Source organism: Rhinatrema bivittatum, chromosome 1, assembly GCF_901001135.1.
Source record: "Rhinatrema bivittatum chromosome 1, aRhiBiv1.1, whole genome shotgun sequence".
NCBI classification, from domain to species: Eukaryota; Metazoa; Chordata; class Amphibia; order Gymnophiona; family Rhinatrematidae; genus Rhinatrema; species Rhinatrema bivittatum.
This window is the reverse complement of record NC_042615.1, coordinates 672,064,202-673,217,634: the sequence shown is the minus strand read 5'-3', so window position 1 is coordinate 673,217,634 and position 1,153,433 is coordinate 672,064,202. Positions and strand designations below refer to the sequence as shown.

Here is a 1,153,433-nt window from a genome sequence, read left to right as displayed (position 1 = left end):
CATGATCGCAGATATTTTTGCTTCTTTGATAGGCAATAAGTGGAGTTTCCACAAATGAAGGATGAAGCTGCAAGACGTGCCAATGTTTCTTGATGCTTTGTGCGATCAAATATGATTTATCAGTATATTGTAGGACGCAGATGTTAGCTGTCACAGGTGGCTTCGATTGATACTGTAACAATGTGTTATGAGGTGAGTAACAGGCACGTTTATAGGCTTTGTACACTACAGAGTAGGGATAGCCTCGATCAAAAAATCTTCTAGTAGTTGTGCTTGAATTTTAAATTCCTGGTCAGTAGAACAAAGTCGACAAATTCTGAAGAACTGGCTGGCAGAGCCTTTATTAACTGGATCAGGCCTTTATTAATGATTTTGACTTGGATGTTGATTGGAGATGACATCCCCATCAAAGGAAGCAGCAGGACAGGAAGTGGGGCTACTGGTAGACCTCATCCCACCAGCAGCAAAGAAAGGCAGATGCCCATCTCTTCAGTTTGTTAGGTGGTGCAGCAGTTTCGCATCTGTATCACCGGGCAAACTGAGCCCATCTCTTAGTCTGTGCAGGCCTCACAATATTAAAAGCTCAAGAGGGCAGCTCTTTCTCCATGCTGATCTTGCGATACATGAAATCAGCATGGAGGAAATGCTACACCCACAAACAATACTGTGCAGCCTACAGGGAGGAGAAGCAGTAGCGTGGGCTTGGAGAATGAATTGGCTCCTCCCCAGCACATGGCAACAGTGACAATGGCAGCAGAGGAGTAGGAGAGGCTTTGAGGCTGCCATATGTATGCGTGTGTGTGTGTGTGTGTGTGTGTGTGTGTGTGAGAGAGAGAGAGAGAAAGATTGAGAGTGTGTGTGTGTGTAAGAATGAATGGGTGTGTGCATGTGTGAATAAATGGGTATCTGCCTGGGTGCCTGTTTTTGTGAGAATTAATAGGAGTTTGCCTGAGAGTGTGTGTGTGAGAGAGAATGAAGAGGTGCTTGCTTGGGGTGTGTGTCTGAGCAATTAAAATACTGTATCTGTAACAATGAAGGAAATAATAGATCAGATTGACAAACTAAAGGGTAACAAATCATCGGAACCAAATGACATCCATCCCAGAGTTCTAAAAGAACTAAAACATGAATTCACTAACCTGTTACTATTAATCTATAAGCTATCATTTAAAAGGCCATGAATTCTGAAGCCTGGAAGGTGGCCAATGTGATGGTAATTTTTTAATAAGGATGATCAGGGAAACTATAGACCAGTGAGCCTGGCATCAAGGCCAGGCTAAATGGTGGAAGTCATTTTTAAAAATAAAATCACTGGCCATATAGATATGGCTTAATAGAGATGAGTCAACATGATTTTAGCAAGGGGACATATTGTCTTACCAATCTTTTCACATTTTTTTAGGTATAAAAAACTATAGATAAAGATGAGCTAGTTGATATAATGTATTTGGATTTTCAGAACACATTTTACAACGTTCCCCATGAAAGACTCCTCAAGAAATTACAAAGTCATGGGGTAGGAGTCAGACAATGTACTATTGTGGATGGGTAACTGATTAAAAAAGGGAAGGACGAAATGATCAGTTTTCCAAATGGAGAAAGTTCATTAATGGAGAAACCATAAATGTTCTGAATGAGATAACTGTTTCAGTCAAAGTCTACTGGTTTTGGTAATCTGTGTCCAGCTGTTATCTTGTGATCCAGTTTCTCCTTCCCCTTACTGGAGTTTTCCATTTTAGATGCCTCAAGAACTATTTTATCAATGCAATCCTCATTGTTGCAGATCCTTCTACTTGTGACCTGGATTTGTCACTGTCGGAGAAAAGATATTGAGCTTGATGGACTTTAATCTGATTCACCATGGCGTTTCTTATCTTTTTTAAGAACAAGCAGTGTGGGGACTTAAATGAATAGCTGATAATTAATAACCAGATTCCCCTTTACTTCAACTACAGATTAACAACTAGAGCTAGAACCAAAGAACAGAGAAGGATTTTTAAAAAAGAAAGGTTACTGTGTTAAAATAGAATCTTCATCACTCATTTTAGAAAATACATAATGTGTTGGGATACAAGAGAAAGGAGACAGCAATAAGATCAAGAAAGGAAGCAAAAGGAGCCTAAAAGGCAAGGTGCCAGAAGAATCTATCCAGTACTGTTCCACTTTCATTGTAACTCAGAAATCTATTGCAAGTATTGCATTCTCCTGTTAGCTTCATCCTGATTTTCCCAAAAGAGAATAAGTTACATCAAAGGTCAGAAAAAAATGACAAATGCATGCTATTTACCCATAAACTTTGGTACAAGAATGTAAATGATTTAAAAATGTCAATATATTGTATGGATGTTACCACAATTTGATTCAAAAGAAATTAATGTATAATAAAAGTTATTTTGTTACAAAAAAGTAATGTACTATATATAAAAAAGTGTTATTTCCATGTTTTATTTTTTTCCAATCAGGGACAGAATCACTTATATGATAATAAACCAAAAGGAACAATATTGTTTAATCCTTTGATTCCTTTGGTCTCATTTGCATTTGCATTGCTGTACTCAGCTAATTTCACACAATGGACTGGGATTCCTCCTGGATATAATTTTCCTACTTGATGATCCCCTAATTATTCTAGTTTCTGGCCAGAAATATTTCTGTAGCATTACTATCAGAAAATGCCTCATGGTGGTTGGGTTTTTATTTTAAGATTTTCTTTATTAAAGAAAATGTTCACAGAACAACATTCTTGGCTCCAGAATTCCAGCTCATAATGATTGTGTGTGTAACCCCCCCCCCTCCCCCCACCACCTCCTGTGTCCTCACTGTGAAGGTAGTGACTGGATGTGGTTTGTTTCCGAGGGTTATTTTTTTTTAGGGGGGAGGGGGAGGGGGTTTGGAGGAACAGGATTTATAAACGTTTTGAGTGTGACTGTTGGAACATATACAATTCTCTTCCCACACACTGTTCTTCTAATAAAAATGTGGGGAGGTTTTTTTTATTTACTGCAAATTAACTTCAATATGAATTATTTGGCATACAGTGTATTTCTTTGATTAGGAATCTGTACACTCCATTCTCCATTCAAAACATATACAATCAATTAGAATCTTCTTAATCCCACTATAGTAGGTTCTCTTGACAACTGGCTGGTTTTCAGTCAGCCTGGCTGGCTGCCAATCAAGGTTTAAAACCAGCAGCTGAAAAGCTGATATCTTGTGAGGCTGCCAGATTTAATCCAGGTGGGACAGAGGAGGTGTTAAGATAGCAGGAGCAGCGGCACAAGTTAAGACCATGGATGTCATGGGGAGGCATCACCACCTTCTCCTCTATAGCAGCACAGCTGGAGGCAGACTTCATTTTAACGTAGGAAGCCCACTAACACATGGCTTACCAAGTGACTATTGAGATGAGAGAAGAGCCAAGGGGTGGGACATATAGCTGCGGCTCTACTTCAGCCTAAAACATGTTGCACATTACATCCCCTGTCACTGTTGTACCATACATGCAAGGGGCCACGGCCTACACCGAGCACGAGGAGATGGATCAGCACTTGCTCCTTCCCTAACTTCTGCAACTGCTGCACCCATCCCACAGCTAAGCTGAGAGTGGCTGACACCAGTGCCAGTGAGTCAGGTAAAGCCTAAAGGAAATAATTTTCCAAAGGATTTATGAGTGTAAATACATGTACTCTTCCCCATACTCATGATATGCATTCCAGGGGGTAGAATTGTAGTGGAGAAAGCATTTACACACACACACTTTGATTTTTGAAAACATGTGCATAAATGTACATGCAGAAAGTTACACCAGCTCAGAAAAATTAGAGCTACAATCTAGCAGGCTGCTGAAAATTACCTTCAAAATTTGCGGCCCTTCTCATACTGCAGGGAGGGGAGTGCGGGATATATAGTGGGGGAAGCACTCTGCAGGTCTGTAGTAAGGGCAGCAAAAATATAGTGTGCCACTTCCATTTCCTCAGGAAAGGACCACAATGCAGCCTCACAATGCTGAAGAGTGCAGCCACCTGTGTGCCCCCTTCCCATATGTGGCCAGCAGGGCCAAAGACTATACTACATCCCTTCCCCTCCCCCCCCCCACCCAGGTGACCAAAGACCTTAAACAGGCCACCTCCTAAATCACCCATTCTTTCCAACAATATTTATTCCCACTGATTATCTGGGAGGCAAGAGGAGATGAGTAGGCAGTTCCTACTCATCTCCTCCTAATCTGCAGCTCAGAGCCTGACTGGTGTTTTGAACCACATGGGACATTGTAGTGCACTGCAGTTCAGTTGAAAGCTAAAGTTGAGCACTAGGTAGCAGAAGAGAAGGATACAGCTTTTCTCCTTCTCCCATTACTGGCTTTGTCTTTCTCCCTTCCTCTCTTTTATTTCTCCTCCCGCATCTCCAATCTTGTCTCTCCTTCTTTACCCAGCCCCAGTCTTCTCACCATCTCCTGCTTTCTACCACCATATCATCTTCCATGCTGATACTTAAGATCCTTTTCATCACCCAGAAATACTAAAATAAATTACACAGACACACAAGCAAGGTTATAAAACTGTTTTTATAATGTAGAAATAGAAGGGGGGGGGGGGGTATAGCCCCAATCCTCCTACTTACTTTAAGGAAACTCCTGTACTTTCTTAGGATACTTTGTACCTAGGAATCCTGTCACACTGCAACTCTGCAGATATGATGCTTCTCCTTCCATGTACCTTTTCAACACAGTTCCACTCCTTTCATATGTGGAGCACCATGCTGATACCTGGTTACACTGACTGGAGAAATACTACATTCCACTGAGTAGGTTTCTTGATCCCTCCTGCACACCTTAACTAGAAATGCCTTCTTTCAAGGATAGGGTCCTTCCCTTCCATGAATATTGCCTGGGAAGAGTTTTCTTACACCCCTTTGGGAAATTCCTGCTTCTCTTGTTTTTACCACTAGGATATCAGGAAATGTTGAGATAGAAAGCTTCTGCTTTCCTTTACAGACTCCCTTAAAAGGAGTTCACAAACTCCTGACTATAAGTCTGCAGCTGCTCCCTCATTCTCAACCTTCTCTTCTGAACTCTCCTCAATCAGTAGGGGTCTAAGTATCCCCTCTATGGAACATTCCATTTCCTAGTCTGTAGACAGATGGACTCAGGACCAGTGGGTTTATGCTCCCCTGCCAGCAGATGGAGATGGAGCAAGCAGACGTCACAATATATATAGCCCTGAAGTGACTACAGCCTGCCAGTATTCTCCTTCTCCAGCAGATGGTGGACATACATCTCCCTATGGGGATTTCTTTGAGCTCTTTCGAAGGAGCGGCCTTGAAAGATGTACATGATAGAAGGATTGAAGCTATTCTTAAGCAAGTCTTTGAGGTAGTGGTGATGAATTTACAGATTGCCTCCTTGTGCGCCCTATTGGCAAGATCTTGTCTGCTTCTCTCTCAGGAGGTTGATGAGTCTGGAGGGAATTCCAGAGCAGTTACGGAGCCTGCTGCCACCTTTCTAGCAGACACAGACTGTGATTTGGTCTGGACCTCAGCCAGAGGAATGGCTTAGGTGATAGTGGCCAGGCGTCAACTCTGATTGCAAAATTTATCAGCTGATGCAGTTTCCAAAAGCTAATCTTACCAATATGCCCTTTAAAGGCTTGCTCTTGTTTGGGAGCGAGTTGGAGAAACTAGCCAGTAAGTGGAGTGAGTCTCCAGTGCCTCAGTTGCCAGAGGATAAGAAACAGTTACAGAGCCCCTTTGGTATAAGGGGTTGTTTCCAGGGTTCCAGGTGTTTTCTTCCATACAGAGAGATGACCTTTCAACGGACTCGACCTTTCGGTAAGTCTCAGTCCTTTTGTCCAGAACAGCCCAAGAGAAGAGTGGGCTGAGGTGGTGGACCTCCCCAAGCTTCCAAAGGTTTGCTGCCCCACCTTCTGGAACAGGAAATAGATGTCTCATTTATTGGAGGTGGGTCAAGATCATGACAGACCAGTTGGTCCTGGAAGTGATATGTGAATGGTATAGACTGGAATTTCACAGTATTCCTCGGGACATGTTCATGGTGTCTTCTTGCCACTCCCCACAGAAGAAGCAGGCAGTTGAGTTCACACTTCAAAGGCTCCTCAGCTGAGGGCTGTGGTTCCAGTGCCCACATCTCAAGAAAGTATAGGGTGATATTTAATTTATTTTGTTGTGCCCAAGAAGGAGTGCTCCTTTTGTCCCTTCCTGGATCTCAAAAGGGTCAGCCATCATTGAAGATGACTCATTTTCAAATGAAAACCTTATACTGTGTGTTAATGGCGTTGCAGTTGGGGGAATTTCTGACTTCCTTGGATGTGTCAGAGGCTTACCTTCATAATCCCCTCTAATTGGAACACCAACGCTTTCTATGCTTTGCGGTGTTGGGGAGCCATTATTAGTTTCAGGTGCTGCCTTTTGGTCTAGTCACTGCTCCCAGAACATTCTCCAAGATTATGGTGGTAGTAGCGGTGGCTTTGCGAAAAGAAGGAATCCTAGTCCACCTGTATTTGGACAACTGGCTGATTCGAGCCAAGTCTCAGAAAGAGAGCCGCCTGGTGATACACAAGGTGATCGCCTTATTGCAAGAGCTTGGTTGGGTGGTGCACCTGACCAAGAGCAATTTTCAATCATCCCTGTAGTTGGAGTATCTGGGGGTCCGGTTCGACATGGGACAGGATTCATTGCCTGGACTGTCCCCTTCTGCCAGAAGTTCGGATCCAGAGATGGATGTCTCAAGTGCATCTGTTGAACACCATATACCCAATGGTGTGGTTCTACCTACAGGTACTCGGCTTGATGGAAGCAACACTGGAAGTGGTGAAGTGGGCAAAGGCGAATATACACCCTCTTCAGGGTTCTCTGCTATCTCATTGGAACCTGTTGTCTCAGGATTATGCAGATCAGCTCCACTTGCCAATGGAAATCTGCTCCCACCTCCAGTAGTGGTTGCAGGAGGATCATCTGAGAAAGAAAGTTCCCTTGTCCTCTCTGGCCTGGCTGGTAATCACGACAGATTCGAGTCTCCACGGTTGGGAGGCAACTGTCTGGAGTTAATGGCCCAGGGACGTTGGAATGCCAAAGAGTCCTGCTGGAACATCAATTGCCTGGAGGCCCAGGCAGCATGGCTGGCATGATTGCAGTTCAGCCACAGGCTGTAGAATTAAGCAGTTCGTTATCAGATAACATGATGACGGCAGCCTATATCAATCACCAGGGATGATTCAAGAGCCAGGAAGTATAGTAGGAAATATACCAGCTGATGGAATGGGTGGAAGGTCATCTGCAGATCTCGGCCTCTCACATTGCACGAAAAGACAACATAAGAGTGGATTTTCTCAGCAGGGAGAGTCTGGACCCAGGAAAGTTGGTGTTGTCAGCTGAAGCATTTCAGCTGATTGTGGATTGCTGGGGCCTTCTGTTCCTAGACCTGCTGGCAACTTCTTGAAATGTGAAGGTTCCTCGATTCTACAGTTGCAGGAGAGTTCTGTGGTCCTTGAGATAGATGCTTTCGTACAGCTCTGGCTGGAAGACAGATTGCTTTATGCCTTTTCTCCATGGCCCTTAATGGACAGGATAATTCGCAAGATCTAAGACCCTGGTGGCGCAGGACTGGCCCAGGTGTCCATGGTATGCAGATTTGCACCATCTTAGGGTGGAGGCCCCCCTTTGTCTTCCAACGCACATGGATCTGCTACAGCAGGGACCAGTTCTTCTCGAGGATCTGACTCGATTTTGTCTTATAGTTTGGCCCTTGAGAGGGCTCGCCTGTTAAAGCATGGTTATTCTTCTGCGGTGATTACCACTTTACTCCACGCTCGCAAGTTCTTCACTTCCTTGGCTTATGTGTGGTTTTGGAGAGTTTTTGAGGCCTGGTGTGAGGAGCGGGGTGTTCTTCCTTGTTCAGTTAAGATCCCTATCATTCTGGATTTTTTGCAGGATGGATTGAATAAAGGCTTGGCCCTTAATTCCTTGAAGGTGCAGGTTGTGGTTCTTGCCTGTTTCAGAGGCCTGGCGAATGGTGTTTCTTTGTCATCTCATCCTGATGAGGCCTGTTTTTGAAGGGAATGAAGCATCTTAGGCCTCCCTTGAGGTTACCAGTTCCATTGTGGAGTCTTAATTTGGTGCTATACATTTTGGCAGACCCTATGTTCTGACCGCTGCATAGCCTTTCCTTACGGTTGTTGATCTTGAAGACTGTGTTCCTGGTGGCTATATGTTCTGTGCATCAGATTTTTGAGCTGCAGGCCTTGTCTTGCCAGGAGCCATTCCTTCAGGTGACTCCAGGGGTGTTACAGCTGCATATTGCTCCATCTTTCTTGCCCAAGGTAGTCCATCTTCTTGCCTTTCCTGGATAAGGTCAGGGATGTGGAGGAGTTTCACCTTTTGTGCTCCTTGAATGTTAAGCATCTTGTTGTGTAGTATCTGGAGGTCTCTGAGTCTTTTCAAAAGACGGATCGCCTATTTGTTCTCCATGGCAGGAGTAAGCAGGGCGCTCTGGCTTCGTAGGCTACGATAGCTCATTGGATTAAGCAGGTGGTCACAGCCACATATGTGGATGCTGAAAGTCGTTGCCTACTCAAGTTAGGGGCCCATTCCACTAGGGCTCAGGCAGTGTCATGGCTGGAGGTTAGTCTGTTGTCTCCCATAGATATCTACCGAACTGCAACATGGTCCTCTTTATGAACTTTCTCCAGGTTTTATCATCTGGATGTGCAGGCCCGGGAGGATACAGCCTTTGCATGTGCAGCATTGACTGGACCGAGGACAGCCTCCCACCCTGTTGGGAAGTAGCTTTGGTACATCCCACTAGTCCTGAGACCATCCGTCTATACACTAGCAAATGGAAAAATTACTTACCTGATAATTTTGTTTTCCTTAGTGTAGATGGATGGACTCAGCTTCCCGCCCTCAGCTGCCACTTGATTGCTGCACGTCCCAGCTGCTTCCGCTCCACGGTCGGCCCTGCTCACCTGTCTACGAGCTCCAGGCTCTCCTCCTCCACAGCCGCAGCCAGTTTGCGGCGTCCCTGGCTCCCCTGCTCTCAGTCTCCCGTGCAGGCCTCACAGCGGAGCTCCCATCAGAGCTCAGCATCCTCAGCCCTGCCCCTAGGTGCGCACACGCGCGGCCAACCTGCAGCCCTTTAAAGGGCCAAGCAGGGGAAAACCCAGAGAGGCGCACGCTGATGACATCACCGAGGTTACATATATAAGGCAGGGCTCAAACCCATGATCCCTGCCTTGGCAATTGGGTCGTACACTCCGGTGTTCTCTAGTTTGCCTGTTCCAGCGTCTCCTGTTCCAGCGTCTCCTGTGTCTCCTGTTCCAGTGTCTCCTGTGTCTCCTATTCCAGCATCTCCTGTTCCTTCATCTCTCCATTCCTGGTAGTACCCTGTGGACTGATTTCACGGTACTGGCCTTTGCTTTGCTCTTGACCTCATCTGACTGCTGCCTGGATCTGACCTCTGCCTGTTCACTGACTACTCCTGATTGCTGCCTGGAACCAACCACTGCCTGTCCACTGACTGCTACCTGGAACTTGACCTCTGCCTGACCTGACTGCTCCCAGATTGACTACAGGAACTGACCCCTGCTTCAGCTGACCTTTCTGGACTGATACTCTGGCCTTGATCCTCGCTATCCACTCGGACACTCTCTTCTGGCCTCCTGCGACCTCTGGACATTCTTGCTCGGACATTGACCGTGCACCCTTGTTCGTGGTGAGCACGCCCTTGCGCTGCCTCTCAAGGAGACCCTGCGAGGCCCACCTAAGAACAGGTGGCCCAGGTAACCAAGGGCTCAACCTGAGGGAACCCCGGGTTGCTATTGGCGAAGCTCCAGCTAGCCTCTGTCTCCTCCTGTGCTCCGCCTCCTGGTGACAGCGCTCTCTGGGTCCGACCGGAGGGCCATACCAATCCTGCACCAGGCCAACGGTCCACCTCCAGCGCAACAGTGAGTGTGTGAATAGTCTTCCTGTGGGTCTCTGGGTCCCAAGGGATTACAGGTAAGTGTTTATCCAGTCCCTAGCTTGGGGTATCTAGAATCTTACATGATTCAGTGTTTATGGTTAGTTGAGTACAGTTTGGGTTACCTGTTTTTAATCATGTTTTTAATCAAGTTTTTTGCTAGTCTGTCCACAGTTGCTATTGAAGAGAATACCTGCAGGATGGGGTCATTGCTGGGCTATATATACTGTGATGTCAGCTTGCTCCATCTCCATCTGCTGGCAGGGAAGCATAAACCCAGTGGTCCTGAGTCCATCTGTCCACATTAAGAAAAATGAAATTATCAGATAAATAATTTCTCCATTATCACATACTTAGAAAAATGTGCTTTTAGAAATTAGACAAACCATATGATCCTTACTTCAAACCAGTTCCCTGTACTCAGGACATGTATGTTAATGAATGATTTAAAATAGGGGTCTCTACATAAATAATCTTAGGTTATTAAAAATGTCAGGCCGGCCTATCTGATTTATTGCTTTGTACGTATATATTTGAGGGTAAAGGAAGCTTTGTGGTAGTGAAATGTTAAAAATTCCAACCGCTATTAAGAATTTGATGTTTGACAAAATGACAGTTCTATTTATTAATGAAAGCATACATCTGAAAAAATAGAAAGACTTTTTTCTCACACTCTAGTGAAAAGAGCTTTAAAATAAAAGGTCAATAGGAAATGGTGACAAAAGCCTACAGGTAAGTAGCACACATAATAATTGGACTGAAATCTTGGGAAACTGGAGGTGTATTTAGAGTCCTGTATTAGCAGGTGATACAATGAATCAGTGATACTGCAAGGCATTTAAAATACTGGATGAAAAATAAAAAATGAATTAGGAAGTACAAGGAAGCTGGTGAAGCAGTAATGGGGAGATTGGTCTTCCTAGGAATTGTACTAGATTGGAAGCAAGAGAGAAAGGGCTAGAAAAACAATTTTTTTAAAGACATTTATAAATGGTCATAACTAACAAAATCAAAGCCACCATGGTGGGTGAGATCATTAATAGTTCAGTGACAATCAGGACTGAGAGATGATTATATCACTACTACTTATATTAAAAATGTATATAGCACCCTCTGCCTAGCACCTTCCTTTCTCTTCCCTCTCTCAGCAGGCTGCGGATTCTTTATCTAAAAACTTCCTCCTCCTACCAATGGTAATTCTGCCAGTGTTTCCTCCTTTAGTGGCTCTGTCAAAGCACTTCTTCCTTCAATGATGTCTGTGGATCTGGCACAGCATTCTGCCTCTTTCTTCCCTCTCCTCCTAGCAGGCTGCAGATCCTTTACAATAAGCATCCTTCCTCATTCCGACGGTGGCTCTAGCACAGTGCTTTCTCCTTTGATGATGGAGCTCCAGTACAGCATCCCCTTCTCCCACTCTCTCCTTTCACTCAGCATCCTCCTCTCTCTTCTTCCTCCTCAAATTTTACCCCCTCTCCTTCCCAGCAGCATCTATCTCCCTCTCTCCCACCTAGCAACACCAAACCCCCTCTCTTTTCCCCCTCCTCCCAGTAATATCCATAACCTCTCCCTCTCTCCTGCCCAAGTTCCTCCTCTCTTTCCTCCCACCCAGCAGCAGCTCTGTACTCTAGCACAGGCTGTGCTCCTCCTCCCTTTTTTTTTTGGCAGCAGTACAATGACTCCAGCAGCACAAGACTTCTGCAGATGTCCTATACACATCTGCGTCTAACACTAGAAATGATCTGTGCCTGTGCCACAGAAGCAGCTGACGGGAGTCTACCATCCTCAGCCGAGAAGATGGGTGACCACGATGCCACCCTTTCCTTTAGTACTACATTTGAAGCAGTCATCCTGTTCACCTTACCCCTCATTCCAGCACTGAATCTAGACTTGAAAATCAATAAGCAGATCTGCAGCATATTTTGTAGCATTCAGTCAAAAAGCTGATCTTTCCTGTGTACCAGGGCTATTTTAAAAGGCAGATTTCTCCTTTCAGGGTTTTTTGTTTTTTTTTTAACTGCCCTGTAAACAAATACAACCTATGATCCCCCAACTACCCATAAATAGGGGATTATCCTACTAATGGGCAAGGGCTGGAATCTATGGCTTTGGGATCTGTCTCTTTCCCTATAAAGATTTGGCAAATGATCATTTCCTCTGGCTCACAAAGGTTGGGGTAACTCTAGTTCGCTATGTGACCTTCAAAAATTTAGAGACAGAGGGAAGAGAGTCTGCGGTAGTGATATATTCATATAAAACACTGAATTTTCTCATTATGAAGTCATGGGGAAGAAACTGGGAGTATAGGCACAGATGAGCAGAAGTAGCAATTTAAAAAAAGTCTTATGTTATCACTAGACTTTTTAACCCACAGACTTTGCAATAATTTTTTAAGTACATGCATATTTTCCCTTTGAAAATTATTCCATAAGAACTATCCACAAACATTTTCACATGCTGTGTGCTTATAGTTTATTGTCAAAAACAACATGCATACTTCTAAAAATGCAAAAGTATGCATATAGTTTATATCCATATGTCACTCTAATCTTTCCCACAAGAACATCTCTTCCCACTGCAGGTAAAAAAGTACACACATACAGGTCTTATGCATGTACTTTTACCTGCAAACAGGAAAGGCAGTTTTGAAAAAGCCCATTTCTGCATGTAAAGCACTATTACCCATGGAAATAGCTTTTAAAAAATTACCCTCCCAGTGCATAATGGACAGATAATAGCATGATCCCCCAAAACAACTAAAGCTGTCTACCAATTATCAAGCAAGTCTTAGTGTATTCCTGTCCATCTGGCTATCATTTAACACAGCAAGCCATCATGTGTAAACTGCAATTTTCACTCTTCTTTCACATATCCCCTCCCTTACTGGATAAGTTCTGCAGCCAACTTCTGTGGCTAACAGCAGAAAACAGAAACCCATCAGCTATTAATTGTCACTACATAGAAAACTATATATCATACATGGGAAAAACATTTATCAGTGGATAGGAAGATCATATGAGGAGGTACAAAATGGCATAGTATTGCATGCAAGAACCTAACAGTGAACATGGAGGCAGCAAAAATAGTAACTGAATTCAAGAAAGCATATGACAAGCTGAGATGATCCTTAACCACAATGAAGTGGAGTAAAAGTCAGAACACAATTAGGGTCTATGGCATTGTACTCTGAGTAAATTGTGCACACCAGAAGAGCCCAATGGTCCTTATGTACTAGGAAAACATTTCTTCCTCTTACACGCTATTAGGATTCATGGCTTGCAGGAAGGACCCTTGAGCCGCTGGACTTACCCCCCAATTTCGCCAACAGCTGAGCCTTGTGTCACGGCAGGATGCCACTAGTCTCCCTCACCACCATGACTGCTGATCCTCCAGTCTGCCTTGGGCACACATGCATGCCTGCCTGCGGTGGGAAAATGCCCATGGCGCTCACTGAAGATGTCAGCAACAGGCCTCCTGCCTAGCACAGTGTATTGCTACAGCGTTCCTTGCCTTCTAGTCCAGTCTCGTCCAGCCTTGCCTTCCAGACAAGCTCATCTTCCTTGTTGTTTTTTCTAGTGTATTCTGTGTCCCCATGTCCACCCTCAGCTGTGTCTCCACATCTTGACCTCTTGCTTGGACCTGACTACAATTCACTGCTGCCTAGACCTGACTTCTTGCCTGGCTCAGATTTTCTTGCCCACTTCCTGCCCCAATCTTGGTTCTCCTCTGATCTTCTTAAGCCTGCTGTCTACTCTGTCTCCGGATTCTAAGTACCACCTCCACCCTAGGGACCCGCCTAACTCCTGCTGGCCACCAAAATCCAATGACTCAACCTGCAGAGGAGGCGATTGGTAAAGGTGAAGCTCCACACTGTCCCACTACAGGTCGCGTTTGCAAGATGTCAGAGTAGGCCTCGGGGGTTTGCCCTCAAGACTGTGTCAACTGTACCGCAGCAGTAAGTGCTCACACACCCCCTATTCCTTACAGATTGCTGAGGCCATGAGCCCAGATTTGCCCCCTGCTTCCTCCATTGCTGGCCTAGCACATCAGTTTCAACACTGGCAGGATCAGCTGAATACTATGTCTAGCTATATTCAGGGCATTGCGGCCCAGCCTGCTCTAGTGCCTGTTCCAGCACTTGTCTTCTGACCTGCCATACCCCTGCTCCACTTGCCCAACGTCAGAGATATGATGGGGATCCCAGAAGCTGTAAAGGCTTTCTTAATCAGTATGGGATGCTTGGTTTGTCACCCTATCCATCCTGCTCCAAATTTTCAGAGGCCTGTAATTAATCATCCTGCTCAGGAAGCAGGATCCCTGCCAGAAGAACCCATGAAAGTGAACTGTTTCAAGATCTCAGAGGAGAAGAAGAGGCATCATACACATAACCTCTACTTATACTGTGCTGCGACCCTGGCCATTTTGCAAAGTACTGTCCAAACTAACCAAGAAAATTCAAGGACATAGGTCTGGTGGGGGAGACCACCCTAGGCCATCCTTGCACCTCTCCACAACTAGTGGTTCCACTACATCTGTCTCATGAAGACTTTGTAGATGCTCTTGCCTTCCTGGACACTGGTGCTAGAGGCAGCTTTATCCATGAAGCTCTGGTCCAATACTTAATATACCTACAATCCTCTTGAGTTCTCTGCTTTTAATATCCTCTGTTTATGGAGATCCCAAGCCGGGACAGATTTCTAAAATCACGGTGCCCCTGACCATGCAAACAAATCAGCCTCTAGGCCATCAATGCAATTATTCTGTGCCTGCTATGTTTCCTCCTTCATCAGCCCCACATTGACTGGACAATGATGCAGATTGCCAGATGGGGTACAAGTTGTCATGAACAATGTATTATCAAAATCTCTACTGTGGTACCTGTGGCCAGGACTGTCACCACTGAACTCTCAGGCTTACCACTGCGGTATATTGACTTTGATGATGTATTCAGTAGACAGCAGGTGAAGGTCCTGTCACCTCATCACTGTTATGATTGCACCATAGACCTGATCCTAGGCAAGGTTCCACCTAGAGGCACAGTTTATCTGCTCTCAGCTCCTGAAACAGAGGATATGACTAAATGCATTAAGAAGAATCTGGACTGAGGCTTTATTCGTTTCTCTTCCTCTCCTGCAGAGGCTGGATTCTTTTTCGTTGGCAAGTAGGACAGTTTCTTACATCCCTACATTGATTATCAAGGTGTCAAGTCTATTATGAGGAAAAATATATATCCAATTCCCTTGATCTCAGAGTTCTTTGACCACCTCTGGTGTGCCCAAATATTCACAAAGTTGGATCTTTGTGCAGCACACAACTTGATCTAAATCCAAGAAAGCGATGATTGGAAGACCACATTTATCACCCTTGATGGACATTATCAGTACTTAGTAATGTTCTTCCAGTTGTGCAATGCCCCTGCAGTGTTCCAATTAATGGTAAATGAGATCTTCAGAGGACTAGCACTATTCCCATATGGTCGTTTTCCCAGACGACATCATGATCTTCTCAAAATCATTGTCTGAGCACCAACATCAAGTGAAACAGGTTTTTCAAAGGCTCCTCAATCACAATCTCTATGCTAAGTTAAAGAAGTGTATCTTCAAACAGGAAGAACTGCCCTTTCTGGTGTATGAGTCTCACGTCAAGGCCTTTCAATGAACTCAGAGAAATTAAAGGTCATATTTGAGTGGCCCCAGCATGTAGGCCTCAAAGTGCTACAAAATTTCCTGGGATTCACAATCTACTACAAGCAATCTGACCTGAAGTACTCCACCTTGGCAGCCCTACTCACAGCCCTGACAAGAAAGGGTTCAGACACCAAGAACTGGACATTGGATGTGATTCAGACCTTTGAAAAGCTAAAGAAGGATTTCACATTTGATACATGCCTACGTCATCCAGCTCCATCTAAACTATTCATTCTGAAGGTAAACGCATCTACCCTCGGGGTAGGTGCTGCCCTCCTCAGCTTCATGCTAATGGTACTCTTGTGACTTGCTCCTATTTTTCAAGAAAATTCTCTCTGACAGAAAAGAATTATACCATGAGTGATGATGAGCTACTAATGGTGAAGCTAACCTTGGAAGAATGGTGACATCTGCTAAAAGGGGTCAAGCACACAGTAGCCATTTATACGGATAATAAGAACCTTGAATATTTGGCACAAGCTCAGAGGCTAAACCCCATGCAAGCCCATTTGCTAATCAATTGATTTGTCTTTGAGCTGTGGAAAAAGCCTGCTGACAAGAAACATCCACCTGATGCTCTCTCCCGGTCATTAAGTTATTGAGGGGACCATGGAACCACCACAGCATATTATAGACCCAGCCAAGATTGTGGTCAACACCATTTTCACAGTCCCTCCTGGTACCCAGATGCCTATGTCAAAAGGTTCTTGAGTGGGCACAGATGCTTGTCTATCTGATCATCCTGGTGTCACCCAAACATTCAAATTAATTGTGGGACACTACTGATGGCCTCAGATGAAGAAAGACATTCAGTACTACTTATGGTCCTTCCCTATATGTGCCATGCATAAGAGTGTCAGAGCACAACCATGGTGGTTGATATAGCTACTGCCAGCCTCCACAGACCCCCTGGACCCAAGTAGCAGATTTTGTCTGTGACCTTCCCCTCTCTGGAAGCAAAACCACCATATGGGTACTTGTGGATAGATTCTCAAAGATCGCACATTTCATCCCCCTTCCCAGACTCCCATCTGTGCCTGAATTAGCTAAACGTTTTTTACAATACATCTTCTGTCTGCATGGGCTACCATATCATATCCTCTCAGATTGAGGGGTTAAGTTCACAGCCCGATATTGGAAAGGCCTGGCAGAAAATTTGGAACAGGTGAAGTAAAGCCTCAAAGCCTTTCTGCATGACAATTGGGCTTCTCTCTTTGCATGGGCTGAGTTTACCCATAACAATCAAGTGAGTAGCTCTACAGGATCATCATCCAGACCAATTCCTATCTCTGACAATTGTCCAGACAGGACAGGATCTTCAAGAACTTTGTCAAAAGACTCACCTCCCTCTGGACAAAGCAGCAAAACATGCTAAAGAACAAGTAGATAGGAAACGCTGTCCTGCAACTCAACCGTTCCCAGGAAACTTAATCTCGCTTAGCATCAAGAGCTTGAGACTCAAGATGCCTTCTATGAAGTTCACTCTGCGATTCATAGGACCCTTTCCTATTGACCAACAACTGGGCCCTGTGACATGCAAGCTCAGATTACCACCATCACTGAGGATTCACAACTTATTCCATGTCTCTCTATTGAAACCAGCTATTCTATCATGGCCAGGTGGACCACTCCCTCAGACCACTGAAGAAGATACCCAACTCAAGGTACAACAGATTCTAGATTCATGCGAGGTCTGAAATAAACTACAGTATCTCATTTCCTGGAAGAACTATGGACCTGAGGAAAATTCTTGGGAGCCATCTGTCAATCTGCAAACTCCACAACTACTCAAGGACTTCAACAAAAGATTCCTGAATAAACAGGGGACCAGAAAGATGGGGGAGGAGAGGGGTAGTATTACAATTTGCAGCTCAAGGGTAGGCCCTGCATGCAGCTGGACTTACTATCAATGCTGCCAACATCTGAGCATTATGTCACAGTAGGATGCCGCCAGTCTCCCTTCACGTAGCCCGGGATGCTGCCATGACCACTGCTCCTCCAGTTTGCCTTTGGGGCTAGCGCGCCCAATTGCATGATAGTTAAGGGCCCATTACAGGAAAATACCCATGGCGCTCACAGATGATATCAGCACCTCAGCCCTATATAAGGGCTCTTCGGGTTTCCCCTCCTTGCCTCAGTAATGGGTCTCCTGCCTAGAAGAGTGTGTTGCTACAGCGTTCCTTGCTTTCCTTTCCTGCCTTGTCCAGCCTTGCCTTCCTGTCCAGCCTTGCCTTCCATGTTGTTTTCTTCCAGTGTCTTCTGTCTACGTCCACCCTCTGCTTGTCTCTCTGGATCTTGACCTCTTGCTTAGGCCTGACCATGATTCTCTGCCACTTGGATCCCGATCACTTCCTTGGACCCAGCTGATTCACCTCCGCCTGGACTGACTCCTTGCTTGGCCCCTACTATTCTCATCCACTGCCTGCCCAGATCCTGGCATTCCTCTGCCCTCTTAAGCCTGCTGTTTACTTTGTCTCTGGTGTGTCTTGGACTCTTAAGTACCACCTCTACCCTAGGGATATGATTAAATCCTGCCAGCCACCAAATCCAAGGGCTCAACCTGTGGAGGAGGTGGCTGGTGAAGATGAAGCTCCAGACTATCACACTACAGGGCATGTTTGCCAACTGCCAGCATAATTCTCATGGGTTTGCTCTTGAGGTAGACAAGCTATGCTGTAGCACTAAGGACTCACAACCCTCTATCCCTTACACAAGTCTACTGAGTATAAGCAGCCTAAGTCAGGAAAAACTACTTTTCAGGCATGAGTTTAATTTTCAATATCAACTTCCAAATGCAAAAAATTCACTTATATTTTACATTCAAGGACTTTGAGCTGTCATTGTTAATTTAGGACTTTGTTGCATTATGTTTTTATCTGTATTTTGTGTTTTAAACTTTTATATATGTACCTTTTGTACATCGCTTAGGGGCAGATTTTCAAAGGGTTATGCGTGTAAGATACGCACGTAACCCCCGAAAAGCTGCCCCTGCCTGCCCCTGCGTGCGCCGAGCCTATCTTGCATAGGCTCGGCGGTGCGTGCAAGCCCCAGGACGCGCGTATGTCCCGGGGCTTGCAAAAAGGGGCGGGCCCTGAGCCTCCAGCACAGCGGCCATTTGCCACTGTGCCTGGGATCGCGGGCCGGCCGTCGGCCGGCGCGCATAACTTCTTCAACAAAGGTAAGGGGGGGGGGGTTCTAGGTAGGGCTGGGAGTGAGTTAGGGAGGGGAAGGTGCAGGGGGCGGAAGGAAAGTTCCCTCCAAGGCCGCTCCACAATCGGAGCGGCCTCAGAGGAAATGGAGGCAGGCTGCGCAGCACGCCGTGTGCAAGTTGCACAATTGGGCACCCCCTTGCGCATGCCGATCCTGGATTTTATAACATGCGCACGGCTGCACGCGCATGTTATAAAATCGGGCGTAGATTTGTTCGCGCCAGGTTGCTCGAACAAATCTGTGCCCAAGTGCAGGTTTTAAAATCTGTCCCTTAATGCACTAAGCTTAAGCAATTAACAAATTTAAAATAAAGATAAAGATCTGTTGTATTTCACTCTGATTGGGTCTTTTGATCTTGGAAAGTGGAATAGAAATGTTTAAATTAAATCATATGTCCTTTGACTGTCAAACATCTGTGGACAGATTAGTTATTAACAAGCAACACGGCTGATCTAAAACATTTGCAGTAGAAGTTACAAATCAAGATGATGATCAACACTGTCTTCTTTTTACATACACTATATAAGGGCCTATTTACAAAAACATGCTAACGTGCATTGTCACATATTAACGAATGCTTTCACTAATAGGTCCCATTAATCTCAATGGGGCCTATTTACTAACAATGCACATTAGCACATTTTCTTAATCAGGCCCCATAATTTTTTTATACTAATGGCAGATTTCTTTCATAAAAGCAATGTCAGACTTTGAAAAGATAAGCATCTTATTTCATCTTTCAGCAATAAGTATAAAACATTCAGTTCCATAGATTTTACAAATGTTCTAGTTTATAACACATATATGCATTACCCAAAAATGACTTCCTCCCTCTTTACACATCCATGCCTGGAGTTTTAAAAAAGATGGTTTGATTCAATTTGGAAAGAAAAAAAAAACAGATAAGAAAAAACGATTCCCGATAAGCCATACTTTATTTGCAAGTTTATCCATGTTCAGCCAAAAACATATCTTTGGATACATATTTTGATGTTTTTGTACCATGAATGGAAACTATACAACAGGAGATTTAAATTAGGCTAAAAGAAAAAATAAAAATGCCTGAAAATACAGTCTATTAATGGACTAAAATAGTGCTCCTTGGGGAAACCAACAACAGTTTAGCATGGATTATGAATGTTCTATACAAAACACTTCCAAACCCCACTAAGTTTAGAAGTGCTATGCTAACAGCAACAGCACGTTTTTTGTGTTCTGTTCTAATTGTACTGTTCTTTCAGTTGATTGTACTACAGACTCATTATGCCATATTACAAGCCATTTTTAAGACTACTTGAAAGCTTTTTTGCTCAATGAAAAGGAACTGTGTAATGAGAGATTTGCAGAAAGAGGTCACAGACAAAATGTTTGCTGCTTCCAGGCAACATAATGAACAAAAAGCCATCACTGGGGAGCTTATAGATGGCTAGTAAATGATCAAAACAGACAGCGCATCAGAGTGCGATAAGCTGACCATTTCATTTAAAGCTCATCACCACTACCTCACATCTCAATAACAAAGAAGAAATTTTGTCATACCTGTTACTTCATTTCCTTTCCTTGATCCTGCTAGACCAGTGCAGACACATGGGTTTTACTCTGCCACCCAGCTGATGGAGAGAAGGGTGACCAAAATGATAAAGGGAATGGAACAGCTCCCCTATGAGGAAAGACTAAAGAGGTTAGGACTTTTCAGCTTGGAGAAGAGATGGCTGAGGGGGATATGATAGAGGTGTTTAAAATCATGAGAGGTCTAGAATGGGTAGATGTGAATCGGTTATTTACTCTTTCAGATAATAGAAAGACTAGGGGGCACAACATGAAGTTAGCATGAGGCACATTTAAACTAATCGGAGAAAGTTCTTTTTTACTCAATGCACAAACTCTGGAATTTGTTGCCAGAAGATGTGGTTAGTGCAGTTAGTATAGCTGTGTTTAAAAAAGGATTGGATAAGTTCTTGGAGGAGAAGTCCATTACCTGCTATTAATTAAGTTGACTTAGATAATAACCACCGCTATTACTAGCAACGGTAACATGGAATAGACTTAGTTTTTGGGTACTTGCCAGGTTCCTTTGGCCTGGATTGGCCACTGTTGGAAACAGGATGCTGGGCTTGTTGGACCCTTGGTCTGACCCAGTATGGCATGTTCTTCTGTTCTTATGACTTTCTCTGTGACATTATTGGATAAATGGAGGTGTAGTCTGGGCCTATGCCAGTATCATTCTCTCAAAGCATCATGCCCCTGTACCATTAGTATTGTAATAACCCTTTGTGTTCATTACCAGTATGGCCCTAGGAAACTCCTTGAGCTAGGAAAGTCAGTGCTAGTGAATTACTGGAGGCACCATTTGGTATAGCCCCTTGCTTTGAGGGTGCTGTGATGGGCATTTCTCTTGTGGTATAAAAGCAGCTCTCCCCCTGAGAGAATGGAGCAATGCAGCTTGAGTTTGGAGAGAGGAGTCAGGCATGTTTGCATCAGTTGATTTTTCGGCTTGCTTCTGGAACTCGTACACCATGCCTGTAGTTCCTGGAGAAAAGATTGGGACGCTACCTTTCCAGTCCACTCTTGGACTGGTTGGGTTGTTTGGTGGATTTTTCCAGTTTTAGTGGAGGGAAACCTTGCAAGACCCCTGGTTTTGGCCTGGAGAGAGATTACGGGGAAGTCTTTCCCTGGGAGACCAGGATAGGGAAGATCTGCCCCTCTTAATTCTTAATGAGAACAGAGGTATGGTGGTGACACACTGCATGTGAATTCTGGTGCTTGGACTAAGTTTTGGGGAAAGAGATTCTGTTAGAAGAGCTGGGAGGAAGATTTTGCTACCCCCTTTCTGCCCTGAAGGAGGAACATCAAGAGAGCTGTGGTTTTCCTAGTTGGATCCATTTTCAGCAAGGGATCTTGATTACAGAAGCATTCTGGAGAAAATTCTAAGATTTTCTGAGGACCCCCAGGAGGAGTCTTCACTCTGGAGAAGAGAGATTTTGAGGCTGTGGAAAGATTTAACTTTACCATTTTTCTCACCATTTGAAGAGAAATTTTCTGTCCAAATAAGGATACTCATGGCCCCTTGGGAACTTCATTATTCCACATCCTGAAGGGTAAATGTTTCCCTTGCCATGGTAGAAAAAGAGACCCTTGAACGACAGGAAAGACTGAGAACTGTAAATATGTCATCTGTGGTGCTAAGAACTGATGTGCACAGTTCCATTGACTTAAGATCATTTTAAGTAAAATTATTTTTGGACACCCCACCAGAATTTCCTGTGTTCTATTGGCACTCACATTATCCAGGTTAACAGGAACCCATACTTCTCCCAGATAACAGAGACAGTTTTACCCTGGCTTCGCAGGGTCTTGGAGGAGAAATTCTTCCCCTCATCCCTCACTAGTAAAATAACCCAGCCCAGGAATCAAAGAGATATTTGTGAGAGTGTGTGAAGTGGATAAATAACTCTTAAGAATCTTATGTGCCCCTGCACCAATGCAAACCATAAGTAGGGGTTACAATAACTTTACCTTTACCAGGAGAAGGGAACATCTATCGGTATCCCTTAGGCACGAGGAGAGAGGAAAGGAACAGAAGAGACAACAGAGTGGGTCTACTGCTTCTCTGAGGAGAGAGTTATAATTTCTATGCCTACCCAAAGGATAGGCAAGAGAGGGAGAGAGAGAGAGAGAGAAAGATACATATGTGCAGCTACTGAATTCCCTAGTCAGTCCTGGACTAGTCAAGCAGGACTCAAGGAAAGGAAATTAACAGGTATGTTTAAATTTCTCCTTCCTTAACATTCTGCTAGACCAGTCCACACAAGTGGGAATTATCCAAGCTTAGACTAGCCCTGAGAAAGAAAGACACAGCTGCTCTGAGAATGCCTGCCACAAATGCAGCATTTGCCTTTGCTTATACTTTCAGGTTGATGCTTTACAATATCCTCTGGATCTACTGCAAAGGATTCTGCCCCTCATGGAACGAGCATGAAACACCTCTGGCACCTGTTAGCTCTTCAGCAAGTATTGCACTGCAATCGTCTCTTTGATTCATCTGGACAGAGTAGCCTTGGAAGGTGCTTCACTCCTACAGGGGTCACCCAAAATTAAAATAGCCTGTCTTTTTTCAAAAGGGTTTTTCACCTTCAAATATCTGAGACATATGTTCTCTTTACCATGATTTTAGCTTGCCAGAAGGCTGACAATGAGATAGACTTATTAAAATGAAAGCATGACATCACTTTTGGGAACCGGCTAAATGGTAACCACTTCAGCAGAGAATTCTAGGTAGGGATATCTACAAGATAAGGCCTGAAAATCCAAAATACATTTGGTGGAACAGATGGCCACCAGAAAAACCTGTCTTGAAGGAAAGATCCTTTTGAGAAGCCTGTTTCACAGGCTCAAAGGGTGAACAACCAGTGCGCTGTGGACCAAATTAGATTTCACTGAGGATTCAAGGACTGAAAATGAGGGTGGATAAGCTTAACCTAGAGGAATCAGGACACATCTGGATGTATAGCCACAAAACAACTTTGACCCAACCTCTGAAGAAGAGAATGGCTGAAACCTAAAACTTCAGAGAATTGGGCTCTACCACATTGTCTAGGCCTTCTGATGGGTTGAAGACCAAGGCAAGAAATCAATGACTATTTTGCTCTTTTCTGTGTTGTATAAAATTGGATGCTGAACTTAAGCCAGGTATCCATGCATTGCTTATACATCCTAGGGACATTTATAAAAAATAAAAAAATAAAAATGTGTATATTTTATCTAAAATATTCTTTATTAAATTTTCCATGAAATTAATAATGCTTTATATTGAAATTCATATCATTGTTACAAGAAAAAGAATTACCTAAATGAAACAAGAATCAAATTATTTAGATTCCAATTGGGGGAGACCCAAATGAAAAAAATAAATAAATAAAAGGCAAATTACAATTGCCAGTATCATAACCCTGTTAACTCTGACCCTGCACATTTGGAAGATATCTTGCAAAATGGGACTCTCCCCTCTGTTCTGTTCATTAGTTGATTTGTATATTTTAATGCCATGTCTAAAGACTGCAGTGATATATGAGAATAACAAATACTCAATATAGTCTTTACAGCATCTAGCTTTGGTACCAGCAAATTTGTCTGTTCTTTGACTAAGTTGCAAAGTATCTAAGACAAACACATACCTGCTATTAGAGAATTGTTTTAATCTGCTGTTGTTGGTGTCCTCATTCTTTGTGTGGCCTGGTTTTGGTTTCTGGGTTTATGATAGTTTACGCTCTGAAGGAAGGCAAGGATGGCTGCAATGTCTGCCTTATAGGGTGAAAATGGCAGCTCCTCACAAAAGCTTTCAAAGAGGCACTATACCTGAACATACTCTAAAGAATTTGAGTTCTATAGACCCTTAGCAGCATTGCAATAGCTAAACAAGAATATCCTTTCCTGTACTCAAGGGCCTTGTCAAGAATCAGGTTGTATGACAAAATGGAGATGGGTCCTCCTCTGGAACTGATCCCTGCAATAATAGGCCACTAGCAATCTTATTACCACTGCATACCAAGAGTACTTCTTGGCCATTGTGGAGCTACTAATGGCCACTGTGGATGAGTGATAGTGTATCCTTTTCATGGTCTTACTTATGAGGAACCAAGGTAGGAAGAGATGTACCATGATGCATTCCCCACTGAGGGCTGCCACAACTATAACCATTACCTTAGTGAAGGTCCTTAGGTCTGCAGCAAGTCCAAACAGCAGAGCCATGAATGAAAATGTTGTCCCAGGACACAAAATGTGAGAAATCTCTGATGATCTTACCAAATGGGTCCAGGAATAGAGAACTCCATTCTCATTACTGCCACTATAATAACAAAAAGAACTGAAATGTAGAACCTGGAGGCACCTGTTGACCCCTTTCAAGTCCAAGAAAGGGTGAAAGGACCAACCCTTCTTTAGGACCACAAAATAAATTTTTCCTGGCCCTGGGCCTTAGTCAGGACCAGAAACACAGCTTCAAATTTGAAGTTTTTCTAGGGGAGTTCTTACCACTTCTCTCCTGGTGATTGATGTGCAGAGGAAAATAATGAAGGCATTGTTGATAGGAACCACAGGCTCCAGGGAATATCCCTTCTGCACAAAATTTAGGACCCACTAATCTAACATGATGTGGGTCCACTCCCAATAGAACCACTGAAGATGACCACCCATAAAAGTAGCAATTCCTGCCATGAAAATAACTCCACCAACTTCTTTCCTGACCTAGATCTTCTGGGTTTCTGAAAGTGACTGCTGCTTCTTCATCCTGAGTCCCTGAAAAGGGTCTATCCTCAGGAAGTTTCTCAGGCTTGGAGTTTTCTAGATACGTGACATGCTTTTCCAGCTCCTCACCGAACAATAACTTGCCCTTAAAAGAAACTTACTGAAGCAGGCTTTGGATGATGTATCCAAGATTCAAATACACAAATGCAGTAGTCTTCTGCAACAGCCACAGAGGCCACTGAACTAGAGGAGGCCCTGACGAGGTCATACATGATGTTTGCTAAAAGAGCAATGCCCAATTCCAAAAGTGTTTGACTGTAGACTTTCAGGAAGCTGCTGAATCCACCGGTCCATGACCTGAGCAATATTTCCTCCACAAATAGAGGACTAAATAGCCGGTACCTCTGCCGAAATGACCTATTTTAGGAAGGATTCAATATTCCTATCCTGCAGGTTCTTGAGAGCCATACCAACTTCTACTGGTATATTAGTTTTGCTTGCTTGTTATACTGATACCAGAGCATCTGATGAACTCAAAATCAGGCTCTCCTTGTCCTCTGTGGACAAGGAGTACAATTTGTTTATACTCTTACTCCTTTTAAGTACTCCCTGAGGGAATTCCCATTCTGCTATGGGCAGACTAAAAGTATTTTAAATACATAAAAATAAATAAGTTTCAAGGCTTTTTGGCGAAAAAAAAACATTTTGTTGGCTTGCAGATTCCCTCTAGAAATCGAATCTTCCTCCATAGATTTCTCTACCTTAGAGTCCAATGTCTTGAATGAGGAAACAACTTGAGTAATGGCAGACAGCTCTTCCTGATGGAAAAGTTTAATGACCAAGGAGTCCTCATCTTGGAAGAATACTCCCCTTCCTCCAGAGAGTTCAGTGAAGTATCTGAGTCTGACTGGTTATCCATGCACAATCCCTTATGGGATTCAGAGGCAGCAGATGTGGCTGGGAAATCTGATGCATCTAAACCTACCCTTGGCCAATTTGGAGCAGAGCCATGATGGTGAGCAGGAATGGAACCAGGTCAAGCCCTGAACAGTGGCAAACCACTCCCATCAGGTTTCTGTACAACGCAGATTCCTGATGCATAATCATCACAAACTGAGGCAAAAAAACTCTGGGGGGAGGCAACCATATTCTTGAGAAACTCCCAGGTGCTGTTCCTCTCAGGGGAGAGGGCTGGAGATTCCTGCCCCCTTAAACAGACGCCTCAGAGAGTGGTGATGAAGATGGCTGACAAGGAGAGAGTTGGAAGAGGACATCACCATCTGTCACTGCAGTACAATACCCTGCCATCCCATGGCTGCTCCCCTTGCCTCATAGAAATGGAGGAGCTCAAAAGCCCTAGTATGACTCTGTGAGAGAAGGCTCTATATCAGTATTACAGATGGGACAAAATGAACTTATCACACTAGAAATTCAGTGGGCTCCACAGCCAACACATCTCCGACTGCAGTTTATTTTGGTTGGAGTTCATCATTTGTTGGAGGCAGACTACTAGCAAGAGCCAAGGGACAGATGGAGTTAAACCAACTTCTCTAGTCTCATCTAGCAGGATGATAAGAAAGAATGGCTTTGGGCTAGCCAATCATGCAGCATAATGCTAAAACTGTCTTTACCATCCTGAATATAGCAATCAATAGTTTCTCTTTCACTTCCTCTTTCTTGTGTATCTACTGACCACTAACTGGGTTCTTTTAGTATGCTGGAATAACAATAACCATCAGGATTAAAACTTCCTGTTAAAAAAAAATCAACCAGTAAAGCAAACACTGAATTGCTTAATTTTGTGATGTTGTGTTAGAAGACCATGTCAGATTTATCCAAGGATTTTTCCATAAGCATAACCCTCAATAAATCAGGCATTTTGTTCCCTGTTATGCTAGTAGATCACTGATATTTATCATCAGAAATGTAATTTAGAAGGAATTATTGATCTAGCCACTCCATATATATCATCCATAATTCAAATAAAGTTTCAAGTCTGCCTCCAGTTGTTATGACAGTCCCAGACTTCATCACCACTATAAGTGTCTTGGATTAATTTTGATACAGTACTTTGAAATAGGAATGAGCAACTTATGGTGTAATACATTTGAGCCATATCCAAACCATAAAAAATGAGATCTCCCATCCAGTTCAATTTTTCTCAACGCAGCATTGCCTCAGACCCACAGTAACTCATGATTCATAAGTCACAACTTACTTGCTCCAGCTCACCAAATAATGTGTGTTTGCCCCGACACAACTAAAATCCCCATTTTTACTCAGATCTAGAGTCATGGCCAAGGTGGCTATAAAGATAGATACCTGTTTTATATCCAACCATTACCTTAGTGTAGGTCCTTAGGACTGCAGCAAGTCCAAACAGCAGAGCCATGAACTGAAAATGAGCCAAAATAAATCTTAGCAACCTAAACAGTAGCCAACTCATTATCTGAGGCTAGCCAAGCAAATCTAACCTGATCAAGAAATTTGACTAGAGTCAAATCCAAAAAAATCTGGAGAAAACCAGCATTCAAGTTGGAAAGTAACTAGTTCTCGCATGATGGTATGGAATAGTCACTGACAGAAAAACAGAACATGCTAACATGTTTGTAATCCTGCACTCAAGGATTACTTTAATATTTACAGGGATAATCACAAAAGATATAGAGGATATTCAAACTTGACTTATCCAGATAAGTAGGACTACATACTAGTCACCATGTAGCCAGGTAAGTCACTTATCAGGCTAAGTAGTCAGCCAGATAGTCAGTGGGCGACTAGTGGGTATAACTGAGCAGTGCTACTTATCCAGCTAACTTAGCCAGATAAGTAGTGATATTCAGGCTTATTTGGTTAAGCTAATTGGTTAAGGCTGCTCTATAGCAGGTCTAAGCTGAATAAGCCTTATGTGTCTAAGTAGCAGCAAATACGAGGATATTCAGCAGCATATCCCATGTAAGTTAGCTGGATAAGTCTTATCCGGCTAACATACTGGGCTGAATAAGTCTTATCTGGCTAACATACTGAGTCAAGTATGTCTGAATATTGATTTTATACAGACTAAGTCATATACACAGTCACAAACCACTATCTTTAATATCCACACAATGGATTTTTCATCCGGGAGGTAGGGGCACAGGATATCCTCCAGGGCTTAAGGCGTTAAGCATGTCCTTCACCAAGTGCATTTAAAAGAACGAGAGGGACATTTCACTGGTGTTCCAATATATGATCTTTACTAGATCATTTGTGAAATAACAGGAATCTGATACAGAATACACTTCATCAATAGAAATTGCACAGTCCAGAAATAAATATTTGCACCATCAACTGTGTGGTCCCTCCTTTCTATTACTGGGGTACCCCTTATTCCCTTCTGACATTTATGGTCTCCACCAGCTTTTCAAAACCAGGATTTAGGGGCTATCAGGACTCTGTACAGTGTATATTCCCTTCAATTTAGAATTCCTTGTAAATGGTATCTGAATAATGCTGTAGTTCTGGTAGGATCCTTTTCTTTACTTCCACTCTGTATTGTACTAGTTAGGTACCTTCTTGATTCTCAGATGTATAACGGATAAGAATAGGCTGTAAGTAAGCACTACGGGGATGACACTTTTCCTCTCTCTTGCTTCCTCTGCATACTGAATGAGTATCTTCACCATCTCCACCATTTTTGCCATGTAGGCACTGACACTCAGGCTGAGCAAATCAAATGAAAAACAAACAAGTTCCCAAACAAAAGAGAAAAGAACGGGAAAAACTTCCTTTTAACTGACAATTCAAAATAAAATTAATTTTTCTAACTTCGAAAGGTAAAATCAGTTAGAAAATCTCTTAAATCACCTCAAATCCATGTCCCACTGAACTAAGCTTAGGATTTCGCCAGGTTAAAGGAGAATTGGGGGGGGGGGGGGGGGGAGAGAGAGAGAGAACAAACACACACATATACTCCTTTCCCTCAGACATTCAACATAAAAATCCATAAATCCTCTAATATACTGTAGACACAGGAAACTATCACCGCAGCACTGGTATAGGTGGTATGTTCCTCTCTCCCATAAATGCATAGTCCTTCTACATGGCCACACTGCTGTAGGGATCCCAATGGGGCCCTATATGTTTATCATTTTTATTGACCCTCTGGCACTTTCTATTCACTCAGTGTAAATATTGTATTAAAATATACAGCATAGTGTCCCCGTGACAACAGCAGCAGCTATATACTTGAAGGGTCAGCGCAGTATGGTATTGTGACACCATAACAGCAGAAGGTGTCGGTTTGCTTAGAATAAAAAAAAACCCTGGTCTGGGGTCCTTTTCCTGCCACCAGCACTTGGGAGTGTTGGGGCTCGAAGGCTGGGCTGCAGGGCGGTGGATCCTTACTGGCAGCTAAGCTTCTCTTGTATATGGAGAGCATTTGTACTGTAAAACGTTTATCTTCACTATAGATTGTTAGTGGATATGTGAACCAGTGAAGTAGAAGAGTTGTTTGAGAAAAAGCTGGTTAAGAAGCTGGCACCTGACCAGAACAGCAGCAACTACCTCTGAGAAAAAAAAGGAGACTGCCTGCTTGTAGTCTCTAAAGAAGCTTCTATCTAGACAGAAAGTATGGAAGGATTTTCAATAAAGGATCCTGTTTACAATCACTTGATGTGAACTGAAACCTGCTGCAATCGTTCAGTATCTTATTTTAATGGACTGATGCTACATCAATTTTACTTTTGTACAGCCAAACCCTGGTCTGGACATTTGCTCTACTGACAACCCCTAAATCATCCTGGCAACGGCAACAGAGAGACACTAGGGCTACATATGTCTAAACCAGTGTTTCTCAACCTTTTCAAACCCAAGGCACACCTACATTAACAACAATGTCCTGTGGCACACCAACCCCCATAGGGCAGGCAGTGTGGAAATGGAGACAAATTACATGGTCAAAAGAACAGCTGGAGAAGCATGAAAGCCCCAGTCTTACTGCCAAATTTTAAAACAAAGGGAGAGAGGGGACAGAGACAAGCATGAACCTATTGCAGTAAACCAGCTCTTCTATATACAAGTGCAGGAGAAGGGAGAGAAATGCGTGAAGGAAGTATGAGAGAGTGTCGGAAGGTGCAAGGTGAGGGGCTTCAGAAAGAGAGAGAGAAAGCCATGAGACACCATGATGTCACCACCTTGGGCAGCTGGAAACCCTTGCACCTGTGCTGGGTAGGGATGTGAATCGTTTTTTGACGATTTAAAATATCGTCCGATATATTTTAAATCGTCAAAAATCGTTAGGGCCACGATACAATACCAATTCCCCTGATTTATCGTTAAAAAATCGTAAATCGGGGGAAGGGGGAGGGCAGGAAAACCGGCACACTAAAACCCCCTAAAACCCACCCCCGACCCTTTAAATTAAATCCCCCACCCTCCCGAACCCCCCCCCCCCAAATGCTTTAAATTATCTGGGGATCCGGCGGTGGTCCAGAACGGCGGCGGTCCGGAACGGTCCCCTCAATAGAATCATGTTGTCTTCAGCCGGCGCCATTTTTCAAAATGGCCGCCGCAAAATGGCGGCGGCCATAGACAAAAACGATTCGACGGAGGAGGTCGTTCCGGACCCCCGCTGGACTTTTGGCAAGTCTTGTGGGGGTCAGGAGGCCCCCCCAAGCTGGCCAAAAGTTTCCTGGGACTCCAGCGGGGTTCCGGGAGCGATTTCTTGCCGCAAATCGTTTTCGTACGGAAAATGGCGCCGGCAGGAGATCGACTGCAGGAGGTCGTTCAGCGGGGGTTCCGGACCGCCGCTGAACGACCTCCTGCACTCGATCTCCTGCCGGCGCCATTTTCCGTACGAAAATGATTTGCGGCAAGAAATCGCTCCCGGAACCCCGCTGGACTCCCAGGAAACTTTTGGCCAGCTTGGGGGGGCCTCCTGACCCCCACAAGACTTGCCAAAAGTCCAGCGGGGGTCCGGAACGACCTCCTCCGTCGAATCGTTTTTGTCTATGGCCGCCGCCATTTTGCGGCGGCCATTTTGAAAAATGGCGCCGGCTGAAGACAACACGATTCTATTGAGGGGGCCGTTCCGGACCGCCGCCGTTCTGGACCACCGCCGGATCCCCAGGTAATTTAAAGCATTTGGGGGGGGTTCGGGAGGGTGGGGGATTTAATTTAAAGGGTCGGGGTGGGTTTTAGGGGGGTTTAGTGTGCCGGCTCACGATTTTAACGATTTTTCACGATAGTTTACACACCCAAACGGCAACAATACGATTCCCTCCCCCTCCCAGCCGAAATCGATCGTTAAGACGATCGAGGACACGATTCACATCTCTAGTGCTGGGTACAGCTGTGCACACTGCACAAAGCAGGGCCTGGCTATCTATGCCCTGCATGCTACCCATTAATTACCACACTTCAGGGCTCATGCTGTAGCTAGGAAGAAGAGGCATGCGTGATTGCATGTATTCTCAGACAGGAACTACTACATGTTTAAGAGCCACCACTGGAGACTGTTGCTGCTGCTGCAAGATGCTGAGAGCAGAGCCCAGGTCTAGTCTGCATCTGAGCATCAGGCAATGGTGACTCTTCTGTGGCATACCCGATCAGGTCTGAAGTCATACCAGTGTCCCATGGCACACTGGTTGGAAACACTGGTCTAAACAATTTATTCAATACTAACAAGGTTGATGCAAATAAGGACACCCACAAATGTCTCAGAACACCTGTCTTCCAAGCTTCTGTTCCTATGTATCATCCCCCCCCCCCCCATTACCTGTTCATTGTAATTTCCATCTGCTTTATAATGTAAACCAATATGATGTCGCTACAAATATTGGTATAGAAAAGTTTATAAATAAATAAAAAATAAAGTTACATTAAAATATATATTCCAAAGCAACAAATATGGTTTGGCAATAGTATTCTAACAACATGAACTGTCTAAATGTGTTTACTGATAATAAAGAATATCATGTTGTGCATGTCAAAGCCGTTCATGAAGTCAGCTGGTGCCATTTTAAAACCTGGTATCTGCCGGGCGAGAGCAAATGGGGATCGCTCCAGATGGGGTAAGCTTTTGCGAGCACAGGATTGGGCCTCTAATGGTATTTTGATGGTTTGTGGAGACAAGGGGTTGGTCTTACTATTGCACCTTTTTTTTTTTTTTTTTAATTTTATGGCCCAAGAGGGGCTGTGAGGCCAAGGTATGGGGTCCAAAGGGACTACCATGGAATATTTTTGATATACTGGAGGGGGGACCTAAAAGGAGAAAGGCTCCTTTAAATCTGCATGGTGGTTTGCATGAACGGCCACTTCTTGACCTGAAAAATAACTGTAGCTCATTAAGGTGTGGTCTTTTTTTTTTTTTTTTTAATGAAAATGGGCCCTCAAAGCCTTTTGCACATGCCCATTTTCACAAAATTCCCCAGTATCAGCTACTTTGCATGATTTTGCATTTCAACAGCTCATTACTGGGGAATTTAAATAAACTTTGGCACACAGCAGACTATGCTTGAAAGTTTACTACTATGAAACTAACTTTTGCAAAAATGTTTTCATGAAAGATTTCAGGCAAAACGCATACAATTTTACTTTTTTGCGGAAACCCCTTTTGCAAAAAATGTTCATGTTAGTACAACAGCCTCTATGTCTGATAGCACACTATAGATCGTTGTAGATAAGATCATGAAAATATACTCACAAGAGTAGATCAGCAAAAAAATAAGGTTGCATATATCATCCATGTCAGTTTCCTCACTATACAATCCAAATTGCTGCTTACAAGATTCAATTAAACTCCTTTTCATTCCCATTTGTTTTCCCAAAAATGATACAAGCTAAGCTGAGCAGTTTACATTCAACTTGGCCAAGATTCAAATGCATCTACCACCTCATATATCATTCTTTTATCTACTGCACCTGCAAGTGTATATGATAAACGAGAAACATCAGAATTGCTTGTCTTCTGCTTTAAGTGGCATTCAGTTCTGATGTGGTAAGCCTTTTTTTTTTCTTTAAAGGAGTGTTATAAGACACAATGTCTTTCTTCAAGGGCTTAATCAAATTTTTGTGATATGGTAAATATTCAAAGAAACAATTACCCATTGAAACATTCATTTTACTGATATTTTCATGTAACCTAACTGGAAGCCAAGATACCAATTCATAATCCTCTATAGCTTTTAGCTAGATCAGTATAACATGGAGAAGACATTTCATTTTAAAACTAATGGGATCAAGATATTTTATTTGTACATCTTATACATCAACTTTCTGATTTAAAATAAAAAGACATAACAGTCTTACCAAATGCATAACAAAATACTGGTTTACAGCTTGCTAGAAAATATTTAGAATTGTAATATGCATCTCATTTAGATATCTGGAGGAGAAAAAGTAATAAGACTACCTTGAAAGTCTCAATGAGACAAAAGTATTAATGCCTATTTGACTGTAGTTTCTACTAAGATTGCAGAATAAAGGCAGAATATTATTACATAATGTATCAACAGATTAACATAACATGTTTGATGAAGCATTTTCATTACTTTCAAGAAGTAACACTATAGAAAACTGTCATTCCAAAATTATCATGGGCTTGGGCAGACTGCTAGAGTCCAACTTCATTTCCAAAAAGCTACTGGCAGAAAACTCTACTGAGAATTTACAGTAGGTAATGCTTACTCTTACTGCATACTTACTGAACTCATTTTATGCATTGCTTCAGGTTACTGAGACTGCAATCTAAAAATGAGATGTGGAGACATGACAGCTTGAATGATGTCAACATTAGATGTTTTGTATCTTTATGTCACATATCTTCTGAAGATGCAGACCAGTTTTTCATCATAAAAACAAAGTCTTCTAATCTATGTCCAAATATCACATGCAAATTAAAAATGACTTTGCACAATATTTAGATGCAGTTTGGTAATGTGAGCAGTTATCCTTGTGAATATTTAAGACAGCTTCCTTTTCAATAGATATCCCCTTTTGTTTCATATTTTTATACACAAACATCATAAACAAAAAGGAAACAACAACAATCGGGATTACACTTTAAAAGAACAGGGTATTCCTAATTAATAAAAAACAGCTAAAGTATGATTGTCTTAAATATCTCTACAGAAAGTGAAATTCCATGGAAAACCAATAACATTCTTTTAATTAATTATACATGTAAAGTTGAATTGAACATGTATACTTTGAGAAAAATCCAACACTGTACAAAAAATTAAAGGAAGATGCCAATCTGTCTATGGTTTTTATCATGCCTAAATCATAAATGCATTTTTCTTAGACTTCAGACATAAAATGCAGGCAAAGGAACACACTGCAAACGGTATCACATGCTTGCTGCAACTGTATGAATGTTACTGGGATTGTAGAGCAAGCCAGAGTGATGAATAATTTAAGCACTAATAAAATATTCAGTTTGATGACTGACCCACTGGTTTAATTTTAAAATAAAAATGATTAATGAAGAAATCAGTTAACTCTTACCTAAGCACAAATGTTAATGACCTGGAGCAATTACATCAGAGGAATGTGCCAGTAGCTTAACATGTGAAGAAACAGATATACATAGAGCAACTGCAAGGTTACATCACAATTTCCTTGACTTCCCCCCCACAATTCTGATAACAGTGGGCTAAAGCATGGCACATTATTCTGTGTCACTAATGTGTAAAGTAAACCCAGTCTCAAAAAAATTGTATGGATGTAAACTGGAATTATAGAGGAAGCACGAACAGCAGAGAACAAAAGATACCCTTTGTAGATGCATTACTAAAATAATTGAAAAAAAAAATTCTGCCAAAGTATGCGGTAATCACATGAACAGCTGCCAAAAATCACCATCTAGGAAGAATTACGGGAATAAAGACCTAGAATTTATCACTAATCACAAGCTTCCCCCTACAGCTAGCTTCCCCCTACTGCAATTGGATCACCTCAAAAGAAAGAATATGGGCACTGTTTTCAAAAGATTTCTCCCGTTTTGTGATTTGTAGTAAAGCCGAGCTCTGTGAGTGGATACATGCATTTCAGTGCTATGATTTCTGGCACATCCTGGACACCGAGTGATGGAAAGCTCAACTGGGATGGGCTGAGTACCAGCGAGAGAGCACAAGTCTCCTACGGTGGGGCTGAAAGGGCTGCAGATGCTGCACTTTCAGCAGTGACCCCTCTCTCTTTCACAGGGGCTGCCCAAGAGACATCAATGAAGGGACAAATGTCAGAACAGAAGGGGAAGAATTCACTCAATCAACTTCCTCGAGATCAAAACACAGAGATGATCAATGCGGAGAAAAGGCGAGTGATAAATCCCAGTTCTGAGAAATACTTTAACTCTGCTGGAAAGCTATTTCGCTTCTCAATTTAAAACCTCATGCATCAATCACAGTCAAGAGAAGTATACAATTTTTTTTTCTACATACTGCAATTAACATAACACCAAATTTGCATTCCGCATATGAAATGTTTGCAGAGTTTTGTACTGAAGATTGAAAGAAACTGCACTCATTATGAAGTACTGAGGAAAGTTCCTTTGTGTGCAAGAAAAAGGAGATAACTATTTTCTCTGGCAGACGTTCACACTTGCATTGATCTGTCCCTTTAATTCCTAAAACCAGTTCAGAGCAGCGCCCTTCATACAGCGGAATACCGCGGAGGCTTTATTAGTTTATAATTTGCTAACAACCAACCAAAAAAAATCACTTCAGCCTAGTAGCCACTGAGGGGAGAAAGCTCGTCTCTCATTTCTCACCGATACCAAATTTATGACAAGGAGTGTGGATCCACCTTCCAAACTTTAAATGCCCCCCTGACATTAGGCACCTTTGAACGATTATTCTTGATCTCATAGCGGGCAACAGAACCATAAATCCTGCGGATCTCTTTAACCCACAGCTATTGCCTAGGATAAGAGCCTTCTAATATTACACTCCTATATATTTTTCTAACATCACCCAGGTCATTATGACTAAAGGTGTAGGACAAAAAAAAAAAAGATATATCCATAGACTTTATAGTGATTTGAAAGCCACGAAGTTGGAAGTCTAGGAAAAAAAGAAAGAAAGAAAGAAAGAAAGAAATCCGTGTCTTTTCCTCGCACTTTGCAGCAGCAGCACGAACGCCCCTGGAGCCTGGCGTTGAGCGGCGGGGCTGCGCCTCCGATCCGTGCTCCGGCTTTGCACGGGGACCAGCCCTGGTGTGCGGACCCGAAGCCCCGGCGCCGCTCAACCTCCAGCTCGCGTCGCTTCAGCACAGTCCCGGCTCCGCTTTCCAAAAACTAAATAACGCGCCTTCGTCCCAGCCCTCCCCCCGAGTGTCTCCCATCGGCTTCCCGACGCTGCTGGCTTTCCCACAGCACTTTGCAGCCCACTTTACCGGGTCGCCCCTACCCCGTTACAAAGCACTTTTAAGTTCTTCAGGGCTAGGAACCCCCCATCTCCCCCCCCCCCCCCCCCAATATCTCCCCGCTCACTCACCTTTGGCAAACAGTGGGACACAGACGCTCAGGAAGAGTAAAAGGCGGGCGGCCACCCTGCGGCTCATCCCGTCACTGGGCTGAGGGAGAACACCACCAGCACAATCCTCCGAAGCGCTCAGCGCGACAACCAACCAAAAACAATTCAAAAACACACACACGGTTCTTCTGCACTGCGCCGGATCCTCCGCTGTTTATTGTATTTTTTTTTTTTTTGTGCTTTCTTGTGAGTTCTCTCTGCTGAATAGGTCCCTCAGCTTGAGTCTTCGCCTTGGAATAATCTCCGGGAGCTGCACTGAAGGAGGCTCACAAGCGTCTTGTGCCGCGAGGGTGCGCGCGAGCTCGTGGCGGGAGTCGGGACTCACGCAGTGCCTGTCCGTCGGCGGCTGCTGCTGCCTGCTGCTGCTTCCCCCGAGTGCTGCACGAGAACAATAAGCCGGGCGGCGGCACCGCTCTGCTCACAGCTACTGCTGCCGCCGTGGGAGAGAGCTCTGTACACAAACAGAGGCGGCGTGCGTCTGTGAGGGATGCTTCTCTTCCTCCCTCCCTTTCTCCTCCTCCTCCTCCCTTGTCTCTGAACACACCTCCCACTCGTCTGTCTTAAGCTGTTTTGTCTCGTAAAGCTATGCAAAGAAAAACCTCTTTCAACAAACACGTTTTCTTATTCGGTTGTCTACCGGTCTCTGCAAACAGAGCCTTCCCTCCGCTGCAGTAAGGGCTCTTCTCGTGTTTAATTATGTATATAGACAGTGGAGAAGGGGGTCGTGATGTATCTGTTTTCAACCCCTTCTTTTCACCTATATCATTTTCTTAACTCTCTGCACCTCCCTCTGCAACTTACTCAACTACTGTTCCCCAGTCCTGAATATCATTGGAGTCCTTATCCTTATATGTAGTGGCCTGGGAAAGGCAAATGAGGGGTCACCCACTGCCACATTTTAGGGTCCCCAAAAATTTGTAACATTTTTTTTTTTCAACGAGGTGAAGTTTTTACGGGGGAAAGGATCAGAGCCCAATATTTCTGCCTCCCCACCCAGGACAGGCAAGCCCTGTTGAGGAGCAGCTAAATTACAGATCTTTTCATGAGACTGGGCATTCAAATGGTAGACTAAATTTAATGTGAACAAGTGCAAGTGATGCACATAGGGAAGAATAATTCAAACTGTAGTTATACCATGTTAGGTTCCATTTTAGGAGTGAACACCCACAAAAAGAATCTGGTTGTCACTTTGGACAATACATTGAAATCCTTGGCTCCTGTGTGCTGCAGCATTTAAAAAAGCAAGCAGGATGTTAAGAATTATTAGGAAAGGAACGGAGAATAAAGCAGAACATCAAAATACCTCTATTCTATATTGCTCCATGGTTCAACCTCGTCTAGAGTACTGCATGCAATTCTGGTCACCATATCTCAAAAAAGATATAGCAGAACGGGAAAGGATTCAGAGGAGGGTGGCCAATATGAGAAAGGGAATGGAATTGTTCTGGGCAGATCAGTTGTGGCGTAGTCTGAAGCTGGTCTGGGTGATGTGGGGCTAAGTGGATGTTGGAGGACGGTTTGAGATTCAACAGTGTAGTTGGGGGAGTTCTGGTCGGGGTATGTGGGCGATGCAGATGCCTTTGGAGCTGTAGGGGATAGGGGCCCTGGATATGGGCAGTCTTATGCCATGTATTACTTGGGGGGGGGGATCAAGACTGTGTTCTGGGAGCGTTGGTGGTACAATGTCTGCTTTTTCCTGTTTTCCTGATCACATGGATGCTTGGAAGGAAAGCACTATTGCAGGTGCGGAAGAAACTGGTACATCTCGTCGGGAGGCCTGGAGAGGTGACCCTGGGGAAGCACTGCGGAGATAGACGTCCGGTCAGGAGGAGTGCAGGGGGTCCCAGGTTTCTAGTGCTTCAGGAGCCCAGGGTCTACGACCTGAGGGAATGCCAAATCCAGTTGCAGTTCAGAGGCTGGGTGACTCTGCTGATGGGGGGGGGGGGGGGGGGGGGGGGGGAGTGATAAGGATGTTCCGGATAAGGTAGGGTCTAGCAAAGAGGATATTGGGGTGCAGGTTGGTGGAGTGGATGAGGGCATTGTGATGATGGAGGGTGTTAATAGTGGTCTCGGTGGGGTGGGGGCAGCTGTTGATGATACTCCTCCATTGGTTGGAGGTGGGAATGCCGGAGGGCAGGCCGTTGGCATGGGCTTATCTGTTCAGAGTGGGGCAGGTGAAAAATGGAAAGGGCAGGAGTTGCCTTTGAGGGGGGAGTCGAAGGTCAGGTCTGTAGGGAAGAAAAATCATAGTAAGTCCAGACATTGGGGGTAAACACAGGCAGGAGACTTCTTCCAGCTCATCTTCTTCATCATCTTCATCTTCTTCTTCTAGTTCAATTTCTGGGGGTGGTGAGAAAGAGGTGGTAGTTAGGAAGGGGTTTGAGGATAAGGGGGCACCTGCTTCAGTAGCATTGTCTGAGTTGTGGGAGGGTGTGTCTTGATCTTTTCAGAGTAACTGTTGCGATCCCCCCTGCTGCTGTGCTACAGGAGGTCTCTTACCTTCCTCCAGAGGCCGCTCTGAAGCCAGGGCCTCGCCTACGTTCCATCCGGGACTTGCTCCAGGACCTGTGAGGCCTAGCTGTGCCTGTGGCTTGCATGCCAGCGTTTGGACTTCCTGTTTGGCGACGCCCTTCTCCTAGGGGCTGGCCCGCAGCTCTCCACCTGACTTATAGGCCCAGCGGTGGGCGGTCCTGGCAAGCTCCTCCCAGGGAGTTGCCTTCTACCTCCAGTACTTAAGGACTTTCTGTTCACTTGCAAAGGGCCTTGGATTGGGCTCTACAGTCGTCTGTAACCTTGCCGATCCAGGTCCCCCGGTTTCGCCTATGCCTTGATGGGTTCCTGTCCTGTGTCTCTGCCTAGATGTATGCTCCTGTTCCTGCCAGCCGTAAGGACTTCGGATGTGAGTATCCCAGCATCGGAGTTCCTGTTCGCCTGGGTCTTCCCCGCACCCTCCTTCTCAGCGTGGTCCGCGACCAGCCTTCCTGGGCTGTGTAGGGCGCGTCTGGGACAGGGTGGTCCGCGACTCAGTCCCACGGGTGGGCTGAGTAGGGTGCCCTGATGGACAGTGCAATGTTTCCGTCCAGCCTTGTCTACAGTATCTGCTTCAGCCCTTGCCCGGATGTCTTCCTGTCTCTGCCTTGACCTACGTCCTCGTTTGGTTCCTGAGCCTTCTGTCCTGTTGGGCCCTGGAGTGGCCAACAGGAGGGATTCGTCCCACGGGCTCTTGAGCTTCTGCCAGCCGAGGGGGCTTCGGATGTGAGTATCCCAGCATCGGAGTTCCTGCTCGCCTGGATCCTCCCTGTGTCTCGCTTCAGCCCTTGTCCTGATGTCTCCGTCTTGCTTCAGCCTGCTTCTGCCCCGTCTGATGTCTTCTGTTTAAGGACTCTGTCTGCCCTCGCCTCTGTCCGGCCTGCTGCCCATTGCCGTTCCCTGCGGCAGGTCCGAAAGGGCCGGGAACAGTCGGAGGACCGTTCATTAGTCAACTTCCCCGTGTTGGCTACCATGGGCATGCAGGTCCGGCTGAAGGTCGGACTCCCTGCTTCTGTTTCTGCCTGCCTGGCTCACCATGCCTGCTCAGCTCACCTCCCACGGTGTGGCTTGGGGCTCCTCCTTGAGTCCTGCCGTGGCCCAAGGGCTCACCACCACCCGCTTACGATGACCGCGCCCGCGCGCGCTCGTAACAGTAAAATCCACAGGTGGAAATATATTGATATTTTTCATTTGTTGGAAGGTCGAGAAAGGCATAAGAAGCGTGGTAAGAACAAGAAGGAAAAAGTGTGCTTTAAGGGGTAGATTTTCAAAAAGGACACGTGATTTTATAACATGCGTGTGCTGGCAGGTGCATGTTATAAAATTCCAGGTCGGAGTGCGGAAGGGGGGGGTCTAAGTTTGCAAAATTGTGTGGTGTCGCATCAGGGGCTTCTCCAGTTTCCTCCCAGTCTGCTCCAATTAAGAAGTGGACTGGGAGGGAACTTCCCAACCCCCTACCCTAACCTCCCTTCCCCTTCCTCTATCATACCCTCCCCCTCCCCCTATCCCTATCCTAACTACCCCAATTTGTTTTGTTTTTCCTTTTGCTCCTATAAAGGAGCAGGTGCAAGTTGTGCTGGCACACGATCACCCAGCACACAAATGGCCGCTGTGCCAGGTGCTTCTAGCCCTGCCCCGCTCTGCCCGCCGGACTGCCCCCTTTTAAAGCCCCGGCACTTGCGCATGTCGGGACCCATTTGAAAATAGGCCAGCACGTGTAAGGCCCAGCCACACGCGTAAACCTCAGGATTTACGCGAGGGGGGTTTAAAAGCTAATCCTAAGGGTTCAGAGAATAAGGTGCCCAGGATGATACTGAACTGAGTATGTTGTTTTTTGTGTCTGGCTAGTGTTATAGGGCGAACAAACCACAAGCAACCGAGCTATGGCCAGCATTCAAACTGGTTATGTAGAAATCCAACACAAATGCTGGTATTGAGTAATACAGTCCCAACACTTCACTCAGGTGTATAAATATATAGTTTCATTTATTCAAAAATTGGCAACTCCATTGTTATAATGCATAGTCTTTCATGCACACGGGGTTCCCCGACACGGTCCCGTGTTTCGCCAGTGGCTGCTTCTGGAGGGATGCCCATAAACTTAAACAGGAAATTCTAAAAATTAAATTACAAAGGACTGTATGAGAAATGGTAATGGTACAGAATCAGTACAAGTTAGTGCACGCATACATTTTACCTTTAGACGGAATTCTTAAGTTCCTGGCATGGAGTGCGTTCAAGCAAGGATCCGAACCAACTTTAAAGCTGTCAAAACTCGCGCCAACCAGATTTTACAAACCAATCAGAGGAGAGGAAAGGCCAACCAATCACAGATGGAGATGTGTCAGCTGCAACCTATCAAAATCATGTAAAGTGAAACCATTCGATTTCTTTGTTAAGGCCCTTCGGTGTCACACAATCTAACCGATGTATCCACCTTTGTTCACAACGTGTCAATAAAATGTCAAAATCACCACCACGCAATGAGGGTGTAACAGTTTCTAAAACAAAGAAGAATAAGTCAGATACTGTATGAGAGTGTGCTAGCCAATGATCAACTAGAGGGGCCAAGTTTCGGGAATGTTTTATATTTGATCTATGTTCAATCACTCGGGTACGAATCTGTCTTTTAGTTTTACCTACGTATAACATGTCACAGGGACAACGGATGATATATACTACGCCTACAGAGGCACAGTCCGAATCTTGACGCAGGGTATAACACCTTGTAGTAAGGGGTTCAGTAAATTGGGAGAGAGTGGTTGTGTGTTTACATACCGAACAGTTTCCACAGGGTCTGTGAGTGCCCATTTGTATTCCACTAGAGCGTGTCGATAGAAAATCTGAGATAGTCAGGATGTCTCGGAGGTTTTTCCCTCTACGGTACGTGAACCTTAAAGAGCTTTGAAACATATTAGAGAGTAGAGATGTGCATAGTTTTTTGTGTTCGTGTCGTTCTTCGTTTTTCGGCCGCCATGGAAAATGTCGTTTTTTTTTCGGTTCGGGTCTTTTTTTTCGCGAAAAATCGATTTTTAGTTAGTGCGCGCTAACTCCCCGTTAGCGTGCGCTAACTCCTGTTAGCGCGCACTACCAAAAACCGTTAGATTTTGTTAGTTTTTGTTACTTTTTGTTAGTTTTGTTAGTGCGCACTAACAGGACTTAGCGCGCACTAACGAGGAGTTAGCGCGCACTGACTCCCGTTAGTGCGCACTAATCGGAAAAACGAATTTTTGCGAAAAAACAGGAAAATCCTGATTTTTTTCGGGCTCCCTGAAACATGCCGAATTGGACAATTTCGTTGCAATTTTCCAATTCAGCAAAAACGAATGCACATCTCTATTAGAGAGTGCTAGGGAAGACCAATGTTTTTTAAGAATAATAGATATTGCATGGCTAGATGGTGAAAAAGGCAAAATGCAGTTTAGGGAAGAATTGTCATCTCTTCGTGATGGAAGAAATAGCCAATCCCAGTTAACATATAGGGCTCTCTTATAGGCAGATCTTAAAATTTTATAAGGGTACCCTCTCAGCCTAAACTGGGAGAGCATCTCCTTAGCTTTTTCTACATAATCAGTCGTGGAGGAGCATAGTCTACGCAACCTCAGAAATTGTCCGGTGGGGATATTCTTTTTAAGATGTTTGGGATGACAACTGTCGAACTTTAATATTGTGTTACGATCAGTGTCCTTGCGATAAATAGAGGTGGAAAAACTGGAACCTGTATTAGATATTAGTACATCCAAAAAGGGTATCTCTGAATAGTGTAAACAAAAGCTGAACTGCATGTGAGGGTTACATTGATTTAACCAGTCAAAAAATAAATAAAATTGTATTTCAGTCCCTAACCAAATTAACAAAATATCGTCAATGTAACGGTACCATGAATGTACAAAATTCCACCAGCTTGAAGGGTATATATACGTCTCTTCGAATTGAGCTACAAACAAACATGCTAAACTGGGTGCCATTGTGGCACCCATTGCAGTCCCTTTGATCTGTTGGTAAAAAGAAGAATCAAACCGGAAGTAATTTTTAGTCAACGCCAAGGTAGTGAGTTGCATTAGAAACGAGGTGGGGACCCTAGATGGTTCTGTGCGGGAGTTTAAAGTGTTCTCAATTACTGTAAGGGCTTCAGTTTGGGGGATGTTAGAATAAAGGGATACGATATCCAAAGTAATGAGTAAAAAAGGTGTTGAGGGAAAATTAACATTGTCTAATAAAGTGATAAGGTGGGAGGAGTCACATACATATGATTTAATCGTTGGGACAAAAGGTCTCAAAAAAATGTCTACGAATTGTGAGAGGGGCTCCAAAACCGAGCCTATCCCTGATACTATTGGGCGCCCTGGTGGATTCACAAGGGACTTGTGAATCTTCGGGAGTATATAAAATACTGGTACAACAGGGCTTTGAATGGTGAGGAAATTGGCTTCCCGATTGGTAATATAATGATGGGAAACAGCATCCTGTACAATCGAAGCAATTTCTAACTTCAATATTTCTGTCGGGTCTGAGGGTAAGGGCACATAGAAAGACGTATCCTGCAGCTGGCGAAGAACCTCAGTTTTATAATCCGCTCTTTTCAAAACTACCACACCCCCACCCTTATCTGCCGATTTAATGATAATAGACGGGTCTTCAGATAAAGAACATAACAGAGATCTTTCATGTTTAGATAAGTTAAAGTGCATATATTGATGATCTTGAGTCAATAATTTAATATCATTCTGAACCAGTTTCTCAAAAGCTAGTATCATAGGGTCTACTGGACCTGGGGGAACCCATCTGGATTTTACTGAAACTAGAGAGTCGTCTTGTACAGGAGGGACATCTGAAAAGAACAGTTTCAGTTTCAGAGATCTAAAGAAACGCTATAAATGAACCTGAACATCAAAGATATCAACCTTAGCAGTAGGCACAAAAGAAAGTCCTTTCGCAAGCAAATTTAACTCATCTTGTGATAACGTCCTGGAAGAAAGGTTAAAGACTATATCCGAGTTTACTGCCAAGGATCCTGTTGCTGTCGTGTGGTGCGAGTGGATCGCGAGTTCATTGGTGGACGGCCTCGTGTTCTCGAACCCCGATTGCTGCGAGGAACTGGTGCTGGATCTAAAAAAGCAGCAGCAATAGATGAGGATGATGAGGGTCCAGATATGGGTTGAATAGTTTGTTGTGGCGGAAGGGCGGACTCTTCGCCAGATGAGTCGTCTGATGATTGGGCAAAAGCCACAGTCTTCTTTGGAGGTTTTGTGGGGTTCATCCATTGATAAACGTAGCCCGACTTATAATCAGTAGTATCGCGTTGGAATTTTTTATATTTCTGAACTTTGAGCTCTTTCTTAAACTTAGTTAAGTTCTCAATAAATTCAGAATGTTGTTGCTCAAATTCCTCTAACGATGCTGCACTCGATCGGATGGCTTGCATGTTTGTATCTACTTCACTTTTAAGTGGAATGATAACCTCTTTAGTCGTCTCGATGATCAATAGCATGAGATCGAGGGAGCACTTGTTTAGAATCTGATTCCAGCGTGTGATGAAAGCCGGATTGTCCATATGTAATCTAGGGGCTTTTTGTACCCGTAGTCCTCGAGGTATTCTCCTAACCCGACAATACTCAATCAGAGTGGAGGCGTGGAGTTCTGCTCGGGTCAAACGTTTCTGTGAGTTAATGGCGTCAGTCCACGATACGGTAGGCAATTCCTCAGTTTCTGGGTCTGCAAAGAATGGAGCGTCGGCTAGGACAGCTTGAAGTACTTCATCAGAGTAACTAAAAGTCTGGTCATCTGTACCAGTAGCCATTTAAACGCTCTTTTAAAAGAGGGAGAACAAACCACAAGCAACCGAGCTATGGCCAGCATTCAAACTGGTTATGTAGAAATCCAACACAAATGCTGGTATTGAGTAATACAGTCCCAACACTTCACTCAGGTGTATAAATATATAGTTTCATTTATTCAAAAATTGGCAACTCCATTGTTATAATGCATAGTCTTTCATGCACACGGGGTCCCCCGACATGGTCCCGTGTTTCGCCAGCGGCTGCGTCGGGAGGGATGCCCATAAACTTAAACAGGAAATTCTAAAAATTAAATTACAAAGGACTGTATGAGAAATGGTAATGGTACAGAATCAGTACAAGTTAGTGCACGCATACATTTTACCTTTAGACGGAATTCTTAAGTTCCTGGCATGGAGTGCGTTCAAGCAAGGATCCGAACCAACTTTAAAGCTGTCAAAACTCGCGCCAACCAGATTTTACAAACCAATCAGAGGAGAGGAAAGGCCAACCAATCACAGATGGAGATGTGTCAGCTGCAACCTATCAAAATCATGTAAAGTGAAACCATTCGATTTCTTTGTTAAGGCCCTTCGGTGTCACACAATCTAACCGATGTATCCACCTTTGTTCACAACGTGTCAATAAAATGTCAAAATCACCACCACGCAATGAGGGTGTAACAGTTTCTAAAACAAAGAAGAATAAGTCAGATACTGTATGAGAGTGTGCTAGCCAATGATCAACTAGAGGGGCCAAGTTTCGGGAATGTTTTATATTTGATCTATGTTCAATCACTCGGGTACAAATCTGTCTTTTAGTTTTACCTACGTATAACATGTCACAGGGACAACGGATGATATATACTACGCCTACAGAGGCACAGTCCGAATCTTGACGCAGGGTATAACACCTTGTAGTAAGGGGTTCAGTAAATTGGGAGAGAGTGGTTGTGTGTTTACATACCGAACAGTTTCCACAGGGTCTGTGAGTGCCCATTTGTATGCCACTAGAGCGTGTCGATAGAAAATCTGAGTTAGTCAGGATGTCTCGGAGGTTTTTCCCTCTACGGTACGTGAACCTTAAAGAGCTTTGAAACATATTAGAGAGTGCTAGGGAAGACCAATGTTTTTTTAAGAATAATAGATATTGCATGGCTAGATGGTGAAAAAGGCAAAATGCAGTTTAGGGAAGAATTGTCATCTCTTCGTGATGGAAGAAATAGCCAATCCCAGTTAACATATAGGGCTCTCTTATAGGCAGATCTTAAAACTTTATAAGGGTACCCTCTCAGCCTAAACCGGGAGAGCATCTCCTTAGCTTTTTCTACATAATCAGTCGTGGAGGAGCATAGTCTACGCAACCTCCTGCAGTCGAATCGTGTTGGTCTATGGCCGCCGCCATTTTGCGCTGCCATTTTGCAAAATGGCGGCGCAGAATGGCGCCGGCTGAAGACAACACGATTCAATTGCAGGAGGCCGTTCCGGACCGCCGCTGGACCCCCAGGTAATTTAAGGCATTTGGGGGGGGGGGTTCGGGAGGGTGGGGGATTTAATTTAAAGGGTCGGGGGTGGGTTTTAGGGGGTTTCAGTGTGCCGGTTTTCCTGCCCTCCCCCTTCCCCCTTCCCCCGATTTACGATTTTTTGACGATAAATCGGGGGAATTGGTATTGTATCGTGGCCCTAACGATTTTTGACGATTTAAAATATATCGGACGATATTTTAAATCGTCAAAAAACGATTCACATCCCTAGTTGCTAGTAATAGCAGTGGATATTTTCTAAGTCAACTTAATGAATAGCAGGTAATGGACTTCTCCTCCAAGAACTTATCCAATCCTTTTATAAACACAGCTACACTAACTGCACTAACCACATCCTCTGGCAACAAATTCCTAGGGGTGTGCATTTGTTTCTAATGTATTTCTCATCTGCAACGTAGAGGGCCCTATTCGTTGTATTCGTGGGGAAGCGAAACATATCGCGATTCCCCACGAATACACCGAAGCTGTCGAATTATTCAGCCGTCTAAAGGACCCAATTTAAACAAACCCCCCACCCTCCTTACCCCCCCCCCCCCCCCAAGACTTACCAAAACTTCCTGGTGGTCCAGCGGGGGTCCGGGAGCCATCTCTTGCACTCACACCCTCTCTGCTGGTTTCAAAATGGCACTGATAGCCTTTGACCTACTATGTCACAGGGGCTACTGGTGCCATTGGTCAGCCCGTCACATGGCCATCGGCACCATCTTGTGCTCCTACCATGTGACAGGGGCTGACCAATGGCACCGGTAGCCCCTGTGACATAGTGAGGGCAAAGGCGATCGGCACCATTTTGAATACTGGCATCCGACGGCCGGAGTGCAGGAGGTTGCTCTCAGACCCCCACTGGACTTTTGGAAAGTCTTGTGGGGGTCAGGAGGGTCCCCCAAGACTTGCCAAAAGTCCCTGGTGGTCCAGCGGGGGTCCAGGAGCGATCTCCTGCACTCGGGCTGGCTGCCAGTAATCAAAATGGCACCAATAGCCTTTGCCCTTACTATGTCAAAGGGGCTACCAGTTTCATTGGTCAGCCCCTGTCACATGGTAGGTGCACAAGATGGCACTGATGGTCATGTGACAGGGGCTGACCAATGGCACCGGTAACCCCTGTGACATAGTAGGTCAAAGGCTATCGGCGCCATTTTGAAACCGGCACCGAGGGTGTGAGTACAGGGGACGGACCCCCCGCTGGACCACCAGGGAGTTTTGGTAAGTCTTGGGGGGGTCAGGAGGGTGGGGGGTTCTAGTTAATTTAATTTTAGCGGGGAAACAAATAGGAATTAACGGATAAACGTATCGGGGGGCCCCCTTGCCGAATGCAACGTATCTTCCCCCCGACGAATCCGAATCCAGAATGCAACACATGGCGTCCATCTGCACATCCCTACAAATTCCAGAGTTTAATTGTGCGTTGAGTGAAAAAGAACTTTCTCCGATTAGTTTTAAATGTGCCACATGCTAACTTCATGGAGTGCCCCCTCGTCTTTCTATTATCTGAAAGAGTAAATAACCGATTCACATCCACCCATTCTAGACCTCTCATGATTTTAAACACCTCTATCATATCCCCCCTCAGCCATCTCTTCTCCAAGCTGAAAAGTCCTAACCTCTTTAGTCTTTCCTCATAGGGGAGCTGTTCCATCCCCTTTATCATTTTGGTTGCCCTTCTCTGTACCTTCTCCATCACAACTATATCTTTTTTGAGATGCAGTGACCAGAATTGTACACAGTATTCAAGGTGCAATCTTAAGATGGAGCGATACAGAGGCATTATGCCATTTTCCATTTTATTCACCATTCCCTTTCTAATAATTCCTAACATTCTGTTTGCTTTTTTGACTCCCGCAGCACACTGAACCGACAATTTCAATGTGTTATCCACTATGACGCCTTGATCTCTTTCTTGAATGTTACTGTGTGAGCAAGGCATGTTCTTGGTGTTGATAACTCCATTGCTGATTCTCTTTCTCAGTTCAAGTGGTACCAGTTTCGGAAGTTGGCTCCAGAGGTAGACTTGATTGGTGCATCGGTGCCCAGTTTTCTATGGAACATTGGTATCCAGGATAGTGGAAACTGCTGCAAGCATCACTAGCTCCATCCACTTGGTCTGGGTACATCTGTGGTGCCAAGAAGGTTGTTTGATTTCTTGTTGAAAAGGGTTGGGTTTGGGGTCCAGTTCTGTATGTGATATTAATGGATTATATTGATCATGCTAGGAGGTCTGGTTTCTCTAAGGCAGCAGTTAGTAGACATATGCTGGGTTTCCCTTATTTATTCGGGCATATGGTTGGAGGGTTCCTGCTGGGCATTTTATTATACATAAGATATTGCTCAGATAGGGTAGGGAACTTCCTCTGGCATGTGACGGGCGTTTGCCCATTACTCACGAGATTCTGCAGGATTTGTGGTTTGCGGTCCTGGGAGTCTGTGTTTCGAAGTATGAGTTGTATTTGTTTCAGATTGCCTTTGTTTTAGCATTTTTGGGGGGCTTTTTGGGTGGGGGAGTTGATGGCTAGGAGTGGTAGTGGTGCTGAAAATACGGGTCTTCTTCATTGGCATGTTTTTCTGCATGAAGACTATATTAAGTTGAAGATTCACAGGACTAAAGTGGATCAGCAAGGAAAAGGGGCTGACGTGTTGTTGAGAGGAGCAGCAGGTGTTTTTTATTTTTTTACTTTATTATTTTTAAACAAGAACTTTTCAATACTGTTCCAGGTTATATCTGTAACCTGCACTTACTAGCAGGTTTAAAAACTTGTCTGGTTTTCAATGCAAGGAATTATGGGTGGGTCAGACCTGAAAAGAGGGGGGGGGGGGGGTTTGCATTATTTAGTTTATGAAAATTTGAAACCTTTAACACAATACCAGTTCAAAGTTATTTTGGAGAGAGTGTTGGGGTAATCGGTTTGGAGGTAGCACGATTTGACACTCATTCTTTTTGAATTGGTGCTGCCTCTTCAGTGGCTGCTTCTGGGCTCCCGGGTGAAGTAATTAAGCGGATTGGTAGGTGGAAGTCTGCCATTTTTTAAGTTTATGTGAGGAAGGGCAGTCTGATTTGTAGAGACTTTCACTGTATTTTTTCTTTTGTTTTCTCAACCTCTTCTTTGAGCAATTGCACGGTGTGGATCGTTGGACATTCCTATGTGACTCAAGGTGCCTTACCTCCAAATTGTTTCCCTTTCCACTTCCTGTTTCCTGAGTTCTCTCCTGTTAGATTTACTTCTCCTACTTACCTTACCCTTATTTACCCCTCTTTTATTCCCTTTTCAAACATGGCAGAGCTGGAAGCAAACCAGGAAGGAGCCCTGAGTGCTCTTTCCATTATACCCCAGCGCATGGCTACCACAGGTGCTCTGGCTTCCCTGCCAAGCTCAGGGGCCGATGTGGGTGTGGTGCCAAATGATTAGAGAAGAGCGGTGGTGTTACCGCTACACAAGAGTGGAAACAGAAAGGTGGCTGGAAACTACAAGCTGCTTAGCCTCACCTCGGTGGTGGGCAAGTTAATGGAGAAGCTATTGAAGGAAAGGATAATAAACTAGAATCCAGGGGGTTGCTCAATCTGTGACAACATGGATTCACCAGAAGGAGGTCCTGTCTGACAAATTCGATAGATTTCTTTGACTGTGTGACTAAAGAATTGAACCAGGGAACGGCACTGGACTTGATCTACTTGGACTTTAGCAAAGCCTTTGATACGGTCCCACACAGAAGACTTATAAACAAAATGAGAACTTTATGGCTGAGTGACAAGTTGGTGACGTGGATTGCAAACTGGCTGACGGATAGAAGACAGAGTGTGATGGTGAATGGAATCTACTCTGAAGAGAGAAAGGTGTTAAGTGGTGTGCCACAGGGTTCAGTGTTGGGACCTGTGCTGTTCAATATCTTTGTGAGCAATATAACAATATGGATAGAGGGTAAAATCTGCCTATTCGCAGATGATACTAAAATCTGCAACAGGGTGGACACCTCAGAAGAGGTGGAGAGAATAAGACGTGATTTAAGAAAGCTTGAGGAGTGGTCCGAAACATGGTTGCTGAGATTCAATGCAAAGAAGTGCAGGATCATGTACCTGGGGTGTGGCAACCCAAAGGAACTGTATGCACTGAGGGGTGAAGGGCTGATGAGTATGGAGGGACCTTGGGGTCATAGTGTCCAGTGATCTGAAAATGGGAAAACAGTGTGACAAGGTGATAGCCAAAGCAAGATGCATAGAAAGAGGAATATCTAGTAGGAAAAAAGAGGTGTTAATCCCTTATACAGGTCCTTGGTGAGGCCCAACCTTGAGTACTGTGTTCAGTTCTGGAGTCCGTACCTCAAGGGGGACAGAGATAGGACAGAGGCGGTTCAGAGAAAGGCAACCAGAATGCTGGAAGGCCTCCATCATAGAACCTATGAGGACAGGTTGAAGGCCCTAAATATGTATATTCTGGAAGCAAGGAGGCTCAGAGGGGATATGATACAGAACTTCAGATATGAAAGGTATAAATGATCCACAATTAAAAACAAATCTCTTCCACTTGAAAGACATAAAGAGTACAAGGGGTCACGATAAGAAACTCCAGGAAGGAAAATTCATATTGAATGTCAGGAAATATTTCTTCACGGACAGGGTGGTGGACAACTGGAATGCTCTTCTGGAGCAGATGGTGAGAATGAAGACAGTAAAGGACTTCAAAAAGGCCTGGGATCGACTGTGTAGATCCCTAAGATACTAGATCCAAGAGTCATGGAGAGCTAAAACTAAGAGATATTAAAATAATTAAATTAAAAAATAATTAAATGAAGATGTAACCATAATGGCAAAGAAAAGGCCCAGACTAAAGGTCTGTGAATCCAATTCCAAATTAGATAGCAGGACAGACTAGATGGGCCATCCGGTCTTTTTCTGCCATCAATTTCTATGTTACTATGTTTCAATAAGACATTCGTTAAAATGGGCACTCTTATTGAACACTCATTTTCCTAACACATGCATAGCCACATCCCCTGGGTGCCCGATGCAGTATTAAAATAAAGTGCTGTGTTAGACAGGACGCACTAGGGAAAAATTGTGCATCCCTAGTGCTCAAATGCATTGGGCGTCCAGAATTGCAATGACCGCACATCCGTTTTATCCCACTTCAGGCCAATTTCGCCCCTTGCTACTTTTTGTGCATATATATTTCACATGTAAAGTGTGCGCCAGAATTTTTTTTTACATTGTCATTACATTATACCTTTATTTTTAAACACCAAGCAGTAGATTTGAGTGTCACAGAGGAACCACAGAGGATGGTAATTTATAATTTCTCATGACCCTTTGACTCGCGGATTGACTTAATGCCATGCCTGGGCTGGAGTTAAATTTGTCACATTAAAAAGTGTGTATTAGGTGCCTGGCGAATTTCTGCATCAAGGGGGAGGGAGGCGCTAATAGATAATAGCCTCATCTGCATGGAATTTACATGTGATGAGCGCTATCGGCTATGCATTTGTTTGGGTGCACATTTTGGACGCGCTAATCTCCTTATTGTACCAACCTCACGTAAACCTGTGTGCTAGGCTGGTCGCACGTTATTGAATCGGCCCTTCAGAATACTATCTCAACAGGAGGTTACCCCCTTCTCCTTATCCCCTCCCCCCTTGTCTGCCCTCCCCTGCCAAGATGAGCGTAGGGGCCAGTGTATGTGCCATCCCAGGGCAAGCAGGTGTGAGTGCGGGAGGAACACCTGCTGCATCTAGGCATTCTGCAGCTAGGCATAAGTGGGTGAGAAAGATGGGGTGATGGGTAATATTTCTGTGCCCTTTTCTGCCCCCTACTTCCTGTCCAGAGACCCTTTTGAGAAATATAAAAATGGAAAGAAAGCCATGGCCAATCTACCCCAAGAAAAGACTGGGTTGTTGGCTGCCCTGCTACCTGCTTTGGAAGTTGCTGGTAGGCCAGATCACATCCAATCTAACCCTGCCTTATTCACTGTGAGTAAAAGCTCCCTTCCCAGTCATCAACCCAAAGGGGGAACCCCTGTTGAGAAGCCATTGAGTGAAAAGCAGAGAAAGACCAAACCTACTAATCCACCTCTCCCTGTAGCAGTATGGTCACTGGATACAACATCCCCAGTTATAGGCATGGGTGACAATCTCACTACCCCCATTGCCACCTCCACCTCCCCTTCAAAGAGGGCAGCAGTGGGCTTATTGATGCAGTTTTGTTCACAGATAGGAGGCCTGAAAGTGATATTCACAGCAGCTGCTAGAGTGACATCTCCAGGAAGGGGAAGGGTGACAATCCTGCTACTCCTTCTTTCATAGGGAATAGAACTGAGGCTGACGGGGCAATGCCTCCACCCCAAGCCCATCCCCACCCCTCCTTCACAGGGGGTGGATTGAGGCAGTTAAAAGTGACAGCTGTTGTGACACCATCCTCTCCTTGCATCATCACAGGTATTATAGCTCATAAGGCCACTTCAAAAGCTGTTGAGATGGTCAGCTTCTCTTTCTCAATCATGGTATGCGATGCCCCCTCATGACCTCACAGGATATGCATTTATATGTCTCAGCCCTGACAAAAGTGTTTGGCAGGCAAAGGTCAGTACCAAAGGTCAGTCCGGAGAGGTACTACCTGAAGGACACAGGAACAAATGGAGCCACTGGGAATGGAAGACACAGGAACATGGAGACGCTGGAACAGGAGACGCTGGAACAGAAGACACTTTTAAGCAAGGCAAACTAAATACACCAACAGTGTCGACCCATTTGCCAAGGCGAGGTCCTGGGGACAGGGCCTTGCCTTAAGTAAGGAAATTTAAGTGACGTCATCAGGAGGCGCCCCAGTGGGTTTTCCTGCCTTTGGCCCTTTAAAGGGCTGCTCGTCGGCTGCGCATGAGCCTAGGGGCGTGTCCGAGGACGCTGAGGATGCAGAACCCCGATGGGAGCGCCGCTGTGAGGCCTGTGGGGAAGATGGTGAGTGGGGAGCCCGAGGACGCCGTGAACTGGCTGCGGTCGCAAGTGAGGAGGTGCCCGGAGCTGGTTGAAGAAGTGCGAGGTGAGCAGGCCCGGCCGGGAAGCGCAACACCCACCACATCAGATCATCAAATAGTTAAGTGAGCACAATCATTTCACAAGAACATATTAGGTCTGTCCAGACAGACATTAAAATAAAAAATAGCAGAAATATAGACAAAAAGAGTATAGGAAACTTAGGAGAAACACACTGTACAGATACTTACACTTACCTGAGAAGTATCCAGGTCCCTCAGGTATCTGGAAGACAAATTAACCACAAAGGATCATTCCTTATCAAAATTTAGTAATGTTAAAATTAAGCTTCATATTAAAAGAAACTATAGAACCCCCCAAACCCCAACATACGTAATTGTTATTTCATAATTTTATCACTGGGAATAAAGAGAACATTTTTGTAGGAACTTGTCTTGGAAAATTAATCAGGTTCTTGTGTTTTAACATATTTATTATTTTAACTTGAAAAGCATTTGAAAAGAAGTAGAAAGATACCATATTTTTTTACCTCTCTGGTTTAACTTGTCTGCCGGTTTTTAATAATTTATTGCAGAATAAAACTTTATTGAATACTATAATTGATTATTATCCTGATTACATTTAAACTAACTTATACTCCCTGTGTTTCTCCTTACAACTTCTGGGAGCCCCATTGCCTGAGTGGGATGTCTCATATTTATAGAACCTGGGTGGGAAGAGGGCAAAGTGAATATCCCCCTTTTTGGTTATCAAAAAATGAATCCTGAAATTAATTCAAGAAACCAAGAACTCTAAAGTCACCACAGTAGTGAAGTTAACATTCCATCATAAAAAAGAAATTTCTTCTTTAAATTATTTCATTCGATTTTAACCTTTACTTTTCTGATTCTCATTTTTTGACTACTACTCACACTGCCTTTTTTTTCAGGAGACAGTCCGCCACCTCTCCCTTTTCAATGTCTTGTATAGGCAGCACTCGGGGACAGTCTCAGGCTATCTGGGTGCAGCAGGGGTATATGCTCCACTCTCAGATTGACAGGCAATACTTCTCCTGCTGGCTGTCATGGGTCTTGACATGGCATGTGGAATTGGCTTCCTTCTTGGACCACCATCTTTTGTTCATTAGAGTAATGCTTAATCCCACTAAGATTTGGGCCACCCATTGGCACTTCATCAACTTCCTTCAGGAGGAGAAAAGGATCATGGTGGCAGCCCAGAGGTTTTGAGTGAACTAATGAAGCTGCAAGACAGATTTTCCCTCACTTGTTTAGTGTTGAGACATGGGGAAGGCTCACCTCAAGGTCCTCTCAAGGAATTAACAGGAAGCAATGGCACAAGGTTGGTCAGTTTTGTGGGAAAGTACTTGCTATCATGGCTTGCCTCCCCAATGCCAGAGATAAGGTTATGTGCCTCAAGTTTGAAGAGTAGAAGTGTGCCTTCTATATCTTTGAGGAGCGATAAAACTGGGGTGGTGGTGAGGTCCTATGTGAGGTTGCAGGCGTGGCTGACTTATGGGGTATGTGACCAGTGCCATACACTAGGGGGTGCCAGCACCCACTCTAATATAGCCATAGAGCTGCCATCCTTTGCTGCTGTCTCCCCTGCTAATTGGCCTTTCAGCAGAACTGCTGTGGATGCCATTCCACAGCAGCCCAAGAGGAAAAGTAGGCAGGGCTGCAATGGATCCCATCTTGCGCGGAGCACCAAAAATGAGTAGGCTGCAGTATGGCAAGGCCACCACAGCCCCCATCCCAGGTGGCCCAGGAAGCTGTGGATCCCATCCTACAGTGGCCCAGGAAGAAGAGGAGCCCACAATACAGCAGGAACATCATGTACCCTATCCCATGGTGGCCCAGGACGATGACAAGATGGCTGTGCTGCAGGGCCATGGCAGACTTTATTGAGTGGCAGCAGAAGAGGATGAAGCTGTGGTGCAGCAGGGCCACTGCATATTTCATCCCACTGCAGCCCAATAAGAGTCCCAGAAGAGAGAGAGAAGGTCCTGATAAAGTGTATGTTTATTTGTGTGTGTGTGTGTGAGAGAGAGAGGAAGAGCTTCAGCTTGTGTGTATGTGCCTGAGGGAGCACATGAGATCCTGTGTGTGAGGGTCCAAGTAAAAATGAGAACCTGTGTGTGTATATGGGAGGGAGCATGTGAGAGTATATATATGAGTATGAGAAAGAATAAGAACAAATGTGTGTGTTAAAGTGAGGGCATTTGTGTGAGTAAGAGCCTGCATGTGCATATGTGTGTAAAAGCTTGTGTGTATGTATGTGTGTGAAGGAGCATGTAAGGGCTGGTGTGTGTGTGTGTGTGAGGGAGTATGTGGGAACCTGTATGTATCGGGGAGCAAGTGAGAATAAGAGCCTGTGTGTGATGAAACTTGAGAGTGAGAGTATATGTGTGTGTGAGTAAGAGAGAGTAAATCTGTGTGTGTGTGTGTGTGTGTGTGTGTGTGTATGTTTGAAAAAAAGAGCCTGTGTGTTTATGAGGGAGCATGCCAGAGCTTATGTGTGCGTGTGAGAGAGTATATGAGACTCTGGTATGTGCATGTGAGAGACAGCATTTGAGAGCACCTGTATGATAGTTACAGCCTTTGTGTGATACAGAGTATGTGAGAAAGAAAGTGTGTGTTTGTGAGAGAGAGCCTGTGAAAGTGAGAGCCTGTGTATGGAAAGGAAACCCTAGAAAAGGAATTAGGAAAAAACTGAGAAAAGGAAAGCAAGAAAAAGACACCAGGACCACACAACAAAGATAGGGAAAAAAATAATTTTCTTTCCAGTTTAGTGACTGAACTATGTCAGCTTTGGGAATTTGACATTTCTGATATGTTTGTATTTTGCACACTGTAAGAAAACATACATTTTTTTTTGTTTTTTCCTTCAGTGTTGAACTGCATTCAGAGTCTGGCTTCTTGCGATTTCTATTTGTTTTTGTTTCTATCTTTCTGTTCCTAGTTTGTGGTAAGATGTTCTGCTAGAGTGTAGGGATATGTAGCAGTCCGGCTTGTTCTGTTTCCCAGTAGGAAGTTTATTGATGTTCTAGAACCTGGTTTAATATTTTCAGTGCTGCCTTTTCATAGGTAAGGTTGTTGTTTGAGTCCTGGGAATTAGTAATATTATGGTATGGAAGATTTGCTGTATAGATTCTAAGTGACGTTTTTGTAGGGTTTTATTTTATTTCAGAAAGTGGCTGGTACTGGAGGAAGTTGCTATATTCCTGTGTCACTAAGATGACACAGGAATTGACCTTTTTTCATAGGGTGTTATTAAAGGAAACTTTTGCACTAGACCCATTGTTGTAGGAATTAGATGCAGTGTATATTTATAGAAGTAGAAATGCAAGATTTTTATTGGGGTTCTGGCCCATGTTGTATAGATTCCAGACTTCACTGGAGTTGTCTTAACTTCCATGGGTAGGGGTGAAGATGTGATGGCACCAACAGTTCCTATGGGTGATAAGAGCCTTAATTTTTCACTGGGGGAACAAGATTGGATAGGGTTTATGCCGAGTGGGAGAGGAGAGAAGAGATCCCTGAAGATGCTGCAGGTGATGCAACTGAAGCCAGAATTTTTCCAAGAGGTTAGGGTGGGTTACTAATTTCAGTTTTTGCACAGAGTGCTTGTTGGCCTAAAGCCATCTCTGGCTGCAGGTCCTGTTCTTGTAAGAGGTGGACCACCTCTTGCACTTATTGTATTATTTGGAGAAATGGAGGGGGGAAAAGAAATAGATGACTTCCCAGTTCTCTCTGATGGGATTACTTTCTTAGAGCCAGAAAGGATCAGGGCAAAGGACCAAGACACACTTGGCTCTCTTTTCTCCAGACCCAGTTGACCTATATGTCTGCTGGATCTCATGGGAGGGGCTTTTCAAGGTCAATCAAGGTGCCAGAGGAAGGCTAGATGAGCCCCTGAGTCTGTTAGACCTCATGGCTGCCCTCAGATGGATACCTCAGGAAAAGTTCCCAGGCATTGACAAACTGATAATAGAGTATTTTTAATCACTTTTTTGACTTTCTGGGATCAAGTCTCCTGTGGCTGCTGGTCAAAGCCTCTGTTCGGCTGTCGTATGATATTCTGTGCAGCTGTTTATGATATTAACCCTCTTGCCTAAGTAAGGAGAACCACAGGACATATGGCATTGGTGCCATTCTCACTGCTGTGCATGGATTATAATATCCTAGCCAATGTTCTTTTCCTGCGGCTGGTGACCATGCTAACAAAGGTGTTGGATTGACTCAATCTCTTTAAGCCCAGCACTGAGGAACTGCCCTGATGAAACTCCTAAAGTTCTTTCTTGGATCACATACTGCGACATGGATGACTGATCCAAAAGGCAAGCTGCCACAGGAGGCCCCTCCATCTTCCCCTTCCACATTACCATAGGAAAGAGACAACAACACCAATCAGAAAGAGAAATTATGTAACAAAATGGAAAACCAGCTGGGAGCATCTCATGCCTCCAGTGCTAACTTTGGATCTCTTGATCATCTTGTATAATATGTTTTTGGTCTGGGATTTGATTCGCTTAAGCCATAGGTCTGGCCTGTTAATTACTTTCTTTTATCACTAACTTAGGAGAAGGCCTTTTGCTTGGTAGATCGTGGTTATCTCATGAGGACACTGGGAGCATTTAGATTTGGTCTCCATTTCCTAGGGTCACCTCCACCTCTTGTATATAACATGAAGTTTCTGGCCAAGGCTGATTATCTTTGGCAGTGCCACTAGTTTTCAGTTAGGGAGTTCATTGGAGTACCCTCAGACCAGGCAACTGTATGTTTTGGCCATTGAGCTGCTCCTGGGCATGTTGCATAGGCAGTTTATTCAGCTAGTGCTGCGGGAGTCTGACTTATGGGTAATCCTCTCAGCATATGCCAACGATTTACTCTTCATGGCTCAAGATCCAGTATATAGAGCATAATATAGTTTAAACTACAAATTACATTCCAGTCACTGGATTCTTGGCAGACTCTGAAACCTTTTATTAGATTAGCATATGAGTTATCTAACATATTGTACATGATCTTTGGAAACTACAGAGATCCCTTCTTCATATGTCACATCAGAGACACTCACAACACAAGAACAGAGCCCTGAGCTCTTGATAGTTCATGAGCAGCATTTTTGGATAAAACACTGTGTTATGATTCCCGGCCATGGGACATCACAGCCGGGCCCTTACCATCCTCCGAGCCAGCCCCGCGGTATCTCCCGGCGGCCCCCTGCGCTTTCAGGGCTGCAGCTTGGCCATCCCGCGGCAGCGTCTCCATGAGGGAGATGCCGCCAAGCTCCTGCAGTTCCTCCGTCGGCTCCTAGCCCCTCCCCCTAGGCACGCGCGCAAGGGCTCCAGATTTAAAGGGACCAGTGCGGGAAATTCAAGAACTTCTGATAGAGTGATGTCAGACACTGTGAGTACTTAAACCCTGCTCAGACTCTCGTTCCTTGCCTTGCTACGAGGTTCGCTCTTTGGAGTCTTGCTAGTTGCTGTCTTCTCCTGTTCCTGCCTTGTTCCTTCTCCAACCCTTCCTTGCCTGCTCCTGACTTCGGCTCATCTCCCAGCTCCTGACTTCAGCTCGTCTTTGGTCTCTGCTGTCTGCTGCCTGCCCCAACTCCTGGTTTGTCCTACTTCCTACTTGTCTGTTGCCTGTTGTCTTCCAGACTGCTCCATCCAGGAGTCCTCACCTAAGTCCAAACTGCTTGGGTCCTCACAGTCTGCTCCTGGGGGGCCCTTGGGCTTCCAGTGGTGAAGTTCCGGTTGGTATCCTGGTTCCAGTCACTCCTCCATATCTCCTGAACTACTCTTCAGGTACTCAGGAGACCGCACATAAGTCCAAGTGGCTCGGATCCTCAAGGGCTCCTCCCGGGGGGATCTCGGGCTTCCAGTGGTGAAGATTTGGTGGGTCTCCTGACTTGAACTACCTCCCGGCTACGATCTCCACTGTGGGCCTTCTCAAGGTGCGCTTTCATCATCTCTAGCTGGTTCAAGGGTCCATGAACTCAACATTTTGCAAGGCCATGGACCCGGTGGACTTGGCCGGCCTGCAGGCCATTCCTGAATCACCCAGTGGCTACAACAGCAGCAACATTGCTTAGATGTCCTGACGGTGACAGTAGAGAGGCTGGCAAACCGTTTGGACTCCACACCCTTGGTAGCACCTCCTGCTTCGGTTCCAATGCCTAGTCCCGGACCTACAACCTCAAGCGCAACTACCAGCGCCATCCAGGTACTCCGGGGAAGCAAAACAGTGCCGCAGGTTCCTTAACCAATGCTACATATGCCTTGTTAGATGGGAGGGCCCTGGCCTGGGCCTACCCATTATGGGAACATAACGATCCTATCCTTGGGATCCTGCAACAGTTCGTATCCACACTTAGACACATATCATCCACTGGGACACCTTGCAGTTAGAAGCTTGGAGCCCACAATGCTTCTCTTCCAGCATTACCACAATCCAGCATTACCACAACCCAGTATACCGTTGATGGTGACCTCCCTCAAGTTGCCACCTTAGTACTCTGTATTCTCCAAGGAGATGGCAGAACTGCTGCCGGAACATTGACCATTCTTTTTTTTTTTAAAATTTTAAATTTATCATTTTCAGCTTATACATATTTGTAACCTTGCATATACAAATATAATTTCTGTCAGATTTTACAATTACGTAGATAACATTTCAGAAAACATAATATATAATAAGTAATAATAAGAAATAATAAGTGATAATAATTAATAATATTTTTTTCCTTTTTAATCTGAGAACCTAAGCATTTACTTAAAAATATTTATGCTATAATATGCAAGAAAATCTACTAGAAGAGAGGCACTAAAATAAATTCAGGAGCTTATAAACTAAATACAAAGGAAAAGGCTTTACATAGAATAGCAGAGATACTTATACTATGGCCTACTACCTCTCAGGCAATAGGAAATGAAGTTGCTGGCCTACGGTCTTCTATAAACTTCCGCAATTGATCAATTTGGAAAAAAACAAAAGTTTCTTCCCCTTTCTTTAAAAGACATTTTTTGTTCAGAAAAACCAAGGGCAGTTGTCAAAAATCTTTTTAAAGTTATATATGAAATTTCTCCTATAATCTGAGGAAAATTAAGTATTCTTATGTTCAGTTTTCTCAATCCATTTTCTAACTGTTCCAAACGCCGTGATGATATAAGCTGTTCTTTTATTATTACAGAATTTAAAGTAGAGTTGGTTTGAACCTTTTTCTCCATTTCAGTTATTTTGTTCATCATTACCTCTTCTTGCGTTTGTAAACCAACAATCTTTTCTTGTAAATTATAATTTAGGGAGTCTACTTTTCTCTCCAGCCGAGTTAAATATTGACCCTGGGCTGCAACCAAATCCCAAATGGCTTCGAGTGTCACCGCCTCTGGCCTTGTTGACCCCAAGGCTGACTCACCAGGAGTTTCAGGCGGGAAGATGTTGTCCTCAGCCATAGGGGAAGCCGCTTCCTCCAACAAGGTTTCCCTCAATGACCCTGGTTTCACTCCTAATGCTTCAGAGTTGGCTCATCCCTGAGCCAATTCCGATCCGTCCGCTCCCTCAGAGACTTCTCCCTCCAACTCCGGCAGCAAGACGTCATCCGACTGCGACTGAGCAGAATCTCTGGGCTGGTCTCGCTGCGCCGGGGGGGCGCGTAGGTCCGGGCTGAGGGACATCTCTGCCAGCGAAGTAAGCTGCTCTCCTGCCGTAGCACTCGCAATGGCTTCCTCAACTCCCTCCGAAATCGCTGCTTGGGACAAAAAACGGACTATGTCCAGCTGATTGGGTCCAGGTAAAGGTTCTGGGGGAAAAACCCTCACTTTCCTCTTTCTCTTTGACGGCATAGCGATTAAACAGAAAAACTTTGAAGAATAAGAAGAGAGCTGGCAGTCCGCTGTCCCTCTATGCCACCATCTTGGTACCTCTCAACATTGACCATTCTATTGCGCTATCGATCTACTGCCTGGGACAACCCCACCTCGTAGTCGGGTATACCCCTTGTCCCTTCCGGAGACACAGGCTATATCTGGATATATTAAGGAGAATTTGGAGCGTGGCTTCATTCACCCCTCGAACTCGCCTGCAGGAGCAGGTTTCTTCTTTGTCGCAAAGAAAGATGGTTCTCTTAGACCGTGCATCGATTACTGTGGTCTCAATGCCATCACACGCAGGGATAGATACCCTCTGCTGCTTATCCCGGAAATCCTGGACAGATTACAAGGAGCCAAGGTGTTCACAAAACTCGATCTCAGTGGGGCCTACAACCTCGTGAGGATTCGTCCTGGGGACGAATGGAAGACTGCGTTCACTACTCGTGACGGACACTACAAGTACCTCGTTATGCCATTCAGGCTATGCAGTGCCCCGGCGGTCTTCCAAAACTTAATGAACGAGGTATTACGAGATATGCTCCATTCATCTGTCATTATCTATTTGGATGACATTCTAATTTACTCTAAGGACATTGCTACATATCGTCAGCAAGTAAAACAGGTGCTACAGTGACTGAGAGACAATTGCCTGTTTGCTAAACTTGAAAAATGCTTGTTTGAACAGGAGTCCTTACCTTTCTTGGGTTATATTGTGTCTTCTACCGGGTTCCACATGGACCCAGACAAAATGTCTGCAATTAAAGATTGGCCACAACCTGTGGGAGTCAAGGCTCTCCAGCATTTCCTTGGCTTCGCCAATTTCTACAGGCAATTTATACCTCACTATTCTCAGAAAGTAGCACCCCTTACAGCCCTCACTAAGAAAGGAGCTAATACCAAGGAGTGGTCTGTAACTACACGTCAAGTTTTTGAAGACTTAAAACAAGCCTTTCTACAAGTCACTTGTCTATATCACCCAGACCCTCTACGACCTATTATAGTAGAGGTAGATGCTTCTGACCTGGCAGTGGGAGCTGTGCTCAGTCAAATCTCCAACAAAGGCAAGCTACTCCCCTATTCCTACTTTTCTCGAAAATTCTCTCCGGCTGAAAGAAACTATGCAAAAGGCGACAAAGAGCTTTTGGCCATCAAGCTAGCCTTCGAGGAGTGGTGTCAATGGTTGGAGGGGGCTCAACATCCCATAGTGGTTTACATAGATCACAAAAATCTGGAATTCTTGTGCCGTGCTCAACGACTAAATCTAAGACAGGCTCGCTGGTCTTTGTTCTTCAGTCAGTTCCATTTCTCCCTACGTTACCATCCAGTGTCAAAGAATATCTGTGCAGATGCTCTTTCCCATACTACAGAGACAGAGGACACACCTACTCCACCTCAGTATATTTTATATCCTGCAAAGGTCCTACTGGCTGCCATAGACATAGCTCCCTTCAGCAAGATGGTAGTGCCCCTTCACTTGAGGAGAGATGTTCTCACTTGGGCCCACGATTACCTTACTGCAGGACATCGTGGTAGTGTACAAACATTGGAATTGCTTACATGCTACTACTGGTGGCCTCAAGTAAGAAGGGACATTCAATTCTACGCTGACTCTTATCCGGTTTGTGCAAAACAGAAACCAATACCAGGCCATCCTTGGGGTCTGCTCTAGCCACTCCCCATCCTGGTTGAGCCGTGGACCCACTTTTATGGACTTTATAACAGAATTGCACCCTTCTGAAGGAAATACAGTCATATGGGTCACAGTGGATAGATTTTCTAAAATGGCTCATTTTGTCCCATTACCTAAACTTCCATCTGCTCCTGAGTTAGCCCAACTAGCAAGACTCCAAAGAGCGAACCTCCTTGCAAGGCAAGGAAGGAGAGTCTGAGCAGGGTTTAAGTACTCACAGCATCTGACTTTACTCTATCGGAAGATCTTGAATTTTCCATGCTGGTCCCTTTAAATTTGGAGCCCCTGCATGTGCGCGAGCCTAGGGGGCGGGGCTAGCAGCTGACATAGGAAGTGCAGGAGCTCGGTGGCGTCTCCCTCATGGAGACACCACCACAGGGTGGCCGAGTTGCAGCCCTGAAAACGGGGGGGGGGGGGGGGGGGGGCACTGGGAGATACCGCGGAGCTGGCTAGGAGGAAGGTAAAGACCTGGCCGTGGTGTCCCACAACTGGGAATCATAATAGTACCCCCCCCTCTTATGCCCCCCTCCTCGGGGGTCCTGGTGCATTCGGATGCTCCTGATGGAAACGATGGAGAAGCGATTTGTCTAATATATTGGCCACTGGCTCCCAAGTATTGTCCTCAGGTCCACAGCCCTCCCAAGATAATAAATATTCCCATCTTTGATTTTGGAAGCGAACATCCAAGACATCCAGGACTTGATAGATGGAGTCATCATCAGTGATTGGCTGCGAATAATCCGGTGGAGTACGGTGATATTTAGAGAGAATCAGAGGTTTCAGCAGAGATACGTGGAAGACGTTGTAAATCTTCAAGGTACTGGGGAGATGTAATCGATAAGAGACCAACTCTTTCTGAAACCATAAAGGGCCCAATTAACTTAGGGGCTAGATGCATGGAAGGCAAGCGGATGTAGATATGTTTGGTACTCAACCATACTCTATCTCCTGGTTGAAATACTGGAGCTGGACAACGGTGTTTATCAGCGTTTCTTTTAGAGATGGCCGCTGTTCACTTCAACTTGAGTTGAGTAGACTCCCAAAGAGAATGAAGCTGCTGAGCGGAGAGCTGAGCTGCAGGGGAAGGACCTGACAAAGGAAGAGGTAGAGGAGGCTTGGGTTGTCTACCGTAGACAAGCTGAAAAGGAGATGTCCCCGTAGCTGAATGGGTATGATGGTTGTACGAGAACTCAGCCCATGGTAATAGGGACACCCAATTGTCTTGTTTGTCCCCAACGAAGGCTCTGAGGAAAGCCATTAGGGAATGATTGGTTCATTCTGCTTGTCCATTGTTCTGGGGGTGAAATGCAGAGGTAAAATCCAAACGGACTCTGAATTGTTTAAGGAGAGCCTTCCAGTACCTTGCGGTAAACTGAGAACCCCGGTCTGACATAATGCGGAGTGGCAGTCCATGGGCACGAAATATGTATTGGCCACTAATAAGTTTTTAACTTGGATGGATGGGCAGGAAGATGGAAGGGGGTTCGCTGCTTAGCCCACTTTACCAAGGGAAGTTAAACTCTTGCTCTGACCCAGGAGTTAAATAGGCAATCGTGGTCAGGTCCAGGCTAGTGATCAAGATCTAGGTAGCAGGCAATCATAATCAGATCCAGGCAAGAGTTCAAGATCCAGAGGAGCAAACCAAGGGAGATGTGGACACACAGGATACACTGAAAAAAGAATGAGGAAGGAAGGCTGGACAGGCTGGGCTAGAGAACAAGAATGGACAAGGCTGGAACCGGAAGATGAGGCAAGATTTAGCTGGAAGACGAGTGAAAGCAAGGCTGGAAGATGAAGCAGAAACCAGAAATGCAGAAGAAGCAACACATACTACACATGATGTAGAAGACCCATTGGTGAGGCAAAGACTAGCAGTCTGAGGAGCCCTGATATGTGGAGGCTGGATTATGTCATCAGGAAGAACTGTGGGGACCTTCCTGCCACTGGCCCTTTAAGAGATCGGCTGTTGGACATTTACAAGCCTAAAGAAGGGAGCCCGGATGTTTGGGTCATGGCGACATTCTGCCACGTTGGGGTGGTGCTGCAGTAGGGGTGAGTGAGGCAGCTCGAAGAGTCGTCCCGTGAGCCACTGATCATAACAGTGCCCTCTAAATTTTGTTGCTAACTGGCTCTTAAAACACAATTTACAGATGAAGCCTTCTAAATCAGAAGCAATCTAGTTTAATATTAGATCAACTGTTCTGGATATGCCTCCAATTATGTTGAGAATTCATATTCCATTGAAATCAGTAGTGACTTCACTAGGTGTCCAGTTAGATTCAGTCCTGACTATGTCTAATTTTATTTCAACTGCTATTTAGAAATCTTTTCTCATTGAAGTACATTAGGAAAATGTGTTCATTACTAGAAGTAAAAGACTTAAAACTTTAGAACATGCTTTGCTCATTTCAAAATTAGATTATTGTAATTCATTGTTACTATGTATTCCAAACACTCAATTGAAGTGTCTGCAGCTGTTGCAGAATACAGCTGCTAGGCTGATTTTTGGCCTTCAAAAAATTATCACATTTCTCCAGCTTTTGAAGCAGTTACACTAGCTTCCAGTTAGTTACAGAATCAGATTTAAAATTTGGAGAATTGTATTTCACACTCTTCAACTGTTTTTCCTCTTTATATATTTAAACTGTTTATTTATTTAAACTATTTACAATCTAGTGGGTTGCTTGATCTGAGACAGAATGAATTCACAAGGGGAAGGTCCTGTCAGACGAATCTGATTGATTTTTTGATTGGGCGACTAGAGAATTGGATCAGAGAAAAGTGCTCAATATGGTTTACTTGGATTTTAGTAAAGCTTTTGATACAGTCCCACATAGAAGACTCATGAATAAAATGAGAAACTTGGGAGTGAGTGCCAAGGTGGTGGCAAGGATTACAAACTGGTTAATGGATAGAAGACAGTGTGTGATGGTAAATGGAACCTGCTCTGAAGAGAAAATGGTGATAAGTGGAGTGCCACATGGATCAGTGTTAAGACTGGTTCTAGTCAATATCTTTGTGGTAATGGGTGAGGATTTTTTGGTGGATTCTGATACTTTCTTTATTGCAACTAATTCAGCTTTAAGGTGAGCCAGTTCCTTTTTAGGTCAGAGAGTTCTGAATAAATGGGGCAAGTCCCAAGTTTCCAGACAATTTGCTTCAAGACAAAGGCTCCACAGTTGTTACACTGGATAGTCCTCATTTTGCTCAACTAATTTGATAAAGAACACCTAAAGAATTATCAAATGAGTAGATTATCTTGTTATCAATTATCTATTCTAGTCAGACTATGTTATTAGAATAAACCCTGGGGTGGGTGGGTTGAGGGGTAGGGTGTGAGGGAATTAAACAGTTGATATTAGCTACTATAATTTTTGCTTATATGAAGCTATAGAGATTTTAATTCTTTCTCCCCCTTTGCATTGCTAAGATTCAAACTGAATAGTCCACATTTACTCAGCTTTTGAAGCGTGAAGCCCTGGTGGACAGGAGCTCACCAGTAGCAGAATGGCAATTGAAACCTGAATTGCACTAGACTTTCTGGCTGCTATGGGCTTGGAACAGCCCCTCCCAAGACAATCTGCCTGCTGTTAGTTAAGCAGGATTCTTTAATTATTTAATTTTCTCTTGCCTTAGCACTGCTAAGATTTAAACTCAATAGTCCACACTACCTGCCCCCACAGTGCATCAAATTGTGTAAACCCCAGTGAGGCACCACAGACACCCCACAATGCAAACCTACAAAGCGTTGAATATATTTCAAAATTTCAACCAAAAATAAGATTCTCCACTTAGTTTAGGCAGCATTTCTGGACAGGAGCTAACCAGTAGCAGAATGGCAATTGAAACTTGAATTGCACTAGACTTTCTGGCTGCTATGGGCTTGGAACAGCCCCTTCCAAGACAGTCTGTGTTATGGTCGTGGGCCCTTGGGCTGGCTGAGACGGTAGATGGAATACTGTGGGAACCCACAGGAAGCGTCACAGCCAGGAGGCGTCGCTAAAGAGACTCTGGAGAAGACTTCACCACTGGAAGCCTGAGGGCCCCCAGGAGGAGCCCATAGGGACCTGGGCCTCTTGGACTTAGGTGGGACCCTATGCGACCAAGGATCCAGGCAGCATCTGGAGAGGTGGACGAAGAGGATGGCTGGGCCCAGGAGGCTGGAAGAGTCTTCACCCTCGGAAGCCCGCGGCTCCCCTGGGAGGAGCCCATGAGAGCCCGAGCCGCTGGGACTTAGGACAATCCTCTGGGCCAGCGAGTACCAGATACCTGAAGGGGTGGAAGAAGCCGAAGTCGGAGTCCATCAGCGAAGCTGGGTCAGGAGCCAGAAGTCAGAGATCCAAACCAAAGCCAGGGGTGAAAGCTGAAGACAGAGTCGTGGGACGGAGCCGGCTCAGAAGCCAGAAGTCAGAAGTCAATACCAAAACCAGGAGCGGAAGCTGAAGACGTAGTCAGGAGATGAAGCCGGGTCAGAAGCCAGAAATCAGCAGAGATGAACCTGAGTCCAAACGCAGCAACTAGCGACTCAGGGGAACTGAGCGAACCTCGTTGCAAGGTGAGGTTTAGGCCAAGCTGCAGGGTTTACATACACTGCAGTGTCTGACGTCATCCTGAGGGTGTCATAAGAACATAAGAAATTGCCATGCTGGGTCAGACCAAGGGTCCATCAAGCCTAGCATCCTGTTTCGAACAGAGGCCAATCCAGGCCACAAGAACCTGGCAATTACCCAAACACTAAGAAGATTCCATGCTACTGATGCAGTTAATAGTCGTGGCTATTCCCTAAGTAAATTTGATTAATAGCCGTTAATGGAGTTCTCTTCCAAGAACTTATCCAAACCTTTTTTGAACCCAGCTACACTAACTGCACTAACCACCTCCTCTGGAAACAAATTCCAGAGCTTTATTGTGCGTTGAGTGAAAAATAATTTTCTCTGATTAGTCTTAAATGTGCTATTGCTAACTTGATGGAATGCCCCCTAGTCCTTCTATTATTCGAAAGTGTAAATAACCGAGTCACATCTACTCGTTCAAGATCTCTCATAATCTTAAAGACCTCTACCATATCCCCCCTCAGCCGTCTCTTCTCCAAGCTGAACAGCTCGAACCTCTTCAGCCTTTCCTCATAGGGGAGCTGTTCCATCCCCTTTACCATTTTGGTTGCCCTTCTCTGTACCTTCTCCATCGCAACTATATCTTTTTTGAGATGCGGCGACCAGAATTGTACACAGTATTCAAGGTGCGGTCTCACCAAGAGTGATATAGAGGCATTATGACATTTTCCATTCTAGTAACCATTCCCTTCCTAATAATTCTTAACATTCTGTTTGCTTTTTTGACTTCTGCAGCACACTGAGCTGATGATTTTAAAGTATTATCCACTATGATGCCTAGAGCTTTTTCCTGGGTGGTAGCTCCTAATATGGAACCTAACATTGTGTAACTACAGCAAGGGTTATTTTTCCCTATATGTAACACATTGCACTTGTCCACATTAAATTTCATCTGCCAGTTGGATGCCCAATCTTCCAGTCTTGCAAGGTCCTCCTGTAATGTATCACAGTCTGCTTGTGATTTAACTCCTCTGATTAATTTTGTATCATCCACAAATTTGATAATCTCACTCGTCGTATTCCTTTCCTGATCATTTATATATATATTGAAAAGCACCAGTCCAAGTATAGATCCCTGAGGCACTCCACTGTTCACCCTTTTCCACTGAGAAAATTGACCATTTAATCCTACTCTCTGTTTCTTTTTAACCAGTTTGTAATCCACGAAAGGACATCGCCTCTTATCCCATGACTTTTTAGTTTTCGTAGAAGCCTCTCACGAGGGACTTTGTCAAACGCCTTCTGAAAATCCAAATACACCTCATCTACCAGTTCACCTTTATCCACATGTTTATTAACCCCTTCAAAAAAATGAAGCAGATTTGTTAGGCAAGACTTCCCTTGGGTAAATCCATGTTGACTGTGTTCCATTAAATCATGTCTTTCTATATGCTCTACTATTTTGATCTTGAGAATAGTTTCCACTATTTTTTCCAGCACTGAAGTCAGGCTCACTGGTCTATAGTTACCCAGATTGCCCCGGATCCTTTTTTAAAAATTGGGGTTTCATTGGCTACCCTCCAGTCTTCAGGTATAATGGATGATTTTAATGATAGGTTACAAATTGTAACTAATAGATAAGAAATTTCATTTCTGAGTTCCTTCAGTACCCTAGGATGCATACCATCTGGTCCTGGTGATTTGCTACTCTTTAGTTTGTCAATCTGGACTACTACATCTTTCAGGTTCACAGTGATTTCATTCAGTTCGTCTGACTCGTCACCCCTGAAAACCATCTTCGGAACTGGTATCTCCCCAACATCCTCACTAGTAAACACAGAAGCAAAGAATTAATTTAGTTTTTCTGCAATGGCCTTATCTTCCCTAAGAGCCCCTTTAACCCCTTGTTCATCTAATGGTCCAACCGACTCCCTCACAGGTTTCTTGGTTTGGATATATTTTTAAAAGTTTTTATTATGAGTTTTTGCCTCTATGGCCAACTTTATTTCAAATTCTCTCTTCGCCTGTCTTATCAATGTTTTACACTTAGCTTGACAATGCTTATGTTTTATCCTATTTTCTTCAGATGGATCCTTCTTCCAATTTTTGAAGGATTTTTTTGGCTAAAATAGACTCTTTCACCTCATCTTTTAACCATGACGGTAATTGTTTCACCTTCCTTCCACCTTTCTTAATGCGTGGAATACATATGGACTGCGCCTCTAGGATTGTATTTTTAAACAATGTCCAAGCCTGTTGATCACTTTTAACCTTTGCAGCTGCATCTTTCAGTTTTTTTTTCTATTTTCCTCATTTTATCAAAGTTTCCCTTTTGAAAGTTTAGTGTTAGAGCTGCAGATTTACTTATTGTCCCCCTTCCAGTTATTAGTTTAAATTTGATCCTGTTATGATCACTGTTGCCAAGTGGCCCCACCATCATTACCTCTCTCACCAAATCCTGCGTTCCACTAAGAATTAAATCTAAAATAGCTCCCTCTCTTGTTGATTCCTGAAACAATTGCTCCATGAAGCAATAATTTATTACATCCAGGAACTTTATGTCTGTAGCAAGTCCTGATGTTACATTTACCCAGTCAATATTGGGGTAATTGAAATCTGGACAAATACGTTGCAATTGAGACTTTTAACTTCTTATGTGTCAAATCTCATTTAATGTATGAGTAGGACCATCATAACACCCGCGGTAACCAAGCAGTTTAGGCTGTGTATTTAACCACTACGGGTCATGTTTAATCATCGGTCCAAATATCTCAAAGTCCTTTTTATTGAATGAATCTATTTTTTACTTTCTTTTTCACTTTTTCATAAAATTGATGTGGAACGGTACTTTGCTTGTTTTGATGGCGCTACTGTGCTTCGGGGTCCTGTCAGTTGGTGTAGCAAAGTATATTCTTTAAACAGCACTACCGCGCTTCCGAGATCCAGTCCTTTGAAAGGCACTGCCGTGCTTCTAGGGTCCAGTCCGACGTACGTTTCTCAGGGCTACTGCTGCTTCAGGGACTGTTGCGGACGTAATGCTCCTATAAGTTTCACTTAGAATTCCGATTATCATATCCACATACATATGGTCCTTAATTATTTTCACTCTAAAAATATTAAATTCAAAAAGCTTTTATGACACATATTCTTATTGACAACAAACAGGCATATTTAAAAGACGCCCAACTCACCGAACCTTGCCGCCTTTTCCTCTTGACGGCGTCTGAGGGGGGGCTGCGAGATCAGTACTGGTTATATGTAAATTCCACATTACACCTGTATGACAGATTTACCTAATGAGATGGAACTCACATGAAGTGAATCCACTCGATTTCCTTGTTAAGCCCACAAGGGGCCACTGTTTGTAATCTGTATATCCACCGCTGTTCACATTGATGAAGACTTTTAATTCTATCACCACATCTTCAATGTGCTGGAACAATTTCCAAAATGATCCACTGAATTTGAGAATATGTATGATTGTATTCCTGAAAATGAGTCACCAATGGTTCTTCCGACCTGCCTGTGTTAAAACAGCATTTATGCTCTGTTAGTTTTGTACGTATAGCTCGTTTCGTCATGCCCACATAAATTAAGGGGCACGGACAGAATATTGCATAAACCACATAAGATGTTTTACAGGTGGCTTGAGGTAGTGGCATAACATGACCAGATGGTAAACTTATTGTGGTTTGTGGTGATCTCAAAGAGCAGTGGGAACAATTAATACAACTTCTTACTTCTTCTATCATAACCGGTGGATTATACATGCTTGAGTGAACAACGTGATCTTTAATATTTCTGCCTCTTGAATATGCGATGCGTATGGGTTCCTTAAACAATGGGTGGATTTCTTAAAGCATCCCCCAGTGTTTAGGAATAGCTCTACTAATAGGTGAGGATGCCAATGTGTGTCTTAAGTCCAGGGTCTGCGGGTTCAGTCCTCAGGATTCTTTTGTAAAAATAAATATTCTCTGTTGGAATAAAGAGCTCTGCGATAGGCCTTTTTCACACATGATACTGGGTACTCCTGTTGTAAAAATCTGTTAGCCAGCTGTTGGGCTTGAGTTTTGAATTCAGTATGATCCATACACAAATGTCACAGCCGCATAAATTGGCCTTCAGGTAAGTTCAGTTTGAAGGTGCTAGGGTGAAAGCTGTCAAAGCGCAATAGATTATTGCAGTTGTTTGGTTTGCGATATAATGTAGTAATAACTGAATCTTGATGTCTGGTTATGAGGATATCCAGATATGCCACCTGATGCTGATGATAGGTCATGGTGAATTTTAAACATGAATTGAGACTGTTCAGCCAAGCATGAAATTCCAAAAGTGAGACCTGTGATCCTTCCCATATGATGAATATATCGTCAATGTATCTCTTCCAATGTTTCAATTGCGACGACCACTGATTCTGCTGAATGTGTTCTTTTTCAAACGTGAAACAAATAAATTTGCTACATCTGGCGCCATTGCTGCCCCCATAGCTGTGCCACAGGTTTGCAAGAAAAATGTATTTTGAAACGTAAAATAATTTTGGCTTAATGCTAAGTGTAGTAATTCAATAATGAAAGATGTGGGTAAGCATTGTGGTAATGGACGATTTTTTAATACTGTGGCTATGACAGTGAGTAATTCCTCCTGTGGAATGACTGTATAGAGGGATTCAAGGTCCATGGTAACTAATAAACTTTCCTTAGTTAATGTGACTGTGGGCAAAAACTGCAACATGCTGGATATATCTTTAATGTAGGATGGTGCTTGTGAAACGAAAGGCTGTAAAATTTTATCAAGGAAAATGGAAATTGGCTCTACAGATTCCTTAGCGGAGACAATAGGTCTTCCTGGAGGATTTTCAAGATTTTTGTGAACTTTAGGTACAATGTATAGAACCTGGATTCTTGGATATTTATTGATAAGGAAATTGCGCTCACTGCTAGTCAAAAATCCTGATTCATATCCTCTTTCTATAATCTGAGTGACCTCAGCAAGGATACTGTCAGTAGGATCCATGCTGAGTTCCTGATAAAATGCTGTGTTTGAGAGTTGGGGTTGCACCTCCTGCATGTAGTATGATGTACTCATAATCACTATGGCACCTCCCTTATCTGCAGGTTTTATCACTATGTCTTGCCTATCTTGTAGTTGTTGTAAGGCTTGAAATTCCTCATGAGTTAGATTGAAATATGAGTGAGATGGAGTTCTTTCAATATTTTCCACTTCATGCATAACCAAAGCCTGAAAGGTATTGATTGCGGCGCCATTTTGAAGATTGGCAATACGGCCCGTGTGCAGGAGGTCGCTCCCGGACCCCCGCTGGACTTTTGGCAAGTCTTGTGGGGGTCAGGAGGCCCCCCCCCAAGCTGGCCAAAAGTCCCTGGGGGTCCAGCGGGGGTCCGGGGCGATCTCCTGCACGCGTGACGTCGGGAGCCAGGAACCAAAATGGCGCCAGCGCTACCTTTGCCCTGTCTCATGATAAGGGCAAAGGGCCACCGGCACCATTTCTCAACGCAGCCGTGGCCAGAGAGAGAGGGAGATCGTGTCAGGACCCCCCCCCCACTAAAACATTTTGGGGGGGTTCGGGAGGGTGGGGGATTTGTTTTAAAGGTTCGGGGTGGGTTTTAGGGTTTTTTTGGTGTGCCGGTTTTCCCGCCCTCCCCCGATTTATGATTTTTAACGATTTAAAAAAAAAAAAAAAAAAAACACGACGATAAGATTTCCCTCCCCACCCCCAGCCAAAATCGATCGTTAAGACGATCGATCACACAATTCACACCTCTATTAATATTAGTCCCTCAGATCAAGTGACTTGGGAATACAGATCGACAATAACTTCATATGAAAAAGCATATAAGCAAATTAATAAAAACAGAATACTCCAAGCTAAGAATATTATATTGACTGAAACCTTTGTTAACAACTCAAGACTTCTGTACTGTCTTACAAACACTTACATTTTCAAACTTATTCTGCATCTCTCTTCTACTAGGCCTACCATCGAATCTACTAAAACCACTCCATCTACTTCAAAATGCCTCTGCAAGACTCTTACTAGGGACAAGGAAATTTGAACACATCACCCCTTTACTGATTGTCTGCACTGGCTTCCTATGCAATCCAGAATTCACTATAAAGTTTTAGCTCTAATTTTTGAATATCATCAAAAACATTAGCTCAAGTTTATTAGGAGTGACAATTCAAAACTATACACCACAGAGAGACCTAAGATCACAAGACAAAGGACTGTTAATGGTATCTCAACTCGAAAAACGCACCTAATGCAAATAAGAGACTAAATGTTTTACATAGCAGGTCCCAAGTTGTGGAACTTCCTTCCAGAGACAATACGTCAAATAACAGACAGAAAGAGTTTCAAGCATGAATTGAAAACATGGCTCTTCAGAAAAGCATACAACATAATGTAAAAGACCAATAATCTGATAACAACCACACAAGATTTCCGACTAGTCCTGCAGACCACTATCCTCTCCAAAGTGGACTACTGCAATTCCATCCTCCTTGGCCTCCCAGAGTCCACCATCAAACCCCTACAAATCCTACAGAACGCCATGGCGAGAATTTTAACTAACACCCGAAAAAGAGACCACATCACCCCCATACTTAAGGACCTCCACTGGTTACCCATCACCTTCCGTATACAGTATAAAACCCTCACCATCCTTCACAATCTGCTCTACAGAACCAACCCCTGGCTCAAGGACTCGCCTCACTTCCGCATAACCAACCGTCCAACCAGATCCTCCCTCGCAGGTACCCTACAGACCCCCTCCCTCAAAATTGCTCACCTCACCTCCACGAGAGAAAGGGCCTTTACCATAGCGGGCCCTACAATCTGGAACTCCCTTCCCACCTTTCTCCGCCTTGAACCCTGCCTGGCCACCTTCAAAAAAGGTATAAAAACTTGGCTTTTCAGAAAGGCCTATCCTGAAACCAACCAAACCTAGATGCACCCCTAGTACCCCTCTCCTTGTCTACTCCCCCCCTCCCCCCTTATCCTAAGGCAATATCTCATTGCCACCCCCCCTCCGCCCCTCCCTTTATCGTACTGCAATTTACAAAATTATACAGTTAAACTGAGGTAAACAATCTTACTTTAGTTGCAACCACTGTAAATAGATCCTTCTGTAAATAAGTTCCTGCTATTTTAACAGTTGTTCTTTTATTCTCCATTCCATGCTACCTATCTTTTCCCTCCTCTCCTGTCTCCCTCACCCCTCTCCTCTTTCTCGCCTGCTCCCACCCCCCTTCCCCTGTTCATTGTAATTTCCTCCTTTTGAGTTACTTGTAAACCAGCGTGATGTGCCATACGAACGTCGGTATATTAAAAAGTTGTTAAATAAATAAATAAATAAATCAGCACCAGAGATAATGTTAATAGAGTGGGCATTAAGCAATGAATGATATGATGTAAATTAATATTAATAGAACAAGCAATAAGTAATGAATGATGTGACGTACATTGCTAGTAGGATTAGTACTTGTATTTCGTTTAGGTTGACCATGAAAATGCATGAATATGAACTAGAATAGAAAATGCATAAATATAAACTAAAATATACAGTAGATTATGTAATTTCCTAAAATACTTATGATTATGAATGAATACATGTATATAATGCAGTTTCGAATTAGATCATCAATGCTACCACACAGTATGTGATCGCTGATCATGACCATGTATGCAGATTTTGTAAACCGTTGTGATCTACGTTTGAAACGATGATATATAAAATGCATAAATAAATAAATAAATAAAATTTAAACCAAAAATAATATTCTTCACTTAGCTTAGACAGCCCTTCTGGACAGCCAGTAGCAGAATGGCAATTATGATTCTTTGTTATTCTTTCTCCAAGAATAGAAGTAGCTAGTAAAATAGCCAATCACGGTTTGCATGCAAGGTATGTGTATAAACTTTCTTAATGATATGTGTTGGGTACCCTCTAGAGGAGAACCGGGATAACATAGTCTGAGCTTGCATAATAAAATCAGCCTTAGAAAAGCACAATCTCCACAGATGGAGAAATTGTCCAGTTGGTATGTTATTCCTGAGATGTCGAGGATGGTCACTAGTGAATTTGAGCAGCATGTTGCAATCAGTCAGTTTGCAATAGATGGAAGTAATTAGCTGACCATTATGGAAGGAGACTAAAATGTCCAAAAAAGAAATTTGGTGATGTGACAAAGAGTGGGTAAAATATAAATTGCCATCACAGCTATTAAGCTAGTCTAACAAAGAATACAATTGGATAATGGAACCAGTCCATACTAGGAAAATGTCAGTAATGAAATGTAATCCAACGTGAATAATGTGTGGTGGACATAAATCACCAGGCAATACATCTCTAGGAGAATTATTTTATTTATAAAGTCACAAAAATTTACATTGATTACTGCAAGATGCTTGTGTAATACCGAGTTGAGAACACTGACATGGCCGTGTTTTGCATCAGGGCTGCATCAGGGGGACAGAAAACTGTACAAAATCTTGAAGCTCACAAACAAAGACAATCCTTAAGGGAGGCTGTAAGCGTGGGAGAGAGACAACATTTGAACCCGTGCGGGGTATGGAATCCGTGCTTCGGTGGAAAACTAAGACTTTAAATACTCTTGTAAACGGAGTGTCGATAGTGACTGTAAAAAGTAGAGCCTACTCCACGGGTCGGCAGGAAGAGCCGACCCTGACTCGGAGAAATATTTATTTATTTACAGGTTAAGATTTCTGATTAGGATATGGTAATGCATTCAGGAAGTATCAGAAAGTGCCGGCCCCAGCTTGAGAAACTTTTTATTATTATATTTTATTTTGATCAAAATTTTTTTAGCTCCAACCAATTAAAAAATTAAATTCCATAAAATAGACTCAGTGGGAAACTCCCACCACACAGGTTGAGCACTGGCTGGACAGAAACCCTCCTGACCTAGCCAGGACCATCAAACAGTACTTGCTTGGCTTCTGTGGCTGGGCCTGTAAAATAACAAAAACTAACCTCTCCCTCTATCTCTGTACTTTCTACTAAGAAAAAGGACTGGCTCCTGAGCTGTAGCTTGGGAGCTGTTATATACTATTGCAAGTGGGATACCATTCCAGACTCCACAGGAAGAGGGTCTGAATTTCAATGGAACCTTCCATTAACCATCCTACACTAACTAGAGGACTGATGCTAAACCCCCAAGACTTACTGGTACAAAACAGAGGCCTGCATTTTACATTCTCACACAGAATGGTGAATCCAGCAGTAATGGGGGGCGGGGGGGGGGGAAGTGAAGGGGGGGGCAGCCATCGCACCACCGCGGTGTTATCGCTGCTTGCTTTCGCACCCAATAGCACCATCATAAAAGATGGTGCTATTGGGCGCGCTACTGGCGACGATAATAGTGCTTACCTTATCGCTGCCAGCGAAGATACTGCCGCGTCCCCCTCCTCGCCACCCCAACTCTTCCCCTTCCCGCTCCGACTCCACCCGACTCCACCCCAGCAAGCTATCACACGCGAAAAGTTCCTTTTTGCATGCAATAGGCTTAGAAAATGACTCCCAGAGTGTCTGTTATATAATGATTAAGGGGACAGGGGGTCCAGGTGGGGACCAGATGGATTTGGGAACAAAATAAGACATGTCAGGGGTGGAGGGATGCTGTGAGAAAAAATGCTTAATTTTAATTGCATGAAAAAAATGTTGTAAATAAGCATGGATAGTGGAAAAATCAGCAATAATAGAGAGTACAAAAAATGTATACCAAGCTGTATACATGTCTCAATATCAGTCAGCCTCCGTGAGGATAAATTGAAAACCAGCAATTCTTCAACTAAGCTATTCATTTGACAGAGTTTATAATTTTTCTAGGCTTACAAATGCTTTCAAATGCAAGCCCCTTCCTCGACTGAAATAAAATCTATTTTGACCTTAAAAGTGATTACAATAGATTGCATTTTCATATTTAAAGAACCCCAGATATTTAAGAGCCTTCAAAGTTAAAGAAAAATGACAATATACATAACACACAAGTTTATAATGGGTATAAAATATATCTTTTACTTCTTGTTTTCTTTAGCTCTGATAGTGCATGCTGCACTGCACCCAATAAAAATGTAGATATATCAGTATAAAGATGCAATGAATCATGTATATAAAAGAATGTAAGGGAGCTCCAGGCTTTAAAAAGCTTATCATCTCAGTGAATTAAATCTTTAGTAATGTTATTTCTAATGCCAAATTATACAAGACATTGAATGAGCAGTATTGAGGAACAATTCAGGCTTCATCCATCCAGTGGTAAAGATTTAAAAATCTATTGTAAATGTGAAAAATAAATTCATAAAGAACCCTCTAGCTTTAAATAACATTTTTTTAAATTTCATACACAATTTGTCAGATTTATAAAATGTGCTTAGGGCAACTACAGTGATTCAGACCATTCAAAATAGGCTGTGCTGTTATTTCTTTAACACTGTATTTGTTAACCCATTCAGTACCTTTTACAGCATGTTGAAATACAAAATTGCATCCACCTTCATGGACACATTGCTATTCAGGGTATGGCAATAGATTTTTCTTTGTCTTATGACCAGTGCTTCCTCTGTTATGTAATCATAGCTAAATTTAGATTTCATCTCTCTGCTGGAGAACCAGAAGTTCTTTCCTCTGTATAGTACATCCTTGAGAAGGGACCCACTCTCACATCCCTTAGCAGTGTAAGTGGTTCATACATTTAGAAGTTCAGGCACTGAGTACTTACAACACATCTGCAGCCAGCAGAGGAGGGAGGAGAATGAAAAGAAATGATTGCATTGACTTAAAGGTTACTTGTTTTCACAGTGGAAAAGCGGAATGGATGAGCTGGTGGGAGGGAAGGGCAGATGAGTTTTAGCATAGCAGGTAGCCGTCTAGCACAGTCAGCCATAAAAGGCAACAAGCAGATCTGGAAGGAAAAAAAAAATATATAAATTGGGGGGGGGAGGGGGGGTGCACAGGAGGGCATGGGGAAAGTGCAAGAATGAGAATGCTGAAGACAGCAGGCAAAGAGTATTCAAGGAAAGAGCAGACAATGGGATAGAAATTAATATGAAGAAGACATAAAGAATGACATGCTCAAAGTTAGAATCTGAAAATAGTAAAAGGAATACAATAAATAAGAAAAGGGAACAGAAAATCAGATGGATACATATATATCTAGAAGAGATAGGTCAAAGCCCTGTAGTTTTGCTTTTGATATTGTCAACCAAAAGAAATGGAGACCTAGAATATGCAAACTATATCTCATGCATATTCATTGTTATCTTTAAAATCTGATTGGTTGTGGGATTAATAACACTTTAGCCTTGCTGGTAGGGAGGAGCATGGAAAAAGGTCCCATATCTTTATTTTGTTAGTGTACGCTGCACCTTATAAGGATAATCCAAACAGTGCAGAAGTAAGAACTCCCCAATATTTTTATCACGTAAAGAGAAAATACATTGCAGCTGAAATTATTTTACACAGTTGAAATTAACTTTTATTCCAGATATGCCATTTTTTTTAGAGCTTTAACTTCATCGCTACAAAAGGGATCATAAGAAGATCAGAAATAAGAAATACCATACTTGGTCAGACCAATGGTCCATCAGTCCTAGCATCTTGCCTCCTCCAGTATGGGTCACTTGGAAAGAATACCCAACAGATCTCCATGGAGAGATCCATCTGTTCACTGTTGTTCATTCCCTGCGCTGAGTTGGTAAGAAGTTGCATTCCCCAAGCCTACCAAAACCATAAGTGCTAGTAAGGGAGCCATGATGGCTGGAGCAGTGGAGCTGGAGGAGTTCCTCAGTCCCCTCCAGCTGAAGAAGAGTAGGAACTGCTGGTTCCTGGAGTAGTGAGCCTGGGGGGGTTAACCGGACCCCGCCTGCCAAAGAAGAAGAGGAGGAGCTACATTTAGCAGAATCAGCAGAGCTAGTGGGGTTCCTAGATCTCGCTAACCAAAGAAGAGTTGGAGCTAATGTTGGAGCCTGGGGAACCATGATGATAAGAAGAGATGGAACCCCCCCCCCCTCCACATACACACCTCAGCATTCACACTCCTTCATCTCCATCTCCACAAATATTACACCCCACCCTGCATCCACTCCCACTCTGTTCTCGCCATCGCCTACTTGATACACATCCTCCTCCTCCATCAACCACACCCCACAGCCATTTCTATATACAGCCCTTTACCCATTCCCTCACATCCTCAATGTACATACAGCTCCCTGACATAAACATCCATATACTCTACTATCTGCCCTGCGAGCAACTGCAAGGTGCACACACACACACACACACACACACACACACACACATATACATAGAGCTGTTGAACACACAGATTCATTAAATGTGCATGCAAGTTATAGAGTCATAATACACACTTTTAAAGTTGTCATGCAATTTTATACTTGTTAAATTTGTCATTACATCATGTGATAGGAGCATAAGTAGATAAGCAGCCAGCCGGCACCATTTTTTTCAGAGGGCAGACTGCCCAGAGCCTATGAGATGATTCGTACCCTACTAACCACCAGGAATTGCTAGACATTCCTGGAGAGGGGTCAATGTGGGTTTAGGGTGGGGGGGGGGTATGGAGGCTGAAGGACTCGTCTTGAAGCTTGGAGGGGAGGGGAGCTTTGGAGGCTGCAGGAATCAGCTTTTTCAAAGGAGCAGGATTGGGAAGGGTTAGTCACTGTTTGACTTGTATATTATTTTATTTTAATTTTAGTTCCTGAGGGTTGCCTCCTGAGGCAATGAGAGGTTAGGACAGGGATCTCACAAGACCCCCAGGTATGTTTACACAACTTAGAGCTGCTTTGTTTGGGTTGCTCTGGCCCTTTAATTTACAGTTCCATTGGATTCCTGAAACTAAACAATCCTTTTTTTTTTTTAACGTGATTCCATTCATTTACTCACCACTGTGTGAAGGGTAGCAGGTATTTGAGCACTTTGTGCTGCAGCGTAGATAACGCAGCTTCGAGGGTGAACCCACGAGGCCTATGTTAGCAACTGGTGAATGCACCCTGCAACGGGACAGTCAGGAGCTTTACCTTTACCAGCCTACATCATAAAGATGCCTGTAGTTTGAGCTTGTAAGCCATAATGTCCAGTTGTCACTCAATGGAGAATGGACCCACAGTGAACTTCAGAGATGACATCTTCAACAGTAGATTTTTAGTGCTGTGCCAGTCTAAGTGGAGGGAGTGGCCTTATGGTTAGAGCAGTTTGCTCCGAGCAAGGGAAGCTGGGGTTCAAATCCTACTGCTGCTCCTTGTGACCTTGCAAAGTCATTTCACTCTCTATTGCCTCAAGGTACAAACTTATATTATGAGCCTTCTGGGGACAGGGAAATACCTGCAGTACCTGAATATAATCCACTTTGAAGTGCCTGAAAAAGCAGAATATAAATCAAATACCAAATGAAGTTGAGGTATGGGGCAGTGTTTATTGTTTGTGTGTTTTTTAAAGCCCTCCGCTGCTTGCTCTTGAAGACAGTGTATCTTCTGCCATAGTTCTTGGAATTCATGTCCCATCAGGTTACCTGCTGGGCAAGAGTCAGAGACCAGAACAGGTCTGGGTGTATGGGGATGGTATCCGAACAAGACATAGAAGGGCAATGACTTTGTGGAACTGTTCACATGTGATCTGTATTGATAGTTACTGGGTGCTTAGCTCCTTCCAGCAAGTGTCATCCTTCTTCCAAGGCTACCTTTACCGCTAATAGTTCACAATTTCCAATGGTATAATTCTTCTCTGCTGGAGAAAATTTCTTTGAAAAGTAGGAGCAAGTCATGAGTGTACTATTATAGTTATGATGAAGGAGGACAGTGCCTACCCCAAGGGTAGACGTATCTACCTCCAGGATGAATGGCTTGGACATGTTGTGTTCAGTAGTCTGTGGGCTAACCTCACGAATCGTCGCTCTCACCTTTCAGTCCAGCCCCGGGAGGGTAAGACGTGCTTGCAGCAGGATGCCACTGTATGCTGCTCCAAGTCCAACTCCTCTTCACGGTGAGATGCTGCCAGTTTCCCTCGTCTGCCTGCCAATGTGCTTCCTTTAAGCATGTGCATGGCTGACGCTGACAAATTTAATGGTCTCATGGTGGGAAAAGCTCCAAGGTGCAGGTCAATGACATCATGCAACTAAGCCTATAAAAGGCTTCCAGTCCTTGACTCCCTTGTCTTGGCAACAGGTCTCCTTATGTTGCTGTAGTGTGAGTTACCTCAAAGTTCCTTGTCCACCAGTTCTTGCATTCCGTGTCTTCAGTTCCAGTGGTCCTTGTCTTCGCCTTCAGTTCTTCTACATATTTTTTGCCTGCTTTTCTGCTCCTTGCCTTTCTGCCTTGCCTATCCACTTCTCCTGCCCTACAGAGAAATACCCAGTATTGACCTTGGCCTGATTGCTGGACATTCTCACTTGCTGCTGCCACTACCACTGCCTGACGTCTGGACACTTCTGACCGCTGCCTGCCTTTGACCATAGCCTGCCTTTAAATTTGCCTCATCTCCTGTGTCAACTCAGCTATATTGAAGGATATCTCCACCAGCAGAGGCCTCCACCTGACAGTTCTGGCACACAAAGGCTCAACCCGAGAGAAGTGGGCTGCTACAGGCTAAGCTCCAGTTGGGCCTCTTGCTCATCCAGTTCCACCTGCTGACAGGGGGGACCTGCAGAGAGTTCATGCCCACATCTCAGACTTCATGCCCACATCAGAACAGATCTGAATAAAAATACAAACAAAAAACAAACTTTGAAATGTTTGTATGCTAATGCCAGAAGTCTAAGAAGTAAGATGGGAGAATTAGAATGTATAGCAGTAAATGATGACATAGACTTAATTGGCATCTCAGAGACATGGTGGAAAGAGGATAACCAATGGGACAGTGCTATACCGGGGTACAAATTATATCGCAATGACAGAGAGGAGCAGTCGGGAGGAGGTGGGGCGCTTTATGTCCGGGATGGCATAGAGTCCAACAGGATAAACATCCTGCATGAGACTAAATACAAAATTGAATCTTTATGGGTAGAAATCCCTTGTGTATCAGGGAAGACTACAGTGATAGGGGTATACTACCGTCCACCTGGTCAAGATGGTGAGATGGACAGTGAAATGCTAAGAGAAATTAGGGAAGCTAACCAAATTGGTAGTGCAGTAATAATGGGAGACTTCAACTACCCCAATATAGACTGGGTAAATGTATCATCGGGTCATGCTAGAGAGATAACGTTCCTGGATGGAATAAATGATAGCTTTATGGAGCAATTGGTTCAGGAACCGACGAGAGAGGGAGCAATTTTAGATCTAATTCTCAGTGGAGCACAGGACTTGGTGAGAGAGGTAACTGTGGTGGGGCCGCTTGGCAATAGTGATCATAATATGATCAAATTTGATTTAATGACTGGAAGAGGAACAGTGTGCAAATCCAAGGCTCTCGTGCTAAACTTTCAAAAGGGAAACTTTGATAAAATGAGAAAAATTGTTAGAAAAAAACTGAAAGGAGCAGCTACAAAAGTAAAAAATGTCCAAGAGGCGTGGTCATTGTTAAAAAATACCATTCTAGAAGCACAGTCCAGATGTATTCCACACATTAAGAAAGGTGGAAAGAAGGCAAAACGATTACCGGCATGGTTAAAAGGGGAGGTGAAAGAAGCTATTTTAGCCAAAAGATCTTCATTCAAAAATTGGAAGAAGGATCCAACAGAAGAAAATAGGATAAAGCATAAACATTGGCAAGTTAAATGTAAGACATTGATAAGACAGGCTAAGAGAGAATTTGAAAAGAAGTTGGCTGTAGAGGCAAAAACTCACAGTAAAAACTTTTTTAAATATATCCGAAGCAGAAAGCCTGTGAGGGAGTCAGTTGGACCGTTAGATGATCGAGGGGTTAAAGGGGCACTTAGAGAAGATAAGGCCATCGCGGACAGATTAAATGATTTCTTTGCTTCGGTGTTTACTGAAGAGGATGTTGGGGAGGTACCCATAATGGAGAAGGTTTTCATGGGTAATGATTCAGATGGACTGAATCAAATCACGGTGAACCTAGAAGATGTGGTAGGCCTGATTGGCAAACTGAAGAGTAGTAAATCACCTGGACCGGATGGTATACACCCCAGAGTTCTGAAGGAACTAAAAAATGAAATTTCAGACCTATTAGTAAAAATTTGTAACTTATCATTAAAATCATCCATTGTACCTGAAGACTGGAGGATAGCAAATGTAACCCCAATATTTAAAAAGGGCTTCAGGGGCGATCCGGGAAACTACAGACCGGTTAGCCTGACTTCAGTGCCAGGAAAAATAGTGGAAAGTGTTCTAAACATCAAAATCACAGAACATATAGAAAGACATGGTTTAATGGAACAAAGTCAGCATGGCTTTACCCAGGGCAAGTCTTGCCTCACAAATCTGCTTCACTTTTTTGAAGGAGTTAATAAACATGTGGATAAAGGTGAACCGGTAGATATAGTATACTTGGATTTTCAGAAGGCGTTTGACAAAGTTCCTCATGAAAGGCTTCTAGGAAAAGTAAAAAGTCATGGGATAGGTGGCGATGTCCTTTCGTGGATTGCAAACTGGCTAAAAGACAGGAAACAGAGAGTAGGATTAAATGGGCAATTTTCTCAGTGGAAGGGAGTGGACAGTGGAGTGCCTCAGGGATCTGTATTGGGACCCTTACTGTTCAATATATTTATAAATGATCTGGAAAGAAATACGATGAGTGAGATAATCAAATTTGCAGATGACACAAAATTGTTCAGAGTAGTTAAATCACAAGCAGATTGTGATAAATTGCAGGAAGACCTTGTGAGACTGGAAAATTGGGCATCCAAATGGCAGATGAAATTTAATGTGGATAAGTGCAAGGTGATGCATATAGGAAAAAATAACCCATGCTATAATTACACGATGTTGGGTTCCATATTAGGTGCTACAACCCAAGAAAGAGATCTAGGTGTCATAGTGGATAACACATTCAAATCGTCGGTTCAGTGTGCTGCGGCAGTCAAAAAAGCAAACAGAATGTTGGGAATTATTAGAAAAGGAATGATGAATAAAACGGAAAATGTCATAATGCCTCTGTATCGCTCCATGGTGAGACCGCACCTTGAATACTGTGTACAATTCTGGTCGCCGCATCTCAAAAAAGATATAATTGCGATTGAGAAGGTACAGAGAAGGGCTACCAAAATGATAAGGGGAATGGAACAACTCCCCTATGAGGAAAGACTAAAGAGGTTAGGACTTTTCAGCTTGGAGAAGAGACGACTGAGGGGGGATATGATAGAGGTGTTTAAAATCATGAGAGGTCTAGAACGGGTAGATGTGAATCGGTTATTTACTCTTTCGGATAGTAGAAAGACTAGGGGACACGCCATGAAGTTAGCATGGGGCACATTTAAAACTAATCGGAGAAAGTTCTTTTTTACTCAACGCACAATTAAACTCTGGAATTTGTTGCCAGAGAATGTGGTTCGTGCAGTTAGTATAGCTGTGTTTAAAAAAGGATTGGATAAGTTCTTGGAGGAGAAGTCCATTACCTGCTATTAAGTTCACTTAGAGAATAGCCACTGCCATTAGCAATGGTTACATGGAATAGACTTAGTTTTTGGATACTTGCCAGGTTCTTATGGCCTGGATTGGCCACTGTTGGAAACAGGATGCTGGGCTTGATGGACCCTTGGTCTGACCCAGTATGGCATTTTCTTATGTTCTTATGTATGATGTACGTACAGATCGAGGCTGAACACTTTTTAAACAGCTTGCAAGCTTAGATAGCGTCCATGGTTCAGTTATTGGTGTATGAGCTATTTTTAGTTAAAGCTGTGAGTGGGGCTACTAAGGAGGAGTAATCATAGATAAATTGCTTATAGTAATTTGTGAACCCCAGGAAGCACTGCAGCACTTTAAGGCCCATTAGTTGGGGCCACTCCAGTATGGTTTTAAATATATCTGGGTTCATTCAGAGCCTTGACATGAGATAATATATCCCAAAAAGGGAAGTTCTTCCTGTTGAAAGGTACATTTTTCTAACTTGCCATAGAGGTGGTGCTCACAGAGTCTCTGGAGGACCTTTCTCACATGATGATGGTGCTCCGACAATGACTTTGAGAAGACTAGAGTATCATTCAGATAAACTCCATATAGGAATATAGAAGGTCCAGGAAGATCTTGTTTACTATAAACTGGAAGATTGCAGGTGCATTGCACAACCTGAAGGGCATCACTAGGTATTCATAGTGTCTGTCACAGGTGTTAAAGGCTGTCTTCCACTCATTGCCCTCTCAGATTCTGATAAGGTTGTATGCCTCCCCGAAGTTCTAGCTTAGTAAATATTCGCACACCCCAAAGGCGGTCAAAGAACTCAGAGATCAAAGGAAGAGGATGGCAATTCTTCTTGGTAATAGAGTTATGACCACAATAATCAATTCAGGGACATAACAACCTGTCCTTCTTCTCTATGAAAAAGAATTCAGCTCCTGCAGGTGAAAAAGAGGAGCAAATGAAGCCTCTGTCCAAGTTCTCTTTAATATATCTGGTCATAGCCTCTGTTTCAAGAGCAGAAAGTGGGTATACTCTATCTCTGGGTGGAACCTTACCAGGTAGGGATGTGCAGCAGGGACGGATTCGTCCCATTCTGTATTCATATTCGTGGGGAGACAAATCCATTGCATCCATTCTTGGGGGACCCCAATCCAATCATAGTTACGTATGTATTTGTTTCCCAAAACAAACCCCATCCCAACCCTTTAAATTTAATTAACTACAACCCCCCACCCTCCTGACCCCCCCCCCAAGACTTACCAAAAGTCCCTGGTGGTCCAGCAGGGGTCCTGGCACAATCTCCTGCACTCAGGCTGTCGGCTGCCGGTATTCAAAATGGCGCCGATAGCCTTTGCCCTCACTATGTCACAGGGGCTACCGGTGCCATTGGTCGGCCCCTGTCACATGGTAGGAGCAATGGATGGCTTGTGCCATCTTGTGCTCCTTCCATGTGACAGGGGCCGACCAATGGCACCAGTAGCCCCTGTGACATAGTGTCTCAATCAACATCTGGCAGCTTGAAAAAACCTAGCCATAGCACCTTCCCTTTTATATCAATTTTGTGAATGTCTTCAGTTAAGTCTCTCTATCCATTTCTTTTGCCTGTGAAGGTTTGTATATCACACCAATATAAAAGCAGGTCTGTTTCTCTCTTTCCATATTAATCCACAGTTCCTCCTCTTTACCTTGTAAGACCTATTTATTTATTTATTTATTTACGGGTTTTTTATATACCGAGGCACGTTTGCAAAACATCACCTGTAGTTCCTTCTTTTACTTTAATATTATTTTTTATAAATAGCACACTCCTATTTCCTGATTAGATTATATCCTGATATAACATTATCCCAGTCCTGAGTCTCCTTGTACCATCTCTCTGTGACTGCCAGAATATCCAAGACAGCCTTTTCCAATGCTGCCTCTAGCTTTGGGACTTTATTTTCCATACTATGAGCATTAGTGTTGCCATTTTTTCCATTTCCCTCAGGAAGGATAACTTTCACACAACTCCAGTGTGTATGTGGTCTGCGTGAATTATAAAATATGTTTACGTCCACCTCCCTAATATATGCATGTATATCTCAGTATGTGTGATTACCAGCAAAACTCTGATTTTTATTTATTTATTTATTTATTTATTTATTTATTTATTTAGTGCTTTTTTTTATATCGGCATTCATGATACAGATCATATCATGTCAGTTTACAAGGAACCAGGGTTATAACCTTAACATTAACATAGCGAAGAAAGGCAAAAGTTACAATAAAACAGGGGTAATGGAACTGGGGGTAGAAGAAGCCAGAGCAGAAAGTAATGTGGAAGTAGGTATATTTAAAAAAATACACTTGTAATTAAAATCACCAGTTTGCTGATTCCTCTCCCAGTTCACCCAGTCCATTGAGATCCTCCTACTACTTAACCCTGAACTGCCCCAGTTCACCCAGACCTCCCAACCAACAATAGCAGACTACTGAGAAGTGACATCAATTTCACTATATAACTACCAGGTGCACAATTGCATGAATAAGTTGCCTAATGTATTTGCATAAATCTCTTATAATAAAATAGCAATGTATGCGTGCTCCTCTTGGCCCCACTCTATAACGTCCTTAAACCACCCATTTTTTGCACAGGCAAATGTGCACTAAAACCGAAAATATGCACATACTTTTGATGTTTATAAAATCTAGCCAAATAAGGGGCCAAATATTCAAAAACTCGCCATTTAGATGGATAACTTCTGTGTTATCCATCTAAATTGCTTTGAATATTGACCCCTTAGTGATTTTCCTCAGAAAAATGTAAGGAAACCATAGTAGTTTAAGCAATTAAGAAATTTAAGCTAAACAAAAATTCTCAGAGTTGTCTGAGAAAAGGAAAATTAAATGTAAATGAGATAAGGAAGTTCACTTTAGATGTATTTAACAGTGTTATTGAACTTGGTAACAAAAGTAAGCAAATATTGTGAACAGAAGTTAATGAGAAGATCTGAATTGACAGAAATTTAGCTGAAGTTTAAATCTGGCAGATTAGTAGGAACTTTTAGTTTTGCCTTAGTTTAGAGAAAAAGTGACTGAATAATGGATTATAATAAAAAAAAGAATACATTTTGCCAGAAAATTGAACATTAGAGAGCTTTTTCTGTCAAAAGACAATTGGAGCCCATATATGCCGCCGTCTCTGTGTTAGCTCAGCTGCAGCTGAAAGAATTCTGTTTAAAATTGTACAGAATATATTTTAAAAGAAGAGTGGAACCCGTGGCACCAAAAAAATTTGATTTGGCCGAAAAGAAATTAAATTCCCAGAACCAACTAAAGTATAATTGAGATATGGTGAAGAACAGAGGAGTTACCTTACTGAGATAACATTTTAAACTCAGTTAAAATTGAGGCACTAGAAATATCAGGATTAACATCATTGGAAATTAACTACACTGATATATATTGTTCTTTCTAAAAAAAATATATATATATATGAGAAGGGTTGGATATAGTCAGTGCTACACCTTCTTTTATCATTTGTTTTTATTATAGTTAATCTCTCTCCAGTAATGAATGTAAGGACACATTTAGATGTTTATAGTTTGGAATACTTTATAGGTGAGTCAGACTTGCATTGTTTTAGTTTTTAAGAATCAGGTAGGAGGTGTCACACAAAAGGAATACTGAAATTTAGTAAAACAGGACATTTAACTAACAGGAGAAACACGAGTAAAAAGGAAAAAGGAATATTCTTTTTAGAAAATGTTTATTTAAGAGTTATCTAATTTCTAAGCACATCTTTAACTTATTACAAGTTGAAATACATAGAACTGTTTAAAATTTCCAAAAATAAGTTATTCAAAATAAAATAATTGCTTGATTATTTATTTTTAACATCAAATTAACTTCATGGTTTAATGTTCATTTGTACTAGCCCCTGAACCCAAACTCCAGGGAAATCTTATGCATTTGTTAATAATTATACTACAAAGTGATAATGTATTCTCCTTTATGTACCTCTCCTTCCTCTGAGCCAGGTGTTCTAACTAATAATAGTTAAACAAAGATTTGACAGCGTGATAGGGGAAACTCAAAAAATACTAAATCACATTCCAGAGGCTGTTCACACTTTCCTATGTAATAGATACCCACATGTACTACAACAGTCTGCTCCTTCCCAGTACTCTTTAAAATCTTAACTAGGTGGCTCGTAAGGTCCACTTCTTTTGGCACCAGGCAGGCAAGTTACCAAGCAATCCTCATACCCACCAGCCACCCAGTTATCTACATTTCTAATGATCGAAACACCCACTATAACAGCCATCCTAAACCTTCACTCCTGTGCACATGGCCCTGGAGACAGATCCTCAATGTGAGAGGATAATACATCAACTGGAGGGCAGGTCCTAGCTACAGAATCACTTCCACACCAAGGTGATGGTCTCCTGTCAGGTGACCTTGATTTTCCAAAGCAGCATGAGGGCTGCTTGACTAGAGTTGGGACCACTCTACTATGCCCCTGAAGGTCTCCTCTATATACCTCTCTGTCTGCTTCAGCTCATCCAGATCTGCCACTCTGGCCTCCAGAGATCGGACTCGTGTTCTGAGAGTCAGGAGCTCTGCACTGGGTTCACACAAACAGCATATCACCAAGAAGCAGATAATCATACATGTGGCACTTGATGCAAATGACTGGATAGCACACAACTTAACATAGCTGTTGGACCCTCGTTGGACCCAACGAGGGTTCCGGAGCAAATGCGCAGGGAATCACGTGACGTCCGCGTCACTCCGACGTGACGCCGATGTCACGTGCTCCTCGCAAAGGAGTACAGAAATGGCGTCCTGACTCCCCGCTGGACCACCAGGGAGTTTTGGTAAGTCTTGGGGGGGGGGATTAAGGAGGGTGAGGGGTTTAAATTTTTATTTAGGATCAACAATCGCGATTTCCAACGTATTCAACATAGCTATGTTGAATAAGTTGGAAATCCGATCGTTTTCGCCTCATCACTTTTTTAAGTTAAAAAAAAAATAAGTTGCGTTTTACATATAAGTTCAAAACGAATGCACACCCCTACTGACCTCTGCCTGCCTGACCATTCTTCTGTCTGCCACCTGGAACTGACCACTGCCTGCCTGACCATTCTCTTGTCTGTGCCTGGAACCGACCCTCGCTTACCTTGACTACGCTCGGACTGACTCTTGTATTGACCCCTGCTTTGGCCGACTACTCCTGGACTGATACTCTGGCTCTGACCATTGCGCTTCATTCGGACACTCTCCTCTGGCCTACTGTGACTACCAGACCAACCTGCTTGGAAACTGACTGTGTCTTCCGCTTGACTAGATCCGCAGGTGCTGCGTGTCTCGCCCGGAGAACATTCCTGAACTGTTACCTTCCTGAGGTCTCCGGAGCTTCCAGTTCGGGTCTAGTCCATTCACTCTGCATCAGCCACGCACCCTTGTTCGTGGTGGGCACACCCCTAAGCTACCTCTCCGGGAGACCACCAGAGGCCCACCTAAGTCCAGACTGTCCAGGTACCCAATGGCTTAACATGCAGAAACCCTGGACTGTTATTGGTGAAGCTCCAGTTAGCCTCTGTGTCCTTGTGTGCTCCGCCTCCTGGTGGCAGGTGCTCTCTGAGTCCGAGCAGAGAGCCATACCAATCCTGCACCAGGCCAAGGGTCCACCACCAGCGCAACAATATACTTAGCTTTCTAAATCTCCTGACGTGGCCAGCTTTTGGAATTATGTCTTCATCAGGGGAATTATCTGCACAAGTTACCATGTATCTCCAGCAGCAGGAAGCTGTTGAATGGCGTGGGCTAGTTGTTAGGGATGTGAATCATTTTTTGACGATTTAAAATATCGTCCGATATATTTTAAATCGTCAAAAATCGTTAGGGCCACGATACAATACCAATTCCCCCGATTTATCGTCAAAAATTCGTAAATAGGGGGAAGGGGGAGGGCAGGAAAACCGGCACACTAAAACACCCTAAAACCCACCCCGACCCTTTAAATTAAATCCCTCACCCTCCCTCACCCCCCCCCCCAATGCCTTAAATTACCTGGGGGTCCAGCGGCGGTCCGGAACGGTCTCCTGCAATTGAATCATGTTGTCTTCAGCCGGCGCCATTCTGCGCCGCCATTTTGCAAAATGGCGGCGCAAAATGGCGGCGGCCATATACCAACACGATTCGACTGCAGGAGGTCGTTCCGGACCCCCGCTGGACTTTTGGCAAGTCTTGTGGGGTTCAGGAGGCCCCCCCAAGCTGGCCAAAAGTCCCTGGGGGTCCAGCGGGGGTCCGGGAGCGATTTCCTGCCGCGAATCGTTTTCCGTACGGAAAATGGCGCCGGCAGGAGATCGACTGCAGGAGGTCGTTCAGCGGGGGTTCCGGACCCCGGCGCCATTTTCCGTACGGAAAACGATTTGCGGCAGGAGATCGCTCCCGGACCCCCGCTGGACCCCCAGGGACTTTTGGCCAGCTTGTGGGGGGCCTCCTGACCCCCACAAGACTTGCCAAAAGTCCAGCGGGAGTCCGGAACGACCTCCTGCAGTCGAATCGTGTTGGTCTATGGCCGCCGCCATTTTGCGCCGCCATTTTGCAAAATGGCGGCGCAGAATGGCGCCGGCTGAATACAACACGATTCAATTGCAGTAGACCATTCCGGACCGCCGCTGGACCCCCAGGTAATTTAAGGCATTTGGAGGGGGGTTCGGGAGGGTGGGGGATTTAATTTAAAGGGTCGGGGTGGGTTTTAGGGGGTTTTAGTGTGCCGGTTTTCCTGCCCTCCCCCTTCCCCCGATTTAGCTACGGACCGCCACTGGACCCCCAGGTAATTTAAGGCATTGGGGGGGGGGGTTCGGGAGAGGGGGATTTAATTTAAAGGGTCGGGGGTGGGTTTTAGGGGGTTTTAGTGTGCCGGTTCACGATTTTAACAATTTTCACGATACTCTAAACACCCAAACGGCGAAGATATGATTCCCTCCCCCTCCCAGCCGAAATCGATCGTTAAGACGATCGAGGACACGATTCACATCTCTACTAGTTGTTTCCAAACACTCAAGATATTTAAGCCCTAGCACATGATTTAAAAGCACCAATGGAAACTTCCAATGATGTCATCAAACTAACGAAGTTCAATCCATTTCTTCATGTAATCCTTTAGGAATCAGTTTGTAATGTATAAATCCAGAATTGTTCATGATACTTTAATTGCAATGGATGGTTTCCTCCTCTAATAGTGTGCACAACCTGGTCAATAATAGTCCATTGCAATTGACTAAAACTGTGTTGCTTCTTAACACAATGACTTACAATAGAGCTGATGTGTTCACAGTATTAATGTGGGACCATGTCATTCAACAGCTTTCTGCCACCGGAGATACGTGGTAACTTGTGTGGATAATTCCTCTGTTGAAGGACATCATTCTGAAACCTGACCACATCGGGAGATTTAGAAAGCTAAGTATATATTGAAGCAAGATATGAGATTGAATAGTTGATTCTAGCCTTTTTGACCGGCATATGGTGGAAAGAAGATCTATGTTCATTGTACAAACAAGAGAGGCGTGATTTGCACATGAATATTTTGATTCAAGACATTTTGAAGTCACAAATTTCACAGCATATATCTAAAAAAAATGTTCCTTAAAAATATTTTTGTGAATCTGCAACACAATGAGGTGGTGGGTGGTTTGTTAATGATTATATATTTAACAGCTTTTATATAGCAATATTAGTAGGTACATCATGGTGCCGGGACCGGTTAATATATGAATAATATGTGCCGGACAGCTGTGAGAGCTCTTTCCCTCTCCCTGCAACAAATAAGGGGGAGGGGGACTGAAGAGAGTGAGCTAAGAAGGAGGAACAGAGCTCCTGAGGTTTATACTTTCGTTTTACAAAGTCAGCATTGCTAAGGCTAGAACTGTGGAAAATTCTTGCAAGTGTGTATGTAAATGAGATAACCTCTACATGCTTGTGTGCACGTCCTAAAAATATGCTATGAAGAACTTGGTGGAATAGCACATTTGAGTTCCCCACTAATCAAGTAAATCCAAATCTCATCCAGATGTATTATTGGGTTCAAAAATTCCCATATGTTTATTTCTACAACATCATACAAAGAAGGGGGCCATTTATGGATTAACTTTAAATTAAAACTTGCCCTAAAGCACCCTTGGGAACTATTTAAGCTGAGGTCATTCCTAGTGTACTGTTTTCACTGAAGGGTGACAGTTGAGAAATCAGTCAGTCTGGCTTTGATAGAGTGAGGGAGCAGAAAGTGTCAGACCTTATCTCTTCAGAGACTTCTCTAAAGTGCCAGAAAATCATTGAAGTCAAGCATGGAGAGGACAGATATACCATTCTGTGGAAGAATTCTGTGTGAATGTGAGTGTGTAGCAAAAAGTGTGTCTTCTGAAATTGGAGTCAAAGGTAAGCAACAAGTTCAGAAAAGTCAGTTACTTGTTAAAATTTTGGGGCATATGCGGGATTTGGAGTCCATCTTAGAAATTGAGAGAGAGAGAGAATTTTTTATGAGATGGATTTATTACTATGCTCTCAATCTTGCTGAAGTAAAATTTGAGATCTTTCCCTTGCTTAAATTCTGTACAGCTGTAAGGGTTAAATTAAAAGTTTCTCTGGAGAGAAAAAAATTGTAAATAAGAGAATTATTATCTGTGAAAGTGGTCATAGGTGTTAAATGCCAGATTCCTTAATAGGGAAACTTGTGTAATAAATTATAGTGTGGAGATGAGAATAATTCTGAATCTAAGAATAATCCTTGACAACAAGAAGGATAATTCACAGTTGTATGGAAAAGAGAGAGAATTTTGACTGTACTTAGAATTCTGTGACAGCACAATGAGACATTCAACATAAGAGAGCTAACAACAGAGTTCTTCCTAGCAGAGCATTAAAAAAACAGGGACACTTACAAATTACAAGTGGTCCTTATATAATCATCTTCAACAGCAGTTAAGACAAAGTGACTGAGTATGTCAGATCTTTGAGTAGAAAGGAAAGTGTGTGAGTGAGTTTATTTCTCTCACATTAATTCTCTAATTTCCTCTGTGTTCTAGTTAGAATAGGGAAATTTAATTATTGCTTTTTTTATACAAAATTAACCAAGTTCCAACAAGCCTTCTTGGACATACATTTAGGGAACTCATGTCTAGTACATCTTCGGAAGATAAGCGGGGCTACAGTATTGGAGGAACATTCTATTATTTTATTTAAAACCTAGGTCCATAACCAAGCTAGGAGATGATGCTCTCCATACAGAGTTTGGAGAAAGAGCTTCATTAAGCGATTTCATCTGCATCTACATTTCGCCAGCCTAGCGGATCGAAACCAGCGTAGGAAACAAGGATTAATTTTCACTGGCTTGTGTCAGCTAAGTTTTCACGCACCTCAAAGTTTAGCTGGACTGCATCACTGACAACATTTCAGAGAAAGAAAGAGAGACATAAAAGGAAAGAGTATGCTTTACAGGAAAACTCAAGACTCACGACTAGAAAACATGTAAAAGAACTTGTGAGAAAGAGAAAAGAGTAACAGAGAAAGATATACAAAGAAATATACCTTGTCTTTACCTACCTGAAATTCCATATGAAAACAATGTTCAGGTGCGCTTGAAAGAACAAAAATACCACAAAGACTTTTATTTTTTAAAGAAACATTAATTAGTGTTTCAGTTACAAGTAAAGCACTATAGGTGTATTACATCTATATTGCCCCAACCGACAACTTCACTCTTCTCAAAGAGGCCTTCTTGATGTGCCTTCTCCATCCCATGCCAGGGACAGTGCTTTTTCTGTCGTGACATCTATTTTGTGGAACACTTTTCAGTTGAACTGTGTATAGCAGACAGTTTAAAAATGTTCCAATCCCGATTAAAAACATGGCTTTTTAAGCAGGCTTTTCACTAAACTATGGCACTATTGCAGGCATCTCCAGATTCGGCTACTGTCTGTCCATGGTCAGTCATATTTACTGATATATGTATGTAATGTATATTTATTATTTTATGTATGTTTTATGCTGTACATTGCCTAGGTATTTTTTTAGGCGATTAATACATTTAAATAAAAGATAAAAAGATAAAGATAAAAGATACTTATCTGATTGATTATACTATATTTGAAAAAAACAGTTCTCTTAGTCAGGTTTATATCATTATCTATATCAGCAAAGGGAAAAGTGTTACATGTTGATGTTTATTTATTGATCTGTTGATAATTCTGCCAATATTTTCAGGATGTTAAAAAAAACCCAAAACAAATAAAACTAGACATCTACAGTTATTTTAAATACAATTGTAATCCATCTGATTTTTGCTTTCAAAAGTCTGTCTTCCTCTCTATCCCTGGGAGACTGCCTGGGTTGATTCTGTTCCTAGTTTCCTTTGAGAAGACCCAGCTGGAAGAAGAGCAACATTTTTCTCTACCAGTCTTCACTTGAGTAACATCTTACAGTGACTCACTCCCTACCAACAGAAACCCCATTATTATTGCCACTGTACCACAGAAGCATGGAAATCATTTCCCCAAAGCGTCTGATTGGTTAGACTTTGATAGAAAAGGATCCACTCAGGAACACATAGAAACATAGAAATGATGGGAGAAAAGGATCAAACTGTCTATCCTGCCAGGCAAGCTTATGGTAGTATCTGCTGCACTATGCAGGTCAACCCCTATACTTATCAGTTTCCTAGACCATAAAAGTCAGAGCCCTTGTTGGTTGCTGTTTGAGTCCAATTCCCCATTACCTCTTGCCTTTGAAACAAAGAGCAATGTTGGGAGTTGCATCAAAAGTATAAGGCTTATTGGTTAAGTAAAAGCCACATCAGTAAGTTACCCTCATGCTTATTTGTTTCCCCAGACCGTAAAAGTCAGGGTCCTTGTTAGTTGCTGTCTGAATCCAATTCCCTTTTTTTCTTTTCCCCCTGCCACTGAAGGAGAGAGCAATGATGTAGTTGTATCAACAGTATGAAGGCTTATTGTTTAAGAGTCATAACCACCACACCAGCAAGTTATCCACATGCACTCTTTTCTTCATTTCCATCCTCTAGCCTTTAGGGATCCACAGTGTTTATCCCATGCCCTTTGAATTCTTTCAAAGTTTTTGTCTTCACCAACTCCTCTGAAAGGACATTCCAGGCATCTACCACTCTCTCCATGAAGAAATATTTCCTGACGTTGGTTCTGAGTCATCCTCCCTGGAGTTTCATTTTGTGACCTTTAGTTCTACTGATTTCTTTCAAATGGAAAAGGATTGTTGATTGTGCATCATTAAAACCTTTCAGGTATCTGAAGGTTTGTATCATAACTTCCCTGAACCTCCTCTCCTCCAGGGTATACATATTTAGGTCCTTTAACCTCTCCTCATAAGTCATTTGATGGAGACCCCTACCATTTTGGTTGCCCTTCTCTGGACTGCCTCTATCCTGTCTCTGTCCCTCTTGAGATAGGGTCTTCAGAACTGTACACAATACTCCAGGTGAGGACTCACCAATGACCTGTTCAAGAGCATTCTCACCTGCTTTTCTTACTGGTTATTCCTCTCTCTATACATCCCAGCATTCTTCTAGCTTTAGCTATCGCCTTGTGACATTGATTCACTGTCTTCAGATCACTAGGCACTATCACCCCAAGGTCCCTTTCTTGGTCCGTGCAAAGCAGCCTTTCACCTCACAACACATACAGCTCTTTTGGATTACCATACACCAAATGCATGACTCTGCACTTCTTGCCATTTAATCCCAGCTGCCATCTTCGACCTCTTTTGAAGCTTCCTTAAATCATGTTTCATTCTCGCTACTCCTTCCGGCAGGTCCACTCTGTTGCAGATCTTAGTATCATCCGCATATAGACAAACTTTACTTTCTTTCCCTTCTACAATGTGGCTCACAAAAATATTGAACAGAATCAGTCCCAACACTGATCCTTATGGCACTCTTCGTAACATTGTTCTCTTTTCAGAGTAGGTTCCATTTACCATTACACGCTGTCTTCTATCCATCAACCAGTTTGTAATCCATGCTATCACCTTGGCACTCACTCGCAAGCTTCTCATTTTATTCTCAAGCCTCCTATGCTGGACCTTATCAAAAGCTTTGCTGAGATCCAAGTAGATTACATCAAGCACTCTTCCTTGATCCAATTCTTTATTCATCCAATCTAAAAAATCAATTAGATTTATCTGAAAGGATCTTCCCCTGGTGAATCCATGCTGCTTTGGGTCCAGCAATCCTCCTGACTGTAGATAATTTATTATCCTTCCTTCAGCAGAGTCTCTATTAATTTTCCCATCACCGAGGTGAGGCTAACTGGCCTGTGGTTTCCAGCCTTCTCTTTGCTACCACTCTTGTGAAGCAGAACCACCACCATACTTCTCCAATCTCTTGGCACCACTCAGATTTCCAGGGATCTATTGAACAGGTTATGCAATGGACCCATCAGCACATCTCTGAGGTCCCTTAGTATCCTGGGATAAATCTCATCCAGCCCCAAGGCCTTGCCCATTTTCAGTTTTCCTAGCCCTTCCCATACATTCTCTTCTGTAAATGGAGTTTCATCTACAATCTTGTCAACCAGCAACAATCCTTCTCTAGGGTCTTCTTTAGTGAAGACTGAACTTATGTATTTGTTTAATATTTCTGCCATTTCTTCATCTCTCTCCACACAGTGCTCCTTGTCACCTTTCAATTTCACTATCCCACTTCGGGTCTTATATCTGAAAAATGTTTTGTCTCCTCTCTTTACCTTTTTGGCAATTCTTTCTTCCACTTAACTTTTTGCTTTCCTGATTTCTTTCTTCATCTCCCTCAGTTTTAAGAGATTCTTTTTCTTGTGTTCCATTTTTTGGTATCCTTTATACTTCTTGAATGCTGTTCTTTTTGCTTATCTTTTTCAGCTACCTCCTTAAAGAACCAGATCTGTTTCTTTTTCCTCTTACTCTTCTTTACTTTTCTAACTTTAAGATTTGTTGCCTTTGTAATAGCGCCTTTGAATTTGGCCCACTGTTGTTCCACCTCACACATTTTCTCCCAGTCTTCCAGTTCTTCCTCCAGGTATATCCACATTTTGACTTAGTCCTTATTTGTGAAATTCAAAACTCATCTTTCTGTTTGAATTCTCTGTATCCTGCAGATACCTAGCCAGAAGTATACAAACACTAGCTATATTAAATAGAGATTTCAAAACTTGCAACAATACAGTGAATATTGCAGAAAAAAAATCAATGTTAGCAAGAAATCATTTTATATTATGGCTAACAAATTAAAAATTAAACTTCTCTGGTCACAAGCACAGGTATGTGTGTCTCCAGAGAAGCATCTGAATAATTATTTCTCTTCTATATAAATGACTTCTTAATCAGCCCCTGCAGAGCCTTGTGAGTCACCAAGCCCAGTTTTTTTCTTAAACTTTAATACCAATTATTTCAATACAACCTAGCCAAGAGTCTAAAAATACTAGTTAGATTAGTTATCTATCCTATGTTCCTTCTTTAGGGTAGGAAAGGGGCAGAAAAACTCTTCTTCCAGATCTTTTAACCAAAAGGTCTTTTCCTAAAAACCGAGACCATTAGATAGTCCTTGAAGTGGGTCACTATCATACCAAAATTTCGGGAAACATTTGTTTTCGGGTTTAGTGTGCACTAATTCGAAATTTGGGTTCCCCCGAATTTAAAAGACCCAAACCGCGGGAAATACGGTTCGGGCTTGGCACAACTCTATCAGTTATATCATCTAAATTTCAATGGTGTTTTTCTGCATCAAGTCCAGGCAAGAATTAGAGGGCCTCATTTTCTAAAGTATCACAGGCCTGCGATACTTTAGAAGATGAGGGGCGGGGGGCCGAAACGGGGGGCGGACCTGCACTAGCCGGCAGCAATCGCACCGTCACGGTGTGATCGCTGCCGGTTTTGCACCCAATAGCGCCACCATAGGAGGTGTAGTTATTGGGAGCGAAATAGGCAGCGAAAAGGCACCTACCTTTTAGCTGTCCGCGGCGTCGGCACAGAGTCGGCCCCGGTGACGCCCTGACTCCTCCTCTTCCGGGGCCGACTCCACCCTGACTCCGTCCCCATCCTGATATCACACGCGATAAGGGACTTTTCGCGTGCGAAAGGTCCCTTATCGCGTGCAAGCGGCTTGGAAAATGAGGCCCATAGGTTGTTATATCGGTGTCAGTCTAAAAATACATCCCCACCATTTTATGTCTCTCTGAGTTTATGCCAAACCTCACAGGTTATTCTTGTCTATAAAAGACATTTCACATGCACCTTCCCTTGGCAAACTCAGCAAAAACTACTATATTACCTACTATGCCTCTGCAGATGATATTCAACCGCTAATCCCTGTCGGCCCAAATCCAGGTGAAGCAATTGCTGGCACCTAAACAAAATAAAACTGCACCCACAAAAAACAGAGGCATCAGAGCAGAGGAATAAAATCCCTAGTCACAAAAGTGACCCTCAAAGGTACAGAACTTCCCTTCTCTGCCTAAACTTAGAGTCTGGGCATCATACTAAACTTTCAACTAACCATGGAATCTCATGACCAAGCAGTGACAAAGACAAATTTCTTACACCTCCACTAATTCTGCCACCTCAGCTCTCTCTTTGATGTTCCAACCTTTGCTACAATCATCCAGGCTTGCATCACCACCTTCCTGAACTACTGTAATTTATTTTACACTAGCTCCAAAGAAATTAAAACAGTGCCTCTAATTCATCCAAAGCAAAGAAGTGTGAATCATGCAAATTGTATGTAAATTCACCAGAATCACTCTAGTCCTAAAATCCCTACACTAGCTCCCTTATCTGTACCATGCCAAATTCAGAAACTTGATACTGGCCTACAAGACTCTAAAAGCCTCCTCCCCTCCCCCTCCATACCTAAATAGATGCCTCACCCCTTACATAACTTCCTACTGTCTATGCTCACTGGAAAAAATGCTCCTTATTGTGCCTTCCCTCAAAGAAATGCACCTCACTAGCAGCAGTAAAAAATCTATCTCAGATTCAGCCCCAAACCCTCTGGAACACTATCAACCATTATCAGATTAGCCCTGAGCTCCTTGCATTCAGAAAGCTACTAAAAACCTGTTTTTTTGAAACAGCTTTTGGACTTGAGAAACAAATCATTTCAAAGTCTAATGCTAAAAACTCAGCTTCTTAAAACAGCTTTGAGACTCAAAGAATAAGCCATCTCAAAGTCCATTAGCAATGGACCTCCCCTAAATAGGCTCAATCAGAACTTAGAACCTGCAACAGCTAGACTCAGTATTATTACTCTCAAATACGTTTTATGTATGTATATTAGGGATGTGAATCGTGTCCTCGATCGTCTTAACGATCGATTTCGGCGGAACCCTCACTGAACGACCTCCTGCAGTCGATCTCCTGCCGGCGCCATTTTCCGTACGAAAACGATTCGCGGCGGGAAATCGCTCCCTGACCCCCGCTGGACCTCCAGGAACTTTTGGCCAGCTTGTGGGGGGCCTCCTGACCCCCACGAGACTTGCCAAAAGTCCAGCGGGGGTCCGGAAGGACCTCCTGCCGTCCAATCTTTTTCGTCTATGGCCGCCGCCATTTTCGGCGCCATTTTGGAAAATGGCGCCGGCTGAAGACGACAAGATTCAGAGCAGGAGCCCGTTCCGGACCGCTGCCGTTCCGGACCGCCGCTGGACCCGCAGGTTATTTAAGTTATTTGGGGGGGGGTTCGGGAGGGTGGGGGATTTAATTTAAAGGGTCGGGGGGGGGTTTTAGGGGGGTTTTAGTGTGCCGGCTCACGATTCTAACGATTTATAACGATAAATCGTTAGAATCTGTATTGTATTGTGTTCCATAACGGTTTAAGACGATATTAAAATTATCGGACGATAATTTTAATCGTCCTAAAACGATTCACATCCCTAATGTATATTGTTAGGCTCCTGGCCGCATGAGACCACGGCCGGGTCCCCTTACCTGGGCAGGCAGGCGACCCATTCTGACTTCCCCCCCGTCGCTGCCTCTCATGGCCAATGCTGACCGCCGCAGCAGCAGCCTGCTCTCGCGGCGTTCCCACATGCCGCCAACGCCAAGTTCCATGCCTGGCTCCCTAGGCGTGCGCACGCGCCTCCTGCGTAAATTTAAAGGGCCAACGGCGGGAAAGTTCCCGCAGCCCGCAGAGATGTCGGACAGGGTGGGTATATATATCCTGCCCTGCTACCAGCACTCCGCCTCAGCAACAGTTCCAGCTCATTCTAAAGTGCAAGTTGTCTGCATTCCTGATTCTTGCCTTGTTCCAGTGTTCCTGCCTTGCTTCCTGTTCCTGATTCCTGGTTCCAGCATTCTTGTTCCTTGTCTCCAGTCCCTGCCTAGCTCCTCGCCCGGAAGGATTGATCTTATGGTTCTGACCCTGCCTGCCTGACTCCGCTTGACCTCCACCTGCCTTGACTGTTGCCTGGTATCTCGACTCTGATTGACCTCTGCCTGCCCTGACCATCTGCCTGGCCTCTCATCTTCGCTTGTTCGCTGCCCGTCCTGACCACTGGCCTGTTCCATGATCTGCTTGTCTGCAGCCTGCCTCAACCTCTGCTCATCCAACTCCACTTCAGATTCTTCCTCTGGTTCCATGCCTTGAGAGACCTAAGTCCTGCTGGCCCCGGTACCCAAGGGCTCAACCTGCGGGGAACGAGGGCTGGTATAGGTGAAGGTCCAGTTGGGTCTTCTTCGCCCCTACCACTTCCCGATGATGAGGACTAACAGGGGCCCACTCCTGGCGGTAGCGTCAACCTCATCCCAGCTCAAGGGTTCACATCTCCAACATATATACTAACAATATCCGTACACTGTATTAAATACTTAAAATGGATATCCATTGGGCCGGATTTTAAGAGGTACGCATGGGCGTACATTTGTGCACAAATGTACACCCGATTTTATAACATGCACACGCAGCTGTGTGCATGTTATAAAATCCAGGGTTGGCGCGCGCAAGGGGGTGCACAATTGTGCAACTTGCGCATGCCGAGCCGCGCAATCTTCCTCCAATCCCTCCGAGGCCACTCCGAAATTGGAGCGTCCTCGGAGGGAACTTTCCTTCCTCACCCCACCTTCCCCTCCCTTTCCCTCCCTTCCCCTACCTAACCCGCCCCCCCAGCCCTACCTATGTTTTATTATTTACGCCTGCCTCTGGTCAGGTGTAGGTTGTGCGTGCCGGCCAAGTGCCGGCGCGCGATCTCCGGGCCCAGCAGCAATGAAGAGGCATCTGTCCATGCCCACGCCCTACCCCCAGACCGCCCCGCACATTTTTTCAAGCCCTGGGACTTACACACATCCCGGGGCTTGCGAGCATTGCCGGGCCTATGCAAAATAGGCTCAGCGCGCATAACCCTGGATTTACGCGCGTAGGCTTTGAAAATCTGCCCCATTGTGTATGTATATTTTAACAACATCCATATGTTATATGCCTAAGATAAATACCTCATGTGTCATATCAAATTACAGACTATATTTATTTTATCCATACTATGTAGCTGCCTATCTGTCTTGTCCAAATATTAATGCTACATGTTATACCTTTATTTATATCCACTGTAACCATACCACAATGTTTACTTTGTAAACCATATTTGCTGTAACATGCTTTGAACAATGATGATGATGATGACAACTTTGCATTATTTTTTCATACCTAGGATAGGTGCATATTATAGACTTTATAGTAACATACACATATACACACACACACACATTCACACACAAGGCTTGAATTATCACAAGTACAAAATGATTAGCACTATTGCTCGCAAGTTTTAAACTTGTGCTAGTTCATTCCCTTTTACGTATAAGCTAGCTGTAAGCAACAGTCACTACTGGCCATAAGGCAAGTACATATATTACAATTATATAAAGAATAAATAAGGACATACAATGATAGAGAGCAATTCAATCAACACTAGGATGCAGAATTGATGTATTCCACCTAACCATTTTGATGGAATTCCTTTTTCTGCTTCAATTCCTCACAGTGACAGTGAATCAGAAATTCTTCACTGCTTGGTAAAATATTCAGTAGGCATATTTAGGAGAAAGGTGACAAAAAATTAAATATACTGTCTTACAGAATCAAAACAAGTTTTGGCTTGCCTGACCTATATAACTATTACTGCACAGCCTACTTGAATATCTTGTTAGATTAAGTAAAAACTGAGAAAACGACATGTTTTGAAATTGAATAGAAGAAATGCAAGAGCTGTAATTTAAGTTATCTGTTGTATATATTTTCATAGCTCTTTCTCTCTGAAAATTATTTATTATTTGTATGCCTGGATATCTGAACCTCCTTGAGTTCCTTGTAAAATTATGTAATTTGATTTTTTTCTATTGGGGTTTTCTATTAACATCACTGTGACCATGTTCGATGAATTTGTTTTACAATCTGAAAGTCTTCTGAGTTGTCTTATGGTTTTAAATAAATTAGAAATTGTTTGTTGTATGGATGACTGTGTGACATATAACAGCATTATATTTTTGTTTCACTACTTAAATTCCTCTACAGTACATGTTCCCCTTATATATGGAAGACTAGGCTTCTACATCTCTGTTGAACAGCAAAGAGGACACTAGGAAATGCTCTTTCATTCCCTGCCCTCACTAGGAGATCACTAACAGCAGGATGAAAGACATGCGCTCCCTCGTCACTCCCCCCACCCCCTTCCCAGACCACAAAACACGCTGACACTTTACTGGCAGTAAAATAGGCTGCAGTTTATTTCCTTGAACCAGAGCCCTCACAATATCATAAAGCCCCCCCCCCCCCACACACACACACACCTGCTGGCCCCTTTTGCCCCTCCCCTATCGCCCCACCACCTTGATCCCTAATGGTGGAGCTGCTTTCACCCCCACCCTTCGCCTGCTCTGCCTCCAGCCAGCGTGAGCCAGCTTTCACCAGGAACCTAGCCCCGCGGTTCTCTGGTCTTCCACGCAGCAGCCCCCCCCCGCCCCCCCCCCCAGCTACGTGGGCCTTAGCCCCCTTTTCCAAGTTCCACCCCCCACAACTCCCATACAACCAATAACTTTGGGCTCGGGTTACCCACCACAGGAAAAAATTGGTCCACTACGACCATTTTTACCCCCCGACTGCGGCCAGTTATGCTTTACTGCAAATCTCTTTCTCCAGGCCTTCTTGGATAGTATGGTTGAAAAGATCCATACCAATATCTGACAGATGTACTCCGTCACCACAGAAAAACCCAGCTTCCCCACTCCATGCCCACGAATGCCAAATCCAGAACCCCCCCTCCCAACCCATCCATCGCCCCATCTGCTTATTAAGTTTTTTAACTCCACTCTTTCACACCTGCTCCTCCGCATGCTTCAATCTCACTATGATGTCTGACCAACCTAACCGCACCGAAGGCCACCGAACCCAAACTTGAGCCAAGTCCTTCTTGATGCAGGTCAACAGATGTCTGCACGTCTTCTTCCCCACATCATTACCCCCCAAGTGCACCAATAGAATGTCCGGTATCCCCAGCAAGTCAATTCTGTGCTCGACAAACGGTAGGAACTCGTCCCATTCCATACCGCGTCGGCTAAACCAGGCCATGCTCCAACCCAAGCGTTCGAGCTCCAAATGCTCTCCATATGGTCGCTTCATGGCTCTGCGCTGTGCCCGATGTATGAAAGAATGGCCCACGATCCAGGCGCATTTCAGGCCACTTCTCCACCCCCTTTCAACTGCAAGAGAAAGAGTATTATCACATCTTATCCTCCATACTTTCCCCCCTTTTGTCCCTCCCCCCCCCCGTTTACGCCCCCCCACGGTCCTCGCCTATCACTCCCCTTGCCAATCCACCTCTCGTCCCGAAACCCTACACTCTATCCGAGCGCATGTATCGCTTGTAAGCCTTGGATGCCCACCTCCCAATCCTCTTAATGCCCACTTCCGGTATGCCTGCCTCCGCCGCCGACGTTGCCGCCCCAATACGGAAAGAATGAGAACTAAACAGTCGCAGGTCATTCCCTGCTGCCGCTAGCACCTGCCTCAGGACTTGCGAAAATTGGAACTTCGTCAATGCCGCTCCTGATTCATGCGCCAGGAAAGGGCCAGCCACCGGGGGCCTTACCCACACGTATTGCAAAACTGTGCGCACCGGACATACTACCTCGCACTCCGCTGGTATTAGGCGAATTGTCGCTCCCCTTCCCCTCTGATCCATTTTTGACAATGGCAGGAAAAGCACAACTTCTTCCTTGCTAATACTTACCCATTCCACTCGAATGCCCGAACACTCCTGATCCCTTCCCGACCTGGCAACCAACTCACTAACCCGAAACGTCCCAAAAAACGCCCACGAAAAAGCTACTCAAAATAGAACCACTTCGAACCTGGACCAACACACGCCCGTTAAACATGCCCCTAACCTCCTTTAGTCCCTATACCGTAACGGCAACCTCACATCCTGCCCCCTCCCCCCACCCTTGTGCCACCCACTCAATACCTTCTTTAATCGAAAGCTACTCATCGGATTCCCTTCCCCCCTCAACTTGCTAAAAAATGAGAAACCCATAAGGTGTAAACGCATGGAAGCAAGAGTCAACCCTCCCTCTTTAGCCTCCACAACATAATCCACTAACCACTCCTCCCGTACTGGCCCCCTAGGCACCCTCTAGCCCTCAGAAACTCCCCCACCGACGCAGAACCTTTAGTGTACGCAGACTAAGTACTCGGAGCCATAGATGCCCGAATGAGTGCCCATTCTTCGTCCCACGATGTCATCAACCTCACCCGCCTTGCTTCATCGCTTCCCGCTCCAGCATGTGCTAAAGAAAACGTCACACTAACTACACCACCCCTTCCCTATCGATTCCGCGCCCCACACCCATCCCCTACCCATCATCCCTCCCCTACAAAAGATGCCCGTCCCCTCCACCCTGCCATGCCTACCCGTACCGAAGCCCTGCATCCAGAACGACTCCCTACCCCCCTCTGTCTACTTCCCCTCAAAACCTCCAATTGTTAGCTCTATTTCCATAATCGTTCATTGCTTGGGTTTTGTTTTTTTTTTTGCCTGTTCTTTCACCTGATTTGCCCCCCGCCTGGGTGCACCTCACACTAGGATGACTCCCTCCGCACGTGGCGCAAGCATGCCTGAACTTACAATCTGGGAACAAACAAGTCGCCCTGTTGTACCTCCAGCAAACCTCTCCCTGGATATTCGCCCCTTTGCTGTCCTTCCCTCTCACCCCGCTCCCTTTGATCACTACGTTGCCCCCACCCACTCCCGCACCGCTTGTCTGCAATTCTCCTGTTGTCCCCGCCCCCAGGCTTCTCCCTTTTCCCGTTGCCGCCCCCCCCCCCCCCCCCGCCTTTATTAGTGATCTGAGTCAGCCACAAGTTAATGTCCTGTGTACCCCAAGACATGAACCTGTTGCCCGCCATCTTTTCCCTGAAACGCTCGTCATAGTTGAGCCACGCCCAACCGTCGTAGTCACGGAAAGCCCCGAGAATACTATCCCCGTAAGCTAACAAGGCTTCATGCTCGTCCGGCCGGTAATGTCCCACTACGCTCGCCAGGCGTAAAAATCCTCTGACCCAGTTTACTATGCTCTTTGCAACTCGCACGCCCTGCTCTCCACTCTTCTTCTTCTTACTACCCTTCCCCTTTTTCCTTCTTCCCCCCCTACGTCCCTCCAGCAATCTAAAGATGTTCACATACTTATGCTTCTTAATATGCTCCCGTATCCTACCCGGCACGCCTTCCCATAATTCAGTTAGTGACGCTAACGCTGGGTGCCCCATGTCTTGTGCTAGCCCCAATCCTCCCCATCTTCCTGGCCGACTGCTGCTGGACGCCGACGAAGAGGAACCAGACGAACTACTGTCCGTATCACTCGAACTGCTGTCGTGTTTGCGCTTCTTAGCCGGAACGGCCACCTCTGCCGCGCTTCCTCCGTGACTATTTTTACCTTCCATCGATCCCCAAATCCGTGATTTCGCCACCTCTCCTCATGCTCTGTCCCTGCCTCCACCGAAGGAGTCCTCTGCCTGCGTGTAAAAAACCTCATGGCGCTGTCTGTCTTCACTGAGCGCTGCCCTCTGTGCACTGCCTCCTGCTGCTTCTGCATGTCGGAACAGACTAACACCTGCATCAATGCCCCCAACCGCCACCCCTGCCGAGGGCCCACTGCCCCAGTCGCATGCGCCCCCCGCCCCTCTCACTGCCCCTCCCCGTCCTATATGAGCCACTTCAAAGCCTTCCCGCTCATGCCCCCCTGCCCCCCTACATCCACCTCCCTCCCCCCACTCCTGCCAACCCCCAAAACCCCTCTGGGCACCTCCGCAGTGTGCCTCCCCAATTCCCCCTGCCCTCCCCGCTCTGCTTCCTCCCCTCACACCCCGCACCCAGGCCCGACGGCGACAGCACTCACCGCACTCTGCTGGCTCCTCTCCTCCTTCACCTCGCCTGCTCTGCTGTTTGCGCCCGCCCGCTTGTCTCACCTCTCTCGCCTCGGTTCTGCCGGCCCGTCTGGTAGCGCTTCCCATGGCCCTGCCCGCAAACCGCTGCACCGCTGGGAAGCTGCCTCTCGCTCCCCGCCGTCCGCCTTCTTCTCTCGTAGCCTGTCGCCCCCTGGGGCGCGCACCTCTAGGCGTCTGAACCGCCGGTCTGGCGACATCCAAGCCTCCATAATTGCCACGCTGCACCTCATCCGAGGCGCCCTGGCCCCTCGCCTCAACCCGCCCTCCACCCGCCGATCCCGACGGCCGTGTGCCTTCTGCCCTACCTGCTCCCGGTCCTCCCCTTCCGGGCAGGGCAATATATCCCGGCTGGTGCCACCTTCAACCATGGTATCACCAAACCCTCCCCTCTCAGGCTCCGCTTCCGGCCCGCTCTCACCGGAGCTGGCTACCACCAACCCCCTCATCACCAACGTGGCCCACTGATGCATGGCCTGCTCGGCTGCCCGGAAGGAAAGCGCTCCCTCCGCCCGGAGCCGGGCCCTCCCCCTTTTTCCCGGACCTGCTCGACCTTGACTTAATGGCAAACATTTCCTCTTGCCTACCCTCCTCATGGCGACCCCTTCCACGCACCACCCACCCTCCACCGCACGATTCTCTACCTCCTCAGAACTCCGCCACACTTTTCGCCCTCCTGCCCTCTGTCTCTCCCTCAGCAACTGGCCTTGACGCTGACGTCACAATTCTTTCCCCCAATCACACCCTTTCATTTGAATTGTTCCTGCCCCTCTCCCCCACTTCCCTTCCCCAACTGCTATTTTTCCCGCACTTTCTTTGCCCCCCCTTCCCCCCTCGACTGACTTAGTTTGCGTGCTTTTCCCTCTGTTACCCTTGCAGCGTCCAAACAACGCTGCTTCCTTTTCTGAATGGGAATCCCTTTACTTATACTGCAGACCTAGAGGAATGATAAAGCTTTGATTCCTCTGTAAACCATAACAAGGATGTTTATTTTCTTCATAATCACTAATAGAAATTCAAAGCTAATATCTTTTGAGCATCCATTTGTAACACCAGTGATTCTTTCCCTGTTTGCACGTGTTTTTTTTGGTTAATAAATTGTTTCAAATTCTCATGAGTATCTTCCTGACATAAATCTTATTTAATCTACATAGATTATTTTTCTGATTATTAGATCTAATCTCTGTAACAGAATTGTATCCAGAATTGTAATCTTGATTTATTAGATAGATGAGTTTTAAATGCTGACATTTTGAGCTGTCTTTTCTTTCTTTGGAATGATAGCAAGAATTCTAGTTCCACTGGACTTTTTCTTACAAATTTTTGACAATCCCTAATTATGGACACAAATGATTCACAATTTTTAAAGTAAAATTTCTATGAAACGGTTCAGTCCTGGTGATTTATTGTTCACTTTTCACTGATTTTTAAATCATAACCTGTTTCTTATATGTTAAGAGAGGGCTGGCAATTCCATTTCTAGAGTGTCACAAACAGATCTGGTTTTCAGGCTATCCATAATGAATATGAATGAGATATATTTCTATGCATTGTTTATTTATTTATTTATTTAGAAATATTTATGTTTTGCCTATAATGAAACAATCATGCTAGGTGAATTACAATCAATAAAAACAGCAAAAATCAATTACAAAATGCATACATTGTAGGCAAATATATCTCATGCAAATTCATTGTGGGTATCCTGAAAACTAGATCTGTTTGTAGAACTCCAGGAGCAGCATTACCTTCTCCTATTCTAATGATTACCCATAGGCACAAGTTGATTACGTAATCTGGGGAGGCAAAGTGTAGGGCAATCAGATTGGTGGGGAGAGGAGGAAGGAGAACTATCTCTTTCTCTTTCCTCCCTACTCAGATTGCCCATACCAACACTAATTCCCAGCACTCAAATAGCAACAACCCATCTTACAAACAAAGGCAGCATTATAAATCTTACACTGGGCCTTAATACACTAATATACCTCCTATTGGGAAACAAAACAAACTGGACTGATATGGATCCCTGCACAGAACATATGTGCTAGCAGAATCCTTCAGCTCTGACGTGCAGAATATAGACCGACCCTCAGCAAATACAGAATAATGTACCACAAGCAGGGCCAGGGCAAGGATATTAGGCGCCCTAGGCAATCCTCTGCCTTGTGCCTACCCCCCCCCCCCTCCCCAGTTCAGGCCCTGGCTCTGGCCCTGACCTCATTCACTCAGACAAGCCCCCTTCTTACACACACTTAGGTTTCTTGTCTCATTCACACACGCATCCTTACATAGGCTCTCTCCCTCTCTCTTACTAACACCATTGCTCTATTGTACATATACAATCCCTCTTATTCACACATACACACAGAGATGCCAATTGTGACCCACTAAGACTCTGTTTCTCTCGACCGTGAACATCATAGGCACTGCTCGTGGCCTGCCGAGTATCTGCTTTTCTTGGCAGCAAGCAGGATGGGCGCTGCTCATGGCCCACTGAGTCTCTGCTTCTCTCATCTATGAGTGGGATGGGCTGTGTTTGTGGCCTCACATTTCTACTCTTTGCCGCCCCCTAATGGCTGGCACACTAGGTGACTGCCTAGTTCGCCTATTGGGATGCACCGGCCCTGATCACAAGTAAGAAATAGAAATGTACAGACAAAATAGGAATCCACAAGAAGCCAGACTGCATGCAGTGTAACAATGGAGAAATAGAAAAAATGTATTTTCTCCTATACTAAGCAATAAACAAAGATAAAGTAGATAGCCAAAGCTAATATGAAATGCTTTTTTTTCTTCTTCTGATTTCTGGAGATTTTGAGCCCTAACATAACATCCACCTCCCACAAGAACAACACAAGAACAATAAAAGGAACTTGGCGGCTCCAACACAACATTCCCCCCCCCCCCCCCCCCCCAACCCCAATGCACACACACCAGCACTTAGAAGAATGACAAAATGCTCAAAAACCTTGAACCAACTCAACTTCTCATTGGTGGTTACCATATGCTACTTTTAGGTGAGAGGGCCTAGCAGCATATAGTGTCTAAGGGGGAGGAGGGCTAGATTAAGGCTTCTGAGTGAAAAGCCATGATTCATTCTCTCTCCCTTATCATATCCTGATAACCCCCTCACCCAAGCCTTGATCCAGTGCCCTCTCCCTTATGCCACATTATGCTTTACCAGCACTATTAGTTCCAACCAGTTTCTCTCTTCTCTTCTTCCCCAGCTCCATCAGTTTCTTTTTTCCTCCTTAATGTACTGCTAAGAATATAAGCATCATCTGCTACCATATATTTGCTATCCACCACTGCTCCCAGGCTGCCCCGACAGCTGAAGACCCGTGCTGCTATCCTGCTACTCTTCTCAGTTTGGGCCACTAGTGAGCATGCTCAAAACTTGGGGGTACATTTCCTGTTGGCTGATCTAATTTATCGCAAGATTAGCCTACAGGACGTGCTGGCTTGCACAAACAGAGTTGCAGCAGAGAAATCAGCATGGCCTCCTTCTCCTTTCTGGGTTTGATTCGTGCAGTCTAAGGTGGAGCATGTGTGTCCATGAATGCATGCGCATGGTCCATTACATTTGGGGGGAGGGCAATGCCTTCTCCATACTACACCCATGGGGGTCACTAGTTTTTGGGGTTTTTTTAGTTAGCTCCCATGTAAGTCTTCTTATTGTCAACAATATATCTAAATAGCTAAATTCACTACCTAATCTGCATTTTTTTCACAGGAGCTAGTGTTACAAGCAAGATCCATGTCATTAGGTTTTACTCCATTGCATATATGGGGTTTCAGTTCCAGTTTGTAACTCTATTTTCTCTATGGGATGCAGTATTACAAATGTCTATAAATGAAATGGGTTAAAAACAAGAAAGGCTTAACCTGGTCCTTATGATATATACTAGCAAACCTGGTTGGGCAATACACAACTTTTGCTAAGTAAGTGTCCCTTTTAAATGTATTATTTTAACAGTAAGTTGACTTTTTCTTCATTGCTGCCCTCTGTTTATGCATTTACTTAGGGCTTGATTTGTTAATTTTACCAGAAGATGGCAAAAAGCAATAAATGCTTGGATTTTGCCAAATTATAAATATCATAAAAAGGGACATAGATCAAGCTATGCAGGGGAAAAAATCTTCAGGCTTTGAAAAATATTTGCACCTGGCAGGAAGATGGGTCATTATACACACTCAACAGATATATTTAGCCCAGCTTACGAACCTACTCACAAAGAACGATACACTCAGACCCAGAGTATTTACTTCTGAGAACCTTCAAATCAGAATGTACTTACACTTGCTTCAGGAAGGAGTAATTCTGGCTCAAAGAGCTGCTTTTGCCATTTGTTCCCATTCATTGCAAATTACATAATTCTATCACTTTTGAAAAACTTTCCCAGGTTACTTAATGTAAAAAAATATGTCCATCTATTAAGTCCTCATTGGTAATGCTACTTAAGAATCTCATAACAAAAAATTACATTTCTCCCCTAATTTTTTATGACTTTTGAAAGGTTTCTATAGAAAAGATGCTTTTAAAGGGTCAGTTCTGTTTTTCCATGCAGGTTTAGCAGCTCTCACTTTTGAACAGCACTTGTCTTGCTTGCTAATGATTGCAAGCTGTTTCAGAGAGTAAACATAATTTATTTTCCTTTGCTAAACATGTTCCCTTTCTTTCAAAAGGAATTTTCTGTCCATTAATGGCACTGATGCACTCACATCAGCAGCATTCACTCTAGGGATGTATATGGAAACATTTTTGGTTGGGTTTGTTATTCTGGTTAATTTGTCTCTAAGATTAATTATGTTTGAACATAAGAGCATAAGATTTGTCATACTGGGTCAGACCATAGGTCCATCAAGTCCAGTATCCTTTTTCCTGCCAGATCCTTTTTCCTGCCAGATACTTGTGTCCTGGCTAAGCCAGGACACAAGTATCTGGCAGGATCCCAAGGGGTTCATAGATTCCAAGCTGCTTATCCCAAGAATAAGCAGTGGATTTCTGCAACTTTACCTTAATAATGGAACTTGTCCAAACCTTTTTTAAATGCAGCTACACAAATAGCTTTCAGCACATCTTTTGGAAACAAATTCCAGAGCTTAATTATGCGTTGATTACAAAAATATGTTCTCTTATTAGTTTTAAATGTATTGCCTAATAGCTTCATTGGTTGTCCCCTGGTCTTTGTATTTTTTGAAAGAGTAAACAATTGATTCATGTTTACTTATTCTATTCCACTCATTATTTTATAGACCTCTATCATATCCCCCTCAGCCATCTCTTCTCCAAGCAGATGAGTCTAACTTCTTTAGCCTTTTTCTATAGGAGAGTTGTTTCATCCCCTTTATCATTGTGGTCGCTCTTCTCTGTACCATTTTTAATTCTGCTGTATCTTTCTTGAGATGTGGTGACCAGAACTGCACACAATATTCAAGATTAGGTCATACCATGGAGCTATATAGAGGCATTATGATATTCTCTGTTTTATTCTCCATTCTTTTCCTAATAATCTCTTGCATTTTATTTGCTTTCTTGGCTGCTGCTACACACTGAGCAGAAGATTTCAACATATTTTCAAAGATGACACCTAGATCCTTTTCCTGCGAGGTGTCTCCTAATGTGGAACTTTGCATTATGTAGCTATAATTTGGGTTACTCTTCCCTAAGGGGCAGATTTTAAAAGGCCTGCGCGCGTAAATCCGGCGCGTGAGGGCCCTGCACGCGTAAATCCGGAAGGATTTACGCGTGCAGGGCCCTCACGTGCCGGTGCGCCTATTTTGCATAGGCCGCCGGCACGTAAAGCCCCGGGACGCGCGGAAGTCCCGGGGCTTTCGAAAAGGGGCGGGAGGGGGCGTGTCCGGGGGCGTTCCCGAAACGACACGGCGTTTCAGGGGTGTGCCGCGGCGTTTCGGGGGCATTTCGGGGGTGTGGCGCCGGCCCAGGGGCGTGGTCGAGGCCTCCGGAACAGCCCCCGGGACCGGAGGACGGAGCGGGGCTGCCGGCCAGCGCACGCAAAGTTATGCCTGCTTTCAGCAGGCGTAACTTTGCCAACAAAGGTAGGGGGAGGTTTAGATAGGGCCAGGGGGGTGGGTTAGGTAGGGGAAGGGAGGGGAAGGTGGGGGGAGGGTGAAGGAAAGTTCCCTCCGAGGCCACTCCGAAATCGGAGCGGCCTTGGAAGGAACAGGCAGCGCGCGCTGGGCTCGGCGCGCGCAGGTTGCACAAATGTGCACCCCCCTTGCGCGCGCCAACCCTGGATTTTATAAGATACGCGCGGCTACGCGCATATCTTATAAAATCCAGCGTACTTTTGTTCGCGCCTGGTGTGCGAACAAAAGTACGCGATCGCGTATTTTTTAAAGATCTACCCCTAAGTGCATCACTTTGCACTTATCAACATTAAATTTCATTTGCCATTTGCATTCCTAGTCTTCCAGTTTTGCAATATCCTCTTGCAATTTCTCACAATCCTCTTGTGATTTGACAACTTTTAATAATTTTGTGTCACCAGCAAAGCTGATCACCACACTTGTTTGTTCCCATTTCCAGGTTAAAGCAGTGGTCCCAGAACAGATCCCTGTGGCACTCCACTATTCACCTTTTTCCACTGGGAAAATTTACCATTTAGCCCTACTCTCTGTTTTCTATCTTTCTTTTTTTTTATTTGACAAGTTTTTTTATTAAAGTTTTATAACAATAATACAAATAACATATAAACAAAGTACAAGTCTATACATATGAACCTCCATAGCGTATAAGACAAATGCTGCGACTTTACATGAACACAGAAATGATCATTTATTGAAGGAGAAGAAAAGGAAAAAAAATTAAATGAATATAGCTGAGAAAATTAAAAAGAAGTAAATGGAAAAGAACCAATAAATCAGGTAAGGAAAGGAAGAGAAAGGTACCTCTTGTAAGAGAGTATCATGCCAGGGGGTAGGACACATATACGTGAACAGTAAATATTACATTGAATTAATGTAGGCGTCTAATGGTTTCCATACTTGAGACCATTTGCCTAAACGGCCGCATTTAATCGCCATAGCCTTCTCGTATTGGGTATATAAACATACTGTATTCCACCATAAGTGTTCGGATAACAGCTCGCTTCGATTCCAGTTGGACATAATATTATGCTGGGCAATAGTCAAAAAAAAATCTAAAAGTTTCCAATGTGGCAAGGAGAGAGAAAGGGACGGATACGCCCCCTTAAGAACAGTTAATGAATATGATAAAGGGAGGTTAAGATTCAAAATGTTTGAAATCTTGTCCCAAATGTGTCCCCAAAACGTGAATACAAAGGGACAATCATATAACATATGTGTTAATGAGGCATTCGGGGCCGAACAAGACCAGCATGCATGAGTCTCTAGCAAACTGGCTCTATGTAGTTTCCATGGAGTCCAGACCGCTTTATGAAGAATAAAAAAAGATGTTTGTGTCAAACTGGACGAGAGCGAGATACGGGAGGAAATAATCCAGATATAGTTCCACATAGATGGTGTAATTTTAATATCTAAATCCGATGACCATGCGGAATGTATCATTGTCAAGCTATGCCGTGACGAAAGCTTCTTTATCAGTTTATATAAGCGTGACGCTAAATGACCTTTGTCACCCTGTGTCTGGTAGAATTCCCATAAATAAGGAGATTGGTTATAATTGGGCGTATGTAAAATATAGGGCTGTAAGGCAGCTCTCAATTGTTGCCAGGCATAGTACTGAGTTTCGGGTAGCCCAAAGCGCTCAGTCAAATGAGAAAATGATAATATCTTACCGGTCTGCAAAATAGAGGAGACCAACCATATATTACACCGAAGCCATATGGGCCAGAGAAGCGAAGTGTTTCCAATCTTAATGGAGGAATTATGCCATAAGGGTGCCAAAGCAGAGGCTCGCCATGCTAAAGAGTGTTCTGGTCTTCTTGACTCTATTTCAGAGAAAGCTCTATGCAAAGATCGCAAAATGTGATTAGTATTCAAACGAGGTGTAGGAGAGATACCAGGAAAACAGTACAAAGGAAAAGGAGCTAAAGCATCCTGTTCGATATGGAGCCATCTAGGAGGAACTGTATCCAAATGTTCGAAATCAAAATAATAATATCCTTGTTGCAAGATAAAAGCTAAATGATATGAATAGAAATCTGGGAAATTCACTCCACCATTGCCTCGAGCATTCTTTAATTTGGAGAGGGCTATATGTGGGGCTTTATTGTGCCATAGAAAATGGACTGATAATCTGTCTACCTGTTTGTAAAAATCAGAAGAAAAAAATACAGGTATCATGTTCAAGATATATGTAATTTTTGGCGCCAATACCATCTTAATAGTATCTAGTCTACCCCACCACGTAAGATGAAGAGGAGACCACTGTAAAGTAATATCCTTTAAAGAGCGTATGATTGTAAATTCACAATGAGTAATAGTATCTAAAGGATCCGTAAAAAAATATACTCCCAAATACTTTAATTTGGAGGATTTGGTCTGAACAGGGAGACTGGTAAGATCCAGTATGGAGGCAGAGTGATTAAGTGGCAATAGTTCGGTTTTACTCCAATTAATTTTATAGCCAGATAAAGAAGAGTATGTGGATATTAGCTCAAACAAGTGTGGTAGTGAGTTCTCAGGTTCCTACAAAAATAAGAGAACATCGTCAGCATAAGCTGAAAGCTTATACACCTCAGAACCAACTGAGATACCTTGAATAGCACTAGTCTGTCTAATAGCTGATAGCAGAGGTTCCAAAGCCAGGTTAAATAGTAGCGGAGAAAGCGGGCAGCCTTGGCGCGTACCTCTATATAAAGAGAAGGAGGGAGATATTTGTTGGTTAATATATAGATATGCCGTGGGAGAGGTATATATATATTTGATCCACTCTAGGAACACAGGACCTATTCCATACCATTGCAGTGTGGTCAATAGGAAGGGCCATTCGACTCGATCAAATGCTTTTTCAGCATCTAATGAGACTGCCACTGATGGAATAGAGGATGAGAAAGCCGATTGTTGTACATGAAGAAAGAGTCGGGTGTTATTTGCTATAAGGCGATTCTTGATAAAGCCAGATTGGTCTGGGTTGATCAAAAAGCCCAATATTCGAGATAATCGAGTAGCTAAAATTTTTGTAAATATTTTGTAATCTGTGTTCAGTAAAGAAATGGGTCTATAATTAGCTGTATTAGTTTCATCTCGACCTGGCTTTGGAAGCACTACCATACAAGCCTGTGTAAAAGAGACAGGAGAAGAACCAGGAAGGAGAAACATAGAGAAGTACTTATGAATATGAGGAATGAGGGATTTCTGAAATGAGCGATAAAAGTCAGAGGTAAAACCATCAGGTCCAGGTGCTTTTTTCTGGGCGAGGGAGTTAATTGCCGTTCCAATTTCTGAGGTGGTAAGAGGCAGATCTAATACGTCCATTTGTTCCTTAGATAAGGTCGGATGTTGGATTGTAGAAAGGAACTCTTGAACCATCTCTGATGTAGATGAAATTTCAGATCGGTACAAGTTTGCATAAAAGTCCCGAAAGGCCTGTAAAATATCCGCATCAGCTGTCAGAGGGATATTAGAGGAGGATTGTATCTTGGTGATCCTTTTCTTTTCTGTCCTTTTTTTTAAGTAGGAGGCCAACAGATGACCACATTTATTATTACCTGCATAATATTGTGCTTTAGAATGCGAGATGTGAAGTTGAACTTGAGAACTTGATTATATTGGTAACATATTTTGATTAAAGCTGTTAACGTCATAGGTGTTGAATGTTTGATGTGTTCCGCTTCCAGAGAGGTAGCTTGCCGTTGAAGAGAGCATAAAGTTTCCTTTTGTGTTTTAGCTCGATGGATGGAGTATCCAATAATTTCACCACAAATCGTGGCTTTGAAAGCGTCCAATAGGGTTGTTGCTGCAATTTCATCTGTAGAATTAGTTTGAAAATATTCCAAAATTCTCTTGTCTATTAGAGTCATGAATTCTGGTTCCTCTAAAAGAGTCGGGTTAAAACGCCATTGTCGATGGACATTTATAGGATGTGCAAGGGTACAGACGAGTGATATAGCTGCATGATCAGATACTAGGATAGGGCTAATATCTGCATTGACAACTTGTGGAAGCAGGGATCTAGTGATTAAGAAAAAGTCAATGCGTGAATAAGATGAGTGTGGAGCAGAGAAAAACGTGAAATCTCTACCAGTAGGGTTGAGCATTCGCCAAGGATCTGTGAGACCATATGTAGATACAAGATGTTGTAAGGCACGAGTAGATTTTGAAATAGTGAATCTAGCTTCTGACCTCTTGTCGAGAACTGGGTCCAATGGTTGATTAAAATCTCCCCCAATAATACACGGAGAAGAGTCCAGCTGAAGCAAGAGCGCAAAGTTTGTTTGAAAAAAGTCCGGATTATCCAAATTGGGCGCATAAAGGTTGAGAATATTAAAGGGCTCATTATGTATTGTGAGGTGCACAAGATTCCACCTTCCTTCTGGATCCGCTAGATGATGAGAAACAGTTGCTGTCAGGTTCTTGTGAAGAAGAATAGCTGTTCCCCTTTTCTTTTTGACAGCAGGACTAAAAAAAACTTGTCCCACCCACTGCTGCCGAAGCTTACGCGATTCAGATGCACATAAATGTGTCTCCTGTAGGAGTACTATGTCCGCTTTCAGGGTATGTAGATACATAAGGATCTTCCTTCGCTTAATAGGATGAGAGAAACCATTGACGTTTAACGATACCAGCTTAAAGGAGTTAATAGTGGAAGCCATCATATAATATTGATAGAGTCATCAGTAACACAATGGTATATGTCCCTCTGGTATATATGGTACATCATCTTCCTAAGAGAGTAAAAAGTAAAAACCAAGGGTACTGGCAACCCAAGATAGAAAGAAAAAAAAAATAAAATTAGACATTTGAAGTGCAAAAATAAACAAGATCGTACAGAAAGGGGCAGTGTTAAACACACACCACCACTATAGCAGCCCAAAATGAGCCTCAAGGCGGACCAAGATTTAGCCCACATCCCTCGCTCTAAGGGTAAAGGTTCCAATAATTATATTATGATGAACAACCAAATTATAAAACCATCATTGTCTTTGATCAACAGTCTTTAGTTAAAGAAAGGAACAGAAGATTGTGGCGTTAAATTCTGCTATATAAAAAGGAAAAACAACTTAGACGATTCATGCCTTGGGAAGGCGAGACATCAGACCGGGAAACAAAAATATGACCTAATCCAGTTAAGGAGAATGTTGAAAAAGAAAAAATGATCCTGTAGGATGCTGTGCAGGATAGCCAGATACATAGGGATTCTAGTATAGAATCAAGTCACCATAGATGCTGCAGAGTCGAAAGAAGCTAGAAATTCTTCTAGGTCCTGGGGTTCATGAAAAATTTTGGTTTGATTATTATGAGTCACCCTCATCTGTGCAGGGTATAACAAGCCATATTGGGCCCCCAACACCTGTAACCAAGGATGCATAGCTAGCATAGTCTTACGCTTAGCTGCCGTGGACTTTGCCAAGTCCGGGATGAACAATATTGTCTGCCCTTGATAAACGATCGGTGCTTTGGAGCGGGCTGCAGCAAAAATCTGAAGCGCCTGAGGATATCTTAAGACCTTAAAAATAATTGGTCTAGGATATTTTGAGGTCTTGAGAGGCCACGAGGGGATCCTGTGGGCCCTTTCTAACTCAAAAGGCTGTTCAAATTCGAGTTGCAACAAGTAGGTATTACTTTCCCCAAAAAGGTAAGAAGATCATTACCTTCCGCTCCTTCAGGGACTCCCAATATTCTGATGTTATTTCTTCTATTCCTGTTGGAGAGATCTTCCACGGCAGTTTTAAGTTGTTCTACTTCCTTTGAAATGGACGGGAGTGACGCAGTAGTAAGGAGAAGAGAGGAAACCTGCGATTCAGTGTCATCCAAACGTAACTGAAAGCCATCCATACGAGCTGATAAAGGGGTAGATTTTAAAAGAAGCGCGATCAGCCTACTTTTGCTTGCGCATCAGACTCAAGCAAAAGTACGCTGGATTTTAGTAGATACGCGCGGAGCCGCGCGTATCCACTAAAATCCTGGATCGGCGCGCGCAAGGCTATCGATTTTGTATAGCCTGCGCGCGCCGAGCCGCGCTGCCTCCCCCCGTTCCCTCCAAGGCCGCTCCGATTTCCCTCGGAGGGAACTTTCCTTTGCCCTCCCGTCACCTTACCCTCCCTTCCCCTACCTAACCCACCCACCCGGCCCTGTCTACACCCCCCCCTTACCTTTGTCGGGAGATTTACGCCTCCCGGAGGGAGACGTAAATCCCCGCGCGCCAGCGGGCCTGCTGTGCGCCGGGCCGCGACCTGGGGGCGGGTACGGAGGGCGCGGCCACGCCCCGGGCCGTAGCCACGCCCCGTACCCGCCCCCAAAACGCTGCCGACACGCCCCCGCAACGCTGCGCGCTCCGGCCCCGCCCCCGACACGCCCCCCTCCGAGAACCCCGGGACGTACGCGAGTCCCGGGGCTCTGCGCGCGCCGGGAGGCCTATGTAAAATAGGCTTCCCGGCGCGCAGGGCCCTGCTCGCGTAAATCCGCCCGGTTTTGGGCGGATTTACGCGAGCAGGGCTCTGAAAATCCGCCCCAAAGATTGCAAGTCAGTACGGATCGCTGAAGTAGTCTCTATATTCAGTTGTATCATGTCTTTAAGTTGTTTTAACTCTGTTAAAACCAGATCGGCAGACGCCATATTGCTGACATGCTTAGCTTTATCCGGCGTCGGAGAATCTTGTTTTTGGCGCTTCGAACCCACTGCGACTGCAAAAGCAGCCTCGATCTTCCCAGATTTCGAGGCAGCCATACGTTAGGTAAATGTGGTGTTCTGTTCCAAAAGAAAAAAAAAAACGATTCGTCCAGATTCTGGTCAAAAACGGAGCGAGGGCTCGCAGAGCCTTAGAAGTAGGCAGCCTCTGTTTTCTATCTTTCAACCAGTTGGCAATCCACAATAGGACATTGCCCCCATCCCATGACTTTTTAATATCCTAAGAAGTCTCTTATGAGGGGCTTTGTCAAATGCTTTCTGGAAATCCAGATATACTATAACAACTGGCCCACCTTTATCCACATGTCTATTTAAGCCTACAAAAATATGTTGCACAGAGCCCAGCCAAAAGCTTGTATCTGGGAGCCATTTAGATATTAAACAGTATGGCAGATAAGGCTGAATCCTGGGGGGCACCAGTTGTGACAGTTTGCCATTTGAATGTGCAGAGCCAATGGCAATTCTATGTTGAACCATAACAATGTCACCTTTCAGTAAGATATGATTTAAACCAATGAAAACTGTACCCGATATACCAACCTCATGTAATCCGTATAGCAAAATATCATGATTAATAGTGTCAAAAGGTGGTCGCGATATCTAACAGAACAAGGACAAACCCTTGTCCACTGTCAAATACTTGTCTGAAAACATCGAGACTGGATAGTAGCAAGATTTCTGGATTTTGGCCATTATGAAAGCTGGACTGAAAGTGATCTCAAATAGGATATTGTTGTAAAAATCATATAGCTGATTCAAAACAGTGGTCTCAATGACTTTGGCAAGAAAAACTAGAGAAGAAATCGGCTAGAAATTCATAGGAATAGAGGAATCCAGCCCAGGTCCTTTTAATAATGGACGCACAGAGGCATATTTCAATACACATGGCAATATTTGTTCTGTGAAAGCTAAATTAACAATTGATGTTAAAGCTGTGGTGACTAAATCTTTTGAATTCTTCAAAAGTAAAGTATGGCGTGAATTCAAGGGAGAAGAGGAAGAGCTGATGTTGCACAAAATCTGTGTTACTTCAAATACAGAGACTGCCAGAAAATTGTTCCAAAGTATAGTAGGACATGGTCTGAAGTTATTGATCTAAGAGCGGTCAGTACAGAAGGTAAAACAAATATGGGTAGATTTGCAAACCAGCGCGAGCGTGTGCATGTGCGCGCACTACCCGGCGCGCACACATGGACACGCAATTTTATGACATGCACGCGCATGTTATAAAATCGGAGGTCAGGGTGAACAAGGGGGTGCACAATTGTGCAACTTGCGAGCGCCGAGCATGCACCGAGCCGCGCTGCCTTCCCCCGTTCCCTCCCAGGCCGCTTCGAAATCAGAGCGGCTTCGGAGGAAACTTCCCTTACCCCCCACCCCACCTTCCCTTCCCTTCCCCTACCTCCCCCCTACCTTTTTCTTTTTTTTTCTTTTATTCCAAAACTTACTTCAGCCCTGGGGCTGAAGTAAGTTGCGTGCGCCGGCCAACTGCCGGCGTGCAATCCCCAGCACAGCGGCAAATGGCCACTGTGCCTGAAGCCTCTGGCCCTGCCACGCCCCCGGACTGCCACTTTTTGCAAGCTCCGGGACGTACACACGTCCTGGGGCTTTACGCGTGTCGCCGGGCCTTTTGAAAATAGGCCCGGTGCATGTAACCTTTTGAAAATCCCACCCATATTGTTAACCTTCTTAGTAAAATAAATAGAAAACTATTGCAGACAGCTGTATCAGATGCATTGTCAGAAATTTGTATAGGAACTGTAATCAGGCCCTTAATGATATGAAAAAGTTCTCCTGTAGTGGCATAGCAAAAAAAAAACTTTCTTAGTGTTGCCACACAACTCTCTGTAGGTGTTATGTTGTGACCTGTATCTTTGTAAGGATTCCGGAATCCAAGACTGTCTCATTCATCTCTCACATTTCCACAATAATCGGCCTAAGAAAATAAGAAATTGCTATGCTGGGTCAGACCAAGGGTCCATCAAACCCAGGATCCTGTTTCTAACAGAAGCCAAACCAGACCACAAGAACCTGGCAAGTACCCAAACACTAAATATATCCCTTGCTACTGATGCCAGTAATAGCAGAGGCCATTCCCTAAGTCAACTTGATTAATAGCAGTTAATGGACTTCTCCTCTAAGAACTTATCCAAACCTTTTTTTAAACCCAGCTACACTAACTGCACTAACCACATCCTCTGGCAACAAATTCCAGAGCTTAACTGTGCATTGAGTGAAAAAGAATTTTCTCCGATTAGTCTTAAAAGTTCTACTTGCTAACTTCTAGAGATGTGAATCATGTGCCAGATCATCGTAACGATCAGATTCGGCTGGGGGGGGGGAAATCTGATCGTTATAATAGGGGCTGATGAGTAAAGATGGCCGGCGCCATCTTTAAAGATGGCGCCAGCCATCCAGTGCTCCTACCATATGACAGGGGCCGGCCAATGGCATGGATACCCTGTCACATGGTAAGGGCAAAGGGGCATCGGTGCCATTTTTTTTTAGAACAGCTGATGCCTGGGAACGGGAAATCTCTCCCCGAGGCCCCCCTGGATCTCTTCTCTCCCCAAGGCCCCCCTGGATCTCTCCCCGAGGCCCCCCGAGGCCCCCCTGGACCACCAGGTAATTTTAAAAGATTTTGCGGGGGTCGGGAGGGGGGATCGATTTAAAGGGTCGGGTGGGGTTTTTTTTTTTAGCGGCGCAGGCCTCCCTAGAGAAAAAAGGGTCGGGAGGGTGGGGGAGGCTAAGGGGGGTCGATTTAAAGGGTCGGGTGGTTTGTTTTTTTTTATCGGGCCATCGGCGCCATTTTAATTAGTGGCAGCCAAAATGGCGCCAATGGCCCGAGAGCCGGAGATCACGCTGGGATGCCCCCCCCCCCATTGGACCACCAGGTAACAACATTTTGGGGGGTTCGGGAGGGTGGAGGAGGGTAAGGAATTGGTTTTAAAGGGTCGGGGTGGGTTTAGGGGTTGTTTTGGTGTACTGGTTTTCCCGCCCTCCCCCAAATAATTCCCGTGCCCTATTTAACGATACAATACAAATGCCCCTGATGATAAATCGGGGACATTTGTATTGTATCGTGCACTCTAACGATTTAGAACGATTTTAAAATTATCTGATGATAATTTTAATCGTTCAAAAACGATTCACATCCCTACTAACTTCATGGAGTGCCCACTAGTCCTTCTATTATCCAAAAGTGTAAATAAATAACTAATTCACATCTACTCTTCAAGACCTCTCATGATTTTATAGACCTAAACCTCTATCATATCCCCCCTCAGCCATCTCTTCTCCAAGCTGAACAGCCCTAACCTCTTCAGCCTTTCTTCAAAGGCAAGCTGTTCCATCCCCTCTATCATTTTGGTCACCCTTCTCTGTACCTTCTCCATCACAACTATATCTTTTTTGAGATGTGGTGATCAGAATTGTGCACATATTCAAGATACAGTCTCACCATGGAGCGATAAGGAGGCATTATGACATTTTACGTTTTATTAACTATTCCCTTCCTAATAATTCCTAACATTCTGTTTGCTTTTTGACTGCTGCAGCACACGGAGCTGACAATTTCAATGTATTATCACTTTGATGCCTAGATCTTTTTCCTGGGTGGAAGCTTCTAATATGGAACCTAACAATGTGTAACTTCTGCATGGGTACCCTAAATACAACACCTTGCACTTCTCCACATTAAATTCCATCTGCCATTTGGATGCCCAATATTCCAGTCTCACAAGGTCCTCCTGCAATGTATCACAATCCGATTGTGATTTAACTATTCTGAATAGTTTTGTATCATCTGCAAATTTGATAACCTCACTCATCGTATTCCTTTCCAGATCATTTATAAATATATTGAAAAGCACTAGTCCAAGTATAGATCCCTGAGGCACTCTACTGTTTACCCTTTTCCACTGAGAAAAGTGTCTTTTAATCAGTTTGTAATCCACGAAAGGACATCACCTCCTATCCCATGACTTTTTAGTTTTCCTTAGAAGCCTCTCATGAGGTTCTTTGTCAAATGCCTTCTGAGAAACCTTTTTATCCATGCCAGTAATCGTATTGCCTTCCTTCCACCTTTCTTAATGTGTGGAATACATTTGGAGAGCACATCTAGGATTGACAGCATTCAGCTCCAAGTTGTACCATTTTGCTATTTTTTATGGTGGATTTTGAAGATCCTAAAAGGTGCAAAGCTATCCATTACATTAACAACTAGGGCCATCCCAACGGGAAACTGTTTCATCAATATTCACGGGGTGAAAATTATTTAATACTGTGGACATCCTTTCACTAAATACCTCTGGATCAATATATCCTCGCCTTTGAATAGTTGGAGGAGAATTGATTGTAAGAAAACCAGAAGCAAGTGGATATTTGAAAGTAAGTAAAAAGTAATCTGACCAGAGTACCTGCTCTATAAAGATATTTAAAGGTGTTTTAGGCAAAATAGAAGCATTAATAAAAATTAAATCCAAAGTATGGCCTTGTCTGTCAGTAGCACCATTAACAATTTGGTCCAACCTCAAAGAGGACATCAAATTTAAAAACATCTTGGTATGAGCAGCAAGATGAGAAACATGCACATGGAGATTGAAATTCCCAAACACAACCTTATTCAAATTAGTTCTAGAATTGACTAACATTTCAAGAAAAGGGAAACAATTATTTGCTAAAATAGAAGGTGGACAACAGACCAAACAAATATTAAGAACTTTTGTGACCAAAATCAACATCTCAAATGGAGAATTAGGATCTGGCTTTTCAAGAGATGCAGAAAAGGAATCCTTGTAAATAATCAAGATTAGGGATGTGAATCGGGCTTCGGACGATTGAAAATATCGTCGATAATTTCAAAATCGTCAGAAATCGGGGGCTCCCCCGAAATGATAGGAAAACCCCACAATATTGATCGTGGGGGTTCTCTTATCGTTTTGGGGGAGGGCGGGAAAAACGGCACACAAAAATAACCCCTAAACCCACCCCGAGCCTTTAAAACTAATCCCTTAGCTTCCCCCACCCTTCAGACCCCCCAAAAAACATTTTACAGGTACCTGGTGGTCCAGTGGGGGTCCCGGGAGTGATTTTCCACTCCCGGGCCATTGGCTGCCACTAATCAAAATGGCACCGATGGCCCTTTGCCCTTACCATGTGACAGGATATCTGTGCCATTGGCTGGCCCCTGTCACATGGTAGGAGCACTGGATGGCCCGCGCCATTTTTAAAGATGGCGCCAGCCATCCAGTGCTCCCTCCATGTGACAGGGGCCGGCCAATGGCACGGATACCCTGTGACATGGTAAGGGCAAAGGCCCATCGGCGCCATTTTTATTAGTGGCAGCCGACGGCCCGAGAGCGGGAGATCGCTCCCGGGACCCCCACTGGACCACCAGGTACCGGTAAAATGTTTTTGGGGAGGTCGGGAGGGTGGGGGAAGCAAAGGGATTAGTTTTAAAGGGTTGGGATGGGTTTTTCGTTTATCGGCTCGGGCGCAGCCGATAAACAAAACCGCGATCGGGCCCGATGAAAAACCCCCCACATGTGAATCGGAACCGGAATCGGAACCGATTCCGGTTCTGATTCACATCTCTAATCAAGATTCCACCCCCTCGCTTCTTTTCTCTTGACAATGCAACTCCAGAATAACCAGAGAAACCATAATTGGTTTCATATGACGGTACCAGATGCAAAAAGCCATGTTTCAGTAATACAGAAAAAGTATTTTTTTTTTAAGGACAGCAAGTCAAAAAGAACAGGATTTTTCTTTCTGATCATCTGTATGTTAATTAGCATAGCTGTCAATTCACATATGAATTGTGAATCGTCCAAAGCCCGATTCACATCCCTAATCTTGATTATTTACAAGGATTCCTTTTCTGCATCTCTTGAAAAGCCAGATCCTAATTCTCCATTTGATGTTGGGAGGGAAGACAAACAATAGGCCTCAGAAAAATTTGGTCACTTTTTCTGTGTCGAACAATAGATGCTAACTGGCCATAGCATCTGTTTCTAGAAACAGTAGCAAGCTGATGCAATACCATGCACTGCGGCTAGCATACAGCTTAACACACGATTGGACGTGCATTTTGAATGGGCATCCATAACCCCCGATGCAAAACGCATGTCCAAACTACCACATAGCTAAAAGCACTCATTACATATAAATTCCATGTAGATGAGGCTATTAGCTAATACCTGTGATTGAAAAAATTTCCCGCATGACCAATCCATCCTTTGCAATGTGTAAAGGTATGCCGCGCTCAAGGTCATTGATAAAAACAAAAAAAATCCTGCTTTCTGTGATTCCTTCTATTAGTATCGCCATGATACTAAGTAGGAGGAACCACAGAAAACAGATTCAGGTAAAAAAAAAAATCTTTGGAAAAAGAAAATAATTCTGGGGGCCCAATATACACACAAAAAGTTCAGGCTGTGTATCGTTTGTGTGTATATTGTGCCAGTAGCAGGAGAAAATGGACGCTCGTATTGAGTGTCCATTTTCCAACCTCACTGACAGCCACCTCTCCTGTGCGCCCAATACTGAGGAGGCACTAGGGATGCATAATTTTCCCTAGAGCTTCCTGTTTATGGTGGTCCCTCATTTAAATATTGCATCACGTCTCCAGGAGAAGTGGCTGGGTGCGTGTTAGGAAAGTGGGCATTCAAAACTGAGCACCCGTTTTCTGTGCACAAATATTGCATCAGCCCATTGGAATGGGAAAAAATGTAATCTTGTCAGTGGCAGCCAAAGACCAGAAACTGGGGAAATGACAGAGGCTGGAAGGACTAAAAAGGGAAGGGTAGGAAGTTCAGGGTGGGAAAGATGAGGTGCTGTGTGCATTTCCAGCTATCAGTGCCCTGTATGTCGTCCATTTATTACCACACTCTGGGGCTCATGCTGTAGTTAGGAAGAAGTAGCATGCATGATTGCACATGTTCTCAGAAAGGAGCTCCTATACGTTTAAGAGCCACCACTGGTCTCTTGTTGCTGAGAAGTGGTAACAGCAGAGTTCAGATGCTGGCCTGAACATGAGCACTGGGCAGTAGTGACTTTTCCATGGCACATATTCAGGTCTGAAGGCACATCATATGTCATAGCATACTGCTTGGGAATACTGTTCAAATATATAAAACTATCTGCAAAATGATCACCAAAAGCATCACACATTTGGGTAGAGAAGGATATAAACAAGAATGCAATAATTTAATAAGTTTCCTTGTGTGGCCGCCCACTTTCTAAATTAGTTCTTTTGCTGAATTGTATGCTGCAGAAATCCACAGAGAACAGTAATTTCTCTTAACAGTCACTAGGGCATGTGATAAGTAAATGTAAGGGCTCTAGAAAGAATTCTATTTTCCTCTGAATAGGATTTCCTCCATTTACATTCTGAACAACAATGTTCCCTTTTCAATGGACTCAGTTCTTGTAGATATTTTTGAAAGTTTAAAATTAAGAAATCTTGTTCTTTGACATAAGTACTCTCATGCCATGGTCTAAAACAGGGTTGGGCAAATAGGTCTTTGAAGGCCCATAACTGGATAACCTTACAGAATATGCAAGAAAAAGATTTTCATTGAGACAGTGTGAATGCAGATTTATGTCATGTATATTCATTAGAGATATCTAGGGACCTTTGTTTTCAGCTTTTAGGTTTTTTTTTCTGGGAATTTCAGGGTTATAATAACAAAAATGGAAGTAAAATCAGTGAAAAAAATCACCCATTTTTCCATTGATTTTCTGATGTTTTTGTTCATTATAAAAAACATTAATGAATTCCCTGAAAAAAAAAAATGAAAACAAGGGTCCATAGGAGTATCCTGGAAACCCAACTGGATAGTTGCACTTGAGGACCAGAATTGTCCACCCTATTCTAAAATAAGTGTACCCTTATCTCAGGTGAGCAAGAACTCTGATAGACATTGTTTATATGGCATTAGGTGGCATAAACAGAAGGTACCAGCTATGTACAGCAAAAATGGTGATCCCAGTGTTGTCAACAAGCTTAAAGCACAGCGGCACTATCAGACCGATACAATAAGAAGAGCAGGAAAACGGGTACTCCGTGTTGAGCGCCCGCTCTCCCAACGCATGCCCAGCCACCTCTCCTGGGCATGTGATACTATATTTAATTGAGGGGTCACGCTAAAAAGGAGGTGCTAGGGACAATAGCACGTCCCTAGTGCCTCCTTATTAGCAGAAACCCATGAGAGTGGGTTCAGAAAATCGAGACTCAGTTTTACGAATGGCGGTTTTCTGAACCCACTGACAGCCATGGGTTAGGAAAACCAACGCCAGTAAGATTGAGCATCCATTTTCCTAATCTGACTGGGCAGCACATTTTAATTTTTATTATTTTTTTCTTAACATTTTTGGTTTCTCCGACTTAATATCGCTAGGATATTAAGTTGGAGGGTGTACAGAAAAGGACAGAACATAAAGGACAGAATGTAAAAAAATTTTTTTTTTAAAAGTGTGCTGGCAGTCAGGTAAGGAAAAGGATTGCTCAATTAGCAAGCATCCATTTTCCAAACCCATGGCTGTGCACAGGTTATGAAAATGGATGCTCGTAAAATTGAGCTTCTGTCACCCACTGCCGAGGAGGTGCTAGAAGCGCATATTTGTTCCTAGCGCCTCCTTGGCAACTCCACCCCTCATTTAAATATTTGATCATGTGCCGAGGACAGGTGGCTGAGCGCGCGTTAGGAAAGTGGACGCTTAACACTGACTGCCTGTTTTCCATGCTGATTTATTGGATTGGCTTGAAAAGGCTAAACATATACATGTATGTCATGTTTACATGTAAATTTACTCAGACTACGTAGAAGCATTCCTGAGGCCAGAGATGGGGAGGGGTTTTGATTTGCTCACATTTTGTAAAAGATGATTGTATATGTGAACATTTTTAGGAAAGTTTTATGTGCACCAAGCAAGTGTAACTTAAGGGGGGTAGATTTGGCAGGATAATTTTCATAGAAAACCTATGTGCATAAGTTTAATTTAAAAGTTGGTGTAACTTTACTTATGCACATCTTTGTGGCATAAGTAATTTGGAATGTTTTAAAATTGTCTTCCAATGTATAGGACAAGAATTCCAGTAACATTGGCAGCTGGGATGCCCCCCCCCCCCCCAGACCCTCTGTGCCTGACCCCATTTGCCACCCCCACCCTGCAACACTAGAAGGTTAACCCCTCCAATCCCAATTAACAATCAGACACATTTAGTTGTGATATAACAAAGGCCGCAGCTTTATTGAACAAGAACATGAAATAATACATAAAGTTCCAGAGCCAAAAAAAATCACATGCGGTATTACCACGCTGCCCCCGATCCGCCATCCACCACGTTCGAGTGACCAGAGTGTATCGGGCCTTCCCCCCACTGCATTTGAGCAAGGGAGGCCAACCTCTGGGCACTACTGCGTACCTGTGTTCCCTCAAGAACCCTTCTTACCATAACATATTACAGCGATTAAGCTGGCGGGATGTCAGACATCACTTTGACCCCCCCCCAGCCCCGGTTCAGGTATCCCACCACCAGCATGAAGCACTTGATAACGTCTCATGCCCCCCATCACCTAGCTGCAGCCGTAGAACACTAACGCCTAAGATATCCTCTAATGCCTCTTGAAATGCATTATTGAATAAATCCTGCCCTATGTCTGATAAATCTACCAAATCCTGCCTGTAAAGCCTTCCGCATTGAATATCCGCCCACTCGTTGTATCTGATGTCCCCCTAGATCTTATACACATGCACCTACCAGCCTGTTCAACTTCCTGAGCCCCCTGTTCCATAGCTTAGAGTCAGCCCATTTTTTGCGCGGTATAATGTCAGACCATACCAAGCAACTGTGCCTGAATAAGGTAAATAATGCCTTAAAATCCTCCTGAATCACTTTCAGCAACTGTCTACTTGACAATTTCCCTAGATCATTACCACCCAAGTGAGTAATAATAACATGCAGCTGCACGCATGCTGCTCTGTGAACCAGCAACAAGGGCAACAGCTGTTCCCACAGCATGCCGCAGTGGCCAATCCATTCCAAGTTGACCCCGCATGGTGCCAGTCCCAAATGCATCCCATATGATTGCTCTCTTGCCCTCATGGTTGCCCAATGGATAAAGGAGTGTCCCACAATCCAGACTGTCCTTTGCCTGTTGGGCACTCCTGCAACATAGATTAACAACATACAAATTAACCGTGGATGACTTCTCCCTGCCTATTGTCTGTATTATTTCAGTGTTTAAGCCTACCCTCGCGGCACTAGTCACTGCGCCAATCCTGAATGGGTGAGTGCTAAACTCCCCCGGGTTCAGACCTAGGAAAGTTACAGCCCTCCTAAACACCATTATTTAGTGAGTGGCGCCCCATTGGTGTGTAACAATAAATGAAGTCTCCCGGCAGGTGTGCCTAATAAATATATATCTAATTTATTCATTGGGAAAGTGACTTGTGATGGAACCTGCCTCAACCATAATGGGGCCCCTCTTCCCTCCTGGTCAGTCTTTGAACAGTGTGTTATTATAAACTCCACCCCTTCCTTGATCTGAACGTTCCTCATCAAAATGTCATTATGGCCATTATCGGTCTTGGATGCTGCCACTAACTTGCTCATTCTCTTTGCTCCAAAAAAGGCCAATGAGAAAGCCGCCCTAAAGAGGTGAATTTCAAAACTGGAACTGCACACCCCAGCTAGGGCATTCCACAAGCATATTAGTAACTTGTGCATAATAGGCCTTCTAAGATCTTTCCTTTTGCCTGCTCTCTGACCCCACCCTACTAACATCTTCTTTACCATGAAAACCCCGATTGGGTCCCCCCATCCCTGGGCCTTGGAGAAAAAGGCAAATCCAGCAAGGTGACTTACAACAGTCCCCCTGGAAAACTCCACCTCCTTTGCCCTAGCAACATATTGAATCAACAGTCTTGGGAACACCGGTCCATTGACCCATCCGTGTCCCACCAAAAATGTTCGCACCTGATCATATCTGTGAGAATAAGCAGCCCAAGTTTCCGGGGCCAGCACACCACATAACAGCTCAGTGGTGGTCACATCCCAATGCTCCATAGGGACTCCGAGAGCATTGTAGCCTCCGCATCTGCATTCGGAACCTGCATGCAAAATTAATCCCATTTAGCATGAGAGAGCGCATCAGCCTCCCCGTTGCTTATGCCAGACACGTGCCGGGCCCTAATGCTTATGTTGATACGTAAACACCACAAAATGATTTGCCTACATAACTCTGCCATCTGGGGGCATTTTTCAGAGTGCCTGTTGATAACCTCATCCACTTCCCGGTTATCACACCAGAAGATTATTCATTTGTTGGCCAGTCTTACCCTCCACACTACCAACGCCACCAGTATGGGAAATAACTCAAGAAATGTTATATTCCTTGTCAGACTTGTGACCCTCCAAGCTGCAGGCCAGGGTTCAGTGCGCCATGACCCTGACAATATACTCCAAATCCCCAACCATCTGACACATCCTAGTAAATATTTAAGTCACGATTAGACACTGGAGAATATGCCACAATGATACCCCGTTGAATTCACTCAAGAAATTGACCCATATGGACAAATTTGTCTTTATGTCCACAGACACATGGATAAACTGATGTGGCCTACTAGTCCCCATGGTAGCCCAGGACAACATTCTGACAAATACTCTCCCCATAGGGATCACTCAACATGTGAAGTTTAAACTACTGACCAGAGACTGTAAGATAGCCAATGTCAACTTCTTTGCTGCTAATGCCTTCTGAAGCATGTCACGCAACTTGCATAACTTTTCCGAAGGAAGTCTAGATACCATCTCCTCTGAATTGAGCTCAATACCCAAAAAGGACAGGACCTTGCATGTACCCTCTGTCTTGTTCCTGGCCAGTGGCATGCCAAACTCAGCAGCTATGTACTGAAATTCGGTCAAAAGTTTGGCGCAAGTATCCAACTCCCCAGGCCCTAGGAATAAAAAATTGTCAAGGTAGTGTATGACATTCAGAACACCGGCTCACTGCTCCACCACCCAATGTAAAAAAGAACTGAATAACTGAAAGGAAGCACAAGACACATTGTAGACCATTGGCATGCACTTGTCATAAAAGTACTAGCCCTTAAACTGGAAACCCAATAAAGAGAAGTTTCTCAGGTGGACCGGGAGCAGCCTAAAAGTTGATTCAATGTCATTCTTTGCCATTGGTGCACCCTTCCTGCAAATCCTCAACGCACTTTCAAAAGACACGTATTGCACAGAACCTTCGTCCCGCTTTGAAATGCTGAAAAAAGTATGAAAAGCAGAATATAAAAATCTAAAATCTAAATAAATAAAAAGCAGGAACCCCAATCAATATCCGCTTATAATCTTGCAAGATGCCCCATGGTTGGGGTAACAGTCCAGCCAAGGCATCATCCGGCTTAATCTGATCAGAGTTGGTGCCCTGACATGCAAGCCTACCCTCATTTGGTCTTTGTAGAACTCCCCGAAGTAGACCTCTTTCCGCATCTCGCTGCTGGGTGATTCCCAGCACAAATGGAGCAGGTATGCTTAAACTTGCAGTCTTTAAAATTGCAATTAGATTTGTTAAAGTGCCAGCAGACCTTGCTATTCACAAAAACAGATGAAGGGGCAGCCGACTTACTGGGTTTTTGTACTGCTGCCCCCTGCGTACCCGTGTCAGCTGCTTTACTCTTCATCCTCCTACGCCACAGCCCTACATCCTGCATGCCCCAAGACATTAACTGATTCTCCTCCATTTTGTCCTGGTAATGCTCGTCATAATTAAGCCATGCCCACCCCTCATATTCCCTATATGTCTCAAGGATGGTATCAGCATAACTCCACATCGGCCCGTACTGAGTAGGATTGCTCTGCCCAACTATGCTGATCATCCTGAGAAAAGCCCTGGTGTAGTTAACTATATTCTTCGATACCTTCATATCTAGACCACCTGCCTCCTCCCAACCCTTGCTCCTTTTCCTATTTCCCTTCTTCCTCCTTCCTTCCATTATGCTAAAAATATCAATATAAGTGTGCTTACTGATTTTCTTTCACAACACCCTGGACACAATCTCTCACAGTTGCGACAGAGTAGTTAATGAAGGTGGCCCCTTGCTCACCTCAGCCACATTCTCCAAAGGCCTGGAAGTACCCTCATCGCTGAATGAGTCTGAATCTGATGAATCAGATGGGCTACTGGAACTGGAGCCTACCCTTGTGGACTGCTTCCTGCTGTGCTTCTTTTTTTCGCACAGCGCTGCAGTTTTTCCATTAGATGTCATACCTTGACTCTTCCCTGCTGCCCTGCTCTCTTTGGGCTGCTCTGTACCTTCACCCACACTGGGTGTGTCTGTTCCCCCACTGCATGATGATGTACCTGACACAACCACCACCGATGCTTCCATACCTCCAATGGCTGAAGAGCCTACAGCCTCTGGCTACTCGATCTCTCCGGCAACCTGTGCTGCCGATTGTGAAGACACCTCCATAGTCCCTCTGGATCCTCAGTCTGATGTCCCCCTGATGCAACTTGTCCACTGCCACTTTGAGATGGATGCATCGCCTCACTCGTCTTGACACCCTCTGTCTGCACTGCTGCCACTTGCATGCTGCTTCTTGCTACTGCTTCAGGAGGGACATATGGTACCCAAAAAGGGGGAACACATGAATAAACCCCTGCATAACTTGGGTAACCTGCACTTCACTGGGTGGCCACATTTCCAGCAATCAGCATTACATTATTAACTTGTGCACCCATGCCTGGGGGCCAAGTTTGCATCTGCTGCAGGCCTAACCATGGCATGACTGCTGTGCCACCACATACCCTGCTGAATCCAGTAACAAGTGCGCCACCTGGCATCTGGCCTGTCCACGGATGTGATCCCTGTGAAGTTGCAAGTGCATGACTGTTCCAGGCAATTGTCTGCTGTCCATCTGCCAGCACTGCTGGCTCCATGCTGCCTTGAGTATGGGCCTCCACTCCCGACCGGTGTGCCACCACCTCACTGGCCTCTGTTGCCACCACCTGGGATGTTTCATCCACCCATCATTCTCTTCCTCCTCTGCCGCAATGACTACTTGACGCTGGTCCCCCTCCTCCTACCTCGGACCTCCTTGTAACTCTGTTCACACCCACGGCCTCACCCACATACTCGTCCCTCTGCGTAGTGCCCAGTCCTTAAGTACGACGTTGACCATGGCCCACCATGCTTGCAGCATGCCGCCACCCATTGACTTGAACCAGCGAATCCCCCGTCCGCAACCTCTCCTACCATCACACCAATGCTGTGTCAAATGGTGCTGGATGGCGGTCTCCTCCATCCACCTGGATTGCTGAGAAGGAGAGGATTGTGCAAGACATGCCTCCCTCGATGAACACCACCACTCGATCCACAGGAATGCTGCTGCTGCTGCCACTGCCGTCACCCAGGTGCTGATCACGTGTCAAGGAAGAGTGAGGAGGGGAATACCGCGTGATGCCGCTATAAAAGGAGCACTGGAGGAGGAATTTGAGACCGCGGGACAATGCGCCGCCCAAATGCCACTGGCATCTACTGTGCCACATGGCACAGAATGCTGGGGCCGCTGCAATATGGCGCTCCTTGGACAATGGCCGAGATTCAAATAGAGCCAGCGTGTCATAGCTACGAACCCGCCGGCCATCGCCTGACATCCCGTGCATGCTCAGGCTTGCAGAAAAGCTCACAGACAGACCCATGCATGCACGGGCCATTCCCATTGTGCCGGAGCATTATAGCACCCTTCTGCACTGTGGGCCCCCCCTCCCCCAGCCAACTTGATAAGCCGGTCCATGAGCACAACAGGGCGAGGGAAGGGGTTTTCCCACCTGTCGCCATGTTACTCGGCACACCAAGCGAGGGTAAGGGAGAGGGCAAGGTGCTCGCATTTATAGGCCGAATGCTAAATGCTATGAACAAACTTGGTATCAGTGTATGACTAGGATGATGGCATAGAAGTCAGAGTTCACAACACAGCTTAAATTAAAAGAGCATGTAACACAGTCCTATCTTACAATATGCAGATGAAACAAAGTATATAAGAGCACTTTCTTATTAGGTAAGTGAAGTTTTAGATCCACAACAGCTCAACAAGACTCAATATAGCACTTACAGACGCAAACAGGGATTTATGAATTTGTTGTGGCAGCATAGGCTCTTTGCGAGTTCAGGGTTTAAATAGGGTATACTAACAGGGGTGGGTCTCCCTTTGGATCAATGGGAGCTTCACTGGGAGTGTTTAAGTTCTTAATACCCGAAGGTTGGGAATATACTGCTTTCCCAAATCGCCATAGCTTTTATTGCTCTCCTTGGTAGAGCCCCAACCCAATGCTTCCACAGCTACCAGTTTGAGACCTGCTTGGCCCTGATAGATGGCACACATACTGACTACCGCTAAAAGTGCTAATTTTAGCACAGAATGAAATCAGAACATACAAAACATCATGCTGAGTTTGATCAAAGCAGAAGAGCCCTCTTCATAAGGGAACAGTTTCATCCCCTTTATCACTTTTGTTGTCCTTCTCTTTACCTTTTCTAGTTCTGTTATATGTTTTTTGAGATGGGGCAGCCAGAACTGTGCATAATATGCAAGGCATTGAGTACTGTATAATGAATCGATACAATGGACTCTCTACCTGGGTAACATCAAGCTAGGTTGAGAGAACATTGTACAAATCTCATCAGTGTGTGAGTTTCCTCACTCTGAAGGACATCAAATCTTCACAAGAGAGCACTGTTCTGTTCGTAAATGTCACTCTGCATGTAAAAGTGGCCCCTACACTACTACCTAAACCTCACCTCGAGTTACTAGGTGGGCCTCCTATAGAGATATAAATAGCTAACTACTAGATGGGCCTTGTAGGGGGAAGTCATTCTATCTCTGTTTCTCTCTCTCTCTCTGTGAAGGGATATTCAGCTGGATCATATATTTTGAAATAATTGTTTAAAGTTATCCTTTATAAAAATTGTTAATGTTCAGAAGAAACTGTTGCAGTTTATAAACACTCCCATCCCATCCCCTCCCCCTTTACCCTCACACATATACATTTTATATAGGCATGTGTATTTATTGCTCAATTTGTTTGATTCGTTTTGGCAGTATGCTCATATCTGACAAATAGATAGTGGGTGTGCAAACATGAATAGTATGTGCATATGTATGCATGCACCATTCATTTCTGCATGCCCACTATTCATTCATCAGATACGCATGTACCGCTGAAATGAATCAAACAAATGAAGCAATGAATGCACATGCCTACTTTCACAAAAAAAAAAAAAAAACATCAACAAAAACTTTATTGAGAATTCGATCAGACCCCGGTAGGCCACTACCAGACACATAGTGAATTCACTAATACATTTAAGGAAGTTAGACACATTCCTACTCCCATAGCAACCTAAAACTTAACTAGGAACTGATCAAAATTGAGATGAAGGCAGCAGTCCAGCAGCAAGAGGGAGGCTTCCCAGTCTTTTGCATCGAGTGTCACATGTATGATTTTTTACCCACCAGTGAGAAGTTGTACATGTGCATGCGATGCAAAGAGCTCCTGGCTCTCAGAGAACGAGTCCTATCTCTGGAGGCTAGAGTGGCAGACCTGGAGGAGCTGAGGCAGATAGAGAGGTATATAGATGAGACCTTCAGGGACATAATAGTCAAGTCCCAACTTCAGACTGGCAGCCCTGGTGCTGCCTTGGAGGAAGAAGGTCTCATGTTGGGAGAGCACCAACCAGGTGTAGCAGGAAAGGATCCTGTAGCAAGGACCTGCTCTCCAGGTGATGCATTGTCCTTTCGCACTGAGGATATCTCCCCAAGACCTACTGCCCAGGAGGGAATGGTTAGGTCGGCCATCATAGTTGGTGATTCGATTATTAGGAATGTAGATAGCTGGGTGGCTGGTGGGCGTGAGGATCGCCTGGTAACATGCCTACCTGGGGCGAAGGTGGCGGACCTCACGCGTCACCTAGATAGGATTTTAGACAGTGCAGGGGAGGAGCCGGCTGTCATGGTACATGTGGGCACCAACGACATAGGAAAATGTGGGAGGGAGGTTCTGGAAGCCAAATTTAGGCTCTTAGGTAGAAAGCTTAAATCCAGAACCTCCAGGGTAGCAATCTCTGAAATGCTCCCTGTTCCATGCGCAGGTCACCAGAGGCAGGCAGAGTTCCGGAGTCTCAATGCGTGGATGAGACGATGGTGCAAGGAAGAGGGATTCAGTTTTGTTAGGAACTGGGGAACCTTTTGGGGAAGGGGGAGTATCTTCCAAAGGGATGGGCTCCACCTTAACCAGGGTGGAACCAGACTGCTGGCGCTAACCTTTAAAAAGGAGATAGAATAGCTTTTAAACTAGAACAAAGGGGAAAGCCGACAGTCGCTCAGCAGCGCATGGTTCGGAGAGAGGTATCTTTGAAGGATACTAATGATGCATTAGAATTAGGGCATCCCGACAGTGAGGTTCCAATAATTAGAAAAGTAGTCCAAGTGCCTGTAACTAAAAACTCACCTGAGCTAAAAAATTCAAACTTATCCATATCAATTAAAAAGCAGAATGAAAATACAAACAAAAAACAAACTTTGAAATGTTTGTATGCTAATGCCAGAAGTCTAAGAAGTAAGATGGAAGAATTAGAATGTATAGCAATAAATTATGACATAAACTTAATTGGCATCTCAGAGACATGGTGGAAAGAGGATAACCAATGGGACAGTGCTATACCGGGGTACAAATTATATCGCAATGACAGAGAGGAGCACTTGGGAGGAGGTGTGACATTTTATGTCCTGGATGGCATAGAGTCCAACAGGATAAACATCCTGCATGAGACTAAATACAAAATTGAATCTTTATGGGTAGAAATCCCTTGTGTGTCGGGGAAGACTATAGTGATAGGGGTATACTACCGTCCATCTGGTCAAGATGGTGAGACGGACAGTGAAATGCTAAGAGAAATTAGGGAAGCTAACCAAATTGGTAGTGCAGTAATAATGGGAGACTTCAATTACCCCAATATAGACTGGGTAAATGTATCGTCAGGTCACGCTAGAGAGATAACATTCCTGGATGGAATAAATGATAGCTTTATGGAGCAATTGGTTCAGGAACAGACGAGAGAGGGAGCAATTTTAGATCTAATTCTCAGTGGAGCACAGGACTTGGAGAGAGAGGTAACAGTGGTGGGGCTGCTTGGCAATAGTGATCATAATATGATCAAATTTGATTTAATGACTGGAAAAGGAACAGTGTGCAAATCCAAGGCTCTCGTGCTAAACTTTCAAAAGGGAAACGTTGATAAAATGAGAAAAATTGTTAGAAAAAAACTGAAAGGAGCAGCTACAAAAGGAAAAAATGTCCAAGAGGTGTGGTCATTGTTAAAAAATACCATTCTAGAAGCACAGTCCAAATGTATTCCACACATTAAGAAAGGTGGAAAGAAGGCAAAACGATTACCGGCATGGTTAAAAGGGGAGGTGAAAGAAGCTATTTTAGCCAAAAGATCTTCATTCAAAAATTGGAAGAAGGATCCAACAGAAGAAAATAGGATAAAGCATAAACATTGGCAAGTTAAATGTAAGACATTGATAAGACAGGCTAAGAGAGAATTTGAAAAGAAGTTGGCTGTAGAGGCAAAAACTCACAGTAAAAACTTTTTAAAATATATCCGAAGCAGAAAGCCTGTGAGGGAGTCAGTTGGACCGTTAGATGATCGAGGGGTTAAAGGGAAGATAAGGCCATCGCGGAAAGATTAAATGATTTCTTTGCTTCGGTGTTTACTGAAGAGGATGTTGGGGAGGTACCCGTAATGGAGAAGGTTTTCATGGGTAATGATTCAGATGGACTGAATCAAATCACGGTGAACCTGATTGACAAACTGAAGAGTAGTAAATCACCTGGACCGGATGGTATACACCCCAGAGTTCTGAAGGAACTAAAAAATGAAATTTCAGACCTATTAGTAAAAATTTGTAACTTATCATTAAAATCATCCATTGTACCTGAAGACTGGAGGATAGCAAATGTAACCCCAATATTTCAGAAGGGCTCCAGGGGCGATCCGGGAAACTACAGACCGGTTAGCCTGACTTCAGTGCCAGGAAAAATAGTGGAAAGTGTTCTAAACATCAAAATCACAGAACATATAGAAAGACATGGTTTAATGGAACAAAGTCAGCATGGCTTTACCCAGGGCAATTCTTGCCTCACAAATCTGCTTCACTTTTTTGAAGGAGTTAATAAACATGTGGATAAAGGTGAACCGGTAGATATAGTATACTTGGATTTTCAGAAAGCGTTTGACAAAGTTCCTCATGAGAGGCTTCTAGGAAAAGTAAAAAGTCATGGGATAGGTGGCGATGTCCTTTCGTGGATTGCAAACTGGCTAAAAGACAGGAAACAGAGAGTAGGATTAAATGGGCAATTTTCTCAGTGGAAGGGAGTGGACAGTGGAGTGCCTCAGGGATCTGTATTGGGACCCTTACTTTTCAATATATTTATAAATGATCTGGAAAGAAATACGACGAGTGAGATAATCAGATTTGCATATGACACAAAATTGTTCAGATTAGTTAAATCACAAGCAGATTGTGATAAATTGCAGGAAGACCTTGTGAGATTGGAAAATTGGGCATCGAAATGGCAGATGAAATTTAATGTGGATAAGTGCAAGGTGATGCATATAGGGAAAAATAACCCATGCTATAATTACACAATGTTGGGTTCCATATTAGGTGCTACAAACCAAGAAAGAGATCTAGGTGTCATAGTGGATAACACATTGAAATCGTCGGTACAGTGTGCTGCGGCAGTCAAAAAAGCAAACAGAATGTTGGGAATCATTAGAAAGGGAATGGTGAATAAATCGGAAAATGTCATAATGCCTCTGTATCGCCCCATGGTGAGACCGCACCTTGAATACTGTGTACAATTCTGGTCGCCGCATCTCAAAAAAGATATAATTGCGATGGAGAAGGTACAGAGAAGGGCTACCAAAATGATAAGGGGAATGGAACAGCTCCCCTATGAGGAAAGACTAAAGAGGTTAGGACTTTTCAGCTTGGAGAAGAGACGACTGAGGGGGGATATGATAGAGGTGTTTAAAATCATGAGAGGTCTAGAACGGGTAGATGTGAATTGGTTATTTACTCTTTCGGATAGTAGAAAGACTAGGGGGCACTCCATGAAGTTAGCATGGGGCACATTTAAAACTAATCGGAGAAAGATCTTTTTTACTCAACGCACAATTAAACTCTGAAATTTGTTGCCAGAGGATGTGGTTAGTGCAGTTGGTATAGCTGTGTTTAAAAAAGGATTGGATAAGTTCTTGGAGGAGAAGTCCATTACCTGCTATTAAGTTCACTTAGAGAATAGCCACTGCCTTTAGCAATGGTAACATGGGATAGACTTAGTTTTTGGATACTTGCCAGGTTCTATTGGCCTGGATTGGCCACTGTTGGAAACAGGATGCTGGGCTTGATGGACCCTTGGTATGACCCAGTATGGCATTTTCTTATGTTCTTATTACTATTTAACTGTTTAACTGTTTTCCTGAACAAATCCAAAACTGTTTATGCTTAATTACCAAATATCAGGAAATTCCTAATAGATTATCCATTGATTAAATGTCATAAGAAGAGTTTTAAAGGTGTTGATCTCTGTATATTAAATGCATTTTAATGTTAATATACTCAACAAGGCAATGGCACTATGACTTAAGTTAAGCATGTCATCAGGCCCTTACTCACCCTTTAAATAGGTAAAAATAGTTTTTGGTAATTGGAGTTTCAACTGCACAAAACAATGTCAATACCTATAATGCATACACACAAACTTATTCATATTGAAAAAGAAGTGTTCTAGGGCTGGGGGGATTTTATTACTGCAGCTCCAGACCCTGATGATGTCAGAATCTGTGGTGGAGTAAAGAGCTTGCCGTCTTCTAGAGGCCTATTACCATCTTTATCAACATCAGCAGCATTGTCTATTTGAGAGATCAATTTCCCCATAGTTCTGGTGACTACAGAACTGACAAACAGGCCGATACAATAAAGTGCGGCCGAGCTTACCCTGTTTCTAATCTGCTTTGGACTCACAATTTGGATGCGTAAGGCGAACCCGCGATTCAGTATCCGGTTTTACGCGTCCTTACCGCTTGCCGAAATGGACGCGTATCCATCTCCACCCGCCGCATGTATATGATATGTTAATGATCGATTTAGCTATTCCCTCCGATACAGTAATGTGTGCCCAGATTATCGCCTTTTTAACCAGCTTATTTGCTGCGTCTTTAACCTGCATATTTACCTCCTACCCTGACCCTGGCATTAGTGTGGTGTTCAGTCAGCTTCCCGCTGCCTTGAGTGCCTGGCTGAAGCCCAGCAGCAGTTCTCTGAATCTGAATCTGTTCTGTCGCACTGCAGTTTATGCCACCGCTCATTGGCTCCGGCCTAAGAGTCATCACTAATTACTGGTTGAGTTGCCCGCAGCAAAGAAAAAAAAAGCACCACATGCCAGCAACAAAGAGGACTGCTAGAACTTAACCACCCAGTCCCAAAGCAACCCAATCCAGAGAAAAAAATTATTCTCGCACAAGGGGGAAAAAGTAACCCAACCTGGCACCACCGTGCTTAACTTCAGAGTACTTCAGTTCCATAGAGTTTAGTTTCTGTACAAAGAATGGACACCGTTTCCGGGGGCTCCTCTGGCCTTTTCGTGGGTCTGGGCTCCTTGGACGTCCAGCCGGGTGCTCAAGGCAGCGGGAAGGTCCATGAACGCACGCCGTGACCTGAGTGCTTGGCTGGACGTCCGAGGTCGCGGCGTGCATTCATAGACCTTCCCGGTGCTCAGAGATACATTTGATCATTGTTTTTAAAGCTATTATTAGCTAACAATCACATGAAACATTTCTGTGAAACAACTCAGAAATTGCCAAGTAAACTGATTGTCAGGGGAAGCTCTTCAGTGCATTTCCTGTTCCCAGGCTCACTTCCTGCAAACTCCTACCTGAGCAGAAGTCCCTGCAGACATGTCTTGAACTGTTTTCCCCTGAGCGCCCAGCTGGACGTCTGAGGTCGCGGCATGCATTCATGGACCTTCCCGCTGCCTTGAGCGCCCGGCTGGACGTCCAAGCCGCGACCCTCGGATGTCCGGCTTGGACATCCAGCCGGGCGCTCAAGGCAGCGGGAAGGTCCATGAGTGCATGCCACGCCCTGACTGGCTACGGCAGCGGCAGCAAGCTCAGCAGCAACTAGAACAGCGGCATCAGCATGGGCTACGACCATCGGCACGTCAGTCCTCGCTCCAGCTACTCTGACTCGCGCTACGGGGCCCCGAGCAACCCTGAAGCTGACGGCACTGGCCCGCTACGGGCCAGTCCACGCTCCAGCCTGTGCGGCCAGTCCCTGGAACTGGAAAAGGAGCTGGAGCTGCACACGAAGAAAGAGTATTTCGGTGAGTAACTAGTGTGTGGTACTTGCTTCAGTGCAGACAGACATTCATGGGCCTTCCCCCTGCCTTGAGCGCCCAGCTGGATGTCCAAGCCGTGACCTCGGACGTCCGACTTGGACGTCCAGCTGGGCGCTCAAGGCAGCAGGATCTGTAGGAAAGAACCATCCACTTAACTGGTGGAATGACATTTCAAATGACATTTCAAATGACATTTGAAATGACAGGTACCAGTGCACCCTGGATACTGTATAGGCACTGTATACTGCTGTTTACAATAAGATGGATTGCGCATGCCTACTGCTTCATTGACGCGCTTTGGACACCACTTGGATTTGCGTCTAATTTGAATACTGAATCGAGCGGTATGCGAACCAAAATATGCGCTCGGCAAACGAGGGTGCGCCCAGCACTGCCACACTCTTTCTTACTCATCCTTACTGTATCGGCCTGAAAGGGAGGTGAAGAGTCACCTCTGTTGTTGGGGCAGGTACTGCCAAAGGGGTGAGCCAAAGCAGCTTGTCTCTTTGTGAGCCCTTTCCTGACTGACAACAGAATGGCATTTTATTTTATTTTTTTATTGTTATTGATTTATGGCTTTATAGATTTTAAATATTATTTATATTTGTTTTTACTTTGCTGAATTTTATTGAAATGGAATTGTTATATTTTTACTTAATTTTAATAAACTGCAGTTGTCACATTATTTTGGTTGTTATCCACTTTGGGCTATATTTTATAATGCATAGATGCGGTAAAAATATAAAATTGTTGCAATAGAAGTATGCATGTAGCTTACATTTTCAAATGGTTTGTATGTAGATAGCATAAAAGTAATGTCCTAATTTTTCACCTCCAGTTACTTTGCCTATGTTTATGCACATACATTTACATAATTAACAACCTGATTTTCAAACTTAGGCCTGGATTTTGCAAGTTTGCAGAACTTAGAAAATCTGGCGGTAAAGGCGGGCCTGCGAAAGCTGGCAGCGATCGCACCTCCGGGGTGCAATCGCTGCCGGCTTTCGCACCCAATAGCGCCACCATGAAACATGGTGCTATTGGGCATGCTACTGACAGTGATAACGTGGCCTACCTTATTGCCGCCAGCAAAGTCGTCGTGGAGCCCGCCCCGTGGCCCCCCCGACTTCTCCCATTCCGGTGCGGATTCTGCCTCAACTCCACCCCGATTCAGATATCGCACGCGATATCTAAATTGGGGTGGAGTTGGGGCGATATCGTTGGAATATCGTTGGCGATATTGTTGGAAAATGACCCCCTTAATGTAGGCAAGTAACTTGTGTCTGAAAATTGCCTTGTTCTGTGTAGGCTTTCAAGAACATGTGTACCTTTACAGTTTGGTGTCTTACTGAATATTTACTCTGATATGATAGAACCATGATGATCACAAAAACTTACTAGTGTCTCTAGGGGAAGTGCATAAAGAATCACGAACAATTTTCACAGCTGGAATGATGATTGGGGAACATGCTTTTGATTACTCTAACACATAATTTTTCAACCTTGGTTATTCACGATAGCTTTCTTTAAGAAAAATATATTTGCATTTGACCCTTGAGGGTTAATCATGCATTTACAGTAGATGCAACACCTCTTACTGTACTTTGATCAGCGGGATTTTAGTTGGTGCTTTTTTTTCCAACCTGAACAGCTCACTTTCAAGGTCAAACTAGTGTAATGCCTTTTTTTTTTTTAAATTAGACATTTAAGATGTAAACACCTTGCAGTTTTTCAGCTACTTTAAATGTTTCCCCAAACAGAGGTGACAGCCCTCAAGAAATATTATTCTATGATCTAAAAACAAATGCATTTGTTCTTTCATGCACAACTGAATATCATTGACTTGCAGGAGGAGGTTATTAAATCTCCATTCCTTGATGCTTGATTTGTTCAGTGTGGAAGAGAGTGGATCTGAGGTAGGAAAGCACACAGTCACAAATAACAGCATGACTTCTTTGTAAGTTTAATATGTGGCTTAATAACACCAGCAGTTGAAATGATTATTCCTGAAATGTATCCTAAAAAAATAAGAGAACAAGGGATGGAAACTGACTTGACTATTTGATTCTTTTAGTATAGATATATATTTCCCTGAAAATAGCAAAATGCTTTCTAGTAACTATTATTGCAGTTGTATTTTAGAAAATAATTTTTATTTTCTATCTCTGTCCACCCATTTTAAAGTGGCTGGGATCAGAATGGGAAACCCTGGGAATTTTAAGAGTCAGGTTGTTATTTTTCCATCATTATGGAATGCTTTATCTGAGGACGGGCGAGGGGAAGGATCTATTTGTGGTTTAGAAAAAAAAAAGATTTTTAAAACAGGTTTAAGGGTTTTTATCTCAGTTTATTTGTATAATTTATGCATGTATGTTTGTAATTCATGTTTATTCTGTTGTTATCTGCATTGATCAATTTTAATGGAATTTTGCAGAATATAAGATTGTATGAATCCATTTTTAGCCTGTAAAGTGTTTTAGGAAATTTGTACTCCAGAAGGGCTACAAGAACTCCTATTGCACATCTTTTTTTTTTTTGGGGGGGTTGTTGTCCCAAATGAGCTGAAGGATAGCCATTACTACTACCAGTACTACTATTTATTATTTCTAAAACACTGCTAGATATATGTAGTGCAGTATAGAAACACATAAGAGATCATCCTTGCTCAATGGAGCATACAATCTAGTCAAGAGAAACATACATGACAAACAAGAGTCTAAGGGAAGGGCATTTATTTTAGATCAGTGGTTAGGATTTAAAGTAGCCTAAAAATGTGAGCTTTTAGAATGAATACAAATATGGAAAGGAGTATAATACATCGACTTAGGAAGTCTATTGGTTTTGAAGTGAAATGTCATTTGTGAGTGATAGCATCAGTTCTGCTTGAGGGACCCCTTTCATTGCTATTTATTATAGTGGTGGCTCTTGATATAGGAAAATCTTTTTTTATTTTTTTATAGCACTGTTTGGTGATATGGAGAGAAGTATTTGACACCTGTGGCTCTTGAATTTCTTTTAGCATTAAACTAGACTTTCCTGTAATTCATTAGTAAGCCCATGTGACTTTTCTGAGTTAGCATGGGTAATTGTAAGCTAAGACCTAAGACAGGAAATGGCAAATATATTTACACAGGAGGAGGTACTTGAAGAACTTACACTAATGAGTTAATAAGGCCATAGGGTATTAAAAGTACTTAAAAAATATGCAATATCCCTCGTAATGTTATTCCACTTGTTAATGAAGACAGAGTAGGATTAAATGAACTAGAGCCTCAGGATGTGTATTTGTTTGAAATAAAACAATACAATGAGACAATTCAGCCCATTTTTATTTCATTTCAAAAGAACCAAAAAATGAGACATGTTGAGTATTTTTCATTTTCTGGAAATAACATACACTATTTGCAAATATTGCGCACTATTTCCCAAAAGCAACAACAACAAAAAACCATGAAAATCAAAAATGAACTCCTAAATGAAAAATAAACAAAAATCCTTGAAAACAAAAATCATTAGGGAGCACATCCCTGCTAGAGAACAGATTTAGTCCCATTATAGATGAGGGCAAATTTCACAAAATGTGACTGTATTAGGTCTTTTTTGTACAAAAATGTGCAGTTCATTTTTTTGCAACAGATTTAGGTATATTGACAATATTAGGTTTACCAAGCTGCATTTTGAAGTGTTGAAGTCAAATTTTTCAAAATACAAAAACAACCACCAACCAAAATTGCAGGTGGCTATATTTCTAAATGAAAAATGATAACAATACAGATTTTGCATCTATTATTATTACTAGTATTATTATGCTTTGATACCTGCTAGTACAATTAACTCAGAAGAAAATTTGTGATCACAATGAGATCATTTTAGCTAGATTAGCTGGATAATGAATATGAAAACAAATTGTGTCCGTTTTTCAAAGAATCAACATATTTCTACAAGAAATTTCATATGATGTTCTTCAGAACATTGCTGCTAAGGATCTGGCAAGTAGAAAGAATATAAGAACATAAGAAATTGCATTGCTGGATCAGACCAAGGGTCCATCAAGCCCAGCATCCTGTTTCTAACAGAGGCCAAACCAGGCCACAAGAACCTGGCAATTACCCAAACACCAAGAAGATCCCATGCTGTTGATCCAAGGCCGCTCCGAAATCGGAGCAGCCACGGAGGGAACTTTTTTCCAGCCCCCCCCCACCTTCCCCTCCCTTCCCCTATCTAACCCACCCCCCAGCCCTAACTAAATCGTACCCCCTACCTTTATTTCAAAAGTTATGCCTGCCTGAGGCAGGCGTAACTTGCGCGCGCCGGCTTGCCATCCACCAGCATAGGCCGCTGTGCCAGAGGATTCATCCCCGCTCCAGACCGCATCCAAATAGCTGCCATGCCCCCGGACCCGCCCCCGCCCCTGAACCGTCCTCTGGCCCGCCCCCAGACCGCTGCCATGCCCCCAGACCCACCCCCTTCCCGCCCCTTTTTTGAAGCCCTGGGGCTTGTGCGCAGGGGCAAATTTTCAAAGGCTACGCGCGTAATATACGCGCGTAACCTGAAAAAAATCTGCCCCTAAGTAAACTTGATTAATAGCAGTTAATGGACTTCTGCTCCAAGAACTTATCCAAACCTTTTTTGAACCCAGCTACACTAACTGCACTAACCACATCCTCTGGCAACAAATTCCAGAGCTTAATTGTGCATTGAGTGAAAAAGAATTTTCTCTGATTAGTCTTACATGTGCTACTTGCTAACTTCATGGAATGCCCCCCTAGTCCTTCTATTATTCGAAAGTGTAAATAACTGATTCACATCTACTCGTTCAAGACATCTCATGATCTTAAAGACCTCTATCATATCCCCCCTCAGCCATTTCTTCTCCAAGCTGAACAGCCCTTACCTCTTCAGCCTTTCTTCATAGGGGAGCTGTTCCATCCCCTTTATCATTTTGGTTGTCCTTCTCTGTACCTTCTCCATTGCATCTATATCTTTTTTGAGATGTGGCAACCAGAATTATACACAGTAATCAAGGTGCGGTCTCACCATGGAGTGATACAGAGGCATTATGACATTTTCTGTTTTATTAACCATTCCCTTCCTAATAATTCCTAATATTCTGTTTGCCTTTTTGACTGCTGCAGCACACTGAGCTGACAATTTTAAAGTATTATCCACTATTATGCCTAGATCTTTTTCCTGGGATGTAGTTCCTAATATGGAACTTAACTACAGCAAGGGTTATTTTTCCCTATATGTAACACCTTGTACTTGTATACATTAAATTTCATCTGCCATTTGGATGCCCAATCTTCCTGCCTTGCAAGGTTCTTCTGTAATGTATCACAATCTGCTTGTGATTTAACTACTCTAAATAATTTTGTATCATCGCAAATTTGATAACCTCACTCGTCGTATTCCTTTCCAGATCATTTATATATATATATTGAAAAGCATCGGTCGAAGTGCAGATCCCTGAGCCACTCCACTGTTTACCCTTTTCCAATGAGAAAATTGACCATTTAATCCTACTCTCTGTTTCCTGTCTTTTAACCAGTTTGTAATCCATGAAAGGAGATCGCCTCCTATCCCATGACTTTTTAGTTTTCTTAGCAGTCTCTCATGAGGGACTTTGTCAAATGCCTTTTGGAAATCCAAATACACTACATCTACTGGTTCACCTTTATCCACATGTTTATTAACCCCTTCAAAAGAATGAAGCAGATTTGTTAGGCAAGACTTCCCTTGGGTAAATCCATGCTGACTGTGTTCCATTAAACCATGTCTTTCTATATGCTCTACGATTTTGATCTTTAGAATATTTTCCTCTATTTTTCCCGGCACTGAAGTCAGTCTCAGTGGTCTATAGTTACCCAGATCATCCCTTAAACCCTTTTTAAATATTGGGGTTACATTCTTCAGGTACTATGGTACAATGGTACAATATTGATATTCAAAAACCCTTCAGTCTTCAGGTACAATGGTACAATAGTGGTATTAAAAAACCTCTCTTGAATGCTGATGAGTTGAATCAAATAGAACTAAACAATTCAGTGATAGGATAGAGTTATTTTATCTGATTATAGACATACAATGGTATGATAGGTGTGTCAGTACAACCGCACACACCGCAACAAACATTAAGATCTCAAAATAAAGGAGTACTGACTGTCCCCACAATAAGAAGCACGCACCTGATGAATGCAAGAGATTGTGTATTTTCCATAGCGGGTCCAAAACTATGGAATTTCCTACCTGAGGGTGTTATTTTCCAAGCTGCGTTATGGCTTTTTCGCACACATTAAGGCATTTTTGCATGCGAAAAATGCCTTAAATCATGGTGCTATGCTAATTTGGAAAAGGGGGCGGAGTTTGGGGCAGGATTTCTGTCCAAGGTTGAGAGTTCATCAAGTTAGGTTGAGAGAACATTTTACAAATCTCATCTTTGTGTGAGTTTCCTCACTCCGAAGGACATCAAATCTTCACAAGAGTGTACTATTCTGTTTGTACATCTCACTCTGAATGTCAAAGTGGCCCCTAATCCCACACTACTACCTAAACCTCACATCGAGTAACTAGGTGGGCCTGTGCTAAGATAGTGCACTTTGTGATAAATACGCTATTACCGTAAAACACCCCCCCCCCCCAATCCTAGCCTAAGATGCTATATTTGATATCAGAAAGAAAGAGATTTAAATGTGAGCTAAAACATGGCTATATAAATATGCTTATAACCTAACACAGAAACATCAGATTGGAGAGAGCTAGTAAGACAAGTGATACTAATTGAAGCAAGAGGAATAAACTTAACAAGAGAGAGAATGTACAAATCAATATAATGTACCAATTAAAATGTGAAAGCTGTTAGTTTATTTTATTAATTGCATCAGTAGCATGGGATCTTCTTGGTGTTTGGGTAATTGCCAGGTTCTTGTGGCCTGGTTTGGCCTCTGTTGGAAACAGGATGCTGGGCTTGATGGACTCTTGGTCTGACCAAGCATGGCAATTTCTTATATTCTTATGTTGTCTTTAATCTTTGCATAAGTCCCAGATACTTACGAGTAGATTTTAAAACATGCGCGTGCATCCATAAACGTACGTATGGAGCGACAAGTTTCAAGGGGAACATATTTTGCATAGCTCGTGCATTTGTGTGCGAGCTATGTAAAATATGTGCATGTTTTGGCCGTGAGTTGTGTGTGTCCCTTGTGTGCAGTGCACAGCCTTGCACGTGCCCCTGCATGCGCCCAGCAATGGAGCACCTATGTTCGCTCCCTTGCACGGAAACATGAGAGTGGTATTTTCTATTCCTTTTCATTGCCTGCGTGTATGTAAGATGGCTGGGAGGGGGAGTCAGCTGAATTTCACCACAGGGATGTAGGTCTTCTGGCATCCCTGCTGGTGGCAGATGAGTGCCACCTTGTTCCCATTCCTGGCAGGTGCACCAGTTTACAAGTGCTGCACAGGGCCTGGTGACAGCTTCAGCACAAATTCTATGAGCGTGCCTCCCACCGCCATGGTGTAAGTTGACTGTCTTTACAGTTATGCAAGCTACTGCTTATGGGGGTACTGGAAGTTGTGAAGGTGAGGTTATTCCAGTGGCCACCATAAAGTGTTATATGGTTATATGTAGATGGTAATGTTAATACCTAGGATTATTTTAATGGATGATCATAGCTACAATGAGGTCATACTAGGTAACAAAGACAGTAGGCCACATTTAAATGGTATGCATAAGTAATGTGAATGCTGTAATGAAGAAATGGTAGTAAGTTTCCCATGGAATATAAAATGGATTCCTGCTGATATGTCCATCAATAGGTTGTAACCTCAGGACTGGCTTGCACCTAAGTAGTCAGATTTTCAGTATAGTCACAATTACTGTGTATGAGACAAACTGCCTTGCCCAGCTGACTATATCCCTTAGTCATTTGCATGCATGCTCCTAGATGACAGCAAGAAAACCTACATGCCTTGGTGATGGCCAAAGAGTGACTAGAGAAGCGTAGACATTAGGAGAGCAATTAATTAACAATGCATTGAGAAGGCATATATGAGGAGCAGTTGCAGGATTGATGTTAATGTACCAGGATATTCCCACAGCTACATTACTAGTGAAGTGGAGTATCATGGTTCTTCATGGAGATGAAATCTAGTTATAGCAATCATTGTCACGTACAAGTATGTAGGTCCCATTACCAGCTACAGAGCACACTCATGGTAGTCTTCCTATTTCTTTCCTATATTTAGAGGACCTGAAGAAGAAGGCCTGGTGGCTGTGCCTGAAGAAGAGGAGGTGGCAAGAGCGGCTGCGTGCTGAGTGAGCTGGGCCTGGTGCTGTGAATCTTCCATATTACTGGGCAACGTTCATACATAGATAACATGTATTTCCACATTTATGTACACTTTATTTTGACCCCTGCTTTTTTTCAAGATGCTCCTGAACCTGAAGAAGAAGATGAGGAAGGACCAGGCCCAGCCCCCACACCAGCAGCAGCTGTTGTCACTGGGGGGAGCAGGATTCTCCTCCACAGCCATCTGGGCCTCTTTTTATTCCCCCTGAAATAGGGTCTCCTCCCTGTTATGCCCAGGGATTTAGGGACATGGGGCCATAAATGGGCCAGGGCCAGCCTTTTCTGGCCCAGGCAGACTTGCATGGCCTTCACCTTCCTCTGCGGGCCCCCCCCCCAAAGTGATCAATGCAGAGGCTCATCAGCAGCAGCACGCTCTCCTGATGATGAGATTCTTACTAGAGGCGAATGTAACGCTTACCTGAAGGGGGTGGTAGAGGAGCTGAGGGCCATGCATGCCTATTAAGGGAGGTTGACCAGGACAACATAAATGATCCTCAGGGCCATACAACTGCTGGGGCAGCTGTAAGGTTCCAGGGAAACCGCATGCTGCAGTCCTGAGCATTCTCCCTTAGCCTTGCCTCCCTAAATCCCTGGGATATTTTTACTTTTGTAAATAATGTTTTTCCAAGTGCACTTCTCCCCAGTGTTATTTTTGTCTTATGTGTGTATTTTAACCATAATAAAAGTTTATATTTTGTTAAAAAAATGTGTGTTTATTGCATATGTAGTAACAGAGGGGTAGGGTATAGGGATGGACATTCGGGGTAGGGGGGGGTCTGAGAGGGGAGAGGGGGGTGGAAGGTGGAGATGAGGATGCGACTGTGTAGAAGGGGAGGGGGATGTATAGAAGTGGGGCAGGAGAGGGGAAGTGCGGGCAGACCTAAAGGAAATTCCCCAGCCCAACAAATAAGAAAGTGCCAACTCTACAAATGTACACATTTATTATGAGTTACAGTTACATTTTTTTTTACTTTCACCAAACCTTCCAACATTCAAGGAAGAATAGCCATCTGCCAAGCACAGGAGGTGTGGAGCTGTCAGAAGTATCAGCATCGGAAATAAGTTCTGCAGCACCATCATCATCTCCACATATAGCTTTCATGTGCAACTTCATGGATGTACAACACATATAGAATAAATAATTTCAAACTTTTCCCTTGCTATCTTCTTTTAATTATTTCAGCATAGCCAGGTTCCCAGGGAGCTACTCATGGTTGTGTACCAAACCTTTTCTATTGTTGGAAATGTAAACTCTTATATGGCCGAGACAGGAAAGATTAAAGACTCACATGGGATAGGGGGATTGGACATAGGGATCATTATTAACACAGGGTGAAAGAGTAATTACTGAGTGTGCTATAGGATGGTGGTTTTTCATCTGTACAACAAAGAGAAGGAGGGGTTTTGAGGGACCTAACACCATAGTTCTTCTCAGCTCTATAACTTTTTCCACTGTTAAACAGTACTGTTAAACAGTACTCATGTAGTTCATACAGTATATACAGACTGTGAAGAAATATGTAGGGGGCAGGCTTAAGACAAAATATATCTTTAAATCACAGAGTTTTCAAATGTTATAGTATATACATACTATATCACACAAACAAAGTAGTAATAGCTACCTATCAATTTACCATTCTTTCACATACATCATTTTAAGCTAGTACACTCATCCACATGCTCATATTCTTTAGGGCAGCCAAAGGCAACTAATTTATCTAATGTCATACCTTTTATAGAGCTTCAGGCATCTCCCAGCAGAAAACCATAACTCTGTCCTTGCTAGTATGCAATGCAAGCCCCCTCAACCTCTTAAATGTTTTCAACACACAATGCAGTAAAATACTGTCTTGCTAGAAGATATTTTACAGAGCTAGTATAGTAGCTGAAACTTCTGGTGATGTGGATTTTTCCTCAGGTAGTTCTCATTGACAGAGTATCACATAGGGATGGAAGGGAACATGTGTGAAATCAATCATCTGGCATGGATCCTTTTAGAGAGAAAGGATACATACAACAAAATAGGAGGTATAGACTCTCAACATAGATGTCCATGAGCTGATAAAGATAATAGATATGACCCCCTAGGCTTGCATTTCCAACCCGTAGTTACCTGAAAGATTTTGTGGTGTTCCTATAGCAGCTGCATGCTAAACTCCAATCCAGGTATTGGGCACATAATAACCCTTGTGAAGAATGCACGATCTGGATAGCAAGGTCACAGAGAAGATCAAACCAATCATGCCCGGGTGATAATCAATCCACTCCTCCATACTGAAAGGCATTCAGGTGTTAATGGACTCTACAATGATAAAGCATAAGCTTCAAAAGGTTCCCCTTAATTGCTTAAACTTCCTCACCCATTTCACACTGGATATCATTAACACTTGGGCCAAGGTGTGTGATGATGAGTGGGTGGTGAATCACCATTCCTAAGCATCAGTCTAATTAACTCATGTAGGTATAATAAACCTTCTTTAGACGTTCCTAAATCAACTAGCATGCACTCACCCCTGCTCCCGGTAGCAGCCTCACCGCGTCTACCTCTCTGCCGGGGCTCCAGAGGCCCAGTCGGGGCAGGAGCCCGCCCGCTTCCCCAATTAGCGAGCCGTGCAGAGGAGGCGGAAGCAAAATATATAAATAAATATAAAAAAAAACAACGAAGAAACAGAGAAGGAAGCGCCCTTCATTTCCTCCCTCGGTGAGTTTTTGCCGCGCCCCCGACAGGCACCCGGCCTATCAGAGGGCGCCATCGTGGACTTTAAATTTCAAGAAACTCCCGGCGGCGTTCCTTTGCACTCACCCCTGCTCCCGGTAGCAGCCTCACCGCGTCTACCTCTCTGCCGGGGCTCCAGAGGCCCAGTCGGGGCAGGAGCCCGCCCGCTTCCCCAATTAGCGAGCCGTGCAGAGGAGGCGGAAGCAAAATATATAAATAAATATAAAAAAAAACAACGAAGAAACAGAGAAGGAAGCGCCCTTCATTTCCTCCCTCGGTGAGTTTTTGCCGCGCCCCCGACAGGCACCCGGCCTATCAGAGGGCGCCATCGTGGACTTTAAATTTCAAGAAACTCCCGGCGGCGTTCCTTTGCACTCACCCCTGCTCCCGGTAGCAGCCTCACCGCGTCTACCTCTCTGCCGGGGCTCCAGAGGCCCAGTCGGGGCAGGAGCCCGCCCGCTTCCCCAATTAGCGAGCCGTGCAGAGGAGGCGGAAGCAAAATATATAAATAAATATAAAAAAAAACAACGAAGAAACAGAGAAGGAAGCGCCCTTCATTTCCTCCCTCGGTGAGTTTTTGCCGCGCCCCCGACAGGCACCCGGCCTATCAGAGGGCGCCATCGTGGACTTTAAATTTCAAGAAACTCCCGGCGGCGTTCCTTTGCACTCACCCCTGCTCCCGGTAGCAGCCTCACCGCGTCTACCTCTCTGCCGGGGCTCCAGAGGCCCAGTCGGGGCAGGAGCCCGCCCGCTTCCCCAATTAGCGAGCCGTGCAGAGGAGGCGGAAGCAAAATATATAAATAAATATAAAAAAAAACAACGAAGAAACAGAGAAGGAAGCGCCCTTCATTTCCTCCCTCGGTGAGTTTTTGCCGCGCCCCCGACAGGCACCCGGCCTATCAGAGGGCGCCATCGTGGACTTTAAATTTCAAGAAACTCCCGGCGGCGTTCCTTTGCACTCACCCCTGCTCCCGGTAGCAGCCTCACCGCGTCTACCTCTCTGCCGGGGCTCCAGAGGCCCAGTCGGGGCAGGAGCCCGCCCGCTTCCCCAATTAGCGAGCCGTGCAGAGGAGGCGGAAGCAAAATATATAAATAAATATAAAAAAAAACAACGAAGAAACAGAGAAGGAAGCGCCCTTCATTTCCTCCCTCGGTGAGTTTTTGCCGCGCCCCCGACAGGCACCCGGCCTATCAGAGGGCGCCATCGTGGACTTTAAATTTCAAGAAACTCCCGGCGGCGTTCCTTTGCACTCACCCCTGCTCCCGGTAGCAGCCTCACCGCGTCTACCTCTCTGCCGGGGCTCCAGAGGCCCAGTCGGGGCAGGAGCCCGCCCGCTTCCCCAATTAGCGAGCCGTGCAGAGGAGGCGGAAGCAAAATATATAAATAAATATAAAAAAAAACAACGAAGAAACAGAGAAGGAAGCGCCCTTCATTTCCTCCCTCGGTGAGTTTTTGCCGCGCCCCCGACAGGCACCCGGCCTATCAGAGGGCGCCATCGTGGACTTTAAATTTCAAGAAACTCCCGGCGGCGTTCCTTTGCACTCACCCCTGCTCCCGGTAGCAGCCTCACCGCGTCTACCTCTCTGCCGGGGCTCCAGAGGCCCAGTCGGGGCAGGAGCCCGCCCGCTTCCCCAATTAGCGAGCCGTGCAGAGGAGGCGGAAGCAAAATATATAAATAAATATAAAAAAAAACAACGAAGAAACAGAGAAGGAAGCGCCCTTCATTTCCTCCCTCGGTGAGTTTTTGCCGCGCCCCCGACAGGCACCCGGCCTATCAGAGGGCGCCATCGTGGACTTTAAATTTCAAGACACTACCGGCGGCGTCGCGCGCCAGGCGTCGCGCGCCCGAAGGAGCGCGACCTAAGGGGCTTGCCCCTTAGTGCGCCCCTTTGTGAGCCGCTTTGTGAGGTTAATGTGAGGATCCAACAAAAACCCATACATCCACAACTCAGACTTACCACCGCAGTGTCTCATACCATCCATCCCCAACTCACCTGCTTTCATCCAGCGCTTAGCAGCCAGCACACATCCAGCGCTCACTCATCCAGCGCTCTTCATCATCAAGTGCTCTTCTTGCGCTCACTCATCCAGCGCTCACTCATCCAGCGCTCTTCATCATCCAGTGCTCTTACAGCATCTACACATTCAACGCTCACTCATCCAGTGCCTTTCCAGCGCCAACACATCTATCACTCGTCCAGCGCGCTTCATCATCCAGAGCTCTTCCAGCGCTCATCCAGAAATCCTCATCAACCCCTTCTTGGATATTACAAACTCAACCAATCTCTCCTCTAACCAACTACACAGTAACTACAAGCTTCAATGCCTCCCGGTCTCCCAATCCCAATTCTACAACATAGGCATTTTCTCACAGGAAATCCCTTAGCGATTTCCCGTCCAAATACCTATAAATCACTCATACCAATCATGATTTCCCCTCTTACACAGACTCTAGGCCTAGCTCTTTTCTCTTTGATTTTATTCAACGCCCAATCTCTTACAAAAAAAACACTAATACTCAATGACCTTCTACTGGACTCTAATCCGGACCTCTGTGCAATAACGGAAACATGGCTTAAGAATACGGACACCGCACTAATTAACCAACTCCCAACTGATACCCACAACTTCTTCTCTATTCCCAGACAGAAAAAAAGGGGTGGGGGTATTCTCCTGGTAGCTAAAAAAGAGCTGAGACTTACTCAATTCCCAATCTACGCTACTACCAAAATTGAAGCCGGCTTCTTCAAATCCTACCTTCTGCAAATCATTCTTGTCTATGCCCCCCCAGGACTTCTGGACTCAGATGTCTCCCACATTCTAGAATTAATAGCCACCCACCTAAACCTTGAGTCTCCAGCCATCATATTGGGAGATTTTAACTTACATGTGGATGATCCCTTGCCTTCTACTAACTGTGAATCTTTCCTAAACGCCATGACCGCCATGGGATTCAAACAGATAATCAATAACCCCACACACAGAGCAGGACACATTTTGGATCTCATCTTTGTAAACTCAGGCATCTCACACTCAGAACCACCCATATGCAAATCAGTTCCATGGTCAGACCACGCATTAATCTCTACCACATTTTCGCTGGCACAGTCCAGTATCAAACACAATCCTCAACCTCAATTTACCTACAGAAATCTCTGTTCTTCCGATGAACTACACGAACACCTTGTTCTAGAACTCCCTCGCTTAGACATCTCTACCCCCAACTCAGCTCTCCACTCATGGTCCAACATTACAGAAACAGCAGCAAATAAACTATGTCCTCTGGCAACAAAAAAACAGAAACACAATGCCTACAAAAGACAACCCTGGTTTAACCAAGAACTTCAAAAATTCAAACACTCCCTTCGACAAAAAGAAAATAAATGGCGTAAAGCCCCTTCAACGACCTCCCTCTCAGCTTACAAACTTGCACTCCACCTATACAAGAGCGCCACATTAAAAACAAAAAGGGACTACTACGCTCACAAAATCCATCACCTCATTTTCGATTCAAAAGCCCTTTTTACCTACGTTTCGAATTTAACTCAAGTCAACCCACCAGACATCCCTCTCAACCAAGCGCACGAAAAAGCAGATGATTTGGCCAGCTTCTTCAGTAACAAAATTTCCAACCTGCAATCACAGCTGAAAACCAACATCATAGCTCCATTCAGCACATACTTTCATCCTTGCAAAGGCTCTTCTATACAAGCTTTCGATCCTATTGCAACATCAGAGACAATCTCAGTTTTGAAAAGAATGAAACCTTCCTCTCACCCATTTGACCATATCCCTTCCAAACTACTGCTACTAATTCCAGATACCATCTCTAAGGCCCTGACTGACATTATCAATTGTTCCTTAACACAAGGAATCTATCCAGATGACCTGAAAATTGCTTCCATCAAACCCCTCTTAAAAAAACCTAATTTAAATCCCAAAGACCCCTCAAACTTTCGCCCAATCTCCAACCTCCCGTTCATTGCTAAGGTAATGGAAAAATTAGTTAACGCCAGACTATCAGAATACCTTGAAGACCACAATATATTACTCCCACCTCAATATGGCTTCCGTAAATCTTTAAGCACGGAATCACTTCTCATATCACTAACAGATTACATCACCATGGGCCTGGACAAAGGTCATGCCTACCTGCTGATACTCCTCGACCTATCTGCCGCCTTTGATACTGTTAACCACGCACTCCTCATAAAGCAACTAGCGAACATCGGAATAACAGGCGCCGCACTGGCCTGGTTCAAATCATTCTTGGGAAACAGAGGATATAAAGTCAAAATACATAACAAAGAATCTCAGTTTTATCCTTCCACGCTAGGAGTTCCTCAGGGCTCCTCCCTTTCTCCCACGCTCTTTAACATTTACCTCCTCCCTTTATGTCAACTATTAACTAATCTGAACCTCAAATATTATCTATACGCAGATGACGTTCAGATTATCATCCCTATCAAAGAATCCCTTACAAGAAACATAAAAGTCTGGGAAGATTGCCTCCTAAAAATTGACAACCTCCTATCCAGTCTAAATCTAATCTTGAATACTTCTAAAACCGAACTTCTCATAATTTCGCCTGAAAACAGTAACCTCGCCTCAAATCCACCAACCGGCTTTCAAACATCACAAGTGAGAGACTTAGGAGCCATCATTGATAATCGGCTAAATCTAAAATCTTTTGTTAATCAAACTACTAAAGACTGCTTTCATAAACTGCATGTCTTAAAAAGAATTAAACCACTTTTCCACTCCCACGACTACAGGACAGTCTTGCAATCAATAATCTTTTCTAAATTAGATTATTGCAATTCCATTCTTTTGGGTCTACCGGCTTCTCACACTAAACCCCTTCAGATGGTTCAGAACACTGCGGCAAGAATATTGACAAACACAAGAAGAAGAGAACACATAACTCCGATTCTCAAAGACTTGCATTGGCTGCCAGTTCATTACAGAATCTTATATAAGTCTATTACCACCATTTACAAAGCTTTTCATCAACTCTCTCCGCTTAACCTCCAAATCCCATTTAAAAAACATACTTCCACCAGACCAATCCGAGAGTCCTACAGAGATTCACTACAGGTTCCCCCTGCTAAAACCTTTCACCACACGACTCTTAGAGACAGGGCATTCTCTACAGCAGGACCTACCTTGTGGAACTCCATCCCTCCAGACCTGAGACAGGAACCCTGCCTTCCAACTTTTAGAAAAAGACTAAAGACCTGGTTATTTATGAAAGCCTTTCCAGACAACAATCAAACCCAAAATCAATATAATTAACTCAGAACACCCTTCAGGATAATCAACAGTTTTGACAATCCCATCAATGGTACAATCCCTTTTAAACTGGCAGGCTTTCCCAGTTATTCTTCACTGTTAAATTACTATCTCCTTTTCTTCTGTTCCAAGTTGAAATATGTCCCTGTTTTATTGTAACTGCAATTTTCCCTTCTTTTAGCACTTGTTAATGTTTTTTATCACTTTATTGTTGTTCACTCCTTGTTATTTGTAAACCGGCATGATGCGATTCCCTTCGCGAATGCCGGTATAGAAAAGACTCAAATAAATAAATAAAAATAAATAAATGTGCAGCATCAATGTTAATTGCAATGCATACATGTCAGTGAGCACGCACATGTTGACCATAAAGTTAAATTGTTATATGTACAAATCAGCCAGCGCACATGTCCATCATCAATTTTAATTGGCAGTGTGCACAAATCTGCCAGCGAGCACATATACCACATCAATTTTAATTGTTCACGCGCTCAACTGCTATGCCCACAGATCATACCCACCTGTGCATGTGATGTATGAGAAGAGGGGTGCAAATTACTCTGTAATCTGGTCACCACATCTCAAAAATTATATAGTTACGATGGAGAAGGTACAGAGAAGGGCAACCAAAATGATAAAGGGGCTGGAACAGCTCCCCTAAGAGGAAAGGCTGAAGAGGTGCGCGATCCCTCAGCCTAGCAGCCCTAGGGAGGCCTCTGGCCATGCCCCTGCCCCTCCCCAGACTGCCCACACCGCCCACACCCTACCCCTTTTTTCAAACCCCGAGACATACACGTGTTCTGGGGCTTGCGTGCATCGCCAGGCCTATGCAAAATAGGCTAGGTGCCCGTAACCCCCCCCCCCCCCCCGCATGCGTAAATCCAGCTGGATTTACTTGCGTAGGGCTTTTAAAATTTGCCCTTTAGAGTACTGATGCCGTATTTCACCCATGCATCTGTAGCATGGGATCTTCTTGGTGTTGGGTACTTGCCAGGTTCTTGTGACCTGGTTTGGCCTCTGTTGGAAACAGGATGCTGGGCATGATGGACCATTGGTATGACCCAGCATGGCAATTTCTTTTGTTCTTAAAACTATCTTCTTGCCCATTCACTCTCCAACTTGCACCATGTCTCAGGTACATGGAGCGATGATCAGGAAGCCTAACGTCTTACCAGCTGAGGTGGACATGCTTGTTGAGCATGCCATGTGATTCCAGAACCTGCTGTATAGTCCCCAGTCCAAGAAAATGGGTACCTACAGGAAGAAGCAGATCTGGAAGAGGATCAGGCATGCAGTCAACTGAGTTCCACCACAACCGTAGCATTGGGTAACTGATGCACAAGTGCTAGTACCTGAGAAGGCATGTCAAGCAGAATCTAGCCCGAAGGATTGCTGCCACATCGTCTTCACCCCATCTGAGCAGTTGCTGCTGAGCACCTTATCAGAAGCAGCTGTGGGTGGAGCTGGGCAGTTAGATACCATGCAAAGTCTACAGCAGGAAGGTGAGCATTGTATTTTACATATTAAAACTAGGCTATGTGTACTAGAGATGTGCTTCATTTAAACATATCGGTTTGGGCTTCGGATTGGGCAGTCTGCAGAAAATATCAGTTTTCCACGGGTTTTTTTTTGGCAATTTTCGACGAAGTGCGTTAGTGCACACTAATGGGTCTTACTGCGCACTAACAACCAGTTAGTGTGCACTATCTCCGCATTAGTGTGCAGTCCACGAACGAGATAGTGCGCACTAGCTGGATGTTAATGCACATTAAGGCTCGTTAGTGCATAGTAACAAGTTAGTTAGTGCATCCTAATAGAACTTATAGTGTACTAAGTATGTAGTAGTTCGCCGTAACTAATGTTAGTTTGCACTAAAAAATGCTACTTAAAAATTAAAAAGCCTCAATTCAGAGGAGTTTGTTAGCTAGAAAAACAGTGTACACTAATTGGTGTTACTGCGCACTAAACGATATGCAGTCCGTAGTAACTCCGTTAGTGTGCACTAACATGAAATATGTAGCTTGTCAAAAGTTTGGCAAACATTGCTTCATATATCGATGGTACAAACCATGATGAATTAGACAATATTGTTGACATTGTCTAATTCGTGAAAAATGAATGCACATCCCTAATGTGTACAAATATCCATCAGGCACTTCTTTGTAAGTGAGACAGTACAGGCTTCTTAAAAATAATGAGGCCATGAAAATTTTGCTCATGTATGCTATGAAAACCATTAGTGGTTACATCTGTATCTATCAGTATGTACACAGTATAGACCAAAGCAATTTGTTGTCAGCTCATGATTCACCACACTGGACAGTTTTTTTAAAGCTGTAAAAACATTGTAGGACTGCCTGCTCTACACATACAGCAAGAAAGACAGTCTACACCTTTTGTTTGCTGGTACTCAGATGATTTTATTTATCATGTGAAAGGGTGATGTATGAAGATATGCTATCAGCTATAATACATATGCATTTTTTTTAATATGGCAAAATAAAGTACACTGTTTTGTGTTTTGTTGTAAAGCAAGTATATTAAACAGCATAAGGGATGTTCTTTGTTGGGGGTATCTTCTCTGTCACTTTCCCCATCAAAGTTCCCCAAGGGGTAGCAAACGTATGTGGGCTCAAAAATCAACTTCAATACCAATGGCAGAGGTAACATCTATTGTTTGTTTTTTCTGTGCTTTCCTACAGCTTTAGGGAAAAGGCACCCTAACAAAGCAGCATGCAAAAACAGGGTGTGTGTTTAAAACATGGGTGTGTAAAATGTGTGTGCAGGTTCAAGCAGGGCCTCAAGATTTCAACAAGTTAGGATGTAATGGTTTTCCATCTCTTAGGTATGTGTTCCCCAAGGTAGGGTGTGTGCAAATGTTTAACCTCCATGGTATCCCTGACCACAGAATCTGGCCTCCACAGTGACTCCAAAAGTCCATCCTGACTGAGTCCTATGTCCCAGCATGGTAAATTCCATTAGGAGTGTCTTTGTGATTTGCTCTGCCTCTTTCACTCCTCTTCAAAGGGTAGAGCATCTTTATGTCAGTGGTAAATTGTGACCCAAATATGTACAGCACACTTAATCTGCTCTGTCTCTTTTGAAATTCCTAATACCCAAGCTCTCTGCAGCCTGGATTAAGCCCTCCTTCTGCCTCAGGGACACACACCTGGAGTGTATTTCAGGGTAGGAGCAATATTGAATGCTATGGCCATTTATAGCTCTTTACCAAAAGACTAGTAATTAGACCTATCTAGTGGAGCATGTAGGGTATATGCACCAAAGTACTAAAAACACTGAATGCCTGTGATTGACATTTAACTATTTCTTTTTCTAGAGGAGCCTGATGATGAGTGTTTAGGACCTGCACCTAGACTACCCCAAAGGCAGTAACGGAGTCTGCGGTTTATCCCTGACAGCTTGGATAAGGAGGGAGAGGGACCCCATGAGGAGCTACAACAGCCTGAGGAGGAGGAGCAGCAGCAGCAGCAGCAGGAAGAGAAGCCTGAGGTCACACTAGCTTATCTGCTACAGGATAGCCCACAGCAGTGGTTCTCAACCTTTTTTCTGTCGGGACACACCTGACAGATGGTTCTCACATGCGTGACACACTGACCCATGATCGTCACAGGGCTAGATGTAAATGTACAGTTTGCATCCACGGGAACCCCCCTGATCCACAATAATGGATGTAAAGCAGAATTATGACATTCCCCGTTCAACTCACTCTACAAAAAAGATATTCTGGTTCTGGTGTCATCTCAGTAACAGCAACTCAAACTCCTTCTACTTTCAGGCTCAATAGCCCTACTTATGAAAAGACAGCAGTTTACCACCAATGCATGTCCTCTTGAGAAAACGCAACAAATAAGACTGATAAAACACTTACATGCTAGTAAAATATCTCTGTAACAGACACAGAACCGACCTAACATACTCCCAGGATCTGTAGTAATGCACATAAACTAATCCACACACAGTTACACCTGTATTATGGAATACACTCAAACAGGAGCAACTCTATCTATGAAAAGGCAACACTACAAATATTAAATCAGGCCCTAAAAACCAATACACCTCTTATTAGGAAAACAGAACTAGCAAGCAGCTATAGATCCCCACACAGAAATAATTGTAAAACTATACTAATAAGCAGAATAAATGTTTCACAACAACTATGAACAGAATAACATCCAACAATTAAAAACTCATAAAAACTATTAAAAATTCTCCAAACACCAATAAAATATTTCAAAAAAAGCAGACACATCACATAATATTAAATAATTAAAATAGCAGTCAATCAAGAAAAATAAACTTAAAAAGCCACCTTTACTTACCCCCTCCAGCAGCTTTCCTACTCCTCTTCCATGCAGGCTGTAGCACACACCAGAAGCAGCAGTAGTGGCTAAGCTCTATACTCATGGTCCTCTTCCTTAGGGCCCATGTCTCTCACACACACACACACCATACCAGTCATGCCCCCATGACCAGTTTATATCTCTCACACACCAATCATCTCCCAGTCTTTGACAAACACACCAGTCACCTTCCTGAACAGTTTCTCTCATGCCATACACACACACACAGGCTTCCCACTCCCGTGTTCCACTTACATATATGGGCTTCTCACTCTCATAATCACTTTCTCTTTCTCACATACACTCACCAGTCTCTCACTCCCATGCTTGTTCTCTCCACATGCACAGGCTTCTCATTCCCATAATCACTTTCTTTCTCTCCCACATACACACACACCAGTCACCTGATCTCTCTCATGCATACACACACAGGCTTCCCACTCCCATGTTCTCTTTCAGATATACAGGCTTCTCACTCCCATGCTGTATCTCACACACTCCCAGCTTTCTCACTCCCATGCTCACTCTTCACATGTACAGGCTTCTTATTCCCATAATCACTTTCTTTCTCTCTCTCACATACACGCAAACACACACCAGTCACCTGATCTCTCTCATGCATATACACACACACATAGGCTTCCCACTCTCATGTTCTCTTTCAGATATACAGGCTTCTCACTCCCATGCTGTGTCTCACACACACACAGGTTTCTCACTCCCATGCCCACTCTTCACCTGCACAGGCTTCTCATTCCCATAATCACTTTCTCTCTCTCTCTCACACACACACCCGTCACCTGATCTCTCTCATGCATACACACACACACACAGGCTTCCCACTTCCATGTTCTGTCTTACATACACAGGCTTCTCCCTCCCATGCTGTGTCTCACACACACCCAGGTTCTCACTCCCATGCTCACTCTCTTCACATGCACAGGCTTCTCATTCCCATAATCACTTTCTCTGTTACACACACACACACCCAGTCTCTCTCTCATTCCCATGCTCGCTCTCCACGTGCACAGGCTTCTCATTCCCTGAATCACATTCTCTCTCTCACATTCACATACACACCAGTCACACCGTCACCTTACCAACCAGTCTCTCTCATATACATGCACACACACAGGCTTCCCACTCCCATGCTCTCTCTCACATAATCAGGCTTCTCACTCCCATGCTTTCTTTCACATACACCCCCACAACACCAGGCTTCTTACTCCCATGCTTTCTCACATACCCAGATTTCTCACTTCCATGCTTTCTCTCTCTCTCTCTCTCTCTCTCTCTCTCACACACACACATCCCTGACTGTCTCACACTCTCACATACACATCAGTCATCTCCTTGAGCAGTCACTTTCATTGTCTCTCACATATACACATACATCAGCTCTCTGACCAGTTTCTCTCAATCACACACACATGCTCTCGATCAAATACATTCTCTCACTTACACACAGGCTCTCAATCACACACATTCTCTCACTTACACACAGGCTGGCTGGCTGCTTCTCTCTCTTTCTGTCACTCACTTCCTCTCCCCCCCCCCCAGCACAAACGGTAGCTGCTCCTCAAGCCCCCGCAGGCCAAGAAGGAAGAATTCCATCGATCGCGGGAGGCTCATGCTGCTCTCTCCTTTCCCTTCCGCTTTCTCCCCCAGAGCAGGAAGATCAGCTGCCTTTCCTGCTGCCACCGGACTCCTGCTATCTTCGGGCGTCCGAACTTCCTGTCGGGGGGGGGGGGGGTAGCGGAAGCGCAGCGCACAACGTCCGCTTCCTCCCCCCCCCCCCAAGCAGGAAGATCGGCGGACCATACGGCCCGACGCCCGAAGATAGCAGGAGGCCGGTGGCAGCAGGAGAGGCAGCTGATCTTCCTGCTTTGGGGGAGAAAGCGGAAGCTGTGCGCGACGCTTCCGCTCCCCCACCCCAAGCAGGAAGATCGACGGACCATACGGCCCGACGCCCGAAGATAGCAGGAGAACGGGTGGCAGCAGGAGAGGCAGCTGATCTTCCTGCATTGGGGGGAGGAAGCGGAAGCTGCACGCGGCGCTTCTGCTCCCCCCCCCCCCAGAACAGGAAGACCGGTTGGCCATACGGCCGCAGCAGCACTTCCCCATGTGTGCCGTGATGGCGTGCGAGGCGTGGGTTCTCTTGCGGCACGGCCTTTCTTCTTCCCGCGCACCACTTCCTGTTCCGGGGGGGAGGGGAATGCAGGCGCGGGAAGAAGAAAAGGCCAGCCGCGGATGCCACAGCTTTTTTTTTTTTTTGCACCGCTGCCGTTCCCGCTGGGCTTGAACGTGCTGATAGCCCGGCGGCAACGGCAGCAGGGAAGAACGAGCAGCGGGAGGGACCGGGAGCCACGCGACACACCTGCCGGTGCTTGGCGACACACTAGTGTGTCGCGACGCACCGGTTGAGAACCGCTGGCCCACAGGACAGCAGTGCATCTCACCAGCTAGAACCTGAAATGGTTGCCAGTCAGGCTGAGAGGCTGTTAATACACCAAAGCAGCAGCCTCTTGGAGGTGATCTCAGGCCTGCATGATGTGGTGAGGCAGAAAGCAGAGGGCTTCTGTGATACCATCAGAGAGGAAGCGCATGGGATTCAACAGGCCTTTGCCAGGCAACAGATGACCAAACTGCAGTATTGAGGGAGATGCTGCAGCTGAAGCCCTCTTTGCAGCCACAGCTACCAGTGGCTTTGTGGTCTTTCATGGTGCCCTGGATGCAGTACCCTCTACCTTATGGGCCACCATACCCATGGATGGCACCTGCCCATGCTGAAGATTTCTCTGTGCCCCAGCCACCTGCACCTCAGCCTTCACCAGGTTATCCCTGGATGGAACCCCAGCAAGCATCACCCCCGCCTGCACTACCTGTCATGCTTCTGCCACCAGCACCACCACAACCACTGCTTCTTCAAGATGTACCTTTCTGCAGCCATGAACTTGAACTGCCACAAGCTCCTTTGCCCTCTAGGGCAGTGTGACAATGGCAGATGTCTACTTCACAGGAGCTCCAGGTTTAGCAGCCTAAGCTTCCTGAAGACAGAAAAAGAGGCCGGCCAAGGAAGTGATGCTTTAGGGGGTCAGTTATCAAAGTGCTATATGGTATTTTGCATGCAAAAAATGCCTTTATTGCATGCAAAAGCACATGAGAAAAAGGGGAGGATATTAGGGATGTGCATCGTTTTTCTGATGGATGAAAATATCGTATGATATTTTCTAATCCGTCAAGTACTGGGGGTCCCTGAAAGTGTTAGGAAAACCCCACTAAATGTTCATGTGGTTTTCTTAGGGGGAGGGAAGAAAGGGCACAGAGAAAAAAACCCCAACCCTTTAAATCTGATTATTTAGAATCCCCCACCCTCCCAAAACTACCTGGTGGTCCAGCAAGGGATCTCCTGCTCTCAGGCCATCAGCCAGCCCCTATCACATGGTAGGAGCAATGTATGGCCCACACCCATTTTTAATCTGTAGAGGATATTGGCCAAGTGGGCTGGGCTCACAATTTTGCAAAGCCTTGTGATAGGGTTTTATCACACATTGTGATGTTTTGAGAGAGAGAGAGACTAGCCATAATGTCCTCACACTAGATAGATATTAATATCTCTATGGGAGGCCCACCTAGTAACTCAAGGTGAGGTTTAGGTATTAGTGTAGGGGTTAGGGGCTACTTTGACATTCAAAATGAGATGTATAAAGAGAACAGTGCTCTCTTTTGAAGATGTGATGACCTTCGGAGTGAGGAAACTCACCCAAAGATGAGATTTGTGCAATGTTCTCTCAACCTAGCTTGATGTTACCCATGTAGAGAATCCATCAAGCTAGGTTGAGATAACATTGTGTGAGGGCATTATGGCTAGGCTCGCTCTCTCTCCCTCCCTCCCTCCCCCACATGGTTGTAGAAGGGCCCTGACAGCTAGGCTGCCTCTCCAGGAGCTTAAATTTACTAAACATGGTCCCCCCCAGTGGTTGTATGTAGAAAATACAACAATTCTGGCACTTATCGCTAAGTGCAAAAAAGTTATCACAATTTGAGCTTTACATAGTTATTAGCGCAAATTGAGATAAACTGCCTATTACCATAAAATACACCCTTTTTCCTATTGCATGCAATATTTAGTGCATTTTGATAAATCCAGGCCTTAGTTTGTTATCCTTTATTTTGTTGCACTTTTTTTGTAAATAAATGTACTATCACCTTCTGAAATGTCTTTCAATGAGAGTTTTCCTTTGTTCTATAGCCTGCATTTGACTCAAGAAATGTATCTTCTGCAATTGTTCTGTTTATAGCCCTCCTCCAGAGAAGGCATGTGTCTGTTTATTACAAGGTTATATAGCATACAACAGGATAGAAAGATCTCACACACTTTAGGGGGCCTGTAAAGAAGGCATCCTCCAGATCTGTCCAGACAGCGGAAGTGTATTTTAAGCAAGCCAAAGGTTCTCTCTATCAGGCCGATACAGTACAGTGCGCTCCGGTGGAGTGCACTGTTAGCCCGCGTTTGGCTGCGCGTTTTCGATGCTCTATTTTTACCCCTTATACAGTAAGGGGTAATAGCGCGTCAAAAACGCGTGGCCAACCCCCCCCCGAAACTAATAGCGTCCGCAACATGCAAATGCATGTTGATGGCCCTATTAGTTATTCCTGTGCGATACAGAAAGTAAAATGTGCAGCCAAGCCGCACATTTTACTTTCAGAAATTAACATTTGCCTAAAGGCTGGCGTTAATTTCTGCCAGCACTGGGAAAGTGTACAGAAAAGCAGAAAAAAACTGCTTTTCTGTACACCCTCCAACTTAATATCATAGCAATATTAAGTCGAAGGCCCCAAAATTTAAAAAAAAACAAAAATTAAAAAAACTTTAAATTGGCCTGTGGCCCGCGGGTCGGAAGACGGACGCTCAATTATGCCGGCGTCCGTTTTCTGAACCCGTGGCTGTCAGCGGGTTTGAGAACCGACGTCAGTAAAATTGAGCGTCGGCTGTCAAACCCACTGACAGCCGCCGCTCCTGTCAAAAAGGAGGTGCTAGGGACACGCTAGTGTCCCTAGCACCTCCTTTTACCGTGGTCCCTCATTTGCATACTCGATCGCATGCCCAGGAGAGTGGCCTGGGCGCTCGTTGGGAGAGTGGACGCTCGCCTCGGAGTGCCGGCTCTCCCGCAAATTTTACTGTATTGGCCCATATGACAGCCCTGGTCTTACAGTATGCCCTGTTGTAGCAACACTCATCTGCAGTTCCTGGGGTGGCAATGGGGATCATGAGCCAGGTTTTCAGTGGATAGCCTCTGTCACCTGTAGGAGAAGAAGACACAGAAAATCAGGATTACATATACCTTCTGGGTTTCATTGTGGCACAGCTCACAGGACTAGTTTAGAGCAACCCTGCAGTGGCAACCTAAATATAAGGGAGACAAAGCAGAGAAATGGGTATGTGTTAGAAGTGGTGGGTGCCTTCCTACCTAGAATCCATCACCCCCAGTGATCTATCCTTGATGGAAGTGCTCATGAATTCTTGATTGTGAGAGAATGTAGGCATTGTGCATGGATCCGAGAAACCGGGGCACCACATTCATGATGATACCCTTGGCATTGCAGACCACTTGCATGTTTAGGGAGTGGAATCTCTTGCAGTTGCAGTACATGGCCTCATCTCCTCCTGGTGCCCTATGGGGATGTGAGCACAAATGATAGCTCCCAAGAGCGAGGGGAAGTGTGCAATTTGATAGAAATCTGTCATTATTTGGTGCTGTTCATGTCTTCTGGAAGGGAAGGATATAAAGTGTTTTGTTTTCCTGAGATAGGCAGCCAGGACCTGCTCAATACTCCTAGAGGTGGCAGACTGACTGGTTCCAAATGTGATCCCTAGAGGGGTTTGGATGGTGCTGATAGCAAAAAAGGCCAGGGTGGTAGTGATCTTGACATGTACTGACAAGGCATGGCACCTTTGGATGGTAGGTTATAGTTCTGGCTCTAACAGTTGGCAAAGGAACTGTATGGGTTCCTTGTTAAATCTGAATCTGCGCATTACTTCCTCCTCGGACAAATCCAGAAACTGTGTCCGAGTCCTTTACCTCCTCCTCTGTTTTCTTCTCTCCCTCTTCTGATCCATATTGATCAGAGTCCCCATGCAGCTATTGTTAGCTTAATGTTGAAAAGATACACTAATTATGAATATCCCCTTCAATAGCTGTAGGCACAACACTGATATTTCGCCTTCTGTTCCTGTCTCGTCCCTATGTTACACTTAAAGCACCAATGCATAAATAAAAATCGTATTCCCTGCCTTAGCCCTCTCAGACCCACATTGTAAACTTGCTAGCCATGTATTATTACCTGACACTTTCCCAGTTTCCCCCAGTATGTCCCAGAAACACTCCCTCCCACCTTCTGCCCTGCTCCTGCATCCAGTGACCAGGAGCGAGGAGGCAAACCAACCAAAAATACCCGAGGCAAAACTGAAAGTTAGCACAGGCTCGAGTAAACATGCACTAGGAAATATATGCGCGCGTGTTTGGCTGAACACGCCATCTCATAAGCGTGCGGCCCTTATAAAATACGTCAAATGCACGTATGTCTGGTGTCTTCCCCCGACACGCCACCCGACAAGCCCCTTTTTGACGCACGCATGTTTGACATTGAGGTGCTTAAAGCCACTATTAACTGAAGAGGATTTTAGAATAGAGATGTGCAGTTGTTTATCACGAATTAGGCAATTACAACAAAATTGCCTAATTCGTAGTGGTTCAGGGGCCCCGAAAACCGAAAAGGATTTTCCCCGAACTTCGGGGAAATTTCGTTTTTCGGGTTTGCATGGGGAGAGGGGCACCTTTTTTTTTTTTAAATTAAAAACCACCCCCAAACCACCCCAAACATTTAGATTTACTATAATACAACACCCCCCATCCCGATCCCTCCCCAAGATTTACGAACATCCCTGGTGGTCCAGCAGGGTCCCGGGTGCCATTTGTTCCTCCGTGCCCATGTGCGCCATTGCCAGCCTTGCTCAAAATGGTGCTGAATAGCCTCTGAACTACTATGTCACAGGGGCTACCGGCGCCATTGGTCAGCCCCTGTCACATGGTAGGAGAACCGACCAATGGCGCCGAAAGCCCCTGTGACATAGTATGGGCAAAGGCTATCGGCGCCATTTTGATTACTGGCAGCCGACAACGAAATCGCTCCCGGACCCCCGCTGGACCCCCAGGGATTATTGGCAAGCCTTGGGGGGGTCATTGGTCAGCTCCTGTCACACGATAGGAGCACAAGATGGTGCCGATGGCCATGTGACAGGGGCTGACCAATAGCGCCGGTAGCCCCTGTGACATGGTAGTTCAGAGGCTATTCGGCACCATTTTGAGCAAGGCTGGCAATGGCGTACATGGGCACGGAGGAACAAATGGCACCCGGGACCCCGCTGGACCACCAGGGATGTTCGTAAGTCTTGGGGAGGGATTGGGATGGTGGGGGGAGTTTGTATGTATGTACGAAAATTATTTTAAATGCTTGGGGTGGGGTTTTTTTAAGCTTTGTTTCCCCGCTTCATTTTTTGGCCCGGTTTCGGGTTTCCTCGTTTCGTTTTTCAAAAAAACTAAACAAGAAAACCCGAATTTTACCACGAAGAATCCGAGTCAATAAACGACCCGGTAGAAAAAAACGAAGCACATCTCTATTTTAGAACAGTACTGCAGCTGTTAATTTTTTTCAAGTACTGATTACTGTAACTCCCTGTTACTAGGTCTATCAGACTCAACAATACACCGTCCACAAATTTTACAAAACGCTGCGGCTAGTATTTTAACTGGGTCAAATAAGAGTGATCACATTACACCTATATTGCAAAAACTTCACTGGTTACCGATAAGATATCGCAAACAGTATAAAGTACTCTGTATTTTACATAAAGTCATCTATGGAGAACAAACTGATTGGTTAAATACAGCTAGTAGATTACATAAACCCCAGAGAAACGTGAGATCAGCTAATACAGGACTGCTAACAACACCATCAGTAAAATCTGCCCATCTTAGGCCTGGATTTATCAAAATGCACTAAATATCGCATGTAATAGGAAAAGGGGCGTGCTTTATGGTAATAGGCTGTTTATCACAAAGTGCCCTATCTTAGCGCTTTGCATAGGTATTAGCACAAACTGCAATAACTTTTTTGCACTTTGTGATAAGTGCCAAAATTGTTGAAATTCCTACCTACAATGAGAATGAGAGAGAGAGAGAGAGAGAGAGAGAGAGACTGACTGACTAGCTATAAGGCCCTCATACTAGGTAGATATGTATACCTCTATATGAGGCCCACCTAGCTACTCGAGATGAGGTTTAGGTATTAGTGTAGGGGTTAGGGGTCACTTTGACAGAGTGCAACGTACGAACAGAACAGTGCACTCTTGTGAAGAGTTGATGACCTTCGGAGTGAGGAAACTCACCCAAAGATGAGATTTGTGCAATGTTCTCTCAACCTAACATGATGGACTCTCTACCTGGGTAACATCAAGCTATGTTGAGAGAACATTGTACAAACCTCATCTTTGGGTGAGTTTCCTCATTCTGAAGGTCATCAATTCTTCACAAGGGTGCACTGTTCTGTTCGTATGTCACACTCTGAATGTCAAAGTGGTCCCTTACCCCTACACTAATACCTAAACCTCACCTCGAGTAGCTATGTGGGCCTCATCATATAGAGGTATAAATACCTATCTAGTATGTGGGATGGCTAGTCTCTCTCTCTCTCTCTCTCTCTCTCTCTCTCCCTCCCTCCCTCCCCCCCCCCCCCTCTCTCTCTGATGGCTGGCTCTCCAGCAGCTTAAAATTCTATTTGCAAAAACATCACAAAGCACAATAAAGCCATATCACACAGCTTAATGAAAAAGGTGTAGTTAAAGCCATGTGACATGGCTTCTCAAAGCCAGCCCCAAACTCCTCCCCTTTTCCTAAATGTTATGGCATTTTCGCAAGCGTTAAAGGTGTTTTTTGCATATGAAAATGCCTTAACGCATGCGAAAATGCCATATAGAACTTTGATAAATGACCCCCTTAGTCATGTAAGAGAAAGATGTATCTTCCTGGCTGGCCCAAAACTGTGGAATGAGATGCCTGTTGAGTTAAGGACCCAAGCAGAGAGAAAATAATTTGAAAACCTGGCTTTTTGGAACTGCATTTGGAGGGAATGACTAAGAGCTATTTTTATACTATTTTAAGTATTTATTTATATAATATGAGAAACTTAATTTTTAATAACTGAGAGGAAGAAATTTTATAGCATATATATCAGGAATTTTAATGTATTTTAAATTGTTTTAGCAGGAATATATTTTACTGTGTTTAATTTGCCTATTGTATTTAATTTTCTTTTATTTACTATATTTTAGGAACAATTGCTCTTTATCTAATTTATTGTTATTTATGTTTTATACATGGAAACAATTGTGATCGCCAGGCAGTCTGAACGATGTATATAAGAGCTTAATAAGTAAGTAAGTAAATAAATAAATAAATACATATTAATCACTTAACCTGAGTATGAATCTCTCAACTTCTTTACTAGTGAATATTATAAAATGTCTTTCAGTGTAACAATTATAGTGCTTACATTCAATTAGCCTTTAGTTGTCTACAAGAGGAATTGTCCAGGTTTCACAACCCTCCCCCCCCCCCCCCCCTTCATTGCAGCATCCAGAATATCTTTCCCAACTCTCACAGAGGATTAAAAAACCCAGGAATCAATGGTGTACAGTGGGCTCTGGTTAAACAAGACCCGTGGTGAAAAGATACCGTTTCCCTAATGTGCAGCATCTGTATATTAGCCCCTACACCCTCAGAGGAGTCAGACATCTAGGATTCAGGATCCCAGGAATAAATCGATTACAGTGAGCTCTGGCAGAATAAGGCCTGTGATGATGAGACATCTACTCTCTCCACTGTTATCCTTGCAGCATGATTTTTCTGCATTGGAAAACACAAAAGCTACAGAAATAGAATATGAAGTGATGACTGAGAGGGATATAGTCACCCAATGTAATCAGAAACCCTTAAACATTTTCAAATGTCATAGAAGGTAGATGCTTCTGCTGGGAGACTTAGCTATCAGAGGAACCAATTTGGGAACTCATTTTGAAGGGAACACAAAAGTTAAAAGCCTTCCAGGATCCTCATCTAATAGAAATGCAAATCAGGTAATCAAAGTAATGATAGAAGAAAGTAGTTACTCTGATATCAATGTGATCATTCATCTGAGGACTAATGACCTCGTTGGAAATGATTTTCATACAGTACTGAAATATTTCCAAAATCTAGGGAAGAAGATTCAACACATGGTAAAAACTATTTCCTTTTCTGTTCAAGGAAAGAGAAAGGAAAGGCTATGCCATATAGATAATTTCAATTCATGGCTCAAAACATGGTGTATAGAAAGTGTTTTGGGATACATTGGAGGCTGGGCTGCATATGGAACAATAAAAAGTTATATGGTAAGGACAGCTGGCTGTAGCAGGAAAGAGGATGTTAAGTGAAAAAATTAAAAGTATATATTAGACATTTAAACTAGACAGTGGAGTGGCAGGAGGTGGCCAATAAAATTGGTATGTCACCCCCCAAGCAATACATAAGTGGAAGGTGATAATAACAAAATCAAACAGCTGGAAAATGCAGAAAAGGTGACTAGAAAGAGCAGCAAACCAATAGCTAGATTCATCAAAATGCTATAATTTTCACATGGATAATGTCTGCAATAAGAAAAAGGGGCATGACTATGATGATTTTAGAATTACTGCACCACATGCTATCTTAGCACTTAGCACAGATAGTTTATTGCAACATGCATTAAAGTTTTTGTACCCTGTGATGCTTGTATTTCAAGCGAGAGAGAGAGAGAGCGAGAGAAACTCTTTATAAGGCCTTCATAGTATTCAACTATTTAAATCACTATAAGAGGGCCAGCTAGTAACTCAAGTTGAGGTTTTGGTGGTGTTGTAGGGTTTTGGGGCCAATTTTCATTAATCCTGCCCAAACCCCTCCCCAATCCCGCCCCTTTGAATAAATTTGAATTTGTGCCATGCGCTGCGATAACTATTGCCGGTGTTAACTCTATAATGCACTTTGATGAATGACCTTGCAAGGGAGAAAAGTTGGAAAGCTATGACCACAAATGCTCATGGTCTGAGCAATAAACTCTTAGAGTTTCAGATCTTAATGGTGGAGGTGGACTTAGAAATTGCTGCTGGTATGCAAACTTGGTTCACTGAGTCTCCTGTTTGTGATACAGCCATCCTGGACTATAAATTGTTAAGGAAGGTCAGAAAGGACAGAAAAGGGGGAGGTATAGCTCTTTGTCAAAAACAATATCTAAGTAACTGAAATGCAAGGGATGTGGGGACACTGGTGTGGTCTACAAACCCCTGACTCAAACAGAAGAACTGAACAGAGAAAGGACTTGAATAGGTAAAAGTAAATCAGTTATTTACTCTCTTAGACAATAAAAGGACTAGGGAGCACTCCATGAAGTTAGCAAGTAGCTCATTTAAAACAAATTGGAGAAAATTATTTTTCACTCAACACATAATTAAGCTTTGGAAATCATTGTCAGAGGAGTGGTTACAGCAGTTAGTGTAACTGGTTTTAAAAAAGGTTTGGATAAGTTCCTGATGAAGAAGTCCATAAACTGCTATTAATCAATAAGGAATAGTAGCTTGGGATAAATTTAATGTTTGGGTACTTGCCAAGTACTTGTGACTTGGATTGGTCACTGGTGGAAACAGGATGCTGGGCTTGATGGACCCTTGGTCTGACCCAGTATGGCAAAACTTATGACATCTGATCAAAGACATACAAAAGATGGGAAGATTTTAATCTGATGGATGTAGGTTGGATGTAGGTTGGAGTATGCTGTCTGAGGAATCTACAAGAAGTAAAGGGTTAGAGAATGCTCTGCTCAAACAAATTGTAATGGAACTCATGAGGGAGGGTGTGATACTCAACCTGCTACTCATTAATAGTGTTAGGATTAGTTAGTGTGGGCCCTGGGCAGAGGTGAGAAGTGGTACCACCGACAGGGAGGAGCCACGTGAGCCTCACCATTGGGAGGCGGAGTCTCAGCTGACGTCAGGCACAGTATAAGTCTAGAGTCTTTATTAAAGAGATAGAGTGACACTACTCGCAGAGTGGGGGGTGCCAGAGAGGAGGTCTCACAGACTCAGAAACACAGGGTCGGTGGAAAGGGGAATACCCAGAGAGGATACCTCTGTAGAGTTGGTAATGGTCCACAGAACAGGATAGCCCAATGAGGTCTTCAGTAGGGTAGTAGTGGTCCGTGGAGCGGAGTACACCGCAGGAGGTCCTCAGTAGAGACGGTAGTGGCCCGCAAAGCGGGGTACACCGATGAGGTCTTACTAGAGCTGGTAATGGTCCACAGAGTGGAGTACACCGGAAAGGGTCCTCAGTAGAGATGATAGCGGTCTGCAGAGCGGGTACACCAATGAGGGTCCTCAGTAGAGTTGGTAAAGGCCCGCAGAGCGGGATAGGCCCAAGGGAGTCCTCAGTAGAGATGGTAATGGTCCGCAGAGCAGGGTACACCAGAGAGGTCCTCGGTAGAACTGAAAGTGGTCTGCAGAGCGGGATATTCACAAGAAGAATAGCAATGGTTCCAGGGAAGCTCTGAGGAATGGGGCGGGAAGATGTTCCAAGTATTAGGCCCTCCAAGGAGCAGATAGCCAAGACAAAGAGAGAGCCCCCGAGGAGCGGGTACCCGAGACGTCTTACGCCAGGAAGCAGGAACTGGAACTCAGGGTCCTCTGAGAGCAAGGCAGATTTAGCAAGGATGGATCTCTTTGGCAAGTCATTGGTACGCAGGGCCAGCGGGTTTAAATATCCTGGAGGGATGATGTCATCTGGAGGGGATGCCCCCGAGGTTCCCGCCATGACGTGCTTAAGACTGGCCCATGCGCACGCGCCTAAGGGATTCCAATGGCAAGATGGCAGTTGGCGACATCCATGCCACCCCGAGAGGCCTGGGAGTGGTAGGCAGGCCATTGGCAGCTGGCGGAGGCTGCTAGTCTACCCCATGGAGTCAGGGAAGTGGTGAGCAGTAGCGGTAACAGCCATCTGCGACTGAAGGGCGAAACAGTACCCCCCTTCTTAGGGCCACTTCCCGGGGGTTTCAGCTTTCTAGGGTGTGAAGCCTGGAACTGTTTGATCAACTCCTTGTCAAGGAAGTTAACAGCAGGCTCCCAGCTGTTCTCTTCGGGGACAAATCCTTCCCACGAGATCAGATATTCCCAACGCTTCTTGCGCTTCCCTACATCCAAGATGTCCTCAACTGGTATGTGATATCTTCTTCCGAAACTATAGGTTGAGGCTCAGGAGGTTTCTTGGAGAATTCTGATAGGATGAGTGGTTTTAACAGTGAAATGAGGAAGGCATTATGAATTTTGAGTGAAGTGGGTATACGAAGGCTGTAAGTGACCGGGCCCAGCCGGCGAAGTACGGGAAAGGGCCCGATGTATCTGGGAGCAAAGCGGGCTGAAGGCAACTTTAAGTGAATAAAGCAGGTGCTGAGTCACACCTTGTCTCCAGGGTTCAACTGAGGAGCTGCCTGATGATGGGCATCGCAGAACTTCTTTGACTTTAGGGCGGCTTGTTGCAGAAGTTGTTTGGTATGCTCCCAGAGTTCATGCAGTTCTTGCGCAGATGCTTGAGCTTCTGGAGAAGGTACAGACAGGGGTATCGGAAGAGGAGGCAGAGGCTGACGTCCGTACACTACTTGAAAGGGGGATGACCCAGTAGACGCAGACTGATGGGAGTTCAAGGCGAACTCGGCCCACGGCAATAAGTCGGACCACTCATTCTGCCGAGAGTTCAAGTACACCTGCAGAAACTGCTTCAGGGTGTGGTTTGTCCTTTCTGTCTGTCCATTGGCCTGTGGATGATAGGCCGATGTGAGGTCCATGGCGATGTCAAATGTTTTACAAAGCGATCTCCAAAAATTGACCATGAATTGGACACCCCTATCCGAGAGGATGTGCCTCGGGAGTCCATGGAGATGGAAGATGTGGTGAATAAATAGTTTAACTAGCTTTGGGGATGAAGGCAGGCCGGGTAGCATCATGAAATGAGTCATCTTTGAAAAGTGGTCCACGATGACCCAAATGGTGTTATTGCCACTGGAAGGGGGTAGGTCCACAATAAAATCTGTGGATATGTGTGTCCACAACTCACTAGGTACAGGAAGAGGTTGTAGGAGGCCCCAGGGACGGCCTGTCAGTGGCTTTTGATGGGCACAAGTGGGACATGATTCCACATATGCTTGGATGTCCTTCTTCATGGTTGGCCATCAATAGAACCTCTGGAGTGTCGTGAGCATTCTAGCTTGTCCAGGATGAGCAGCGAGTAAAGAATCATGTGCCCAGTGGAGGATCTTCCTCCGAAGAGGTCTGGGGACCACTGTCTTCCCAGATGGCACTGTGTGTGTGGCAGAGAGGAGTAATTTATCCATGTCGATGATGTGCCAAGGGACATCGTCAGTGGTGAACGAGCGAGAGAGGGCATCTGCTCGAATGTTCTTATTAGCTGGTCGGTATCAAAGTAGAAAATTAAATCGAGTAAAAAAAAGGGACCAGCGGGCCTGTCTGTGGTTAAGGCGTTGAGCATGGTGAATATACTCAAGGTTCTTGTGATCAGTGTGCACTGTTATTTGGTGTTGTGCTCCCTCGAGCCAGGGGCGCCATTCTTCAAAGGATAATTTGATCGCCAGCAACTCTTTGTCCCCGATTCCGTAATAACGCTCAGCTGGAGAGAAGCATCAGGAGAAGAATGAACATGGGTGTAAGGTGTGGTTAGTAGAATGCTGGCTGAGTGCTGCCCCAACATTGACATCAGAGGCATCTACTTCAATGATGAAAGGTCATTGGGGGTCAGGCATGGCTCCTGTAGGAATGACCCCTTAAGCTCCCGGAAGGCGGACAAGGCTTCAGGTGACCACTGGGATGGATTGGCTCCCTTACGTGACATAGCCATGAGTGGGGCGGTTAGTGTCAAATAGTGATTGATGAACGACCTGTAGTAATTAGTAAGGCCCAGAAATCTTCGGAGTGCCTTAAGGCCCATTGAATGGGGCCACTCCCGGATGCTCTTAGTCTTCTGTGGATCCACCTGAAACCCCTGGCTAGAGACCACATATCCCAGAAAAGGAACAGACTCTTTGTGGAAAGAGCATTTTTCCAGCTTGGCGTACAACTGGTTATCCCTTAAGCGTTGCAGAACATTGGTGAAGTCCTGAAGATGGCTCTGGAGGTCTTGCAAAAATACCAGAATGTCATCTAAATAGAAGACGACACAAGTGTAGAGCATGTCTCTGAAGATTTTGTTCATCATATTCTGGAACACCGCTGGAGCATTGCAGAGGCCAAATGGCATGACCAAATATTCAAAATGGCCATCGCGAGTGTTAAATACGGATTTTCATTCATCACCTTGGTGTATCCTGATCAAATATTAATCTCCTCTGAGGTCCAATTTGGTACATATCTTGGCCCCCTGGAGTCTGTCAAACAGTTCGGAGATTAATGGCAGGGGGTAGCGATCCTTCAGTGTAATTTCATTTAAGCCGCAGTAATCTATGCAAGGCCGAAGGGAGCCGACCTTCTTCCCCACAAAAAAGAACCCTGCTCCAGCGGGAGACTTGCAAGGCCGAATGAAGCCTTTAGCCGAATTTTCTTGTATATATTCAGATATGGCCTTTGTCTCAGTCAGAGAAAGTGGGTAGACTCTTCCTCGGGGAGGCTCAGTGTTGGGCAACAAATTTATAGCGCAATGAAAAGAGCAATGCAGAGGTAAGAAGTTTGTGGCTTTATTAGAGAAAACATCCTGGAAGGAGGAATACTGTGGTGGAAGACCCCGAATAGATGGCAGTGTGGCTAGGCAAGGCATCAGGGACATGGTCTCCAAACATTTTTTATGGCAGTAATCACCCCAATGAAACAACTGGAGAGTACTCCAATCAAATTGTGGAGTATGTATTTTCAGCCATGGCAATCCTAAGACCACAGGATGTATAGCCTTATCCAAAATCAGAAAGGAAATAGTCTCTGTATGTAGATATACTATGCAAAGTCGAATGGGGATCATGGAGAAGATAGCTTCGCCAGGTAATGGCTCGCCATGTATAGAAGAGAGTAACAATGACATTGGCATACGGATGGTGGGAATCCGCAGATGTACTATAAGTTGACGGAGAATAAAGTTCCCACCGGCTCCGGAGTCTACTAATGCCAGGGTGTGAAACTCCTGGGAGTCCAAATTAATGGTGACAGGCAGGGTTAACAGAGGAGAGGGTGTGATCAGGCCAAGGAGGAGTCCACTGGCAGTTCCTAGTCTTGGGAGTTTCCTGGACAGAGTGGGAAGGAAGGTACCGCATGACCCGATTGGCCACAATACATAGAAAGGCTGGCCTTCTGGCGACGAGGTTTCTCCTTAGAAGATAGGTGACTATGACCCATTTCATTGGTTCTTCATCTTCGGTGCTTGGTCTAGAGACGACCTGAGTAGAAGACGTTGGGCGGATGCGTGGAGCACTAGAAGCCATTCTCTTGGCTCCTCGAACCTCTTGGGAACGTTCACGCATACGACTATCTATGCAGCCAGCGAAGTCTATAAGAGTCTAAGGCCTCAGGGAGTTCTCCTGCTACCAACTCGTCCTTGATACATGGACTAAGGCCCTCGAGGAATATGGCACGCAGGCAACCCAAGTCCCAATGCAATTCAGACAAGAGAATCTGAAACTCAATGACATAGTCAGTCAGAGATCTAGAACCCCCAAAATGTAGCCAGAAGCTAGAAATAAGCTAGGAGCAGTGTATACCTAAGTAAAAAGGTTGAATAGTTCAGCTCAGTTACTCACCTTGGAAAGGTGTTGAGATAATGTGATTGGGTTTGAATAGGTACCAACATTTGTTAATCAAGAGAGCAGTGAGTCATTCTGGCTGACTAACTGAAGTTAGACTGTTTGTATTTCCCAACCCACCCACCCATGGCTCATCCCCTAGCAGGTGCCACTTTCACAAAAAAAAAAAAACCAACAGAAACTTTATTGAGGATTTGATCAGACCCCGGTAGGCCACTACCAGACACATAGTGAATTCACTAATGCATTTAAAGGACGTTAGACACATTCCTACTCCCATAGCAACCTAAACCTTAACTAGGAACTGATCAAAATTGAGATGAAGGCAGCAGTCCAGCAGCAAGAGGGGGGCTTCCCAGTCTTTTGCATAGAGTGTCACATGTATGATTTTTTACCCACCAGTGAAAAGTTGTACATGTGCATGCAATGCAAAGAGCTCCTAGCTCTCAGAGAACGGGTCCGATCTCTGGAGGCTAGAGTGGCAGACCTGGAGGAGGTGAGGCAGATAGAGAGGTATATAGATGAGACCTTCAGGGACATAGTAGTCAAGTCCCAACTTCAGACTGGCAGCCCTGGTGCTGCCTTGGAGGAAGAAGGTCTCATGATGGGAGAGCATCAACCAGGTGCAGCAGGAAAGGATCCTGTAGCAAGGACCTGCTCTCCAGGTGATGCATTGTCCTTTCGCACTGAGGATATCTCCCCAAGGCCTACTGCCCAGGAGGGAAGGGTTAAGTCGGCCGTCATAGTTGGTGATTTGATTATTAGGAATATAGATAGCTGGGTGGCTGGTGGGCATGAGGATCGCCTGGTAACATGCCTGCCTGGTGCGAAGGTGGCGGACCTCACGTGTCACCTAGATAGGATTTTAGACAGTGCTGGGGAGGAGCCGGCTGTCATGGTACATGTGGGCACCAACAACATAGGAAAATGTGGGAGGGAGGTTCTGGAAGCCAAATTTAAGCTCTTAGGTAGAAAGCTTAAATCCAGAACCTCCAGGGTAGCATTCTCTGAAATGCTCCCTGTTCCACGCGCAGGTCACCAGAGACAGGCAGAGCTCCGGAGTCTCAATGCGTGGATGAGACGATGGTGCAAGGAAGAGGGATTCAGTTTGTTAGGAACTGGGGAGCCTTTTGGGGAAGGGGGAGTCTCTTCCGAAGGGATGGGCTCCAACTTAACCAGGGTGGAATCAGACTGCAAAAATGAGGAAGTGCCGGCAAGGGCACTGGAGGCTGGAAGGGTGGCGTATGCGTAGCTGAGTCAGGCTTGGCAGGCGACGGGACGGAGTCCAGCAATTATTCAGTTGATTGATGGCGCTAGCCAAAGTCTCTAGAATCTTCTGCTGTTCTATGATTTGTTGGGCCAGGCCAGGGATGGCCTGAATGGCTGAGACCTGTGCAGGGTCCATTGAACTGGCAATATGTTAGGATTAGTTAGAGTGGGCACTGGGATGAGGTGAGAGGCAGTACTGCCCACAGGGAGGAGCCCTGTGAGCCTCACCGTCGGGAGGCAGAGTCTCAGACACAGTATCAAACTAGAGTTTTTATTAAAGAGATAGTGTGACACTACCCACAGAGCGGGGGGTGCCAGAGAGCAGGTCTCACAGACCCATAAACAAAGGGTCGGTGGAAAGGGGAGATATCTCCATAGAGTTGGTAATGGTCCGCAGAGCGGGATACCCCGATGAGATCTTCAGTAGAGGTGGTAGTGGTCCATGGAGCGGAGTACACCGAAGAAGTCTTCGGTAGAGATGGTAGTGGCCCATGGGGTGGGGTACACTGCATGAGGTCCTCAGTAGAGAGACGGTAGTCAACCACAGAGCGGGGTATGCCGATGAGATCCTAGTGGAGATGGTAATGGTCCATGGAGTGGAGTACACCGGAGAGGGTTCTCAGTAGAGATGATAGCAGTCTGCAGAACGGGGTACAATGGTGAGGGTACTCTGTAGAGATGATAGTGGTCCGCAGAGCGGGGAACACCAATAGAGTCCTCAGTAGAGTTGGTAAAGGCCCACAGAGTGGGATAGGCCTGAGGGATTCCTCAATAGAGATGGAAATAGTCCGCAGAGCAGGTCCTCAGTAGGTCCTCAGTAGAACTGAAAGTGGTCCGCAAAGCGGGGAACTCACGAGAAGAATAGCGATGGTTCCAGGGAAGGCTCGAGGAATGGGACAGGCAGAAGTTCCACGCATTAAGCCCTCCGAGGAGCGGGTAGCCAAGACGAGGAGAGGGCCCCAGAGGAGCGGGTACCCAAGACATCTTACGCCAGGAAGCAGGAACTGGAACGCAGGGTCCTCTGAGAGTGAGGCGGATTTAGCAAGGATAGATCTCTTTGTCAAGTCATTGGTAGGCAGGGCCAGTGGGTTTAAATATCCTGGAGGGATGATGTCATCCGGAGGGGACGCCCCCGAGATTCCCGCCATGACGTGCTTAAGACTGGCCATGTGCGCTTGTGCGCGCCTAAGGGATTCCAACAGAAAGATGGCAGTCAGCGGTGTTCTTGCCGCCCTGGGAGGCCTGGGAGCATTAGGCAGGCCATCGGCAGCTGGCGGAGGCTGCCAGTCCACCCCATGGTGTCAGGGAAGTGAAGAAAGAGGTGAGCAGCAGCGGTCACAGCCGTCTGCAACCAACAGGCGTAATAAATAGGGATAATGTTTCTAATGTCCGGGTAGGTGCTCACCCGGTCACCAATGATCATTTGTCAGTATAGTTTGATATAGCAAATAGGATACAGAGAAGTCACACGAAGAACCGAGTTTTGAATTTCAAAAATACGTACTTTGTCAAAATGGGAATGTACCTGGAGGAAGAACTAGTAGACTGGAAAAAATGGGTGAGGTGGAACAACAGGTGGCCAAATTAAAAGGAACTATTACAAAGGCCACAGAAAAGTAAGCAAAATTAAGCGGAAAAAGAAACTGATCTGGTTCTCAAAGGAGGTGGCTAAAATATAAAGATAAAAATAAAAGCATTCAAGAAGTACAAGAATCCCAAAAAGAGGAAGACAGGGAGAAATATTTAGTGAAAATGAAGGAAATGAAGAAAGAAATCAGGATAGTAAAAGGTCAGGTGGAAGAACGGATTGCCAAAGAGGTAAAGTGAGGTGTCTGGTTCCACCTTAACCAGGGTGGAACCAGACTGCTGGCGCTAACCTTTAAAAAGGAGATAGCGCAGCTTTTAAACTAGAACAAAGGAGAAAGCTGACAGCCGCTCAGCAGTGCATTGTTCGGAGAGAGGTATCTTCAAAGGATACAAATGATGCATTAGAATTAGGGCATCCCGACAGTGAGGTTCCAATAATTAGAAAACTAGTCCAAGTGCCTGTAACTAAAAACTTACCTGAGCTAAAAAATTCTAACTTATCCCTATCAATTAAAAAGTAGAATGAAAATACAAACAAAAAACAAACTTTGAAATGTTTGTATGCTAATGCCAGAAGTCTAAGAAGTAAGATGGGAGAATTAGAATGTATAGCAGTGAATGCTGACATAGACTTAATTGGCATCTCAGAGACATGGTGGAAGAAGGATAACCAATCGAACAGTGCTATACTAGGGTACAAATTATATCGCAATGACAGAGAGGAGTAACCGGGAGGCGGTGTGGTGCTTTATGTCCGGGATGGCATAGAGTCCAACAGGATAAACATCCTGCATGAGACTAAATGCACAATTGAATCTTTATGGGTAGAAATCCCTTGTGTGTTGGGGAAGCCTATAGTGATAGGAGTATACTACTGTGTCCACCTTGTCAAGATGATGAGATGGACAGTGAAATGCTAAGAGAAATTAGGGAAGCTAACCAAATTGGTAGCGCGGTAATAATGGGAGACTTCAATTCCCCAATATTGACTGGGTAAATGTATCATCGAGACATGCTAGAGAGATAAAGTTCCTGGATGGAATAAATGACAGCTTTATGGAGCAATTGGTTCAGGAACCGACAAGAGAGGGAACAATTTTAGATCTAATTCTCAGTGGAGCAGAGGATTTGGTGAGAGAGGTAACGGTGGTGGTGCCGCTTGGCAATAGTGATCATAATGGGCCAGATTTTAAATCTTTTGTGCGGGCATAGATTTGTTCGCGCAACCCGGTGCGAACAAATCTATGCCCAATTTTATAATGTGCGTGCGCTACTGCTACTGTTATAAAATCCAGGGTTGCTGAGCCCGAGGGGAGCCCTGATGGCTTTCCCCATTCCCTCCAAGGCCGCTCCGAAATCGGAGCGGCCTTGGAGGGAACTTTTTTTCCGGCCCCCCCACCTTCCCTCTCTTCCCCTATCTAAACCATCCCCATCCCTAACTAAATCCCCCCCTACCTTTGCAGCAAAAGTTATACCTGCCCGAGGCAGGCATACCTTGTGAGTGGCGGCCAGTTACCAGCGTGCCATGCCCCGGCACATGCCCCCTAACCACCCCCGAGCTGCCCCTTTTTGCAAGCCCCAGGACATATGCACATACTGGGGCTTGCGCGCGCCACCGAGCCTATGCAAAATAGGCTCGGCGCACGCAGGGGCAGATTTTCTCAGGTTACACGCATATTTTATGCGCGTAGCCTTTGAAAATCTGCTCCAAAATGATCAAATTTGAATGAATGGCTAGAAGGGGGACAGTAAGCAAATCCACGGCTCTTGTGCTAAACTTTCAAAAGGGAAACGTTGATAAAATGAGAAAATAGTTAGAAAAAAACTGAAAGGAGCAGCTACAAAGTAAAAAGTGTGCAAGAGGCATGGTCATTGTTAAAAAATACCATCCTAGAAACGCAGTCCAGATGTATTCCACACATTAAGAAAGGTGGAAAGAAGGCAAAATGATCACCAGCATGGTTAAAAGGGGAGGTGAAAGAAGCTATTTTAGCCAAAAGATCTTCATTCAAAAATTGGAAGAAGGATCCAACAGAAGAAAATAGGATAAAGCATAAACGTTGGCAAGTTAAATGTAAGACATTGATAAGACAGGCTAAGAGAGAATTTGAAAAAAAGTTGTCTGTAGAGGCAAAAACTCACAGTAAAAACTTTTTAAAATATATCTGAAGCAGAAAGCCTATGAGGGAATCAGTTGGACCGTTAGATGATCGAGGGGTTATAGGGGCAATTAGGGAAGATAAGGCCATCGTTGAAAGATTAAATGATATTTTTCCTTCAGTGTTTACTGAAGAGGATGTTGGGGAGATACCCGTATCGGAGAAGGTTTTCATGGGTAATGATTCAGATGGACTGAACCAAATCACGGTGAACCTAGAAGATGTGGTAAGCCTGATTGACAATCTGAAGAGTAGTAAATCACCTGGACCGGATGGTGTACACCCCAGGGTTCTGAAGGAGCTCAAAAATGAAATTTCAGACCTATTAGTAAAAATGTGCAACCTATCATTAAAATCATCCATTGAACCTGAAGACTGGAGGGTGGCTAATGTAACCCCAATATTTAAAAAGGGCTCCAGAGGCGATCCGGGAAACTACAGACCGGTTAGCCGGACTTCAGTGCCAGGAAAAATAGTGGAAACTGTTCTAAATATCAAAATCATAGAACATATAGTTTAATGGAACAAAGTCAGCATGACTTTACCCAAGGCAAGTCTTGCCTCACAAATCTGCTTCACTTTTTTGAAGGAGTTAATAAACATATGGATAAAGGTGAACCGGTGGATGTGGTATATTTGGATTTTCAGAAGGTGTTTGACAAAGTTCCTCATGAGAGGAGTCATGGGATGATGCGTGCCCCGTCCGCGCACTGCCCACACACGGGCTTGCTCACCTTCCCAACTTCTCTGCAGATCCCGGGTTGGCCTCCCTTGTGGCAGCTGCTAGCTCCTCGAGGCCTCGGTGTCCTGCGGCGGCAGTCGCCAGGCCTTCCTCAGTGCACCAGGCCTCACAACGGGGATCGGCGTCCTCCATGGCATTGGCCCCCACCCCTAGGTGCATGCGCATGGACCGCCCGATCCCTTAAAGGGCCAGGGGCGGGTCCAAGCTTCGCAGTGCGCCCTGATTGATCATGATATTAAAGGAAGTCCCTGCCTGCCCTTCCTTGCCTTGGCAATCGGGTCGACACCGTGTGTGTTCTAGTTTGCCTCAGTGTTTCATCGCTTGTTCCAGTCTTGTTCCAGCATCCTTCTGTTCCAGCGAACTACTGTTCCAGCGTCTTCCTGATCCAGCATCCTTCTGTTCCAGCATCTGTCTGTTCCTGCATTCCCTCAGGTAGTACCTGTTGGACTGACTCTCTGGTACTGACCTCTGCCTGCTCTTGACTACATTGATTGCTGCCCGGATCCTGACCTTTGCCTGCCTCCTTGACCACGTCTGATCTCTGGAAACTGACCCCTGCTTTGGATGACTGCTCTCGGACTGACCTTTGGAACTTGAGCCTGGCCCTGCTCCTAGTCTTGTCATCCCAGACACTGTTCTGGCCTTCCTTGATTCCCTAGGCTTCCAGTCTTGACATCAACTGCGCACCCATGATTCTGGTGGGCAAACCTTTATACTTCCTTTACGGGAGACCCTGCGAGGCCCACCTAAGTCCAAGCGGCCCGGGTCCCCAAGGGCTCCACCCGGGGGGACCGCGGGCTTCTAGTGGTGAAGCTCCAGTTAGCCTCTGCCTCCTCCTGAGCTCCGCCTCCTGGTGACAGGTGCTTCCTGGGTCCGACCAGGGAGCCGCTCCACGCTGCTCCAGGTAAAGGTTCCACCTCCAGGCGCAACATGGGATAGGTGGCGATGTCCTTTCGTGGATTACAATCTGGCTAAAAATTGTTCTTTTTAAAATGTCTTCTTAAGCTTGAAAGAGAATACTTGTCAATTGTGGGAAATAGCCTTAGTTAATTTGAAAGAAGCGCCATGACAGGCATGCATCTCTGATCGGGCTTATATTCTCCCTGCACTAGCTGGTGCACTAGTTGGTGCACCTGACCCCAGAGGATGATCAAAACAAATTAGCAGGGAGACTGTCCCCCTCCAACAATCACTCCATTCTCACTCTACCTGCACTCTAACTGATCAATCTCCACCATCCCTAGTCAATATTCTCTCTCAATCTCTATCTCAACCTCCAACCCTTGCAGAGTATCATTTCTATTAACCTCCTCCCCTCAGTTGACCCCCTCTCTTAACCTCTGAGGCCTCTCCCATTGATTCCTTCATACATCACCTAGCTCCTTTCACATCCCCAGCTTGTTTCCTCTTTCTTATTCCCTTCAGCCTTTTTCTGAATCCCTCCAATCCTCTTACCCCCAAGCTCTTCTTAATACCCCCAATTGAGCCTCTGTCATCTCCTCTTACTCCATCCCGTCTCTTACACCCCCCCCCCCCACAGGCCTTTCCCTACATTCCCCCAGATGATCCTTTCTTACTTTCTCCAGTCAATTTTTCTTTCATTCCCCTTCTCTCACATTCCACAGTCAATTTGCCTTCAACTGATCCAACTCTCAAATCCATCCTGCATATGATCCCTCCCTTCAAACAGCCCCTACTCCAAACACATCAGACTTATAATGATCTGTTTGCACACAGGGCTGGAAAGGAGCATATTAATGCAGATATTTTGTTTTCGGTGTCAGAAAGGGAGGCAGAAAATTCCTACACAATTCCAAAGAAGAAAGTGATTGGTCCTGCTCCTTGTCCCATCCTCCATTGGTTCCAGGCTGTCAAAAACTCATTAAAAACTTCTGAATTGTTTAATGCTTCCCCCATAGCAATGAAATGAATGGCGATGAAATGAATTGTTCAGTGACATTGCTATTTTATTTCATTGTCAGTGAAAATAAATGAAAATAAAATTGTGTTGCTTTTATTATTTCATTTCAAACTGAATGCACACATCCCTATAAAGTACCCAGAGACTTATAGGTAAATTTTCAAAAGAATTATGCATATAAATGTTAACATTTTATCATAGCAATTTTCAAAAGCCATATTCCCGCATTAAGTGCACTTAACACGGGTAAATCCTATGGACAATTCAATTGCTTGTATTGTAGCTATTTCAAAAGCCCACTTACATGGGTAAATTGCATTTATACATGTTAAGCCAAGTTTTAAGCTTGTAAATGCTTTTGAAAATCAGGCCTTCAATGTGAACAGTTTGAAAATTGCCACCTATATAAAATAATGCATGCACCCTAAATGCTATTGTGAAATCTAATAGATTGACCTTTAAGCCCTGGAAACTTTAGTTTCCTTAACAGAAATATCTTTAATAATCTTTCAATGTACATGGAATTTTGGATGTACCAAAAGTCCAGTGATGCAGCTAATACACCGAGTTTCATATTTAAGAACCTGAAGAGGTCAATATTGAAAAGCCATTTAGATGGATAACTGAAAAGTTATCCGTCTAAATGGCTTCACTGCAATATTCATCACTGTATGTGGCAAAATTCTAGCTGCTTGATGAGTTATGCGGCTAGAATTTAGCTGCATAAGTTGGGGGCATTCCAAGAGTGGGCAGGAGATATTTCCGGGCAGAAGACAGTTAACTACTTAACCTATGTGGCTACCTCTGGTTGGGCCATAGGGCTGTCCTAAAGTTAGGTGGTTTCAATAGCAGTCTGAAAATGAATCGCAGAATGTATAAAAGAAGAGGAACCTTTTAATTATGCACTCACATAGCACCCCTCTAGAGGGAGAACAATAATACTCTTAAGAATTTTGTATTTCTTGTCCTCTCTTAGACATTTTATTGTGTATGAGTATTTTGTACCCCACTCTGAACATAGGAAGGATGGGTAATAAAATGTTTCCAAACAAACAAATAAATAAATAAATACAGTCTAATAAACCAAATTAACAATATACTTTTTCTTGGTGTTTCCCTCCCCATTATGTAGGAGATAAGCACTAACAAACACTGTGTCATTTAGGGCCATACTAAAACAATAATGACAAAGTTTTCAACTTGACTAAGAAAGATTTTTTTTTTTTTAAATAGACTTCAGGTTGTTTTTAATTTTTTTTTTTTTTTTTTTTTTTACTATGCAGTGCAAATGGAAGGTAAATAATTTATATCACTAGAGGTTTTCATCAAGCAAAGCTTGGGCCTACCACTGACCTGAAAGCACAATGCATCAAAGTATTTGATAGATATTACTTCCGCAATTTAATCTTTGGGAATCATTCAAAATGGAAAATGTGATTAAAAACAGAATACCACAAACAGAGAAAAAGCTTCCAGAGCCTTCTTCAGAATGCCAAGGAAAGATAAATTTACCTACAAAATGTGCTGCCGATTCCTTCTGTCATCAAAACAACATTCTCTCAAGCAATTAAGATGAGATGTGTTTTATTATGCTGAAGCTATCTGTGTTTGACAGGATGTTGCAAATCAAATAATTTTTAAAAAGCTTTTTTTCCTACACAGTTGAGAAGCTTTTAAGGAAATTGATTAAGACCATAATTATTTGAATAAGAGGGGCCGTTTTGTGTAAAGCATCAAGTAACAGAATGACATAAAAAGCGGCACGTTTAACATAGCTACAACTCTTAAACTTTTCTTTCTATATAATGTTCTTCAAAGAAGATATTCTCTAATGAAGTGAAAAGAATTGCAACACCTCTGGTGACAGATCTTTAAATAATTTTGTTCTTTCATTCATCAGATCTGTAAAGTCATTGCACTAATAATGAATCTTCTATTTAAAGAAAGAACATATTATTAAAATGAAGCCAGTGTCGCTGTCTTCCTACATTTATCTAGTCTAATCATGCCTAAGCACCCACAAACACAGGTCTTTATCAGAAAATGATGCAAGCTGGACAAAATGATTGTCCAAGTGGAAGTTAAATTGAGCAAAATGTATGGGTCAAATTACAAAGGTTCAAGTTAAAAATGAACAGTCAATGAGGAATGTTAACAGTAATGTACTACTGCCTTACAAGTTAAACAAAATACATTTCCTAACCTTTGTTGTCTTCTTGTATTAATTGATTTTTTCCCATGTTTGCCTTCTCACTGCTTTTCTGCCCTCCACTTTTTAGAAAGCTCAGTTTCTTTATTTCTCATTCTGTATAATTTCTTTCTACCTTAATTTATCTTTCACACCCTTACTATCTATGACCTGCCACATGCCAGCTTCTATATTCTTACTTGACCTTTTTCATTTATCTATGATCTACTTTTAACCACTTTTTCTTTCATTCTGTCATTCATATTGTCTCTTTTCTTCCACAACTTGTTTCATCTAGAATTCTGTGTTCTCTTTACCTTCTTCTCATCCTATAATCTCTCTGTATTTCTCTTTGCTTAAATCTCTATCTGCTCTTTCTTCGTTCACATTTCCTTTCCAATATGATTTGTTTTTATATTCTGTCCAATTCAGTCTTTCCTGCATCTTTCTTGTTGTTTTCCTTAAGTCCTCTATCTCATCTCTACAAATTCTATGCCATTTCTCTTCAGTTGTTTGTTATAAGTAGTGGCTGCTGAACACGGACAAATATTCAAATACTGCCACGTAGGCAAATAAGTTAAAGGCTGGAAGGCAGCATCCACACTACTGTCATTAACATGGTGGCAGGGCAGGCATTCATACCCAAGTTTGTCTGGTGAGAGTGGCTGGTGATCGGTATGGTTTGGGGTTACCAGATCAACAAGTGTTTTGAAAAGATATGAGCTATCCAGATTGGACCTTTCCTGGAGGAGGCTTATTGGGCGGGAATCAGTGTATGCTACTTTGGGGGGACTGTTAGGAGTTGTTTATCTCATCCCTAATGTGGCAGTCACCCATAAGGTCTTCTGCTCACATTGGAATCATGGTTAGATCCTACAGGGGAGGCACACAGATCACAGACTGCTCCAAGGTTCCACTGGCCAAGCTAGTGCAGGCTGTGGGACCTATCGAAGCAGTAAGGCCTGTTTGGTAGGTTTTTAGTTTGGCCGCATTTTCAGTGCCTCAGTGGGACCCCAGATCAGTGGTTAGTGTTGGGAGTGGGAGAGGATTTGACACAGATGTTAGAAAAAGGAGAGGGAGAAGATTTGGTGCTGTCATCAGTGGGATCAGTGGCAGGTTCTCGTGTGCAGAGTGAGCCATCAGCATTGTCTGCAAGGGAAAGAGAAGTCAGGTTATGAATGAGGGAATAGGCGGTGCTGACGAGGGAGTGGTGAGGGTGGATTTACTACTGGGAGAGGAGTAGAGATGCGATGAAGCCTCAATAGGCTCCAGGGCCTTGTAGATATGCTGTGGTCAGTGAGAGGGAGGCAAGGCCGGGATTGCTGGTGAGGCCATTCTCGTAGGGCATGTTGGGCTGTGGAACGTGGTTCCATCTGGTGTGGCTGTTGTGTGTGTGTGTGTGTGTGTGGGGGGGGGGGGGGGGGGGACGGGACACAGCAGGGTAGTTCTGGGAAGGATAGAATTGGGAGCTCATGGGGGCAGCTTTAGCTCTGAAAGAGGCAGTTCAGATTTACTGAGAGGGGAGAAGAGAGGGAGTAAAGGAAAAGGAGAAATGACAAGCAAGAACATGTGATGGAAAGGGCAGGGTATCCAGAGCATTGGGGTTCAGGGGAGGGGATGGGTCTATTGCTTCTGGATTGACAATAGCAGTGGCAGGAGCTCCCCATCCTCAAGACTTGGGAGCATTGGATGATAGTTCTCATCATCAGGACTCTGGAGCTGCTGTGGGTGGAGGGAGGGGTAGATGGGCACCTTCAGGCAACATTTTCTGGTGTCTGCAGTCCATTAGTACATGGACGTGCTGGGATTATAATTTTCAGGGGTGGTCCAGTGGTGGATTGATTCTTTTTCTGGGTTGGGGAAGTTTTGGGCCTGGTGGCTGGTTGTGAGGGAAGAGGAAGTTTGGATTTGGGGGGCAGGTGAGGGGAAGAGGGATAGGAGGGGTCAAGTTGGTAGCCAGTTGTTTCAGGGGAGGGAAGTTGGGGTGAATGGGGGAATTGGGGTTTTAGGACGGTGCATGGAGATGGAGAGGATCATACCCTCAGAAAGCACAAGATAGTGGATTTCCAAAAGGATTGAGTATTGGGGGAATAAGGGTAAGTAAAGATTAGAAGTTAGTGCCCAGGATCAGCATGGCATGCATTACCCCTGTTGTTCCAGGCTTGTCAGGATGACAGGAGCAACCAGGCACATCTTGACTGGAGACGGTGAAAGGTCCAGCTGACAGAGATAAGCAACCTGGGACATTGCGGCAAGAGTCATAGAAGAAAGTTGATTTTTCTCTTGGAGGCATGGCCTGATGCAATGAATTGGCAGGTCAGTGGATTGAGAGGGATTGCATGGCGGGAAGTGACAGACCCAGACATGGGCAGGACATGGGACCTCCAGCTTTAGTTGCTTTAACAGAACTATGGGAGGGAGTCCCAAGAATTCTGAGAAAGAAAATGAGAAAGAGAACTTATCTAGATATATTTAAATTTTTAGAGAAAAAGAGAAAAAAGAAGGGGAAGAAGAATATTAAGGAGCACATTGTTCCTAAGAATGTCCCAATAAACATTATAATCTTAGATCAATATTTTCTGAGGATGGCCAGCATGGTGGATCATTTCGAAACCTTGCAATATGGAACACTGTTGGCGAATGCAGACAGCATTATCAGGGAATTCTGGGATTATGCGGGATGGGCCTCGCTGAACTATGACAAATGGTTCAGTGATAAAATGGAGGAGAACCATTTCATGTCATGGGGGACTCAGGATATCAACCTCTAGTTAACCCAATTGATGAACAAAGGTCACAGTAGGGGAGTTAATGCTGGAGGGTCAGGCCAGCAGGGCGGCTCCTTTAGGGAGTCAGGTCTCAAGGAGGCTTCTTTCACAAGTCTGGGGGTAAAACAGATGAAAGGACAGGCCAGTGGTCTTGATGCCTGCTGGAGATTCAAAACGTGACTCTGTTTATTTCTGCCTGTTTGGTTTGTGGTACAGGTCATCTTGCTTCAAAGTGTAGTAAGCAGGCTGCAGGTGGTGCGAGGAGGGGAGCCAAGCAGTGAAGTTCTTCAGTTGCTTGTCCCCACACCAATGTATCAGGCTACAGGTGTATCAAAATAGAGCAGCAGCAGTTCTCTTAAGGGAGGGGTTCAGGTGTAGGGATGTGAATCGTTTTCCATATCGTCTTAACGATAGAAATCGTGTGGCAGGGCAAGAAAATCGTCTTAGGCACGATTTTTTAGTTAAAAAATCGTTAAAAATCGTTTTTTTCCGATTAGTGCGCACTAACTCGAGTTAGTGCGCACTAACGGGAGTTAGTGCGCACTAACGGAGAGTTAGTGCGCACTAACTGAAAATGATACAATTTGACACTTTTCAGGTCAGTTAAGGTCAGTTTAGGAATGAATATGTATTCCTATTGGCTGCCCTCTTATTTATTCATGTTACCAAGTTTCCTACTGACAGTATATGGGGGATGGGAAATGGAAACAGTTGGTAGCTTGACAAAACAAGTAATGTGATCAGTCAATGTGACTAGAACTTGTGCCCTAACCCTGATACCAGGGGTATTGTGATCTTCCTGCACACAGTGCCCTATCCCTATTAATACCAGGAGTGTTGTGATCTTCCTGCACACAGTGCCCTATCCCTAATACCAGGGGTGTTGTGATCTTCCTGCACACAGTGCCCTATTCCTGATACTGGGGGTGTTGTGATCTTCCTGCACACAGTGCCCTATTCCTGATACCGGGGGTGTTGTGATCTTCTTGCACACATCCCGATATCAGGGATAGGGCACTGCATGCAGGAAGATCACAACACTCCTGGTATTAATAGGGATAGGGCACTGCATGCAGGAAGATCACAACACTCCTGGTATTAATAGGGATAGGGCACTGCATGCAGGAAGATCACAACACCCCTGGTATCAGGGATAGGGCACTGTGTGCAGGAAGATCACAATACCCCGGAGGAGTGAGGGTCAGGCAGCTCCCCCCTGTCTGTGAAGCCAGCCTCTCACTAGTAATGCAGGGAGGGAGCTGTCTCAGACTTCACCATCCTCCCCCCCCCCTCACCCACACACCATTCACTAGCTGGGACATGGGGGAAGTCAGGAGTGAGGGTCAGGCAGCTCCCCCCTGTCTGTGAAGCCAGCCTCTCACTAGTAATGCAGGGAGGGAGCTGTCTCAGACTTCACCATCCTCCCCCCCCCCCCCTCACCCACACACCATTCACTAGCTGGGACATGGGGGAAGTCAGGAGTGAGGGTCAGGCAGCTCCCCCCTGTCTGTGAAGCCAGCCTCTCACTAGTAATGCAGGGAGGGAGCTGTCTCAGACTGGTATCAGGGTTAGGGCACTGTGTGCAGGAAGATCACAACACTCCTGGTATTAATAGGGATAGGGCACTGTAAGAGATGACTGTAGTAGATTGAATAAAGATCTGATGTTTCTGCTCTCCTCACACCAAACAAAAACAACACACAAGCAGAGAAGCCCTTCTTACAAAGCTGAGCTAGTGAGTTAAGTAGGAGGAAAAGTAAACATACTGGTGCCAGTGTGGCTACTTAAAAAATACACTTACCAACAATCAATTACATATATTTGAACTGTGTACAGTTCCAGCCAGGACCACCTTTCTAAAATGCACAGTGATTGGCAAATTCAACATGCACTAGCATTTCAGGTGCCTGCTAACAAAAATAATAAACAAACAAGTTCTAGTCACGTGAGTGCTGATCATTACATTACTTTTTTTGTCAAGCTTCCAACTGTTTCCATTTCACATCCCCCCAACCATATTGGTAACATCAATAGATAAGAGCACAGCCAGCCAATAGGAATACATACATACATATTCATTCCTAAGTGACCTTTACTGACCTGGGAAGTGTGAACACTTTGTTTCATTTTCTGTTGGTGTTCGTTAGTTTCCAGTTCCATTTCCCATCCCCCCAACCATCACCTCAGTGGTAACCTTGGTAATATCAATAGATAAGAGGGCAGCCAGCCAATAGGAACACATATTCATTCCTAACTGACCTTCAGTGACCTGGAAAGTGTTTATTTGTATCATTTTCAGTTAGTGCGCACTAAATCGAGTTAGTGCGCACTAACGGGGAGTTAGTGCGCACTAACTCGAGTTAGTGCGCACTAACACGATTTAACGATTTTTAACGATAAATCGTTAGAATTTCTATTGTATCGTGTTCTATAACGATTTAAGACGATATAAACATTATCGGACGATAATTTTAATCGTTGAAAAACGATTCACATCCCTATTCAGGTGTAAGTTTTTGATTCCTTATGTATGTCCTGGTTTTGGGGGTCAGGCAAGGAATACTATATTGGCTACTTATTTTGCAGATGTGATTACTGAGAAGTTGGACACAGAGCTGAGTCTCAGATTATTGTAGAGCCTTTTGCGTTGATGCACTTGTCCTTGCTTGTGGTTGTCCCAAAGAAGGAGGCAGGAAAGTTCAGATTGATTTTGAATTTGTCATCTTCTTCTGGTTCATCTATCAATGATTTTGTCGCTACTGAAAGGTGCTTGGAGCAGTATGCATCTTTTGAAGAGGCGGTAGCATTAATGAAGGGAGCTGGGCATGGGGCTCTGATGGCAAAACATTTATTGAACCAGCTTTCTGATTATTGCCAATTCACCTGGGTAGTTTTCTGTTATTAGGTATTGTTTTCTAGGGCCATTACTTTGTGGATTGTGGTCTTCCAATGGGACGTGCTGTCTTTTGTGCTTAATTTGATAACTTTTGCACTTTAGTATATTGGGTGACAGTTTGATTCACAGGATTGGATATCATGCTCCATTATTTGGATGATTTTTTGTTTATGGATCCAGCATTGGAGGTTGCACAGTGCATGGGAATTCCTATTGTTGTGATCGGTGGCCAGTGGTCCCACCACCATTTTTACCTGCAGTCCCAACTCAATGTAGGAACCCTCAATGCTGTGGCAGACCCCCCCGGATGAAGAAGCATCTGACCGCTGCATCTGACCAGTCCCAAGGCCACTCCGTCAGTTCCACTGGGGCTACCCCTAGGTGTGCACATGTGACCTGCACTAACTTAAAGGACCTATGGTGGGAAATCTCACGCAGCAGCTACCGATGATGTAAGGACCACCAACATATAAAAGGATTTCCACAGCAATACCTCTTTGACTCAGCAATTGGTTGACTCCTTTGTAGAAGTGAAGTGCCTTTGCATTATTTCTGGTCCTACTCCTGCTCAGGGTTCCTGGTTTCTGATTCAAGTTGCTGAGTTCTGAATTGGCAGCTGATCTGTGCTTTAAATTCTTGTCTCCTTGTTTGTGTTCAGCCTTCTACTCATCTGTCTTCATCCTGGTGTATGATTCCAGTTCCTCCATCCTCCTCTCTATTCCCCAACTCCTTTAGATGAAGTTCTGGCTTTGATTTAGGACCAGACCATGACTCTGTTTGACCTCTGCCTGCCACCGCCTGGCAATCATTTTCCTGTTTCATTATTCCAGTACAAGCAAATAAAACTAGTAATGTCATTGAATACAGTGGAAACTGTATTTCCTCTCTTTCACTGAACAAACGCCACACTATATAAACGTTATTCTGAGTTTAATACATTTTATAATCTTTCTCTTACTTTGAGGGTGTAACAATTATCTCTTCCCTCAATTGTTGGAAGGAGCTTTTTATCATCAGTCTTTCCAGTTGTCACCCATTAATTTTCCCCTTCCTTTCTAGACAACATTTAAGGACATGCTGTTATAAGTTTCGGGTGAATAAATGCAGGGAACGTACATCAGAAGCCTAATCCCAAAATCTTGGATTCCTATTGCCTCAAAGTAATCTCCAAGCTAATTAGCTATAATTGTAATATACAAATGGGGACAATCCTTAGTGGATCCCTCTAACTCCCAGGCCCTTAGTGGGCCTCTTCACCTACCAGGCTCTGTAACCAAAAAGTTATATATTATATGACACCACCCTTTCTAGTAACTCAATTGGCTCCAGGCTATCATTTAAAATAGGAATTCACCCACAATTTATTAACCAAGCTTACTACCTAAAATTGCTACCCTGTGAGACTGATCACTTGTCACTAAACAGAAATAACTAACCCCCATGTAAGGTTTATATCAACTGAAATCTTTAGCAGGGCATACCTCTGTGCTACTAGGATCTTCTGCAGTGTCTTCTGCTCCCAGTACTTCCTGTTATCCATTTCAATCTTCCTGGTTTAAACTTCCATGCTGATGGATTTGTATTCAATCATCATAGGCAGAGCTTAACTTGTCATTGTCAGAATCTAACTCATAAATGGCTTGTGATAGACTTCTTTCATTGGATAGCCAGTTCATAGACATCTGATTAATTGGCCTTCCAGATATCTCATTGGATATGATGAACCTTATGGCAATCAAAGGGACAATCTGCAATGTTAGAAAACCATTATCAATTGGCTGGAGTTCATTTCAAATCTGATTTAATGGTTAGGTTCTTAATGTCATTAGGTTCTCAATGTAATTTGGTAATTATGGCCTGTTTAACAAAAGTCCACAGTAATTTTCTGAGTTTTATATCTGAAATTACCAGTTTAGACATCTTACCATGCTATGCTGAGTTCTGGTACAAGTTTCAGCTCTTAGTTTGACTTATGTTGGCAAGACACATCCTGATATATATTTTGTGTGATGTCTGAATTAGTTAAACTGAGATCCATCTTACTGACCCATTCCACCCCTTCCCTTCAGTATCTTGCTTTTGCTTCTAACTTCTGAGCTAGGAAATTCATCTATGCATGTTCCTATCACACAGGATACATATGTAAAAACGGCAGATATTAATTGTCTGTCTTTATGAAATGGATTCAGTCTAAGCTTAGAGAGGAAAAATATGCATATAGTAGAAACAAAGAAAGGGTATATCTTGTAAAGGGTCCTTATAGGTATACTTTTACAAAGCCAGAACAGCTACATGCAGCTGCAGCTGAAGCTCGATAAAAGGAGCAAAGCTTATCTTTAAAAGGGGAAAGTTCCCATGGGTAGAATTTATGATTGCTGTGAACAACTTCCCGTTCTAAGCAATCCTTTTAGCGTGACTTTAGCTATTCTGGTTCTCTAGGGGAACTGACTATCTTCTCCCCTCTTGATCTCTTATAGCTTCTGGCCTGCTTACTTCAATGCCTTGGTTGCTCTGTTGCTAAGGTTCTGGCCCTTCGTCTTTCTGATGTCACTGGTTTAAACTTTGCTGGCATCTTTCTTTCACATCATGTGTGTTCATTATACTGAGTAAATTTAACTCACTTACCAAATATCAATAGACTTGTTTATCCAACAAATGAATTCCCAACAAATGACAATATCATAAGACTTATTGCTCTAATGTTGTAATCTGCGGCCTCTCACCACGCAATGGGTCGCAGGCTGTTATCAGCTTACAGAGCTTAATGTAATGTAATCATTTATTGTCATTTGTCCACCCACCAAATACCTTTATTCAATAACCAATCCTATGGACCTATTATAAATTACTACAATTATAAACTGTAACTGAACAGAAACGTTCTTTAAGAATCAAGTTCATCACAAATAAGAATACTTAGCCATGAATTTTTCATCGAGCAGCTACTTTGCTGTTCAAGTTATGTATCCCAACATGTTTCGACTGAACTATCAGTCTTCTTCAGGGGAATTGTGATGTCTCGACTCGGGCCAACATATTCATATCCCGGACCAAGTTTGCAAGTCTCTCTAAAGATTCAAAAATGGCGCCTCAGCTGAGGCGCCATTTTTGAATCTTTAGAGAGACTTGCAAACTTGGTCCGGGATATGAATATGTTGGCCCGAGTCGAGACATCACAATTCCCCTGAAGAAGACTGATAGCTCAGTCGAAACATGTTGGGATACATAACTTGAACAGCAAAGTAGCTGCTCGATGAAAAATTCATGGCTAAGTATTCTTATTTGTGATGAACTTGATTCTTAAAGAACGTTTCTGTTCAGTTACAGTTTATAATTGTAGTAATTTATAATAGGTCCATAGGATTGGTTATTGAATAAAGGTATTTGGTGGGTGGACAAATGACAATAAATGATTACATTACATTAAGCTCTGTAAGCTGATAACAGCCTGCGACCCATTGCGTGGTGAGAGGCCGCAGATTACAACATTAGAGCAATAAGTCTTATGATATTGTCATTTGTTGGGAATTCATTTGTTGGATAAACAAGTCTATTGATATTTGGTAAGTGAGTTAAATCTCCTCTCTCCTCGGTTTGTGTCAATTCAGGAGAGGTAGTTGCTTCATAGTATTTGATTATTTCATTATACTGAGTATAAATTATAACAGTATGAAACATACTACCCACTAGTGCTGATCTGTTTCTTTAAGCAGGCTTCTGTTCTCTACCATTCCTACATTTATCTCTTAATTCTATTATGTTAATGGAAATGAGAGGTAAATGTAGGAATGGGAGAGGACAGAATCCTACTCAAAGGAAGGCTGCATCAGCAAGAGCTATAGTCAGAATTAGTAACAGTAATGATGAAAGCAATGGGATCCACAGCATAAGTTCTTCAGCCAAGACCAAGTATTAATTTATTTTTAAAGGGGAAACCTTTAAAAATGAGAGATGCAGGATTGGATGAGAAGTTATAATAGTAGCTACTTGTTCACACTTGTTCCCATTGCCACTATTGGAAGGGTAGAAGGAGGGAGTGGAGAGTGAAAACAGTGGATGATAGGTGAGAGCACTAGGAGCTAAGAGCATCAGTCAAAGCTAGCTCAGTGATCCCTGTTTTTTTCTGACCAGTGTCTGCAGCAGATCTTTGAAACTCATACAGAATCAAAAGAATCATATTTTGGGCTTGAAGAATTAGAGGAAGAGGATATTGAAAGTCTGGAGAACCAGTGGTTACTAGGTTGGTATCTAGTGAGTAGTCACAGGCAGATAGTATAGCCTCAGAGGTAATAATTGATACTGCTGAAACCAAGAGCACCCCACAGCAGCAGTAGGTAGTTGAAAGCATAAAAGAAGTCTCTGACATTTTACTTTCTTATAAACATCCACCCCAGTCTCAGCACCCAAGAATCCAGATAGGGAATTCTGCAAGAAATCACAGGTCTGGAGGCAATGTCAGTCCTATGAAGGAACAACATTTTGCTGAATGTCTTCACTTTTGGAAGACCATCAGTAGAGGAAAAATACTAGGCCATCCTTCAAAGAACTAGAATCTTCAGGGTCACATAATGCTCCCTGTTCCAAGTACAAGACCACAGAGGCAGACAGAGCTCCAGAGTCTCAATGTGTGAATGAGATGATTGTGTAGGGAAGAAGATTCTAGGTTTGTTAGGAACTAGGGAACATTTTGGGGAAGAGGGAGCCTATTCTGACAAGATGGGCTCCACCTAACCAGAGTGGAACCAGGCTGCTAGCACAACTTTTAAAAAGGAGCTGAACAGATTTTAAACAAGAACATGGGGGAAAACCAACAGTCACTCAGCATCTCAATGTTTAGAGGGAGGTATCATCAGAGGATACTGTCTAACCAATTAAATTAGAATGCCCTGATTAAGAAGTGTTTGCAAAAGCTGAAAAATGTCAGATGTATTTCAGTACAGAGCACATAGATAAAAATGACTACAAACTGCCTGTACCATCTACCTTATAAATGGCCTGTGACCGACGGCCCGCAAATGCGCAGTAGAGCACAGCTCTACTGCGCATGTGCGGGCAAGGATGTCGATCAGAAAAAAAAATGGCGGTGGGGCCGCAGGAGCGGGAGGAGAAGCAGCGGCGCCGCGCGCGCGCGCGGTGCCGCTGCTTCTCCTCCCCAGATCTGCCGGCAGATCTCGGGGGGGTCACTGCCGCGCGCGCGGGAGTGACCCCCCCCCGAGATCTGCCGGCAGGAGCGGGAGGAGTTAATGGAGCCGGGTGAGGGTTGCGGGAAGTCGCGCTTACGGCGCCGGGAGGAAATGGAGGTGGGTGGAGGGAGGGAGGGAGGGAGAGGGGGACTGAGTGAGTGGGAGGGAGGGAGGGAGAGGGGGACTGAGTGAGTGGGAGGGAGGGAGGGAGAGGGGGACTGAGTGAGTGGGAGGGAGGGAGAGGGGGGGACTGAGTGGGAGGGAGTGAGGGAGAGGGGGGACTGAGTGAGAGGAGAGGGAGGGTGGAGAGGAGTGGGTGGGGGAAGGGGGTGGTGAAGAGTGAGGGGAGAGAGAATGAGGGGGAGGTGAGAGACAGAGGGATGTAGCCCGTTTTAACGGGCTTTACGGCTTGTCTGCTAATAAGCAGGTCAAGGGTACATATGAAATAGAAATACAAATAAAATTACCGGTTCTTAAAAATGTCTATATGCAATTGCTAGAAGTCTGGAAAATAAGACTGGAGGGTTAGAATGTATGTTTCTAAAGGATAATATAGGCATAATAGGACATGATAGGGCAGATAAAATTGGTGGAGGGATGGCATTGTATGTTAATAATAACATAGAGTGAAGCAGGGTAAAGGTTTTGTAGGAAACAAATTGCACTCTTGAATCCTTATGGATAGAAATCCCAAGGGTAAAATGGGTGAGTATAGTAATAGGGATATATTAATTCTCACCTGGCCAAAATGAGGAAAAGATTGCAAAATGCTAATGGATATGTTGGCTAGCAGAATGGACAATACAATAATAATGGGAAACTTTAATTACCAAGTATTGATTGGGTAAATGTCACATCAGGACATGCAAGGAAGGTAAAGTTCTTAGATGCCTTCGATGACTGCTTCATGGATGGTTGATCATGGATTCAACTAGAGAAGGAATTATATTAGATCTAATTCTCTGTGGAACCTAGGATCTGGTGCAAGAGATAAAGGCAGTGGATCCATTTGGAAACAATTATTATAATGTAATAAAATTTGACATAATCACTGGAGGGTGAATACTAAGGGTGAAAACTACTGCAGAAACATTTCACTATAAAAAGGGAGACTATGATAAAATGAGGAAATTTGTTAGAAAAGAAATGAAAGGAGCAATCCACAAGGTTAAAATCTTGCAGGAGGCATATAAACTGTTTAAAATTACGATCTTTAAGGCCCAGGCAAAATGTATTGGGCCGGATTTTTAAACCTACGCGCACGGCCTACATTTGTGTGTGCTACCCGGCGTGCACAAATGTACACCCGATTTTATAACATGAGCGCGTAGTCACGTGCATGCTATAAAATCTGGGGTCGGCACACGCAAGGGAGTGCACACTAGTGCACCTTGCACATGCAGAGCCCTAGGGGAGCCCCGATGGCTTTCCCTCTGAGGCCGCTCCAAAATCGGAGCGGCCTCGGAAGGAACTTTCCTTCAGCCCCCCCCCCACCTTCCCCTCCCTTCCCCTATCTAACCCACCACCCAGCCCTACCTAAATCCCCCCCCACCTTTATTTTGTAAATTACGCCTCTGGCAGGCGTAACTTGCGTGCGCCAGCCAGTTGCCGGCGCGCGATCTCCCAGCACGGTCACTGTGTAGGATGCCTTGGTCCCGCCCCTGCCCCATCCCAGACTGCCTATGCCCCATCCCTTTTTTCAAGTCCCGGGACATATGTGCATCCCAGGGCTTTGCGCACATCGCTGGGCCTATGCAAAATAGGCTCAGTGTGCGTAGGGCTTTTAAAATCTGCCCCATTGTGTGCATTAAGAAATGTTGTAAGTAAACCAAATGACTGTTGGTGTGTTTTAATAATAAGGTGACAGAGGCAATTAAAGCCAAAAGGGCATCACTGAAAAACTGGAAAGCAGCCCCAAATGAGGAAAGTAGGGAAGAGCTTAAACACTGGTAAGTTAGATGCAAAAAAAGTAATTAAGCAGGCTAAGAAAGAATTTGAAAAGATGTTTGCCATAGAAGTAAAAACAAGTAATAAAAACTTTTCCAAGTACATTCAAAGCATACAGCCTATGAGGGAGTCAGTTGGGCTCCTATTTGTCTGGGGGGTACAAAGGATGGTCAGAGAGGACAAGGAAATAACAAACACACTAAATTAATTGTCTTTGTCTTTACTGAGGAGGTGATGGTGATGGTGATGATTCTGAGCAACTAGGAGGAATCACTGTGACACTGGAGGATATAATAACTCAGATTGATAGACTAAAGGATAACAAATCACCGGGACCAGATGGTATTCATCCAAGAGTTCCGAAGGAACCCAAAAATTGAAAAATACTAATCTGTTTCTGGTGAGTTGCAACCTATAATTCAAAACAGCCATAGTACCAGGAGACTGTAATTTTACTGACACATAAATAGATGTAGTTTAATGGGGGAGAGTCAACATGATTTTTGCAAAGGGAAGTCTTGCCTTAGCAATTTACTACATTTTTTGATGGGGTAAATAAATATGTGGACAAAGGTGAGCTGGTTAACATAATTTATTTGGATTTTCAGAAGGCATATGACAAAGTCCCTCATGAAAGATTCAAGAAATAGTGAGGTCATGTGATTAGAGGCAGTGTCCGTAACCGGATAAAAGACAGGAAACAGAGAATAGGACTAAATGGTCAGTTTTCCAAATGGAGAAAAGTCATTAGTGAAGTGCCTCAGGGGTCTGTATTGGGACCTGTGCTATTTAGCATTCATAAATTATCTGGATAAAAGAACCATCAGTGAGGTGACCAAATTTGCAGATGACACAATATTGTTTTGTGTCATTAAAACAGCAGCAGATTGTGAAGAACTGCAGAAGGGCCTTGTGAGACTGGGAGACAGGGCTTCTAAATGACAGACGCAATTGAATGTGGACAAGTACAAAGTAATGCATGTAGGGAAAAATAATCCCAATTACAGGTACAGAATACTGTAGTCAGGAGTCACTACCCAGGTAAAGGACTTCAAAGTCCTTGTGGATAATACCTTGAAATCTTCAGCTTGGATTGCAGAGGTGGTCAAACAGTCAAATAGAATGTTAGGAATTATTTTGAAAGGAATAGAGAGCAAAATCAAGAATATCATAATGACCTTGTATAGATCCATGATGTGTCTACAGCTTGAGTATTGTGTGCAGTTCTAGTCATCCCATCTCAAAAAAGACATAGCATACATAGAAAAGGTACAGAGAAGGAAACAAAAATGATAAAGGGGATGGAAAAGCTCCCTTATGGAGAAAGGCTAAACAGATTAGTGTTGTTTAACTTGGAAAAGGGATGACTGAGAGGGGATATTATTGAAATGTATAAAATCATGAGTGGGATGGAATGGGTAAATAGGAAATGGCTATTACCCTTTCATGCAAAATTAGGAATAGGGGATACTCCATGAAACTAGCAACTGGCAGATTTAAAACAAATTGTAGTTAGTATTTTTTTTTCACTCAGTGCATCATAGGGAAGTGCAGCTAACTAGAAAAAATGTTTTCTTGTTTGGTTAATTTAATTTTAGTTTTTAATTCATTTTTGTTTAATTTTTGTTTTTTTATTAGTGCATGCTAAATAGAAATAGTGCCCACTAATTTTATAGAGCACACTAAAAAATAAATGAATAGAAACAAATAAGCATCCCTAGCACACAATCAAGCTATGGAATCTGTTGCTGGAGGACATGGTCAAGGTAATTAATATAGTGGGATTCAAAAAAAGCGTTGGAAACATTCTTGAAGGAAAAGTCCATAAATTGTTATTAGTCAGGTTGACTTGGGAAAGCCAATGCTTATCTCTGGGAAGAAGATATAAGAAATAGATCATCTATTGAGATTCTGATAAGTGCTTGTCATTCAGACTGGCCAGGGACAGAGACAGAATGCTGGGCTCAGAGGACCTTAGTCTGACCCAGTATAGAACTTCTTATGTTCTTAGGAATGTTATATAGTATCATTTGGAAAAGCAGCACCCATTAATGTTGCTTCTAGGAGACTCCCAGTAGTAGTTTGAGGACCCCGTCCACTCAAAGCAGCAGCAGGAGCAGGAAAGCAACAGTAAAATGGAAGTCCATCTCCCAACCTGATTCTCCCCCTTTCCTCATTTCCCAGGCAATAGGAAATCACATCCAAATAATCCTGGTCGCAGTTAATGCCCAGGTTTGCACTCAGATTAATGACTGTAGTCATTGATAGTGTTTGCTTTGCCCATCTAATGACAACTATTATCAAATTTTAGGTATTATGAGTAAAACCTTTTTTACTGGGAGTTGGTCACTGCAGCATCTAGAGGACAATTTTCAAAAACAGGCATTCTAAGAAACGTCCACAGTCTCGTTTAGCCCATATAGATTGCATCAGTTTTTAAAGAGTAACAACTCTTTGAAAATGAGTAGATACAACTTATGTGCATTACAAAGTTTGTTTACTTTGCTTGTACTATTTGCCTGGGTGGCCAAGCAGGGGAAAATAGCACATGTACTTTTGGAATCTCATATATGTTTGCTATTTTCCTCCCTTAACTTAAATGTGCTCATTGAAATGCTTCATTTTTAGGCAGTTAATAGTCCATGAGCCATGAAACTGGCACATACTTTTAGGCCACACTCGAGGAGGGAGATTTTCAATTAGATAATTTTACCCAGATAAATATCTTCAATAATGGCCACCTGAGAGGGTAAATTTGAAAGGCATTTCTGTGGGGGAGGAGAGAGAGTGAGTTGGCAGTGGTGTGCTGGTACAGCAGATTTCCTGGGCTTCCCTCCCTCTCAGCGGCGCCTGACCTGATGCCATCCACGAGCAACCAGATCCCTTATATCAGTGAGGGTTCAGCAGCACGCAGGTAGAAGAGAGAGAGAGTGAGATGCTGGTGGTCTGCCGGTGCGATGGATTTCCTGGGCTTCCCTTCCTCTCAGCTGTGCCTTACCAGATGTCATCCACAGGTGACCATATCCCCTACATCAGAACGGGCCCAGTGGCTGGCAGGTGGAGGAGAGAGAGAGAGTGAGATGCTGGTGGTCTGCCGGTGCGATGGATTTCCTGGGCTTCCCTTCCTCTCAGCTGTGCCTGACCAGATGTCATCCACAGGTGACTATATCCCCTACATCAGAACGGGTCCAGTGGCTGGCAGGTGGAGGAGAGAGAGAGAGAGAGTGAGATGATGGTGGTGTACTGGTGCAGTGGATTTCTCAGGCTTCCTTCCCTCTCAGCGGCATCTGACCTAATATCACCCATAGATAACCAGATCCCCTATATCAGTGAGTGTTCAGTGGTGCACAACTGTCAGCATGTGCCAAAGCCGCGTGCCAAAGGGGCACAACCACTTTGTGCATTTTTTCTCCCATTTGTTCCTATGGGAAGGAAAGCCAACTTTTACATCTTCAGGTTTTAAGACTGCATACAGCCTTATGGACACTCATGTTCAACATCAATTCCCCGTTGCTTCAGAAAATTTGAGCGGAGAGGACTTAAGAGTTTCTCTGAGCCCTGATCAGCACATCCCACCTCTAATTCCCCTTACGCTGGTGAATTCTGCTGTTTCATCTACGAGGACAGCTCCTAGAATTGGTGCTGTCCCTGTACAGGTTGCAGTATCTCCTCCGTTATCCTGGTAGGAAGGTGAACTGTTACTCCTGGGGGAATTCTGCACAAAAAATTTGAAAATTCTGCACACACATTTTCTAAATGCTGCAAAATTCTGCACATTAATTTGTCAAAATAACACAATATTTTCAGTGCTATCCAGTATTTTCATTTAACGTATAGTACAGAAAACAAAGGGCCTTCACATTTTTCTCACTAAGGGGTAGATTTTCAAATAGCGCGAATTGGCCTACTTTTGCTGGCGCATCAGGCGCCAGCAAAAGTACGCTGGATTTTAGTAGATACGTGCGGAGCCGCGCGTATCTGCTAAAAACCTGGATCGGCGCGCGCAAGGCTATTGATTTTGTATAGCTCGGCGCGCGCCGGCTATACAACTGCAACTGCACCTCCACCTCTGATTGCAGTGGAAGTAGCTTCTCCAATGGCTGCATCATGCACTGCTGTAGGGGAGACTTGAAATGAATCCCCAACATGCTCACTTTCTCTCTTACATAAAATCAGACATATGCTTTTTTTCACATGTCATCTGTCACACACATGTTCTGTCTCTCCACATAAAACTCTCACACAAACACACACACACACGCACACACTCCCCCCCCCCCCCCAGACAGATTCCCAAGTAGATACCTACCATCCCACACTGGCTCACAACAAACACATGGGCTGACGCTTACACTCTCAGGGCCTGGTCCTGGTCCTGGTCCTGGGTCTCTTCTTTAGCTGCCAGCAGGTTGAGGTCTGCTGGCAACCCACGCACTGGACAGCTGAGCAGACAATGATGACCACTGCTGCTCCCAGAATCAGAAAGCAGGCTCCAAGCCTCACATGCAGCAGCAGGAGTCACATTTAACCAAACATCTCCCGCTGCTGTGGGGCCGGTCTCACGCAGCAGTAGATGTTTGGTTAAATGCATCCTCTATGGGGGAAGTCAGTCTGCTCAGCTGTCCAGTGCCAGGGCAAACATCTCAAAGGCTGCAGACCTTTGGCCCAGAACAAATAGAAATATGAATCCCCCTTGGCCTCTGCCCCTTTCCCCATTCATCTGCTTTCTCCTAATACTTCGAGCTCCCACTAGAAACTCTACCCTCCCCTCTCATTTTCCCCCTTCTCCCTCCCCTCCCCCTCTCTCGCTCCCTCCCTCTCCCTCCCCTCTTTTCCCCATACCTCCCCCTCCCCTCTCTCTTTCCCTTCCTCCTTTCTCCTTCCCCCTCTCTCTTTCCCCATTCCCCTCTCTCTTTCCCCCTTCCCTTTCCCCCTCCCCCTCCTTTCTCTCTTTCCCCCTCTCCCGTTCTCTCTTTCTGATTGTAGGGCCCTGGCCATTGCACAGTGAAGTTTGCTAACCTCACCCATGCCGTGCTGCCTCTGCTGTCCATGCAGGAACTTCACCAGTCCTGCAATGCCTCAGCTCTTCGTGTGCGCCGCCAGTGCCACGATGACTTCGCTCTCCCTCGATGGCTCCTCTGTCGGTGCGCAGCAAGCCTTGCCCATACCGCGATGCTTCCACTTTTGCTTCCTCTTTCAGCAGAGCATTCGGAAGGGAGAAACATGTGGCTGTAGTGGATTCTGTGAGGCGAGGTAGGAAATCTGCATGACAGTAGAGGCTGCGGTGGATTCTGCGAGGCGAGGGAGGAAATCTGCAGGAAGGGAGAATTCTGCACAAATTCTGCATTATGCAGTTGCGCAGAATTCCCTCAGGACTAAGTAACTGTGTGAAGCTTCTGCAGATCCATTGGATATCTCCTTGCAGGACATTTGGCAGGTAGTTACATGCACCAAGAGTATGTTAATGTATTTCAACTTTGTGACTTCTCAAAGGGGGCAGATTCCAAAATAACTGATTGGGAGGGGAGAGTGGGGAATTTTGAAGTTAATGTTGCATCTCGTAAGGATCAAACTTCTATGCTACAGAGTATATCTGGGACCAATATCAAAGATGGTTTAATTCTTCATAACAAGGTAGAGTCTCTGGAAAATGTTATTAGAGCAAAACATTTACTTGTTTTGAATTTTCTGAAACCCAGATTATTGTCCTCAGTAAAGCTTTTTGGGGAAATATGCCTATGAAGTTCTGAAGATTGCAATAGATAAGGAGCCCTCCTCGTCTCAGTGCTACTATATAGTATGTTCCTGAAACTAGGTGGATTTTTTAGCTTCCTTTGAAATTGTAGATGTTTCAAACTTTCCATGTTCTTCAAATGATATCTCTACCAGAGCAACATTAATTAGTTCCTTTGCCAAGGCTGCTGATAAAGATTTGGCTTTTAGATAATACTTTTAAGTTTGAACAAGAGCTATTCTGTGGCCAGAAGCTACAAATATTTCATGATGTTCCCCACCTAGCTCCATAGGAAAGCTTTTCTTCAGTTTAGGCAAAGAATAATTCATTTAGGTGCATCTTTTTAATCTGAAATATTCTTGTAAGTGTGTAATTGTGTTTCAAAGGAATCAAGGAGATTATTAGGATTATTTCCTCTGACTTGCTCCCCACATAAAAATAAGCAACTCTTAAGCAATATAAGATACCCATATTTATTGATATGCACATATCAATGCCAATTTCTGACATGAACCAGTCTTGCCAGAGTTCTAAGATGGCTCCCCCCACGAGGTGAAAATATTCCCCATATACATATATTCTTTTAATTAGTTTAATTAGTTTACAGAAAAGTGATTATAGAACAAATTCGGGTATTTAAAAATAGTGCACCTAAGCCTGGATTTTAAAAGGCCCATGCACACAAATAGTGGGGGTTACATGCATGGATGGGCCTTGTGTGTACCACGCACACTTTAGAACAGGCCCAGCCACGCGCATAACCCCCCGGTGTGCGCTGAAGTGCTGGGCCTGCTAAAAGGGGTGGGATGGGTCGTGGACTGGATGGGGAGGGGTAGGGCAGGGGGCAGGCTGGGACACTGCCATTAGATGCTGTCCCAGGGAAGTGTGCATTGGCAGCTGGTCGACAAGCTGAGTTTACTTCTGCTCCGAAGGAAACCGGCCGATCGCTTTGGCGCGTGTAGGTTATAAAATTGCCCCTCTGCGCGCGAGAGTCCCGACAGCTGCATGCTCACACATGCGCATGCAGCTGTTAAAATCTGGCACGCATGTGCATGTGGATATTGTATTTTATAATGTACACACCCACGTGTACATGTTATAAAATAGCCGTGGCCATGTGAGCGCACCGGGAACCGCACACACATGGATGCCCGCAATTTTTTTTTAAACCTATCTCATAATGTTTAAGATATTACACAGGTAAAATGCACAGAAGCCCGTATTTTAAAAGGCCCATGCATGTAAATTTTGGGGGTTACGTACGTGGCCGGGCCCAGCGCACACTGCGTACATTTTTGAAAGGGCACAGCCACGCGCGTAACCCCCGATACGCACAAAAGTGCTGGGTCAAAAGAAAGGGGTGGAGCGGGGGCAGTGTCTGGGCAAGGGGGGGCAGAGTGGGGGGAGGTCCAGGAAAGCACCATTAAACAGTGTCTCAGGGAAGCGAGCGCCATCAGCCGGCTGGCACGCAAATTTTACTTCTGCTCATTGGAGCAGATGTACACGCGTGAAATGTATTTTATAACATGCGCAGGCTGACACGCACATGTGATAAAATCGGTGCATCCATGTGTGGATGCCAGGAACCTTGTATCATTTGTTTATGTTCAATGACTTATATAGTCTTCCTGTTATCATCCTTTCCCAGATATCTGATGTTAAAACCATTTTACACAGCTGTGATACATTTCAGACAAGTTACTAATTGCTAGTCGCTACGTTGCACAATCAGTGATTTCTATCCACTTCTTATTGTTCATAGCAAGCCTAGCATAAATGAGGAAAGAAAATATGAGCTAAAGTGAAATATATTGCACAAAATTGAACAAAGAGAAACAATAAAGCTTGATTTCCTCAGAGCAAGCTTGTTTTTTTTTAATCCTTTGCATCTAGAACAGTATAGTTTGTAAAATCCAAACAAATTCCAGTAGTTGAGGTATCTTTAGAGGGTGGTACTTACAAGTGATGTTTTCTACCTTGTTTTGGGTATGTAATTTTCCTTTAAAATGATTTATCACTCTCCTTCCTGGATATGGACTTGTAATGGTTTTTTTTATTTTAATTTTTGTTTGTATATGCATCTTTGGTTTTACTTGCTGTTATTTTTTTCATTGCTTTATCTCATGTAAATGACTTAAAGCTTACAAAAACAAAGGGGTCGATTTTAAAAAATGTGTGCATGCACTCATGTATGCTTAGTTACCGGCAAGCAGCACATGCGTGTGGCTATTTTATAACATGATGTCTTCGCGGAGTCGGCCCCAGTGACGCCCCGACTCCTCCTCTTCCGGGGTCGATTCCGCCCCCATTTTGGTATCGCATGCGAGCCACTTGGAAAATAAGGCCCTAAGATAGTAACTGCCACTCTGTGCAGGTAACCTCCCTGCAGAAATGTTATACCTTAAGTTTATCCATTTGCTTCATTTCCATCATCAAGACATTAGGGATCCTCTGTGTTTATGCCAAGCCCTTTTGAATTCCATTACTAATATTGCCTTCCAGTGGGAGCACTGAGAGGAGAGGATCACCTTGCCGGTGGCTGAAAGGAATCAGTAAGTTTTTGCTTGGGACATTGTCTTTTTTAAAAGTATTGGGGCAAAGTTAACTATTTGGGAATATTATTTAATATGTTTGTGTGTTTGTGCTTTTAATAGTCCGTAAAGAAGTGAATAAACAAGTTAGACTGTCTGTATTTTTAAATAGTCAGTCAGTAAGGCAGCTAGTAAGCAATAGTTAATGTGTTTATTTTTAAAAATCTGTAAGGCAGCTATTAAGCAGAACTGAGTGTTTGTATTAAAAAAATAAAAATAAAAAATAGCCAGAAGCTAGAAATAAGCTAGGAGCAGTGTATACCTAAGTAAAAAGGTTGAAACGTTCAGTTCAGTTACTTACCTTGGAAAGGTATTGAGGTAGTGTGATTTGGTTTGATTAGGTACCAAAATTTGTTAAGAGTGCAGTGAGTCACTCTGGCTGACTAACTGAAGTGTTAAGGTTGTGTGTTTGATTTGATTAGGTACCATTGTTTGTTAATCAGAACAGCAGGAGTCACTCAAACAAATAATTGTAGTGTAAATCTTCAAAGGGATTGTTTTGCACTAATTTATCTTAGAAGCACATTATATATTACAAGGGAAGAGCTCAGTAACCCACATTCAAGTGGGAGCACTGAGAGGAGAGGATCACCTTGCTGGTGGCTGAAAGGAATCAGTAAGTTTTTGCTTGGGCCATTGTCTTTTTTAAAAGTATTGGGGCAAAGTTAACTATTTGGGAATATTATTTAGTATGTTTGTGTGTTTGTGCTTTTAATAGTCCATAAGGTAGTGAATAAACAAGTTAGACTGTCTGTATTTTTAAATAGTCAATCAGTAAGGCAGCTAGTAAGCAGTAGTTAGTGTGTTTATTTTTAAAAGTCTGTAAGGCAGCTAGTAAGCAGAACTGAGTGTTTGTATTTAAAAAAATAAATAAATAAGTAGCCAGAAGCTAGAAATAAGCTAGGAACAGTGTACATCTAAGTAAAAAGGTTGAAACGTTCAGTTCAGTTACTCACCTTGGAAAGGTGTTGAGGTAGTGTGATTTGTTTTGAATAGGGACCAACATTTGTTAATCAAGAGTGCAGTGAGTCACTCTGGCTGAGTAATTGAAGTTAGACTGTTTGTATTTCCCAACCCACCCACCCCTAACTCATCCTTTAATTTATAGGCAGGTGCCACTTTCACAAAAAAAACAACAATAACAACTTTATTGAGAGTTTGATCAGTCCCCTGAGGGCTACTACCAGACATAAAGTGAATTCACTAATACATTTAAAGGACATTAATTAGACACATTCCTACTCACATAGCAACCTCAAACTTAACCAGGAACTGAACAAAATTGAGATGAAGGCAGAAGTCCAGTAGCAAGGGGGGGGGGGGGGGGGGGGGGCTTGCCAGTCTTTTGCATTGTGTCACATGTATGATTTTTTTACCTGCCAGTGAGAAGTTGTACGTGTGCATGCAATGCAAAGAGCTCCTGGCTCTCAGAGAATGAGTCTAATCTCTGGAGGCTAGAGTGGCAGACTGGAGGAGCTGAGGCTGACAGAGAGGTATATAGATGAGACCTTCAGGGACATAATAGCCAAGTCCCAACTTTAGACTGGCAGCCCTTGTGCTGCCTTGGAGGAAGAAGGTCTCATGATTGGAGAGCATCAACCTGGTGCAGCAGGAAAGTATCCTGTAGCAAGGAACTGCTCTCCAAGTGATGCATTGTCCTTTCGCACCAAGGATATCTGCCCAAGGACTACAGCCCAGGAGGGAAGGGTTAGGTTGGCCGTCATAGTTGGTGATTCGATTATTAGGAATAAAGACAGCTGGGTGGCTGGTGGCGTGAGTGCTTGCCTGGTATGAAGGTGGTGGACCTCATGCATCACCTAGATAGGATTTTAGACAGTGCTGGAGAAGAGCCGGCTGTCATGGTACATGTGGGCACCAGCGACATAGGAAAATGTGGGAGGGAGGTTCGGGAAGCCAAATTTAGGCTCTTAGGTAGAAAGCTTAAATCGAGAACCTCCAGGGTAGCATTCTCTGAAATGCTCCCTTTTTCCACATGCAGGTCACCAGAGGCAGGCAGAGCTATGGAGTCTCAATAGCGTGGATGAGATGATGGTGCAAGGAAGAGGGATTCAGTTTTGTTAGGAACTGGGGAACCTTTTGGGGAAGGGGGAGACTCTTTCGAAGGGATTGGCTCCACCGTAACCAGGGTGGAACCAGACTGCTGGCGCTAACCTTCAAAAAGGAGATAGAGCAGCTTTTAAACTAGAACAAAGGGAAAAGCTGACAGTCGCTCAACATCGCATGGTTCGGAGAGAGGTATCTTCAAAGGATACTAATGATGCATTAGAATTAGGGCATCCTGACAGTGAGGTAATAATAATGAGAAAAGTAGTCCAAGGGCCTGTAACTAAAAACTCACCTGAGCTAAAAAATTCTAACTTATCCCTATCAATGAAAAAGCAGAATGAAAATACAAGCGAAAAACAAACTTTGAAATGTTTGTATGCTAATTCCAGAAGTCTAAGAATTAAGATGGGAGTATTAGAATGTATAGCAGTGAATGATAGTAGAAACCTCAAAACCAATCCTTCATAATACCTATATAGCTTTTCTCTATTCAACTCCCCAATCCTCATAAAAGAGTGTAGAGATTCAACTTTTAGCAGGAAAAAAATTTGTAATGGAAGGAGAGGAACGTTTCATATGCAATAATCATAAATCCCCATCAGGGTGATATGATTGTGGATGTAATCATAAACGTCCCTCCGCCAACCAGTGTGTACAATCAATGTGCAAACAGTGCTACAATCCAAAAGCTTTTTTTTGAAAAACTTTTTTGTGTATATGTTCCTCTAAAACATTTTTCACTATTAATCAAGGTGAAATCAATCACTCCAAATTTTCAAATGCTTTCAAATGAACGCTCCTCGCAGCCTTATGAACTGATCCCAACAAAGGGTATCGATAGATCTTTAAAAAATGCTGATTGCACGACCTAGATAGGCTTAATCGGCAGTCTCTTATGGCTTAGAATAAGCTCATACAACACCCCGACTTATCTGGTGGTTTGGCGGGTCACCGACGTAGCCACGTTTCAGGTCCACACTGAGACCTTTCATCAGGGAATTAGTCTTCTTGAGATGTCTCGTCGGTCAATGTTGAGCCATTGCCTGCTAGGTTCGTAGCGTGAGTTGTGTGACTCTATCCAAGGCTGACAACGCTATGGGCTAACGGAAGCGTCTATTTAAACTCAATGCTCGGCTAGCTGTGCAACCAATCTCCATCAAGTTCTGAACAGATGACGTATACAAAATTTCAACCAATCAAAACGAAACAGACTCCATGAGATGTACGATCAATCCAGAGTTGAAACATTACAAAATTGAATTCCAGTCTAATAGTTCATTCAACCCTGCTGGCGCTTGTGATTGCAGTGTAAAAATCCAGAAAGCTTCTCGCTTATTTAGGAGTCGAATCCGATCACCCCCACGGGGAGGTAATGGTACTTGATCCAAAATAGTCCATTTCAAGTCTGTGAAAACATGGCTTGTCTGCACACAGTGAGAAACGATGGGTGCTGTTAAAGTTGCAGTATGTAATTTAGACTTATGTTCATTTAAACGAATTCTGATTTTCCTAACGGTTCGGCCAATGTATACCTTGGAGCAAGTGCATACAATGGCATACACTACATGATCTGATCGGTGACCCGCCAAACCACCAGATAAGTCGGGGTGTTGTATGAGCTTATTTTAAGCCATAAGAGACTGCCGATTAAGCCTATCTAGGTCGTGCAATCAGCGTTTTTTAAAGATCTATCGATACCCTTTGTTGGGATCAGTTCATAAGGCTGCAAGGAGCGTTCATTTGAAAGCATTTGAAAATTTGGAGTGATTGATTTCACCTTGAATAATAGTGAAAAATGATTTAGAGGAACACATACACAAAAAGATTTTTCAAAAAAAAGCTTTTGGATTGTAGCACTGTTTGCACATTGATTGTACACACTGGTTGGCGGAGGGACGTTTATGATTACATCCACAATCATATCACCCTGATGGGGATTTATGATTATTGCATATGAAACGTTCCTCTCCTTCCATTAAAAAATTTTTTCCTGCTAAAAGTTGAACCTCTACACTCTTTTATGAGGATTAGGGAGTTGAATAGAGAAAGGCTATATAGGTATTATGAAGGATTGGTTTTGAGGTTTCTACTAGCATTGTAAGGATCCTTCTTAAATCGCTTTGGTGCCCATTGATAATAGGTTAGCAGTGAATGATGACATAGACTTAACTGGCATCTCAGAGACATGGTAGAAGGAGAACAACCAATGGGACAGTGCTATGCCGGGGTACAAATTATATCGCAATGACAGAGAGGAACACCCGGGAGGCGGTGTGGCGCTTTATGTCTGGGATGGCATAGATTCCAACAGGATAAACATCCTGCATAAGACTAAATGCACAATTGAATCTTTATGGGTAGAAATCCCTTGTGTGAGGGGAAGACTTTAGTGATAGGAGTATACTACCGTCCACCTGGTCAAAATGGTGAGTCTGACAGTGAAATGCTAAGAGAAATTAGGGAAGCTAACCAAATTGGTAGTGCAGTAATAATGGGAGACTTCAATTATCCAATATTGACTGGGTAAATGTATCATCGGGACACGCTAGAGAGATACAGTTCCTGGATTGAATAATTCATAACTTTATGGAGCAATTGGTTCAGGAACCGACAAGAGAAAGAGCAATTTTAGTCTAATTCTCAGTGGAGCACAGGATTTGGTGAGAGAGGTAATGGTGGTAGGGCCACTTGTCAATAGTGATCATAATATGATCAAATTTGAATTAATGACTGGAAGGGGGACAGTAAGCAAATCCACGGCTCTCGTGCTAAACTTTCAAAAGGGAAACTTTGATAAAATGAGAAAAATAGTTAGAAAAAAACTGAAAGGAGCAGCTACAAAAGTAAAAAGTGTGCAAGTGGCGTGGTCATTGTTAAAAAATACCATCTTAGAAGCACAGTCCAGATGTATTCCACACATTAAGAAAGGTGGAAAGAAGGCAAAATGATCACCAGCATGGTTAAAAGGGGAAGTGAGAGAAGCTATTTTAGCTAGAAGATCTTCATTCAAAAATTGGAAGAAGGATCCAACAGAAAAAAATTAGATAATGCATAAACGTTGCCAAGTTAAATGTAAGACATTGAAAAGACAGGCTAAGAGAGAATTTGAAAAGAAGTTGGCCGTAGAGGCAAAAACTCACAGTAAAAACTTTAAAAAATATATCCGAAGCAGAAAGCCTGTGAGGGAGTCAATTGGACCATTAGATGATCGAGGGGTTAAAGGGGCACTTAGAGAAGATAAGGCCATCATGTAAAGATTAAATGATTTATTTGCTTTGGTGTTTACTGAAGAGGATGTTGGGGAGGTATCCGTACTGGAGAAGGTTTTCATGGGTAATGATTCAAATGGACTGAACCAAAACACGGTGAACCTAGAAGATGTGGTATACCTGATTGACAAACTGAAGAGTAGTAAATCACCTGGACCAGATGGTATACACCCCAGAGTTCTGATGGAACTCAAAAATGAAATTTCAGACCTATTAGTAAAAATTTGTAACCTATCATTAAAATCATCCATTGTACCTGAAGACTGGAGGAAAGCTAATGTAACCCCAATATTTAAAAAGGGCTCCATGGGCAATCCTGGAAACTACAGACTGGTCAACCTGACTTCATTGCCATGAAAAATAGTGGAAAGTGTTCTATGCATCAAAATCACAGAACATATAGAAAGACATAGTTTAATGGAACAAAGTCAGCATGGCTTTACCCAAGGCAAGTCTTGCCTCACAAAGCTGCTTCACTTTTTTGAAGGAGTTAATAAACATGTGGTGTGGATAAAGGTGAACCGGTAGATATAGTGTACTTGGATTATCAGAAGGCGTTTGATAAAGTTCCTCTTGAGAGGATTCTAGAAAAGTAAAAAGTCATGGGATAGGTGGTGATGTCCTTTCGTGGATTACAAACTGGCTAAAAGGAAACAGAGAGTAGGAATAAATGGACAATTTTCTCAGTGGAAGGGAATGGGCAGTGGAGTGCCTCAGGGATCTGTATTGGGACCCTTACTTTTTAATATATTTATAAATGATCTGGAAAGAAATATACGAGTGAGATAATCAAATTTGCAGATGATACAAAATTGTTCAGAGTAGTTAAATCACAAGCAGATTGTGATAAATTGCAGAAAGACCTTGTGAGACTGGAAAATTGGGCATCAAAATGGCAGATGAAATTTAATGTGAATAGTGCAAGGTGATGCATATAGGGAAAAATAACCCATGCCATAGTTACACAATGTTAGGTTCCATATTAGGCATTACTACCCAGGAAAGAGATCTAGGTGTCATAGTGGATAACACATTGAAATCATCGGTTCAGTGTGTTGTGGCAGTCAAAAAAGCAAACAGAATGTTGGGAATTATTAGAAAGGGAATGGTGAATAAAACGTAAAATGTCATAATGCCTCTGTATCGCTCCATGGTGAGACCACACATTGAATACTGTGTACAATTCTGGTCACCACATCTCAAAAAAGATATAATTGCGATGGAGAAGGTACAGAGAAGGGCTACCAAAATGATAAGGGAAATGGAACAGCTCCCCTATGAGGAAAAACTAAAGAGGTTAGGACTTTTCAGCTTGGAGAAGCGATGGCTGAGGGGGGATATGATAGAGGTGTTTAAAATCATGAGAGGTCTAGAACGGGTAGATGTGAATCGGTTATTTATGCTTTCAGATAATAGAAAGACTAGAGGGACCTCATTGAAGTTAGCATGTGGCACATTTAAAACTAATCGGAGAAAGTTCTTTTTCATCAACGCACAATTAAACTCTGGAATTTGTTGCCAGAGGATGTGGTTAATGCAGTTAGTAAAGCTGTGTTTATAAAAGGATTGGATAAGTTCTTGGAGGAGAAGTCCATTACCTGCTATTAATTAAGTTGACTTAGAAATCATCCACTGCTATTTCTAGCAACAGTAACATGGAATAGACTTAGTTTTTGGGTACTTGCTAGGTTCTTATGGCCTCGATTGGCCACTGTTGGAAACAGGATGCTGGGCTTGATGGGCCCTTGGTCTGACCCAGTATGGCATGTTCTTATGTTCTTCTTATGCCTTCACTACCTCTTCCAGAAGGGCATTCCATGCATCCATCATCCTTTTCTATGAAATCATTTCTCCTGACATTGTTCTCAAGTTTACTCCCTCGGAGTTTCAGCTCATGACCCCTGGTTCTTCAACTTCTTTATCAACACAAAAGGTTTGATTCCTGTGCATCATTACTACATCACTGATATCTTTCCTATCTTCCATATCTCTCCTCTTTCCTCCAGGATATATGTACTTAGATCCTCCAGTCTCAACTATTAAGACTTTGGGTGTGGAACTCACCATTTTGGTTGCCCTTCTCTGGACTGCTTTGATCCTGTCTCTATCTCTTTTTGAGATTTGGTCTCCAGAACTAAACATAGTACTCCAGGTGAGGCCTCAACAAAGACCTGAACTGTACAGGGGTATATTACCTCTTTTTTCTTTGCTGAATATGCCTCGCTCTGTGCAGCTCAGCATCCCTATGGCCTTAGACACTAGCTTGTCACATTGCTTTGCTACCTTCAGGTCATCAGATACTGTCACCCTGATGTCTCTGCCCCAGTCCATGCAAATCAGTATTTGCCTCCTATGACATACAGCTCTTTTGGAGTAATGCACCCCAAATGCATGATTCTGCCCTTTTTGGCACCAAATCCCAGTTGTCATGATCATATGTAAATTTATCAGGACTGAGCAGAGGTGTTCCTGGGAGCAGAGTTGGGGAGGGGTTTGGACTTAGATGCATTCTTTTGGATTTAAAAGTCCATACATTTTATTGGAATTTTGTGCAGGCATTTTAGGAAATAAACTTATATGGGCAGATTTGGTAACTAATTTTCAAATTGGCCTTATGCATTTAAGTCTGTTTTGAAAATTGGTGAAATTTACGCACGTATTTGTCAGCTAAGTTATATGCAATGTTAAAAAATTGCCATAAGGTGCAGCTGAAAATAAGTGAGTAGTAGGAACCATTTGGTGGTTCATTTACATTATTTTCAGATGTCCTACTGATGATTCAGAAATGTTACCAGGCCTTGAAAAATAAAATTATAAAAAAAAAAAAAAAAAAAGAAATGTTACCAGGACACTTTTCCAGTTGGCTGATGACTATCTGAGCAGAGTAACAAAAGTACAGCTGTAAGTGCAGTAATAGAAGATAAATCAATCAAATCTTTTCTGCTTTTCAGATAATTTAGCTTATGAACAATAAAATGATTGCATGATAAAATTTCATAAGATAGTAATCTAGGTTAAAAGAATTTTGAAGAGACACTGTCAAAATAAAAAATCTCAAAATAGAATTATTTTTTTGTAAATGAATAGGCATGGTGATGTGAACTCTGTCAGTCAAGTACCTTTAACAACTTATGTTTTATTTAAAAATATCTATTTAAAATATCAATAAAAATTGAATGTCAGGCTGTGCTATTTTTAGACAAAAGATTAACATATGAATAGGAAATTAATAACAAAGGGATTACATAAACCGCTCTGCCAAGAGATTCTCAATATAAAAGCAAAATCCTATTTTCAGTCTGAACTATACACACACTTCGATTAAATGCTAAAATAAAGCAGCAAGAGATGACAAAGAGTATGTTATTGTCCAATAGTAAAATAATCTTGATGCTTTGTTATGCTGAAGATCACAGATGGAGAATTATTAAGAAAACTTTCAGTAGGCATCAAAGAGACTTGTTATTAAGATGCTGGCTATTTAAAAAAGTATAAATCCATTGTTCCTGACAAGGATAATTTTCTTAATAAAAAATAGTTCTAAAAGAGAGAATAAGTTCACTAAACAGTTACTTCAAATAATTTCTATTGTGAACTGAACTACAATCAAACAGTTCTTGATAGTTTAAGCATGCTGCCATATCATCACCTTTTCAAACTTACTGTTGCATTTGGTGGTCCGCAGGATCCTTCCGTGAACCACACTTACTCCTCAGTCCAGGCCTCACCTGCTGCTCCTCAATATTGCTGGGCTAATCTCCCCTCCATTGCGGTGGCCCACCATATCTTGGCATGGCAGGATGCAGCCGATGATCTTCGTGGAGGGACACCCCTGACACTCACACTAGGCTCCTCTAAAATGCGTGTGCATACTCAACTTCCCTTCTCTTAAAGGGTCCATAGTGGGAAAAGGCCTGGAACCATTGATGACCTTACAGGGTTAGACCTATAAAAGGCCTCTGGTGCATCTCCTCCTTGCCCTGACAACAGGTCTTCCTACTTGCTAAGTAGTATGAGCTGTCAGCATTCCCTCTCTGCATTCTCCAGCTCCAATGACTTTGTTCTCCAGCTCCAGTGCCTTCATCCTCCATCTCCAGTGCCTTTTTTCTTCAGTTTCTGTGGTTCTTATCTTCGTCTGTCAGCTCCTGTGGTTGAGTTTTCAGTTCTAAAGTATGCCTTGCCACCTGTGCTTCTTCTTGTTGGCCCTGCCCTGCCTAACTGACTTGTCTTCTCTTTGGATGGACTCCTGGTATTGACTTCAGCCTGACTCCTGGACTACTCTTGATCACTGCCTGCCACTGACCACAGCATGACTCCTGGATTACTCTCTTGAATGCCACCTGCCACTGAACACAGCCTGACTCTTGGACTACTCTGAACACTTCCTGCCGCCAAACCCTTCCTCCTTCTGGATACACCTGTGCAATCTGTACCTTGACACAGTGATCTCAATGGATCTCCATCTCCTCAGCAGAGGCCCCCACCTATGATCTGCTGACCCCGGCACCCAAAGACCCAACCTGAGGGGAACATGGGCTGGTAAAGGTAACGTTCCATTTGGGCCTCTGCTTCATCCAAATTTGCCTGCTGACAGTGGGAACCTGCAGGTTTCCTCCCTGCAGGTTGCGTCAACTCCACTTTGGTTCAAGAAATCAAGAAACCGATACTTACTATGCTTTTCAAGTATCATAAAAAATATAGGGTCTTATTTACTACGGGCCTGATTTTTAGAAGTATTTATGCACTTATAACTGGGTTTTACACATGTAAATCCACTTTACCCATGTAAGTGGGCTTTTGAAACTTGTTACAATATATTCCATTAAATTGTTGTTACGGTTCAGCAAAGCTCCAGCAGGCTCCCGTGGTGTGCAGCTCAACTGCATCGCTCGGCTCGGCGCAGCACCATGTGACTCGTGGCTTGATTCCGCCCCTTTTTGTCGTCAGCAGCCTGACCTGAAGTTCCCACGGTAGTGTGGGAAAAACTGGTATTTAAAGAGATCTCTCCAGGACAGCACTGCCTCGGCTACAGGCTTGCTTGTGCTGGACCTTCGGTGGATCTTCCTGCCTGGAATCTTGGCTGCTGCCTTTCCTGACCTGGATTGCTTCTTGGATCTGTTTGCCTTGCTGGCTGCCTCTTGGATTAGTTTGCCCTGGAACCTTTGTCTGCCGCCTGCCCCAACCCGGACTGCCTTTTGGACTTGTTGCTTGCTACCTGCCCTGACCCAGATTGTGACCTGGACTTGCTTACTCTCTACCGGCCACTTGGACTGGATCATCTGGACCAGCCCTGGGTGCACATCCTCCTAACCATCTTACAGAGTAAGGTAAGGCAGTCCTCTATTTTTGGGTCCACTAGCAGATCCGTGACAATTGTCAATAGATTTTACCTGCATTAAGTGCATTTAACATTGATAAATGGCTTTTGAAAATTGTTGTAATAGTATGTTACATTTACATACATAACTCCTTTAAAAATTCACCTGTAAGGTTTTCTCACATTCTGGGTCTATGGGAAAAATACTTAGTAACTAAGGCCCATAGTTTGAAACACTATTTGTATCATTGAAATTGAACTTTTAGAAATACATTTCACATGATGCCATTATTAATGCTGCTTCTGAGTTTGGAGGAATAAACATTAAACAATTCCAGATGTGTAGCATTGGACTGGCAAGTCTGGTTGCATTGAAAACCAATACCAGTCCATACAGCAAGCTTTGGTACCAAGTCTAGTTGCACCAGATACTCCAGCAGCAGTTGACATTATGGGATCAATATAAAAATCCATTTAGCAGATAACTCACTAGTTATCCAGCTAAATGGCAATGGTTTTAATGTTGGACCACTTATATGGCTAGATTTTAATTGGATAAATCATTATCCAGCTAAATTTGTTTATTTAAATGTAGACATTTGATATATTACCTTTTCTATGAGTGTCCTCAAGGCAGATTACAAAACAAGTTTTAACTAATAGTTACAATACATTGGTCGAAGATCATTTAGAATTATAGTTGAAAGGCGAAGGTATATAATTTATAATCCTTACTTGACAGTTCAAGTTGGAAAGACTGAATGTATCTGTTGAGGAGACCAAAAGGGAAAAAGTGGCAAAAGAGCTATGCTGTAACTTTTTTCTTGAAAGTGAGCTAAAATGGCTCAAGGCATAGGAGTAGTAGTACTTTGTTCAGATTTTTGGGATCTAGCTGGATAAATAAGAGGCATTCTGGAAGTATTTTGAAATGGGCCTTAATTATCCAACTAACCTAGCCAAATTTTCTTTGTAACCAGCTAAGTTAACCAGACAACTTTAGCCCTGCCTCAAAACAAGTCTACAGTTATTTGGCTTTGTATGGCCAGATAACTTTAGCCTTAACCTGCAATATTGTAAAGAATGAACCTGGTTTAGGTTTTTGTGGGAAAAAGAAGGTGGAAGACATCAAATATTCTGTGGTTAGACCACCTTACTTTTATAATTTCCTAATCCTGTATTGTATATAGGAGATAATAGCCACCTTGAAAATTGGAGATATATATTGAAAACTTTGCAGGTGAGTAGATTATGAACTGGGTCTCAGAGGAAGATGTCCGTATGATATGATTCAGAACAACAAGCATTTAAATCAGTGAGATGGGCATGAGAAAAACCACCAGTTATGCTTTGTGACCCAAGATAGCACAGGGAGCCACTGGCAATCACCAGAACTTTCTTGAATTATTTCCCACAGAGCCAATATTGTCCCATCATTATCCAAATAAGACTTTAAGTTCTGCTCCTGGCTTTCTGATGTAGGCATGGACCCTTGGACTGAGGTGGAGTTGGTGCAACCTGCAGGGAGAAGCACTACAGGTCCCCACTCTTAGTTGGCGGAGCTCGCTGTGGCAGAGGCCCAGCTGGAGCGTCACCTATAGCAGCTCAAATTCACCTTAGGCTAAACCTTCAGGTGCCATGGCTGGCAGTACCTAGGCACAAGCCTCTGCTGTTCAGGTGAAGAGCCATAGAGGAAGTTGAGTCACAAACCAGGGCTCAGGGTAGGTAGAATACAGATGGAGTCAGAATCAGGTAGTGGTCAGGGCAGGTGGCAATCAATCAGAGTCAAGGTTTAGACAGTGGTCAGTGGCAGACAGAGTTCAGAGTCAAGGTTCAGGCAGTGGTCAGTGGCAAGTTGAGTTCAATAAGAGACAAGTTTCCAAGTCAAAGTCAAGCAGAAATGCATCTGAGGGGATAGAGAGGCAAGCAGGGAGACAAGGAACAGAACAGGTAGACATAGAAGAGACTGAAGACAAGGAACCGAAGACTAACCACAGGGAAGGTGAAGACGAGGAACTCAGGAACACAGACCAAGACTGCCAAACAGGAACCGAGGAAATAAGAACCAGGAAAAACAATTCGGAACATGCTGAAGCAATGCACTTCTACCTGGGTAGTCAATTTTGAGGCAAATAATTAAAGGTTTGGAGGCCTTTTATAGGCCTTTGCTGGTTAATGTCATCAATAGGGGCTGCAGGGGGCTTCTGCCGCAGTCCCTTTAAATTCTGGCCAGAGGCGCACGTGTACACATAAAGAGGGCTGCACTGTGCAAGAGTCGTCAGTGACATCGGCTGCAAAGAAGGTAGCAGCAGCACCAGTTGAAAGCCCAGCGGCCCCAGACCAGCTGCCTGCCACCACACTGAGATGCTGGCATTGAGCAAAGGCAGCAGAGATCTGTGAAGGAGGTAAGCACTGTGGTTCATGGAGTTAGACCATGGACTGCCACATGCAACACTTTCCAAACCAAAGTGTCATTGAAATGTCCTCTTTCAGCAACTCAAAGGAACTGTTTTTCGGCTAACTGCACTTTAATATAACTTGCCTAATATTACACGATGTAAATTTGTATATAACGCTTACCATGTAAGCACTTACGTTTCTGCTTATTTGCTCTGCTCTCCAGTTAGAAATTGTTTAACCTATCCTCTTTTCCTCTAACAGCCCAGTTCCACATTCCCTGTTATAATGTAATTTCTTGCTTTCATTGTTAACTGGTTTTTTCCCCCTAGTTCATTGTAAACCGGTACGATAAGACCTGGTCTTGAGCATCGGTATATTAAAAGAATCTAAATAAAATAAATAAATAAAATAAATAAAATGTAAGGAAAGCAGACTGGTCAGCTTTCATAGTACAAATAGAATCTGAATTCCACAACTCAGTATCAACACACATTGCCTGCATTGTGTGTTAAAATCAGCTGCTAAAAGTACATTCGCAAAAGAAAAAGAGGCTGTGAAATGAAATATATGAAAAATAAAAACAACAAACCAACAATGTTACAATAAATAGACCAAAGAATTTCAAGTGCATAAAACCTATTTCTAACTTTAATTTTAATAAAAGAAAAAACCTCATATATCAACTGAAATGCAGTACACTGTACATCCATCAAAAGTTTATTTTCTTCGATGTAAAAAAACCTTTCATATTGATCTTATATTGTGTACGATTGCAAAAATCTAAAAAAAATGTATGTGCTGAGTCACAAATAGGCAATAAACAGATATTTAATATATATTAAAGGAATTATTTTAGTTAAATAACCAAAAAAAGTGTGCCAAATTTCAGACAATCCTGTTTGCTTGACAAACCATAGGTAAGGAAAAAAATGACGTGGAGCCAAAGCAGAGTTGACATGGCCAAAATTTCAGTTTCACTGCTTCAGGGATATTTCTCAAATCAAGAAAACAAAATGTATAAATAATATGAGCAGAACAATAAACTAAAGAGAAGCAAATCACCTGGACCAGATGGTATGCATCCTAGGGTACTGAAGGAACTAAAAAATGAAATTTCTGATCTATTAGATAAAATTTGTAACCTGTCATTGAAATCATCCATTGTACCTGAAGACTGGAGGGTGGCCAATGTAACCCCAATATTTAGAAAAGGCTCCAGGGGCGATCCGGGTAACTATAGACCAGTGAGCCTGACTTCAGTGCCGGGAAAAATAGTGGAAACTATTCTCAAGATCAAAATTGTAGAGCATATAGAAAGACATGGTTTAATGGAACACAGTCAACATGGATTTACCCAAGGGAAGTCATGCCTAACAAATCTGCTTCATTTTTTTGAAGGGGTTAATAGACATGTGGATAAAGGTGAACCGGTAGATGTAGTATATTTGGATTTTCAGAAGGCGTTTGACAAAGTCCCTCATGAGAGGCTTCTAAGAAAACTAAAAAGTCATGGGATAGGAGGCGATGTCCTTTTGTGGATTACAAACTGGTTAAAAGACAGGAAACAGAGAGTAGGATTAAATGGTCAATTTTCTCAGTGGAAAAGGGTAAACAGTGGAGTGCCTCAGGGATCTGTACTTGGACAAGTGCTTTCAATATATATATATAATGATCGGAAAGGAATACGATGAGTGAAGTTATCAAATTTGCGGGTGATACAAAATTATTCAGAGAAGTTAAATCACAAGCGGATTGTGATACATTACAGGAGGACCTTGCAAGACTGGAAGATTGGGCATCCAAATAGCAGATGAAATTTAATGTGGACAAGTGCAACGTGTTACATATAGGGAAAAATAACCCATGCTGTAGTTACATGATGTTAGGTTCCATATTAGGAGCTACCACCCAGGAAACAGATCTAGGCATCATAGTGGATAATACTTTAAAATTGTCGGCTCAGTGTGCTGCAGCAGTCAAAAAAGCAAACAGAATGTTAGGAATGGAATAGTTAATAAAACGGAAAATGTCATAATGCCTCTATATCACTCCATGGTAGACTGCACTTGGAATACTGCGTACAATTCTGGTCATCACATCTCAAAAAAGATATAGTTGCGATGGAGAAGGTACAGAGAAGGGCAACCAAAATGATAAAGGGGATGGAACAGCTCCCCTATGAGGAAAGGCTGAAGAGGTTAGGGTTGTTCAGCTTGCAGAAGAGACAGCTGAGGGGGGATATGATAGAGGTCTTTAAGATCATGAGAGGTCTTGAATGAGTAGATGTGAATTGGTTATTTACACTTTCGAATAATAGAAGGACTAGTGGGCATTCCATGAAGTTAGCAAGTAGCACATTTAAGACTAATCAGAGAAAATTATTTTTCACTCAAAGCACAATAAAGCTCTGGAATTTGTTGGCAGAGGATGTGGTTAGTGCAGTTAGTGTAGCTGGGTTCAAGAAAGGTTTGGATAAGTTTTTGGAGGAGAAGTCCATTAACGGATATTAATCAAATTTACTTAGGGAATAGCTGCTGTTATTAATTGCATCAGTGGCATGGGATCTTCTTAGTGTTTGGGTAATTGCCAGGTTCTTGTGGCTTGGTTTGGCCTGTGTTGGAAAAAGGATGCTGGGCTTGATGGACCCTTGGTCTAACCCAGATTGGCAATTTCTTATGTTCTTAAGTAGTAGGTGTTTGCAAGCTGAAAAATGTTGTGTTGTTTCATTTCCTTTGGGATTCAAATTCTGTGTTGTTTGAAGTATTTATTTTTAATTGCTTTTTTAGATTTTGGGAAATAGTGCACAATATTTTTGAATAATGCACACTATTTATAAATATTGAAAAAAAGGCTGCACACTGTTTGTAAATAGTGTGCATTATTCAAAAATAGCATATACTATTTGCAAATAATGCATATTATTCAGAAATAGTGCACACTAAAAGTAATAGTACTAAAATATCATGAAGAGATATATATATATATATACAATGATATTGATATTATCTATGTTTCAAATGAAAGCAAATTGCTACAAATTACAAAGGCACTTAAGATTTTCTGCAACACAAAATAAATGTCAAAATAGCTGAAGGCCTACTAGCATGTCAAGTAGTAAATGGCACACATCCACAGTGTAGTGAAAGTTATTTAAAGGATTACAGTGTGAACCAAACAAAACCTGGGGTCTATAAACTAATCATTTAGGGCCTCATTTTCTAAAGTATCGCAGGCCTGCGATACTTTAGGGAATGAGGGGCGGGGGCCGAAACGGGGGGCGGGCCTGTGCTAGCCGGCAGCAATCGCACCGTCGCAGTGCGATCGCTACCAGTTTCGCACCCAATAGAGCCACCATGGAAGGTGTAGGTATTGGGCGCGAACTTGGACGTAAAAAGGGACTTACCTTTTCGTCATCCGCGGTGTCTTCGTGGAGTCGGCCCCAGTGACGCCCCAACTCCTCCTCTTCCGGGGCTGACTCCGCCCCCATTTTGGTATCGCACGCGAAACGTCCCTTATTGTGTGCGATCCGTTTAGAAAATAAGGCCCTTAGTTGGCTAAAATTTTTTTGAAAAAGGAACAGTCACAATGTGGCTAATGCTGTAGGACTTACAAATGATCCAATCCCAAGAAAGTCAATGGGACAGCTCAATAACCTGCAGAGATTGGTCACACAGTACAATCTTTTGCCTGATGCACCATGTCACCATGCTGCTTGTCTCTTGTCCTGGGACAGTGATGTGGAACTTCACGCCATCTCTTCCATGGTGGCTTACCACTGACTTGGGCTTGTAGCCTCACTGAGGAAAGGGGCCAGGGGATTAGCTTGGGAGACATACTTCCCCTTTGCTGTGACTTCCTCTTCCTGCTGCTGATGTTCTGAGTGAAGTACTGGGTCCCCAGATTAATACCAGCCTCTGCTGAATCCAACACTAATGAGTGATGCTCTGGCAAATTATACTGCATATCTCTGTTTTTGGTCCAGTATCTTTCATCTACTAAGGGCCTTCTCACAGTGAATGCATTCTGCAAAATGCCCATCCTCTATAACTCTAAAGTTCCTCCACATCTCGGATATCTTCTGGGATCCCCTCCCTGAGAATATGGGAACTGCTAGGGTTGAGGGTGGACCAGAAGTTAAGAGGCCAGGGCCAATCTCTCACTCTTTCAACTACTTGGTATTCTTTGCAGCAGGTGGAGGCGGGGGGGGGGGGGGGTGTTATGATCTTGGGATCAGCAGTATCATGTACTGTCTCCATGCTGTCTGCCTGGCTGATAATATCACACCAGATTCCCCAGTTATTAGACTTTCAATATCCCCTTCCTCTAATTCTAATCCATAACGATTTATCTGAATCAATATGTTTTTGGAAGATCTGTTATAGACATTGATCATAATGAAACAGAAAATGATGACCCCCTACTTTTGCCTTTCCCTATCTGCTTCCACCCTCCATTCAATCTGCTTCTGTACCTTACTAACAATGGAAATGGGAGCAGGGGCTTTCTATTTCAGTTTCTTAGCTGACCCTGTATGCCTACCTAGCTGATTTCCTTCCTCTTAAAAAAAAATCTCTCTTGATCTTGGCCAGTGAGCTCCTATTCCTCAACATCACCACTGCTGCTGGTGTTTGCCCCAGCTCTGTCTGGAACAGCAGCCTTTCTTGGAGCATTCTCATTCCCATGTCTGTCTCTTGATGCATTTGACTTGATGGACTTTAAGAGATTACCAGTAGGTAATGGCTTGCTTTTATCTAGTTACAATGTACCCACACTAGAATGAACACAGTCATTCGCTTTTATCAAAAACAGGCTCAGACCCTGTAGTACGCCAAGAATATGTTTGAGACTAGGGATGTGCAGCAGGGATGGATTCGTCCAATTCGGTATTCATATTCGTGGGGAGCCAAATCTGTTGCATCCGTTCTCGGGGGACCCCGATCCATTCATTAGTTACATATGTATTCGTTTCCCCAAAGCCCCCCATCCCTACCCTTTAAATTTAATTAACTACAACCCCCCACCCTCATGACCCCCCTAAGACTTACCAAAAGTCCCTGGTGGTCCAACAGGGGTCCTGGTGCGATCTCCTGCACTCGGGTTGTCGGCTGCCGGTATTCAAAATGGCGCCAATAGCCTTTGCCCTCACTATGTCACAGGGGCTATCAGTGCCATTGGTCGGCCCCTGTCACATGATAGGAGCAATGGACGGCTGGTGCCATCTTGTGCTCCTACCATGTGACAGGGACCGACCAAAGGCACCAGTAGCCCCTGTGACATAGTAAGGGCAAAGGCTATTGGCGCCATTTTGAATACTGGCAGCCGATGGCCCGAGTGCAGGAGATCGCTCCAGGACCCCCGCTGAACCACCAGGGACTTTTAGTAAGTCTTGGGGGGGGGGGGGTCAGAAGGGTGGGGGGTTTATTTGTTAGATACGTTGTATTTGTGGGGATTTGCCATACTTTTTGTGACCCCACGAATACAATGAATAGGGACATTTATGTTGTGGATTGCCAATATGTCGAAAACGAATGCACACCCCTATTTGAGACAGTGTACCTTTTCTAAAGAGAAAGACACACAGGACACATTGTCCACTGTCCACTCTCTTAGCCCTGCTGGAGGATTACTGTATCTTATTACAAGTAATAGGAGAGTTTTATTAGCTTGCATTGCAAGCAGCTTAGCAGAAAGAGCAGTACAACTGAGCTGACTACTGAACTACAGCACACTAATCAAGTCTTTCTAAAACTTTTAATAGGACTCTGAGCACTGAAGAAAAGAGGACTACAACTATTATCTTCTCTTTCTGAAATAAAAGAGAAGGGCTGAAAAAATGGTAATCGTTCAAAGTTTATTTTTGCTTTCATATTCAACTAAAAAATAACGAGGAATTCATGCTGGGATACTCTGGTTGAAAAACTGCTTCAGCATGATTGGTCCTGCTCTTTCTGTGCCCCATATAAAGTTGGCTCAATGTGTCTGGCTTGAAGTATAAAAAAAAAAAAAAAAAGTGATCTCCACAGCTTTAATGATACACAACCAAATAAAATGAAAATGATTTATTTTTCAGGTGCTGTGTCAATGGTGAAATGAACCAAACTGAAAACATCATCATTTGTAATCTTTTCTTATTCATTTTCAAATGAATGCACATCCCTGTCAACTGCTTGTATACCTGGACCCACATCAAACCTTGTTTATGAGAACAGCTTCAAAGTGGATAAAATAAACAGCAGGATGAAAACAGGTCTTTATTTATTTATTTATATATTTCTAGGCATTTGATATTCTATTTTATTTCCAAAGGTAGCCTCAAGGAAAATTACCACAGATTTGAAAATACACACTCTCACTTAAATTTGTTATGCAGTTAGAATGAAATTCTCATTTGTCTTCTTCACAGTTGGCATAGCAGTAAGAATCCAATAATCTGTAGCTTTTTCTTTGTTCAAGATAGATAGGAGTTTAGGGCAGTGGAATGGAGGTTTCTGCTGGGAAGGTCTGGGCAAAAACATGCTTTAGCTTTTTCCTGTATGTGAGGTAGTGAGGCTAAAGGCATAACATTAGTGATATCTTGTTCCAAGATTTTAGTGACTAGCAGCTGAAGGAGTCTAATATAAGACAATCTGACAGAGGCTAGAAGGAAAGAAGTGTAAATTGGGAGGATTGGAGTTCTCTCAGGGCAGTATAAGAAAGAAGAAGTTGAGAAGTAGGGATGCACATTCATTAGAAATGAAATAGAAAATGAAAATATTTCCTATATCTTTTCATTTCATTTTCAAAACAAAATGATTGGAAATCCAATTACATTTTGTTGGGTTTCATTTTATTTTCAAAACAAAACAAATCACCCATCAGGCCTAAGCCCTAGCCCAACATTGGGACCTAGCCTAGGATTAGGCCTGAGTGCAATCCCAGAATCTTGGCCTAAGCCTGGGCCCAATGCCAGACCAAAAATGTTTGTCTTCTCGGGCCCCATTTAACTCATCCATGAGGGATCTGATGACGTAGCCTGGCACTGATGCCTAAGACCAGGCCCAGAGGTCCAGTACCAGACACCAGGGCCTCAGCCTAGACTCAGGCATGACACCCAGAAGCTGGGTCCCAAGGATAGGGCCCTGCCTAGGCCAATGCCCAGGCCAATGCCCGATGTCAAAGCATGCCCTGGAGTCTGGGTTCTAACATCTGGGCCTTGAACCAGCACCAGGCCTGAGATGGGGCCCAACCTAGAGGCCATTTCTAATGCCAGGATCTTGGCTTATGCCAAAGCCCTGGACCAAGTCCAGTTGAACAGCTGCACATCAAATTGGCACCCTTTGCTGAGGAGGAAGGTGTCAGAGAATCCTCAGTGGACAACATCATTTTAAGAAAATGAAAAGAAAGAAAAGAATCACCATGGTCTCGTCTTCGTCCTCTGCACCTGGACCCAGGCTGAGGCCCTGGTGTCGGGACCAGGCTGGGTCCCAGGATTGGACCTGGGCCTTGGACAAGGCCTCCAGGCTGGACACTGGCACCGAGGGCCCAAAACCCTATTTCAGGAATGACAGTGAAATACTTTTTAACATGTCACACAAAAGGTCAGTATTCTTGTTCTCCTAAGTTTTTGATTTTTGATCATATGAACTTTATAATTGTTAATAAGTATTTTATATAATTTCTACTTCAGTTTTGTGCTTTCCTAGACAGGCAGACAGCACCACAGGCTAAATAGAAAATGCTGTATTAACAGAAAAGAACTGGGCTACAGGGCTTAGGAACTATGTTTAGAAACAATAAGGTCATGCTGGCAATGTACCTTGTTGCAAGCTCATAGATTACATTTTCAAAGAAAGCAAGGATTAAAGTACATGCACAGCAAGAACAAATCTACATATAGCCATTCAGGTTAAATCTTTATAGTAAAAAGCCAATCATAGAAATTTTGAAAATTGTGACATCTAGTTTAGGGGTTGGAAATGTACAAGTGTAAAATCCTATAATGTCTTATTATCAGTAAAATCTTTTGAGAGAGAGAGATTTCTATTGGTGCTTTGTGTAGCACTCTGTCAGTTTCTCTCTCCATAAGGCCTTATTATATTATTTTGTAGCATTTAGATTAAACAATTTTATTGAGCACAAATAAAAAACACAGACAACCAAGTCACCGGGGGTCGTACACTCTTGAGCCTCTGGGACCAATAAGCTCACAGGTAATCAGACAGCTCAATAACAGTTTTTCATGGATTTATACCCCCTCCCCCCCTTATCCCTTCCCTGCTCTCCCACCCCCGTAACAGATCTCAGGGAAGACCGCCATGTCGGGAATCATACTTATACACAGTGCAGATCAGTGTGGGGAAGCGGGCACTGGAGAAGTGCACCATTAGGCGTTAAGAAGCAAGCTACGCGCACGCGGGGAAAGCGATTGCAAGTAGACAGCCCAAATCTTTAAAAATTTGCGCTGAAGGAGGGGTGAGTATCTGGACGCCAAATCTTCCAGCTGTAATAGTTTATGGAATGCAGCGACGCAGCGTGATCAGGAAGGCGAGCCCTGAAACAGCTGGCACACTGATTAAGATCCCTAGCCACAAGGAAGTACGCGTGGCAATGGCAAGTGATTGGTCTTGGCCAGGGACTGGCTGTTGGTTTTTTCTGCTTTTTTTTCCCACTAGCGTTTCACAGTTCAGCTTAAACACACGGTTTTGGTAAAACTGAGCTATTCTGGTTGAGAGGGGCCCCATCGCTCAGCGCTGGAGTAAATAGCCAGAGTCTGCGATCTTTTTGATGTACTCCGCAGGGGCCCGGGACTCTCTTGAAGGCCTGGGGGGATTCACTGGCCTGAGTACTCTACGCGTGGCCTGTTGGAGCAGGTTTTTTTTTTTGTTGTTATTTGTTTTCTCCCTGACAGATCTTCACAGAGTGATGTGTTAGAGGGCGGGAGGCCCCTCTCTTCTTTCAGCTACATCGGAGATCCTGTTTTCACTGTGTGACACCTTAGCTGTGACAATTTGTCCTGCGGACTGCTTTGCTGGAGTACACAGGATATCTAAATGGCAAAATGTTTGATTTGTAGCTTGCGGAGAGACTGCTGTACTGTTCTTCTAATTTAGATAATTTCAAAGACGATGGGATGGATGTGGGTGGGGGGGGGGGAGGGGGAGGTCCAGGACGTGTTGCGATGTTCTCCTCTTGCTGTCCACAAGATGGCAAGTATAGAATCTTGGGTACGGGGTTGTGGAGGGGAGGGGTGGGAGGGGATGTAACAGGAGATGGGAGGGGGGAGGGTGAGGGGGATACTGGGGAAGATTGTACTGGTTTTGTGTGTATTGCCTGTCATGGAGGGGGCCTACTGACTGTTATTCTTGTACTGCCGGGTTGTGTGGGTATGGTGTGCCGCGAGGGAGCGCTCCGGCTGGGAGAGCGCTGCCTTGCTCTGAAACAACATTCTTGATTCTCCCTGTAGCACATAGGACGCAGCGGGGATGGACCTAAAAACGAGGATAGTGTCCTGGAATGTGGGGAGGATACATTCCCCAATCAAACGCACTAAGATTTTCACTGTCCTAAGGCGGAAACTTAAGGATGTAGCTTTTCTGCAAGAGATGCATCTCTCAGACCCAGAACATAGGAAGCTGTGCCAGGGGTGGGTGGGTACGGTACACTACGCCTCTGCGACCACCAGATCGGCAGGAGTAGCTATACTGATACATAAGAAGATGCCCCTCACCATACAACAAGAATGGAAAGATCCACAGGGACGTTATATTATCCTTCTTGCAGAGCTCCATAAGATCCCGGTGGTTCTGTGCAATATTTATGCACCAAACACATATAACCCTGCTTTCTTTCAGGAGCTCTATAACTGATTACTACCCTACATGGATAGAACTCTGATAGTGGGGGAGGGGGGGGGGACGACACCTTTAACTCAATACGGGATCCTAGCATAGACTCCTCGTGAGGGATGACCACACCATGCCCCCCTAGTAAAGGAATAGCACTCCTAGAGAACTCATTATATCTGGTGGATGTTTGGAGAACACTCCATCCAACCGAGACGGATTTCACTCACATGTCCCGGGCACATGCCTCTTACTCCCGTTTAGATTACTTGTTTCTTAGCGCACATGCCTTTACCAAGGTGGGAGAAGCCAAAATAGAGGAGAATAGCATCTCGGATCACGCACCCACTTGGATTGAGCTCCTTTGGAGGGATCTCTCTCCCATTTAATAAAGAGAAGATTTCTCCACAACTGTTGGCTCTAGGTGTTTATTTCAGTGAACAATATAAGTTGGGACTCAGCCTGGGCAGAGGCCAAGGCATTGTTACCTGGCCTCTGCGTGCGTAAATTTATAAAATCTACCCCAGTGGCTATTTTCTAAGTCAACTTAATTAACAGCAGGTAATGGACTTCTCCTCCAAGAACTTATCCAATCCTTTTTTAAACACAGCTATACTAACTGCACTAACCACATCCTCTGGCAACAAATTCCAGAGTTTGTGCGTTGAGTAAAAAAGAACTTTCTCCGATTAGTTTTAAATGTGCCAAATGCTAACTTCATGGAGTGTCCCCTAGTCCTTCTACTATCTGAAAGAGTAAATAACCGATTCACATCTACCCATTCTAGACCCCTCATGATTTTAAACACCTCTATCATATCCCCCCTCAGTCGTCTCTTCTCCAAGATGAAAAGTCCTAACCTCTTTAGTCTTTCCTCATTGGGGAGCTGTTCCATTCCCCTTATCATTTTGGTAGCCCTTCTCTGTACATTCTCCATCGCAATTATATCTTTTTTGAGATGCGGTGACCAGAATTGTACACAGTATTCAAGGTGCGGTCTCACCATGGAGCGATACAGAGGCATTATGACATTTTCCGTTTTATTCACCATTCCCTTTCTAATAATTCCCAACATTCTGTTTGCTTTTTTGACTGCCGCAGCACACTGAACAGATGATTTCAATGTGTTATCCACTATGACGCTTAGATCTCTTTCTTGGGGTTGTAGCACCTAACATGGAACCTAACATTGTGTAACTATAGCATGGGTTATTTTTCCCTATATGAATCACCTTGCACTTATCCACATTAAATTTCATCTGCCATTTTGATGCCCAATTTTCCAGTCTTACAAGGTCTTCCTGCAATTTATCACAATCTGCTTGTGATTTAACTACTCTGAACAATTTTGTGACAAAATACTTTAAAAAAAGGAAAGAACTGTGATAGAAATTAAGAGTGAATGAGCTGTGTGAATGTTAGATAAAAACATTATGGGGCGGATTTTAAGAGCCCTGCTCGCATAAATCCGCCCGGATTTACGCGAGCAGGGCCCTGCACGCCGGTTCGCCTATGTTCAATAGGCCTACCGACGCGCGCAGAGCCCCGGGGCTCGCATAAGTCCCGGGGTTTTCCGAGGGGGGCGTGTCGGGGGCGTGTCGAGGCGGGGCCGAGCGGCACGCCGTTTTCGGGGCGGGACGTGGCGTTTCGGGGGCGGGCCCGTGGGCGTGGTTTTGGTCCGCTGGCGCGCAGGGATTTACTTCTCCCTCTGGGAGGCGTAAATCCCCCAACAAAGGTAGGGGGGGTTTAGACAGGGCCGGGGGTTGGGTTAGGTAGAGGAAGGGAGGGGAAGGTGAGGGGAGGGCGTTAGCGAATTCCCTCCGAGGCCACTCCGATTTCCGAGCGGCCTTGGAGGGAACGGCGGCAGGCTGCGCGGCTCGGCGCGCGCCGGCTACACGGAATAGGCAGCCTTGCGCACGCCGATCCAGGATTTTAGCGGCTACGCGCGTATCTACTAAAATCCCACGTACTTTTGTTGGCGCCTGGAGCGCCAGCAAAAGTACGCCAATGCGCCATTTTTGAAAATCTACCCCTATATCCAGAGTACTTAATGTGTGGTTAAGGAAGCTAATGTTAATATGAAGGCTGCAATGCATAGAGATTTTGGCGGCTTAATGAAGCTAGTAGGAAGACTGAGATTTAATGCTATACAGAAAAACTAGAACTTGTTCAGGGAATAAGACAGCTGATAGAATATTGACATACACTAACTTTCCATTGGGTCTCCCGCCACTTAACTGATAATACTTACCAATAATACCAATTATTTATCCTGACCATGTCACTTTGGCCTAGATTCATCATTCTGCTATAATTGGAGTGGAATGATAAGCCACGGCCAGAAAAGGGGTGGGGGTGATAGTGTGCAGCCAGCCACATTGTAGCATTGCATTTTCATCTACCACGGTTGTGGCCACTCCGCACACTATCGCCCCCATAGTGCCACTACAAAAGGTGGTGTTATTTCTAGCACTACTGTGGGCAATAATGTGTAAAAATATTCTCGCCTGCAGTGGTACCAGCATCATTTTTTTTTTTACCCTGCCCAAATCCTGCCCTAACAACACCCCTTTCCCTCATTTAAATGTTAATGTCGTGATGCAGTAGTTATTGCATGTAATAACGCCGTATTGCATGCAATAATGGCCCATCACATTTTGATGAATGACCCAGCAAATTTGTTACTGCACATTTTAATGTTAGCATGCACTAACCAAAAAAACCGAATTTTCATGAAATTTTGGTAAAATGTGATTTGGTTTTTGGGTTCCTTAAACGATTGAACATCCCTAATACAAACTAAGGCCTGGATTCATCACTCTATCGCAGAATGATGAATCCTGTGAAAATGGGGGGCAAGGAGCAAAGGGGGGGCAGGCCTGCGAAAGCCTGCAGCCTTTGCACCACCGCAGTGTCTTCGCTGCCAGCTTTTGCACCAAATAGCACCACTGTGAAAGGTAGTGCTATTTGGTGCACTACTGGTGACAATAAGGGTACTAACCTTATCACCGCCAGCGAAGACATCGCCGAGTTCACCCCCTTGCCATCCTGACTCCGCCCCCAGCATACTATCACAAACGAAAAGGGCCTTTTCGCACGCGAAAAGCCTTTGAAAGTGACCCCCTAAGATCTTTTGGACCTGGGGATTAAATGCAGATTTAGATCTGAGTGGTTTTTTAGGGGTGATTTCTGCACTAATTTGCGCCTTAATGTTTTCTAGATGGATCATCATTTTTATTTATTTATTTTTATTTAAAGTCTCTTCTATACCGATAGCCGTTCGCACATCGTATCGGTTTACATAAAACAAATAACTTTTGGGCAGGGCCCTTACAAGTAACAGCCGAATACAATTAACAGGAAGTATGGATAATACTGATAAGCATAACAATATATTAATATATACAATAACTATAATATAATAACAATGTACAGGATCCAGCGTTTTGAATGTGTTACGTCATTTTGACATTTCAAAGGATGCTGTTTTCCCTCTGCTGCTGTCCTGATAATCGAGTGAGACCATCAGTACGATACTAATGGTATACCTGGCCTGCATATAAGTACTGTTTTCAATTGTTTTTCGAAGGTTTATTAACTGCATTGTCTGTTATGTTACAGACTAGAGTCTCCTTGATGGATTATAAATTGTTTAATTAAGCCCTGAAGAAGATGTCCTATAGCAAAAAAGTAGCTCTGTTGGGCTTGGTGATTTTCTAAATAGACTGTTAGACTTTCATTTGCTTTTTCTTACTCCAAAAAATTTTGCTTGGACATTGTTAAAGGTGGATGATTGAATTGTCTGGATGGTCCTTGCATAATAAAGTGGGACATATTGTCTGGCTTGCTGACACCGGGTTTAAGTATATTTTCTGATTACCATTGGATAGTTGCGAGTTCTGTTTTGATTTTGGTTCCCCTGGTTTCGTCTTCATTAAAATTTTATTACAACATAAGCAAGAATGGATATTCCGTATGAATTCTGTTATGCCAAAAGGATTGAATATTTTCATTGAATGGAGTCACTGCTTTTAAAGCTGGTCTCTCATTGCCGCTTTTGACAGCAGTTATTACTCAATTGGACATCACACATGTGATCACGCTAGCGAGCAGTGTATAGTACATTTAAATGTGCATTACTTGAAGCCATTGCCACTGCCCTCTGTAACAAAAGTTTGGATGCCAGTAAACTTGTAACAATGGTGTGGTATGAAGCTTTTCTCTTGTGCCTAACATGTGTGTGTTTCATTTTGATTTTTCTATCTTTTTATCCAGCTGAAACGAATGACATATTTGCAGTGCTTATGCCTGATACAAAGTCTTTGCGAAACATAGCATTATGTTGGGTGATTCTTGAAACATAATAACATAAGAATATAAGATATAACATACTGGGTCATTCAAGCCCATTATCCCATCTCCATCAGTGGCCAATCCCAGTCACAAATACCTGTCAAGTACCCAAACATTAAATAGATCCAATTCTACTAATGCTGGCAACAAGCAGTGGCTATTCCCTATTGATTAATAGCAGTTAATGGACTTCTCTTCCAGGAACTTATTCAACCCATTTTTAAACCCTGCTACATTAATTGTCTTAACCACATCCTCTGGCAACAAATTTTAGAGCTTGATTGCGCGTGGAGTGAAAATAAATTTTCTCCAATTTGTTTTAAATGTGCTACTTTGAACTTGAAGTTCTTGAACTATGATTCAAGAACTACTGCTGGATGAGCATTGAACGACTTCAAAGGGGCGTGGGATAAACACTGTGGATCCATCAAGTCTAGAGGGCGTGAATAAAGTGAAGGCATTCAAACACTGCACGGAGTGGCAGTAGCCACAGCGGCATTCAAACACTGCACGCAGCGGCAGTAGCCACAGAGGCATTCACGGAGCGGGATGCCAGTGGCCAGTAGTAGGTGTTCCACCTTCACGGAGCGGAAGGATGGAGGGCTGCTATTTCCAAAAAAAATAAATAAAACAAAACAAAAAAATAAAACAGGGGTGGGTAAGAGTATGGGGCAAGGGGGTGGCTTGCTTGTTACAGCGGTTGCTACCCCTAATTGAGCTGGATGTCACTTGGATGCAGATACAGAGCTGCTCTCTAAATTGGGTGGAGGGGAATTAGGGCTGGAGGGTACTGGAAGCCAATAGTAACAGGTGGGAGAGAGAAAAAGGGAAAAAAAATGTATAAAGTGCATAGCTTGCTGGGCAGACTTGATGGGCCGTTTGGTCTTCTTCTGCCATCATTTCTATGTTTCTATGAACAAATGGGCAATTTAAGGAAAGTAAACTTTTTCAATGAATAAGAAATTTAAAATGCCAACAAAGGGAAATAGGGACCTATGATTATATATGACCCAGTTTATATGTGTGGGAGCAAATCATCAGCTTTGCATGCACAGTTGTTATGATGGTCCACAGTGCTGCATTGTGGTATCTTCCTAACAAGCAATATTGAGCTTATTATGAATGCTTAAACTTTGTATTCATACTGTGTGCATTCAGATTCCTGACTCTCTTGGTTTGGTGATTCTATAAAACAACAGTGAGAACTCCAACAAAAATAAAGAAGGATTTTTTTCAAATCGAAAATGTCAGGAAAGGCAGGCATATTAAGCCATAAGAAACTGAAATTTGGAGACAATATGCTACCATCAGCTGTGTCTCTTCCAGACCCTGTTGTTTCAGAGGAGAATGAAAGTGATTTAAGAAAGCCTGAAGAGTGGTTAAAGATTTGGCAGCTGGGATTCAATACCAAGAACTGGGGTGTAGAAATGTAATGGGGGTGAAAGACTGATGTCCACTGACCATGAGAGGGATCTTGGAGTATGTCGGTGATCTGAAGATGGCAAAGCAATATGACAACTTGATAGCTAAAGCCTGAAGAATGCTGGCCTGCACAGAGAGAGGAATAACCAGTAGGGATGTGAATCATGTGATTGATCGTCTTAACGATCTATTTTGGCTGGGGGTGGGGGGGAGGGAAATCTGATCGTCATGTTTTTTTTTGTTAAAAAATCGTCACATCGTAAATCGGCGGGAAAACAACCCTAAAACCCACCCCGACCCTTTAAAATAAATCCCCCACCCTCCTGAACCCTCCCAAAATGTTTTAAATTACCTGGGGTCCAGTGGGGGGGGGGGGTGTCCCGGCACGATCTCCCACTCTCGGGCCACGGCTGCGTTAATAGAAATGGTGCCGTGGCCCTTTGCCCTTACCATATGACAGGGCAAAGGTAGCACCGGCGCCATTTTGGTTTCTGTCACCAGATGTCACGAGTGCAGGAGATCGCTCCCGGACCCCCGCTGGACCCCCAGGGACTTTTGGCCAGCTTGGGGGGGCCTCCTGACCCCCACAAGACTTGCCAAAAGTCCAGCGGGGGTCCGGGAGCGACCTCCTGCACGCGGGCCGTATTGCCAATATTCAAAATGGTGCTGGCGCTACCTTTGCCCTCACTATACATACCTACAGAGAAGGGCAACCAAAATGGTATGGGATCAGTATTGAAAGACTTATAAGGATAGGCTGAAGGATCTAAATATATATACCCTGGAAGAGAGAAGATGCAGGGAGACATGATACTGACCTTCAGACATCAGAAACTTTGAACCTTTTCTGTTGGAAAGGAAACAAGAAAACTAGGGTACATGAAATAAAAACTCCAAGGGGGATGACTCAGAACCAATGTCAGGAAATATTTCTTCATAGAGAGTGTGGTGGATGTCTGGAACGTCCTTCCAGATGAGTTGATGAAAATGAAAACAGAATATTTAAAGAGGCATGGGATAAACACTGTGGGGTAGATTTTATAAATTTATGCACGCGAACAAAAGTACGCTGGATTTTATAAGATATACATGTACCCCCCGAAAAACTACCCCAAACCCCCCCTGCACATGCTGAGCCTATTTTGCATAGGCTCGGCGTGGCATGCAAGCCCCGGGACGCGCGTAAGTCCCGGGGCTTGCAAAAAGGGGCGGTCGGGGGCGTGGCCAGGGTGCGCAGTTAGGGATTGGGGGCATGTCCGGGACGTGTGGGTGGTCCAGGGGCATGGCCGAGTGCCCCGACACAGCGGCCTGTGTCGGGGCCTGCCGCACCGGCACGCGTAAGTTACTACTGCCCGGAGGCAGTAGTAACTTTTCCGATAAAGGTAGGGGGGGTCTAGATAGGGCCGAGGGGGGTGGGTTAGGAAGGGTAAGGGAAGGGAAGGTGCGGGGGGTTAGAAAGAAAGTTCCCTCCGAGGCCGCTCTGATTTCGCCGGTGGCAATTTCATTATGAAGAGTCTGGTGGAGCACCTGAATATTCCACAGGTCCGTGTTCCAGCTCCATTGGTCATCTCATCAATTCAAGGCAAGCCCCTCCCGGAACAAGTGACACATATCACGGAACCCGTCCAATTGAAGGTTGGGCTCCTTCACCGTGAGCAGATGCCCTTCCATATCTTGGAGTATTCCATACACCCTGTCGTCCTAGGCCTTCCCTGGCTTCAGGAACACGGCCCTCAGTTTGACTGGAAAACATTGCAGCTGATCCAATGGGGGCCGAATTGTCACGACAATTGCCTCCAACAGGTGACTCCAGTCTCATGCTCCACTGCTCTCACTAGTCTTCAGGGCCTGCTGGCCCTTTATGCCTCGTACACGGATATCTTCTCCAAGCAAAAGGCCGAGATACTTCCACCTCACCGGTCATTCGACTGTGCCATCAACCTCCTCCCTGGCACTGAGCCTCCTCGGGGGTGTACCTATACCCTTTCTCCTTCGGAGACACAAGCCATGACTCAGTACATCAAAGATAACCTGGAAAGGGGCTTCATTTGCAATTCAAAGTCCCCAGCGGGGGCTGGGTTCTTCTTCATTGGGAAGAAGGACGGAACCCTTCACCCTTGCATCGACTACCGGGGCCTGAATGCTATAACGGTCAAGGACCGGTACCTCTTGCCCCTCATCTCTGAGCTCTTTGATCATCTGCAAGGTGTGAGGGTTTTCACCAAGTTGGACCTTTGAGGGGCCTACAATTTGATTCGCATCAAGGAGGGTGACGAATGGAAGACGGCTTCAATACTGGAGACAGCCACTATGAGTATTTAGTGATGCTGTTCGGGCTCTGTAATGCTCCAGTGGTGTTTCAGAACACCATGAACAAGAAACTCCGTGATCTTTTGTATCGGTGTGTGGTCGTGTACCTGGACGACAGTTTGATATTTTCGGACTCTCTGACCATTCACCGCCAGCACGTCGTCCAAGTATTGCAATGTCTACAAGAAAATAGACTGTAAACGAAACTTGAAAGGTGCCTTTTTGAGCAGGAGTCCCTTCCCTTTCTGGGGTATATTGTCTCCAGTGAGGGATTCCATATGGACCCCCAGAAGCTAAAAGCCATTCAGGAATGGCCGCAACCATCTGGACTGAAGGCACTCCAATGGTTTTTGGGTTTCGCCAACTATTACTGGTCCTTTATTCCCCACTATGTGTCCATTGTTGCCCCGATTACAGCCTTGACCCGGAAAGGCGTGGAGCCAAAGAACTGGCCTCCGGGAGCGGAGGCCTTCTTCCTCTGACTCAAAGAGGCGTTCCTGCAACTGCCGTGCCTACGCCATCCGGATCCACAAAGGCGTGGGGGCCGTTCTGAGCCAGACTTCAAAGAATCACAAGCTACGCCTGTGTGCGTTCCTCTCTCATCAGTTCTCTCTGGCCGAGCGGAACTACGCCATTGGCGACAAGGAGCTACTAGCATTAAAGTGGCCCTTGAAGAATGGCGCCCTTGGTTAGAGGTGCCACAGCTCCAGTTTACGGTCTACACGGACCATAGAAACCTTGAGTACCTGCATTGGGTGCAGCGACTCAACCCTCGATAGGCACGTTGGGCATTATTTTTCACCGTTTCAACTTTGTCCTACGCTATCGACCTGCCGGGAAGAATCTCAGGGCCGATGTCTTGTCACGTGTCTTCGAGACCACAGAGACTTCTGATGACCCTCAGTTTATCATAGAACCATCACGTGTCCTACTGTCCGCCACCACGACCATCCCTCCCGGGAAAACTCTGGTTCCGCTGCACCTACAGAAACAGGTCCTGGTATGGGCTCATGACTCCCATTGCTTCCGTCATCCGAGACAATATCAGACCTTACAGACACTCTGCCAATACTATTGGTGGCCTAAGGTCAACAAGGGTGTCTGGTCCTATGTAGAGTCCTGTCAGTCATGTGCCCATCATAAGAGGATTACAGGGTCAACCCCAGGCTTGCTTCAGCCTTTACCAGCTCCCTCGGAACCCTGGACCCATCTTGCAACGGACTTCGTGGTCGACCTGCCTCCATCCAGTGGAAACACTGTCATATGGGTGGTCATCGACCGATTTAGTAAAATGGCACATTTTGTGCCCCTCCCAGGGTTGCTGTCTGCACCACAGTAGGCCCAGCTGTTTGTCCAGCACATTTTTAGACTATATGGTCTACCAAGGAGTATTCTCTCGGACCGAGGCCCTCAATTCACTGCCAGATTTTGGAGGGCCCTTTCCCAGAAGTTTGATGTCACTCTGGACTATACTTCGGCTTACCACCCTCAGACCAACGGTCTAGGGAAGAGAACGAATCAAACCCTAAAGCAGTACCTCCGCATCTACGTAAATGAGAAACAGGATGACTGGGCAAGTCTGCTGCCATGGGCAGAATTTGCACTCAATTCTCACCTTTCCACGGCTACCAGATCCTCGCCATTCCAAACAATCTATGGGAAGTAGCCACGCCCGCCGCTGCCAGTTCCCATTTCCGTCACATCCCCGGTAGCCCAGCTCTCAGCGGATGAATTACACCACCTGTGGGTCTCCACATGGCGTGCACTGATTAAAGCTAGTCAGGTGGCAAAAAGGTATGCCGATTAGCAACGGAGGCTGTACCCACCTCTGAGACCTGGTCAAAAGGTTTGGCTGAGCACCCAGTTTATTCATCTGAAGCTGACATCAGCATGACTGGCTCCTCGGTTTATTGGGCCATTTCCCATCCTTCGATGGATTGGTGCAGTATCATATCAGCTCCAACTACCGCCTTCACTTAAGATACACAACACATTCCATGCCTCCATTTTGAAACCTCTGGTACTATCGTGGCCTTCCAGTATGCCTCCGAGGCATACTGGAAGGCCACCTATCAGGTCCGAGGGGTATTGGACATATGAAAACATCGAAAGAAGTGGGAGTACCTGCTAGCCTGGGAGGGGTTCGGCCTTGTAGAAAACACCTGGGAGCCATTGACCAACATTCTTGACTGGGGCTTGCTTGAGCAGTTCCATAAAGACCATCCGTCTAAGCCCAGTCCTCCGAGGAGGCACCCTAAAGAGGGGGGTACTGTTGTGTTCCGTGGCCGCAGACGGCCGCAGACCCCTACCTGACCTGCCGCGCCAGCATCGAGGAAAGTTGCTATTATCCGATGCCCATCATTCCCACGCACCGGCGCGGGCCTCCGGGGTGGCCGCTGGGCTGGGAACTGTCCCTGCTCCTCCCTTGCAGCATCAGGCAGCTTCTCCTCCGTGGCCGAAATCCAAGATGACTGCCGCCATCTTAGGCGTGAGGCCGCACCTCCTTACTAGGGGCTCCTCCTGGGGGGACCACGGGCTTCCAGTGGTGAAGACACAGTTCCTCTCCTCAACGTCACGACTCTTCATCTGCATCCACAGTTGCTTTAGTCTCAAATGCCGAGGGTCACCCAGTCGCATCTTCGGTTCCGCCTCGCCATCCGACGGGAGAACCTAAGGATTCACCTCCTAAGGTATATCATCCTCCCGTTGGTCCAAGGGTTCACAAGCCTGAGCATAACATTCTAGTTTTACTAAATCTACCTGTGCATCTGATGTCATTTCTATGGATGGGTGTGGTCTATTTTATCTTGCTGGTACCTCAAGACTATAATCAAGATTAGGGGTGCAGGGACTTGTCTGCTACAAGACACTTCCAGTTGCCCTCCCACCTTACTTGTGATCCTGTCAGGAAAAAGACAACGTGTTCTCCTCAGAAATAGACTTTTATTTATCAGACTTGGCAGGTGTAGCATATAGAAAATAACAACAATTCCTGTCTCTAACATCCTGGCCACTAAGGATCTGTTTTCCCTAAAGAAACGTCTGTATCATGAGTGGTTTCACACATGCCATAAACATTAGCCTGCTTAATATATTAATATACTTATGGCTAACTTACTTACCCCTGGTCCTAGCTTCAGGCTATATCCCTCTGTTCACCTCTGAAGAAGACGCTGGCTGGAGGTCTGGAGAATGGGGGCAGGGGAGAAGCTTGCTTCCTGGGCTTGGTAATGGCAGAGCAGGCAAGCAGTTCTGGATGGAGACATACTTCTGGCTCTGGTACTCTCTGGACTGTCTGGGCTTGCTCTTGCCCCTCACCATCTCAGACTCTGTCTCACTCTCCGAACCTGAGCAGGCATCTCATCTCTTCAGGCTCCTGGCCACACCTAGTCTTCTTTTTTCTCGATGGCAGGGAGTGATGGACTGCTTCTGGCCTCTCTTTCGGTTTCAGGGATGATTCACTTTCAGAGTCTCGCTCCTTTCTGCCAGGGTCTCAGGGTTCATCCTTCGGGTTTGCTCCCAGGGTTTGTGCCCCCCTCTTCTTCTTTGCCTCCCCTGTCTTATACTTTCCAGCTAATAAATATGCATAAGCTCATGCATAATCATGTGGTAGATGCAGGGTCTTTGCTGCATTGCAGGTCTTCTCCCCTTTCCCCATTTCTTTGAAGGGTGTTGCAACATTGCAGGTCTTCTTCCCCCTCTCCATTTTTTTGAGGAAGAACTGCCACATATGTAGGCCAAGCTGTGTGCTAGTGTATTCTCTGTCTCAGACTGCCCCCTCTCACTCTTCCTTTCTGGGTAACTCTGACCTATGAGCTTGCCTTGGCCAATCCATGACTCCTGCTTAGGGGCTTAAGTTGTTGCATTGTCTCTGTCTGCTTTTTATTTACACAGGAACATACAAACAGGCATATCTTGATAAGGTATCCTTCAGTGTAAATTTTTTAAAGTTCATCTTTTTCCACTGAGCTGTGACAGTGCTTTTGGGGCCTATCAGTATTTGGCCTGTACATTTCTTGACTATTATGATTCATATTTGGTGATTCAGTGGTAAAACATGAGAGATCTCCCTACAGTCCCTTTATCAATACTTTGGGATTTTTTCCACCACATTTGCTGCTTTATTTCCCCTTCATGGTGCCTTAGGGTGCTGATGCCACTTTTGGTGCCACTTTGCCTTTTGTGATGTCATCAAGTGTTCATGCCACTGTTGCTGGTGTCATCTTTTTGTACCTTTGGGTGTTCTTACTCCTCTTTCTGCTTCTTTGCTGCTCTCACTATGCTTTGGAGAACTCCTGCAAATGCTGGTACCTCTTTGCTCCTTTGTGGAGTTTTTGGCTATTTATACCACTTTTAGTCCCACTTTGTCATAGTCTAAGTACCTTGGAGTTCTTTCCCCCTTCTAATGATATCTTCCTATAATTTTCATTAGAATTGATAGGAAAATCATTATTTTGCAGCCCAAAATAGAGTGCAATGCTTTCCTCATTGATTTTAATGGAAAACAAACTAACGAAATCAATAAACACATTTTTTTTTGTTTGAAATGAATGATACAAATTTGAGTCCCAATAAAATAAATGAATGAACTGAAGCAATTTTTTTCTTTTGCACATCGCTAGTCTACATTGCATATAGCAGGGACCTCAATGCAGAGATAATACCCAATAAGGAAGAAAATGAGAAACTGGAGACAGCTGGGGACCAAGAGGGCACACCAGAGGAACTTCTAGGGGAGAAATCATACGGGACAAAAAGTCAGGTTCCTTTTAAGATAACTGAGGTATACTTCTTATACACATAGGAGCAATTATTCAAACTGTGCATACTGATGCAATGTCTGCACATGTATTTTTTTACCAGTGGTGCATGCACCAATTTTGAAAGGGAAAGTATGCAAGAAATTTCACTTTAAAAATTGCTGTGGATACAAAGTACAATCACTTACACCTGTTTTTGTGCAGGTTGAATTTTGTTCATAAGTATACACAAAGGGGAAGATTTAAAAAAAGTACGCCCGCACGTACTTTTGTTCGCGCGACCGACGGAAACAAGAGTACGCCGGATTTTAATAGATACGAGCGTAGCCGCGCGTATCTTTTAAAATCCAGGGTCGGTGTGTGCAAGGCTGTGCAAAATCAGCAGCCTGCGTGCGCCAAGCCGTGCAGCCTACCTCCGTTCCCTCCGAGGCCGCTCCGAAATCGGAGCAGCCTTGGAGGGAACTTTCCTTCCACCCCCCTGCACCTTCCCCTCCCTTCCCCTCCTTAACCCACCCCCCCAACCCTATCTAACCCCCCCACCTTTGTTTGAAAAGTTACGCCTGCCCGAGGCAGGCGTAACTCATATGCGCCGGCCGCGCAATTCCCCGGCCCAGGAGCAGTTTCAGACGTCTCAGCCATGCCCCCGAAATGCCCCTGGGCCGGAACCACGCCCGCGGCCCCACCCCAGATGACGCGCCGCTGTGACACGCACCCCGTCATGCCCCCGACACGCCCCCCCAGGAAAGCCCTGGGATATACGCGCATCCCGGGGCTTGTGGGCGCCGCCGAGCCTATTCAACATAGGCTCGGCACGCGCAGGGGAAATTTGGGGCAGGATTTCGGGGGGGGTACGCACGTTTCTTACGCGCGTTCCCCTTTGAAAATCTGCCCCATAGATTTCAACATGCAATCTACAAATGTATTTTTCCTCCCTGACCTGAATATGCTCCTAGAACACTTCATCTCCATGTGGCTGCATATATTATGGAACAACATGCAGACTTTTAGCAGCATTAAGGGTGGCCAATTTATAGACAGCCAATATCTATGTTTATATATAAAAGGCTTGTGTCAGTCAGTCAGTTGCTTGGTCACATTGTTGGGTCTATCTGTGAATACCAGATGGTGCCTGGTACAGTGGAAGTTGCACTGTGCAAAGAAAATGTTTCCCTGTCCATAAAGCCCTGTCGAACACATGCATAGACACACAACCACACACTCACACACCCAGGCACAGGCACCTATCCACACACATGCAGGCAGATACCCATAGAGACACACACAGGCAGAGACATACTCACACAGGCACAGTCACCCCACAAACAGAGGCCTCCACAAACAGACACATCAACGCACATACACACACACATACACACAGACATGTACATGAAAACTTAAAGAGGCACAGGTACCTATGCGCACACACAGGCTGTTATTGACAACCCAAGTAACATCAAGTAATGTTCGCTAATATGATGTCTTTGAAGTCCTCTCTCTCATGCTTCCACACACAGGGACAGGCATGCATAGCACACACATATAGGTGCACACAATCATATATATAAATGTGCACAAACTTGCACATATGTGCACAGGCTCAAATGCACAGACTGGCTTACATACACACACAGGCACACACAAGCAGAGGCTGTTCTAGACCAGACTGTTCAACAAAGCAGGACATTTTTGGCTAGATTGTGGATAAAATACATTTTAAACAAGGAAGTCACTCTCAAAATTGCCCTTATATCTTTTGAAAATGCAACATATATGCATAAATTCAAAACACATCACTGAAATTCCTCCCATGAGACCTCTTTTCTATATGATGAAATATATGGAGCTTATGGGAGCAATTTTCAAAACTGTATTTTGCTGCACAATCTGTGGGTACTTTTACCCATGGACTTTGCGCCAGTTTTCAATGGAAAAGTATGCTGCACATACTTTCATTTTGAAAATTACCCAAGGAAAAAGTACCCATAGAGATTTGCACCTGCTTTTTCTGGCCAAAACACTTGTGCACCTTGCGCGCGCCGAGCCCTAGGGGAGCCCCGATGGCTTTCCCCGTTCCCTCCGAGGCCTTCTGAGGCCTTGGAGGGAACTTTCTTTTTGCCCCCCCCCCCCGCACCTTCCCCTCCCTTCCCCTATCTAACCAGCCCCCCAGCCCTACTTAAATCCCCCCCCCTTTATTATTTAAGTTGCGCCTGCCTCTGGGCAGGAGGAGGTTGCGTGGGCCGGCCAAGTGACGGCCCGCGATCCCCCGGCCTAGCAGGCCTTCAGAGGCCTCTGGCCATGCTCCCTCCCCACCCCAGACCAGCCACGCCCACCCCTTTTTTCAAGCCCCGGGACATACGCGCGTCCCGGGGCTTGCGTGCATCGCCGAGCCTATGCAAAATAGGCTCGGCACGGAGGAGCGTGTTTTCGGGGTTACACACATAATATACGTACGTAACCCTTTGAAAATCCGCCCCTATATGCATTGTTGCTTTCCCAAGCTTAACCCTGCTCCAGGAACTCCTCCACGAAAAAGCAGGTAAATATATCTGCCTTGTGAAATAAGTTTCAATGCTTTTACTTGCAAAGAGAGTAAGTAATGTTGAAAAAGTCCTTTTACCCAGATAAATAGCCGTTTACCTGGGTAAATGGCTTTTGAAAATTGCCATCTCTACTTGCATTTTTTAAAGGCTGAAAATCCATTTATTTATGTATAAATGACTAATGAGATTTATATTCAGTAGACTGGTTAAGAATAAAAAAAAAAACAGATTTGCAGCCAAGCAAGCTCAATCCTACATCCACCCTTAAATTAAAATAATTCTAAAGTATGTTTATGCATAGCACCCAATCCCCAAAATAATTAAACCAAATTCACACATTCCTCCATCTTCTCCTTTCTTATTCTTTCAACCTCCTCTCATATCTTTTAACCCCTTACTCATTCCTTCTTTAATCTTTTCCCCTCTCCATCTTTCTCTCACTTATCTGTACGTCTCTATCTACTCATCTCTCCCCTTATCTTATCCTCTGTTCCTCACTGATTCCTTGTCAACTCTCTCTTTCCCACTTCATCTTTTTCCAGCTTCTCACCATTCCTTTTGCACTTTCAGCTGTCATTCATCTCAGTCCTCTCCCTCCTCACTCTGTCTTTCCCCTTCTGTGCCATGAATCCTTTCACTATACCTTTCTTACTCTTTCCTGTCCCCTTTTTCTCCACCTATTACACTCTTTCTTATGTCTTCTTCCAACTCATCCGCCTTCATTTCTATCTCTTCTCATGTTCATCTCCTACCCTTTGAAAATTCTGAAGAAGTCCACTGAATCAAAGCAATTTTACATTGTGTTTGTCCTGAAATGTAGACATATATATTTTAGAGCAAAATAATTTTTGTGATGTTGTCCAGGTCTTTGTCTTGACTATCATTGTTTATTGTAATTCACTTTACTGTGGATTGCCTGAGTTACATCTAAGAGGTTTAAGTATCCTTCAAAATTCCACAGCTCTTTTGGTTCTTTACTATATCAAGTGCATTGGCTTACAGTATAAAGTGAATCAAGTTTAAAATCCTGATTCATATTTTTAAAGATTTAAAAATGGATGAGCCCTCCTATTTAAGTGAATTGTTACATTTTTATCAGCCCTCTTGTTCCTTACGTTCTTCTGCTAAATTGTTGTTGGATGCTCCTTCCATGAAGGTGGCTCACATATGTGATACGAAACATTGTGGTTTTTCTATTAATGGGCCCACCTTATGAAAAGTTATTGTCTAAATGGTAGGGATGTGCAGAGCAAAATTTTATGTTCATATTTTTTATGTCCGAAAGGGGGTCCCACTTGCGGCCAATATGGACATAAAAAAAATCCAATGAGTTGGGTATATGTACATATGTGCAAAAAAAAAATTTAAACCCCCTCACCCTCCTTAATCCCCCCCCCAGACTTACCACAACTCCCTGGTGATCGAGCGAGGAGTGAGGACGTCATTTCTGCAATCCTTGGCGAGAAGCATGTGACGTCGGTGGCACGTCGAGTGACGCGGCGCCACGTGATTCCCGGCGAGTTCGCGCCGGACGGCTCGTTCGGCCCAAAAAGAACTTTTGGCCAGCTTGGGGGGCCTCCTGACCCCCCCAAGCCGGGACCCCCCCCAAGCCGGGAATCACAAGCCGGGAATCACGTGACGTCGGCGTCACGTGATTCCCGGCTCGTTCGCGCCGGACGGCTCGTTTGGCCCAAAAAGAACTTTTGGCCAGCTTGGGGGGGCCTCCTGACCCCCCCAAGCTGGCCAAAAGTTCTTTTTGGGCCGAACGAGCCGTCCGGCGCGAACGAGCCGGGAATCACGTGACGCCGGCGTCACTCAACGTGCCGCCGACGTCACATGCTTCTCGCCAAGGATTGCAGAAATGGCGTCCTCACTCCGCTCCATCACCAGGGAGTTGTGGTAAGTCGGGGGGGGGGGTTAAGGAGGGTGAGGGGGTTTATATTTTTATTTTGGCTCAACAATCGCGATTTCCCACATATCGAACATATCTATGTTCGATATGTGGGAAATCCGATCGTTTATGTCGAATCAATTTTTTTAAGTAAAAAAAAAAAATGAGTTGCGTTTCACTAATGCGGTCAATCCGAATGCACACCCCTACTAAATGGCTACCCAGCTATATTCAAAGCCATATGCAGCTAAATTCTAACTTATGTGACTAACTATCGTTTTAACATTTAGGTTTTTTTTTTTCTACTTGTACTGCCCTAAGATACCCAGTTTTATATTGCTCCTCTTATTCACCTTATAGATAGTTTGTTTATTATTCACACAATTGCTATTGTTCCATGTAAGGGCCTCGCCCAAAAGTTCTTAGTTGTATGTAAACCGATACGATGTGCAAACGGCTATCGGTATAGAAGAAATTCGAAATAAACAAATAAACAAATAAATAAATAACTCTGCTCCACCTAGAAATGCCTCTTACCTACCCCTGCAACAGCCCTGTCTTATGCTGCTAAATTCAAGCTGCATAAGTCAGTATTGGCTAGAATTTAGCCGCATCTGGCTTTGAATATAGCAGGGTAGCCATTTAGAAGGATAACTTTTCAATTATCCATCTAAACGGTTTTTGAAAATTGATCTCACAGTTTTCTGCAATGAGGCAGTTTCAAAAATGAACAGTTGGACTTAACCTATATGACTGATGATGGGAAAGAAAAGGAGTGCACAAATACTGTATATAGTATAAAGAAAATTTTGTTTAAGGTCACCTTCTACAATTAATATCCATAATAAAATTACCTCTCCTCCAGGATATAAATCATTGCCAATCTAAATGACTCTTTTATAACATGACATTAGTGATTTTATTTTATTACTAAGGAGTGGATTTTCCAAGGTGGTGAGGAGTACCTAGTAGCACAGGGGCAGATTTTAAAACCTGCGCACGCGCACAGATTTGTTCGCACAACCCAGCGTGAACAAATCTATGCCTGATTTTATAACATGCATGCACAGCCGAGCGCATGTTATAAAATCCAGGGTCGGCATGTGCAAGAGGGTGCACAGTGGTGCAAATTGCGCTTCGAGCCACGCAGCCTGCCTCCGTTCTCTCCGAGGCCGCTCCGAAATCGGAGCGGCCTCGGAGGGAACTTTCTTTCCACCCCCCGCACCTTCCCCTCCATTCCCCTACCTAACCCGCCCCCCAGCCCTACCTAGAACCCCCGCTTACCTCTGTTGAAAAAGTTGCGCGCGCCGGCCGACAGCCAGCCCGCGATCCAGGGCACAGCGGCAAATGGCTGCCATGCCTGGAGGCTCAGGCCACACCCTTCCCTGCCCCTGGACTGCCCTGAACTGCCCACTCCCTGCCCCTTTTTGCAAGCCCCGGGACATACGCGCATCCCGGGGTTTGCGCGCGTCTCGGGGCTTGCGTGCGCCGCCGAGCCTATGCAAGATAGGCTCGGCGTGCGCAGGGGAGGCAGGGGTGGGTTTTCGGGGGTTGCACGCATATCTTACATGTGCAACCATGGCTTAACTTATGCAGCTAACTCTGGTCACACCGTTGGACTGTCCTAATGTTGGCTGGATATACGTATCCGACTAACTTTACAATATCCCATTAAGCTAGCCAGATAGCTCTATCCAGCTAACTTAACTAGCCATCCCTTGGCTCAATATTGACCCTATATTCCTAAGCTCTCATTTATGTAATGCTGTAAGAATCACAGTCATATTTAAATAATGTATTGACCCCTTCAAAGCTTTCATTTTCACTATAAAGGCTGACGATTACAATTCTGAAAAGGATGTATAATCCTCATATGAAATAAGCTTGCAACTTAGTAAAAAGAAATCACATTTGCCAAATGACAATGAATGTCTTGTTTGTATCCATGAATCAGAATATAAGAAGGTAGGGCTGTGACATTTTACAGTTTACTCCTTTCTTCGTGTTTGTAGGTCACATATTAATCTAAATATCATCATTGGAAAAAATGCCTTTAAAATGTGTGCACTGTTACTTTGAAATGCAGGAAATTCTTGGACTTAAGCTGGCACGTGCTGAGCATTTTATAATGTCAAGTACCTGGTCAGCAGATATGAAAAAATGCTGATAAAAAAAGATCCTTTGTTTTTCAAAATAATCAGTTTTATTCATGCTTTCAGCGTTGCAGGTTTTACAATGTGTTAAGATGCATTCTTTTAATTTTGAACACCCCTTTTCTTGTGATAGATATGAAATTAAACAGCAATTATGCATCTGAGGAAAATTCACTGGGTGAGAGGGAGAGAGGGAATGTTTCACTCAAATTATGGTGTTTGAAAATTTTACAGAAGAAAGATATTCATTGGCTCTAGTGAATGCACAGTCACATATTATCTTTAAATCTAAGGGCTCATTAAAGCAGGATGGTCTGGATGGAATAGGGAGTTAAAAGCACACTAGACGTGCTCAAAATTGTCAGCATTAAGAAAACATGAAAAAATCAATGTCCATGCTTGTCATTTTTTAAAAGTATTTCTGCAGTGATGAAGCCCTGTAGATATCCCTAAATTATGCTGAATTTTACATTAAAAAGTCTATAATGCAATTTTTAAATTCATTTAAAAATAAGAATCTCTCCAGGACCCCCCTCTCTTTCAACCTCTTAAATAATTAAATATAATTCCCACATGTATAGCCTTTTGCAGTCAAAAGATCAAAATGGTTTAAAATGCAACCTAAACAGACACGGCAAAAAAAAAAAAATGTATAATGTGAAAACAATAAAATTAAGTAACTATAAAAAGCTCAGATAAGAATGACAAGAGTTGTGCAGTGGTGGTAGTGGCTATTTGAACCAGGGTCATACATTTCTAAAGCTGTAATAAATAAATATTTTTGGCCTAGATGTCTCAATGACCCATGTCAGATACAATTCTAAGGGCCTGATTTACTATGCATTTTTCCCATAGACACAGAATGGGAGAAAAAAATTAGTAAATCAGGCCCTAGGTTTGGTAAAATTATTCTGGAAAGGCCATCCAGGTGATTGAGTAGAGTTGAAGTTTCTGTAGAGTACCTAAAGAGACTCCTATGTCATCCAAATATATTTCAGTGATGCTCAACATATATATCTTTCTTCTGGAATAACTATCTTTGTATAGTACAGTTAATATTTGGTAAAACCTGAATATCACTTGTTCTTTACCACACTCAGGACAAAATTAACTTGACTGAATCTATCACAGAGTGATATTTTTCTCATTTTTTTTCAAACTGTAAACACTTTATTGAGTATTGCAAATAACAATATTCATATGATGGTATATGCAATAATTTCAATATTAGGCAACTATCATCAAGGGTAAATGATAAGAGGAGCAAGGGCATATAATTCATGAGATATCATAAATACTGTTAAAGAAAACTGCAAATCATGAATTATGAATATTAATAATAATAATAATAATAATAATATGGGGATTCATTGTGTTTCTAGCTAGTACAAATAAAGGTCAGCATATACCAAATAAGCTGAAATACAAATTCAATGTTTGTATATCAGACTATGTGTTAGTTAACACAGTGTTGGAATGAAGAATAAAATGGAGAATGTCATAATTCCTCTCTATTGCTTCATGGTGAGACCACACCTAGAGTACTATGTGCAATTCTGGTTGCCATATCTCAAAACAGATGTAGCTGAACCAAAAGGATGGTTCAGAGAAGGGTGACCAAAATTTATTTTATTTTTATTTATTTAACATCTTTTTTATACCGACATTAAAATACACATCATATCGGTTTACATTGTAACGAAAGGTTGAAATTACATGGAACCGGGGAGGGGAGAACTGGGAGATGATATGCGAAAAGAGAGAAGGGGCTCTAGAGAGCCTGAAAAGTCAAGCAAGGGGAAGGGGGATAAGGGGATGAACATATTTACAAACATTGCTCGTAGTCAAGAGAGTGAACATAATTACATAATTACAAAAAATTACAAAAATGTTAAAGGAGATGGATCAGCTCCCCTATGAATAATGGCTTCACCAAGTTAGGAGTCCTCCGGGGGTTGGAGGGTAAATGGATAGGTGAATCAGAAGAGGCTGAACCAGTTGTGTTCCTGCTTTGGTGAATCCAAAGGATCTGCTCACCTTATTGGAGTTCCTTCTCCCAAAACTGTGTAATATGAGGACTAAGGGCATACCGAGGCTTATATTCAGCCTGATTTTATAGTTGGGGATTGTCACAACTTTGATTTCTCTCCCGGGTGAAAGTGCCTGGACTATGTAATAGATTTTATTTGCCTTTTTTCCCATTTCCCACCATTTATTTCATGAACCAAATCATGTGAAACAAGTGTTCTCCATAATCCTTTCCATTAAAACAGCAAGGCACAATCAAGTTGACCGTAAAACAAATTTCATTTTTCTTTTTTTACTCGTTGCTGGAAAATAAGTTTCTGAAAACCCCTGGCAGGCGAGTCTGAGTAAATGGTGGATCTGCTCAGTGAACTTAACACCTGAATCCGTAAATATAGCAAAAATGATTCAACAGCAGATGTGCACTTGTGCACATAATTAAACAGTGGGCACAAATTTTATTTAAAAAAGATGACATACAAAGTCTGTGGTAGGGCAGAAAGTGAGGGTGTCATCTATTGCACACGTATCTGGGTATGGAGCAAGCTATGGTGCACGATGTTATTAAGTTATACATTTAAAACTAATAAGAGAAAATATTTTTTTTACTCAACACGTAATTAAACTCTGGAATTCATTACCAAATGTGGAAAAACCTGTTAGTGTAACAGCTTTTAAAAAAGGTTTGGAAAAGTTCCTAGAGAAAAAGTCCATTAATCATTACTAAGGTGGAGTTGACGAAATCCACTGCTTATCCCTGGGATAAGCAACATGGAATCTATCTACCTTTGGGATTCTGCTAGGTACTTGTGACCTAGATTGGATGCTGTTGGAAACATGATGCTGGGCTTGATGGCTCTTTGGTCTGACCCAGTATGGCAATATTATATTCAGTAACACGGCCCCAGTAACAAAAGAAGAAACTCAACAGGGCTACTGCAGAAAAAGCTCATATTTGTGTAAGAGAGAGAAAGAGAGCTGCTGTATATGTCAGGGAGAGAGAAAGAAAGAGCCTGTGTGATTATGAGATAGAGAACCACTGAGTGTAAGACAGTGCCTGTGTATATGTGAGAGAGAGAGAGCTACTCAGCATTGAATGCCTGTTTCTGTGTGGGAGAGATAGCCACTGAGTTTGTGAGAATGCCTGTGTGGATATTTATTTATTTTATTTATTTAACTTCTTTTACTATACCGACACTCAAGACCAGGTCTTATCGTACCGGTTTACATTAGAACAAGGGGAAAAATCAATTAACGTATAAGTGGAAAAGAGAAGTTACATTAAAACAGGGAGAGTGAAAACATGGATGTCGGAAGATAGGACAGAATTAAGTAATTGAACAATAAGTTAACAAAAATTACAAACTATAAATTAACATAAAACAATAAATTAATAATACAGAAAACATGGATTATAATCAGCGGAAATATACATGGAAATATATATATATGGAATATATACAGCTGGAATATACATGTTATGTCAGATGGGAGGAGTGGCGGGGGTGAGGGAAAAGGGTGGGTTGAGGTTGCGAGTGGAAAAGGGAAAAAAGTGAAAAAAGTTTGGGAGTGCGGGGAGGGAGAAGGGTGGGTTGGAGGGTGAGAGAGAGTTGGTTAATATGGAATCCTTCAACGATAGGCTTGTGTGAACAGCCAGGTTTTAAGTTTTTTTCTGAAGGTTAAATGGCATTGTTCCTGGCGTAAGTCTTGAGGAAGCGAATTCCAATGTAGGGGACCTGCTGTTGAAAAAGCTCGCTTGTGGATGGAGTTGTGAACTGATGATTTGTTGGGAGGGGCCTTGAGCTTACTCTTGTAGGCAGTTCTTATTGGTCTTGAAGATGTAAGTAGTTCCAGAGGGAAGGTGAGTTGGAGAGAGGATTGTTGGTAGACCGATTTGTGGATGATAGTGAGAGCTTTGAACAGTATTCTATGTTGAATAGGAAGCCAATGTAAGATTTTTAGGATAGGTGTGATGTGGTCCTTGCGCCGTGTGTTTGTAAGGATCCTGGCTGCTGCGTTTTGCAGCATCTGTAGAGGTTTGGTCGAAGAGGCGGGGAGACCGAGTAGAAGAGCGTTGCAATAGTCAATCTTTGAAAACAGTATTGCTTGAAGCACAGAACGGAAATCCTGGAAGTGTAAGAGCGGTCTTAGATGCTTCAGGACCTGTAGCTTGAGTGTGTGTATGTGTGTGTGTGTGTGTGTGGGGGGGGGGGGGGGGTAAGAGATCCACTGAATGTGAGAGAGTCCCTGTGTGTGTGAGGGATAGATAGCCATTGAATGTGAGAGGATGTATTTGTATGGGTGGGACTGAGAGTCACTACCTGCATGTGAGAAAATGCCTGTGTATGTGTGAATGGAGAGAGAGAGATAAATAAGCAGAGTGTTTAAGTGGGCGCTTGTGTGTGTGTGTATGAGGGGGAGAGAGTCAGTGAATGGCATATGTGTGAGAGAATGTACGTGAGAATGAATATGTGTGTTAGAGTGTGTGTGAGAGAGAGAATGTATATGAGTGGAAAACATTTGTAAGAACATAAGAACATAAGAAAATGCCATACTGGGTCAGACCAAGGGTCCATCAAGCCCAGCATCCTGTTTCCAACAGTGGCCAATCCAGGCCATAAAAACCTGGCAAGAACCCAAAAACTAAGTCTATTCCATGTTACCATTGCTAATGGCAGTGGCTATTCGCTAGATGAACTTAATAGCAGGTAATGGACTTCTCCTCCAAGAACTTATCCAATCCTTTTTTAAACAAAGCTATACTAACTGCACTAACCACATCCTCTGGCAACAAATTCCAGAGTTTAATTGTGCGCTGAGTAAAAAAGAACTTTCTCCGATTAGTTTTAAATGTGCCCCATGCTAACTTCATGGAGTGCCCCCTAGTCTTTCTACTATCCGAAAGAGTAAATAACCGATTCACATCTACCCGTTCTAGACCTCTCATGATTTTAAACACCTCTATCATATCCCCCCTCAGTCGTCTCTTCTCCAAGCTGAAAAGTCCTAACCTCTTTAGTCTTTCCTCATAGGGGAGTTGTTCCATTCCCCTTATTTTGGTAGCCCTTCTCTGTACCTTCTCCATCGCAATTATATCTTTTTTGAGATGCGGCGACCAGAATTGTACACAGTATTCAAGGTGCGGTCTCACCATGGAGAGATACAAAGGCATTATGACATTTTCCGTTTTATTCACCATTCCCTTTCTAATGATTCCCAACATTCTGTTTGCTTTCTTGACTGCCGCAGCACACTGAACCGACGATTTCAATGTGTTATCCACTATGACGCCTAGATCTCTTTCTTGGGTTGTAGCACCTAATATGGAACCCAACATTGTGTAACTATAGCATGGGTTATTTTTCTCTATATGCATCACCTTGCACTTATCCACATTAAATTTCATCTGCCATTTGGATGCCCAATTTTCCAGTCTCACAAGGTCTTCCTGCAATTTATCACTATCTGCTTGTGATTTAACTACTCTGAACAATTTTGTGTCATCTGTAAATTTGATTATCTCACTCGTCGTATTTCTTTCCAGATCATTTATAAATATATTGAAAAGTAAGGGTCCCAATACAGATCCCTGAGGCACTCCACTGTCCACTCCCTTCCACTGAGAAAATTGCCCATTTAATCCTACTCTCTGTTTCCTGTCTTTTAGCCAATGTGCCCTCCTTCTCCTTCTCCACCTTCCCAACTTATCTAGAATGGCTGGAAATCAAACATTTCCAGGTATGGAGAGTGGAGAATTTTTTTGTATCCCTGAGGCAGGATTGGCTCTACCTGCAGGGAGGAGTCCTGCAAGTTCACACTGTCAGCAGGTGGAACCAGGCAAAGCAGAGACTGTTCAGGACCTTCATCTCTACCAGTCCACATTCCCCTTGGGTTGAGCATTTGGGCGCTGGGGTTGGCAGGACTTAGGTGGGGTATTTGCTGATGGTGAAGAAGAAGGTCCGTGTTAAGCTGGGTCATAAGCAGGTGACAGTCAGATGTATTTGGGGTCCAGGCAAAGGTCAGGGGCAGGCAATGGTCAGTCATATCTGAGGTCAGGGCCAAGGACAAACCAGGTATACATCCTCGGGAGTAGCAGAGGGATGGATAGGCATAGTGGGCAGGCAAGGACAAGAACAGGTGGGTAACATAACATTGATGGAGCCAATGGGGACAAAGACAGAGAACAAACTGAAGACAACTGGACAAAGACTGAAGACAAGGCTGGAATGAAGATGGGAGACAAGGTTGGAATGAAGACTGACAACAAGGCTGGAATGCTGGCAAGCAACACGCACTACTAACCAGTAGCTGGACCTGTTGCTGATGCAAGTTGCTTCGTGGAAGCTGCCCTTACATAGGGCTGTGTGGGTGATATCACTAGAGGACTTTCTCACATGGTCCATTTAAATGCCCGAGAATGATGTATGTGTGCTCTGGGGGCAGGCACGGCAAGTGCTGTTGGCAGTGTCCTGCCATAATAAAGAGCAGTGTCCCACCACAGGGCTGACCAGTGGCATTTGCTGTACCGTGGGGAGAGAACACTGACTTGACCGGGGGGAGGTGAGTACAGCAGTTTGCAGAGGTAGCTTGCATATTGCCAAATGCAATAGTTATCTCCTATGGTGGTCACGTCTCTGTCTCTGGTTCCCAGGCAACAGCTGGGTTATGAGGCTTCAATGGGGTGAAGTGGAGAGGGTAGCAACTTCAGCTTCAAGACCAAGATGGAGGAAGAGTTCAGTGGTGACAATAACAGCAGATTCAAAAGTGTGGGCAGATGGGTTGGGCTGTCCAGGCAGGCTGCTCTGTTTTCTTATAAGCAGTACCAATCAGGAAGCGAGCAGATTCAGTTAACTTTATTAGCATGACAATTTTACACATTGCCAAAGTAAGATACATAATGATTAAATAAAAGGGGAAGGAAAGAAAGGAAAAAATAATAACAACAACAGTAAAGAAAAATTTTAGGTTACAGAAAAGTACAAGGACAAATTCTAAAGCAGAAACTTTCAAAGTGACGCCTGTGTGCATGTTTGCCGGTGGATGCACATCGATGTATCGATTTTATAACGTGCCCGTACATGCGTGCACAATTTTATATCGATGCGTGCATGTGCGCGTGAATGCCGTCTTGAGTGCTTAAGTGGGGAGGATTTTAGCATTTATTTATTTATTTAAACATTATTTCTAGTCTGCCCTTCCTTCATTCAGGGCAGATTACAATGAACATTCATAATTTCATGATATCAATAATACAAACAGAAGATAAAATAAAATAAAGTTAATCATTAAAAGCTATTCTAAATAAATGTGTTTTTAATGTCTTCCTGAATATTTTGGAGTTTTCACAGGCTCTTAATTCTCTTGGCAGCATTTTCCAAAATATTGGGCCGGCTGCAGAAAGTGTTCTTTCACATGTTTTGTCAAGGTGAATGAGTTTAGGAGATGGAATATCTAGGAGGTATTGATTTGCCAAGCATAAAGACCTGGAGGGAGAATAGAGTATAATAGCATTTGTCCAGGGGAAGTGTAGATTGAAGACTAATGAATGAACAATTATTCCAAGTAGTAGTAGTAGATGCGTGTGGCAACGCAACACAATGCATTAGACCTATTTCCCAGTTCCCTCTATTTCACACCAGTAAGAGAGAGGACTTCCTAAACCCCCTCCCTAACTAGCCTTCCTTTTATCCTTCTATCCCTGACCCTTAAAACCTTGCTGACTACCCTTTTTTTTTTTAAATTGACCTACTTACATGCAGTCCATAGCAGAAGCAAGTTTCACGGTTGTGGAATCCCGGCATGTGCTAGTGCGGTTAACCGACTGCATGGTGCAGTGCCAGCCTGCCCATGCCCCGCGCATTCCCCACCCAGACCACGCCCATGTCCTGCCCATTTTTTGGCAAATATTTTTTATTCGCATACCAGGAGATACACGCAGAGCCACAGGCCTTTTAAAATCTGCATGGCCCATGGACCTCTGAGTCACGCACATATCTCCCAGTTTTGCCGCATGCAGGCTTTTTAAAATCTACCTCTAAGGTTTTTGTAGACAAGGAAAATGATGCACTTTGAGAGAAGTCTTTTGTGGCTTAACACCTCTCATGCTCTCTTTACCACAGGGTGCTTAGTCCCAAGGCACAACTCTTATTCGTCACTTTGTCTTGTGGGGTTTGGGGTTTTTTCATAGAACTTTGACCCATAAATCCTAACATTTATTGCTTAAATTTTGAAACCCATAATTTTTGGTAAAATAAAGCAACAAATCAGAACAGTACATAATGATGACTGTATTCAGGATGGGTGGTTTCTGCTATTCAGATTTAGACTTGATAATGCTTTCATTTTTACCACATAACTCCCTTGAGCAAAAATGGATGAATGTCCGTGGGCAGGCACAATATGTGTCAGGCAGCAGGCGACAAACCAGCTGTGGGGGGGGAGGGGAAGGTGAGTTAGGTAAGGATGTAGGGCAGGGCAGGCAGAAGGAGTTAGGGGAGGGGGGAGATTAAGAGGAGGGAGGGAAAAGAAAGGTGAGATTCCAAAAGAAAGGTGAAGGGAGGGACAAAAAGGGGAGGGAACAAAGGCTGCCATTAAAAGTGTCCAACCAGCAAGCCCCCCCCCCCCCCCCCTCCACCACACACACACAAACTCACACCTTTTTGCAAAGCAGCAGGCTTCCTTGGCAGCAGTTCCCCACTTGCCCACCCCACCAAATAGAAAGATTTAGACTGTTGCAGCACATGCAGACAGGCGGAGGGATGACCAGAAGGCAAGAAAGGGGGCTAAGCAGGGGACGCCCGCAATGGAAATTAACACAAATAGCGATGGGACACAGATAACAAAACTGGACATTTTCTCTGCTTGCTTCAACGGCGAGGGACATATAAAAGTGAAAACATAGATGTCGGGGTCCCGAACTTCTACGGAACGGGCCCTCGTCCAAGATAAGACAACAGGCCAGCTGGCTACTCCAGAGCAATGGCTTCAACGGCCAGGAATGGAAAAGACTGAGAGCAAAAGAATCAGGCAAGAAAGTAAAGCATGGTCACCCCCTATTAGAGTAGGAAACTATATGCAAATGTTGATATTGTTAAATGTTTAAAAAAATCCCCAAGTTGAAGTATGTATTGTATAAAGCTTGAGCTGCGGCCAAATGACCCACATAAAGACTTCATTGTTTGAAAGCGGCTGTGCGTTGCATTATTTAATTAAATAAGCGATGGCGAATATGTGTAGTAGGAGGAAGAGGAAGCTTGCCCGTATTCATATAGTGATCTATGTAGAACTCCCTGCCTGGCGTTAGTTATGTTTAGTGGTGCTGCTTGCTAGAAAATGTCAGTGATTTAAGCACAAGAACAAGCTGTAAATAAACTCCTTACCTTCCAGGTTTGAGTATCCTATAAATATGCAATTTCTTTTATAAGCAAAGTTGTGGAAGAGCTCTATGTGACAGATGCCTCTGAGCTCTGCAAGTTGCAGCAACAGTTGTCTTCTGCTTTATCTGCAGCCTCTGATTGGCTGCTGCTGATGAGTCATCACACTGCGACTGCTGGCTAGGCTGCTGCCCAGTAGCCTGCAGCAAACAAAAAAGTGCCAGCAACAAAAAGGATTGCTAGCACTCAGCTGTCTATTTACCCGCCCAACCTGCACAAAAAATGTTTTCCCGCACAACAGGAAAAAAGTAGCCCAATTAGGTGGGGAATAACCCAATCTGGTATTGCTCTATAAACATTTTTTAAGTTTTTACTCTTAATTAAGGCTAAAAACTTTAAATCACATCTTATAACTCTGAAGGTCTATAAAGAGCTGTGAATGGCGAAGACCAGTGAAATGCTTTCCTAAAGCAGTTAATTAAGCATCAAAGAATGGACAATGATTCAAGTATATAGTACGGTAACACACAAAAAATTAATATTCACTACACTTTCATTGAAAAACTACACTGAAAGTGAAAAGTAATTAAAATCAGAAATTGCCTTAACTAGAATCTATTTGCTTATTATTGTGTGCAAAAGATTTAGAACAGAAGCATAATATAGTGTCTCTAGTCTTAAATTCCATATTTTTTCTTTAAGGAAATCTCTAAAGATGCTATTTCACTTTCATTTCAGCATGAAATTCAGCATTCTTATGAGTCTGTAAAAGAAATATTATTTAGCTAGTGAATAAAGCCACATTTCAATACAATTGGGTGGGGTGGAGAATGATTCATTATAAGTCTGATTTGAAGGGGGTTAAAATTGTTATCTCAGTAGATGCATCCTCAGCTGATTATTGAATTTGGTCAAATTATGCACATGAAAAGGAAGCACTTTCTTGAATTCCCTGAAAGAATGTGCTTCTTCTCAGGTGAACATTCTAATATGGCTTTCTCAAGCATTTCATTCAATAATACCAAGCATTCCCATTTATAATGAAAGGTTTCAAAGTAAGCATGAAAGAAATAAAAACTAAAAATATCATCATTCAGAGAAGCAGGAATTACATTTAATATCAGTTTTATACCTTGAAAGCCTAATGCCAACTCCCATTTGCTACTTACCAAAAAAAAAAAAAAAAATACAACTAAAGCAAGCCATGTTGAAATTGCAAAATAAAAAGGAAGCACTTTCTAGAAATTCTGAAAAGATTGTACCTTTTCCTGGGTGAACGTTCTGTTAATATTTTCACAATCAATGTACTCTAGCAGAACAATCCTGCAATACAAATATATATGGCAAGTACATTGCAGAGAAACTTAAAACTATTTGATTCAAAATTTGGGGAATTTCATGAACAAACCTAAACTCACCTTAGGAAGTGGACAATTTGATCAGAATTGTCTACAGTTCAACTGAAGATGGCTAAGTTATTCACCCAAGATGGAATCATTTTCTAGAATTCCTTACATGAAAGTGGTTCTTCTCGGGTTAACATTTTGAAAAGGCTTTCTCTTTCATTTAATTCAATAATTCCAATAATGCTGCATTGGAATCATGGAATGTGGTATTTCAAAGAGTATGTTTTCCAAAGAGAACATTGTTACATAGAGGCATGAGTTAAATCAGAGATTCCTATTCCATTTGTTTCTGACTCATATGCCATGTTGAATGTCAGATTATTCACCCTAAAAGGGAACACTTTCTGGAAATTATGCAAAGATTGTATCTGGGTGAACATCTTGGCAACATTTTCCCAATCAATTTAATCAATCAGCACAAGGTTAAGAGTTTACATCAGGTATGGCCATTGTTTAAAAATACCACCATAGAAGCCGTGTTCAGATGTATTCCACACATTAAAAAAAAGTGGAAGGAAGGTCAAGCAATGGTTTGTATGATTAAAAGGTAAGATGAAAGAGGCTATTTTAGCCAAAAGAACCTTTTTCAAAAATTGGAAGAAGGATCCATCTGATGAAAATAAGAAAAACCGTGAGTGTTTACAAATTGGATGAAAAACATTGATAAGGTGGACTAAAAGAGAATTTGAAAAGAAGTTGGCCTTAGAGGCGAAAACTTTTTAAAATATATCCAAAGCAGAAAGCCTGTGAGGGAGTTGATTGGACTGTTAAATGATTGAGCAGTTAAAGGGGTACTTAGGGAAGATATGGCTATTACAGAAATACTTGAATCTTTGCTTTGGTGTTTACTGAAGATGATGTTGATTAGATACTAGTGCCAGAAACTATTTTTTAGTGATGATGATTCAGAAAAATGGGAGCAAAGAAATCACTGTGAATCTAAAAGATGTAATAAGGCAGATTCACAAATTAAAGAGTAGCAAATTGCCCAGACTAGATGGTATGCATCCCAGAGTTCTGAAAGAACTAAAAAATGAAACTGCAGATCTGTTGCTGGTAATTTGTAACCTATTGTTGGAATCATCCACCATGCCTGAAGATTGGGGGGTGGCCAATGTAACCCCAATCTTTAAAAAGGGCTCCAGGGATGATCCGGAGAACTATAGAACAGTGAGTCTGACTTCAGTGCTGAGAAAAATGGTGCAAACTATTCTAAAGAACAAAATCACAGAACATATAGACTTATGATTAGAGTTTGGGTAGAGAGTTTCATATAAGATTAGTTATAGGAAGTCAGGTTAAGCTAATGAAGAATGCCATATTTGTCTCTAAGAAGCTTCTTATATGGACATATTTATTTCTGGCCTACCATATAAGCCTCTTAGAATACATGGAATAATGGACATTTAAACTCAAACAGTTTGTTTCTGCAATGGGCATACTATGCCCATTGCATAGTATCCCTCACGGCTCTTCTTCAATGTTGTGGCACCCCCCCCCCCCACCCCCATTGCCTGTCCACGATGAAGAGGGGGGTTAGCAGATGGCTCCTGCCTTCCTGTCTCCACTCACACTCCAGATGTCAGGGAGGTCAGCCTTCTCCAAAGCAGCAACTCGATAAGAAGCTGTCAGAGCTAGGCAACTTGCAGCAATGAGTGCAGACACTGTCCCTAGCTTATCCACTACCTCATGCACTCGTGGGTCATTGTCACTGTCTGGGACTAGGAGCTGCATGAAGGTAGGAGGTCACCTGGGTCCTTGGGTGAATCTAGTGTTACTGCTCACCTTGTGGGAGATCCTTCTCCTAAATGATGGACATTTAAATACATACAATAACCAGAGAAACTAGGCCTAGAGACCATTTCTGCATTTGGACTTTTAGAATATTTTGTAACATTTAAAAGTTAGAGTTGTAACAGTCAGTTGCAGAGCAGGTGGACCCTGTACTACCAAGGCAAACAGAAGCCTTTTGGAACTTGGCAGTATCGACAAGAATAAGGTTGAACCCAAAAGGCTCAGCTTTGCTAGATATTGATCATAAGAACATAAGAACATAAGAAAATGCCATACTGGGTCAGACCAAGGGTCCATCAAGCCCAGCATCCTGTTTCCAACAGTGGCCAATCCAGGCCATAAGAACCTGGCAAGTACCCAAAAACTAAGTCTATTCCATGTAACCATTGCTAATGGCAGTGGCTATTCTCTAAGTGAACCTAATAGCAGGTAATGGACTTCTCCTCCAAGAACTTATCCAATCCTTTTTTAAACACAGCTATACTACCTGCACGAACCACATTCTCTGGCAACAAATTCCAGAGTTTAATTGTGCGTTGAGTAAAAAAGAACTTTCTCCGATTAGTTTTAAATGTGCCCCATGCTAACTTCATGGAGTGTCCCCTAGTCCTTCTACTATCTGAAAGAGTAAATAACCGATTCACATCTACCCGTTCTAGACCTCTCATGATTTTAAACACCTCTATCATATCCCCCCTCAGTCGTCTCTTCTCCAAGCTGAAAAGTCCTAATCTCTTTAGTCTTTCCTCATAGGGGAGTTGTTCCATTCCCCTTATCATTTTGGTAGCCCTTCTCTGTACCTTCTCCATCGCAATTATATCTTTTTTGAGATGCGGCGACCAGAATTGTACACAGTATTCAAGGTGCGGTCTCACCATGGAGCGATACAGAGGCATTATGACATTTTCCGTTTTATTCATCATTCCTTTTCTAATAATTCCCAACATTCTGTTTGCTTTTTTGACTGCCGCAGCACACTGAACCGACGATTTCAATGTGTTATCCACTATGACACCTAGATCTCTTTCTTGGGTTGTAGCACCTAATATGGAACCCAACATCGTGTAATTATAGCATGGGTTATTTTTCCCTATATGCATCACCTTGCATTTTTCCACATTAAATTTCATCTGCCATTTGGATGCCCAATTTTCCAGTCTCACAAGGTCTTCCTGCAATTTATCACAATCTGCTTGTGATTTAACTACTCTGCACAATTTTGTGTCATCTGCAAATTTGATTATCTCACTCGTCGTATTTCTTTCCAGATCATTTATAAATATATTGAACAGTAAGGGTCCCAATACAGATCCCTGAGGCACTCCACTGTCCACTCCCTTCCACTGAGAAAATTGCCCATTTAATCCTACTCTCTGTTTCCTGTCTTTTAGCCAGTTTGCAATCCACGAAAGGACATCGCCACCTATCCCATGACTTTTTACTTTTCCTAGAAGCCTCTCATGAGGAACTTTGTCAAACGCCTTCTGAAAATCCAAGTATACTATATCTACCGGTTCACCTTTATCCACAGATCAACCGATGAGAGCTGCAGAATAAGAAGTATCAGATAACCAACAAATACGGGGATGCCTCATATTCAGAAGCTTCTTCCACCCCTTGATTATACGGAAAAAGAGGTAAACAGCATGTAATAATGTGATGAAACATTTTGGTCTCTTTAGACCCAAATAACCAAGATCCCTGACATTTTAGGTGTATGGATTTATGCTCAGATCCAACCAATTACATTTTAAACCAATGTGATATCCCAGATAAACCGACGTGATATCTCAGATCGAATGTCGGTGTATAAAAATAATAAATAATAATAATAATGAAAGACATAAAATCAGATCCAACCAATGAGATGAAAGACACAATCATATCCAACCAATGAGATGAAAGACATGCAATCTTTCTCCTTCATTGCTTAAGTTAGCACCATAAAAGAGAGAGGTCAGAGCCTAAAAATTTGGCAAACACTCACCCTGACATATCCAGCAAATGCTCAGCCCCAATGCAGAAAAGTTGGGCAGATGACCAGGAATTGGGCGTATGACTAGACAGCCATATCCAGCCCAAAGCAGAGGTAAGCAGCCCAGCCGCAGATAGAACCAGAAGGAGACAGGCCAAACCATGCTGAGATGGACCTAAGACCAGAAGGAGACATACAGAGGCAATATGGACTCCTAACTATGTTACAAAACACCTCACTTCAGGGAGCTGTATGAAAGGGAGGATATTTAGAAGGACTATTTGCATATCATATAGTATAGGGAATTTAAAATTGAACAATTGACCTTTGAAAATACAAAATTACTTATACATATTTACCATCAGTAAATTACATTATATACATTATCTCAGAGTCTTAGAATCTTTGCCAGAGAGTGTAAAAGGTTCCAGAATTAATGTGTACTGGGCAATCCATAGGTATACATTATCTGTCATTCCATTCTCCAATTGGGCTTAAATCACATGGGTACATGAAAGATACATTAACGGGTAGATTTTAAAAAAGATGTACATGGGAAAAACCAGGGTTACATGAGTGGCAAGGCCTTGCGCAAACCGTGCACAATTTAGAAGGGGACAAGCCACGCGCAGAACTCCCGTTATGCGCAGAAGTGCCGGGCTGAAGAAAAGGGGCAATCCAGGGGAGCGGGGATGGATGGGGCTGGAGACGGGCAGTACAGCGGCCATTTGCTGCTGTACAAGGGAAGGGACTCAGTGCGTGCTGTTCGTGAATCTCACTCTGCATGAAAACTGGCCCCTAAACCCTAAACCACCACCAATACCTCGCCTCAAGCTATTAGCTGGCTCTTTTATAGAGATATAAATAGTTGCATATTGTGAGGGCTTTCCCAGAAGTTCTCTCTCTTTTCTCTCTCTCTCCCTCCCTCCCTCCACCCCCCCCCCCCCCATTTTGACTATAATGCATTTTGATGAACGACCCTGTAAGTTAGCCAGATAAGTAGTTCTTATCTGGAATGCTCATATCCTGCCCACCAGCTATCCAGCCTGATATATCCCTACTTATTTGTTGTGATGTGGCTCGTGGCTGGAACCGCGAGCCGCTTCTTACATCCATCCGCCACCCCGTAGCTCGGCCAGGCCGCAACCTGACTTCTCTCGTGGCCTGGAGGCCGCTATCTTTGCCACTTCCGTGGCCAGCCTGGAGTCTCCGATGCCACGGACTCCCACAGCCCGTACGCCATCTTGCCAGCCGGCAGGAGCTGTGCCGGTTCTCTCCATTGCGGCCTGGAGGCCACTGAAGCTGGGACCTGCTCAGCTGTGCCGTCCCTGGACCTCTCCTGCATGGCTGACACCGCCGATGATGTTGGGGCCTGCTTGAGGCCTTCTCCGGCTCCTCCCTTCATTGCCCTGCATTGTCACTGTCCAGGGTCCTGACTTCCTGTTCCTGCTCTTCCTTGCAGGCAGGCCCATGGCTTCCTTCCAGATTTAAAGGACCAGTGCAGGTGTGGTCCTCTTCAGGATCCTCCCCATGCTCAGTTCAACTTTGCCTTCGCAAGGAGCATGTTCCCTCCTGGAACTGTCCTTCAGAAGCTGGTCTTCTATTGGACATCTGTGTACTCCTTGCTCCTGCTTGGCATTACATGTTCTTCGTTGGATCCTTCATTGTCATTTCTCCTGGTCTCTGCTGATGCTTCGCCCATCCTGATGTCTCCATTGTCTTAGCCTTGATGTTCCTTGATCTTGTTACCATGCCCTGATGTCCGTCTTCAAGAGGTCTTCCTGGACTTGCATTGATCCATCCCAGCGTGGTCCATGACCAGCCAGTTCGGCTGTGTAGGGTGAGCTGTGGCCCAGTGGTCCGCAACCACCCCAGGTGCGATGTGTAGGGCGCTGGTGGGTTTTTCCTCATCTGGCGAAGTTGAAGATCTCTACTTCCTCCAGGCTTGTAGTCTTCAGGATGTTCCACTTCGTCCGTCCTGGCTGCTCTTCGATGAGTGTCCACAGTGCCCTCTTGGACTTCCTGGATCCTTGTCTTAGAGGCTTCTCCTTCTGAGTTTCTCCGATGTCCTCTGATTTTACCTTGTCTGATCCTGAGTCCATCTGATCCTGAGTTTGTCTGATCCTGAGGCCATCAGCTTCCATGTTCCAGTCCTCACCTATCTCAGCCTATTCCAGCCTGCTGCCTTCTGCCGTTACCCAGCGGCTGGTCCGAAAGGGCTTGGAACAGTTGGAGGACCATTCAGAGACCAACATTGCGTTGTTGGTCTCACTGAGGCATGCAGGTTGGCAGGGCTTGGGTTGCTCCATCCCAGATAAGGTATGTTTCACCATAAGGGCACACTTCCCCAGAAGTCGGGAGCACACTTAGGCCCACAACATTATTCTGCTAAATAGCGCTGAATATCGGCCTCAAAAAGCTTTAAATATCTCTATACCATGACTCGCATTAGTAAGAATCAATCAAACCACATAAAGATAAAAGAGCTTTTCTAATTCTCAACAGGTTAATCAAACTTTAAGTGTTAGGACCCTTTCATAACCTGTATCAAGAATGTCTGTAACACAAGAACTAGGCAACTAAATTGTGCAGAAGAAATTCCATTTCATTGTACTCTATCTTTTCCTTTATCTTGAGGCCCTTGTGGATTTTCTTTTCCTCTTGGCTTGCACTTCTCTCCATAGGTGCTACTCCCCTGTAGGCCAGTGCTTTTCATCAACCTTGTTTTCTTAGAATTTTTCTAAAGGCAAATGCTGAACCACAGGAAACCAAATATCAAATAACATTTTTTCTTTTAGTCTCTGTGAATTTTTCTAAGATATCTAAGTAGTCTGATATGCAGGATAAATGGTAGTCTTTGTTATCCACAGTGAAGTGCAGCGAAAAAAGAAAGCCCCAGCAATATCTAATAGCTTTGGACTGCAGCCAGGTAGTAAGAGGTTTCACTTTCCTCTGCTTGATTAAAATAGCTGGAGCTAGATCAGCAAAGATTTTAAAAGATGCACCTTAATAAATAAAATGTTCATTCCCCTTCACTTTCCTCATCAAGGCCTCTTTAATAATGAAAGAAGTGAAAATATACCATAATAAGCCTAGAAGACCCTGTAGCCTAGCCATGAGTCCCTTACCCAAGTTACAATGAAATTTGTCTACTTTCAAATTGTAACCTAAACCTAAGCCAAACACAACCACCAATTGGGAGATTTCTTTTCTAATACCTTGAAGGTCTTCCATTCCCAATTTTTGGGAACACCTAATATTCTCATCCCACCTCTCACCCTCCTCCCGCCTGTCTTATCCCTTTCTCCTCCCTGCCCCCTGTCACCCTTTCGTTTCCGCGTCACCCGGCCGCCACCCTTCCCTTATTTCCCCCCCTCCACCCCCCCTTTTTTACACCCTCTGAAGTAACTATTTCCCAGTTTTACCGCCTTCCCCAACTTTCGACGTCTCCGTAATTCTACGTAGTTAAATGACACCTATACAGTTCTCCTGTACATAGTCTCACCCTATTCTTTTTGTATTCTCCCCTTACCTCCTTCTAACTATGCTTTCCCCTTCCCCTCCTACCCCTTGCCCACCCTCCCCCTCCCCTCCCCCCCTTTCCCCCCCCCCCCTCAATTCGGCTCCCATGGCTTCATTTTTTTGTACTGTTTTATTTGTTCACTTTGTTATAATGTTATATTGTTATATTATATTATATTGTTATATTGTTTCATTGTATCTCCCACCTGAGTTCTTTGTAAACCGGCATGATGTGCTTCACGAATGTCGGTAAATAAAAGTTAATAAATAAAATAAATAAATAAATAAATAAATATTGGATCTCCTCTGACCAGAGATGATTTTATCATGAAGCAGGGCGAGGCAGCGGCCTCAGGTGGCAAACGTTTGAGGTAGCAAAAAGTACCCCAAAATACTCCTGCCACGGCAGCCTCACCCTGCCTTAAGTGGTGTGGCTTCAGTGAACTGCTTGCAGGGTTTCCAATCCCTATGGGCAGAAGAAAGAAATTTAGGTGGGCTAGCTTCAACTATTGTGGTGCAGCTTTAATGATGGATCCCTCATGGCTCTCAATGATGTGGCACCCTCCCTCCCCCCCATTGCCTGTGCACGAAGAAGAGGGGGGTTAGCAGATGGTTCCTGCCTTCCTCCTGCCCACTCACACTCCAGGTGTCAGGAAGGTCAGCCTTCTCCAAAGCAGCAAGTCGAGAAGAAGCTGTCAGAGCTAGGCAACTTGCAGCAATGAGTGCAGACACTGTCCCTAGCTTATCCACTACCGCATGCACTCGTGGGTCATTGTCACTGTCTGGGACTAGTAGCTGCATGGAGGTTGGAGTTCACCTGGGTTCTTGGGTGAATCTAGTGTTACTGCTCACCTTGTGGGAGATCCTTCTCCTAAAACTGTCTGTGTAAAATGAGGCCTAGGGCATACCAAGGCTTAGATTCAGCTTGGGAGAGGAACCCTTTGGTTCCTCTCCCAGGTGAAAGTGTCCAGACTATGTAGCAGCTTTTTATTTGCCTTTTTTCCTATTCCCCACCATTTGTTTTATGAACAAAAACATGTGAAACGGTGTGCTCCATGCTCCATTCCAATAAACCTGTGGGCTAGAACACAATCAAATTGACTGTTAAACAAATTTCATTTTTATTTTTTCTCTCGCTCCTGGAAAATAAGTATCTGAAAACTCCTGGCAGGTGAGTCTGTATAAACGAGGGATCTGCTCAGTGAACTCTCATATTAACACCACCAGGATCTGTGAATATAGAAAAAATGATTTAACAGCAGATGTGATTTGGTGAACATAATTAAACAGTGGGCACCAATTTTATTTTAAAAAGATGACATAGAAAGTCTGTGGTAGGGCAGAAGGTGAGGGTGTCATCTATCGTACATATATCTGGGTTGGGAGGGAGTCAAGTTGCATGGTCTCCTGTTGAAGGGTTAGGAAGTTATATTTTTAAAACAAATAAGAGAAAATATTTTTTTACTCAATGCACAATTGATTGCCAGAGGATGTGGTGAAACCTGTTAGTATAACTGCATTTAGAAAGATTTGGACAAATTCCTTGAGAAAAAAGTCCATAAATCATTATTAAGGTGGAGTTGCAGAAATACACTGCTTATCCCTGGGATAAGCAACATGGAATCTGTTAGTACCTGGAGCGTGGACCCTTGTTCTGAGGTAGAGTCTGTACTGCCGTCAAGGGGAGAACTCCTCGTCGGTGTCTACCGTCAGATGGCGAGGCCTGTTGCGGATGTAGACTGGACTTCACCCTGGAAGCACATGGTCCCCCAGGAGGAGCCCATAGGGACACGGCCGCTGGGACTTAGGTGACTCCTTGAAGACAGAAGATGGTCTGGATGCAGGCACCTCCTGCAGGTCGTGGGTTCCAGACAGCTGGAGCCTCCAGCAGGTCGGAAGTAGTCTCTGTAGAAAAGTTGAAGAAACTCCAGGAGTCGTCAAAGACTCAGAGTCCAATGAGTAGTCCGCAGCCAGTCCCGGGGTGGGAAACCAGAGCGGGGTCCAAAGCCAGCCCAATGGTCGATATCCAGAGAGCGGTCCAAAGCCGGTCCAATGGTCTGTAGCAACGGTAATGAAGACACCTCACACGGGATTCAGGGTGAAGCGTGCTCTCCCCGGCTTTTGGGAAGGCTGCTCTTTTATTATAAAATGATCACATAGCATTTCATATGATACATACGTCACATATTTTCCTGCTACAATGTTTTCCACCATCAGTGTTTATGCTGACCTTTTACTACGTGGGTGCAAGTGGGCAGTAGGTGCAAGCGGTCAGTCCAGGCAGGGAGGGGGGAGGTCATTAGCTGGTCATTTGTTCTAAACTATCTAGGTGTGAAAAGCAAGTAGGTCATGAGCTATTCTGGGGCTGCAGAAAAGCTTGCACTTGTTTCCTGCTGACTTCCTGTTAGCTGGGGGCAGGAAGTATGTTTACTTGCTAAAACTTGCTGCGGTCGGCACAAAACGTTTTCTTTATACTAAGAGTAGGTGTTAAGGAAAAACCAGTTTAGAGATGGCAATGGAGTTTCCCCTTTCCATGACGTGGTGTTCCAGCGAGCCTGGAAAGCAGAACTCCTATCCCACATCTCGTCTTTCCTTTTTTATTTTTAGGCAGCATACAGAACGTCTCTGTATCCAGGCCGAGATTGGGGTTTTAGAATGGATACGAGATGGGGTATGCACTGAAGGCAGCAAGCCAAACAAAGAAGGAAACCTATTATCAAGAATACAACAGGAATGAGTCGTGTGATACCACCGATATTAGGAAACCAGGACCATAGCCGGTCCCAGGAGGATATCAGTGTTGGCTCCTTTGAGAGCGGAGCCTCAGCAATCATGGTCTCCATCTGCTCTATGGTATGTGTGAGATTTGCTTTATCATCTGATATATATAGCAATGAGAATAGTCTTTCTGAGACTTGGAGCCAGGAGATGTTTGTGAAATTGTGCATGTGGTCAGTGATGGTTGCATTAGGGAAGGAGTATTTTCTAGATATGATGTGGTGCAGAATGAAGGTTTGATTGCAATATGGGTATTTCCCTAGCCTGAGCCCTGTGATACTGTCATTATTTTATTCCAACAAAAACAGCATTAATTTGTACCCTACTATTCAAATACATTACTGTGTAATTGACTGGTGAATTTAGAAAAGGCCCTTGTGTAAGTCCATGGGTAATTAGTCCATCTTGATAGGTTAAAAACTGCATGCAGCAATAGTCCTTCTCTGGAATGGGTTGGCATGTGTATGCAAACCCAGCAATCTGTTTGTTCAATAGTTGTGATAAAGTCTGTGCATCGGTAATGTACATATTGGATTGTCAATAGTTCTTGTTCAGACATCGCAATGGCAGGAGAGATGAAGCTAAATATGAGTATACAGAACACAATTGTTAATGAGTTGGCATTCAGGCAAGAAAAGGCAGCTAATAAGAAGTTCTCTGGAGTTGTCTCAAAGCCTTGCTGTTCCAGGAGTTGTGCAGATTGGTGGGATAGGGCTTTGATCTATCTCCAGGTCATCAGGGGCTGCTTTTTGCGGGGAGTCCGGTCTCTGACCGTCTGTGGATTGTGGAGGCTCAGGGAGAAGTTTGGGATCGGGTTTTGTGGATCCGGACACCTTTCCATCTTTCCACGGCTTCATATAATGGATTGGCACCCAAATTGGACCTGTGAAAGAAAGCACAGTAGCATGCCCGGGAACGGGACCATGCCAGACAGTATTAGGCAATACAAAACTGATGGTTGTGGGTGACTAACTTTAGTCCCATAATGATTATCCGCGACTGTGGTCTGATTGGAATTTGATATATTTAGATGATTTAAAGTGTTTTGGGGGGAAGACCAATGGCAAAGTCCAATGGCATGGCATTTCCCGCTTTCTGTTTGTTTGTGTTTATGCTCCAGGAAGAGAAGAAGCAACAGTACAAACATACTGGCTATCAGAAATAATGTTTAAATTAGCATTGATAAAAATTGCAAGGGTAGAATGACTGCAGCTAGTTCTGCTTTCTGCGCTGACTGCTGCAGCAAGATTAATAAAATTTAATGATGTCATAGTCAATCTTACAGCAAGGTGTATCAATTTTTCATTCATCAAGGCTTAAATTGTGATATGTGTTTCTTGTAGCGTCGGGTACCTAATATAGGGAAAAAACTGAAATTCAGATTAATTAATGACATTTCATTATGGCTATAATTCTACTATTACTAATCTTATATAATGTTTTTCCACTTTATGAGTAAAAACAATGAAGCATCAGCTTAAGTGTCATAGCAAGATGTAACAGAAATAAATTAGATCAAAGATCAAAATCAAAAGGATGTGTAAGAAATGTTTGAAAAAATTGTTAAAAGAAGCTGCAAAGTAAAGCGTTCATCTTCACATGTCTCATGACAGGAAGACTGTCAATCTGGAAAATATTAAAATCTAGCACTCAGCAAAAAATTATTAAGGTAATGATTAAAGTGAAATTGTTACATTTTTAACCTTGGAGAATTAATTCTATTATACCATTTAATAAAATCAATTTGGATTTGCAAGAAAAAACTTGGGAGGGATTGCTTTAGATGTAGCACCCTCTATGAGTAAAAATAAAAGTTCAGAATTCTGAATAAAATTTAGAAAAAGAAAATAAAACTGAGGTTTCCTGAAATAAAACTAGTATTCAAAGAATTATTAAGATAACGAAAACAATACGGTACATCTGGTAGTAACATTTGGTAGAATAACACAGTGCCTCCTAGTGGATGCACTATCATCACTTTATAGATGTTAACCTAGAATAAATTTAAGCAATAAGATTCTGAGCTGAAGTATAATGTGCAATACTAAGTAATTAGAATAATTAGAACTTAAACATCAGTTAATTATCAAATGAGTAGAGCTTGAATATGCTCCATTTAAACAAAAGTAACTGGTTTTTTTCTTATTTCCGTTCGCCGAACAAGTCACTGACAAAAGTACTTCTATAAGCAGTGCTGTGCCTGTCACCACAAAACGTACTTCCTCTTTGTCTTTTTTTTTTTTTTTCTTTGCTCAGCACTGAACTGACAGAAGCAGTTTCCTAGAACAGTGCTTTTACGGTAAAGCAACTTTTGCTTCCCTAAGAGACAGTTTAACTCTGTGGTTAAGATGTCCTTTCAGATTGTCAGTAACCTCAATTCAGTATGAACACAGTTTGAAAGCATTAAAAAGTTTTAGTTTTGAAGCTTGAGGGAAAATAGATTTGGATCAGCAGAAGATCTGAGCTTCAGCGCACAGGTAAAGAAATGTATCAGATATATACAAATACAAAATTAGAGAGATAAACTGCAGTACTAAGTTCAGTTTTTTTATTTTCAAAAGTTCTCCCTCCCCCACACGAGTTAACAACAGAAAGACAGTGTGTGGGAGGAACAGTGTTTCTCAAGAGAAAAAGAAACAGAGGAAAAAACTCCATTCAATGAATCAATAGTCAGATTTTATCCTAATCTACTTTATCCTAAAAAAAACTAATTCTGTGCACTATTAATGTAATCAATAGCTATGAAATATAAGGTTCAGAATCACGAGGTCATTTTAAATTGTGGTCCGATTTAACTTTGTGAAAAGGGAAACATTTCACACGAAATTTATAGTGTCTTGGCCAAATTTCAACACAGTTGTAACATACATTGAATCTTTTTTGATGTGCGAGGGGCCCCTATCATTTCCTGTAGGGAAATGTGCTTTAAATACGTATGTTTTGTTTATTCTGGTTTCCAATAGAGCATTGTACTGTCTTATTAAATCATTTCTCTCACGTTGGAACCGTTCTTGCTTATATCGCTGCTGCGATATTAGGAGTACCTGGCCCAAGTACCTGGCTAATTTCTTGGAAGACCTGGGAGCATTTTTACTGCGTACGGCACTCCGGGCGGTGTTCAATTCAATTGTTGTCAGAGATCCTTCCAGAGGACAGACTCTTTTTTGTGGGCTTAAGGCAAGCGTCCATCCGTGAAATAAATCAACCCAAATGGTGACATAAAAAAATGAACGTTCTAATTTGGCAACTTGTGCTGCTGGAGGACCAGCGACAGGCGAAGGTACAATGACTATTTCCATTTCCTCATTACTGTCCGTGCCTTCCTCATTATTCTCAAGGAAAATAGGCATGGATTGGAGGCAAGGGTTAGGTGACAGGTCAATCAGTGACAATTCAGGAAGCTCAGGGAAACCCTGTCTCCTTGATGCTTGTGCGAAGTTAGGCAGTGACAGCTCAGGATACAGGGAATTTATGGGTGGTGAAAGAGCTTTAGGGTAAGGCGGAGAGAGACTAGCTTCTCTGATTTCAGTGTCTTTAGCTTCCTGAGGTTTTTTTCTCTGAGATGAACGCAGAGGAAACCACGGGAGCCGTGGTTGGGGACTGTGCCTTGTGAGTGTGTGTTCCCAGATGTTCTATGGATTCATATTCTGTCCTCCCTAGTACATTAGTCCTTTCTCTAATGAGAAAGACTTGAAGTCCTTCTAATAATTCTTCTCCTGTAAGATTTTCTTTGCAAATTAGACCACACTGGCCAGGTTGTGGTTCAATTGTGCCTAGGAGCTGTTTTTCTGAATCAAACTGGGAAGTCTGAATGGACTGCGTCATGGGTTCTGGCATGGGAAGCTGAGGATACAGCGAAGTTGCTGTTCCTGAGGGTTTTTGCAAATCTGGTAAGGGATGAGTGTGTGTACTAGCTGTGCTGACGGACAGTCTGTCTGTTTCTTTACTGTCTGTGTCTAAGGACGCATGAACTAAAAGTGGTGGCTTGAGATTTTTAGTCCTGATGTGTTCTAAAGTCTCTGTACATTTTTTCCAGAGCAATAACTGCTTTAAAGGAGCTCGTGGATATGTATGCAGACTATTACCTATCTGGATCCAATCTTCTACATTTAGAGTTCCTGATTCGGGGTACCAGGGACAACGACAAACTATTTCTTTCATCAATTTTTCCATATCCCCCAATTTGATATGTACCCTTTCTCCCTTGGTGACTAAATAATGATTCTTCACTAATATTTTCAATTCTTCCACATGACTTCTATGCTGAATTGAAATGCTATCTCCCATATTCACGAATGTTTGGGAACAAACTCGCTGAATAAATACTTACGACGGGTCTGTTGGTGGGAGCAAACTCGCTGAGAGAAAAATACTTACGTTTGTGGGAGCGAGTTTTGCTGTTTTACGATGCGCATCTAGGCTTTCTGTCCAGCCGAATGAGCAGGGAGTTGTCACGTCTCGGGTCACTCCTTGGATCAAGATTTACATCACGTCGGGCTCACCACATGTAGCAACGGTAATGAAGACACCTCACACGGGATTCAGGGTGAAGCGTGCTCTCCCCGGCTTTTGGGAAGGCTGCTCTTTTATTATAAAATGATCACATAGCATTTCATATGATACATACGTCACATATTTTCCTGCTACAATGTTTTCCACCATCAGTGTTTATGCTGACCTTTTACTACGTGGGTGCAAGTGGGCAGTAGGTGCAAGCGGTCAGTCCAGGCAGGGAGGGGGGAGGTCATTAGCTGGTCATTTGTTCTAAACTATCTAGGTGTGAAAAGCAAGTAGGTCATGAGCTATTCTGGGGCTGCAGAAAAGCTTGCACTTGTTTCCTGCTGACTTCCTGTTAGCTGGGGGCAGGAAGTATGTTTACTTGCTAAAACTTGCTGCGGTCGGCACAAAACGTTTTCTTTATACTAAGAGTAGGTGTTAAGGAAAAACCAGTTTAGAGATGGCAATGGAGTTTCCCCTTTCCATGACGTGGTGTTCCAGCGAGCCTGGAAAGCAGAACTCCTATCCCACAAATGGTCGAAGTCCAAAGCGTGATCCGAAGCCAGTCCAGGGGTCGAAGTCCAAAGCGTGATCCAAAGCCAGTCCAGGAATCGAAGTCCGAAGCGCAGTCCAAAGCCAGTCCAGTGGTCGGGGTCCAAAAGCAATCCAACGAGGAGGACAGAGCAGAAGCGGGACGAAGAATCAGGATACCAGGAACACAGGAACCAAGCAAGACCTCAATACTAAGGCAAGGTCTGACGAGCAGACCTTGCCTTTAAATACCAAATCTAGGAGGAAATGCTGCAGGAGGGAGCCATGACACTTCCTGTCATAGCCCCTTTAAATGCTGTCTTCAGCCGCGTGCGTGGCCCTAGAGCAGAGGAGAAGGGGGTGGAGCCACTGCCGGAGTCAGAGGCCCGTGGCCGGCCACACAGCGTCCCAGGCAGCGCGAGGAACGTCGTCTGAGGCTCCCTGCACCTGCGGGAGCCTCTGCGGAGACCCAACGTCGCGGGTAGGAGTTCGGTCCCAGCCGCGGACCGCCGCGGCCGGCGGCCATGACAGTTGGCCCCGGTCGCGGACTGCCGCGGCCGGCGGCCATAACAGAATCTATCTACCCTTTGGGATTCTGCTCCATACTTGTGACCTGGTTTGGAAGCTGTTGGAAACAGTATTCTGGTCTTGATAGACCTTTGGTCTGACCTGGTATAGCAATCTTATGTTCAGTAATGTATTCCAGTATCAAAAGAAACAATTCAACAAGGCTGCTAGAAAAAAGAACCAGTGGGGCTTCCTGAAAAGGCCCATAAGAGAGGGGGAAGCTTTGAATGTGTATGTGTTTAAAAGAGAGAAAGAGAGAGCATGTGTGATTGTGAGAGAAAGAAAGGGCACTGAGTGTAAGAGAATGCCTTTTTGTATGTGTGTATGTTGGAGAGAGAGCCACTGAGTATGAGAGAGTTCCTGTGTGTATGTGGATGTGGGAGAGATAGAGAGCTACTCAGCATGAGAATGTGCCTGTTTATTTGTGGGGAGATAGCCATTAGATTTGAGAGAATGCCTGTATGTGAGAAAGAGCCACTAAGTATGAGAGATTACCTGTGTTTATGTGGGGGAGAGCACCACTGAGTATGAGAGAAATGGAACCACTGAGAAATAGAGAATGCCTGTGTGTTTATGTGAGAGAGAAAGCCACTGAGTGTGAGAGATAGTCACTGAGTTTGAGAGAGTGCTTGTGTGTATGTGTATGTGAGGGAGAAAGAGCCATTGATTGCAAAAGAGTGCCTGTGTGTGTGAGGGAGAAATAGTCATTGAGTGTGAGAAGGTGTATGTGTGTGTGTGTGAGAGAGAGAGCCACTGAGTGTGAGAGAGCTCCTATGTATATGTGTGTGTAAGGGATAGAGCCACTGTATGAGAGAGTGCATGTGTGTGAGGGAGAAAGAGTCACTGCATGTGAGAGAGTATCAGTGTGTTTGTGTATGTATATATGTATGAAAGAGAGAGAGGGGGAGAGATAAGCAGAGTCTGTAAGTGAGATCTTGTGTGTGTGTATGAAGGGAAGAGGGACAGTGAATGAGTATGTGAGTGGGGGGAGTGTGCATTAGAATGAATATGTGTGTGAGCATGAGTATGTGTAAATGTGTGTGTGAGCATGAGTATGTGTAAATATGTATGTGAGCATGAGTATGTGTAAATGTGTAAATGAGTATGTGTAAATGAACATGTGTTATAGTGTGTGTATGAGAAAGAGAGGAAACATTTTGTGTGCCCTCCTTCTACCCATCCAAATCCCCAACTAATCCAGGACAATCTCATGATCGCTGGAAATAAAGTTTCAATATATGGTGAGTGGAGGATTTTTTTTTATCCCTATTAGTTCTAAATAATTGGATGTTATTTGATGTGTCTGCTGTTTTGAAATATTTTATTAATGTGTGGTCAATTTTTTTCTCACAGGACAAGCAGGATGGTTGTCCTCACAAATGGGCGACATCGAGGATGGAGCCCAACCACGGAAAACTTCTGTCAAAGTTTCTGGAACTTTGACTGGCCCCTACTGGGCATGCCAGCACGGCACCAACCCTGCAGCCAGCAGGGGTCCCCCTTCAGTCTTCTTTTTTTTGCGCAGCAGTAGCCACGTGGTTAAGGAGCTCTTACTACATTCCTGACAGGAATTTTTTCTTCAACTTCTTTGAAGTAATATTCGCCCCACAGGGGTCCCCCCTCTATCTAAATTTAGCCTGCGATACTTTGGTAAGTTTTTTTTGCCGTTTTTCACCGGTTACCGTCGAGTTCGGCCCTTACGGCCTGCTGACCGTCGACCGTCCCGCGGCTAAATTTTTGCTCAATGGCCATGGCGTCGGGGTTCCGTCGGTGCCCAGATTGTACGTGCACCATGTCTATCACAAACCCTCATAGAGTCTGTATTATGTTTAGGGAGTGAGCATGATGTCCTGACTTGCACCAAATGTGCTCTTATGACACCGAAAGGTCGCAAAGCCAGAATGGAGAAGATGGGACTCCTATTCCATGCTCACACTCTGACGCCATCCATCGCATCGACGTCCTCGGAACCGGCACCGTCGAAGTCCTTCCATCGTCGGCAACCTCCTGGTGACCATCTGCCATCGACGTCTCCATGGCCATCGACTCCCATCCCTTCCCTCGAGGATCGTGGGGATCGGAGGGAAAAGCATTGTCATCGACATCGCAAGTCTCGGACCGTCGAGGAATCGAAGTCATCGACCTCGGTACCATCCGAGCCTCCACCGAAGAAGTCTCGATCAGAAGCGGCACACCGTCCACTTCTGTTTCTGAGACATTGAGGCAACCCTCACCCCATCGGGGTTTGGGAGCCGCGATTCCACCGGTGACGGTGGTCCCTCCGGCTCAGCCTCAGCCTCCCTCTTTCCCGGAGCCGGGTATTGTTACCCCAGGTCTCCGAGAAGAACTGGACCGGCTGGTCCAGAAGGCCATCGACAAAGCGATGCAACGGTTCCAGACTCCTTCAGCACCGACTCCGCCGCCGAGATTGGAACCAGTCACCGACCCGATTCCAGCGGCGCTGGCACCGCTGCTCGCCCGGATGGAAGCGCTCATGACCGCCCTTCCACCGGTGATACCCGGGTCACCGACAGCACCGGTGCGCTCCCCGATGCCAAATTCATCGGGAGCAGAAACACTGTATCGAATTCCTCCTTCGGGAGTGGTTCCATCGATGCCGTGTCACCCATCACCACCGATACATTCCTCCGGGGCGATACGCACATCGGCTCCATCGATGCCTTCGATGCCGGCACCGATGCCTCCAAGGGTATTTTCGATGCCCCCGGCGATTCCTTTGGGTTTCTCCGAGCCTCAACCGGGACCTTCAGGTATCCAACCCCCTCGTGGTCCTACAGGTCAGCAACCTGACCCTTATGACACCTGGGGTGATGATACTTCTACAGATACCGATGATTTACCTTCACCACCCTCTCCTGCTGAAAGCAGAAAGTGTTCTCCCCCCGAGGACCTCTCTTTCACTAACTTTGTGAAGGAAATGTTGGAATTAGTCCCTTTTCAGCTTCAATCTGAGCAAGATGACAGACACCAAATGATGGAGTTACTATAATTTCTGGATGCCCCAAAAGTCATCACTTCCATTCCAATTCATCAGGTTTTTCTGGACCTTCTAAAAAAGAATTGGGAAACTCCTGGATCTGTTGCCCCAGTAAACAAAAAAGCTGACTCTACTTACCTTGTACAGTCAGCACCTGGCTTTCAAAAACCTCAGCTAGACCACCACTCTGTCGTGGTAGAGTCAGCTCAAAAGAAAGCTAAAAGAATAAAGCCATACTCATCCATACCTCCTACTAAGGAGAACAAGTTCTTAGACAGTATCGGCAGGAAAGTATACCAAGGGGCCATGCTCATTTCCAGGATAGCTTCTTACCAGCTGTATATGACCCAATATAATAGGGTCATTTTTAAGCAACTACAAGAATTTTCAGATACCTTACCAGAACAATTCCAACAACACCTTCAAAACCTCGTACTTAAAGGATTTGAAGCTGGAAAGCATGAGATAAGAACATCCCATGACATCTTCGATGCTTCCACTAGACTGTCTGCTATGGCGATCTCAGCAAGACGCTGGGATTGGCTTAAGTCTTCTGACCTTCGCCCGGAGGTTCAGGACAGGCTCTCCAACCTGCCCTGTTTAGGGGATAATTTGTTTGGTGAGCAAATTCACCAAATAGTTGCTGAATTAAAGGATCATCACGAGACCCTTAAACAGCTCTCATCTATTCCTTCTGACTTCCCTTCTAAACAACCATTTAAGAGGGAACCTAAAAAGTCATTCTTCCGTCCATGGAAGTATTATCCCCCACACACCAAGTCCAGGTCAACGAGACCGTATCAAAAGCCTCAGCCTCGTCAACCTCGAAAGCAAAAGCCCACAACAGCTCCGCAACCAGGCTCTGCGTCGGGGTTTTGACTTTCACTTAGAGAGCAGATGCCTAATCCCTCTACCAAACATACCAGTAGGAGGTCGACTAAGCCACTTTACAGAAAGGTGGCATCACATCACCACAGATCAATGGGTGCTAGCGATAATTGCACAGGCTTACCATCTAAACTTCCTAACTCTTCCTGCGGACTCTCCACCTCTGCAAGTGTGGAGGCTTACCGACCACTCTGTTCTTCTAGAGCAGGAAGTTTCCCTTCTCCTCCAGTCCAACACTATAGAACCCGTTCCTCTCTCACAACAAGGACTAGTGTTCTATTCCAGGTACTTTCTGATCCCAAAACAGTCAGGAGGACTTCGACCAATCCTGGACCTACGGGCCCTCCCAAGTACCTTCACAGAGAAAAGTTCAAGATGGTAACCCTGGGCTCGCTTCTCCCTCTGCTGCAAAGAGAGGACTGGCTCTGCTCTCTAGACCTCAAAGACGCTTATACCCACATTGCGATAACTCAGTCTCATTGCAAATACCTCCGTTTTCTAGTAGGCCAAAACCACTATCAATACTGAGTGCTCCCATTTGGTCTCGCATCCGCACCGCAAGTTTTCACCAAATGTCTAGTAGTGGTTGCAGCGTTCCTCAGGAAGGAAGGCGTCCATGTCTACCCCTACTTGGATGATTGGTTGATCAGGGCCACAACCCAGCAGATCGCTCGGTCTTCCCTGACCCTGACAATTCAAACTCTAATTTCTCTAGGATTTCTTGTCAACTACGAGAAATCCTACTTAATCCCATCTCAAACCTTATCCTTCATTGGAGCAGACTTGGACACCTTACAGGCAAAAGCCTTCCTTCCTCATCAACGGGTTCAAACCCTTGTGTCCCTAGCTCGCCAGTTGCAGTCTCAACCCACAGCTACAGCTCGCCAATTCCTCATTCTGCTGGGACACATGGCCTCCTCAGTTTATGTGACTCCAATGGCCCATCTGGCCATGAGAGTCATGCAATGGACTCTGAAATCACAATGGATCCAAGCTACTCAGCCTCTGTCGACCATTGTCCGCGTCACCGATGCACTCCATCTGTCTCTTGCCTGGTGGAAAAATCAATCCAACCTCCTACAGGGCTTGCCCTTTCACCCACCAGCTCCTCAAATAACTCTTACCACCGACACTTCCAACGTTGGATGGGGAGCCCATGTAAACAGTCTACAAACTCAAGGATTCTGGTCTCCAGAGGAAGCCAAACACCAGATTAATTTCCTGGAGCTTCGAGCAATCTGATATGCTCTCAGAGCCTTTCAAGATTCCCTATCAAATCACATAATCTTGATTCAGACAGACAACCAGGTGGCCATGTGGTACATCAACAAGCAGGGAGGCACAGGATCCTTCCTTCTGTGTCAGGAAGCTGCGCAGATTTGGGCGGACGCGCTCTCCCACTCGATGTACCTCAGGGCCACCTACTTGCTGGGAGTAGAAAATGTCTTGGCAGACCGGCTAAGCCGAGTCTTCCAACCACACGAGTGGTCACTCAATCCCTTGGTAGCGACCTCTCTTTTCCAAAAATGGGGTTATCCCCACATAGACCTCTTTGCATCCCCTCAGAACCACAAAGTGGCCAATTACTGTTCTCTCATTCGGAATCAGCACTCTCGGCCCAGGGATGCATTCTCCCTCCCGTGGATAACCGGTCTGCTTTATGCATTCCCTCCACTTCCTCTTCTGTCGAAGACTCTTGTGAAGCTACGTCAGGACAAGGAAACCATGATCTTGATAGCACCTCACTGGCCACACCAAGTGTGGTTTCCCATACTCCAGGATCTCTCCATCTGCAGACACATTCCCTTGGGAGAGGACCCGCAACTGATCACTCAAAACAATGGATGCCTCCTCCATCCCAATCTCCAAGCCTTGTCCCCGACAGCATGGATGTTGAAAGGTTAGTCCTTCAACCACTTAACCTATCGGATTCAGTTTCTCGTGTCCTCATCGCTTCACGAAAGCCTTCCACAAGAAAATCTTATTCCTATAAATGGAAAAGGTACACATCATGGTGCACTTCTCAGTCCCTTGATCCCCTTTCCTGTCCAATTCCTAAATTTTTGGACTATCTTTGGCATTTGTCAGAATCAGGTCTAAAGACCTCTTCCATTAGAATGCATGTCAGTGCGGTAGCCACCTTCCATAAAGGTATCGGGGGTGTCCCTATCTCAGTACAACCCCTTGTAACACACTTTCTTAAAGGCTTGCTCCATTTGAAGCCACCTTTACGTCCTCCGGCCCATCTTGGGACCTTAATCTGGTTCTTGGTCGCCTTATGAATCCACCCTTTGAACCTCTTCACTCCTGTGACCTTAAATATCTCTCTTGGAAAGTGATTTTCCTTTTGGCTATCACTTCAGCTCGCAGGGTTAGTGAGTTACAGGCCCTAGTTACCTATCCGCCTTACACTAAACTCCTGCAGGACCGGGCGGTACTCCGCACTCACCCTAAATTCTTACCTAAGGTAGTTTCGGAGTTTCATATTAATCAATCCATCATACTACCTATTTTCTTTCCCAGGCCGCACTCCAACTCCGGGGAACAGACTCTGCATACCCTCGACTGCAAACGAGCTCTAGCTTTCTATCTAGACCGTAGAGTTGCCCACAGGAAGAGCACTCAATTATTCGTCTCTTTCCATCCTAACAAGTTAGGGCAACCTGTGGGTAAGCAGGCTCTTTCCTCCTGGTTGGCGGACTGCATCTCTTTCTGCTATCAGCAAGCTGGCATTCCTTTTCAAGACCGTGTTAAAGCACACTCTATGAGGGCCATGGCGACTTCAGTAGCACACCTTCGATCGGTGCCGCTTCCTGACATCTGCAGGGCTACTACCTGGAGTTCTCTCCATACATTTGCAGCCCACTACTGTTTGGACAAAGCTGGAAGACAGGATTCCATCTGCGGCCAATCTGTCTTGCGTAACCTTTTTCCAACATGACGTACCAACACCCTTCTGCCTACCCAATGGGGTGCGGATGTCCTCTACCAAATTTCACCCCAGTTGTTGTGCCTGTTGCACGCCGTTGGGTACTTTTGGTGCACGTTTGGACATCCTCAGCTCGGTACTCACCCATTTGTGAGAACAACCATCCTGCTTGTCCTGTGAGAAAGCAAATGTTGCTTACCTGATGTAACAGGTGTTCTCACAGGACAGCAGAATGTTAGTCCTCATGAAACCCGCCCGCCACCCCGCGGTGTTGGGTTCGTTTTTCTTATTTTATTTTTCGGCACTGCCTGTAGCTTTGAAACAAGACTGAAGGGGGACCCCTGCTGGCTGCAGGGTTGGTGCCGTGCTGGGCATGCCCAGTAGGGGCCAGTCAAAGTTCCAGAAACTTTGACAGAAGTTTTCCGTGGTTGGGCTCCATCCTCGATGTCACCCATTTGTGAGGACTAACATCCTGCTGTCCTGTGAGAACACCTGTTACATCAGGTAAGCAACATTTGCTAAATTTTGGTATAGAATTTTAGTTTTTGGATATTATTCTAGTCATCAGCAGATATGAATATGTATTCTTTTTTTATTGGTATGGTTGATGTTTTGTATTTCTTGATTTTATTAATGTTTAAAAAGAAATAGTGTTGTTCTTTTTTTCCATTGTTGCACTGCATACAGAGCCTGGCTTGTTGCAGTATCCAGTTCAGTCTGCCTGTTTCTATTTATACTTTATAATCTATTTATTCTATTTACTAAGTGTTTATCTGTGTTCTGCATATATGACTGAAGTGAGGTATTCTGTTTCTGTGTGTCACGGTTTCACCAGCCATGAAGCCTCACCATGCCCTTATCCTATCTGCTATGACATCTCTCCAACAGCAGAGGTCTCCAGTGATCTCTGTTCCTGGTTACCCAAGCCATCTATTCACTAGTCACTTGACGCAGCCTCCTCTCTACCATGGGTCCTCAGCAAGTTTAATCTCCAGCCTTGCCAAGCTCTGCCTCACTGCTTACACACCACACCCATGTTCCAGCAATATGTAACCTTGTTTTACCAGAACCTAGATGCCTCTCTGACCTGGCCTCTTTTACCTTGCTCCATACCTTCTTGTAATTTGCTCCTTGTCTTGTGGCCTATCTAGGCTTTACCTTGCCTGATGGCCTCTAAGCCTGCTCCTAACTTAGACCTTCCTCTATGGCTCACTCAGGCCTCTCCTCACCTAGTGGCCTCTGGGTCTTATGCTTAGCTACCTAAGGAACTTTAGTATCTCTGCCTTCGGGCCTCAATGTTCTGTGTTGTCTTGTCTAGTCCTTATCCAGTCCAGTTCCTAGTAACTATTACCTACCTTTCTATTGCCCTGCCTTGCCTCAGTCTAGCTAAGTATCCTGCTCAAGCCTTTGTCTTTATCCAATCCCAGTCCCTACTCTGTATCCTGTCCAAGCCTGTCTCTGTACACTGTCCTTAACCCTTGTTAGTATCCTGTCTTGTCCAGCCTGCTCTAGTATCCAGTCTTCAGCTTGCTTCCTATTCCATACCCAAACCTATGGCTTCCAGGTTGTCTCTGTTACAACATCCAGCCTGTACCAGACCTTAGTTCTAGTTTGTGTCTGCCCTGCCTTGTCCAGCCTGTCCCATCTTGTCCAGCCTGTTTAGCCTGTCCAGCTTCATCCACCTAAGCTCTACTGGTCCCCAGAAACCAATGATTCAAATGCGGGGGAGGGGGCTATCTAGGCAGAAGACCAGCTTTTGCCCAGCCCTGCAGTCCTGTATCATACTTGTGGGGATGTATCTTAACCCCAGCTAGGACCCCATGACTCTGTATAGGGATCTATAGCAGCTTGGCTTTTTCTAATTTTCCCAATAGTAGGTATATTGCTATTGAAAGACCAGTTGTCATTTCAGTAGTAGAGTCGATACTGTTTGAGTATCGACATTTAGTGCTGTTTTGGTATGGGAGGTTTACTCTATTGTAATTGTAATTCATTTTTCTCATGGCTATCCAAGTCCTACCCTACACCCAACACACTTTACAGTAGGCCTAATACCATATGGGTTCCAAGTGCATTTTTTTGCAAGGTTTTCTGGTTGGTACCACAGCAGTGGTGAATATTTTTATCTCAGAAGACTGTACTTTGAATGCCTTTTTTCATGTAAAATCTCCCTATTTGGGTTGGGAAAGTGGTTAATAGGGGTGGGAAGGGGAGAAAATGTAATTTTTGTTTTTTGTTTCATTTTTGAAGGGGGCATTTTCCCCATGAATTTCATTTTGTGTGATGTTTATTTCACTTCTTTAGTTTAAAAAACTGAAATAAACATTAAAAAAATGTGAAAAAAAAAGAAATTGACTTACCAGGGCCTCCCTTGCCTCCCACCTGGAAAAATGCCGAGGCCAGGATACTCCCCAAGCCCCACTTACCCAGTCTGTGGAAGATCCTCAGATGAGGTCTGGGCCCCAGCCCATGCCAGGGACCTGTGTAGAGCCTAGGGCAAGATTGCAGCAACCTACCATGACCTAAGCCTACACAAGGCCAAGGCTTTGGCCTTGGCCTCAGCATTACGACCCAGCCTCCAGGCTGAGCCTCAGTGTCGGACCTGAACCCAGGTCCTGGCCTAGGCTAAGGCCCAGGCATTAGGACTCAGCCTCCAGATAAGGCCCCAGTGTTGGGACTCAGCCTCTGGGCCAGACTGCAGAGTCAGACCTGGGCCCGACCCCTGGCCTAAGCTGAAGCCCAGAGGTTGGTATTCAGTCATCAGGCTTGGGTCCTAGCTGAGGGCCTGGCATTAGGATCTGGCCTCTGGGCCAGGCAGTGACATTGGGCCCAGGTACTGAATCATGCTCGGGTGTAGGCCAGGACTCCTCTTTTGGGTCTCAGCCTACTCCACCGGCTTTGGGCCTAGGCCTGGGCCTGACCAGTGACTTTTTTTTTAAATAGCTTTTCAAAGCAGAATGAGATGCTGACAAAATTTTGTTGGAATTTAACTCATTCCATTTTGAAAATGATTCAAAATGAAATAGGAAATTTTGTCGTATTTCCTGTTTTATTTATCCCGAATGCCTATCCCTAGTGGTTAAATAGGACATTTTTAAATAAATGCAAAATTTTTAATTATGTGTGGGGAGAGGGCATGATAGCCTAAGGTTGTAAGGTTTGTCTAGGGCATGTAAATCTTTTTCACTGATCCTGAGAGAGTAGCAGGTAATAGGGTTCCCAGGAGTGTGATATGTTTTTCAGTTCTCTAGAAGTATTACCACTGATATTTTATCTGCCACTCTCTGGGAACACTGACCCCTGCTTTCCTCCTTCCCCAGCATTTTAAATCACTGAAAGTGCAGATTCCAGGGGGAAACAATCCCCATCCGCCCTCAGTAATTTGACTTTATGCTGCACCTTGAAGGGCCTTCATCTCAGATATATTCAAAGTGCGTTCAGCGCTCGATAGCTGGACAAGCAGGACTATCTAGGTAAATTCAGCGACTGCTAGATAGTTGATTCAAGAACACAGTCCCGTCAAAGTTTTTTTCGATGAAAATTTACCCCGGCTCAAATTAAAATATATTTCTCTGTGGGAGCCAGGTGACTATGCAGCCTTACCTGGCTCACTCTATTTTACTCTTTCCACTTTTAGTTCCAGGTCAGAACATTCACAGTTCCTCATAAAGTCATGCAGCTTCTATAAATGATGGGTAGGAGGGTGATACAAGTTAGAAAAAAATGTTACAAAATCAGAAGTTACTGGAAAATTATATTGTAGCTTAAGTAGATTAAAGGGAAACTCATGATACTGAAACATTTTCTCTTTGGGAATTTGAACATCCTATCAATACAGCAGATACTATGTACAACAAAACCAGTACTGAAACCACTGATGGCTTTTGTTTATTTTCCAAGTTGATACCATCATCTGTTGAATTTCTATTATCAAGCTGCCATTCTGAACAAGATTTTTGTATAGCCTGGCTAGGTTTATTTCTAATCGAATCTAGTCAAAATACACATTGACTCAATTTCTGAAAGACTTTTTCTTGTAGCAAGTGAATGGAAGGAAGCCCTTTGAAAACAAACTCTATGATCAGCTTTTTATTTTGTAGATTTCAGATGTTGTATATACAATTTTTCCAGCAGATTCTTATGTAGTTTTAGTTATTTCATGCCCACTATGATAGTTTAATATTGTTCAGAGGCAAGCATTCAATTAATTTTAGCAACTGGTGTGCATGTTCCATTTATAGAATTCAGCACATTAAATAACACTTAAATTAGTATGGCAGGAATGCAAGAGAATCACTTTATATTCATCTTATTTAAAATCACGAGGAAGTTCTCAGGAAATCAATTGCTGTATGCACATATTCTAAATGTCAGCAAATGTAAAATGGAATGAATTTTGATTAAATCAGGAAAGTCAGCATTTGTATGGCATATTTCTTATTTATTCTCTGTGTGCATATGAATAGTGGCATATGCTAGCAAAATAGATACACAAAGATCTAGCTCATAAATTTGGTCTTATGCCAATTTCAAATGTCCATGCTAACAAACACATACGAAGCCTTGATATGGCTATACGTAAAGTTAAAAGTCCATTACATTAATAAATGTTAAAAAAAATGTATAATAGAAACTGATCCAGTGTAAACAAAATTATTTCCACCTTTGCATGCAGGGGGATTTTAGATGAACATATTCACAAAATTCATATGCAAGTCCTTCCATCTAATAACAGCTTAATAGTTTTAATGGCTATTGAACCATTGCAACAAAATGTATTATGTACGTGAAAGGCTTTTGCACATGCTAAAAACTATATACCTAGCATTAAGACCTTAAAGTTAAATTTTTAAAGCTGCCCACATGCACGCGCAAGTCCCAATGTGCGAATATCTCACATCGGACAAAAAAGGGGCGGAATGTGGACGTGGTGTGGGTGGGGCATGGACATTCCAGGGCGGGGCTAAGAGATGTGTGTGCAAGTACCTATGTGCCTGGGCGCACACCCAGGTTCAGTGCCACTTAACTTTACTTCTGCTAAGGATGAGGTGTAAATCTTAATAAAAATATTTCAAGGCATTTTTGAAGGGTTTAAGGTGTCTGGGGTAACTTGGGGGAATGTAGGCTAAAGAACCAGGTAGGTTTGGAGGGCCTACCTCTAGACTGGGCAAATTGATGGACAAACTGGTGAAACTGGTCATGGTGTGGACGCTATACCTATTACAAAAAACCCTCATGCAGCTCAAACCAGACTTACTCTGCTCGGCACGCACAAGTTTAAAATTAGGTTCACATATACGTGCACTTAGGCTATTTTATAACGTGCATATATGTGCGCGCATGTTATAAAATTGTTGTGTCTCTGTGCACATGCCAACAAACATGCATATATATGTGCCCATGTGCACATTTGAAAGTTACCATCCTTATGTGCATGTTACGATAGCTCCCTGTTATATTTTTGTAAAAGTGCTAAAATTATCCCTTGTATGCATGTTCATGAGAGAATATCTTAGGCAAATGAGGCTTTTTGCTAGGACCAGAGGAAATAGTGAGGTGTGTTCTCCATACCCACTATTTACTGTGGACCTGGTAAATAATCAAAATTTAACATATGCCTTGAACCAGATGTTACATTTTTAACAGGTACAGTAAGACCATAATACCTCATTGCTAAACAGCCCTTTCATGTTAGTTTTATTAACTTGGGAGATTTCCTTTTCCCTTGAATCTTGGTGTAGAGAACGAGGTCCTCTCCTGAACCCCCTGAGCAGTATCACCCTCTGCATCACAGGAACTTCCCTGAGAACAGCATAACCCATACCATAGTAAGTATGCCCCTCACTGTACATCAGATATCTATCTATCTATCTATCTATCTATCTATCTATCTATCTATCTATATCTATATCTATATATATATATCTATATATCTATATCTATATCTATATATATATATATATATATATATATATATATATATATACACCTCTGGCTTCCCGCTCTATACATCAGAAACATCATTCTCCAGGTATCTAATCCTAGTGCATCAGAAATTCTACCCTGCTCTAAGTTCCTCCCTGCACAGCAGACTCCCACTCCTCCCTAATCAAGTCTTTCCTGTCCAGAGGTACAGGATCTTCATGAGCAGGAAGGACATCAGAGCTTTCTTGCCTACACCTCAGTTTTTGCCTGTGGAGGTCTAGTCCCTCCATACTGGTAAGATCTAGGTTCAGAGGAGTGGGCTCTGCTACGGGCAAGGCCTCATTGGAGGGCATTCCCCTGATGTTTGGGGAAGGGGATGCCTATCGTGAGGATTGGGGTGTGTTCTTTTTTTAAATTATTTTACATTTATTGCAATTTATAATTAAACTCAGGGCAACTTGTTACAGACATTCCAGACCTACAGACATTAGAAAACAAGCAATCATAAGAAAAAGAAAAAGAACAAATCTCAGTTCCATATGTCCCTATATCTTAGGAAAAAAGGAGATTCAAGTTAAAACAGCAGTTAGACCAAAAGAATATGAAAGCAAATATGAAAAGACAGCATCAGCTAAATATCAATATGACAAATGGTTAGTTGGTGGTAGGGTACCGATATGTTATGAGAATCTAGAAAATATCTCGGCTGAGAAGGCTCAAAGTACACATATCTAATATTATAAAGTTTCAAAATATATTTACATGGATATCAAATAAAAAACTGTGTACCTAGGGCCTAAACATCTTGATGCATAGCCAAAATGTTTCTCCTATGGTTACTGCGTTGATCTTGTACTATAAAATAGATCCATTACAAAAAAAACAATCTCATAACAGTATCATGATCTTAAGGAAAAATAAAAGAAACCAAAAGAATACTTCTATTTACTATCTCCATAGGGTCTGAACTTTCCAGAAATTCAGTCAAATTAGAGACGATTCCAATCCCTATCTATTGAACCCCTCTTTCTTCTCAGTAGGTAAGAAATATGCATTGGCTATAGGAGGAACTGCCCAAGAGGGAATCTTTAAAATTTCATGCAAATATTTTTTGAACTGATCCAATGGGGAAATCTGATCCATAATTGGAAAATTCAGTACTCTAAGCACTTTCCCTCATAATATTCAAAGGAATTAAAAATTCCTAAAACAGGTTTGGAGAGCTGAAAGAAGATGGCGATAAAACAAATCTATAGTAAATAAGGAAGTCTATCAGTCTAAACTTGCAGCTTATAGAGCTGCTATAGACTCTACTAAATGAGATTTTTATTCTAAAAGAATTGCTGCTGCCATTTCTCACCCATAAAAATTATTTTGGATTATTCGTTCTTTGCTGAAAATACCAGACTAAGCAGCTATCATTCCTTTTTCCCTACCTAGCGATGACTTTGCAGGATTTTTTAATAATAATATCTTAGAACTTTTAAAAGGGCTGCCATGGATGCTAGTATCCCCACCAATATTTCATCATCGTTTCCTTTTTGGTCATAATTTGATCTTCCATTATGGAAATCAATTCAATACTGGGTAAATTGAAGGACAATTCTTGCCAAATTAATTCATGCTTCACAGCTGTGATTAAGATGATTAAGAGTGAGTTGGGTGACTTGGTTAAGGCTATTTTTCAGGCCACTCTCATTCAGGGATAAATACCCTCTAATATAAAGGAAGCAACTGTTCATCCTATTCTTAAAAAGTTTAATGCTAATTCTTCTGATTTAGCAAATTATAGACTGATCTCCATTCTTTCTATTAGCTAGATTTATCAAAATGTGATAATTTTTGCATGAATAACACCTACGATAAGGAAAATGGGTGTGGCTATGATAATTTTAGGGTTACTGCACACTTGTTGAGAAAGAGAGAGAGACTCAGGCCTGGATTTATCAAAATGCACTAAATATCGCATATGATAGCAAAAGAGGCATGTTTTATGGTAATAGGCTGTTTATCACAAAGTGCACTATATTAGTACTTCACATAGGTATTAGCACAAACTGCAATAACTTTTTTGCACTTTGTGATAAGTGCCATAATTGTTGTATTTCCTATCTACGACGAGAGAGAGAGAGAGAGAGAGAGAGAGACTAGATGCCCTTATACTAGGTAGGTATTTATACCTCTATATGAGGCCTACCTAGTTACTTGAGGTGAGGTTTAGGTAGGAGTGTAGGGGTTAGGGGCCACTTTGACATTCAAAGTGAGATGTACGAACAGAACAGTGCTCTCTTCTGAAGATTTGCTGATCTTCGGAGTGAGGAAACTCAACCAAAGATGAGATGTGTGCAATGTTCTCTCAGCCTAGCTTGATAGACTCTCTACTTGGGTAACATCAAGCTAGGTTGAGAGAAAATTGCACAAATCTCATCTTTGGTTGAGTTTCTTACTCTGAAGGTCATCAAATCTTCACAAGAGAGCACTGTTCTGCTCATACGTCTCACATTGAATGTCAAAGTGGCCCCAATCCCCTACAGTCCTACCTAAACCTCACCTCGAGTAACTAGGTGGACCTCATACAGAGGTATAAATACCTACCTAGTATGAAGGCCCCTTTCTCTCTCTCTCTCTCTCTCTCTCTCATGAGGGCCATGATAGCTAGGCTGGCTCTCCAGCAGCTTAAAATACTAAAAATGCAATTTGTGAAAACATCACAAAGTGTGATAAAGCCATATCGCATGGCTTAATGCAAATGAAAAAGGAGTAGTTAAAAGCCGTGTGATATGGCTTTGCAAATTATGAAGCCAGCCCACTTGGCCCCAAACTCCTCCCCTTTTCCTAATTTGCATCGCACCATACATTATGGCATTTTCGCATGTGTTAAAGGTGTTTTCCACATGCAAAAAGGCCTTAATGCATGTGAAAACACCATATAGTACTTTAATAATTGACCCCCCTCAGAGAGAGAGAGAGAGAGAGAGACTCTTTATAAGGCTCTCATAGTAGTCTACTATTTATACCACTATACGAAGGCAAGCGAGTTATAGGAAGGCAAGCGAGTAACTCAAGCTGAGGTTTTGGTGGTTGTCATGGGTTTTGGGTCCAGTTTACATGCCCAGTGAGACGTATGAACAGCATGGTACACACACATCAGTGAAGATTTGACGTGATTTGGAGTGAGGAAAGTCACACAAAGATGACATTTCTACAATATTCTCTCACCCTAGCTGGATGGACTCTCTACCAAGGTGCTATCAAGCTGTTTAAATGCTTCCATTTGCTCTTCTTTGTAAAGTGACAGTCAACTGCTTAGTTGTTTCAATAATCAGCAAAATAAAATCATAGGAACTTTTGTTGAGAATAGAATTCCATAGTGACACAAAGGACTCATTCTGTATATGTAACATGGGTTGTTTATATATCCCCAAGAGATTCTTTCACTTCAACAGAATTCAATTAAGTGTTGCTATGCATAAATCCAATTGTATAAAATATTTATTTAACTGGAATAGTTCTTCCAAGTTTACAGTATATTCTTTACCAAATCCCCTCTAGAGTCTGACAGTAACTTTCAAATGAACACATGGGTACACATGTACATGTGTGTGATGGCATGTGCCCAGAGTCGCGGCCATTTTATAATGGGGTAGATTTTAAAAAAGAGCGCGATCGCGTACTTTTGTTCGCGCAGCAGGCACAAACAAAAGTACTCTGGATTTTATAAGATACGCGCATAGCCGCGCGTATCTTATAAAATCCTGGATCGGCGTGCGCAAGGCTGCCTCTGTTTCCCCTTAAAAAAAACCCCGGGACTTACGCGCATCCCGGGGCTCTGCGCACGCCGGCGGCCTATGCAAAATAGGCGCGCCGGTGCAGGGCATTTAAAATCCACCCGAATATGTGCATACGTATGAGCATATATTATAAAATAGCCTAGGCGCACATATCCGTGTAAAGTTGGGTTTAAGCTGCACAAGTAGGAGAATTTATAACTGGTGCACATCCACTGGCGCACATTTAAGATTTTTTAATAGTTAAATTCTAAATACGAGAAACATTCCCATATAATATAAAGTGAAAACATTAGAGTGAAAAAGGCTCAATCATACCAGAAATGTGTTCAAGTGGCTATGACCACTCTAATACTTATTAAAATTTAGAAGCCAAAATAAAATTCTAAAATGCAAAAAATGTTTTATGAAACTTCAAAACAAATCCATACTTAACACAATTATCTCAAAACTGTGAAATTTATCTCAAATTTTGCTCTAAACAATTATATTCCAAAAATAATTTTTAAAGAATTTTTTTAAAATATGTAATCTTCTCCTTTGAAAAACACTACTGGGGAGAGTACATATAGTTGCATTAATTGATTAATCTATAGGTATCAGTACTTAATCATACTTTATCAACTCAGCAAAATATTGAAAGTTCAAATAATTTATTTATAAAGTTTGTACCTGCTCAATCCACTGATCTTGGCGGGTCAAAGTATAATATTTTATTTTTTATTTGATTTATATTCTTCCTTTCAGACATACCTAGTTAAAATGAGAAAATACATAAAAATGTGGGCGAGAGACAGCGGATTGAGAGTTCAGTGTGAGCGTTTTTTGCCTATGATATTGTCTCTAGTCTAGTCTTTTGATTAATGGTAAATAGTTGAAAACTATTTCCCTCTCTAGAGTGTTTTCACTTTTGTTGTGTGAATAAATATATAAATACATAAAGAAACAAAATAAAATTAACCATTCATCTAGAGATTAACAACAATATGATAGCATGTCATGAAAGAACACAAACACTAAATGCATTCTACCTCAGGAAAACTTAAATCAGTTGATTAAAACTAAAAGCAACTAAAATTGATAGACAAATTATAGATCCTGACACTGCTGCATCTGCAAATCACACACTATCTGCTGATTCTCCTCTAGATATTAAAAGCCAGCTTAAACAGAAATACTTTTTTGTTTTTTGAACATTATCACAGATGTTTCGATCTCCTCAGATAAAGAAGTCTACATTCAAAGGCAAATTTTAAAAGCCCTGTGCATGCCAAAACTAGGATATATGCACACACGTTGGGCTGGCACGTACCGACCTGATTTAATGTCACACACAGATGTACGTATCTACCACTGGGTGCACAAGTGAAAAGATTCTAAAAAGGAGTGGGGCATGGGCAGAGAATGGGCATGCCAGAGTCTGGCCAAGAAAAGTGTGCGTAAATACTTATGTGTGCAGGCACACACTGGGGTCCTCTGTCATGTAACTTTACTACTGCTATGGATGGCATGTAAGTATTAAAAACAAATCTAGGCTAGTCAGCGGGTTCTAAGGATAGGGGCTAACAGGGGGAAAGGGAGGCTATTAAATTGGGGGGGGGGGGGGGGTTTGCAAGTCCTATCTCTAAACTGGGTGAACTGGGAACAAACTGGGAAAATGACAAATAGCGCTGGTGCACATCCCTTATTAAATTCCCCTACTTGCATGGTAGGCGCAGCATTTGTGTGCACATGTACACGTCCATTTGAAATTGTGTACACATGTACACACGTCCAGGCTATTTTATAACATACACGCATATATACGTGTATGTTATAAAATGGATGAATCTCTGGATGTAAGCTGGCAAACATGTGTACATGTGCGCCCACATGCCAGTATTAAAGTTACTATCTAAGGGTCCAGCTACACCAACTATCACTCCCAGATAAGCGAACAAGTTTAGAAGAAAGGATATATTGTATAAAAGAATGCGGTACTGATTTCAATAAGATCTAGATCTACAATGGGAAGAGTTATGATGAATTGATAGTATTATTCCAAGAGGGGAGGAGTTATGGTGATTGATAACACTGTATAAAGATCAAACGAGGTTTGGCATTTTTTGAAGTCGTTGGTAAGGAGCTAGGTAGCTCAGCATCAGATAAGGATGGTTTGGACAGATAAACCTCTCTCTACAGGTAAAATCATGTTTTGATAATTGATTGAGAGCACAACAGTTATATCTCACATTGCATTTCCAATTTTGCTTTTATTTTAACTATTTTATAGAAAATATATCTTATGTGAGTTGGCTAAGAAAGAAGCTAGGATTGACTTCTGAAGAAGGGTTTTATGAAGTAGCAGCATGTTTTCAAGATTACCAGAAGTTTTATCGATTTAAAATATATAACAGTGGCTATAGAGCCACATTAATAAACGTGCCTTGAAACCTGTGTTACATTTATTATTTATTTACTATTTTTTATACCAGCTTTCATGACGGGTATCACATCAAACCGGTTTACATTTAACAGGGTGTGCCATATACAGAGAACTCGAGTGAAAGGTTAATGGAAAATGCAGTTACAATAAAACAGGGGAAGTACACCACTGGGAAGTACACAAAAGGTTACATCCCCTGAGACAGCCACTAGTTGACAAAACAAAGGACCTTTATAGGGGGTTTTAATTCAGAATTTATAATGCTGAGACACATACCATGTTGGTCTTAAATGAAACTGAAATCAATAATAAAATTATTGATAGGTTACAAATTTTTACAAATAGGTCTGAAATTTCATTTTTTAGTTCTTTCAGAAAAAAGCACTGGATAGATCTTTATATATTCCGAATGAGGTAAAGGTTTCAGTAGGAAGCTGTGAAGTGGAATGCAGAAAAAAAACAGCCAAATACCTTAAAGAACTGGCTCCAGAGATCTGAGCCAGACCACTTTAAACCCTGAACATCAGGAAATCCTGGCCCTGGATGGAGGTACCTAGTGAAGGAGTATAACTAGCCAGGCCCAGGAGGGAAGAGAAGGCCCCAGAAAAAGAAGGAATCTAGAGAAGGCCCATATTGTGAAGTCACAAACTACATTGTTTTTTGGTTTTTTTTTAATTAAAAAACTGCTGCAGTAAGCAGAGCTGTTTTTCTGTTGTTTATTAATAAAAGTTAATGAAAGACAAGTCAGAGTCTAGCCTAGGTCTATTCTCTGACTAGCCACAGATGGCTCACGGTGCCACATATGGTGTCCGTTTGAGGATTTCTGCCCTAATTTTGGCACAGGTGGAGGATCATGTCAAAAGAGAGAGAAAAGAAAGGAAAATATATTTTTTCCTTTTCCGTTTCTCCTGGGGCTTCCTTGCAGCAGCAGCAGCTGAGAGTAATTCACAGCATGTTAAGGAGGATAGCTCTATTTGGAGAGAGGGATTTATATTTAGTGAGTTAGAGCTGAAGTGGCAGGCTTCATTTTGGTTGGTTGTTGTTGGGGTATTCCAAAACAGTGCAGAGCCTCCAAAGAAACCCATATGTTACTGGAGCCCAGGATGCTGACATAGAGAGAGTGTACAGCCCTCACTGAAGGGCAGCAGCAATTCCTGAGAGGGACTCATACCCTACTCGAATAGTTTACCAGCAACAGGGGACGCTAACACAATTAGTCCAAATAATGTAAAGCACCACAACATGGACAAACCTCTCACCTCCTGTTTTGTTTAAGATAAAGGTGGGGGGAAACCTGGATAGCTTCTTGACAAATTATTAAAGAACCACCCACATGACTGGCTGGACATATGCTACTGTGAACATTTACCTGAAAATCTACTTACAGGCACTAACCCCCACTTCCTATTACTTCCCATGCTGCGAGCAGACAGCTGAGTGGCATAAATATATATAAACGCACACACGCTCACACATATACACCTATCATTAATATGATGTCCCTTTTTTCCTTAATTCCTCCCTCTTTTTTTAAATGGCAAATGGGAAGTTACACAGAAGAGAGCACTTTTGCAATTATCTCACTTTTAACGTAGGTATAGTGCTGAAAAAAAGTTTGTAAACCACATGTATAATAATGAGAATTACAAGTTCTTACCATGATACTCCTGTTTAATTGAAACCAGGCTTTTCTTATGCAATTAAAAGGATATAAATTAAACTACTGCAGGTTTTCAGAGACACAATAATGTCATCGATCAACAGTGCGGTGAATAGTCGATTTGATTCTTAGTAACCAATCACTGCTTTTTGTTTTTTGTTTTTTCATTGCAATTAAAATATTCATATGGCAATACGAACAAAATCAAAAATTCAAAAGACTGGTCTGCTTATCTTATTATATGCCATGTTTTCAAGGAATGATCTTGTCCAATATTGACTACAGTCCCGACATGGGACCGTGTTTCAAGCTCCTCCAGCTCTTCTTCAAGGGACTTTGTTATAGAATCTTTAATCCTTTATATGAAAATGACCAGTCCAAAACACCATCAGTTTCTAAGAATACCTGCACTGATCAGTGCTTTCAGTTTAGAGAAGAGATGACTGAGGGGGGATATGATAGAAGTCTACAAAATCATGAAAGGACTTGAACAAGTTAAAGTGAATCGGTTATCTTCTCTCTCAGATAATAGAAGGACCAGGGGGCACTCCACGAAGTTAGCAAGTAACTCATTTAAAACAAATCAAAGAAAATTATTTTTCACTCACTGCATAGTTAACACTGGAATTCATTGCCAGGAGATATGGGTTCAGCAATTAGTATTACTGGGTTTAAAAAAGGTTTGGATAAGATCCTAGAGGTTAAATCCATAAACTGCTATTACGGTATTTAATAAGCAATAGAAGCTTGTGATCTATCTTAATGTTTTGGTAATGTGTGTGAAATAGTGCATGAACCCCTAATTTTCTTACCACAATTAATTGAATAGTTAGAGTCAGATGCTTAGATAATTAGGTAACAAGTAAACCACCCTACAGAGTTAATCTGCATGGCTGACTTGGGTGTCCTGTTTTATATAAAGGTCCAATGGTTTTTGAGTTTGGAATACACCATAAAAGTTAGCAGGAACTTATCATGCCATGATCAAAAGAAATTTCAGAGGGACCTATGAAAAAGAGTAGTTGATGTTCATCTGTCTAGACACTGACAGGGTTATATGACTATATCTAAACATTTGGGGCTCTATCCACTGTCAAACAAAGAGTCTACAAATTAAAAAGATGAAGACTATGGTGACTCTTCCCAGGAGCAGTCATTCTGCCAAGGCTATCCCAAGAGCAAACTGGAAAATCATTTATGAAGTCACAAAGAAACCCAGATTAACATCTACAGATCTGCAGGCATCTCTTGCTGTGGCTGACATGAGGGCTCATGCATCAACCATCAGGAAAAAAAAGTGAATGGGAATGGTAGTCATAAGAGGATAGCTAGGAAGGAACCACTACTCTAGAAAGAATACCGCTGCCCACCTCAAGTTCACAAACAAGCATTTGTATTAGCCACAAGACTTCTGAAAAAAAATGCTTTCTGGACAAGGGTCAAAAATTGAATTTTTTTGGCCACAGTAACAAAAATTTTTTTTGGTGAAAACCAAACACTGACTTCCAAAGTTAGAACCTCATCTCGACTGTCAAGCAAAAAAGTGGAGGCATAATAGTATGGGGCTGCTTTACTGCATCAGGTCCCGGATGGCTTGCCATCATTGATGGAACTATGAATTCTGCTTTGTATCAGAACATTCTAGAGCAGAATGTCAGGCCATTTGTCTGTGAGTTGAACATGGATCATGCAATAGGATAATGTCCCTAAACATTCAAGTAAATCTACTACAGAATGGCTGGAGAAGAATTTTGTGCTTTGAAATGCTATTGAAATGTTCTGGTATGACAAAAAGCAAGCTGTTCATGTAAGAAAGACCTCAAGTATAAAGTTGAAACAGTTTTGTATGGAAGAAAGGGCCAAAATTCCTGAAGGGTGATGTGAGAGACTGATCAACAATTAAAATGTTTAGTTGAAGTTAGTGCTGCTCAAGGAGATGCCCGCCAGTTACTGAATGAAGGGTTCACACAATAGAGGTGTGTGAAGCCCGAACATTGGTTTGGGCTTCGTTTTGAGCCCGCCGCAGGACATTTCGTATTTCCCGCGGTTCAGGCCTTTAAAATTCAGGGAGATCCGAATTTCGTTTTAGTGTGCGCTAACGGGGAGTTAGCGCGCACTAACCCCGTTAGTATGCACTAAACCCGAAAATGAATTTTTCCCAAAATTTCGGGAAAAATTCCTTCGGGTTTTAGGCTCCCTAAACCAGGACGAATGTACATCCCTATCACACAAGGATATTGTGAACCTTTTTGTAGAATAAATAATCAAAATATATCTTTTTTTTTGTCTGAGTTATTTGTTCCATTAGCTTATCTTTCTGTGTTATCAGGGTTTAGATTAGGATTGAATCAAGTTTTCAGTATAAATTGTGCTACAGTAAGGACCATCCTAGGGTTTCACAAACTTTTTCTCAGCATTGTACCTATCACAAAGCCTTTGTATACATAGCTTGGCAAGTCGTTTTTTTCAGTGAGGGACTTAATGCTGTAAAAAGTGATATGTGGTGAAGAACTTTGTTTAAATGCTTCACAAAATGGTGCTATTTCTGTGTTTCATGAGCAGTAATGCAAGTTGTGAAGACATCACCTATGTGGCTGTCTCATTTACTTACCTCCCTGAAGCTCATAACATTCAGGAATTATTTTTGTGGGAAAACTCATAGCCCAGCCAGGTGCTGAACTGCTGGCAGCATCAGCTTCTTTCCAGTCTTTCTGTTGCTGGTATTTATAGCTGCATAGCACAGAGTTTAAATAGCTGTGCTCCTCCAGCTACTGACAACAGGAGGGACTCTGCTCTCAGCAGCTCAGAGTCCTGGCTGGGCTCCAAACTAAAAAAAAAAAAAATCCCTGAAAACTATTAGCCCTATTTACCGTTCACATCCCATATCCGTCTCACAAATGCAAAAAGTCAGTGAAAGAATTGTTAGGCAAAATGGAAATTGTTTCACAATTCTTTTACTGCCCACCTGTGTTAGTGAGATAGATATAAGATCTGAAAAATAAGAGAAGTGAGTGATTGGGATAAAACTATAGTGGAAGCTTCGATGACTACTAACGACTTTCCACCATTTTTCTGTGTGCTATTATGCATCCAATGTTACGACTGCTTTTCTTTTATTATGGTATAAAAATAGTATGCTTTTATGTGCTGTGCTTTATAGTGCAGCTTATTCATTGTATGATGTAGTGTATCCTAAGAAAAGAATGTTATGAAATTTGTTTCCATATTTCATTCCTCCAGTAATGCAAAGGAGATGTGTAAGTCCAAGAAAACAAAGAGGTAGGCGATCTATGATAACCGTCAGGTGAACACAAAAGAATAAATTCCTGGATCTTTTCCAACACTTTATTGATGCAGAGACGTGTCCAATGAAATTGCCCGACTCAGGCCGAGTTTCGCAGCTTCACAGCTGCTGCCTCAGGGGATTTACTGTTGATATACTATGATCCTAGTTAAATTTTGCAGTCTGTGGGTGGCGGATGTATTCACAGTAAGCAATATTACAGAGTTCAAGAAGGGTCCAGAGATGTCCCTTATAGGAAGCAATTTTGAAACTTCTGCATTGGGACAAAATTGGCAAAACTGACAGCTGGCGAGCAAATAGTGCTGGACCCTTCTTGAACTCTGTAATATTGCTTACTGTGAATACATCCGCCACCCACAGACTGCAAAATTTAACTAGGATCATAGTATATCAACAGTAAATCCCCTGAGGCAGCGGCTGTGAAGCTGCGAAACTCGGCCTGAGTTGGGCAATTTCATTGGACACGTCTCTGCATCAATAAAGTGTTGGAAAAGATCCAGGCATCTATTCTTTTGTGTTCACCAAGGAGATGTGTAAGGCCTGACATAGTATTTTGGACAACAGGGAAGATAACTTTCAAACTGTGCACAGAGGTTTATACGTGAGTTTATGGCATATAAAAGAACACGCATATGTATGCTTATATGAGAATACATGCAATGCATTGAAAGTATTTTTCCTACCTATTTAAAAAAATATATGCACATACTATATAGTTTATGTGCAGAAAAAGTAGCACTTGCTCACGTAAAATCCGATTTACATGCAGAAGTTATTTTATTTTAAAACATTCATGTTTAATTCAAATTACCAGTGTTCTTATTCCTTCAGTACTTCGCCAGTTCTTTTGTAAGTCATTGAAATCCTCCTGTAATTCAGTGGTACAATCTCTGGAAATAACTATTTATATGAATGAATGAATAAATAAATAAATAAATAAATAAATAAATAAATACATAAATAAATAAAAGGACCCTCCTGTAATTGTTACTTACATGGACCCTTGGGCTGCGACAAGATGGAAGGTCCTTCGGAGATGCCCCAAAGGTTCTTGTCGTCAGCAGGCAGATTATCCTTTTGAAGGCCAGGGGCTTGATATGAGGCCTGACAGGCACAGTCCTAGTCAGGTCAGCAGTAAGCAGAGTCCAAGTCCCAATCTGAATCAGGGCAGGAGGCAGGCAGAGAAGAATCCAAGGCATGGTCCGAATCAGGGCAGGCGGCAAGCAGAGAAAAATCCAGGCACAATCCAAATCAGGGCAGAACAGGCAACCAGCAGGAAAACTCATCAAACAGGAGACCTGTAGCTGAGGTAGCTGAGGTCAGCTTGATGATGTCCTTCTCCCGCGCCATCAGGAATTCCCGCCGCGGGCCCTTTAAGAAAAAGCTACTGCACGTGTGTACACCAAAGAGAACCAGAGGCAGCTCATCTCCACCGCAGCATAGTGACGTTCGGTGGTCAGCCGCATCTTTGAGATCAATGGAGGGTAACAGAAATTCAGTTTACTCATGGATTTCTGAGGGTTAATCATACACAACATGCATTTTAATAGGTCTAATACTATAAGGGTTCCAAGGGTCTTCTTTGCAGGTATTTCTGGTTAGCACCACAGCACTGCATATAAATATAGTCAAATATTTTTATTGAATCGTAAATGTATACAAAAGTACAACAGACAAGGTGTAGGAGATTCTTCATACATCACATCACTGAAAATATAGTTCACACATACTATTAATATATATAACAAATAAAACAATAATGCCCCATAAAAATTACAATTGTGTGATTTCAGTAAACAAAGTAGAATCCAAATTTTAGAAAAAAAGATAACCAACCTAAATCATTTAAGAGATGGCTCCTTGATCTATGGGTTAAATAGCCTGTGTAAGCAGACCAAATATGCAAAATTTCTGCTTTCCATTTGGGAGAGGCCCAACTTCTCAAAAACTGCCAAATTATGAACACATTTCTCCAAAAAGTAAAACTTAAAAGGTGGGTTCCTCCAGAAACAGAGTATAGTTTTCTTACCCATTAAAAAACCTTTCCTTAAGCAAAGTTTAATATATTTATTTCCAGGTGAAAAAGTAGAGAAATCTTCAAACACTAAAGAATGATCACTGAGATCTATAATCCTGTTCATATACGAAAGCATCCTTCTCTAAAAATTTTGGACAACCATGCAGGACCAAAAGGAATGAACCAGAATTCCAGGAGTCATTGATCACTTCAAGCAAGATCTGATTCAGTTGTCAATCCAAATAAAAAAGTTCTATGCTGAAATATATAATAGGGATGTGAATCGTTTGTCTGACGATTGAAAATATTGTCCGATATTTTCAATATCGTCAGATATCGTGGGGTCCCCGATAGTGATAGGAAACCCCACGATTAATTTAGTTGGTTTTCTTATCGTTATGGGGGGGGGGGGGGGGGGGGGGGGGGGGCGGGAAGAAAGGACACAACCTAAAAACACAACCTGACCCTTTAAAATGAGTTTGTTAGTATCCCCCCACCCTCTGGACCCCCCCAAATTTTTTTGTAAATACCTGGTTGTCCAGCGGGGGTCCCGGGAGCATTCTCCCATGCTCGGGCTGTCGGCTGCCACTAATCAAAATGGCGCCGATGGCCCTTTGCTCTTACCATGTGACAGGGGCTATCAGTGCCTTTGGTTGGCCCCTGTCACATGGTAGGTGCACTGGATGGTCCGCACCATTTTTAAAGACGGCCCGAGCGCGGGAGAATGCTCCCGTGACCCCTGCTGGACCACCAGGTATTTAAATATTTTTTTTGGTGGGGGGGTCCGGAGGGTGGGTGGATACTAACAAACTCATTTTAAAGAGTCGGCTGTATTTTTTGGTTATCGGCTTGGGCGCAGCTGATAAAAAAAAACCCGATCGGACTGCAAGATAAAAATTTCACGATGTGAATCAGAACCGGAATCTGAACCGATACCTGTTCTGATTCACATCTCTAATATATAATAACACATAAGAGCAATGTTTGTAAATATATTATAATTTTATATTTTTACCTCAGAAGACTGTACTTTGGGGGTTTTTTTTCATGTAAAATGTATTATAAATACATAATTCTTAACTGGGTATGTGGAGAGGGCCAGTTGTGTATGTGCACAAGGCTATGAAGTTCTGCTAGGGCACCTAATTCCCTTGCACTGGCCATGAGTTACGGGGAAAGGGGTGAAGACCTGAGGGATGTGAGGTGCCAATGTTTTAAGCTGAGATTGCTGGAGGGAATTAAGCTTTTTATGTTGGGCCCAGGAAAAAGTCTGAATGAATAGGGCAGGGGTGAGGGACAGCACAATAATTGCTCACACAGGGCAGCAGCAAAAAAGCTAACATTTGCTGTGTCTGTTTTCTATAGAGAACAGCAGAATGAGATATTTCAAGCTGGTAGGCAGTGAGACTGTCCCCTGGTAGAGGCTGTAGCAGTCCTCCTAGACCAAAGTGGTAAATGCACCACCTTAATCCAACCCAAGGTAAGGTTCCCAGAAACAAAGTCGTATCTTTTTATTCAAGATAGGTGTGACAGTGTGTAGTTTTCTCAAAAACTATTATTGGTTTGGAAATCTTCACCAATCATCACCAGCTTAGCTCTCCTTTATTTAAAGGTAATAAGGGTACAAAGGACCCACCTTCTATAAACAGTATCATATAATGATATTCCCACTTCTTTAATGCATAATATAATCATTGAAATAAGAAGAGAATTTCCCTCGGTTGCCTTGAAACCTCAGCCTGATTTTCAGTTGTGGTCTGCCAAACAATTCCTCATCTATACTTATTGCATCATCCCTTAAAGACCACTGGGAAGGTCCCAAACCCCTGTCACCCTCTGACGTTTCCACTACAATCCAATTTCTCTCCGGGCTATTTTCTCATTCTTCCTGCTCTTCCGAACTGATCTCCCTGTTTTCCTCTGCAATCGGGTCAAGTTCATTTGAAGGTAGAGATATCACATCCTCTGGAAATACAAACAATCATATGTTGTTCCTATGCACAACCTTTGTGGTACCAAACAACAGCTTTGATTTTGTAAGTACTCCCAGGTGGCTCATACACTTTTATAATTTCATGCCGTTCCCAAGTGTCAACCATCTTCCTCTGACTCCTGTGTTTCAGATTCCATAGAAGTGCTCTATCACCCACATTTATGATGGCTTCTCAGGTGTGATGATCAAATTTTATTTATTTATTTGTACTTTTCTATATACCAAAGTTTAGCTAGAGGCCTTCACTCCGGTTTACAGGTAAAACAACATATTATAATATTAGTAACCACTGATATAACAATGTAACTGGTGAAACAATATATAACAATATAACTATTGTGATCAGTATAAAGTATGTCACAGGAATAACAATATAACTGGTGTGACAATATATATTCCCTACCTCCGCCTTGAGCCGTGCCATTCTACTTTTAAAGAGTCCTGCCTGACGGCAATGATACAATGTTTATATTGCTTCAGTTATATGTTTCATGTTTGGGTTACTAAGCTGATCCTAGTTGTTTCATAATAGAATGTATTTTTATTATAGATTATCCGTTCATTATATTCGATATGTTCCTTGTAAATCGCCTCCCCGGCGATAGTTATTTCTGTTAAATGTGAACCGGAGTGATATGTATTGTATATAGGAACTTCCGGTATATAAAAACCATAAATAAATAAATAAATAAACAAATAAATAAATAAATAAATATGTGCATGCCTTTTTCTCTTCAAAAATTGATTGTATGCCATTTGTAGCTTGTCTTGCTGTTGTTCCACCCAGTGATTTATCCCGTCTTGTATTTCTTCTAGTTTAATCTGGAGGTCTAGTAGTCTTGAGTCTCTCCCAAAGAGCAAACAGAAAGACGACTAGCCCGTCAAACTATGTATTCTCTGTTGTATGCCAGCACCAGCTCCAGCAAGGAATCTAACCGTTTTCTTTTTTTTCTCTTTGGACAGTATCCTCAACAGGTCGTCTAAGGTCCTATTAAACCTCTCACATTGAGTATTGCCCTCTGGCTGATAGGGGGTTGTTCTGCTCTTTGGCATTCCATAAAGTTTGCACATTTCTTGGATGATAGCCAAGTCAAAATTTCTCCCTTGGTCAGAGTGAATACGCACAGGTCACCCACAATTGTGGATCCACTTTTGAGTAACCATCTTAACGATGGAAACTGCTGTCTGGTTATGGGTGGGTACTATGATAGTTAATCTGGTGAACATGTCAGTCATTGTTAACATATTCTCAATGCCATTGGAACTAGGCTCTAGCATGGTGTAATCAACTGCTAGTGCCTCAAGAGGAAAGGTGACTTTAAATTGCCTATGTACTGAGGGTTCTCTTGAGAAAAGATCTTTGGAGAAAATGTACCTCTGGCACTGTTGTATCCACATGTGTATATCAGCTACCATGTTAGGCCAATCATAATCAGCTCTCAAACTTTTTAGAGTGGTCACTTCCCCTGGATGTCCTACCTGATCATGCTTGGCTTGAAATACTTCTTCTCAAAGTGTAGCAGGAACGAGGTACTCTAATATCTCTTGATAGACCCTGGGATCTTGTATTTCTCTATACCATAGGCCTTGCTTGTAGACTAGGCCAGTGGTTCTCAACTTTTTTTCAGCCGGGACACACCTGACAGATGGTTCTCACATGCATGACACACTGAACATGTGACTGGCTTGAGGCAAAATGTAAATATACATTCTGCATCCTCAGGAACCCCCTCGACCCCCAAAAATGGGTGCAGAGCAGAACTAGGGCATTACCCGTACAGCTCACCATACAAAAAAAGATATTCTGGATCTGATGACATCTCAGTAAAAGCAAAACAAACTCTCTTTACTGGCAAGCACAATACCCCTCCTTATGAAAAGACAGTAATTTACCACTACAAATATTTAACCAGGCCCTAAATACTAATACACCTCCTATTAGGAAAACAGAACAAGCCAAACTGCTATAGATACCCACTTAGAAATAATTGTAACACTATACTAATAAATGTTACAAACAGCTGATGAACAGAATAACATCCAACAATTAAAAACTCATAAAAAATATAAACATTTGTCCAAATATCAATAAAATATTTCAAAACAGCAGCACCTCACATAATACCCAATAATTAAAATGGCAGTCAATCAAGAAAAATAAACTTAAAAAACTGCCTTTACTTACCCTCTCCAGCAACTCTCCTACTCCTTTCTCTTGCAGGCCAATAGCACTCACCAGAAGCAGCAGTGGCTGCTGAAGCTCCGTCCTCACAGTCCTCTTCCTTAGGGTCCACAACCAGTCACAACCAGTCTCTGTCTCACACAGACCAGTCACCTCCCTGACCAGTCTCTGTCTCTCCCACACACACACGTCACCTCCCTGACCAGTCTCTGTCTCTCTCACACACATACCAGTCCCTCCCTGACCAGTCTCTGTCTCTCATACACACACACCAGGCACCTCCCTGACCAGTCTTTGTCTCTCTCACACACACACCAGTCCCCTGTGACCATTCTCTGTCTCTCTCTCTCCCTCACACACACACACACACACACACACACATACACACACACCAGTCACCTCCCTGACCAGTCTCTGTCTCTCATACACACACACCAGTCACCTCCCTGACCAGTCTTTGTCTCTCTCACACAGACATCAGTCACCTCAGTGACCATTCTCTGTTTCACACACACACACACACACACACACACACACACACACACACACACACAGTCACCTCCCTGACCAGTTTCTGTCTCTCTCACACACACACCACTCACCTCCCTGACCAGTCTCTCTCAATCACACACATGCTCTGTCACTTACAACCACATACACACACACTGCCACTCATACACCCATTCTACCACACACACACAAATCTGCCACTCACACACCCAGGCATGCATTCTAACACACACACACACACACAAAGCTGCCACTCATGCACCCATTCTAACACACACACACACATACACACACACAAAGCTGCCACTCATGCACCCAGGCACCCATTCTAACACACACACCCACACAAAGCTGCCAGTCACGCACCCAGGCACCCATTCTACCACACACACACACACACACAAAGCTGCCACTCATGCACCCAGGCACCCATTCTACCACACACATACAAGCTCTCATTCATGCACCCAGGCACCCATTCTACCACACACACACAAGGTCTCACTCATGCACCCAGGCACCCATTCTAACACACACACACACACAAGCTCTCACTCATGCACCCAGGCACCCATTCTACCACACACACACACACACACACAAGCTCTCACTCATGCACACAGGCACCCATTCTACCACACACACACAAGCTGACATAGAACTTCTTCTCATTGTTTGGCCCAATAAGCCTGGCCTACACTTCTCAGCCGCCTCTGGCCTGACCTCTGGTGCCATGCAATGTCTCTCCAGCTGCCTCCCACAGTGCGCAGGGTCTCTCCGCTCTTCGTCCCCACCGGCCTGGCCTCTGGCAGCGGTGCACAGGTCTCTCCACTCTTCAGCCGCCGGCAGCAGCACACAGCATCTCTTCATTCTTTGGCTCCACCGGCGGCGGTGCACAGGTCTCTCTACACTTCAGCCCCACCGGCGGCAGCACACAGGTCTCTCTACTCTTTGGCCCCGCTGGCAGCGGTGCACAGGTCTCTCTACTCTTTGGCCCTGCTGGCCTGTCCTCCAGCAGTGGCACGCAGCATCTCTCCACTCTTTGGCCCCACCCCTAGGGAGAAGGGAAGCACAAGCGGGGCAGTGGAATACTGGGAGCCGCGACACACCTGCCGGTGTTTGGCGACACACTGGTGTGTCATGACACACCAGTTGAGAACCGCTGGACTAGCCTATTCAGAAGTGACCACCATTTTCTTTGGGCTCTGGTCCATGAAATGATAACTGTGATCCACCTGGATTATTATACTTAAATCTGGATCTTGCTGTTGCAGATGTCTCATGGTATCAGATGAGTATTCCATCAAATAAGTACCTGGTTTTTGTTTTATCAGTTGTATCTTGATCAGTTGTATCTTGATCAAGATGCAACTGATCCCATAAGTATTGCCTGATTTGATTTGGCTCAGTTGTTAAAAAGTCTCTCTCTGGTTCCATGACCTCTGGCTCTTCCTCGCTAGGCAATCTTGACATTGCATCTCAAATGTTAGTTCTGCCAATTGGGCTATCCATCACTGCTCAACTGCCTATATGTTGGCCTTTTCCAAATACTTGAGCGGGATATGGTCGGTTCTTATCATGAACATTTTTTACATCAAATACTCTGTATTTTTCAGTAGCAGCCCACTTTAATGCCAACAGCTCAAGTTTAAATGCGCTGTAATTTTTATCATTTTTTTCAGACTTTCGCAGTCCAGGAATGGCTAAATTAACTTTCCTTGCCCATCTTCCATCTGACTCAGAACATCTCCCAGACCATGAAAACTGGCATCAGTTTAGCACATATTTTGATATAAATGGAATATAAAAGCCTTTAAATAAATAAATAATATAAATGGCAGGTCAAATCATGAGAATGCCAGTATTGGTGCCAACATTAATTTCTCTTTGAGCACATCAAAAGCTGTTTGGTAGACATGGGTCCAGAGAAGAGGTTGTGGCTTCTGATTTGTTCATGGTTTGTCCATTAATTGGTGAAGAGGTGATGCAATTTGTGCAAAGGAAGGTGCAAACTTTCTGTTGTAACTGTTGAATCCCATAAACTGCCTGACTTCAGTTACTGTTCTTGGTGGTTGCCAATTCCTCAGAGCCTTGATTTTATCATTGTCCAGAGCTACCCTTTTCTCTGAGACCACATGCCCCTGATAGTTACCATCCTTGCATAGTAGCTTGAACTTGCTTGACTTGACTTTCAAGACACACTCTGCTAATCAGTGGAATACTCTGTCTAGATGTTCCAGATGACTATTTTTTTTGAAACTCTGTTTATTGGGTTTTATCAATATGAACCATAAATAACAACAGCAGAATGGTATGAGATATCAGATGTTGCATAACTTGAAAGGAAACATTACAGCAAGGGTCAGTAATGTACATCATCAGGCATGACCATTTTTAGCCCCAAGGGGCCAACAACAGAAAGAACAATAACAATAACAATAATTCGGACAGTCAACCTGTAGATACTACTGTTGTCTTGACCTCGTCCCATGTACCTTCTCCCTCCCACTCTTTCCCCCCTTCTGTCTTATTCCCCCCTTCCCCCCTCCCACTCCCCCATTTGGGTGAGTATTACTTGGCAGAACCGCGTATAGGGCTGTCGTTAAACAGCCGTCTAAATCTACAATGTTTTAGGTTGAAGATAAGTGAGAAATGGTTCCCAAATTTGTTCAGTATCTAGCTGTTGAGAAAAGTATTGATGTCGATAAGCATACAGTTCGTGTGTATAGAGCCTGAGGAACATTTTAAACCATAGGTCCCATGTTGGAGCAGAGCTTTCCAGCCACTTAGTAAGGATCAATTTTTTCCCCACTATAGCCGCTTTAGTCAGAAAGGCTTTTAATGGTTTTTGATGAGGACCTGAGAGAACATCCCATCCCAAAACCCCAAACAAGCAAAGTTCAGGTGTCAGAGGGAGTTTACAATGTCAGATGCGCATACAAAAAGAGTTAATCGCCATAGGGTTTGAACAGTCGGACATGTCCAAAAGACATGAAAATATATACCTGGGAGAATCCCACATTTGTTACAGATAGGGGAATCACAGAGTTTTGATTTAAAAGCTTGTATAGGAGTTATAAACCCTTGCCATTAAAATTTATATTGGGTGGAGGAGATTTGGGACGCTTTCCTGCACTGGGGGTTTGGTGGCGGCCAGCCCGTCGGTAAATTACCTTGAATTCTCAGCTGTTTTCTCATCTGCCTCCCTAAAGGTGACGTCATTTCCGGATCGGGAAGGTATTTATTTTGCCTTCTTGCGGCGCGCAGCCAACGCCGACGCGCTGACAAAGCCGCGCGCGACAAAGGCGCACGGCTTTGTCTGCTCGGCTTCGTTTGCTGGGATTCGACATAAAAGAAAACTGAAATAAGAAATTTCTCAAATCTCCTTCACCTGGTGTCAAACCGTGAGTAACTAGAGTTAAGAATCAATTATAAGGGTAAATAATAGTTTCTGTTAACTAAATGCCGCACACCAAGCGCAAAGGAAGGGTGCGAGTAGAGACCCCGGCTACTCCAACAACAGCTACTTTGCAATCTACCCTGACTTGTTTTTTCTCTCCATTGAACACATCGACTCCGAGTAGGCAGTCCGCTACAATGTTGGGCGTAGAGCACACATCATCTATGTTGGACTCTCATACATCTTTAAGCCCTGGAGCTCCAGTAACCCCCTCTGATCCAAGTGGGTTCCAACATCCGATCCCTGAGTTAGTCAGCCCTCCAAAGTTGATGGCTGAAGCAACTTCCTCCGGTGTGGGAAAAGATGGAGAAGGGACCCCTAATATCCTTTCTGATAACTCTGGAAGTAAGACCAGTTTGCAGGGGCAGATTTCTGCTGCAGCGATTGGAGGAAATCCAGATGTAAATCAGAAGGCATCAACATCTCTGGACATGGGGGGTTTGAATATGAAAAGGCATATTCAAATAAGTGGAATGGGGATTCCATTTTTGGGACTTCAAACAGTAACCAAAAAGGAAGTTACATTAGAATTAGTGTGGAAGGCATCGATATCTCTAGAATCTTCCATTACCACATTAGCACATATAATGACGGAAACTAAGAACCACATCTGTCAATTAGAACCAGTGGTCAAGGATAATGTTAAAAAAATGTGTAATAGAAAAGCAGGTTATACAGATTCAGGAGATACAGAATAACGTGATCCAAGGTGAAACATATAATGCAAGAAAGTTAGAAATGCTTGAGATTGAGATAAGATATAAGAACTTAAGGTTGGTAAATTTTCCATCTGTGAAATTAACTTTGCCTTTAGACATATTTAAGAAATATGTCACAGAAATTTTACTTTTCCCCAATGAGGCTATTCCACCAATAGCCAAAATATACTTTTTGAATGAAGGGAAAAAAGATAGTAAGAAACCTATGGGTGATAGTAATGTGTTGCAAAATGTGGATGAGAACATAACAGAATTCTTAGAGCAATCATTGGAAACACAGGTGGAATTTAGAGGGACATTATTGGTCTCATTCTTATTTCCCTCAGATAGAGATTCTATATTGAAGCATTTCTTTCGAAATAGATCAAAACCCTTTTTGGGTAGTAAAGTCTGGGTTTACCCAGATATTTCTAGGGAAACCCAGTTACGTAGAAAGAAATTTCTTGCAATGCAGCAGGAAGTTAGAGACCTTGTTGCAGATTTTATTGTAAGATATCCAAGCAAATGCATAGTTAGAATAAATAATATTAGACATATTTTCTTTGACCCGGTTCAATTAAGATCCTTTATTAATGCAAAAGTTCCTCCTGAAATGGGAACTCATCCCTAAACTGGAGAATTAGAAAAATTAGTTCATGTATTGCCTTAAAATTTTGCAAGTAAACGTGGTGCTCGATTAAGGGTAAGACACCAGATTTTCCTTTTTCAGATCAGACAGAGTAATGATTTTTTATGTAATGGATACTTAGAGGTGGAAATGTTGCTTATAACTCTGTATTTGATTGGTTCATTGATAATGGATATTGTCTATGTATTAAGAAAATGTTATAAATAAAGAATTAAAAAAAAAATTATATTGGGTCTCCCGCATGTCCTCGTTGATGGAGATGTCAGGAATTGTTGCAAAACAGCGTACAAAATCATCATAGGTAAGGCCAAACTCACTCCAACCGGACCATTTTTGATATAGGAGTTGTAGATGAAGTTCTCCAGTCGGCAGAGCTAGTTCCATATAGAAGACGGAAATCTTGGGTCATTTACATGGCCCAGTATTAAGGATTTTCTGTAGCGCTTCAGTACTGGAAGTATTTTTCCAGTTCGGCATACAAGATTGCATGATATGGTGAATCTGCAAGAAGGCGTAAAAGTCTGTATGTGGTATATGGAATTGTTGTTGAAGTTCCGTAAAACTGAATAACATACCAGTGAGTGGAGCTATCAGTTGAAAAATAAATTTTAAACCTTCAGCATGCCAACACCGGAAGGGGGTGTCCCCAACCCCAGGCAGGAAATAAATGTTGTTGTGTATAACCGAGAAAGGTGTAATTCTCGGTGCTTGGTGGGTCATTTTACAGAGGATTGCCCAGGCCAATCTACATATGGATACTAAGAGATGAGTTTTGAGGTGTGGCGGGACATCCGCTCTTTTCACATGAATCAAAAAATTTAACGATGGCACTTCATACCACAGTATGTAGTACTGTGTTGGGGAGGTAAAAGGAAGAACCAAAAATCCAGTCTCGGACATATCACAGGTTACATGCTAGATTGTAAGTTTTAATATTGGGACATCCCACTCCGCCCTTTTGTGGTGGAAGGTATAACATTTTCAGTAGTATGCAAGCTCGCCTGCCCCCCCATAGGAACCTACTGAGAGCTCGTTCCAGTTTATGTAGGTCTGGCGTGGAGAGACAAATCGGGAGCATTTGGAGGGTGTGGAGCCATTTTGGCACAATCACCATTTGGTAGAGTCGTACACGACCCCTTAGGGATAAAGGCAAACCCTTCCATTTGTTTAGGGTATCGACGGTATATTGCAGTTTCGGGTGAATATTTAATTGATAAATGGAATCCAATTTATTGGGTATGATAATCCCTAAGTACTTGAGAGCATCAGGTGCTCATTTTAACGGGAATGCTTCTGCCCAACCCAAATGTAACGTTTGCCCTACATCCAGTGCTTCTGATTTGTTCCTGTTGATTTTAAGACCCGCAAATAAGCCAAAACTTTCTTGCACTTGTAACAGGTGCCGTAAGGAGATCTGTGCGCCCTTTCAACTTTAAGGGTGCCCTGCAGGTCAGGGAGGCCCACCGCCGCCGGCAACCAGTCCTCTAAAAGTCAACTAAACCTTGGTCATCTACGGCCTAGTTTTTAGTGTCCTTGAGGTGTACTGGGCTTTTGACACTCGCACCAAATTAGCCAAGGTTTTCCCACTTTGTTGCCATAGCGAAAGAAATTATGTTGAGCCACTTGTAATGTGTTACTGGCACGAATGTGTAACGCCGTGTTAAGTCTATGGAGGAGGTGGAAGTAAGCCTAATGGTGAGCTTCCACTGGGTTGGTGAGGAGTGTCTTCCTTGCCTGTTTTGTTTGAGCATCTAATTGAAGAATGTCCTTAGTTAGGCGTTTGTAACGAGCGCTAGTAAAGCCAATTATTTTGCCACGTAATACAGCTTTACCCGCTTCCCAAAATAACTGGGGGTCATTAACATGTTGTGCATTATTCTTTGTGTAGTCTACCCATTTATCCATCAAAAACTTTTGAAACTCCTTATCCCCTTTCAAATTATATGGGAAACGCCACCATTTAGGGCCCCCCGATTTAGGTCCTAGGGTTAGGGACACTGAAATAGGAGAATGGTCTGATATTACTGGAGTTTCAATGTCCATCCGAACCACTTTTCCTAAGGCTTCCTGTGTGAGTAGTATATGATCTATCCGAGAGAAGGACTGATGGGGGTTCGAGTAAAAAGTATAGTCCCGGTCTGTAGGGAACATGACTCACCAGACATCAAGTACTCCTATCATTTTACAGAACCCACCCACACCTTCCCCCCGTTTCCCAAATCGGGTTCCTCCTTGGGTGGATCTGTCTAACGTATTATCCATCACACAGTTGAGGTCACCCGCAACCAGCAAAAGGCCTTCTCGGTGAGATATTATGACCTCCGCAAATTTTCGTAGGTACTTCTGTGGGTTATCAGTGGGTGTATATACATTGCCAATAGTGACCACCTGGCTTTTCCATCTCCCTATTACCAACACATAGCGGCCCTCAGGATCAGCGATAGTACGTTCCACTACAAAATCCGTAGTCTTGCTAATTAGAATGGCCACTCCCGCCTTGCGGTGATTGGCCGCTGCATAAAAACAATCTTGTATCCATTCCGTTTTCAACTTTTGGCTTTCAACAGTGGTGAGATGGGTTTCCTGCAGACAAGCAATATCCCCATGCAATCTTTTTAAATGAGATAAAATTTCCTTACGCTTAATGGGGGACCCCATACCATGTACATTCCAAGATATCAGTTTCAGCATTAGCCTACAGAGGTAAAAACAACATTGCCATTGAGATCCAAAATGAAAAACTGGGGTAGGGGGTCCCAGCTGCCCTCTGCCCCAGGTAAGCCCTGTTCAAACAAGCCCTTTAGCAGCCAACCTCTGACACCAAGTACATGTGATACATCTAACAAGCACGCCGCATTCATACCTTCCCCATTCACACAGCCCAGCACACTCCCATTCTGTTGCAACACCCAAGCATAGTCCCATCCCTCCCCCGCAAACTCCATGCTCCCCCTTCCCTTCCCCCCTCCCCCTTACCCCTCTAGAACTCAAGGATAGAATACCAATTGGGCACTCAAAGGTATACCCGATCAGGAGGATCCGCTTAGGATGTCCGGGTGCCACGGACAGCGAGGAAACTTAGCCTGCCCCCTGATTTGGGCAGTGTCTAAACAAGTCAAACATTAACTTCAAAAACAATAGATGCATGTCTTGACGGGCTGCATCACCCAGGTAGGGCAGTGTTCTCTGCCCTCCAATGGAAGTAGACTCTCAGAATATTCTGCAGACAAGGGATAGCTGAAGCCTACTCCGGTTGGACCAGCTGTACCCAAGGTGGAAAAGGTTACAACGTCCAGTACCATCAGAGCTATACCCACTCCGGCTGGGCCAGCCACAGACTCAATTTGAGTGATTTCAGGATGTGAGACAGTGTCCGATCACGGAGTTGATGCGTGTCCTGTGTTCAGGGCGCTCAAAAATTTCTGCGCTTCCTCTGGGAGTTTAAAGAGGTGTGTTTTCCCTTCCTATCAGACTTTTAACTTGGCTGGGTAAAGGAGGGCAAATTTTATCTGCTTCTCAAAGAGATGCGAACAGATCGGCAAATTTTTTTCCGCTGTTGTGAGATGTGAGCCGAATAGTCCTGTGTAATCCCCACATTGTGGCCTTTATATTTCGCCTCTGGGTTACGCCGATAAGCTAGCCAAATTTTCTGTTTAATGGCTGAGTTAAGGATTTTCGCAATTGCGATGCGGGAGCGCGTATCCGAGTCACAGCGTATCACCAATCTGTGCGCCCTTTCAACTTTAAGGGTGCCCTGCAGGTCAGGGAGGCCCACCGCCGCCGGCAACCAGTCCTCTAAAAAGTCAACTAAACCTTGGTCATCTACGGCCTCGGGCACCCCCAGAAATCTTAAATTGTCCCGACGTAGCTGATTCTCCAGGTCATCCATCTTCTGTAAACAGTCTGAGGGCCGTGTCCTGCGCGCTGACTTTCTCCACATTGACGGTGAGCCCCTCCTCCAACCCAATGATTCTCTCCTCTAAGCCATCAAGCCGCAGGTATAGTTCCTCTAGCGAGGATTTTACCTCCTCTAGCTGGTGAGTAATCCCGGCTAATTTTACATCAAGCGTGGCATCTAACGTGGCTTTTAGCGTCTCTACAGTGAGTGGCATTACTTGTGAAGGGCCTGAGTCTCCCGGGCCCGCCACCATTTTGGGATCTGTAGTTTTTGGCCTATATTTTTCTTTATCGCATTTTCCTCCTCGTGAGGCCATCGGCTGTGGTGATTTGCTCATGTAATGCACAATCGACATGAGCTGTGCAGGGAATAGGTCGTCACTCACCAAGTCACCGCTTCAGGGGGATGATGTCTGTAGATTATTGTCCGTGGCACCTGGAGCTCAGGGAGAAAATGTCCTCCCTATCAGATCATCCCATGTGACCCCCCCTCCAGATGACTATTGAAGTAACAAAAGAACACTAAGATATCATCCAGTTAAAGGAGAAGGATGTTAAATAGATGTTCACTAAAGGCTAGCTCCATGAGCCTTTAACATATTGCTGGAGCATTACAGAGGCCAAATACCATTCGACGCCACTTGAAAAGCCCAAATGGGATGGTAACTGCCATTTTCTGTTGATCCTTAAGCTCCATGGCTAACTGAAAGTACCCTGATGATAGGTCCAGGGATGAGAAGAGAGCTGTCTGACTCAATACATCTAGAGATTCATCAATTCTTGGTAGAGGGTATGTGCCTTTGGTTGTTACCTGGTTTAATTTCTGATAATTGCAACAAAAGTGAATTGAGCCATCTTTCTTTTTCATTATCACATCCAGAGATGCCCAGGGATTATTTCTGGACTTCAGGATTCCTTGCCTACTAGGTCATGTAGGTGCTGTTTCAATTCATCATAAACATGGGGGTATACTCGTATATATCCTGTCTAGTTTCTATTTATTTATTTATTTATTTATTTATGGTTTTTATATACCGATCTTCTTACATAATATGTAAATCAAATCGGTTTACAGAGAACAGTTGAAAAGCTTGCTTGTGGGCAATTACATATAACAAAGAACTTTTTTGAGTAACATATTGTATAACTTTTTGAGTAACATTTAAACATAGTAGCAAAAAATACATGGCTAAACATAAACATAAGAACAAGATATACATGGCATAAGAAAGTCTTATATGTTTAAATCCAAAGGGGGAGAGAAGAATAGAGGGAGGGGTATGGAGGGGTTATATAGTTGGAGCGGAGAGGATGTAATAAGAGTTCGTTGAAAACAGCTTCTTACAAATCATGGAAATGCTTGGCTGAATAGCCAGGTTTTCAGTTTTTTCTTGAATGACTGGTGGCAGGTGACTTGTCTGAGTTCTGGTGGTAGTGAATTCCAAAGTGAAGGACTTGCTGTGGAGAAAGCCCTATTTCTTAGTGGAGTTTTGGTTTGAGGGATGATCAGGGTGTCTTGGTAGGCTTTTCTGATTGGTCTTGTTGATTTAATGGTACGGAGTTGATGGGTGAGATCGATAGGTGCTATGTTGTTTAGGTATTTGTGAGTAAGGGTCAGGACTTTGTAGGAGACTCTGAATTTAATTGGGAGCCAGTGGAGATTGTAAAGAATGGGCGTGATGTGGTCTCTCTTGTTAGAGTTGGTCAGGCCCTAGCTGCAGAATTCTGTACCATTTGGAGAGGTTTGATGGTGGAGGCTGGTAATCCAATTAGTAGCGCGTTGCAGTAGTCAATTTTGGTCAGGATAATCGATTGCAGGACGAGGCGGAAGTCGTGAGTGTGAAGTAATGGTTTAAGCTTTTTCAGTACTTGTAGTTTGAAAAAGCATTCTTTGGTTGTGTTGTTTACAAATCTTTTTAGGTTCAGCTGATTGTCTAGCAGAACGCCTAAGTCTCTTACGTAGGATGTATTTTTGAGGCTGTCTAGGATTGGTGAGAGTGGATTTTGATGAGCGGTGGGTTTTTTTTGTTGATCTTTTATAATGGGTGTGATCTCTCTTTGGATGAAGTTATCTTCCTGTGAGATGATGAGGTATTCTGTTTTGTCCTTGTTGATGACTAGATTGAGTTCGGTGAGGAGAGTGCTAATTTTTTGAAAGCATTGTTCCCAGAACATCAGAGATAGTTGAAGGGATTTCCTTATAGGGATGAGGATTTGTATGTCATCCGCATAGATCATGTGTTTGATTTTCAGTTTGGATAGGAGGAAGCATAGGGGAAGAAGATAAATGTTGAAGAGGGTAGGGGAGAGAGATGAGCCTTGAGGGACTCCCGTGTTAGAGCTGATTGCCTGTGATTCTTTGTTATTGATTTTCACTTTGAAAGATCTGTTGTTGAGAAATGAACAGAACCAGTCTAGGGCCGTGCCTGAAATACCAATTGCAGCTAGTCTGTCAAGTAAGATAGTATGGTTGACCGTATCAAAGGCTGCAGAAAGGTCGAGGAGAATAAGGAGGTGCGGTTGCCTTTTTTCTGAGCTTAGGAAAGCTGAGTCCATGAGGGATATCAGCAGAGCTTCTGTGTTTAGTGTTTTTCGAAATCCATATTGAGAAGGTGCCAGAATTTTGTGATCTTCCAGGTAGTCAGTGAGCTGTTTATTTACTATTTTTTCCAGGATCTTTGAGATGAAGGGAAGATTAGCAATGGGACGGAAATTCGCTGGTTCCTCTGTAGACAAATTTGGTTTTTTTAAGAGAGGTTTCAGTATAGCTTGTTTGAGAGAATCTGGTACGATACCTTGATTAAGTGAGCAGTTAATGATTTCTGCTATGGGTTTCGCTATGGAGTTGGGTATTGATATGAGGATGTTTGATGGTATAGTATCCAGCGGGTGCGAGGAGGGTTTGAGTTTCTTAAGAATGTTCGTGACTTCAAGTGATGTGGTCATCTCGAAAGAGTTGAATGATGCTGAGGTCTCGAAGGATTCCAATCTGGTGTTCTGCTGAGTCTGCAATGGGGTGGTGGATGAGTTAGGCATGAGAAGTTTTTTGGTGAGTTTGATGATTTTTTCTTCGAAGAAATATGCGAGTTCGTTTGCTTTGGAAAGCGCTTTGTCGTCTGGAAAGGAAGGAGGGGGGTTTGGTGAGGGCGGAGACGTAAGAGAAGAGAGCTCTGGAGTCAAATATAAAGTGGTGTATTTTTTTTGCGTAAAAGTCTTTTTTTGTTTTGAAAATGGTGTTCCTGTACTTGTTGAGTGTGGATTTGTAGATTGCTTGGTTCTTGGAAGTGGGATTTCTGCGCCAGATATGTTCTTTGTTTCTAAGTTCTAACGATGGCCTTTAGCTCGGGTGTAAACCAGGGTTTTCTGTTGTCTTGATCTTTGTGTATCACCTTGGTGGATAGAGGGCATGTTTGGTCTGCTACTTTGTTGGTGATGTCATGCCAAGAAGTGATGGCTGAGTTCACGTCGGAGAGATTGAGCTGTAGTAATTCTTTATCCAGAGAATTGGAAATGGTTTCTGCTGAGCATGGTTTCCTGAAGAGGATTTTGGATTTGTGGGGGGAGGGTGGTGGAAGCTCTGCTGTCTTGAGGTTCGTTGTTATGATGAAGTGGTCCGACCAAGGTACGGGCGTGCAGATTGGAGGGGATGATGGGGCTATGCCTTCGTTCACAAAGATCAGGTCCAAAATGTGACCGGCTTTATGGGTGGGGTTATCTATGATTTGTTTGAAGCCCATGTGTTTAAGAGCGGAGAGGAAATTTTCACAGTTGGGGGAGCGTTTGTTCGAGTCCACATGTAGATTAAAGTCTCCCATTATAATAGCTGGGGAGTCATAATTGATGTGTTTGGATATGAATTCTATAGTGGGAGATGGGTCGGCCTCTAATTTTCCTGGGGGTGCATAAATGAGGCATATTTGAAGTTGTTTGGATTTAAAGCATGTCCCTTCAAGGTTTGAGTTTGAGAGGGAGAGTTGCAGCGTTATCTTTAGGTCTTTTTTTGTGGCTAAGAACAGACCACCTCCTCTTTTTTGTGGTCTGGGGATCGAGAACATGTCGTAGGTTTGGGTAGGCAGTTGATTTAGAAGTACTGAGTCCGTGGGTTTTAACCAGGTCTCAGTAATGGCACAGATATCTGGTTTGTTCTCTGTAAGATGGTCGTTAAGAATATGGGATTTTTTTGAGAGGGATTGGGCATTGAAGAGGGTCAGAGAGAATAATGAGAAGCCTAGTAGTTGTGTGACTGGTGAAATTGTGATGGGGATGAGTCTCTTCTGCTGTAAGGGAAGGGTTTTCTGCACTTTCTCTTTGTATTTGGTGAGTATGATGGGGATGGTAAAGCTGTGCATTTTTGTGGGTAGGTCGCTCTATCGAACTAGGAAGAAGAGTGATTGTGGACCTAAGGTTGATTAGAAGAGGCGCCGGTTGCCCAGGCTAGAACCCCACCGCTGAAAGAGTCTGGAGTGGATGCTGAATGGATGCTGAAGAGGTTGGAATTGAGTGCGGGGTGGCTGTTGGAGAGGCTGGAGTGGTTGCTGAGTGGATGCTGGATTGAATGCAGGGTGGCTGTTGGAGAGACTGGAGTGAATGCAGGGTGGCTGTTGGAGAGGCTGGAGTGGTTGCTGAGTGGATGCTGGATTGAATGCAGGGTGGCTGTTGGAGAGGCTGGAGTGGTTGCTGAGTGGATGCTGGATTGAATGCAGGGTGGCTGTTGGAGAGGCTGGAGTGGTTGCTGAGTGGATGCTGGATTGGATGCGGTGTGGCTGTTGGAGAGGCTGTGGTAGATGCTGTGTAGATGCTGAAGAGGCTGGATTGAATGCAGGGTGGCTGTTGGAGAGGCTGGAGTGGATGCTGGGAGGGTGTTGGTGAGGTAAGTTGAGAGGTGGCTTTGTTCCAGCCTATGGAATCCCCTAGCCTGACCCCTGCTGGCCGCTACCTTTATTATGGCTTTAGGATAATCCAAGGGTATGGCTCAGGGCTTCTCGGGGCTGTACAAAGGGGCGAAACAAAGGGGCCTGCCCCTTTGTCGCGCTCCTTCGGCGCGCGACGCTCGGTGCGCGGCGCCGGGCTGACTGCGGGCTGAAGCAATTGGTGCAACACCTGTCTTTGTTTAATGGACAAATCATCCCATGGCACTTTTACTGAGATCTCACTGAAATTGGTCACCACCTGGCTACTTAGATTTTGTGGTAGTCCACATGATATACCAAAATGCAGAAACCACAGTACAGGTGATATACAATATACTAACAAACTATGAATCAATCACCCAATCCTCAAATCAATATCACTAGGCTGTTCAAAAAATTAATTGAGAATCACCTCCCAACTTAGTAAACAATATTTTATACAAAATTCATCAATAAATTATTATGGAAAGAGGTTGTTAGTTTCATATATTTTCACTACCGCTCCTACCATCTGAAGGGGCCGGCCAATGGCACCGATAGCCCCTGTCACATGGTAAGGGCAAAGGGCCATCGGCGCCATTTTTATTAGTGGCAGCCGATGGCCTGAGAGTGGGAGATCACTCCCAGGACCCCCACTGGACCACCAGGTACTTTAAAAAAGTTTTGGAGGGGTCGGGAGGGAGGGGGAAGCTAAAGGATGTGTTTTAAAGGGTTGAGGTAGGTTTAGGGGTTGTTGTTGTGTGCCATTTTTTCCCACCCTCCCCCAAAATGATAAGAGAACCCCACGAACGATTTCATGGGGTTTTCCTATTGGTTTCGGGGCGCCCCTGATTTCTGACGAGTTTGAAAATATCGTACGATATTTTCAATCGTCAGAAAAATGATTCACATCCCTAATAGTGGGCATCTACCACACAAATGCTCAATTATAACAAAGATAGTCTTTATAGTCTTTTGTAAAAAAAATTCATTTTGTACAAAAAAAGTTTAAATTATTTGAGAAGAAACACTGCAACTTCACAGATTTCACATAGATTTTCATGGAAGGAGGTTGGTGGTTAATGATTCAAAAAAGCACTGTTCAGATACTACTGGGCAGTAGTGAAAATATATGAAACCAACAACCTCTTTCTGTAATAATTTATTGATGAATTTTGTATAAAATATTGTTTGCTAAGTTGGGAGGTGATCCTTGATTCATTTTTTGAACATCAGTCAAGTGATATTGATTTAAGGATTGGGTGATTGAGTTGTAGTTTGATGCTACTTAACGTTTTGTGACATGTCAGGTTGTACCTAGATTACATCACCATTTACTTGGAAGGAGACAGGAGAGGCTGTATAAACCTTTTGAGGGTTAATAACTTCAGCTACCTTTGCCCTTGGAGCCAATTGTATTTGTCTCTGCCCGCAATTATGAGCCTAACCAACACTTTGTCTTTTTGTGGACTCACCAATGTATTTTCCACTAATACAGTGGATGGTAAATGTAGAAGTGACTACTATTTTTTCAGATTCCAGTTGTTGAAGCCTCACACATCGCCCAGTACTTATCATCTTGGTCAAGGGTGGTAATGTAAACTTTCTGGGCCCCAGTTTTACAAACCCTATTCAAGCAGCATCTTTCTGTTGCAAAGTTTTTCATACTTTAGACAAGCTGGCAACTGGTGAGAACTAGGTAGTCAATTTAGATATGTTGATATCTTGGAGCACATTCATTCCTAAGATGCCAGGTGGTTCGGCAGGGGAGCGATCAGGCACAATAGGAATGCAGCGCTGTTTTATTTTCTGCCCCGAGCAGCAGACGTCGACCTCTATGCAGTCAAAATCCAGGCCATTTGCAGTGGTCAGCTTTACCTAGCTAGTGTCTTCAAGTTTACAGGTCTGCTCAAAATATTTAAGGAAATGAGACACAGTTATGGTGGTCACATTGGAGCCAGTGTCTACAAAACACTTTGTAGGTACAGAGCCAATAATAATTTCCAGAGTGGGACTTTTACCAATGGTCCTCTTCTTCCTTTTCTCTAATTCAACTTTGTTGGAGCTCTACAGTAGAAGTGGTGGGCAGTTCTTGTTGTCATGATTGGTTGTTCTGGTGGTCTAATCACATCTGTTCTTGATCAACGGGCACCCCCCTCCCAAGTCTCTTGATAACTGGGCCATTTTCTAACATGTGGACTGCTTATTTTCTCACTTTCACAGTCCCTGGCACTATGTCCAGGTTCCTGACATCTAAAGCAGATGGCATCAACTCTTTCATTTCTAGAGGGTGGAGCTCTTTGTTGGTTATATCTGGGTCTCTGTTCATTTGTATGACAGTATCATGGAGGGGATATTTCTCTGTGCTGGTACACAGTTCTATTTCTGGTGTCTGACCATGGTCTTCTGCTAACTGATGGTGCCCTATAGTGACTTTGATGTTGCTGTTCCACTTTGTCCTGTTGCTGTATCAATTGTTTTTGCATTTCTAGGCAAATCAAGACCATCTTTCTCATGATGATCCATTTGTGTCTATCACTATTGCTCTGTTTGCCCCTTCGTTTTTGTCACATACTAATAACTAGGGGTGTGCATTCGTTTTGAACTTAAATGTAAAACGCTACTTTTTTTTTTAACTTAAAAAAGTGATGAGGCGAAAACGATCGGATTTCCAACTTATTCAACATAGCTATGTTAAATACGTTGGAAATCGCGATTGTTGATCCAAAATAAAAATTTAAACCCCTCACCTTCCTTAATCCCCCCCCCCAAAGACTTACCACAACTCCCTGGTGGTCCAGCGAGGAGTCAGGACGCCATTTCTGCCATTTCTGAACTCCTTTGCGAGGAGCACGTGACGTCGGCACCACGTCGGAGTGACGTGGCGTCACGTGATTCCCCGCGGGTTCGCTCCGGGACCCTCATTCGACCCAAAAGGAACTTTTGGCCAGCTTGGGGGTGTCAGGAGGCCCCCCCAAGCTGGCCAAAAGTTCCTTTTGGGTTGAAAGAGGGTCCCGGAGCGAACCCGCGGGGAATCACGTGACACCGCGTCACTCCGACGTGGCGCCGACGTCACGTGATTCCCCGCGGGTTCGCTCCGGGACCCTCATTCGACCCAAAAGGAACTTTTGGCCAGCTTGGGGGTGTCAGGAGGCCCCCCAAGCTGGCCAAAAGTTCCTTTTGGGTCGAATGAGGGTCCCGGAGCGAACCCGCGGGGAATCACGTGACGCCGCGTCACTCCGACGTGACGCCGACGTCACGTGCTCCTTGCAAAGGAGGTCAGAAATGGCGTCCTGACCCCACTGGACCACCAGGGAGTTTTGGTAAGTCTTTTGGGGGGGGGGGGATTAAGGAGGGTGAGGGGTTTAAATTTTTATTTGCACATATGGACATAGACTCAACTTATGGAATTCTCCATATGTCCATATTGACCGCAAATGGGACCCCCTTTCGACTTATGGACTTATGAACATAAACATTTGCTCTGCACATCCCTACTAATAACCAAGGTGCATTTTCCTCAGCTTTTGCAGCTGCCTCTTCTTGTTCTGCCCAGAAAATAGCTAGTTGTAAGAGCTCTTGAAAAGTTTTATCAGGATGGTCAAATAAACTTTTTCCTAGATCTCTTCTTAAATTGCTGTCTCTGAGATGGGTTACAAAATGCTCTTTCAGCATTTTCTCTGGATCCTTTAGGCAGTCAGGATTATTCCGGACCAGTATTCTATCCAGCTTTCCTTGCGGACCATAGGCATATGTGTGCAGATATTCAGTTGCTGTCTGCCTTCTATTATGAAACTCCTGCAATCTGGTTCTTACAGAAACATTGTTACCAAATACCACCTTTACCATAAAACAATCAGATAAGTATGGTTTGAATATTAACGTCTATACTTTCTCTATATCAAGGATTTAGTAATTAATGCTACTATGAAGAAAGCAAACCTTTCTGTCCCAATTCTGTCTTGTAGGCGCAGCAGGACAAAATCAACACTCTAATTGCAGGTAAGTAGATAACAAATGTTTTGTGTTATTTCTTTTCTATATTTGTTTACTCTGTATATCTATTTAACTATTTTTTCTTCCTCTCTGGCTCTTTCAAATGAACTCTCCAGTCCCTTTGAATTCTGATGTTTTTGTACCATGTGTTTTTCACTTATGTTTCTGGCACAATTACTTATGACAGTTTCTGCAGTGATTCTTTGTGGTATTAAAAAGTTTCAGTCTAGCTAGTCTTTGTGACAAGTATGCACTTAGCTGACTTTATTTAGGACGACTCTTCGAACCCTCTGTCACTGATAGAGATCATGGTTTGCTGAAACACTGTTCATGGGGGTTGCGATGTCGCTCCCCGACTGTGATCCTTGTGCTGTATTGGGTACATTGTCGCTGGAACAATCAGAAACCTATCGATACTCTTTAAATAACAAAATTGTGTGTTCTTCCAATACACTAACCATGTTTATCTTCCAGAGTGTATTAGGAATGTCCCCTCAGTGCTTATTCATAGCAACTAATAGGAACTAGACTAGCTGATTGTGAAAAACAAAGATGTGGAATTCCCTGCCTGTTGAGATCCGGTTAGAAGAGAACATAAATAGTTTCAGGAAACAAATAAAGACCTGGCTATTTGAACAGGCCTTTCCCAATTAACCGAGATCTTATTTTATTTCTATAGATGGAGCAGTTCATAGCAATTATAGCAAGGGTAGAGAAGGGTGAAAAGGGAGATGATTAGATGGACAAGGGTTTGGGGAGGAAGGGTAAACCTATGAGTAATAGGGAAGACAGGAGGGGGTCAAATGTATAGAAAGTAGGGTAATTCTACTAGTAATAAATGAATGGGTGGGATTCTATGATAATTTTGTAATATGTTCTAGTTTAATTATATAATGGCCATGTAAGAAGCATCAGGATATGTTATATGTTTGTGTATTTACTTGAGTTTTGCTACTGCAACTCAATTTTATTGTAAACCGCCTTGAAATGAACTTGAAAGTCGGTATATAAGGATATATAAATAAATAAATAAATATTCTTATTCTAGCTAGCACAGAGAAATTAAATTCAGATGCTTGCTCGTGTATGGTGAGGATTATTTTCACACTTCCTTTCATGCAACCCTTAAAACTATTACTACAGTGCACTGAGTACAGGTTCAGGTATTCATCTATATGTAGCCAAGACCAGTGATTGTATATTTATATACATGATGTGAGAAGGTACCACCAACTATTTTCTAATTGGAGATGTTACAAGTACTGAAGTACTTCTGTGTACTTCTGTGAACACTGTCTGTATTCTAGGGGTGTGCATTCGTTTGCAACGTATTGGTAATCTGCAACGTATATGCCATATTCGTTGTATTTGTGGGGGTTGTGAAACGCATGGGGAACCTCCACGAATACAAAGTATCACTAACAAATAAACCCCCATCCATCTGACCCCCCCAAGACTTGCCAAAAGTCCCTGGTGGTCCAGCGAGGGTCCTGGAGCGATCTCCTGCACTCGGGCCGTCGGCTGCCGGTATTCAAAATGGCACACATAGCCTTTGCCCTTACTATGTCACAGGGGCTACCGGTGCCATTGGTTGGCCCCTGTCACATGGTAGGAACAATGGACGGCCGGCACCATCTTGTGCTCCTACCATGTGAGAGGGGCCGACCAATGGCACCGGTAGCCCCGGTGACATAGTAAGGGCAAAGGCTATCCGCGCCATTTTGAATACCGGCAGCCGACGGCCCAAGTGCAGATCACTCCAGGAGCCTCGCTGGACCACCAGGGACTTTTGGCAAGTCTTGGGGGGGGGGTCAGGAGGGTGGGGAGTTGTAGTTAATTAAATTTAAAGGGCTGGGATGGGGTTTTTTTTAGGAAACAAATACATATGTAACTAATGAACGGATTGGGGTCCCGATGAATACGAATACCGAATGGGACGAATCCGTCCCTGCTGCACATCCCTACTGTATTCTCAACCTAGAGCAGAATGATGGCTCACAGTGTCAGACTATTTCCAATCAAGATAAATAACAAAATTGTTCCTCTCACTTTAGAAGCAACTCTGCTTTTTGACACCCCTTTCGTCTCCTTTAATTTTTCAGTATGTTTTATTATCAGCTTTGCTATAAGCAAGCTTACAGTTTCATATATCCAGCTTGTATCTCACCACAGTAACCACTACAGTAAACTAGACCTCCTGGATCAGACTCTGGTTGTCATAAACCAATTCAATTGGAGAAATAGTACTTCTTTTGAATATATTTGTATTCTCCTATATTATATAATAATATGTGATCTTGGCTTTCCCTAATAAAAGAGGTATACAGCTCTTACATTTCTTCAAACCAATCCATAACAGAAACATATATGTATAAAGCCACAAGCCACTTTGCAGCATTTTCTTCCAGCACTGGCTCATATAATGGTGTCACTAACTCATTTACATAGACAAGCACATACTTTCCTCAGAATTCCAGTCACAAAATGGAGTCTGATTTTTTTCTGAGAAAATTAGCTTGAAAATCAATTTTTTTTCTCTTCCAAATAGTTTGGAAGGGATTTTGAAATTGTTTACATTTTTTTCTATGTCATACATTCTCATTCTAAAGTCAAATTACTTCATATGCCCACTCAATAATGTTCAAGTCCTTTTCTCCAAAATGTTCTTAAAAATTAAATATTTAGGGGGTCCTATTAAGGTTTATGTGCATTTGATCTCAGAGGTTCCTTGCTTTTGCCCCATTTTGAGACAAAATCTCTCCCCACTTTCATAATCATCTCATTAGGTCTCTAAAAATTCCATTAATAGACTTTAAAACATAGGATGAGTATACTGAAACTTTTCTGCCCTCTTTTTTCTTACCAATCAAGTCTATCTTGAGCACATTGGGATGCTGTAGGCACCTGTTTGAACTGGGGTATTTTTGATACATTCTGAGACCCCAAACCACCTCTAACATGGCCCCGGTACTTATTTTGTCACAGTTTTAACTTTAAAAAGAGTTCTGGGGCCCCCCAAAAAATCAGGTCAGGTGACTCCCACTCAGAGCTTTGACAATTAGGTGGGATCATCAGCAGGGTCCCTCAACCAGAATCACTATTTTTATTGAATTTTGCCATTTAGTTTTTATTTTATAAGCTCTTGAAGTTTGCCCCATTTTTGTTGCAACAGGAAGTGTACTTCAGGTCACTTCCAAGTCACAGTCCAGCCCCACAATAACAGCAGGGACCTTGCTCAGGGTCCCCAGCACTTAAAAATCACTCCCACAATATTAGCAACCTCTTATATGCTGCTACTGCTGCACTGATAACTTTGGGACTTTTTTCCCCCTCTTTTTTTTATTCTTTAGCTGCAACAATGTGGCTGAAGTTCCAGTCCCTGTGTCACTCATTCCTCCAGGACCAGGGCACACAAGCTGCTTGTTCTCCTTATGATGAAGCTTAGATCAGCTGATAGCTGCTTTTGATTTCCAAGACTCAGGGTAGAAAACCCTCTCTCTTCCTTTTATCTACAGCACCCTGCTGCTAGATAATGTTGTTTTCTGAGGTAAAAATAAAAAAATACAATCCTGCCTTTCTTCTTCAACTCTGCACTATGCACTTTTCAGCATGGGCTAGAACAGCTTGGCTACAACAGTCTGCATGCCCTCCAGCATTTACAGCAGAGACATAGCTATGTAAATTTATATTTTAAATTTGCTTTCCCAGTTTCTTTCTTCTTCCTGCTAGGTTTTCATGAGCCCGGGACGGCTCAGCATAACCTCCCTTCACTGAGTAGGCTATAATAACTCTCACTCTAGAAAGATAAACAAACTTTCAGTCTCTCTTTTTTTTGCTTCCTGCTTTTACAGCAGTAGACTAGCTGCTTTTGATTTATTGAACTTCCCTAGAGCTATGAAAGTCTCCCAGGGCACTGCAGCCCTCTAGAACCCAGCCACTGTCCAGAGCCCAGGTCAGTCTTACTATTTTTTTAAAACAATTATACCTCCCTTTCGTTAGTTTTTAACCCTGGGGTTAGGGTAAAACTGCCTAGAGACAGAGGGAGAGAAAACGGAAGAGGTTAGTTATTGTGTCATCGAGGTGAGAGCAACATACCTCCCTATAAGTCAATACAGAGTCATGAGACCTGCTTGGAAGCAGTTGTGAATTGATCTGTGAAAGGTTGTAAGCATCATAACATGATTCCCGAAACCTGAGTACTACATCTACGATGATCCTCTTGGCATCACAGACTACCTGCATGTTGAGGGAGTGAAAGCTCTTGCAGAAAATGGCCTTATTGTCTTCAGGTGCCCTTATAGGGATTTGAGTGTAACTGAAAGCCCCTAAAACTGAGAGGAAATGTGAAGTTTGAAATGTGAAATCAGTCATAATTTGTTATTGTTGCTGTCTGCTCTAAGGGAAAGGTATAGAGTATATAGCTATGTGTTTTACGAAGACATGTAGACAGAAACTGAAGTGGCAGACTTAATAATGACCTCTAAAGGTATCCAGAAAAGGCCAGTGGGCAAAAAAGCCAAGGTTTTAGTGTCCTTGAGGTGTACTGGCAAGGTGTGGCCTCTCTGTAAAAGAGCACTGATCCTGCTCTATCTGCTGGCATAGGTATAGTAGAGTTTCCATGTTGAACCTGAACCTGCATATGACTTTGTCCTCAGATAGATCCAGAAATTGTCCCCTGATCCTGTATAGTCTGTCTATGAGATACCTCCTCCTCTTCCTCTGTTCTCTCTCCCTTCTTAAACATAGTAGCCTAAGTATCCATAAATTTGCAATACTCATGTTGAATATCAATTCACCAGCACTCACACACACAGCCCCAGTCATCCCCAAAGACATGCACACAACCTAGAAATGTAGTGGCATCTAGTAAAGAGACCCCCAAAGAATGGAAGCAAGTCTTAGATGAGACAGAAGAACAGACCCCCAAGCAAAAAGTTACAAGAAACTAGAGATGTGCTTCAGGTAAAAATGTAATGTCAGGCTTCGTTTTGGGGGGCCCCCCGTGGGAATTTTGTTTTTCTCGCAGTTTGGGATTTTTTTGGGGGGGACCCAATTTTCGGGTTAGTGCGCACTATCAGGAGTTAGTGCGCACTAACTCCTGATAGTGCGCAATAACCTGGCAGTGTTAGTATGCACTATCGGGAGTTAACACGCACTAACTCAAAAATGAATTTTTCCTGAAATTTCGGAAAAAATTCAATCATTTTTTGGTTCCCCCAAACTATTCTGAATTAGGCAATTTCATTGACATTGCCTAATTGGGGAAAAACAATTGTATATCCCTACAAGAGACACCAAACAAACTTATGGGAAAGTTAACGATTGCCTGTTAGCCCCTGACACTCTGCCTCTTACTTCTAGCAAACTGCTCTTTCCATGTACCATAAGAAGCCAACATGCCAAATTCCATCTCATAAAAGACAAAGAAAGTTTGAATTTGAAGGGGTGAATAAACATGGACAAAGGTGAACAAGTAGATGTGGTGTATTTCAATTTTCAGAAGGCGTTCAACAAAGACCCACATGAGAGGCTTCTAAGAAAACTAAAAAGTCATGGGATGGGAGGCAGGAAGTAGGATTAAGTGGTCTGTTTTCACAGAAAGAAAAAGGCAAACAGTGGAGTGCTTTTTGATTTATTTATAAATGATCTGGAATGGGGTATGATGAGTGAGGTGATCAAATTTGTTGACACAAAATTATGCAGAGTAGCTAAATCTCAAGCAGATTGTGATAAATTGCAGGAGGACCTTGCGAGACTGGAAGATTGAGTTTCCAAATTGTAGATGAAATTTAACGTGGACAAGTGCAAAGTGATGCATATAGGGAAAAATAACCCTTGCTGTAGTTATACAATTTTAGGTTCTATCTTAGGAATTACCACTCAGGAAAGAGTTCTAGGCGTCATGGTGGATAATACATTGAAATCATCAGCTCAGTGTGCTGTAGTGATCAAAAAAGTAAACAGAATGTTAGGAATTGTTATGAAGGGAATGGCAAATAAAACAATGGATGTCATAATGCCTCTGTATTGCTCCATGGGTTGACCGCATCTCGAATACTGTATGCAATTCTGGTTGCCGCATCTCAAAAAAGATATAGATGCACTGGAGAAAGTGCAGAGAAGGGCAACCAAAATGATAAGTGACATGGAACAGTTGCCCTATGAGGTAAGGCTAAAGAAGTTAGGGCTGTTTATTTTGGAGAAGAGACAACTGAGGGGGGATATGATAAAGGTCTACAAAATCATGAAAGGACTTGAACAAGTTAATGTAAATTGGTTATTTATTCTCTTAGATAATAGAAAGACTAGAGGGTACTCTGAAGTTAACAAGTAACTCATTTAAAACAAATTGAAGAAAATTATTTTTCACTCAGCGCATAGTTAAGCTCTGGAATTCATTGCCAGAGGATGTTCCAGCAGCTAGTATAGCTGGGTTTAAAAAAGGTTTGGATAAGTTTCTAGAGGAAAAATCCATAAACTGCTATTAATTATTAAGCAATAGTAGCGCAATAGTAGCTTGATATTTATTTAATGTATGAGTACTTACCAGGTACTTGTGACTTAGAATGGCCACTATAGGAAACAGGATATTGGGCTTGATGGACCATTGTTCTGACTCAGTATGGCAATTCTCATGTTCTTATATTTTTACGGCATATTAAAAGGTAGGTGTAAAAGGGTTAGCACATTCATGATGGTGTTTGTGCATACATTTGTTATAAAACAGTGAATTATTTGCAGACAATCCAAGTCATGCGGTGACATTCAGTTTAATTGTGATAATTTGACTAGTGATAACATTGTATTTCTATTGGAAATAAGTGAAAAAAATACTTACATTTTGTGTTCCTAATGATGGGAATTGCTTCTTTGGTTCTGTTGCTGCTCAAGAGGAAGTCCCATTGTTTTAAAAGAAAAGATATATTTCTTTGGTAAATAGACAGACTAAAGCTGAGAGGAGAGGCAGCCTCTCATAATGTCTGTGTTATTTTTATCTTTCCCATGATGTCGATTACCTCCTGTGGTGAAGGACAGCATGGAGAAAGGCTGTGCAGTCCATTGTCAGAAATTTGAAGCTAGAGAAGGAGGGGAGACCACTACTGCACTACTGCAACTAGATAAAACAAAAAAGCCAGGACTCAAAGATAAAAGAGCAAGAAGAGTCTTGGGAGGATTATGAAATATGCTGTATGTTGCTATGTTCCTTTGGGTCATCCAGGTCTGGTAGTAGAAAGAGGCAGGAAGTGACATCAGTACAGGGCTCTAGCAAGTGAAATCATTCTCGTTGCAAAATGGCGCCGCCCGTATGGCCATATTGCCGTACTGCAAAATGGCGCCGGCCGTATGGCCGTATGGCCGGTGCCATTTTGCATTACGGCAACACGATTCGAGTGCAGGAGGTCATTCCTGGACCCCCGCTGGACTTTTGGCAAGTCTTGTGGGGGTCAGGAGGCCCCCCCAAGCTGGCCAAAAGTCCCTGGGGGTCCAGCGGGGGTCCGGGAGCGATCTCCTATGCTTGCGACGTCGGGGGACAGGAACCAAAATGGCGCCGGCGCTACCTTTGCCCTGTCCTTTGACAGGGCAAAGGTAGCGCCGGCGCCATTTCTATCAAATGCACCCGTGGCCCGAGAGTGGAACATCACACCGGGACCCCCCCACTGGACCCTAGGTAATTTAAGACATTTTGGGGGGGTTCGGGAAGGTGGGGGATTTATTTTAAAGGGTCGGGTGGGTTTTAGGGTTGTTTTAGTGTGTCGGTTTTCCCGCCCTCCCCCTTCCCCTTCCCCCGATTTACGATTTTTGACGATAAATCGGGGGAATTCCTATTATATATCGCCTCTAACGATTTTTGACGATTTAAAATATATCGGACGATATTTTAAATCGTCAAAAAATGATTCACATCCCTAGTATCTAGCACTGTAGATGGGCACTTTCAACTCAGGGTGGGTTGATGGGGAGGGTATTATTACATGCACAGACAGAGGAATTAACTGCAAATTTGAAATCACTGAAGAATTTCTATTATTGTATTTACTGTTAGGTTGTCCAAAAAAAATGTATGAATATGAACTAGATTATATAGTAGATAGTGTGATGTGATATAGAATATTTATGATCATGAGCTAGTATATGTATATGCTGTGGTGTTGAACATGAAGGTGAATGTTGACACACAGTATGTGATCGTTGACCATGAATATGAATGTGGATATCATAAACTGTTGTGATTTCCTTTTGGAACAATGGTATATAAAATGCCTAAATAAATAAAATAAATAAATACAATATCATTTGAAGGGATAAAAAGGTACAACAAGAGAAGATGATTTGTACAATGCAGTCTCAACCTTTCATCAATTCACATGATAGAAATTTTTCAGTGTTTTCAAATTTGCAGTTAATTTCTCTGGCTGTGTATTTAACACCACCCCCAACCCACCCTGAGTTGAATGGCACATTCATCTAGAGTGCTAGATACATATAGAGTCCTATTCTCCCTATTAGAGTGCCCTCTTTCTCTCTCTCTCTCTTCCCCCTCCCCCTCTCCCTCTCCCAAGAGGCAGAGGCAGCTGGCATGTATATAAACCAAATAGCACGCCACACATAAATCAACATGTGTTGCGTAAAATGACGTGCACTATAATACCATATCACACTTTGTGGAAACTGTCTATGTAATGCAGAAGATAGGAAATTAACTTAACCATGCCCCCCCTTTTTTTTTTTTAATCACAGGTGCTATTTCTGCTATATTTATAGCATTTTCATGAATCTAGGGGTTAGTAAGTTGATTTATTTAATTATTTATGTTCTACAAATCGTATGTTTCATGCTGTAGTTTTATAATGGCTAAGTCAGTTAGATAACATGAACATACCATATGACTTGTTCGTTCATGCTCTATCTGACTTTTTACTTCAGGTTAATGGAGCTCTTCAGTCCCTTTATGTGACTGTTCACCTTAAGCAGTCCAATGAACAATAGTGAATTAATATCTCTACAGATGCTCATAAATTACAAGGAGAGATATTATGATGATCTGGTGAATTTCATGTACCAATCAGTTGTCCAGTTTTAAAAACTACTTAAGCAGAACTGTCTTTAAAAGTGGAAATTCTAAATATCTAATTATTGTAATGTGGTCATGGATATTTACTGATGAATGAAACATAAGGGATATGAAGTCTATCTTTCAAAACTGGTATAAAAAAGACTATGGAGGTCAATATTCAAAAACAATAATCATGGTAAAAATGTATCTGACTGAAAATTGTTTTCTTCTAATACAACTGAAGTTATCCACAGTTTAAAAAAAGCATCTGTTTTCCAGCTTGTTGAATGTATGAAAAGGGCATAAGGTGGGCTACAGAAATCACGTTATGCAAATTCCTCTTTAGTGGCCAATGTGAAATTTATGTTGCTTTGCTTTAATGCGTGTGTACAGTATATTTAGAATTTTGTATCTTTATGTATGGTGAGGATGGGAATTAACTTTTGTAAATTTTAATGCCCAGCATGGTGAACTGGTGCTTTGCCTAATTCTGATGTAGACAAACATATTTTGTCCTTTGTCATGGATGCTTAATCACATATTTACTGTGAATTGTAGTATGAGATGGGCAAATTTCTCCTGAGGGATTATAGAGTGGAGAAGAAGATTTGGCTGGCTGCTCAAGTGGATTGGTAAGTATTGCTTGCTGGATAATATTGGGAGTTAAATGTTTGGGGAGAGGTGAAATTCTGGGGTTAACTAACTTAGGACCTCATTTTCCAATATCGCATTGGTAACGCATTAAGGGGCGTTTCCCATGCAAATGAGGCTTTTTTCGTGCAGCAGGGAAACGTCGCGTGCGGCGATGTTTTCGCGATTTGCGCAAATGTATTCGCGAATCGCGAAAACATCTTCGCAGTGCACGATAAAACAACCAAAGAATCATCGCACTGCACGAACAGCCTGTTTCATTAAGGTATGAGTGTAGGGGGTTAGGGGCCACTTTCACATTCAACATGAGACGTACGAAACAGAACAGTGGTCTCTTGTGAAGATTTGATGGCCTTCGGAGTGAGGAAACTCACTCCAAGATGAGATTTGGACAATGTTCTCTCCACCTAGCTTGATGGACACTCTACCTGGGCAACAACAAGCTAGGTGGAGAGAACATTGCCCAAATCTCATCTTGGAGTGAGTTTCCTCACTCCGAATGCCATCAAATCTTCACAAGAGACCACTGTTCTGTTCGTACGTCTCATGTTGAATGTGAAAGTGGCCCCTAACCCCCTACACTCATACCTAATCCCCACCTCGAGTTACTAGGTGGGCCTCCCATAGGGATACAAATACCTGTCTAGGGTGTAGACATGATAGCAAGTCTCTCTCTCTCTCTCTCTCTCTCTCTCTCTCTCTCTCTCTCTCTCTCTCTCTCTCTCTCTCTCTCTCTCTCTCATGCAATAGGGGGATTAGTGCCTATTTAATGTGTGTCCAATGTGGAGTGAATGAGATATCACATGGAGCAGGTGTTACCTTGCTAGCATGACCCCCTAATTGTATGGTGCCCCCCTTGAGTGTGCCATGCATGTGTTAAGAAAGCAGGTGCTGAAAAGTCAGTGTCTGCATTTAATATTGCAATAAATGAAAGAATCATGTACATGTCTAGAAGTAATCCTTCCTTAGTCAACCTGGAGCTTCCCAAGTATTCTTTTCACTGCTTATGTGAGAGGACAAAATTATTCCCCTGGGAACATATACTTCTTTCTCCTGAAAATGGTGGATAGAAATGTGTGGTGATGAATCTAAGGAAATCCTAAAGACTGTTCTGTTTCATCTTTGTCCTTTCCCTTTGATACAGCATGGAAGAAAAACCAGGGAGCATAATTTTCAAATATCTCCTCATGGACTCATATATGCCCATATAGGTATGTGCAGAGAATTGATATAGTATTTTAGATTTAGAATCTGCATAGATCCATCTATGCAGGTTTTAAAATATGCATATTTCTACTTCCTAAAATAAGCGCTTACTTTATAGTATGGGTACAATTTAGCAAGCACTTGGAAACTTTAAGAACAAAAGAACATAAGAAATTGCTATGCTGGGTCAGACCAAGGGTCCATCAAGCCCAGCATCCTGTTTCCAACAGAGGCCAAAACCAGGCCACAAGAACCTGGCAATTACCCAAACACTAAGAAGAACCCATGCTACTGATGCAATTAATAACAGTGGCTATTCCCTAAGTATAATTGATTAATAGCCATTAATGGACTTCTCCTCCAAGAACTTATCCAAAACTTTTTTGAACCCAGCTACACTAACTGCACTAACCACCTCCTCTGGCAACAAATTCCAGAGCTTTATTGTGCATTGAGTGAAAAAGAATGTTTTCCGATTAGTCTTAAATGTGCTACTTGCTAACTTCATGGAATGCCCCCTAGTCCTTCTATTATTCAAAAGTGTAAATAAATAACCGAGTCACATCTACTCGTTCAAGACCTCTCATGATCTTAAAGACCTCTATCATATCCCCCCTCAGCCGTCTCTTCTCCAAGCTGAACAGCCCTAACCTCTTCAGCCTTTCCTCATAGGGGAGCTGTTCCATCCCCTTTATCATTTTGGTTGCCCTTCTCTGTACCTTCTCCATCGCAACTATATCTTTTTTGAGATACGGTGACCAGAATTGTACACAGTATTCAAGGTGCGGTCTCACCATGCAAGTACTTTTTTTGCATGCACATGTATTCTTCTGGTTTTGCTAGGGCAGGCTCATTTCCAAAATGTCCCCTCCCCCAGCATAGACAGCCAAATTTCACTGCCACAAATATAGCCAGACTGGCCTCCCTGGTGATGGCAAACTATGAGGCACTGTTCCCCATCCAGGAATAGCAGAAGTAAAACTATACCATGAAGGATGCCTGGCAAGTCCACCTCAGGCAGTTCAACCATGGAGTCTCCTACCACCAGAGTACTTCAAGGAAAATAGAGGGATGTAGGGTGATGGGGATAATGGTAGGTGAGGTAGGTGAAGTAGCTGCCAAAGGTGAACTGCATATATTGATGTCAGAAGGGACAGTTAAGAGCCACTGTAACAGTGGATCAAGAGTTAACTGGCCCAAATGGAAGCATATCATTGAGGAGGTCACAGAACACGCAACATTTAACTAAGAGGATTTTATTCCTATTTCTTTTCTATATAGGTATATATGTTGAGGACCTCAAAAAGAAGGCCCTGGAGCTGTATCACTTGAAGGAGAACTGGTTACAGCACTTGCACACAAAGCAAGAAGAGGCCAGAGGTCAGTTCCCTAAATGCCCATCAGGAAGATGTCAATATAGTCTATTTCGTGTTTCCATCAGGGAATCAACTATTGCCTTGACACTCAACAATATCCTGTCTCAGTTCATAGCTGGAAGTAACCCACTTGCACATAAAGAAGGTTATTTTAAAAGGAATTAGACGTGTACATGTAACATACTATCACAGCAATTTTTAAAAGCCATTTATGTGCGTAAAGTTCATTTACACGTGAATATCCTATGGGCAATTCAATGGTATATATTGTAGCAATTTTCAAAAGCTTTCTTACACGGGTAAACTACATTTACATGAGTATAACCACATTTTGAGCATGAAAATGCCTTTTAAAAACAGGTGTAAGTTTCCTTTTTTCCAGAGACCATAGTTATCCATGTAGCAATATGGTGAACACAGCACAAAACCTGGGTCATGTCTTACCAGGTCATGAAGTACTACTTTAACTGCACTCATAGGCCAACTAAACAGTTTCTAGGATATCTCTATGCCAACCTTCCAACAAAGACCCTTTGCCTTCTGGCAGCATCATGGCCATTGATGGGTTAGAATTCAAGGTACACTCCAACACATATCACCTAGCCACTGGGGCTACTTCTGAGCCATTATCACTAATTAGGCTCTATTATGAAAAGGGCAGCTTTACAAAAGCAAAAGTTTCTGAAGAAATCTATATATGGCCTTGCTACCCACTATAGCAGATGGGTGTCCTACTGTTAGGATCATACCCCATTGCCTCCACCCCTCCAATAAATGAAATGCACTCCTACAGTTTGTATATTGTAGTACATCAAACCCAAGAACATTCCAGCTGATGTTTTGCCACATTTTTTTTTCTCTGTTCACAGACAATACCAGCTCTGATGTGGAGGAACTGCAGCAGCAAGGGGAGGAAGAAGCTCTGGATCTGGCTGCTCCTTCTGGAGATGTTGTGCTGTCTGCAGTAACATAGCAGACAGTTACCCCCACCGGTGAACTGAAGCCAGTGCCTTAGCAGCTAACTAATTCCATTCCCACCCCAGTATGGACTCCACCGCTTTTTTCCAAGGTTCCTCAGGATGCTGGTCCTAATGGTGGCCAGCCATTCCGCAAAGGAGGTGAGCCACTGAGCCTCTCACTTGGCAGCCTCTCGTTGAACCTGGCCAGCACCCTCTAACTGCAGAGCTTAGCTCTGCAGCTGGAGCTGTGATGCCATGTCCAGAGGACTAGGTTGTTGCAGCTGTAGGAAAGACGTTTGCGGGATATGCATAGTCCAAAGGAGGCTGGTGGATGTGGTAGAGCATTTTGTACAGACTCAAAAGAGCTTAATGGCTTCACTTGATCTGGTGGACAATAAACAATCATCACAGTCCATCTAGGCCCTCTAGTCCTCTTGAAATCCCTGATTAAATGACCATAAGTTTCTCTGTTCTTTTTCTTTGAGGATCAGAACTAAGGTGCTTTCATCAGATAAATGCAGATTCTATTTTATTTTCCTTTTTATAATTTCTGTTTGTCTTAATTCTTAATATTGTGTGAAAAAGTAATTATTTCCTTCTTTTCTTTGTTGCAGGTGATGTTTTATAGTTCTTTCAGGTATTTCCTTTTCTTTCTATGACATGGTATAATAATTATTCTTTCTTCATCCTTCTCTTTATTTATGTTTTCTGTTATCTTTACTATTTCTTGAGTGGCCAGTGTTATTAAGTTGTTGTGGTTTTACAAACTTATCTTTTCTCTAAGAGGTAGATTTTAAAAGGGTTACTGTATTTGGGATTAATACACTAGCTGATGTCACTTAAAAATAGTCCTTTTCAGTCTTCTAGTCACCTTGATTACTTTAGGGCAGGGGCGGCTAACTCCAGACCTCGAGAGCAACAAAAGGCCAGGGTATCTGGATATCCACAATGAATAAGAATGAGATAGATTTGCAGGCACTGCCACAACTATATGCACATGTATCTCATACATATTCATTGTGGATATCCTGAAAACCTGACCTGTTTTTGGCTTTTGAGGACCAGAGTTGGCCACCTCTGCTTTATGGGATTCCCAATACTCTCTCCAGAGAAGTTCATATTTATCAATCACTTATTTTTTAAATTAAAGGGTAAAGTTTCCCAAATTTGCAGCAGAAGCTGGTCAAATAATTACCACTATGTTCTTCTTCCTCTCTGGTACTGCTAACAGAGTCTGTTTCTGGCCATGGGGGCTCCTCTTGCACCAAAAACAATAGCTATAGTTACCTGTAGATTAAGTAGTACATGGATCAGAGGGCAACATGGAACCAAAGGAGATACTTTTCAATAAGATTTAAGTTCATAAAACTGGGTTTTAGATGTGTAAATGGGCTTTTGAAAATTGCTACTTTTACCTGCAATACGTTTTTGAAAATTCACTTCTTTACATTCCTGCTTGTTTCCTTTTAGCCCCTCTGTTTTTATTAGGGGACCTTTTTATATGTAGCTCCTCTGCTTTATAAGCATTTATGACTCCAATAAAAATTGATTTTAATTAAAAAAAGGTTTATACAATTGCCTTAATCTCCCCATTGTATAAACTTGCTACATATTTTTTTTATTCCCCTTTGTTTGATGATCATAGGCCTGGTTACTTCTGAGTCGTGGGATCACTGTTGACATTACCACAATGGCCCAGATGTAGCAACCCAAAAGCACAATAGAGGAGCAGGGAACTGCACTCCAACTCTTAAATTCAATCATCCAAGGAGATGCAGAAGTATTAGGTCAGTCCCAAACTTCAAGATTAATAATGTAGAAATATTTTTTTATTTTCATAGCGGCAAACCATTGCTCAAAACAGCACAGATTTCAAACGAGGGCCCCCCGACACGGACCCATATTTTGCCAAACTCGGCTGCATCGGGAGGGATAACAATTTTAAGTGGCATTCACAAGCTATAAAATAAAGAGAATTTAAATCAAGTAGTACAGGGACTGGTACAAAATGGATCAAATAAATATACAGCATAAATTCAAAATGTGGCACATACCTTTAAATTTCTTTGCTTTAGTGTAATTTCATCGCAAGGAGAGCAAACAGTACCGACAGACCTCGGCATTTAAAGGAACTGCGGATTTTAGTGCCAAAACCTTGGCCAGTCAGAACACACCAGCACTGTACAATTTCAACCAATCAAAATCAAGACCCAGGAAATGGAAAAAGAAATGGAATAAAAAAGGACAATAATGGTCGAAATGCACAATTAAAGGAAGAATTGCCACTCTATTTCATTGTTTAGCCCTTGAGGTGTAAGGCTAATCTAAAAATCCATTTTTGTTCCCGACTGGTTAGAACCTCAGAATAAGTTCCCACCCCGGGGTCGCAACGGCACCACATCAATCACATAGAATTTTAAATCATATTCAGTGTGACCTGGGGTAATCCAATTGCTAACCAAGGGGGCTGTTTCCCTACCATTCTTAATATTCGAACGGTGCTCGATAATTCGAGTCCGAATGGGGCGGGAAGTTTTCCCCATGTGCAATTTTAAACAAGGACATACTATCGCATAAATAACACCTTTAGTCTGACAAGTGGCGGTAAAATTCAATTGAAATTTGACATGAGACGTAGGATGTTCAAAGACAGACAGTGGAGCAGTATGGGGGCATACCGAGCAGTGCCCACAAGGTGCATGGCCTAAAAGTTGTACCGAGCCCCCCGGCACGGAATCATTCAGATGTGAATGTACTAAGATGTCTTTCAAGATCCAACCCCAACAAAATGAAAAATGTACAGGGACGTCAAAAATTTGATAAATAGATAACAATGGCCAATGGTGTTTAATAATTGAAGTGATAGTATGTATATGTGAACCGGCATGATGTGCCTATCTAATGCCGGTATATAAAAGTTCTTAAATAAATAAATAAATAAATATGGGTTGAAAAAGGTAAGATGCAATTTATGCACTCATCAGATGACCTATTTTGTGGTAAAAATAGGTATTTGCGGTTGGCATAGAGTGCAGTTTAAAAGCTCTATGCAATATGCATAGTGGGTACCCTCATTCCTGAAACCTTGACAGCATCTGCTTAGCCTCATTAAGAAAGTCTGCTCAGGAAGAGCAGAGCCATCTAAGCCTAAGTAGCTGACCTGCTGGAATATTTGATCTCAAAGCAGTAGGGTGGTGGCTATCAAATCTTAAAATTGTGTTACGATCAGTTTGTTTGCAAAAAATTGATGTTTGAAACATACTTTTATCAATGGATACAGAGATGTCCAAAAAAGCTATTATCTTGGAACTAATAACAAAATTAAATTGAAGGTGCTCACTACAAGTATTCAGCCAATCTAAAAATGCAAAAAATTGGATATCTGTCCCTGTCCATACTAGAAAAATGTCATCAATATACCTAAACCATTAAAAATGAATGATGACCACAAAGATGGATAAATAAAGTCTTCTTTGAACTTACTTACATAAAGGCAAGCCAAACTTGGTGCCATCGTGGCCGCCATTGCTGTACCCTTAATTTGTTGAAAAATTGTGGATTGGAACTGAAAGTAATTTTTGGTTAATGCTAGATGTGTAAGAGAAAGCAAAAATGGAGTAGACACCCAAATCGGATCAGGACGGCTATTTAAGATATCCTCAATCAGGTTCAGCGCCTCCTGTTGAGGAATGTTGGAATATAGTGAAACTATATCTAAGGTTACCAAAAAATAATTTGAATCAAGGTACTGATCAACTATTCAAGATAGTGATACAATGATTCATGTCTCTGACAAAGGAACGGCTTTTACAAACCAGTGGTTTTAAAAATATGTCAACAAATTGTGACAGGGGCTCCAAAACCAAACCAATACCAGAGACTTTCGGGTGGCCAGGTGGGTTTTGTAGCGATTTATGGATCTTGGGGAGAATGTAAAATGTTGGAATAATCGGGAATTCAGTTTGCAGAAAGGTAGGTTCAGGAGGCTTTACTTTCACACCAGATTACATCACACTGAATATGATTTAAAATTCTATGTGATTGATGTGGTGCTGTTGCCACCCTGGGGTGGGAACTTATTCTGAGGTTCTAACCCATCGGGAACAAAAGTGGATTTTTAGATTAAATAGCCTTACACCTCAAGGGCTAAACAATGAAATACAGTGGCAATTCTACCTTTAATTGTGTATTTCGACCATTATTGTCCTTTTTTATTCCATTTCTGTTTACATTTCCTGGGTCTTGATTTTGATTGGTTGAAACTGTACAGTGCTGGTGTGTTCTGATTGGCCAAGGTTTTGGCGCTAAAATTCTCAGTTCCTTTAAATGCCGAGGTCTGTCGGTACTGTTTGCTCTCCTTGCGATGAAATTACAATAAAGCATAGAACTTTGAAGGTATGTGCCACATTTTGTACTTATGCTGTATATTTATTTGATCCATTTTGTACCAGTCCCTGTTACTACTTGATTTAAATTCTCTTTATTTTATAGCTTGTGAATGCCGCATAAAATTGTTATCCCTCCCGACGCAGCCAGGTTTGGCGAAACACGGGTCCGTGTCAGGGGACCCTCTTTTGAAATCTGTGCTGTTTTGAGCCAGATATAGCAAGAACATGCTGCTGAGGCTTCTGGAGTAATAGTGGCATGGATTTCAGCAGTGGAAACCTGCCCTTATGCACCTGCTGCTTTCTCTTCCTTGAAATAACTCTGCTTCAATGGCAGACTGCCACTCTAGCTCCACTCCAACAGACCTCAGTCCTGGTCTCAAACCACCAGAAGCAGCAGCAATGGCAGTGATACCTCTTCTTCCCTACAGCAACTTTTCTATCTGCTTGCTGGCCCTTCAGCTCTCCTCTTCTCACTCTGTAGGCTATTTCAGCCCTCTCCACATGCTATTCCTTTTGGGGATGCTCAGAGGCATAGTCATCACCATGAGACACCTTAGCTTACCTGACCATGACAGTGAAAGTGTGGCATCGCAGTGAGCCAGGCCAAGGGGCACTTCCAGGATCATGGGTGCACCTAACTTCCAAAATTTTGTCATCCTGTTCACAGGAGGTAATTTTCAAATTTTTCAATTTTCTATTACTTTCCTTTGAAATCTAGCACTGCATCTGTTTATTTACACTCTGAGTTTTACAATTTCATAGTGAACTTTAATCTTGTTCATATCTTTCCATTCTTGCTATTTCTTAACTTTGTACATGTTTTACTTTGTAAAGGATCTTTTTTGTGAACCTGGCCAGAACGTTTTATGTTGGTGGCACACCTAGCTCTTTCCCATAATGTTATTCTCTGCAGGCTATACTAGTTCTTTAGGGCTGTCTTTCATTCATGATTTTACCTTTTTTATGAATCTCCAGTGAAGACCTGTTCTTCCTACTCTTTAGGAAAATTAAAAAGATATATTGACTCCCTATAAATGGAGATATCTTACAAAAACTAAAATGCAAATATGTGATCTTCTCTAACAGGAATACCTAACCAAAATTATTTGTGTTAAATAGTGTAAAACACAATGGGGCGGATTTTAAGAGCCCTGCTCGCCGGGAAGCCTATTTTACATAGGCCTACCGGCGCGCGCAGAGCCCCGGGACTCGCGTAAGTCCCGGGGTTTTAGGAGGGGGCGTGTCGGGGGCGGGCCCGAACCGCACGGCGTTTTCGGGGCGTGTCGGCAGCGTTTTGGGGGTGGGTACGGGGGCGTGGCTACAGCCTGGGGCGGTCCGGGGGCGTGGCCGCGCCCTCCGTACCCACCCCCAGGTTGCGGCCCGGCGCCCAAGAGGCCTGCTGGCGCGTGGGGATTTACGCCTCCCTCTGGGAGGCGTAAATCCCCCAACAAAGGTAAGGGGGGGGGTTTAGACAGGGCCGGGCGGGTGGATTAGGTAGAGGAAGGGAGGGGAAGGTGAGGGGAGGGCGTTAGAGGATTCCCTCCGAGGCTGTTCCGATTTCGGAGCGGCCTCGGAGGGAACGGGGGTAGGCTGCACGGCTCGGCGCGCGCCGGCTATACAAAATCGATAGCCTTGCGTGCGCCGATCCAGGTTTTTAGCAGATACGCGCGGCTCCGCGCGTATCTACTAAAATCCAGCGTACTTTTGTTTGCGCCTGGAGCGCCAACAAAAGTAGGCCTATTCGCGGAGTATGAAAATCTGCCCCAATGTAAATTGCAGTATGTGTCCTTGGTCTCTAACTTTTTTTTTTTATATTTAGTAGAGATGTGCTTCAAGTAAAAATTTCGTGGTGGGTTTTGCTTCGGGGCCCCCCCACAGGAATTTTGTTTTCATGCGGTTTGTCTTTTTTTTTTCGGGGGCCCTGATTTTTGGGTTAGTGCGCACTATCGGGAGTTAGTGCTCGCTAACTCCCATTGCTGCACACTATCAGGATTTAATGCTCACTAAAAGGGGTTAGGACACACTAAAAAATGAATTTTTTTCTGAAATTTCGGAAAAAATCAATCGTTTTTCGGTTCTCCCAAACCATTCCGAATTAGGAAATTTTGTTGACATTGCCTAATTTGTGAGAAATTATTGCACATCCCTAATATTTAGGTCATTCCTCCAATTTTATTGCACAAAAAATTGTCTTCTTTTGGTAGTTCTACATTCAAACCATTTACTCTCTCAAGCTTTCAAACTCTAAACTGCATTTTCTCTGTTACTGCTCTCTCTCTTACATTGGCTGTTATAGTCTATCACTTCTGAATCTATTATTTGTCATTGACAGCTGCTGAACACTTTCAACATTCTGCCATTTACAGAAAATTTAGTTTTGGTTCCTTGATTAGCGATCACTCCCTTTCTCCAAAGGAAATGTTACCACATCAACTTTCCTTTTTCAGACAATTCCAGGTATTCCAAATTAACATACATCAGTAATTTTGCAACCAATATTTTTCTAAAGCTAAAGTTATATTCTCCCTTCAAGGGATCTAATTAGTGCTATCAGCACTCTCTCTGTCAGGTTTTTTCATAGGACAGACATTTATATAAGCGGAATGTTGACTTTCTTAGTTACTTCAAATGAACATCATCTCATTACAGGCAAATTGCTGCTTTCAATCTTCCCAGCAATCATGTCCTCTAAAGATGAAGCAAAAATATATGTTTCCACTTCTCTGCTTCCCAAACAAATTAATCTTTCTTGTCCCTTACCTTTCTGGGCATTTTTTAAAGGTCAAATTCTCAATCACTCTAGCCATTCACACTTAAAACCTTCAACATTTTATACAGGTTATGATGCATTTACAGTAAATACACTGCCTCTATCACTGTATAATTTTCCTCTGAAAAGAGTACTTCATAGAGTTCTTAAGCTCCTAACTAGTACTCTACAACTGAGGCTAAATGTAAAATCCCATGCCTCTTTTTGGCTTCTTGCCTCATGATATCAAATAAATATAGTCCTTTAATTGAAGTTTTCAAAGACACTTAAATTACTTTTTAATTCTTTTCCCAGCATAGTCATTTTTTTGCCTTCTATTTATTACATTGGTAGAACAGAAGATCTGCTCAACTTTGTATCAGGACCTGGTCTCATCACTCCATTGCATGTTCTTACACTACAGATCTTCATAAACAACCAGCTTTCCTGGGAATGAGGCTCCCCTTATGCAAAAAGCAGTATTTTTTTATGCAAACTAGTTTACAGGGGAACTGGATTGGAAATGGAACCCCTGTGCTTCCTTTTCTTGTTTCCTTGAGCATATCTCTATATTGCATTCCTCCTTGTGGTCCCTTGGCCAAAACAAACTCATCCGCAGGGATTTATGAGAACAGCAGGGATTGCTCAGGGTTCCCACCACTTATTTTGTTCCCTGATGTTTTAAAATGTCTCTTCTATGTGGTGGAACATGGTGACTACTTTATTCCCTTGCAGAATATTTTTATTGGTGGTAGGACTTACCTAAGGTTTCCCCACCTTTCATTCAGGCCCCCATTTCTTTAAAATTTCACAGCTCGGTGTGAAGGTCTTAGCAGTGCTGTGACCCAGCTTATGTATATGTCCATAGTATAAGCAATACCACTGTCTAGCCGCTGCATACCTGTAACAACAATAGCAAGAGCCATTGCTGATGCTTCTGCTGCTCCTTCAGTCCCTCTTATTGCTGGACTGATGTCTCCTCTGTGGCAGGAGGCAATAACAGTCCTCCCATTGCCTCATTTTTCCTCTTCTCTCTCCCCTACCACTGACCTTCTCTACACTCAGGCAGCAACATGTAAATAAAACAACAAAAACAAACATGCAGCCTCATTCACTAAGCCATGTTAGACCATTTATCATGCAAAAACCCCCACAATTTTTCATGTGGTAAATGGCCTAACATGGGGAATAAGCAAGACATTTGAAATATCTTGCATTATCTTAGCCCTGGCACCATTTATATTTATATGAGCTCAGTAACATTCAAATGCTATGTTTCCTGCCCACATTGAATGTGGCTACACAATGGCAAGAGACAGTGTGAGCCCTCATAATTCAAGACTGATGCCAGACTTGATGGAAATTTTAATGTTTTTATACTTCATCTTTATTGGATCCATGCAAACAACAATACACAGCTGTGAAAAGCAAAGCGCCCACAACAAGGGAACGAAAACAGAGATCCAAAACTTTTACAATGTTTTCTCCCACCCCCTCAACCCCTATAAGATGACACACTACATTCACACCGCATTCAGACTACACAAACATATGCACACACACACAATTTCCCTGGGAAAGGGAAGCAGAGAAGGGCAGGTGTGAAGAGAGCTAAGTCCGATCTTTAAAACTTTGTGCCAGCATAGAAAGTAGCCCTTAAGAGCATGGAAAGCTTTGTGAGATGCCAGTTCTTTTTGCCGAACTGCCTTTAAACGGGCAGTTTGCGCCATTAGTTCTTTCCAATGGGAGACCGAGGGCGCTTCCGCCAGTTTCCAATTAAGCAAGATAGTCTTTTTGGCAAGCAGGATGGCCACTGCAAGGAATTTCCTACCCCCCTGCAGAATGCAATCCTTCTTATCCCATATACACAGATAAAAGGATTCGCTGGACCAAGAAATCCAAAAGCCTAGCAGTCGGTCCAGGTAATGGTAGACCTGACTCCTAAAGGGTTGCAACTTTAAACAGCCAGTGAACATATGGCAGAGATCACCCGGGAGGATTGCACATTTTAAGCAAAGATTGGAGTCCCACATCTTCATCTGCACATCTCTAGTTCTGGTGATATAAGATCTAAGAAGCAACTTAAACTGTATTTCCCTCACGGAGGCTGAAAAATAGTGTTGACGCATTAACTTGAATGCACAGGACAATAAGTGGGGTGGTATGGCCTTACCCAAATCACTTGTTCACTTGGCAGCTAGTCGATGCAAATGCAGAGCAGGCAGCCCGGTTAAAAGTAATCTCCCTCAAACGGCAATTCCATTAAACTTGGAAGAAGTATCAAAGAAACTATCTACAGCATCCATAAGGGAGACCAGGGATACATCATTTTTATAAACAGTCAGGCAGTAGTGTCGGGCTTGTAGAAAATCAAAGAAATGAGGTCACAGGGATACCCACTCTTCTCTGAACTCCTCAAAGGAATAAAGACTAGTGGAATCTGAGTCAACTATATGGGCCAGACTGTGACCACCCTTATCAACCCATTCGTGAATAAGTGAGGTACCCATCCCAGGAAGAAAGTCTGGATTTATGACAAATTGTAAAAAGGGCAAGGCAGTTTTATATCGGCCCATTAACCCTCTCCACCATGCCCAAGCTTTTCAAAGTGCATCCAGCCAAAAGCCGGACATTTTCAATGATCAAGCCTGCCACAGCTAAAATGAACCAAGTTGACCAGTTCATATGGTGCAGTCCAATCAGCCATCAGCCTGTTTAGATCAAATTTAGGCTTATGGGAGACGCACTCTTGTAAAATTTAGTGTTTTTAAACATAAATTTGCTTTTTCTGGGATTTCCAGAATTTTCATTTGAGTAGAAAGATGGCTGAAAGCATCTTAGAGATCTTGCTGCTGCCCTGATTACTTGCTAGGGATGTGAATCGTTTTTCAACGATTAAAATTATCGTCCGATAATGTTTATATCGTCTTAAATCGTTATAGAACACGATACAATAGAAATTCTAACGATTTATCGTTAAAAATCGTTAAATCGTGTTAGTGCGCACTAACTCGAGTTAGTGCGCACTAACTCCCCGTTAGTGCGCACTAACTCGATTTAGTGCGCACTAACTGAAAATGATACAAATAAACACTTTCCAGGTCACTGAAGGTCAGTTAGGAATGAATATGTGTTCCTATTGGCTGGCTGCCCTCTTATCTATTGATGTTACCACTGAGGTGATGGTTGGGGGGATGGGAAATGGAACTGGAAACTAACGAACACCAACAGAAAATGAAACAAAGTGTTCACACTTCCCAGGTCAGTAAAGGTCACTTAGGAATGAATATGTATGTATGTATTCCTATTGGCTGGCTGTGCTCTTATCTATTGATGTTACCAATATGGTTGGGGGGATGTGAAATGGAAACAGTTGGAAGCTTGACAAAAAAAGTAATGTAATGATCAGCACTCACCTGACTAGAACTTGTTTGTTTATTATTTTTGTTAGCAGGCACCTGAAATGCTAGTGCATGTTGAATTTGCCAATCACTGTGCATTTTAGAAAGGTGGTCCTGGCTGGAACTGTACACAGTTCAAATATATGTAATTGATTGTTGGTAAGTGTATTTTTTAAGTAGCCACACTGGCACCAGTATGTTTACTTTTCCTCCTACTTAACTCACTAGCTCAGCTTTGTAAGAAGGGCTTCTCTGCTTGTGTGTTGTTTTTGTTTGGTGTGAGGAGAGCAGAAACATCAGATCTTTATTCAATCTACTACAGTCATCTCTTACAGTGCCCTATCCCTATTAATACCAGGAGTGTTGTGATCTTCCTGCACACAGTGCCCTAACCCTGATACCAGTCTGAGACAGCTCCCTCCCTGCATTACTAGTGAGAGGCTGGCTTCACAGACAGGGGGGAGCTGCCTGACCCTCACTCCTGACTTCCCCCATGTCCCAGCTAGTGAATGGTGTGTGGGTGAGGGGGGGGGGGAGGATGGTGAAGTCTGAGACAGCTCCCTCCCTGCATTACTAGTGAGAGGCTGGCTTCACAGACAGGGGGGAGCTGCCTGACCCTCACTCCTGACTTCCCCCATGTCCCAGCTAGTGAATGGTGTGTGGGTGAGGGGGGGGGGAGGATGGTGAAGTCTGAGACAGCTCCCTCCCTGCATTACTAGTGAGAGGCTGGCTTCACAGACAGGGGGGGGAGCTGCCTGACCCTCACTCCTGACTTCCCCCATGTCCCAGCTAGTGAATGGTGTGTGGGTGAGGGGGGGGGGGAGGATGGTGAAGTCTGAGACAGCTCCCTCCCTGCATTACTAGTGAGAGGCTGGCTTCACAGACAGGGGGGGAGCTGCCTGACCCTCACTCCTGACTTCCCCCATGTCCCAGCTAGTGAATGGTCTGTGGGTGAGGGGGGGGGGGAGGATGGTGAAGTCTGAGACAGCTCCCTCCCTGCATTACTAGTGAGAGGCTGGCTTCACAGACAGGGGGGAGCTGCCTGACCCTCACTCCTGACTTTTCCCATGTCCCAGCTAGTGAATGGTGTGTGGGTGAGGGGGGGGGGGGGGGGTGGGGAAGTCTGAGACAGCTCCCTCCCTGCATTACTAGTGAGAGGCTGGCTTCACAGACAGGGGGGAGCTGCCTGACCCTCACTCCTGACTTCCCCCATGTCCCAGCTAGTGAATGGTGTGTGGGTGAGGGGGGGGAGGATGGTGAAGTCTGAGACAGCTCCCTCCCTGCATTACTAGTGAGAGGCTGGCTTCACAGACAGGGGGGGAGCTGCCTGACCCTCACTCCTGACTTCCCCCATGTCCCAGCTAGTGAATGGTGTGTGGGTGAGGGGGGGGGAGGATGGTGAAGTCTGAGACAGCTCCCTCCCTGCATTACTAGTGAGAGGCTGGCTTCACAGACAGGGGGGAGCTGCCTGACCCTCACTCCTCCGGGGTATTGTGATCTTCCTGCACACAGTGCCCTATCCCTGATACCAGGGGTGTTGTGATCTTCCTGCATGCAGTGCCCTATCCCTGATACCAGGGGTGTTGTGATCTTCCTGCATGCAGTGCCCTATCCCTATTAATACCAGGAGTGTTGTGATCTTCCTGCATGCAGTGCCCTATCCCTATTAATACCAGGAGTGTTGTGATCTTCCTGCATGCAGTGCCCTATCCCTGATACCGGGATGTGTGCAAGAAGATCACAACACCCCCGGTATCAGGAATAGGGCACTGTGTGCAGGAAGATCACAACACCCCCAGTATCAGGAATAGGGCACTGTGTGCAGGAAGATCACAACACCCCTGGTATTAGGGATAGGGCACTGTGTGCAGGAAGATCACAACACTCCTGGTATTAATAGGGATAGGGCACTGTGTGCAGGAAGATCACAATACCCCTGGTATCAGGGTTAGGGCACAAGTTCTAGTCACATTGACTGATCACATTACTTGTTTTGTCAAGCTACCAACTGTTTCCATTTCCCATCCCCCATATACTGTCAGTAGGAAACTTGGTAACATGAATAAATAAGAGGGCAGCCAATAGGAATACATATTCATTCCTAAACTGACCTTAACTGACCTGAAAAGTGTCAAATTGTATCATTTTCAGTTAGTGCGCACTAACTCCCAGTTAGTGCGCACTAACTCCCGTTAGTGCGCACTAATCGGAAAAAAACGATTTTTAACGATTTTTTAACTAAAAAATCGTGCCTAAGACGATTTTCTTGCCCTGCCACACGATTTCTATCGTTAAGACGATATGGAAAACGATTCACATCCCTATTACTTGCCATGTCCCAGGTATACCATCTGTGGGACAGTGCCTCTAGTGTTCCCCTATTTATCTGGCAGGACCAGGCTAGACACCTTGTCCACCTCAAATCCACTAAGGAGCGTATGCTCTAAGGGTGGGATCCTGTGGTGCAGGTGGGGTTCAGATGGCATAACCACAGACTGGGGAATAAGAGCTGGGATGCAGGTGAGGATAACTGGACCAGGCCCAGGTTTCCAGGAGGGAACACTGTCCAAACACTGAGCTAAGTCGAAGCTGAACTGTGAGTACTGAGGGAAGCAGTTCTGAACTGTAAGTAGACAAAGTACAGCCATAGTTCTACTTCTGCTGCTTCAGGGATGGGATCCCACAGCAGCCTTGCTTCTTCTCAGCCCCTTCTCTCTTCTGCCATATGGATTAGATCCCATGGTGGCATTGCAGCTCTGGCCCTCCTCTTTGCCATTGCAGAGATGGGATCCCATGACGGCATTGCAGATGTAGCCCTCCTCTTCACCATCGCGGGGATGGAATCCCATGACGGCATTGTAGCTCTGACCCTCCTCTTCGCCACCACAGGTATGGTATCCTGTGATGGCACTGCGGCTCTGGCCCTCCTTTTTATGCAGTGGTAATGAAATCCCGTGGTGGCATTACACTTCTGGCCCGCCTCTTCTCCTTCGTGGGGATGGGATCCTGCAATGGTCTTGCTTCTTCTGAGGGCTTCTCTTCACCATCATGGGGATGGGATCCCATGACTGCATTGCTCCAACAGACCTCTTCCATTTGGGTGGGCCTGAGCCCAAAGTAGGTAGGCCATGACCCAATGAGACATTGACCCAATCAGTACCGTGGTATTTGAAATCTCCCATTATTATTGTGATGCTAAATTTATTTACTTTTTTAATTTCAGCTAGCATTTCACAGTATGTTTCTTCATTTTGGCCAGGTGGCTGGTAGTATGAACCCATTGCTATAATTTCTATCCATAAGGATATCACAGTGCATTTTGTTTCCTGCAAGATTTTTATCACACTTAACTCTATGCCATCTTTTACATATAGTGCCACCTCTCCACCAATTTGATGTGCCTTATCACATCAATATAATTTATACCCTAATATCAGTGTCTCAATGGTAATCCTTCTACCATGTTTCTAAAATGCCTATAATGTCTATATTTTCATATAATACCATATATAACTCAGACTTCTTGCATGCACATACAGACATTTTAAAGGTATATTTTGTATTGGTATTTTCATTTATCTTTGTGCTCAGAAACTGATTATTAGGAAATGATGCAGTTAGTTTAGAGTCATTCACATCTGGGTGCTCTTTGTCTATGTTCATCTAGACCACTTCGGCTTTAAAAACAACCTTTCTACTCGGATAATCTAACTTCCATGTTTTAGAAGATACATCCCTCTAAACCCTGAGCTTCTGAGTAACTGTTGGCTTTTTTACACAGTCTAGTTAAAAACCTGTTCTATTTCCTTTTTAAATGGTAGCACCAGCAGGTTGGTTCTACCCTGGTTATGGTGGAATGCATTGGAATAGATTTACCCTTCTCCAGAATGTTCCCCAGTTTCTAACAAATCTAAAACCTTCTTATCTCCCCATTATCTCATCCAAATTGGAGCTCAGCCTGCATTTGTGGTCCTGCATATGGAATGAGGAGCATTTCTAATAATGCAACCCTGCCATTATGTCTACCTGCCATGCCCCTGATGCCTTAAGTGTGATGCAACTACATGCCTTAAGGGTGATGCTACTACATGTCTACCTGCCATACTCCTGATGTACCTTCTTAGGAGTCATGCTGCTACTATGACTACTTGCGTTGTCTATGATAAGAAATTGCCATGCTGGGTCAGACCAAGGGTCCATCAACCCAGCATCCTGCTTCCAACAGAGGCCAAACCAGGCCACAAGAACCTGGGAACTACCCAAACACTAAGAAGATCCCATGCTACTGATAAAATTAATAGCAGTGGCTATTCCCTAACTAAACTTGATTAATAGCAGTTAATGGACTTCTCCTCCAAGAACTTATCCAAACCTTTTTTGAATCCAGCTACACTAACTGCACTAACCACATCCTCTGGCAACAAATTCCAGAGCTTTATTGTGCATTGAGTGAAACATAATTTTCTCCGATTAGTCTTAAATGTGCTACTTGCTAACTTCATGGAATGCCCCCTAGTCCTTCTATTATTTGAAAATGTAAATAACTGATTCACAGCTACTCGTTCAAGACATCTCATGATCTTAAAGACCTCTATCATATCCCACCTCAGCAAGATATGACCTCTCATGATCTTAAAGACCTCTATCATATCCCCCCTCAGCATGATAATTTTGGTGCAACTGTCTTCTTTGCTGTTTGAATCTCAGCTTAGCTTTCCCACCCTAATTCTTTCTTTGTTAGACTAGGGTGTTTTGATCTACAAAATATAAATGTGTAAAAAGAAAAAAAGATATATACACATTTCTCTTCTCACCCCTTCTCTTTTCTTGTTATTTGTTGTGTTCTCCCTCTCTACTATCCCAATCTACTATCCCTCTCTACTATCCCAATCTACTATCCCTCTCTACTATCCCAATCTACTTTTCTCTTTGTTATACAAGGTCATCCTGTATCCAGAAAAAAACTATGAAAAAAGAAAATAAAACAAATGTATTCTCCCACCATGCCATTTTTCTATCTTGATGTCTAGGCTTTTCTAAGCCTTTGTGCTGTTTGCCATGGACCACAATCTATGCCTTATGGCTGTAGACACTTTTGTACTATTTTTGATTCCTCACACTGTATGCCTTGGAAGTTTAGACACATTTGTGCAGTATATGATGGAATGTACTATATGTGTTGGACCTTTAGACATCTTTGCTCTATTTGTAATGGATCATACTCTATGCCTTGGGGTTTTAGACACCTTTGTACTTTTTATGATGTCTTAGATGGTTTGACATTTTTGGCTGTTTGCAATTCCCCCCAGTATGTTTTGGGGGCATCAGTACAGTCACTACAGATATCCAAATAACAGAACCATAAATAATGTAATGATCTATTCATATGTACTTAAGAATATAACATTTGTACTTAAGAATATAACATTTTCTATTCTGTATCAGACAAAGGTCCATGAAGCCCAGTATCCTGATTCCAATGGTGGCGAAACTAGGGCACAAGTACCCTGTAGGATCCAAACATTTGATAAAATCCATACTGCTTATCCCAAATCCAGCTTAATAATGATTTATGAACTTTTCTTCCAGAAACATATCCAAATCTTTTTTTAAATTTAGCAACATGTACAGCTTTTACCACATCCTCTGACAATTAATTCCAGAGTTTAATTAGAACATGTGCATGCTTGCATTGCATGATCCTTATTTTTGACAGAAGCATATGCTATTGGTAGGATCAACCAGGTAGCCATGACTCCAAGTGGAACTGGTTCCCCCACTCTTGCTTTCTTTAAGTTATTTTCAAATCCTCTTCTCTTATTGTGCTTGCAGACTTTTATTCTTGCCATGGCCTTCCATTATTTTGCATACTTGCTACATCATTCCTCAGGCCCTTCAGGCTATGCCTGGTATCACTTTTCCCCTTCTGCTGCCTTTGGATTGTATGCTATTTTTCCTTTCCCTTCAGCACTCATGGTATACCTTGATGATTTTTCAGCTACTTCTCTTGCTACATTGCTCTGCTCCTATCATTTCTGTTTTTTATTGCCAGTACCACTGCTCTCATCATTGGTCGAAGCCTATCTCAGTGCCTTACAATGTTTTCTCCACTGTGCCAGCTGTCTTCTTGTTTTATATCAAATCTCCTTCACCTATGGTACTTTATGACTCTTGGTATTGCCCTGGCCATCTGATGCTTTACACAGCCTTGTCCACTCAATTATCTTTAATGGTTTTATGCCCTCTTATACATATTCTTCATCTTTATTCCCTTACAGTTCTTGTGATGATTGTTCTCATCTGGTATTTAGCCTTCCATGGATTATATCACAGAAAGAAGCAAGAGCTGTGGAAGTATAGCACCTAGAATCATGCTCCTCCATGTTTACTGCTTCTGAGGTAAAGAAAGCAGTCTTTGCAAAAGCTGATTCAGAAAAAGTATCAAGTCCTGAATTCCCTGAATCACAGGATATTAAACAAATATTGGAAAAATAATATTTGGTGCATCTAGTCAGTAGCATCTTAACCTCCAGTAGAGACCCTCCAAGCCCAAATAGCCAGCTCTCTCACCTGAAATGATTGAAATGACATTAGGCCACCTCCAGGAATTTCTTCTGGCTTCTCCCTATCTAGGACTTTCTACCAGTTTTATTAGAGCCCTTTTCCCCTCCTCTGGAGCCTTGGTGTATTCTTGCCTTTCTGGGTGGCTGCTTTGCAACTCTCATGGTACTTTGGAGTCCCCCTGCCTCTCCTTCAGCTGCTTTGATCCTCTATTGCTGTTTTCTTCCCCCTTCATGATGTCTTGAGTTGTTCATACATGTTTAGTGCAACTTTATCACTCTTGTGCAGCCTTGTGGGGTTCATTACACTGTTGTAGGTGCCATTTGCCTCACATTTGCCTCATTGGAGTAATCTGATCACTCTTGGTGCTGTTTTGCTCCTTTGATGGTAACTTGGTGAACTCCTGCCACTACTTGGATTATTTTTCTCCTTACAAGTCCTAGCCATGCCATTTTTGTGCTATAATGACATAGTCTTGATGTATTGGCATGCCTTTATTCTTTATTCTTGTTTGAACCAAATCAAATGAATGACCTATAAAACAAATGAATTAATTGAAACTAATGCCTTGACTTTGTACATCCTACTGATGAAGAATAATGAAAAGAAGAAGAAGATCAAGATTAAAGGCCATTGTGATTTTATCAGTTCTAGTAACCTTAACAAGAAAATATTTTTCTGTGGAATGTAACCATTTTAGAAAAACAAAATTGCACATTTCTCTAACCTCTATTAACATAAAGGTTATTGAACTTGTGACATCATTGATATACTTATAGTAAGCATCAGAAAGTTTCTCTAAAGCCCTATGGAATATGCTTATTTTTTATTATAAAATAAATTAATTGTTCTGTGAAGGAGAATGCTCTATTGTTGCTATAATTATTCATTACTAGCTGTGCCCGGCCACGCGTTGCAGTGACAGAGTCAGGTTCTTTTCCCCCCCTCCCCCTTCCCCTTGCTCATATACCTCAGTCACACATTGTCTTCCTCCTTGGTCACTCACCCCCCCCCCTTTCCTCCCGTCCCCACGCCAGCTCTCTCCCCTCACACTCACCCCTCCCCCTTCGGTCACTAACCCCCCCTTCACTCCCCTGTCCCCACTCCAACTCTCACCCCTCACACTCACCTCTCCCCTCTGTGTCTCTCCACTGACACTCACTGCCCCCTTCATTCACCCTCCCCTCACTGTCACCTCTCCCCGCCTACTCCCTACCTTTTTGTCAGTGACACCGCACCCTCTCTCAATCTCCTTCTCTGATTCTGATTCCCTTCGGCTCGCAATGCCCTCCCAGTTGCCCCACCCCATCCCTCTCCCTCTTGTGCGGTTCTGCGTGGCCAGCTCCCGAAGGCGCGAGGTCAGCGAGGATCCCTCCCTGTCGTGCACGAGAGCCATACCAGATCGCCACCACAGCTCCTCCCAGGTGTCGAATTTCGGCCGGCCGACACCACCACGCCCGATATTGCTGCCGGTCCACCGCTGCTGCTCCTCCCAGCGCCATGTTGGTCCTGCTGTGCGCGACGTGCACCGCTGCTGCCCCTCCCAGCACCATGTTGGTCCTGCTGTGCCCGACGTGCGCTCCCGCCCACGCATGCGCAGTACAGCAGCTTCATTTCCCAAGGTAGATAGCGTGTGTTCCATATCTGTCCAACAGATGTCGCTGTTTTCCCCACACACATGTAAAAACATGTTTTTTTCTGTAACCGTGTGACATCTATGTAATCTAGATAGAGAAGAACCTTGCCAAAAGTGAAAGCAAGGTTGTGTCCAAATTTGAAAGCAATTGGTGCAGTAGCTGAGCCTGGTTAAGTTGAAAAAACAGAACAGAGCAGTAAAGGTTACAGTTTGTGTTTTGTTTTGTTTTTTTACCCCAAATGAACAGCACCAGCAAAGAATAGTTTAAATATGCAAGCACGTCTTCCTGGCCCCCCCCCCCAACCCGGTGAAATAGAGCAACCCATGCTACAGCCCCCCTCTCGGGAGATGTGGAGAATGAGACCCCCCCCCGTGAAAAACGCGCGGTGGAAAATAAGAACGGTCTCCCACCGTGCTCCTCCCCGGCTACCTGTGTAAACTGCCAGCCGGTGGCGAGGGTGTGTGCTAGAGTTTGTTCCGCCGGCTGCCATGTCACAAAACTTCACCGGTGAAAGTGGTGCGTCAGGATTCCTGACCTAGTAAGGGCAAATGTCCGCTGAGGATATGGTGCCAACGGGCTCTTGCCCTTACTATGTCACATGGTGTACCAACGTCATTGTTGTCTCCATATAGCATAGTAAGGGCAAGGTCCGCCGGCGCCATTTTGGTTGCTGGCATCCGACGGCCCTACTGAATGCGATGTGTCCCGACCATTCCTGTTGTGCCGGCGGAGAAGCACGGACTTGTATCAGGTGTAGTGTGTGATCGGAGTGCAGTGCGTGGGTGGGTGGAAGAGGGTACTTTAATTTAAATTCGGAGGGTGTGTGAAATGCATGGCTTCCCAATGTAGCAGCCAGGAATTCGTGTTTTGGTGTGTTTTGGGAGGGTGGGTGAAGTAAGTGACATTGGCAGGTGTGTGGGTGGGGGTGTGATGAGTGTGGATTTCTGTGTGTTATGAGGGGGTGTGTATGAAAGACAATAGCCCTGTGTGGGGGTGGGGTGTGGTGCGTGAGTGTGTGTGAAAGGTGTAAGAGGTTGCGCTTGCGCCGACAGCCACCAGATGTCGCTGTTTTGTGTAAGCAATTTTTAAACTTGTATTACCTGTCACAGGTGTGACCTATATGTAATGTAAGTGTATAAGATCCTTCCCGTATGGGAAGTGAATGCTGTGTGCAAATTTGAACGCATTCGGTTAAACGGTTGGCGAGATTAGCGACGACGTACAAACTATTTAACATTTTTATTTATATAGATTTTTCATTGAATGAATATATTTTCTAGCTTTCAATGGAGTAGAGGGATTTACAAAAATATTTCTTTTTATGTATACATACTAGACTGTAAATCAAAGTAAGTCTAACAGTGTTCTCATGTGGTATTTGTGATTCTCTTTTATGATCCATTCTTTTAAGACAAGAAATACTGCTTACTATATACTTAAAGAGCCTAATTTTCAATAGTCTTCAATAGTCATGAAATCCATTGGTAAGTGGGTCCATGGAGATTTAATCACACATTTTAAAGAACATATCCTCAAAAGTAAGTATGTAATTTTTATGCATGTAAAAGTATGTGCATACTTCTGGCAATACTTATAATTGTATGCAATTCTTTTTCAAGGAATTTCACGGTTTCCTGAGGGTAAATAAAATAATTTATTTCTGGGGCTAATTCTTCTGCCCATTCCCCAAATCTTCTAGTCCCAAGGTATAGGTCCTTTCTATGGGGAGAAGGATGTCCTTCATGCCTAGGTAGTACACTGAAATCCCTTTCACTTGTGTGCCCCTAAACTCATTTGTGTGATGCTGTACTGCAGGGACAAGACAGAAGAAGGTTTGGAGTGTTAAAAATAAATTTACTGTGATTCTTCAGAAATAAAATAAATGTCTAATCATCAGATAACTATGTCAAATATCAGCTAGGTTTACACAGGTTACTATCTCCATCTCTGAGTATGTATCTTTTATCTCAGGTTCCTGGAGTGAAGTATGTCACTGTTGAACTGAGTAGACAAACTGTCCCAGTGGGGCATGGAAATCCTAAAAGTGAGGGGATTCCCTTTGTCCTGGATAAATCCCACCAGTGGCCCAAAGTCCAGTCTTCTCCTCAGCCTGTGTTCTGAGTCCCAAAGAGGTTGAGATCAGTTGTGGGTTTCCAAACTTCTTGACTCCTCTCTCTTCTCTCCAGACTTCTTTTGATGGACATTCCTTGGGGAAAGGTCTGTAACACAATGAAACCAGATTTTTACAATCCAGTTTCAGTGTGAGGAGAGGAGGTACTAAACCTTCTCACTAACAAAAATGAAACACCCTCTACAAACCCCAAAGATTCCTCTGGGGTAAAACAGTCAGTGCAGCCCCTTCACTTGCAGAGAGATGGGCTCACATATATTCTACTCCCTGGCCTCTTGATCAGAGGCATGTCCCTCACCAAGGCTGGACCTGGGGTTCACCATTAGTCAAAATCCAATAATGAGTCAAATTGTAACAGAAGTCTATTCTCTAAAATGGGAGGCAGATCCCCACAAGCAGAACATGCACTGAAAAGTATCTGCTCTTCACAAAAATTCCAAGTTAGGTTGGTAGGCTCTAACTCAGACCAGGAAACTGAAGGAGATCCTCACACCTCAAAAGCTAAACCAAAATAACCATACGCTACATTGACCTAGACCCCACTTCTGGACTTGGGACTAACCATTTCAGACAACCTAAGAGTGTTATGTTTTGGAAGGTTTGGGTGAAGCCTTGGACACTGTGGCAGCTGACCACGCCCACGAGGTGGGGGGAAGTCCCGTGAAGGGCCATAGGTCAGACTCAGCTCTGCACACATAAACACAGATTTTATTTTTATTTAGACAGTTTGTGAAGCCACCAGAGGTGGCGGTAGTGAGTAGAAGATTGAGCCCGGCTGGGTTAGTATTCCTCAGGGCGCTGGAACAGCGGCTCCTCCAGTAGCAGTGCTGTAGTGAAAAGAACTGAGAGAATGAGTACAATAAGACATTCACAGAGTCCCCAGTATGGAAAAGCCCCGAGATAGGGAGAGCTGGCCCTCGAGGAGCGAGCACCAGATCCCTGGGAGCAGAGACTCATTGGCAAGTACTCACACAGCAGTTCCCAGTAGGAGATGGCACTGGCGCTGGAACGGAGGCAGGCCCTCGAGGAGCGAGTACCTGGTTCCAGGGAAACAGCTCTGAGGAGTAGATGGTAGTAGTATTCACAGATGGTGTCTGTTGCGAATTCTTCCAAGTAGAAGAGGAGATGGACACAGGCAGCGAGTCAGGGAACATGGGCCCTCGAGGAGCGAGTACCAGTTCCTGATAGCAACCTGAAAGAAGCAGAGAGGCCCTCGAGGAGCGGGTACCCCATTAGCGGAAAAGAGTCCAATAGCAGTTGGAGGCAGCGTATCTGGGTATGGAGAATGAATCCCATCCGTAGAATTCCCCTTGCTAACTCAATGGCTAGCAAACAAATGTAGGCTTAAATATCCAGACAGCGTGATGTCATCACAGAGGGATGCCCCTGAGGTTCGCGCCATAGAGGAAATAAGAATGAGGGCCGCGCGGCGTGCGCGACCTAAGGTACCTGAAGAGCATGGTGGGAGGCAGCGCCCAAGCCGGTCCGGGGACGCCGGAGAGGACGGCGGGCAGACGCCATGGCAGCCAGAAATCCACAGGGAGCAGAAGGAGTCGCAGAAAAAGAAAGGTAGGCGGAGTGAAGCCATCGGGCAGCGACGGTTGCAACAAAGAGGAAGGTGTTGTAGGTTATTTATAGTGGTACTATCAGGACAGGGAGCTAGGGCCATCTGCAGGAGATCTGTAGGTCTCTACATGTTTACAAAGTATGTGTACTTTTGGTAAAATATGTACACTTTCTTTTGCTCACATACTGTTTCCAGTTATCAAAAGATAGCCACATTGGCAAAGTAGTGCTTTCTGCTTGGCGACCAAATTTAATGGTTTGGGACATGAGGAGACTCATCCTCCTTGTTATCCAGTGGGAGGCTGAGCTCTTTCCCACACTTGGGGTTCAGCAAAACCTCCATGAAATGAAAGCAGCCTGGGAGCCCTATGAATAGAGTGTAATAGAAAAATTCAACTACTGCCATGGGGTACATGCCTACAGGAAATTAGGTGCAGAAGCTACTATTTAGGGTAGGCAACTTGGGGTTGGTGGCAAACTAAGTGGCCAGCTTGAAGGCTCTTCCTCTTAGCTTGCTGTAGTACACAGAAGGAAGGGAAAAAAGGTGACCTGGATTAAGAGGCTTTTTGTCACATGGCACACACTGCAGGAAAATTGGGTGAGATGCAGAGCAGTGGGAGTACTACAGCTCCACAAACATCAGGGCAAGAAGGTTCTTTTATATTAATTTCTTCTATGTAACTATGGTATTAGGCCAAACTGAAAGGTGGTGGTTGTATGTAAGTGGTTCCCAAGAGAAGAGCTTACCTCAAGAATGCAACATGTGTTCCCAAAAGCAAGGGAGAATCACACAACATCCATAGATGTTTAGAAGGCCAGGAAAGTTGGATTGAAGGGTTATGTGGCATTCAACGGAAAGTGCAATAATGTTTAGCTTTTATGCTGCATCTCTCATCTAATTCTAAATCATTCTATCTATCATTCTCAATAGATTAATGACCTGAAAAAGGCAGCATGGGTGCTGTGCAGAGACAGATTTAGAATTGTATCACCCCTAGGCATTTTTGGTGCTTTTTACACCAAAGGATGTTTCAGGGTAGCAGAAAGCTATTCTTTGCTGAATGAAATTCATCAGAACGATGGAAGGCAGTAAATCTTAGCCAGCCTGATCTCCCTAAATGTTTATTTCCCTAGGCACAAGTACAATGGGTGCCTATTGATAAATTATAATATATCAACAGTCAAGGAGTGAGTGAAAAAATTATCCCCCCCAAAAAAATTATCACTCATTAAGCTCAAGCAAATAGGTATCCATCATTTGTATAAGAAATATATTAAATGATGACCATCATAATTTATGCCATGGACTGCACACATTCAGTGTATCTTATGTCTTTTGCGAGTGGCATATAATTATAATCATGTCTTCAGTCTTTTTTTGTATATGCTTTTTTATGCAAATAAAATCACTGAAATGGAGGAATATTGTGTCCTTGTTTTTTTTCTATAAACTTTACATGTATACATAAAGGAGCTCATCTACCCCCAACTAAGGTGGGAGGCCAGAGCTGGCGAGGTGCTCTGTCTCTAGAGCAAGGGAGGGGGCAGGGGCGGGGGGGGGGGGTTGGGCCAGCAAACAGAAATTGAAGATGAGCTGGCCCACCCCCCCCCCCCCCCCAGCCTCTTCTTTTGGCATTTTTTTCAGGTCAAGGGTTGGCGTTCCCTATTTTTCTCCTTTTAACTTTTCATGATGGCACGCAGCCATGAGGTCTCTGGGAAATTCAGAGTCCCAGTGAGTAGCATTGGATTAGATTAAAAAAAAAAAAAGCCTTCTCACACACAGGTGCCCTTCTCTTGCTCTTTTTAACTTGAAATGCTTACAGCCATTGACCCATAATGGCACGGTTTGTTCCCTGTGCAGCTTGGGAGCAGGCATTCAGCAGGTGGGCCCCAGTATGTCTGTAGATGGCGGTGGGCAGGGGACTTCCAGCTCCCCAGCTGGCCTGTGGGTGTTTTTCTCGTACAGTGCCTGCCTTTTGGGTATCTTTGTTATTTTAAAAAAAGAATGTAGAGAAGCAGAACATTTGTGTCAGCGGTTCCAGAGGACAGCTTCATTGGTCATGGTTAGCTGGGGAGCGGTGTCAAGGGGGAGCAATGTTTCCCAGGGAGGGTATGACCATGTTTGCTACCTCGGGCTATGCAGAGCATCTTGGCAGGTGGCCACGCAGGAGCTCGAGAAGGCCTTGGAGGAGCATGAGGGCAAGAGCGCACTCAGCCTATCCTCCCACCCCATGCTGAGCAGATGCTTTGTGTACGGCCATATGGGAGAGCCTGCGTCCTGTGTGGGCCGATGAATGCTCAGCTTGTGATGCCTCGGGTTATAGGTCCATGATGCCGGCGGCGTTGCTTTCTGGCTCGGAACAGAGTGAATCGGACAGGAGTGAAAGAGTATCTCCCAAAGATCTGGTGAGCTACCCCCTTTTCCCCGCTCGACGGTGAGGATGTTTTTCTTTGCGGCCTCTGCCTCCTTTAATGGTGTGTGGTAGTGAGTTGTTGGGGTGGTGTTCTGGACACTTCCTGTGCAGGGCTGAATTGGAGCGGAAGGGTGGGTTTATGGACCATAGTAGGGGTAAGAGGTAGCCCCCAGGACAGTACCATTAAAGGGGTGCAGCAGGGCTCTCATTCTTCGAGTCCATCTGCCTCTCCCAAGGCTGCATGTTCCTGTTTTTTTTTTTTTTCTCTGACAGTACAGGCCATCCGCTTGGGTGCCTGACTCCTCATGAGCCATGTGGCAGGTCTTGTGTAGGCATTGTTAGTGAGGCCCATTGCAGAAGAGTGCAAATGGGGTTGGGCCAGAGATGTAGCAGGGCCAGAATGGAGCACTGGTGCTGCAGCGGTCAGCTATGGTGTGGCCCTGGATATCCCTTGCTATGGGGCTTTTAGTGCAAGGGGGAAAAGCTGTGGCCTTAAACTTGCAGCCTGCTCCTTTTTCTTTGGGTAAAACACTGTTGTTCCCATGGAAAAGCCTTTGAAAATTACCCTTCTATATGGGCCTGATCACTAAATTGTGGTAAATAGCTTTAATAACGGGCATAGATAACCTCTTCATAAAAGTTGTAGTAATGAGGGTAATGGCATTATTGCAGCCTTTGGTATGTAACCATGGCTACATTATGTCAGCACAGACTGCATTAAATTAGCACATGCTCAGAGGTTCATGTTTGGCCTTAAAATTGTGGCCTGCTTCACTGTCATCTGACCATCTGTTGTGTGGTTGTACCTTTTGTTTTTCAGTATACAGGTTATGGAGGGCAAGGGATCCATGGTCATGTGTTGAACGCCTGCAGGCATGGTCTCAATTTGGACCTTCTTCCTCATGATTGCATGTTGGATCTCCCACAGTCCATCAGTGACTGCTCATTTGGAGATACAACACATGAACACCTTTGCAGTCTCGGAGATGGTGTTATAGAGCCTTCTGACATTTTGGCTGGGCATGAGGTCCTGGGTTGATTTGACCATCCAGTCAGAATAGGAGACAGATGGAAGCAGCTATAGATTTGGGAGCCATGAGGTTGGCAGGGCCAATGCCATATGGGCCAGAATTAGGAGGCTCCAAAGGCCTCACCTGGCCTCCCTCTTCTGTGCCATTTTACTGCTCCTTGCTGGCTTAGTTAAGAAATGGAGATGGGCTCATTGAGCTGGTTCATTGTAGTAGCAAGTCCCCTGCGGGCTGAGTTGTCTCTACAGGGTGTGAATGTATAGGCTGATTGGAAATTTCCCCATGCCTTCTCTTAGGGATAGTAGCTGCCACTTTGTGTGGATTATCCCCATGCTATATGTTAAGAGTAGTAGTTGCCAATCTGGGCAGGTTACCTCCATGCCTTCTGTTAAGAGTAGTAGATGCTGCTCTCTGCTGGTTTCTCCATGCCTTCTTTTGAGGATAGAACTGCTGCTCTGTGCATGTTACCCCTAAACCTTTCATTAAGGGTAGTAGCATAGTGACAGCATAAGCCGATAAGTTCCTTGGCTACAGAGTACCATGCATTCTGACTCCTCAGTCTTATTTTCAGGCTTCCAGCATTGGCATGCTGGCATTTGAAATTTCATTGATTTCTCATCTTTTTTTCATCCATGGTCTGCTTATGATCAGATTATATAGGCAGTTTTGGAGCTTTTCTATCTGCATACCTTTGAGTTAATCACAGCACTTCTTCAATTTCCATCTTGAATCTCTTTGAGTGATTTCAGCCCCTGTCTTATACCCAGTCTGAGAGACAGGGTATAAGACAGGGTAGAGAGCCTGGGATGTGACTCATACCAAGGCCATGGTTAGGGACAGGCTGCTGGGTTTGAGGGACCCTTGAACTGACCTAGTATGTCAAATCTTATATTCTTTGATTGTCTCATTTGGTATACCCTTTGTCTTAGATTGCCAGTATTAGAATCCAGACATTTAAGTACATGTATTGATATTTCCATGCATCCACTGCCCTGCTAAATTGTCAGATCATACTGGCAGTTTGGAGTCATTCCATCTTTATGCCTTTGTATTCCAGCTGTTACAGTCAATTTAGCCGATAGTCTATGGTTCAATACCTTACATAGTGTCTTTTCATGAAGCAGGCATAGTATGGTAGTCCCATTTGCTTGTCATTAGGGTATTAGCTGCCGTGGATAGTGGGGCTGGATATTAGTGATGATCGAGAGGGACATTATCGTCCATCCAGTCTGCCCAATAATTTCTTATGGTATTAATGGCTGCTCTATGCAGTTTACACCCATGCTTCAGTGAAGGGTATTAACTGCTGCCTCATGCAGGTTACCTTATTACCTCATGTTAATGGCAATGAGAATTACATTCAAATCCAAGCTGCTGAGAAGCCCATAACAAAAATTATGGTTAGCAACATTTTCAGGGTGAGCAGCTTTTTTTGACTCAGACTAGGAGGCTTTAACATCCTTCATTTAAGGACTTTGCTTGACTACAGTCTTGCAGGTTATCATATTAGGGGCGGTATGAGCATTCAGTTGTTGGCAACCTTTTCCTGCTAGCCAATGTTCTTGTTAATATTCCTTTGGATCCTTATGATATAATGCGTACAAACATAGCATTGTGTGCTTGGCAATGCTTCTTAATTCAGGCCCCCTTAGGAAGAACCTGAGCCTGCAGGAGATGTGAAGGAAAATGTTACTGCAGCAGGTACAGCATTGGGGCAGCTGTGGCTTAGCTGCTTTTAATTGTACAGTTGGGCCATATCGTTAAAGCTGACCAGTTACCTTGTTCTCCCAATCTCTTACAGTATCCAGATACCATTTCTCTGTCTCGGCATTCTCTTGGCAGTGGAGTCTTATCAAATTCCCTTTGAAAGAGCGCATGGTAGGCTCATGGCATGGAGCAAGATCTTTACACATCTAAGCTGTCAGTATGTATCTTCTTGCCTATTATCATTATTTTGGGCCCATTTTCCTCTGAACTATATCTTTTTAGCATTAAAGTTTCCTTAAATTTGCTTTCTTGTGACCAGTTATCTTTGGTATTCATCTCATGCTGCTTGACTTCCATTTCATGGCCAATACAAGGGAATTAGGTGCCCTATCAGAAATTCATAGCCTTGCACACATACACAACTGGCCCTCTCCACATACCCAGTTAAGAATTATGTATTTGTAATAGATTTTATATGGAAAAAAAAACAAAGTACAGTCTTCTGAGGTAAAAATATCAAATTATAATATTTTTATAATATATTTATAAGCCTTGCTATTGTACATCATTATAGATCACAGCATAGAATTTTTCTATTTGGATTGAAACAGTTGAATCTATAAATCTAGAAAAATAATGGGTGGAATGGAACAAGTAAACATGAATAAATTGTTTACTATTTCGAGAAGTACAAAGACCAGGGAACGCACAATGAAGTTAGTAGATTATTTATTTTAAAGTAAAAAGAAAAAATATGTTTTACTCAATGTATAATTAAACGCTGGAATTTATTTCCAGAGGATGTGGTAAAAGCTATTAGTGCAGTTGTATTTAAAAACAGTTTGGACAATTTCCTGCAGGAAACGTCCATTAATCATTATTAAGGTACAGTTGCAGAAATCTATCCTCTCCTTGTGATTCTGCCTGGTACTTGTGACTTAGCATGGCCACTGCTGAAAACAGGATACTGGGCTTGATGTACCTTTGGTCTGACCCAATATGGTAAATCTTATGTTCATATGTTCTTAAGTAGATCTAACTGTCTTGTCACTTTTCATTAGGTGTGTGCATTCTTTTGCAATGTATTGGCAATCCGTAACGTATATGCCATATTCGTTGTATTCATGGGAGTCATGAACGTACGGCAAACCCCCACAAATACAACATATCACTAATGAATAAACCCCTACCCTCCTGACCTCCCCAAGACTTGCCAAAAGTCCCTGGTGGTCCAGCAGTGGTCCTCGAGCGATCACCTGCACTCGGGCTGTCAGCTGCCGGTATTCAAAATGGCGCCGGTAGCCCCTGTGACATAGTAAGGGCAAAGGCTATCGGCACCATTTTGAATACTGGCAGCTGCCGGCCCGGTTGCAGGAGATCACTCCAGGACCCCCACTGGACCACCAGGGACTTTTGGCAAGTCTTACGAGGGACTCTTCATTATGGGTGTGCATTCGTTTGCAACGTATTGGCAATCCGCAACAAATTTTCCAGATTTGTTGTATTCATGGGGGTCATGAAATATATGGCAAACCCCCACGAATACAACGTATCACTAACGAATAAACCCCCACCCTACTGACCTCCCCAAGACTTGCCAAAAGTCCCTGGTGGTCCAGCGGGGGTCCTGGAGTGATCTCCTGCAACCGGGCCGGCAGCTGCCAGTATTCAAAATGGTGCCGATAGCCTTTGCCCTTACTATGTCACAGGGGCTACCGGTGCCATTGGTTGGCCCCTATCACATGGTAGGAGCACAAGATGGCACTGGCCGTCCATTGCTCCTACCATGTGACAGGGACCGACCAATGGCACCGGTAGCCCCTATGACATAGTAAGGGCAAAGGCTATTGGTGCCATTTTGAATACTGGCAGCCAACAACCTGAGTGCAGGAGATCATTCCAGGACTCCTGCTGGACCACCAGGAACTTTTGGCAAGTCGTGGGGGTGTCAGGAGGGTGGGGGTTATAGTAAATTAAATTTAAAGGGTTGGGATGGGGGTTTTTTTGGGAAACAAATACATAATGAACAGATTGGGGTCCTCCAAGAACGGATGCAACGGATTTGGGGCCCGACGAATATGAATACTGAATGGGATGAATCCATCCCTGCTGCACATTCCTACTCTTCATGGTAACAAATATATAGCAATGCAATCTTTCCTCTGTCAGCATTTTTGTGATATATTTCTCAATTAGTGGAAGCTCACACTTCAGCAGTCTGATTTCACAAGATAAGTGAACATCTGCTCTGTGTGTGTGTTTACACTATTGAGTGCATTGGAACGCTAAAGGAATGGAATTCACTTAGCACAATTATTCCACTATAAACAGAAAATACATACTTTAAATAAAAATAATAATAATAAAATACAGTGCCGCTAGTCATCTGTATAATATTTCATCATATCACAACAACAAAAATGGGTTGAAAACTTACTCTAATACTTTAGAAAAGTTGTGTCCTACAAGTAGTCCAAATATTATTGCTATAATGATAAATGATAACATACAAAGGCCTGGATATCTAACTTCATTGTGCGTTCCCTGGTCTTTGTACTTCTCGAAATAGTAAACAATTGATTCATGTTTACTTGTTCCATTCCACTCATAATTTTTATAGATTTATAGATTCAGCCTTTTCAATCCAAATAGAAAAATTCTATGCTGAGATCTATAATGACATTCAACGTGAGACGCACGAACAGAACAGTGGTCTCTTGTGAAGATTTGATAACATTCGGAGAGAGGAAACTCACCCAAAGATGAGATTGGTGCAATGTTCTCTCCACCTAGCTTGATGGACTCTCTAACTGGGCAAAGAATTAGTGCAAGTAGAAACAGCACAGATGACTGTGGAATTCCAGTCCTTGATTAGAATTCCTAGGTCTCTTTTTTTTTCTCAGTTCACTTGCTTGAAGTAAGAAAAACACCACCATACTAAAGATAGTTTTGGTAAGATTTTCCCTTTTATTCCTATGTACATGTGTGCATGGAGACGGCATAACCATTTGCTAATCTAAAGAAATCAGTAAATACAGACCAATATATAGTTACATTTGCTCAATATTAAACCGTATGTATTTATATTTACCAAAAGTGATTAAAGAAAAGATCCAACATAAATCACAATCATTGAAGTAAACAATTTTAACAAAATAATCCTTTCATCAAAAAGACATTTAACATCCCCAAAAAGGTACAAACATTACAAGAAAATTACTGAAGCAAAAGAAAATGCTAAGACATTCAGACATTGACTGTATAACAATAAAATCCTCATTTACAATACAGATCCTAAACATATATTTTGCTAATCTGTAAAAAAAAGCAGAGAACCAAAAACATTCTAATTAAATCTATTCTATCCTGTAGCATCTAATACAAAACCAAACAGGATGAGTCAAGAACCAAAATGTTTGACTTCAATTTCCCAATATCCAGGTCCTACATATACAATTTATCATACCATAGCTGAAACCCCAAGATACTGTATCAAAAAAGGATAAACTAGGGGAATTATTGAACCTGAATGTATCTATTATTTAACAGTATTATTTTCATTGTATATTCTGCTTTTTCAGGCATTTCAAAGCAGATTGCCTTCAGGTACTGTATGCAGCTCCTCAGAGATTAACATAAGTTATTAGATACATACATAAGCACAGGGTAAAGTTTGAAAGTCTATGTCACTTGGTACCAGGTAAAAATCAAATTGACCTGCATAAGTTAGCCATATGCAGGTAAATGGATTTTCAATCATCTAAAACTACACGTACTTTTCCTATGTGTACAAGCTTGATTGTATGAATAGAGGCATTCATTAAATATACAAATGCACCTTTTCAAAAGTATATATGGAGAGAGAGATTCTTTATATCACTGTAAGAGGGGCAACTAGTTACTCAGGGTAAGGTTTTTGTGGTGGCCTAGGATTGGGGTGGGGCGGTTTTATATGCACAGTGAGAGGTACGAACAGCACAGTACAATTCAGTGAAGATTTGATGTGATTTGGATGATAGGTAGTCAAAGATGAGATTTGTATATTGTACTCTCAACCTATCTTGATAGCAGATATGTAGAGAGTGCATCAAAGTAGGTTGAGAGTACATTGTACAAATCTTATCTTTGTCTACCTGTCATCCCTCCAAATCACATCAAATCTTCACTGATGTATACTGTGCTGTTCGTACCTCTGACTGCATGTAAAACTGTCCCCCAAATCCTAGGCCACCACCAAAACCGCACCTCGAGTTACTAGTTGACCCTCTTACAGTGGTATAAAAAATTGACTAATATGTGCCTTTCTCTCTCTTTCTCTCTCTTTTCCTCCTTACCTCCTTACCTCCTTTCCTCCTGTCCCCTTCCCTGCCTGAAACAAGATTCACAATTTTTAGTGCAAATCCAGTTTCAGGCATAATGCCAGGAAAAAAGGCATAATTATTTCCAGCATTAAAAGCCGTTATATCGTACACTATGCTAAGCACCACTCATTTCAATTTACATCTCCTATTTGGGAAAAAATTTAAAATTTGCATATTATCTTACGATATGTTATTTATTGCAGGCGTTATGGCATTATCGTGGGCCCTAATGCCAGTGTCAACACCCTAATGCTATTTCATAAATGACCCTATCAGTATCTGAGGATAACTTTTGTTTGAAAATCATGTTGTTCTATATGGGATTTCAATTATGTGCATACCTTTGCAATTAAATTACTTGATTATTAAATAAATAAACAAACAAATAAATAAATAAATACATAAATAATAATAATTAATAATGAAAATTTACTGTTATAGAATGTAAAGGAACAATAAAGTCATTCTGTAAGAATCTTAGGAAATAATCCTTAAAGTGACAATTGATAACTTCACTTTTGTATGCTGATCTAGAAAGCGGAAGTGTGCTCATGTGGTTTTGGTTTGTGGTAATTTTCTAAAAGAACAGGTAGTAGCTCAGAAGCAGCACTCCAACTGCAATGGGAAAAAGCAAACAAATTTGAAAAGGTTCTAGGTTGGCATCCTGGCAAGATTTGTCAAAAAATCATCGCTGGTTTTACTCTAGAATGTAAAAGACATGAAATCCTTGATTCTTGTGTCTGGTCTTTCATTGATTACCTATATAAACATGTTCAGGACAGGTCACCTTACTTCCATGTGCCTCAAGTTATGAACTATGTAATTCATAAAATACAGTATTACTGTTGGTTCTCCTGTCCTGCTACTTCACTATTATTTAGTTGCATTATGCCTGTGCATTCATCCTGTAGCTAGTTAATGATTTTAAAGTTCTATCACTGTCATCTGCCTTGGAATCTCTTTGGATAAGCTTTGCTATTTAAATGTAAATATATAATATGGGTGCAGAGCAGTAATAAAAATCAAGTGATGGCATAAACAAATGTGTTTGAAAGTTATATGCAGTGGTTCATTACCCCACTATACCCAACACTGGCTGGTGTTTTGGCAATCTTGCTTCTTTAGGGATATCAGTCTTATAGACACATACTTCTCAAGTGAATCAATGTGAATAGAAAAGAAAATCACCAACTAAGAACAAACAAATATCTCTCTTGAAAAAAGTGCCAAAGTAAAGAATATTTTCATATGTGCACAAGTATTTGGACGTACACAGGTATGACAATAACAAGATAGCTATCTATTAATTTAAACAATGCATTAACTAAATTTCTACTACTACTACAGCTTATCATTTCTATAATGCTACCAGACATACACATACAGGCGGATTTTCAAAGCCCTGCTCGCGTAAATCCGCCCGGATTTACGCGAGCAGGGCCTTGCGCGCTGGCGCGCCTATTTTCCATAGGCCACCAGTGCGCGCAAAACCCCGGGATGCGCGTAGGTCCCGGGGTTTTCAGAAGGGGGCGTGCCGGGGGCGTGTTGGGGGCGGGGCCGAACGGTGTGGCGTTTTGGGGGCGGGGTGCGGCATTTCGAGGGCGGGCCCGGGGGCGTGGTTTCGGGCTGGGTCATTCCGGGGGCGTGGCCGTGCCCTCTGGAACCGCCCCCGGGTCCGGTCTCAGCGCGCCAGCAGCCCGCTGGCGCGCGTGGATTTACATCTCCCTCCGGGAGGCGTAAATCCATGGATAAAGGTAGGGGGGGGTTTAGATAGGGCCGGGGGGGTGGGTTAGGTAGAGGAAGGGAGGGGAAGGTGAGGGGAGGGCGAAAGAGCGTTCCCTCCGAGGCCGCTCCGATTTCGGGGCGGCCTCGGAGGGAACGGAGGCAGGCTGCGTGGCTCGGCGCGCGCCGGCTGCCCAAAATCGGCAGCCTTGCACACGCCGATCCAGGATTTTAGAAGATATGCGCGGCTACGCGCATATCTTATAAAATCCAGCGTACTTTTTCAAAATCTACCCCATAGTGCTGTAAAAATGCACATAAAAGACAGTCCCTACTCTATTGAGCTTACAATCTATTCAAGACAAACAAACAAGAGAAATAAGAGAATTATGGAGTATCATTTATTACGGAAAATAGTTAAAACCAACATGGAACATCAGTAGAATCAGAGGTTAAAATATAAAAGCAGCCATAAATATGTGGGAATTTGGACTAGATTTGAATAACGCCAGAAAGGAAGCATAATGCACTAACCTAGGACATCTACTCTAGACATATGAAGAAGCAAGGTGGAAAGCATAGTCTGGAGATGTTGATGGAGGAGTAGGGCATAGATAAGAGTGACTTGCACAATGAGTGGGATTCACAAAGAGGGGTTTAGAGAGAGATACGGGAGGAGAAGTAATGAGGAGCTATAGAATGAATGAACTTGAAGGTGTGTAAGAGAAGCTTGAACTGTATACGTGAATGGATAGGAAAATCTCAGTACTTATTTTAAGGATGTATGTGCTTCACTAAATATAAGTTTAAAGAAAATATAAAAGAAAAAAAAATTAGTAACAGTGGTTTATATTTTTTATTTTGGTTATTGTGAAGGTTTGTGGAGGTTTTTGAATGGATAGGAAGCTAATGGAGGGACTTTAGAAAAAAGGTTATATAGATGTAGAGGCATTAGTGGAAGAGACACAATGAATTTCAATTAGATTGTAGTGGAGAGAGAAATGGTTTTGTTTGAAATCTGTGAGGAGCAGGAGGTGGTAGAGTATGGATAAGGGTTTTGATAGTGTGATCAGAAAGGAAAGGGCAGATTTTGGTGATATTAGAAAGAAAGGAGACATTTTAGCAGGGTTTTGGATGTGTAGAAAAAGAAAGATAGAAGTCCCCATGATCACAGACTGAGGAGACAGGGAGGATGACAGTGTTAGCCACATGAATAGAAAAATGGAGGGAGGTAGGGGGTGGATATTGGGGTAAAGATAATAAGTTCTGTCTAGGCCATGCTAAATTTAAAGTGAAAGTGGGACATCCATTTGGCAATGTCAGATAAGCAGGTTGAGATTTTAGACTGGTGAGATAGATTGGGAGTGACATTATTTATTTATTTATTTATTTGGCACTTTTATATACCGATATTCATGTAACAAGTTACAAATCACCTCGGTTTACATTATAACAATAACCATTGCAAAAGGATGCATTACATTAAACAGGGGAGAACAAAACTCCTCCTATGGTACTGAAACTCATAGGAGGAGATCAGAGCACCAAGGGATCAAGTATATATAGAGAAGAGGTCCTAAGAGAGAAATATGAGGCACATTGATAGTGTGATAGCAGTGAAAGAAGATCTACCTGAGCATTCACTAAATGTGCGATAGGAAAGAGAACCAAGACAGAATGTAGTCCTGAAAACCAAGTGAGGTCAGAGTATCAAGGAGTAGATTGTGATCAACAGTGCTGAAAGCAGTGGTTAGGTCAAGGTGGATGAGGATTGAGTAAAGACCTTTGGATCTGGAGATTTTAGCAAAAAATGCTTAAGTATTGGTCTTGTAAGAATCAAAGTTGAAAATGGCAAAATGGGCAAACCGTGAAATGGGGATATGGTAGAGGTCTTTAAAATCATGAGAGGTCTTGAACGAGTAGATGTGAATCAGTTATTTACACTTTTGGATAACAGAAGGACTAGGGGGCAATCCATTGAGTTAGCAAGTAGCACATTTAAGACTAATTGGAGCAAATTCTTTTTCACTCAATGCACAATTAAGCTGTGGAATTTGTTGCCAGAGAATGTGGTTAGTGAAGTTAGTGTAGCTGGATTTAAAAAAGGTTTGGATAAGTTATTGGAGGGGAAGTCCATTAACTGCTATTAATCAAGTTGACTTAGGGAATAGCCTCTGCTATTACTGGCATCAATAGCATGGGATCTTCTTGGTGTTTGGGTACTTGCCAGGTTCTTGTAGCCTGAATTGGCCACTGTTGGAAACAGGATGCTGGGCTTGATGGACTCTTGGTCTGACCCAGTAAGGCAATTTCTTATGTCTTCTTTTGTCTTATGGTCTTCCAGCAGAGGTAGTGGAGGCCATCACCAATAGATTTTGGATATGCTTGGGATTGATATGGATGTCAATGGTAGAACAAGAGTTGAAAAGTCAGATAAAAGACTTGGGAGAGGCAGGGGCATTATTAGCTCTTGGCCATATGCAGCAGGGGCCCTGAGTCTGCTCAACAGTGTCCTGAGTCTCAGCTGTTCCTCCTTGTATTTTATCTGCTTTAGGCTTATAAGGGAAAAAGAAAGAGAAAGACCTAGCATTGAACAGGGTCTGGCCCATTGCAAGGCTTGTACTCTGCCTAGAAGCCACTGGGTAGCTCTATAATTAACACCCACGTAACTGAGAAGGCAACATACTTACTTCTAGCCAGACCGCTCTACAAACCCACTCTGGAGGTCTATGCTTGGTTCTTAGGAGTTTCTATGGGATCACTGGGGATATCCCATTGTTCTCAGCAATTTGAACTTTGTACGTTTGCTCTGGACCCTGAGATGAGGAAAATCTGTAACCACATACATCTGTGAAGCAACCCTGCTGAACCTGTTTGTAGTAATTGTAATATATATGAAAGCTATTCGGAAGCAGGTAAAAAGCACTGACATTGCTTTTCTCCTGCTTGTGGAAGAGAGCTCATGTGGTCTGGTATGATGGGGAGGGAAATGGGAAGGGAAGAAGGAGGTAGGGGGAAAAAGAATAGAGAGAGAAAATAAAAATCAAGGTGGGGAGCAAATAATGAATTGGAAAGGAGTGGGCAAAAGGACTGGGCAGACCCGGTGTTGGATTCGTGGACCCTTGAGCCGGCTGGGACAGATGATGATGCACCATGGGAAGACCCACAGTGGATGTCGAAGCCGGGAGGCGGCACAGGGCAGGAGACTGGAGGGATCTTCACCACTGGAAGCCTGAGGTCCCCCCCAGGAGGAGCCCATGAGGACCCAAGCCGCTTGGACTTAGGCAAGGCCTCCTAGACGTAGTGGAACAGGGGACCGACAGCCAGTAGAAGTCACGGACCAGGAACAGAAGCTGAAGTCTGAGGCCAAGAATGAGCCGAAGTCGGAAGCCAGTGGACGAGCCGAGTCAGAAGCCAGTGGACAAGCCGAAGTCAGGAACCAGGAATAGCAACTAGCAACCTCTGGGACAGAGAGAACCTGGTTGCAAGGCAAGGAGAAGATCTAGTTGCAGGGTTAAATACCCTGAGAGTGTCTGACGTCATCCTAGGGCAGTGATGCAATTTCCCACGCTGGCCCCTTTAAATGTCGAGCCCCTGTGCGCGCATGTGCCTAGGGGGCAGGGCCAGCTGTGGAGCATTGGCGACATATCCCTTGAGGAGAGAGCACCACGGCAGGTGCCAGGCAGGCCCAGGAAGGCATCGTAGTGGCCCGGACTGTACCTGAGGTAGGTGGAGGGACTGGGGCATGGCCCGGGACCGCAACAGTACCCCCTCTCCTATGCCCCCTTTCCGGAGGCTTGGGCTTTGCAGGGTGGTCCAAGTGGAACTTATGAAGAAGAGTCTTGTCTAGGATGTTTGAGGCTGGCTCCCACGTATTCTCCTCGGGACCATACCTCTCCCAGGAGATGAGGTACTCCCATCTACGATGATGGAAACGCACATCCAACACGTCCTTCACCTGATAGATGATGTCTTGTTCAGCCACTGAGTTGGTGGGTTCAGGGGGCTTGTCTTGGAAAACAGACAGGATCAACAGCTTGAGAAGAGATACATGGAAGACGTTGTGGATCTTCAGAGAGGATGGAAGGCATAGGCGGTAGGAAACCGTATCCACTTGCTCTGCTATGGCAAACAGGACGATATACCTTAGAGCCAGGTGCATAGAGGGAATCTGCAATTGGATGTTCTTGGTGCTCAACCACACCTTATCCCTCAGGAGAAAGACAGAAGCAGGGTGTCGTAGCCTCTCTGCATATTTCTTTGCTGTAGCGGCAGTCTGTCGAAGCTTCTCTTGAGTGGATCTCCAAAGATCATATAACTGTCGTGCTGTAAGTTGCACTGCAGGGGATGGAACCATCAGAGGCAAGGGCAAGGGATGTCTAGGGCGTCTCCCAGAGACCACCTGGAAGGGAGACATGTTAGTAGCAGAATGTTTATGGCGGTTGTAGGAGAATTCTGCCCATGGCAGTAAAGCCACCCAGTCGTCTTGGAGATCTCCCACAAAGGCATGGAGGAAGGCCTTTAAGGTCCGATTTGTGTGCTCTGCTTGGCTATTGCCTTGGGGGTGAAAAGCTGTCGTAAAGTCTAATTGGACCCCGAATTTCCTGCTGAGGGCTCGGCAATATTTAGCCGTGAACTGCGGGCCTCGGTCTGAGGCAATATGGAGAGGGAGCCCGTGTAAAAGGAAGATGTGTTGTGTGAAGAGACTTGTGAGTTCGAGCACTGTGGGTATCTTAGAGAGGGGTACAAAGTGGGCCATTTTTGAGAACCTATCAACTGAAACCCATATCAAAGTGTTCTCTTATGTGGGAGGTAAATCCACAATGAAGTCTGTGGACAGATGGGTCCATGGCTCGGTGGGAATGGGTAATGGTTGTAGAAGCCCCCAGGGACGGCCAGTCAAAGGTTTCTGTTGAGCTCAGGTAGGGCAGGACCTGACGCAGATATGGGCATCCTTCTTGACTTGAGGCCACCAGTAGTATTCAGTCAACATGTCCAAGGTCCGAGCGACTCCCGAATGACCCGCGGTCAATGAGTCGTGAGCCCACGACAAAACCTTCTTGCGCAGGTGAGCCAGTACTACCATCTTGCCTGTAGGAACCACATTTGAATCAGCAAGAACGACCTTGGCAGATCGAGGATATATTGAGGCGGGTTATTGCTATCCTCCATCTCTGTAGTGCAGGAAAGGGCATCTGCCCGGATGTTCTTGGAAGCTGGTCTATATCGGAGGAGAAAGTTGAACTGGCTAAATAGGGACCATCGAGCTTGTCGGGGGTTGAGGCGTTGGGCTCGACATAGGAATTCCAGATTCTTGTGGTTAGTATAAATGATCACAGGATGTTGCCCCTCTCCAGCCACTGGCGCCATTCCTCAAATGCCAGTTTTATGGCCAGAAGCTCCTTGTCCCCTATACCATAATTCTTTTCAGCAGGCGAAAACTTCCGGGAGAAGTAAGAACAAAGCAAGGATTTGCTGTTGGTGGATATTTGGCTCAGGATGGCTCCTACCGCAAGGTCGGACATGCCTACCTCCACAATAAATTGATGCTGGGGATCAGGATGATGGAGACAGACATCTAGAAGAAAAGCTTTCTTCAGTTCCTGGAAGGCCCTTAGCTCCACCGGGGACCAGTTTTTTGCATCAGCTCCCTTCCTGGTAAGGGCAGTAAGCGGGGCCACCAACCGGGAGTAATGGGGTATGAACTGGCGGTAAAAGTTGCCGAACCCTAGGAAGCATTGTAGCGCCTTAACCCCCACTGGTTGAGGCTAATCCTTGATGGCCGCTACTTTCTCTGGGTCCATATGAAGCCTATGGAGGAGATAATATATCTGAGCAAGGGCAAAGACTCTTGCTCGAACTGGCACTTCTCCATCTTGGTGAAGAGATGATTGTCTCGAAGCTTCTGTAGCACTCGTCGAACATGTATGTGATGCGTGGCCAGGTCCTTAGAATATATCAGTACATCATCAAGATATACTATGACAGAAGTGTGCAACATATCCCTTAACACCTCATTCATTAGGTTCTGGTGTCACTTCGTGTAATAGCGTTGAGACCACGGTAGTCTATACAGGGTCAGAGTGACCTGTCCTTCTTTGCAACAAAGAAGAATCTGGCTCCTGCAGGGGAAGTAGGGGGCCGAATGAAGCCTGTGTCTAAATTCTCCTGGATGTAGGACGACATGGCCCGGGTTTCTGGAAGCGACAAAGGGTATACCCACCCCTTGGGCGGTGTAGTGCCAGGGATCAAGTTTATGGCACAGTCAAAGGGCCGATGTTCGGGGATAAGTTCAGCCTTCTCTTTCGAGAAGACATCCTGGTAATCCAGATATTGCAGAGGAACTGCCACCGACGTGGTCAGAAGTGGCACGCTGGGTTGAGGAATAGTTGCCAGGCAGGAGTCGAAACAAGACGGACTCCAAGATGTGATCTGGAGCATATCCCAGTTGATCATGGGGGAGTGCTTCTGAAGCCAGGGCAAGCCCAAGATGATAGGGTGACTGGACCTCTCCAGTATGAGGAACGAGATCTCTTTGGCATGTAGGAGACCGGTATGTAGAATCAAGGGCTTTGTGCAGGTAGAAATGCTCCCCAGCAGAGGAGTACCATGGATTGAAGATACTCGGAGTGGAGGAAATCGGGGTTGGACCTCAAGCTGCAACTGTCGGATGAGATCCGCAAGAATGAAATTCCCTCCTGCTCCAGAGTCAACCAAAGCCAGTGTATCAAAAGTACCTCCAGGGTAAACAATAGTAACCGGTACGGTGCATGGGGAGGCAGAATCTGTATTACCTAGGGTCAGCTCCTGATGATCCCTAGGTTCTGGCATTTCCCGGCCGCTCACCACATTGAGCAAGAAAGTGCCCCTTGTTGCCGCAGTATAGGCACAGGCCCTGGGTGCGATGACGTCTTCTCTCCTCTTGTGAGATCGGGCCTCATCCTAATTGCATGGTTTCTGCCCCTTGGGCACTGGTAGAAGCAGAGGAGGAAGGCACAGGTCAGGGAAATGTAGATCCTGAGTTACCAGGTCTATGACCGGACTTCCCTTCACGGAACTGATGTTGGATTCTGCGGTTGACCCTTCCTGCCAAGTCATTCAAGCTATCCAGGTCATCCGAGAGGTCCATTGCTGCTAACTCGTCTTTGAGACATGAAGACATTCCTTCCAGGAATATACCGTGAATACTGTAGTTCCTCCAGTCTAGTTCGGCGGCCAGCATGCGGAATTCAACAGCGTACTCGGCAAGAGAACGGGTACCTTGGTGTAACTGGAGTAACTCGGCAACCGCTGTGGGTCTGCGGGCAGGCTTGTTAAAAATATGTTGAAAGGCAGAAACAAACTGCTCCAACAATGGGATCCTTACATTCCCATAACGGGGAGGCCCAGGCCAGGGGTTTCCCATCTAGCAAGGACACGATATAGCTGGTCTTTACTAGGTCAGTCGGAAACTGAACAGGCATCAGGGTGAAGCATATGTAGCACTGGTTGAGGAGTCTGTGACACTGCTTCGCTTCCCCAGAGAATCTGGGCAGCACTGGCAGTTGGGTAGAGGTCGTAGGAGCAGGACTGGGCATAGAAGCCAGTACTGGAGGTGTTGCCGAAGACGTGGCATCCAAATGGTTAGCCAGCCTCTCTACAGTCGCCGTCAGGACATCTAGGCAGTGTTGCTGCTGCTGCAGCCATTGGGCAATTCCGGGGATGGCCTGAAGGGCGGCCAGGTCCGCCGGGTCCATGGCCTTGCAAACTGTTGGATTCGTGGACCCTTGAGTCGGTTGGGACAGGTGATGATGCATCGTGGGAAGACCCACAGTGGATGATGAAGCTGGGAGGCGGCACAGGGTGGGAGACCGGAGGGATCTTCACCACTGGAAACCCGAGGTCCCCCCAGGAGGAGCCCATGAGGACCCGAGTTGCTTGGACCTACGTGCGGTCTCCTGTGGACCGGTGTCTGAAGAGGAGTTCCAGAGGATAGATGAGAGGAGAAGCTGGAGTCAGGAGGCCAACTGGAACTTTACCACTGGAAGCACGAGGTCCCCCCAGGAGGACCTGAGCCACTTGGACTTAGGTGAGGCCTCCTGGATGTAGTGGAAAAGGGCACCAAGAGCCAGTAGAAGTCACGGACTAGGAACAGAAGCTGAAGTCAGAGGCCAGGGATGAGCCGAAGTCAGTGGACGAGCCGAATTCAGGAACCAGGAACAGCAACTAGCAACCTCTGGGACAGAGAGAACCTTATTGCATGGCCAGGAGAAGATCTAGTTGCAGGGTTAAATACCCTGAGAGCGTCTGATGTCATCCTAGGGCTGTGCTGCAATTTCCCACGCTGGCCCCTTTAAATGTTGAGCCCCTGCGCGTGCGTGCATGCCTAGGGGGCGGGGCCAGCCGCGAAGCATCGACAGTGTCTCCCTTGAGGAGGGAGCACCGCTGCAGGAGCCAGGCAGACCAGGGAAGGCATTGCAGCAGCCTGGACCGTCCCGAGGTAGTTGGAGGGACTGTGGCATGGCCCGGGACCACAACACCTGGATTTGCACATAAGCCACAGAGGCAGTTGCTTATCTCACAAAATTTTCAAAGACTCCATTCAGCAGCCTGAGTGACATTACCTGTTCGACCTCTTCCTTTTCCTTCTTCTACTGATGATTCTAATGCATGCTCAGGAATCCCACTAGGCAGACACTCTTCTAGCAGTCCTGAAACATGCACAGGAATTCCTAACAAAGGCTGCATTGTGTGTAATGCATCATGCATTCCTCTTTCCTCTTCTTCTAGGCGTGGCATGGTACAGCACAGTCAGAATGAGGGAACGTGAAGTTTCGCTGAGGCAGGTGCAACCACCAGCCAGTGTGTTTAGCAGACTCTGTCAGGAAAAAGTGTTGGGCTGGGTGGAAGAGAGGAAAAGAGAGAGATCAAGGGAGAGTGGGAATTTTTAAGTATCTAGCAATACCTCTGGGGGAGAGGGGCATTGGTATTGGGTAGCACATGGAAATTTCTATGCACATCTCCCCAAAGTGGATTGGTAACTGGATAAAAGACAGGAAATGGAGGGTAGGACTAAATGGCATTAATGTAGTGCCCCAAGGGTCTGTATTGAGACCTGTGTTATTTATTTTATTCATAAATAATCTGGTGAAAGGAACAAGTGAGGTGACCAGATTTACAGTTAGCGACCGGAAAAATTCTGTTTGTTTTTCGTCGCCCCCAAACCATGATGAATTAGACAATTTCGTTGAAATTGGAGATGGAACCAGAACTTGGAGCTGAAGATGGAGTCAGAAGCTTGAATGTGAAGCTGAAGCTGGGGATCAGAGCCAGAGCTGGAACTCAGAGCAAGAGCTGGAGTCAGAAGTTTGAATGTGAGACTGGAACTGAGATGGAGTCACATGCAAAGACTGTAACTGGAAGCTTAGAGCAATGTCTAGAACTGAAGCTGCAAGCAGAAACTGGAACTGGAGGCTTGGAATAGGACTTGGGAACTCATCCCCATGAATGAACACTTGACTCACCAGTAGAGGAAACCAGAGCTGGACTCACCAAAACAGGAAATTAGAGCTGGAGCTTGACATGGAACCAGAGCTGGATCTCGACATGGAGACTGGAATTATAGCTTGATGCAAAGGCTAGAACTGACCTTAAAGCAAAGGCTGTAATTGAAGCTTGGTACTTGGAAATCAGAAACAAGGCAGGAGCTAGTAGTAGAGCTTCATTATGGAAGGAAGAAAATCTGCTTACTGGAGAATGCATTTCAGGGCTCATGGGGTTTCCCCATGAGCTGCACTATTTAACCCCAATGCCAGTTCTCCATTCCCCCTGCCATGCGGCAGGATGCTGCCAAGATCACTGCTTCCTGCCAGCCCATCTTAGATGCGCGCGTGCCTGATGGCCCATCATTTAATGGGCCCATGGTGTGAAAAGGTTGTGGTGCCCAATGATGACATCACCGATCCTGGGATTATGTAAGGGCTCTCCAGACACTCTCTCCTTGCCTCAACAACAGGTCCAGCTACCCTGGTAGTGAGTTTTACGAGCATAATCCTGGTCTCATCTATCCAGCTGATCCTGTCTTGTCTGTCCAGCCTGACCCTGCCTCATCTGCCCAGCCTCATCCTCTTCCTGTCCTACCTTCTGCTAAACTAACTCCTCAGATTGATACTTGGCTTCAACTCCTGCTTGGACTTCTTTTTTCACCTGTCTGCTGCTCACTTTCAACTCTTTCCTGGTCCTGAACTACGCTACTTTGCCTTCTCCTAGAGACCTTTGTCTAATTCTGGCAGCCCCAGCATCCAAAGGGGAATGAAGGTTAGTATAGTTAAAGTCTCTACCCGGTCTCTATCTCACTAGGGTCCACCTCCTGGCGGTGAAAACCTGCAAGTCTCTACCCTGCAGGTAAAGTTATTCTCACCCTAGTCTAAGGGTTCACAGACACAACTGAAAGCTTGGGTAGTATTCTTGTTGCTGTGAACAACTTCCTGTTGCCAGCAACTTCCTTTTAGCTTGGCTTTGGCCAGTTCATTTCTCTGGAGGGAGTGGCTATCTTCTCCTTTATTGGTCTCTTATGGCTTATGGCCTTGCTTCCTTCCTTTTTCCTTATTAACTAGATTGAAAGGATCTGATGCTTATCTTCATGCTGTTGCTGGTTTGGACCCTGCTGGTGCCTTCCCCAGATAACTATGCAGACTGAATGAGCCATTTTGATCTTTATCTGCCATCATTTATTATGTTAGGATTCACTAAGGTTTTTCTTTCATTCTAAGGATAGAAAGGACTGTAAGCTTATATCATCTGAGTATGGGTATGAGAATCAGGACTTTGGATGTCACTTCAGCTTGCATAGACTAACTTGGAGTTTCAGAGATGCATCAGATTCGGATGGTAAATATAGACACAGAGAAAAAAAAATAATGGCACATGACTTTCAGGCCTAACTAGCCTATGTGTTCCTAATGAAACATCAGAGAACCTCTCTAATCTCAGACTTTACCTTCACCTTTGCCCATTTAAGGATCCTCTATGCTTAAAAAATGCTTTCCTGACGTCTGCTACTACTTTGGCCTTCTCCCTTGCAGAGCTGTTGGATGGATCTATCAAACTTTCTGTGAAGCAATATGTATTATTACTCCTGAATTACCTCTTTAAGCCTCTAGAACTTATTTTCCACTGAACAATGCTTGGTTATTTGCAAATTATTAATACCTTTTATATATTTTAATGTCTCTATTAGGGATGTGCAGACCAAAAGTTTATGTTCATAAGTCCATAAGTCCATAAGTCGAAAGGGGGGGTCAATTTCGGTCAATATGGACATATGGAGAATTCCATAAGTTGAGCCTATGTCCATACGTGCAAATAAAAATTTAAACCCCTCACCCTCCTTAATCCCCCCCCAAGAATTACCAAAACTCCCTGGTGGTCCAGCGGGAAGTCAGGACGCCATTTCTGAACTCCTTTGCGAGGAGCACGTGACGTCGGCATCACGTCGGAGTGACGCGGCGTCACGTGATTCCCCGCGCGTTCGCTCCGGGACCCTCGTTGCACCCAAAAGTTCCGACGTGACGCCAACGTGATGCGGCGTCACGTGATTCCCCGCGCGTTCGCTCCGGGACCCTCGTTGCACCCAAAAGGAACTTTTGGCCAGCTTGGGGATCGCTCCCGGACCCCCGCTGGACCCCCAGGAACTTTTGGCCAGCTTGGGGGGGCCTCCTGACCCCCACAAGACTTGCCAAAAGTCCAGCGGGGGTCCGGAACGACCTCCTGCGTCGAATCGTGTTGGTCTATGGCCGCCGCCATTTTGCAGCGGCCATTTTGCAAAATGGCGCCGGCTGAAGACTACACGATTTAGTGTGCCGGTTTTCCTGCTCTCCCCCTTCCCCCGATTTAGCTACGGACCGCCGCTACGGACCCCCAGGTAATTTAAGGCTACGGAGGTAATTTAAGGCTACGGAGGTAATTTAAGCTACGGACCGCCGCTACGGACCCCCAGGTAATTTAAGGCATTGGGGGGGGGGGTTCGGGAGGGTGGGGGATTTAATTTAAAGGGTCGGGGTGGGTTTTAGGGGGTTTTAGTGTGCCGTGTTTTAGTGTGCCGCTGGACCCCCAGGTAATTTAAGGCATTTGGGGGGGGTTCGGGAGGGTGGGGGATTTAATTTAAAGGGTCGAGGGTGGGTTTTAGGGTGTTTTAGTGTGCCAGTTTTCCTGCCCTCCCCCTTCCCCCGATTTACGATTTTTTGACGATAAATCGGGGGAATTGGTATTGTATCGTGGCCCTAACGATTTTTGACGATTTAAAATATATCGGACGATATTTTAAATCGTCAAAAAACGATTCACATCCCTAGTTAATAGTGCATTTTTGTAGCCCTTCTTATGACAGTCTCTAATCTGTCTGTATCCTTCGGAAATACTGTTCTTCACCAAAACTCCTGTACAGAGGTACTATCATGTCCTTTATTTTCTACTTTTAATAATACCTCTCCCTAAGCATCCATGAATTCTTCCAGCTGCCACCATTGACGTAGCTTGCTGTTTTACTACTAGGAGATAAGAACATAAGAACATAAGAAATTGCCATGCTGGGTCAGACCAAGGGTCCATCAAGCCCAGCATCCTGTTTCAACAGAGGCCAAAACCAGGCCACAAGAACCTGGCATTTACCCAAACACTAATGCAATTAGTGTTTGGGTAATTGGGTAATTGGGTAATTGGGTAATCAGTAGCATGGGTAATTACCCAATTACCCATGCTACTGATGCAATTTATAGCAGTGGCTATTCCCTAAGTATAATTGATTAATAGCCATTAATGGACTTCTCCAAGAACGTATCCAAATCTTTTTTTGAATCCAGCTACATTAACTGCAGTAACCACATCCTCTGGCAACAAATTCCAGAGCTTTACTGTGCGTTGAGTGAAAAAGAATTTTTTCCAGTTAGTCTTAAATGTGCTGCTTGCTAACTTCATGGAATACCCCCTAATCCTTCTATTATTCAAAAGTGTAAATAACTAAGTCTCACCTCGTTCAAGACCTCTCATGATCTTAAAGACCTCTATCATGATCTTAAAGACCTCTATCATATCCCCCCTCAGCCATCTCTTCTGCAAGCTGAACAGCCCTAACCTCTTCAGCCTTTCCTCACACCTCACCCCCATCTTATAGTGTTCCTTTGGTCTTCTGTACACCAAATGCATGACTCTACACCCTTTTTGTATTATGTCTTAGATTTTTGCATTATATATTGATCACTTCTCAAGATTTCTATGATCACTCATTTTTTCTACTCTAGCTGAGGTGTCCACACTATTGATCTATCTATCATGCAAAAAGACAAACATTTTCTACAAATCCCTCTGCAATGTCCAAGTTCAAGTAAGAGGGGAGTGGTGATATAAAGGGGGAAAAGTACCCATTGCCCAATAAGTTATGAATAATGATCTATATTGTCAAAGTTCTGTATTTTCCCCCTCCTCCTTCTTCCTGTCATCATGGCAGTGCGTGGAGCTGGGAGAAGCTGCAATTGGATGGAAGCTAGTAAAAAAAGAAAAGGAACTAAGGAAAATATCTTAAATATGAAAACAACTGTGATCAAAGCTCAAGGGAAAAGAACAGAAGAGCAGAAAATTGTCTTAATATTAATAATTATCTCTGATATCCTGATGTGGAAGAGACTTTTCCGACTGCTTACAAACAGCAACTGAAAAATCCTTCATCTGAGCATGTATCTGTCCTTCCATTTTCCATCACTCCAGCAATGATATGCCTAAGTGGAAAGTTTTCCACATTATATTAGCACAGCCCATCCATTAGAAAAGCATGAGTTAATAAAGTTTATGAAATGTACATTAAAATTGCAGCTGAAAATAATTAAGCTTTCATAGAAAGCCTCTCTGGGTGAATGCATCTCTTAATGGATTTGCCCACCCACACATTATATTAATGGATGTTTAAAATTTCCTTCTGCCATACACTGACTCTGTCTCCTCAAATATTTGCCACTGACCTATCTTCAAAAACAAGATGACCATTCTAGTCCAGGACAGCCGAGGTGAGCATGACCATGTGAAACATTTTATCATGACCTTGGAAGCAGCATGCAGTCCAGCAAAGTCACAGACCAGAACCATTGGGGTTAGTCCAAGGGACTTAGAATATATGTTTTCAGTACTGGGAGGGGGGCAACTAGTTTTTGAAGCTCAGCGAATGGTTCTGGAAGAGGGGAGAATACTTAATTTATGTGAGGATACTTTGCTATTGAAAAGGGAGTGTGACAACTGTCATCTGACAGCTTCCACATTGCTGCAGAAGAGAATTCAGAATAGTTTCAGAACGAATTATGGCACCAAGACCCTATTACTTTTCTTGTTAGATGATGTTCATCGAAATTTGGAATATAGGAAGTCAAGGATTCTTGTACAATTGGATGCATCATCTACTTTTGATACCATTTGCTATGCTATAGTTGATTTCTAATTTGCAACATATTAGTGTGGGTGAAGTGGTGTTACAATGGTTTCAATCATATTTGCAAGATCAGGTGCAGCAAGTACAACAACATGATTGTAGTTCTGGTGTGTGACTCAGGGTTTGGCATTGTCTGCTACCTGTGGTTGCAATTGTGGTTGCATAAATACTGCTACCACAGTATTTATGCAACAACTAGGAAAAATTCTGGCACCAATAAGCCTTATTTGCAAAATGTATATCAGTGATGTACAGTTCTACATTCCCAGTGAGATTTCTTGGGAATTTCCAACTGATCTTTTTGTTTGGAGTATTAATTTAATTAAGAATTGGATAACTAGGAATGACTTAGTCCTTAATTGTAACAAGAGGATAATTTCTTGGTTGGAAAAGTTTGCACCACCTGTTCTACCATCAAATATTAATATGGGTGGATCTGCAATAATTTTAAGAGATGAGGCCCGTAATATGGGTGTATTTATACATTCTCAACTTCCTCTAAAGTTACAAGTTAAGATGGTAGCCAGAACAGCATTTTATAAGCTGCGATTATTAGACCTTTGAGGAATATATTACCAATCCAGGATTTTAGATTAGTCGTACAAGCCACAGTGTTCAGTAATTTAGATTATTGTAATTCCCTGTGTTTGGATTTGCCAAAATACTTAAATCATGTATTACAATTGTTCCAAAATGCAGCTATTTGCAGTGGTTACCAATGTCTCACAAATTAAATTTAAGGGGCTTGCCATGGTTCATAAAGTTATCATTCTGACACAGGTGAATTTTCAAAGGATTTATGCATGCAGATGTAACATACTATCATAGCAATTTTCAAACATTATTTAACCACTTGTTAAGTGCACTTAACAAGTGCACTTAAGTGTAAAATGTATTGACAATTCAATGGCATAAATTGCAGCAATTTTAAAAAGCTCACTTAAACTCGTAAAGAGCATTTAGATGTGTAAAACCCAGTATTAAGTATGTAAATGTTTTAGAAAATTGGGCCCTTAAAGGTGAATCTTAAAAACTGTGTGCGCACCAAAATCGGGAGATGAGCACGCATCTAGCACATATGTTTTACCACCCAGTTTTATAAACAGCCCACATGTATGTGCAAGTCCTGTGTGCAAATAAATCGCACCATGAAAAAGGGGCAAAATGTGGGTGTGGTATAGGCGGGGCATGGGCGTTCTGGGGCTGGGCCAAGAGATGTGTGCACAGGCACCTATGCATCTGGGCACGTACCCAGGTATATTTGTGCGTAAAGTTACTTCTGCTATGCAGAAGGTGTAAGTCTTAATACAACTATTTCCAAGCATCTATGATGTATTTGAGGGGTTTGGGATAATTTGGGGGGTGTGCAGGCTAAAGAAACAGGGGATTTGAGGACTTACCTGTAGACTGAGAAAACTGGTGGATGAACTGGTGGAACAGATCAAGGTGTGGATGCACATCTGTTATAAAATTCCATCACTTGCTCGGCACAAAGTTGACAATAGGAGGCTATGCGCATACACCTGTAAAATTAGGGGCACACAGGCGCAGGCCAGGACTGTTTTATAACATATGCGTGTATGTGCGTGCAGGATATAAAATTGCTGTGTATCTGATGGTGTGTCCCAACACATACATATATGTGTGTGCCCACACACACATTTTAAAGTTACCGTCCCTTTGTTTAACTGAAAGAGTGGGTTGGTATGTACCTACGCGGTCTTTGCATTCATCCTCATGAATGAGTAGATTGTTTATTGTTCCATCAATTGCTGAATTTCAACTTCAGGAAATTAGACAGTAGGGGGCCGATGCAATACAGTGTGCTCAGCTGAGTGCACTTTTTAACCTGTGGTTGGATGCAGGTTTTAGACACACTTCCACAACCCCTTATTTTATAAGGGGATTAATTAGCACATCCAAAATGCATGTCCAACCCCCTCCCTGCAAAACTAATAGTGCTCATCACATGCAAATACATGTTGATGAGGCTATTATCTATTCTGAAGGATGCATTAATTGCATTTTACCCTTTTCTACTCACACTCGGGATCTTACAACTATTACAAGTCGCCTTTGGCCCATTTTGGTATTACATACATGTTTTGACTTTCCTCTAAGGTTTACTTTTCGAAGTGGCCATAATCTTAGAGCTTTATTAGTTCACTCTCAGTTAAATTGCACTACATCTTCAAATCTCCCTCCTTTTTCAGGTTTTTCACCCTGTGGCCATTGTTCTGTATGCCCTCATGGGCTACCTAGCTCCACCTTTGAACATCCAGGTACTCCTCATGTATATCATCTTAATTTTTCCACCACTTGTGCTTCACATGGTATTATCTATGTAATAGTGTGCCCATGTCTTAAGTTGTATGTGGGTAAAGCTATTCGGTCGGTGCGCACTAGGATCATTGAACATAGGTCTAATATTCGGACTGGTCGTGAAATAGCTCCCTTGGTGCCCCATTGGTCTCAGCAATCACATACAGAAGCGGACCTTAAGTTCTTGATCATTGATGTTGTTCCCCCGCCTGTGCGTGGGGGTAAACTAATTTCTCAGAAATTCTATTACGCAGGGAACAAAAATGGATTTTTAAACTGGACTGTCTAGATCCCAAAGGACTTAATAACAAAATAGAATGGTTTCATTTTATTTAGTTTCTGCCTCTTTCTATTGGCTTACGTGTTCTGTGTTGGTACTTCTTGATTGGTGTAGTGCTTTGTGCCAAAACCCGGTCCTTTAAATGGACGCTACAGTCAGTACTGTCCGCTCTCCTAGACTTGCATTATTTTCAACATGACATCTGCATTAAGGTATGTGTCTCAGCACCATTTAAAAGTTAGCCCCTTTCATATGGTCCATAGCAATTGACATGCTTTTATTTTTTGTTTCGATTTACAGTGTTTAAATATATTTGCTAGTCCCTCCCAACGCAGCTTGGAGCGAAACACGGGTCCGTATCGGGGGACCTGTTTGACAACTGTAATTTATCATGTTGAGTTCTGGAGCAACCACTTTATTTTGAAAAAATCAATCCTACTTTTAAGAAGTAATATTTCAAAGTGATAGTAACACAATAATATACCTGGACTTGACCAACATTACTCAAATAATGATTTTATTTATGAAATTGTAACCGAACTTTATTGGCACCTGTTAGAATGTAAGATATCCTACATTTACTTACCTTAGTCTATGTGCCTATTTGTAAACCGTTGCGATGGTATATAACTTAGCGACGGTATAGAAAAGTTTTTAAATAAACAAATAAATAAATAATAAAAAACAACTTGAGAAAGAATTAACTTTACTCTATTTTGGACTATTACTTATTTTGCATCTCCTTCGTGTTGTGTGATTTTCCTATTTTGTTTACCATATACTAGGGATGTGAATCATTTTTTAACGATTAAAATTATCGTCCGATAATTTTAATATCGTCTTAAATCGTTATAGAACACGATACAATAGAAATTCTAACGATTTATCGTTAAAAATCGTTAAATCGTGTTAGTGCGCACTAACGGGAGTTAGTGCGCACTAACTCGAGTTAGTGCGCACTAACTGAAAATGATACAAATTGACACTTTCCAGGTCAGTAAAGGTCAGTTAGGAATGAATATGTGTTCCTATTGGCTGGCTGCCCTCTTATCTATTGATGTTAACCAGGTTCCCACTGAGGTGATGGTTGGGGGGATGGGAAATGGAAATGGAAACTCAGGAACACTAACAGAAAATGATACAAATTATTGACACTATCCAGGTCAGTAAAGGTCAGTTAGGAATGAATATGTATTCCTATTGGCTGGCTGCCCTCTTATCTATTGATGTTACCAAGGTTCCAACTGAGGTGATGGTTGGGGGGATGGGAAATGAAAACTGTTGGTAGTTGACAAAAAAAGTAATGTGATCAGTCAATATGACTATAACCTGTGCCCTATTCCTGATACCAGGGGTGTTGTGATCTTCCTGCACTCAGTGCCCTATCCCTGATACCAGTCTGAGACAGCTTCCTCCCTGCATTACTAGTGAGAGGCTGGCTTCACAGACAGGGGGGAGCTGTCTGACCCTCACTCCTGACTTCCATCATGTCCCAGCTAGTGAATGGTGTGTGGGTGAGGGGGGGGGGAGGATGGTAAAGTCTGAGACAGCTCCCTCCCTGCATTACTAGTGAGAGGCTGGCTTCACAGACAGGGGGGAGCTGCCTGACCCTCACTCCTGACTTCCCCCATGTCCCAGTTAGTGAATGGTGTGTGGGTGAGGGGGGGGGGGAGGATGGTGAAGTCTGAGACAGCTCCCTCCCTGCATTACTAGTGAGAGGCTGGCTTCACAGACAGGGGGGAGCTGCCTGACCCTCACTCCTGACTTCCCCCATGTCCCAGCTAGTGAATGGTGTGTGGGTGAGGGGGGGGAGGATGGTGAAGTCTGAGACAGCTCCCTCCCTGCATTACTAGTGAGAGGCTGGCTTCACAGACAGGGGGGAGCTGCCTGACCCTCACTCCTGACTTCCCCCATGTCCCAGCTAGTGAATGGTGTGTGGGTGAGGGGGGGGGGGGGGGATGGTGAAGTCTGAGACAGCTCCCTCCCTGCATTACTAGTGAGAGGCTGGCTTCACAGACAGGGGGGAGCTGCCTGACCCTCACTCCTGACTTCCCCCATGTCCCAGCTAGTGAATGGTGTGTGGGTGAGGGGGGGGGGGGAGGATAGTCTGAGACAGCTCCCTCCCTGCATTACTAGTGAGAGGCTGGCTTCACAGACAGGGGGGAGCTGCCAGACCCTCACTCCTCCGGGGTATTGTGATCTTCCTGCACACAGTGCCCTATCCCTGATACCAGGGGTGTTGTGATCTTCCTGCATGCAGTGCCCTATCCCTATTAATACCAGGAGTGTTGTGATCTTCCTGCACGCAGTGCCCTATCCCTAATACCAGGGGTGTTGTGATCTTCCTGCACACAGTGCCCTATTCCTGATACCAGGAGTGTTGTGATCTTCCTGCATGCAGTGCCCTATCCCTGATACCGGGATGTGTGCATGAGGATCCCAACACCCCCGGTATTAGGAATAGGGCACTGTGTGCAGGAAGATCACAACACCCCTGGTATTAGGGATAGGGCACTGTGTGCAGGAAGATCTCAACACTCCTGGTATTAATAGGGATAGGGCACTGTGTACATGAAGATCACAACACCCCTGGTGCCAGGGATAGGGCACTGTGTGCAGGAAGATCACAACACCCCTGGTGTCAGGGTTAGGGCACTCTGTGCAGGAAGATCACAACACTCCTGGTATTAATAGGGATAGGGCACTGTGTGCAGGAAGATCACAACACCCCTGGTGCCAGGGTTTAGGGCACTGTGTGCAGGAAGATCACAACACTCCTGGTATTAATAGGGATAGGGCACTGTGTGCAGGAAGATCACAACACCCCTGGTGCCAGGGTTAGGGCACTGTGTGCAGGAAGATCACAACACTCCTGGTATTAATAGGGATAGGGCACTGTGTGCAGGAAGATCACAACAACCCTGGTGCCAGGGTTAGGGCACTGTGTGCAGGAAGATCACAACACTCCTGGTATTAATAGGGATAGGGCACTGTGTGCAGGAAGATCACAACACCCCTGGTGCCAGGGTTAGGGCACTGTGTGCAGGAAGATCACAACACTCCTGGTATTAATAGGGATAGGGCACTGTGTGCAGGAAGATCACAACACCCCTGGTGCCAGGGTTTAGGGCACTGTGTGCAGGAAGATCACAACACTCCTGGTATTAATAGGGATAGGGCACTGTGTGCAGGAAGATCACAACACCCCTGGTGCCAGGGTTAGGGCACTGTGTGCAGGAAGATCACAACACTCCTGGTATTAATAGGGATAGGGCACTGTGTGCAGGAAGATCACAACACTCCTGGTATTAATAGGGATAGGGCACTGTGTGCAGGAAGATCACAACACCTCTGGTGCCAGGGTTAGGGCACTGTGTGCAGGAAGATCACAACACTCCTGATATTAATAGGGATAGGGCACTGTGTGCAGGAAGATCACAATACCCCTGGTATCAGGGTTAGGGCACAAGTTCTAGTCACATTGACTGTTCACATTACTTGTTTTGTCAAGCTACCAACTGTTTCCATTTCCCATCCCCCATATACTGTCAGTGGGAAGCTTGGTAACATGAATAAATAAGAGGGCAGCCAATAGGAATACATATTCATTCCTAAACTGACCTTAACTGACCTGAAAAGTGTCAAATTGTATTATTTTCAGTTAGTGCGCACTAACTCCCGTTAGTGCGCACTAATCGGAAAAAACGATTTTTAACGATTTTTTAACTAAAAAATCGTGCCTAACACGATTTTCTTGCCCTGCCACACGATTTCTATCGTTAAGACGATATGGAAAACGATTCACATCTCTACCATATACCATATTCCTGGCATTTCACCCACTTTGCTGTTCTATTTTTGTTTGTTTTGATCATTATCTAAATCCATTTCACATAAGGTTATTAAAGAGTAGAGTTAGTAATTAATTCTTCATTAGGAATGTACATTTGTTTAAAATTAAACTGCAAAATGTGCAGCTGTGCAAAATGTGATGAATAAGGCTAATTTTTTTCATTTGGAGGTTCTTGAAATGAATTGGGGGCCCCCTAAATGAAATGAATCATATTTGTTCATTTAGTTTAAAACTAATGCTTCAGGCCTAAGTCTAGGCCTGAAGCCAGAGCCTTATCTAGGACATACGCCAAGGTGCAAAGCAAGGGCCACAGCCTAGGCCCAAGCACAACATCGGGGTCTTCGTGGAGTCATGGGCCGATGCCAGTGCCTCGGCCTAGTCCCCCAAAAATTAAACAAAAAAAATCAAAAACTTTCTTTATCCATTGGGTATCCAATGAAGGCTGGGTCCCGATGCCAGGACATAGGCTTGGACCCAGGCCCAAAACCTCGACCCACCCGGAGGCCAGTTTCCAATGCTGGGGCCTTGGCTCAGATCCAGGCCTGATACTATGACCCAACACCAAGGTTGTGTCCTGACCCTGGGACCTTGCCCCGGACTCAGGCCCAACGCCGTGAACTAACGCGGAGGCTTCAGGCTTGGGTCTGGGCCAAGGCCCTGGCATCTGGACCTGGCTTCTGTGTTGGGTCATGGCATTGGACCTGGGTCCAAGCCAAGGCCTAGGCTGTGGCCCTGGCATCAGAACCCGGCATTGAGTAGGCTAAGGTTATGGCAATCTTCTATGCCCTCAGCCTACACAAGGCAGAAGCTTTGGCCTGGGCCTAGCCTGAAGCTGGCAGATCCCCACCGGACCAGGTAATTGGTTGCCGGGGGATTTCCCAGCCCTGGCATTTTTTCAGGAAGGTGGGCAGGAGGCCCTGGGAGGCCTCATTTTCATTTTTTTTTTTTTTTTAATGTTTGATTCATTTTTTTCTCATGAATGGAAATTAATCAATTCCCAAAATGAAATTTTGGGGAAAAAAATTCCTGAAAAGTACGAAAAATGAAAACATTTTTTTTTCTCCTGCACATCCCTATTCTTCAGTTTGATTTTTGATGAATTTTGTAGTATTATTAGCCTTGCCTATGAGATTGTTATGCTTTAGTCTTGGTTTTCAAATAACCATTCTATTTAACTTAGCAGGGTGAAATACCATAAACTGTATTTTAATGGTTAGTATCTAAGGGTAACATGGCAGTTAGATGGCAAAAGAAAATCTTTTTACAATATTACAATTTTTTTCAGCTTTTCATACTATTTCTTTTCTCAGTAGATGGCTTAAGTCATATACCTTTATACTTTTAACCTTTTCTGTATGAATTCTTTGTAAGCTGTGATACCTTTTATTCAACGAATATCAGAATGATCCAACGATGATGTAGGACTTGGACCATTTGAGATCACAAAGGTCCCTTCTTCAGATGTGATTGCAAAGCTGAAGAGAGCATGTATATGTGCAGTATCTTGAGAGGGTGTTACAAGAATAGAGTTCCAGCTGTGCAGGTCTATAGTAAAAGTCAAGTGATAACTGAATTGGCATTATTAACAAGAGTTAAGAAAAGCTTAGTCATTCAGATATTGAAAATATTGTGAAGAATACCTTAACAGAAATATGAGCAAAAAATGTTAAAGGTGACCATGATGTGTCCATGTGATACAGTGTATTTGCTCTATTTATATGTGTGCAGAGGAGAGCAAGGATATGAAAATAAAGGGGTATATTTTTAAAAAATATACGCGTGTCCATGTGCGCGTGCTACCTGGTGCGCACACATGGAAGGGCAATTTTATAACTTGCGCGCGCCAGTGCAGGCATGTTATAAAATCGGCAGTGCACGCGGAAGGGGGGGTCAATTTTGTCCACATTCACTCGGCGACGCATCAGGGCCTTCCCAAGTTCCCTCTCGGTCAGCTCCAATTTAGGAGCGGACCGGGAGGGAACTTTCCTACCCCTACACTAACCTCCCTTCCCCTTCCCTTCTCCTCCCCAGCCTCTAAAAAACATTTTTAAATGTATTTACCTTTTATTTTTCAAGTTACTACAGGGCCCGACCTGAAGTAACTTGTGCACGCCAGCAGCCAGCTGGCACGTGAGGCTCCGGGACAGCGAACAATGGCGCTGTCCCAGCCAGCCCCCCCATCCTGCCCCTCCCCACCCAAAATACGCCCTCCAGCCCACCCCTTCCAAGAGGCCTGGCACTTGAGCGCGTCCTGGCCTTTACACTCGTGGCCGGGTCTCTTGGAAGATTCGCCTGGTGCACATAAGGCCCGGCCACAAACATAAAGGCCAGGATTTATGCTCGCCAGGCCCTAAAGTGAATAGAGAATGAAAGAAACAGAAGACAAATGAGTTTATGAAGAAGATGGATAACAGTAGAACTAAATTTTGAAAATAATGTATATTCATAATTTAGCTTATTGAGGACAATTTTCAAATAATTTTATCCAGGTGACTAGGCTGTTTTCTGGATAAAATCAGCCATTATAAATTACCTAGCCCCTCTGAGTATATTTTTATTTTTATTTTTTACATTTGTAATTCAATGTCTATTGCTTTTGTTGAGATCTGCATCGCTTTGAGATGTTTATTGAAATCTGTAAGGTCATTCATAAATAGTCTTAAATAAATAATAAATAAATACATGTTATTCTTGTTACAAACATAATAACACAGTATCATAATAAATGACAGCAGATTACTATTACTACATATCACTTCTATAGGGCTACTCCAATGTACACAGGCTGTACAAATACACATAAGAAACAGTTCCTGCTTCATAGAGCATACAGTCACGTGCTTCCCCAGCACAATGGCAAATGGCTGCTGTACAAGTCGCCTCCAGCCCTGCCCCTCTCTGCCCCCAGGACCACTCCTTTCCTTCGGCCCTGCACTTTTGCGTGTCACAGGAGTTATGCACTGGCTGGGCCCCTTTGAAAATGCACGTGGCACGTGCAAGGCCCAGCCATGCGCGTAACCCCCATTTTTTTACGCACATGGCCGATTACAAATTTACCCGAAAGTGCATGTGGAGAGAAAGAGAAAGCCATAACAGCACCTAAAGCCACATGCAGGCAGAGACAGGAAACCAAGACAGCAGGAGACTGGGAGCTGGGAGGAGGTCAGTGACATATTCTGCAAATTGTTAAGCATAGCAATCTCTGACTGTTTATTGTAGCCTAATGGGAAAATGCTATTTCCCATGGTACAGAGAGAGCCCACAGAGGGTCCAAAAGAGCCCAGAGACACCACCTGAAAAATCTCACACTTAGGCCTACAATCTCACTCATTGGAGTAGTAAACCTAATTCACTGGGAGAGACCACCCTTGGTGTCTTTGTCATGTGTGACTACAAATGTTGTGGAGTGGACAAGACCTAGACCTACACAGAGTACTGCTGATTGGTGTAGCAGAGATGGAAGCCTGAAAAGGGGCACATGAGACTTCATTTCCCTTTATTCTACCCTTCCTGTCCTGGACTAGTGTGTGCACTATTGTTGCAAGCTGTCATTGAGGGGGCAGTGCTGATTCATTTGTTCAATAGAAAGGAGTCATTTTCTGTGAGAGCAGCCCATATTCCAGCCTTATGGGTAAGATATCTACCTTATAAATGGGTTCTGACCGACGGCCTGCAAATGCGCAGTAGAGAGCAACTCTACCGCGCATGCACAGGCGAGAGAGCACGTCGAAAAGAGCAGAGCAGCGCCGGGAGGAAATGGAGCCGTGTGAGGGCTGCGGCAAGGCGCGCATGCATGCATGAGAGAGAGAGAGAGAGAGACCCGCGGCTCTGACGGACGGAGAGAGAGCACGTCGGTCAGAGCGGAGCGGCGCCGGGAGGAAATGGAGCCATGTGAGGGCTTTGGCGAGGCATGCGCGCGCACGAGAGAGAGAGAGACCCGCAGCTCTGACAGACGTGCATGCAAGATGAGTGCAAAGGGACAGAGGGTGGAGGGGGAAGAGGATAGTAAGAGGAAAGGGGAGGGCCAGAGGAGGAGGAGTGGGAGAATAAGGAAGAGTGAGGAGCAGTGAGGGAAAGGGGAGTGTAATGGAAGAATGAGGGGAGAGGGGGGCTGCAGGGGCAGACCAGTGGGTGATAGAATGGGAAGGGGCTGTAGGAGAGGACTTGTGGAAGAAAGGAGGGACATTGGGAGGATGAGAGATGAGGAGGAGCAGTGGGAAGGTGGGAGGGGGTTGGGGAGATGGGGTAGCAGGACAGTAAGAGGGGAGGGGAGCTGGAGGAGGAAGCATTGAGTGCAAGGGGGGTGCAAAGGGAGAGAAGGTGGAGGGAGAAGAGGATAGTAAGAGGAAAGGGGAGGGCCAGAGGAGGAGGAGTGGGAGAATAAGGAAGAGTGAGGAGCAGTGAGGGAAAGGGAGTGTAATGGAAGAATGAGGGGAGAGGGGGGCTGCAGGGACAGACCAGCGGGTGATAGAATGGGAAGGGGATGTAGGAGAGGACCTGTGAAAGAAAGGAGGGACATTGGGAGAATGAGAGATGAGGAGGAGCAGTGGGAAAGTGAGAGGGGGAGGGGTTGGGTTGGGGAGATGGGACAGCAGAAGAGGAGAGGGGAGCTGGAGGAGGGAGCATTGAGTGCAAGGGGAGGGCAAAGAGAGAGAAGGTGGAGGGGGAAAGAGTACACATCCGGACACCTTCACACACAACACTTAGCTGGCATTTGGAACAAACATCTCGCCCGTTTAACGTGCTTAACGGCTTGTCAGTTAATAAATTAAAGAGTAGGTAGAGTAGATACATGGAAACAGTTCTCTTTTCTTGTACAATATAAGATAGCTTTTCATTATTCCAGAGTACCATGCTTTTTATTTTCCTAAGATGTAGAAGTTAATTGTCTGATAGACGATAAAAGTTTTCTGCACATGTTTTATTTCTGCTTTTCACTATATTATCTCTAATGAAAGAGACATATGTAAATGTTTCAGGGCACATTTAATTGAAGCCAACTGGATCCAATTTGATGCCATGAACATGCTTTGTGTGCGTCCTCAACCCTGATCCAGATGTTGCTGATATAATGAGAAATACTTTCTTATTTTGCATGTCTGGACTGGCAGTATGTGCCAGTACTAAGTACTGGCACTTTTTTTTTCACCACTTGAATGCCAAGGCAGCAACATATCCTCTCTGTCTATTCCCCCAGCAGGCAGATCGAATCCCCCCTCTCTTTCCTCAAGACCAAGTATCACAACTTGAGAAATGCTGAACCTCAGGGAAAGAGAAAGGGGGATTCTGCCCTCCTGCTGGGAGGACTGAGGGAGGAAATACCAAAAAGGGTAAGCTTCTACTTGGATAGGAAAGTAAGGGAGAGAAGAGGTGCGATGCTGGTGGATCCCCTCTCTCTTTCCCAGGGTCAGTATTGCCCATTGGGGGGGAAATCTGGTCCTGGGGAAAGAGAGAGGAAATTCATCCCACCTGTTGGGAGGAGGTGGGAAGGAGAAAGAGATGGTATGCTGCTGCTGTCGGGGCAGGGAAGTGGGGAAGATGCTGGTGAATCCTCTCTGTCTTTATCCAGGGTCCGGTATCATCCGTCAGGGTAGTGCTGAGCCCTGGGGAAAGAGAGAGAGACTCTGCCTGCCTTTTGACAGGAAGAAGGGAGGTGAGAATGAGGCAATGTTGTTGCTTTGATAGAGGTGTGATTCTTGATCAGGGGAAAGAGGGAGAGTTGGGGGGGGGGACACAGGTGATAGGACGTTGTTGGGGGAAAGTAGTATGAGGGGGTGGGAGTTGTTATGTTAAGGCTGCTGAGTGTCTGTCATTGTGACTTGGTGGAAGCAAGTATTATGTTGGGGTCACCAAACCCCCATAATTTTGAGTGTGGTGGCAGAGGTCTCATTTTGGAGACATGAAGCACTTTTGTTCTTTTGTCTGTGTGTTTTGGGGAGGTCTTATCTTGGGACTGCAAGTCCCTGTTGTTGTTTTGGGAGATGGTGGTGTTCTGTTAGGGCCCAAAATGTTCAGAGAAGAAGAGTAGGAAAAAAAAAACATTTTATATTTCATTTTGTGAATCCAGTAAGTCAGATTTGGAATGTGAATATTCAACATTTCTGATATCTTTATATATTTTCCACAGTATAGGAGAAATGCCTTTCAGATTTTATTTCTTCAGTGTTGCATTGTATGCAGAGTTTGGCTTCTTAGGGATTCCAGTCCAGTTTTTATCTGCACATTTATTTTCTATTTGTGATTTCTTTTCTGTATCTGTACTTTGCTGTCTGTGTTTTGAGTGTATGATCAATCGGAGCAGCTTCGGAGGGAACTTTCCTTCCACCTCCCCACCTTCCCCTACCTAACCTGCCCCCCAGCCCTACCTAACCCCCCCCCCCCAACCTTTGAAATTGTCAAAAAACAAATCTACAATTAATTCACAATTTATTATTTCCAAAGTGACCAAAAGAATAAGAGAAGTTAGATATTTCTAATAACAATGTTCAATTGTTTCAATTAAAACAATTTGTTCCTCCAAGTGACAATAAGAATTTATTTCATAGATTACCAAGTAATATTCTTATACTCTATGGGCCGGATTTTAAAAGCCCTGCGCGCTTAAATCCGGCCGGATTTACGCGCGCAGGGCACTCATGCACCGGCGCGCCTATGTTGCATAGGCCGCCGGCGCGCACACAGCCCTGGGACGCACGTAAGTCCCGGGGCTTCGTGGAGGGGGCGTGTCTGGGGCCAGGGGGCGGTTCGGGGTGGGACCGGGGGCGTGGCACCAGCCCGGGGGCGTGGTTGAGGCCTCCAGACCAGCCCCCAGGTCGGGTGATGGTGCGCCAGCAGCCCGCTGGCGCGCGCAGATTTACGCCTGCTTTCGGCAGGCGTAAATCTGCCAACAAAGGTATTGGGGGGTTTAGATAGGGCTGGGGGAGTGGGTTAGGTAGGGGAAGGGAGGGGAAGGTGAGGGGAGGCAGAAGGAAAGTTCCCTCCGAGGCCGCTCCGAAATTGGAGCGGCCTCGGAGGGAACAGGCAGCACACGCCGGGCTCGGCGCGTGCAGGTTGCACAAATCTGCACCCCCTTGCGCGCGCCAACCCCAAATTTTATAAGATACGCGCGGCTACGCACGTATCTTATAAAATCCAGCGTACTTTTGTTCGCGCCTGGTGAATGAACAAAAGTATGCACGCGTGTAAATTTATAAAATCTACTCCTATATCTTTCATATGTATGTGTTCATTCTAGCATTAACTCTTGACTCATATACTTGAATACCCTAAGCAAGTACATAGCATATCATGACATATAATTCAAATAACAATCATAAATCATCAATGGTCAAGTAAAGTTTATACCCTGTAACTTGGAATTCTATAGCTCAAATGGATATATATATTTTAATTGATTATTATAAAAAAAACTAATACTTGGCTTGGTACTAAACTTGAATTAAGCTTCCATGTGAAATGTCTCATGTCTCATGTGACAGTATGTAATGAACTTTGCTTTAGTCTTTAATGGATGATTGAGTACGATGCTTGCGACTACAGCTGGCTAGCATGGGTTAACCTTTATCATAGGCAGATGAGAAGCTTTAGAAATTTGTGTCAAGATTCTGGCTTATGATGCTAGCTAGCGCAGGTTGGAACTCTTTACCTCTATACCCACACGACTTGGAACTCTGGTACACGTATTTATTCTGGCACTTCTTGAACTCTTAGTCTAATTTCTTTTATCTACTATCCTTGCTTAATAAACCAAAAAGGGAAACCTAACTCCATATTTCAATTCTTCTTTTCCATTGACTAAAGTCTTACTAAATGTATGCAATACAAGAACCTTAGGGGCAGATTTTAAAAGCCCTTTGCACTCCAAGCCTATTTTGCATTGGCCCGGTGACACGCGCAAAGCCCCGGGACACACGTTTGTCCTGTGGCTTGAAAAAAGGGGTGGGGGCAGTCCGGGTGGGGTGGGGGCATGTCCAGAGGCCGCCATAGGACCGCTAGGCTGGGAGATCGTGCGCCAGCACTCGGCCGGTGCACGCAACCTACTCCTGCCCAGAGTCAGGCGCAACTTGTAAAACAAAGGTTAGGGGGGGGGGGGGGTAGGTAGGGCTGGGGGGCAGGTTAGGTAGGGGAAGGTAGGGGAAGGTGGGGAGGTGGAAGGAAAGTTCCCTCCGAAGCTGCTCCGATTTCGGAGCGGCCTTGGAGGGAACGGAGAAAGCCATCGGGGCTCCCCTAGGGCTCAGCGAGTGCAAGGTGCACTAGTGTGCACCCCCTTGCGTGCACGACCCTGGATTTTATAACATACATGCAGCTGCGTGCGTATGTTATGAAATCGGGCGTACATTTGTGAGCGCCGGGTTGCGCGCACAAATGTATGCCCATGTGTACATCTTAAAATCCTGCCCTTAGGGCCGGATTTTATATATTAGTGCGAGCGCGTACTTTTGTTCGCGCACCAGGCGCGAACAAGAGTACGCAGGATTTTAATAGATACGTGCGTAGCCGCGCGTATCCATTAAAATCTGGGGTCGGCGCGCGCAAGGCTGCCCAAAATTGGCAGCCTGCGTGCGCCAAGCCGCGCAGCCTGCCTCCGTTCTCTCCACCCCCCCGCACCTTCCCTTCCCTTCCCCTACCTAACCCACCCCCCGGCACTATCTAACCCCCCCTACCTTTGTCGGCAAAGTTACACCTGCTTCCAGCAGGCGTAACTTTGCTCGCGCTGGCCGGCTGCCTCGCTCCATGTTCCGGTCCCAGGGGCTGGTCCGGAGGCCACGGCCACGCCCCCGGAACGCCCCCAGGTCGAAACCACGCCCGCGGCGCCGCCCCCGAAACTCCGCGTCACTCCGGGCACGCCCCCGACACGCCCCTCCATGCATGCCCCGGGACTTATGCGCGTCCCAGGGCTTGTGCGCGCCGCCGAGTCTATGCAAAATAGGCTTGGCGCACGCAGGGGGGGGGTTGGGTAGGTTTTCGGGGGGTACGCGCGTATCCTACGTGCGAACCCATTTGAAAATCTATCCATTAGTGTACTAGAATTGTATCTGTTGCAAAAAAAATAACAATAAATATTTCCCTCACTCTCAGTGACCTAACCTATTTATCTTAAGACTAGATTAATCAAACTATTGCATGCAATAGGAAGAGGGACATGTTTTATGGTAATAACCTTTTTATCACAATGTGTGCTATCTTAGTGCTTCGCATAGGTATTATGCAAAGTATGATAACTTTTTCACACTTTGCAGTAATACCGCAATTGGAGAGAGAGAACTAGAGCTAGGTTGAGAGAACATTGTACAAATCTCATCTTTGTGTGAGTTTCCTCACGCCGAAGGACATCAAATCTTCACAAGAGTGTACTGTTCTGTTCGTACATCTCACTCTGCATGTCAAAGTGGCCCCATAACATTTTCATTGTTCCTTGTAAAAATGTTCATTGGTTGATTGTTATTGTTCAATGTTCTATGTAAAATTGTTCAATGTTCTATGTAAAAAACCCCGGTCTAACCTCCCAGACCAGGGCAACCTTTTTGTTACTTGTAAACCGGATTGATTTGTATTGCATACAGGAATTCCGGTATATAAAAATTAAAAATAAATAAATAAATAAATAACCCCTACACTACAACCTAAACCTCATGTTAAGTTACTAGGTGGGCTTTCTATAGAGGTATAAATACCTAACTACTAGAAGGGCCTTATAGTTCACTTAGAGAATAGCCACTGCCATTAGCAATGGTTACATGGAATAGACTTAGTTTTTGGGTACTTGCCAGGTTCTTATGGCCTGGATTGGCCACTGTTGGAAACAGGATGCTGGGCTTGATGGACCCTTGGTCTGACCCAGTATGGCATTTTCTTATGTTCTTATGTTCTTAGGTTCTCTCTCTCTCTCTCTCTCTCTCTCTTTTTCAATTGCAGTATTACTGCAAAGTGTGAAAAAGTTTTCAAACTCTGCAGTAATACCTATGCAAAGCATTAACATAGCACACATTGTAATAAATACGTTATTACCATAAACCATGCCTCTCTTCCTATTGCATGCAATAGTCTGATGAATCTAGCCCTTAGTGTGGTTTTGTTGATTGAAAATCTTCTTCTCCTTCAGGATCAATTAAGAATATAAGGATTCTAGGAACCCAAACACACATACCAAGGTATCAGGATATCAGGTATTTCCTTTACTCTCAGACAAAATTTTAAAAAAATTCAGTTACAGCTAGTAAAGGTACTCATTTCTCTATATTAGGTTTATCCTTGTTATAACAATTAGGAAACGGGTTTATCTACACCAGATTTATCAATTTATCTCCCAAAACATCAATTAAATGATTGAGAAACTAGTTTATCTACACCAGATTTATCTCCCAAAACTTCAATTAAATTATTGAGAAACGGATTTATCTACATCTGTTTTATCTTTCAATGTTATAATTTATCAATTAAGATTTTTCTAAATCTTTGTGGATTTTTATAAAATTACTCTAACATTCATTCATCAATCATTCACTATCAAAGACTGACAAAAATTTCCCATGAGTCAATCAATTTCAAGTTAATTTTAAATTTTCAATCAAACTTCCTACCTCCAGAAATGTAATAAATATGTTCACACATTCTCACAAACATTCAATGTATTTGCTATCTTCATCTAAAGTGTTTTTCCACTAGGCCTCAAAGAATCAGCAGCAGCAGCAGCACAGGTCCTTCTCTCTCATCTATCAGCTCAGGAATCCCCCCCAATGTTCTAAACTGTAAGTACTATATTAGCTTTAAGAGATTATTACTCTGGATGAGGTCACTAAACAAAATAGTTCCTTGCCCCTTCATTTAAGGTAAATAAGGACATATATCTAATAATTAACCATCCCATTAGTGAACAATGAAGTTAAATAAATTTTCAATCTACTTTTAGTTTTGTTTATCTTAACAAATAAAAATATGTTAAAAGTGCTTTGACTTTAAAATGGTAACAATACTCTGCATTTTCACTTCAAGAATTTTCGATATGAGTCTGTTGTCAAGGAGACTCCATAGTAACAGCTTCCCCTGCCACAGCTGTTCTGAAATATAAACTAATGGATCTCAATTTCTCCAAGTGACAGAGACTAAACTTTTGAATAAAATTAAAATCTATAGTTTCCAAACAAAATGTCACCTTGTTCAAAATACAAAATAAACATATCAAATCCACTCTTTCATCACTCACAACATTACTAAAGTACTTATTTACTCAAAATCCCATGAAAACCCCTCAGAACCCATTTCAGTTCAATGTCTGAATTTAAAAACACTTCAGAACCATTTCAAAAGCAGCCAAAAGCTTGTTCTTAACACTACATAGATGTTTATCAACACAGCACATTTTTCCTTTGAATCTGGTATTTTTATCTGGACTCCAGAACTATTTCTAAATAAAACTTTTTAAATAAACCTTTTCAAGTCTCTTCTTCACATGAATCATATTCTAAGCAAGTCTTTTCATGACCACCACTGGATTCCTAGTTTTTTAGGTCCTCTGACCCCCCTCTCCAACAAGTATGAAAATGGATGTGTATCCCCTTAAAAATTCTATGTGAGCCTCTTCAACTTTTATATATTAAAAATAATAGGTTTGAGAATCTTAAAATGTCTCAAAAACCTTTATTTTTAATTAAAAAGAGCTTGCAGGCATTGTATTAATTATCCCCTGATGTCACTGATGCTGTCGCAAAGAGTCCTATCTCCCCATGCACCGGGAGCACCGAGTGTATATTTTATTTTATTTATCTTTAATTTCTTGCAACAGCCCTGGCACACTTTTTTTTTTTTTTTTTAGTATTTTATTTAATGTAAACTTTGCATCGGCTGGTCTGAGCTGCAGGCAGGGGACAGACGCAAGGCAGCAGCAGTGCTGGCCACTCACTGCCTTCTCCGGTTTCCCCTCAACCGTGCTTTTTCTCTTTTTAACTTTTTTTTTTTTTTTAACTTTCTCATGTCGGCAGGAGTCCCCACTCTCCCGCGGCACCTCAACAATGCTGGCCGTCCCACGCACATCAGTGTATCAGGAGACGCATCGGGAGCTACACCGGGAGGCATCGGAGTCCTGGAGCAGTCATGGCACTAAAAATAGTCACCTGTTCTGGTCCTGACGCGAACCTGCCTCTTCACACACGCCACACGCCGCTTACATTTAAACAACGCGGTCATCGCCGCTTTCACAAAATCCTCCTGCACATGCGGCACACACGTGGCTCACAAAAAAAAACCCACGCGGTGCTTCAGCCACTGTCGGCTTGCTCCTCTCATGGCCCCTCCTCTCTTCCAAACACGGCAATCATGCTGCTGGAAGCCCCATCATGGCACCTGCCAATTTTACTTTGGAAATGCGGCATTTCAGCCACTGAAACATTTCTTTTATTTTTTGGCCAGTCCCTCACTCACATAGAGGCCAGCCAGCCAGACCCTTAAAAAAAAACAGGTCCAGTTCCTACATGGGTCATCCAAGAATCCCTCCCCACGAATCCAGGTATTTATTTATTTATTATTTTCTTCACTTATCTACAGTACCAGAAGGTTAAGATTGTTGATAAAATCTCAAATTGGCAAAAATTTTGTCATAGATACCTTTCGGGATTCAGCTTTGTCCGTAGCCCTTTTTAACATTTAACTGACAACACTGTGTAAACTGTTGGCAATTTTGGGTGTCATCTTTAAGTTGTATGCTGATGATAGACAGATTTTTATTCCAGTTACTTTATCTTGGTCTGCAGCTCTCCAATATTTATTATTTTTCTTGATCAACCAACAATGACTGGATCATAGTGCACTAGTTTTGAATCTTGACAAAACTAAGACATTCATATTGAGTAGAACATGGTAGACATTCCCTCTAATTTTATGCACGATGGCCACCCTATTAAGATGCAATGGATACATTTGGGTATTATTTTGGACAGTTTGTCAATGCATCTACATATAAAGACCATAGTTTCTTCAAGATTTTGGAAACATAGGGGGTCATTTATCAAAATGCGATAAGGCGTTTTCGTATGCGTTAAGGGCTTATCGCATGCAAAAAGCCCTGTTAACGCATGCGATCGCACCATATCGTATGGTGCGATGCAAATTTGGAGGAGTGTGGGCTAGGCTGTTTGCGAAGAGCTATCGCACAGCCATAATGCCGATTTTAACTACACCTCTTTGGATTGTGTTAGCTGCTGTGAGGTAAGGTTTCATCACCATTTGTGATGTCTCCTGTAAGTCCTATTTCAGGTGAATTGATGGGGAGGGAGAGAGAGAGAGAGAGACTGGCCATAATATCATGGCCCATAGGTAGGTATTTGTATCCCTATGGTAGGCCCACCTAGTAACTCGAGGTAGGGTTTAGGTAAGAGTGTAGGGGTTTAGGGGCCACTTTGACATTCTACGTGACACCTACGAACAGAACAGTGGTCTCTTGTGAAGATTTGCTGGCCGGAGTGAGAAAACTCACTCCAAGATGAGATTTGTCCAATGTTCTCTCAACCTAGCTTGAAGGATGAGTGAGTTTCCTCACTCCGAAGGCCAGCAAATCTTCACAAGAGACCACTGTTCTGTTCGTAGGTGTCACGTAGAATGTCAAAGTGGCCCCTAAACCCCTACACTCTTACCTAAACCCTACCTTGAGTTACTAGGTGGGCCTACCATAGGGATACAAATACCTACCTATAGGCCATGATATTATGGCCAGTCTCTCTCTCTCTCTTTCTCTCCCTCTCCCCTGTGTGTCTAGGACCATTAACAATGGTCCCCTGGTGGTTGAATGAAGGAAATACAACAGGTCAGGCACATCGCAGAGCTAACTTAGCTCTTCACACAGGTAATTAGCGCAAATTGCAATAAATGCTATATTAGCATAAAACACACCCCTTTTGCTATCGCATGCGGTATTTACTGCATTTTGATAAATCCACCCCTAAGGATGCTGTGAAGATTAAAGGCTTTGCTGAATTTTGAGGATTTTTGAAGATTAAAGGCTTTGTGAGTTTTGAGGATTTTTGAACCACTTTGCAAGCATTCATTTTTCCATCAATTAATTATTGCGATACTAGTCTTTTATTGGGCCTTCCCTTTAATGTGTTAAGAGCATTGCAAGCAGTTCAAACGTCTTCTGTGCACATGCTGACCAGGACTGATGTTCATGAGCATATTTCCCCTATGCTTTCTGCCTTACATTGTCTTCCAATATATCGGTGAGTGAGATTTAAATTATTTTTATTGATCCATACGCTTATAAACAACTCTTCCAGCATATGGATCAATTCCACTCTGTGTAGTTATAAACCAGCTCACTCTTTCAGGTCAGCCAAGAGAGGATTATTGGATGTTCTTTCACTGAAATTGGCTCATTTATTTGAAAGCCATGATCAAACCTTTTCAGAGGTAAGAACAATATTGTGGAAAACCCTCCCTGAATGACTTCATCTTGTATCTGATGTGGTACAATTTATAACAGGAACTAAAATCTCATTAGTTCCATGAAGCCTTGGATTATTGGAGTGAATTTCCTTTCTTTAGAGGCAATAATTTTAGTTTACTTTGTATAGTGTGGAAATATTAATTTTGGGCTGGATTTTCAAAGGGTTACTTTTCACCCGGAGGATTTACGCGCATAACCATCATTACGCACACTGAGCCTATTTTCAAAAGGCCCGGCAATGTGCATAACTCCCCGGGATGCGTGTAAGTCCCGGGGCTTGGAAAAAGGGGCAGGGAGGGGGCGGGGCAGGGTCAGAGGCTCCCGGCACAGCGGCCATTTGCGGCTGTGCCGAGAATCACGAGCTGGCAGTCGGCCGGCACTCGCAACTTACTTCAGCCATGGGGCTGAAGTAAGTTTTCAAACAAAAGTGGAAAAAGGAAAAAGGGGGGAAAGGGTGGCGGAGGTAGGGAAGTTCCCTCCGAGGCTCCTCTTATTTCAGAGTGGCCTGGGAGGGAACAGGGGAAGGCAGCGCAACTCGGCGCATGCTTGGCGCATGCTTGGCGCGTGAAAGGTGCACAATTGTGCACCCCCTTGCGCGCACCGACCCCAATGCGCGTGCATGCTATAAAATTGGGCATACATGTGCTCGCGCCAGGTAGCGTGTGCATATGTACGCCCGTGCGCACGTTTTAAAATCTACGCCCTATATGTCTGTCTTTCCTGATTGTATTTTAGATGTTATTATTTGATTTGTTTTTATGAAGTTATCTTGTATCTCACTTTGATTTTTGTAGAACATGGGTAATAAATATAATAAATACATAAATAAATAATAAATATATTATCTCTCATGTACAAACACACATCAATGTTCTCTCTCACACACACACACCCGCACGCACACACACACACACACACTGAACAATACTCTTTCTATCTCTCTCATACACACACCCATCCATGCTCAATCCCACACACATACTGTACATATACATGCACCCAGGCTCTGTTTCAGAAACTCACGAGCACATACACATGCACACACACACACATACATGCACACACTCAGGCTTTCTCACACACACCAACACACACATATATTCATATGCACTCTCTCTCTAACATACACACACATGAATGCACACACACAGGCTCTCTCACACATACAAAGGCTCTCATTTTTCTCACACAGTCATCCTTTCTCTTCTCTCACATACTCGTGCACACAGGCTTTTACTCTTTTTTTGCACATGCACATAGGCTTTCACTTGTCACACACACTCAGGGCCTCTCCCTCTCTTTGGGCTGCAGCAAAATGGGATCTGCAGCGGCACCACTAGACCTCTCTTCGGGCAGCAAAGGGATGGGGTTCACCAAGGTCCCCCTGGCTTCTCTTTGGGCCCCTCTGGGCTTCTCTTTAGGCTGTGCTGGGAAGAGGTCTGTTGCATCCTCACTGGGCTTTTGGGCAGCAGCTGGTTTGTGTATGCCATACTCTCCAGGACTCTCTTCTGGTAGTGATGGGAAGGAGTCTTCCCAGGCTCTGCCAGGCATGTCTTTAGGCTGCAGCAGCTTGGAGTCCACTGTGGACCTACCAGTCCTCTCTTTGGGCCATGTTGGGATGGAATCCATTGCAGCGCCATCTGATTTCTCTTCTTCTTTTTGGCCACTGCACTAATGATTTTGCCACCCCTCTCCCTGTGGCTAAATATGTGAGAGAAGGAGGGTCATAGCATGAGAGCATGAGACTTTCTCCTAATTCGTTTCATGTTTAATGAGTGAGAGTTGATATATTTGACAAGGGTTTTGCCTTTATATATTCCCATTATGGCAGGATCTGGGAATCTTGTCTACTTATTCTGCCACCTACATTGGGAAACAGAACTAGCAAAATCCCTTCTGCTCCATATAGGGATACTAAATGTAATGACTCGGAGGCAATCATGGAATGGAGAAATGACAATACATCTGGAGACAGAGGATTGGTTTCTGTCAATCTCTTTTCCTTTCCTGCTCTTTATTGTGAAAGTATATCATAGGCCTTATTCTACTTGTGTGAACAGAATCACAATAGATATGGCCCCTTGAAATTTTCTGCATAATATAAAAATTCAGGAGCCATATGTAACTGCTCATTGTCTGACTGAAATCACTACATTGGCAGCCTATGTAAGCTCAAGACCTGCATTCATGCAGCTTGTGTTTCCAAACTCCTACTGGAATACGTACAGTGTGCTCTAAAGGATACTCTTCTCCACTATGATAGATATAATCTTACTCAAAAGAAAGACTTGAATATAAAACATTTTGCATTCCCATATTTTATTGATATATCCAATGTGTGTTGGAAGTTTAAAAGTGTGAAGCAATAGGGGAATTATACTTTATTTCTAAACTCTGGCTTCTCTCTACTGCCGTGAGAACTATTACGTTTTACCTGCAATGACGTATTTGCTACTATCTGGGTTCCTGGAACCGTTTGGTTAAGTTGCTGATGGAAGGAGACACCTGCATCACACCTTGATGACAGTGCACCAGAAGATGCTCAGGATAGGATAAAAAGCAATCTGTCTAGGTGGCCTTACCAAAAGGTCTGCCCCTTTGTGTGCCCCTTAGTGGGACCTTGGACTTTGGGTGAGTTATTATTTATTTTACTTGTTTATTATTTACACTCTGAAGAATTTGGTAAACTAGTTTAAATGGCAACTTCTTTTGAAAGTTGGGTGTATATTTTAGTATTATATATGAGTTTAGCTTCCATGGGGAAAGCTATACCTGTTGTATGTGGGAGGGGTTATGCTGGCTGTTTTAACAGAGGGTTTAATTTCTCCATCTATAGAAAATTGTATCCCTTGTGCTACAGTTAGGATTGAGGAAACTTTTATTCAGGTGGGATATATTAATGCTTGATAAGTAAGACAAAAATATTTTATTCAGAATGTTATAGTTCAAAATGATTTAGATCTGTTTTTTTATTATGGAATTGTAGCAGTTTATTGCCTACCTAATCTTCGCATACAAACATGTCAGAGTTTATTTGAGCTTTTAGTTTCCATAACTATCAAATATGATAAATGGATGATTTTAGGTGATTTTAATGCTGATATGAATTGAGGTTTCCTGTAGCCAGTCAAAGGCTATAGATTCAGTTATGACAGTAATTGATTGTAAACACTGATTTCTGTCCTGACACATAAAATGGGCCACATATTAGACCTTTTCTTGTGCCCACAACAGGAGTCACATGAGATAACTAATTTGAGAGTAAGTGAACAATTGTGGTCTGATCTTTTTCTGATCAGTACACAGTTAGAAGTTATAAGAAAATTAGAAAAAAAAATGGAGCTTGTGTGAAGAAATGTGTGCATCCACCAGGTAATGATGATGACTTTGCTCAGCTAAGGTTCAAAACTATGAGTGGAATGAAGCCACTGTTGAGAATTCAGTGCAATTATGGTATAAAAGCTTAGCAATATCTTATCATAATGAAGCTCTAATATATGAAAAGAAAAACAAATTGGCACCTTGATTTATGCAGAGGAGAGCTCTGCGTAAGGCAGAAAAGTGATGGAAGAGATGGAGGGATGAATCATCAAAACAGGTCTATGGTGGTTTATTAAAAGGATACTGAGTTTCATATTGGGATACTAAATGGAGCTATTATTCTAGCACCTTAATGAATGCCTTAAATTGTCCATTGAAAGCTGTTTTCAATAATTAGGAAATTGGCTGTACAACCTCCCATGAAGAGTAACTTTCCAGAGTGTGAGATTTCGACCAAATATTTTGAAAGTAAAAGTGTGACCATTCAAAGACAGGAGTCTGGGATGGTTTCATGTCATATTGCATGAAAAGTAGGAGCAGCTAGCACTCTGGATACGGATAGAAATAAAAGTCAAGGTGTAGCAAACATCAGGTATTGTCCGCCGAAGGTAATAAGGTTAAAGAATAATTTGTATTCTTGAGGCTCATGAATCTTCAGCTTCAAAATCAAAGTTTACATCAGTGAAGGCTTTAAGGTGGTAGGAAAGGGGAAAGGATTCCTCTCCCCAGCATGAGCATGTTTCACGGAAACATTGTATCAAGGGAGCAACTAGGCAACATTTAGAAGTTACACATTTCAAAAAGCCAAAACTGTCAAAGTGGCTCATCTGGTAAAGCAATTAGGCAGCGAGTGGCATAGAGACTAATAGTAATGAGCCAGTGAAGCATTCTTATCAGCCCACTTAGTTTTCTAAGTCTGTAAGCATCTCTATGCCTGTTTGCCAATAAGTCTGCTTCATTGGCTCAATATTCTTTGAAAGGGAATCCCTTTATTCTTGCAAGAGACTAAATGCACAATAGAATCTTTTTTGGGTAGAAATCTCATGTGTTTTGGGGAATAATATAGTGATAAAAGAATACTATTTATTTATTTTATTTAAAAACCTTTCTATACCGTCGTTAAGTTAGGTACCATCACAACGGTTTACAATAAGGCACAAACATTAATGTTGGAAAAATAATGAATTCTATCCACTAAACAGGTGCCAACAATTTACGGTAACATAGTTTGTTATAATTACTCATAGGTGGGTGTGATACATCATGTCCATTTTTTTAGTGACAGATTTAAAATAGAGAACCATCCACCTGGACAAAATCATAAGACAGATGATGAAATGCTAAGAGAAATTAGGGAAGCTAACCAAATTGATAGTGCAGTAATAATGGGAGATTTCAGTTATCCCAATATTGTCTGGGTAAATGTAACTTCAGGACGTGCTAGAGAGATAAAGTTCCTGGATGGAATAAATGACAGCTTTATGGAGCAATTGGTCCAGGAACTGATGAGAGAGGGAACTATTATAAATCTAATTCTTAGTGTAGTACAGGTTTTGATGAGAGAGGTAATGATGGTGGAGCCTCTTGGCAATAGTGATCATAATATGATCATATTTGAATTAATGACTAGAATGGGGACAATAAGTAAATCCACAGCTCTAGCATTAAACTTTCAAAAGGGAAACTTTGATAAAATGAGAAAAATAGTTAGAAAAAAATTGAAAGGTGCAGCTACAAAGGTTAGAAGTGCATAACATGTGCGGACATTGTTAAGAATACCATCTTAGAAGCACAGCCTAGATCTATTCTACAAATTAAGAAAGGTGGAAGGAAGGCCAATTTCCTGTATGGTTAAAAGGTGGGGTGAAGAGAGACAATTTTAGCTAAAAGCTCTGCCTTCAAAAATTAGAAGATGGATCCATCTGAAGAAAATATGAAAAAGCATAAGCATTGGCAAATTAAATATAAAGCATTGATAAGACAGGCAAAGAGAGAATTTGAAAATAAGTTGTCCATAGAGGCAAAAACTCATAATAAAAACTTTGGACCATTAGGGTGATCGATGGGTTAAAGGATCTCTTAGGGAAGATAAGGCCATCGTGGAAAGATAAAATAAATTCGTTGATTCAGTGTCTACTGATGAGGATGTTGAGGAGAAGCACATTCTACAGACAGTTTTCAAGGCTGATGATTCAGATGAACTGAAACACATCACAGTGAACCTGGAAGATGTAGTAGTAAAGACAGACAAACTAAAGAGTAGCAAATCACCTGGACTGGATAGTATATATCCCAAGGTTCTAAAAGAGCTAAAAAATGACATTTCAGACCTATTACTAGTAATTTGCAACCTATCATTAAAATCATGTGTTGTATCTGAAGACTGGAAGATATACATAATATAACCCCAGAATTTAAAAAGGTCTCCAATAGTGATCCTGGAAACTGTAGGTAAACCTGAACTCAGTGCTAAGAAAAATCATGGAAACTATTATAAAGAATAAAATTACAGAATATATAGATAGACATAGTTTAATGGGACACAGTCAGCATGGATTTAACCAAAGAAAGTCTTGCCTGACTAATCTGCTATATTTATTTGAAGCAGTGCATAACCTAAAGGTGCACCGTTAGATACATATTTGCATTTTCAGGAGGCATAGCTTAGTGGTTAGAGCAGTGGGTTATGAACCTGCAGACCAGGCTTCAAGTCCCACTGTTGCTCCTTGTGACCTTGGGCAAGTCACTTTACCCTCCATTGCCTCAGGTACAAACTTAGGCCTGGATTCACCATTCTTTCGCAGAATGGTGAATCCTGCGAAAATGGGGGGCATGGGGCGAAGGGAGAGGTGGGCCTGCAAAAGCCCACAGCCTTCACACCACTGCGATGTGCCGGCTGCCAGCTTTCACACCGAATAGCGACACCATAAAAGGTGTAGTTATTTGGCGTGCTACTGCCGACGATAATGTTAGTAACATTATTGCTGGCAGCAAAAACACTGCAGACTCCGCCCATCCCCACCCCGACTCCTCCTTTCTCCTAATTTGCATCATATTTGCATGCGATATGGCCTTATCGCGTGCGTTAGGGCCCTAACGCACGCGATAAGGGTTTAGAAAATAACCCCCTTAGATTGTAAGTCCTCTGGGGACAGGGAAATACCTACAGTACCTGAATGTGATCCACTTTGAAGTGCTGAAAAAAGTGCGAAAAGTAGAATATAAATCTAAAATAAATAGAGGCTTCTAAGAAAATTTAAAAGTCATGGGATAGGAGGTGATGTCCTTTTGTGAATTGCAAACTAATTAAAGGACAGGAAACAGAGAGTAGCATTAAATAGTACGTTTTCACAGTGGATAAAGGTAAACAGTGGAGTGCTTCAGGGATCTGTACTTAGACTGGTGCATTTTAATTTATTTATTAATGATCTGGAAATGGGTTCAACAAATGAAATGTTCAAATTTTCAGATGATACAAATTATTCAGAGTGGTTAAATCACAAGTGGATTGTGACAAATTGTAGGAGGACCTTGCAAGACTGGAAGATTGGGCATCCATATGACAAATGTAATGTAATGTGAACAAGAAAAAGTTGATGTATATAGGGAAATATTCCAAGCTGTAGTTACACAATGTTAGGTATCACATTAGGAGTTACCACCCAGGAAAAAGAACTGGGTGTCATTGAATTAATCGGCTCAGTGTGCTGTGGTGGTCAAAAAAGCAAACAGAATGTTAGGAATTATTGGGAAGGGAATGGTAAATAAAATGGAGGATGTTATAATTCCTCTGAATTGCTCCTTGGTGAGACCACAACTTGAATACTGTGTGCAATTCTGGTTTCCACATCTCGAAAAAGATATAGTTGAACTGGAGAAAGGACAGAGAAGGGTGACCTAAATGATAAAGGGGATGGAATGGCTCCCCAATGAGAAAAGACTAAAGAGATTAGTGCTGTTCAGCTTGTAGAAGAGATGGCTGAAGGGGGATATGATAGAGGTCCACAAAATCATGAAGGGACTTGAATGGGTAAATGTGAATTGATTATTTACTCTTTCAAATAATACAAAGACTATGGGGCATTCCATGAAATTAGTAAATATCACATTTAAAACAAATCAGAGAAAATTCTTTTTCACTCAATGACCAATTAAGGTCTGGAATTCATTGCCAGAGGATGTGGTTAAATTAGTTTGTGTAGCTGGGTTTAAAAAAAGTTTAGATATGTTCCTGGTGAAGTCCATAAATTGCAATTAATCAAAAGGGAATAGCCACTGCTTGCTGCCGGCATTGGTAGGATTTGATTTTTTTTTAATGTTTGGGTACATGCCAGGTACTTGTGACTTGGATTGGCCACTTTTGGAAACACGATGCTCGGCTTGATGGAATCTTGCTGTTACACATGCCGTCCTTGGCAGACCCGCGGCTCGGCCCCCTCACCTCTCTCAAGTAACTCTAGTGCCTGGTCCCTCGTCTCTGGCTGCGGTAGGCAGCTGGCTCCATCCTCGGGCCACCCCTGGTGCCTCCGGCTCAGCTACAGACCCTGGTATCTTCAGCTCAGCTACCGCTCCTGCTGCTCCGCATCAGGCCTCTCCGCGTGGCCCATGGAGAGACGCTGTTAATCTGTGCCGCATCCCTCTCTAGGCGTGCACATTCTTATGATTTAAGTAGGGCCCATGGTGGGAACTGAGCCGCGGCCCCAGATGATGACGTCAGTGGAGCACCAGTATATAAGCCCGGGGTCCATTCCCTGGCTTTGCCTTTTCAACGGTCTCCTCACTGAGTACTCGTTGCCTCCTGAGGGTTTCGCCTCGTTCCTGTGTTCCTGATCCTCATTGACTCCAGTTCCCGGCTTCCTTGTTCCTGCGTTTCCGTTCTTCAACCCTTCTTTGGATTGTCTTCACGGACCTTGACTCTGCTTTGCCTGACCATGTTATTGACTCTCTCCAAGCCTGGACCTCTGCTTTGCCTTACCACGTCTGACTCTCTCCAAGCCTGGACCTCTGCTTTGTCTGACTACTCTGCTGCCTCTCTCCAGACCCAGACCTCTGCATCATCTGACTACTTCATTGCCTCTCTCCAGACCCAGACCTCTGCATCGCCTGACTACGTCTGTCTATCTCCTCGCTTAGATCTCAGCCTTGCTTACCACCAGCCCTGATTCAAGCTTGTCTTGTGACACCTCTTCAATCCTTTTCCTGGGCTTGGCCTATTCAGGCTTCGGCCTGCTCTTGCTCGTGCGCCCCTTGTCAGACTTTGTTCCTTTGGCGCCTGGGTCTCTGGGACTCTACCTCATCCAGTACAGACTGTATCTTTCCTCTGTTGCTGTCTCTGGGCTGACCTTGATCCTTCCACCTACGACAACATACGCAGACCCACCTAAGTCCAGCCAGCCCCGGTACCCAAATGCTCAACCCATGGGGAATGAGGGTTGGTATTGGTGAAGCACAAGCTGGCTTCCGTCCATCAGCCCACTCCATCTGCCAACGGTGGGGACCCGTAGGACCCTTCAACCCCACCTCGGCACAAGGGTCCACCTCTGGCACAACACTTGGTCTGACACAATATGGTATATCTTATGTTCTTATGTTGCATTCGTATTGCTTCTCTGACTCTTGTGCTCACATTCCTGCACTTCAGCCACCAGATTATCTTTCAAATATGTCAGAGCATTGGAGAGAAGATAATGTTCCCTTTTACTTATGTGTCATACAGGGTGGCCAGCATGTAAGAATCTAGCTGGGTTAGGGGTCTGAACCAATTCAAAGCTGCAAATACTTTCCATAAGCACCATCACCTGTTTATGGAGAAGATCATTAACTGCTATTAATCAAATTGACTTATGGAATAGCCACATCTATTACTGGTATTAGTAGCAATGAATCTACTTAATGTTTGGGTACTTAATAGGTACTTGTAACCTGGATTGGCCACTATTGGAAACATCTCTGGGTTTGAACAGGGAAGGCTCCTGGGCACTTATGGTAGAGACCTGGGAAGGAAAAACAGGATCGGTTAGTCATTGTGTGATAGGGGAGGATCCAGACGTACTGGCGCCTTCTTTTGGTGTGCTAGGCCTGGTGCCACTCTTAGATTCCTCAGGCTTTTTCTCTTTTTTCTGAGGAACTTTCTCTGGTGGAGTAGGCACACTGTAGCTTTGGTCGACGAGATTCTGGATGATGGCTGTCAGCTCAGCCAGCTGATTCTCCATAGGAGGTCTCTGGTTCTATTTTTGCCCCTGCCCCCAGTTGCGATTTCTTTTGGGTGGCTGCGCATCTTCTGCACCCTTTTCTGGAGTAGCTGCTGTGCCATTGGATTGCTCCTGTGCAGGAGGCATCCAGGGCCTGTCAGACTTAGGATAAGAAGCCAGGGGATTAGTTTCAAAGTGTATCTCTGGACTCTGACTCACGGTGGATACTTGGTTTGCCTCCTTCTTATCTGTCTTTTGCTCCCTAGGAGCAGACTTTCCTTTATGACAAATGGAATATGGCTTTTCTGCTTCCTCTACAATGAAACTTAAAGGTGCCTCCCTGTGGAGATATAATGGAGTTCGCAGAGTAGGGGGAAGAGCCTCAAAAAAGAGGTTTCTGAAAGTAACCTTGTCTGCTTCGGTGGCACAGGGATCCCCATAGAAGGAAGTTTGCTTTAAGCGGTAGCTAAAAGCTCTGGGAGTTTCTTCAGGGCCACATTTTAAACTGTAGACAGCTGGTCGTGCCAAAACACTGTTAGCATAAGTTCCAAAGTGCTCTTTGAGGGCAAATTCAAATGTGTCTAAGGATTGTTTTACCTCAGCTGGGATGCTGGCTTTGTATTTTCTCACTTCTTCACTGAAACTCCATGGAAGTAGGGCCACCTGGTCTTTTTCAGAATGCGTGCCTACTACCTCAAAAATTTAATGCAATCAAGTTAAACGCTGCATGATATCTAAGCCAGAATTCTCTTTAAATAGGGGAATCAAAGTGCAAAGCAACTTTTATTTGTTTAGTGAGATTTGAAGCTCTCTCTGGTGTTGGCTGGTGAAAAGCCTGTTCAGGTGTTGGTCTTTGATCCCAGCCCCCTTTCTGGGTGGAAGAGAGAGGCGGCTCTCTCTCTCCATCCCAGGCTGCATAGGAAGGGGCAGCTGTGTGTGCGTTGTGCTAAAGACTATGGCTGTATTTAGAAGCTGTATTCAATATAGAGTAAGAAAATGTCTTCAATGACATGAACTTACTTCATAGAATATCATACTTTATCTTTTTTATTCATAAATACAGTATCAAAAATACACTTTTAATCGATAATACAATCTCAATACATACAAATGCAAAATACAAAAACCTGAGTGAGAATTTTTCAATCAACACATCTCTATAACATAGATATACCAGAGAACATGGACAAATTATATCTATTCAGAAACAATATGCTAAAACACCCATATGCACACATACTCATTCATTCCTCATACATTCCCCCACCCAATATAAAATTATAATATACCAATTTTTTAGATGAGCCCAAAGGCCACACTCTGCCTCATTAGTATGTAACACTTATCATTTTAATTCATATCAACATAATTATAACTAATCCCACACTGATTCCTTCCCAATGCCCTGTTTTCAATTTCCCAAAATGCCCTATTATCAATTTCCCACACTGGGTTCTGCCACTGTTTCAGCCAAGGTCTTCTCAATATGTCTGTGTCCACATAGGATCCCTCCAATGCGTCCCTACAAGGATCCTTGTTTCACCTCAGCTTCTTCAGGGGATGGCTTATACCCAAACCAGGCAATAAATAAGCGCCTCCTTTCTCCCCAAGAACCTCAGTACAAAGACAAAATTGAAAAACAATTAAAAAACAATAAATCTCAAAAATGTCACAATACCCTTTTCCAGTACACAACTCACTTCCTCCAGTATTCTCAAAAATCAGCTTTTATTCACCAGCTTAACTTCAATTCAACCTATAATAAACACATTAGATTAAAGTTCTTTGTTCATATATCACAGTTCACAATTCTTATTCAGAATATCAATATACTCTAACCTTCCATGTTTCTTCAACATTTTTCAAAGCAACTTCAGATAATGACTCCACATCATCCATTTCAATATCCAACTCACATGTACCTATTCAAACACAGGGTACACAAGATAACATCCACAACACTTCCAAATAGCACAAGTTGACACAAAATTCTAACAATCATTTATCCAGTCTTACCTTACATACAACTTCCCCAATTTCAACTTTCGCTATACCGACCAATATCTCACTCCAACCAAGAACTGCTTCTCAATACAGCAAACCAGAATTTTTTAATTCATGGCGTCAGTAACCTCATGGCATCTAGCTGCCCGTTTTAAGATAGCTTTCATCAACCACCCCCAATAACTCCACCCCACGAATGGCACACACACAAACAACCAATGAAAACTAAGGCTTCTCCACTACCTCACTGCGTAAGTCGAATGACCCATTCACAACATGACTCCAACGTAACCATTCACTACGTATCTCCAACGTACCCAATCGCTACACAACTCCAACATACCTGGGCTGATACAGTGGCAGAACCCAGTGTGGGAAATTGATAATAGGGCATTTGGAAAATTGAAAACAGGGCATTGGGAAGGAATCAGCATAGGATTAGTTATAATTATGTTGATATGAATTAAAATCATAGGGGTTACATACCAATGAGGCAGAGTGTGGCCTTTGGGCTCATCTAAAAAATTGGTATCTTACAATTTTATATTGGGTGGGGGAGTGTATGAGGAATGAATGAATATGGGTGTATATGGGTGTTTTAGCATATTGTTTCTGAATAGATATAATTTGTCCATGTTCTCTGGTATATCTATGTTAGTGTTGATTGAAAAATTCTCACTCAGGTTTTTGTATTTTGCACTTGTATGTATTGAGATTGTATTATCGATTAAAAGTGTATTTTTGATACTGTATTTATGAATAAAAAAAGATAAAGTATGATATTCTATGAAGTAAGTTCATGCCATTGAAGAAATTTTCTTACTCTATATTAAATACAATTAGGTAAAAAGTGTCTAGATTCCCCATATATACATTCATTTATAAAGGATTAGGGAATCTGTGTTCTCTCCATATCTGTGTATTTAGAAGCTAACACTTCTGCTATGTGCCATGGTACTACTGTTATCTCCTGGTCTTGGAAACAAGGTTGTCTGTAGCTCTGGGTTAAGCCTGCCTCTTTCTACCCCCACTGCCTTTTAGGGAAGTGTGAGGACAGGGGCATTTCCTGAGCTCTGCTGGAATAATTTGCTGCCTGTATGCTCTGCTTTGGAAAGACCGGATTTGAGATTATATTATCTGTTTTCTCTTTCAATATTTGAACCATATTGTGGGACAGTTTTAATTGGTACTTGGATTCTTTTAGGTCACATACAAATTCTTGAATTTCTTTCTTTAATTTTAAATTATCATCTTGCAACTTTAAATTATCTTTCTGAGGCTGAGAAAGATGAGCTGTATATTATTTACTTTCAGCTTTTAACAACTCAGTCTCATTAAGATGTGTCTCCTGAAGAGACAAGTTCTGAAATTCTTTGATCCTTTTCCCTCTTTTGACTATTAATCCCTGCTAATTGCATTTGTAGTTCTGCCAATTGTTTTTTCAATGACTTAATCTTTTTGTCTGTCTGTTCTTCCTGCATTTTAATAGCTCTTTCTAACTCCTGAATCCTATTTGTTTCATCATCAGAAACCTCCTCAGAGTTTGTGTTTGTTTATTTCTCTCTGATTATCTCCTGCAGGGTTTGGATTTGTTCAAGGTTATTGAGGTAATTTATCTAGACCTATAGGCTGGACTTCAGCAACCTGCTTTTCCAAATCTTTTATTTTTTCTATTAACTGAACATTTTTGCCATAAGTTACAATCTGAGTCTTGTAGAGAGCATTTTTCAGTGATATCCTTATCCTCCATCTCTGCCTTGATTTGTTGCCTGTAAAAGTGAGTTATCACTTTGCAGTAATTCTCTTAGTAAGTGCAAAGTGGTGGCATATTCAGCTAATGTCTTATGGGTTAATTTAGATTCACTGACCAAGAACTGAAAGGTCATTAAAAAGAAATTAGTAATGTTACCTAACTGCAGATATGTTTGTTTTAAATCCTCTCTTACTCTAGAGATTTGAAACTGTACATCTTTCTCAGTGAAAACTTGGGTGACCATCACTAGTCCTTCATTTTCTAGTTGTACTAAATCTACCTGCACATCTGACGTCATGACTGCAGATGGGTGTAGTCTATCCTGTCTCGGGGGAAGCACCAGATTATCTATCTTATCTCAGTGGAACCTCCACTTTGTAGGCCAATTGGGGGGTACAGGGATCTGTCTGCTACAAGACACTGCTAGCTGCCTTCCCACCTTTCTTGCGATTCTAAGTCAAGAAAAAACAACGTGTATGCTCCTTAAAATAGGTTTTTATTTATCATATTTGGCAGGACATAGCATTTAGCAAATAACAACAGTTCCTATCTTTAACATCCTGGCTACTAAGTACTAGTTTTCTCTAACAAATGTTCTGTATCATGGGTGGTAACAAAACATGCCATAAACCTTAGCCTGCTTATGATGTGAATACTTGTGGATAATTTACTTACCCCTGATTCCAACATTCAGGCAATTCCTCTGTTCACCTCTGAAGCAGGTTCTGGCTGGAGTGCTGGAGAGCATGGGCAGGGGAGAGGCTGGTTTCCTGGCTTGGCTGGTGGAGTGGGCTTGGCTAGTTCTCACCGTTCAGGATAGCAGGGAGATCTGGTCAGTCTTATATCCTCCTTTTGCTTGCAGGGACACCTCAATACAGGTTCTCACTCTCAGGGTTTTCTCCACAGTTTTGTGTTCAGGATTTCAGACTCCTTTTCCTCTGGGGGTCCGTGCCTGGCCTCACTGTTCCCTTTTTGGTTTCTGGGTCACTCTGCCAGGAGGTTCTTTTTTTCTTCCTTTTTTGGCCTTTTTTTCTCCTTCTTGCCTCCCTGTCTTATACTTCCCAGCTCATAAATATGCATAATCTCATGCATGCCCTCATGGTGGGTGGAGGTCCTCTTGCCACATTGCAGGTATTTTTCCCTACCTCCATTACTTTGGGAGGGGTCCTGCTACATTGGTAGGCCAAGCTGCATGTCAGAGTGTCAGCACTGTCCCAGGCTGCTCCCCCCTTTCTTACCAAGGCAGGCTATAGATTGCTTGTATCCCTGATACTTGCTTATGATCTTAACTTGTATTGTCTCTTCTGTCTGGTTTCTTTATTTGCATGGGACTGGCAAACAGGTACATCTAATAAGGCCTCCTATACTACATTAGAACAATGCCTCTAGTTTCCACTGATGCAGGGCAATTTAAAGTTCACCTTGGTTAAAGTCCTTCTTCTGCTATAGCAGAGTCTGAGCATGTCAGAATTTATCCTGTACATGGCTATTATAATTCATAATTGGTGCATCATTGGTAAATAAGAAACAACACCCTACAGTAGGCGCAGCTCAATAAGGCCAATGTGTAATATATTGGGAGAGGGTCTGTGTTTTAGGCTGCTAGGTCTGCATGAGGCTTATTTTCTTGTGCAAATGGCCACTTACTCAACTATATTTTTCTTGAATGTAGCCAGTTCAGTGTACAGTTATCCAACCACATGTGGCCAGAAAACTTTAGAAGTGCTCCATGGCATGGCTACAGTTAGCTGAAAAACTTATTCAGTTCTCCTAATATTGGATTAGGAGTTACACAGCTAACTCATCCCAGCCTTGGAATACCCCATAAATGCCCTGTTGAAAAATACTAGAGAGGTATTGAAAACTAGGTATTTAGCTGGATAACTTGTGAATTATCTGGCCAAATGGTTTTTAATCTTGACTTCACTGAATACTACTACTAATAGTGCATTCTCTCAGATCTGCTGATTTACTCTAACAGTAAAACAAAAGCATATATATATATATTTGAGGGGGGGCATCATCAGTTTGAATGTGGACTAAATTACTGAAATTTCATTTGTCATTCAGTATTTTAATCATAGGTCTAAAGTCTTTTTATTTACTTATTTTTTTTCATATAAATGCCAGTAAAGCCGAATCCAAGACCCAAATCTTGTTAGAACAAGCTTTGGGTTGAATTTATTAGCGCATTCACAATCCTGACAAAGTAGTGTTTCCTTTCCAGGGTTTGGCCATATTACTGGACATGATTGATTTCAGCAGAAATAATCTTTCCTTAGGAATTTAATTATGCTTTTCATGCAAAGTTGCTCTGTGCTGTAAAAGACGGTTAAGGCAGAGTACAGGCTCCCAACAGGCAGGTGGCAAAGCAAAGATAATATATATATATATATATATATATATATATATATATAGTAAGAAATATGAGTATGATGAAATGAAATCTTTAATTAAAAAACAAAATCATTAAATAAGAGAAAAATGAAGCAACAAAGTCAAAAGAAAATAAAATTTAAAAAAGTAAAAAAGCAAAATCTATTTTATATGAGAACATTTTCTGAAAAATTATAAAATAAATATATTTATTTAATATTATTATTGCTCTTTAAATCAAAAGGAATCAAGGTATAGGTATATAAAATCACAATTTATAACACAAAAAACAAGTCGTACAATAAGCAACCCACCACCCTCTCCCCACAGGAAACCCTGCCCAAAATAGACACAGAGGTAACAGCTAGGGATCAGCAAGATGCTAAACTAAAACTCTAAAACTGGTTGAAACAACCAACTTTTAATTTTCTTCCTGAACTAAAAATAATTTGGCTCATCTCTTCGGCCTTGTGACATAGTATTCTGTAAAGCAGGAGCTGTAAAACTGAAGGTTTATCACCTTGTGAACATCAAGCCTTCTAAAGACAATGAAGGCATTGCCAAAAGACTGTTGTGAGCAATGGAGCTGTCTAACAGGGTTATAAGGCACACACTTTTCTGCCAGGAGAGCAGAAAGAATGAGAGAAACAAAGAACAGCAAACAGCAAGCAGTCTCTTCTTCTGCAAAAATGCATAAAACCCCAAAGTACACCTTGACAGAATGAATGACAAGACAGTTATTAACACCAGGGGGTATAAAGAAGGTCAGTGTACCTAGTAGTGACACAGCCACTAGGACCTATTCATTTTCTTCTCCTGTCAGGCATAAAAGCCAGCAGCATACTTTGGCACAGTGAGTGACAAGACACTTATTAACATCTGGAGGCCTAAAGCAGGGACATGTACATGACAAAACATTAAGAAATATAACTTGTTCTTCAACTGTTGTGTTCATCGCCAATAGTAATGTACCAGTGCTTAGTAAAGTGAGAAGAATTAATATTCTACAGACACTGGAAGGCAAAGTATGATTCCAATAGCACCAAACAACCTATAGGGGTAATATCCAAACAGTCTGCTTAGGGAGACAGTCAGTGGGTGCTTTTAAACTGCAGCCTTTGCACCAATGTTTCAAAGAAAAATGCACACATACTTTCACTTTCAAACTTGCTGTGGGTACAAAGTAACTGTACCTAAAGAGATTTGCACCTGGTTTTTGTAGGGTTACTTCTTCCATGAAAACAATATGCTCAGGGCATACAATCTCTGGGGTAGATTTTATAAAACTACGCCCGCGCGTACTTTTGTTCGCGCACAAGGCGCAAACAAAAGTATGCCGGATTTTATAAGATTCGCGAGTAGCCGCGCGTATCTTATAAAATCCGGGGTCGGCGCGCGCAAGGGGGTGCACATTTGTGCACTTGCGCGCACCGAGCCCTGCGCACGCTGCCCGTTCCCTCCAAGGCCGCTCCAAAATCCTCCTTCGGCCTCCCCCCACCTTCCCCTCCCTTCCCCTACCTAACCCACCCCCCCAGCCCTATCTACACCCCCTACCTTTATCACGAAGGTTACGCCTGCCCCAGGTTACGCCTGCCCCAGGCCTACCCCAAGCAGGCGTAACTCGCGCACACTGGCCGGCCGCCGCCGTGCAATTCTCTGGCCCGGGAGCGATTTTGGAGGCCTCGGCCATACCCCTGAAATGCCCCCGGGCTAGAACCACGCCCCGGAATGCCCCCAAATGATGCGCCGCTGTGACACACCCCCCGAGACGCCCCAACATGCCCCCCAGGAAAGCCCTGGGACTTACGCGCGCCACCGAGCCTATGCAAAATAGGCTCGGCATGCACAGGCGGTTTTTGAAAGGGTTACGCACATAACTTATGTGTGTAACCCTTTTAAAATCTACCCCTCTGTGTTATTTCCTGATATCTACTATTTGTCTTGACTAAGCATCTTGGTTAGATTTTAAGCTCCATGGAGCAGGGAGCCAGAAGTGCTGTAGAAATGATAAGTTATAATAGAAATAAATACATTTATCATTTTTTAATCTGCAGTTTCCTCCAGTTGCCTTCAGCTTAATCAGAACCAGGGCTGGGATTCTGGCACCATGAGCATTCATTCACAACTGTCCAAGGATGTGTCCCCTATTTTAGGTCCATTCCTTTGCCAATGAATGTTATCCTGGTCACTGCAGCGACAGTCCTGGACCATGGGCCTTGATTCCAGCTTTAGGTATTACCCTTGAGCAATGATTATGACTCCCTTCCTCCTCGGAGCTGTGAACACTACCTCCACAGCCCCAGACAACCTAGTGAGCAGAAGATTCAACTTGGGGTTCCAACTGGGAATCTTCCATATGGCAGTGTTCAACATTGACACTGAGCCACCAGGTTGGCCCATTACTTTTTAGTTATGGATGCAAAACAGTTTTAAGCATGTGTGGGCAAAAATGAAGTTACATAGTCTCCCTTCTGTAATGTATACTCAGTGTTTGCTCTACTGTTAGAAATTGTAAATCCTGGGGGCTGTTCATTAGGAATCAATCATATCTATATTATTTTCCCAGTTGATGCTGCTGAAAACAGTAAGATGCTTCTTAACACTAGCAATGGAGCTGATTTTTCTAAATATTTTTGGGTGTGGGTACTAAAAATGTAAGAAGCAGGCAGAGCCAGTTTTCAATAATAAAAGAGGAGGCAAATCAAAATTTGCAAATTCCCATGGCAAAGTATTTTCTGTTTCAGTAAACTGAATGGTATATTTAATGATAGCTAAATGTTTCTTTGGAACAGCAAAAACTCTCAGAAACTTGAAAATGTTTCTGTATTATTTTCTGTAGATTACAGGACAGCTAAAGCAGCAAAAAACAAAAAAAGAAAACAAAACCATTTTTGATGGGATGTGGTATGAAAAGCATGAAATGCCATTTATCCTGGGAATTCAGATGCAGGTAAGGGACCCAGGTATAATGCTGTCATAGCAACTTTAACTAGATTAAACAGCTGCATGTCTATTTGGTTGGTTTCTATATTTAAGTTTCTGGGTTTCTGTTTTATGGCCAGATCTTGTCATGAAAATGACTGACTGGTCACTGAATCACCTGCTGCTTTTACTGTAGAAGTTGACAGAATAATCTTAGGATGATACTCAAATGACATAGAGATAGGGAAGAATAACATTCTACTTGATATGATATCACTGTCTTTTTCTCTAACTGGAAGGGTGCTCGTTTCTCTGGCTATCACTTCTGCCACCATCATTGATGAACTCCTGCTGCTGCTGCTGCTGCTGCTTTGGTTATCATCTGCTTTTTATCACAAACTTTTTTCGCTCATTTGTATAGGTGCATATCTGCCAAATGTTGTAAAACTTTAATATGATCACTTTGAGGACATTTATAAAGCCATTTATGTAGATAAAGTGACTAGTTATCCTCATAAATTGACCATCTGAAATATGCCTTCTAGTGATCTGGCTGGCTAAAAGTACATGTGACTTTTTGCACAAGGCACATACTTTTAGCTGCATTTAGAGGCTGCATTTAGATAAAAGTACCTGGGTAAAACTGATAAGACTAAGACTGGGGACTGGGGAAAGCACAGTTTTAAGATTTTAAAGAAACTTCAAGAGAAAGGATTTTAACTGGGGCCTGAATATGGAGAGAGTGGGGTGATGATGAATGCACAAACTCAGAAAGCCTATTCCAGGCTTATGGTGCAGGAAGGTGGAAAGTACAGATTTGGAAGTTGATGATGGATGAAAAGGGCACAGAGTAGGGCAGCTTGGCTGATGAATGGATGTCATGAAGACTGCTATAAGGGGAGATAAGAGAGGAGAGGTAAATGAGGCGCTGCAGAGTGAAGGCACTGCTAAAAGAAGCTTGAATTGTTTGCAGAAGTGGACGGGGAGTCAATGTAGGACAATTCTGGCTGTTTTATAAAATCCACATTCATTTCAGATTCTTTTGATCAAAATGCCAAACCATGAAGTGTTATAGAAGGAATGTGATTTCTCATACCATCACTTCAATAAAGAAGTTGTCACAAAGTGAAACTCCGTATTTTAAATTCTAGATATTTTCTGAACAGGAGAAAGCAGTATTTTGGTACAGTATCTCCTATGGACAATGGAAAGGGATTTATTTTTTCTCAGTGAAAACTCATAACAGACTTGTGTGAGGTCTTGCAATTATTATTATTTTTTTTTAATAAACTAGGGATTGAGCCCCTGCATGCTTCACTCACCAACCCTGCCAGTGGCCTTTTAGATTCCATGTTCCTGCCTAGGTGGAAAATGCCAGCTGGGGAGGCAAGTGACTTTAATGAAAGGAAGATCAGGGAGAGAGCTGTATAATTCTCCACACCACCTCACCCATCCCCCCCCCCCTGGACTTCATGGACATTAAAGGAAGACTCAAAAAAGAGAAAGTGATAATTGCAAAACAATGATAAAAAGTGAGTTGTATGTCTCCATCAGTTGGATGTATATGTTATCAATGTCTTGTACTTGCTCTGTTGGGAGGGTAGAAATGGGGGTAGGTGTCTGTATGTGTGTGGAGGAGCATTCAGGAGAGAAGGATGTAGGTCAGAAGGCTTGACGAGGATGTGTGAAAGTGGGGTGTTGTGGGTGATGGTGGCAGTGGGGATGGGTGTGTAGGCAGGAGGGTAGGGTTTATGCTGATGGGTGAGGTGGTATGTGGTATTGGATTGGTGTGGTGAGGTGAAAAGGTGTGATGTTGGGGGGGGTGTGGGCAATTTTCCCTTTTTGAGTCTTCATTTTCTACCCTTACATTTCTTATCCTCACCTATACGAGAATGGTTTGTATGTGTTATAGTTGTGAGTGGTCGATGTGTAAGTGGTAATGAGAGGTGAATGGAGTGTGTAGGTGTTAGGAGGGGAACTCATTCCCATTTTCCACCCATCCTCCCTCCCTCTTCTCACCCTTCCCTCTTCAATTGTGGGGGTGCTAGTATTTCTCCCTCTCCTCCACTGCATTCTTCATTCCCTTTCCTCTCTAATGTATATGTGTGCCGGGTGAGGGGTAGAGGGGGGATGTATGTGTGTTGTGGAAAAGTGAGGGTGAGTGTGTGTATTGGGGGTTGGACTCTTTCCCCTTTCACTTACCACAGGCTCTTCTTCCCCCCTTCTGTGAGTGGGGTTGAGAGGATATGTGTGTGTTATGGGCCTGGTGTGAGTGGTTTGAGGGATGAATTGAGTGTGTGTGGATGGAGCTGGGATGTCTGTGTGTCTAGGGAGCTGGGGTGTCTGTGTGTGAAGGGAGCTGGTGTGTGTGTGTGTGTGTGTGTGTATTCTTCCCTTCTCACTCTCTCTTTGCCCCTCCACACATCTTCTCCTCCTGGGAATGTGGGGGTCAGTTTTATTTATGTGTTATGGGATGGGTGTGAGTGGTGTGTGTCATGGAGTAACTGAAGATGTGTGTGTAATGTTGGGAAGTGGTTGGCATGTGGGGTGCGGGGGGACAAGTGTGGGGATTGTGTGGAGGGGAGAGTATAGTGGATGGGTGGGGTGAGGGTATAGAGGGTGGGGTTGGGAACAAGTGAGTGTTCATATCTGGGTGGGAAGTTGTCAGGGAGTGTGTGAGGTTGTGTGGGTGTGTAGTTGGCAAGGGGTATGTAAGTGAGAAGGGTGTGGGGTGAATGTGGTGGGGAGAAGGGGAGGGGTGTATGCATGGTTGTAGGGGGGAGAGTAGAGGGATGTGCATGACAAGGAGTAAAGAGTGGGGATGCACTCTTCTCCCCTCTCCCCTACTCCTCACCTTCCTCGCTCTCCCACTGCTCCTCAAGCCCCCTCACTATTCCATCGCTCCTCTACCCCCCTCTTCTGCCATTGCTATATCCTCTTTCCCTCTCTCTTCCTCTCACTCACTAATCTCCTCTACCTCCCTCTGCCCCTCCTCCTCCTCCTTTCCCTGCCCCTCCTCCTTCTCACTTCCCCACTTCTCCACCCCTTTACCTTCCTCTGCCTACTCTGACTCTTACCTCTCCAATCTCTCTTCTCCCCCTCCTAGGCCTCTCCCATCTTGGGCTCTGACATAATCTTTGTGCAGCTGGTGTAGCCTGGGAACCTTAACCAGCCTTTCTGCTCTACCACAGTTTATCTTTTTTCTCCTGCATGGGTGGAGCCCAGGAAACCCCACCAGCTCTTCTGCCTGTGCATCCTTTTTCTTTTTGTTGTTACCTTTTGCTAGTGGGGTCCGTGAAACCCCCATCAGCTCTTCTACTTCCAGCATCGCTGCTCCTCTTTCACTGCTGGGCCCATGAAACACCTTTACCTCTTCTGCTGGTGTTTTGGTCTTTTTTTTTGGTTCCCTTGTCTCTGCCCTTTGTGTTACCAGCATCCCTGTGGTACTCAATGTCTGCGCTTCTCCCCTGCTGCCTATAGCCACTCCTCCTACTCTGTGCAATGTCATTAAATCATGCATGTGCAGATGCGATGCAATGATTACCCGGATCCCCTAATATTTTTGATTATGGAGAGATTACACATGAAGTCAATATGAAAAATTTCAGTAAGGCTTTCTTTTTATTTTTTCCTCTCTCTTTTTCCTTTCATTCCCTCTTTTTCTATCCTTATGCTGGACCCCATTCCTTCATGCCAATCTCCAAACTTGCTCGTCTCCTATTTCTCTTCGTTCTCTTCCCCTCTTTGTTTCTCTTCATTCTTCTTGGTTCTATCTTTTTCTTTTTTGCTTGAGACAGAGAGAAATGGCTTTTCACATACTAACAGAAGATCTCATCAATTTGATAATTTGCAGAATCGGGGAAAATTTTCCCATCTGGAAGAAAACTGTTGCTGTTTCTACCATGGAAGTAATCAACTTTAAAATAAAATGTTTGTGCAGACTGTAAAATTTGTCAGGTGGTAAATCTAGTATACATCAATACTTTTTATCAGTGCTTTATATCCACAGGGATCAATCTCTTTACCGAGTGTACCAAATCTTGATGCCCTTGAATGTAGCAGAACATCTGTGAGATAGCTTGGGGAAGGAGAATTTATCTTCACCTATCAGAAACAGATTCACATTTCTAGCATCTCAAAGAAAAAGTGAAGCAAATTCCACTTAAACTCATAACACGTAAGTAATAATCATAAGAAACTGCCAAAAATACAATACCACTAGTGGATATGACAGTAGCAGACAATAATAAAAAATAATTTTTACACTATATGAAAACTCATTCTTATCAGACAATGGAAATGTGGGACTTCATATTGTTGCATCGGAGGTGGACCCTTGGGCTGAGGTGGGGTTGATGCAACCCATAGGTGAGGACCTACAGGTCCCCACCATCAGCAGGTGGAGTGGGCTGAAGCTAGAGGCCGCTGGAGCTTCACCTATACCAGCCCTCGTTCCCCTCGGGTTGAGCCTTTGGGTGCTGGGGCCGGCAGGACTTAGGTGGGCCTTGAGGTTAGCTAGAGATGAAAGGTGATTCAGCAGTCAGTAGATGGTGTAGTCCTATCCTGGACAGGATTCAGTATTAGAACCCAGGCACCAAAGGAACAATGAGGAAATGGAGATGTTCAAGCAAAGGATGGCCTAAGCCTTGAAAGTCCACGTCCAGAGGTTAGGCGAGGAGAGGCATCACTGACAGGCTAGGATCAGAGCCGGCGGTGAGTGGAAGTTATGGCAAGCAACGTAGGACTCTGGGCACTGGAAAGTCTGTAGCATAGTCGTTCAAAGCAAGGGTCATGGCACGTTGAAAGCAGGCACAGTCAATCAAGGCAGTGGTCAGGGCACGGAGAAGGCAGGCATGGTCAATCAAGGCAGTGGTCAGGGCACGGAGGTCCAGGGCTGGAGAGAAGCTGAAGAATAGTCAGGCATAATGGAGGTCCAAGGCTGGAGAGAAGCTGAAGAGTAGTCAGGCATAGCGGAGGTCCGGGGCTGGAGAGAAGCTGAAGAATAGTCAGGCATAACGGAGGTCCAAGGCTGAAGAGAAGCTGAAGAGTAGTAAGGTGTAGCGTAGGCCCGGGGCTTGAGAGAAGCTGAAGAGTAGTCAGGCACATCGGAGGTCCGGGGCTGGAGAGAAGCTGAAGAGTAGTCAGGCGTAGCAGAGGTCAAATCCAGAGAGTCATTCCAACATATAGATGAAACAAGAACTAGGAGAACAGGAACCGGGAACCACAAGAAAACAGGAACACAATGATGAGACGATTCTAGGATCAGCAACGAGTACTCAGAGTATGAGGAGACTTGTTACAAAGACAACATAATGGAGTGAGGCCTGAGCTTTTATACACTAAAGAGTCTGACATCAGCATCCGGGTAAGCGGCCCTTTAAAAGAATCAATGATGCGCACGTGTGCACCTAGGAAGAGGCATGGCACTGATGTCGGCATCTCTCCATGGGCCACGCAGAGAGACCCGACGAACAGGGACATCTTGGCTAGCAACACTGGGTAGCGGGGCAGGGCCGGAGGCACTGGAGGGAACCCGAGGTCGAAGCTGGTGGCCCAGTCAACATTCAAACTCCTGCAGATTCCTTTCTACCAACTTTTTGAATGCCAAAATTAATGGATCAATAGGACCCATAGGAGTCCAAGCAGATTTCCTGGCTACCACAGAAATATCTGGGCTCAAAGTGGAATCATGGAAAAATCATAGTAACTTCAAACTACGTACAAATCAGGAAATGCATATACTGATGTCAAAGGGATCATATGCTGGAGTAGGGATAAAGGACAAACCTTTAACAAACATTTTTAATTCTATTGGAGTCAAAATACATTTATATAAATTCAACACACTTCTCAAAGAAGAATTTAATGAACAGTCCTTCTATCGGTCATTTAGTAGCTTGACCAGTCCCAATCTCGTAAATGCATTGGGCTCCGGGGCCATTGAAAACTTCCTCTGCAGGGTACAGATCTCCCTTATCTGTAGTTGGGTAAAGAAGATGTCTCACGTGTGTCCTCATCTGAAGATTCATCTGTAGATAAATCAAAAACCTTTTTCCTAATAACCCCTTGTTGAGATGGAGCCTGCCATGGATCTACAAACCAATTAAAATAATCATTCACATCATGTTTAAATTTCTTTAATTTCAATAGTTTCAAATCAGAGTGAAGAGATTAAATGGACTGCTTTAACTCCAACAATTTAGTTGCAAACGAATCAATTTGTTAGTAACCCCTAGGTTCATCATTCTGCTATATTTATAAAAAAAAAAAGGGATGGGGGGCGATAGAGGGCAGCTGGCCACATCACACCAGTGAGGTTTCATCCTCCATGGTGTGACTGTGCTGCACACTATCATTCCCATAGCACCATGGAAAAAGGTGTAGCTTTGTCCACGGTGCTGCCAGCAATAATTGAAAAACATTATTGCCCATAGCGCTGCTGGGAGATAACTCCATCAAACTCCACCCAAACTCCGCCCCTTCCCCTAATTAGAATAATATCACCATGATATCAGAACATCAAACAATAAAAAATGACCCTTTAAGATTCACAAAGAGACTGTGTGGTCTCAACAATAAAAATCATCAAATGATTATGCTTTTATTGAGTTTTTTTAACATTTGTGACTCCAGTTTATGGTTTACATATACGGCTGACTCGTTTTGGATAGTCTTTCTGGATATGTAGGTAATCCAATCTGGATTAGTTTTGAGACTACTTTACATAGAAATAAAACTGATTGCAACTCTTTGTTACAATTTGATAGTTTCCATCCAAGTAGAATGAAAGAAGGGATACAGGATAGCCAATTTTTTCTGCTGTGCTGGGTCTATTTGTCATTTGAGGAATTTAGGCAACAAGCGGTGACTATGCATGCATCTTCTCTAGAAAAGGATACCAGCAAAAAGTTATTAAAAGAGCATACAAAAGGGCACATTTCTGTGATTGTGAATGGTTATTAAGTAAGAAACCCCCTGTTTCAACCGATAGAGTTGTATGTGTTTTGCCACACTATTTATGTATGTATGTATTTATTTAAGGTTTTTCTTTACCGACATTTGTCAGTGACATTATTTATTTATTTATTTATTTAAAATCTTTTCTATACCGTCGTTTAGTAGTGTACCATCACAACGGTTTACAGGGTGGCACGCATATATATATTTGATTAAATTCTTACTAACAAAGTGCCAAAACATTTACGGTAACAATTTTCATAATCTAAGGTATATAATGTGAAATCTGGATCTTGTCTTTTATATGATTAATAGGAAATCATATAATAATTGAACTTTAAACTGCAAGTTTCTTAAGTTATTCTATAATGATGATGGATATACAATTATGCTAATAGGGTGACTTTAGCTTTGTGTAGGTGTTCATTCGCTTATTCCTTTAAACTTCTTGTTCCCATTCATATTGTAGAATGCTTTTTTGAAGAGCCATGTTTCTAAACTTTTTTTTAAAGCTTATTAAATCACTTTGTAATCTTGTTTCGCGTGGCAATGAATTCCATAATGCTGGTCCGGCTAAGGAAAGGGCTCGTTCTCTAAACCCATCATGCTGGTTTACATTGCAAACAGGGAGAAAAAGAAAGAGAAATCAGTTACAAAAAAAAGGGATCAGCAAAACTGGGAGTTGATGTGAAATACATAAAGAGACAGATAGATGCATACGTAGAATATCATAAAAACTAAAACATCAGCTTACAATGGCAGAATAAAACAGTAGAGAACTATTTACAAATCATGTGTCAATGTCTGAAGTGGCGTAAGGCAGAGGCAGGTGAAAAAGGTAACTAGAGTGTTCCAAAAATTACATGTAAAGAGACTGGAATGGGTGGGAAACATATAGGGTGGGCAGGTGAGGTTATGTAGAGATAATCCAGAGGGGAATGAGATGTGTGGGGTTAGGGGTAGGCATCTTTGAATATCCATGTTTTGAGGGGTTTTTTTAGTTTATGTGCGCATTGCTCCAGTCTGAGTTCCGGTGGCATGGAGCTCCAGGCCTAGGGACCAGCAATGGATATGGCACACTCTTTGGTAGACTTGAGGTACAAATGTTTTGGAGAAGGAGTGTGGAGGGTACATTTATATGATGGTCTGGTAGGTCTATTGGATGTGTGGAAGTGGCTTGCATTTTTCAACCAGTGCATGTTCTGGTTGTGGAGGGTTTTATGTATGATGGTGAGTGTTTTATATGTTATATGGTAGGGATGTGAATCGTGTCCTCGATCGTCTTAACAATCGATTTCGGCTGGGAGGGGGAGGGAATTGTATTGTTGCCGTTTGGGGGGGTAAAATATCGTGAAAAATCGTGAAAAATCGTGAAAAATCTAAAAATCTAAAAATCGCAAAACCGGCACATTAAAACCCCCTAAAACCCACCCCCGACCCTTTAAATTAAATCCCCCACCCTCCCGAACCCCCCCCAAATGAGTTAAATAACCTGCGGGTCCAGTGGCGGTCCGGAATGGACCGCCGCTGGACCCGCAGGGTTCCGGCGCCTCGCTGAATGACCTCCTGCAGTCGATCTCCTGCCGGCGCCATTTTCCGTACGAAAACGATTCGCGGCGGGAAATCGCTCCCTGACCCCCGCTGGACCTCCAGGAACTTTTGGCCAGCTTGTGCGGGGCCTCCTGACCCCCACGAGACTTGCCAAAAGTCTAGCGGGGGTCCGGAAGGACCTCCTGCCGTCCAATCGTGTTCGTCTGTGGCCGCCGCCATTTTTCGGCGCCATTTTGGAAAATGGCGCCGGCTGAAGACAACAAGATTCAGGAACAGGAGCCCGTTCCGGACCGCTGCCGTTCCGGACCGCCGCTGGACCCGCAGGTTATTTAACTCATTTGGGGGGGGTTCGGGAGGGTGGGGGATTTAATTTAAAGGGTCGGGGGTGGGTTTTAGGGGGTTTTAGTGTGCCGGCTCACGATTCTAACGATTTATAACGATAAATCGTTAGAATCTCTATTGTATTGTGTTCCATAACGGTTTAAGACGATATTAAAATTATCGGACGATAATTTTAATCGTCCTAAAACGATTCACATCCCTATTATATGGTGGTGGATGGGGAGCCAATGAAGATCTTTGAGGATTGGGGTGATATGGTCGAGTTTGTGTGAGTTGGTGAGCATTCTGGTGGCGGCATTCTGAAGAAGTTGAAGGGGTTTGGGTAGACTAAGTAGGAGGGAGTTGCAATAATCTATTTTGGAAAGGACAGTGGCTTGTAGTACTGTTCGGAAGTCTGTAAGGTGGAGTAGAGGTCTGAGTTTTTTTTTATTTTTCATAGTCGTGCCGATGAATTTTTGGAGGTTGAGGCGATGAACAATTATGACGCCTAAATCTCTAGCATGTTATGAGAAGGAGAGATTTTGGGGGGGAGTACTAATGTTGTGATGAGGTGGTGAAAATATGAGTAGTTCTCTTTTGGAGGAGTTTAGGGCAAGGTTAAGGCAGGTGAGGAGGCTATTTATAGATGAGAGTGTGTTTTCCCATCTTTTAAGGGTGGAGGTAAGGGAGTCGGTAATGGGGATGAGTATCTGGATGTCATCCGCATGTAGGATGTGGGGGAGGTCAAGATCGGAGAGGAGTTGGCAGAGGGGAAGTAGGTATATATTACAGAGGGTTGAGGACAGTGAGGAACCTTGTGGTATGCCTCTGTGGAGATGGATGGGTTTAGATTCATAGTCATCTATTTTAACTTTATACAGTCTGTTGGTAAGGTATGATTTGAACCATTGCAGGGGGGTGTCAGAGATGCCAATTTCCTTGAGGCGTGTTAGGAGTATGCTGTGGTTTACCATGTCAAAGGCCACAGAGATGTCAAGTAGAGCCAGCAGGTATGAGTGACCTTTATCAAAACCTTGTAGAATGGTGTCGGTGAGAGATAGGAGGGTTTCTGTGTTGTATAGTTTACGGAAACCAAATTGAGAAGGGAAGAGGATGTTATGTGTCTCAAGGTGGTCAGAGAGCTGTGCATTTACTACTTACACATAATAGTCCAGATTTTCAAAGGGTTGCGTGCGCCAGACCTATTTCAAAAGGCCTGGCAACGCGCGTAAAGCCCCGGGACCCTTGTAAGTCCCGGGTTGCTGTGCCAGAGATCGGGCACTGGCAGTCAGCCGGTGTGCACAATTTACTTCAGCCCCAGGGTTGAAGTAAGTTTAAAAACAAGAAAAAGGTAGGGGCGAAAGGATGGGGGAAAGAGGGGAAAGGAAAGGAAGGTAGGGTGGGGGGTAGGGAATGGGGGAAGGCAGTGCGGCTCGGCGCGGGCTCAGCCACGCACGCATGGATGCACGCGCGTATCTCTTAAAATCTACCCCAATGTAGTCAGTATTATTAAATCTCATTGGCCTGGGATTGGGAGTGAAATGTATTCTTCTGTTGGATGTCAGAAGTTTTTGTCAGAAGTTCTTTGGAATCTTTTATATATTTCTTGACATTACTTCAAATCAATGTAATCCTATGTTAAGAGAAATATCTCTATGATTACAAGCTGATTGAATATGTATTTTTTATATCTTGAAATATATTTTGATCTTTTTATTGGAATTTGTGGAATTGATATGTGAGAAAGTACTTCATGTGTGTATGTGTGTGTATGAGTGTGTTTTATTGTGGGTGAATATGTGAATTATTTATGCAGTTGATCAACTGGTGAAGTTTTAAATACATTTATGAGTAAATATAGCTGAGAAATTGTATACATGCTTGCTGGTTTGTATTTGAATTCTATTGTGAATTTACTCTAAAGAGTTAAATATTATTCAAATTGATCAAAATACTTAATCCTAGCTTTTTACTTTACTTTAATCCAGCCTGTTAGTTTTAAGTATTTATTTATTTAGATTTTATATTACACTTTTTGGCACTTCAAAGCGGATTACATTCAGGTACTATAGGTATTTCCCTATCCCCAGAGAGCTTACAGTCTAAGGGGGTCATTTTCAAATGCTTATCACGTGCGATAAGCTGCTATTGCACATGAAAAGTCCCTTTTCGCATGCGATAGCATGTTGGGGGTGGAGTCGGGTGGAGTCAGATTGACGAGGGGAGGAGTCAGTGCGTTGAGGAGGTGGACTCAGCATTGTCTTCGCTGGCGATGATAAGGTAAGTAACATTATCATCACCAGTAGTGCGCCCAATAGTGCCACCTTTCACGGTGGCGTTATTGGGTGCGAAAGCCAGCAGCGAAAACACTGCGGTGGTGCAAAGGCTGCTGGCTTTCACAAGCCCTCCCCCCTTCACCCCCCCCACCTCCTGTTTTTGCTGGATTCACCATTCTGCGATAGAATGGTGAATCCAGGCCTAATTTTGTACCTGAGGCAACAGAGGGTAAATTGACTTGCCCAAGGTCACAAGGAGTGACAGTGGGAGTTGAACCCTGGTTTCCTTGGTTTATAGCCTGCTGGTCTAACCTGGACAGTTGTAGTTCGTTAGACTATGGCATGTTAAAGACATCCTGTGCTAGACTCTGAGCATTGGTGTTCACCAGCTATATCAGAAAAGCAGATGTCCCCTGCCTCATCTCAGCACATTAATGAGCAAGCAGAGAAGAAAGAAAAAAATATGCAACAATATAGTGGTCAATATTCAAAACTAAACATTTAAATAGATAACTTGGAATTAGATAGGTATCTTGGATAACATGGAGTTAGATGGATAACTTGCCATTTAGATGGATAACTTCCCTAAAATAATTTCCGTAACCATATCTTTCTATATGTTCTATGATTTTGTTCCATAGAATAGTTTCCACTATTTTTCCTGGCACTGAAGTCATGCTCACCTGTCTATAGTTTCCAGGATCACCACTGGAGCCCTTTCTAAATTATGGGGTTACAGTGGCCACTCTCCAGTCTTAAGGTACAATTTACAATTTTAATGATAGGTTAAAAATGTTTATTCATATATCTGAAATTTCATTTTTTAGTTCTTTCAGAACCCTAGGGTGTTTGCCATCTGGTCCAAATGATTTTCTACTCTTCAGTTTGCCAATCTGGCCTACTACATCTTCCATGTTCACTATGATTTAGTTTAGTTCATCTGAATTATCACCCTTGAAAACCATCTCTGGAACCAGTATCTCCCCCTCCCCAGTTGGTAAGAGGAAGAAGAGGAGAGAGAGTCACCAGCACTGCTTCAGCAGGACATTGCTGCCCACCCACCGCTCGCCCACCACTTGTCCACCACAACCGACCAGAACAGCAAGGTGGCAATGAGGAGGTTGTGCAACCTGCCTGGCCATTGATGGTGTACATTCACCGGCACCAGCACCATGGAGAGCATGCTCAAGATGCTCCCCTTTGCCAGTGAGAGAAAGAAGAGGCAAGAAAGTCATTGGCACTGTGTCGGTGGAACCGCAAACCGCCCGTCCACCACCACCGACCAGAACAGTGTTGCGGTGTTACTGAAGGCATTTGCACCTTGGAGCTTGCTCCTTTGTGTACCCCTTAATGCAGACCTGAAGTACTCTCTAAAATTGTACCCTGGACATAACTACTACAACCATGGATCAAATTTGCTCCATTGAGGTGATCCTAGGATGAGGTCTACATGGAGATCTAAGGAGCACCCCAAGAAAGAAGCAAAGAAGGATCACAAACCTGGTGTTATGGAGATGGAGGCCATGAGCATGGGAAAGCTCAGAAGGCTTCGCATCTGTTGGGAAGCGCTAGGAGAGCAGTTCCACTTACCAGGGGAATGTGTGTTCTTAGACCATGGCTCGACCCCAGAGGAACTCCGAAGAGGTGCCGCGGCAGGTGAGGCATGCCCGAGCATGGGCTGGACAGGAGCGAGGCTGGGCTGAAGACAGATGACTGAAGAGACTGACCCTCCTCTGGACCTGCACGCTTTGGGAACATCATCAACGCAATGGTGATCTTATGAACAGTCCTCCAACCATTCCAAGCCCTTTTGGACCTGCCGAGGGATAACGGCAAGAAGCGGCAGGTCATATGGAGGCCAGGGCAGTGAAGACCGGAACATGGAGATTCAGACGAAGACTCAGGAATGAGGTACTTGGATGCACATACAGGACCCAGGAACAAGGTACTTGGATGCGCAGACGAGACTCAGGAACAAGGTACTTGGATGCACAAGGTATTCAAAAGAGTCAAGCAAAGTACTGGGTTCAGACTGGGATGCAGCGCACCCTACACAGTCCATCCGCAGGACTGGTCGCGGACCACGCTGGACTCGAAGAGTCTCTAGACAAGATGATGGAAGCTGATACTGGAACATGACAAAGATACTGAAGAGGCCTGCACCGAGGCGCGCCCTACATAGCCGCCAGTGGCTGGTCGTGGACCACACTGCAACAGAGCAGGTTCAGAGTCTTAGGCATGGACGGTGCAGGCACAAGGTATCCGAGGGCGAGCAAAGTTCAAGACACAGGACAAAGATATGACTTGGCTTTAAGCAAGCGATTCCGGACCAAGCCTCAGCTTGGCTTCAAGCAAAGGATTCAGGACCAAGACACGGCTTGGCTTCAAGCAAGGGATTCCCTCCAGAGGCTTGAGTGCAGTAGTGAAGAAGACATTGTACCATGAAGCACCCTACTCAGCCCACCTGTGGGACTGGTCGAAGACCACAACATGGCACGCCAGGAAAGGTGGTGATGAGAATCTGGGGTTCAGGACATCGGGACTGGATCACAGACATCAGGAACAGGAGACAGACATCACGGACATCAGGAACAGGACATGGACATCTGGACTGGAACACGGACATCAGGAAAGGATCACGGACTTCAAGACGAGACATGGAGCTCCAACAGGAAATGAAGAACACAGGACCTTGAAGAAGAGCTGAAACAGTGAGACTCCTGGAGCAACTAACTCCTTGTGAAGGCAAAGCTGGAATGAACATTGGGCCCTTTTGTAGGGCTGAAGAGGACAATGCCCAAGGAGGAGGTATCAGGGGCCACACCTGGCTGGCCCTTGAAAAAGAGAAGACAGGCGCACACCTGTGCCTTAGGAAGCTGGAGGAGAAGACAGCAAGATCCACTGGTGGTGTCCTAGCCATGTGGAAGGCCCAGAATGGAGCAAGGCAGGTAATGGAGCAGCCCTGCCTGGAACTGAAGGAAGGCAGGCTGCAGGAGCGGCTCCATGCCATGAAGACTGAAGCAGGAAGCTGCAGGCACCGGCAGGGACGGCTTCCCTGCCGGGCAAGGACCCGGGCAGCTGCAGGCACTGGCAGGGACGGCTTCCCTGCTGGCCAAAGACCCCGGCATGGCAAGGACGGCTAGGACCTCAGGAGTGGCAGGGGCGATCCCAGCGAGGCTCCTGGCAAAGCACAACCCTGCCATGCAGGGCAGATGACGTCAGCGGGGGAGCCCGGAGGCAGTGGCACTGCATGCCGTGAAGAAAAGCGTCGGTGGCCCGACTGGCCGCAGGAAGTAGAGGAGCTGCCCGCACTCCTCGCGGGCAGGTTCACAACACCTGGTCTTCCCAATGATAAGTACTAACTCTACAGCTATCTCTTCCTGCTCTACTCTGCTCTTATTAAATGTTCAGTCTCTGTAAAAAAAAAAAAAATCCCTTTGATTAATGACCTGCTAGATGATTTACACCTCACTATATTTTGCATCTCTGAAACTTGATTGACTGACAATGTACTCTTAAACCAAATTTCCCACTCTAACTATGAGGCATTTCATTTTGCTAGACCCAAACGAAAAGGTAGGGGTTTATTAATAATTTGTGAAAAAAAAAGAACTTAAGCTAGTACTTTAAAAAGTCAAGATTAACCCTCCCTACGAAGTGGCAATTCTAAAATCTCTGCAACTAAACATAGGACTGGTCTATTGTCCTCCAAGTTTACTTCAAAAAAGACTGCTCAACACTGATTGATAAGGTGTTTCCATCACCTGATTCCACCTTAATTGTAGGAAAATTTAACCTTCATGTAGATAAAGCACCGAGAACCACGGTTTGTGAAATGTTTCTAGAGACAATGGAAGCATTTTGATGGTCCCAATTTGTTTCCAAAGCTACTCATAAAGTGGGAATATACTCTAGACTAGACCTAACATTTGCCAATACCAGTAACTGTCTAATCAAAACCTCGCACAACAAACTGCCCTGGTCTGATCACCAATTAATAAAGGCAGAAATAACCTTCCACAACTCAACACACCAAAGATTAGCTAATAACCATACTTTTACCTTCAGGAAAAAGACACAGAGGTACTTGCAGAATCATTAGAAAACAAGCTCCTTGAATTACAACAAGCAATGCCTCCTTAGCATTTGATTCCTAGGTTCAGATAATCAATGACGTAACTGAAAACCTCAGTCCGGTCCAGACAAAACCATTAACAAAGAAAGGAATACCTCTAAACAAATGAAGCCCTGGTACAATGATGATTTAAGATGCACTAAACAGAACCTTAGAAAATTAGAAAAACAATGGTGGAAATACCTATCTTCTGAATCGCTTGGAAAATATACATCTCTCCTAACAAAATATCATGCACTAACCAATCAAAAAAGATTATTATGCTAAACAGTTTCATGAGGTAATTTTTAATTTAAATTGCTCTTATATATTGTTAAATATCTAATTAAGGACTTGTCGTCTTCCATTTGAGAACTACCGCTTCTCAAAGGCCACTTTCAATGAATATTCCTCATCCTTTTTAGATAAAATCAATAGGTTAAAAACTCAATTTGCTATTTGTTCTTCAACAAGAGCACCTAAAGATTCACATGGACTGGTTAAGTGGTCACATTCGACAGAGTAACAAATATTGAAATCAGTCAAATCATTGCTAAATTTAAGCCTGCTACTCACCAACATGACCCAATTCCATCAAGTTCCCTGAAACAAGTACATCATGTAATCACCCCAACAAAAACAACCTTAATTAATTATTCTCTTTCAGAAGGAATTGTACCACATGGATTGAAAGAAGCTATGATAAAGCCAATTCCCAAAAACAAAAATGGTAGAACTGATGATTGGGACAACTATCGCCAATATCCAATCTGCCTTTTCTATCAAAAGTACTAGAAAAAGTAGTACTAACCTAACTGGTAAATCTCTTGGAAGACCAAGATATTATCTTCCCAAATCAATTCAGATTTAGGAAACCGTTCAACTGAGACACTACTCCTCTCATTAATGGATTCAGTGTTATTTATCTTATTTATTTATGTATTTGAAGCTTTTTTATACCAACGTTCATTTGCACATGACATCGGTTTACATGGAACAGGTAGAAAAATCACGTTAAACGTTTACATGGAACAGATAGTAAAATAACATTAAATATGCATGGGTAAAGGAAAAAACATCTAAAGTCCTTAAAGGGGGTTTACAAAAATTAAAACAAAGTTAATAATTAAACATAGTGTGTAAAAGCAAAGGGGAGAAGAAAATAAACAAGCAACGGGAAGGAATGAACAATGAAAAAAATTTGAACAAGAGGATTGTATAAGATACTGTGGAAAGGAAAAAGTAAAAGGGGAGGGGGATTATGCAAAGGCCTGTTTGAAGAGCCAGGTTTTTAGTTTTTTTTTTTTTAATTTCTGGGTGCAGGGTTCCAGACGAAGGTCAGGGGGCATTGAATTCCAGTTTGAAGGTCCTGCAATAGATAGTGCTCGTTCTTTTGTGGAGGTAAGATGGGTAAGTTTAGGTGAGGATATGTGTAAGGTTCCATTGTAGGCAGATCTGATGGGTCTATTAAAATTATGGAAGTGTAGGGAGTCATTTAGCCAGTGTACATTTTGGCTGTGTAGTGTCTTGTGTATGATTGTGAGACTCTTATAAAGAATTCTGATGAATCTTATTTTCTTGTGCTAATCGACCTAACAGGCACCTTTGTCACTGTGGACCATATCGTACTGTGGCATAAGCTGTGCAACATTGGGATTGAAGGTAGTGTTCTCTAATGGTTCTCTTCCTTTCCTATCTAATAGAACATTCCAAGTCAAACTGGGCAATCATAAATCTGACACTTTCAAGATTAATACAGGAGTCTCTCAAGCCTCTGCAATCTCCACAACTCTATTCAATATCTATATGTTCCCACTGTGCAAACTACTGGTGGATTTAGGAATTGCATTCTTCCTGTATGCCGACAACATACAGTTTTACATTTTATGGCCGCTGGCTACGGCAGCTCGCGACCGAGGCCAGCCACTCACCAACGCGGTTGGCCGCCCATTAAACGCTGACAGCACCTTGCGTCAGCAAAGTTCCTCCCACGGCTGTTCCTGCTGCCACTGAACATGGCCGCATCTTCGGCTGGCTTCCTCCTTCGCATCTGGTTTCTCCCCCACCGGGCCTTCCTAGAGCCGCGCGCGCGGCAGAAGCAATACTCTTAAAGGAGCCACGACAGGATATTGTATTGGCTCCTTCCTGTGGGCTCCACCTTCAGGTTTACTATTTAAGGCAAGGTCTGCCCCTCAGACTTTGCCTTGGCTTCTTGGCACTTAGTTGGTGTGTTTTGGTGCTCTGAGTTCCCGTCGTCTCGTTCCTGATTCTGCTCCGCTACCCGCTGTTGGATTCCTTTGGCTTTGACCCCTGGACTGGCTGCTGACCATCCTTTGGCTTTGACCCGTGGACCGGCTGCTGACCATCCTCTGGATTTGACCCCTGGACTGGCTGCTGACCATCCTTTGGCATTGACCCATGGACCGGCTGCGGATCATCCTTTGGCTTTGACCCTTGGACTGGCTGCTGACCATTCTTCAGACTTTGACCCTTGGACCGGCTTTCGACTACTCTATGAGCTTGGATCAGGGTCTTACTCTCGACTACCTGGAGGCGCCAGCCATCAAGATTATACAATCTGCAGGAGGCACCTGCATCCAGATTTCCTCTCCAACTTCAAGGGTTCTTCTGAGTTCAGCTTCGCCTTCCGACGGTAGGGACTTGAGAGGGTTTACTCTCTTAAGTAGTACCAACTCTACCTCGGACCAAGGGTCCACCTCCCGAACCATAACATTACATTCCATTCTCCAAAACATTTGAAAACATAGTATTGACACTTTCAACCCATATGAAAACAATACAGCAGGAACTATTGACTCTTAAACTAATATTAAACCCAATAAAGTCTGGAATAATGTGGTTAAGTAGAAACTCTTTGATAGCTAAATTACCAACTCTAGACCTGGGTAATTTTCAAATTACTCCCTCAAACCAAGTATGGGATCTAGGGATCCAGCTAGATCAATAAATTAATCAAGACAGGATATGACAAGCTGCATATATTACTTTGGTTGAATCCTTTATTAACTCTAGAAGATTTTTGAACTGTATTGCAAACTCAAATTTTCTCAAACCTAGACTACTATAACTCCTTATTGCTTGGTCTTCCCACAAATCTACTAAAACCATTACAAGCACTAAAAAATGCCGCTGCAAGACTTTTGTAAGGAAAAAGGAAATTTGATTACATTGCAGCCTTGTTAATCTCACTGCACTGGCTACCAGTACAATCCCAAATATATTTTAAAGTATTAACATTCATATTCAAAATCCTTCACTCGAATAACACTGATATAGGTGTGTCATTACAACAATACACACTGCAGTGAACACTAAGATCTCAAAATAAAGGACTACTGACTGTCCTCACAATAAGGAGCACACACACCTGATGAATGTAAGAGATTGTGTTTTTTCCATAGTGGGTCCAACACATTGGAATTTCCTACCTGAGATGCTATGTTTCATACCAACAGAAAGAGCTTTAAATGTGAACTGTACACATGGCTATTCAAAAATGCTTGTAACTTAACTTAGAAATATCAGAATTGAGATAGCTACAACAACAAAAAGGACAAGAGATACTAATTGAAGCATGAGGAATAAACTTAATGAGAGAGAATGTAAGAATCTATATGACGTACTGATTAAAATGTGAAAGTTGTTATATTATTTTATTTTATTGTCTGTAATCCTCACCTATCTCTGATCTTTAGTCAAATATATTGGAACATTTCATGTGTTAGATGTTAATGCCTGTAATGAATACTACCTCTGTAACCCATCTTTATTTGATGATTTATAGCTATGAATGTTACTTTTGTAAACCGTTATGATCAATACATAGAATGGCAGTACATAAAATATGTAAATAAATAACTAAATAAATAGATTTGTAAACGTGGGATCAAAGAATTAATTTTGTCTTTCAAAGATGGCCTTATCTTCCCCACGAGCCCCTTTAGCCCCTCGATCATTTAATGGTCCAATCAACTTCCTTGGACTCCTGCTTCGGATATATTTAAAAACGTTTTTATTATGAGTTTTTGCCTCTGTGGCCAACTTCATTTCAAATTCTCTCTTAGCCTGTCTTATCAAGGTTTGACAATGCTTATGCTTTTTCCTATTTTCATCAGATGAATCCTTCTTCCAATTTTTGAAACACTTTTTTTTTTTAATAAAATAGCCTCTTTTACCTCGCCTTTTAACCATGCCGGGAATTGTTTGGGCTTCCTTTCACCTTTTTTTAATGCATGGAATATATCTGGACTGCACTTCTAAAGGTGATATTCACGGAATATCATTTTAGTGTTGGTGGTGGAGACAAGGACAATATCTAAATTCAAGTAAGAATAGAACAAGCACAGGGGATCTTAGAGGGATTGGAAGAGGCTGTAGAACTGAGAAATCACTGATGATAGGTAGACTAGAAAGGTTGAATGTTCAGCTTCTGCCATCATGAAGTCCATATTCAAAACAATTTAGCTAGCTAACTCAGAAGTTATCCACAAAAATATAGAATCTTCCCCCATTAGACCAATTGTTTCCCAGAATGGGTCAGTTTTGGAACCAGCAGCTTCTTGTATAGATTTATTTTTACAACCGTTTATACAACAGACTAAATCATATATTAAGGATATAGCACATTTTTTGGGATTATTGCAAGCATTGAACATCAATGAAGAGAATATCACATTGGTCACAATGGACATAAGCTCCTTGTATACAAATATACCTCAGGATAGTGCTTTGCAGATAGTCAGCCACATTTTGGCACAACGTACTACAACACAAAGAATATCATCTGGCTTTTTTTAGATCTCACCCAAATTGTGTTGTTCAATAATTATTTTCTATTTGGACAGCATTATTATCATCAGGTACACGGAATTCCAATGGGTTCACCATTGGCACCATCTTGAATAAAACAAGCCTTGAATAAAACCTCCTCTCACTAGCACTAACTCGTATGCAATAATGGAATGTAAACACGAATCAACCAACCTCAAACCCTCTCTCACTAATTCCTGCTGAATATTTATCATACTATTACCATTCACAACTGTCATATTTATTCATTTGATTACCTATGTACTGTTTCATTTTTCACTTGCTATTCTAATGTATCAATAGGCTGAAATGTAAATATTGTGCTGTTCAATTTCTCCCCTTCCATCCCAAGTTTATTTTCCTTGTTTTTTGTAACTTTCCCTCTCCCTTTTTCTGATTCACTGTATTTAAAGTTCAAGGTTCTTATTGAAAATATTGTTTTTTACGTTACGTTATGCTTTACACTCCTTGTTATTTGTAAACCGGGTTGATGTGATGCCTATCATGAAACTCGGTATAACAAAAACAATAAATAAATAAATAAATAAATAAATAAATCTGTGGTTAATTTATATGTTGCAGATTTTGAAGAACGTCATATTGTTCCATCTGACTGGTGGACTAAGAATATATGCTGGAATCGTTTTAATGATAATATTTGATAGACGCAATCGTTATTTGTAAACCAACGAACCCAACAATAATAATATCTAAATACGTAGGTTATTAGAATTTTTCACATAGACATAAATGGTATCGATTCATAAATCATGAGTAAGTGACTCTCATACCATCCCACAAGCTTTTCGGCAATATCTGCTCTCAAGCCGCATTAGGGATCCTCTTTAATCATTGGTCACTATTTTACCCATGTGTTTTCAATTTATATTTTTGCTTATTTTGCTTTTTTCTTTTTAAATAAAAAATTTTGACAGAGATACTTCCCTTTCGAAAATCAGTGTCCGTGGAGGGTACAACCCTTCCGAATAGTTTTAAATGCAGTCCAGAGTACAGTTTGACGTGCACGTTTCGCGTCCTGTGCTGCTTCAGGAACCTGTGTGACTGTATTTGCGTGTGCCAAATTATCTTCGGTTACACTTCAATGTAGCCTCGCAAATGTGAACATTACTTCGTCGCGGTCCGGGAGAGAATCTCTTAATTATTCAATGAACCTTATAATTCAATCCCTTTTTAATCCTTATTGATCCCAACCAGGCCCATGTTTCACCTTGACGGCTTCATCAGGGGAATATGTAGTAGTTAGACCATGGATTTTCTCTTAATCAAATCAACTATATGAAGTGTTGCCTCTGTAATAGATACACCAATAATCTTCTTTAAGGTTCCAAATGCTTGTTGTATATGACCAAGGGCCTCATTTTCTAAAGTATCACAGGCCTGCGATACTTTAGAAGATGAGGGTTGGGGGGCCAAAACGGGGGGTGGGCCTGCGCTAGCTGGCAGTGATCGCACCTTTGCGATGCGATTGCTGCCGGTTTCGCACCCAATAGCGCCACCATAGGAGGTGTAGCTATTGGGAGTGAAATAGGCAGCGAAAAGGCACTTACCTTTTTGTTGTGCGCGCCGTTGTCGCAGAGTCGGCCCCGGTGACACCCCAACTCCTCCTCTTCCGGGGACGACTCCGCCCCCATTTTGGTATCGCACATGAAAAGGGACATTTCGCGTGCGAAACGTCCCTTACCGCGTGCGATACATTTGGAAAATAAGGCCCCAAGTTCTGTATCCGCTCTTGTAAAACTTCGTTTTTGCTGTACAAACAGCCGTAAGGAGGGAGGAAGGGGGTATCCCAAGGAAACATGAAGAGACTCGACTTTCATGATTAAATTGCAGTAAGAGGTTGGGGAAAAGAACTGCATGAAATGTAAGCGGGTAGATTGAGTAATACCTGTATGAGGTGATTTTAAATTTCCAAATCGGCAAGGAGAGTATAAAAAGGTTTCTGTGATTAATTTCTTGAGATCTGAGGCTGAGGATACAGCGGCAGTTAGAAGCAATATTTTTCAGCAAAAACAAAGTTTCACAAGAGCGACGCTTCGTATAGTTGATTTGATTAAGAGAAAATCCATGGTCTAACTACTACATGTTCCCCTGATGAAGCTGTCAAGGCGAAACAAGGGTCCGGTTGGGTATGTTTGAATGTGAATGAAGGTTGATTTAAGCATTACATAAAAACTAATGATGTATTTTGATGAGATACAAATATAAATGCTTATTGTATATTTTATGTAAACTCTTATTAAGAGAATTGTTCACCTTTTGATATTTTTCTATGAATTCAATAAAAAGATAAATCTGAATATAATAATAATGCTTGTATTTCACTCCGAAGGGAGTGTTTTTGGCCTATGTTAAACATTAAACAAGCATTAAAGGAGTGCAATATTGCCTAAAAATTGGGTTGCTATATATATATATATATATATATATATATATATAACTCAGAAGATACCCAGCAAAATGAATATTTGGATAGATATACAACCAGCTAATAAGTTAGAAAGCTAGAATTTGGCCGGATAAGTTAGGAGCATTCTGGGAGTGTAACTGGGAATAGAAAAGTTAGCCAGCTAAAGGCCGAATTTCAAAGGCCTATGCATGCCTCTACTGGGAGATACGTGCATGGCCAAGATGTGCGGACACCGCACGGATTTTCAGACATGCACGACCACATGCATATCTCCCAGTACACGCAGAAGAAAGGGTTTATGAAAAAGAGATGGGCCGGAGGTGAAGTCTAGGCATGGCACAGGCGGGACATGGGCATGGCATGGGGGCCTAGATAGTACCATTAAGCACTGTCTCGCTGCCTTAATGAAGCACACAATGGGAACGACGGGCCCGTGGAAGTTGCTGCTGCTATGGACCACGGGTAAGTATAAAAACAAAAAAATCTAGGTTAGTCAGTGGGGTTTTAGGTTTTGGGGTTAGTAGGGGAAAAGGGAGCAGGTTAGGTAGAGTGTTTAGGAAGTTACCTTCCAGTCTGCTCCTCTATTGGAGCATGTACTAAATTCCCCCTCGCTTATGCATGCGAGACGGCACTCATGCGCATATGCGTGCGCAGATATAAAATCATAAGCACATGTGCATGTTTGTAGCGGATTTTATAACATTCATGTGTCAAATCGTACATTTTATAAAATCAGCATGTCCATGTGCGAGCGCCGGCAACTGCACGCATGTCTTAAAATCTTCCTTTGTGTTAATCGGTTAACTCTGATATTCAGAGTTAGACAGAAGACTTAGGCCTGGATTCACTAATGCCGCAAGGCATATTGAATCCCGGCAGTAACGGGGGGTGAAGCGGGAGGCGGTCCTGCGCTAGCCGTCAGCGCCGAATAACTACACCATAAAAGGTGTAGATATTCAGCGCAAAATAGGCAGTGATACAGAAGCTTACCGTTTCGCTGTCCATACTGTGTTCACAGAGTTGGCCCTGGTGCCGCCCTGACTCCTCTTCCTGGGCCGACTCTGTCCCGATGTTGCTTTTGCACGCGTGTGCTAAAATTTTTAGCTATCGCACACTTGAGCTGGTAGCGCAAGCGTGCGATAGCTTTATAAAATAACCCCCTTAGCCTGCTAAGGGGGTCATTTACTAAGTAGTTTTCCCATAGAAACAAAATGGGAGAAAACCTTTAGTAAATGACCCCCTAGGTCTGGTCAGTTCAAAGAACTGTCCTTAAGTTAGCTGGCTATGGGCTGGATTCACTAATGCCGCAAGGCATAATGAATCCCGCGGTAACGGGGGGCGGCGAAGCGGGGGGCAGTCCTGCGCTAGCTGGCAGCAATCACACCTCTGCAGTGTGATCGCTGCCGGCGTTGCGCCAAATAACTACACCATAAAAGGTGTAGATTAGAGATGTGCAGACAAAAAGTTTACGTTGAGTCGTTGATACATTGTAGGTGAGGGTCGATTCAGTTCAATATAGACGTATGGAGAAATCCATAAGTTGTGGATCTGTCCATACGTTGTCCAGTTCCCTAAATAAAAATTTAAACCCCCCACCCTCCTTAATCCCCCCCCAAGACTTACCAAAACTCGCTGGTGGTCCAGCGGGGAGTTAGGAAGCCATCCCTGCACTCGTCTGCGATTTCCTCATGGCGCCGATAGCCTGTGTCACAGGGGCTGCCGTGCCATTGGTCAGCCCCTGTCACATGGTCACCGGCGCCATCTTGTGCTCCTACCACGTGACAGGTAGGTCACGTGGCAGGAGGTCGCTCTGGGACCCCCGTTGGACCCAACCGGAACTTTTGGCCAGCTTGGGGGTTCAGGAGGCCCCCCCAAGCTGGCCAAAAGTTCCGGTTGGGTCCAACGGGGGTCCCGGAGCGGAGGAGCACATGACGCCGGAGCGGAGGAGCACATGATGCCGGAGCGGAGTGACGCCGGTGTCACGTGCTCCTCCGCGGCTCCGCTCCTGGACCCCCGTTGGACCCAACCGGAACTTTTGGCCAGCTTGGGGGGGCCTCCTGACCCCCACAAGACTTGCCAAAAGTCCAGCGGGGGTCCGGGAGCGGAGGCGCGGAGGAGCACGTGACACCGGCGTCACTCCGCTCCGGCATCACGTGCTCCTCCGCTCCGGCGTCATGTGCTCCTCCGCTCCGGGACCCTCGTTGGACCCAACCGGAACTTTTGGCCAGCTTGGGGGGGTCAGGAGGCCCCCCAAGCTGGCCAAAAGTTCCGGTTGCGTCCAACGGGGGTCCCAGATCGACCTCCTGCCACATGACCTACCTGTCACGTGGTAGGAGCACAAGATGGCGCCGGTGACCATGTGACAGGGGCTGACCAATGGCACGGCAGCCCCTGTGACACAGGCTATCGGCGCCATGAGGAAATCACAAAGGAGTGCAGGGATGGCTTCCTGACTCCCCACTGGACCACCAGGGAGTTTTGGTAAGTCTTGGGGGGGTCAGGAGGGTGGGGGGGTTTAAGTGTTTATTTAGGTTCAACGTATTCAACAGAAATATGTTGAATACGTTGGAACTCGCGATGCGTTTCTGCTCAAACCTTTTTTTTCTCTTTTAAAAATATAAGTTGCGTTTTACATATGCGTTCAAAACGAATGCACACCCCTAGTGTAGATATTCGGCACAAAACTGACAGCGATAAAGGTGTTTACCTTTCGCTGTCAGCCCCGGTGCTGCCCCAACTCCTCCTCTTCCGGGGCTGACCCTGCCCCAAGCTAGCTATCGCACGCATGCGATAGCTTTAAAAAGTAACCCCCTATATTCAGTATTGCTGCTGAACTATCAAATATACATCCAAAATTAGCTGGCTAAGTTTATCTGGCTAACTTTTCTATGCGGATTGTGTCTGAATATGGACCTCACTATTTCTATGTACCTATGTCTATGGAGGCCATACCTCTTTTGCAATTCAAATAGTTATGTGAGGCAATTAATGATTATTTGCTTTTTAGATACATTTTTTACTAACAGTTGATATTCAACAGTTAGTGTATAAAGGAGAAGTATATAAAACGTGAGGATAAGAAAGGATTCTGTGCTAATATTTTCATTTGATTTAATTTAGAACAGCATCTATAATTTGCCTTTTCACTGACTGCTGATTCAAAGTGACTCACCACAATAAATTAGGGAAAGTACATGCAAGTATAATATGACTAAATATGTCACAATCCCCTTTTAAAGCCCAAACACTTCTTAACAGTCTTAAATCACTCCAATCCCCATTCCTCTTCCAACATTGCATTGCAAATTTAAAAGTAATCCCTACCGTTTCTTTACACATATTCAACTGAACAGTACAATTAGAAACCTTATTCTTCATGCAGTATTAATCCATAGTCTCTTACAAAAAACCCCTTAGTGATGCAGATCTCATTAACAAGGGATATCACAACCTCGATCTGTGACTCATCATCTTTTTATTGAGCTGAACAGGAAAGTAGCAAGGGCTCTTTAAAAGAATGAATAATATGCATTGTTCTTAGAATCTAAAATGTGGATTTTTAAAGATGTGTGCGGCGATTTAACAACATGTGCGCGTTGGTAAGCGCATGTTATAAAATATGATTTCCACGCACACATGCACGCTCGATTTTTATATCAGCCCGCTCATGTGCGGGTGGGTGGTATTTCACACGTGCAAGGGGGGAGATTTAAAACAAATGCACACAGTGACGTTGTCGGGCCTATACCAGTTCCCTCTCAGTCTTCTCCAATTAAGGAGTGGATTGGGAGGAAACTTTCTATCTCTCTTCCTACACTGCCTCCCTTCATCTGAATAGGTGTATCCTTCCCCGGGACAGGGCCTAATGGCCAATCTCTCGGGTGGCCCCTGCCCAGACCCTGCCCCCCCGGCTCACCCCTTTCAAGGAGCCTGGCACTTTCACATGTACCGGGGGATACACGCGTGGCCAGGCTGTTTTTAAAATGTGCTCGGCGCACGCACAGCCTGGCCACGCGTGTATCCTTTGGTTTTTGCACGCACCAGGCTTTTAAAATCTGGGCTTCTGGTAGCAAATTCCAATAAAAAGGGGCCATTCTTGTAATGGCAAAGAAACTGTGAATTTTCCCCAATCTTTGCACAAAATAATTCCAGTGAATTGAGCCCAGTTATCTGACTGCTGCCAAGGGATGTAAGAGAGCAGTTTAGAACAGTGATTCTCAATCCAGTCCTTGGGACACACACAGCCAGTCGGGTTTTCAGGATCTCCACAATGAATTTGCATGAGATAAATTTTCATACTATGGAGGTATTGTCTGCAAATCTCTTTCATGTATATCCATTGTGGAGATCCTGAAAACCAGACTGACTGGTTATGACTCTGGGACAAGTTTGAGAAGCACTGGTTTATAAATATATGCATTTGTTTTCTAACAAAATGAAAACTGCAGCAGAAACCTTGTTTTGTTTTATTAGTAAAATGAAACAAAAAAGCCCAACAATATTCAAACTTTTTTTCATTTCCTTTCATTTCAGAAACAATCCCCCACCCCAGTGCTGCTGACATTTTAAAATTGAACCTCCCCACTCCTGCCCTGGACCTTCTCCTATGTCCCCATTTCACCCCATGTTCCTCACTTACTCTGTGGGGGACTCGAAATCAAAAATGGGAGAACCCTAGTCACATCTGCCTGTGAGGCCTCATATTCAGAATGGCACTGACCAGCCCTGAAACCAGTGCTATTTGGTTATATGGCCATACAGCATATTGGGAGGGTGGGAGAATAAGAGAAGACCCAGAAAGGAAGTGGGGTCGTGGTGGTGTTCAGTTTGTAAATATTAGCCACACTTTTTTTTCAGGAAGGGTGAGTTGTCTTCCTTTCTTTTTTATTTTTCTCTAGTATTTTTCTTTTCACTTTGGTGTTTAATATTACTAATAAACAAAATGAAACAAAATAAAAATAAAATATAACAACAAAATAAAATGAAACAATTTGTTTTCTGTGCATATACTTACTGGTTTAGATCATGAGAAACATTTCTAGTCTCACTATATCCAGCGAGAGAAATCTGTGTGGCAGGTCAAATAGCAAATGCAAGATGCCTTCCTTGCTAAAAGCCTTCAAGCCTAATTCAGACTGTACAATGTTAAAAAAAAAGTTCAAATACATTCCAGTGATATAGAATTAGGTCCAGGGCACAGAAGATTGTTCATATCTAATAAATACAGAAAATTACAGGGGGAAATCATAGATGTTCTTTAAAATTCTAAATAAGCTTTTCTTACTAAAATGACCATTGGGAGCAACTGTACGTAGAATTTGGTACTGTAGTTATATGCAAATTGGCCCATTTATTGAAGGAGACCTCATAGCTAGTGGATTGTGGAATGACATTGTAGTACTCAAATGATGTGCAAGTTGCTAATGCAGCTTGAAGTGCATGTTCTATTAGTGACTTACAGTAAGTTTGCCATAATGTCAAAATATTTCATTTGCTCTAATACAATATGAAAGCTTCTTCCTGTTAGAAACTCCCTGAGGTGCCACGATCTTAGAAACAAAATTTTCTGATGAATTACTTCAGAATACAAAACTTACTTTTAGGATGTAGAAGTTGCTTATATGATACATCAGAAGGTTAATAGCAATACATGACAGGGAGCTGCTCTTGCAATGCTGCTGGAAGCCTTTCCGATTTCCCTCAAATGTAATTTTTCCTAATATGTTCTGAAAATCACCAATGCAATAATAGTTTTTCAAACATATTCTTTTTTCCAAGCTTTAAAAGGGTGTCAATATATATAATGCTAGTCAATACATGTGTCAAGATTCATATAATTTATACTAAAGGACATATCCATAGTATCCAAAGAGAAACTGCTTAATCAAACTATCAAAAATAATCCAAAAATAATTTAAATTCATCAAAATCAAAAATCCTATGAATCAAAAGAGTTTGCATCAAGGTGTCTTTGACAAGACTGCAGTAGGCATAAGTATTTTTTCAAGAAAGATAAGGACTTTACTATTTATTATTCATTTTCAGTTTGTTTATAGTGAACCATAGTATACTATGAAAATTGTAAATATGAACCAAATTTACCACTATACTTAATAAATAAGATACAGTAACATATTTTTAGCAGTTTTCATACAAGTACACACTAAAATACCTTAGAGTCTCTGTGAAAATGACAATAAAATGCATTTTAGAAAGAATAAAAGAGTGAGGGGAAGAGAAAGGACACTAGCAGAGTGCAAAGACATCTAAGGATGATAGTGAAGCTTTGGAAAGATGAAAAGAACTATTAAGGGCAAGGTAAGCTATAAACATTTTTTAAAATTGGGATTTCAAGACCGAGACTTCTTCTGATGTCCATCCTCCAACTTCTTTCCACTGATAAGCACATTTCAGTACTTTTAAATTAATCTCAGCAAGATCTGGCACCTTGCAGCTGCCATCCTCAGGCAATGGGTAAATCAAAATGTGATGCCTGATCTACTCTTTTTGAGATTAGTTGGCAAATGGTGGGGTAGGTAGAAAGGACATTGTATGAGTGCTGCTGACTAGCAATAGGCCTATTCTACAAGTACTCCATGGAGGGAGAGTTGTCAATAATCTGATCCTAAGCATTTGGCCTAGTTTCCCAACAGAGCCTTCCTCTGCAAAGGCACTTGAGAATACCATTGGGGGTTCCTGCCATATTCCTGACTGCCTTTGAGAAAGGGGTAGAGGGAGCTACTGCCTACTTAGTCCCTCCTGATGCGGTCTTGTGGGTGAAACACGGTATCCGTGTTGGGGGACATTTTAAGTTTTACAATATGCTATTTGAAACTCAGGAGTCACTGTTTATGAATATTTGCAAGTGAATGATTAACTTTCTTTAAGGAACTTTTACATAGCCCATGCTCTTATTCCTATACATACCTGGGAGTATTGGCCAGTTTGACACCACCAGCCCTCTTCATGCTACCGTAGAGGAAGAGAGCATGCACTGAGGATCTGATATTTGTTTCTTAACAACCTAAGCAGCCTCAATCTGCTGTGCATATGGCACACCTGATATAACAAAGGGAATGATTTTTTAAATTATTGTTGACAAGTGAGAAGGTGTTCCCCTCCATTGCCCTTCAGTTTGAGCCCTAATCAGTTACACCTGAAGAAGTAATCCCCTTGGTCTTGAAAGCTCAAGTAACAAACAACCACTTATAAATTTGGATTGGAAGATAATAAACTTTTAAAATAAATAAACATCTTTTGTTGGTTTCTTTCACAACCTGATTCCAGTTATTAATGGACATCTCCAAATTATCGTATGCTTTCAGATGTTAATTTAATGTATTTTGATTTAGAATCATTTATTATGCACCTGTTTTCCGGCTTTACATGCCATGACATTATAAGCTGTTGTTAATTGTTATTGTTACTCGTCCCCTTTGCATTCCCAATTCTTTATAAATTAGCCATGTTCCTATGTAATTTCAATTCTCGTTCTCTGTGCCACACTTACATGCTTTGAACTCTATTGGTGGAAAAGTGTGAATATAAATAAACGAAGATGATGATGATAAAATTAACACATATAGTCACAATAACACAAATATATGTTGATTTTACTATTACTATGACAAATACTGTGCTGTGGTTGGGAGCGCAGTATGCATACTGATGACTTGTTAAGTGTGGGAATCTGCAACACTGGGGGAAAGATATTATTTGCTTTTCTTGAATATATAATTGCTGGCCTGCTGAAAGTTGTGACGGGGCAATGAATAATTAGCAAATAGCAAATAAAATAAATAATTAAGTAGTTGGGACTTCTGTGTGTCTGTATTTACCATTAATTCATTTCATATAATATATTCCATCAGCATGCATAGGAAATTAAAGTAATCTACTAATTGTGCACAGGAATCTTAAACTTTTTAACTGTCTGCTGTATGTTATTTTTAGAGTTGCTAATTTCCCCTCAGAAAATCAATGGTCAGATTTCTCCTCCCTATCCTTGATCCCTGTTCCTCTTCCTTGTTTAAAGCCCCAATCCTCCTTCCCTGTGGAGAGGAGAAGAGTATTGCATCATATCTGCATCCAGCCTCCTCTGTCACCCAACTCCAATTGCAGTTTGAATCACACAGTGCTCTGTAGATTTCATGGGAACGGCAAGCACTGTGTGGTTCAAACCACAACAACTGCCTAGCCCTGAGATCTGTGCTAAATTATTCTATTTATTATTTATTTATTTGATTTCTATTCTGCTTTTTAGAATTAATTCAATTGGTGTAGGTATTTCCCTATCCCCAGAGGGCTTACATCCTAGGGTCCTCATTTGATAAGCCTTTATCCTAGAGACACAGAATGGGAGAAAGCCTTAGTAAATCAGGCCCTAAATTTGTCCTTGAGGAAATGATGAAGAAAGGGACTCAATAAAGGTCACAAGGAGCAGCAGTAGTATTTGTACTCTAGCTTCCCTAGTTTATAGTCCACTGTGCTAACCATTAATCTACTCCTCCACAAAACAATTTGGTAGTGGTCTCCTTGCTGGTCAGTGTCATTTTCAATTAGAGCTGGCAGGACTGGCGTGACTGCGAACCCCTCCAGCCTCTCTCTTCATCAGAGACCTTGTGAAAGGGAAAGGAAGAGCCACAGGTACAGGTGCAGAGGTTGGGAGGCTGCAGGGTACAGATTAGTAGTGAGGGATTGTTTCTTTTTCCTGCTTTTTAAAAAATATTTAATGTTGAGCAAAGGAATCAATCAGAAATAAACTTTAAACAACCCAAAAATGACTTCCACCCATGAAACAGAAACATAGAAACAGAAATATGTTGGCAAAAAAAGGCCATTTGGCCTATCTAGTCTGCCCATCCTCCCAACTAATTTAGCTTTACAATTCCCATCATTCCCTCAGACTTCCCCTGTATTTATCATTTGCTTTCCTGAATTCAGGTACCTTTTTTGTCTCCACCACCTCCACTGGAAGGTTATTTCATACATCTTCTCCTGACTACCCCTTTCTACCTTCATTCCATGACCCCTTATTTTAGAGCCTCCTTTCCATTGTAAAAGGCTCGCCTTCTGTGCATGGAAGCCTTTAAGATATATGCATGTCTCCATCATATTTCCCCTAAATTGACTTTCCTCTACGGTATGCATGTTTAGATCTTTAAGTCTATTCCCGTATGCTTTACAATGAATACCACTGACCATTTTAGTAGCCACCTGCTGGACCGACTCCAATCTTTATATAATTTTGAAGGTATGGTTGCCAGAATTATATACAGTATTCCACTGATCTCTATAGGGGCAACATCACTTCCCTTTTGCTGCTGACCATTCCTTTCCCTATGCAGTCAAGCATATTCCTGGTTTTTGCCATCACTTTATCCACCTGTTTGGCCACTGTAAGATTATCAGATATAATCAACTCCAAATCCTGCTATTCCTTCGTGCTTAGAGGAGTTTCACCTTCAATACTGTATCTCTCCGTTGGATTTTTGCATCCCATCGGCCTGATTTTAAAAGCCCAGCATGCGCAAAAACTGGGAGATATGCACATTTTAGAAATGGTCTGGCCACATGTGTATCTTTTGAGGCGCGCGAAAGGGATGGGTTCTGTAAAAGGGACGAGCCAGGGGCAGGGTCTGGGCGGGATGGGGGGCATGGCAGGGGCCATCCGGGACAGCGCCATTAGGTGCTGTTCCAGGGAAGCATGTGCCGGCAGCTGGCCGGCACGCAGAACTTATTCCTGCTCCATCAAGCAGGTAAGTTCTTAAACAAATAAATTCTAGGGTAGTTAGGGTAGGTTTAGGGGTCGGGGAGGAGAGGGGAAAAGGAAGGAAGGCTAGGTAGGGGGGGTAGGAAAGTTCCATCCCAGTCCGCTCCTTAATTGGCATGGACTAGAAAGGAACTGGGGTAGGCCTACTAGCGTCGCAATGCAGTTTTTACAAATATTCTCCCCCTCTGAGCGCCAATACAAAATCGGGCACGCATGTGAATGCAGGTGTCGTAGTTCATAACATGCACGCAGTGACAACGCATGTTATAAAATCCACGAATCCATAGGGGTGTGCATTCGTTTTGAACTTAAATGGAAAATGTAACTTATTTTTTTTTTTTAACTTAAAAAAAAGATGAGGCTTAAACGATCGGATTTCCAACTTATTCAACATAGCTATGTTGAATACGTTGGAAATCGCGATTGTTGATCTAAATAAAAATTTAAACCCCTCACCCTCCTTAATCCCCCCCCCCAAGACTTACCAAAGCTGGCCAAAAGTTCCGTGAGGGTCCGGGAGCGGACGCGTGGGGAATCACGTGACGTCCGCGTCACATCGGAGTGATGCGGCGTCACGTGATTCCCCTCGGGTTCGCTCCCGGACCCCTCGTTGGGCCCAAAAGGCACTTTTGGCCAGCTTGGGGGGGTCAGGAGGCCCCCCCAAGCTGGCCAAAAGTTCCTTTTGAGCCCAACGAGGGGTCCGGGAGCGAACCCGAGGGGAATCACGTGACGCCGCGTCACTCTGACGTGGCGCCCACATCACGTGATTCCCCTCGGGTTCGCTCCCGGAACCCTCGTTGGGCCCAAAAGGCACTTTTGGCCAGCTTGGGGGGGTCAGGAGGCTCCCCCAAGCTGGCCAAAAGTTCCTTTTGAGCCCAACAAGGGGTCCGGGAGCGAACCCGAGGGGAATCACGTGACTCCGCGTCACTCCGACGTGGCGCCGACGTCACGTGCTCCTTGTAAAGGAGTTCAGGAATGGCGTCCTGACCCCGCTGGACCACCAGGGAGTTTTGGTAAGTCTTGGGGGGGAGATTAAGGCGGGTGAGGGGTTTAAATTTTTATTTGCACATATGGACATAGACTCAACTTATGGAATTCTCCATATGTCCATATTGACCGCAAATGGGACCCCCTTTCGACTTATGGACTTATGAACTTAAACTTTTGGTCTGCACATCCCTACGAATCCATGTGTTCATGCCAGGAACCACGCGCACATGGACGTGCATGCAGCCCTTTGAAAATCTACCTTTAAATGTATTATTCTGCATTTTTTAGCATAAAATCTTAACTGATATACCCTAGACCATTCCTCAAGCTTTGTTAGATCCCCCTCATGATTTTCACACCAAACACATTTTTCCTGCCTACATCTCTAGTTCCCAGTTAAAGCCCATGTGGATAACAACTAGGGATGTGCTCCTGTATTAAACAAAATAAAAAATTTCAAGAAAAGAATCTATTTTATTTCATTTTTCTAAAGCAAAATGAAGGAAAATTTGATGAAATTTAGTTTTTTTCCAAGTTTTGTTTTAATGTGCACTATTCACCGAGGGGTAGATTTACAAACAGCGCAAATTGGCGTATTTTTGCTGGCGCATCAGGCGCAAGCAAAAGTACGCGGGATTTTAGTAGATACGCGCGTAGCCGCGCAAATCCTGGATCGGTGCGCGCAAGGCTATCAATTCTGTATAGCCGGCGCGCGCCGAGCCGCGCGGCCTACCCCCGTTCCCTCCCCTCACCTTCCCCTCCCTTCCCCTACCTAACCCACCCGCCCGGCCCTGTCTAAACCCCCCCCCTTACCTTTGTCGGGGGATTTACGCCTCCCGGAGGGAGACGTAAATCCCCGCGCGCCAGCGGGCCGCTAGCGTGCCGGGACGCGACCTGGGGCGGGTCCGGAGGGTGCAGCCACGCCCCCGGACCGCCCCGGGCCGTAACCACGCCCCCGGGCCCGCCCCCATAACGATGCCGACACGCCCCCAAAACGCCGCGCGGCTCGGGCCCGCCCCCGACACGCCCCCGACACGCCCCCCTCGGAAAACCCCGGGACTTACGCGAGTCCCGGGGTCTGCGCGCGCCGGTAGGCCTATTGAACATAGGCGCACCGGCGCGCAGGGCCCTGCTCGCCTAAATCCGCCTGGATTTAGGCGGATTTAGGCGAGCAGGGCTCTGAAAATCTGCCCCTATTAGGGCAAACTATTCACTATGGGGTAAATTTTCAAAGGGTTAAGCATGTAGGTTATGCGCATAACCCCGAAAACCTACCCCAAACCCCCCCTGTGCGCACCGAGCCTATCTTGCATAGGCTGCCGGTGCGCGCAAAGCCCCGGGACGCGTGTAAGTCCCGGGGCTTTCCTGGGGGGGCATGTCGGGGGCGTGTTGCAGTGGCGCATCATCGGGGGCGTGTCACGGCTGGCGCATCATCGGGGGCATTCCGGGGGTGTGACCGCAGCTTCCGGACCAGCCCCCGGACTGGACCATGGCGTGCCAGTGGCCGGCCCGGCGCGCGCAAGTTACGCCTGCCTCGGGCAGGCGTAACTTGTGCAACAAAGGTAGGGGGGGGGGTTTGATAGGGCTGGGGGTGGGTTAGGTAGGGAAGGGAGGAGAAGGTGCGGGGGGATGGACGGAAAGTTCGCTCTGAGGCCGCTCCGATTTTGGAGCGGCCTCGGAGGGAACGGAGGCAGGCTGCGCTGCTCGGCGCACGCAGGCTGCTGATTTTGGGCAGCCTTGCATGCGCTGATCCTGGATTTTAATAGATACGCGTGGCTACGCATGTATCTATTGAAATCCTGCGTACTTTTGTTTGCACCTGGTGTGCGAACAAAAGTATGCACGCCCGTAGTTTTATAAAATCTGCCCCTATCGGAGCGGCCTCGGAGGGAACTTTCTTTCCACCCCCCCACACCTTCTCCTCCCTTCTCCTAACTAACCCACCCCCCCAGCCCTATCTACCCCCCCTACCTTTGTTTTAAAAGTTACGCCTGCCAGAGGCAGGTGTAACTCTCGCACGCCGGCCAGCTGGCCGGCGTGCAATTCCCCAGCCCGGGAGCTGTTTCAGAGGCCTCGGCCATGCCCCCGAAACGCCCCCGGACTGGAACCATGCCCGCGGCCCCACCCCTGAATGGCGCGCCGCCGCGACACGCCCCCCCCGACATGCCCCCGACACGCCCCCCTAGGAAAGCACTGGGACTTACGTGCGTGCACCACCGAGCCTATTCAACATAGACTCGGCGCACGCAGGGGGAACTTGGGGTAGGTTTTTAGGGAGTACCCCTTTGAAAATCTGCCCCTATTAGTGCACACTATTAGAGTTAGTTCATACCATCACAAATAGAAACAGTGTGCACTAACTCGAAATAGTGTTAGTGCTAATAGCAAATAGCACTCACTAAAAGCGAATAGACTGATATGAAAACAAAACTTGGGAAAAAAACATAAAAAGTCACAAAGAAATCTAAAACACAAAAAAGGCCACAAAATGGCACAAAATAAAAGTAAAACAAAAAAAAGTCTTCATGAACATCACTAATGACTACCCTAAATTTACTGGATGAAGGTAATTTTCAAACACAATACAAACTTTTGAAAATTGCCTAGCCACTGTTGGGAAAAGGGATTTTTCTGGGGCAGGGGAGGATGGAGAAGTGAAATTATATGCAGAGATTTGATTTGAAATTTCCTTTCATACTTTTTCCCACTGATCTGATCTTCACAAATAGGTGCAATCTGTGGTTGCTGTGTGCTCATAGACCTTGCAGTCTAATTTGTAAAGTAAAATTCCATAGGCCTGCATCCTCTGCAGGAAATGTGAATATTGTCCCCATGTGACTCTTTTGGAAGCTGCATGTGTAGTAATAGCTGTTGTATCTTCACATCTCTAGTTGATGCTAAATTGTAGATAAATACTTTTCTATAATTCTACAAATATTTGGATGAGATGCAACAGCTAAAAGTTTCACAGCTCTAGGCCACATGATATAACAATATTTTGCAACTCTGCAGTCAGATTAATCATGAATAACTTGTCATATTTGCATCCTACTACAGACCAATATTAATTGCCAGGTTTCAATTTAAAGTCATACAGGGCATTTTAAAGTGAGAAGAAGACTATAAGTCTGAAGGGGAAATTCTAAGCACTGTGCAAGAAGGCTACGTGCTGGGCAATAGCAGTTTGACAAGGGTGGCCTCCTTGTGCAATCCTGCTGACGCAGCCAGCTGGAGCTTCCAGTAACAATGCTATCACTCCCCTGGGGATTAGTAATCACGAGCCTCTTCGCAAACACACCTGTTTAAATATAGAGAGCAGCCTGGGCAAAGTCAGAAGCAGATCCTGCAAAGTGGACACACGTTTGGGAATTCCCACAGTACCCGCTCCTGATGGCAGCCCCGGCTTCTCGGCTTGAGGAAATCGGATGGTAAGGTCTTGATACAAGTACTGCTGGTAAAGCATCTAGTCTATTACATTGTTTTGTGATATGATTGTGAGTGTATGTCAATTCAATCCTTTATAAATAAATTCTTGTTTTATACATTCTGACTGCATTCTTTTTGGGACCTCGTAGATAAGTGGTTCCAGACAAGGAGTATTCTATATTCCTTACAAAGTCACATTCATTTTTTAGTCACTAGAGCTGGAGCTTTTTAAAATAATGAAAATGTTTTGTTTTGGGTTTTTTTTCTTAATTTTTAAATTGCATGTGTCTAATTTAAGATACAGGAAATCTCTTCTGAGATTACATATTTCCAGTCAGATCTTGATTATCCTTGGCACTGATGCTTTTTAGAACTAGACCTGACTAAATAAAGAGAGTGATGTCTCAGGATGGTGATATTCTTGTTCCTGACAAGGTTAGAATGATGAGAGCTGATCTTGAAAATAAACAAAAAAATAAAATAAAATAGATGCTTTGATTTCTTTCACCATCATCAAAACACAGACAGGAGGATAAGAAAATTACACAGCTTTCATGCAGCTCATTTCTTTGGTGATTTGTGTGATTGTATAGTATTTTCTCATCCTTAAATTTAAAAAGAATGTGGCGAGGGAGGAAGCAGCTAGTCTTGCAAATGCACTGACAAGCTGTGACAGGACTACGTCAGTTTTGTGTTTTAAAAGCAGAGGACTCAATTTATTTTTATTACCTGCTCTGGTAGGTCTCCAGAATAAACATATCCTGATAGTAGTACAAATCTCTGGGCAGCATAAATTGTTTGCAGCTGGTCTTAATTTGATGTCCCTCCCCCTCCCCCACCATGGCTTTCAAGTTCCAGAGAATTTAAGAGCAGAGCTAAGATGATTCTAGCAAACTCTGAGGTTCTCAACATTTTGATAAGAAATGATATCCAGTTTCTTTGTTGCTTCTGTAAGAACTTGATTTTATTTACCAGTGTTTCAGTTCTATAATAAAACCTTCATCAATTTTAAGTGTAAATATATGTTCACATCTTTCTCTATGTACTAATGCGTCTAATTTGTCATAAATCATTGACAAGAGGTTCATGACTAAGTACTTGAAACAGAATAAAACATAACCATAGATTTTTCAGGTATTTTTTGCTACAAGAAAGCCTCTCAAGCAAATATGTTTACTTCTGCTTGAAGCAGAAATAAATTCAGCCTTGCTGCCAGCTTTAGTGATATAGCTCCATTCATTTCTATGGGAACAGATTTTATAACTCCCACATTTTTGCTCTATTGTACAGGCTTCTCATTTTGCTTATTTTTTTAACCACTACCTCACTCTTCTCCTCTTCCACCCCATTGTACTTCATTTAGATTCTTTTTTTTACCTTTCCCCATTGCTCTCAGGGGATCATCTACTCTGCCCAAGTGACAGCATTCTCTCTTCCCAAGAAATATTTGTAAAAGAAAATACAAGAAAAAAAAACCCCTTCTAAATAATATTACACCAAATAGTTCAACCCACTTCACCTCCCCATTTCCTTTTATGTTCACCCCAGAGAAAAAAATATGTAAGGGACTATCAACAATGAAAGCAGAGAAGGCAACAAGGCCTGATTCTGCACACCTCAAAATACTAAGAAAATTCCAGTAACAGTTAAGTGCATCCCATACAGCTCTAGTCAACGTATCTTTGGAATCAGGAACAGTACCAAAGGATTAGAGAGAAGCAAATCTAGCCCTGCTCTTCAAAAGTGGGAACAAGGAGAAGGCAGGTGTCTATGGATCTGTCAGTATAACTTTGGTAGTGGGCAAAGTTATTTATTTATTTAAAAGCATTTCTATCCCACCTCTTCCACTGTTTGAGACAGGAAACCATAACATGTGCACAGAGCTATACATATGTGACAATGGAAAGCTATTTTAAAAAAAATGTTATAGGACTTTGAATAAAGATAACAGGACCCTACTTGGTTTCACAAGGAGAGATTAGTAAAACATTCTGCAAGGTGCTCAGCATGGTGCAGTGGATGTTGTTTATATGGATTTCAGTAATGCCTTTATTAACATTCAGATAAGATGATTGGTAAGCAAACTGTCCAGAATATGGTCAGTTTTCAAAGGGTTTACCTGTCTAACTCCTGGAGTTATGTGACTAAATTGACCCTTTTGAGAAGTGATTTGTTCTGAGAGGCCACATTTAGCTCACTCGGTAGATAAATTTAGATGCTTAAAAAGTGGTGGCCCCAGGGGCAGGGTTTAAGTAGGGGAAAAAACACCTAAACCTAGGCACTCCAAAGGCAAAACTTAATTTAGGCTGCTTTGCCTATACTAACCAGCTTCCCTTGTTTCTCTAAAGCCTTGATGTCGAAACAACCTCTTCCCTCAACCAAACAGCTCCTACCCTTCCAGCCCAGCACCCTCAATGGTCTAATTAATTGTGGCCTGAACCCCGATATCTGCTAAAATTACTGCTGGTGCTGCAATACCCTCTCTTCCTCTCACCCCTCTGAACCTCACTCTTGATTAAAACCCTCCCAAAGCTTGGTTCCATGGCCCCTTCTTCTGAACGCTCAAGCCCTGATCTGTGTTGAAATCCCTTTCTGAAAAATGTCTCTCCCCACTCGAAATTCCTGATTTGTTCAGAATTTCCCACCAGGAATCCTTTTCCCTACTTGACATCTTTTAACTCCCAATCTCGTAATAGAAAACTTCTCACTCCTCATGAAGTTGGTTCTACACTCTCTCTTACCCCCAAATCTTGTTCTCTTCTGAAACCCCTGTTTAAACTTAATTTCCCTGTTCCATACACTATAACCCCTAACCTTTAATCTCTTCCCTCCTTCCCAGGTCCCGTGCTTCATAGTGCTGCCTATTGGCAATTTTTTGAAAGCAAAAGAGGAACAAAGAGGTTAAAAGACAGGAAACAGAGAGTAGGACTAAATGGTCAATTTTCTCAGTGGAAAAGGGTAAACAGTGGAGTGCCTCAGGGATCTGTACTTGGACCGGTGCTTTTCAATATATATATATATATATATATATATATATATATATATATATATATATATATAAATGATCTGGAAAGGAATACGACGAGTGACGTTATCAAATTTGCAGATGACACAAAATTATTCAGAGTAGTTAAATCACAAGCAGACTGTGATACATTACAGGAGGACCTTGCAAGACTGGAAGATTGGGCATCCAAATGGCAGATGAAATTTAATGTGGACAAGTGCAAGGTGTTGCATATAGGGAAAAATAACCCTTGCTGTAGTTACACGATGTTAGGTTCCATATTAGGAGCTAGCACCCAGGAAAAGGATCTAGGCATCATAGTGGATAATATTTTAAAATCGTTGGCTCAGTGTGCTGCAGCAATCAAAAAAGCAAACAGAATGTTAGGAATTATTAGGAAGGGAATGGTTAATAAAATGGAAAATGTCATAATGCCTCTATATCGCTCCATGGTGAGACCACACCTTGAATACTGTGTGCAATTCTGGTCGCCGCATCTCAAAAAAGATATAGTTGCGATGGAAAAGGTACAGAGAAGGGCAACCAAAATGATAAAGGGGATGGAACAGCTCCCCTATGAGGAAAGGCTGAAGAGATTAGGGCTGTTCAGCTTGGAGAAGAGACGGCTGAGGGGGGATATGATAGAGGTCTTTAAGATTATGAGAGGTCTTGAACGAGTAGATGTGACTCGGTTATTTACACTTTCAAATAATAGAAGGACTAGGGGGCATTCCATGAAGTTAGCAAGTAGCACATTTAAGACTAATCGGAGAAAATTCTTTTTCACTCAATGCACAATAAAGCTCTGGAATTTGTTGCCAGAGGATGTGGTTAGTGCAGTTAGTGTAGCTGGGTTCAAAAAAGGTTTGGATAAGTTCTTGGAGGAGAAGTCCATTATCGGCTATTAATCAAGTTTACTTAGGGAATAGCCACTGCTATTAATTGCATCAGTAACATGGGATCTTCTTAGTGTTTGGATAATTGCCAGGTTCTTGTGGCCTGGTTTGGCCTCTGTTGGATACAGGATGCTGGGCTTGATGGACCCTTGGTCTGACCCAGCAGGGCAATTTCTTATGTTCTTATGTTCTTAGACATACCTCCTCCTACCTAATCAGGGGAGGGGGGTGTCAATAGGCTGGAAGGAATCATACAGAGACTTTGAAGTTTCTGGGCAGGAGGGGTAGATCTCTGGTAGGGGTTTCAGAAGAAATATTGGAGGATAGCGTTGACTCTCAGAGATGGGGGAGATTAGTGTAAAATTGGATTTTAGAGGGTAAACAAGAAAGTATACTGGTGGGGATTCTCACCAGATATGAACTTTGGGATATAAGGGGAGGTCATTTTACAAAAGATCTACATGTCTGTAATTTAGAATTGAAGTTAGGTAGAACAAACTTTAAACACAATTTCTCCATAATAGGGGTTAAATTCACCAATGTATTTGGGCTCACACTGTCTCAACAGACTGGGAGCCTCTGTCGACCTAGTGAATTATGTTGTCTGGAATCAACTTGAAGGTGATTCAGTAAGCAGCCCCGAAATTCACAAGTTGCTCAGGTTTGGCCAGGCAATTCCACAGGTATGCAAAGTGGTGAGTGCTGAGGATGTCCATATTCCTAGCAGTGTACAAAATTATTCCCTCAAGGTCAGAATAGCCAAAGATAGGGGCTGGCCAATGGCACCTATAGCCCCTGTCACATGGTAAGGGCAAAGGGCCATCGGCACCATTTTGATTAGTGGCAGCCGACAGCCCGAGAGTGGTAGATCACTCCCGGGATCCCCGCTGGACCACCAGGTACTTTAGAAAGGTTTTGGGGGCTCAGGAGTGTGGGGGATTCTAAATAATTTGATTTAAAGGGTCAGGGTGGGTTTGGGGGTTGTTTTTCTGTGTGCCCTTTCTTCCCCCCCAAAAAACCCGAAAATATAACCACATGAAAATTTCATGGGGTTTTCCTATCACTTTCGGGGAGCCCCCGATACCTGACGGATGAGAAAATATCGTATGATATTTTCATCCATCAGAAAAACGATTCACATCCCTAATCTTTATATTTATATAACAGTTCTTCCAGGTGATCTCCCTCTGTGGAGCTCAAGTAAGCATCAGCTTCCAGGAGCTGGTTGTTTACTGTCTCCTTAACCTGGGAAGGGTTCATTTAGAGCGATCTCCACTTGCTCTTCTATCTCCTCTGAGATTGAGTGAGCCTGAACTGAGCTAACAGCTTGGAGCCATTCTGCCTGGATTTCATCTGTCTCACTTCTGTCAAGCTCCTTGACAGTAGGAGGAAGTTGTCTTTCAGTTAAACCTTAGGGGCTTGATCATCATAAGGCCTTTAGTTAGCATTCTGCAAAACTCAGGGGGATCTACTCCAAAGAATACCTTGGTGTTCATAGGTAGTTTACTTATGCCCAGAAGGTTTAGTTGCAGATTTGGTAATGATTTTCCAGTTAGGGAACCCAAGGTAAACTCAGGGTAATTTGGGCTGAGCCAGTATTGATTACTAACAGGTACAGTATTACGTCTGACACCTCCATATGAGGTGTAGTTTCCATAGACAATTCAGATTATAAACATCTGGTGTTTGGTGAGAAGAAAGCCAATTTGTCTAACATTTGTCTCTTGTATGATCTTTATCCTGTTGGACTCTATACCCTCCCGGACATAAAGTGCCACACCCCCACCAAGTTGATCCTTCCTATCATTTTGATATAATTTGCACCCTGATATAGCACTGTCCCATTGGTTATCCTCCTTTTTTAAGTGAGAAAAATCAAGGTATGAATTTAGAACAAGAACCTCAGGAAACAACATTAAATGTTACAGAATTAATAGAAACATCGTATAGTGCTCAGACAGAGAGTAGGAGTTCTCTTATGGTAAAATTTTCTCTTTTCTTCTGATAGAGACAAAGTTCTAAAACGTTTTATGTCACATAGAACCTCTCTCTATCTGGGCCAAAATATTTGGGTCTATCCTGATGTATTCAAAGAAACTCAACTTAGAAGGAAAAAGTTTATAGCATTGGCAAATCTAGCTAGGACCTTTGGCATTCAAGTTGTTATAAGGTTTCCATGTAAATTCATTATGCGAGTGGAGGGAGTAAGGTATATCATACTACGATCCTGAACATTTAGAAACATTCTTGGAAGAGCGGAGAGCCCTAAGAGAGGAGGGAAACACCTTAAACCAAGAATAAGTTGGAAGTTATTATAAAATTCTGTATACTTCTGTATTATTAAGTATAAGGAATGTGTTTCCCTTTTTTGTCAATATCTTGCCTATATAGGCTCCCAAACAATTGTTTAGTAATTGGCAACCAGGTGATGGTAATTATGGGTTTGAAAAATTAAGTATATAAACATAGTAGAATATGTGTAAAGAACTTGGTTTCCTAAAAACAATCTTCAATGCGAATTGAATATTATATACATGTTTTGATTTACTTTGTAGATTTGAAACTTATAAATAAAGAATTAAAAAAAAACCATGAACTATTTTCCTAAATGAAAATATAGGGGTTTTTTTTGGATATTTTGTAATTACTCAATCAAATGAATCAAATCAAATAAAAAACCGGGTTATTCTTCACATTTTGAATCAACATTAGCTTGGCGATTCCCTCCCTGGTCCCCAGGAGGACATAAACAATGAACATAGACCTGGGAGATCTCTTCTGATCATAAATGCTGATGTTAAATGCAGTTGTTTCTTTTTTTGTTTTGAGCATGCACTAATTTTGAGTTAGTGCACACAAATGTGATTTAGTGCATGTTACTGTGCACCAACTCAAAATTAGAGCACTCTGAAAATTAAATGAAAAAATAAACAAAAGTGAGAAAAAATAAACCAAACAAAATAATGATATATATTTTTTGGCACAGGGGTGGCCAACTCCAGTCCTCGAGAGCCACAAACAAGCCAGGTTTTCAGGATATATACAATGAATATGCATGAGATAGATTTGTAGGCACTCTCTCCATTGTATGCAAATCTATCTCAAGCATAATCATTATGGATATCCTGAAAAACAGGCCTGTTTGTGGCTCTTGAGGACCAGATTTGGCCACCCCTGCCCTGGTCAGCGCAGGCCCAGTGATTCCTTCCCTGGGATCTGAGGATAATTTGGTTCATGCCTGGGGATTTCCTACCTAGCTCCCAATATAAGACAGGAGTTGATGTGGTTCCAGCAATCCCCTCCTTGATAATATAAATTGCAGTTTGCTACTTGGATATCTTAATTTCCTCTTTATTGAAGAGATTATTTTTAGAAGTTATAGTCCTCTAGCTGATTTTACCTAGCACATCTTAATGTCAGACTGGTTTATCGCAGCTTTCACCAATTTATATAGATTAAAATGTTATTGGAAGAGTATGTCATTAAAATTCTGAGGTAATTTTGCATTAACACTAATGGATAGTTGTTTCTGACAGCTCTTTAATGATTCAGTATGTAGTAAGATGAATATCTATCAGAGTAGGAAATCATACTGTGATAGCTGACATATAAGTAATTAAATCAATATTGTTTTGGGATATAAGATACATTTTGAAAAAATATTCATAGCCTTAAAATTTGGTTCTTACTTCTGGATAAACGAACTACACCCTAATATTTTATTATTTTATGCTGGTAGAATATACTGAGATGCAAGCAATTATTCTACAATAACATGTGCAAGGATTTTCTACTGCTAATTTGCATATTTGGGATGCATGAGAATAACATTAAAAGGACACTTTATTAGCAATGTATAGATGCTGTAAAGAAGTAGAAAACAAGGGGGCAGTTATTTCCAAAGAGACTTCTACAAGTAAAGTACTGCTTTACCTACAGAAATAATCTTTTAGAAAATGGTATGACCAATTCACACATAAAATTATACACATACGCCGCACTGTATGTCCATACTTTTTCTAGGGATGTGCATAGGCAAAAATATCATTTCAGTTCATTTATTTGTTTTGTAGATCACAATCATTTGTTGGGTTTGCTTCAGACAAAACCATTTTTTTTTTGGTTTATTAAATTTATTTGTTCATTTATTAACGCTAGCAGCCTCGATTACAGTGTCGTCCTGTCTTCGTCCCTCCCACTCGGCAATCGGACTCGGTTTGCATACACCAACATAGGCATACCTCCAAAAAGGTTAATTCACTGCATTTATTGGTTTCAGAGGGAGAGGTAATTTGCTTTCAGTAAACCATGAGTGGTACTTGGACCCTGGCTTCCCTGGTTCTCATTGCTCTGACTACTAGACTACTACTCCTCTCTGTGGGATCTCCTCATCCGCCTGTTTTCAAAAGAAGGTCAAATCTGTTAAATGTCTAACCACTGAGCCTCTGGATACCCACTTCCTTGGCCAAAGAGATGTACTTATCATCATGTCATTTGGCACTGGGACTGGTATCTGAGTCAGTACGGCATTTGCTATAGACCCAGCTAGACCACTACCTTTGCTGCAAGCTCAATCACTAAGCAAGGCAGCATCAAGATGCTGGCAAGTGGCTCCCCTATCTGGCTTCTGCAGTAAGCTGACCATGTGCTACCAGCTAACAATCATTTTTTGAGGTCTCTGGTAGTTGGCGACCAGTCCCCCATAGGTGGTTGGGAGCTTCAGTTCCTGTCTCCTCCCCTCTGGGTACCTGCTTATGACTCATTCACCCTTAGCAACGGGATAAAGAATCTGCCACCCCATTACTAAGTCCCTGGTATGTGTTGCACTCTAATAGCGGTATTGCTGCGAAAAATGGCCCATACTCTTCTAGCAGTTCTGCTAAGTGCATACACTTGGCGTATTGATGGTCAAGTACAAGGATGCCACTTAATTGTTGCCACAGCATATGATTTGCGTATTCAGCAGCCTATCTTTCTTTTGTTTTAGCACTAAAGCTGCCAGTATGTGAAAATAACTCAAGGAATGTGACGTTCTGAGTTGATTTTCCCTCCTGCCGAGTGTCCATATTGGGTGCGCTAGCCATCCATCCAGATGGTACCAGCCAAACCACTCCCTCCCCTAGGAGTGTCCTTGCATGTATCTAGATCCCTGCTGGGAAAGTGACTGCTCCTTCCCCCTAGATACCCCATCAAAGTCGGCTAGAAAGGATATCTGAATGTGGATGTTGATGTGAATGAGTCGCCATATTCAGATAAAGTGATAACACCGCTGCCTAGCTTCTGATGAAAATCCTTCACATGGGAATCACTCTACATGAGAAATTAAGGCTACTCACGATGGACTGCAAATCTTGCTAAGTCAGCTTCTTCACTCTTGCCGCTTTGCTGAACCTATCCTACAACTTTGCCATTTTTTTTAGCAATCTGTGTATCATCTCCTCTGAATTGAGCTCAATGTTGCTAAATGGATACAGTTGGTGGGGCCTTCGATCTTCTTCTGTTCCGAAGGTACTCAGCAATTGGTTGCCCTAGTCTGAAAATCGCAGGTGAGGTGTGACATCCATTGGAATTGCTCGTGCCAACGAATAAGAAGTCGTCCAGTTAAATATGAGGTTATGAAACCCGGAACGTTGGACTACTGCCCAATGCAGAAAGAGCTGAACAGAGTAAAATAAGTGCAAGACACCTAGCTGCCCACTTGCAATTGATTCCATCTCATTCTACTTATTTGCACCCAGTGCATATTCACCCTAAAGCTCTCACTACCCACTACCTACGGCTCAACTCTTGGCCCAGACATGAAGGAATGGACACCCTCAGCCAGGCTCTGTGGGTCCACTGCTCAAGCCAGCCTTCCACTCTATGGAGGCACCCCTTCACTAGCATCTACTGCACTGACCTGGCCTGCTCCCAGAGAGTTATTTGGGCACTAACTTGGGCCCCTCCTACGTCTCTATTCCACAACACCAAGAATTCCCTGTGCTTCCCCCATGTCCCCCCCATGGGGACACCACTCAGATCTCACCCACCCACCCTAGGAGAGAGCCCCATGAACGCAACACCCCTTCTCCAAAACGAGACTGTCTGACAATGGTCCTGAATCCACCATCCTGGAGTCCCAAGTGCTGTCATCCTATTTGAGAACTCTCCTCCTATTTGAAAGGCTCATACTACATGCCTTACCACCATTCCCTAAAAGGTGGCAAGAAGGGAAACCCCAACCCAGGTGGGACATGAACCTGCAATCCCAGGCATGTAAGACCAGTCCTTATCCATAAGATGCCTGGGGATAAACGTACTAGCCTGACTCCGCCGCACAATCCCCGCAAGCTGCAGACCAAGTTCAACTCCAGTGTTGATGGGGAAACCACCAGAAAAGTGCCTGTGTAAAACCCAGATGGTCCCTGCCACGCCATGCATGAAAATTATCTTCAAACCAAGAACCTGGCAGCGGTGGGATATGAACCCTTGCCCCTGAGAGACTGGAGCCTTAATCCAGTGGCTTAGACTACGTGGCTATGCTACCTCAAAGAATAATTGCTTCTCACTCAAATTGCAGCTGAGACACCACAGGTGTCGGTGAATAACAATCCGCCACAGACCTTGGATGCTGTAGGAGCATCAATATCATCCACCAGTGTGGAACCCCTTGAGTCAATCACCAAACGGCTCCCTTTCCTGGCCCAGAACCCATACATTCATGCGTCCTCCAGCCACCCAGTCTGGATGAATCTCACAATTGAAGAGGATCTTCTATGTGCGCTCAGGTCCTGTATTGACCTCCCTCATCCTCCAGGCTGCACGAGCCTCTCTGTGGGTGTCTGGTAAAAGGAACGCCATCCTCTGTGATATGCAAACAAAACTGGCTCCAAAGTACCTAAATTGCCCGTCAATAAGCAGGATGTGGATTTGATCCAAAACATGGGGGTAACCTGCCCCCAGCAATCGCTGAGTGGAAAATGAACCTTGTCTTCCCCAGTTCAGGGCCCATAGCTCTGACCACTAGGCTACAACTCCACTCCAGAACCCACCCACTATAGTCTAACTAGCACCCATTTTCCACCTCCTTCTCCATTTACCCAAGCCGTATTCAAAATCACAGTCTTTGGTACTCAGGGCACAAAAGCCTCACCACCTAAGCCACCAGGATAGGGATCCCTGCATTAGGGCTGCAGCCAGGTTCCCGCCACGGGTCCTTCATAAGGATCAGAGATGTGCATGCGTGCGCCTAGGGAGGGGCACGGTGTTAGTGGCAGCATCTCTCTGCGGACCACGCGGAGAGGCCCGACGAGCAATGGAATCTTGACTGGCAACACTGGGGACCATGGCAGAGCCAGAGGCACCAGAGGCGACCCAAGGTTGATCCAGTGGCCCACTGCCGCTAGCAAGGAGGAACCAGGAGCTGGAGTCCATGTAAGAAGGCAAGAGGGCCGCACCGTGGGTCTGCCGTGGATGGCACGCATAACAGCTGCTCCACCCCTGTGCCCTGAGCAAGGTTAGCCACTATTTTTTTTAACTGTCCCTGCTTCTCGTCAGCCACTGGACTGGACCCGGTAGGATACCCAGTGGTTAACTCCTCCTGCCTCCAGATTGCCTTTTCCACAGCACATCCCAAAGCCTCCCCACACAGATGCCCCGACCCGGCCACCTAGCCAAGAATGTCCCCTCGCCGTGGCACTCCCTGTGTGGTGAAAGAAAAACCGCACCAAGAACTGGCACCATGCAGCCCCCCTTACCCTGGCAGCCCATTGATGCCCCTGCCTCAGTTCCCAGCAGGGTGGCGAAACCACCCTGATGCAGAGCCCCACTCCACCTGGCTCCCCACCCAGATCCAAATGCAAGCCAAGTCACCCCATACAGCCTCCCCTGGAATTGTGAAAGGCCATCCACAAAGGCAGCCACAAACGAATGTGAGCAGCCACCTGGTTCATAGACAGAAGCCACCACCATCAATGCCCGGCGGGGGGGAGGGGGACTGAAGCAAGAGAGCACCTCCAGTATTCATCTTTAAGGAATGTTCTCTGGTTTCAAACCAGGATCTGCACTGTTCAGGGCCAGGGTTTTGCTTACTAAGCCACAGAATGGCTTGGAACCCGGCCCCAGCTCCCACCTTATCCCTGCTGGCTCTGGGCCCTGCCATTGTCCAGCAGTGACGGATCCAGCCACCCCAACACCCAGCCCGGCCCCCCAACTGTGGCACTCTGCCCCCACAGCATGGCCCCCAGGTCCCTGCCACCATCCCCACGATGTTCACAGCCACCCATGCGGGCTCCTGTACACCCCACCCCAGCTCGACATGCACCTGAAAATGCCATGGCACCTGTAACTTTGGAATGCCATTCGGGAGCAAAGAAGCTGGATGGGCCTCAGTTGTGTCCCTTTAAATGGGCTGCAATACCATCAGAAACATATAAATTAACTGCCTATTACCTAAACAGCATCAAGGAATTACTAAACAACATAAAACTCATCCTCAACTTTGACAAAACTGAATTAATAATACTTGACAGAAAGAACAACTCTCTGCATACACCGACTCTAAATCTCATGAACCAAAATTCAAGCTTATCTCCAAGCAACCATGCCCGCAACCTTGGAGTAATAATTGACAAAGAACTTTTATTTAAAAACCATATAATCAACAAAAATTAAAGACGGTTATCATAAACTACTTACACTCCGTCATCTATAACCATTTCTCTCAAATAATGACTTCAGATCAGTCTTGCAATCATTAATATTCTCCAATATAGACAACTGCAACTCTCTACTCCTCAACTTACCTCTAAACACCATTCAACCTCTCCAAATCCTGCAGAATGCAGCTGCAAGAATCCTTTCAGGTGCCAAAAAGCATGACCACATCACTCCAACCCTCATATCACTTCATTGGCTGCTAATAAAATACAGGATCGAATATAAAGTCCTTTCCATACTACATAAAATTATATATGAAGAACAGAAAAATTGGCTAAGCCCCTACATTCAACTCCATACCCCAAGTAGAAACCTGAGGTCAGCAAATAAAGGACTCCTAAAAACACCACCAACGCACTCAAATCAACTCACCTCTACTCAAAATAGAGCAATATCCCTTGGTAACCCAAAACTTTGAAACTCCCTCCCAACTAAACTCAGAATTCAAGAAAACCTAAAAACATTAAAAAAAGAATTAAAAACTTGGTTGTTCAACAAAGCATATCAAACCACCCAAAGAATCAACTAATCATCATGGCCCTCCATTACAACCTCATGATTAAATGAATGTCAGCACAACTATACTTTTCTAAAATAAGAATGAACTCGTTTTCATCTTAAGCATTAATTTGTTTACTTCTAAGCCTAATAACATGTTATGTTTTTACACCCCTTGTCAACCCCTGTATTCCTATAACCTTATTTTGTAAACCGTTATGATGGTGTGAATGACGGTATATAAAACTCGTTAAATAAAATAAATAAAAATAAATAAATCAGCCCACGACTACTCCTCCCCTTCCCCCCACCTTGCTGCGTCATCACTGAGCCAAGGCCAAGGAAGGTGGGGGGAGGACTCCAGCATCATGACCCCATTTTCCGTGATGCCGGAGTCTCCCTGGCCAGGCATAACCAGGTCACCATGCGCAGCATGCGGTTACAGGTGGGCTCTGGGCAAGGGGGCATGAACCCACCTATTTCCCATTAAAGTCAAAGGGAGAAGCAATGCAGCCTGTTTTGGGCTCCAAATTAGGGGGTTTGTAAAACATTTTAAATAGAACTTTGGATAGACATCATCAGAAAGATGAAGGGCACTCCAACACATCAATACTATGTTAAAGTGGCATAAAAAGTGGCATGAATAGCCCAAGGACCCGTAATAGGACAAAATAAAACCACCAGTGGCAGGAGTTCTCCAAGGCACTGTGAGAGTGGCAAAATAGAATCAAGAGTAATCAAAAGACATCAAGGGTCCAAAAGGAGGGCAAATAATACCAATACAAGAAGCATGAGCTCCTCAAGGTGGCATGAGAGGGGAAAAGTGGCACTAAATGCCATTCAATATGCTATGATTCAGGGAATCCAAGACATGATTCTTCTTATGAATCAGTTTTTGAAAGTACAGCCTTCACTACTTTAGAATAATAATGGAGGAGCACGATCCTAGTTTTGGGTGGTGCACTTCTCCTGCTCCTGACTTTTGCTATGGTATAATCCATTTAAAGCAAAATACCAGACAAGATCAGTAGTCAGTAATAAGGGAAGTAATTTGAAGAAAAAGTGCAAGAGGGCATGAAACCATGAAAGATAACTGTGTAAGATCTGTGAAAAGTACTGGATTGCTGTGGAGAGACTGAAAGTTAACAAGTACTGTAAGAGAAGGGAAGTTGGAAAGAACCTAGAAGATAGCTGGAACAAAGGAAAAATCATCCAAAGGTAGCGAATGTGGTTTGAAGCAGCAGCAGTAATGGTGATGGCAATTAAAATCACAAATCTTAGTTGCAAAGCTAGAGATGTATTTAGTTTTTACATGTCGGTTCAGGCTTTAGCTCGGGCGACCCATGGAAAACTTTGTTTTCCAACGGGTCATTTTTTTTGCGGCGATATTTCACTAAAAAAAAAAACAAACCCCACCCCAACCCTTAAAATTTAGTTTATTACATCCTTCCCACCCTCCAGACCCCCTCAAAACTTGCCTAAAATCCATGGTGGTCCAGCGGGGGTCCCGGGAGTGATCTCCCGCTCTCGGGCCGTCAGCTGCCAGTAAACAAAATGGCTCCGGTGGCCCTTTGCCCTTACCATGTGACATGGGCTACCGGTGCCATTGGTCAGCCCCTGTCACGTGGAAGGAGCAATGGATGGTCCACGCCATTTTCTAAGATGGCACCGGCCATCCATTGCTCCTACTATGTGACAGGGGGTGACCAATGGCACCTGTAGACCCTGTCACATGGTAAGGGCAAAGGGCCACCGGCACCATTTTGTTTACTGGCAGCTGATGGCCCGAGAGCGGGAGATTGCTCCCGGGACCCCTGCTGGACCACCATGGATCTTAGGCAAGATTTGGGGGAGGGGCGGACTGAGGGTGGGGGGTTGTATAAACTAAATTTTAAGGGTTTGGGTGGGTTTTTTTTTTTTTCAGGGAAAATCCGTCTCGGGATTTGGGTCCTCCTATCCATGCTGAATTGAACAATTTCTTTGAAATTTTCAAATTCAGCAAAAACAAATGCACATCTCTACAAAGTAATGCAGCAAGAAGAATGGCAGCAATACTCCATAATATACAGTGAGAGTTAAGGCAGGAAGAAGAATGGCATCAAAAGTCCAAAGCACCAAGAGGGGTAAAGTGGTACCAAGAATTGTATGAAGAGCTTAAGGGTCCTTGAGTGTGATAACAAATGTGCACAACATAGGATACCAGAGTAAGACCAAGAGTCGCCAAGTATGATAAGGGAAGGGAATTGAAAAAAAGCTTGAAGACAGCCTGAGCAGAGGATGAGCTATCCAAAAAAGCAAGAGTGGCTTGGAGCAGCAGCAGCAGCAGCAGTGCTGGTGATTAAAATCACAAATGGTAGGTGCAGAGCAATGAAGTAAGAAGAACAATGCATCACTGTTTATCAAGCAGAATTAGAATGCTTGACAGTGGAATACATTGTCTACTAGCTGGCAATGCCTATGTAGAGTATTACAGTTGTATAGTACAATGATACATCCACAATGATAATACAATGATAGCTCTCACAGTGTGTAAAACATGTCTCCCATGCACTGAGTTTATGTTCACTCCTTATGCATACAAACTCTGATGTAGAGAAGTCTCAGGCTGGTTTTCATTGCAGCAGATTAGAAAACAAAACAGCAGCATACAGACTGAGACAGAAGAGAGTGGCATCAACCCCCCCAAGGTGTAGTGCTGGGTATCACAAACAGTACAGCGGCATCAAAACCCCTATGGCATAGAGTGTGTGGTACCACAAACATCACAGAGTCATCAAAACCCCTAAAGTATAAAGTATGGGGTATCATAAATGATATAGAGGCATAAAAAACTCAAAGGCAACATGAGATGACAAAAGGAATCAAAGTAGTTGTATGAAGGTTCCAAAGCAGTAAAGGAACTAAAAGGGCTTTAAAGGTATCACCAACAGTGGCATGAATATGCTGAAAGGAACCACAAAGTATCAAAATAATACCCATAGTGACAGGTATTCTACAAGGCATCATGAGAGAGCCAGGAGCAGGTGGGGCAGTAACAGTGGCAGAATTAGACAGCAAGGTGCAGAACCAGAAACGAAGTGGAGTGGGAGGAAAAGAAACTTGTTTTTTCTCTTGGCATTTTATTTTGAGTATAAAGTATCCCAATATATCCAAGAAAAAAGTAGTGTTGGAGAACAAGGCTGGGAGCCAAGCAGTAAACAAATAGAAGCATTAAAACCCTCAAAGATTTTGTGGCATGCCAGCTAGGCAGAAAAGCAGCAGCACCCCCAAGGTGTAACATCAGAGGCAGGGCCGCAAGGTAGAGTGGCAGCAAGACCCTCAAATTGTAGTATCAGGGGCTGTCAGCTAGGTAGATTGGCATCAATATCCCTATGGTGCTTTCAGTCATTTTGCCACTCACATAGAAATTCTAAGAAACTCAGCAAAGGTAGATTGATTTTCAAGAAAACCAATTTTTCCATCATTTCTGATGCCAGGCATGGTAAGAAGATTGCCTTCGAGCCATTTATTTGGATGGTTTTTCATTCAAATTGAAAGACAAACTTGCAGCCCGAGAATTTCCGTCCTCTCTTGAGGATATAATTGACTTGACAAGCCGGATTGATCATCGCCTCCAGGAACATCACCGTGAAGTTGTGACACCCTGACGTGTTGCTGTGGAGTGATCTCGCTCTCCTCCTTCCACTACACCCGCTAGTAGTGGGTCTCAATCGGAGGAACCTATGCAGCTGGGTCATGGGTGCCTTACTCCGGAGAATGTCTTCGACGGAGGGACTCCGGCTTGTGCCTGTATTGTGGGGCTTCCGGCCACTGCCTCTAGACTTGTCCTATCTGTCTGGGAAACTCCTGGGACTAAGTTCAGTTGGGGTCCTGAACTACCACTCCAGCTGGTGGGAGTTTTATCTTAAAAGACTTGGTATACCTCCTAGGCATACCTACTCATGCCATTGAAGTCCCTGTGCGGATTGCCTCTATTCATGGTGAACAGCTACCTGAGTGGATCTCCCAGATAACAGCACCTGTTCAGTTACTCACCGGCGCTCTCCATGAAGAGGAGATTGAACTTCTGGTGTTGGAGAAATCCATTCATCCTATAGTCTTGGGGGTGCCGTGATTCCAACATCACTCTCCCCAGTTTGACTGGGAAGCTCTGCAGCTCACCAAATGGAGTTTCACTTGTCGCCAGCAATGCCTAAAGAAGGTGGAGTCTTTACCTGCGGTTCCCCTCGCAGTAACCATTTCTGGCCTTCTGTCTCCCTATGAGGACTTCAAGGACGTCTTTTCAAAGCAGAAAGCAGATATTCTTTTGCCCTTGCACAAATTTGATTGTCCAATTGACCTGTTAGCGTGTACTACCCTTCCCAGGGGTAGGACTTATCCCTTGTCACAACCTGAAACCCGAGCGATGACCGAATACATCCAGGAAAAGCTAGCTAAGGGGTTTATACGACCGTGCACCTCACCTGCAGGAGCAGGTTGTTTCTTCATCAAGAAGGATGGGTCATTAAGACCTTGTATTGATTACCATGGCCTAAATGTAATCATCTGCAAGGACAGATACCCGTTACCCTTGATATCCGAATTGCTTGATTGCCTTCAGGCACTACTATCTTTACCAAGTTGGACCTGCGTGGCGCCTACAATTTAGTCTGTATTTACCCAGAGGACATTTGGAAAACAGCATTTAACATAAGAGATGGGCTTTATGAATACCTTGTCATGCCTTTCAGACTCTGCAATGCCTCTGCAGTATTTCAATGGATGATCAACGACATCTTTTGCAACCTATTATATACTAAGGTCGTGTGTATCTGGATGATATCCTCATCTTCTCGAAGAACCTGGATTCCCATTGGGCTGATGTCCGCACTGTCCTCCAGCGGCTTCGCAAAACCACCAGTTTGCCAAATTGGTTAAATGTGTATTTGAAAAGTCCAGTTTGCCCTTCTTGGACTACTTCATCTCCCAATGAGGATTTACCATGGACTCTAGCAAGTTAAAGGGTATCCACAATTGGCCTCAACCTGTGGGCCTACGGGCACTCTAAAAATTTCTTGGATTCACCAACTACTACCGTCATTTTATAGCAAATTACTCCGTGTTGGCCGCACCCCTCATGGCCATGACTAGGAAGGGCAGCGATATAAGAAACTGGTCCCCGGAGGCTTTGGTTGCCTTTCAAGACCTTAAGAACACCTTCTTTTCTGGACCTTGTCTGCGCCACCCAGATCCTATCCGCCCCTTCATCGTAGAGGTGGATGCCTCGGCTATTGGAGCCGAGGCATCGGCTCCAATAGCCGATGTTTTAAGTCAACATTCCACTCGAGGGACTCTCTTTTCTTTCTCTTTCTTGTCCCATAAGTTATCCCGTACTGAGCAAAACTATACTAGAGGAGACTGGGAATTGTTGGCTATTAAGCTGCCCTAGAGGAATGGTGCCCCTGGTTGGAGGGCACTCAGCATAAATTTACCATCTACACTGACCACAAGAATCTCGTACACCTTCGGCATGCCCAGCATCTCAATGCTCACCAGGCCCGCTGGGCTTTATTCTTTTCTCGATTTGACTTTGAGCTCCGATACTGTCTGGCGAAGAAGAATCTCCAAGCGGACACCCTGTCTCCTTCATTTGACCCTGATGGCATATCATTGACCGTGCTTGCATCTGCCTTTCTGCCACTGTCAAGGTCCCAGCCAGGAAAACCATTGTGCCTCGTCGGCTCCGAGAGAGGGTCCTATGCTGGGTGTACAACTCCAAATTTGCTGGTCACCCTGGACGCGCCCGAACCTTAGGATTGCTTCAACGCTTTTACTGGTGGCCCACCAAGGTCTCTGACACCCGTGCCTAAGTGGACTCATGCATCACCTGTGCCCAGCAGAAGCCTCCTGGGGCTTTCTCCAACCGTTGCCTGCACTAGAAGAGCTTTCCACAGATTTTGTCGTAGACTTACCATCGCATAAGGGGAATATGGTAATCTGGGTCATCATAGACTGCTTCTACAAGATGGCTCATTTTGTGCCTCTGCCTGCTTTGCCCTCAGCCCCAGAGCTCGCACATCTCTTTTTCCAACACGTGTTTCATCTCCATGGCTTGCCCACAGATATCGCCTCAGACAGAGGTCCTCAATTTTTCACTCGCTACTGGCGCTCCCTTTGCAAGACATTTGGTATAAACATCAGCCTGATGACTGCAAACCATTTGCAAGCCAATGGTCAGGCCGAGCATACCAACCAGTCTCTAAAGAATTCCCTGCGATCCTAATCTAATGATCAACAGGATAATTGTGCAGAGTTCTTACCATGGGCAGAATTCTCACACAATTCCCATGTTGCAGCTGCTATCAGGGCTTCACCATTCTCCATAGTCTACGGCAGATAACCGCTGCTCCCATTACCAGTCCCATTGTCAGTGCCTTCCCCAGCAGCTCAGGCCACTGCCAATGCTCTACAAGCACTCTGGACCCAGATGAATAAACATCTTTGACAAGGGGCTACCCAAGCCAAGAAAGCTGCCGACTTACACTGTTGCCCGGCTCCAGAATTCCAGCCAGGCCAAAAGGTCTGGTTGAGCACCCATTACATCTGGCTGAAATTACCGTCTCAAAGGTTTGCTCCAAGCACATTGTTCCCTTCCCTGTGACCCGGCATATTGGACCAGTTTCCTATCAATTTCGGTTACCACCCACGTTGGGTATATATAACTCGATTCATGTATCACTGCTCAAACCAGTGATACTTTCTTGGCCATCATGCAGAACTCCTACGCCATCTCCATTTTCCACCGAGACTGATTCCACTTATCAGGTTCAAGAAATACTTGATGTCCAGAGAAGAGGTCGCAGTTGGGAGTACCTTCTCTCATGGGAAGGCTATGCTCCAGAGGAAAACTCCTGGGAACCGGCCAGTAACATCCTGAACAAGGGACTCCTTCTCCAGTTCCATCGTGCCCATCCGGGCAAGCTCCAACCTCCAGGAGGGGGGCGTAAAGGGGGGTACTATTATGCATCCCAGCCATTGTAGGCCCACGCCCAGGCCTAGTTACCCCAGGAATCCAGCTGCCAGCTCTGGTTCACCTTCGATTGCAGTGGTGAGCAGCCACCTCTGTCCCCGAGCGCCTGCAGCCACCTCTGCTGCTTCTGACTCCTGCACGGTTCCTCCCTGCGCCCAGCGGATCTCCCCGTGTGGGCCACGGAGTGACGCCACAGTCCTGCTTCCTCCGGGCCCTGGCTTAGGCATGTGCGTGTGGCTCATGCACTCTTAAAGGGGCCGCGGCGGGAAAGTAGCCGTTGGCCCTGGATGATGAAATCACTGTATAAAAGGCAGGGCCCAGCCACTTGTTCACTGCCTTGGCAACATGTCTCCATGATTATTCGTGTGCTCGTTGCTCATTCCTAGTTCCTGTTCCTGTCATCGTTTCTGTCTCCTGTTTCAGTCGTTGTTCCTGGTTCCTGTTCCTGCTTGTCTCCTCGTCTGCTCCTTGTACCCTTGGACTGATTCTCTGGTATTGACCCCTGCTTCACCTGGACTATGCTTGGACTGATTCTCTGGTATTAACCCCTGCTTTCCCTGGTCTACACTTGGACTGATTCTCTGTACTGACCTCTGGTTCGTCTGAGCTATGTTTGATCTGATCTCCTGGCTCTGACCTCAGCTCTGCTTCTGGTACTTTGCCTCCTGCTGGCTGCCCTGACTCCAGCTTTCCTTGGACACCTCTCTTCTATCCTACGGACCTCGCCTCTCAGGCTTCAGCCTATCTTTGCCTGGACGCCCCCTGCCTTCCATTGTTCCTGTTGGTGTCCAGGTTTCTGGAACCCTGCCTCGTCCAGACCATCCTCAGCCCTCCAATACCTCTGCTGGTTTCTGGCGCATGCTTGTCTACATTAACTGGGAGTCTCACATGGAGGCCTGCCTAACTCCAGCCGGCCCCAGCACCCAAGGGCTCAACCTAAGGGAAAGTGGGCTGGTATTGGTGAAGCTCCAGCTGGCCTCCGTCTCCTAGCCTGCTCCGCCTCCCAACGGTGAGGACCCATAGGGTTGCCCTGCGGGTAGCATCAACCCCCACCTCGGGCCAAGGGTCCACCATCAGTGCAACAGTAAGGCTGAGTCTTGAAGTTTAAGTACTATATGATGAAGCCTAGTATGATGATCATAAGTAAGTGAACAATAATAATTTCATTGATTCTTGTTCCATCTTAATTCTTTGCGTCTTCTGATTGTGAAGGATATTAGTGCACTTGGTTGGTTTTTCAAGTTAGATATTAAATTGGTGTAAGTCATTTTTGATGTAGCAGTTTCAAAAGGTAGAGTTAGGGTCTGTTTGTGTTCTGTGGAATCCCTCAGGAATTCATTTTATCTCCAATCCTGTATAATATTTATATGAATCCTTTGGCTGATTTGTTAAACAATTATGGTTTCAAATTTTTATTTAGGCTAACATCAAATTCATGACCCTTGATTCAAACGGGGGGGGGGGGGGGGGTGTTAGAGTTGATTTATACTTAGATGTCTAAAAAAAGTGTTTAAAACCCTCAAACACTGAAGTTCTTATGATAGGGGAAGAAGAGGGAGATGCTTTAATTTTGAATGGGGTGGTAATGTCTTGTGAACAATCCGTTAATAGCTTGGGAGTTAATTTTATGAAGATTTTTGTCTTTCTTCAGATCTTGCTTATAAAGGTCTGTATATGTCGAGACATTTTTGGAAAATCCAAGTATTTTTAACAAGACCAGTTTAGAATCAGTAGTTTAGGCATCCATCATTCATAGGATTGATTATTGTAATAGTGTTCTTGCGAGTTTACTTGGGTCATAAACTCCAGCTGATTCAAAATTCAGCAGCTAGGGTGGCATCAGGGGTTAAAAAATGTGATAACATTACTCTGATAGTGAAAGAGCTGCATTGGTTACCTGCTCTTTTTAGAATTCAGTTAAAAGTTTTGGTCTTAATTTTCCATGCATTGCATAATTTAGCACCTGAATATATAAGCTTGCAATTAATCAGAATCAAGCTTTCCCATTCTTTACATTTGGAGTCAGCAGAGTTATTATCAATACCATAAGAAAAACAGGCACGTAAAACCTGCACAAGGAATCGGGCTTTCTTTTACAGAGAACCAATGTTATGGAAATCCATACCTAGAGAACTCTGACTTCTACCCTGTCTAAATTAAAAACTACAGTTGAAGACTTGGTTATTTAGACAAGTGTTTGCAGATTAAATTTTAATTGCAGCTTCTTTGGAGGTTAACAGTGTATTGAATTAGAGAGACAAAGATCTGTAGTAATTTTACTGTTTTGAATTTTTATTGTCATGTATTTGTGAATTTTCATTGGTTTCCATGAAAATATTATTGTTGTGAATCACTTTGAACTCTATTATGATAGAGCAGGTAATAAATATGAGGAGGAGGAGGAACAATGCAATAAAACCTCAGAGAAATGGCCTTAATTCATTTTCAAATGAAACTAAAAACATCCTGCCAAAATTTGGATTTTTGTCATTTTCAGTGTCCACTATTTTCGAACAGTTCACATTATTTCTGCATAGTTCACACTATTTCTGCATAGCGTGCACTATTTGCCAAAATAAACAACAATGAAAAATAAAAAAAAAAACAATTGCTTGATCCCTAAAGGTTTAAACAATGAAATAGAATGGCAATATTTGGTTTAATGTTTATTCCTTGATTGGCTGCCTTTCAACTGTATTTCTGGTTTCTATGTATTCTGTTACTCTGTTACCATTACCTTGGATTGGCTGATACTGTGATGAGCTGGTGCCTTCTCATTGGTTTGAAATTTCGTGCCATTTTTACGGTCTCTTTAAATATTTTTCTCCGTCTCCTCCATCAACTCTCCTTGCTGTGTGAAATGTTAGACTGCGCTGTCATCTATAAGGTATGTTTATTGGCAAAATATGTTACAGTATCCTTTTTTATTTTTGGTCCTTGCTTTCATAACAAATTGAAGTTATTATTTTTTACTTTATTTTCTAGTTATTGAAATTGTTATCCCTTCCGACGCAGCCTGTTCGACGAAACATGGGGTCAGTGTTGGGGGATCCTATTGGGAACTGTATCTTTGACAGATGAGCATTGGAATTGCCGCTTTGAAAAAACTAAAATAAACTATTGGATTTACTAAGTGAATTGGACCTTATTAAACGTTTTGCATCTCCTGGGATGTGTGGATATTAAATTGCTGGAGTGCAATTTTTTCTGCTTCATTTTTTTTTTTGTTTTGGATAAATATTTCAATGCCAGTTCCCTTAGTAAGGATATAACCTACTTTGTCTTGGCATGCATTCTATTAATTGCTTCAATTACTGCCATATTATCTGATCTGTTGCTCAGTTTTCCTTCCCAAATAATTAAAGCTATTACAATTGGGAAAAGCTCTAGAAGGATAATATTCCTCACAATGTCTACCTGATGCCATGCCTCTGGACATGCTTCACTGCACCATGCACCCTGAAAATAAACTCTGAAAACTCTCCCACCTGAAGCATCTGTAAACAACTCATCCTCATTGTTGTAAGCAGGAGGAGCGGGCCACAGAGCTGTGCCATTGAACACCCTTAGGAAAGTCTGCCAGACTCACCTTTTATGGATCAAAAAAACATGTATGAAGTGGTGGTGCCTGACCATCCCCACCATAGCGCAGGCCAAATGCCTACTGAAAACTCTGCCTGTAGGAATGGCCCTCCACACAAAGCTAAGTAGACCTATCAATGATTGAAATTGGAGCAGAATCGCTTTTTTGAGTTGCAATATTTCTTGAAACAACCCTTCAGTCTCTGAACTTTGTCTTGAGATAGTTAAAGCAACCTAGCTTGCACACCTAACTCAATGCCCAGAAAGACCAGTGAAGAGGCGGGGTTCACAGACTTTTTCTTAGCCAGTGGTATGCCAACCTGTGCCACCATCCTCTGGAAAATGGATAGCAAGTTTCTGCATTCAGTGGCATTCCTCCCCACAAATTAAAAATCATCTAGGTAATGTATAATATCGCGATTTCCAGAGATTTGCTCAAATACCCAGTGCACAAATGTATTAAATTTCTCAAAGTGTGCATAGGATACTGAACAGTCAATGGGCATGCACTTATCAAAGTAGTGCATGCCCAAGATCATGAAACCTAGGAGGTGGCAAGAGTTTGGATGCACAGGTAATAGGCTAAAAGCCGATTCAATGTCAGCCTTAGCCAATCTGGCTCGATTCTGACAAGAACATAAGAACATAAGAAATGTCCATTGAGAGTCAATATGATCGTTAACTGAACCACTCTCAGGATAAGAAAGATTATGTATTAAATGAAATTTAGCTTGTTCTTTCTTCGCTACAATACCCAATGGTGAGAGATCAAATGTGGTTAAGGCTCGCTCAAGAAGGGACTGGCTACCCTACCAAGTGCCACCTCTTTATTTTTTCTTCTGCAACTTCTGCATTGTGCCACAGAGATGCAGATCCACAAGGATGCATTGAGTATGGGCAACTTAGGCCATGTATGGAATAAGGGAACCTAAAAAGAAGCTAAAGAGAACTGTGCTAGTTCGCACCTTGGTAATTTATCCAACCATTGACTCATCACGTTAAGCATAAAAGGAGTGAGAGCCAAGGACCTCAGCAGGGTGGTACAACCGCCTGTCAAAGCTGTGCCTATTTTTTGGCTCCTGCATTGAGAGGCTGGACACATTCCCCTGCTAGAAGAGCACATGTTTCTAAACTTGCACAGATTCTAAGTTCAGGAGCAAGTGTTGTACCTTCTGCAAACTTGCCTCCACGCTGCCTGTGCCTATTAACTCCTAAAGGAACCAGATTGCACAGGACTGAAAACCCTGTCTAAGTGAAATGGCCTCTGAAGGGTCATCTCATCTAGCCATAAGTCAATGATCCTAGTACTCCATTTAATGGATTTGTCCTCAGCCATGCTCGTTCTGAGCTTTACATCGTAATTAGGCCAGGCCAAATCCCCGTAGTGTCTGTGTGCATACATAATCATATATAGATAATTGTCAAGATAAGGACTCTGTTCCATTTCCTTTTCACCTATGACACATAAATATATAAAATTACTAATTACTAATAGATTTGTATATTCGGGTTTTTAAAAATATTTTTCTGCACTGAATGAGGACTTATCCTTATTCTCACTACCATTTTCATTTTGATCTTTTAACAAAAGTGAAAGTATATCAATAAACTCATTTTTCCAAATCTGTTTCTTAATTTTCTTGAGGACACCACATGCTAATGTGTTGACTCCGCAAATAGAGTCTTGCAGGGTTCAAGACTTGAAGCCAACCCAAACTGTGCTGACTAGCTTGTTCGCAGAGCTTGCTGAGGAGTTTCTCTATCTCTTGTTGTTCAGTCACTTTGCTCCACATCCATTTTGCTACCCATGGCACTGCTAAAGCTTTTCCACTGGCTGCCTACTTATCTGTGGCCTCTGTCTTTCTGCTGCTCACTCTGGCCCTGGACCGCACCTTTGACCTTTATGCTGCTGCTTTATATGGCATGGCTACTGCAAAATTAAAATGTGAAACACAAGAACAATGGAGAGCAGGTAAGGATATTTTTTTTTCTGGTGTCCATGGACCTAGCATTAAACTGTAATAGTTATATAAACTCAGTGCAGAAATCTAGTTGCCAGAAGACAGTCATGTAAGCATTTCTCATTCAACTTATGTGGCACCACAACACCAACAAAAGGAAAAGAAACACTAAGGAATGTTGTTTTCTGTTTTGTTTTGTTTTTTCGCTCATTCAAATACCTGAAATTATATGTGAAAATAAAATTCAAGCAAGAGAAGATTGGATTTAGGACATAAAAAGTGCCATGCTGTATCATAACACATATAAGTACAATTTGGCTCCTTTTCTGAATTGCCGAGCAATCGTTGCCTGTCACCGAATGGCCAACGAGATGTGCCCCTACCTAGATGGCTGCTCTCTGAAAAGACAGCCATGATGTCTGCACCTATACTGCTGAGAGATCCCAACCCGATGACCTTTCCAACATGGCTGACCTTTTTTATTTGCTGCCGCTGCACATGTGCCTGCGACGCGTCCACCTCCTACACAGTACCTACATCCGGCACAAAGAAGGACCTGCGCATCTGCTCACAGCATGTCAGGAGAAAAATGCCCTACCCCAGGATCTCCCCTGCATCCATTCGCGCCAAACAGCCCATGCCACGGGAGTGCTGACCCTGTCCGAGAATGGCAGTCCCAACACCCTCACAATTAATGTTAAATAGCCCACAGCCAACACTGCTGAATAAAAATTTTTATTTGGGGGCCACACGACCTCTCCTTCAATGTTGCTAACTCCACCCCTCTGAACTCTAACCAGGATTGTTTGTATTAAACGACGCAAGCCAACACTTTCCCCATCTCCACACAGGGCAGCAATGAGTGCCACTGTCAAATGTTATGACACTGGCCGAGTTGCTCCATGCATGCAGTTTTTCATTTCATAATTTTTTAAAATTTTATATTACTTTACGAACCCCCATCAGGAAATTGGGCTGATCCGGCAGCTGCTATTTGACCACCACTCCACTACAAAGCCTGTTCCCCCCCTACAGCAACTCCATGCTTTGCTGTAAGCACCCGACTAACACAGATGACGATGAGCAGAAATGGCCAATGCGACATTCAAGTGGAGGGGGGACGACACCGAAAGCCTCTCGTGTCATCCCTTTCCACATTTTCAGATCGGTCCTTAGTGTCGCTTATCCTTCCCTTCCCCATCCCCCATATTTCCTCTCCTTCACCCTGCCTATCGCCTCTCAGTTCCCTAATCTCCCCACTTACCCCTTCCCTATTACCTGCAGCTGTGCTCTGCGAAGGAGATCACCATGCCACTGCCTGAGTTGTGGCCTCACCCCTTAATCACAGGAGCTCGTCCCTTTATAGAACAGCATAGACATTTTATATTTGATGTGTCACTCAGTGGGTAACCAGTGTAAACACTGGAGAACCAAGAGTATATGAGCACGAGTGCTAATACCTATCAGAACACTAGCAGCGAAATTCTGAACAATTTGCAATACTCTGAAAGCACTGGCAGGAATACCAATGAGCAGGAAAATGCAATAATCCATCCCAGTAAGAACAAGTGTCTGCAAACAGAACAGAAATCAGAGGCAGCAAGTAAAGACTTTAACCTGTGCAGCATGTGCAGTTTAAAAAAAGGAGGCTTTAACTATTGCCTCATTTATTAGTCAGAATCCAAAATAATGCCCACATTCTGGATTTGTTGCAACACAGGAAATTCAACCTTCTCAAATTCAAAGCAAGAAGGTGCATCACTGGAGGGGAATCTACTTAGAATCATGATTTTAGTTTGTCCAGATTAAGAGCTAATCAATTGTAAGTCACCCATGACATAATAGATAATACGAGAAATAGTTAGTAGCTCATTTATTACAGTTCAGAATCAGTTGGCTATCTTCTTCCTTGGGGGAGAGGAGGGAAGCAGACTGATATTCACCACCCACTCTTCTAAGTCTCCTCAGACAGGAGTTCAAAAGTACATCCAGCTCTTTGCCTCATCAGGAGAGAAAGTAATGGAGCAGCACCTCATGCTCTCCTCACTCTGCCCCCATACCACACTCCCTCGTATCTCTTTCCCATCCCTCATTCACTCTTTCCCCACCCCTTTCAGTCATCTAAGCTACAGATTGTCCTCCCCATTCTTATTTCATTTCTTACAGTTCCTCCAATCCCCTCACTCACATTCTAAATCATTCATCCTCTCTCATTGTCTCCGCCACACAACTCACAACTTGCACAATCCCCTCACACTGTTGCACCCGTCGGTCGCAGATGGCTGCAACCTCTGTTGCTCACCTCCTTTTTCCTGCACCAGTAATTCTTGGACAATTGGCGACCTCTACCTCTGCATGCCGCTCTCTGCAGCGTTCCGGAACCTCCAGGGTACGGCGTGGGCAATCCCATCCGCCATCTTGAATCAGGGATTACCTAGGGCATGCGCGCACGTGCCAGGCCCCATCTTATACACGTCATGGCGGGAATCTCGGGAGCGTCCCCTCGGCATGACGTCATCTGCCTGCGTGTATTTGAACCAGCCAGTCTGTGCTACCTACGAGTTAGCAAGGACTTCCTTCCTGCTGAATTCCACTCCTTCGGAGATGCTTTACTTTGCTACGCTGAACTTGTTCTTGATCCAGAAACTCGAACGCTTTAGGTACCCACTCCTCGGGGACCTTGTCACGTTCTGGCTATCTGCTCCTCGGAGGGCCTTCCTGCCTGGAGTCTCTCCTCATTCTCTCTGGACTTACCTTGTTCAGCCTTGTGACTTTGCTACTTTCAGCTGCCGGAACCTCCAGGGTACCCCGTGCTTTGGGCCACTACCGTGTTCACCTCAGCAACCTTCCTTGCACACTTCAGAGTGAGTACCATCTGCTATTCAGCTCTACTGACTTCCTGCTCTACTCTCAACATTCTTCTGAGATTTTCTGTGTACCCCGCGCTGCGGGCCACTACCGGATCAATACAGGGAAGTTCCATCAAAGGAGGGATTCCCCAGCGTACCCTGCTCCAAGGACCACTACCGGGGATACCATCATTGAGCTACCCATTCCACTGGACTGTGTCTCTCTCTCTACCCACTTGGTGGGTATTTCTACATTCCAGTACAATAAAGTCTCTTTGCTGTTGTGCCCATCTCAGCTAAGGCCATGCCTATCATGGTGAGTGTTACAACTGTCGCTGTCCGACATCTCCACTCCGCCCTCCTTACCTCTTTGGCGACTCCTTTCGCGGTTGATGGACGTCTGACTGCCACGGCGTCTGCCTGCCATCCTCTCTGGCATCCCCGGTCCAGCTTGGGCGCTGCATCCTGCCATGTTGTTCAGCTGCATTAGGGCACGCGCGCCACGCGGCCCTGCTTCTTATTCCTTCTTTGGCGTGAACCTCAGGGCTTCCCCCTGTGATGACGTCACGCATCCCGGATACAAAAGCCTACTCTGTTTGCTAGCTAATCAAGTTAGCAAGGTGATGGGGCTCCTTACAGATGGGATTCGCTCTCCGTACCTAGCTACTTAATTGGACTTACTCTATCGGGGTACCCGCTCCTCGGGGGCCTCTCTCTTTTCTTTCAGGTCGCAGTCTGGAACCGGTACTCGCTCCTCGAGGGCCCATGTTCCCGGTCTCACTGCCTGAGTTCACTTCTGCTTGAAAGACACCGCTGCCTACACCATCAGTGAGTTACCATCTATATTCTCTCAGAGCTGTTCCCTGGAACAAGGTACTCGCTCCTCGAGGGCCTGCCTCTATTTCAACTTCTGTGTTACCTTCCGGGAGAAACCGCTGTGTGAGTAATAACCAACGAGGCTCTGTACCAGAACCCTGTGTATGCTCCACTGTACTCACTATCTCAGTTTCTCTCCACTACAGGACAGCTATTGAGGGATCGCTGTTCCAGTGTCCTGAGGGACTACAAGCCCAGCCGGGCTTCATCTCTACTCACTACTGCCACCTCTGGTGGCTTCTCAACTCTGTTTAATAAAAGATAATTCTCTATTGTGTGTCCTAAAGCTGAGCCTGACCTGTGGCCCCTCATGGGACTCCCCCCCCCCCCGTGGGTGTGGTCAGCTGCCACAGTGTCCAAGGGTCCACCCAAAACCTTACAAACAATAACAGTGAGTCCCCACAGGGCTCCTCCCTGTGGGTGGAGTCAGCTCTTACCCTGATCCAGGGTCTGCATACACTCAAGATTATAACATACTCTTTTGCCCCCTGACATTTCATCACTAATTTATCCTCCCCTCCTTCCAATCTCGATCACTTTATTGCCCTGCACACATCAACTCACTCATTCTGTCCCTCGCTGTTCTTTCCTCTGATCCCTTCATTCCCTTGCCCCCCCTCACTCCCACCAACCCTCTTCCCTGGTGTGATCACCAACAGCGAGGCAGTAGAGCCTGGAAAGTTAACATGATAAGCAGTAACCTGACCAGGAAGCAGAAACACTCACTAGTAGCAGAAAGAGTGGCACTGACAGGCATTCACCTCATACCTCTTCAACTTCGGCCATTATCCCTCATGGTTTCCTCAACTCTGCCAGGAAATTGCTCAAAAAATTAAGGCCATATGTCTATCCTATGTTAGGGTAAGCAGCTCCAACACACTCTGCTCTGCTTCCTTTGGGGCGTGGATGGCCAGCCACGATCTATACCACCACTGCTCCACTCCATATCTGCAAGAGAGTGGGAACTGATTTATATCACCAGTTCTGTTTCAGTTCTGCAGATGAGCCAGAATTGATTTACACTGCAGGCTCTACTCTCATTCTTTAGATCCTGAAAAAAAGGTGGCAGAGTACCAGTCTCCCCCAAAATTAAACCCTGGAAAATAGACACAAAAAGGGGTTGAATTAGCATAAATTTGAAACTTGCGAGTTGTAATGACAATTATCAAGGCCAGAACTGAAATCTTGACAAGTGGCACTACTGCCCATAAGTTTCACACTTGTGCTTATCCAACCCTTTTATTTGCTGTTCTTTGTTCTGCAGTTTCTGTTTCAGTATCACCCCCTTTACTTCCTGTTTCCTGAAGAAAAAAGGGGGGGGAGGGGAGCAACGGGATTGATGAGGCCGGATTAGGGAGCAGAGTGTTGGTCTCTGCTATACTCCTATTCGCACTGTCTCCTCCTCTTTCCTGTAGGCTGCCTGGAGGAGAAGATCTGGAGCAGAACACCTCTATTGCTCTGCCTTGTAAAGCTGAACAAAAGTGCTGGAATTGCATTCCAGGCCGTTTCCCCAGAAATTAATTCCTGAGTTTCTGTATGTAACAGTTAACTGATGATGTAGAATTTACAGAGCACAAGCAGGAAATGTTACAGTAGCTGCAAAAATATGTATTTTAAGTACAGGGAATTCTATCTGCCTGAAAATTAGCATCCCCATTAAAATACATATTTTTCCAATGCACATGAATGCAAAAGCATTAAGCTTTATTTATTACAAATGAACTTTAACAAGACCACTTCCTTAGAACTTGATTGGTAGGAATCAAAGTTCTAGCCATAAATCTAACAGACACACCAGCCTGAATCCTTGTTTATAGATGCACAAGATTCTCTGACTTAAAATCAGAGAGGCGACTCTCATAAAATTTACCCTCATTTTTTAAAGAAGCACATACAAAAAAACTGTGCCTATCTTTTGACAACATATGTGAGTAATGATCTGTTAAGTATGCATGTACAGCTGATATAAAATAGTTTGTGTACGTAGGGTCTACCCTTACACATACAAAGGCTGCCAAGCAAGGGCCACCAATCAGGAAGGCACATTTTTCTCTAGACTGGAAGGCCTTGCTGGTCGATGAGGCCACCAAATATGAGAAAACTGTGTTTGGACAATCCTCAGATGGACTCAACACATACCGAAAGCAGAGTCAGGGCATATTCTGACAATTGAATGCCATCACCATAATAGCACCCTGATAAATCTCAAGGGAGCAAAGCTTGTGCTTGCTTACATTTTTTTTTTTTAATTATTTTTAGCCTAGCCTTCCAGATACTTAAATGGTAAACAGCATCATTAGCTTTTAGGTACACTAAATCTTGCCCCAAAGAGTTTACAATCTAAATGGGTACCACAGGCAAAAAAAATGAAAGTGAATTCCCCCAAGTTATAAGGAGTATCAGAGGGGAATGGGATTTAAACATAGTTTGCCTGGTTCTCTATCTCATTATTTTAACCACTAGGCCATTCTGTCAGTCATGTATAAGCTGATTCCATCTGCCTTTTATATTCAAACTGTGACTCACACAATCCAGATCTTCATCTTTGCTTTCTACACAAAAGTGTGCTTTTCTGTCTGTTAAAACTATGCCAAAGGTATTCTCAGTTGTTGATGAAAGTTCTGAAAGGGACAATCCCATTGGTCAGCTTACTCTTTCTGGTCCTTTGATTTCGCAAAGAAAGTAGTTCATTGCTATTTTATCCTTCCCCTCCAGGATTTTTTCTCTAGGAATTTTACTATCTGCCAAGCAAAGAGACTATGTCATTATCTTGTCAGTTTGCTCTTTTTATTTAGCTTCTTCACTAACTACAACTGATCTGACACACCTTCCTCTGACAAATGAATAAGCTGTCTGTTTTTCTTCTGAAAAACCTCTGTATAAATTTGACTCATAGAGCACACAATAATAATATATATTTATGCCGGTGGCTGACAATATGCAGTATTTATTCATGAACTATATTCAAATTATTTTTTTTCAAAGAATATATTTTTCCTGAAAATCTATAAATGACATATTTTCTGCATCTGTATGAATATACTTTTAGTATCATCAAGTTGTACCAGTTGGCAGGTTCCTGGCTTGTGGCAGGGCAAATCAAATTTTAGGTTTCCTGTATATTGGGTTTGCAGGGATTGAGTTTGAACTGTGGGTTGAATTGCGTTTAAGGAAAGTAGTTTAGAGTGCAACCTAACATAACATATCATAAAGATGACAATATCAATATATACAAAGGCAATTAGATGGATAACTTGCGAGTTATCCAGCTAAATGCTGACTGCTGAATATCCCTGACACTTATCTGCTAATTTTATCCTAAGACATTATCAGGCTAAAGTTTAGCCAAATAGGTAAGGGTCATTTTTGAGGCATTCCGGGGCAGGGATCAGTTTTTTCTCTAACTCTAGCTGGTCCTAGGAGCAGGGCTATAGTTATCAAGGAATATAGCCACATTAATACCAACATATTTGAAAAATAAAAAATGCCCAAGTCAGAGCTGGAGGCCATGGTTCTCCTCAACATCCACAAGTGAATTTCAAAATCAGGCTGGTGGGCCCATGTGCACCCCTCCTCTACTCCAAGCTTTCTGAAATTTTGTAAAAATGTTTTGGGAGGAGGCCTATCTAACTTCCTTGGTGAATTAAATTTTCTTACATAGAAACATAGAAACATAGAAATGACGGCAGAAGAAGACCAAACGGCCCATCCAGTCTGCCCAGCAAGCTTCACACACTTTTTTCTCTCATACTTATCTGTTTCTCTTAGCTCTTGGTTCTATTTCCCTTCCACCCCCACCATTAATGTAGAAAGCAGTGATGGAGCTGCATCCAAGTGAAATATCTAGCTTGATTAGTTAGGGGTAGTAGGGGTAGTAACCGCCGCAATAAGCAAGCTACACCCATGCTTATTTGTTTTACTCAGACTGTTATACAGCCCTTATTGGTTGTTTTTCTTCTCCCCTGCCGTTGAAGCAGGGAGCTATGCTGGATATGCTTGAAGTATCAGTTTATTCTTCTCCCATGCTGTTGAAGCAGAGAGCCATGCTGGATATGCATCGAAAGTGAAGTATCAGGCACATTTGGTTTGGGGTAGTAACCGCCGTAACAAGCCAGCTACTCCCCGCTTTGTGAGTGTGAACCCTTTTTTCTTCTCCCCTGCCTTGAAGCAGAGAGCTCTGCTGGATGTGTGTAGTATCAGTTTTTTCTTCTCCCCTGCCGTTGAAGCAGAGAACTATGCTGTATATGCATAGAAATTGAAGTAACAGGCTTATTTGGTTTGGGGTAAGGGCATCCGCCCCAAGCCAACCTCGTCCTTACCTCCTTGGCTGACACTCGTAAATAGTGAAGTTCTCCAGGGTGGGCAGAACAAGCCTTCCACTACTGGAGTTGTTGTAGGAGTAATATTCTTACAACAATACTGGTAGCTTATGCTATCAGCATTGCTGTTAAGGCAATAAGTGATGCTACTAGGAATGGTATGCTAGTACCCAGAGTAAACAGGATTTATTTTTGATGAAGCAATCCCTATAAGTTTGAAACTCCAATGGAAAACAGTTCAAATTTGGAGTAGGGTTATTACCCAGTAGTTAAAGCAGCAAGCTAAGAACTCTGGAAGTCAGTCTTTAAATTCTGCTGATACTTATTCTAATCTTGGGCATGTTACTACAACTACTGCCTTCAGGTTCTAAGCCTTCCAGAGACAGGAAAATACCTATTGTACTTGAATAACTTAAAATGAACTAAATTCATATTAAAGGATGGTAATTGAGAACAATGCTTTACTACTATTTTTTTTTTCATGCTTAGCTATGTGTATAATATAGTGGATACCATTTCAATTTATAGTCTTACTAGATTTAAGTACTATTAGTTATTAAGTTATTCTGAAATTAAATAATACATCTTTATTTATTGCACATGGGAAAACTGTTTTGAGACTGCTACATTAAAGAATGCTTCCAGCCAAAATCTCTTTCATTAAACCTACAGTACATATTTTTCAATATAGTCTCTCTTTTATTACTTTTATTTTTTACATTTTCTTTGAAAAACTGCTACAGTCAGCTGTGGTCTCCCAAACACAATTTCTAGCTGAGAGGTTTGGCATTTAGATGAAACATAAGCATTCTTCAGTTAAAAATGCAATTTCCTTTTTCAGGTAATGGAACACACAGAGAAAAATTGTCATATTCAGAACAGACCTTGAAAGTATACAGGTTAGTGTGGCTGAATTCCTGTTTCAGAAGAATGTGTATTTTTCAGTCACTACTATCACAACAATAAAAGTAAATAATAATTGTAATCATAAAAATGTTGCTCAAAACTGGCACCCTCTATCCACAGCATAAGCTTTCCTTGACTAGAGACATAGCTTCTGGTTTCTTGAGGTAGATTTTTCAAGATTCTGCACCATGAGTTAGCAAATACGGTGGCATATTTTTAAAAATTCTATGGCAGCTATGTAGCATATTTGCATACTTTTGCATAAAGTTTCACATCTGGCACTTTGCAAAGTCAAATTTTTTTTATTGATAACCTTAAAATATTGCATAGAAACAATGAGGTCCATATTCAAAAGCAATTTAGAAGGATAGCTCAAATGTTATCCATCTAAGTGGCAAATTTGGCATATTCAGCCACAAATCGGATAAACAAGGGAAGTTCCATAGGCAATCCAGGCAGGGGCTGAGTTATCCTGCTAATTAAGCCAAATATTGGGTGTGTCCTGCAAGATGAGCCAGATAACTTTAGGTCTGCTTCAGAGTAGGCCTTAAGTTGTCTGGCCTTGTGTGGCCAGATAATTAGCTACTTACCTGGATATCTTCAAAGATATCCAGGCAAGTAGTGCACCCGGGAAAAAATAAATAAATAAAACACGTTGCTGGTCTCACAGCTTAACTGCCCACCCTCCCATCACAAGTGATTACACGCCTGGAAAAAAAAACCCACCCCCATTCAATCCCAAGAAATCTATTTTTACAGCAAACATAATATTTCTGCTGGGCCCAAGCCTCCATGCCTCCCCCCCTCACTCCCCACTAAGATTTATTTAAAGTGAAACTTTCCACCCCTCCAAACACTCACCCCCCCCAAGCAGACACCCTCCCTCAGAAGAACCTCTCACCCACCCAGAACCTGCATTGAGACATCTGTTGTCAGTGCTGGGATCCTTGTACTATGCGATCCCAGCTCTTCCAGTTTTACATAGGTAAACATGCTGGAAGCATAGATTTACATTAGATAGTGCACTTCCTTTGTTATTACCTAAGGGATCATATAGCACAGCTATTGCAGCATTGACATCGGGAGCCCCAAAGCAGGTACCGGATGGGTGGAAAAGCTTCCTAGGGAGAGTGTCTGCTTGGGGGGGTGGAAAAGTACACTTTAATTAAATATTGGCGGGGAGGAATGGGGGAGGCATGGAGGCCCAGCTCTGGCAACAGTATTATTTTTGCTGTAAAAATAGAATTCTTTGGGTCAGGGGAGTGGCGGTTCTTTGCCAAGAGTAGAGGGGTCAGGTAGCGACTTATGTTTGGAGAGTGAGCATCAGGCTGGGAGGCCCGTACCTTATTTAAAATTGTTTTTTTTACAGGTGCGCTACTTACCCAGCTATCTCTGAAGATATACAGGTGAGTATTTAGTTATCTGGCCACACAAGACTGGATAACTTTAGGCTAACCAGCCATATTCAAACATTTGCCAGTTAGGGTTAAAGGTATCTGGCTATATGCATCCAGATAACTTTAATCAAGTATTATCAGTGGGACGTTTCTCCCGCTGAATATACAGGACAAGTTACTTAGCTAACTTTAACGGATAAATTGTCCAATACCCGGCCTACTGAATATGGATCTTAGGCCTGGATTTATCAAAATGTGATAAGTATCGCATGCGATAGCAAAAGGGGCATGGTTTACGCTAATTTACAGTTTATCGCAATTTACTCGAGTTACTAGGTGGGCCTACCATAGGGATACAAATATCTATCTAGGGAGAGGATACTATGGCTAGGCTCTCTCTCTCTCTCTCTACCCCCCCCCCCCCCTTCCCCGGCGCTTTAAATATACTCAAACAGGCCTTTCAGGAGACATTGCAAAATGCGATAAAACCTTAGGGGTAGATTTTCAAATAGCGCGCATAGGCGTACTTTTGTTGGCGCTCCAGGCGCCAACAAAAGTACGCTGGATTTTAGTAGATACGCGCGGAGCCGCGCGTATCCGCTAAAATCCGGGATCAGCGCGCGCAAGGCTATCGATTTTGTATAGCCGGCGCGCGCCGAGCCGCGCAGCCTACCCCCGTTCCCTCCGAGGCCGCTCCAAAATCGGAGTGGCCTCGGAGGGAACTTCCTTTTGCCCTCCCCTCACCTTCCCCTCCCTTCCCCTACCTAACCCACCCACCCGGCCCTGTCTAAGCCCCCCCCTTACCTTTGTCGGGGGATTTACGCCTCCCGGAGGGAGGCGTAAATCCCCGCGCGTCAGCGGGCCTCCTGCGCGCCGGGACGCGACCTGGGGGCGGGTCTGGAGGGCGCGACCACGCCCCCAGGCCGTAACCACGCCTCCGGGTCCGCCCCCGAAACGCTCCCGGCACACCCCCTAAATGCCACGCGGTTCGGGCCCGCCCACGACACGCCCCCGACACGCCCCCTCGGAGAACCCCGGGACTTACGCGAGTCCCGGGGCTGTGCGCGCGCCGGTAGGCCTATGTAAAATAGGCTTACCGGCGCGCAGGGCCCTGCTCGCCTAAATCCGCCCGGTTTTGGGTGGATTTAGGCCAGCAGGGCTCTGAAAATCCGCCCCTTACCGCCGGTAACGCAAGCTATCGCACGGCTTAACGCTATTCAAAAAGGTATAGTTAAAAATCGGCAATAAGTCTGTGCGATAGCATTTTGCACACTGACATACTCAGCCCACTCTCCGCCCCTAACTCCTCCTCTTTTCCAAATTTGCATCGCACCATACGATATGGTGCTATCGCATGCGTTAAAGACATTTTTGCATGCGGTAAGGGCTTATCGCATGCGTTAATGGGGCTTTTCGCATGCGATAAGCCCTTAACGCATGCGAAAACGCCTTAGCGCATTTTGATAAATGACCCCCTTAGTATGAAAACTATGGGGTAGATTTTCAAACTATGCGAATAGGCCTACTTTTGCTGGCGCATCAGGTGCAAGCAAAAGTACGCTGGATTTTAGTAGATACGCGCGGAGCCGCGCATATCCACTAAAATCCTGGATCGGCGCGTGCAAGGCTATCAATTCTGTATAGCCGGCGTGCGCCGAGCCGCGCAGCCTACCCCCGTTCCCTCCGAGGCCGCTCCGAAATCGGAGCGGCCTCGGAGGGAACTTCCTTTTGCCCTCCCCTCACCTTCCCCTCCCTTCCCCTACCTAACCCACCCACCCGGCCCTGTCTAAGCCCCCCCTTACCTTTGTCGGGGGATTTACGCCTCCCGGAGGGAGGCGTAAATCCCCGCGCGTCAGCGGGCCTCCTGCGCGCCGGGACGCGACCTGGGGGCGGGTCCGGAGGGCACGGCCACGCCCCCGGGCCGCCCCGTGCCGTAACCACGCCTCCAGGTCCGCCCCCGAAACGCTCCCGGCACGCCCCCTAAACGCCGCGCGGTTCGGGCCCGCCCCCGACACTCCCCCCTCAGAGAACCCCGGGACTTACGCGAGTCCCGGGGTCTGCGCGCGCCGGTGAGCCTATGTAAAATAGGCTCACCGGCGCGCAGGGCCCTGCTCGCCTAAATCCGCCCGGATTTGGGCGGTTTTAGGCGAGCAGGGCTCTTAAAATCCGCCCCTATATGCATATACAAAATTTACCAAATACAAAAATCAACTATTTATTGATTAAAGACATATATGTTACAAACTTTTAATTGTGAAAGGTCACTTTTGTCTTGAATTGAAATAAAAATCAACCATCCTTTTTATATTTTTTTGAAAAAGTCCATGCTGCCTTTCTGAGAATATGAGCGTATGCTAAAAATGCCCTCAACATCAACAGTTTGTCATGCTGTTAACTACAGAAGCAAATAAATGTATGTATATTGGACATATGGTAACAGACACGAAAAGGGGTTGGGAAATATGAAAGCAGTAGGGATATTCAGGACAAAAACAAATAATTTGTTTCATTTTTGGGAATTGTTTTTGTTTTTCAGTATATGTAATATTTATTTTGGTTTGGTTTCCCAAACTGAAAAAATCATTAAAAAAAAACAAAACAGAACAGGCTTTCCTGTGGTCCTCCAACCTCATCTCCTGCCTTCCAAGAAAGCCATGGAGCCTAGTCCTAACCACCTTGGCTGAGCCGAGCCAGCCTGCCAATCCAATCACCCCTCCTACACTGCAAAAAGAAACTGTGGGGGTTCGGCCTAGCTAGCTAGGCTGAGTTAAGCCCAGGCAGGAGCTCCTCTGGCTCTCTCATCCCCTCCCACCCTCTGAAAACTTTCAAGGTGTATTGCTGTACAACAAATGGTGCAGGCATCCTTGAGACCATCACCAAAGTCAAGTCTTTTGGGCACCAGCCTCAGGCCTGTGCTGCCATTTTTAAAATACCTAAGGGACCCTCACAGAAGAAGGACATGGGGGTTGGGAAGGACCCTGACATTCCCAACCAACGCCTGCAATGGCAACCTCCCCACTCTTCAGCAACTTCTAGACCCATCCTGAACCAACTAACTCTCCCTTACCTTCCTTAGTCAACTCATACACATATATACATATCCTGAAGCAACTGACTCTCTCCTCCTCTCCCCTCCTCTCCCCTCCTCTCTCCAACACTCACATCCTGGAAACTCAGACACCTCTTATCTCCCCAACAAGTGTCATACATAGTAACATAGTAATGACAGCAGAAAAAGACCAAACAGTCCATTCAGTCTGCCCAGTAAATTTATTTATTTTTTTATAATTACATTTTTATTAGCAGTAAAGTGGTAACACCAGTATATCAGCAAATGCAGTGCAAAACATGATATAAGCTCAAACATAACAGCCAAATCATTTTTAATAAGCACACTACAGCATCATAAATCTGCAAGTCAACGAACAATGACTTCTCATATATCATTTGTTTTAAACTTTTACCCCTCCCCCCAACCAAACCCCCCAACTAAAATACTTCCTATGCTCCCATAATTAAATCTATATTCCCCATCCACTCCACCCCCAGAAAAAACTCCCACTATTTACCCTTCCACTGTATGTATGGTCTCCAAATCTTCTCAAAGCTGTGTATGGCTCATTTTGTATGGCTGTGAGTTTTCCCATATAATATACTCTCAACCCTAGTGGAAACTTCTAGTATAGATGACATTAGGGATGTGAATCGTTTTAGGACGATTAAAATTATCGTCCGATAATTTTAATATCGTCTTAAACCGTTATGGAACACAATACAATACAGATTCTAATGATTTATCGTTATAAATCGTTAGAATCGTGAGCCGGCACACTAAAACCCCCTAAAACCCACCCCCGACCCTTTAAATTAAATCCCCCACCCTCCCGAACCCCCCCCCCAATAACTTAAATAACCTGCGGGTCCAGCGGCGGTCCGGAACGGCAGCGGTCCGGAACGGGCTCCTGCTCCTGAATCTTGTCGTCTTCAGCCGGCGCCATTTTCCAAAATGGCGCCGAAAAATGGCGGCGGCCATAGACGAAAAAGATTGGACGGCAGGAGGTCCTTCCGGACCCCCGCTGGACTTTTGGCAAGTCTCGTGGGGGTCAGGAGGCCCCCCACAAGCTGGCCAAAAGTTCCTGGAGGTCCAGCGGGGGTCAGGGAGCGATTTCCCGCCGCAAATCGTTTTCGTACGGAAAATGGCGCCGGCAGGAGATCAACTGCAGGAGGTCGTTCCCTCGCTGAACGACCTCCTGCAGTCGATCTCCTGCCGGCGCCATTTTCCGTACGAAAACGATTCGCGGCGGGAAATCGCTCCCTGACCCCCGCTGGACCTCCAGGAACTTTTGGCCAGCTTGTGGGGGGCCTCCTGACCCCCACGAGACTTGCCAAAAGTCCAGCGGGGGTCCGGAAGGACCTCCTGCCGTCCAATCTTTTTCGTCTATGGCCGCCGCCATTTTTCGGCGCCATTTTGGAAAATGGCGCCGGCTGAAGACGACAAGATTCAGGAGCAGGAGCCCGTTCCGGACCGCTGCCGTTCCGGACCGCCGCTGGACCCGCAGGTTATTTAAGTTATTTGGGGGGGGGTTCGGGAGGGTGGGGGATTTAATTTAAAGGGTCGGGGGTGGGTTTTAGGGGGTTTTAATGTGCCGGTTTTTCGATTTTTCGATTTTTAACGATTTTTAACGATTTTTCACAATATTTTACCCCCCCAAACGGTAACAATACGATTCCCTCCCCCTCCCAGCCGAAATCGATCGTTAAGACGATCGAGGACACGATTCACATCCCTAGATGACATCATGTGCTTGCGCCACCAATAGGCAATTTCACACTTGGTTGCTATAAAGATTTGCAACTTCAGATGTTGCTGAGTGTCATTCCCCACCTCAGTTAGTAAACTCAGCAGACACATTTTAGGGTCTTTAGGCATTGAAATCCCAACCATATCTTGCACCAGGCTCAGCACCCCATCCCACAATTCTCTCACCTCCACACACTCCCACCATAGGTGGAAAAAGGATCCCACTGAGCCACATCCCTTCCAACACTTATCATTTGTAGAAGGGAACATTTTACTTAATCAGATACCATCAGATTAACTGATATAATCTAACTGGCATCAGATACCATCTATATAACAGTTTATATCCATTTTCTTTTATTAGAGCTGAGACAGATCCCCTACTTGTATTCAGGAAGCATTGATCCCATTCACTGTCCTCCAAGATCTCTCCCAAATCTGCCTCCCAGGCTCACTGAAGTCCAATTTCGGGAAAGGCTCCCCATTTAATAACACATAAATCCTAGATATAGGTCTTTTAAGCCCATCTGCTTGTTCACAAAATCCTACAAAAAGCATTTTACCCTTCCTTAGATCAAATCCTATTTTTTCTGTACAAAAATAATGGGCCAACTGGTTATAGGAGAAGCGATCATTCTGTGACAATTAGTAGACCTGCTGCATTTTCTCAAAAGACATTAAACCCTGACTATCCCATAACTGCCAGGAAACACACAAAGTAGGAGTAGACCAGTTGCCTTAGGATTCCTTTATTATAATACGTAAATTCAGTGTGGTTTTCACCAAAAGAACAGCTTTCCAGACAGCAGGTAAACTTCATCCGTAGGTTGTTATAAGTTTATCCCACCGCAGATACCACTAGAACTATGACAGCACACCGGAACAACTTCATACGTAGGTTAATTTCAGCTTATATCACTGTGATAATCACAAAAAATGTGACAGCACACTGGAGTGACTTTGAAATTGTCAAATAGTGATGGAGATTTCATCATTTACTGTATTCGAATACCATATTAAATTGCACATTGGGATGCTTTACCAACCAAAGGTATTTGACAATTTCAAAGTCACTCCGGTGTGCCGTCACATTTTTTGTGATTATCTCAGTGACATAAGCTAAAATTAACCTACACATGAAGTTGTTCCGGTGTGCTGTCACGGTTACGGTGATACTTTCTGTGAGACAAACTTATACAACCTACAGATGAAGTTTACCTGCTGTCAGGAAAGCTGTTCTTTTGGTGAAGAACACGCTGTATTTATTTAAAATTGGTTAGAATTGCAAGCCCCTGACACAGCCCTATTCCCGGGTGAAAGTCGGCCTACTGCTGGCATATTTTATTTTTTCCCGTGAATTTATACAGCATTATAATAAGGGAATCCCTATACCTACGGCGACTGGTCTACTCCTACTTTGTGTGCTTCCTGGCTTTATTTGATAGTCTTCTGTGCTGTTTTTGTTTTTTTGGACCATCCCATAACTGCTCCAACCTAGTTATCCCCTTCCCATTCCATCTCGCTAGAACACTAGCCTCCAGACCCAGGCTAAATTATTTGTTACTAGCTGTACCCGGCCACGCGTTGCAGTGGCAGAGCCAGGTTAAGTGGAAAAGAAAGAAAAGAGAATGGGGATAACCGCCTTCTGCCCCCCCTCGAACATGGACGCAAGAACATCCCCACGCCCCCCCCCTGCAGGCCCGCCAATACCTGTCAAAAATGGTAGTCGGTGGAGCGGGCGTTCCTTCCAGCATGGAAGTATTAGCGCCGGGCCCTTGGCAGCCAGCACTGAAACTGTCTCCGACGGCTGTTAGAACTTACTCTGTCAGTGGGGTGGAGCAATGGGAGCGGTCGTCTCGCTCAGATAGTAAGGGCGAAGGTGCGCCGGTTGCCAGTCCAGAAAATGGCGTCGAAGGGCCCTCGCCCTTACTATGTCACATGGGCTACTGCCGCCATTGGCGTTTCCGAGTGTCCTAGTAAGGGACAGAGCCGTCAGCGCCATTTTGATTGCTGGCAGCCGACGGCCGTAGTGTATGCGATGTGTCACGGAGCGGTGTTGCCCCCCCCCCCCCCCGCTGGAGCAGCCCAAACTATTCTGCTGTTTTGCGTGCGTTCGGAGGGTGTGGGAAGTAGAAAAGTCATGGGTGTTGGGGGTGTGAGGAGGGTGTTTTTGTGTGAGTTCGTATGGTGTGGGAATAGCAAACATGTGGCATGTGAGTGGCCTCCTGGTGTAGCATGCTGGAATTTTGTGGGTTTTTGTGTGTTTTGGGAGGGTGTGTAAAGTAAGTACAATTGGCATGTGTGTGTGGGGGGGGGGGGTGTGAGGAGGGTGGATATGTGTCTGGTCGGAGGGTGTGTGAATCCCAAACATTGGTCAAGTGTGTGTGGGGTGTGAGCGTTTGTGCAAGGTGTAAGACCTTGTGCTTACGTCCAGCAGATGTCGATGTTTTGTGGAACCAAATTTTAAAACTTTTTTACCAGCCCCCGGTGTGACATATATGTAATGTAAGTGTAGAAGAACCTTGCCGTATGTGAGGTGAAGCTTGTGTCCAAATTTGAAAGCAATCGGTTCACGCATTGCTGTGGCTGAGCCTGGTTAAGTTGAAAAAACAGAACAGAGCAGTAAAGGTTACAGTTTGTGTGGTTTTTTTTGTACCCCAAATGAACAGCACCAGCAAAGAATAGTTTAAGTATGCAAGCATACCTTCCTGGCCCCCCCCCCAACCCAGCGAAATAGAGTAACCCACGCTACAGCCCCCCTCTTGGGAGATGTGGAGAATGAGTGCCCCCCCCCTTGTGAAAAACGCGTGGCGGAAAATGAGAACGGTCCCCCACCGTGCTCCTCCCCGGCTACCTGTGTAAACTGTGAGCCGGTGGCGAGGGTGTGTGCTAGGGTTTGTTCCGCCGGCTGCCATGTCACAAAACTTCACCGATGAAAGATGTGCGTCAGGATTCCTGACCTAGTAAGGGCAAATGTCTGCTGAGGATATGGCGCCGATGGGCTCTTGCCCTTACTATGTCACATGGTGTACCGACGTCATTGTTGTCTCCATATAGCATAGTAAGGGCAAGGTCCGCCGGCGCCATTTTGGTTGCTGGCATCCGACAGCCCTACTGAATGCGATGTGTCCCAGACCGTTCCTGTGGTGCCGGCGGAGAAGCACGGACTTGTTTCAGGTGTAGTGTGTGATCGGAGTGCAGTGCGTGGGTGGGTGGAAGAGGGTAATTTAATTTAAAATCGGAGGGTGTGTGAAATGCGTGGCTTCCCAATGTAGCAGCCAGGAATTCGTGTTTTGGTGTGTTTTGGGAGGGTGGGTGAAGTAAGTGACATTGGCAGGCATGTGGGTGGGGATGTGTGGTATGATGAATGTGGATTTCTGTGTGTTATGAGGGAGTGTGAATGAAAGACAATAGCCCTGTGTGGGGGTGGGGTGTGGTGTGTGAGTGTGTGTGAAAGGTGTAAGAGGTTGCACTTGCGCTGACGGCCACCAGATGTCACTGTTTTGTGTAAGCAATTTTTAAACTTGTATTACCTGTCACAGGAGTGACCTATATGTAATGTAAGTGTATAAGATCCTTCCCGTATGGGAAGTGAATGTTGTGTGCAAATTTGAACACATTCGGTTAAGCGGTTGGCGAGATTAGCGACGACTTACAAACTATTTAACATTTTTATTTATATAGTTATAGGAACGAGATGCGATGAAATAGTCTCCTATTTCTCACTAATCTCTTTCTCCACTTTGCCTACACTATCATAGTCAACCTAGAGAATGACGACAATCCCTTAGTTAAAAATGTTCCACCTTCCCACATTCAAACCTCCAATGGAGGACCACCTGCCTCAGTTTGGGCATTATGGACCCAGTTCTTAATTCCCACTGTTGCATGCCACTGTATCAAAGCACTCAACTGAGCAGCTGCATAGTACCACATTACATTAGGTACACAAAGTTGCCCTCTTAGTTTTCCTTGATAATGGACTTTATTGGACACCCATGGTAGCCCGAATTTCCATATAAATCTGAACAACTTATGCTGCCAATTTGTCAGAAGTCTATCAGGGACTCACACTGGAAACGTCTGAAAGAAATAGCAAAAGTGCGGCAAAATATTAATCCTACAGATAGCCACTCTTCCTAATCACAAAACCTTCATCCTTTCCCATCTATCCAAACCTATTTGTACACTATTCACCAAGGGATTATAATCATAACCAAATAACTCCTCAACCCTCAGGCTTATTTTAACCCCTAGATACTTCACTCATTTCTTGGCAACTCTCAACGGGAGTTTACCACCAAATTCTACAAAATGCCTCTCAGGGACAAATATGTTCAACATTTCTGACTTGCCTTCATTAACCTTGAACCCTGAGATTCCCCCAAATGTCCTCATTTCTCTTAATAAGTCCAGAAAAGAAATTACAGGTTCAATGACTGTAAATAAGAAATCATCAGCAAACAATGAGAATTTATAATCCACCTCCCTCACCTTTATAATGCTAATCCAGAAATTTTGTCTAATCTTCTCTGCAAAGTGTTCAAGTGCAATAGGGATGGGCAGAGGGACGGCATACGTTGCATTCGGTATTCGTATTCGTCGGAGGGCAGATACGTTGCATTCGGGAAGGGGGGTCCCCGATACGTTCATGCATTCATTCTTATTCATTTCCCGGCTAAAATTGAATTAACTACAACCCCCCACCCTCCTGACCCCCCCCAAGACTTACCAAAACTCCCTGGTGGTCAGCGGAGGGTCCGGTAATCAATGAAATATATTGTTGTGAAAAGGCCTTGTCCTATAACAGCCTCTCCTTGCACTTAGTCAGATGTGTTTCCTGAAAAAATATCACATTGGATTTGAGCACAGACATTTCATGGAAAACCAACCTACTTTTAACTGGAGAATTTAGGCCTTTAGTGTTTACAGAAATAAATTTCAAGACTCCCGTCATTGTATATTAGACCTCCTCCTAACCTCAGCCATTACCATCCTGACAGTGCTCACAGCACCCTACCAACCAAACATACCCCTCCATCCATTTTCCAATCTCCAGTAAGATCACACTATATGCATTCTACCCCCTCCTCCTCCCCTCCCCCCACCCTTCCCCTCCCATATCTTATCCACTGATCTTCCTAATGGACCCCCTTAACTTGGAGAAGTAAAGCCATCGTGCCAGGCATTACCCTCCGCCTCCCCTCCCGAATTCTCAGCTATATCAAATTATGAAAAAAAACATAAAATAACCCAAGTCCCTTCCATCTCCAGAACAATGAATAACCAACAGATCTCAGAAAAAGCATTGAGCCCCATCTAATCTGGAACTATGCTGTCCATTTTTACATGCCATGTTTCTATATTGGGCCACATTGTTCAACTCAGGGCCTCTTTTGATGATGACAAACCCCCTGACTGGCACTGCAACTGTCTGCCACCTTTGCCCACTTGTTGCCATCTTGGGGTTTCTCCACACAGTTTGTCACTTTCCCGCACCCTAGCAACAGCCTCATGTTACAGAGACTGCAATCCAGCTGCTTTCATTATATCTGCTGCTTCTTGAACAGTTTTCACATGTGAGGTCACTCCACTGTTTAAGAAGCAGAGACCGAAAGGGAATTTCCATCTGTATTTTATATTATTGTTGCGAAGCTGCATAACTATGTCCCGAAATTCCCTCCTTTTGCAAATGGTGTTCAAGGTCAGATCTTGGTATATTTCAATCTTGCTGCCTTTCCATATTAATGGGTCAGCCTTCCTTTCCACTTTTGCCACATTTTTCCTTCAGCAAAACATTGTGAAAGCAAGCAGCAATATCTTGGGGTTGATTATTATGAGACTGCCCCAAAGATCTGTGGGTCCTTTCCTGTTTAATCATAGGCGTCACCTCCATTTCTCAATCCAACCCCAGCATAACACTACAAATACTAGATACCACTTGAATGCAGTCCTGGAATGCAGAGCCCTCTGGCACTCCCCTAAATCTCAAATTCACCCATCAAGATCTATTCTCTATTCTCGATATCTTCTAAGCGTGCTGAAAGGTCATCTGGCCTGCATCAGCTCTTTCTGAGCCTCCCTACAAATCAGAGGCCTGATTGTCCAGCTGGGACTCGACTTCTCCACCCAGTGCCCCAGATAAGAAATGTCACCCCTCATTTCAGTCATCATCTCCCCAATTTCGTTTTTGAGACCCGCCATATTGCTGCGGAGCTCGTGGAACCAGTCACAAAATTCTGCTTGGGTCGGCGCGTCATCCTCAGCCATGTTGATGCATCAGGTGCATCAGGTGCATGATGGAGGGGGATTATAGCAGATTCAGGATGAGAGCCTCAGACTTAGGCAGCCATCCCATTCGATGATGTCACTTCCTCCTCTGCCAAGCAAATTTCTTATCAGGCTGATATAGTAAAGCGCGGCTGGGCTTGCACGCTTTTGAACGCGAATTAGATGCGCATTTTAAGTGCGTAAGACAGATGTGCGATTCAGTATATGCTCTAACGCATCCTTAGTGCGTGCTGAAAATGACGCATTAAATTTAGTGCCCGCCACATGTAGATGGTATGTTAATGGTATTTAATGACCAGATTAGCTATTCCCCTCAATACAGTAATGCGCGCCCAAAGTAGTGCGTCTTTAACCTGCACATTTTCCGCATCTTTACCCTCTATTTTTACTGCCTACCCTGATCCTGGCGTTAGTATGGTGCTGTGCTCTTTACTGTCAATATCAAACGGACAGCATCGAACAGCATCATGGTCTACATGTATATAATGGTTTTGGCAATCTTTTTTCTACGGGTGAGAACAAGATTAAGAAATGCTCTGTGAGCGAATTCTAGACAGCCTATTGGAGACAACAGCCAATAGGAGAACCCAGCACAAAGACCGGAGGAGGTATGTATTGTTTTTGAATATCCAACGGTAGAATCTTTCTGTCTGGGCGTCGGGAGAAGGACGCTGCACTCGACCTTCCTCTGGCGTCTAGAATTAGGCATCTCTGGGGCTCCGCGGGTCCAGCGGAGACACGGACGCCTGTACGGATGCTAGGAGAAGGACGCTGCACCCGACCTTCCTCCGGCATCTGGAATTAGGCATCTCTGGGGCTCTGCATTTCCATTCAATGCATGTTCAAGTCGTTTGCGATGCACACCTTCAGATTCTAAATGTTGTAGCGAAGTATCCTGAGAGCTGCCATGATGCCTACATTCTGGCTCATTCATCTATTGGGACCCATTTCTCAGAGGGGAAGTAGTGAAGGCTGGCTACTTGGTAAGTGACATTGGCTACAGCCTGGGATTCTATATCTGGGATGTTCGGTATACAATATGTGTGCATTTATATATGTGATGTGTTTAAGATATTAAGTGCTGTAAGGTTGTTTTTGATGCATTCCTGGTTATTCCCCTATAGGTGATGGTGGCTATGGCTGTAAGCCCTGGTTGCTAACTCCACTCCAGTCTCCACGCACTGCAGCCGAAGAACGCTACAATGAGGCTCATGGCAGCTCCAGAAACATTATCGAGTGGACTTTTGGAGTTCTGAAAGGACAATTCTGATGTCTGGATCACTCTGGGGGAGCCCTGCAGTACAGTGCAGAAAAGGTGGCGAACATCATTGTTGCCTGCTGCATGCTACACAACATTTGTCAGCGATTCGGTGTGCATGCAGAGGTTGCAGAAAACTTGCCACCAGATCCGCCTGTGGAACCGGCAGCCGAGGCGGACAACACCACAAGGGGGAATGATGTCCGACGAAGGATCATCAAATCTTATTTCTCGTGTAAGTTCTTAACTGTTATACATTAATTTCTCCATACTGATGTGGTGCTTTTATTGTAGTACTTAGCTCTGCAAAATTAGAGATATTATCATTTTATGACAGTACAGTATGTTTCATCTTGTGTTGTGTTTCTTTCAGGAGTTGTGATACATCCATCAAACCATTTTCCAGCAAGCAGAGAAGTTGATTTAAAATAACAAATAATTGTGAAACAAATACAATTTAGTTGGAATTTTCCTTTGTCTTCTCTGTGTTTTCCATTGCATCATTTATAGTTATTGAAGTATAAAATCAGTAAATTGTGTTCCCATTTAATCCTCAATAAATTGCTTCTGTTCCTTTTATTATAGCTTCTTACGTTATGTTATTTCAGCGTCCATGATGCTCCGTGAACCAGCGGAGACATGGACGCGTCTATGGGCGCCGGGAGAAGGACGCCACACCAGGCCTTCTTCCGGCGTCTACAGTTAGGCATCCCTGTGGCTTCGCGGTTCCATCACCTGTACAGAGACCAGGAGCAGGTGGCAGGACGTTTGCACATGGAATGCCATGCCCGGATGGCCATTTTGTTAATGCTTTCCAGCAAACTGACTACCAACATGCCGCGTGGGAGGATGCCGAACTTTACTGAGGGGATGTCACAGGGGCTACCGGTGCCATTGGTCAGCCCCTGTCACATGGTCAGCCCCCGTGCCATTGGTCAGCCCCGTCACATGGTAGGAGCACAAGATGGCGCGGGCCATCCAGTGCTCCTACCATGTGACAGGGTCCGGCCAATGGCACAGATACCCTGTCACATGGTAAGGGCAAAGGGCCAACGGCGCCATTTTGATTAGTGGCAGGCGATGGCCCGGGAGCAGGAGATCACTCCAGGGACCCCCACTGGACCACCAGGTACCTGTAAAAAGTTTTTTGGGGGGTTGGGAGGGTGGGGGAAGCTAAGGTATTAGTTTTAAAGGGTCGGGGTGGGTTTTTTGTTTATCGGCTCAGGTGCAGCCAATAAACAAAACCGCGATCGGGCCCAATGAAAATAAAACCACATGTGAATCGGAACCGGAATCCGAACCGATTCTGGTTCCGATTCACATCTCTAGTATGTGCTGTTAGCAATTGAAATGTTATGGTTACCATGCAAGCGGCAAGGTCTTCTTTAATAATGGCTATAAGAAATTTAACATTTCTACCATTCTGGATATTTGCATGCTCAGCTGTGACACTTTTGCTATTTCTGTTTTCAGAGAGGACCACGGAGGGGTCCTCAAGCTCAGAATCTGCTCCTCCAGCAGAACAGCAAGGTGAGCCTTTAATAGCATTGGCCTTATAAAAGTATATGGATGTTTTATGCCGTATGGCACGCCACTCACATTTGCATTTTTAAATGTCATGCTTATGATAATGCTAGAGGTTAGGGTCCTGTTTAAAATGGCTAAAAGCAAGTTCTCCTTCCTACCGTTCTGGATGTTTGCATGCGCGGCAGCAGTAACGCTTTCGCGTTTTCTCTTTTCAGACACATCGGCAGAGGAGGAAGGTGATGAGCCACCCCCCGATGTTCAGCAACCCCCTGTTATTGAGCCCCCCCTTATTGAGCCCCCCTTATTGAGCCTCTCCCCATTATTGAGCCCCTCCCTGTTATTGAGCCCCCCCCATTTTTTGCCACCCCCCATCTCTCCTGCCCCACCAGCCATGGGAGACGAGGAGGACATCGTCATTGACGTTGTCAACCCAGTCTCTCCTAAGCTTCCAGGGGCAGGTCAATGGCCAGAGGCCAGCGCAGCAGCCAGGGAAGGGCCCTCAGCCCTTGAGGGGCGCCTGGATGCTGTGCTGGCTCTCCAGGCACAGTTGATCCGCAGCCTGGAGGTCCAGGAGGGAATGGCAGTGCAGGCGGTGACCATTCTGCATGACCTGCGCCATGGCCAGCAGGAGATCATTGAGCTCCTGCGCACAATGACAGGAGCTCAATCCCTGCTCGTCATGGCGTGGGATCCTGCGGAACGGGCACCGTCTGATCAATGTCAATGACGATGATCCTCCTCTTCCCCCATGGCACAGTTCCTCCCCTTTCCTTCCCCATCCCATTATACCAATATTGTTTTTTCTTCAATAATTAATGTGAATAGTTTAAATATGTATATATTTTTTTAATGTAAAAATTGTACGAGTTTCATTTCACAATTTATTTAAAATACTCATTGAATGAAATTATTGTGTGTTGTGAGGAGTGGCATGCCACATAAAAAATAAACATCAGTGTATGGACAAAAAAAATGTTTATTTAAAAATTATTGTTTAATGGAACTAAAAGCTGAGGCGACATCTTTAATGGCACCGATCAATTCTGTCATCATTTTTTCATCAAAATCACATGAGAAGCCAGAGCACCATTGATGTTGGCTCGGATCAATCTCATTTCCTGGAACATCAAGTCATTGTGTTGATCCTGTTGAGAGGTGATTCCATTCATAAACTGCTCGCTTAGGCCATCTATTCCGAATAATGCCTGTTCCAGGTCCTGTGATACTGAGGCCATTTCCTGTGCCGGTGGAGCAGCAGCCTGTAGCAGAGATTGTTCTGTTGCTAGAAATGGTTCCATGGCAACAGATGCCTCCTCAGGTTGTGTTGTATATGGTTCCAGGGGTGCAGATGCCTCAGGTTGTTGGTTCTTAGGAGACACATCGAACAGATTTTTTTTTTTTTTTTTTACATTGAACAGATTAAGTGTGACCACTTCCTCTGTGGAGACGTGTTGGCTGGGGGAGTCCTCGTTCAACATGGGGAATACAAAATCGTCAGGCATGGAAACGGATTCATCGCTAGTAACGACACCATCATTCACGTGATCTGTGGAGAAAGATGGAGAAAGAGGTTGCAGTTAGAGTTGTCAGTTTACCCCTCAGGAACACAAAAGTCAACATCCAATGCAAACAAGATATATGTTTATGCCTACCTCGACTTGCTCCTGTGTCAGCGCCGAACTGTGTGTGCAAGTTGACGACGACCTCTAGCATCACAGTACTGAGAACCAGCTCCTCCACAGGTGTAAACACTATATGACAAGGTGACCCTCCGCCGGTCCTCTTTGCTGCCGCGTCAATTTTGGCAGCCTTTTCTTTTACCTCTTTTCTAGTGTCACACCACCAGTGCTGTACCTGTATTATGTCCCTGGGTGTGACAGAAAGGGAGCTCACATCCTGAGCGATCTTCTCCTAAATCCGTTTCTTCATGGAGCAAGAAACCTTGGACTGGAAGAGAACTTTATACTTGTCACAGACAGCACGGCACAGTAACTCCTTTTCTTCATCCGTGAAGCGAGCTTTCTGGGTTCGCTTTTTGGAGACGGCTGGCTAGAACTTGTGCCTTCCTGAGCTTGATGTTCACTGTACTCTGCTTCAACCTGCGCAATAGTATGTTTTGCAGCCATGATGAATGGGGAAAAAAAGAAGAATTGGGATTAATGAATGGAGAGACAGCATGATGGAAATTGACAGAAGCAGAATTAATGAAAAAAATATTGAACCAGAAACAAGAGAGGCCCATGGACAGCATCAAGCAACAGAATGAACTAGTGCCTTCCGGTGGTTGACGATCTCTAGACTCTGCCTCTACCCGTGCAATGGAATGATTTCCTGGCATGATTGTCTGAATAGGAGAAAAATAAGCAGAGAAAAGGGATCAACGAATGGAGCGATAATCAAGAAATGAATGGCCACGGAGGAAGAGGAGCACATGCAGAGTAAACAGTAAACAGTGAAAATCAACAAAACAGAAGAGAAGCACATGCTTCCAGTCTTTTTTCTCTCTCTCTCTCTCTCTCTCTGTGTGTGTGTGTGTGTAGTTTTCCCACACTCACATATATTGGTTCAGAGGTGTTCAGTCACCAATAAAGAAATAATTCTTTTAATTGAAATCCCTAGTAGGCAGTAACATTTATTGCACTTTTTTTTATTGAACTCAGACTGTCTCTCTGTCTCTCTCACTGAGACAAGCTGCCATCAGTGGCATTTTTCTGCTGATCTTACCCCCCTGGAGTAGATTGCATGTGGGGGTTTGGTGGTGTGGGTGGGAGATAGTGTGAGAGTTGCAATGGCTGTCTGGGAGTTGGTATTTTCAAAGAATAAGCAGCATCACTAGTAATTGGGCTTGTTCAGGCTTCCAGTCTTTTCTGTGTGTGTGTGTGTGTGTGTGTGTGTGTGTGTGTGTAGTGTTCCACACTCACATATATTGGTACAGAGGTGTTCAGTCACCAATAAAGAAATAATTCTTTTAATTGAAATCTCTAGTAGGCAGTGACATTTACTGCACTTTTTTTTAAATTGAACTCAGACTGTCTCTCTGCCTCTCCCACTGAGACAAGCTGCCAGCAGTGGCATTTTGCTGCTGATATTACCCCCTGGGGTAGGTTGCAAGCCGGTGGTGGTGTGGGTGGGAGATAATGTGAGAGTTGCAGTGGCTGTCTGGGAGTTGGTATTTTCAAAGAACAAGCAGCATCACTGTAGTAGTTGGACTTGCTCAGGCTTCCAGTCTTTTCTGTGTGTGTGTGTGTGTGTGTGTGTGTTTGTGTGTGTGTGTGTGTGTGTAGTGTTCCACATTCACCTATATTGGTACAGAGGTATTCAGTCACCAATAAAGAAATAATTATTTTAATTGAAATCCCTAGTAGGCAGTGACATTAAATCCATGATGCCAGGGAAAACTAGACATGGTTGAGTGATTGGGACTGGCAGAGGAGGCACTGGCAGAGGAGGCACTTCAAAAAGCAATGCCAGTCCCCCATTAAAGTTAAAAAGGGAGCTGTTCCAATCTAAAATCTCTGGAAGGGCAGGCAGTTCCATCCGGAAAAAACTGAAATTTAAAGATGATGCACTGCCACCACCTGTTTCTGAACATATTGTTTTGGAGGTGAGGGAAGGGGAGGCTGAATCTTGCAAGACAAAAGGACGAGATCCAAAAGCAGCAGTGTGACAGTAGTTAGAGCTGAAAATGTAGTGCAGACACTGCTTCTGATTCCGATGAAGAATGATCTTGTGTGGGATTCTCATCATCAGAAATGGAAGAAGTAATACCCGAAGAAGGTTTAGGAGCATTAGTTCTGTCTTAGTCTCCACTTCAGTGCTGCAGGGGAGAGATGAAACTGATGATGAGGAGGAGGAAGAGCAGTCAGCGCAGTGGGTGCCCCTGTCATTGCTTCTCAGGGTGCACCCACTTCTTCACCTCCAGTGCCAGCATCCACCCCAAAGGCTATAGAGAAGGGATCACAAAATAAATCTGTGATCTGGAGCCACTTTAAAATGATGGAGGACCCGTGTTTTGCTCAGTATAATTACTGAGCCAGGGCTATTAGCAGAGGCAAGCAAATGGGACATCTAACTAATTTTGGCATGATGCATCATATGCAGAAGCAACACCCAACAGTACTGCCATCTGGGGATGGTGGCAGTACCAGTCAGGAGACCCCTTTTTCCAGGCAGCGTAAAGTCGTTGAAAAGGAGCAGAGTAACCCCATGCCCTCAGCCCATTCTAGCAGTCAGGTGGCAGGCCAGCAGTCCCCTGCCATGTGTCAGAAGCGACAACCCACCAGGGAGGAAATGGGGTGGGGTTTGGTAATGCTATCCCAGGGAAGGAGGCAGGCAGCCTCAAAAAGTTTAACCAGGAGCATCGGGGAAATGATTGCCCTTGATGACCAGCTCTTGCAGTTAGTGAAGAATGTGGGTTTCAAGCATTTGCTGAAGGTATTAGTTCCAAATTACAAAGTCCCCTCCAGAACCACATTTAGCAGAAAGGTCATCCCCAGCCTGTACAACCAGTGTCGCAGTCACATCTTAGCACTAATAGTTAAGACAGAGGGGAGTGTGCATTTCACCTGTGATGTCTTGACCACCATGAATGCTGCACACTCTTACCTCTCCCTGACAGCACACTGCTGGGACCTGGCTGTGGCAGGGGCAGGCAGCAGCTCTATTAGTGAACAAGTATCAGGGTGGAGGTGGGCTTTACTGCACACCCACCTGACGGATGAGGCCCATACCTCAGCCAATATTCTAGTATGCATCAGACAGATGCTGGAGGGCTGACAGCTATACCAGCAAGACAGGAATCTTCAGGCAGGGTTTTTTGTCACAGACAATGGTGCAAACATGGTAAAGGCAATATGTGACGGGCGCTTTCAGAACATCTGATGTTTTGCACACACTTTGCACCTGGTAGTGAAGTCAGCTCTGGGGTTGGAGTCAATCACCAAGAGAAAGAATACCTGCATACATTAATACACAAGTGCGGGAACATAGCAGCACACTTCCACAGAAGTGTGAAGGCGAGGCAGGTTCTCCGACAAAAGCAGATTGATTTGCAGATGCCTCACAAGCATCTCATTCAAGACATTGCCACCCGGTGGAATTCCACATTTATGATGCTGCAAAGGTTAGTGGAGCTGCAGACACCCCTTCATGAATTTTCTTGTTCAATGGTAGGTGTGCAGAATCCCCTAGGGAATCATGATTGGTTAGCCATGAGTCAGCTGGTAAAAATCCTGCAGCCCTTCAATAATGCCACCGGGGAGCTGAGTTCCAGAAGTGCCACATTGGCTGACATCATCCCTATAGTTAATTTTCTGGAGGAAAATTTGGAGGGCTTTAAACAGGAAGAGGGAATGACAGCAGAGGTGCTGCATTGTCTGGACTTTTTGCAGAAGCAGGTGCAAGAGAGATTAAGACCTTTAACCAAAGACCACACATACATGCTCGCCACAGTCTATGATCCCCGTGTGAAAGGGACACTCGCCCTACAGTCTGATTGTCTCACATTTGTGAAGGACCTGCAGTTAGTAAAATCTGTGAACAGGAGCGCCATAGGCAGAGATAGATTAGGCATGAAGCAGAGGAGGAAACAGCGGGAACTTCAGAGAGTAGTGCAAGCCCAAGCAGGCGCAGCACTCTGTCACCGACAGCTAGTACTTCCTCCTCCACTTCAGTACAACAAAGCCATGTTGCCCCTAAAAAAGCATTTGTTCTGGAATGGGCTAGAGTGAAAGAAGTTGTCAAGAAGGACTATCAGCCCATCCAAGCAAAGGATACACCAGCACAAATGACAGTGACAAATGTCACAGAGCCCACAGAGGACATGCAGACAGATCCGCTAGCATATTGGGCACACAAGTCCACTGTCTGGCCACACCTAACCAAAGTGGCTCAGCGATATCTATCTCATAGTGCCTTGGTGTGTTGATGCCACTGCTTTTTCTACTTGTTTCTTTATCGGTGACCTAGGGCTATTTCTGCCACCTTTTCTGCTTCATTTCTCCATTTGTTGCTGTAGTATGTTGATGAAACTCTTGGTGCCACTTTACTTCTCATGCTGCCTTTGAGGGTTCATGCCATTTTTGTTGGTGCCCACTTTTGAAGTCCTGAGGTATTCTTTCCACTCTTATTGCTTCTTTACTCCTCTAATGGTGCCTTAGAGTCAATGAGGGAAGCTCCTGCCACTGCTGGTACCCCTTTGCCCCTTTATAGTGCCCTAGGTATTCATGTGACTTTTGTTTAGAGATGTGCTTCGTTTTTTTCTGCCGGGTCATTTTTTGACTCGGATACTGCATGGTAAATTTCGGGTTTTCTCGTTTCGTTTTTTTGAAAAACGAAACGAGGAAACCCAAAACCGGGCCAAAAAACGAAACAGCAAAGGAAGCTTAAAAAAAACCCACCCCAAGCATTTAAAATCAGTTTTCTACATAAATACAAACTACCCCCCCCCCCATCCCGATCCCTCCCCAAGACTTACTAAGTACATCCCTGGTGGTCCAGCGGGGTCCCGGGTTCCATTTGCCCTCCGTGCCCATGCTACTGCAAGCCGTGCTCTTTAAAATGGTGCCAAATAGCCTCTGAACTACCATGTCACAGGGGCTACCGGCGCCATTGGTCAGCCCCTGTCACATGGCCATCGGCGCCATCTTGTGCTCCTGTCATGTAACTGGAGCTGACCAATGGCGCCGAAAGCCTCTGTGACATAGTATGGGCAAAGGCTATCGGCGCCATTTTGATTACTGGCAGCCGACAACGAAATCGCTTTCGGACCCCCGCTGGACCCCCAGGGATTATTGGCAAGCCTGGCGCCGATAGCCTTTGCCCATACTATGTCACAGAGGCTTTCGGCACCATTGGTCAGCTCCAGTCACATGACAGGAGCACAAGATGGCGCCGATGGCCATGTGACAGGGGCTGACCAATGGCGCCGGTAGCCCCTGTGACATGGTAGTTCAGAGGCTATTCGGCACCATTTTAAAGAGCACGGCTTGCAGTAGCATGGGCACGGAGGGCAAATGGAACCCGGGACCCCGCTGGACCACCAGGGATGTACTTAGTAAGTCTTGGGGAGGGATCGGGATCAGGGGGGGGTGTTGTATTATAGTTTATTTAAATGTTTGGGGTGGGTTTTAATTTAAAAAAAAAAAAGTGTCCCTCTCCCCATGCAAACCCGAAAAACGAAATTTCCCCGAAATTTGGGGAAAATTCTTTTTGGGTTTCGGGGCCTCCGAAACCACAACGAGTTAGGAAATTTCGTTGAATTTCCTAATTCGGGCGAAAAACGAACCACATCTCTACTTTTGTTGCCTCTTTGCTAGGGTCTACATCTCTTGAAGTTCTTTCCCCCTTCTGATGATATCTTCCCACAAGTCTCATTAGAATTAATGAGAAAGCATCAATTTTGGAGCCCAAAATAGGCTGCAGTGCTTCCCTCATTGACTTTAATGGTAAATAAATGAACAAATAAAACAATTCATTTTATTTTTCATTTGAAGTTAACAAAGAAATGGAGATGACATTTTAAATGAATTAAGAAACTGAAATGAAACTGTTGCCTCTGCACATGCCTATTGATTGGTGGCATCATATCTGGTATATTGTTTCTTTAAGCTATCCTTAATATTTACCAAACTCCGCCCATCCCTTCTCCATATGAGGTTTTATTGCTATCATTTTGATATCTATTTGTCATATTGTCCCCCCCCCCCCCCCCCCGGCTTACTGTTCCACAATTCCTTTCCTTTAATTGAGTTATTACTATTTGGCAATGTGATCTGTCTGACATACACATTGAGTGATTCAATCTACATATGGATCAATCACCTATATCAACTGCCTGTGAAATTTTCCTGGAATCAATGCCTATGGATGGAAGCAGGTAGTTAACTGCCCCCCCCCCCCCTTAAGTCTAGCTATTAACCTCACAGGGATGTATTCAAATTATTCTCTATCCATCAACTCATAATATACCCAGAGAATGTATTATTTGTGCAAAAATAATGTATACATTTTATTTTATTCATATCCAATATGTAACATTCTATCTAGACAATTAAAATCTAACTAATCAAAACATACTTATCCATTCCCATTCATACCACTTTTAAAACCATATGAAACATGGACTAGACAAACATGGTGTAGACAAAAGATATGAAATTCATTCATGATCGGGAGGATCAGACACAAGATATGAAATCCATGGATCATTAGGAGTGGATATAAAGAATAATACTCATGACGATTAGAGAACAATTTATAAATGAGAAAAAATAGCAATTTATTTATGAGAAATGTTATAAGGTGTTTGTGAAAAAAAAGAAAAAAGAAATAATTTTGAAATTGTTGATTTTTGAGTCACAATGTTTACAGGTTTCATATGGTTTTAAAAGTGGTATGAATGGGAATGGATGAGTATGTTTTGATTAGTTAGATTTTAATTGTCTAGATAGAATGTCACATATTGGATATGAATAAAATAAAATGTATATATTATTTTTCCACTCTTAAGTCTAGCCATACTCTGGACTTAATTTTCCTTAATTCATCAGTTTTTTCTCTATATCTAGCCAACTTATATGTCCGGAAAGTACCTTCGTCAGGTCACTCATTGCTTAATGTCAGTTTTGGATTGGCTACCTTACCTTCATCAGTGATTAATGAACAATCAATGGTGTTTAAGTGGGACAATATCAACTCTGAATTATTTAGAAACAAATTTAGCTTGTTGATATCCAACCCAATATATGAGACATATAGGCCTGATTTTCAAAAGCATTTGCATACTTAAAACTGGGTTTTACATGAGTAAATACACTTCACTTGTTGAAGTGGGCTTTTGAAAATCGCTACAATATATACCATTGAATTATCCATAGGTTTACCCGCATTGGGGTAGATTTTAAAAAATAGCGCGATCGCGTACTTTTGTTGGCGCACCAGGCGCCAACTAAAGTACGCTGGATTTTATAAGATACGCATGTAGCCGCGCGTATCTTATAAAATCCAGGATCGGCGCGCGCAAGGCTGCCAATTTTGGGCAGCCTGCGCATGCCGAGCTATGCAGCCTGCCTCCGTTCCCTCCGAAACTGCTCCGAAATCGGAGTGGCCTAGGAGGGAACTTTCTTTCGCCCTCCTCTCACCTTCCCCTCCCTTCCCCTACCTAACCCACCCCTCCGGCCCTATCTAAATTAGGGATGTGAATCGTTTTTCAACGATTAAAATTATCGTCCGATAATGTTTATATCGTCTTAAATCGTTATAGAACACGATACAATAGAAATTCTAACGATTTATCGTTAAAAATCGTTAAATCGTGTTAGTGCGCACTAACTCGAGTTAGTGCGCACTAACTCCCCGTTAGTGCGCACTAACTCGATTTAGTGCGCACTAACTGAAAATGATACATATAAACACTTTCCAGGTCACTGAAGGTCAGTTAGGAATGAATATGTGTTCCTATTGGCTGGCTGCCCTCTTATCTATTGATGTTACCAAGGTTACCACTGAGGTGATGGTTGGGGGGATGGGAAATGGAACTGGAAACTAACGAACACCAACAGAAAATGAAACAAAGTGTTCACACTTCCCAGGTCAGTAAAGGTCACTTAGGAATGAATATGTATGTATGTATTCCTATTGGCTGGCTGTGCTCTTATCTATTGATGTTACCAAGGCTAATACTGAGGTAATGGTTGGGGGGATGTGAAATGGAAACAGTTGGAAGCTTGACAAAAAAAGTAATGTAATGATCAGCACTCACGTGACTAGAACTTGTTTGTTTATTATTTTTGTTAGCAGGCACCTGAAATGCTAGTGCATGTTGAATTTGCCAATCACTGTGCATTTTAGAAAGGTGGTCCTGGCTGGAACTGTACACAGTTCAAATATATGTAATTGATTGTTGGTAAGTGTATTTTTTAAGTAGCCACACTGGCACAAGTATGTTTACTTTTCCTCCTACTTAACTCACTAGCTCAGCTTTGTAAGAAGGGCTTCTCTGCTTGTGTGTTGTTTTTGTTTGGTGTGAGGAGAGCAGAAACATCAGATCTTTATTCAATCTACTACAGTCATCTCTTACAGTGCCCTATCCCTATTAATACCAGGAGTGTTGTGATCTTCCTGCACACAGTGCCCTAACCCTGATACCAGTCTGAGACAGCTCCCTCCCTGCATTACTAGTGAGAGGCTGGCTTCACAGACAGGGGGGAGCTGCCTGACCCTCACTCCTGACTTCCCCCATGTCCCAGCTAGTGAATGGTGTGTGGGTGAGGGGGGGGGGAGGATTGTGAAGTCTGAGACAGCTCCCTCCCTGCATTACTAGTGAGAGGCTGGCTTCACAGACAGGGGGGAGCTGCCTGACCCTCACTCCTGACTTCCCCCATGTCCCAGCTAGTGAATGGTGTGTGGGTGAGGGGGGGGGGGGGGGGATGGTGAAGTCTGAGACAGCTCCCTCCCTGCATTACTAGTGAGAGGCTGGCTTCACAGACAGGGGGGAGCTGCCTGACCCTCACTCCTGACTTCCCCCATGTCCCAGCTAGTGAATGGTGTGTGGGTGAGGGGGGGGAGGATGGTGAAGGCTGAGACAGCTCCCTCCCTGCATTACTAGTGAGAGGCTGGCTTCACAGACAGGGGGGAGCTGCCTGACCCTCACTCCTCCGGGGTATTGTGATCTTCCTGCACACAGTGCCCTATCCCTGATACCAGGGGTGTTGTGATCTTCCTGCATGCAGTGCCCTATCCCTATTAATACCAGGAGTGTTGTGATCTTCCTGCATGCAGTGCCCTATCCCTATTAATACCAGGAGTGTTGTGATCTTCCTGCATGCAGTGCCCTATCCCTGATACCGGGATGTGTGCAAGAAGATCACAACACCCCCGGTATCAGGAATAGGGCACTGTGTGCAGGAAGATCACAACACCCCCAGTATCAGGAATAGGGCACTGCATGCAGGAAGATCACAACACCCCTGGTATTAGGGATAGGGCACTGTGTGCAGGAAGATCACAACACTCCTGGTATTAATAGGGATAGGGCACTGTGTGCAGGAAGATCACAATACCCCTGGTATCAGGGTTAGGGCACAAGTTCTAGTCACATTGACTGATTACATTACTTGTTTTGTCAAGCTACCAACTGTTTCCATTTCCCATCCCCCATATACTGTCAGTAGGAAACTTGGTAACATGAATAAATAAGAGGGCAGCCAATAGGAATACATATTCATTCCTAAACTGACCTTAACTGACCTGAAAAGTGTCAAATTGTATCATTTTCAGTTAGTGCGCACTAACTCCCAGTTAGTGCGCACTAATCGGAAAAAACGATTTTTAACGATTTTTTAACTAAAAAATCATGCCTAAGACGATTTTCTTGCCCTGCCACACGATTTCTATCGTTAAGACGATATGGAAAACGATTCACATCCCTAATCTAAATACCCCCCTACCTTTATCCATGGATTTACGCCTGCCCAGGGGCTGTTTCGGAGGGCACGGCCATGCCCCCCGGAACGCCCCCGGGCCGAAACCACGCCCCCGGGCCCGCCCCCATATGCCGCACCCACCCCCGAAACGCCGTGCCCCCAGGCCCGCCCCCCAAACGCCGTGCCACGCCCCCGAAATGCTGCGTCATTTGGCCCTGCTCGCGTAAATCCGGCCGGATTTACACGAGCAGGGCATTTAAAATCCGCCCGATTATGTACACTTAACGCAGTTAAATTGTTTGAAAATTGCTAGGATAGTATGTAACATTTACATGCACAATCCCTTTGAAATTTCACCTGTAAATGTGATGGTGAATGGCACAATTCTATTCAGGTAATAGCTGATGAGCTAGCTCTTATCAAACCAAAACTTACAAGGCAGAAATGGAAAGCTCCTTGGTTTACTCAGTCTTTACTGATTATGAAACAAACCCTTCACAGGCTAGAAATGCGAAAATGTAAATTTTCCATCCTGAAAACCTTGAGGCCTATAAATTACAACTTAACCAAAATAGATTAGCAATTAACAATGCTTAAAGGTCATTCTTTAATGGTCAAATCAAAGTCTTTGGGTCCAGTGCTCGTGAGCTGTTCCATACAGTAAAGCAGCTTATCAGCCCATCCCTCATGCCTTTCTTTCTGCTGAATCCAACTGACCTCTGTGAAGTGTTTGCAACCTATTTTACATCTAAAGTTGCCAACCTACAATATGTTACTTTGTTTAATGTTAATATCTTGTCTCCTAACAACTGCAACATGGACGAGATAAAATGTGTCAGGTTTGCTGATGTCTCCCAGTCCAAAGTCTTGCACATAATAAATTGAATGAATTATTCATCATCTCTTCTCAAACTATGCTCCACTGTACTGCTTAAATTCATTCAAGATGACATTGTGGTATTTATCACCAAGATAGTCAACCTATCTATTTTAATTAGTGATCTAACACCTGTGTTAAAAAGAGCTTCTGTATGATCTATTTGTAAAAAATCCTCTGCGAATCCAACTGACTTCATAAACTCTTGCCCCATTTCATCTCTGCCATGTTGGTGAAAAGTAGTCAACATTGTAGTTTAAGTCAATTATTTGACTTTTTTGATATGCACTCTCTCCAGTATCAGTTTGGTTTTTGGAAGTTCCAAAGTACTGAAACAATCTTGGTAACCAGTTTTGACTTCATCTGCTGTGTTTTTAAATCAGGAACAAGCTACATGTTAATCCCATTTGATATTTTCATAGTGTTGACACTTTAAATCATAACATTCTTTTATTCTGTCTCTTTAACATTGGAATTGGGGTTCAATATTAGACTTTATTTATTTATTTATTTGTTGAGTTTTATATACCATCATTCGGTAAAGCCATCACAACGGTTTTCCAAGATTCAAAAGGTATTTTCTTAACAATTGTGAATTAAGGTATAACAGGATACATATTATAAACAAAAAGTTAATCTTTTTTATGGTCCAGAAAAAAATCATTTTTGAGTGAGAAGGGTTTATTTGGTGCTGGTTGGTGACAAGTTATTTTGTCGATTCGGTTGGTAGTTCTGTTGGGTGTTTGGATGTTGTGATGTTTGATTGTCAATGTAGACCTTGTAAAACAGCCACATTTTTAGATCTTTTTTGAAAGTTTTCAGGTTAGGTTGGGTTCTCAAATCTTTTGGGAGGGAGTTCCATATTTTAGGGCAGGCAATGGAAAATGTTCTTTCTCTGGTTGTTGTCAAGTGAGCATCTCTGATGGGGGAACTGTTAAACGGCCTGTGCTGTTTGAGCAAAAGTTTCTTTGGGGATTCTGGGGGGTTATGTTTAAACCAATTTGACCTTGATATTCATTGTTTAGTAATTTGTGTATGATGGTCATGGATTTGTGTTCGTTCGGGCTTTAATTGGAAGCCAGTGTAGTGAAATCAGTATAGGCGTTATATGGTCATTCTTCTTTATTCCTGTCAGAATTCTGGCTGCTGAGTATTGCTAAATTTGGAGAGGCTTGAGGTTGGAAGATGGTATTTCAATCAGTAGGGAGTTGCAGTAGTCGATGGTTGAGAATATGAGTAGCTGTAGTACAGTTCTGAAGTCATAAGGGTTAAGAAATGGTTTCAGATGTCTTAGGGTTAGTAGTTTGTGATATCCTTCTTTGATTTTGTTTGATATATGGTTCTTGAATGAAAGTTCTTTGTCAATAATAATTCCTAGGTTTCTGGTGTGGGTGACAAGGAGTATTAGATTCATTTGATTGTCAAGTATGAGTTGGGGTGGTGGTGTTGGATTGGATTTTTTGTCCATGAGGATTATTTCAGTTTTGTCGATGTTGATTATGAGTTTCAGTGATGTTAGAAGATATTTAATTGAGACAAGTAGAACAGATGCTTCTTTGTACATTTCTTCAATTGAATTGTGGATGGGAATTAGAAGTTAATGTCATCAGCGTAGAGGAAGTGGGTGATTCCACTATCTTTTAGTAGTTGACAAATGGAAAGAAGGTATATGTTAAATAGAGTGGCTGATAACGCTGATCCTTGGAGAACTCCAGTGTTGAGGCTAATCGTTTTGGATGGGTTGTTGTTAATTGATACTTGTTAGGTTCTGTCGGATAGATAGGATGAGAACCATTTATTTATTTATTTATTTATTTATTTATTTATTTATTTATTTGATGAGTTTTATATACTGTCATTCGGTAGAGCCATCATAATGGTTTACAAAGTGTACATTTACTTAGTAGTTGATTAACAGTATAACAAAGTGAACATTTGACAGAAATTAAACAATTCAAGTCCAGAAAGTATTATTAAGATGTATGAGAATGGTGTGAACGTTCTGGATGGAGCAAAAGAGATGAGGTCATTGTAAGGTGGTGTCAGTTAAACCAATTTCAGTCAGCCGTTCTAGGAGTATATTGTGGTTTACTGTGTCGAAGGCAGCTGAGAGGTCAAGGAGAATGAGTAGGTATTTTTTGCCTTTGTCGAATCCTCTTAGTATCATGTCATTCAAAGAGAGTAGGAGAGTTTCTGTGCTTAGGTTCTTTCTGAATCCGTATTGGGTTGGTGATAGGATGTTGTTTGTTTCAAGATAATCATCAAGTTGGGAGTGTACGACTTTTTCGATGATCTTGGCTATGAAAGATAGGTTTGAAATAGGGCAGTAGTTTGCAAGGATTTCAGGATCCAAGTTGTTCTTTTTTAGTATTGGTTTGATTACTGCAGATTTGAGGCATTTGGGGTAATTACCTTCAGTCAGGCATAAATTGATGATCTTGGTGATAGTTTTAGATATGGTGGGTCGATTGTTTTGAGGGTTGTTATGGGGATGCTGTCTAGGGGGTGGTTGGCGGGGTTCATTTTTTTGATAATAGATTGAATTTCAAGGGTGGAGGCGGTGTCAAAGTTTTTCCATGTTGAAGTTACCTTAGTGTACAGTCTAATGTTTTGGCTGTTGTTGCTTAAGTTGGTTTGTATTAGGTTTGATATTTTCTTGTTGAAGAATTCTGCAAAGTCATTACTTCCATGTTTGGTGCATGTAGTTTCTTGGGTGGTTTTAGTGAGGTTTCATTCTATTGAGAATAACATTCTGTGGTTGTGATGAAATTTGGTGATTTTCTTGCATTGTTGATGGTGTTTTTATATTGTGCTAGGTGGCTCCGATATATATTTAGTGTGGTTGCAGTTTTGTTCCTTCTCCATTCTTTTTCTTTTTTCCGGAGTATACATTTGGCTGCTCTGATGTTATCATTATACCATTGGTTGATGTGTTTTGATTGCTTTTTTGTCTTTGTAACAGTGGGGTTGATGCTGTCTGCTACTTTTTCTGTGATGTTTAGCCATGATGTTGCATCTTCGGAGTTTGATAGATTTATGTTGATTAGTTCAGTTTGAATAGTTTTCTGTAGAAGTTCAGTGTTGAATGGAGGACGGTATGATATTTTATTTGGAGTGTTTTGAGGTGATTTGAGGTTGAAGTTGATAGATAAGTTGGCTTGGATTAGGTGGTGATCAGACCAAGGTATATCTGTGGTATGGATTGCATTTGTTTGCCAATCTTCAGTGTTGATGAATATGAGGTTGATGGGGTGACCTGCTTTATGAGTTGGAGTTCCAATTACTTGTTTTAGATGTAGTGTTGATAGGGAATCAATGATGGTTTGGCAGGTTTTTGAGTGGGTGAGTGAGTCAAAGTGTATGTTGAAGTCACCTAGGATGATGATGGGTTTGTTGAGTGATATGTTATTCATGATGTATTCAATTAGTGGGGAGCAGTTTTTGTCAAGTGATTCTGGTGGACAGTAGACGAGGCAGACTTGTAGTTTTGGTGAATCAAATAATGCAACTTCAAAAGGTGTGGATATGTTTGTTGGATGAAGTGTCAACTGTAGGTTTTTTTTTTGGAGATTAGCATTAAACCTCCTCCTTTTTTTCTGGGAATTGAGAAGGTGTTATATTCTTGGTTGATTAGTTGGTTAATTTGTACAGAATCGGTGTTTTTGAGCCAGGTTTCAGTTATTGTGATGAAATCTGGTTTAGTGTCTATGAGTAGGTCATTGAATAGAGGAATTTTCTTTATTATTGATCGAGCGTTGATGAGTATGAATGAGAGTACCATATAATTTGAGTAATGGATATGGGGCGGATTTTAAGAGCCCTGCTCGCCTAAATCCGCCCAAATCCGGGTGGATTTAGGCGAGCAGGGCCCTGCGCGCCGGTGAGCCTATTTTACATAGGCTCACCAGCGCGCGCAGACCCCGGGACTCGCGTAAGTCCCGGGGTTCTCCGAGGGGGGCGTGTCGGGGGGCGGGCCCGGTCGTCGCGGCGTTTAGGGGGCGTGTCGGCATCGTTTTGGGGGCGGGTCCGGGGGCGTTGTTATGGCCCAGGGCGGTCCAGGGGCGTGGCCGCGCCCTCCGTACCCGCCCCCAGGTCGCGTCTCGGTGCGCTAGCGGCCCGCTGGTGCGCGGGGATTTACGTCTCCCTCCGGGAGGCGTAAATCCCCCGACAAAGGTAAGGGGGGGTTTAGACAGGGCTGGGGGGGTGGGTTAGGTAGAGGAAGGGAGGGGAAGGTGAGGGGAGGGTATTAGAGGATTCCCTCCGAGGCCGCTCCGATTTCCGATTTCGGAGCAGCCTCGGAGGGAACGGGGGTAGGCTGCGCGGCTCGGCGCACGCCGGCTATACGTAATTGATAGCCTTGCGCGCGCTGATCCAGGATTTTAGCGGATACGTGCGGCTCCACGCATATCTACTAAAATCCCGCGTACTTTTGTTTGCGCCTGGAGCACCAACAAAAGTACGCCAACGCGCCTTGTTTGAAAATCTACCCCACTATGTGTTGATTTTGATGTTTGTTGGTTGTTTTTGTTTGTTTTGAGGATTAGAAAGTGTGTGCTTCATTTGTGCTGAGTGGTTTTTTGAGAGCGTGGGTTTTTTGTTTTGAGTTGGGAGTTCGTTTGTCATGTTCAAATTTTCTGTTTGAAGTTCCTTTTGTTTGTGCGTCTATTGTGAGCGTTGTTTGTAAGAAGAGTTGATAGAGGGAAATTAGTGGTTGTATGTGTTATAAAGGTGGTTTGTCGGAGTTAACATAGGTGAGGGGAGAGGTATCTAGTTGAGGAAATTAGGGGCTGCGCGAAGGGGCGTGCAAAGGGGCCTGCTCACCCGGCTCCTCCTCTGACGTCAGGGAGCGGTCCTGTCATCCTGGTTACACTGTGTTTGGTTGGGGGTGGGGTTGGGCCTCTGCTTGCCAGGCCCTGATGTTGTTGGGCTAAGGCTTCTGCCTGCTGGACCCTGTTGGTATCGGATGTCGTTGGCATCGGTATCAGGGACCCATCTCACTGGGCTCTACTGGTGTCAGTGTCGGGCTTCTGCGTGCTGGTCCTTGTTGCTGTCAGGGTCAGGCCCCTGCTGTGTCAGGTGTTGAAGGTGGCAGGGCCCAAGCCCTGGCTGAGTCTGTGCGTTGCCCCGGTCCCCGTGCGCTGGTGAGTATATTTAACCAAACAGTCTTCTGGAGTTAGAGTGGGGGTTCCTGGGGTGAGTGTAGATTTAAATCACTCACCCAGCTCCTCCTCTGATGTCAGGGGGCGGTCCTGTTGACCTGGTTACGCTGTGTTTGGTTGGGGATGGGGTTGGGCCTCTGCTTGCTGGGCCTTGATGATGTCGGGCTAAGGCTTCTGCCTGCTGGTCCCTGTTGGTATCAGATGTCGTCGGTGTCGGGATCGGGGGCCTGTCTCGCTGGGCTCTGCTGCTGTCAGTGTCGGGCTTCTGCGTGCCGGCCCTTGTTGCTGTTGGGGTCGAGCCCTTGCTGTGTTGGGTGTCGAAGGTGGCAGGGCCCAAGCCCTAAAAATCCTCTGTGAATCCAACTGACATCATAAACTCTTGCCCCATTTCATCTCTGCCATGTTTGTGAAAAGTAGTCAACATTGTAGTTTAAGTCAGTTATTTGACTTTTTTGATATGCACTCTCTCCAGTATCAGTTTGGTTTTCGGAAGTTCCAAAGTACTGAAACAATCTTGGTAATCAGTTTCGACATTATCTGCTGTGGTTTTAAATCAGGAACAAGCTTCATGTTAATCCCATTTGATATTTTCATAGTGTTGACACTTTAAATCATAACATTCTTTTATTCTGTCTCTCTGACATTGGAATTGGGGTTCAATCTTAGACTTGGGTTAAGTCTTACCTCAGTGACTGCAACCAGCAGATCTGAATTAAGTCAACTACTTCCTCTTGGCACAGAATTTCAATGGGAGTCCCCCACAGCTCAACATTATCTGTAGACCTATGTAATACTTATATAACACTAGTATGCCAACTAGTGCTGAACTAGGTATGTCCATAGACTCTATGCTGTGACATCCAGTTCTTTTTTTCACCTTAGATCATTTTAATCCAATTCCACTCAGTTTCCATATGTCTAGCTGCAATTTTGAATTGGCTGCATTATAATAAACTCTTCCTGAACATTAAGACAGAGTAGTTAAATCACAAGCGGATTGTGATAAATTGCAGGAAGACCTTATGAGACTGGAAAATTGGGCATCCAAATGGCAGATGAAATTTTATGTGGATAAGTGCTGTTGTGCTGGAGGTGGACCCTTGGCCTGGTGCAGGATTGGAACAGCCCTCTGGTCGAACCCAGAGAGCGCCTGCCACCAGGAGGCGGAGTACACGAGAAGACAGAGGCTAGCTGGAGCTTCGCCAATAACAGTCCGGGGTTTCCACAGGTTGAGCCCTTGGGTGCCCAGACTGCCTGGACTTACGTGGGCCTCAGATGGTCTCCTGGAGAGGTAGTGGAGGTGTGTGCCTACCACGAGCAAGGGTGCATGGCTGATGCAGAGAGGATGGACCAGACTCGAACTAGAAGCTCCGGAAACTTCAGGGAGGTAACAGTTCAGGAAGGCTCTCGGGTCGAGACAGGCAGCACCTGCGGGTCTAGTCAGGTGAAGGCCGCGGATGGAATCCAAGCAGGTTAGTCTGGTAGTCATGGAAGGCCAGAAGAGAGTGTCCAAGAGAAGCACAAGTGTCAAAGCCAGAGTATCCATCCAGAAGTGGTCAGCCAAAGCAGGGGTCAATACCAAGGTCAGTCTGAGCGTAGTGAAGGCAAGCGAGGGTCAGTTCCAGGCAGCAGGCAAAGAGAGAAGTCAAGCAGGCAGTGGTCAGTTCCAGGCAGCAGATGAAGAGAATGGTCAGGCAGGCAGTGGTCAATTCCAAGCAATAGACGAAGAGAGTAGTCAGGCAGGCTGAGGTCAGTACCAAAGATCAGTGCGAGAAGGTACTACCAGAGTAAGGGCGCAGGAACACTGGAACACATGGAGTCACTGGAACAAGGAGACACTGGAACAAGGAAACGCTGGAACACAGGATAGCTAATAGGGGTGTGCATTCGGATTGACCGCATTAGTAAAACGCAACTCATATTTTTTTTTTACTTAAAAAATTGATTCGACATAAACGATCGGATTTCCCACATATCGAACATAGATATGTTCGATATGTGGGAAATCGCGATTGTTGAGCCAAAATAAAAATATAAACCCCCTCACCCTCCTTAATCCCCCCCCCCCGACTTACCACAACTCCCTGGTGATGGAGCGAGGAGTGAGGACGCCATTTCTGCAATCCTTGGCGAGAAGCATGTGACGTCGGCGGCACGTCGAGTGACGCCGGCGTCACGTGATTCCCGGCTCGTTCGCGCCGGACGGCTCGTTCGGCCCAAAAAGAACTTTTGGCCAGCTTGGGGGGGCCTCCTGACCCCCCCAAGCTGGCCAAAAGTTCTTTTTGGGCCGAACGAGCCGTCCGGCGCGAACTCGCCGGGAATCACGTGGCGCCGCGTCACTCAGACGCGACGTCACGTGATTCCCGGCAAGTTCGCACCGGACGGCTCGTTCGGCCCAAAAAGAACTTTTGGCCAGCTTGGGGGGGTCAGGAGGCCCCCCCAAGCTGGCCAAAAGTTCTTTTTGGGCCGAACGAGCCGTCCGGCGCGAAACGAGCCGGGAATCACGTGACGCCGCGTCACTCGACGTGCCGCCGACGTCACATGCTTCTCGCCAAGGATTGCAGAAATGACGTCCTCACTCCTCGCTCGATCACCAGGGAGTTGTGGTAAGTCTGGGGGGGGGGGGTTAAGGAGGGTGAGGGGGTTTAAATTTTTTTTTTGCACATATGTACATATACCCAACTCATTGGATTTTTTTTATGTCCATATTGGCCGCAAGTGGGACCCCCTTTCGGACATAAAAAATATGAACATAAAATTTTGCTCTGCACATCCCTAATAGCTAACCTAGTACACCACAGTGTCGACCCGATTGCCAAGGCAAGGTCCTGGGGACAGAGCCTCGTTGTATAGGGCAACTAGGTGATGTCATCATTTTGCATCCAAATCAGTTTTCCCGTGCTTGGTCCTTTAAAGGTCAGGACGTCAGCCGCATGCTCACCTAGGGGCGGGGCCAAGGTGGCTGAAGACATGGAGCCCCGACGGGAGCTCCGCTTTGAGGCCTGCGGCGTGGAGGAAGCTGGAGAGGACCGTGGTGAACGTCGGGGACGCCGGGAGCTGGCAGCAACGGCAAGACCGGAGGTAGTGGAGGGCAGCATGAGGAGAGCAGGCCCAGTCGCAGCACCCATGCAGCAGGGACGTGCAACAGTACCCCCCTTTCTAGGCCTCCCCCTTACCAGTTTGGGTTTTGCTGGGTTTTGCTGATAGAACTCTTGAAGGAGAATTTTATAGAGAATGTGGTGAGAGGGCTCCCATGAATTCTCTTCTGGTCTGAAGCCCTCCCATGACAGGAGGTATTCCCAGTGGCCCCAACGGCATCGGACATCTAGGACCTCTCTGACTTGTAAAGTGTTTTCAGGTTCCATTGAGTGTTGCATTGGTGGAGAAGACCTTCGGGAAGGCCAGGACAGGATCAAGGGTTTGAGTAGTGACACGTGGAACGTGTTGTGAATCCCCATGGAAGCTGGAAGTTTCAGTTTGTAGGTTACTGCTCCTGTGCGTCGAAGGACGGGGAATGGACCGATGAATTTGGGAGTTAGCCGTTGGGAAGGCAACCGTAGTCAGATGTGCTTAGTACTAAGCCAGACTTTTTGCCCAGGCAGGAATAGAGGTGCAGTCCGACGATGGGCGTCAGTGATGCATTTGGCCTGGTCAGCTGCTTGGCATAGCCATTCTTTTACTTGGTTCCAAAGCCGGCATATGGTTTGTGCTGTAGATTGGGCTGCAGGTAAGGGCACACTGAGTGGAACTGGTAGGAGTATACGAGGTTGACGACTGAAGACTACAGCGAAGGGGGAAACTTCTGTAACAGAGGCGATATCGGTGTTATGGGATAGTTCTGCCCATGGCAGGAGGCAGCCCAGTTATCTTGCTGGTCATGGACATACGATCACTTCCTGCACCCACTGAACCCTGGTCTAGAATTTCCACAGACTTCATTGTGGATCTGCCTTCTTCAAAAGGAAATACTGCAATCTGGATCATAGTAAACCGTTTCTCAAAAATGACCAATTTTGTCCCCTTACCTGGACTCTCATCGGCTCCAGAATTAGCTCGACTCTTCCTAACCCACGCATTTCATTTACATGGACTACCACAAGAAATCATCTCCGATCGTGGTCCTCAATTTGCCACTAAATATTGGAGGTCTCTCTGTAAAAAGTTCAATATCTCATTAAACTTAATGTCAGCATATCATCCGCAAGGAAATGGCCAGGTTTTCAAAGACTGATTAGTCCTCTCAGGGGAGGTGAAAGAAGCTATTTTAGCCAAAAGATCTTCATTCAAAAATTGGAAGAAGGATCCAACAGAAGAAAATAGGATAATGCATAAACGTTGGCAAGTTAAATGTAAGACATTGATAAGACAGGCTAAGAGAGAATTTGAAAAGAAGAACTCACAGTAAAACTTTTAAAAATATATTCGAAGCAGAAAGCCGGTGAGGGAGTCAGTTGGACCGTTAGATGATCGAGGAGTTAAAGGGGCACTTATTGAACATAAGGCCATCACGGAAAGATTAAATGATTTCTTTGCTTTGGTGTTTACTGAAGAGGATGTTGGGGAGGTACCCGTACTGGAGACGGTTTTCATGGGTAATGATTCAGATGGACTGAACCCAATCATGGTGAACCTAGAAGATGTGGTAGACCTGATTGACAAACTGAAGAGTAGTAAATCACCTGGACCAGATGGTATACACCCCAGAGTTCTGAAGGAAATAAAAAATGAAATTTCAGACCTATTAGTAAAAATTTGTAACCTATCATTAAAATCATCCATTGTACCTGAAGACTGGAGGATAGCTAATGTAACCCCAATATTTAAAAAGGGCTACAGGGGAAATTCTGGAAACTACAGACCAGTTAGCCTGACTTCAATGCCAGGAAAAATAGTGGAAATGTTCTAAACATCAAAATCACAGAATATATAGAAAGACATGGTTTAATGGAACAAAGTCAGCATGGCTTTACCCAAGGCAATTCTTTCCTCACAAATCTGCTTCACTTTTTTGAAGGAGTTAATAAACATGTGGACAAAGGTGAACCGGTAGATGTAGTGTACTTGGATTTTCAGAAGGCGTTTGACAAAATTCCTCATGAGAGGCTTCTAGGAAAAGTAAAAAGTCATGGGATAGGTGGCAATGTCCTTTCGTGGTTTACAAACTGGCTAAAAGACAGGAAATAGAGAGTAGGATTAAATGGATAATTTTCTCAGTGGAAGGGAAGTGGGCAGTGGAGTGCCTCAGGATCTGTGTTGGGATACTTACTTTTCAATATATTTATAAATGATCTGGAAAGAAATACGATGAGTGAAATAATCAAATTTTCAAATGATACAAAATTGTTCAGAGTAGTTAAATCACAAGCAGATTGTGATAAATTGCAGGAAGACCTTGTGAGACTGGAAAACTGGGCATCAAAATGGCAGATGAAATTTAATGTGGATAAGTGCAAGGTGATGCATATAGGGAAAAATAACCCATGCTATAGTTACACAATGTTAGGTTCCATATTAGGTGCTACAACCCAAGAAAGCGATCTAGGCGTCATAGTGGATAACACATTGAAATTGTCGGTTCAGTGTGCTGCGGCAGTCAAAAAACCAAACAGAATGTTGTGAATTATTAGAAAGGGAATGGTGAATAAAACGGAAAATGTCATAATGCCTCTGTATCGCTCCATGGTGAGACTGCACCTTGAATACTGTGTGCAATTCTGGTCGCCGCATCTCAAAAAAGATATAAATGCGATGGAGAAGGTACAGAGAAGGGCTACCAAAATGATAAGGGGAATGGAACAGCTCCCCTATGAGGAAAGACTAAAGAGGTTAGGACTTTTCAGCTTGGAGAAGAGATGGCTGAGGGGGGATATGATAGAGGTGTTTAAAATCATGAGAAATCTAGAACGGGTAGATGTGAATCAGTTATTTACTCTTTCAGATAATAGAAAGACTAGGGGGCACTCCATGAAGTTAGCATGTGGCACATTTAAAACTAATCGGTGAAAGTTCTTTTTCACTCAACGCACATTTAAACTCTGGAATTTGTTGCCAGAGGATGTAGTTAGTGCAGTCAGTATAGCTGTGTTTAAAAAAGGATTGGATAAGTTCTTGGAGATGTCCATTACCTGCTATTAATTGAGTTGACTTAGAAAATAGCCACTGCTATTACTAGCAATGGCAAGTACCCAAAAACTTACTTTTTGGGTACTTGCCAGGTTCCTATGGCCTGGATTGGCCACTGTTGGAGTCAGGATGCTGGGCTTGATGGACCCTTGGACTGACCCAGTATGGCATGTTCTTATGTTCTTATCTTACCAAGGACCTATTCCTATTCCTATGCAACCAAGCATCCTTCTGGCTTTTCCCATTGCATAATCCACCTGTTTGGCCACCTTAAAATTATCTGATACAATTGCCTCCAGATCCCACTTTTCTTTCATGCTTAGAAGAATTTCACCTCCAATACTATATCTCTCCCTTGGGTTTTGCAGCCTAAATGTATTATTTTCTTTTTTTAGCTATGAATTTAGCTGTAGTCTCTAGACCAGAGCTTTCCAAACTTTTCATGTTGGTGACACACTTTTTAGACAAACATAATTTTGTGACACGGTAATTCAGTCTACTAGCAAACCAGAGGTTAAAGGTTAAACGAACGAAATGTATTCTAACAATTTATTTATGTTTCCTTAAATATATCTATACAAGCCGTTAAGCCCGTTAAAACGGGCTACATCCCTCTGTCTCTCACCTCCCCCTCTTTCTCTCTCCCCTCACTCTTCACCACCCCCTCCCTCACCCACTCCTCCCCACCCTCCCTCTCCTATCACTCAATCCCTCCCTCCCACTCAGTCTCACTCACTCCCTCCCCCCTCTCTCCCTCCCTCTCACTCACTCAGTCCCACTCACTCTCACTCAGTCCCCACTCCCTCCGTCCTCTCCCTCAGTCCCACTCCCTCCCTCCTCTCCCTCAGTCCCACTCCCTCCCTCCCTCTCTCTCCCTCAGTCCCACTCCCTCCCTCAGTCCCTCCCCCTCACTCAATCCCTCCCTCCCACTCAGTCACTCCCTCCCCCCTCCCTCTCACTCACTCAGTCCCACTCACTCTCCCTCAGTCCCACTCCCTCCCTCAGTCCCACTCCCTCCCTCTCACTCAGTCCCTCCCCCTCACTCAATCCCTCCCTCTCACTCAGTCACTCCCTCCCACTCTCTCTCTCCGTCCCTCCCTCCCACTCAGTCCGTCCCTCCCTCTCTCTCTCTTCTCCCTCCCTCGCTACCGCCCGCTACCGCCGTCGCCGCTACCGCCGCCGCTACCGCTGCCGCTCGCTACCGCCGTCGCCGCCCGCTGCCGGTACCGCCGCCGCCGCCCACTGCTGCCACTGGACGCCGCCATTTTTTTTTCTTTCTGAAGCTGCCTCAGAGCGACGTGCTCGCCCGCACATGCGCGGTAGAGCTGGTCTCTACTGCGCATTTGCGGGCCGTCGGTCACAGGCCATTTATAAGGTAGATAAATAAAAATGTTAAATAGTTTGGACAAAATCGCTAATCTCAGAAACCACTGAACCGATTGCTTTCAAATTTGGACACAACCTTCATTTCGCATACAGGAAGGTTCTTCTGTACTTACATTACAGATATGTCACACCTGTGACAGGTATAATAGGTTTAAAAAATTTTTTGAGAAAACAGCGACATCTGCTGGACGTAAGCGCCATCTGTTACACCTTACACTAACACACGCTACACTAATCATTTCGCCAGTCCAGGTCCACGTTTCACTTCCATTTTAACACATTTGCGCACTTTTTTCGCCGGAAGGTAACTATTTCCTTTACAGATAAAATACACCCACCACCCTCCTCACACCCCCCACACACATGCCAAATTGATTTATTTCCCACAGCCTTCCAACACACACAAAACCACACTCCTCACACCCCCTACACACATGCCACATTTATTTACTTCCCAGGCCCTCACAACCCACACAAAACCTGACAGAAGTCCGGGAGGCTCCAGCAGGGGGCCAGGACTGGTCCAGGACACATCTCCTGCACTACGGCCGTCGGCTGCCAGCAGTCAACATGGCGCCGATGGCCCTTTCTCTTACTATGCCACTTGGGGACACCAATGGCGGCAGTAGCCCCATGTGACATAGTAAGGGCGAGGGCCCCTCGGCAACATTTTCAGGACTGGCAGCCGGTAGACCTTTGCCCTTACTATGTCAGAGGACCTACTGCTGCCATTGCTCCACCCCACTGACATAGTAAGGGCAAAGGGCCATCTGAACCCGTTTCAGTGCTCGCAGCCGATGGACCAACGCCAATACATCGCTCCTGGACCGCTCCTGAACGCCCGCTCCACCGACTGACATTTTTATCAGGTCTCGGGGGGTCTGGAGGGTGGGGGGTAGTAATGAATTTATTGCGAACATCTTGGGGAGGGGTCATGAGGGGGGCAGGTTTCATTCATTCAGCAACTCTGGGGGGGCAGGGGGGTGGGCTACTTTTTTTGCAGGGTTGGGGGGGCGGGGCAGGAGAGTGTGAGGTGGTTAGTTTAAGAGAACTTTTCTCATAGGGTTGTTTTTTGGGGGATGGGGGAGGTTCACACACAAATACATACACTAAATTTGCACGATCTCGGGAACACACCAAAATAGCCCTCCCCAGACCACAAAACAAATTTGGAAGTGCAAATTTGGTTAGGCACTCCCCTATTTGGCTACATAATGCGCACAGACGCCCAGGGACAGACCACATGTAGCACCAATAATTTTAATTTCCCAGGTCTTGGGAGGGGGCAGGAGGGTGGGGGGTTATTATTTGATTTAAAAGGTTGGGATTGGGGGGGTTGGGGTAGGGGGGTTCCCACAGAAATAGAAAGACAAAGGTTTTCTGATATGAAGGGTAGGCAGTAGGCAGGGGAGGTGACAGTGAGGGGAGGGAGAATGAGGGGGGAGGTGAGTGTGAGGGGAGAGAGTTGGAGTGGGGACTGGGAGGGAAGGGGGGGTGAGTGACCAAGGGGGAGGAGGATGAGTGACTGAGGTAAATGAGCAAGGGGAAGGGGGAGGGAGGGTAAGCAACCTGACTCTGCCACTGCAACGCATGGCCGGGTACCGCTAGTACATAATAAAATGTTTCACGACACAACCTATCTTGTGAAAACCTTTCATTTATATTAAAAATATATAATATTCCAAGATTATGTTATTGTTATAATTTATGAGTAACAATAATAAAACAAAGTGTTTGTGTTATTCAATTTACCTCTTTAATGAGATATATGAGCTTGATGGGATGAACACAGCTTTTGAATATTTGGTGTTAATAAAAAAAGTCCAAAGGGTCTTCTGTGTAATTTTAAAAAGCTGGCCAGTTTCACACTATAAAATTATTTGATAGCCTCATTCAACTAATTATATATGGTTATGAGAGTGAAGTCTGGAATTTATAGGAAGGGACAGAATGTCAATATAAATCCTGCACCTCCAGTTCTGTAACTCTGTGCATCCACTAAAATTCCCCCAAACAATGGAGCTTGGATGTTTCCCTTACAGCTCATCATACTAAAAAATATTTTCAAATTCTGGTGTCACCTCACAGTAACAGCAGCACAAACACCTTCCACTGCCGGGCACATTGTGAACTAACACAAAACCCCGCAAAAAAGACACTCAAAATCTATACTGCAATCCCATTGTAACATAACAGTAATAACACCAAGGACTCAAACAACAATAACCCTACCTGTGAAAAAGCAAGGGTAAATATTACACTGGATCCTAGAATACCAATACACAACCTACTGAGGAAACAAAACAAACCAGATTGCTATAGATCCCTATGCTAGCATAATTTTTCATCATGGTCACACACACAGAGCAGAGACAGACCCTAACCAAATACAGAATACAAAATAAAGGAGCACAAATTAGACAAAAACTGAAATGGAAACCCCAAGAAGCCAGACTCTGTGTATTAACAGAAAAACAGAACCACCATTCCTCATAGAACAAATAAAATTAAGAAACATAAAGCATCAGTTATAATAGTAAAACCATACTAATAAAAGAATATTTTAAAACTACTGATAAATAGAATTTCTATTAATTAAAATCATATACATTTTTTACAATTTCCCAAACGCCAATAAAATATTTCAAAACAGCACATATATCAAATAACACCCAATAATTAAAACTAATAAGGATTTTAAAAAGCTCCTGCTGTCCATACGTGGGAACTCTTGATTTCCAGTCACCCTGATACTGTCAAGGATTAGGAGGTTATCCTCTTTCTCACACATACTCACATGTCCATTCTCTCTCACACATACACTGTCACATACATATACATTCATGCTCTTATACCCACCATAACCTCTCGCTCTCACACTGACACACTCTCAGGCTCTAAGACACTCTCTCCCCCTCCACACTCTCTCCCCCTCCACACCACCCCCTCCCCCCCCCACACACACACACAAACTCTTACTCCCCTGGATTTTCTCATACACACTCATGCTCTCACTCTCTCTGGCTCCCTCACATACACACAAACACACACACACACACACTCATCCCAATCATTCTCAAACAAACACACACACCCAGGCAAGCTCCCACTCATTCTCACACACTGAAACTGACCCCAGGCAGGCTCCCATTCATTTTCACACCACTACCTCACCATCTCCCAGGCAGGCACCAATTCATTCTCACACACACACACATACACCACACACAGGCAGGCACCTATTCTCACACATACAAACCCCAGGAAGACACCCATTCATTCTCATACACAGACACACCCTCAGGCAGGCACCCATGCATTCACACACATACACTCCCAGGCAGACTCCCATTCATACACATGCACACACTAAAGGCAGACCCCCTCTTTTTCTTTTGCCAGCAACCTCGGAACCTCACTCATTCCTCTGCTGCCACTGTCACTGATGCCGCATGGCTATTGGGGAGGCACTGATTGCTGCTACTGGCACTGAAGCCCATTCTGCTGACTCCTCTGTGCAGGCCCCGTGGGTTTCCACTTCCTCCATGTTGATCTCGTACATTGTGAGATCCGCATAGAGAAAGTGCTACTCATGCACATTACCAAAGATTACATGTGCCAATCAGTAAAAAGTAATTTTATTTTTTTTTACCTTTACTGTCTGATCTTAGTTTTCTAATCGGTTGGTCACAGGCTTTTTTGTTCCACCTCTACTTTCTTATTTTTTTGCCAATTCCTTTCATATTGTCTTTTTTAATTTCTTTTCTCTCCATCTATCTTCTTCCCTCAAACACACAGTCAGGTTCTTATTCTCACATGCTTTCTCTCTCTCACACACACACATAGGCTCTCACTCTCACATGCTCTCTCTCATACAATCATTCATACACACAGGCTTTCACTGTCACATGCTGTCTGTCTCACATACACACAGGCTCTCATATGCTGTCTCTGCAAACTTTCAGGTCTTCACTCCCACACACAATCTCTCAACTCATCTCATACACACACTCTACAGGCCCTCAGCCTCTCTCTTACCTCTGGGCCTCCTCTTCACGGGTTGCTGCAGGATGGGCTCTGCAGCGGCCCTAAACTTCTCGGGCCGATCCATGGCGGCGGCGGCCCTGATCTTCTCGGGCCGATCCACGGTGGGGACCCTGCTATTGGACCTCCTCCTCTTCTCAGCCCGCTGCAACAACGCTGCTCCTCTTCTGCACATGGCTGATGCTCCTCCTCCTTCCTGCCCGTGCGGCTCCGGCAACATTTTTCTTCCGTTTAGACGTGACCTTTTCTTTGGGCCATGGTGATGTGAGCTCCACTACGGCCCTGCCAATCTTCCTGCTGTGTGTCTCCGGCACAGCACAGCGATACTTCACTTCTCAGCCGCCATTGGGATGAGGTCCATCGGCAGTCGCATTGGCTCCCTTTGACCTCTCCTCGGTATACCACGTCACGTGCACTGGGCTTGCGCGACACACCAGCACAGTGCAGGTGACACACACTTTAGAAAGCTCTGCTCTAGACCATTCCTCATTCTTTGCTAGATCCCTTCCTGGTTATCTACTTTGTTGCAAATTTTGGTATCATGGACAAAAAGACAAACCTTTCCTGCCAATCCTTCTATGTCACTCATAAATAATGTACTGTATATCCTGAAAGTTTTTTTCAGAGGAGAAGAAACTCAAGAACATATAAGAGTCAGGGAGGTAGAGTCAGGAAGCAGAAAGCATTTCTTTGCATTAATGGTAGTAAATGTGTAGAAGATGATAGAGATGATATGTGTAAAATAATATCAGAATTGAAAAAAGTATGGAACAAGCACAGAAGAGTCTTGGTGGTAGGAAACTGGTGGAAAAGTCACAAGGCAGGTTTGGCAATATTACAGTAGAAGGAAATATGGGAGACTAGATGGGCCTTCGATTATTTATCTGTAATCATATTGCATGTTTCCATGTTTCACATTAGAACGCAGAAAAAAGACATATTGTACAATCTAATAGAAAAGGCTGATAATCATGCGGCTCCTGTGATACTGAGCAGATTAATATATTCATGCATTTACATTTTGCATGTGATACATGGAAGTATTGTTTTACCCTATAAAATTCATTACATAAATTAAACTGAAAAAATGGAATTAGTGCATATGCATGCTATGTTAATTTTTTTGTGATATCTTTTATTTGATTAGCCTAAGAGATGCTGTTGGGAAAAGGGATCTGTGTGATCTTGGAAAATTTATGCACAACAAACTCTTCAGATAATTTCTATTTTGGTCTAATAAGAGATATCACAACCAGCAAGAATCCAGTTTTCTCCAGATCTAATATGACTATTAGAGCTCTGTACTAAATGTGTGATGCGTGCAAGACATAGTATGGCTCATCCCAATTTAATAACAACTAGAAACATGACACTAAGTGCTAAGGAACACAAATTATGTTATTATATTATTCTGCATAAATATTCTATGTTCTGCAATGCTATTACATTAGCAAATCTAGCTTATGACTTTATATGTATTAATTCTTAGCATTTTTATAGTACTACTGCATGGATTCCGTGCTGTACAATGGTGATAAGTATTAATATATAAGTCCCTTCTCAAAAGAGCTTACAATTTAAATGGGAACCTGAGAAAATTCGATATAAAATTGCTTGCTTAAGGTTACAAGGAATGATAATGGCAGAATTGAGATTTGAATCATAATTTTCTTAGTTCTCAGTTCATTGTTACAGCTATGAAGCCATTCCTCCTCCCAATATATCTCTACAATCTTATTATTAAGTGGTTATCCAAGGTGAGTTTCAGAGTGCAACAATGAAGTCAGCTGGAAGTGTGACCCCCCAAGGCCAAGAGTCTAACAGGTTCCAACTGGAACAATAGAAGAGTGATTTCTCCCTGCGATAGCCATCTTCCTGTAGGGTTGTGCCATTGGGTCCTGGTAGTCCAGCAGGGCTTAGCTGGAAGTCCAGAACCAGTTTAAAGCAGGAGCATAGCTGGAAACATAAGAGAACACAAAAAACTAGAAAACTAGATGAGACAAATCAGAAAATCTGAAGAAGTAAGGAATATGCTGGAGTCAATAAGCGAGATGAACTTAGGAAGCAGGATTGCAAATGGAGGACCAGAGAATGAGAGCCAAGCTCTGGCAACTTGCTGATTGGAAGCTTGAAAATTATGTGCTTCCAGACAGTAAAGAAGATGGTTACAAGCAGGATGTGTGGACCATAAAGGTGGGAAGACTGACCAGATAATCCCAGAAGCCCACAGTGACCCCTGCTGCAGGAGGTAAGAACTGCTTCTTGGTATCTCACACAGCTCTTAAGAACAACCTTGTGCTTGTTCTCCTGTGAAATGCAGTTCTTGGCATGTTTCTTCTAAATGTATGCTATTTAATTTTGTCCATGTTTTATATATAATTAGATATATGCACATTGCACATATTAAATAATTTCTCACTTATCTCAATGTATATTAATTTAATTTTGTTTTAGATATCTTGATTTATACGATTCCTCTCAGTGTATATATCTGTCTGTTAAAGCTGTAACTTTGAACTGAATGCCCTCCCATACTTGCTTTTGAACCTTTTTTATTTTTCTTTAATTCTTTCTACATCTCTTCTTGCACATATTTAATCCTCTTGAGAGGTGAATTTTGTGAAAAGACATATTCTTTACTCAGAAGGCTATGGTCTTAGTACGACCTTCTGCATGTAATTGTGGTATAACATCCCACTTGGGACAACTGCTGGCTGTCATTACTGAAAACTTCTATGAAGGGAAGCTACATTTTTCCTGAAAAAAATAGTCACATCTTATCACTTCATTTTTTCTCGAAGCTCTGGGATTGACACAGTAGACTGAGTCCAATTTGTGAAGCTGGAAACTTCATGCTGACACTGGTGTTGTGAGTTGTTATGCCTTTGGCTTTGGCCAACAAAAAATGTAATAAATACAATAATTTATTTCTGCTCTGCACATCCTTCATTTCTTTTCTTCTTTCTTTAAGGAGACAAGAGTCGCACTGCTTTAGCAGCGAAAATATGTAATAGATACACTTTGGTGTATTGAAAAATAACTAAGGGAAAATGTTTCTCTGATGAAACTGTCATTTTTTAAAGTGAATAAGAAATCAATACTGTAACACAGCCTATATTTTTCTTTCTAATAGGAAATGAAATACCTTCATATTTTATAGCTAAGGCTCAGAGCTGAAAACAAAATTAAATTGTCCCCTAAGCTTTTAATTATATGTTGTCACTGTGAATCTTGTTTAGTTAAAGACAAGAAATTAAAGTAATGACTGCCATCTTGTTCATTAAAATGTATCTTGTTAATCCATACAACAGAGGTGTGTAAATCAAAGATTTAGTTGCCTGTAATTATACAGCTGAAGATTTGTTTTAACCCCTTGCCTGACAATTGCTATTTCCTCCATCACAGAATTTATAGCCATCTGTATGGCCCATCTTGTTTCAGCTATCCCTCTTTTGTTGTCTCTCTGAACACTCTTGTAGCTCTTTTTACATCCCTGATTTCAGTTGTAGTGCTGGGACGTGCACAATTATTTCAGTCTTCTCAGAGATGGAAAATGCGATGGCACCAGGCTCTAAGAAGATGTTATGCAATGATTGCAGAGGGCATTGTGTTCAGGAGAAAAGAGAAGAAAAGGAAAGGTATTTGAATTACCCTGGTGTCTGTGTGTGTGTGTGTGTTTTTTTTTTTGGGGGGGGGGGGGCTGGGAAAGCAATTGCTAGAAGGGCATGGGCAAGCTTCTGGAGGATAGATCCGTGAACAATTATTAGTTAGGCATATTTGGGAGATGAGAATTATGGGAATCAGCAACCAGAAATGGACTTCCCCATTAGTATCTGTGTCGGTACTTCTTGTTGAGCTGGATTTGCCACTGTCAGAGACAGGATGATGGTCTAATCCACCCCGTCCCAGTGACCCTCCTGCTTTCAGTGGCAAAATGTGTGTAATAGAGTTGCAAATGTTGCAAGTGCTGGGTCACTGGGTGCTGTGTGCACAGGCGAAGCAGGTAGTAAAGCCTCCTTTCCCATTGAGTCTCCAGTGAAGAAAAGAAACCAGGAACCCACTCAGCCTAGGCTCCCGAGGGTTAAGAGGGAAGGCAGGGTTAAAATGAATCAGATGGAATCAAAGATAAGCTTGAAAATTTGAAATGTATTTTTTAGCCAAATTATTGTAAACTGTAAGACGACTTTTATTTTAAGTGATAAACAACTTAAATTTAATAAGAGCTCTTTTCTCTCGTATAGAACCGATTCTGTACCCCAGATGTTATCCCATCAAATAAATATATGTTTATTATCTTAACTTTGCAGCAATATTATTAATGATGTTAAGCTGATTGCCTTTTGTGAGAATTTTGATCCTTTGTGTGAATTTTTCTTCTACAGATGTTTTGAATCTTCACAAGATGATGTTAAAGATGTGTATGATTTATTATTTTTTTCAGTTTTTCTTTTCTGTATCTTCTTTTGTGTCTTGTGTTCATTTACTTATTTCTTTTCCTTTCTCACTCTGTGTCTCTCTCACTGTTTGGGTGTCTTTGTTTGTCTCTATCTAACTAGACCTTCCTCATGTATTTGTGTGTGTACCCACAATGAAGCCAATGTAATAAGCCAATTTAAGTCTACTGCAGGTTTTTACTTAGGTTTTAGTGCAGGTTTTTGGGCACTAAGCTAACCCTGGTATGTATATGAGTTTTAGCATCCAAAAACTCCATGCTAAAATAGACCCCAGTATTAGTGGGGGGTATATTAAATCCCATGTAAATGAAGGCATTACTGCTGTCACTCCTTGTGAGGTTAGGCAACTCAGGAGTGGAGGAGTAGCCTAATGGGTAGAGTAGCAGCCTACAACCCAGGGAAACCAGTAGTCAAATCCCATTGTCACTCCTTATGACCTTGCATAAGTTACTTTACCCTCTGTTGTCTCAGGTACAAAATTAGAGTATAAATCCTTTGGGGATAAGGAAATACCTCTAGTACCTGAATGTAATCCAGTTTGAAGTACCAAAAACCAGAATATAAGAATCTAAATAAGTATTACAAGGCAATGCAGGGAGACATTTTAAAATGTACTTTTTAAAGCAGGAAATGTAATGCCTGAGTCAGGGCAGGAGTAAAATTTGAGTCACATTTCTGGTGGCTATTTTAGTCTATTATGTGCCCCTGTAATGCTGTGTATAGGAGCTTCTCTGTAGAAATATGGATTAGGTACATTTTTTTTAATGGTTTGGTACATTTTGCATTTGAACCAAAGAATTAGAACAGTAGATGATGAAGGACAAAGAAGAGAGAGGGAAGAGAGAGAAAGAAAACACGATGAAGAAGAAAGAAGGATCCGTGAGGAGCAGGCTGACTTGGCTCAAGCCATTCACAGAAGGGCACAGAGACAGCAGATATTTCATCTGAGGACAATCCTGCTCGGATTACTGGAGACAAATGCAATCTGGATATATAGATGGAGCTCTAGGTCTATTCCTTCTCTCTATGAAGAAATCAGAGATGATATTCATCCTGTAACCAAGGGATACTCAAACAAGTTCTTGGGGCCCCTCCAGCCAGTCATGTTTTAGGATATCTCTAATGAAAATGCATGAGATTTATTTCCATGCACTACCTCCTATGTATGCAAATAGCCCTCATGCATATTCATTAGGATTATCCTGAAAACCCAATTGGTTCGAGGGAGGGGGGGGGGGGGCGAGAAACAATTTGACCATCCCTGCTGGTCAACCTTTTCAGTACCTTGTATTTTCTTGTCCCTGGCTTTTTCCAGAATATGGTGGCTATAGTGGCTGATATGGACCTATCAACATTTTCAAAGCATTTGAGGTAGGTACTGAATGCAATGATGAAATGGGTCAGGGAGTACATCAACTACCCACAGTAGCCTACAGAGTGGCAGGAGATGAAGCACACTTTCTTCAATATAGCTGACATACCAAATATAATGGGTGCAATAGATTGCACCTATGTCACTTTCAGCCCCTCACTCGGGAAAGAAAATGAATATGACAACAGGAAGCATTTCCATTCCCTGAATATACAAGTTGTACAAAATGTACACAGGAAGATTCTCAATGTTGTCTCCAAGTTTTAGGCATACTGCCATGATTCTTTCATCCTTGTGCAATTGAGCCGGCACTACATTTCACAGAAGGGAAATACAAGAAAGCTATCTGTTGGGTAAGTTTGACATAGAAGTCAAACCAAAGCATAAGCTTGTTATGGATACCAAAATAGAATAGTGCACACTTTTTTGTGCATGCGCCCAATGTGCGTACTGACTGCTAATTATGTAAGTACTCTGGGGTGAGTACCAAAAGCAGAACAGTACACTTTTTCTGGTTGTTTTGGGCATGGAGCCTTAGACCAAAGTGGAGTTGGTGCAACCTGCTGGGTAGAGCCCTGCAGGTTTCCATTGTTGGCTGGTGGAGTCAGATGAGTCAGATGCTCAACTGGAGCTTCGCCTATACCAGCTCACAGTCCCCTCGGGTTGAGTCTTTGGGTGTTGGAGCCAGCAGGTCTTAGGTGGGGGCCTCTGCTGATGGTCAGAAGATCCATAGAGGAGGCTGGAAAATGCAGGTGAATTTGAGGGCAAGCTAGGGTCCAAGGCAGGTGGCATTCCAGTGAGCAGGCCATGGTCAGTGGCAGGCAGAAATTGAGGAGATCCAGTAGGCAGACAGAAATCAGTGGCAGGCAGAGTTCAAGTGGCTCCCAGGAAGCAAACCAAGGTCAATACCAAGAGAAGATGGGACAGATAGCAGGCAGGGAGCAACTGAGAAGACAGGTGAGACGTGGAACATAGCAGAACTGAAAAGCTCACTAGATGAACAGAAAGACAAAGACAACAAAGACTACTGGAATTTAAGGCAAATGAAAGCCTGTAACTGAAGACCAGACAAGGACCAGGACTGAAGCCAGGAACCTGGGAATGCTGACAGGAACGGTGAGGCAAGGCACACTACAAGGTTTGTAGGAGACCTGTTGCTCATGCAAAAACTGAAGAGAAGAAAGGCCTTTTTATAGGCCAGAAGCAGTAAATTCATCAGTCAGTACCACAGGAGATTTCTCACCACAGATCCTTTAAATATGGTACCGTCGGGTGTCGTAACACCTAGGAATGGCCTAGGTGAGTGCTGGCAGCATCCTTCTGTGAATATCATCAGAGACATCGGGCCTAGAGGAGCATGGGATCCTGCTGTGTGGCTGCACCACCATTCTTTTGTGGCATCAGGGGTCAGTGCTGGTGGTCCAGGCCCAGAGGTAAGAGTGGCAGACCACTAAACGCAACACTGGTGCATTTTACTAAAAGTGTGTATTATTTCTCACTACATGTAATTTCTATGAGATGGGTATCAACACATCAACAGCATGCATTAATTTGACACCTTGCATCCATTTTTTGGATTAGCTACTTTTTTGTTATTAGATGTCGAAGGGAAGGCATGGCATGCAGTGAGTTAATGGATTGTTGTATTTCCAATTTTTTGCAGGAGATGCTGGTTACAGCTGCAAAGCATGGCTGCCAACTCCCCTGTCTGTATCATGTACAGTGGCAGAAATCTGGTATAACAAGAAACACATGAGAACCAGAGCTGTCTTAACTGCTCTGAAGGAGCACTACAGTATTTATCAGAGAAAGTTGTAGACATCATCATATGTTTTATAACATTGCCCTCCAACATGGCTTTCATCAAGACATGGATCCAGACTTGGAGCTAGAGCAAAATATATTTGCATCTGCTGCAGGCAGAGATAGTACATCAAGAGGTAATGAGCTCAATTGAAGGTCATAGTGATCTATTTTGGAGGCATGTTTTTACATATTGGAGTGTGTATGTGTGTGTGTGTGTGGGGGGGGGAATAGTTGACTGGGGCAGGGATGGTTGTGTGAAAGAGTTAGTGTCCAAACTCTAACATTTGTCTCTTCTCAAATTGGCATGAAAGCCAAGGAAGATAAATACAAGTAAAAATTCATATGGGGCCATTTACCTTTCTTTTTATTTATTATTTTTATATACCAACATTCAATCTGATATATCACATCAGTTTACATTCAGGTACTGTAGGTATTTCCTTATTCCCAGAGGGCTTATAATCTACTTTTTTGTACCTGAGGCAATGGAGGGTAAAGTGACTTGCCCAAGGACAGAAGGAGGGGCAGCAGGACTTGAATGCTGGTCTCCTGGTTTGTCACCCACTGCTCTAACCACTAGGCTATTCCTCCTACCTATTTTAAAATATGTTTCTAATATGTTCCAATTTTAAATGTGATTTTAATACAGTGGCATTCTTAATGACAGACTTGTCTTGTCCTTTATTGTTATGACTCCATTTTGTCATAGACCTGTCATCCTCAGGCCAGAGGTTCCCACACCGGTCTTGGAAATCTCTGGCTAGAAGATGCAGGGCCTGTGACACTCTTGAAACACAGGCCTGTCATCCTCGGGCCAGAAGTTCCCACACCAGAACTGGCAATCACTGGCCCAAGGTTTACAGGCCTGTGTTTCAAAAGGTGTCACAGGTCTTGCATCCTTGGGTCAGAGATTTTCAAGACCGGACCTTTGAAACACAGACTTTGACAATTCTGGGCCAAGGATGCTGAGCTCATGAATCTTATCATGGGCCTGCCATTTACAAATCCATGGTTTCTAGACTGTCTTGTAAATCCCAGGCCAAAAGAGGAAAGGCCTGTGATCCACTTCCAATCAGACCCCCCCCCCACCCCCATTCTCACACACACACACACACACACACACACATCTCATGAATATTTTAAGAGTGTTTACTTGACTTCAAAGTGTTCAAGAAGTATAAATGATCCCAAAAAGAGGAATGTAGGGAAAATATTTGATGAACCTAAGGGAAATGAAGAAAGAAATCAGGAAAGCAAAAGATCAAGCAGAATGAATGAATGCAAAAGAGGTAAAATGAGGTAACAAAACATTTTTCATTTAAAACAAATAGAAGAAAATTATTTTTCACTCAGTGCATAGTTAAACTATGAAATTCATTTCCAGGGGATGTGGATTCAGCAGTTAGTGTAACTGGGTTTAAAAAAGGTTTGGATAAGTTCCTAGAGGTTAAATCCGTAAACTGCTCTTACGGTAATTATTATTAATAAGCAACAGTAACTTGTGATCTATCTAATGTTTGGGTACTTGCCAGGTACTTATGACTTGGATTAGCCACTGTTGGAAACAGAATACTGGGCTTGATGGTCCCTTGGTCTGACCCAGTATGGCATTTCTTATGTTCTTATGTTGCTTTATTTTTTATAGCAATGTTTTGTTTTAATGATAGGTTTTATGTTTTGATTTTATGTTTTATGCATATCACTTTATGAATGTTTATGTGAAACCATATAGAAATTCTGATCTGCAATATATGTTTTAAATAAATAACTTATATCCTGATATATCCACCTACGCCATCCATCGACGGGCTGGGGAACATGCGCTAGCACTGAAGAACACACTACCAAGCCCGATATATTATAGCGCCATCTGTCGGCGGGCTGGGGAACATGCACGAGCACTGACGGACATACTACCAAGCCTGATATATTATGGATACCTCTACTTAGCCGGATAAATCAATATATATGTGGCTAGGTTGTTGGGTAAATGTGTATTTTGTATAACATGTGCGTATTTGCGCTCATTATATAAAATATGAGTGCATGCGTGTTTGCGCCCATATACCTGCATATATGGGCACGCTTGCACATGTTTTAAAGTTACCCTTCCTGGTAATTAATGCATCTGACAAATTACTAGATGAAGAAGGTGTTCCCCTCAAAAAATTAAACAGCTCATAGAGCAATCACACACATGTATTATGAAAGTGTTTGTAAAAATCTAGTTAGTACCCACCGGGCACTGGACTCTTTCCTGTGGCTAACAATTTGATGGCCCAGGAGATCTCAAATTTGCTTATAAGGACTACCATAGATTCATAAGTTTCCTAGGATAATTTGAGTAAAGGCAAAGAATAAAGAAACTCTTCTGTTTCTACATTTATTGCTTTCCCAGGTTCAGTATAAAAAGATTGAAAATAGTTTTGAAAGAGTTTTACTATTTCTGAGAGGAAGTGATGCATTCGGTCCCTATCATCTTTTATAGCACTAATTATTGTTCCAGACATATGTGTTTTAACTGCCCTTGCCAAAAGGGAACATGGATTATTGCCTTTTCATCAAATATCTACTGAGCATATCTTAAAAGTCTTTTCAATGGGTAAATGATTTTTACCCATGTAAATTGCTTTGAAAATTGTCTTTACAATGTCAGATCTAAGGCAGTGTCAGTGGACCATCTAAGATCAGCTAACCTTGAGGAGATTCACAAGGCTGTCTCCTGGAGTTCAGTCCATATATTTGCATTCCATTACTGTTTAGACATTGATTATTGATGTGACAGAAGTCTCTTACAAGGGAAGAACCCAACTCAAGCCCCATAGGGCCTTTATATATTTTTTTTGTTTTCTTCCATATCAAAACAAAATAAAACAAAAACATATCCTTGCCTGTTGACAGTTTTCCTTGCTCTTATTATTATGGTTTTTTTTCCCTTGCCTACTTACCTATGTCCACTTGTCATCCCATCCCTTAACATTTTTATTTTGCATTCCTTTTGCATCTGATCCACACTAAATTTTCAGATGTTAGGGGGCAAACAAGGATTGGGATGGGATCATTTTTCATTTTTTTGGATCCACATGTTCCTTGAATGCAGGTGTGCAGGTATGCCACCTAATAATATCTTTTTTTGTTTTTCATCCAATTCACAACACATTTTCTGGACATGCCAGAGGGCACATGAATATGCTGACAGTAGTATTTTAATCCTATTTTCTGAATGCCTTGTTTTAAGTTGATTTATTCAGTGTAACAATGCCGAGCATTGTTACATTGAATACATTTTCTTTCCAAGGCTTCGGTCTTGTTTTTTCTCACATCCATGGCGACTCTAGACTGACTACCACTTTGTTTCTTGTTTTGACTGGAATCAGATGGCTGGGACTGGTCCCTTACACTGTTCTGAGGGCTTCTTATGCATGATCTTTCACATACATTTCCTCAGCTCAGTCTTATCAAAATGAGCATCTGCTCCTATCTGGGTTATGTCCCGCAGTAGAAACCTGCTATTCTTTTGCTTAGTTTCTGCTCTATTATGGGGCTTTTTCTTTCCTTCTCTGGACCCTGGCAGTATTGGGTTCTGCGGTCTTAAACTAGGGAATGCCTTGCTCCTTAACCCAAGGGAACCTACTTCAACTGGAATCTTTCACGGTTTTTTAGAGGTGCCTTTCCCCCCCACGCTTTTGGGATCTCAGTTAAGGGTTCCCTATACAACCCAAATCTTCCTTTTGTTTCTCTGGACCCTTGCCTTGGTTAGCCCAGAGTCTCCCTCTTTGAAATATCCATTTCATTAGTCCCATCTTGCACTTGTCCTCTTCATGGTGAATCTCAGGGACCTCCATCTTCTCTTTATCTTTGGTCTTCTCAGGCTGCTCCACTTTCTGACGGGCCTACTGTTCCCAAACCCAATCTCTTCTGCCAGCTGGATATTGAGGCTCAAGAAGACGACCTCAGCCTCGGTGCTTTCCTTGGCTTCTTCCTCTGGATTCAGCCTCTCAGCTTCCAGGTCAGCATAGCCCTAGGGGGTGATAAAGTACTGCTGCTGCTGCTCTCCAGTTCCCAGCTATACTTTTGCCTCCGTGCTTTGTTTGTGCCACTTCAGGGCTGGTCTGCCCCTCTTCCATTTCCAAGGAGAACCAAACCACAAGACCCCCCATTATGGGTTTCCTCAAATCTGAGCCACAGTCACTGAATATTCATTTGCCACAGGTCCATATTCTTTTACTGCCATCGGCCATGTCTGCTTTTGCAACTTTTGTTTCTGCTTCTGCCATCTGCTTCAGTGGTGCATTTACTGGCCCCTTTGGTTCTCAGCAGTTTCTTTCTATAGTGCTTTCTTCCGGTCTCTCTCTCTGGGACAAGCACAGTTGGCCTTAGCCAGTTTCATATACTTCCCAGCCTCAGTTCCATAGTGTCCTGCACATGTGATGTCATTATCTTCCTCTTGTAGTAGTGAGGTTTCTTCCTTCTAGGTGGAGGACTCACAGAGTTGATGTGCTTCCTGTGCTTCCAGGTATTCTGAGTGCCTTTATGGCCTGGTGTATTGTAGCCTGGAAATTAGGAATATATTCTAAGATTCAAGCTCTTTCTTGATATAAGCCCAGGAAATCTGGCACTTTACTGAGTTCTCTTGTAGTTGCCTCTGTCCTTCCAAGAGGGTTTGACATAAGGCTTGTATTTTCTCAATGGTGCTTTAGTTCAGGTAATGCTGACTTGCTTGTTGAGGCCCCCACCCTGTTCACACAGACAGTCAAATAAACTTTTGTCTTCTTTTTTTTTCTCATCTCTTACTGCTTTTAAATCCCTCTCTACATAGTTCTAACTATCCTCCTTAACCTTTTGTACTTTAAACTTTAGACTCCCTCTGCAGTTAGGCTCAGAAAAAAATTATTTTTCTGTTTTTTTTCCTTCAGTGTGCTTCCCTTGCACAAGTTATGCTCTGTTTGCTGCTTAAGCCCAAATTCTCTCAGCTCAAAAAACAATTCGCTATTTTCTTCCGTACTGTTTTTCTGGCTTCATCACTGCTCTGTGCTGCTATATAGCTCAGAATTTCCTGCATTACCAGTCTCTACTCTATAACCACTTTAGAGCAAGCAGGTTTCAAAAAAGTGAAAAAAAAAATCTCTCTCTTTCCTTTTTGAGGCAGGGTTTCTTCCAGTGTGGACACTTTCAAACAAACTTCTTATTTATTTTTTCTATTTTGGAGGCTTGTGTATCTGCTTGTGTAGATGCTTAGTATAGAATTCCCCAAATTGACACCGTATGTGACCCAGCACAAGCAGTCTGTAGCTCTGCTGGAGGACAAATTGGTCTGGACTCCAGCTATTCCTTGCATAAACTTTATTATTTACAAGTAAACATACGTAACAGAAGTTGCATACCTCAGCAATTCTTCTAAAATAATACTCATAGAATAGTGTTACAATTCCCTGTCCCAAAAGGCCTATTCTCACCTCTCGGTGCCAGCCAAAGGCCTCGGCCCTTCTCACTCCAGCAGTGCCTGCTGGATCCCTTTGCGGCCCTGCCATTTCCTGGCTCCCTGGCTCGGCCCCGGAATGCTCCTCAGCTCCTCTGTGATGGAGGGATGCCACCGCCTCGTCCTCCGCATGGGCCGTCTCCCAGTTGCAGCTAAGGAGTGACGCCATGCCACCTTGCCTGGTCCCGGCCCCTAGGTGCACACGCGCCACTGGTCCAGATTTAAAGGGGCAGCGGTGGGAAACCTTCCTGCAGCCCCTAGTGATGACGTTGCCTGTCCTGGGTATATAAGGCAAACACTGACACTCAGAACTTACCTTGGCAACGGGTCTCCTTGTTCTCGCTGCTCAAGTTCCTGAAGTTGCTGTTCCAGTTCTCCTGTTCCTGCTGCCTGTTTCTGACCTCTGGATGGACCTGACCTCACTTACCACTGCCTGCATTTGACCTCTAGACCAGACCTGAACTCGCTACCAGTGCCTGCCTCTGGTCTCTGGACCAGACCTGATCATGCTTGCTGCTACCCACCTCTGGCCTGTGGCCCAGAAGCAGCCTCACCTCATCCCTTCACTCTTCTGGACCAGGCCCGGCCATGCTTTCCACATAGCCTGGCCTATTGGACTGGATCAGTGTCGCCCAGGCTTCAGGCCTCTGTCTCTCTCTCCTGGTTGCAACGGTGCTCTCTCGTCTATTCCCTGGAATCATCCACACAGAGACCCACCTAAGACCAGCCGGCCCCAGTACCCCTGGACTCACGTTGCGGGGAACATGGGTCTGTAGTGGCGAAGCTTCAGCTGGTCTCTGCTTCCCATCTGGCCTTGCCACCCAACGGTGGGGACCTGTGGGGGGTTTACACCACAGGTGGCGCCAACATCACCTCGGGCCAAGGGTCCATCAACGCAACATATTCTATAAATATGTGCACAATTGTTAGTGCCAAATAACTTTCTGCCTGATTTTAAAAGTCTTTCATGTGCCAAAACTGGGAGATATATGCATGTCTTGGATGCGTGCAAGCCATACGGATTTTAAAACGCCCGTGACAATGTGTGTATCTCCCATTATGTGCACAAAAAATGTTTTGGAAAAAGGGACGGGGGAATGGGTGGGGCATGGGTGGGCCAGGGCTGAGGCATGATTTCTGTGTGTACCTATTTATATGCACAAATGCATCCTGGGGTCCCTTAACATAAGAACATAAGAAAATGCCATACTGGGTCAGACCAAGGGTCCATCAAGCCCAGCATCCTGTTTCCAACAGTGGCCAATCCAGGCCATAAGAACTGGCAAGTACCCAAAAAATAAGTCTATTCCATGTTACCATTGCTAATGGCAGTGGCTATTCTCTAAGTGAACTTAATAGTAGGTAATGGACTTCTCCTCCAAGAACTTATCCGATCTTATTTTAAACACAGCTATACTAACTGCACTAACCACATCCTCTGGCAACAAATTCCAGAGTTTAATTGTGCGTTGAGTAAAAAAGAACTTTCTCCAATTAGTTTTAAATGTGCCCCATGCTAACTTCATGGAGTGCCCCCTAGTCTTTCTACTATCCGAAAGAGTAAATAACCGATTCTCATCTACCCGTTCTAGACCACTCATGATTTTAAACATCTCTATCATATCCCCCCTCAGCCGTCTCTTCTCCAAGCTGAAAAGTCCTAACCTCTTTAGTCTTTCCTCATAGGGGAGCTGTTCCATTCCCCTTATCATTTTGGTAGCCCTTCTCTGTACCTTCTCCATCGCAATTATATCTTTTTTGAGATGCGGCGACCAGAATTGTACAGAGTATTCAAGGTGTGGTCTCACCATGGAGCGATACAGAGGCATTATGACATTTTCCATTTTATTCACCATTCCCTTTCTAATAATTCCCATGCCATGTATCTTTACTTCTTCTATGAATGGCATGTAAGTAGTAAAATTAAAAATTATAGATTACTTAGCAAGGTTTAAGGAGTCTGGTAGGGATGTGCAGCAGGGATGGATTTGTCCCATTCGATATTCGTATTCGTCGGGACACAAATCCGTTGCATCCATTCTCGGGGGACCCCGATCCGTTCATTAGTTATATATGTATTCATTTCCCCCCCAAAACCCCATCCCAACCCTTTAAATTTAATTAACTACAACCCCCCACCCTCCTGACCCCCCCCCCCCCAAGACTTGCCAAAACTCCCTGGTGGTCCAGCGGGGGTCCTGGAGCGATCTCGTGCACTCGGGCTGTCGGCTGCCGGTATTCATAATGGCGCCGATAGCCTTTGTCCTTACTATGTCACAGGGGCTACCGGTGCCATTGGTCGGCCCCTGTCACATGGTAGGAGCACAAGATGACGCCGGCCAATGGCACCGGTAGCCTCTGTGACATAGTAAGGACAAAGGCTATCAGAACCTTTGCCCTTACTATACCGGCAGCCGACAGCCCGAGTGCAGGAGATCTCTCCGGGACCCCCGCTGGACCACCAGGGACTTTTGGCAAGTCTTGGGGGGGTCAGGAGCCTGGGGAAGGGGTTATTTGTTAGTGATACATTGTATTTGTGGGGGTTCGCCATACATTTCTTGACCCCCACAAATACAACGAATATGGCATATATGTTGCGGATTGCCAATATGTTGCAAATGAATGCACACCCCTAGAGTCTGGCATAGCAGGGTAAAAGGTAAGCAAAGTAACGGGCGGGTTACAAAGGTTGATTGGTTAAATGGGTGAACTGGGAACAAACTGGGAAAATAGGATGTAGTGCTGGCATGTGTGTCTAGTCAAATCCCCCCCGCTTATGTGAGCAAGGTGGCATTTTCGCACACATGCATGTGTCAATATGAAATTGTGCACACATATACACGTGAATTGATAATTTTAAAACATGTGCGCGTATATGCACATCTGAGTGTATATGTTTTAAAATCGTCATGTCCATGTGCATGCACCACCAAATGCATGCCTGCACACAGCTCTTAAATTCTACCTTTTTTAGTTTTGTATCTTACCTTCACCAAAGGATAAGGATATGTCAGAAGGTCTAAGGTTGTCCTGAAAAGGTATTTTTATCTTGTTTTCTGAAAGTAATGTAACTTATGAGATCATTATATAAATGTGTGTTTTTTATTTGGATCCCTGAATATTTGTGGGCCATAAATGTGTGCAGAAAGTAGGCTGTATTAGTTCTGGCTGGAGCTTCTTGATGTTGGAAGGTATCTCTTAATGAGAGATTCCCACTTGTGTGACTAATTCATCTGTCTTGTACTTACTTTTCTTTAAGTTACTTACCTGTATCTGAAGTTCTTCATAGACAGCAGGACAATCATCTATACATTCCAACCTTCCTGGATTTGGCTTCTTCAGTTATTATAAAAGACTATGGGGACCCTGAACAACTGCAGCTGAGCAAGAACTCCTGTGCATGTCTGTTTAAAGCCATCTAGGTTCTGTATTCTTGAAACTGGGTATCAACCATTTATGTAGCTGATTATCCTGTTGTCAGAGAACACTGAAGTAACAGCTGACTGGTAATATTTTATGTTGATGTTTTTATTATTAACTGTTTAATTGATATGTTATCTTGTTTGATGTATTTATTGTTTCAGTTATGTGTTTATTTTATTTTATCCTGTTTTTCTAGTTGATGTTATTTATGGTTTTATGATTCATGCTGTTTTTAATCTGGTTTGCTTTGCACTTTCACTTCGATCCTTTATGGCAAAGAGTTTTTTTAAATATGAAATTAAATTACTTAAACTAAATTACTTAAACATACATTGCAGGTAGGTAACAGAGAGGGCAATATTGAGTTGAGAGGCAAGCACAAAATTAGCCAGATAAAGTTACTTGGATATCATTAACAGGAGATATTCAACAGCTAATTTGCCTGGGTAATTCCTGCTGAATATTCTGTCAAAATGTACCTTAGGTAACTTTAGATCAGTGATCTACATGACCAGACTAACATGGCTATCTTGGCCTGAATATCATTATTACCCAGATCAAAGTTAACCATGCCTTTGTCATGCCCCTGCCCTGCCTAGGTTTACTCAGGAAATGACTTATCTGGAAACATTTTAGCCAGTTGGTGGGACAGGAAATTTCAAATCTTGGGGTTAAACCCAGTAATTTAAAAGTTACTCATACAATACCCTTTGAATATCATCTTTTCATATTTCCTTTCAACTGAACCCATAAAGTCAGGTACTCTTACCTGGTTTCTGAAGGTGAGTCCTGCCTCAGTTCCTCTGCTCTCTACCTTGGATTAGTTGCTTCTTCAGATATGTCTGGCATAGAAAAAACTGCTTAGGTAAGTTTTACTTCTAAACCTAATGGGGACCATTTTTAGGCTGGCCCTAGAAAACCTAAGATTGTCAGCAAACATTTTAGTCAGCAATCTTCAGTACAGTTAGAAGCTGAAAATTCACCAAAATCCAGCCATCTAAAATTTGACAGGAAGAGACAGGAGAAGGACAAGCAGTTAGAAGTTTTGACTTGCTCTCCTATTAGCGGAGGGAGAGATGTGGCTGGGACAGCACTCACTTTATTGTTTGCGGCTGAAAGATTGCAGGGAAGGAGAAGCAGCACAAGCTCCATTCAGAGGGTGGGCATCAACTCAGTGAGGCACTGGAACCATGGGTGCTACTGCTGCCCACAAACTGAGGCACTCTAGGTGCATGCCTAGTTCAACCAATGGCTACACTGGACTGGAGGAGGGGAGACCCTTTTTTTAAATATATACAGTAGGGAGGGATATCATGATGAGTGATTTTTTTTTTTTATTTAGATCACAGCTGCATGGGAAGAAGGGCAATGGAGGGACAGGGTTGTTGTTTTTTTTTAGATCAGGTGCCAGGTAGAGAAGAAGGATAAGGGGGCCACTTTGACCATGGAGTGCCTGGAGGAAGGGTGATTTGATTACACTTCTTTTTGTTTTTCTTTTTAAAAAGACTTAATCAGTTTGTGATGAGTTTCGGGGCTAGCCAGTTATGTTTAGCTGGGGAAGTCATCCACACTAAATCTAACCATTTACATTTTGATCAGCTATGTTTAGGAGGATATTCAGCTGAAAAACTAGCTGGCTAGGTTTAGTTGAATATTCACCTAAAGACAGCTGGATAAAATCAGCCGGCTGTCTGGCCTGCTCAGTGGGTCTTTGAATATCTGCCTCTGTGTTATATCACCTTTGTGTAGGTTGTGTGGAGTTCTAGCACATCCACTTTTTAGAACTTCACCTCAGGGAGCCTTGCAGATTACCTGCTTGCCAAATATGTAAACTGTGATTATTAAATATATATATAAAAAAAAAAAACAGTACCAGGTCAGAGCCAGTGGCAGACGTCACCTTTCATGTCAGCTAATGGGGAAAAGGAAGAAAGTTCAATAAGGTCCAGGTCTCTGATCTGTTGTAACCTAGCAGAAAATCACCATTGTATGTAATCTATTTAACAATATTAAGCTCCTCTCTGGGGCTGTGTTAACACTTCATGCCAGTGACCTGATTGCCTTGCCCCTGCTGCTTCCTAACTTGGCTTCCAAAACACCTTCTAGTCCTGGAAACACAGGCCCTGAAGCTTCTGCTTGAGGACTCGGTCACAGCTTCTTACAGTTATGCTGAAAAAATGATAGATTTGTCAGAATACCCATGATGAAAGAATAAGTTGTTGAATATCTTGCTGCAAAACAAATAGCAAACACATTTTACACTAGAGGCACTTTTTCTTGGTTTCTTTACTCCATTTGCCCACTGGTTCTGTGCAGAAATTAGTAGGCTGTACATGAAAGGTAAATTTATCAAAACTGTTCCCCAAACAGAATCGATATTTCTTCTTTGGGAGAACCCCTATGGAATACACTGAGGAAAACCTTTAAGAGATTCTGCCAAACTGTTAGAAAACAAAATATATAAAAAATACTAAATCAATAAGTTCACTCTAGTAAAAATAAAGATGCCCTTTATTCAGTACCCGAAAATAAGATGGGAGAACAAAATAATGCAAATACAGCACAGCTTGTGTATAAATATTTAATTTCTATTTATTTTATAAAAATCATACACAGATACTGTTTCAGTAACACTAAGGGATAGATTTTCAAGCCACAGCTGAGTGCCTGACTTAGCCGCTCAGTTTTTCAGGTGCTAAACTCAGAAGGCGAACCTAAGAAATTACAAGTGGATTTTCAAAATCTGCGCACATAAAAAATAGCAGTCATGCATGTAAAATAGCATATACACAACTTTATACTATTTTAGAAACCTTAACATATACGCGTAAATCAGCCTCTATGAGTAAATTTATGCCAGAGGCATTCTGGGGAGAGGCCAACATTTACTGAAGTTGCTATTTTATAAGCAATTTATGCATGCAAATTTGGCACCTTATTTGCATATATTTACTCCTGCTCAGTATCTGGAGCAAGTGATTGTAATCTTAAAAATGAAAAGAATGACTGGGTAGGAGATCTGGATAAAATGGGGAAATTTAGGATGCTAAGCAAGGAGGGTCTTCAGAAACTGCAGATGGATTGGGCAAAATGGTAGACTGGGTATTAAAATTGGTTATTTCATTGCCGTGCTCATGTAAGAAAATTCCCCAACCTACACATGGAAAAACTGACTTACCGAGAGTGAATGCATCTAAATAACATGTGTAAAATCTAATACATATGTATATCACTTGTGTACACATATCTTGCTAAATTAGACTTATCTGGCTAACTAGCGCCTTTGTCACTACTTAAACGGACAAGTTTGGACTTATTCAGCTAAGAAACAGCACTTACCTGGACAAGTTCAGACTTATTTGGATAAGTAGCAGCAAGGTGCTACTTAGCTGGATAACTCTGAAAAGCACTACTTGTCCATCTAAGTAAGGTTTTTCCAACTTATCATGCTAAATCAGATAACCGGATAAATCTGCGCTATTTATGTGGCTATCTGATTTAGCTGGCTAAGTAGTGATTTTTAGACTTTTCTGGCTATTTATCAATCTAAGTAGTAAAGCCGCTACTTATTTGGATAAGTCTGAACTTGCACAGTGCATGATTTATACATATGTGAGCAAATTTGCACATATATACTTATATTTTATAACTTGTACATATTGTATTCATGCAGGTTATAAAATATTGTAGAAAATTTGTGCATGCCCATACATACATAAATGCAGCTTTGAAAGCTATCCTCGCTGGTTTTCAGCTGAAAATGACCAAGACATAAGAGCCTAGATTTAAGCTTCTCAGGCTTGGAAGTCTAAACTTAGTTTAACTTAAATTGGGTAGTTTAGCCAGCTTTCATTAATCTTAAAAAAATAAAGTTACCCAATCCCCTAACCCATTTCTTGCATCTAACTGCCACATATGCAAAAACTGAAGCTTCCAAATACCCTCTCCTTCCTGCCTGAAGACATAAAATGAAGCCTCATGATCCCACCAATCTACCTTACTTAAAAAGACAAAGAAAGGAAACACCTTTCCCCCCCATCCCCACTTTCAAACAAGTTTCCCAGTAACAATCGAGAGGTAGGGCACAGTCTTACCCTCTAACAGCCTGCTTTGTTCGGATGATACTAAGTGCCAGGGTTGGGAGGGGATGTAGGAGAGATCAGAAGGGTCTACTTTCCTAATATAGGACAGATAGGAGGGGTAGAAAGGTTATCATCTTAACATTTGGTAGGTGGGAGGGGAACCAGAAATTGTTTGTTGTTTGATGCAGGACGGGAGAGAGGGGGTATATAGACTGCCAGTTCCTTTTTGCAGTCATATTGCAACTAAATTTAAAACAGCTATCCCTGTACATACATTTGGGTGCCTAAGTTAGGTGTCTAGTGCTGATAACCAGGGCAAGATGCCTACATCCCTTTCCCCATCAAATTCTGAATCTAAATTGGAGTGGCTAAATTTAACTGCCTCGTAAAAATAGGTAGATACATTTAGTGACTCAGGCCTGGTCAATTGTTAAAGGAGCCAATCTAGCCACATAACACCATTTGTTGACCACTAGAGCCCTCTTAAAATTTACCCTTTTTTGTTGTAACAAAAACAAAAATTAGGAATTTCAGAAGTATGGCCAGAATAGTAATCTTAACCCAATATCCTTCTTAAGCTTGGCACCATGTTGTGAGTGTATATTCCCATGAGAAACCTTAGATCGCAGAACAAGGGGCTCCTTGAGATTCCTTCAATCAAATTGACACATCTTGGTGATATTAGAAACCGAGTGTTCTCTGTGGGTAACCCGATACTATGAAATGGTATGCTGGAGAAATTAAGAACTGAGATAATGCCCACCACGTATAAAAAATCACTAAAAACATGGCTGTACTTTGGGGAAAATATATACGGATAATTTGTAGATCTGCTCAACCAACAAGTGCATAGGCAGTATGGTTAATATAGTGATGTTTGTGTCGTATTGTTAATTCTAATGATTTTTATGTATATACCTATTAGTTTATAAACCCCATTGATCCTTGTGATGCTGTGGTACAGGAATGATTGTTAAATAAGTAAGCAAGTAAGTAAGTAAATAAATAAATAGATATTGATAAGAATTACATAGAAGGGATCAATGTCTGTCTGTCCATCTGTAGGCACAATAATGTGCAAGAAAATGATAAAGAATGACCATATTTGTCATGCAGAAAGAAAATGTGAATATGAAGGAACAGTTTGGAAACCTTAAACATTCGATCAGCATCTTTAGATAATAGAGCCTCAAAAAAAAAAAAATCCCCATTATTTTCTATAGGAAACTGTTTAAAATGCTGACCAGCACTCCATTACAAATGCCTCCCTCACCCTTCCAGCTCTTTGTCATAGAGCAAGAAAGGAAAAAAGAGACAGAGGAAAATACAGCAGCTGGTTATGGATTGCACCAAAATGTGCTTGCAAAGTCACCTTCCTCCAGACTTTCAAAGCCATAAACCCATTCCACATACACCATTCCCACACACCCCCACACATTCCATCATCAACTTACCCAACCTCACCCTGCCTACACAAAAGCACAACCCATATACTTCTACATGCACACTTCCACACAAATACCTGCACATGCTTACACACCCCACACATACGCACATGTGCACACACAGACACACACCAGCTTCTCATTGACATTTGCCTACCACCCCCAAATATACACATCCCCTGCCAACTTCACAATGCACACTATTCTACTGCCACATGTCTATCATATTCCCACACATCCAACCACCCATAACCATATATGAACAACCATCCAACTGCATACACACCCTCATTTACCTGCCACCCACTTACACATCCACATCCCCCATACATGCAATACACATCCCACACTATATCAAAACACTCTCATCCATTCCTATATGCTCCCCTCACACTTAAACACATACTCATACCCCCAAGTAAATCTCCAACAGACAATCCTACATCTGTACAAAGCCCACTTTTACATTCTCTTATGCATACACACAGTCCCACATACCCTCACATAGTCTTACCCATCCCAACTCCCCTTACAACTCCACCCATACACACACACACACACACACACACACAAACTCCTGATTACTTCCACACAACTCTCCCCCTACTCCCCGCACAAACTTACATACTCACCATACCCACATCCGTACTCCTCACCCATGCAACCACAACCTACACACTCCTACATCCCTCACTCACTCCCACACAAATCCATAACCCACATACTCATATACCTAAGCAAACTACTACTTTCTTATCTCTTCTATATTGTTACAATCCCTGCTATATAGAGCTTACAATCTATGCAAGACAAATATACAGAACAAAAAGAAATTAGTGAGGTTTTCAAAGGAAGAATCAAGAGTTAAGATAGAAATATAACCTCAAAAGATGGGTTTATAGACTGGATTTAAATATCCTTCATAGGGGGCATGATGTATCAACTCAGTAAGTCTATTCCACGTGTATAGTGTAGCAAGGTGGAAAGTACAGAGTTGGGAGTTGGCGGTGGAGAAGAGCATTGATAAGAGTGACTTGCCTGATGAGTGGAATTCATAAGGTATTGTTTAGGGAGACATAAATGAGGGGAGGTAATGAGGAGCTCTAGAATAAAGACTCTTGTAGGTGAATAAGAGGAGCTTGAAATGTATGCAGAAACAAATAGGGAGCCAATGCAGTGACCTGAGAAGAAGGGATATATGAATGTAGCAACATTGGCAGAAAGCTGAATTTTAGATTACTTTTGTTATCTACTCTCTTTCACCCTCAGCCCATGATCCATCATTATAGAACCTCCTTTCCTTTGAAAGAGGCTAACCTCCAGTGCATGTAAACCTTACAAACATTTATATGTCTCTTTCATTGCTCCCCTATTGGTTTTGTGGCATATTGTGGACTCTTGGTCGAAGTGGCGATGACTTCTCCCACAGGGGGGGGGGGGGGGGGGGGCGTGGGGAACCACAACAATAGGCTAGATTCTAGTAAGAAGACACTGAGGAAAGAAAGCTTTATTGTACTGCTGATGTAAGTTGAATCTTGCTTCAAGGAAGGAATAGTACTGTAGGCCAGCGATATCGCACTAAGCTCAGACAGTCTCTATAGATGATGGTCTCATCCAAATGTAGCAAGGTTGGGTAGTGTTCCGCAGCGTGGGATAAGCCGAATCTGAAGGGTGGAATAAGGAGAGCTGGAGCATAGCGATACTCACAGAGTGGCAGTGCTGGTAACTTCCTTGGTAGAAGAATGGAGAGAGGGACCCGAGGTCCAAGGTGCAGGATACCCTGAGCAGGATAGGCCCTCGAGGAACAAGCACCTAGGAGCGCTGAAGGATCCTGGAAGAAAGTAGATAGGACCCCCGAGGAGCGGGTGTCCTTAGGTAAATTAGTTGAACTCCGAAGGGCAGATAGAAGCAAGAGGCCCCCGAGGAGTGGGTACACAGAGCTTTCATAGGAGCTAGTTACCCCGGAGGGTAGAGAGGAATATAAGTGGGCAGCTTAGAAGCGGTCAGAGTAGCAAAACCGAAGTCCTTGCTAACTCGTTGGGCTATAGCGGAGCAGAGGTTTAAATACCCAGAGGTACTGACGTCATGCGGTAGGGATGCCCCCGAGGTTCCTGCCATGACGTATTCAAAAGCATAGGTGGCATGTGCACGCACTCCTAGGAAGAAGCATGGTGGACGGGGATGCCCATGCTATGTTGGAGACGCCAAGGGTTTCGGCAATCAGCACCGGAGTCAGCCATCCTTCCCAGGGAGGAAGAAAAGGGTAGGTGAGGCAGAGCGGTCACAGCCGTCTGCAACCAACGGACGCAACACTACCCCCCTTCAAAGGGCCCCCTTCAGGACCTCTTCCTGCTGGTTTGGATTTTTGAGGATGTGCGAGATGAAATTGACGTACCATGTCTTTATCCATGACGTTGGCCAGAGGTTCCCATGAGTTTTCTTCTGGACCATAGCCCTCCCAGGAGATGAGGTATTCCCACGTCTTGCCTCTCTTATGGACATCCAAGATGTCATCTACAGCATATTCAATGTCATCCTCCGTGTACAGATTCATGGGTTCTGGGGTCTTCTTGGAGAACTCTGAGAGCATCAAGGGTTTTAACAGAGAGACATGAAAGGTGTTTATTCTCATAGATGGAGGTAGTTTTAGACTGTACATCAGGTTTCACAAGCACCGAAGGATTGCAAAAGGTCCTACATAGCGAGGTGCAAAGTGTGCTGAAGGTAGTTTAAGATGGAGGAACTTGGTACTCAGCCAGACTTTGTCACCAGGCTGAAACTGAGGTGCTCTCAATGATGAGCATCATAGATCTTTTTTGCTTTCTGTCCTGCTTTGAGGAGCAAATCCTTCATTTGCTTCCAAAGCTGAGAAAGCTCTGTTGCAGTAGCCTGTGCGGCAGGAGAAACCACTGATAAAGGAATTGGCAGAGGAGGAAGCGGTTGTCGTCCATAGATGAGTTGGAAGGGAGAAGATCCTGTAGATGTAGAAGGATGCAAATTGATAGTAAATTCTGCCCAAGGCAGCTCTGCCCAGTCACTCTGTCTTGAGTTAACATAGGATCGTAGAAACTGTTTAAGTATTCTGTTCATTCTTTCAGTCTGACCATTAGACTGAGGGTGGTAAGCGGAGGTCAAGTACAAGGAGATGTCAAATTTGGCAGTGAATTGTACTCCTCTGTAGGACAGAATATGCTTAGACATTCCATGAAGGCGGAAGATATGTTTGATGAAGATTTTCGCTAACTCCACAGCAGAAGGTAATCCTGGCAAAGCTACAAAATGTGCCATCTTGGAGAAGCGGTCAACGGTGACCCAAATGGTATTGTTCCCATTGGAGAGTGATAAGTTTACCACAAAATTGGTTGCTGTATGTGTCCAAAGTTCATCTGGCGCTGACAGGGGTTATAGTAGACCCCACGGACGTCCGGCTGGAAACTTTTGCTTGGCGCAGACAGCGCAGGAACCCACATAAGCTTGTACATCCTTTTTCATGGTTGGCCACCAGTAATACTGCTATAACAGCCAAAGTGTGACTCTGTCCATCATGGCCAGCAAGGTGGGAATCGTGTGCCCACTTCAACAGTTTCTTCATTTGATTTCTAGCCACAACCGTCTTCCCTGTGGGTACAACATGAGTGGCTGCAAGAACCACTCTCCCGGGGTCAATGATATGACAAGGTTCGTCAGGCACATCCTGAGATGAGAAAGATCGTGACAGGGTATCAGCCCGAGTGTTCTTCTCTCCCAGACGGTATTTCAAGAGGAAATCGAATCTGTTAAAGAAAAGTGACCATCTTGCTTGATGGTGATTGAGTCATTGAGCATGTCTAAGATACTCCAAGATCTTGTGATCGGTGTACACTACTATCTGGTGTTGTGCGCCTTCCAGCCAAGGACGCCACTCCTCAAAGGCCAGCTTGATTGTGAGTAACTGTTTGTCTCTGATTCTGTAATTTCTTTTGGCAGGCAAGAAATGCCTTGAGAAGAAGGAACAAGGGGGAAAGCCGACAGTCACTCAGAAGTGCATGATTCGGAGAAATGTGTCCTTGAAGGATACTAATGAAACAGGAGAGTTAGGGCATCCCAACAGAGAGATCCATTAAAAGCAAACATAGTCCATGTGCCTATATGTAAAAAATCACCGAAGCTAATGATTTCCAAATTATCCCTAACAACTGAAAAGCAGGTTAATACAAACAAAAAACACATGTGCACATGTTCGCGTGTACAGCCTATTTTATAACTTGTACACATATATGCGCATATGTTATAAAATTGTCAGGTCCTTTGGCACGAGGTGGCATATGTGTGTATATATGCACCCGTGCAGCTGTTTCAAAGTTACCATCCCTATACACATAGCAACTTACATTCCTATATGTTGGCCCTGTCCTCAAATTCCCCTAGACCACCCATTTTTTACATGAGTATATGTATGCATGAAAGTGAAAATACACACATATTTTTTACTTTTATAAAATATGGAGTATGAAAGTGTTGGCTACTTAGTGCATATATGCTAATTTTTAGGCATGTAATGTTTTGAAAATTCATCTTTAAATGCATATCTCTGTGAGCCTAACATCAGTGCTGGGCAAAATAGTAGAAGCTATTCTTTAAAAAAAAAAAAAAAAAAATTACTGGCTATTTAGATAAACATGGCTTAATGGGAAGTGTCAATATGGCTATAGTAAAAGGAAGTCTTCCCTTACAATAACAAAGGTATCCAAGACCTTTTGGCCCTTCCCCATTCCTCACTCTTCTAATAATCTAGTAACAATGCACAGACAATAGTGTGCCAGCAAATGGACAGGAGTGTGGGCTGCCTTGTTGCTATGTGAACAGGGCAATGAGGAAACTTCTTCCAAGCCACTGCCTTTGAAAGCTGGAGAATTCAAATTCCTGCCCCATCCCTCTGAGAGCCTCAGCCAACCAGCATCCATCCCCCCCCCTTCACCAGCTGCTACCAATTCATCTGAAAGCAGGTACTGCTAACCTCTCATCCCCCCACTCTTATACCTGCCCCTTGAGTCATGGTGAATGAGGCTCAGGCCAGACTCAGCCCCATGTTAATTGCAGCTGCCAAGACGGGGCTCAATGGCCACCCAAATGTATTCGATTTCTTTCTGAAGGGGTAAATAAACATGTAGATAAAGGGGAGGCAGTTGATCTACTGTATTCAGATTTTCCAAAGTTATTTGACAAAGACCCCCAGGAAAGAGGGAGGAGCATCGTATAAAGGAGTGGTTACTGGCTAGAAGACTGGAAAGTGAGGTTAGAACTAAATGATCAGTTTTTGAAATAGAGACAGATCATTAGCAGCGTGCCCCAGGGATCTGTACTGACATCTGTGCTGTTTAATATATTCATAAATGATCTGAAAAAGGGAACAATGAATGAGGTGATCAAATTTGCTGATGACTCAAAATTATTCAAAGTTGTTAAAACAGCAGCAGATTATGAGGAACTGCCGAAGGACCTTGTGAGATAAGGAGACTGGTTAAAAAGGTTAGAGCTCTTCAGCTCAGAAAAAAGATAACTGAGAGGGGATATTATAGATATATAAAAAGTCAATGGGAATGTACAAGCCAAAGTTTTATAATTTGGTTTCTTTTCATCGCTGTTATTTCATCAATAGTGACTCAGCGTCAGGGTTTACAATGCATACCATCTGAGTTTATAATTAATTTAGTACAAGTTGTACTTTTCAATAATTATCTTATGTTTCAAAATCAATTTTCTTTACAAATATGTGGGATAGCTTTGGGACTAGCAATGGCTCTAAGTTAGCCAACATATGTTGCTCAGTTTGAAAACAATATTTTTATTTTTCCCCATGTTTTTTTTAAGAATATTAATTGGTTAAAATATACATATGATTTTTTTTTTCATCTTGACTGAATCTGTCAAGTAATTGGAATAGTTCCACAGATGGATTAATAATGTTGATAAAACTTTGAAATTTACTTTTATGTGGGATAGGCAACAGTTACCTTTTCTGGATACCATAATTTATCGACAGGACAACGTGTTACACAATTCAATATTCAGGAAAACTGTGGACAGAGATAGCCTATTATGTTTTGAAAATTATCATCTGAGACCACTGAAAATGGGTCTCCCAGTTAGTCAATTTTTTCATATTGGAAGGATATGTTCCATAAACAACAGGCTAAAATACTGGCACAGCAGTTTTTAAAGAGAGGATATACTACTTCCACTATTAAGAAAGCAAATTGGCAGACTATTTATTCAGACTGCAGCAATTTATTAGAGTGTAAAACCATGCATTACCCTAATAAAGCTGTGGCAGTAGTTGCATTGATACAATGTCACTGGCATATTTTGTCTGAGCATGATGTTTTTGCTGAGGCATCACTGATCACCTATTCCAGGGGTCCTTACATTAGGGACCAGGTAGTTCATGCTGTTAAACCAGAGATAAATCACACAAATGTATCTGTGGAAGGAGGTCATTTACCCTGTCATCGATGTGATATGTAATCTTTAACTTTATCAGGATACGTTTGGATGCATCCTCTTACCCATGTTCAGATTCACAATAAATCAAGTGCTGAATGTAGTTCAACTTTTGTAGTTTATGTGATCATCTGTCCTTGCCCTATGATTTATATTGGACACCAAAGCAAGGTATTCCAGTTCGTCTGACTGAGCACTGCAGTAGTTTGCATACTAAAAAAATGCAAGCACCATTTATTTAAAATTGTATTGATAATCAACACACCTTTTCCCAGCTTAAGTGATCTGCAATTGAACAAGTTACCACACTGAGGAATGGATTGTGAAGCACAATTTAGAGAACAATTCTGGAATTTTAGTTTGAACACCATCCAAAACAATGGCCTCATTGAAGAACCTGAATGGCATACTTCCATCTGAGTGTTATTTTATTATTTAGAATCATAGCCATTCAGATGGATTGTGTTACATGGGTCACCAATCAAATTGTGCTTTCTTGTTTCTTGAGATACTGATCGACTGTTGATTGTATGCCATCTTATGAGATAAAATGTCTGCTTTTTCCTGTTCTGCTCAAGTCTTGAAAATTTGGATGGTTTAAAAATGGCGGCACACCCCTGAATCAGAAGTAGAATATTTTGAAACATGGGCCCAGTATTGGGTTGGTAATGGACTGAAATTGGCATCACTATAGAGAGCTAAGAAAGGAAAAGAGTTCCAGCACTGATAAGTATTTTTTAGTTGCATTCATAAAAATTAAAAAATTCTGGTTCAACTAATTTTGGGTAGTTAGTTCTATGATTATAATGGGACCCTGATTACAGCTGCTTTGTGATTTCAGTATCTGTGTATGAAGACCACCTGGTGGCCAAAGACACAACAGTGTGACTAATCAACCAATCAATACAAACCTTTAATATTTATACAGTACGTAAGAGAGAAAGAGCAAGAGAGAGAGAGAGAGAGAGAGAGATATTTTATAGTAAACAGAATCACCAGAGAAACACATAGTTTGGTCTCAGTTTGGTCAAATAAAATGTCCAGATTGTTTTTGCATTATCTTCATGGTTTGCTAGCCAGAGCCCGGTGATGACTGTCCTATTGATCTGGACCCAGAAAGGTTTCAGTTTGAACTGTGATAGGGATGTGCATGGGAAAAAAATGTGGTTCATTTCATTCATTCATTTCATAGGGCACCTCCATTTGTTTCATTAGTTTCAAACGAAGAAAGATATTCATTTATTTGTTTTATTCATTTGCCATTATAATTATTTTTATATTATGTTATTTATTTATATATATGTCGTTCTTCCCTTTATATGCCCTGCCTTATTTACCCAACACCCCCTTTCTCTACACTATATCTAAGTTCCCCTTTTTATGCCCTTACTGTAAATACCATTCCATACATTTGCTCTTAAATGCACCTTAAGCGCTTTCTTCCCTCTCTTATCACCCCTAATTTATAATTCCAACCCCTCCTAACCTGTCCCTACTCTCATACCTAATTTCCTAATATCCCTTTACTTTCCAGTCCTGTTTAACTTAGCTCAGTTAAACCTAAATGATAGTTCGGTTTTAAAAGATTCTACTTGTTTTATGTTTAAATATAAATATATATATTCTTACTTTTGTTATATGTATAATGTTTATTTAACCCTGTTAAATGTATAACGCTCCGGCGTAAGTTCCTGTTCATTGTACACCGACGTGATATCTTTGATGAGCGGCGGTATATAAAAAACTTTAAATAAAATAAATAAATAAATAAATTTATTGATATTTGGTTTTCTGCTTTTTACCATGAATGGCCTCAAAGCAAATTACAACAGATTCAAAGTTCAAATAAAGAAAGAAAGAAAGAAAGAAAGAAGGTTACAGTAGTATTATAGTGAATGGGGGAAGCACTACAGCTTATTTGGGCTCCCAATTTGGGATTTTCCAATCATTTCAAATGAAACTTATGGGAAGACATTATCAGAAGGATGAAGACTTGCCAACACATCAAGATTATTTCAATGTGGCACCAAAAGTGTCACAAAGGGCCTAAGGCACTGTAATAAGGCAATGGGGTACCAGCAGTGGAAGGAGTTCACCAAGGAAATGATAGAGGAGCAAAGAAGCAGCAAGAGTGGGAAAAAAGACCAAATTTTCAGAACAACTCACCAAGAACAGTGGTATGACCCCCTTGAAGACAGCATGAGAGGCAAAGTAGCACTCAGAATCGCATCAAAATCCTAAGACATCAAGAAAGGAAAACAAAGTAGAAAAAGTAGCAGGAAAAACATGAAGGCACTGATAAAGAGACAAAGGAGCACAAAGAATGCCATCAAGACACCAAAGCACCATGAAAGGTGCACAGCAGCCCCTCCCCTCCAGCATGCTAAGAATGCACTAAGGTGTAGGGTCTGGGGTATGGCAGGAAGGCAGAGTGACAGCAAGACATTCACAGTGCAAAATACTGGGCATGTCAGCAATGTTGAGTGGAAAAAGACTCCTATGGTGAAGGATCAATGGTACAGTAGCAAGACAGAGTTGCATTGGGAGGTCTGTCTTCCTGTGGAAGTACTTGCCACTGTCAGATTTAATACAATATAATGATCTGTCATCAATATCACATTTATGACATTAGCTTTTATTTCATTCCTCACTTGAAATTGATCTTGCTGCTGGGTGGAATTTCAGGTTTATAGTGCAATTTACTTTCTGATTACAACTTCAGTCACAATCAGAACATGACAATGATTTCTTCTCCATGTGCTTTTCCTGATAATTTGTGATGTTCGCTTTATTAAGAAAACCTTTTCTATATTATGTAGCTCAGTGGTGTGCAAACTATGGCCTGAGAGCCAAATCCGGCCTTTAAAGGTTTTTAATCTGGCCCACTTATCACTTGGACACTGTCCATTATGTGTGGCCCACCGATACTCTGTAATTATACACAATATACCCGTATTTACTCATTAAACCGACTTAATTCTTTATTACAACTTTCATTAGAAAACTTACATAACACACCTATATTGTATCCACTCACACCACACATTCACCCCTCTAGACAATACATATTAATTATAGGGATGTGAATCGTTTTAGGACGATTAAAATTATCGTCCGATAATTTTAATATCGTCTTAAACCGTTATGGAACACAATACAATACAGATTCTAACGATTTATCATTATAAATCGTTAGAATCGTGAGCCGGCACACTAAAACCCCCTAAAACCCACCCCCGACCCTTTAAATTAAATCCCCCACCCTCCCGAACCCCCCCCCCCCAATAACTTAAATAACCTGCGGGTCCAGCGGCGGTCCGGAACGGCAGCGGTCCGGAACGGGCTCCTGCTCCTGAATCTTGTCGTCTTCAGCCGGCGCCATTTTCCAAAATGGCGCCGAAAAATGGCGGCGGCCATAGACGAAAAGATTGGACGGCAGGAGGTCCTTCCGGACCCCCGCTGGACTTTTGGCAAGTCTCGTGGGGGTCAGGAGGCCCCCCACAAGCTGGCCAAAAGTTCCTGGAGGTCCAGCGGGGGTCAGGGAGCGATTTCCCGCCGCGAATCGTTTTCGTACGGAAAATGGCGCCGGCAGGAGATCGACTGCAGGAGGTCGTTCAGCGAGGGTTCCGGCGCCCCGCTGGACCTCCAGGAACTTTTGGCCAGCTTGTGGGGGGCCTCCTGACCCCCACGAGACTTGCCAAAAGTCCAGCGGGGGTCCGGAAGGACCTCCTGCCGTCCAATCTTTTTCGTCTATGGCCGCCGCCATTTTTCGGCGCCATTTTGGAAAATGGCGCCGGCTGAAGACGACAAGATTCAGGAGCAGGAGCCCGTTCCGGACCGCTGCCGTTCCGGACCGCCGCTGGACCCGCAGGTTATTTAAGTTATTTGGGGGGGGGTTCGGGAGGGTGGGGGATTTAATTTAAAGGGTCGGGGGTGGGTTTTAGGGGGTTTTAATGTGCCGGTTTTTCGATTTTTCGATTTTTCGATTTTTAACGATTTTTCACGATATTTTACCCCCCCAAACGGCAACAATACGATTCCCTCCCCCTCCCAGCCGAAATCGATCGTTAAGACGATCGAGGACACGATTCACATCCCTAATTAATTATACATTAAAACCTCCTATCAACACTGTGTACATTACATACATTTTACCATTTTACCTATGTATAACACAAATTTAAACATTCCCACCCAATCACATATTTTCAGTTCCGCTCAATTATTTGTGTTGGCTTATTCTTCAACTTGTTCTTTACAAAATTTTCTCCCAATGCTCCCTCACTCGATTGTCAACTTGTTCTTCACACGATTTTCTCTCAACTCTCACAACATCACAAATTATCAGGAAAAGCACATGGAGAAGAAATCATTGTCATGTTCTGATTGTGACTGAAGTAGTAATCAGAAAGTAAATTGCACTATAAACCCGAAATTCCACCCAGCAGCAAGATCAATAGACAGAGGCCGCTAGAGCTTCATCTATACCAGCCCTCATTCCCCTTGGGTTGAGACTTTGGGTGCCAGGGCCGGCAGGACTTAGGTGGGCCTCTGTGTGTAGTTGCAGTAGGAGTTGGTTCAGCCCAGAGACAGCAGGTGAGAGATGGTACAGTCTTACTCAGGACTGGGTAATGTCCTGGAAACGTGGGCGCCAATGGAACGAAGGCTCGAGCAAAGGTAGGCCGAAGCCTGAAGAATCCACATCTAGGGAGTAAACTGAAGAGGCATCCAATGGTAGACTTGAATCAGGGCTGGTGGAAATCAAAGGCAGTGGCAAGTAAGGCTGAGGTCTGATCACGGAGATAGTCAAGAGCGTAGACAAGAAAGCCAGAGGTCTGATCATGGAGATAGTCAAGAGTGTAGTCAAGCAAAGCGTAGTTCTGGGTCTGGAGATAGGCAATACATAGTCAGACGAAGCAGATGTCTGGATCTGGAGATAGGCAATAGTTTAGTCAGGCGAAGCAGAGGTCTGGGTCTGGAGATAGACAATAGCGTAGTCAGGCAAAGCAGAAGTCTGGATCTGGAGATAGGCAGTAGCGTAGTCAGGCAAAGCAGAGGTCAGGGTCTGGAGATAGGCAATAGCATAGTCAGGCGAAGCAGAGCTCTGGGTCTGGAGATGATCAATGGCAGAGTCAGGCAAAGCAAAGTCAAAATCCGTGTAGATAATCCGAAACATAAAGTAGGGTAGGAATGAAGAGACAGAAATCAGGGACAATAAGGAACAGGAATGTAGGGAAGAGTAGAACCTCTAGGAGGCAACGAGTACTCGACAAGTGAGGAGACCTTTTGCAAAGGCAATGCTAGGGAGCAGAGTCTGAGCTTAAATATTGTAGTTATGCTGACATCATCCGAGGCCGTGGCAAGGTTCCCGCCACAGTCCCTACTTAAGAATCAATGATGCATGCGTGCTTAGGGAGAGGCATGGCTTGAGTAGCAACGTCTCTCCATGGGCCATGCGGAGAGGCCCGATGAGGTGGAAGCAGGACTGGGAGCTCCAGGGACTATGGCAGAGCCGGAGGCACCGGGGGAGGCTCAAGGATGGAGCTGATGGCCCACCGCCGCCAGCAAGGAGGAACCAAAGGCTGGAGTCACTGTAGAAAGATGAGGGGGCCGTGCCGCGGGTCTGCTGCGGACGGCACGCGTAACAACATCTCCAGATGTTCACTCTTTAGAACCCAAAAACAAATGGGTCAAATTAAGCTCATACTATTCTAAATAAACAGCAAATTGATTACATTGTCCATTATAGTAGTTATAGATTGGTCATTCATGTCAGTGTGATACTAGACTAGATATAAGGAATGGTTCTGTTGCTATTATTCTCGCCTCCTTGAATGTGATACTTGTACTGAGGCATCTTTTGATATACAGTATATCTGCAAGTTTGTTATGGTTCTGTTAAATTGTTAATGAAATTCTGAAATGAAGTAAGAATTATCTAAGTACTCATTTTCAGCATTGATTATGTGTTCTCAGCAGGTTGTGATATTAATTTCTTTGATAATTTCTTCTGGTTCAGGTAAAGGATTCTTTGTCCACATGAAAGGACAATGGATTTTCTTTCACAGGCAGATGAATATGACAGATGGCCTTAACTTGTAGATAATTAGTTATGTAAATCTTCAGTGATAGTTTGCAAGTTTTAACACATGGATCAGGATTTTGCATGCACTGCACATCATTTTCACCAGCATTGCACAGGCTGGGACAACTGTTTAGCAATTTTACAAATTTTCTCCCTCAGCATATGTTTCCATGTATTTTGCACAATATGGTCTAGATTAAACTTTATAATATTGCTAGATATTCTTTTTATGATGGGGCAAATGTAATGAGCATACTTTTTTCACATGCACATAGAGAGGGTTGATTTCAAAGCCATTTCCATGAGTAACAGAGTGCTTTACCCACAGACATGGGCTTTTAGAAAATTGCCTGCCTTATATGCACACAAAAGTATGCAGATTGGGCCTTTTTGAGCCTGCTTTTACCTGCAGTAGAGGGATCAGATGTGATCCTGGGGAAGGTTCGAAGAGAAGTCTGCTCTTGCATGCATACTTTTGAATTTTCTTGAAAAACAAAACAAAACACTGACACAAATTAGCAAGTATAAGCAACATATGCAGGTAGTTTTTCTGGGATAATTTTAAACTTTCACTTTGAAATTTAATATAAAGTCCATGAGTAAAAAATGCCCACAAACTTTGCACCAGAGATTACAGTTTTAAAAACTGTGTATGGAGCATAGAATGACAGCTAAAAAGGACTATATTGTTGCCCGCGCACAGGCCTGCTCATCTAGCTAACTCCTCTGCAGGTCACGGGTTGGCCTCTCCAGTGGCAGCTGTGAGCTCCTCCAGGCCTCGGCGTCCTGTGGCGGCAGTCGCCGGGCCTTCCACTGCGCACCAGGCCTCACGCCGGAGTTTGGCATCCTCAGTGGCATTGGCCACGCCCCATGCATGCATGCAGACCGCCCGGCCTCTTGTAGGGCTAGGGGTGGGTCCTAGCTCTGCGGCATGCCCTGATTGAACGTACGATATAAGAAAGTTGCTGCCTGCACTTCCTTGCCTTGGCAATCGGGTCGGCACTGTAAGTGTACTAGTTTGCCTCTGCGTTCACAGTCTTGTTCCAGTCTTGTTCAGCATCCTACTGTTCCAGCCTTGTTCCAGTGTCCTACTGTTCCAGCATCCTACTGTTCCAGCATCTTATTGTTCCAGTCTTGTTCCAGCGTCCTCCTGTTCCAGCGTCTGTTTGTCTCCCCAGGTAGTACCTCCAGACTGACTCTCTGGTACTGACCTCTGCTGTTCCTTGACCATTCTGCTTGCTGCCTGGATCTTGACCTCTGCCTGTTCCTTGACCATTTTACTCTCTGCCTGGATCTTGACCTCTGCCTGACTTGTGACCTTGTCTGACCTCTGGAACCCTGACCCTTGCTTCAGTGACTACTCCTCGGACTGATCCTTGGAACCTGACCCTGGCTGCCATTGACCATGTCTCTGATTCTGGTTTTGTCCCTTGTCTTGTCATCGCCTATGCTGTACTGGCCTTCCTTGCTTCTCCAGGCCTACAGCCTAGTGACCAACACGCTCCCTTGCTGCTTGTGGGAACGCCTCTCTATTACCTCTCTGGGAGACCCTGCAAGGCCCACCTAAGTCCAAGCGGCCCAGGTCCCTATGGGCTCCACCTGGGGGGGACCACGGGCTTCCAGTGGTGAAGCTCACCCTAGCCTCTGTCTCTTCCTGTGCTCTACCCCCTGGGAGCTGTTCCACACTGCTCCAGGACAAGGGTTCACCTCCAAGTGCAACAGGTTGCCAAGCCCATGAACTCGGCGGAGTCTCCCGCCTCCAGGGCCCTACCGGGTTTGGCTGCCAGAGTCCAAGAACACTGCAGGGCTTTGGAATCGCTAGTCTCTTCGGTGGAAGAGCTTCGTTGCCAGCTGCAAGATACAGCTCTGGCCAATCCCGTGGGTCTATCGGCCTCAATGCTACCCAAAGCATCGTTGGTGCTCCCTCCACCTCCACAATAGAACGGGAACCCACACTCCTGTCGTGGTTTCCTCAACCAGTGCTTCATGCAATTCACACTGCAACCCTCCTTGTTCCTGAAGGAAACAACCAAAGTGACCTTCATTCTTTCCCACTTAGAAGGAAAAGCTCTTGCATGGGCCTCTCCATTGTGGGAATGCTCCGATCCCATGCTTTCCAAGTTATCCGTGTTTGTTGCTCTCTTCAAGCAGGCCTTCGGAGACCCAGGCAGCCTAGCTGTAGCCAGCTATAATCTGCTCCACCTCCGTTTTACCATGGGCAGAGTTTTCGCATAATTCACATGTTAGATGTGAATTATGCGAAAACTCCCCTTTCCAGATCTTGTTTGAAAAACAACCTTTACCCCCATTGCCATTACCTCTATTGGTACCTTCGCCTGCAGCTCAATCCACCACTCAGGAGTTAGGATAACTATGGATTCATTCCAAGGAAATGCTAAAATGAGCAGCACAGAAAACTAAGGCTTCTGCAGATCTACATCGCAGACCAGCTCCCCAATTTAAACCTGGAGACAAGGTATGGCTAAGTACCCGACATCTTCAACTTCGCCTACCCTCCATGAGATTGGCACCTTGAAATGTAGGACTGTTTCCCATTTTCTGACAAATTGGTCCTGTCACCTACCAACTATGACTACCCATTTCCATGGGCATACATAATGTTTTTCATATGTCTCTTCTTAAACCACTGGTTCTTACATGGCTTTCCCGGAAAACACCTGCACCTACTGCTATTGCATTCGAAGATCAAGTATACCAAGTAAAAGAAGTCCTGGATGTTCGCTGGAGGAACAATAAATGGGAATACCTACTTTCTTAGGAAGTCCTGAGGAACAATAAATGGGAATACCTACTTTCCTGTGGTCCTGAGGAAAATACTTGCGAACACGCATCAAATATCCTAGATAAGATCCTTTTAAAAACTTTTAATGCTACTCATCCTAAGAAACTGAGACCTCGGGAGGGGGCCCTAAAGGAGGGGGTACTATTATCCTCCATGGACCTCTCTCAACAGCAGGCTGACCTCAATGGAATGCCTCACCCATACCGGTCCCTCAAAGATGCGGTTGACTGGCAAACGCCGCTATGCCGTGGCTGAGATGAACTGCCACAGGTTATTTTAGGTGTGAGTGTGCACAGTAGCTTTCCTCTTAAAAGGCCCATGGTGGGAATTCCTGGTGGCGTGGGAGATGTATGTCATCAAGCTGCCCTTATTTAAGGACAGCTCAATCTGCTATCTGTGCCTTAGCTACAGGTCTCCTGTCTGATGCGTTTTTCTTCTGGTTGCCCATTCTACCCTGATTTGGATTGTGTTTGGATTCTTGTCTGCTTGCCACCTACCCTGTTTCGGACCATGCCTTGGATTCTTCTTTGCTTACTGCTGCCCAGATTCGGATTGTGCCTTGGATTCTTCTCTGCTTGCCACCTGCCCTGATTCAGACTGTGCCTTGGACTCTTCTTTGCTTACTGCTGCCCAGATTCGGATTGTGCTGGTCAACCTTCGTATCAAGCCCCTGGTCTTCAAAAGGATAGTCCACCTGCTGATGGCAAGAACATTTGGGGGCATCACCAAAGTACCTTCCATCTTGTTGCAGCCCAAGGGTCATAAGAACATAAGAACATAAGAAAATGCCATACTAGGTCAGACCAAGGGTCCATCAAGCCCAGCATCCTGTTTCCAACAGTGGCCAATCCAGGCCATAAGAACCTGGCAAGTACCCAAAAACTAAGTCTATTCCATGTTACCATTGCTAATGGCAATCACCAGCCTTTCTCTAAGTGAACTTAACAGCAGGTAATGGACTTCTCCTCCAAGAACTTATCCAATCCTTTTTTAAACACAGCTATACTAACTGCACTAACCACATCCTCTGGCAACAAATTTCAGAGTTTAATTGTGCGTTGAGTAAAAAAGAACTTTCTCCGATTAGTTTTAAATGTGCCCCATGCTAACTTCATGGAGTGCCCCCTAGTCTTTCTACTATCCAAAAGAGTAAATAACCGATTCACATCTACCCGTTCTAGACCTCTCATGATTTTAAACACCTCTATCATATCCCCCCTCAGTCGTCTCTTCTCCAAGCTGAAAAGTCCTAACCTCTTTAGTCTTTCCTCATAGGGGAGTTGTTCCATTCCCCTTATCGTTTTGGTAGCCCTTCTCTGTACCTTCTCCATCACAATTATATCTTTTTTGAGATGCGGCGATCAGAATTGTACACATTATTCAAGGTGCGGTCTCACCATGGAGCGATACAGAGGCATTATGATATTTTCCGTTTTATTCACCATTCCCTTTCTAATAATTCCCAACATTCTGTTTGCTTTTTTGACTGCCGCAGCACACTGTACCGATGATTTCAATGTGTTATCCACTATGACACCTAGATCTCTTTCTTGGGTTGTAGCACCTAATATGGAACCCAAGATTGTGTATTTATAGCATGGGTTATTTTTCCCTATATGCATCACCTTGCACTTATCCACATTAAATTTCATCTGCCATTTGGATGCCCAATTTTCCAGTCTCACAAGGTCTTCCTGCAATTTATCACAATCTGCTTGTGATTTAACTACTCTGAACAATTTTGTGTCATCTGCAAATTTGATTATCTCACTCGTCGTATTTCTTTCCAGATCATTTATAAATATATTGAAAAGTAAGGGTCCCAGTACAGATCCCTGAGGCACTCCACTGTCCACTCCCTTCCACTTAGAAAATTGTCCATTTAATCCTACTCTCTGTTTCCTGTCTTTTAGCCAGTTTGCAATCCACGAAAGGACATCGCCACTTATCCCATGACTTTTTACTTTTCCTAGAAGCCTCTCATGAGGAACTTTGTCAAATGCCTTCTGAAAATCCAAGTATACTATATCTACCGGTTCACCTTTATCCACATGTTTATTAGCTCCTTCAAAAAAGTGAAGCAGATTTGTGAGGCAAGACTTGCCCTGGGTAAAGCCATGCTGACTTTGTTCCATTAAACCATGTCTTTCTATATGTTCTGTGATTTTGATGTTTTGTTTAGAACACTTTCCACTATTTTTCCTGGCACTGAAGTCAGGCTAACTGGTCTGTAGTTTCCCGGATCGCCCCTGGAGCCCTTTTTTAATATTGGGGTTACATTTGCTATCCTCCAGTCTTCAGGTACAATGGATGATTTTAATGATAAGTTACAAATTTTTACTAATAGGTCTGAAATTTCATTTTTTAGTTCCTTCAGAACTCTGGGGTGTATACCATCCAGTCCAGGTGATTTACTACTCTTTAGTTTGTCAATCAGGCCTACCACATCTTCTAGGTTCACCGTGATTTGATTCAGTCCATCTGAATCATTACCCATGAAAACCTTCTCTAGTATGGGTACCTCCCCAACATCCTCTTCAGTAAACACCGAAGCAAAGAAATCATTTAATCTTTCCACGATGGCCTTATCTTCTCTAAGTGCCCCTTTTACCCCTCGATCATCTAACGGTCCAACTGACTCCCTCACAGGCTTTCTGCTTCGGATATATTTTAAAACGTTTTTACTGTGAGTTTTTGCCTCTACAGCCAACTTCTTTTCAAATTCTCTCAGCCTGTCTTATCAATGTCTTACATTTAACTTGCCAATGTTTATGCTTTATCCTATTTTCTTCTGTTGGATCCTTCTTCCAATTTTTGAATGAAGATCTTTTGGCTAAAATAGCTTCTTTCACCTCCCCTTTTAACCATGCCGGTAATCGTTTTGCCTTCTTTCCACCTTTCTTAATGTGTGGAATACATCTGGACTGTGATTCTAGAATGGCATTTTTTAACAATGACCACGCCTCTTGGACATTTTTTACTTTTGTAGCTGCTCCTTTCAGTTTATTTCTAACAATTTCTAACAATTTTTCTCATTTTATCAAAGTTTCCCTTTTGAAAGTTTAGCACGGGATCCTTGGATTTGCACACTGTCCCCCTTCCAGTCATTAAATCAAATTTGATCATATTATGATCACTATTGCCAAGCGGCCCCACCACCATTACCTCTCTCACCAAATCCTGTTCTCCACAGAGAATTAGATCTAAAATTGCTCCCTCTCTCGTCGGTTCCTGAACCAATTGCTCCATAAAGCTATCATTTATTCCATCCAGGAACATTATCTCTCTAGCGTGACCCGATGATACATTTACCCAGTCTATATTGGGGTAACTGAAGTCTCCCATTATTACTGCACTACAAATTTGGTTAGCTTCCCTAATTTCTCTTAGCATTTCACTGTCCGTCTCACCATCTTGACCAGGTGGACGGTAGTATACCCCTATCACTATAGTCTTCCCCGACACACAAGGGATTTCTACCCATAAAGATTCAATTTTGTATTTAGTCTCATGCAGGATGTTTATCCTGTTGGATTCTATGCCATCCCGGACATAAGGAGCCACACCTCCTCCCGAGTGCTCCTGTCATTGCCATATAATTTGTACCCCGGTATAGCACTGTCCCATTGGTTATCCTCTTTCCACCATGTCTCTGAGATGCCAATTAAGTCTATGTCATCATTTCCTGCTATACATTCTAATTCTCCCATCTTACTTCTTAGACTTCTGGCATTAGCATACAAACATTTCAAAGTTTGTGTTTTGTTTGAATTAGTAGTAACAGAGAGCTAGACAGGGTACTTGGGAAAAGAAGGTGATAAAACCTGAAAAAGAGAGAGTGTTATCAGGAAAAAAGAAGAGATGGGTGAGGACAGAAGAGAGAAAGAGAAGGTGAGACAGGCTCCATACCAGTGCTTGAAAGAGACAAGGGGGGGGGGGGGGCGCGATACTGATACTGGGTAAAGAGTTGGTGCAGAAGGTGTTATGTTAGGGTTGTTGAGCCCCCATCATTGTTCTTTTAGGGGATTGAGAATGTGATGCTGGTTTTGCTGAGAAACTGGTTGGGATAGGGTGGGGGGTTGAGAGAGAAAGGCTGGTGATAAGATTGAAAAAGACTAATGTGAAAAGGATGAGATTAAGAGAGAGAGAGATTGATGGGAGGAGTGAAAGATACAGCTGGGAAAAGGGTGGGAAGACAGAGACTCTAGTGGAAACATGGTGGGGAACAGAAAGAGAGACTGATAGGGACAGAGTGGAAGAATTGAGAGAGACAGTTTGGGATAGGTTGAGGGAACTGAGAAAGACTAGTGAGAGGATTTAGACAGACTGGTGGTGGGACATAAAGAGAGAGAGAAATATTGGTGATGAGGAGGAAAGGTATCCCTACTGGAGAATATTCCTTCTCCTCAAAACATCCTGCCCCATTCCCATGTCTTGAATGTGAGCAAATTTTTGGCATTGTATATTCTTGTTCCTTGGCTCTTGGTGCACAAAATATGGGTCATCCTTGCATTATAAGGAAAGTTATGTTGATGATATCCTTAGTTCTATAACCTGATAGAAACTGGAGTATCTAGCAATTCTTTCAAAATCAGGCCTCTATCCATGAACCTAAAGTCTGTTTCTTCCCCAATATTTCTCTAGCCTCCAAGACAATGCTCTTGAAATTTCTGAGTCTTCGGCAAGAGATGGTATCTCTATGGGCTGAATTTTATTTTCAATACCCTATAAGTGCTTAATTAGAACCAATTCACTAAAACTTTGTAACTGTTATTGTATATACTAAAACTGTTTAGCATATACAGTAAATAACAGGTTATTAATTAAAGCTATAGAGGGAACTATTCAGTCACTGTCCATATTGCAAATTTAGCCTGGTTAACTTTGGAAAGTTATTCAATGGTACAACTGCACTAATAAATATAGCCAGCTATGTTAAAGATAGCTGGATATCTTTATCAAGTTAACTTTAGTACTACTCTTTGACAAGACCAGAATTAGTTAAGTAAGTGACGTCATGCGCTTCACTGGCTTGAGCGCCCAAATTGATGGATGCTGAAGCCAGCGAAAGCACATGAACGGGCGTGCGTGATATCATGGCGTACGTTCATACGCTTTCGCTGACTTGGGGGCCCGTCAATTTGGGCGCTCAAGCCAGCGAAGCATATGAACATATGCCGTGATGTCACGCATGCCCATTCATGTACTTTCTCTGGCTTGAGCGCCCGTGCACTACGGGCGTACGTTCATCCGTCTTCACCAGTGGGGGCCGCTGGAAACCGCTTTCGCCACCGGCTGCCCCCGGGAGGCAGGGGAGCCGCGGCGCGCACCTCTGGAGGAGGGCAGAGAGGGCTGAAAGGGCTGAAAGAAAGAAAAAGTAAGTTAACTTTGGTTATACTTATTCACAATATTTTATGTCGAGTCGCTTCGGGAGGAGGGGATTTTAGGTTTTCTTTTGGTTAAAGTTGGGATCCACTTCCTGGTACCTGTAATTTCAAATGTCATTTGAAATGACAGGTACCAGTGCACCCAGGATACTGTATAGGCGCTGTATAAAGCACCTATACAGTAAAATGGATTGCACTTCATGGATGTAGCTTGCATTTGCATGCCATTTAAATAGAGTATTGAGCAGTATGTGATCCGAACTGTGCATGCGGCAAACGTGGGTACGCCCAGCCCTAACACACCTCTCTGTATCGGCCCGTCAATTCGGCTAAATTGTAGATGGATAATGAGTTAAACAGCCACAGTGTTAGCATGGCTGAGAGAGAGAGAGAGAGAGAGAGAGAGAGAGAGAGAGAGAGAGAGAGAGAGAGAGAGAGAGAGAGAGAACCTTACTATAGTGCCTATTCCCTACATAGGTATTTGAATCCCTATGGGAGGGCCACCTACTAACTCGGGGTGGGGATTAGGTATGAGCGTCGGGGGTTGGGGGCCACTTTGGCATTCCACATGAGACCTACGGACAGAACAGTGGTCTCTAGTGCAGATGCCCAAACCTCTTCTTGGAGTGAGCGTCCTCACTCCGACGGCCAGCAAATCTTCACTAGGGACCACTGTTCTTTCCATACGTCTCATGTGGAATGCGGAAAGTGGCCCCCCAAACCCCCGACGCTCATACCTAATCCCCACCCCGAGTTAGTAGGTGGCCCTCCATAGGGATTACAAATACCTGTCTAGGGCATAGGCACTATAGTAAGGTTCTCTCTCTCTCTCTCTCTCTCTCTCTCTCTCTCTCTCTCTCTCTCTCTCTCTCTCTCTCTCTCTCTCTCTCTCTCTCTCTCTCTCTCTCTCTCTCTCTGCAATAACCCTCTCTCAGATACTGACAAATATCATGCACTGCAATGATTCTTATCGCGAATGGCGCTAATGTTTTCGCGAAAACATCACCGCACGCAATGTTTCCCCACTGCACGAAAGAAGCCTCATTTGCATTGGAAACACCCCCTAATGCGTTACCAATGAGATATTGGAAAATGAGGCCCTTAGTCATATAAGTGTACACATTTTCAGAAGTTGGCATTTAGCTGAATAACATATGAGTAATCTGGTTAAATGCCTCTGAATTTTATCCCTGAGATGGTAATTTTATAAGAGTTTGCATACAGATAAAGTCTGTGGGCCCGATATTTAGCCGTATCCAGCTAAGTTACAAGGGATATTCAGCAGCATGGTTTTACTGCTGAATATCTTCACACAAATAGCTACTTAGCCCTCATCTGCCCACTGCCTGGCCACGTTCTATATGGAAAAAAGATAACTGGATAAGTGACTTATCCTGCTATTGAGCAGTCACTGAATATACTTGGATATTCTTATCTGGCTATCGAGCGGCCGCTGAAAATACCCGGATATTCTTATACTTATCCTGCTACCAAGGCAGTAACTAGGGAGTGATATCAATAGCTTCCCTAGTTACAAGTGAATAGGTGAGAGTAGGTACACTAGTTAGAGACTCAGCACAAGTAAAAAATAGAAGATAAAAAGGGAATTGATTAATAAACAATATTTTAAAAATTATCTTATATTTAAATAAATGAACCCAAATAAAAATGAACATGTAAAGAAAAACAGAACATGTATAGTGAGCAGTGCTGTGCACTATTTGAATCAATAACATCAGCAAGAGAATGAATCTTAGGATCTAAGAAAAGAAAGAGACAGAGATCAGTTAGTTGAGAGTTAGAAATCTAAGTGTACAGAGGTGTTGTGATGGCTCTCTGTATTTGAGGCCTAGTGAAAAGAAAAAAAAAAAACAACCAAAACAAAACATTTAAATATTAATAAAAGGACAATTACATTTTTAAAGAGAGTGAATGAAAGAATGTATGGTAATGTGTATGAGGTTCCTGAAAAGGTAAGGTAGTTTAAAAAAGAAAACTGCTGTATCGCGTATTAGCACAGCACTGAATAGGATATATTGCTGTTTGTATGAAATATGTACTGAAGAAGAATAGGACACTACATTGTCAAGTGCATACTTGATCAGTGTTGGACACTTAATGGCAGTCACTGTTGTGCATTAGACATTTAATAGCCAAACTGCCAACATGACTACAATAAAAATGAGGTAAATAATTATCGAAGGAATCCTTTATCGAATGACATATAAAACTTTATCTACAGCAATTCATATTGATTTTTTAAAAAAGGAACCTATAAGTATAATTGAGAGAGAGTGATATGTAATGGGGATGTGAATCGTTTTGAACGATTAAAATTATCGTCAGATAATTTTAAAATTGTCCTAAATCGTTAGAGTGCACGATACAATACAAATGCCCCCGATTTATCGTCAGGGGCATTTGTATTGTATCGTTAAATAGGGCACAGGAATTATTTGGGGGAGGGCGGGAAAACCGGCACACCAAAACAACCCCTAAACCCACCCCGATCCTTTAAAACGAATTCCTTACCCTCCCCCACCCTCCCGAACCCCCCCCCCCAAAAATGTTAAATTACCTGGTGGTCCAGTGGGGGGGGGGGGGGTCCCGGCGCGATCTCCCGCTCTCGGGCCATCAGTGCCATTTTGGCTGCCACTAATTAAAATGGCGCCGATGGCCTGATAAAAAAAAAAACCCACCCGACCCTTTAAACCGACCCCCCACCCTCCCGACCCTTTTTTTTTAGTGAGGCCCGCGTCACTAAAAAAAAAACCCACCAGACCCTTTAAATCGACCCCATCCTCCCGACCCCCCCCCAAAACCTTTTAAAATTACCTGGTGGTCCAGGGGGGCCTCGGGGGGCCTCGGGGAGAGATCCAGGGGGGCCTCGGGGAGAGGAGAGATCCAGGGGGGCCTCGGGGAGAGATTTCCCATTCCCAGGCATCAGCTGTTCTAAAAAGAATGGCGCCGATGCCCCTTTGCCCTTACCATGTGACAGGGTATCCGTGCCATTGGCCAGCCCCTGTCACATGGTAGGAGCACTGGATGGCCGGCGCCATTGGGGCTGATGAGTAAAGATGGCACCAGCCATCCAGTGCTCCTACCATGTGACAGGGGCCGGCCAATGGCACGGATACCCTGTCACATGGTAAGGGCAAAGGGGCATCGGCGCCATTTTTTTTTAGAACAGCTGATGCCTGGGAATGGGAAATCTCTCCCCGAGGCTCCCCTGGATCTCTCCCCGAGCCCCCCCGAGCCCCCCCTGGACCACCAGGTAATTTTAAAAGGTTTTGAGGGGGTCGGGAGGGTGGGGTCGATTTAAAGGATCGAGTGGGTTGTTTTTTTTTAGCGGCACGGGCATCCCTAAAAAAAAATTAGCGATGTGAATTGGAATCGGAAACGATTCCAATTCACATATCTTAATGATCAGATTTCCTCCCCCCCCCCCCCCCAGCCGAATCTGATCGTTAAGATGATTTGGCACACGATTCACATCTCTAATATGTAAGATTTTAAGATGAAATTGTTCTTTCATGTATAAAGAAGAAAGAAGAAGATTCAGGGAAATTCAATAATTTGTTATTTTATAGGGATGTGAATCGTTTTAGGACGATTAAAATTATCGTCCGATAATTTTAATATCGTCTTAAACCGTTATGGAACACAATACAATACAGATTCTAACGATTTATCGTTATAAATCGTTAGAATCGTGAGCCGGCACACTAAAACCCCCTAAAACCCACCCCCGACCCTTTAAATTAAATCCCCCACCCTCCCGAACCCCCCCCAAATAACTTAAATAACCTGCGGGTCCAGCGGCGGTCCGGAACGGCAGCGGTCCGGAACGGGCTCCTGCTCCTGCATCTTGTCGTCTTCGGCCGGCGCCATTTTCCAAAATGGCGCCGAAAAATGGCGGCGGCCATAGACGAAAAAGATTGGACGGCAGGAGGTCCTTCCGGACCCCCGCTGGACTTTTGGCAAGTCTCGTGGGGGTCAGGAGGCCCCCCACAAGCTGGCCAAAAGTTCCTGGAGGTCCAGCGGGGGTCAGGGAGCGATTTCCCGCCGCGAATCGTTTTCGTACGGAAAATGGCGCCGGCAGGAGATCGACTGCAGGAGGTCGTTCAGCGAGGGTTCCGGCGCCTCGCTGAACGACCTCCTGCAGTCGATCTCCTGCCGGCGCCATTTTCCGTACGGAAAATGGCGCCGGCCATACGCGTATGGCCGGCGCCATTTTCCGTACGAAAACGATTCGCGGCGGGAAATCGCTCCCTGACCCCCGCTGGACCTCCAGGAACTTTTGGCCAGCTTGTGGGGGGCCTCCTGACCCCCACGAGACTTGCCAAAAGTCCAGCGGGGGTCCGGAAGGACCTCCTGCCGTCCAATCTTTTTCGTCTATGGCCGCCGCCATTTTTCGGCGCCATTTTGGAAAATGGCGCCGGCCGAAGACGACAAGATGCAGGAGCAGGAGCCCGTTCCGGACCGCTGCCGTTCCGGACCGCCGCTGGACCCGCAGGTTATTTAAGTGATTTGGGGGTGGGGGATTTAATTTAAAGGGTTGGGGGTGGGGTTTTAGGGGGTTTTAATGTGCCGGTTTTTCGATTTTTTCGATTTTTTCGATTTTTTAACGATTTTTCACGATTTTTCACGATATTTTACCCCCCCAAACGGCAACAATACGATTCCCTCCCCCTCCCAGCCGAAATCGATCGTTAAGACGATCGAGGACACGATTCACATCCCTATTATTTTAATCTATGTAGTGAAACAGTAACAATTAGCTGTCAATGACAGACCTCACAGACTGACTCATATAATAGATTATGGAAGATCCTGGAGCGGTTGTAGGGAGATATAATTTTTTATTGAGTTGTTTAAAGAGTAAGTTAGTAGGTTAAAGAAAGAAGAAACAAGACAAAGTAAAGAAAGAAACAAGAAGAAGAAGATGAGAGAGAAGAGAAACATCATCTGGCCAGCAAACAAATAAGAAGAAACAGAAAAGTAACATAACTGAACTTGATCAGTGTTGGACACTTAATGGCAGTCACTGTTGTGCATTAGACATTTAATAGCCAAACTGCCAACATGACTACAATAAAAATGAGGTAAATAATTATCGAAGGAATCCTTTATCGAATGACATATAAAACTTTATCTACAGCAATTCTGAACTGAACTTGATCAGTGAGCTAATACATATACACACAAATTGAAAAACAGAGAAACTAAAGATAACAGAGCGAGAAACAAAAGGAAGGAAAAGACTATATATAAAATATTACTTACCTGAATATATCAAGAAGAAGGGATTGAACCTAAGCAAAAGAAAGGAAAGAAAACACAAAGTATCAATTCTTTTAAAATATAGAAAAGAAAATGTGATATGCTAATAGACAACATAATAAAAGTATTGTTCCCTGCCTCTCTTATTGTATCAAACCTGACTCAGTACTGCCCATCACGTCCTGAAACAAGCAACAGAAACAAACTTCTTTTCCTGACAAAGTAAATACTGTGGCTCTCCCAGCGTGTCCAGCTTTCAGATAAGCTTCTTTCTAATTCATTTATTTATACTATTTACAAAGCCAAGGATCAGATACAGGATCAGGAGCAGGAACAAGGAATGGAGCAGGAACAGCATCTGAACTTTCAGGAGAGACAACCTGTTGCTAAGGCAGCTCTCCACAGCAGATACCAGGTCTAAATACTCCCTCCTTTATGAGATCATCCTCTGTCGCATCACTGCCCCTTAAAGGGGCGGAGTTTCCCATGCATGTCAAGGAGGAGCCCTTGCTGAGGGAAGCAGGACAGTGTTGGCGGCCATGCGGCAGGCTCTGGGAGGCCTTCCGTGGTGTGGAGCATGAAGAGGAGTGTCGGAGCCGGTAGGGGGGTCCCGTTGGGGTCTGCCGCAATGGGCACGGCATGCAGGCACTGCACCCGCGAACCATAACAGATATGGCATAGGCCTGTAAGTGCGTTTTTGTAATCTGCTTAGTATGGCATTGCCACTGTAGGTGGAGTAAAAGTGTTTTAAAGAAAAATAAATAAATAAGTAAAATAAATGAAGTTTGATCTGGCGGTAGTGTGCAATTCTTTTGTATGGGCCTAATCATTGCCTCTTTAAGGAAACTAAGCAAACTGCCCTCAGATAGAGATTTATATACAATCAATTTTATAAACTCATATGAATGGTGCTTTAAAGTTTTTATTATCACTAAAGGAATTGGATCCAGTAGCAAATATGTAGTATTCAACTCACCTGTAATAAGACTTAATCTCAGTGAGTGCTACATTGCTAAAGGAAGACCATTTCTCAATCACATTAGCTTCAATTGAAAAGCTTATGTCAGATAGAGGTGTGCATCCATTTTCCATGTATTTGTAATCCGCAACTTATTTTTTGCTGTTAAATACGTGGGGAGGCGAAACGCATCGCGACTCCCCACATATTAAACAGATTTCTGTTTTATTCGGCCTCCTAAATAAAAATTTAAACCCCCCACACTCCTGACCCCCCCAAGACTTACCAAAACTCCCTGGTGGTCCAGCGGGGAGTTAGGAAGCCATCGCTGCACTCGTTTGCCGGTTTCATCATGGCGCCGATAGCCTGTGTCACAGGGGCTACCGGTGCCATTGGTCAGTCCCTATCACATGGTCACCGGTGCCATCTTGTGCTCCTACCATGTGACAGGGGATGACCAATGGCACCGGTAGCCCCTGTGACATAGTATGGGCAAAGGCTATCGGCGCCATTTTGAGTCCTGGCGTCGGACGGCAGGTCGCTCCGGGACCCCCGTTGGACCCACAGGGACTTTTGGCCAGCTTGGGGGGGCCTCCTGACCCCCAGAAGACTTGCCAAAAGTCCAGCGGGGATCCGGGAGCTACCTCACGCCGTCCGTCCGATCCCAATACTCAAAATGGCGCCGATCGCCATCATAGTGAGGGCAAAGGCGATCTGCGCCATTTTGAGTATTGGCATCGGACGGCGATTTTGAGTCTCAAAATGGCGCCGATCGCCGACATAGTGAGGGCAAAGGCGATCGGCGCCATTTTGAGACTCAAAATCATCGTCCGATGCCAATACTTAAAATGGCGCCGATAGCCGTCATAGTGAGGGCAAAGGCGATCGGCGCCATTTTGAGTATTGGGATCGGACGGCCAGCGTGCAAGGAGGTTGCTCCCGGACCCCCGCTGGACTTTTGCCAAGTCTTGTGGGGGTCAGGAGGCCCCCCCAAGCTGGCCAAAAGTCCCTGTGGGTCCAACGGGGGTCCCGGAGCGACCTGCCGTCCGACGCCAGGACTCAAAATGGCGCTGATAGTCTTTGCCCATACTATGTCACAGGGGCTACCGGTGCCATTGGTCAGCCCCTGTCACATGGTAGGAGCACAAGATGGCGCCAGTGACCATGTGATAGGGACTGACCAATGGCACCGGTAGTCCCTGTGACACAGGCTATCGGCGCCGTGATGAAACCGGCAAACGAGTGCAGCGATGGCTTCCTGACTCCCCGCTGGACCACCAGGGAGTTTTGTTAAGTCTTGGGGGGGTCAGGAGGGTGGGGGGTTGTAGTTAATTTAGTAGTAACATATTTACAGATCGACAACTTATTGAATTCTCCATACTTCTGCATGAAATGGAATTAACCCCCCATGAATACGTATTACGTACGCAACGAAAACTTTTTGCCTGCACATCCCTAATGTCAGACTCACAAGCAAAACTTCCAAACTGGGAGAGAATGTTCAACACTTTATCTTGAAAATTAATTTGTTGAACTGTTGCTGCTTGGATACAAAGCCCAATGAATTGCAGGTTTATAAGTTAACCATTTAACAATTTCCAAGAGCTCATAAGACTGACTTCTCAATTTTAGATGTAAAAAAGTCTCATTCCTTCACTAAGCAGTTCTTTTGGTAGGCTTGCAACATAATTCATCATCATTCTTCGAGCGTACTATTGTGTTTTTTTCTCTAATTTCGCTCTAAACTCTTTCTACTGACAGACTAACACTTTGGTGAATCAAGCAGCTTTTTACAATCATAATGCTTTGCTTTAGATGGACATATTAAAGTATAAACTTCAGATAAAGAGGAAGACGGAACATGCACCAGTTCTACAGATTGCAGAATACCCCCATCATAATTAAGCTTCGGTTCTACCTTAGGAAGCCATTTTTTACTTAAACTTTCTGAATCCACAGATGGACAGCACATTTTTGAAGCTATATGTAAACATCTTGTACTAATCACTGGTTGAAATAGATGAAAAAAAATTAAATAGTGCTGCAAGCACAAACATTATAGGACACTATTTAGAATCACATTTTTTACCCATTTTTTTATGACAAAATCACAAGTCTAGGATATGCCCTTCCTTATGTGTTAAATATTGAATCAATTGATCAAAATGTATTTTAGCCATCATAGTCTACAATTCCCAAGCATAGGGTGCATCAAGGTCTTCTACATGAATATTAAAATCACTAATAATTAAATGATGGTCATATTTTAATTGCAAATTCACCAAATGATCAACCATGTGGGAAACATCAACCATATTAAACCTAGGAGGCCAATAAACTGGACTTACTGTCCAGCATATAATTTTAACAGTAATAGCTTCTACTCTAGGTGGAAAATTAATTTCTAACCATGTGAACAAGAAATTTCCCTATACAATATTAAATTCCCCCATCCCCCTACCCACCCTGTTTTACTTGTAGCAGGGAGAGGTGCTTCCTGGGGCAGGGTTCAAGAGGAATTTACACTTATCTTCATATTTGTTTTTAATTCAAAAGTATGTGCATATTTTTGCTTGAAAAAACAATCTGCAAAAATAACTAGGAATAAATGTGTATAGGTAGTGTTTCTGAGATAATTTTTAAAGGGAAAGTATGTGAATTCTTTCAATTTGAAAATCAGCATCAAGTGTAAGGGGTAAAAAGTATCTTCAGACTTTGGAAAAATCTGTGCAGTTTTTAAATTATCCTGTTATATATAGCCATTTGAGTTCACCCAATTCTTGAAAATAATGGGCAGATAGAAAAAGAGTACAATAAGGAAGGACATCTCTATCCTTCAAAAAGTTAAATATTAAGCCAGGTATCCGCAACAATTTCATTGCAAAGGAGGGGGTTGACATGCACCAGGCTAAATAAATGAGAGAAGGACAACTCACTGGAATATAAATAAGGCCGTGGCTTTATTGTGTTACAAATACACAACAAAGTCCTAAGTACCTGAGCCACAGCAAGCAAGTCTACTATGAGACAAACTGGAAAGCAGTGTATCCCCTCCGGACCACAGGGCCAGCCATAGCCAAGCAAAGCCATGTCCTTCAATGAGATGACCTTTGTAGGCATTTCCAGTCACCTGCCATGCCCAAGCAAGGAGACTGCCTAGCTGAATGGAGCATCTGCTCTACCACAGCACTGGGGCAATCCCGGCCCTGGCAACAGACAGCCCTACTTTCACAGAAAACCAATTAGATAATGGCCTACGATGCACTGCTTCCAATCACAAAACTTCCCTCCCAGATCGGGTACCCCAACCATAGGGCCTGAGTAGCCCTAGGCTTGCCCAGGACCCTTCCCTACAAACACCACTGTGGCAGAACCAGTCAGCTCCTAGAAAGACCCTGTGGCAGCGCATCTCCAAGCATTTATGAAGAGGTTCTGTGCCATGTCCAAAGGATGCACACCATCCTTTCTGAACAGGCCCTCATATTCAACACAAAGCCAGTCATATCTGATATGTAGACTCCCATACCGCTCAACAAAATTCCCAATTTGCTTGTTGAGATTTGGAATCTAGTGTCTCTAAAGCCACAATCCTGGAAATGGTGACATAGGATGAACTCGGAACACAAAACCCTCATACGAGGCATTAGGGATGAGATATATGTGATGTCACTCTTCACAGAGGAGGAGGAGACGATGTCCTTTCATAGATTACAAACTGATTAAAAGGAAACAGAGAGTAGGATTAAATGGACAATTTTCTCAGTGGAAAAGGGTAAACAGTGGAGTGCCTCAGGGACCTGTACTTGGACCGGTATTTTTCAATATTTTTATAAATGATCTGGAAAGGAATACGATGAGTGAGGTTATCAAATTTGCAGATGATACAAAATTATTGAGAGTAGTTAAATTACAAGTGAATTGTGATAAATTGCAGGAGGACCTTGTAAGACTGGAAGATTGGGCATCCAAATGCCAGATGAAATTTAATGTGGAGAAGTGCAAGGTGATGCATATAGGGAAAAATAACCCATGCTGTAGTTACACAATGTTAGGTTCCATATTAGGAGTTACCACCCAGGAAAAAGATCTAGGTGTCATAGTAGATAATACTTTGAAATTGTCAGCTCAGTGTACTGTGGCAGTCAAAAAAGCAAACAGAATATTAGGAATTATTAGGAAGGGAATGGTGAATAAAATGGAAATTTCATAATGCCTCTGTATCGCTTCATGGTGAGACCAAACCTTGAGTACTGTGTACAATTCTGGTCACCACATCTCAAAAAAGATATAGTTTCACTGGAGAAGATACAGAGAAGAATGGCCAAAATGATAAAGGGAATGGAACAGCTCCCTTATGAGGAAAGACTAAAGAGGTTAGAGCTGTTTAGCTTGGAGAAGAGACAGCTGAGTGGGGATACAATAGAGGTCTTTGAAATCATGAGAGGTTTAGAACGGGTAGATGCAAATCGGTTATTTACTCTTTCAGATAATAGAAGGACTAGGGGGGCACTCCATGAAGTTAGCAAGTAGCACATTTAAAACTAATCGGAGAAAATTCTTTTTCATTTAACGCACAATTAAGCTCTGGAATTTGTTGACAGAGGATGTGGTTAGTACAGTTAGTGTAGCTGGGTTTAAAAATGGATTGGATAAGTTATTGGAGGAGAAGTCAATTTACTGCTATTAATCAAGGTGACATAGGGGCAGATCTTAAAACCTGCGCGTGGGCGTAGATTTGTTCACGCAAACCAGCGCAAACAAATCTATGCCCGATTTTATAACATGAGCACACAGCCGTGCGCATGTTATGAAATCCAGAGTTGGTGCGTGCAAGGGGGTGCCGAGCCGGGCATCCTTCCTCCGATCTCTCTGAGGCTGCTCCGAAATCGAATCGGCCTCGGAGGGAATTTTCCTTCCGCCTCCCCCCACCTTCCCCTCTCTTCCCCTACCTAACCCACCGCCCAGCCCTACCTAACCCCCCCCCCCCTTACCTCTGTTCCAATAGTTCCGCCTGCCCGAGGCAGGTGTAACTTGCACGCGCCAGCCGGCTGCCGGCGCGCCATGCTCCGGCACATGCCACTGTGTCAGAGCACTAGGCCCTGCCCCAGGACCGCCCCCAGACCGTCGTCATGATCTCGGCCATGCCCTTAGACCACTGCCCCACCCACGGCCCTGCCCCCGGACCGCCCCTTTTTTGAAGCCCTGGGACATATGCGCATCCTGGGGCTTGCGCGCACCGCCGAGCCTATGCAAGATAGGCTCGGCGTGCACAGGGGCAGCTTTTCAGGGTTACAGAAGCTTGGAAATCTGCAGGCTTTTAAGAACCAGGGATGGTAACATTTAAACAAGCCAGGGCCCAGCCACATATGCAGTAATCTTATATGTTCTGTGCAATTGCATGCACATTATATATATATAATATATATATAAATATAATATATATAATATAATATAATTCGGTGACCGAATCCTTGCAAAAATCACTAGAATTCTGGAACAGATGCTTACAATCTATCAACAACCTACTCACGAGCCTCAATTTGATCCTCAATTCCAATAAACAGAAATACTCCTTATCACCCAAGACGGCAACCAGACAATAACTAACACCACCACTACAAGACAAACACCCTTCTCTTCTCAAGTCAGAAACCTTGGAGTCATAATGGACAATCAACTCAACCTCAAGAAATGTATCAATAATACCACAAAGGAAGGTTTCTTCAAATTGCAAGTCCTAAAAAGGCTCAGACCGCTTCTACACTTCCAAGACTATCATGCAGTCCTACAGTCTATCATCTTCTCGAAAATAGACTACTGCAACTCCCTGCTACTCGGACTCCCAGCTAACACTTTAAAACCACTACAGATCCTCCAAAACGCCACAACCAGGATACTTACAAAAACCAACAAAAGAGACCATATTACCCCCATTTTAAAAAATCTACACTGGCTCCCGATCAAGTTCAGAATCTCTTACAAAATACTCACCATCATTCACAAACATATCCACAAGCTCATCCCACTGGAACTCAACATCCCTCTTCGAATTCTTATTCCCAATAGACCAGTGAGAACAGCTTACAGGAATACCCTCATTGCCCCAGCCATCAAATCCACTTTAAATAAACGAACTCTGTCCAAAGCAGGCCCACAACAATGGAACTCGTTACCCGCTGCACTCCGACAGGAACTATGCCCAATCACCTTCAAAAAGAGACTCAAAACTTGGCTGTTCGAGCAAGCTTTCAATCTAGACCAATAATCTACCACCACTCTTTGCCTTCCTTAGTTATTATGTCTTCCTCAGAATACTCCAACACCGTCTCTCCAATTAGCATTAGCAGCTGATCTTCTTGCAGATTGTCTAGTTTCCGATCACCATCTGTTCTTGTTTTAGATGTTTCAAGGACACTATGTCTTGCCGGTTTCCCAAAATACACTATGTCTTGCCGGTTTCCCAAAATACCACTCGTTTTATTGTTCATTTATATGGTAATAACAGCCTCCCAGTTTATTTGTTCCAAGTTATATTATCCTTGTTATATGTAACAGCATTCTTACATGCAAGTTAATGTTAATATGTAAACCGAATTGATTTGTAACTCTGCTACATGAATTTCGGTATATAAAAATGCTAAATAAATAAATAAATAAATATGCCTAGTGTATTTATGTGTGCTCCTAATTTTAAGAATTTACACAAACAACTGATCTTTGTGAATTTTTGTTAGGAATTGTCAGCTTTAACATGTGCAAGTGAGCTAATTTTATAACATTCATGCGTGAAGAACATGACCAGTTTTACCAATTAGTCTACCAGTTTCCTAGTCTATCTCTAGGTCATCAAGACTTCCTTTGTCTTTTGCCTGCCCTCTCCCCAGTTTATCAAGATACCTCACGCAGTCCGTATTTGGTTATAGTTTTATTCAGACTTACACCTGATAAATAGCAGAAGTAAATATGCATAGGTGCAAGTCATAGATGTGCTGTGTTTGCAGAGCATAAAATTGCAACTTATGACGTTAATTTTGATTCCGGCACATGGGTGCACACGTACATGTGTATGCCGGTTCGCGCCATAGGACGCAGTCATCTTATAAAATACACACATATATGTGTGCATGGTATGTTATTTACCAAGAGGAAGCTACATAGTGTAAGCATGATAAACTGAACATGCTCTTATGAGGACTCAGAAAATTGGAAACAGAGTGCCTGAAAAATAGAGGCCATGGTCAAGAGATGACCTTGTAGAACTGTACCTATTGGCCCTTGGGGATGAATACATTGGATCACACTTCTCTTTGATAAAACAAAATACAACTAACAGACACATACTGCCTGCATGTTTATACAACTACACATATTCATACCACAAATAAGACTTCTTAAAAATACAAAACAGTGACACATCACAGAGGCTCTCCAGCATTGCTCCAGATCTCACTATACACAGAAGTTTCATACTGATATAGAAAAAGACAAAATCCAGCATCATTGTTATCAATCCTGGGCTTACTCTGGCCACTGCTGGTACTTCAATCTCTGTTCATGATGGTCATTTTTGTGGGGGCCCAACAAAAGCACCTGGCTAGTCACTAAGAGGGTCATTTTTCAAAATGCGGTAAGGCGTTTTCGCATGCGTTAAGGGCTTATCGCATGCGAAAACGTGTTTACCGCATGCGATCGCACCATATCGTATGGTGCGATGCAAATTCTAAAAATAGGAGGAGTTAGGGTTGGAGAGTGGGCTGGGCTAGCCTGTCTGCAAAGAGCTTATTTCAGATGATTTGAAGGCTCCAGAGCCCTGGGGGAGGGGGAGGGAGAGAGAGAGAGAGAGAGAGAGACTCTCTGCCTGGGTAACATCAAGCTAGGTTGAGAGAACATTGCCCAAATCTCATCTTGGAGTGAGTTTCCTCACTCCGAAGGCCAGCAAATCTTCACAAGAGACCACTGTTCTGTTCGTAGGTGTCACGTAGCATGTCAAAGTGGCCCCTAACCCCCTACACACTTACCTAATCCCCACCTCGAGTTACTAGGTGGGCCTACCCTAGGGATACAAATACCTGCCTATGGGCCATGATATTATGGCCAGTCTCTCTCTCTCTCTCTCTCTCTCTCTCTCTCTCTCTCTCTCTCTCTCTCTCTCTCTCTCTCTCTCTCTCATCATTGAAAAACTGGTCCCCCAGTGGTTGAATGCAGGAAATACATCAGGTTTGGCACTTATTGCAGAATCTGAAATGGTATCACAATGTGCACTAACTTAGCTCTTCACACAGGTAATTATTACAATAAATGCTATATTAGCATAAAACATGCCCCTTTTGCTATCACATGCAGTACTTACCGCATTTTGATAAATCCAGGCCTAAAGTAGGAATTTACTTCTAGTTGGGCTCTCCCCAGAGGCAAGTGACTAGCCAGTAGGTTCTGCCAATTACAATGGTGCGGGTTCCAGACCCCGGCTGAACGACCTCCTGCAGTCGATCTCCTGCCGGCGCCATTTTCCGTACGGAAAACGATTTGCGGCAGGAAATCGCTCCCGGACCCCCGCTGGACCCCCAGGGACTTTTGGCCAGCTTGGGGGGGCCTCCTGACCCCCACAAGACTTACCAAAAGTGCAGCGGGGGTCCGGAACGACCTCCTGCAGTTGAATCGTGTTGGTCTATGGCCGCCGCCATTTTGCGCCGCCATTTTGCAAAATGGCGGCGCAGAATGGCGCCGGCTGAAGACAACACGATTCAATTGCAGGAGACCGTTCCGGACCGCCGCTGGACCCCAGGTAATTTAAGGCATTTGGGGGATTCGGGAGGGTGGGGGATTTAATTTAAAGGGTCGGGGTGGGTTTTAGGGTGTTTTAGTGTGCCGGTTTTCCTGCCCTTCCCCTTCCCCCCGATTTAGCTACGGACCGCCGCTGGACCCCCAGGTAATTTAAGGCATTTGGGGGGGTTCGGGAGGGTGGGGGATTTAATTTAAAGGGTCGGGGGTGGGTTTCAGGGGGTTTGAGTGTGCCGGTTCATGATTTTAACGATTTTCACGATACTCTAAACACCCAAACGGCGACGATACGATTCCCTCCCCCTCCCAGCCGAAATCGATCGTAAAGACGATCGAGGACACAATTCACATCTCTAATAAGTATACAAAATCTCCTATTTAGCTCACAGTTATCACCTGTCCCTTCCCTTGTCTAACCACAAAGTATTGTAATAATATACATAACCATCAACTCTAGTTTGGCTGCTGCCTGAATATCCAGACTCTCCCCACCCCGGCCCCCATTGCCATTCTGGATATGACTCTATCACCAACAGCCTTCTACTTCAGTCTTGGGAGGTATAGATTAATTTTAATAATTGCAAATCTAACAGTTGTCAGTAATAATCATATCACATATATCATATGTTAATATATAGTAGTTAGAACCATACATATATGGTTCATCATTGATAAATTCTACAGTCAGAGCCAGCTTGATTGCTACAAGTTCTACACAGCCTGTCAGACCCAACAGGGGTTGACACATCAGATGTAACAGACAGATCCGGCAGACCTCTTAAAGCTGAATTTTCAAAGAGTTAGAGCATAAGAACATGACTTGCCATGCTGGGTCAGACAAAAGGTCCATCAAGCCAAGTATCCTGTTTCCAACAGTGGCCAATCCTGGTGAGAAGTACCTGGCAGAATCCCAAGGGATAGATAGATTCTTATCCCAGATATAAGCAGTGGATTTCTGCAGTGCCATAATGGTTTATGGACTTTTCCTCCAGGAACTTGTCCAAACCTTTTCTAAATGCAGCTACACTATTAGCTTTCACCACATCCTCTTGCAATGAATTCCAGAGCTTAATTATGCATTAAATAAAAAAAAATTCCTATTAGTTTTAAATGTATCTGTGATAGTTCGAGCATTAGGCAGCTTGATAACAGCCAGAGAAAACCAGAGTTTTTTAAGTGCACTTTCTGGTTAAAGTTCTTGTGCTTGCCAAAACTGGGAGATACATGAGTGTCTCGGACATGCATGTGCCAAGTGGATTTTAAAAGGCCCATGATAATGTATGTATCTCCCGTTACACACACAAAACATTTTTCGTGAGAAAGGGGCAGGGCATTGTCATGGTCTGGGTGAGGGATTGGCGAGCCGAGGCTGAGGCACGATTTTTGCTAGTACATAATTACATTTACAAGTGCTTATTCAGGTCCCCTACTGCATAACTTTACTTCTGTTAGGAATGGCATTTAAGTAATAAAATATAAAAATATAGGCTACTTAGCGAGATTTAGAGGGTCTGGCCTAACAGGGTAAAAGGTAGGGATTGTAACAGGGGGAGTTAGGAAGGCCGATTAGTTATCTGGGTTAACTGGGAATGAACTGGGAAAATTATCTCTAGCATTGGCGAACATGTCTTGTAAAATCCTCCCCACTTATATGAGCAAGGCGGCATTTGTGCGCACATGTTTACGTCAATATGAAATCATGCACATATGTATGTGCGATTAGATGTTTCTAAAACACATGCGCATATGCGTGCATATACCACATATGTTTTAAAAATGCCTCATCCGTGTATGCGCACTAGCAAATGTGCGCACATGTGCGCCCATGTGTGGCTCTTAAAACCTACCTCTTAACTTCTAACAACTACTCTAGGAGGGCATGCCTTGCATCTACCATCCTTTACCTGAAAATAAATCCTTTTTCCTGAATCTACCCTGTTAAAGCCTCATATCATGACTCCTTTTTCCATATTTTACCTTCCATTGAAAAGGGTTTATTTTTTGAGCATTGCATTGCATGTACTTAAAAATCTCTATCACATCTCCCCTTTCAACTTCTATGGAGTAATTTTGAAACATCATGCATAAGTTAGGAAAACATACATTACCATGTTACATGCCTCTGCAATACACTGCTTAAGACATAGATGTATGACCCGTTTATAGTTCTCTACTGTTACCCTCTTCCGTTTAACGTCACTGTATTAGTTTGATGATAACTTTCTAATGCTTCTACTCCTTTCTATTATGCATTTCACATTCGTGTCTCCCAATTTGCTTCTCCCTGTTTTTTGTAACTGATTTCTCTATGTTGTTCCCCCTTGTTCGATGTAAACCGGCATGAAGTCCCTGACGAATGTCAGTAAAGAAAAGCTAAAATAAATAAATAAATAAATAGATACGTTATGTCAGCTTTCTAAGTTTTCCACTTTGACATTTATCCCATCGAAACCACCCATACACACCTACATCTGCTAAAATATCATCACAAATTTTCAGTAAATTTTACATGCACTTGCTTTAATCTCAAAAAGTGTGCATATAAATGAAAACCCCACCCTAAACCTGCCCCTGCAACTGTCTTCACTCAAGCCAGGTAAACGTATGTATGAACAGGACAGACACAATTGCATTTATCTTCATAGCAGGTGGGAATTCTGTAAAATACCATTTCTGTGCATAAAGCACTGCAGAAAAGCTGTTGAAATGTTTTTAAATATCCTCCTAATGTAGACATATTATGTCTTTTAGTCTTTTCTCATAGGTTTTTACGTACAGATCCTGCAGTATTTGTAGCTCTTCTATTGACCATATCTCCACTTATTTATACTTTCAGAAGTATGACCTCCAGAACTTCTATTGACCACATCCCCACTTATTTATACTTTCAGAAGTATGATGTCCAGAACTGAACATGGTACTCCAAGTGAGGTCTCTCACGAATGACATGTACAATGCACATTAGCATTCCTTCAACTCTATCAGCTGTATTGTCGCAGTTTTGCTACCTTGAAATCATCAGATATAATCACCCAAAAGTCTCTTTCCAGCTTAGTAGAGATCAGTATGTCCTTCACCCATGCCCTTATCATGTAATCCTTCCTTGAATTTCTGTATACAAAATTCTACATTTAGCTGCCTGATGATGAAGTGTATTGACATTTCATATGCACAAAATGGTCCTTTTTCTCATTCAATTTGCAGGTTTTTCACTATTTAACTTTTTGGCATAATTGGTAAGGATGTGATATCATTTCATCTCGTTTTTAAGTTGAAATGATAATTTCCACAATTTTTATTTTTTATTTTACTATTCACGCTTTATTTTAGTGCACATTATTTCCATTAATTCTATGCAGTAAATGGAAATAGCACAATACAAAGTTACAAACAAATTAAAAAGCTACAACTTGGGAGAACAGTTTGTTAGCTAAACTTCTCCTTCCCAATTAGCTGTCTCTTAGTTACTTGTTTGTGCTGCCAAGATTTCATGGTGGTCTGTGGGAGAAGATGCCACCTGCCTGGTAACAACAAGTAAACAACTAAGCATAATAGCAATGCAAGTACTAAGCAAGTGCATTTTTCATACCTGGCAACACTCAGGATTTCACCCTGAGACTCAGGGAATATGCATCAATTGCAGGGTCCCAGGGGAAACACTAGAAAACTCAGGGCCTCTCTGTATACAGCTCAGTCACTCCCCCTCCTCCGTAAGCCTGCAGAGAACAGTGAGCCTGGAGTAGACATTGCAAGCAGCATGTGGGGAGAAACTGGAGAGGGACTGCAATACACCCAAACTCAGTCTGCAGCTGTGATTCCAGGACTTGGGAATAACTCAGCTAAGTGTAGAGTGAGAATGCATAAGTCATGGAGCTGAGACTTATAGGGTGAGGGAGCAAAGACAGTGCTGGCCTGAGGAAGAAATGAAGGGGAAGTATTTTAGGTCATCTTGGGAGAAGGGACAGGTGATGTGAAGAGTGGGAGAAAAAGAAAGTGTGGATTAGTTGGGTGGGGGGGGGGGGAATGGAAGAGAGAAAGCTGAAAACATATTATTCCATTCCTTCCCCCTTCCCTCCACCCTCTGTTAATCAACACAATCTCAGGATGTTCACAACTCAAAAGTTCCCAGGTATGCATATTTTGAATTTGTCAATCAATGTGCTATTTGCGAAGGATCCTGGCATTTTTGGATTTGCATACTTTGAATCTGCCCATCTTGCTTTATTACTTTAAGAAGAGCATGGCAAATGGTAAATGTGTATTTTGAATCTGCTAATCATGTGTTTTTCAAGTTCTTTTTTTCTAATTTGAAAACAGATATTTATATATTTATTTATTTATTTGTTTGTTTGTTTATTTATTTATTTAAAAACGTTTCTATACCGTTGTTTAGTAATGCACCATCACAACGGTTTACAGTTAGGCACAAAATAGGTTTGGTTTAAGGAGGGGTTATGATTGTCTGCTGCTTTGCAGAAAATGAGCAGATGAAAGCATAGCTCATTGTTCTTTTGAGAGAGATAGTTATTGTGTTTTCAAATTAATAATTGTATCAATTGGTAATTGATTTAATTTTGTGTCAATCTTGTGAGACACTGGCAAGGCAGTAGGCATTAATGCATAGGCACAATGCTAAAAGAGGTTGAAGAGGGCAGGGCCGGTGCAAAAGTCTGTGGCACCCTAGGCAGAACAATGTAACACCACCACCTGCCCCCCCCCCCCAAAAAAAAAACCCAAAAAAAACCACCCTGAGTTGAAAGTGCCCCTCTGACATTGGTAGATATTTATAGAGTCATGTCTCTTGCTCACATTGTTTTTTCTCTTCTCTCTCTCTCTCTCCCTCCTTCCCCCAACTCCATGTTCAACATTTGTCTGGTTTGCGCTCTCATACCTCCTTTGCCATTTTGAAAATGGTGCCCTCGATGGTGTCTGCCTAATGGTTGTGCCCGCCCTGGCAGCGGGGCTCTGCAGTCAGTCACTCACACTTGCTTCTGCTTTCTACTATATTATCTGATTAAATCTCAGTGGCTGCATTGCTCTTAGTGTGGGAATTTAATTTTCTTGGTTTGTGTTTTGCTGTCATTGATTATTGGAGAAAAACAAATAATTTGTTAGCTAAGGTGACAGTATTTGCATGTCAGAGCTCCGTCATGTGGCCTCTGGCCAGTGTCCCACTGACCTCAGTGTGTACATCAGTTTATATTATCTCAGTTTAGTGCTGGTGGTGGGGACATCATTATTATTATTATTTCAGTCACAGATGGACATATTGTTATGGTAACAGTCTGTGGGTCTCTTTTCTTTATAGCTTTTTTTGTGAAAAAAAATCATCACATATTTATTTATTTATTTATTTATTTATGGTTTTTATATACCGGAGTTCCTGTATACAATACATATCACTCCGGTTCACAGTTAACAGTAATAACTACTGCCGGGTGGCAGTTTACATGGAACAAATCTTGGAACAGAAAACAGAAAATTTGGTCTAAGTAAATAAGAAAAACAAACTAACTAGGTTCAACTATAAATATATAACTAAGGCAATTTATTCTGTGCTTTTGGCCATTTCCTGACGCACTCATTACAGAACACTGATTGCACACAGTGCTACTCTGTGTGGTGTATAGGGTGGGTGGGTGCTCTCACTCAGTGCCAGCCCTGGTAAGTAATCTCATTTCTCAGATATAAATTAAAGAGCTGCACTCCTCCATACATACTGGCTCTGCAGACTAAGTTTATTCATACTGTCACTGTCAGTATGACTCTGCATGTGCTGCCAAACCTTCAGTGTGACAGTCTGTGGTTTGTGTATAACTCTCTTTTTGGCTTTTTTTGTGAAAAAGATCATCACTCATTTATTCTGTGCTAGACCGCTCCTATGTGCATTTCCTCTGCAGTGACATTTCCATTCAATAGAAAATGTGGTACTGGGCAGAGGAGAAAAATATGGTGGCAAGAGTAGTGGTAGCGAGGCAGCAACATTAAGCACTGGCAGGGGTAAAAGGAAGAATAGACCCCCGCTAGCAAGATCCAGCCATTAATTGGGAATTAATAATCCTAATAATTCTGAGGATGAAGATGAAGGTTGCTTAGAGACTTGAGTCAGTAGGAAGGAAAAAATACTTGAACACGAGGTACAGCCAAAAGCACACCTTATTCTTTGATCAAATATCAGTGCTGGAGATATCTTGGAATTAGATTCAGATGATGATGATGGTATCCAAGATTTACATTTGGAAATCTCGGGTGAAATTGCTAGCAAGGTAGCTGTGGGAGGGTATGAGGGTTTAACTGCTAGTAATCTGATTTCTGAGGAAGAGGAGATCAGTGGCAATGGTAGTACAGTTGCAGATGGTGGCCAAAGTGCAATAACCAAGTGCATCCTCCCTTTACCATCTGATCATCCATCAACTAATGCAACTAGTAGTGTTTCTAAGTATAAGGATTCCTAGGCAGTAAGCAAGCAGCACAGGTTCACCAGAAAGAAATCTCTGATTTGGAGCCACTTTTGTGCACTGGCTGATCAGAGGTTTGCTGAATGTACCCACTGTAAAAAGACTGTGAGCAGGAGAAGGATAAATGGACATTTGCCTAACACCTCCATGAAACACTACATAGGAAAGCAAAATAGAGCATTGATGCTTGCAGAAGAGGCTGGTACAGTGGTTGCCCATTCAGCATCAACTACAGCAACAGAAAAGCTGCAGGAGCAAAGTAGAGGTTACAGTCAATCTCCAAATGTTCCCCCCCCCCCAGCTCTCACCCTCACCTCTTGCCCAGCTGCAGCGGCAAGCTACCATGGAGCAGATGTCATAGTGCCCCACCCACAGCATTATCCCAGTGCAGGAATCAGGCAGCATCCAAAGTGGTTACACGATATATTGGTGAAATGATTGCATTGGATGGTCAGCCACTTCAGATGGTAGAAAATATAGAATTTAAGCAGCTGCTCCACCTCTTAGCCCCCAATTTCAAAGTTCCTTGCAGAACTACATTTAGTTGTCATATGAATTGTACCTTTTACATGCAGTGTGGTCCCAAATGAAGACTCTGCTGCCAAAGACAAAGGAGAGAAGTCTCCATCTCATCAGTGATATTTAGACTAGTATGAATGCAATACATGCATATTTGTCCCTCACAGCACACTGGTGGCAGCTGGATGAGGAATTAGCAGAAAACAGTTGTAAAAGGAGTTCACCATCAGGATACAGGTGGGGTATGCCACACACCCAGGTGCTAGATTGGAACCATACCTCAGAAAATATCTTGGAAGAAATCCGGAATATGATAAATGGCTGTCTAGTAAGAAGCAGTGAAATGAATGTTACTAGAGCTTTTGTTACTGACAATGGGAACAATAACATTAAAGCAGGGGCTGATGGTTGATACCAGGGCATCTGATGCTTTGCACACATGCTGCACCTGGTGGTAAGGGATGTTTTGCAGCTTGGAAGCAAGTAAGATAGCAGTCAAGTCCTGAAGCTGTTGATTGAGGTGCTGGAAAAAAGCAGGCCATTTCAATTGCAGTGTGAAGAGTGGGTAGAAGGTCAGGGATAAGCAGGCCGCAGTCAGGGCACCATTGAACCCCTTGTTCAGGATATATCTGCTAGATGGAATTCTACTTATCTTATGCTGTACAGTTTAGTTGAGGAGCAGATACCACTTCATGAATTGACTTTGGCATCTGAAATTGGACTAGAATGTCCCCTTGGATGTCAGGACTGGGTGCACATTGCACAGATAGTGTATGCCCTCAAGCCTTTCAAAGAATATTCTGAAGCACTGAGTTTAGCCATGGCCACTTTGGGTGGGGTCAATCCTGTAGTAAACTATCTGGAGCAGATTTTAGAGGGATTTCTGTATGAGCAGGATTTGTCATTGGTGCTTATTAACTGCTTAAAGTAGCAAGCTGAAAAAAGGTTCAAATCCTCTCAACTGGCAGGATTGTACATGTTAGTCACTATGTGTGACCCATGCATGAAAAGCAGTATCACACTCACATAGAATGATCTTACACACTGGAAAAAGAAGTTGATAACAATGGATGAAGAGATAATGTCAAAGCGTGTATGTGGCAGTGAAGAAGTAGGTTCCCCTTCCAGCTCTGTTAGTATCAGCAGATCCTCAAGAGTATCCTCATCCCCTCCCTTGAAACACCAATCTCCTCCTACCTTTGAAGAATTGGCTCCCATGTCAAAGGCAATAGCGACATCAGTTGGCAGCAGAGGCTAAGTCAACAGTACCCTCAGAAAAAAGGTTTCTGAAATTTCAGTCAGGCATTATCTGTCTGAGCCAATTGAGAATATGATCACATATCCCTTGGTATATTGGGAAGACAAGGCTTTAGTCTGGCTAGACTTTTCCAAAGCACTTTCTTTCCTGTCCACCAACCTATGTGCCTACTGAAATAATATTTTCTGTAACAGGGGATATCGTGAGTCCACACTACTCATGTTTGTCATAAGTTGATAGAACCATTGGTTTTCATCAAAATGAACCTTCCTCTCCTTGGTTTTCCAGAAATTCCTTGTGATTGACAAGAGGACTGAGAGAAAGATTCCCATAAGAGACAAGGGACACATAACTCCTTTGGTAGAAATGCCTCTCCAACATGTTTCCATTTAATTTTTAAAGTGACCTGCCTCTTCCAAAGTCCCTGACATACAAATCTCTGCCTCATGTGTCCTGCCACTTCCTAAGACTCTTGGAATGGAATTCACTCTCTCTCACACATGAATGCCCCTTTGTAAGTCTCTTGGGGTGGATCTCTCTCGCACATCTGGAATGCCCCTTTTAAAGTCTTTTGGGATTGAACTCTCTCTCACACACATGACTTGCCCCTTCCTAAGTCACTTGAGGTAGAACATTCTCTCTCACACATCTATTCTGCAATGCCCCTTCCTAAGTTTCTTGGGATGGAATTCTTGGGATGGAAATCTGTCCTGCCCCTTTCTAAGTGCTTGGAGTGGAACTGTCTCTCACATATTGGTCCTGTCCCTTTCTAAGTCCCTTGGGTTGGAGCTCTCTCACACATCTGACATGCCCTATCCTAAGTCTCTTGAGGTGGAATTCCCTCATTAAATGCTCCTTCCTAAGTCTCTTGGGATGAAACTCTCTTTCTCTCATACATAGCTGAAAAGCAGCTTCCCAACTCTCTTGGGGTGGAATTCTCTTTTTCACACACACATGTAAAATGCCCTTTCCTAATTCTGCTAGGATGAATCTCTCACTCTCACATTTGTTCTGCCCCTTCCTGCGTCTGTTAGGGTGGAACTCTCTCTTGCACATCTATCCTGCCATTCCTAAGTCCATGGGGTAGAAATCTCTCTCTCACTAAGGCTCTCCAATCAAAGAACCAATTAGGGTTGCCAACTGGTTCCAGATTTTCAGGACAGGTTGATCCAGTCTTGGTTTTACCCCATTGCATGTTAGGACTTATTCTGATTTCCCTATTGCATTCCCTAAGAAAAGTAAGAATATAAGTACTTGCATGCAGTGGAGTAAAACCAGGTCTGGGTCAACCTGTCCTGAAAATCTGGAGCCAGATGGTAACCATAGTCACTATCTCTTGGCCATGAGTAGCTTCAGGACTGAGATTCTCACCTCTTGGAACCTAGGGTCACATATTCTCAGCCATGAGTAGCCTTGGTACTGAGACTCTCTGTCCTGTGAACCTAGGGTCCTGAGAATCCAGGAAAAAGACTCTTAGCCCTAGTAGCCTTATTTATTTATTTATTTATTTATTTAAAGTTTTTATAGACCAACATTCATTGGGAACATCACATAGGTTTACATGGAACTCAATGCAGCAGTTAGCTTTACATGGAACTGAAATCAAACCAGAGCAGAACTAATTTAGGAACTGTAACTTTAGATAACTTTAGATAACTTTATATAACATTGACTAGGAGTATAAAAAAGGCGCAATAAGTACAATGGAACAGTTGTATTGCAATGATCTTAGCACAAGTGAACATACAGAGATGTGTACCAAGATTTCAAGTAATAAATGTGTTGCAGTGAGGGGAGGTCATATTTAAATATGGAATTGAGTTAACTGAGTGTTATACTGTAGAGAATTCAGCAGATGGGGAGAGGGAAGAGCATAATTGGAGGGTTTTCATTAGAGAAAATTATAGTAGGGTAGGGTATGTTGACATTTTGAGGGGGGTGTTAGAGTATGGGGTATTAAGTATAGGCCTGTCTGAATAGCCATGTCTTTAGCTTCTGTTTGAATTTTTTTGGGCAGAGTTCTTGTCGTAGGTCAGTTAGCATGGTGTTCCATAGGGCTGGGCCGGCAATGGATAAAGCACATTCTTTAGTAGTGGTGAGATGGGTGAGTTTAGGTGATGGCGTGTGGAGTGTTGCCATGTATTGAGTTCTGGTGGGTCTTGAGGGGGTGCGAAGTCTTAAGGAATCATTGGAAAGGCTGAAGAGATTAGGGCTGCAGCTTGGAGAAGAGACGGCTGAGGGGGGATATGATAGAGGTCTTTAAGATCATGAGAGGTCTTGAACGAGTTGATGTGACTCGGTTATTTTCACTTTTGAATAATAGAAGGGCTAGGGGGCATTCCATGAAGTTAGCAAGTAGCACATTTAAGACTAATCGGAGAAAATTCTTTTTCACTCAATGCACAATAAAGCTCTGGAATTTGTTGCCAGAGGATGTGGTTAGTGCAGTTAGTGTAGCTGGGTTAAAAAAAGGTTTGGATAGGTTCTTGGAGGAGAAGTCCATTAATGGCTATTAATCAATTTTACTTAGGGAATAGCCACTGTTATTAATTGCATCAGTAGCAAGGGATCTTCTTAGTGTTTGGGTAATTGCCAGGTTCTTGTGGCCTGGTTTTGGCCTCTGTTGGAAACAGGATGCTGGGCTTGATGGACCCTTGGTCTGACCCAGCATGGCAATTTCTTATGTTCTTATGAACCATTGCATATCATGATTATGTAGGGATTTATGGGTGATGGTAAGGGTCTTGTAGTGCATCCGGGATGATAATGGGAGCCAGTGAAGTTCATTTAAGATTGGGGTAATGTGTTCATTTTTGTGGGTGCTGGTAAGAATCTGGGCGACAGCATTTTGGAGTAGCTGGAGGGGATAGGTTGCGTTTTTGGGAGGCCTAGGAGGATGGAGTTGCAGTAGTCTCTTTTTGATAAAATAGTAGACTGGAGTACTGTATGGAAGTCATTAAGGTTTGAAGTGGTTTGAATTTCTTTAGGGTGTGTAATTTGAAAAAGCTTTCTTTTATTGTGGAGTTTATAATTTTTTTTAGGTTGATTTGGTTGTCGAGTATGACTCCAAGGTCTCGTACATGTTGTGAAAAGGAGATGGGGGGGGGGGGGTTGTTAGTGATGTGTTGTGGAGATATTATCATGAGTTCTGTTTTGGATGTATTGAGGGCAAGGTTGACATTGGTAAGGAGTCTGTTGATTGATGTGAGTGCCGCTTCCCATGTGTTAAGGGCTTTATGTATGGTATCGGTCACGGGTATGAGGATTTGAACAACGTCTGCATATATGAAATGTGGGAGATCGAGTTTGGAGAAGAAGTGGCAGAGTGCTAGTATGTATATGTTGAATAGGGTGGAGGACAGTGAGGATCCTTGTGGTACACCTCGTGATAGTTCAAAGGCTTTGGACTCCCTGTTACCTATTTTAACTTTGCATTACCTGTCACTAAGGTAGGAATTGAACCATTGAAGTGGGATTCTGCTGATGCCAATTTCTGTGAGTCTATCAATTAGGATGTCGTGGCTGATGGTATCTAAAGTGGAGGATAAATCTAGTAGTGCAAGGATGTATGAATGTCCTTTGTCCAGGCCTTTGAGGAGGTAATCTGTTAGTGAGATAAGGAGGGTCTCAGTACTGTGATATTTGTGGACTCCATATTAGGATGGGAAAAGAATGTGATGCTTATCTAGGTAGTCTGTTAGTTGTAAATTCACTGTTTTTTCGAGGATTTTAGCAATGATGGGTAGGTTAGAGATGGGGTGATAGCTAGTTCAGTAGGGTCAAGTTTTGGTTTCTTTGGTATGGGTTTAACTATGGCTTGTTTGAGACAATTTGGTACAGAGCCGAGGGTAATGGATCTGTTGATATTGTTGGCTATGGTTTGGATATTATATTAGAGATGTAGAGTAAGGATTTGGTGGGAATTGTATCCAATGTGTGTGAGGATGGTCTCATTTTCTTTAGGATGGATTCAATTTCAGATGAAACTGTGGTCTCAAAAGTATTTAGTTCAGCATTAGGTTGTTTGGGAAGGGTTCTGGTGGATGAGGGGGAGGTAGGAAAGCGTGTTGTAAGATTAGTGATTTTGTCGTGGAAATATGATGCTAAGTCTTCACATTTGACTTTAGCATTTTCTTCAGGTAAGGGGGTAGGTAATGTGTTTGTTAGCGCTGAGACATATTCGAAAAGGGCATGGGCATTAAATTGTAAGTTATGAATTCTCAAGGCATAGAAGTCTTGTTTGGTTTTGTTTATAGTCTCACAGTATGTGTGTAGGGAGGATTTGTATGTTGCAAGATGTGTGGCAGAGGATTCTTTGTGCCATCTTCTTTCATGGTTTCTCAGGCTGTGCTTCATCTTTTTTAATTCTGAAGTGTACCAAGGGGTTTTTTTGTTATGCGAAGGGTTTATTTCTTTGGTTTGTAACGGGTAGAGATTGTTAGCAATGATGCTGGTGAGGTGATTCAAAGATGAGAGGGCGGAGTCAGGGTTGGTTAGGTCTAGTTTGTTGAGATCTTTGGATAGTGCTATGATTAAGTCTTCTTTGGTGCATGGCTTTCTGAATTGGATGGTGTTTATGACTGAGATTGTCGGCCCTGAGCACCTAAGAGTCTTGGCCCTGAGTAGCCTCATAACTGAGACTCTCCACCCTTAGAAACAAAAGGTAATAGATGCAGATTCACTTCCAAATACAATCAGTATATTAAGCTTGAATGATTTGAAGGGTGTGTGAATGGACAACAGCTACAATTGAAGTCTTCATATTTGGTGCTGCTGCTCACAAGTTTGCAACTTGTACTAGTTCAACCTCATTGTGGGATTGTTCTGTGAATGTTCATGTGTATTACAGCTGTTTTGAAGACTTCCATTAAATATTAGTGTATTGTAATGTATACTAGAAATGCTTTTTTCCCATGGGAATAGGACAGCTTTCAAACCAGAGCTCACTAAAATGATTTTAAAATTGGAAAATACACAAGAAGTGATAAAAATAAATAACATGTATTATATAAAAGTTTGAAAATAAAACTAAAGAAAAGGAGAAGGGAAACATCCAGGGAAAAAGGGATACCCTAAGATAATTAGGAAAATTGGTCCTGTTAGCCCCACTTCTTATGGTGCTGGTGTTGAAGATGCTAGGGCCTTGGAAATCCACTCTAGAGCAGATGGCATATCCTGATGTTAAGTTGCCATTTCAAATTGTTGAGATGTCATTTGGTCTTGATGAGATGCCATCTGCTCCATAGTTGACTCCAGGCCCTGCAGCTTCGATTCTATCAGCCTTCGGTCCACTTAAATACCCTGGATCACCTTCAGGATCTGCTGCAGGAGAGATACAATAATATCTGCAACATATTCTGCAGAATGTTCCAGGGGGATATCAAGGCCAGGACCAACATCCTGATTGTTCTGGGTTTCAAAGGGGGGAGGTAAAGTGCTAGGGAAAGCTCGGGAGACATGTGTACGGCTTCAGTGTTGAATTTTGAGCAAAACATCAATATCTCCTGTTAAGAAAAAAAAAGAAAATATTAAGTCACCAGATGAAGCAAGCAAGTTATCCACCAGATGTAGCAGCAAGATAATTAACTAATTGCCCTATAAACAGTCATGTAACCTTAAATAATTATTCCCCCATACCAATACTATCCTCCAAGTCAGCCGTAGAAGCGCCCAAACACCCCTTCTGGTATTAATATACTAAGAGGTACATTTTAAAAGACAGCGTGCGCGCGCGTACTTTTGTTCACACATCAGACGCGAACAAAAGTACGCTGGATTTTATAAGATATGTGCGTAGCCGCACGTATCTTATAAAATCCGGGGTCGGCGCGCGCAAGGGGGTGCACATTTGTGCAACTTGCGCACGCCGAGCCCTGCATGCGCTGCCCGTTCCCTCCGAGGCCGCTCCAAAATCGGAGCGGCCTCGGAGGGAACTTTCCTTCCACCCCCCCGCACCTTCCCCTCCTTTCCCCTACCTAACCCACCCTCCCGGCCCTATCTAGACCCCCCCTACCTTTATCTGAAAAGTTACTACTGCCTCCGGGCTGTAGTAACTTACGCATGCCGGCGCGGCAGGCCCCGACACAGGCCGCTGTGTCGGGCCACTCAGCTTCGCCCCCGGGCCACCCACATGCCCCCGAACACGCCCCCAATCCAAAACCACACCCCTGGCCACGCCTCCGACCGCCCCTTTTTGCAAGCCCAGGGACTTACGTGCATCCCGGTGCTTGCGTGCGCCGCCGAGCCTATGCAAAATAGGCTCGGCGCATGCAGGGAGGGTTTAAAAGGGTTATGCGCGTACCTTATGCTAGTAACCCTTTTAAAATCTGGCCCTATTAGTACTACTTACTGTTGATTGTAGATTCATCCCTGATCCCCCTTCAGTTATGCTGGTTGCAGCTGCTTTGCTCAGGTTGCCCCGTTTTATTGGTTTTACTTGTTGTAAAAAGTTTAAAAGTAAGAGCTGAGTGTACTCATGTTGAAGAAACAGCATGCAAGCCAAGTGCAACAGCCAGCAGGTAATTCTTCAAAATCAATATTGCCTTCCTGAACTATGTGTACTTTATTGGGGGACGGATATCTCAGGGGGGTTGGAAGACTTGGGGGTTGAACCCCAGGTTGTGTTTTTTCTTTCAAAGTGCAGGGGTTCGGATAGGGGATGGGGCTTCACCAAGCAAGTTTTTAAATCTATTTTTTCACTACGTTTTTTATATCGGGTCGCCTTGATTTGATGGTTTCCCCAGGTGATGGAGGCTGCCATTAAATGTTTTTTGACGTTTCACCACACCATTTTGTATTGCAGATTTTTATCATGATGAAAAATATCACCTCTATTTGAGGTGATATTTCACCTCAAATAGAGGTGAAATATCACAGGAAACCCCCCCACACACACACCCCAGGATATTTTTCCCCTACTGTGATAAAATATTGTGGCTTTGTAAATCTCTTTGTTAGATTGTAAGCCATCCGGGGATAAGGAAATACCTTCAGTTCCTGATTGTAATCCGCTTTGAAGTGCTTGAAAGAAATGAAATATAAATTTAATAAATACATATCTTTTAGGCAAATTGCCATGCCAGCTATAGTTAATATCAGGCCAGGGTATGCTTAGTCACACTCTAGGGTTCTGCTCTTGTTTGTAATTATTTTAACAAAATTTGAAATTTGTGTTGGAGAGTTTTTGGCTAAAATCTGAAGATGATGCGTGGTCAATGGATACATGATTCTTGGAAAAATACAGGAAATATTCATTTTTTAAAACTGTAGATACAGCAATTTCCATATCTACAGAATGTGGAAAATGAAGAATAGCAATTATAACATAGACACCTTCCATAATAAAATAGCTCCAAATACAAACACTTAATCAACCCTAAAAAACTTAAAAATACAATAATTATTCAAGTAATTTCACAGCAGACCCTATAAAACCAATACATGAAGTAAAAACAGACAAAACTTTGCTGCTACAGATACCAACATAGAAACTATAAAGTATCAGATACCTCAGACCACCTCATAGACAGACCCTCATCAATAAAATATTAAAAAAAACAGAGGAGAAATCAAATATTAACTAATAATTAAAACTTATACAGATAATTAAAAAAAAACCAAAAAAAAAAAACCCCTTCTTCTCTCCATCTCCATACCTGGCACTTTTTGATTTTCAGTCACTTTTACATTATTGAAAGAATTTTTCTTGGGGGAGGGAAAGGAGGGGTGGAGTTTCTTTCACAAAAACATTCACATCATTCACACACACATACATGGACACAGACACACACATGTACACTCCTTCTCCAACATACATACACTATATCTTCCACAAATTCTATCAAACAGACACGCACACAAACACACATATACAGATTCTCTATTTCTCACATTCTCTCTCTCTCTCTTTTTTAATTCTTTATTTATCATTTTCAAAAGTTAACAGAAGATGAAAATATAAGTAGAATTTGTTACAGTTAAATATATATAAATATGTCAATACATCACTATAATTTTAATCATAAGAAATTCACTCTATCCAAACTGTATGTCACATTACCTGCTGAGAGAAAGGAAAAAAAGGAAGAGAAATATATACTATCTACCTTTAACAAATCAAATATTACATCATTTATTATAAAGCAAAAAAAGAAAGATCAATGCTGGGCAAGAGAAAACTAAGGGCCAGATTTTAGTAGGTACGCCCGATCTTATAACATGTGTGTGCAGTCACGCGCATGTTATCAAATCCAGGGTCGGCGCATGCAAGGGGATGCACACTTGTGCACCTTGCACACGCCGAGCCCTAGGGGAGACCCAATGGCTTTCCCTGTTCCCTCCAAGACCGCTCCGAAATCGGAGCGGCCTCGGAGGGAACTTTCCTTCAGCCCCCCACCTTCCCCTCCTTTCCCCTATCTAACCCACCCCCCCAGCCCTACTTAAATCCCCCCCTACCTTTATTTTATGAGTTGTGCCTGCCTCCGGGCAGACGTAGGTTGTATGCTCCAGCCGATGGCCGGCCCGCGATCCCGGGCACAGTGGCAAATGGCCGCTGTGCCTGGAGGCTCCAGCCATGCCCCCTCCATGCCCCCAGACTGCCCACATCCCACCCCTTTTTTCAAGCCCTGGGTCATACGCGTGGCCCGGGGCTTGCGCGCGTTACCGTGCCTAATCAAATTAGGCTCGGTGTGCGCAGGAGTGGGTTTTCACGGTTACGAGCGTAATATATGCGCATAACCCTTTTAAAATCCACCCCAATGTGAGAAAATTATTGGAATCTAAATTATACAATCTCGCCTTAACATAGAGTACTATCCGGAGCTAATATACTTTTTAAACCTCCCAAACGTAAGCAACCGGGGAGGAAGTGATTGGCCTACGGGCATCCATGAACTGCCAAAGTTGTTCTATTTGAAAGAATATAAAACAGTCATCCCCTTTTTTCAAAATACACTTACAAGGATATCAAAGTGTGAAAGTGTATCCTAGAGAAATAACATTGTGCCTTAATGAAAGAAATTCACAAAATGTGACAAAAAAGGCCACTTAATTTCATTTGGGGCCCAAAATGAAACCTTATTTATTACATTCATTTGAATGAATGCATTGGGCCTAGGCCTAGGACAAGTCCCAAAGCAGGGGCTGCAACATACTCTCAAGCGTGATAATGGCACCTCGGTCTAGGTCTATGCCTAGGCCCAAGTCATGACCTCACCTCACCTAGGCATAGTCCAAAGCCCAAAGGAGGAGCCGAGGGCTAGGACCAAGTATGATGCCAAGGTCTCAACTTAGGCCTGGGCTGACACCGAGGTCTCAGCTGAGACCCCAGAAAAATTAAAACAAACTTACCTTATCTATCAGGTATCCAACAAAAGCCAGGTCCCAAGGCCTGGCCTCAAGCCCAGGTCAGACCCACAGCCCAGTTCAAAGACCATGTCTCAATGTCTAGGCCTCAACCTGGACCTAGACCTGATGCCGTGTCCTGGCCCAGAGACTGGGTTCCAACACCAAGGCCTTAGCTTGGACCCAGACCCAACACCAGGGCCTGGCTCAGAGGCATGGTCCTGATGCCTAAGACTCAGTCTAGGCCCATACCGAAGCCTTGGCATTCTGTAGGCTGAGGTTGTAGGTTGCTGCAGCCTTGGCCTCAGACTACACAAGACGAATACCTTAGACTCGCTTAGATTGGAGCCCAGGTCTAGACCTCATACCATGGCCCGGAGGCCAGTTCCAAATGCCAGGGCCTTGGCCCAGACCTAGGCCCAATGCTGGGTCCTGACCAGAATCAGGGTCCTGATGCTGCATCCTCGGCCTGAACCCAGGCCAAATGCCCAGGCCTCAGAATTATTTTTCTGCATCTCCTTTCTTTGGTTCTTCTATTGCCAACTGACACCATCTGCTGGGGTCATGCCAGATTCCCCCCAGCCCCTACTTACCTGATCCGATGGGGATCTGCCAGTGAGGCCTAGGCCTAGACCCAGGCCAAAGCCTCGGATTTTTGAGGGCCAAGGCCATGGTAGAAACGTACCTTTGGCCTGGGCCTAGGCCTCAACTGCAGATCCCCACTAGACTGGGTCAGTGAGGGATGGTGGAATACTTGTCCTGGCATTTTTACGGGTGTGTGGGAGGGATGGGTCATTGGTCCTGGAGACCCCATTTTCTCTTTTTCTTCATTTTTGTTTTGTTTTTCATTTTTTTTAATGTTTGATTTGGTTTTTTTTTTCACAGGAATGAAATGAATCATACATTCGTGTGAAAACTCTTCCCAAAATCAAACATTAATTTTTTTATCCCTGTACACTCCTAAAACACACTCACACACACACACAATACACCTGCTCTCTGAAACACCCATCTCCTCTATTTAATAAACTGTAGAACCCTAAAGGCTAGAGGAGGTAGACAAGGAAAAGAGTGCATGGGGAAATTACTACCCTTAACAATAAGCCTTCATACTGTTGATGCAACTCTTTATTGCTCTCTGCTTTAACAGCAGGGGGAAAAGAGGTAAAGGGGAATTAGTTTCAGACAGCAACCAACAAGGACATTGAATTTTACAGTCTGAGAAAACAAATAAGCATTGTGGTAACTTGTTGATGCGGCTCTTACTACCCATAACAAATAATCCTTATAATTGTGATGTCACTCCAACATTGCTCTCTGCTTCAACAGCAAGAGATAATGGGGAATTGTATGTTGTGTTAGTGGCCCCCGTTATTAATTTTTAATTTTTTGCAGACCACAAGACTGCATGATTTATGGCACACTAAGTTCAAGTGAATTTTCTGGTTCACATAGTGTTCATTCATATACAGGTAAAATTATGATATTTCACAGTTTTTTTGATATACGTACAATAGTGTCTTGTTTCCACGTCAGTTCAAGTCTTGGTCATGGTTTTGTTTTTTTATGTGTTACCATGTGTCACCTGGTTTTAATTGATTTTTATGTTTTTTAAGATATTGTATGTTTTGTAATTTATTTATGTATGTCCTGTATTATTTATATCGTTCATTTTTTATTTTAGCCCCTGAGGCAGCCCCGAGTGGGGAGAAACTCGGCCTGAGTCGGGCACAAACTTTAAATATATGTCTCCTATTAAATAAAGCTCAACCTTGGACAACCTTTGGCGTCTAATCTACATTGTTGCCTAAATGGCTTTCTTAGATACCATACCCTCCTGCTTTATTGGTCCAGCAACCAATAAAGGCCATGACTTTGACGGTTTGGGAAACTAAGTATGGGGCTAACTTGTACGGCATGGCAGATGCTACTCCCTGATACTACCATTATGGGGGAGACCTGTATGGGACTACTGTGTTTAAAAAAGGATTGGATAAGTTCTTGGAGGAGAAGTCCATTACCTGCTATTAAGTTCACTTAGAGAATAGCCACTGTCATTAGCAATGGTTACATGGAATAGACTTAGTTTTTGGGTACTTGCCAGGTTCTTATGGCCTGGATTGGCCACTGTTGGAAACAGAATGCTGGGCTTGATGGACCCTTGGTCTGACCCAGTATGGCATTTTCTTATGTTCTTATGTTCAGATGCTACTTTAAACTTGCTGCATAGACTGATGGACCATTTGGCACTTTTCTGCTATCATGTCTATGTTTCTTTGCTTGCTCACACACATATATCTCACACACACATACACACACACACACACACACACACACACATACACACACATATATTTTCACATTTTCAGTTCACAGATACATACATGCCACACAGTCTCACATTCATTGCCTCTCACATGCTTACTGAAAACAAACATACAGTCAGTCACATACATTCTCCATCATATGCACTCATTATTCTCTCACACACAAACACATGTTGTGTCATTTCTCCCCTCCCTTCTCTTCTCCTCTCCTTTCCAGCTCTAGCCCCCATCATTCCCAGTGGTGCTGACACTACTGAGTCCTCAGCTAAGATGCTGGTCTAGAAGGGAACTGAGCAGGCATCAACGGTCTTCTCAGGCCCGGATGTAGACATAGGCAAGGTAGACAACTGCCTCCTGTGCCAAGTTTTTAAAGGTGCCAAAGCATTGCTGCTGTTTCCTAAGTCTAAATCTAATTCTGCTGCCTCGCTTCACTTTCAGTGCTGGATCCGATGGCGGCAGGAAAACAAAATGGGGAAGGAACAGCGCAGGGCTTTCCATAGCCCTTATGTATTTACAGCCAGACTATGCGGCACTTTACTCCTTGCACAGCCCTGAGGTTCCTGCTGTTAAAAAAACAAAAAACAGTTGATGCAAGGTTAACATTAATTGCAGCTCCTCCACCCATATGGAGCCACAGCAATCACATGATTGGCCCAACAAGCCTACTGGTGCATCTCTGAAGCCCCAATAGGCCAATAAAATCCTTGCCTGAGCAGCAAAAATAATTAAATAAAATATTTCATTTTAAACAAAAACAAAATACTTTCTGTCTGACTGTTCAGCGCCCTCTTTCTACACATATTTATTGCATCGGCCCCTCGGTGTGCTTTATGTGAGTGCCTTGTGTCTGAAAATTCTCTTGTGTTAAGCAGGCTTTAAAAATGTGTGTGCACTTCTAAATTTAGTTTCCCCATGAAAAATATACCTGTGAATCCATTGAGCTATGGTAGCCTTTTGTAAGTAGATTTTATCCCAGTCATACTTAGCATAGTCAGGAATTACTCACCTTTCTGACATCTTTCAATAAACTGTCAGGATTACAAAAGTGATAAGGCATGGAAGAAGATCAAGCCTTTCATACAGACCCTGTCAATGTGACTGCCACTGACTGCATGTGCAGACTGCAAATAAAAAGTGCATTCTTCGAAATACTTAGGGCCTAATTTACTGTTTATTTTCTCCTAAAGAATGAGAGAAGAGCCTTAGTGAATTAGTGCTTTATGTATTCAATTTTTTATTTTTTTATTATTGGCTTTAAAATATAACTGAATATTGTAAGATTGATCTCATTGTGGGATAATTAAATTAGATGGAATCTAGCATGCATATGCTGGGGTTTTTATTGTTTTTTCAAAGAAATCATCATTTTTCTCAGGAAATGGCAGAACATCAGATCATATAGCAGATGTCCATATGTGATAGCTCCTTGGTAGAATATCTGATGTGAAGTGAATCTGCTTAGGCAGTAGAGGTGATATGTGATTATTGTGGAATTAAGTCAGCTAGGAGAAATAATACCCATTAATTCGCTCCATGACTACGAACTGTTTGACCTGAAGGATCAGAAATGTTTTCTGTTTCTTTTTGTTGAATATATGAAATCAGAGTTATGCTGTTCTCAACTCCATGTTGCAGAAAATGAAGTAGTCTTCTGCAGTCGTCGTAACAGAAATAATTGTTCTAAGGGATAGATAGACTGTTCACATCCCAGCTGAAGTCCAATTAAGTTAAGCTCACTAGTTCAGAATTTTGACTGGATTATTTTAGATTTCTAATGGTTTATGGTCAGTTCAGATATATTACACTCTGTTTCAGATATATATATTATTTTACATAACTAGCTCACTACAAGTTATCACAATTTTTCAGCTCCCCAAGCAGCCTTCGATTTTTGGCAATAGTCTTACTGAAAACAATATTAAAAAGATTTCACTGGCTAACTTTAACCTAGATTCATCAAAAAGCTATAAATATCGATAAAAAGGGGGTGTGGTTAGGGTAATTTCCCTGGTATGGCAAAGATACTTTTGCTGTAATTGGTGGGTGGGAGTGGGGGAGGGAGAGAGAAACTTCTATTGAGGGACACATCTAAGTTAACTATTTATACCCCTGAAAGAGGGGGCACTAATAATTCAGGGTGAGGTCTGGTGGGGGGGGGGGGGGGGTAGGGTAGGTTTTGGGGAGATGTTTTACTTGCCCAATCATAGGTACAAACAGCACAGTTGCCATCAGTGAAGTGATTTGGAGTGAGGAAAGGTAAAAGAAGAGTAGATTTTAGGGATGTGAATCGTTTTCCATATCGTCTTAACGATAGAAATCGTGTGGCAGGGCAAGAAAATCGTCTTAGGCACGATTTTTTAGTTAAAAAATCGTTAAAAATCGTTTTTTTTCCGATTAGTGCGCACTAACTCGAGTTAGTGCGCACTAACTGGGAGTTAGTGCGCACTAACTGAAAATGATACAATTTGACACTTTTCAGGTCAGTTAAGGTCAGTTTAGGAATGAATATGTATTCCTATTGGCTGCCCTCTTATTTATTCATGTTACCAAGTTTCCTACTGACAGTATATGGGGGATGGGAAATGGAAACAGTTGGTAGCTTGACAAAACAAGTAATGTGATCAGTCAATGTGACTAGAACTTGTGCCCTAACCCTGATACCAGGGGTATTGTGATCTTCCTGCACACAGTGCCCTATCCCTATTAATACCAGGAGTGTTGTGATCTTCCTGCACACAGTGCCCTATTCCTGATACTGGGGGTGTTGTGATCTTCCTGCACACAGTGCCCTATTCCTGATACTGGGGGTGTTGTGATCTTCTTGCACACATCCCGATATCAGGGATAGGGCACTGCATGCAGGAAGATCACAACACTCCTGGTATTAATAGGGATAGGGCACTGCATGCAGGAAGATCACAACACTCCTGGTATTAATAGGGATAGGGCACTGCATGCAGGAAGATCACAACACCCCTGGTATCAGGGATAGGGCACTGTGTGCAGGAAGATCACAATACCCCGGAGGAGTGAGGGTCAGGCAGCTCCCCTCTGTCTGTGAAGCCAGCCTCTCACTAGTAATGCAGGGAGGGAGCTGTCTCAGACTTCACCATCCTCCCCCCCCCTTACCCACACACCATTCACTAGCTGGGACATGGGGGAAGTCAGGAGTGAGGGTCAGGCAGCTCCCCCCTGTCTGTGAAGCCAGCCTCTCACTAGTAATGCAGGGAGGGAGCTGTCTTAGACTTCACCATCCACCCCCCCCCCCTCACCCACACACCATTCACTAGCTGGGACATGGGGGAAGTCAGGAGTGAGGGACAGGCAGCTCCCCCCTGTCTGTGAAGCCAGCCTCTCACTAGTAATGCAGGGAGGGAGCTGTCTCAGACTTCACCATCCTCCCCCCCCCCCCTCACCCACACACCATTCACTAGCTGGGACATGGGGGAAGTCAGGAGTGAGGGTCAGGCAGCTCCCCCCTGTCTGTGAAGCCAGCCTCTCACTAGTAATGCAGGGAGGGAGCTGTCTCAGACTTCACCATCCTCCCCCCCCCTCACCCACACACCATTCACTAGCTGGGACATGGGGGAAGTCAGGAGTGAGGGTCAGGCAGCTCCCCCCTGTCTGTGAAGCCAGCCTCTCACTAGTAATGCAGGGAGGGAGCTGTCTCAGACTTCACCATCCTCCCCCCCCCCTCACCCACACACCATTCACTAGCTGGGACATGGGGGAAGTCAGGAGTGAGGGTCAGGCAGCTCCCCCCTGTCTGCGAAGCCAGCCTCTCACTAGTAATGCAGGGAGGGAGCTGTCTCAGACTTCACCATCCTCCCCCCCCCCCCCCCCCCACCCACACACCATTCACTAGCTGGGACATGGGGGAAGTCAGGAGTGAGGGTCAGGCAGCTCCCCCCTGTCTGTGAAGCCAGCCTCTCACTAGTAATGCAGGGAGGGAGCTGTCTCAGACTTCACCATCCTCCCCCCCCCCCTCACCCACACACCATTCACTAGCTGGGACATGGGGGAAGTCAGGAGTGAGGGTCAGGCAGCTCCCCCCCTGTCTGTGAAGCCAGCCTCTCACTAGTAATGCAGGGAGGGAGCTGTCTCAGACTTCACCATCCTCCCCCCCCCCTCACCCACACACCATTCACTAGCTGGGACATGGGGGAAGTCAGGAGTGAGGGTCAGGCAGCTCCCCCCTGTCTGTGAAGCCAGCCTCTCACTAGTAATGCAGGGAGGGAGCTGTCTCAGACTTCACCATCCTCCCCCCCCCCCTCACCCACACACCATTCACTAGCTGGGACATGGGGGAAGTCAGGAGTGAGGGTCAGGCAGCTCCCCCCTGTCTGTGAAGCCAGCCTCTCACTAGTAATGCAGGGAGGGAGCTGTCTCAGACTTCACCATCCTCCCCCCCCCCCTCACCCACACACCATTCACTAGCTGGGACATGGGGGAAGTCAGGAGTGAGGGTCAGGCAGCTCCCCCCTGTCTGTGAAGCCAGCCTCTCACTAGTAATGCAGGGAGGGAGCTGTCTCAGACTGGTATCAGGGTTAGGGCACTGTGTGCAGGAAGATCACAACACTCCTGGTATTAATAGGGATAGGGCACTGTAAGAGATGACTGTAGTAGATTGAATAAAGATCTGATGTTTCTGCTCTCCTCATACCAAACAAAAACAACACACAAGCAGAGAAGCCCTTCTTACAAAGCTAAGCTAGTGAGTTAAGTAGGAGGAAAAGTAAACATACTGGTGCCAGTGTGGCTACTTAAAAAATACACTTACCAACAATCAATTACATATATTTGAACTGTGTACAGTTCCAGCCAGGACCACCTTTCTAAAATGCACAGTGATTGGCAAATTCAACATGCACTAGCATTTCAGGTGCCTGCTAACAAAAATAATAAACAAACAAGTTCTAGTCACGTGAGTGCTGATCATTACATTACTTTTTTTTGTCAAGCTTCCAACTGTTTCCATTTCACATCCCCCCAACCATATTGGTAACATCAATAGATAAGAGCACAGCCAGCCAATAGGAATACATACATACATATTCATTCCTAAGTGACCTTTACTGACCTGGGAAGTGTGAACACTTTGTTTCATTTTCTGTTGGTGTTCATTAGTTTCCAGTTCCATTTCCCATCCCCCCAACCATCACCTCAGTGGTAACCTTGGTAATATCAATAGATAAGAGGGCAGCCAGCCAATAGGAACACATATTCATTCCTAACTGACCTTCAGTGACCTGGAAAGTGTTTATTTGTATCATTTTCAGTTAGTGCGCACTAACGGGGAGTTAGTGCGCACTAACGGGGAGTTAGTGCGCACTAACTCGAGTTAGTGCGCACTAACACGATTTAACGATTTTTAACGATAAATCGTTAGAATTTCTATTGTATCGTGTTCTATAACGATTTAAGACGATATAAACATTATCGGACGATAATTTTAATCGTTGAAAAACGATTCACATCCCTAGTAGATTTTGGAAAACAGAAACCAAATTTATCGGCCTCCATTTCCCTAAATGGCGCACAGCCAGGGGTTCAAGAAATGGATGCTTTTTAACTGAGCATCCGTTTCCTGCACCCAACTGCCGGCGCTTTTTTTAACTTTTCTTTTTTGTTGTTTTTTAAAGATTTGTTCCTCCTGCTTAATATTGCAATGATATTAAGCAGGAGGAGGTACAGAAAAGCAGAAAGTTTCTTCTTTGCTGTACAACTTTTGGGCAGGCACAGCAATTAACGCCCGCTCTGGGCAGGCGTTAATTTCTGAGCGTAAAAATGTGCGTCTTAAGACGCATTTGCATGTGATGAGCGCTATTAGTTTTGCTCACCATTGGATGCGCGTTATGGAGGTGCTAAGCCCCTTATTGCTTAAGGGGATTAGGTAGCGCCTATACAACCCACATCCAACTGCCGGTTAAACAGTGCGCTCGGCTGAGCGCACTGTATTGCATCAGCCCCATTATCTTTCTCTGAGCTTTTGTCCCTCTGGAGGGTAAAGCTCCAGTCAAGTAATTCATATCACTGCAGTGCTTCCTCTGATTCCAGGTACAGTGAGCCCTCCCCTGCCTTTACTTTATACAGGCTGTCAGTTAGGAACACAAACCTTGCTTCCAGCTCTCTCCAGACACATGCCCAGGAAATCTGCCTCATGGTACTCTCTAGCATTTGTATCCATCCTTCCAAGAGACTATGAATCACAGCCTCCATTTCTAGCCCAGTCATGCTTACTTCTGAGGACCACACCCTGTAGAAACACACACACACACTATCAAATGGCATCTTTTTTTTCTCAGGCAGGAAAAGGTAACTCCCCCCCCCCCCCCCCCCCACACACACACACAGACTTTTCCAGATTTGACTCACTTTACAAACCATGTCTAGTCAGGCAGAGCTATTCTCCCTACTTGAAATAATGATTCAACTTAGAAACATAGAAATGACATTAAAAAAAGATCTAATTTTCCATCCAATCTGCCCAGCCAGTTTCTTAGGGTAGTAATTGCCACTCCATACAGGTTATCCCCAAGCAACTGTCAAAACCAAGCAACTGTCAAACCCCTAGCAAAACTATGGCTAGCAACATTGTTATGGGGTAAGCAGCCTCCATGATAATTCAGACAATGCGGCTTTGAACTTGCTTTGCTTTTGGACTTGGCTGTAAAAGCAGTCCTGCACTTTTTTCTTAATGTCTGTGTATCAGTACCCCAGATCATAAAAAGTTAAGACCCAGCATTGGCGGTCGTCTGAATCCAATTTCTTTTTTCCCCTTCTCTTCCCTACCGTCAAAGTGGAGAGCGATGTTACAGTTGCATCAAAAGAATCAAGGCTAATTGGTTAAGGATGGTAATCCCCATGCCGTCTGCTAAAGGTAGTAAATGTTCCATGCAGGTTACCCCATGCCCCCTTTTCTTCATTTCCAATCTCTAGCCTTTAGAGATCCACAATGTCTATCCCATGTCCTTTTGAATTTGTTTACTGTTTTCATCCTTACCACCTCTTCCAGAAGGGCATTCCAGGCATCTGCCACCATGACAAAATGTTTCCTGATGTTGGTTCGAAGTCATCTCCCCTGGAGTTTCATTTATTGACCCCTAGTTCTATTTCCTTTCCAATGGAAAATGTTCAAAATTCGTAAATCATTATTACCTTCCAGGTATCTAAAGATCTATACCATCTCTCCCCTGCACCTCCTTTGTTCCAGGGTATACATTATCAGGATCTCTCTGCTAGGGGTACATCACACCAGAGTGGTACAGGACTGCCAGTCAGGATGCTAGAGAGGATTAGGGCTAGGCCTTTAGCATAGCTAGCCCCATTCCCCACAGGCTGAGCCCTTGAGTCCTGGGGGCCTGTAGTCTTTGCAGCTGCAGTACATAATAGTGAGTCAGTATTATAGAACAAGGCACTGGCTGGAAGTTTGGGCACAATGTGCAGGCAGGACTTGCACACTAAGTGCAGACAGGGCTTGGCCAGGCTTGGTAAAGGAGTTAGACAAGGAAAGCTTGGTACAGGATCTGGACATGGAACAAGGACTGGGACTACGATAGACAGAGACAAGGCAAGGGAGAGATACAAGCAAGGCAGGGTACTGGACCAGACAGAACAGGGACAAGGAATGGATGCAAGGGCCTGCACAGGATATTATGAGGAAGACAAGATACTGGAATAGACAGGGAATCATGGACAGGATACTGGAACAGACATGGAGCTGTGGACAGAATACTGAAAACTGGACTGGGCACATATGATAAGACCAGACAAGGACAGGACTGGACAGGACAGAATAGGACAGGACTAAACAAGGACAAGACAACACAACACAACACAGAACAAGGAACACAGAAGCCTGAAGGCAACAAGGCTGGGGGCCCGTAGACCAATAGGCTATAAGCCTGAAGGCCCTTAGGTATAGAGAGAGGCCTGGATATGCCACAAAGCAAGATGCAGGAAGGCCCAGAGACCACAAGGCAAGGCTTAGGGTAGGCCACAGAGCAAAGCACAAGGAGCAAGAAGTCCCAGAGGCCACAAGGCAAGGCTTAAATAGGACATAGAGCAAGATATTAGGAGCAAAAAGGCCCAGAGGCCACAAGGCAAATAAGGCCTAGGTAGGCCACAGAACAAGGTACTAAGAGCAAGAAGGCTTGGAAGCCACAAGGCATAAAGAAAAGAAACAGTGGCCAGGTCAGAGTGCCAAGAGTGACTCTATGAAGAGGAAAGGATATAATGGTAGGGCTGGGTTACAAAGAGCAGGAGCTTGGGTGTGGAGTGAGCAGTAAGGACAAACTTGGCAAAGCTGTAGGCCAAATTTACTGAGGACTCCTGGTGTAGTAGAGGTTGTAAGACAGGCTGAAACAGGAGGCCATTGAGAAGATAGTTTGGATACATCTGAATAGAGCTCACTGGAGGCCTCTGCTGGTGGGAAGGAATCATTGTAGGTAGATTCAGGGCAAGGTGAGCCTGTGAAAAAGTTGAAATTCTAACCTAGAAATTTATATCCTTCAGTTTTTTTTCTCATTAGTCTTCCAATACAGATCCCAAACCATTTTGGTCTACCTTCTCTGGATCGCATCCATCTTGACTCTATCCTTGTTGAGATAATGACTCCAGAAATAAACAAGGGCATTATCAATTCCTTTTTCTTACAGATTATTCCTATCTCTATGTATCCCAGCATTCTTCTGGCTCTAGCTATCTCCTTGTCACAATAATTGACTGCCTTGAGATCCCCAGATACTATTACCCCAAGGTCCCTTTCCTAGTACATTCACATTAGTCTTTTACCTCCCACCTAATCACATGCAGCTCTTGGATTACTGCTATCCTGGTGCATGACTCTGCACTTCTTGGCATTGAATCCCAGCTACCAAATCTTTGAGTTAGCATGGGGCACATTTAAAACTAATCGGAAAAAGTTCTTTTTTACTCAACGCACAATTAAACTCTGGAATTTGTTGCCAGAGGATGTGGTTAGTGCAGTTAGTATAGCTGTGTTTAAAAAAGGACTGGATAAGTTCTTGGAGGAGAAGTCCATTACCTGCTATTAAGTTCATCTAGAGAATAGCCACTGCCATTAGCAATGGTAACATGGAATAGACTTAGTTTTTGGGTACTTGCCAGGTTCTTATGGCCTGGATTGGCCACTGTTGGAAGCAGGATGCTGGGCTTGATGGACCCTTGGTCTGACCCAGTATGGCATTTTCTTATGTTCTTATGTTCACTCTTCAAGCTTTTTTAAATCAAGTTTAAATTATCTCTACTCCTTCAGGCATATATGGTCTGTGGCAGATCTTAGTATCATCCTTAAATAGACAAATTTTACCTTATATCCCTTCTACAATGTTGCTCACAAAGGTATTGAACAGAATCAGTCCCAAAAATGATCCTTGTGGCACTCCATTTAACACCATTCTTTCTTCAGAGTAAATTCTGTTTATTATTACATGCTGTCTTCTGTCAGTTAACCAGTTTCTAATCCACTCCACCACCTTGGTACCCACTCCCAAGTTTCCCATTTTATTCACAAGCCTCCTATGCTGGACTATATCATAGGTTTTGCTGAAATTCAAGTAAATCATAATCAAGTGCTCTTCTTTAATCCAGTTCTCTCATCACCCAATCAAAAATATTGTTCATATTTGTCAGACTGGAACTTCCCATGGTAAATCCATGCTATCTTGGGTCCAGCAACCCAAAGGACTGGACATAGTTTACTATGTTTTCCAACAGCAAAATCTCCATTAATTTTTTCACCACCAAGGTGAGGCTGACCGGCCTATAGTTTCCTTCCTCTTCTCTGCTACCTCTCTTGTCAAGCAGGACTACAATCACTCTTCTCTAGTCCCTCAGCACCACTCTCATTTCCAGGGATCTATTGAACGACTTCCAGGAATCTATTGAACTTTATAGCTACTTTATTTTATTGTATTTTGCTTCATAACCCAGGACACAATTCTTTGTAGCAAATAAACATTTTTTAGCTGTTCAGCTTCTGTGCTCTCCCTGAGCCATAGTCTTTTAATTTTCTCAGTGCTCTATATATAAAGCTACTGTAAAATCAAACTGATGAATATGATGTAGAAAAAATTCTAGATTAACAAAATAACATCATATGTTGGGAAACTAATTTTATATGTTATATTTGTGAACGGGAATCTCATAAAAATGCTTGCTTGTAGCACCAACAGCTTATTTAAAGCTTTCAACAGTCTTACTCTTTTAGACTGTAAATATAAAGTTTTTTAATCATTGACTCCCGTTCTTCAAAGGAATTAGGGACACAGTTAGTTTTTATGTCGCTTGTGGTCTCAAGTTTCTCTATAAGACTCACTGTTTGTTGCCGCTCCGTTTTATTCAAGCGGTATTTTGTTTGAAAATCGATGTTTTTCTTTTAACAGGTGAAAGGGAGGACGGGGCTGTCACTCTATGTTAGAGCTGCCGCCACTCTGTTAATTATTTAAGTTGCCGCCACTCCATTTAACTCAAGCTGGCGGATAGTATGAGAGTCGCAATTTTGCTTAACCCTCAAGTTGCCGCCGCTCCGTTTAGCTCAAGCTGGCGGATTATATGAGAGTCACAATTTTGCTTAAGCCTCACAAATATATAAAATTAGTTTCCCAACATATGATGTTATTTTGTTAATCTATATATCTTTTGTTAATCTATATATAAAGCTAGCAGCACTGCTTCTGCTTCTCAGGGCAGGAAACATACAACAAACCTTTATTTTCTTCTCTATTCTCTTATCCTCTCATGGAGGCTTGGATTTCTGCCTGTGCAGTCACTAAATGGTAGATTTTAAAATGTGTGCACACGCGTCCATGTGCGCGCGCTATCTGGTGCGCACACACGGTTGCCCGATTTTATAACATGTGCGTGCAGGTGTGCACATGTTATAAAATCGGGGTCGGCACGCACAAGGGGGTGCACAGTAGTGCAACTTGCGCGTGCCGATGCCCGCAGCCTTCCCCCATTCCCTCCCAGGCCGCTCCAAGTTAGGATTGGCCTGAGAGGGAACTTCCCTACCCCCTAATCTAACCTTCCTACCCCTTCCCCTAACCTACCCACCCCCTAGACCCCTCCCAAATTTCTGTCTTACCTCTTGCGCCTGCTTTGGGGCAGGTGCAGGTAGCTCACGTCAGCACCCTGCCAGCACATGATCCTCTGGCACAGTAGCAAATGGCCGCTGTGCTGGGGTCCTCGAGCCCCACCCCGCCCCGCCCCTGGACCACCCCACCCTGCCCATTTTCTTCGGCCCTAGGACTTATATGCGTCCAGGGGCTTTATGCGCATGGCTGGGCCTTTTTAAAATAGGCCCAGTGCGTGTAATGCCACTTACATGAGTAAATCTGGATTTACATGCATAGGGCTTTTAAAATCTGGACCATAGTATAGAAATCCCCAAACTGATACCATATGTGCAGCTGCATAGAACAGAAATCCCACTTCTCACACCACATGGGCTAGCTGAGTAAACATTTATGCTGAAGACATCTGACACACTGACTGAAACTTCTTTCTTAAAGAGTCTACCTTATTTGTAACAGAATAGCTTCACAACAGTTAAACTGCTTACCTCCAATAGTATATCTCACAACATTCACCTTAGGACAGAGATGTGACAGGAGCTGCCTTACCCTAGAAACAATGGGGCCTGTGTATTCCCAGCTGGGACAACAGCAGGTGCATGCTTTGTCCTTTAAGGTGGATCAGGCTAGATGCCTGGCCCTGCACATTTTAAGGATGGGTTTAATGGAGACACCTTTACAGCCAAGGTAATAATGATGAATCAAGTATGATGCCCAGATTATGGCCTTCTGTGGCCAAACTCAACTTTTTCCCTGTGAAAGTTATGGGTTTGACCCCATTGGCAATTGACTTTTTGCTTATCAATTATAGCAAGGAATGTTTATTTACATTTATCATCAAGTAATTTGCTGTAAATTTATTAAATAGGTAGAAAAATAAGCTCTTTCTTGCATTGGAAATATTTGCAAGTATCAAAGCATATGCACTGAATTTCAGAGCAGAATTATGATGTGTTTTATAAACTGTGCCGCTCCTGCTATAGAGTTTATAAAATATTAAGATGATTCTTTGTAGATACACTTATGAGTTCAAATTCATTACACAAATAGGTTTGAAAGTTAGGCTCATTTAGTTTTTACAATAGCATCAAATGTTATACCATTTGCTTTAAAATTATACTAAACAGTTAAAATCTGTAAGTATGGTTTAAAATATTTTAAAAACATTTGTATGATGATCCTTTGTGATCATTACGAAAATGTCTTAGTCCTGAACCCTGTGAGCTAGGGTGGAAAAAGGTAATGAAAGGAGAGGAGTTCCATTTCCAAATAACTCTTCCTCTGTGGTTGCTAGAATGACCAGTCCTCTGCTGCTCATAAAAGCAGGCAGCAGCAATTCTAGATATGGCATTTTGGTTAAGAGTAAGAGAAATTAGGAGTGTTTTCCTTCACTTGTTCCCCTGTTTTGGTCCTGGGTTTCTCAGCCTGGGCCAATAACCTAGTGGGAAGAGGATCAGTGTCTGCCTGGGTGCTGGTTCTATTGGTGAGAGTCCTGGCTGAATGAATTCAGGGTGTCTGCCAGCTAGGTTCGATAATGAGGTAAGGAAGATTCCAAATGGTGACCTGCTATAGGAGGCTTCCACATTATTTCTATCTTTGTGTGATTTTTTTCTAAGTTCCCAGGAGGATGTTTTTGGCCACCCTTCCTGCCTGAAGAGGGAATATCTATTGGGACACTGTGTTCCCTGTTATTGGACTTTACCTAAGAAAATTCTTATTGAGACTATGGAAGAAGAGTATTGTCAGTAAGTCCTACATTTCTATTCTGAGGACACCTAATGGAGTCTTCATCCTGGGAAAGAGACACTTATGGGAGACTGTGCAGAGAGTGTAATTATTTTTCCAATCACTATTTTTGGAAGGGGTGTAACATCCCATCTAAGGACACTCTGCCCAACTGGGAATCCTGCTGGTCTAAACCATAGAGAGTGAGAGTTTCCCTCCCTAATACTGAGAGACACTTGCAGAGGTAATTTGGAGCCCTATAAATTGCATTTTATCAAGCCAAGAATTGTTTTAAAAGTACCATTTCTAACACTTAAGAACTCTAATAGTAAAGACTTAATTTTGGACACTCAGTCTTAGCCTCCAGCATCTTTTGTGGGCCACACATCCCTTGAAGTGAATACAGACCTGTTATCATCGCTGGGCAACAAACTGAGAGACATCCCATCCATCCTAAGCCTTGGAGGATTTAGTTCTATTGGAAAAAGAAACCTGTCCTAGGCCCCTGTGTTGGAGTTTACACCAACATATAGAATAGAAGTAAACTCTTGAGTTTCTGCTTAATCAAGTGTTATTATAATCCTCTCCCTTTTATCCCAAGTCTCACCCATTGAAAATATGCAACTGAGCTGGTGGACAGTATTGGCCTGGCGAGGTCCATTGAATCTAAATCACTGCCATCTCCTCAGTTTTGCTTCTGCTCAACTGAAAGATCCGTACTAATACTTAGGCCCATGCCCTCCTGGTGACCTGATCTGTAACTGGAGTCCATACCCTTATGGGGGACCTGAATCCACCTCCTGGAATGCTGCTGGTGTCTATACCCTCTTGGGGGACCACATGAACTGCTGCTGGGGTCCACACCCTCCTGGGGTCCACTCAATTTGTCACTGGGATCCTATTGCTCAATGGGGACCCAAGGTAACCTCCTGATCTGCCATTGGGGTCCCCTTCCTCCAAGGGGACCACTCCACCTCTGGATCTTCCACTGTCCTTCAATTCTTCTCCCTTGGTGGAAGGATTTTCTCTGGCTTGAATTTACAGCTCCACTAGGCTCATGGCTTGTTAGAGTTCAGGGATTCAGGCCCGCCACATTCTCAGCTTTCAGTGATTTTAGCTCCACTAAGTTCATAGCCAGTCATTTGCTGTTTCCCAGCCTGGATGGGTCACCTTCTTTCAGCCAAAAGGCCAAGACCCAGGTAGGACCATGGAAACAGACCATTTTATCCTGCCTGGCCCCTTTTTTCTTCTGTTGTCTGAGAACTGGATACCGAAGTTTCTGACTCCTCTTGTTAGTCAGGGTGAGAATCAGTTTGCTTCCTAGGACTGCTTTTTCAGTACATTTCTCTCATAAATTCCTCTCTCATTCAGAATTCTCCATTGAGGACTTTTCCATTCATAGTTCTGTAATTTAGGATTTTGCTATCCTTTGATTTAATTTGATATTTCACTGTAATTTACCAACAGTAATCCAGGGGGCTGTGACATGCAAATCCCCTGATTCATCTATTCAATGGTCATTTAAGAACCTTCACAATAAGGAGTCAGGCAAACTTTTCAATTTCATTCTGGGTTTCCTGGGCTGGCAGCTCATGTTACATAGCTGCATTGTCCTCTTTTTTCTCTGCTGCAATTCACTTAAATGGTAGCATGCTCTTTAACCTCTGTCTCCCTTGGGAGGTGGGTTTCACTGAGAACTCATTCCCTATGAACTGTCTTTACTCAAACCTTCATTCGCTTTCTTGATTGGCCATTTTTGTGATGGGCATCTTCTGGAGTTGAATTGTATTCTTCACCATCCCTCCTTGGGTTTTTATTTTTTTTAAATTATTCTGTAGGGATGTCTTTTCATTCAAAACAAATGGGTAAAACACAATGAATGAGTCCATATTGGATTAATTTGTGGATCCCCCAAAATGAATGGAGGAAGTGAATGAATGAATGAATGAATGAATGAATGAAACAAAAAATTATTTGCCCCATTCATTTGTTTCCCATTCAAGCCAACACTTGGCAGTGTGAACTCACAGCTTTATCAGAGATGAGTCAGGACAAGTTGGCAATGACACCACAGAGAGGACAAATCACAGTGCAGTACCTTTTTAACTAGGGTATAGATGCTATCTGGATCAAGTGACAGTAAACCACTGTAAAGTCTGAGTATGTGCAAGAAGCAACCTGCATTTTTTTCTCTAGTTCTTGGCAAAACAAGACATGCTTGTTGAAGCTTTCACAGAGTGTTATAAAAAATTTTAGAAACATGGATTTGACACTGGTAAATTGCTACTTCTGATCTTCTCTCTGTTGCAGTGGTCTCTCTCACTTTAGCAGGAAGAGAGAGAAAGTGCACAGCTGCTGAGTTTGATTCTTCTCTTCCCTAGGGAAGGGTCACATTATGAGTTAGTGTGAGATTATAGCAATGCTAGTGACTTTTTTTTTTATCTCTGGACACCAGTGAGGTACACACATTGACAGATTGAATAGAAGAAAAATCTTACCAGACTGCCAGTCTTTTTGGTTCTGTTTAACAGTTTTTTTTCTCTGGGTAGAGTTAGCAATGTCCACTGCACAACACATATACACTGTGAGGTTGATTTTAAAATAAGTGCATGTGCAACCATACATGCATGCATTGGCACATAAGTGAGGATAAACTCAAATGCTTAATTGTGTGTGCATTAACACAGTTATGTTTTAAAATGCACCAAGCATGCATAAGTATGCTCCCAATGTTAGGAGGTTATCTAGCAAAGCTAGTGAGTGTGTGTCTTCCATAGGACATTGTTTGCTTTTACATGTGTATGCAAGTGAATTTTAAAGCATATCCATGCGAGGCACATTCTCAGTTTTCTAATTATTACATTAATTGTTCAGTTAATAGTGAGGACTTTTAGAACTCTGTAGTCCTTCATTCTACAGGCCCTTTAGTTGCTCCTTATTAGGAGCAGCAGTAAAGTTACATGGTTATCTCATGTACACGCAATGTGGTTTTCACTTTTAAATTTCAGAGTTACACACATAAGTCCTGGCCCTGCCCTGGAACACCCATGCTCTTTCCATCTTTTTCTGCCCCCCCTAATACCTCACACATGCATGGGTACATACACACATATTTTGCAGCTTTTTAAAATCCGCATTGATCACTCGCTGTTGCACTGGAGGTGGACCCTTGGCCTGGTGCATGATTGGTATGGCCCTCTGGTTGGACCCAGAGAGTGCCTGCCACTAGGAGGTGGAGCACAGGAGGAGATAGAGGCTAGCTGGAGCTTCGCCAATAGCAACCCTGGGTTCCCTCAGGTTGAGCCCTTGGTTACCCTGGCCGCCTGGTCTTAGGTGGGCCTCGCAGGCTCTCTTAAAGAGGAAGCACAGGGGAGTGCCCACCATGAACAAGGGTGCATGGTCGATGTCCAAGCAAGAATGTCCAGAGGTCGCAGGAGGCCAGAAGAGAGTGATCGAGTGGATAGCGAGGATAAAGGCCAGGATATCAGTCCAGAATGGTCAGCCGAAGCAGAGGTCATTACCTGTAATCAATCTGGGAGTAGTCAGGTCAGGCAAAGGTCAAGTTCCAGGCAGCAGTCAGATGAGGTCCAGAGCAAGCAAAGGTCAGTCCTGTGAGATCAGTCCGAAGGGTACTACCAGGAATGGAGAGACAAAGGAACAGGAGACGCTGGAACAGGAGACACAGGAGATGCTGGAACAGGAGACGCTGGAACAGGAGACACTGGAACAGGTAAACTAGAGAACACTGTAATATACGAACCGATTGCAAAAGCAATGAGCTAGCGTCTGCGCCCTGCATATATACAGGGCTCAGGTGATGTCAGAATCGGCCACTGCATGAGGGTTTCCCACGCTTGGTCCTTTAAGTTCACCAGAGTTCCATGCACATGTGCTAGGGGGTGGGGCTGATGCCGACGAGGATGTCGAGCCCCGGCGTGAGGAGCATTGCAAGGTGGAAGGCCCCAATGGGCCTGGGGTTGCTCGTGGACACTGTGGTCGAGCAGAGCTGGGATTGAGAGAGGAGCTAGTAGACAGTAGTGCCAGGTAAGCAGGCCCGGTCATGGCACCAGCACGGCCGGGAAGTGTAACACTATCACCTTAAAGCAGAAGCAGTTGAAATTTGGAGATATGTGCACTGCCGTATGTTCCTCTCACTCTTGTTTTAGAGCAAAGGGAAAAGGCAGGGGAGCCATCCAAGGCAGAGAGTAGCAGGGCAGGGGCATTGACTATGGCTGGAAAAATACAACAGTCAAAACAAGCTTCAAGTGCCTTTATGTTGGTTACTACTTCTGTGGCAATGGATGTGATATTTTCAATAACTGATTCTGATGAAGAATCTTATCTGTGATTCCCTGAGTAAGAACTTGAAGAGCTAGTAACTGAAGAAAATGTGGGAGCATTAGTCAGTTGCTTCTTAGCTATCAGTTTAGTGATGGGGGAGGTAGATCATACTGATTGTAATGAGAGAAACTCCCATCAAGAGCAGGCAGCACAGGAAGAGAGTGTGGGTGATGGCACCGATAGCCCCTGTCATATGGTAAGGACAAAGGGCCATTGGCGCCATTTTGATTAGTGGCAGCCAATGGCCCGAGAGGGGGAGATCACTCCCTGGACCCCACTGGACCACCAGGGACTTTCAGTAAGTCTTGGGGGGTCGGGAGGTTGGAGGTTGTAATTAATTTAATTTGAAGGGTTGGGATGTGTTTGGGGTTTTTGTTTTTATTAATGTGCCCCTTTCCCCCCCCCAAAAAAAAAGATAAGAAAACCACATGAAATTTTGTGGGTTTTCTTATCATTTTGTTGCCCTCCCGAACTGCTACGAAATAGGAAATATCATCTCTATTTCCTATTTCATCGCAAACGAATGCACATTCCTAGTCAGCATCCATTGGAGTTCCACATATATGAAGCTGCAGAAAGTGGAGAAGCAGACCCCCCTTCATGATTTTTTTTCTGAAAATAGAGATGGGTGTGGCTAACCCCCAGGGGCATCATAATCGGGTAGTGATGAAGCCACTGATGAAAATCCTGAAGTCCTTCAAGGATGCCAAGGTGGATCTGAGTTCCAGAAGAGCCACCCTGAGTGTAGTCATCCCTACAGTAAATATTCTGCAGGAAAAGTTAGTCTTCTGTAAGCAAGAAGGAATGGACAATGGGTATTGCAGTTTGTGACTACTTGCAGCAGCAGGTGTAAGTGAAATTGAGACCTCTGACAAAAAAACAATACATATATTCTAGGAACACTTTGTGATTCACAGGTGAAAAGGATTCTTAATCTCCAGTCTCAGCATCTCATATTTATGAAGGAGATGCTGGTAGCAAGTGTTCATGTACAGGAGCACAAGAGGCAGAGGCATAGTGGTGATGTGGCACATGAAAGAGTGGCCACCTTGGAGAGTAGTACAAGCAGAAGTAGTACCCTTTCAGCTACCACTTCCTCCTTCAACTCATTATGCAAAGCCACATTATTTACTCTCTCAGATAATAGAAGCACCAGGGGGCATACCATGAAGTTAGCAAGTAGCTCATTTAAAACAAATCAAAGAAAATTGTTCTTCACTCAACACATAGTTATCTCTGGAATTCATTGCCAGAGTATTTGGTTATAGCAGTTAGAACAACTATCTTTAAAAACAGTTTGGATAAGTTTGTAGAGGAAAAATCCATAAACTGTTATTACAGTAATTAATAAGCAATAGTAGCTTGCAATTTATTTAATGTTTGGGTACTTGCCAGGTACTTGTGACTTAGAATGGCCACTGTTGGAAACAGCATACTGGGCTTGATGGACCCTTGGTCTGACCGAGTACGGCATATCTTTTAACACAGGTCAATGTGAGACCCTCAGCCCACTCCAAAAAATGAGAACTCAGCATAAATTCCTGTGATCCAATATCTCACAGAGCCCATTGAAAACATGGACACAGAAGCACTGATGTATTGGGTCAACATGTCTGCAATCTGGCCAGACCTAGCTAAGGTTGCTCAACAATATCTTTACTGCCCACCAAGGAGAATATCCAATGAAGCCCTCATCAATCAAGGTTGTTGCCACAGCTGATGAAAAGTTGGTCTTTTTGAAAATCAATCTGCCTTTGCTTGTTTCTAGAATTTCCATGGAAATGGCAAGATGACTTTCCATGCAAATGGCAAAATGGCAAAATGACACATTGATCTTGCTGTTGCTCCTCTGCCTATCTGCCATTCCACTAATATAGCACCTTGATGGTCATACTGTTAATATGCCTACAGCTATGCCTATTGTATTTCCCATGGTTTAGGCCTTTGAAATTCGGGGGGACCCAAATTTTGGGTTAGTGCATACTAATGGGAGTTGGTGCGTGTTAACATTTTTACGTTAGCGCGCACTAACAGGAGTTAGTGCACACTAACCCGAAAACAAATTTTTCCCGAAATTTCTTGAAAAATTCATTTGTGTTTCGGGGTCCCCGAACCAGGATGAATTAGGCAATTTCATTGAAATTGCTATTTCGTCGTAAACGATAGCACATCCCTATTTATCATTATGGGAGTTTTGATGCCTCTGCTTTTATTTGCTCTTTGGTTCTCAGCTTAGTTCTTTCGCACTGTTTGTTGGTTATGATAGGGTGTTTTTTTCCCAGATAAAATATGTGAAAAAAAAAAATAATAAGATACAAGTTATTTACCAATTCCATATCTTTAATGGTTTTCATCTTGCTGACATGGCCTGTCTAGGCCTTTGTGCTGTTTGCAATTCAATGAACTCCACATCTTGGTGATTTAGACACTTTTGTGCTATTTGTAATTTCTTATACTCTACACCAGACCTGGGCAAGGGGCGGCCCGCGGGCCGAATCCGGCCCGCCTACTGTCTGTGACCGGCCCACCCACTGCTGAGAGCAGATGGAGAATGAGGCACGCTGACTTCCCTTGCAGAGGCAAGCCTTTCCCAGCACCGGCCAATTGGGCAGCGTGCCTTCGCTCGAGTCACTCCCTCCCCCCCCACCGGACGCTGTAAAAAAAAAAAGTTCATTCTCCGCTCCCTCGCTCCCCGATTGGCCGTTGCTGGCCAATTGGGGAGCGGAGAATGAACTTTTTTTTTTTTACAGCGTCCGGTGGGAGGGAGGGAGTGACTCGAGCGAAGGCACGCTGTCTGATTGGCCGGTGCTGGGCAAGCCTTGCCCAGCACTGGCCAATCGGGCAGCATGCCTTCGCTCGAGTTTCTTTCCTACATAAAAGAAAAGCAGGAAGCTTGTACCGTCACAGTTCCGCCTTTGTGGTCCTTTATCTAATACCCAGTGAAAGCTGTGCAGGTCGTGGCTATGGTGGAGGGTTCAGCTGGGCAGCCTCTGCTTTTTCCTCTTTAGGAATCCTTTGCTTTAAATTCCAGGAAGCTCGCCTGATTTAGCAGCACAGAGCTCAGCTGTAAAAAAAATGCCTTCGCTCGAGTCTTGCCCAGCCCCGGCCAATCGGGCAGCGTGCCTTGGCTCGAGTCACTCCCTCCCCCCCACCGGACGCTGTAAAAAAAAAAGTTCATTCTCCGCTCCCTCGCTCCCCGATTGGCCGGTGCTGGGCAAAAGGGGTAGGGAGCGGAGAATGAACTTTTTTTTACAGCGTCCGGTGGGGGGGAGGGAGTGGCTCGAGCCAAGGCACGCTGCCTTCCAGTGTTGCCAACCTCGCTTATTTACCGCGAGATTGGGATTCTTTTTGTAGTCATTCGCGGTTTTTTTTTTCCGATTCGCAGGTTGCTTTTAATTGGGCTATTTTTTCTGCCAGTCGCGTTTTTTTGGGCTCGTTGGGCGGGACATGTGCTCTGATGTTAGTGATTGGCTGCTGCTGCTGCGATGAAGCCTGTCCATAGCAGGTGCACCCTATCCCTATAATTGCAGCAGTAAGCCAATCAGAGCAGGAGCTGCAAGCCTTGTTGATGCACACGTCAGGAGCATATTTTGTGGGCAGACCTAGACAGCACTGCACAGCATCGCACGTGGGCAGAACGCGAAGGCCAGGAGCACGGCATTGGAGCACAACAGAGATGTGCTTGGAGGGGGGAATGAGAGTGTGGGGGAGCCAGAGATGTGCTGGGAGGGGGAATGAGACTGTGGGGGCCAGAGATGTGCTTGGAGGGGGGAATGAGAGTGTGGGGGAGCCAGAGATGTGCTGGGAGGGGGGGAATGAGCGTGTGGGGGAGCCAGAGATGTGCTGGGAGGGGGGAATGAGAGTGTGGGGGAGCCAGAGATGTGCTGGGAGGAGGGAATGAGAGTGTGGGGGAGCCAGAGATGTGCTGGGAGGGGGGAATGAGAGTGTGGGGGGAGCCAGAGATGTGCTGGGAGGGGGGAATGAGAGTGTGGGGGAGCCAGAGATGTACTTGGAGGGGGGGAATGAGTGTGGAGGGGGCCAGAGATGTTCTTGGAGGGGGGAATGAGGGTGGAGGGTGCCAGAGATGTGCTTGGAGGGGGGAATGAGAGTGTGGGGGAGCCAGAGATGTGCTGGGAGGGGGGAATGAGAGTGTGGGGGAGCCAGAGATGTACTTGGAGGGGGGGAATTAGTGTGGAGGGGGCCAGAGATGTGCTGGGAGGGGGGAATGAGAGTGTGGGGGAGCCAGAGATGTACTTGGAGGGGGGAATGAGTGTGGAAGGGGCCAGAGATGTGCTGGGGGGGAATGATGTAATTAGGTCCTCCATATTTTCATTGAATCTTTGTATTTAACTTACTGTTTGTTTATGAAGGGATAGTATATATACTATATACAGTATTGGGTAGAACTGAGTTAATTAAATTAGTCCGGCCCTCTAAAACCATCCCAATTTCTCATGTGGCCCCATGGGAAAATTAATTGCCCACCCCTGCTCTACACCTTGGAAGTCTTGCTAACCCTGTGCCTTGTTGCTATGCTCCTGATGTACTACTTTGGGAGTCTTGCTGTCACTCTGCCTTACTGACATACACCAGACTTTACAACTTTGAGGTCTTGCTCCAACTCTGCCTAGCTCTCATGTCCCTGATGCTATATCTTAGGGAACTTGCTGCCATGTCATGATACTACACCTTCATGATCTTGTTTAAATTCTACCTAGCTGCTGTGCTTCTCATGTACTACCTTAGTGGCCTTGCTGCCACTCTGCCTTGCTGCCATATCCAAGACTCTTCATTTTGGGGTGTTCTTTTCACTATGGATGGTTACTTTCGATCTCTGATAGTGTTGTTAGAGTCTTAATGCTACTCTTAGTGCTGCTTTATCCCACTATCAGTGTCTGTCTTTTTCTGACCTTCATGTTGCCAAAGGCAGTTTATGCCACACTTAATGTAACTTTACTCTCTCATGCTGTACTCTCTCATGCTGTCATTGGTGGATTCATGCCAGTGTTATTGAGATATATATATATATATATATATATATATATATATATATATATATATATATATATATATATATATATTTTAAGCCTTGGGGTGTCCTCGGCACTCTTGATGTTGTTTTGCTTCTCTGATGGTTCCTTGGTGAACTTCTTTCACTTCTGGTACCCTTTTTCCCCTTTATGGCACCTTAAGCTATTCATGCCACTTTTGGTACCACTTGCCACAGTCTTGGCATCTTGTATTTCTATTCCCATGAATTTCAATTGGAAAATCCCAGTTTTGAAGCTCAAGATAAGCTACATTTCTTCCCCCATTGACTTTAATGGGAAACAAAGAAACAAAACACATTTTCTTTTGAAACTAATGAAATGAATTGCGATGACCTACAAAATGAATAAACAAAATAAAACAAAACAAAAATGTTGCCTCTGTATATCCATATTATTCTGTTTGTCTCCTATTACACTATCTTAATTGACATAAAAGGAAAAAAAAACTGACTACACTCATGTGCTCCATCTTCTACAGATTAAAGGACGTCAGTATCTTGCTATCAATTTCTGGAACCTAAAGGTACTTGTGAGACTCAGTAGATGTGAAATAAAATCAAAGTATAACGTCACTGACTAAATCCAGTATTATGATCACCTCTTGGTTCAGATCATTATTTTATCAATTTTTATTCTCTTATATTAGAGACTTGGTTCAAGAAAGTTTCTGTTTCCGAAGTTCTCTTTATCAATCCCACTTACTTTCACTCATTCTTTATAGTTGTCCCAGTTGCCTTTCAATCTCTCTCTCTCTCTGTCTGCTGCTATCACTGCTGCTGTTTTTGTCACTGACAGAATGGCTCCTGATGATTCCACTCTCTTACTGCACTGGAAATTTACTTTGCTTCACTGACAGGCTGAAACTCTCTCATGAGAATGGAATGTTCCCACATACTTTCCCCGGCTGCAGTTTAGTCAGTCGGTCAGTCTCAATAGCCCAGTCCTAATTCCTCTCTTACTTTAACAGGGAAGTAGCCGAAACCCCTCTGTCAGCTTCTGCAATCAAACAGCTTTTTGATAGAGAAATTGTTTAGCCAAGATTTTTAAATTGAGATCCCTTTTATTTCAATTCTCTCAGTTTATGGAGGTCTTCTAATGTTCTCTTTGACTTTTTCAGTCAAATAGGCAGAAATGTTAATTGCTCACAAATCTGACTTGCAAAAAATTAGCTAGCTTTGTCCTCTTAACTTCAGGAACCATTTTTTTTTAATTTGTCAACATAAATCATTCAAGTCTCATACTTTTACCAAATTAATTCAATCCCTTTCTTAAGCATTTGTGTTTCACAGAAATTGTTCCTTTTGGACAATTATTTCCCTTTTAGTAATTTTCAAGTCTGTCATGAAGTGCCCCTGTCTCTACCATCTTTGTCTCTCTCTCTCAGTTTCAAATGGTCTCTAATTACTGTAACACGTGTATATCCCCCCTTTCTGTAAAGGAATCATTACTACAATGAATCATTGAAAGAAAAATAGCTCCTCTGAGGTCCCTGTTTGCCCATAAAATGCTCTTTCTGTTTTTTCTCAGCATATTTCTGGTTGTATACACAGTCCAAACACAATACTGGCTTCCTAAAAATATTTAAATTGACCACAAAAACACGGGAAAGCCTGTAGGCATGTCACCCTAGTGTCCCTCTACCAGGATTTGCAATGTGGTATTTTTTCTCTGCCATTCGGATCTCTTCTAGGTAAACATATGTATCTTGTCCCCCGTTTGGGTGGTTTAGCCTCATCCAGGGATTCTACAGGTCCTTGGTCGAAATCCGGGATAGGTGAGAAGCTATCTTCCTGGGCCCCTGGCATGGTCAGTCACAACAATAGTCAAGGCTTGGATGTGATCATCAGACTCTAGCCTGATGATCACAACCAGGTACAAGAGTGTCAATATAACAGTAAGAAAGCCAAAAGTATAACACAGGGTAAAAGTATAAAATAACACCTGTGTCCATCCATTCAGTCAAACATGAGAAAAGCAAAAACTGAAGTGTCAAAAGTCTCAAAGTGGTGTTCAAAATAGTCTTTACTGTAACTTATAGCAGTATCTAAGCCAAAATTGTAAAAATCAAAAATATCAATACAATGAAAACAGTGACTTCCTTGTCCATCATAGTTCTTCTCAGTGTTCTCCTTTTCCTTGCACCTTTATCCGTAGCCAAAATATTCTCTCCATGTAGAGTAAGATGACCAGAGTGCAGCTCTAGCGTAGGGTGCCAAGTCAGAAAAATTATCACCAAATACAAAAAGTAGAAAAATACAAAATAATCCTAAACATGGGTGAAAACTGTTATGGGCAGAATTTAAAATAAATGCGCATGCGCCCATTCCCACAAATATTGGCACCAAAGTGGAGATAAGCTACACAGTTAAATTGTGTGCGGCTTGCGCACTCTGGGGTCGATTTTTAAAGGAGCACAAGTGTGTCCATGTGTGCGCAGTTCCCAACATGCGCAGATGGATGTACTGATTTTATAACATGCGCACTAGTGCTCACATCTTATAAAATTTCATGGCCGCATGCACATGTGCACTGGGTTTTAAAATCCACTCATGCATGTGCAGGCGGCACGCACAGAGGGGTGAAATCTAGTAAACTATGGGGCAGATTTTAAAACCTACGCGAGGGGCCTACATTTGTGCGCGCTACCCGGAGCGCACAAATATACGCCCGATGTTATAACATGCGCGCGCAGCCACGCCCATGTTATAAAATCCAGGGTCGGCGCACACAAGGGGGTGCACACTAGTGCTCCTTGCACGCACCGAGCCCTAGGGGAGTCCCAATGGCTTTCCCCCGTTCCTTCTGAGGCTGCTCCGAAATCAGAGCGGCCTCAGAGGGAACTTTCCTTTGGCCCCCCCCCCCCACCTTCCCCTCCCTTCCCCTATCTAATCTGCCCCCCAGCCCTCCCTAAATCCCCCCCACCTTTATTTTGTAATTTACGCCTGCCTCAGGCAGGCGTAAATTACGTGCGCCGGCTGGCTGCTGGCGCACGATCCCCCGGCACAGCAGCAAATGGCCGCTGTGCCAGAGGCTTCAGTCCCACCCCTGCCCCTTTTTTCAAGCCCCAGGATATACGCACGTCCCGGGACTTTACACACGCCGCCGGGCCTTTTGAAAATAGGCCCGGTGCGCGTAACCCCCTATGTGCGTAAATCCTCCCAGATTTACGCGCGTAGAGCTTTGAAAATGTGCCCCTATGCGTGGCAATCAATCAGGCCTCTCCCAGTTTCCTCCCAGTCTACTCTAATTAAAGAGTGGACTGGGAGGTAACTTTCCTATCCTTAATCCTATCCTTCCTACTTCTTCCCCTCTCCTCCCTGACCCCTAGCCTAACCCTTACTATCCCCATTTCTTTTGTTTTTTTACTTACTGGTTGCCAGCGAGCACTTCCCCAGAACAGTGGCTAATGGACACACCCACATTGTCAAGGCTATAGCAGCCCTTTCCCCAGCCAGTTAGTCTGGTTTGTAGCCAATCTTTCCTGAGAACCTTCAAAAGAGTGCCTGCAAATCACCAGTCTGCCACTGCAACCATCCTCCCCTGTGCCATCCATGCTAGGCCACTTCTGAGGTAACAGGTGCCCCCAACAAGCAAGTAATTTCTATTTTTTATCCTATTACTAAAGCTAGCATTCTACCCTGATCTAACTCTCTGGTCACCCAATCAAAGAAACTGATTCATCTGTCAAGATCTATCTCTGGTGAAACCTTGCTGTTTCAGATCTTGTAATCCATTGGATTTCATAAAGTGCACTATTTTTGTTTTCGCAGGGATTCCATTAATTTACTCACCACTGAGATCAGACTAATTGGCCTGTAGTTCTCAGTCTCCTTTTTACTTCCACTTTTGTGGAAATAGCCACATCTGTCTGTATCCAGTCCTCTGGGACCAATCTCAGCTCAAAAGAAGCATTAAAAATGTCAAACAATGGAGCTGCCAGATCTTCCCTAAATTCCCTTAATACCTTCAGATGACAATATCAGATATAACCTCAGTTGTACAGTACCTTCTGCTTTACCTGCTTTTAGTTTTGCTAGCTCCTTGAGAACACAGTCTTCTGAAAATTGATTGAGGTCTTCCGCCTTTTCTTTTCTACTTGTGGCAATTATTGATGATCCTATTCCAAGCCCTGCCTGACTAATCTAATAGAATTCTTTGAAACTGTAAATATGTATGTGAAATAGAGAAAGCCAGTTTATATAGTATTTCAAAAGCCTTCTAAAAAATCCAAATTAATTCCCCAATGAAATACTCATGAGTAAATTTAAAAAGTTATAGGTTAGGAGGCAGTGTCCTCTTGTTGACTGGCAACTAGTTAAAGGATAAGAAACAAAGAATAGGACTAAATGGTTAATTTTCCCAATGGAGAATAGTGAATAGTGGATTGTCCCAGGGTTCTGTACTGGGACCAGTGTTTAATTTAATCATCTGGAAAAGGGAGCAATGAGTAAGGTTATTAAATTTGCTGATGACACAAAATTAGTCAAAGTAATTAAAGCACATGCAGATGGTGAGGAATTGCAGATGAATGTTATGAGACTGGGAACTGAGCATCTAAATGGCAAATGAAATGGCAAGTGAAAAAAGATGCACATGGGAAAATTATAATCCTAATTCCATGTACACAATGCTAGGTCAATTGAATTGAACAGTGGTTGGGTCATGCCTTTTTATAGAAAAATTGGACTCTATATGTATTATAAAATAATAAAACAGCAATAAATAATTAAATACAAACAAGTCTATAAATATGGGAATACAATATAATACATCATAGAATAATAATAATGAAAATCCTAAATACATCATATCCCTTCTCTCACTCTCACAAAAGAAACAGAAAAAGGAGCAATTTAAAACAAATTAAAGAGTTTTTCAATCAATGCACAATTAAGTTGTGGAATTTAGTGTCAGATGATGCAGTCAAGGCTACTAATACAGCTAGGTTTATAAAAGATTAGGATATCATTTTAACAAAAGTGGCAATCAGGTATAATTAATCAGCTAGCAAATACAGAGTTTAAGGCCCAATATTAATCATGTCTGCAAAAACACTTTAAGAAAATCATGGCAATCAAGCTCAGTAATGTAAAACCATGAAACCCAGTTTGTATGCGTACCAATAACTAGAGTTTTCAAAAAGAATTATATAACTATTTTAAGTAAATGATAGCAATCAGGCTCTATAATGAAAAACCATGAAATCTAGTTTGAATAATTAGAGTCTCATTAAGAATGATGCAGCTTTTGTTTCTGGAAAACAGGATCATTAGGAACGATTAGCCAGCTAGATTTAGGGATCACCAAGTCTTGAAATGTTCCTTCCATTAGGATATGCTGGTATAACCCCATCCTACTGTGCCTGTTCTGCACAGGTGGGGACATAAAAGAATTTGTTTCTCTTTGGGGCTGGAACCTCTCACTGGTTAGCTCTTTCACCTTCCCTCTTATTCCCAGGGCCGAATCCTTTGTAGGTGTGTGTGTATGTGGGAGGGTGGGGGGGGGGGGAGGATATAGTTCTAGGGCCCAATATGACAGGAGTGTCCTTTCTAAACATTCCTTTTGGTCCTTTGTGTTCACTTGGGGAGAATACTTTTCCTTAAGGTGGGTGCAGGGAGTGTAAAAAATACTCTGGATTCACTGATTTACAGGCTCAGCTCAGCGTACTGTATAACCCGCAGTTGGACGTGGGTTGCGCTAACTAATCCCCTTATGCAATGTGGAGTGAAAATAATAGCACCCATTACATGCAAATGCACATTTCTGAGGCTATTAGCTATTCGCTCCCAATGCAAAAAAATAAATGTGCGTCTAAGACGCACATTTTAGCAATCAGAAATTAACGCCTGCCAAGAGCAGGCGCTAATTGCTGAGCGCCCCTAAAACTAGTACAGAAAAGCAGAAAAAACTGTTTTTCTGTACTGCCTCCTACTTAATATCGTTGGGATATTAACTAGGAGGAACAACTCTTTAAAAACATAAAAAGTTTTAAAAAAGCCCCAGCAGTCGGGTGCAGGAAGTAGATGCTCAGTTGACAAGCGTCAGGTTCCTGAACCCCTGGCACATCCACGGGTTAGGAAAACAGACGCTGACAAATTCAGTTTTCATTTTCCGAACCTGACTTCCCCACTGTAAGGAGTGAATAAATCAATATTAAACTGTTGGGCACTTAATATAAATGTATTCACTCCTTCAATTATTGTCCATTGGTCCTTTTCACTGACATTTGTCAGTGGAAAGGACCAATCCCCTTTTAGGACAGCCTTCTGAAAGGAGATTGGGCCTGTCACTGACATGACAATGAAGGGACCAATCAGCAATAAGTGAAGGAGTGAATAAATTAATATTAAGTGCCCGACACTTTAATATTGATTTATACACTCCTTAGATGCCAGTAGTCAGATTCAGAGAAAGGACACTGAATTTATCAGCATCCATTTTCCTAACCTGTGTATGTGCACTGGCTAGGAAACCGGATGCTGATAAATTCAGTGTCGGTTATGTTAACCAGCGGACAGCTGCCGACAGTGGACCTCTCTCGGGCGCACACTGTCAAGGAGGCACTAGGGGCATGCAATTGTCCCTAGCACCTCCTCGACAATGCAAGCCCTAATTTAAATATTACATCATGCCCCCAGGAAGGGGCACATTAGGAAGGCGGGCAGTGAACACTCAGTGCCCGCTTTCAGCGCAACCTTTTTGCATCGGCCCCTTAGTTTCCAAAATTAAAGTCTTTACAGTTTAACACTGTTGATGAATGGCACAATAACTACAGCACCACTAAAATCTCTTGATTTGCTTACAATTTCTTCTCTCTATCTGTGCAGGATTCACGTATCAGGCCCAGGAGACCCCTTCCAATCTGTCAAAAATGTTAAAAGTCTATGGCACAGAGAGTAAGACTTCTCTTTCTCTCCCCAGGGTAGTACAAACACTGGATGGATATCCACAATAATGTTTGATTTTCCTTATTCTCAGTTAGAAGATCTTCTGGAGCTCCTTGATTTTTACACAGTCTCTTTAGTTTTTCTCTCTAGATCCCTGATGGGAAGGATCCACTTGAAACAAGCAGCTCTCATGTTTCAGACAGGAAGAAAGGGCAGCCAAAACTTCCTCCTGGATCTTGAAACCAAATTATTTTGTCCCCAACTGAATTTAACACTAGATTTCCTCCTCACCACGAGTCACCACCACTTCAGGGATAGGTCTTCCTTATCCCTGGGCATCCCAGACACAGGGTTCCCCAATCCATGAATCCAAGGAATGCCCAGATGTCCAGTGAAGCTCCTACCACTTAAAATCTCAAAACCTGGAAAATAGACCTAGAGGGAAAATCCCAACAAGCCAATGAGTGGAGTGGAAAAGTAAATCCCTCCCAACCCTGATCAGGACCACCAAGCAGGGCTTGTCTGGCTCCTCTGACTGGGCCTGAAAAACAACTTACAAAAACACTCCTCTCTACCTATGAACTCTTTGCAAACCTAATGGGTCTGTCTCTTGAGCTCCCTGTAAAGAGCTGCTATATAGACTCTCAGGAGGGTGGCCATTCCAGACCCCTCAATGAGAAGGGCTTAATTTGAATGGTAACTCACACCTGCACTCTTACTGAATAAACTACAAGTTTCACCCGGGTCTTACTGGTGACATGACACATTGTTATTTCCAAGGGACCAGGATTGGACACTATCAGAAACAGGAGGCTGGGCTTGATAGACCCTTTGTCTGATCCAGCCAGCAGAACGCTTCTTATTTTGTTATATCTGTTGGAAGAGAAAATTGAGACTCCACTGTGCTATAATGCAGCTTATACACAGCTAAATTATTCTTGATGAAGTCTCCAGTCCAAAATCATACAAATTAGGTTTAATTGTTTTTCATTATGGAGCTTGAAGGCCATCATTTACTTAAAATGTTTTTTGGGGGATTTTTTTGCAGATACATTGATTAATATTGGACTGAAGCACTGAAACATAGAAACATAGAAATGTCGGCAGATGAAGACCAAACGGTCCATCCAGTCTGCCCAGCAAGCTTCCACACTTATTTTTTTCTTATACTTATCTGTTACTCGTGGCCTTTTTTAGTAATTTTTTGGTTCTAGTTACCTTCCTCCCCCACCACTGATGTAGAGAGCAGTGCTGGAGCTGCATCTAAGTGAAGTATCAAGCTTAATTAGTTAGGGGTAGTAACCGCTGCAATAAGCAAGCAACTCCCACACTTATTTGTTTACCCAGCCTGTGCAATTCAGTCCTTGTTGGTTGTTGTGTGAATGTAAATCCTCGATCGTCATACCCCCTGCCATTGAAGCAGAGAGCTACGCTGGATATGCATTGAAACTAGGCTTAATTGATTTGGGGTAGTAGCTGCCGTAACAAGCAAGCTACACCCATGCTTATTTGTTTACCCAGACTATGCAATTCAGTCCATTGTCTGAATTTAAATCCTCTATCTTCATTCCCCCCTACCGTTGAAGCAGAGAGCTATGCTGGATATGCATTGAAAGTAAAGTATCAGACTTGTTTGGTTTGGGGTAGTAACTGCTGTAACAAGGAAGCCCCGCTTTTTTGTGAATGCAAATTCTTTTTTCCACATTTCCTCTTGCCTTTGAAGCATAGAGCAATGGTGGAGTTGCATTAACCATGTGTATGCATATTGAATGATGGTATTAATCACCAGGTAGTAGTTGTTGTTCCCGCAAGCCCCCATATGCCTCTTCTCTTCATTCACATCCTCTAGAATTTATGGATCCACAGTGTTTATCCCACACCCCTTTGAAATCCTTCACAGTTTTGGTTTTCACCACTTCCTCCAGAAGTGTTTCCAGGCATCTACCACCCTCTCCATGAAGAAATACTTCCTGATGTTGGTTCTGAGTCTTCCTCCCTGGAGTTTTAAATCATGACCCCTGGTTCTGCTGATTTTTTTCCAGCGGAAAAGGTTTGTCATTGACGTTGGATCATTAAAACTTTTCAAGTATCTGAAAGTCTGTATCATCTCACCCCTGCTCCTCCTTTCCTCCAGGGTGTACATATTTAGATTCTTCAATCTCTCCTCATAAGTATTACGATGAAGATCATCCACCTTTTTGGTCGCCCTTCTCTGGACCGCCTCCATCCTGTCTCTCTCCCTTCACAGATATGGTCTCCAGAACTGACCACAGCAAGCCTCACCAAGGACCTATAAAAGGGGATAATCACTTCTCTTTTCTTACTCAATATTCCTCTCTCTATGCAGCCCAGCATTCTTCTGCTTTAGCTATCGCCTTGTCACATTGTTTCACCAACTTCAGATCGTTAGACACTATCACCCCAAGGTCTCTCTCCTGCTCTGTGCACATCAGCCCTTCACCCCTCATTGAATACAATTCTTTTGGATTTCCACACCCCATATGCATGACTCTGCACTTCTTGGCATTGAATCTCAGCTGCCATATCTTTGACCACTCTTCCAGCTTCCTTAAATCCTGTCTCATTCTCTCAACTCCTTCTGGCGTGTCCACTCTGTTTCAGATCTTAGTGTCATCCGCAAAAAGACAAACCTTACCTTCTATCCCGTCTGCAATGTCGCTCACAAAGATATTGAACAGGACCAGTCCCAACACCGATCCTTGTGGCACTCAGCTTAACACCGCTCTCTCTTCAGAGTAAGTTCAATTTACCATCACCCATGGTCTTCTGTCCGTCAACCAGTTTGGAATCAAGGCCACCACCTCGGCACTCATGCCTAAACTTCTTATTTTATTCACAAGCATCCTGTGCGGTACCATAGAAACATAGAAACATAGAAATGACGGCAGAAGAAGACCAACCGGTCCATCCAGTCTGCCCAGCAAGCTTCACACATTTGTTCTCATACTTAACTGTTTCTCTTGGCTCTTAGTAACCTTATGTTCTAATTCCCTTTTCACCCCCACCATTAATGTAGAGAGCAGTGCTGGAGCTGCTTCCAAGTGAAATATTAAGTTTGATTAGTTGGGTAAGCGGCAGCATAGCTCTCTGCCATGAAGCAGAGGGCAATGCTGGAAATGTGTGAAGTATCAGTTTTTCTTTTCCCCTGTCATTGAAGCAAGGAGTCATGCCGGACATGCACCGAAAGTGAAGAATGCCTTGAAAGTCACATTAACTATCATCAAATATTGAAAAGCCTAATAATTGGTAATACCTATAAGCCCATGAACCCATCCCTGTTTTTTTTTCTTTTTTTCTTTTCTTTTTTTAATTGGGAGATGGATGCCCTTCATCCTTCTACTCTGTGAAGGTGGACACCTACCACCGGCCACTGGCATCCCGCTCCGTTAATGCCTCTGTGGCTACTGCCGCTCCATGCAGTGTTTTACTACCTGCTCTTTATATGCGTCCTCTAGAACTGATGGATCCCATCCCTGGGTTTTTTTATTATTTATTTAATTGGAAGATGACAGCCCTCCATCCTTCCGCTCCGTGAAGGTGGACACCTACCACTGGCCACTGGCATCCCGCTCCGTGAATGCCTCTGTGGCTACTGCCGCTCTGTGCAGTATTTTACTACCTGCTCTTTATATGGACACCTACCACTGGCCACTGGCATCCCGCTCCGTGAATGCCTCTGTGGCTACTGCCGCTCCGTGCAGTATTTTACTACCTGCTCTTTATATGTGTCCTCTAGACCTGATGGATCCCATCCCTGTTTTGTTTTTTGTTTTTGTTTTTTATTTAATTGGGAGATGACAGCCCTACATCCTTCCGCTCCATGAAGGTGGACACCTACCACTGGCCACTGGCATCCCGCTCCGTGAATGCCTCTGTGGCTACTGCCGCTCCGTGCAGTATTTTACTACCTGCTCTTTATATGCGTCCTCTGGACCTGATGGATCCACAATATTTATCCCATGCCCCTTTGAAGTGCTTCACAGTTTTGGACTTCACCACTTCCTCCGGAAGGGCATTCCAGGCATCCACCACTCTCTCCGTGAAGAAATTCTTCCTGACATTGGTTCTTAGTCTTCCTCCTTGGAGCCTCAGCTCGTGACCTCTGGTTCTGCTGATTTTTTTCTGTTGGAAAAGGTTTGTCATTGTCTTTGGATCATTAAAGTTTTTCAAGTATCTGAAAGTTTGAATCATATCACCCCTGCTCCTCCTTTCCTCCAGGGTGTACATATTTAGATTCTTCAATCTCTCCTCGTATGTCAACCGATGAAGACCCTCCACCTTCCTGGTCGCCCTTCTCTGTACCGCCTCCAACTTGTCCTTGTCTCTTTGTAGATACGGTCTCCAGAACTGAACACAGTACTCCAGGTGAGGCCTCACCAAGGACCTGTACAAGGGGATTATCACTTCCCTTTTCTTACTCGATATTCCTCTCTCTATGCATCCCAGCATTCTTCTGGCTTTTGCAATCGCCTTGTCGCATTGTTTCGCCGACTTCATATCATTAGACACTATCACCCCAAGGTCTCTCTCCTGCTCCGTGCACATCAGCCTTTCCCCCCCCATCGAATACAGTTCATTCGGATTTCCACTCCCCAAATGCATGACTTTGCACTTCTTGGCATTGAATTTCAGCTGCCATATCTTCGACCACTCTTCCAGCTTCCTTATCAAAAGCTTTGCTTAAATCCAGGTAGATGACATCGAGCGCTCTTCCTCGATCTAATTCCCTAGTCACCCAGTCAAAAAAGTCAATCAAATTTGTCTGACAGGACCTTCCCCTGGTGAATCCATGCTGCCTCTGATCCAGCAATTCTTCCGACTGTAAATAGTTCACTATTCTTTCTTTCAGCAGTGACTCCATTACTTTTCCCACCACCGAGGTGAGGCTAACCGGCCTGTAGTTTCCAGCCTCCTCTCTGCTTCCACTCTTGTGAAGTGGGACCACCACCGCTCTTCTCCAATCACTCGGCACCACTTCCATTTCTAGTTGATTAATGAATATCAGATTTTTACTTTTTTACAATTGATGTTAGTCAGTGACTTTTGTTAAGTTTAATTTTCTTAGGATTTACACGATTACATTCTTATGCTTTGGTTTAATGTTTATTTTGGGACCAGGTGGTTTGTGGGCTTCATCTGTTAACTGACCTGCAGGGCTTATTATTTGGTTACTAATATATGCCATATGCTTTGAAGTGATGTTTATGGCAGAAAAGATATGTGATTAATTGTATATATATTGTGGGTGTAAAAGAAGGGAATAACAATATGTTTGAATGTAGAGGATAATTTAGTGTGTAGTAATGTTATATTGAGTGATTCATATTTACTTTATGGCAATAGTGTATGTGACTTGGGGGTTAAGGTAGATTGGGGCGGTTATGTTTTGTTTTTATGATGATGATGTTATGATCCCCATTTTGGAGGATTGTTCCTCCTTAGGGCACACAACTAATTTATATCTGCAGGGGCTTCTCTGGCCAACCATTCCATCCCACTCTGACTCTTAATCCCTGGGGGGGGTGGGGATTTTTTTTATGGAGAGAAGCTCTTGCTTATGACCCAGATGATGAGAAAAGGTTGCTAGTGTGTCTGTAATCAATTGGTGCTTCCCTTGAGGTGAGAGGCTGCAAGAACTCAGACAGGACCAGGTCTGGGTGTTAAATAAAAGTTTACTAATTAATATTCATAAATAAAAGTCCATTATCCAGCAGTGCAAATTAACATCTGACTGATTGTACAGGTATAATTCTAGGGAAGTAAGTGTCCTTTAACCATACCTCTGAGTAGAGCGCATGGTGATTTTATATGCACAAACTCTCCCAGTGGCTGTGCGTGAATCCTAGCAGAGGTGTCCCCAACCTTACTGCGAAAATCCTACCTTTTGACATCTTCTCCTTGGACACCCAATTCCTCCTGGTTCTTTAGTTATAGAGATCCAGATGGGGTCTCTTGCTCTTATTCTTCCTTGCTTAATGATTCTTTCATCCTGTATTTACTGATAATTCTGTGGAACTTTTCTTAGAGAAAAGTCAGTAGGATAAGGCAAGTTCTCCGCTCTGTAATCCCAGTGAGGAAGGGGAATTCAAGAACCTCCCCACTCTTCTTAACTCCAAAAAAACATCTCTTCTGCCTTCACTTTCTCTCGCGGCAGGATCAATCACTAGTGCTTGCCCCCTAGAGTTTAGAATGGGCTCACAGGTCTTTGGTCCCCTGGTCAGAGTCCTTTTACCCCTAAATGGTATCAGGTTTAAATTTCTTATCTAAGAAGGACTCTCAGGTAGTGAGTGTACTGGGAGGTGTCACTTTTAAAACAAAGTCCTTTGGGTGAAGTTGGGAGGCCCCACCACAGTTTGGAAAAAATAAATATTTACTCTCCGACTTCTTCCTCAAACTGAATCCCCTGGTATAGTAACATGACTGAAGTGGTTCAATTTGAAGAAGCATCCAATCCAGAACCTTCAGGTGGGAGGGACTGAGGGGTATGAATAGCTTCTTAAAATGTGTGTTCTAAGACAGGGAGAGTGACATCTGGTGGCCTGACTGAGCAGTGTCTACCACAATGTATATGGCAGAGGGGGGGGGGGGGTGGTTATTGCAATCCTAACATCAGTATACAGAGCATGTATACAAAGGCTATTAGGCAGTCTATTCTTTGCCTCCTTCTTCAGGACTCTTCTGGCTGAACGTCTCCCTCATTTTCTTCCAGAGCCTCTTTCCTGCCTTTTCTATCTGTTTCATGCTTATATCTGTAGAACAGAGATGTGAATCGGAACCGGAATCGGTTCCGATTTCGGTTCCGATTCACATCGTTAATTTTTTTTTGTGCGGCCCGATTGCGGTTTTGTTTATCGGCTGCGCCCGAGCTGATAAACAAAAAAACCCACCCGACCCATTAAAACTGTTCCCTTAGCTTTCCCAACCCTCCCAAACCCCCCCAAAACTTTTTACAAGTACCTGGTGGTCCAGTGGAAGTCCCGGGAGCGATCTCCCGCTTTCAGGGCCGTCGGCTGTCACTAATAAAAATGGCACCGATGGCCCTTTGCCCTTACCATGTGACAGGGTATCCGTGCCATTGGCCAGGCCCTGTCACATAGTAGGAGTAATGGATGGTCAGCGCCATCTTTAAAAATGGCACGGGCCATCCAATGCTCCTACCATGTGACAGGGGCCGGCCAATGGCACAGATACTGTTACATGGTAAGGGCAAAGGGCCATCGGCACCATTTTGATTAGTGGCAGCTGATGGCCCGAGAGCGGGACATGGCTCCCGGGACTCCCCACTGGACCACCAGGTACTTGTAAAAAGTTTTGGGGGGGTTCAGGAGGGTGGGGGAAGCTAAGGGAACAGTTTTAAAGGGTCGGGTAGGTTTAGGGATTGTTTTGGTGTGCCGTTTTTCCTGCCCTCCCCCAAAACAATAAGAGAACCCCAGGTACAAAATTGTGGGGTTCTCTTATCGGGAGCCCCCAATTTCTGACGATTTTGAAAATATCGTCCGATATTTTCAATCGTCCGAAGCCTGATTCACATCCCTACTGTAGAAGAGCCGGCATAGGAATTCTGTACTAAGAACGGGCCCAGCAGGCTTCTTCCATCTAGCTGGCACAGGAACTCTGTACAGAGGCTTGGCCAGGCTTGTCCTACAAGTGTTGTTCTTCACCCTTAGAGGCCAGGTGTTACTGATCTTCATGGCCCCTTGCCACATCGTGGCTTGACATTTGGAGGGAGGCATAGTTTTGAGGGGCCTACTCCTTGGGAGACTGGCATCCTGGGGACTGCTGTGGGGTGTGGACTCTACTGATTCACTGGATGAATCAGATGGCTGCTCAGGCATCCTTTGCAGGATCTGTGTAACACATGCCGTGCCTTCCCAGATACTAGTTCTACAGTCTGATTTAGAATCATCATATCTCTTATGTAAATACTCAAAACGCTAAGCTTGCTCACATTTTATCATGAGGTTCGGCCTCTGCCTCCATCCCATACTCCATTGTATATAGTAACTTATTGTATATAATTATTTATCTTTCGTTCTCCCCCTCTTTTTTTCCTCCTCCCTGTTAAGGCAACCTTGTTATAATGTAACTTTTATGCTCCTTCTAAATGTCTCTTGTTGAATTGTTGGTTATAGTTCTGCTTAGTTCGATGTAAACCGAGTTGATTTGATCTGTATCAAGAAAGTCGGTATATAAAAGCCTTAAATAAATAAATGTATGATGTCGTTCATAGTTGCAGTGAGTGTCATGACATTCTGGGTTTGGACTGCTGTTTGCTATTGCAGGATCTGGTTTAGCCTGTTGACACTCCTCCTGAGATGCACCAGCTCTACCCATATCTGTCTGAGGTGTTCCCCATGGTTCCTTTGCAGCAGGTCCAGCTGCTCATGCATGGACTCCCCTGGTGGCAGGGGTGTTGATGGTGCTGATGCTGGTGGTGGCGGAGCTAGTGCCAGTCCTGGGATTTCTGCCTCCAAAATTGGCATGAGTGGGCTTATGTGTTCCTTTTGCTGAAGCATGGTGGTTCGCCTGGCACTGTGGTGTACTTGTTCGAGGTTCTGCAGAAGGCTGTTAGGAAGACAGTGAGTAGGCTGCCAGAACCCAGGTGGGACAGCATCGACAATGCATCCTTAGCCTGTGCAAGCTGCTGCGCTTCCTCCTCTTCCTGGCTGACCTGTGTCTGGACATCCATGAGTAAGGACATCTGGAGAATAGTTGGTGCACTGCTGGTCCTTGGGGCTTCCTTGCTGGTCCCTGGGGCTTTCCGGATGGTCACTGGGGCTTCCTGGCTGGAACCGGCAAGTTCGTAGGCAAGAGCTGTAGAAACAAAATATAAGATATAAGTACCAGTGGCAGCAACTATCCTCTTTTCATTTTGCATCAGGAGTGCACTTTGATTCTTAGCATTGTGAGCATCTTATGCCAAATGATGTGTACACCCATTGCTGCCTGCCCATTTATAGGTGAGGTTAATTTACCAGCTGCAGCTCACATGCTATCCAGCCACTCAGCCATGCCATCAAAGTCATCCAGTCTCAGCCTTTCCATGAGGTACTCCTCCATGGTGGGGAGGATGATAGGACAAGGGGCTTCTCCTCTGTTCTACCAAAATTACTTCTTTCTGGATGCCACCTTGCCTTTCAGCTGCAATTTTAAGTCATGGTACCTATGGGCCACCTGCTCCCTGCTTCTTGGGACTCAGCTGCTCCTGATAAAGGCCTGGGCAATGTTTCACCAGATCTAGCTCTTGGCTGCCTTAGATGTTTTGGCTGCCTGGCTACCAGACAGCATGGCATAATTGTGCAGGACCCCATCAATCACCATATCATTCTCCTGCATGCTAAACTTGATAGTCTTGATAGGAGCCCATGGTGCTGCATGACTGCCAAAGGGGGCTGCCACTTTGTCTTCCAGAGAGGTTTCCTTCCTTTACTCACTCTCCATCCCACTCCCCTCTCCCCTCTCTTCTGCCAACCCCCTCTCCTTCTCCTCTGCCCTCTCTCTCTATCCCTAGACTGGCATTCTCCCTCCTGCCTCACCTGTCTATCCCCGTCTACCTATCCTTTCCCTCCTGCCTAACTCTATTCCTGCACTGTCCCTACTCCTATCCCTCCTTCCCCTAGCACTCCTGCCCTAGTCCTCCCATATCCTCTCATCTCTCCTCCCCCTCCACTCCTGATGCCTTGCCTCTCCTCTTTCCCCATGCCTCTCAGGCTCCATCCTCTCCACAACCTTCACTCCTCCACTCATGTCTTCCTCACGCCTCCTACACATGCCTCCTCCATTCCTCCTTCACAAGCTTGCTCCACATGCTTCCTCCGTATGCCTCCACTCCACCTCAACCACTTCTCCACAGCAAAGGACAGACAGACAAACTGAATCAACAAACAAAAACTTTCACTCCAACAAAGAAGATAAAAGACCTAGGTAAAGGGAAACAGATGTCAACAAATAACAAGACAACTCACTCAGGAAATCACCAAAAACACCTTTAAGTTACAACTAAGCAAAAGACCTCCTCTCCTCTCTCTCCAAAGCATGACACACTCTGAAAGAGGAAAGTGCAAGAAGCCAGAATATATAAACAGAAAAATAATGTACCAGGCACTAATTAACAATCAACACGATTATGCATTGCAGGGTGTGATGCCGCAATGCTGTGTGCGATACCCTAAGGCCATATGTGTTATTTAGCTATGCAATGTGGCTGCCCAAAAATTATCCTAACCATGTCCATTTTTTATCTTGGGCACTATTTTTGCTATATTTGCAGTGAAATGATGAATCTAGGTCTTAGAATGCAAAAACCCAAGGGGGGTTAATAAACATGTGGATAAAGGTGAAGCGGTAGATGTAGTGCATTTGGATTTTCAGAAGGCATTTGACAAAGTCCCTCATGACAGGCTTCTAAGAAAACTAAAAAGTCATGGGATAGGAAGCAATGTCCTTTCGTGGATTACAAACTGCCTAAAAAACAGGAAACAGAGAGTAGATTCAAATGGTCAATTTGCTCAGAGGAAAAGGGTAAACAGTGGAGTGCCACAGGGATCTGTACTTTGACTGGTGCTTTTCAATATATATTATAAATTATCTGGAAAGGAATACAATGAGTGAGGTTATCAAATTTGCAGATGATACAAAATTATTCAGAGTAGTTAAATCACAAGTGGATTGTGATAAATTGCAGGAGGACCTTTCAAAACTTGAACATTGGGCATCCAAATGGCAGATGAAATTTAATGTGGACAAGTGCAAGGTGTTGCATATAGGGAAAAATAACCCATGCAGAAGTTACGCAATGTTAGGTTCCATATTAGGAGCTACCACCCTGAAAAAAGATCAAGGCATCATAGTGGATAATACATTGTAATTGTTAGCTTAGTGTGCTGCAGAAGTCAAAAAAGCAAACAGAATGTTAGGAATTATTAGGAAGGGAATGATGAATAAAACAGAAAATGTCATAATGCCTCTGTATTGCTCCATGGTGAGACCGCACCTTGAGTAATGTGTACAGTTCTGGTACTGCATCTCAAAAAAGATATAGTTGCACTGGAGAAGGTACAGAGAAGGGTGACAAAAATGATAAAGGGGATGGAACAGCTCCCTTATGAGGAAAGGCTAAAGAGGCTAGAGCTGTTCAGCTTGGAGAAGAGATGGCTGAGTGGGGATATGATAAAGGTCTTTAAAATCATGAGAGGTCTAGAATGGATAGATGTGAATTGGTTCTTTACTTTTTCAGATAATATAAGGACTAAAGGGCACTCCATGAACATAGCAAGTAGTAAATTTAAAACTAATCAGAGAAAATTATTTTTCACTCAACGCACAATTAAGCTCTGGAATTTGTTGGCAGAGGATATCATAATGCATTTAGAGGTAGATCTTAAAAAAGTACGTGCGCGCGTACTTTTGTTCGTGCAACCGGTGTGAACAAAAGTAAGCCGGATTTTATAAGATACACACGTAGCCGTATGTATCTTATAAAATCTGGGGTCGGCACACGCAAGGCTGTGCAAAATCGGCAGCCTGCGCGCGCCAAGCCGCGCAGCCTGCCTCCGTTCCCTCCGAGGCCGCTCTGATTTTGGAGCGGCCTCGGAGGGAACTTTCCTTCCACCTCCCCCCACCTTCCCCTCCCTTCCCTATCTACCCCACCCGCCAGCCCTACCTAAATCCCCCCTACCTTTTGTTGTGCAAATTACGCCTGCTTGAAGCAGGCGTAACTTGCGCGCGCCACCTCGGCATCCCCCGGCACAGACCACAGTGCCGGGGGGACTTGGGACCGCCCTCCCGGCCTGCCCCTGAACCATCACCACGCCCCCGGACCCGCCCCAGACTGCTCCCTGACCCAGGACATGCCCCCAGGACACGCCCCCGGACATGCCCCCTCCCGCCCCTTTTACAAAGCCCTGGGACTTACGCACGTCCCGGGGCTTTGCGCGCGCCGGCGGCCTATGCAAAATAGGCACGCCAGTGCGCGAGTGCCCTGCGCGTGTAAATCCGGCAGGATTTAAGCACGGAGGGCTTTTAAAATCTAGCCCTTATTGTAGCTGGGTTTAAAAAAGGTTTGGATAAGTTCTTGGAGGAGAAGCCCATTAAATGCCATTAATCAATTTGACTTAGGGAATGCCTATGCTACTACTGGCATCAGTAACATGGGATCTTATAATGTTTGTGTACTTGCCAGGTTCTTATAGCCTGGTTTGGCCACTGTTGGAAACAGAATGCTGGACTTGATGGACCCTTGGTCTGACCCAGTATGGCAATTTCTTATGTTCTTATGTTCTTGTGTTCTTATTGGAGGTGAAATTCTTCTAAGTACAAAAGAAGAGACAGATCTGGGGGCAATTGCATCTGGTGATTGTAAGGTAGCCAAATAAGTGGATAAAGTGATGCTAAAAGCCAGAAAGATGTTTGGCTGTATAGGGAGAGGAATAGTCAGCAGAAAAAAAGGAGGTGATATTGCTCTTCCATAGGTCCCTGGTGAGATCTCACTTGGAATATTGTATACAATTCTGGAGATCACATCTTTACAAGGACATGAACATAATGGAGTTGGTCCAGAGGACATTGGTTACTAAAATGGTCAGTGGTCTTCATTCTAAAGCATATAGGGCTAGACAAAGATCTAAACATGTATATCCTAGAGGAAAGGCAAGATAGGGGAGATCTGATAGAGAAAGTCAAATATCTCAAAAGTATGTCTGTGGACCCTTGGGCTGGGGTGAGATTGGCTTTACCTGCAGGGAGGAGCCCTGCAAGTTGTCACCGCCATCAGGTGGACCCAGATGAAGCAGAGTGTTTTGGATGCGTGTAGAGAAAAAGAGAGGAGTCAAAACTGATCCCAAGTTTAGAGACTGGGAGGCTAAGAGAATTAAATTATCATCTACAAAAATAGAGCAACAAGGAGAAGTAGGTTCTGAGGGAAAGATAGATAGTTCTATCTTTAGCCTTGATACTGTAAGCTTAAGGTAGTAGTGAAACATCCAGGTGGTAATGTCAGTCAAGCAAGTTGACATATGGGTCTGAATTCCTGGTGAACTTTTTATTGTAGAGAAGTAGGTCTGGGAGTCATCAGCATAAAGATAGTACTGAATAGAGATGTGAATCGTGTCCTCGATCGTCTTAACGATCAATTTCGGCTGGGAGGGGGAGGGAATCGTATTGTTGCCGTTTGGGTGTGTAAACTATCGTGAAAAATTGTTAAAATCGTGAGCCGGCACACTAAACCCCCCTAAAACCCACCCCGACCCTTTAAATTAAATCCCCCACCCTCCCGAACCCCCCCCCCCAATGCTTTAAATTACCTGGGGATCCGGCGGTTGTCCAGAACGGCGGCGGTCCGGAACGGTCCCCTCAATAGAATCGTGTTGTCTTCAGCCGGCGCCATTTTTCAAAATGGCCCCGCAAAATGGCGGTGGCCATAGACAAAAACGATTCGACGGAGGAGGTCGTTCCGGACCCCCGCTGGACTTTTGGCAAGTCTTGTGGGGGTCAGGAGGCCCCCCCAAGCTGGCCAAAAGTTTCCTGGGAGTCCAGCGGGGTTCTGGGAGCGATTTCTTGCCGCGAATCGTTTTCGTACGGAAAATGGCGCCGGCCATACGTGTATGGCCGGCGCCATTTTCCATACGGAAAATGGCGCCGGCAGGAGATCGAGTGCAGGAGGTTGTTCAGCGGCGGTCCGGAACCCCCGCTGAACGACCTCCTGCAGTCGATCTCCTGCCGGCGCCATTTTCCGTACGGAAAATGGCGCCAGCCATACGCGTATGGCCGGCGCCATTTTCCGTACGAAAATGATTTGCGGCAAGAAATCGCTCCCGGAACCCCGCTGGACTCCCAGGAAACTTTTGGCCAGCTTGGGGGGGCCTCCTGACCCCCACAAGACTTGCCAAAAGTCCAGCGGGGGTCCGGAACGACCTCCTCCGTCGAATTGTTTTTGTCTATGGCCGCTGCCATTTTGCGGCGGCCATGTTGAAAAATGGCGCCGGCTGAAGACAACACGATTCTATTGAGGAGGCCGTTCCGGACTGCCGCCGTTCTGGACCACCGCCGGATCCCCAGGTAATTTAAAGCATTGGGGGGGGGGTTCGGGAGGGTGGGGGATTTAATTTAAAGGGTCGGGGGTGGGTTTTAGGGGGTTTTAGTGTGCCGGTTTTCCTGCCCTCCCCCTTCCCCCGATTTTCGATTTTTTAACGATAAATCGGGGGAATTGGTATTGTATCGTGGCCCTAACGATTTTTTGACGATGTAAAATATATCGGACGATATTTTAAATCGTCAAAAAACGATTCACATCCCTAGTACTGAAAGCCTTTGGAGGAGATTAGAACTTTGAGAGAACAAGTATAGAGACAGAAGAGAAGAGGTCCCAAGACAGAGCCCTAGAGCACAGTGATTGATAATGTGATAGCAACATAGGAGGATCCACCAGACCATAACACTAATAGTGTGATGGGAGAGTTAAAAAGAGAACCAAGACAGATGGAATATTGAAGACTTTTTTTTTTTTAACTTTATCTTTATTGATTTATAACATTATTCAAGGAGAGAAGAAACCTTGTTCAGATATTTTTGGAAATACTGAATGGAAAAAAATAAATAAAGAAGATAAAAATGCTTTTACAGAGTCTCCACATATTCTAGCCCACAGTTTAGGGGGGGACCTAAAACACAATCCCAGGAAATAAAAAGAAAAAGAAAAAAGAGTAGGCAAATACAGTGATAAATTGTCTCAAAAAGGAATTTAAATACAAATGGAGAAAACTTATTTAATCATTAATAGAGCCCATATGCACAATTTTATTACTAATAAACATAGTTAATTGACTTGGCTCAAGAAAATATAAGAAACATTATTATACTTGACCAGGCATTTACATGGAAATTTTAGGGAAAATGACTCTCATGCTGTAATAATCTAGGTCTCATTAAAATAAACTGTTTCCACTTCCTTTGAGTCTCTTTAGCAACATCAGGAAAAATCCTAACTCTGCATTCGAATAAAAGCTCCTCAGGATGTTTTAAAAATGTCTCAAAAGCCAATCCCTATCTAAGTTTAGGGCAAGTAGATGGTTTAGCCAAATCCTTATCCAATGTCTCCTTATTATTACATCTTATTACAGACCAACAATCAGTCTTTAAAAAACAGATTGGAAATTATTTTATAACATGCAATAGAAAAATATGTTGAACAAAAAATTTGTTGAACAAAAATATTTTTTAACATTGCTATATCCACAGGAGACCCACATTCATTATTTTCCAATAGCTTGCAATCACATGCAGGTACACATTGCCCAATAACATTGCTTAGTTTAAATCATCAAACAAGCTGATGTTCTTTACTGTATTTTATTAAGAACCAAAAATTGATCTTTAAAAATCAAATTGAAACCTTTTATGAAATGTACTGAAAAAATGGTTTACAAAAATTAAAACCACAAGCACCACAGAGGAGCAAATGCTGCACTCCAACTATAAAATCCAAATCACCAGGGAGATGCAGAAACATAAAGTCAGTCCCAAACTTCAAAATTTGTATGAACAAATCTTTAATTCATTATATCGGCAACTCCATTGCTTAAAAGACGCAAATGTTTATCAACACGGCGTCCCCCGACACGGAGCCATGTTTCGCCAAACGCGGCTGCGTCGGGGGGGGGGAACAGTAATTTCTTTGCGGTATTCAAAGCTTTAAATCTTAGCGTCTTGGCAGCATTTCATGTTTGGCGAAACACGGGTCCATGTCGGGGGACGCCGTGTTGATAAACTTTTGCGTCTTTTAAGCAATGGAGTTGCCGATATAATGAATTAAAGATTTGTTCGTTCAAATTTTGAAGTTTGGGACTGACTTTATGTTTCTGCATCTCCCTGGTGATTTACAAAAATTAAAAATCATTTTTTAGAACAAATTTGACGTTGCTACATTATTTTCAATTTGCTTTTTAAAGACCGATTGTTGGTCTGTAATAAGATGTAATAAGGAACATCAGCTTGTGTGAGGATGTGAACTGAGAGATGTGATTGGACATTGTGTACTTGTATGTGATTGGACAAAGTTCAAGTTATTGGAGAAATATTGAATTTGATTGGCTGTCCTTTCAAATGATGTTTGGACACCTTGAACATTTAAGCATACTATCCACATTTGTGTTCATATCCACCATCAGAAGTAGACTGGTTCACTAAGACATAAGTTCATTTGGTTCATTAGGAATTGTAACTAAAATTCATAATGTTTATCTTTTTCGATTCATCTACAGCTGTACACAGCGAAATGCTGACAGCTTCTAAAGCCGCGTATTTGGCATGGACTCCAGTTTTAATTTATCAAATGGAATGAACTATTTTTGGAAGATTAAGATTCTAGAAAAGAACACTAAATAAAATAAATCAATAAGTTATCAATAAAAATAAAAAAATAAAAGACAAGAGGTAGAATGGGAAAGAGATTTTTGAACTGTCATTGATATTCCAGCGCTGTCTGGAACATCATAGTGCAGTGTGTTTTAAATTTCTGCGCTGAGGTCCTTTCCTCTTTTTTATAAAAAAAACAATTAAAGGCTAATTTTAAAAGCCCTACATGTGCCAAAACCAGGAGATACGCGAGTATCTCAGGCCAGAGCGTGCTACCCGGATTTTAAGAAGCACCTGAGTACACATGCATCTACCAGTCTGCGCACAAATGGAAAAGGCAAAAAAAGGGGTGTGGCATGAGAGGTATATGGCCGGTCTGGGTATGTAACATGAAATATGCATGTAAGTATTTACATGCACAAGTGTGCGCAGGGGTCCCCTCTGGCGTAACTTTACTTCTGCTACAGATGGTGTGTAAGAAATGGAACATAAAAAATGAGGCTAGTTAGCAGGATTTTAAGGGTTGGGGCTAAAAGAGTAAAAGGGGTTAAGAAAGTCCTACCCTTTACTTGGATGAACTGGGAATGGACTGGGGAAACTGGTAATTACATTGCCACACGTATCTAATAAAATACCCCCACTTACATGGTAAAGCCAGCATTCATGTTCTTATGCACGCATCCATATCAAATTGCATGGATGCATGTGTACAGCCAATTTTATACTATACGTGCATATACACACGTATGTTATAAAATGGCCATGAATCTGGGCATGAGCCAGTATATGTATGTACATGTATGCCCACATAGCTGCTTGAAGGTTACCATCCCCATATGTTAAATATAGTATGGTGAATCTATGTTTATTACTGTGAGGTAATTGTACCATTTTTTCTATTTTATGAAATATCCTTACCTTTTTCTGTTTCTGCAGGACTGGATCCCTGCCAGTGGCAAGAAAGGGAAAAAAAATGAAGGTACTGAGTGAGAACTATGGATGCTGCTGATGTACATGAGAGGTACTTGAGACGGGAATACGCACTTTATACATTTGGGAAGGAATTAACAAGACTTCAGGAAAGGTATGACAATTGAGCCTTATGTTCTTATACATAACTGGGGTTAATTTCTAACCATCACAAAATGGGCAGAAAGCTGAGATAAATTTAGGAATGAAAGTGAAATTGAACTACATTCAATCTAAATTATTTGAGTAACAGGAAAGAGAAAGAGACCAAGGGCCGGATTTTAATAGCTACGCATGGGCGTAGATTTGGTTGCACAACCCAGTGTGCACAAATCTACGCCCGGTTTTATAACATCGGAGGCTCCCGCCCCACCCCTAGACCGCCCCGCCCCGCCCACACCCCACCCCTTTTCCGAGCCCCGGGACATACGCGCATCCCGGGGCTTTACGCGCGCCACCGGGCCTTTTGAAAATAGGCCCGGCGTGCGTAATTCCCCCCTACGCGCGTACATCTGCCTGGATTTACACACGTAGGCTTTGAAAATCTGCCCCCAAGTGTAAGAAGTATGCTTCCAGAGAAATTAAAAGATTTTACTAGAAGAGTCAGGTCGCAAATGTATTTAGCTTCTTCTTCACTATTGTTCATCGCCTTTATGTGAATCAAAGTGCTGTAAAAATAAATCTTCATTCAATTAATCAACTATCTGTTAAGGCATTTGAAATTACTTTGCTGTACAGTGTGATTTTTCCTGCTAGAGACTGTGAAGATTATTATTGCTGTGTACAGAAACTGAGAAAAGGGCCAGTGAAAAGTTTAAATCGAAAGCCCCCCCACACACACACTCACACAGGGAGTCCTGGCCATCAGATTGGTGAAACTATCCATAGAGGCAGAGAGAGAGTATATAGGATTCATCTCTCTTTCCTATGTGCCACTGGGTGCAAGTGAAAGTATCCGTCCCACCTAGTGGTTACATATGGACTCAGCATGTGCATGGGATTTTGGCAAGAGATGTTCTTCAGAGTGGATCTAGGAGCAAAGAGAGCAAATTCTGGTGGTGAACTAAGGTAGTGGTTTTGGTCCCCTTTACAGGATGGAGAAAAGGAGAAGCAAAAGTGTCCCAAACAGAGGGACATATAGGTTTATAAGTAGAAATTGCCTGATCATTGACAACATAGAGAAAGATGAGAAGAGGAAAGATGAGACAGTAGTGGAAAGGATGCAAAGGTCAATAGCCTGTATATTCCTAAAGAATGAGGGAAGGGGAAGATGGTTCAAGGAAGAAGGAAAGTTAGGTGAGGTACAAAGATGGGGATGTATCAGGGGGTTGACAACTAGTTGGAGAGGTAGTGGGAGGAATAGGAGGATAAAATGGACCTTGAAGGAAGAAAAGGAGATTGAAACTTACAGGAAGGGAAAAGAAGCAGCTCAACAGTGCCACTGCTGTCATCTGAGTCAAATCAACTTCCATGACATAGGGAAGCAACTGAGACAGAGCTCTCAGGGAAAAGCAAAGTCTCAGGCCTAGTGAGAAGATTGAAAGTATGATAGATAGAGGACATGAATGTAGGCTGACTCATTGGAAATACAGCGAGCATTCTTCAAGGAGCACGAGAAGGAGGGAGATAGTGATAAGATTGGAGAGAAGATAACAGTTATCAATATCAATCCCTTGGAGGCTCAGGATTGGGATTGATATTCCCAACTGAGAAGAGAAGGAAGAGCAGGAGAATATGGAGGTGCGAAGCAAAGAGACGCTGTCAGGGAGAATGGAAGTGGGTGGAGAGGAAGAAAACTTTGAACCCCAAGAGCAGTGCAGAAATCAGAATGTGCACTTGATAGAGCAGATTGCAGTAGGAAATAAGACTGGATAGGGTAAGCATTAGAAAGAGAAAGTCTAGTGGAGCTACAGGAAACAGAGAGAAAAGAAGAAAAACATTTATTGACTTTAGAGGAGTGTATCCATATATGTATGCTTATTTATTTATGCATTTATTTGCTTAGTCAATATCTGCTTTTCTAAACATTTATATTCGTTATTTTTTATATTCTATTTCCTCTTTACAGTTGAAAGTTTTGCAGGTACATATAGCACCAAATAAATTTTCAAATCAGAGGTGTTCTTACCCTGAGTTTATTAACTTTATCAAAATATCTGCTAACTATGTTAGATTTGAATTTGGACAAATAATGTTAAAGAGGTTTGGATTTAATTTGATCTAAATTAGATCATATATTTATATAACGTTTAATATTTAGATCAACCCACAAATACTTCCCACACTACAGAGGGATTGATTCTAATAAAACACAGCAGTTTCTGGTGATTCAAGTGGTGATAATGACTCAGAAATCCATGTTTTAAAAGAATATTAAGTTGAAAATGAAGTGTTTATAATAACATTACTTATTTTTGATATGTAAATTCAGTAAAGAAGAAATAGAAGTAGATGAAAAAACACAAGTCTCCAGTTTTCTGTTTTTAATGAGTCACATATTAATTTTTGTTTTTTGCGACTTGGAAAACTTTAGTTTTAAACTGAAGTTGAGGTTTCACTTTAAAGTAAGTTTTCTTCTTTTTCGCAGCTGACTCACAGTATTGCTGTGCTTATTTTAGTAGTGATACCATAAAGATCATATACTGGCATAGCTTAGTCATATCAAGTGAGTAAAGATGTGCATATACTGGGAAAGGATTGAAGGCCTGGAGATTTTCCCCAGGTTCCAAGTTCTGTATGAGCCCCATGATTCATTATTCTGTGCTTTGATTCTCTCTTCATGCTGACTAAGCATGAGCTATGTTGCAGCATTCACATTGTTCTCCTGGTACTGGTTGACCTCTGTCTGGACTTTGTCAGCAATGCAAGTGTATTGCTCACTGTTATTACAATAAGCCACATGAGGACAGCAAACAGGGGAGGCAGGAGTAGCACAAAGAAGCTGGAGAAGAAAACAGAGCAAGAGATAGAGCAAGAGAGAAAGCATGGGAAGAGAAAGCCAGATGAGGGGACTGAATGTCAGATTCTGGAAAAAAAAAATGTAAGAGACCAGCCATGGACAGAAACTGGCATAATGTTAGGGGAAAGAAATATTCAATAGATTAAATTGGGAAAGATGAGATAGTTAAAAAAATAAGGTAGAGATGAAAGGCTAAAGGAAAAGAAATAGAAGTGTATCAAGAGAGATGCCAGGCAAGAGAGAGAAGGGAAAGACAGAGAAAGTGAAAGATAATGACAGAAAAGAGATAAAGGGGCTTGGTCGAGGAGAGAAAACACACATCTATCGGGCAGATTGGAAAAGGAGGATGGAGGCCAGCTCTGCATACTTTAATCTTCCAATGTAGTGTTTAAAAGGAAGACAAATGTGAAAGGAGAGAGAGAATGTGGTAACCATTTTGTCATATATTTCAAGGGCCAGACTAACATTTTCTCCTTAGCTCTGCAAAACATTTCAACAGGCCTGTCTATTGGCTCACCAGTATTTGAGAGAATCAAGTCACTCAAAATCAGGTCTTAGAAAAATTTCTGAATGAAACTCATTTAAATGTTCAAGAAATAGAAACAACATTGGATTCTAAGTTGTAAAAAAGTGACTAGAAAACCAGTTTATTTTGGAAAAATGACAGAAACCTCCTGTTTTATAAGTCAGCCCCCACTTTCTGAATAGCACAATATATTATCAGCTCCTTTTACGATATTTAAATCACTTCAGTGATATTGTACACACCCAGAATAGAGGCAGAGGGACTCTTCTGAGCATATTTTCACATTGATATCTGCAAAGGGAAAGGGCATGATGACAACAGCATTGCCACAAATGTCAAAACCTAAACATGTCTATTAGAAAAATGTTGTAGCCAATTTCAACTGTATAACTCCTTGGGAGTTAATATGAAATGTTATTATGCTCTTTGACAGGTAGGCGGATCAGATCTTGCACAGGTTTGTGAAATGCAGCAGAAAAAAACAGCCCAAGAGGAGTTGTAGTAAATGCACTGATAGGCATGAACTTGTATATTAAGGTTTTTGGGATGGGACTATAGAAAGTGTAGAACTGGAGCCCCATCTGGTAGTAGTCAGATGTAGAATATGTCAATTAAAGAGGTTTAAATAACAGCCTGCAGACTACCTGAGATAAGAGGTGTGGGCCTACAGAAGAAGACTGCAACTAATACCTAAAAATAGTCAAAATAAAGAGCTTGCAGGTCTGCTTTTGATGGCAATACAGGAAATTGTTGAATGGAACTGATGTAGGTACTGAAAGGTAAAATGTGTGGCTGAGACTGAAAGCCTAGCCTACAGCCCCATTACAGTCAGTGCTCATATATTTGGATTGTGTATGTTTGTGAACTGGGCTGGCAGACTGGAGAGGCAGCTCAGACTATATTAGAGGTTGGACCTGAAGTAAGGGTAGCATATTGTATTGTACATTAGCAATGTGCATTTGTTTCAAATGAATTTAAAAAAATGTGATGAATAAGGGCAATTCATTTCAATTGGGGGGCCCCAAAAAGAATCAGGGACCCATTGAATGAATCAAAACTTATTTGTTGCATTCGCTTGAAATTAATGTATTGGGTCCAAATCTAGGACTGAAACTGGGGCCTTGCCAGCTGATTGAACTGACTGCTTTGGTTTCACTGAGACAGAAAAGAGACGCTATTACCTGCAGCAGAGGGATCCGGGGGTAAGCGCTGCTTGCTCCTACGGTAAAGATCTACCCCAGCTGATTGAACTGACTGCTTTGGTTTCACTGAGATAGAAAAGAGGCGCTATTACCTGCAGCAGAGGGACCCGGGGGTAAGCGCTGCTTGCCCCTACGGTAAAGATCTACCCCAGCTGATTGAACTGACTGCTTTGGTTTCACTGAGACAGAAAAGAGACGCTATTACCTGCAGCAGAGGGACCCGGGGGTAAGCGCTGCTTGCCCCTACGGTAAAGATCTACCCCAGCTGATTGAACTGACTGCTTTGGTTTCACTGAGACAGAAAAGAGACACTATTACCTGCAGCAGAGGGATCCGGGGGTAAGCGCTGCTTGCTCCTACGGTAAAGATCTATCCCAGCTGATTCCTTGATTGAGGGGAGTGGCCTGAGCCTGGAAACGGACTATAAATTCAAGCCGTAAGCGGCGCGCAGCAGAGCCGGCGCGCTGCTAAAGCCGCGCGTGTTTAAGGGGTGCGCGGCTAAGCACGTAGGGCTTAGCCGGGCTTCGCCGGGATTTGCCGTGTTTGCCTGGAAATTGTTTGATTAAAGATTTACCTCAGGTAGGATTGTTAAATGTTTTGTGTCTCCTTCCAACAAGTGATTCTCTTTTTATTATATGCATTGTTCCATTCTGCTCAGTATAAGTCCTGGTTAAGTTATTTTCCTTTCAGTATTTTGATATAAATATCCCACACATCAAACGGAAGGTCAAGTTAAGGCCTCCAGTTGGAGTGACTATGGCAGATTCCGGAGAGAGAACTGTAACAGAATGGATAGACTCTAATTTAAATACCCCTGTAGGACAGACCGTTGGAGGAGAAGCATTGGAACGGAATGCCCCCTCCCAGGCCCTAGAAACATCTTTAAGTCCAGGGGCGCCGGATACGCCACCTCCCCCTGGAGGAGTGGAAGGTTCCACTCCAGTAAATCCAGGGGATCTGCAAATGGAGTCCCAAAGATCTAGTGAGCGGGTTAATGAGTCCGTGCATTCTGCTAAGGAGACAGATATATCTGTGCAATTAGGTCATCTGAGTGTGTTAGAAAAATCTGTGCCGACCCCAAAAGATACACGTACCCCCAAGACTTTTGTATCATCGGTAGAAAAACAGGACAGTATTGAAGTGTTAATAAAAACGGATTCTCAAATTAAAAAACCAGTAAATATAACGTTAGAAAGTTTGTGGAACTATTTAGTGAAATTAGATGACTCAATTAATAAATTAACTGGTGCAGTTTTGAAAACAACTAATTCGTCGGTACAAAATACCCTCGAACTAGAGAAACAAAATAAAGAAATTAGCACACTGACTACACGTGTTTCTCAGATTGAAAAAGTTCAGAGCTATCAGGTTACAGCAGAAGGAAATATAAATAAGAGATTAGAAATTCTTGAAAACTCTATAAGATCCCTAAATTTAAGAGTAAATAACTTTCCAATTTTAAATAAAATAGCCCCTGCTGAGGTTTCTTACCTGATCCAACCAGGGTATCTGATGGCAAGGCTGGGCCTTGGGTCCTGAAGTCTAGGCCTAGGCTGGACCCCGGGCTGAACCCCGATGCCATGATTCATCCTGGAGGCCAGATCTCTATGCCTGGGCCTCCTGCTAAACCAGGGCGCAGTCCTAGACCTGAAGCTATGACCCAGCATGGAGGCCGGGTCCCAATACCAGGGCCTCAGCCTAGGCTACAGTTCAGACTGAGGCCTGATGCCATGACCCAGCCCAGGGGCCAGGTCCCAACCTCGGGTCTCAGCCTAGACCAGGGCCTAGACCCAGACCCTATGCGATCACATGCCCTAGAGGTCAGATCCTGATGCCAGAGCCTTGGCATGGACCAGGTCCAATGCTGCAAACTGGATTGGAGGCTAGGTCATGACACTGGGGCAAATGCCAGGACCTGGGCCTGATGCTGGGGCCTAGTCTAGAGGCTGAGTCCAGATACCTGGGCCTTAGCCTTGAGTCCGGCCCAGGCCAGGAGCCCTGGACTCACACTGCTCCCTCATCTTCCTCTTCTTTCTTCTGATGCTGTCCGCTGGGGTTGCACTGGAGTTAATTAACTCCGGCACATTTACCCCATTGGATGGCACCATATTGATGTATGGCAATTATATGGCAATGCCATACAACCCCAGCAGACAGCATCAGAAAAAAGAAGAAGACATCAAGGGAGCGGTGTGAGGCCTGGGCTCTGGGTCAGGGCCTGACCCGAGGCTGAGGCCCAGGTGTTGGGCCTAGATCTGGATCTAGGCCCAGTGCTGGGACCCGGCCTCTGGGCTGGGTCACAGCATTGAATCTGGGTGCAGGCTTCAGCCTAAGCCGAGGCCCAGCATCAGGACCTGGCCTCTGGGTCGGGTCTCGGCATCAGGCCTGGGTCCAAGTTGAGGCCCTGATGTGAGGAGTTGACCTCTGGGCCGGGTTGCAGCATCAGGCCTGTGTCCGAGCTCTGGCTTAGGGTGAGGCCCAGGTGTCAGGACCTGACCTCAGGATCAGATTGCGGTGTCGGGCCTGGGATCGGGCTGAAGATCTAGTATAGGAACCTGACCTGGGGGCGGGCCCTGGGTCCGGGATCAGACCTAGGCTGAGGCCCAGGCATCGGGGAATCAGACTCTGACACAGGTCACGGTGTGGGGCCTGGGTCTGGGCCAGGGTCCTGGCTTTGGGACCTGACTTCCGGGCCAGGTCACAAAGTCGACGCTGGATTCTGGCTGCAGCGTAGGCCAAGGCCTCTGCCTCTGGGCCAGCTCTCAGTGTCGGGCTTGGGTTCAGCCGAGGTGTCGGCCTTGCATAGGCCAAAGGTGCAAAAGATCGCCATGACCTCAGTCTGGCGAGACCAAGGCTTCAGCCTTGGTCTCGCCAGACTGAGGTCATGGCGATCATGCCGACAGATGTTCTCCAGACCAGGTAAGTTGGGGCCAGGGGGGATCCTGGCCCCAGATTTTTTCTGGGTGGGTGAGTAAGTGGAAGGCCCCATTTTCAATTTTTGCCCATTTTCAGGGGGGGGGGGGGTGTTATTGCTTGATTCATTTTTTTCTCGCTAATTAAATGAATCAAGCAATCCACAAAACAAAATTTGTGGGGAAAAAACTCCCAAAAATGAACTTAAAACAAAACTTTTTCCCCTGCACATCCCTATTATACATTAATAATTGCACTAGAAATTGCTTTGATAAAGGTGCTAAATACCATTTCCTGTAAAAGCCTCTATTCTCTTTGTTAGCTTGTGGGGTACCAAAGAGAAGGGTCTTCTCACATGCTCATGGTAGAAATTTATAGTCCTATAAATTGTTGACACATACAGATATATGAAGACTTGAAGGGAAAAATTAAAGAAAAGAAAAATGCATGAAAGAGTATTATTTTTATTTGTTAACTGAGGCAAAAATAATGAATACAATCTAAGGATCAATCATTACAGAAAGTGCACTGAAAAGCTAAATTGTAAATAGCAATAGAAATTTACAGTATTTCTTGCCAGGTCCCTGTCTCCTGTGAAAATGATCACTGCCATCCTTTGCAGACAAAAGGAGATCACCTCTGTTTTTCTGTCTCTCTGTGAAAATTCTCTTGTAAAATTTTTAGCATTACTATACTTCAAGCCATTTGCAATCTTCCATCTTCTGCTCCTGTGTAAACCTGCAGTCCATCTGCATTTTTTTCCTAGATGCCTTGGTGGTCCACTCTGGAAGTTACCACAAACCTTCCTTGGGCCTGAGCTGCACCCTGCAACCCATCTCTATATTGTTCACACCTGTGTTGGTGGTCGACTCTAGAAGTCACCACAATCTGGCTCGGGCCTGAGTTGCTCCCATCCTATGCTCCCTAAGCAATTGGCTATGTAGTGGGAAGGTTATTTTTTTCTTTCTTTTTTTTTCTTTCTATTTTATGCTTTTACATAATTTTACAAAGATATACTTTGATCAGAAATCAGAAACATAAATTATTTCACATTTTCATAATTATTCCATATTGAAAACAATACTCAATTATTTAGACCACAATCTTATCAAAAAGAGAAGGGGTGAATATCATTTAGGGAGTCACAAAAAGCTAAACAAACAAACCACTGAAAGCAGCATAGCAGGCTAACTTCTTTACCCTCAACAATATTTTAACTTGCTTTTTACCCATGATCCTCTTTTGGAGAGGAGGTTACAAAGACCTTCTTTCTAGAGTCAAGAAATACTCTAAGCTGTTCCGGGGCATAAAATATATATACATCTCTATTATAGGTAATCATGCATTTTCCATGGGTATCTTAGAAGAAATTTAGCCCCTAACGTATTTAATTCCTGTCTCATAGAGAGAAAGGCTTTCCTCCTTTCCTGCATTATCGTCAATAAATCTGGGAAGATTTGGACACGTTGCCCCATAAAACTTTCTCCCATATGCTAAAAATAGTTTTTCATTAACAAACTCACATCTGCTTCAATAGCCAAGGAAATAAGTAATGTCGTCCTCTCGTATATTTCTATGGAGGACTCCAAGATATCAGTTAAATTATTTAAATCTAACTGTGGCTGATTACCCTCTCTAGATTTATTATATGGAAGAAAATAGACTTTATTCACAGATGGTAAATGATCACTTGGTATTCTCAAAGTCTCTAACATATATTTCCTCAATGTTGCTCGAGGTTGCTCCCCTATAACCTTAGGTAAGTTCAAGATTCACAAGTTTAATCTCCTCAGTCTATTTTCTATAGATTCCACTTTTCTGTTTACCACTTGCTTATCTTGGATTAATACTTGACAAATATTCTGCGTCGACTTTACTTCTTCTTGCAAAAGAGTAATCTTGTTTGTATTTTCCAATAGCAAATTATCGTGTTCCTGGGACATTCTATCCAGTTTTCCAGATAGCGAATTTAACTGCTTTGCAAGCCCCTGAAAAGTGGGGACAAAAGAGGCTACCAACTCCCAAAGGCAGTTGAGAGTGACCATGTCTAGTTTAGGGAAGCCCTTACACACTAGTCCTCCTTACAGGCCTCCCAGTTCTTCCTCTGCCGCGAGTTCCCCGAACTCATGTGACCGAAGTAACTCACCACCTCCACCAAGGTCTGGCAGGATTGGGGCCACAGCTCCTAGCGTTTCTAGGCTTCCCGTCACTTCCTCTGTCTCCAGACAAACTCCTCACAGCTTCCACTCCCTCCGACTTAGTTGCAAAGCTCTTCGGTTCTGCTTCTAACACCGTGGTTGCTGAAACAGATTGCAGTCCTGGCGCGACTGGATTCTGCAAGTCCGGAGGACTAAGAGATGTTTCCCCAGATGCAATCAATGCTCCCAATGGTGTTTCATCAGTGGGAACTTTAGCTTCCCCTAGCGGTTAAAGTGCAGCCAATTCTGGGATTTTACAATGCACTAGTAAAGTCGGGGGTATGGAGGGATATAGCCTCACTCGTCTTTTTCTCTTAGGAGGCATTTCAACTTTCTTTAGAGGCAATATCCAAAGTTTTTCAAAGAAAACCTCGAGCAACACCAGACCACCACTGCTAGCCTGCCACCATCTTGGCTCCACCCCCTGGAATTCACATTCACCTTCACTGGCTTCATGTAGTGGGAAGGTTGTGGTCCATTTGGATATTTTTTCTAGTTGTCTTGGTGGTTGATAGTAAAAGTCACCACCACCACCCTTCTCAACCCAGCTACTCCTACCCTGTACTCCCTGACCAGTCATCCAGGTACTGGGGGATATTTCAACCCATCTCTGTACTTCTCCCAGGTGCCTGAGAGGACATTCTAAATCCCTTGGGCTTCCACTAGCTGGATAGATAGTGAATGCTATAATATTACTTCAGGTCAGTAGATTTTAGAGATGTGAATCGTGTCCTCGATCGTCTTAACGATCGATTTCGGCTGGGAGGGGGAGGGAATCGTATCGTCGCCGTTTGGGTGTTTAGAGTATCATTAAAATTGTTAAAATCGTGAACCGGCACACTAAAACCCCCTAAAACCCACCGCCGGCAATGGCGCCGGCAATGGCGCCGGCAGGAGATCGACTGCAGGAGGTCGTTCAGCGAGGGGTTCCGCTGAACAACCTCCTGCAGTCGATCTCCTGCCGGCGCCATTTTCCGTACGGAAACGATTCGTGGCAGGAAATCGCTCCAGGGCCCCCGCTGGACCCCCAGGAACTTTTGGCCAGCTTGGGGGGGTCTCCTGACCCCCACAAGACTTGCCAAAAGTCCAGCGGGGGTCCGGAACGACCTCCTGTGTCAAATCGTATTGGTCTATGGCCGCCACCATTTTGCAGCGGCCATTTTGCAAAATGGCGCCGGCTGAAGACACCACGATTTAGTGTGCCGGATTTCCTGCTCTCCCCCTTCCCCCCGATTTAGCTACGGACCCGGGGGTAATTTAAGCTACGGACCGCCGCTACGGACCCCCAGGTAATTTAAGGCATTTGGGGTGGGGGATTTAATTTAAAGGGTCGGGGTGAGTTTTAGGGGGTTTTAGTGTGCCGGGGGTGGGTTTTAGGGGGTTTTAGTGTGCTGCTGGACCCCCAGGTAATTTAAGGCATTTGGGGGGGGGGTTCGGGAGGGTGGGGGATTTAATTTAAAGGGTCGGGGGTGGGTTTTAGGGGGTTTTAGTGTGCCGGTTTTCCTGCCCTCCCCCTTCCCCCGATTTACGATTTTTTGAAGATAAATCGGGGGAATTGGTATTGTATCGTGGCCCTAACGATTTTTGACGATTTAAAATATATCGGACAATATATTAAATCGTCAAAAAACGATTCACATCCCTAGTAGATTTATCTTTGTTTCCTATGGTTCTATAACATCTACTTTTCCTGATGCAAACTACTACTAATATTGAGTCCAATGTCCCTCTTCTCTACATTATTTACTTTTCCTGCACATTCTGCCTTCTGCCCTGTCCATTCTTCTTAAGTTTCAAAGTTTTCTTTTTGTCCAGCCATCTCCACGCTCCCCTGTCAGCATGTCATCTTTATCACTGTTGTCACACCTCCACCTCTCTTCTCTGTATTCTTCTTCTCTTCTTCCTGTTCTTAGCTGGATATATCAATCCTGGCCTTCCAAAATAAATTTCACCCCATCTGTGCATATCAAATCATTACCCCTCAAACCTTATTCCTATTCACTTCCTCACTTCCTTTCTTCCTTTTCTCTTCCTTTCTCATGCTGCCTGAGGAATGCCTATTCTATTTCTAACAAGCTTAGATAATAGAAAGACTAGGGGGCACTCCATGAAGTTAGCATGTGGCACATTTAAAATGAATTGGAGAAAGTTCTTCTTCGCTCAGCGCACAGTTAAACTCTGGAATTTGTTGCCAGATGACATGGTTAGTTCAGTTAATATAGCTGTGTTTAAAAAAGGATTGGATACATTCTTGGAGAAGAAGTCCATTACCTGCTATTAATTAAGTTGACTTAGAAAATAGCCACTGCTATTACTAGCAACGGTAACATGAAATAGACTTAGTTTTTGGGTATTTTCCAGGTTCTTATGGCCTTTATTGGCCACTTTTGGAAGAGGTCAGCCAGGAAGCAGAACAGTGCTCTCCTGTGAAGATTTGATGACTTTCGGTGTGAGGAAACTCACCCAAAGATGAGATTTGTGCAATGTTCTCTCAACCTAGCTTGATGGACTCCCTAGAGAACATTGCACAAATCTCATCTTTGGGTGAGTTCCCGAAAGTCTTCAGATCTTCATAAGAAAGCACTGTTCTGTTCGTACATCTCACTTTGAATGTCAAAGTGGCCCCTAACCCCTACACTAATACCTAGACCTCACCTCGAGTTTCTAGGTGGGCCACCCATAGAGATATAAATACCTTTCTAGCATGAGGTCATTATGGGTAGTCTCTCTCTCTCTCTCTCCATCCATCCATCCAAGAGCTTAAAACAGCATAAAGTTGTAGTTAAAGCCATGCAATATGGCTTCACAAAACTGTGAGCCCAACCCACTTGGACAAAATTCCAACCCCCAATATCCTCTCATTTTCATCACACCAAATGTTATGGTGCTTTCACATGCATTAAAGGCAATTTTTGCATGCGAAAACGCCATATAGAACTTTGATAAATGACCCCCTAAAGTAGTAAAACATACCCATGCTATTTAGTATGCAGCCACTAAAGTCTCATTTATATCAGATGTTCCTTAATCCTTAATGTTAATGTTAATGCATACATGCTATCATTTTTTCTGACTGGTTTAGCATGCATGGTATTTTTTTGTGCATGCCAAATGTCCTTAGTATCATGCCGAGCTTTAATGTGCAGATCCATTAGTGAACTGAGATTATTGTTATACAAATAGAAATCAGGATATGCATTGAAGGAGGACAGCTATCCTTTTCTATTCATTTCTACATCTTTTCAACAGGCAGTTCTATTGTCCAGTATTTATGACTCAACATTACTTTAAAAAATATTTATATAAAACAGCTCTTTGCTGTAAAATTAGAATGATGAATGGAGGCATCCATCTTGAACTAAAAAATATGAATGGTGATGCAATTTGGACATTCCCATTAGTAGAATGAGGAATGAACCAAGCCAATGTCAGGAGCCAATTCTGCTAACATAGAAATGCACACACACAATACAAACAGACTGTCTGTCTTCCAGTTGCATACACAATATAAGCAGATCTGTCTCTGAGTATCAGTCCAGTATGGATTATAGTACTGTGGTAGTTTTGTACATTTATCTTTTGAGGTAGTGAATTTTTAAAGCATGAGGTTTAATCCTTCCATTTTGGTAATGGTTCTTACACAAAGTTCCTAGTGTGATAGGATAGCAGCATGTTAACCTCCTCTGCCCTAAGCCAGTAACTTTCATAACAGCACGTGGGCTCACACTGGTGCATCTACCCTTGCATGAACCCAAGTACATAGCGATGTTATAAAGTAGCCTGGATATGTGTATATCTAAGTATGCAAATCCTGCTTCTACCATGTAAATTGGGAGATTTTATAAGAGGCAATCTCCCGCCATTGCCAGTTTCACCAGTTCACCCAGTTAACAGCTAAGTCCTTCAAACCCTCCTGATAGAATAACTTACACTTCCTCCTGTTACCTCAGACCTTTAAAACCCCATAAGTATGGCTAGATTTTTATTTATTTATTTAAACTTACACCTCACCCCTAACAGCAGTAAATTTATGTAGCAGGGGAGCTGGGTGTGCCACCAGGTGTGTAAGTGTTTATATGCACATTTTGTGGCCACTCCCTGAAACACCCATGTCCTGTCCAGACCACATCCATGCCCCACCCCTTTTTTGAAAATGTTTGAGATGTGCACACAGCGAGAAATACGCATGCATCTGGCTGGCTTTTAAAAGTCAGTGGGCATGCATGACCCTGAATTGTACATATATCTCCCGATTTTGGTGCATGCTGGGCTTTTAATGTTCACCTCATATTGTATAGGCAAAATGCCAAGAAAGTTCCATTCCCAGTTCCTAGCTCACACATTGTGCTGGGCTTGGATCTTAGCCAAATGGCTGTATGCTGTAGTGTGTTAAGCACTACAGCATACAGTAACTACTATTGTTGTTATAATGCATTTAATAATAGGGATGTGCGAAGCCAAACCTATCGGTTCGGGCTTCATTTTCGGCCAGCCACAGGAGATTTTGTATTTCCCACAGTTCAGGCCTTTAAAATTTGGGGAGACCTGAATTTCATTTTAGTGTGCACTAATGGTGAGTTACTGTGCACTAACGGGGAGTTAGTGCGCACTAGGGATGTGCAATAATTTTTCCCAAATTAGGCAATTTCAACAAAATTGCCTAATTCGGAATGGTTCAGGAGAACCGAAAAACTATTGAATTTTTCCCAAATTTCGGAAAAAATTCATTTTTGGGTTAGTGTGCACCAACGGGAGTTGGTGAGTGCTAACTCCCATTAGGGCATACTAACTACCCATTAGTGTGCACCAACTCTTCTGCCATGTTAGTGCGCACTATTGGGAGTTGGCATGCCCTAACGGAAGTTAGCATGCACTAACTCATGTTAGTGCGCACTAACCTGAAAATTGGGGCTCCCGAAAAAAAAACCCGAAGCACGGGAAAAACGATATTCCCGCAGGGGGCCCCAAAATGAAGCCCAACACAAAATTATATCCATAAGCACGTCTTTAGTGTGCACTAACCCCGTTAATGCGCACTAAACCCGAAAATGAATTTTTCCTGAAATTTTGGGAAAATTTTCTTCAGGTTTCGGGCTCTCCAAACTAGGACGAATGCACATCCCTATTTATTAATTAAAATGCATACATATAGTGCCAGTGTGATGATCTGAACTGGAGAAAGACACTAGGAGATCTACAGTCATCAGTTTGTCTATTCCACAGACATAAAGAATATGCTGTATGGGTTTGATGTAGTCATGGATGTCATCAAAAACAACTGAAGGAATGTGGACTGTATTGCGAGATGAGTGGCTAAAAGCAGATTGTTTCTTGACTATACATACAGAGAGCTGAAATGAGGGGGAGGAAAGCAACACATACAATCCACGCCATCTTCATCTCAGTCCTTTTTCCTATAAAATTACAAACAACCCCTTGGCTGATACTTTAAGCATATTTTTCCATCAAGGAACTATGTAATTTCTCTAAAATGTATTTCCTTGCTTGAAATCGCTTTAATATGCATATGTTGTGACCAGATTGTGAGAAATATTCCTCTTAATACCAAGCTAAATATGATTCTGACTGTATAGTTATTTCAAATACTGTTTTTAAATTTTTTGTAATCTGCCTTGAGGTCACTCTTGGTAAAAGGCAGAATATCACGTCCATAAATAAAATCAACATTTTTCACTCTAGCAGTTGTACTCACAATAGACTTCATTCTCCATTTCTTTTTTTAGCTTTAGATGAAAAGTATCTTAGACTACCCAGATTTCACTGAATAACAATGGTCATAAAAAAGGATATTTGGGAGACATTTAAGTGATTCATAAGCTATTTGGGATGACCCAATAGTCAATTAATACCCTCCCTACTACTTAACATTTTGTTTTCGGTAACCTTTGATTCTGAAGGCTGAAATTTGACTAAACCTTTGCATCAAGATGGATATATTAGCCTTTGTGTTTTCAATTGTAAATGAATAAATATATTTTAAAACATGTTCTTAGGATTAGTGGTTAATTGCATAGTTGTGTCACTTTTTAGCCTTTTCAATCTAGGTATTTTGTTATGCAGTAACTCCTTGAGAAGTAGACTTTGAAAATGCTACTCATGCTTTTGACATCCCCCTCTCTTATATCCAAATATAGGGTTGTGTGGATGCCATCAGGGCCTGAAATGTTCAAGTTCGTTTGTCAGAGGTCTTTACATTTTTTTTAATATATCGTACTATCCACCTTCTCATTTGTATCTTTACTACTTGGAGCTTCACAGATTATATTTATTACATTTGCTGTTTTTTGTTTGTTTTATGAATACATGAAAGCATTCAATTTCAACTGAATTTTGGATTATGGCTGCTTTATTCTGTTTAAGATCTTTTTTAACATCTTCTCTTACAGTTTGATACTCCTTGTTATACATTACAGTATTTATGCCTGCATTTTCTTCAACTTGTTAAACTGAAACTTTACTTCATTTGACATATTAATGTGATAACAAAGTATATGTGGTGGGGATCCTGCTCTATTGAGTGATGCAAACTAATTCCCATCTAAGAGTGTAGGTAAACTGCTGTGAATCAAGTTAGTGCCTTTATAAATGCTTCTACATCATGCTCCTTGGACAATTCCATTTTGTTACTTCGTCTTGTGTCTTCCTGCTTGGCATGTTGATGAGACAATTACATTGCAGCAAAGCTTGATCCAGCCTAACAGCCCATACTAATCAGAAACTTCAGTGTTAGAATTGTAGCTCAGCTCACAAAGTAAATTTAAAAACACCAGGATTCACTGAAAATAATTTTGGCTTCTAGAAGTAAAATGGCAAAAAAAATATTTGGGTTTTGCCAATGAAGAAAATCAGAATAGGAAATATTCAGAAGGTATTCAGCACAAAAGTTAGACATTTCCATTGACCTACAGGTATTTGGAGGGTTCACTGTCGTGTAGATGCTCTATTTATGCTGTCCATTCTACCCACAGTCATTCCATGAAGCAACTATTCATCCAAACATAGAAACATGACAGCAGAAAAAGTCCATATGGCTGATCTAGTCTGCTCATCTGCCCAATTAATTTAACTTTATAATTCCCATCATTCCCTTAGAGATCCCCTGCATTTGTCCCATATTTTCTTGAATTGAGACACTGTTTGAGTCCACCACCTCCTCTGGGAGGTCATTCCATGCATTCACCACCCTCTCTATAAAGAAATATTTCTATGGGAAGAGTTAGGAAAATTAAAAGTGGACAAGGCCATGGGGACGGATGAGGTATATTCCAGGATACCTAGGGAGCTCAAAGATATTCTGCTGGGTCCGTTGAAAGAACTGTTCAATAGATCACTGGAAATGGGAATGGTACTGCAAAATTGGAGGAGAGCTGTGGTGGTCCTGCTTCACAAGAATGGGAGCACAAAGGAGGCTGGGAACTACAGGCTAGTTAGCCTCACCTTGATGATTGGAAAATTAATGGAGACTATACTGAAGGGAAGGATAGTAAACTATCTATAATCCAATGGGTTGCTGGATCAGAGACAGCATGGATTCGCCAGGGGAAGGTCTTGTAGGAGAAATCCGATTGATTTTTTGATTGAATGACCAGGGAATTGGTTAAGGGAATAGTGCTTGAAGTGATTTGCTTGGATTTTATTTAAAACATTTGAGAAGCTTTGGAGTGGGTGTCAAGGTAGTGGCATGGATTGTAAAGTGGTTGACTGCCAGGAGACAGCATGTAATGCTGAATGAATCCTACTCTGAAGAGAGAACCATGTTAAGTGTTAAGTGTTAAGTTATTTATTTTATCCCGCTGCTAAACTTTACTTTACGACCTCTTACCTCCCATTTACTACTAAAATGACCTTGAACATTGGAACATTATTATCATTAGTTTTATCGTTCTCTGTTACTATGTTTGTTCTTACTTGATATATAATATGTTCACATTATTTCATATTGTCTGTAAAGCTTGTTGCTAATGTTTTTGTTTATTGTAAACCGAGGTGATGTTATTAACGTGCCGCGGTATATAAAAAAAATCACTAAATAAATAAATAAATAAATAAGTGGAGTGCTACAGGGATCTGTTTTGGGACGGGTTCTATTCACTATCTTTGTGAGCAACATTGTGGAAAGGATAGAAGGTAAAGTTTGTCTATTCATGATTGATACTAAGATCTGAAACAGAGTGGTCATGCCTGAAAATATGTATACCCTGGAAGAGAGGAGATGCAGAGGAGGTATGCATGTAGACCTTCAGATACCTGAAAGTTTTTAAGGATACAAGTACTTTGAATCTTTTTCATTGTAAAGAAAACAGGAGAACTGTAGGTCATGCAATGATACTCCAGGGGGGATGACTCAGAACCAAAGTCAGGAAATATTTCTTCATGGAAAGGGTGATAGATGCCTGAAATACCCTTCTGAAGGAAGTGAAAAATGCAAAAACAGTCAAAGAATTCAAAGAGGCATGGGATAAACACTATGGATCCCTCAAGGCTTAAGGATGAAAATGAAGAAAAGGTTGCAAGGAGGTAAACTGCTCAGAGGTGGTTACTACCCATAACAATATGCATGGGACTACTACCCTTAACCAATAAGCCTTGATGCTTATGATGCAACTGGTCTCCACTTTGACATCACTCTCTGCTTTGACATTGTGGGGGGGAAAGGGAAATTGGATTCAGAGGACAATCAACACAAGCCTCGACTTCTATGGTCTGGAGTACCGATACGCAGACATAAGGGAAAAAGAACAGGACTGCTTCTATGGACAAATTCAAAAGCAAAGCATGTCAAGCAGCATTGTCTGAATTTTCAAGACTGCTCTTCACCCAGTAAAAATGTTGCTTTGTTAATATATAAGGCTTTGGGCAAAACTTGAATGGAGCAGCAGTTACTATCCTTAAACATGGGTGTAACCTACATGGAGCGACAGTTACTGTCCTTAACACAAACATAGTGGTAACCTGAATGGTGTGGCAATTGCTACCATAGGAAACTTGCTTGGCAGACTGGATGGACCATTTAGTCTTTTCTGCTGTCAATACTATGTTTCAGTGTTAATAAGATTACTCCTAAGGCCTTTTTATTCATTTTCTGGAACCTTCAGATCCAAATATATATTTGCTTGCCATAGGCTGAAAAAAGTCTAGGCCCAAGAGTTATTGCAGCTACACAGCTCTCATTAATTCTTGTGAGGATGATTTTGACATTTCTAAAAGAAAATATTGTTTATATGTATTGAAAATTCAAAGGTAGTACAAGAAACCATCTGTTACTTTAATATATAACACCTCAAATACTTTTAATATGTTTAGATATGATTTTCCCTGCTAAAATCTATTTTGAGGGGAGAAATAATCAAAGGTTTTTACATGAATAATCATGTCTAACTGTGCAGTAACACATTTTAAAAATTCTCCCTCCCCCAGACATTTTGGGAAAAAGTCTGCATAATCTTTAGGTCAGGTAAATGATAATACATACAAAGATTTCATTTGAAATCTCCATGCATGTTTGCACATGCTCCAATGCAGGTTCAAAATATGTGGGCACAAACATATCCACATTTTGAGCTCTGCTGCATTTTTAATGGGAAGGGAACCCCATGGAAAAGAGCATGAAGTCCCAAGGGAAGGATCAAAATTGCCCTTCCCTAGTCCCAAGTTACTTTACCAACAGGGGCTTAAGAAGAAGACAAGAGAGGAAAGACAACAGGCAAGTACTAACTATGCCACTTTGTCAAGTGAATATCATAAGGCTCATCCTGATTTATCCAGACATCTGACCTTACATTTCAATGGGCCAAATATATACTCAGTGAAAGGTGAATTTTAAAAGCCCTGCATGCACCAAAGCTGGGAGATACACGAATATCTCCGTCCGGCTCGCACCAGGCAGATTTTATAAAGCACGTGCATTCTCATGTATGTCCTGGTATAAGCATGATATTTTTTTTAAAGGGGTGGGTTGTGAACATGGTCTTGGCAAGGCATAGGAGTTCCTGGATTTATGAATGAAATCAATACATAATTATAACACACACAAGCATGCACTGGAGTCCTGTACCACATAACCCTACTGATGCTATGGATGTCGTGTAAGTCATGAAACAAAAAAACCTAGGCTAGAAAGAAGGGTTTTATGGGCTGGTGCTAACAGAGTAAAAGGGAGCCTATTTAACTAGGGGGGTTAGGAAGTCTTATCCTGGGAATGACCTTGGGAAACTGGTAATTGTGTCAGTGCGTTTATCTGCTAAAATCCCCCTACTTATGCAATAGAGGTGGCATTTGCGCGCATATGTATGCATCATGTACAGCCTATTTTATACTATGCACACATATAGGTGCATATGTTATAAAATGGCCACGTCCTCTGCTGCAAGTCAGCATATGCACTTACAAATGCACCCACATGCCTCTATCAAAGTTATCTTCTGATAGAATAAGTGGCTTTGTGTGCCTCGTCATGTACCACCTCATAGCTTACATCCTTGGGAGGGTTACCAGTGTGTTTAGCCATACCTGTTATGATCCGGACGGCCTTGAGAGGCCTTGCATTCTGTTATGGGGAGCACTGGGAGAGTGGTCCCCCTTAGAGGGAGTGTGCCCTTGGACCCCTGGCACAATCCCAGGTGGATCAGGACCATGCCAACGGTAGTTGTAGTATGTGATAGCGTGGGTGGTGAGAGACACCCCGACCCCCAGCCGGACCTGCATGCCTCTGGAACCAACTATTTAATGTTGGTAATGAACAGTCCTCTGACCGTTCCCGGCCCTTTCAGACCTGCCGCTGGGATGGCAAAAGGCAGCAGGCCGGACTCAGGGTGTGGGCAGATGGAGGTTCAGGCACAGAAGACGAAGACTTGGGAATCATAGACTGCAGATGTAGACTCAGGAACTTGGAAGGTTCAGACATTAGCACGGTCCCTCAGGGCACCCTACACAGCTAGTACCACTGGTCTGGTCACGGACCAACCTGTCCTACATCCGCGGGAGCAGGACCAGCACAGGAAGGGAACGAGGTACTAAAGACAAGGAATCAGGGACAAAATGCTGCACACTGGCAGTCCAAAGCAAGGTACTGCACACCGGCACTCAGGAGAAAGGTACTGCACACCGGCAGTCAGGAGCGAGGACTGGGACAGGAAAATCAGGAACCAACATCAAGGAACATCAGGAAACATCAGGAATGAGCAAGACACCGGACACTCAGCTGGAGCAAAGAACGAAGGCCTGACAGAGCGCTGGAAGAGGAGACATCCAGAGACAAGTAACTCCAATGCAAGGCAATCCATGAGTGCTGGAGAAGAGCTTTTATTCTCCAGGAGCAGGCAACTACCTGGGAGGAGTCCAGATGGGCCACACCTCTCTGGCCCTACAAGAGTGGAGAGGAGCCGCGGGCCCGCCCCTTAGGAGAAGGGTGTGGCCCACACCAGAGCATCCAGGCTGCAGTGGAGTAGGCCTCAGGTAGGCCCTGCTGACACCGAAGGCCTCCCAGGCTGTGGAGCAAGATCCAAAGGATTACTCAGGCGAGGCCTTGGCTTCGGAGCGGCCTCCAGAGAAGGTGAGAGGCCTCCCGTGGCACCGCTACGGGAGGAATCATAACAATACCTGTGTAACATGCCCTTTTTTCACCTTTAGAACAAGAAAATCCTCACAGAAGTCTGAAAATTATTTAACCAGTTGTGCATCTCAGTGGATTTAAGCAGGATTTAAATATTTCCAGATAGCAGATACACTAAATCTTGCCCTTTTGGCAGAGAAATTGATGTGTTATGGTTTAACAATGTCTATGTGTACCTGATGTGGTAAGGAGTAGGGATGCGCAGAAGGAAACAATGTGTTTCCATTCTTATTCGTTTTGCCAGGACCCAAATTCGTAGCATTCATTTCATGGGGGAAAACCCAATTTGTTTGATTTGTTTTATTCGTTGTCCATTTTCCCATTAAAGTCAATGGGGGAAGTATTTGCAGCCTATTTTTGGCTGCAGAATTGAGGTTTTCTTATCAATTCTGATGAAACTTCTGGGGAGCAATCATCAGAATGAGAAAAGAGCTCCAAGGTACTTAGACTGTGGCAAAGTGGCACCAAAGTTGCATGAATAGCCTGTGGCACTTTAAAGGGGCAAAGCGGTACCAGGAGTGGCAAGAGTGCTTTAACATAGATGCAAAGCAGCATCGAGAGTGTCAAAAACACACCACAGCTTTAAAAGAGAGCACCGATAACAGATGCATGAACCCTCAAAGGCAGCATGACAGGCAAAGTGGCAAGACAAGTGGCATCAACATCCTACAGCACAATGAAGGGGAAACATAGCAAGCAGAAAGACTAGCACCAACACACTGAGGAACCATGATAGTAGCAAGAACACCACAAGGAGTTGAGTGAGTCATCTGGTGTATGGCAGCAAGGCAGAGTGGCAGAAAGTTGATAGGGGCAACACAGGCTAGCAGAGCAGAGGTAGTCAGATCGCTGTGGTGTTGATACGTGAAAGTCAAGGAAGCAAGACAAGATGAGGCTCAGCATGCAGCGTGACTGTCAACTGGGGCGTACTGTCCATTCAACCCATCTTGAAACATGCAGCAAGTAGTCTAACACTCGTGCTAGGACCTGAAACATGATGAACTATTCCTGGGTGGGATGGAGCGTTGCTGCTGTGCACAGGGCCAGTGCAAGGGTATAAGGCACCCTAAGCAAACCTTACAGCCTGGCACCCTACCCCCACCTCCCCATACACAATTTTAAATTATGCATTTAATTCATATTTTACATGAAAAGTGACATTCTGAAGTAAAATTAATATATACATTATTGTGATAATTTCATGCACTGTTTTGATGCCAACAACACAGTACTATCTATCAACTCTCAAAGAATAACATCCCTACCTATGAAAAAGAATATCATAAATATTACACAAGAATCTAAAATATCAATACACCTCCTATCAGTAAAACAGAACAGGCCAAGCTAAAGCTACTATAGATCCCTACAGAGAAACTACATATTAAAAGAATGCTTCATCTCAGTCTTTGCATGCAGAACACAAACCCTCAGCAAATACAGAATAAAGCCACATAAAGTATAAATAGAAATGTGCAGATAAAAACTGAACTGTAAAGTGCATCACGCCAGACTCTATACAGTGCAACAATGGAAAAACAAAAATTTCACCATTCCTCATGAAACAATCAATAAAATCAAGATATATAAATCATTAGAGATGTGAATCGTTTTTCTAACGAATTGAAATATCGTACGATATTTCTAAATTCATTAGAAATCGGTTAAAAGAAAGAAACGATCAATTTTACCCCCAATTTTTCGTACAAATTGTTTTTCTGGTTAGTGTGCGCTAACGGCTGGCAGCGTCCATCTTCTTTTTTTCGTCCCTGCCGGCCTGGTCTCTTCATTTCTTCAGCCCGGCACCCTCAATGGCCCGGAGTAGAGGAGGCCATGTGATCCGCTAGTCTGGCCCACTGAGGGAAGCCTGATCCCTCAATAGGCCAATCCGCCCCTCTTCTCACATTGCCTTCTATTTCTAAAACACCGCGGCATGAACCAAAAGAATAGAAACATATGATATGTTGCATTTGTGGGGATTCTCCTTGAAAAATGGCGCCGGCCATATCGCAAAATGGCGCCTGCCGTACGGCAATATGATTCGAGTGCAGGAGGTCATTCCCGGACCCCCGCTGGACTTTTGGCAAGTCTTGTGGGGGTCAGGAGGCCCCCCCAAGCTGGCCAAAAGTCCCTGGGGGTCCAGCGGGGGTCCGGGAACGATCTTCTATGCTCGTGACGTCGGGGACAGGAACCAAAATGGCACCGGTGCTACCTTTGCCCTGTCATATGAAAGGGCAAAGGTAGCGCCGGCGCCATTTTCTATCAATGCACTCGTGGCCCGAGAGTGGAAGATCACAACGGGACCCCCCACTGGACCCCAGGTAATTTAAGACATTTTGGGGGGGTTCGGGAGGGTGGGGGATTTATTTTAAAGGGTTGGGGTGGGTTTTAGGGATGTTTTAGTGTGCCGGTTTTCCCGCCCTCCCCCTCCCCTCCCCCTTCCCCTGATTTATGATTTTTGACGATAAATCGGGGGAATTCCTATTAAATATCGCCTCTAATGATTTTTGACGATTTAAAATATATTGGACGATATTTTAAATTGTCAAAAAATGATTCACATCCCTAATAATTTCATTCAGTGGAGGAAAACATGTGCGAGAAGAAGGAGCACGGAATCAAGGTGCCCTTAATGGAACATTGACTTAAGACTGCACCTGCTTGGATGGCAGAAGTGTCCACTTCAACTATAAATGGACAACTTGGGTCAGGGTGCTGTAAACAAGGTCCATGTACAAAGGCCTCTTTCTGAGTCTGAAAGGTAGCAATTGCTTCTGGAGTTCAATTCTTGTTATTCGCTCCCTATGAGTAAGTGCCATAAGGGGGGCTACGACAAGGGAGTAATTTGCGAAATCTGGAATTCACTGTAATGCTCATAGACCCATGGGCAGGGGCCAAACTCAGATGTTCTGCCGTTTACCAGGGTCCATCGAGAAGCCTTGTCTAGATATGATATACCCAAGGAAAGACAGGCTCTCCTTCCCATACAGACACTTGCCTAACTTGGCGTAAAGGCGATTATCATGTAGGCTTGAAGCACAGCATGGACATACTGGTGATTAGTGGCGATGTCTTTTGAAAAAACGAGTAGGTCATTCAAGTAGGTGACAACTTTTGTATACAGCAGATCACAGAATATCTCATTTATCATGCGCTGAAAAACCACAGGGGCATTACAAAGGCCAAATGGCATAACGAGATATTCGTAATGCCCTCCTGAAGACTAGAGGATAGGTAATGTAACCCCAATATTTAAAAAAGGCTCCAGGGGTGATCCAGGAAACTACAGACCAGTTTGCCTGACTTCAGTGCCAGGAAAAATAGTGGAAAGTGTTCTAAACATCAAAATCACAGAACATATAGAAAGACATGGTTTAATGGAACAAAGTCAGCATGGCTTTATCCAAGGCAAGTCTTGCCTCACAAATCTGCTTCACTTCTTTGAAGGAGTTAATAAACATGTGGATAAAGGTAAACCGGTAGATGTAGTATACTTGGATTGTCAGAAGGCGTTTGAGAAAGTTCCTCATGAGAGGCTTCTAGGAAAAGTAAAAAGTCATGGGATAGGTGGCGATGTCCTTTCGTGGTTAGCAAACTGGTTAAAAGACCGGAAACAGAGAGTAGGATTAAATGGACAATTATCTCAGTGGAAGGGAGTGGACAGTGGAGTACCTCAGGGATCTGTATTGGGACCCTTACTTTTCAATATATTTATAAATGATCTGGAAAGAAATACGACGAGTGAGATAATCAAATTTGCAGGTGACACAAAATTGTTCAGAGTGGTTAAATCACAAGCAGATTGTGATAAATTGCAGGAAGACCTTGTGAGACTGGAAAATTGGGCATCCAAATGGCAGATGAAATTTAATGTAGATAAGTACAAGGTGATGCATGTAGGGAAAAATAACCCATGCTAAAATTACACAATGTTGGGTTCCATATTAGGTGCTACAACCCAAGAAAGAGATCTAGGCGTCATAGTGGATAACACATGGAAATCGGTGGTTCAGTGTGCTGCGATAGTCAAAAAAGCAAACAGAATGTTGGGAATTATTAGAAAGGGAATGGTAAATAAAACGGAAAATATCATAATGCCTCTGTATCGCTCCATGGTGAGGCAGCACCTTGAATAGTGTGTACAATTCTGGTCGCCACATCTCAAAAAAGATATAATTGCGATGCAGAAGGTACAGAGAAGGGCTACCGAAATGATAAGGGGAATGGAACAGCTCCCCTATGAGGAAAGACTAAAGAGGTTAGGACTATTCAGCTTGGAGAAGAGATGGCTGAGGGGGGATATGATAGAGATGTTTAAAATTATGAGAGGTCTAGAACGGGTAGATGTCAATCAGTTATTTACTCTTTCGGATAATAGAAAGACTAGGGGGCACTCCATGAAGTTAGCATGTGGCACTTTTAAAAATAATAGGAGAAAGTTCTTTTTTACTCAATGCACAATTAAACTCTGGAATTTGTTGCCAGAGGATGTGGTTGGTGCAGTTAGTATAGCTGTGTTTAAAAAAGGATTGGATAAGTTCTTGGAGGAGAAGTCCATTACCTGTTATTAAGTTCACTTAGATAATAGCCACTGCCATTAGCTAAAGTAACATGGAATAGACTTAGTTTTTGGGTACTTGCCAGGTTCTTGTGGCCTGGTTTGGTGTCTGTTGGAAACAGGATGCTGGACTTGATGGACCCTTGGTCTGACCCAGTATGGCATTTTCTTATGTTTTTATCTTCTTAACAACCCTGCCGCAGGTGCAGAAGGTCCGATCTTGCCATTGCCTGCCTTCCTGGATCATCAAAGGTCCATCAGAAGGTGGAGACAAAGCGCAGTAACTCTTGGAGAAGAGAGTCTGCTCACTCCCATAAGGGAGAAGCCCAAGTCAACAGCTTGCCTTCCAGGCAAGAAAGGATGAAGGTTACCTTCCTGATGTCATCCTGGAATATGGAAGGCTGCAAAGTGAACTGCATATAGCATTGGTTAGTGAAGCTCCTATGAAGCTTTGGGTCCCTATTAAAATGGGGCAGAGCAGACAGGGAGAGTGAAGCTCTGACAGAAGTAACCGGTGCTGGAGAACTGGATGAGACTGGCATGGAAGCCACTGGGGCAGGATGAAGTTCAAATGAGCATTGGGGCACTCTATGGATATAGCCAAAACTTCAAGGAACTGCTGCTGTTTCTGGATCTTCAGAGCCAGGCCCGGAATGGCCTTGAGGGCTGTTGGCTCTGCTGGGTCTATGGCCTTAGCAAACTGTTGCAGAGGCAGACCCCTGGCTCGAGGTGGTGGTGCAATCCGTAGGGGAACTCCCACAGGTCCCCACCATCGGGAGGTGAGGCCCAGCGGGAAGCGGAGGCTAATTGGAGCTTCCCCAATACCAGCCCTCATTCTTCAGGTTGAGGCCTTGGGTACCGGAGCCTGCTGAACTTAAGTGGGCCTCTGTGTGGTGATCTCGATGGAGGTGTCCAGAGTCAGGGTGCCGGGAGGTAGCAGAGATGGAGGGTCCCAGTAGGGCGAGGTGAGAGCCGAAATCGAGTCCAGACAGAGAATTGAGGCCGGCGCCTGGAGACAGGGTCTGGTTCGGCTGAGTGGTTGAAGGCAGGTGGCAAGAGGCGAGGTCAGTTCTGAGCAAAGGGTTGAAGACAGGTGGCTGAAGGTGAGGTTAGGTTCGAGCAAAGGGTCGAAGGCAAGTGGCTGAAGAGGCCAGGTTCAGGTCCGGGTCAAGCCAAGGAAGTCCGTCCAAAGGTAAAGCAGGAACAGGAGCTGGAGCAAGAACTGGAGCTGGAACAGGTACTGGATCAGGAACTGGAACTGGAACAGGTACTGGAACAGGAACTGCAGCAGCAACAAAGCACACGACGGAAAAGCATGGAGACCTTTTGCCAAGGCAAGCTCTGAGCGTCTGATCCTGCCTTAAATAGTGGAGCTGGTTGACGTCATCACCTGAGGCCACAGGTGACTTTCCCTCTGCGGCCCCTTTAAATCCCAGAGAGGCATGCGCGTGCGCACATAAGGCCGACAGGCCGGAGAGGAGGAAGTAGCAGTGTCTCCCTGCACTGCACGCGGGGAGGCCTGATCGGCCCTGGAGGATCTCGCCACAGCACAAGAGGATCCTGGGAACATGGAATGAGCAAAGGCGCTGAGGCAGCTGCCCACTGCTGCCAAGGAAGTCGGGCCAGCTCTGGGGGCCTGGCGTCAGGGGTGAGTGAGCCCCGCTGCAGGCCTGCCATGGCTGGGGAGCGAAACATAAATGAAATTACTGCACACTAACTCAAAACAGTGTGCAGAACCCAAAATATTTGTTTTGTTTTAGCAAAATACCCCTGAAGCAGACTTTTGTTCTGGAAGATGGTCATGATTATTTTTTTTGGAATTGGTCTCTCTTTTTGAGAACTGATTATTTAATCTATTTTTCCTTCTCTTTAATTATTATATAATGATAGTGAATTTCCAGTGCTTTTCCATGAATGTCTGAGGAGTGCTAAGAGTTGACTGTTGAACAATGTGCTGTCCTTAAATGTCCGAAAAACTAAATTGCCAATGGGAGTGGAAAAACCCTAATGGATGATCATACAGTGTTGATTTTGAGGGACCTTCTTTATCTATTCTTTCAGAAGTGTCTTTCAGATCACATATTCAGCACCTAGTAAAAATAGTTTTTTTAAAATTAAAATTAATGAAAACTTTAAAATTTTGCTTCCCACTGCTCTGTTTAGAACTGTTCTGCAGGCCTTAGTTTTTGGCCTCTTGAGCTATTGTAATAGTCTTTATGTTGGGCTCCCCAATAATTTGTGCCAAGTATTGCAGCTAGTCTAGAATGCTGCTGCTGTTAGACTATTAAATGGTAGTAGTAAATATTAGCATATTATTCCATTGCTCTGTGATTTCCATTGGCCTCCTATGAAATTTAGAGCCCAATTTAATATCTTAGTTATAGTCCTCCACAAATGATTTTACTTGGATAATCCATGCTCATTGATAGATAAATTATAATGGTATATTCTTTTACATACTTTAAGGACTTCTGATACAAGATTGTTATCTATTCCAATGACTCAAAACTATAGGCCACAGACACTTAACGTGTGTGAGTGCATTCCCCTATATTGGTCTTACTCAAAGGAATTCATTGCCAGGGAGATAAAAAAGAGACATAAAATATTTTAGAAAAAAGGTAAAGCTTTTTTTCAAAGATGTTTTTAAGTAGCGGTTTTAGGGCCTGATTCATTAAGGATATAATTTTCAAAGGAGATACATTTGTAAATGTAACATACCGTCGGAGTAATTTTCAAAAAACGTTTAATTGAATAAAATGCACTTACGTGAGTAAATCCTATTGACAATTGAAAAGCATATATTGTAGCAACTTTCAAAAGTCCACTTACTTGAGCAAACTGCATTTATAAGTGTTATACCCAAATATAAGTACGTAAATGCTTTTTAAAATTAGGTCCTATGAATTTTCTCCCATTCTGTGTCCATAAGAAAATTGCTTAGTGAATCAGGTCCTTAATTGTTTATGACCGGATGTGTTGCTGTTTTAATTGTTTTAGTCTGATGTTTATGTGATTTTTGTGCCTTAATTATGAATATGATGTTATCCACACTGAACAGTTAATTTATAGAAATCAGAACATAAAACATTGAAAATAAATAAATAAAAGTTTGCTTAATAAATATATTTATTTATTTATTTATTTATTTAATTAAGGTTTTTATATACCGGCAATCATGAGGACATATCTTGCTGGTTTACATGAAACGGGGTGCATTAAATACATCAAACTAAAACTGTGGTGATCGAAGGAAACAGTTACAATTAACAAGGGTCACAGAACTTGGAGAAGAAGGAAGAGATAGGAAAGAATAACTGGTTAGACAAAATACAAATTAAATTAATTAAATACTATGTACAAATGGTATTGTTAATGGTTGAATGTTTTGGGGAGTCCTTGGATTGAGTCCTTGGATTGTGTCATTAGATTGTGTCTGGGAAAGCTTGCTTGAATAACCAAGTCTTAAGTCCTTTCCTAAAAGTTAGGAGGCATGGTTCTAGTCTGAGATCTGTAGGAATGGAATTCCATAGAGAAGGGCCAGCTGTGGAGGTGGCCCGATCTCTGAGGGTAATGTGTCTGGTCGTTTTCGTGGGAGGAACTTGGAGGGCGCCTCTGTAAACTTCTCTGGTAGGTCTTGTCGAATTGTATGCTTGGAGGGGGATTTGAAGATCGAGGGAGATGCGTTGATGTATAGTTTTGAAGATGACACACATGGCTTTATACATGATACGGAAGTATACGGGTAGCCAATGTAGCTCTTTCAGGATGGGAGTTATGTGGTCTCTCTTTTTTGCGCCTGTTAGTAGTTGGGCTGCTGAATTTTGAACCATCTGTAATGGTTTGGAATAGGATGAGGGCAGACCTAGCAATAGGGAATTGCAATAGTCTAATTTTGAGAAGATGACTGCTTGGATGATCGTTCTGAAGTCTTGAGCATGGAAGAGAGGTCTTATCCTTTTCAGGACATGGAGTTTATAGAAACAGTCTTTGGTTGTTTTGTTGATATGTGCTTTGAAGTTTAGCCGGTTGTCTATTATCACTCCTAAGTCTCTAACTTGTGAGGTAGGTAGGTTGGTAGTAAGAGAAGAGTTAGAGCTATTGTTCTCAGGAGAGATGAGTAGGATTTCTGTCTTGGAGGAGTTTAAGATGAGGTGAAGGCTGTTGAGTAGTTGTTTGATTTTCAGGTGGCATGATTCCAGGAAGTCAAGAGTTTTAGAGTATGTGTCTTTGATGGGGATGATGATTTGAATATCATCTGCGTATAGGAAATACTTAAATATATCTTTTATATACCTTTAGTATATATGATCTATATACCCTCCTTTTCTGCTACTCTTGTCCATTGTAGCATTAGTTCAACCTGTTTCTTTGGATTACTTCACACTCAGGACACCCATGTAGAGTAAATCTGGATATGAAAATTCTGTTTGATACTGCCTGTGTCCCCTGTCATGGTTAAAAGTTGAGGTGAAAGAGGCTATTTTAGCCAAAATAACATCCTTCAAAAATCGAAAGAAGGATCCATCTGAAGAAAATAGGATAAAACATAAGCATTGTCAAGTTAAGTGTAAAACATTGATAAGACAGGCAAAGAGAGAATTTGAAATAAAGCTGGCCATAGAGGCAAAAACTCATAATACATTTTTTTAAAAATATATATGAAGCAAGAAACCTAAGAGGTAGTTGATTGGACCATTAGCTGACCGAGGGGTTAAAGGGGCACTTAGGGAAGATAAGGCTATTGCAGAAAGACTAAATTAATTCTTTGCTTCCTTATTTACTAATGAGGATATTGGGGAGATACCAGTTCTGGAGATGGTTTTCAAGGGTGATGAGTCAGACGAACTAAACCAAATCACTGTGAACCGGGAAGATGTAGTAGGCCAGATTGACAAACTAAAGAGTAGCAAATCACCTGGACCAGATGGTATGCATAAAGGAACTAAAAAATGCAATTTCTGATCTATTAGTTAAAATTTGTAACCTATCATTAAAATCATCCATTGCACCTGAAGACTGGAGGGTGGCAAAAGTAACCCCAATATTTAAAAAGGGCTTCATGGGCGATCCACGTAACTATAGACCAGTGAGCCTAACCCCCCCCCCCAAGCTGGCCAAAAGTTCCTTTTGGGTCCAACGAGGGTCCCGGAGCGAACCTGCAGGGAATCACGTGACGTCCGCGTCACTCCGACGTGATGCCGTCGTGACGTGCTCCTCGCAAAGGAGTTCAGAAATGGCGTCCTGACTCCCCGCTCGACCACCAGGGAGTTTTGGTAAGTCTTGGGGGGGGGGATTAAGGAGGGTGAGGGGTTTAAATTTTTATTTAGGATCAACAATCGCGATTTCCAACGTATTCAACATAGCTATGTTGCATAAGTTGGAAATCCGATCGTTTTCGCCTCATCACTTTTTTAAGTTAAAAACCAAAAATAAGTTGCGTTTTACCTATAAGTTCAAAACGAATGCACACCCCTACTAATAATGAAAGCTTGGTGAATTGTCAATACTACAAGCTGAGGGAGTCAGCTGGACCACTAGATGATCAAGAGATAAAAGGGGCACTTAAGATAGCGGAGAGACTAAATTAATTTTTGCTCCAGCCTTTCATGAAGAAGATATAAGGGAGATACCCATACCAGAAATGATATTTAAAGGTGATGATTCAGAGGAACTGAAGCACATCTTAGTGAACCTAGAACAAATATCAAGGGAAACTAACAAGCCAAAGAATAGCAAATCACCTGGATTAGATGGAGTAGATTCCAAAGTGTTGAAAGAACTGAAAAGTGAAATTGCTGACACGCTATTAGTAATTTGTAAACTATCTTTAGAATCATTTATGGTAGCTGAAGATTGGAGGGTTGCCAACATAATGCCAATTTTTAAAAAGGGTTCCCGGGGTAATCCAAGAATCTATAGACCAAATAGCCTGACATCAGGCCCAGGCAAAATGGTAGGAACTCTCATAAAGAACAAAATTACTGAACATAATGATAGTCATAGTTTAATGGGACAAAGCCAGCATGGATTTAGCGAAAGGAAGTCTTGCCTCATCAATCTGCTACATTTTTTTGAAGGTGTAAGCATGTGGATAAAGGTGGGCCAGTTGATACAGTATATGTGGTCAATTTTCTCAAAGGGGAAATGTAAATAGTGAACTACCCCAGGAATCTGTTTTGGAATCACTGCTTTTTAACATTATTATAAATTACCTGGGAATAATGAGTTAGCTGATCAAATTTGCAGATAAGAACATAAGAAAATGCCATACTGGGTCAGACGAAGGGTCCATCAAGCCAAGCATCCTGTTTCCAAAAGTGGTCAATCCAGGCCATAAGAACCTGGCAAGTACCCAAAAACTAAGTCTATTCCATGTTACCATTGCTAATGGCAGAGGCTATTCTCTAAGGGGCGGATTTTAAATGCCCTGTGCGCGTAAATCTGGCCGGATTTACGCACGCAGGGCCCTCGCGTGCCGGCGCGCCTATTTTGCATAGGCCGCCGGCGCGCGCAGAGCCCCGAGACGTGCGTAAGTCCCAGGGTTTTTTAAAAGGGGCGGGAGGGGCCGTGGCAGAATGACATGGCGTTTCGGGGGCGTGACGCGGCGTTTTGGGGGTGGTGACACGGGGGTGGTTTCGGCCCGGGGGCATTCCGTGGGCGTGGCCACGGCCTCCGGACAAGCCCCTGGGACCGGAACATGGAGCGGGGCTGCCGGCCGGCGCGCGCAAAGTTACGCCTGCTGAAAGCAGGCGTAACTTTGCCGACAAAGGTAGGGGGGTTTAGATAGGGCCGGGGGGGTGGTTTAGGTAGGGGAAGGTGGGGGAGGGCGGAGGGAACAGGCAGCGCACGCTGGGCTCGGCGCGCGCAGGTTGCACAAATGTGCACCCCCTTGCGCGCGCCGACCCCGGATTTTATAAGATATGGGCGGCTACGCGAGTATCTTATAAAATCCAGCGTACTTTTGTTCGCACCTGGTGCGCAAACAAAAGTACGCGATCGCGCAAATTTTTAAAATCTACCCTAAGTGAACTTAATAGCAGGTAATGGATTTCTCCTCCAAGAACTTATCCAATCCTTTTTTAAACACAGCTATACTAACTGCACTAACTACATCCTCTGGCAACAAATTCTAGAGTTTAATTGTGCGTTGAGTGAAAAAGAACTTTCTCTGATTAGTTTTAAATGTGCCCCATGCTAACTTCATGGAGTGCCCCCTAGTCTTTCTACTATCCGAAAGAGTAAATAACCGATTCACATCTACCCGTTCTAGACCTCTCACGATTTTAAACACCTCTATCATATCCCCCCTCAGCCGTCTCTTCTCTATGCTGAACAGCCCTAACCTCTTTAGTCTTTCCTCATAGGGGAGCTGTTCCATTCCCTTTATCATTTTGGTAGCCCTTCTCTGTACCTTCTCCATCGCAATTCTATCTTTTTTGAGATGCGGCGACCAGAATTGTACACAGTATTGAAGGTGCGGTCTCACCATGGAGCGATACAGAGGCATTATGACATTTTCCGTTTTATTCACCATTCCCTTTCTAAAGATTCCCAACATTCTGTTTGCTTTTTTGACTGCCGCAGCACACTGAACCGATGATTTAAATGTGTTATCCACTATGATGCCTAGATCTCTTTCTTGGGTTGTAGCACCTAATATGGAATCCAACATTGTGTAATTATAGCATGGGTTATTTTTCCCTATATGCATCACCTTGCACTTATCCACATTAAATTTCATCTGCCATTTGGATGCCCAATTTTCCAGTCTCACAAGGTCTTCCTGCAATTTATCACAATCTGCTTGTGATTTAACTACTCTGAACAATTTTGTGTCATCTGCAAATTTGATTATCTCACTCGTCGTATTTCTTTCCAGATCATTTATAAATATATTGAAAAGTAAGGGTCCCAATACAGATCCCTGAGGCACTCCACTGTCCACTCTTTTCCACTGAGAAAATTGTCCATTTAATCCTACTCTCTGTTTCCTGTCTTTTAGCCAGTTTGCAATCCACGAAAGGATATCGCCACCTATTCCATGACTTTTTACTTTTCCTAGAAGCCTCTCATGAGGAACTTTGTCAAACGCCTTCTGAAAATCCAAGTATACTACATCTACCGGTTCACCTTTATCCACATGTTTATTAACTCCTTCAAAAAAGTGAAGCAGATTTGTGAGGCAAGACTTGCCCTGGGTAAAGCCATGCTGACTTTGTTCCATTAAACCATGTCTTTCTATATGTTCTGTGATTTTGATGTTTAGAACACTTTCCACTATTTTTCCTGGCACTGAAGTCAGGCTAACTGGTCTGTAGTTTCCTGGATCACCCCTGGAGCCCTTTTTTAAATATTGGGGTTACATTTGCTATCCTCCAGTCTTCAGGAACAATGGATGAATTTAATGATAGGTTACAAATTTTTACTAAAAGGTCTGAAATTTCATTTTTTAGTTCCTTCAGAACTTTGGGGTGTATACCATCTGGTCTAGGTGATTTATTACTCTTCAGTTTGTCAATCAGGCCTACCACATCTTCCAGGTTCACCATGATTTGATTCAGTCCATCTGAATCATTACCCATGAAAACCTTCTCCATTATGGGTACCTCCCCAACATCCTCTTCAGTAAACACTGAAGCAAAGAAATCATTTAATCTTTTCACGATGGCCTTATCATCTCTAAGTGCCCCTTTAACCCCTTGATCATCTAACGGTCCAACTGACTCCCTCACAGGCTTTCTGCTTCGGATATATTTAAAAAAGTTTTTACTGTGAGTTTCTGCCTCTACAGCCAACTTCTTTTCAAAGTTGTTAATTCACAAGAGGATTGTAAGAAATTGCAAGAGGACCTTGCAGACTGGGACACCTGACACACAAATGGCAGATTACATTAACTGTAGACCAGAGCAAACTGATGTATATAGAAAGAGCAATCTAAAATATAGCTACACAGTACAAGGTTTCTGTAACAATGGATCAGCTACAGAATGACTCCATGGCCAGTTAACACAACAAAGGATGCTGCAGGACCTCAACAAAGCAAGTCTCCTCCATTGCCTCTCCAAACGCCAGTGGGATGCCATCCTCTTAGGTAGGTGTGTGTGCTGCTCAGCTCCGTAAGTAGGCCCTATGGTAGGAATGTAAGAATTGACACCTGAAGGTGATGTGAGCACGTCAGGGTATTTAAACCTTTTCTGTGCTTCCAGTCAGTGCCTCAACAAATGGTTATCCTGAATTCTGCAGTGTGTGTTGTTATTCCTGCTTTACCTCATCCAGCTTTCCTGCCTTGCCTTGTCCAGACTTCAGGTTTTGCCTCATTCCCCTCTATGCCTTGTCATGTCCTGTCTTTCTCTTGGCTGCCAGGCACTGACCTCTGCTATGGATCTTGACAATGTGTTCACCTGCTGCCAGGTACTGACCTTTGCTTCAGATATTAACTACATCTTGTTTGCTGCTTGCCCTGACCCTCAGCCCAGATTTGGTAACTTTCTAATTGCTGCCTACCCTGACCTCACCCCACCTCCAGACTCTCTTCATTTGACCACCCTCAGAAATATTCACCTAAGTTCTGCTGACCCCTTGAACCCAAAGACTCAACCTGCGAGGAACAGGGCTGGTACGAGTGAAGGTCCAGCTCAGTTCCAGCAAGGGGCAGGTCTTCCAGCTGTTGGCATGGGCCTAGTGGGGTCACCTACTAGGCTGTGTCAACTAGGGATGTGAATCATTTTTATAACGAATTGAAATATCATACAATATTTCTTAATTCGTTATATATCGATAAAAATGAAACAAGCACTTTTCCCCCCGAAATTTTGTGAAAATCATTTTTTGGGTTAGTGCACACTAACTCCCATTAGCGCGCTCTAACAAAAAACATTTATTTTTGTTATTTTTGTTACTTTTTGTTAGTGTACGCAAACTCCCGTTAGCACGCAATAAGCCGAAAAATGATTTTTTTTACTAAAGAAAAATGCCAATCCGTGGTAAAATGAGATTTTACCGTGGCCACACAAACGCGAAAGTACAAATGATCAGGCATCCGATGCACATCCCTAGTTTCAACCATGCCACAGCACTAGGGCTCAAAACTGTGACAGTTCCACATTAAGAGTCACCACTCAGAAAAGTATTTAAGTGTCATAATGGATAAAATGTTGAAATTTTCTGCTCAGTCTATAGGCAGCTAAGAAAGCAAATAGAATTCTATAGGGATGTGCAGAAGTAAAAGATATGTTGCTATTTGGTATTCATTGCGCCAGGCCCCAAATCCATTGCATCTGTTTTCATAGGGGGAAACCCGATTCGTCCATTAGTTGCATTTGGTATTCATTTTCCATTAAAGTTGATAAACAACAAAAAACCCCATCCCAACCCTTTAAATGTAATTAACTGCAACCCCCCACCTTCCTGACCCCCCCCCACCCAAGACTTGTCAAAAGTCCCTGGTGGTCCAGTGGGGGTCCAGGAGCGATCTCCTGCACTCAGGCTATCAGCTGCCAGTATTCAAAATGGGGCTGATAGCCTTTGCCCTTACTATGTCACAGGGGCTACCGGTACCATTGGTCGGCCCCTATCACATGGTAGGAGCACAAGATGGCACCGGCCGTCCATTGCACCTACCATGTGACAGGGGCCGACCAATGGCACCGGTAGCCCCTGTGACATAGTATTGTCAAAGGCTATAGGCACCATTTTGAATACTGGCAGCCGACGGCCCGAGTGCAGGAGATCACTCCCGGACCCCCGCTGGACCACCAGGGACTTTTGGCAAGTCTTGGGGGGTATCAGGAGGGTGGGGGTTTTAGTTAGTTTTTTATATATTCGCTCCTTAAGACGCACAAAAAAATTCGGTAATGATATGTTGCATACGTGGGGTTTCGCCATGCATTTCGCGGTCCCACAAATTCAACAAAAAGGGACCTATCCATTGTGGATTGCACCTAAGTTCCAAATGAATGCACATCCCTAGAATTCTAGGAGTTATTAGGAAAGTAATTGAAAATAAAACGGAGAATATCATATTGTCTCTGTATTACTCCATGGTGCAACCACATCTTGAGTTTTGTGTACAAATATGGAAATGTTATCTCAAAAAAGATACAATAGAATTAGAAAATACTTGAATGTAATCTGCTTTGAAGTGCCAAAAAGCAGAATATAAAAAAAAATCTAAATCAAAAGAAAAGTTTCAGAGAAGGGCCACAAAAATGTTAAAAGGGATGGAATGATTCCCTTTGAGTTATGGCTAAGGAGGTTAGGATTCTTCAGCTTGGAGACAAGACGGCTGAGGGGAGATATGATAGAGGTCTATAAAATAATGAGCAGAATGGAATGGGTGAACCCAAATTGATTGTTTACTCTTTCAAAATGTACAAAGACTAGGGGACATGCATGGAATTACTAAGTAGTACATTTAAAACAAATGGAAGAGAAGGGTTTTTTTACTCAGCACATAGTTAAGGTCTGGAATTTATTGCTTGAGGATATGGTGAAAGTTGTTGGAGTAGCTGGATTTAAAAGACGTATGGACAAGTTCCTTGAGGAAATATCCTTAAAACATTATTAAGGCAGACTGGGGAAAATCTACTGCTTATCCCTGGGATTAGCAACATGGAATCTATTTACATTTTGTGATCCTACCAGATACTTGTGACCTGGATTGGCTACTGTTGGAAACAGGATAATGGGATTAATGGCCTTTGGTCTGACCTAGTATGGCAAATATTTTGTTCTTATGAAAATATCACGTTATTTACCATAGTGCCTACAGTATCTGAGTGTAACTCGCCTTGAGCTACCAATGAATTACTTTGAGCCACATAAGAACATTAAATAAAATAACATATTTTATTGTACTTTATTTTACTTTAACACCAACCACTGGAAAATTTAGTCATGTGATAACTGAGCTTTTTTTTTTTTTAATTAGCATAATGTTTGCTAATAAGGAGTAACATTAATCATAGTTCAGAGAAGCTACTTTATTGAATGCTAATCTGTGGAATAATTCTTTGGCACCTAGCACAATGCTTCTGTCACACTTTAATATTTTAATGAATGAATAAGACATTGTCCCAGCGATTGAACATTACCCTTATATGTCTTTCATGGTTAGGAAATACTTTTCCCAATCATTAAAGCCTACCAGATGAAGTAAAGGTGCACTGTAGAGCATAGTAATGATAACAGACATTGGCCACAAGGCCCATCCAATCTGCCCAGGAGTCATTTTGTGCACATTTATCCCAAGTAGATCAAATCCCCCCATAGTAGGGATGTGAATCGTTTTAGGACGATTAAAATTATCGTCCGATAATTTTAATATCGTCTTAAACCGTTATGGAACACAATACAATACAGATTCTAACGATTTATCGTTATAAATCGTTAGAATCGTGAGCCGGCACACTAAAACCCCCTAAAACCCACCCCCGACCCTTTAAATTAAATCCACCACCCTCCCGAACCCCCCCCCCAAATAACTTAAATAACCTGCGGGTCCAGCGGCGGTCCGGAACGGCAGCGGTCCGGAACGGGCTCCTGCTCCTGCATCTTGTCGTCTTCAGCCGGCGCCATTTTCCAAAATGGCGCCGAAAAATGGCGGCGGCCATAGACGAAAAAGATTGGACAGCAGGAGGTCCTTCCGGACCCCCGCTGGACTTTTGGCAAGTCTCGTGGGGGTCAGGAGGCCCCCCACAAGCTGGCCAAAAGTTCCTGGAGGTCCAGCGGGGGTCAGGGAGCGATTTCCCGCCGCGAATCGTTTTCGTACGGAAAATGGCGCCGGCAGGAGATCGACTGCAGGAGGTCGTTCAGCGAGGGTTCCGGCGCCTCGCTGAACGACCTCCTGCAGTCGATCTCCTGCCGGCGCCATTTTCCGTACGAAAACGATTCGCGGCGGGAAATCGCTCCCTGACCCCCGCTGGACCTCCAGGAACTTTTGGCCAGCTTGTGGGGGGCCTCCTGACCCCCACGAGACTTGCCAAAAGTCCAGCGGGGGTCCGGAAGGACCTCCTGCCGTCCAATCTTTTTCGTCTATGGCCGCCGCCATTTTTCGGCGCCATTTTGGAAAATGGCGCCGGCTGAAGACGACAAGATGCAGGAGCAGGAGCCCGTTCCGGACCGCTGCTGTTCCGGACCGCCGCTGGACCCGCAGGTTATTTAAGTTATTTGGGGGGGGGTTCGGGAGGGTGGGGGATTTAATTTAAAGGGTCGGGGGTGGGTTTTAGGGGGTTTTAATGTGCCGGTTTTTCGATTTTTTGATTTTTCGATTTTTAACGATTTTTAACGATTTTTCACGATATTTTACCCCCCCAAACGGCAACAATACGATTCCCTCCCCCTCCCAGCCGAAATCGATCGTTAAGACGATCGAGGACACGATTCACATCCCTACCCCATAGAGTTGCAATTGCCGCTCTATGCAGGTTCCACCACCCCATCCAGAAAGCACAATGCAGCCATATCTCTGCTGCCTGGAGCTGCAACCATTACTCGGATAAGACTGTGCAGTTCACTCATTATCATTCTCTTGCTACCAGGGATCCTCTGTGTTTATCCCATGTCATCACCACTCATTCCAGGCATTCATCAACTTGTCTGTGAACAAATACTTCCTGATATTGTTCCTGAATCCACCCTCTTGGAATTTCATATTGTGACCCCTAGTTCTGTAGCTTCCTTTCCATTGTAAAAGTTTGACTCTTTGTGCATTAATACATTTTAGGTATTTAAATGTGCATATCATATCATCATATCCCCCCTGAAAATTCACTATCTCCCACTTGCATCACCCTGATTTTAATTAGTTCTCTGATAGTTAACAATCAAGAGAACTTTTCTGCTAATTCCTTCATTTCTAACAACATCTCTGCTATCATACAAACTCAGACTTTCCTTTTCTATGGACTTGCTTGAAGATTACAAAAAGGCACAAGACTGAGCTTGCAGAACTGAAATGGCAGGCAGAAAATTAATTATTTAGAAACAACGGAATCAGAAATTGCAATGTATGCACTTAGAGTTTGAAGAAAATAATTGAAAAACTGTAAGCAAGTTCCATCTATACATTTTCACTGAATTAGTAAAAAAAAAAAAAAAAAAAAATCAGCTTGTAATATTTCATCACTAAGGAAACAGTTTCATGAATGTTTCCAACATTTCTTGTGGACCTCAAAACATAATAGCAATTCCTCATTCTCAGAAAATAGAATGCCTAATGTTCTAAGGTGTTTCTCCCTTTGTGTATCTGTAGAAAAAAATGCAAAGTCTATCTGGCCCCGAGTATGGAATAATGCTACGAGTGTAACATAAATTATCCTGCAAGGGAAGTCAAAAAGCTGTAACTATCTTTTTAAGGTTTGGCTGGGATTTAGTTGCAAATGATGATTTTGCAAACCTGTGGTAATGAAGATTGACAAAATTAATTGAACAGAATGATTAAACTAGTTCACTGTGGTGTCACATCTGTGTCATTGATTTAATTTGGAAATTATGTGTTCTTTTAGATAAGTATGAAAAGAATTCAGATTTTACACAGAATATACTGGGTAGCAGAAGAGATATTAATGGTAGATTAGCAAACATGGAGAGATCACATGGGATTTCTCAGTGAAGTAAATCATTTTGTGGGCTATTACAGACTGGTGAACCTGATTGTATTTATTTATTTATTTATTTGCTTTACAATTTCTTAGTGATTGCTTTTCTGACTTAAAAGAGCCATCCAAAGTGATTTACAATTAACATGCATAATTATCTCACAACAACAACAATAAAACTCACACAAAAGATATTAATAATATATTTAACACAAACAAATCTTAACAAACTCAAAGAAATCACTTTTATCCCAGGAATAATAAGCTATCAAAGCAGAGCTGCAACTTAAGCTCCATGCTAATCACAAAAGAAGAAATTAATCATACAAATATCTTACATATGCCTAGTAAGTTCTTTAAGATTTATTATTCAAAGTATGCATTCAATTGATAGAATTGCACCTGCTTTCTCCTCTTCTGCAGCGTTAGTCCATGTGCAGTTTTCTTTTTATATTGCCATAGAATTCTGAAAAGCTTGCACTGGTGATAGTGGAAAGTAGAGAAAGACTTGAAGGGCCATGTTCTGTAAAAGGAAATATAGAAAGGAATGCTTAATTAGCTTTATTTGCAAGTTCAGCACCACTTAGAAGTAATCTGCTATGACTTAGTTTCTGAGGTGGTAAATAATGTGCATAGATGACATTTTCAAATCCATGTACATTTTTTCCAATAGAAAAAGTATCTGCAGAGTAAGCAAGTGCAAACTCTGCAGGTACTTTTTTTTCCCCAGAAAATAATCAAAGCAAAACAATGCATGTACATTGATTTTAATTATTTGTGCAAATGCTCTCTCCCAGGTAAAAACCATGCCTCCCAGGTACAAAGTACAAGTAATGTTTGTACCAATGAGGGCAATTCAATTATTTTTGTGGCTTTCCTTTGAAAATGGTATTCCTTCTAAATCACCTAGCTCTTCCCATCCTCCTGAAATGATTTGGTAACCACAAGTGATAAAAGATTGTATGTATGTGTGCTAGTTGGGTTCTTGAATATTTTCTTGTGCTGGTCCTGTTAGGTTAGCATGGCTGTGCTGGGTGACATGTCTAAAGGTGATTTCATTTAACACATCACCTGCCATTTTCAACAATTGCTCATACAAAGTGGCTCACAACATATAAACTTGAAATGACATATGATTGTATACAATTCCCACTTCTTCTGAAGATTCAATCATCCCTTTTACCAATGTCAAAAACATCAACACATAAACCAAAAATTGAATACATACATCTTTAAAATATTGCAGTGGCTCAAGAACTAGCAATGTGCATTTGTTTGGAACTATTGGACCCAGAACAGATAGGCCTCCCTCATTGCCCTGAGAAAAATCAGACAGAACTCAACGTGGCAGAATAATTTGACTCAGCTTTATTTAGCGGTGAATTCCAATAGAGAATGGTCTGTTTGAAAACAGACCCCAGTCTGAAATACATCAAAAAGGGCACAACCTTTATACTGATCTTAATATACACCAGTCTATGGGTGGCAATAAGCCAGGTTTCATTTTCCCAATATTCTGCAGCCTTTAATTTTTTCTAACTTAAGCAACACATTTTTACTTTACGTTGAATATCTAAATATGATAAGGAATCATCCCTTAGCTCTCTTTGGGATTTTCCATCAAAACTTGATCACAGAATAAGCAGGTTGAATGTTCCCTTTTAAGATTACTGTAACTATTAGTCTATAACTCAGGATAATGTAACTGCTAGCTTTATAATAGCAGGTTACTCAAGATTATTGATCTGCAGTTCAGCAAGCCCTTGCATTAATTGTTATAACATATCTGCTCCAAGAAAGAAGAAATGTATACTGTTAGCCAAGCACTGAGATTTTGCTGTAGACCTTCTCATACCTTCCAGCATCCTAAATTCCCTAAACTATTTTTACCATTTGGTCTTGTGACAAGGTGACTCGGAATTATTGATTTGCTGTACCAAGCTAATTTCAGAAGAAGCAGCACAAACTTAAAGTCAAATAGTCCATCAATAATCTATTAAATCCCACAAAATGAATGTTCCATGTATCAAATGAGTCCATTTTTGTTTAATTTGTGGACCCCCCAAAATCAACAGAGGGTGCCCATGAATGAAAATAACATTTTTATCTCATGTGTTTGTTTCCCATTCAAGTCTATGGCCCATTCAAGCCTAGGGCTGTGCTGGGCAAACAACAGGTGCTAGCAGGGTTTAACTGGTAACAATAGCTTCCTTTCTGCCTAGGAGTCATTCCCTAGGTGATCCGCCTTGAGGGTCTTGATGCCACTCTTCCGAGATGCCATGCCCCCAGATGGGGGCCTTCTTGGACCCTGCAGTCCTCAGCCATCTACATGCATGAATACTTGGCCTTTCCCAGCAGCTCCTTTTAGCTTCCTGAGGACCAATCCAGATCCCTAGGGGCATGGATGTGTTCTGGACTCAGAACTGGTCTGAAGTTATTTCATTGCAAATGTGGCTTCATCAGCAAGGCCCCAGCCCTTAAGAGATCTGATACTGCAGACAATATACATATAGCAAAACTTAGTCAGAAGGAATAAATGCAGGCCCAGGAAAGGCCTCTTTTATATTCTGAATGCGGGAAAGTTTTATGTAGGAACAGAGAACTAATGCAACACCAGAAAAGCAACAAAATGAAGAGACTGAGTTCAGCTACAAAACATAGAAAAAGCATTTTTAATTAGGGATGTGCAAATATTTTTCCCAAATTAGGCAATGTCAATGAAATTGCCTAAATCGGAATGGGGAAAATTCATTTTTGAGTTAGTGCGCGCTAAGTCCTGATAGTGCGCAATAACTCTGCCAGGTTAGTGCGCACTATCGGGAGTGTGCAGTAACCCAAAAATTGGGGCCCCCGAAAAATAAAAACCCCAAACCATGGGAAAAATGAAATTCCCACAGGGGGGCCCCAAAACGAAGCCCGACATGAAATTTTTACCCAAAGCACATCCCTATTTTTAATAAAACAAACCTCACAAATTACCAGGAAAGCCACACTTATGAGATAACTTTGTCATGTTCTGATTATGACAAAGTTTCAATCAGAAAGCAAATTTCATAAGCAGCCCAAAATTTCACCCAGCAGCAAGATCAATTTCAAATAGCTAATAAAATAAAAGCATATGTCACAAAAATGGTGCAATTGACAGATCATCCCCTTGTACTAAATCTGACAAGTGCAGGAATCTCCCATGCCACTCTGCCATGCTGCTATACCTCTTATCTTAAACCTTAGAATTGTCTTTCTTCCACTCAACATTGCTGTCATACCCAGATTTTTCACCTTGAGGATCTTGCAGTCACTCTACCTTGCTATCATACCCCTGTCTCTATACCTTGTTGTGTTCTTACCATTGTACAAGACTGTTTTGCATCTCTCATGGTGGCTTGGCGTGTTGATTTCACTCTTTTTACTGCTTTTTTCCTTTGTCAGTACTTTAGTGTTTGTCTTGCCACTTTTTCTGCTTTGTTCCCTCTTCTTGGTGTCTTAGAATATTGATGAGATTCTTGGGCCACTTTTATTTTTGTGCTGCCTTTGAGAGTTCATGCCACTGTTGTTGGTGCCCTCTTTTGAAGCTTTGGGGTGTTCTTCCCACTCTGGCTGTTTCTTTGCTCCTCTGATGATGCTTTGGAAAACCTCTGCCACTGATAAAACTGTGCCTAAAGCTATTCATACTACTTTTGGTGCCACTTGCAATAGTTTATGTGCCTTGGAGTAATTTCCCCCTTCCAATAATGTCTTCCCATAAGTTTCATACTTTACCATCAAATTCATATCTCAGCTCTATCCCTGTAACTACACCATAGTAGTCAAAGCATCCAACTTTTACTTATCTACCTGCCTTATAACTCTATAAACACCTTCAACTCTAGACCCCTTTCAAGTTAATGGTAAAATGTAAAAGAGGCGGAGTAGGTGGCTTAAGAGTTTATAAAAGAGAATTTATCTAGCAGCCACCCTCTGCTGTAACAGGCCTCCTTAGTCAAAGAGGGCAGAATGTTGCAGAATAAAGGATTCATAACAGGACCAGAGATATCAGGTCATCACATTCAGTTTCTGCATCTGTGTATCATACACCACTTGCACATTCAGGGAATTTATTTATTTAGTGGTTTTTATATACCGATTATGTTTGCACATCATATCGGTTTACAAGGAACATAGTGGTTATATAGTATAGGTTTACAAAGAACATTGTGATTAAAGGATTAGCGTAGTTAATAAGATGAAAGGGTTACCTGTTGCTAAAGGCCTCTTCTTGCTCACAAGATGGCATAAATGCCACATGCATACAGTTTATCACACCCATCATATTATGTAAGCTGGTGTTGTAATAAAATAACATTTGATTTTCTGCCATGGTTGTATATGATTGGCATAACAAATATACTTCCTAACTCAGCTATGCAGGGTTTACAGGACTAGGTGGAAACATCTCACGTGCAACAGTTTTCAAAATTTTGGCTTTAGTGAGTTTGCACTAAATAGCATGCATGGAGAGCACATGCTAATAATAAAGCCTCATCTACATCTTTCATTTCTTCATTTAAATGCATATATATGTTAATTTTAGCATGTGTGCACTAACATCTTTTTGACTAATTTAGCATGCCTGCCAGAACCTTTCGGGAGGATTTTAAAAGCCCTGCTCGCGTAAATCCGCCCAGATTTACGCGAGCAGGGTCTTGCGCGCTGGCGCGCCTATTTTGCATAGGCCGCCGGCGCGCGCAGAGCCCCGGGACACGCGTAGGTCCCAGGGTTTTTCGAAGGGGGTGTGTCGGGGGCGGGACCGGATGACGCAGCGTTTCAGGGGTGGGACACGGCGTTTCGGAGGTGGGACCAGGGGTGTGGCGCTGGCCCGGGGGCGTGGTCCAGGCCTCCGGACCAGCCCCCGGGTCGGAAGACGGCGAGCCAGCAGTCCGCTGGCACGCGTAGATTTACGTCTGCTTCTTGCAGGCGTAAATCTAGGGACAAAGGTAAGGGGGGGTTTAGATAGGGCCGGGGGGGTGGGTTAGGTAGGGGAACGGAGGCAGGCTGCGCGGCTCGGCGCGCGCAGGCTGCCCAAAATCGGCAGCCTTGCGCGCGCCGATCCAGGATTTTAGAGGATACGTGCGGCTATGCGCGTATCTTATAAAATCCAGCGTACTTTTGTTTGCGCCTGCTGCACAAACAAAAGTACGCGATCGCGCTTTTTTAAAAAATCTACCCCTTAGTGTGCATGCTAACTGACTGTCTGAGATGTTGCTCTTGTGGAGAAATATTTTACATCCTCAGTTTCCTACTCTGTATCCATCTGTTTGCACAACTACATCATCCAGAGAAGATGTGATGGATATTATAAGCATAAAATGAGCACTTTGCTGACTTCCACTTGTGGAAGGGCAAGGAATGCTTCAATATAGTCTAGTGAATAAAACCAGGTTTTCAGCAAACCAATGGTACATTTGATCACAGACCTGGTGGAGTGATAAGTATGGTTTTACCATTCTTAAGAGACTGAGAAGGAATAGAGCAATGGGCTTTGCAGCCATGACAGCAGGTTGGGAACAGTATGAGCAAAAAAGCAGGGAAAGAAAGTGATAACATTATGAAATGCTGCAAGCCATGAAGATATTACTAGCAGCATTGCAGGCAATAATTGCACCAGTGCTAACCCCATAGAATTGTTTCTCCTGGAACCTGAACACATATACTCACATAGAGGTAGATTAAAAAAAAAAAAAAAAACATGCGTGGGTATCTATGTGCATGCAGTTTCCTGCAAGCACACTTGGACGCGCCAATTTTATAACATGCACGCACTGACATGTGCATGTTATAAAATCTGATACTCGTGCAAATGCTTGCCCGATTATATATCGGCATACGCATGTGCATGAGTGTTCTGACTTGCTCACGAAACCGGGGGGGATTTTATTTTAAAAAAGCATGTGGTGACGCAATAAGTGTTTCCGAAGTTCCCTCCCAGTTTGCTACTTTATTGGAGCAGACTGGGAGGGAACTTCCTTAAGTCCCTACCTACCCTGCCTCCCTTTTCCCCTCTCCAACCCGTCTCCTAAACAAGCCCTCTCTATCCCCAATATTTTTATTTTTTACCTTACTGCTCCTTCAGAGCAGAAGTAAATTTGGCTCACCGGCTGGCTGCCGGCACGCGCTTCCCCGGGACAGGGCCTAATGGCTGCTGTCCCAGCCGGCCTCCTCCCTGCCCTGTCCTGCCCCTCCCCACCCCACCCCTCCCCGCCCAGACCCCGCCCCACAGCCCACCCCTTTCCCAAGGCCCGGCACCTCTGCACATGTCGGGGGTTATGCACTGGGCCCTTTAGAAAATGTGCGCAGGGCTTTTAAAATCTGGGCAATAGCGGGAATTCTGCCTTAATATATGTACATACGGCAAGAGCTAGGAGTCTTGGACATGTCACCAATAAGTGATATTGAAAGCAGACCTTGACGTTCAGATGATGGTAATGTGTTCTGGCTACAGTAGATGACTTCCTGGCTTTTGGAAGGAACCAATCCCACATGAATGCAATCAATAATCACAATTACATTGTGCCTTACCGCACCTTCTACTTAGTACAGGATATTGAATATAGTCAGGCATGAAAGCTAGCCTGGCCTCCAGGGAAAAATAGATGACATGTCTGGAAAGAGAGGGCTTTATTTTTTAAAATGTATTTTAATGTATGCTTTGCCTTTTAGACACTTCAAAGTGGATTATATTCAAGTACTGTAGGTATTTTCCTTTCCCTAGATGGCTCGCAATCTCTTTGTACCTGATGCAATGAAGGTGAAGGTCACAAGGAGTAGCAATGAGATTTAAACGGTTTGCCTGGATTGTAGTCTGCTGTTCTAACCACTAGCCTACTCCTTCAATCTACACACCATACCCCTTTTTTTAAACTGATATTATTTGTGAGAAATGAGTAGAGGATGTCTTTCAGCTGTGTCAAATGATCACCCTTCCCCCTTCCAGCTGGTCCTCCCAAATCTTGACTGGTATAGTGACAATTACCCTACTGTCATTTGAAAAACAGCAAAATATATCTCTGAAACAAAGCCATTTCAGACCTCTTTCCTGACATTTTCTCTATTCAAGTTAATTAAACTATAATAGAGTAAAAGGAAAGAGGGTGACATGACCGAGCTCTCATGATTTTCCATATGAGGACAAAATTACATTTCTTCCATCCATAGAACATAAGATGGCTTTAAGGAAGGCTGTCTGAGTTTACTCCTGCTCTGAGCAAGAATACATGTATTTGTGGTAGAGGAGTCTGGGAAGCAAATAAAACTTATGTAACTGGGAGTATAAGTCTTTCTGGACCAAATATTTCCTTGGGCTGAGCCAAATAACCTTTGCCTCTTCAGAAACAGCCCAATCAGATCATGAATATGCCCTTTGACAATAGCAGATATGATATTTGAAAACCTCTAAGGCTTAACCAATCTCAAAAATTTGAAAATGCAGTTGTAATTTCATATCATTTACAGATTTTTTTTATCACAATATTTAACAGCACTATTTGGTATGGTACCTAATAATAGCACTATTAGGGTTGGTACATAATAACTACATCTATCTATAGTATCCTTATTAATGTTGTTGTTAAACAGTTTGATTATCTTTACCTCACGGATAACTTGAAAGATATGAACAAGAACCTGGTCCCTCCCAATTAGAGCATCATCCATCAACTTGAGTTTTCAGCCCAATATCTACCCAGCTTTGTCAGATACAAAAGGAAAAATGTCTTCCTGGAAAGGATTGATGGTTTCCGAGGTTACTACTATTGTTGATTGAAGTGGATGCCTCAGGAGCTGAGCCAGCATCCCTGGGCTAAGTACCAAACCCCTAAGCTGCATTCCAGAAACAATGAAGCAAACATTTATGTTGGGGGACTGTAAAGGAGCACAAGCAGTTTCTTGTGGTCTCACACTGTCTGGCCAACTCTAATTATTGCATGGTATTTTTTTAAATTCATCCCCAGGAAGGGCATTTTGAATAACATTAGACAGTACAGTATTTGGTAATATGCTAAATATAGTGGATGTTTATGTGTATATCTTTTTCCAGAAACATTTTGGGCAGCTACTGAAACACAAGATTTTTAAGTTAAGTTTATTGGAATATAAGATTCAAAGTTGTTTAAATTTTTATGTGTATTTAAGTAATTCTTAAACATAACTTTTTGTTTAACGGATGATTATAACATGATGTGGTCTGATATGGACTGGCTTTGAATCCACAGAAACCACAGATAATATGGATGTCAACAAGGCTATACATGTCCTTAGATGATGTGTTGTGCTTCCACCCGCGACCAGAGCCACGGGAGACTGCTTACCTTTGCGGCAGGTGCCACCGATGTTCCTCCTCTGTTCTGTGGCCCAGAGGCCACGACGCCACTTCCCAACATAGCTGGAGTCACCACTGATGTCAGCCCTGCTCGCGGGCCAGAGGCCACATCTCTGGCCTCGCCTCCGTGGCAAGAGTCGTCCTCTGCACTCCCCTACAGTGGCAGGATGCCGCCACTCCCATCGGGGCCTGGCCTGAGAGCCAGCTTCCTCCTGCACAGCAGTGGCAGGCACACCGCTGTCCAGGGTTCTGCTTCCTGTTCCAGCTCCTCCTATTGGGCATACCCGCAGCTCTCTCCCCTTCTTAAAGGTGTAGCGCAGGTGGGATCCTGCTGGCACATCTGTGGACTCCTCCCTGGGCGTAGTCCTTCCAGCCCTACAAAAGGGCTCAGTTTACTCTTCAACCTCGCCTTGGCAAGGAGCTTGCTTCCTGGGAGCAGTCCTTCCTGGACTGTGTTCTGCTCCACTTGGACTTCTGTCTTCTGTTCCTGCCTGGCGTCTTCCATCTTGGATCCCTTGTTCTTGTTACCATGATGTCTTCTTGTCCTTCATCTCCGGATGTCTCCATGGCTGGGCAAGTCTTCTGAGGTTCCTGGCTTTTAACTCTTCTTTGCTGAGTTCTGCCTCAGTGTCCTGGCTCAGGGTTCCGTCTCTGGGTACCTGGCTCTGAGCCCCACCTCTGAGCTTTCCCTTGAACTTTGTCCAGGTCTCAGAGCTCTTTGCTCCTGTCCTCGTCTTCAGCTCCAAGTGTCAAGTCCTCATCTTCAGCTCCAAGTGCCAAGTCGTCTCTTCTGAACTTCAGTTCCGAGCCTCCGTCTCCTCTGGACTCCATTCCCAGATGAGGTTCGTCTCACCGCAAGGGCACACACATCTCACCCAGCACTGGGGCGCGCTCCCTAGTGCTCCCTTCCACCACAGTGCAACATGATGGTTATTCTGCATATGTTGAATATGCTATATACCTGTCTATAAATTAACAAGGTCAATTCTTCCTTCTCTTACATTATTGGTGTTTTATCACTTAACAGAGAGCTGGAAAGGAAAATATTCAGCCATTGTTTGAACCACTTTTATAAGACTTTAAAATTACTCTTTAGATTATTTCAAAGCTTTGTGGTTAGAAACGAGAAGGAAGGGGTGCTAGGGATGAATCAAGAAGGGAATCTTCCAGGCTCATCTACCAAGAGGGTGTAATTGCCACAGTATAAAGCATTAAAATGACAAGAACTGTCTTGCATGAGAAATATTGGAGAAGCGGTCATGCTTTTTGTCTGGAAGCTGGAATATATCCTTGGCAATGGAGACCGGAATAACTCGGCAAACTGGATAAGCCAATTGGTCCTTTTCTCTGCCATCATCTATCTTAGACCTGGATTTATCAAAATGCACTAAATATTGCATGCAATAGGAAAAGGTGTGTGTTTTATGGTAATAGGCTGTTTATTGCAAAGTGTGCTATTTTAGCACAGGTATTACTGCAAATTGTGATAACTTTTTTGCACTTTGCAGTAAGTGCCATAATTGTTGTAATTCCTACCTACAACCACTGGGGGGAGAGAGCTTGATGTATTATGAAGCCAGCCCACTTGGTCACAAATGCTGCCCCAAGTTCCTCCCCTTATTCTGATTTTCATCACACCATGCATTAAAGGAGTTTTCATATGTGTTAAAGGTGCTTGATGCATGCGAAAACACCATATAGCATTTTGAAAAATGACCCCCTTACTTTGCAATAGGAAAATTATTTCCTATCATTTTCACTTCTTATTCAACCTTCAGGAGGTTGGAGAACTGAGTGCTGCTTTATTTTAACTTTTCTATTATTGTTCTTCCTGATTTTGCATTTTATCGAACCTGTAAATAATATTGGGAAGAACAAATAGTCTGTGAATCAGTTTAAGTGGCTGACATCTTTCAAAAGAAAATCAGCATGGATTTATGAAACTGGAAAAAGAAAGTGTATTTTGACTTTTCAACATCACTACCATTTCTCATAAACTTGTATTGTCTTATACCTCTCTGTTTTTACTTCTTCACTGACCTGCAGTATAGATGAAATTTTCCTTATTTTAAATTCTGCTCTATCCTTGCATGGTTTACAAATGCCCTATTCGTGTTGTCTCAGGGATGGGTGAACAATCTGTGATTTACTTAGATGCTAGGTCTGATTAGGCTGGCTTTGCTTGGATTCTTGTTCAGTATTCTAAGGCGCATCTAACCTGTTTAAATCCAAATTTTCTGGGCTGACTTGAATTTGCTGAACTCACCTTGGTTCCCATTTTTCAAACATGCCACCTCAAATTTTAATGAGAGTGAATTTGTATTTCCACTATGAGCCAGCTGGTGGTTGGCAACAATGATTTGTCATGATCTAAGCAGTCCTCCCATGTAATCTACAACTTTGGCAGCAATTGTGCAGCAGTGAGACATCAAGTGCATATTTAACTTGCAAACCACTCTTGTTTGTGCTCAATGAGCTGGGTTAAAAAATTTAGCCAGAGCCATTTTGGGGTTGGCCCAGGTTTTTGCGTTTTTAATCCAGCTGGTTCTGATTCTGTCTCATCAAATAGATGCACATGATGTGGAAAACCTAAGCCTCACAGAAGCACTACTTTCCATATGTTTAGAGGTGACTTAAATTGTAACAGAATTGTCTCACCTATCCCTACTTCTTGCTGTACACATTAGTTTCTGTATCACCTTACATATACAATCTATCCAAGTTCTTTTCTTTGTATTTTTCAGTGTGTAGCTGATGCCAGTGTGCAACTTTAACTCCTACCCCAACTTCTCCTCAGTGACAGGTAGGGATGTGAATCGTTTTAGGACGATTAAAATTATCGTCCGATAATTTTAATATCGTCTTAAACCGTTATGGAACACAATACAATAGAGATTCTAACGATTTATCGTTATAAATCGTTAGAATCGTGAGCCGGCACACTAAAACCCCCTAAAACCCACCCCCGACCCTTTAAATTAAATCCCCCACCCTCCCGAACCCCCCCCAAATGAGTTAAATAACCTGCGGGTCCAGCGGCGGTCCGGAACGGCAGCGGTCCGGAACGGGCTCCTGCTCCTGAATCTTGTTGTCTTCAGCCGGCGCCATTTTCCAAAATGGCGCCGAAAAATGGCGGCGGCCATAGACGAACACGATTGGACGGCAGGAGGTCCTTCCGGACCCCCGCTGGACTTTTGGCAAGTCTCGTGGGGGTCAGGAGGCCCCCCACAAGCTGGCCAAAAGTTCCTGGAGGTCCAGCGGGGGTCAGGGAGCGATTTCCCGCCGCGAATCGTTTTCGTACGGAAAATGGCGCCGGCAGGAGATCGACTGCAGGAGGTCGTTCAGCGAGGCGCCGGAACCCTCGCTGAACGACCTCCTGCAGTCGATCTCCTGCCGGCGCCATTTTCCGTACGAAAACGATTTGCGGCGGGAAATCGCTCCCTGACCCTCGCTGGACCTCCAGGAACTTTTGGCCAGCTTGTGGGGGGCCTCCTGACCCCCACGAGACTTGCCAAAAGTCCAGCGGGGGTCCGGAAGGACCTCCTGCCATCCAATCGTGTTCGTCTATGGCCGCCGCCATTTTTCGGCGCCATTTTGGAAAATGGCGCCGGCTGAAGACAACAAGATTCAGGAGCAGGAGCCCGTTCCGGACCGCTGCCGTTCCGGACCGCCGCTGGACCCGCAGGTTATTTAACTCATTTGGGGGGGGGGGGTTCAGGAGGGTGGGGGATTTAATTTAAAGGGTCGGGGGTGGGTTTTAGGGGGTTTTAATGTGCCGGTTTTGCAATTTTTAGATTTTTAGATTTTTCACGATTTTTCACGATATTTTACCCCCCCAAACGGCAACAATACGATTCCCTCCCCCTCCCAGCCGAAATCGATCGTTAAGACGATCGAGGACACGATTCACATCCCTAGTGACAGGGGCTATTGCAGCTCCAGTGTTCCTGGGTTTTCTCCTGAGCAGAGGGGGAAAGACAAATCTTTCAAGGCCCTTAGGTTTTTATTCTGGATGCTTCTGCAACAGTCCAATAGGTGAAAAAAAGTGCTATTTACTGGTAAAAACTTGATTGCAAATGAATATCACAGTGGGCACACTTTGGTTTAGTGCACTATCAATACAGAAAAAATTAAGTTCTAATAGATCACAGTCTTAAGCACGAGCAAAAACTGGTACTCTAGGTAAGGACAACCCTACCTGGGCACTTCCTCTGGTAGTGCCTGCAAATGTGGATGCAGATCTTGGTATCCAGTGAATTGGAAATGGATTATTCTCTTTAGACACAGACAAGCCTTTGCTGATGCTACTGTACGTTGGCTTTTCCACAACCTTGCCAGTCCTGTTCCTGACTCCAGCTTGGAAACTCTATAGTATTCAATTACAACAATGTCCTTGTACAGATGAGAAATAGGGAGATACTGCTCTTTTTGTTGAGATCACCTCTAGTTCTTCAATAAACCTTTGTTGTCCCCTTGAACTCCAAGACATAGCCTTCCTGATTCTGAAAACCTGGCCACCACGACCTTTGGCCCTGCCATTTTCCTAGGACAGGAGACTGGGGATACGCAGCTGCAAAATTTCAGGTTTGTTTGGGGTTTTTTTGTTTGTTAGTTTCAGGGATTTTACGGGTGTGGGGGGTATTTTTTCAGTAATTTCATTACCTGAACCAAAAAACATACATTAAAATCTAAAATACCCCCAAAACAAAAAAAATGCAAATCAAGCCTCCCTGAACCCCTCCAAACTCCCTTCTGCGCCCCAAAACATTCCCGGAGTCCAGGTTTACTCAACTGACCTAAGTCTGTCCCAGCCAGGGTTTAGTCTGGTTCCTCTGACCCAGATCAGGTGTGCCCTGTTATTGATGGATCCGCCAGGATGTCAGGTACAGTTTGTCTTGCAAATCACACAGGTAAATCAGAAGGGCCAAGCATATTCACTGTGTCAGGTCAGAACAATAAGTATCTCTGAAGAACATACTTCAGAGTAGCCAGGGACTTGCACAGTCATACCTTTCCCCTTTCCCTTTCCCTTTCCCTTCCCACTCCTAACCCTTTTCCCTTCCCCCTTCCCTATCTTTACTCCTGTCCCTATCCCTACTCTTCCTCCTTCCCCTAACACTCCTGCCCTCGCCCTCCCTCCTTATCTCTTCCTCCTCCTCATCTCCCCCTCCTCTCCTCATGCTTCTCCTCTCCTCTCTCCCTCTCATGCTCCATCCTCTCCACTCCTCCACCACTCTCCTCCTCACTCCTTCACACCACTACCACTACCACTACCACCACTCATCCATTTTTCCTCACTCCTCCACATCACCACCACCACCACTCCTCCTAACTCCTCCACATAAAAAAACAGATGGACAAATATTACAAACTGACAAAATGTTTCACATACAGATAAAGAGACAAAGGTAAATGGTAGGGATGTGCAGAGGGACGCCATACGTTGCATTCATGATTTGGATTTGTCGGGGAGCAGATACGTTGCATTCGGCTGTATGGTGCCCCGATGCGTTAATACGGTGATTTCTATTCGTGTCCCAGCTAAAATTAAAATTAACTACAACCCCCCCACCATCCTGACTCCCCCCCCAAGACTTACCAAAACTCCCTGGTGGTCCAGCGGGGAGTCCGGGAACCATCCCCTGCACTCTCACACCCTCGGTACCGGTTTCATCATGGCGCAGATAGCCTTTGTCACATGGGCTAACGGTGCCAATGGTCAGCCCCTGTCACATGGTCATTGGTGCCATCTTGTGCTCCTACCATGTGACAAGGGCTGACCAATGGCACCAGTAGCCCCTGTGACATAGTATGGGCAAAGGCTATCGGCGCCATTTTGAGTACTGGCATCAGACGGCCGGCATGCAGGAGGTCGCTCTGGGACCCCTGTTGGATCCCTAGGGACTTTTGGCCAGCTTGGGGGAGCCTCCTGACCCCCACAAGACTTGCCAAAAGTCCAGTGGGGGTCCGGGAGTGACCTCCTGGACGCTGGCCGTCCAATGCCAGTACTCAAAATGGCGCTGATCGCCTTTGCCCTCACTATGTCACAGGGGCCGACCGTCGGTACCTATGACATAGGTACCGAAGGGTTCAGGAGGGTGGGGGGTTTGTTTAAATTTTTATTTAGGTGGCTGTATAATTCGGGGAAGATTTGTGTATTCGTGGGGAATCACGATACGTTTCGCTTCCCCACGAATACTACGAATAGTGTAATATACATTAGGGATGTGAATCGTGTCCTCGATTGTCTTAACGATCGATTTCGGCTGGGAGGGGGAGGGAATCGTATTGTTGCCGTTTGGGGGGGTAAAATATCGTGAAAAATCGTGAAAAATCTAAAAATCTAAAAATCGCAAAACCGGCACATTAAAACCCCCTAAAACCCACCCCCGACCCTTTAAATTAAATCCCCCACCCTCCCGAACCCCCCCAAATGAGTTAAATAACCTGCAGGTCCAGCGGCGGTCCGGAACGGCAGCGGTCCGGAACGGGCTCCTGCTCCTGAATCTTGTTGTCTTCAGCCGCGCCATTTTCCAAAATGGCGCCGAAAAATGGCGGCGGCCATAGATGAACACGATTGGACGGCAGGAGGTCCTTCCGGACCCCCGCTGGACTTTTGGCAAGTCTCGTGGGGGTCAGGAGGCCCCCCACAAGCTGGCCAAAAGTTCCTGGAGGTCCAGCGGGGGTCAGGGAGTGATTTCCCGCCGCGAATCGTTTTCGTACGGAAAATGGCGCCGGCAGGAGATCGACTGCAGGAGGTCATTCAGCGAGGCGCCGGAACCCTCGCTGAACGACCTCCTGCAGTCGATCTCCTGCCGGCGCCATTTTCCGTACGAAAACGATTCGCGGCGGGAAATCGCTCCCTGACCCCCACTGGACCTCCAGGAACTTTTGGCCAGCTTGTGGGGGGCCTCCTGACCCCCACGAGACTTGCCAAAAGTCCAGCGGGGGTCCGGAAGGACCTCCTGCCGTCCAATCGTGTTCGTCTATGGCCGCCGCCATTTTTCGGCGCCATTTTGGAAAATGGCGCCGGCTGAAGACAACAAGATTCAGGAGCAGGAGCCCGTTCCGGACCGCTGCCGTTCCGGACCGCCGCTGGACCCGCAGGTTATTTAACTCATTTGGGGGGGGTTCGGGAGGGTAGGGGATTTAATTTAAAGGGTCGGGGGTGGGTTTTAGGGGGTTTTAGTGTGCCGGCTCACGATTCTAACGATTTATAACGATAAATCGTTAGAATCTCTATTGTATTGTGTTCCATAATGGTTTAAGACGATATTAAAATTATCGGACGATAATTTTAATCGTCCTAAAACGATTCACATCCCTAATATACATTGCGGATCACCAATATGGCGAAAATGAATGCACACCCCTAGTAAATGGAAGCAGTTGAGAACAGAAAAGAACAGAACAATGCACTCAGATAAGGCTGATCTATGCCAACCAACTAACTAAACCACCAACTCACTTCCTCTCCTCTAACCAACGCCTAGACACACCATCAAAGAGGCAGCTGCAGGAAGTCGGAATATATAATTAGAAAATATAACATGCCATGCATAAATCATCGCTTGCCATGTAAAATGGCATGCTGACACATTACAAGATGCGATAATGTAGCGCACTTAGTGGTAATTCCCTATGTAATGCAGATGATAGGAAATTAGCCAAACCACACCCATTTTTTTTTTTGATTGCGGGCACTATTTCTGCTATATTTATAGCATTTTGATGAATCTAGGCTTAAGTTAGGAGCCTATTTTCAACTGAAAATGTACATACATTTAGTCCAGTTATTCATTTGTCTAGATTTAGGCTCTAAATGATGTGCATAGTTCTGGAAATTAGTGCTAAGTACTAGAGATGTGATTCGGCTGAACCTTTCGGTTTGGTCTTCGTTATCGGCCTGCCATGGAAAATTTCATTTTCCTGCGGTTTGGGCTGATTTTATTTCAGCTGCCCTGGAATGAAACACAAAACCCACCCCCAACCCTTCAAATGTAATTAATTACAAAACCCCCCCCACGCTCCTGGGACCCAGCAGGGGTTCCGGGAGCGATCTCCTGCTCTCAGGCCATCGGCTGCCAGTAATTAAAATATTGCCGATGGCCCTTTGCCCTTACCATGTGACAGGGGCTATCGGTGACATTGGCTGGCCTCTGTCACATGGTAGGAGCAATGGACGGCTGGTGCCATCTTAAAAAATGGCGTGGGCCATCCATTGCTCCTACCATGTGACAGGGGCTGATCAATGGCACCGATAGCCTGTCACATGGTAAGGGCAAAGAACCATCAGCACAATTTTGATTAGCAGCAGCCTGAGAGGAGATGGCTCCCGTGACCCCACTGGACCACCAGGGACTTTTGGTAAGTCTTGGGGGGGTTGGGAGGGTGGGGGTTGCAATTAATTAAATTTGAAGGTTTGGGGTGGGTTTAGGTATGTTTTTTTTAATGTGCCCTTTCTCCCCCCCCCCCCCAAAAATAAAAAAGAAATTCACACAAAATTTCATCGGTTTTCTTATCGTTTCATCGGGCCCCCAAACTGCAATGAAATAGGAAATAGAAACAATATTTCCTATTTCGTTGCAAACGAATACACATCCCTACTAATTACCTAACTTTCAGGCCGAGCGCACTGTTAACCTGCATTTGTACGCGCGTTTTCAATGCTCTAGCTTTACCTCTTATTCAGTAAGGGGTAATAGCGCGTCGAAAACGTGCGTCCAATCCCCCCGAACCTAATAGTGCCCACAACATGCAAATGCATGTCGATGGCCCTATTAGTTATTCCCGCGCGATACAGAAAGTAAAATGTGCAGCCAAGCCGCACATTTTACTTTCAGAAATTAGCAGCTACCCAAAGGTAGGCGTTAATTTCTCCAGGCACCGGGAAAGTGCACAGAAAAGCAGCAAAAACTGATTTTCTGTACACCCTCCTACTTAATATAATGACGATATTAAGTCAGAGGTCCTAAAAGTTTAAAATTAAAATTAAAAAAAAAAAAATTAAATTGGCTCGCGGGTTGAAAACCGGATGCTCAATTTTGCCGGTGTCCGGTTTCCGAATCCGTGGCTGTCAGTGGGTTTGAGAACCGACGCCAGCAAAATTGAGCGTCGGCTGTCAAACCCGGTGACAGCCGCCGCTCCTGTCCAAAAAGAGCATCCCTAGTGCCTCTTTTTACTGTGGGCCCTAATTTGAATAAATTATTTTTATGACTCACACGCACAGGAGAGTGTCCTGTGCACGCGCCGGGAGAGTGGGCGCTCGTCCGCTCTCCCGTGCCGTTTACTGTATCGGCCTGTTTGTTTCCCTGCCCTAATTCCACCCCTATAACTATTCACTTTTAGAGTCCTAAATTTTAGAGCTTAATGAAACTCGGAGCCTAACTGCAAAATGTAGGTGCCTAAATGCTTTGAAAATTGCCCTCTAAAAGTCTAAACCCTCTGAAAACTGGCCTACCAATTTCTTCTCAGAGTCTGAGAAGCCTTCACATGATTCATCTGAATCAGTACTTTCTTTCAGGAGCTGCTGTTGACATTGCTCAGAAGGAATCAGGGAGGAATTCTGTGCTCATTTTGGCTTCTCTGCCCTTGCATTTGCCCATCCACTGCTAATGCAAACCGCTACTGACTCTATCTTCTCCTGCCCCAGCTTCATAGGAATAGAGCTAACAGTGGGAGCAGGCGGCACCTGCTCTTCCAGCTTCAGCTTCTTCTTGCTCAATGCAGCCTATGTCTGTGGTTGCCCCCTCCTCCATACACACACCACACAAACAAAATATCTTTCTTTATTTTGTGTGTGGGAGATCTTGAATTCTCACTATTAGTTCTACCAGAAGTGCTTAGATTTGCACTGATATGGACATTTCCAGAAGGAGAGAAAGATTTTCCTCTGCCTTTCCCACTGTTGCTGGAACCAGAGCTTCTATCCCTTTATGCCAATACCTGAGGCATGAAGGAATCCAGCTTTGTCACGCTGTCACCAAGAGTACTTAAGGAAAGTATTGTGTTCTTTTTTTACAAGTAGTGTTAGTATGTACTCTTCCTACTTGGTACTCGCACACATACATGCTCCAGTGTGGAGACTGTGGAATGGATAAATGGTCACATACACACACAGGCTGAAAGTAGTGCACAGTGCAGATAGCACACACTCTGCAGTTCAAATGCCTGCCATTCTGCTAACAGTTGTGCTGCCATTGCTTACTGAGTCCCTACCTGCTACTATTGTTTTTCCACAAACGATGACTCAGTCAATGGAAAAATAGCATACTACATATAGACACTCTATTCATAGTTTGACATTGTGACTCCTTTTTTCAATCCATGATAAAACTCATGGAGAATCAAAATTGGAAACCAGGCTGAGATTGCTTTGTGTTATCTAGTCAGTGCACAAAGTGGAGTGTTCAGACTAACATTGTTACTGCAGTTAAAATAAATCTCTTTGTTTCTGCAGTGCACTAAGAAATTGCACACCACATGCACGCAGACTTTTTTTTACCCTTCCTTCTGCATATATATTCAGTGATTCACCTCACAGTGTAACTGTGTAATACTGCAAAACAATAGACAGAATATTTTTTGCACACGGTAATAACCATGTGTAAGAAGGGGAAGCTGCAAAATAGAGCCCATCTCATTTTTCAATTAACCTAATCCCATCCTTTATTCTCTTTTTGAAAATTGTCTTCTGCTCTGACAACTTCAGAAGCACAAACTTCATCTGCACTTGCCAGCAGATAAGTGAAGCAAAATGATATGTCTGGCAAACTTTCTTTCAATTTCTGGTTGAAAAAAAATTAGGCAGTCACTGTCAATCTATGAAAATGCCAGCAAGGACAGAATGGTTGAAAAAATGTTTAATTTTAAGCAATCCTGCTTCTTTGCTTCTTCCTTGCTCCTTACTGCCCCAGCATTGGTCAGTTTAGGTTGATAGTGACATCACTGGCTACTTTCTTACCTCGAGGAGAAATAAATCCTAGTTTTGTTTGCCTCATAGACTATAATGGGATCTGTGAACAAATGCAAACAAACATTTCATTATTGGGGGTGGGGATGGGGCATTGCCCATTAATTATCATTATCAATAAACCAAAGTGAATATGACTCATTCGGTTTGGTTTCCTTTTCCATTTTAAATGAATGCACATCCATAGTCAACACAAAGGGTACATTAGTCAGCACAAAGGGTTACATTTTCAAATTGTTACATGAATAAAAATTTGCATTTCCACATGTAAGAAGCATGTACTCATGTATTCCATATTTTAAAAACTGTGAAAGTAGGTGCCTGTCAGGATCTCTCTGCTGGAGGTACATCGCCCAGGGAGTGGTACAGGACCGCAAGGCAGGATGCAGGGCAGGACTAGGGACAGTCTTCCGCCTAACCAGTCCCCCTCCCCATAGGTTGAGCCCTTGGGTTCTGGGTGCCAAGAGGTCTCTGAAGTAGCTGTACATCATGGTTGAGTCTGTACTATGGAGCAAGATAGGAGTAAGATTTGGATGGGCTGATAAGACTGGAGCAAAGCTTAGGCATGAAGTGCAGGCAAGGCTTGGATACAGGCACTGGCTAGAGGCTTGGACACAGAACAAGACAAGGAATGAAAAAACAGAGACAAGGCAAGGTAATGTTCACAGTCAGGGAATGATACAAGCAAGGCAAGGGTGTTGGTCAGGAAAAGAGCAGGGGCTATGGACAGGATACTGGATCAGACAGGGAGCTGGACTGATTACTGGATCATACAGACCTGGCAGGGCATAACAAGACGAGGCAAGGATAAGACCAAACAAGGCAAACTAGGACAGGACAGACAAAGCAGATAAGGGTAATACAGAACAAAGAACATAGAAGCCCAAAAGCAACAAGGCTGAAGGCCCATAGGCTACTAGGCAATAGGCCGGAAAGTCGCTATGCAAGGCAAGGTAAGGCATCGATTAAGTTGCAAGACAAGGTCAAAGAGCAAAAAGGCCAAAGGCAAAGCAAGGAGCAAGAAGGCATGGAACAAGAAAATAAGGGCCATGTCAGAGAGTCAAGGAAGACTCCATGAGAAGGCATGGATGCAATGGCTTTGCTGGGTTACATAGGGCTGGAATTTGAGTATGGTGCAGCCTACAGCTTGGCAAGGCTGCAGGCTCAGTTTGTTGAGGACACCTGGTTTAGCAGAGGCTGCAAGACAGGCTGAGTCAGGACGCCACTGAGAAGATTACTCAGATAGCTCTGAACAGAGCTCACTGGAAGCTTCTGCAGGTGGGGAGGTATCATAGTAGTCTGAATCAGGGTACGATGAGGTTGCACAGAAGACAAAATCATAACGGTGAATACATTATATTTCATGCTCACATTTACATGCAATACAAGGATCAGTCTAGGGGTGTTCTGGGGCAAGGCTGACAATTGCATGTACATTCAGCAACTTATAAGTGTTATGACTTGTAAGTGAGTGGGCCCTGGGCCAAGGTGAGAGATGGTACCATCCACAGGGAGGAGCCCTGTGAGCCTCACTGCCGGGAGGCGCTGTCTCAGCGGATGTCAGGCACAGCTGTGGAATAGAGTTTTTATTAAAGAGGTAGAAAGGCACAGCCCGCGGAGCGGGGAGTGCAGGAGAAAGTAATAAAGTCTGAGCAGAGGGGTATACCCAGAGGGAATATCTTAGATGTGGAGATCCGGTAATGGTCTGCAGAGCAGGGTACACCAAAGAAGTCTCTCCATGGTGATGATGAAGTAGTGGCCTGCAGCGCAGGGTACACCAAAGTGAGTCCTCACTTAGAGATGACACGGTAGTAGCCCGAGGCACAGGGTACACTGGAAAGGATCCCACAAAGGCAGGTGTAGTGGTGGTCCGTGGAGTCAAGGTACTCACAGAGTGGTAGTTCCAGGAGAGGTCCCAGGGAACGGGAACAGACAGCAGTCCAAGGCAGAAGGCCCTCCAAGGAGCAGATAGCCAGAGACGAGGAAAGTAAGCAGAGCGTCTCACGCCGAAGTGTAGGAACAGGAACAGGAAGTCCGAAAGAGTGAAGCGGATTCAGCAATGAGGGAACTCCTTGCTAACTCGTCCATAGACAGGGCCAGCCAGCTTAAGTACAGGAGATATTAGACATCATCCGGAGGGGACGCCCCCGATGTTCCCGCCATGACATGCTTAACACTGGCCTGTGCACGTGCGTGCGTGCCTAAGTGATCCCATGAGCAACATGGTAGTCGGCAATGCCTACGCTGTCCCAGGAATGCCAGGGAGGTTGGAGGTAGCTGGCGGAGACAGCCACTTTCCCCAAAGGTGTCAAGGCAGCAAAGAAAGAGTTGAGCATTAGTGGTCGCAGCCATCTGCGACCGATGGGCATAACAATAAGATTACTTTTTAAAATTTATTTATTTATGTATTTATTTAAAAACTTTTCTATACCGTCGCTAAGTTATGTACCATCGCAACGGTTTACAAATAGGCACAAAATAAGGTATGTATAGGTAGGTTATCATACATTCTAACAGGTGCCAATTAAGTACGGTTACAAACTCATTAATAAAATCAATGTTTGAGTAGTGATGGTCTAGTCCAGGTGTATTATTGAGTTACTCTTTATTTTAGTTTACTTCTTAGCTGTATTATCATGCACTTTTAATATTGTTGTGTTGTTTATTCTCAACTGCGCTTCTCTGTACTTACTTTCCCTCTACCTCTCTACCCTCCCGTCTCTTTAGGAAAGGCTTGTTTAAAGAGCCATGTCTTTAAGGTTTTCTTAAAAGATTTGATATCACTCTGTAATCTGATTTCAGTGGGCATTGTGTTCCATGTGTAAAAATGAGCACAAGCACGTGCAAATAGCGAATAATCATATAAGTGCTATTTTATAAACCTCAGATGTATATAAGCAACTGATAGTACATGAATAAATTTTCTCATATAAAAATTGGGTGGGCCAGGGATGTTCCTGGGTGATGCCAACATTTACATGTGTAAGGTGCTATTTTATAACCCACAAAAGCAATGCACATACAACAGTTGCCTGTGCATATTTGCACATGATAATTATCTGCTGTAAACTGAATAAAATACTTTATGATTAAATACTGACTGGGTGAGAAGTCTGAGGAAACTGGGGGGAGATCATTCTGAAGAAGCAGAGTGGTCTTGATGATCTAGAGATTGACTGGGCAAACTGGTGCACTAATTGGTAAAAATGGTAATTTCCTTCATGCACACATGTTATAAAATTAGATGATTTACACACAAAAGAACCAACAAATGCTAAGGAAAATATGCAAGTTAAATTTCCTTCTGTAAAGGATTAAAATAAGGAGCACAAATATGCATGCATACCAGATGTGTGCCACGTATCCACTTAAATTTTGACTTATCCAGATGTCTTAAAAAGCACTACTAACTAGATACGTAAGATAGCTGGATAAGTCTTCAAACACTAGTTATCCTGCTATATGACTTATCCAGCTTAGAAGCACTTTCCTTTTACATATCCAGCTATGTTACCCCTAGATTCATCAAAAAGTCTTAATAATGCCAAGAAAAAGGAGGATGTTTAGGAAGTTACTGCACCATGTAGTAACTTACCACTTTCCATCAGTATTATTGCACTATGTGATAAATTTATCACACAGTGCATTAAAACCTACTAAGAGAGAAAGAGAGAGCCTATCTACAAAGTCCTTATAATAGTTATTAATATTAGGGGTGTTGCATTCGTTTTCAACATATTGGTAATCTGCAACGTATAAGTCCCTATTCGTTATATTTGTGAGGAAGCGAAACGTATCGAGACTCCCCACGAATATACATTATCATCTGTTTCATCCGTTGCACGGCGCGCGCGTGCTTTTCTTCACCGCTATTTGCAATCTGAGGTCGCCATTTCGGTGTATCCACTATCCGGAGCAAAAAACAAGCCCTTTCCTGTGAGTCATCAGTGACTCACAGGAAAGGGTCGGGCAGGTTGGCATGGATACCGGAATGCAGCGTATCAGCGATAACATTTTGTGAAATGCACTGAATGCAGCCAAAGGCATGTTGCCCATAAAGATTCATCTGTTGTGTGATGGGCAAGAGAGAAAGCAGCTGGCATGAGTGACTCTCAGCCCACCCAAGCAAAGAAGACACCAGCACAGCTTTCAGTGACACGGTATCTCTCAGAGCCGACAGAGAACATGCAGACAGATCCACTGGCATATTGGGCACACAAGTCCACTATCTGGCCACACATAGCCAAAGTGGCTCAGTGATATCTGTCATGTCCACCAACCAGTGTGCCCAGTGAACATGTCTTTTCAATGACAGGGGATATCATGAGCCCTCACCTCTCAAGGCTGGCACCAGAGTTGATGAAAATGCTAGTTTTATTGAAAGTAAACCTGCCATTGCTTGGGTTTCCAAATTTTCCCTGTGAATGGCAAGATGAATAAAAGCAATTGAAAGCCTTGCAGCAGATCCAACTGCCTCCTGTGATCCAGATAATATAAGCACTGCAGCATATATACCTGACCTGAAACACTGTGCCTGACCGTCCACTGTCCAGGCCATACATCCCTACAAGTGCCTGACCTCAAACGCTGTGCCTGTCCATCCACTGTCCAGGCTTTATGTCCCTAGGTAGGATTCACCTCTGTCCTCGACTGCTGTGCCTGTCCGTTCAGGAGTTATGTCCCTAGGTAGGATTCACCTCTGTCCTCGACTGCTGTGCCTGTCCGTCCAGGCCTTATGTCCCTATGTGGGCTTGACCTCTGTCCTCGACTGCTGTGCCTGTCCATCCAGGCCTTATGTCCTTACGTGGGCTTGACCTCTGTCCTCGACTGCTCTGCCTGTCCATCCAGGTCTTATGTCCCTAGGTGGGATTGACTTCTGTTCTTGAATGCTGTGCCTGTCCGTCCAGGCTTTATGTCCCTAGGTGGGATTCACCTCTGTTCTCGACTGCTGTGCCTGTCCGTCCAGGCCTTATGTCCCTAGCTGGGATTGATTCTGTCCTGTATTGCTGTGCATGTTTGTCCAAGCCTTACGTCCCTACAAGGATTTGACCTCTTTTCTCGACTGCTGTGCCTGTCTGTCCAGGCCTTATGTCCCTAGGTAGGATTCACCTCTGTCCTTGATGGCTGTGCCTGTCTGTCCAGGCCTTATATCCTTAGGTGGGATTGACTCTGTCCTGTATTGCTGTGCCTGTCTGTCCAGGCCTTATGTCCCTAGGAGGGATTGACTCTGTCCTCGATTGCTGTGCCTGTTCATTCAGGCCTTATGTCCCTAGAAGGGTTTGACTGACTGCTTTGCCTGTTCATCCAGGCCTTATGTCCCTACAAGGTATTGACCTCTGTCCTCGACTGCAGTGCCCGTCTGTCCAGGCCTTATGTACCTACGTGGGATTCACCTCTGTCCTCAAATGCCATTCCTGTCCATCCAGGCCTTGTGTTGCTAGGTGGGATTGACTCTGTCCTCATTGCTGTGCCTGTTCGACCAGGTATTATGTCCCTACATGGGCTTGAACTCTGTCCACGACTGCTGTGCCTGTCCGTCTAGGCCTTATGTCCCTAGGTGGGATTGATTCTGTCCTGTATTGCTGTGCATGTTTGTCCAGGCCTTATGTCCCTACAAGGATTTGACCTCTGTCCTCGACTGCTGTGCATGTCATCCAGGCCTTATGTCCCTAGATGGGATTTACCTCTGTCCTCGAATGCTGTGCCTGTCTGTCCAGGCCTTATGTCTCTACGTGGGATTCACCTCTGTCCTCGAATGCTGTGCCTGTCCATCTAGGCCATATGTCCCTAGGTGGGATTGACTCTGTTCTGTATTGCTGTGCCTGTCCATCCAGGAATTATGTCCCCACATGGGCTTGACCTCTGTCCTCGACTGCTGTGCCTGTCTGTCCAGGCCTTATGTCACTAGTTGGGATTGGCTCTGTCCTCAATTGCTGTGCCTGTTTGTCCAGGCTTTATGTCTCTACGTGGGATTGACCTCTGTCCTCGAATGCTGTGCTTGTTCATCTAGGCCTTATGTCCCTAGTTGGGATTGACTCTGTCCTCGGTTGCTGTGCCTGTCCATCCAGGCCTTATGTCCCTATGGGGGCTTGACCTCTGTCCTCGACTGCTGTGCCTGTCTGTCCAGGCCTTATGTCCCTGGGTGGGATTCACCTCTGTCCTCGACTGCTGTGCCTGTCTCTCCAGGCCTTATGTCCCTACAAGGGTTTGACCTCTGTCCTCCACTGCTGTGCTTGTTCGTTCAGGCCTTATGTCCCTAGGTGGGATTGACTCTGTCCTCGGTTGCTGTGCTTCTCCATCCAGGCTTTATGTCCCTATGTGGGATTCACCTCTGTCCTTGAATGCTGTGCCTGTCCATCTAGGCCATATGTCCCTAGGTGGGATTGACTCTGTTCTGTATTGCTGTGCCTGTCCATCCAGGCATTAGTTCCCCACATGGGCTTGACCTCTGTCCTTGATTGCTGTTCCTGTCCATCTAGGCCATATGTCCCTAGGTGGGATTGACTCTGTTCTGTATTGCTGTGCCTGTCCATCCAGGCATTATGTCCCCACATTGGCTTGACCTCTGTCCTCGACTGCTGTGCCTGTCCATCCAGGTCTTATGTCGCTAGGTGGGATTGACTGTCCTCGATTGCTGTGCCTGTTCTTCTAGACCATATGTCCCTACAAGGGTTTGACTTCGATTGCTTTGCCTGTTTGTCCAGGCCTTATGTCCCTACAAGGGTTTGACATCTGTCCTCGACTGCTGTGCCTGTCCGAGAACAGACCACCGAGAGCTCACTAAACTCCAATGGAAACACCCCACTCTAGGGGCAAACCCATTCTAGGGAGCCCTTTTCTGCACAAAGGAAAGGGAACTCTCCCCGGGTGTAGCCAGCGTTTATCTACCCTCTGCCTCTGTGCCTTGCTGCCATACACCAGATGACTCATTCAACTCCTTGTGGTGTTCTGGCCACTATCATGGTTGCTCAGTGTGTTTGTGCTAGTCTTTCTGATTGCTATGTTCCTCCTTCATTGTGCTGTAAGATGTCGATGTCATTCGTCTTGCCGCTTTGCCTGTCGTGCTGCCTTTGAGGGTGTATGCATTTGTTATTGGTGCTCTCTTTTGAAGCTGTGGTGTGTTTTTGACACTCTCGCTGCTGCTTTGTGCCTCTATTAAAGCACTCTTCTTGCCACTCCTGGTACCCCTTTGCCCCTTTAAAGTACCTTAGGCTATTCATGCCACTTTGCCACAGTCTAAGTACCTTGGAGATGTTTTGTTTTTCTGATGATTGCTCCCCAGAAGTTTCATCAAAATTGATAATAAAACCCCAATTGTGCAGCCAAAAATAGGCTGCAAATACTTCCCCCATTGACTTTAATGGGAACCAGAAAATGAATGCACGTATCAACGTATCAGGGCACCACTGAACGAATGCAACATAACTGGGCCCCGACGAATACATATCCCGAATCCAATGAATACTTTCTGGCTGCACATCCCTAATTTATATCTCTATAGGAGGCCCACCTAGTAACTCGAGGTGAGGTTTAGGTAGTAGTGTAGGGGTTAAGGGCCACTTTTACATGCAGAGTGAGACTTACGAACAGAATAGTACACTCTTGTGAAGATTTGATGTCCTTCAGAGTGAGGAAACTCACACAAAGATTTGTACAATGTTCTCTCCACCTAGCTTGATAGACTCTCTACCTGGGTAACATATATTTAAAAATATATCAATTTAACTGCATAAAACGGGTGTTATATAAGTAAATCCTGCTTTATTTTCATGTGTAAAATATATGCACCTATGTTTATTAAATACATATGTAACCCAGTGGTTAAAATAAAGAAGGGGGATAGTAAGTTTTTTTTGTTAAATATAATAGCTGAGAAAATGTAGTAGTGTTTCAGGATTCCCATTCTCAGTTCTCAGTAAAATTTGTCAGCTGATTGAGGATGTCACAGCCCATGCTGGAACCTAAGAACTGCTGGAAACTGTTAGTGTACCATATCCATGGTAATCCACGTGCTTAATGATAAGCTAACAGGACAGTTGTAACAGTAAGGATCCTCAGAGTAGCAGCTTAGAGAGATAGAGCAGAAGGGTTTGTTTGCACCAGCTCTACCAAAGCGTGCTCAGCAACTTTAAAAAGTAGTATAAAGCACAGAGAGGAAGGCACACCCCAGAGAGTGTTGGAGTATTGTGTGTGAAGTATATATAGAGAGTTTTAGTGGTGGAGTCAGTATATAAAAGGCAAAAGTCAGGATAAAAACAGTTAATCCTGTAAGATTAATAATTGTGGCTGCAGCACATGTGATTTTTAACAGCTGTTGATAGAAAATTAATATGCTATCTGAACCTGATGTGTGTTTGTGAAGTAAATTTCTCTTCACACAAACAGTTATACCACTGTGTATTTTCCTGTCATATCTCTGTTTCTCTGGAATCAAGGGGAACAGGAGAAATTAAAATCCATGAGAGAGGTTTATCTCCCAAGAGAATCTCTGCTATATGATAATTGGGTTCTTGGTGAAGGGAGAAACAGACAGCCTCAGTAGTCTGGAATAAGGTATCTGGCAAGGTAATATTGGGTTTAAGGATCAGTTTGCCTAAACTGCTGGTCAAATGGCTTGTAAGGTAAATGAGTACCAGAACTCCTCTGCAGAGTTGTACTGAGTAAAAAAAAAAATATAAATATAGAGAGTGCAGTATTTCAAAACAGCATCTCCCACCCAGTGTGAGAACATTACCCTAATGCCTAATTAAACACTGGAGCAGATTAGTGCTCAGAGTTTAATGATCAAAACTGTGAGTATGTAAAGAAAAGTAAACAGATATGTTTAGTGTTTCAATATAATATCTATCTGTACTACAGAGCAGAGTATAAAGTTATAGTCTAATTCTAAAAAGGTTATTGGAATTGACTCAGCCTTATATTTTGCAGGCCAGTCTAAATTCCTGGCCTGAGAAATATTAAACTGGAATCAGCGTGTTTAAATATAAATAGCATGAGAGTGTGCATTCATTGTTAAGCATACTGAAGACAGTATTGCAATTATTCCTCTGTGCATAGAAGAGAGGGAAATTCATTTTTTTTAAAATTTCACTCACATAGCTAGCCAGTTTCAATAAGGCTAGCTTATTTGAAGGAACTCAACTAGAACACTGGTGGAAGATACTTTTGTTGTTAGAGTAATTAAAATTTCTGTTATTTAAAGCTTAGTTAGGCACAAAGGGGCCAATACAAAAAAGTTGTGCTGAAAGTGGGAGCTAAGTGTTCAGCACCCACTTTCCTATCACACCCCCAGGCACCTCTCCTGGAGGTAGGATGCAATATTTAAATTAGAGCTTGCACTGTCGAGGAGATGCTAGGGGCAATTGCATGCCCCTAGCGTGTCCTTGACAGCGTGCACCTGAGAGAGGTGGCTGTCTGCCAGTTAAGAAAATGGATGCTGAATTTATCAGTGTCCATTTTCTTAACCAGTGCACATACACAGGTTAGGAAAATGCACGCTTAGTTCAGCGTCCATTCTCCGAACCTGACTACCGACACCTGAGGCGTATATAAATCAATATTAAAGTGTCAGGCACTTAATATTAATTTATTCACTACTTCACCTATTGCCGATTGGTCCCTGAAAGGACCAATCACCTTTCAGAAGGCTGTTCTGGAAAAGATCAACGGGCAATAAGTGAAGGAGTGAATAAAAGAATATTAAGTGCCCGATGCTTTAATATTGATTTATTCACTCCTTACCATGCCAGCAGTCAGGTTCGGAAAATGGACTCTTTTATCAGCGTCTGTTTTCCTAACCCGTAGATGTGCCAGGGGTTCAGGATCTAGACTCTTGTCAACTGAGCATCCGCTTCCCCCATGCGACTGCCGGTGTTTTTTTTTTTACTTTTTTTTTTTTTTTTAAAGAGTTATTCCTCCTACTTAATATCCCAATGATATCCCAATGATATTAAGTAGGAGGCAGTACAGAAAAGCAGTTTTTTCTGCTTGTCTTTACTAGTTTTAGGGGAACTCAGCAATTAACGCCTGCTCCTGGCATGCATTAATTTCTGATCACAAAAATGTGTGTGGGATTGCATAAGGGGATTAGTTGGAGCCTATACAACCCGCATTCAACTGTGGGTTACAGTGTGCTCGGCTGAGCGTACTGTATTGCATTGGCCACAAAGTAAAGCCAGGAGACTACATTCACCAATTGGATCCAGTGACAGAGTCCCTCCAGTTGCTCAAGTTGTGATCCCTAACAGCAGTTTAGCCAGCTAAACTGTATTGTTACCAAGAAGCATCAGTGGAGGGGATGAAGTTGACTGCAGAGCAAAGGAAACAGCCAAGTGCATTCATCTCAGAACCAACACAGTCCAGCTAGACTATGGAAAACACTGCGATGTCAAAACACTTGCACAAGGAATCATAGAAAAGAGAATGAGACCATCATACTTACCTACCCAGATTTAAATATTATAAAGGAGGAAAAGAGAACACTTACAGAATTACATTATACAAAAGAGACATAAAAAGAGAGAGTGACCTTCATATATAAGGAAAACAACCAAGAGAGAGACACCAGCACCAATAAAAAAAAAAAAAAGGGAGAGTAACAGTTAATATTAATCACATCCAGGACAATCATTACTCCCTACTCCTGAAGAACAGAAGGTTAACACCAAGACTCAATTTCTTTAAGGAAATGCAGTAAACAAGCACACGTTACAAAAAAAAAAGTAGTTTTTTTAAAGAGAAAAGTTTCTAACTTATCTGATAAGTACTCTTTTGGGGAAAAGAACCGGTTCTTTGCATTTTCATTTTTTTTAACATGTAGATATCTATTGAAATATAACAAGAACATTGTAAATGTTCATTCTGCCAGTGTTAATGCTATTGCATACTTCTTTTTAAAACTTGCTAAAGTATAATAAATAAATGTTAATACTTTCAGTTATTTACATATACATTCCATCTAAGTTATTTCTATCATGACTCTGTCTTCCCTCTCTCTACCCCTGAGAGACTGCTTTGGTGGGTTCTGTCCCATATTTCTTTGGAAGAAGACCTAGCAGGAAGTAGAGCAGTCACATTATTTTCCTCTCTCAGTTGGTACTTTGATAATATCTAATACTTACTTTCTTATTAACAGCTGAAAACCCTATTCAAAATATTTCACTCAGCCACTAAAGTGGGAGAGTTACTAACCGGTGTCCAATTTGTGAGACATGGAAAAATATGCTGACGTGGAATATGATAGAGGTCTATAAAATCATGAAAGGACTTGAAGGGGTAACAATGAATCACTTACTTACTCTTTCTGATAATGCAAGGATTAGGGGTCACTCCATAAAGTTAGCCAGTAGCATACTTAAAACCAATTGCAGAAAATTATTTTTCATTCAATGCAAAATTAAGCTCTGGAATTCATTGCCAGAGGATGTGGTTAAGGCAGTTAGTGTAGCCAGGTTTAAAAAAGGTTTGGATAAGTTCCTGGAGGAGAAGTCTATAAACAGCTGTTAATCGATGAGGAATAGCCACTGCTTGTTGCTGGCATTAGCAGTAAGGAATCTATTTAATGTTTGGGTACTTGACAGGTACTTGTGATTTGGATTGGCCAGGCCACTGTTGGAAGCAGGATACTGGGTTTGATGGTCCCTTGGTTCTATCCAGTATGGCAAGTTATATTCTTATGTTCTTATCCATGTACAATGCAATAAAATTTTCGCTCTTAAATGGAAATTTTAAAACCCACATATGGGAGTCCATGTGCGCATGGTTCCTAGCGTGCTCACACGGACACGCTGATTTTATAACATGCACGCCTTCTGCACATATCTCCCAGCTTTGGCACATGTAGGACTTTTAAAATTTGCCTTTAAGCTTTTTCTCCCTTTCTGTCTCTATGGAACAAAGACCGAGGGGGTCCAATTTCAGCCATGGCAGAATACCTAACTTAAGCAACCGAGTTAAGCATATGTTCAGTCAAACCTGAAGGCCAATATGCTAACTGAATTTTCCACAAGCCAGTTGTCTCCATGTAAAAGCTTACTGCCTAGGCAGGCTGTTTTGTAAGTCCTTGCCTACTTTCCTTTGTTCATGTCTATGGAATAGACTTAGTTTTTGGGTACTTGCCAGGTTCTTATGGCCTGGATTGGCCACTGTTGGAAACAGGATGCTGGGCTTGATGGACCCTTGGTCTGACCCAGTATGGCATGTTCTTATGTTCTTATGACTAGTTCTGTTTGCTTTTTTTTTTTTTTTTGTGATACTGATGTTATGTTTTTGGTTATCTGTTGGTGATTTATTTTGCCTCTCTCTGATTTATTTTGTGATTTTGTTGTTTTTATATTATTTTGTTTCTTTTTGAAACTTTTTATGAATATTCCTTTCATTATATGCCACTTACAGCCTAGGTAGCAGGTAGCATATAAATTATTGTAAATTAATAAATATAAATAAATGAGCTAGGAAGCAAAAAGTTGTATAAATATCTACTCCTTGGAGAACTGAAAAAAAGATAGCTATAACTCAGAGGTTTAATTTTCTTTTTTTTTTTTTTTTTTTATAAAAAACAGACTGTAAAGATGTCTTTGTGAGCAGGTTTTCTAATAAATTATAAACAATGAGCTGCTTTACTTGTTTTCATATCACAAAAGCTCATTATTTATAAATTTACATAAACCTTTGCAAGTTGCAGTCCATTTGCAAAGTTTTAACATGGAGACTTGCCAAAAATTGCAACATTTTTTGCAAGAAGGGCTACGCATGGAAAAACATGCAAAACACCAAAATGTCATTTTTGCCCATTTTGCAGCATTTTCCCCATGTCTTTCTATATGCAGTTCCTCTTGCAAATGCATTTTGCAAGTTAATTTATAAGTCCTAGTTGGCCATGCTGCAGCTGAAAATGAGCTTACATTGGGTTAGCAAAAATCTGAGTGGCTAAATTTACCCTGTTATTAGAGTACACAGTTTAGGGGCCCTGGCCAGCAATGAAAATCAGTGCTTCCCAGCTAACCTCTCTCCTCTGACCTAATACTGCCCTTAGAACCTCCCAAATTCTGAGTGGATAAACCTAACCACTCGGCAGTGGCACATTTTAAAAGATGCCAATCTAGCTGTCTCAAAATTAGGGTTTAGGTGGTTTTGAAATGCTCCCATGAGTGAATCAGGTTCTTAATGGCCCCATAATACCCACACAGCAGCTTGCCTCATGAATACTGCACTTATTCTAGCTGCATTAAGAGCTATATAAATTTACAAGCAACTGAAGGGGAACCAAGACCAAGTCATTTTAAGCACTTAAAATGCTTACACGAGCTTTGTGAGTTTATTTAATCAAGAAGCTTATACAGCCTGTCTATAGTATGAAATGCACTAATTATAACATAATTCAACTCTGCTGGTTTAATGTGAATCAAGACATGCTTATGCATCACTGCAGTGTACTTTATTTTTTAAAGTACAGTATCAGTTTCTTAAATGACAGGAAATCTAATGCTTTTTGTGGTGGGTGAAATCAGGAGTTTCCACGTCTCAGTCATTACACTGAAAATAGAATGTGGCATATTGCTGAACAAAATTAGAGCACAGAGTCTTTGGCATCTTTTAATATCCTTTCATCTTGGGTGGAAGACCATGGATAATGATAACATTCTGGAAGTGCTTGGCTCTCAGGACATTACGGAATCAGGTCATGCTTTGGGGAAAAATATACTTTCTTGCGACAGAATGCTAAATTGCTTTTCTTTTCTTCCTAGTTGTTAATAGCATGCCAACAATACGGAAATAGATTTCCTTTGTGTTGTTTCTAACTTAAAGAAAAAATCTTAACCAATTGGTGGCTATGGACCTTATTTAATAGTAATTATTTTTTTTCTATAGGAACAGAATTGTGAAAAATCTTTTTTTTTTTTCCCAATAAGACACAACAAACAGGTTGTAGGTTAAAGCTCTTTATTGGACTAATCAAACACATCTGTGACTAGCTTTTAAAGGTCAGTGGTGGAAACAGTACAGTTACTCTGGAATTAAATAGTACATAGTCAGCTAATTCTTAGGTTTTCTATGCAGTACTTTTCTCAATAAGACCCTAAAATACAGTAATTTTGGAAGGTTACTCTTATTAAACTGGCTTTGGTATCTGATATGCTAATATAATTATATGGTGAGCATGGCCAAGCTAAAAGGGTCACACATTAAAGGGAAAAGGACCTTATGAGCGTGACCATGCTCTGTCTATAATCATCTTTCTTGTCCTTCTACAATAAATTGGCCAAAAGTTAAAAGGCCAGTTAGCCACACCACAAGGTCTTGATCCTCAATCCTAACCCCTTCCCTTCCCCCAGACTCTCATTAAGAGGAGGAGAGCCTTTTACTTGCTGCCTGCTCACCATTCACTGCTTGAAAGATGCTATTTACCACCACTTCACACTTTGACATGTCAGTGTCAGGGTTATGCATGGTGTTGGAGGGGGAGGGGAAGAGAGGACAGGAAAGGGAAGTCCTGTAGGTAAGCTACTGGATCCTGGGGCTGGGGCTGGGACTGGAGCTGAGTACTGGGGCTGTGGGACAGGAGGTTTATGATTGGGTTGTGTGGGGGCTTGCCTCATGACAACAATCTTCCCTCAAAGATACAAGGCATCAGGGTTGATGCTATCATTAACTACAGCTCCAGACCAGGAGGTAAATTTACCATGACAACATGATAATGGTAAACTGATTTTTTGTTAGCCACTTCAGCAAATTGTAGGGTAGTTTTTAAAAGGTCATTATCTCACTCTTTACACGTTTGCAAATGCCTTCATATAGAGTTTACTAAGGCCATGTGTATGCTAAATTTCCTGCCACTTGCCCCGCATTAGGATCTTATTACATTTTTATCTCTAAATCTCTTTAAAATATTAGAAACAAATGCAGTAGATATTCTGACTGAATTCAGGCTTTATTGCTTGCATTTAATGCATGTTAACATTGGTATTACCAAGCGCCCGTGTACATCTCATGTTATTTGCATATTTGCATGTGCCTTTGTGTTACTTTATCATCCCACAAAGGCGCACACACAGAAAAATGCATGCAGCCATTTTTTTTTTTTTTTTGGGGGGGGGGAGAGGTTTATGCTTATCCAGATTAAGGGTTTCTTATAGTTGGTGGTCAACCATATGTTGGAGATGACTTATTTATTGTGGTGCAGAATGCTTTTAGATGAAGGGAATCCATTTATTCATCTTGGACAGGTATTTAGAATCTGCCTGAGTCCAGATTACTCCCTAAATTGTTCCAAAAAGGCCTCTTTTATTTATAGGAAGAATATATTTAAAAGTGCAATAACAGTAGATGCCTCTGAATTTTATGCTTTGAGACAGTTATATGAACAGTATCCAGACTCCTTAGTTCATAAATGTATGTCTTCCTGAGTGAAACTTTGCTAAGGGCTGGAGGTGTACATCCTCAGAAGCACACCCTCAGTAATGCTCACTGACCGACAGGGGCCATCACAGTACGCCATCTGTTTTACCTCAGTCCCTGAGCCTAAACACATTGGGGTAGATTTTCAAAGGGGTACGCACGTAGGATACGCGCGTACCCCCCGAAAATCTACCCCAAACCCCCCTGCGCGCGCCGAGCCTATTTTGCATAGGCTCGGCAGCGCACGCAAGCCCCAGGACGCGCATAAGTCCCGGGGCTTGCATGGAGAGGCGTGCTGGGGGGCGTGGCGGGGGCGTGGTGGTCTTGACGCGGCGTTTCGGAGGCGTGGCACGGGTGACGCGACATTTCGGGGGCGGCGTCGTGGGCATGTTTCGGCCCTGGGGTGTTCCGGGGGCATGGCTGCGCCCTCCGGAACAGCCCCCGGGTCGGGTGATGGCGCGCCAGCAGCCCGCTGGTGTGCGTAGATTTACGTCTGCCTCTGGCAGGCGTAAATCCGGCGATAAAGGTAGGGGGGGTTTACATAGGGCCGGGGGGGTGGGTTAGGTAGGGGAAGGGAGGGGAAGGTGAGGGGAGGGCGAAAGAAAGTTCCCTCCGAGGCCGATCTGATTTTGGAGCGGCCTCGGAGGGAACTGAGGCAGGCTGCATGGCTCGGTGCGCGCAGGCTGCCCAAAATCGGCAGCCTTGTGCGCGCCGATCCCGGATTTTAATGGATACGCGCGGCTACGCGCGTATCTATTGAAATCCCGCGTACTCTTGTTCGCGCTCGCACAAAATTATAAAATCTACCCCATCATCTCCATAGTTGCTTATGAAGATGTGTGAGCAGTACAAAATCAGACTCAGACCAAGCAGATTTCTGTCTGGTTTGAGATTGACAGAAAAGGCTAGATTTGCCTCAGATCTGTCAAAAAATCAATCAGAATTGAAGGAAAAGATGTGGAGAAAATGTAAAAGAAATTTGTTCTGAAAAATTTGCTTCAGATTTTACAAAAAGTGGACCAACAATCTAATGAATTCCATTTGAAATGGTTTAAAATTTGGAAACAGTTTTTCAAAAATCCACTTCAGATTTCTTTTTTTTTTTTTTTTTTAATTCATTGAACCAATTTAAAATCATGCAAATATTTCCCATATTTAACCAATTATTTTAGAAATTTATTTTGGAAACATTTCCACATCTCTACTGGCAAGGAGATTACTGATGTCATTAGGCTTACAAACTATTGCATCTGAAGTAGAGAACCACAGAAAATAACTATGGGGGCCACACTACAAAAATGCACTAAAATCTGCTGTGTCAATTTTAACATGCAGTTTTGACCATAGGCAGTGCCACTTTGTAGGTACTAATTTTCTGAGCATCTGCATGGCTGCATGTGCATGTATGCTTGAAGAACAATTCATAAGACCAATATTTAAACTGCCTGCAGTACACCATTTGTGTGCATATGTGGGTTCATGGAGATGTATGCTAGTTTTCTATAAACTGTGAGACAAGAGCATATTTCTGCCCCAAAAGTAAGCACATAGAGCCGGATTTTAAGACATACGTGCGGGCGTACATTTGTACGCACAACCCGGTGTGCACAAATGTACGACCGATTTTATAACATGCGAGCGTACTGCCACGTAGCCGTGTGCATGTTATAAAATCTGGGGTCAGCGTGCACAAGGGGGTGCACACTAGTGCACCTTGCACGCGCTGAGCCCTAGGGGAGCCCCGATGGCTTTCCCCATTCCCTCCGAGGCCATTCCGAAATCGGAGCGGCCTCAGAGGGAACTTTCCTTCCACCCCCCCCCCACCTTCCCCTCCCTTCTCCTACCTAACCCGCCCCCCAGCCCTACCTAAACCCTACCTAACCTTTATTTTACAAGTTGCACCTGCCTCCAGGCAGAGGTAGGTTGAGCGTGCTGGCCGAGTGCCGGCGCACGATCCCCCAGCCTAGCACCAGTGCACGATCCCCTGGCCTAGCGGCCCTACAGAGGCCTCTGGCCATGCCCCCACCCTGGACCACCCACGCCCTACCCCTTTTTTTAAGCCCCGGGACATATGCGAATCCCGGAGCTTTGCACGCATCGCCGGGCCTATGCAAAATAGGCTCGGCGTGCGCAACCCCCCTACAAGCGTAAATCCAGCTGAATTTACGCACGTAGGGCTTTTAAAATCTGCCCTATATGTTTTTGTCCATGTGTATATTTGTAATGCAGGTACATGCATACTTTTTCTATACATTTTATAAAATTATTCACAGGGACGTTAACTTTAAAACAGCCACACAGACATGTATGAACGCACGTATGCCAGCTTGTGCCCATGGACACGGCCTTTTTATGGTCCAATTATCTTGTATATAGAGAAGTCAGCAAAATGGCTGATCCAAGTGGGAAATACTACCATGTCTGCACTACATGCTCATTGATTTAGGTTTATTATAACCAAGACATGTATGTATTCTTTTACCGTTTGGTGTGTTTATTGAATTTATTGAAATCTGAATTTCTGCTTTTCAATTTAGATAATGACATTACGACCTCTTGGCCTGTTTGAGCCCCTGAGGAAGGAACACTTCAAAAACACGAGCCATGTCGGGCGGGCAAGCATCTTACAATAAGTGGAGGTAGTTGTCTTTGGTTTTAAATTTATTTCGCACAAGGACTATAAAAGTTCATCACTATTATTGTGGATATATTGAGCAGAAGGTTTCTAAAAATTCATAGGAGACCCGTGATTATAAAGTTTAATGGGTGTTGAACACTGAAGGTGGTTGCTCGAATTCATCATAAACTACAGATAAGTGAATCTAAAAACTTACCCACTTCATTTATGAGGTCTCCTTAAAGAACTGAAAAAGAAACAAAGAGGAAATAAAAAGAAAAAAAAAGCATAAAAAGCAAAGATTTATTAAGTTAGCATATGAAGTTCCCTATATGTATGGCTTTTTAAAAAAAAATTTGAAGTTTATTATGCCATATACTATTCAGTTTTTTTTTTGTTTTTTTTTAATTACGGTCATTTTATAACATGCACATCTTATCAAATTGACTGGATGTGCTTAAATGTGCGCACCATTATATATCGATGCATATATGTGCCGCTTCTACTGCATAAGTGTGTGTGTGGGGGGGGTTAATATATACGTGCGCCGGCGCAGTTACCATTTAAACCAGTTTGATACCACATTGCCCCCCTAGCTAACTGACCTCTCTTTTACCCTACCTGCACCAACCTTCCAAACCCCATTGACTAGCCTAGTTTTTTTTTCAATATATCTAACACGCCCTCTATAGCAGAAGTGCTTCTCTGCATAAATACATGCTGGTTTCCATTTAAATTCCAGGAACTCCCATACCCTGCTCAGATCACACCGACACCCTGTCCCTTTTTTGGACTTTTTCTTTTGTGTGCCTACCAGGAGATACGCGTGCTGTGCACAGGCCCAAGAGGAGAACACATCACTCCTATTCTTATGAACTTACATTGGCTCCCCATTAAATTTAGAATTCTGTATAAAGTGCTAACTATGATCCACAAAACTATTCACTCCCAAACCTCGCTCAAATTAACTTGCCCTCTTTGACATCACTCAGCTTCCAGACCAATTAGAACAATGTACCTAGGAACCCTTTATGTAACCCCTGCTAAGTCAGCACTTAAGAAACGAGCCTTCTCGATAGCAGGTCCCATGCAATGGAACACTCTTCCCCCAGAACTACGCCTAGAACCCTGCCTGAAGACTTGGCTCTTCACAAGAGCTTTTACTTAAAGTCTTTATTACCTAATACTATAGTATTGTTCTTATGTTTGGATGTTATGCCTTCTCGAGGTTCTCTTTAATCCTTATTATTTATTCCATGTTCAATGTAATCATTCATTTTTGTTTGCTGTAATTTCCAGTTGTTGGTTCTCTGTAAACCGAAGCAATATGTACTAGTACATGATCTTCGGTATATAAAAGCCTTGAAATAAATAAATGTGTATCTACCTGATTTGGTGTGCGTAGGGCTTTTAAAATCTACCCCTAATCCTAATATTTTAATGATGCATTCATAAAAACCCGGTATTAAACACAGAGGCATGTATTTTTCCAAAGTAAGCACATATTCTGCTGCTGAAAATATTTGCACATGCACTTGGAATCACCAGCTTGCTGACATTTGCACCGGTTCTCCCAGATCTTCACCAGTTCACCTAGAGCCTCCAGCACTTCACCGTGAATCATCACCAGTTTACCCAGACTTCCAGCCAAAGCGTTTGCTACCTTTTCTACTGCATTTCTTCATTCAGTGGTTCTTTACTTTCTTTCTCCAACAATTTTATGTTGTTTCACATTACAGTGGTTTGTTTGCAGATCTGGAACCCATTGGGCACTTGTCCCTGACTTCCAAAGATCCCATCTCAGTAAGATGGTCTCAGTTCTAACTGTATTCATTACACTGCAATCTGTGGTCAAAGGAAGCCTCTGTATTAGGTGCAGCACTAGAAACACAAGAAAATGGACATGGTCATGTACTTTGCGGGTTTGCAGTTTTATTTCTTATTCCTAATGATATTCAAACCAAGCCTACCTGGGCTGCATCAAGTAGATGTAATATGATATTCAGTTATACTCTTGGTTCTGCTGGTTCTGCTGGCTGGAGACTGGTGTGTATTTTATCTCCAAACACTTATCCTTTATAGACAGATAGCATCAAGCTAGTGTTTCTCGCACTTTTGTTGCACATCTAAATTTATACAAACGGCATTCATTTAAGTTACTATTTTTATAACAATTCATTTTTCTTAAGTGGCTTGTTGGGTTCTCCCTACTTCTCACTCATACAGCATTTTTTCATAATTTATTTACAGACTGCATGTCCATGATCCCTTTTGCTCTAAGGTTTCCCCCTAAGGAATCTGGTCTAGGCAAAACAGGGCCTTGTTGGGGATTTTACAACAATACCCGGGAAATTTGATCATGGTGAAAGAGAGTCTTACCAGACAGGGTTTCTAACAAGGTTTTTTTTTAGTGCAAGTTTTGCAGGCTTTATGAGCAAAATCCATGTTTGGATTTTCCTAAATTGACACATGCATATGCAGGTAATCATTCTATGAATTGTTTTAAGTTTATTCAGTGGATGAGTAGATGCAGTGCTTTTTGTTATAATACATTGTTCATCAGCTATTATATTTTGTTACTTACTAACAGGCCGATACAGTAAGGGCGCGTAAGAAAAAGTGCGGCAGTGCCAGGCGCACCCGCGTTTGCCGCACGCACAGTCCGGATCACATATCGCTCGATACAGTATTTAAATGGCATGCAAATGCAAGCCGCGTCCAAAGCGTTTCCAAGAAGCGTCCATGAAGCGCAATCCGTTTTACTGTATAGGTGCTATACAGCGCCTATACAGTATCCTGGGTATGCTGGAACCTGTCATTTCAAATGATGTTTGAAATGACAGGTACCAGGAAGTGGATGGCTCTCCTACAGACCCCGCTGCCTTGAGCGCCTGGCGCCAGCAAGCCCCAGCAGCCGGCAATCATAGGCAGGGAGCGCAACAAAGCACCCTCCTTCGGATGGGCAAGAGAGACGAAATTTAACAGTCCCAAACCAAACCAATTGTCAGGCAAGTCCCAGCAGAAAGAGACGAAATTTAACAGACCCAAACCAAACCAATCGTCAGGCAAGCCCCAGCAGAGAGAGACGAAATTTCACAGTCCCAAACCAAACCAAGCGTCAGGCAAGCCCCAGCAGAGAGAGACAAAATTTCACAGTCCCAAACCAAACCAACCCAATCCAAGCATCAGGCAAACCCCAGCAGAGAGAGACGAAATTTCACAGTCCCAAACCAAACCAACCCAATCCAAGCCCCAGCAGAGAGAGATGAAATTTCACAGTCCCAAACCAAACCAACCCAATCCAAGCCCCAGCAGAGAGATGAAATTTCACAGTCCCAAACCAAACCAAACCAACCCAATCCAAGCCCCAGCAGAGAGAGATGAAATTTCACAGTCCCAAAGCAAACCAACCCAATCAAAGCCCCAGCAGAGAGAGATGAAATTTCACAGTCCCAAACCAAACCAACCCAATCCAAGCCCCAGCAGAGAGAGATGAAATTTCACAGTCCCAGGCAAACTTTCCCCCAGCCCCCGCTCACCTGCCCTGGCCGCGGCCACGCAAGCCCCCAGCAGCAGCAGTAGAAGGGCGTAGAGAGAGAGTGGCTTCAGCAGCCCGGGGCGGTTCGGGCACTCCCCATGCGAGGCGGCAACCAGCAGCCCCGCCGGCGAAGGTGAATACATGCACGTCTGTACGTCCAATATGGGCGCTCAAGGCAGAGAAAGTGCATGCGCACACGCCGTGACCTGAGCACCCAGCTGGACGTCGGAGGTCACTGCGTGCGCGTATTCACCTTCGCCGGTGGGGCTGCTGGAAACCGCCTCACATGGGGAGCGCCCGATCCGCTGAAGCCGCTCTCTCTTGCTGCCCTTCTACTGCTGCTGCTGGGGGCTTGTGTGACCGCGGCCAGGGCAGGTGAGCGGGGGCTGGGGGAAAGCTTGCCCGGGACTGTGAAATTTTGTCTCTCTCTGCTGGGGCTTGGATTGGATTGGGTTGGTTTGGTTTGGTTTGGGACTGTGAAATTTCGTCTCTCTCTGCTGGGGCTTGGATTGGGTTGGTTTGGTTTGGGACTGTGAAATTTCATCTCTCTCTGCTGGGGTTTGCCTGATGCTTGGATTGGGTTGGTTTGGTTTGGGACTGTGAAATTTCGTCTCTCTCTGCTGGGGCTTGGATTGGATTGGGTTGGTTTGGTTTGGTTTGGAACTGTGAAATTTCGTCTCTCTCTGCTGGGGCTTGGATTGGGTTGGTTTGGTTTGGGACTGTGAAATTTCATCTCTCTCTGCTGGGGTTTGCCTGATGCTTGGATTGGGTTGGTTTGGTTTGGGACTGTGAAATTTCGTCTCTCTCTGCTGGGGCTTGCCTGACACTTGGATTGGGTTGGTTTGGTTTGGGACTGGGCGGCTAAGTTCACCACACTAACGCCAGGGTCAGGGTAGGCGGTAAATTAGCAGGTAAAAGACGCAGCAAGATAGCAGGTTAAAAAGGAGATAGTCAGGGTGCACGTTACTGTATGGGAGGGAATAGCTAATCGGATCGTTTACATACATATACATGCCACGGGTGGAAAGGGATATGCGTCGAGTAAAAGAAGCGGTAAGGATCGGTAAAAACAGATAGTGAATCGCGGGTTAGACTTACGCGGCCAAATAGTGAGTACACAGCGGGTTAGAAATGGGGTAACTGTGGCCGCTCTTTACTGTATCGGCCTGTAACTGTTGTAACAATATGAAAGCCATTTCATTGTGTCAGATTCATTATTGAACTTTTGAATTCTAATACATCATTGATACATTTGCGGGCGGATTTTAAAAGCCCTGCTCGCGTAAATCCGGGCGGATTTATGCGAGCAGGGCCTTGCGCGCTGGCGCACCTATTTTCCATAGGCCGCCGGCGTGCGCAAAACCCCGGGATGCGTGTAGGTCCCAGGGTTTTTGGGCGGGGGCGTGTCGGGGGCGGGGCCGAACGACGCGGCATTTTGGGGGCAGGACGCGGCGTTTTGGGGGTGGGCCCAGGGGCGTGTTTTCGGGCCGGGGCGTTCCGGGGGCGTGGCCGCGCCCTCCAGAACCACCCCCGGGTCGGGTCTCGGCGCGCCAGCAGCCTGCTGGCGCGCGTGGATTTACGTCTCCCTCCGGGAGGCGTAAATCCATGGATAAAGGTAGGGGGAGGTTTAGATAGGGCCGGGGGGGTGGGTTAGGTAGAGGAAGGGAGGGGAAGGTGAGGGGAGGGCGAAAGACAGTTCCCTCCGAGGCCGCTCCGATTTCGTATCCCGAATGCCATGAATACTTTCTGGCTGCACATCCCTACTACCCCGAATGAAGCCTGATACTTCACTTTTAATACATATCCAGCGCAGTTCACTGCTTCAACGGCAGGGGGAATGAAGAAAAGATGATTTATATTCAAACAACCAACAAGGACTGAATTGCACAGGCTGGGTGAACAAGCGTTAGATTAGCTTGCTTATTACGGTGGTTACTACCCCTAACCAATTAGCTAGATACTTCACTTAGATGCAGCTCCAGCACTGCTATCTACATGGATGGCGGGGGTGGAAGGGAAATAGAACCAAAAAGTTACTTATAAGAGACAAGAGTAACAGATAAGTATAAAAAAATAAGTGTGAAAGCTAACTGGGCAGACTGGATGGACCGTTTGGTCTTCTTCTGCCGTCATTTCATTTCTGTGAGTATGTGCTTTTGAAAATCAGGCTCTAATATAGCAATTTTCAAAAGCCATTTACATGTATGAAGTGTACTTATGTGAGCAAAACCTATGGACAATTCAATGGCATATATTGTAAGAATTTTCAAAAGCCCAAATACATAGGTAAAGTGCATTTACACATAAATCCCAGTTTTACACATGTAAATGCTTTATAAAATCATGCCTAAATTATGTACATGGACAGTTTTGAGAGCTAGGTAGAATGTGCCTACTTTTAGCCAGCTTAAAAGTACAATCCTGGGTTATTGTTACATGGAGAGAGTGAAGGTAAAAAATGTACATGTATTATGTTATCCTGGTTTGGCACAAATATAGGTGCATGGACAATTTTAGCATATGGATTTTGTAGTTTACAATGTTCAAAGGAAAACAGTGCAGGTTGTGCCTGACTATATGCAAACTACATGGGCTATTCAATACTGCATCCATGGAGTCCCACTTTCAAACATGTCTACTTGTCTATATACATGCATATAGGAAATTGCAGAGATTTGAGAACCCATGCAGATGCAGGTTTTAAAATATGCATATCTCCACCCTATGATATGTGCACTTTTTAGTACATGCATTATTTTGTGTGTACTCGGGATCTTTAGTACATGTGTGCTTGTCTCTCAGACATGCACATTTCTTTGTATGCTGAGGCAGGCTCATTCCAAAATGCCCTTCCCCCTGGTTTGCAAGTAAATTTTTCAGCCTAGGATATGGCCAGGTTGATTACTATAATTGTAGAAAATGAGAACCAGGTCTTTCCTTCCTGGGGGTCCAATGAAATGCTAAGTGCACGAGCCAGGCCTGGCAGGACCTATGCCAATAATTTAATTATGGAGCCTCCTATCCATAGGAGGTAAGTGCCTAGAGGAAACTATGGTGTCAGAAATTAAAAAAAAAAAAGACAGTCAGGATGCATGTGCAAAATGACATGAACTGGGTTCAGTCTTTTGCATTCAGCATTCAGTTTTGCACAGAGGCCAGGGAATAGGTTTAACATGTTAAGGTGTTTGCTATCAAATGGACACACTGGGTTTAGTATGCAGCCCCCAGAGCCACAGCAAGCAGCACCCTTATGGCACTAGGAAAACAGCAGGGGTATTGGTGCTGGGCCAAGGACATCCAAGGTTACATATCTTAGCATTAAAATATCAGTTTGTAGTGCAAAGCTTGTGGGGTGGCGGGGGAAAGTGTGTTGGTAAAATACAACAGTCTATATTGAGTTAAAAGGGGACAATGAAGAGCCACTGTTAGGCTGCATCAGAGCTTAGCTGTCATGAATGGAAATCTATCAACACAACCTTAAACCTACTGTACAGAGAAAAAGATCAAATGCAAACTAGCAGATTCTCCATATTTACTGTTACACAACAAATGATTATATGGTGATTCTCATATATAGATACTAGAATGTAAGAATGAGAGAAAGCAGACAGGTGATGGGAATGGCCAAAGCAAGAAACAGAGGGATAGTGTCTATATATGAGAATCAAATAATCATACTTGTTGTGTGACAGTAAATATTAGAGATGTGCATTCGTTTTTGCCGAATTGGAAAATTGCAACAAAATTGTCCAGTTCGGCATGTTTCAGGGAGCCAAAAAAAAAACAAAAAACAATCGGGATTTTCCCGTTTTTTTGCAAAAATTTGTTTTTCCGAGTAGTGCGCTAACAAAAACTAACAAAAAGTAACAAAATCTAACGGGAGTTAGCGCGCACTAACTAAAAATCGATTTTTCGTGAAAAAAAAGACCCGAACCGAAAAAAATGAAATTTTCCATGGCGGCCGAAAAACGAAGAACGACACGAAAACAAAAAACGATGCACATCTCTAGTAAATATAGAGAATCTGTTAGCATGAACAGAAACCTGTCTTGAGGATGCCAAAGAACCGGCATCATACAATTAAACATAGGGGCAGATTTTAAAAGCCTACGCGCATAAATCCAGGTGGATTTATGCACATAGGGGGGGTTATGTGCGCCGGGCATATTTTCAAAAGGCCTGGCGGCGTGTGTATTTTTTTTTCAGGCTGGGGGGCGAAGGAAAGTTCCTTCCAAGGCCGCACTGATTTTGGAGCGGCCTCAGAGTGAACAGGGAAAGCCATCGGGGCTCCCCTAGGGCTCGGCGCATGCAAGGTGTACTAGGGTGCACCCCGTTTTGCGCGCCATCTCCAGATATTATAACATGTTTGTGGCTGTGTGCGCATGTTATAAAATTGAACGTACATTTGTGCACACCGGGTAGCGCGCACAAATGTAGGCCGCGCGGATAGGGGTAGATTTTATAAATTTACGCGCGCACACTTTTGTTCGCACACCAGGCGCGACCAAAAGTACGCTGGATTTTATAAGATACGCGCGTAGCCGCGCGTATCTTATAAAATCCGGGGTCGGCGCGTGCAAGGGGGTGCACATTTGTGGAACTTGCGCACACCGAGCCCTGCGCGTGCTGCCCGTTCCCTCAGAGGCATAAGTTACTACTGCCTCCGGGCAGTAGTAACTTACACGCACCGGCGTGGCAGGCCCCGACACAGGCCACTGTGTCGGGGCCTGCCACGCCCCAGGACTTACGCGCATCCCAGGACATGCACGCGCTGCCAAGCCTATGCAAAATAAGCTCGGCGCGCACAGTAGGGGTTTGGGGTAGGTTTTCAGGGGGTACGCGCGTATCTTACGAGCGTACCCCTTTGAAAATCTACCCCATAGGTTTTAAAATCTGCCCCATATTATTGTAACTTCTTGTATCTACAGATAGACGACCTCAAGAAGAAGACCCAGGAGCTGTACCTCCAGGAGGTGGAATGGCTGCAGCAACTGCATGCCAGGCAGGAGGGGGCCAGAGGTAAGAAATATATAAGGGCTTCTCTTTATTCTAACAGGAACTTTATTTAGTGAATCCGCTGTAGGTCTCAAAGATTAGATTTCCCTTTCTATCTAGTACATTGCACAAAACTGACTCTTTAGGGGAGTCATTGAACCAAAGATACTAGAAAGGAAAAAAAAAAAAAGGTTAAACCAGTCATAAACAGATCTAAGCATACTTTTAATTTGCAACCTGATTCAAAAGCATACAGTATCCCAATCTGCTAAGTAATTTGTTTAAATATATTTATATATTTTCTTCTCTATCTTAGGCTTAGATTCATCTATAAATATAGCAGAATGATGAGCTGGGGCCAGAAAAGAGGTGGTGGTGGTCAATAGTGTGTAGCCGCCTCATCGTGGTGGTATGTTTTCACCCACCGCAGTTGCACCGTACAATTTCGCCCTCATAGTGCCACTGAAAAAGGGTATTATTTCTGGCACTACTGCCAGTGATAATTAGGGATGTGCTTTTGTTTGCGACGAAAAAGGAAACATAGATGATATTTCCTATTTCGTCGTGTTTCGGGGGGGTCCCCGAAAAGATAAGAAAACCACACGAAATTTCGTGGGTTTTCCTATCGTTTTTTTTTGGGGGGGGGAAGAAAGGGCACATAAAAAAACCCAAACCCACCCCAACCTTTCATATTATTGTAATTAATTAAATATTAATATATTATTATATATAATATATATATTATATATAATATATATATTATATATTATTGTAATTAATTAAATATTAATTAATTACAATCCCCCACCCTCCCGACCCCCCAAAAACTTGCCTATAGTCCCTGGTGGTCCAGCAGGGGTCCCGGGGCGATGCCCCCCTCTCAGGCCATCGCCTGCCACTAATCAAAATGGCGCCGATGGCCCTTTGCCCTTACCATGTGACAGGGGCTATCAGTGCCATTGGCTGACCCCTGTCACATGGTAGGAGCAATGGATGGTCCACACCATTTTTTAAGATGGTGCCATCCGTCCATTGCTCCTACCATGTGACAGAGGCAGGCCAATGGCACCGATAGACCCTGTCACATGGTAAGGGCAAAGGGCCACCAGCGCCATTTTGTTTACTGGCAGCTGATGGCCCGAGAGTGGGAGATCGCTCCCGGGACCCCCGCTGGACCACCAGGGACTTTAGGCAAGTTTGTGTGTGTGTGTGTGTGGGGGGGGATTGTAATTAATTAAATCTAAATGGTTGGGGGTGGGTTTTTTCTTTTTCGGTTTGGGACAGCAGAAAAAAAATTGGCCTGAACCACAGGAAACAAAATTTCCCACGGCAAATTGATAACGAACATCGAACTGAAAGGTTCGGCCAAATCACATCTCTAGTGATAATGTGTAACACATTATTGCCTGCAGCAGTACCAGCAGAAAAGTTTTTTTAGCCCACCCTAACCCTGCCCTAACTCCGCCCCTTTCCCTAATTTAAATCATACTGTCACAATGTGGTAGATAAGGCCACATTGTGATTTGATGAATGACCACCTTAGTTTTGTTTATTTCTGCTATTGCATCTCCTAAATAATAGATTAATACATTTCCCTGTATTACTATGAATAGAAGGGTTTGTATTTTTTGCTGTTAAATCTTTTTCTCCTGCATAATAGTGTATTCACTTATCTAATAAATATAACCTGGGCTACCCCATCTTTATTATTTCATAGTGAACTTGCTTAGACAAAAACTCTCCAACTGATCTTATTTGCTTTTATTAATAGCTCTCGGTGCTACCTTTTAGGATTCACTCTTTGCCAACTGAACATTTCTTTTATATAGCTATAAAAAGCTTATTTTTTTAGCTATTCTTTATATCACACTCCCTGTTTTAAAGGGAGAAATTAAGGGCTTTGATCAATCAGTTATTTATAACCTCCCACCCTCCTACCCACCCTTAGACTTGTAAATTAATTAAGATAACACTAGTCAAGTCTTCTCACTTATCCTTATTATCATATTGTATTTTTTTTTCAGTGAAACATTTGAGATGCTTATATCCTAAGACATACCATTTGAAGACTTAAGGGTTGTCCAATTTGACTCATCTGGAAGAGGAATTGTCTAGGCTTCAAAAATCCTCCTCATACGATCCAGAATATCACCCCAACTTCCAAAGAGGATTCTGAAATCCAGGAAACAATCAGCTCTGGTAGAACAAGACCTGTGACCCAGAGCCAACCAGTCTCTTCAACTGAGAAACATCCAGGATATCAGCCCTCGTTCCCACAGAGGATTCAAATATCCAAGAATAAATGGTTTAGAGTAAACTTTGGTAGAATAAGGCTTGTTGTGATGAGTAATCCAGTGTCCGCAATGATACCTTTACATAATGCCTTTTCTGCATTGAAAACTGAAGCTGCCCTTCCAACAGACAATAAAAGGATGCCTGGCCACAAATTGAGGGATTCATGGGGTGGTCTGTGGAGAGATAGGGGTCACCTGCCCAGAGTCTAGTCATGATGGGTATCTACATGGGTCCAATCAAAGTTGGAGAGTTTAAAGTGGAAGAGTTATAGGCACACAGACCCAGTCATGATCCAGGTGTCCAGATTCTTATGTTGGGACCGGTAGATCCAGTGATCCAATCATGTTGAAGGGTGTCCAGGAAATAGGAAGTCATGGATTAAGCAGTATGGAATCTATCAACCTTTTGGAATCTTGCCAGGTACTTGTCACCTGCATTGGCCACTGTTGGAAACAGAATACTGGGCATGATGGATCTTTGGTCTGACCTAGTATGGCAAATCTTATGTTCTTATGTACATAGTAATACAGTAACATAGTAATGACAGCAGAAAAAGACCAAATTGTCAATCCAGAAAGTTTTTTATGGTAGTAACTACTGCTCCAAGCAGGCAAATCCATGTTTTTGTAAGAGTAATAACTGCCACTCCATGCTGGTTACCTCAAAGCCTTATTTTATGGGTAGCAATATATACAGTCAAAACCAAGTAACTGTCAAAACCAATAACCCATAACAAAATTAATGCGAGCTATATTTTTACAGTGTAAGCAGCCTTCTTGATAATTCAAACAATGCTGCTTGAATTTTCTTTGCTTTTGGAATTGGCAATAGAAGCAGTCCTATGCCTTTTCCCTAATGTCTGCATATTAATACCCAGAACTGTAAAAGTCAGGGCCCAGCATTGGCTTTTGTCTTGGTTGTCATATAAATCCAATCCTCAATTTTTCCCCTGTTGACATGAAGAGCAATGATGCCATAATATCAAAAGCATCAAGGGTAATTGGATAAGGGTAGTAATCTCCATGCCTTCCGTTAAGGACAGCAACTGCCGCTCCATGCATGTTATCCCCATGCACCCTTTTCTTTAATTTCCATGCCCTTTTGAATTCACTAACAGTTTTTGTCCTCATCACTTCTTCCAGAAGGACATTCCATGCATCCACAAACTTCTCCATGAAGAAATATTTCCTAATATTGGTTCTGAGTCACATCCCCCCCCCCCACCACCAACCTGAAGTTTCATCTCATGACCCTATCCTAGTTCTATAGTTTTCTTTCCAATGGAAAAGGTTCAAAGTTCTGTATCATTAAAACGTTTCAGGTATTTGAAGGTCTGAATCATATCCCCCCTCCCCTACACCTTCTCTTTTCCAAGGTGTACATATTTCTTAGAGATGTGATTTGGCCGAACCTTTTGGTTCGGCCTTTGTTATCAGCCGAGATGGGGAGATGGCTCCCAGGACCCCTGCTGGACCACCAGGGACTTTCAGTAAGTCTTGGGGGGGTTGTGTGCCCTTTCTCCCCCACCCAAAAAACAATAGGAAAACCACACGAAATTTCATGGGGTTGTCTTTCATTTCGTCAGGCCCCCAATATTTTGTCACATCCCCAATATTTATATCCTTCAATCTCTACTGATAAGTTTTTTGATACAGATCCCACACCAGTTTGGTCAGCCTTCTCTGGACCACCTCCGTCTTCTCTATCCTTTTTGAGAAACAGGCTCTACAATTGACATAGCACTCCACTATTGCCCTGCTAGCCAAAAGAATCCTGTCACCACTACAGCTTGAAGTATCCCTCCTCTCCATAAGGCACTTTCTTTCTAGAACCCATAGGTATCCTTTGAGTGGACTGGTGGCCAAACCACAATCCATGGGTCATGGCCTGCCATGCCATGAGGTACTACATTAACAGCAATCACAGGCTAATACCAGTCTTGAATATTTTAACCAAGGAATCTCTGTGTACTGCTTCCAGTAAGGTCCTTTTGCCTTGTGACTGCATCATAAACATTGAAGCTTCATAAAATCCAAAGCACACTCCAAAAAAACACACCCTGCCACTTGGCCAATCTCTGAGCCATTATCATTAAGCAGGCACCATGCTGTAGGATGGTTATACAGAAGCTTCTGTATCTGATAGAACCCATATATGGCCTTGCAAACCCTTATAGCAGATGGCTATCCCACAGCTAAGATTAAATTCCATTGCCTCTATTTCTTCCATAAATGGAATGTATACTTACAGTTTTTATGATGATGATCATCACATCTCTGAGTATAACAGCTGATGGCTTGCTACAAACTTTTATTTTATATTTTCACAGTCACCATTATCTCCTCTTTGGGTGAGAAGGAGGAAGAGGTAGTGAATAAGGCCTCTCCTGCCATACAGTGCAGTGCCGTTTGCAGCTGGCCATGAGCCACCACCACCACATGAGCTAGACCTTCCCCTCCTTAACATACACACATACATGGCAGTTTCTTCTGTCTGCTCCCCCCAGATCGTGCCGGGATTCCCCCCCCCCACTGGACCCCAGGTAATTTAAAACATTTTGGGGGGGTTCGGGAGGGTGGGGGATTTGTTTTAAAGGGTCGGGTGGGTTTTAGGGTTGTTTTGGTGTGCCGGTTTTCCCGCCCTCCCCCAATTTACGATTTTTTTACGATTTTTAAAAAAAACAAAACATGATGATCAGATTTCCCTCCCCCCCCAGCCAAAATCGATCATTAAGACGATCGATCACACGATTCACATCCCTAATATTTAGTTCTTAGCTAACTTATTCTGAAGTGATATTTATAAGATTTGTCACATGTGGCATTCTTATTTTTAGAGGAATGTAATGGTTTTAGGGCTTCAACTTGTTTATAAAAATATCCCAGAAAATGAATAAAAATTAGGTACAATTTTTGTATATTTAAAAATTTAGGGGCGGATTTTCAGAGCCCTGCTCGCGTAAATCCGCCCAAAACCGGGCGGATTTACGCGCGCAGAGCCCCGGGACTCGCGTAAGTCCCGGGGTTCTCGGAGGGGGGCGTGTCGTGGGGCGGGCCCGGTCGTCGCGGCGTTCCGGGGGCGTGTCGGCAGCGTTTTGGGGGCGGGTACGGGGGCGTGGCTACGGCCCGGGGGCGTGGCCGCGCCCTCCGTACCCGCCCCCAGGTTGCGGCCCGGCGCGCAGCAGGCCCGCTGGCGCGCGGGGATTTACGTCTCCCTCCGGGAGGCGTAAATCCCCCAACAAAGGTAAGGGGGGGGTGTAGACAGGGCCGGGTGGGTGGGTTAGGTAGGGGAAGGGAGGGTAAGGTGAGGGGAGGGCAAAGGAAAGTTCCCTCTGAGGCCGCTCCGATTTCGGAGCGGCCTTGGAGGGAACGGGGGGAGGCAGCGCGGCTCGGCGCGCGCAGGCTATACAAAATCGATAGCCTTGCGCGCGCCGATCCAGGATTTTAGTGGATACGCGCGGCTCCGCGCGTATCTACTAAAATCCAGCGTACTTTTGCTTGAGTCTGATGCGCAAGCAAAAGTAGGCTGATCGCGCTTCTTTTAAAATCTACCCCTTAATGTTGTTCCTGTATTGAATGTCACATACTTAGGGGCGGATTTTCAGAGCCCTGCTCGCCTAAATCCGCCCAAAACCGGGCGGATTTAGGCGAGCAGGGCCCTGCGCGCCGGTAAGCCTATTTTACATAGGCCTACCGGCGCGCGCAGAGCCCCGGGACTCGCGTAAGTCCCGGGGTTTTCGGAGGGGGCGTGTCGGGGGGCGGGCCCGAACCGCGTGGTTCGGGCACGCACGTGTCGGGAGCGTTCCGGGGCGGGCCCGGGGCGTGGCTACGGCCCGGGGCGGCCCGGGGCATGGCCGCGCCCTCTGGACCCGCCCCCAGGTCACGTCCCGGCGCGCAGGAGGCCCGCTGACGCGCGGGGATTTATGCCTCCCTCCGGGAGGCGTAAATCCCCCGACAAAGGTAAGGTGGGGGCTTAGACAGGGCCGGGTGGGGGGGTTAGGTAGGGGAAGGGAGGGGAAGGTGAGGGGAGGGCAAAAGGAAGTTCCCTCCGAGGCCGCTCCAATTTCGGAGCGGCCTCGGAGGGAACGGGGGTAGGCTGCGCGGCTCGGCGCGCGCCGGCTATACAAAATCGATAGCCTTGCGCGCGCCGATCCAGGTTTTTAGCAGATACGCGCGGCTCCGCGCGTATCTACTAAAATCCAGCGTACTTTTGTTTGCGCCTGGAGCGCAAACAAAAGTAGGCCTATTCGTGGAGTATGAAAATCCGCCCCTTATTGTATATGTAGGATTAATTGAAAATATTTACATCTGCCATTTTTGTCAGTTACTGTATATGTATATATAATTAAAAAATATATTTCTACTATAATATATTTGTTACATTTTATGTCTGATTTCTTCTTCTCCATGCTATGTACCATGTCATCCCAGAGTCAAACTGCTTTCAGGATAGCCTATTAGACTCACTCTCATACTCACCCAGCATGTAGCTATGTATGTAGCTCATTTCAATTGCTTGTATACTTCACTCATCTACTCTTTTAGCAGCCTTAGTACAGCTCCAGTTTATTAGGGTCAGAATTCTAGGTCAAGCTCCTCTGAATGCCTCAGCTTTAATGGCCATAACACTACAAAATTATAAATCACCTGATAGCTCTTACCTCATCTAAACACCAGAGATGTGTGTGCAGCAAAGCTACAAACACAGTCATCACCTTTAGAAGGATAACTCTTGTCTGCATCAACACAACTATCATCACACAATGGGGAGATAAGGTGTTGAAAATTAGTTGCACTTTCACCAAAAGGAGACTCTCCAACAGAGAAAAGGTGCCATGTAAATGTGCAGGTAGAAGCTCATTTCAACAGAGACTGTCTGCATTGTTCCAATTATATATTACTATCTTCTAGAGATGTGTATTGTCTAATTTGTCATGCTTCGGGGAAACTGAAAAATGAACAGAGTTTTGCCGAAATTTCGGAAAAATTCGTAGTTAGTGTTAGTGCACGCTAACACAAAAAATGGGACTCATGAAAAAAAAAAAAAAAAAAAAAAAAGAACTGCGAGAAAAACTAAAATTCTGCCGGGGGCCCAAAAACAAAGCCTGAACAATGCACATCGCTACTATCTTCCAAAAGATGGTAATGTCAATTAAATTAATACAGCCCCAAATCAATCTTGCCCCATGATGGATATGGCGTAAATCTGCCATATCCATCATATCCAAAAGCTGGTAATATCAATTCATCATATCCAAAAGCTGGTAATGTCAATTAAATTAATACAGCCTCTGGACACGCGAAGCCCTGGGACACGCGTAAGTCCCGGGGCTTCGCAAAGGGGCGTGTTGGGTGGGCGGCGTGAATGGCGGGGCGGGAGGCATGTCGGGGGCGTGACGCCGGCCTGGGGGCGAGGTCGAGGCCTCCGGACCAGTCCCCGGGTCGGGTGATGGCGTGCCAGCAGCCCGCTGGCGCGCACAGATTTACGCCATATCCATCATGGGGCAAGATTGATTTGGAGCTGTATTAATTTAATTGACATTACCAGCTTTTGGATATGATGGATATGATGGATATGGTAGATTTACGTCATATCCATCATGGGGCAAGATTGATTTGGAGCTGTATTAATTTAATTGACATTACCAGCTTTTGGAAGATAGTAGACATGTGCATTGTTCAGGCTTTGTTTTCAGGCCCCTGGCAGAAATTTAGTTTTTCTCGCAGTTCTTTTTTTTTCCATGAGTCCCATTTTTTGTGTTAGCGTGCACTAACACTAACTACCAATTTTTCCGAAATGTTGGCAAAACTCTGTTCATTTTTCAGTTTCCCGAAGCATGACGAATTAGACAATTAGACAAACAGAAGTTTAAAGTAATTAGAGGAGGAACTGTGAGAGGAATTACCTTTGGGCAGAGACTGATTCCTCGGAGAGGTGAGCCAGGCCCCGAAGCAGCTCGAGTGAGGCTGCTAGCCCCGAGATGATTTTGACTCCGCCCCCTTGTGACATCGGGGGGAAACACTGAGGCCCATAAAATCAGCTTTGTTCAACTGTGGACAGTCTTTGGCTAGATTATATGCTGTTTTGTAAATATAATTTCTATTCTATCACTCCTTCTAAAGATTCAAAAATTGTCTTTTTCATAAATCTGAGTGATAAGTGAGGTCTGTACTAGTAATTTTGATTCAATGCCTCATTCTGTACATAAAAGAAGAAGGGCAAAGGAGAGGATGGAACTCGTTTCAACCCCCGGATGCTAATTAAAGGCCCCATGGACACTCATGTTCAATGCACTCCAAGATTGGATGTAGCGCAGGTGGAAGGTGCCCTTGAGGATAATATCGCGGGCTCTCCACCAGACCTTTCTTTATCCTAATCCCCGATCTGTAGGGAACCACCAATCAATCTGGCTATATCCAGGTTGAAGTGGGGGTCAACCAAACTGCGGAAGTAGCAGGGAATGGTTTAGCCACAGCGGGCCCACTTCCTCCGGAAGTGAATGGGTTATTAAACCGGATCGATCCCCATAAGGGACAAACTGCTTTACTTGAAATGGTGCAAGGAAGGTTTCAACCTAGTTTAGTAAAGGATAATGATCTTGCCCACCTGTCTAAATTGTCTGTACCACTCCTAGTAAAAACTAATGTAGTAACCTTAGATGTAATAATGGATGCAGTTATTAGCCTGCAAAATGCAATGGTTGTGCAAGTAAATCCAATAGTGGAGAAGGTGAATTTTATACAAGATGGAGTGGTTAATTTGGAGATGAATATTGATAAAGAACAGAATGAATTGGAAAACTTTAGGAAGGACTTGGAAAATAGTTCAAGATTTAGCAGTAAAAGAAAATCAAATGTTGCAAGTAAAGATAGAAAATTTAGAAAATACTAATAGGAAGAGAAATCTGTGATTTATAAATTTTCCAAAGCTACCCTATGTACCCCCTAAAGAAATGTTTAAAAGATACATGCTGGAAATTTTTAAAATTCCAGATACAACAATTCCACCATTAGTTAAGGCCTATTATATTCCAGCTTTTAAAAACAGGAAAAGGTAGGAGGGCAGGAAGAGGGGCAAATAGCAGAGGTAGATGTATTAGTGTCCAATTTAAATATCTCTAAGATATTGGAAATTTCAGACAACAAATTAGTTCAGGGGGCTACTTTAACTACATTTGCTTTTGAATCCGATAGAGATTGGGTACTCAGGTTATGCGCGTAACCCTTAAAAAGCCCCTTGCACGTGCCGAGCCTATTTTACATAGGCTTGGCGGAGAGCGCAAGCCCCGGGACACGTGTAAGTCCCGGGGCTTCGCAAAGGGGCGTGTTGGGTGGGCGGCGTGAATTTTGGGGCGGGGCGGGAGGCATGTCGGGGGCGTGACGCCGGCCCAGGGGCGAGGTTGAGGTCGAGGCCTCCGGACCAGCCCCTGGGTCTGGTGATGGCGCGCCTCAGGCAGGCGTAAATCTGCCGACAAAGGTAGGGGGGGTGGGTTAGGTAGGGGAAGGGAGGGGAGGGGAAGGTGAGGGGAGCGGCCTGTTCCCTCCGAGGCCGCTCCAATTTCGGAGTGGCCTCGGAGGGAACAGGCAGCGCACGCCGGGCTCGGCGCATGCAGATTGCACAAATGTGCACCCCCTTGCACGCACCGACCCCGCGTATCTTATAAAATCCAGCGTACTTTTGTTCGCGCGTGGTACGCGAACAAAAGTACGCGCGCCCGCTGTTTTTAAAAATGTACCCCTATGAGTGTAAGAATTTATCCAGACTTTTCTAAATCAACTCAGAAAAGAAAAAGAAGACAATTTTTATTGTTGAAAGCTAAGGTGCTCCAAATAGGAGCTATTTTCTTTCTAAAACACCCTTGTAAGTGTCTCATTACTTACAAGGGAAATTCCTTTGGTTTTTTTTTCTCCCTCTCAATTGAGTGATTTTTTAAAAGATAAAGCAATTAGGGATGTGAATCGGGCTTCGGACAATTGAAAATGGGATAGGAGGCGATGTCCTTTCGTGGATTACAAACTGGTTAAAAGACAGGAAACAGAGAGTAGGACTAAATGGTCAATTTTCTCAGTGGAAAAGGGTAAACAGTGGAGTGCCTCAGGGATCTGTACTTGGACCGGTGCTTTTCAATATATATATCAATGATCTGGAAAGGAATACGATGAGTGACGTTATCAAATTTGCGGATGATACAAAATTATTCAGAGTAGTTAAATCACAAGCAGACTGTGATACATTACAGGAGGACCTTGCAAGACTGGAAGATTGGGCATTCAAATGGCAGATGAAATTTAATGTGGACAAGTGCAAGGTGTTGCATATAGGGAAAAATAACCCTAGCTGTAGTTACACGATGTTAGGTTCCATATTAGGAGCTACCACCCAAGAAAGAGATCTAGGCGTCATAGTAGATAATACATTGAAATCGTCAGCTCAGTGTGCTGCAGCAGTCAAAAAAGCAAATAAAATGTTAGGAATTATTAGGAAGGGAATGGTTAATAAAACGGAAAATGTCATAATGCCTCTATATCGCTCCATGGTGAGACCACACCTTGAATACTGTGTACAATTCTGGTCGCCGTATCTCAAAAAAGATATAGTTGCAATGGAGAAGGTACAGAGAAGGGCAACCAAAATGATAAAGGGGATGGAACAGCTCCCCTATGAGGAAAGGCTGAAGAGGTTAGGGCTGTTCAGCTTGGAGAAGAGACGGCTGAGGGGGGATATCGTAGAGGTCTTTAAGATCATGAGAGGTCTTGAACGAGTAGATGTGACTCGGTTATTTACACTTTCGAATAATAGAAGGACTAGGGGGCATTCCATGAAGTTAGCAAGTAGCACATTTAAGATTAATCGGAGAAAATTCTTTTTCACTCAACGCACAATAAATCTCTGGAATTTGTTGCCAGAGGATGTGGTTAGTGCAGTTAGTGTAGCTGGGTTCAAAAAAGGTTTGGATAAGTTCTTGGAAGAGAAGTCCATTAACTGCTATTAATCAAGTTTACTTAGGGAATAGTCACTGCTATTAATTGCATCAGTAGCATGGGAACTTCTAGGTGTTTGGGTAATTGCCAGGTTCTTGTGGCCTGGTTTGGCCTCTGTTGGAAACAGGATGCTGGGCTTGATGGACCCTTGGTCTGACCCAGCATGGCAATTTCTTATGTTCTTATGTTCTTATTGTTTGTGGGGGTTCTCTTATCATTTTGGGGGAGGGCAGGAAAAACGGCACATAAAAATAACCCCTAAACCCACCCCGACCCTTTAAAACTAATCCCTTTGCTTCCCCCACCCTCCCAACCCCCCCAAAAAAATGGCGCTGGCCATCCAGTGCTCCTACCATGTGACAGGGGCCGGCCAATGGCACGGATACCCTGTCACATGGTAAGGGCAAAGGCCATCGGCACCATTTTTATTAGTAGCAGCCGACGGCTCGAAAGTGGGAGATCGCTTCCGGGACCCCCACTGGACCACCAGGTACCTGTAAAATGTTTTTTTTTGGGGGGGGGTCGGGGGGGTTTGTTTATCGGCTTGGGCGCAGCCGATAAACAAAACCACGATCGGGCCTGACGGAAAAAAAAAACACGATGTGAATCGGAACCGGAATCCAAACCGATTCCGGTTCCGAATCACATCTCTAAAAGCAATTGTAAACTGACTAAAGGACATAGACCCAACTAGACTAAAGGACATAGACCTTTAAAATAGTGAATATCCCAATTTAAATTTGAATGTAGTGTGTTTGATAATATGAAAACATTTATTTTAAGTGTACAATTATTATAAGAAATGGTATAATTATTGGATCCTTTATGTAAGACTATATGTAAGAAGAGACATTTAAACATTGAATTTGGATTTCCTAGTTATTGGATTTTTGCTTTGTAAACTTACTGTTGTCAATCAAGATGTAATTCTTGTGAAAAAAGTATTAAAATATTATAAAAAAAAAAGTAATTAGAGACCTAATACTCACCTCTTCTTTGCACACATCAGCTTCCAAATAGGGGATATCTATCCTCTGCAGAAGTCTAAGCTAACATCTATAAATCCCTCAATAATATCAGGGTGCTCTTATGTGCTGCTTGTCTGTACAGCATTTCCCCCAGGGCCCCTGTCTTCCAAATAACATGTAGGCAAAAGGAGCATTTGAAGACTCTCATAAAAATCTGAGGGACTCTTAGATGTAACCATTGCCTCACCACCTTATCTACCTATATACTCCCACCCCTGTAGGGGAGAAGGACCCAGAAAAAGTAACCCTTTAGAATCTGAATGAAATCACTTGAAGCAAGGTCAGAAGTGGCTGAATTCCAATTGTTTCCCATCCAAACTTAAATATTAAAAGTGCAGTATGTTGATAACATAAAGCTAAGGTAACCCTCTAGAATAAAACACCCTATAGTCTTCTAATACACAGGGGTATTAAAATAATACAGATGAGTATATTGGTGAAAGAAAGACTTCAGCATCGCTGCTAAAATACCAGCTGTAACAGTGAAAAGCTAAGACCAATATAATAAAGGAAAATAATTCAGATAATGTGGCCATTATCTACAGATGCCTTGGATTCCTGCCACCATATATTTAGCACATTGGACAACTCTATTGCATGCATACAAAAATAAAGACATTAAATGCACACGCATCATATAAATGTATGCATAAACAGGTTTTGTGCTAAAAAGTACTATATATTTTATAAAAGTATATGCACGTAAGATAGATTCACCAACCACACAACTATTTCAATAAGCAAAAGCTTCAACTGTGATATATGCTTTAATCACCAGCTGTATCAACTACTGTAATTTATTATTCAATGGTTTCTTGCCACACAATCTCAAATGCCTCCAACTCCTACAGAGTACAGCTGCCGGAATTCTGGTAGTGCCAAAGCAACTGATCACATAAAACCTACCCTAATGCAACTACATTGGCTCCCAGTTGAAAGCAGGATACAGTCCAAAACTCTTTGCTTCATCTTCAAATGCATGAGTAACCTAGCCCCCAAGTATAAGAGCATGCCATACTAGGTCAGACCAAGGGTCCATCAAGCCCAGCATCCTGTTTCCAACAATGGCCAATCCAGGCCATAATAACCTGGCAAGTACTGATTGGGCACAGATGGCGTCTTACACATACATACACACACACACACACACACACACAGACATACTCTCACACAAACATACAGGCACATACACAGGCTCTCACACACCCATATATACACATGTACACAGGCTCACACACACATAGGCTCTCACAAACACACATACAAAATTATGCAGACAGGCTCTCACACTCAAACATGCACATGCTCACAGGCTGTCACATGCACACACACATAAGTTCTCACACAAACATACATGCACATGCACATGCTCTCACATGTACATGCATTCACATGGACACAGTCTGTCACGCACACTCAGGCTCTCATGCATAGAAGCTCTCATAGAAACATACATACACATGCACAGGCTCTCGCACACATATATTCACATGCACTGTGTCTCACACACACACACTTAGGACCTCCTCTCCTCTTCAGTCCACAGTGAGATGGGCTCCACTGAGGCCCAACCAGCAGCCTCAACTCTTCAGGCCATGGTGAGATGGGCCCTACAGTGGCCCTGCCAGCCTCTTCAACTCTTCAGGCCTTGGTGAGGAAGGGAGGCGGGAAGGGACCCACCATGGCACAGAAGGAATCTTGCTGAGAAGCACTGGTGTGCCACAGCGCAGAGGTTGAGAAGTTCTGTTGTAGGTTATTTTCCTGTCCCCAGAGGGCTCGCAATTTAATAGGGTCATTCATCAATATGCGTTATGGCATTAACGCCCGCAATAATGCCATTATGCATGCTTTAATGCCATAACGCATGTGATAGTAATGCTATCGCATTGCGTGAATGCAAATTTTTCATAGGGGTGGGATTGGGGAGAGGTTTGGGTGGGATTTATTAAAATGAAGGGCATTTTTGCACTGTACAGTGTTCTCTTGCCCTAGCTTGATAATACCCTGTTTAGAGTCCATCAAGTTAGGGCGAGAGAACTTTGTAGAGATCTCATCTTCCTGAGACTTTCCTCACTCCAAATGACATCAAATCTTCACTGAGATGTATTCTGCTGTTTGTACATCTCATTGTGCATGTCAAACTGGTTCCCAAACCCTAAACCATCACCAAAACCTTACATGAAGTTATTAGCTGGCCTTCCTATAGTGATGTAAATAGTTGAATAATATGAAGGCCTTACAAAGACTCTCTTTCTCTGTCTCTCTTTCTCTTTCTCTCTCAAATTTGCATAGACCTGTCCCTTTTTCTTATCACAGGTATTACCCATGTGAAATTATAGCAATTTTGATGAATCTAGGGGCAAGTTTGTACCTGAGGCAATGGAGGGTGAAGTGACTTGCCCAAGGTCAGAAGAAGCATCATAAGTTTGTGATATTTTTGATCCCATATCATTTAGTCCAGAGTCTGATTGTTTATCATAGTATATAGTTGCCCACCTTTCTATAGCATGTGAGAAAGCCTTGAGTTGTGTTGCCTCATAAATTTAGAATAAGCTGCTGCTAAAACCCAAGTAAGGTAAGGATTATTTAATGTTCCCAAATACGTCACAACCTGGATTTTTCAATTGAATTTTAATTGTTTAGGATCCCTTTCATATGATTTTTTTGTTGACTAGGGGCTGTATTTTTTTTTTCTTCAGAAAGTCATGTGTAATGGATGACATCTGTTAGTTCCGCCTATTATCTTTATTAGCCTCATTATTGGACTTTATTCTTTTCCTCTGTTTTAAACATTTTTATTTGGTATGAGAATGCACCGTCTCCGCTTCCTGTCATCTCTTGGGAAAGATTTTAATGATTGTATCTGGTCTATTATGCCACTTTATTAATTTTTGATTCTCATATTCTGCAGCCAGAAAAATACAATGTTCAGTGCAGGTTTCAAAAATGTATTCCTAATAATCACATATAATTTATGACATATAACAAAACATAACCCCAGTATAAAATAGAACATTAAAATAGATACCAATTTTCCAATTAAAATGCCTACTTAAATAAAAAAAAGCTTTCCTAAATACAACCCAATCTTTTGGGGTATTTTATTTTTGAGTTGTAAAATTTTGTCTAAGAATTATTTTATTTTTTGAATTTTATGTTGAAATGTACATCGATTGTGATATTTTTGTTTGTTGAACCACGCAGGGAATACGTTCTGAATTATCTGGAGTGTATAAAGCTGAAATAAATAAACAACAAAATCCTGTGCTTCAGGTTAGAAATGTCACTTTCAAGAAAACAAAACTGATTTTGAAATCTGAATAATTTGCAAACCAGATATTTTAACTTATTATCTTTTATACATATTTGAAGATTGTGTAATAATTAACAGTTGTTTTTTTATGTTAGTATGCTAAGCATGATTTTCAAATTGCCAGCACTCTTAAAAAAAATGGGGATCCTGATTTTGATCCATTCTTATGGCAAGAGGTACACATTAATATGTTTCATGATGGTTATAATTGGAAATTTTATTTACTACTAGATATTTTCTTTACCCTTTTAGCACAAAATATTCCACACTTCTTTTATATGTAATTTTAGCCATGTTGATACTTGCATGGAATAAATTATTACATGTATTTTTGATAACTACAATTTGCAGTATAATCATATGTTCATATGGATTTGTGATGCTGAAGTTTTAAAATGTTTTTTTAGTACAATATCCAAATTTCAGATTCAAATTAATCTGCTTGTATTGAACTTCCTAATAATGCTTCCATAAAATGCCCTTAGATAGTTAAATATGAGGAATATTTATAGATGTTAAAAATATACAAAAAAAAAGAAACTGTATGCAAAAGGTTAGACTATTATAATATGATCTAATTGGTGTTACTAAAGTAAGCTAATTAGACATTTGAAGTTAGTTCAAATTTTTATTTATTTATTTATTTTTAATTTTTATAGACCAAAGTTCTTGTAGGAACTACAAATCAATCCGGTTTACATACAACTTTTAAATGCCCAAAAAGAGTAGGGGGCTTTACATAGAACAATTGAACAATAAAACAGGTAACAATAGAACAATAACAATAATGATGGAACAAATAGAATAGATAACCAATTAAACATAGTAATATAGTAATAAATATTATATAGAAAATAAATATAAAAGGGTTCAAATAGGTTAATCGAAGGACTTAGGTGGAGGGACTCTGGTACATTAACATTATAAAAAATACACTGGATACCTATATATAATAATGAGCAATTTAGAATGGTAGCTATTTAAAAAAAAATACTTTATGGCATGGGTTCTTGTTATTTGGTATATAATATACTGCAATATGAGCTGGTCAAGGCCTTGCAGCTGGATGAAACATGATGGATTTGCTGTGAGTCCCAGATTCTGGTGATGTCAGAGAGAAAACAGGTGAGAACATTCACAGTTGCAGCCCCTAAATTATGGAATTTTCTTCCTTTGCAATTCAGATCAGTTTCTGAACTTTATTTTTTGTAATAATCTCAAAGTCTGGCTTTTTACAAAATCTTTTATTTTATATTATTCATATTTATTGATTTTATATTTTGATGATGTTTTGATTGCATTTTGCATTGTTGGATTGTTTTTTGTTAATCTGTTTTATGGTTATTGTTAACCAGGGCTTTTCTTGGGGGTACTTTTTTCTCTACATGCATGATTTGCTCTGAGGTCCCTCCAAAAAGATATGCATCCTGCATATGTGCACCAGCACCATTTTTTCCAAAAAGATAGCACTGTTAACTATTGTGCATAGCACTGAGCTTTATTGTAAACACAATCCATAAACTGAATAAATAATAATAAAATATAAGTAGAATCAACGCATAAGTTTCTAACACTTGAAAAATTAACTTCACCTTTAGATGTGTAAATGGGGCACAGTAAAAGATTTTCAGCACTGGGTTGTTTTGTTTTCATGATCTTTGAAAATCTACATCACATTTTTATGCTTCTAGGGCCTCATTTTCCAAGCACTTTACCCCGATAAATTCGCAAATTAGTAATTTGGTATTCAGGGGGTGGAGCATATGTAAAGCAGGAACCTGTTTAGAGAGAGAGAGAGAGAGAGAGAGAGAGAGAGAGAGAGAGAGAGAGAGAGAGAGAGAGAGAGAGAGACTTACTATAGTGCCTATGCCCTACATAGGTATTTGAATCCCTATGGGAGGGCTACCTACTAACTCAGGGTGGGGATTAGGTATGAGCGTCGGGGGTTGGGGGCCACTTTCGCATTCCACATGAGACCTACGGACAGAACAGTGGTCCCTAGTGAAGATTTGCTGGCCGTCGGAGTGAGGACGCTCACTCCAAGAAGTGGTTTGGGCAACGTTCTCTCTACCTAGCTTGATGGACACTCTACCTGGGCAACAACATGCTAGGTGGAGAGAACGTTGCCCAAACCACTTCTTGGAGTGAGCGTCCTCACTCCGACGGCCAGCAAATCTGCACTAGAGACCACTGTTCTGTCCGTAGGTCTCATGTGGAATGCCAAAGTGGCCCCCAACCCCCGATGCTCATACCTAATCCCCACCCCGAGTTAGTAGGTGGCCCTCCCATAGGGATTCAAATACCTATGTAGGGAATAGGCACTATAGTAAGGTTCTCTCTCTCTCTCTCTCTCTCTCTCTCTCTCTCTCTCTCTCTCTCTCTCTCTCTCTCTCTCTCTCTCTCTCTCTCTCTCTCTCTCTCTCTCTGATACAGGCAACATTGCCACATGTGATGTTTCCCCACTGCACAAAAGAAAATTCAAGAGGACAATGGGTTAATTTGCAGTCAGATAAATTTTTTCATCAATTTTCTTTGAGCTAAGTCTGTATGAAAGTGTGGAATTTATTGTAAAAAAAGAAAACTTAACTATGCCTCCCTGAGTTGTACTTAAGTTTTGCAGGAAATCATCAATTTGGGTGATTTTCTGCACATAGGGGTAGATTTTAAAAGATGTAAATGTGCACATGCATCTGCGGGCGGCGCACACAAGGGGGGGGGGGTGCATTTTTGTAAATTACACACTGCGATACAATTGGGTCTTCCCAAGTTCCTTTCCTACCTCACTCCCTAAATTCCCTCCCTCTTCCCCTCTTCCCCTCTCCTCCTCACCCCCTAAGCCTTTCCTATCTATTCCTTATTTTTTGTTTTTCAACTTACTTTAGGGATGGAGCTGAAATAAGTTGGGTGCGCCGGCATGCAAGTCTTCGGGACAGCATACAATGGCGCTGTCCAGGCCCACCCCCCGCCAAGACCACACCACCTGGCTCGTCCCTTTTCAAGGGGCCTGCCCTTGTACACATATTGGCAGTTACGCGTGTGGCCAGGCCCTTTGGAAAACGCACGCAGAGCGCGTATGGCCCAGTCATGCTGTGATGGGGTCTATGTTCCAACTCAGACATATAGGAAAAAAACCCCGGAACCAAAAGTCCTAGAAGGGGGGGGGGGGGGGGAAGGAAATTACAGCGACACCAAGCCAAGGAAATACCTTGGTTCCTTCCCCCGGTAACTATCATGCCAGAAAACCCACAGGTGTGGGAAATAACGGGTGGAGCTCTAGAAGCCAATCCGTGGCTACAGGGGGATGGCCAAACCAAGGGTGGGACCACACTAGCCAATCCATTACTAGAGGAGGAGGAGTTTCCACCGTATAAAAAGGACTTCATAGCAGAGAGTCTCCTGCTGGGGACTGAGGGAGAAGGACTTTGTTACCAGTGGCTCTGAAAGAATTGGACTCTGGATGATCCTGCCACAGTGATTGCAAAGGTGAACTTGTGCTTACAAAAAGCTCCTACTTGTCTGATGTACTGATTTTAAGGATAATTCACCAGGAACTGCCAGCGGGTGGTTGTATCTTTTGGGACAAGTTGAATAACCAAGAGTTACGGTGGGAGGAGGCAGTTAGGCCCATTGGACCAGACTTTTTGACTTTGTGAAACATTATGTAGATTTAGCTTTTGTTTTCGCCTGGATGATGCAGAGGATTGACAACAAAACTAAAGATTTAAGGTGAACTGTTGAAGCCACCCTTTGCTGGCACAATGGGGAGGGCACCTGCCTTCCAATCAGACCAGGGACAGTTCAAACCTTGCCTGGGGACTTGTATAGGGACAAACTATATATAACTTCTAATCAAGTTTCAAGTGCCTAGGAAAGCTCCTTCAGAGATGGGACCCTAAAAAGACAGAGTTGGGAGTCCACAGATTAGCAGAAGCATTTAGGGGTGTGCATTCATTTTGAACTTATAGGTAAAACGCAACTTTTTTTTTTTTTTTTAACTTAAAAAAGTGATGAGGCGAAAACGATCGGATTTCCAACTTATTCAACATAGCTATGTTGAATACGTTGGAAATTGCGATTGTTGATCCTAAATAAAAACGTAAACCCCTCACCTTCCTTAATCCCCCCCCCAAGACTTACCAAAACTCCCTGGTGGTCTAGCGGGGAGTCAGGACGCCATTTCTGTACTCCTTTCCGAGGAGCACGTGACGTCGGCGTCACGTGCTCCTCCTGACCCCCCCAAGCTGGCCAAAAGTTCCTTTTGGGTCCAACGAGGGTCCCGGAGCGAACGCGCGGGGAATCACGTGACGTCGGCGTCACTCCAACGTGACGCCGACGTCACGTGCTCCTCGCAAAGGAGTACAGAAATGGCGTCCTGACTCCCCGCTAGACCACCAGGGAGTTTTGGTAAGTCTTGGGGGGGGATTAAGGAGGGTGAGGGGTTTAAATTTTTATTTAGGGAATTGGTGCACGTGTGGACATAGACTCAACTTATGGAATTCTCCATATGTCCATATTGACCGAAATTGACCCCCCCTTTCGACTTATGGACTTATGAACATAAACTTTTGGTCTGCACATCCCTAGAAGCATTACACATGCATGTAACTGCTGGAATTTGTGCATGTGGCTGATTTCAAATTTTCCTGTGCAAAAAACACTGACTGTCACAATTCTTCAGCTTATTAGTAATTTTGCATAATTTTTAAGAATGCCTTCACAAATGCAAAATTACATGTGAAAAAACAGGAAATAGCAGGCATAAAAATTTGCAAACATTTTATACACGATTTGCCATTTTCCTACATGTTGTTAAAAGGCATTCATACATTAGTATATTGACTTCCAAATAAAAAAAGCCCACATAGAAAGTTGCCAAAATAGAGATATTAGTTGTAAGTATTCTTCTTATGTTTCTGCAGTCCTGTCAAAATGCTCCTGTAAATTTATGATGAAGTAAAAAAGCCAGCATATTTCAAAAAGAGACAAACATTACTATAGCCAGTCACAGAATATCCAGCATGTTACTCTCAGCTGCCAAAGACACTGAAACCATTGGCATCTAAAAGCAACATTTTGTATATTTTTCATATATTATTTCCACTATGCACATTAAAGTGGCAGATGCTTACACAGATTTGTATTTCTTTTGTGCCAGAAATTTCCATTTATTTCTACTCTTGGCAGTCTTTGTAAGAATAAAACATACCAGCTGTAGTTTATGCCTTTAACAACATTCATTGTTCATGCATCCCACTTTCTCGTCCCATTCAGAACCATATCCTTCTAGCAACATCCTATCCAAAAATGTCATAAGAAATGTGACTTCTCTCTCAAAATCTAACTAGAAACTATGTCGCCTTATGAGATTCCCATTCCTATTATAAATTGAAAGGAAAATAAAGGATATGAAATGGTTAAATTTTCCTTAAATTTTAAAATCAAACTTTGAGCCAAGATTAAAAAGATAACTAAACTCTGGGGCAGTGCAAGAGTAAAAGATACCCTAGGTCTTGCTCTTCCCCTATCCCTGAGATTTTAATAATTCAACTCAAACAATCATGATGACTTCCCCATCACCTCTCCAAGGACAACTGTAAAAACAAATAATTGTACATCATACATTTAAATATTAAAGGTTGTTATTTAGATAGCTATTGTAGATAGATAAATATAGCTATAGATATATAGGGGTTCATATTCAGCCAATGAGTGGCTAGAGAAGTTAGCCAGATAAACCTAACTGGTTAACTTACCTGGGATATTCAGCAGCACGCAGCACCAATGAATATCTTGTTTTCAAAATGGGGTGAGGTCTGGGCAGGGCATGGGAGTTTTGGGGTATGGCCAAAATATATGCATGTAAATACTTACATGTCTGGGTGTGCACCCAGCTCCAGTGGCATGTAAATTTACTTCTGCTATGGAGGAGATATAAGTTGAAAAAAAGTAAAAACGAGCCATACCTGAGGTAATTTAAGGGTCTGGGGTAAACAGGGAATATGAACTATCAAACCAGGGGGGGTTTGGAAGACTTAGATGTTAACTGGGTAAACTGGTGGATGAGCTAGTGAAACTAGCTCCTTCCTAGCCTGCATGGCCACACTCAGGGCCTCCAAGATTTCATCAGGAGGCCCAATTGCAATGGCAACTTGAGACGCCCCTTGGTAGGGGGGCAATGGGCTTCTGTGTTCAACACATCCCACAAACCCAGAGCAGAAGCTTACCTACACCGCAGGAGCCCATGGCAACAGTCCCCTCGAATCCTGGGGGATGCCCGGCCATGGCACAGTGCCAGTACTTCAGACTCCCTGGACCTCTGGAATGCTACTGATACAGATCTGGCTCCGGCCCTTGGGATATAGTCAACAGTGCCTGTGTCTGCTGAAGGTGAGGCCAACATTGACTCTCTGGTGCTTGGGGCTGGGGAGATCTCTAATCAACTGCCAGTGGTGGAGGGAATAGCCTGTGACCAACCCCTGGCAGAGGGCAGCAAAGTGGCTGGGAAGAGGCACAGATTGGGCATGGATACCCTGTCACATGGTAAGGGCAAAGGGCCATCGGCGCCATTTTTATTAAAACAGCCAATGGCCTGAGAGCGGGAGATCGCTCCCCGTGCTCCCGCTGGACCACCAGATAATTTTAAAACCTTTTTTGGGGGTTTGGGAGGGTGGGGGAGGGTTTTTTGATGATCGGGCGCAGCCGATAATCAAAACTCAAATCGGGCTGGGCGATAAAAATTTTAAGATTTGGATCTGAACCAGAACCAATCAGATTCTGGTTCCAATTCACATCTCTAGTACCCAGTTGTATCCAATTTTCCAGTTGTTAAAGCTTAAGTCAGTGGATTATTGTCTGTTTTCACCTTAATCTCAACCCCATATAGGTAATCCCTGATTATTTCCGAGCCCCCCACTTAAGGGCTAAGAACTCCAGTTTATGAGCAGGGTAGTTTCTCTGTCTTACTCAGACTGGAGCTTGCATAGGCCACAGGTCTTAGTCCTTCTGGAAGTGGCTGATATAAATCTGCCCCTAAGCCCTCCAGGCAAGCATCTATATGCAGTCCATAGGGTTTGTCTGGGTTAGGAAAAGCAAGTAATGGTGCATTACACAGGCAACCTCACATTCTTGAGTCCATCAAATGCCAAATGACTGGTACCGTGTAATATTCCCTCTTGTCACCTACTCTGTACTTCTGCTTCTTCTTCATGGGTGGATAACCATGTATCAGCCTCAACAATGGATTTACAATCTTTGAATAATCTTTCACAAACCATGTATAATAAGCACTAAATCCAAGAAAGGAAAGTAACTCTCCAAGGTTGACTGGATGGGGCCAGGTGGTAAGGGCAGCTATCTTATCAGAGTCTGTGGCCACGCCCTCCTTACAAACAATATACCCAACATGCTTAACCTCAGCTTGACAAAATTTGCATTTGTCCAATGATAATTTTAGGCCACACTCTGTCAACCAATCAATTACCTTGAGTAGCCTTTCTTCATGCTCATCTAGGATTTTTTCAAAGATTGTTAGGTCATCCAAATATACTAGCATTTCTATTAGATTTATGTCCCCCACAGTCTTCTCCAATAACATTTGAAATGTAGCTGAGGCACATGAAATCCCCTGGGAGAGTCGGTTAAATTGGTAAAACTATAGTGGACAATCATATAAATGTGATTTTCTCCTTGTCAACCTCACTCATGGGTATTTGGTAACACCCACTGCATAGGTCCAGGACAGAGAACCACTGACTTCCAGTCAGAAGGTCAAGGGCATCCTCAACTCTGGTGAGGTGTGGTCCTAGAATATAGGGTATGGAAATCAACACACATTCATACCATCCCATCCTTTTTCCCAACAATTACAATGGAGGAGACATAAGGACTATAAGATTCAGAAATAATCCCTGTCTGCCTGAACGCCACCAGATGTCTTCTCACATCAGCTAAGTAACCTGGGGCTATTCACCTTGATCTTTCCTGGAATGGGGTGTCATCTTTAAAACATGTGTGGTGTTCTACACCTTTTGCACACCCCAAATCCCATACAGACCACGAGAACATACTAGCATGTTGTGCTTATTTTTGCTGTAGTCTGGTTTTCCAAGATGGGGGAATCAGGGAGTCCCCAAACTGGAAAACATTTGAATCAATAGTCTGAGTATACCTCCCTTAAGGTTCTACCCGCTGCACAGCCTCCACTCGGCTCACTGTGGTAAATCTGATCCTTGAAGTTAACTGGACAGGGTGGTTAGAAGAAGAAATCGCCATGCTGGGTCAGACCAAGGGTCCATCAAGCCCAGCATCCTGTTTCCAAACAAGCCACAAGAATCTGGCAATTACCCAAACACTAAGAAGATCCCATGCTACTGATGCAATTAATAGCAGTGGCTATTCCCTAAGTAATAGGATTAATTAAACCAGCGATGCACCCCTTTGATGTCATACACACAAAAACACTCCTTTCTTCTCCAGCAAGGATTGCCAAACCCATTTCCAAGATTCTCAACAAATCCATCACCACTGGCCTGGTACCCACGCAACTCAAGCATGCCATAATAAAACCGACCCTCAAAAAAGCGGACTTGGACCCTACAGAACCATCCAACTACCGACCAGTTTCAAACCTTCCTTTCCTTTCTAAAATAATGGAGAAAATCATAAACAAGCAACTCACAGAATTTCTAAATGAACATCAACTACTACTTCCGTCCCAGTATGGATTCCGCAAGAACCATAGTACCGAAACCCTGCTCCTGTCTCTATCAGATTTAATACTAAAAACACTAGACACTGGTCACTCTTACATCCTTGCTCTGCTTGACATATCAGCTGCATTTGACACTGTCAATCACAATACCCTGATCACCCGCCTATCTCAAATCGGAATCTCTGGATCTGCTCTTCTCTGGCTTCATTCCTATCTTAATGAGAGAAAATACAGTGTTAAAATTGGCTGACACAAATCCAAACCCAGAAAACTACAACAAGGAGTACCTCAAGGATCCTCTCTCTCATCAACACTGTTTAATATCTACCTTATCCCACTATGTGAACTCTTGATGAAACTTGGATTCCCGCACTTCATATATGCAGATGATGTGCAGATCCTCATCCCCATTAAGGGCTCACTACCCAATGCGCTGAAAATCTGGGAATCTGCCCTTGAAGAAATAAAGAATCTACTCACCGACAACTTTCTAGCAATCAATACCAGCAAAACAGAACTTCTCATCATCTCTCCACAAAGCAACATCCCTATCAATCCTACCAATTACTCACAAGCTGGCCCCCTCGCCTTACAGCAAGTCCGCAGCCTCAGCGTTATCATAGACAACCATTTCTCCTTAAAAAAATTCATTGCAACCACAGTAAAAAACGGATTCTTTAAACTCCACACTCTAAAAAGAATCAAATCTCTCCTACACCTGCACGATTTCTGAACAGTTTTACAAGCTACAATATTGTCAAAACTGGACTACTGTAATTCCATCCTACTTGGACTGCCAAAAAACTCATTACAGCCTTTACAAATGCTACAAAACGCAGCCGCCCGAATACTCACCAATGCTCATCGCCATGATCATATAACACCGGTACTCCAATTCCTTCACTGGCTACCAATAGCATCAAGAATTACATACAAAATCCTTACCCTCATACACAAATCTATCCACAACCAAGAAATGCAATGGTTCTCCGACCATTTTACATTCCACAAATCTAATAGACCTACAAGAACAATACATCAAGCCAAACTCAAGACTCCCACTCTCAAACAAATTAAACATGTGTCCACAAGAGAACGTTCATTTACCATAGCAGGAATCAACCTCTGGAATAAAATGCCCGTAGAACTGCGCCTGGAGCCTTGTCACAAGAAATTCAAACAAAACTTAAAGACTTGGCTCTTCAGAGAAGCTTATACATAATGTCCTCCTACTCCTTAAACAGCCATCCTACCCAATCAGCCTCCCTCTCCTTCTCCTCAAACCGCCATCCTACCTCAAACAACCACCCTCTCCCCCCCACCCCTATCACCTCTATCTGCCTCTTCCTCTCCCGAACGTACCTAATGATACATAGATTGTATATTAATATTTGTACATAATGCACCTAATCATATATAGTTTGTAATTATACATAGTTTCTCCCACGAGATTAGATGGGAACCAATTGTACTATATGTTTACTCTTTGCTTGGTTTATTGATATATGCTTGTACTTCGAGAATTGATTGTAAAGCCTGTTGCTAAATTTTGTTCATTGTAAACCGAGGTGATGTTTGTAACGTTCCGCGGTATATAAAAAACCTTTAAATAAATAAATAAAATAAATAAATAATTCCCTAAGCAAAAGTGATTAATAGCAGTTAATGGACTTCTCCTCCAAGAACTTATCCAAACCTTGTTTGAACCCAGCTACACTTACACTAACCACATCATCTGGCAACAAATTCCAGAGCCTTATTGTGCATTGAGTGAACAATAATTTTCTCTGATTAGTCTTAAATGTGCTACTTGCTACTCATTCTTCAGCCTAACAACACTTTCTGTGTTCGTCCCCCATCTAGTTAGTACACCATTCTGCACCAGTAACCCTGCAGGCAATCTGTCCTCTGCTGGGGCCTCAATTATCACTGTGCCTTGTGCATAGGTGGCATCAATTGTTAAGCAGTTATTTAACTCCTTCATACCTCCTATTTCATTAGAGGTTTTGCTCCTTTGCTATATCTCCACCACTAAATCCAGCACCTAATTTTTTTGCTGACCCACTACAAAATATGCTTGTAACAGCATTGCATCTTGGGAGGGATGCCAGACTTGGCCACCTATGACCTCCTGAAATGCCTGTGCCAATCGGCCAAACATGTGTGAATTGGTACCTAATAGTACTGGAATATGGATTCCAAACTGGGAATCTGGACACACCAGCATCAAAACTTCTAGCTGCTGGGCTTCCCCAGTAAGATGTTGGGAAAATTCCACTGTCACCACTATATAGCCTTCATAGGGATAACTATGGTTATGTATGCCTCTCAACTCCAGTCTCTGCAATGGTTGGAATGGGAAGTGTGACAACATAGCATCATAGAAGCTCCAGTATACAAAGGAGACTTGGGACTCACTATCCAATAAGGCCTGAGTAGCCACACCTTCAATTCATATTTGGACAGTTGTTTTGGGCCCCACTAACCCCTCTGGGATAGGGTCTCCTGCTCAATTGGATGGGTTCTAGGATGACTGAGTACTATCAACATATAGGGCTCCCGGGTGCTCTCCCTCTCTGGATCCTCCATGATTCCTCTGATTTTGGGAGGTCCTCACCCCTCCTTGTGTGGCCAGGGGAACCTACATTATTTCTTATATTTCACTGGCTTCCCACACCTGTGGCAAGCACCAGAACACTTAGTGTTCTTTCCCCCCTCCAGCCAAGACCCAGGCAGGACTTGGCTGGGTCTTGGCAGGATGGAAGGGTATGTGTACATACCCTTCCATCCTGCCTGGCTTTTCTTCTGTTGTCTGAGAACTGGGTACCCAAGGGTCTGACTCCCCTTATGAGTTAGGGTGAATATCTGTTTGCTTCATAGGACTGTTTTTCAGTACATTTTTCTCACAAATCCCTCTCTCATTCAGAATTCTCCAATGTGGGACTTTTCCAGTCATAGATCTGTATGAATTAAAGTGATATTTTACTGCAAGATATCAACAGTAGCCCAAAGGGCTGTGTCATGCAAATTCCCTACTTGAGTCTCTGACTCATCTATTCAATGGTCATTTAAGTGCTTTCACAGTAAGGGGTATGGCAACCTCATAAATTGTCATTCCTGGGCTAGCAGCTCATGTTACATAGCTGCATTGTCCTCTTTTTTTTTTCTCTGCTGCTGTTCAATTAAATGGTAGCATGTTCTTTATCCCTCTTTCCCTTGGGAGGGGGGTTTCATATGTTTATGTATGAACTTTTGTGTGTGAGACTGTGTGTATGTGTATATATGTTTGTGTTTAAAAGCCTGTATGAGTCCGTATATATATGTATGTGAGTGTGAGAGAGCCTGTGTGCATGTGTATGTGTGAGTGTGAGAGCATGTGCGTGTGTGTGTGAGAGAGCCTATGCCTATATGTGATAACATATTGACTGTCACAGGTATGAATGAGAGAGGAATGTATATGAGAGAAGGAATGTGTGAAAGAATGAATGTGATGGAGAGTGTGTGCATGCGAGAGAAGTTAAAAATTTGTGCATCCCTACCTCTCCCAATCCAAGACAATTATCAGGTTGACTGGAAATCAAACAATCCCAGGTATGGAGAGCAGGAGATTTTTTAAATTCTTATCAGTTTTAATTATTGGATTTTTTTAATGTTTCTGCTGTTTTGAAATTCTTTTCATATCCACTATACTATGTTATGTACAAAGTTATAATGTTATTCTTCATGTGTTACTGTATTGGGTGGATACAGAATAAAAATTATATAAAAAAGACATATTTTATTGGTGTTTTGGGAAATGTATACATTTTGTTTAATTATTGGAAGTTTTATTCATCAAATGTTTTGAAATATTTTATTAGTGTTTGGAAAATAGAACAAATTGTTGCAAGATTTTTAAGAACATAAGAATATACTCCGCAGGTAAGAGACCTTGGTGTGCTGCTCGACAATCAACTCAACTTAAACAAATTCGTAAACAACACCACCAAGGAATGCTTTTTCAAATTGCAAGTATTAAAAAAAAAATTAAAACCACTCCTTCACCTCCGAGATTTCCGCTTGGTACTACAATCTATCATCCTTCTGAAATTGGATTACTGCAACTCACTCCTTCTGGGCCTACCAGCTAACACTTCAGCTAACACTTCAGATGGTCCAGAACGCAACTGCTAGGATCCTCACAAACACCAACAAAAGAGAACACATCACCCCTATCCTTCAGACCCTCCAATGGCTGCCAATTAAATTCAGGATACTCTTTAAAGCCCTCATGATGATCCACAAGTCTCTACACAACATTTTCCCCCCTCAACCTAACCTTCCAACTGCAGCCACACACTTCTAATTAGAGATGTGAATCGTGTCCTCGATCGTCTTAATGATCGATTTCGGCTGGGAGGGGGCGGGAATCGTATCGTTATCGTTTGGGTGGTTAAAATATCGTGAAAATCGTGAAAATCATGAGCCGGCACACTAAAACCCCCTAAAACCCACCCCCGACCCTTTAAATTAAATCCCCCACCCTCCCGAACCCCCCCCCCCCCCAATGCCTTAAATTACCTGGGGGTCCAGCGGCGGTCCGGAATGGCAGCGGTCCGGAACGGCCTCCTGCAATAGAATAGTGTTGTCCTCAGCCGGCGCCATTTTTCAAAATGGCGGCGCAAAATGGCGGCGGCCATAGACCAACACGATTCGACTGCAGGAGGTCGTTCCGGACCACCGCTCGACTTTTGGCAAGTCTTGTCAGGGTCAGGAGGCCCCCCCAAGCTGGCCAAAAGTCCCTGGGGGTCCAGCAAGGGTCCGGAAAATGATCTCCTGCCGCAAATCGTTTTCCGTACGGAAAATGGCGCCGGCAGGAGATCGACTGCAGGAGGTCATTCAGCGGGGGACCGGAACCCCCGCTGAACGACCTCCTGCAGTCGATCTCCTGCCGGCGCCATTTTCCGTACGGAAAACGATTCGCGGCAGGAGATCGTTTTCCGGACCCCCGCTGGACCCCCAGGGACTTTTGGCCAGCTTGGGGGGGCCTCCTGACCCCCACAAGACTTGCCAAAAGTCCAGCGGGGGTCCGGAACGACCTCCTGCAGTCAAATCGTGTTGGTCTATGGCCGCCGCCATTTTGCGCCGCCATTTTGAAAAATGGCGCCGGCTGAGGACAACACGATTCTATTGCAGGAGGCCGTTCCGGACCGCTGCCGTTCCGGACCGCCGCTGGACCCCCAGGTAATTTAAGGCATTGGGGGGGGGGGGTTTCGGGAGGGTGGGGGATTTAATTTAAAGGGTCGGGGGTGGGTTTTAGGGGGTTTTAGTGTGCCGGTTTTCCTGCCCTCCCCGTTCCCCCGATTTACGATTTTTTGACGATAAATCGGGGGAATTGGTATTGTATCATGGCCCTAACGATTTTTGACGATTTAAAATATATCAGACGATATTTTAAATCGTCAAAAAACTATTCACATCCCTACTTCTAATAGACCCATCAGAAGAGCGTACAAGGACATGCTGTACACCCCGCCGGCCAAAACCTCACTAAGGAAATGCATCCTCTCCACAGCGGGTCCTCCCCTTTGGAACTCGCTCCCACTGGACCTCCGCCAAGAACCCTGCCCTCTGATTTTCAAAAAGAAACAAAAAACATGGCTATTCAGCCAGGCATTCCCGGAGGGTTAAGGTCCGATGAATGGTGCTTCACAGCCATTCTTCCACTTATTCCACTGTAAATATGTCATTGTAAATATGTTTTAATTGTACCAATCATGTTAGCATTCATGTTTTAATTGCATCCCATTTGTTCACTGTAAGTTCGTATTAACCTTGTTCCATGTATCCGCCTCCTGGGGCGACAGTTCAGTTCTCTGTAAACCGGTGCGATATGTATTCTATACAGGAACATCGGTATATAAAAATAAATAAATAAATATAAGAAATTGCCATACTGGGTCAGACCAAGGGTCCATCAAACCTAGCATCCTGTTTCCAACAGAGTCCAAACCCGGCCACAAGAACCTGACAATTACCCAAACACCAAGAAGATCCCATGCTACTGATGCCAGTAATAGCAGTGGCTATTTTCTAAATCAACTTGATTAATAGCAGGTAATGGACTTCTCCTCCAAGAACTTATCCAAACCTTTTTTAAACCCAGCTATACTAACTGCACTAACCACGTCCCCTGGCAGTAAATTCCAGAGTTTAATTGTGCGTTGAGTGAAAAATAATTTTCTCCAAGTAGTTTAAAATGTGCTACATGCTAACTTCATGGAGTGCCCCCTAGACCTTTTATTATCTTTTATCTTTGTTCTGCTTTGTCCCTTTATCAGTGCTTCAGGATTTTTCTTGCCATGTTTTAAGCTTTGTTCCCCCTTCATGGTGCCTTAGGATGTTGATGCTATTCTTGGGGCCACTTTGCCTCTTGTGCTGCCTTCGAGGGTTCATGTCTCTGTTGTTGGTTCCTTCTTTTGAAGCCTTGGGGTATTCTCCCCCCTCTTGCTGCTTCTTTGCTCCTCTGACAGTGTCTTGGAGAACTCCTGCCCCTACTGTTACTGCTTCGTCCATTTACAGAGCCTTAGGCTATTCATGACACTTTTTGGTGCCACTTTGCCACAGTCTAGGTACCCTGGAGTTTCATTAGAATTTATGAGAAAATTCCAATTCTGGTGGCTGAAATGGGTTGCAGTGTTTCCCCTATTGAATTAAATGGCAAACAAATCAACAAATACATTTTTTTTTCTCATTTTGAAACTAGTGAAAGAAATCTAGGTGCCCATGAAAGAATGAACCAAAATGAATTTTTATCCCCTCAACATCCCTACTAACTGCTATCTAAATCTTGAAGGCTGAGGGGAGCTGCCGAAAACAGCTAATTGCTGGTATGCCACAGAACAGCTGATCGCCAGTTTCAAATGGCTTAAAAGTGCATCAGTTAGTACGGGAAGTCCTGAGTCAGGTAGCACTGAAAATGTTAATCCTCAACCCTGGGAACGGGAGAGGGAGTATGCTGCAGAACTGTGGACTGGTCAAATGATCCCAAAAAACAAAGTGGAAGCTTATCCAATGTGGCTGTGTAGCAACCAAAATAAGATGAGATCGGTGCATTGGCAAAGCACCCCACTCACACAGGGGTAGATTTTCAAAGGGCTACATGTGTAACCCTTTAAACCCCCCCCCCCCCCCCCCCGCAAATGCCGAGCCCATTTTGCATAGGCTCGGTGGTGCACGCAAGCCACAGGACACGCGTATGTCCCAGGGCTTTGAAAAAGGGGTGGGCCGGGGGCGGGGCCGGGGGCAGGGTGGCTGTCCGGGGACAGGGTGGCTGTCCGGGAGCAGTCCCAAGTCCTCCGGCACAGCGGCTGTGCTGGAGGTTCGCACGCCGGCAGCTGGCCAATGTGCAGAAGTTATGCCTCCCTCGGGCAGGCGTAACTTTGACAGAATAGGGAAATGCAGTTGACTTCAAAGAGTCCCAACAACTTGAATTAAGTTTCAAAATGCACTTTTTATTGGCGGCAACTCCATTGCTTACACAGGCACAATTTAGACAGGGTCCCCCGACACGGACCCGTGTTTCGCCAAACGCGGCTGCATCAGGAGGGACTTCAAGCGGGGTTCATAAACTATAATATAGAAGAAGAATAACACAATGGAGGGACTCTCTAAACAAGAAGGATCCAATAACAGTCATCATATATAAAACAATATATCTACATCAAAAACAACACACAATTCATTTAATGCTGTGCTTACTATCCTTTATTTTTATTTAAAATTATATTAAAAAGAGCAAGGGCAGTACTGGCAGGAAACTCTGAATGTAATGAAATTTAATGTTAAAGTAACCAATATACTAGGCTACCAGATAACTAATGAAAATACTGATCTCAAGTATACAGTAGAAAATATAAACACTTGAGGAGAAACTGTACTGAACCATGTACATGTGGCAAATACGGGGCAGACCCGCCATTGCAACCTAAAATTAACATGTGAGGAAATGGTCAATTTCATGCCAATGAAACATGAAAAAACACATATTAAAAAATAAAATAAGTGAAAACGGGGTAAAAAAATTCCAAGGCTAATAATCCGAAATACATTTTCATATGCAACTCAACACTATGTATGCATCTATTAATAAAGCTAAAGGTGGAATAAATACATAATAAAAGACGCATCGAGGTGTCTGAATACACAAAAATTACTTACAGAGATTAACAGCACGTGCACAGTGAGTTATCAAAACAGATCGTAGAGAATTTACAAAAACCCAGGACTTTGAAAAAGGGGCGGTCCGGGGGCGGGGCCGGGGGCAGGGTGGCTGTCCGGGAGCAGTCCCAAGTCCTCCGGCACAGCGGCTGTGCTGGAGGTTCTGGAACCATTATCACAATTCATCAATATATTTCTCAAACCCTTAGTATGCAAGAGTCGTTCTTTCATTAAAGACTAATCACTTCATTACCATTTTGAATAACCTGACAGTTCCCTATAACTCAAATTATTTTTTAGTTACACTAGATATTGTCTCTCTGTATTCTAATATCCCGCAGCAGGAGGCACTAACTTTGATAGAGGATATTTTAAATACCCGTCCTGAACCAGCTTGTATATCAACCTCTTTTTTGCTGAATCTTGCATGCCTTGCTTTAATGAAAATGTATTTCCAATTTGAGACGACCATCTACCAACAAATTAAGGGAACAGCGATGGGGGCCACAATGGCACCAAGCTTAGCATGTTTATATGTCAGCAAATTTGAAGATGATTACATTTATCCATCTACTTGGGCTCAATTTATTTTCTCCTGGTACAGATATATAGACGATATTTTTTTGATATGGACTGGAACTGACATTCAATTTTATTTTTTTTTTCTGGACTGGCTTAATCATTGCATTGAACACCTTCAATTTAATTTTTCTATTGATTTTAGGACTGTAGCGTTTCTGGATGTATCTGTCTCATTAATTGATGGTAATTTTCATACTTCTATTTTTCGTAAGGACACTGACCGGAACACTTTATTAAGGTTCGATAGTCACCATCCCATTGCCTTATAAAGACTAATATTCCAGCAGGTCAGCTTCTAAGATTGAGATGGCTTTGCTCTTCTCGATTGGATTTTATCCATGAAGCTAAGCAGAGGATACTGAGGTTTCAGGTGAGGGGTACCCTTGACATATACTCCACAGTGCCTTTAAGCGGGCACTATATGCACATCGTGAGTATTTGTTTCTGCCACAAAATCGAACATCTGAAGAATGTGTTAACTGCATTTTGCTGTACTCAACTCACATACAGCAAGTGACCTCTATAATTCGTCACTATTGGCCAATATTATCCTCCTATGGTTCATTTAATGTTCCGATCCTTTTTCTTTTTGTAGGGGTCATAATTTAAAAGATCTCCTAGTTCACTCATATCTTAGGGACTGTATACAACACACCCTTGAACAATTTTTGGGCCATGCACCCTGCGGACATTGCTCAGTTTGCCCTCTCTCACTTTCTACGTCCATTTTTTAACATCCTAGTTCTCACATCAAATATGAATTAAAATTAAATCAACATGTCAAACCCAGGGAGTCATCTATGTTATTTTATGTCCCTGTTCGAAATTATATGTAGGCAAAACCTCCTGTTCAATTAGAACTCGTATAATAGAACACCGTTCAAATGTTAGAAATAATCGGGAGACAGCCCTCCTGGTATCTCATTGGAGTATGTTAGGTCACTCTGATAGTGATATAAGGTTTTTTGTTATTGACATCGTGCCCCCCAACACCTCGGGGAGGTAACTTCTCTGAAATTTTGACTCGACATGAGCAAAAGTGGATTTTTAGATTAAATAGTTTGGCTCCTCTTGGTCTGAATTATGAGACTGAGTGGCGTTTTTTCTTATAAATCTATTCTGAGCAGTCTTCTTTTCCAGTACACCTCCCCTTTGGGTTTCAATAGAATACATTTTCACCAATAATTTTCCTTGGATTTATTTACTTCATTACATACAATATCCTTTTTCAGTGTGTATCCACGGTATGCACTGTAGTTCAACGGATACAAATTATAATGTGTTTCATTTAATTATTGTGTAAAAATTGTTTTACACTCATCTGTATTTATTATGCTCATTTGTATTAGTATAAGTGCTATCAAATATGCTATCCTCGTATCATTATTTACTTGTATTTCCCAGCCCTGTTTTCTTATTGGCTACTTGATTTTTTTATGTTCTCTGGTTGAATGTTTTGGCGCCATTTCTGGGCTCTTTAAACGCCGAGTACGATCGGCCCTGTCAGCTCTCCTTGCGACTTTAAAATGTAAGCACAGTACATATAAGGTATGAGTTATTTTCTTGATGTTTTCTTCTTGGTTTCTAATTTGTGAAATATTACAAGAGTGCATACAAAGTATGTGCTCCGTTTTTTCTTGATGCACAATTTGAGGAATTTTATAAGAGCCCATCCTTATACGGATGTTTTTCGAGTTTAAATGGTTTTTGTAAATTCTCTACGATCCGTTTTGATACCTCACTGTGCATGCACTGTTAATCTCTATAAGTAATTTTTGTGTATTCACACACCCTGATGCGTCTTTTATTATATATTTATTCCACCTTTAGCTTTATTAATAGATGCATAGTTAGTGTTGAGTTACATATGAAAATGATTTCGGATTATTAGCCTTGGAATTTTTTCCCCCGTTTTCACTTATTTTATTTTTTAATATGTGTTTTTTCATGTTTCATTGGCATGAAATTGACCATTTCCTCACATGTTAATTTTAGGTAGCAATGGCGGGTCTGCCCCATATTTGCCACATGTACATGGTTCAGTACAGTTTCTCCTCAGGTGTTTATATTTTCTACTGTATACTTGAGATCAGTATTTTCATTAGTTATCTGGTAGCCTAGTATATTGGTTACTTTAAATTTCATTAAATTCAGAGTTTCCTGCCAGTACTGCCCTCACTCTTTTTAATATAATTTTAAATAAAATTATTAAGGATAGTAAGCACAGCATTAAATGAATTGTGTGTTGTTTTTTTTTGTTTTTTTTTTTTGTTTCAAACGGTTTTTATTGTTATAATGCAAACAACATAGTCAGAATAGAGAACCAAGACAGTGGTCTGGAGAGGTGGCACACTTACCTCCACACAGACCTTGGAAGAACATTGTTCCACATTACACAAACTTCAACAGCACCCCCCCCCCAGCCCCCCACCTCCCCCCCCTTCCCCCCCCCCCCCACCATGAAGGATAAATGTCCAAGGTCAGAGTCCATGCACGCATATCTCGGCAATACATCCAGTGGGCAAGGCAAACCTGCAAGAGAGGTGGAGTCCACAACAACTTCAGCAATCGTTGATGACCAAACTTCTGGAGCGATGCGATAGTGATTGTAGATAGGCAGCGAGAGACTGCACTTCAAATATTCAATGACAGCAGAAAGGGAAATGCAGTTGACTTCAAAGAGTCCCAACAACTTGAATTAAGTTTCAAAATGCACTTTTTACTGGTGGCAACTCCATTGCTTACACAGGCACAATTTAGACAGGGTCCCCCGACTCGGACCCATGTTTCACCAAACGCGGCTGCATCGGGAGGGACTTCAAGCGGGGTTCATAAACTATAATATAGAAGAAGAATAACACAATGGAGGGACTCTCTAAACAAGAAAGATCCAATAACAGTTATCATATATAAAACAATATATCTACATCAAAAACAACACACAAATCAGTAAGAGATTCCTATTGATTTGTGTGTTGTTTTTGATGTAGATATATTGTTTTATATATGATAACTGTTATTGGATCTTTCTTGTTTAGAGAGTCCCTCCATTGTGTTATTCTTCTTCTATATTATAGTTTATGAACCCCGCTTGAAGTCCCTCCCGATGCAGCCGCGTTTGGTGAAACATGGGTCCGAGTCGGGGGACCCTGTCTAAATTGTGCCTGTGTAAGCAATGGAGTTGCCGCCAGTAAAAAGTGCATTTTGAAACTTAATTCAAGTTGTTGGGACTCTTTGAAGTCAACTGCATTTCCCTTTCTGCTGTCATTGAATATTTGAAGTGCAGTCTCTCGCTCCCGCATCTGCCTTGAGAAATACCTAATGGCCATGGAGGAGTGCTCTTCCTGATACACAGAAATTCTTTGGAGCAGAATTGGAGCACATTACCATGGACTGGTTCCCCACTGTAAGGACACCCCTGCCAGTCATGGATGGGTGCTAGGGATATGCAGAAGGAAAAGAATTGTTGCTATTCGGTATTCATTGCGCCAGGACCCAAATCCACTGCATCCATTTTTGGGGAAACCTGATTCATCCATTAGTTGCACTCGGTATTCATTTCCCATTAAAGTTGGAAAAACAAAAAAAACCCATCCCCTTTAAATTTAATTACCTACAAACCCCCACCCTCCTGACCCCTCCTAAGACTTGCCAAAAGTCCCTGGTGGTCCACCGGGGGTCCTGGATTGATCTCCTGCACTCGGGCCATCAGCTGCCGGTATTCAAAATGGCGCCGATAGCCTTTGCCCTTACTATGTCACCGGGGCTACCAGTGCCATTGGTCGGCCCCTGTCACATGGTAGGAGCACAAGATGGTGCCGGCCGTCCATTGCTTCTGGACCTCCAGGGATTTTTGGCAAGTCTTGGGGGGGGGTCAGGAGGGGGGGTTATTCGTTATTGATACATTGCATTCGTGGGGGTTCACCATACGTTTCATGGACCCATGAATACAACGAATAGGGATCTATATGTTGCGGATTGTGCATTCGATCAAAAGCAAAGCACTTTACCACAGTCTAGGGCCCCAATGTTGGGGCACCCCTGCCATTCTGGGATGTGTACTCTTCTCGGTTCACTGAGCTACTTTGGCTCAGAAGCAAAGCACCACTGTTGAGGCATCTCTGGTTCAGAAGCAAAGCACCACTATTGAGGTATCTCTGGTCTCCATATATGGATTGATGCTCTTTTCCTTACCTGGTGCATCGTTGAGGTAGAAGCAGCACACCTTTTTTGTGTTATTTTCTCATCTCCCCAGCAGTTGGGCTCATGGGTGAGCAAGCATGCAGCAAGCAGAAAGCTTCCAGGTCTTTGAGGATATACCTTTTCCCAATGATTAATTTGGCAACTGAGACCCAAGCAGAGAGTATCCTTGCAAACTGGATTATCCAGTATTCCTTGCCATGATTCCTCCTTTTCCCTTTAGGTCCCCTCATGATGTCCTCCTGGCAAGGACAATGTACTTCCCAGGTCTTTTGTTGACTGAGCAAAGCTGTGGTATCCTGCAGCTCATAGAGTGGCCTATTCATGGTCTTTGAACTGCCCCTTCCTTCACATATGCTTACACATAGTATGTGATGGAAAATTTCATGATATCAGTTTGCTAATCTTTGCTTTACCGGTTATGTTGTTGCAGCATGCCTCCAAGAGGAAACCTATACCAAAAATGATACACTGACAGATGAAAAGCACAATATATCAATAAATCACCTTTAATGGATAATCTCCCAAAACAAACAATAAGCATATGAAGGATATTGCTCATATAATTAGACTACCTGATCTATACTGAAAGTGGATAGCCATAGTGTCATCATCATCCCCCTCCATCAATTCCTCAAAATTTTTAAAGTAACTTTTTCAAATGTAATATACCAAAAAAGTAGCCATTAAAAATGTATCTGTGTTGAAGCAGTATATCCATAAACTCTTATAGAAACCCAACACAGGGCACGTTTCTAAAATAATATTTGCGTCTTTAGAATAATCCTTAATTTAAATTATAGAAATCACTGCAAATATTGTTCCTTTTTATGAAACAATACAGCTACAAACAATATTCTTCTATAATGTTCTCAGTTTTGACAAAATGGTCCATTAAGTCAGTAAAGGACCGAACAGTTTTCTTCTTCTCCTCTCCTTCTCCCAGAGAGCCACAATGTCGCTTTGCTTGAGAACTGCAGTTGGAAAACTGAGACATGGAGCAAGTGCTGTAGGTCCTTAATGTAGGGCAGCAAAAACTGCACACTATGGTGCAGAATCAATTTGGCCAGCAGCAGGTTCTGCAAGAACAAGTCATACAGCAGCAAATGATTTTAATTTAACATATTCATTTCATTAGTTTTACCCATCCATAAATGATTTGTTATTTTTTTTCCATTTGTTTTTTTATTTTTTTGTGGAAGACCCTTAGTTTCAGAGAAACATGTTTGACCTGTCACATATGAAGTCATTATTCCTATACTCCTGGGTATTTAAATGTTGTAATTACTAACAACATTAAAGTCTCAGCCTTGCACTTGTTTTTCATAAACAAAAGACTCCATAAGTTAGATAAAAGATGCTGAAATACAAGGCTGTAGAACATTTTGAACTGATAGGAGGTTAGTTTACATTCCATCTAAGAACAGAGAAGAGGTCAGTTTACATTTCATCTAAGATTATAGAAACAGATCTAGAAATAGAGCAAGTCTGAGGCAAATTGACATTCCATCTAAGATTATAGAAAATATTCTTAGAACAAGCACAAGGTTGCTAATGCTGAAAATTCTAAGAGAACATTTACATATGAGATGATGATTAATTAACTTGAAGAATGAAATCAAATTACCATATAGCCATTCAGATAATGTGTTTATAACAGAAAGCCAATCATAGAAATTTTGACAAGTATGTTTAGGGATTGAAATATTCAACTGAAATTCTATATAATGCTGTGTTATCAGTAAAATCATTGGTGAGGGAGTTAATGCTAGTGTCTTCATGACACTCTGATTCTCCACAAGATACCTTGTTATTTTAATGTATAAGATTTATATTATTTTATATTATTTTAATAAAAACATTTCTCTATAGCTACTGGCTTTAAGCATTCTTATTTTTAATGAACTGCAACCCATTGACTTCCCTGTTAAAGAAAAATGGGCCCGGGTCCCATTATGAGGCTGGATCCATTGCCAAGTCCTGGATAAAGGCCCAGGCCTAAGCCCAATACTGAGAGTCCAGCCCAAGGATGGGTAGCAGTCACCAAGATCAAGGCCAGGGTCTGACACTGGGGTCTGGTCTAGGTAGGGATCCCATCAATGAGGCCCGCTCCTGGGCCCAAATTTGGGGCCAGACTGAAATTGTGTCCCAATCACTGAGGAACAGGCATAGGCCTGAAGCCTAAGCCTAGGCCCAAACTGGGAATCCCAGTCACAAAAACCAAGGCCAGGGTCCAATGTTGGGGCATGGATGAGGCTAGGTCCCTTCATTGAAGCCCAGGCCCAGGTCCAAGGTTTAAGCCCAGGTATGACTGCAGGGACTGACAAAGGCTGGCTCTAAATACTGAGGCCCAGTCCTATTAATCAAGGCTTATGTTTAGGCTTGGGCCCAATACCTAGGCCAGAGACCAAGGTCCAAGCCTGACACCTAATGCTGGAGACCCTGGAATAGGCCTTCAGGTATCTTCTTTTCTTCATCCGGCGACTAAAATGACCTTCTCTGCCCAGAGGAAGTATTGCAGTGACATCACATTGGCATGTTCTCTGGGCAAAGTATATCACTTTTAGATGCCAGATCAAGAAAAGAAGATGATGGAAAGGATAGTCCTGGGCTTCCAGGCCTGGATCTAGCCTGGGCCTGGACCCTGGTGACAGAATCCAATCTTAGCTGGGCCCCAGGGTCAGGCTTGGGCCTAAGCCTCGGGCCTAGGTATGGATCTCAGCAACCATACTGGGCCTGGGGTTCGCCTTGGTTTTAGACCTAGGCCTAGGCCTAGACCAATGACTGGGATTCAGCATTCGGCCAGACCCCATCACTAAGCTCGGTTCTAGGCTTAGGTCTTAGGCCTATGCCTTGGCAACTGGGACCCAGCCTTAGCCAGGCCCCAACATCAGTGACTGGGACATGTCCTCGGCCTGGCCCCAGCATCTTAACCAGGCCTAGGCCTGGACCTGGGTCCAGATCTTAATGATGGGTCTCAGCTTTGGCCATTTCCTGGTGTCAGATTAGGGGTTAGGCCTTGGTGACTGGACCCAGACCCTGTCCAGACTACAGGAATGGATTAGGTTAAAGCCTCATCCTGATGGAGATCCATTTTTTTTACACAACTAAGAAAATACCCAAACATTTTCAGAAATGTTCATCCAAGGCTAATTTTTGGTTTGAAGCATTCACATGAACTGAGAATAGCCTAATTTGTTGTGTTTTTGCCATTTGTTTGAAACAAATGCATCTCCCCATAAGATACTATGAAGGTGAAACAAAGGATGAAAATTACAGAAAAAAATCCATAGTACTGACAGAGGATCAAAGCAGCCCAAAGAGTGTCATGAAGACCCCCAGAGAACATTGAATGATGTTAATCAGCCAGACACAATGGCAAGAACACCTGAAGTTTTAGAGTGTATTTATTTATCTATTTATTTATTTAAAATATTTTCTATACTGTCATTCAGTAAATTAACCATCACAACGGTTTACAAAAAGGCACATAAAGTAAGAGAAATTAGTTTCAAATAGCTAAAACATTATAAATGTGCCAACAATGTGCGGTAACAGGGTTCTTTCAATATAAAACTATTTGAGTATTGATTTTGTTAGGTTAAAGTTTCTATTGCAGTTCATATATAAAGAAAACAATCTTAGGTGTATTTAAAGGTGGGAAAAAAGTAAATTAAAAACTACATATTCGGTGCCGGGTTACGATCTTATTTGCTTTCTCCATTCTCTTTATGAAAAGCCTGTTTAAAGAGCCAGGTTTTTAGGCTTACTCTTAAAAGTTTGAAGTTTTTCTGCAGTCTTATCTCCAGAGGCATTGAATTCCATAATGTGGGTCCTGCCAAAGATAGTGTTCGCTCCCTTACTTGTGTGAGTCTAGCAGACTTAACAGAGGGGATTAGGGGTGTGCATTCATTTTGAACTTATATGTAAAACGCTACTTATTTTTTTTTTTTAACTTAAAAAAGTGATGAGGCGAAAACGATCGGATTTCCAACTTATTCAACATAGCTATGTTGAATACGTTGGAAATCGCGATCGTTGATCCTAAATAAAAATTTAAATCCCTCACCCTCCTTAATCCCCCCCAAGACTTACCAAAACTCCCTGGTGATCCAGCGGGGAGTCAGGAAGCCATTCCTCTATTCCTTTGCGAGGAGCACGTGACGTCTGCATCACGTCAGAGTGACGCGGCCGTCACGTGGTCCACCGCGGTTCCGCTCCCGGACCCCTCGTTGGACACAAACGGAACTTTTGGCCAGCTTGGGGAGGTCAGGAGGCCCCCCCAAGCTGGGGTCCGCTCCCGGACCCCAACGAGGGGTCTGGGAGCGGAACCGCGGTGGACCATGTGACGGCCGCGTCACTCCGACGTGACGCGGACGTCACGTGCTCCTCGCAAAGGAATAAAGGAATGGCTTCCTGACTCCCCGCTGGACCACCAGGGAATTTTGGTAAGTCTTGGGGGGGGGATTAAGGAGGGTGAGGGGTTTAAATTTTTATTTAGGGAACCGGTGCACGTATGGACATAGACTCAACTTATGGAATTCTCCATATGTCCATATTGACCGAAATTGACCCCCCTTTTCGACTTATGGACTTATGAACATAAACTTTTTGTCTGCACATCCCTAGAGGGGATAGTCAGTAGTGCTTTATTAGCTGATCTTAGGTTTCTGTGTGGAACATGTACACGTAATGCTGTGTTCAGCCATTCCGCTTTTTCGTCATGAATTAGTTTGTATATTGTGCATAGCGCTTTATATTGTACTCTTTGTTCAATAGGTAGCCAATGTAGTTCTGCAAGTGTTCCAGTAATGTGATCTCTTTTTCTTTTACCTGTCAATATTCGTGTGGCTGAATTTTGCAATATTTGAAGAGGTCAGGTGGTCACCTGTGGTAGTCCTAGGAACAGGGCATTGCAATAGTCAGTGCTCGCGAAAATTAGTGCTTGTAAAACTGTTCAGAAATTTGATAGTATTAATAAAGGTTTTAACTTCCTGAGAACCATTAGTTTAGCGTATCCCTCTTTTATTTTTAGTGATATGTGTTGTTTCAGGTTTAGTTCAGAGTCTATTATAACACCTAAGTTATGTACTTTTTCTGCTAATTCTACTCTTTGGTTATTCTTAATCATTATTGGTGATTGAGCTGGGTTTATGTTTTTTCATTCCAAGTGCAGGAATTCAGTTTTATCAATGTCTATCACTAGCTCCATTTGGTTTAATAGCTGTTTGATTATGTCTAGATACATACTGGCTAATTTGATTGTTTTTTTCAATTGTGTCATCTTTGGGTAAGATTAGCTGTATGTCATCTGCATATATATAGTGTACGATTCCAAGGCCTACTAGTAGGTGGCATAACGGGAGGAGGTAAATATTAAAGAGTGTTACGGACAATGCTGATCCTTGTGGTACTCCTGGTTGTAAATTTACTTACTCTGACATTATGTTTTTGATTTGTCCTGAAAAAATCTGTTATTTAAATATGACTTAAACCAGGCTAGTGTATTACTGTGAAGCCCTATTTCTTCGAGTCTTTTAATCAATATTTCATGATTCACTGTGTCGAATGCTGAGGAAAAGTCTAAAACAAGGATGTAATGTGTTCCACTGTCAAAGCCTCTTAAAATATTGTCTGACAGTGCCACTAGTAGTGTTTCAGTGCTATAATGTTTGAAGAATCCATGTTGTGGAGGATATAGGATCTTGTTGCTTTCTAGGGGTTCCGATAATTGTTTTTGGATTGTTTTTTCTATTAATTTCGCTATCAGTGGTAAACTAGATACTGGTCTATAGCTATTCAGGCTTTGGGGATCCAGGTTTTTTTCTTAATGATTGGTTTAATAATAGCCCCTTTCAGGATGTCAGGCATTGATCTTTCTTTGAGAGAAAGGTTTATGATTTTTGCTAGTGTTGGGGCAGCTATATCAGTTAATTTTTTTTAATTCCATTATAGGCAGGGTGTCGATTGTATGTGGAGCGGGGTTTAAATTTTTTATCATGGTTTCTACTTCTATGTTTGATACCTTAGCAAATGAAGACCATTTTGTTACGTCACTGGTGTGCATTTTGACCTCTTGTTTGGTTGTTTTTGGAATTTTGGTTCTTAAATTCTCAATTTTATCTTTGAAAAACTGTGCTACTTTGTTGCATCGAGTTTCAGGTAAGTTCTGAGGAGTGTGTGTTTTATAACTGGTTAGGTCTTTAACTATGTTTGTAAATTTTTCTATTTTAGAGCTGAAATATTTTTTTTTAGCATCAAGGATTACTTTTTTTGTAGTGAGCCAGAAGTTTTTGGTATTTTGTTAAATTTATGGTTGTTTTATTTCTTTTTCATTCTTTTTCTATTTTCCTAAGATTTCACTTGACTTCTTTTATTTGTTCATTATGCCAGGGATTTATTTGTTTTGTTTCCTTAATGTAAATATTTTTTGTGGGGTTTATTTCATCTGCTAATTTAGTAGTCCTATTTACCTATTCAGTTGTTGCAGTGCCGCTATCCGTGTAGATGAAATGTGTTAATTCTACCTGTAGGTTGTCCTTTAGTATTTCTATATTATAGGGTGGGCGATACTTGAATTCAACTGGTTCTTTCCTTTGTTTTTCTATTGGACCAGAATGCTTAATAGTAGATTGTATGAAGAAGTGGTCCGACCATGGGCTTTTGGTATAGTCTGTGTTTATATTCTCTAGAGATTTGCTGCTGATGAACGTCAAGGCTAATGAATGTCCAGCTTTGTGAGTTGGTTTGTCTGTGATTAATTTGAAACCTAGTGCATTCATTATGTCATTCAGTGTTTGGCATGTATTAGATAGCGGATGGACGTCCATGTGAAGGTTAAAATCTCCTAATATGATGGTTGGTTTTGCTGAATTTCGGTGAGTTGTAAAAAATTTGATTATTGGGGAAATATTTAACTCCAGGAGGCTAGGTGAGCAGTAAATAAGGCATATTTGCATATGGCTTGTGTCAAAAATTGCAATTTCATGATTCGTTGGTATATGACAGCAAGTCAGAGTGGCATGAAGTCCCCTAATGTATAAATTCTATGGTACAGCAGCAAGCCTGAGAGCCATAAAAACCCCCATGGTGTAGCGTAAGTGGTACAGCAGCAAGGCAGAGTAGTAGTAAAACCAATAAGTTATAGATTCCTGGTTATAGCAGCAAGCCAGAGTGGCAGAAAGAGCCCCCAAATTGGTACAAATGGGGAATGGCAGCAAGATAGAATTACAGAAAGACTCTATCGTGTAGCATAAGTGGTATAGTAGGGATGTGAATCGTGTCCTCGATCGTCTTAACGATCGATTTCGGCTGGGAGGGGGAGGGAATCGTATTGTTGCCGTTTGGGGGGGTAAAATATCGTGAAAAATCGTGAAAAATCGAAAAATCAAAAAATCGCAAAACCGGCACATTAAAACCCCCTAAAACCCACCCCCGACCCTTTAAATTAAATCCCCCACCCTCCCGAACCCCCCCCCAAATGACTTAAATAACCTGCGGGTCCAGCGGCGGTCCGGAACGGCAGCGGTCCGGAACGGGCTCCTGCTCCTGAATCTTGTTGTCTTCAGCCGGCGCCATTTTCCAAAATGGCGCCGAAAAATGGCGGCGGCCATAGACGAACATGATTGGACGGCAGGAGGTCCTTCCGGACCCCCGCTGGACTTTTGGCAAGTCTCGTGGGGGTCAGGAGGCCCCCCACAAGCTGGCCAAAAGTTCCTGGAGGTCCAGCGGGGGTCAGGGAGCGATTTCCCGCCGCGAATCGTTTTCGTACGGAAAATGGCGCCGGCAGGAGATCGACTGCAGGAGGTCGTTCAGCGAGGGTTCCGGCGCCTCGCTGAACAACCTCCTGCAGTCGATCTCCTGCCGGCGCCATTTTCCGTACGAAAACGATTCGCGGCGGGAAATCGCTCCCTGACCCCCGCTGGACCTCCAGGAACTTTTGGCCAGCTTGTGGGGGGCCTCCTGACCCCCACGAGACTTGCCAAAAGTCCAGCGGGGGTCCGGAAGGACCTCCTGCCGTCCAATCGTGTTCGTCTATGGCCGCCACCATTTTTCGGCGCCATTTTGGAAAATGGCGCCGGCTGAAGACAACAAGATTCAGGAGCAGGAGCCCGTTCCGGACCGCTGCCGTTCCGGACCGCCGCTGGACCCGCAGGTTATTTAAGTCATTTGGGGGGGGTTCGGGAGGGTGGGGGATTTAATTTAAAGGGTCGGGGGTGGGTTTTAGGGGGTTTTAGTGTGCCGGCTCACGATTCTAACGATTTATAACGATAAATCGTTAGAATCTCTATTGTATTGTGTTCCATAACGGTTTAAGACGATATTAAAATTATCGGACGATAATTTTAATCGTCCTAAAACGATTCACATCCCTATGGTATAGTAGCAATTCAGATTGGCAGCAAGACCCGCAAAGAGTAATCAGGAACGGGAAAGCAAGGCAGAGTGTCAGCAAGATGCTGAGGTGTAATGTCAGGAGCCGGGCATTTAGGCAAAGTAGCAACAGTGCCCCCAATGTGTAGCATAAGGGGTAGAGCAGCAAGGAATAGCATGGTCAAATACTGGAGATTAACCTTAGACAATCTGAGCTTTTGGGCAGCTTATGCAGCTATTAGCATTTTAGATCTTGCTGTTCTCCCTGTTTCCCTCACCATTCTTATTGGATGGAAGTGCTAGGTAGGTTTTCTTTCAAGCATTTTCTTGGTTAGCATATGTAAAGATATCTCTTGCATACGTGGGAGATGCAGTGTGTGAGGGTTAAGAACTAGGTTACAGGAGTACTCACCCAGCAGCCAGTCTCTACATTACCATCTTCTTGGAAGAGGGCAAGATACATGAACATGCTTTAAAATATACTGACATCCACATGTAAATTGGGATTTATGCAAGCATAGCCCAGGGTAGTGAGGTACATTGCATAGGGATGTGCAGAGGGACCGCATATGTTGCATTTGGTATTCATATTCGTCAGGGGGGCAGATACGTTGCATTCAGCAAGGAGGGCCCCCGATGCATTCATTCTTATTCGTTTCCTGGCTAAAATTTAATTAACTACAACCCCCCCCCCCCACCCTCCTGACCCCCACAAGACTTACCAAAACTTCCCGGTGGTCCAGCGGGGGGTCTGTGAGCCATCTACTGCACTCACGCTGTCAGCTGCCGGTATTCAAAATGGCACCGATAGCCTTTGACCTTATTATGTCACAGGGGCTACTGGTACCATTGGTCGGCCCCTGTCACATGGTAGGAGCAATGGACGGCCGGTGCCATCTTGTGCTCCTACCATGTGACATGGGCTGACCAATGGCAACGGTAGCCCCTCTGACATAGTAACGGCAAAGGTTATAGGGGCCATTTTGAATACTGGCAGCCTATGGCCCGAGTGCAGGAGGTCGCTCCTGGACCCCTTTGGACCACCAGGGACTTTTGGCAAGTCTTGTGGGGGTCATGAGGGTGGGGGGTTTGTTTAAATTTGCTCCTTTAGACGGCCAAGTAATTCGGTAAAGATTTGTTGTATTCGTGAGGAATCGCGATACGTTTCGCTTCCCCATGAATACAACGGATATGGCCCTATACGTTGCAGATTACCAATATGTTGCAAATGAATGCACACCCCTAACATTGCATGCATTCAATCATATGTTAGGAGATACGCACAGGTTATATATTACTTTCTTAATCCTCTGCACGGCTACTTATGCATGTATATGAACCCATGTAGAGCTTTTTGAAAGTTACCCTCACAGGGGCGGATTTTAAAATGGTTACGTGCGTAAGTTAAACGCGTAACCCTTAACCCCCCCCCTCCCTCCCTGCGTGCGCGGAGCCTATTTTGCATAGGCTCGGCGGTGCACGCAAGCTCTGGGACGCGTGTATGTCCCGGGGCTTGCAAAAATGGCCAGGATGTGGGCGGGGCCATGGGCAGGGCCGTGGTCTGGGGCATGTCCGGGGGTGTGGAGGAGGTCCGGGGATGGTCCAGGGGCATGGCCGAGTGCCCCGGTACAGCGGCCTGTGTCAGGGCCTGTTGCGCCGGCAGACAGCCTGCACGCGCAAGTTAAGCCTGCCAAAGGCAGGCGTAACAACAAAATAAGGTGGGGGGGGGGGGGATTGAGGTAGGGCTGGGGGTGCGTTAGATAGGGAAGGGAGGGAAAGGTTAGGGGGAACAAAAAACAAGTTCCCTCCAAGGCCGCTCCGATTTCGAAGCGACCTTGGAGGAAACGGGGAAAGCCATCGGGCCTCCCCTACGGCTCGGCGCACACAAGGTACACATGTGTGCACCCCCTTGTGCGTACCGACCCTGTATTTTATAACATGTGTGCGGTAGCGCGCGCATGTTATAAAATCGGGTGTACATTTGTGCGTGCCGGGTAGTGCACACAATTGTGCCCCCGGCGCATAATTTTAAAAATCTGCCCCATAGTGTTTTGAAAAACTCAGCAAAATCTAACAAGCTCAAGAGAATGACAAGTCCAGGTATGGAATGAGACTTCACTTTCTGAGGATTGCGATAATCTTTTAACTCCTTGTATAAGGTGATAATGTCTTCTCAATTCAAGTTGTACATACAGATTACTTCTGCCTCAGGAAGGCCCAGTATGGTGGTCCCAGGTCTTAAAATCTGGGGTTACAGCCACCTTCTTCATATCTGTTGCCTGTCACTGTCTTCCTCTTTTTCTAACCCTATTTTCTCTTTTCCCTTCCTTTCCCCTCCTTGTCTTTTTCTCCTTCTCGCCCATGCTTGCTGTAATATTTCCTGATGAAACAGCGAAAATGCCTCTTTTTTTTTTCCCTCAAGCTACTTACTGACAGCTGCACCATTTTATAGTGTGGGTACACAATGGTTAACATCTGCTACTGAGTGGGTGATACATTTTTAGTGTTATAATGTAGTTGCTAAATAATGTATGGCTTAATGACTAAAATTATAACTAAGATAGAACTCATTACAGTCCTGATTAACCGAGTATTTTCCCATAGGCAAAGAATAGGGGTTAAACCCTTAAAAAATCAGGCCCCGCAGTGTTCATTTTTATAGCATTTTACCCATTAGCATGCACATAGAAGCTGTGGTTAGTAGGTGTAATTCTGTGTATTTTAAGCCCTTAGTGTCTACACTGCTGTTTAGCATGCACAGTAAAAGAGGTTAGTGTGCATTGCAAGGGATTTGGGGGCTTTAGTGAATCACCCTTTCTGTCTATGGAAAAAAAAAAAAGCCCATAGTGATTCAGGTTATTGGCTCTAGTTTTTTTTTTAGTAAAACAGTATACATTTTTACTGTGAAAAAGATTGGGGTTTTCATTTTTCTTCTTCCTGTACTGAAAATGCAGGTTTTCAAGTGCAGAAGTATCTTTCAGAGTAAACTAGTTATGTAACTATATCAAATCTCAAGGTCATGTTCATTGAATCATTTGTTAATACTATCAGAGGGATGACAGGATTATGGTTGGCTTCAAACTCAACATTTATTTTATATAAAAGCCTTGACTTGACCTCAGCATATACAGTAGAGGAAACCATTGTGCTACCACAACTTGCCATTCCATTGATATTATCTTTTACTTTCTACTGTTCTCACATTTACTGTTGATTGATGCTGTCACCAGTTGCTGTGACAGGGAAATAATAGCAAGTACAAAGCTGAAAACCTTTATTATTAAACATATTAAATCTTTTCATGATATTGGTTGCCATAACATGTATTTCTTCAATAAATATTTACTGGTAATACTTGCAAATATGTACACCAGCACAACTAGTATAAGAACAATTTAGAAATAAATTAGGTAAAGAGTATATGAAATATTATTGGACCATCATGTTAAGCACTACTGGTACACAACCTTCATTGCTTTTCAAATAATGATTGGTCCCAAAACCATTTCCTTATTTTTTTATGTATTTTGATGCAAATAAAATTATTAATCAATATATCTTATGTTTTAAATCATTGTTCTTTTGTAATCCCAAAGTTCCCGACATGCACCATGTTTCAAAAGTTTGCTCTGCATCAGGGGGCTTATTATTGTAGATGGAGGAGGAATAGCCTAGTGGTTAGAGCAGTGGACTATGAACCAGGAGACCAGCGTTTGAGTCCCACTGTCGCTCCTTGTGACTTTGGGCAAGTTACTTTACCCTCCATTGCCTCAGGTACAAAAACTTAGATTATAAGCCCTCTGGGGATAGAGTAATACCTACAGTACCTAAATGTAAACCAATGTGATATCTCAATTGAGATCAAATGTTGGTATATAAAAAAATAAATAATAAATACATCAGGGTTCAATAGGATCCATTTCCCTTGGGCATAGGCACAGGGCACAGCTCTTGGATTAGTTGAGAAACAAGTCTTGAGTAGGTTCAGGTTCAACAAGAAAATCATATTATACCCATTTAGCAGTTAGAGCAAGACCTGCACCCTTTTATTCAGAGGCCATGCCTTGCCAGTACTTCTGGAACTATAGTCCTGGAAGCTTCCAGTCACCTCTAGGGGGTCATAGAAGGAATAAGTCAGTCAATCACTTTCATTATGTACAATATCTATCAGTTTCTGGTTGTATTTCTCAGAAAAACACACCACTGTACATTTTTATTTGAAGAACACAACAAATTACAACATATTTCTAGCAAACTGCATATTTTCTCTCTATTTTAGGAGCTATAGATTCATTTACATCCATATAAGAGCACGTGCAGACAACAAGGCCACTTTTTGCATATGCAAGAGCTTCTACTCCCTCAATAAGCAGGTGGTCTGCAAGGTCAAGAGGATCATCCTGGACATAGTGCCCAGGTTTCCTGCCATGATTCCTACATCCTTTCACAGTCTTTCATGACCCCCACTTCCAGAATGGTCTCATTGCTGAGCATTGGTTTCTAAGTAGGTATGCTGTTCTCACTATAATGACACAGAAACTATCCACTCCCCTTTTTGCCTCTGTCTGTCTCTAGATGTTCTTACTTCTTTGGACTAGGAAGGCTACTTCATCCTCTATTAGGGGACAGCTTCACTACCTACCAGCTTGGAATAAATTCCCCCCTCTTCTCTGCCTTCTTCCCTACAGGTAATAGAGGATTTTCACTCAAAACCTGATTCTTGATCCATCTGATATACCCACAGACTGTTGCAGAAGTTCACTGCAACAGGTCCCTCTAGAAGACTAGGGCAGTCATTGAAAGAACTTTTGGCCTTCTCAAAACATGTTTTTACTTTTCGGACAGATCAAGATTTGTCCGGAATAGATCTGTCCAGCAGATCTTTACAACCCAACAAAAGTCTATGACAAGTTTCTAGCCTGCTGCATGCTTCAAAACCTGGCAAAAGCCCAAGGCTTGCCTCCTCCAAAGAGACAAGATGATCATGTTACAGTGCCTAATGATGAAGGAGGAGACAAAGCATAGGACCTGAGGGAGGAGGAATATCAAGAGATATATTGCCAGACTTACCAGCAATCTATAAAGGAAAGAGACACTTAGATGCAAAGACATTTTCAAATGTGAAGAGGCATTTATTTACTAGGGATGTGAATCGTTTTTCAATGATTAAAATTATCGTCCGATAATGTTAATATCGTCTTAAATCGTTATAGAACACGATACAATAGAAATTCTAACGATTTATCGTTAAAAATCGTTAAATCGTGTTAGTGCACACTAACGGGAGTTAGTGCGCACTAACTCCCCGTTAGTGCGCACTAACTCGATTTAGTGCGCACTAACTGAAAATGATACAAATAAACACTTTCCAGGTCACTGAAGGTCAGTTAGGAATGAATATGTGTTCCTATTGGCTGGCTGCCCTCTTATCTATTGATGTTACCAAGGTTACCACTGAGGTGATGGTTGGGGGGATGGGAAATGGAACTGGAAACTAACGAACACCAACAGAAAATGAAACAAAGTGTTCACACTTCCCAGGTCAGTAAAGGTCACTTAGGAATGAATATGTATGTATGTATTCCTATTGGCTGGCTGTGCTCTTATCTATTGATGTTACCAAGGCTAACACTGAGGTAATGGTTGGGGGGATGTGAAATGGAAACAGTTGGAAGCTTGACAAAAAAAGTAATGTAATGATCAGCACTCACGTGACTAGAACTTGTTTGTTTATTATTTTTGTTAGCAGGCAGCTGAAATGCTAGTGCATGTTGAATTTGCCAATCACTGTGCATTTTAGAAAGGTGGTCCTGGCTGGAACTGTACACAGTTCAAATATATGTAATTGATTGTTGGTAAGTGTATTTTTTAAGTAGCCACACTGGCACAAGTATGTTTACTTTTCCTCCTACTTAACTCACTAGCTCAGCTTTGTAAGAAGGGCTTCTCTGCTTGTGTGTTGTTTTTGTTTGGTGTGAGGAGAGCAGAAACATCAGATCTTTATTCAATCTACTACAGTCATCTCTTACAGTGCCCTATCCCTATTAATACCAGGAGTGTTGTGATCTTCCTGCACACAGTGCCCTAACCCTGATACCAGTCTGAGACAGCTCCCTCCCTGCATTACTAGTGAGAGGCTGGCTTCACAGACAGGGGGGAGCTGCCTGACCCTCACTCCTGATTTCCCCCATGTCCCAGCTAGTGAATGGTGTGTGGGTGAGGGGGGGGGGGGAGGATGGTGAAGTCTGAGACAGCTCCCTCCCTGCATTACTAGTGAGAGGCTGGCTTCACAGACAGGGGGGAGCTGCCTGACCCTCACTCCTGACTTCCCCCATGTCCCAGCTAGTGAATGGTGTGTGGGTGAGGGGGGGGGAGGATGGTGAAGTCTGAGACAGCTCCCTCCCTGCATTACTAGTGAGAGGCTGGCTTCACAGAGAGGGGGGAGCTGCCTGACCCTCACTCCTGACTTCCCCCATGTCCCAGCTAGTGAATGGTGTGTGGGTGAGGGGGGGGGGGGAGGATGGTGAAGTCTGAGACAGCTCCCTCCCTGCATTACTAGTGAGAGGCTGGCTTCACAGACAGGGGGAAGCTGCCTGACCCTCACTCCTGACTTCCCCCATGTCCCAGCTAGTGAATGGTGTGTGGGTGAGGGGGGGGGGGGAGGATGGTGAAGTCTGAGACAGCTCCCTCCCTGCATTACTAGTGAGAGGCTGGCTTCACAGACAGGGGGGAGCTGCCTGACCCTCACTCCTGACTTCCCCCATGTCCCAGCTAGTGAATGGTGTGTGGGTGAGGGGGGGGGGGGAGGGGGATGGTGAAGTCTGAGACAGCTCCCTCCCTGCATTACTAGTGAGAGGCTGGCTTCACAGACAGGGGGGAGCTGCCTGACCCTCACTCCTGACTTCCCCCATGTCCCAGCTAGTGAATGGTGTGTGGGTGAGGGGGGGGGGGGGAGGATGGTGAAGTCTGAGACAGCTCCCTCCCTGCATTACTAGTGAGAGGCTGGCTTCACAGACAGGGGGGAGCTGCCTGACCCTCACTCCTGACTTCCCCCATGTCCCAGCTGGTGAATGGTGTGGGGGTGGGGGGGGGGGGGGAGGAGGATGGTGAAGTCTGAGACAGCTCCCTCCCTGCATTACTAGTGAGAGGCTGGCTTCACAGACAGGGGGGAGCTGCCTGACCCTCACTCCTGACTTCCCCCATGTCCCAGCTAGTGAATGGTGTGTGGGTGAGGGGGGGGGGGGGATGGTGAAGTCTGAGACAGCTCCCTCCCTGCATTACTAGTGAGAGGCTGGCTTCACAGATAGGGGGGAGCTGCCTGACCCTCACTCCTGACTTCCCCCATGTCCCAGCTAGTGAATGGTGTGTGGGTGAGGGGGGGGGAGGATGGTGAAGTCTGAGACAGCTCCCTCCCTGCATTACTAGGGAGTGGCTGGCTTCACAGACAGGGGGGAGCTGCCTGACCCTCACTCAAGCAGAGAAGCCCTTCTTACAAAGCTGAGCTAGTGAGTTAAGTAGGAGGAAAAGTAAACATACTTGTGCCAGTGTGGCTTCTTAAAAAATACACTTACCAACAATCAATTACGTATATTTGAACTGTGTACAGTTCCAGCCAGGACCATCTTTCTAAAATGCACAGTGATTGGCAAATTCAACATGCACGTGTCTGCTAACAAAAATAATAAACAAAGAAGTTCTAGTCACGTGAGTGCTGATCATCACATGTCAAGCTTCCAACTGTTTCCATTTCACATCCCCCCAACCATTACCTCAGTGGTAACCTTGGTAACATCAATAGATAAGAGCACAGCCAGCCAATAGGAATACATATTCATTCCTAAGTGACCTTTACTGACCTGGGAAGTGTGAACACTTTGTTTCATTTTCTGCTGGTGTTCATGAGTTTCCAGTTCCATTTCCCATCCCCCCAACCATCACCTCAGTGGTAACCTTGGTAACATCAATAGATAAGAGGGCTGCCAGCCAATAGGAACACATATTCATTCCTAACTGACCTTCAGTGACCTGGAAAGTGTCTATTTGTATCATTTTGAGTTAGTGCGCACTAACTCGAGTTAGTGCGCACTAACGGGGAGTTAGTGCGCACTAACTCGAGTTAGTGCGCACTAATCGGAAAAAACGATTTTTAACGATTTTTCAACGAAATAATCGTGCCAAACACGATTTTCTTCTCCTGCCACACGATTTCTATCGTTAAGACGATATGGAAAACGATTCACATCTCTATTATTTACAAAATAAAGGTGATATTTGTGAATAGCAGACACATTTTTGTTTCCAGGGCCATTTATTCTTTTAGGGAGGTAGCTCAGGTATCTTCAACTGCCCAAGTCTTGTGCGTCTGCCCAGAGGTTGGAAGTCACTATTGACAATGCTTTTGGGGCCATGATCCCTGAAGGCAGTAGCAAAGGATAATAATGTCAGGAGGGCTCCAAAGGAGAAAGTGGCTATTGAAAGCTGATATTTGGGGGCCCAGAGGATAAAGGTCTGGCAGCACTGGTGTGCCTCTCCTCTTTAGATGTTGTACATGATGAGGGTATGCCTGTGTTAGCAGAGGGGGGGGGTGTCTCTTCCATGACATCAGAGTGGGGGGACCCTTCCTTTTAGGTGGTAGAGGAGGCATTCTTTGAGGTGATGGAGTCATAGGAGGAGGAGGCAATATCATAGGTGGTAATGGACACACTGGTGAGCCTCTCACTGGGCTAGGGGAACTACAGCTAGTGGAAGAAAAAACCATGGTAGTGGTGGTGCAAATGCAAGGGGACGCAGCATTCAGGTGCATGTGGCTGCCAGGGAGCATTCCATACTGGCTGTGGCCGACATGAAATGAAAGCATCTACTGAAGTATCTTCCTCCAAACTAAAGTAATGGATTGCAATTCCTCCCATAGGGGCAGATTTTAAAACCCCTGCACGCATAAATCCTTCTGGATTTACGCACGCAGGGCCCCGGCGTGCCTATTTTGCATAGGCCACCGGCGCGCGCAGAGCCCTGGGATGCGCGTAAGTCCTGGGGCTTCCTGTCGGGGGCGTGGCGGGGGGCGTGGTGGGATGACACGGCGTTTAGGGGCGGGGCACGGTGTTTCAGGGGCGGCGACATGGCCGTGGTTTTGGCCTCCGGAACAGCCCCCGGGACCGGACCACGGAGCGGGGCAGCCAGCCGACGCGCGCAAAGGTAAAGGGGGGGTTTAGATAGGGCCGAGGGGGGTGGGTAAGGGAGGGGAAGGTGGGGGGAGGGCGAAGGAAAGTTCCCTCCGAGGCCGCTCCGAAATCGGAGCGGCCTCGGAGGGAACAGGCAGCGCACGCAGGTTGCACAAATGTGCACCCCCTTGCGCATGCCGACCCCGGATTTTATAAGATACGCGCGGCTATGCGCATATCTTATAAAATCCAGCGTACTTTTGTTCGCGCCTGCTGCGCGAACAAAAGTACGCGCTCGCGCAAGTATTTAAAATCTACCCCATAGTATCTAGACAACACCCTTCATCTTTTATCTTACACCCTGCAGCTCTTCCTGTGCTACTTCCTTGGGACATTGTATGTCCTGCCTTATTTATTTATTTAGGGTTTGTTTTTTTTATATACCGACTTTCTCGATATGCAAATCAAATCAAGACGGTTTCCAAACAAGCCTACAAGCAGGTCTGACACTCTATCATTTTGGAACAACATGCAGCTCTTGGCTTGAGTATAAAGCATCTTGTCAGCAGCTCTTGGAGAAAAGCTGACCTCTTCCATTTCGCTCATTTTTCCCTCATATATATCTTGTCCAAAGACATCAGGAGTAAGTGCATCACTAAAGGGGGAAGGATTTGTCCTCCGTTAATGCTTTGATATGCTCCTCATTTCTTGTCCAATTCTTCCTAACTCCTCCTCTTCTGACTCCCTCTGTATCTCTAGACTAGATGGTAGTACTTATGGATGCTGCCTTGACCTTCCCTACCCACTGGGTCCCAGGCAGAGTCATCCCCCTGCAAGAAAGTAAAGTATCCAACTTATCACTACTAACTACAGCCTCTGATTTGCTGCACAGACCATCTATTCTGCTTAGATGAAGGTTATCTGATTGATCTGCCCCTCTGCCTTTTTCTCCTTGACTTTGTATCTAAGATCTCACCACTTTTGACTGAGGTCTTTCATTTTTCTGTTGTTGTGAAGACAGTATGTAGTCTCTAGTGGATCTTCTCCCAGGTCTTTTTCTTTCTTCAGGATCCCACTTTTCTGAGCTGCTTCCCTTATAGCATGTTCTGGACCTTCATGACCTCTTTGACAAGAAAGTCTACCTCTGTCCTGAAAGTTGGGTTTTTTAAGCAGGGGTCTTCTAATATTGAGCAGTTAGGAAGCTAGGTTACGAGACTTGCAGTTATATGCCCACATTCATATGTAAAGGTGACATATTTATGCACACATAAGGGTTGATTTTATGCATATAAAATTTACACATATACTTTCATAAAATATACAGTTGTTTTCAACACAGATCCTGTATAAGTTTGCATTTATATGAATCACGTGCATACAGAGCCTTTTTTATAGTGGTATTCATGTATTACTTTTTAATATATTGGGTGTAAGGATTGCAAGGGATGTATGAATAATTAACTCATTATCTGACTCCCTTTACTATTTTGTATTGACCTTAGGTCTTCACCTCTATAGCTATTATTTAATCAGAGATGGTGAGGTCCTTCAATCACCACAATACACTCATCATTGTAATTGTATGGGTCTTGTGTATTAGAAGAATTCTAGGTGTGTCTTTCAAGAGTTTCTCTTTTGCTGTATCTTACATAATACTCTATTTGGTGTAAAATAAGTCTGGATTGGAAGCAGCTGGAGGAACTACAATTCTGATCTTTCTTCAGATGATTTCACTCTTTTTCTGAAGGATTGCTTTATGTGTGTCCTCCTCCATTATAAGAGGTACAGATGGGTAATGAGGTAATGGTTGCATCTAGGAGTTCCTGATAGCTGACAGCTGGGAGTTTTAATGAGAAAACCTTAAAATATTTCTTTTCCCTATGGTTAATCATAAAATTTGGCCAAAATAGGTATTGGTTTAGATCTTTTTTTACTGATATGTATTAGCAAATAAAGATAAGTGATAATTGCTCAATTTGAACTATAAACAGGGACACCTTAAAGTTCAGCTTCTTCTGTAATACTATTTAATCTTTATTTGTAATCATTAGCCAGTTTGCTGTCATCTTTGGAAGTAAATTAATACATTATCATCCATGATTTACAGTTTTTAATATTGTGCAATGGTGACTACAATTCTATTAGAATTTAACACTGTTTTGGACAGATAAACCATTGGATGATCTTGAATAGATTGGTAATAAATTGGAAGGGGACAGGAGTGGTCTGGATTGATAGGAATGGTTCTCTAGAGAATATAACAGAATTAATATTTGAAAAAAATAAGAATTACAATCATAATGGAATCCCACAATTGGGTGTTTTTCATGGATTCATGGCTCACTTTGAAATCTCAGATTTAGAAGGCTGCTAAATCATATTCTATAAGTTAAAAATGATGAAACCTTTGAAATATTTGTCATCTGGGGATTGTCATCACTTATGCAAGCCTTAGTAGTATCTAAAGTGGATTAGTGTAATTCACTTTATATTGGCTTTCCTAAATATCTATTAAAGGTATTACAGTTGCTCCAAAATGCAATGCCAGAAAGATATCAAGTATAGGATACTGAGCCAGAATAACTCCTGTGGTGCAGGACCTATACTGGTTGCCAATTAGTGAAAAAATTCAGTTTAAAATTCTGTCTCTTTTGCATAAAGTCTTATATAATGATATGCCAACAGCATTGGGCCTGGGCTTGGACATTGATCTAGGCTGAGATCCAGGCATCAGGTCCCAGCCTGACTAAAAGCTGGATCCCCAACAAATTAGGTAAGTGGAAGTCGGGAAATTTCCCGACCCTGGCAACATTTTTTGCAGTGGCCTGGGTCTTTGCTCTGGTCTTGGCTGAGGCCCTGGCATCAGGACTGGGTCTAGGCAGAGGTGCTAACATCACCTCGGTCTAGGCCGATGCACCAGCATCGCACTTGGGTATAGACCATGGCCCCTGCTTTGGGCCTCGGCCTATTCCCTTGGTGATGCCCTGGTCTTGGGCAAAGATGTAGGGTCTGATGGGAGATTATTTTAACCGAATGAAGGGTTCATTTAATTTGGGGTCCCTCAATTCCTTTCAGGGCCTCTTGAAAGAAACAAATTGCCCCTTATTTGTTGCATTTTTCAAATTTATTTAAAACAAAGGTTCATCCCTAATACACGCTGTTCCTAGTTTGTCCTAGTAAGTTCCCTTATTTTATTTATTTATTTATTTATTTTTAATTTTTATATACCGATGTTCCTGTATAGAATACATATTGCACCGGTTTACAGAGAACTGAACTGTCGCCTCAGGGGCGGATACATTGAAACAAGGTTGAAATTAAACTTACAGAGAACATGTGGAATGCAATTCAAAACATGACTAGTTAAAATAAAGTACAAATCAAAACATATTTACAATAGGATTGGTGGACCAGCGACTGTAAGGCTCGAGTCATCAGCTCTTAGCTCTCAGGGAATGCTTGGCTAAATAGCCAAGTCTTTAGCTTCTTTTTGAATGCTAAGAGGCAGGGTTCTTGTCGGAGGTCCGGAGGGAGTGAGTTCCAAAGTGATGGACCAGCTGTGGAAAGTGTGCATTTCCTAAGTGAGGTTTTGGCCGGCTGGGTGTGTAGCATATCCTTATATGCTCTTCTGATGGGTCTCTTGGTGATGTGCTGCTGAAGTTGGAAGGTTAGGTTGAGGGGGGAGATGTTGTGTAAGGCCTTATGGATCATCATGAGGGCTTTGAAGAGTATCCTGAATTTAATTGGCAGCCAGTGAAGGTTCAGGAGGATAGGGGTGATGTGTTCCCTTTTTGTTAGAGTTTGTGAGGATCCTGGCTGTCGCGTTCTGGACCATCTGAAGAGGTTTGATTGTGCTGGCTGGTAGGCCCAGAAGGAGTGAGTTGCAGTAGTCCAGTTTCGGGAGGATGATAGATTGTAGCACCAGGCGGAAATCTCGGAAGTGCAGAAGTGGTTTTAATTTTTTTAATACTTGCAATTTAAAGAAGCATTCCTTGGTGGTGTTGTTTACGAATTTGCTTAGGTTGAGTTGGTTGTCTAGTAGCAAACCAAGGTCTCTTACATGCATTGTGTGGTTGATAGATGTGAAGGAGAGTTGGGAAGCGATAGGGGGGTTAAGCGGAATGCAGTTGTCTGGGGCTATTAGAAGGATTTCGGTTTTGTTGGTGTTAAGGACGAGGTTGAGGCTAGTGAGTAGCCTGTTGATTGCAGCCTACTCACTAGCCTCAACCTCGTTGAGGCTAGTGAGTAAGCTGCAATCAAGAAAGTAAGTTTTTATTTACCAGGTAATATTACTGGAATACCCCAATACCCTTTGGCAACAGTGTCATTGGGTTCTTGATGACAAGCCATCTGGCCTAGATCAATTGTCCATAAACTGATCCTACAGATTTTTAAACTGGGAACAATCACTTCCTAAAACCACTGGATATGGGAGCTCAAGAAATATTCCTATGTCCATAATGATTTGCCCTGCTGGCAAGTTGGGTACTGATGCTGGTGACCATGTACACTGCCGAGTGTCATCTTCTTCTTGTTATTAATCCACTTCTGAGTTATGTCTCTAGATAAGAATCCCCTAAGGCCTGGGTGGGCACCTTATTTAGCTCCACTGAAAATACAAAATCTGAAAGTTCCCCATTTTCACAAAAGTATTTGCCCATTTTTACTTCCACTCTTCATTCTCCCTTTGAGGATAATTCTTCCTAATGTGCTGTTTTGTGCCACAATGGGAGCATGCCTGTGGGATTTATTCCACTTGAATTTCAACAGCGCCTACAAAATGATTAATACTCCCTTCCTTCAGGTGGCTGCATTTTATCTTGTACTGCTCCACTAATTTCTCCTCCCATTCTATGTCTTCCAGCAAAAGAGAGTCCTCATTGGCATGGTTGTTTGTCTTACAAAAGGAACTTGGCCACAACACTTGTTCATTTTATCTTGTGCTGCTCCACTAATTTCTCCTCCCATTCTATGTCTTCCAGCAAAAGAGAGTCCTCATTGGCATGGTTGTTTGTCTTACAAAAGGAACTTGGCCACAACACTTGCTCATTTTTAAGTTTACCCATTCCTACCAAGGGCTCTTCATGTTCTTCTTTGTCATTGGGTATACAGTCTTCCTCATGTCCATTCCCAGCACAAAGTGAACAAAAGGAAAAAGTATCTGGACCCATACTAGGCAGGAGAGTGGGCTCCTCTAAAATCTGCTTTTTCCTCCGACTCTTCAGTCATCCCTGTTTTGAAGGTCAACTCTTGTCAATGCCCTTATTAGCCTCTGGTTTTCTCATTTAGTTCAGAATGCACATTCATTTTAAACAAATACACATCTCTAACCAGAATTGACCAGTGCTTAAGGTGAGATTTCAGGTCATGAGAGCAACACTCTCTCCTTTTTCCTGCTAGATTGTATTAAACCACAATACCAAGGTAATGTCTACACAAGAAAGTCATATCTCATAAAGTATTTAAGGCTATCATAATACAGTTGAAGAAGACCAGGTGTCAGTTTGAAATATTTAATTTTTATATTTCCAAAAATAGCACCTGGGAACAAGTCTCAGTGTTGCATCAGTGGTGGACCCTTGGGCTGAGGTGGGGTTGACACAACCCATAGGCAAGGACCTATGGGTCCTCACCATTGGCAGATGGAGTAGGCTGATAGTCAGAGGCCACTGGAGCTTCATTTATACCAGCCCTTGTTCCCCGCGGGTTGAGCCTTTGGATGCCGGGGCCGGCAGGTCTTAGGTGGGCCTCTGTTTGTAGTTGCAGAAGAAGCTGGTTCAGCCCAGAGACAGCAGATTAAAGATGGTACAGTCTTACTCCAGACTGAGTAATGTCCTGGAAACTCGGGTGCCAATGGAATGAAGGTAGGCAGGGGGCACTCGAGCAAAAGCAGGTCAAAGCCTGAAGAAACCATATCCAGGGAGTAAGCAGAAGAGGTGACCAAGGGCAGGCTTGAGTCAAGGCTGGTGGCAATCCAAAGGCAGTGGCAAGCAAGGCTGAGGTCTGATCATGGAGATAGTCAAGAGCGTAGTCAGGCAAAGCGGAGTTCTAGGCATGGAAATAAGTGATGCATAGTCGGACAAAGCAGAGGTCTGGGTCTGGAGATAGGCATTAGCGTAGTCGGATGTAGCAGAGGTCTGAGTCTGGAGAAGATCAATATCAAAGTCAAGCAAAATATATTCTTCAAGAACAGCTTAGCTAGTTCCGGGGCTGAAGGAAGGCCCGGCAGGAGAATAAAGTGACCATCTGCTAGAAATGGTCGATGATGACCCAAATCATCGTTTTGTTCTGGGAAGGAGGAAGGTCTGTGATGAAGTCTGTTGAGATGCTCGACCAGGGTTCAGTAGGTGCCAGGAGTGGTTGCAGAAAGCCCAGGGCTTCCCCATAGGCAGCTTCTGCTGAGCACAGATGGGACACGAGTCCACATAGTTTCAAGAGTCTTGCACCATATTGGGCCACCAATAGTGTCTTCACAACATCTCTAAGGTTCTGGCATGGCCTGGATGGCCTGCCAACTTGGAGTTGTGGGTCCATTTCAGAACTCGTTCATGTAAACTCTTCGGAAAGACAGTTTTACCAGTAGGCACTGTAGTGGTCACAGCAAGGGAAATACAGGCAGGATCAATAGTGAAGCTAGGAGTTCAGGGATGTCTTCAGGTTCAAACAATCTGGATAGTGCATCAGTGCGAAGATTCTTAGATCCAGGCTGGAAACAGAGTGTGAAGTTGAATCATTGAAAGAAAAGTGCCCATCGGGCCTGACGAGAGTTCAGGAGTTGAGCCTCTTTTAGATGCTCAAGATTCTTATGGTATATAAAGACAGTAAACTTATGTTGCACCCCTTCCAACCAGGGGCGCCACTATTGGAGTGCCAATTTGCCTGCGAGGAGTTCACGGTCACCAAAGGCGTAACCCTGCTCCGTGGGGGAAAACTTGTGAGAATAGAAGGAGCAGGGGGTCATTTTGCTTTTGGGGGAGAACTGGCTCAAGACGGCTCCTGCGTCAATTGCTGAGGCTTCAACCTCCACAACAAAGGGATGTGTGGGATCCGGATGCTGCAAGCAGGGGCCAGAGCAGAATGCTTCTTTGATAGTCTGGAAGGCAGCGATTGCCTTGGGTGTCCGTACTTGGGTGTTGGCCCCTTTCCTAATCATAGCAGTCAGTGGGGCAACTAAGGAGGAGTCATTAGTAATGAAGCTCCAGCAATAATTGGTAAAACCGAGTAAGCATCGCAAGGCTTGGAGACCTACTGGCTGGGGCCAGTCACAGATCCCCTGGACTTTCTCAGGATCCATCGAAATGCCTTGGTCAGAAATGATGTACCCTAGGAAGGGTAAGTGGTTCCACTCAAACAGGCATTTTTCCAATTTGGTGTACAAGTGGTTTTCTCATAGATGTTGTAATATGATCCTGACATGATCTCTATGAGATTCCAGGTCTTTCAAGAAGATCAATATGTCATCAAGGTATATGACTACAAAGGAATACAGAAGATCTCTGAAGACTTCATTCATGAGGCGTTGAAAGACCGCTGGGGCATTGCATAGCCCAAAGGGCATCACCATATATTCATAGTGGCCGTCCCTTGTATTAAATGCGGTTTTCCATATATCATCGGGTTGGATGTGTACTAAATAGTACGATCCCCTCAGGTCAAGCTTGGAAAAGATTTGTGCCCCCTCAAGGAGATCAAACAGTTCACTGATGAGGGGCAACGGGTATCGGTCCTTGCGGGTTATGGGACAGAAAATAGGAGAGCGTGGAGCCTTTACTTCTAGGCATCTTTGCCGGAGGTGATGATCAATCCTTACGGCCAGGGAAATCAGGTCCTCTAGAGATGTGGGAGTCTCACGGACAGAGAGCTCATCTTTGAGAGCGCAGGAAAGACCATCTAAGAAGATGGCTTGCAGACAATCTTCTTGCCACCCAAGCTCTGTGGCTAGTGTCCGAAACTCCACTGTGTACTTGGAGAGGGGTCTTGCCCCTTTACGGAGGTGGAATAAGTTATGGCTTGCCCCAGCTTGGCGGCCTGGGTCTCCGAAGGTCTGCTTGAAGAGAGCAATGAATTTGGATAACTGGGAGAGAATGGGATTTGAATGTTCCCATAAGGGCGAGGCCCACGCAAGGGACTTTCCTTCCAGACGACACAGAATGAAGGTCACCTTAGTGATTTCCTTCAAAAACAGTGAGGGTTGCAGTGCAAACTGCATAAAGCACAGATTAAGGAAGCCACAACAGAAGCGTGGGTCCCCATTGTATCAAGGAGGTTCAGGAATTACCAAGGATGCTATGGGAAGCATGGTGGCCGAGAGGCCCACAGGATTGGCCAAAGCTGTGTCTTGCAGCTGGGAATGAAGCTCTTCCACCGAAGAGGCCAGTGTTTCCAAGGCTTGGTGATGCTGCTTAACTGTGGCGGCCAAAACCAGTTGGGCCCTGGAGGTGGGAGACTCTGCTGAGTCCATGGCCTTGACAACCTGTTGCACTCGGGGGTGGACCCTTGTCCTGTGGCAGTGGAGATATGCCTCCTGGTAGGGCCCAGAAGGCAACTGCCCCCAGGGGGCAGAGCATGGAAGGAGACAGAGGCTAGAGAGCTTCACCCTGAAAGCCTGAGTTCCCCCCAGGAGGAGCCCATAGGGATCCAGGTTGTTTGGACTTAGGTGGGCCTCGCAGGGTCTCCTGAGAGAGTAAAAGACTGGCGTGCCCACAGACAGGAGGAGAGCGCGGTTAGGTTAGAGACTGGAGGTCAGATGGAGCAAGGAGGACCAGAACAGCATAGGAGATGGCAAGGCTAGGAACAAAGCCAGAATCTGGAGGCATGGTCAAGCAGGCAGAGGTCAGTGTCCAGGAGTCAGTCCGAGGAGTGGTCAACAAAGCTGAGGTCAGGTACTGGAGGTCAGAGGAGGTCACAGGCAGGCTGAGGTCAAGAGGCAGGCAGCAGGCAGACAAGTCGAGTAACAGGCTGGACTCAGGAGGCAGGCAGCAGACAGGCAGGTCGAGGAATGGACTGGAGTCAGAAGGCAGGCAGCAGGCAGGTAGGTCGAGGAATGAACAGGGTTCAGAAGGCAGGCAGGCAGGCAGACAGGTCAAGTAGCAGACCAAGGTCAGTACCAGAGAATCAGTCCAGAGGTACTACTTGGGGAGACAAACAGACGAACAGGAACAGGAGGACACTGGAACAAGGAAGCAGAAACAAGGCAGGAACAGAACTGGAACTGAAGGATCCTGGAATGAGACTTGGAAAAAGACAGGAACAGGTACAAGTGCAGAGACAATCTAGCAACCGACCCGATTGTCAAGGCAAGGAAATGCAGGCAGGGGTTTCCTTATAATGGGGAATCAATCAGGGTGTGCCGCAAAACTAAGACCCGCCCTTGGCCCTACAAGAGGCCAGGCGGTCTATGTGTGCGCGCATAGGGGTGTGCCCAGCAAAGCCAAAGATGCCTAGCTCCAGTGTGAGGCCTGGTTCGCAGTAGAAGGCCCGGCAACCGCCACCGCGGGATGCTGGGGCCTGGAAGTACTGGCAGCTGCCACTATTGAGGCCGACCCTGGACATGCCGTGGGACCATGAAGGTGAGCTGGCCCGTGTGCGGGACGGGAGTGAATGGGGCGCATAACACTCAGTGTTTGAAAAATACAAATTTTTCAGAATAGCTTCACACCATCCATCAAAGATAGTTCAAAAATATCATTTTCACAATGATCCAAAAGAGATTTCCTTAAATGGCTATTTATAATTATTAAAGTAAACATGTTTCTTGGACAGCATAAACAAGTTGCAAATGTCCAGTCACAGAGGGACTGCAGAGAGAAGTGGTGCCATCATTCTTTCCTACGACTTTCCAATGGCATGATAGTCATCCTAGCAAGCAGTCAGGGAATTCAACAAACACAGAATAGAAGCAATACTCTATTGCTTGCTGCACTATAGACATAACAGAGCCGGTCAGTGCAGAACTGCACATAGAATTGTCCTTATGCTGTTGAGAGTCTACAGCATACCATGAGACAGTCAATGGAACTGCAGTGTCACATGGATATAATCTGTCCATAAGGTGCTCATTTCTTCTTTTCAGAAATGAATGTGTACAGTTTAGTTGAACTGAAACTGTGACTATCAAATAACTGATTGTGAAGATCTGTTGTGAGTAGATTTCCAAATTTAACTTTTTGCAACTGGAGCACTGGGAGGGAGTTGTTTCCCCTATCCGCACACACACTTAAGAGTTTGAAGAGGCTAGCTGAGCAATTTTCACAGCTTTGGGTTGTCGCTAATCTTTAGTAAGGTTAATTTGTGAGAATACTGCTTAAGAGTGACTGTATCACTGCAAAAGCTAGACATTTTATTTAGACCATTAAATATTAAAATATAGCTTTCTGATTGTTTTCTGTTTCTTGTGGTAAGGCCAGAGAATGAATGGTAAAATGTTTGCCAACCTTCTGCAAAAAGAGGTTATGGATGAAGTACTAATATAAAAAATTGTAATACAAGATGAAGTGTATGGGTTCAGGAACAGAGTAGAGGTATAATTATGCTACAGAACCAGCAGAGAGCTCAGAACCTTTAAACAAATTCTTTAGTGGAAAATAGAACATCTTATATATTTTATTTATTTATTTATTTTTTAATATACCGGTGTTCATTAAAACATATCACATCGGTTTAAACTTGTTAGCAAATATTCATTTAAAAACTTTCCTGCTAAAAACGTAAACACTTATCATTATTTTCTCTAAATGTTAATAGCTGGAAAAAAGCATGATTCCTGCATTCAGTTAAACTTTGGTGAAACAGCATACTGTGTTAGCTCACGAGGCTGTATAAACTATAATAGATTTCCCTGTAACAAATACATTTTAAATGGCCTTGGGAGGAACCAAATCCATTCAATAGCAGCTTCCATTTTTCCTTGCCTATTGAATAAACTAACCAAGTGAGTAATAGTTTCTATTGAGCAAGGAAAAAGCAAAGAATTTCATTTTAAGAAACATATTAACAATGTAAAAAGTGATTCTTTAATTTTAAGATCCTTGCTTTAAGTATGTTAAAAGTAAATGACTTAGCACATAAAGTCTGACTAGCAAATTATTTTAATAATGCAAGATTCATGTTTGCAGCAGACCTTTACCATAGGGAGGGCAACTGTCAAAGCCATATACTCAGATAATAATTTACCCAATTAAATTGTCATATCTGAAAACTGCTGTTGTCAGATCAGCTAAATATTTATTTATTTGTTCAAATAAATAAATAAGATCGGCTAAATAACATGAATATGGTTCACAAAGCATGTGGGTTTAATAATTTTGAATGTGTTTATATATAAGAGAGAAATAGTGAAGGTATCTTTCAAAACATTTTAGGCCGGATAACAAGCATTCTCAGAGGTCCGCATAAAAAGGACAGCTGAGAATAGTCCCCTCCCTTATTGTCGTGAATATATGCATGCTTTTCAGAGTGTTTGCCCTTTAGCATGTGACAAAAAAAGGGGCAGCTTAGATGCACCTGGAGATTTAATTTTGAAATCTCTGTACATAAGTTCATCTGGATACTTTGCACTTTCTTCAAAGCAGATACAAAGTACATGGGTACAAAGTATCAGCTTTCCCCCAGCCAGCTCAAGTATTCAAAGGAAAATTCTGCAGGGAGTTGATCTTTGAAATTCATCATCATTTATTTCTGTCATGTTTCTCCAGCAAGAGAGTACAAAGCATGTTACATAACCAATTAAGATAACATGATACATGCAGGATTAAAAGGATGCATAACACACTTAGCCTTTTCCTGATCTTTGAACAATTGCATATGATCTTCAAACTTCTGTGAAAGTCCCCAACAGGGACTTTCAACATAGAATGAGTCTTAAGAGAAAGAGATTGCCCTGATTCCATTATAGCAGACCATGGAGTGTCTAAAATTACAACTGCATGTCTTTGGAGTACAAAATGCTGCTTAATTGCTCCCACCAGGGAGATAGATGGCAAAATCTCACTGGATACTGGAACCTCTCCATCTTGCTTGGGAACCACTGGGAGAACTCCAATGTTCTCAAGCAGAGATTCTGGAGGAGCAGAAGATAAAGCTTGAGGGGATATTGGACTAGCAGGACTAAGGGAGAGAATGGAGCAGGGGCAGAAGCTCCAAGCTCAGAATCATCTGGAACATTTGTGAAAAAGAAAAACAAATCCAAAGTAGACTTAGAAGTTAATGCTGGCTCAGGTGGTACAGATGGAAATGTAATTTTGTTTCTTTCCAATCTAGTCTGGAAGAAAAAGTCAAGGAGTGTGTCCCTATATATATATATATATATATATATATATTTATTTTTATTTTTTTTTACTATAATCAAAGTTTCTAAGTTCTTAATACAGACAACAGGGAAAGTTTCGGTCATCAGATAAATAGAAACATCTATGAAAACCCATTAATTATTATAAAATGATTTGATTGAAGGCACTGAAAAATCATCTGCAAAAGGATGGCTTTGCTTAGTTGATCATACAACTAAGAATAGTTGTTGATCAAAATTAGTCTGGTGCAGTGCCAGAAATGGGGGTGGGCAAAACACACCACCTCTGGATGTATACCACTCCATTTTTAATATTACTTTAGTGAAATTAATCACATTTCATTTTTTTTTGTATTTTTCCCTTGCATTTAAAAATAAACATATTGTAATCATTTGTTGGTCTAAGTATTTTGGCATAATGCTTAATAACAGCTTACTGCTATTTCTGCTGTAATTAGGGGGGGGGGGGCTTGCAATGCTCTTTTTATTTTTTATTTATTAAGTTATAAAGCTTGAAATTGGTGGCATTGTGAATCACATACTTGCCATTGAAGTACCCCCACTTTCTACTTCCTTGCCCAATACTGCAGGATTTTAACAATACTCTGCTTCCTGCGGAGAGTGGGGGTGCTTCAATGGCAAGCAAGTGGTTCACAGCGCCACCGATTTCAAGCTATTGTAACTTAATAAACCCAAACATGAAGCCTACAAGAGGCTAGGTGGAGAAGGTGTGCAAGTTCAAAGAAATGCACCTGGGTTCCATATGTAAATGGAATAATATAATACAATAAATGGTTTTAACTTTGCTCCTGCTTCCCCTTTGATGCCAGATAGGGATGTGCATTCATTTGAAATTAATTAGCAAAACAATGAATGAGCCTATATTTGCTTCATTGTTGTGCCCCCAAACTAATGCAGGGATCCCATGAATGAAAAAACCAAATATATTTGGACCCATTTATTTGTTTCCCATTTATTTCAGTAGTGCTTTGAAATAAATGGCCCTATACTGCTGAGGGAAAAAAAAACAGCTGGTAACTATAGCAACTAACTCTTGCCTATATGACCTCACTCTTGTCAAAGCCTTGTCAGTGCAAAGGTAGGACAAGTTGGCAAGGAGACTAGCAAGAGAAGAAATCACAATGCAGCATATTTTTAAGTAGCCTATAGCTGCTATCCAGATCAAATAACAATGACATCCTCCACTGTAAAGTCTGAGTGTAAACAAGAAGCAGTTTGTATTTCCTCCAAAGCTATTCACAGAGACAGATGTGTTAGAAAAGCTCAATGAGAGTTATAAAGAAGTTCAGCTTTTGGATTTTATACTGGTAAAGGGCTGCTTATAGGCTTCTCTGTGCTGCAGTGGTCTTACTCACTATGCCAGGAAGAAAAGCAGTGTACTGCTGATGATTAGGATTTATCTCTTTGCTGTGGGAGGGGCAGGCTGGGAGATAAGATATTGCAATTGCAGCACTGTTAGTGAAATTGTTGTCACTGGATAGTGAGGTGAATACAGCACACTCAGTGAAAAGAAGAATCTTAGCACCTATCATTTTTGTCTGTTAGTGGAGGGGGGGAGGGGGGGTTGTGCATGGAGGCAGTCAGCACTGCTGCATACACCACTTCACACATATACTGTAGATTAGGGATGTGCAGCCAAAAGGTTTTCATTGCATTCGTGATTTGGATTTGTCGGGGCGCAAATGCATTACATTCGGCTGTATGGCGCCCCGATGCGTTAATATGGTGAGTTATTTTATTTATTTATTTATTTATTTAAGTTTTTTATATACCAACATTCAAGACAATAGTCCCATCATGCTGGTTCACATGAAACAGGAGTGCAAAATAAACTTAAACTTGAACAATAGTGCGGAAAAAGCAGTTACATGTAACAAGGAAAAATAGAACTTGGAATGAGAAGGAGAAAGGAAAAAGGAAAACCAGGTAATTACATATAATTACATTGTAAGAGGTAGCTAATAGTGATATTGATGGTGATGTGTGTTGATTGTTAGGAGTTAAATAATATTGGAGTTAGGAAAAGCCTGCATGAACAGCCAGGTCTTGAGTCTTTTCTTGAAGGTTGAGAGGCTGGGTTCCATTAGTTAAATTCATGAGTTAAATTCCATTAGTTAAATCCATGAGTTAAATTTGTGTCCCGGCTAAAATTAAAATTAACAACAACCCCCCACCCTCCTGACCCCCCCCCCCCAAGACTTACCAAAAATCCCTGGTGGTCCAGCGGGGAATCCAGAAGCCATCCCTGCATTCTCATACCCTCGTTTCCGGTTTCATCACGGCGCTGATAGCCTGTGTCACAGGGGCTACCGGTGCCATTGGTCAGCCCCTGTTACATGGTCATTGGCGCCATCTTGTGCTCCTACCATGTGACAGGGGCTGACCAATGGCACCGGTAGCCCCTGTGACATAGTATGGGCAAAGGCTATCGGCGCCATTTTGAGTCCTGGCAATATGGCCTGAGTGCAGGAGATCGCTCCCGGACCCCCGCTGGACACCCAGGGACTTTTGGCCAGCTTGGGGGGGCCTCCTGACCCCCACAAGACTTGCCAAAAGTCCAGCGGGGGTCCGGGAACGACCTCCTGCACTTGGGCCATATTGCCAATATTCAAAATGGCGCCGACACTACCTTTGCCCTCACTATGTCATAGGGGCCGACGGTCGGCCCCTGTGACATAGTGAGGGCAAAGTTAGTGCCGGCGCCATTTTGAATACTGGCAATACGGCCCGAGTCTCTGCCGGACCCCTGCTGGACTTTTGGCAAGTCTTGTGGGGGTCAGGAGGCCCCCCCCCAAGCTGGCCAAAAGTCCCTGGGGGTCCAGCGGGAGTCCGGGAGCGATCTCCTGCACTCAGGCCGTATTGCCAGGACTCAAAATGGCGCCGATAGCCTTTGCCCATACTATGTCACAGGGGCTACCGGTGCCATTGGTCAGCCCCTGTCACATGGTAGTCCGGGAGTGATCTCCTGCACTCATGCCGTATTGCCGATATTCAAAATGGCACCGGTGCTACCTTTGCCCTGTCACAGGGTAAGGGCAAAGGGCCATCGGCGCCATTTTTATTAACGCAGCCGATGGCCCGAGAGCGGGAGATCACGCCCCCGCTGGACCACCAGGTAATTTTAAAAGGTTTTGGGGGGTGGGTCAAGGGGGTCATTTTAAAGGGTCGGGTGGGTTTTTGTTTTTATCGGGCCATCGGCGCCATTTATATTAGTGGCAGCCAAAATGGCGCTGATGGCCCGAGAGCGGGAGATCGCGCTGGGACCCCCCTCACTGGACCACCAGGTAATTTAAAACATTTTGGGGGGGGGTGTTCGGGAGGGTGGTGGATTTGTTTTAAAGGGTCAGGGTGAGTTTAGGGGTTGTTTTGGTGTGCCGGTTTTCCCGCCCTCCACCTCCCCTGATTTATGATTTTTCACGATAAATCGGGGGAATTTCTATTGTGTCACGACTCTAACGATTTTTGACGATTTAAAAAATATGTGACAATTTTTTTAAATTGTCAAAAAACGATTCACATCCCTAGAGGCAATACCTGGTAACCACGTGTTCCTCTGGTATGCCTAGCAATGTGGTGTATAGATGAATGAATCGGTCCCTGTACTGCCTGCCTGCCATCCTGAGAGGCAAGCCCTGCTGTGGGCCAGGGAGCTCCACCAGCAGGGAAATAGGCTCTAGTTCTGGTGCAGGGACTTCCCTAGAAGGTGTTTGAACCTGCCTTGCCTGTTGTTGATGTTCTTATTCACTTCTTGTAGTTTTTCAGGTTGTTGTAGTTGAGCAGCCCGAAGCAGCCAGTATCTCACTACTAGTAGACTTCCTCCTAACATTTTAGCTTTCAGAAGATAAGACAGGTAAGAAAAGCATTTTTTATTGGTCCAGCAGGGCTGTGAAGGTGTGTCACAGGGAAGTCCTCATATTGCCCACAATAATAGCCATGGTAATAGCTTCAATTTGTGATAAAAGCCACTATCATGCAATAAAAACTTTTTTCCCCCTCTACCACAAAAAAAGATGCTGTTAATTTCCACATTAAATCCCACATTATTGTGCGTTATTTTACCACAATATGTGTTATGAGACCATCAATTGCATAAAAAAGTTAGCTTCTGCATATTCAGTATCAAATTTGCATGTTAACATGAAACGTGATAAACATCGCATGTTTATCAAGCATTAGACCCCATTTACCGCATAATAAGGCCCTATCGTTTATTGATGAATGATCCTGTAAATTTTCCACTACTTACAGCTGAACTGAGGAGGCCAAATTTTAGTTGAAAATTCACAGAAATTTAGGGATCAATTTTCAAAGAATTTAGGCTTTTGGAGTTAAGCTTTTAAATTGCCCCTTTTGAAAATTTACTAAGGTTAAGTCCCTAAATTTAGGCTCCTAGTTTCATTAGGCAACTAATTTAGGAGCTAAGCAACCAATTTAGGAGCTTAAATCCAAGCAAATGAATAGCAGGCCTAAATTTAAGTACCTACATTCTAGATCCCTAATTGTTTTTGATTTTTCAGTTGAAAATTTAAGGCCGAGTTTTAAAACTGCCACGCGTGTTAAAATTGAGTTTATTTGTAATTTTAGTTGTATCAACTTTTATTATTTTTATGCACTGTTTTTATATGTAATGTAATTATTGTAAACTGATGTGACGGTATTTAACGTAGCATCGGCCACTAGCTCCTTCGTCCTCTGCCGCTTCCACAAATCCCATCTTGCATACCTGAACGCCCTTGTTTCCCCATGAAATAACTCAGTCTGATTACGTTTTTGGTAATAAATGGCCGCAGCTTTTATTTGAACTCATAACAAAATTAACTCTCTCGGATAACCTGATGTGGTGCGCTGGCGAAAAGGGGCGCGATCGTCCCGCCGCGCTCCTTTTAAAGAGGGGGGGAGTTGACGTCACTGGGTAGCGCCGCTGGCGCTCCCGCTGACGTCACGCCCCGGTTGTGGTCGAGTGGGCCGCGCTCGCTCAGGTAAGTGGCCTGTAAAGTTTTGGGTGGGGTGGTGCCGTGCGCGCGATCACTCTCCCTTTCCCGCGTTCGGCCTCCATCGTCGCTGGGTTGAGCTGCCGTTAAGGGTGTGCTCCAACCACCGGCGCCGGGCCCACCGATTTCCAAACACTGGTATAGAAAAACTCAACATATAAACAAATATTGGCACTTATACTTGTGGCCGGGGCCTACACATGCCCTACGCATTTTCAAAAGTGGCCGGCCACGCACGTAAGTGCCAATATGCGCAATTGCTAGACCCTGAAATTAGGGAAGGCTGGGGCGCATGGTCTGGGCGGGGTGGGTGGGATGGAGGCCGGCTGGGACAGTGGCCATTAGCCACAGTCCTGGGGACAGTCAGCCAATGCACACAAGTTGTTTCTGCTCCAACGGAGCAGTAAGTAAAAAAAATTAAAACATTTTTGTACTTAGATAGAGGGGAGGGGTCAGAGTAGAGAGGGGAAAGGGTAAGAAGGTTAGGCAGGGGGGTAGGGAAGTTCCCTCCCAGTTTGTTCCTTAATTGGAGTGGACTGGGAGGGAACTTGGCGAGGCCCAATTGCGTCACCACGTGTAATTTAGTAAAATCCCCCCCTTCCCCGCGCGCGTGCTGCCCACACATGCGCGCTGATTATAAAATCCAGTACACATGTGCGCGCAGCCCACTTATTATAAAACATGGGCAACCCGCATGGGGGTGGGAGTCAAGATGGCAACCTGCTGCTGAGCTCTTCTGACTATTTCCCTGAACTATTGCTGTACCTTTTTAAAATTAGGGTTCAGGCCTCTTCATAAGTCATTTTATGAAGCCTATCCACCTTTTTGGTCACCCTTCTCTGGCCCGCCTCCATCCTGTCTCTGTCCCTTTGGAGATAAGGTCTCCAGATCTGAACACAGTACTCCAGATGAGACCTCACCAAGGCCCTGTACAAGGGGATCATCACTTCCCTTTTCTTACTTGATATTCCTCTCTCTATGCAGCCCAGCATTCTTCTGGTTTTAACTATCGCCTTGTCGCATTGTTTCGCTGATTTCAGATCATTAGACACTATCACCCCAAGGTTTCTCTCCTGCTCCAAACACATCAGCCCTTCACCCCCCAATCAAATAGTTCTTTTGGATTTCCATACCCCATATGCATGACTGCACGTCTTGGCATTGAATCTCAGCTGCCATATCTTCGACCATTCTTCCAGCTTCCTTAAATCCCATCTCATTCTTCTATATTCTAATTTGGTTTTCCTTTCTTCTTATCACAGTTGAAAGCACTGTCCCCATGTATTGTGGACTTGAGTTAGTATGGATTTTTTTAATGTGAAATTTTTTTGTTTTAATTGTTATTCTTCAACTTTTCTTATGTGTCTATTTGTTATATAGTAATTACATTTTGCATAAATAAAATGTAAAAAAACCCAAAACAACTTAGGCACCTAATGTCGGAGTCTAAATTTAAGGACTGCTTTTTTTTTTTTAATATCGTCACCTTAGGAGCCTAAACATTAGGCACTTAAATTTAGGCCTGCTATTCATTTGCCTAGATTTAGGATCCTAAATTAGGAGCCTAGTTCTTAAAATGAGAGCTAAGATTCTAACTTTATTTTCCCACCCTAAATCCACCCCCTATAGCTATACACTTTATAGAATCCTGAATGTAACAGCATTATGAAACTAGGACCCAAAATTTAGGGACATAGCACTAGTAAAATTTTCAAAAGGTCCAATTTAGGGGCCTAATTCCAAATGTCTACAAAGTATATGCACCAAAAAAAGGGAAAGAAACATAAAAAAGTGTTTATATACAAAAGGAACAAGGGATAAAAATGGGGGAAAGATAACCGGGGAGGGGGGGGGGAACCCACAGAAGAGGGAAAAAAGTGAAACACTGCATCATGTTGAAAACACAGAATCCTGATTTGTAATCAGAGACATGTGAAACAAAACCAGTGTCAGGCTATACAAACACCTGGGGGACCATTAAAGGTGAATTTTAAAGGACCGGCTCACGTCAAAACTGGGAGATAGGTGAATATTTTGAGTCAGTACATGCTGAGTGGATTTTAAAAGGTGCACGTACTTGCTGCTATGCAACAAATTAAAAATTCCGAAAAAGGGACAAGGTGTGGGCATGATCCGGGAAGGGCCTGGATGTTCCTGGATTTACCTTGAAATTTACATGTAAATATTTTCACACACAGGTTTCGCGCATGGTTGGCATGTAAGTTGTAAAACAAAAACATATAGGCAGATCAGTGGGGTTTTAAAGGTAGGGGCTAGCAGGGGAGAAGGGAGGCTATTAAACTAGGGAGGTTTGGAAGTCCAAGCCCTTACATGGGCGAAGTAGGAATGAACTGCAAAAACTGGAACTGACGTTGGTGCACATGTCTACTAAAAACCCCCCACTTACACAGCAAAAGTAGCATTTGCACACACAAACGCATGTCCACTTAAAAGTGTGCAGATGTTATAAAATGGCTGCGTCCCTGGCTGTGGGACGACAAATTCATGCACATGTGGGCCCACGCACCTGTTTAAAAGTTACCATCTTAGAGTATCCCTCATAAAACTCCTGGGGGGAGGGGTGCATCCTCAAAACACATTGAGGTAGATCTTAAATAAGTACGCGCGCGCATACTTTTGTTTGTGCAACCGGCGCGAACAAAAGTACGCTGGATTTTATAAGATACGTGCGTAGCTGCACGTATCTTATAAAATCGGGGGTCGGCGTGCGCAAGGCTGCGCAAAATCAGCAGCCTGCGTGCGACAAGCCACGCAGCCTGCCTCCGTTCCCTCCGAGGCCGCTCCGAAATCGGAGCGGCCGCGGAGGGAACTTTCCTTCCGCATCCCCCCACCTTCCCCTCCCTTCCCCTATCTACCCCACCCCCCAGCCCTACCTAAATCCCCCCCCTACCTTTGTTGTGCAAGTTATGCCTGCTTGAAGCAGGCGTAACTTGTGCGCACTGCCTCGGCATCCCCGGCACAGGCCGCAGTGCCGGGGGACTCTGGACCGCCCTCCCGGCCCGCCCCCGAACCGTCACCATGCCCATGACCCACCCCGGACCACCCCTTTTACAAAGCCCCGGGACTTATGCGTGTCCCAGGGCTTTGCGCGCACCGGCGGCCTATGCAAAATAGGTGCGCCGGCGCGCGAGTGGCTTTTAAAATCTAGCCCATAAACCTTATCCTATCAGATCCCCTGCTAAGCCAAGCAACTAACAACAAGACAGAAGGAAAGCACAAATCAATAGAACAAAAGCACATGAAAGATCAAGAAGTACCAACAGAGCTGGTTCCTTGCTATCTAAATATCCTAAATTTTCATTAAAAAAAAGAAACTAAAAACATTTCCATATTACAACCAGAATGGAAGATTGCCTGACTACAATCGAATCTCAAACAATGTTTCTTCAAATTTTTGAAAGGCTACATACGTAAACATTTTCTTTTGTGCAACATTTTATAACCTGAGTGCAAATTTGTGAGCTATGAGCCAGTGTAATGCAAATAATATTGAGATACTTTTGCATACTGTACTTTGCCTTGTCCACCAATGCACACAGCTTAGAGGGAATAGTGATCTGAATTCATTATCCAAAAATTTAGATATCTTATTAGTTGTATACCTTTTCAATGACCTTTGCCAAATAGGGGAGGTCCAATACAGGGCAATAATTATTTATATCAATGATGCATATCCAAGAATTTATTTTTCAATATCAGGTAGATGACCTTTTTTTTTCATAATAGGCATTTTCCCCTCTAACAAAGATGCATTTATAATCCTTAATATCCAAGTAAGTATATCAACTGAAAATGTTGAAATTAAATGAGATGAACATGAATCAGAGCCAAAAAAGACACTTTTGACCTGGCCTAAATATCTCTTCTGTTCCAAAAGAGACAGGTTATCAAGCTGTTGAAAAGTAAGTTGCAGATTCCCTTGTCTCCTCCAACTCCTTGACCAATCCTGATAGTGACCACTTCCCTGTCAAAATCGACTTACTTAACAGATTTCTGGTTTCAAGCCCAGACCAAAGGTCCTAGGCCAAAAATCTCATTCTCAAAAAAACAAAACAAAAAAAAACATCCAGACATTCACAAAGAAGGGATCCATCAGACTGTCCTCAAAATGGAGTTAAGGATGGTGCTCAAAAGTTACTCATCTACCTTGAATAAAATCCTAGGATTATTATCCAACTTCACAATCAATCCAGTGTAAAACTTTTTTTTCTCTTTAAAATTAATCAACAAGTATATATTGACTCTGTCCATGAGCCTGTGGGATTTGATGCAATGCCATTCCATATTGTGCAAAGACCTTTAATGTTTCTGCAGGTCAGTAGTAACATAGAAACATAGAAACATAGAAATGACGGCAGAAGAAGACCGAATGGCCCATCCAGTCTGCCCAGCAAGCCTCACACATTTTTTCTCTCATTCTTATCTGTTACTCTTAGCTCCTTGTTCTATTCCCCTTCCACCCCCACCATTAATGTAGAGAGCAGTGATGGAGCTGCATGCAAGTGAAATATCTAGCTTGATTAGTTAGGGGTAGTAGGGGCAGTAACCGCCGCGATAAGCAAGCTACACCCATGCTTATTTGTTTTACCTAGACTATGTTGTACAGCTCTTGTTGGTTTTTTTTTTTTTTTTCTTCTCCCCTGCTGTAGAAGCAGAGAGCCATGCTGGATATGCATTGAAAGTGAAGTATCAGGCACATTTGGTTGGGGTAGTAACCGCCGTAACAAGCCAGCTAGAGATGTGAATCGTGTCCTCGATCGTCTTAACGATCGATTTCGGCTGGGAAGGGGAGGGAATCGTATTGTTGCCGTTTGGGTGTTTAAAATATCGTGAAAATCGTTAAAATCGTGAGCCGGCACACTAAAACCCCCTAAAACCCACCCCCGACCCTTTAAATTAAATCCCCCACCCCAAATGCCTTAATACTTCATCAACTTTGGGAGGGAAGTACTTACTTGCCCTAAACCAATGGCAGGAAAACCGGCACACTAAAACCCCCTAAAACCCACCCTCGACCCTTTAAATTAAATCATCCACCCTCCCGAACCCCCCCCCCCAAATGCCTTAAATTACCTGGGGGTCCAGCGCCGGTCCGGAACGGGCTCCTGCAATTGAATTGTGTTGTCTTCAGCCGGCGTCATTTTGCAAAATGGCGGCCGCAAAATGGCGGCGGCCATAGACCAACACTATTCGACTGCAGGAGGTCATTCTGGACCCCCGCTGGACTTTTGGCAAGTCTTGTGGGGGTCAGGAGGCCCCCCCAAGCTGGCCAAAAGTCCCTGGGGGTCCAGCGGGGGTCCGGGAGCGATCTCCTGCCACAAATCGTTTTCCGTACGGCGAACCCCCGCTGAACAACCTCCTGCAGTCTATCTCCTGCCGGCGCCATTTTCCGTACGGAAAACGATTCGCGGCAGGAGATCACTCCCGGACCCCCGCTGGACTCCCAGGGACTTTTGGCCAGCTTGGGGGGGCCTCCTGACCCCCACAAGACTTGCCAAAATTCCAGCGGGGGTCCGGAACGACCTCCTGCAGTCGAATTGTGTTGGTCTATGGCCGCCGCCATTTTGCGGCCGCCATTTTGCAAAATGGCGCCGGCTGAAGACAACACAATTCAATTGCAGGAGCCCGTTCCGGACCGCCGCTGGACCCCCAGGTAATTTAAGGCATTTTGGGGGGGGGGTTCGGGAGGGTGGGGGATTTAATTTAAAGGGTCGGGGGTGGGTTTTAGGGGGTTTTAGTGTGCCGGTTTTCCTGCCATTGGTTTAGGGCAAGTAAGTAAGTTCCTGCCCTCCCCCTTCCCCCGATTTATGATTTTTTAACGATAAATCGGGGGAATTGGTATTGTATCGTGGCCCTAACGATTTTTGACGATTTAAAATATATCGGACGATATTTTAAATCGTCAAAAAACGATTCACATCCCTAGTCAGTAGTAAACCAAGGGGACTTCTTTTTCTTATCACACAGGGAGGATAACTTTAAAACAAGAGTGCATGCATTCATATACACGCCTCTGTGGGCGTAAGTGCACATGCACATGAATTTTATATTGTCCGTGCAAGTGTGCACACATTATATAAAGTATGTCTATTCATACATATGTGTGCTCCTAATTTTAAGCATTTACATGAGGAATTATTTGCGTATTTTCTTAGCACTTGTTGACTTTAACATGAGCAAGTCAGCACATTTTGTAATAAGCGTGCATAAAGGAAATTACCAGTTTTACCAATTAGTCCACCAGTTTGTCTAGTCTATCTCTAGGTCATCTAGACCCTCCTGTTTATTCAGCCTGGAGCCCCCCAGCATACCCTGACCCTTCACCCAGTCACTATTTGACTATAAATAATTCTACTCTGACTTACGCATGATAAATATCAGAACTAAATATGCACAGATAACAACCATAAGCACTGCGTGCACAGGTTATAAAATCGCAACTTATATATGTAAATGTTGGCCCCACCCCAGAATGCCCCTGTCCCATCCTTAGCCAATCCCTTTTTTGTGTGCACAAATATATTCACATATCAGTACTTGCGCATGTATGTGCAATGTTTATAAAATAGCACTAGTGCAAATACTCACTATTTGCACTAGTGCACATCTATTATTTTGTTTGTGTATATCTCTTTTAAAATTCACCTTTAAACTTGTCTCAAAGGGGCCATCCTATCCACACATTTAGCAAAATTGCAATACCATAAATCCATTAAAAACTCAGAAGATTGAACCACCGGATCAGATAGGCATTCCTCCAGAAAATCACATCTATCTTAAACTCTAGACTCAAATGAGGAGATCATTAGTTTTCCCTCTGCATCTTAATAGAAATGAAAACTTGATTAAAAAATGATCCAACCTAAGGACTACCTCAACCTGTAAAAACTGCAAAGCAGCTTGACTTCTTGCATAAGAGAAACCAAAAAGAAGGTCTAATATGTGACCCCCGCCCCCTCCCCCTTGTGCATTGGTACTCAGGCCAATTGAATCAAATCCAAATGACATGATCCCAAGATAGATAAATCTTATGCCAGTTTACAGTTGGGGATATCTACATGAAGGTTAAAATCACCAAAATATATAAGCGAAGAAAACCTAAATGGCTGAACCATAAAGGACACCTGTATCTAATACATAAGATCCCAATATAATAAAGGAGGTAATACAACAATAAAATTACGATTGGAATGTTTGAAAATGCCATCATACGAACTGAGCTCTCACAAAAGGGTGGGGCAATCCACATAGGAAGGGTGATTTTATAACTGTGTGTGAAGGGTTAAAGTGAGTAAAAAGTATTCACTTACTTTAACTCAGATTTTCATAGCAGAGCTACATGAGTAAATCTGCTGTGAAAATTGGGGCAGGCTTATTCCTGTAATGTTGATTTTCAGAAGTACCTGCATAAATTTGCATGCACATATTTACAACTACTATAAAGCAAGTGTAAATTTACATGCATAAATTTACATGTGTAATGTTGATTTTTAGAACTACTTGCATAAATGATTTCCCCACCCCCAACTCCACCCATTTGAATGCCTCTTCTTTGTGCTCATAAAAGTACATAAATCACAAGTGTACTTTATGTGCATGACCCCCGTTGGGAAACTTTTAAAAGCCCATTTATTCATGCAAAACCCAGTTTTAATCATTTAAATCCTTTTCAAAATTTGGACTATATTGTAGAAACAGGCAGAGGTTGTCTAAAAATAACTACCATTCCTCGACCATACCCCTTTTGTTCATCTCGATGCACAATCTTAAAACCTGGAGGGGGCAGATCTATAATAAAGACACTGCCTGAGTACCAGCTAACCAAATTTCTGTGATAAAAATTAAATCTGGATATCTGTCCATGATAAAATCTTGACTGATAATCCATTTATTTTGTATAAATATTGTATTAAACATCAAACAAGATAATGGCAGAGGTTGAGCATGGCAATTAGTTTTGGCAGACATTATCAATTAGATGGATATTTTGAAGTCAAAATTTAGTGATGTGGAGAGCGGTAAATTTATCTGGGAGAAATGACTTGTCCCGCATATTCAGTGGAATTGGGCCGCTCAAGACGTGACGTCACATGCCGTGACGCCAAACATCGTGATGTCACACCTTGAGCGGCCCAATTGCACGCACAGGGGCCGCTTTCGCCCGTGCAGGCGTCCATCTTCACGGGCAGCTGGAGGCAGGGGGGCCGCGGTCGTCTTCACCGATGTCCATCTCCGGAGAGGGGCTGCAAAAAAAGTAAGTCGCTTCGTTGCTTTACACTGCCAGTCCTCTCTCCCCTCCTCCTGAAGCAAAGCTGCTTTTCGCGCCTTGATTCGGGAGGAGGGGAGAGAGGACTGGCAATCCCGAGCATAGGATTGCCTGTCTTCTCTCCCCTCTCTCTCTTGCAACTTTTTTTTTTTTGCTTTTTCGCTTTTTCGCTTTTTTTCCGCTTTCGTTGCTTCGGGAGGAGGGGAGAGGACCGGGGCTGCCCCAGAGACCAGCACCCATGGATGTGGCCAGGGCAGGTGAGCGGGGGCTGGGGGAAAGTTTGCCGCCTACCCTTACCCCTGCCTCCAATGCAGGGGTAAGGGTAGGCGGTAAGTTAGCAGGGTAAATGCGCGGCAAAACGGCAGGGTAAAAAAGCGATAGTCGGGGCGCGCGTTACTGTATGGGAGGGAATAGCTTATTCGATCGTTTACATGTAATATACATGCCGCGGGCGGAAGGGGTTACCCGGTGATTTAAGGACGCGGTAAGAGTAGGTTAAAGGGGATAGTATATCGCGGGTTGGACTAACACGGCCGAAAAGTGGGTAGAAAGCGGGTTAGGAGCAGGGTAACCGCGGCCGCACTTTACTGTATTGACCTGTGTGTGAGATGTGCTGTTTTTATTGACGGAATTGATAATAAGCTTTTGTTTGCTGATCGAAGCACCCTTTGAGGAGTGTGTAAACGAATTGTAGTGTTGAGCCAGCTTGCATGCTCGTCATATATCAGTTTGTGTAGTGTGCTAAGAACTTTGTATGGTATGCGGTATTCAACTGGGAGCCAATGTAGTTCTGCTAATACCGAAGTGATATGGCCCTTTTTTCTGCTGCTGGCTAATATTCTTACCACAGCGTTTTGTAATATTTGCACAGTGTAATGGTGGAAGCCAGTAAACTTAATAAAAGTGCATTACAGTAATCGGTACTTGTAAATATTAAGGACTGTACTATAGTTCTAAAATCCTTGTGACCAAACAGTGGTTTCAAATGTTTTAATATCAATAATTTTGTGTGCGCACAAAATTATGCTCATAAAATGTATGCAGTTGGTGGGGGAAATATTAACAATTCAACTTTTATGTATGTAATCCCAAAGTCACCAGCACAATGACTTTTGAATATTAACCTCACAGGGTTTATTTCATCTACAGTACCAGGTTCTTCAATATTTTGAGGTTAGATTAGGAATCTATAATTGTCAGGTGCAGTATTTCTCACTAGTTCATTTCTGCAAATAGGTATGAACTCAAAAGAAGTATAGATATATTATATTAAAAAGAACATATGAAATTGAGTGAGGATATTTTTGCCGAGGGTGATGAAGCAGACTGAAAATAATAAACTTTGCAAAGATGCCACAGCGGGTGCAATATAGATAAGCAATAGCTTAGAGTCTTAAAAGGTCATTTGCAATTCTTCATATAGAACTCTGTCTGTCACATGCACTTTAAAAGGTCGCATGCAATAGAGCAGAAAAAGAAATTACCCTAATCTCCTAATAGTAGTCCTGCTACAACTTTTAGATAAAAAATATGAAATCATTGTACTGATTACAGAATATTCTTAACAGTAACTAACTACATACTTCTTTGCAATTTGAATAGCATTCTTTAAAATTATGTATTTTAATGTTAGATTGTAATTACATTGGGGTTACTTTGACCTACTTTGAGGTCGGAAAGCAACAATTATTCAGGGAGGCCAGGAAATAAAAGTTCTTGCTATTCAGTACTAGAGCAGAAACTGAAACAGAGGACAAATTGATGCAAATAAAGGTAAAGAGGGCTATTTTATTAAGCATTTCTGGTCCAACCTGTTCCAAGGCACATAGTGATGCATGTTTAAAGGCATTTATTGGATAACTTGTACGTTATGCAGCTTAATGCCTGCTTTTGATCATTTGGGGCACTTATTTAGCTAAATTTTAACTGCATAACTCATTATCTGGCTAAAATTTAGTCGGATCACATGGGGTGTTTTGAGGTTGTTCCATGGTGGAGTTAAGTTAACCAGATAAGTTATTTGGCTAATTCCGTTATTCAGAGTTAGCCAAATAACTTATCCAGCTAACTATAGTGGTGACATAAATTAGTCCTAAAATTAAGCAGATAAAGTTATCTGGCTGTCTTTTCATTGGATATATTCAGCAGTGTCGCTGCACTGCTGAATATCCTGCCAAAGTTGAGAGTGAGAAAGAGAGAGCGAGAGACATAAGAACATAAGAAATTACCATGCTGGGTCAGACCAAGGGTCCATCAAGCCCAGCATCCTGTTTCCAACAGAGGCCAAAACCAGGCCACAAGAACCTGGCAATTACCCAAACACTAAGAAGATCCCATGCTACTGATGCAATTAATAGCAGTGGCTATTCCCTAAGTAAAATTGATAAATAGCCATTAATGGACTTCTCCTCCAAGAACTTATCCAAACCTTTTTTGAACCCAGTTACACTAACTGCATTAACCACATCCTCTGGCAACAAATTCCAGAGCTTTATTGTGCGTTGAGTGAAAAAGAATTTTCTCCTTTAGTCTTAAATGTGCTATTTGTTAACTCATGGAATGTCCCCTAGTCCTTCTATTATTTGAAAGTAAAAATAACCGAGTCACATCTACTCATTCAAGACCTCTCATGATCTTAAAGACCTCTATCATATCCCCCTTCAGCCGCTTCTTCTCCAAGCTGAACAGCCCTAACCACTTCAGCCTTTCCTCATAGGGAAGCTGTTCCATCCCCTTTATCATTTTGGTTGCCCTTCTCTGTACCTTCTCTATCACAACTATATCTTTTTTTAGATGTGGCGACCAGAATTGTACACAGTATTCAAGGTGTGGTCTCACCATGGAGTGATATAGAGGCATTATGACATTTTCCGTTCTATTAACCATTCCCTTCCTAGTAATTCCTAACATTCTATTTGCTTTTTTGACTGCCACAGCAAACTGAGCCGATGATTTTAAAGTATTATCCACTATGATGCCTAGATCTTTTTCCTGGGTGGTAGCTTCCAGGGATGTGCAGAGCAAAATTTTATGTTCATATTTCTTATGTCCGAAAGGGGGTCCCACTTGCGGCCAATATGGACATAAAAAAAATCCAATGAGTTGGGTATATGTACATATGTGCAAAAAAAAAATTTAAACCCCCTCACCCTCCTTAATCCCCCCCCCCAGACTTACCACAACTCCCTGGTGATCGAGCGAGGAGTGAGGACGTCATTTCTGCAATCCTTGGCGAGAAGCATGTGACGTCGGCCCAAAAGTTCTTTTTGGGCCGAACGAGCCGTCTGGCGCGAACTCGCTGGGAATCACGTGACGCCGGCGTCACTCAACTGCCGCCGACGTCACATGCTTCTCGCCAAGGATTGCAGAAATGACGTCCTCACTCCTCGCTCGATCACCAGGGAGTTGTGGTAAGTCTGGGGGGGGGGGATTAAGGAGGGTGAGGGGGTTTATATTTTTATTTTGGCTCAACAATCGCGATTTCCCACATATCCAACATATCTATGTTGGATATGTGGGAAATCCGATCGTTTATGTCGAATCAATTTTTTAAGTTAAAAAAAAATATGAGTAGCGTTTTACTAATGCGGTCAATCCGAATGCACACCCCTAGTAGCTTCTAATATGGAACCTAACATCGTGTAACTACAGCAATGGTTATTTTTCCCTATATGCAACACCTTGCACTTGTCCACATTAAATTTCATCTGCCATTTGGATGTCCAATCTTCAAGTCTTGCAAGGTCCTCCTGTAATGTATCACAGTCTGCTTATGATTTAACTACTCTGAATACTTTTGTATCATCCGCAAATTTGATAACCTCACTCATCGTATTCCTTTCCAGATCATTTATATATATATTGAAAAGCACCGGTCCAAGTACAGATCCCTGAGGCACTCCACTGTTTACCCTTTTCCACTGAGAAAATTGACCATTTAATCCTACTCTCTGTTTCCTGTCTTTTAACCAGTTTGTAATCCACGAAAGGACATCGCCTCCTATCCCATGACTTTATAGTTTTAGTTTTCTTAGAAGCCTCTCATGAGGGACTTTGTCAAACGCTTTCTGTAAATCCAAATACACTACATCTACCGGTTCACCTTTATCCACATGTTTATTAACCCCTTCAAAAAAATGAAGCAGATTTGTTAGGCAAGACTACCCTTAGGTAAATCCATGTTGACTGTGTTCCATTAAACCATGTCTTTCTATATGCTCTACAATTTTGATCTTGAGAATAGTTTCCACTATTTTTCCCGGCACTGAAGTCAGGCTCACTGGTCTAAAGTTACCCGGATCGCCCCTGGAGCCTTTTTTAAATATTGGGATTACATTGGCCACCCTCCAGTCTTCAGGTACAATGGATGATTTTAATGATAGGTTACAAATTTTAACTAATAGATCAGAAATTTCATTTTTGAGTTCCTTCAGAACCCTAGGATGCATACCATCTGGTCCAGGTGATTTGCTACTCTTTAGTTTGTCAATCTGGCCTACTACATCTTCCAGGTTCACAGTGATTTCGTTCAGTTTGTCTGACTCATCACCCCTGAAAACCATCTCCGGAACTGGTATCTCCCCAACATCCTCCTTAGTAAACACGGAGGCAAAGAATTAATTTAGTCTTTCTGCAATGGCCTTAACTTCCCTAAGAGCCCCTTTAACCCCTCGGTCATCTAATGGTCCAACCGACTCCCTCATAGGTTTCTTGTTTTGAATATATTTAAAAACGTTTTTATTATGAGATTTTGCCTCTATGGCCAATTTCATTTCAAATTCTCTCTTCGCCTGTCTTATCAATGTTTTACACTTAGTTTGACAATGCTTATGTTTTATCCTATTTTCTTCAGATGGATCCTTCTTCCAATTTTTGAAGGATTTGTTTTGGCTAAAATAGCCTCTTTCACCTCACCTTTTAACCATGACGGTAATCATTTTGCCTTCCTTCCACCATTCTTAATGCATGGAATACATATGGACTGCACCTCTAGGATTGTATTTTTAAACAATATCCATGCCTGTTGAACACTTTTAACCTTTGCAGCTGCACCTTTCAGTTTTTTTCTATTTTCCTCATTTTATCAAAGTTTCCCTTTTTAAAATTTAGTGTTAGAGCTGCAGATTTACTTATTGTCCCCCTTCCAGTTATTAGTTTAAATTTGATCATGTTATGATCACTGTTGCCAAGTGGCCCCACCACCGTTACTTCTCTCACCAAATCTTGCATTCCACTAAGAATTAAATCTAAAATAGCTCCCTCTCTTGTTGGTTCCTGAACCAATTGCTCCATGAAGCAATCATTTATTACATCCAAGAACTTTATGTCTCTAGCAAGTCCTGATGTTACATTTACCTAGTCAATATTGGGGTAATTGAAATCTAAAAAATTATAACAAGGAGAGTCTACACAGTAACCTGAATAGGAAAACTGTAAACAAAAAAGGGGAACTGTATCTTAAATTCAAAATGTAGCCTAAAGTGATGGTGTCAGCAAGCCAGACGTTGTAATTCAATCCCGAATCCAACTGGACCTCTAATCATTCACCATCACTTCTGAAAAAACTCTTTAATCAAATTAAAGATTTAATAAAAGATTAAATTAAAGAGTTTTTTCAGAAGTGATGGTGAATGATTAGAGGTCCGGTTGGATTCGGGATTGAATTACAACGTCTGGCTTGCTGACACCGTCACTTTAGGCTACATTTTGAATTTAAGATACAGTTCCCCTTTTTTGTTTACGGTAATTGAAATCTCCCATTATTATTGCACTGCCAAATTGGTTAGCTTCCCTGATTTCTCTTAGCATTTCATCATCTGTCTGACCATTTTGTCCAGGTGGATGGTAGTATACTCCTATCACTATACTCTTACCTAACACACATGGGATTTCTACCCATATAGATTCTACTGAGCATTTAGTTTCTTGTTTGATCTTTCTCCTGTTGGACTCTATACCCTCCTGGACATAAAGTGCCACACCCCCACCAAGTTGATCCTCCCTATCTTTATAAGGCTTCATAGTAGTCAATTATTTTATAGGAGAGCCAGTTAAAACTTGAGGTGAGGTTTTAGTGGTGATTTAGGGTTTGGGGGCTAGTTTTACATACAGAGTGAGATGGACGAACAGCACAGTACACCTCAGTGAAGATTTGATGTCATTTGGAGAGAGGAAAGTCTCACAAATTTGAAATTTCTACAGTGTTCTCTCGCCCTAGCTTGATGGACTCTATACCAGGGTACTATGAAGCTAGGGTGAGAGAACATTGAAGAAATCTCAACTTTGTGAGATTTTCCTCACCCCAAATGATGCAAATGTTCACTGAGGTGAACTGTGCTGTTTGTATGTCTCACTCTATGTAAAACTGGCCCCAAAACCTTACCCACCAGCAAAATCTCACCTTGAGTTATTAGCTGGCCCTCCTGTAGTGATGTAAATAGTTGGATACTGTAAAGGCCTCCCCAAAAGTGCTCTCTCTCTCTCTCTCCTTCCCTCTCCCTCTCCCTCGGCCAAAAATGTAATTTGCAATCTTTCTCGCTCTTGTGTTTTGGCCATTTTACACAGATTAATGCCAAGAAAAAAGGTGTAGTTATTTTCAGTGTTAAAATTGTGCGATAGCATGTGGTAAGCCATTGCAAAGTGCAAAAATGGCTTTCATTTTCATTAATCCCACCCCTATGAAAAATTTGCATTTGTACAATGCAATATCAATACTATTGCATGCATTATGGCATTAACGCTATAATGCATTTTAATGAATGAGCCTATAAGTTAGTCAGATAAATACATGCTCCCAGAATGCCCATAATCTACCCACAACTTATCTTGTTAACTACTTAGCTGGATAAGTATTTATCTTGCTAAGTGGCGGCCGCTGAATGGGACTGGATATTCAGGCACTGCTATTTAACTGAGTAGGTCCATATTTATCCAGCTAAATAGCACTGAATATTGGCCTCTTGATGTTTGTTTTATGCAAGAAAAGTTTGAGATTGTGTATTCTGCTGTGCTTTAAAAAAGAAAACTGGGGTTGCCATTTTTATTAGGTAGCCATTTGGAGTTTGCAAAGCAAGTTGGTGACATGAAGTTTACTGTTTTGATTGTTTATGCTCCTATAACTGACTGTCTCCTGTTATTTTTTTTTTCAGTCCTTAACCAATTTAATTCTTTCATTTTGCTATGACTAGGGGTGATTTTAATCAACCACTTGATCTGGTTTTAGACAGGCAATCCTCCTGCAGGCTCTTTTGAGGTTATTAAAGATATCATAAGCTCTATAGATCTGTCTGACTCATGGAGAATTTTATACCCCACAAGTGAAGAATGCACTTTCTTGTCAGGCCTATGTCAATCTTACTGTAGGATTGATTATTTTCTCATACCCATTACTTTTATACCACTACCTAAGGATGCAGAGATTGGCAGTATTCTAGTTTCTGATCATGCTGGAATACCATGCCATGAACTTCATAAATGTAATCCAAACTGGATGTTCAATAACTCTACTGGAATAGAGACATTTTACAATTATGTAACAGGAGCCTATATTGTAAACTTTCATTTTAATGAAATATGTGATCTTCCATTTGAAGTAAAATGGGATGCTTTAAAAGCCTTCCTCAGAGGTGTAATTATTACCTACATAAATAAAAAGTATTAAATGAAGGCTTTATGGCTCAATAATTTAAAGCAAGAAATAAAGAAACTGGAATCTCAAATTTTACTGAGACAAAAACTGAAGTATGAATGTAGTGCTAAGTCTGAAATGTGGCAAAACAGAGTAAGAGGGGACGAAAAAGTGATTCATCTTCCATAAGCAAAATCCTAGTATTATTACTCAAATTCATGATTGAGCCATTGCAATACTTTTGTTTTCTCTGTAAAATTATACAAATATATATTGACTCTATCCATGGGCCTGTGGGTTTTGACTCAATGCCAGTTCAAATGATGCAGTTAAGTAGTAAACCAAGGGAACTTCTTTATCTTATTATACAAAATTTGTCTCACAAGGGCCAAACTATCCAGACATTTAAGAAGATTGTAATACCATAAAACCATTAAAAATTCAGAAGACTGAATCACAGGATCAGATAGGTATTCTTTTAGAACATCACATCTATCATTATCTCTAAACTCCCTAATTAGGGGACCAATGGTTTTCCCTGTGCATCTTAATAGTGAATGATAACTTGGCAAAAAAGTGATCTGACCAAAAAACTACCTCAGCCCCTAAAAACTGCAGGAAAGAAAAGAGCAATAGACAAAATATCAGAGCTATTTCTACATCAGATAGTAAGCATTTGGTTTATGATTTTGAGATTCTAGAAATTTTCAATCATTCTCCATACAATCATACTCTTCAGAAGTCCATGAAAAAAGGCAGGATTGTACTGATTTCTAGAGATGTGAATCGTGTGATCGATGGTCTTAACGATCGATTTTGGCTGGGGGGAGAGGGAATCGGATCGTCGCGGTTTTTTTTTTTTTTTTTTAATCGTGTAAATCGTAAATCGGGGGAGGGCGGGAAAACCGGCACACTAAAACAACCTTAAAACCCACCCGACCCTTTAAAATAAATCCCCCACCCTCCCGAACCCCTCCCAAAATGTCTTAAATTACCTGGGGTCCAGTGGGGGGGTCCCGGTGTGATCTTCCACTCTCGGGCCACGGGTGCGTTAATAGAAATGGCCCTGTCATATGACAGGGCAAAGGTAGTGCCGGCGCCATTTTGGTTCCTGTCCCCCGACGTCACGAGCGCAGGAGATCGCTCCCGGACCCCCGCTGGACCCCCAGGGACTTTTGGCCAGCTTGGGGGGCCTCCTGACCCCCACAAGACTTGCCAAAAGTCCAGCGGGGGTCCGGGAGCGACCTTCTGCACTCGAATCGTATTGCCGTATTGCAAAATGGCACCGGCCATACGGCCATACGGCCGGCGCCATTTTGCAATACGGCAATATGGCCATACGGCCGGCGCCATTTTGCAATACTCGGGCCGTATTGCAAAATTGCGCCGGCCGAATTGCAAAATGGCGCTGGCCGTATGGCCGTATGGCCGGTGCCATTTTGCAATACGGCAATACGATTCGAGTGCAGGAGGTCGCTTCCGGACCCCCGCTGGACTTTTGGAAAGTCTTGTGGGGGTCAGGAGGCCCCCCCAAGCTGGCCAAAAGTCCCTGGGGGTCCAGCGGAGGTCCGGGAGCGATCTCCTGTGCTCGTGACGTCGGAGGACAGGAACCAAAATGGTGCCGGCGCTACCTTTGCCCTGTCATATGACAGGGCAAAGGTAGCGCCGGCGCCATTTCTATTAACGCACCCATGGCCCGAGAGTGGAAGATCACACCGGGACCCCCCCACTGGACCCCAGGTAATTTAAGACATTTTGGGGGGATTCGGGAGGGTGGGGGATTTATTTTAAAGGGTCGGGGTGGGTTTTAGGGTTGTTTTAGTGTGCCGGTTTTCCCGCCCTCCCCCTTCCCCCGATTTACGATTTTTGATGATAAATCGGGGGAATTCCTATTGTATCGCGCCTCTAACGATTTTTGACAATTTAAAATATATCGGACGATATTTTAAATCGTCAAAAAACGATTCACATCCCTATTTCTTGGATTCTCTGACTGATCCCAAATTCTATGATATAGATTGGGCAGGTCTTTAAGCTCCACTAAAATCTGAAATCATTTTAGCTATATGATCTTTAAAGAACTAAAAGGCAAATGTAGTGATGTATTCCTAGTGATATTTTTTAAGGTTTTTAAACTTAACACTTGCTTCTAAACTATAGCATTAAATAAACGGGGCCCACGCCCCCATGACTGGAGCCCACCTGTAACAGCGTGCAGTGCTGGGTGGCCTGGTTGAGCCTGAACGATGGGACTCCAGTGTTGCTGTGAGGGCAGAGGAGGAGTGGTCACAGGCTGATGATGTTGCAGCCCATTTAAAGGGCTAAGACCGAAGCACATCTGGCCTCTTTGCTTCCAGCCAGCGTTGAGCGGGGATTGGCAGCTCGGTGACTCGGTGACTTGTGCAGCATGTCGACGGGGACCGTGAGTTTTTTTCCCATCAGGGCAAGGCCATGAGGGAGGTGCTAGGGTATTCCAATTATGCACCGTCGCTCTCTTTGGGAGGGTGGCACACGCGGCCTTTGCGCTTTCGGTTCCTTCCCGTCCTTGGCAGCCAAGCATTGGAGCTCCATGCTAGGAAGCTGAGACCTCATTGCAGTGACTGCCAGACTAATCAGGCATTGGCAGCTGCCACTGCTTCTTGGAGTTTGCACTTCTTTAACCCATCCTGTGGCTCAGGGGAAGAGCTGCAGCCCTGGGGTTGGGGGAGTGGAGGGCTCCAAAGGAGCAAACACCAGTTCAAGACTAGGCCTGGCTCTTTCACTGGGGATGGAGCAGTTCTCTACATGAGTCCCCCACTTCCTGTGAGTGCAGGAGGACAGCAGGGCAGTGGTTACACTGGTGCTGTGCTGGGGAGAGGGGGTCTGCAAGCCTGGTGTCTTAGTGGCAAATGTAGTTGCAGTTGGCCATGTGGGGCAAGGGTAGCACATATGACTCCAGATCAGAAGTATGTGTGTTAATATCACATTGGAGTCAGATGGTTTTTCTATGATTCCCAGGCTGGTCAAGGGGGCACCGCATTCATACGTGCATGCTGGCTGGATCCATGGTGGGGATCATGGGGCACTGCCTCGGGGTGGGGGCTTGGAGTTGCACTTGCGCCTCTGGGCCAAGATTGGGCGGCTTGGGCTGGGAGGCTGGAGGAGGCTTGGCACATTTGGTGTGGCTTTGCCACCAGGCCCCGTCGGGGCAGGATCTCCCTCTGCTGGGAGGTGGGTCCAGCTCCATGGGGGAGGGGGTAAATTGGGGTCCGAGTATGCAGAGAGCGGAGGTGCCCAGATCGCTGATGCTTTTCATTCTGTTGTGGAGACTAGCCAGATAGCGCAGTAGCAGTGCTGTCCACTGCCATGTGGAAGGTCCTTGTTTTGATCCCTGAGTCAGGTTTTCTGCTCCTTGGATTGGCTTGCATGGGCTGCTATGGGATGAGTAGTTCAGGAGAGTCAAACTTGTGTGCAGTGCCATTCAGATATAGAGAGATATCGTCCACAGCACACATTAAATTTAAAAATAAATGCAAACTTGTGTTGGGGTTCTCTGCTTGATTCCTCTGTCTAGATGGTGGACTGTGGATGGCTTTCAACCCAGATGATCAATCCCATTGTTTTGTCTAGGGGGCGAGGCACAGATTGGTGGGAGATTGTAATTTTGGCAGCTTGTACGTCCGATCTAGTTGGGGGAGATGTGTGGTAGGGGTACAGTCATTGTGTGCTTTTGATGAGGAGTCAAAGACGCGCGAGCCAAGTCTAGTTTGGGGGTTTGGAGGGCCAGGGTATGGGGGTAGGCTGCATTCGTCCACTTTCCTAAAGGCGGCTTTAATGAGTGGCTTAGTATGAGGGGATACATCCTGGAGAGCTTTGCTTGTTATCTGCTACTGGGATGAGATCTGTCCAGGTGGGGTCGCGATGTGGCAGGCACACTGGGGGGATGTGTGCGCCGGTGGTGCTCTGCTCACAGGTCTCTTCTACCTTGCACAGCACCAGGAGGTCATGGTGGAGTTTGCACTGGATAGGTGGGAAGCATGGAGGGGGTGCACTGTGACGGATAGTCATGGTGGTCTGGGTTGCATCTAGCGGTGACTTATCGCGCTGTGCCCCGGTCACACTGCCTGGGAGCATCAGTCTCCCCCGGAATGAGGGAGGAGGAGACATGCCCCTCATTGGCTCAGTTGCCATGCTAACTGGCCCAGTAGCTTGCTGCTGCTGATTCCAGCAGGGAAAGCGGGACCTGGTGGCTTGAGTGGAGCCATCGGGCCCTCCCTGATATTGTGCACTGGGGAGAGGGGGAGGGCACACCCCTCCTTGCACAGATGGCAGTTGAACTGACCCAAAAGCTTGCAATCACTTCTGCCCCTGGTGGACGGAGCTGGGGATTCGGCGGACCCTTGAGCGCCAGTGGGGCATGTACTGCTTTCACTTGGGGCCCCTTGCAGGGGTCCTCTTAGGACAGTGCCATGGCAGGATGGGAAAGTCACATGGCTGTTCACCTTCCCCATGATCTAATTGGTGGAATGCAAGTAATGCCAGACTTCATCCTCTTTCTGCACAGAGGGGCTCATTGTCCAATTGCTAAGGCAAATTCCCCCTCCCCCGGCAAAATAAATGTGATGAATAACCTTTTGCGAGCGGTCCTGGGTTAAACTCCCAGATGAGCCCTTACTTTTATATGTCTGGAATTCATGAGGAAGACTGTTACTAGTCATAGTAGTCAAGCTTTAAAGGACCTTGTCCCTTTTAACTGAGTCCCACCGAGCTCATTAGTGCAGCCGGGAGGTGAAACAAGTTCAGTACAGGGGAGATTGCAAGTAGAAGACCCTCTCCAATTGTGGGGTTCATAAAGGGGCTGGGAGGCCCCCTTACGGGGTGGAGGAAAGGCATCCTCTCCATTCAGCATGACACTTCTGATGGCTGGGTTGGCTGCGTGCGCTGGAAGGGGGTGGCTGGCTCGGCCATCCAGACTGGGAGGGGTGGAGGGGGAGAGGGGTCATAAGGATGTGGGGTTCAGGGCAGAGGCCTGTAGCTGCCTGGGGCATGAATCAAAGGGGTGCTACATGGATAGATGCCTCCATCATCATGGTCCATGGCCGATGGTTATTAATCAAGACTGGCTGCGTCTCAGCGGCAAATGGAGCAAGGTGCACATTGTTATGTCATACATGCTGCAGCAGGGGGCCCTCCGGTAGTGCACAGGCCACACTTCCTGTGTTTTTCCTATTGGCGTTGGTATTCAGAGTTAGTCTGTGTCTCACAGGGACAGTGGAGTGGAGCCACGCAATTATGTTGAGGCTGGTAATGATATACAATATATGAACCTTTTGAATGAAAAGAAAGTTCTCAAATGGAAAGATGGGATGTGAGACTCCAAGATGGCAGATGCTACAGTGGTACAATTGGGTAGCATGTGGTACTTATAGGATGGTACCGACTATGGGTTATTCTGAGGTTATTAGTTCAAACCTCACCTGGAGTGTCTTATGTCTTCAAGGAAAAGGTGTTGCACTCATGAAACACTACCCAGGGAGAAAAGGTTAGAGCTTAAAACAGCAACTGACCATAGGAGGACATAAGATAAACAACTCAACTAGCAGGCCCTCAGACGCTAACCAGAATTTGTGGCTTTTTCCTTCATGCTCAGGCCAAGAATAGAACTTTAAAGCGAAGGTCGTGAGAGCATTTGCATGAATATGCAATGGATAGGAATAAGTAGAATGAGAGGGGCTCAAATACCTATGGGCGACCAGGTGTCTCATGCATATTGCAAACTGTTCAGCACTTTTCTACGTTGAGCAGTGGTCCAATGTTCCAGGGCCAAAAACACCATATGTTACCCGAACAGCTTCTTATTTGTTGGCACAAATGAGTCCAACTACTGTTCACAACTGTTTTGCAATTTTCAGGCTATGGCAACCATATCCAGATTACTGGAGAATAATGCGGTTAAGTGGTGGGATAGGTTGAACAAGGTGACAGGAGTGAAGAAGCAGCCCCTCCCACATTTTCAACACATGGCGGAGAGCCTGAATTTCACACGTAGAGGGATACCCACCGGAAGGATCTTCATCAGAAGACTGTCGTGGTGACCTCATTACTTACTAAGCTTCAGAACAGATAAACCATATTCTGGTGCGACAATCAAGTGGCATCCTCATCCTCAACTATCAATATGCTAAGTGTCTGTACGTAACAGAACGTCCTGATACCACTATCAGAGTGCAACATGTACCAGGGGTTAGTAATAGAGGTGGCAGATGCTATATCCTGAGATAAGTGGGAATTAGTTAGTAAACAGGTAATTACTCCATAGTCCCGACCAACTATGGAGGATTGGCCACAGACTACCAGAGAACTCATGAAGGGATCATTCAGCAGGGAGTACATGGTCAGCTTACTACAAGAGCCAAGTTGGGTGACCCCCATGCCTAGAGAGAAGGCGGGGTTCCCGGGTCTCGAGGCTGCCTTGCTTGGTTTTTAAGGCAGGCAGTGGAAGTAGAGGTCTAGCCTATACCGGCTCGGATATCAACACCAGTGCTAATGGACATGATGGTAAGTACGTCTCTTTGGCTAATGAAGTGTGTATCCAGAGGCTCAGTGGTTTGACATTTAGCAGGTCTGGCCTTCTTTTTAAAGGGACAAGGAGATCCAATAGAGTGGAGTAGGAGTAAAGTCTCAGAGCAATGGGAAACAGGAAAGCCAAGGTGTAATTCCCACTCAGGCTTTACTAAAGGCTAGGGATGTGCAGACCAAAAGTTTAAGTTCATAAGTCCATAAGTCGAAAGGGGGGGTCATTTGCGGTCAATATGGACATATGGAGAATTCCATAAGTTGAGTCTATGTCCATATGTGCAAATAAAAATTTAAACCCCTCACCCGCCTTAATCCCCCCCCCCCCTGACTTACCAAAACTCCCTGGTGGTCCAGCGGGGTCAGGACGCCATTTCTGAACTCCTTTGCAAGGAGCACGTGAGGTCGGCGTCACGTCGGAGTGACGCGGCGTCACGTGATTCCCCTCGGGTCCGCTCCCGGACCCCTCGTTGGGCCCAAAGGCACTTTTGGCCAGCTTGGGGGGGTCAGGAGGCCCGTCACGTGATTCCCCTCTCCTGACCCCCCCAAGCTGGCCAAAAGTGCCTTTTGGGCCCAACGAGGGTCCGGGAGCAGACCCGAGGGGAATCACGTGACGTCCGCGTCACTCCGTCGTGACGCCGACGTCACGTGGTCCATCGCGGTTCCGCTCCCGGACCCCTCATTGGGCTCTGGGAGCGAAATCCCGGTGGACCACGTGACGTTGGCGTCACGTCGATGACACGGCCGTCACATGGTCCACCGGGATTTCGCTCCCGGAGCCCTCGTTTTGAACAAACTGAACTTTTGGCCAGCTTGGGGGGGTCAGGAGGCCCCCCCAAGCTGGCCAAAAGTTCCTTTTGGGCCCAACGAGGGTTCCGGGAGCGGAACCGCGATGGACCACGTGACATCGGCGACACGACGGAGTGACGCGGACGTCACGTGATTCCCCTCGGGTCCGCTCCCGGGACCCTCACGGAAATTTTGGCCAGCTTGGGGAGTTTTGGTAAGTCTTGGGGGGGGGGGGATTAAGGAGGGTGAGGGGTTTAAATTTTTATTTAGATCAACAATCGCGATTTCCAACGTATTCAACATAGCTATGTTGAATAAGTTGGAAATCCGATCGTTTACACCTCATCATTTTTTTAAGTTAAAAAAAAAAAAAGTTGCGTTTTCCATTTAAGTTCAAAACGAATGCACACCCCTAGAAAATAGCCACTGCTATTACTAGCATCAGTAGCTTGGGATATACCTAGTTTTTGGGTACTTGCCAGGTACTTGTAGCCTGGATTGGCAAATGTTGGAAACAGGATGCTGGGCTTGATGGACCCTTGGTCTGTCCCAGTATGGCATGTTCTTATGTTCTTATGTTCTTATGACCTGTTCAGGGACCAATTGAATGCTTGGATTATCGAACACTCTTTTGTACATTGGGCAGACAGGAGAGCACATGATTGCACCTAAGAATCACACTTGGGATGTGCACCTCAAGGGCTGGTTGAGACAGGCATGGGTAAGCCAGGTATGCTTTGGGACCATTTATTGCTTCTTTCTCCAGTGCTTGAGGGATTCAATGGCAGCTCCAGATGCCCTCATAAAGTATTTTGGGGGGGGGGAGGGTAAGAACCCAGGTGAATCATCAAGTAAGCAGCTAATTATGAGGATTAAAAATGACTTAACTGAGTTAAATGCCTGGCTCCTGCATTCAAGATGGTGGAGAAGGGAACAAAAGAATGTCAACTGTCAGATCGGTTAGAACCACAAGTTTGGTGCTCGCCAGGTAAGACATGAATGGGTGGATGTCCAAGGTAAAGGTTTGTTTAGGTCAGATTGAGGCTATTTTTCGTATGTTGGCTTTGATATGTTCAACCACACCCTGCAGGAGGTTCTAGAGGGATGGTTGTTCTGCCGCAGCTAGATGCTAGGGGGGGGGGGGGGGGGGGGGGCGGCATGAGGCAAGGGCACACCCTACCTCATGCCAGTGGTGGTTACCCGGGCTGGTCGGGGCATTTCAGCATAGTTCAGGTGGGCATCACGGTCCAGGTCAGCAGCGGTCTGGTGCATTGGGCTGTGCAGGGCGCGGTGTTCTGCATGCCGCAGGTCGGGGGCCCCCTTGCTTGGAGGACAAGCCGGGGGGGGCCCGGGTTTGATGCTGCCTTGCTTGGTGGCTATGGTGGGCAGTTGAGGTGATGGTATAGCCTGGTTTCTGACAACTGACAATACCGGCTCAGGTACAGTTTTGTCTGGGGTATAAATATTTATGTTTAATAAAGCTGTGGCCTTTTTTATCCAACATCTGTGTTTGTTTTTATTCCTTGTTTATGAATGTATCCATGCATGGCCATAGGTTACACAGAGGTAATGGGGCGGTGGGACATTGGGGAGTAGGAAGGACAAAGACTGGATGCCAACACAGTCTCGGCTGATAGAGTTATATCAGGATTTTATCGGAGCTGGTAAAATATCTGGAAGCCTCTTTGAAGTCCTACTGGTGGGTTATTAAGAAACCTGGCAGTGATTCCCTTGAAGTTCAGAATTACAGTTCGATTTCCCTTATGAATACTTATTGTAAAATGTATTCCAAAATTTTGACTAATATGCTGCATCAGGTGTTAGATAAATCAATGAAAAATAAACAGGATTTAAGTTAAGCAAAATTTATAATAACACTTGCTTATTTTATAACCATTTACACGGTTATTCACTATGGGGTCAATTTTAAAAGGAGCATGCACATATCCATGTGACCACAGTTCGCGGCCTGCGCACATGGACGTACCAATTTTCTAACATGCGTGCGCCGGTGTGTGCATGTTATAAAATCCGATGGCCACGGGCAAATGTCTGCCGGATTTTAAAATGTACGTGTGCATATACGAGCAGCCCATGACTCATGCACGTGGGGGGGGGGGGGGGGGGGGGGAATTTTACAAAGCAACGGGCTGAGACGTAGTCGGGTCTCCTCCACTTCCCTCCTAGTCCACTCCAGTTAAGAAGCGGACTGGGAGAGAACTTCCCTACGCCTAACTCTATCCTTCCTCCCTCTTCTACTCTCCTCCCTGCCCCCTAAACCTACCTTAACTATCCCTAATTTTAGTATTTAATACTTACTGCTTCTCCAGAGCAGAAGTAATCTGCATGTGCTGGCCAGCTGCCGGCGCGCGCTTCCCCAGGACAGCAGCTAACGGCACTATCCTGGCCCGATGGCTTTCCCTGTTCCCTCCGAGGGAACTTTCCTTCCGTCCCACCACCTTCCCCTCCCTTCCCCTTTCTAACCCGCCCCCCAGCCTTATCTAAATCCCCCCCACCTTTGTTTTATTATTTACACCTGCCTCTGGGCAGGCGTAGATTGCATACACCGGCCGAGTGCCGGCACACGATCCTCGGGCCCAGTGGCAGTGGCGAGGCCTCTGGCCCTGCCCCGCCCCTCCCTGCTCATGCCACGCCCATTTTTTCAAGCCCCGGGACATACACGCATCCCGGGGCTTGCATGCATCACTGAGCCTATGCAAATTAGGCTCGGCGTGCGCAGGAGGAGTTTTAAAGGGTTACGCGCGTAAGCCTTTTAAAATCCACCCCTAAATTTTATTTCCAAGGCTCTGGTCTTGCTTTGTTTTTTCACATCCGTGGCTTTTCTAGACCGCTTACTTTATTGTTTTGTGGGTCCTCATAATCTTTGGGGCTTCTATCAAAGTTTAGTTAATAAAGTGCTTTTGGAAAAAGTTCTTTAATTTGGCCAGAGTCAGGCTGTGTATAATCAATCAATAAATCTTCTTTCCAAGGTTCCGGTCTTGCTTTGTTTTTTCACATCCAAAGATTTTGAGTACATCATTTTTAAAGGTGCAAAGAACAAATGAATAATCTTAGGATTTTTTTGATCTTACACATTAATGTAGGTAACATCTCCGTATTTAAGAGATACTGTGAAGCTGACCTGGGTTATCCTCTGGGCCCATATTTTTGATAGACTTAAGCGAAAGTGGATTCAGACTCACATATAGATAGCATACTCCAGTAGTAATCAACCCAATCCTCGGGTCACATCCAGTCTGGATTTCAGGATATCCACAATGAATATGCATGAGATAGATTAGCATACACTATCTCCTTTGTATGCAAATATCTTATACATATTCATTTTGGATAAACCAAAAACCAGACTGGATATGTGTCTCCTAAGGAGTAGGTTGAGAACCAATGTTATATACCACACTTCCTGAAGCAGATGAGGGTCAAATCAACTGATCAATGCTGGTGAATTCTGGAGAAACAGGAACCATCTTCCACATTTCATAATGTTCTTTGATTATTATGTTTTGGTTCTAAAGTGATGGAACTTCTGAGGGAGTGCTGATGGCAAAAGCTACAGCTGCTGATGGCTGAGAATGCCTTGTGAGTATTAGTTTGCTAGGGAAGTGTATGTTTAAAACTTGCACAACAAAATTAGAGATTTAAAGTTCTTCTCAGGGAATTCCATATTCAAAAGTATTTAACCAGTTAACTCACAAGTTAGCCAGTAAATGAATATTTGAGCACATGTGCAGCTAAATTCTAACCGGCTAATAAGTTAGATGGCTAGAATTTAGCTGGATAATTTAAGGGCTATAGTTGCTGGCTAACTTTAAGAAAGCTGGCTATATTCAGTAGTATGGCTTCAGTATTGAATATAACTCCAATGGGGCCGATGCAATAAATATGCGCAGAAAGCAGGCGCTGAACAGTCAGCGCCTGCTTTCATAATGCGCCCCAGGCGCCCCTAAGGGGAGCAACAAGCAATATTTAAATTAAGGGGTCACATTAGTAAGGAGGCTCTAGGGCTGCTTGTACACCCCTAGTACCTCCTTGCTAATGAGAACCTGATCGGCGTTGGCGGTCCACACAGCTGCACAGCCAGGGGGTTCAGGAAACAGATGCTTGTCATTCGAGCATCTGTTTGCTGCACCTGATTGCCGGTGGGGTTTTTTTTTTCTATTTTTTAACTTTATTTAATTTTGTTTTTTCTCGTACTTAATATCGCAATGATATTAAGTAGGAGGCAGTACAGAAAAGCAGCTTTTTCAGCTTTTTTGTACTGGTTTAAGGAGTGCTCAGCAATTAACGCCTGCTCCAGGCAGGCGTTAATTGCTGAGCGCTAAATGTGCATCCTAGATGTACATTTTCTTTTTGCATCTGGAGTGAATGCTGATAGCCTCAATCACATACATTTGCATGTGATTAGCGCTATTAAATTCGCTCTGTGTCAGACGTGCATTGAATAGGCGCTAATCCCCTTATTGCATTAGGGGATTCATTAGTGCCTATTCAACCTGCGTCCGACTGCAGGTTATACAGTGCGCTCAGCCAAGTACACTGTATTGCATCGGCCCCAATGTTAGCTACGTAAACCTATCCGGCTAACTTTGCTATCCGGGCCTTATCTGAGTATGGATCTCAGTGTCTACAAAGTGTGGCATAGAGTCAAGCAGGAATAAAGTCCTGTAGGAAAGAAAATGCACTGTGGAATCTTTAAAAAAGAAATTCATTTGTGATAGAGAAGAGCATAGCAGTGGGAGCACACTATCATTTGGCTGGACAGAAATCAAATCAAACAGAATAAAACAGTGAAAATACTGACAGAATTTAGAAAAGCAAATAAAATCTGAATGTCAGTTATTCCATATTGGCTGGATAAAGACTCATTAGGACATGTTAGCGATGTTAAGTTCCTAGATGCCATGAAATAACTGCTTCATGGAGCAGCTGCTTTGGATACCAATGAGAAAGGGAACTATTTTAGATCTAGTCCCCAGTGGAATGCAGGATTTAGTACAACGGGTAATGGTTTGGGGATCGCTTAGCAATAGTGATCACAATGCAATCAATTTTGATATAATCAACATAATCACTGGAGGGAGAACATTAAGAAGTCAATATTCAGCAGTAAATTAAGCAAATAATTTATTTGGCTAAAGTGAGCTGGATATTCAGTGAAGAACTACTGATTAGTTGTTCTGCTAAATATAATAGGGATATGCATTCAATTGAAACAAATGGGTAAAAAAATAACAGTTGGTTCTATATTTTTTAATTTGTGTGGTCATGATGGAGGTGTCCCACAAATGAAATGAATATTATTTGTCCCATTTGTTTATGTTCCCTTTCATTTCTGTGGCCCATTGAAGTCTATGGCTCTGCAACAGGTACAAATAATTACAGCTACCAGCCCTTCCCTGTGTGACCTCATTGCCTTGTCAAAGCCAAGCCAAGACACATTGGCAAGGAAACCACATTCACAACAAATCACAGTGAATTGTTTCTCTTAAATAGCCGATCACAGTTATCTGGATCAAGTGACACCGATCTGCTCCTACCAGAAGGTCTGAGCATGTACATGAAGCACTGTATATCCTCTCTAGCTTTGTTGAGAGAATGGCAAGTGCTTAGAAGCTCTCTCAGAATTAAAAATAAAGCTTTGGGATTATTGCCATTGGTAAAAGTAGGCTGCTTCTAATCTTCATTGTGCTGCGCTGTCTCACACACTACCATTCACCAGAGAACGACAAGCAGTAGCACTTACTGCTCATTTCTCTTCTATGGGGAAGGTTATTGAAGGGAGTTGTAGCAGTGCTAGTTATTTTATCTCTGTCTGGGCACCAGTGAGTGGAGCACTGAGTGGTGCACAGAAATGAAAGCAAAGAGTATTTAAAAGGCTGCCAATATTTTCAGTTACTGTTTTTTTTTTTTTTATTTGTGCTAGTACATGGCACTAACACAGCACACACACGCACTGTACGGTGTGTGTGTAAAAAAAACAAAACAGATCTCAGCACACACAGAAAAGTGGTACTGTGAGTTGGGGTACAATTACAGTACCAAAAATCCCCCACAAACTTAGCAATATCCAAACACCACTTAATGCACTACCCTAAACATGTCAGGAAAAGGCAGAGGAAGGAATGTTGGCATGGTTGGCAGGTATAGCTATAAAAAAAAATGGCAGTCCCACAATAAATTGAAAAAGCACATTTTCAAGTCCAGAATTGCAGAAGAAGAAAGCAACATCCAAGCAGAAGAAATTGAAATTTGGAAAGGCTGTATCAATGTTTCAGAGCAAAGGAAAACAGTGGGAGTGCCACCCAACACTGACATTAGCTGGGCAGCAGGACAGCAGAAGAGAAATGCCTAAACAAGAAGTGTACTCTTTTTTAGTTGCTGCTGCAGTTGAAACAGTTAAGATAGTATTTCTATAAAATGATTCTGAGGAAAAATCTTTTACAGGATTCCCTGATTCAGATCTTGAAGAGCTACTAGCTGAAGAAATGTTAAAGGATTGGTTGTAGCATCTTAGCAATTGGAGAGAGAGAGGAAACTGAGGATTGTGAGGAAGAGCATGCAGTGCAGGAAAAGAGCATAATTAATGTCCCTGATATTGTTCCTCCTGTGCCGGCATCACCTGAAGAATGGAGAGTTGCAAAATATAATGCCAGTTCTTAAAAGGAGAACAAGGGGTGATCCAGGAAACTATAGCCCTGTGAGCCTGATGTCTGTGCCAGGCAAATTCGTAGAAACTATCATAAAGAACAAAATTGCTGAACACATAGATAATCATAGTTTAATGGGACAAAATCAACATGGATTTAGCCAAGGAAAGTCTTGCATCACACATTTTCAACTTTTTTGAGGGCCTAAATAAACATGTGAATAAAGGTGAGCCAGTTGATATAGTGTATTTGGATTTCCAGAAACATTTGACAAAGTCCCTCATGAGAGACTTCTTAAGAGATTAAAAGTCATGGGATAGGGAGCAGTGTCCTATTATGGATTACCAACTGGTTAAAAGGGAATGGAGAAAGGTGAATACTATAGTGGAATGCTCCAGGGATCTGTTCAGGGACCACTGCTTTTTAATATATTTATAAATGATCTGGAAATGGGAACAACAAGTGAGGTGATCACATTTTCTGATGACACAAAATTATTCAAAATTGTTAAATCACAAGAGGATTGTGAGAAACTGCAAAATGGGAAACTGGGCATGCAAATTGTAAATGAAATCTAATGTGGACAAGTGCAAAGTGGTGCTTTTAGGAAAGAGTAACCCAAATTATGGCTATAATGCAAGGTTCCACATTAGGGGGATGATGCAATAAATATGCGCAGAAAGTGGGCACTGAACAGTCAGCACCCACTTTCTTAACGCGCCCCCAGGCACCCCCTTACTAATGAGAACCCGATCAGCATTGGCCTTCTGCAGGTTAGGAAAACCGACACTGAGTTTATTGGCTTCGGTTTTCCTAAACACCGCACAGCCACACATTTAGGGGGTTCGGGAAATGGACGCTTGTTAATTGAGCATCTGTTTCCTGCACCCGACTGCCCGTGTTTTTTTTTTTTAACTTTATTTAGTTTTGTTTTTTCTGCTTTTCTGTACTAGTTTTAAGAGTGCTTAGCTATTAACGTCTGCTCCAGGTATGTGATGAGCACTATTAGATTCGCTCTGTGTTGGACATGTGTCCCTTATTGCATAAAAGAATTAATTAGCGCTTATACAACTCGCATCCAACTCTGCGGTTATACAATGCACTCGGCTGAGCTCACCTTCTTGCATCGGCCCCTAGGAGTCACCCCTCAGGAAAAGGATCTAGGTGCCATTGTTGAAAATACATTGAAATCTTCTCCTCAGTGTGCAGCAGCAACCAAGAAAGCAAATAGAATGCTAGGGACTATTAGGAAAGGAATGGAGAATAAAACATGTGTGACCTCATCTTGAATATTGTGTACAGTTCTGTTTACCACATCTCAAAAAGTTCACATCCACCAGTGAAAAGGAGATGTGCACACCTGTCCCAGCATCTTACATTCATGAAGGATATACTGATTAGGGATGTGCAATCATTTTGGACAAATTAGGCAATTTCAACGAAATTGCCTAATTTGTCCTGGTTCGAGGACCCCAAAAACCGAAGGAATTGTTCCTGAAATTTTAGGAAAAATTCGGTTTTCAGGTTAGCGAAAATGTTAGCGTGCACTAATGGGAGTTAGTGCACGCTAACCCGAAATTTCGTGTCCCATGAAAAAAAAAAAAGCCTGAACCGCAGGAAAAATGAAATTCCCCACGGTGGTCCGAAAACGAAGCCTGAACCGAAATGTTTGGGTGATGCACATCTCTAATACTGATAACTAGTGTGTGTCAAGAGGTGCATTTTGAAAATCTGAGTATACTTCTGTTCCTGCTTGACTAGATTTGATCCCTGAAGAAGGCAGCAAGGAAAACTGATAAAACACTGGCCATGTCTGGCAGGGAAAGTGGGAGCACCTTTAGTATGAAACAGCAGCAGAAGCACTTTTGGTTTACCAATAATTGTATAACTGGACTTAAAAATAAGTTATGTATGTTTTGCAAGTTCAATGGCACAAGCATAAGTATTCCCTACACAGAGGATTTTTGTTACAGAGAATCTCTTTTCTATTAACACGTGCTTCCAGGAATGCATTAGGGTAATTCACATGGAGAGGAGGTTTCAACCCTGAATAGCACTGTATAGACTTGATGGAATAGTTTGGTCTACATCTGCCATTATTTTCTGTGTTATCTTAGTAATAGCCTTGGTGTATCCTGAACCAAAGGACTTGAACATACACCCATCATAACTGGAACCTGTGCTAGAAGATTTGCAATACTAACACAGAAGTATAAGAAGATGGCTAAATCCCAGTATGCCGGTTCTCTGACTATTCATACTTTAAGTCTGAAAGCGTATATGAAGGGAGGGAGCCAACATTCTGACATCCAGGATGATGATCTAGGTCCTGTAAAGAATGTTTCCTGGCTGATATACTAAAGATGCTGGACGTTCTACATTATAGTTAACTTTAATAACTATCAGGCAAAACCCACAAGCAACGTGAAGACACCAATCCGGATTTAAAGTTCATTTTTAGGGAAACAGCCAATCCTCATTTATTACTGAGTTCTGAAGAGGGATTTGCTGCTCTACCTCAAAGTCAAATGAATAAATGAATATTATTAAGTATTGGTAACAGTCAGAGCTATCATCGCTTTATATTTAATCCAGCAGGAGGAGGTAAGAGCTGCTCCTCCTCCTGCTGAACTTTTGTGGGTTTGGGACTGTAGGGTTGGGGGTGGGGGTGGGGGTGGGGAATTGTCCTACAATGTTTTTTGTACAAGGTGCAACATTTTTTATTTTATCTTGAAGGCAGGAGTGAGGGACTGGGTGCCTGGCCTGCTAAATTTTATTTTATCTTGGTGCCAGAGAACAGGGGAAGGGGGATCTTGTGCTCAGACTGCTGCATTTTTTTTTTAAATAGCTAATTATGGACAGCAACATTTCTGGCCAGAGTAAGCTGGATAAATTTTAACCATGTGCTGCCTCTTTGTATCCAGCTAAATTTAATCGGAGTAATGACTTACCTGGCTAAGGTGCATGAGGGAAATTTTTAAATGCTGCATTTTGTTCACATGACCCCAAATGTTAGCTGGACAAATTATTTGGAAATAAACCTCAAAGTATTTTCACTTCATCAATGAGACATTGATTTGGCTAAAGAAGTGGTGCTGGCTAATTTGTCACAGATATTCATTGAGACAATCTCCAACTGAATCTGCTTGCCTAAAGTTATATGGGTAACATCACTCACATAATTTTAAATCAAATTGGATATCTTCTGAATATGGCCAGGCAGTTTTAAGGAATGCAGGTAAGGTTACCTGGACAACCTTAACACTGCCCAAGTATATTAAAAAAATATCCGGGTAACTGGAAATTAAAAAAAAACTTCTTCCTGTCTTTCAGGCCCATCCTCTAGCCCTCAAATCTCCCAAAATACTTCAAAGCAGTGAAGGGTTAGCACCAGGTACTAACCAACCCGTCGATCTCCTGGACTTGGGCCGTCGGCTGCCAGTAATCAAAATGGCGCCAACGGCCCTTTGCCCTTTCTATGTCACAGGGGCTACCACTGCCATTGGTCGACCCCAGTGACATAGTAAGGGCAAAGGGCCGTCGGCGCCATTTTGATTTCTGGCAGCCCACGGCCCAAGTCCAGGAGATTGCTCCCAGACCTCTCCTGGACCCCCGCTGGACCACCAGGGACTTTTGGCAGGTCTGGGGGGGGTTATAGTAAATTAATTTGGCAGGTCTGGGGGGGGTCAGGAGGGTGGGGGGTTCTGTTAGATTTTTATTTGTTTTTTATATTCGCTCCATAAGATGCAGACATTTTCCCCCCACTTTTGGGGGAAAAAAGTGTGTCTTATGGAGCGAAAAATGCGGTGATTATTCGCCCTATAAGACAACCCCCGGTGTATAAGATGACCCCCGACTTTTGAGAAGATTTTCAGGGGTTAAAAACTTGTCTTATACGCCGGAAAATATGGTACCCTGGTTTAGAAATGAGATTCATTTATGTCAAAGTATGTGCAATAGGTGATTGAAGAAGCACCAATATATTTGTTTTTGTCACATTTCCTGATGTAGTTAATGAAAATTAAAGAAATTTAACAAAAATAAAGTATGTGCAAAACAAACCTATTTGAAGACATTGCCCCTGAGAAATATGCATGTGCATATATTGGATTCATGGCAACATGTGCATTAAAAGGTGAGAATTAGTGCAAGACTTCTGCTTTAGGTACTGACCATTTACTTATCTTTCATGAACAATCATAATACAAATAGTCTTAAAAATAATTCTTATATTCACTTACCTTATGTATGTTTGGGCTTTTAAAAGAAACTGTGGAGTGCTAACTCTGTCTTTTGAAGGTATATATAAGGAAATATAAATGCCAGGGGAATGTGATAGCCCAGGGGAGCTAGGAAGGCACTCAGGGAATGATACTTATTTTGTAACTGGGAAACTGACTTGCGTAAAGATGTTAGAAACACAATATATTGGAAGAATCATACATTTACATTCCTCCTGCTACAAAGCTCAGCCTTGTTTTCATAAATATTTAGTCTGACTAAATTTATTTAGGCTTTTATATTATCCAACTTTGGTGAAAGTATATGACAGAAAAGACAACAAGATCATGACCTTTGCCACAAGGAGACCCATTTCTTTTCATCTGTAACATTGAAAAATATACATGTATATACTGGATAGGGATGAGTATTTGTTTGAAAAAAAAGGGATAAAACATGATGAATGAGTCTATTTTTGTTTAATTTGTGACCCATGTTTACCATTCAAGCTTATGGCACATTGAAGTTTATGGCTGTGTACTGCTGAGCTAAAAAATCGGTAAGTATAGCTACCAATTCTTGCCTTTGTGACATCATAGCCTTGTGAGAGCCAAGATAGGACAAGTTAGTAAGGAAACCATAGAGTGGACAAGTGAAGGAGCAGGACCTTTTTGACTATAACTGCCATCTGGATCAAGTGATACTGATGTCATCCCACAGAAAAGACTGAACAATGGTTAGTGAGCATGTTCAATAAACTATCCATTTCCTCTCTAGCACTTGGTACAGATGGATCTGTTTTTGAGATGAGTCCTGAGAGTTCAAAAAAAGCTATAAAAACAGCCCTGGTAAAGGGCTGTTTCTGATCTCTTTGCAGTTGTGCTAGTATTCTTTTTTTGGCTCTGTTTTTATGAGGTATGACAGAAGCGAGGGTTGCACACTGACAGACTGAAAAAAAAAGAAGAATCAACAGACTGCCAAGTCTTTTTGATTCTGTTTAACATAATGTTTTGCTGTGTGGATAGGAAAGAGTCAGACAGTATTGAGTTCACATGGCACACACACTTACTATTAGGGATGTGAATCATTTTTTGACGATTTAAAAAAATCATCGATATTTTTTAAATCATCAAAAATCATTAGCGTGCGCGATACAATACAAATTCCCCCGATTTATCGTCAAAAATCGTTAAATCGGGCATGTGAATTATTTGGGGGGAGGGCGGGAAAACCGGCACACCAAAACAACCCCTAAACCCACCCCGACCCTTTAAAACCAATCCCTTACCTTCCCCCACCCTCCCAAACCCCCCCAAAATGTTAAATTACTTGGTGGTCCAGTGTGTGGGGGGGGGGGTCCCGGTGTGATCTCCTGCTCTCGGGCCATCGACACCATTTTGGCTGCCACTAATATAAATGGCGCCGATGGCCCGATAAAAAAACAACCCACCCAACCCTTTAAACCGACCCCCTTAGCCTCCCCCACCCTCCTGACCCCCCCCCAAAACCTTTTAAAATTACCTGGTGGTCCTGTGGGGGGGGGCGCGGGGAGTGATCTCCCACTCTCGGGCCAAAGATGGCGCCGGCCATCCAGTGCTCCTACCATGTGACAGAGGCCAGCCAATGGCACGGATACCCTGTCACATGGTAAGGGCAAAGAGCCATCGGCGCCATTTTTCTTAGCGCAGCTGATGGCCTGGGAACGGGAGATCACTCCCCGCGGCCCCCCTGGACCACCAGGTATGTGTAAAACGTTTTTGGGGGGGGGGGGTTGGGAGAGTGGGGGAGGCTAAGGGGGTAATTTTAAAGGGTCAGGGTGGGGTTTGTTTTATCGGCGCGGGCCTTACTAAAAAACATTAGTTATGTGAATTGGAATCGGAACCGATCCCAATTCACATCTCTAACGATCAGATTCCCCCCCCCCCCCCCCCAGCCGAACCTGATCATTAAAACGATCGGGCACACGCTTTACATCCCTACTTACTATATATGTGCCTGTGTATCTATTTGTGTGTGACAAACAGCTCTCCACACATACAATAGAGTGGTACTAACAGTGGAGGTACAGTTATGGTATGAATAAATAAAGACCTTTGTAATATCCAAATTCTATGTCATTAAGTAGAAAAAGGAAAACAGGGAATGATAGGATAGGGAACTTGACAGGGGTAGGCAATTGCTAGAGAGCCAATCCAGCCAACAGTAGCATCAAGAAGGGAGTCCTGATTGAAAAGACACTTGATTAGCTGCAGAATGGTAAGAGTAGAAGACAGCTCAAAGCAGAAGCAATTGGAATTTGGAGAGCATGTGCCACTGCCGCCTTTACTTCTGCCTCTTGTTTTAGAGCAGAGGGAAAGGCAGGAGAGTCATCCAAGTCATAAAGTAGCAGGTAAGGGACATGGACAGGGGTAGCCGAAGTACAATACCAAAACCAGCAACATGCTTCTCTATAGTTACTGCTTTTCAGGCAATGGAGGCAGTATTTTCAACAACTGATTCTGAGGAAGAATCTTGTCTGGGAGTCCCTGAATCAGAAATTGAAGAGCTAGTAGCTGAAGAAAATTTAGGAGGATTATCACTAGTGTCAGTCTCCAGTGCAGTGGTGGGGAAGATAGATGATGATAATAACAGCGATGAGAGCAACATCCAAGAAGAGCAGGCAGTGGAGGGAGAGAACATGAGTAATGCTGTCAAATGCCTACTTATAATACTCCTTATATACTACCTTAGAGGTCATGCTAGTAATATGCCTATCTGCCATGCTTTTGATGTACCAGCATGACAGTTTAGGAACCACTGTGTTGTTCGTATCTCAGCTTAGTTCTCATATACTGGGATTTTTTGTCAACAGAAAAATATGTTTTTTTCTTGCTGATAAGGCCTGTCTAGGCCATTGTGATGTCTACAATTGACCATACTCTATACTTTGTCAGTTATGATACCCTTTGCCTTTTATGATAGATCACACTCTAAGCCTTAGATGTTTAGACACTTGGGTGCTCTTTGTAATGCACTGCATTCCATGCTTTTGGGGTTCAGACACCTTTGTGCTGTTTATGATTGCAACACAATATCTTGAAGGGTCAGGCTACTAAATGCCACTATCCCTGTCCTTAGAACACACTTAGATAGAGTGCCATCTATCCCTTCAGGCCCTCTCACTAGGAGGCTTTGGATTGGATGACTCAGGATTATTTAATGCAGCCATTTTAACTCAGGGTGTGTTTATATGTGTGTATGAGGAGGGGAGTGAGGTGGGGGGGTGTCAGTTAGAGAGATCAGCTTCAGAGTAAAGATGCACTTTTTCCATCCTCTGGTAGGCCTCTTGGCCTTGCCTTAAGGAGTTTTCTTTCAGATGGGATACCTCACAATGCTCTCCCTGCCAGAGGATCTTTCTCACTTTAAGTTATATAGATTGTTGAACCTAATTCCTTTTAGGGGCTAAACGGTTCTCACCAGGGAACCAAAACCTGTGAGCCTGCTCTAAGCCCTAGGTAGACAAGCACCAGAGATGAATACTGCTGCGAGAGACAGTGAAGGCTAGAAGAGTTCTATTTTTGAGAGGTACCGAGTTCACTCTGCTACTTTGGGGAAAGTCATGCTCACTTATTTATTTATTTATTTATTTATTTATTTATTTATTTATTTCAGATTTTTATATACCGGCATTCGAGACAGCAGTCACATCATGCTGGTTCACATAGAACAGGGGTGCATAGTAAACATAACTATAACAATGGTGCTGAAAAGGCATCCCTTATCCCTTGCTTTACTCAAGGGATAGGGGCTGAAGACCAGTGAGCCCATTCACAACCTGAATGTGTCAAGCACCTGTCACAGCAGGAAGAGCAGTTTAGGAAGGTGTATGAAGTATGTTTGGACTTTGAGTCAGTGGATCCCCCTCCCTCAATGGGATTGCAGTGCAGGAGTAATAGCCTGATCCTACAGACTTTTCAATGAAAGAAATCACCTGAAGAAACAACTAATGATAAATGAACAGCTGCACCAAAGTAAGGAAGCATCAGAGAAGGAGACTCCATCTGGATGTCTGCACAAGGAACCAGGACAGGCTGGGTGTCAGAGAAGGAAGATACCTAAAGATAGGCTTTTTTACAAAGCAAATGGGAGCCCTGTGATAGGATTCCTCCACAGCCGCTGGGAGAGTTATGCACATTTAAAATCACCATGGGCTCTACCCAAAGGTTTGTAATAAGGACACCTACCTACACAGAAAGAAACCCTGTAACTACAATCCTATGTACACTTGTTGCATATGTGGACCCTTGAACCAAGACGAGGTTGGAACCACCGCTGAGGGCAAGCCCCCAGTGGTCCTCATCTTCGAGGGCGGTACAGGCGGAGAAGATCCAATTGGAGCTTCACCTATACCAGCCCATGTTCCCCTCTGGTTGAGCCCTTGGGTGCCGGGGCCGGAGGAGGTGTCCACAAGGTGGCATCAGGCAGACCAGGTCGAGGCTGGCAGCAGACAGGCGTAACCAGGAACAGACCGGAGGTCAGGACCCGCAGCAAAGTAGCAAAACAATGAGGCAGGCCAGAGGTCAGGACAGGCAGCGAAGAAGCGGAGTCAAGGTACCAAGCAGGTGTCAAAACCAGGAAGTCAGTCCGAGGACAGAAGCAGGAGTGGAGCTGAGACAGGAGCACAGTATCAGGAAGAAAAGGTTGGAACACGGAGTCAGGAAGACAAGGCTGGAACATGGAATCAGGAAGGCAAACTGGAATGCAGGATCAGGAACAATCAACAACACACTCAACATAGAGCCAGACCTGTTGCCAAGGCAAGGACCTGTTGCCAAGGCAAGGTGCTGAGATCTGAACTGACGTCATCTCCCAGGGCCGCAGAGAAGTTTCCCGCCGTAGCCCCTTTAAGAAGGGGAGAGAGGCGCGTGCGTGCCTAGTGAGATGCATGCAGAGGCTGAGTCGGTGGCGTCTTGTGCCGCGTGACCAGGACACTGATGCGGGATTCGGGGCCAGGCCACCCCAGGCCACTGAGAAGGAGGGCCGGACCTAGTGCCCACCAGGTCAATTTTAAAATAGGTTTGTCTGGGAAACTTTTGGATTTACTTGGACAAACCCCAAGTTTTAAAATGCCCATTGCACTCACTAGCAATATTTTACCCCAGTCAGTCATTACTGGGGTAAACATTAACTGGATAAAAAGAGGCAGGATAGGGACATGAAAGGGGTTGGGTTTAACTTTAGTTGGGTAATGCTGTATTGAGTAGTACTCAGATAAAGCTATCTGGATAAGTCTGGTCATGAAGATAAAGCTAATTTAGCAACTCTACCTGGTTATATTCAGCTGCAGATGTACCCGGGTAAGTTCTGCCAAATATCCTGGCTAAAGCTACCTATATACCTTTATATTGGTAACTTCTTGCTCACTGCATTGCTCAATATAGACGTCACTGATTTTTTTTTTGTAGGAATGTGCAGGAGAAGCATTTTCTTCTTTTTGTTTTTGTTTCAATATTAAATTTTGTTTGGATTCATAATGTTACACACATAAGGACGGTAACTTTCAAACCAGCACGCAGGCCCACATGTATGCATGTTCATTGGCCTGCACCAGGGGACACAGCTATTTTATTACTTGTGCACTTATGCTATAAAATAGCCTCGCCTCGTGTACATATGTGCCAAATTTTAAGTGGGCGCACACAAGTGCATGCAAATGCTGCTTCTAATGGGTAAATCAGGGGATTTTAAAAGGGCCGTGCAGCGATGCCATTTCCAGTTTTATAAGTTTGTCCCCAGGTATCCCAGTTGAGAGATAGGTCCTCCAAACTACTCTAGTTCAATGGCCTTCACTCTCCCCATTTATCCCTGACCCTTAAAACCCCACAGATCTACCTATGTATCTTAATTTTATAACTTACATGGCATCCATAGCAGAAGTGAAGTTGCGCGGCAGGGAGCCTCGGTGCGCACCGGATCGCATAAGTATTTATGTGCACATCTCAGCTTCATGCCTCGAAACGCCCATGCCCTGCCCAGACCATGCCCATTCCCTGCTGCATTTTGAATGCTTTCAAGATATGCGCACTGCGGCATTTACGTGTGTGTCTGGGCAGCTTTTAAAATCTTCTCAGCGCAGATCGATGTGAGAAACCGGGCTTTTAAAATTCACCTTAAAATGCATTTTTATGAATGCATTCATGAACATTTTATGGGCGCAACTATGATTTTATTTATGCACATAAAGTAACAAAACACAACAAATACATATCCCTAGATTTTATTGATTCCTATTCACATTGTAGTTGTTCTCAATTTCTATTAACTTTGCATGGGTCATTTGGATAATCATTGCTCATGTCATGTCATGCCAACTCTTGTTTAGGAGACCCCTACAAAGTCTCATTTTATTCCTTTTTCTGTCTAGCTATTGTTTTGCTTGATCAAATACCGTACATTAAATATGTGTTGTTTTTACAATGCTTACAAGCACATGCATTTCTGATTTTCAGAAACAGGTGTTCTGATTATAAAGATTTCATTTATGCAATATTATGCCCCAACGGTGATCTCAGTTAGAAAGATTCACTGCAGTATTTATGACCATAACATATGTTGCACACATATTTTTATTGTTCAACCTATAAATGTTCACTGTGTCTGATATTTCAAAACAAATACAATCATCATACAAATGTACAGATGTCATGCATATGCAATTAAAATATGCTATAAATAATTGCTTATTAGCATTTGCATGGTAGGCAATTTATGAACTAGTACACACTGGTCACCAGAATACCTGAAATTGGAGGATATGCATGCTTTGATATAGGACAGTTATTTTATTTTCCATCCCTAGATAGACTGCCATCAGTTCAGGTTTTTGCAAGAGGAAGAAGTGAAGAATGAAAGGGCTCATAATAAATAATTGAGCAGAATAAGCAGTGAACCTGAAATGACCTGTTGACATGGCAACAGAGCTCTGTACTGTCAGACAGAGCCCCATATTTAAGAATGGTGTGAGGATTACTAACTGATCCTTGGTTCAGTGGTAAATTGGTAGAGAATGGAGGAACATGATGAATATTTTTAGTTTTTCAGAAAGATGCTATCTCTTAATTTCATACATTCCTATTGACTAAATTTATAAAATTAACTTGGTATAGTGTAAACCTTCAGGCCACTATTTGATGATGATACCCTAGCAGAGAGCAACAAACTGACAGGACAAAAAAACGTGAAGTGCATTTATGAAAAAAACAATGAAGGTAAGCATATTTTCTAATGTCTGACTTTGCCTTTTTCTTCTCCTCCTAGCAAGACGTTAAAAGAATGGCTTAATAATATGGAAATAAGCCAGAATTTATAGTGAAACAGATACATTGGGTTGGCTATCATTTCTTCTGCACATCAAGATTGATTTCCGAGGTGCCTTCTATAAATTATGAGTGTTGCATACGTTGTAGCCCTTGTTGAAATTAACTCATTTTCATTCTGTAGTTTAAGTATTAGTTATCAGTGGCCTTGATTACTGTAATTCTATTTATCTAGGCCTCCTTGATTCTACTGCAATGGCTTTGCCACTTACTCAGATCAATACGGTGTGTTTAATTGCTGGTATTTCTTGCTGGGAACATATTACCACAATCTTACACCGTTTATACTGTCTCTTCGTTACATAGTGTATTACATTTAAACTTCTTCTGCAGATTTTTAAATAATTATTTATCTATTTATTCCTCTTATATTCCGCGATTCCTTCAAACCATTGCAGATAACTTGCCTCCTTTGTATTTGTTTTTATTTAAAAATATATATTCTAACTCCTCAGCTGCGATCATGGGGTAGACACCTGTTAGAGGTACCATAGTTTTGGCAGCTAAGACTGTGTGAAACCAGAGAAAGAGTATTTGCAGTTGGAGGACAGGCAATGTTGAATTTACTGCCAGCCAGTTTGAGAGCCTAGACTTGCATCAAAGCATTTAGGAAGAAACAAAGCCTGGCCTGATTGTGTAGTCATTCAGCAGCTAATGATGTTACAACTAAGTTACTTTTGTAATTAACAGGCTGTAGAGGCAGATAGTTGATGATTCGCTCTATTTTTAGGATCAAATATTAGTTTTATTTCTATATTGGTTTATGTACTACTGTATATATCTTTTTTATTGTAATTTACCTAGGATATTAGATAGTGTGAGACAGAAATAGTTTAAATAAATAAACAGCACATATGAGACGTGGATATTTTCACACAGCCCTTTTCTGCTGGTAAATTGGGATGTCCCTCCCTTTATCCAGCTAAATGCATGTGTGGATTCAACAGTGCAAATATTTTTTAGCTGTATTAGCAGGGGGTGTTCCCTGGATTATGTTTAGGATGGGAGAGACAAATAAGGCCTATAGATTGCATTTTTAAATCTATGCATGTTATATTTCATGTAAAACATATTTGCAGTACAAACAACAGCAGATACCTTTTACCTGTGACAATTTTCAAAATGAAAGTAGTATACGGCATGCATACTTTTGGTTTGAAAATTGGTGAAAAGACCATGGATAAAAAATACCAACAGGCTTTGCAGCATTGCAGGAAATATGAACATTGCTCCCTAATAGGTATGTGCTTTCATTTAAAAATAAGTGGTAATCCAAACCAAAAATGACTATTTTTGTTTAATGTAGTTAAGTCAGAAGAAAATAAGAAATGGTCAAAACCCTCCAAAATAGTGCATTATTTTCTGAAATGAATAAATTAAAACCAAAACTTAAAAAAAACCCTCCAAAACCCTCCTGAAATGAAATTTGGGCCAAAACAGCCAGAAAATGAAAGAAACAACAGAAATAAACATTTCAGCCATATATATCCCTAAGCTCCTTATGGTATAATTTTAGTTTTGCATGAAATTAACAATATTTAAAGGATGTACATTTGTTTAAAATGAAATTGACAATGTAAAAATATTGTCTATTATGTTGGAACCATGAAAATACTAAAATGTGGTTTGTTTGTTTTTTTAGTTTTGTGTTAGTGAGCACTAACGGTGGATCTAATGTGCACTAAATTGAATTATAAAACCAAATTTGGGAGCCCAAAATAGGCTGCATTACTTCCCCCATTGACTATTTTGGTAAATGAATGAACAATTTTTTTTTTTTCATTTGAAATGAATTGTACAAATGACTGTGACCTATGTAATGAATGAATAAGTCAAAGAAAGATTTTGACCCTGCACATGTTTAGTAAATGATGGCAGATGATTCCCAAGTGGTCTATCTGTGCATGATACTCCCATACCTTCAGTTTATTATTATATCTAACTCTGGGACAGATTCATTAAGGATTTTCTCCCATTTTGTGTCAATGGGAAAATCCCTTAGTGAATCTGGTACATTTTTAAGTTATGTCTAAGCCTCCTGCCACTCTTTTCTGATTACCTCCATGAAATAATTTTACACCTAAATTTATCACATATTACACATAAAGTGATATATATGAATTTCAAAATTAAGTAAACAAAAAGTCTCCTCTCTCTCTTATTATGTATTTATTTTATAGCTAGGCATGCTGTATAGTCCTACCAGTAATACACAAAAAGAAATACAAAAACATTTTCCTGCATAATGAGGAACTTTCTTACTAGAGGGCTACATGGCTACCAGCCTCATATAGCAAACGTGTCTCTTGCTCGTGCCCAAATATAATTATAAGTACCTGTTAATTTCAATCTGTAGGCTAAGTTAGCCAACCCACACAGTGGCTGAATATGGGCATCATGGTTTTTATTGTTGGGTGTTTTGGTATCTGCCACCTGCAGAGTTCTGCAAGGCCATGGGTAGTATGTGTTTTTTGATCTCCTAGAAAGGAGCATAAGACCTGTTACTAAATTATGGGCATTATATAAGAAGCAGCTATAACTACTGAATGTGAATTGGCAGAATAAAACACTACATTTTCTACACGAGAGGGCAAATTGTCTCTGATGGAAACCTTAGTAATGGGCCATGAAATAATTATATCTGAGCTTATGAAGGAGAACAAAGCAATGCAATCTTTGTAGATATGCTAGGCAACCATTTTTATGTAAGAACATTTGTCCTTATTGGTTTCTCAGCTGAAACTGGTTTTAATGATAAGAAGTATTTATTTCAATTTGATTGCTGTATTCATTAGTCCTAGTCACTGAGAAAACTGGAGAGACATGGCATTTCTTATGTTTTTATATTCTTATGAGATTTTGTTACAGGCTAACAATGTTCATCTATTGCTCTAATTCTGCACATAGACCTATATAAACTCCTAGACAATCCAAATTATGGACCAATTGTCCTGAGCATTTTACCCATAGACATTATAGGGGCAATTTTAAAAAGTTTCACCTGGTGGAGCAATAATCTTTTAGGCTCTTGTAAAGTTTTCATTTTGGGTCCCTCTCCCAGGGGATTATGTGTATTGGGGAACTTCTCAGGGAGAGTAATTTGGTGTTTTTTTATTGATTGATTTTTATTTTGGAGTGGTCTTGAGGGCTATGGAAGCCCTGTAGCTGATGGCAGTATAAGGCTGTTGGAAGGCAACATAGTGTTGCAGCATAGGGCTGCAGAAGAAGGCCCAGTTTAAAAGCCTAATATGGTACCAAGGGAGCAGTATGGTACTGGGATTGTGCTGCCGCAGGGGCCTGAGGGGCTTCCTGTGGCATTGGTGAGGCATACTGAGTAAGTATGGGAGGGGAAGGAGCAAACAGCATGACATGAAGACCACTGCCATCCCTCCTGTTCATGTCCCTGTCCATGGCAGTGGTAATAGAAGGAGTGCACCATCATAGAATACTGGAAGAAGGCTGATGGAGGTTTTTGGGAGTTGCAGGAAAGCCCCTTGTACCATGAAAGGAGTGTAGACTACAAAGTTAGTGATATCATGTGACATCAACGTTAAGCCACAGTCTCAGCCTGGAATCCAAAAATAAAGAAAAATAAGTCAAAACAGGCAACATAAATAAAAATTAAGTACAGGGGAAGATGTTCATGGGTCATGGACATGGAACAAGTCTCTGTCATGAATGAAAATGGGATTAGAGAGGTGAAAATGGTGTCATTTTCACAGCAATGTGATTGGGGTTAAGTGAACAAAAAGAGCAAAAATAAGTTAAGATAAAACAAGGGAACTTGTGTGAATGTGTTAGGAGTCCCAAGTCAGCTGTCATCTTGTACAAAAATATGGTGGGCACTTTTGGATTGGCACCAGAGACAATGGAAAGTTTTTGGGCATTAATAAAGTTTAAAATAGGAAAAGTCAGTGCTGGTTTAGTTTGGGTAATTTATTTTTGTCTTTTTGTCACATTGGAAATGTTTTTGAATATTGAAAGCGAGGTTTTTTTGTAAAATTGAATCCAGTTTAGTTAGACTTTGGACAGTCATGTCCAGGTTTTCCCCTTAAGCTAGCTCCAATCAGTCCTGACTGGCAACATTCTGAAGCCGTTTCCTAGGTAACCTAGATGAAAAGCTGATAAAGAACAGGGTGAGAAGGTTGGCATATTTGTACTTAGCTTGCCCTCTGCCCAGCTTCTCTGGAGTTGTTCTGAATGTCTTGAAGAATTCGACAGATACCAAAATTATTCTTAGACTTAAGGCCGGATTTTCAAAGATCTGCACATGTAAAACTCGGGGTGTGGATTTTCAAAGATCTGCACACGTAAAACTCGGGATGTGGCTCATTCGCGTGGCGCGTGAATGAGCCACACCTATCGTGGTGAGTCCCTATGGGTGGAGTCAGCTCTCACTATGATCCAGGGTCCACAACCATACCAGAACATAACAGCCGGCAGCTGGCCGGTACGCATAAATTGCTTCTGCTCCCAAGGAGCAGTAAGTAAAAAAATAAAAAAATTAGGAATAGCTAGATAGGCATTAGGGGTCGGGGTGGAGAGGGGAAAGGGAAGGAAGATTAGGTAGGGGGTTAGGGAAGTTCTCTCCCAGTCCATTCCTTAATCGGAGCAGTCTGGGAGGGAACTCAGGGAGGCCCGATTGCATTGCCGTGCGTACTCTTACAAAACTCACCCCCCCTGCACACACCGCCTGCACATATGTGTGTGCAGATTATAAAATATGGCATGCATGTGTGTGCGGCCCACTGATTTTATAACATGTGCGCGCCGGCACACGCACGTTATAAAATCGGCGCGTCCATGTGCACACAACCGAGAACCATGCGCAATGGATGTCTGCATCCACACATATGTCATAAAATCTACCCCTTAATATAACTGAAGCAAGGAGGAGAAGGATTGTTTCACAAAATACTCAGACAACACAGGAACTATTTTCATTATTGACATCGTCAAATCAGGGATATCAACTAACAGAAAACCCTGTTTCAGATTAGAATTTAGAGAGAGTGTAAGATTTTTATCAGTTGGAGCACTTTCTATAGACTAGGCTCTGAGGCCTATGAAAAAATAAAAAGTGGGAAGGACAGTGAAAGAAACATTAGTGAGAGTGAGTATGGGGTGAACGAGAATTTTAGCTTACATTTTTCAGCAGAAGTAAGAAAGAGAGTAGCTCAGGGTAAGCTAAATATAGCTGTCCTGTGAGGCTTTTTACAGAACAGATGGAAAGACTGGAAAGAAAGACTGGTGTAATAAAAAAGGTCATTAAGCTTTAACAACAAAAAGACCCATGATTTTTCTGAGAACCCAAGCCCTTCAATTTGCAATAGAATTAACTATTCTTTATTCTCTAGAGAGGTAAATAACTCTCTTGGATAACTATCATCACCTAATTATCCTACAATGGGAGGACTAAAGCATGACTAGCATGCAGAGTGTTTTTAATGCTGACGATCTTTAAAGGAGTTGTATGAACCCAAAGAGGTGGCATTATTTCTCTGTTAATGAGTTGTAAGAAAGATTTTGAAAATTGGCAGGTGTCTGGCCTAGTGAGAGTTGCGGCATTGTGAGCTAAAATTCCTCTCAGTAGAGGTTTGAGGAGTAATTGGGAAAACAGAAATAACAGCCCAAGGACTAGTTTCTTTCCTAAGTTTTTCTAGAGATCTGAGGAAGAGAGAAATAAACAGATCTTTCATAGACAGGATTCATTTTTCTTTTAGTAAAACATCTTGAAAGAACAAACTGGGACATAGTCACTGAGGCACAAAGGCACATAAGAATATTGTCACTCACATTTCATGGAGAGAAACTTTAGGAAAGAGTGAGGACGAGTATATGACCATAACACTGAATACCATCCTGAACAGGGAGCTATTGCTTGCTTATCTTTTTTATTTTATTTAGTTATACCTATTCACCAAGATGGCATAGACACTCACATAAGGAACACCGTAGATGCATGATGATTTCATGGTTAAAGGGAGATAATTTCTATTTTTAAGTTGTTTAAAGAATAAGTCAATAGGGAGAAGAAAAAGAGTAGGAGAGATCTTCAAGATCAGGAGTTCCTAACATTGGCCTCTGGCCTCTAGCCTCAATCATGAACTATGCACATAGCATTGAAATCAGTGACAAAATGCCAGCGCTTGGAAGCAGAAGACTTAAGCTGTTTATACAAGCAGATCAATTTTTTTTTTTAATTTATAATTTTTCAAATTATAACATTTACAATCAATTTTAAGGAAAACTTCAGTTAAGTGTGCACTCACAAACATGGACAGGTCTAAGTAAATAGAGACAGTGACATACAAGTAAAGAGAGAATGAGAAACACAGATACAGAGAAAAAGAATAAAGAAAAGTGTACACACAAGAGTCATCACAGGATTAGAAAAAGGGACCCTTATTCTTACCTAAGAATACCTGAAGCATATTTCTGAAAAGAAAAAAAATTACAAAGAATCAATCCTTAAGTTAGGAGCTGGCCATAAGAACATAAGAAAATGCCATACTGGGTCAGACCAAGGGTCCATCAAGCCCAGCATCCTGTTTCCAACAGTGGCCAATCCAGGCCATAAGAACCTGGCAAGTACCCAAAAACTAAGTCTATGCCATGTAACCATTGCTAATGGCAGTGGCTATTCTCTAAGGGGCGGATTTTAAAAGGCGCGCGAATAGCCTACTTTTGTTTGCGCTCCAGGCGCAAACAAAAGTACGCTGGATTTTAGTAGATACGCGCGGAGCCGCGCGTATCTGCTAAAAACCTGGATCGGCGCGCGCAAGGCTATCGATTTTGTATAGCCGGCGCGCGCCGAGCCGCGCAGCCTACCCCGTTCCCTCCAAGGCCGCTCCGAAATCGGAGCGGCCTCGGAGGGAACTTTCCTTTGCCCTCCCCTCACCTTCTCCTCCCTTCCCCTACCTAACCCACCCACCCGGCCCTGTCTAAAACCCCCCCTTACCTTTGTCGGGGGATTTACGCCTCCCGGAGGGAGGCGTAAATCCCCGCGCGCGAGCGGGCCTCCTGCGCGCCGGGCCGCGACCTGGGGGCGGGTACGGAGGGCGCGGCCATGCCCCCGGACCGCCCCGGGCCGTAGCCACGCCCCCGTACCCGCCCCCAAAACGCTGCCGACATGCCCCCCGAAACGCCGCGACGACCGGGCCCGCCCCCCGACACGCACCCGACACACCCCCCTCGGAGAACCCCGGGACTTACGCGAGTCCCGGGGCTCTGCGCGCGCCGGGAGGCCTATGTAAAATAGGCTTCCCGGCGCGCAGGGCCCTGCTCGCGTAAATCCGCCCGGTTTTGGGCGGATTTACGCGAGCAGGGCTCTGAAAATCCGCCCCTATGTGAACTTAATAGCAGGTAATGGACTTCTCCTCCAAGAACTTATCCAATCCTTTTTTAAACACAGCTATACTAACTGCACGAACCACATTCTCTGGCAACAAATTCCAGAGTTTAATTGTGCGTTGAGTAAAAAAGAACTTTCTCCGATTAGTTTTAAATGTGCCCCATGCTGACTTCATGGAGTGTCCCCTAGTCTTTCTACTATCCGAAAGAGTAAATAACCGATTCACATATACCCGTTCTAGACCTCTCATGATTTTAAACACCTCTATCATATCCCCCCTCAGTCGTCTCTTCTCCAAGCTGAAAAGTCCTAACCTCTTTAGTCTTTCCTCATAGGGGAGTTGTTCCATTCCCCTTATCATTTTGGTAGCCCTTCTCTGTACCTTCTCCATCGCAATTATATCTTTTTTTAGATGCGGCGACCAGAATTGTACACAGTATTCAAGGTGCGGTCTCACCATGGAGCGATACAGAGGCATTATGACATTTTCTGTTTTATTCATCATTCCTTTTCTAATAATTCCCAACATTCTGTTTGCTTTTTTGACTGCCGCAGCACACTGAACCGACGATTTCAATGAGCTATCTACTATGACACCTAGATCTCTTTCTTGGGTTGTAGCACCTAATGTGGAACCCAACATCGTGTAATTATAGCATGGGTTATTTTTCCCTATATGCATCACCTTGCACTTATCCACATTAAATTTCATCTGCCATTTGGATGTCCAATTTTCCAGTCTCACAAGGTCTTCCTGCAATTTATCACAATCTGCTTGTGATTTAACTACTCTGAACAATTTTGTGTCATCTGCAAATTTGATTATCTCACTCGTCGTATTTCTTTCCAGATCATTTATAAATATATTGAACAGTAAGGGTTCCAATACAGATCCCTGAGGCACTCCACTGTCCACTCCCTTCCACTGAGAAAATTGCCCATTTAATCCTACTCTCTGTTTCCTGTCTTTTAGCCAGTTTGCAATCCACGAAAGGACATCGCCACCTATCCCATGACTTTTTACTTTTCCTAGAAGCCTCTCATGAGGAACTTTGTCAAACGCCTTCTGAAAATCCAAGTATACTATATCTACGGGTTCACCTTTATCCACATGTTTATTAACTCCTTCAAAAAAGTGAAGCAGATTTGTGAGGCAAGACTTGCCCTGGGTAAAGCCATGCTGACTTTGTTCCATTAAACCATGTCTTTCTATATGTTCTGTGATTTTGATGTTTAGAACACTTTCCACTATTTTTCCTGGCACTGAAGTCAGGCTAACCGGTCTGTAGTTTCCCGGATCGCCCCTGGAGCCCTTTTTAAATATTGGGGTTACATTTGCTATCCTCCAGTCTTCAGGTACAATGGATGATTTTAATGATAAGTTACAAATTTTTACTAATAGGTCTGAAATTTCATTTTTTAGTTCCTTCAGAACTCTGGGGTGTATACCATCCGGTCCAGGTGATTTACTACTCTTCAGTTTGTCAATCAGGCCTACCACATCTTCTAGGTTCACCGTGATTTGATTCAGTCCATCACACTATTTTTGCATGAAATCAGCTAGGGATGCACATTTGTTTTTCACGAATTAGACAATTTCAACATAATTGTCTAATTAGTCATGGTTTGGGGGCACCAAAAAATGAACAGAATTTCTCTGTTTATTGGGACCCATAAAAAAACCCCCGAACCGCAGGAAAAATTTCGGTTCATGCCCGAAAACGAAACATGAACCGAAAAGAAAACCCAATACACATCTCTAAAATCAACCCTCCCATCCCATATGCCACAAATCTCCAAATTCCCTTGCAACTTAGAATCCCCTCTCATCACAAAAGTTGTAAACCCCCCTCCCCCGTCAGAGCGTGACATTATTTATGGATGTCCCTTTGCAACATAAATAGAGCAAATTCTGTAGTAAAAAAGCTAAGAATTCAAAGTACTACTAATCTGACAGTTATCCTTTAATTCTTTGAAGGAGCTGGTTCCATGACTACAGAATACTAAAAAAAGCAAAAGAGAAACAGATTGTTTATGGTATTTGTGTACATGTCTAATTTGGAATTTGAGTTGTTTTAACAAGAAATAATTGCTATCTAAAATTATCTTGAATAAAGTTATTTTAATGTTTCACTTAAAAATAAAGTTTTATCCTTTGTTTTATCTCTGCTTCCTCTCCAAACCTGGGGGAAACAATACTAGACCCCTTTCCTGTGGGAGACCCAGCTGGCAGGAGGGCATCAGGCTGTGCATCTTTAGACTATAAAACACTGAAGCCATGACTACAGTCTATCACCCTCAGCCATGACAGCAGGAGAGGTCTTTGCCATGGGGAAGCCACAGTTTAGACAGAACAGACTCCACTTTACTGATGTTAGCTGGGAATTGGGTTACTGGGGCTGAGGAGAGAACCAGAGAGATAGGAGAGAGCGGCAATGGATGATACCTAAGAGTGGAAAGAAGAGACACTGATAGCTACTTTAAAGAATCAGGGCTCAGGCTCATAGATTTGGATAAATAAATAAAACATGATTCTGAAAAATACATAATTGGATAGCATGAGTTATGTTAAAAGCCATTTCCATCAGTAAAAGAGTACTTTAATAGTGGATATGGCCTTTTACAAAATTGCCTACCCTATAAGTAGGTAAATTTATGCAGGTAGGGCCTGTATGCCCTTAAATGTACCCACAATAAGCAGAAGGTTTCCTGGGGACAGGGTTGAATTTAGGTATGCACTTACATACTTACGTTTGATAGGCCAAAAGTATTCCTGTATTTTTTTCTGAAAAAAAAATAGTTGTACACATTCATTAGTAGGCATACGTGTGCAGCTATTTTTTTCTAGGATCATTTTCAAAGGGAATGTGCAAGGATACTTTCACTTTGAAGAGCAGTATAAAGTGTGTGGATAAAAAGTACCTGCAAATATTTACAAATGGGAGCAGTTATAAAATTACTCCCATAGTCTTAATATTAAACATTAAAGCCCAAATTTTCAAAGCCCGGCGTGTTCAAAAACTGGGGGATACACGCGTGGCCGGGCTGTGCGCACATTTTATGGTAAAACTATTTTTATTGTTTCCAGCAACATAAAAACAACACCATATAAACAATACAGAGAGTGTGTGGGTTCTGACACACTGTCTGCCAGCATATCATAGAAACAAATATTTAAGATCCCGACCACTAAAACCCTCCCTAGCCTTCCCCCTCCCATGCCCACCCCAGAAGAAAGACAGTATGTCCATACTGTGTTCCGTCAATTTTGCAAGCTGCTTCCACAATGCAACACTTCACCAAGGCCGCGCCCAAACTACGGACCAGTGTTCAAGACCAGATTGTAAGATCGGTAGGAGAGTTTGTAGATAAAAGTCCCAGACCTTTAGAAACTGTTTCCCATGTCGCGGTGACTGTCTGGAAAGTATCACCTCCATATGCATCATTTGATGGAGAACATTGCGCCAAGTCCAATATGAAGGAGGGGCATCCTCCCGCCACTGCAATAAAATGACCTTCTTGGCCACGAAACATTCTTTACGAATAAACAATCTAGCACCCGCATCCTTGACTCACAATGGGGAAATGCAACCAAACAACATCCAGAGGGGAGATAACGATAAGGGAAGGCTTACTTCAAGCAAGTTCGCCATATTCCCCACCACCTTACTCCAAAACTGCTTAATAGGTGGGCAATCCCAGAACGCATGGGATAACGTACCTTGGGCAGTATGACATCTCCCGCACTCGTCGGAAGCTTGGAGTTTACGGTAAAACGCACCCTGGGCCGAGACATAGCCTCTACGGAGGAATTTAAATTGCATTTCCCAGAAGTACATATTCCCTGAAATCTGAGAGACCCATTTGAAACACTTTTGTATGATAGCCACTGTAAGGGTAAAAATGCCATCCCTGTTCCACCGCTCAAAAAGAAAGGAGCAGGTATCAACACTAAGTAGTTCAGGTTTTTATGATAGGCTGATAAAGAAGGCCCCAAAGATTGTTCAAGGGAGAAAATAGCATCTAAGGATGTAAAGGTAGAGTGGTTTGTAGATCCTCTGGATAGGCCAATGCAGTGGACTTATTCATATTTAATTTTAACCCCGAAAAAATGCCAAAAGCCCAAATTAAACTAAGGAGAGGGGACAGGGACTTACGGGGGTTAGTAAGAAAAACTAACATGTCATCCACAAATGCGGCGTATTTAAAGTAACTGAATGGAATCTCATACCCTTAATATCTCTCACACCTTGAAAAGAGCATAGCAAAGGTTCGAACTATAAAATAAAAAGTAAGCGGGATAAGGGACACCCCTGTCTAGTGCCCTGAGCCAGAGGGAATGCTTGAGATTCAAATCCATTAGCAAGGATAGTCACCTCTGATGCATAGTAGAGCAGTCGAGCTGCATTATAGAATTCCCATCAAAGCCCATCATGTGGAAAATATGGAAAATATACTCCCACTCCACCCGGTTAAATGCCTTTTCGGCATCAAAACTAATGGCCTGGAAGGGAGCCCTCATTTGTTGACATATGGACATGGCAGCGAGCACCTTACGAACATTGGAGAGGGCGTACCACTTTTTAATGAAAACAACCTGATTCTCTCCAACCAGAGAAGGGAGGATATCTGCCAGCCAGACAGCCATGATTTTAGCTAGAATCTTGTGATCAAAATTCAACAATGATATTGGGTGATAGGACTTGGGTAAGAGTGGATCCTTCTCAAGTTTTGGGATAAGGGCATTATGGGCCATGTTCACATGGGGAGGAAAAGAACCCTGCTCTAAGAGTTCAGAATACACCCGACCAAGGGGATACCTACTAGGGATGTGAATCGTTTTAGGACGATTAAAATTATCGTCCGATAATTTTAATATCGTCTTAAACCGTTATGGAACACAATACAATACAGATTCTAACGATTTATCGTTATAAATCGTTAGAATCGTGAGCCGGCACACTAAAACCCCCTAAAACCCACCCCCGACCCTTTAAATTAAATCCCCCACCCTCCCGAACCCCCCCCAAATAACTTAAATAACCTGCGGGTCCAGCGGCGGTCCGGAACGGCAGCGGTCCGGAACGGGCTCCTGCTCCTGCATCTTGTCGTCTTCGGCCGGCGCCATTTTCCAAAATGGCGCCGAAAAATGGCGGCGGCCATAGACGAAAAAGATTGGACGGCAGGAGGTCCTTCCGGACCCCCGCTGGACTTTTGGCAAGTCTCGTGGGGGTCAGGAGGCCCCCCACAAGCTGGCCAAAAGTTCCTGGAGGTCCAGCGGGGGTCAGGGAGCGATTTCCCGCCGCGAATCGTTTTCGTACGGAAAATGGCGCCGGCCATACGCGTATGGCCGGCGCCATTTTCCGTACGGAAAATGGCGCCGGCAGGAGATCGACTGCAGGAGGTCGTTCATCGAGGGTTCCGGCGCCTCGCTGAACGACCTCCTGCAGTCGATCTCCTGCCGGCGCCATTTTCCGTACGAAAATGATTCGCGGCGGGAAATCGCTCCCTGACCCCCGCTGGACCTCCAGGAACTTTTGGCCAGCTTGTGGGGGGCCTCCTGACCCCCACGAGACTTGCCAAAAGTCCAGCGGGGGTCCGGAAGGACCTCCTGCCGTCCAATCTTTTTCGTCTATGGCCGCCGCCATTTTTCGGCGCCATTTTGGAAAATGGCGCCGGCCGAAGACGACAAGATGCAGGAGCAGGAGCCCGTTCCGGACCGCTGCCGTTCCGGACCGCCGCTGGACCCGCAGGTTATTTAAGTTATTTGGGGGTGGGGGATTTAATTTAAAGGGTCGGGGGTGGGTTTTAGGGGGTTTTAATGTGCCGGTTTTTCGATTTTTCGATTTTTCGATTTTTTAACGATTTTTCACGATTTTTCACGATATTTTACCCCCCCAAACGGCAACAATACGATTCCCTCCCCCTCCCAGCCGAAATCGATCGTTAAGACGATCGAGGACACGATTCACATCCCTAATGCCTACTAAATCAGCCATGGACTTATAAAACTCAGCATTATACCCATCAGGGCCTGGAGTCTTACAAAGATTGGCGTGCTAAATGACATACAAAATGTCCTCCAAGGTAATTTGTTGATTGAGGCTAGTCTTTTAGGCCCTGGTGAGTGCAGGTAGACTTAAGGAAGAACAGAAACGCTCATACGCATCATGGTCCCATCCCCCCGAGGAGTACAAGGTCTGATAAAACTCCTGGAATTGCTGCAAAATCATCCTGGGCTCTGTAAGAAGGGGGCCCATTGCCGAGCACAGCGCAGGTATATGGCGAGGCCCTCGCGAAGCACGCACCAAATTAGCCAACAATTTCCCTGCCTTATTACTGTGTTGGTACAGCTGGTATTGATAGTACATAAAACTCTTATGGGCCCTCTGATGTATCAGCATATTAAGTTCACCCTGGACAATTAAGAACTGTGCCCTATTCGAAACCATATGAGTCCTGTTCAAGTCTGCTCGTGCTCGGTTTAACTGAGCAGTCAGGGACAAAAGTCGACGGTCCATGGTCTTTCGCCTATGGGCCATATAGGAAATTATATCCCTCCTTAAGACAGCCTTAGCCATGTACTAGAACAATACATGGGAGGTAATAAGTTGAGCATTCGATTCCGCATATTTTGCTAATTTATCCCGCAAGTAATCTTGAAATTTAGGATCCTTAGTCAGATGGTGGGGATAATGCCAGGAACGTGTGGTCTGGCCAGTGGTCTCGAAGTCCAACTCCAACCACATCAGGGCATGATCTGAAATGAGGATCTCATCAATGTGTGCAGCCTCTACCTTTGAAAAAGTCCGGGCATTGATTAAGAAATAATCCAACCTGGAAAGTGTACTATGAGCCTGAAAGAGCTGCGTAAAATCTTTTTCTCCTGGGTACAGCATGTGCCAAACCTCGAGGAGGTGTAAGGAGCACTCCAAGAAGGAGGGGCCCTGACCATAACCCACATCATGGCGGAGGGGTGGTGATTTATCTAGTTGGGGATCCCTTATGGTATTGAAGTCACCACCAATGATGATATTGTCACCCAAATGGGTTATTAAATATTGATAGATTTCCCTAAAAAACCCGGGATTAGGAGTATTTGGAGCAAACAAGTTGCAAAGGATGACCTTGACCCGATGGAGTTCTGCTACTAGAATAATATACCTTCACATGGGATCTTTAATTTCAGCATGGACTTTGCAGGCAAGTCTTGGCAACTAATATAGCAACACCCACTGAGTGAGTAGTGGCTGAGGCTTAGTAAACATCCCCTCCCCAATAGTGGTGCAGTTTTTCATGTTCACCATCATTAAGATGAGTTTCTTGGACAAAGGCTAAACTGGCTCTTTTCCATTTAAAAAATGACATAATCTTTGAACGCTTAATGGGCAAATTAATCCCACATACATTCCAAGTGACTAACTCCATACCCATTTTAACCATAAAACACAAAACAGACAGTAATGACAGACATACCAAATGGAAACAGCAGTGAGAGCCCTCCCAGCCATAACTTTGGACCTGCCAAGGATAGTGCTCTCTCTCTAACTTGTGTTAGTTTCGCTGTTTTTACCGATGGGATTGTTAGTAGCGCTTTATTGGCTGATCTCAGATTTCTTTGGGGTACGTGTAAGCGTAGCACTGTGTTTAGCCAGTCAGCTTTATCTTCATTGATTAGTTTGTGAATTATGCAAAGTGTTTTAAATTGCACTCTCTGTTCTATTGGTAGCCAGTGTAGTTCGGCCAGTGTTTGAGTAATGTGGTCTCTTTTGCTTTTGCTAGTGAGTATTCTGGCGGCAGAGTTTTGAAGGACTTATGGCTGGAGTACGGTAATCCCAGAAATAGTGTGTTACAGTAGTCAGTACTTGTGAAGATAAGTGTTTGGAGGACTATCCTGAAATGTTTCTGGGTTAGTAACAGTTTCAGCCTCCTGAGGATCATGAGTTTGACGTAGCCTTCTCTGACTTTCAGTGATATGTGGTGTTTAAGGCTAAGTTCTGTGTCAATTATTACTCCTAGGTTTCAAGCTTTCTCGGCTATATCCACTTCCTGTCCATTTTTGAGTTTGATAGGGTTTTGAATTAGTTCCATGTTTTTTCGTTCTAGGTGTATAAACTCTGTTTTTTCAATGTTTATCACTAGCTCCATTTTGCTTAATAATTGCCTAATTATGTCTAGGTACATCATTGCTAAGTTTAGCTACTGCCAGCCAATACATATACACAATGACATACATATATAAATCTATGAATGCAGAAAATAACTTTTTTGTCCATCCCGTCTACCCAGCAGTTGTTTTTTATTTTCGTTTGATAGTAATTGTCGCTTCATATAGGCCCCCCTTAAGCCCTATGTTGAGGGCAGTAACACTGTCAAAGATCTTGCACTTTATGCAAAATATTTTGTATAATATATAATATAAATACTAGATGCACTGATGAATTGCTGCTGGCCTCCCTTCAGCCCATACTATAACATCATGCTACAGGAACTTGCTGCCATTCTAGCCAATGCCGCCTGATAGAAGTGATGAAAATACAGCTCTGGCCAGATCTGAAACAATAGGGTGCTGGTTTCAGAGACGGGAAATGTGGTGATATGTTAGATCCTTAAGTCCATCCGGCTTTAAATTGAAGACAAGTAACCATTTTTTGTAGCCCATTTATTGGAATGACTGCATTCATTTTTAAAGTGCAGTCTCCAAAGCTGCAGAGTATTATGACTGAGGTCTCACAAGGGACCTAATACAGGGGAAATGTTCACCAGGGAAATATTGCTTTCCTTCTTTCTGCTGACCATTCCAGTTCCCATGCCTAGCAATTGTCTGGCTTGTACTATCACTTCTTATACTTATTGGCCACCACTAGGCATTGTATACATTTACAGCCATGTTCCATCCTTCTTTGCTTAGAAGAAATTAATAAAGATTTTTTAACTCACCCTGACCAGCAAATTGTACACTCCCAGTCCGCATGGCCACAAACCGCGCCTATTTTGAAGGTGTTTCGCCTCTCCTGGAGGCTCCCCATGTACGCCTGCCTTCTGGGTCATCACATGTTCCACTACAGTGGCAGAGTAAATACAATTTAAATAAAATAAAAATGTGATACCGATCTGCACTGAGTCCTCTCAGCCTTGAGGAGACCACTGGCTTCTGATATAACCAATGTGGATAAAAACATAAGAACTTAAGACTTGCCATATTGGATCAGATCAAAGGTCCATCAAGCCCAGTATCTTATTTCCAATGGTGGTCAAGCCAGGTCAGACGTACCTAACTGGATCTCAAGGGGGGGAAGGAAGCCTTAAAACATGGCCTCCATTCTAACCGTGAAGGTTAGCGCAGCAGCGGCAAACCCCCCAAGAAAGAAATCTCTAGAGGCTTGGAGCACCTATAACCCGAGGCATCACAGCAAAAGCTCCACTGCACTGCCCAACAATGTCCTCAGCCTAAGAATTTGCCACCAAAGGCTTTGGCTAGTCGCAACTCCAAGACTCGCCAGGCACTTGAGCAGGCCACCCCGACTGGGTTTTCCCTACTTTTCAGTCGGGCCTCCTTATATTGGGCTATCTCATCTGCACCAAAGACTGCTGTATTTGAGTTTCCATTTTGGCTAGCTGATCCTGCTTGTCTGGCCTGGGCACCTCCTGATGCCGCAACTGTTCACCACACTTTGCTGATGAAGCATAGCCTACTGCCCTTTTTTATTTTTTTTAAATATTACCTTGCGGGTGCCTGATCAGGATGCCCCAGATACGATGGGAGGGGTTATCGCATCTGGAAGGAAATAGATATGCATATTGTACCTGGAATGTACCCAGACAGTGGCTGTGAATCAGTAATTCTCCCCTTCCCTTAGAAATCACTACAGGCCTTTCTTGGCTGCCAGCATGAAATGTCAGTACAACCAGATTTGCTAGATGAGTGTCCGCCACATGGCCACTGCACGGCCTGCTCCGATGGCGTGACTCAGTCATGAAGAGGCCTCTGGTCATGTGTCGGAAGAATGACTGAGGATCATCCCACTGAAAGCCTTGTAAAAGCAATCTCTTTTGGAAAAAAGGTCACATGGAGCACCCAGAGCTCTCTCTATCACTGCCCTGGCTGCTGGAGTTCAAAATTTTTTGTTCTTGTTTTTAGTTTGAATTGTTCTCATGCAAGACATACCATCGCTGCCAGATCACACACAGAAGCCAAGGCTACAGCAACCCTGTCTCACTGGTACACCCCCACATGGCAGTCCCACTTGGCGATCCAGTACCAGGAGCATTCTCCATACTGCCTTGCCTCGCCCAATAGCTACCTCTCGTGCATACTGCAAAACCTGCTCACGTCCATAAAGGAATGTGTAGGATTAGCAGATTTTTAGTTTGTTTTTTTTAATTTAAAGTTTTTTGTTTTTAAACAAATTACAAATGGTATATTGAAAGGCATCTCAGAACCAGGCCCCTGATCAGCAAGGGAATGACATGAAAACCCTGCATTCTACCCCATATGGCAGCACATTTTCTGGCCGCATGTCCCCCAATTGGACCTTCCGCTGAACCCTCATCCTGCACCCAAAAATTAGACGCGACACTGCTCACATCCGGTCACATCACCATGTTTCGCAAACCGGAATCCTCAAGTTAGGCCACAAACAGTAGGGGGGCAGAGAAAGAGAAATAAAGAGGCCAAGCAATCAAACCTTCAGGAAACCTGCCCAAAAAAAGAGGCTGGAGGGTGGGCCGACCCAACTTTAAATAATGCCCGCTGGCCCACCCCCTAGCCCCTGCCCCTCTCTCTGCTTCAGAGGCTGCACACCTCCCTGGTTGTGGCCTCCCGGCCTTAGCTGGGGCAGGCCGGTTCCTAGTCCTTTAACTGTTATTTAGCCAGATATCATTAGGTATCTTCACTTCCCGCTTCTTGGAGGAAGCAATATGGAATGGACTTTATTGGTTGAGATGTGGTGGGCACTTCCATGTAATCCAGGTTGGCCACTGCCAGAGACAGAATGCTGAACTTAATGGCCCATTGGTCTGACATAGTTTTGAACGTCTTATGTTTTTATAATAAAAAGTTCCCACAGGTATTGCTGCAATACAGTTTGGAAATTGCACCCCCACTCCCTCCCGGCCCCCGGGACACCATTTTAGTAGCCTTTCTCTGGACTGGCTCTATTCTTTCTATATTGTTTTAGTGATTTAGCCAGAAAGATTTTATTTATTTATTTATGTATTATTTAAATGTATATTCCATTTTTCGGCACTTCAAAAGTGGATTACATACAGGTACTGACAGTATTTTTCTATCCCCAGAGGGCTCACAATGCCATGACTAGACAAATAGTGTTTCATTTATGAACCAAAATCTCTGCCTAGGAATATGTGAAAGGCTTTGAGGGTACTTTCACAAACAGAACAACTGTTTGCATAATTTTGAAATCATTTTATATATAGCACCTGCTAGTTTTGAAACAAAAACAGTGTTGATTACAGAAAGGAGCCAAGACATTGAGTCATGAGGCATTCTCCCACTCTCCACCTGGTCTTTTCCTTATTACTTAATTTTTTCAGTCCTCTTTCTTCTCTTTGTTTCTAACTTAAAGGACATTGTTAAGCTATTTACTGGGGTGATTTGCCTAGGTAAATTAACTGAAAGTTGTCTACATTCAATTCAGCTAAAAGTACACACAGGGATCCATAGCAAGACATACTGTTATCCAGATCAAGGGCAGGTATACTCAGGGGTGGGTTTTGGGTGGGTTCGGAATATAACACATGCAGATTTAATTTAAGATTTCTTGTTTATTTTTTCATATTGTATTTTTTAATCTATGCAGATTAAAAAATACAATATGAACTTTCCGCAAAAGATTGAAGACCTGGCTTTTTAAACAAGCCTTCCCGGACAACTCATAACCATCACCTGCTACTGCAACAATGTTGCTGTAAATATTCATTAAGTTATTATTATTAAGTTATTAAGTTATTAAGTAATTATCCCTTTACAAATCTTTACGCCCCACCGTTCCTTTTTTCTCTCTCCCAGTTATCTTACCCTTGTTTTTTGTAACTGCTTCCCCTTGCACAAGTTTAGTTCTACTGTTCTATGCACTCCTTGTTTCTATGTAAACCAGCATGATGTGACTTGTTCATGAATGCCGGTATATAAAAAGCCTAAATAAAATAAAAAATAAATTAAGCCCCATAGAAATTACACCTGCAAAAAAAAAAAAAAGTACCGTATTTTTCGGACTATAAGGCGCACATAAAAACCTACGATTTTCTCAGAAATCGGAAGTGCGCCTTATAATCCGGTGCGGCTTATATATGAATTTTTCTGCTGCCACTCCTTTTATATTGTCTTTTTTTCTTCTTCCCTCAAACACACAGGTTCTCATTCTCACATGCATTTCTTTCTCTCTCACACACACACACACTGGCTCTCACTGTCACATGCTGTGTCTCATACAATCATTCATACACTCAGTCTCTCACTCCCACATGCTGTCTTGCTCAAGCACAGGCTCTCACTCACCTCTAGGCCTCCTCTTCGCGGGTCGCCGCAGGATGGGCTCTGCAGTGGCCCTGCTACCGGGCCTCTTCTTCTTCTCGGGCCGCTGCGACTTGAGATTCACAGCGGTCCGTAAACACAAGTGCTGCTCCACGTCTGCACGCGCTGATGCTTCCCCTCCTTCCTGCCCACGCGGCTCCGGCAACGTTTACTTCCGGGGATGCACAGACAGGAAGGAGGAGGAGCATCAGCACGTTTAAACGCAATTTTGTTCTTGGCAGCCGCCCACCTCTCGCTATGCCACTGCCGCGCCTTATAATCCGGTGCGGCTTATATATGAATCTGGACGCCTTAGCAGGCGCTCATTGATAATGCGCCTTATAATCCGGTGCGCCTTATAGTCCGAAAAATACGGTAGGTACAAAAGTCTGTGAATACATTGTGCACATGGAAGTTTTCAAAGGGAAAGCATATGCAGGCAGTTTGAAAAATTTCCCTTATGCTTTCTGATACCTTAAACATTTTGTGGGGGAAGGGAGGGGATCCAAGATGGTGACCTGGTAGAGGCTGTGCACAGCAAGACTTCCAGACTTCCAGGCTTTAGAAGATAACATGTATATTTAAAAAGCACAATTGGAGGAGATTAGTAGTCAGGTGGAGGCTGTGGAAAATCAGACTGAAAAGTGTATGGGATACAAAAATCTGTTAAGAATCATATGTATGTGCGCTAAAGTAGAAAATCTGGAAAATTCAATTAGATAACACAATTTGTGGTTCATAAAATGTTCCTAATGTTTAATATGTGCCTGCGTCAAAAGGGTTTAAGTGAAGCTTGACAGAAATTCTTAAAGTCCCTGCTAAATCATTACTTCTAGTTTCAAGAGCATATTATCTTTCACAATATAAAAAGACAGAGACTAAAGATGAACAAACAGAATGATTTCCAATTTCTGAGGACAGTTTAGACTTGAAAGCTCTTCTAAAAACATCAGATGGGAATTTTGCAACTCCAGCAACTTTAATTGTATCATTTGTACTTGATCCTGATCCAGTCTGGTTGCTTAGACTGTTTTTTAAGCACCAGGAAGAACAGTTTTTAAAGATGCAAATTTGGATCTTTCTGGATGTGTCCAAGGTTACACAGAAGAGGCAAGGACATTTTTTTGTTCTTGAGACCTATAGTTCTTCATCTGGGACTTTATTTGTTGTAAAGTTCCAATGTAAACGTTTCATAAAGAAATATCTTATATACTACATGTATTTTAGAGCTTAGTCAAGGTTTTTTTTCCTGACTCATAAGATAGAGCAGGAAGAGTAAGTTCTAGCCCCTATCTCCAGTTTGAATAATTTAGTATCTCTGCCTTAAGCTTATGTAGCTTAAGGCCCGATTTTTAATGGCCTGCGCGCACAAAAAACAGGGTTACGTGTGCGGCTGGGCCTTGCGCACACCACACACATTTTAAAAGGGCCTAGGCCATGTGCATAACCCCGGTTACACGCACAAGAGGTAGGCCTCAGCAGAGGGGTGGTGCCAGCATGTGCAAATTGCTACAGTTCCTTTGCAGGAGGAAAAGGTAAAAAAAAATATATAGGGGTACCTAGGGTAGGGATAGGGTGCAGGTAGGATAGGGGAAGGGGAAGGGAGGGTAGGGTAGGGGGTAGGGAAGTTCTCTCCCAGTCCACTCCTTAATTGGAATGGACGGGGAGGGAACTAGGGAAGCCAGACGATGCGTCGCGCTGCAATTTTTGCCTATGTCTGCCCCCCCTTGCACACGCTACCTGTGATTTTATAACATGCGCGCACTGGTGCACGCACGTTATAAAATCGCGCATCCACGGGCGTGTGCCGGGTAGCGTGTGCTCACGGACGTGCGCGTTCTTTTTTAAAATCTACTCCTTGGTCTCTTCTGTAGTATATCACCTGTGTAACCCCAGTAATGGTTGAACCTGGATAGTAGTTCCAGAGGCCATATCTCAATTTACAGTTTTAACCAGTTGACTTTCAAATGGTTAAAAATATTATTGCAGGATTTCCTGAGTGAGGGGGAAAAATCAATTTCAAGGCCCTTTGCATTGCGAACTTTTAATCCCAGTTCCAATTTCTTGAACACTGCAGTGATGATAACACCACAAATAAGCATTCAAATCATTAAACAAGGAAACACAATGAAGGCTTGGGAGTCTTCAGACAATACTTTTACTGAGAGATTGTAAGATGATGAAATAAAGTTCTGCACAGCCGATTGGTTATCTTCAGGGGTGGTTCTGTCTTGAGGCAGGGTGAGGCAAAGGCTTCAGGTGGCAAAATGTTAGAATGGCAAAAAGTGCCCCTCAAAACATTCCTGAGGCGGTTGCCTTGCCCTGCATCCCCACCCAGCAAAAAAAATAAAATAAAATAAAAAATCACCAGCCGCCCCAAATAATGGTGCTAAAGGATCCCAGGTGGCAGGCTCCACAGGCAGAAAGCAAACTTAGCACCCGAGGCACAGAATTCTGACTTGCCTGTGGAGGTTCCTCGATCCTGTGGGCAGAAATCCTTAGTGATGGTGGCGCGATATGACTGACCAGGTTCCCAGGCCTGTGGGTAGGAATAAAACTCCAAACCGATGGAGCAGAATGCTGACGTGCCCGCCGGGATCCCGGGCCCTGTGGGCAGAAATCATTAACGATGGCGGTGCTGGATTATGACATTCCCACAGGTAGGAAAAGGACCCCCGAGCTGGCAGTGCAGGAGTAGGGCGTACCTGTGGGGGTTCCTTGACCCTGCGGGCAGAAATCATTAGCGATAATGGCGTGGGATTATGACATGCCCATGGGCAGGAAAACAACCCCAAGCCGGCAGCACAGATTTAGGACGTGCCCACGGGGGGATCCCAGGCCACAAGGGCAGGAAGGCAAACTCCGAGAGGGTGGTGCTTGATACTGATGTGCCCATGGGGATTCCGGGCCCCTGGGCAGGAGGAGAGACAGACGATGATCAAGGAGTGAGAGAGAATGGCTGAACTGTGAGGGGGGATAAGTGAATGACGTGGGATGGAAAGAAAGGGTACTGAGTAAGAATGAAAAGGAGGGGTGAGTATATGAGAGAGAAAGGAATCAAAAAGGGCTGAGTGAGTGAGAGGAGATGAAAGGGAAACTGAGGTGAGTGAATTAGAAGGAAGGGAAGAGAAGGGGTTGAGTGCAAGGGAATAGAAGGGAAGGTGAAGTAAGAGGGAGCATATGAATTGCAGATGTGTAGGAGCATGTGAGAGAATGTGAGCAAGCGTGTTTGTGCAAGCATATGAGAGAATGTGAGTGATTGTGTGTATCTGTCTGAGTATATGCGTGTGAGTGTGAGTGTACATTTTGAGAATGAACATATGTGTATTAGAAAGTGTGTGTATATGAGAGAGAGTTTGGACTAAGTTTGTGAGTAGGTCCCCTTCCCTCACTAATCCAGGACAATTTCAGGGTGAATAAATCAAAAATTTCCAGGTATGGAAAACTGGAGTACTTTTTAATCCTTATTAGTTTAAATGATTATTGGATGGCATTTGATGTGTCTGCTGTTTTGAAAGATTTTATTGGTTTTTGGGAACTTTAAAAAAAATTTGTATATGAATTTAAATACATCATGTTATTCTATTCATCAGCAGTCTTGAAATAATTATTTTTTATTAGTATGGTTTTATTATTATGAATGATGTTTTATATTTCCTGATTGTATTGTTTTATGAGGAATGGCGATGTTTCTGTTTTTCCACTGATGCACTACATAGAGAGTCTGGCTTTTTGTGGTTTCCAGTATAGTTTTGGTTCGCATGTTTCTCTTTATTCTTTATGGTCACTTTATTCTGTATTTAGTAAGGGTCTGTGTTCTGGGGTCTGACAGAAGTGAGGTATCTATAGCAGTTTGTCTTGTTCTGTTTTCTTAATAAGAGGTGTATTTTTGTTTTAGGGTCTGATGTAATATTTGCAGTGCTACATTTCATGGGTAGGGTTCTTACTATTTGAGTGCTGGCATTTAGTTCCATTTTGGTATGGGATGTTTACTATATTGGAATTGTAGTTCATTTTATTCATGGCTTTCCGAGGGCCAAGCCCAAACCCAACGCACTTTACAATAGGCCTAATACCATATAGGCCCTAAGTGTCTTTTTTGCAGGGTTTCCTCATTGTCACCACAGCAGTGCATGTAAATATAATATCCATGTTGTTGTAAGTGATATTTTTACATCACAAAACTATAACTTGAATATCTTTTTTCATATAAAATCTATTATAAATTCATAATTTTTAATTATGTGCATAGTGAGGACTGGAGAGGAGAGGTGAAAAGCTGTAAGGTTTGCTGAGCACCACAAACTCTTGCACTATTCTGATAGAGTGTGCTATGCACAGACCCTCACCATTCATTCATCTCCCACATCTCCAGGGTGCAAATGCTGTGGAAAATTGGGAAACAGATGGTAGAGTTCCCAGATTCCTAGAAATATTATCACTGACATTCTTATCTGCCACTCCTATAGGAACTCTGACCTCTGCCTTCCCAGCATTTCAAATCATTGAAAGGGCAGACTCCAAATCTCCCTCCCCCCACTTGGCCATCTTGGTGATTTCCTCATACTTTTGGGGGGTGGGGAGTGCCATCTCATCCCTCGCCTCAGGCAGCAGATTCTCTTGAGCTGCCCTTGATTTTCTTTCAGATGGTACAAGTGCTTTTAAAAAAAATTCTGACTTCTTTAAAGTCTTGTTTAAGTTTAAGATGTTAAAACCAATTGATTCAGTATTTAGGTTGATGATTTATTCCTTCCCATTGATATTGAGCAAGTCGATTGCTTCCCTCCCATATACGTGAAGTATCAAGGATTAAATTCATGTTACCCAGTCATTTATCCCCTACCTCTTCCAAGCTGTCTCCTCACACTCCTTAATTTCTTCACAGTACCTGAATGGCACCAGTCCTTCCCCTCCTTTCCTTTTTAGTATCAGGATGATACCTGTAGCTTCTTCTCTCCAAATCTCCTATAGAAATTCCTGGGTCCTACTGTGGGTCCATGCAACTCCTTCTCTCTCCTCTCTCATTTCACCAGGATCTTCCTCCTTGAATCTTGATGATTTCAAGTTTCTCTTACATGAAGGGAACCTCTCCCATTTGGTGGTAGAGCAGAAAGTAAATTAACTTAATTGAGTTCATTTGTATGCAAATATAAATAAATTGAGTTAAAAATAAAGCATGGATTGGGAGGGTGGGAAAAAACTCCCATCCAAATAAAAGGCTCTATGGAGGCAACAACTCAATACAGAAAATCAGAGAACAGATAAGACATTTTGCCTCTTCAAAAGAAAATTGGGATTCCACACTGTAAGATGGTGGCAATGCTTTATGTACCAGATGAATTTACTATTTGCCAGTTTCCATATGGGGAAGCTATAGATCCACAAATTACTAATATGTCTCCTCCCCACACTAATGGTATATCCTAGCAAGGAGTTAACAGAATCTCCACACCTGAATTATTTGAAATAATTATTTTTGAGTCATCGAAATGGCCTCCCTATTAATGGTGGACTGTATGTTTGAATTAGCAAGTGCTTTACTTGTTGTAATTGGGTATTTCTTTAATCATAATTGTTAGTTTGTAACTTCTCAAGATTTGCTTGAAGATTTGTTTGAAATACATTAAAATTATAAGTAAAAACAAAAGAAAATTCCCCCTTAGTGTCTAGCTTGATATCCTAGCATATTTTGTATTAGAAAATCCTGTGGTGCATGGTTTCAAAGTTTTTCCCAGGAATAATTTTCTCTGACAAGCATACTTATACCATCTCAGAGTCTTCTAAGCCATCCCCTGCACTCACACCCTCGGCTGCCGGTTTCAAAATGGTGCAGATAGTCTTTGACCTACTATGTCACAGGGGCTACCAGTGCCATTGGTCAGCCCCTGTCACATGGTAGAAGCACGAGATGGCGCCGATGGCCATGTGACAGGGGCTGACTAATGGCACCGATAGCCACTGTGACATAGTAGGTTAAAGGCTATTGGTGCCACTGTCGTCTGGTGTTTTAACTATCTGGCTTTCATGAGTACTCTTGTCAACTATCAGTGGTCCTACTCCAACCCCTTCTTCAGTGAAAACCGAAGAAAAATATTTTGCATATCTGTTTTTTCTAATCTTTCTCCACCCATTGCTCCTTATCTCCTCTCAGTCTTACAATTCCATCTCTGGCCATCCTTCTTTCAATGACATACCTAAAGAAAATTTGATCACATAGTTCTACTTCTTTTGCATTTATTCCTATCACACTTTGAACATTATGACTTCTTTTCCTGCTTCTTTCAACTTAAGATACACTTTCCTGTGTTCTTTTTGTGATCCTTTGCCTTTTTTAAATGCTAATCTTTTGGCCCATATCTTTTTCAGACATAAATCAAGGAGAAAAATCTCTGTCGCTGACTAAATAATGTACTTTCAATGGGAGTTTTAAATATGTCTTTTTTCCATTTTCTTGGAGTTTTTCATGCACCTACACTGTGTAGAACAAAAAGGTTTACTGAATAAATATATGTTAATTCAACAAAAAAAATTTTATGGAGTAGGAGGGAGGTTTCATATACTGTGTAGGTGTCCCCGCACCAATACTTCATTGGTATATAATCATCAACCAATCTCCTCCTCCGTGTGTGATTTATTTGAAATTGAATAATTTTTAGTGAAAGTCCCAAAGGAACTGCAGACTCTTCCGTGGCTATGTGATCATGAAAAAAGATTTTTTATGCAAAATAAACGCTTTACAAGCTGTAAGGCTTTAATGTGGGTTTTATGGAGGGTCCTTAGCCAACTTCCCGATTATATTGGCAAATTGTATCAAACCTTAGGGGTAGATTTTTAAAAAAAGCGCGTTCGCGTACTTTTGTTTGCGCACCAGGTGCAAACAAAAGTACACTGGATTTTATAAGATTCGCGCGTAGCTGCGCGTATCTTCTAAAATCCTGGATCGGCGCGCGCAAGGCTGCCGATTTTGGGCAGCCGGCGCGCACCGAGCCGCGCAGCCTGTCTCTGTTCCCTCCGAGGCCGCTCCGAAATCGGAGCGGCCTCGGAGGGAACTCTCTTTCGCCCTCCCCTCACCTTCCCCTCCCTTCCTCTACCTAACCCACCCCCCCGGCCCTATCTAACCCCCCCCCCTTACCTTTGTCCGTAGATTTACGCCTGCGAGAAGCAGACGTAAATCTACGCGCGCCAGCAGACTGCTGGCACGCCATGCTCTGACCTGGGGGCTGGTCCGAAGGCCTGGACCACGCCCCCAGGCTGGCACCACGCCCCCGGTCCCACCCCCGAAACGCTGCGCCCCGCCCCCAAAACGCCGCGTCATCGGGTCCCGCCCCCTCGACACGCCCCCGACACGCCTCCTTCGACAAACCCCGGAACCTACGCGCGTCCCGGGGCTCTGCGCGCACCGGCGGCCTATGGAAAATAGGTGCGCCGGCGAGCAGGGCTTTTAAAATCCGCCCGTTAGTGATGATCCCGACACGAACCGTCCATGTTTCAGACATGGTCTTTCCTCAGGGGAATGTGCTGACAATGTCCAACCAACCCAATGGAGTCTCAACCTCTCCGTGCAATAATTCTTCTGATCTGTTTTCTCAGATTCGCCACATCGTGTAGATTTGCTCTGTCAAGAGCCACCTCTTTGTAAAACCCTATTAGTTTTCTTTTCTGTTTCTTTTATTAATTTTCCTGACATAAAGATCTGTCACCCTGGCTATAGCTCCTTTTAGTTTATCCCGCTGTTCTTCCACTTCACTGACCTCCTCCCACCCTGCTAGAGACTCATTTGGATACATCCCCATTATTCCAAAGTCAGTATTTTTGGAACTGAGGGCTTCTAGCTTTGTTTGACTCCTTTCTGCCTTGGTGATAATATTGACCCATACTGTCTGATGGTCACTGGTGCTAAGGTGAGCATCTACCCAGACATCAGAGACACTGTTTCCATTTGTAAGTACCAGGGCTAGTATTACCCCTTTTCTTGTAGGTTCCATCACCTAATCAAATCTGCCAGTGGGATACTGCAATTAAAATCTGGTAGGTTATTTGGATTTGCTGTAATCTGGTTTGGGAAGTCTTTTGAATGAAAAGGCAGGGCTCAAACATTGAATACTTGAAAACTACATAAAAGTTTCTATTGAAATCAATCCATAACCATATGTACACACACAAGCAATTGATGTATTCATTATATATATAAAATCAAATCAGAATCAAAGCAAAATACATTCCCTGTGTTTTTCTGTGACAGAAATGTATTCAACTAGAAATTTTTAGCTCTCTTCCTGGATCTAAAGTGTCACAATTTATCTGTCTGAAGAGGTCATGGAGCACTAGTGAGAAATTATATTAAGCAATCACGAAATGTCTGCTAGATTTAAGAAAAGAGGTTATATTCTATGAGAGGTATTAAAAGATCACAGAAAAGGTCTAACTTGTTCCTGAAACGTGCTTCTGTTAGAAAACTCCGTCAATGCGTTGAAAGATCCCTTGTTGTTCAGTTTTTATTAAATAAGATTCAAAATATTCTGTTGAAAAACTAAGTAATCTTTAGTACATAGATAGTCCTTTTGAAGAAACCAGGTGTGACTTTTACAGTATGAAAAACATAGGATTTTTATTTAATGAATGCAATTCCCAATGTAGATTGTCAAGCAATGTGTCGAGAGACACTTTTGAATAAGCTATATTAGGTATGACCACTGTACTAGCTGTTCCCTCATAAAAGATTATAAAATGCTATTACTCTAGAGATTAGAATGGAATAATGATGAAAGGTTCATAAACACAAACTATTCAACAACATATCAAATTATATACAAATTAAAGTGCTCTGGTTTTAGGGAAGATAATTAAGCCATTAGGAATACAAATTAATTAACATAACAAAATAGGCAATCTTCCATCAACACTAACTATGCATTACGAACAAGAAGGATTCATGGTTATTGACTTATTTTTTTTTTAGGCTATAAAAAGTAGCTAACACTGCATCTGTAAATAATGTAAGTAAACTGCTGCTCATTTGGAATTTAATATCTCAACAATGGCACCTGAGGAAATAAAAAGAACTGGGAAGCTAATGAAGTAAGGGCCTTATTCAATAAAGATTTTTTCCATAAGCACAGATTGGGAAAAAGTCCAGAATGAGTAGAGTCCTACAACTTAGACTTTCATCAGCTTAAAAAATGTAACTATAAAATACTTTTCTTATTTGTGTATTTTCTACATATTCTAAGTCTATTAAAGATACGATGTTTAAAATATTTATTCTTAATGGATGGGATCCACCCAAAATAAGAACTTAGGAAAAAATTAACAGCTAAAAATTATTTTCCTTAATTTTGAAACAATTTGGGAGGCTGTGGCTGACATTGGGAAGTCTCTGGACAAATGCATATCTCACTTACATCTAGATTCACCAAGTTACAATGTGTTTTCACAGGAGAGGTCCCACAATTGCAGGGGGTAGCATTGACGCAATAGTGAGGCCATTCCCCTGAAAACACATCATGACTAGTGTATTCTTCTATTCATGATCAAACAACGCAACAGAAAATAACATAGCGGGTAACCCTTTAACACGATGGTGGGAACAACCTCACAAGACCGCCATCGTCTTAAAGGACCACTGGTTCTCACCCAAAAAAAAAAAAGCACAGACAAATGGGGGGTTTGAATGGGTGTCAGTGCTGATCCCCATTTCAAACTAGGGCTGCTTGTTGAGATGGCCCCAACTTCTACCATAATTCTAAAAAGTATAAATAGTGCACATGGTGGCCACAGCAGCTGTGGCCCTCCTGTAGTCCAAGTTCCCTGCACTCAGACCCCACAAATTTACTCCAAGCCCACACCCTACCCCTTGCCCCCCCCCACCCCGAAGTGTCTCTAAGCCCCAGCCTATCACCCTGGTTCCCCAACTTCACTGCAAGCCCCATAACCACCCCAGCCCCCCCACCAATGCTCAAACCTGCCTACCTCTCACCTCCTGGCCCTCCCAAGGTCACTCCAAGCCCCACTCCCTGCCCCCCATCCAACCCAATGCTCAAAGTGGCCCACATCCATTCCCCCAGCATGTAAACACCCCACCTCCATAGTTCCCTCAAGAGCTCACCTTTCTTAACCTGGATCTCACATAAAATATGGGTGCACCCTGCACCCATCCCAGTCAGCGCCAACAACCTGAATTTGTCCCAGCCATGTGACTGAGGAAAGGTCTATGGATCACACAACAGTCACAGGACTGCCATTGTTTTAAAGGGCTGCTGGCCCCCTAAAAAGCTATGGCCATTGAGGAGGTTGCATGGAGGTTTGTGCTGGTCCCTGTTTCAACCCAGGGTCACCGTTTGAGACAGTTCTGACTCCCCCCCAAAATTAAAAAAATAGTGTCAGTAATGCATGCAATGGTGATGGTGGCAGCTCCTCTGATGTCCAAGCCCCCAGTCCTCCAAGCCCCACCAAAGACACTCAAAGCCCACTCCCACACTGGCCCTCCAATAGCTCAAACCCACTCACCCCCACTCCCAAGCATGTATCCTATGTCCTATCCCCAGAGCTTACCCCGGTCACATAACTGGGACAAGGTCAGGTTGGCACCATTTTGGAAAATGGAGCCAACTGGGAAGGGTGTGAGGGTGCACCCATTCCCAAAGTGGGATCAGGTTAAGGTAAGGTTGGCTCTTGAGGAGCCAGGGGGTGGGAGTGGGGATTTATGCACCATGGTGGGGGTTTTGTACACTTCGTGGGGGCTGGGATGTGGGGTATGGTTTTGGAATCATGTTGGGGAGCCAGGGATAGGGGGGTGGGCAGGTTTGAGCATCAGGGGGCTGGGGGCAGGGGGTAGGTCTTGCAGTGACCACACAGGTGCTGGGTGCGTGGACTTTGAGGGGGGCATGGCCACCGTGTGCACATTATTTACACTTTCCTAATTTTTGTGGGAGTCAGAGCAGCCTCATCCAGCAGCCCCAGGTTGAAATGGGGTCAGCACTGACCCCCACTCAACCTCCTCGTTTAGCTACAGTTTTGGGGGGTTTTTTATGGTTGTTTTAAATGTATAGCAGAAGCCTCAGGACCTACGTTAGGATCCCAGGCCTCCCATCACACATACCTAACACTTCCCTAAAAACTGTTGTTATTTTATCATTGCTGATCACCTTCTTGGTTGGCCACGATAAAATGTTAGCACCAAATTTCTTATTAATGACCTTCTTTGCATGCATTTGCATTATTCATGCATATAAATTGCATGCAAAGAAGGTCATTATACTAGGGTTGGGTATCTGGTTGGGGACACAGAAAATATCATATATATCACATGATATCACCATGATAGTGTACTATCATGGTGATATTGTACGATATATGTCATATAACACACATTAGAGCCCTAACACAGCTTGATGAATGACCCAGTTAGAATGGAGCAAATATTAGTTAAAGTTAAAAATCATGAGGCTAGATTGGATCAATGCAATCACAAGTTTCAGAAAGTTAAGAGTGTTGAAGGATTGTTGCTGAAGGATAATTTTTCATTAACTATCAAAGGGGAATCTTTGGAAAATGCGGTGAACACTGTAATGTGCACTTTATGAATTCCCCAAGGCTTCCTTCTGTTTCTTCAATTGAGATGTTTAAAAGATACTTGATAGACATTTTGAAGATATCATTTATGAATATTCCACCAGTATCAATTGTGGTATATTATTTACCACAATTTAAACAAATGAAAAAAAGCAGTTGGAGAACAATGATTGGATCCTTCACAACATATGGCTATTCTGGAATTGATTGGAGTTTTTGGGGGTATTTTTATTTTTATTTTTTAAAATCAGACTCTGAGTTCATGGCAACCTACATTTTATTAGTTTGTTTGGCTTTGGACTCAGACTGGTTGTTCTTCAAATACAGAGTTGAATGAATCCTAAATTGTAAAATGAGGATGTTTATTGATGTTGCTAGGAATACACAAAACAGGGAAAGGCAATTTTTTGTTGATGCAACCATCTGTGCTACAGACTGAGACTGTTTTCTTTTTAAAGTTTACTTGTGAATGTATAATTAAATGCCAATCTCTTATGAACCCTTTTTTTGAACCATTCCATCTAATGGCTTTCTTAATCACTAAAGAAGAGTGAAGATCTCCTCTCTGTCACTGAGACAATGGATTTGGATCCAGCTAAGTAGAATATACATGGTTTGAGTTTGAGCTATCATCCTTCTCCTTTCTTTTTTCCTAAGAAATGCTTTGCAATTATCTGGCTTGAATTTCTTTCAGTTTAATCAATTTATTTTGTAGAATTATGGTCATATTTTTGTTTTCCTGATTTATATTAGATAATTAAACATTTTTTTCTTTATTTTGGCTTAATTTCTGTAAATGTATTTTACTTAATTTGTGTACATTAAAATGATAAATAACAATTTAAAGAAAACTATTTGCTGAAAAAGTTGAACAAAACCAATTTCATCCAATAATATACAAGGAAATATATTATATAATAATGGCAATACAAAACTCAGGGATTAACTAGTTAATGATTACACCAGAAAAATCACTAGTTGATATAACCTGTACTGGCACAGAATTGAATCCCAAAATTTGAAGTTGTATAATAGAATTAAAATATTCTTTTTATTATCATGTAGTTAAAATTACTGTTGCATTTTAAATAGTTTGTGGTCATAACTATGAAAACATATTTTGAAGAAATCTTTTGGAAAAAATCATGTTATGTCGGAAGATAAGACCGCAGCACTGGCATAGAATCTGGTAATGAACAGAAACTAGTAAACAAGTCGGTACAATCACTGGTCTATTATCTTCCTTTTGTTTTTTTCTTTTTTTATAAAACCAGTCTCTCAATTGAATCAATCTCTCAATTTACGTGCATTGAAACTGTATGTTGATGTTGAACACACTGCAACTTCAAAATATTATTTATGTATTTATTTATTTAAGGCTTTTATATACCGACTTTCTTGATACAAATCAAATCAACTCGGTTTACATTGAACTAAACAGACAATATAATTAACCAATCAACAAGAGAAAAAGGAGCATAAAAGTTACATTATAACAAGGATGCCTTAACTTGGAGTAAGAAATAAAGAGGGGGTGAACAAGATAAATAAATAAATACTATATACAAAAGAGGGGGGCAAGGAGCCAACCTCTTTAATAGATACTAGACTTGAACTTCAAACCACGTAGGTTTTGAGTTATCAAATTTGAAAAATTGTAGCAGTTTTATACTGTGCCGTCCGACTGAGCATTCGCAAAGTGAACAAAATTCCTTTTAGTTTTCTTGTACTCCCACATAGAGAGTTACTATCCTGACATGAGTGTTCTTATCTTAGCAACTTGTTCTACTGGCGGTAATGGGGGGGGGGGGGGGCGAAGCGGGGGGGGGGGGGGCGGGCCTGTGAAAGCCGGCAGAGATTGCTTCACCGCAGTGTTATCACTGCTGGCTTTCGCACCCAATAGCGCCACCATGAAAAGTGGCGCTATTGGGTGCACTACTGGCAGCGATAATGGGTCTTTTCGCTGCCAGGGAAGTTACCACCACGTCTGCCCTGACACTACCCCAACTTCTCTTCTTCTAGCCCCGACTCTGCCCCTATCAAGCTATCGTGTGCAATATGGATAGAAAATGACCCCCATAGATAGCTGGGTGAATGTTGTATATGATGATCACTTGGTAACTTACCTGCCTGAAGCAAAGGTAGTGGACCTCATGCATCACCTAGATAGGATTTTAGAAACTGTAGGGGAGGAGCCAGCTGTTGTGCTCTATGTGGGTACCAGTGACATAGAAAGATGCAGGAGAGAGATTCTGGAGGCTAAATTTTGGATTTTAGGTAGTAAACTAAAATTCATAATCTCCAGGATAGCATTCCACGTACAGGACCTCAGATGCAGGCGGAGCTCTGGAGTCGCAGTATGTAAATGAAGCAATGATGCAGAGAAGAGGGCTTTAGATTCTTTAAGAACTGAGGAACTGTTAAGGAAAGGAAGAGCCTATTCCAGCGGATGGACTTCATCTTAAACAAAGTGGATCCTGACTGCTGGTGTTAACAATTAAAAAGGAAATAGAACATCTTTAAACTATAGGGGAAAGCTGACAGTTGCTTGGGAGCACACAGTTCAGAGTGTGGTATCCACAAATGATATTTTTAAACAAGGGAAAATTGATTTGTATAACTAAGAGGAAATCAACAAAACTGATTCAAAATTAGCTGAATCATCTACTTGTAAGAAGATTGTGGAAAAGAGCACTTTGCAATGTCAGTATGCAAACAACAGAAATGTGAAAAATAAGATAGAAGAGTTAGAGTGTATGGCATTAGAGAAAGACATTGATATAATAGGCATTTCAGATACCTGGTTGAAAAAGGACAACCAGTGGGACACAGTGATAAAATGTACAAAATATAACAAAATGATAGAGAAAACACTTGGGGGGGATGGGGGTGGAGAAGAAGCAAGATGGCTGTTAGAAGCTAAGGGTCGGATTTTAAAAGGCATGCGCGCGTATGGGGCAGGGCCCTCGTGTGCCGGTGCGCCTATTTTGCATAGGCCGCCGGCGCGCGTAAAGCCCCGGGACGCGCATAAGTCCCGGGGCTTTCGAAAAGGGGCGGGAGGGGGCGTGTCCTGGGGCGTTCCCGAAACGAGACGGCGTTTCAGGGGCGTGCTGTGGCGTTTCGGGGGCGGGCCCGGGGGCGTGGTGCCGGCTCGGGGGTGTGGTTGAGGCCTCCGGACCAGCCCCCGGGACCGGAGGACGGAGCGGGGCTGCTGGCCGGCGCGCGCAAAGTTACGCCTGCTTTCAGCTTTGCCGACAAAGGTAGGGGGGGGTTTAGATAGGGTCGGGGGGGTGGGTTAGGTAGTGGAAGGGAGGGGAAGGTGGGGGGAGGGTGAAGGAAAGTTCCCTCCGAGGCTGCTCCGAAATTGGTAATTGAAATCTCACAAACAACAAGTGGGAACACCAAAATCAAATTTTTACATTGCCTCTATGAAGGTGTCAGCAAGCCTGTCACTGTGTTTCATTCAAAACAGTGGGTCTTCTCTATCATTCACCTTCAATCAAATTTATTCAAAAATACTTTTTTGATTTTTCTTTTAAATTTTTGTAACATTTTTGTAAAATTTAAAAGAAAAATCAAAAAAGTATTTTTGAATAAATTTGATTGAAGGTGAATGATAGAGAAGACTGGCTAGTTTTGAATGAAACACAGTGACAGGCTTGCTGACACCTTCATAGAGGCAATGTAAAAATTTGATTTTGGTGTTCCCACTTGTTGTTTGTGAGATTTCAATTACCCCATTATTGACTGGGTAAATGTAACATCAGGACTTGCTAAAGACATAAAGTTCCTGGATGTAATAAATGACTGCTTCATGGAGCAATTGGCTCTGGAACCAACAAGAGAGGGAGCTATTTTAGATTTAATTCTTAGTGGAACACAGGATTTGGTGAGAGAGGTAACAGTGGTGGGGCCACTTGGGTACAGTGATCATAACATGATCAAATTTAAACTAATAACTGGAAGGGGGACAATAAGTAAATATACAGCTCTAACACTAAACTTTCAAAAGGGAAACATTGATAAAATGAGTAAATAGTTAGAAAAAAATTGAAAGGTGCAGCTGCAAAGGTTACAAGTGTTCAACAGTCATAGACATTGTTTAAAAATACAATCCTAGAGACGCAGTCCATATGTATTCCACGCATTAAGAAAGGTGGAAGGAAGGCAAAACGATTACCGTCATGGTTAAAAGGTGAGGGGAAAGAGGCTATTTTAGCCAAAAAAAACAACCTTCAAAAATTGGAAGAAGGATCCATCTGAAGAAAATAGGATAAAACATAAGCATTGTCAAGCTAAGTGTAAAACATTGAGGCAAAGAGAGAATTTGAATTGAAGTTGGCCATAGAGGCAAAAACTCATAAAAACTTTTCAAAATATATCCAAAGCAAGAAACCTGTGAGGGAGTTGGTTGGACCATTAGATGACAAAGGGGTTAAAGGGGTTCTTAAGGAAGATAAGGCCATTGCAGAAAGACTAAATGAATTTGTTGCTTCCATGTTTACTAATGAGGATGTTGGGGAGATACCAGTTCCAGAGATGGTTTTCAGGGGTGATGAGTCAGACAAACTGATCGAAATCACTGTGAACCTGGAAGATATAGTAGGCCAGATTGACAAACTAAAGAGTAGCAAATCACCTGGACTGGATGGTATGCATTCTAGGGTACTGAAGGAACTCAAAATGAAATTTCTGATCTACCTGAAGACTGGAGGGTGGCTAATGTAACCCCAATATTTAAAAAAGGCTCCAGGGACGATCCAGGTAACTATAGGCCAGTGAGCCTGACTTCAGTGCCAGGAAAAATAGTAGAAAGTGTTCTAAACATCAAAATCACAGAACATATAGAAAGACATTGTTTAATGGAACACAGTCAACATGGATTTAGCCAAGGGAAGTCTTGCATAACAAATCTGCTTCATTTTTTTAAAGGGGTTAATAAACATGTGGATAAATGTGAACCGGTAGATGTAGTGTATTTGGATTTTCAGAAGGCATTTGACAAAGTCCCTCATGAGAGGCTTCTAGGAAAACTAAAAAGTCATGGGATAGGAGGCGATGTCCTTTCGTGGATTACAAACTGGTTAAAAGACAGGTAACAGAGAGTAGGATTAAATGGTCAATTTTCTCAGTGGAAAAGTGTAAACAGTGGAGTGCCTCAGGGATCTGTACTTGGACCGGTGCTTTTCAATATATATATAAATGATCTGGAAAGGAATACGATGAGTGAGGTTATCAAATTTGCGGATGATACAAAATTATTTAGAGTAGTTAAATCACAAGCGGATTGTGATATATTACAGGAGGACCTTGCAAGACTGGAAGATTGGGCATCCAAATGGCAGATGAAATTTAATGTGGGCAAGTGCAAAGTGTTGTATGTAGGGAAAAATAACCCATGCTGTAGTTACATGATGTTAGGTTCCATATTAGGAGCTATAACCCAGGAAAAAGATCTAGGCATCATAGTGGATAATACTTTAAAATCATTGGCTCAGTGTGCTGCAGCAGTCAAATAAGCAAACAGAATGTTAGGAATTATTAGGAAGGGAATGGTTAATAAAACGGAAAATGTCATAATGCCTCTATATCGCTCCATGGTGAGACCGTACCTTGAATACTATGTACAATTCTGGTCGCCGCATCTTAAAAAATATATAGTTGCGATGGAGAAGGTACAGAGAAGGGCAACCAAAATGATAAAGGGGATGGAACAGCTCCCCTATGAGGAAAGGCTGAAGAGGTTAGGGCTGTTCAGCTTGGAGAAGAGACGGCTGAGGGGGGATATGATAGAGGTCTTTAAGATCATGAGAGGTCTTGAAAGAGGAGATGTGAATCGGTTATTTACACTTTCGAATAATAGAAGGACTAGGAGGCATTCCATGAGTTAGCAAGTAGCACATTTAAGACTAATCGGAGAAAATTATTTTTCACTCAACGCACAATAAAGCTCTGGAATTTGTTGTCAGAGGATGTGGTTAGTGCAATTAGTGTAGCTGGGTTCAAAAAAGGTTTGGATAAGTTCTTGGATGAGAAGTCCATTAACGGCTATTAATCAAGTTTACTTAGGGAATAGCCACTGCTATTAATTGCATCAGTAGCATGGGATCTTCTTGATGTTTGGGTAATTGCCAGGTTCTTGTGGCCTGGTTTGGCATCTGTTGGAAACAGGTTGCTGGGCTTGATGGACCCTTGGTCTGACCCAGCATGACAATTTCTTATGTTCTTATGTTCTTAAGATGGAGTTGCAGAAATCCACAGCTTATCCCAGGGATAAGTGCTTATCCCTAGGATAAGCAGCTTATAATCTAATTACCCCTTGGGATCCTGCCTGGTACTTGTGTCCTGGATTGGCCACTGTTGGAAACAGAATACTGTGCTTGATGGACCTTTGGCCTGACCCGCTGCCACTCTTAGTGACCTTGGGCAAATTACTTCACTCTCCTTTGCCTCAAGTTCAAACAGGGCAAGATTCATTAAGTCTTTTCTCCCATTTTTTGTTTATGTTACGAAGCTATAGGTAATCAGGTTCTTAGATTGTGATCCTTCTGAAGTGTTTGAAGGCAGAATATATATCAAAGAAATATATAAATAAAGTCTTAAGTTCTTATGTTAAGAAGGAGGCCAGCACATTTGGGAAGTGCATTACCATCCCAATGCTGCTGTAGAAAGTTAGCTACAACTCAATGATGCATCAATATATGTGATTATTTACAAAGATTTTCTCGGCATTCTGCAAATTGGAGCAGCAAAATTATAACCAAGTTAATCTAAACAAATTATATAAAGGCACAGTCATCATATCACTAGGACAGTGTATTTTACAAGCAGAACATCAAAAGAGGTTTATGCATTCTAAACAGGAACCATTTCTGTCAGCCAACACGAGTGAATGCTTGAATTTTGTAAAGTTAAATTTTGTGCCAGAAATTCATACAATAAATTTGTATACTGGTGCTATCAATGTGCATGAACAAACACAACAAGAGGAACTATCTGTGACACAAATTCTAGCATAATATGAATACAAGGATGTTTTTGAAGGCCTCAGGAGTCAACCAGGAACATTACACCCCCAAACAGACAGATCTATTCAGCCTGTGCAACAGCTGTCACACTATGTCCCAGTAGTACTGAAAGCAAAAATAATGGAGGCTGTAAAACAAATGGAAAAAGATGGCATCATTACCAAAATGACAGAGCTTACAGAATGGATAAACAGCATGGTAGCTACAGAGAAACCTGGAAAGCTCTGTATCTGCATAAACCCAATCAATTTAAATAAGGCACTGCTCAGGGCTTATTACCAGATGCCCACAATAGAAGAAATTCTACCAGATTTGGCCAAAATAAAAGTTTTTTTTTTCAGTTTTGAATACTAAAAATGGATGCTGACAAGTTTAGGCATGGATTTATCAAATCGCAATAAATAATGCATGCAATAGGAAAAGGGGTGTGTTTTATGGTAATAGGCAGTTTATTGCAATTTGCACTAATACCTATGTGAAGCGCTATCTTAATGCAAATTGCAATAACGTTTTTGTACTAAGTGCCAGAATTAATGTATTTCCTACATACAGCCACTGGGGGGACCATGTTTGAGAGAGAGAACCTAGCCATAATGCCCTCACACTAGATTGGTATTTATATCTCTATGGGAGGCCCACCTAGTCTCTCGAGATGAGGTTTAGGAATTAGTATAGGGGTTAGGGGCCTCTTTGACATTCAAAGTGAGACGTACGAACAGAACAGTGCACGCTTGTGAAGATTTGATGACCTTCGGAGTGAGGAAACTCACCCAAAGATGAGATTTGTGCAATGTTCTCTCAAGCCAGCTTGATGTTACCCAGGTAGAGAGTCCATCAGAGCTCAATAAGAGCTACAAAAGGCATCTGACTACCTGAAGTCATGAGTAAATAGACCTCATCATAGATACATCACACCTCAGAAGGAAGCTTGTTTGAAAAAAGCAAATTATGTGATATTCTTGCCAAATATGGACTTTAAAAAGTTACCATGCAAAAGTGCACATGTTATAATATACGATACCTGCACGCACAATTTTGTATCAGGGTGAGCATGTGCACGTGGATGCCCACTCTTGCGCGCAAGGGGGAATTTTTTAACTCACACATAGCAATTAGAGATGTGAATCAGAACCGGAATTGGTTCTGATTCCGGTTCTGATTCACATCGTGAAATATTTTTCGTGCGTTCCAATCATTTTTTTTTTATCAGCTGTGCCCGAGCCGATAAACAAAAAACCCACCCCAACCCTTTAAAACAGATCCCTTAGCTTCCCCCACCCTCCCGACCCCACAAAAAAACTTTTTACAAGTACCTGGTGGTCCAGTGGGGGTCCCGAGAGTGATCTCCCACTCTCAGGCCATTGGCTGCCACTAATAAAAATGGCACTTTGCCCTTACCATGTGACAGGGTATCCATTAGAGATGTGAATCGGAACTGAAATCCGAACCGATTCTGGTTCCGATTCACATCCATAGAGATGTGAATCGGAACTGAAATCCGAACCGATTCTGGTTCCGATTCACATCTCTAGTATCCATGCCATTGGCCAGCCCCTGTCACATGGTAGGAGCACTGGATGGCCCGCGCCATCCAGTGCTCCTACCATGTGACAGGGGCCGAGAGGGACCACCAGTCAGGCTCAAAGTATGGAGACAGACACCCACTAGTTCTTTTATTAGACAGTATACTGAACCACCAGAGGTGGCAGTAGTGAGCTGGAATGCCCAGCTGGGCTGTAGTCCCTCAGAAGCTGGATCAGCGATCCCTGGAGGCTGAGCTGTAGAGAAACTGAAATATAGTGAGTAGGCAGGGTAAGCAGAGATCAAGTACTGAACCTGATGGTAAGACTCACACAATGTCTCATAGAAGCCCAGGAGCTGGAATAAATAGGCCCTCGAGGAGCGAGTACCTGGTTCCAGGGAAAGCTTAGAGAGAGCGATGGTAACACAGATGTTGTAGGCAGTGCTGACTTCCAGGCAGAAGTGAATTTGAAGACGTCCGGGAACAAGAGCCCTCGAGGAGCGAGTACAGGTTCCAGACTGCAATCTACAAGGTAAGAGAGAGAGCGAGGCCCCCTAAGAGCGGGTACTCCTGGTTAGTCCGAGGAGGCATAGGTAGCAAAACCCTTGCTAATCCGATGTGTTAGCAAATTCTAAGACCTTAAATATCCATCGCGGGTGATGTCATCTTTGGTGGACGCCCCCGAGGTTCATGCCATCGCCAGTATTTCAGTCAGGGCCGTGCCGCGCGCATGCCTCTAGGCCTCCAGGAAACATGGCGGTTAGCAGCGTGGAGCTGGTCCAGGGACGCTGGAAGACCTCGGCAGAGGAACGTCGCGGCAGCCAATCTTCCTGCGGGCGAAGAGGGAGGCGCCAAAGAGGTGAGGAGGGCGGAGAGAGGGCGTCGGGAACTGACGGACACAACAGTACCCCCCCTTCAAAGAGCGAATTCCTCTTCAGGTACCAGGCTTAGGTTTTGGAGGATGCGTGAAGTGGAACTGATGAAGCATCTCTTTGTCCAGGATATTGGTCTGAGGCTCCCATGAGTCTTCTTTGGGGCCTGAACCTTCCTCATAGAAGTTATTCAAAAGTCTTGCCTCTTTACTAACATCCAGACTCTCTTTGACTTTGTACTAAATCATCTTCTGCATAGATGACAAGTGAATGTTGTTGTAGATATCAGCAGCGAGTCTTCAGGTATTCCACTAGACGTCTGAGAATGAAGTTGCCTCCTGCCCCTGAGTCCACCAGGGCAGGAGTCTGAACCGTGATCGGTCCGTAGGTCAAGGAGACTGGGAGATCGAGCGGAGGAGATGTCGTGGTGTGGCCTAAGAATAGTCCTCCTGCAGGACTTAGGCCCATCCGTTTCCTGGATGAATGGAGCATGTAGAAACATGATGGCCGGGTTGACTACAGTACATGCAAAGGCCGCACTTCTTCCGAAATCTTCTCTCCTTTGAAGTCAAGTATCCACGGCCAAGTTGCATAGGTTCATCTGTATCCGCAGCAGGACTACTGGAACCATCCGAGGTATAGAGACAACACTGGCCTGTTTCAACCCGGGTATCACCCTAGGCCGGAGATCCTTCACCTTGTCCCGGAGTCATTGATCAATCCGAGTGACCAAGGCTATTAATTCGTCCAGCGAGTCAGGTGTCTGGCGAGCTGCCAGCTCGTCCTTCAAATGGTTATCCAGGCCTCTGCAAAAGAGAGTCTTGAGACATCTGGGGTCCCAGCGGAGTTCTGCCGCAAGAGTTTTGAACTCTATGGCAAATTCAGCCAAAGATCTGTTGCCTTGCATCAAATCAACTAAAGCAGAACCGGCAACAGAAGTTCGAGCAGGTTCATCAAAAACAGATTTAAACAAGTCCATATATCCTTCTATGTCCTGCAAAATAGAGTCCTTGCATTCCCACAAAGTGGATGCCCAAGACAGGGCCCTACCATCCAGGTATGAAAGGATGTAGGTAGTCTTGGAGAGATCTGTAGGAAATAGAGACAGCTGTAAGGCAAAGTGCATGCCGCACTGGTTCAAAAAGCCCCGGGTTTTCTGGATTTCTCCGGAAAAATGGATTGGAGCCGCCAGTGGTACAGCAGACTTCAAAGACACCTACAGTGACTGACCTTCTTGGTTGGAGGTTGTGCCTTGAACCTTCGGTGTGTGTAGCTGGTGAAATGCTGCATTAAGTTTCTCCAAGGCGTCTTCCTGTTCCACAATGCGCTGGGCCAGGCCCGGTATGGCCTGCAGAGCACTCAGTTGTGCCAGATCCATGCAGTTAGCAATCTGTTCTGTTTGGAGTTAACAGTCTGCTTGAGAGTTAGCAATCTGTTCTGAAACCGCTATCTGATGGGAGGAGCAATCAGATAGGAGTTAGCATTCTGTGGAATTCAGTCTTTGGGTTCCGGGGGGAGTATGATTGCAAAGCTTAAACTTAAAGGAGTCCCCCCCCAAGACTTGCCAAAAGTCCCTGGTGGTCCAGCGGGGGTCCTGGAGCCATCTCCTGCACTCGGGCCATCAGCTGCCAGTATTCAAAATGGCGCCGATAGCCTTTGCCCTTACTATGTCACAGGGGCTACCGGTGCCATTGGTCGGCTCCTGTCACATGGTAGGAGCACAAGATGGCGCCTGCCGACCATTGATCCTACCATGTGACAGGGGCCGACCAATGGCACCGGTAGCCCCTGTGACATAGAAAGGTCAAAGGCTATCGGCACCATTTTGAATACCAGCAGCCAACGGCGTGAGTGCAATAGATGGCTCCTGGACTCCCGCTAGACCACCAGGGAGTTTTGGCAAGTCTTGGGGGTGTCAGGAGGGTGGGGGGTTGTAGTTAAATAAATTTTAGCCGGGAAATGAATAAGAATGGAACGCATGAACGGATCGGGGCCCCCACTTGCCAAATGCAACATATCTTCCCCCCACGAATACGAATACCGAATGTAACGTATGCGGTTCCTCTGCACATCCCTAGTTCACAGTAGCTCTCCAATTATTGAAGTACTCACTTGTCCCAAAATTGACCTTCCAAGATATTACTCCTTGGAGACTTTAATTTTCATGTAGACCAAGTACCACAATCATCTGCTTGTGAGTTGTTTCTGCAAGTTATGCTTCTTGTTAGTGGGAACAAGTCATTGACTGTCTCACTCACAGAGCTGGATCTATTTTTTCTTAATCCATTAATCTTTTTCCTTAATTTAGCTAATATCTCAATTACAACTGTACCATGGTCTGATCACTTTCTAATTAATGTTACAGCTGTTTGGCTATTTCATCTTTCAATCTGAGGCTGAAAAATCTGTCAAATATAAATGAAAACATAATTGATCCTCAGTTTTAAGGATAAGCTTGGTGCCATGAATGCTGAATTTACCTAATGATACCTTGGAAAATATGGTCATTGCATGGCATCTAACTAGATAAACGACGCTTGACCGACGTGCCGCAAATGCGCAGTAGAGAGCAGCTCTACTGCGCATGTGCGGGCAAGCACGTCGGTCTTAGGCAGCGTCAGGAAAAAAAAACATGGCGGCGGGCGGCGGCGGCGGCGGTAGCGGTAGCGGCAGCGGCAGCGGCGGTCGTCAGCGGCCAATAGCGAGGGAGGGAGGAGAGAGAGAGGGGGAGGGACGGACTGAGTGGGAGGGACGGAGAGAGAGAGTGGGAGGGAGTGACTGAGTGAGAGGGAGGGACTGAGTGGGAGGGAGGGAGGGACTGAGTGAGAGGGAGGGAGGGAGGGACTGAGTGAGGGGGAGGGACTGAGAGGGAGGGACTGAGTGAGAGGGAGGGAGGAGTGGGTGAGTGTGTGGGAGGGAGGTAGGGGGTGGGGAAGAGTGAGGGGAGAGGGAGAATGAGGGAGAGGTGAGAGTCAGGGATGTAAGTGGAAGGGGGAGAGGGAGAATGAGGGAGAGGTGAGAGTCAGGGATGTAAGTGGAAGGGGGAGAGGGAGAATGAGGGAGAGGTGAGAGACAGGGATGTGAGTAAGTGGAAGGGTAAGAAGTTGTGGAGCAGAGAAAAAGGGAGTGGAGGAGGGCTGAGGGGGAGGGGATGGGATTGAGAGAGGATGGGGAGTGACTGAGGGAAGGGGAGAGAGGTGGGAGTGACTGAGGGAAGGGGAGGGAGGTGAGAGTGAGGGGAAGAAGGCAGTGGGAGACATAGGGTGAGTAAGACTGAGTGGAGGAAAGGGGAGGAGTGAACGAGGGGAAGGGGGAGAGAGGGAGAAAAAGTGTAGAAGGGTGCTGTGTTAGAAAATGGACTGAAAACAAAATGTAATGTAGCCCGTTTTAACGGGCTTAACGGCTTGTATCTCTATAAAAGAAGTGTCTGAAGAAAACATTGATAGGCAAAGAACAACAGCCCCCTGGTACACTCATTTGCTATCCCGACAGAAACAGGCACTCCATAGTGCATAATCCATTGATGGAGATTTACTAAAAGAAAAAAATCGGAGGAACAGTTTGCTGCGCTCCACATTCGGCCGGGACATCCAGCTCCCCCCGAGCCCGGAAGCCAGAGGGAGGAGCCGAAACACGCCTCAAAGGCGGCGTGCTTGTGAGTAACATCGGGGAACAGTTTGCTGCGCTCCACATTCGGCCGGGACATCCACCTCCCCCCGAGCCCGGAAGCCAGAGGGAGGAGCCGAAACACGCCTCAAAGGCGGCGTGCTTGTGAGTAACATCGGGGAACAGTTTGCTGCGCTCCACATTTGGCCGGGACATCCACCTCCCCCCGAGCCCGGAAGCCAGAGGGAGGAGCCGAAACACGCCTCAAAGGCGGCGTGCTTGTGAGTAACATCGGGGAACAGTTTGCTGCGCTCCACATTCGGCCGGGACATCCACCTCCCCCCGAGCCCGGAAGCCAGAGGGAGGAGCCGAAACACGCCTCAAAGGCGGCGTGCTTGTGAGTAACATCGGGGAACAGTTTGCTGCGCTCCACATTCAGCCGGGACATCCACCTCCCCCCGAGCCCGGAAGCCAGAGCGAGGAGCCGAAACACGCCTCAAAGGCGGCGTGCTTGTGAGTAACATCGGGGAACAGTTTGCTGCGCTCCACATTCGGCCGGGACATCCACCTCCCCCCGAGCCCGGAAGCCAGAGGGAGGAGCCGAAACACGCCTCAAAGGCGGCGTGCTTGTGAGTAACATCGGGGAACAGTTTGCTGCGCTCCACATTCGGCCGGGACATCCACCTCCCCCCGAGCCCAGAAGCCAGAGGGAGGAGCCGAAACACGCCTCAAAGGCGGCGTGCTTGTGAGTAACATCGGGGAACAGTTTGCTGCGCTCCACATTCGGCCGGGACATCCACCTCCCCCCGAGCCCGGAAGCCAGAGGGAGGAGCCGAAACACGCCTCAAAAGCGACGTCTATCCGGCGCACCGCCGCCGCCGGCGCGCGGCTAAGCCGTGCGCGCTAAGGGGTGCGCACGGCTTAGACCGGCTTTGGCCGGAATTGCCGGATTGCTGGGCAGCTCTGTTTTCGTACCCCTGAGACATTGGAAGGATTCGCACAAGTCTATATCGACGTTTCGTAGTGACTATGCCACCTAAAAGGAAGGGGAAAGTAAGGGTGTTTCCCCAAGAACCCTTACCTCCTCTCCTTCAACTAGAAATTGACCGATATCTGACACAGCTGGAGAAAATAGAGAGTTCCAGTGAACCCGTTGGAGGCCCCATAGTAGGAGAACTAAGGGCTTCCCTGGACGAGGCCTCTTTAAGTCCGGATGCACGACTGCCCCCCGCTCAACGCGGCGCAAATGGAGAGTCTGGTGAGACATCTACCTTAGGAGAGGAACGAACTCCTGCTCCTGAAAGGATCAGCTCAAGCTTGGAATCAGTAAATGAGGAAGAAGCTGGAGAAGCAGCAGCTCAACAACATCAAGGAGCCCTCAGTACTGAAGGTCCAAAAGAAGCGAGGCCAGATTACACCAGGCCAGAGACGGTAACCTTAGGTGCTATTTGGGACTTGGTTAAAGGTTTAAGTGCCACTATAGATAGACTAGAAAAGAAAATTGATACAGTTTCCCTAAATGTTCAACAACAATTTCAAGGTGTACAGAATCAGACAAGTGAAGTTGTTACTAGAATAGAACAAGTAGAAATAAATGTGAAGTCGTTACAAACTGTGAGTAATAGTTTGATAAAAGACCAATTAGCCTGTTCAAAAAGATTGGAATTTATAGAAAATAATATTCGGCATTTAAATGTGCGAGTAACGAATTTCCCAAAAATTGCAGGTGAAATTCCCTTTCTAACGTTTAAGAGGTATCTAGTTGAGGTTCTGGGGTTTTCAGAAGAAAATAATATGTTATCACTTAATACTTGCTTTTTTGTTAAGAAAAGAACCTCAACAGTCACCCCAATAATTCCAGCCAATTTGACAAATTTTTTGGAGGAATCCTCAGTACAAATATTAGAAAGGGAAACTTTAATTGTTTCTTTTGTTTCTACTTACGATATAAGTAGACTGATGAAAAAATACTTTCAAAAGTTTCCTACATCATATCACGGACAGATTATTAAGATCTTTCCCGATTTAGCTCCAGTCACACGTAGTAAAAGACGTGAGTTCTTAGAATTAAGACCTAGAGTAATATCTTTAGGATATTCTTTTTTGTTGAAATATCCATGCTGTTGTAACATTAAGAGAGGAACTGATTCTTATTTGTTTACACAGGTAGAACAATTACGTTTATTTCTAGAGGCACGGGAGCCTGCGACATTCTCCCCTATAGATACCTGAGAGCCAGGACTAGAAATGGAAAAAGCTGATTGTGCTATTTAGATCAAAAGGAAAGGTTTTTCTTTACTTAATTTCTCCCTTAGTATTTCACTCCTTTAGTCTCAGGTTTCTCTTTAGATTCCTTAATGAATATAATGTTAAAAAATTGGAAGGTATTCTGAGTTTTCTTTTGAAATAATTTGTGGAAAGAATAAATATTTGTAAACTTTGTTTTACAATAACAAGTGAACAACTCAGATTACCTGGGAAATATATTTTTCATTTTCAATCTCAATTGAATGTAAGTATTTGCAAATTTGTAAATGTTGAAAATTATAAATAAAGAATATTAAAAAAAAAAAAAATCTTGAAGTCTTATCACCAACAGTTAACCCAATATACAGGTGAAATTCATAAAAAAAAAAGAATTTTACTGTAATTGTATTAAATCTTCAGAAAATAATGCCTTAGAATTATTCTTCAAAAATATAACTGTAAATAGGAAATCCCAAAATTAATTAAAAATAATAAAAGTTACCTGAGAGTCAGACCCTACCACCCCCCCCCCCCCCACTTCAGTTTAAGAAGACAGTGCAGAAGGGAGAAATAGAATAAATAAATAAAAAATCACTAAAACAAGAATCAGGCCACTCCCTAGTATTTAGGCCACATCAGGCTGGGCTGTGACAGGCAGTGTTAGGGTCAGGAGCTGAGGGAATAAAAAAGAGGCCATTGCTGAAGAGAGAGAGAGCCAGAGAGAGGAGGAGCTGCTGCAGATGTTGGAAAGGGAGGTCAGCCCTCCCTGCATAGGCCTGAACTGTGATAAAGAGAAAATTAAGAGAGGATCATGGTCACTTCATATCCCATGGTGATTGTCAAGGCTGGGGAAGCTTTGATAGTGACAGTGGAAAGAGTAAGAAGTGAGGGGAGAGCCACCAGCAAGGGAAGAGAACATAATTGTTGCAGTAGTCCAGCTGTCGCAATGCAGGAAGTGTCCATGAAAGAGAGGGGTGCCAGAACTAATGTGGAGGAGGGCCTGAGAGGGAAATGAGGTGTCGGATCACCAGTGACACTGGGCCCTGCTAAATGCCTCGACAATCGCCAGAGATAGAGAGAGAGCCTCTATCAGTGGAAGAGCAGCACTGTAGTGAGACCCTGAGCATCAGAAGAAGGCGGGAGAAACTGTGAAACTTGATTGGGAGGAATCAGCTGGCCGACAGTGGTCAGTTGTGATGGTAATTGTGACCGCTGCAAGGGGCCTCCTCCTCCTCCCACAGATGGAGCCATGGGGAGAGGAGCTGCAGTTTGCTGGTCACTGGGACTGTCACCGAGATCTCCATTGTCATTGCTGCTGGATTCTGCAACCTGGATGAGCACCTCTGCTGCCACCACCACTATTTAAATATAAATAAATAAATAAAAATGCTATGATTGCTATCGGAGGGCCCAAGGGAGCCTCTGACATGACATTGTTGAGTAGGCCATGGTCTCTTTGACGTCATTAATTAATGTCAGTGGGTATCCATGGCTCTGGGAGGGGGGTGGTTGCTAGTACTTTTTTTTTTTTTTTTTATAAAATAAAGGAAATTAAGTATAATTTAAGGGGAACAACAGTGGTGGCCAGGTATGGGGACCATGGCTATCTAACAGACACCATCTCCCCTTCCTGCAAAGGTTTTTTAAATATGTAAATTACCAAGATGGGAGCTCTACCCATTTGAGGCTTAAAATAACTTTAAGAACAAAGCAAAGCCTTAAAAAAAACAAAAAGGGTAACCTATTCATTTTCAAAGGACACCTTCCTAGCAATCAGTTGTGATTTAAAGATAATAGCTTTTAAAAGGAAAAGATTTATGGTAATTATACAAATTGTACAGATATTTAAAGATGAAAAACTCAGGAAAAGCTAGGAATAACTATAAGGAATATTTTTAATGGACATGAGAGTATTTTAAGGGCATAAATATAATAAATAATTTAATTTTAATGTGACTTGGTATCATCCAGACTCCCCTAATTGTGTTGGTCCTCTCCAAAACATTAAAAAAAACAAAACAGGGATCCTCATAGCAATGAGAGGATGAAACAAAGCCGTAGTCATGAAGCCTTGACCACAGCTTCCCTAGACATGTGTTAAGGGCAGGCACAGCTTTACCATTAATAGCCACAGCTCAGGATCCAAATAAAAAATATGGATCATCGTAAAAAGAAATAAAGTTACCAAAAATGTTCTAATGTTAATCGTAATAGATAGATACATTTAATTCAAGCAACTATATATATATGTAAACCGGTATGATTTGCATTTTAATGTAAGAATGTCGGTATAGAAAAATTATAAATAAATAAATAAATAAACTATAATACTAAAAAATAATCAGACAGACAGTGGTACTAGCTGAAAAGGTGTGGAACCTTGGTGTAATTATAGATTCTGAACTTAACCTCACACAACATATATCAATGAAAGTGAAAGAAGGATATACTAAATTAATGGTACTTAGAAAATTAAAATCTTTACTAACAGTTTACAATTTTAGAACAGTGCTACAAGCTCTAATATTTGCAAGCACTGACTATTGTAACACACTGTTAGGAGGATTATCATATTCAACAATAAGACCACTCTAAATTTATAAAATTCTGCAGCACGAATACTTACTGGAAAAAGGAAAAGGGATCACATTACGGCAACACTGGCAGAGTTACACTGGTTACCCATAGAACAAAGAATACAATATAAAGCATTATGCACAATACATAAACTAGTTTATGATGAAAAAGTGGAATGGCTTAATATGGCACTACATTTACATGTCACAACAGCAAATGAGCAACAGCCAGCACTCAAAATACAACATATACCTGGCTTTTTAAACAAGCTTTTTATAAAGAGAATGGAGATAGCAAATAAAGGGCTGTGCATATTAGAATTTTATGGCTACAAGATTGGTGAATTTAAGCTCTTAAGGAATTTTAATTTGTGTACATCTTTTATTTTTTGTTAGTCTTAACACTTTTATGTTATGATATTAATTTTATGATAGGGTTTACGTTTTTTACATGTAGATTCCATTTTACATGTATTTTAGAATCAAGGGAATAGAACTATCTCAAATAGATTTTATATGCTATTGCTTTGTAACCGGATTTTAATGGAATGGCACTTTTAATATTTTATTTCATTTTTGTTATTTTATGTTATTTTATGTTCCGTGATGTAAACCATTGTAATGGTAAATAACAATGGTATAATAAACCATCAAATAAATAAATAAATAAATAAATAAATAAATAAATAGAAATAGAGATTGACCCATTACTGAAAGATAATGACATCAAATAAACTGTTCCTAATTCTATTTCTCCAAATGCCATCATCAAAAGTAGGAATATTTCATTTCTAGAAAACTCAGACAGTTATAGAATTCAGCATTAATGAGCCTGAAGTCTGAGGGAGCAGAGGTGCTATCACTGTGTTAGGGTTATTGGTGTTTGGGTGGATCCTTGGACACTGTGGCAGCTGACCACACCCATGGAGGGCAGTCCGTGAGGGACCACAGTGTCAGGCTAAACTCTGGACAGACAAACACAGATTTGAATCTTTTATTAAACAGTATATGGAACCACTAGAGGTGGCAGTAGTGAGTAGTGGTTGTTGAGTCCGGCTGGGCGCATCTCTCACAGAATGCTGGAAATGGATCCTCTGTAAGCAGTGCTTACAGAGTTGTGGAAAGATACTGAGAGTTATGAGCATACAGTAGAATTAGCATTCAGAGACTCAAGTAGAATAGGAGAGCTCTGAGACAGAGAGAACAGGCCCTTGAGGAGCGAGTACCTGATCCCTTAGAGCAGAGAGACTTGGTAGCGTTGTACTCACTAGCAGTAGCAGAGATTCCACTAGACAAGAGGTCTGGCACCGGAGCAGAGGGAAGGCCCTTGAGGAGTGAGTACCTGATTCTGGCGAAGCGGTACTGTAGAGAGAGAGATGTTACTGTACTCACAGATGGTGGCTGTAGTTAGTTCTTCCAAGTAGAAGTTAGAAGTTGCAGGCAGCGACACAGTGAACATGGGCCCTTGAGGAGCGAGTACCGGTTTCCTGATAGCACCTGAAAAAAGTAGAGAGGCCTCCGAGGAGCGGGTAACCCGTTAGTGACCCTGAAGGGTAGTAAGAGTTCCAGTTAAAGCTGGAGTGGCAGAGTAGCTTAGGAACAGAGAGTGAATCCCATCCGTATGAATTTCAGTTGCTAACTCAACGAGCTAGCAAATGTAGTAGGCAGATATACCCTGGAGTCATGACATCAGAGAGGTTTACGCCAACGTGAAAATAAAGATGAGGGTGGCATGCGCGCACGCCCCCTAGAGGTACCTTGAAGGATCATGGTGGGAGGGAGCACCAAAGCCAGTCCGGGAACACCAGAGAGGTTGGCAAACAGGTGCCGTGGTGCCCATCAGTCCAAGGTGAGCGGGAGGAGCCACAAGTAGAGAGAGGTAGGTGGGGCGAAGCCATCGAAGACCGATGGGCGCAACAGTACCCCCCCTTCAAAGGATGGCCTCCAGCCATTTTACCAGGGTTAGGTTTGTGTGGATGCATCTAATGAAATTGATGCATCCACACAAACATTTTTCCAGGATATTTGCCATTTGCTCTCAAGAATTTTCTTCGGAGCAGTAACTCTTCCAAGATAGAAGGTATTCCCAAGTTTTGCCATGTCTTCTTACATCCAGAATAGCTTCAACCTTATATTCAAAGTCTTCTTCTGGGTAATAGAAGTTGGTTCTGGAGACTTGGGTGAGAACTTACTGAGATTGAGAGGTTTCAAAAGTGAAACGTGGAATGCGTTGTGGATTTTCAATCCAGGCGGTAGCTTCAGACTGTACGTAATGTTGCCAAGATGTCAGAGAATTGGGAATGGTCCAATGTAGTGTGGAGCAAATCGAGTAGAAGGTAACTTTAATCTCAAGTGCTTAGTTGACAGCCAGACTTTGTCACCAGGTAGAAATTCAGGCGCCTTAGAATGATGAGCGTCGCATGATTTCTTTGCTCATTCACCCGCTTTGGTTAGCATGTCTTTAGTCTGAATCCATAATTGAGCTGCTAGGGATGACACTGAGAGAGTCAGTGGAAGTGGTGGTGAAGGTAGTCATCCATAAACCACTTTGAATGGTGTTGATGACGCTGGATGTGAGTTAATGGCAAATTCTGCCCAAGGCAACAGTTCGGCCCAGTTATTCTGACTGCAACTCACATAGGCACGAATAAACTGTTTTAGGGTCCTATTCATCCTCTCAGTTTGGCCATTTGATTGAGGATGAAAGGCAGATGTATAATCCAGAGAGATGTCAAATAGCTTGCACAAAGCCTTCCAGAATTTTGCTGTGAATTGTGATCCTCTATCCGAGATGATGTGCTTCGGTAGGCCATGTAAGTGAAAGATGTGGACAATGAAGAGCTTAGCAAGCTCCAAGGCTGAGGGTAAGCCAGGCAGTGCCACAAAATGGGCCATCTGACTGAAACTGTCAGCCATCACCAAAATAGTGTTCATTCCTTCAGAAGGAGGCAGATCAACTACAAAGTCTATAGCAATGTCAGTCCATGGCTCCTCCAGAACTGGCAGCAGTTGCAGCAAACCCCAAGGCTGACCAGAAGTAGGCTTATGTTTGGCACCATTGGAGCATGACGCTACATAGGAGTACATGTGCTCCTTGATAGTAGGCCACCAATAATACTTCTGTAATTTCAGCAGGGTATGGCGTTGATCAGGATGGCCAGCCAGCTTGGAATCATGAGCCCAGTGTAATAGTTTCCTTCTGAGATTCTTTGGTACAATCGTTTTACCGGCAGGCACAGAATGGGTAGCCGCCAAGATGACTTTCTTCGGGTCGATGATATGCTGTGGTTCTTCAGGAGCATCCTCAGAGAGGAAAGAGCGAGACAGGGCATCTGCTCTGGTTTTCTTGTCTCCGGGATGGTATTTGAGCACAAAGTCAAAATGATTAAAAAACAAGGACCATCTGCCTTGTCTGTGGTTAAGACGTTGCGCATGACGGAGATACTCTAGATTCTTATGGCCCGAGAATACGGTAATTTGATGTTGGGCGCCTTTGAGCCAAGGCCGCCATTCCTCAAATGCCATCTTAATAGCCAGGAGCTCTTTATCTCCGATCCCATAGTTCTTCTCTGCAGGAGAAAAGTGCCGTAAGAAAAAGGAGCAGGGATGTAAGGCTTTAGAATCTCCAGTTTGGCTCAACACGGCCCCTACTCCAACATCTGAAGTGTCAACATTCACGATGAAGGGTCTGTTGGGGTCCGAGTGACGCAGACATGGCTCGGTGGAAAAGGCAGTCTTTAATTTTTATTTTTTTTTAATAATTTTTTGGGGAACACATCATAAAATGATGCATATTGAGGTGGCAGTCCTGGCATCACTGGAGTAGTAGGCATTCAGAGAATAGAATAACCTCCTTTATGCATTTGCCATGACATTCTGGGCCCCAACAGGAGAGTTCCAATGTGGCCCAATTGAATTGCGGCATATGCAGCTGCAACCAGGGTAACCCCAGAACGATAGGGTGCATATTCTTCTCCAACACAAAGAAGGAAATCTGTTCGGTATGGAGAGCACCGGTACAGAGAGATACCAGTTCAGTACAACTGGTAACAGCACCCGGTAAAGGCTCCCCATGTATAGATGATAAGAGTAATGGAGTCTTCATAGTGGTGAGGGGAATCCTCAAGTGTTCCACTAAACGTTGAAGGATAAAATTACCTCCTGCCCCTGAGTCCAACAGGGCAAGAGTCTGAAACTCCAACGGTCCGCAGATCAGAGAGACAGGGAGAGAGAGCGGAGGAGAGGGCGAAATGAGGCCTAAGAAGAGTTCTCCTGCAGGACTTAGGCTCATTTGTTTCCTGGACATATCGGGCAAGTTTGGACTGCATCACCAGCTTGTCCACAGTACATGCACAATCCATTCTTCTTCTGAAGTCTTCTCTCTTTGGATGTCAGGTGACCGCAACTGAGTTGCATCGGTTCTTCCTTACTGGCAACAGGAGTCAATGGAACCATCCTGAGTACAGGCTTAGCACAAACTTCCTTCTGAACAGGTCGTTTACAAGTCTTGAGCTCTAGCACCTTATCACGAAGCCGGTGATCAATTCTAGTAGCCAAGGCCACTAGCTCATCCAGCGAGTCAGGTGTTTCACGAGCAGCCAGCTCGTCCTTCAAGCGAGAATCCAAATCTTTGAAGAAGTGAGTTTTCAGGCATCTAGGGTCCCAATGTAACTCAGTCACAAGAGTCTTGAACTCTATAGTGAAATCAGCCAGAGGTCGGTTGCCTTGCTTCAGGTCCACCAATGTAGAACCAGCAACAGTATACCGGGCAGGATCATAAAAAATGGATTTCAACAAATACATAAATCCATCAATATCCTGAAGTATAGGGTCTTTGTGCTCCCACAGTGCGGAAGCCCAAGTCAGAGCCCTTCCATCCAGGTAGGATAGAATATAAGTAGTCTTGGTGCAGGCTGTGGGGAAATGAGTAGGTTGCAATGCAAAATGCATACAACACTGGTTTAAGAAGCCTCTTATCCTGTGAATCCCTCCAGAAAAACGTACTGGAGCAGCAAGAGGCACAATAGTCTTTATAGTTACTTCAGGTAACTGACCTTCATTACTGGATATGGAACCTTGATTCTTCTGTGCGTGTAGCTGATGAAACACAGTAGTTAATTTCTCCAATGCATCTTGTTGTTCAGCAACATGCAAGGCCAGGCCTGGAATGGCCTGCAAAGCATTGAGCTGAGCCGGATCCATGGAGTTAGCAATCTGTTAGGGTTATTGGTGTTTGGGTGGATACTTGGACACTGTGACAGCTGACCGCACCCATGGGGGGCAGTCCCGTGAGGGACCAAGTGTCAGACTAAGCTCCAGACAACCATAGATTTGAATATTTTATTAAACAGTATATGGAACCACCAGAGGTGGCAGTAGTGAGTAATGGTTGTTGAGCCCAGCTGGGCGCATCTCTCACAGAACGCTGGAAACGGATCCTCTGTAAGTAGTGCTGTAGTGGAAAGAGACTGAGAGTTATGAGCACACAGTAGAATTAGCATTCAGAGAGTCAAGTAGAATAGAGCTCCGAGACAGGGAGAACAGGCCCTCGAGGAGTGAGTACCTGATCCCTTAGAGCAGAGAGGCTTGGTAGCGTTGTACTCACTAGCAGTAGCAGAGATTCCACTAGACAAGAGGTCTGGCACCAGAGCAGAGGGCAGGCCCTTGAGGAGCGAATACCTGATTCTGGCAAAGTGGTATTGTAGAGATAGAGATGTTACTGTACTCACAGATGGTGACTGTAGTTAGTTCTTCCAAGTAGAAGCTAGAAATTGGACGCAGCGACACAGGGAACATGAGCCCTTGAGGAGCAAGTACCGGTTTCCTGATAGCACCTGAAAGAAGCAGAGAGGCTCCTGAGGAGCGGGTACCCCGTTAGTGACCCCAAAGGGTAGTAAGAGTTCCAGTTAGAGCTGGAGTGGCAGAATAGCTTAGGAACGGAGAGTGAATCCCATCTGTATGAATTCAGGTTGCTAACTCAACAAGCTAGCAAATGTAGTAGGCAGATATACCCTGGAGTCATCACGTTAGAACAGGGGGATGCCCCTGAGGTTTGCACCAACGTGGAAATAAAGATGAGGGCAGCGTGCATGCACACGCCTTAGAGGTACCTTGAAGGAGCATGGTGGGAGGCAGCACCAAAGCCGGTCTGGGGACACCGGAGAGGTCGGCAAACAGGCACCACGGCGGCCATCAGTCCAAGGTGAGTGGGAGGAGCCACAAGTAGAGAGAGGTAGGTGGGGTGAAGCCGTCGAAGACCGACGGACGCAACACAGTGTTTTCTGTTCTCAAGCCTAGTAAAAGTACAGAAACACTTTAATTCATTGAAAGTAAAGTCATAATAAGAGAAAAGGGTGCCTGGTATGTGTGTGGATGCCTGACAAGGTAAGGTGGTAGGCAAAAAGTTTAAATATTAATTCTGTTGCTGAACCGCAAATTAGCACAGCATTTTGAAGGAGCAGAAAAAGAATATAAACAATTGTTATCGATGTTGAACACTGAATGCCAGTGCATTAAGAACATTCTGTAATTGATTACTGAGCTTACTTAGTTGAGGTCACTCAGTTTATAATAGCGCACTGCAATTTTGGAAAATACATGGGAAGATTTATTTAAAAGCCCAAACCATTACTCAACATTAGAAACTAACCCACTGCCTCTAGTGAAGATTCTGCCTGTATCTACTTTATTAACACCAAGTCACACAGAAGGAACTGAACATTAAAGAGAAAGTGTCATAGAGAAAGAAAAAGAGAGCAAGAGACTGAATGTAAAGATAGTCCTTGCACAATGAGCTATTCTTTCATGAAAAAGAGATAGGGCCATTTCAATTATCCTTTGATTTCCATTAGTAAGAAATAAAACAGTAACAATAAATCGACAGAGACCCCAGTACCCAGGGAATACCACTGATGAGTTTGTAGAAGATCCTGGAGCAGTTTGAGGGAGACAGTGTTCTTTTATAGATCTGGTTTAAACTGGTTTAAAATAGATGAAAGAAGAAGAGAAGAAAGAAGAACTGGCTAGTAATGACAGAAAAAAGAGAAGAAACTTTAGATAAGTCTTTCTTTAGAAAAAAAAGAACTTTAGTAAACACAACCAGGTCTGGGCCTTCAAGCACATGAACAAAAAATGTTTAAACATAGAAGAAGGAGAATGAAAGAAAATAGGAAAGGTCATTAAGAAAAGAAAAGGAAAGACCTCTCATAAAACACCAAGGTTACTTACCTGAATCTTGAATTTCTTACTGGAAAAATAGTAAGGTAACACAAAGAATCAATTCTGTTGCACTATGATGGAAGAGAGCGCTAGGGGGCGCTCCTCAGTGCAGAACGAGATGTGTGTGCCCTTGCGGAGAGACGGGTCCTTGTCTGGGAAATTGGAGACCTTGGCCCTCCACTGGACCTGCACGCTTCCGTGAAGCCACCAAGGCAATGGTGGTCTCTGAGTTGTCCTCTGACCACTCCAAGCCCTTTTAGATCTGCCGTTGGGTAATGGCAAGAAGCGGCAGGCTGGACAGAGGCAGGCAGACAGAGACATCTGGCACAGGATGAAAATACGAAGACTCAGGCATGGAAGATGATGAAGACTCAGGCGTGGAGGAAGACGAAGACTCAGGCATGGAGGAAGATGAAGACTCAGGTGAGGAAAGGCATGGCAAAGCAAGGCAAGGCATGGCACGACAAGGCATAGCATGGCAAGGCAAGGCATGGCACGACAAGGCAAGGCAAGTTAAAATCAGGAAGTTAAAAGTCCAGAACTCTCAAGAGAGTGCAGGGCCTCCACCACTCATGGACACTTGGTGAAGAGCAGCATGGAGAGGAGGATAATGACAGCCCCTCAGGAGGTCCAGGAACAGGAGGAAGAAGGATGGAAAGCAAGGTCCCTCAGGTGCCCTACACAGCCCAGCCAGGCTGGTCGTGGACCACTCTGCCCCCTATGTGCCCTACATAGTCAACCGGCTGGTCGAGGACCACAAGGATAGCGAGGCCTGTGCAGGGAAGGACAGACATACGGCTTATGGACATTAGAAACAAAGTAGAGATCTGATGAGGGACGAGAAGACTCTTTGGTGCTGACAGATGGAAACACCCACCAGTGCCCTACACACCCCAATGAGGATGGTCGCAGATTGCTGGGCCTCTATGCACCATACTCAACCCAGCTGGGCTGGTCACGGACCATGAGGGACAAGTCAGAGCAGAGCTGAGGACATCTGGACAATGGAGAACATCTGGAACGTGGACGAAGACATCAGGACTGGAATGGAAAAACAGGGCTGGAATGAAACATTTGGACAGAGACAAGAGACCAGGAACAATGACAATGAGGGACATCCAGCAAAGACAGCAGGAACAACGGATGAAGAGGGATCCCATGAAGAAGAAAGCCAAGCAGGAGCAGAAGGCAGGAAGTCCTAGGATGAAATTGCTCCAGGAAGACTAGCTCCAGGAGGAACTTGCTCCTTGCAAAGGCGGTGATGGAATGACAGCAGAACCCTTTTGTAGGGCAGAAGAGGTGGCTCCAATATGATGTCAGCAGGTGGAGCCAGGAGGGCCTCTCCCTTACTGGCCCTTTAAAGCCAGAGAGGAGGCGGGGCCCTGTACCTAAGGAAGCAGGAAGAGGAGGACTGCAGGACCCTGGACAGCGGCCCTGCAGATGCTGATTAGAGGAGGAGCTGAAGCAGGCCTCAACCAGGCCCGACGTGGGAGGTGGCATCCAAGCCGTGAAGAGGAAGGCTGAGGAGCGGCTCCAGCTGCAGGGGAGCCGGGTGCTGTGGCCTCTGGGCCACAGTGAAGAGGACGTCAGTGGCTCCATGCCACGGGAAGAACTGGCAGCGTCCTGCCACTAAAGAGCAGACCTCCAGGCCTGCAGGAAGATGGTGGCCTCCGGGCCTCGGAGGAAGGACCAACGCAGCTCTGTGCTGTGAGAGAGAGCCCCGGTGTGGCCTCCAGCTGTGGAGAAGAACCCCGGCGCAGCTCCTGCCGCGCTGGCATGATGGCGGCCCTAGGCCGCAGGCACCAGGGCATCCGCTGCTCCTGCTGCAAAGTTAAGAGGCTGCTCATTGCCTTAGTCACGGGCAGAATCTCAACAAATTCTTAATAATCAGAGAAATAAGACATTGTGATTTACTTTTTAAATGTAACATAGTAACAAAAGAGTTTTAAAAGATAACACTTACTGATAGAGTTGCATTCTGAATATGTTGATTGTATTTCTTGCTTGTTCAATATAGTAATTTCTCTAAGAAAAGATATATGAAAAAGAAAGAATAATTGGTAATGTTAAATGAGCATGTTAATTTAAAGTAGAAAAGGGTTAAAGCTTTTATTTACCTATGCATATAGCAGAGCTAAAACATTGTATTGTTTAACATAAAAAGAGTTTAAAATAAAATAGTCAAGTTTGTGACTGTTGAAAATGAAGTACATTCCTTAATTTTATTATCCTTGCTTCCCATCTTTGCCTGAATATACTTTGCTAGGTGGATTATGGACCCCTTATCTCTTTGGGAGACCTGGTTGAAAGAAGGGAACTGAATCACACCCTTGAGGATTCCATCCAAAATCTTGCTGACCTGTCACACACACACGACTATACTGAAACACCATCAACTTCAACCACGACAGCAATCTTCCTCCCTCAGGTGATGCGGTTTATATAACCCAATAGTGTTCCAATGGTAAGTCCAATACAAAAATCTAACAAACCAGAGGGAGGAAATAACTAAATGAATAGGAGGATTATTAGAGAGACCTTAATATGTTAGAATGATATTATATTTGCTTAATTCTGTTCCACACTTGTAAGTTCAACCAGGAAATCCATAATTTAGTTGTCATCTTTGTCTGTGAAACCACATGTTAAAAAAGTTATACAAGCCTCCTCTGCCAAACTGAGACTTCTTTGTCATCTCAAACCATTCCATAACCCCACTGACTTCAGAAAAGTCCTCCAATCACTCATTGGAGCTCTTGATTACTAATCACTTGATTACTAATCACTAATTTACAGCTCTTGATTACTGTAACTCACTATATAAAGGCCTCCCCAGCACACAATCAGACCCCTTTAAATAATCCAGAAAGCTGCTGCATGTATGCTCAATAGAGACGTGTATCTTTTTTTTTTTTGGTTCGTGGTTCGGTTCAGGTCCCCTGCGGGTAATTTCATTTTTTCAACTGTGATTTTTTTTTTTGGAAAAATTTCTTTCATTTTTGAGTGCTCCCGAACTATGACAAATTAGACAATTGAAATTGTCTAAATCATTTAAAATGAATGCACATCCCTAATGCTCACTGGTACTAGTATCCATGAACATATTTCTCCCACACTATAATTGATTTGTCAATCTATACTGCTGAGAATACAATATAAGATAGCTGTTACAATACACAACCTTCTCAATTAGGGATGTGAATCGGTACCGGACTCGTTTCCGGTATCGGGTTTCAGGTAAAAACTGCGGGAAATCTTCATTCTCGCGATTTATACCCATTTAAATCAGCTGTGTTGTGCCGAAAAAAAAAACCTCGACTGTTTAAAATTAATTCTTTCCAATCCCCCACCCTCCTGACCCCCCCAAACCTTTTTTTAAGTACCTGGTGGTCCAGCGGGGGTCCCGGGAGCGATCTCCTGCTCTTGGGCCATCGGCTGCCAGTAAACAAAATGGCGCCAACAGCCCTTTGCTTTTAGCATGTGACAGGGTATCTGAGCTAGAGATGTGCAATCGTTTATCACGAATTATGCAATTTCAACGAAATTGCCTAATTCGTCGTGGATCGGGGGCCCCACTTTTGGCCAGCTTGGGGGGGCATCATGCCTCGCTCAAAATGGCGCCGATAGCCTCTGACCTACTATGTCACAGGGGCTACTGGCGCCTTTGGTCAGCCCCTGTCACATGGTAGGTGGATCGGGGGCCCCACTATTTTCCAGCTTGGGGGGGCATCCTGCCTCGCTCAAAATGGCGCCAATAGCCTCCGACCTACTATGTCACAGGGGCTACCGGCGCCATTGGTCAGCCCCTGTCATATGGTAGGAGCACAAGATGGTGCCGATGGCCATGTGACAGGGGCTGACCAATGGCGTCGGTAGCCCCTGTGACATAGTAGGTCAGAGGCTATCGGTGCCATTTTGAGCCAGGCAGGCACACCAGGCATGGAGGGACAAATCGGTCGCGGGACCCCGCTGGACCGCCAGGGACGTTGGTAAGTCTTGGGGAGGGATCGGGATGGTGTGTGTGGGGGGGGTTGTATTTAATGTTTTATAGTAAGTTTTAATGCTTGGGGTGGGGTTTTTTTAGCTTCGTTTTCCCGCATCATTTTTTGGGCCGGTTTCGGTTTTCTCCCTTTAGTTTTTCAAAAAAACTAACCGAGGAAAACCGAACTTTACCCCGAAGCGACCGACTCAAAAAATGACCCGGTAGTAAAAAACGAAGCTCATCTCTAATCTGTGCCATTGGCCGTCCTCTGTCACATGGTAGGAGTAATGGACGGCAGGCGCCAACTTTAAAAATGGTGCGGGCCATCCAGTGCTCCTATTTTCAATCATCAGAAAAACAATTCACATCTCTATTCTCAATAATGTTATTTTTCCCTGGATGAGTTCAGCCTTAAAGTTCTACATTCCCACATGAATCATTCAGTCCTCTATTCAAAATTTCTTGGACATTCCAACTCCCCACAATGCATGTCTTTTTACAACTTGAGAAAAGGGTTTTTTCCATAGTGGGGCTAGTTTTATGGAACTCTAAAAGAATTATTTAGGGAAGCCTTTCCAGCAAAACATCCTAGCTCTTGTTTTATTTATTTTTATTTAATAATTTTTATATACCAAAATTTTCATGCGAACATATCAAACTGGTTTACAGTAGGTAACAAATATTAATTTAAAAATATTTGCATTTCCCAAAGAGAAAAGGAAGAAAATACATAGTTTCATAATAAAATAAATAAAAATATTTAACAAAATAAAATAGTAAATTAAATAATCATATTATTTAAACTGAAATAGAGACAGTAAAGTAAGAGCGGAGATAAAAAAATTCAAAAATATATATTACCTTGATATATTTCATTGTCTCCACAATCCAGCTTCACAATGTGCTTAATGCAGTCATAAATTATTGTAAAGCAGCATTTATATGTTATTTTTTGTCTGAAAAATATGAAAATGTTTACTTTTATTTCAAGTATGTTCTTATGTACCCTGCCCCAAACTTCAAAGGAGTGGGTAACAAGGTATTTTAAATAAAATAAAATAAAAAAAAGTTCCTAATTCTCTAATTATACTAATTCTCTAATTCTCCTGCTGAGTGATCTGGTGAAACTGTGCCAAATAATGAGATAATTTTTCAGGGAAGGTGGATTGAGTAGGATCTATCTGACAACAGAAGAGCCCCTTGAGAACTGGAAGCATGAGGAGTTTCTCCGACTGCTGTAAAAAATGGAGGAGGATGATCGCCTTCTGCTCTTACATTTATGCTTTTTACTTTGGGGTCTTAAGGATGCCTGATTCAATACTTGGATTACAAATATCTCACTTCCCTATTATCTGAACCCTCACCTTATAGACATTTCTTCAGAAGCTGTGACATTGTCTGTCCCCCTCCCCTCATGGCTCAACATGGTAGGCTGTGATTCCACGCATCCTGAGCTCTGAGTCTGCAAAGTCTGTGTGAGACTGAAGGAGAGAGAACACATTTTGGATGGGGTAAATATTGCACTGGTATGCTAAAGTCACAATCCCAGGGGCCTGTGCCCCTGCCATTAGGACCAAACCAGCCTAGAGAGGAGGTAAACAGGAAAACTTATCCCTGATTCAGGTTTTGTGTGTCAGCTGGCTCGATTGTAGCATCTCTCAGACCTTGAAATTCTCCTCCATGCAAATGAAGGGGAAATAGATAGTTGATTGGCATGAAACCTGATGGGGGGCAATCACTGTGCCCCCTCCCAATCCACTCAAGGCACCTGCTGACCAGTCCCAAGGACTTGAGTCAGATGGCAAGCCAGAAGGAATAGGATTGTGATCCATACCATTGGCTGAGCCCTACCAATGATTAAATTTTACCCTGCCTGCCTGTACATCCTCATTCTTGCTTCTTACCATTTGCTCTATCCTGGTTGATGGCCTGCTTATTTTTTAGTTCCCTGATGTTCCATATCTTCTCTATCTCACTTTACTTTGGTTGCCTCTACCAGTATCCAATAGGGGTGTGCATTCGGATTGACTGCATAAGTAAAACGCTACTCATATTTTTTTTTTAACTTAAAAAAATGATTCGACATAAACGATCGGATTTCCTACATATCCAACATAGATATGTTGGATATGTGGGAAATTGCGATTGTTGAGCCAAAATAAAAATATAAACCCCCTCACCCTCCTTAATCCCCCCCCCCCCCCCGACTTACCACAACTCCCTGGTGATCGAGCGAGGAGTGAGGACGCTATTTCTGCAATCCTTGGCGAGAAGCATGTGACGTCGCACCACGTCGAGTGACGCGGCGCCACGTGATTCCCGGCGAGTTCGCGCCGGACGGCTCGTTCGGCCCAAAAAGAACTTTTGGCCAGCTTGGGGGGGTCAGGAGGCCCCCCCAAGCTGGCCAAAAGTTCTTTTTGGGCCGAACGAGCCGTCCGGCGCGAACTCGCCAGGAATCACGTGGCGCCGACATCACGTGATTCCCGGCGAGTTCACGCCGGACGGCTCGTTCGGCCCAAAAGGAACTTTTGGCCAGCTTGGGGGGGCCTCCTGTCCCCCCCAAGCTGGCCAAAAGTTCTTTTTGGGCCGAACGAGCCATCCGGCGTGAACTTGCCGGGAATCACGTGACGCCGGCGTCACTCGACGTGCCACCGACGTCACATGCTTCTCGCCAAGGATTGCAGAAATGACGTCCTCACTCCTCGCTCGATCACCAGGGAGTTGTGGTAAGTCGGGGGGGGGGATTAAGGAGGGTGAGGGGGTTTAAATTTTTTTTTTGCACATATGTACATATACCCAACTCATTGAATTTTTTTTTATGTCCATATTGACCGCAAGTGGGACCCCCTTTCGGACATAAGTAATATGAACATAAAATTTTGCTCTGCACATCCCTAGTATCCAATCCCTTGCTCTGCTCTGTTCATTCTCCCCTTCCCCCAGCCCTTCCACTCTACTATATGTCCAGATAGTGGCAGTCTGTGCCACTGTCCTAACTTGATGAAGTTGGCATCTGACTCTCTGTTGGTTTGTAATGGCCATGTGCTCTGAGCTCAAAACATTCTATGCATTCAAGCCCTGGAGCTTCAGGTTCTGAAGGGACTGTACTTTCTAACAGAAAGTTGGAGCTTTCTGTGGGGATACAATGAGGCTTGGCCAAGAATTGCAAACAATGGGATTGTTATGCCCGTCAGTCGCAGATGGCTGCGGCCATGCTTACTTATATCCTGCATTGTTCTCCAGCCCTCCCCGGGTCTGCTCGTGGCACAGGCCAGTCTCCACCGCTGCGCTCCCCATGGCTCCTTGTGGCAGCTGAGATGCCGTTGCCACCCACGTCATCTCCGGGCCTTCCTAGGTGCGTGCGCACCACCGGGCCCTCCTTTGAAGCCTCTTCGGCGGGAACCTTGGGGGCATCCCTGTTTGATGATGTTATCGGATCAAGGTACTTAAGCTCCACCTTCGCCCTCAGCTAGCCGACATGGTTCAAGTTCCGTAGGTCTCTACTAGCTCCTGCTCGTGTTCCTGTGGCTATGCTATTGGACTCCGTTGGACCTTGGACTCTGTCTGGTACCCACTCTTTGGAGGCCAGTGGGCACTCTCTATGGGGACCTTGTCTCCTGACTCTCCCGTTCCTCGGGATGGCCCTGTGCTTCCTGGAGTCCTACTCTGCAAGGATCCCCACTCCTCGGGGTTGCCCCTGGAACATCTTTACCTCTCAGGAGTTGCTATTGTGCTTCCCCGCCCCTCGGGGCTGTGCTAACGTGCTGTGTTGGACTGTCGGCGCTTCCCCGGTCCTCGGGGTTGCACCCTCATTCAATACAAGAGACTCTCAGCACCGTCCTGATCCTCGGGGCCATGCTCTTGTGCTACACTGCGACTGTCCGCACCTCCCTGCTCCTCGGGGTCGCGCTTAAGTGCTACTAAAGACTGCCAGCACATCCCCACTCCTTGGGGCTGTGCTTCTCTATCATACTAAGACTGTCAGTTCTCCACGCTCCTCGGGGTTCAACCTACGTCATCACTGGAGACCTGACTCGGGCTTGCCTGCACCGTGAGATGGCCTACATCACTGCAGCAGCAGCATCCTTGCTCCACAGCTCCTCCCCTCGGGGGGGGGGGGGGGGTCTCTGCATGCCAGCCTCAAGCCTGCCTCCTCTGTGGTCTTCCTGGTGCCTTCTCTCTTGGGGGCCTCACTCTAGGTACTAGCCTCAACTGCTTGTCTACTGGGGAATTTCCCTGATGCCTTGGGACCTCTCTACAGTCTCACCCAGAGCTCCCTGCTGTGCCTGACCTCGCCTCCCTGTGGTGCGGGCCTGTGGGGCTCCTCCCCACAGGTGGTACCAACTCACACCTCAGGTCAAGGGTCCACATACCCACAACTTGTGAGGAGGGACACAGGAGTCCTAGCCCAAATTACTTCACAATTGATGGGTAACCAAATAAAGGAGATACTCATGAGCTGATGTTCAGGTGAATGTTCCACAGGTGATGAGATGGAACTATTCATGGCTAGACAAGTCATACTGAAGTGGGATCAGTTGAAATCATGAATTGATTAATTTAACCTAAATTAGAAGTCCTAAAATTATTATGCATTCTACCATTACTTCCTTTTAAAAGGGAGCTTTGGGGGGGGGGGGGGGGAGGGGGATTGAAGGGAAAATTGTCCCAACCCACCAAGTTAGACAGCAAAGTTAAAATGTAGGGGATTTTAATTCTGTAAAATAAGAAAAAGGAGCCTGTCTCTAAGAGCATCGATAAGATCTTTTTTTATAGTTCAGCTGAAACCTACAGCTATTAATTCAATGCAAGCAAAGCAAGGAGCAGCAGCAGCAGCAGAAGCAGCCACCAGGAGAGATGGCAGAGGCAAAACAAACATGGATTAATAGGAGGTTTCTTCCCCTTTTAAATCTCGCACAATTTCCTCCTTAAGTTCCATGTTGATGTCCGCAGCCAGTCAGTCAGTTGGGATGTTAGGACTGGCTGCGGTGCAAAAGGGTCATGGGAGCCAAGCAGTTTTTTATCCCAGTTTTCTGGGATAATACCAGGAAATGGCTGTCTGGCCAGAATGGCCTGTGCTTCAGGTGGAGGCATGGGAGAGCCAAGAATAACAGAGACAAGCTTTCCCCCCTCCTCACAGTTCCTGTAAAGCTCAGGGAAAGGGAGGGGGGGGGGGGGGAGTGTTCAGAAGGCCTACCCTGTTACAATCAGCATCAGTGCATGGGGACCACATGTTACCAGTTCATTTCTGTTCATATGTGCAACAATAATGCCAATATCATTAAAAAAAAAAATCAATTTTGGAATATCATTAGAGGGCAGTTAATTTAAGAAATATGTGCAAACAGAAAAAAAACAAAACAGTGTTACAGCTGAACAAAAGTAAAAAGCAAGATGAGGTACTAATAGGTGGAATAATTATTTTTACTCCAAAAAAAAAAAAAGGTAGAAAAATTGCAAACAGGTAATTTTTGCTTATGAAAATAATGAGTTCAAGACCACACACTCTAGAATGGATATAAAGAAAAGGAAATTATAAGTGATTAAGATGTCAGAAAAATAAAAAAAAACTGCAGAAAATCTAATATATTTCAGTAAGAATTTACTACAGAATAATTTCCAAATCAGCTTTTCAAAAAGTGAGTCCTTAGTAAGGAAAGGTACAGAAAATTGGTTAGAATAGGTTGTAGACAGGCAATATTATAGCAATTGCCAAGATCAGTGATTCACAATTATATACCATGAAGACTCTTGACATCTTGACAGTTGTGCACTGAAAGTTAAATAGCTCCAGTGAAGAGCTGTGCATCTTGACAAGAATTCATCACATTTTTGTAAGGACTAATCTTCAAGAGTCAAAAAGAGAGCTCTATTTTGAAATATCTAAATTGCCTGCACATTTAAAACTGGTATTTATTGCTACATTCTGCTTAAATGCGACACAACATCTTATATATTTCTTTAAGAACACCAGCTAAAATTGATAAAAAGTATCAGGATTCAAACAGCAATTGACCTCAGTTGTAAAAAAATAAATAAAATAAATAGCCCTCACTTTAAACTTTTTAGCAAAGGCAGACTTCCACTAGTGAAAATAGAGCAACAGCATTTAACTACTGTGCTGTCAGTAAAAGTATGAGAAATGGCAATGCTCTCTGTTCCAGCCAAGTTTTGCAACTTTATTTGCTAGAACTACTGTGTAGGAAGAAGAGAAATAGTCTGTTTATTTTCCAGCTGCTTGATAATAATTTGTTTTACTACTAAATAATATATTACATGAAAGCTAGGCACCAGAGTTCCAATGTTTTTGAGAAATTTACATGTAGCCAGCTCTGGGAAAATATCACAGCAATTATTCAATGCCAGCTTTTACACAAACCCTCATGAAATAGGGCCAGGGGAGAAAGAACAAGATTATTACCATTAAATTAGAACATACTCACAGTGAAATGTGAATGAAAAAGATACAAAAAGTTTTCAAATCTATTTTATTGATCATTCATTAAAAGCGATAAAAGCGTTATAAAACCACTAAGAAAAGTGATGGTTGAGCAAACCGTAAACCAGGTGCACAATGGGAAGGGTTTGCTCTCCAGCTACTATTCTTGGCACTCGTGGGTGAAGCGTTAAGACTGCTCTGTCTCTTATTTGGTTCTTTTGGGTCTTTCTTTCTCTCTGGACAGCGACTCCTCTGCTCTCTCCAGAGGAAATAAGTCAGTGTTTCCATCCCTCACAGCACCTTCCTACATCCTTCCCCTCTTTGTCTCTTTATTCCTTTATTTAGGCTTGGGGTATGGCTGCCGGACTGTTTGGGTAGATGGGAGCAAGGTTCATCCCTTTCTTTCCAGTAGATCCCCCCTTTTCCCCACAACTTCATTCAGAATTCTTTTTTCATGTTTTGTGATATGTTTGTTTTCTTCTCCTGTTCTCTCTGTAGCCCCCATCATAGCACATTTGGGGCACACTGCTCACCCATAATCGATACTTAGACAAATTTCAATCTGAAAAATAATATTCAGTAAGTTTGGTGAGTAAAAATAAACAAATTTTATGTTTGAAACCTCTTCTTAGGCATCTTGTATATCTTAAAAGAAAAAGGTTCGATCCGGGGCGATCCAAGATGGCCGAACGCCGAGAGTAGGAGCGGAGTTCTCTCCTCCTGCAAGTTTGAAATATACCTGTTTCCTTCAACTTTATGCCTTCGAAAAGGAAAGGGAAGATCAGGGTTTATCCCTCAATTCCCCCACCATCGACAACTATGCAGCAGGAAATTACCCGCTTTCTTGCCTCACCAGTTCTACATCCAGGAGTTGAGGAGCCCTTGGTGCAAGGGATGGAGAGAGAAGTCCCGGCACCGGAGGAGACTACACTGAGTCCAGATCAGAGAGTAGCTCCAACGCAAAGATCAGAGCCGCTGTTCTAACCTGACTCGCTGAGTGAGGGGACTTCTTCCGGGTTGCCTGCAGTGAATTCAACTACGACCACAGCCTTCCAGGCACTGACATCTATGGCGGCCGCCCCAGGAGAACAGTTCGACATTGAGACAGTAGAAGTCGGAATGGGAGAAGGAGCAAATGGGGTAAGTCATATTGGAAGTGACCTGCAGCTATTACCTGAGACTATCCCAGAATTTAAGCCCCTAATGATCACTGAGCGGCCTGAGGTCATCACAAATGCTGCATTTTGGGACTTAATGGTGGGGGTAGCAACTACAGTGAATAATTTGAGCAAGAGAGTGGAACTTTTAGCTTCACAAAATAATCAAATTTCATTTAATATACAAAAGAAAGTTGAAACAATATCCACTAAAGTTTCTACATTGGAAGGGAAGCAACGGGAAAATGAAAAATTTAAGGTTGCCGTGGTTAAAGATAAAGAATTACTTGCCAGAAGAATAGAGACTCTAGAAAACGCCTTTCGTTCTTTAAATATCAGAATTCAAAATTTCCCAAGAATATTAGGAGAAACTCCTTATGTCTCCCTGAAAAGATTCTTGAGCGAGGTTCTGGGCTTTGAAGAAGAAAATTTACCAACGATAAACAAATGTTATTTTTGCCTAGAACTGCTGCTACATCAAACAGAATTAACCTTCAGGAAAATTTGACTGAAATACTAAAAAGTTCAAATTTAGAGGTTTTGAAAAGAGCAACTCTTCTGGTCTCATTAATATCTCAATTAGATTTATTTATTTATTTATTTAAAATCTTTTCTATACCTTCGCTAAGTTATATACCATCGCAATGGTTTACATGTAGGCACATATTTAATGTAAGTAAAAGTGTACTATAGTACATTCTAACAGGTGCCGTCAAAGGTTCGGTTACAATATATCATTAGACAAAATAATTTTTAGAGAAGTGGGTCATGACCGAGTGTACTGAAAGTACTTTTACGGGTAAATTTATTATACATAGTGTTATCAATATGCTAGTTGTGATGTGGGGTTCATAGACTATTCTACTGTATTGTCATAAGTACTGTGTGTCGGTGTTTATCTGCTTATTCCTTATCATAAAAAATTACTTTAGGAAATTTCCAACTTCCTTTTTGAATGAAAATGTAAAACATTTTCCAGATCTCTCCTCCTTAACCCAAGAAAGACATAGAGCTTTTTTAGCTCTACGTCAAGAAACTATTTCCTTAGGGGTAGATTTTTAAAAAATGCGCGTTCTCGTACTTTTGTTGGCGCACCAGTCGCAAACAAAAGTACGCTGCTAAAATCCAGGATCGGCGCACGCAAGGCTGCCGATTTTGGGCAGCCGGTGCACGCCGAGCCGCACAGCCTGCCTCCGTTCCCTCTGAGGCCGCTCCGAAATCGGAGTGGCCTCGGAGGGAACTCTCTTTCACCCTCCCCTCACCTTCCCCTCCTTTCCTCTACCTAACCCACCCCCCCTGCCCTATCTAACCCCCCCTGCCCCTACCTTTGTCCAGGGATTTATGCCTCCTGGAGGGAGACGTAAATCCACGCGCGCCAGCTTTAAAATGTTACAAATGAATGTTTATTTACTTGACTTCCATTTGATTTCTGTACTTGCAAAATTTACTTTTTGTAATGTGAAAATCTGATAAAGAATTTAAAAAAAAAAAAAAAAAGAAAAAGGTTCACTAGTGATTAAAAAGTGCCCCTGGTGTATAATTCTTTCACAAGTGCATTGCCACTCCTGCCCTTCTTGTCCATCTAACCAGAGTGGCACCACAGTGGAAGAGTCTGGAATGAAGTAGCACTTTCTGTATTTTCCTGCATCGTATTTTATTTTATTTATTATTTATTTATAAGCTTTTATATACCGGCATTCGTAGGACACATCATGTCGGTTTACAAGTAACTGTAAAAGGAGGAAATTACAATGAGCAATGATAGAGGGCTAGCTAAGGGGGAGGGGGGAGGGTCGAGAACTGGGAGGATGGGGGAGGGAGGGGGGAAGAGGGAAGAAGCAGGGAGGAAGATAAGCCAAAATTACAAAGGGCAGAAAAAAATTAACAGATAACAAAGCATTTCACAAATATGTTAAACAGAATAAACTTATAAACAGTTAAAAGTGAAACCATATGATCTTATGTACAGAAAGGCGATATTGCAAGGGGGTTAGGTGGGGGAGGGGGGTTCTGGGTGATGGAGCTGGAGGGGGGGATGATCAGGGAGCTAGGTTGGTTCAATGGAGATCATTGTCTGGGTTTGATTAGAATCTGAATAGGCCAACTTGAACAGCCATGTTTTGATTCCTTTTTTGAAATGGTTCAGGGATGGTTCTGAGCGGAGCTCAGCAGGAAGGGAGTTCCAGAGAGTGGGGCCAGCAATGGAGAAGGCCCTTTCTCTGGTGGTAGTGAGGCGTGCCGTTTTGAGTGAAGGGGTATGAAGGGTACCTGCAAGGGAGGTTCTGGTGGGGCGGTTAGAGGATCGGAAACGTGGCATTTCTTTGAGCCAGGGGGAATTGTTCTTGTATAGTGTGTTGTGTAGAATGGTAAGTGTTTTGTATAGGGTGCGGAATGAAATTGGGAGCCAATGCAGATCTTTTAAAATGGGAGTGATGTGATCCCTTTTCCGGGTATTTGTTAGAACTCTCACCATGGTGTTCTGTAGGATTTGTAGGGGTTTGATAGTGGAGGCAGGGAGGCCTATGAGGAGGGAGTTGCAGTAGTCAAGTTTTGATAGAATGGTAGTTTGCAGAACTGTGCGGAAGTCGTAGGTGTGGAGGAGGGGTTTAAGTTTTTTAAGAATGTGGAGTTTGTAGAAAGAAACCCCCTTTTAGAAGAGATCTGATGTGGGGTTTGAAGCTGAGGTGTTGGTCTAGGGAGACACCTAGGTCTCTTACAGAGAGAGGAGGTGTGTGAGTTTGTGTGGTGTTTTGAGTGGTTTGCTGGAGAGTGTAGTCTGGTTGATTTGAAAGGATGAGGATTTCTGTTTTTGATGCATTGAGCACGAGGTGGAGGTTGGAAAGCAGGTAATTGATTGATACAAAGCATGTTTCCCTTTAAATGTAGAGTTTCCTTGAGGGATTTCTGAATGGGGATAAGTATTTGTACATCATCCGCATACAGGAAGAATTTCAGGCCTAGGTTGGAGAGTATCTGAGGTGTTGTTGCACTTTTTTTTTTTTAATGGAGGAAGAGAGGGGGCACAGGGAAGGAAGTGGAGAACAGACATGGGATGGAATAAAAGAACAGAGGGACTCAGGGAAGGGATGGTGAAATTTAGAGGGTCACAAAGGAGTGAAATACAGGATACAGGTGAAGGGGAGATAAGATAAAGGGTCACAGAAGAGGCTGGAGGGCTGGGAAAAGAACAGAAGGTTTAGAAGAAGAAGGACAGAGCGGTACAAGAAATGAGTAGCGATAGGTGGAACAGGGCAGAAAAGAGTGAGGGACAGAGGAGCACAGAGGAGATATGCAGTTTTTTGTTTTATAATACACTTCAGGCACTTCAAAGCAGATTACATTCAGGTACTTTAGGTATTTCTATGTCACCAGAGGGCTCACAAACTAAGGCCCCAATTTACTAAAGCTGTGTTTCTCATTCTGTACCTATGGGGAACATGCTAATAAATGAGGCCCTAAGTTTGTACCTGAGGCAATAGAGGATGAAGTGACTTGCTGAAGGTCACAAAAAGTGACAGTTCTGGCTTCCCCAGTTCACAGACCAATGTTTTAACCACTAGGAGGAGTAGCCTAGAAGTTAGAACAGCAAATTGCAAGCCAGGGTTCAAATCCCACTGACACTCTTTGGGCCTCATTTTCCAATATCGCATTGGTATCGCATGCGATACCAAAAAGGGGTGTACCTTATGCGCTCTCTCTCTCTCTCTCTTCATACTGAAACAGGCCTGTCGGAGACACTGACCACGATAAACCTTTACCAGCTTGTAGCGCACAACGTAACGCAAATGAAAGAGGTGTAGTTATTGGCCATGTTAGGAGCCGCACTAACAGTGTGGCTGTTTCACGGCACACGATAAATCCTCCCTACTTTACATTAACTCTGCCCCTGAATACAAAATTAAAAATTTGCATTCGCAAATCGCGTTAACTGCTGTTAGCGCGGTTTGCGGAATTATCACACGCGGTAACTCCTTGGAAAATGAGGCCCTTTGTGACCTTAGAAAAATTGCTTCAGGTACAAACTTAGGCCTGATTCCCTAAGGCATTTCACCTATTCTGTGTCTATGAATCAGGCCTTAAATTAGAGCCTCTATTGCCTCAAGTACATAAAGGCCTCATTTACATAGCTTTTTTCCCATAGTCACAGAATGGGAGAAATGCCTTAGTAAATCAGGCCTTAGATTGTAAGCCCTCTAGTGACAAGGACATTTTTACTGTACCTGAATGTAGTTTGCTTTGAAGTGGCTAGATGGTCACAAAAGGCAGAATATTAAAAAAAATAAAATAAAATCATAAGTTGGAAAAATCTAAGCCACACTGTTTAGGTAAAAATCCAAAGATAATGGAGCAAAATTTGAAATGCCCATAAATTGGTGCTGTTCATGAAGTAATCAATTTAATAAAGCTCATAGTAAGTGAGTTCCACAATAGAGATCAATTAGCGGTCCCCCAACACAGACCGTATTTCAAAAAACTGCATGGGGAGGGACCAAACTGTATATTAGGAACAGACATGCATAGTATTGCAATGAGAGACTCCAAAGGTTCAAAACTCATAAATATAAAGAATAGCATTAACAGCAGAGGCAGAACACACTTGTCATGTTTCGTATTTACTGTTACCTATTACCATTTCCATATTCGTTCCCTGTACTTCTCTTTTTTGTATTGCTGTGAGCTTGTGTTTTTGAAAAGTAATAAAATAGATTTTAACTAAAAAAAGAAAACATAAGAACATTCCATGCTGGGTCAGACCAAAGTCTATCGAACCCAACATTCTGTCTCTGACAGTGGTCAATTCCGGTCACAAGTACCCATCCGACCTCAATATTTGATGTATTTCTTGCATCTCACTCCAGGAATAAGCGCTGGCTTTTCCAAGTCTACCTGGCTAATAACTGTTTATGGACTTTTTATTCAGGAACTTATCCAATCTTCTTTTGAACCCCACTATGTTAGTTTCCTTAACCACATCCTCCAGCAACAGATTCCATAGATTGTGCACTATGTTGTGGGAGTCTCTGTTTAGTGGACCCTTGGGCCGACCTGCTGGAGACTGGGAAAGATGGACAATGTCTCTAATGAACAGCAGGCCGGGAGGTAGATGTTCAGGCAGGACGTAGATGCTCTTCACCCTGGAAGCTGGTACTCCCCCGGGAGGAGCCCATAGGAGCCCAACCGCTGTGACTTAGGTGGCTTCACCTTTGGAAGCCAAAACCCCCCCCCGGGAGGAGCCCGTAGGGGCCCGGCCGCTGGGACTTAGGCGGGTTGTGGATCAGGACAGGTAACTGGAACCAGACTAGGACAGTAGCAATACTGTAACTGGGTACAGGTTCTGGAACCAGGCAGGAACTGTAGCAAGACTCGGGTACTGGAAACAGGCAAGAACTGTAGCAGGATTCAGGTACTGGAACCAGGCAGGAACTGTAGCAGGATTCGGGTACTGGAACCAGGCAGGAACTGTAGCAAGACTTGGGTACTGGAACCAGGCAGGAACTGTAGCAGGTTTCGGGTACTGGAACCAGGCAGGAACTAAGCAGGTACTGTAACAGGCAGGCAGGAACCAGGCAGGTACTGTAGCAGGAATGGAGCGTCGAAGCAAGGTGAGTCACTCCGGGGCACAGCACAACAGGAAACCGGGAGGCTAACCCGTTGCAAGGCAAAGACTGGATGGCCGCGGCCGGCTTATCAAGGCCGCGGCGTCTGTCGTCAGGAGTTGGGCAGAGTCACTACTGGCGGGAAACGGCCTAGAAAAGCACCCAAGTGGTGCGAGCGTGCGCCTAGGAGCCGGGCGTCCATGGGAGACCTCGCAGCGGCACAGCCCCAGCGGGGACGCCGCCAAACAGGCCGCAAACCAGGCCTCCGGAAGTGGGAGCAGGAGGTAAGGGCCTGGCCGCAGTGCTCGCGGCCAGAACCGCAACACACTAAGTGAAAAAATAATTTCTATGATATGTTTTAAATCTGCCATTTCTAGATTCTTGATGTGTCCCCTAGTTCTAGTGTTGTTTAGAAGGATAAATAGTCATTCCTTATTTACCCATTTCACCCCACTCGTGCTTTTATAAATATCAATTATATCCTCTCTCAATCATTTCTTTTCCCAGCTAAAAAGCCCTAATCTATTTCATCTTTCTCCATATGGGAATTTTTCCATCCCCTTTATCAGTTTTCTCGCCTTCCTCTTTACCTTTTCTATGTCCTCTATGCATTTTTTGAGATATGAGGACCAGAACAGCACAACAGCACTCAAGGCGCAGTCACATGATGGATCTACTATATACAAAGATATTATAGTATTCTCAGTTTTATTCTCAATTCCTTTCCAAGTAATTCCTAGCATTTTATTTGCCTTTTTGACTGCCACTGCACACTTAGCTGAAGATTTCAAGGTATTGTCCATAAGGACTTTTTCCTGGGTGGTGACTCCTAACATGGAATCCAGCATCATGTACCACTAATTGGGATTGTTTTTCCTTATGTGCATTACTTTTCACTTGCACATATTAAATTAAACCTGCCATTTAGAAGCCCGATCTCCTAGTCTCACAAGGTCCTTCTGCAGTTCTGTACAATCTGCTGCTATTTAAATGGCTCAAAATAATTTTGTATGATCTGCAAGTTTGGTCACCTCACTCATAATTCCTTTCTCCAGATCATTTATAAATATGCTAAATAGCACAGATCCCAATACAAACCCCTGGGGCACTCTATTTACGTCCTTTCTCCATTCAGAAAACTGACCATTTAATCCCATCTTTTGTTTACTGTTTTGTATTCAGTATCAAATCCACAACAGAACTCTGACTCTGATCCCATGATCTCCCAATTTCCTGAGGAGTCTGTCATGAGGGACTTTGTCAAATGATTTCTGAAAATCAAAATACACTATATCAAATGGCTGACCTTTATCTGCATATTTATTTACATACTCCAAAAAAATCTAGTAAATTGGTAAGGCAAGACTTCCTTTTGCAAAACCTATCTGATGCACCTCCTAGCCCCTAAATATAATGTGCCCTTCTAGACAACATTCAGTAGACAGTTTATCCCTATCCAGTACACTCAGTATCATCCTCAAATGCCGGCTCAGCTGGCCGAGGTGCAAAGGGTTAGCATGCATTCCACCAGCAACATCTGGATCAGCAAGAATTCTATACACACCTATTTCTCCCACACTGGTGGCAGCTGGTTAAGACAGGGGATAGCAGCAGCACTAGCAAGAGTGGTTTAGGAGGGCTCTGCTCATACCCAGTTGATGGATATCAGCCATATGCTGGACAATATTTTTGGAACAATAAATAGAAGATGGGGGGCCAGAGAGACAAGTCTGTTGTTCATGAATATTTTTTTATTACCAATCTACTAAAATCAAAAAGGCAGTGGAAGATAGGGTAATAAGGGAATCCACTGCTTTGTACACTTGCTGAACCTGGCTGGCAGTAAAGATTTCCCTAGTGTAAAAGGATGAAAATTGCATGTTAGTCCTGAAGGACATGTTAAAGAGGTAAAGGAAAATAGTGAGGCATTTTCACCAGCGTGTGAAAGGTGGACTCAAGCAACATGAAAAGTAAAAAACAATGGGGCACCTCTGCTTAGGCTTATTTAAGATGCAAACTCCAGTTGAAATTCCACCTATCTGATGCTGCAGAGATTAGTGGAACAACAGACATCAGCTGCCCACCCAGGCCCACTCATGGCTACGCCACTGGGCTACAGGAACACACCCCTCAGTTCACCATAGAGCTTTCTGAGTGGGGCCCTGGTTGCCATAATCGTTGTCTAGCCAAAGTTTCACCGCTGCCCTGCATGACGACTCCCTCACTACCTGGTCTACCACCACAATATGTGTCTTTTCAGGACATCTTCTCCAAGCAAGCAGCAGACGTATTACCTCCGCACTGGACCTTTGATTGTGTGATAAACCTTAAGCCTAACTCAGAGCCTCCCAAGGGAAGCATCTACCCCCTCTCAATAACAGAGACTGAGGCCATGTCAGCCTATATACAAGAAAACCTGCAAAAAGGGTTTATTAGACCTTCTAAGTCCCCATCTGGTGTGGGGCTCTTTTTCGTTGGGGAAAAAAGACGGATCCCTATGCCCTTGTATAGATTACAGAGGTCTCAATGAAATCACCATCAAGGATCGCTACCCTCTACCATTGATAACCAAGTTGTTTGACAGGCTTCAGGGGGCCAAGATGTTTACTAAGCTGGACTTAAAAGGGTCCTACAACTTGGTCCGAATCCGTCACGGGGATGAATGGAAAACAGCTTTTAACACCCGTGATGGGCACTTTGAATACCTAGTCATGCCTTTTGGACTGTGCAATGCACCAGCGATGTTTCAGAATATGATGAATGATATTCTGCAAGATCTACTGTACCAGTGCGTGGTGGTATATTTAGATGACATCCTGATTTTCTCTCAGGACCTTCAAACACACCAGGCAGATGTGAAAAAGGTACTACAAAGGCTACGTGACAATCATCTATATGTGAAGATTGAGAAGTGTGCTTTCCACCAAGAGTCAGTGCCCTTTCTGGAGTACATCGCTTCCAAAAACGGCTTCCAAATGGACCCTCAAAAATTGAAAAGCATCCAAGACTGGCCTCAACCCACTGGCTTGAAAGCATTGCGCCATTTCCTTGGCTTTACTATTACTGTACCTTCATCAAACACTACTCCACCCTTACAGCACCACTCACGGCCATGACCAGAAAAGGGGATAATCCATCCTGAGGCTGTAGAGGCCTTCCAAACTCTCAAAGACACCTTCCAAACTAAGCTTTGTCATTGCCATCCTAATCCTCAGCATCATTTCATCATCGAGGTTGACACCTCCGACATCGGCGTGGGAGCAGTACTGAGTCGATACAGTGATGCCAATGTTCTCCATCCCTGCTCTTTCTTCTCTTGATGATTCTCTCCTGCTGAGAAGAATTATGGTATTAGAGATAAAGAATAGTTAGCTATAAAATTGGCCTTTGAGGAGTGGCTTCCATGGCTGAAAGGCACGCAGCACCAAATTATGGTGTATACCGATCATAAAAATTTGGAATACCTTCGACATGCCCAGCATCTTAATCACCGGCAAGCGAGGTGGTCATCGCTTTTCAACCACTTTGCCTTCCTACTAAAATACCGTCCTGCAGAAAAGAATGTTAGGACCGATGTCCTTTCGCGCTCCTTCTCTATGGTAGACGAACCCAACGAACCTTGTCACATCATCAGTCCGGAGAAGGTGTTATTAGCGACCACTCACACTGTCCCTGCTGGAAAAACCATGGTGCCACTGGGAATGAGAAGGAAATTACTTAAATGGGCACATGACTCTCACCTGGCTGGCCACCCCGGTCAAGGCCATACATTAGCCATGCTCCATTGTTTCTATTGGTGGCCTACCATGAAGACTGATGTCCAGGCTTACGTGGCCTCCTGCACCACCTCTGCGAGACAAAAACCCCCTGCAGGACATCCCTAGGGTCTCCTCCAACTTCTGCCTGTACCAGAGGAACCTTGGATGCACATCGCGACCGACTTCATGGTGGACTTACCCCCTTCTGCCGGTAACAATATGATCTGGGTGACTGTTGACCGATTCTTGAAAATGGCACACTTTGTGGCTCTGCCAGATCTACCATCCACTGCTGAATTGGCTAAATTATTCGGGAAGCACATCTTTCGCCTCCACGGAATGTCCAAACACATTTTGTCTGATAGAGATGTTCAGTTTACTGCTAACTTCTGGAGAGCTCAGTGTCGCAAGTTTGACATCGCCTTGGATCTGACCTCGGCCTATCACCCACAGTCCAATGGTCAAACAGAGTGAATGAATAGGACCTCAAACAATTCCTACATTCTTACGTGAACACTAGGCAAAGTGACTGGGCATAATTACTCCCTTGGGCCGAATTCACCCTAAATTCACATCCATCTGCCGCTATGGGATCAACATCTTTTCAAGTGGTGTATGGCCGCCAACCATTAACTCCGTTACCGCTGGCACTCTCTGTGACGTCTCCAGCAGCTCAGATCACAGCAATGGAATTGCAACAATTATGGAAACAGACTAAGGATCTACTCCTCAAGGCAGGAGAAAGGGCCAAAAAGACTTACGATGCCCATCACAGGAAGGTACCTCAATTTCAGCCTGGGGACAAGGTATGACTTAGTACAAAGTTCCTCCATTTAAAGTTTCCCTCTGCACGCTTCATTCCACGGTACATCGGACCTTTTGCTGTCCTCTGATGCCTTGGGAACTTAACCTATAGTTTGAAGCTACCACCATCCATGAAGATTCATAATAGAGATGTGAATCGTGTCCTCGATCGTCTTAATGATCAATTTCGGCTGGGAGGGGGAGGGAATCGTATTGTTGCCGTTTGGGTGTGTAAACTATCATGAAAATCGTTAAAATCGTGAGCCGACACACTAAAACCCCCTAAAACCCACCCCCGACCCTTTAAATTAAATCCCCCACCCTCCCGAACCCCCCCCCAAATGCTTTAAATAACCTGGGGATCCAGCAGTGGTCCAGAACGGCGGTGGTCCGGAACGGCCCCCTCAATTGAATCCTGTTGTCTTCAGCCGGCGCCATTTTGCAAAATGGCCGCCGCAAAATGGCGGCGGCCATAGACAAAAACGATTCGACGCAGGAGGTCGTTCCGGACCCCCGCTGGACTTTTGGCAAGTCTTGTGGGGGTCAGGAGGCCCCCCCAAGCTGGCCAAAAGTTCCTGGGAGTCCAGCGGGGTTCAGGAAGCGATTTCTTGCCGCGAATCATTTTCCGTACGAAAAATGGTGCCGGCCATACGCGTATGGCCGGGCCATTTTCCGTACGGAAAATGGTGCCGGCAGGAGATCGACTGCAGGAGGTCGTTCAGCGGGGGTTCTGGACCGCCGCTGAACGACCTCCTGCAGTCGATCTCCTGCCGGCGCCATTTTCCGTACGGAAAACGATTCGCGGCAAAAAATTGCTTCCTGAACCCCGCTGGACTCCCAGGAACTTTTGGCCAGCTTGGGGGGGCCTCCTGACCCCCACAAGACTTGCCAAAAGTCCAGCGGGGGTCCGGAACGACCTCCTGCGTCGAATAGTTTTTGTCTATGGCCGCCGCCATTTTGCGGCGGCCATTTTGCAAAATGGCGCCGGCTGAAGACAACAGGATTCAATTGAGGGGGCCATTCCGGACCGCCGCCGTTCTGGACCACCGCTGGATCCCCAGGTTATTTAAAGCATTGGGGGGGGGGGGGTTCGGGAGGGTGGGGGATTTAATTTAAAGGGTCGGGGGTGGGTTTTAGGGGGTTTTAGTGTGCCAGTTTTCCTGCCCTCCCCCTTCCCCCGATTTACGATTTTTTAACGATAAATCGGGGGAATTGGTATTGTATCGTGGCCCTAACGTTTTTTGACGATTTAAAATATATCGGACGATATTTTAAATCGTCAAAAAAATGATTCACATCCCTAATTCATAATGCCTTTCATGTGGCACTACAGAAACCTCTTGTCCTGGCTGTATTTTCCAGCAAAGCTACGGATCCAGCACCGCTTTATGCTGAAGAAGATATCGTGTATACCGTTGATGACATCCTGGATGTACGCAAAAGAGGTAGACGTTGGGAGTACCTTATCTCCTGGAAGGGATGTGGACCAGGCAAAAACTCCTGGGAGCCCATGACCAATATCCTAGATAAAGACATGCTTTGTTGCTTCCATTAGTCTCATCCTCGCAAGCCAAAACCCCCTGGAGAGCCCCTTGGAAGGGAGGTACTGTTGTGTACATCGGTCACAGATGGCTGCGCCATCTCTTGCTCACCTTTTTCTACCTGATTCAACTCAGTTTGGAAAGATGGCTGCCTCTCCTTCTCCATGCCAACCCCTTCGGCGTTCCCAGTCCGGCTTGGGTGATTGTGTTCGCCATCTTTCTCCCGGAGTCACCTAGGGCACATGCACGTGCAGCCCCGTCCTTTACGTGCATCATGGCGGGAGCACTGAGAGGAGAGGATCACCTTGCTGGTGGCTGAAAGGAATCAGTAAGTTTTTGCTTGGGACATTGTCTTTTTTAAAAGATATTGGGGCACAGCTATTTGGGAATATTATTTAGTGTGTTTGAGTATTTGTGCTTTTAATAGTCAGTAAGGCAGCAAATAAACAGAAGTTAGACTGTTTGTATTTTTAAATAGTCAGTCAATAAGGCAGCTAGCAAGCAGTAGTTAGTGTTTGTATATTAAAAAAAAAAAGTAGCCAGAAGCTAGAAATAAGCTAGGAGCATTGTATACCTAAGTAAAAAGATTGAAAAGTTCAGTTCAGTTACTCAGCTTGGAAAGGTGTTGAGGTAGTGTGATTTGATTTGATTTGATTAGGTACCAACATCTGTTAATCAAGAGAGCAGTGAGTAACTCTGGCTGATTAACTGAAGTGTTAAGTTTGTGTGCTTGATTTGATTAGGTACCATTATTTGTTAATCAGAACAGCAGTGAGTCACTCAGGGCAACTTACTGTAGTGTAAATCTCCAAAGAGATTGTTTTGCACTAATTTACCTTAGAAGCACATTATATACTGGAAGGGAAGGGCTCAGTAGCCCACAATCCAGTGGGAGCACTGAGAGGAGAGGATCACCTTGCTGGCTGTAAGGAATCAGTAAGTTTTTGCTTGGGATATTGTCTTTTTTAAAAAATATTGGGACAAAGTTAACTATTTGGGAATATTATTTAGTGTGTTTGTGCTTTTAATAGTCAGTAAGACAGCGAATAAACATAAGTTAGCCATTGTATTTTTAAATAGTCAGTCAGTAAGGCAGCTAGTAAGCAGTATTTAGTGTGTTTATTTTTTTTTAGTCTGTAAGGCAGCTAGTAAGTAGAGATGTGGTTCGTTTAACATAAATTAGGCAATTTCAATGAAATTGCCTAATTCATCATGGGTCGGGGACCCCGAACCCTGAAACTGATTTTCCCCGAACTATGAGGAAAATTAGTTTTTTGGATTTGTATGGGGGAGGGGCACATTTTATTTTTTTAAATAAAAAACCACCCCAAGCATTAAAATTCACTGTAATACAACCCCCCCTCCCCACCATCCCGATCCCTCCCTAACTTACTAACATCCCTGGTGGTCCAGGTGGGTCCCACGAGGGATTTCTCCCTCCATGCCATCGGGCTGTCTGGCCTGCCTCGATCAAAATGGCGCCAATAGCCTTTGACCTATTATGTCACAGGGGCTACCGGTGCCAATGGTCAGCCCCTGTCACATGGCCATCGGCACCATCTTGTGCTCCTACTATGTGACAGCTGCTGACCAATGGCACCGGAAGCCCCTGTGACATAGTAAGGGCAAAGGCTATTGGCGCCATTTTGATTACTGGCAGCCGACGGTCTGAGTGCAATATAACCAGTCCACTGTTCCTCGGGTCTTCCAGCTGGGAGACCGCGTACTAGTGCTACTACCGACGTCGAAAAGTAAATTGCTGTCCCGTTGGCAAGGTCCTTATGAGGTGCTAGAGAAGATGGGCCCAATGGATTATAAAGTGGCCCAACCTGACAGATGTAAGAAGGCCCAGATCTTCCACATGAATCTACTAAAAAAATGGGTTGCTCCGACTTGCAGTCTGGTCCAAGAAGAATATTTTGGTCCAGCCGTTTCACAAACTTCCAACCCCCAGATGATCCCATGTGGGGACCAACTTTCCACAACACAGAAAGTGGACCTGGATAAACTAGTGACACTGAATAAAGATGTCTTCTCGATTATGCCTGGGAGAACTCACTTAGCCTGTCACAATATTATTATAACCCCAGGAGTAATAGTTAAGCAACGGCCCTACCAGATTCCTGAAGTCAGGAGGCAGGTGGTAGAAGCTGAAGTGAAAGAAATGCTTTGATTTGGAGTAATAGAGAAATTCAATAGTGATTGGTCCTCGCCTATTGTAATGGTACCTAAACTGGATGGTAGTATCCGGTACTGTATTGACTTCCGGAAGGTCAATGAGGCTTTGAAGCTGGATGCATACCCGATGCCCCACGTGGATGAACTTATTGAGCGTTTGGGAACTGCCCAGTTTATCTCCATGCTTGATTTAACAAAGGGGTACTGGCAAGTTCCCCTGGCACCAACTGCGAAGGAGAAGACAGCTTTTTCAACACCGAAGGGACATTTCCAGTTTACGGTCCTGCCGTTCGGACTTCATGGGGCTCCAGCTTCCTTCCAACGCTTGGTAGACCGCTTACTATGCCCACATCAGGGTTATGCAGCGGCCTATCTTGATAACATCGTCATTTACAGTGGAGATTGGGAGACACACAATTACAGGCCATACTTACAAGTCTATGAAAAGCTGGATTGACAGCCAACCCCAAGAAATGTAAATTAGGAGGTCAAGAAGTACAATATCTGAGATACTCCTTTGGGAGAAGGAAAGTCCACCCACAGACATGGAAAATAGAAGCAATTATCTGAGTCCCAGTCCCCACAGACAAAAAGTAAGGTGAGAGCCTTTTTAGGCCTCATCAGTTACTAGAGATGTGAATCGTGTGATCGATCGTCTTAACGATCGATTTCGGCTGGGAGGGGGAGGGAATCGGATCGTCGCAGTTTGGGTTTTTTAAATATCGTGTAAATCATGTAAATTGAAAACCGGCACACTAAAACATCCCTAAAACCCACCCCGACCCTTTAAAATAAATCCCCCACCCCCCCGAACCCCCCCAAAATGCCTTAAATTACCTGGGGTCCAGTGGGGGAGGGAGGGGAAGGGGGAGGGCGGGAAAACCGGCACACTAAAACAACCCTAAAACCCACCCCGTCCCTTTAAAATAAATCCCCCACCCTCCCGAACCCCCCCAAAATGCCTTAAATTACCTGGGGTCCAGAGGAAGGGTCCCGGTGTGATCTTTTACTCTCGGACCTCCGTGCATTGTAGAAATGGCGCCGGCGCTACCTTTGATCTGTCATATGACAGGTCAAAGGTAGCGCCGGTGCCATTTTGTTTTTTTGTCCCCCGACGTCAGGAGCATAGGAGATCTCTCCCGGACCCCTGCTGGACCCCCAGGGACTTTTGGCCAGCTTGGGGGGGCCTCCTGACCCCCACAAGACTTGCCAAAAGTCCAGCGGGGGTCCGGGAGCGATCTCCTACCGTGAATCATTTTTCCGTACGGAAAAACGATTCGACTGCAGGAGGTCGTTCTGGACCCCCGCTGGACCCCCAGGGACTTTTGGCCAGCTTGGGGGGGCCTCCTGACCCCCACAAGACTTGACAAAAGTCCAGCGGGGGTCCGGAACAACCTCCTGTAGTCGAATCGTGTTGCCGTACGGCCGGCACCATTTTGCGGTAGGAGATCGTTCCGGACCCCCGCTGGACTTTTGGCAAGTCTTCTGGGGGTCAGGAGGCCCCCCCAAGCTGGCCAAAAGTCCCTGGGGGTCCAGCGGGGGTCCGGGAGCGATCTCCTACGCTCCTGACGTCGGGGGACAAAAAAGCAAAATGGCGCCGGCTCTACCTTTGACCTGTCATATGACAGGTCAAAGGTAGCACCGGCGCCATTTCTACAACACATGGAGGGCCGAGAGTAAAAGATCACACTGGGACCCTTCCTCTGGACCCCAGGTAATTTAAGGCATTTTGGGGGGGTTCGGGAGGGTGGGGAATTTATTTTAAAGGGTCGGGGTGGGTTTTAGGGTTGTTTTAGTGTGCCGGTTTTCCCGCCCTCCCCCTTCCCCTCCCCCTTCCCCCGATTTACGATTTTTTGACGATAAATCGTTGGAATTGTTATTGTATCGCAGCTCTAATGATTTTTGACGATTTAAAATATATCGGACAATATTTTAAATCGTCAAAAAACGATTCACATCCCTATCAGTTACTATCGACGGTTCATACCAAACTTTTAAGAAAAAGTGGAGCCCCTCACATACCTATAACAAAAGAAAGCCCCAGAGAAGTTTAGATGGTCTGCAGAGGCGGAGGAAGCCTTCCAGGGCTTAAAGAAAGACATATGCTTGGAACCTGTTCTACTAAGTCCAGACTTTACCAAGCCCTTTATAGTACAGACAGACACATCAGAGGTGGGGCTAGGAGCCGTCCTCACACAAGATAAAGAGACGAAGAACACCCAGTAGCCTTCATTAGCAGGAAGCTACCTGAGAGAGACGCTACTCAACAATAGAGAAAGAGGCCTTAGCTGTCAAATGGGCCTCGGAGGCTTTTCGTTATTACCTACTGGGCCGCCAGTTCACACTGGTAACAGATCACCAACCCCTTGTCTTGGTCACTTGGAATAAAGAGTCAAATGGACGAGTAATGAGGTGGTTTCTGGCACTCCAACCATTTGACTTTAAAGTCCGACACAGAGCAGGGGAGGTGAATGTAAATGCAGACTTCCTTTCTAGAGACGTTTCCCTTGTACAGGCAGGCGCTCAACTAAGGAAGATTGAGCTGAGGGGGGGGGGGGGGAAGGTGATAGAGTATATGACAGAGAGCCTCATACTGCCTGTGATAGAGTATATGACAGAGAGGTAAAGGATGCAAAGGTGAGGCCCTGAGAGAGTTAGATAGGCCCCAGGGAGAAGAATGAAGATATAATGGAGTGCTGTGCTCTTTTGGAAAAACTGTTCTTGCATTGTCAGTCTGCTGAGGTAAGCAGCCATTTTGATTCTGTCTTGCTGAACTTTTTGTAATTAAACTGTTGAAAAGCAGAACAACCTGGTCTGTTCTCCGACCTTCTCCTGTCTTAGATAAAATAAGAAATTGCCATGCTGGGTCAGACCAAGGGTCCATCAAGCCCAGCATCCTGTTTCCAACAGAGGCCAAACCAGGCCACAAGAACCTGGCAATTACCCAAGGGCATCAGACCTCAATATACTTGAGATTCCAATATTTGAGACACATTTATGCCATGCAGCATTTAACACAGCAAATTAGAGATTCTTATGTGAATGTTGCAAACATTTGGAAGCCTTTTTGGATATGAAGAGCATAGAGGTATGGAGCTAGCCTCTGGGGTAAAGGGGTTTGTAGCTTCTTGTTGATTGGATGTTTATTTCTCACCTTGATCTTATTTATTAGATGTATCTGCTTTGTGTGTATTTTTCAATGCTCTGGGAGAGCCTAAATATGGGACATTTTTAAGCAGGCCAAATGATTTATTTTCTTTTTGTTTCTTCCTGTTCTAAACCTTAGAGTTTCTTTCTGTTTAGTAGGGGGATTTGCTCTATTGAATGCAATGCTCAGTCTAATGAGACTTTTTTACAGATCATTTTGTACTATGTTTTTTGAATTATCTACCATTGTTCACTGATTATTGTGTTGACCGCATTAGTCTAATAAAAAAAAGAAAAGCATAACTCCTAAAGAATTATCTGAGGAGCTCTATGGGACCGGCCAGTTTTTATGGATTAGGGCTATTTTCCTCTGAAAATGAATGTTCCAGAAAATTGAACCTCCAGGACAATATCAATGGCCTTGCTAAACAAAAAGCACATAGATTGCAATTCAAATGAGCACACTTATTTTATATTGTATTGTATTATATGTTTTTGACATGATTTGTATGTTTTCAGTGACAAATGATATATTATGAATGTTTACATATATTGATATATTGTATTTTTGTTGTACTTTGTAACATGCTTTGAGGTTTCACCTTAAGAAAGGTGTGACCAAACTAAACTAAACTAAACACATTAATGCTACATTTTAAAATAAATAGGTGGCACTTGATGGTTCTAATTTATGGAGTTGTGTGTCGGAGGAGGAGGCCCAAGTGATCCTTGCTGTGCCACTGAATGGAGAAGGCTCCAAAATCATGTATAGGAGCAGTTTGAAGAGTAGTGGCTGTTGTTGGTACCAAGGAAAATGGATGGGGTGCTAAAGATTCCCAAAATTTAACAAAGTTATTGAAATGTACACCAGTTTCTGCTGAGTATAAACTGTTGTAAAAGGAAAAACTCATCTTCTATTCAGGAAGTTTTGAAACTTTTGAAAAAATATTCACCAGAAGAGCCTGCAAAAAAACCCAAATTGAAACAAACAAACATATTAAGAGCATGGAGGAGGAAGAGTCCTCCTATACTTTCCATTTTTGGGATCTACTCTGTCTCTGGTTCCCCCCACAACTAGAACTTTCTCCTCATGCACACATAGCTCTTAGTCTCCTAGAGAATTCTACCCCCCCCCCCCCAAAAAAAAAATTCTTTCCCGCTCAGAGGAGGAGTAAATTAAGGTGGCCTCCCAATTCTCCAGATAGCTCCCATTATGTTCTGTGGATGGCAAAATGCAGTTTTATTTTATTTTCCTCTCATTGAAAAAAAATCATAGAAGCTAGCCCCTGACACACTCTTTTCTTTTTGTATACTTCTTCTTAAATGAAAGCAAAAAAAAAGCTCAGGAAATGCTTTTTAAAACATCCTGTCTTAGTACTATTTCTCACTGCTTTTAAAAGTTCATCCCATGATTTTCACAGAACTAGTGAGTTGTCTTTTTAAATATGACTTTCACAGTCCCTAACTACTATAAACGTACAGTATTTCCACACACTTATTAACCATGGCCCTGATGTAATAATGTGCACTAAGATGTATGCACATTTTTGTGCATGCATCACTACTGTCAGTTTAACAAGAATAGCACACAATATTTCAAAAGGTTTTTATACCCATGGAAGTGGCATATATCATATTAGTTTTCAAAAGTCTATTAATGCAAGTAAAGTGCATTTACATGCATGAATGCTTTTGAAAATTATTCCCATTGTGTGCATATATGTGAATAGAACTGTGCTTACAAATTAATGTTCCTCCATGCAAATTCCTTGCTAAGGTATTAGCTAATATTATTCCCCAATGCAGAAAAGTGCATAGGCTTAATTCATGTTTTCCTAATTCTGCAACAGTTAATTCCTGTTCATAAGTGGAGTGAAGTTTCTGGGGCTATGGTTAAATCTATGGGGCTGTGTTCATGGTGCGAAGATCCTATACTTAGAATTTATGAGTATAAAACATGAATTCTAAACACAAAACACGTTATAAAAAAAAATAAAAAAAAAGGTTTGTGTACATAAACAATGTTTTATGCATGCGAAGTATGTCTATGTGAACACCTTTATGGGCTAGTGTGCTTTTTTACAACTCCTGATGCATCAGCATAATATTAGCTTTATGCATCCGGAGTTAACTTTTTTAACACATGAATAAAGAAAATGTTTTCTGAAATTCTGCACACAGTTTCTACTCATCTGATTACAACAAAGTTTATATTTATCCACACATCCTCTATTCTCACATCCTGCCAACCATATCTCTGGTAGTGATGTGAACAATAAAAAACCCAAAACATTTGTTCTGTTTCATTATTTCATTTTGTTTGCTATTTTGTATTGCTTTATTCATTTTTGTTATGCCATGTGTTTTATTTCATTTCCATTAAAGTCTATGGGGGAAGCATTGCATCCAGTTCAAAGTTTATGGATCTTGCAGAGAGGCATCAGCAGCACCCAGTCCTTATCATACAGAAAGACTAGAAACAAGACATGCCTGACTCACTGGTGCATGAAAGAAAATGTCTAGGGGTAGCATTTCTGATCCCAGTACTGGTCAGTGTGAGCTGCTGTCCATGGCTGTAGTCCTCTGTCAGGCAATGATTATGACCATTTGATTCCATCATTTGTATACTGTGTCCAGTACAGCAACTAGGGCAGTACCTTACCATCTTTTAAAGAGGCTAGGGCTGTTTATGCTGTATAAGCATAAACAGCCCTTTGGTAAGTTGAAACTCCAGACTTGATTAAAGCGACAATAAGAGGGTATGCATGACATAGTTTCTTCCATGAATACTGATATAATTTCCTGTTTAGGGCAGAAGTTATGCAAGGTATTTTGGCCTAGAAATTGCTATGCTATCCAATATGTATAATGACTCCTTATGAGATGCTCAGAGTACTTTCAGGAGTGGGATGGATGAAGGCACATCCTGTGTATTCTGGCATGAGTACTGGGGAAGAAGGCTAGATGATAAAATGATAGACCTTTGTGTGAGATAGAAGAGATCCATTGTTCATTGTCCCTAACTTTGCTGCCCATGTGGAAGGGGATTGTAAGATAGTGAAGTTATGTCAGCAGTGCATGAGTGCAGGATACCATGATATGCATAGGGAAAACATGTGTAGCAGGGCTGGGCAACTCTGGTCTTGAAGTGCCACAAACAGGTCTGGTTTTCAGGACATCCATTATGAATATGCACGAGATGTATATTCATATGCCCTGTCTCCATTGTATGCAAATATATCATATGCATATTCATTGTGGATGTCCTAGAAACAAGACCTGTTTGTAGCACTCTAGGACCAGAGTTGCCTGCCACTGGTGGATGGCTTGTGTCCTATGAATTTTATCCCTTCACAGAGAGGACATTTATTGAGAAAGGAGAGAGTTAGTGGAAATGGGAACAATGTTTTTTGTTTACTTATTTATTTATTTGTTTATTTATTTAAAGTTTTTTTATAGACCGACATTCATTGGGAACATCACATCGATTTACAAAGAACACAAAATGCAGCATAAAAGGCTTTACAAGGAACTAGGTTCAAACCATATAAGAACAGTAACTATGTGAAACAGTAACCATATAGTAGAGTAACAGAGTGGAGTAACATAGGTATTGCAATAAAAAACAGGTATTGAAATATTAATACAAAAATAAGAATTTAGGTATAAAATGTGTAATATAATATAGAATAAGATATTTCAAGGGCAAGGAGAGGTAAAAGGAAAAAGGAGAGGTAGAGTTGGGGGAGAGGTAAAGAGGGGGGTAGGTCAGTGAGGGCGTATCAAGTATATGCCTGCTTGAAAAGCCAGGTTTTGAGTTTTTGTTTGAATTTTTTAGAACAGTGTTCTTGGTGTAGGTCGGTGGACATGGTATTCTATATTGTAGGTCCTGCAATGAATAAGGCGCGTTCTTTCATGGTGGTAAGGTGTGTAAGTTTAGGAGAGGGTGTGTGCAGTGTTGCCAAGTATTGAGATCTGGTGGGTCTAATAAAGGTGCAGAATTGTAAAGAGTCATTAAACCAGTGTATATTTTGGTTGCGTAGGGATTTGTGTATGATGGAGAGGGACTTATAGTGAATCTGGAATTAGATTGGGAGCCAATGTAGTTCTTTGAGAATTGGGGTAATATGTTTGTTTTTGTGAGTGCCAGTAAGAATACGGGCAGCAGCATTTTGTAGCATTTGGAGGGGGGAGATAGTATTTTTGGGAAACCTAGCAGGATGGCATTGCAGTAGTTGATTTTTGAAAAAATAGTAGTCTGGAGTACTGTGCGGAAGTCGTTGAAGGGATTTTAGTTTTTTTAGGGTGTGAAGTTTGAAGTAGAATTCTTTTAGTGTGGAGTTGATAAAGTTTTTTAGATTAAGTTGATTGTCGAGTATGACACCTAGGTCTCGTACATGTTGCGAAGAGGAGATTGAGGATGGGAGAGTGTTGGAAGGGGAGCGAGTGATAGTGTTGCTTTGGGGTGAAATGATCATGAGTTCTGTTTGGATGTTTTGAAAGCAAGGTTAAGGTTAGTGAGGAGATTGTTGATTGTGAAGAGGGATGTTTCCCATGTTTTAAGGGCTTTGGGTAAGGAATCAGTGATATGTATAAAGATTTGTACGTCGTCCGCGTATATGAAGTGAGGAAGACCAAGCTCATAGAGGAGGTGGCAGAGTGGTAGTAAGTATATGTTGAATAGAGTGGAGGACAATGAGGAGCCTTGTGGAACACCTTGTGATAAGTCGATTGCCTTGGATTCACTGTTACCTATTCTAACTTTGTATTGTATGTTGTTTAGTTAGAATTTGAACCAGCGAAGTGGGATTCCTTAGATGCCAATTTCGGTGAGCCGATCGATTAAAAAGTTGTGGCTAATGGTATCAAAGGCAGAGGATATATTTAGCAGTGCCAGGATGTATGAATGGCCTTTGTCCAGGCCTTTGAGGAGGTAATCTGTTAGGGTGATCAGAAGGGTTTCCATACTGAAGTGCTTAAGGAATCCGTATTGTGATGGGAAAAGAATATGATGCTTTTCTAGGTAGTCTGTTAGTTGCATGTTAACTATTTTTTCTAGAACTTTTGCTATGAAGGGTAAGTTAGAGATAGGGCGACAGCTGGCCAGTTCTGCAGGGTCGAGTTTGGTTTCTTTAGTATGGGCTTGACTATAGTTTGTTTTAGTGAGATTGGAACAGTTCCAAGGGTGATAGATTGGTTGATAATGTCAGCTAAGGGTCGGGATATTATGTTGGGGATGGACAGGAGGGATTTGGTAGGAATTGTATCTGATGGGTGTGAGGAGGGTCTCATTTTCTTTAGGATTGATTCTATTTCAGTGGAGGCGGTAGTCTCAAAGGTGTTTAGGTCAGCATGAGGGGTTTTTGGAAGGGGTTTGGTGGGTGAAGGGGTTGGAAAGCGTGTCATGAGTTTGGATATTTTGTCATGGAAAAATTGTGCTAGGTCTTCACATTTTGTTTTGGCGTCCTCGCCAGGTATGGGTGAGAGTGAGGTTTTGGTTAGATCTGAGATATATGTGAAAAGGGCTCTAGCATTAAATTGTAGGTTACGGATTCCCTGAGCATAGAAGTCTCATTTGGATTTAAGTATGGTCTCATAGTAGATGTGTAGGAAGATTTGTATTTTGCGAGTTGTGCAGGGGAGTCATCTTTACACCATTTCTTTTCTTGGTTTCTTAGGTTGTGCTTTAGCATTTTTAATTCTGGAGTGTACCATGATTTTTTAGTGTTATGTGAAGGGTTTTTAGTATGTAACGGGCAGATTTTGTCAGCAATGTTGCTGGTGAGGTGATTCCAAGATAAGAGGGCAGTTTTGGAATTGGTTAAGTCTAGTTTATCAAGATCATTGGAAAGGGCTGTGATAAGGTCATCCCTGGTACATGGCTTTCTGAAGTAGATGGTATTTTTTGAGTATGAGAGAGTGACTGTGCTTTTCATGGAATAGGTTGTTCTAATGAGGAAGTGGTCAGACCAGGGGACAGTTGTGCATGAAGGAGCGTCTGGGAAGATTAGGGAGTTTATAAAGATTAAATCTAGGGAGTGGCCTGCTTTGTGAGTGGGGTTTGTTATGATCTGCTTGAGGCCCATCACATTGAATGAGGCCAGGAGTGCGTCACAAGTGGGTGATAGTGGTACAGCATCTCCATGGAGATCAAAGCCTCCCAGGATGATGGCTGGGGTGTCCATTGCTATATTCTTGGTTAGGAATTCAATAAGAGGGGATGTGTTTTTGTCTAGAAGACCTGGGGGGATGTAGACTAAGCAATATTTGAGTTTTGGAGATTTGAAGAGACCAATTTTGAATTTGGGAGGGGGGTTGACAGTTTGTGGTATAAGTTTGAGGTCTTTTTTTGCAACGAGTAAGAAATCTCTGCTCTTTTCTTGGGTTTTGGTATGGAGAAGATGTCATATGTGTGGGTAGGGAGTTGGTTTACTAGTACTGTGTCAGTTTCTTTGAGCCAGGTCTCAGTTATGGCACATATATTAGGTTTATCATCCAGAAGGATATCATTGAGTATGGGGTTTTTTTTTTGCAATGGATTGGGATTTGAAAAGAATAAGGGTGAAAGTGGTGAGGCCAATGAGTTGTGTAAGTGGGCTAGCATGATTGGTAGTAGTGATCTGAGGCAAGAGCAAGGGTGGGTAATGTAGGCTACGTTGAGCTTGGGATTGTAGTGTTTGAGTGTAGGTATTGGGTGTATCAGCATGTTTAATTTAATGTAGGAGTGTCTATTGTATGGTTGTTGATAGTGGGTGTTTTATGCAATGGCAAGAGATTAGTAAGGAGAAACGATGGCATGATGATTGGGGGGGTGGTGGTAAGTCTGAGGGGCGAAGGGCCCTGGGAGGAAGAAGAACTGAATGTGGTACAATGTGGAAAGTGCCAGCCACGGGGAGGGGAGGTAGGTGGGGGGGAGAGGACTTGCTTATAGAAGGAGCAGTTTTTAATGCAAGCTGTCCCTTACCGTTTCTATGATGATTTGGAGTCAGGGCTGGAGCAGCACTAAGGAGCAGCACAAAGGGGCGCACTAAGGGGTAGGCCCCTTAGTTATGCTCCTTCAGCACGCGATGCCTATGGCCGGTGTTCTTACTTTTAAAGGCCTTCAGTCGCCGGATGTGAGGTGCGCCGGGGGGCAGTCCGTTCACCGCGTGATAGGTGCTCGGGGCTGGGTATGGGCAGGCCGAGGACTCAGACCCCAATGGGTCAGCACACCGATTGTGTCGAGCCAGACGAGGAGCGGGTCGATTGGTGCGGCGCAAGAAGAGGGACCTGCGGCCGGCGATCTTACTTTTAAAGGCCTTCAGGTACTGGATGTGAGGTTAGCCGGGGGGCGGTCCATTCGCCGTGTGATAAGGTGCTCGGGGCCGGGTGTGGGAAGGCCGACGGCTCGGACCCCGGTGGGTCAGCATGCTGATTGCATCAAGCCGGATGAGGAGCGGGTTAGTGGGTGTGGCGCAAGAAGAGGGACCTGTGGCCGGCATTCTTACTTTTAAAGGCCTTCAGGCACTGGATATGAAGTGCGCCGGGGGTGGTCCGTTCACTGAGTGATACGGCGCTCGGGGCTGGGTGTGGGCAGGCCGAGGGCTTAGACCCCGATGGATCAGCACGCCAATCGCATCGAGCTGGACGAGGAGTGGGTCGGTCGGTGCGGTGCAAGAAGAGGGACCTGCGGTCGGTATTCTTACCTGGCTTTTCATTATTCATCATTCTTTGCAGAATGATGAATCCTGCCAAATGGGGGGGCGGGCCTGCGAAAGCCCGCAGCCTTCGCAGCATGGCCGTGTGATTTCAGTGGCCGCGGTGTGCCGGCTGTCGGCTTTCGCACCGAATAGCGCCACCGTGAAAGGTGGTGCTATTCGGCACGCTACTGCTGACGATAACGTTATTAACATTATCGCCAGCAACGAAGCCACCGCCGATTCCACCCCCACCCCACCCTAACTCTGCCCCAATCTAATTCGCAAGCTATCACATGCGAAAAGATCCTTTTCGCTTGTGATAGAGGCTTATCGCAAGAGATACAGCCATATCACGTGCGATATGCCTTTGGAAAATAACCCCCTTTGTTAGGTCTTGCAACTTGTTAATGCATTGATGGTTTCTTTTTTGATTGTAAATAATTTTTTTTGTCTTTGAGTTTTGTTTCATTCCTATGGAACTAAAGTGAATAAGTGTTTCAGAAATGATTGCTATCTGGGAATTGAAATGTGGGCAGGCATTATTGGATTCTTGCATTTAAGTTACAGTGTATTGAAATTGCACATGAACTGTGCAATTTTCTGCCTATTTCCAGATATTTCTGATAATCAAGGAAACAACTTTGCATATTAGAAAAGGTATAATGAGACATGCATAGGGAAATAAGGTAGTACATTCATTGTATGAATCAGAGCAGGGTAAGCCTGAAATGCTTCCCCATATGATCATTTCTATTCAATTTACCTCTATTCACTATGACTCTGAATAACAAATATTTTTATTTGATGACCTTTATGAATACGTATTTGCCTTAGACACCTCTTAGGGGGTTATTTTCAAAGCCACGTTATGGGCTTTTCACATGCAAAAAGCCCCATAACGCATGGTGTGATGCTAATTCAGAAAAGGGGTGGAGTTTGGTGCAGGATTTCTGGCCAAGTGGGCTGGCTTCGTGAGGGACCACAATGTCAGGCTAGACTCCGGACAGACAAACACAAATTTGAATCTTTTATTAGACAGTTTGAGTAACCACCAGAGGTGGCAGTAGTGAGTAGTGGATGTAGAACCCAGCTGGGCACGACTCCCACAAAACACTGGAACAGCAGGTCTTCTGCAAGGCAGTGCTATAGTGGAAAGAGACTGAGAGATATGAGCACACAATAAGATTAACATTCAGAGTCCCAGTGTGCAAATTGGAGAAGATGAGAGACAGGGAGAGCAGGCCCTCGAGGAGCAAGTACCTGATCCCTTAGAGCAGAGAGACTCAATAGCATTGTACTCACAGCAGTAACAGATATTCCACTAGATGAGAGGTCTGGCACCGGAGCAGAGAGCAGGCCCTCGAGGAGTGAGTACCTGATTCCAGAGAAGCAGTACTGTGGAGAGAGATGGCATCTGTACTTTTAAGTTGGGTTCAGTGATTTATTCATGAATAAGTGGAAGGAGATGCCATAACCTTCAGCTTAGTAATGGTTTATTTGGCGGTCGTTTGAAAATAAGAAAGCCGAGCATGGCACAATATGAATACAAGAAGTTAATTTAGGTTGTAGAGCACAATATTCGTTAACAAATTTCACAGCATGTGACATAAATTTGATAATATAAGAGGAGGAAGGTTGATGAGTTTATGATTGTATTAAAGGATGGGATAACCTGGATGGTTCCTGCCATAGCAGTGTATGAAACCTGCACCTTTCACTTCAAAAACATTTTTTCCCCATTGGTGGGTATAGAAGTTATATATATAAAAAAATATATACATGTCAACATTGCAGTGAAATTTATGAGAATTATAGATTAGGTTTATTAGTACACGATTGATGTTTCAGATTTGAACCCATACCAAAGATCTTTAAAATATAAGATTTATATTAGGCAATCTTCCTCTCCCCTCTCAAATGATTTTCATGCATAAATGTATTACTCATGAACCACATCAGAGGCAGGATGTGATGGGGTGGGTTTGGGGGCGATGTTCATTAATAAGGGGAATATAATGGGAGATAAATGAAAATATGAACACAATAACTTTTTTTTACAAGTGGCCAGAACTTGTGAACTGTAGTGATTTTTTATTCTATATAATTTGAAGTGGCATGTTTGCTGGCCTCTTTGTAGCTTATGTTGTAGTTTGATTTGTTGAAAATATTCAATAAAAGTAAATTTCAATAAATAAACTGGTTGACTGGGAGGCAATAAATGATAGTGGTAAATGAAGTTCACTCCAAAGAGAGGTGAGTGCCTCAGGGGTCAATCCTTGCACCAGGTCTTTTCAAAATGTTTGTGAGCAACATTAGGGAAGACTTGTTGGGAAATGTTTGTCTTTTTGCCTATTATACCAAAATCTGCAACAGGGTAGATAGCCAGGAAGGTGTGGAAAATATAAGGAGTGATCAAGCTAGCACAGCTTGTGGAATGGCCTAGTGTCTGGCAGCTAAGATCTAATGCTAAAAAACACTGAGTTATGTATTAAGGCTGAAAATACCCATGGGAGAGGTACAGTAAAAGGGGGGGTGAAATAATTCTAAGAATGAAAGAAAAGCAGGATCTGGAGGTGATCATATCTGAGGATCTTAAGGTGGTCAAACAGGTGGATAAAGCCACGGCAAAAGCCAGAAAAATGTTTGGCTACAAAGGGAGCGGAATGGTTAGCAGAAAATTAAATGTGATATTGCCACTGTTAGGTCCCTGTTGGGACCCTCATTTGGAATACTGTGTACAATTCTGGAGAGCATAACTTCAAAAGGCTATAAACGGAGTCGGTCCATGGAGTGGAAACTAAAATGTTCAGTGACCATTCTAAAGCGCATGGGGACAGATTTCAAGATCTAAATATTTATAGCTTAGAGGAAAGACAGAATAGGGGAATCAAGATAGAGATATGTCAATACCGCCAAGGTTTTCATGCACAGGAGGAGAACCTCTTTCATTGGAAAGGAGATTCTAGAACGAGGAGTCAAGGAATGAGGGTGAAAGGGAGTAAAGTAAAAAGTAATTTTAGGAAATATTTCTATACAGAAAGAGGTAGATTTTCATAGAAGCACACAGGTGTACATGTGCGCACGCTACCCGGCGCACACACATAGATGCCTGATTTTATAACATGTGCGCGCAGGTGCGCGCATGTTATAAAATATGGGTCAGTGTGTGCAAGGGAGTGCACAATTGTGTACCCTGCATGCGCCGATGCCTGCAGCCTTCACCCGTTCCCTCCCAGGCCGCTCCTTTCCCCCTAATCTAACCATCCCACCCCTTCCCCTAACCTATCCCCACAGCCCTATCCTAAAGCCCCCCAAAATTTTAATTTACCTTCTGTGTTTCCTGCCGGCACGAGATCCCTCGGCACAGTGGCAAATGGAAGCTGTGCTGGAGGCCTCTGGCCCCACCCCTGCCCGGCCCCCAAACCGCCCCTTTTTTAAAGCACTGGGTCTTAGATGCGTCCCGGGCTTTACGCGCGTCGCCGGGCATTTATAAAATAGGCCCGGCACGTGTAAGCCTTCTACGCATGTAAATCCAGCCCAAAGTGTAGTGGATACATAGAACAGCCTCCCAATGTAGGTCGTGTAGACAAAAACAGTATCTGAATTCAAAAAGCATGGGATAAACCCAGAGGATCTCTGAGGGAGTGATAATAATTTTAAATCTGAATTAGTTGCATGGATGGCAGACTAGATAGGCTATATGGTCTTTTTCTGCCAAGATGTTTCTATGTTTATATGGACCTGCCAAGGAATGTCATTGAAATGACTAGACTAGGTGAGTTGGGAGAGGAGGGAATGACTGAGCCCAACACTCACCTTGATCCAAAAAATTAACACTACTCCAGTTCAAAAAGGATTTCTAATACAAGAAAATTTGCAGGCAATTGAATTGGCTCCCATTTGTGAAAAAGCTCATTGGGGTTGATGTTCAAAAAGTTGCTGACCAGTGAAGTTAACTGTTTAATTCAAACAAGTTAACTTTGGCCAAATATTCTACTGCAACTAACCAGCTAATGGGGTCATTCTCTAAAGCTATCACACACGAAAAGGGACTTTTCAAGTGTGATAGCTAGCTCGAGGAGGAGTCAGGGCGGAGTTGGCCCTGGAAGAGGTGGAGTCGGGGCGGCACCAGGGGCGACGCTGCGGACACATCGCTGGCAGCGAAAGGTAATATTCCTTATCACCGCCAGTTTTGCGCCGAATAACTACACCTTTTATGTTGTAGTTATTCTGCGCGAAAGCCGGCAGCGATCGCACCGCGGAGGTGCGATCGCTGCCGGCTATCTCAGGATCTCACCCGCTTCACCCCCCTGCCCCCCGTTACTGCCGGATTCGCTAAGGTCTGTGACCTTAGAGAATCCAGGCCTAAATTTGAAAGTGAATATTTGGATAAATCTAACCACAAAAAAAAAAAACGTGCAAAAAAGGGTCAAAAATAAAAAGATTTATGCAGTTAAAACTGGCTTTAAACAGCATAAATCCATCCAACTAAAAATTCTTCCCCTACCCCCCAGGGATGGCACAATTATTATGCAGGACTAGGTGTTCACCTAGGGTGCCGGAAATGGGAATGGCAGCATGAGGGGGACTCAACAGCGCCATTTTTCAAATGTGCGCAGGAGAGATGAGAGTGTAGCGGTGCACCAATGGAGATTTGTTGAGTAGAAGAGAAGGAGAAATCGGATGGCAGAAATGGAGGTGCGTGAGTTGGCAGTTCAGGGTGGAATAGAGGGAAGAGAGAGAGAGAAAAACCACATGACATGGTGGCATCACCGCCTAGGTTGACTGCAGACTCTAGCACCGGCACTGCTTGCCCCCCACAATCTGGCTACAATCTGCACAAAATTGCCATGTGCACAGATTTAGCTAGATGAAAAAATGTCCAGGCTGGGGCATACCTGGAGTGAGGTTTTCAGTCTCAGCCCATTCGCATGGTAATAAGCAGGCTACACATAATGCAGCTGCACATGGATTTGCCCTTAAATCTGATTTCACAAGTATTGTGCAGTTAGATATAACTGGATATTGAGTCACATCTTAAGCTGGTTAGCTGTAACAAATATCTAGGATATTTAAGAAGTTAAAATTATCTTGTCAACGTCATTGCTCGGTGGCTCTTTGAATACCTACCTCTTATTTATGCATTTATCAACATTTAATGATTTCTCTTCCATAAAAAAAAAAAAGATGCTGAGGTAAGTTACAAAAAAATATAAATAGATCTAGAGATTTAAGACAGCCATTTGTGTGGCTGCATTGGGGGAGGGGGGAGGGCAACTGTAGCCAACTGACACTGAATATCATGCTGTCTGTTTAAATTTAAATATACCACCTTGGACATGTCCTAGCATGGCCTTCTTTGTAGAGTTAAATCTGCACTCACAATCATTTTTGCTAGACTGGGGTTGGGTGGAAGGAGGATCATTAATTTACCAGTAAGATTTTTGCATTTAAAAGCTATTTTTAACCACATTAATCATTGGAAAATCAACCCCGTTGTGTCTAGTTTCTTGAAATATAACCTGTAAAAGGATATATTTTTATGCAGCCACTGTTTTCAAAGGAAAAGTAGGCAATGAGCGACGGTTGTAATGCAGTTTTGGATTCACCTTCTCTTTTCTTTATAAAGATAATTTCTGAACAATAAGGTATCCTTGCACATCCCTTTAAAAATCATAAAAAAATCATTTCAAAAATAGATGAACTGTCTTTTAAAATTTTCTATCTTGAACAATTGAGCAGTTGTTGCTATTTTGCATTAATTTAGTCTCAGTTCAAAGGAAATATAAAGTAAAATACTCTTGGAAAAAAAATTCTCTCTTGGAAAAAAAATTCTCTCTTTTTTGCCATAATTTCTTTATTAAATGCTTTCTAACAACATATAAACCATAACACATAGAGCTCCATATTCAGCTGCTATGCAGCTTGGCAAGTTGGTTGGAGATATATATATATGTGGCTAACTTAGGTCTCGATTCATCATTCTTTTGCAGAATGATGAATCCTGCTAAAATGGGGGGGGGGGGGGGGGGCGGGCGAGCCTGCGAAAGCCGGCAGCCTTCGCACCACCGCGGTGTCTTCGCTGCCGGCTTTCGCACCGAATAGTGCCGTGAAAGGTGGTGCTATTTGGCGTGCTACTGGCGATGATAAGGTTACTAACCTTATCACCGCCAGCGAAGACATCGCCGAGTCCGCCCCCTCGCCGCCCCAACTCTAATTAGCATGCTATTGCACGCGAAAAGGGCTTTTTTACGTGTGATAGAGGCTTATCGCTCGCGATACGGTCGTATCGCGTGCAATAAGCCTTTAGTTAATAACCCCATTAGCTGGGATATTCAGCAGCACAGCATTGTACCAATTGGCTCCTCTTGTTGGTACCTTTCATTGGTTCAAATGATAAAAATTCATCAGTCATGTCTAATTTACAGTTAATTCCTCTGACTGTGTATGTAAAAGCACCCCCTAAACCCACCCCATTCCCTCCCCGAGTTGAACGTGTCCCCTCTTACAGTGGTGTATATATATATAGCATGTCATATTGTCTCTGTCTCTCTCCTTCTCTCTCTTTCTCTTTCTCTTCTCTCTTTCTGTCTCTCTCTCTCTCTCTCAACATTTTCCCCAATAACGCACAGAGAAAAGGTGTAGTAGCAACCTGCTGACTGACGCTGGATAGCTCTTTTGTATAGGGAACAACTATATATCTGATACATACATGTTTCTGTTGTTTATCTTTCCATTTGTTTGAAATTAGGATGTTATTTTTATGAATTTCTTGGATTTTTAGGTATGTTTATTTTGTACCTTGTCCTGAACCATTGAAGGTCAGATAAATATTTCTAGTCAATCAATCAATATCGTGGACTCCCCCCACCCCCCAACACACACACAAACACACACACAGAGTTCCAAGTGAAGAAGAAGTAAATCCATTTCAAGACTCAACATGATATAGTAGGATATATGGCCACACAGGGTGAAATCTACTTCAATGAAGAACCCTATCATAATCAATGCATAAGAACTAATTGTATTCACAATTCTGAAGGTAGAGAAAGAATAAAGATATCCTATATCTTTTTGAATTTCCATACACATGATTTCAGCTTAAGCTTAATCAATTTAAACTCCATACATAATAAATCTACCATGTTCACATTCCACATCCCCATTTGCGGTGGCTCCTCAGCCACTCAACTAAGCAATATGCATTTTTTGTACTAATGTGACATTTATATACCAACATAGCTTGATATTTCCTTGTAGGGATGTGAATCGTTTTAGGACGATTAAAATTATCGTCCGATAATTTTAATATCGTCTTAAACCGTTATGGAACACAATACAATAGAGATTCTAACAATTTATCGTTATAAATCGTTAGAATCGTGAGCCGGCACACTAAAACCCCCTAAAACCCACCCCCGACCCTTTAAATTAAATCCCCCACCCTCCCGAACCCCCCCCCCCAAATGACTTAAATAACCTGCGGGTCCAGCGGCGGTCCGGAACGGCAGCGGTCCGGAACGGGCTCCTGCTACTGAATCTTGTTGTCTTCAGCCGGCGCCATTTTCCAAAATGGCGCCGAAAAATGGCGGCGGCCATAGATGAACACGATTGGACGGCAGGAGGTCCTTCCGGACCCCCGCTGGACTTTTGGCAAGTCTTGTGGGGGTCAGGAGGCCCCCCCCAAGCTGGCCAAAAGTTCCTGGAGGTCCAGCGGGGGTCAGGGAGCGATTTCCCGTTGCGAATCGTTTTCGTACGGAAAATGGCGCCGGCAGGAGATCGACTGCAGGAGGTCGTTCAGCGAGGCGCTGGAACCCTCGCTGAATGACCTCCTGCAGTCGATCTCCTGCCAGCGCCATTTTCCGTACGAAAACGATTCGCGGCGGGAAATCGCTCCCTGACCCCCGCTGGACCTCCAGGAACTTTTGGCCAGCTTGGGGGGGCCTCCTGACCCCCACAAGACTTGCCAAAAGTCCAGCGGGGGTCCGGAAGGACCTCCTGCCGTCCAATCATGTTCGTCTATGGCCGCCGCCATTTTTCGGCGCCATTTTGGAAAATGGCGCCGGCTGAAGACAACAAGATTCAGTAGCAGGAGCCCGTTCCGGACCGCTGCCATTCCGGACTGCCACTGGACCCGAAGGTTATTTAAGTCATTTGGGGGGGATTTAATTTAAAGGGTCGGGGGTGGGTTTTAGGGGGTTTTAATGTGCCGGTTTTGAGATTTTACGTTTTTTCGATTTTTCACGATTTTTCACGATATTTTACCCCCCCAAATGGCAACAATACGATTCCCTCCCCCTCCCAGCCGAAATCGATCGTTAAGACGATCGAGGACACGATTCACATCTCTATTTCCTTGTACTCTATTAGCAACATCATGTCTGAATATAAAGCAGATGAGGGTTAAATCAAAAACTAAGTACATTTGAATTCTAATTGATTGCTTTTCCACAAAAAGAACAAATAGAAACACAAACCCACAACCCATGGAGAAGTGTGGTATTTAACTGTCTACATTTCAAGCCAGTGGCCATTGCTAACCTCGCAAACCACCATCCTCACCTTTTCAACCAGCTCACTTCGTGCCATGCCTCACTCTCCTTCATGCAAGGTGCCGCCAGCTTGCTTCATGGCAGGATGCCACCGACTCCATGCTGCTGTGCTTCCCCTAGGCATATGTCCGACTAATGCTAACCAATTTAAAGATCCTACGATGGGAAAGGTCCCGTGGCATGGTCTGATGATATCATGCAGATAGGCCTAAAAAGATCTTCCAGACCTCCACTTCCTTGCCTCAGCAACAGGTCTCCCTACTTTCCAGTAATGTGTGTTGCTCGAGCATTCCTTGTCTTCAGTTCATGTGATCCTTGTCTTCACCTTCCAGTTCCGTGATCCTTGTACTCATTCTTTAGTTCCAGCTTCAGTTCTTCAGTATGTCTCTGCCTCCCTTGCTACCCACCTGTTTTTCTCTGTGCCTTCCGAGTCTGCCTATCCATTCCACTTTTCCCTTAGGATGGATACCCGGTATTGACCACAGTTTGACTCCTGGATACTCTTGATTGCTACCTGCCACTGACCACAGCTTGACTCCTGGATACCCTTGATTGCCACCTGCCAGAAACTCTACCTGCCAACATATAAGCCTCATACATCAACTCTGACCTAGCTACCTCAACGAGCTCCATTGTCATCAACAGAGGCCCCCAGCACACAAAGGCTCAACCCAAGGGGAACGTGGGCTGGTAAAGGTGAAGCTCCAAATGGGTTCTGCCTCATCCAGTTCCACCTGCTGACAGAGGGGACTTGCAGGGCTCCACCCTGCAGGTTGATTCAACCGTGCCTCAAGCCCTATATGGTGAAAATATAGTTTTATGTAAAATTTGCAATTGTATTTCTTGCAGCAGGACACATTCAACACTTTTAAAAAGATTATCATTACTTAGCTTTGAAATGTCTCGAATAATCCCGACTTGCACAAGTTTCGACAAATGCTGTCTTACTCAGGGTCTATTCATCCTCATTTCATCCTTTTTCAGGAACGCCATCAGGATTAGTGCAAATAAGGAGGCTTGTTAATAGTTATATTTCCGACGGCTGAATGAACAGTTTAAGTGTGTTTCACACGAAGAAACATACATTTAATTGAAGTTTATAAAATGAAAAAACAAAAAGAGGGGTTTCTCTGCAGCCCATCATGAGATTTTTATGAAAAATACATTTTTGAATAAAAACGGAGGCTAGAGGGTGTGTTTATGATTAGAACAACAATGGCTCCGAGGAGGTAGCCCATTAATATATGAAACCATCCCCTGCACTCCTATTAAATTAAATTAAATTTAATTTAAGTGCATATTTTGAGTAGGTTGGCAGAGAATACCTTATATAAAATATAAGTACCAGGTGGAGGGGTTTGTGCGGTATATTATACATACACTTGGGGAGGATCTCGTTTTGAAAAAGTATTTTGTACAGGCATGCTCAGCCAATGTGCTGTAATGGGCCTCTGAGATCACACCTGCAGTGTTACAGGTAATAGGTGTAGGTAAATGGGGAAGAATGTGCATATATTGAGAGTACAAACCTATGTGCATTCTGCTGCACCACATTAGTTTCTGTGATGCATAACACTGTATGCTCTTCCAGCAACCTGTCATCTGCAGATGACAGTGAACCTATGTGTGACACTGCAATTTAAGGCATTTAAACCCTTGCCCTGTATGATGTTAACATTTAATGAGGCTAGATGTAGCTACTTTTAGAATGCTTATAAACTATACTGTGATGGTGACATTTCTCAGATCATAGGAAATTATAAGTGGAAGGTGGACAGTAGCAGATTCACAATCCTGCTTTCAATCACCTGGAAGTGCATCTTCCCAATAAGGTGACACCACGTACATGACATGACAACAGGCAAGGCCCTCAGCTTTTTCACTTCATTTGTGATACATTTCCTAGCTTGCTGTAGTAGGCTGCATGCATGTAGGGATGCATGCATTGAGAAAGTGGAATGCTACCTTCGAAGGAGCTGTGCACATACAGCAAAGTGCAGTAGGTCACTTTCAGTCAGGCTATCATGGAAGGTGTGATAAAACTGAGTGATGTGTGCAGTATTGTGGCCACCTGTCTCAAATGTGAAGTAGGGACTTGCTGCCATTTCATTACATCTCCCTAAAGGTAATGGAAGCAACAGCAAGACTCTCTATACCTGCCGGCATGGCAGTTGCATGATGGCAAAGTGGTATACTGTTATAAAACCTACTGTTTCCTCACTCTTTAAGTGATCAAGCACTGGTGTCAGATAGGTATGGCATGTCCTTGTGACATAAAGCACACCCATTACAGAGGTATTACTTCCACTGCAGACCTTTAACCACATCCAAACAAGGATGTAACAATTGCTATCTTCCAGTAAAACATTTAAGTGTGCTCTTCTTACTTTGCCATGCATGTTGCACTTTGTGAAATTTCACATTTACTGCATTACTATTGCTGTCACTCTCCAGGGTCTATGATCATGTGGCCCACCAGCACACTTATGACACAATGGCATCCACATGTGAGGGGGGAGAATGAGGTGTGCAGGTGATACCACTCAGGCCACACCTTGCTAGGTAGGCCATCAAATGAAATACCACATGTGCCTCATTTTCTGTCACTAACGAGCAGAACACATGGTGGCAGCCACATGACTATAATGTAATGGCAATAGTGAACATTTTATTTCAGGGACACTGTTATGCTGCTTCGCCAACACAAATCCTGAGCATCCATATGTGTTTGTATGCTACACGATTACCTACTCAGCCAAGAAGTGATCAAAAGAAAAGGGATAAGGAGTAAAGGAGCAGCTATCATACTTCAGGCAGATCTCACCTGGAAGGGGAATTGGTACGTGAGGCCTATCAGGCAAAGTGTGTTTGATTAAGGTTTTTCTGAATCTGGTTTGGGTAATTGCCAGGTTCTTGTGGCCTGGTTTTGGCCACTGTTGGAAACAGGATGCTGGGCTTGATGGACCCTTGGTCTGACCCAGCATGGCAATTTCTTATGTTCTTATGGCTGCCACTCAGCGTGGTCTCCTAGGCTTGTGCATGGAGACATGGCGGATCCCATGGGAGATCTGGACGTAGATCCATTGGTAGTCCATGCCATAGAGCCACATTATGGAAAACACAGCACAGCAAGATAAATTTGCAGCTTTGGGTGTGGAATACTTTAAGGCTCCATCCGCTTGTCCAAACTGTGAAAGTGACTTTTCAGAAGGCCAAAGGTACTTTCTATGACAGATTGGGTAGCACATAAGGCCTCGTTGTATCTCATCTGTGCCGGTGTGTTTGGCACTTGCATGGAGGTGAGAAGCCAGGGCCTGCAATCGTACCCTGAGTCTCCTGCGGCAATGACAGAAGAAAGCCATTAATGTTTGCATTGTAACTGGAAGATGTGCCTGGCTAGCCACAACATCCAATAAGACTTTATAAGGTAACCTGTACCTTTGCTGAGCCTTCAAACCTGATTAGCATTGCCTGAGAGCGTTTAACATTGTTGTTGTCCACAATATGTGCAGCAAGCTATAACCAAAAGGAGCTGATCTGTTCATTACTACAGCATCCGATGTGCCTATTGGAAGTATTGCATGACTGGCCCTTGCAACCCAACAAAGGCTACTGGTGTGTAGCTGCCTGTAACCCTTCAAGACATGCATAAGAGGTGAGACACCTGTGGTACACGCTAATGTCATACCTAATGCTGTGCCAGTGAATGTCCGTTGCAGCTGTGCAGTCTGTCCAGCATGGAAACTCATTAGTGAGCTGACACACAGGGAATACAGCAGGCCTGCAACATGCAGTGCAGACTGCTCATGGTAGAGGTGTGTGAGGCTGTACAGAAGCTGTTGGTAACTATCTTCCTGATGCCTCAGTAGTGGCCCACATGTAAAAGTCCTGTGCTGGCAGTGTGTACAGTGCATGGTTTGGATTCACCTGAGCCAATGTAACAGCTCCAAAGCAAAGGATAGGTATGGGGCCTTTAAGGTTATAAATACATGCTACATATATTGTGGATCCTCAGTTTAGATTATATGCCTTGTTTGCCTGCATTACTTTGGCAGGCCTCTGAAACATGGCTAGAAAAAGGCATGTCCTTGGCCAATGACCTACATATACAACCGCACAAGCTAGTTGTTATGCCATCAATCGTGTCCTTCCCCACAACCCCCCCCCCCCCCCCCCCCATTTGGGTGCCATTAGCCACAAACTCATAGGCAGAGATGGACTTCAGAAAGAAAAGTGTGTCTTACCTACAAGCCAAGCGTCACTGTACAGGTCGGCTTCAAAATTATTAAAGAGGGCCGATTGCCTAAGTATAAAGGAATCATGAGCCACTCCCAGGAACCTGGCCACCACGTCCAGGATGCACATTCGAGCGTCACAGACCTTTTGCACGTTGAGGGAGTGGAAGAGTTTTCTGTTGCGGTACATCTCCTTCCTCTGACAGGGTGGAACGATGGCCACATGAATGCAGTCAATTGCTCCAATGACATTGGGAAAGTGTACAAAGGCATAGAAACCTCTCTTCAAGTCCATCAAGTCCTGCCTGTCATGAGGAAATTTTATATATCGATTAATGCGGTCAGTGACAGCTTCGATGACCTGGACCAGACAATGTGAGAATGTGCTTTGGGATATTCCTCCCATGAACTCTACTGTGGTTTGGAAGGAGCCACTTGCTGTGAAATGGAGGACGGCCAAGAGTTTGGAGGCCAGGTATGGCATGGGACCTTGTGGTGACAGGATGCAGATCCCCTCGGATGTCTTCGTATAATTCCAGGATTGCCTGAGAGCTGAGACGATACCTTCTTACCACAAAGTCCTCAGGCATGCCCAGCAAGGATGCTCGTGGCGCAGGAAGATTCACTCCCTGTAACTATCTCCTGGGTCATGTCTGGGTTCATGCCCACCACTGGGCTGGGGCCTGAGCCCTTGGCAACGGAGCCTCTGCCTGCACTGCTGGTACTTCCCTCAAACTTCTTGGAAGTGGCCTTGGCTGTTGTTCTGGTTGTCCTTCTTCCACATCTTGTTGTCTGTGATGAGCCTGGCGAGGCATGAAGTGTGCTTATATGAGTACACTTGACAGTGGCAAAATGGTGTTAGGAAGGTTGACCTGGTAAAAACAGGCATTTTTATTTGTCCAGGAATGCTTGGTAGGTGTGTGGGGATTGTTTGAAGTGTTTATCACGTGCAATACGTGTCTTGATAATACCTCGGCTCTCAATAACACCTGCAATTGGACTGTACCACCAAGAAAAAAGTGTACCTATTAGCTGTGTTTCTGACCTGCAATAACGTGAGATACTTATTGCATGCCGCACTACTACCCCCTAGTTTACATTTATCCCGCACCAACTCCTTCCACTGAATATCAGTTGTGTCATTTGCATATGCAATTTGTGATAGGCTGTTTTAGCATGTGGCACGGTAGTTTTGCACACGATACCACCTTAACACGTGAGCTAATGGCTAACACGTGAGCTAATGGCCTATCGCAATTTGATAAGTGACCCTATAAGTTATTTTATTCTATATTTTAGAAGCTTATAATTGATTAATGGTGTCAAATGCAGTACTCATATCTAAAAAGATTTGGTACATCTTTTCCCTAGTCAGCATTCAATCTTAGCACATTCATGATAGCTACTAATGCAGATTTAGTATTATTACATCAATGAAATCCAGATTGCCTGGGGTGAAAGGCAAGGTTTTATCCAGATAACTAGATAATTGATTAGCCACTACTGTTTCAAGTACTTTGGATATAAAAGGCAAATTGGTAACTGGTCTAAATGATTAATGTTTCATGGATCTAATGCTGCTTGCTTCATTTCTTTAAGAATATACCCTCCTTGCGGGCTAGCCTTAACCAAAACCATGATAAATTGAACTAAGCCTAATTCAGGCTTTTTAATAAACTTTGAAGGTATGAGATTCATTAGTGATAAACTTGTGTTCAGCAGTTCCAAAATGCCTTCTGGCCTAGGGCATTTAAATGAATTTGGCAAAGTTACTTGGTAAAGCAGGGAAAGAATTCAAAAGATCATTTTCTTCTTCGTTTTCAAAGTTCCCCATAGTACGCAATTTTTTCTGTAACTTTCTAATTTTGGACTCGAATGCCTGTGCAAATGGATCAGCAAAAAATGGGTAATGTTCCTTAAGGTACTCATCCATCTTATTAGGACATTGAATGATAAGCCTAAACAGTTGCTTAGGTATATTTTTTGCTGAGCATAATCTTTTGGAAAGAAAATCTTTTTTGTAACCCATTTTATTTCAATAAGACAGAATTTGATGCTAGTATCACATACATATTAATTTGCTTAATTTGGACTGGCACCAAAATTTCTCATGGCATTTGACTTGTCTTTTTAAAAGCTTAATCCCTTCGTGAAACGATGGAAACAAATGTTTATCCCTTCTTGCTTTTTGTCTCAAAGGAGCTGCTTTATCAAAAGCTGTCTTTAGAATTTCATTCCATTTAATTATTTGAGAATCACAAAAGAGTTGTGAAAAGTCATCAGGGAATTGATCTGTACACCTAGCAAAGGAATTCATACTGATGTCTGTATAGTTTCCTAAAAGTTTGAAGTGGTTTTTGAATTGAATGAGGGAATCAGTAAATTAGCCCCCTGAAAGGTAATTAACAAATGATCAGACCAAGAGATTGAAAACAACTGGAGGGAACCCTTAATAAGTTGCACTTTATCTGAAGTTAAAATTATGTTTGAGGTATGACCCACTTTCTTACATGTGCTTGTCCACTCAATACCTAAATCCCAGATCCCCCATGTATAGGCAAAACAAATTATCAGTAGCTTTGGAAGGATAACCAGTACGTTCATTTAAATCCCCCAGGATAAGTAAATTGTCATAGCTAAGGGCACATTCACTAATAACATCTACAATTGTGATGACTGAAGAGCTAGAAGACTCTGTAGGGTTATACATTAATAATACATTAATCTTCTTATGACCTTCTAAATATAATTGTCAAAATAAACTTCTACTCCTAGTGGAAGTGTTAAACTCAATTGTTTAATTTAAAATGCAGAATGATAAATAAAAGCTACTCCTCCCCCTTTCTTGTTTATACATGGGTTATAGATAAAAATATAATTTGGGAAGCAATTCTGTTTTACACATGGCATGTCTCTTAGTTTTAGCCAGGTTTCAGTTAAATGTTAATATATGTAGGTTCATTTATTACGATGAGATCAATAATCAATGAATATTTAGAAAAAATAGATTGTATATTATATAGGCCCCAATTGCAAAATGACCCAGGGGTTATGGAAGGCTTGTTTCCACCAAAAATATCTTTAATAATAGATCACAAATATCTAAGTTTTGATTTAGATGCTAGTTGTGTCCTAATTACTAAGTCTCCATATATACCTCATTCTAAACATAAAGGGGCAGATTTTAAAACTTGCGCACGGGTGCAGATTTGTTCACACAACCTGGCGAGAACAAATCTACACCCGAATCCAGGGTCGGCACGCGCAAGGGGGTGCACAGTTGTGCAAATTGCACGCACCGAGCCACGCAGCCTGCCTCCATTCCCTCCGCCCCCCCCCCCCCCGCACCTTCCCCTCCCTTCCCCTACCTAACCCGCCTCCCAGCCCTACATAGAACCCCCTTACCTTTGTTGAAGAAGTTACACCTGCCTCCCGGCAGGTGTAACTTACGCGTGCCGGCCGACGGCCGGCCCACGATCCTGGGCACAGCGGCAAATGGCTAATGTGCCTGGAGGCTCAGGCCATGCCCCGCCCTGCCCCCGGACAGCCCCAGACCGCCCATGTCCCGCCTCTTTTTGAAAGCCAGGGGGCATACGCGCATTCCGGGGCTTGCACGCACCGCCGAGTCTATGCAAGATAGGCTCGGCACATGCAGGGGCAGGCAGGGGCAACTTTTCAGGGGTTACACGAATATCTTTCCATTTATATCCTAGGAAGCCCATATTGAAAAGCATGAAGCCAGAGGTTAGCCAGTTAAATTAATATTTGGGCACATATCTGGCTAAATTCCAACCACCTTATAAGTTAGGCAACTACAGTTTAGCTGGCTAACAGGATCATTCATCCAATTGCATTATGGCATTATCATGGGTGTTAGGGACCTAATGCCCGCGATAATACCATAACGCCTGCAATACAAAAATGCATCTCTAGATGTGTATGCAAATTTAAAAAATGTAGTCAAAAGGGAGGAGTTTGGGTGGAGTTTATGAAAATTAGGGGTATTTAACATTACATGTGGTAGCATAATGCATGTTATCGCACGTTTTAATGCCGAAATAACAACACCTTTTTTCCTGGCATTATGCTGCACAATTTTCCCGAAACGGGTTTTGCAATAAATATCACAAATCCCGTTTTGGGCAGGAGAGGGGAGAGAGCAGAGGAAGAGGGAGTGGAATGGAGTGAGTGGTGTGGAGTGAAAAGAAAGAGAGAGAGAGCGAGCCTCTGGGGTGCCACACCTATTAGGCAAATATTTATACCACTGTAGGAGGGTTACTAGTAACACGAGATAAGATTTTGGTGGTGGTTTAGTGTTTGAGAGGCAGTTTTACATGCACAATTAGAAGAACAAACAGCACAGTACACATCAGTGAAGATTTGATGTGATTTGGAATGAGGAAAGGTTCACAACGATGAGATTTGTACAATTTACTTTCAACCTAGCTTGATAGCAGCTAGATAAAGAGTGCATCAAATTAGGTCAAGAATAAAATCCATCTTTGTGTATCTTTCCTCACTCCAAATCACATCAAATCTTCACTGATATGTACTGTGCTGATTGTGCATGTAACACTTCCCCTCAAATCCTAGATCACCACAAAAACCTCACCTTGAATTACTATTTGACCCTCCCACAGTGGTATAAATAGTTCACTTATATGCAACTCTCCCTCTCTCTCCCTCTCTCTCTCTCTCTCTCCCCCCATACTGGGTAAGATCAAGCCCAACTTGATTAATAGCACTTATTTAAACCCAGATACATTAACCACATCTTCTGGCAACAAATTACAGAACTTAATTGTGCATTGAGTGAAAAAGAATTTTCACTAATTAGTTTTAATTATGCTACTTGCTAACTTCATAGAGTGCCCACTAGTTCTTCTATTATCCAAAAGAGTAAATATCTGACTCACATCTACCCATTCTAGACCTCTCATGATGTTAAAACCTCTATCATATCCCCCCTCAGCCATCTCTTCTCCAAGCTGAACAGTCCTAGCCTCTTTAGCCTTTCCTCATAGGGGAGCTTTTCTATCCCCTTTATCATTTTGGTCACCTTCTCTGTACCTTCTCCAATGCAACTATATCTTTTTTGAGATGCAGAGACCAGAACTGTACATAGACTCAAGGTGTGGTCTCACCATGGAGCGATACAGAGGCATTAGACATTTTCTGTTGTATTCACCATTCCCTTCCTAATAATTCTTAACATTCTGTTTACTTTTTTGACTCGCAGCACACTGAGCCAACAATTTCAATGTATAAGCCAATTTGAAGCCTAGATCTTTTTCTTTGGTGAAAACTCCTAATATGGAACCTAATATTGTGTAACTACAGCAAGGATTATTTTTCCCTATATATGCAACCCCTTGAACTTGTCCACATTAAATTTAATCTGCCATTTGGATGTCCAATCTTCCAGACTCGCAAGGTCCTCCTGCAATTTATCACAATCCGCTTGTGATTTAACTACTCTGAATAATTTTGTATCATCTGCAAATTTGATTACCTCACTCATCATATTCCTTTCCAGATCATTTATAAATATATTGAAAAGCACTAGTCCAAGTACAGATCCCTGAGATACTCCACTGTTTACCCTTTTCCACTGAGAAAATTGACCATTTAATCCTACTCTGTCTCTCTCTCTCTCTCTCTCTCTCTCCAGCCCAAACAACGGGAATGCCTGTCTGGTCACTTTTCAGCTTGCAATGTGAAAATATCACAGGTGCATTAAATTTACCATGTGTTGTGTGAAAATTCCTATGCAATGTGGTAAAATAGAACATGTTGCAGTATCTCAAAAATCTCCCTAACCATGCCCCCACCCCTTTTTTTTTTTTTTTTAATCAGGGGCAGTTTTCATGTGAAATTTCTAGCAAAATGATGAATCTAGGTCTAAGCTAGGGAGGAGTTGAGTTAGGTGGCTTTGTTAACCGGCTAACTCCAATATTCAGAGTTAGCCGGATGACTTAGCTGGCTAAATCTAGTCAGGTCAAAGATCTGTCCTAAACTTAGCAGGCTATAGTTAGTCAACTAACTTTGTTAGCAGACTATATTCAATAGTGCAGTTTCACTAGTGAATATACTTCTGAGACCCAGGCCTGGGCCTAGGCCTTTACCTAACAACAGGGCATGGCTCAAGGCCAGGTATCATCACAGAGGCCGAGACCAAGGCTCAGGCCACAAAACTGGGTCCTGATCGAGGTTGAGTCCTATTACTGTGGGTCTGGGCCTAGGCCTAAGTCTGGATGCCCAGACCAGGCCTTCTGCCATCTTCTTTCTTCTTCTGGTGACTAAATATGACATTATCTGTGCAAAGGACATTTTGCAATGATGCCATTGTGATACCTTTTTCCCAAGTGTATGGTGCCATTTTGATGTACAGTCATCAAAATATATGGCCATAGAACAAACTGGTGCCATTCATTCTGGAGAAAGACACTGTAGTGGCATCACTATGACATGTCGTTTATGTGGAGAACATAATTTTTAATCTTTGGAAGAAGAAAGAAGATGGTTGCAGGCCTGGTCTTGGATGTCTGAACCTAGACCTTGGGTCTAGGCTTGAGCCTCAATGATGGGACACTGCCAAAATTTAGACCCCCAGCATTGGGCCAAAGCCTAGACCCTAGTCTGGACCTTGGCAATGAGGCCTGGCCTTGGACCGAGGCATAGGCCTCATTGATAGGAATGACCTTGGTCAGGCCCCAACATCGGACCCACATCTAGCCTCAGTTATAGGACCCAACTTCACCCTGACATCAGGCCTAGGCTAAGACCTGGGCCTTGTCACTAGGAACCAGCTTGGTCCCAATGGAGGCCTGCTTCCACCAGAGGTCTTTTTGACAATAGAGTGCTCTCTATTCATTTATAAGGCAAACTATGCCCTGAAAATGAGAAAATTCACAAACCTTTCATTTTAGGGAGGAAAAAACCTTCAGTTTGAAACAAAACCAAAATGAGCTCATTCATCACATTTTTCAATTTTGTTTCAAGCTAATGCAGATTTCTACTGCATATCATCTGAACGGCACCTGTTTAAGTGCCTGAGCAAGGCATATCTCTGATGTGAATACCAATGCAGGGAGAATCTCTAAGGTGAGCACCTATACATAAAACTTTTAGACCTGTATTTTGAATCCAGTCTGTTATTACAACAACTGTTCTCAGCTGTACACTAATGTTGTATAGAAACTGTGAGTCAGTGTTATGCTGTTTAATGTTTAAAAAGAAAAGGTGGCTACTTGCTCTGCACAAGAAGCAGGAAGTTTTATTTCCATCTTTTTTGTGCAAACTATTAAAGGTATTCCATGTGCTTTATAGATTCTGCTTGTCTTACATGCATTTTTGCTAAATCTCTGTTATCAGGTTATAGGACCAGACCTGAAACAAACATAGGACTACAGTCAGAGCAGTGCTGAAAGTTAAAGGCTCAGTGAGCAAAAAAAAAAAAAAAAATTAATTAAAAAGGCAGAGTCACAGGAAATGGCAGTCATTGGCAGTACTTCATCCAAGTTTGCAGCTGCTCATCTGACTAACCAAAACTACCAGATATGGAAATGTAAGATAAAGATGCTGTAATATAATCGTGAATAAATATTATAGATGTTAGACATCTATAATAGCAGTTTAAGTATGTATGAGGATTGTGGTTGATATTATATGCATGGTTTTGCATTGGGTCATTTTATGTAGTTTATGCTGTACAGAATGGTGTGATTTTTGTAAATTGTATTGTAAAATAGATTAATCTGTATGTTTTTATTGTAATGTATAATCTTTGGTCCTTGTACAATGTATAGCTGTGCATTTGATTGTGTGAATAAAATGTAACTATTTTTAGTATGTGCATTTGTGTTAAATTTTGGATTCCTTTTAATGGTGAAATACATACAATCTAGGAATCCATATTCAGCGACAAGAAGATGGGAGTTTCCTTCTAAATCAGCCCACTAACATCAGTGCAATATTCAACCAATTTGGGATGTTAGAAGCTAAGGGTGTAGCAATGCCAATTGAAACATCATATCTGAAGTTAGAAAGAGAGGATGATTTCTTACCAAGTAATGATCAATATTGACAAGCAGTGGAAGCAGTTTTATATGTGTGAACCACTACTTGACCAGATATTGGAGTGACAATGTCTCAACTTTGTAGACGTATCAGTAAACCTCACCAAGGATATTAAAATTCCATTAAAAGAGTCATGCAGTACCTTAAGGGGCAATTTGAAAAGGTTTACGCACATAATATACGCGCGTAACCCTTTTAAACCCCTCCTGCACACGCCGAGCCTATTTTGCATAGGGTCGGCGATGCGCGCAAGCTCCAGGACGAGCGTATGTCCTGGGGTTTGAAAAAGGGGCGGGGTGTGGACAGTCCGGGGAGGGGTGTGGTCGTGGCCAGAGGCCTCTGAAGGCCTGCTAGGCTGGGGGATCGTGCGCCGGCACTTGGCTGGCGCGCGCAACCTACGCCTGCCCAGAGGCAGATGCAACTTAAATAATAAAGGTAGGGGGGGGATTTAGGTAGGGCTGGGGGGTGGGTTAGATAGGGGAAGGGAGGGGAAGGTGGGGTGGGCAAAAGAAAAGTTCCCTCCGAGGCCGCTCCAATTTTGGAGCGGCCTCGGAGGGAATGGGGAAAGCCATCGGGGCTCCCCTAGGGCTCGGCGTGCGCAAGGTGCACAAGTGGGCACCCCATTGTGCACGCCAACCCCAGATTTTATAACATGCGCGCAGCTCATGTTATAAAATCGGGCGTAGATTTGTGCGCGCCGGGTTGTGAGCACAAATCTGCGCCCGCGCGTAGTTTGAAAATCTGGCCCTAAGTGTACTCAAGACGTAACTCTAGAAATGTCTGTGAAAGGTCATCTTGCACTCAAAAGATATGCTGACTCTGATTGGGCCAGTGATTCCAGTGATCATAAATCTACAAGTGGCTACTTGTTTAAACTTGGCGACAGTCTAATTTCTTGGTCCAGTACAAAGCAAATGTCAGCTGCACTATCATCAACAGAAACTGAAAACATCTCAGCAGCCTGTGCTAGTCAAGAAGTTGTTTGGCTATGTCAGCTAATACAAGATATTGGAGAATCAGTTGCTCAGTCAACATTCTTATTTGAGGACAATCAAGGATATATAAAGCTTGCAGTGAGAAAATAAATGCCAGAACCAAGCATGTCAATTTTCAACATCATTATTTTCGAAATTTAGTGGAACAAGATGTGATTTTGTTTGAATATTGTGAATCTGACAATATGCTAGCAGATATTATGACTAAGCCAATTCGAAGCCCAAAGTTTAAGAGTATCAGATCTAAGGTGGGACTTTTCTGAGATGCAACTGTTGAGTGTGGGTGTTAGATCTGTATTTTGAATCCAGTCTGTTATTACAATAGCTGTTCTCAGTTGTGTACTAATGTTGATTAGAAAAAAGGAGGAGATTCATACTCTGCACTCTGTACAAGAAGCAGGAATTTCTGTCTTCATCATTTTGTGAACATTATTAAAGGTGCGCCATGTGCTTTACAGATTCTGTTTTGTTACTTGCATTTCTGCTGTCTGCTATCAGAAACATTCCTGAGGAGAATGCCCATGCAGGTTGCATCTTCATGGTGAAAACTCTCTTCTAGGCGAGGAAGAGTATATAAAGTATCTTCCAATGCACATAGGAATGGAACATCTGCATGAGAACACCTCATAGAGAATGTATCCATGAGAAGGATACACAGTGGCAGTAACTATATTCACACCCTGTTGAATTTTCATGGGGCAACATTGCACAGGAGACACATCTCCTATCAAGGGTGTTTGAGTATGCCCAAGAAAGAGGATAGGACACTACACTACCTGTAGAAAAATGAACAGTGCTCTCCCTCTGACCCTAGATGGGCTCTGGTCCCACGGGGTCCTGATGGATGATAGGGATCCAAGCTCAGGCAAGGGCATACACTAACCCTTAAAACTGGAACCAGGGTATAATGGGCGCTACCAGTATGATCCGGTGGTGCCGGCAAGGGAGTCTTTGGCAGCAAACCAGCTTCCTCAAAACTAAACCCTTTGTCGCAGACCCTAGTGCCTACTCCCTCCCCATCCTCTGCCTCTGTGACACCAGAATGTGGAGTGCATTTACTTCCTTCCTTGCAGAGTGTCCTGACAGCCTCTGGCAGCTGATCAAAAGCCCTATCTTTTCACATCAGCTTCTGGCTCCCTGTGAGTCCATAGCACCAGCTGGCAAGTAGTCCACATGTTCAGGATAAACCTGCCCTACAGTGTCTGACACTGCAATGACTGGACTTACTAATGACACAGCCATGCCATGTGCTAGTACACAATGAGTCACAGCCAAGTAGTTCAACCAAAGAGGCATGCTATAAAATAAGGCAAATGGCACCTAATGAGATAACTGCAAAGCAAAAAGCCTTAGCCCACCTGATTTTCCCCCTAACAAGAACATGTACCCCTTAAAACTGCATGCTTGGCAATTACAAAAAAATTAAGAGGAGAAATGGGGGTCTAAGTCAATGAGGCAAGTACTCTCCGGGCATAAAGAATCCATGTTAGCAGATGGCTTACAAATGGCAGTGAAAGGCAGCAGAACCATTGATTACAGACACTAACACCAAAGACAACATTAAAATGCTGGTGAAGTTGTTGTTGTAATGTCTATAGCCCCAGCACTGGAATAGTCCAGCATCAATCCAGAGCTGCTTAGGAAAAGTAAAAGAAGCTGTACTTGACCATTTTTAAATTTCCTGTCAGCCCCTCTTCTCCCACTGATGTCACAAAATTATGTCCTGTGTAATAAGGGGCCAAAATGATGTTTGTTAAAAGATAAAAAAAATGTGTGTGGTAAAAGAATCCAATCATGTGTCCTGAGGGTGCTATTAGAGGAAGGTCATTAGAGCTGACACTCCAGACAGCAGGGTAGCCAGGAGGGTATGAGACAGTATGTTTTTTGTTTGTATTTTCATTCTGCTGTTTAATTGATAGGAATAAATTTGAATTTTTTAGCTCAGGTAAGTTTTTAGTTTCAGTCACTTGGACTACTTTTCTGATTATTGGAGCCTCTCTGTTGGGATGCCCTAATTCTAATGCATCATTAGTATCCTTTGAAGATACTTCCTTCTGAACCATGTGCTGCTGAGCAACTGTTGGCTTTCCCCTTTAATTTCATTTAAAATCTGCTCTATCTCCTTTAGCACCAGAAGCTTGGTTATAACCTGGTTAAGATGGAACCCATCCCTTTAGAAAAGTCTCCCCCTTCTCAAAAAGGTTTCCCATTTTCTTAAAAAATGGAATCCCTCTTCCTTGCACCATCGTCTCATCCATGCATTTGGACTCTGGGGCTCTGCCCGCCTCTGGGGACCTGTGCATGGAACAGGGAACAATTCACAGAATGCTACCCTGGAGGTTCTGGATTTCATCTTTATACTTAAGAGCCTAAATTTAGCTTCCAAACCTCCCTCCCCCATTTTCCTATGTTGTTGGTGCCCACTAGAGATGTGAATCGTGTCCTCGATCGTCTTAACGATCGATTTCGGCTAGGAGGGGGAGGGAATCGTATTGTTGCCGTTTGGGGGGGTAAAATATCGTGAAAAATCGTGAAAAATCGTAAAAAATTGAAAAAACGTAAAATCGCAAAACCGGCACATTAAAACCCCCTAAAACCCACCCCCGACCCTTTAAATTAAACCCCCCACCCTCCCGAACCCCCCCCCCCCAAATGACTTAAATAACCTGCGGGTCCAGCGGCGGTCCAGAACGGCAGCGGTCCGGAACGGGCTCCTGCTACTGAATCTTGTTGTCTTCAGCCGGCGCCATTTTCCAAAATGGCGCTGAAAAATGGCGGCGGCCATAGACGAACACGATTGGATGGCAGGAGGTCCTTCCGGACCCCCGCTGGACTTTTGGCAAGTCTTGTGGGGGTCAGGAGGCTCCCCCCCCAAGCTGGCCAAAAGTTCCTGGAGGTCCAGCGGGGGTCAGGGAGCGATTTCCCGCCGCGAATCGTTTTCGTACGGAAAATGGCGCCTCCAGGAGATCGACTGCAGGAGGTCGTTCAGCGAGGCGCCCCCTCGCTGAACGACCTCCTGCAGTCGACCTCCTGCAGGCGCCATTTTCCGTACGAAAACGATTCGCGGCGGGAAATCGCTCCCTGACCCCCGCTGGACCTCCAGGAACTTTTGGCCAGCTTGGGGGGGGCCTCCTGACCCCCACAAGACTTGCCAAAAGTCCAGCGGGGGTCCGGAAGGACCTCCTGCCGTCCAATCGTGTTCGTCTATGGCCGCCGCCATTTTTCGGCGCCATTTTGGAAAATGGCGCGGGCTGAAGACAACAAGATTCAGTAGCAGGAGCCCGTTCCGGACCGCTGCCGTTCCGGACCGCCGCTGGACCCGCAGGTTATTTAAGTCATTTGGGGGGGGGGTTCGGGAGGGTGGGGGATTTAATTTAAAGGGTCGGGGGTGGGTTTTAGGGGGTTTTAGTGTGCCGGCTCACGATTCTAACGATTTATAACGATAAATCGTTAGAATCTCTATTGTATTGTGTTCCATAACGGTTTAAGACGATATTAAAATTATCGGACGATAATTTTAATCGTCCTAAAACGATTCACATCCCTAGTGCCCACATGTACCATGATAGCCAGCTCCTCCCTAGCACAATCTAAAATCCTATCTAGGTGATGCATGAGGTTTGCCACCTTTCCACAGGTAGGCATGTTAACATTTCATCTTCAATAAATAAAATAAATAAATGTTCACCAGCCACCCAGCTGTCTTCATTTCTAATAACTGAATCACCAACTATGATGGCTGACGTAACCCTTCCCTGCTGGGCAGGAGCCCTGGAAGACACATTCTTTGTGCAAGAAGACAATGTTCCACTTGGAGAGTCGGTCCTTTCTACAGGATCATTTCCTGTTGCACCAGGTTAATGCTCTACGATCATTGAAGTTTGGAGTTGGCTACTAGGTCCCTGAAGGCCTCATCTATATACCTCTCTCTCTGTCTCAGCTCTTCCAGATCTGCAAATCTAGCCTCCAGAGATTGGACTCATTCTCTGAGAGAAATGAGCTCTTTGCACCAGGTGCACACATACAACTTCTCAGTGGCAGGTAAAAAATCATACATGTGACACTCGATGTAAAAGACAGTGGCCCTCTCTTGCTGCTGGACTGCTGCCTTCATCTTAAATTTGTTCAGTTCCTAGTTAAGTTTAGGTTGCTATGGGAATAAGAATACATACAATGAAGGCCCTTTAAATATATTAGTGTATTCACTATTTACCTGGTAGTGGCCTACAAGGGAATGATTAAACCCTTGATAAGGCATATGGAATTTCTGAATTTCAGTTAAAAGCTGATTATTTATTTATTTTTTTTAGTGAGAAAGAGTCACCTGTCTATGAATTAAAGGATGAGCTGGGGTGGGTGGGAGAGGGGTGAGAGGGAGGGAAAGACAAACACATGTTTTTGCCTGCCCTCTGATTAACAAACACACAAAACTCCTGGTTTTTGCCTGTCTTCTGATTATCTATTTAATACAAACACACAAAACTCCTGGTTATTTTGGCTGCCTTCTGACTAGACATTTAATACAGACACACAAGTACACTAAAGAATATACCCCAAATAATTTACTTCTCCGCAAAACCTTTTAAGTTCTAAAATTTCCCCAAGCAGTACTTACCGATTCTTTTCAGCCACCAGCAAGATGATACTCTTCTCTCAGTGCTTCCACTGGATTGTGGGTTACTGAGCTCTTTCCTTGGAGAAGAAGGGAGCTATAAATGTCCAATCCTGGCAGGTGGAATGTGACAGGGGCCTGTGGCTGGAGAGAAGCAGAGTTGAGCTGCAGTGAGGAAAAGAAGATGACAGCATTAAAAGAGGGGATGTGTTCTAGAAGGAAGTGACACGCTGCAGCAACATTCTGCAATTTACCACAGCAGATAGAAGCGAAAGAAAGAGGAGAAAGTAAAGGGCATCATGGCTGTTGTTGCATCCTCTTCCCTATGGTGACAACAACATGAAGGAGGACCTCCATTGCTGCAGAAATCTCTTAGAGGGCACTATTAGCTTTGGAGAACTCTTGCTGCAGTTGCTCAGGGAGTGGTTTCCTGGTTATATCATGATTCAGGATGGGGGGGGGGAGCAAATAGCAAGAATCACTGTTGCTGCCACTATTCCCAGCCACCATGGCAAGCGTGAGAGAGCTGGGGCAGCTTTTATGGACTCTGGGAAGGTGGTGCAAGCATCTAGGAGCACTGGGAAAAGTCCCTGGAATTGTAATTATATTGAGCCTGGGTCCAGCAGTGACAGAATGACATCACAACCTGGAAGTGTGCCAGGTTGTGACACTATCACAATAGATAAAAATGTGTAAAAATTAATAAAATATATAAAATCATGCTAAGAGTGTAACTTGTGGGGAGTTTAAGAGCCCTAGGCAAGTCGCAGCAGTTTAAAAAAGCAATGAGCAGATCCCGTGATATAGAGGGACTTTTGTGCCTTGAAGACTTTTGAACAGGACACAATAAATATATCATGGTGCCCCCTAAGCATGCCCCAGCTACCACCAGACTCTATGGGGTCATCTTTATTTATCAGAGTAATTGGTAAAAATATGTAAAGTGTTTGAAAAGCTTCAATCCGGGCAGATAAAAGAAATCTAGTCTGGGGTTTCACTCCTACTATTTAATGGCACAGCATGTTTCAAAGGTGTTGCTATGGGTCCCTTGCCAGACTTGTGGCTGAGTCAGAGTAAACAACAGAGAGATTTGCCCATGCAAAGACTCAAGGGGTACACTATGACCAACATCACTGGGGTTTTTAAAGTAGATTTAAGAAGAACATGAAAATAAAGAAGAGGCTGACAACACCTGTAGTAAGGCAGGGGTGGGGGGGTGGGGGGGGGGGCGTGTGAGATGAATAATAGAGTTGTTTATAAGGAAAACACACAAACCCTATAGGCATTACTTTGTGAGTGTTTTCAGAGGGGCAAGGATACCACAAACAAAAAACAGCTGTTAGTTTACACTGTTTGGGGAGAATAATAGCACCGCTTTGAGAAAACATGCTGCCCTGATCTCTGTTATTGAGACAGTCCATTGTTTAATTACAATAAAAACAGTGAGGGAACAATTAGAGACACACAGGAGTGAATGAGAAAGTACTTTTGAGTTAAGTTTAATTACTGAAATCTTATGCTGTAACGATTTAAAGGTAAGAGCCAGAATAGATAGGATTAATAATTGAAAACTGAAATATGGCATATAATTCATCTTTATTGGTTAAATACTGGCCTGAATGAAACAAATTATGTAATTGATGAACTCACAAGGCCAAAATCTAAGGGCATAGTAACACTCAGTATTTTGAAACTAAAGACCCTAAGCATTTTATTTTTCTTTAGAAGATATGTTCATAACAGAGACATAAATGACATTAGTATGGATGTTTTAGTATTTAAAAGGAAGTTCATTGGATAAGACCATCTATTCAACTAGTAAAAACAATGACGTTAGCAGCTGCTACTTGCTCTTTTGTCACTCCTCCCCAGTGAGTTAAGAGTAGCTAAATTAAGTGTTTACCCAGTTACCCCTTTTGTTATAATACTTTTAATTGAGTAGACGGACTCAGTTGTTGGTTATAAAATTGGCCGCAGCTTTTATTTAAACATAACATAATAACTTTCAAAATACCCGCGCCGGCAGGGGGAGGGGGTTCTACTGCTGCCCGCCGCGTGGACCAAGCAAGGCAGCCAGACGATGCGGGCCCCCCCCCCCCCCCGCCTTGTTCCCGAGCAAGGGGGCCCTCGCCTCATACACCTCCCGGCCCTCACGGCTACCCCACCGTGGCGTGATGACACCAGCACCACATGTAATCCACCTGTACCGGCCCGGGTACCCGCCAAAACACGAGGTAGGGAAGTACCCTTGCCTCGTGTCCCGGTCGTTTCCCCCCCCCCCCCCCCCCCGAAGGCCCCTTTTACCGCACGTCGCCCCTGCCGGCTGAACACCAATCATAAGGGCGTGCAACTGAACACCAATCATAAGGGCGTGTGCAACAGCCCGCCCCTACTGCATGCTCGGCTCTCCAGGCTCTCCTCCTCCATGGAGGCAGCTGCAGGCGTGCCGGAGAAGAAACGGAAGGGCGCGCCCGCGCCCCAAGCAACCCCAGCGGCGCGGCCTGATCCCAGCGGCGCGGCCTGATCGGGAACGTGGCATTTGTGTACAGAAGCTGCAAAAATTGTAAGTTCCCCCCATTTTATTAAGATCATCAAGCAGATTATGCCAAGCAAGCAGATTCCGCACCGAATCGCCGATCTGCCGTGGAGAATTGAGTGCTGTAAGCATACGCCGCTAGAGTCAGCAAAGCGCCTAACGGAGCGGCGATATTTTGAGGTAAAATATAAATAATAAAAAAAAAAATTAAATTTTTAAATCTTACTGTAGACTGCAAAAGTGTGTGAAGGAGGTAATACAACCAAACTGCAAAGGAGAGTGCTTTTTTTTTTTTTTTGGCGTTGCCTGTTTCTCCGTTGTTTCTCCTGTTGTTTGTCCTATGCGGGCGATCCAAAAGGAGCGCTCTCGGCAAGCAGCGGCCCCTTTATGGGGCCGTTGACGTCATCATCGGGTGCCGCCGGCGCACCCTAACCAGCACCTTGGTCGCCCCGCCTCCCTATCCCGGCAGAGCCCTCCCTGTGTGGTCGCTGCCGCTCTCGCTCGCGTGCGCTGCCGTCATGGGTGGGCCCGAGGTAGAGACCCGAGCCCACCTATACTGTTATTATTACACATCTTAATTCAGCAGAAAAATATATTAACACTTAAAAAAAAGGGAAAAAAAAGCTAACTCCCAGCTTTCATTAGACATATGGTAAGTTAATACCTCCTGAGCATTCTATAAGATCTGGTATAAATGTTAAAAAACAAAAGGAATTCCTCAGTAATAATAGAACAGAGTAGAATAACTATGTTCAAAGTTTGTATTGGAAAAGATTGTGAGTATATATTAGACTCTCCTTAAAAGTCCAGGACCAGTCATTTAGCCTGGTCCACATTAATACAGCCACAAGGAAATACTGGTTGCAGGGCATTTTCTATAGGGAGATGGATAAGATGCCAAGACCCAGAGGGAAAGGGAAGTCCCAGACAAGAGTAGAAGAAAGCTAGAATTTTCCTGAAACTTCATGCCTATAAACTGCTATAGTTCAGTTGCAGCACTGCTGAGGCAATCAGGCTTTTGTTTTGTTAATTTGCTTGAAAATTGTAAAATTTACAGAAGATTAGCTGGAATCAGACTATGTTGTCCTTTGGCAAGCCAATGACTGCTCATACTGTGTTACAAAGAGTTACAGAGTACATACATTTAGCACCTAATGAGATAAGAGTGAATGCATAAACCATCAAGCTTGCAAAAATTGTCCTCTCAATGAACATTGTAGGTTATGGAAAATTAATTACCTTTTTGTTTGTATTATAGTTAATGATAAGTTCATTAAGCCATCTGGACACACATTAGGCTACATTTTAATGTTTGTGGACAATATGCAGGGTTAGAATAGACAGCTCCTCTCCCTTTTATTTGCTAAAGTGTAGGATAGTTGGTATTCAGAGACAGCTGAAGAAAGAAGAAAGAGGACAGACCAGTATAGAAAGAGAAAGATGTTGTACTCAACTACAAGAGATAATGTATTCAAGCTACAAGAGACAATACACTAAAATGATGAGAGACAACACACTCAATCTTCACATACTAAAAATGAAAAAACTAAAGGCCCAAAATTTAAAGCTGCCTGTTTAAGTAACTTAGCTGGATATGAAGTATCCAGCTAAGTTACAAGGGATATTCAGCGGCATGGCTATGCCGTTAAATATCTGCATTCAAGCCACTACTAAGCTGAATAGGTTTTATTTGGGTAAGTTAAACCTTTTTATTGGCAGGTATAACTTATCCACATAACTTATCCATCTAAGGCTAAATATCACTACTTAACAGGATAAGTTATCTGGCTAAGTACTAGTGCCACCTTGATGCACCCACTGCCCACCCACTATCTAGCTGGCTAAGAGATAGCTGGATAAGTCCTATGTATCTAGCTATCAAGCGCTGAATGCACTTTCAGTATCACCATCACATCACACAAAAAAAAACAAACTGTCTAGATAGATAAAATTCAAAATAAAGACACAAGCATATAGAAGAGAAGAAGACACACAAACAGATATACTTGTCTCTGAATCAACACCTGAGATTCCAAAAGCCTTGAAAGAAAATACCACACAATAGGGATGTGAATTGTTTTTGAACGATTAAAATTATCATCAGATAATTTTAAAATTGTTCTAAATCGTTAGAGTGCATGATACAATACAAATGCCCCCGATTTATCGTCAGGGGCATTTGTATTGTATCATTAAATAGGGCATGGGAATTATTTAGGGGAGGGCGGGAAAACCGGCACACCAAAACAACCCCTAAACCCACCCGACCCTTTAAAACCAATTCCTTACCCTCCCGAACCACCCCAAAATGTGGTTACCTGGTGGTCCAGTGGAGGAGGGGGGGGGGGGCCCAGCGCGATGTCCCGCTCTCGGGCCATCGGCGCCATTTTGCCTACCACTGATAAAAATGGCGCCGATGACCCGATAAAAAAAAACCCACCCGACCCTTTACAAATTACCCCTTTGCTTCTCCCACCCTCCCAACCCCCCCAAAAACCTTTTACATGTACCTGGTGGTCTAGCGGGGGGTCTGGGAGCCATCCCTTCAATCATACCCTCGGTGCCGGTGCCGGTGCTGGAGGTTTCAAAATGGTGCCGATCGCCTTTGCCCTCACTATGTCACAGGGATCGACCGTCGCTCCCTGTGACAAAGTGAGGGCAAAGGCGATCGACTGCCAGTATGGCGCCGATCGCCTTTGCCCTCACTTTGTCACAGGAAGCGACTGTCGCCATTTTGAAACCTCCAGCACCGGCACCGAGGGTATGATTGAAGGGATGGCTCCTGGACCCCCCGCTAGACCACCAGGTACATGTAAAAGGTTTTTGGGGGGGTCGGGAGGGTGGGAGAAGCAAAGCGGGGGGTCCGGGAACCATCCCTTCAATCATACCCTCGGTGCCGGTGCTGGAGGTTTCAAAATGGCACCGATCGCCTTTGCCCTCACTATGTCACAGGGAGCGACCGTCGCTCCCTGTGACAAAGTGAGGGCAAAGGCGATCGACTGCCAGTATGGCGCCGATCGCCTTTGCCCTCACTATGTCACAGGAAGCGACCGTCGCCATTTTGAAACCTCCAGCACCGGCACCGGCACCGAGGGTATGATTGAAGGGATGGCTCCTGGACCCCCCACTAGACCACCAGGTACATGTAAAAGGTTTTTGGGGGGGTCGGGAGGGTGAGAGAAGCAAAGGGGTAATTTGTAAAGGGTCGGGTGGGTTTTTTTTTATCGGGCCATCGGCGCCATTTGTATCAGTAGTAGCCAAAATGGCGCCAATGGCCCTAGAGCGGGAGATCGTGCCGGGACCCCCCCCCCCCCCCACTGGACCACCAGGTAATTTAACATTTTGGGGGGGGAGGGGTTCAGGAGGGTGGGAGAGCAAAGGGGTCATTTGTAAAGGGTCGGGGTGGGGTTTTTTTTATCTGTTCAGGCCTCACTAAAAAATTAACAATCAAAATTCCTATAAATAACACATAATCAGCTTACCAACAGCTATAATAAAGTTAATAAGAATTATACTTATCTGATGGTATACTTGTTATCCATTGAAAAGAACTAGTTCTCTCCCTCTCTTTATATATATAAAAAGTCTAGTTTTAATTTATTGTAGTTTTTTTATATTTAATGCTAATTTCCTTTTATATTTGTTGCCAGCTTATAATAAATAATAAATATTTCAATCAGAAATTCCTTTAAACATATTTTATTGATTTATTTTTTTAACCTTGCCTTAACTCTTGACCAATGGAAGATAAGACCGAATGGGTTCCGGACTCCTTTCATTTTAAAACTTTGTAGGAAGGAGGGTATTGGTCTGCTACCCCTGTGAATATTGCATCTAGTAGCCTTACATAATGTAATATATGAAGCCTTATTATAATATACTAGAAATAATGGAAAGGACACTGTCACAGGAGGGAGTATCCACTAGCTCACAATGCCCAAACAATTGTGAAACAGAGCAAAGATCAAAGGGAATTATTCTATTTAAATAATGCAACATACTTTTATTATATACCTCAACTCAATGTTTTACATTTTATCACAAAGTTTGGTTTTTTTATTATAAAAAGATTCTTACAATACCAAAAGATATACGTGATTCATAGGACCCTCAAAACCCTCAAATACCGAAGCTATACAGAATACAATGTACTCAATTAAAATACCAAGCATACCACATATCACACTCAATCTTTCACCATTCTTCACCACATTATTTCCAAAGAATAAAACCTTTTGATCAATGGTATCTCTTACAAGAGGAAATCCAAACCAAACATATATGTGATTGTTCACTGTGTAAACATAATGTATACATTCCATCTAAGTGGTACATTCAAACAGTGCTTGTTGTACACATTATATCTGTTAAGTGATGGTTGTGGTTAGAAGTGATACAAATTGAACAATCACATGTATGTTTTTCATTTTTCAAATAGATTAATGCCCTTTGATTTTTCTTCTGTTTCACAGGAAGGAGTATTTGAGATTGGACAATTGCCAAGCACTGACATCAATGGTGTTACCAGATGATGTCAGCATTCCTCATCATAGCTAAGTGCAGGGTGTCTGGCACCAAAATTATCAAGCAGCACCACTGCTACTGGAACCACATGACAGCCACTTGGACCACATACCATTGTATCAGTGTCAAAGCAGATCTTCCTCCCCTCCACTCGCCCCACCAAAAAAAAAAAAAAGATTACCAATGCAGTGTAAGTCCCAGGAAGGACTCCGTCAGGTGCTTGGGTGCCCTATTATCAGTAGCATTTGTTCTATCTGGTGCAGGGCCACCCAATTACTTGTTTTATCCAATCTATGTGTGCCTGCCTCCTGTGCTGTCACAGGTGCTCCTCAATTTATTGTCTTATGTCTCCCTTCCTCATAACTATTGGTGTCTGTCCCATATATGAATTCTACCATTGTTTTTACTTTGTCTATCACTGGAGAAAGACAGCAGCAGCAGGGCAGAGACATGATCATTTGTTTGTTTTATATTTGTTTTTATTTCATTTTGTTTGTTCTTTTTTTCATTTTAAGTAAATGAAATGAAATAAACAATAAAAAGGAAAAAAGAAATGGAAAACATAAAAAAGTTAATGTACACCCCTAAAATTCATGCATACATTTGCTTTCAGAATTGGTGCAAAGCGAGCAGGTAAAAAGTATACATGGTCTTTCTCCCAACATCCATTGTTTGAAAATATAGTTAATATTAATGATGGCAGATAAAGACTAAACTGATCCATACAGTCTGCCCTGCAAATTGCTTAGGGTAGTAATTGCCATTTTGTAGGTGCTCCAATGCAGTAATGATAACTTAGGTGTAGCAGAGGTTACCCCATTTCTTCATCTGCATTCTCTAGCCACTAGGGATCCTCTGTTTTTGTCCCAAGTCCTTTTGAATTCTATTACCATTCCATGCATCTAAAACCCCTTCCATGAGGAAATATTTCCTGATATCTTTCCTGGGTTTTCCTCCTTGGAGTCTCATATCATGACCCCTAGTTTTACAAATTCTTTTCTGCTGGAAATGGTTTGATTTTTGTGTAACATTAATTCCTTTCAGGTATTTGAAGGTCTGTATCAAACTGCGCACACACCCCCTCCCCCCTCCAATCTCTCCTCTCCTCTAGGGTATACATATTTAGGTCCTCCAGTCTTGTCTCATAAGTATTTCACCCCATACTATTTTGATTCACTTTCTCTGGACCACTTCCATCCTATCTCTATCCTTTTTGAGATATAGTCTCCTGAACTGAACACAGTGTTCCAGGTGAGGCCTCACCAATGACTTGTACAGCGGCAACAACATCATTTCCTTTCTCCAGCTGGTTATGCCTCTATGCAGTCCAGCATCCCTCTGGCCTTAGTGCATTGCTTCACTACCTTCAGATCATCAGATAGTATCACCATGAAAAGTCTCTCCTGGTTTGTGCATATCAGTCTTTCACTCCCTATTACATACAACTCTTTAGGTTTTCTGTACCACAAATGTATTGCTCTGCACTTCTTGGCATTGAATCTCAGTTGCCAAAACTTCAACCACTCCTCAGTCTTTCTTAGATTCTCATATTCTCTACTTCTTCAGGTATGTCCACTCTGTTGCAGATCTTAATGTCATCCACAAAAAGACAAATTTTACCTTCTAACCCCTCCACAATATTGCTCACAAAGATTGAACTGATCCCAGAATGGATCCCTGAGGAACTTCATTATCATTCTTCTCTTTCCAGAGTAGATTCCATTTACCACTATTCACTGACATCTGTCAGTCAGCCAATTTGTAATCCATTCCACCACATTGGGACCCATGTTTAGGTTTTTTGTTTTATTCATGAGCCTCCCATGTGGGACCATATCAAATGTCTTGCTGAAATCCAAGTAAACCACATTGAGTGCTCTTCCTTGAGCTAATTGTCTAGTCACCCAATCAAAAAATCAGATTTGCTTGACAGGACTTGCCTCTGGTAAAGCCATGCTGCCTCCTGCAGCCCATTGGATTGTAGAAGGTTCACTCTCCATTAATTTTCCCACCACGAAGGTAAGACTAACTGGCCTTTTGTTTCCAGCCTCCTCTTCGCTACCACTTTTAGGAACCACCCTTCTCCAGTCATGTAGCACCATGCCCAGCACTAAGGATCTATTGAACAGGTTTTTCAGCGGACTTACCAGCACCTCTCTGAGCTCTCTTAGTATTCTGGGATATATTTTATCCATCTCTATGGACTTGTCCACTTTCAGTTTTGCTAGTTTCTCCATAATGATCCCTGTCCTTAGTTTTTACATTCTAGGAAAAATGATACATTCTGGTGCATTTTTGAAGCAGTTGAGACATTTGAATGTTTGGTTACAAGAATTAATAACCCTCAGTCTCTTGTTTGGTGGTTGCAGTTTCTTTCAAATTGGTATTTATCCCTTAGAGTTTTGCACCCCAAATTCATAATTTTGCAATTTTTACATTAAAGCGGAGATCCCAAACTTTTGTCCATTCTTCCAGGTTATTTAGATCATTTTTCACTTTATCTATGTCCCCAGCAAGTTTACACAGTGAGAGAATTTCATGACATCTACAAACAAGCACATTTTCCTTTCTAACTCTTTCTTAATCTCACTGATAAAGACATTGAAAATGATTGGGCCTAGCACTGATGCCTGTGGTACTCTGCTGGTCTCTTTCCCTTCACCAAAATTAACCCATTGACCACCACTATTGTTGCTTAACTTACTTCTTACCCACTTTATTTATTTTTCTTCCTCCAACTATCAGACTAGCATAATCAGTAGTATTCTATGTGGAACAGTGTCAGTCATCCCTGAAAACATCATTCTATCTGTTTTTAATGACATAACATAGAGCCTAGTTCTTTATTGTATTCATATTATTTGGGCAAGAGAAAAGCAATTTCACTGCTTGGATCCAACAAGTTATGCTCCCTTCATCTTTCCAATAGAATGCAACTGGGAAATCAATGAAAGACTTAAGCTTCTCATAGATTAAATCATACGAAAAGGCTATTTGCTTTGAAATGCATAATGATTGACATAAACCTTTTTCCTATAATTTTTCTCTCTAGGTTATATGTAAAGCTCTTTTCAGAAAAAAATCTAGTTTTTCCAGTCTTTTTATATTTAATACCTACTTGAAACTCTGTCCTATATAAAAAAAAAAAAGTAGCAATATATGCTGATTGTTGTTTTCAGGCAACTGAGTAGGTAACAGTTACTTAAGGACACAGGAAGGTCAATATTCAAAGCACGTTCAGCGTTATTTAGCCACACAAGTTACACTTATGTGACTAAGCAGTGGACTGCTGAATATGTGCCTACATTTATTTATTTATTTATTTATTTATTTATTTATTTATTTAGCATTTTTCTATACCGACCTTCAAGGTTAAATACCTTATCAGGTCGGTTTACATCGAACAGGGACATAAAAACAGTAAACATAAACAACTTATTATAATCAGGAGAAACAAAGTTACATTTAACAAGGACTGCAAAACTTGGAAGCATCACTTTTATCAACATCACTTAACCGTATATGTGGCTAACATTTAACTGATAAGTTGCGGGCGGGCAGAAGGCGTATTGTGGTTGAGCGACTAAACCACATAACTTATGCGGTAACTATCAGGTGGAGGGGAATGTCTTTGCTCTGGGGAATGGGAATGATCTAGGGAGGGTGGGATCCACAATGGGCCACAACGTTTGGAAGAGGGGGTTACGAGTTGCAACTTTGGGTAGGAGGGGAAGATTCTGCTGGGTGCCACTGCTCTATGGCAGGTCTAATTTAGCCAGTTAACTTATGCAGCTACATGCAAATATATATGCATATATTCAGTGACATAACCATGCTGCTGAATATGTAGTGTAACATAACCAAATAAGTTATATCCAGCCAAGTTACTTAAATGGCCAGCTTTGAATATTAACCTCATCACTAGCGAAGTTAAGGTTAATCCTAGAATATTACATGATAATTTGGAGCTCAAATACACCTTCAAACCTAGCCAGGACCAAACAAGTAAAAGAGGCAGAATACAGCATTGTGGAATCAGAGAAAAAGGCTAAGAATCTAACTCATGAAACTGTTCCACAGACTCAACATGGCAGCCCTAGAGAAAGCTTCAAGATGGAGTCAGCTGCATAGATTTCATCATCAGAGCAACCCCTTACTAACCCCTTACAACAAACTCCATTGATACTTGGGTAAATTCATCCTGCACTGACCATGGAGGACCACACCATCCCTCCCCTCCTTACTTCCTGCCCACCCAGTAGTTTTGGGACAACAGACCCAAGTCTCTGAAAAAGGAGATTTGTTTGCAAATCCATTGGATGCAGATATTGATGAAGTCAGTGGATAACATGACAAAAGGCACTGAATAAACAATCAGGCTGACAATGGTCATCCTTGCATACAAACCAACAATGACCCTCACAAGCACACTACTGACTGGGACAGCAAGAGCTAGTCTCCTTTTAATATGTTTTTCTAATGATGGACAAGGAGCTGTGAAAAAGCATACATATAATAGTGTACAACACTGAAAAACTATTGTGCACATGAGTTATTATTCCCGCATTGCTATGTTCTTCTAGCATGCATGTTAAACTTTTATTGTTCATGGCAAAACCTTGAGCCACTTTGCTTTTTTTTTAACAATCATTTACTCTGCATATCATTATCTTAGTGAATTGAGCATTGAACTGATTTCAGCGTGCATGTGAGAAAATCACTGCCTCCAGGCTAAACATTTTTTAGTATGAAGTTCAGTGAATTAGCTTAAAGATGATGACTAAAATATTTGGGGGAAATCAGATCAACAAAGGGTATTTAGGGAACAAGGTGGCAATGGTGTGTTGAATAGAACAGCGTGACTGAAAAGTAGTTTACTATTTTGGAGATGCCATGTCATAATTGTTTCATAATTGGAAGAAAGAAGTATTTTCAGTCTGTTTTTAAGATTATAGAAAAAATTATAGTTTTATTCTGCTGTAATTCTGCTCCAAAATATGTAAATCTAAACCAAATTCAAAACACTATGCCTCTCTTAAAAACCAAAGCTGAAACAAAAAAATTTGAAAAAATATAAGCACAGCAACAGGAAAACACAGCATATTTGTCCCATCTCCTTTGGCAATTCAACCAAAACATAACCGTTGTTCTTTCATTAACATCTGAGAACTAGGTCAATCATTATTATCCAAGACCATCTCAAGATCAATGGTCTTTTATCTGCCATGTTATCAGTGAAACATCAAATGGATTAAATAGAAGCCTGAAGGTCATTGTGAAAGATGCAGGTCTGTTCTTTATGCATTTTACTCATTGTAACTGTTTCTAGAAAAGTAACTGGGTGCTGAATGGCTCTAAAATCTTCAGCAAACTTCTACTTTGGCTGTCCTATGTGACTAGTTTGTCTACTCTTATTTTTTTTTTATCTTTTGAAATCTAATTTTCTTTGAATAACCAGAGAGTAAATTATTTAAAAATGTAAATATGCTATTTCTCTAACTGACCTTTTGTGGAGAGGAGGGGGGATCGTTAAGGTGCAATTTTTAAATTCTTGCAAAGTATTAAATAATTTTTTACATGCATACTTTATGCTAATTTTCAAAGAGAAACAATGAGACCATGATAACATTAATTGCAATCAGGTTACCTAACATTATCCAGCCTAAAGTGAACGGGCTGCTTAGCCTGAGGAAACCTCCTGTTCTCCACTGACCATCATACATATACAAACACAAATACACACCAGAACTATAATTGATCTTCTGAGGAACAACCCCCAACCACCTCAATCATTATCAGACCTCTTGGTCTGTAATCCTCTGGGAGCAGTGGCACCCAGCAGAGTCTTCCCCTCCCACCCAAACTTGTAACCTGTAACCCCCTCTTCCAAACGTTGTGGCCCATTGTGGCTCCCACCCTCCCTGGATCATTCCCAGTACCAGAGCAAAGATATTCCCCTCCACCTGATGGTTGCATGAATCTTTGACAATACTCTGCCTCTCCCCCCTCTAAATTGATACCCTAGACCAAAGACTCCCAAACCTGTCCTGAGGGACCTCCAGCCAATCCAGTTTTCAGGATATTCACAATGAATATCCTGATTTGTTGTAGATATCCTGAAAACTGGACTGGCTGGGGGTTCTCGAGGACCATGTTTGGGAACCACTGCCCTTGACCTCACTTTCAGCAGTCATCCTTGAGTGTTCAGTGGTAGAATGAGCTGTTTCCCTCTTGCAGACTATAGTGCCACAATTGATATGGCTATACGGATTCTCTGAACCAAACATCTAAACAATGCTCCTGAATTGTAGCTAACTTTACATCAGTAAGTGACCCATGTAAATACATTTAGGGGATCATTTAATAAGCTGCAGTATTTTCCCTGGAGGGGAAAATATTGCAGGTGTTTACTAAGCTGTAGTACTCAGTATTACAGCTTAGAAAACTGTTCGGGATTTCCTCCTAACTTAAAATACTGTGGAGAACAATGCCATGGAAATAAAGGGCCCAGAAGCTGTGCAATAGCGGCCCCTTTGAATGGGGCCACAATCTTCTTTAATGGCCATATTAGCCCACTCTTCCCACCCCCAACAATTTGTGTAAACTCTCCCTGAGTGTCTGGAAAGTTACCTGCCCCCCCCCCCCCCCCCCATGCTATCTCCAGAGGAGGTTTTAATGTAGAAAGAACAAAAAAATGATTTAATGTTGCAAGGCAAACATCCCTCCCCCTGACACAACTCCATCCCGTATCAATGCCCCTCCCAGCTCCATTTTCCCCAACAATAGAATATCCCCAAACTAAGCTAACCCACCCCTCTTGGGCATACCAGGTGACCTAGTGAGGTCTATCATGCCATCTAGGCACTTGGCCTGTCACCATCTCCATTCAAAATAGCATTGACTGGCCATGGTATAAGTTTTGTCCTATCATATGAAAGAGGCATTTCTTGTATCATGGCTGTCTGGCACTATTTGGAATACACATGCCAATGGGCCCTAAGCTTAGGGCATACTCCAGTCACTACTAGGCCAACAGGTATGCTGGAAGGGGTGCTAGCATGGGTTGAGGAGATTCTACTGCTGGGATGGGGGAATTGAAGCTAGGGAATATTTATTGAAGAGGGGCAGGGTTGGGTAGGGAGATGGGCATTTATTACGTGACATTAAATACTTTATTTTTGCATGAGGCCACTTCTAGAAGTAATGGGTAAGAGCAGGATGAGACCCCTGAGAGGGTTTACACTTGTTGATGGGGGGAGTCGATTAGGTGATATGACCCTTTAAGAAACGTGGGGGCTGTGCCTCAGAGAAACGCTGGAACAGTTTGAACAGGGGAAATCTGTTACGGTTGTGAAAGATTTTGAGATGGAGTCAGAGTGTGTGTTATGATGCCTGAAGACAGCCAACCAGGCATATGTATATTAAAGCATCATATCCACTATTGGGAAACGGTTCTATATTGGAGAGACTTGAGGACTACAGCTAAGCTGACATGTGAATGGAGTGAGCAATAATGAGAGTGACTGTGAAAATCCATGACGTATGAAATTATACAATACCATGTAATGGTCCCATTCTCTATGAACATGTATACCAGATTTTAAAAGAAACTACGTCCCTGAAGAAGCCCTAAGCATTAGGGTGAAACGAGGCTCTCGTTGGACAAGATTAATTTTCAGCAGGACTTAACTAATCCATAGTATTATAAGAGTAATTAACATCATATGTTTAAAAGTATATGGGATACAATTGTGTCAAATAAGGATTAAAAAATGATGCATTTAGTATTGTAATTGCATTGGAAACAAAGGAATTTTTAGTAGGGATGTGCAGAGCAAAATTTTATGTTCATATTTTTTATGTCCGAAAGGGGGTCCCACTTGCGGCCAATATGGACATAAAAAAAATCCAATGAGTTGGGTATATGTACATATGTGCAAAAAAAAAAATTAACCCCCCTCACCCTCCTTAATCCCCCCCCCCAGACTTACCACAACTCCCTGGTGATCGAGCGAGGAGTGAGGACGTCATTTCTGCAATCCTTGGCGAGAAGCATGTGACGTCGGTGGCACGTCGAGTGACGCGGCGTCACGTGATTCCCGGCTCATTCGCGCCGGACGGCTCGTTCGGCCCAAAAAGAACTTTTGGCCAGCTTGGGGGGGTCAGGAGGCCCCCCCAAGCTGGCCAAAAGTTCTTTTTGGGCCGAACGAGCCGTCCGGCGCGAACGAGCCGGGAATCACGTGACGCCGGCGTCACTCGACGTGCCGCCGACGTCACATGCTTCTCGCCAAGGATTGCAGAAATGGCGTCCTCACTCCTCGCTCCATCACCAGGGAGTTGTGGTAAGTCGGGGGGGGGGGATTAAGGAGGGTGAGGGGGTTTATATTTTTATTTTGGCTCAACAATCGCGATTTCCCACATATCGAACATATCTATGTTCGATATGTGGGAAATCCGATCGTTTATGTCGAATCAATTTTTTAAGTAAAAAAAAAATATGAGTTGCGTTTTACTAATGCGGTCAATCCGAATGCACACCCCTAATTTTTAGCACTTTATATATTTTATGTATAGAATGAGTGGGGAATGAATGAGATGTGTATGGGATGAATGAAGGTATTTAAGGGTAAAGCATGAGTGTGATTTTAGAGTGTTCAGGTAAGGGTCCGAGTAGGTAACATAAAGAACAGCCATATTGAATGTATTAATAAATGATAATTAAATATATAGATTGACTTTAGGATCTCTGATTTGTGGTGTGATTTATATTAAGTTTTCGGAGGGCATGCAGTAGGGATGTGCAGAGCAAAGGTTTATGTTCATAAGTCCATAAGTCGAAAGGGGGTCCCATTTGCGGTCAATATGGACATATGGAGAATTCCATAAGTTGAGTCTATGTCCATACGTGCAAATAAAAATTTAAACCCCTCACCCTCCTTAATCCCCTCCCCCAAGACTTACCACAACTCCCTGGTGATCCAGCGGGGAGTCAGGACGCCATTTCTGAACTCCTTTGCGAGGAGCACGTGACGTCGGCGCCACGTCTGAGTGACGCGGCGTCAAGTGATTCCCCGCGGGTTCGCTCCGGGACCCTCGTTGGGCCCAAAAGGAACTTTTGGCCAGCTTGGGCCCAACAAGGGTCCCGGAGCGAACCCGCGGGGAATCACGTGACGCCGCGTCACTCCGACGTGGCGCCGACGTCACGTGCTCCTTGCAAAGGAGTTCAGAAATGGTGTCCTGACTCCCCGCTGGATCACCAGGGAGTTGTGGTAAGTCTTGGGGGGGGGGGGATTAAGGAGGGTGAGGGGTTTCAATTTTTATTTAGGATCAACAATCGCGATTTCCAACGTATTCAACATAGCTATGTTGAATAAGTTGGAAATCCGATCGTTTTCGCCTCATCACTTTTTTAAGTTAAAAAAAAAAAATAAGTTGCGTTTTACATTTAAGTTCAAAACGAATGCACACCCCTAGCATGCAGGTGTGTTGACTTTAAGAAACTGGCCAGAAACATCCTAATGCTTCTGAGGAAAGTTAGCTAACTTTCAGGAAAATAATGTGGTTTATGATTTTTTTTCAGGCAAGATGTATTATTTAATTTGCATAGAATTTATGAGTTTGTTTTCTATCTTTTTTTAATGATTTGTCGCTAGTTAATAATACTGTGGATTATGGTGGAGTAGGTGAAACTCTGTTTATAAAAGAGAATGTATGGGAAGAGCTAGGAAAACTGAAAGTGTACAAAGCTATGGGGCCGGATGATGTACATCCCAGGATACTAAGGAAGCTCAGAGATGTGCTGGTGGGTTCGCTGAAGAACCTGTTCAATAGATCCCTGGAAATGGGAGTGGTGCCACAATATTGAAGAAGAGTGGTGGTGGTCCCGCTTCACAAGAGTGGGAGTAGAGAAGATGCTGGAAAGTGCAAGCCAGTGAGCCTTACCTCAACGGTGGGAAAATTAATGGAGGCTCTGCTGAAGGAAAGGATAGTGAACTAACTACCATCCTGTGGGTTGCTCGACTCGCGGCAGCATGGATTCACAAGGGGAACTTCCTGTCAGCAAATCTTATAGATTTTTAAAATTGTGTGTCTAGAGAATTGGATCTGGGAAGAACGCTTGACATGATTTACTTGGATTTTAGTAAAGCTTTTAACACGGCCCCAAATAGAAGACTCGTGAACAAAATGAGAAGCTTTGGAGTGGGTGCCAAGGTAGTAGTGTGGATTGAAAACTGACTGAAAGGAAACAGCATATAATGGTAAATGGGACCTACTCTGAAGAAAGAACGGTGTTAAGTGGAACGTCACAGGAATTGGTTTTGGGACTGATTCTGATCAATATCTTTGTGAGCGACCTGGCAGAAGGGATAGAAGGTAAATTTTGTCTATTTGCAGATGATACTAAGATCTGCAACAGAGTGGACACACCTGAAGGAGTAGAGAAAATGAAAAGTGGTTTAAGAAAACTTGGTCAAAGATTTGGCACCTGGGATTCAATGCCAAGAAGTGCAGAGTCATGCATCTGGGGTGCAGCAATCCAAAAGACATTTATGTGTTGGGCAGTGAAAGACTAATGCACATGGATTGGGAGAGGGACCTTGATGCAATAGTGTCTGATGATCTGAAGATGGTGAAACAATGTGACAAGGTGATAGCTAAAGCCAGAAGAATGCTTGGCTACATAGAGAGAGGAATAACCAGTAAGAAAAAAGAGCTGATAATGCCCTTGTACAGATCCTTGGTGAGGCCTCACCTGGAGTACTGCATTCAATACTGGTGCCTGTATCTCAAAACGGATAAAGTCAAGATAGAGGCAGTCCAAAGAAGAGCGACCAAAATGGTGAGGGAACAGCATTGGAAGACTTGTGAGGAGAGGCTGAAGGATCTGAATATGTACATCCTAGAAGAAAGGAGGTGCAGGGGAGATATGATACAGACCTTCAGATGTACGAAAGGGTTTAATGAAGCACAATTGTCAAACCTTTTCCATTGGAAAGAAATCAATTGAACTAGGGGTCATGAAGTGAAATTCCAGGGAGGATGACTCAGAACCAATGTCAGGAAGTATTTCTTGATAGAGAGGGTGGTGAATGCCTGGAATGTTCTTCTGGAAGAGGTGGTGAAGATGAAAAAAGTGAAGAAATTCAAAGGGGTATGGGACAAACACTGTGGATTCCTAAAGGCTAGAGGTTGGAAATGAAGAAAAGTGTATATGAGGGTAACTGGGGTAACTTGCTGTGTGGCAATTGCTACCCTTAACAAATAAGCCTTGATACTGTTAATGCTACTCCATCATTGCTCTCTATTTCAATGCAGTGAGAAAAGGAGTAGGGATGTGAATCGTTTTAGGACGATTAAAATTATCGTCCGATAATTTTAATATCGTCTTAAACCGTTATGGAACACAATACAATACAGATTCTAACGATTTATCGTTATAAATCGTTAGAATCGTGAGCTGGCACACTAAAACCCCTTAAAACCCACCCCCGACCCTTTAAATTAAATCCCCCACCCTCCCGAACCCCCCCAAATAACTTAAATAACCTGCGGGTCCAGCGGCGGTCCGGAACGGCAGCGGTCCGGAACGGGCTCCTGCTCTGAATCTTGTCGTCTTCAGCCGGCGCCATTTTCCAAAATGGCGCCGAAAAATGGCGGCGGCCATAGACGAAAAAGATTGGACGGCAGGAGGTCCTTCCGGACCCCCGCTGGACTTTTGGCAAGTCTCGTGGGGGTCAGGAGGCCCCCCACAAGCTGGCCAAAAGTTCCTGGAGGTCCAGCGGGGGTCAGGGAGCGATTTCCCGCCGCGAATCGTTTTCGTACGGAAAATGGCGCCGGCAGGAGATCGACTGCAGGAGGTCGTTCAGCGAGGGTTCCGGCGCCTCGCTGAACGACCTCCTGCAGTCGATCTCCTGCCGGCGCCATTTTCCGTACGAAAACGATTCGCGGCGGGAAATCGCTCCCTGACCCCCGCTGGACCTCCAGGAACTTTTGGCCAGCTTGTGGGGGGCCTTCTGACCCCCACGAGACTTGCCAAAAGTCCAGCGGGGGTCCGGAAGGACCTCCTGCCGTCCAATCTTTTTCGTCTATGGCCGCCGCCATTTTTCGGCGCCATTTTGGAAAATGGCGCCGGCTGAAGACGACAAGATTCAGAGCAGGAGCCCGTTCCGGACCGCTGCCGTTCCGGACCGCCGCTGGACCCGCAGGTTATTTAAGTTATTTGGGGGGGGGGTTCGGGAGGGTGGGGGATTTAATTTAAAGGGTCGGGGGTGGGTTTTAGGGGGTTTTAATGTGCCGGTTTTTCGATTTTTCGATTTTTAACGATTTTTAACGATTTTTCACGATATTTTACCCCCCCAAACGGCAACAATACGATTCCCTCCCCCTCCCAGCCGAAATCGATCGTTAAGACGATCGAGGACACGATTCACATCCCTAAAAAGGAGACTTGGATTCAGATAGCAACCCATGATGGCCCTGACTTTTATGGTTTGGGGAACAAATAAACATAGGGGTAACTAGCTGATGTGGCACTTATTACCCTTAATCACTAAACCTGATACTGTGATGCAATTTCAACATTGCTCTCTGCTTTCATGGCAACATTTAAGATAAATTGAATTTAAACAGCATCCAAGGGCCCTGACTTATGGTCTGGTGAACTAATAAGCATGGGGGTAACCTGCATAGTGCAGCAGATACTGTCATATGCTTGCTGGGCAGCCTGATTGGATCATTTGGTCTTTTTCTAAGTCATTTCTATGGTAATGCTGGCAGCCACCATTTACTCTCTGTGCCCGGCGTCCTTGACCCTGCCCCTTCTCCCCCCTTTCACCCCCTCCCACTTGTTAACCTTTATATCATCGTTAATTAAAAACACACTGAAACTGTTATTGGTATCAAAAGGCCACAGCTTTATTTCTTTTAACATATTAATCAACTTCCTGGGCTACCCGAGCTGCTGTGCTGTCCATGACTGCCCGCCGTAACCGAGCCAGGCGTCCTTTAGCCGTGGGCCCCCGCCGAGTCCCCGCTCCCAGGCGGGGGTCCCGCCATTGGCGCGTTCTGCGCCCCCACCGTTTTGCGCCTCCCACGGCGCTGACCAGCTCCCACGTCGTCCGGTGATGCCGCCAGGCACCACTTACAATATATCCACCCGGCCCGGGTAGCCGCCTATCGCCCACCACCAAGCTGCGACAGTCACCCCAACATTGCACATATTTTTTTTCACTAACTAACAAGTATGTATTCTAACTATTACCCTTGCTCCTAACATGTCATTCTTCCTTGCCCTTCTTCGGGGAGGGTGGGTGGATATCGGCCGGCTGTCCCGCAGGAAAAGGGCGGGCTTGCTCCCACCTCGGCCCTTTAACAGGGGCGCGTCATCGGCGGCGCCCATGTCGCCGCCGATGACGCGTCCCACTCTCGCCCTCCTTGCTCCTTGCTCCATTCCTCTCGCCTGGCACCCCCCCCCCCCCTTACGGCCGCCGCATATCGCGGGTGGCTCGCCGTTACGGGGGTGGGCTCCGGCCAGTCGGCTCGGGCCCACCTATTTCTATGTATATTTCATATTTTAAATGTGTATGTTATATTTGACTATGAACTAGTCAAGTTTTTTGCAGAATATAAGTTAATAAATATAGTAATGAGCTACGCTGCAGTAGTTGCAACATATTTACATGCAAAGCAGCTCATTACCTTGTTTTCAATATTAGAGGTAAAATATCACACAGTATTGAAAAGATCACATGGTATCTTTGCTTAAATCCCTTTCAATAAAGGGATGCAATTCAATTTATAAAACTAACTTTAGCAGAGATTCTTATCCTCAAATACTTCATATCCCCCATCATCCATTGAAAGAGGCAAGACACCTTTCCCCACAAGGTATCAAAATTTGTCCTCTCTAATGGCATAATTTCAGACTTCATGGCATTAATTTTGTAGCCAAAAGCCTTTCCAAAAAAGTTTAATTTCTCTAACAAAGAAGGAATGGAAATATACAAATCATATAGAAATGCTAGGGCATCATCTGCATCTATCTTATGCTTCTGCCTCTGAAGAATAATACATTTGATGCCATCGTCATTCTGAATATGTTCTGCCAATAGCTCAATCGCAAGGGCAAAGAGTAAAAGGGAGAGAGAGGACAGGCCTATCTGGTACCACTATGCAGCACAAAATCATTAACTCTGACCTCCACTTTCAGGGAAGTATAAAAAGCTTTCATCCATACCCTAAAGTTATCATCAAATCCAAATATCTAACTGCCCTGAAATTTCCTCTAGAAAGTTCCATGTCACTCAATTGAAAAATGTTCCCACATTCAAGGTCAAGATTGCAGAACCACTCCCCTGCCTATCTTTTCTCTTTATTATCACCAGTGTCTGAGAGCATATTATCTCTGGAGCATCTAAGGACCTGCTTCACTGAAGGTTTTTTCCCACAACATGGGGGGAAAGCCTTAATGAATCTGCCCCTAAGTGATATAAATCTTGATTGGTTCCTATGAACGAGTTTCCCCATCAATTGATCCAACATATTCACTGATATTTTAGCTAATAGTGTTTAATAGAGAAATAGGCTGATAGGAGTCACACTCATCTTTAGGATTCCCCTCTTTATGAATCACTTCCCCTCTTTATGAATCACTATAATTACCTTCTTATACATTGAATTAGAAAAAGAGACCTCTTGTAAAAATGCTTTGAGAAGATATTTCTATGAAGCCAGACTAGTTTGATGGCAGTGAAGAATGAAGACAATTACAACACAATGAAATTGAACTGAAATGCTAAAAAGTATGTTAAACATAAAAAAGTATGTTAAAGGTCAGCATTAAGTTTTGTTTCTGCCTTCTGGGCTCAATTTATAAGAAACCTCATGACTTACAAGAATCCAATATTATTAGCTTATATGAGATACAATTGTAATGTCAACCAATTAGGAAATGTTATGTTAATGAAGCAGCTAACTCATTGGTGTACAAATTAGAGGTGATGTCCTATTTAACCTATTGTACCACTACAATTCTCTGGAACTGCTCCTGAATTGCCTTTGTTGGTAATTACATTCTCCACTTGGGATATCTCAATAAATGATATTCTTTTTTCTATGCCTGCTAATCTGTCAGTATTAAGTGTTCCTTTCAGTCCACCCCAAATTTTGGCAACCCAGATGGGACATATCATGAAGCAAGAAGGGAAGGAGAGTATGGCATCTTGGTTGGTAAGTACAGGCTTATTACTTGCCTTCTTTCCTTTGTTCAAATAACCTCTTGTTTCTACTCCAACCCCATGAAAGGAACCACAATGATTTGGGCATTTGCAGAAATCCAGCACGTGAGAGAAATGTCTCTTCTATTTGTGTTTATGTTTTGCTTAGTTGTATACTTTTTGTGCTTATTTAGAGTAGAGTTAACCTCAAGATATATTTAGAGCAGGGGTTCCCATTGCCTGAGCTAGTCAGTTACAGTTACCTCTAGACATTACCTCAGGAAGACTCCACCTGACACAGGTAACAGGGTCTAGTATTTGATTAAAGGATCCTAAAAACAATGATGTTTGAGATCTGAAATTATGCTAGTGAGGAGGACATCTAGACAGAGAATGTATGCTTGTAAGTGTGGGAATGTTTTGTTGTGTGCAGCTGCAGATATAAGACTGCTTGACTGATTACCTGTATTGAATGAGGAATTATTTGTGTGTTTGTATATTGCTCTTTTACAAATCTTGGATATGCTTGAGTGAGCTAATTTGTGTTTAATTGTTTTTTGGAATCCTGGTTCTTCCTCCTGTATGCTATTGATAAGCTTATTACATGGAGAGCAGGGTTTGTATCTGATGTTTAATGAATTATTATATTGTCATATCTGTCTGTTGGTTTGGTTCAATGTTACCTACTTTTATGTGTCTCTTCCCCTTTCATCTTCACGTGTGTGTCAGCACTAGTGAAATCCATGTTTGCAGTGCTTGATAGGAAAAAAAATGTGCAAAATGTCTGTGATGGATTTTAATAACTAAAGTCTATAAAGTAGAATTTAAGACCCACGCATGGGCGTTTATGTGCATGGGGTTGCCAGCATGCACATGGACGTGCTGATTTTATAACATGCATTTAAAAACTCATGCATGTTATAAAATTGGATACCCACATGCACATGCATACATGATTTTACATCAACATGCACATATGTGCGGAAATCCCGTCTCGATCACGTAAAGGGGGATTTTTAGTTTGTATGCACGGCAACGCATTAGGTCCAATTCCCTCTTCCCTACCAGTTTGCCCTGTAAATGAGTGAACTTTCTGAACCCCCTACCTAACCTGCTTCCCTTTTACCCTACCTGCCCAACCCTTAAAATCCAGCTGACTACCCTAGATTTATTTTGTTTTCATACTTATCCATAGTCCATAGCAGCAGCAGGTTACACAACCATCCAATCCCAGCATGCACTTCTTGGTGACACTGACTTGCTGCCAGTGTCCTGGCCCACCCATGCCCCGCTCACATCCCACCCATGGCTCGCCCCTTTTTCATCCTTACTTCTTTATTCACATTCTGAGAGATAAGTGCATGGCTGCTGGCCTCTGAAAATCTGTGCAGCCCAGAAGTGTCTCGGTCTCACATGCATCTCCTGGTTTTCCTGTGATTAGGACTTTTTAAAATTATTAATCCTGTGCATAGGGTATTTAGAATTATTATTGTTTTTATGTGCCCATGTTATTTTGATATATTTTTAAAAATATCCTTTGCATTTTTGTGTGTTTTGCAAGCTGAAAATCCATTCCATTCTAAGTGTTCCCAGTATTTCCTGTTCAGCTGGTCCCTGACATTCAATATTTTGATTCTGTCTCTTGTTTTTTCTTTTTCTCTTCCCTATCTTTGAAGCCCAGATACATCTTTAATGGGAACTACCATAAGAAAATTAGACCTATACTGTGTAACCTACCTTTGAGATTGTTTCTTGTTAGCCCTTCTTTTAAGAAATCATTTGAGAAAGATAGATCTATAAAACACCATATAGAAAACAAAGTCCAATAAATGTTATATATGTTGCCTGGTCATAGAAACAAAATCAGATTGGATTTGAAACAGCTTTTAAAATAGATCAGATAACTGAAAATCTGGTAAGAATGAAATAATATGCTTAGAATGATAGAATTTGTTGGCTTTTGTCCCCTTTGCTTTTCAAGAGCACTTGTTGTGCGCCATGATGAAACCGGCACCGAGGGTGTGAGTGCAGGGGATGGCTCCCGGACCCCCCGCTGGACCACCAGGGAGTTTTGGTAAGTTTTTTTTTTGGGGGGGGGGTTTCAGGAGGGTGGGGGTTTGTTTAAATTTTTATTTAGGTGGCCATATAATTCGGCGAACATTCATGTATTCGTGGGGAATCGCGATATGTTTCGCTTCCCCACGAATACTATGACTAGTGCAATATACGTTGCGGATCGCCAATACGGCAAAAACGAATGCACACCCCTACAATCCAGTAGGGATAGCCAGATTTCAGGAAGCCAAAGCAACCATCTTAGAGAGAGTGGGACTCACTCCAGAAGCCTACCCATGGCAATTTTGATAGGGAGTCCTTCAATTAGAGAAAAACCCGTGGAACCTTTTCCACTGACTTAAGGATATGGCTTGAAAGTGGCTTGGAAGGGAAGACCAGGATGGAGGTAGTCAATGCAATTTGCCATAACAATTCCTAGATGGCCTAGAATGTCATAATTCAGCAGTGGAAGACTCATAGAAGACTACCCGATCCAGGTAGAGGATGCTGGAGTCCTAACGTCAGGAAACCCTGATAGCCAGTGAAGCCAGACAACCTGGTCTTTTCACCTCAACCTCAAAAACCCATGGGACCATCATCTTTTAGCTGCAGGGAGAGAGGCCATTTTGCACAGGACTGTCCCAGAAGAGAAGATGAGCCAATGGATATTAATGCCCAGGCCCCACTTCTGTAATTTTATGGATCTTAACAGCCGGGGAGTGTCTACTTTTGTGATTGCAGTTGAGCTAGATGACATTCCAACCCAAGCATTAGTGGACTTCGGGAGTGTAAAAATGTTCATTCAAAGAAAATTAGTGAAGCGGATACAGATTGACTATGACAGAGTCGTGTCCCTGGCATGCATCCATAAGGACCAATGGTAGTATCCAACAAGACAGTTAAAACTAAAGACCCCAGTCAGTCAATATAGAATAGAGGTGGGAGTTTTTCCTTGGCTACCCTATTCCGTGGTGATAGGACTGGATGGTCCAAACTTTGAGAATCTGTGGAATCAGCTCACATTGGGTTTGTGCAGACATAACAATATAGAATTGGCGTTTCCAGAATTCTTTCCCTTAGACGACCCAGACCTGTACCATAAAAATTCTAAAACTCCTAAGTCCTGGATGCAATGCCAACAACATTTTTGTTTCTAATTTAGGGGTGGCCAGGGAGGATGGGTTGGAGTCAGAGAAGAGCATCAACCCACCCAAAATGTCTTACCCTTTGAGTGGCAAAACAGGGGTGACCCAGGAAGCTTCAGACAGGCCCAGAGGGAGGATTAGTGCTTTAAGTGAGTCTGGGTGCATATATAGAGGGTGGATGGAAAGCTAGTCCCTGCAGTGTAGGGTACAGACACTATTCCTCCTTATTTCATAATAAAAAGTGGACCTACTTTACCTGGTCACAAAGGGAAGTGTGGAGGGGGACTTGATAGAACAACTCCTAGTTCCCAAATCTCATTGCTAGAGGGTTATGCAATTATCCCACTGCTACTTTCTAGGGGGGTCACGTTGGGGAGGGAAAAAAACCTAAGAGGAAATATTGGCACAATTCTAATGGCCAGGCATACATAAACAGGTTCAGTTTTATTGCCAGTCCTGCCCTACCTTACAACTCACAGCCTGCCGGCATACAGGCAGCACCTCTCATTTTCATTTTCATTTAATAACATTTATTAATCATTTCACACTGTGGCCAGGGAGATGTACAATAAAACATTCATAAAAGGTGCATTGATACAAAACTTACTTAACTAAAATAGACAGGTCATATACAAAAATACGTACTATGCTCTTGAGACATGCTACTGCTTCTGACATTGAATTATAGATTGAGTTGAGAGTAAATTCAATCAGTCAAAATTAACCTAAAATCCTGCTGCATAAGAAAATCCTTTAATGCTGTTCTAAATGATTTACAACAAAGATTCAGCCTTAGGTCAACAGGAAAAGAGTTCCACAATGAAAGTGCTGTTACAAAAACAGGGATGTGCAGAGCAAAATTTTATGTTCATATTTCTTATGTCCGAAAGGGGGTCCCACTTGCGGCCAATATGGACATAAAAAAAATCCAATGAGTTCGGTATATGTACATATGTGCAAAAAAAAAATTTAAACCCCCTCACCCTCCTTAATTCCCCCCCCAGACTTACCACAACTCCCTGGTGATCGAGCGAGGAGTGAGGACGTCATTTCTGCAATCCTTGGCGAGAAGCATGTGACGTCGGCGGCACGTCGAGTGACGCCGGCGTCACGTGATTCCCGGCGAGTTCGCACCGGACGGCTCGTTCGGCCCAAAAATAACTTTTGGCCAGCTTGGGGGGGTCAGGAGGCCCCCCCAAGCTGGCCAAAAGTTCTTTTTGGGCCGAACGAGCCGTCCGGCGTGAACTCGCCGGGAATCACGTGGCGCCGACGTCACTGTCGAGTGACGCCGGCGTCACGTGATTCCCGGCGAGTTCGCGCCGGACGGCTCGTTCGGCCCAAAAAGAACTTTTGGCCAGCTTGGGGGGGTCAGGAGGCCCCCCCAAGCTGGCCAAAAGTTCTTTTTGGGCCGAACGAGCCGTCCGGCGCGAACTCGCCGGGAATCACGTGACGCCAGCGTCACTCGACGTGCCGCCGACGTCACATGCTTCTCGCCAAGGATTGCAGAAATGGCGTCCTCACTCCTCGCTCCATCACCAGGGAGTTGTGGTAAGTCGGGGGGGGGGATTAAGGAGGGTGAGGGGGTTTATATTTTTATTTTGGCTCAACAATCGCGATTTCCCACATATCCAACATATCTATGTTGGATATGTGGGAAATCCGATCGTTTATGTCGAATCAATTTTTTAAGTTAAAAAAAAATATGAGTAGCGTTTTACTAATGCGGTCAATCCGAATGCACACCCCTACAAAAAATGCCATCTCTCTTGCAGATGGCAAGCAAACATTTTTAATAGAAGGTACGTCAAGCATCCTCCACTGGAATGAAGACAGTTGATGAGATGGGTGGTACACTTTCAACAGTGCATTAGCCCAAGGACATATATCTGAGTTTGAAAGTTTAAATATGGTCATGCCCACTTTGTAGGCAATTTGCTGCTCAATCGGAAACCATTTCAAACTTACAGGTGTAGGAGTTATATGTTGCTGATGCTTTATATTATGATATGCTTTATATTAAATGAGTGGCTGCATTTACCAGCACTAGAAAAGGATGTAAAGTGGTAGGTGGTAAGCCTAAGTAAAGATTGTCACAATAGTCAATAACAGGCAGAATTATAGCTTGCACAACTGTCCGAGAATAAAGAGAATACAATAAATATTTCAAACCAGCAGCAACTCGGAGCTTAAAGAAATTTGATTTAACAACAGATTTAATCAATCCATATTCCCAGACTTCTGATTGAATCAGAAATATTTAAATATTAAACAATGAATCTCCAATAGATATAGAAGGGTAACGTTTAATAGAGTGATTGTTAAATCATCAAAAATTCTGTTTTTGTCTTATTCAAAGATAACTTGTTATGGTGTAACCATTATCTGACAGAAGATAAACAAATATGCATATGTTCCATTGACTCATTCCAGGTAACATGTAAATGAATAAAAAATTATAAATCATTGGCATACATTATATAAATGTTGCAAATGCTAACAAGCAGTTTGGTAACTGGGGTCAAATAAATATTACACAAAACTGCTGATAAAGCAGAACCCTGTGGTACACCAGTATTCATTGTGGTCAATTGTGAGTAACCATTGTTATATTTTATCTGTTGTGAATGTTTACTTAAGAATGAAGTGAACCATTCTAATACTTTGCGGAAATGCCACATTCCTGAAGCAGAATATGTCATAGTCAACTATGTCAAAAGCAGCGGAAATATCAAGAGATACAAAAAGATATTAACAGCCACTATCAAGACCTCTTCTAGGAGTATCTATGAGAGAGAGAAATAACAACTCAGTGTTCATATATTTCCTGAAACCAAATTGATGAGGACCTAAGACCTCTTTCTTCTCAAGGAGAATAGAGGTCTCATAATAGAGACCCCTTTTGAAAGGGTGGGCATGAACTTTGTGGGGCCACTAGAAAGATCTACTCGAGGAAATAAATACATCCTTATCATTCTGAACTTAACCATAAGATATCCAGATGCAGTAACACTATGGAAAATGAAGACTCCAATGGTGGCAACTGCCCTAATGGAGGTTTTTTCATCATTTGGGCAGTCCAAGGAGATCCTGATGGATAAGAGAATCCCGTTCATGTCCAAGGTAATAAAACAACTCTGCACCTTGCTCAAGGTAAAGACTCTATACCTGGAGACCGATGGCCTCATTGAGTGATTCAGTCAGGTACTCGAACAAATGTTGAAGAAATTTGTGAATGAAGACAGCAAGAAATGGGATGCATTGCTACCCTATGTGCTTTCACAATCTGTGAAATGCCACAGAGCTCAATGGGGTTTTCTGATTTTGAGTTACTGTATGGGAGGAGACCGAGAGGAATCTTGGATATAACACACATGACTTGGGAAGACAAAGGGAACACTGGGAAGAACTTCATTGACTACATTCTCTGAGTTCAGGATCACCAAAAAAAGGCTAAAAAGGTGGTCTGACTATACCTAGAGAATGTTCCAGCTACCCAAGCCCAAGATTATAATTACCTCATGGTCCAAAGAGTAATTTAGCTGGGGAAGAATATCCTTGTCCTCCTTCTATCTTTGGAAAGCAAGTTGTTAGCCCATTGATAAGGATGCTATGAAGTTTTGGAGAAAACAATCCAGCCAGATAAATGAAAGAAAATTCAAATCTACCAAGTAAACCTTCTGAAGAAGTGGGTTACACAGGAGTGTGGAGTGGTGCCAAATGGAGAGTTTGGTCCAGAGGTTAGAATTTACGTGTTCCAAATCTATATTCCTTTCAGAGAACAACTGTCCACTGCTCAGATAGCTGACATAAAGCAGATAGTGGAGGAAAACAAGAAGATCTTCTCAAACCTACCATGTCGTACCCACCTGGTGCAGCATGACATCATTACTCCTCTTGGATTTGTGGTACAGCAATGACTCTATCAGATTCCTGAGGCCACGTGCCACATAATTGTGACCAACATGAAGGAGATGCTCCAGCTTGGGGTTGTAGATGAGTAACAGAGATTGGTCCTCACCCATATTGTTAGTGCCAAAACCAGATGAGAGCATAAGGTTCTGCAGTGATTTTAAAAAGGTCAAGGTCTCAAAACTTGATGCATACCCAATGCTAGGGGTGTGCATTTGGATTGACCGCATTAGTAAAACGCAACTCATATTTTTTTTTTACTTAAAAAATTGATTCGACATAAACGATCGGATTTCCCACATATCGAACATAGATATGTTCGATATGTGGGAAATCGCGATTGTTGAGCCAAAATAAAAATATAAACCCCCTCACCCTCCTTAATCCCCCCCCCCCCCGACTTACCACAACTCCCTGGTGATGGAGCGAGGAGTGAGGACGCCATTTCTGCAATCCTTGGCGAGAAGCATGTGACGTCGGCGGCACGTCGAGTGACGCCGGCGTCACGTGATTCCCGGCTCGTTCGCGCCGGACGGCTTGTTCGGCCCAAAAAGAACTTTTGGCCAGCTTGGGGGGGCCTCCTGACCCCCCCAAGCTGGCCAAAAGTTCTTTTTGGGCCGAACGAGCCGTCCGGCGCGAACGAGCCGGGAATCACGTGGCGCCGCGTCACTCAGACGCGACGTCACGTGATTCCCGGCAAGTTCGCACCGGACGGCTCGTTCGGCCCAAAAAGAACTTTTGGCCAGCTTGAGGGGGTCAGGAGGCCCCCCCAAGCTGGCCAAAAGTTCTTTTTGGGCCGAACGAGCCGTCCGGCGCGAACTTGCCGGGAATCACGTGACGTCGCGTCTGAGTGACGCGGCGCCACGTGATTCCCGGCTCGTTCGCGCCGGACGGCTCGTTCGGCCCAAAAGAACTTTTGGCCAGCTTGGGGGGGTCAGGAGGCCCCCCCAAGCTGGCCAAAAGTTCTTTTTGGGCCGAACAAGCCGTCCGGCGCGAACGAGCCGGGAATCACGTGACGCCGCGTCACTCGACGTGCCACCGACGTCACATGCTTCTCGCCAAGGATTGCAGAAATGACGTCCTCACTCCTCGCTCGATCACCAGGGAGTTGTGGTAAGTCTGGGGGGGGGATTAAGGAGGGTGAGGGGGTTTAATTTTTTTTTTTGCACATATGTACATATACCCAACTCATTGGATTTTTTTTATGTCCATATTGGCCGCAAGTGGGACCCCCTTTCGGACATAAAAAATATGAACATAAAATTTTGCTCTGCACATCCCTACCCAATGCTATGAGTGAATGAACTAATTTGGAATCTTGAATCAATCCAGTTCATCTCTACCCTGGACTTTACAAAATGCTATTGGCTGGTACCTCAAACACCAGCAGTGAAGAAAAAGACTGTGTTCTTGATGTCAGGTGAACTTTTACAATTTATTGACCTCCCATTTGCACACCACGGTACCCTTGCAACATTTCAATGATTTGTTGACTGCCTGTTCCACACACATCAAGGGTACATAGTTGCCTACTTGGATGACATTGTGGTGTGCAGCCCAAATTAGAAAACACATTTAAGCCAATTCCAGATCATGCTAAACAGTCTGAGGAAAGCAGGACTGATGGCCAATCCTAAGGAATGCTTGTCGGGAATGCAAGAAGTCAAGTATCTTGGCTACACCCTGAAAAAGGGCAAGGTCCATCCACAGACCCGGAAGATTGAGGCAATCACATGGGTGAAACTCTGGCAAACAAAAGCAAAAGTGAGAGTATTCCTAAGCCTTATGGGACACTACAGAAGGTTTATTCCTAATTACTCAGAGAAGGCAGAGTCTCTCACAAGGCTCTTGTTAAAGAAAGCACCAGAGAAGGTCCAGAGGTCTGCTGAGGCAAAGAAGACCTTATGGCCTCTGAATGAGGTGTTATGCTCTGAACCAGTCCTTGACTTCACCAAACCCTTCATGGTACTACAGACCAATGCCTCAGAACTAGGCTTGGGAGCAGTCTTAGCACAAGAGAAAGATGGTCAAGAACATCCTGTGGCATATATTAGCCGAAAGCTAATGCCTTGAGAGAGGCATTATTAAACAGTTGAGAAAGATCACTTGGCAGTCAAGTGGGCCTCAGAGGCCTTGTGCTACTACCTGCTGGAATAGCAATTCACGCTCACAATGGATCACCAATCACTCCTATGGATGAATAGAAAAAGGAGTCCAATGAGAGGTTGATGAGAAGATTCCTGGCCCAACAGCCTTTCAACTATAAAATATGACATCAGGCAGGAAAGGAAAATGCCAGTGTGGATTTTGTGTCCAAAGAGGTGTCCCTGGTACAGGCAGGATGATTAAGAGTGAACTGAGGAGGTGGGTATATGATGGAGCACACTGAAAACTCTCTCAAACCACCTTTCAGGATGGCCTCAACTATCCAGCCCAGTCCTCCTTAAGGATCAGGACTGTAAGGGTTGTAAGGCGTCAGGACCCAGAAGGGTTAGACAGGCCTCATGGAGACAGGAAACCACACTATGAGAAGACCAGCTATGTTTAATGACTAAGTGCTTCCTGAGCTTTAAAGTGAGTTGCATCATTTTGCCTGTTGTCTTTGCATTGCATTTTGCTTTCACTGTAAATACATTGCACAAAAAGATTCTGCCTCCTTATTCCTTCTGGCTGTTGCCCAAGCTGCTATTGCCCACATTACCACATACATTTAGACAGTAAATGTTAATGGGAGCATTTCTTCTCTCTTCTGTGTTAAATGCAAGACATCACCATTTGATTTATATTAAAGAATGCTATTTAGATTTAGGAACAAAAAAGAAAGATTATTAAACAGAGTGCTATTATCTGTTAATGAATGTAAGAGTGTATGTTTAAATTATTAAGTATGTTTCCTGTAAATAAGAGAATATAATTAGACAAGATGGCACCATTTAATTAAAAGAATTTCAGGAATTCCTCTTTGTCTTAAATGGTTTCACTCTTTAACTCTTTAGGTTGTGACTACTCCAACAAACTTTGTCTTCTTCAGGGGCTCTCTCCTTGAGTTGAGATAACTAAGTGAAGGAGAAGAGTAAAAATATTTATTCCAAATTTGATTCTGAAAAAAAAAACTTTACTTCTTTTTACACTGACAAGTTTTATTGTCATATACAAATATTAGAAATGTTTACTTTTCCTCTGCACAGCTAAATTCATTTCGCTTATTTGATGTTGCTTACGTGTAGGCTCTAAAAAAATGCTTACATCTGTATTCTTTTTCTATTTACAGAATATGACTGTGTGAAAATCATTCCATATATTCATAAATTGTTCTCATTAAAATATAGGCTGCACAATGCTGAAAATAGAAAAATGTGTAGTTAGTAACAACATATAAGCAAAAGATTTAAGGATATCACATCAATAGTGGAAAGTAGGGGTGTGCATTCGTTTTCAACATATATGTAAAATGCAACGTAATTTTTTTTTTTAACTTAAAAAAGTGATGAGGCGAAAACGATCGGATTTCCAACTTATTCAACATAGCTATGTTGAATATGTTGGAAATCGCGATTGTTGATCCTAAATAAAAATTTAAACACCTCACCCTCCTTAATCCCCCCCCAAGACTTACCAAAACTCCCCAAGCTGGCCAAAAGTTCCGTGAGGGTCCGGGAGCGGACGCACAGGGAATCACGTGACGTCGCGTCACTCCGACGTGACGCCGACGTCACGTGGTCCACCGCGGTTCCACTCCCGGACCCCTCGTTGGACCCAAACGGCACTTTTGCCCAGCTTGGGGGGGTCAGGAGGCCCCCCCAAGCTGGCCAAAAGTGCCGTTTGGGTCCAACGAGGGGTCCGGGAGCGGACGCGCAGGGAATCACGTGACGTCGCGTCACGCCGACGTCACGTGGTCCACCGCGGTTCCGCTCCCGGACCCCTCGTTGGACCCAAACGGCACTTTTGGCCAGCTTGGGGGGGCCTCCTGACCCCCCAAGCTGGCCAAAAGTGCCGTTTGGGTCCGGGAGCGGACGCGCGGTGGACCACGTGACGTCGGCGTCACGTCGGAGTGACACGACGTCACGTGATTCCCCGCGCGTCCGCTCCCGGACCCTCGTTGGACCCAAACGGCACTTTTGGCCAGCTTGGGGGGGTCAGGAGGCCCCCCCAAGCTGGCCAAAAGTGCCGTTTGGGTCCAACGAGGGGTCCGGGAGCGGAACCGAGGTGGACCACGTGACGTCAGCTTCACATCGGAGTGACGCGACGTTACGTGATTCCCCGCGCGTCCGCTCCCGGACCCTCACGGAACTTTTGGCCAGCTTGGGGAGTTTTGGTAAGTCTTGGGGGGGGGGATTAAGGAGGGTGAGGGGTTTAAATTTTTATTTAGGGAATCGGTGCACGTATGGACATAGACTCAACTTATGGAATTCTCCATATGTCCATATTGACCGAAATTGACCCCCCCTTTCGACTTATGGACTTATGAACTTAAACTTTTGGTCTGTACATCCCTAGTGGAAAGTGTTCTAAACATCAAAATCACAGAACATATAGAAAGACATGGTTTAATGGAACAAAGTCAGCATGGCTTTACCCAAGGCAAGTCTTGCCTCACAAATCTGCTTCACTTTTTTGAAGGAGTTAATAAACATGTGGATAAAGGTGAACCAGTAGATGTAGTGTAATTGGGCTTTCAGAAGGCGTTTGACAAAGTTCCTCATGAAAGGCTTCTAGGAAAAGTAAAAAGTCATGGGATAGGTGATGATGTCCTTTCATGGATTACAAACTGGCTAAAAGACAGGAAACAGAGAGTAGGATTAAATGGACAATTTTCTCAGTGGAAGGGAGTAGGCAGTGGAGTGCCTCAGGATCTGTATTGGGACCCTTTACTTTTCAAAATATTTATAAATGATCTGGAAAGAAATACAATGAGTGAGGTAATCAAATTTGCAGAAGATACAAAATTGTTCAGAGTAGTTAAATCACAAGTAGAATGTGATAAATTGCAGGAAGACCTTGTGAGACTGGAAAATTGGGCATCGAAATGGCAGATGAAATTTAATGTGGATAAATGCAAGGTGATGCATATAGGGAAAAATAACCCATGCTATAGTTATACAATGTTAGGTTCCATATCAGGTGCTACCACCCAAGAAAAAGATCTAGGCGTCATAGCGGATAACACATTGAAATTGTTGGTTCACTGTGCTGCGGCAGTCAAAAAAGCAAACAGAATGTTGGGAATTATTAGAAAGGGAATGGTGAATAAAACGGAAAATGTTATAATGCCGCTGTATCGCTCCATGGTGAGACCGCACCTTGAATACTGTGTAAAATTCTGGTCGCCGCATCTCAAAAAAGATATAATTGCGATGGAGAAGGTACAGAGAAGGGCTACCAAAATGATAAGGGGAATGGAACAACTCCCCTATGAGGAAAGACTAAAGAGGTTAGGACTTTTCAGCTTGGAGAAGAGACGACTGAGGGGGGATATGATAGAGGTGTTTAAAATCATGAGAGGTCTAGAACGGGTAGATGTGAATTGGTTATTTACTCTTTCAGATAATAGAAAGACTAGGAGGCACTCCATGAAGTTAGCATGCGGCACATTTAAAACTAATCAGAGGAAGTTCTTTTTCACTCAACGCACAATTAAACTCTGGAATCTGTTGCCAGAGGATGTGGTTAGTGCAATTAGTATAGCTGTGTTTAAAAAAGGATTGGATAATTCTTGGAGGAGAAGTCCATTATCTGCTATTAATTAAGTTGACTTAGAAAATAGCCATTGCTATTACTAGCAACAGTAACATGGAATAGACTTAGTTTTTGGGTACTTGTCAGGTTCTTATGGCCTAGATTGGCCACTGTTGGAAACAGGATGCTGGACTTGATGGACCCTTGGTCTGACCCAGTATGGCATGTTCTTATGTTCTTATCAATATAGAAATGTATACCACACGCTGGGGTAGATTTTATAATTTTGCGCGAGGGGGCAATTGAATTGGCAGGACCTAAGATGTTCCTGCAGGACCAATGACGTAGTATCATACAAAATCTTAAACTTGTGCAGAGATTGGTGTTATCATGTTCTGTCAACAGCTGTTGAATTGTTGTTGATACATTCCGCAGCAGTATAGATGATAATTGAGTTGATGACACAGACCAGTTGGAGCTTTCATTATTTATTTTGCTACTACACATGCTAACGTGATCAGAACAAGATCTATTGACAGAACATGATAACACCAATCTCTGCACAAGTTTAAGATTTTGTATGATACTACGTCATTGGCCCTGCAGGCACATCTTAAGTCCTGCCAATTCAATTGCCCCTGAGGCAGCTCTATGTAAAGAGCGAAACTCGGCCAGAGTCGGGCAGTTTTTAATAAAGGGCTTCTTTTCATCATCCAATTCTCATTTTCTTCACTGCTATACAGCCAACTGGATCGGCTTCTGCTTTGCTTTTTGGGTCCATAATAACATATTATCCATCTTTTGCAAGAAATCAATTTAAGAATAAAGAACAAATGGGTTTCAAGCTTTAGAATAGGAGCATTTACCCTTAAAGAAATATAATAAAAAATAAAAAAATAATTAATGCTTAACTCATCCCACTAATTATTATATTATCCCTTATTAGCACAGTTTCTTAAGAGTGTGTGTCCAAATATGCACGAAGTTGTTCAGGCTGTGTAAAAACATATCCATTATCTAAATGTTTTATTAAACATCTACAAGGATATCTTCTTAGATAGAATTGTGCACCTCTTGATAGAACTCCCGATCGCATTGTTATAAACTTTTTTCATCTTAACTGAGTAACACGGGCTAGGGATGTGCAGACAAAAAGTTTATGTTCATAAGTCCATAAGTCGAAAGGGGGGGGGGGTCAATTTCGGTCAATATGGACATATGTAGAATTCCATAAGTTGAGTCTACGTCCATACGTCCCTAAATAAAAATTCCATAAGTTGAGTCTATGTCCATACGTCCCTAAATAAAAATTTAAACCCCTCACCCTCCTTAATCCCCCCCCCCTCAGACTTATCAAAACTCCCTGGTGGTCCAGCGGAGAGTCAGGACGCCATTCCTGTATTCCTTTGCGAGGAGCACGTGACGTCGGCGTCACGTCGGAGTGACGCGGACGTCATGTGATTCCCCATGCGTTCGCTCCGGGACCCTCGTTGGACCCAACCGGAACTTTTGGCCAGCTTGGGGGGGCCTCCTCGCAAAGGAATACAGGAATGGCGTCCTGACTCTCCGCTGGACCACCAGGGAGTTTTGGTAAGTCTGGGGGGGGGGGGGGGATTAAGGAGGGTGAGGGGTTTAAATTTTTATTTAGGATCAACAATCGCAATTTCCAACGTATTCAACATAGCTATGTTGAATACGTTGGAAATCCGATCGTTTTCGCCTCATCACTTTTTTAAGTTAAAAAAAAAAAAAAAAAGTTGGGTTTTACATATGCGGTCAAAACGAATGCACACCCCTAACACGGGCTACATCTGGGAGAATCTTAATGGATTGCCCATAGAAATCATACTTTTGATGTTTAAAATGCAAACTCAATACTGCATCTCTATCTATTTGGGATATAAACTGGACTACCAATGTTGCTGTCATATTGATTTTTGATTCATAGGATTCATAGGATTTTTCCAAAAATTCAGTCAAATTTAAATTCTCTATTACATCTCCATTTTTTCCCTCTGATATCTTATTTAATTTAGGTAAAGTGAATTCTGTGTATTTCAGAATATTCTTCAGGTAGCTATTAAATAAATCTAAGGGTGTTACTAAATGGATTTTTGGAAAGTTCAATAATCTAAGATTTAATTTCTTCATCTGATTTTACAATAGTTCAATCTTTCCTTCATGTTCTTCTTCTGATTTAATTAAATTTGACTGAATTTTTTTAACTTCCCCCAATTGCACATCAATTTTATTTACATTTTTTTTCTAAAGGATCTACTTTCTCTTGTATATGAGTATTCTTTTTTAAAGCCTCTTGAACTGTATTAGCTAATTTGTTAATTGATTTCTGCATATTAATCATCATTGATCCTAACTCCTCATTGAAAATGTTTTAGGAATAATAATAGATACATTCTCAATATCATTTAAACATAATTGTACATCACGATCTCTAGACTGTTGCAATGTCTCTCCAATTCTATCTGCATTAAATAAAGTATCTTTAGGTTCCCTGGGACTAAGTTCTTCCATGTCCTTCGAGATCTTAGTCGAATTCACGACATCTCTCTGGAAAACCAAAGAATCCTGTAAGGAAATATTTAAGTCTATATCCGATTTTGCAGATGGGGGGGCTGGTTTTTCTGGGGCACCCGGGGTCAAAGATGTTTCAATTGCCATGTTGTCCAACTTCTGCTCCTGAGTAGGGCTACTAGCGGCCCTTTCTGGTGTATGAGTGGGAATGACCTGAAAGCAATCTGTAATAGTTGGCTGAAACAAATTACTAGCTGCTGATATCATAGGCAATTCACTCATCCTTGCTTTCCTCTTGGTGTGAGGCATAGCAACAAGATGAGGAACTGTTTAAAATTAGCAAAATCACCGTCAGAGTCTCAGGAACAGATTGCTTTCAATATTTAAGCAGCAAATTACTCACGCTTGAATCCCAAAAGTCCTCTGGCTGGCCGCAGAAAAATAATCCCACTTCAAACTGCTCCAAATCGGGCTAAGCCGGGCAAAGCCGCGCACCCCTTGGCCGCGTGCGGCTTAGCCATCGTGCCGGCGTAGGTTTCTTTTTATTAGCCTACCCGACTCCTCTTCCATGTCTCGACGTCCTCGCCGTTCCCCAGATGTCGCAGCGAGAGGGAAATTCAAACGGGCCTTACTCCAGTAGACCCAAGGCAAAGTCCGAACGGCGGCGTCGCGCCGGCGTAGGCTTGCTTTTATTAGCCTACTCAACTCCTCCTCCACGTCTCGACGTCCTCACCGTTCCCCAGATGTCGCAGTGAGAGGGAAATTCAAATGGGCCTTACTCCAGTAGACCCAAGGCAAAGTCAGAACGGCCAGATTCGAAGATTTTTTAACGTGTGCACAGCAATGAAATATCCAGTTTTACTAATTAGTCTACCAGTTTGCCCAGTACATTTTCAGCTCATTGACCCCCCCTGAATCTTCAACCTGATGTCCCCTCATTTCACCCAGATCCCCCACTGCATCATTTTCCCACTTTTAAGATATTTACAATCACGTACTACTAATAATGTGTAGGAGTAAATATATGCAATTAAGATGCCACATTTACCTGCGTAAATTGCTTATACAATAGAAACGTACTCATGTGAATGTTAGCTCCTTGCCAGATTCCCCATGACCCACCCCTTTTTTACATGTGCAAATTTTCTCACTGACCCTGATTTATGCGTGTAGGATGAGGTTTCAAAAATAGTATATACTTGCATAAATTTATATTCCACTTTTTGCAGCACTTCAAAGTGGATTGCCTTCAGGTTTTTCCCTATCCCCAGAGAGCTTATAATCTAAGTTTGTACGTGAGGCAATTGAGGGAAAAGTGACTTGCCCAGGGTCACAAGGAACGACAGTGGGACTCAAATGTTGGTCTCCTTGTTCATAGCCCACTGCTCTAACCACTAGACTACTCCTCCACATCATTGTTACTTATGCATGTGGAATATGCTATTCTACATGCATAAGTGCATTTTTTATACACAACTTTTGAAATTTCAACTTTGTATGTTTATGCACAAATAAGTATCTTATAAGGGTTCTCTTTTGTGGTTCTTTTTGGACATTGTGTGGTTAAGTCAGAACTATAGGGAGATGCTGGAAATATTAAGAAATATATATATCATTTGCCTAACTTTATGTTTATGTAATCTTTAAGAAAACATTTTCAGTGACAAAGATATTAGTATTATTGTTCATTACCAAGACTGTCTAAAATAAATTCAACATCACTAATTTAAATGTATCAATATTATCAATAATATAGGGATAAGGAAATGTTTAATTATTAATGACACTCACAAATTCAAATTGGCTTAAATCTTATTTTATAAGTCATAAACATCTTGAGCAAATATATTTAGCCCAATATTCAATGTGCATTCAGCGCTATTTAGCTGGATAAGTGGGACTTATGCAGCTCAGTAGTGGCTGCTGCTTAGCTTCTTAAGTCCCTTATGTGGCTAAAAGTTACACGCACAAATATAGATGTGTACTGGGTAAATTGGGGGTGAAGTGAGTAAGGTGTATAACTTATACTGCTAATTACCGATATTTGAAGTTAGACGTATAAAAGTACGTCTAAGTTTAAATGTGCCAGTCTAAACTTAGCCAGGTACACTTATCTGGTGATGTGCGCACATATACATGTATATTCACTGACTTCACTATGCAACTGAATATACATTGTAACTTTGCCGGTTAAGTTCTAATCAGCTAAATTACTTACATGGCCAGCTTTGAATATTGGGCCCATTGAATTTTACATAATTATGATGCAATCTTTCTCTCTTTCATGGATTGGAAATGCTGGACAATTTTGGTTTAATTTCATATTCCTGTATTTAAATTCATACTCATATTCTTCCTGAATCTTACTACTTCTTGTTACCTGCTTTTGTTGCTATCCTTAAAAGCAAAACAAATGCCTATACTGACAAAAATACTTCCACAAACAATAACTATTATTTTTATTTTGTAATTTTCTATTAGCTTGTAAATAATAATTGTTAATTGAGTTCTGATAATGTATGGTCACTCATTGCCACCCTAATCTCTTTTATCTTTTCATGAAATGGCACATGTGGCCAAAGGAAGAAAATGCTTTTCATAAGTTTTGGGCCAGTGGTAGTAAAGTTTACACAAACCTGTAGTATGTGTGCACACCATAACAGAATTTCTTAACAGACTTCCAAATGCAAATTAACTCTATGCATATGCCAAAAATTCAGGACTACCATTATTGTTTCATAATAGTAGACAGAGCCTAACTAAAACTGCTTTCAGATTAACCAGAATATATTGCTTAAGAAATACATTCTTCCATCAGATGTACCTGGGTATTAACAGTGATCAATGAATTTAATTATAAGGTAATTGAATAAGTAACCACTGCAATGAGTATGACATATAGACTTCATTAGCCAAACTGGAAGGATTAACTAAATCATTAAAGCTAAACTGATTTATACTGATGAAAGATGTAAAAGAAACAGGATTACCTTGACCAAAACTGATATAATATGGTCCTGTTTGGTATTAAAAGTATTACAACCAGAACAGTCAGTCTGAGTCGTTTGATTATTGGGTGTTCCACGCCAATATCCTCAGTTTCAGGCGTGAACCGGATTAAGTGTGACTTGTCTAGTTTAACAGATTCCATAATTTCATATTGCAAAGTATTAACTGAAGCTATTTCTAAGACATCTCAACAAGTTAATACTGTATTGCCGAAATCTCAAGGCGAAGCAGAACATGGATACAGCCAGCTGATGCTATTTTAATCTGAAGAGATGAGCTTCGTTTTTCTGGCTCGGGTTTCAGTTCGGGCGTTCGTGGGAAAACTCATTTTCCCGCGGATTGTTTTTTGGCAAAAATGAAGCTGGAACCCGAACCCGAAAGCAGAAAAATGAATTAAATAAAAAAAATATATATGAATCGGAAAAAAAACCACTCAAACCCTTCACATTTACTGTATTACAACCCCCCACCACCACCACCATCCCGATCCCTCCCCAAGACTTACTAAAAGCCCTGGTGGTCCAGCGGGGTCCCGCGAGAGATCTCTCCCTCCGGGCCATCGGGCTGTCGGGCCTGCTATGAATCAAAATGGTGCCGATGGCTCTTTGCCCTTACGATGTCACAGGGGCTACCAGTGCCATTGGTAGGCTCCTGTCACATGGTAGGAACAATGGACGGCTGGCGCCATCTTGTGCTCCTACCATGTGACAGGGGCCTACCAATGGCACCGGTAGCCCCTGTGACATAGTAAGGGCAAAGGCTATTGGTGACATTTTGAATACTGGCAGCCGACGGCCCGAGTGCAGGAGATCGCTCCGGGACACCCGCTGGACCACCAGGGACTTTTGGCAAGCCTTGGGGGGGATTCCTGACCTCCAACCGACCAATGGCACTGGTAGCCCCTGTAATATCATCCCTGGTGGTCCAGCGGGGGTCCCAGAGTGATCTCCTGCACTCGGGCCATCGTTTGCCAGTTTTCAAAATGCTGCTGCTTGACAAGATGAAAGAAATGAGTTTAGTAAAGGAAGCACATTCGAGTGAGTGTAATGTCATTATGAAAACAATTTGAATAGTTCCATATTTTGGGCATTCATCTGCTATATTAGGATATATCATAACTGTTCAGTACATTTATGTCCAATGGATGGCATGTCTGCCTATGTTCCCACGCATTTCACACAGAGGCTCACATCGGAAGCAGGAGACTGCAACAGAAAATATTTGTAAATGTAAAAATAGTTTAGTATCTCAAGAGTAGAATGAATTGGCCACCAGCCATCCATTGCTCCTACCATGTGACAGGGGCCAACCAATGGCACTGGTAGCCCCTGTGACATTGTAAGGGCAAAGGGCCATTGGCGCCATTTTGATTCATAGCAGGCCTGACAATCCGACAGCCCGGAGGGAGAGATTGCTTGCGGGACCCCGCTGGACCACCAGGGCTTTTAGTAAGTCTTGGGGAGGGATCGGGATGGTAGGGGGGTTGTAATACAGTAAATGTGAAGGGCTGGGGTGTTTTTTGTTTTTTTTAATAAATGTGCCCCTCCCCCCCACAAACCCGAAAAACGAATTTTCCCCGAAGTTTGGTGAAAATCCGTTTTGTGGTTCGCATCCCCCAAACCACGACGAATTAGGCAATTTCATTGAAATTGCCTAATTCGTGATAAACGAATGCACATCTTTTGCTAGGACAGACCCTTACAAATTCTACTCATACCATTTATAGCTGTTAAAGTAAAAGGAAAGTAAACCTGGGATGGGTATGCATACAAAATGGACATAGAGATGTGGCCAATTCATTCTACTCTTGAGATACTAAACTATTTTTATATTTACAAATATTTTCTGTTGCAGCCTCCTGCTTCTGATGTGAGCCTCTGTGTGAAATGCGTGGGAACATAGTCAGACATGCCATCCATTGGAAATAAATGACTGAACAGTTATGATATATCCTAATATAGCAGATGAATGCCCAAAATATGGAACTGTTCAAATTGTTTCCATAATGACATTGCACTCACCCGAATGTGCTTCCTTTACTAAACTCATTACTTTCATCTTGTCACTACTTCAACCCTCGCCCTTAACTGTTCTATAATAAATAAAGAGGAAATCTAGAAGGAACAACCTTTCTACACAACCATGTTGCATTGACAACCCATTTTCCAAAATTAGGTGTAGCTAAACTAGAGCTGCTATATGTAATATCTCAGCCATTGTAAAATCCCTTAACTGATGCATTCAGGCCAGTGGCTGATGCAATTTTTATGTATGGTGTAGGGCATTGCTGTATATCAAAATGGTGTCATCTGCTGGGGTGAATGCAGTGGAGCTAATTAATTCCAGGATGACATCATTTCAATTTCGCTGGTCTGAGGCTCAGTCATCTGGAACTGGTCTTTAAGTTGGGGATGAGGTGTCAAACCTGGGCCTGAGCCAAGGCCCTAGCATCGGGATCTAGTATCTGGGTCAGGACAGGGTGGTGGGTCTGGGTCTGGGCTGAAGCACCAGCAGTGGAACCCTGCTTCTGAGTCAGGTTCCGGAGTCAGGTCTGGGTCCATGCCGATACCCCAAATCAGGACCTGGCTTCTGGGTGTTGTGTTTGTGGTATTGTGGACCCTTGGTCGCTGTGGAGATGACTCCGCCCACGGGGAGGGGCTCCGTGGGGAATCACAGCGATAGGCTGAACTCAGATAGCAGACACAGAATTGGATGGAAGGCTTTATTGTACTGCTGTAGATAGATGGTGTGGAGCAGGAAGGTAAGGCACTGAGATCCACGAGGTGCCAATACGGTCAACAGGCTCAGATGTAGAATCTTACCCAGATGTTCACAACAGGCAGGAGCCTGCAGTGCGGGTAATGCCACGGCTGGTGGGTGGAGTTGGAGCACCGGATCGTAGAGGTACTCACAGGAGTGTTGGCGTCTTCCTGGTGATGATATGGTGGGACCGAAGGTCCGTGGTGCAGGATACAAAGACCGGTAGGCCTTTGAGGAGCGAGTACCTGATAGTCCGAGATCCTGAAATGGAGAAGAGAGAGTAGATCCCCGAGGAGCAGTTGTCTAATTAGTAGAGGCCCCGAAGGGTAGTTGGAAATGAGAGACCCCCGAGGAGCGGGTGTCTAGAGCTTCTAGAGGAGCAAGGCCCTTGGAGTGAAAGCGGCATCTAAGCGTACAGCTTAGAGCGGTCAAAGTAGCTATACTGAAGTCCTTGCTAACTCAAAGGTGGTAGCGAAGTGGAGGCTTGATATACCCGGAGATATTGACGTCATGCGGTGAGAACGCCCCAGAAGTTCCCACCATGATGTGTATTTGAGCGTAGGAGATGTGCGCGCGCACAATAAAGCTCTGGAATTTGTTGCCAGAGGATGTGGTTAGTGCAGTTAGTGTAGCTGGGTTCAAAAAAGGTTTGGATAAGTTCTTGGAGGAGAAGTCCATTAATGGCTATTAATCAATTATACTTAGGGAATAACCCCTGCTATTAATTGCATCAGTAGCATGGGTTCTTCTTAGTGTTTGGGTAATTGCCAGGTTCTTGTGGCCTGGTTTTGGCCTCTGTTGGAAACAGGATGCTGGGCTTGATGGACCCTTGGTCTGACCCAGCATGGCAATTTCTTATGTTCTTATGTTCTAGGAGGCGATGGGAGTGAGCATGGCAGACTGGAACAACCATGCTAAGTTGGAGATGACAAGCACCTCGGCCCTCAGCATCAGCACTGGAATCAGCCATCTTGCCCAAGGAGGGAGAAAAGGGAAGAAAAGAGGTAAGGTAGAGCGGTTGCAGCCGTCTGCGACCGACGGATACAACACTGGGTCTGGTAGTGGCATCAGGTCTGGGTGTAGACTGAGGTCCCATTGTTGGGACCTGTATTTCAGGTTGGGTCATGGGGTCAGGCCTGGGCCTGGGCTCCAGCCTAGACAGAGACCTAGGCATTGGGACTCAGCCTTCGTCGGATACCTGACAGAATAGGTAAGCTTTTTTTTTTTTTATTTTCAGGGGTCTCGGTGGAGGCACCAGCTTCAGCCCATACCTCTGCTGAGACCTCAGTGTTGCATAGGCTGTGGCTTCTGCTTTGGTCCTTAGCTTACGCCCTAGGTGAGGCCTTGGATTTGGGCCTAGACCTGAGCCTGATACATTAGTTTAAAATGAATGGAATGAATAAGGTTAGTTTTATTTGGGGGGTCCTGATTCGATTGGGGGGCCCCCAAGAGAAATGAATTGGCCTTATTAATTGTGTTTTCCACTTTTGTTTTAAATGAATGCACATCCCTATTAAACACTTGACTGGATTCCACATCATTAAATAGGGTCAAGGATTTTGATCTTCAGTCATGAAGTCTGTTAACTTTACTCTCACTTGCGGCTGAAGTCCCAGATAAACTGGAAGTTGCTCAAGAATACAGGACCATGCCTCTGTTCCATCTTTGGAAAAAAAATCTTTGCATTGGCAGGAGAGTAATATTGCTTCTATTCCCAATTAATTTAAAACTATAGCTTAGGCAGATAGCTATGGGAGGCACCCCAGCATGAATGTGAGGGTGCCAGGAATAACTGGGCACCTGCTGCCTCCATGCGGGCGCTACCACTTCCACACCAGGCTTACCGGTAGTGCATGGAGGCAGGAGGATCCCTTCTGCTCCCTTCTGTGGTGGCTGTAATGATGCCAGTGGTGTCCGGCTGGTGCCACAAGTGGGAGCTCTGCTGCATCATGCTGGGGCGCTCCCCAAGGTTGGTCCGGCGTGGTTGCGGTGACATCATCAGAGCGTGTACCGATGCTGGGCTACATAATTGGCTGGGGGAGTGATATGATGTTGTTGACAGGGGGGAGGGATCAGCGGGAAACTTAAATCCCACTGGTGCCCCTTTGTGCGGCCTTTTTATTCTTGGTCCACGGTATGGTGTGGTGCAATTTGCGTGGTGTAATTCGGGCCATGGGCATTCAATCCCCCTTTTGGTTGGCCAACTCTTGGAGTGGTGTTGTTCTGGGGTTGCAGCAGCCAAGGTTCAATTCACAGAGGTGAGTGTGGAGAGAGGGCTGGCGATTGTTTGCATGTTTGTTTGTAGCCCCTGAGGCAGCCACCTTTGGTGGTGAAACTCGGCCAGAGTCGGGCACTTGCATATGATTTTCACGTCTCCATCAATAAAAATTTGAAAAAGACTTCTTGTGGCATCCACCACTTTGTTATTTTTAATGTAGCAGTGCATTCCATGCATCTGGATGATACCCCGATGAAATCTTGTCATGAACTGGCAGAATAAAGCTCTGAAGCAGCTATTAAATGCCAGCAGCTCTGGAGCACAATTACTGTGTTTCAGCGGAGGAAGTGGAGCATTGAGCAGCTCTGGGCATTTGGCCTTAAGCTACTGCAGCAGTTCCTTTGGCTTTTCCAACCTGAGGAAGGACGGGAATTTTATTGTTTTTGCTTCAGCTTAACATGAGAACCCACCAGGGTGGGCTTCTTGAAAGAAGCAAGGAAGAGGGAATGGGTGCTTGTGGGCTGGTCCCAGGCAGTCTTCGTCTTCCTCATGTTGCGGATCATCCAGTTTGCCTTCCTTATCTTCCGGAGGTTTGTGTATATCTTATCTGGCAAGTGGATGAGACCAGGAGGACGCAGTGTCCTGGTTGGAGAGACATGGGAGGTAGGGCCAGACTAATCAGGAGAGTAAAGGAAATAGGATGCAGTCAAGCCCACCCAGAGATAGGATATTAACTTGTACTTGAGTGGCTTCAGAAGCTGTGATTGCAGAGCTCGTTGCGGTGCAGCCCATGTTCATATACTTGGACACTATTTTGGTGTTTGTAGAAGCACTGCTGGTTCTCATGGCTTAATTATGATCAGGCCTTTCATGAGAAAATGGCCAGTGGGTCCGCTATGTTTTGGCTCACAGGGATGACAGCGCAGGCGTGCTACTCAGGAGCTGGCTTGTGGTCCTTTTGCAGTGAGCGGGCACATGGTAACTTTAAATTGAGCTCGCAGTCCTTTTGTAGCCAGTGGGCATACAGTGGGCAAGCCAAGTGCACGCAAGTTCCTGGTGACATCTGCTGGAGATACCACCAGGGAGCCTGTGCTGCTGCCAATTGCAGATGTAGAAATGTCTGTAATCGGTGGGCAGCACCCACCCGAAAAATGGATGTTTGCTGAAGGATAGTAAGGGGTGCGGACATATACATTTACATTTATTAAAATTTATGGATCACTTAAAACTAAAAGAAGGTCTAAGCAATGTACAAAATAATAATCACTGAACTCAATAATAAAATATACATAAAATTAAATAAATTAAAACTCGGCAACAGAGCTGTAGATTGGTAGGCGATGCTTCCCCAGTTGGCACGTAACCCTAATAGGGTGGGGGCAAATACTTTGCTGACTGGCATCCAACATGGTTTTCTTGTTCCACCACACAGGTCAACCATAATCCATTGGGGTGGTCAATGCCCCTTTGGGGCATAATATGGCCAGCATTAGCAGGGAGGAACTCGAGAAGGAGGTTCAGCTGGGGATTGTCAGCCATTTCACTGAGCCCCCGGTGGAGCATCATGTGTTGTCCACACTGGCAGTCATCCTAAAACAAAAGGAGCCTAGGAAATACAGGTTTATACATGGCCTATCTCACTCTTTGGGGGCTTCTGTTGATGACCATGTTCCATTGGATTACTTCTCAGTACAGTATGCAATTGTTGATGCTGCATTGTATTTGTTAGGATCCTGTGGACAGGACACCCTCATGGTGAGGGTATACATTGAGTCTGGATCTTGGCTGTTGCCAGTGCACCCTAGCAGTTTCCACCACCCCTTTCCATTTCGAGGAAGCCGTCTATTGTGATGTGTGTCTGCCAATGGGATGCTTGGCCTACTTGGGACCATTCAGTGCCTTCTTAAGTTAGACAACCAAAGACACATCGGGGAGCATGTCGCTGGTTCACTATCTAGTTATGTTCTTGTTTATGGGAGGAGGAGGTGAACTTGAATGTTTTGTGTTGTTTAAGACATTTCACGAGCTGGCGCAAAGGTTTGGCATGTCCTTTGGCTGAAGACAAGTCTTTCGGCATGGTGGCGGTCCTTGCTTTCTTTGGGATTGAGCTGGGTTTTGAATGAGCAGAGCCCAGAGTCCCAGGTGAAAAGTCGATGAGACTGTCAAATCTGGTGTCTGTCACCATGCGCGGTGGGAGAGTCATGCTGGGGCACATGTGGACCTCATAGACAGACTTATCTTTGCCATGAGAGTTGTTCATAGGGGCAGGATTTTCCTGTACTGCTTAATCCTCTCTATGGTGGGTCAGGTTCGCGACCACTGCTGCTTTCCAGGCCAACTGGGGAAGAACTAGCCTTGTGGTCTGGTGTTTTGTCATGACTCCCCAAAACAGTTTGAAGTGGTGGCCATCTGTGCTCTGACGGGAGACATTGGATGTGGTGTTGGCTTTGAGGGAGCTTACTCCGCAGCATGTTGGCCAGACCACTGAATGGTGGGCAGCATGGCCAGGGACATCACATTTCTTGTGCTGTTTCTTATTGTAGTCGCTGTACACATCTGGGGTGAGGCGCGATGTTTTAGTGTGATAGTGCAGTGGTAGTCCGGTCAATAGACGAGAATGCTTCTGGGTCCTCCTGGTGTCAGAGTTGCCGAGAGAGTCTGTGCTGGGCTACTTGCTCATGAGCATCATAGCTTGAGCAGGGCATGTCATTCCTGCAAAGTGCAGGAGTTGGTGGATTCACTCATTCACTGCGGGTGGTCCCTGTGCAGGAAGCTGGTGTCACAAACAGAGCTGATTGTCTGGCCACCACGGGAGGCAATATAAGGAATCAGAGAAGGTGCTGGTAAGGAAGAGAGGGGACTTGGGACCACCTCTCAGCACTTTGGTCATGGACACTAATGTGATGCCTGGGGATTGGGCCTTGACGGATTGATGACCGGACATATCGGTGAGGGGCTTGGGAGAGACCTACTGCATGGCAGCCTGCCCAAGACTCCTCTGGTTAAGGTGGTCATAATGCCTGTAGAGGGGCTGGTGAGAAGCAGGACCCTCAATCCTGCTTGGGTGGAGAGAATCTGAGAAATCCCGTTTGGGCAGAGAGAATCTGAGAAAATGTCAGGCCTGGGATTGGGCCTTGATGAATCAATAGCTGGACATGTCTGTGAGGGGTTCTGGAGGGGTCTGCTGCATGGCAGCCTGCCCAGGACCCCTCTGGTGAAGGCAGTCATGACATCTGTAGGAGGGCTCATGGGAAGCAAGACCCTCAATCCTGCTTGGGCAGGGAGAATCTGAGAAATCCCGCTTGCTCGGAGAGTGGGTCCCAGAATAGCTATGGTCCTTTGGAACCAGAAGGCATGTGAGATGCTGCGAGGATCACTCACTTCATCCACATGGAATGCTCCCATTCACAACTGCAACACAGTGAATGCATTCCTCATTGGAAATGGCTGGTTCATTCACACCTAGATGCTCTGGAATTCTTCTTGAAGCTAGAAACAGGCCGCTCAGAGGAAGTGCCAGAGAGTGCTTACCTTGGCACTACATGTGGAGACCGCTGACCCATGACCTCCTGTTACTGCTTTGGTGCGCTTTGCCCCTAGTAACAGCAGACAAATTCGAGACTATGCGTTTCCAGGTTGCCTTCACACTTGACTTCTGAGGAACTTCATTCAGTAGCAATTTGACAGTGCCATTGTGGAACACATCACAGCCACAGAGCTCATTGTGAGAGGATGTAAGCATTTTGAATGGCATGCTATGCCATTGACTGATCAAGGAGCATGTGGTCATGGCATCACTTTGACAGTAGACAAAGATCCTGTAACATGTCCGGGTGCGGCTATGACTTATCCGTATGCCCAAAGGGGATGGCTGGTTCTTACTTCACTGGAATAAATCCCCATTAAGCAGATGCCAGTTTTCGGCAGTCTCCAAGAGAAGCCAGGCTTCAGAATGAAAGTTTTGGCACTCACTCATTCTGCATCAAAGCCACTTCTAGCGATACCACTGCCAGTGTCCTGCAGGCTGTCATACAGTAGATGGGGGTCATAAAGCAGATGGGTTTATGGTGTTCTGGAGCTTTTGCATCATGCATTGGGCAGGACAATAGTTCCCCTGTGCTCATGCCAGGATGAGCACTTACCAGGACTTAATTTCTTCCTTCACTTGCAGCTGCCGTCCGTCATTGTACTGTGTGGATTGTTGGCCACAGTGTTGGCCTCGCACTGCTGAACTTGAGCTGGGATGTCTTGAGATGCATTGTCTCATCATGGCCATCTTCAAAAATCTACTGACTGAAATTATTGGATGGTGGGGAAGATACTGTGCCAAATTCAATTGCCAGATGGCCAAGGCCATTCAACAAATGGGTGGATATCATCTGAGGCATGCGCAGGTGGACGCGCATTGTGTAGAATATTATGCTCTGGATAGAGTGCATTTGTCAAATGTTTAAATTATTTGTTTCTGCAGGCTTTGCAAAGGGTATTCACTGGTTTAATGGAGGAGCAGTAGTCATTTGGTATGGGGGGATCTCGTCCTGTCGAGGTGTAAGGGTACTTCCTGGCCCATGCAGGATAGGATCCCTGTGGTGGCAGTGACTGAGTCCTGAAAAGGCTAATGTAATGCTGGAGGCTATAAAATTAAGCAGGGAGGTACCAGTAAGGAAGAGAGGGGCCTTGGGGCCACCACTCGACGATTGGCCTCAGATGAAGAATGACAGGCCTGGGAATTGGGCCTTGACAAATTGATGGCCAGGCACGTTTCTGAGGGGCTCAGGTGGGGTCTGCTGCATTGCAGCCTGCCTGGATCCCTCAGGTGATGGTGATCTGATGCTGGTCAGAGGCTCACAGGGAGAGAGACCACCCCTTACTGTTTCCACTTGGGCGGAATGAAACAGAGATATTGGCACCTGCCCTGTGGTTGAGATTAGGAAGTGGTGGCAAAACTCAGCACCTAAATTAGGCTCCCAGTGATGACTCATGTTTTCTTTGTGTGTGTGTAATATTGGGTGTCCAGCCCAGATGGGCAAGGGTGGGATAGAACCACGGGGATCTGGGCTGCCAGGTTATTAAATGAATGCTCAAACAGGTTATTAAATGAAAACTCAAACAAGACCTGCAACATAAAGAACAACGCTGGCGGAAGGATCCCTTCCCTACCACACAGGCCTCCTACAAAACTGCAATGAGCTATTATAGGGCCTCCATTTTTCGTACCAAAAGGGATTTCTACGCCAAAAAAATACACAGCTTCCTATACGACCCAAAAACACTTTTCTCATATGTTGCAGCCCTTACCTCCCCTGTTCTTCCAATCATCCCAGAAGAAGAAGCCCAAAACTAATCCACAGAGCTGGCAGTTTTCTTTGACAACAAAATAAAAAATTTAATTACTCCTCTGACAACTTCCAACTCTACACCAAACACCCAGCCTCCACCTAGCCAAAACTACTCCCCAACGATACACAGTCACTAGAATCTTTTGATCCAACATCATCCTTGGAAATCGAATCTATCATCAAGAAAATGAAGCCCTCATCGCACCCAATAGACCAATTACTGACCAAACTCCTTCTCACAATTCCGAACACCATTGCCAAACCACTGGCCAACATCATAAATTGCTCCCTCACTCAAGGAACGGTCCCAGATGCATTAAAAACTGCTTCTCTGAAACCCTTACTAAAAAAACCAAACCTGGACCCATCTAACCCTATAAATTTCCGCCCCATTGCCAACTTACCTTTCATAGCCAAGCTAATGGAAATACTGGTCAACACTCGACTCACAGACTACCTCGACGCCCACAACATTCTCTATCCTTCTCAATTCAGATTCAGGAAACGCCGAAACACAGAACCCTCTCCTACTCTCATTAACGGACAACATCTTGATGGGCCTTGACAAAGGCCATTCCTACCTGCTAGCTCTTCTCGACATTTCCGCGGCGTTCGACACAGTAAACCACACAATCCACATCAACCGTCTGATGGAAATAGGCATCCCAGGCTCTGCACTCCTCTGGTTAAAATCCTTTCTAAGCGACAGGCACTACAAAGTAAAAATAATCAACAAAGAATCTCCCCCTGTACCTTCCAAACAAGAAGTACCCCAGGGTTCCTCACTTTCCCCTACCCTATTTAACATCTATCTACTCCCCCTTTGCCAATTACTCAATAACCTCAACCTTACCCACTTTATATACGCTGACGACGTGCAGATCCTAATCCCCATCAAGGATCCCATCTCAACACTAAGCTTTTGGAATAGCTGTCTTCACGCTATCAATCTCCTTCTCACGAGTCTCAACCTGGTTCTCAATACGTCCAAAACCGAACTCCTGGTCATCTCCCCCAGTGATAATAACCCCCTCGCCAGCACCACAACTATACCACTAGTAAGCCAGGTGAGAGATCTTGGGGCCACTCTGGACTCTAGAATGAACCTTAAAAAGTTCATCAATGCCACCACTAAAGAAGGCTTCTATAAGCTACATGTCCTAAAACAGTTAAGACCTCTCCTACACTTTCATGACTACCATTCAGTCCTTCAAGCCATACTATTCTCAAAGATTGATTACTGCAACGCACTTCTGCTCGGTCTCTCTGCCTCCTCTACTAAACCACTTCAGATGCTGCAAAACGCCGCAGCCAGGATCCTTACAAACTCTCGTCGTATGGACCACATCACACCAATTCTAAAAATACTACACTGGCTACCCATCCACTATAGAATACTCTTCAAGACACTTGCCATCATTCACAAAACCATCTATCAGCAATCCTCACTCCAACTTACCATCCCTCTCAAACTCCACTCTTCATCAAGGCCAACCAGATCTGCATACAGAGGCTCCCTCCAGGTGCCTCCTAGCAAATTTGCTATACACAATGCCATTGAAAAACGAGCACTATCCACTGCTGGACCGCATCACTGGAATTCACTCCCCCCAGATCTACGCCAGGAACAATGCCATCTCACCATCAGAAAAAAATTGAAAACCTGGCTGTTCGCTCAAGCATATCGCTGAAGAAGCCTTACTGCAACCTGCACTGACTATCACCCCTCGGTTGCGTCCTCTTTCCCCCTCACAAAGGAACTGTTATGCTAGAAACTGCTCATCCAAATAACTTGTTAAATCTGCACCTCTATGTTAACCAAATATGTTTTACTATTTAATCAATTGTTCTCTGCTTATTTTACTTTACCCTCTAGTTGGAAATTGTTTAATCTATCCCTCCTCTTCTAACGGCCTTGTTCTACATTCCCTGTTTTAGTGTAACTTTCACTTTCTGTGTTAATTGGTTCTCCCCTAGTTTATTGTAAACCGGTACGATAAGACTTGGTCTTGAGCATCGGTATATTAAAATAATTAAAATAAATGAATAAATAAATAAATAAATGTGCAAATGTTACTCATGCAGCATCTTTTTAAATTCTGCATATGCCACTCTTTTTCACATCATGTCTAAACTATAGTCTGGGAAGCTGAAAACATGATGGTTATGATAGCTCAATTGCTCCAGCTCTCTTGTTTATTTCATCACCTATTGTTTTGTCTAAAATGTGTGAAATTTAATCATGAATGCTCGGGGCCTAGTTACACCCCTTTTCTACACTCAATCTAATAGCAACTCCAGAGCAGAATCTTATGGTTTCAGAAAATCTTTCAGGAGCTTCTTCATGAATATAAAAAATATGTGTTCCTTCTTCCTTTTCAGGGGCTCCCTGAAATCTACCATTACTTCTGAATTTGTCCTCCAGGTACACAACCTTACCCTGTAGATTAGTGATTTGTTTTTTTTAAATCTTTAGAGAAGTAGGCATCCCTGATTCCCAGTTCTCCAGAGCTGAAAACCTGTTCTCCAGGTCCTCTACTCAAGGGGAATGTTTATCCAATTTGTCACTGACTTCATCCATCAAATCTTTTAAGAACTGAATGACTTTTCTAACTGCATCCAGCAGAGCACTTAGAATTAATATTACTTGCCCACTCTGTGAATCTACCTCTTTAAATCCTGATGGCCTGCCTTCCACCATGCCATTGGTACATGCAGCTCCTGAATCACTTCCATCATTGGCCTCTCTGTAATAATCGATGTTCCTGCTCAATTTCTCTCCTGCATTCTGGGTCTTCCTGAAGCCCATCTTAAAAGGAGCTTGTACCTCTCAGTCACTCTTGGAATAGGCAGTGGAAAAATATAAAAATATTGGAAAATTCCAGAGTGCTGATGGAGTTCTAACAAAGAACATCCACTACGATTCACACTCATCAATACCTCCTCCACCAATTTAAATCCATTTAGTTACTTTAGGGCCCATACTAAGGATGCTCAATGTATTTATAATTCCCCTATGTGGAACAATGTCAAAGGCCTTAATGAAACCCAAGCACACTACATGTAGCACTCTCTGCTGATACAACTCTCTGGTCACCCAATTAATTAAATTGATCAGGTTCGTCTGACAAGACCTACCTCTGGTAAAAGCATGCTGCCTCTCTTCGTGCAATCCATTGGATTCCAGAACCTGCACTATCATCTGTTTTAGCAGTGATTCTATTAATTTGCTCACCACAAATGTTGACAAACTGGCCTGTACATCTAAGTCACCTTCTTATTTCTACATTTATGAATAGGAGCCATATCTACCCATCAATAATCCTCCAGAACAACTCCCAAATCTAAAGAAGTATTGAAAAGGTTAGCCAGTGAAGCTGCCAGAACTCCTCTAAGTTCCCTTAGTTCTCTCGAAAGTGTCCCATCTGGCTCTATCACTTTATTTACATTAAGGGGCAGATTTTATAAAACTACACGCGCGCACTTTTGTTCGTGCACCAGGTGCAAACAAAAGTATGCCGGATTTCAATAGATACGCGTGAAGCCGTGCATATCTGTTAAAATCCGGGGTCGGCACGCGCAAGGCTGCCCAAAATCGGCAGCTTGTGCGCGCTGAACCGCGCAGCCTGTCTCCGTTCCCTCCACCCCTCCGCACCTTCTCCTCCCTTCCCCTACCTAACCCACCCCCCAGGCTCTATCTAAACCCCCCTACCTTTGTTGCACAAGTTATGCCTGCCCGAGGCAGGCGTAACTTGCACGTGCCGGGCTGGTCGTCGGCGTGCCATGGTCCAGGGGCTGGTCTGGAGGCCGTGGCCATGCCCCCAGAACACCCCCGATGATGCGCTGGCCGCGACACACCCCCGACATGTCCCCGATGACACGCCGGCCATGTTGTGCCCCCCCCCCCCCAACACGCCCCCGACACGACCCCAGGAAAGCCCCAGGACTTACACGTGTCCCGAGGCTTTGCGTGCACCAACAGCCTATGCAAGATAGGCTCGGCGCATGCAGGGGGGGTTTGGGCTAGGTTTTCGGGGGTTACACGCATAAGCTATGCACGTAATCCTTTGAAAATCTACTCCTAAGTTTAGTTAGCTCTTCCTGAACACACATTTCTGAAAATCATTTGAGATTTACTTCACTTCCAATCTTATTTGTGTTTGTTTTATGTGGTTCTGCTCCTGACCCCTCCACAGTGAACAGTGAACAGAAATATTTGTTAAGCAATTTTGTTTTTTACTCATCAGTCTTTACATATTCCTCCCCTTTACCTCTAAGTCTCACAATGCAACTCTGGCACATCCTTCTATCAATAACATATCTAAAAAAAAGTCTTCCCTCCCCATTTTACTGTATTTGGTATTTTTCCTTCCATTTGAATTTTTGCATTGCTGACTACTTTCTCAGCTTCTCTAAGCTTTCCCAGATATTGTCATCTCTTTTTCTCTTTCTGTGATCTCTTGTAGTTTATGAATGCTAATCTTGTTTCGCTTACTTTTTCAATTACTTCTTTAAAAAAAAAAATAGTGGCTTAATTTTCCTCTTTCCTAATTTATTTTCCTGCAACAATGAGCCCTAAATTTGGCTACTAAGAGGTTGATATTCAGCATGCTAGAGCAGGGTAGCTTTACAGAATATTCAGTGGAGCATACCTGGATAAGTGTTTTCTGATTACCTTGGTAACTTTAGATGCATATAATCTTAATCATGTAGATTTGAATATCAGCACTGACCAGCTAAAGATTAATCCCATCTCCAGAATTTTCACTGTGCACCTCATTATAACCTGGCTAAATTTAGTGCAGATAATTAGTTACTTGGATAAAGTTTAGCCATGGAATGGGGGGGGGGGGGGGGAGGGGAATTTTGAAATCTCATTTTTGTCTGGATAACTCCACAAGTTATCTAGATGAAGTTTTTGCATATCAAAATCTAGGTGTTTTTATCATGCGATGATTGAGGCTCACTCTGCCCAGAAGATGTGAATGCTGGCTCTGCAGTATTCCTGGCCTTGATCAGCCCAGGCATAGATGGGGGGGAGGGGTTGAAGACACAACTCAGGAATCAAATCCAGGTCCTTCTTATGGCAGTGCTCACTCAGTACTGCCACTGACCCACCAGGCCAGCCCCTGACTGAAGGAGTGTTAATGAAAAGCACTGCAGCTCTACACTGGCATATGTTTAAAAGGAGTTATGGATAAGAAAGTAAAATGTATCACATCACCTGCTTCTGAATTACTCATATTGTTTAATTTGAGAAAAAATAACCTGTGCAAGTCAGTCTTTATATTCAGTTATATCTCATCCATCTGTATTTCAAATAAATGATGTAAAATCAATCTCCTGATAAAAATGCCATTGAAAAAGGATGATAGATTGAATAAATTACAGACTAGAGAAACATATTTGATATATTGATTGGTTACTTTAACTCCACTGAGAGTTAACCAGGAAATTGGTTTTACATAATTTATTTCAGATATTAAAAGAAAGTAATAAAGTTGAATTTTAAATATAAGCTCAAAAGAGGAATATGATTAAAGTTATATTGTTGGTATTATTGTATTTAATTCATTTTTAGAGTACTTACCAGGATAGAATTCTAGACATTTTCAAATTCTTGGAAAGCAATGTCAGCAGTTCAATACTCAAAAACAAGCTTCACCAAGTTGTTTAGTTTCTCCAGGAGTCGGGTTCTCCCTTCATTACCTTTGGAATACTACCCAGCTCGTTTGTCTTTGAAAATTAGCTAGTATAAACTATGTGTGCTAAAATAGTGATAGAGCCAGATGGGACTATCTGAGGGTTTTAATGGAACTTACAGTAGTTCTAGAAGTGCATCTGGCTGACTTATTCAATGTTTCTTTAGAGTTCTAGAGGATTGGAGACAGAGAGATGTGGTTCTTATTCACAAAAGTGGAAGTAACAAGGAGGCTGGGAACTAAGGCTGGTTAGTTTGACTTCTTTGGAGACCAAATTAATGGAATCACTACTAAAATGGAGGATAGTGAAGTTTCTGGAATCCAATGGATTACAAGACCTGAGGTAGGATGGCTTTACCAAAGGTAGGTCTTGTTAGATGAGTCTAATCAATATGTTTTATTAGATGACCAGAGAATTGGATTAGGGGAGAGCAGTAGATGTGGTGTATTTGGATTTTAGTAAGGCCTTTGACATGGTTCCGTATCTGTATTATCATGAGTAACAAAGATGGTAAATCCCAATAACTTTTATATGATATTGTTGCAATTGAAACCTTTTAGACACTGAGCCTAAGACTGTTTGAAAGTGAAATTAAATTTGCATCTACAGAGAAACTGTAATTGCTGTTTATAGTGAATTTAGCCTATTGTTTCAGCTGCACGTGTAACCAGGGACTGTAACAGGAGTTTGCATTAGGAAAACACATATGTAGCTAAGAAATCAACTTATTGAGCTATGTTATACAGATGGGACTCTAAGCAATTTTGTGTTAATTTAAATTTAGTGGAGACCGTAATTAAACCTTAATGATCTACATAAACATTAGGTCAAATATCCATTTTCACATTTAATATGCTTAGCTTTAAATAATATGAATATGAAATATAACATCAAGTAGAAACCTGGAGGGGAGCTGACAGCAACAAGCACAGTATGAAATCAATATTTGCAATGCTTTTAGTACTTATATACGGCTGCATTTTTTCCATTTCAAACTGGTCTGTCACTGGAAAGCACCTAAAGATCTAAAATTAAGTTTGTACAAACACATTTTATTTATTTTTATTTATTTGGAGGATTTTATATACCGCGGTACGTAAAGGTCTACATCACCTCGGTTTACATTAAACAAAAACTTAGCACAAGGCTTTACAAGTAATAGGTTAAACAGTAAGTAAACAATAAATAGCAACAGGTTTTTCATAGTGACATAAGTGACATATTATCCCAACATAGGATGTTATTTTATATTCATAAATATGTTCTACATATCTCTTCCATTTATGCCAACTTTTTGCTTTTTTGTATGTTCTGTTTTATTTGAGCTTATCTTTGTTCTCTGGACATACAACAGAGGAAATATGATAGTTATCAGCATTGTCAAACTTTGTCCATGTATATATGAAAAATATACTTATATGATAAATAGGAGTATACCTGGAGGAAAGGATTGATAGTACAATGATAGAATATACAAAGTTATGAGTGGATTGCCACTCTTAAGACAATTTATATTATTTCCATAGACTATTTCCTGTCATGCATGTCCAATACACATGATGATAATATTCTCTTCTTTTCTGTCTCAGTCCATATTTATTCTACACATAAAGAAAGGTGGAAGACAGGCCAAATTATTACTGGTATGGTTAAAAGGTGAGATTGAAAAGGCTATTTATTTTATTTAGCCAAAAAAATAATCTTTCAAAAATTGGAAGAAGGTTCCATCTGAAGAAAAAATGAAAAAGCATAAGCATTGTCAAGTTAAATGTAAAACATTGATAAGACAGGCTAAAAACGAATTTGAAATTAAGGTGGCCATAGATGTAAAAACTCATAGTAAAAACGTTTTAAAATATATGCAAAGCAGAAAACCTGTGAGGGAGTCTGATGGGCCATTAGATGATCAAGGGGTTAAAGGGGCACTTAGGGAAGATAAAGACATAGTGGAAAGACTAAATGAATTCTTTGCTTCCATGTTTACTAATGAGGATTTTGGAGAGATATCAGTTTCACAGACAGTTTTCAAGAGTGATGATTCAGATCAACTGAACCAAATCATGGTGAACCTGGAAGATATAGTAGGCCATACAGACAAACTGAGGAGTAGCAAATTATGTGGACCAGATGGTAGATACTCCAGGGCTCTGAAAGAACTAAAAATTAAATTTCAGACTTATTAATAAAAAATTATAACCTGTCATTAAAATTGTCCATTGTACCTGAAGACTGGAAGATGGACAATGTAACACCAATATTTAAAAAAGGGCTCCAAGGATGATTTAGGAATATATAGACCAGTGAGCCTGACTTCAGTGCCAGGAAAAATAGTGGAAACTATTCTAAAGAACAAAATCACAGAACATATAGATAGTCATGGTTTAATGTAATACAGCTAGCATGAATTTACCCAAGAGAAATCTTGCCTCACAAATATGCTATACTTTTTGAAGGAGTAAATAAACATGTGGATAAAGGTGAACCAGTAGATGCAGTATGTTTAGATTTTCAGAAGGTATTTAACAATGTCCCTTATTAGACGTTCCTAGGACAACTAAAAATTAATGGGATAGGAGACAATGTCCTTTCGTTGATTGCTAACTGGTTAAAAGACAGGAAACAGTGAGTAGAATTAAATGGTCAGATTTCTCAATAGAAAAAGGAAAACAGTAGATTGCTTCAGGGTTCTGTACTTGGACCGGTGCTTTTCAATATATTTATTAAAGATTTGGAAAGGGATACGATGAGTGACGTGATCTAATTTGCAGATGACACACAATTATTCAAAGTAGTTAAATCACATGTGGATTGTGATAAATTGCTGGAAGAACTATCGAGACTAGTAGATTTGGAGACCAAATGGCAGATGAAATTTAATGTGGACAAGTGCAAGAAGTTACATACAAGAAAAAATAACCCATGCTGTAGTTTCAAGATGTAAGATTCCATATTGATAGTTACGACCCAGGAAAAAGAGGTAGGTGTCATGGTGGATTATACATTGATATCATCTCAATGTGCTGTGGTGTTCAAAAAAGCAAACAGAATATTAGGAATTATTAGGAAGGGAATGATGAATAAAATGGAGAATGTCATAATGCCTGTCTATCGCTCCATGGTGAGAGCACACCTTGAATACTGTATGCAATTATGTCACTGTATTTCCAAAAAGATATAGTTGCGATGGAGAATGTCCAGAGAAGGGCAACCAAAATGATAAAGGAGATGGAACGGTTCCCCTATGAGGCAAGGCTAAAGAGGTTAGAGCTTGGAAAAGATAAGGCTGAGTGGGGAATATGATAGAGGTCTATAAAATCATGAGAGGAATAGAATGTGTAAATGTGAATCAATTATTTACTCTTTCAGATAATAGAAGGATTAGGGGCACTCCATGAAGTTAGCAAGTAGCACATTTAAAACTAATTGAGGAAAATTAATTTCCACTCAATGCACAATTAAGCTCTGGAATTCATTACCAGAGGATGTGATTAGGGCAGTTAATGTAGCTGGTTTTCCAAAAGGTGGGATACGTTCCTGGAAGAGAAGTACATATAGAAACATAAAAACATAGAAATGATGGCAGAAGAAAGACCAAACGGCCCATCCAGTCTGCCCAGCAAGCTTCGCACTTTTTTTTTTCTCATACTTATCTGTTACTCTTGGCTCTTAGTAACCTTTTGGTTCTATTTCCCTTCCACCCCCATCATTAATATAGACAGCAGTGTTGGAACTGCATCTAAGTGAAATATCTAGCTTAATTAGTTAGGGGTAGTAACCGCCACAATAATCAAGCTACACCCATGCTTATTTGTTTACCCAGACTATGTAATTCAGTCCTTGTTGGTTATTGTCTGTATATAGATCCACTTTTCTTCATTCCCCCCACCCCTGCCGTTGAAGCAGAGAGCTATGCTGTTGAAAGTGAAGTACCTGGCTTATTTGGTTTGGGGTAGTAACTGCTGTAACAAGCAAGCTACTCCACACTTTTTGTGAATGCAAATCCTTTTTTCCACATTTCCTCTTGTCATTGAAGCTTAGAGCAATGTTGGAGTCACATTAACCATCTGTATGTTTATTGAATAAGTGTATTATCTCCAGGCAGTAGCCGTCATTCCTGCGAGCCACCCACTCTTCATTCATGTCCTCTAGACTTTATGGATCCACGGTGTTTATCCCACACACATTTGAAGTCCTTCACAGTTCTGGTCTTCACCACTTCCGCTGGAAGGGCATTCCAGGCATCCACCACCCTCTCCGTGAAGAAATACTTCCTGACATTGGTTCTGAGTCTTCCTCCCTGGAGCTTCAACTCGTGACCCCTGGTTCTGCTGATTTTTTTCCGACGGAAAAGGTTTGTTGTTGTCTTTGGATCATTAAAACCTTTCAAGTATCTGAAAGTCTGTATCATATCACCTCTGCTCCTCTATTCCTCCAGGGTGTACATATTAAGATTCTGCAATCTTTCCTCATAAGTTATTTGATGAAGACCATCCAGCTTTCTGGTCGCCCTTCGCTGGACCGCTTCCATCTTGTCTCTGTATCTTTGGAGATACGGTCTCCAGAACTGAACACAGTACTCCAGGTGAGGCCTCACCAAGGACCTGTACAAGGAGATAATTACTTCCCTTTTCTTACTCGATATTCCTCTCTCTATGCAGCCCCGCATTCTTCTGGCTTTAGCTATCACCTTGTCACATTGTCTCGCCGACTTCAGATCATTAGACACTATCACCCCAAGGTCTCTCTCCTGCTCCAGGCACATCAGCCTTTATCCCCCCAATGAATACAGTTCATACAGATTTCCACTCCCTATATGCATGACTCTGTACTTCTTGGCATTGAACCTCAGCTGCCATATCTTCAACCACTCTTCCAGCTTCCTTAAATCCCATCTCATTCTCTCCACTCCTTCCAGCGTGTCCACTCTGTTGCAGATCTTACTGTCGTCCGCAAAAAGACAAATCTTACCTTCTATCCCGTCTGCAATGTCTCTCACAAAGATATTGAACAGGACCAGTCTCAACACCGATCCTTCCAGTACACCGCTTAAAACCGCGCTCTCTTCAGAGAGAGTTCCATTTATCATCACACATTGTCTTCTGTCCGTCAACCAGTTTGCAATCCAGGCCACCACCTCGGCACTCACTCCTAAGCTTCTCATTTTATTCACCAGTCTCCTGTGCGGGACCATATCAAAAGCTTTTCTGAAATCCAAGTAGATGACATTGAGTGCTTCCTTGATCCAATTCCTTGGTTACCCAGTCAAAAAAGTCAATCAGATTTGTCTGACAAGAACTTCCCCTGGTGAATCCATGCTGCCTCTTGTCCAGCAATTCTCCCAACTGTAGATATTTCACTTTTCTCTCTTTCAGCAGTGACTCCATTACTTTTCCCACTACCGAAGTGAGACTAACTGGTCTGTAGTTACCAGCCTCTTCTCTGTCCCACTCTTGTGAAGCGGGACCACCACCGCTCTTCTCCAATCACTCGGCACCACTCCCGTTTCTAGGGATCTATTGAACAGGTCACACAGCGGACCCACCAGCACATCTCTGAGCTCCCTCTGTATCCTGGGATGAACATCATCAGGCCCCATGGCTTTGCCACTTTCAGTTTCTTCAGCTCTTCCCATACATTTTCTACTGTAAATGGAGTTACATCTACTCCACTCCCCTCCAGTTTCTTGTTAACTAGTGACGGTCCTTCTCCAGGGTCCTCTTTAGTGAACACAGAACTGAAGTATTCATTTAATATTTCTACCATTTCTTCATCTCTCTCCACACATTGATCATTTCCACCTTTCAATTTCACTATACCACTTTGAACTTTTCTCTTTTCATTGATGTATCTGAAAAATGTTTTGTCACCTCTATCTCCTTGGCAATCCTCTCTTCCGCTTGACTTTTTGCTGTTTTGATTTTCTTCGTCTCCCTCAGTTATACCAGATATTCTTCTTTGTGCTCCTCCCTTTGGGATATTTTATATTTCTTGAATGCTGTTCTTTTAGCCTTTATTTTGTCAGCCACCTCCTTTGAGAACCAGATAGGTTTCATTTTTCTTTTGCTTTTCTTTACTTTTCTAACATATAGATTAGTTGCCTTGGTAATTGCTCCTTTTAGATTGGTCCACTGTTGATCCACATCTCTCTTGTTCTCCCAGCCTTTTAGTTCTTCCTCCAGGTACTTCCCCATTTCATAAAAGTCTGTGTTTTTGAACTGCAAAACTTGGGTCTTTGTGCTTCTTTTCCGTATCCTTTTTGTGATATTAAACCATACCATTTGATTTCTGTATCCTTTTTGTGATATTAAACCATACCATTTGATGATCACTGGTGCTGAGATGGGCGCCCACCTGGACATCAGAGACATTATCTCCATTAGTGAGCACTAAGTCGAGTATAGCACCTTCTCTCATGGGTTCCATTACCATTTGTTTGAACAAAGCTACTTGCAGAGCATCCACTATTTCTCTACTATTATTAGATTCTGCAGATGGGATTCTCCAGTCTACATCTGGCATATTAAAGTCTCCAATGATCACCACTTCTCCCTTCTTTCCTATCTTTTGGATGTCTTCAACCCGATCTCTGTCCAGCTCTTCCTTTTGGTTTGGAAGCCTGTAAATCACTCCAATATAAATGGATGCCCCATCATCTTTTTTTAGGTCGGCCCATAGTGCTTCTTCATTGCCCCATCTTCCTTGCAGCTCAGATGCTTGGATATTGTTTCTGACATAAAGAGCCGCACCTCCCCCTTTCCTATCCACCCTGTCATTCCTTAACAAGTTATAGCCTGGTATTGCCGTATCCCAATCATGAGATTCTGTGAACCATGTCTCCGTGATAGCAACAACGTCCAAGTCTGCCTCCACCATTAGGGCTTGCAGATCTGGGATTTTATTGCCCAAACTATGAGCATTTGTGGTCATTGCTTTCCAGCTTTTCTCGTTAAGGTTACTGCTTTTCCTGGACTCTTTTTGAGACTTTAGTTGAGTTTTGTTATTCACTTCACTCTTTCCCTTTGTAGTTGTGCCACTGATGACAGAGTCATCCATTACAATGAGCTTTTTCCTTTAGTTACTGATCTGGAATTTCTGTATTCATTGGGGTTTTTTTCTCTCTTTTCAGGTAACACTTCAATCTTTTTCTCAAGAACTTCTTCAGTGTTTAATATAGAGAAGGCTTTTTGTACTTGTTGCACTTGATACAGTGTGTGTCTCTGCATCACAGGTCTAATTCTACCAGAGCCCACTGTAATCCTGGTTTTTATTAAGTTCCTTAATGTCCTGTGTGAGTGGAGGGTATACTTGTGGGCTGTCCAGCTGTCAAGTGGGGGGGGGGGGGAGGGGGTATACTTGTGGGCTGCCCAGCTGTCAAGAATGACTATTAATCAAGTTGACTTAGGAGATAGCCACTGCTATTACTGGTATTAGTAGCATGGGATCTATTCAGTGTTTGGGTACTGGCCAAGTACTTGTAACCTGGATTGGCCACTATTGGTGAAAACAGGATGCTGGGCTTGATGGATCCTCATATGGCAACTTCTTATGTTCTTATATTTTTAAGTGAAAAAAATATAACCATCAAACAAACTGAAAAATGAGCAAAAGTACAAATAAAATGAAAAAAGCAAAACAGAATTTTCCCCAAACACATCTCTAGAGCTGAGACAGATTTCATAGTTTCAGCAGGGTGATGAAGCATCTGCTGGGGAAAGGCAATGAAGTGAGTGTATTGATGTTAAAAGTAATTACTGAAGGTGGTTAATATTGACAATACCAATACACGCGACTGAAGGGATACAACTTGGACATAGAGTCTCTGAGTAAAGAGAAAATTTGATGTATTAGCTAGCAAAGTAAATATAGAGTAATGGAAGGCTTTTATTCAAAAACTGCTAGTCCTTTGAAAAGCTTAGACAGTGAACCTGATAAGAGGGCACTGAAAATGTCTATGATGCAGAACTGAAATTGAATTGTCTACTTGAAATAAGCAAAATATATTGTAGATTGCCACATTTTCCACTGTGAAATGAAATCTGTTTAAAACAGGCATATGTTTAATTGTAACTTGAATTTAGAGATTTAGCTTAGCATTCTTTAATTTTATATGTAGCCACAGAGAATTCAGTTATGAGGCTTTGGAAACAGAGCTGAGGATTTGAGTGCATCAGTGGATGCTCAGAGATTAATACTAGTATTTTATAAACTATGCGGCAAGAGCTGCACAATTAATAAAATGCTGCATATTTCAGCTCCAGAAGTAACATACATATACTTCCAATGCAAGAAAGTGCATACTTTCTTAGCCCATTTTATAAACATACCAATATATTTCACACACAAAGTAATTGTGACACTGTGCAAATAACACCCAGAGTTAAACATGGAGGCAGGTATATGTTAAAGTGTACATGAACACTTGGAATCACTAGTTGGCCAATACCTTCACCAGTTCAGCTCCAGTTCATCTCTACTCTCTGGCATTTCACCCTGAATCCCAAACAGTTCACCCACACCTCCCAACCAAAAACTGCAGACAACAGACAATTCCGATTTTACTTGTGTGAGTCAATTAGTTGTTATTAGCATGTATGAACAAGTTCACTAATGCATATATGTATATCTCTTACAAAACAGCATCTTCTGTGCATACTGAAGCCTACCCAGGAACACCCTGAAGTTGCCTCTTTTCTTTTAATAAAATATATGCACGAAACAAAAAATATATTCATAGTTGTGACATTTATAAAATAGGTCTTGAACGAGTAGATGTGAATCGGTTATTTACACTTTCGGATAATAGAAGGACCAGGGGGCATTCCATGAAGTTAGCAAGTAGCACATTTAAGACTAATCAGAGAAAATTCTTTTTCACTCCATGGACAATTAAGCTCTGGAATTTGTTGCCAGAGGATGTGGTTAGTGCAATTAGGGCCGGATTTTAAATGCCTTGTGCTCGTAAATCCGGCCGGATTTACGCACGCAGGGCCCTCGCACGCTGGAGCGCTTATTTTGCATAGGCTGCTGGCGCGCGCACAGCCCCGGGATGTGCGTAAGTCCCGGGGCGTCGTAAAAGGGGCAGGGAGGGGGCATGTCTGGGGGCATGTCCGGGGTCAGGGGCGGCTCGGGGCAGGACCGGGGGCGTGGCGCCGGCCCAGGGGCATGGTCAAGACCTCCGGACCAGCCCCCGGTTCGGGTGATGGCTCGCCAGCAGCCCGCTGGCGCACGCAGATTTACGTCTGCTTTCAGCAGGCGTAAATCTGCCAACAAAAGGTAGGGGGGGTTTTAGATAGGGCCGGGGGGGTGTGTTAGGGAGGGGAAGGGAGGGGAAGGTGCAGGGGGGTGGAAAGAAAGTTCCCTCTGAGGCCGCTCTGATTTCGGAGCAGCCTCGGAGGGAACAGGCAGCTCGCGCCAAGCTCGGCGCACGCAGGTTGCACAAATGTGCACCCCCTTGAGCGCGCCGACCCCGGATTTTATAAGATACGCGCAGCTACGCGCGTATCTTATAAAATCCAGCGTACTTTTGTTCACGCCTGGTACAAAAGTACACGCTCGTGCAAATCTACCCCTTAGTGTAGCTGGGTTCAAAAAAGGTTTGGATAAGTTCTTGGAGAAGAAGTCCATTAATGGCTATTAATCAACTTTACTTAGGGAATAGCCACTGCTATTAATTGCATCAGTAGCATGGGATCTTCTTAGTGTTTGGGTACTTGTCAAGTTCTTGTGGCCTGGTTTGGCCTCTGTTGGAAACAGGATGCTGGGCTTGATGGACCCTTGGTCTGACCCAGCATGGCAATTTCTTATGTTCTTATGTTCATGAACATGCTAATTAAGCTTGCGCATGTAATCTTTACATGCGCAACCCCTTTGAAAATTCATTCTTTAGTGAGCATTCTGTAGCTATTTGCATAGATGAGTTTAGTAAGATTTAATATTATTTAAAGTAATCTAAGTTAATATAACAATATAACATTGAGAGGCAAGAGGGCTAAGAAAAACCTGTTTTATGGGACCGAGTCACTGCTTGATCATAGGATACTTTGGGAGAGACAGTCTGAGTGAAAGACACTATCCTGCTGCTTGTTCATCATATACCTTTTGAAACAAATGGGCTTATGAAAACATTACAATTCTGAATTATCTGCAAAGAATATAGAACTAACCTTTAGATTCATCAGGTTCTCATATAAGTCAACTATTTATATCACTATATCTAGTAACTTGGGGTGAGGTTTTTGTGGTGGTCTAGGGATTTGGGACCAGTTTACATGCACAGGCAGACATATGAACAGCCCAGTACACATCAGTGAAGATTTGACATGATATGGAATGAGTAAAGGTACACAAAGCTGATATTTCTACCTGTTCTCTCTACTTCAGTACTATCAAGCCAGGGCGAGAGAACATGTCAAATCATTACTGATGTGTACTGTGTTGTTCGTATGTCTTCCTATATATGTAAAACTGGTCCCCAAACCCTAGACCACTACCAGAACCTCACCTCGAGTTACTAGCTGGCCCTTCTATAGTGGCATAAATAGTTGACTACTAGGTCTTCTCTCTTTCTCTCTCTCTCTCTCTCACACAATTTGCCAAAAAATCCCAAAATCCACCCATCTGAATACAATGTGCATGTTGCAATAAATAACACAGGTGTTAGGGTCCTAACACAATTTGATGAATAGCCCTGACCCTAACCAATTATGTTAACATGAAAGAATAGCATCATTAGTAGAGAAAATATTAGCTCACCTTTAAAAGTTAACATTGATTCTTTTTTCTTGTAAAAAGAAATTGAATATTTCAAGTAAAATGAATAAAGAGAATTAACCATATTTGATTAAAATTTACTAAGTGATACTATAGAGAAACTGTTGTTAATAACAAAGATTATTCACATTATAAAACATTTCTGAAGTATCTAGTAATTAAGTTCTTTTCCAAACCTGTGAATAGAAACAATAAAAAAACATTAAGAAAATTATTTAGTTCTAAAATTGAAGTACTAGTATTTTGCATTTGTATTATATTAAATATACAATACATATTTAATGATAAAATGTACATTGCATTTTTTATTGTGATTCCATTATAAATATCTTTACTGGCAGCTAGTATAAGAACTATTGACATACAAAAAAGTACCAACAAAGAGAACAGTCTCTTCTGTCTCAGTCCTTTCTCCCAACCTTTGGGAGAACCACTGGCACTGTAGAGCAAGGGTGATCAAACTGGTCCTACGGGCCCCCCCAGCTAATCGAGTTTTCAGGACCGGCGCGAGCTGCCTGTTCCCTCCGAGGCCGCTCCGAAATCGGAGCGGCCTCGGAGGAAACTTTCTTAATGAATATGAATGAGATGTATTTGCTTGCACTTTCCCTAATATTCATTAGGAGTATCCTGAAAACCTGACTGGCTGGGGGGGGGGGGAGGGGGCTCATAGGACCTGTATTTGCACCCCTACTGTAGAGGATGGTATAGTGGTAAAAGGTAGGCTTCCATTCTATGTAGATCCCTTAAAGGAATTAAGTGTTATCATATGTAAATTTGGGTTTATTTTATTATTCATACTTTTCACATATATACATATGTGAGAAATAATACAAAAAAGAAAAGTAAATTCAAGAAAATAAAAAATACAACTCTCTCTCTCTCTCTCTCTCTCTATATATATATATAAAACCATTCTTTAATTAGTGACAATACTATATAAGAGTGTGCAGGAGTATAAAGGTGTTTTCATTTTTAAGGGGGGGGGGGGGTGTCCCCACAAATTTTAGTTTGTGGAATGTTTGATTTGTTTTATTCATGGGAAAAAACCTGAATCAAACATTAAAAAAAAAAAGTACAAAAAAATGAAAATGGGGCCAAAAGGGCCTACCACCCATTCATCCCACAGATTTAAAAAAAATGCTGGGGCCAAGATCCCCACTGGCCCCCACTTACCCCATTTGGTGAGGATCTGCCAGTGAGGCCTAGGCTCAGGATGAAGCATCGGTCTTGTATAGGCCGAGGATGCAGTAGGTCACCATAACCAAGACCTATGCAAGGCCTACACCCAGGCCAAAGCTTTGGCTTTGCATAGGCCGAAGCCGCAGTAGTCACCACACCCTCAACCTCCTCAATGTGGAGGCTTCAGCCTGGTACAGAACCCAGGCTCAACACCATGGCCTGGCTCAGAGGCTGGGTCCTGACACCGTGGCCTGAGCCCAGACCCAGGATTGAGGTCATGACCCAATCCAGTGTCCGGGACCTGATGCCTCAGCCTCAGCTTAGGCTGGAGCCCAGACCCAGGCCTGACAGCATGACATGGCCTGGAGGCCAGGTCCCAATACCTGTCAGCAACTCTCATGTTGCCCCCTTCTTTTTCTTTTTTTCTCTCTTCTGACGTCATGCACTGTGGTCTTGCCAGAGTTTATTACTTCCAACGTATTCACCCCAGTGGATGGTGCCATTTGATGTACAGCAAATGTACAGTAATGCTGTACATTAAAATGACATTGTCCACTGGGGTGAGTACCCTGGAGTTCTTTAACTCTGGAGTGACTCCAGCACACTGTGTAAGAAGAAAGAAGAGATTTCCGCATGAGGAAGTACGAGACCTGGGCCCAACAAGACCCCAGCATCATGCTTGGATGTAGGCTAAGGTCCCTACTTTGCACCTCGGCCTATGTCCTGTGCGATGCCCGGCTTCATGCCTAAGCCCGATGCATTAGTCTAAAATGAATTGAATGGATAAGATTTTTTTTATTCCAAGGTTCCAATTTGATTTGGATTTCCCGAACGAAACCAATTAGCCTTATTCGTTGCATTTTGCACTTTCATTTTAACTGAATTCACATCACTATTACTATAATAAAAGGACAAAGATTCTTAAAACAGCTAAATTTTTGTGCGTCTAATCTACATTAATTCTCATAATTTCAAGATTTAAACTTACTATTCACTAGAGGAGGATAACTTTGAAACAGGTTTGTGTAGACTCATATACACACACATGGCCACAAGGAGATCTACTATAGTATATTATAACCTGCACATCTCAGGTATGCACAGCTTATAAAAACACATATTTCTAACCCCCAGCATACATACATATATTTTGTGATGTACAAATAATAACTGCATGCACCTAAAGTGCCTCCTTTTCCTACCTATTCTATAAACATAAGCATGTATGTTTATCTACGCCGACAATGTGCAAATTCTCATACCTATCACTGAAACCATATCCAGTGCATTAAAAAAATGGGAAAGTGCACCCGTCTCTATCAACAGCCTACTCACCCAACTCAACCTTGCCCTTAATGCCAATAAAACCGAACTTATGATCATTGCACCCCAAAACCTCAACCCACTACCCATCTCCGCCAACTCTCCCCATGCCCCCCCAGACTTCTCGCAAAACATAAGAGACTTAGGTGTAACCCTCGATTCTCAATTCAGCCTTCAGAAATGTATCTCCTCCACTATCAAGGATTGCTACCATAAACTACATACTCTCAAAAAACTCAAGCCAATCCTTCATGCTAGCGACTTTAGAACAGTCCTATCTAAACTAGACTTTGCAAACGCGCTCCTCCTAGGCCTACCTGAGAATACTACAGCCCCATTACAGCTGCTACAAAATGCAGCCGCGCGCATATTAACAGGCACACGCAGAAAGGAACACATCACACCCATCCTCAAACAACTTCACTGGCTCCCCATCTCCTCAAGAATACAATTCAAGACGCTTACCCTCATTCACAAAGCCATACACAATCCAAATATGATCTGGTTCACAGACACGCTGCATATCCGTCCCACCACTCGTCCCACTAGAACGCCATACGTAGCAACTATACACACTCCCTCTCTAAAACTCTTTCAACTCACAGCCACCAAACAATGCTCTCTTTCATTAGCTGGTCCTTCCTTGTGGAACTCAATGCCTACCCAGCTACGCCTTGAGACTTGCCCAAAGAAATTCAGACAGAAACTTAAGGCTTGGCTATTCACACTCGCCTATGCTTAACACCTGCACCGCTCCCCTTCTCTGCCCCACACACTCGCCCTCCCTCCTACGCCCTTCCCCCCTCCTAGTCCTCTCCCACATATTTGCATTGAATGCACCACTTATCCCCCACCCTGCTTTATCCCCCCTTCTCCTTTTCTCCCCTCACTCCTCTGCTCTTATATCTACTCCCATCCTCCTAATGCTGCAGCTCTTTGCCCCCTCCCCTCGCTCCCCCCTTGTACATTGATTGTATATAATTTTGTTGTCATGTATCTAATCTTGTTTTTTGCATTTATTATCTGTTCACAAATTCCTTTATCTCCCCTACCCCTCCCCCCCCCCTTCTCTCCTCCTCCCCCAAGTTCTCATATCAGTTACATATTAAAGCCACTTTGGCTGAATTCTCGTTGTATGGAAACCGATGTGATGTTTTTCTTAACAAATGTCGGTATATAAAAAACTATAAATAAATAAATAAATAAATGTTCATTATAGGTTTCAACAAATATAACTTGCTTTCATAAAACACTCATTTATATGCAGAAGTCAGTATATTTTTAGACATGTATATGTAATTGAAATCACCAGTTTGCCATTAACTGCCAGTTCACTTAGAGAATAGCTACTGCCATTAGCAATGGTAACATGGAATAGACTTAGTTTTTGGGTACTTGCCAGGTTCTTATGGCCTGGATTGGCCACTGTTGGAAACAGGATGCTGGGCTTGATGGAGCCTTGGTCTGACCCAGTATGGCATTTTCTTATGTTCTTAACTCCACATTTCCCCCAGTCCATCTCCAATTCATCGAGATCCTCTTACTCTTTCACCCTGGAGTCCCCCCAGTTCACCCAGACTTCCCACCCAAAAATAGCAGACGACATACTAGTCTGATATCATTTGCAGTATATAATTAGCAGGTGTAAAATTGAGCAAATAATTTGCCTAATATATTCAATTAAAGCCCTTATAAAATAACAACTTATGCATGAACCTCTTGACTCCATCCCAGAATGACCCTAGAGCATACCTTTTTTGCTCAGGTAAATGTACACGTGAAATTGTAAATATGTGCTTTTTTAGATGTTTATAAAATAACACTTATGCAAATATAAGCTACTTATGTGCATATATGCTAATTTTATGCATGCAACTCCTTTGAAAATTCACTCCTTAGTGAATAATGCATTCAGTACTTTCCAATTATGTGCCTTAAAGCATGCAGTAATGTGCACTTTTAGCACATTTTATCAAATAATTACCATTGAGAATGAATTGCTAGTTGCATTTCCTACTCCATTGTTTACCTTTCTAAATTTCTTTCTTTGCGCCAAAAATAAAAACTATAAAAATCTGAATAGTAATCTTCAATTGTAATGGGTGTAAGAAGAGAATTCAATGCTGCACCTGCCAGTAAAGAATGCCTTTCAGGTGGTTGGCAAAGAAGATGCATCTTTGTCCTGCTTAACCTGATGAAAATATGCAGGAAAATGTCCATGCTTTTCAACCAGAGCTTGAAGGGTTGGCATCAGCTGCAGCATAATCAGGAATCAGTTGGGATACCTCTGAATCTCCTTATTCAGCATCTGACACTACATTCCGGTTCCGATTCAAATCTTATAATTTTTATCGTCCGGCCCGATTGGTTTTTTGTTTATTGGCTGCGCCCAATCTGATAAACAAAAAACCCATCCTGACCCTTTAAAACTGACCCCTTAGCCTCCCCAAACCTCCCGACCCATGGCCCGATAAAAAAAAACCCACCCCGACCCTTTGAAACTGACCCCTTAGCCTCCTCCATCCTCCCGACCCTCCCAAAAAATGTTTTACAATTACCTGGTGGTCCAGTGGGGGCGCCGGGAGCGATCTCCCACTCTCAGGGATGGGGGGTCGGGAGGGTCTTAGGTGGGCCTCGCAGGATCTCCTTGATAGGAAGTTCAGGGTGTTCCCACCACGGTCAAGGATGCGCGGTTGATACTTAGGCCGGAAGTCCTGGGTGCCTGAGAAGGCCAGAAAAGTGTCTGAATGTATAGAAAGGATCAAGGCCAGGTTCAAGGAAGCATGGTCAGCCAATGCAAGGGTCAGATCCAATAATCAGTCCGTGGATAGTCAGGCAAAGCAGAGGTTAGTTATCAGTAGTCAGTCCTTGGGTAGTCAGCCAAAGCAGAGGTCAAGTTCCAGGAGGCAGTCAGACGTGGTCGAGATCAGGCAGAGGTCAGTTCCAGGCAGCATGCAGACGTGGTCATAGAAGCAGGCAGAAGGTCAGAGGCAGGCAGCGATCAAATGTATTCAAGGAAAGCCGAGGTCGGTACTGAGAAGACAGTCCAAAGGTACTTCCTGAGGAGACGAGGAGACAAGGGATGCTGGAACAGGAGGACACTGGAACAGAAGGACGCTGGAATAGGACTGGAACGAGACTGGAACAAAGGCTGGAATGAGACTGGAACACAGACTGGAACGCAGAGGCAAACTAGAAACTCTCACGGTGTTGACTCGATTGCCAAGGCAGGGATCAAGGGAAAAGCCTTGCCTTATATACTGCAAGCTGGTGACATCATCGGGGAGCGTAGGCCCCGGCGGAAGCTCCACTGTGAGGCCTGGTCAGGCGAAGGTGAGCAGGGAAGCTGGGGACACCGCAAACTGGCTGAGGTCGCAGAGGAGGTGAGCCCGGTACTGGTGCACGGAGTAGCGAGGTGAGCGGGGCTTGCTGCACTGCGGAAGCGGCCGGGGAGTACAACAAAAGGTCCCTTCAAAAATTTTGGCCAGATAAAAAAAAGTGTGTCTCTATCATTCAGTTCCAAACAAATAGAGATAAAAGACAAAAGGAAATAAAAATATGAAACTGATATGTTTGAAAAAGCAGCTTTGGATTTTTTTTCTCAGGGTACTACAGAATTAAAAAGTAAATCTTGATGTCTGTATAAACATTTAGAATAATTATATATTTTCATGGACAGCTTTCAAAAGATATATATCATTCAGACAAATTTTCCAGCTAAAGAACTGCCAAATTAACCAATTTTGCGTTGCATATTTCCTTTTTCCTCTGACATAGCTTATTTTAAACTAACAATGGTTAAAAAGTTTCCTTGCTTATAAAAGAGCTTTAGAAAAAGGAAATAGGTGGGCCCGATGCCACATGGCCGGAGCTCACCCTTAACTGCGGCGTGCATGACAATGGAGGATGGCGGGGGGGGGGGGGGAGAGCCGAGTTAGGCAAGGACGGTCGGACCCCCGCCCCCTTTTTTTTGTTTTGGCCCTAACTTTCCCACTTTCGTGGGCCGGGAGAGTGCCGCGGAAGAAACCACGTCATGGCCCCGCCCCAGGCCATGATGTCAAAGGGGGGCGCCGGCGCCGGCCCCTTAAAGGGCTGGGGCACATCTTGAGCGATCCTTTTCAGATTGTACCAGCAAGAAGAAACCCACCCGACCAACCTGATTCAAAGTATAGGTTTATTAAAAAAAAATGTATTATATTAAAAGAAAAGAACATTAAATTACTATGTGTTGCGTCCGTCGCTGCTCGACATCCTCACTCTGCCCCTTTTACCTCTGTGGCGACTCCCTCTGGGTCTGATGGACGGCTAGCTGCCGCGGCGTCTTCTTGCCGACTCTCTCTGGCGTCCCCGGACCGGCACGACACTGTGGATCCGCCATGTTGCCTGATGACGAAGGGTGCACGCGCGCTCTCCGATTGATGTACCAGCAAGGGTGCGAACCTCAGGGGCGTCCCCCGGGATGACATAATTTGCTTCCAATATAAAAGGTCTCAGTATTCGCTAATGTATCGAGTTAGCAAGGATTCGCTTCGGCTGTCTATGGACTCGCAAGGATTCGTCCAAGCTACTCTGCCTCCTTGTACTTACCAGGGGTACCTGCTCCTCGGGGGCCTCACTCTCTTTTCTTTATTTCAGATTGCCAACTAGGGGTGTGCATTCGTTTTCGCCGTATTGGCAATCCGCAACGTATGTTGCACTATTCGTTGTATTCGTGGGGAAAGCGAAACGTATCGCGATTCCCCACGAATACAACAAATTTTCGCCGAATTGCTCGGCCGCCAATTTAAACAACCCCCCACCCTCCTGACCCCCCCAAGACTTACCAAAACTCCCTGGTGGTCCAGCGGTGCGTCCAGGAACCATACCCTGCACTCACACACCCTCGGTACCAGTATCAAAATGGTGCCGATAGCCTTTGACCCACTATGTCACAGGGGCTACCGGTGCCATTGGTCAACCCCTGTCACATGGCCATCGGTGCCATCTTGTGCTCCTACCATGTGACAGGGGCTGACCAATGGCACCGGTAGCCCCTGTGACATAGTAAGGGCAAAGGCTATCGGCGCCATTTTGATTCCTGGCATCCAACGTCACGAGTGCAGGAAATCGCTCCTGGACCCCTGCTGGACCCCCAGGGACTTTTGGCCAGCTTGGGGGGGGGGCTTATGACCCCCACAAGACTTGCCAAAAGTCCAGCGGGGGTCCGGGAGCGACCTCCTGCACTCGGGCCGTATTGCCAGTATTCAAAATGGCGCCGGTGCTACCTTTGCCCTTACTATGTCACAGGGCCGACCATGACATATTTTCCAGTATATGTACTGGATGTAGATTTCATAATTATCAACTTTTACCTATTAGGGACAATCTCTATTTTCTGGCAACTGAACATGCTTCATATTCTGGATAATCAATCAAAACTAAGGGGTGAATGAACAAAAGCTGAGTGAAAACTGAACCCATAAGGGTAGATTTTAAATGATGCGCGCACACGTCCATGTGTGCGTGATTCCTGGCGTGCGGACATGGGCGCATCAGTTTTATAACATGCACATACTAGTGCACGCATGTTGTAAAATCAGGTGGTTACGCACACATGTGCACCGGATTTTACAATCCGCCCGCATGTGCAGACGGCACGTGAAAAGGGGTGAATTTTTGCAAATTGGGGCGGATTTTAAAAGGGTTACACGCATAATATACGCGCGTAACCCTTTAAAACCCCTCCCGCGTGTGCCGAGCCTATTTTGCATAGGGCCGGCAACGCGCGCAAGCCCCAGGATGCGCAAATGTCCCAGGGCTTGAAAATGTGGGTGGGGAGTGGGTGGGGTGGGGCGGTCTGGGGTGGGGCCGGAGCCTCCAGGCACAGCGGCCATTTGCTGCTGTGCCTGGGATCGCGGGCCGGCCGTCGGCCGCTGTGCGCAACCTACGCCTGTTAGGAGGCAGGCGCAACTTCTAACTTAAAAGTAAGAGGGGGGTTTAGGTAGGGCTGGGGGATGGGTTAGGTAGGGGAAGGGAGCAGAAGGTGAGGGGGTGGAAGGAAAGTTCCCTCCGAGGCCGCTCCAATTTTGGAGCGGCCTCGGAGGGAATGGAGGAAGGCTGTGCGGCTCGGCGCGTGCAAGGTGCACAGTGTGCACCCCCTTGCGTGCTCTGACCCCGGATTTTATAACATGCGCACGGCTGTGGGCGTATCTTATAAAATCGGGGGTAGATTTGTGCGCGCTGGCTTGCGCACACATCTATGCCCGCACGTAGCTTTTAATATCTGCCCCATTACGTGCAACAACGAAATCGGGCCTTTCCCCATTCCCTCCCAGACTTCCCTACCCCTACCTAAATTTCCTCCCTCTTCCCCTCTCCTTTCTACCCCTGAACCCTTCCAATCTATCCTTTTTTTTTTGTTTTGTTTTGCAATTTACTTCACTGCCGGAGCTGAAGCAAGTTACACACGCCGGTAGCCAGCCAGCACACGAGTCATCAGGACAGCGTACAATGGTGCTGTCCTGGCCCGCCCTTGCCCTGCCCCTCCCAACTCAGACCCCAGCCCTGGCCTGCCCCTTCAGAGAGGCCAGGTACTTGTGCATGTACCAGGGTTTACACGCGTGACCGTGCCTCTTTTAAAATGTGTTTAGTGCGCGCAACATCTGGCCACGCGTGTAAACCCCAGCCGTTAGCTCATAGGGGTTATTTCCAAAGTTTCGGAGACAATTTCTTGATACATAAGGGTAGGTAAATACTCAAGCAGGGAGACTGAGCAGTAGATATTATAAATAGGGTCTGACTCCTCACACAATTTCCAGGATTTACAGTATCAAACTGATAATTTTTCTAATAGTATAAGGATATTTTAGTAATGTTTTATTTCCTGTTGTGAAAATCTTTAATCACTGAGCATAATCCTTTTATAACTTCAGGTTTTAAATTATATTGTGGTTTTCAAACATATGCCGCATTATGGGCTTTTCACATGCAAAAAGCACCATAACACAATGCTAATTAGAAAAGGGGTGGAGTTTGGGGCAGGATCTCTGGCACAGTTGTAATATGGCTAATAACTAGCCCTTTTTCATTAGTGTTAAGCTGTTTAATATGGTTCTATCATACTTTGTGATGTTTTTGGAGAGAGAGAGAGAGAGAGAGAGAGAGAGAGAGAGAGAGAGAGAGAGAGAGAGAGAGAGAGAGAGAGAGAGAGAGAGAGAGAGAGAGAGAGAGAGAGAGAGAGACTAGTTATAAGGCCCTTCTGATAGTTTGGTATTTATACCTCTCTATGAGGCCCACCAGGTTACTCGAGGTGAGTTTTAGGTATTAGTGTAGGGGTTAGGGGCCATTTTGACATACAGAGTGAGACGTACAAAAATAACCGTGCACTCTTGTGAAGATTTGATGTCCTTCGGAGTGAGAAAACTCTTCCAAAGATGAGATTTGTACAATGTTCTCTCAACCTAGCTTGATGGACTCTTTTTTTTTTCCACTTTGGCTACTTCAAGGAGCAGCAAGGGTGATTGGCTTGGTAAATGAGACCCTAACTGGGTCATTCATCAAAATGCGTTAGAGCCTGAATGCACAATAAATGACTGTAATGTATGTGATAAATAGCACAATGCACCTTAGTATGTACATTTTACATTTAGTATACAAGTGGGAGGAGTTAATAGAAATTAGGGTATGCTAGCATGGAATGCGATAGAGTAAAGCCCAGTAATACGGGATTTAACTACACCTTTTTTCTTTGCGCTGTCCTTGCGTTACTGGTGCGAATATGTTTTTATCACACAGCTGCAGCCGTTATCTCATCACTGGACAAAGAGAGAGAGAGAACGATGAGCACATCCAACTCAGATTGGGTTTGGGGAGGGGAGGTTACATACACAGTCAGAGGAATTGACTGAAATTTTGATATCACTGAAGAATTTCTATTATTTGAATCGTTGAAAGGTAAAGCAAGAGGAGTTGATTTATACAATGCAGTCTCAGCTGGAAATTTGTTGTACCTTTCATCGATTCAAATGATAGAAATTCTACAGTGCTACTTATATATAAACTCCTATTCACCTTATTAAAGTTCTCTCGCTCTCTCTCACAGCTGTGTGATAAAAACAAATAGGGGTAGATTTTAAAAGGTGCGCACGCTACCTGGCACGAACACATGTACGCCCAATTTTATAACATGCGCGCACAGGCGCACGTATGTTATAAAATCGGGGGTCAGCGTGTGCAACCTCCCCCCGTTCCCTTCTCCCTAACCTAACCTCCCCCCGATCCCTTCTCCCTAACCTAACCTTCCCACCCCTTCCCTTAACCTTTTCCCCCTAGCCCTACTCTAACCTCTGGCGCGCGCAAGTTGCGCGCGCCAGCAGCCTGCCGGCACGTGATCCTCCAACACAGCGGCAAATTGCCGCTATGTCGGAGGCCTCTGGCCCTGCCCCCGGACCGCCCCTTTTTGCAAGCCCTGGGACTTACACACATCCCGGGGCTTTACATGCATCGCCGGGCTTTTTAAAAATAGGCCCAGCGCTTGTAACCCCCCCTAAGAGCGTAGGGCTTTTAAAATCCGGCCCATAATGCATGATGTAATAATGTACCATGTGTTGTTTTACTTGTCTATGTGGTAAGTCTACAGTTTGGCTGGCCACACCCATTTTTTTATCGCAGGTGCTACTTCTGCTATTTTTATTGCATTTTGATGAATCTAGGGGTAAGTTTATACCTAAAGCAATGAAAGATGAAGTGACTTGCCAAAGTCACAAGGAGTATCAGCATGATTTGAACCCTGATTTTCCTAGTTTGCAGCCCACTGCTCTAGCCACTAGGCTCAACCCTTGGATGAGGTTAAGCCAGTATTATCCCATAACATACTAGAATCAGGTTTTCTTTTAGTTGTGTGGGTTAGTGAAAGCATCCCAAAATAAGTGACAGAATTCATTGAAGGATAAGTACTAGATGGGACCAGGAGTCACTAATAACTTTAAGGGGATATGGAAAGAACAATGACAAGAAAGCTCAAGAGTGTGATAAACCATTATGGGTAAATGGGAAAGTCTGTGCAGTCTGTCCTGACAATTCAACACAATGGTATGATCAGTTAGTTGGATCAGGAAGATGGATATTTAATCCTACCAGAATCCTTCCTGAATCTAGTTTGTCATAGGTCATTACCAGCACAACTCCTTTCAAGGGTTGAGCTTCAGTCTAAAGGGAAATTTACATGACACTGCAGAGTCAGTCTTCTGTAGGGATGTGCAGACAAAAGTTTGCGTTGATAAGTTGATAAGTTGAAGTTGGGGGTCGATTTCGTTCAATATGGACATATGGAGAATCCCATAAGTTGAGGGTCTGTCCATACGTTCACCGGTTCCCTAAATAAAAATTTAAACCCCTCACCCTCCTTAATCCCCCCCAAGATTTACCAAAACTCCCTGGTGGTCCAGCGGGGAGTCAGGAAGCCATCGCTGTTTTCCTTTGCGAGGAGCACGTGACGTCGGCGTCACGTCGGAGTGATGCGGATGTCACGTGTTTCTCCGCGCCTCCGCTCCCGGACCCCCGTTGGACCCAACCGGAACTTTTGGCCAGCTTGGGGGGGCCTCCTGACCCTCCTGACCCCCCCAAGCTGGCCAAAAGTTCCGGTTGGGTCCAACGGGGGTCCCGGAGCGGAGGCGCGGAGAAACACGTGACGTCGGCGTCACGTGCTCCTCGCAAAGGAATACAGGGATGACTTCCTGACTCCCCGCTGGACCACCAGGTTTTGGTAAGTCTTGGGGGGGTCAGGAGGGTGGGGGGTTTAAGTGTTTATTTAGGTTCAACGTATTCAACGTAGCTATGTTGAATAAGTTGAAAATGCGATGCGTTGCGCATCATCACTTTTTTTAAGTTAAAAAAAAATAAGTTGCGTTTTACATATGTGTTCAAAACGAATGCACACCCCTAGTTTTCTGTATGCCTCATTTCCTGCACCAACCAGACAGGAGAGGAATTAGTACTGGGCTCTCTTTTTGCCTTGAGATGTTTTTTCCTCCTGTTTTGCTGCCTTGGCCCTTACACAGTGGATTGGAGTATTGATGTCACTAATCCTGCTGCCCTCCCTTTCACTCAGTGAGTTGGGCATCAGCATAAACTGCAAAGTTTATGCTGATTATGCTGATTGACGCAAGAGCCCTCTTCTCCTACGTATCCGAACTAACTCAACCTAACTCTCATTCCTTCCCTAGTGAACAAGCACAAGCTAAAGCAAATGAACTAGCCCTATTTTTCCAAAATAAAATCTCCAATCTCTTAACCCTCCTCCCACCTAACCCCCACCCCTCTGACTAACCCCCTACACATCCCCAACAAGACAATCTCACTGGACACGTTTGAACCTACCACCGCCTTAGAGATCCAATCCCTGCTAAAGAAAATGAAACCTTCATCGCATCCCTTCGATCTAATACCGTCAAAACTTCTTCTGTTAATACCCGAAACCATCTCTAAACCACTTGCGGACATTATAAACTGCTCCTTAACACAGGGAATCTTCCCAGAGGCACTAAAAACAGCTTCTCTTAAACCTCTACTAAAGAAACCAGATCTGGACCCCATGAACCCAAACAACTTCCGCCCAATCTCAAATCTACCCTTTGTAGCAAAGATCCTGGAAAAACTGGTCAATTCGCAACTCTCTACCTACCTCGAAGATCATGAAATACTTCACCCCACACAATACGGGTTCCGCAAGACCTTAAGCACTGAAACTCTTCTCTTATCACTAACTGACCATCTCACCATGGGCTTGGACAAAGGACAATCGTTCCTACTAATTCTACTGGACTTGTCGGCAGCCTTCGATACGGTCAATCATGCCACCCTCCTCAACCGCCTTTCAGACATTGGAATTACAGGCTCTGCTTACACTTGGTTCAAGTCTTTCCTCTGTAACAGAGGCTACAAAGTTAAAATCAATAATAAAGAATCTCCCCGCTACAATTCCTCACAAGGAGTTCCTCAAGGCTCCTCACTATCCCCAACCCTTTTCAACATATACCTTCTTCCTCTATGCCAACTGTTAACCAACCTACAACTAAAACATTTCTTATACGCCGACGACGTACAAATCTTGATACCCATCAAAGAAACCATCTCTAAAACCCTCAAATACTGGGAAAACTGCCTACAAGAGATCAACCAACTCCTCGCTAACCTAAACCTGATTCTAAACTCGGCCAAAACAGAACTCCTCCTCATCTCCCCTGAAAATAGCAACTCCCCACACTCTGCAACAGTTAACACCATTGCTACACATGCAAGAGACCTAGGGGTAGTAATAGACAAACACCTGAACCTAAAAGCATTTATAAACAATACAACCAGGAACTGCTTCTACAAGCTGCAGGTAATCAAGAGAATGAAACCACTACTACACTTTCATGACTTCAGAACAGTCTTGCAATCAGTAATTTTCTCCAAGATGGACTACTGCAATTCAATATTGCTAGGTCTCCCAGCCTCATACATAAAACCACTTCAGATGCTACAGAACGCGGCAGCCAGAATTCTGACAAATTCCAGAAGAAGAGACCACATCTCGCCAATTCTATCTAATCTTCACTGGCTGCCAATACACTACAGAATCCTACACAAGTCCATCACCATCATCCACAAATCCATCCACTCACAGGCCCCTCTCAACCTCCAAATCCCCCTCAGAATGCACTCATCATCCAGACCTATCAGAGACGCCTACAAAGGCTCCCTGACCATTCCTCCAACTAAATCTACACTCCATAAGGCACTCAGAGACCGGGCCTTTTCTACAGCGGGCCCCTCTCTTTGGAATACCTTACCACCGGACCTTAGACTTGAACCCTGCTTACCAACATTCAAAAAAAAACTTAAGACTTGGCTATTCAGGCAAGCCTTTCCGGAGTCAAATATCCATTGAGAGACCTCACTGCACAATGTTAATATCCATAAAGAGACATCACTGCACAATGTAAATAAGTTACCTCTGTAAATTTTTACGCTACTATCCTTATTTCCTTCCTCTCCCAGTTCTACAACCTTGTTTTATTGTAACTTTTGCTTCCGTTGCACTTGTTAAAAGAACAGTTTTTGCACCCCCTGTTATATGTAAACCGGCATGATATGATCTTATCATGAATGCCGGTATAGAAAAACCTTAAATAAATAAATAAATAAATAAATAAAGTGTGCCAACTACAGGCATGTATGGTGCAAAAGCCTTCCAGTGACCTATAAGGAAGAGAACCATACCTTAATGTATTTTTGTCTTCCCATGTTTGCAGGCCTCAGCTAAACGCTGTATTTATATTTTTTACCCCAAGAATGTGAAAGTTGAGAGGTAATATGCTATTTTATTAGTGCATTAAGAAGAGTTTTAGGAGTTCTATTGTTCCTGATTCTTTTGAGGGTATGATACCTTCCAAAATGATAAATAAAAATGCTGCACTACATGCCCATGCTCCTGATGCTTCACCCCACTTCTGTTGTTTTGCCGCTTTCTTGGTGTCTTGTATTGTTTTTTTGCCTTTGTTTCTTCTTTTGGCTCTTACTCCATGCATTGATCCCTCTACTTCTGCTTTCTCACCCCTCTCTCAGGGTCTCAGGATGTTCATGCCACTGTTTTTCCTGCTTTTCCCCTGCTTTGGGTTTTTTTTGTTTCTGTTCCTTCTGCCTTGCCCTCATTCCATGCCATGGGCTGTTCATATCACTGCTCCTTCTGCCTTTTTCCTCTTATGGTGTCTTGGGCTGTTGATCCCACTACTCCTTTTACATTGCCCTCTTTTGATGCCTTGGGGGTCATGTCGCCGCTGCCGATGCTGCCTTGCCTATCTCTCAGTGACTTGGGGAATTGATGTTAATGCTTCTGGCTGCCTTGCCCCTTTCTTGATGCTTTGAAGTGCTGTTGCCTCTGCTGCTGATACCTGTCTGCAAGCTTCCTAACATTTAGATGGAAAATTTCATAGTAAAAAATAGGAAGCATTGCTTCCCCCATGAACTTTAATGGAAACAACACAACATAAATAGAGAAATGAAACATGCAAAACAACATAAAATGGGAAATGAAACATAATGATTCAAAACATGTTTTAAAATATACAATCCTGTCCTTAATAAGTGAATAAGCTCTCTGTGAAAACTCTTTTATAGATTCCTTAGACCTAACATAGAATTCCTCCCTGCTAGTTATCATTTTAAAGCACAAGTAAGATGTCATTACTGTATTTTAATACTTTTTCCTCAAAAAAGTGATGTGCATGCAAATCCCCTTGTTAGTGAAGGGGTTAACCAACTTTAAGCTTCTCTGAATTATATTTTTCCAATTTTACTATTAAATAGCTACTGACCAAGTTTAGCTCCAGTTCATCAACTGAAACCTAACATTCCATATTGCTATCTATCATTTCAGAAATTTGCCTCAGGTTAGCATGAATTCTGTGTTATCAATATTTTGCAGGTCTCCTCAGAATGACCACTTGGCTTCAATTGCCTACAGTATTTCAAAGTTTGGCTCAAAAACTAACAGAGATTTTACTAAATCCCTGCGCTTGTGGTCAAATCAGAGCTGTTGCGGGGCTATTAGTTTGCAAATCAAGACAGACACACATGAATTTGAATCCCTTAAAGCTTGAACTTATTAATAATCTTCAAGCTATAGCTAAAGAAAGCTGCAGTTTCTTTCTGATCCCTGTCAATCAAATGGGAAAATTATGAATCAGGTCATAGAAGTGTGAAATAATGCTTACTTTTTCGGGACTAGGCAATTTACTGCTATTTTTTTCCTCTGATATGAGAAGTTGAATGTCTAGGCTTGAATAGACATTTATTGGAGAATACTAAACCAGTTTGCAATCTAAAAAAGGAACGTAGTAAACATGGATGGGTCAGTCTAAATTTGGAAATTTACATCAAAGTTTGCTTTCTGGTTGGCCTGGTGGTTCAGCAGCAGTTCTATGTGTAGCCCTGCACAGGGATCACATTTCAATTTCGAGGCAAAGACTGGCTGGACTTCAGGATGCTATGAAGCAGCATTCATAGCCCCTGGAGAGGGAAACTTCAGTCATTGCTTGACTGCAGTTCCTATATCCAAATTCAGGGACCATGACTGCATGCTGCATAAGAACTGTGTTTGACTGACACCTGGTAAGGACCAATGCCACTATGGTCAGCATTAAAGAGAAGGAGAGAGATAACGAATGTGGCCTACCCTATCATCATGAATCCAAGAGCCTTTCTGTAAAGAAATACTTTCTTATGTTTCTCATGATTCTAACTCCTATGAGCTGCATATCAAGCCCCCTTATATATTTATTTATTTTATATTCAATGTATATAAGGATTCATGTTCAGCCACTATGCAGCTGTGCCAGTAAGCTGGTTATACATAACTGGCTAACCAGCGGCATGGAATATACCATGCAATCTTAAAGTTATCCGGTTATGCATAACCTGCTAACATTAGGACAGCCCTATGGCCCAACCAACGGAGGGGAGGTAGAAAAGGCAACAGAAGAGAAAAATGAGAGAAGACGGAGACAAAAAGACAAGGAAGAGGAAATAACAGAATAAGAGAGAGTGGGGCATAGCGAGGAAGAGATATTGAGAGAGAAATCAGTCCTGTCCCCAGATTTTCAAGCCCAGCACAACCTACTACCAGCAACAATAATATCCATTTGTTGTAGCTGTGGACCCTTGGGCTGAAGTGAGGTTGATGCCACCTGCAGGGAAGAGCCCTGCATGTCCTTACCATCAGCAGGCAGACCCAGGCGCAGCAGAGATCAAGCAGGACCTTCGCCTATAACAGACCTTTTTCCCCTTGGGTTGAGCCTCTAGGTATCCATTCGAGGGAAGATGGATAGGCAGAGAAAGGCAAGCATGAGCAAGAACAAGTGGGCAATGAGTATGGAGGATAAAGATGAGCTGGATAAGGAACTGAAGACAAGATGAAGACAAACTTGCGCCTAGGGAGAGGCACATTACTAGAAAGGTGGTGTATCCTGCCACGTGTGTCGGCAGCATCCTGCCACATTTCAGGTAACTGGGCCAGAGGTGAGCGCAGCAGTCTGTGGGAGAAGCCCGTGGACCGCCGAACATAAAACCATCTTGAATGCCAATCCTAACTGCTCATCTTGCAATTTGACCCTTTCTAATCAATCATGTATCCATAAAGCTGTTGGGCTGACAGACTAGGATGTGGACCCTTTGCCTGAGGGGGAGTTGGTGTTACCTGAGGAAGTGAACCACCGCAGGTCCCAACCGTTGGGAGGCGAGACCACGCTGATGCAGGGGCCGGCTGGAGCTTCACAAATACCAACCCCATTCCCCGAAGGTTGAGCCTTTGGGTGCGTAGGGCCGGCTGGTCTTAGGTGGACCCCTGTGAAGATGGTGGATTCACATTCAGTAGAGTCGTCCGAAGTCAGTCCAGGGTCGGAAGCCAGAGGATCACTGGTAGCCAGTCCAGAGTAAGGAACCAGAGAGTTATCGATAGCCAGTCTGAGTTCGAAGCCAGAAGAATCACAGAAAGCCAGTCCGAGGTCAGAAGCCAGAATATCCGTCTGATGGAACCAAGGATAGGGACTCAGAGGCAGGAACAGGATTCGGAGGCAGGAACAGGATTCGGAGGCAGGAACAGGACTCAGAGGCAATTCAGAAGACTCCAACACGAAGCAGACTTGTTGCCAAATCGTTGGAGGAAGGTCTGCAAGGGCTTTAAATAGTGGAGAGCTCTGACGTCAGCAAGGAGGGCCGGTGGTGATTTCTTGCCACGGGCCCTTTAACTTTCAGTAGGAGGTGCGCACGTGCGCCTACAGCAGGAAGCAGCTGGGGGCGGAGCAGGTGGCATCCTGCACGCCGGAGGCCCTGAGCTGGCATTGGAAGTGGCGGGGCTCTCCGCCCTTGGTGGACCGCCGGTGTCCTGCATGCCAGAGGCCCTGAGCCAGCATCGGAGGCGATGGGGGCTCTTCGGCCTCGGCGACCCGCCATGAGTACAACAAAAGCAGAAGAAAGCAACATGTGCCTGATCTCAGGTGGAAGGAGAGGAAGCTAGTACTGGCATAAATTAGCCATAGCTGCATGTTGGAGCATTATATTATAGCAAAGCTGGGCTGGCTTGCTGAACCATATATTTTCAAATTGATAGCCTGGCTCCTTCTCCATGCAGTAGAACATTCAGATTACTAAAAACAATTAGATCTTCAGCCCTTGCCAAGTAAACTGTAAAATATATTTGTAAGTCTCTTAAATATCTTGTATCCAAACCCAGAAATAACTTGGAGAGGATATAATAATTTTGCAAAATGCTTTCTCTTAAACATGAATATCCTGCCAAAAAGTGATGAAAGAAGATTATTCCAAGCTGTCAGGATGATTTAAATTTTCTATAATTATTAAGAGGGCCAATCAGATCCAAGTATTTAATCTGGTATATTTCCCATGTTAGGTGAAATGCTCCTACTTAACACTGGGAGAAGTGTATCAAGTATATTAAGGGCTTCAGATATATCACAATTTATGGTGAATCCCAAAACGTTACCAACATCAGAAATATGCTTTATACTACATGTGTTATTGTGGCAATCATTCATAAATAGTAAGTGGTCTTCTAGTATAAAAGAGTGATTTTAATTTCACAACTAGAAACTATGATCCTTTTTACTATTTCAACTTCTCTGAATTTGATAACCAGAGTTCCAGTACTTAAAAGGCTGGAGAGAAAGGGAACAACCCGATGTGTACCATTTGTGAAATCTAAATCTAAACTTTGATAGCTATTTGTGAGAGCAGAAAGCTTGAAGGACAAATAAAAAAGTTCATTCCAACTAAATATATTCTCATTATACAATCTCTGAATCTGAGGGTTTCCTCAGCATCTGTACCTGCTCTGAGTACTTGTTTGATGTGAAATGCAGCACTATCTAAATGCTGCAGCCTACAAACATTGATCACCAAGAAGCTTACATTCAGATACAGTCCGGATAGCAAAGTTAGGCCAGGATTTATCGATCAACGTGGAGGTAAAGGGGGGTGGGGGGCCGAAGAAGGGGGCAGTTGTGGTTTTGCCTGCTGCGGTGCGGCCGTGCTGCACACTATCGCGGCCATAGCGCCACCGTAAAAGGTGGTGCTATTTCCCGCACCACTGCTGGCGAAAATGTTCTAAACATTATCGCCAGCGGCAGTGCCGCCAGCCTATTTCCCTAATCTCCTCCCTAACTGCTCCCCAACTCCTCCCGTCCACCTAATTTGAATGCTACCGCTGCGATATGGCCATTGTTGTGTGCGTTAGCGTCTTATCACGGGTTGTAAAATAATCCTGTGAACCAGATAAATGTATCTGGCTATCTTTGGAGGCATATTCAACAGTGCAGCCACACTTTTAAATAAAGCCATCTATCATAATTGATTGATGGCTATATTTAGGACAGCTCTTTGACTTGACCAGACTTAGCCAACCAACGGGGTTATTTTCCAACCGGCGAAAGTCCTTTATCGCGGTGGTAGTACTCAAATTAGGTGGAATGGAGGAGTCGGGGAGGAGGAAAAAGCACCATCTGGGATTGTGGTAACAGCATATTGCATTCCCAGCAGAAGAAATTTATTAAAGATACTGGATTAGATGGGAGAGCTAGGGTTAGAGTTGGGGGAGTAGGGGTAGAAGACGTGATACAGAGAAGGGAGTCAATGCCGTGAACAGGAGGGGGAAGGGGGGGAGGGGGCTGGTCCAGACTCCTAGAATTTATTTAAATCCTCTCAGAGGGGTTTGGAAGTAGGAGAGGCTCAGCCCAGCAAAGCCCATGGTTAATAGATTAGGTTGAGTGCTGTGATTTATGCTGCTAGGACAAGATACTTAAAAAAACAAAAACAAAACCTCTGCAAGGATTCTTTATCTATGGTCTTTTGAATATAGCTGGTTAAGTCTAATCCAGCTACCTTTAAGCTCCTGTGGCTGAAAAAACTTATTTTAATCAGGGATATTCTGCAGTTAGCCTGCGGAATATCTCGTATAATTTATCAGGTTGAATTTAGCTGGATATGTTATACATTCTTCATTTTTGTTAATTTTGGCCTTCTTGTTTCCAAGGGCGTTTACTTTCATTCTTCACATTGCATCAACAATGAAGTCCACAGTGTGTAAGCAAATAAGCAGGAAAGACATGTGGGTAAAGTTAACCAGATAGTTTAGCAGGATAACCATTCTGTTGAATATACCCAGATAAAATTATTTGAATAAAGTTATCAAAAAAATTTAGGACAGATATTTGCCTGATTAGCTTTACCTGTCTAACTTGGTTCAGGCAGCGAGGAATATTAGTGTGACACCACATCCTGGGAATACCCTCTGGGTCACATCATTTCATTGACATGAATTCTGTGCCATCAAAAAGTTGCCCACACACAATTTAGGCAATGAACAGGAAAATATTTAAAAGTCAGGTTTTGCCTTTCTAACTCCAAAAGGTAGCTGGGCAAACCCTTTGAATAGTTCCCTTCCATTATTTTTATATTTTGGAACAATACCTGCTTGTGTAATATTTTTTCCCATTCTGGTGCTTGTGCCCTAACTCTGTGGGCATCAACGCTATTATTCTCCTCACTAAAGAACCCCAGGGGACGCAGCTAGCTTGCCAATAATCCACAGCACCCATTATAGCTAAGAAGGAGAAGGGGTTACATATATCTCATGTTTTCTTGAATTCTGTCACTTTTTTTTTTTTTTTACTTTTTCCCCTGAAAAGCCTGTCCATGCATGCAGACTCATTCTGTGAAGTAAAAATGGAGTCAATTTTCACAAAGTTTAATGCTCTTAACCTTTGGAGTTTGGCTTCTAAATTGGGCCTTTTGAAAATTTACTAAATGGCTAAATTTAGGCTCCTAATTTCATTAGGTTCTTAAATTTAGGTACCTAAAACATGGGTCGCTATGGAGGTGGCGGGAAACAGAAGATTAGCATTGATTTTCAAACCTTGACACCTAATTTAGAGGGTCATTTTCTAAGCATTTTCCCCATAGGCACAGAATGGGAGAAAACCTTTAGTAAACGACCCCCTTAGGGACCTAAATCTAGGAAAATAGCATTCCTAAATTTAGGTATCTAACTTTTAGAACTGTAAATGTATGTGAATTTTCAACTGATAACTTAGGCACCTAATTTAGAGGTCTAAATTTAGAAGCTCAGCTTTTTTTGAATATCTGCCCCCATTTTTCCTAGACAGATGACCACCCCTTTTCCCATTCATCTTACCCTTCTGTAATAGCTTTTTGTTTGTTCTTATTATAGAAAATGTCAGTGGATTATGTCATGAAAGGGACAGAGAGAAAAAGGAAGCCTCTGATTTGGTTAATGACGATATGTGACTTTTAAAAATAGGAAATGGCCATCTTTTTTTTTCAATGGTTCGCAAGAAAAAAAATGGGGCTGCATGTGTAACCACAGAAAATTGCTTTTAGCTGCATTTATAAAATCTTGCTGCATCTTAGGTAACACAGAAAAAAAGCAGGCAATTCTTACCCCCCTCCCCCCACACACACACACCTCATGGGGGTCATGAAATGAAGCTCCAGGGAGGACGACTCAGAACCAATGTCAGGAAATATTTCTTCACAGAGAGGGTGGTGAATGCTTGGAATGCCCTGCCGGAGGAGATGGTGAAGACAAAAACAGTGAAGGAATTCAAAGAGGCATGGGATAAACACTGTGGATCATTCCTTAATGCTAGAGGATGGAAATAAAGAAAAGAGTGCATGGGGGTAACTGGGGGTAACTGCTACCCTTAACCAATAAGCCTTGATACTGTTAATGCAACTCCATCATTGCTCTCTGCTTCAATGGCAGGGGGAAAAAGGGGACTTGGATTCAGACAGCAACCAACAAGGGCACCAACTTTTATTGTTTGGGGAACAAATAAACATGGGGGTAACTTGCTGATGTGGCTTTTACTACCCATAATCACTAAGCCTGATGTTTTGATGCCACTCCAACACTCCTCTCTGCTTTCATGGCAAGGGTTAAGTGATATTGAATTTAAACAGCATCCGAGGGCCCTGATTTTTACAGTCTGGGAAACTGATAAGCATGGGGATAACCTGCACAGTGCAACAGACACGGGCATACGCTTGCTGGGCAGACTGGGTGGATCATCTGGTCCTTTTCTGTCACCATTTCTATCTTTCGATGCTGTTTCCATCCCTCCCAGCCTTGCTGATGACCTCATGCCTGCCCTTCCATCTCCCCCATCTCTTCTCCTCTCTGACCTTATACTTGCCCTCTCATCTCTCCCCTTTTCCCTTCCGTGTCATCTGTCTCCTCCCCATGCCTTTCTTCTGTTCCCCTTCCAGACATCTAAATTCTTACCTTATTTCCCTCCCGCAGTGAATATCCATCCTTCTTGTTACCCCAGTACTTATCCCCATCTTCCATCCCTTCAAATTTCTACTTCACCCTGGGTGTTCATTTCCACATATCCTCTTTTTTTCTGGTCCTTCTCCCCCAGCCCCACCTCTTCCTCTGAAAATATTCATTTCCCAGTGGTTCTTCATCTCTTGCACCCATTCTTATTCTAGTCCTCTCCTCATACCACAGAGGCCCTCATCCTGATACCACCCAGCAACCCTCTCTGGCTCCTTCCTTTCAGGCCTCCCATTTGTCCCACACTGTCTCCTGGCCACCGCCTGTTCTCTTGTCTTCCTGGACCCACAAGGATGAATGCTACTGGCTGCCCCATCTCTCTTATTCCGCATGGGCTGCCACCCACTGGTCCTTTCTGTTTTGCAGTCATGTACCAGCCAGTAATGACAGCATCAACCTCTATCGCTCTTCTTTATGCTAGTTGTACCAACACTCTGTGAAGGTCACATATGGCTGCTGTGGCCTCACTTATGCCGTCGATTTCTGCACTTACTATAAGTAATGCAAGTGCTTTGAGGATAATGCAAGGTGGAATGCCATTACCTTTTCGCATGCTTTTCTTCCACACTGACATCAGAATATGAGCAGGTCCAGTATGGTTCCTGTGCCCCATTAATCTTTCAACTTATATATAATCAGATGTGCTGCACATTTACTCACCTTCAGGAGCTACAGCAGAATGGATTTCCTCCCGTTCACTCACCAGCTATGCCAGAACGTATTTTCCAGCTGAAGAAACCGGTGCCTGCAAAGAAGCTATAAAATGCCCTGTGGTTAGAGTTCCTCCCGCTATGATGTTCTAGGCCAATGGTAAGTAAATGAAATGGGGGCTCAGATTGTCCTCAGAAGCCCTCTCTCCTAATGGGTTAATTTAAGCATAAGACCCACCCAGCCTGGTTTCTTGGAGGTAAGGGGGGAAAAACAGGGATAAAGGAAAGGAATCAGGTGGGATAAATTTGTTTTTTACATTTCTGAGTTCAAAATTTATTAATAATATTTATCTGACAAGTATTTGTTAATAAACAAGTATGAATTATGTAAAACAAACTTAAATAACATTATTACAAACAACGGAACTAACTAAAATTCTTATTATTTTTTTTTTACTCTTTAGAACCAGTTCTGAAACCTTCAGAATGCTATGCTATCAGATACATGTTTTATTAAATTACTATTTAAGTAACATTGTTAAAATTTTTAGGCTGAATTAGTGTCTTTTAAAAATGTAATTCTTTGCATTTCACTTCTTTATAGGTGTTTTAGATCTATACTGAAAGATCCTACAGCTTTCTATGTTGCAGGCCTTCGATTTCTCTAGTCTTTTATGTGTAATTCAGCTTTTCTGTCTCTGTTTACTGTCTGTTTGGTGTTCGCTCATAGGCGTGCATATTCTTAATTGCTTAATTTTATACTCCGTCGCTTGAGTATGCCACCAGGGTGCATCGCTTGATTGTGATGTCTCCTCCATTTCAGTGCCTCAGTTTCTGATCATTCTCTTGAGTGTGCTGTCTTTTTTCTCTTCTGTCTTCCAAATCTACTATACCACAGGACAGAAAACCGCCTATTCTTTCCCCGATGATCTTCTGCTAGTCTAAAGTGTTTCCTTGCTCATGTTCAGAAGACTGAGTAAACATTTTCTAACTAGACCCGAAAGTAAAAGATAATTAATCTCCCTACTCTATAATATCATTGAGAGAATGATCAAGAAATGGGAGAATATTCACAAAAATATTCTCCATCAGCTTTAGCGTATTAATGGTTTTACCATTACTCTTTTTTTTCAATTTGCCTTAATAATTAGACTTTATATCTCATTAGTGCTAATCTAGGAGATAAGTTCTCTAGAGCTTCAGCATGTAAACCTACCTGTGAGATAGCTATTAACAGCTTTTATCTTCTTTTCATGTCTTCAGTTAAAGTGACTCAGGCTTAATGCAATTACAGCTTCAGAAGCTTTTACAAAGAGAGTACAGGCAGGAACTTACCCTTGAGACTTCAGGGGCATTTTCTAACATGGGTTTATACAACAGGCTTATATGTTTCCATCTAACCACACTCTGTCACTTATCACAACTGTATTCTACTATAAACTGGATGAGCAAAATAACTGTGTTTCAGCTTAAAACAGCTTAATAGACTTCCTGTTCTGACTCTTTCATTTGGAGTTTTATAATTTAAGCAAATTAGCTTCTTAAATGACCCTCAATCACTCAAACACATTCATACCTCAATTTTTCTAATCACTCTCCCAATGATTATGCATTTGTACTGAGTGAGCACTGGCTGATTTCTGTTACAGAGTTTCAACCATGCTGGTTAGCTCCCAGCCCTTGCTAACATCATTCTGCTAAGAATCTAGTTGTCTAGCATGAACTGCATGTTTGAGTTCTCCCCAAAGTGGCTGAATGATGTTGAAGTCAGGACACTGTGATGGCCACTCCAGAACCTTCACTTTCTTCTGCTGCAGTTACTGAAGGGTCGACTTGGCCTTATGTTTTGGATCATTGTCGTGTTAGAAAGTCCAAGTGTACCCCATGTGCAGCTTCCTGGTTGATGAATGCAAATTCTCCCCCAATATTTTCTGATAAGATACTGCATTCATCCTGCCATCAATTTTGATTAAATTCCCCATGCCACTGTAGCTCTCACACCCCCAAAAGAGGAGAAACCTACTCTATGCTTCACGCTAGGGATGGTGTTGATTCCTCTCCAAACATAGCATTTATGGTTGTGACCATAAAGTTCAATTTTTTTCTCATCATTCCAAATTATTTTGTTCCAGACATTTTGAGGCTTCTCTAGGTGCTGTTTGGTGTATTGTAAACAGACTATTTTGTGGCATTGGTTCAGCAATGACTTTTTTCTAGCAATTCTACCATGCAGCCCATTTTTGTTTAAATATGTTCTTATTATGCATGCTGAAACACCAACACCACTTTGTTTCAGAGAAGCCTGTATTTCAGTAGAGGTTGCTTGCAGGTTTTACTTTGCATCCTGACAATTTTTTCTGGCATTTGTGACTGAAATCTTTCAAGGTCTAGCTTAGTTTTAACTGAACCCATAATTTTCCACTTCTTGAACAGTACAAAATGACATTTTCAAATCTTTGGATATCTTTATAAATGCATTTCTGATTTATAAAGTTGAACTACTCTTGTTCATAGATCCTTTGATAGTTCTTTTGCTTTCCCCATACTTCAGTATTCATCAAAGTCTGTGCAGCCCTAGATGAAATGCATAAGGGTTTCTCAAGAACTAAGAAACTCGTTGACTATACGCAGACACTAATTACAAATTAAACAAGACACAAGTGTGGATACCTACCTTTCATTGCCATCTCATTTCATGTATGAAATCTCATCCCATGCAAGAAGATCGGTATATAAAAATAAAAAATAAATAAATATCATCCTGTATGTGTCAACTTGAGTGTATATCAGCCCAAGGGTATGTACATTTTTGAACAGGACCATTTTATTATTTCCTTTATTGCCATGGTTTGTTTATAGGGATGTTCAATCATTTTTCCCGAATTAGGCAATGTCAACGAAATTGCCTAATTCAGAATGGTTCAGGAGAACCGAAAAACGATTGAATTTTTTCAGAAATTTCAGAAAAAAATAATTTTTTAGTTAGTGTGCACTAACCTGAAAATCGGGGCCCCCCAATAAAAACCCCCGGAACAACGGGAAAAATGAAATTCCCATGTGTGTGTGTGTGGGGGGGGGGGGGGGGGGGGGGGAGGGGCCAAAACAAAGCCCAACATGCAATTTTTACCCGAAGCACATCTCTGTTTAATGATTGTGCTATTCTGTGATGATAAAATAGTTTAATTTGAAACACATTAAAAATAACAGATGTGTTTTGTCTGATCACTCATGCTACATATCTTACAAATTCTGCCAGGTGCATGTAAACTTATGAGCACAACTGTACATCCAAACCCTACCTTTTTACTGATGCTTTACCTACTGTTCTACAAATGCTTTGCAATTCCTTAAAGTTCCGCTGATGCTCATTACCTGTGTACACACACACACACACATACACACACACATAAACATACTCCTTTCAGACTCATCCTCACCCCCTACACATCCACAAATACAGATATCATACAGACTCCTCCTCCTTCCCGTCCATACACATACACTCTCCAAATTCCTCCTCACCCTCCAAACAATTGCACATACTCACACATTCATACCTTCAAGATTCCTCTGCCCCCACTCTCTGCAAAATCACACACACACACACACACACACACACACACATGCCCCTTTCAGACTCTTCCTCCCTTTCACATATACGTACACACACATCCTCCACACTCCTTCTCCCTTCCACATGGACACATACACTTCTCCCCACTCTTCACTCACACACACACACACACACACATGTACCCTCCAATATCCTGCAAACCCCTGCATGTACATACACACACATACACATATGTATTCTCCTAATCCCTCCATGCACACACACGTATACATACACACTCTATAGGCTTCACCTCTACCCCTTCCATTCTGGGATTGAGCTTGAGAGAGGAAGGGCTTGACGGGGGTCACATTATGCTAGTTTTGACTTAAGGAGAAGGGTTGGAAGTGTGCTTGGACTGGGCAGGTGAGGAGAATTGGGATCAAAACTGGACTGGGATGGGGTGCACTGAGGAGGAAGATGGCAATAGGTATGTGCAAAACCCAAACCTTTCGGTTCAGGCTTTGTTTTCAGACCACCATGGGAAATATCGTATTTCCCACGGTTCGGGCCTTTGAAATTCGGGAGCACCTGAATTTTGGGTTAGCGCGCATGAACTCCCCATTAGCATGCACTAACTCCCGTTAGTGCATGCTAACATTTTTACTTTAGTGCTCATTAATTCCCGTTAGTGCACTCTAACCCAAATCTGAATTTTTCCTGAAATTTTGGGAATTCGTTCGGGTTTTGGGGTCCCCGAACCAGGACAAATTAGGCATTTTTGTTGAAATTGCCTAATTCATCCTGAACGAATGCACATCCCTAGAAGGCAATGCTGGTGTTACGACTATGGCTGCCATGCAGACTCCTCACCACCAGAGGCCCTCCATGAGCATGCTCCCCTGGCTGGCCCAGCCTTCCTTGCCTACCTGCTCCATGACCAGAACCCTCTATTTAACCCCGCCTAGCTCACTCCTCGGGGATTAGGCATCAAGTTCCTTTGGGCTCCCTGATTTAGCCTTCTGTTCCTTGCCTTGTGCACCTTTGGGCTTCTCTGTCTTGCTCTGTGGCCTTTGGGCCTCTGCTGATCTTGCTCTGTGGGCATTCTAGCCTTGCCTGCCTTCTTGTCCCTGAATCCCTTTCTGTTGTGTCCTATTACTCTTCTGCTTCCCCCTGTTTCCTTGGACTTCCTTGCCTCGCTCCCTTCGGGCATTTTGTGGTTTTGTTCAGTGTAGTCCTTGTCCTGATTTTGTTATGGCGGTTACTACCCCAAACCAAATAAGCCTGATACTTCACTTTCAATGCATATAAAGCATAGCTCTCTGCTTCAACGGCAGGGGAGAAAGTCTGACACTTCACGCATATCCAGCATAGCTCTTTGCTTCAACGGCAGGGGAGAAAGTCTGACACTTCACTCATATCCAGCATAGCTCTCTGCTTCAATGGCAGGGGAGAAAGTCTGATGCTTCACTCATATCCAGCATAGCTCTCTACTTCAAAGCAGGGGCGAATGAAGAAACGTGGATCTATATTCAGGCAACAACCAACAAGGATTGAATTATATAGTCTGGATAAACAGATAAGCATGGGTGTAGCTTGCTTATTGTGGTGGTTAATACCCCTAACTAATTAAGCTATTTCACTTAGATGCAGTTCCAACACTGCTCTCTACATTAATGGCAGGGTTGGAAGGGAAATAGAATAAAAAAGGTTACTAAGAGCCAAGAGTAACAGATAAGTATGAGAGAAAAAAAAAAGTGCGAAAGCTTGCTGGGCAGACTGGATGGGCCGTTTGGTCTTCTGCCGTCATTTCTATGTTTCTATGTTCTAGTCCTGTCATTGTCTGTCTTCCTTGCCCTGGTTCCCCTCCTCCAGCTCACTCTTACCTGTATCCAGTCTCACCCTTACCTGTAAGGTATTCTGATTTCACCCATACCTGCACTCAGTTCCAGTATAACAGTTTACGCATACCTTCATTCACATCCATGCGTACTCACATGCTGTTCCAGTGTTTCCTAAAGTTCACCCTTACCACCATGCTCTCAACTCCAGAGACCCTTCTCAGCCAGCACTCAGCACCAGAGACTCTTCTCTGCCAGCCCCCAGCACCAGAGACAATACCCAGCAACAGAGCCTCTTCTTAGCCAGCACCCACTTCCAGAGGGCCTTCTCAGCCGAGACCCAGCTTCAGGAATTCTTATCATCCTGCACCCAACTCTGGAGATGCTACCCAGCCTCAACAGATCATCTGCTATTGCTCCCATCCTCCTGTCCTATGTCACTCCAGCAGGTGGTGTTCACTACACCAGGTTACAGCCCATACCCATACAGCTGACTTCCAACTGGGGAAAAGGACAGTGAATAGGTGCCCCTGGGGAATTTCAACAGGTTTCAGATAATATATATACATGATATCATTGGGATAGATACATACCATAAAAGCAATAATAAAGATTATGAATCATGACATGAAATGCATTATGCAGTTTGCTATTTAGAATGAGATGCTAGTCTAACACATAATATTCAGGTGGTTTATGCAACATTTTCAAGACATGCTACTCCATTAGAGATATTTTTATTTGTTGAAATTGATGAATAATTTTGGCCAGAAATTAATCTAAATCCTGATCTTGGATGAATCAAATCTAAATCAAATCTCCTTCTGCTGTTTTAATTGTATAATGTATATTTTACTAGCCATAATTATACTGGTATTTGTTTATTTTCCTTCTCATTTAACATGAAATACAGATTCAAAATAAACATGGATTTACAAAGTAAATGTATTTCTCCAGGTAATCCCACTGTGGAAACGAACCCATTTACTATGGTCATAATAATGGTCTGTGATGTGCTGAGGGACAATGGGGGATAGGGAGAGTTCTCCTGGGTTCTTCAGAGTTCCTTGTTAAATTATTTTATAAAAATAAAGAATTACTTATTGAGTAGAACAGAGCCCCTTTATGAGAAACTGGTAGCATAAGAAAAGCTACTGTTTTCTCATCAAATTCAATGAATAATTCAACTGCTTTTAAAAAATATTTTTAAAAGTAAAGAAGGCAACAAATCAATAGGGTAGCAGAGAGTACACGAGATCAATAAAATTGATTAAGTAGGTAATTTATAAAAGAATGAAAACTCTGACCATAGGATATTTGGACTAGGTCTTCTCTTTAACTCCTTTAATGCTAAATTTGCCACTTTTATGGCCACAAATATTTTTCTAAACTAACATTTTTTTCACTATTATATCATTCTTAGTTTATAGTTACCTAGGCTAGCCATAGGTCATATTTTAAACATAGTAAACACATTAATTTGGTGCAGAGATTATGAGCTAGATATTCAATGCAAAACATGTAGGTAAGTTAGCCGGATAAGACTTATCCAGCTAACTCACCTTGGATATTCAGCAGCATAGCTATGATGCTGAATGTACAGCCAAAAATGCTACTTAGCCAGATAAGTTATATCCAGCTAAGGGCTTCATTCATCAAGGTATTTTCCCATAGACACAGAATGGGAGAAATGCCTTAATGAATCAGCAATAAGTTAGATTTATTTTATGGTAGGTCTACCTTATCTGATTAACTTAACCAGATAACTATGATAATTGATACTTATTCGGGTAAGTTAGTCAGATAAATACTGCTGCCCTAATCCACCCACTGCTTGCCCACTGGATATTTGGCTAAGCGGTGGTCAATAAATTTAGCTGAATATTCATTTGGCCAAATGAGTTGTTACTTATTTAGCTAAGTAATGATGAATATTGGACTCTATGTGGTTATCTGGTCGCATTTATCAAAATTCCAATGAAGATCATTCCTTGAACTAAACCACTTTTTTAGTACTAATACTCTAATACAAATAAGTAATGAATTTAAAAAATACATTTTGCAAAGGAACTACTTCTTCCCCATTTTTGAAATCCTGAATTTACCTTTCAAAAATATAACTTTTCATATGCCTTATAGTACAGACTCAGTTTCTGTAGGAGACATCTTTAGCATATCCTTTTGTGAGGGCAATTATAGAGGGGGTATTGTAGACACCACCTCCTGGAGTGGCCCAGGATAGCAGAACTGGAACAGAGTGTAGGTAGTTCAGTGAGGCTGAAGCAAGGGACAAGCACAGTCTGGATTGGAGTTCAAGGAAACAGTGCAGGCATGAATGAAACTCTGGCATTGTGTGAGGACTGTAATAGGCTCTGGAGCGGCCTGCTGGCTGGAGCAGAATGCAGGCTGGAATGGAGCTGTGGAAGACTGGAATACTGGAGCAGTCTGGGTCTAAGTGCAGGTAAGAATGAACTGGAACAGCTGGAATAGATTGGACCTGGTGCAGGTAGGAGGGTACTGGAACAGCTGGAACAGATTAGATGTGAGTGCAGGTAAGAGTGAACTGGAACAGGTGAACCTGGGTGCAGCTAAGCATGAAGCTGGAATACTGATTGGAACAGAGAATAGGACAAGACATACTAGGACAAGACAAACTAGGACAAGGACTACACAGAACATGGAACAAAGAATGCCCAAAAGCAGCATAGACAAAGAAAGCCTCAGGGACAAGGCAGAGAGAGGCCTAGAAACAGGGAGAGACCTAGGAGTCTCAAGTCTATGAAGGAAGCCAGGAAACAGGGCAGAAGGCCGGGAGGCCACAGTACAGGAACGGGGTCAGAAGGCCCATAGGCCACAGAGCAAACAGGGAACAACTTGGAACAGAAGGCCCAAGGATCACAGGAGCAAGCAAGGCAGAACAGAGATCAGAAGGCCTGGAGGCCACACAGGAACATAAGGGAAGGCTGCAAAGCTAGAGTGCTAAAGCAGGAAGCCAAGGAGGCCTTGATGCTGAAGCATTAAGGCATGGGGGAGGCAAGATTAAGTAGGGCAGGAGTCTGGGCGTGGTGCAGGCAGAAGAGAAGGGTTTGGCCAATCAGGGGCAAGAGCTCATGGAGGCCCTCTGGTGGCACAGAGGCTGTAGGACAAGCAGAGGGTAGGGACCATGGACATGCTGGTAGTTCGGAGCCGGGCTCATTGGGGTCCTCTGGTGAAGGGGAGACCGTGCAGCAGCCAGAAACACAACATATCCTTTATGTGCCCTTTAAATACAATATGGTGCCTGTCAATGAATGCATGCATTCACTTTTCAGTCCACACAATCCTGATCTTCATTCACAAAGTACCCACATAATTTGTGTTTGAAGATTAGGCAATATGTAATTTCTAACATCAAGATCCAGTTAGAGATATTTCAGGGAGGTTCCCTATCACCATTTTTGCTCTGGATATTTATTTATTTATTTATTTTTAATTTTTATATACCAAGGTTCTTGTAGGGAATACAAATCACTCCGGTTTACATAAAACAGTGAGATGCCCAAAAAGGGAGGGGCTTTACATAAAACAGTAGAACAAAGTACAAATTAAACACAGAATAGTGTAGTTACAAGAAATGTTTAAACTCAGTATCATAGTGTTGAAACAAATAACAAATGGAACCATAAAGCGCAGTGTATACAATAAAGTATAAATTATATACAATAAAGTATCTATAAACACATTAAATAGAATAAAGCTCAGTATCTTAATAGGGAACAAAGGGATGGGTTGACGTGAGTGAGTACTGAATATATAGTGCGCAAGTATGTGAGCATCTGGGCAGCGTTAATTGTCTGGAAAGGCTTGGCGGAAGAGCCAGGTTTTTAGTTTTTTTTTTTGAACTCCTGATGACTAGGTTCAAGTCTTAGATCTGGGGGGAGCGCGTTCCATTGGTGGGGGCCTGCAGATGATAGTGCTCGTTTCCTTAGTAATGTTTTGCAGGATAACACTAAATTCACTAAAAACTCTTGTTAACTCTTTTGGTTATGGATTCAGATATGAATGATGCAAAGAAACATCACTCTTACTATTTGTAGATGACTTTAACTGTTTCTACTCCTGTGATCATCATCTAGCTGATCTACTTCAAGTAGTGAAGAACTCAGGATGACATTGGCCTCAACACATGTGCCAAAGTGATTTTCATTGGTGGAAAACTAAACAAAACTGAAAACATCTCTTTGATTGAAGAATATAATATAGAAGAACTCGAAGAGATAGGTATATTTAAATATCTAGGAATAGATGACAGTGCAACAATCCAGCATAAAACATTAGGAGAAAAGATCAACAAAGATTAATACAAGAGACTGGAAGTAATATTGTTTTAATACCATAGAATAAGAAACAAATCATCAATCAACTTGATAGTGCTATATTTTTTTAAAGATTTGAAATCATAGACAGGACCCAAAAAGTCTTTAGCCAGAAGAAAACTTTGTCAAGCACACCAACTAATCCATAAGAACTAACATATGCCGAGAGTATATATTTCAAGAGCTGTGGAGATACGGGACTTATAGAAATATATTACTCATATAAGGGTTAATAATCAATCTGCACCTCATTTGGCAAATTCCATGGGTAACTTTACTGTGGATAGTATTGCTTTCATTATAGCCAAAGAAAAAATTACCTATAGAGATTACATTCTCTGCGGGTAATTTTTCAATCAGATGCAAAACATATGGTTTTGTATAATCAAAAATATGTGCATTATTCTGATCTCCTAGTATAATGATTAGCTTGGGGCAGATAATTACATATAAAATTAGAGCTTGGAAGTTAAGATAAACTCCTGAATAATGCCCTCATATGGACATTTCTATTCTGACCTACCACATAAATCTCTTAAAATGTATGTAATAATGGACATTTAAAACTCAAAACAGATTAAGTTTCTGCAATGGACATACTAAGGATAAAATGGACTTTAAAGACTATGGACACATAAACACATTAAATGTGTTTATAGTATATAAATACATTAACTAAATCACAAGAAATCTAGGCTCAGATCCTTTTTTCAGCATTTGAGAGCTTTCTGATGATCCAAAATATTTTGCAATTTAAAATTCAAAGCTCTGATATTAAGAGAAAGTCAGTTTCAGCTGCAGAGGACAGTGGATTTTGCACTGAAAGCAAACAGTAGCCTTGTTGGAGCTTGGCAATTAGCTATGAACTGAGATCATGTTTGGAGTTGGAATAATTGCCAGATATTGATTAGCTGATGAAGTTGCAGAACCGTGGTTTAATATGAAGCTTCATATATAGTATATAAGAGGAAAATATCCAATCAGAAAATGTTTCTTATTTAAAGCCTTCTACTACCCCTGTCACAAAATGGAGAGAAGTCAACAAACATTTGATGCTGTTTGTTGGTCTGTTCTGACCTAGAATAAACTGGATGCCCTAACATTTAAGGGGTGTGGATTCATGTTCAGATCCAACATATAAACTAAGGACACACAATCTTCTTGCTTTATTGAGTGAGAAAGCACCAATAAAAGAACTAAGGCTGAAACCAGAATTTGGCACCAGACCCAATGTAAACAATACAGGCAACCAATCAGGCCCCAAAGTGAATGTGACCAGAAGGAGACAGACTATAACAAAAAGCAGTGGCAAAGCAGATGTGATCAGACTTTTGGCATATGGGCATCCAATCAGCTCATTCACAGATGTGACCAGAAGGAGACAGACCAGACCATGTAAAGGTGGGCCTCAGACCTTCAAGTAAACATGTAGAGGCAACATGGACTCCTGGCTATGTTACAAGACACTGCACTTCAGGAGCGGTATGGAAAAGGAAGAACCTGGGAAGTTAGAAAGCACTATTTGCATATCATACTGTCTGGGGAACTGAAAATTGAACAATTGAGCATATAGTAAAATATACTATTTAGCTATACAAATCTGCAATAAATGACATTATAAATATTATCGCAGAGTCTTTACATTTGTACCAGAGTAAATGCTTGCTACCTGTGGTAAGCATTGCCTGCCATCCTATTCTCCACTTAGGATTTTACCACAAAGGCACATTATCAAATAATAGGATAAGGGTCAAATCTTTCCAACATAAAACTTCCTGTAACACTACTTCTCTACTTCAGGAGTGCCTCTTCAGTTCATGAGTAAAACAAAGATGCATTGTTGAGCAAGGTGCATACTTTCACCAACAGACAGTTTGGGCAATAATCAAAGCCCCAATTTCCAGAGGTAAAATGCTATTTTACCCACAGAGAGGACATTCATTGCTGCCTTCATAGGAAGAAATGTTTAGAATGCCTGGGTAGATGAGAGATCTCTGGGTATTTTGTTCCTGAGGACCTGCAAGTAAATTTTGAAAAAGAAACTCCACACAGCATTTCCCATTCAAAATACAGAGCCAGCAGACACCGTGTATATACAATTACACACAGACTTTGCAACTCCTTTACAACAAAGCTGGCCTACATCTTATTCAGTCTAGATTCAGTGGCTTCACTGGCTCATCATGAGTAGGGGAAAAAAGTCTGCAATTCTGCTGGCTGCATAGGCTCAAATGGAATTGGAAATTGGAAAATGAAACTCTTCATTATTTTCTAGGCGCACTATCCATTTGTTTCATTTTAAATGAAACAAAATGAAAACAGTAACATAGTAAATGATGGCAAAAAAAAGACTCAGATATTCCATCAAGCTTGCCCAGCTAGTTGTTTTTTTGTTCTTTTATGATAGTAACTTCAGTGCCGTGCATGCTTCCCCCATGCCTTTTGTTAAGGGTAGTAACTTCTGCTTCATGCAGGCTACCCTGTTAACACAGGTTACATGTTTTCTTCATTTCCATCCTTGTTTTGTTTCAGATTTCCTATTCATTTCTAATAAATGTACATCTCTACTAAAACTTGCAACTACCATTACCTACTGAAACTCTAAATGAAAGCCATGATTTTTACTCTGAATTCAACAGCTCTAACAATTCAGGGAGACTGTACAGTTATTCTTATTTCCATTTCATCACAGATATTTATCTATTTTATTTTTCAATTCCAACTTACTATTTGAAAAACAAACCTCAAAGCAGGGTACAATTAAAATGTATTTAAAAATGTATACTAAATATTCCAAACTCCAGAACAATAAAAACAAATGAAACTGTAATTACCATTGATAGACATCTAGAAGCCAATATTCAGATGTTACTTAGCATGATACGAAGAACTTCTCTGGCTAAGTAGTGGCCACTGAATATCGGGCTATGTTCAGTGGGCACCAGTTAACTGAATAAGTGACTTACCTGGCTTAGTAGTTAGTCAGTGTTTCACCCGTCGGTCACAGATGGCTGCAACTGCTGTTGCTCACCTCTTGTTTTACTGCACTGACTCCACTAGGAAGACTGGCAGCCTCCGCCAGCTATCGCTGACCTTCCCTCCCCCATTCCCGGTCCTCCCTGGACAGCGTGGATGCTGCCATCCGCCATCTTAGCCTCGGAGCTCCTTAGGTGTGTGCACGCGCTTCCAGGTCAGTCTTATGCATGTCATGGCGGGAACATCGGGGGCATCCCCCTTGGATGACATCATTCTCCATGGACTCTTAAGGTGGCTGGCCCTGTCTACCTACAACTTGACAACGAGTTCCCTCATTGCTGAATCCGCTTCGCTCACTATGGACTTTCCGTTCCAGCTCCTGCTTCCTCGGTGTTTGGTTGTTAACATGGCAACCCTGAACTTCATCCTCCATTGGACTGAGAGTCAGTGGAGGTCTGCAAGCACTGGGGAAATATGATTGCTTTTGCTACGGCCAGTAATTAAACATGCCACATCATTCTGCAGTAGTTGTAAAGATGTGATTGATGAAGATGGAAGACCCAAATAAAGGGAGTTGCAATAATCCAGTATTGACATCAGGAAGGCTTGTTTCACAGACCAGAAGTTACTAGGGAGTAGAAGCTTTTTAAGATCCCTTAACAAACATAATTTATAAAACCCTGATCCAACAACTAATCTTATCTGGGGAATACAAGACAGCCTAGAATCAATTACTGCTCCAAGACTTTGGGCCCTCAATTTATCTGCTTGGTGGAATTACTATTGAGCTTCTATTCTGGATTACTACAACTTCAGGTTTTGCCAAATTTAGAGTGAGCTTGTTGTGTGTAAGCCATTGCTTATTGGTGCTCATTCTTAACGAGATCAGTACATAGGTTTCAGACAGCTGCATAGATTCAATATCCCTCACAGAGGGTAGCTAACAACTGAAATTGACAGAGAATGTCATGATCCTTGACAGACAGTTGTTTTAGTGGTGTGGTTTCAATGATTTTAGTCACAAACCTGGCAGAAGAAATAAGTCTGTAGTTGACCATTATAGTCAGATCAAGGTTTGGCTTCTTTAATAATGGATGCAGAGATGCCTCCTTCAGTGACTTTGGAATATAACCCTCTGTAAGTGAGAAATTAACCAAGGATACTAGAAAATGAGCAATAAAGTCCCTTACAATTTTTGGAGACCATCACTATATGAGTTCAGCAGACAAAAGGATGGATTCATATTTGAAATGATTTTAATAACATCAAGTTCACTGACTTCATGAAACACATTCTATTTCACAACAAACATATCTAGGGCCAATTCAAACTATTGAGGAAACAGAACCGCTGCCAGCACATTTTCATGCCAGTGAAGATTTTAAAGGCTTGCACAATCCGTGTATATGTTTGTAATGGGTTGAAATTCTGTGACTTCTCACAATTTTTGATGACCTTTGATTCCTGAAAATTTTGCCCCCCCCCTCCCCACCCCTTCAGTTTTTGCTCCACATGCCATACACCCTAGAACTACCGGAGGCACAATTTCATGCTGGTGAAGTTTCTCAATTTCTGCTCATCTTGATTCTTCTTTTGAGGTGCTTTGAGACTATCTGCACTCTAACATGTGTCTCACACAGCATCATTTACCAAAAAGGTTTGTTTTCTTTTACAGACAGAGCTGAAAATATAGTGGCATAAAAACATGCTGGCATCAGTTCCAGGGTACAGTTTTTTTTAGTACATTTTGTTTAGATTATATTGTAAATTTACAGTAAATGTTTAAATATGTTTTAAGTTTTTTTTGTTATTTCATCTAATGTTATGTTAACTTTAACAAATTTACTAACAAACCAATAATTTCCTTTATTTTAAGTAAAATGATACTAGCAGTAAAGATACTACTGTTAACACAGACTGTACCACCAAAAGTTTGATATATATTCAAAATATAGAATTATTGTCTGTACTTAACATAGAACATCAATGTGTGCACCAAAAGTATTTGTTTTCTTTCAGTTATGGAGCCTAAAACACAATGGCATAAACAACACATTATGGTGGCACTTCTAGGTTGTAAAAAAGTTGGCAGTTCTAGTTAACAAAAGTAGCAGTAATTTATTCCATCTTATTTTCTAAGATTTTCTTATAATGATTGCCCTACCTTTCCTAGCCTTTTTCTATTAATCAAGGCACATGTAGACACAAAAATAAATTACCTACCTTTCCTAGCTTTTAATCAAGGCACACACATAACAAATTGATTTATTCCAATGTCTCTTCTCTCCAAACTTTTAAGTCTTACCCAGCAAGCAATACTTACTCATCCTCTTCAATCACCCAAAAAACCGTCTTCTGCATGGGGACCAGAGTTCTATTCTCTGAGGCTTCTGGTTGAGGGATTTATAACTGTGGCATCCATTAAGTCCAATGCTCTCCTCCTTTCTCTATGATGCTCACTTAGCTGTGAATATTAGAGATGTGAATCTTGTGATCGATCGTCTTAATGATCAATTTCGGCTGGGAGGGGGAGGGAATCGGATCGTCGCAGTTTGGGTTTTTTAAATATCGTGTAAATCGTGTAAATCGTGTAAATCGAAAACCAGCACACTAAAACATCCCTAAAACGCACCCCGACCCTTTAAGATAAATCCCCCACCCTCCCGAACCCCCCAAAATGCCTTAAATTACCTGGGGTCCAGTGGGGGGGAGGGGAAGGGGGAGGGCGGGAAAACCGGCACACTAAAACAACCCTAAAACCCACCCCGACCCTTTAAAATAAATCCCCCACCCTCCCGAACCCCCCCAAAATGCCTTAAATTACCTGGGGTCCAGAGGAAGGGTCCCGGTGTGATCTTTTACTCTCAGACCTCCTGTGCATTGTAGAAATGGCGCCGGCGCTACCTTTGACCTGTCATATGACAGGGCAAAGGTAGCGCCGGTGCCATTATGTTTTTTTGTCCCCCGACGGCAGGAGCGTAGGAAATCGCTCCTGGACCCCTGCTGGACCCCCAGGGACTTTTGGCCAGCTTGGGAGGGGCCTCCTGACCCCCACAAGACTTGCCAAAAGTCCAGTGGGGGTCCGGGAATGACTTCCTGCACGCGAATTGTTTTTCCGTACGGAAAAACGATTTGCGGTAGGAGATCGCTCCCGGAACCCCGCTGGACCCCCAGGGACTTTTGGCCAGCTTGGGGGGGCCTCTTGACCCCCACAAGACTTGCCAAAAGTCCAGCGGGGGTCCGGAACGACCTCCTGCAGTCGAATCATGTTGCCGTACGGCCGGCGCCCCCAAGCTGGCCAAAAGTCCCGGGACCCTTCCTCTGGACCCCAGGTAATTTAAAGCATTTTGGGGGGGTTCGGGAGGGTGGGGGATTTATTTTAAAGGGTCGGGCTGGGTTTTAGGGTTGTTTTAGTGTGCCGGTTTTCCCGCCCTCCCCCTTCCCCTCCCCCTTCCCCCGATTTATGATTTTTTGACGATAAATGGGGGAATTGTTATTGTATCGCGGCTCTAACGATTTTTGATGATTTAAAATATATCGGACGATATTTTAAATCATCAAAAAATGATTCACATCCCTAGTGAATATATTCAAATACCTAGATTTATTAAGTCCTCCACAGTTTCAGATGACTTTACTAAGGCCAGCCCATTTTTTTATGTCATCCCTACATCCTATATGGAATTTTTGCCACTGGGCTGTAACGGAAGTGGACCCTTGTTGTGGTGGTGTGCTTGGCACAGCCTAAGAAGTGAACCCTCTAGGCCCACACTGACAGCTGGCAGATATACCCTGGGTCGAGACTTGGTCAGGAGCTTCACATTTACCAGCCCCTTTCCCCACAGATTGAGCCCTTGGGTTCCAGGGGCTAGCTGGGCTTAGGAGAGAGGGTACAGTATAATAAAGAGTCCAGGTCCAGGCCAGGATCAGTGGCAGACTGCAAGCAGGAGTGGTAGAGGTCCAGGCTAAGGTCAGTAGCAAGTGGTAGGCAGCAGGCAATGTCCAGGAAAGGATCAGATCCAGAAGTCAGTCCGAGAAGTGAGGCAAGAGGGAATGATAAGGCAGGGCAGGCTGGACAAGACAATGCAAGGCTGACATGAACAAAATGGGGCAGAGCAGGCTGATGAGACAAATGAGGCTGGGCTGGAAAAGATGAGGCAGTGCAGACTGGAGAGATAAAACAAGGCTGGGCAGGGATGAGACAAATGCTGAGGCAACACGCTTTGCTAGGCAGGACACCTGTTGCTGAGGTGCCGGTCTGTTGTTTGGCGAATGTTTCAGTAGCTACATCTAGTGATGTCATCAGGATGCGCTGTGGAGACCTTTCTCAACAGGGGCCCTTTTATGTGGCAGCAATGCACCCATGCAGCTAAGGTAGAGACAGGGGGAGAGCGGAACAATGGCATTACGTGCTGCTTCCCGTGTTGCATGAACTTTGGCAGCATCTTTGCCTCATGGAGTGTGGCCTTGGTTTAGGTTGGGTCAGTGGCAGAGCAAGGTGAATGCAGCTAGTCATGGAACTGACCCACAACAGGCCAAATGTTATATGGGTTGATTTATTCTACTCATTGCCCATTGCTAGCTGCTGAAAGCAAGCTGCATGGTTGTTCATTGATCCCATTCCTTCTCTCAGCTGCTGCAAGACTATCTCAGCTGTAAGTCCCACATCGATGTGCATGTGTACCCCAGCTTTATCTAGAGAAGCCCAGAAAGCTTTTCTCTACATGCATAGCTGAAACCACATAGACATGTGTGCCACAAGGTCCACTTAATTTCTTTTTTGCCCAACAATTCTGTTTCAGTTTTCACTTTGTTCACCAGTCTCCTTTAGCTGCAAAGTTTTTTATTTTTATATGTCTTTACTTCTCCAGCCTCAGATTCAGGGGCTTGTCACCTAGCTTGCCTTTAAGTAGTCCTTATTTTAATAGTCAGGGAACATTAAAAAGTGCAGGTGTCGGAATCTGTGAGTAGTGCTTTCCTCCCACTAGCAGGCGACCTCATTGGGGCAAGTTCCCTGCTGCTCAGTCCTTGGAGGTCCTGCTTGCGGCCATGTTCCCTCCTACACTGCCACAATTGAAATGCCTGCCTCACTGTAAGTATACAGCCTCATCTTAGAGTTCTTTGTACTCTGTGTTGCAGATCTTCTTCTGAATTCTAGTCCTAGTTCTTGACTTGATTCTGTCATGTCTTTGTTCTTTGTGTTTAGCTCTATTTTTGTGGCCTCCTGTCTGGTCTCTGTTTGTTTGTGCCTTGTTTTATCCTGCTTGTTTGGCTTTAGTATTGGTCTTCTAGTATCCTGTTTGTTTATGTTCTTGTTATCTATTTAGCTCTGTTTAGCCCTGGTTCTGGCCCATGTTATGTCTTTGGTTCTTGCTGTTTTTTGTCTAATTGCCTGTCTGTCCTGTGTTTTGTGGTGCACCCCTTTATTCCTTGTTTGATTTGTGGACATTCTTTGACTTTCAGTTTCCTGAAGCCATCTGCGCCTTGTGTGTGACCTTTTGTACCCTGTTCCCTAGTGTACCTCCTGTGAAGTCCTACTAGCCATCACACAAAGGGGAGGTGGCCAGTTCAGGCAGAAGAAACTGGGGCCAGACCAGTTCTGCTCCTGTAAAAGCCAGCTGTTCCTCGGTACAGCCTTGCTTCTGTGATGGGGGTTAGCAAACACCGCCTGCCACCATTATACAATGGTATATTAATGAATAAATCTCTAATAGTACCCCGTTGATATCATCAAATTGCTCCAAGGGCAGAGAGTTGCAGTTCTGACAGGTTCTTGCCACAACAATGTTCAAGACATCATTCATTCCTTCTAAATTGCTGCCATCACAAGAATATATTTTATATCTGAATCGTTATTAGAAATTTAAAAGATTCAGCTTGCAAGAGTTGACTAACTCCATTTATTTTGATTCCATTTCATGATCAGTGAGAGTTACAAAATCAACCTGTCTCCAGGAACTGTGCATTGCAATGCAGAGTGTCCCAAGTTGAATCTTAGGGGGTCATTTATCAAAATGCGATAAGGCATTTTCGCATGCGTAAAGCCCCATTAACGCATGTGATAGGCCCTTACCACATGCGAAAGCACCATATCATAGTTAGGGGCAGAGAGTGGGCTGGGTTAGCTTGTCTGCAAAGAGCTGCAAATCAGCTGTAATGCTGATTTTAACAACACTGAGAGAGAGAGAGAGAAAGAGAGATGTAGAGAGTCCATCAAGCTAGGTTGAGAGAACATTGCCCAAATCTCATCTTGGAGTGAGTTTCCTCACTCCAAAGGTCATCAAATCTTCACAAGAGACCACTGTTCTGTTCGTACGTGTTCGTACATGTCACGTAGAATGTCAAAGTGGCCCCTAACCCCCTACACTCATACCTAAACCCCACCTCGAGTTACTTAATTGGGCCTACCATAGGGATACAAATACCTACCTATGAGGCTGACATTATGGCCTCTCTCTCTCTCCAATAAAAATGGTCCACCCAGTGGTCCTATGCAGGAAATACAACAGGTCTGACACCTATTGCAAATTCTGATAATGTGCACTAACTTAGCTATTTGCATAGGTAATTAGCACAAATTGCATCAAACTGAATTTTTGCATAAACCACGCCCCTTTTGCAATCACATGTGGTACTTACTGCATTTTGATAAACCCAGGCCTTAGTTTGAACTTTCTATAGCCCAGGTCAGCTGGGGCTGGAGATGTTGTAAAGGACAAATTCACAGCCTGTGGGGGCAGGGAGTCATAGATTTAGAGTCCATTATACAGGATTCCAGAAAGAGCCTTGGTGCACGTTTCCAGGCCTCAGAACCATTGCTGCAGTCATCAGATTAGGAACAGTGGAAGGATGGAGCTATTAAAATAGGGGAAAATCCCCTTCATGGTGCCAGAATCCTAGCACTTGTTCTGACTGAGCTGGAAATAAAAGAACAAAGGAGGAACAACAGGATCTTTCCCATGAAAAAAAAAAAAAAGCTTTGAAATAGGACCTTTAAATTACCTGATTCTTTTCATTTTGTTCATATTCCATTTTAATGCAATATGGCAAAGTAAAACAAAACAAGCAAGGTAGCATGCTCCAGCATCCACAATTTTCCAGAAGAGGAAACAAAATTAGAAATGACATTTTTTTTCTCCAAAGGGGAAACATTGGAACTTCACAGCAAAAAGGAAGGCACAAAAATGTACCCTGCTCTTGGTGGATGTTTATATAGTATATTAAGGATGCAAAATTTCAGATAGTGAATAAATGCTCCATAAGTGTGTGGATGATTAAACTCTGGTTGGTCAGTCCAGGGGCAGAGCGGATGGCTTTGGCAGAACATCTTTGGTGGTTTCATTTCTTGAATACCGTGCCTTTCTTTTTTTTGGCCATGCTGAATTTGCTTTGTTAGCCCCAAATATCTCCCTCCCAAAAACTATCATAATAATTAATATGTATGAAATCCAATTATTTAGTGATATTTGTCAAGAGGAAGTTCAAAATGACAGGGATAAATCGAGCCCAAAATGTTTTATTAATGCTACTGTACTGATAGCCTATAGATACAAAAAGAAAACAAAAAACCCAGAATGCAATGCGGTTTCTTCAGCGTGCTTCCTTTTAGATGTACACACAGCAATTGAAGGCAGAATATTGTGCTAAGCAACCACACAGAGACTGCAATGGAAATAATTCTGAGTGTCATTCTTCTTACGTTAGCTGGGGTATTGGGGGTGGGCTGAGGTGGGGTTCATCATATACAAATAAATGTATTACATATAAAAAGAGAGGAGCACTGCTGAATGTTAGGAAAAGTTGACATCAGTAAGGAAAAGAATTGGTGTTTGCCTCATGCCTCAAGGATTCGGTAGAATGCAAAATACTTTGCAAATGAAGTTCTGCATAAAAAAAAAATGTTATTACCTCTGTAGATGAGCTGGAAGAGCTCAGCAAATGCTAAGCTTCACATATTCTGTAATGAAAAGCCTCTGTAATAGCAGAAAATGAACTCCCACTTGCATATAGGCTGTCTATTTCCTTTCATATCCAGGTCTTCCCTTGGAGGAGCTGAGGTAAGTCAATAGTATGGTAGATAGATGGTATTTGCTCAATTTAAATGGCACTTGTCCTGCTGACTTTTGTTCTAAGCAGATAAGAAGAATAAGCAGGCTAAAATTACCTGTGCTCTGATTTTGAAGTGTTAATCCTCTGGAGTTAATTTAAGAATCCCCTCTTTTGTGCATTTTACAGAATCATGTAGGAGGAAATGCTAATAAAAGGAAGCTTAACTTTGGAAATGTGCACATGGGACAACATTTCAAATCAGCATAGATTAGGAGATTATCATTCTACCTCTATCATTAGGAACAGTGTGTTTCACTCTGAACTAATTATGCCATTACCTGAAAAAAGAAATGTAAATAAAGCTGTGAATATTCAAGTTTGCTTATGACCTACAAAAGCAATTTCCTATCAAATGAAAACATGGATTTTCCAAATGTACATTCTATTATCTAGGTTTCTATTGTTTTAACTAAGCTAATTAAGGATAGTTTAGTTTCTGCATGCCTTATATTGTATGTAACACGTAAGGATAGAGTAGGTTCATTTAGTTATGCAACACAAGCAACTGGAATAAATGAGCTTAAAGCTAAATTAGACATATTTCTTTCAGTTTTGTATTATATAGTAGAGATTTTAATATAAATGTTCTTTATGTTATCATTTTGCGTTGTATTGTAGGTTACAATAACCTATGGTACAAGCTGAAAAGAGCAAATGTTAGAATTACTGGATGGCAACCTTAAATGCTGATGTCTTTTATTTTGTAATGCTTCTGGTAGTGTAGCAATTGACATCTGTACTGGGATAATTTAATGCTGTGAGTAAATGAAGCCTTCAGCATACTTCATTTGAAATCCTTTTCTATTGAATTAAACACGAAGGTATGAAATTTCACTGCCAAAATATACGCATTATGCTGGCTGTTTAACAAATGATTGGCAGAGACACAAACCTTATTAAAAAAAATCTGTGTAGTTTGGATTCATGTTTTGAACAGTTAAGGCTCTCACGTCAGACAGAAAATGCTTCTTTTTTTCTGGAAAAGAAAATCCTAGTAAATCAATATTAAGCACAGATAATTTCATTCAAGCTCACCCAGAAAGGTGCAATGATCTCTGAGGTGATAAGGGTCAGCTCGATAGCAACATATGAAGAACACAGATGATTTGGCAGTGTTTTCAGCAATCTAATTTCTCACATTTCATGTTTTCATTATATCTATGTATCTAATCTATTATATATCAAATAATGCTAGCTGATGCTACTATGTCATTCAAAAATGCACTATGGTGGTATTAAGGTGCTAGACATCATTTTTAAGTCACTGGACATGTTTATAAATACTTTCAGATTTCTAGGTTATTCAGGTAAGCATCTTAAGTATGACTTATTTTCTCAGTTTGAGTTTAAATATGTAGAGGTCAATATTCAAAGACATTTAGATGGATAACTCATACGTTATCTGTCTAAATAGAAACATTTAAATATTTGAACACTTATTCATCTAAATTATAGCTGGATAAGTCATTATCTGACTCTAATTTAGCCAGATAAAAAGGAAGCATTCCATGGGCATTCCAGGGAGGAGATAAGTTATCTGACAAACGTAGCCAATTTTCAGATCTATCTAGCTAACAGGGTCATTCATTAAAACACGATGGGCCACATCGTAATGCTAAGATTTAATGAGAAAAAGGGAGGGGTTAGGGTGGGGTTGAGCATTGTTAATACATTTTTGTTGCCAGTACCGCTGCGGGTGATAATGTTTTACAGATTATTGCTGGCAGAAGTGCCGGAAATATCAACAGCTTTTGCTGTGGTGCTATGGGGGCGATAGTGGGCAGTGCGGCTGCAACCGTGGCAGGTGAAAATTCACTGCCATAATGTGGCCGCCGGCTCAGTATTGACCCCTCCCCCCTTTTTTTTTCACGACTCATCATTCCGCTATAATTATAGTGGAATGATGAATCCCAGGATAAATTAGCAGGATAACTTTAGACCTGTTTCGAAGAAGGTCTAAAGATATCTGTCCTTGTATGTCTGTCTAACTTGCTAATTAACTGGATATATTTAAAAGATAGCCAGTTAAGGAGGAGCTGACAGAAAAGGTAAAATAAAGTTATTGGCTTGCTACGGTCCTGGGCCATGTCCCAGTCCCTCCACTTACCTCGGGGACGGCCCGGGCCGCTGCGATACTTCCCCGAGCCTGCTCGACCCTGGCTGCGGCGCTCCCTCCTCGAGGGAGATGCCGTCATTGCTCCACGGCTGGCCCTGCCCCCTAGGCACACGCACATGCAGGGGCTCTGCTCTTAAAGGGGCCAGCACGGGAAATGCAGCCCTGCCCTGGGATGACGTCAGACGCTTCCAGGGTATTTAACCCTGCAACAGGATCTCTTCCCTGCCTTGCAACGAGGTTCATTCTGTTGGAGTTGCTAGTTGCTGCTTCAGATCCTTCGACTTCCGACTCCTGGCTTTCTATCCACCAACTTCTGATTCAGCTTCATCCTCGGCTTCTGACTTCGGCTTCTTACTCCTGGCTTTCGACTCCGGCTTCCATCCACTGACTTCTGATCCAGCTTCATCCTTGGCTCCTGACTTTGGCTTCATCCAGGAGGCCTCGCCTAAGTTCAAGCGGCCTGGGTCCTCACGAGCTCCTCTCGGGGGGACCGCAGGCTTCCAGTGGTGAAGTTCCCAAGGGTTCACGAATCTAACAGTTTGCAAGGCCATGGACCCGGCGGACGCCACAGGCTTAAAAGCCATTCCCGGTATTGCACAGCAGTTGTATTGCATTCGTGCCTGCTTTTCACCCCCGAGCGCAACAGGTTGCCAAGGCCATGGACTCGGTGGAGCCTCCCGCCTCCAGGGCCCTACCAGGTCTGGCTGCTAATGTAAAGCAACACCACCAAGAATTAGAGACGCTGGCTTCCTCCATAGAGGAATTACGCTCCCAACTTCAAGAGACTGCTAAGGCCAACCTGGCCACTATGCTTCCTACAGCAACTCTGGCACTTCCTGCACCTTCTAGATATAATGGAGAACCACGCTCCTGTTGTGGTTTTCTTAACCTGTGTTTTATGCAATTTGCCCTCCAGCCTTCCTTGTTTCTAAAAGAGATCACGAAGGTCACCTTCATCCTGTCCCGCTTAAAAGGGAAGGCCCTAGCATGGGCTTCTCCCTTATGGGAACGCTCTGATCCTATTCTCTCCAAGATGTCTGAGTTTCTTGCTCTCTTCAAACAGACCTTTGGAGATTCTGGTCGGATGGCTATCGCCGGCCACAGTCTACTCCACCTTTGTCAAGGGGCAAGCACCTTCTTGGAATATACGGTGAAGTTCCAAACCTTAGCCACAGAGCTTGACTGGCAAGAGAATTGCCTACAAGCCATCTTCTTGAATGGACTCTCGTCTGCTCTCAAGGATGAACTCTCAGTCCGTGAGATTCCCACATCTCTAGAGGACTTGATCTCGCTTGCCAGAAGGATCGATCATCATCTCCAGCAAAAACACCTAGAAGTAAAGGCTCCACACCCTTCTCCAGTTCGACCTACTAGTGTTTCTTGCACTCCTGCAAAGAATGTAACACCTTCAGTTGCCTCCACGGTGGAACCCATGGAGGTGAATCAGGGATGGTTGTCTCCCACTGAACATCTCCGTTGGAGAAAGGAAGGGCTCTGCCTTTACTGTGGCACTTCTGGACATCGTCTACAGTGCTGCCCGGTTTGTCCGGTAAACTGCAATGCCTAAACCCGGCAGGGGTGCAGAGCTTGGGCACAACTGTTTCTGGCCCTCAACTCTTGCTTCCAGTATCCTTGGGTATCAAGACCCAGACATTCACTATCATTGCCTTCATTGATACCAGAGCGAGTGGCAGTTTCATTATGGACAATATCGTCAAGATTTTGGGAATACCTCTTCAACCATTGGAGGTGAGCATCTGTATAGCCTCCATCCAAGGAGAGCATCTTCCTGGTCTAATCACCCATCGGCCCATAGCCATTCACTAATCATTAGGCACACTCCACAAAGAAGAAATTGCCTTCTACGTATTAAAACACTCAATAGGGATGTGAATTGTTTTTTGACGATTTAAAATATCGTCCGATATATTTTAAATCGTCAAAAATCGTTAGGGCCACGATACAATACCAATTCCCCCCGATTTATCGTCAAAAAATTGTAAATCGGGGGAAGGGGGAGGGCAGGAAAACCGGCACACTAAAACACCCTAAAACCCACCCCGACCCTTTAAATTAAATCCCCCACCCTCCCAAACCCCCCCCCCCCCCAATGCCTTAAATTACCTGGGGGTCCAGCGGCGGTCCGGAACGGTCTCCTGCAATTGAATCGTGTTGTCTTCAGCCGGCGCCATTCTGCGCCGCCATTTTGCAAAATGGCGGTGGCCATAGACCAACACGATTCGACTGCAGGAGGTCGTTCCGGACCCCCGCTGGACTTTTGGCAAGTCTTGTGAGGGTCAGGAGGCCCACCCAAGCTGGCCAAAAGTCCCTGGGGGTCCAGCGGGGGTCCGGGAGCGATTTCCTGCCGCGAATCGTTTTCCGTACGGAAAATGGCGCCGGCAGGAGATCGACTGCAGGAGGTCGTTCAGCGGGGTTTCCGGACCCCGGCTGAACGACCTCCTGCCATTCTGCGCCGCCATTTTGCAAAATGGCAGTGCAGAATGGCGCCGGCTGAAGACAACACGATTCAATTGCAGGAGGCCGTTCCGGACCACCACTGGACCCCCAGGTAATTTAAGGCATTGGGGGGGGGTTCGGGAGCGTGGGGGATTTAATTTAAAGGGTCGGGGGTGGGTTTTAGGGTGTTTTAGTGTGCCGGTTTTCCTGCCCTCCCCCTTCCCCCGATTTAGCTACGGACCGCCGCTGGACCCCCAGGTAATTTAAGGCATTGGGGGGGGGGGGGGTTCGGGAGGGTGGAGGATTTAATTTAAAGGGTCAGGGTGGGTTTTAGGGGGTTTTAGTGTGCCAGTTCACGATTTTAACGATTTTCACGATACTCTAAACACCCAAACAGCGACGATACGATTCCCTCCCCCTCCCAGCCGAAATCGATCGTTAAGATGATCGAGGACACGATTCACATCTCTAACACTCAATGCACCCGGTAATCCTGGGGTTACCTTGGCTCCAGACTCATGAACTCCAGTTGGGGTCCATAAGTCCCTGCAGTGGGGTCCAAAATGCCAAGCCACTTGTCTCCAGCCGGTGTGTCCTGTGATCCTGGTTTTGAAGTCCACCATGCTTCCTGGCCTGCCGCTACAGTATGTGGAATTCAGCGATGTATTCTACAAGCAAAAAGCAGACACCTTGCCTCCATTACATAAGTTTAACTGTCCTATTGAGTTACTGCTGGGCACGATGCCTCCCAAAGACAGAACCTATCCCTTGTCACAACCTGAGATGCAGGCTATGTCAGAGTATATAAAAGAAAACTTGGGAAAGGGTTTTATCCGACCATCTGATTCACCCGCAGTAGTGGGATTCTTCTTTGTGAAGAAAAAAGATGGCAGGCTCCACCTTGCATTGACTATCGGGGTTTAAACGCTATAACACGTAAAGACCGTTACCCACTCCCTCTCATAGTGAGTTATTTGATCGCCTCGAAGACACTAAACTGTTTACCAAGTTGGATCTGAGAGGTGCATATAATTTAGTACGCATTCAACCTGAGGACATCTGGAAGACAGCATTTATTTATTTATTTATTTATTTATTTATTTATTTAAAGGTTTTTATATACCGACATCCATCAGGGATATCACGTCGGTTTACAATGAACGAGAAACTGCACTTAAGGTGCGCTTGACAAGTAACATGAAAATGAGAAACTGTATTTAGGAAGTGCTTGACAAGGAAATTAAAACAGTTACATATAAAACTATTGAAGAAAAAATGTCTAAATGCCTAAAGGAGATATGGGTGAGGCTAAAGATATTATATATAAAGGAAAATTATGTACACAGCATTTTAATTATTTACAATAGCTTACAAAATTGTTAGTTGGGATGATTCCACATCAGTTAGTGGCAAGAGGGTGCCGAACGGAGGGGAGCAAAGTTGAGAGAGGGTGGGTGTAAAGAGAGGCCTGGGGACAGGAAGAGCAGAAATGAGGAGGAAAAGTGAGGAAGACCACATGTATCAGGATTGTGTCAAATGGAATGGGATATCTTATGAGGGTGTAACTGAGGAAGGTGCTAAGGGAGTAAGGGGTTAGGATTAGGTGTATGCTTGCGTGAACAGCCACGTCTTTAGTTTTTTCTTGAAGATTTTTAGGCAGTCCTCCTGGCGTAGGTCTACTGGCATTTTGTTCCATAGGGCGGGGCCGGCTATGGAGAGGGCACGTGCTCTAGTGGATGCCAGGTTGTTGTTTTTGGGGGAAGGAGTACATATGGTGGCAAGGTATTGGTTCCTGGTTGGTTTAAAGGGTTCGTGGAATATTAGTGAATTATTGAAGCAGTTCATTTCAGGATTATGGCGAGCCTTATGTATGATAGAGAGGGTTTTATATTGGATTCGGTATGCGATGGGGAACCAGTGTAATTCTTTGAGTATGGGTGAGGTGTGTTCATTTCTGCATGTATTAGTAAGTATCGGGGCAACAGTGTTCTGTAGGATTTGTAGTGGTTGGATTGAGTTTTTGGGTAGGCCTAGGAGAAGTGAATTACAGTAATCTATTTTGGAGAATATTGTAGTTTGTAGCACTGTACAAAAGTCAGGAAGGTGGAGTAGAGGTTTTAATTTCTTTAGGGTATGTAATTTAAAGAAACATTCCTTTAGAGTAGTGTTAATGAATTTCTTAAGGTTGAATTGGTTGTCTAGCATGACCCCTAGATCTCGTACCTTTTGGGAGAACGGGATGGGTGTAGATGGGGGATGAAGCAGGGGATGGGTATTAGGGTGATTCTGTGGAGAGAGCAGCATAATTTCAGTTTTTGCCGTGTTAAGGGCAAGGTGAATGTTGGATAGGAGTTTATTGATAGATAGTAATATTGCTTCCCAGATGTCCATAGCCTTAGGGAGGGTGTCAGATATTGGGATGAGGATCTGCACATTATCTGCATAAATATAGTAAGGAAGCTTGAGATCGGATAGGAGATGACAGAGCGGTAGGAGGTAAATGTTGAAAAGGGTGGAGGAAAGGGAGGAACCTTGCGGGACTCCTTGGTCAAGGGGTATGGGTTTGGACTCATTTTTTCCAATTTTGACCTTATAGTTTTGATTACTGAGATAGGATTTGAACCAGTTGTGCAACACCTGTTATTCCAATTTTGTAGAGTCACTGCAGGAGGATATTGTGGCTGATTGTGTCAAAGGCTGAGGATATGTCTAGGAAGGTTAGAATATATGATTATCCTTTATCGAGATTTTTAATAAGCCGGTCTGACAAGGAAAGGAGGAGGGTTTCAGTGCTGTGGAATTTCCAAAATCGAAACTGAGATGATGAGAGTAGGTGTGAGTCATCGAGGTATTCAGTGAGTTGCTTATTGATAGTTTTTTTCCAAGATTTTAGAGATGAAGGGAATGTTTGAGATGGGGTGGTAATTGGACAGGTCGGTGGGGTCAAGCATTCCTTAATACAAGGAATGGTCATTATGAATATGTGGTCATGCCCTTTGGGCTATGCAATGCCCCAGTCATCTTCCAGCGTCTCATGAATGAGATCTTCAGGGACCTCTTGTACAAGTTTGTTGTCATCTACCTTTACGGAATTCTGATATTCTCTAAGGATATTGAAAGTCACCAGGCACATGTTTGTACTGTCCTCCAGCGATTACGAGAGAATCATCTCTACACGAAGCTGGAGAAATGTCTCTTTGAAAGTACTCAACTACCCTTCCTAGGGTACATCATATCTGACCATGGTTTTTCCATGGACCCCGAGAAGGTACAAGGAATCCGAGACTGGCCCGAGCCAATGGGGCTTCGAGACTTACAATGGCTCCTGGGCTTCACTAACTATTATTGAAGCTTCATTGCTAACTACTCCTCTATGTTCACCCCACTTACATCGATGACAAAGAAGGGTCTAATACCCGAGTTTGAACAACAAAAGCCATTGCAGCCTTCCAGAGACTCAAGGATGCCTTTAGCTCTGGTCCGTGTCTCCACCACCCAGATCCCAAGCGCCCATTTATAGTGGAAGTAGAAGCCTCAGCTATTGGAGCCAAAGCTGTCTTAAACTAGCACTCGTCCACAGGCAAATTAACTCTGTGCTCCTTCTATTTGCACAAGTTCAAGCCCATGGAACAACGATACACAGTGGGCGATCGTGAACTATTGCCTTCAAGAATGGCACCCCTGGTTGGAAGGAGCGCAGTATAAATTCACTATATTCATGGATCACAAGAACTTAGAACACCTCAAGGAGGCCCAGCTGCTAAACCCCCAGTAGGCGAGCTGGGCCCTATTCTTTGAGAGATTTGATTTTAACACTTTATTTATAATTTTCAAATACAATTTTTTTTATATATTGTATTAGGAAATACATAGTATGGATATCAAGAATATTTTTTTTTTTAAACATTGTTCTTTTAAACAAACCTAAAGAGATTCCAACCTATTTAGTGTCATTACAAAAGGGGAGATGCTTAGTCTCCATATATAAGAAACGGGAGAAAGCAGGAAATTACAAATTAAATCCATGACATACGTGGTAATAGACTATCTCTATTTTAACTTTTTACCCTGTTTGGTCTATAGGGGAAGATGCTGCAGGTTGTTGTCTCATCTTTTGTTCAAGAAATGATTTTAACTGTTCAGGGATGAAAAAAATATATGACTCTTCCTCTTTACTAATATAACATTTACAGGGAAACCGCAATTTATATGAAAAACCCAGTGACAACACATCTTGGCGAAAAGACAAAAAAGTCTTTCGCCTTTGTTGTGTTGCAACTGCTAAGTCCGGAAAATTTTTTACCGGTTTCTCCATAAATGAGATAGGAAACTTATTAAAGTACTTTTTCATGGTCTTATTCAGATCATTTATAGTGAAAAAAGTGACCAGAAGAGTACCCCAGTCAATCACTTTTACACTAGAGTCTTCAAGAAATCTCGTAAGATCTCCCTGAAACATCTCTTGGGAAATATTCCTATTCCTAGTGGACTTTGGAAGGAAATAACAATTATTCACAACTGGTACTTCCCCAGGAGCAATACCAAGCGCTTCTTGGAAAAAATTAGTCAGAGATTTGATTTTAATCTCTGTTTCCGCCATGGTTCCAAAAATCAGTGAGCTGACACGCTGTCTCGCACCTTTGAACCTGAAGACTTACCAGAAATTCCTAGCTATGTTATTGATCCTGCCTGTATATCCATAGCAGCGACCACTACTGTCCCAGTATGGAAGACGGTAGTTCCTTGTCGACTCCGTGAGCGGGTTTTAAGATGGGCTCATGATTTGAAACTAGCCAGTCATCCGGGCCAGGCCAGGACACTAGAGATTCCGGTGGCCCACTATGGTACAGGACTCTCAGAAATACGTGGACTCCTGTCCCATCTGCACACAACAAAAGCCGCCTACAGGAACCCTGGTCCAGTATTTTAACTGATTTCATCACGGATCTTCGTCCCTCACAAGGCAATATGGTAATTTGGGTCATAATCGACCACGTTTCAAAGATGGGGCACTTCATACCATTACCGGGCCTGCCGTCAGCCACGGAACTTGAAAAGTTGTTTCTGAAAAATATCTTCCAACTTCATGGGCTCCCCAAGGAGATTGTCTCCGATCGGGGACCAAAGTTTGCCGCCAAGTATTGGCGCTCCCTATGTCAGAAATTTAATATTTCATTAAGTTATACCTCGGCCTACCACCCTCAAGCCAATGGGCAGGCCGAGAGGACAAATCAGACCTTGAAAGCGTTCCTACGCTCATAAGTCAATGCTCAACAAAATAATTGGTCAGATCTCCTCCCTTGGGCTGAGCTATCTCATAACACTCATCTCGCAGCAGCCAACAATGTGTCTCCCTTCTCAGTAGTCTTTGGAAGGCAGCCCTATCTACCTCTTCCTGTTCCCTTTAAGGTTCCATCTCCTGAAGCACAATCCATGGCTCAAACCATCTGCCAAGTATGGACCCAAGTAAGAGAACGTCTCTCGTAGGCTGCTGAACGCGCCATGCGCACTTCAGATCTTCATTGAAAACCTGCTCCACTCTTCAGACCCGGCCAGAAAGTTTGGCTGTGCCCGCCATATTCGTCTCTGACTTCCATCCCATCGGCTGGCCCCAAAGTATATTGGTCCTTTCCCAGTCATCAGAAGAGTGGGGGCCATTTCCTATCAGCTCCAGCTACCATGGTCCATGGGCATCCATAACACGTTTCACGTGTCCCTGCTGAAGCCTCTAGTTTTGTCCTTGCCCTTTCGCAAAGACCCTCCAGCTCCATGCATCTCGGCAGAACATGATACTTCTCTGCAGGTAAGAGAAGTCCTTGATGTCCAATGACGTTGGGGTAAATGGGAGTATCTCCTCGCTTGGGAGGGCTATGGGGCCGAAGAGAACTCGTGGGAACCCTCTCAGAATATCCTTGACAAGAATTTCCTGAAAACTTTCCATAAACAGAATCCTGAGAAACCCCAGCCGCTTAGGGGGAGTCCTAGAAGGGGGTACTATTACGCGCCCTGCCCGCGGTTGTCCCACCCGTGAGACCGCTCACCTTCAGGGTCACCCAGCTGGTCCCGGTCCTGTCTCCCTCCTGGCCCTTGCAAGCCCAGCTAGGCCCCGGCGTCCCGCGGTGGCAGTTGCCAGGCCTTTGCTCGCACGCCAGGCCCCATGCCGGTCCTCGGCGTCTCAACAGCCAGCCATGCCCCTACACGTGCGCGCAGACCAGCCACCCTGATATGGGTTCGAGGGCGGGTCCTAGTTCCGTGGCACACCCTGATTGAAGGGATGTTAAAAGGAAGTTCCTGGCCTCACTTCCTTGCCTTGGCAATCGGGTCGGTTTGTTCCTGAGATTGACCTTGCTCATGTATCTGCTTGCCAGTTCCTAGTCTTGTTCCAGGATGCTTCTGTTCCAGTTCTGTTCCAGCTTGTACCTGCTTTCTTGCCCTGCTTGTTCCTGTCTTCGTTGTTCGTCTTCCCTGTCTTACCTCGGACTGCCTTTCTGGTAAAGGCCACAGCTTGTTCCTGACTCATCTGCCTGCCTGCCGCCTGCCAAAGACCTCAGCTTATTCCTGACCTGCCTGCCTACAACCTCAACCTGTTCTTGACCTTGCCTGACCTCTGGATCTTGACCCTTACTTCGTTGACCACTCCTCGGACTGATTCCAGGACTTTGACTTTGCCCATCTGACCTTGCTTGATTTTGGCTCTGTCCCTAGCCTTGTCATCACCAATGCTCTTCTGGTTCACCATCTCCAACCTGTTTCCAACCTCGAACCCAATAGCACTCCTCCTGCCTCTGTGGGCACGCTGGACTCTGACACTCTCAGGAGACCCTGCGAGGCCCACCCAAGTCCCAGCAGCCTGGGTCCTTACGGGCTCCTCCTGGGGAAACTGCGGGCTTCCAGTGGTGAAGATCAACAGTGCCTCTATCTCCTCTCAAGCTCCGCCCCCTGTGTTCGGTTCCCACATTGCCACAGGCCAGGGGTCCACACCCTAGCACAACAATTTCTTCTGCTGTATATGTAGAAACTCAGATTCCTATGAACAGTTGTGTTCGTGTTGAATGAGAAACTGAAAATCTTCAATTAACGACGCCAGCATTGAAACACATTGAAACGCACAGCCATCTTAAAAGTACTAACATTTGATACGCAATGGCATGCACTACGCACTTACATACTGACATTCAGTGAAACGCACTACCATTTTGTAATAATATTTTGTATTGTATTAATACGATTGCTGCTATAAAATGTCGATCATATCATGTCTATTAAATGACGTGTGTAGTGGTCTGATTGTAAGCTACACCTACTTGAAAGAATGTATAAAAGTTCACTCCTCAAGGGGAGTGGCATGCAGTTGTTCTAAGCCTTTGTCTTAGCTGCATCTTGCTAGCAATAAAAGTCTATCTTTGCGGATCAGTTGTCTGGGCCTCTTTCCTGACTAAAATCTGACGGTTACATTGGTGAGCCAGCCAGGAGGTGCCGGGGACGCTATATTAGCCCCCCAGTTGGTCCGGTAGTTTGGTGGTGGAGTGATCCCCCAGACTTACCTGGTGAGTGGCCACCGCTGAGTTCAGTGATCAGGTTTCTGAGGGGACCATTCCACGGAAATCTTCTGAGACCTCTGGGCTTGGTGATCCGAAAAGAAGGCTTTTCCTCTTCGACGATCGGAATCTGGGAACCTTGCAGGCGAGTATATTGGGAATTTTAGACCGATCCATTAACACGGGATCGAAGGGGGCTCTGATCAAGCCCCGCCAAGTGGCCGAGTAAAAACTAGGTTCTGAAACCCCACAGCGGCTTGGGAGGAATAGGTTTCTTGTTGTGTGAAAGAGAGTGAATGGCCTCGCAGTTCTAGACCGGGCGACAGCGTTCTAGTCGGGGCGAGTGTGACCCTATTGTGTCTGGCGGATACGGACCCCTTACCTGTCCGCTTTCCATTCCCTTCTTTGTCTGTATTTCTATCTAAAATGGGAGGGGGAGGTTCTACTCCATTAAAAACCATGACGGAACACTTTAGTGAAGTGTTTGTTAAACATAAATGCACAAAAGCAGGGATGATTCAGCAATGTGCATATAAGTGGCCAAGTTTAGGAGAATCCGTGAACTGGCCTTTGATAGGAACTTTTGATTTTCAGACGGCCACAAAAGTTCAGAATATAGTAATTGTAGAAGGAAATCCAGGATGTCCAGAAGATATACCATATATCGATGCCTGGATTACCGTTATTCTTGATCCACCGTCATGGGCTAAAAAGTTAGTGGAGGGAGCCACCCTAACAATGATGGCGCAGGTACAAAAACCGAAAGACCGGAAATCCTCAAACCGGAAGAGAAAGGAAGAGGCGGCCATCTTAGTAATGAAAGAAAATCCGGAGGCAGCCATCTTTGTAGTGTGAAGAATATGTCTGAATAAGTCAACCAAGAATACCCAGACACCTCTGCTGTACTGTGGCTTGTCAGAGGTGAATGAACTTTGAGTGCTTTTCTGAGCATGACTTGCAGAAAATCCCTGAGACAGATTTGCTGGCAACAACAGGAAAGAGGCCTATTTAATGGCAACATTTACTTCACAATACAGAGAAGCTGGGTCCAGGATGCAAGCTTTTGTCTTGCAGATGCATGGTTTCAACGGACAGAAATCAGTTGAAAAGAAGATCCTGTGAGGTGACAGTTTCAATTAAATCCTGGTGCCAACCGACGGAATTCAAGTCTAGCTTCTATGTAAGACTAAGACTGCTATTTGTTTACACAACAAAAGAAGAACCGAAGAATATATTGCATCAAAGCCAAGGTGATACAGGAACTTTTATCATGGAAGGGTGGTTTCAGGGAAGACTAGTAAATGAATGATTTTTACAACTGAATGGAGGATGTCCTCACAAGCATTTCCTATACATGATAGATTGTCATGACAACAGCATAATGTATCTTTGTAAAGAAGTCTTTGGGCAGTCACATCAGTCATTCTGGAAGCTTCGAGAGTGTTGTATTTTGATTATATAAGTCAGGGCATGTCACATACTCAGGGAGATGCTACTTATTACATATAGAGGGCATATTGCATCTCACAAGAACACTTGTCTTTGACTCTTCTTTAAAAAGCCAAATAAACTAAATTTTAAACCTCTTGCTGATTTTGAGTGTTCTTGTTGCCCTAAGCTTTGAGTCCAAAAATTCGAAACAAGTGAAAGGAAGCAAAGGAAATCAAGTGAAAGTGAAAATGCAGCCTCCTTTAGTAAACCTATATTGGCAGATGAACCGGAAGACCAACCTCCACCATACGTTCCATTATATCCACAATTAACTAATTTACTGAGTCCTGCGTATGAACAGATTGAATCTTTAACAAAGCCTGCGTTTGAAACAGGAACTGAAGCGGATGCAATGGAAATAAAAAAAGATATAGAAACATCCTCCGTTTCGGAGCGCACTCAAAATAAAACAAAAACCGCTAGTTTACAGTTACCAATTAGAGAGACTACTACAGTAGTACCAGTAGTACCAACAGAAGATAATGATTTTAATACTACGCAAACAATAAAGCTATATACATATGTATCTTTTTCATCTGCTGATCTTTTTAATTGGAAACAACATGGTCCTTCATATGCAGAAAAGCCAGAGCAGATGATTGATTTTTTATCTGGAATTTTTACAGCTCATAACCCAAATTGGGCTGACATTCGTCAATTAGCTTCTTTTCTTTTTACTACGGAAGAATGGCGACAGATTCAACAAAATATGGAAGAATCAGCGAGAGAAGGAGTCGGATCTGATGGAAACCCAGAGGAAGCAATGAAGGAATTTGCCCCTCTCATAGATCCTTTTTGGGATTATCAGACATCAATAGTACGGGAACGTATAGCTGCTTATCAAAAAGCTTTTTTAGAAGCTTTGAAGAAAGGAAAAAGAAAAGTTATGAATATGAGTAAAATACAAGATGTTGTGCAGAGAAAAGAAGAAACTCCAGGAGACTTTTTAGAGCATCTGATGGATGCCTACCACAAATATAGACCTTTTGATCCAGAAGATTAAAAAAATCATTCTATTATAGTAATGAGCTTTGTAGGACAATCATATTCAGATATACGTCGAAAACTTCAAAAGACAGAAGGATTCGAAGGAATGACTATTAGTCAATTAAAAGCAATGGCTGACAGAGTTTATGGAAATCAGGAAATAGAAGAAAAAAAGGAAGATAAAAGAGAAGCTGGTCGTCGAATGAGAGAGAGTGTTAGTCTTATTGCTGCAGCCTTAGAGGAAACTAATTTTGGTCAAAGAGATCAGAGAAATTATTATCAAGGATATCCTAGAGGCAGAGGAAGAGGTAGATCACCCTTCAGAGGGAGACCCTTCAGAGGAGGATCATTCAGAGGAGGAAGAATACCTCTAGGACAGAATCAATGCGCATATTGTAAGAAGGAAGGACATTGGAAATCTGATTGCCCAGAGATACCGCAACAGAAGGATGGATATAAACAACAATCTAAATCAAGAGAACCTGAATGGCAATTGGCATTGGATGAGATGTCTGGAGATGATGGAGAACGAGATTCATGACTAAGCAAGGAGAATCTTCCACTTGACCCCTTGGTAGAAATAAAAGTGGGAGCAAAAACATTTAGAGGACTATTGGATTCAGGAGCACAACATCAGTCATGACTACTGCAATAACTACTCCAACATCTAAAAGTATTTCCATTGTAGGAGCTTCAGGAAAACCACTGGCAGCTCCTATTCTTCAAAATCGACAAATTCGAATTGGAGGACAACTAGTATCTCACCAATTTCTTTATGTTCCAGGATGTCCAGTACCATTAATTGGTCGAGATCTTCTTTGTAAATTAAGAGCAAATCTACAATTTGAACCAACAGGTGAAATTAAAGCTTCCTTTGCTGATACACCAGTCTCTCTAGTTTGCCCTCTTCAAGAAGAATGGAGACTTCATCTTCCCATCATCACTGAAAAAGCAATTGAGCATCGATATGAGAAAGAGACACCTCTCAATAAAAAACGAAGACAATTGATGGACAGTGTACCTCAAGTATGGGCTGAAAATAACCCAGGAGGATTAGCTAATGAAGCTATCCCACTATGGATTGAAATGAAAGAAAATGCTCAGATCATTAATCAGTCTCAATACCCCATTCCATACAGGGCCAGACAGGGCATACAAATACATCTACAGAGACTATTTGATTTAGGTATCCTTAGACGAATTCGATCCGCCTGGAATACTCCTTTATTATCAGTAAAGAAGCCTGGTACAAATGATTACCGACCTGTGCAAGATTTAAGAAAAGTAAATATGCAAGTGGCAGATTTGGTAGCACTTGTGCCAAATCCATATTCAATCCTAGCTCAAGTGTCTTCCAGCTCCAAGTGGTACAGTGTTATTGATCTCAAAGATGCTTTCTTCTCTGTTCCAATAGCGGAAGGATGTCAGAAAATTTTTGCTTTTACTTGGGAAAATGCCCAAACTGGAGAAAAGCAGCAGTATACTTGGACTCGCTTACCCCAAGGATTTAAAAAATTGCCTACTCTGTTCTCAGAGCAACTAGCTAAGGACCTGAAGATGTACCAGGTCATACATGGGCCAGTTGTACAATATGTGGATGATCTCTTACTATTTAGAGAAACATACCATGAATGTGCTGTATCAACCCTACACTTGTTGAAGACTTGATACTCGAAAGGGTATCGTGCAAGTAAAAAGAAAGCACAGATATGTGAAATGGAAGTAGAATATTTAGGCTTTCGTATTAAAGAAGGCACTCTTCGACTTGGAATCTCTCGTACTAATTATATAAGAGATCAACCTGTACCTACCTGTAAAAAAGAACTCCGTGCATTTTTGGGAGCTGCAGGATATTGTAGACTTTGGATTGCAAACTATGCAATCATTGCCCAACCGTTATATGATAAACTACGAGGCAAAGAAGCAGAATCTCAGCCTTTCCAGTGGGAAAAACAAGAACTAACGAATTTACATCAATTAAAAGAAGCCTTGATTTCACCTCCTGCTCTAGGGTTACCTGATATAACAATAATATTATATATAATATATATATAATATTACCTCCGCCGGACTCCAGCACTGTCCCCCTCGCACATCCTCCTCTGTCGGGGCTCCCCAGGCCCAATCGGGGCTAGAGCCCGCTCGCTTACACCGCGAGCCGTGCAGAGGAGGCAACAACAAAGATAAAAAAAGAAAAAGAAAAAGAAAACCGAAAGGAACCCGCTCCGACTGTAGAGCAGCGCGCACACGGTGAGTCAGCCGCGCCCCCTGAGAGGCACTAGGCCAATCAGAGGGCAGCAAACAGGACTTTAAATTGCGGCGACTCCCTCCGGCGGCCCTCTTACCTCCGCCGGACTCCAGCACTGTCCCCCTCGCACATCCTCCTCTGTTGGGGCTCCCCAGGCCCAATCGGGGCTAGAGCCCGCTCGCTTACACCGCGAGCCGTGCAGAGGAGGCAACAACAAAGATAAAAAAAGAAAAAGAAAAACAAAACCGAAAGGAACCCGCTCCGACTGTAGAGCAGCGCGCACACGGTGAGTCAGCCGCGCCCCCTGAGAGGCACTAGGCCAATCAGAGGGCGGCAAACAGGACTTTAAATTGCGGCGACTCCCTCCGGCGGCCCTCTTACCTCCGCCGGACTCCAGCACTGTCCCCCTCGCACATCCTCCTCTGTCGGGGCTCCCCAGGCCCAATCGGGGCTAGAGCCCGCTCGCTTACACCGCGAGCCGTGCAGAGGAGGCAACAACAAAGATAAAAAAAGAAAAAGAAAAACAAAACCGAAAGGAACCCGCTCCGACTGTAGAGCAGCGCGCACACGGTGAGTCAGCCGCGCCCCCTGAGAGGCACTAGGCCAATCAGAGGGCGGCAAACAGGACTTTAAATTGCGGCGACTACCTCCGGCGTCGCGCATCGGGCGTCGCGCGTCCGAAGGAGCGCGTTCTAAGGGGCCTGCCCCTTAGCGCGCCCCTTGGAGCGTCCCAGAGCCAGGACCCTTTACCCGTTTCCCTTCCAAACGGGGACTATTTACACCTCCACCTCTGGATCCCTTTAGAATACTATAAAGTCAAGAAAACACCTCCAAAGGCAACGGACACACTACAGCCTACGTATTAGAATACCAAGCATTTTGCACTCTTAACCTTAGCTATCTCGGATTTCCTTATCTAGCAATCTGCACTGCAGCCTCCAGCACGCACGATTCCTTTCAGCATCTAGCAACCACTCATCCAATTCTTCTTCCAGCATCCTTTCATCCAGCAGCCACTCATCAAGCAACCACTCATCCAATTCTTCATCCAGCAGCCACTCATCCAATTCTTCTTCCAGTATCCTCTCATCCAGCAGCCACTCATCCAATTCTTCATCCAGCATCCTCTCATCCAGCAGCCACTCATCCAATTCTTCTTCCAGCAGCCAGTCATCCAGCAGCCAGTCATCCAGCAGCCACTCATCCAATTCTTCTTCCAGCAGCCACTCATCCAGCATCCTCTCATCCAGCAGCCACTCATCCAGCAGCCACTCATCCAGCAGCCACTCATCCAATTCTTCTTCCAGCAGCCACTCATCCAGCATCCTCTCATCCAGCAGCCACTCATCCAGCAGCCACTCATCCAGCAGCCACTCATCCAATTCTTCTTCCAGCAGCCACTCATCCAGCAGCCACTCATCCAGCAGCCACTCATCCAGCAGCCACTCATCCAGCAGCCACTCATCCAATTCTTCTTCCAGCAGCCACTCATCCAGCATCCTCTCATCCAGCAGCCACTCATCCAGCAGCCACTCATCCAGCAGCCACTCATCAAATCCCTCTCTACTATTAAACCAATTCTACTACTCTAATAGCTCTCAAACCATCATCAAACCCCACACATCTCTCCAGAAAGCAAGTCTTATTACGCTTCATTAAAAAAAAATAAATAAATAAACAAAAAAAAAAAAAAAACCTCACCAGCTACAATCTGAACACTATTCACATGGGCCTCCCAATTCCTATCCTCCATCACAGGACCTATCTCACAGGAAAACATTCCTTGATCTCACGCCCACCCACTTACAAATCTCTTATCCCCATCATGATTTCCCCATTTACCCAAACTCTAGGCTTAGCTCTTTTCTCTCTGATACTATTCAACGCTCAATCTCTCTCCAAGAAAACACTAATACTTAATGACATTCTCCTGGACAATAATCCTGACCTCTGCGCTATCACGGAAACATGGCTTAAACAAACGGATACAGCACTAATAAACCAACTTCCAATTCAAAGCTACGATATTTTCTCCATTCCCAGAAAGAAAAAAAGGGGAGGAGGTATCCTCCTAGCAGCCAAAAAAAATCTAAAAATTACCCAATTCCCAATTAGTTCACCCTCAAAAATCGAAACAGGACTATTCAAATCAGACCATCTGCAAATTCTTCTAATCTACGCCCCCCCAGGCCTGCTGGAATCCAATGCATCACCCATACTAGAATTAATAGCAACTCACTTAAATCTGGATCGTCCAACCATAATACTGGGCGATTTTAACTTACATGTCGACGACCCCATTCGCTCTACCAATTGCAAAGCTTTCCTAACCGCCATGTCGGCATTAGGCTTCAAACAAATCATAAACAAACCTACCCATAGAGCAGGCCACACCCTGGACCTTATATTTGTTAACTCAAACATATCACACTCAACGCCACCTACATGCCAACCAGTCCCCTGGTCAGACCATACTTTAATATCTTCTGCCTTTTCGTTGGAACAAACAAGCAAAAAATGCGTCCCACCTCCAGAATTTATATACAGGAAATCCTGCACATCAGAGGAATTACACAATCATCTGGTCCCAGAACTCCCACTAATAGACATCACCTCAGCCAACGCAGCCCTTCACTCTTGGAACAAGATAACAGAAACAGCAGCAAACAAACTCTGTCCACTGGCAACAAAAAAACTCAAACAGAACACTTCCAAAAAACAACCTTGGTTTAACGAAGAACTTCAAAAACGCAAACACACACTCAGACAGAAGGAAAGCAAATGGCGGAAATCACCAACACCAACCTCCCTCTCCGCTTACAAACTCGCTCTACACCAATACAAAAACGCCACATTAAAAACTAAAAGGGACTTCTTTGCACAGAAGATCCACCACATTATTTTCGATTCCAAAGCCCTATTTGCTTATGTATCTAACTTAACACAAACCATTACTCCTGACATCCCAGCAAACCTAGCACAAGAAAAAGCTGAGGAACTGGCCCTCTACTTTAGCAATAAAATCTCCAACCTGATAACACAGCTGAGACCCAATACTTCAGATCCATCAAACCTATACTTACATCACAACAAAGTACTTCTCTACAATCCTTCGAACTATTCTCAATATCAGAGATACTCGCTGCATTGAAGAAAATGAAACCCTCATCACACCCAACAGACTACATCCCATCCAAACTTCTCCTGCTAATACCAGACACCATCTCTACCGCTCTGACAGACATCATTAACTGTTCACTAGCACAAGGAATCTATCCTGACGACCTGAAAATTGCATCCATCAAACCGCTCTTAAAAAAACCTAACTTAAACTCCAATGATCCCACCAATTTCAGTCCTATATCAAATCTCCCGTTCATAGCCAAGGTAATGGAAAAATTGGTTAACTCCAGACTATCAGACTACCTCGAAGAACATAAAATTCTGTTCCCGACCCAATATGGTTTCAGGAAATCCTTAAGTACAGAATCACTACTAATCTCCCTGACTGACTACCTTATCATGGGCCTGGATAAAGGTCAAGCATACTTGCTAATCCTCCTGGACCTCTCAGCTGCCTTTGATACGGTTAACCACTCCATCTTACTAATTCAACTAGCAAATATTGGAATAACAGGAACAGCTCTATCGTGGTTCAAATCGTACTTAGGAAACAGAAAATACAAAGTTAAACTACACAACAAAGAATCTCAGCACTACGCTTCCTCTTCAGGAGTTCCGCAGGGCTCCTCCCTCTCACCAACGCTCTTTAATATCTACCTGCTCCCTCTTTGCCAACTTCTAAACAAATTAAACCTTAAACACTATCTATATGCAGATGACGTCCAGATAGTCATCCCCATCAAAGAATCCTATACTAAAACTCTTGAATTCTGGGAATCTTGTCTTCAAAAAATTGATGGACTCCTCTCCAACCTAAATCTAATACTAAACTCTTCAAAAAGCGAACTCCTCCTAATTTCCACCGAAAACAGTAATACAGACGCAAATCCTCCACCGAATTTACAAACCCCACAAGTAAGAAACCTAGGAGCTATCTTTGATAATAAGCTAAACCTTAAATCATTCATAAATCAAACCACTGTTTCTATAAACTCCAAGTCTTAAAAAGAATAAGACCACTGTTTCACTTTCAAGACTATAGATCAATTCTTCAATCAATAATATTCGCGAAACTAGATTACTGCAACTCCTTACTATTAGGTCTTCCCTCTTCTCACACTAAACCCCTTCAGATGGTTCAAAACACGGCTGCAAGAATATTAACAAACTCCCGGAGAAGAGATCACATATCACCAATTCTCAAAGACTTACATTGGCTGCCAATTCACTACAGAATTATTTATAAGTCCATTACCATTATTTACAAAACCATACATCAACACTCTCAGCTCAACCTTCAAATTCCTCTCAAAATATTTACTTCAAATAGACCAATCAGAGAGTCCTACAAAGAATCCTTACAAATACCACATTCCAAAACTATGCGACACATAACAGCCAGAGACAGGGCTTTCTCCACCGCAGGACCATCACTGTGGAACTCCATCCCACCAGATTTGCGACAGGAACCCTGCCTCCCCACTTTCAGGAAAAGACTCAAAACATGGCTTTTTATGAAAGCATTTCCTGACCTAAACTGAACCTTAATCAGTCTTTGACTAATCACTCTGACTTTACCTTAACATAGAAATTAACTCCACAGCATTAGGGCAATTCGTTATTACCTCAAATGCATTGATATGCATATATGTATCATATGTATCTAGTTAAAAACCCCAGCTTCTTTTCTCTGTTCCAAGTTATTACTACCCTGTTTTATTGTAACTGCAACCCTTAACTTTCACTTGTATATTGTTACTATTACTACTACCTTTTTTAATTTTTGTTATTTATTGTTATTTATGACCTCTTGTTACCTCTTCACTTGTTAATTGTAAACCGACATGATGCGATACCCATCGCGAATGCCGGTATAGAAAAACTTAAAATAAATAAATAAATAAATAAATAAAACCATTTCATCTGTTTATAGATGAAAAGAAAGGAATGGCCATTGGGGTATTGACTCAAACTTTTGGATCATGGGAATGACCTGTTGCATATTTGTCAAAAGGAATGGACAATGTTGCTAAAGGATGGCCTGGTTGTCTTCGAAGCATTGCTGCTGCATGTATATTGATACCTGAAGCTGTTAAATTAACATTTGGACAAATGTTACAAGTAACAACTCCCCATACTATCCAAGGATTACTTGAGACTCATGGACCAAAATGGATGACAAATTCATGTCTTGTTAAGTATCAAGCCTTACTGTGTGAAACACCTGAAATTCAAATAGACTGCAAAAACTTGAATCCGGCTACCCTTATGCCGGCACCTGAACCAGTTGCTCATGACTGTGAAGAAGTCATGGCTACAGTAACTCTAGTAGACCAGATTTGAGGGATCAACCTTGGCAAGGAGCTTGGACCTTATTCACTGATGGAAGCAGCCAAGTCATTAATGGAATACGTTTCGCTGGATATGCTGTAGTTTCTGAAGATGAAATCATTGAGGCTGAATCTTTACCCCCGGGAACATCTGCACAAAAAGCTGAACTAATTGCCCTTACTCGAGCTCTGCAGCTGGCAGAAGGAAAAACTGTAAATATCTATACAGATTCTAAATATGCCTTCCTTACAATTCAAGTACATGGAGCCTTATATAAGGAACGAGGATTTCTAACTGCAGAAGGAAAACAATTAACCAATGCATCAGAAGTACACGAATTACTAAATGCAGTCTGGTTACCTCACAAAGTTGCTGTAATGCATTGTAAAGCACAAGGAAATCAGATCCTATTGCTCAAGGGAATCAAAGAGCAGACAAAGCAGCAAAAGAAGTAGCTCAAGAACAATTTCGAACAACAACAACAACAACATGCCCTCTTTTACAGTTTCCAAATGAAACTCCCATTTATACTACAGAAGAGAATGAATGGGCACAATATGAAAATTTTCATCAACAAAATGGATGGTGGATTATACAAGATGGTCGAATATGGATACCTGAAACCATTGCTTGGACAATAGTTAAAGAAGCACATGATCATACACATCTTGGTCGTGATTCACTAGCAAAATTATTGGAAAAAACATATTACATCAATCGAATTACCCAATTAACTAAGAATGCAGTAAATCAATGTGTTACATGCGCACAGAACAATCCTCGAAATGGACCTGGACCTGCCCCTGGACATATCCTCCGAGGAACTATACCTTTTCAAGTCTGTCAAATTGATTTTACTCACATGACTCCATCAAAAGGATACAAAGCCATATTAGTGGCAATCTGCACTTACACTGGATGGATTGAAGCTATACCTACACGAACAGAAATGGCCAAGGAAGTTACTGTTTTACTTCTATGCCAAATATTACCACGTTATGGACTTCCAAGACAAATAAATTCTGACAATGGACCAGCTTTCACTAGTGAAGTCACACAACAATTAAGCAAGGTTCTGGGCATTAATTGGCATCTACATTGTACTTGGAGACCACAAAGTAGTGGATCAGTTGAGCGAGCTAATAGAACTTTGAAAAGTCAATTAGCTAAATTATGTCAAGAAACAAAAGCCAAATGGCCAGATATTCTACCATTAGCTCTACTGCACATTCGATGTACTCCAAGAAAATCTGGTTTAACACCGTATGAAATGATGTTTGCTAGACCACCACCACTTCCATCATTTCATGAATCACTACAAATCCAAGGAGAAATGTTACTCAGCAAACAATTAAAATGATTACATGATACAGTAATGGCAATTCGTACTTATACATGTGAAACTGAACCACTGATTTTGATTACACCAACTCATAAATTTCACATTGAAGATTCTGTATGGGTAAAAGAATGGGATGAATCTGATTGCCTCAAACCTCGATGGAAAGGACCATATACCATACTGTTAACTACTCCTACTGCTGTCAAAGTCTCTGGATGTCCATCATGGATTCATTGGACCCGAATTAAACCTGCATCCGATACCTGGCGGGTTTTCAAGACTGGAGATCAACAACTAAAGTTCAACAGAAATATCATCAAAGACTGAAGTTGATTAATTACAGATAAGATATAGTATCTGAAGAACAAAAATAATGTGTTTATTTCTTTTCCTTCTTTACAGGCATACTAATACATGTCGACTTCATCTCTTTGGAAGTGGGGTATCTGTGCTCTTCTTATCATCAGTTTGAGTATTTTATGCCCATCTGAAAGTTCTTGGAAATGGTTTATATGCGCTGGCTATATAGATCATCTTTACTATCTTCAAAGAAGTATTCAATTCCTAATGATAATCATGTGTGTAATAACAGAATCTTTCAACTCTCCATTAAGTCAAAATTGCTCTGAATGCATCAAACAAGTATGCACCTCAACTCAAGATGGATTTCAACGTATTTCTACAATAATACATCAATCACATCCTCCACCATTCTGTATATCGAAACTAGCTTGTTCTCTAAATACTACTCAAGGATATCAATCTTTTCATCGATGCACTTCAAGAAACAAAATCATTTGCCATTCTCCAACAACTCCTAGATATTATAACATCACACTCACAGCAGGTCTTCCAAAAGACCCAAATTTTCGCAATACGCCAGCTGGAGAAGGAATACTCTACTATATTAATTCTACACAGGTCATGGTAGGAGGACCTACCATTGCCACACTTACCTTTGATTCCTGTGACACAATTGATAAACATCCCAAGGCAGTTAAGTGTGGATCAGCCTCATGGAAAGCAGAATATGTACTTAACCACAAATATCTTTGTCCATATGATCGAGGACACAATCCTACTAGTTGGTTGCCATGTGCAGGAAATATCCAACTAACAGGATGGAAATTAGTATGTGACTATACAGGAGGAGGATATTCAGGTTGCTCTGGATTAGGTAGATTGAAAAGAGGAACTGGTAACATTATCTTCCTCGACTGGATTATAAGGACTGAAGGATTCCCTTGGCAAGCAACATGGGGATTTGGAATTGATGGAACAGGAGAAGATCCTAAAACCTACATCACGATCACACAGCGAAGAGAAAAACAACGTCCTATTACTCAACAAACTACAATAGTTGGATATCAATTATTCTTTGATGAAGTATCTCACCTCAATGAAATGCTCAAGAAACATACTACTTCTTATCAAGCAAAGAACATGTTCATAAACCTAGCTGAAAATATAGCCCTTTCACTAGGAGTGAAGAATTGTTTTGTATGTGGAGGTACAAATATCGGTGAACAATGGCCTTGGGAATCTAAAGAACTCTTCCAATCTGATTGGAATGCTTTGAACTCTACCATAACATACAATCGAAATACTAAACCTTATGAATGGGCCCTCCAAACTGATGTCATAGGAAGACAATGTTTATCTCGTGAATACTCCAATTTCTATACTACATCAGTTGGTAACTCACCATGTACAGGAGTTCTTACAGTTTCAATAAATACTTATAAATGGTGGCAAACTGAGAATCTTACCATACCTAATTCATTCTGGACTGAACCAATCTTAAATGCTACATGGGAAGCAGCTGGAAAATCATCTACACAATTTATAGCCCCAGATGAATATTATTTTGTATGTGGACGAAAAGCATACGAACAATTACCTCCAAAGTGGTATGGAACTTGTTTCTTAGCATCCATACATCCTAGTTTCTTTCTTTTGCCACTCACAGTAGGTGAAACATTAGGTATTCCTATATATATATCAATGAAACCAAACAAACGTCGCCGAAGAAGTACTAAAGTTCCATTTGGTGATTGGACTGACAAAGATTGGCCACCAGAACGCATTGCACAATATTATGGACCATCAACATGGGCTAAAGATGGTTCATATGGATATAGAACACCAATCTACATGTTAAATCGTATTATCAGACTTCAAGCAGTACTGGAACTACTTACCAATGACTCAGCAATGGCCCTTAATATTCTAGCCAAACAAAACACTAAACTTATTACTGGTGTTTATCAAAATCGATTAGCACTAGACTATCTTCTAGCCCAGGAAGGCGGAGTATGTGGAAAATTTAATCTTTCTAATTGTTGTTTACAGATTGATGATAAGAATCAAGTTATTGAAGAAATTACTGATCGCATGGTGCGACTAGCTCATGTTCCTGTACAAACCTGGTCTGGAGCCCTTGATTGGACTTCATCAATGCCTAACTGGATATCATCCATCCCAGGATTTAAGGAACTATTTATTCCTTTAATACTCTGTTTAAGTTCCTGTATTATAATTCCTTTATGTCTTCCTCTTTTACTCAGGTACTTGCGTACAATGATGGAAACTATAGCTGATCGAAGAGCAGCAGCCCAAATTATGATGATGAATCGATATACTTCCATTTCAATACTTCCCTCAGATTCAGAAGATGAAGATTCTTTTGATACTAATCCTTAGATTAATTACAAGGACCACCATTCTTGTTAGGGTTAAGTCCGGATACAAAGGGGGGGGTGCTCCTTTAGGGACCCCTCGTCTCAACCCCGGTGAAGAAACCAATGACCTAACAGAATATTAGGGCCCACAAAAACAATCATGATTACTAATTATTATTTGTCTTTTTCAGCTACCTCATGTGTGTGATACTTACGCCTTCTAAAGAAGTTGAAGTATCAAAGGGGGGAATGTAGGAGCTCAGATTCCTATGAACAGTTGTGTTCGTGTTGAATGAGAAACTGAAAATCTTCAATTAACGACGCCAGCATTGAAACACATTGAAACGCACAGCCATCTTAAAAGTACTAACATTTGATACGCAATGGCATGCACTACGCACTTACATACTGACATTCAGTGAAACGCACTACCATTTTGTAATAATATTTTGTATTGTATTAATACGATTGCTGCTATAAAATGTCGATCATATCATGTCTATTAAATGACATGTGTAGTGGTCTGATTGTAAGCTACACCTACTTGAAAGAATGTATAAAAGTTCACTCCTCAAGGGGAGTGGCATGTAGTTGTTCTAAGCCTTTGTCTTAGCTACATCTTTCTGGCAATAAAAGTCTATCTTTGCGGATCAGTTGTCTGGGCCTCTTTCCTGACTAAAATCTGACGGTTACATATATAAACGACAAGCTAGCCAGCTAACTTTACCCAGATATCTTGTCCACTAAATGGCCTACTGAATATTGGCCTCATAATTTTCAAAATGCAGTTCGTTTATTTTAATATCCTATGAATTTTTCCAAAATAATAATAAACAAAGATAACTCTTGGACCCTATTAGGAACTCATTCTTCTGTAAGCAAAAATGGGGGAATATTTTATTGAAATTCATTCTCTTTCAATAGATACTTTACATTTACATTGTAACCACCCAGGCTGATCATTTTCTTTCTGTATATTGGAAAACAGAATATTTTTAAAGAATGAATTATTTCTCTTGAATTATTGGCAAATACAATAGATGCTTGGTCTATCTCCAATAACTACTTCACTTTGGCTTGTAATTAATGTTCAGTTGTATTCCCTCAATTCCATTTAACTGTCTGCATTTCAGACATTTTCTAACAAAACAATTCTTAGGGCTTAAATGAATATAAATGGATCACAAGTATAGGAAAAAATACATTCTGTCCAAAAGAAACTGTTTTCTGCAAAAACTCAAAGGACTTGACTTTTCTTTTGTTTATTAGTTAAAAAAAAAACCTATGAAACTAAACATTGGATTATTTCAAATTCATAGTCTAACTTCCATCTGAAAAGCAGAACTCTTGCATTGGAATTTGGAAACAGAAGAGAGCTTTTTTTTTTTGTTTTGTGAGGCCTGAAAGCACTTACCACTTTCCTGGATTCTCATTATTATCTTAAAAAGTTGTTTCAACTCTTTCCCCCCAGGTCTTCTATGGAAACTTCAGGTACTCCAGGTACTCAATGATACTGAGTAGCCATCGAGCTGTGTTCTATTGAAATATTTTATTATAGTATTTTTCACCAAGAAATGTGCTTCAAGTTAAATAACTACAGAGATTTAACGTATTCAAAATAATTGAGCGGGTGATCTCAATTTGTTCCATTTGCAGAAACCTGTGGTGTCTGCATTGTGTAGATTGTAAAGGTCCTTAGAGAAAATAGTCTATTTCTTTAACATTTAAAGAGAGCATATTGGTCTTTACAGAAAAATAGTTTATTTTTCTTTATAGCTTTCTTTTCTAATTATTAACAGAAAAAAACCTATTAAATGTTAAAGGCCATTATTGCAGTACAAGGAAATGCAGTTTAAATTATGATTAGCTGTAAATAAGTATATAAATGTCACTATTTCTAGGCTTCTATAAAACTTGAAAGCTATATTAAAATGATATTATTATTTTGTAACTCTTACTTTGTATGAAATTCATTGTGTTCATTAGCAATATCAGTATGAGAGTCTGGATGACCAGTGGATATACAAGAACCAAAAATGCAGCCCAGAAGGTAAAAGTAAAGTTTATATTTCTCCCTGGTATCTACTAGTTCTTAGAAGCAGCCCAGTTCAATCTCCTTTGAGGCACTTGAAGGGACCAAAATGAATTCAGCAGGCAAATTACAAATACCCAGTCTGTATACATGAACAGTACAATTTCAAGTGGAAAACCAGACAAATACCTGTTCAACTATTTTACTGTATCCAACTGCGTATTTCTCCCAGCTGTCTCAGATGTGGACAAATGAGGATGCTGCTGCCCACTAGGATTTTTGCTTTGCCACCCCCAGCTTACTCTGACCAGTGAGCCATATAGGACCAAATCAAGGAAGAGGGATTCAGTTTTGTTAGGAACTGGGGAACCTTTTGGGGAAGGGGGAGTCTCTTCCGAAGGGATGGGCCCCACCTTAACCAGGGTGGAACCAGACTGCTGACGCTAACCTTTAAAAAGGAGATAGAGCAGCTTTTAAACTAGAACAAAGGGGAAAGCCGACAGTCACTCAGCAGTGCATGGTTTGGAGAGAGGTATCTTCAAAGGATATTAATGATGCATTAGAATTAGGGCATCCCGACAGTGAGGTTCCAATATTAAGAAAAGTAGTCCAAGTGCCTGTAACTAAAACCTCACCTGAGCTAAAAAATTCTAACTTATCCCAATCAATTAAAAAGCAGAATGAAAATTCAAAGAAAAAACAAACTTTGAAATGTTTGTATGCTAATGCCAGAAGTCTAAGAAGTAAGATGGGAGAATGTATAGCAGTGAATGATGACATAGACTTAATTGGCATCTCAGAGACATGGTGGAAGGAGGACAATCAATGGGACAGTGCTATACCAGAGTACAAATTATATCGCAATGACAGAGAGGAGCACCCGGGAGATGGTGTGGTACTTTATGTCTGGGATGGCATGGAGTCCAACAGGATAAACATCCTGCACGAGACTAAATGCACAATTGAATCTTTATGGGTAGAAATCCCTTGTGTGTCGGGGAAGACTATAATGATAGGAGTATACTACCGTCCACCTGGTCAAGATGGTGAGACTGACAGTGAAATGCTAAGAGAAATTAGGGAAGCTAACTAGGGATGTGAATCGTTTTTTAACGATTTAAATTATCGTCCGATAATTTTAAAATCGTCATTAATCGGTAAGGGACTCGATATAATAGGAATTCCCTTGATTTATCGTGAAAAATCGTTAAATCGAGTATGGGAATTATTTGGGGGGAGGGCGGGAAAACCAGCACACCAAAACAACCCCTAAACCCACCCGACCCTTTAAAACCAATCCTTTACCCTCCACCACCCTCCCGAACCCCCAAAATGTTAAATTACCTGGTCGTCCAGTGGGGGGGAGGGGGTCCCGGCACGATCTCCCGCTCTCGGGCCATCGGCGCCATTTTGGCTACCACTGATAAAAATGGCGCCGATGGCTCAATAAAAAAAAACCCAGCCCGACCCTTTACAAATTACCCCTTTGCTTCTCCCACCCTCCCGACCCCCCCAAAAACCTTTTACATGTACCTGGTGGTCTACCCTTGGTGCTGGTGCCGGTGCTGGACTGGTTTCCAAATCACGCCGATCGCCTTTTCCCTCACTATGTCACAGGGAGCGATCGTCGCTCCCTGTGACAAAGTGAGGGCAAAGGCGATCGGCGCCATACTGGCAGTCCAGGGTGTGAGTGCAGGAGATGGCTCCCGGACCCCCAGCTGGACCACCAGGGAGTTTTGGTAAGTCTTGGGGGGGTCAGGAGGGTGGGGGGTTTGTTTAAATTGGCTCCTTTAGGTGGCCAAATAATTTGGCGAAGATTTGTTGTATTCGTGGGGAATCGCAATACGTTTTGCTTCCCCACGGATACAACAAATATGGCCACATCTGTTGCGGATTGCCAATACGTAGGGACAGAATGCACACCCCTAATGGACAGCGCACGGCTGTCCCCTATTGCACCGCTTTACGAACATCCGGTCATAGCCAGCTATACTTTTTTTCTCATTTTCAGGATATGGAGGGATAAGCGTTTGGTTCTTCTTTCTCACTTATAGAAAGATTATATTTTTATGGATTTCTCAGTGCTTGAGAGTGAGTTTGAATTGAACAGAGAATCACATACTGCCTTGTTCCAGCTGCGGAATGCATTAGTACACAATTTTAATTTGGCTATGCCCTTACAGCAGTTAAATGGGGTAGATCCTGAGGCTGAAAAAAGGGGATTGCCCTACTATATAGAGGTATCCTAGTGGGGAAATATGGTTTTACCACCTTGCCCTCCTTGATTGAGGCTTGGAACAATGATCTAGGGGTTAATTTGGTTGTTAGGGCCTGGAAGATCATTTGGCAACCTGCCCATCATGTCTCAATATGTACAAGGTAATCTGAATTAATGGTCAAAGTACTATATAGAACATACCATATGCCAACCTACTACACTAAATTCATACCTGATGCTAGTCCCCTATGCTGGCATGGATGTGGGGAGAATAGCTCTTACAAGCACATGCGGTAGTCCTATTTGGTTCTACATCTGTTTTGGTCACATATTACACAGGACGTTGTGGACATATTGGGTCTTCTGGTGCAAATAACACCCTTGTTGGCACTTTTGGGATGGTGGACTGGCTTGTTAATAACTTTAAAATGTAAGTTGGTGTTCCAACTATTGTTAGCTGCCAGATTCACATTTGCAACTTTTTGGAAGTTTAGTCCCATCATTGAGCATTGGAGAACTCAGATCGGGTGGTGGCAGATCTTGAAAAGCTTCAGTATGCCTTGCATGGTCAATCCTTTAAATACAAGTGATATGGGGCATTTACCATCAGCATTGTATGCAACCTTTCTTTTTTTCCTCGGTAAAAATGTTTTCTCTCTGCAACTATGTTAATTATTTGATTGTATACTGTAGTATTGTTACTTCTTGCCTAGTATGGTACCTAATTTATTATTGTACTCACGCTTTGTATGCCTGGAAAATTTGAATAAACAAAGAGTTAAAAAAAAGATGAATATGTTCACACTCATCTCTGTCCAGCACAGAGTTGCCAACTGGCTCCAGATTTTCAGGACAGACCAATTCATTCCTGCTTTTACTGCACTGTCTTGTAGCTTTTTTTCCCCAAGGGACTGCAATAGAGAAATCAGAACTACATGTGCCTGCATGCAATGGGGTAAAACCAGAATTGGATCAACCTATCCTGAAAATCTGGAACCAGTTGGCAACCCTTATCCAGAAGACCAAGCAAATTGGTAACTTCTGGGTAGTAACTAACTGCATTTGCAGCATAAGAACATAAGAATTGCTTTGTTGAGTCAGACCAAGGTCCATCAAACCCAGCATCCTGTCTCCAACAGTGGCCAATCCAGGTCACAAGTACTTGGCGTATCCCATAGCAATAGCTTTCTTTAGTCTACCCGGCTAATAATGTGTTATGGACTTTTCTGCCAGAATCTTGCCCAAACCATTTTTAAATCCCACTACACTGGTTGTCTTAATCATGCCCTCTAGTAAAAGATTCCACAGTTTGATAGTGCACTAAATAAAAAAGTACTTTCTATGATTTTTTTTAAATCTGCTGGCTGCTAGCTTCATGAAGTGTCTCTTTGTTTTGGTATTATTTGAAAGGGTAAAAAATTGTCCTTTATATACTCATTCTACTTCATTCATAATTTTATAAACTTCTATCAGCTCCCTTCTCAGCCATGTATTTATTTATTTACTATATTTATATATTAATTGTCTTACTGTTAAAAAACATGCCCAAGAGATGTACACCAAAATAAATACAGTATAAAACAAATATTTAAAGTAATTAAAATTAAAATAATAAATTTCAACAATTATTATCCACCAAAATCATAAGCCACCAATATTTCACCAGGGGGCACCAGAAAACACTTTCCTCTTAAATACGACCCCTACAATATGCTCCTTATCAGAATCAACTAAAAATTGTAAACATCATGCATGTTTTCAGCTTTTTCCAGAATATCTTTTCCAAGTTGAAGAGTTCTAGCCTCTGTAGTCTTTCTGTTGTGCTGGTGGTGGACCCTTGGCCTAAGGTGGGGTTGATGATACCCACAGGGCAAGCCCTATGGGTCCCCACTGTCAGGAGGCGGAGCAGGCTAGGAGACAGAAGCCAACTGGAGTTTCACCAATACTAGCCCTCGTTCCCCACAGGTTGAGCCCTTGGGTGCCGGGGCCAGCTGGTCTTAGGTGGACCTCCGTATGACGACTCCCAGTAGGTAGAAAACGTGGGTACGCCAGGGACCAGCAGAGGTATTGAAGGAGTGAGGATGGTCCGGATGAGGCATGGTTCCAGAGACCTGGACGCTGACAGGAACAGGGCAAGACAGGAGGCATCCAGGTAGCAATAGGTTGAAGCCTGAAAGGCCAAGTCTGAAGGATACCAAAGAGAAGATCAAAGCAAGCTGGAGTCAGGGCAGGTGGCTGAGCAAGCAAGGTACCAAGAAGCAGAGCAAGGGTCAAAGCCAGAAGATCACCCCAAGCATAGTCCAACGAAGCAGGGGTCACAGCCAGAGGATCAGTCCAAGTGTAGTCCAACGAAGCAGGGGTTACAGCCAGAGGATCAGTCCAAGGGAACAAGGAGGAGACCAAGGATCAAACAGGAACAGGAACCAGGAATGGAGTCAGGAGCAGGAACCAGGAACGATGGGCAACGAGCACATGAGCAATCGTGGAGACCTGTTGCCTGTTGTCATCATCTGGGGCCGCGAACTATTTTCCCGCCGCGGCCCCTTTATATGGATGGGAATCGCGTGCGCGCGTGCACCTGTCAGGGCCTGGAGGAGGCAGAATGGCGATGTCTCTCCATGGCCCACGCGGGGAGGCCTGCTGGGTGTAGGGAGGAACGCAGAGGAGTCATAAGCGGCAGAGGAGGCTGCAGGCACTCAGGGCAGAGGCGGTTACCCACCGCCACGAGCAAAAGTGAACTGGGACTGACAGTTGGGTTCCTGGGGTGAGCAGGTCCAGACGAGAGCCTACCATGGCCGGGACATGTAACACTTTCATCGTAGAAGAGATGCTTCATCCCTTTAACATTTTGTTATGGTTGTACATTCGTTTGACATAAATGGGCAATGTAAAACAAATGAGACCTTATTTTTTTCATTCATGGTTCCCCAAAATGCATTGGGGGTTTCCCATGAATGAAACAAATATCATTTATCCTATTGTTTCCTGTGAAGTCTATAACTTTTCTGCAGCAAATGGAAGTAACTTTAGCAATCAGCCCTCCTTTGTGTGTCATGTGTGATCTCATCACCTTATCAGACCTGTCTCACGCACATTGGCAAGGTAATAAAAAACATGACAATTCAGAATAAAGCATTTTGCTAAACTACCCTATTGCTGCCCTCTGGCAGATCAGTGATGCTGATCTGCTCCTACTCCCACTCTCTCCCATTCTCAATATTTTCAAGAAGCTCTGTATTCATTTCTAGATTTTGATCAGCAAAGGACGTCATAGCAGAAAGCTCTTAAAGAGTTTAAGGAAAGTTTTCTTTGGCACTAATACTGCTTCTAATCTTCTCCATGCTATAGTAGGCTCATGTAAATGTAACTGCTATTGTAGCAATTTTTAAAAGCCATATATCTATGTAAAGTGGGAGATTTAACCAAGGCAGATAGTAGCAAGACAGCAGGAGTAGCAGAAGAGCAACACCCAAAACCAACATCCCACTCTTCTTTAATTACTAACATCAAGGCTATAAAGACAGTTTGTTCATCAGCTGATTCAAAGGAATAATTTTATCTTGGATTTCCTGAATAACAAGATATTGAAAAGCAACTAGAAGAAGAAAATTTGGAAGGAATATACAAGCAGCACCTTAACAACCAGTTAACCTATACATGTATGTTTATAAACTAGGTAGGAAAAGTATGTGCTTTCAATGTATTGCAGAAATTCATTTACAACCAAACAGATTTTATAATCTGGGCATACATGATATTGCAGGCCATAAAATACTATAGATCTTCACATGGACATATACACTTGCATATGATGCCTCACAGAGTTGTTTGAAAGTTAACTTCTTAAGATTCATTTAAATTTAATGTGCCAAATTGTAAAATAATGTGTAATGCATGAAATTACTGTTGGAAGCATGGGGGTGTGGTCGATTGCTCTAGAGGGATGTAAGCCCTTGGACCATGGCATGGCTCAGGGAAGAACCCCTTAGACACACACCATGGGAGGTGAGGGTGTCCAAGCTTGGACTAGAGCTTGAACAAGGCTCGACCAGGATCGAGACATGGAACATCGAGAAACTGGAACAAAGCAGGCTCAGACGTCCATTGGATCTGCACGCACAGGTGAGTCCCAGCAATGCAATGCGGGTCTCAAGAGTAGCCCTCCAGCCACTCGGTAACCCTTCCAGACCTGCCATTTGGGAATGATGAGTGTGTGAGGCCAGATGGAGGCTGAGGGCAGGAACATTTTTTTTATTTATTATTTATTTAAAGTTTTTATATATTTATTTAGAATTTTTATATACCAACATTCTCGATACACATATCGAATCAGGTCGGTTTCCATTGAACAAAACAGTCGCGGTTAAGGCGTTACATTAAACGGAGTTTCTGAACATTAGCACGTAAATATTAAATAGACATCAATAACACGTCAAACAGCGTTCAAAAGACGTAAAAAACAAAAATATCTACAATAGATAGTAAAATAAATTGAGTGTATCAAGTAACAGTGTACAAAATTGAAGGGCATGACCTTCAGGTCATTTTGATCTCATATACCGACATTCATATACCGACATTTTCATCTCATATACCGACATTCATATACCGACATTCATTAGCTCTCATTTTGCTCAGGTCATTTTGATCTCATATACCGACATTCATCACAGATATCACATCGGTTCACAGTGTAACACAAACAGATACCTGGGGTAGCGTTTTTACATCCAACAGGATTCAGTTATAACACGGCAACAAGAGAGTAATTGAGGGAGGGAAAATATAAGGGGAGAGTTGAGAATAGAAATGAATGTTATGAACAAGATATACAAATATATACATTATGAACCTGGAATTAAAAGGGGATTATGAGGGGAGATTTGAATATAGAATTGAACGTTAAGAACAATATATACAGATATGTACATTAAGAGCAGATAACCTAATATATAATATATTGGGCAGTATTTGATATGAGATGGGGGGGGGGAAGGAGAGGAGGGTAGAGCGTTGGAAAGGGCATGGAGAGCTTAGGTGTATGCTTTAGTGAAAAGCCAGGTCTTAAACTTCCGTTTGAAGGAACATGATGAGACATGGAACTAAGGAACTTGAAAGACTCAGACAAAGACTCGAGGAACTTGGAAGACTCGAGGACTTGAGGAACTTGGAAGACTCAGATGAGGATTCAGGATTCAGGCACTAGTACAGGATGAGTACTGCATTGCAGTGTGCCCTATACAGCTGTCCATGGCTGGTTGCGGACCACGCCGGAAGCAAAGCAGACTCCAGACAAGAAGATGAAGACTAGGAACTGGAAACATGATGAAGATTCAGAAGATGCCTGCACCGAGGCTTGCCCTACTCAGCCACCTGTGGCTGGTCGCAGACAATGTTGAAGCGGAGCAGGTTCTGGCCTGAGCCTAGGGCATGGATGGAAGCAGGAACAAGGAACTCTGAAGACCGGGAACAGGATTCAAGGATTCAAGAAACAGGATTCAGGAACAGACCTCGGGATTAAAAGCAAGGGCTTCTGGGGACTTGCGCTGCAGATGTGAAGACAGGCCTTGTGCTATGAAGCACCCTACACAGCCCCCCATGGGCTGGTCATGGACCACAATGGTGGCACACCAGGAAAGGTGGACAAGAAGGAAACCTGGAAGCAGGTCAGAGAGCCAGAGAAGGGAACATCAGGACCAGGACTGGAACATCTGGAATATGGAACATCAGGAATACCGGAGAGACGACAAAAAAGCTCCAATGAACAAGACCAGGAATATTCACAGGAGACTATGAACATTGAACATGAAAGCCATCAAGACAAACGAAGACCATGGAGAACCTTGCATGGTGAAGGAAGCACTAATGACAGTGAGGATCCATGCAAAGGCCAGGAACATCCACAGGAGACCAGGAACATCTAGAAACATCTACCATCAAATGAGAAGACCATCAAAACAGGTGAAGACCATGGAGAACCTTATATGGTAAAGGAAGCACAGACAACTGTGAGGATCCATGCGAAGGCATCGAGGAACTGGAGCCCTTTTATAGAGCTAGAATTGAAAAGGACTGATGTCATCATCTGTTGGAGCCACGGAGCATTTTCCACCGCTGGCCCTTTAAAAAAAGAACAGAGGCACGTGTGTTCGCCTAGAGGAGCCAGGAGGTGAAGGAGGAAGCCAATGGCGACGGTATCCCTGCCACGGGAGGATGGAGATAATAGTGGATTCCCCCTGATGCTCAGAGATGGTCCCAGCAGCGGCTTCTGCCATGTGAAGAAACAGCAGCTGCCCCTGCCACATGAGGACAAGGTCAGCGGTGGCTTTCTGCTGCGAAGAGAGGCGGACAGTGGCTTCCATGCCGCAAAGGGTGCAGGATCCCACAGCGAGGTGGGCCCACTGGAAAACACAGTGGCTGCAGTGGCGCGACAGTCCAGGCCACAACAAAACAGAGGACCGGCAGCATCGGGCCAGAGGGTGAGTGAGGCTGCTCGCGTTCAGGGCCCGCAAGCAGCGGAGCGCAACAATTAAAACATTCAGGGATGTAGCAGCCACAGCTAGCCAATACAGAAATGACAAGCGAAATATATAATTGATGCAAATATGTTTATATATATATATATATATATATATATATATATATAAGCAGAAAAACATGCCAAAAGAATGGACAAAACAACACTAGTATAGTTGATATGTTATTAATTAAAACAGATAACTTTATTAATCATTCACAGAAAAATAAAATTAAAATAAATGAACACCTTAATGTTAACAAATGTGGCACAATCATGTGACCCTTGTCCAAATAAGTACTGATAAGGTAAACATGAATCAATTGCAGAATGTGCACTCGTATGGCATGAGGGCAAATAATTATTTTATTTATTTATTTATTTATTTAACGTGTTTTGTATACATTTATTCGGTTTCACCATCAGAACGGTTTACAGTAGGGATGTGAATCGGTACCGGACTCATTTCTGGTATCGGGTTCGGGTAAAAACCACGGGAAATCTTCGTTCCCGCGGTTTTTACCCGTTTTAATCAGCTGTGTCGTGCCAAAAAAAAACAAAACACCCGATCCTTTAAATTTAATTCTTTCTAATCCCCCCCCAAACTTTTTTAAAGTACCTGGTGATCCAGCGGGGGTCCCGGGAGTGATCTCCCACTCTTGGGCCATCAGCTGCCAGTAAACAAAATGGTGCCGACGGCCCTTTGCCCTTAGCATGTGACAGGGTATCCATGCCATTGGCCGGCCCCTGTCACATGGTAGGAGTAATGGACAGCCGGCGCCATCTTTAAAAATGGCATGACCATTCAGTGCTCCTACCATGTGACAGGAGCCGGCCAATGGCACCTATAGCCCCTGTCACATGGTAAGGGCAAAGGACTATCGGCGCCATTTTGATTAGTGGCAGCTGACGGCCCGAGAGCGGGAGATCGCTCCCGGGACCCCCGCTGGACCACCAGGTACTTTAAAAATTTGGGGGTGGGGTGGGGAGGGTGGGGGATTAGAAAGAATTAAATTTAAAGAGTCAGGGTGTGTTTGGGGGTTATTTTTAAGTGCCCTTTCTTCCCGTCCCCCCCCCCAAAAAAAAAACGATAAGAGAACTCCACAAAATATTTCGTGGGGTTTTCCTATCCAATCGTCAGAAAAAAGATTCACATCCCTAGTTTACAGTAATCGTGGAACAAGGTTAGATAAACATCTTCACAGCAAATACATTTGTTGTCAACGCTTGGCCATCGTGGCACAATTACTTTCAAGCAGACCTAAGTATGTTACAACAATAATGAAAACGAAAACCGTTTAAACATGAGATATGCTTTACCTTGACAAATACAATGGCAATGTTGGAAAGTACAAAAAATGAGTAGCCAGTCTATTATCCAAAAATGCTTGCAATAAATCAGAAACAAATAGGTAAGGTGTTCCTCTTAGGTATGGTGTCAATTGCTCCAACAAAGCCCTTGTTTCACCAAAAGCGGCTTCCTCATGGGGGATCCCCAGGTATAAAGAATATCTGATGATCTTTGGTAGGCTTCTCATCGAGCAGGGAGAGAAACCAATTGATTTGATAATTACAGATAAATTGGCTCATATACTAGGCTGGTGTAGAAGTGTCCAACATGATGTGAATAATAGAATGGTCACTCAATCATAAAGTGGCCAATTAGTGTGCAGAGAAAACAGAAGCAGACTTAACTCAGCACGCTGAAGGAATGTGACAGTCAGGCAAGGAGAAATGTGCTTTCAGTGAAAATCCACTGTATCTGAAAATGTGGGCAGACCCCTTCTTCAGGCTGCCTTGCGGTAAGGATCATGATTGAAAATGTATTTACTGTGGCTAAGCCTTTCTCCCACTGTGCATTCTCACTGGCAGGAACCAGTAATGTATACAAGTTTTTTAAGTTCGCTAGCAGGGAGACAGTGATGGAGAACTGAGACTATAACTGAGGTATAGTGATCAGTCTCTGGTGACAAACACTGAACTCAAAATATGTGCTGAATCTCTGGCTGCAGAAACAACAGAAACGTTTCATGTTTGCCTTTTTTGAAAGCTTTTTCCATATCTCTCTTTCTGGCAATATCACTGATCAAAGTATCAAAATCAATATCCCTGACAAGGCAGTTCTCAAGTCAAAGAAACATGAGAATCTTCAACCTATCTTTATGTGGTTGTGGAGTGTTAGCATTTTTTTTTTTTTAATCAAACTCAATTTGATACATCAACATTCCCTGGAGCAACTGAAAAAGGTTTGCAAACCTATATCCTCAGACACACAAATCTGACAAGAGATTTCCCAATCCCTTCTCATAGATTCTGTTTAGGATTTCAATAGCATTGTTTTTTTACTGATACTGACAAACCAAAAGCATCCCTGATTGTTATGAAATGTCTGCAGTCAGCTATTACAAGAGCAACTAAGGCAGCCTAGCCATTTTACAGGGTGGTGGCTTCACAGCGTCGCCACTGACCATGAGGATGGGAGGAGAGATAAGTAACAGCTGAAGAAAGTTTAAATTTATGAATCAAGGAGAAAGGGATATAAATCTATGAGGGGATAACATGGGTAGGAGCAGTTCTCCATCAGGTCCAGCTGACACAGAAGAGTTGGGGGGGGGGGAATAGGGAGGTATTTGGGTTTATTTTTATTTATTATTTATTCGTAAGACTTATAAACCACAATTACAAATAAAATTGAAATAAGCGATGTACATGAAAACATGAAACATCAGTAATATAATACAAATGCACCAAGTATAACATGGATAGTTAAAACCTATTCAAATTCTTCAAAAAACAATTTACCCTTCTCTTCTTAATTCAAATTAGTTAATAAATGTGCTTTCAACAGATTCAGGAAGGTTTTTATATCCGAGTTTGCTCTCAACTGTCGGGGCATTGCATTCCACAGCTGTGGTCCAAGTAAAGAGAAAGCACTTTTACAGGTTTCAGCATAATGATATGTTTTTGGGGATATTAAGGTTAATAATGTTTCTTCTTAGAACACAATGATCATCTTGGCTTATACAAATCTAATAAAATGGGCATCCTTCTCTGATTACCTTAAAAATCAAAAGCAGAACTATGAAGGCTGGGTTACCACCATCACTGATCCAAACCAAAGAAGAGGGGATAGAGGGGGCAAATTGTCACAGCTTGATAGGACCTTAGTGGTAGAAAAGAGAGGGTACTACAGAGAAAAGAGGCACTTGAGCACTGAGACATTCGGGTTGGTGTAGCACAAGGAGCAACTGGGCCCATTCAAATTGGTAAGGTTTGGGTCCAACATCTAGCCTGAGTGGCTGGACAGAAGAAAGGGCCCAGCTATGCATAATATGTGCTGAGGCCCTACTGGCAAAGAGACCAACTGCATGGTACAAATTGGCACGACAGTCACTTGTAAGGATGGACACCCATCTCTCACATATTGTAGTCTAAGACAGGAAGTGTTAGCTCCTGTAATATTTCAGCATTAAATGGAAAAAAGAGGTCCCCAAACTTTTCAAGGTAAGGGCCATATTGGACATTTCAAATCACTGAGAGGACTGGAGGGGAGGATTGGGTTCTTTTCAGAATTTACTGAGCCAGGGAGGATGCAGAGGGAAGAAAACCCTTTGGCGTTGTTTGTTGAGAAGGGTTTGATGGGTGTACCGTACCATGTTAGGTATTTTGGTGATTTGAAATGCTGGGGAAGGGGGAGGCAGGGGGAAGGGGGAAGGGATTCCAGGGGTATACGTGTAGTAGATAGATAGTGCCAGTAATAATATTTCCAGATATCTCCAAAGATGGAATTCCTGCCACACACTCAGCAAACTTACCCCCTGCCTTCCCCATTTCCCTAATATCAGATCACCTAGAGAACCAGGGGGCAAGGAGAGTGAAGGATGGATGGATGCTGGGATGGGGTGTTTGTGTGTTACATTCTCTTTCTTACTCACATCCTCTATGTACTCTTACTTTCTCTTACCTTCCTTCCCCTTTCTTATCCCTTGCCTCTAAGTTTCACTCCCCTTTCTTGCAGCATGCCAAATTCATCGTATTTATTTATTTATTTAGATTCTTTTAATATACCGATGCTCAAGACCAAGTCTTGTCGTACCGGTTTACAATAAACTAGGGGGTAAACCAGTTAACACTGAAAGCGAAAGTTACATTATTTATTTATTTATTTATTTTATTTAAAAACTTTTATATACCGGTATTAGTATGCATACATCATACCGGTTTACAATGTAACTTTAAAGGTAGAAATTACAATGAACAGGGAGGGCGAACAAGGAGGAGTATACAAAGAGCAGGAGGTGGAGGAATTAAAGCAATAAATAAAAACTGCAACGGACTATTTACAGGAATATACAAGGCGTAGGCAAGATACTTGCAGAAGTCGGTGTACATTACAACAGGGAATGTAGAACGGGGCTGTTAGAAAAAAGGGATAGATTAACATATTAACATATGAGCCAAACAGCCCCTTCTGAAGAACCTAATCCAGGGAGGAACACTCAGACATGGTATCTGGATTATAACAATGAGGATGTATTCATCCTGTGCCTCCAAACATGCATCCTTTAAGGGGTGATGCCCATTTCCTCTCTCCACAGCTTCAAAGAGATGGCAGTATAGTTGTGAGCTCTAGGAACCACTATCCTTTCCTGGCTTTCCATTGCAACTCTGCAGAGCCTTTAGCTCGGGACCATCAAGCCTGCCTCCCCATGGTCTGCACCACCCTCCACAGTAGCCAAAAAATCTTTATGACTGTCCTGTAGCAACTGTTCCTCTCGTTGGCCCATGGCTTCACCTGCACAAGCAACACTGACCCCAGCAATGCATAACACAGGCAATCAGTGGTGGTCTTGCACCGTCATACCCCACCCACACCTCTCTGAAGTGCTGCCACTTGCAATTCTGACTTCAAGTTTTTGAGTTGGTAGTAGTGGCAGAATGTACTCCCATCACCACCACTGCAGTCTTGCTCAAATTCCTTCTACCATTGCTCCCAGGGTCCCGATGAAATTCAGCACTCGGATCATAGATGGGATCTCTAGCATATAGTATTCTCTTATACTGGAGAAGTTTAGGGTTTAGGGATGTGAATCGTTTTTTGATGATTTAAAATATCGTCCGATATATTTTAAATCGTCAAAAATCGTTAGGGCCACGATACAATACCAATTCTCCCGATTTATCGTCAAAAAATCGTAAATCGGGGGAAGGGGAGGGCAGGAAAACCGGCACACTAAAACACCCTAAAACCCACCCCCGACCCTTTAAATTAAATCCCCCACCCTCCCGAACCCCCCCCCAAATGCCTTAAATTATCTGGGGGTCCAGCGGCACACTAAAACACGGCACATTAAAACCCCCTAAAACCCACCCCGACCCTTTAAATTAAATCCCCCACCCTCCCGAAACCCCCCCCCCCAATGCCTTAAATTACCTGGGGGTCCGTAGCGGCGGTCCGTAGCTTAAATTACCTCCGTAGCCTTAAATTACCTCCGTAGCGGCGGTCCGTAGCTAAATCGGGGGAAGGGGGAGAGCAGGAAACCGGAATACTAAATCGTGTAGTCTTCAGCCGGTGCCATTTTGCAAAATGGCCGCCACAAAATGGCGGCGGCCATAGACCAAAACGATTCGACGCAGGAGGTCGTTCCGGACCCCCGCTGGACTTTTAGCAAGTCTTGTGGGGGTCAGGAGGCCCCCCCAAGCTGGCCAAAAGTTCCTGGGGGTCCAGCGGGGGTCCGGGAGCGATCTCCTGCTGCGAATCGTTTTCTGTACGGAAAATGGCGACGGCAGGAGATCGACTGCAGGAGGTCGTTCAGCGGGGGTCCGGAATCCTCGCTGAACGACCTCCTGCAGTCGATCTCCTGCCGGCGCCATTTTCCGTACGGAAAACGATTTGCGGCAGGAGATCGCTCCCGGACCCCCGCTGGACCCCCAGGAACTTTTGGCCAGCTTGGGGGGGCCTCCTGACCCCCACAAGACTTGCCAAAAGTCCAGCGGGGGTCCGGAACGACCTCCTGCGTCGAATCGTTTTGGTCTATGGCCGCCGCCATTTTGCGGCGGCCATTTTGCAAAATGGCGCCGGCTGAAGACTACACGATTTAGTGTGCCGGTTTCCTGCTCTCCCCCTTCCCCTGATTTAGCTACGGACCGCCGCTACAGAGGTAATTTAAGGCTACGGAGGTAATTTAAGCTACGGACCGCCGCTACGGACCCCCAGGTAATTTAAGGCATTTGGGGGGGTGGGTTCGGGAGGGTGGGGGATTTAATTTAAAGGGTCGGGGTGGGTTTTAGGGGGTTTTAGTGTGCTGTGTTTTAGTGTGCTGCTGGACCACCAGGTAATTTAAGGCATTGGGGGGGGGGGGGGTTCGGGAGGGTGGGGGATTTAATTTAAAGGGTCGGGGTGGGTTTTAGGGGGTTTTAGTGTGCCGGCTCATGATTTTAACGATTTTCACGATACTTTACACACCCAAACGGCAACAATACGATTCCCTCCCCCTCCCAGCCGAAATCGATCGTTAAGACGATCGAGGACACAATTCACATCTCTAGTTTATATTTTAGTTAAATGCTAATTAAGTAATTAAGCTTTGGTGAAAAGTTTTGTTTGCATCAAATATCTATAAAAACTGTGGCTTTGTTATATCAACACCAAATAATGGTGCCACTTTGTCATTTTGAGTTAAGATTTGGGAAGGGCTTTGAGTGTGCATATAAGATGAGAGCTGAGGAGTATTGTTAAGTTATTGGCTACTTTTCAGCCCGTTTCTTGTTATGAAATTCAATTTCCTAAGAGGAGATGTCAGTAGAGGTGTACGACATGAATGGCAATAACATATGATTGAGATGCGGCGACCAGAATTGTACACAGTATTCAAGGTGCGGTCTCACCATGGAGCGATACAGAGGTATTATGACATTTTCCGTTTTATTCACCATTCCCTTTCTAATAATTCCCAACATTCTGTTAGCTTTTTTGACTGCCGCAGCACACTGAACCGACGATTTCAATGTGTTATCCACTATGACACCTAGATCTCTTTCTTGGGTAGTAGCACCTAATATAGAACCTAACATTGTGTAACTATAGCATGGGTTATTTTTCTCTATATGCATCACCTTTCATTTGTCCACATTAAATGGCAGATGAAATTTAATGTGGACAAATGCAAGGTGATGCATCAGCTGCCAGAAATCAAAATGGTGCCGATAGCCTTTGCCCTTACTATGTCACAGGGGCTACCTTATTAGCTGCTCTCAATTTTTCAAATTTAACCATCAGCAGACAGGTCTACATCCATTGAAATCCAGAGTACCGCAAGGGTCCGCATTGTCAGCAATGCTCTTTAACCTATATCTTGCTCCCATTGCTAAATTACTAACAGCTATTACTGATGGCTTTAAGATCTATGCTGATGATATTCAGTTCTAGAGATGTGAATCGGAACTGAAATCCGACCCGATTCTGGTTCCGATTCACATCTATAGAGATGTGAATCGGAACTGAAATCCGAACCGATTCTGGTTCTGATTCACATCTCTATTCAGTTCTATATTAAAATTCAATCTTCATGGCAGGAACTATAGATCATCTTCAACTTTGCATGACTACAATCAGGAAATGGTTACACCAAAATAAACTTTCCCTTAATACTAATAAAACAGAATTTTTATTAATCCATCATCCTCACTCTGTTCCCCTTCATGACACTATTTTAATGGACAATCTCTCTTTTTCACTCAGTAAGCCTGTTAAGAACCTTGGCGTTCTGCTTGATGAAACTCTATCATTCAAACCCCAAATTAAAGCGATTGTAAAATCAGGATTTTTCAAACTTCGTCTGATTTCGAGCCTTCATCATTTACTCTTTGAACATGATTTACATACTATTACATGTGCAATAATGTTCCCTCATGTGGACTACTGTAATAGTTTGTTTGTTTGTTAATAAGCGCTCCTAAAGTGTTTCTTCAACCGCTTCAATTATTATTTAATGCAGTGGCTAGGTTGGTTTCTCACACTAAATGCTATGAACATATCACACCGGTTTTATCTAGTTTGAACTGGTTACCTATTCCTGAACGAATCAATTATAAGATCACTATTACCATATTCAAACTACTCAGTCCAGATTCACCGACGTGGTCTAATGCATTACTACACGAGGGTTAAGATCTTCCCATCTTGGCTTGCTTGAAGTGCCATCTGTTCGCTTAGCACATCTATCCTCTATGAGAGAGACATCATTTTCGGTGGCTGCTCCAGCAGTTTGGAATCTTCTTCCATTTGTATTATGAACACTTGATAACTTAAAAAAATTCAGGCGATCATTGAAAGAACTTCTGTTTCATCGTGCCTTTGATGTGTTCTAAAAAGTAACGAAATGTGTGCTGAAGTTAATTCTTCTTCAGGTTGCCTATGTTTTTTTAGAAGTTTAATGATGGATTTATTTGATAGGTGAACATGTACAATACCATTAGCTATTGACAAATGTCTTTAATACCACTGCTCTCATGACATTGAAAGGTATGTCTTTTTTAATGTTGTTGTTTCAGTAAATACATTATGTATGTTTTATTGTGAATTGCCTAGACCTTTTTTGTGATAGGCGATCAATAAATTTTAATAAAAATGAAATGAAAAAAAAAGAAATTTCAAATTACATCAAAGCTTTACTGTGGTCTACTGTGTTATTCATACCTCTAACTGTGCATGTAAATTTTCCCCCTAAAACCCAGGCCACCACCAAAACCTCACCCCGAGTTCAGAATGGCCCCTCTTAAAGTGGTATAAAAAATTGACTAATGTGCACCTCCCCCAACGTGTGCTTTCTCTCTCTCTCTCTCACTCTATCTCTTTCGATCTCTCTCTCTCTCTCTGCCCAGAATGGGATTTGAAATTTGTATTGTAAATCCTATTTCGAGCATAACGCCAGGAAAAAAGGTGTAGCTATTTCCTGTGTTAAATCATGGCATATCGTGTGTTATTCTATCACATGCAAGGTTAAATACCCCTCATTTTCATAAACTCTATCCAAATTCCTCCCTTTTCACCAAATTTTGAAAATTTGCATATTCATCTCACGACGCATTATTTATCGCACACGTTATGGTGTTATCAAGGGTGTTAGGGCCCTAACGACTGCAATAAGGACCTAACGCGATTTGATGAATGACCCTTTTAGTGAGCTTTACTCTTGAACAAGGCAACTAATGGCAGGAGGGTTGACTATCATCACTTCCGAAATAACATATTTTATCCCTCAGCAATCCTGTTTTATATTAATGCATTGGTTTTGTGTAGTGTACTCCCAATCTCATTTTTTATCCATTCAAGTTTATCAAGCATAATCCCTTCTTTTATTTTATTTACCAATAAGTTATAAGAGAGGGTTTAGGCATGGGATGGTTTAAAGCTGGAACAGTTGCAGAGGCCCCTGGTTGAATTTCTGAAAACATGGAACCAAACAATATAACTGCTTCACTGGCTGAGAGTCATTTTCCTACCTCTCCAGAAGCTTCTTGCTCACTTGTAGCCATCTGAAGGTATGTGGTGTTGGCGTCTGTTCAGGTATGGTGCTTTTCTCTTCTTCATAGCGCTTTGATATATGAAAGATTTAATTTTGGTTGCAGTTTCGCGACCAGTTGATGAATGGTTATGAGCATTGTTGAAGAAGATACCTGGTTGAAGTTTTGGATAAGCTACTAATTGAAAGATAATACTGGTAGTGTTGTAAGACGAGACTTGTCTGGTAAGGATTAAGATAATGGTTGTCAGTGTTGTTCTTTGTAATAGTGTTGGGATTAGTATATTGTTTTTGAATTTTAGGTTGGTGAAAGTTTCCCCTGAGGAAGCCCGCTAGACGGGTGAAACGGAGATCTTCGTTGGGATCGAGATTTGATCGGGGATTGATTTTGAGTAAATAACATTGTGGCGGTGGATGACGGAGAAGGAAACAGCGCTGAAAGACATTTGAATCGTGGCAGCGGTTAAAGGAGAATAGCTTGGTGGGGGAGGAGATTTTGATTAACATCAAGACAGCAGTTGCTTGAGAATTAAGGAGACGTTGAGAGTGCAATATATTTAAAGAAAAAGATTAGACTTTATTTCATAATTATTCTGAGATTAGGTTTCATATGTTAGCGATATATGCATGCTGTCTGTAAACCTGCCTATATGTTATTTACATCTGTGATTTTTTTTTAATGTGTGAATGAGGGTGAATGATGATTGGCTAGGTAGTGATATGTGTTTAGTTAGAATGTGCTATTCTTAATAAAACATTTTCATGTTCATATATAATTGTGGGATGTGATGATATTTGGGTTCTCATTGGTTGTTGGGTTATATCTGAAAAGATCCAGCATTCATCCCCCGAGGTTCTTCAATGCTCCATCAAAAGATGTTATTGACCCTCTCCTGCCTTCCATCTCAACTTGCACCAGCAGGCAGCAGCAACACCATCATCAAGTGCACTAGAGGAGGGAGGAACTCTTTCATCAAGTCTCAGCGAGATATCAGCACTGGCTTCAAGCCATTGTGCTGCTCCCTATTCTGCAGCAGCAATGAAGACTTGCCCCAAAGTGGAAGAAGAGGAGAGAAAATGCTCTGAAACCATCAACTGATGAATGGGGGTACTCTGTGTGTAAGTAGAGGTAACTCCCCACAGCTGACCCTTCTGCTTCACCATGAAAGAAACAGTCATAGGCAAAAATGAAGAGAAAACATTTCGGAGCTCCTCACAATGTGTCCTCAGTCAGCGCCATCTTGGATCCTCCCCTATCTTTAATTTAGTTTTAAAAAGAGTAACCAGTAACACTCTCACCCACCACCAGTAACATCCTCACCTGCCATCAATTACATCTTCAACCATTATACCCTCAAGCACTACCAGCGCCCTTTAACCCACCACCACTACACCCTCAGCCACCAGCAACAGCCTCTCCTCCACTAAAACTCCACCCTCAGCTTATAACAACTATACCCTGAGCCTGCCTGACACACCCACATGCACGCACACCCTGAGGCACATAAAGGAAAAAAAGTAAAGCAGACACAATGAGCGACAATCTGAAAATTATGAGTGTTTTTTATGTATTCGGCAAAGATCACTCAGATAGGATGATCTAATTTAAATGTAACAAATAATTAAATAAAAGACAGACACCTTGACAATCACACAAAAAATGATGGGCAATTTTCAGAAACAACAAACACATTCAGAAAAAAAAACCTTCACCACGCAAAGACTCCAAACACTCTCCTAGAAGTCCCACCTATCCAATGTACAGCACTAACCATCATGCCAAGCTACAATTGAAGTTTCAGCTTTCTGGGGCGGATTTTAAGAGCCCTGCTCGCCTAAATCCGCCCAAATCCGGGCGGATTTAGGCGAGCAGGGCCCTGCGCGCCGGTGAGCCTATTTTACATAGGCCTACCAGCGCGTGCAGAGCCCCGGGACTCGAGTAAGTCCTGGGGTTTTCGGAGGGGGCGTGTCGGGGGCGGGGCCGAGCGCCGCGCCGTTTTTGGGGCGTGTCGGCAGCATTTTGGGGGCGGGCCCGGGGGCGTGGTTATGGCCCGGGGCGGTCCGGGGGCGTGGCCGCGCCCTCTGTATCCGCCCCCAGCTCGCGTCCCGGTGCGCTAGTGGCCTGCTGGCGCGCGGGGATTTACGCCTCCCGGAGGGAGGCGTAAATCCCCCGACAAAGGTAAGGATGGGGTTTAGACAGGGCCGGGCGGGTGGGTTAGGTAGGGGAAGGGAGGGGAAGGTGAGGGGAGGGCAAAAGAAAGTTCCCTCCGAGGCCGCTCCGATTTCGGAGCGGCCTCGGAGGGAACGGAGGTAGGCTGCGCGGCTCGGCGCGCGCCGGCTATACAGAATCCATAGCCTTGCGCGCGCCGATCCCGGATTTTAGCGGATACGCGCGGCTCCGCGCGTATCTACTAAAATCCAGTGTACTTTTGCTTGCGCCTGATGCGCCAGCAAAAGTAGGCCAAATCACGCGTTGAAAATCTACCCCTCTGTATGCACCTGATAATTACTTACGTATACACATATTTTTATGCACAACCCCGACACAAGTATTTGGAAATTGTCCCTAGAAAGTAACAAAACAAAGTAAAACAAATGTACATCCCTATTTCTGGGCTGCTTATAGTAAATACACTACAGTTTTGAACAGCTCTCTAGACAAAAAAGCTTTTCCTATTTCTAATTACTGAAATCTGTAACTCCCCTCCCCCACACATACCCACGCCCACATCCATACACACACACATTTGACTTTTCAACTATTGATGCATTATAGCCTTTATTGTCTATTTTTACCCGCATTCCAAATGCATTTGGTCTGGGTTGTGCGGTAGGTATGTTTCTGCCTGGTCCTTTCCATCCGTCTTCTTACCTGCTTTCTCCATTTCCACTGCATCTAATGTTGTTGTCAGAGCAAACAGAGATAGTGAGCCAGCAGAAGGGAAGAGTGTATCCTCCTGCTGACTCCCATTAAGGCAGTGTTTCCCAACCAGTGGGCCACAGCACACTGGCATGCCTTCAGACCTGATCAGGTGCACAATGGAAAAGTCACTATGCCTGATGCTCAGATCTAGGCTCTATTCTCAGCTACTTGCAGCAACAAGAGACACAAGCAGTGGTGTCCGTTCTGAGAACACGTATAATCATGCATACCTCTTTTTCCTAGCTACAGCAACAGCTCTGGAGTGTAGTAGTAAATTAATTGAGCAGCATGCAGGGCATGCGTACCTGGGCCCTGCTTTGTGCAATACACGCATTGCACATAGCACCTCCTCATCTTTCCCCTCCTGAGTCTCCTTCATTGAGTCCTTTCATACTCTATCTTATCTCCAGGCTGAGTGAGAGAGAAGAACATGCACTGGGCATTGGATGTGACTCACTCTAAGTGCTGGGCAGCAATAGAGCAGCTCTGGCAGCCACATGCAGCAATCGAGGTAATTAATCGGGCCAGCTGCCTGCACCATGCCAGCTTCTTCTACACTTGTGTATAGAGGGAGCTTGTCCAAGTTGACAAATCATTTGTGTCTCCATTCCCTTTCACCCTTTGTTTTAAAACTTGGAAGAGAAACCGGTGAGGCTTCGTAGGGATGTGCAGACCAAAATGTTTAAGTTCATAAGTCCATAAGTCGAAAGGGGGGGTCAATTTCGGTCAATATGGACATATGTACAATTCCATAAGTTGAGTCTATGTCCATACGTGCACCGATTCCCTAAATAAAAATTTAAACCCCTCACCCTACTTAATTCCCCCCCCCAAGACTTACCAAAACTCCCCAAGCTGGCCAAAAGTTCCGTGAGGGTCCGGGAGCGGACGCGCGGGGAATCACGTGACGTCGCGTCACTCCGATGTGACGCCGACGTCACGTGGTCCACCGCGCGTCCGCTCCCGGACCCAAACGGCACTTTTGGCCAGCTTGGGGGGTCAGGAGGCCCCCCCCAAGCTGGCCAAAAGTGCCGTTTGGGTCCAACGAGGGGTCCGGGAGCGGAACCGCGGTGGACCACGTGACGACGGCGTGACGCGACGTCACGTGATTCCCCGCGCGTCCGCTCACGGACCCTCACGGAACTTTTGGCCAGCTTGGGGAGTTTTGGTAAGTCTTGGGGGGGGGGATTAAGGAGGGTGAGGGGTTTAAATTTTTATTTAGGATCAACAATCGTGATTTCCAACGTATTCAACATAGCTATGTTGAATAAGTTTGAAATCCGATCGTTTTCGCCTCATCACTTTTTTAAGTTAAAAAAAAAAATTACGTTGCGTTTTACATATATGTTGAAAACGAATGCACACCCCTAGCTTCCAGTGCTTTCTAAGCTCTTCTTTTGACCATATGCATCCTCTTCATGTCTGCACTGCCTGCTCCATGGAGGTTGATATGCCACCAAATATTTTTTGCCTGGGGCTTGAAAAAACTGAGAAACACTGCTTTGCTCCATGCATTGTCATATCTCCATATTTTCCATTAAAGCCATAGGCAATTGGCAGCATTAATTGTTGAATGCAGAAATCAATGAAGTGGAATGAAAAAACCACACACATATAGGGGTAGATGTTTAAAGAAGCACAGGCACGTCCACATGCGCACCAGAATTTGTAATCCGCATGCTTATGTGCGGATGGCGCGCGCAAGGCGGGGTAGACTTAAGCAAATTTCACGCGGAGACACATCCCGGCCTTCCCCAGTTCGCTCCCAGTCCGTTCCAATTAAGGAGTGGACTGGGAGGGAACTTCCCTTCCCCCTACCCTAACCTCCCCTCCCGTCTCCTCTCCTCTCCTCTCCTCTCCTCTCCTCCCCACCCCCTAAACCCTTTCTCCTACCTTTTTATTATTTTATTTCATTGTTTACTACTCCATTGGAGCAGTAGCAATTTGCACCCTGGCAGTCCCTTCCCTGGTACAGCAGCAAATGGCCACTGTACCGGCCGCCTCCAGCCCCACTCCTCCCCACCCCCTGGAGCGTCCCTTTATCTGGGATGGCACTTCGTGGCTGGGACCCTTTGAAGATGCATGCGGCACGCGCAAGGCCCAGCCATGCGCGTAACCCCTGTTTTTCACACATGCAGGGGAATTAAAATTCGGCTGATAGAATCTAGCAAGACAAAGGTTGCCATCCAGTGACTTAGATCTGTCCTTCATAGAGAGTCTTCCAGACAAATAATTCATGAATCAATCACAAATACTTTCTTTGCAGCTTTCCAAAGTTATCATAACTCATGGACTGTTAGTGTGGAAGACACTCTATGAAGGACAGTTCTAAGTCATTGGATGGTACAACTTTTGTCTTGCAGCACTAATTGGTTCACATTTAAAGTTAAATGATATAGTTTATCAGAACATATCTGTAAGATTTCCACATAGGTCTTCAGTGCTATGATACATTTTACCCATGCTCATGAGAGGCTTCTACGAAAACTAAAAAGCCATGGGATAGGAGGCGATGTCCTTTCGTGGATTACAAACTGGTTAAAAGACAGGAAACAGAGAGTAGGATTAAATGGACAATTTTCTCAGTGGAAAAGGGGAAACAGTGCTCAGGGATCTGTACTTGGACCGGTGCTTTTCAATATATATATATAAATGATCTGGAAAGGAATACGACGAGTGAGGTTATCAAATTTGCGGATGATACAAAATTATTCAGAGTAGTTAAATCACAAGCGGATTGTGATAAATTGCAGGAGGACCTTGCAAGACAGGAAGATTGGGCATCCAAATGGCAGATGAAATTTAATGTGGACAAGTGCAAGGTGTTGCATATAGGGAAAAATAACCCTTGCTGTAGTTACACGATGTTAGGTTCCATATTAGGAGCTACCACCCAGGAAAAAGATCTAGGCATCATAGTGGATAATACTTTGAAATCGTCAGCTCAGTGTGCTGCAGCAGTCAAAAAAGCAAACAGAATGTTAGGAATTATTAGGAAGGGAATGGTTAATAGAACGGAAAATGTCATAATGCCTCTATATCGCTCCATGGTGAGACTGCACCTTGAATACTGTATACAATTCTGGTCACTGAATCTCAAAAAAGATATAGTTGTGATGGAGAAGGTACAAAGAAGGGCAACCAAAATGATAAAGGGGATGGAACAGCTCCCCTATGAGGAAAGGCTGAAGAGGTTAGGGCTGTTCAGCTTGGAGAAGAGACAGCTGAGGGGGGGATATGATAGAGGTCTTTATCATCATGAGAGGTCTTGAACGAGTAGATGTGAATCAGTTATTTACACTTTCTAATAGAAGGACTAGGGGGCATTCCATGAAGTTAGCAAATAGCACATTTAAGACTAATCGGAGAAAATGCTTTTATACTCAACGCACAATAAAGCTCTGGAATTTGTTGCCATAGGATGTGGTTAGTGCAGTTAGTGTAGCTGGGTTCAAAAACGGTTTGGATAAGTTCTTGGAGGAGAAGTCTATTAACAGCTATTAATCAAGTTTACTTAGGGAATAGCCACTGCTATTAATTGCATCAGTAGCATGGGATATTCTTAGTGTTTGGGTAATTGCCAGGTTCTTTTGGCCTGGTTTGGCCTCCTTTGGAAACAGAATGCTGGGCTTGATGGACCCTTGGTCTGACCCAACATGGCAATTTCCTCTGTTCTTATATTCTTACATTTCACAGAAAATCTCTGCAAGATTTTTCATTTTGCATAG

At 43.5% G+C, this 1,153,433-nt stretch overlaps 2 protein-coding genes across 2 annotated transcripts in view; both read right to left on the bottom strand.

The window, feature by feature from the left end:
• The window catches only part of EDIL3 (EGF like repeats and discoidin domains 3), a 974,710-nt gene extending 937,607 nt beyond the window's left edge, over positions 1-37,103 (bottom strand). Inside the window, exon 1 of the mRNA XM_029573785.1 lies at positions 36,582-37,103. Coding sequence (XP_029429645.1) covers positions 36,582-36,648 — 67 coding nt within the window. The 5' untranslated portion in view covers positions 36,649-37,103. The remainder of the gene's footprint in view (positions 1-36,581) is intronic.
• A 141,386-nt stretch (positions 37,104-178,489) lies between these two features.
• Positions 178,490-178,954, bottom strand: LOC115100486 (uncharacterized mitochondrial protein AtMg00860-like). Its single transcript, XM_029618991.1, has one exon. The coding sequence runs from the start codon at positions 178,952-178,954 to the stop codon at positions 178,490-178,492; it is 465 nt and encodes a 154-aa protein (XP_029474851.1).
• Between the last annotated feature and the right edge of the window lie 974,479 nt (positions 178,955-1,153,433).

Coding starts and splice junctions, on each gene's coding strand:
- LOC115100486 (XM_029618991.1), bottom strand. CDS start 178,954: ATGCTCTACACTTGTGTCGTCTTCTATTTAGATGACATTCTGGTATTT.